This window comes from Homo sapiens, chromosome 8 (assembly GCF_000001405.40).
Source record: "Homo sapiens chromosome 8, GRCh38.p14 Primary Assembly".
Lineage (NCBI taxonomy): Eukaryota > Metazoa > Chordata > Mammalia > Primates > Hominidae > Homo > Homo sapiens.
This window is the reverse complement of record NC_000008.11, coordinates 139,600,509-140,495,871: the sequence shown is the minus strand read 5'-3', so window position 1 is coordinate 140,495,871 and position 895,363 is coordinate 139,600,509. Positions and strand designations below refer to the sequence as shown.

The following is an 895,363-nucleotide window of genomic DNA, read 5'->3' as shown; positions in this document are numbered from 1 at the left end:
AGCCAGGGGTGGGGGACAGGGGTGAGGGGTGTAATTCAAGTTATGACAGAAATGCACATGGAGTCACAACCTGTGATGAAGCCGCAGGGACTCTGAAGACACCACAGTGTGAGCTGGCGGCGTTTGGTTGGCAATGGGGCAGGGGGCTGGGGCCGGAGGGAGAGCCCCAGGGTGGGAGAATGGCTTGTGCAGATGCTGTGCATAAAAAACAAGGACTTGTAAAAAAGAAAATTTAGGCCTGGTGCGGTGGCTCACGCCTGTAATCCCAGCCCTTTGGGAGGCCGAGGCGGGGTATCACCTGAGGTTGGGAGTTTGAGACCAGCCTGACCAACGTGGAGAAAACCCACCTCTACTAAAAATACAAAATCAGCCGGGTGTGGTGGCGCATTCCTGTAATCCCAGCTACTCGGGAGGCTGAGGGCAGGAGAATAGCTTGAACCAGGAGGCAGAGGTTGCAGTGAGCCAAGATTGCGCCATTGCACTCCAGCCTGGGCAACGAGGGCAAAACTCCGCCTCAAAGAAAAAAAAAAGAAAGAAAGAAAAGGAAAAATTAGCTGGGCGTAGCGGCGTGTGTCTGCAGTTCCAGCTACTTGGGAGGCTGAGGCAGGAGGATCGCTTGAGCCCAGGAGTTCCAGGCTGCAGTGAGCTATGATTGCTTCACTGCACTCCAGTTTGGGTGACAAAGTGAAACCCCATCTATAAAACAACAACAACAAAACAACAAAAATAAGGACCCGATGCAGGAGCCCCAAGAAGCCAGCCTGCTGAGGGGAGGGGTGGGAAAGGCAGGGAGGGGAGTTTCATGACTGAGATGGGGTCTGACCCGGGACAGATCGTTAGGCTCGTCGCTAGCATCATGATCATCACTACGGTCTTCTTATCACCAAAGCTACACCTCTCCAGTATAGAAAAAGAAAAGCAGATAGGCAAAAAGAAGGAAAAGAGTCTGGGCACAGTGGCTTATGCCTGTAATCCCAGCACTTTGGGAGGCCGAGGGAGGCGGATCACTTAAAGTCAGGAGTTCGAGACCAGCCTGGGCATCAGGGCAAAACCACCTCTCTACTAAAATTACAAAAATTAGCTGGGTGTGGTGGCACATGCCTGTAATCCCAGCTACTCAGGAGGCTGAGGCAGGAGAATCGCTTGAACCTGGGAGGCAGAGGTTGCAGTGAGCCGAGATCGCACCGCTGTACTCCAGCCTGAGCGACAGAGCAAGACTCCGTCTCAAAAAAAAAAAAAAAAAAGAAAAAAAGAAAGAAAAACCTCATGCTTCCACCCACAATCCTGCCTCACTCAGATTTCTGGTGTGTGCCCCTCCAGACCTTTCCTATTGATTTAGGCCTTGAAGGACAAGGAGGAGCTCACCAGAGACGGAAGGTGCTTGGGCCTGAGGAGCAGCCTGGAGGAAGGTGAGCGGCGGAGTGAGCTCCATGCAGAGGATCCTGCTAGGAATCCCGCTCCTCCACGCCGTGTGAGTTCCCCAGGGCCAGGGAGAGAAGGCCAGGCCACAATCCCAGCTGCAGTTAGGGTGCAGAGTGACTGGGAGGAGGGAGAGGGGGAAGGGTTCCAGGATTCGGGCTTTGATGTAGGAAGGTGCCACTGTCCCCCTGGAGTCATGCCCTTGGCCTTACTTGCTCTTGACTTGCAAACCACAAAACAATTTTTTTTTTGAGATGGAGTCTCCCTCTATTGCCCAGGCTGGAGTGCAGTGGTGCGATCTCGGCTCACTGCAGCCTCCACCTCTTGGGTTCAGGAGATCATCCTGCCTCAGCCTCCCGAGTAGCTGGGACTACAGGCATGCACCACCACACCCGGCTAGTTTTTGCATTTTTTAGTAGAGTTGGGGTTTCACCATATTGGCCAGGCTGGTCTCAAACTCCTGACCTCGTGATCCGCCCACCTCAGCCTCCCAAAGTGCTGGGATTACAGGGATGAGCCACTGCACCCGGCATCAAACCACAAAACTCTTAACCCTATCCAGCAGTGAGTAGGCTTAGACATCTTTCGGGAATCAGCCCTCACCCTGGGCACTCATGTGTCTTCCACATGGCCAGGTTCGACACCCCTATTGTCCTTCCCTCTGCTGGTCGCCATCACAGTAAAAACCTGTGTTTCTAATCAGTGCCTTGGCGCTTTCTTGGCCAGCTGGAAACCAAGAGCAGCAGCAACCTGAGGGGCCTGGAGGCAAGAACCTGGTTTGGGTCCCACTCTGCTGCTGACCTGTCAAGAGACCTGGGGGACAGCTGCCTCTTGGCACCCCGGGTTCTCCTCCACTGTGGTACTGTCAAGGAGAACTAAAGGCTGTGGCATGCTTTCACTTGGCAAAGACACTTCATGCACTGATCAACCTCCCACCCCAGCACTGGGGGACTGAACTCAGCCCAGCTGGGGGGCATGTGCAAAGCCCTCCCCCTCAGACCCAGTAACCCACTCAGGTGTGGATGCCTTTCAACACAGGCCCCTCGGCGACTCTTCAGGGCCTTCATCCAGCCCTGCCTTCCAACAGGCCCCCGCCCCCCAAACCCCTCCCCACTACCCGAAGGCTTTTTGTTGCAGTTGCTGATTTGGCTGCTCAGTTTCATTCTTTCCATCTGGGGTTTTGGAAGAACAGGTTATCCGGTGGTGCTTGTTAGAGCACAGTAAGGCAGATTTGTTCAGGCCCCTTGTGATAGGTGCAGGGACCACTGCAACCACGACTTGCAGTTGGGGAGAGAGTGGGCTCAACTCCGAATACAGCACGGGCAAGTGAGGATTTACATACAGCCAAGGAGCAGGGTGGGGAACAGCAGATGCAAAATTACTAAGAGAAAGCATTGGGAGTAAGGGGATGCGGGCTAAACCAGCCTAGCAGGATGCTTGCTGAAGACAGGCCAGGGTGCTTAGACACCACCTGCAGGGCAGAGAGAATAAGTAACCTAATTGGATATCGAGGGTGGGGTAAACTGACTTAGAAGAGTTCTTTGCTAAAACTCAGCCAGGCGCAGTGGCTCATGCCTGTAATTCCAACACTTTGGGAGGCTGAGGCAAATGGATCACTTGAGGTGAGGAGTTTGAGACCAGCCTGGCCAACATGGTGAAACTCCATTGCTACTAAAGATACAAAAATAAGCCGGGCGTGGTGGCAGGCACCTGAAATCCCAGCTAGTTGGGGTGGCTGAGGCAGGAGAATCCCTTGAACCAGGGAGGCGGAGGTTGCAGTGAGCTGAGATCGCGCCACCGCACTCCAGCCTGGGTGACAGAGTGAGACCGTCTCAAAAAAAGAGGAGTTCTTTGCTAAAATTGGATTTTACAAGGAAGTACCCAGGTGGGCCTTGGAGAAGTTTCTGAAGTTGACTAAAGATTGGCCAAGCAAAGAATCTTTGTCCATTTTCCTGGTCTGGTGGCATTAGGCAGTTGCTTTAGCTCTCTGGGCTCCTCCTTCCCCAGCCATAAAAGAAGAACAGAACCCACCTGCAGGGCAGAGTGAGAACGGAGCCAGCCAGTGTGAAGAGGGACTCTCCAGAGCTTGGCGCAGAGCTCACAGCAGGTGAATGTCTGTCCATCCATCCATTCATTAATTTTGCCCATGTATGAACAGCTGTGTGTCTGAAGTTTGCCAGGAAAGTCACTTTAAACCAGCATAATTACTAACAGATTTCCCTTTCACTCTCAGAAATGTTCTGGCTTGAATGACAAATGGTATTGTTACCCTATTGCCAATGAATCACCTCAATCCTTTCTTTCTTTTTTTTTTTTTTCAGACAGGGTCTCGCTCTGTTACCCAGGCTGCACGGGCGTGATCTCGGCTCACTATAACCTCCACCTCCTGGGTTCAAGCAATTCTCATGCTTCAGCCTCTCAAGTAGCTGGGATTACAGGCATGCGCGACCATGCCTGGCTAATTTTTGTATTTTTAGTAGATACAGGGTTTCACCATGTTGGCCAGGCTGGTCTCGAACTCCTGACCTCAAGCGATCCGCCTGCCTGGGCCTCCCAAAGTGCTGGGATTACAGGCATGAGCCACCGTGCCTGGCCCCCTTTCTCACTTTGGAAGGAACTATTTATGTAAGTGCTTGTTTTATGTCACTTTACAGATTGGCAACCTGAAGGCGGGAGTGAGTCAGCATCCCTCAGTAACAGAGTGAGTGGGAGCGGGGAAGGAGCCATGCAGATTCCAGACGCACCTCAGGTCCTGGTCGGTGTGCTTAGAATTCATCCCAATTATGTTTACATGTCATTCATTCATTCACTCATTTTTACTTTGATTTTTTTCCTCTGTTTTCATACACCATTTATGGCACCATATTTTTATTTTTAATTGAGACAGTGTCTTGCTCTATTGCTCAGCCTGGAGGGCAGTGGTGCAGTCTCAACTCACTGCAGCCTTGACCTCCTGGGCTCAAGCAATCCTCCCACCTCAGCCTTCTGAATAGCTGGGACTACTGGTGCATGCCACCATGCCCAACTAATTTTTTTGTTTTTTTAAAGATAGGGTCTCATGGCCGGGCGCGGTGGCTCACGCCTGCAATCCCAGCACTTTGGGAGGCTGATGTTGGCAGATCACAAGGTCACGAGATCGAGATCATCCTGGCTAACACGGTGAAACCCTGTCTCTACTAAAAATACAAAAAAATTAGCCGGGCGTGGTAGCAGGCACCTGTAGTCCCAGCTACTTGGAAGGCAGAGGCGGGAGAATGGCGTGAACCCGGGAGGCGGAGCTTGCAGTGAGCAGAGGTTGCACCACTGTATTCCAACCTGGGCGACAGAGCAAGACTCCATCTCAAAAAAAAAAAAAAAAAAAAAAAAAGAGATAGTGAGAGGTGACAGTGTGCTGGCAGTCCTCACAGCCCTCGGTCGCTCTCGGCGCCTCCTCTGCCTGGGATCCCACTTTGGCAGCACCTGAGGAGCCCTTCAGCCCACCGCTGCACTGTGGGAGCCCCTTTCTGGGCTGGCCAAGGCCAGAGCCCACTCCCTCAGCTTGCAGGGAGGTGTGGAGGGAGAGGCGCGAGCGGGAACCGGGGCTGCGCGCGGCGCTTACGAGCCAGCTGGAGTTCCGGGTGGGCGTGGGCTTGGCGGGCCCCACACTCGGAGCAGCCGGCCGGCCCTGCTGGCCCCGGGCAATGAGGGACTTAGCACCCGGGCCAGCGGCTGCGGAGGGTGTACTGGGTCCCCCAGCAGTGCCAGCCCACCGGCGCTGCGCTCGATTTCTCGCCGGGCCTTAGCTGCCTTCCCGCGGGGCAGGCCTCGGGACTGCAGCCCGCCATGCCTGAGCCTTCCCCGGCCTCCGTGGGTTCCTGTGCAGCCCGAGCCTCCCCGACGACTGCCGCCCCCTGCTCCACGGCGCCCAGTCCCATTGACCGCCCAAGGGCTGAGGATGCAGGCTCAGGGCACAGGACTGGCAGGCAGCTCCGCCTGCAGCCCCAGTGTGGGATCCACTGGGTGAAGCCAACTGGGCTCCTGAGTCTGGTGGGGACGTGGAGAGTCTTTATGTCTAGCTCAGGGTTTGTGAGTGCACCAATCGACACTCTGTATCTAGCTGCTCTGGTGGGGCCTTGGAGAACCTTTATGTCTAGCTCAGGGATTGTAAATACACCAATCGGCACTCTGTATCTAGCTCAAGGTTTGTAAACACACCAATCAGCACCCTGTGTTTAGCTCAAGGTTTGTGAGTGCACCAATCGACACTCTTATCTAGCTGCTCTGGTGGGGCCTTGGAGAACCTTTGTGTTGATACTCTGTATCTAACTAATCTGATGGGGATGTGGAGAACCTTTGTATCTAGCTCAGGGATTGTAAATGCACCAATCAGCACCCTGTCAAAACAGACCCCCTCGGCTCTACCAATCAGCAGGATGTGGGTGGGGCCAGATAAGAGAATAAAAGCAGGCTGCCTCAGCCAGCAGTGGCAACCCGCTCTGGTCCTCTTCCACACTGTGGAGGCTTTGTTTTTTTTGTTTGCAATAAATCTTGCTACTGCTCACTCTTTGGGTCCACAGTGCTTTTATGAGCTATAACACTTACCGCGAAGATCTGCAGCTTCACTCCTGAAGCTAGTGAGACCACGAGCCCACCGGGAGGAACGAACAACTCCAGATGCGCTGCCTTAAGAGCTGTAACACTCACTGCGAAGGTTTGCAGCTTCACTCCTGAGCCAGCGAGACCACGAACCCACCAGAAGGAAGAAACTCTGAACACATCCGAACATCATAAGGAACAAACTCCAGATGCGCCACCTTAAGAGCTGTAACACTCACCACGAGGGTCCGCGGCTTCATTCTTGAAGTCAGTGAGACCAAGAACCCACCAACTCTGGACACAATAGGGTTTCACTATGTTGCCCAGGCTGGTCTTGAACTTGTGGGTTCAAGTGATCCTTTCACCTTGGCCTCCCAAAGTGCTGGGACTGCAGATGTAAGCCATGGCACCAAGCCTTAAGTTTACATTTATTAAATGACAAGATGTTTAGCCCTTTAGTGGATCCTTCCTTTTTTTTTTTTTTTTTTTTTTTGCAAGAAGTCTTTTGAGCATTATTATTTTGAAGGTCAAGTAAGGTGTATTAGTGAGGTTCTTCCACAGAGACAGAATCAACAGGGAAGTGGGCTGGGTGCGGTGGCTCACACCTATAATCCCAGCACTTTGGGAGGCCGAGGCGGGTGGATCACTTGAGGTCAGGAGTTCGAGACCAGCCTGGCCAACATGGTAAAATCCTGTCTCTACTAAAAATACAAAAAATTAGCCAGGTAGGGTAGCAGTCGCCTGTAATCCCACCTACTCGGGAAGCGGAGGCAGGAGAATCACTTTAACCTGGGAGGTGGAGGTTGCCATGAGCCGAGACCGTGCCCCTGAATTCCCACCTGGGTAACAAGGGCAAAACTCCGTCTCAAAAAAAAAAAAAAAATCTGGGTGCGGTGGCTCACGCCTATAATCCCAACACTTTGGGATGCCGAGGTGGGCGAAATCACCTGAGGTCGGGAGTTCGAGACCAGCCTGACCAACATGGAGAAACCCTGTCTCTACTAAAAATACAAAATTAGCCAGGCATGGTGGCACATGCCTGTAATCCCAGCTACTCGGGAGACTGAGGCAGGAGAATCGCTTGAACCCAGGAGGTAGATGTTGCAGTGAGCTTAGATTGTGTCATTGCACTCCAGCCAGGGCAATAAGAGCGAAACTCCATATCAAAAAAACAAAACAAAACAAAAACCACACAATGGGGAATTGGTTCTTATGATCACAGAGGCGAAGTCTCATGATAAACCGCCTGCAAGCTGGAGAAATGGAGAAGCTGGGAGCCTGGCTCAGTGCAGGTCTGGCAGCCTCAGAACCAGGGAAGCTGATGGTACAGGCCCCAGTCTGAGGCTAAAGGCCTGAGAGCCCCCGGGAGGCCACTGGTGCAACAGAGTCCACATCTAGAGTCTGAAAACCAGAGACCCTGTCTGAGGACAGCAGGAGAAAAGGTGTCCTGGCCGGGCATGGTGGCTCATTTCTGTAATCCCAGCACTTTGGGAGGCCGAGGCGGGGGGATCACAAGGTCAAGAGATCAAGACCAGCCTGGCCAACATGGCAAAACCCTGTCTCTACTAAAAATACAAAAATTAGCTGGGCGTGGTGGTGCATGCCTGTAGTCCCAGCTACTCAGGAGGCTGAGGCAGGAGAATCGCTTGAACCCGGGAGGCGGAGGTTTCAGTGAGCCGAGATCATGCCAGTGCACTCCAGCCTGGCAACAGAGTGAGACTCCATCTCAAAAAAAAAAAAAAAAGAAAAAGAAAAGGTGTCCTGCTCCAGAAGGGAGGTAGAGCAGAGAGGGCCAGTGCCCCCACTTTCACCTGTTCATCCCAACTGGGCCCCCAACTAGTTAGACCTTCATTAAGAATGGGCCTCCCTCCCGCAGGCCACTGACTCACCCACTAATCTTCCTTGGAAACATCCTCACAGACACTCAGAAATAATGCTCCACCAACTAGCGGCCATCCCTCCATCCAGTCAAGTTGACACCTGAAACTAACCATCGTCCAAGTCTCTTGGGACTTCTTCTTTGCCTTGATTTCAAGCAACAAGCAACAGTTCAAATAACTACAACTAACAAAGTGAGCACATTCAGGAAAAGCTAGTCAAAAGAGAAGGGCTGGGCGCAATGGCTCATACCTGTAATCCCAGCACTTTGGAAGGCGGAGGCAGGTGGATCACTTGAGGCCAAGACCAGCCTGGCAAATGTGGCAAAACCTTGTCTCTATTAAAAATACAAAAATTAGCCGGGCATGGTGGCATGCGTCTGTAATCCCAGCTACTCAGGAGGTTGAGGTGGGAGGATTGCTTGAACCCTAGGTAGAGGTTGCGGTGAGCCGAGATGGCGCCACTGCACTCCAGCCTGGGCAATAGAGCGAGGCTCTGTCTCAAACAAACAAACAAACAAACAAACAAAAAGCAGAGAAGTAGGCCTAGCACAGTGGCTCATGCCTGTAATCCCAGTGCTTTGGGAGACCGAGGAGGGTGGATCACTTGAGGTCAGGAGTTCGAGACCAGCCTAACCAACATGGTGAAACTCTGTCTCTACTAAAAATACAAAAATCAGCCGGTCACAGTTGTGCATGCCTGTAATCCCAGCTACTCGGGAGGCTGAGGCAGGAGAATTGCTTGAACCTTGGAGGCAGAGGTTGCAGAGACCCAAGATCACGCCACTGCACTCCAGCCTGGGCATCAGAGAGAGACTGTCTCAAAAACAAACAAATGAAAACAAGAGAAGAGAAGGCGCTGTCACTCCCTCATAAGTGGGGAAGGGCCATCTCAGTGTGTCTGAGGCCTCTGTCATCAGGTTTCTCCCTCTTCCCGCGTGGCCTGGAAGAAGCTTCAGTCCCAGTGCTGGGAGCTTGCAACACTGTGACAGTGCCCCTACTTTGGCCTGGAATCACGTCAGCTCAATGTGGCCACCCCGGTGGGAGACCCCGCTGATAAGAAGCTCTTTGGCTGTTTTTGATGTGCTTAATTAATAATGTGGGTGAGAAGACAATGCAATGATTTCTTAATGTTTGTGGCATATAGGGCAGGGCTCTTATTCATACCCTGCTTGGGCTGTGCAAGTTGTACTGACTTACTGGAAAGATATAGGCTGGGTGCGGTGGCTCACGTCTGTAATCCCAGCACAATATAGGCTAGGTGCAGTGGCTCACGCCTGTAATCCCAGCACTTTAGGAAGCCGAGGCAGGCGGATCACCTGAGGTCAGGAGGAGTTCGAGACCAGCCTGACCAACACGAAGAAACCCCATCTCTACTAAAAATAGAAAAAAATTAGCCGGGTGTGGTGGCAGGTGCCTGTAATCCCAGCTACTCAGGAGGCTGAGGCAGGAGAATCACTTGAACCCGGGAGGCGGAGGCTGCGGTAAGCCAAGATTGAGCCATTGCACTCCAGCCTGGGCAACAAGAGCGAAACTCTGTCTAAAAAAAAAAAAAAAAAAAAGATATTTGACAGTATGTAGCTAAGGCATTAAAAGTGGGCTTAGCCCTTGATTCAGGAAGTCTGCCTCTGGGCCTGTCTCTGAGGAAATAATCAGAAGTTTGCAAAAAGCAATATACACAAAGATATTCATAGCAGTGTTAATAGTCTGATTGGAATCAAACACTTTACATAAACGCTTTTTTTTTTTTTTTTTTTTGAGACAGAGTCTTGCCCTGTCACCCAGGCTGGAGTGCAGTGAGTGCACAATCTCAGCTTACCACAACCTCCACCTCCCGGGTTCAAGCCATTCTCCTGCCTCAGCCTCCCGAGTAGCTGGGATTACAGGCGCCTGCCACCATGCCTAGCTAATATTTTGTATTTTTAGTAGAGACAGGGTTTCATCGTGTTGGCCAAGCTGGTCTGGAACTCCTGACCTCAGGTGATCTGCCTGCCTCGGCCTCCCAAAGTGCTGGGATTACAGGTGTGAGCCACCACATCCAGCCCATAAAGGCTTTATTTTTTATTTTATTTTATTTTATTTTTGATATGGCGTCTCCCTCTGTTGTCCAGGCTGGAGTGCGGTGGCATGATCTCAGCTCACTACAAGCTCTGCCTCCCGGGTTCATGCCATTCTCCTGGCTCAGCCTCCAGAGTAGCTGGGATTACAGGCGCCCGCCACCGTGCCCTGCTAATTTTTTTTTTTTTTTTTTTGTATTTTTAGTAGAGACGAGGTTTCACCGTGTTAGCCAGGATGGTCTCGATCTCCTGACCTCATGGGCCGCCTGCCTTGGCCTTCCAAAGTGCTGGGATTGCAGGCGTGAGCCACCGCACCTGGCCCATAAAGGCTTTTAAAATGATGTTTGTAGATAACTTTGAACAGCATGAAAAACACTTTAATTAAATGTAAAAGAACCTTCTTGGTTCTTAGCATGACAGAGGCGAAGTCCCACGATAAGGATCTGCAAGCTGGAGAGATGGAGAAGCTAGGAGCCTGGCAACCCATCTTATGGGATGAAGTTATATACATACCATGATTATAACCATTTTAACTGGAAATGTGGGCTAGAAAATGTCTGAAAAGATTTTTGGGACAATTCTGTGTGGGTCTCAAGGTTCTTTCTTTTCTTTTCTTTTTTTTTTTATTTCCATAGGTTTTTGGGGAATAGGTTACATGAGTTAGTTACACGAGTAAGTTCTTTAGTGGTGATTTGTGAGATTTGGTGCCCCCATCACCTGAGCAGTATATACTGAACCCAATTTGTAGTCTTTCTCTTACCCCCTTTCCACCCTTTCCCCCCGTATCCCCAAAGTCCATTGTATTCTTCTTGAACCTTTGCATCTTCATAGCTTAGCTCCCACTTATGAGTGAGAACATATGATGTTTGGTTTTCTATTCCTGAGTTACTTCACTTAGAATAATAGTCTCCAGTTCCATCCAGCTTGTTGCGTATGCCACTAATTCATTCCTTTTTATGGCTAAGTAGTATTCTATCATATATATATATACCACAGTTTTTTTATCCACTCATTGACTGATGGACATTTGGGCTGGTTCCACATTTTTGCAATTGTGAATTGTGCTGCTGTAAACATATGTGCCAGTATCTTTTTCGAATAATGACTTCTTTTCCTGTGGGTAGATACCCAGTAGTGGGATTGCTGGATCAAATGGTAGTTCTGCTTTTAGTTCTTTAAGTAAGCTCCACACTGTTTTCCATAGTGGTTGTACTAGTTTACATTCCCACCAGCAGTGTAGAAGTGTTCCCTTTTCACCACATTCATGCCAACATCTCTAATTTTTTTATTTTTTGATAATGGCCATTCTTGCAGGAAGAAGGTGGTACTGCATTGTGTTGTATTTTGTTTTGTTTTTTTGAGACAGAGTTTTGCTCTCATTGCCCAGGCTGGAGTGCAATGGTGCATTCTCAGCTTACTGCAACCTCCACCTCCCAGGTTCAAGTGGTTCTCCTCCGTCAGCCTCCCAAGTACCTGGGACTACAGGTGTGCACCACCACACCTAGCTAATTATTTATATTTTTAGTAGAGATGAGTTTTCACCATGTTGACCAGGCTGGTCTCAAACTCCTGACCTCAGTTGATCAGCCAGCCTCGGCCTCCCAAAGTGCTGTGATTACAGGCATGAGCCACCGCACCCGACCTGGTTCTATATGAATTTTAGGATTGTTTTTTCTAGTTCTGTGAAGAACGGTGATGGTATTTTGATGGGAATTGCATTGAATTTGTAGATTGCTTTTGCCAGTCTGGTCATTTTCACAATATTGATTCTACCCATCCATAAGCATGGGATATGTTTCCATTTGTTTGTGTTGTCTATGATTTCTTTCAGCAGTGTTTTGTAGTTTTCCTTGTAGAAGTCTTTCACATCCTTTGTTAGGTATATTCCTAAGTTGGTTTTTTTTTTATTTTTTTGTTTTTTTTTTTGTTTTTTGCAGCTATTGTAAAAGGGGTTGAGTTCTTGATTTCCCATGGGGATGATGTGGAAGTGATCCAGGAGCATGCCACACACTCAGTAGGTTTGCATCATAGCTGAGGAATCCCGAGCTAAGGAAGCCCTAAACTTTTATAATGGGCTGCAAGCAAACCTGCTGTGTGAGTCCGTTTCACACATTGCTATAAAGAACTACCTGAGGCTGGGCACGGTGGCTCATACCTGTAATCCCAGCACTTTGGGAGGCCAAGGTGGGTGGATCATGAGGTCAGGAGTTCAAGATCAGCCTGTCCAAGATGGTGAAACTCCATCTCTACTAAAAATACAAAAAAATTAGCTGGGCGTGGTTTCGGATGCCTGTAATCCCAGCTACTAGGGAGGCTGAGGCAGAGAATTGCTTGAACCTGGGAGGCGGAGGTTGCAGTGAGCTGAGATTGCGCCACTGCACTCCAGCCTGGGTGACAGAGTGAAACTCTGGCTCAAAAAAAAAAAAAAAAAAAAAAAAAAAAAAAAGAACTACCTGAGACTGGGTAATTTATAAAGAAAGGAGGTTTAATTGACTCACAGTTTCACAGGCTGTATAGGAAGCATGGCTGGGGAGGCCTCAGGAAACTTACCACCATATGTTTCAGGTGGGGGTGACCCCTCCAACACCAGTAGCTGACCAGTCAGAACAGTCCAGCCTACTGCTTATAGCGATTTTTTTTTTTTTTTTAGTAAAGACAGGATTTCACCATGTTGGCCAGGCTGGTCTTGAACTCCTGACCTCAAGTGATCTGCCTGCCTTGGCCTCCCAAAGTGTTGGGATTATAAGTGTCAACCGCTGCATCCAGCCTCTCTTCCATCTTTAAGGATCTTTGTGATTACATTGGCTTCACCCAAATAATCTAGAACAAATGAGCAATCTCCTATTTGAACTTCAGTTTAGTAGCAACCCTAATTTAATCTGCAGCCTTAATTCTGTTTACCACATAACCTAATATGTTCACAGGTTCCTGAGGTTAGGGCATGGGGAGGAACCCCACAGGTATCTCGGCAACCACATGCACTCCTGAAGCAGCAGGGGCTGCAGCCTCCATGAGTTTGGGTCCAGGTGAATTTACACTCTTCTTTTTTCACTCCTGAAATAAATCTGCTTTAGTCAATAGCTTCAATATAAATTCAGGAGAGAACACTCAAAAAGGGATTGGACCCCTATCTTCAGCCTCCTTAAACAAAACAATTATCAGCCAAGAATTTTGTATCCAGCAAAACTAAGTTTCATAAATGAAGGAAAGATAGTGTTTTTCAGACAACTTATAGGCAGAAGAACACTGGGCTCTGACTTAGCTATGAATTTTCCATGGAAATACAGTTGTCCCTCAGGATTGGTTCCAGGACCCCCGGCAGAAACCAAAATCTACAATGCTCAAATCCCTGATATAACATGATTATATTTGCATATAACCTCCTGTATATGTTAAATCATCTCTAGGTTACTCATAACGCTTAACACAATGTAAATGCTATGTAAATAGTTGTTCAACTATGGCTGGGCAAGGTGGCTCATGCCTGTAATCCCAACACTTTGGGAGTCTGAAACTAGTGGATTGCTTGAGCCCAGGAGTTCAAGACAGCCTGGGCAACAGGGCAAAACCCCATCTCTACAAATAAATACAAAAATTAGCCAGGCATGGTAGCACATGGCTGTAAGTCTCAGCTACTTAAGAGGCTGAGGTGGAGGATTGATTGAGCCCAGGGGTGGAGGCTACAGTGAGCGGTGATCGTGTCACTGCCCTCCAGCCTGGGCAACAGAAGGAGACCCCGCCTCAAAAAGAAAAAAAAAAAAAGTTGTTATACTGTATTGTTTGGGGAATAATAACAAGATTTAGAAGTCAGGACTGGGTGTGGTGGCTCATGCTTGTAATCCCAGCACTTGGGGAGGCTGAGACAGGTTTATCACTTGAGGTCAGGAATTCGACACCAGCCTGGCCAACATGGTGAAATCCCATCTCTACTAAAAATACAAAAAATTAGCTGGGCGTGGTGGTGCAAGATTTTGCGCCCAGCTACTCGGGAGGCTGAAGCAGGAGAACTGCTTGAACCTAAGAGGCGGAGGTTGCAGTGAGCCAAGATGGTGCCATTGCACTCCAGCCTGGATGACAGAGTGAGACTTCATCTCAAAAAATAAAAAATAAAAAACAAAGTCAGTACGTGTTCAGTACAGATGCAGTCATCCATTTTCACTCTGAATATTTGCAGTCCACACTTGGATGAATCCATGGATGAGGAACCTACAGATGTGGAGGGATGAACCATACACTTTTTCAGTGTTCTCTGCCTTCTAGCTTGTAGGGTTTCTGCTGAGAAATCTGCTGTGAATCTGATAGGTTTTCCCTTATAGGTTACCTGGTTTGTTTGTTTGTTTGTTTGTTTGTTTGAGACGGAGTCTCACTCTGTCACCCAGGCTGGAGTGCAATGGTGCCATCTCGGCTCACTGCAAGCTCCGCCTCCCAGGTTCACACCATTCTCCTGCCTCAGCCTCCCAAGTAGCTGGGACTACAGGCGCCCGCCACCACGCCCGGCTAATTTTTTTGTATTTTTAGTAGAGACGGGGTTTCACCAGCCAGGATGGTCTCGATCTCCTGACCTCGTGATCTGCCCACCTCGGCCTCCCAAGGCCGTGCTGGGATTACAGGCGTGAGCCACCGCGCCCGGCCAGGTTACCTGGTGCTTTTGCCTCACAGCTCTTAAGATTCTTCCCATCATCCTGACTTTAGATAACCTGACAACAATGTGCCTAAGTGATGATGTTTTTTCGATGAATCTCCCAGGTGTTCTTTGAGCATCTTGTATTTGTTTTTGTTGTTGCTGTTTGAGAAGAAGTCTCGCTCTGTCACCCAGGCTAGAGTGCAGTGGTGCAATCTCGGCTCTCTGCAGCCTCCCAGGTTCAAGCGATTCTCCTGTCTCAGCCTCCTGAGTAGCTGGGATTATAGGTGCCTGCCACCATGCCTGGCTGATTTTTGTATTTTTGATAGAGACAGGGTTTCACCATGTTGGCCGGGCTGGTCTCAAACTCCTGACTTCAGGTGATCCACCTGCCTCAGCCTCCCAAAGTGTTGAGATTACAGGCATGAGCCACTTTGCCTGGCCTGAAATCCACCTTGAGCACGTCGCTTGCTACCTCGGAGCGCAATCCCCCTTAGGTGTCAGTGGAGTTCTGGGCCCACAGCAAGGCGGGGAGGTGCGGAGGAACTGGGTACAAACCAGGCCAGGCTCCCTAGACAATAGCCCCAGCTTGGCCACTGAGTCTGTTCCTCTCCCAGGCTGGGGTCAGCCCATCTGACTTGGGCGAAGGTCTACACATCTCTGCTTCCTCGCTGTGATCTCCCAGATAACCGCCCGTGAAGAAGTCTGTGCCCTCGGCCCTAAGCTGTGAACCTGCTGCCTTCCATGGCAAAAGGGACTGTGGAGGTGTGAGTCAGTTCATGACCTTGACTGGGGAGGTGATCCTGGGTTACTTAGGTGGCCCAGCGGAATGGCATGAACCCCAGAAGAGGAGGACAAAGGCAGAAGAGCCCGTCTGAGAGAAGTGACGGCAGAGGAGGAGGCAGGGAGGTGCCGTGTGCTCATCAGCCATCATCGGCTTTGCAAGCTGGTAGGGGGCTGCCCGTAGACGCTGAGACTGGTCCCCACTGACCCCAGCAAGGTGACAACACCTCAGTCCCATACTGCAAGGATCTGCATTCTGCAGACAATGCAAATGAGCACAGAAAAGGGATTCTCCACTGGCCCCCATTACGGAACTGCAGGGTTATACATTGTGCCGTTGTCAGCCTCTAACTTTGTAGAAGTTTGTGATGGCAGCAAAGAAAACAAATGGACTCTGCGAACTCCCTTTCCCTGGGGAGGAGGGGCTGGTCCTCATCCGGTCCTGGGGTGGCCCCGGGCCCCGCTCTCCTGAATGGATGTGCAAGGCCATTTCTCTGTGGTCTCTGTCTGGAACGTGGGCGCAGACGGGAGCTTGGGAAGTCCAAGCTTACTTGGCTTTGTGCCCAAACCAAGCTCTGGATATGAGTGCACTTGTTTAAAAAAAAAAAAAAAAAAAAAGGCAAGCACTGACCCACTTTTTCCTGACTGCTCTGGCTCAGACACTTCCCTCTAAAAGGACATTTATTTCAAGAACACGCTGTTCCCAGGGCTGACATCCCCCACCTCCACTGGAAGCAGAAGCACTAACAAGAGACTGCAAGATCTGGCGTCCGGTATCTGATAATGGAGCAAATGTTCCACCGAAAGCTGGGCCTGATGGCTGCATCCGCCTGGCGCTGGAGGGGCTGGGAGTTTGGCCTGAGCAAACTCAGTTGCTTAAAACAACACAAATTTATTTATTTTTTTAATTTTATCTTTTTAAGTCCCAGGCTACATACGCAGGCTGTGCAGGTTTGTTGCATAGGTAAATGTGTGTCACGGTGGTTTGCTGCACCTATCAACCCATCATCTAGGTTTAAGCACAGCATGCCTTAGCTGTTTTTTCTAATGTTCTGCCCCCACCCCCCACCAGGACCCCAGTGTGTGTGGTTCTCCTCCCTGAGCCCACGTGTTCTCGTTGTTCAGCTCCCACTTATAAGTGAGAACATGCAGTGTTTAGTTTTCTGTTCCTGTGTTAGTTTGCTGAGGATAATGGCTTCTAGCTCCATCCATGTCCCTGAAAAGACATGATCTTGTTCCTTTTTCTTTTTTTTGAGACAGTTTCCCTCTCGTTGCCCAGGCTGGAGTGCAATGGCCCGATCTCAGCTCACTGCCTCCCAGGTTCAAGCGATTCTCCTGCCTCAGTCTCCTGTGTAGCTGGGATAACAGGCATGCACCACCACACCCAGCTAATTTTGTATTTTTAGTAGAGGTGGAGTTTCACCGTGTTAATCGGGCTGGTCCCGAACTCCTGATCTCAGGTGATCCACCCACCTCTGCCTCCTGAAGTGCTGGGATTATAGGCATGAGCCACCACGCTTGGCCTTATTCCTTTTTATGGCTGCATATTATTCCACAGTGTATGATATGGTTTGACTCTGTGTCCCCACCCAAACCTCATCTAGAATTGTACTCCCATAATTCCCACATGTTGTAGGAGGAAACTGGTGGGAGAGAATTTGAATCATGGGTGCGGTTCCCCCATATTGTTCTTATGATAGTTAATAAGTCTCATGAGATCTGATGGTTTTATCAGGGGTTTCCGCTTTTGCATCTTCCTCATCTTCTCTTGCCACCACTATGTAAGAAGTGCCTTTCACCTCCTGCCATGATTCTGAGGCCTCCCCAGCCATGTGGAACTGTAACTCCAATTAAACCTCTTTTTCTTCCCAGTCTCGGGTATGTCTTTATTAGCAGCGTGAAAACCCACTAGTACAGTAAATTGGTACCAGCAGAGTGGGGCGTTGCTGAAAAGATACCTGAAAATGTAGAAGCAACTTTGGAACTGGGTGACAGGCAGAGGTTAGAACAGTCTGGAGGGCAAAGAAGAAGACAGGAAAATGTGGGAAAAGTTTGGAACTTCCTAGAGACTTGTTGAATGGCTTTGCCCAAAATGCTGATAGCAATGTGGACAATAAGGTCCAGGCTGAGGTGATCTAAGATGGAGATGAGAAACTTGGGAACTAGAGCAAAGGTGACTCTTGTTATGTTTTAGCCAAGAGACTGGCAGCATTTTGCCCCTGCCCTAGGGATTTGTGGAACTTTGAACTTGAGAGGGATGATTTAGGGTGTCTGGTGGAGGAAATTTCTAAGCAGCAAAGCATTCGAGAGCTGACTTGGGTGTTGTTAAAAGCATTCAGGTTTTTTTTTTGTTTTTTTTTAGCGGAGTCTTGCTCTGTTGCCCAGGCTGGAGTGCAGTGGTGCGACCTTGGCTCACTGCAACCTCTGCCTCCTGGGTTCAAGCAATTCTCCTCCCTCAGCCTCCAGAGTAGCTGGGACTACAGACGTGCGACACCACACCCGGCTAATTTTTGTATTTTTAGTAGAGATGTGGTTTCACCATGTCAGCCAGGCTGGTCTGGAACTCCTGACCTCAGGCAATCCACCCACCTCAGCCTCCCAAAGTGCTGAGATTACAGGTGTGGGCCACCATGCCCAGCCTAAAAGCATTCAGTTTGAAAAGGGAAACAGAGTACTAAAGTTTGAAAAATTTGCAGCCTGACAATGCAATAGAAAAGAAAATCCCATTTTCTGAGGAGAAATTCAAGCCAGCTATAGTAATTTGCATAAGTAACAAGGAGCCAAATGTTAATGCCCAAGACAATGGGGAAAATGTCTCCAGGGCATGTCAGAGGACTTCACTGCAGCTCCTCCATCACAGGCCCAGAGGCCTAGGAGGAAAAAGTGGTTTCATGGGCTGGGCTCAGGGTCCCCGAGTTGTGTGCAGCCTAGGGATTTGGTGCCCTTCATCCCAGCCACTCTGGCTGTGGCTGAAAGGGGCCAACATAGAGCTTGGGCCGTGGCTTCCGAGGGTGCAAGCCCCAATCCTTAACAGCTTCCATGTGGTGTTGAGCCTGCAGGTGTCCAGAAGTCAAGAATTGAGGTTTGGGAACCTCCACCTAGATTTCAGAAGATGTATGGAAATGCCTGGATGCCCAGGCAGAAGTTTGCTGCAGGGTGGGACTCTCATGGAGAGCCTCTGCTAGGGTAGTGCAGAAGGGAAACGTGGGGTCAGAGCCCCCACACAGAGTTCCTACTGGGGCACTACCTAGTGGAGCTGTGAGAAGAGGGCGCCTGTCGTCCAGACCCCAGAATGGTAGATCCGCTGACAGCTTGCACCATGTGCCTGGAAAAGGCACAGACACTGAACGCCAGCCAGGGAAAGCAGCCAGGAGGGAGGCTGTACCCTGCAAAGCCACAAGGGCAGAGCTGCCCAAGACCATGGGAACCCACCTCTTGCGTCAGCATGACCTGGATGTGAGATCTGGAGTCAAAGGAGATCATTTTGGAGTTTTAAGATTTGACTGCCCTGCTGGATTTCGGACTTCCATGGGCCCTGTAACCCCTTTGCTTTGACCAATTTCTCCCATTTGGAATAGCTGTATTTTCCCAATAACCTGTGCCCCCACTGTATCTAGGAAGTAACTAGCTCGCTTTTGATTTTACAGGTTCATAGGCAGAAGGGACTTGCCTTGTCTCAGATGAGACTTTGGACTGTGGACTTTTGAGTTAATGCTGTGGACTTTTGAGTTAATGCTGAAATGAGTTAAGACTTTGGGGGACTGTTGGGAAGGCATGTTTGGTTTTGAAATGTGAGGACATGAGATTTGGAGGGGCCAGAGGTGTAATGATATGGTTTGACTCTGTCCCCACCCAAATCTCATCTCGAATTGTACTCCCATAATTCCAACATGTTGTGGGAGGAAGCCAGTGGGAGATAATTTGAATCATGGGGGCAGTTCCCCCATACTGTTCTTGTGGTAGTGAGTAAGTCTTATGAGATCTGATGGTTTTATCAGGGGTTTCTGCTTTTGTATCTTCCTCATTTTTCCCCTGCCACCGCCATGTAAGAAGTCCTTTCACCTCCTGCCATGATTCTGAGGCCTCCTCAGTCATGTGGAACTGTAAGTCCAAATAAACCTCTTTTTCTTCCCAGTCTCAGGCATGTCTTTATCAGCAGCATGAAAATGGACTAATACAGTGTATATGGACCACATTTTCTTCATCCAGTCTATCACTGATGGGCATTTGGGTCGGTTCCATGTCTTTGCTATTGTGAATAGTGCTGCAATGAACACATGCATGCAAGTATCTTTATAATAGAATTTATATTCCTTTGGGTATATACCCAGTAATGGGATTGCTGGGTCAAATGGTATTTCTGGTTCTAAATCTTTGAGGAATTGCAATGCTGTCTTCCACAATTGTTGAACTAGTTTACATTCTCAACAACAATGTAAAAGCGTTCCTGTTTCTCTGCAACCTCATCAGCATCTGTTGTTCTTGACTTTTTAATAATCGCCATTCTGACTGGCATGAGATGGTGTCTCATTGTGGTTTTTATTTGCATTTCTCTATGATCAGTGATGTTGAGCTTGTTTTTGGAACAAACTAGAGAACTCAGAAATATAACCACATATCTACAACCATCTGATCTTTGACAAACCTAACAAAAATAAGCAATGGGGAATGGATTTCCTATTTAATAAATGGTGCTGGGAGAACTGGCTAGCCATATGCAGAAAATTGAAACTGGACCCCTTCCTTACATCTTATACAAAAATTAACTCGAGATGGATTAAAGACTTAAATGTAAAACCCAAAACTATAAAAACCTTAGAAGAAAATCTAGGCAATACCATTCCAGACATACGCATAGGCAAAGATTTTATAATGAAATCACCAAAAGCAATTGCAACAAAAGCAAAAATTTGGCCGGGTACAGTGGCTCATGCCTGTAATCCCAGCACTTTGGGAGGCTGAGGTGGGTGGATCACGAGGTCAGGAGTTCGAGACCAGCCTGGCCAACATGGTGAAGCCCCATCTCTACTAAAAATACAAAAATTAGCCAGGCGTGGTGGCACACGCCTGTAATCCTAGCTACTCAGGAGGCTGAGGCAGAAGAATTGCTTGAACCTGGGAGGCAGAGATTGCAGTGAGCTGAGATCACACCACTGCACTCCAGCCTGGGGGACACAGCAAGACTCCGTCTCAGAAAAAAAAGAAAAAAAAAGCAAAACTTGACAAATGAGATCTAATTAAACTAAAGAGCTTCTGCACAGCAAAAGAAACTATCATCAGAGTGAACAGACAACCTACAGAATGGAAGAAAATTTTTGCAATCTATCCATCTGGCAAAGGTCTTATATCCAGAATCTACAAGGAACTTAAGCAAATTGACAAGAAAAAAACCAAACAACCCCATTAAAAAGTGGGCAAAGGACTTTTTACTTTAAAGGACTGTTCACTTTAAGTGAACAGACACTTAAAGATATACATGTGGCCAGCAGAAGTTTATTATCTTAACTTTCTGGAGGTCAAAGTCCTGAGATCAGAATGTCACCAGGGCTGCCTTCCTGGTGGATGCTGCAGAGGAGACGCCAGCTTCCTGTTCTTTCCAGCTTCCAGAGGGGCCTGCGTTCATTGCCTCCAGCCCCCTCCTCCATCTTATGTTATTTTAATTTAACTTTCTGAGATGGAGTCTTACTTTGTTGCCCAGGCTGGATTGCAGTGGCACACTCCCAGCTCACTGCAGCCTCTGCCTCCCAGGTTCGAGTGATTCTCCTGCGTCAGCCTCCCGAGTAGCTGGGATAACATGCATGCACCACCATACCCGGTTAATTTTTTTTTTTTTTTTGTAGAGACGGGTTTCACCATGTTCGCCAGGCTGGTCTTGAACTCCTGACCTCAAGTGATCCACCCGCCTCAGCCCCTCAAAGCGCTGGGATTTCAGGTGTCAGCCACCGCCTCCTCCATCTTAAAGCCAGCAGCATAGCATCCTCAGAGCTCCTTCTCTGACCCCGGCTTCTGTCATCTCATCCCCTTCTCTGACTCTTCTCTCCTGCCTCCATTTTCAAAGGACCTTTGTGATTACATTGGGCCCATGAGGATCCTCCAGGGTCATCTCTCATTGCAGCATCCCGAACTGAATCTCATCTGGATGGATGACAAAGTACTTATCCATGATCAAGGCGTCGGCAGGGCTGGTTTCTCCTGAGGCCTCACTCCTTGGCATGTAGACAGTCACCTTCTTCCTGTGTCTTCACATGGTTTTGGTCTTGCCACTGTGTATGCCTGTATCCTAATCTTTTTTTCTTTTTCAGAAACAGGGTCTTGCTCTGTCACCCAGGCTGGAGTGCATTGGCATGATCATAGCTCAATGCAGCCCTAAGCTCCAGGCTCAAGTGACCCTCCCACCTCAATCTCCCACATAGCTGGGATTATAGGCATGTGCCACCACACTTGGCTAATTATTTTTATTTTTATAGAGACAGCGTCTCTGTATGTTGCCCAGGCTGATCTCAAGCAATCCATTCACCTCAGCCTCCCAAAGGGCTGGGATTACAGGTGTGAGCCCTAGTCTGCTCCTTTCCTAATGACACCAGGCATATTTGCCTAGTGCCCACCCTAACAACCCCATCTTAATTAATCACCACTTTAAAGGCCATATCTCCAAACACAATAACATTCAGAGGGACTGGGGGTTAGGGCTTCAGCGTATGAATTTAGAGAGGACAGAATTCCGTTTATAACACATGGATGAGTCCTGTGAACACCCTTTGTTTTATTGTTTCCCTGAAAAGGCTGCAGGGCTCCCCGCAGTGGGGACTGTGTCCACCTGACTCACTGTTGGGTACCCAGCTGGGACCCAGGGCCTGACACGACTTTCCCAGGGACTGAGTGGACAAGCTAACCCCTGCACTCATCCTTTTTAGGAAATGGGAACTCTCTTTATCAGAATGGGCCTGCCCTGGCTGTGCTGATCTCTTGGGGAAGCTGACTGAGACGGATGCATTTCCAGGGGAACCAAGAAGGAGACCTATGGGGTCAGGTATCTGATTTTTTGCACCTTGGATGAGTTTTGTCTGTTCTTGTACTTTGCGTAAACAGACCCACATGGCATGAACTCCACGGTTTGCAGCTTTCTTTGCTCAGCTTCCCTTGGGGAGAGTCATCCATGCCATTGCGCGTATCAGTGGTTTATGTTTATTGCTTAGTAGTATTGTTCTGAGGATAAATACAATGTATATAGGAATATACAACAGTTTATTTATCAGTCTTCTCATTGACAGACAACTTGAGTTATGTCCAATTTTTGGCAATTTTATTTTTTAATTAATTATTTATTTATTTTGTTTATTTATTTATTTATTTTTGAGAAGGAGTCTTGCTGTGTCACCCAGGCCGGAGTGCAATGGTGCGATCTCAGCTCACTGCAACCTCTGTTTCCTGGGTTCAAGCCATTCTCCTGCCTCAGCCTCCCAGAGTGCTGGGACTACAGGCAGTTGCCACCACACCTGGCTAATTTTTTTTTTTTTTTTTTGAGACAGAGTGTCACTCTGTCGCCCAGGCTGGAGTGCAGTGGTGTGATCTTGGCTCACTGCAAGCTCCACCTCCCGGGTTCATGCCATTCTCCTGCCTCAGCCTCCCAAGTAGCTGGGACTACAGGCACCTGCCACCACGCCTGGCTAGTTTTCTGTATTTTTTAGTAGAGATGGGGTTTCACCCTGTTAGCCAGGATGGTCTCGATCTCCTGACCTCGTGATCCGCCTGCCTCGGCCTCCCAAAGTGCTGGGATTACAGGCCTGAGCCACCGCGCCTGGCAGCAATTTTAAATAAAGCTGCTGTCATCATTCTTGGACAAGTATTTTGGTGAACATATGGTTGTTTTGATTTATTTTGGATAAATACCTAGACACTGAATGGCTGGGGCAAAAAGTAAGCATATGTTTAATTTTATAAAAAATCGCCAGACCTTGTTCCAAAGTACTTGTACATCTTACATTCCCACCAGCAATGCATGAGAATTCCAGTGTCTCCCTAACACTTGGTGTCATGAGTCTTTGAATTTTAGCTTTTTTTTTTTTTTTTTTTTTTTGATAGGGTCTCACTCTGTTACCCAGGCTGGAGGAGTACAGTCACACAATCATAGCTCACTTGCAGCCTCGACCTCCCAAGCCAGAGAGCCTCCTACCTCAGCCTCCTGAGTAGCTGGAACTATGGGCATGCTTTATCACACCTGGCTAATTTGTTGATTTTTTGTAGAGACGGGGTCTCACCACACTGCTCAGGCTGGTCTGAAACTCCTGGGCTCAAGTGATTCTCCTGTCTTGGCCTCCCAGAGTGCTGGGATTACAGGTGTAAGCCACCCTGCCAGGCCTAATTTCAGCCATTCTGATCCATGTGTGCACATCTCAGCGGTGAGCCCAGTAGCTCATACACAACTTTTTGGGTTACCTCTCCCTAGCTCCTTTCTGTCCATTCTCTGTCTCCTCAACTGGGTGACACTGGTGGCCTTTGTTTGAGTTCCCGCCCTCTGTACCATGGATCAGATATAGACTCCAGGCAGAAAGCCCAGTGAGCACAAAGCTCCACTTGTTTATTTCTCATTTGTTTGTTTCTCAGGGAACAGTCCTGAGCTGCCTGTTGTCGAGTCTGAAAACAGTTCCCTTTTCTGCCCCCTACCCCCGGTTTTCTATTTGTTTACGGTGAAAACATGTCTAGATGCTACAATCCCCTCTATATTTGTTTTTCACTTTTTAAAAATTGGCTTTGGCCAGGCGCGGTGGCTCACGCCTGTAATCCCAGCACTTTGGGAGGCCAAGGTGGGCGGATCACCTGAGGTCAGGAGTTTGAGACCAGCCTGGCCAACATGGGGAAACCCCGTCTCTACTAAAAATACAAAAATACAAAAACATTAGCCAGGCATGGTGGCATATGCCTGCAATCCCAGCTACTTGGGAGGCTGAGGCAGAAGAGTCGCTTGAACCCAGGAGGCAGAGGCTGCAGTGAGCCGAGATTGTGCCACTGCATTCCAGCCTGGGCGACAGAGCAAGATTCTTTTTTTTTTTTTTTTTTTTTGAGACGGAGTCTCGCTCTGTCGCCCAGGCTGGAGTGCAGTGGCGCGATCTCGGCTCACTGCAAGCTCCACCTCCCAGGTTCACGCCATTCTCCTGCCTCAGCCTCCCGAGTAGCTGGGACTACAGGTGCCCGCCACCACGCCCGGCTAATTTTTTGTATTTTTAGTAGAGACGGGGTTTCACCATGTTAGCCAGGATGGTCTCAATCTCCTGACCTCGTGATTCGCCTGCCTCGGCCTCCCAAAGTGTTGGGAATACAGGCGTGAGCCACCACACCCAGCGCAAGATTCTGTCTCAAAAAAAAAAAAAAGTTTGAGAGCAAGTGAAAAAAAAAGGTTTGAGAGCAAGTAAATGAGGATGGGACGGAAGAGTGACATCCAGAAAACAAGTAGTTTAGCAAGGCTGAACCATGGTATGAGGTTGGGAACTGCAGCCAGTGAGGATGGACTGGTAGGCAGGAAGCGCTTTGTTTTGAACAGGTTTATTGAGATAGAAGACACCTGTTAGAAAATTCACCCATTTAGAGTATGATTCATTGGCTTTTAGTATGTTCAGAGTGTTGCATCCCACCATCAGGAAGCCTTATAAGGTCCTATTGAGGTTTGCCTTCCTGGGGCCCCTGAACTGGCTTATGGGGATATGTGGGTGCATAAAGACTGATGGCAAAGCTGGAGCAGGGTGGGTCCAGGCAGAAAAGAGGAAAGGCAGTACTCTTTGTCCCGAGCTAGGCAGAGCTGGAGCAGGTTTCCTGTGGATTGTGAGGGATGGGGAGGAGGCCCCTCAAGTCCACTCCCCACCACAGGCCACAACTCCTATGTATTTTTTTTTGAGACAGAGTCTCGCTCTGTTGCTCAGGCTGGAGTGTAGTGGCATGATCTCAACCCACTGCAGCCTCTGCCTCCTGAGTTCAAGCAATTCCCCTGCCTCAGCCTCCTGAGTAGCTGGGGTTACAGTTGCCCGCCACCACGCTTGGCTAATTTTTGTGTTTAGTAGAGACAGGGTTTCACCATGTTGGCTAGGCTGGTCTTGAACTCCTGACCTAAGGTGATCCACCCGCCTCGGCCTCCCAAAGAGCTGGGATTACAGGCATGGGCCACCGCACCAGGTCAGGACTGTGTCTTAATAGTCAAAGCAAAGGGGACCATAAAGCACCAGGAATGTGGGGCTGGACCGACTGAGGCTCTCAGAAGCTTCTCATTTGCCAGGCACCCCAGAGCTTCCTTGGGGAGTGCTCTGAGAGGAACACTTCTAAAGAGGATCTCAGTTTTCTTAGTTGAGAGTGGTACTTTTTGAAGTGGGAGGGAGAAGGCCTGCAGCTTATTGACAGGAATGGGAAACAATGCCTCAGCCGGGCACGGTGGCTCATGCCTGTAATCCCAGCACTTTGGGAGGCCAAGGTGGGTGGATCATCTGAGGTCAGGAGTTCGAGATCAGCCTGGGTAACATAGTAAAACCCTGTCTCTACTAAAAATACAAAAAATTAGCCTGACGTGGTGGCAGGCGCCTATAATCCCAGCTACTTGGGAGGCCAAGGCAGGAGGATCACTTGAACCCGGGAGGCAGAGGTTGCAGTGAGCCAAGATAGCGCCATTGCACTCCAGCCTAGGCAACAAGAGCGAAACTCCATCTCAAAAAAACAACACAAAACAAAAAACCTCAGAGATCAGCGGAGGCAGAATTGAACCAGGCAACTTGTGTGGAACGAATTCTCGTAGCTGCTGGATGGTGATGTGGATGAAAGGAGGATGAGAGGAACCGGTCTGTGTGCACAGGCTGTGCTTCCCTCTCCCAGCCCGTGGGGAGTAGCTGCTTTCCAGACCCGGCTGTGCTTTGGAAAACACACATCTCAAGGCCACGCCCCCAGTGTTTTCATTCAGTAGTTCTGAGTCAGGCCAGGAAAATCATGGGGTATTTTTAACGGCTTGGACTTTCTCTGGAATCCTCTTTTTAATAATTTCTGAAACGACTTCAAACTTAAGTCGCAAGTACAGTACAAATAACTCATTTTCTTGAATTGGTTTAGAGTAAGTAGCTGAGGGATACCCCAGCGCCCCTGGAGAGCTGACTGTGTCTTTTCCACAAACAAGGATATTCTGCATAACCACAACACAGCCCTCAAGGTCAGGACAGTAACATCCATACGTGGCTGCCACAGGATCCTCAGGCTCTATTCAAGTTTCACCAGTTGTTCCAATTATATATAATATAAACATATAATATAAGGCAGCCACTTATATTTGTTCTATTAGCATATCTATGTTATATATATATATATATATATATATATATTTTTTTTTTTTTTTTTTTTTTTTTGAGACAGAGTCTCACTCACTCTGTTGCCCAGGCTGAAGTGCAGTGGTGAAATCTCAGCTCACTGCAACCTCTGCCTCCCGGGTTCAAGTGATTCTCCTGCCTCAGTCTCCCAAGTAGCTGGGATTATAGGCACCTGCCACAATGCCCGGCTAATTTTTTTTTTTTGTATTTTTAGTACAGATGGGGTTTTGCCATGTTGGCCAGGCTGGTCTTGAACTCCTGACCTAAGGTGATCCACCTGCCTCTGCCTCCCAAAGTTCTAGGATTACAGGCAAGAACCACCACACCTGGCCACAATAGTATATTTTTGTAGCAAAATGATCCAGTTCAGAATCACGCATAATACTTAGTTGTCACGTCTCTTTAGTCTTCTTTAACCTGGAAAGGTTTCTCAGGCTTTCCTTGATTTTCATGACCTCAGTGCTTTTGAAGGTCACAGGCTAGTGGTCGTGCAGAATGTCCCCATTTTGGTTTGTCTGTGGTTTCATCAAGATTAGACGCAGGGCATGCGTCCTTGGCGGGAACACCACAGGCATGTTGCTGGGCTCTCCTAGTTCCATCCTGTCAGGATATTTCCAGCCACTTATATTTGTCCTATTCGCACTGATGTTCAGTTTGATCTGAATCCTCTTTACCTGGTTCAGAAAAAGAAGGAAAGGGGCTGGGCATGGTGACTCCTGCCTATGATCCCAGTACTTTGGGAGGCTGAGGCCAGAGGATTGCTTGAGCCCAGGAGTTTGAGACTAGCCTGGGCAACATGGCAAAACCCTGTCTCTACCAAACAAAAATTAGCCGTGCCACGTGATGGCATGTGCTTGTAGTCCCAGCTACTTGATGTGATGAGGTTGGAGGATTGCCTGAACTTGGGAGTTGAGGCTGCAGTGAGCTGAGATTGCACCACTGCCCTCCGGGTGACAGATCAAGATTCTATCTAAAAAAAAAAAAAAAAAAAAAAAGAAGAAGAAGAAGAAATTGCAAAGGTATGGGTAATTGTGATTTTAAAAACTCCCAAACCCTCCATTTGATTTGTGTTCTTTGAAAAAATTTGCATAATCCCTGTAGCCTCAGTCTTTCCTTTAAAACTTTTGCTTTAACTCTGTTGTATTTAGGACATACAAAAGGTATAAAGAGGCCAGGCATAGTGACTTACGCCTGTAATCCCAACACTTTGGGAAGCAGGGGCGGGTGGATCACCTGAGGTCAGGAGTTCGAGACCAGCCTGACCAACATGGTGAAAATCCATCTCTACTAAAAAACAAAATACAAAAATTAGCCGGGTGTGGTGGCAGATGCCTGTAATCCCAGCTACTTGGGAGACTGAGGCAGGAGAATCCCTTGAACCATGGGGTCAGGGGTTGCAGTGAGCCGAGATCGTACAAAAACCAAAAGGTATAAAACCACGCATCAAAACCAAAAGGTATAAAGAATAAGGCAACTTGAATTATAATACAATAACTTGATATGTAATATACAACATATATTTCCAGTTGGATTACTAGATATTGTCTGTAACATATAAAATATATAATACAATATGATGTAATATATAATAACTTGAATTCTTAAGTAACCCAGTTCGAGAATAAGCCACTGCCAATTTAGTTAAATCTCGCTTGTGAATTCCCCCCCAGCTTCAGCCTACTCTCGATTTGCCCAGAACTCACTGACCTAAGCTCCACTGACAAAGTGACAGAAAAAATCCTGGGTTTCAGAAGCAATTTGAGGCAATTAGATGCAAATTCAGCCCAGATGAGGACGTTTGTTTTTCTAGTGTGGCTACCTAGCTTGTTCCGGCACCTGGTGGTCACACATGGAACTGCAGCTTCTCATACGTGATCCTTTTCGAATTTTTTTCCTTTCGAATCCTTTCTTTTCTTGAACTTTATTTTGTAACGTAAAATCTGATTTGCTTAAGTTGGACTTATCATAATTTTCTTTTAAAAGCTTTCTGGTTCTAACAGTGACTGCCCTGCATCGGTGAAAACACTTGGTTAAGCATTAACTGCTCAATTATCACAATTAATCTTTTGATATAATTTCTTGGTGTGTATGTGTGTTTGTGTACATAATTTTCCATTATTAATTCAAAAATGAATTGCTAATATATACTAGGTACTGAGGCAGATGCTGGTACAAAGTAAGAATAATCAGGATGGCTAATTAAAGTAATGCTTCTAATTATACCCCATGAAACAAGAAACTTCATTTATCTACAAAGGAAGGAAACCTGTCAGTAAATACTATTTATTGATCACCTATTATGTATCAGGTAACATGTTCCTTCCCAGAATATGTCACAGAGCACGTGCACTGTTTGAAATGTATTAAATGGTAAATGACAGTCATTAGTAGGCTGCTTTTGATGATCATTCTTGAGGCGTCTTTGGATGTTAAATTCATTGATGAAAGTTTGATGAACAGTCTACTTTGTTATCTCAAAGTATCATACAAATTACTTATTAATTACAGAGAAAAAAATAGGAACTTTACAGTGGAGAAGCTTGGCACCCTTCACCTTAACCAAGCAACCAATGTTACCATTACAAACAATGGGACAAACCCACATCATTTGCCTCCTGATATAATGCACCAAGGATGCCGCACCAAGGATGCCATCACTTCTGAGGTATTTTTGCAAAACATACATAACCTGAATCTAATCATGAGAAAGCATCATACAAACTCAAATTGAGGAACATTCTACAAAGTAGCTGGCCTGTATTCTTCCAACATATTAGAGTTGCTAACCTAAAAAAGACATCAGAGAAAGATGTCTCCTAATATAATTAATTTATTCAGGAGCAGGCAAAAAGGATGGTGCACCTGGCTATATGGCTATGGCAAGCCACAGGTGCACCTGAATAGGGCAGGGGTAAGTGGGAGCTCTTATTGGCCAAAAGTAGAAGTTCACATAAGCTGTCTGGAAACAGGTTTCTTTGGTTCTGGAGGCTCAAAGCCGGAGCGGCATCAATTTATTTTTGGAGATGCCGCTACTAGGCAAGTGTTCTTTGGAGAGCATCTTATTTGAATTGCTGTCGTCCGAAAGAATGCCTAGTGCTAAGCCTGGTCACAGAAATAACAGGGTGGCGCATGCCTGGAGTCCCAGCTACTCTAGAGGCTGAGGCAGGAGGACCGATTGAGCCCAGGAATTTGAGTCCGGTCTGGGCAGCACAGCAAGATCCCTGCCTCTAAATCAATAAATGTGTGCACATGTGCAAAACGTAGGTGGAGAAACGCATGAGACTTGTGACGTACATGAGGAATTCCTTGTGTGGTTATTATAGAAAGTCCTTGAGACAGTTCTTATCTCAAACATCAGCCGTCCTTTGTGCATTCCTGGCTTGGTGTGCTTGGGTCTGAGTAGAGTTGTCTCATCCTGGTAGCTGCAAGTTTCACAAAGACATGAAAGAGGAAGAAAGACTGAGACCCTGTTCTAGATAAAAGGATACTAAAAAAAGATTTGACAACTAATTGAAACAGTATGATTCTGGACAGAGGGGAAATAGCTATAAAGGACATAATTGGCACAGAGAGAGAGAGGAAGAATGTGAAAATGAGGCAAAAATGTAAAAATTGGTGATTATGGATAAAGGATATAATCACGATTCTTATTACAATGCGTGTCAATTTTGTGAATTTAAAAGTATACATATAAAGTACATATATAGTAATACATATAAATATAAACACCCCAAAAAGTGTTCCCGAAAGTAACAAGCTCTTTGAGAATAACTGATCTCTTTAAAAATGATTTATGTTTCATTATAAAATCAATGTATGTATGCTTAAAGAAAAAAAATGAGACAATATAGAAAAGTAAAAAGAAAACTCATCAGTCTCTGACACATGTCACAGCCCACAGCTACCTGGGAAGGCTGAAGAGTGCAATTTCAGCAGAATGTCAGGGGAGGAGCAGGATTGTACTAGGTGGAGAATATTCTAGACTGAAGGAACACCACAGAAAAGACAAGAAAGCGTGGAAGGGCGTGGCTTGAGGAAAAAGGTCGGGAAACTGGGGGTTGAAGAATGAACAGGTGAGATGGGTAAGGACTTCCAGAGAAGAATGACTACTGGGCTGGGGGGGGGTGACATCTGGGCCAGTCACAATTCTCCTCACGTGTCGCCTTCCACAATGCCAGGCACGCGCCTGGGGTTGAATACATATTTCTGGGCTGAATAACCGAATGTACAAAAGGCAGGCCCTAAATTTCCTCTCCGCCCCTTAGCGTGCCCCGCAGCGACATCGTCACAAGCGCGCGGCTTTTGGTCCCCGCCCTGGGCCTCAGGGCCTCGGGGCCGCGCGCGGGGCGTGGTCAGCCGGAGCTGTGACGCACCCGGGACGCAAGCCGAGGGCTCGGTTTCCACGGCAACAGGCGCTGGGCCCCTGTTTTTCCGCTCGCGCTCGTGCGTCACTTCCGGTCGCTCCCCTCTTTTTTTCAGCCTTGTGTAGGATAGGTTCCGATTGGGACCAACGTCGGGGTGGGAGTGGTACTGGGGAAGGGCTGTCCAAAATGAATCTTCGGTTCTGCGTGAAGAGCCGGGTGTCAGGCAGGTGGAGCTTGGCTTCCGTCCCCTAAGCCAATCGCTTTCCAATCCGTCCCCTAGGCGCTGCGGGAAATTGATGCCTCAGCTACCGGCGCTGGAGCATGCGCACTGCTACCGGAGGCGCCTCTGGGAAATCCAGTGCTCCGGGATTTCCACGCAGCCGGAGGGAATCCAGAGGGGCGAGTGATGGGCGTGGCATCAGGGGGCAGGGCGTACGAGTCACAGTGTTGATTGGCCGGTGAGAGGCCCGGGCGTGGAGCGGCAGCGGACCCCTGTGGCGGGCTCTGGCGTTTCATTCATTCGTTCATTCATTGAATGAACTGATTCACTCCATGTTTACTGAGTATACGCTGTGTCAGAGCTTGTGTAGGCGCTGGGGATTCAGAGCCGAGTCGGACACAGCCCCTGTCCTTAAGGAGCCCACGCTTCGACTGAAACCGCGGCGTCCCTGCCTTTCTTCGTTTGCACCTTATCTCCTCTCTTCTCTCAAGGCTGGTGTCCTTGCAGAAGGCGGCGACGCTCAGCCCATCTTACCTCAGGGACCCTCTCCGAGGCTTCCACACTTCTGAAAGCAGCTGTTGAACACGGAAAGGCCTGGCGTGGAATCCTGGCTAGCGCTCAATCACTGAGCCGCTTCACCCACTTTACATTCACCTCTGAAAGCATGATGCAGGCGTCCCCAACTTAGGGTGGCTCGACTTAGGGGATTTTTCAACTTTGCGATGGGCTTATCGGGAAGCAACCCATCATAAATCGAGGAGCATCTGTATAGTTATCTTGCAGAGGGCAGTGAGGTTTAAAATGAGCTTTGGTGCTTATCTTGAGGTTGAGTCCGAGTTTCTTCCTTACACGATTATTGTGAGGATATGAGATATTTATGCCAAGCACATTGCACATTGCCTGCCAGATAAGAGTTTCATAAATGAGGCCGGGCACGGTGGCTCACGCCTGTAATCCCAGCACTTTGGGAGGCCGAGACGGGCGGATCACTTGGGCTCAGGAGTTCCAGACTAGCCTGGGCAACGTAGGGAAACCCTGCCTCTACAAAAAAATTTACAAAAATTAGCCGGGCATGATGGGAGGCTGAAGTGGGACGTTGGCTTGAGCCCAGGAGGAAGAGGATCCACAGTGAGCCAAGATCGCACCACTGCGCTTCAGCCTGGGCCACAGAGCAAGACCCTGTCTCAAAAAAAAAAAAAAAAGATAAAAAAAAGTTTTGTAAATGGTAGTTACCATCGTGTTATTTTGAAGGAAGAGTTATGAAGGTCTAACCAAGTAGCTGGTTCTTAGTTGTGCTAAATAAGTATAGTTATTTTTTCCCTCCATAGCCTGTGAGCTAGAAAGCCCAGGTGAGACATGACACTATGGAGTCCTATAACACGGGAAGGAGAAGAAACTCTTTATGGTACTGGTGGGGGATCAAAACCCTTGAGAGGTGCTGGCTTTTGTGCAAAGTGGAGTGATTGGATCACCCAACCGGAACACCGTTAGCCAGGACATAAGCTGGAATTGTACCAGGAAAGTAAAGCTATATGGTCACCTTACCCTGAGGCTGTACAAGTAGCATGTGACAGAATTTGTCCATTCTGTCTCAAATTGCCTTCTCACACTTTCTTTAATCCTAATGATAGCCCTATGAAATGATTATCCTTATATAATAACTGAAAATATGGAAGGCAAGTAATTAGGGAGTGATGGAGCAGGGACTCTGTCCTAAACTTTTTTTTTTTTTTTTTGAGATAGGGTCTCACACTGTTGCCCAGGCTGGAGTCTAGCCTGCACTTTTTTTTTTTTTTTTTGAGACGGAGTCTTGCTCTTGTTGCCCAGGCTGGAGTGCAGTGGCACGATCTCTGCTCACTGTAGCCTCTGCCTCCCAGGTTCAAGTGATTCTCCTGCCTCAGCCTCCCGAGTAGCTGGGATTACAGGCGCCCACCACCACGCCCGGCTAATTTTTGTATTATTATTATTATTTTTAGTAGAGACGGGGTTTTGCCATGTTGGCCAGGGTGGTGTCAAACTCCTGACCTCGTGATCCACCTGCCTCGGCCTCCCAAAGTGCTGGGATTACAGGTATGAGCCACCGTACCTGTCCCAGCCTGTACTTTTAACTCACAGCTGTGATAATTGTCAACCTCAGCAAGCCTTGTGGGGCATTAGTCCCATATATAGATTATATATATATTATATGTGTGTGTGTGTATGTGTGTGTGTATATATATTTAGACAGAGTTTCACTCTTTGCTCTGTCTCCCAGGCTGGAGTGCAGTGGCACGATCGAGCTGACTATAGCCTTGACTTTCTGAGCTCAAGCAATCCTCTCACCTCAGCATCCCAAGTAGCTGGGACTACAGGTGTGCACAATCGTGCCGGCTATTTTTTAAATTTTGTGTGGAGATGGGGTCTAGCTATGTTGCTTGGGCTCATCTCTAGCTCCTGGGATCAAACAATCCTCCCTCCTTGGCCTCTCAAAATGCTGGGATTACAGACATGAGATACCGAGGCCAGCTTGGTCCTATTTCTTGAGACCCCTTGACTGGATGTTTCAGGGAAGCATATTCTGGCTGAGTTTACTGGATAATTTTCTTGTAGAGCTTGTTATGAACTGAATGTTCATGTTCTTCCCAAATTCATATGTTTAAATTTATTCCCCAATATGATCATATATGGATGTGGGGCCTTTGGGAGGTAATTAGGTCATAAGGGCAGAACCCCCATGAATGGGATTAGTGCGCTTCTAAGAAGAGACCAGGCTGGACACGGTGGCTCATGCCTGTAATCCCAGCACTTTGGGAGGCTGAGGCAGGTGGATCACCTGAGGTCAGGAGTTCGAGACCAGCCTGGCCAACATGGTGAAACTGTGCCTCTACTTAAAATACAAAATTAGGCCGGGTGCGGTGGCTCATGCCTGTAATCCCAGCACTTCGGGAGGCTGAGGCAGGCGAATCACCTGAGGTCGGGAGTTTGAGAGCAGCCTGACCAACATGGAGAAACCCTGTCTCTACTAAAAAATACAAAAAATTAGCTGGGTGTGGAGGTGCATGCCTGTAATCCCAAGTACTCAGGAGGCTGAGGCAGGAGAATCGCTTGAACCCAGGAGGTGGAGGTTGTGGTGAGCTGAGATTGCGCCACTGCACTCCAGCCTGGGCAACAAGAGTGAGACTCTATCTTAAAAAAAAAAAAAAAAAAGAGACCAGACAGCTAGTTTGCTCTCTATCTGTCATGTGAAAATACAAGAAGCCAGCCATCTGCCATTCAGAAGATGACCTTCATCACACCCTACCCATGCTGGCGCCCTGATCTCAGTGTTGTTCTAGTAATTTCTTATATCTGCCCAAACCAACTAAGACAAATAGCCACATCATCAAAGCATTCTGCCTGTTAGGACTTTTGTAGAGGGGAGAGAGTGTGAGTATGAGGTTGGACCTGGTTATTTTAGAAATTCCTTCCAACCTTAGATGTCTGTAAATTCCTTGAGGGCAGGTTTTGTATGTTTGAATTGTCACCCTTCAGAGGAGATGCTTAGGAAATGTTAAAGATGCTAAAGGAGCACAGCCCCAGGACCTAGACAGTACGGGGACTGCTTTGGATGTTCTCATTTGATCATTGTGGGCTGGGCTGTGGCAGGCTCTTACACTCTCTGAGCCTCCGTTTTCTCATTGGTAAAAATGCAGAGTAATAATACCAGCACTTTGGGAGGCCGAGGTGGGAGGATCATGAGGTCAGGAGTTCGAGACCAGCCTGACCAACACGGTGAAACCCCGTCTCTACTAAAAATACAAAAATTAGCCGAGTGTGGTGGCGCGCACCTGTAATCTCAGCTACTCAGGAGGCTGAGGCAGGAGAATCGCGTGAACCCGGGAGGTGGAGGTTGCAGTGAGCTGAGATCGTGCCACTATACTCCAGCCTGGGTGACAGAGTGAGACTCTGTCTCAAAAAAGTAAATAAATAAATTTAAAAAAAAGCAGAATAATAGTCCCCGCTCTCCTTCCCCCACAGATTTGCTGAGACAGCAACATAAATTGATTGAAGTGTGTACATTGCAAATAAGCAATGTTTCCTTTTGCCAGCTTTCAATCTTGCTTTCCAAGTTGCTTGCCTTATCCACTTACAGACAGAATAAGAAAAGACCTATGCAAAAAGTAGAGTCTGTGGGGTCTGACAGCCCTGGATTTGAATCCCTAAATAGCACCAGCCATTTGTGTGACCCCAGCCAAGTAGGGTATCCTTTCTGGACTTCAGCACTAAAAATAGCTCCCTTGCTTGGATCTTATGAGGTAAGCTTGGAGCCTAGTTTCTGCACTCAGACCTCCATTAGCAGTGGCCTTTTAAATGTATCTTTTCTGTATTCTCTGTTAAGCCCATACGCTCTTTTGTTTATTTATTCATTTAAAAAAAATAAAAAAAACCACTTTTTTTTTGAGACAGGGTCTTGCTGTCTCTCCCAGGCTAGAGTGATCATGGTTTACTGCAGCCTCGACCTGGCTGGACTCAAGCGATCCTCTTGCCTCAGTCTCCTGAGTAGCTGTGGCTACAGGTTTGTGCCATCCTGCCCAGCTAATTTTGGTATTTTTTCCAAGAGACAGAGTTTCCCTGTGTTGCCCAGGCTGGTCTTAAACTCCTGGGCTCAAGCAATCCGTCTGCTTCGGCCTCCCAAAGTGCTGGGATTACAGCTGTGAGCCACTGCACGGCCTCCATGCGGTCGTAACACCATGAGGTAGCCACGTTGGGCAGCTTGTGCGTTGTCAGGGAGACACTCTTCCTCAGCCCCTGGGCACCTCTGTTGAAAACTTCCTGGCTGTCTGGCAGGCTGGAAATCAGCTCTATTTGTTTTGCCCTGAAGATATGTTTTATTTATAACTCATTCTGACTCTGTAGAAAATAATTCAATAAAAACTCAATTGGTTTTCCACTAGCCCTGAGCAGGGATGAGGGATAGTATCTTATTTTATAACACATGTGATAATAAAACAGCCCTGGTCACATAGCCCAGAGCGGGTAAGTGCCTGCTGGCTGAAAGGAAAAATGCTGGCTCAGACCATTTCTCCCTTGCTGCTGTATGTGCTGAGAAAACCACTCCTGTCCTCTTTACTTTTCCATTTTAGGATTTTTTTTTTTTTTTTTTTTGAGATGGGCTCTCTCTGTCACCCAGGCTGGAGTGCAGTGGTGTGATCTTGGTTTACTGCAGCCCCCGCCTCCCGGGTTCAAGAGATTCTCCTGCCTCAGACTGCCTAGTAGCTGGGATTACAGGCATGTACCACCACGCTCAACTAATTTTTGTATTTTTAGTGGAGACTGGAGTTTCACCATGTTGCCCAGGATGATCTTGAACTCCTGACCTCAGGTGATCCACCCGCCTTGGCTTCCCGAAGTGCTGAGATTACAGGTGTGAGCCACCACACCCAGCCCTTTTTAGTGTTTGTTGTTGTTGTTGTTTGAGATAGAGTTTTGCAGTTGTTGCCCAGGCTGGAGTGCAATCGCATGATCTCGGCTCACTGAAACCTCTGTCTTCCAGGTTCAAGCGATTCTCCTGCCTCAGCCTGCTGAGTAGCTGGGATTACAGGCGCGCGCCACCACATCTGGCTAATTTTGTATTTTTAGTAGAGACGGGGTTTCACCATGTTGGCCAGGCTGGTCTTGAACTCCTAACCTCAAGTGATCCACCCGCCTCAGTCTCCCAAAGTGTTGGGATTACAGGTGTGAGCCATTTCTCCTGGCCAGGATTTTTTAATTGAAAAAGAAATACATGTACATGTTAAAAGATTCAAACAGAACATTAAACATACATAACGGAGAGCGGCTCTCTGTTTTCAATTTTCCCTGCGGATGCCACTGTTAATTCATGTGCTGGGCATCTTAAGTCTGTAAGCCTCCCCCATCTCCTGCTTTATTTTATTTTATTTTTGAACCCAGAGGGGTTTAAATCCTTAAATGGCTTCTGCCCGCACTTAGCAAGCTTGGCGCCTTGGCACTGAACTAACGACAGCTGTCCTAGCCCCTGTCGCCTCTTTGGAACCTTTTATGTGGATGGATTGTTGGGGCCCTCAAAGTCGGGAGTGCCATGGTGCCAGCTGGGGATCAAGACCGCGCGCCACACAGGGGGAAGCCGGCCCAGGCTGGGGCTCGCACCTCACGTGCCTCCCGGGCCCTGCGATCCTGGAGGCGCTCCCAGGCCGCGCGCGCCACGGTCACCCACCCACGTGGGGGGCACGACCGTGGGAGTCACGGGGGGTACCGTGAGGGTCACAGGGGGTGCCGCAGGGATCCACAGTGGGCTTCCGCGGGGCCTCCACCCCTGAGCTTCACAGAGGAAGTGAAATTTGAGCTGCGCGCCCTGAAGGACTGGTAAGCGGCGGGGACAGAACTGGGCCTCCTTCCAGCTGCGCCGCCCCAGGTGCAGAAGCTTTCCTCCTAGTCTCTGTTCTCTTGCTCCGGTCCCTCCCTCCCTCCTCGCTCCATCTCCCTCCATCTCCCTCCTTCCCTCCTCCTCTTCCTCCCTCCTTTCACCCCTCCTTTTTCCCTCCCTCCTCCCTCCTCCACCCTCTCCCTGTCCCCCGCTTCTCTCTCTCGCTGCCCCTCCCTCCTTCTTTCACCCCTCCTCCTCCTACTCTCCTCCTCCTCCCTCCCCGTCCCCGCTTCTCTCCCTCGCTCCTCCTCCCTCCTTCTTTCACCCCACCTTTTTCTCTCCCTCCTCCCTCCTCCTCCTCCCTCCCCATGTCCCCTCCCTCCCTGTCCCCTCTTCTCTCCCTCGCTCCTCCTTCCTCTTTTCTCCCTCGCTCCTACCCCCTTGCTTCCCTCGCGTCTCTTGCAAAACCCGGGACGGATCGGGGGCCCAGGCCTGGCCTCCGCGCACGCGCAGGAGCAGCGCCGGCTCGGCCGCCAGTAGGAAGCGCCAGCCCAGAGCCTGGGAAGTGGCCGCAGAGGCTGCTCGGCCCCGCTGCCCGCCAGGTCGTGGGCTCCCGCTCCGGGCCCGGGGCCACCGGCTGTGTAAGTGCAAAGCGGGGGGGCTCCCGGTCAGGCAATTCGGACCGGCTGCGGGGAGGGCTGCGCGGCTGGCCGTGGAGTCGGCGCGTCCCGCGGAGGGGCTCGCCCGGCCCTCACCTGTCCGGGCGGAGCCCGCCACACCTGTCCGGGTCCGCTGCCGGGCCGGGGTTCAGCGTGCACCTGCTCGAGGCGCCCTTGCTCCTGTTGGCGCTCTGCTTACATCTGTCCAAGGCCGTGTCCCACACCCGCTGAAGACTCGGCGGACACCTGTCCGGGACCCGGCCCACACCTGCTGCCCGGGCCGGCTCTGCTCTCCCGAGCTCGCGGCGGGGGTCCCCTTCCCCTCTGTGCCTCCGAGCTGTCTCCGCCTGGCTTCCCCTCCCGGGCCGTCCGCGGCGCTGGAGCCCCCCGCCCCTGGGCCTGGCTAAGCCCACTGGAGCCCGCGGGGTCTGGGACGCGCGGCTGGGGCCTGGGGCCCAGCACAGCCCACGCCCCCGGCGCTTTCCCCGCCCTGAGTTCCCGGACTTCTCCCCTAGCCCTTTCCCTCCTGTCTCCTGGATTCAAAGTGCCTGCGATCTAGCTGGGCGGCATCAGGCGGTGCTCTCTGGGATAAGCGCGCTGTCAACTCCAACTTATCCCAGGGAACCCTGGGGAGAGGAAGTCAGGCTACTGGCCTGTGGTCTTCTCCCTGTCAGCCCACCCCAATCCCCTCCACCCCTGCAGACCTTCCCAACGTGAATGTCTGTTAACCGAAAGTTTTCCCGTGTTAGGATGCGTTGTCTGTCTTCAAATGTTTCTATAGAGAGAGGAATTAAAACGCTGGAAGCAAGGCCCAGTTGAAAGGTATGGGGGAGTGACTTCCCTTCCATCCCTCACGGCCCCAGTTTAAACTGGTGACTGTCCCGTGTTTCTAAGGTAGTCATAGCTACCTATGACATCTTTATTTGTTAACCTGAAACAAAGCACCGGGTGGATGATGTTGGAGGCCCAGGAACATTGCCGTCCTAAAGATCTGGCTAGGTTTTGTTGTGTGTGTTTGTTCGTTTTTTTAATTGTGTGGAGGACTAGTAGTGTAGAGGGAAAAACAGTTGTCCGGAAACATGTAAACAATAAATGTTTCAGAAATCTAGTGTGTCAAAAATAACAGCTTCATTGAGCCTCGATTACCTGCCATAAAATCCACTGCTTTAAAGTGTACAATTCAGTGATTTTTCTTTTTTTTTTTTTTTTGAGACGGAGTCTCGCACTGTCGCCTGGGCTGGAGTGCAATGGCACGATCTTGGCTCACTGCACCCTCCGCCTCCTGGGTTCAAGCGATTCTCCTGCCTCAGCCTCCTGAGTAGCTGGGATTACAGGTGCCTGCCACCATGCCCGGCTACATTTTTTTTGTATTTTTAGTAGAGACGGGGTTTCACTCTGTTGGCCAGGCTGCTCTCGAACTCCTGACCTCGTGATCCACCCGCCTTGGCCTCCCAAAGTACTGGGATTACAGGCGTGAGCCACCATGCCTGGCCAATTCAGTAATTTTTAGTATATTCACACTTGTGTTACCATTGTCATTCCAGAACATTTTCATCACCCCAGAAAGAAACTCCATACCCATTAGCAGTCACTCCTCATTCCCCCCTCCGACAGCCCCTGGCGGCCACCGGTTTACTTTCGATATATATAGATTTGCATATTCAGGGCATTTCCTATTAATGGAATCATACAACATGTGGCCTTTTGTATTTAGCTTCTTTCATTCAGCACAGTGCTCTAAAGTTATTCATGTTGTGGCTTACATCAGCACTTTGTTCCTTTCTGTGGCTGAATAATATTCCATTGTATAGATTTAACATTTTGTGTATCAGGCAGTTGATGGACATTTGTGTTGTTTTCACTCCTTAGCTATTAAGAATAATGCTGTGCCTGGCCAGGCATGGTGGCTCACGCCTGTAATCCCAGCACTTTGGGAGGCCGAGGCGGGCAGATCACGAGGTCAAGAGATCGAGACCATCCCGGCCAACATGGTGAAACCCCCTCTCTACTAAAAATACAAAAATTAGCTGGGCATGGTGGTGGGCGCCTGTAGTCCCAGCTACTTGGGAGGCTGAGGCAGTAGAATCCCTTGAACCTGGGAGGCGGAGTTTGCAGTGAGCCGAGATCGCGCCACTGCTTTCCAGCCTGGCGACAGAGTGAGACTCCATCTCAAAACAACAAACAAACAAAAAACAAGAATAATGTTGTGCCTGTAATCCCAGCACTTTGGGAGGCTGAGGCGGGTGGATCACCTGAGATCATGAGTTCGAGACCAGCCTGGACAACATGGCAAAACCCTATCTCCACGGAAAATACAAAAATTAGCCGAGCATGGTGGCTCACGCCTGTAGTCCCAGCTACCCGGGAGGCCGAGGCATGAGAATCGCTTGAACCTGGGAGGCAGAGGTTGAGGTGAGCTGAAATCCTGCCACTGTACTCCAGCCTGGGTGACAGAGCGAAACTCCATCTCAGAAAAAGAGGAATAATACTGCTATGTACATTCCTGTACATGTTTCTGGTGTGGACACATGTTTTCAGATCTCTTGGATTGCTGGTTTTATAGTAGCTCTATGGAGGAACTACCAAGTTGAAGATACATATTTTTGCTGTTTTAATACCTGTATTAGCTTAGTCTCAGATACCAGAACTGGCTCAGTGGCAGGTGTCTTTTTTTTTTTTTTTTTAAAGAGTCTTACTTTGTCACCCAGGCTGGAGTGCAGTGGTGTGATCTCAGTTCACTGTAACCTCCTCCTCCCTGGGTTCAAGCGATTCCCGTGCCTCAGCCTCCCAAGTAGCTGGAATTATAGGTGCATGCCACCAAGCCTGGCTAATTTTTGTATTTTTAGTAGAGAAAGGGTTTTGCCATGTTGGCCAGGCTGGTCTCGAACTCCTGACCTCAGGCGATCCACTCGACTTGGCCTCCCAAAGTGTTGAGATCACAGGTGTGAGGTCAGGTTGTGTTTTTTTTTTTTTTTTTTTTGAGAGGGAGTCTTACTCTTATTGCCCAGGCTGGAGTGCAGTGGCGTGATCTCGGCTCACTGCAACCCCCATCTCCTGGGTTCAAGCGATTCTCCTGCCTCAGCCTCCTGAGTAGCTGGGATCACAGGCATGCGCCACCACGCCTGGCTAATTTTTTGTATTTTTATTAGAGACCGGGTTTCTCCATGTTGGTCAGGCTGGTCTCCAACTCCTGACCTCAAGTGATCTGCCTGCCTCCGCCTCCCAAAGTGCTGGGATTACAGGTGTGAGCCACCACACCCGGCTGATTATGCTGCTTTTTAGATGAGACGATAGTTTTTATTTTTAAATCATTTTTATTTATTAATTTTTTTGAGATGGAGTCTCGCTCTGTTACCCAGGCTGGAGTGCAGTGTTGTGATCTTGGCTCACTGCCTCCTCCACCTCCTGAGTTCAAGCAATTCTCCTGCCTCAGCCTCTGGAGTAGCTGGGACTGCGGGTGTGTGCTACCACTCCTGGCTAATTTTTGTATTTTTAATAGAGATGGGGTTTTGTCATGTTGACCAGGCTGGTCTCTAACTGCTGACCTCAAGTGATCCTCCCGCCTCTGTCTCCCAAAGTGTTGGGATTACAGGTGTGAGCCACCGTGTCTGGCCGAGATGATACTTCTAAAATAAGGCCCTTTGTTACCTGCGGTGGGCCGCGCTCTCCTCCTCTGTAGAATGAAGGCTTCGGTGTTTCTCAGCTTCTGTTAAACCTGTGCCTACTTTTGAGAAACATGAGCGCTCCAGTCTCCCCCGCTCAGTATTTTGATATGTCCTCCGAGGGGTTTTATGCCTCTTTGTTGGAAGGTGATGTGATTTTGGTTCTTTCGAAGGTGGTTTTTGTGTGCAGAAAAGACTCTTTAGGGAATCGTTGTGGGGAAAGGGCAGGAGAGAGTGGGGCGTCGTCCTTGAGAGCGTGAGCACTGGAGTCAGGGACTTGGGCTGAGTCACACACATGTAATATACTTGTGAACCGTTTAGATCCTGGGCAGAAGCAAGACATGTTGGGAGGCTAGGGTTTCCTTTTTTTAAAATTTAATTTTGTTCATACTTCTCTATCCATGTGTATTTTTGAAGTCTGTAGAGGTGGGGTTGTGATGTCCAGGATAGCCCCCGACACACAGTCCTCCTCCTCTCCGTGCAGGTGAGAAGCTTGCCATTAGAATTTCACAGAGGTCTTATAGCAATGTCACTTTAATCTTAGTGTCACCTGGGAGGGTTTTACTGCCACGATCTCTGCAGTCAGGCTTTGGTGACCTGAAGGTTATGCAGTTTTGGGCTTCCTATTTAAGAAAAAGAAAACAAAATTAAAAATGCAAAATTAGATAGAGGGCCATGGAAGGGGCCTGAAGCTGAACCCCATTAGCTCATGGTACAGCTGCCTCTGGCCATGGGGACCATGGCCAAATCCCCTCAGGAAGTGTCAGCCCACTGATGGGGACAGTGGAGGTGTGTATCGAGGCATCTTTTTCTTATTTGATACAGAGAGCTCATTTAATCTCCCTAACCTTTAAAAAAATTAGACTTTTTATTTGAGACTATAGTAGTTGTAGCTCCATGTGCATTTGTCAGAAATAATACTGAGGGATCCTATATACCTTTTGCCCAGTTTCCCCCCGTGGTGCCATGTTACAAAACCACAGTATGTTATCACAACCAGAATGTTGACTTGCTGACACCTTGAGGTATGTGTTACTATCCTCATTTTTATTCACAATGAAACTAGGGTTCAGGGAAGCACACAGGCTTGCTCCAGGTCACCCAGATCGTGCGTGTAGAGCTGGGAGTTGAATATCGGCCCTGACTTCCAGGCAGTGGGATTTCCATCATGACCGTCTGTAGGCTGGGGGCAGCATTCATTGGATTGTTCATTTGTTTGTTTGTTCACTAATCCCTTCAACAAACATGTATTGAGGATCTCCTATGAGCCAGATTCTTTCACGTGGGTCATCTAATTTAATTTTTCCCCAGCTCTGGGGAATCAGGTAATAACGTTTTCTTTTTATATCTGACAAAATTGGCTCAGAGAGGTTATGGCAACTCTCCCATTTATAAAGGAAAGGTGGTATATTTGTGTAATCTCTCCTTTTATGTTAGGCACAATGCTAGGCCCTTTACATTCGCAACCTCCTCAATCTAGATACAGTTTTATAAGGCAAGTTCTTTTTCTTTTAATTCTTTTTTTTTTTTTTTTTTTTTGAGATGCAGTCTGGCTCTGTCGCCCAGGCTGGAGTGCAGTGGCGCCATCTGGGCTCACTGCAAGCTCTGCCTCCCTGGTTCATGCCATTCTCCTGCCTCAGCCTCCCAAGTAGCTGGGACTACAGGTGCCTGCCACCACGCCGGGCTAATTTTTTGTATTTTTAGTAAAGATGGGGTTTCACCATGTTAGCCAGGATGATCTCGATCTTCTGACCTTGTGATCTGCCTGCCTCAGCTTCCCAAAGTGCTGGGATTACAGGTGTGAGCCACTGCGCCCCGCCTCTTTTTTTTTTTTTTTTGAGACGGAGTCTCACTCTGTCACCCAGGCTGGAGTGCAGTGGCGCAATCTTGGCTCACTGCAGCTTTCACCTCCCGGGTTCCAGTGATTTTCCTGCCTCAGCCTCCTGGGTAACTGGGATTACAGGCACGTGCCACCACACCCGGCTAATTTTTGTATTTTTAGTATAGGTGGGGTTTCACCATGTTGGCCAGGCTGGTCTCGAATTCCTGACCTCAAGTGATCCGCCAGCTTCGGCCTTCCAAAGTGTTAGGATTACAGGCATGAGCCACCATGCCCGGCCAAGACAAGTTCTATTATCACCACTATTTTGTAGCTGAGGAGTTCCAGGGAGCCCGGAATTCAAATCCAGATGTGATTGCATGGTGGATTTTTCTTAATATCCTGTTGAGGGGATGGGGGAGCAATTACACACGTGTTTATTCATTCACTCAACAGACATTTTTGAGCACTGACTCTTACTACTCCTGGTTAGGTGGTGAGAATAGAAAGACAAGAAACAGCCCCATTTCTGTAGAAGCTCCATGCTGAGGCCAAGGGACTGAAGGTCAACAGTTACAGCATTATGATCAGAGCTGCGACAGCCACGTGTAGAGCCCTAAGACCTGTTGATGCCACGGCTTTCCTTGGGGCTTCCCCTGCCTCTGGGTAGTGAAGGTCACAGTCACTGCCTCCCAGGGTAGGCTCTCAGCACTCAGGACTCTGTGTCTCACAGCCTCATTTCTTCTCTCTGAACAGGGACTTCAAAATGAGCGTCCCTGACTACATGCAGTGTGCTGAGGACCACCAGACGCTGCTCGTGGTGGTCCAGCCTGTGGGCATCGTCTCCGAGGAGAACTTCTTCAGGATCTATAAGAGGATTTGCTCTGTGAGTCAGATCAGCGTGCGGGACTCCCAGCGAGTCCTCTACATCCGCTACAGGCACCACTACCCACCCGAGAACAACGAGTGGGGTGACTTCCAGACCCACCGCAAAGTCGTGGGCCTCATCACCATCACAGACTGCTTCTCGGCCAAGGACTGGCCACAGACCTTTGAGAAGTTCCACGTGCAGAAGGAGATCTACGGCTCCACACTGTATGACTCCCGGCTCTTTGTCTTCGGGCTGCAGGGGGAGATCGTGGAGCAGCCGCGCACCGACGTGGCTTTCTACCCCAACTACGAGGACTGCCAGACGGTGGAGAAGAGAATCGAGGACTTCATCGAGTCACTGTTCATCGTGCTGGAGTCCAAGCGTCTGGACAGAGCCACAGACAAGTCTGGGGATAAGATCCCCCTTCTCTGTGTCCCGTTTGAGAAAAAGGACTTTGTAGGACTGGACACAGACAGCAGGTAAGCTTACCTAGAGACCCAGGCCCCTTGGCTTCCCTGCATCAGAAAGGGAAAGCACAGGGCAGAATTTCATTGCAGCAAGGAGTAGAAAGGTGTTGTCCATTGGTTTTTAAAACTAATGACTTTCTGTCAGAATCTGTTTGAGTGCTGCTAAAAAAACCAACCAAACAAAAACCAGTGACTTTTAAAGACAGAGACAGCCTTTGGTTGGGGGAGTCCTTTAGAGTTGTCTTGTACACTCCCCTCTTTTTAGTGGGGCTCCCCTCGTGGGACTCCTGGAGCTCTGTCCCATACAGCAGCCACAGCCAGTTGTGGCTTTTGGGCACTAGACACGAGGCTAGTTTTAGTTGAGATGGGCTGTGAATAAAACCCACGCCAGATTTTGAGACTTACTTCTGAAAAAATAAACTTTCTTGCTAATTTTTTTTTGAGACAGAGTCTTACTCTGTCTCTCAGGCTGGAGTGCAGTGGCGCGATCTTGGCTCAGTGCAACGTGCACCTCCCGGGTTCAAGTGATTCTCATGCCTCAGCCTCCCAAGTAGCTGGGACTACAGGCAGGTGCCACCATGCCTGGCTAAGTTTTGTATCTTTAATAGAGACAGGATCTTGCCACGTTGGCCAGGCTGGTCTTGAACTCCTGGCCTTGAGTGATCTGCCTGCCTTGGCCTCCCAAAGTGCTGGGATTACAGGTGTGAGCCTCTGTGCCTGGCCAACTTTCTTGCTAATATGTTTTATACAGATTACATGTTGAAATGATAGTATTTTACATATCTTAGGTTAAATAAACTATATTTTAAAAATCAGTATCAACTGTTTCATTCTTACTTTTAAAAATGTGGCAACTAGAAACTGAAATGTACTTACGTGGCTTGCATTTTATTTCTGTTGGACAGCACTGTGCTAGAGCACAGTTTGAACAGTTTTATTCAGTCTCGTCCCTTTGGTTCACAGATGAGAGGGTGAATCTGGAGAGGTAAGGGCTAGGTCCTAGCTGAGCTAGAAGTAGAGCCCACGTCTCCGGATTGCCAGGCTGTGCACCCTGCGTATGTGGCTACTTTTTCCCTCCTGATGGCCACAGTGTCGAATTCCTCACTTACAAAGCAGCCAAGCATGGATATCAGGATGCCAGAAATACCACCTGGGAGCTCCTAAACAGCTACCGTATACAAATGAAAAGTATGTCTGTTCTCTCTGTGTACAAGGAGTGTTGGATAGAGCAGGAAAAGGTCAGCTTCCCATCTTGCCTGTTATTAAGTCAAAAACTTTATTTCAAATCAAAATTGCAGATGAGCTCTTCCTTGCCACTTCCTTCCACTCTCTGCTTGCTGCTGTGTCTTGCCATGGTGGCTGTTCTGCAGAGCTGGATGAGATGCAAGCCTAGGCAGCAGCTGTTTGCCAAGAGGGCGTCCCCATTTGCCAGGGAAAGTGATGTGTCACTGTGTCAGTCACTGGCCTCCTGGCTTGGACAGGGCTCTCCCTCCTCCTGTATAGGATTGGCTGATGAGCCACAGGTGAGGATTCAGTGATGTAAGGTGCATGCCACCATAGTGCCTGCTGCAAAGTAGGTGCTCAGTATGTTTCTGAAATTTATCTAAGGTCACACGGTGTCGTTCTGGTTGTTGGTAAGTATGAGGAGAGATGATCACAGAATTGAGACACAGTAGTCTTAAATCCAGCCCTCAGAGTTGGAAGCATGGAATAGCCTCAGTCGCACCTGCCTGTGGTGCTTTGCAGGGTCTGGAAGGAAGGAATTTTCATTTCTTCACCCAAATGTGCATATTTGGCTTAAGGAAAGGAAAAGGCATGCTGTAGACCTGCTCTGTGTTTAATCCTCACGGCAGCCCTGTGATCTACACGGGGTTGCTGTGCTGGCTGATGTGGGGCTGAGGCAGCAAGGTTTAGAGACCCGGGCAGCCACCAAGCAGCAGAGCTGATATAAGCACCAGGTCTGTCTCTGAGGCCCGGGGCCTTTCTACCTCACCTTGTTGCCTTCTGCTGCGCCTCCTGTGCCTCGTGAATAGCGCACACTGCTGTCCAGCCAGCAGGCACTGTGGGAGTCATCCCTGATAAGGTGTTGCTGTATGGTGTGCACAGCTTGGCGGCCACCTGCCAGGTCGGCAGGGAGTGGCCTGCCCCTGCTTTACAGAGAAGGGGTGAGGGGTTGAAGCTCACAGGCAGCATGGGTCAGGAATCCTGCTCTGACCCCTTGACTCATGCCTTCCTCCTTTGCCACATGGGCATCAGTGACATTTTTCAGTCATCCACTTCTTGGCTGTGAGGTTGCAGATCCACCTTCAAATGCCAGGTCTTTTTTGCCTTTTGAAATCTGAGCTCACAACTCTGCAGGAGGAGCGGGAGTGTGCTGTGACGCAGTGCGTCACGCATAGTGGATAAGGACTGACAAGTGTTTGTTAGAGCCTTCATATGCCAGGCATGGCTCCAGGCACTGAAAATACAGTGGCACATAAAGCTGCTTGCTCACTGTAGTGGGACAGCCGCAATTAGACATCAGTTAGCATTTGAACTTCAGTGAGATAATGACACCAGTGAACTCAAATCAAATACATCCTCCTCTCATAATGGGTAACCTGTTGTTGCTTTTGTTTCTCCATGGTTCTCTAATTTTTTTTTTTTTTTTTTTTTTGAGATGGTGTCTTGCTCTGTCACCCAGGCTGGAGTGTGGTGGTGCAGTCTCGGCTCACTGCAACCTCCACCTCCTGGGCTCAAGCGATTCTTTGTGCCTCAGCCTCCTGAGTAGCTGGGATTACAGGCGTGCGCCACCACACTCAGCTAATTTTTGTATTTTTAGTAGAGACAGGGTTTCACCATGTTGGCCAGGCTGGTCTCGAACTCCTGACCTCAAGTGATCCACCTGCCTCGGCCTCCCAAAGTGCTGGGATTACAGGTGTGAGCCACAGTGCCTGGCTGGTTCTCTAATTTTTGAAGGAATGCTTTGGTGCAGGAACAAAGCCTTGTCTCCCCTGCAGCTCTTGGTAGGAGTGAGGAAGTGTCCAACCTGAAATGGGGTGGTATTTTGTAGCTCAACAGGAAATGTCCAGATGTAAGGCCAGTTTTGGTTTGACACATTGACCATACTGATAGGCCTCCTGACAGGTCATTCTACCTTCGGGACCTGGAGTTCCCCGGTACACGAGGTGTAGGTGTAATTTACTTACCAGCTCACATGTGCCCCTCATGAAAACCCATGGCCCATTCTTGTCCATGTAGTGTTGTAGTTATCAAAATTATTTCTGTTCTTATATGTTTCTAATTTTTGCTTGTTCCTCTTTCTTTTCTTTTTCTTTTTCTTTTTTTCTGTCATACTGCCCTGTGAGTGTGTTATTGGGTCTGAAAAGGTAGGCTGTCAACATGTTGCATTAAAAATAGCTAGATTTCCCTATGTGCTGCCTTCTCATAGCCTTCACTGCTTTAAAAAACAAACACTGCTGTCTAAATCTATATGTTAACTGGATAGTCTTTTCATTTTTTTAAAATATGTTTTTTAATTTTAGCTTTTTTTTAGCAGGTAACCCATTGGCGTTTGGTGTTTGCTAAAATATTTGCTCTGGGGGATCTTGTTCAGTCTGTAGCATTTAGTGACACACCAGCCTTTATTCTTTGGTTTGTTTGTTTTGAGGAAGTGAATTGCTAATTGATTTAGGCGGCTTTAGGGGGTTTTCCTGGGATAGCTTAACTGCAAAAGTCCCAGGCTGCAGCGCCATGCTTGATCCTGGGCTTCTGAGCGAACGTTTCTGGCCTGTGATTCCCGGCTGTGGCTGTGGGCCGTGCATGAAGGCAAGGAATGCTGGAGCTGGAGTGTGCTGGTGGCCAGGGGAGCTGCGGGAGGGTGCGGCTGTCTTTTCTTTTGCTTCTGCCTGGAGCATGCCATTTCCCATTTCCTTCACCTCAGCGACTTTCCACCGTAAAGGAGACACAGGCCATTCTAAAACCCACACCAGGCTGGGTGCGGTGGTTCACATCTGTAATCCCAGCACTTTGGAAGGCGGAGGTGGGTGGATCACCTGAGGTCAACATGGTGAAACCCTGTCTGTACCAAAAATAAAAAAGTTAGCCGGGCGTGGTGTCATGTGCCTGTAGTCCCAGCTTACTTGAGAGGCTGAGGCAAGAGAATTACTTGAATCTGGGAGGCAGAAGTTGCAGTGAGCCGAGCTCATGCCATTGCACTCTAGCCTGGGCGACAAGAGCGAAACTCCATCTCAAAATAAAAAACAAAAAAACCCACACCAGTCTTTTGCGCCCCTTATGAGGGCTCAAGGGCAATTTGTTTAAGTGTCAGGGAAATACGGCCTTCTAGTTCACTTGGATCTTGCAGACACAAGGCCCTGTATAAGTGACCACTTTCCTTTTTGCTTCTGCCAATGAGCATTCAGAACCAGAGAGGCAGTTCAACCTTAGCTATTGTACAGACTTTCCATTTAACCTCATGTAGGTAAGACATAGAAATAACTGTGTCTGCTTTTTTTTTTTTTTTTTTTGAGACAGAGTCTTACTCTTTCGCCCAGGCTGGAGTGCAGTGGCGCGATCCTGGCTCACTGCAAACTCCACCTCCTGGGTTGAAGCAATTCTCCTGCTTCAGCCTCTCAAGTAGCTGGGATTACAGGCATGTGCCACCACACCAGGCTAGTTTTTTGTATTTTTAGTACAGACAGGGTTTCACTATGTTGGCCAGGCTGGTCTCGAACTCCTGACCTCAAGTGATCCACCTGCCTTGGCCTCCCAAAGTGCTGGGATTATAGGCATGAGCCACTGCACCAAGCCAGTGTCTGCATTTGTTGACGCTAATGTCCCTCACTGGTGGCACATCATTTGTTTGCATTACTGATCTAGAGTCTCCAACACCAAGGGCAGCCCTGCAGGACACTCTTTGGCTGGCCTAGTCCCCTGTGGTTTCATCCCCCTCAGGGAAAGGTTCTCGCTCTGTGACCTGCTGCCACCACCTCACTGCCCAGGGGCCTTGTTTCTTCCTCAGTGCTCTGGTCCAAGTACCAACACTTTCTTTCTTCATTTGCTTTGTCCCAGTTGAGACAGGCTGGGCTTTCTGAAAGATTTCATCACATTCTAGGGTGGTGGAACAGAAGAGACATGAATGTATTAAGTACAGGAAGTCGTAGCTGTCCAGCTTGGAAAATGCAGGGCAGGGATCCAGTGGTGGCTGGTTTAACCCTGGGTTGTGGGCCTTTTCTGCCGCCACTGGCTCCCAGGATCCATGGGGACAGCCTGGCCCGGGCTCCCTCCTCCCCTGCTCTCCTGGCAGCCGAGTCTCGGAGTTCACAACCCAGGTGCTCTCCTGGACCGCAGGCCCTTCAGAGTTCAGACCACAGGAGAGTCTTGAGTCCTTGTCCTGGGCTGTCCTCTCCACCTCCTGTGTGAGAGACAAGCGCCTTTCCTAAGTGACCTGTGCCAGGAGAGACCTCCCTCATTAGCAGGTGACCTCCAGAGGTGACTCAGCACACATTTACGGGAAGCTTGCCATGTGCTGTGCTAGGTGCTGGGGCACGAAGCTGTGATATACTTTAGAGACAGAGGTGGGGAAGAGATGATGGACAGAAAGGAGAAATCTGTCTGAGAGTGTGACTCGAACAGAGTAGCCGGTGGGCTGTTTCTTACCATGGGGGAAACTGGGAGGCCATGGGGGAAGTGTTTTTGAGATGCCTGTTGGGCATTCAAACGGAGAGATTAAAGAGGCAATCGGATGTGAGTCCGGAGCTCAGGGGCAGGAGGTGGACTAGAGAGACACATGGTTGTTGGCAGTATGTAGCCTGTGTTGAAAACCCTGAAGGTGGATGAGCTGAGCGAGGGAGAATGCAGATGGAGGTAGGAGGAAGGCCCCGGGCTGACCCCTGGGTGCTTGCTGTGACCAGGAGACTGGAGGACAGCCCAGATCCTGTTTTTTTTTTTTTTCCTGAGATTGGAGTTTCACTCTTGTTGCCCGTGCTGGAATGCAGTGGTACCATCTCAGCTCACTGCAACCTCCGCCTCCCCGGTTCAAGTGATTCTCCAGCCTTGCCTCCTAAGTAGCTAGGATTACAAGCATCTGCAACCATGCCCCACTAATTTTGTATTTTTAGTAGAGATGGGGGGGGTCTCACCATGTTGGCTAGGCTGGTCTTGAACGCCTGACCTCAGGTGATCCTCCTGCTTCAGTCTCCCAAAGTGTTGAGGTTACAGGCGTGAGCCACTGCTCCTGACTGGGGTTTTCTATATTATTCCACGGAGTTAGGGGTTTTAGGTGCAGCTGCCACTTCTTCTAAAGGTACTGGGGGTGGGGCTGCTACTAAAGAAATCCGAAGGGAATGATGTGGCCAGATTTGCCCTTCACCGCCTCCGTCCTGGCAGCAGGATGGAGTCCCAGCTGAACAGACTGTCTTTCCCATGGACCCAGAAGGGCAGATCAGGAAGGGCATCTTGAGGAGAGAGGTGCTGGGGAATTGGGGGAGGGACTGTTGGATAGTTCTGGAATAGCTCTTTTTAACAAAAGATAAAAAACACAAAACAAAACCCTCTTATGAACATTGTAGTTACTATTGAGGAAGCAGTTCTTTTTTTTTTTTTTTTTTGAGACAGAGTCTCACTCTGTTGCCCAGGCTGGAGGGCAGTGGCATGTTCTCTGCTCACTGCAACCTCTGCATCCCAGGTTCAAGCAATTCTTTTGCCTCAGCCTCCTGAGTAGCTGGGACTACAGGTGTGTGCCACCATGCCCGGCTAATCTTTTTTTTTTTTTTTTTTTTTTTTTGAGATGGAGTCTAGCTCTGTCGCCCAGGCTGGAGTGCAGTGGCGTGATCTTGGCTCACTGCAAGCTCCGCCTCCCCGGTTCAGGCCATTCTCCTGCCTCAGTCTCCCGAGTAGCTGGGATTACAGGAGCCCGCCACCACGCCTGGCTAATTTTGTGTTTTTAGTAGAGATGGGGTTTCACCATGTTGGCCAGGCTGGTCTCAAACTCCTGACCTCAGGTGATCTGCCCGCCTCGGCCTCCCAGAATGCTGGTATTACAGGCGTGAGCCACCATGCCCGGCCTAATTTTAGTATTTTTAGTAGAGACAGGGTTTTGCTATGTTGGACAGGCTGTTCTCGAACTCCTGGCTTCAAATGATCTGCCTGCCTCGGCTTCCCAAAGTGCTGAGATTTCAGGTGTGAGCCACTGCGCCCAGCTGCTCTGGCATCTTAAGTTTGTCTGCTTTGGTGCTTTAGCTCTACCATGTGGGCACCTTTTAGTATACTTACTGTATTTACATCAGGCACGTAGTCAAAAGGCTCCCCACCCCAAAACATTGTAGTGCAAAATTATGGGCTGTAGCCATTATTTAAGTATACAAAGACTTCTTTTTTTTTTTTTGAGATGGAGTCTTGCTCTGTCGCCCACGCTGGAGTGCAGTGGCGCGATCTTGGCTCACTGCAAGCTCCGCCTCCCGGGTTCACACCATTCTCCTGCCTCAGCCTCCTGATTAGCTGGGACTACAGGCGCCCACCACCACGCCTGGCTAATTTTTTGTATTTTTTAGTAGAGACGGGGTTTCATCATGTTAGCCAGGATGGTCTCGATCTCCTGACTTTGTGATCTGCCCGCCTTGGCCTCCCAAAGTGCTGGGATTACAGGTGTGAGCCACCGCGCCTGGCTTTTTTTTTTTTTTTTTTTTTTTGAGATGGAGTCTCGCTCCGTTGCCAGGCCAGAGTGCAGTGGTGCCATCTCAGCTCACTGCAACCTCTGCCTTCCGGGTTCAAGCGATTCTCCTGCCTCAGCCTCCTGAGTAGCTGGGACTACAGGCACGTGCCACCATGCCCAGCTAATTCTTGTATTTTTAGTAGAGATGGGGTTTCACCATGTTGGCCAGGATGGTCTCTATCTCTTAACTTTGTGATCCGCCTGCCTCGGCCTCCCATAGTGCTGGGATTACAGGCATGAGCCACCTCGCCAGGCCCAAAGACTTCTTAAACTGTGTAATACCATCCCCGACCCTGCAAAAGAGATTCTCTCTATCCAGGTTCCCTTGGATTTTAATTGCAAACTGTTGTTGTTGAGCAGCTTTAGCTTTTCTTTGGATTTGAATGTAGAAATTTATTTGCCAGATAAATTGTTTTTTGGACTAGAATACCAAGCTCTTGTTTTCCATAAGCCATATAAATAGTACCAAAATCAGAAAAATATTAAGCATTTTCTTCTTTTTTTTTTTTTTTTGACAGAGGCTCGCTCTGTCGACCAGGTTGGAGTGCAGTGGTGCAATCTTAGCTCACTGCAAGCTCCGCCTCCCAGGTTCACACCATTCTCCTGCCTCAGCCTCCCGAGTAGCTGGGACTACGGCGCCTGCCACCACGCCCGGCTAATTTTTTGTATTTTCAGTAGACACGGGGTTTTGCCGTGTTAGCCAGGATGGTCTCAATCTCCTGACCTTGTGATCCACCCGCCTCGGCCTCCCAAAGTGCTGGGATTACAGGTGTAAGCCACTGTGCCTGGCCTCATTTTGTTTTTATACAATTTAAAATATTTGTATGGTTTTATTGTATTATGACTTTCATATGAAAAACTATAAGAGTATTTATATGACTTTTTGTAAAAGTCCTATGTTTTCAAAACAAATTGTTTATCATAATGTTTGCACTTTTAAAAACAAGTTATGTATTTAGAAGATGCTACTAGAAAAATATTTTTGAAATTTTGTGGGTTATATTTTGCTACAGCAGGTGTACACTTTTGTGAAGTTCATGTGAAGATGTAATAATTTACTCCTTTCTTTTTTTAAGGGACAGGATCTTGGTCTGTTGCCCAGATTAGAGAGCAGTGGCAAAATCATGGCTCACTGCAGTCTCGAATTCCAGGGCTCAAGTGATCCTCCTGCCTCTGCCTCCTGAGTAGCTGGGACTACAGGTGGGAGCCACCATGCCAAGCTACTTAAAACAATTTTTTTTGTAGGCTGGGCACAGTGGCTGACTCCTATAAATCTAGCACTGTGGGAGGCCAAGGCAGGTGGATTGCTTGGGCCCAGGAGTTCCAGACCAGCCTGGGCAACATGGTGAGACCTTGTCTCTACAAAAAATATAAATATTAGCTGAGCAAGGGGTTGTGTGCCTGTAGTCCCAGTTACTTGGGAGGCTGAGGTGGGAGGATCACCTGAGCCTTTGTAGAGACATGGTCTTGCTCTGTTGCCCAGCCGTCTCGAAGTCCTAGCCTTAAGTGATCCTCCTGCCTTGGCCTCCCAAAGTGGTGGTATTACAGGTATGAGCCACCATGCCTGACCTAATTTACTTCTTTAGGATGCTTTAAAGCAAATCTTTTCTAATTGGTTAGGAGTAAAGTTTTGTTGTTGCTTTAAAGTCTAATTTAAAATATATTAAACTAATATACAGTAGTATTTGTAAACTTATTCATGTATTAAGAGTTGACAGTTATGTTACTGGTGGAGGAAAATGTCCATTTGGATACTGAGTTTTTTTTTCCCATTTGGAACAGGATAACATACCAAGGAAGTGAGCAAAACACTGTCTACCTTTGAGAGTAAGAGCTGGCTGGGCAAAGAACTGTAATCCCAGCTCTTTGGGAGGCTGAGGCAAGAGGATCACTTGAGCCCAGGAGTTCGAGACCAGCTTGAGCAACATAAGGAGACCCTATCTCTACAAAAAATAAAAAACAATTAGCCAGGTGTTGTGGTGCACACCTGTGGTCCCAGTTACTGGGGAGGCTGAGGTGGGAGGATCTCTTGAGCCCAGGACTTGGAGGTTGCAGTGAGCTGTGATTGTGCCACTGGGCTCCAGCCTGGGCAGCAGAATAAGACCTTGTCTCCAAAAAAAAAAAAAAAAAAAAAAAGTAACAGTGTTCTAGAAACACATCAAGGACACTTAACCCAAAGTGCAGAGGTTGGAGTCAGGGAAGGCTTCCTTGAGAACCTGGTCATTGAGATGAGCCTAAAAGAGAGTGGAAGTTGTGAGGCGGATAGAGCCTGAGGTTGGGGGACTTCAGCGTTGCAGCAAGGTTGCCTGTGGAGTGCAAAGCCACAGTGGTAGGAGGGGAAGCCAGAGCCGTGGGAGGGGCTAGCTATGGACTGCATGCCTCTCCCTACGACTGAATTGAGCATCCTGTGAAAGGTTTGCAGTGGGGGAGGGACACAGACTGATTTGTGCTTTGGGAAGGACACTCTGGCTGTGTGTGTATAGAAGCAATGAAGGGGAAGGGGGTGCAGGGTGAGGAGTCAGAGACTAGGCGGAGGCTGCTGAGGTGACTGCTGTTGGGATGGGAAGAGCAGCTCAGATGCCTTTCTTTTCTTTTCTTTTTTTTTTGGGAGTCTCACCCTGTCCCCCAGGCTGGAGTGCAGTGGCATGATCTCGGCTCACTGCAACCTCCGCCTCCCGGGTTCAAGTGATTCTCCTGCCTCAGCCTCCTGAGTAGCTGGGACTACAGGCGCGTGCCACCACGCCCGGCTAATTTTTTGTATTTTTAGTAGAGATGGGGTTTCACCGTGTTAGCCAGGATGGTCTCGATCTCCTGACCTTGTGATCCGCCCGCCTCGGTCTCCCAAAGTGCTGGGATTACAGGCGTGAGCCACTGCACCCTGCTAGATGCTGTATTTTCTTATGGGGAGGGTCTGTTAGCAGGGGCCATCCTGACACTGCCTTGTGGCCAGGAAGGAGACAAACGAAGGCTGGCGTTTCTTTTTCTTTCTGCGTCTGCCTTACGTTGTGATCTTTGTTTAAAACTTATTCAGAATGGAAATGCTAAATTCCAGAGTAACAAAGAGTTTGTTGAACTCGTTAGAGTTACACATGATAGGATTTAACATTGTATTGAGATGTGTCAATAACATTCATTTACTTAGAAACGTCACATCTTCTGGATTTCCAGAGGAGTTTTATTCTTGATAAGTTTGCTTTCTTGATGAGGGAAAGTTTAATCCAGCTGCAGTTTTTCTTTAAAAAAAAAATCATCTATCTTAAGAAATATAACATTTAAAGGTTAGATGTATTTAAAAATGATAAAAGGAATACTTTGGTACAGTTTCTTTGGTTTCTGAGTTGATTAGGGACTCAGAAGCCTTTGCATTATTTAGTGGTATATCCTTGCCAATATTTAAAGAGCTGTTAGTGAGCACCCCAGGCCCTGCTCTCTGGAAGCTTTCCTAAAGCTTGCCCTGAAATAGCGAGGATGAACGTCTTGTTTGCTAAAGCCAAATGGTTGGCTAATAAGACTCAGCATAGCTGTCTTTATAAAATAATAAGAGGTTTGATGTTAAGAAGTGGAAGATAATTGATTTTTTTAAAAAGCTGAAACATAAACTTCCTTATGCTAATGTTACAACTGGAAAATCTAAAAAGAAAAATCCAACTGTAACATTGCCTACGTGAAAGACATGGTAGAAGTCCTTACGTACCGATCACCTTTAAACAAATTGCTTGGCAGTACATTTTTGAAATTAAGACCACTCCAGCTCACATAACTGGCAATGATTATTGCTGACTTAAAATTATAGAGCCTACAGTTGCCTTCTTAGCATTTTTAGTAGTGAGAGAATTGAATAGTGCTTAGTCAGAGTGCTTTCTGGGTGGGAGTTGTATAGTAATAAAGATACATTTTCATGTATTTTCTAGACATTACAAGAAGCGGTGCCAAGGCCGCATGCGGAAGCACGTGGGGGACCTGTGCCTGCAGGCAGGGATGCTGCAGGACTCCCTGGTGCATTACCACATGTCGGTGGAGCTGCTGCGTTCTGTGAATGACTTTCTGTGGCTTGGAGGTAAGATGAGCTGATGAAGATGATCTGATATGTAATTGTTTCAACTGTTAATTAAAATGAGAGGCTGGGTGCGGTGGCTCACGCCTGTAATCCCAGCACTTTGGGAGGCTACGGCAGGCCAAATATGAGGTCAAGAGATTGAGACCATCCTGGCCAACATGGTGAAACCACGTCTCTACTAAAAATACAAAAATTAGCTGGGCGTGGTGGCACGCGCCTATAGTCCCAGCTACTCGGGAGGCGGAGGCAGCAGAATTTCTTGAACCAGGAGGCAGAAGTTGCAGTGAGCAGAGGTTGCACAACTGCACTCCAGCCTGGCAACAGAGCGAGACTCCATCTCAAAAAAAAATAAAATAAAATAAAAAAAGAAATGAGAGGAAACGGCAGAAGAAATTCCCCAAAAAGAAGGGATGAGGGAGGAAAAGCAGCCAGCCTGTGCTGGTTGCCACGAGCAGTGGCCTGGGATGCTTCCCTGCTGTATCTGCTGCCCTCCTCCCACCCTGCCATGCGTCCTCTGAAGGAGGCCCTGCCCACACTTTCCCTTTTCCTCTGTTCTTAGTATACCTTGCCCTCTGCTTTGGATGCCGTTCCCCATGATCTTCACCTCTTAGACTCCTCCCTCAAAACCTCCTCCATGTGTCACATGATGAATGGATAAACGAAATGTGGTATGGGCATACAGCGGAATATTATTCAGCCATGAAAAGGAGTGAAATTGTGATACCACTGCAGCACGGATGAACCTTGACAACTTTGTGCTAAGTGAGAGAAGGCAGGCATGAAAAAGGCCGCAGATTGTATGATTCTATATATATGAAGTGGCTAGAATAGGCAAATCTATAGAAGCAGAAAGTAGACAACTGGTTCTAGGGGCTGGGAGGAGGGGGAATGGGAAGTGACAGTTAACGGGCATAAGGTTTCTTTCTGGGGTGATGAAAATGTTCCAGAGTCAGTTAGTGGTGATGGTTGCACAGTTGTGAATATACTAAAAACTGCTGACTTGCACACTTTAAGTGGGTGAATTATATGGTATGTGAACTCTATGTCAATCTTAAAAATTAAAAGAAAGGGAAGAAGAAATCCTACTTCAAAGCACAGCCATCTCTGATCCCCCGCAGCAGTCGGCAGAGCGGGTGCCCTGCCTGAGATGTTGCTGACACTTCGTGGTGGAATCGGATGTCTGTGTGTGGTCTTCCCTTTGGGGACTGCGCCTCCTGGAGGTGGTCCTGGGAGGATGGACTGGCTGAGTCCATTGTGTGGGTAAGGACTAAAACAGGGTTCTTTCGTTGAGGTTGACAGTTTAGCAAGGACACCTGTCAGCCACTTATGATAATACAAGTCGGAATGAAGTAATGAGGTGAGTTCTGTAACAGAAGTTTAACGAGGTGCCGTAGAACATATTAAATATAACAAATTCTTTCGTTCTTGGGGACGGAGTCTCGCTCTGTTGCCCAGGCTGGAGTGCAGTGGCATGATCTTGGCTCACTGCAATCTCCGCCTCCTGGGTTCAAGCGATTCTCCTGCCTCAGCCTTCCGAGTAGCTGGGACTTACAGGCATGCACTACCACACCCGGCTAAATTTTCTATTTTTAGTAGAGACGGGGTTTTGCGATGTTGGCCGAGCTGCTCTTGAACTCGACCTCAGCTGATATGCCTGCCTTGGCCTCCCAGAGTGCTGGGATTACAGGCATAAGCCACTGTGCCCAGCCAAATATAAGAAATACTTCAAACGGCCAGGCATGGTGGCTCATGCCTGTAATCCCAACACTTCTACAAAAAATAAAAAATAAAAAAATCTTACTTCACCTCACTTCTACAAAACAAAATTAAAAAACATTAACTGGGTGGAGACCAGCCTGAGCAACATAGGGAGACCTCACTTCTACCAAAATAAAATAAAATAAAATAAAATAAAAAGACATTAGCTGGGCTTGGTGGTCTGTGCCTGTAGTCCCAGCTACTTGTGAGGGTGAGGCAGGAGGATCGCTTGGGCTCAGGAGGTCAAGGCTGCAGTGAGCCACGATCGCACCACTGCACTCCATCCTGAGCAAGAGTGAGACTTTGTCTCTTAAGAAAAAACCAAAATAAAACTTAAAATGGACTTAAATTTAGTTTTTTAAAGAGGCTAGGGAAATAGAAGTGGGGAAAGAAAGGGAGTAAGAATTAGGGATGGAAAAGAAAAGAGAATCAGATAAAGGATTATGCAGGCTGAGAAAGACATAGTTTTACTTGGTTTTCTTGAAAGAGCATTGTCTCCCTAAGTACTCCTTATTGTATCAATTAGAGAATCTGTGCATCTCCCAGTGGGCTCTGAGACTAGGGCATGTGCAGCAGGTGCTTCTCCAGAAAGACTGGTACTGCCCATATGCCTTCCCCATGCGGCGCTGGACTGGATGAGGAGGGCTCCTAAAGGGCACACAGAGAAGGACGGTGCTGTGTGCCGTGGGCCTCTTCCATGCTCAGCCTCTCAGAAGTGGACAGTGGAGTTGTCCACAAGCTACTTAGGCCTGACATCACAGCAGACTGAATGTAGAAGCTGATAGAAGATCCAGCTGACTTGTATTAACTCTGATATTAAAGAAATGTGTGAACATGTCAAATAATGCCATTCCTCCAGTACTTTATTTTTGTTTTGGAAAACAATTATTTTTCATAAAACTGTTAACACATGACAAGCTTATTATTTTATTTTTTATTTTTATTTTTTTGAGTCAGTCTCACTCTGTCGCCCAGGCTGGAGTGCAATGGCGTGATTTCAGCTCACTGAAACTTCCATTTCCCAGGTTCAAGCGATTCTCTTGCCTCAGCCTCCCGAGTAGCTGGGGCTACAGGTGTGTTTTATCATGCCTGGCCAATTTTTGTATTTTTAGTAGAGTCAGGGTTTCACCATGTTGGCCAGGCTGGTCTTGAACTCCTGACCTCAAGTGATCCACCCACCTTGGCTTCCCAAAGTGCTGGGATTACTGGCATGAGCCACTGCGTCTGGCCTATTTTAAGAGGAATTAATACATAAATACTTAAATCCTTTTCTCAGTTTTATTTTCCAATATGGTAAATATCTACAGGTGTAACCCACATCACAAAAAAAGCTCTTTGTGATCCTAAGTCATTTTTAAGAGCATCAAGGAGTTTTTAGACCAAAAGTTTAAGGAGCACTGAGTTAATGGATAAAGATGATAGAGATGAATACTGTGGCACACCTTCTAAGGCATGTGGCATAGCTGGAGATTATTAGGTTGTTACGTCATGAGAGAAGAACGGACTGTGTAGCGAGTTAATATGGCTGTTTTTGAGGAAGAGGGAGGACTACAACCTCAAAAGGAGCAGATGCCTATGGGGTGCATGGTCTGGAAAGGCATTCTGGTCTTGCTTTGGTGCTATTACTGTGAAATATTTTCAATCCAGGGCACTTTCTGTTATACATCTCTGTAGCTCCAGAACCTGGCGCAGTCTGCCACACAGTTTGTGCAGGAATGCCGGCCACGTGAATGGATGAACGCAGAGGCTGGCCTGTTTTACGTGTGCAGTCAGCCCTGCAGGGAAACCTTGAGTGTGGTGAGAGTGTTCTGCATTGCCTGCCTGGACATGGGCATGGGAAAGACAGGTGGCAAGTTCCCATTTGCAAAAAACTAGTGATCTTTAGGTTTGATCTTTGTTTTGGGAGAAAAATTGGCATTTCCAAATAATCCACCTGTTTAAATCATTGTTAGTTACTGCAGTTTGAGCTAATGAAGGGTCACTGACTTGACTAATGATGCTGGTTTTTGTTTTTTGTTTTCTGGTTTTTGTTTTTTGTTTTCTTAATGCCCAGCTGCCCTGGAAGGATTGTGTTCAGCTTCTGTCATCTATCACTATCCTGGTGGAACTGGTGGGAAGAGTGGAGCTCGGAGGTTCCAGGGCAGCACCCTTCCTGCTGAAGCAGCCAATAGACACCGGCCAGGTGAGCTCTGCCCTTTTTCCGGCCTCTGCTCACTTGCAGTCTTTAAATAAAGCAGACTCATTTGTTACTTTTTCCTTTGAGTTAGGACTAATATTTAAATAAACTGTAAAATCTGTTGAGTCAGTAATTTTTTTTTTTTTTTGAGACAGAGTCTTGCACTGTTGCCCGGGCTGGAGTGCAGTGGCGCAATCTCGGCTCACCACAGCCTCCACCTCCCAGGTTCAAGCAATTCTCCTCCCTCAGCCTCCTGACTAGTTGGGATTACAGGCGCCCGCCACCACACATGGCTAATTTTTTGTATTTTTAATAGAGGCGGGGTTTCACTATGTTGGCCAGGCTGGTCTCGAATGCTTGACCTCGTGATCCACCCGCCTCGGCCTCCCAAAGTGCTGGGATTACAGGCGTGAGCCACCATGCCCTGCCCAGAAATCTTGTATGAGACATTTTGTTCTGATTTTATTGAATACTTTCAATCTTACTGAATACCACTAATGGGTTAGAATGATTGGTTGATTTCTGGAATACTTGTGTAAAATTTCCTGGTAGAACAGACTTGAGGTTCTGTGTCTAAGTCTTTTTTATAATTTTATGTATTAGGAGAAGCTAGTCCCAGAGGTCAATTTTAATAAGCTGATTCAGGGCCTGGGAGCAGTTTCTTATTTTATTGGCTGATGACATTCTCTCAATGAGTTGTTTGATTTGCTTATGCTTGGTAGAACCAATGAAGAGTGAGAAAACTTCTTGGGTAGAGCAGACCCACGAATGCTGAATGAACATGAACGTTTTGGTCCTTGATGAATGAACCTGCCTTTAATGGCTCAGGATTTAGTCATCATGTTGCATAGGTCACAAAGAAGGAAGCAACAAAATAATGAAAGCAGGGATTTATTGAAAACGAAAGTACACTCCACAGTGTGGGAGTGGGCCGAGCAGCGGGCTCAAGGGCACGGATACAGAATCTTCTTGGGTCTAAATACCCACTAGAAGTTTCCCATTGGCCACTTCATGCTCACCTCTTGTAAATGAAGTGGTAGCCTGCAGTTAGTCTGATTGGTTGCGGAAAGCAGCCACTCAGAGGCTAAGGTGAAGTTACAAAGTTATGCTTCTATGCAAATGAAAAGTAGACAAAGTTATACTTCTCTGCAAACTAAGACTCCACCAGCAATCAGTCTGAGTGGTTCCGGACAGCCAGTTTCCCACCTGCCATGCAGAAAAGGTCAAAGGGAGCAGCCTCTGGTCCTTTTGTTACTTAGTCATGGAAAGTTAGGGTTTTCCTTTCAATGTAGTTGTAGGAAGTCTGTGTGAAACAACCTTAAGTTCTTTGCCTCTAGATCCTATTCTTCTGCCTCAGGCTTATCTTTTTTGTGATTGAGAAAATTTTGATTTTTTTCCTGTATCTGTAATAGATGAGAAAAGTAAAAACGTTGATTTGACATCAGTTACTTTTCCTTTATAGATTGACTACAAGGGGACATTGTTGAATAGATTATGTGTGTTTTTGTTGTTGTTGTTGTTGTTTTTTGAGACAGAGTCTCGCTCTGTCACCTGGGCTGGAGTGCAGTGGCTCAATCTCGGCTCACTGCAACTTCTACTTCTTGGGTTTTAGTGGTTCTCCTGCCTCAGCCTCCCGAGTAGCTGGGATTACAGGTGCCCGTCACCACACCTGGCTAATTTTTGTAAATTTCAGTAGAGATGCGGTTTCACCATGTTGGCCAGGCTGGTCTTGAACTCCAGACCATAAGTGATCTGCCTGCCTCGGCCTCCCAAAGTGTTGGGATTACAGGTGTGAGCCACCGCTCCTGGCCTGTGTGTTGTTTTTTGAGACAGAGTCTTGCTCTGTTGCCCAGGCTGAAGTGCAGCAGCATGATCTCGGCTCACTATAACCTCTGCCTCCCGGGCTCAAGTGATTCTTGTGTCTCAGCCTCCTGAGTAACAGGATTACAAGTGTGTGCTACCATGCCCAGCTAATTTTTGTAGAGACGAGGTTTCGCCATGTTGGCCAGGCTAGTCTCCAACTCCTGACTCAAGTGATCCACCCGCTTCGGCCTCCCAAAGTGCTGGGATTACAGGTGTGAGCACTGTGCTTGGCCGATTATGCTGTTTTAATATATAAATAAATGTGTTTGTATTTCAACAAAATTGTATGATTAATAGTTGGCAGTCCTTTGGGAAGTATTTTTTTGTAAGACACTTAGGCTATTTACTGACTGAAATATAGAGACATGACTTTTTTTTTTTTTGATACAGAGTCTTGCTCTGTTGCCCAGGCTGGAGTGCAGTGGCGCGATCTCGGCTCACTGCAACCTCCGCCTCCCGGGTTCACGTCATTCTCCTGCCTCAGCCTCCCGAGTAGCTGGGACTACAGGCGTCCGCCACCACGCCTGGCTAATTTTTTGTATTTTTAGTAGAGACAGGATTTCACCGTGTTAGCCAGGATGGTATCGATCTCCTGACTTCATGATCTGCCCGCCTCGGCCTCCCAAAGTGCTGGGATTACAGGCGTGAGCCACTGTGCCCGGCCAGACGTGACTTTTATGATTATAGGGTTGGTATAGATTAAGGTGGCTTTTGGTATAGTGCAAAATCCAAGGACTAGGAGAAAGCTTTGCCACTGATTGCTAGAAGAACAAATTCTCTGGGTCTCAACCTCACTACCTGTAGAATGAAGAGAGTGGGCCAGATGCTCGAGTTTTCTTCCTGTTCTAAGATTAGTTTCTATGAGCCTGTGTCTTCTGTTTATATTTAGGGGTGTTAAAGTTTTTGGATTAAATACTGAATACTGTTCCCTTCCTTGAAGCAGATTTCAGTATGTGCTAGTTACACTTTTAGTTATGGTCTCTGAGCATCGTATTTTAAAAAGCCCTGTTGATCATTTCTTATTATGCCAACAATTAAATTTGTTACCTTTTTTTTTCAGCAACCTGGAAAGACCTTTCTGGCCATAGGTGGCGCTGTTGTACACATATATTTTTAATGTCCTAATTTCCCTGTTGGTGAAAGAAGACTTAGACAAGGCTTCCTTCATTTGAATTTTGCTGTTGTTGTTGTTTAATGCTTTAGAATAGCACTATGCCCATTATATTTGGATACCTGGAAAAGTATTCTAGTTATTTTTATTATGTCATTTCAGCATGAAAATTTCAGATGTGCAATGTGGACAGTGGTGAAATTGGACTTTTCTTCCAATGTCAGAAGGCAGTCAGCCATGATTTATAAAAGAGATAGAAACTGTCTGGAGCACCTTAAAGCTGAAAAGAATCTGGAACTCCCTGAGTATTGCACCCAGTTTTGCATGTTTGCTAGTGGGTGGTGTTGTGGTGTCATGGAAAAGCCTCGTTCAGCTGGCTTGTGTCTGAATGCAAGTCCTACAGTTCTTTCTCAGGTGCCCCCCACCTCCTCGCTCTGCATCTATGAGCAGGGGCTCCTAATTTCTGCTTTGTAGAATTGTGAGAATTAGAGAGAATGTGTGCAAAATGTTTAGCGTGGCAGTCATCTCATAAAATATCTCACGACCATTAGCTATTATTTTATATGAAGTCATCATTTTATAGTGTTTGGAAATTACTAAGGCATTGAAATAGGAAAAATGTTTTCGTGAAGAGAGACTCAGGAAATGAAGGAAATATTTGAGGTGGGTCAGTAGTTTTTATTTTTATTTTTTTTTTTGAGACAGAGTCTCACTCTGTCGCCGAGGCCGGAGTGCAGTAGCTCACTGCAACCTCTGTCTCCTGGGTTCAAGCAATTCTCCTGCCTCAGCCTCCCGAGTAGCTGGGATTACAGGCACCCACCACTACGCCCGGCTAGTTTTTATATTTTTAGTAGAGACGGGGTTTCACCATGTTGGCCAGGCTGGTCTTGAACTCCTGACCTCAGGTGATCCGCCTGCCTTGGCCTCCCAAAGTGCTGGGATTACAGGCGTGAGCCACCGCGCCCGGCGAGGAGGGTCAGTAGTTCTTATACCCATAATTTAGCTGCAGGTTTAGAGACATGGCCGTTATGTAGCCATCTTGACCTACCCAAGCCACAGAATTATTTGTGGATTAGTATATGTTGGGGCTTAAAGGGGCCCAATAAAAACACCCCTGTTTTCTTCAACAACCAACTGAGAGACGAGACAAGAGTAAGGTAGAGAATAAAAATTCCGCCCTTATTAGTGATGAAACCACATTCTCTGCCGGGCATGGTGGCTCACACCTGTAATCCTAGCACTTTGGGAGGCCACAGTGCATGGATCGCTTGAGCCCAGGAATTTGAGACCAGCCTGGGCAACATGGTGAAATCCTATCTCTACAAAAAATACAAAAAATTAGCCTGGGATGTTGGCGCGTGCCTGTAGTCCCAGCTACTCAAGAGGCTGAGTTGGGAGGATTGCTTGAGCCCAGGAGGCAGAGGTTGCAGTGAGCTGAGATTCTGCCACTGCACTCCAGCCTGGGCTACAGGGCAAGACCTTGTCTTAAAAAACAAAAAACAACCCCCACATTTTCCATGAACTTGAGGGATGCAGAAAAATGGGCATCCTACTACTGTGTGTCCAAGATCTGGTGGCTCTGGGCCACAGCAGACCTTCCTACGAGGGGCCCTCTCCCTGTCAGCCATAGGCATGGCGGAGCAGAACATCCCGTGTGCTTCCTGAGTGCAGCACCCAAGGGCAAAAGAAGGGGTTCACATGCCCAGCTTGTCTCCCAAACTCATCTTACACCTCACTCCACTTGGGTGGGGGAGGAATGGGGGTGGGCAAGAGGTCAGTGGTGCTTAGGACAAAGCCTTTATTATGGAAACCAGAGGAGTGAAGAGCAAGTGCCATCTTCCCCCTCAGTTTAAATAGGTCATGGGGTGACAGTTCTTTCTTTGTAACACAGAAATAAGGATATCCTTTGCTATTTAGACTAGTAAGGAAATACAAAGGATGATTAGAAGGGACATTTGTAAAATCACTGTAACAGATAACATTTTTTTTTTTTTTTTGGGATGGAGTCTCACTCTGTCATCCAGGCTGGAGTGCAATGTCGTGATCTCGGCTCACTGCAACCTCTGCGTCCCGGGTTCGAGTGATTCTCCTGCCTCAGCCTCCCAAGTAGCTGGGATTACAGGCGCCTGCCACCTCGCCCAGCTAATTTTTGTATGTTTAGTGGAGACACGGTTTCGCTATGTTGGCCAAGCTGGTCTCGAACTCCTGACATCAGGTGATCTGCCCACCTCGGCCTCCCAAAGTGCTGGAATTACAGGCGTGAGCCACCACACCTGGCTGATAACATCTGTTGAACATTTAAAATGTGCTACACACATTTTATTTATTTTTATTTTTTTGAGATAGAGTCTCACTCTGTTGCCAGGCTGGAGTGCAATGGCACAATCTTGGCTCACTGCAACCGCTGCCTCCCGGGTTCAAGCAATTCTCGTGCCTCAGCCTCCCCAGTAGCTGGGATTACAGGTGTGCACCACCATGACCAGCTAATTTTCGTATTTTTAGTAGAGATGTGGGTTCACCATGTTGGCCAGGCTGGTCGCAAACTCCTGACCTCAAGTGATCCACCCACCTCGGCCTCTACACACATTTTATATACACCAATTTAACCCTTTAATCTTCACAACAACCAGATAAGGTAGGTTGGATTATTATCCCAGTTTTACAGATGTGGAAACTGAGGCATAGACAGGTTGAGGAACTTGACCAAGGTTATGGAGCTAGTAAGTGGCAGAGCTGGGATTTAAATCCTGGCAGTTGGCCAGGTGCAGTGGCTCACACCTGTAATCCCAGCACTGGGAGGCCACGGTGGGCAGATCACGAGGTCAGGAGTTCAAGACCAGCCTGGCCAATATGGTAAAACCCCGTGTCTACTGAAAATACAACAACAACAAAAAATTAGCTGGACGTGGTGGTGCGCACCTGTAGTCCCAGCCACTTGGGAGGCTGAGGCAGAAGAATTGCTTGAACCCGGGAAGCGGAGGTTGCAGTGAGCCAGGATTGTGCCACTGCACTCCAGCCTGGGCGACAGAGTGAGACTCTGTCTCAAAAAAAAAAAAACAAAAACAGAAAAACAAAAAACAAAACAAAAAACCCCTGGCAGTCGGGCTGAGCTTCAGTAGATTGGCTTCCGGGGTTTAGAGGTATCAGCATATCTACAGTTCCATGTATACATCTATACATCAGTCAGGGGGTTGGCCAGTGTGGAAAGGGTGGGACAGAGAGAGTTATGCAGCGCTGGCATTTGTGTCTTGGCCACTGTCCACAGAGAGTGCACTGCGGTTTGCATTAATCATTTGTGTAGGCAGCAGGTTTCTCCCTGTAACAGAACTTTAGTCCATCAAATTCATCTAGAAAACTCCTGTTCAGAGAAAGTGGAGTTTTCTAGATGAACTTGATTTGTATTTCAACAAAATACAACTACTGAATTCTGTTTCAGGGAAGGGAGTGGTATTCAGTTCCCCATCTGAACACTTTAATGCCCCTAAATATAAACAAAAGATGAGGCTCACAGAGGCTTACCTTAGAACAGGAACAAACTGAAGCATCGGCCCACTCTCTTCATTTTACAGGCAGGGGTGATGGTGTGAGGCTTTGTTATTCAGGTGTCAGGATCCTGCTGTAGAGGTGACAACCACTAGGAAAGGGCCTAGAAACCAGCATTTGGTGTGTGAGGGCATCCTCTGTAATGGTCCCAAATGAGACGTATGGACCTGATTTCTACTTATCTCCTGCCTGTGATTTGGCCTTTGAAGAGAAAATGTGCTGATCGTTGAACCCTGATATTTTGGTCTGATTGATAATTTTGTGTCTCCCGTTACATTAATAGTTAAACCTCCAGTTTTCCTACACTGGTCTCTTACAAGTTTGGTTAATGTGAAATCAGTCCACTAGAGGCTGATGATACTAATAGTCAAATGATTGATGATTGTGATAATAACTCTGGGGCATCAAAAGTTTAACTCATATCCCCTACCTAAAGGACATGGCATAGTATAATATATTTGGCCAGGTTCTTCACAGAACAAAACGTTTCTAGGTTATCTGGAAATCCAGACTTCCTCAAGGTCTGTGCAGCTGAACGTCTGCTCAGTGCAGACCTTGGACCTGGTGTTGTGGCGTGTGTGGCGGTGGGGCTTCCCTTGGCTCCTCTGGGCTTCAGTCTCCCCATAGGCAGGGAGGGTTAATATCTGTTTATTTTGTAGGGTTGCTCTGAAGGTCATACATGATATTTGTTAAGCATCATGCTTGGCAGAAAGGTGTTATTCAATGGAAAACACCTGTTTTTTATTTTAATGGTGGCGTCAAGATTGCAGTGATTTTTAGTCTGCGTTTACAAACAGATGGCTGTACACAAAATAGCTCTTAAATAGCACCATAATCATGGGGCCTCTTCTCTGTGTAGACAATTGAATACATGTGCTATTTCCATAAGATTATTGGGACATACCTTTTTGAATCTTCTTAACATGTTTAAAAATGAAAATAGCTAATGATAAACATGACTCTTGGAACCAGTACCCCTTGAGGTGTGTTTTGCCATGATGGGAAATTGCATTCTATAGAGAAGTTGAATTGGATCACACAGATGTTTGGGTAGTTTAGCAGACCACCAAGGCTTTCAAAAGTTTCTTCATAATAGTGAAGTTAATAGTTTTGTATTTTAAGCTAACTACAAAGCTACCTTCTAAAAGCTGGAAATCTTTAACTTGATGAAGTGTCCAATTATTCTGTGTGTGTATGTGTGTGTGTGTGTGTGTGTGTGTGAGAGAGAGATATATATATAGAGAGATGTATTTTAGGGGGGTTGTGAAAAGTTCCACAGAGCCACTGGCACCTTTTCTCCCCCATTCTAGGCTGCTGACATACATTTGCACAAATAATAATCCTTTGTCACTTGGCTTATTTGTGGAAATAAGGAATTGTCATACTTGTTTAAGAAGAGCTGGCAGGCCGGGCATGGTGGGTCATGCCTGTAATCCCAGCAGTTTGAGACCAGCCTGGCTAACATGGTGAAACCCGTCTCTACTAAAAATACAAAAAAAAAAAAAAAATTAGCCGGTCGTGGTGGCGCACGCCTGTAGTCCCAGCTACTTGGGAGGCTGAGGCAGGAGAATTGCTGGAACCTGGGAGGCAGAGGATGAAGTGAGCTGAGATCACGCCACTGCACTCCAGCCTGGGCAACAGAGCAAGACTCTGTCTCAGAAAAGAAAAAAAAAAAAAGAACTGGGAGCATGAACATAGAAAGTGGGAAGGCAGAGAGGTGAGGAGGCACTTAACAATTTGTTTAGGGTATGAGTAATAGTAGCTTTTCTTTTCTCTTTTCCTGTCTGAAGCAAAAAGGCACCAAACTTGTAACATACTGTTCCTCAGAATTGCTTTTCTGATCAGATACAAGTCAGATTTTTCTCTAGGCTATGTGAATTATGAAATGTGTTTTAGTAGTTATTTTTAAAAGTAGTTTTGTTTTCCAAATAAAATACCATAATCTGTTCTTTCTTCCAGGGGCACAGGAAGTTCTCATTGATCCAGGTACATGATCTATGTGTTTAGTTTCTTTTGGTTATTTTTTTAAGTGCTTGTTTCATGGTGATGTGAATGAATGGTTAAAATTTCTGGATGATGATCTTTGGAACATTCTGATTTAAGTAACTTTAAATCAGAACTGTTAAAAGCTTGATGATTGATTGGTGGGTCCTTGCTTGATGGGCACCCCGTTGCTTTATGTTGTCTGTTGAAGAGGAGGCTTCTTCCTCTAGCATGGCTAAGTGAATGATTTGAGAATTGTGCCTTTAATTCTTTGAATGCATTGAGCATGTTTGTCCTGTTAATTTTGAATTCATTTGTAATCACGACTTTGCTCTGATTTGTGGCTTGTGCTCCCTTCCACGTGAGTTAATTCTCTACTGCATTTCGTCTGTGTGTTCTTAACAGGGAAAGAAATCTCGTAGTTTTTACAAAGGCAGGTTTTTCTTCCCCTTGTAATATCTTCTGTAATTAATACAGCAAAAACCTCTTTTATTACAGTGCTTAATTATTTCATGATGAGCTCTATTATTTTCTGACTTAATGAGAAACAATGACAGGGTAAATAATACAAAATGAAAACAGTCTAGAATTGAAATCAGATGGCTGTGCTTACACAGCCTTTGTGACTAACACATTCGCTTTCATCGCCTCGTGCATCTTGGCTCTGAAATGAAGTTGCCCCAGGTTTGCAGGCGTTGGTTTTAACATTTGCGTTCACTCCTTTCTCTAGGCCGTGGCTAAGTTTCCTGATGGAGTTTGTGGAATGTGTAGAGAAAGGACAACAAATGCTTAGTTTTGGTTTCAGGAGACCTGAGTTGCTGATGAGAAGGCATCTGGGGGACAGTCAGGCGGGCAGACTTTATGCCACTGAAGAGCTGAAAGCCCCGCCAACACTGATGACAAATGAAATGGATGTTGAATGTACTGGTATTTGACCAGTATGAGTTGCTGAGCCCCAGTTTGGCTGGTTATGCCTGCTATAAAATACTGAATTGCAGTGTGTCAATCACATTAGTTGTAGGAGAATTAGATGTGTACACCATATAGAAGTAGCTTAGAGCTATAAGAAAAATCAGGCGTTTGTTGAGATAAGGCATTTTAAAAAGATTTCCGACGCTTTTCAAGATAAGGTTGTGTAGAGGTGAAATTGAGTTTAGAGTGTTGGGAGGAAAAGTGAGGAGATTCTGTGGGGCTTTGTTATTCAAGGGTGCATCAAGGTTCTGCTGTAGAGGTGAAAACTGCCAGGAAGGACCCAGAAACCAGTGTTTGGTATGTGAGGACATCCTCTGTAATGGTCCCAAATGAGAAACGTGTGGACCTGACTTCTCTTTACCAATGGGAGAGCGAGTAAAGAGAATGAGATGCCGTCCTGGCCCCACATTCTGGTTCCTGCCTTCCAGGCCACGCCAGTTCCTGCTAATGCCTTCTGGCCTCTGCTCTTGGGGACCTTTGTATCAGGACTGACTCGCTACTGAAATCATATCTGTCTTTCAAGCGTTGGTCCTTTCTAAACCCTTGCAAATGTGTTAGCAGTGACAGTGCTGGTAGGGAATCTTCCTAGCTCCTAGGAGCAATGCAATTTGATTCTTCACAGCCTCTCTATCTGAATAGCTAACACTCTCTCAGGGGTTGTAAAATTGTTCAGCTCCCGGAAAACCCATTCATGTGAAGCTATCACAAAATTACATCACTTTCATTTGATTTTTGAGTTTTAAATGGACATAATGTTTGAAGCAAACTGTTTCCAAATTTTTTTCCTACCCGCTTTCCTCACCACCGTTTCCAAAACCGGAAGAAGAGTTTCACGGTTTTCGGGGGCTCCTCCATCTCTCATCCTAAGAACTAAGCTTCCCCTCCCAGCATTTCTAGCAGCTAGGCCTTTGTGTTCTTTATCTGCATTTTTAAAGTGGAATGATTCTTAAAACTCTTTTTTCTTGTGTTTTTTTCTTTCATTTCTTTCATTTTTTTTTTTTTTTTGGAGACAGGTTCTCACTCTGCCGCCAAGGCTGGAGTGCAGTGGCTATTCACAGGCGCGATCCTAGCTCACTGCGCCCTTGAACTCCAGGCAATTCTGCCACCTCAGTCTCTGGAGTAGCTGGGACTACAGGTGTGTGCCACCATGCCCAGCTAATTTTTTAATTTTTTCATAGAGATGGAGTCTCTCTCTGTGTTGACCCAGCTGGTCCTGGCCTCAAGCAATCCTCTCACCTTTGCCTCCCAAAGTGATTACAAACATGAGCCACTGTGCCTGGCATCTTTTTTTTTTTTAATTTAATTTCTAAACATTTCGTGTACATTCAGCAACTACTTTACGTAAAATGATCTTTTGGATAATTTTAGTTGACTCATAATTGCTTTTTCCGTTTTCATGTGGAGGAGAGTTTCTTCTTCCTGTAATAAAAATGAGCAGTTTGCACTTATTATGTGAGAGACACTGTTCTAAGGTGCTTTTTTTTAAAAAAACAAACAAACAAACAAACAAACTAGTTTTAATGCAGTTTACCTATTTAAAGGGTAAAATCCAGTCATTTTTAGTATATTTACAAAGTTGTGCAACCCTCACCACAATCAGTTTTAGGACATTCTCATAACCCCAGCAGGAAGCCATATACCTGTTAGCAGTCACTCTCCTTTGCCTATGTCCTTCCCTTACCCCCAAGCAACTAGTAAGCTATTTTCTTTCTCTATTATTTGCCTGTTCTGGACATCTCATATAAATGGCATCATACATATAATGGTATGTGGTTTTTGTGACTGGCCTCTTTCACTTACTGTATGTTTCAAGCTTCATGCGTATAGCACGTGTCAGTATGCATTTCTTTTTCTTCTTGCAGAATAATATTCCATTCTGTGTATATATATATGTATATATATGTGTGTATATGTATATATGTGTATATATGTATATATGTGTATACATGTGTATATGTGTATATATGTGTATATGTGTATATATGTGTGTATGTATATGTGTTATATATGTGTATGTATATGTGTATATATGTGATGTGTGTGTGTGTGTGTGTGTGTGTGTGTGTATGCCACATTTTGTTTTTCCATATTCCATCAGTTGATGGACATTTGTATCATTTGTACCTTTTGGCTATTATGAATAATGATGTTATAAGCATTTGTGTGGACATGTGTTTGTTTGATTTATTTATTTATTTGTTTTTTGAGATGGAGTTTCATTCTTGTTGCCCAGGCTGGAGTGCAATGGTGCGGTCTTGGCTCACTGCAACCTCCGCCTCCTGGGTTCAAGCGATTCTCCTGCTTCAGCCTCCCAAATAGCTGGGATTACAGGTGCCCACCACCATGCCTGGCTAATTTTTTTTGTATTTTTAGTAGAGAAGGGGTTTCACCATGTTGGCCAGGCTGGTCCTGAACTCCTGACCTCAGGTGATCCTGCCTCAGCCTCCCAAAGTGCTAGTATTATAGGTGTGAGCCACTGTGCCTGGCCCATATGTTTTAAATTCTATTATGTGTATGTCTAGGAAGGGGAGTTGCTGGGTCATGTGGTAACTCAACGTTTAACTTTTTCAGAAACTGCCAGATTGTTTTCCAAAGTGGCTGTACCACTTTACATTACTACTAGCAATGAATGCAAGTTCTAATTTCTCTGCATCCTTGTCAATACTTGTTACCTTTTTGATTGTGGCCATCCTGGTGGATGTGACCTGGTGTCTCATTGTAGTTTTGGTTTGCATGTCCCTCGTAGCTAATGATGTGCATCTCTTCATGTGATTATTGTCATCTCTATATTTTCTTTGAAAAAATATCTATTTAGATAGTTACCAATTTTTAAATTGGGTTGTCTTTTTGTCTTTTTATTGTTGAGTTGTAACAGTTTTTTTTTTTTTTTTTGAGACAGAATCTTGCTTTGTCGCCCAGGCTGGAGTGCAGTGGTGTGATCTCGGCTCACTGCAACCCCTGCCACCCGGGTTCGAGCGATTCTCTTGCCTCAGCCTCCTGAGCAGCTGGGATTATAGACACATGCCACCACGCCCGGCTAATTTTTGTATTTTTAGTAGAGATGAGGTTTCACCATTTTGACCAGGCTGGTCTCAAACTCCTGACCTCAGGTGATCCGCCCACCTCGGCCTCCCAAAGTGTTGGGATTACAGGCGTGAGCCACTGCACCTGGCTAGTAACAGTTTTTTATATATTCTATATATGAGTCCTTTGATATATGATTCGCAAAATTTTTCTTTCATTCTGTGTGTTATCTTTTCATTTTCTTGATATGGTGTCCTTTGAAGCCAATACAAGTTTTAAATTTGGATGAAATCCAGTTTATGTTTTCTTTGTTCCTGTGCTTTTGATGTCATATCTACGACTTAAGGTGCTCTATATAAACTTTACACCTAAAGCAATTTAATCTTCACGATTCTAGGAGACAGGTACTGTTGTTATCCCTAGTCTATAAATGGGGAAACTGAGATGCAGGAAGGTTTTCTGACTCGCTGAGGGTCATAGCTAGTAAGTGGTGATGTGGGCATTCAAACTCATGAGTTTGCACCCAGGATTTATCCTCTTAACCACCATACTCTATTGCTTTTTTTAGGGAATCATTTACTGAAAACTATTTGCTTGTTTGATTTCTTGCCCGTTTTTTTTTTTTTTTTTTTTTTTTGTCATGAGGGACCTTATCTCTTCATTCACCTTGCAGAGTTCGGCGTAGGTTTATTTTTGGTCGAATGTAGGCAGAATCATTGCTATCAGTTAATTTCTGCATTACTTACTCTGCAGTGGTGATCACTGCTAGTTGAGCTAACAAAGTCATTTAAGGCTTTTCTGGTCATCACACTAATAAAGGTAGTGTCATGACTACAGAAAGTTCAAAAACAGTATTTGATTGATTCCATTTCGTTAACTAAAGGAAAAAAATCCCCAGTGTTGACACAGATTGTAAGCCTTTCCAGAATACGGTCGTTGTCTTCCTTTTTTTCCTGTTGTTCCCTCGCACAGTGCCTGGCATAGTGCCTCATTGTCCAGCGGATTAGCTAGAGTATGGCGGTCTTCAGTCACTGTGTACAATGACAGAATTTTGACAACAGTATCTGTTGTTTGTTTCACAAGGTAAAAATCATATAGAAATATCTCTCAGATGTATAGAAAAAGCCTGGAATTTTGTAAAGACTTCCAGAAAACAAAAACATACAAAGGTATTTTCACTGCTTTTAGATGTCTTAGACGTATTATGGTTACACAACAGAGTAAATTCGTTAACTAGATTTGACAAGTCATGTAATATTGATTACCTGTCATAATTTAAAATATTCTGGCTCCATTAAAGTAATTAGTGCCCATGAGTAAGCAAAAATAAGCTAACATTTATATGCAGCATGGGGGTAGACTTTATATATATGTGTGTTCATGCATGTATTTCCGTCTTTCAGAGGCTTTGGCAGCTTTTCAACAATATTCTAACTTTAGAATTCTATTTAAAAAATCATCACTGTGGCTAGTGCACTTTGGGCTGAGTTTATCCTGTCTTATGCACAGAATTCCACTGTCTCCTAGGGAAAGGTTTCCTTCCATTATATTGAGTTAATATCTGAATTACAGGAGCTGTGATTTCTTGAACTCCTGGCCTTAAGTGAGCCTCTTGCCTCAACCTCCCAAAACGCTAGGAATTTAGGCGTGATCCACATTACCTGGCTGGGGCTGTAATTTCTAGGCCTTTTCCTCTCCATGTGTTTAAAGTTGACTATCAAATGTGATTTTCCCTTTGTTTGTTGGGTTTTCATTGGTCAACTAGAACTTTTGAAAATGAATTTGTTTTTATATGTTATACAAATTTCCCTAGGAACTTGATGGGTTTTTGCTTTTAAGTTTTCAATTTATGAAAAACTTAAATATACTCTTATTTATAAGTTATTTTTCACTAGATATTTGTTTATCTCTTTATACATTTTTTTAAGCAGTAGGTGTGCATGTTTAAAAAATAACTTATACATGTAACAAACCTGCACATGTACCCCTTGAACATAAAAGTTGGAAAGAAAAAAAAATGTAAAAACAAAATCATGTTTTTTCCTTATTGTAAAAGTCATCTTCATTATAGAGAATTTAGAAAATAAAGGTAAAGAAAATAAATAAATTTAAAAATTACCCATACCTCCCCCACCCCAGGTAGGTTGTAGTAAATTTTGAAATTGGGAAGTGTAAGTCTTCTGAATTTGTTCTTTTCTTCTCAAGATAGTTTTGGTTATTCTGGATCCTTTGAATTTCCGTATGAATTTTAGGATCAGATGGTCATTTTCTACCAAGAATCCAGCTGGGATTTTGATAGAGATTTGATAGAGATTCTCCAAACTGTTGATCAGTTTGGAGAATATTGCCATTTTAAGAAGATTATATCTTGTAATCCATGGACATGGATGTCTTTTCAACATTTACCTTCTTTAATTTTTTTTAGCCAATGTTTTGAGTTTTCAGAACATCATTTTATACTTTTTATGGGGGTTAAATTTTTTGGGTTAAATAAAAAGTATTTTATTCTTTTTCATGCTATTGTAAATGGAATTGTTTTCTTAATTTCATTGTCACATGGTTCATTGCAAGTATATGGAAACACAATTTTTTGTGTATTGGTTTTATATCCTTCAAATTTGTGGAACTCATTTCTTAGCTCTAAAAGTTTTTTAGTGGATTTTTTAGGATTTTCTAGAGGCAGGATCATGTCATCTGAAAAGAGACAGAGTTTTTCATCGTTTCTCTTTTTTTTTTGAGACGGAGTCTCACTCTGTCCCCCGATCTGGAGTGCAGTGGCGCAATCTCGGCTCACTGCAAGCTCCGCCTTCCGGGTTCACGCCATTCTCTTGCCTCAGCCTCCCGAGTAGCTGGGACTATAGGCGCCCGCCACCACGCCCGGCTAATTTTTTTGTATTTTTAGTAGAGACGGGGTTTCACCGTGTTAGCCAGGATGGTTTTGATCTCCTGACCTCGTGATCTCCTTGCCTCGGCCTCCCAAAGTGTTGGAATTACAAGCGTGAGCCACCGCACCCGGCCTCTTCCTTTCTAATTTGGATGACTTGTCTTATCCTTGATTGTAGGGAGAGTCTTTTATCATGAAGCATGATGGTAGCTGTGGGTTTTTCACAGATGCCCTTTATCAGGTTGAGAACATTCCCTTCTATGCCTCGTTTTTTGTTTTGTTTTGTTTTTTTTTTTTTTTTTTTTTTTTGAGACGGAGTCTCACTCTGTCGCCCAGGCTGGAGTGCAGTGGTGCGATCTCAGCTCACTGCAAGCTCCACCTCCGAGGTTCACGCCATTCTCCTGCCTCAGCCTCCCGAGTAGCTGGGACTACAGGTGCCCGCCACCACGCGCGGCTAATTTTTTTGTATTTTCAGTAGAGACGGGGTTTCACCGTGTTAGCCAGGATGGTCTCAATCTCCTGACCTCCTGATCCACCCGCCTCGGCCTCCCAAAGTGCTGGGATTACAGGCGCGAGTCACCGCGCCCGGCCAATTTTGTTGTATTTTTAGTAGAGACGGGGTTTCACCGTGTTAGCCAGGATGATCTCGATCTCCTGACCTTGTGATCCACCCGCCTCCGCCTCCCAAAGTGTTGGGATTACAGGCGTGAGCCACCGCGCCTGGTTAGCCTAGTTTGTTGAGTGCCATCACGAAAGGGTGTTGAATTTATCAAATGCTTTCTTTGTGTCTGTTGAGATGATCATGTGGTTTTGTCCTTTATTCTACTAATTTTCAGACATTAAACTAACCTTAGATTCCTGAGCTGAATCCCACTTGATCATGTTGTATAAACCTTTTTATATCATGCTGGATTCAGTGTGCTAATATTTTATTGAGGATATTTGCATCTGTCTGTCTGTCTGTCTATCTATCTATCTATCTATCTATCTATCTATCTATCTATCTATCTATCTTTTTGAGATGGAGTCTCGCTTTGTCGCCCAGGCTGGAGTGCAGTTGCATATCTCGGCTCACTGCAACCTCTGCCTCCCAGGTTCAAGCGATTCTACTGCCTCAGCCTCCCGAGTAGCTGGGACTACAGGCATGTGCCACTGCTCCCAGCTAATTTTTGTATTTTTAGTAGAGACAGGGTTTTATCATGTTGGCTAGGCTGCTCTTGAACTCCTGACCTCAGTCAGTCCACCTGCCTTGGCCTCCCAAAGTGCTGGGATTACAGGCGTGAGCCACTGCGCCCGGCCTTGCGTCTATATTCATAAGAAATGTGGATCTGTAGTTTTCTTTTGATGTCTGTTTCTGGTTTTGGTATTAGGGCAACATTAGCCTCATATAATGAATTGGTTAACGTTCCTTCCTCTTATGTTTTCTGGAATAGTTTATGAAGAATTGGTGTTAATTTGTCCTTAAATATTTGGTAGAATTCACCATTGAAGACAGCTGTACCTGGCCTTTCTTTATTTTTATTTTTTATTATACTTTAAGTTCTGGGATACACGTGCAGAATGTGCAGGTTTGTTATATAGGTATACACGTGCCATGGTGGTTTGCTGCACCCATCAACCCGTCATCTACATTAAGTATTTCTCCTAATGCTGTCCTTCCCCTAGCCCCCCATTCCCTGACAGGCCCTGGTGTGTGATGTTCCCCTCCCTGTGTCCATGTGTTACCATTGTTCAGCTCCCACTTATGAGTGAGAACATGTGGTGTTTGGTTTTCTGTTCCTGTGTTAGTTTGCTGAGAATGATGGTTTCTAGCTGCATCCATGTCCCTGCAAAGGACATGAAGTCATCCTTTTTTATGGCTGCATAGTATTCCATGGTGTATATGTGCCACATTTTCTTAATCCAGTCTATCATTGTTGGACATTTGGGTTGGTTCCAAGTCTTTGCTATTGTGAACAGTGCTGCAATAAACATACATGTACATGTGTCTTTATAGTAGAATGATTTATAATCCTTTGGGTATATACCCAGTAATGGGATTGCTGGGTCAAATGATATTTCTGGTTCTAGATCCTTGAGGAATCGCTACACTGTCTTCCACAATAGTTGAACTAATTTACACTCCCACCAACAGTATAAAGGCATTCCTATTTCTCCACATCCTCTCCAGCATCTGTTGTTTCCTGACTTTTTAATGATCGCCAGTCTAACTAGCGTGAGATGGTATCTCATTGTGGTTTTGATTTGCATTTCTCTAATGACCAGTGATGATGAGCTTTTTTCGTATGTTTGTTGGCCGCATAAATGTCTTCTCTTGAGAAGTGTCTGTTCATATCCTTCGCCTTTGCTTACTTTTTGATGGGGTTGTTTTTTTCTTGTAAATTTGTTTAAGTTCTTTATAGATTCTGGATATTAGCCCTTTGTCAGATAGATTGCAAAAATTTTCTCCCATTCTGTAGGTTGCCTGTTGACTCTGAAGATAGTTTCTTTTCCTGTGTAGAAGCTCTTTAGTTTAATTAGATCCCATTTCTCAATTTTGGCTTTTGTTGCCACTGCTGTTTTAGTTATGAAGTCTTTGCCCATGCCTGTGTCCTGAATGGTATTGTCTAGGTTTTCTTCTAAGATTTTTATGATTTTAGGTCCTACGTTTAAGTCTTTAATCCATCTTGAGTTAATTTTTGTATAAGGTGTAAGGAAGAGGTCCAGTTTCAGTTTTCTGCATATGGCTAGCCAGTTTTCCCAACACCATTTATTAAATAGGGAATCTTTTCCTCATTGCTTGTTTTTGTCAGGTTTGTCAAAAATCAGATGGTTGTAGATGTGTGGCGTTATTTCTGAGGCCTCTGTTCTGTTCCATTGGTCTATATATCTGTTTTGGTACCAGTACCATGCTGTTTTGGTTACTGTAGACTTGTAGTATAGTTTGAAGTCAGGTAGCGTGATGCCTCCAGCTTTGTTCTTTTTGTTTAGGATTGTCTTGGCTATTTGGGCTCTTTTTTGGTTCCATATGAAATTTAAAGTAGTTTTTTAAAATTTTGTGAAGAAAGTTAATGGTAGCTTGATGGGGATAGCATTGAATCTATAAATTACTTGGGGCAGTATGACCATTTTCATGATATTGATTCTTCCTATCCATGAGCATGGGATGTTTTTCCATTTGTTTGTGTCCTCTTTTATTTTGTTGAGCAGTGGTTTATAGTTCTCCTTGAAGAGGTCCTTCACATCCCTTGTAAGTTGTATTCCTAGGTATTTTATTCTCTTTGAAGCAATTGTGAATGGGAGTTCACTCATGATTTGGCTCTCTGTCTATTATTGTGTCCCTGGCTTTTCTTTCTGGGAGATTTTTTGATTATTGATTCAATCACTTTACTTGTTATGGGTCTATTTAGATTTTCTAGATCTTCTTGAGTTGGGTTTAGTAGTTTGTGTCTTTCTGGGAATTTGCCCAACTCATCTAAATTAGATAATTCATTGGTGTATAATTGTTCATAATATTGTCTTACAATTTATTTATGTAAGGTTGGTAGTAATGTCTATTCTTTAAGCTCTGATTTTAGTAACTTGATTCTTCTCTCTTCTTAGCTAGTTCATAATTTTGTGGTTGTTTTAAGAATGAACTTTGGTTTTTGTTGACTTTTCTCTATTGTTTTTCAATTCCCCCTTTCATTTATTTCTGCTCTAATCTTTATTTCCTTCTTTCTGTTTGCTTTGAATTTAATTTTCTCTTCTTTTTCTAGTTTCTTAGGTTGTTGACATGAGCTCTTTCTTCTGGTTTAAGAGACAGGGTCTTGCTCTGTCGCCCAGGGTAGAGTGCAATGGTACAGTCATAGTTCACTATAGTCGTCTCCTGTGCTCAAGTGATCCTTCAGCTTCGGCCTCTGAGTAGCTAGGACTTCAGGTATGCACCATGCCTGCCTACTTTTTAAATTTTTGTAGAGATGGGGTCTCTCTATGTTACCAAGCCCGGTCTTGGACTCCTGGCCTCAAGTGATCTTCTCACCTCTGCTTCCCAAACTTCTGGGATTATAGATGTGAGCCACTGCACCTGGCCTGTTTTTAAAAAATGTAAGTATTTATAGCTACAAATTGCCCTCTATGCACTGCTTTTGTGGCATATCATTTTTAGTATATTATGGCTTTTTTTTCAGCTCAAAGTATTCTTTTTCTTTTCTTTTTTTTTGTGTGACAGAGACTCACTCTGTCACCCAGGCTGGAGTGCAGTGCCATGATCTCGGCTCACTTGCAACCTCCACCTCCTGGGTTCAAGCTATTCTCCTGCCTCAGCTTTCCGAGTAACTGGGATTACAGGCGTGCACCACCACGCCCGGCTAATTTTTTGTATTTTTAGTAGAGATGGGGTTTCACCATGTTGGCCTAGGTCATCTTGAACTCCTGACCGCAAGTGATCTGGCCACCTTGGCCTCCTAAAATGCTGGGATTATAGGTGTGAGCCACTGTACCTGGCCAGTTTTCAGCTCAAAGTATTTTTTTTCCAATTATTTTTATTTTTATTTTCTTCTTCTTATTTTTAGACAAGGTTCTACTCTGTTGCCCAGGCTGGAGTGCAGTGGCGATTACAGCTCACTGCAGCCTAGAATTCCTGGGCTCAAGAGATCCTCCTGCTTTCGCCTCCCAAGTAGCTGAGACTATAGGCACATGACATCATACCCAGCTAATCAAAGTATTTTCTAATTTCTAGGCCAGGCGTGGTGGCTCATGCCTGTAATCCCAGTACTTTGGGAGGCTGAGGCAGGCAGATCATTTGAGGTCAGGAGTTCAAGACCAGCCTGGCCAACATGGTGAAACCCCATCTCTACTAAAAATACAAAAATTAGTTGGGCATGTTGGCACGTCTGTAATCCCAGCTCCTGGGGAGGCTGAGGCAGGAGAATTGCTTGAACCTGGGAGGCAGAGGTTGCAATGAGCCAAGATCGCACCACTGCACTCCAGACTGGGGGACAGAGAGAGAACCTGTCTCAAATTAAAAAAAAAAAGTGTTTTCTAATTTGTCTTGTGATTTCTTCTTTGACCCATTGGTTATTTAGCTGTGTGCTATTTAATTTCCAAGTATTTGTGAATTCCCCAAATTTCATTCTGTTGTTGATATCTAAAATAGTTCTGTTATAAAAAAAGAATTCTGTTGTGGTTGGAGAACACATTTAAATGATTTCAGTTATTTATTTGTTTATTTATTCATTTATTTTGAGACAGGGTCTCTCTCTGTCACCCAGGCTGGAGTGCAGTGGCATGATCATGGCTCATTGCAGCCTCAACCTCTCAGGCTCAAGCAATCCTTCCATCTCAGCCTCTAAAGTAGCTGGGACTACAGGGCCATGACACCATGCCTGGTTAAGTTTTAGATTTTTTGTAGAGTTAGGATCTCACTATGTTGCCCATGCTGGTCTCGAACTCCTAGGCTCAAGTGATCTTCCTGCCTTAGCCTCCCAAAGTGCTGGGATTTTTGGTGTAAGTCACTGCTCCTGGCCTTCTTTTTATTTTTATTTTTTAAAAATTTCTACTGTAGAATATTTTTTGGTCATGCTTCCTTTATCTTCTTTCAGCTTGCTTAAAAACCACAACTTCTTCATATTTCTTCTTGGGTCAATTTCCCTTTAATTCTTTTGATGATGTATCTCCAGTCTTATTCCAGAATTTTTATGTTCCTGGGGAAGAAAAAGAATCAGACCTTCCTTCAAGACTTGGTTCCTTACTGGGTATATACCCAAAGGACTATAAATCATGCTGCTATAAAGACACATGCACACGTATGTTTATTGCGGCACTATTCACAATAGCAAAGACTTGGAACCAACCCAAATGTCCAACAATGATAGATTGGATTAAGAAAATGTGGCACATATACACCATGGAATACTATGCAGCCATAAAAAATGATGAGTTCATGTCCTTTGTAGGGACATGGATGAAATTGGAAATCATCATTCTCAGTAAACTATCGCAAGAACTAAAAACCAAACACCGCATATTCTCACTCATAGGTGGGAATTGAACAATGAGAACATATGGACACAGGAAGGGGAATATCACACTCTGAGGACTGTTGTGGGGTGGGGGGAGGGGGGAGGGATAGCATTAGGAGATATACCTAATGCTAAATGACGAGTTAATGGGTGCAGTACACCAGCATGGCACATGTATACATATGTAACTAACCTGCACATTGTGCACATGTACCCTGAAACTTAAAGTATAAAAAAAAAAAAAAAAGACTTTGTTCTTCAGTAGGTGTCTGGCAGCTGTCAGTAAAGCCAAAGGCTGGCCTGACGCTTATGTTCCTTTCATCATGGTGTCCAGATGATGACTATTTATTTATTTATTATTATTTTTTTTGAGACAGTCTCGCTTTTGTTGCCCAGGCTGGAGTGCAATGTGTGATCTCAGCTCACTGCAACCTCTGCTTCCCTGGTTCAAGCGATTCTCTTGCCTCAGCCTCCTGAGTAGCTGGGATTACAGGCATGTGCCACCACACCCAACTAATTTTTGTATTTTTAGTAGAGATGGGGTTTCACCGTGTTGGCCAGGCTGGTCTTGAACTCCTGACCTCAGGTGATCTACCTGCCTCGGCCTCCCAAAGTGCTGGGATTACAGACGTGAGCCACCGTGCCCGACCCGGGTGGTGACTTTTTAATTATTGCACACACTGCTGTGGCAGTGGATTCCCCGTGCCCAGCTCAGCACCTGACACTTAGCGAGTGTTATGAGTGTGTAAGTGATGAAGTGACTCATTCTGCTCATGGCCTATGTCCTTTCCTTTCCTTTTTCCTTTCCTTTCCCAGACACAAAGACCAGTGGATCATGGCCTATGATCTTAATTTGTAATTTATCTTCCCCATTTTCATTTCATTTATATTCCCAGTTGTATATGTTTTAGCGCTTTTGTCTTTACGAAATACATCCTGTTTTTAATATAATAGAATTGTTTTGTAGCTTAATGAGTTTACTGTAATTCTAATTTTTTTAAACTGTTGATTTTGAAATAATTTAAAACTTATAAATCTTATAAAAGAGTGGTAAAGATAATTCTGATGTACTCTTCACCCGTATTTCCCAGTTGTTATCATTTGCTTTATTATTTGATCTCTGTGCATATACAAAGTTTTTTTTGAGCGATTTGACAGTGAGTTGCAGACCTGAGGCCCTGTCCTGAATACCTCGGTGTGCATTTCCTAAGGACAAGGTCATTCACATAAACAGTACAGTGATTAAAATCAGAGAATTTAACGTTGATGCATTCAATACCTTTATCTACCCCCCAGACCTTATTTGCATTCCACCAGCTGTTCCAATACAGCAGTTCTATTTCCTGATGCGGGATCCAGTCCAGGATCACACACGGCATTTAGTGTTTATGGCACTTAGTATCGTCTCAGCCTATCTTCGTTTTTCATGATAATTGATATTTCTGAAGAATGCAGGCCATTTATTTTGTGGAATGTTCTCACTTTGTGTTTGCCTGAAGTTGCTTTTTGATTATGAGGTTTTGCATTTTGGCAGGGCAGAAGGAGGGGTCAAGTGATCCATCATGCATTAAATCAGAGGCACATGAGGTTCATTTGTCCCATTACTGGTGAGGCTAACTTTGATAATTGGTTAAAGTGGAGTCTGATGGAGTTTTCCACTGTAAAGTTACTATTTTTCTCGATGTAAATAATAAGTAATTTGTGGGAAATAGTTTGAGACTGTATACATCTTGTTTGTCATCACACTTTCACCCACTGGTTCTGGCTGATTCAGTGAAGAGTTTCACCTGAGTCAGTTATTACTGTGCTGGCTGCCAAATGGCGATTTTCTTGCTTCATCATTCCTTATGTGTTTATTCGCATTTTACTATAAGCAGGAGCTTTTTTTTTCTTTTCTCCTTCTTTCTTTCCATCCATCCACTTATTGTTATGGACTTATGGATCATTATTTTTTTAGTAGGTTCTAATCCATTGCTATTATTCTTTATTTTGTAGCTCATTGGCTAGATTTGGCCAATGGAAGCTCTTCAAGCTGATTCTTAAAACCTTTTGACATGTTCCTCAATCAGTTATTGAACATATGTTTACTTTCAGGCTCAAGATATTTTAGGTTCAGGCCGGGCACGGTGGCTCATACCTGTAATCCCAGCACTTTGGGAATTTGAGGCAGGCAGATCACCTGAAGTCAGGAGTTCAAGACCAGCCTGGCCAACATGGCAAAACCCCGTCTCTACTAAAAATACAAAAATTAGCTGAGCGTGGTGGTGGGTGCCTGTAGTCCCAGCTACTTGGGAGGCTGAGGCAGGAGAATCGCTGGAACCTGGGAGGCGGAGGTTGCAGTGAGCCAAGATTTCGCCACTGCACTCCAGCCTGGGCGACAAGAATGAGACTCCATCTCAAAAACATAGAAAGATATTTTAGGTTCATTTTGTACTTTCCCTGTTCCAGCTCTGGAATCGGACGTTTTTCTAAGGAGTTTTAGTTTCTTTTGTTGGAAAGTGGTATTTAGAAACCAAGGTCTGGTCACTAAGCATGCTCATTGCTCCTAAGGTTCATTGATTCTAGGCCCTTTGAGAAGTTCTACTGTTATGTCAAGTTCATACTAACTAACTAACAAAACCCGTACCTAGAGTTAGAGTTCAAGGATTGGTTGTGGTTCTTTTGGTTATTTATCCTTGGTCATGATACCAAGGATAAATACACAGGGTGCTGCAGTCAGAGGTTACTTGAATTTGTCCTTTAATGCTTCCTGTCAGTGTGATTATGTTATTTGAAATGTAATTATTGCTGTTTATATATCATTAATGAGTTTCCCCATCTTTGCTGATTTTTAAAATCTTTTTTCCTTTTTTTATTTTTACAGTTCTTTGAGTTGCTGTTTTATATTTCTAAATCTATATAATTTTTTTTTTTTTTGAGACAGTCTCGCTCTGTCACCCAGGCTAGAATGCAGTGGTACAGTCTCAGCTCACTGCAAGCTCTGCCTCCTGTGTTCACGCCATTCTCCTGCCTCAGCCTCCCGAGTAGCTGGGACTACAGGTGCCCGCCACCACGCCTGGCTAATTTTTTGTATTTTTAGTAGAGATGGAGTTTCACCATGTTAGCCAGGATGGTTTTGATCTCCTGACCTTGTGGTCCGCCCGCCTCGGCCTTCCGAAGTGCTGGGATTACAGGCGTGAGCCACTGCGCCCGGCCTTTTTTTTTGTTGTTGTTTTATTTTTGAGATGGAGTCTTGCTCTGTTGCCCAGGCTGGAGTGCAGTGGCATGATCTTGGCTCACTGCAATCTCTGCTTCCCGGGTTGAAGCAATTCTTGTGCCTCAGCCTCCTGAGTAGTTGGGACTACAGGCGCATGCCACCATGTCTGGCTAAATTTTGTATTTTTAATAGAGCTGGGGTTTTACCATGTTGGCCAGGCTGGTCTTGAACTCCTGGCCTCAGGCGATCTGTCTGCCGCAGCCTCCTAAAGGGCAGGGCTTACAGGCATGAGCCATTGCGCCTGGTCAAATCTATATAAAATGTTAATATGATTCCAAAAATCAAAACTATATAAAAAGGGTTACCCAGAGAAGTGCCACTTCCTCTCCTATTTTTTTTTTTTTTTTTTTTTTTTTTTTGGAGACAAGGTCTCATGCCCTCACCCAGGCTGGAGTGCAGTGGCATGATCACAGCTCACTGCAGCCTTGGCCTTCTGGGCTCAAGCAGTCCTCCTGCCTCAGCCTCCCAAGTAGCTGGGAATCACAGGCGTGTGCCACCATGCCTGGCTAATTTTCATGTGTTTTTTTGTGGAGATGGGATTTTGCCACGTTGATCAGGCTAGTCTTGAACTCTTGGGCTCAACCCAGGAGCCTTCCTTGGCCTCCCAAAGTGCTGGGGTTATAGGTGTGAGCCACTGCGCCCAGCGCCTCTCCTATTCTTTCCACCTCATTTCCCTACCCTTATATCATTTGTTCCTGGCCTTTTCTTCTTCTTATTTTTTAAATAAACACATTAATGTTCTTAATTCTTTTTCTTGTGCAAAAGGTAAGATATTACATATATTCTTTTGTACTTGGTGTTTTTTGTTCTATTTTGGTTGCTAATGTATCCTGGAGATCAGTCCATATCAGCTTATGGAGATCTTTCTCATCCACTTTCACAGCTGCGTGGCACACTAAGTGTGCAGGTACCGGGTTTTATTTCACCACTCTTCTGCATGTGGATGTTTGATTGTTTCCAGTGTTTGGGAGTTACAGATAATATATCAGCAAATCACATTGCATAGGTATGTTTCTGTACTGTTGAAGGTGTGTCTTCAGTGTAAATTCCTAGAAGTGGAATTACTGGGTCAAAAAGTAAACATAAATGTAGTGTTACTAGATCCTGCCAAAGTCTTCTTCATAAAGGCCGCATCATTCGCACTCACAGTAGCAGTGCATGCGAGTGTTTTCTACATATATACACCAACACTGTGTGTTGTCAGGCTTTTAACATTTTTGCCAACTAGATACGTGACAAATGGCATCTCTTACCATTAATGAAGTTGAATATCTTTTTAAATGCTTAAGGGTCATTTTTATGTTTTTCTTTTATGAATTATCTGCCCAAATCTTTTGGCCATTTTTTTTTTCTGTTGGATTTTTAGTTGTGTTTTTCTTTTTCAACTTTTGTGACCTTGATGTATGTGGAATTAGCCGTTTGTGATATATGTTGCATATATTTTTAAATCAGATTATCATTTATGTTTTGCTGTGTTTATAGTAATTTTGCTGAGTTTTTATGTGGTTGAATATATTAGTCTTTTATTGCGTTTAGGTTTGTGTGATAGAGAGCCTTTTCCTTTGTCCAGGTTTTAGAGGAATTTACCTGTGTTTTTTGAACTATGGTTTTCTGTTTTACATTCAGATCTCAGATCCATTTGGAGTTTACTCTTGTGTCTCCTGTGAGGTGTGGGTTTGATTTTTTTTTTTTTTTTTTCCAAATGGCCACTCAGGTGTCCCAGACCATTATTAAAAAGTCCATCTTGGCCCCAGTGATTCCAGGCACTGTGTCCTGGTGCTGGAGGACTCGATCCCACCCTGTGGCTTATGGATGCCTTGTCTTCCTGCCATTCCTCTGCAAAATAAAGCCTACAGTGCCCACGTAGCAGGGTTTTTGCTTTGTAGTTGGACAGCAGATGTTAGTGACCCAGGCTGGTGCTAGCCTGTTAGCCATTGCTGAAATTATTGCCACACTGGTTCTTGGTGTATCTAAGCCCTTTTTGTGCTTCTCTCTAGGAGAGAAAGGCAAACCTTTCTCAAGCGGCATCCATCTCTGCTGTCTTCCTTCTTTTTTTTGCTTTATCTTATGTGTATGTCTGGGTTTCCAGTTTTGTGCCTTGTATACAGTCTTGTGTGGTAGCAGCTCAGTACCTATCTCTTTAGTGAATGATGAAAGCATTGTTGGGCTGATACTTGAGAACCTTTTTGGTGGTGCCTTTTTCAACCTTCCCCCCTCCCCGTGACTTCTCATCCATGCTCTTTCTTTGTCTCTCCTCCCATCTGGGTCTTAGCCTCCTGTGGCATTGATTTTCCTGCCTGTAATCTACAGGCTATGGGTCTTGATGGCTCTGGTCCACTAGTTCATGATGACATCTCATACGGGCTGTCACAACTTTACAGATGTCAAGAAAGATCAAATCTATGGCTTACTAGTGTTTCTAGAACTTATTAGTCTTTTGTTGAATGAAATTAAATTGGTCTGACCCACTAAGCTCTCTTGGGAGCGATGCTCTTGTTATTTTCCTATGGTTTATATTTTTCTTGGTTGCTCCACATAGAAATTTTTCCTCTAGCCTTGATGTTGAAATTAAGTTTATCAGCTAGACGCAGTGGCTCACACCTGTAATTCTAGCACTTTGGGAGGTCGAGTTGGACAGATCGCTTGAGGTCAGGAGTTCAAGACCAGCTTGGCTAACATGGTGAAACCCCATCTCTACTAAAAATACAAAAATTAGTGGGGCTTGCTGGTGGGTGCCTGTCATCCCAGCTACTTGGGAGGCTGAGGCAGGAGAATCACTTGATTGTAGCGAGGAGGGGGGTTGTAGCGAGCTGAGATCGTGCCACTGCACTCCAGTACCACTGCACTCCAGCCTGGGTGACAGAGAGAGAGACTCTGTTTCAAAGAAAAAAGAAATTAAGTTGATCAAATTAGCCCTCATGACTGGAGATGCCCTTTCTTTAAAAGGTGGAGGGAGCACTTGTTCCTTCTCCGTCGGGGGGATTTCCCTCTTATGCTTTGATCATTTACTCCTCAGAGAAGAGATGAGATACCATGTGAAGAATGAAAAACCCACCTCATTCTGACCCGCCCCCCCCCACCATTTCTCCAAGGGAAAAAAAGAGAGTAAAACTCAACAATGTGAAGATAATTCATTATAGCTAATGAAATAAATCAAGACTCCTTGTCACTTATTAAATATTAACTTATGCTAGAAACAAATGTATTATAAGCATGAAAAGCACACAAAGCACTACACTTCTGTCGTTAAGAACATAGGCCCAAGATGGCCTCCTACTTGGGGTCACCAGCTCTGTAATTGTGAGAACTAGTAAGGAGATTTAATCTCTGTAGGATCTTGTCTCCTCCCCTGCAGAGATGGGGTACACTAAGAATACTCTCATAGAGTTGCTGTAGATGATGACACGTGTGGATGTTCCTGACGTAGGTCCTGCTTCCGCTGAGTGTGAAAAAATGTCGCTTTTGCCCCTATGGCATTATAACAACCTGTGTGAATGCTCACTGCTCGAAGGGGTGCCTGGTACCTGGGGGATGGAGTTCTCAATTCTCTACCCACAGTTTATGTCACCGGGTCGTGCTGATTTGGATCTATTCTTTAAAAAGTGCATATTTGAGATATATTTTTCCAAGCATGCCCTTTTCTATTATCATTTATAGTTCTTCCCTCTTGTCTCTTGCTGTGATTTTCACAAAATCAGCAGGAAACAAAGTCCTAAACCACCTGCCTCTCCACAGTTCTGTTACAGTTCTTTCTTCCCTCACCAGAAGAGGATTTTGCACATGAAATGCTTCGTTCTCCTTTTCTTAGAGTTCTCCTTCCATCTGTCCATCCATCTCTCCACTTACCTGTTTATTCTTCTGTCTTGTTCCAAAAAACCTTTTGAGGCAGCTTACAGAATTAGAGAACAAACAATAAGCAGATGAAAAAACTGGACCAAGATTAGAAAACAAGGGTAAGAAGTGAGCTGCACAGGGGATGAGGGCAGTGTGAGATGCACGTCTTTGGCCTTGTGAGGTTATACAGATGGGTGGCAGGCTCATCCCTGAGCCTCCCAACAGTGCAAGGGAAACAGGATTTGTGGGAGATGCTCACTCTCTGTAAGCTAAACAAGTGGTTTCATAGAAGCCCAGCTTTCCCTGCTATTGAGATTTAGGAGAATATTTTTTGAGTGTTCTGTGAAGTCAATGAATATTTTATCTTTATTTTTTTTCTGCCAGAGTTCTCTGTTTAGTTGGTTATATTCTTTAAATGGAAGTTGCTCCAAAATGCTTGTCCATGTGGGTTTGGTGGCTGGGGAATCAGATGCTTCTGCTTATTGATAGGAGTTGGTCAGAAATAGAAAAAGGCATAGAAAGCATACTATCATTTATAATTTTTTTTTTCAATGCCGTGTGGTTCAGAAAATGCTTTTGCGTAGTTGACCTCCTTTGAGGATGCGGGGTGGTTTCTTGCTAACATGAAGAGCTTCAAGCTATGAGAGAATGTGTGCTGACTTCACCATTGCCTTCAAGACAATTGAGCTAGTTACTGTAAATATGTTACTTTTATGTAATGCATTTCATGTTCTTCAATAAAAAATTTCAAAAGGGAGGAAAACTTATTTTGAGTTAACCAACATTTAATACAATGCTTTGATAGCAAGGCTATTATAGGAAGCATATAAGCTGTGAAGACTAAACACTTACATTATTTAAATTTCAGTAGGGCATATTTAAGTTTTGTCTTATTCATGCTCCTCTTTAACAAAGAAATAATACAGAAAAAGCAAAAGATTATTTCTTTTCTTCCTCTTGGTTTGCAGGTGCCCTCACCACCAATGGCATCAACCCTGACACCAGTACTGAGATCGGACGTGCTAAGAACTGCCTTAGCCCTGAAGACATAATTGACAAGTATAAAGAGGCGATTTCCTATTACAGCAAGGTGATTTTATGGCTTTGTGATTTTTTTTACACAGTTGTGTTGTTTAATCAGAAGTTTCCATTTTACATTGTGTAATGCTGCAGTGTCTCTTAATTATTTATTTCTGTAAGTATTCATGTCTTGCTCTCTAATGCATAGTACTATATGCCTAAAATGTTTTCTTTTTCTGATTCAAAACAGTGTAGGTTTAGTATAATAAATTTGGAAAAGAGAGAAAAAAGGCTCTCATGGCCTGCGTACTCACAGATAATGATTGTTAATATTTTATATCTATTTTCTGGTTCTTTTATCAATGTATATTATTTATATTTTAAGAAATGGAGCATACTTATGTACTGTGTGGTGACCCATTTTAGTCTGTGTTTTCTATGCTGTTGAAATCTTCCAAGGCATAATTTTCAGTGACCTGTAGAGCATTCCATCTTATGGAGGCACCCTTCTTTTTAGTTTGGATTGAAAACAATTTTGCATTCCAAATGTACTTACTAAAATACTGGAAAAGAAAAGTTGTGCCGAAGAGTGGCATCAAGTAAAAAAATGAAAGTCCTCTACCTCCTCTACTCTTATTAACAACTTGGTTTATTATCAACAACTTGGTCCATAGCCTCCATGACCTTTATGCCTATGAGACACACACACACACACACACACACACACACACACACACGCATGCTCACACACACGTGCACACATGCACTTACACGCGCATGCTCACACCCGCACACAGGCACGTACACACGCATGCTCACACACATGCACATACACACATGTTCACACACACATACATACAAGCATGCTCACACACGCACACACATGCACGTACACACATGCTCACGCGTGCACACATGCATGTACACACATGCTCACATGTGCGCACACATGCACGTACACACACATGCTCACATACACGCGCACATCTTATTTATGAAAATGGGATCATAGTATGTTATTCTGCACTTGCTTTACCCACTCAGCAGTATCTCATAGACCACAGGTGTACTCTCGCCTCCGGACCTGCTTGCTTCTTTCAGAGCATGTGGAAAGGTTTTCTAAAATCCTGCTTGCTTCTTTCAGAGAGTGTGGAAAGGTTTTCCAAAATGTGGATGTAGTCATGTATTCATCAAGACATTTTGTGAGACATGCTCATAAACAGCACCTAGAACAAGATGAAATGCCTGCTCTTAAGATTTCACAGCTTGCCTTAATTTGCTTAATTATTCTCTCGTGGATGGATACTTAGGCTTTCTCACTTTTTCACCGTGAATTAGAAAAAATGCTTTACTGAACATTTTTGCCCCTATATTCTTGTGTTCTTGTATCCTTATTCCTTTAGGTTCAATTTTTCTAGAAATTTATCCTGGATATGATATTAACATTTATCATAGGTTATGTTCAAGTTACTCTCCAAATTCCTCCTCTGATAGAGAGTGAAAAGATGTAGAATTATTTATTTCACCAATCCTGTTACTGATTATTATTTATTTCTGTTTTTTCTTCCCCCTATTGTAAACAGTTCTCTGATAAATGCCCCTATGCATACATCTTTTTGGATTGATTTTTTTTAAGGGAACAATTCCTAGAAGTTGACTTGAGTTAAAGAGTATATGTTTTTTTTGGCATGGTACAGTGGCTCACGCCCGCCAGTAATTCCAGCACTTTGGGAGGCTGATATAGGCAGATTGCCTGAGCTCAGGAGTTTGAGACCACCCCGGGCAACATGGTGAAACCCTGTCTCTACTAAAATACAAAAAATTAGCCAGATGTGGTGGTGTGCACCTGTAGTCCCAGCTACTCGGGAGGCTGAGGCTCAAGAATCACTTGAGCCCTGGAGGCGGAAGTTGCAGTGAGCCGAGATCACACCACTGCACTGCAGCTTAGGCTACAGAGTGAGACTCCGTCTCAAAAAAAAAAAAAAGTATACTTTTCTTAAAGTGTTATATATTCCTGTATTGTCCTCCAAAAAGGTTATTAACAATTTACTCCTCCATAAACAAACACTAGCTATTATTTTTGAAAAATATTTGCCAATACAGCTGAGTGCATTGGCTCATGCCTGTAATCCCAGCACTTTGGGAAGCCTAGGTGGGTGGGTCACTTGAGGCCAGGAGTTTGGCATTATGCTTAGAAATATCTTTTTTTTTTTTTATGGAGACAGAGTCTCGCTCTGTTGCCCAGGCTCGAGTGTAGCAGCATGATCTGGGCTCACTGCAACCTCCGCCTCCTGGATTCAAGTGATTCTCCTGTCTTAGCCTCCTGAGTAGCGGGACTACAGGTGCGAGCCACCATGCCCGGCTAATTTTTTATATTTTTAGTAGACACAGAGCTTCACCATGTTGGCCAGGCTGGTCTCGAACTCCTGACCTCAAGTGATCTGCTCACCTTGGCCTCCCAAAGTTCTGGGATTACAGGCGTTGGCCACTGCACCTGGCCTGCTTAGAAATACTTTCTTAATGATAGAATAAAACTCTTTTCCTTAGTTTTTTAATCTCTAAAATGAGGATGATAACAGTACCCATCATCTCATAGAGCTGTAGTTAAGATAAGCTGAGATAATCTATGCAAACATATATCTGTATTCACCGTTATTAGCATTTAAAATATTTTTATAATTATCTAATTATCTGTAATTTATTTTGTGTGTATTATGACATAAGAATACAATTTATTTTTTCCAGGTCATTACCTCATTGTCGCACCACAATGTATTGAATTCATATTTTTTTCTTTTTGATTTGAATTCTTACCTGTACTAAATACTTTCACATATTAACTTTTCATTCCTTTCTATGAATCTTTCTTTTCTTCAGCACCATATTTTATCTATTTTAGTAGTTTACTTGATATCTAAGAGTGTTTCTTTCTTTCTTTCTTTTTTTTTTTTGAGACAGGGTTTTGTTCTGTTGCCCAGGCTGGAGTGCAGTGGCGTGATCACGGTTCATTGCAGCCTTTATCTCCCAGGTTCAGGTGATCCCCCCACCTCTGGCTTCCTGTGTGCTGGGACTACAGGTGTGCAACACCATGCCCAGCTATTTTTTTTGTATTTTTTGTAGAGATGGGGTTTTACCATGTTGCCCAGGCTTGTCTTGAACTTCTGGCTCAAGCAATCTGCCTGCTTCGGGCCTCCCAAAGTGCTGGGGTTACAGGCGTGAGCCACTGCACCCACCCATTTTTTTTTTTTTGAGACAGGGTCTTGCTCTGTTGCCCAGTCTGGAGTGCAGTAGCATGATCACAGCTCACTGTAACCTCAAAATCCTTCACTCAACCAATCCTCCCACCCTCATCCTCCTACCTCACTTGGCCTCACTCAGATGACCAAGTAGCTGTAACTACAGGTGCATCCCACCGCACCTGGCTAATTTTTTATTTTTTATTTGTAATGACAGGGTCTGTCCATGTTGCCCAGGCTTGTCTGGAACTCCTGGCCTGAAGCAATCCTCCCACCATGGCCTCCTGAGACGCTGCGATTACAGGCCTAAGCCACTACACATAACCTCCCAGAATAAAACATATTGAAAGCCCCATCAAAACTCCAGTCTGTTTTTTTTTAACTTGAACAAATTATTTTAGAATTTTTGAGGAATAATATATTAATCATACTGGCCATGAAAATTTGGATGGTAGGAAAGAATTAATTAAAAAAAAAAAAAAAGAGGTTGAGTGCAATGGCTCATGCCTGTAATTCCAGCACTTTGGGAGGCTGAGGTGGGAGGATCACTTGAGCTCAGGAGTTCCAGACCAGCCTGGGTAACATGGCAAAACCCCGCCTCTACAAAATATACAAAAAAATTAGCCGGGTGTGGTGGTGCACACCTGCTGTCTCAGGTACCAGTGAGGCTGAAGTGGGAGGATCACCTGAGCCTGGGAGATTGAGGCTACGATGAGCTGTGATCAAGCAACTGCACTCCAGCCTGGGCAACAGAGCAAGACTCTGTCTCAAAAAAAAATAATTTTTCATGATTTCATTTTAAATCTCTTTGTAATATACATTAAAATATGTAAATTTAACCAAAAATATGTGGGAAAAATTTGTGATGACTTTTATTCTCACGTCAATAGAAACTGTTTTAAGAGATTTGAAGGAAAAATGGCATTTCCATAGAATCAAGTCCCTGTGTTAGTTTTTTCTTGTGTCATGAAACAGTATATACAATTGATAGATTTCTGACTTCATTGTTGGTATTTAAGCAGGTATAAGTAGCTCCTTTTTCTGATCGTCTGTGATAACTTATATTTAATATAACAGATTACATGTACATTATATGTGTGGAAAAGGGGAGGAATGAAGCCTACCCTTTCTGACATAGTAATTATAAAACTGCTTGTCCCACCTTGTACATGATTTTAGTGAGAAAGATAACCAGTTGCGCCTTTGCTTCTTCATGATTGGTAAATAGACTGCATGTTCATTAGCAGTGATGCCACACCAGGCCACTAGTGGGTCTCAGCAAAGGCTTGTCGATTATATGCATTGGTTTTCACATGACCTAATGCCCCAGCAAAAGAATATTAGTGTGTTTTTCCTCCCAACCTCTGTTTCTCTTCAGGTACTAGTATACATGGACAACCTCTATAAACCCTTTCTTTAATTTTAAATTATGCAACATCAGTTGAAAATCAGTCCAGTTGGGATAACTAGGAAAAAAAATAAAAATAAGGTTTGGAGTAGAAAACAAAAATGCAGAATGGCTAGCATGGAGGATTTTGCAGTGGAGGCTTGGGAGGGAGAAGGGCATTGGAGGGAAGGAAGGAGATCCATCCATCTGAACTCTTCTTTTTTGGAAGGGTTCTGGAACCTGAATCCTTCCTCCTTTCCCTGCTCCCGGGTCTGGAGCCACATGGTGTGTAAGAGGGGGTGGGGATGGCTCTCCTGGCTTGAAGCTAGGAGAACTGGGGATGAAGCTTAAGAGATACTCCCCAGTTTATTGCATAGTTGAATGAAATTCCACGAAGGCTTTTCTGTTCCAAACGCCCTCATTTGTTCTTCATCTCAGGAACCATAATAGGAACTGAGAAGTAGGAACAAGCAACTCTGAGACAAAGTCAGAAAGCATTGAGCACACAGGGAGCCGGATGTTTTGCAACCAAGTAAAATGAATTTACAACAACTGCATTACAGCCGCAGGTGTGAGAGTTTCTAAAAATGTTTGAGAGTACTACAAGGGATGATAAGCAGAAATGGATAGCAAAGCATCCATTGATAATATTTTGAAATTTTGCAAAATAGCAAGCTACTGTGGTCATATTATTTTAATGAATGCATACACATTTATGTGGCATTCATAGACTCACTCAGCCACACCAATCGCTTTTGCTTCCATAAAGGATAGACTTTCTCACAAACAAATTCTCTGGCTTTGGTGGGGAGGTGTATTAGTCCATTTTCATGCTGCTGATAAAGACGTACTGGAGACTGGCAATTTACAAAAGAAAGAGGTTTAATTGGACTTACAGTTCTGTGTGGCTGGGGAAGCCTCACAATCATGGTGGAAGGCAAGGAGGAGTAAGTCCCGTCTTACATGGATGGCAGCAGGCAAAGAGAGAATGAGGAGAGGACTCCAAAGCGGAAGCTCCTGATAAAAACACAGATCTCATGAGACTTATTCACTACCACAAGAACAGTATGGGGGAAACCACCTCCACAATTCAATTATCTCCCACTGGATCCCTCCCACAACATGTGGGAATTGTGGGAGTACAATTTAAGATGAGATTTGGGTGGGGACACAGAGTCAGATTATTGTCATTCCACCCCTGGCCCCTCAAATCTCATGTCCTCACATTTCAAAACCAATCATGCCTTCCCAGCAGTTCCCCAAAGTTTTAACTCATTTCAGCAGTGACTCAGAAGTCCACACTTCAAAGTCTCATCTGAGACAAGGCAAGTCCCTTCTGCCTATGAGCCTATAAAATCAAAAGCAGCTGCTTATTTCCTAGATACAATGGGGGTATACACATTGGGTAAATACAACCATTCCAAATGGGAGAAATTGGCAAAACAAAGGGGTTACAGGGCCCATGTAAGTCCGAAACCCAGAGGGGCAGTCAAATCTTAAAGCTCTAAAATGATCTCCTTTGATTCCATGTCTCGTATCCAGGTCATGCTGATGCAAGAGGTGGGTTCCCATGGTCTTGGGCAACCCTGCCCCTGTGGCTTTGCAGGGTACAGCCCCTGTCCTGGCTGCTTTCATGGGCTGGCATTGAGTGTCTGTGGCTTTTCTAAGTGCACAGTGCAAGCTGTCAGTGGATCTGCCATTCTGGGGTCTGCAGGATGGTGGCTTTCTTCTCACAGCTCCACTAGGCAGTGCCCCAGTAGGGACTCTGTGTGGGGGCTCCAACCCCATATTTCCCTTTTGCACTGCCCTAGCAGAGGTTCTCCATGAGAGCCCCACTCCTGAAGCAAACTTCTGCCTGGGCATCCAGCTGTTTCCATACATCTCCTGAAATCTAGGCGGAAACTTCCCAAACTTCAGTTATTGACTTCGGTGCACCCACACACTCAACACCACATGGAAGCTGCCAAGGCTTGGGGCTTGCACCCTCTGAAGCCATGGCCCGAGCTGTATGTTGGCTCCTTTCAGCCTTGGCTGGAGTGGCTGGGACACAGGCACCAAGTCGCTAGGCTGTACACAGCATGGTGACCCTGGGCCCGGCCCACGAAACCACTTTTTCCTCCTAGGCCTCCAGGCCTGTGATGGGAGGGACTGCTGTGAAGACCTCTGACATTTTCCCCATTGTCTTGGGGATTAACATTTGGCTGCCTCTTACTTATGCAAATTACCACAGTTGGCTTGAATTTCTCCTAAGAAAATCTGATTTTCTTTTCTATCTCATTGTCAGGCTGCAAATTTTTCAAACTTTTATGCTGTTTCCCTTTTAAAACTGAATGCTTTTAACAGCACCCAAGATATCTCTTGAATGCTTTGCTGCTTAGAAATTTCTTCTGCCAGATATCCTAAATCATCTCTCTCAAGTTCAGAGTTCCACAAATCTCCAGGGCAGGGGCAAAATGCCACCAGTTTCTTTGCTAAAACGTAACAAGAGTCACCTTTGCTCCAGTTCCCAACAAGAACTGAGATCTCCATCCGAGACCACCTCAGCCCTCTTTCGTTGTCCATATCATTGTTCATTTCATTGTCCATATCATTATCAGCATTTTGGTCAAAGCCATTCGACAAGCCTCTAGGAAGTTCCAAACTTTCCCACATTTTCCTGTCTTCTTCTGAGCCCTCCAAACTGTTCCAACCTCTGTCTGTTACCCAGTTCCAAAGTCGCTTCCACATTTTCAGGTATTTTTTCAGCAACACTCCATTCTGGGTACCAATTTACTGTATTAGTCTGTTTTCATGCTGCTGATAAAGACATACCTGAGACTGGGCAATTTACAAAAGAAAGAGGTTTAACTGGACTTACAGTTCTGTGTGGCTGGGGAAGCCTCACAATCATGGCAGAAGGCAAGGAGGAGCAAGTCAGGTCTTACATGGATGACAGCAGGCAAAGAGAGAATGAGGAAATGCAAAAGCAGAAACCCCTGATAAAACCATCAGATCTTATGAGACTTATTCACTATCATGAGAACAATATGGGGGAAACCACCCCCATGATTCAGTGATCTCCCACCAGGTCCCTCCTACAATGTGGGAATTATGGGAGTACAATTCAAGATGAGATTTGGGTGGGGACACAGAACCAAACCATATCAGGAGGGGTATCTGGAGCCCTGTGATGGGGGAAGTGCTGTTGTAGTTATTGAGTCCCAGTAGCACAGCCTTTAGAATGTGACAGAAACATCTGAACTCTTTTTTGACTGAGGCATTTCCTTTACACCCTGCAGTATAAGAATGCGGGAGTGATTGAGTTGGAAGCGTGCATCAAGGCTGTACGTGTCCTTGCAATTCAGAAACGGAGCATGGAAGCATCAGAATTTCTTCAGAATGCAGTTTACATTAACCTTCGACAGGTGAGTGTATGTCTACCTGTAAGTGGAAGAGTTCATCCAGTTCTTACGGAATTGATTCACTATGAATTCAGCTTATTTCGTTTTGCTGAGGTTCAGCATGCCATGATAAAAACTGTTGAATCTTAACTTGATTTCTAATTAACATGGTTATTTGTATATTTTACTTCTTTCATTGTGGTATTTAACTTTCAAAATTCAGAACTTGCTGTCCTTTGCATTTTTTTTGTTTGTTTTTTGGAGAAGTAACTGTGTTTTACCAGCTTGGCAACCTTCAACAAGCTTTACGCCTCTTGTCTTGATATTGTCACTCATGAAGTACTTGCCATTTGTAACCCTGTTTGGGGTGTTGGGTTTATAAAACATGCAGTTTGTGAAAGCACTTATATAGCTCCTTTGACACAGTGGTAACCCAGCAAATAATACTTTAATCTGAATCTAAATGGATTTTTAATAAAACAATCATTAAAACCTTTAGTTGTGGATTGATAATGCTAAATCCTAAAATTGATAGTCTTAGAAGGATTTTAGATATTTAGTTAGTTTAACTTGGATCTTTATAGATAGGGAAACTGAGACCAAGTTAAACAATTTGCTTAAGGACACCAGACGAGTATGAGAACGTAGGTCACTGTAATTCAGCAGATACTTAGGAGGGCGTTGTGCTAAGGGTGGGGGAAAGAGAGCTGAGGCAGGTGGGTCCTGTCCTCATCCATCTGACAGTTTTGTGGGAAAGGCAGACATTGAGCAGTGGGTAAGTGGAAAAAAATTGGAGGTACAGGTGCCAAGGGAGGAAGTGGCAAAAGGATTTAACTTAGTTTAATGGAGGTGGAGGGTGTGGGGGCCAGGGACAGTCTCTAAGTCAGTGAGATTGGAACTGGGCCTTGAAGGATGAATAGGAGATAGCCAGGTAAAGAAGAGATGGGAGAAGGTCATTCAGGAAGAAAATGGCTCAGCATGAGTGATGCCCAGAAACAGAACACATCACTGGGAGAGACCAAATAAAGTCAGAGATGGCGGTGGGGGTAGAAAGATGGGGAGATGGAGAGGTAGGGGAGGAGAGGGAGGGAGGGAGAGGAAGAGAGGGGTAGGGAGGACAGAGTCTGAGCGGGAGGGCTTTCTCGGCCAGGTGAAGCATTTGGGGCTGCTTCTAAGAGCGGCGGGTTTTAAAAGCAAGGTCTTGGCCAGGCGCAGTGGCTCACGCCTGTAATCCCAGCACTTTGGGAGGCTGAGGCGGGCAGATCACGAGGTCAGGAGATCGAGACCATCCTGGATAACATGGTGAAACCCCATCTCTACTGAAAATACAAAAAATTAGCCAGGCGTGGTGGCGGGTGCTTGTAGTCCCAGCTACTCAGGAGGCTGAGGCAGGAGAATGGCGTGAACCTGGGAGGCAGAGCTTGCAGTGAGCCAAGATCACACCACTGCACTCCTGTCTGGGTGACAGAGTGAGACTCTTGTCTCAAAAAAAAAAAAAAAAAAAAGGCAAGGTCTTAACATCAGGGACTGATGTGACCAGATTTGTATGGAGTGGAGGGAGAGGAAGGGAGGGGGCCCATTGCAGAGGCCCTTGGGGAGCCCAGGCGAGCAGTGCTGACAGCTTCCCCAAAGGACTGGGGCTGTTGGCAGGAAGGCCAGCCCGCTGGAAACGTGCTTGGGAGTCTACGTGGAAAGGGTCAGCGGCCGGCTGTGGGTCGGGTGGAATGGAGTGTTGCTCTGTTAGGTGCCCGATGGTCAGGCCGGGCTCCGAGGAGGGCAAGCTGCAAGGCAGTGGTGGAGGGAAAGAGGAGAGGTTCAGCTTCTCACATAACGAGAGAGGTGTGGGTCTGGGGGCTCAGGCGAGAGACAGGGCAGGGGGTGGAGGAGAGAGGAGAGAGACTTTCAAATCAGTTTCTCTTTTGAACACACAAAGAAGTATGACTAATAATAAGACACTCATGCTTATCATCCAGATTTAATATGTTGAAATGTTGCCGCATTGACTACAGAGATTCTTAATTTTTTCAATTGAAAGCAGATAACCTAAGTAGAAACAAAATAACAGTCACCACCATCTCAGAGTTGGTCCATATTTTGGTACTTTATAATGTTTATAGCCATAGTCTATAAAAAGAGAGGCGCTTTAGCATGAGAGTTGAGCACACAGACTGGATACAGACTGCTCGGGTTGGCATTCCAGCTTCACTTCCCTTGACGAGATGTTTAACCTCTGTGTGCCTCAGTTCCCTCTTCTGTAAAGTGTATTTACTGCCCCTTGGACCCGTCATCTTGGCTAATTTCCTAGATTAGACGTTGGTAGGGAGGCCGATAAGTCAAAGTGGCAAGTGTCAGTGTCACACCAAAGGGAGCGACCAGAACAGAGTAAAGCCCATAAACCGAGTAAAAACAAACAACACCACAGTCCCTCAAAGCTGTAGGCCACGTAGTATGAGGGAAACAGCACCACCGCTGGGGCAGTGTGTCATCAGAAGAGCATTAGGAAGAGGTCCGTATCTTGCAGTTTATGTTGAAGTTTCTGGTAAAGATGGTCAGAAGCGGGAACCTGACACTTCAAAGTGGAAGCTTCAGTTACCTGGGCGCCCAAGGGGAGGTGTTCTCCCCAGTGATGCCGGGCAAATGAACCAACAGCTGGATCATACTTCTCATTTGACATGCTTTTTGGGGGACCTACGTGGGGTTCAGCACTGCGCCGGGCCACAGATTTGCAGGGCCAATGAGGATGTGGTCCCTGCCCCGGAGCCTGATGCTCTAAGTGCTGAGGGTGGAGGGCTTCCCGGAGGAGGTGTTCTCTGAGGAGAGTGAAAAGTACCCGGCAGAGTGGTGCTGAGGAGCCTCTGAGCAGAGAGACTGGGTGTAAACATGTGGCTGGGTGTGAGCTCTGAGCACAGAAGTCACTTGGGGATCATAGCAGTTTTGTTTGTGAGGGACAGTGTGGGGAAGAGAGGCCCCAACGCAGGCTGAGGTCAGTTCCTGTCACAGGTCTTGCATAAAAGTCATCAGGTGGGCAAGAGAGAATCCCTGAAGGAATCTAAGCTGGGAGTCGCAGTGGAGTCGCGCTGTCAGATGGGCTCAGGTTCACACCCCTGTGTTGCCACCTGTTCGCTGCATAACCTTGAGCACAATCACTCTGTGTCTCTGCCTCTTAATAGTATGGTCTGTAAAATGACAGGATAACAAGTTCATGTGGTCACTGGAAGGACTGGCCTTGACACCTCCTGTCCAGTACTGTCTTGATGCCTGCCCCATAAAGTGACTCTGCGATGGGCAAGTGTTATGATCAGATTGGAGGGTGTAAAGAGACATCTTTTGTGACAGTGGAGGGTGGACTGTGCTTTTAAACGGACCCTCCGAAAGCCTGAAGCAGTGGAATTGCAGACAATTTGGTTGGGAGCTGGGGGCAGGGCTTTGAGACTGGCTTGCCGTTAACAACTGGAGTTGCCTTTGCAAGTTAATGCTGCTCAATTGGGCATGCAGGGAATCTCTTTTCACTGGTGGGTATAGAAACACACATTTCATAAAATAAAATGTTTTCACTTAAAATGTGAGGACATTTTGTTCTTTGGAGCAGCCTGTCCTTTTGCTGTTTGCTCTTTCTTCCTGTGGACCACTAGAGGTCAGCAAAGACACGGCGAAAGGGGAACAGCGCTCCCATGCTGGGCGGGCGGGGACAGTGCAGATGTGGTTCCGTGGCCCTGTGAGTTTTCCCCAGCACGACGCTTGGCTTGAGTTGACTCATCTCCATGTTTGTTTGCCAGATGAGCAGGCAGCAAGATAATGAGTTCTGGTGGGATTTTATAAGAACAATAAAGAAGAGGGGTCTGTAGTTTTTCTGAAATAGAACAAGCTTTTGGTTCTTGATCAAGTATGTTCCATTGTAGAATTGATGAGTTGTATCTATTCCTGGAAATGACTTTGGCTAATATGGAAATTTTGAAAGGAACTGAGATATGATTATTGCAGGTTCCTTCTGCTTTAAGAATCCCTGTGCAAATACAAAAACTGATAAATAATACATCTGGATTTAGTGGTATTGGAAAGGGTTTTTTCGTTTTACGGAATTCACTGCTGAGTTCCTTCTCTTTGTGTGCAGGGATATGGATTGACCTGTCTTTTCTTTAGTTGTTTAGGTGAATGGTTTATGATAATTATCTATCTAAGATAATTCACAAATGGCAGCAAATACCTCATTTAATAGCTGTCTACCTGTACATTTATGGGTTGGACATGTGGATTTTTACAAGCAAATAGTGAAGTAGAGGTGAGGTGGAAGAAGCATGGACTTTGGCCCCCCAGATTTAGGTTGAAGTTGCCATTTCCTCACTGTGCGACCTGGAATAGTTATGTAACCTCATTAGCCTGTTTCCAAGTCTATAAAATGGGAATGATAGCTGGGTGTGGTGGGGGGCACCTGTAATACCAGCTACTCGGGAGGCTGAGGGAGGAGAATCGCTTGAACCCAGGAGGTGGAGGTTGCAGTGCGCCGAGATGGCGCCACTGCACTCCAGCCTGGGTGACAAGAGCAAAACTCCATCTAAAAAAATAAAATAAAATAAAATAAAATAAAATAAAATAAAATAAAATAAAATAAAAATAAAATGGGAATGATAATATTCACTTCTTTCTAGAGTTGCTGTAAGTTGTGAATGATAGAATAATGCATATAAAGTGCTAAGCACTGTGCTTGGCTTTTAGAAAGCATTCAGCAAACATGTCTGCCTCACGGCTCACTGGTTGTATCAAAGGGATGCAGGCAGCTCCTGTTTGTTGAGGACCCATTAACAGACAGTTTACAGGCTTGTGAATTTGGTTATTTTCTTTAATCCTTATAATTCTGTGTTTCCAGTACAGATATTCTTGTTTGTAGAGGAGGAACCTCAGGCTAAGGAAAGGTTGTACAACTTGTCCAAAGCCAGACCATAATTTCAGAGGCGAAGGGCCTCTGGGAGGCGTGCTGGTTCTCTCTTTCCTGCCCTCACTCACTTGTTCCACACCAAAGGCCAGGCACTCGGCGCTGTGTCCGTCGTCTGCTAGCCTTGAGCGTTCAGCGGGCAGCAAAACAGACGTGGTCTCATGCTGACTGAGCTTCAGGTCTACAGGGGGAAATGGGTACTGAGCAGATAAACATAAACATAGATAATTGTGAATTTGATCCAAGGAAAAGAACATGTTCTGCCTTGTAGACCTGGGGAATTTTCTAGTCAGGCCTGCTCTAGCAGTATTAATCCTGTAAAATAAGCTCTGTTGGCACACAAAAAAGATGAAAAGGCAGAACCTCTCCATTATCGGATAAGCTGAAACTCATTGATAATATGAGTGATTAAGCAGCCAGCTTGTTGCATGCATTTAGCTAGATGCTTTTCAGATATTGGCCATAATCATCACAACAACTTTGCAAAGTAGTTTATTACGCTCCATTTTAAGGATGAGAAATTGAGGAGAGGAGTTTGCCGTGTCTCCAGGATTGTCTTGTAGATACCACCATTGGTATTTAAACCATTTGGGTTCTAAAATCCAAGCTCTATGTACCACATCAGGTAGTTTCCCTCAAACTACCCAAATGATTGAAATTCACTTTCTTAATTCTTTTTTTTTTTTTGAGACGGAGTTTCACTCTTGTAGCCCAGGTTGGAGTGCAGTGGCGCGATCTCAGCTCACTGCAACTTCTGCCTCTTGGGTTCAAGCAATTCTCCTGCCTCACCCTCCCGAGTAGCTGGGATTACAGGTGCCCGCACCACACCCGGCTAATTTTTGTATTTTTGGTAGAGATGGGGTTTCACCATGTTGGCCAGGCTGGTCTCAAACTCCTGACCTCAGGTGATCCACCTGCCTTGGCCTCCCAAAGTGCTGGGATTACAGGCGTGAGCCACCATGCCCTGCTCACTTTCTTAATTCTTTTTTTTTTTTTTTTTTGAGACAGAGTTTCGCTGTTGTTGCCCAGGCTAGAGTGCAATGGCACGATCTCGGCTCACCACAACCTCTGCCTCCTGGGTTCAAGCGATTCTCCTGCCTCAGCCTCCTGAGTAGCTGAGATTACAGGCATGTGCCACCACACCCGGCTAATTTTGTATTTTTAGTGGGGACAGGGTTTCTCCATGTTGGTCAGGCTGGTCTCGAACTCCCGACCTTAGGTGATCCACCTGCCTTGGCCTTCCAAAGTGCTGGGATTACAGGCGTGAGCCACTGCACCCGGCTCACTTTCTTAACTCTTAATTAGTCAAAAATGGCAAGTGACAGTAAGAGAAAGTGGTAGTAAGGAATTGTTTGAAAAACTAGAAAATAATCTGACTTTACCAGATTAGAGAACATACTCTAGGATCAACTCTCATTGAATCCAACACCCTTTGCCTCCCACAAACCAAATATTCAGGAATGATTCCGAGCCATTTGAAAACATTTTGGCTTATGATACTGCTGACTAAGACCTGCCACCTCTTTGTTCCTGGTTAATTTTCTCTTCAAAACCATTCAAATTTTATGCAGGCTACTCTGTTCAGATGTAAGAATAGCCTCTTTAAAATTTTTGATGCAGTTCCTTAATGAAGCTGTTGCTAAGGAAACCCAGGAAAAGCCTGCTAGATATGCACATAATAATTGCAACCTCAAACTTTATGTCAATTTAAGCTGAAAATCAGAGGCACGGGGAGATTTGGGAAAGGCTTTTTAAGATAGAAGGGGGAAAGTAGTAGGAATGCAGCTTAGCTATGGCTGAAACAGTTCAGTCCAGCCAGCAGGGTGCGTGGCTTTCAGAGATTGTTTGTGAGGATTTCATAGTTCTCACAAAGAAACTGTTGGATGGGGAAGGAGGAAAGTAAGTTCCTTATTAGAGATGTAAAAGGAGAGAGAGGGAACTGAGACATTTCTGCATGAACAAGAGTCTGGTATATTGCACCTTGTCTTTAGGAGAGAGTAAGAGGCATATAAGGAAATCTCTCTTGAGTGAGCAGTCAAAGCTGCAGAGATATGAGCAAGCCAGGTGGGCCTCTGATGCCCCGCTGGGCTGTGGATGATGGCAGCTGCCTGCAAAGCGGTGGGAATCTTTGACCCAGTCCTTAGGCTGGAGTTTCAGATCTCCATTTGAAGCCCAATAAAGTGAGGAAAGAGGGAGAGGACTAAAATAAAGGAAAAGCCAGAGCCTGGAGAATGAGCCCCATATCCGTGCTGTGGGTTGTTCTGTTTAACCCAGGAAGGCATTGAGAATGATGCTCCAGGATGAGAATGGTGCTTCACAGCTTCCTGCCTGGGGACATGCCTGCAGTTGGTGCAGATACTTATTTCGTGGGAGTTGATATTTATCTCTTTTTATTTATTTATTTATTTAGAGACAGGGTCTCACTTTCTTCCCTAGACTGGAGTGCAGTGGCCGGATCTCCTCTCACTGCAACCTCTGCCTCCCAGGCTTAAGCGATTCTCCTGCCTCAGCCTCACAAGTAGCTGGGGTTACTGGCACCCGCCACTACTGCCCGGCTAATTTTTGTATTTTTAGTACAGATGGGGTTTCATCATGTTGGCCAGGCTGGTCTTGAACTCCTGACTTCAAATGATCCACCTGCCTCGGCCTCCCAAAGTGCTGGGATTACAGGCATGAGCCACCACGCCTGGCCTTCATCTTTATCGTTTTGCTTTAGCTGTTAGGAGCCTTAGAGCTGAGTCTCTAGCTTACCCTTAATAATTACATCTACTTCATGGCAGACATTTTTGTGATTTAACCTTCCCCTGGTTTCCTTTAACTAGAATTCTCATTTTCTTTTTACACTGATTTTTATCTTTTTTTTTTTTTTTTGGTTATTGTTGTTAAATTGTATGTGTTTAAAAAATTGATTTTAGATCCTTTTTTACAATGAGGCAGAATGTAAATAAATGCATAAACGGAGCATATTACAGACACTTATTGCTTTTAGAAATTCTAAGCTCTTTACCTTAGGGGTTACCTTAGAGCTGAGCTGAATATTAAAGTGATACATTTTTAATAGGAAAGTTTGGTAATGCATGCAGATTCTAGACTGGGGACTGTATCTTATTCATTTTTTTAGCCACTGTGCTAAGCACAATACTTGTCATAGACCAGGCACTTTTTAATGTTTGTTGGATGCATGAAGTGGAGTCAGCTATGACTCATGTTCCATCCTGTGGCACTCGCCAGCATCAGCACCACTCGCCTGAGTGGCCGTGACGGCAGTGACCATTGGTGGGTGTGCACACCTGTGTCTGCACTTAATCCATAACCCCCCCTATGAGGGATTGCTTTTATTGTTTTATATTTGTAATGTATAATATACTTTATTTTTACCTGGAAAGACTTCAAACCTTCAGAAAAGCTGCAGGAGTAGTTCAATGAACACTTATATGCCCTTTACCTAAAAGGACAGTGCCAGGCACGGTGGCTCACGCCTGTAGTCCCAGCACTTTGGGAGGCTGAGGCAGGCAGATCACCTGAGGTCGGAAGTTTGAGACCAGCCTGACCAACATGTAGAAACCCCGTCTCTACTAAAAATACAAAATTAACCAGGCATAGTAGCGCATGCCTGTAATCCCAGCTACTTGGGAGGCTGAGGCAGGAGAATCGCTTGAACCTGGGAGGCGGAGGTTGCAGTGAGCTGAGATCGCGCCATTGCACTCCAGCCTGGGTGACAAGAGCAAAACTCCATCAAAAAAAAAAAAAAAAAAAAGACAGTGTTTGTCCTTCTGTGTCTAGATTACTCACTTAGCGTCATGTTTTCATGGTTCATCCATGTTGTAGCACGAATCAGTCCTTCATTCCTTTTTTTTTTTTTTTTTGATGGAGTCTCACTCTGCTGTTCAGGCTGGAGTGTGCAATGGCGCCATCTCTGCTCACTGCAACCTCCGCCTCCCAGGTTCAAGCAATTCTTCCACCTCAGCCTCCCAAGTAGCTGGGATTACAGGCATGCACCACCACGCCCAACTAATTTTTGTATTTTTTTTTGAGATGGAGTCTTGCTCTGTCACCCAGGTTGAGTGCAATGGTGTGATCTCAGCTCACCACAGCCTCTGCCTCCTGGGTTCAAGCGATTCTTCTGCCTCAGCCTCCTGAGTAGCTGGGATTACAGGCATGTGCCACCACGCCCGACTAATTTTGTATTTTTAATAGAGATGGGGTTTCTCCATGTTGGTCAGGCTGGTCTCAAACTCCCAACTTCAGGTGATCCGCCCGCCTTGGCCTCCCAAAGTGCTGGGATTACAGGTGTAAGCCACCGCACTCGGCCCCCTTCATTCCTTCTTTTTTTTTTTTTTTACTGTAAGTTCTAGGGTACATGTGCACAACGTGCAGGTTTGTTACGTATGTATACATGTGCCATGTTGGTGTGCTGCACCCATTAACTTGTCATTTACATTAGGTATGTCTCCTAATGCTATCCCTCCCACCTCCCCCCTCCCCACCCCACAACAGGCCCCGGTGTGTGATGTTCCCCTTCCTGTGTCCAAGTGTTCTCATTGTTCAGTTCCCACCTATGAGTGAGAACATGCGGTGTTTGTTTTTTTGTCCTTGCGATAGTTTGCTGAGAATGATGGTTTCCAGCTTCATCCATGTCCCTACAAAGGACATGAACTCATCCTTTTTTATGGCTGCATAGTATTCCATGGTGTACATGTGCTACATTTCTTAATCCAGTCTATCATTGTTGGACATTTGGGTTGGTTCCGAGTCTCTGCTGTTGTGAATAGTGCTGCAATAAACATACGTGTGCATTTGTCTTTATAGCAGCATGACTTATAATCCTTTCGGTATATACCCAGTAGTGGTATGGCTGGGTCAAATGGTATTTCTAGTTCTAGATCCCTGAGGAATCACCACACTGTCTTCCACAATGGTTGAACTAGTTTACAGTCCCACCAACAGTGTAAAAGTGTTCCTATTCTCCACGTCCTCTCCAGCACCTGTTGTTTCCTGACTTTTTAATGATCACCATTCTGAATGGTGTGAGATGGTATCTCATTGTGGTTTTGATTTGCATTTCTCTGATGGCCAGTGATGATGAGCATTTTTTCATGTGTCTGTTGGCTGCATAAATGTCTTCTTTTGAGAAGTGTCTGTTCATATCCTTCGCCCACTTGTTGATGGGGTTGTTTGTTTTTTTCTTGTAAATTTGTTTGAGTTCATTGTAGATTCTGGATATTAGCCCTTTGTCAGATGAGTAGATTGCAAAAATTTTCTCCTATTCTGTAGGTTGCCTGTTCACTCTGATGGTAGTTTCTTTTGCTGTGTAGAAGCTCTTCAGTTTAATTAGATCCCATTTGTCAATTTTGGCTTTTGTTGCCATTGCTTTTGGTATTTTAGACATGAAGTCCTTGCCCGTGCCTATGTCCTGAATGGTATTGCCTAGGTTTTCTTCTAGGGTTTTTATGGTTTTAACTTAACATTAAAGTTTAGTTAAAGACTTAGCTTAAAGTTTAGTTAAAAACATTAAAGACTTAACATTTAAGTCTTTAATCCATCTTGAATTAATTTTTGTATAAGGTGTAAGGAAAGGATCCAGTTTCAGCTTTCTAAATATGGCTGGCCAGTTTTCCCAGCACCATTTGTTAAATAGGGAATCCTTTCCCCATTTCTTGTTTTTGTCAGGTTTGTAAAAAATCAGATGGTTGTAGATGTGTGGTATTATTTCTGAGGGCTCTGTTCTGTTCCATTGGTCTATATCTCTGTTTTGGTACCAGTACCATGCTGTTTTGGTTACTGTAGCCTTGTAGTATAGTTTGAAGTCAGGTAGCGTGATGCCTCCAGCTTTGTTCTTTTGGCTTACGACTGACTTGGCAATGCAGGCTCTTTTTTGGTTCCATATGAACTTTAGAGTAGTTTTTTCCAATTCTGTGAAGAAAGTCATTGGTAGCTTGATGGGGATGGCATTGAATCTATAAATTACCTTGGGCAGTATGGCCATTTTCACGATATTGATTCTTCCTATCTGTGAACATGGAATGTTCTTCCATTTGTTTGTATCCTCTTTTATTTCCTTGAGCAGTGGTTTGTAGTTCTCCTTGAAGAGGTCCTTCACATCCCTTGTAAGTTGGATTCCTAGGTATTTTATTCTCTTTGAAGCAATTGTGAATGGGAGTTCACTCATGATTTGGCTCTCTGTTTGTCTGTTATTGGTGTATAGGAATGCTTGTGATTTTTGCACATTGATTTTCTATCCTGAGACTTTGCTGAAGTTGCTTATCAGCTTAAGGAGATTTTGGGCTGAGACAATGAGGTTTTCTAGATACACAATCATGTCATCTGCAAACAGGGACAATTTGACTTCCTCTTTTCCTAATTAAATACCCTTTATTTCTTTCTCCTGCCCGTTTGCCCTGGCCAGAACTTCCAACTATGTTGAATAGGAGTGGTGAGAGAAGGCATCCCTGTCTTGTGCCAGTTTTCAAAGGGAATGCTTCCAGTTTTTGCCCATTCAGTATGATGTTGGCTGTGGGTTTGTCATAAATAGCTCTTATTATTTTGAGATACATCCCATCAATACCTAATTTATTGAGAGTTCTTAGCATGAAGGGCTGTTGAATTTTGTCAAAGGCCTTTTCGGCATCTATTGAGATAATCAGGTAGTTTTTGTCTTTGGTTCTGTTTATATGCTGGATTACATTTATTGATTTGCATATATTGAACCAGCCTTGCATCCCAGGGATGAAGCCCACTTGATCATGGTGGCTAAGCTTTTTGATGTGCTGCTGGATTCGGTTTGCCAGTATTTTATTGAGGATTTTTGCATTGATGTTCATCAGGGATATTGGTCTAAAATTCTCTTTTTTTGTTGTGTCTCTGCCAGGCTATGGTATCAGGATGATGCTGGCCTCATAAAATGAGTTAGGGAGGATTCCCTCTTTTTCTATTGATTGGAATAGTTTCAGAAGGAATGGTACCAGCTCCTCCTTATACCTCTGGTAGAATTCGGCTGTGAATCCGTCTGGTCCTGGACTTTTTTTGGTTGGTAAGCTATTAATTATTGCTTCAATTTCAGCTCCTGTTATTGGTCTATTCAGAGATTCAACTTTTTACTGGTTTAGTCTTGGGAGGGTGTATGTGTCCAGGAATTTATCCATTTCTTCTAGATTTTCTAGTTTATTTGCATAGAGGTGTTTATAGTATTCTCTGATGGTAGTTTGTATTTCTGTGGGATTGGTGGTGATATCCCCTTTGTCATTTTTTATTTCGTCTATTTGATTCTTCTCTCTTTTCTTCTTATTAGTCTTGCTAGTGGTCTATCAATTTTGTTGATCTTTTCAAAAAACCAGCTCCTGGATTCATTGATTTTTAAAGGTTTTTTGTGTCTCTATCTCCTTCAGTTCTGCTCTGATCTTAGTTATTTCTTGCTTTCTGCTAGCTTTTGAATGTGTTTGCTCTTGCTTCTCTAGTTCTTTTAATTACGATGTTAGGGTGTCAATTTTAGATCTTTCCTGCTTTCTCTTGTGGACATTTAGTGCTATAAATTTCCCTCTACACACTGCTTTGAATGTGTCCCAGAGATTCTGGTATGTTGTGTCTTTGTTCTCATTGGTTTCAAAGAACATCTTTATTTCCGCCTTCATTTCGTTATGTACCCAGTAGTCATTCAGGAGCAGGTTGTTCAGTTTCCATGTAGTTGAGTGGTTTTGAGTGAGTTTCTTAATCCTGAGTTCTAGTTTGATTGCACTGTGGTCTGAGAGACAGTTTGTTATAATTTCTGTTCTTTTACCTTTGCTGAGGAGTGCTTTATTTCCAACCATGTGGTCAATTTTGGAATAAGTGCGATGTGGTGCTGAGAAGAATGTATATTCTGTTGATTTGGGGTGGAGAGTTCTGTAGATGTCTATTAGGTCTGCTTGGTGCAGAGCTGAGTTCAATTCCTGGTTATCCTTGTTAACTTTCTGTCTCGTTGATCTGTCTAATGTTGACAGTGGGGTGTTAAAGTCTCCCATTATTACTGTGTGGGAGTCTAAGTCTCTTTGTAGGTCTCTGAAGACTTGCTTTATGAATCTGGATGCTCCTGTATTGGGTGCATGTATATTTAGGATAGTTAGCTCTTCTTGTTGAATTGATACCTTTACCATTATGCCATTATGTAATGGCCTTCTTTGTCTCTTTTGATCTTTGTTGGTTTAAAGTCTGTTTTATCAGAGACTAGGATTGCAACCCCTGCCTTTTTTTGTTTTCCATTTCCTTGGTAGATCCTCCTCCATCCCTTTATTTTGAGCCTATGTGTGTCTCTGCATGTGAGATGGGTTTCCTGAATACAGCACACTGATGGGTCTTGACTCTTTATCCAATTTGCCAGTCTGTGTCTTTTAATTGGAGCATTTAGCCCATTTACATTTAAGGTTAATATTGTTATGTGGAATTTGATACTGTCATTATGATGTTAGCTGGTTATTTTGCTCGTTAATTGATGCAGTTTCTTCCTAGTCTCGGTGGTCTTTACAATTTGGCATGTTTTTGCAGTGACTGTTACTGGTTGTTCCTTTCCATGTTTAGTGCTTCCTTCAGGAGCTCTTGTAGGGCAGGCCTGGTGGTGACAAAATCTCAGCATTTGCTTGTCTGTAAAGGATTTTATTTCTCCTTCACTTATGAAGCTTAGTTTGGCTGGATATGAAATTCTGGGTTGAAACTTCTTTTCTTTAAGCATGTTGAATATTGGCCCCTACTCTCTTCTGGCTTGTAGAGTTTCTGCCGAGAGATCCGCTGTTAGTCTGATGGGTTTCCCTTTGAGGGTAACCCGACCTTTCTCTCTGGCTGCCCTTAACATTTTTTCCTTCATTTCAACTTTGGTGAATCTGACAATTATGTGTCTTGGAGTTGCTCTTCTTGAGGAGTATCTTTGTGGTGTTCTCTGTATTTCGTGAATTTGAATGTTGGCCTGCTTTGCTAGGTTGGGGAAGTTCTTGTGGATAATATCCTGCAGAGTGTTTTCCAACTTGGTTCCATTCTCCCTGTCACTTTCAGGTACACCAATCAAACGTTGATTTGGTCTGTTCACATAGTCCCGTATTTCTTGGAGGCTTTGTTCATTTCTTTTTATTCTTTTTTCTCTAAACTTCTCTTCTCCCTTCATTTCATTCATTTGATCTTCAATCACTGATACCCTTTCTTCCAGTTGATCGAATCGGCTACTGAAGCATGTGCATTCGTCACGTAGTTCTCGTGCCATCGTTTTCAGCTCCATCAGGTCATTTAAGGACTTTTCTACACTGGTTATTCTAGTTAGCCATTTGTCTAATCTTTTTTCAAGGTGTTTAAGTTCTTTGCAATGGGTTCGAACTTCCTCCTTTAGCTTGGAGAAGTTTGGTCATCTGAAGCCTTCTTCTCTCAACTCATCAAAGTCATTCTCTGTCTAGCTTTGCTCCGTTGCTGGTGAGGAGCTGTGTTCCTTTGGAGGAGGAGAGGTGCTCCGATTTTTAGAATTTTCAGTTTTTCTGCTCTGTTTTTTCCCCATCTTTGTGGTTTTTTCTACCTTTGGTCTTTGATGATGGTGATATACAGATGGGGTTTTGATGTGGATGTCCTTTCTGTTTGTTAGTTTTCCTTCTAACAGTCAGGACCCTCAGCTGCAGGTCTGTTGGAGTTTGCTGGAGGTCCACTCTAGACCCTGTTTGCCTGGGTATCAGCAGCGGAGGCTGCAGAACAGCTAATATTGCTGAACAGCAAATGTTGCTGCCTGATCGTTCCTCTGGAAGTTTCGTCTTAGAGGGCTACCCGGCCATGTGAGGTGTCAGTCTGTTCCTACTGGGGGGTGCCTCCCCCCAAGTTAGGCTACTTGGGGGTCAGGGACCCACTTGAGGAGGTAGTCTGTCCGTTCTCAGATCTCAAACTCCGTGCTGGGAGAACCACTACTCTCTTCAAAGCTATCAGACAGGGACATTTAAGTCTGCAGAGGTTTCTGCTGCCTTTTGTTTGGCTATGCCCTGTCCCCAGAGGTGGAGTCTACAGAGGCAGGCAGGCCTCCTTGAGCTGTGTTGGGCTCCACCCAGTTCAAGCTTCCCGGCCACTTTGTTTACCTACTGAAGCCTCAGCAATGGTGGGTGCCTCCCCCCAGCCTCACTGCCACCTTGCAGTTTGATCTCAGACTGCTGTGCTAGCAATGAGCGAGGCTCCGTGGGCGTGGGACCCTCCCAGCCGGGCGTGGGACCCTCCCAGCCATGCGCGGGATATAATCTCCTGGTGTGCCGTTTGCTAAGACCATTGGAAAAGCACAGTGTTAGGGTGGGAGTGACCCGATTTTCCAGGTGTCATCTGTCACAGCTTTGCTTGGCTAGGAAAGGGAATTCCCTGACCCTTTGCGCTTCCTGGGTGAGGCGATGCCTCATCCTGCTTCGGCCCATGCTCGATGCACTGCACCCACTGTCCTGCACCCACTGTCCAACAAGCCCCAGTGAAATGAACCCGGTACCTCAGTTGGAAATGCAGAAATCACTCATCTTCTGTGTCGCTCACGCTGGGAGCTGTAGACTGGAGCTGTTCCTATTCGGCCATCTTGGAACCGCCACTTCATTCCTTCTTATGGCCACTTAGTATCCGCTATATGGAGATACCATGTTTTATTTATCCATGCATTGGTTGATGGACTTTAGGTTGTTTCCACCCTTTGGGTATTAAGAATAATGCTGCAATGAACACTCATGTACATGTATTTTGTGGGAACAAAGTTTTGTGGGAATGTACAAGTGTTTGTGGGAACACATATTTTCAGTTCTCTTGGGTATATACTTAGCAGTGAAATTGCTGGGTTTAACTTTTTGAGGAACTGTGAAACTTTTCCAAAGCAGCTGCACCATTTTACATTTCTACCAGCAATGTCTGAAGGTTCCAGTTTCTCTATATCCTCATTAACACTTGTTATTGTCCATCTTTTGATGAGAGCCATTCTAGTGGGTGTGAAGTGATGTCTCATTTTGGTTTTGATTTACATTTCCCTCATGGCTGATGCTGTTGAGCATTTTTCCCATGTGCTTTTTTTTTTTTTTTTTTTTTTTTGAGACAGAGTCTCACTCTGTTGTCCAGGCTGGAGTGCAGTGGCACAATCTCGACTCACTGCAGCCTCCGCCTCCTGGGTTCAAGTGATTCTCCTGCCTCAGCCTCCTGAGTAGCTGGGACTACAGGCGCATGCCACCACACCCAGCTAATTTTTTTGCACTTTTAATAGAGATGGGGTTTCACCATGTTGGCCAAGATGGACTCGATCTCCTGACCTCATGATCCGCCCACCTTGGCCTCCCAAAGTGCTGGAATTACAGGCGCGAGCCACTGCGCCTGGTCCTCTTTGTCAAGTTTTAAATTGGGGTTTACTTTCTTTTTGTTATTTAGCTGTAAGAGTTCATTATATATTCTGGATACTAGTCCCTTACCAGATCCATGCTTTGCAGAATTTCTCTCCCATTTTGTTATTGTCATTTCACTTTCTTTCTTTTTCTTTTCTTCTTCTTTTTTTTTTTTTTTTGAGATGGAGTTTGGCTCTGTTGCCCAAGCTTGAGTGCAGTGGCACAGTCTCAGCTCACTGCAACCTCCGCCTCCCGGGTTCAAGCAATTCTCCTGCCTCAGCCTCCCAAGTAGCTGGGATTACAGGCATACACCACCACACATGGCTAATTTTTGTATTTTTAGTAAAGACAGGGTTTCATAATGTTGGCCAGGCTGGTATTGAACTCCTCGCCTCAAGTGATCCACCTGCCTCGGCCTCCCAGGTTGCTAAGATTACAGGCATGAACCACCATGCCCGGCCCATTTCACTTTCTTGATGGTGTCCTTGGCAGCACAAAAGTTTTTAATTTTGGTGAAGTCTAATTTATTTATTTTTTCTTCACGTGTTTTTGGTGTTATATATTTAAAAGATTGCTAACCCGAGGTCATTAAGATTTCTTGTTTTCTTTTAGGAACTTTATAGGGTTAGTTTTTGCATTTAGGTCTGTGACCCATTTTGAGTTAATTTTTGTTCATCATGTGAGTTAGGGGGTCCAATTTATTCTTTTTTTTTTTTTTTTTTTTTTTTTGAGACAGAGTCTCTCTTTGTCACCCAGGCTGGAGTACAGTGGCACGATCTTGGCTCACTGTAGCCCCCGCCTCCCGGGTTCAAGTGATTCTCCTGCCTCAGTCTCCTGAGTAGTTGGGATTACAGGCACCTGCCACAAGGCCTGGCTAATTTTTTCTATGTTTAGTAGAGACAGGGTTTCACTGTGTTGGCCAGGCTGGTCTTGAACTCCTGACCTCAGGCGATCCACCCACCCCGGCCTCCCAAAGCGCTGGGATTACAGCCGTGAGCCGCCATGCCAGGGCTAACTTTATTTGTTTGCATATGAATATCCAGTTGTCCAAGCAGCATTTGTTGTAAAGACAATTCTTTCCCCATTGGCACTCTTGTGGAAAATTAGTTGATCATAATTTTTTTTCTATTCCATTGATCTTATGTGGTACTTATGCCAGTACCACACTATCTTGGTTATTATAGCTTTGTAGTAAATTTTGAAGCTGGGAAGTGTGTCTCCTCCAACTTCGTTCTTTTTGAAGATGGTTCTGGCTATTCTGGGTTCCTTGTACTTCTATGTGAATTTTGGCATAAGCTTGTCAATTTCTCCAAATAAGTCAGCTGGGATTTTGATAGGGATCGCATTGAGTCTGTAGATCCATTGGAGGTGTTTTACCATCTTAGCAATATTGTCTTCCAATCCATGAACACGAGATACCTACAATAAAGAACCAGTAAATCTTCCTTTTTTCCAGGAAGGAGACAAATTTAGTTGGCAGGCAAAACTTAGAATTTAATTTTTTGTTTTAATTGATTATTTTTTATCTTGGCTGTTTCCTAATAAGAAAGGCATCTTACATTACTGTCATATTTAGATAAGGTGTTGTAGGAATCGGTAATTTCATCTGTAGGATAGGGGTTTTATTAAGCGTATAGATTGTCCTCTCATTTTTTGGCTTCATCCCTTTCTTAATTTTGTATGTCCCTTCAAGGCTTCAGTCTAGTTGCTGGCTTAATTTTTTTCTTTTTATGCAAATTTAATTGCAATAAATAATTCTTTTATAAGGCAAACAATATATGGGGACAAGTGATTTATCCTAGCATTTCTTTCCTGCATGTTTGCTTCACCTTAAATGTGTCATGTATACTGTGAAGATTTGGGGCTGATATTAATTCTCTTAGGGAAGGTGTAATGTGAGCCAGATGGCAGAATAGGACCTTTCCGCACTTGCCCACCTGAAGAAACACCAACCTGACAACCATCCACACACACACCTTCACAAGAGCCAGGAAACCAGGCAGGAGACCACAGCTACACCCACGGTCGCACATAAATAAGAAAAGGTGCATGGAAGAGGATGGGAAGGACAGCCTTGCACCAGCCTCCTCCGGCCCCAGGCAGCACAGCATGGAGGGAGATGACCTCCACTAGGGAAAGGAGAGCAACGTGAGTGCCAGGCCTGCCTCGGACACCAGCACCAGGCTGCCCTGGTAAAAACCAGCACCGGGCAGGCCCTGTGGCCCCAGTTACCAGGCTGGGCCATGGACTGAGCAATGTTTTTTAATGAAAAAAAAAAAAAGTCTGTTAATAGTTAAAAAGAAAGAAAAGAAAAATTTCAAATAATACTTAAGTTTGGAAAATACTTAGTGATTTTTGTTTTGACAATATAGTGGTCCAAAAACTCTCAGCACAAGTTCCTTAAAATTCTGATTAAGAGATAAAAATCCCCCCATCCCCATCCCCAACATCTTTCAAAATGCAAAGCTCATTGTTAAGAAAGGAAAAGGAAATCCTTTTCCCAAAAGCAGGAATTCTGAAAGTCAGTAGGCCTTGGAAGCCAGAGAATGCCCTGCCTAGCTGTGGTAACAGTTTTCAGTGCTCACATAGGAGGGATAGAAAATAAACCTTAGACCTGCCCAGACTTGGGAGTTGGATGGCAGACCCATGTGTAAAGCCAAGATCCCCTAAACGACACGTTTAGCAAAAGAATGAAATAGAAAATACCTCAGTCCTTAAAGTAAGAAAATAAGGAAACTTGATCTTGTTGGAAGGTGTATTAGTCAGGGTTCTCTAGAGGGACAGAACTGATAGGATATATACATATATAAAGGGGAGTTTATTAAGTATTAACTCACATGATTACAAGGTTCCACAATAGGCCGTCTGCAAGCTGAGGAGCAAGGAGAGCCAGTCCGAGTCTCAAAAATGAAGAACTTGGAGTCCAATGTTCTAGTTGGGGAAGCATCTAGCATGGGAGAAAGATGTAGGCTGGGAGGCTAGGCCAGCCTCGTCTTTTCATATTTTCTGCCTGCTTATATTCTTAGCTGCGCTGGCAGCAGATGAAGTGTGGGTCTGCCTCTCCCAGCCCACCGAGTCAAATGTTAATCTCCTTTGGCAGCACCCTCCCAGACACACCCAGGATCAATACTTTGCATCCTTCAGTCCCATCAAGTTGACGCTTAGTATTAAGCATTACAGAAGGAAACAAAACCAATCCAAAGAGGGTTTAGTTTAAAGTTGTCCTGGTATAAGAGTGACCACAAACTCCTGGCAGAAAAACATAAGTCCTTCTGGAGTGAGAAGCTACGTTCTGAATGAATCAGTGAACAGAAAACATGAAAAAGGTTCACGGAAGCTCTGGATTGAGATGTTAGACCCCAAATACACTGCCTTTGCCTCTCTCCCAAGGTCTCATTTAAGTATCCCAAAGTATTTTTTTTTTTTGAGACAGTCTTGCTCTGTCACTCATGCTGGAGTGCAGTGGCGTGATCGTGGCTCACTGCAACCTCTGCCCCCCGGGTTCAAGCGATTCACCTGCCTCAGCTTCCCAAGTAGCTGGGATTACAGGTGTGCACCACCGTGTCCATCTAATCTGACAACACATCATTAGTGTTTTGTAGTGTAGTGCGGAAGGCATTAGTCTATTTCGGACAGGCAGGAGAGGAGTTTAGGAAAGGAGTGATGGGGGGTGGGGGACGTTTTAGCTGTGTATGGTCTTGTTTAATTGGCTTTTAATTTCAGGCTGCATGAGTTGTCATTGGAGGGACTAGATTTTATGGAGAACAGACTTAAAGAAACTCAGAACTTGGCTGGGTGCAGTGGCTCATGCCTGTAATCCCAGCACTTTGGGAGGCTGAGGCGGATCACCTGAGGTCAGGAGTTTGAGACCAGCTTGGCCAACATGACGAAACCCTGTCTCTACTAAAAATACAAAAAGTAGCCGGGTGTGGCGTCGGGCACCTGTAATCACAGCTCCTGAGGAGGCTGAGGCGGGAGAATTGTTTGAACCTGGGAGGCAGAGGTTGCAGTAAGCCGAGATTACGCCACTGCGCTCCAGCCTGGGCCACAAGGGTGAAATTCTGTCTCAAAAAAAGAGAAGAAAAAAAAAAGAAACTGAGAACTCTGGTATGGAAAGATGAATGTGGAGAAAAGCTGTAGTCAGAGTTCAAATCATCTTTAAAGTACACATGAACTCGCTTGCTCACTAAACCCAAAGATGGTAAAATAGGCAGTATTTCTTGAAGCCAAAGGAGTGGGTTTTTCAGGTTATCCAAGAATGAATCAAAGGCTGGAACTGAGGTGATCAGGGGTCAAGCGCGGACTTTGCTTGGCCATCTCTTTTGGATGGTGCACTCAACAAGGGCACTGACTGTTTACAAAGTGTCCTTCCTCTAGCATGTGGTGGGTATACCTGGTAGTCTAGGAACCTTCCAGGTATCTGTCCAAGGCATAGGGCACAGCATCCCTGTTTCAGCCATCTCTCCATCCATCTTCTTCCCAACACTGTGATTTTTTTTTTTTTTTTTTTGAGATGGAGCCTCGCTCTTGTTGTGCTGAAGTGCAGTGGCGCGATCTCGGTTCACTGCTAACTTCCACCTCCCAGGTTCAAGTGATTCTCCTGCCTCAGCCTCCTGAGTAGCTGGGACTATAGGCACCCACCATCACGCCCGGCTAATTTTTATATTTTTAGTTGAGATGGGGTTTCACTATGTTGGCCAGGCTGGTCTCGAACTCCTGACCTCAGGTAATCTGCCTGCCTTAGCCTCCCAAAGTGCTGAGATTATCGGCATGAGCCACGTTGCCTGGCCTCAACACTGTGATTCTTTTTTTTTTTTTTTTTTTTTTTTTAGATGGAGTCTTGCTCTGTGCCCAGGCTAGAGTGCAGTGGCGCAATCCCGGCTCACTGCAAGTTCCGTCTCCCAAGTTCACGCCATTCTCCTGCCTCAGCCTCCCAAGTAGCTGGGACTACAGGTGCCTGCCACCACGCCTGGCTAATTTTTTGTATTTTTAGTAGAGACGGGGTTTCACTGTGTTGGCCAGGATGATCCTGATCTCCTGACCTTGTGATCTGCCCACCTCATCCTCCCAAAGTGCTAGGATTACAGGCGTGAGCCACCGCGCCCGGCCTCCAACACTGTGATTCTTTATGGACCTATCTCCTCTACTACTTCATGAAGTTTTGAGGGACCAGGTCTTATTGAAGTTTTTGTTTTGTTTTGCTTTGTTTTCATTCTTACTTTTGAATGATTAAAACTGAAAATGGATCCAATTACTTTAGACAGATGCTTTATAAAGGAAAATCCTTGGTGCATGCCTCATACCCCTACTCCGGGATATGAGAAAGTAGGTTATGTTTTTAACAAACTTTTTTGATAGACATATATGGAAAGTTTGTATAATTTTGAAGATGTATTTTCTCTCCATGTAATTATGGCTGGAAATAGCCGGAGAGAGGAGCAGAGTGTGTTTTCAAACCTGGGAATGTGTGGGGCCTGCTGTTTCCCATCCGGCATTCTCCCACGGTCATCATTTAGTTGAGTGCGGCCACCAGGCTGCCCCTACACATCTGTCACTGACTTGTTCTTCTGATCACTGCAAGTGCCCACGTTTGAGAAGGCTGATGAGGGTTAAGGCATTTTCTAGAGCATCAGTGGCTGGTTAACTTGGGGTTAGAACTTGTGGTGTCAAAGGCATTAACTAACAGTGATATTTCTGTTTCTTGAACACTCACTGAGAGTTTTAGGCTTATGCTCAGTGTTTGCATTATTTCATTGAGTCTTTTTGACAATCGTAATTAGATTTGATGATCCCTGTTTCTTAGGGATATGCAGATGTGGCCCTGGAACTCAGGACTTTACAGCTCCAGGCTGTATTCCTCCCTCTCCATCCTGCCAGAGACAAGTCCTGTGTCTGGAGTTTCCCTCTGATCTTGTCACTTTATTTCTTATTAACAGAATAAAGCAGGTCTAAACTTACTTTCTACTTGGAAATGGAATGGTGAGTTAATATTTGGATCCCTCAGAGTCTGCCTTGTGAATAAAGCTCCTTGTCTTGAGTAGTCTTGGAGCCACTTTCGTTGGAACCTCACATAAACATCTGGGCCCTGAACTTGGACTTCGTGACTGTGCAGCCTATTGAAAGATTAGAACAAAGATGTGCTGATTAATATGCCCTAAAAGAGCAGCAGGTTGGAAATGAGTTTGGGGATTTCATCTCATTTCAAGATTTCCTGAGGATCTTGGCCTAGCTTTGCCAGGGACCATTTTGTACTCCCCGGCTCCTTGTGCCATAGGTGCCTGTGTCGACCAAACATGGCTTTGTCCTGAGGCTCTCTGGGCTCATGGCTTCTCAGTCAATTGTCTGCCTAGTGCCCAAAAGCAGTTGCGCTCGAGCTTTTCCCATTAAGGAACCGTTTTAGGGCTTTAAAGTGATGTCAATTCCATTTGCAATGTAGTATTTATCATTTGACTTCTTATTACACTGAAATGATAAGAGGAATGAAGTAATATTATTACTGATCATAGTATTATTTACAACCTTTCATCTTAGATAGGTTCCATGAAAGAATCAATGGGAGTTCTAACGCATTGGTGGCCAAGGCATGTGACCTTCCCCGGCTGTCACCTTTATTTTAGATGGTGACCTCTTTACAGGCACTGGCTAAGATCAGTATTCGTCTTCTCTGCCCCCTTCTCTGCCCCAACATCTTTGATCATGTCTGGCACATAGTGGGTGCAGCTGAAGGTCTGGGCATTTCCAGATTTGTGATGAAGGCGTTAAGTACCCCCACCTCTTCTTTTTCTTTTTTTCTTTTCTTTTCTTTTTTTTTTTGACATGGAGTTTCACTCTTGTTGCCCAGGCTGGAGTGTAATGGCACAATCTTGGCTCACTGCAACCTCCGCCTCCTGGGTTCAAGCAATTCTTCTGCTTCAGCCTCTCAAGTAGCTGGGATTACAGGTATGCACCACCACGCCTGGCTAATTTTGTATTTTTTAGTAGAGACGGGGTTTCTCCATGTTGGTCAGGCTGGTCTCGAACTCCCAACCTCAGGTGATCTGCCTGCCTCGGCCTCCCAAAGTGCTGGGATTACAGGTGTGCGCCACTGCGCCCGGCCAACCCCTGCCTCCTCTTTACAGTCCTCTTCCACCCCGTCCCTGGCTGCTGTCCTCCAGCACTGGGGCTTCTGTTCGCTGCTGTACTGCACACTCCTGGAAAGGGACAGGCCATGTCCTACTCAAATTTGAATATTCACGGACCATAGACCTAGACAACAACTTCTAGATGAAAACATAGGATATCTTTGTGACCTCGGGCAAAGATTTTTCTCAGATGAGGACATAGAAGGCACTAACCATAGAAGAAAAAGCTGATAGATTGAGCTACATCACAGAGAAATGCTTTTGCTTATGAACACTCCCTTAGGGAAATAAATCGGCAACAGACCGGGAGGAAATATTTGCAAAACACATATAACTAAGGACTTGCATTCAGAATATATACAGAACTCGTACGACTCAGTAATAAAACAAACGATCTAATTTTAAAAACTGTCAGAAGATTTGAACAAGCGCTTCACAAAGGAAGATATACCAGTGGCCAGTGATCATATGAAAAAGGTTCAACATCATTAGTTTTCAGGGAAATGGAAGTTAAAGCCACCACAACGTCTAAAATAAAAAAGACTGATATCCTCATATGCTGGTGAGCAGGTGATATCCTCATATGCTGGTGAGCAGGTGATATCCTCATATGCTGGTGAGCAGGTGGAGCAACAGGGATTCTCACACATCGTCGGCGTCGGCATGACCTTTCACTGTAGGAAAAGTGGGGCTGGCAGAGATCCGATATGTAGGTAAATTGTGTGGGAGACACAGAGAAAGGACATTATGGAGTCCAGCATGGTTAGGAGAATTTAGGGAAAGAAGCAGCAGCTTCCCGCTGAAGGGCATGAGGACCAGCTTCTTGGAGAGGGTGGCATTGGAACCGAGTGTCCAAAGGGAGAGCCAGATGTGGCTGTGGAGGCATTGCAGGAGCAGAGAGCCTGTGTGCCCCGGCGGCGTCACCTAGTACAGCCTGCCTCATACGCTTCCACCCATGATTCTATGTCAAAGAGTATTTCATTGGACTTAGAGCAGCTATTTTGTTTATTTTTTCATTGATTTATTGTCATCCTCCCCACTGATTCTAAGCCAGGGGACTAGCCTGTCATTAGCATGGAGGCCCCCAGGGGTAGGAGTCTTAGCTTGTTTTGCTCACTGCTGTATCCTCTGCCACAAGAGTGGCTGGCACCAGAGTAGGGGTTCAGTAAATATGTGTTGACAGAATGAGAAAACAAATGAGTTAAAGTTGTTCAGTCTGGTGAGGTCATAGGTAGGCAGTGGGGCCTCGAATTTCCAGAGCAGGTTGGGGCTGAGGAGGGCCTGGCATGCCCGTGAAGGCATTTGGGCTCCATTTTACAGTCCTGAAGGGGTCTAGTGGTTTCAAGATGGGGATTGTCTTAGTCCGGTGAGGCTGCTGTCACAAAATGCCACAGACTGGGTGGCTGATAAACAATAGAAATGTATTGTGCACAGTTCTAGAGGCTAGAAGTCCATGATCCAGGTGCCAGCATGTTTGGTGTCTGGGGAGGGCCCACTTGCTTGTTCATAGACCGCCGTCTTTTCTCTGTGTTCTCACATGGTGCAACAGGTGAGCTAGCTCTTTAGGGTCTCTTCTTATAAGGGCACTAATTCCATTTGTGAGTGCTTCACCCCCTGACCCAATCACTTTTTAAAGTCCCCACCTCCTAATTCCATCACCTTGGGGGCTAGGCTTTCAACATGTGAATTTTGGGGAGGCACAAACATTCAAACCGTGGCTCGGGTGATGGGCTCTGAGCCATGTCTCAGGAACCTAAGTCTGGCAGGGGTGTGTGGACAGGTGAAGGAAGGTCGAGAGGTGGTAGGAAGACAATGCCGATTCCTCTTCCAGATGAGGGCTGACGAGGGCCCCATCGAGGCCATGGCAGTGAGCGCGGAGGAGAGGGGATGGAGGGAGGGTTTGGAGGCCCAAGTTGGAAGGGCGTTCAAGCTAAGGCTCTGTACTCACAGAAACATCAGGGAAACATTCATCGTCCAGGGCAGAGGAGGGAGAGAAGCGCTTCCTTAACAGTGCTCCTGGAGCAGCAGAGTGGGCTCTGCCTTCCTTCTTCTCTGAAGGCGCTGTGCAGTGGGCAGGGCCCAGGCCCAGAGTCAGGTCTTGTCCCTGATACTTCTTGGCTGTGTGATTTTGCACAGGTGATTAATGTGTCCCTGAGCTGTTAATGTCCTTATTTGCCAGCTCACAGGATGCTTGTATTGAGTAAATCAGGTACGTTAAGTCTGCTGCCATACAGTAGGTGCTGAAGAAACAGAAGTTGTTGGCTGGGCGTGGTGGCTCACACCTGTAATCCCAGCACTTTGGGAGACTGAGGCAGGCAGATCACCTGAGGTCAGGAGTTCGAGACCAGCCTGGTTAACATGGTGAAATCCCGTCTCTACTGAAAGTACAAAAATTAGCCAGCATGGGGGTGGGTGCTTGTAATCTCAGCTACACTGGAGGATGAGGCAGGAGAATCTCTTGAACCCGGGAGGTGGAGGTTGCAGTGAGCCAAGATCGTACCACTGCACTCCAGCCTGAGTGACAGAGTGAGACTCCGTCTCAAAAAAAAAAGAAAAGAAACAGAAGTTATGATTGCTACACTACAGGGTTGTTGGGAGGATTCAGTTGGGTCTTGGATGAAAGAAAACTTTTGTAAACCCTGAAGTCTTAAGTCTGATATCAGTGGTATTGTTAATAATTCATTACCCAGTTACATGATTCTGTGTCTTCTTGTGTTTTAAGAATTTTTGTGTTTGATGAGAGACCTTGATAAAATCCTGTTGTGTAGATGAACTCTTGTTCCTTTTCTTTTCTTTTGTGAAGGAACTTAAAGTAGAGGTCTCAGATTTGTAGCAGGTACCTTTGTAGCAGAGAATCTGGGCTTTATCAGCAGGAAGATGGGCTGCACCTGCAGCTGTGGCTGGGGAAGGTCTGAAGCCACCTGGGGCCTGCGCCATGCGCTGCTCACCAGGCTTTCCCTCTCCTTGATTCTCCTCGATTCTCCTCAGGTCTTTGTTTTATGAAGAGACATTTTTAATGTGTGCTTCTTTTTTCACTTATACGTTTCTTTCAAAAGCTTTTTACTTTCTCTCTGTGCTTCAGCTTTCTGAGGAAGAGAAAATTCAGCGCTACAGCATCCTCTCCGAGCTCTATGAGCTGATCGGCTTCCATCGCAAGTCTGCGTTCTTCAAGCGCGTGGCCGCCATGCAGTGCGTGGCCCCAAGCATCGCGGAGCCTGGGTGGAGGGCCTGCTACAAACTCCTCCTGGAAACGCTGCCCGGCTACAGTCTGTCGCTGGATCCCAAAGATTTCAGCAGAGGTACTGGAGTCCCCTTGCTGGCGCTAAGGTGTTGCTTTCTGTCTGATGGTCACATGCTGTTTCAGCCCCTGCCCTGAGTGGCAGACATCGTGGTTGGTGCTGGTGGCTCCAGAATGACTAGATCCCTGCCCTGGAGTTGGGTGCCTGCTGTAATCCGATTATAGGAAAAAGTACTGGTGCTTTGCCTTGGGGCTCGGATTCTTGAATCTTTATCAGTGGGAGTCAGAAATTGCCTTTGAGTTCATTGGCATGGTGTGTCATCATCAATCAAACAGTGGAAGTACCTAATGAATTTTACTCATGAGATTTAGTTAGTTTAGCACAAATCAATGAACCCAGAATAAATATCCTTGGGTATATGTGTATACCTGAGCTATGCATTCAGCAGTAAATTCTTATTCTGAAATATTAATGCAGGGTAATATGTATTAAAAATAAAGCTATCAATCTAATAACAAATATGTACAAGGATAATGCCCAGTATTAGACAAAGTCTGATTAGAAGGAGAAAAAACATTTTTGGGGGCCAGGCACGGTGGCTCACTCCTGTAATCCCCAGCACTTTGGGAGACCAGGGTGGGCGGATCACTTGAGGTCAGGAGTTCATGACCAGCCTGGCCAACATGGTGAAACACTGTCTCTACCAAAAAACAAAAATTAGCTGGGCATGGTGGCGTGCGCTTGTAGTCCCAGCTACTCAGGAGGCTGAGGCAAGAGAATTACTTGAACCTGGGAGGTGGAGGTTGCAGTGAGCTGGGATCGTGCTACTGCACTCCAGCCTGGGCGACAGAGAAAGACCTTATCTAAAAAAAACCCAAAAAAACAAAAAAAAAAACATTTTTGAGGGGTTACTTTTAGATAGGAAACATACACTTTTTCTTTAGTTCAAGCCTAGAGCTAGTGAAGGTATAGGCTTCTAGACAGGAAAGAACTGTGATGTCATCTAGGTTAATTTCCCACCAGGGCAAAAATGGGTTCTTCGGCATCCTTTTTATTTTTATTTTTTTTCCTGAGACAGAGTTTCACTCTTGTTGCCCAGGCTGGAGTGCAATGGCATGATCTTGGCTCACTGCAGCCTCCAACTCCTGGGTTCAAGTGATTCTCCTGCCTCAGCCTCCTGAGAAGCTGGGATTACAGGCACGTGCTACCACGCCCAGCTAATTTTTGTATTTTTAGTAGAGATGGGGTTTCACCATGTTGGCCAGGCTGGTCTCAAACTCCTGACCTCAGGTGATCCGCCCACTTTGGCCTCCCAAAGTGCTGGGATTACAGGCATGAGCCACCATGCCCGGCCTCTTCAGTATCTTTTTTATGTGGTCATGTCCATCCATTTCACTGGCCTCTGCTGACTGAAGGTGCTCATGGCTTTATGATGAATCCAAAAGTTCTGCTTTTGGATAATTCTGATAGTTAGGGCTCTCCCCAACGTTGAATTAAACATTATGTTTCTCCTTACTTTCACCTGCTAGAATATCTGAAGACATCTACTGGACTTTTTTGTACATTGATTCAACAGGTAGTTCGTTATACTCCTGCCCCCATGCCATGCAGTGTGTTGGGTGAGTGATGCGATGGCAAAGGAGACAGTTTCTGCCCTCTACAGTGGAAATAAACAGGTGCCTCTCACATGTGACAGCTTCCCGGTGTTTGCACAGAGCTCTCAGGTCCTTCCAGAGCCTGCTTCTAACTTACGTGTCTGTGGTTGCTGTGACAGTCACTCCTAAGTCACACTCCCCAGACTTCTTACTGTTCAACCATCTTCCCAGGCAACACTTACATTTGATAGAACCTCAAATCCGATTCTCAGGATGCATTCTGGTTAGCTTCGAGCAGGGGTCAGCAAATGTTCTCTGTAAAGGGCCAGATAGTAAATATTTTAGGCTTTATGAGCCACACGGTCTGTGCGGAAATGACTGGACCCTGCTGTTGTGGTGTGAAAGCAGCCATGGACGGCACGCACACCATGGAACTGTGTTTACATTAGTACATGGTGGCCAGATTTGGCATGGCAGCTATACTTTGCGAAATCCCTGGCTGAGAACACTGTGATATTTGAAATCATTTATTTATTTTTATTTTTTAGAGATGAGGTCTCGCTGTGTTGCCCAGGCTGGCCTCAAACTCTTGGGCTGAAGCGATCCTCCTGCCTCATTTAAAAGGAGGGCACTGGGTTTGGAAGAGAAAACGCAGACTGAGTGAGTAATATAGCAGGAGGAGAGTCAGGCGGGCAGTGAAGGGGAGTGAAGGGAGGCTGGGATGGAGTGTACGCAGCACTTTAGCCTCTTATTTCTCTTCAGGGAAGAGAACTAGACCTGGGGGGTGCTTTTGCAGTCTGGGGAGGGCACTTCTGCTCTGGACTGCTGTGGTCTGGCCAGAAGCTATGCCAGGAAGAGCTAAGGCCCTGCGTGAAGCAGATGTGTTCAGGGTTGAAAATCCCCCAAGTCCCATCAAGTTCCCCATATAAATCCCCAGTTTTTATGGGTTTTTGTCTTTAGAGCCTAAGATATCCTGCCTCTCTGGAGCCACAGGGGCAGGCGGAGCGCTGATGACCACTCTGGGCAAGTGATAAAAGCCTGTCATGCTGTCCACTCAGGTGAGATGGCTGAGATCTGGCAGGGAGTTTGGCACTTTGTGTGTTCACCCTCAACATGTGAATGGTGTCCAGCACAAAGCAAGAACCAAGACGTCCCTGCGGAATAGAAGGCCTGCTGGAGAGGGTCCTGAACTCTGCTCTTGACCTCTTGCACTCAGTATCATCACAACGGCTAAGACAAAAGCAAGGGATAAGATCCAGCTTCAAAATGAACTCCACCAACAGTATGAGTCCAGTCATCAGCACAGCCAGCACAGCCAGATGCCAAGTCCCACGTTTAAAGAAACCCCAAAAACCATGACGGGGTGCAGAATAGAGGAGACCTGGAGAGGTCATACACAAAGATGGATAAGGTGTGCTCTGAGACGAGGTTTATGATAGTTTTTCTTCACCTGCCCTTCCTTTCTCTAATTTCTTTTTCCTCGGTGTTCCCTGGAGGGATAGGATGGAACCTGTCTCCCCACCCCTTATTTCATGATTGACACCTTTAGATGGACCATGAGGATGTGTGAATTGAGGCTGATGACCCACTTACCTCCTGCCCTTGCAGACGCACAGACTTCCCCACTGTTAACACCCCATACCAGGGTGGTACATTTGTTGCAATTGATGAACCTATGTTGACACATCATCATCACCCAAAGTTCGTAGTTTACATTAGGGTTCACTCTTGGTGGTGTACATTCTGTGGGTTTTGACAAATGTGTAGTGATGAGTATCCACCATTATGATATCATACAGAGAAGTTTCCCTGCCGTGAAGATCCTTTGTGCTCTGTCTCCTCATCCCTCCCTCCCTATTTATTACCTTCTGGCAACCACTGACCCTTTTACTGTCTCCATAGTTTTGCCTTTCCAGAGTGTCATATAGTTGGAATCATACAATATGTAGCCTTTTCAAATTGGCTTCTTTCTCTTAGTAATATACATTTAAGTTTCCTTCATATCTTTTCTCAGCTTGATAGCTCATTACTTTATAGTGCTGAATAATATTCTACTATCAGAATATGTCACAGTTATTTATACATTCACCTAATGAATCTTGGTTGACAACTTGGTTGCCTGCAAGTTTTGGCAATTGTAAAGCAGCCATAAACATTCATGTGCAAGTTTTTGTGTGGATATAAGTTTTCAGCTCATTTGAGTAAATATCAAGGGGCATGGTTCCTGGATGATATGGTAAAAATATGTTTACTTTTGTAAGAACCCGCCAAACTGTCTTCCACAGTGGCTGAACCATTTTGCATCCCCTTCAGCAATGAATGAGAGTTCCTGCTGCTCCACATCCTTGCCAGCATTTGGGGTTGTCACTGTTAGATTTTGGCCATTCTAATAGGTGTGTAGTGGTATCTCGTTGCTTTACTTTGCAATTTCCTGATGACATATGATGTTGAGCATTTTTCTTATGCTTATTTGCCATCTGGATACCTTCTTTGGTGAAATGTCTGTTCAGATCTTTTGCCCCCTTTTTAATTAGGTTGTTTGTTTCATTGCTGTTGACTTTAAGAGTTTTTTCTATGATTTGGATGACAGTCCTTTATCAGTTGTGTCTTTTGCAAATATTTCTTCCCAGTCTGTGTCTTGTTTTCTCATTCTCTTGATATGTCTTTTGCAGAGCAGAAGTTTTAAATTTTAACGAAGTCTAGCTTATCAATTCTTTCTTTGATGGGTTATACCTTGGGTGTTTTATCTAAAGATATAACATTAGTATACCTAAGGTCACCTAGATTTTCTCTTGTGTTAACTTCTGGGAGGTTTGTATTTTCTCATCCTGCATTTGGGTTTATGATCTGTTTTGAGTTAATTTTTGTGAAGAGTGTGAGGTCTGTGTCTAGAGTTATTTTTTTGCTTGTGGATGTCCAGTTATTTCAGCACCATTTATTGAAAAGACTGTCTCTGCTCCATTGATTGCCTTTGCTGCTTTGTCAAAGACCAGTTGACTATACTTAGGAGATTCTATTTCTGGGCTGTCTCTTTTGCTCCATTAACCTATTTGTTCTTTCACCAGTACCACACTATCTTGAGTACTATAGTTTTATAGTAAGCCTCGAGATTAGGGATATTTTTATTTATTAAAAAATTTTATAATAGAATGATTTATATTTCTTTAAATCATTCTATTATAAAGACACATGGACAGGTGTGTTCATTGCAGGATTATTCACAATGGCAAAGATATGGAATCAACCTCAATGCCCATCAGTGATAGACTGGATAAAGAAAATGTGCTACATATACACTGTGGAATATTATGCAGCCATAAAAAATGAGATCATGTTCTTTACAGGGATATGGATGGAGCTGGAGGTGATTATTCATACCAAACTACTGCAGGAACAGAAAACCAAATACCACATGTTCTCACTTATAAGTGGGAGCTAAATTATGAGAACACATGGCCACATAGAGGGGAATAACATACACTGGGGCCTTTTGGAGGGTGGAGGGTAGAAGGAGGGAGAGGATCAGGAAAAATAACTAATGGGTACTAGGCTTAATACCTGGGTCACAAACTAATCTGTACAATAAACCCCTATGAAACACGTTTACCAGTGTAACCTTCACTTGTAGCCCTGAACTTAAAGTAAAAGTTGAAATAAATTGTCCTTATTAGATGTTACAAAAAATTGATTGTTCACAAAAGGTGATTGTTCCCATTTTCTTCTCTGTTTCTTGGTATTTTAGGTGACATACCTGGAGCAGCTGCTGTGCTGGGCAGGGTCGCCGTGCAGTTGCAGCCTGTGCGGGGTGCTGGGCCCTGCTTGCCAGCCATCTGCAGCTCAGAGCTGGGTGCATTCAGATGAAGGGGCGCTGTTGTCTCCTGTAGGGACCTTCTGGGCATGCCTTGCTAAGCCTGGTGCCTGCAGGCTGTGTTTGCCTACGGGGCATCTCTTTCTAATCCACGCCAAGGCTAGCTGTGGCCTCATGGTAAATGGCTTCACATGCGTAACCTCATTTCTTACAGCCTGGTGAGTGGAGACCACGCGTTCCACGTGCCATGTGAGGGACCAGGGCAGGCAGGGCACAGTGTTACTCCTGAGGTTGCACAGCTGGTGGGAGCACAGGACGCCATTACTGACCAGCTGTGGGATGCTGGCCGTGTCCCTGAGTCCTGTGTGCCCACTTTCTCATCTGTAAGTGGGCCACTAGTTTACACTCGTTTACTGGTAGAGGTTGTAAGGATTGAATTGGTTAGTCCTTGTGAGGTGCTTTGGACAGTGCTCAGCAAATGTTAGTGGCTGTTTGTCAAATGAGATCTTTGGTCAGGTCTAGTATGCTTCCCATAGCATCCCCTGAGGCCAGCGTGAATGGGGTTTGCAAGGCCTGTCCCTCCCTGGCTCCCCCAGAAAGAGTGTGTGTTGCTAGGGCAGGCCCTCCCTGGCCTTTGGTTGCAGATGAGGGCCAGGGAGGGGTCTGCCCTAGTCACACAGTTAATTTTGGACAAAATAACTGGACAAGCCCTAAAACTTGTAGGATTTACATTTTAAAAGGCTAAGAGTGGCCAGGTATGGTGGCTCATGCCTGTAATCCCAGCACTTTGGGAGGTCAAGATGGGTGGATCACTTGAGGTCAGGAGTTCGAGACCAGCCTGGCCAACCCGTCTGTACTAAAAAAATACAAATTAGCCAGGTGTAGTGGCGCATGCCTGTAATCCTAGCTACTCAGGAGGTTGAGGCAGGAGAATCACTTGAACCTGGGAGGTAGAAGGGTTGCAGTGAGCCGAGAATGCACCACTGCACTCGAGCCTGGGTGACAGCGAGACTCCGTCTCGAAAAAAAAAATGCTAAGAGTTACTGGTGGAGGAGGAGAGATTAGACCTCAGAGTCTTAGCACGGGAGAGTTGGGTGTCTAAGCTCATTTAGGCTGGATTCTGGAGAAATTTAATTGGGAAGGAGTAGTGTTTAGGAAGAAGAAAGTTTTTAAAGCAATCACACTATTGCTTTGTAGAGTGATAAGAAAGTGTATTTTAATAGATTTCTATGTGCACTTGTGAATGGAATTCCCATTTGCTGTGCTTTTGAGAGACTTCAGGCAAGATTTAAATTGCTTTTCGGTTCCTTTTTTTTTTTTTTTTTTTTGCATCCTTTGAATATAACTCCAGGCTGGCTTCAGGGTAAAAGCAAGCCTCCTGGGCTCTATGCAAGTTATCTTAGGAGTGGTCTTCATTTTCTTTTTTTCCTGTCCCGGGGCCAGTTATCTGTAACATTTAAGACTGCATCAGTCTGAGGTCTTCTGATGCCTCTTGCCTCCTTCGGGGACACTCTTCCCTGTCCTTCCTGCCTCACTCCCGGTCATCCTCAGGTCACAGCTGGATGCCATTTCTTCGGAGAGGTCCTCAGTGGTCCTTTCAGCCTTAAGTGGAACTGTTTTATTTTTCTCTTTCATCGAATGCCGTTTTCTCTTTTCCTTGAATTCTGTTGTTCTTCCTTATAACACTTCCCATGATTTGTAAATACATTTGAAAAATGTTTGGGGCCGGGTGCAGTGGCTGACGCCTGTAATCCCAGCACTTTGGGAGGCTGAGGCAGGTGGGTCACCTGAGGTCAGGAGTTCGAGACCAGCCTGGCCAATATGGTGAAACCCCGTCTCTACTAAAAATTCAAAAATTAGCCAGGCATGGTGGTACGTGCCTGTAATCCCAGCTACTCGGGAGGCTGAGGCAGGAGAATTGCTTGAACCTGGGAGGCATAAGTTGCAGTGAACCAAGATCGTGGCATTGCACTCCAGCCTGGGCAACAAGAGTGAAACTCCGTTTCAAAAAAAAAAAAAGACGTTTGTGTCAGGAGGAGACATTTTCCATTATTTTGTGAAAGAGGCTAGAGAAAGAAGGTGACTGGCTGAGATTAAAAATGATAAATGTCAGCTGGCTGTATGTTTAACAAAACACAAAAGTCACTTTAAACCCCATCTCCACTGTGGCTCTGGACTGCTTTAAACATCTCCCAGAGAATTTAATGGAAGTCTACTAACACCCTGTACCTGTAAATAAAAGGCAAATTGTCTGTATTCTCAGGTCCCAAAATGTATTCTTTTTCTTGAAATGAACATTTGCACTAGCTGGTTATAGACGGTCGAGGAAGGAACACTGATGTGTGCTGTGTGTACTTGCCGGCTTAAGGGGCCGCTTAGTATCATTTAAATCTTATTTGTGTTGCTGTATATGAAGATTTTTGATCATGCCTTTTCCTGGACGAGGGATTAAATTTTGCCCAGGAACTCTTATGAAAGAAAGAGACTGCTAAGGCAGATGGATTTGCTAAAAGGCAATAGTTCATATACAAAATAAACCTCCAAATTGGTGAAATTTTTGATTACAAGAGTATTGAAAATTTTATCACTGGGTCATATGCTGCAAATCTGCCTTCAGAAAAATAATTCACATTTTATAGGGAGAGCACTTTGAGCCACATAGAAATTATGACTTGTACACTATTTACTGTTAAGAAAATGTATACTCGGTCTTACTCATAATCGCCCGTGGTAGGAACTGGATCATTATCTATTTTTAAAAGAATCAGCAAAGTGATATTTGCCCAATTCTTATGTGAGAAAACCTTCTGGATATGGTAGTGTTGAGATTAGTTAAATTGGGTCTTTCTGAATTCATGGCTAGGTTAGTCATGACATTGATTTCAGCTTCATAATCTTTAAAAAAATCTCTTCTTCATTTTGGCATTTGGTCTTGGCTTCTTTTGACAATGTGGAATATTGCAGGGACTCGTCTTTCTCTCCTTTCCTGCAGTTGTATGAGAAGTACTACCATTTTATATTCCAAAAGATGTCGGGAAGATAAACTACTAAGATATAAAGTAGTGTTTTTTTTATTTTTATTTTTATTTTTTTTTAAGTGTGTGTATGGTCAGCTCCAAGGATTTCAATGAGAAGTTATGGAGAAATACTTTAAATATATACAAATTAGAGAGGATAGAATAGAATATTGTGTCCATTGCCCAGATTAAATCATTATCAAAATTTGACCACATTGGCTTTATTTTTACTTTATTGGTTTTTTTGTTGAAGTATTTAAAGCAGATCCTAGAAACCACATCACTGTACTCCTTCATAGCTGTATGCACGTCCGCAACATGGGAGGGTTTCCTTTCACCAGCCTTACGTCTTGATCCACGTGTGTGTTAAGTACCAACTTTGTTATCAGGCACCCTGCCAGGCATTAAGGACACTTGAATGGATAAGACATAAACCTGCCTCCCAAGGAAATTAAGGATTGATGAGAGAAACAAAGACATGAGATTACAGGTGCCTTATGGTACCTGCCAGATAACTCCTGTGGGCTGAAATTTGTGCAAAATACAGCGGAAATACAGAAGAGGGACTGGTCAGCTGTGCAGGGCAGAGTGCTGAGGGAAGAGCTCAGGAAGGGCTGTGAGCGGTGGAACCCTTGGAGCAACGTCTTCAAATATCAATGGGCAAACAGAGAAAGGTTAGGATAGAAGGAAGGGCCCCTGCTATTTGCGTTAGGGAGGAGGCATCCCTTCTTGTTCTGTTTGCTCGCCAGTCAGCCTCAGCCGAGCGCCCAGTCTCACGTCAGGCCCTGTCCTGGGGATGCAATAGTAAGTAACGCACAGTCTTCAGGTACAGGAAGTCATACCTGAATGGGGGATTTTGACACACAAGCAGGTAATTTTACTTAATAAATAATCTCAATAGGGATTTAAAAAAATGGAGGACTCATTCTTAGTGAAACAGTGGAACAGGTTGGATCATTAATCATGTCACAGCTAGAGTCAAAGGTTGACCTGTGTGTTAACCACATTATATTCATTGAATAATAATATTAATAGCAACTAGCATTTATTGAGAACTTATGATAAATAAACTGCTGAAGTGCTTTAAATGGGTTATTGCACTGAAGCCTTATAACTTTAACTTGTACTCCGACTACTGTCTCCGTTTTACAGTTTGGCGTGGCCCCCTTCTCATCGAGGGTTCACCCCAGATGTCACCTCCTTGCCCACCTGCCCTGGCTGACGCAGCATCTCTCAGCCCCATCAGCCCTCACTATTACTGTTTGTGTTCGTCCCAGCATCCACCAGCATGCTGTTTCCCAGGGCTGAGGCCTGACTCTTCCCACAAGAGTGTCAATGGCACGAGAACCTGCCCTGCACAGTATTGTGTTCTCAGTAAATACTTGTTAACCAACCGACTGTCGTGAGCTATTACGGACTTTCAGTGCGTGGCAGTTTTGTCAGAGTTTGAATGTGCATTTATGCGTTTTTTCATGGTCTAAGTTTTGGATCAGCTGGAGCAGTGATTAGCCAGTCTGTGTGGTTGGTTATCAGAGCCATTGGCAGGGTGTGTGTGTTAACACAGATTGGCTGGGAGCAGTGGCTCATACCTGTAATCCCAGCACTTTGGGAGGCCAAGGTAGGAGGATGGTTCTAGGTCAGGAGTTCAAGACCAGCCTGGGCAACATGGGGAGACCCTGTCTCTACTGGAAAAAAAAAAGTAGTTGGGCATGGCGGTGTGTAACTGTAGTCCCAGCTACGCAGGAGGCTGAAATGGGAGGATTGATTGCTTGAGCCCTGGAGGTCCAGACTGCAGTAAGCTGTGATTGCACCACCACACTCCAGCCTGGATGACAGAGAAAGACCTCATCTCTTAAAAAAAGAGATACTTTTCAACTGTCTGTGCATCCAGATTTCTCCGTCTTTAATTCAAAGATGCTAAACTGTTTTGGAGTGAGCAGCTGTAGAATTTAACTTTTTTTTTTTCTAATTTAGCTATCTACTTTTCTTCATTTTTCTTATATTTTAGAGAAATATTATATTTTTGATTTAATGTTGTTGGTTGTTGATAATGAAGGCCCTTCAAATATGAGTATTTTCTTGGAAAAAAAGTATGTCTCTAGCTCAGATATATGAAATCCATCTTTTGTTCTAAGCTTATTATTTCGAAGCAGGCTATTTTTGAAATCAAATCATGTCTTTGCAGAGAGAGAAGCTATAGTGTAATGCCTGTTTTTGCTGTATGAAAACCATGCCAACTTTAAAGTACTTTTCCAGGGTCATTAAAAGCAGAGGAAATATTTTTTGTTGCTCTTGGAGTTTGGTGGTTGAGGCATCTGTCTTCAAATTGCCAAGTTTTACAACTTAGATTAACCGTATTTCCTGTACCCTCTCCAAGCACTTTTGTGATGTTTTGTAACTTCCATCGCAGGCACGCACAGAGGCTGGGCTGCGGTCCAGATGCGTTTGCTCCATGAATTGGTCTACGCCTCCCGAAGGATGGGGAACCCTGCCCTCTCTGTCAGACACCTGTCCTTCCTTCTACAGACCATGCTGGACTTCTTGTCGGATCAGGGTGAGTGAGCTCAAACCACAATGTTTTTTTTCAAGGAACTGTGAATGAGAGCACTTTAGATGCTGGTTCATGTAAACCCTGGGCTTGGGTTTCAGTGGGTGGAAGATGCTGCCCAGCTCTTCGTCAGTGACAAGGTCCCTGCCCCATGCCTTGGCTCCCTCCTTCCACACTCACTTCTCTGGGACACCTGTGCCACCTCCTCCCGCCTTCACGCCATCTCCTCCTGCTCCTCGGCCGCCACACTCCATGGCTTTTCCCTCCACCTCTCAGGCTTCTTTTCAGCCTCCTGTGTTGCCTCCCATTTCCTTAGCCTGCCTTTTTAAAAATATAAATGTCAAAGCATAACATTTACATAGAGGAGTGCACGACTCATAGGAATGTGGCTCAGTAAATTCTCACCAAGTGGCCACCGCTATAATCAACACCCAGATCAGAGACGGGCAGGAACAGAACCCAGGGCCCCTCGTGCCCCTTCGAGTCACTGGGTAACTCCATCCCCCCTTCCAGAACCAAAGATGAGGTTTGCATGTGTTGGCTCTCATGGGGCCACGCGGTGTTTCTGCCCCTGTTTCAAGGTTGCCTTTCTCCCGGGCTCCTTTCTTGGCCTTCATCTTCTCTTCTTACACTGCTCCTGGGTGCTATCTGCTTTTTGAGTTTTAGTCATGACCTGTTTCCCTACGCGCTTGGGGCTCAGCTGCCCCAAACCTGCCTTCCTCCTTGTACCCCTGGCCCTGGCCCAGTGTGTGGTGCCAGCTGGGTTCTTGGGGAAGTGCTGTCTGCTGGGGAGACTGATGTGTGCAGAGTGTATTGGGACGTACTCATGGGATCAGCCCCGTAGAAGGGAAGAGATGGAGGCGAGACTGGACAGTGGGAGAAGCTGGGCCTCAGTGCTATATGGACACAGGCCTCAGCTGCACGGGGAGCCCTGCACTGCCGTGGCCTGCAGACGTGTCCCATGTTGTTCTGAGGGGGCCGGGCCATTCTCCTCCCTCACTGACCAGCAGTTGAATGCAGTCTACCCTGGGTGATGTGGTTCTCTTCAGCAAGGAGACAAGGCTTCTGCTGACCCAGCAGGGCCTGTGCAGCTGGGAAGCCGTCGGAGAGATCTCTGGCGATGGGAGGGCCGGGGCTTCCTGTCCCCGTGCCAGGCCCTGGGTGCTCACTGCTCCCAGGAAAGGGTAGGGTCTTGATGAAGGGCTCTTGCCCGTCAAGGACAACTTCTGGGGAGGCAGCACTCTCCCCTGGGGAACGGGCCTCTCCTCCCTGCAGGCCGTCTGGGCGACTCATTACTGCCCCCTGCAGTGCTGTGCCGTCACTGCTGCTGTCCAGGTGGCGACCCCACTCCCTCAGTCTCATGTCCTGGCACCTCCCAAATTTCGTGCTTCTCTGTTTTCACATTTCTAAAAGCAGCACATCTTTCTCTCCAGCCCTCCACCCACTGCTTTCCCCTGGCTGTTCTCTGTCTTTGAGCAGGCTCTGGCTCCAGGGTAACGTGGGGTGTGCATCTCTGAGGGTGGTTGTGAGGTTTAAATGCACTAATTCTGGCCGGATGTGGTAGCTCATTCCTGTAATCCGATCTCTTTGGGAGGCCCAGGTGGGCGGATCACCTGAGGTCAGGAGATCGAGACCAGCCTGGCCAACATGGTGAAACCCCGTGTCTACTAAAAATACAAAAAATTAGCCAGGCATGGTGGCAGGCCCCTGTAATCCCAGCTACTAAGGAGGCTGAGGCAGGAGAATAACTTGAACCCAGGAGTGGCGCTTGCAGAGAGCCAATGTTGCGCCATTGCACTCCAGCCTGGGCGATAAGAGTGAAATTCTGTCTCAAAAAAAGAAAGAAAGAAACCTAGTATACATTAAGCAGTCCTCATAAAGCCCATCTTCTCACTGCACCTGTTGAAACACTAGCATTCTTTAAAGGAAACATTGATTTCCCTACAGTGATTTCCACGGCCATCTCTAAGAGAAAGGAATTCTCCTTTCGTGAACCCCTGTGGTTCTTTGTTGCCAAGGTTCTGAAGGCACACACCACTTATTGTGGCCGTTGGCATCCTCGTGTGGAGTAGCTGTTGTTTTCTGTTGAGGACTTCTGGTGACCCAAGTGAATCTCTGCTCTGACCGGGGCCCCTGCGACAGCCGTGCAGCTCCTTTTCTGCGTGTATTGGGTCGCTGTTGCTTTTGGGGCTGCATTTGAACTGTGCTTTTCTTGATTGTACCTGCAGAGTGAGCAGGTGGCCAGCAGGGCCACCGTGGAAGCTGGCTCCATGGCCCATTTGCACTCCGGCGTTTCGGTGACGGGAGGGAGCAGCAGGCCGAGGCAGAGCTCCCAGAGCCACCCGTGTCTCCTGCTGGGGTGACTGTGGCTCAGTGGCGGCTTGGGCAGTGGTCTGGTGTTACCTGCTCGAGTGAATGTTTGCTCTCCCCAGCCCCTGGGAGTGCTGCCCACCTCCCCTACTCCCCTGGAATTTCTTGAGCCTCCCCGTGATCCAGCAAATCTAAAGAGGTAGTGCCTGGACTCTGTGTAGGGGCTTAGAATCTCGGGTGCCATCCCTGACCCATGGCATGTCCCTCTGCCCCTGTAGCCAGGACTCTGTTCTCTCCTGGTGGCAGTGTCCCCACATACCTCACCTCAGTAAGCACAGTCCCCACGGTTGGTGAGTTGTGGTGACACGGCCCTGAGCCCTTCGCCTGAGCCGTCAGTGTCACTCCTTCGCCTGCTGTGTCTGCTGCATCTTGAACTTCTTCAGCACACACCTTCCTTCCCACAGCAGGGCCGGTGCACCTCCCCTGTCCCCACACCCTGCCCCTTCACCATGTGACTCCTCTTGGGCCTGGCCTCCTCTTGAAAGCCTTCACAAGTCCCTAGCTAGACCAGGGACTCTGGGCCTCTGCTCTCTTTCTTCCTGCACTTGTCGGTCATCAGTTACGTATTTAGTTGGTCCATGCTTGTCTCCCTCCATGGGAGAAAACCTCATTCTGCCTGCTGTCTACCTGGAGCTGGACCTGGCAAAGGCTAGATGCCAAGTGCATGGCTGCTGAGGTGTGAGTGATGTTGTCACAGCCCTTGCCTTCATCGTGATTGCTTATGGGGAAGTTGATTCTGACTTGGGTCCTCAGACATTTTTCAAAAGCACATTCTTGGCCGGGCATGGTGGCTCACTCCTGTAATCCCAGCACTTTGGGAGGGTGAGACGGGCGGATCACCTGAGGTCAGGAGTTCGACACTAGCCTGGACAACATAGTGAAACCCCATCTCTACTAAAAATACAAAGATTAACCGGGCGAGGTGGTGCACGCCTGTAATCCCAGCTACTTGGGAGGCTGAGGCAGGAGAATCGCTTGAACCCGGGAGGTGGAGGTTGCAGTGAGCCGAGATCATGCCACTGCACCCCAGCCTGGGTGAGACTCCAGCTCAAAAAAAAAAAAAAAGCACATTCTTTTTACAAGGAACACATGTGTGTTTGTACACTGTATGTGTGTGTATACGTATGCTGCATCGTGTTTTTCTGTTGGAGTTTGTATTTCTCAAGGGCATGGGCCATATCTTCCCCTTTGGGTACCCTGCGGTTTCCATGGGACATGGTGAGATGACTGAGCGTGTATGCAGGATCAATAATTGGAGTGACCCATTCCACTCTTCTGTGTCAGGCTGATGAGCCGACTGTCTCCACTCCAGACATGTGAGGCCTTGTCTTATTTTGATGACGGCACTGAGAAGTAGATTGTGTTTCCCAGCCCCACGTGCTCGGAGGTTGATGTTTACACGTGTGTCCATGAAATGGCCGCCGGGAAGAACAGAGAGTGGACGAGCACATAGGGCTCTCTGTTAATTGCTCTGTTGCTGTGTTTCTTTTTTTATTAATAGCATTCATGTATTGTTGATGAGCATCCCCGTGCCTGGGAGTGGTGGTGGGTGTGTGCCTGCCTATCTCCCCTGCCCTTCCTGTCCAGAACTCAGTGTCAGCGTTTTTCTCCAGGTGGCAAAGAAAACCTCTACAGGAAAATACAGCGAGGGTTCTCATTGATGCTTTAACCTCTGCCTTCCCCACCGTTTTTTCTTATCCTGTTTATATTTTTAAGCTTTGTTCACTTCTAAGCCTATTGTGATAGTTGTACCTTTTCCTCATGTGATCTTTCAAAAAGGGTGATCTGTATGCTATATTTTTGAGTAATTAGACATTTTATAACAGGTCACATTGGAGGCTCTTTTAATATATGTGTGTAAAATATGTAAATGTGAACTCTTATTGAAACGACATGTTTAACCACAGCCTGTGGTCTTCACCAGCCCTAAGTGAGGACGGAGGCTTCAAGTTGGATGTGGCTCGCCCATTAGACTGCTTGTCTCCCTCACATGGTCACGACTGGCCATTGCTTTTATGGCCAGAGCCCTTAGTTAATTCCCCCCCAGTGCTGTGATCTCTCTTCGGTGTATCTTCTCCATGCTGGAATCCTGAGGATAGTTTCTTTTTTTTTCTTTTTCTCTTTTTAAGGTCTACCAGAAATACTGGAGGAGAATATATGTTTAAAATCTGAGTTTGAATTAGTCATGGTAGGAAGTTTTGATCCATGGTATTTGTAGAGTGAGTTAGGAGAGATTCATCATCTCGGTTTGGATGACTGACAAAGCTGCAACCAGACTCAGCTAGATTTCAGATCAGGCGGTTGATGGGAAAAGAGAGGAGGAGCTGTGATCATGATGTACTTCTAAGGTCTGCTTTCTTTTGGTGGATTGTTAGTTCCCAGTGAGAAAACAGAGAACGAAATCACTATGCTTCCATATGGGCTGTGTTTCCATTAGATATAAATTGCGTTTGATTTTTGATGAAAAGGCAGCATAACCCTCTAGAGGTGTCAGGTGCCCCTTGTCCTGGGAAGGGGACGCACACTGTGATTGATGGGGTCCAAGCTGTATGTTTTTAGGTGACAGGAAAATTTGTTTATCCATGAAATGCTGATAGTGTCTTATGGTTATTTAAAGTCATATTAATTAGTGATTTAAAGACACTTAGTTTAAAAGGAGAAGAACTTGGGACACTTGATACTGTTGAACAAATAACAGTCTCTTGAAAGACCTTTATATAATGATATTTGGTTAATTGGAGTCGTCTGAGAAAAGGACAAAAGTCAGGAGGTCTGAGAGGTTCTTTCCACTCATCTCAGCCTCTAATTACTGTAACCTCCGATCAATAATTACATTCTCCCCAGCCTCCATTTTCTCATTTGGACAGCTGGGTTGTGCAGGGCTAGGTGGCGGTTTGTTATTTTTAATGATGGATACTATAATTTATTGGATGGTCTTTTTTGCTGAAGAGCTCATGGTGCTATTCACAGACTTGATAACTAACATTTCTAAATTTTGCTGCATTGAAATAAAGTATGGAATAGAAGAGCAGCCAGGAATGGAAAAACGTGACCCCAGGGTTGAAGAGGGTCTTTCTAGCTTTCTTGTCCTTTGTGAAGCTGGACTGGTGATGTGCAGTTGAAGACAGCATCATCGGGGGCCTTCTGCTCCATGTGTACCCTCCAGTATTTGCAAAAGATTGAACCTACAAGATACGTTATTAGGGCAAGTATTTACATGGAAAGGCTCTGAGTTCTCCAAGACTTTGGTCATTTTTTACAAGATGATGTACTACCCTGATGATTTGTGGAATCTTCTTAGGAACCGTGACTGTGTTGCTTTTCTGATCATGGGTACAGGGCCATCTTTGTTGAGGCTTCCCATGTGTGTGGGCACAGAGCTTCTGTGGCATTCCAGCAGTAGATTAATGGAGCTGTCATCCTCTGAAGCCTCATGGGTTGTGCATGCAAACCTGGTCCTGTGAACTGCATGGGAGTCTCTTAAAAGGGCAGAGGGATTCCTTCCTTTGTGAAAGGTTTAGAATGGCACATATTTGTAATTTCCAGACTCATCTTTTCCCACTCTCACATTCACTCTGTATTTGGCCGTACTAAATTGTTGACAGTTCTCCAAATACAACAGCATTGCTATTCTGCTGCCTTCGTACATGCCGTTTCCATTACTGTCACATTGTCCAGGAATTCATCCCTGCCATGACTGCAGTGCCCCCTCTGGGAGCTCCCCGTGCCCTGTGCCTGCCGCTGTCAGAGCTTCCAGCATGCTGGGCTGTGGAGGTGTTGGTCTGTTTGCCCACCCAGCAAGCCTCTAAGCTCCTCAAAGACACCAACTGTCACGCATATCTGGAGCAGCACCTGGTACCTTACGGGTCCTTAAATGCCGGCTGAATGAATGATGTCTTCTGTCTCTTTAAACCCACCTTCTACTATGCTACCAAATGGATATTTCTTCTAACTGGCAATTTTAAAGATCCTGCTGTGGCCTTTGGTCAGGCTTTTGAGCAGGGTTTGGCAAACCGTGGCCTATGGACCAGGTCTGGCCCGCGGCCTGATGGTCATCCTTGCGCTGGCCGTTTCAGGATGAATTTACAGTTACTGACACCAATTCCTGTGGAAAATAAAAAAGACTCGCGGCTTTCACATCACGTAGCTTAAAAAGGGAACACGGGGAAAAACTAGTTAGGTAAACTGTTTCAGGGACTGGGATCAAAAGCCCCAGGTGAGCGAGTAAGGTTCAACCATATGTAGGCTCTGCTACTGTGAGTGAAGTGCGGTTATCAATACTTACGAAAAGAAGGGGAAAAAATGCATACTATAAATAGGTCATATTAATGCTACTGTGAAAAGACTGAGGAGTGACGAAAGGGGGGGGTCCCATGAGATGGGAGGGGGCCAGTGAATGAACCTGTGTTAAGGATGTGCCTTATTTCACAGCATTTCTGCTGTTGGAATGACTTTACCAGGTTAGGATGGCAGGGAGTGTGATGTTCTCACGCTAGAGTATAGATGGTTTGCGTTGCACATGATTTCCTGGGCTTGGTCTTGTTGGGATCTGAAGTCTTTTGGTTTACCTCTTCTACTGTGGTCCAGTGTCTTTCTGGAGGCCTCTGGGTAGATGGTGTTTTCTCGAAAACCCTATCTGTGTCTTGGTTTTTGCGTCTACCTTGTGGGATTGTTTTAAGGATTGGAGATGACACACCTGAAGTGCCTAACAATGTCTGCTGCCAAGAAGTGCTTAGTAAATATCATAAGATGGCACTGTTTTCCTTCTGGGGGACCTGGACGCCAGCTCCTTGGTCAGACATTAGTGGTTCTTTTGCTCAAGGTTACCTTAAGAAGACTCGGAGAGAGAAATAGGGAACAGCAGAATCACCCCAAAGGGCTGTCAGATGTGGATGTGATTCTTTTCCAAGATGTGCTGCTGTTATAATTTGTCTTATAATATTGTAATTAACTCTAGCAGTGCTCTGACTGGCCTGGGGAAGGGGTGAGTGGGAGGTGGAAACAGAGGAAGAGGAGCAAGGGAAAGGAAAGGATGGTGCCACCCAGAGGTGTTCTTCAGGCAGGGAGCGGCGGCCAGTGTAACCGGGGATTCAGTGCATGCTGTTTCCCCCGCGTTTAATGTTCAGCCCAGTCCTAAGGTGTTGGGAAGGTGGCCTCTCCACCTCGCCCTTGAAAGTGTGGATCAAGATTAGGCTGCCAGTTCCTCGTTCAGCGGAAGTAGCACAGAATCCCAGGTCTCATGGTATCCAACACGAATCTGACTTGCTGGTAGACCTTGAGGTTGTTTAAGCATCTTAAACTTCCGAAACAACTGTCGCTATGCAGTGCCTCTCTCCCCATAGCTGCTGTCATGCTTTACCTACAAGAAACCAAAAGTCTTACTAAAATAAAAGAAGTTTTTGAGAGCTAACTCATGTGCCCTACAATTTATCCATCTAAAGTATATGAGAATGCTCACAGGGTTGTGCAGCCACACCACAAGTGAACTACTCATCCCTGCTGTGGTGTGGATGATCCTTTAAAATGTAATGCCAAGTGAAGGAAGCCAGGCTCTGAATTCCACACACATGTTTTATGATCTCAATTATTTGAAATGACCAAAATAGACTATAGGGACAGAATGGATTAGTCTTTCTTAGGACTGGGGGAATGGGGGACTTTGTGGGGGCGATGGCTAAAGGGTATGGGGTTGAGGCGGTGAAGGTATTCCAATAGTACATTGTGGTGGTTGTTGCACAACTGTGTGATATCCTCAAAACCATTGAATTGCACCTTTTAATGGGCCAACTGCTATGTGAATTATATCTCAACAAAGCTGTTACAAAAGTTTTTAAGAGTCTCTAGCAGACCTCTCTGTCTCATTGGCTAGAACCAGATCATGTGGTCATGCCAGCCCACTGTAAGCGTGATGGGAAGCACAGTCATCCCTGAGTATTGGCAGGGGGCATTGGCTCCAGGCTCTCTCTTGGATACCAAAACCTAGGGATACTCAAGTCCCTGATATAAAATGGCATAGTATTTGCATATAACTTATACACATCCTCCCATATAGTTTGTTTATTTATTTATTTTTATTTTTAGCAGAGATGAGGTCTCGCCTTGTTGCTCAGGCTGGTCTTGTCCTCTTGGGCTGAAGCAGTCCTCCTGCCTCAGCCTCCCGAAGTGTTGGAATTACAGGCATGAGCCACCACACCCAGCCTCCTATATGGTTTAAGCCATCTCTAGATTACTTGTAACACTTCATACAATGTAAATGCTACCTACATAAGCCATTATTCTACTGCATTGTTTAGGGAAGGAAAAAAAAAAACTACACACGTTCAGCACAGATGCAATTTTTTCCCCCAAATATTTTCAATCCTCGGTTGGTTGAATCCATGGGCTCAGTGCTACAGCTAGGAAGGGCTGAATGGATTTGGCCGTCTTTGTCTCTAGGGGCAGGCAGCGTGGGGGGCTGGAGGGGTGCGGGGAGAATGGCAGCACAGTCAGCGACTAGCGTGGGCCTGTGTCTCTCATCCGTTGTCGCTTCTCCTTCCTCATCCTTTACCTGACTACCCACGCGGTTGTTCCGGCCCAGCCCTGGAATCACCTTTTCTGCCATCCTCTCCCCTCTGCACCTTGGATTCGTTGAGAGGCCCAGCCAGCCTGCTTCTGCTTTCTCGCCCTGACTGCCTTCGTTCTGTTTAATTTGCCGTCATCTCCTCTGGAGCCTCCTGCCCCTCTCCCTTGCTCCACTCCAGCCTCCCATTGCTTCATTCTCCGGACACCCCTCACAGTTACTGTTTAAATTGCAAATCAGATCCTGTTTTGTTGCTCCTGTAATAAAACCCAGGACTCAGTGTGGCCTGCAGGTTCTGCCCCCGGCCCTGCCCTCTCTCCCACCTTGTCCCTTACTTTCTCGTCTGCTCCCGGTTCCAGTTCCTTTGGCTTCCTTAATTAATGCTTACGTGCCAAGACTTTTCCACCCCAGAGCCCCACATGCCTGTTCCTGGGCGATCTTGAACGGTGCGCTTCTGCATGAGGGCTCACCTCCAGTGCCGTCTTCTCCAGGAGACCACCGTGACCCCCGGCTCTTCTGCATCATACCCGCCGCTTTGCGTTTCCCAGTCTTAACGTGAGAGGCTAGCAGACCCCATCTGCCTTGTCCTGGGACGGCCTGGAACACAGTAGGTGTGAAGAAATACTGTTAAATGGATGGACAGCCTCCCTTTGATATTTACCTGCACACCGCTTTGCCACTGTCCCTGTCACATTGCGATGGCTGTTTAGGAGAAGTCTAAATGTCACTTCCCCATCTGGTTTGCTAATGGGACTTGCCTGGGGTGGCCACTGGTGATTGCACCTTGCAGGTCACTCATCTTGTCATGGGCTGCTTGTCTCTATCAAAGTCACCTTGATGGAGGGTGGAAGTGGCAGCAGACGTCGCTGAATACAGGAGACCAAAAATAATCACTGCAATTATTTTGAAAGAAAGCAAAGTTTGTTGCTTCAGAAAATGTTATTTTCAGAGCAGAATTCAGCATCTCTGCTTCTAAACCTTAGTGGGCATGTTTGCTGGAAAGGCGCGTCTTCCTAACCAAGGCTGCCGCAGATCCCACTGTTCCCTCAAAAGGTGCTTCTTGACTTTGTGGCAGAGGGAACCAGTTATGTTAGATGATTGTGAAGACGTTTTTAGAAAAGGGAGTTAAGGGAAGGATTACTTAATCAGAGCAAGGCTTGGTTACTCACTTAGAGGATGTAAATCATCTGCTGACCGTGTAGCTGAGTGAGAGAGGCATTGCTGGGCAGAGGTGGCTTCTGCAGCCTGACACCCTGTGCTACCGTTGCCGGGCTACCTGGACGTGGTGGCAGCCCGTTACCCTCATCAGGTCTTCTTCACCTTCCCCAATTCCCGCCCCTATTCTTGGTGCAGTGCCATGCTTTAAGGGGCACTGCTGGAAGGGGGCGGATGTTGACTTCGCCAGGCCTGGTGTCTCATTGGAATGTTGCGGAAGGGCCGCAAAGCCCATGGCACAAGCGCTCATGCCCTCCTGCCCACTCCGTGTTCCCCGCTCCCTCCTGCCGCCTCCCTCTCTCCCACCCCACTGGCTTCCCTGTGTGCAGACATGCCGTAGTTACCACGATGTGCAGCTCAGCTCAGCCCAGCCAAGCCAAGCAACCTTCCGCTCTGAAGCGGAACCTCTGCCAGGGTCGTCTGCCTTCCCTCGCGCGCCCCCTTCGGCCCCCCTGTGTGCCCTTCCCTCGCGCGCCCCCATCGGCCCCGCTGTGTGCCCTTCCCTCGCGCGCCCCCATCGGCCCCGCTGTGTGCCCTTCCCTCGCGCGCCCTTCCCTCGCGCGCCCCCTTCGGCCCCCTTGTGTGCCCTCTCCTTGCGTGCCTCCTTCAGCCCCCTGGTGTGCCCTTCCTTCGTGCGCCCCCATCGGCCCCCCTCTGTGCCCTTCCGTCGTGTGCCCCCTTCGGCCCCCTTCTGTGCCCTTCCCTCGCCCGCCTCCTTCGGCCCCCTGGTGTGTCCTTCCTTCGTGCGCCCCCATCGGCCCCCGCTGTGTGCCCTTCCCTTCCCTCGTGCGCCGTCTTCAGCCCCCCCGCTTGCCCTTCCCTCGCACGCCCCCCTTCAGCCCCCTCTGCCGGACGTCCCTCTCCTCTCCCTTGCCAAGGTCACCAGTTTCCAAAGCAGGAGTCATTTCCTGTCCTCTTTTTCTGTCTGTCAACAGTGTTCTCTCAGTCCAGTGCTTCCTCTACACGGTGCTTTCTTCCTTTTCCCAGCTCATCCTGGAACTTCCCCACTTCTGATTCCCGTGTGCTGGGCGCTTGCGTCAGGGCTTGGTTCTGCCTCCGCTTGTCTCTTTGCTCCCAGTGTCTGGTGATTCCCCTCGGCCTCATGCCTTTAGATGCCATTTAAAATGTACACTTCAGCTTTTTGGCATGTTCACAGATATGTGCACCTATCACCACAGTCAGTTTTAGAACATTTTTATCACCTCCAAAGGAAGCCCCACACCCTACAGCTAGCTAGAGGCACATGTTGGCAGTCACCTATAGTTGAATGCATTAATAATACATGCTTTTTTTTGTTCCCTTTCTTGCTTGCTTTTCAGGTTGTTTTTGGTACTGTTGATAACACTGTGGTGAACATCTTTAGGTCTTTGGCTTTTTTTTTAGCAGGAGAGAGTTTTCATCAGGAGGGGGCTTCCTGGGTCAGCCTTTTTGAGCGTTGTGATTGCTGTTGAGACACTGCTGGATGCAGCCAGCAGCAGGGCTGCTAATTGAGTGTGTGCAGAACGCTGCCTTACTCTTCTAATTTGCGTTTTCTTGGTGACTTGCAAGGTTGGATTTTTTCTGCAGGTTTGTTTGTTGTATCTCTTTTATGTGAAGTTCTTTTCCAGTCTTCTGATTGCTTCCTCCCTCCTGCTCATTTGACTATCACTGAAACTTAGTTGGGATTTGATGGGGCAGATGGTGTCCTGCCATCGTGCTTTGTGATGTGAATGAAGTGGTCTGCCCACAGTCACCCAGTTATCCAGTCAGCTGTGAGTGGCAGAACAGCAGGACCCCTGGCGTCCCAGCGCCTCGGAAAGGGGGAAACACTTGCCATGGCACCTTTGACTGACATTTTTGTTCAGTTGTCATCTGAGTGAATGCCCTTCTTAGAGCTGCTGGAGTTGCCGATGGCAAATTCTTCTCAGCCCAGTGCTCCTGGTCCCTGGTGGTGGGGTGATGATATATGTTTATGTTTCTTTGAAGGAAAAGACACCCATTGAACATTGAACCTGGAACAATTTCAAAACAGCCTTTGACCAGAGGACTTATGGAAAAGGAAGAAGTACCACCTGGAAAATTATGAGACAGCTATAAAAATCACTGTATTCATAACAGTTCTAGAGACATACATGTACACCATCAAAGAGAAATTATTCCGACACTTGTTAAAATGGTAAGGAGAATTTTATTTAAGACTACTACAGTAGGAGTCAACTCTATTGCAACAGAGGAGAGATTGAACTCAGCTCTGAATACAACAAGGCCAAGTGGGGCTTTATAGCCAATGAGCAGAGTGAGGGGGTCAGTGGATGGAAAATTACTAAGAGGAGAGACATTAAGTGTAGGGGATTCTTGCTAAACTTGCCTAACAGGGAGGCCCAGGATGACTTCCCGGGATTCTTGTTGAAACTGGGCTAGGCAGGCTGAGGACAGGGCTGAAGGATGAGGCCTCGTTGGAAAGAGGACTCACAGGAGCTTGTCTGAAGTTTGGTCAAGGAGAGTCTTTGTCAGTGCACATGTCCATACATATGCACACATAGATAGGATTTCTTATAGGGGATTGGGCTACGTGCTGTGGGAGCTGGCTACCCAGGCCTGTGAAGCATCGTTTCGGTGTCTGCTGCTGGATCCAGAAGGCCTGAGGCAGGCAGGTGGCTGGGAAGGGAAGGCGGATGTGAAGGGAGGGAAGCAAGGACAAGCTAGGAACTGTGGGGCTGAGCTGGACCCCATGGGGATGGCCTGGAGCCCATGTCAGCTTCTCACCACCTCCCAGCCTCCCGCTCTAATGGTGGGGGCTCCTGGAGGAGAGGCTGGTGCCCTTTGCGGCCGTGCTAAACATGCGTGCCTGGCCCAGAGCTGGAGGAGCAGAGGAGCTATGGGTGGGATGCTGCCCAGTCCACCAGTGTGGGTGTGTGTCCTGCCCTGGGCCCCGGAACCGATGCTACCCCGTGCCTCTGCCTCAGACATCACTCCATGTGCTGACTCAGCTTCACAGCGAGGGGCTGGGAAGTGTCATTCCAACTCAGCCGAGTGGACACAGTGGTGACGATTTTAATTTCTGGTGTGAATCTCAAGTCCACTTTTAGGAAGCAGGAGATAAATCCCCATCAAGAAAAATCATTCATTTTCTTTGCATCTCTCTCTAGCATATTTGATATTTGATTGAAATTTTAACACCTGAAACAACTTTTTGTTTTGTTTTCTCTTTGGCAAGTCCATCCTTACAGGTGTAGTTAGATGGGTTAGACAGGGATACTAATAATTCTCCTCCTCCCTCTTCCCATCTTGGATAGAAAAATATTGATCTGATATTATGTGAGGCTTTCTGAATGAGAGTGAATTGGACAGTGAAAAGCATAAGAAAAAATAAAGTAACTAACTCCTTTAAAAATCTTGGTTTTTGCATGTAAAATTGTGGTGTTTGAGCTGAGCATTTAATTTTAGTAGACCCTCAGGACTCCAAAGGATGTGTTTGACGGGTTCTAGGAGTACTGTTCGGATAATAAGGGACAAGGAGGAGCTGGAAAATCTGCACAGGAGCAGCCGCTCCCTTTACATCCTTTCTGCAGGTATTTGTGGATCATCTCGCGTAAGTTGGGTACTGTGCGTAATCCCAGCAGTGTGAGGGGCACGCAGTTCCTTTGGGGATGACCTGGAGAAACTGGCTGGGGAGATGGAGCAACTGGGAGAAGCCGAGGTTGGCTGCTGCTTCCCACACCCTCACCCTCCCCAGCCGATGCACTCCAGGCAGTTTCACGTGTTTCAGCTTCCTTAGGTCGAAGGCTCGGTTTCTATTTGGTGCCATCCTACCTTGCATGTCTGAGTATGGATTTGGAGGTGGCAGAGCTGGCTTTGAACACTAGGATGTGTTTGTTTCCTTAACTCTTCCAGTCCCGTAAGCCCCTTTGGGTTGTCCCCTTGCATCTGCCCCAACCCCAGGGCTGTGTCCAGCCTTCCCTGGGTCTTCAGCTGCTGTCTCTCGGTCTCCCCGGATGTCCACGGTGGCCACATCTCTGTGCCTCTCCATTCTGTCAGCGGCCCAGGCCCCAGGTGGTCCATCTCCAGGAGTCTCCACCCCAGCCCCGTTTCCCATCCCTTCCTGCTCCCGTGACCCCTTCCGTGGTGACTGCAGGAACCTGAGGTCTTTTGGTAGCTGACTCCTGCATTTCCTCATCCTCTTCCTCCCCGAGTGTTCCCTTAACCTTCTCATATGGAGTGAGTGGCTCTTCAGCAGGGAAGTTTGGAAATGTGTGGGAGTGTTTCTGGCATAACTGTGACTGGGGCCTGTCGCCAGCATTTAGTCGGAAGGGACAGGGAAGTGAAATGCAAGTATAGCCCAGTGCCGGCCAATACATATCTGTCCCACTCACAATGCCATCCTAGCAATCCGAGGAGATGAGAACCAGCCCTTTTTTTGGCCTGCCTGCCCTGCTGTTCTCTCAAATGCATGCTGGTTTTTCTCCTCTGCCCCCAGGACCTCAGGGCCCAGAGATGGGACGGGCATCATTTTCCGTTGCTACTTCCAAGCAGTCCTCCTCAGAACACTCCAGCTCTTTGGGAGGGTGTACCATTAGGATTGATGGCTCCTGCCTTTCCTTGTGTTGTGGTCATTGCCAGGTGCACTGGCTACTTCTCCTCACTCAGTACCTGGCCTGCTCTGTCCTCAGCACCTCCACCCCATCTCTGTTCCTGGTGGCTTCACCACCCACACAGAGGACCTCCTCAACCCTGCCTGCTCTCCCACTTCTGCATGTTCTGCTGGGGGATCTCACCTGGCCCTGGGGCTTCAGGAATGGTCTTTGCATTCATGGTGCCTGTACTTCTTCCTTCTGGGGTGCTGCAGGCCTGACTGTCGACCCGCCCACCCTGCCTTCGCTTCCCTCTCAGCACAGGGCGCAGGGTGCCCCTGCCCGCCCCACTGCTTGGGCAGAAACCTTGACGCTGTCGTGGCTTCCCCGCCGTCAGGCCCCACGTCTAGTACATCAGGAAGTCCTGGAGGCTTCACTGCCTCAGCACATCCCAGATATGACCACGGCTTCACGCCATAGCACCTTTCTGCTTCAACCTCCCTGGTGGCTCCCAGGACACGTATCAGGAAGTGGAGGGAAAGCCGGGTTATTTTTGGAGGCCTCCCAGGTCCACCTGATGTTTCTCCTCAGTTCTCCTTGCTCACCTCTCTCCAGTCTTCTGCACATTCACTCAGCACCAGCCAGGTTTGTCTTGTTTCTGTGTCTCTGAGAAAACAAACTTGATTTCTGGCTCTTGTCCGGGACCTTGCACTTGTTTTTTTCTGCATGAACAGCTTCCCCCTGGGTCTTGGCATGGCTGCCATTTCTGTGCACCTCAGTTCTGAGCCAAACGCCCACCCTTCTCTGCCTGGCGCTACCATCAGTCTCCCTCCTTGCTAGATGGAGGCTCCTTGAGGGCAGGCGTGCCACCGTCCTGCGCAGTCTCTGTGGCTTGGAGCACTGTGTGACAGGGGCTCAGCAAATGTCTGTTGACTCCCCGTGCAGCAGGGGAAAGTCATGTAACTTCTCCCCACCTCATTTTCCCCATTTGGAAAAGGGGCACAAGAAGGACCCACCTCCTGGGGTGCATCTTTACTGGTTGCTTTAACAAAATACTGCAGACTAGGTGGCTTATAAATAAGGGACATTTACCTCTCACAGCTCGGGGGGCTGGAAGTTCAAGACCAGGGTGCCAGCAGATTTGTGTCCTGTGAGGGCCACTTCCTGGCTCAGAGACATGCTGGAAGGGGCGAGGGAGCTCTCTGGGATCTCCTTTACAAGGGAACTCCTCCTATCATGAGAACTCTACTCACATGCCCTGATCGCCCCCACAAAGGCCCTGTCTCTTAATCCCATCACCTTGGGAGTTAGGGTATAACGTGAATTTGGGGGGACACAGACGTTCAGACCATAACAGGGTGTGTGTGAGGATTAAAGCTGGTTCCATTTCCACCGTTCCCTCCACTCTGTCTCGGCTTGGGAAGCTCAGACAGCTGTTAGTTCCTCTCTCCCTCTGCCCTCCACACTCAGCTGGGTGTGGATTTGGTTATTTTGTGCAAGTAAGACTTAGTTCTCAGGGACAATGCTTTTATTTTTAAAGAAAATCTTCAGAATTTACAATGCCAGTTCCAGGGCCCCATTCCTATCAAGTCAGAATCCCTGGTCCAGGACCCAGGAATCTGTGCTTTGCAGGGACCCCGGGGAGGCCAGGACAGGAGGTGTGTGCCAGGTCTGAGACACAGGCTTTGACAAGTGGAAATTACTAGTGGGGTATTTTTAACTAAGGGCTTCTGTGGGTCTTTGTCTGTTTCTGAAAACCAGCCTCCCTTCTTTCCCCTCCTCACTTATCGTTTGACTGGTTAGGAAGTGAAATGTGCAGAGTCACCTTTGCTGCCTTGTCACCCCTAGAGGAATTCTGCGTCCTTTCGCGGCCCTGCCTCTGTGGGTGGCAGTATTTCCCAAGTCAGATTCACGACGTGGCCCAGTGAGATTTCTCATGGCTTGTAAACTTATATGTTTGAAAAGTAATGCAAAACACTGTATCACCTTTGGTTAAAGATTTAGTGAAACACTTTTAATGAAAAGAAAAATGCCGAGGCTGATATGCATGCCATGGGCTTCAGCCCAGCAGTCATCCTTGGAGAGTGAGGGTTGAGGCCGCAGCCCAGCACTGCTGGGCTCAGGACCACACAGGGCCAGAGCCACCCCTCCATTTCCTACCCCATGCTGGCTTTTCACTTATGAGGAGTTTTCAATTGTGATGTGCTTTTCTGGTCATCTTTTATCATCTTGGATATTTTAATATATGTCCTTTATATTTTTTGAATTTCAGTAAATTCTAAAATAGTATTAAAACAATAATGTGTTATTTTTGCTGGATTTTGGAATTTTGCTAGAATTTGGCCATAGTGATCGCAAGCTTCCCATTGTATAGATTAACAGACTAAAATATACGGGGTTCGGGTTGAAAGCCCTACGTGTCGTATGTTGATGTCCTATATTGTATTTTGTTCCCATTGTGAAGTATGCAGACTTCACATTTGAGTTTTTGTCCCTTAGCTTCATATAGCAGAGCATAAAGAGCTAAAATACGAACTCTGGCCAAAAATGAATGACATGATTTTTTGTATTGCCAAGGATATATGTATATATATTTCCTATTTTTCATTCCTGACATGCGTTTTTCCCCCTTGCATTTTTTTCTCCAGATGGCTTATGTGGTTTCTTTGGACCTTCGATTTGCTATATTTCATTTTTCACTGGGCTGGGGAGAAGGTATGCATCTGCATTGCTGTGTTACAAGGAATCCCAGTGGGAGTTTGTCAGTAAAGGGGTATAATTTGTTTCCATTGCAATTTATGCAATCCCTTTTGTTTGTTCAGAACTAGAGAGAAGGGATTGAATAAAACCCCAGCAGAAATGAAGGGAAGCTTTTGATGTACTTTTAGTTGTATGTTGAAGAGATAAATATCATGTAGTACAACATAATAAGTACCTGCTAATAAAATGCCTGCTTGGTAGAGAAACCACACATGTAAAATAGTGAGGTGAAGAAAAACTATCAGTACTTCAAAATCCCAAATATATTAGTGGATATACTAGTTATAGGAAAATACTAATTTGCCAGGTTTTAGGTGAACCAAAATAGAACATCCCAGGGTGGTATCGAAAGGGACCTTCTGCAATGTCACGAAGGATCTTGTCTCTGTGGGACAACGTGGCTCCAGGTGGTGTCCTCTCCCCAGCAGTGCAGTGCAGTCCTGCTTTCCGTTTGCCCGCCCACCATCTGCTGCACAGAGTGCCAAGACACCATTACTCAGCCTGGACTCTGCCACTTCTGGTCCGGAATATGGCAACTCATCCTGAGGGACCTCCTGCCTTCCAGATCCGCCCTTTCTTTCCTGTCCTCCACCCCTATGATAAAGTGATCTTTCTTTCTAAAGCAGGTGTTTATCTGCAGCAATCTTCTGCTGAAATAGTGTCAGAGGCCAAAGGCCCCACACATTGTGCACTGCTCTTTCAGTCTGGCCCAGGCCGCCTCCTTAGCTTGGGAGAGAGACTTAGCTGCTGTGCCCAGAGCAGAGGCTCTACACACACGTACTGTGAGTTTCTTCTGGCTTTTCACTACCCAGAATGGAGCACTAGCCCCCCTTCCCGTGCTCCGTGCTTCCCTCCAGCCCCTTTCCTTGACACCTTTTGGTAGAAGAAAATTTTTTTCTTCCCAAAGTTTTTTTTTTTTTTTCCCATGCGTATATAACAATGCTTATCACATTTGTGAACATGAGTTCTCTGAAAAGGACTTTAGAGGGGAGACTTTATTCTGGGGAATAGTTTACAAACTGAGGAGAACAGCCTTTGATGCAAACTGAAGCTATCCATTCCAGAGAACAAAAGAAAGGTTTGTCTTTTACAGAGAAAGTTCCCGCCCAGGTTCCCACTCAGGTTCACTTATGTACTTGAAGGTTTCAGACTTGCTGAGTTCTGATTGGTTGTTGCAGGTCACAGTCTATTGATGGCATGAATGGGAACAGGCAGCTATGTAGGCCCCTAAGTTAAGCAGACACGTGGGTTTTCCAGGAACTCAAGGTCTGTGTGTGACCTCTAGTCAACAGATGGCTGCTTGAGTCTAACTTGAATGTAGGTCCCGTTAGCCACTCAGGATGGATTCATCCTGTGGAGCTGGCTTTTTCAGGGCCTACACATTAATTTTTATATTTCATATGTATTAATTTTTAGTTTTCATGTCTGTGGACTGAGGTGTGAGGTGGGACAGCTGGAATGTAGTCTTTTTGTGTTTTTAATCCCAGCCTAATCATAGAGGCTCAATAAATGCTTAATAAGCCCAGTTGCCTTTTTTTCCTCTGCTGTTGTTTCCTCCTCAGTAACATGAGGATGAATACCTATCTTCCTGTGCTGTCATAAGGATTAGAAACAGTGTATATAAAGAACCTGTTCTCAACCTGTTCTCAATTGAGAACCTGTGCTCAATATATAGTAATTGTTGTTGGTTACGTGGATTTGTTCGTGACTTCCAAAGAGTGTTTCAGCATATGCTGCTCTTAAAGAGTCTCACAGTTTTCTATTTTGATGAGGTATGCATATCATTCATGGGTATTTGAGTGGCCTTGGGGAAGATGCTGACTGCCCCTGGGCCTGGGCTACTGCATGTGTAGGAAGGGGACGATGATGCTTTAATTCAGCAGAGGACAGTAGGGGCTGTGATCTTTAAAGTCAGGCAGAGCTGGGTTTGTATCCTGGCTCATGTACTTTATCAAATGTGACCTTTGACAATTTACTGACTTTACCAAGCCTGTTTTTCAACTGCAAAAATAAGAAGATTGTGCCTAGTTAGGTGGAGGATTTATCAGAAAGAATGTGTCAGCTGCCTGGCATTGTGCCTGCCACAGTGGGATTTCAACAGTGCTGGTGTGTTTGCTTACTTCACCCACTAGGCAGGTGGGCAGTTTCCCGGGTGAGGCTGTACAGTTCTTTCTAACTTAAGAGACCTACATATTTTTACTTAGGTCTCTAAGTTAGAAAGAAAAGTTTCTATCTCTCTGGTGAAATGTTAGGCTTTCAGTGGGTATTATTGAAAGTTTTAGCAACAGAGTAACGAGCTAAAGTTACCAAAAGATTGTTTCTCTGCAGGTGATTGTTACCCAAAGATTGTTTCTCAGCCAGGTGGGAACAGATGGGGGAGCCTTTATTTTTGACTGTGTCTGACTCTGACTCTAATCTTTAACTGACCAATTTAGTTTAAAAAATGTTTATCTTGGCTGGGTGCAGTGGCTCATGCCTGTAAATCCCAGTACTTTGGGAGGCTGAGGTGGGTGGATCACCTGAGGTCAGGAGTTCGAGACCAGCGTGGCCAACATGGTGAAACTCCCTATCTCTATGAAATACAAAAAATTAGCTGCGTGTGGTGGTGCACCACGCCTGTAATTCCAGCTACTTGGGAGGCTGAGACAGGAGAATCACTTGAACCTGGGAGGTGGAGGTTGTAGTGAGCTGAGATTGCACCACTGCACTCTAGCCTTGGCAACAAGAGCAAAACTCAGTCTCAAAAAAAAAAGTTTATCTCAGTGGTATGTTGCAGGTACTTAATGCTAAGTGTGACTTCAGTGATGAAAATGTAGGCATCTCTGTATCAGGACCATGTGAGAATAAGATAAGCAGAATTTCTGATGATTGAATTGAAGCCATAGTGAAGTGGTAGGGTTTCATACGCAGTATTGGATCTGGAAACTGGAACGAACTGGAAAAGGGCATGCAGGCTGGATGCACAAGGACTATGGGTCTTCCTCAGGGTTCGGCCTCGTTTGTTTGTTTGGACAAAGGACCAGATGAGGAGTTGGGAGGTGAGACTTTATCCTTAGCCTTTCCACGTGTGAACTTCTCTTCTCCCTGGCCCTCAGTTTTCTCCTTTATAAAAAGTGTAGGAATTGGATTAAATAAGCACTCATATATGTTCATTCACTTGTCAAAGATCTCTGTATTAGATACTGAATCTCAGATTTGATTGATAATTTCAAGCCGATTAGTATTTTCTGTCACTTCAATGTGAAGTGACAGAGAATAATTATTAGATACTGTAAAAATTAATCTTGCCATATGTTTCACATACTGCAAATTTGTTATTCTGGCCCCAAAGGCCAGAGATCTGAAATGCAGATGTTGGCGGTGCTGGTTTGAAGCCTTTCTCTTTGGCCTGTAGGTGGCTGTAAGGCCAGAGATCTGAAATGCAGGTGTTGGTGGTGCTGGCTTGTTTTGAGGCCTTTTCTCTGGCCTGTAGGTGGCCGTCTGGTGGCGTTGGTTTTCTCTGAGCCGTTTCCCGTCGGCCTGTAGGTGGCCGTCTGGTGGCGGTGGTTTTCTCTGAGCCGTTTCCCGTCGGCCTGTAGGTGGCCGTCTGGTGGCGTTGGTTTTCTCTGAGCCGTTTCCCGTCGGCCTGTAGGTGGCCGTCTGGTGGCGGTGGTTTTCTCTGAGCCGTTTCCCGTCGGCCTGTAGGTGGCCGTCTGGTGGCGGTGGTTTTCTCTGAGCCGTTTCCCGTCGGCCTGTAGGTGGCTGTCTGGTGGCGGTGGTTTTCTCTGAGCCGTTTCCTGTCGGCCTGTAGGTGGCCGTCTGGTGGCGTTGGTTTTCTCTGAGCCGTTTCCTGTCGGCCTGTAGGTGGCCGTCTGGTGGCGGTGGTTTTCTCTGAGCCGTTTCCCGTCGGCCTGTAGGTGGCCGTCTTCTTGACAGGTCTCCACATGGTCTTTCCTCTGTGCCTGTGTCCTAATCCCCTCTCGTTATAAGGACGCCAGTCATATTAGCTTAGGGTTCACCCCAGCAAAACTCATTTTACCTCCATTATCTCTTTGAAGAACCTGTCTCCACACACGGTCACATTCTGAGGTGCTGGGGGTTAGGACTTCAATATACGAATTTTGCGGGGAGGGGACACGATTCAACCTGTACCATGCACCATGGTCTCGTCTGTCCTGTCCCATCCTAAGGGACGCTGGTCGCTATCCACTCAATTAATTTTTATGACCTGCAAAGGAGGCCACAGTGACTGACAGTACATTATATGCTTGTGTTGCTCTTTTGGAAGTGGTAATGGAGCGGACACATATGAAATGTCAGCTGAAGACCTCCCCTGTGCCTCCTTTGCCCACTGGTCCATATTTGTGGGCTTTGCTTATACGTATGGCGTGGGGACAGAATACAGTTATTTGGCCCATGCAGCCACCCAGTCTTGCTGGTGTCCACTTCGGTGATCTGAGAGAGAAAAATAAGACTTTTCTGGCTGTCATTTAAAAAAAGACATTGAGTTTAATTCAAATTAATAATTTTTTTTAGCAACTTCTAAGTGGCAGGGATCTGTTTTAGGGGAAGAAATGGCATATTCCTTGGTATAAAATAAAATACGGAGGCCCTCTTTAGAACGTTCAGGATTTATCTCCTCCTGGACTGACTGTCAGACAACCCCGTTTTGCAGGGGAGAAGACTCTCTGCTCAGTCCACTGGGGTCCAGCCTGTTCTGGAAGGCCCCTCCAGAACACCTGCACCAGGCAACAGGGTGCCCGGCCCGTGGTGCTTGCTTGGCTGTTTGTGCACAGCCCTGAGGGCCTGAGGGTTCATCTCGCAGCCCTCTCAGTTATTATTAACTGCCCTCCTAAGCCTTGGCTCCACCTCCCTCTGTTCCCACAGCCACTCTCACAGCACCGCTGATCACGTGCCCATCTGACACCTAGGCAGCCCATTTTGGTGGGGGAGGCAGCAGGTTCAGGGCAGGTGGATCCGGTACCCGCACCCACGTGCTGCATGGCAGAGCCGGAGGGAGGCGCATCTGGATGAGTCGCAGTCCGTTTGTTCTCTCTCTTGCCGGTGACCTTGTTCTCTATCTCTGCTTTCTGGATTGACAAGTCCTGATCCTCTCTGTCTGTGGCTCATATGTCACAGTCCTGGCCTGCTCAAGCTTGATTAATTAATTTTCTCACTCACCCAGCCAGTATTTATCTTCTTAGAATGTTCTTCCTGTTTTATCTTTCCTCAAATGCAGCACCTTCTGGATGTAGAGGAACAGTGACCAGCCTTTGCCTGCAGTCTGTTTCTGGGTCCTGTGAGAGTGTGTGACAGGAGTTGTCACACACCTCTTGTGTGCTGGGCCTGGTGTAACATGTGCCTTCATGTGTGTGAACTCCTCTGATCATCATGGTTAGAGGGATCATTGCAGGCTGAGATTACGAGGAGGAGGCAGTAAGGCATGGTGGGCTTCCGCGGCTGCGTGTGCGAGCTGGGATTACAGTTCCGGGCGCCTGGCTCTGGAGCACATGCCTGACCCCACATCCTGGGTCACCTGCAGCCAGCTAAGGACACTTACTCAGTGGTTGTTGGATCTCAGTGTCCGACACTGACAAGGGGCTGCACCCACTAAAGACTGTACCAGCCAGCATCAGACACCAGTCAAGGGTGTTGCTGTTTTCTAAGTTTTGGAAGCTTACAGCTTTTGGAGTCATCCTTAAATTGTCTTACCCCATATCCTGTTAATCGCCTGGAAGACTCATTCTAATGCTTGAGTTTATCACATGTGGAATTCGTCTTCTTCCTTCCATCGTCACGGCCCTGGTTAGACTTTCAACACTGATGACTTCCATTAGTTTGTTTCTGTACCAAGGAGGTTATCTATCAACTTAGATACAGTTGTCATTTGTTTGAAAGACAAGGATTGGATGAGATAGAAAATGTCAGAATGTAATTTATTCAGCTACCCCTTCATTTTGTTGCTTGCTCATTATTTTGCTACTCAGCCCAAAGAAAATGTGTTAAAAGTTTGCCATCCATCAGTGTCAGAGTAGACAGGGACTTGGTTTGGATGAGGGTGTGCGTTACTGGGGCCTTGATCTTAGTGAGATGGACCTCGCCTCATTTTACTGTGTTTCTTGGGGCTGGGGAAGGGCAGGAAATGAAAGAAGTGGTGCATTTTCTACATATTTCCAGTGGCCCTCAGTTTTGGTGTTGCCTTTCTTTGCCTCCCTGTTCACATCAGCTGTCTCTCATTTGCCGCAGAGCAGAGCGTGGTGCAGACAGAGGCAAGCCAGGGTTGGGAATCTCGGCTGGCTTGCAGCCACAGACTATACACAGTAGGAATATCTGTTGAACAAAATCTTTTGTTGTTGTAACTGTGATCATTATGTCATAAATAAACAAGGGGCTTTTACTGTAATTGTTAAGTCCCGTGACCTCAGGGACGTGACACACAAGTATGCTTCATCATGGGGGAGAAAACTGAGCAGATGGAAAAGAAATTTTGGTTTCAAAAATTATGAAGTTAGTTATACATCAAAAGTAATAATTTGAGTTGTGAAAAAAAAAGGTTCTTAAAAATAAGGAATTACACAGTGAGTCATTGAGATTATAAAGTTAAAAAATATTGTTGGCCAGGTGCGGTGGCTTGCACCTGTAATCCCAGCACTTTGTGGGGCCAAGGCGGGCCTACCACTTGAGGTCAGGAGTTTGAGACCAGCCTGGTCAACATGGCGAAATCCCTGGATCTACTGAAAATACAAAAACTGGCCAGACATGGTGGCGGGAGCCTGTAATCCCAGCTACTCGGGAGGCTAAAGCGGGAGAATCGCTTGAACCCAGGAGGTGGAGGTTTTGGTGAGCTGGGATCACGCCACTGCACTCCAGCCTGGGTGACAAAGCGAGACCCTGTCTCAAAAAAAAAAAAAAAAAAATTGTGAAGACTTATGATGGGACTTAAGAGTGAAGCTCTTGATATATTCAAAATATAACAAAAATTTGCTCATGATTTCACATGGTTATATTTCCACTCCTGACCTCTGAACTTCAGTTTCCCAATGAAGGCTGGATTTGTCTCCTGAATGTCTCATAGGATCCTGCGGTTACCATATCCTCAGCTGAATTCATTCTCTTTTCCTTCTATGTTTCCCGTTTGAGTTAAGGGTGTTGGCATTTTCTTAGTGTGGGAAGCTTAAAACTTTGTCAGTCATCCCCAAGTTGTCATACTTATCCTGTATCCTATTAATTGCCTGGAATGCCCATTCTAATGCCTGAGTTTCTCTCATGTGGGGATTTCCCCTCTTCCCATCGTGGTCATGACTGTGGTTCAGACTCTCAACACCTATACTTGGAATAGTGCAGTAGACTCTTGACATCATGGTCCTGTTCCCTGGCTTTGCTCCTTCCAGCCTGTGCGTCACATTGCGGCCGGAGTTACCTCCTTAGAATGCAAGCTAAATCACATTCTCTTCCTTAAGAATCTGCAGTGTCTACCCTTTGTCTATCTAGTAAAGTCTCAACTCTTTCTCAAGGACATTCACGATTTGATTCAAACCATCTTTCTCAAGGACATTCACGATTTGAGTCAAACCATCTTTCTAGGCTCATTGCATACTTTTTCTATCCATGTAACCTATACTTCAGATACACTGAACATTTTTTGCTTTTTAAGTGTATCACATGGTTTTTCATGCTGCTTCTATTGTAGCATGCTCTGTTCTTGTACTTTCCCTGTTTCCTGTTATTAAGAAATTAATTTATTCCTCTGCACCTCCTTATTATCTTGCTTAGTTCTCAATTCAGCATCATTTTATTATACCTTCAGAATAATTTACCTATCCGATTCCCTCACTAGATTACAGACTCCTTGGGGACAGGGATCATGTCTGTTCACCTTTTATCTTTTATCATTTTGGGCAATGCTACTAGAAAGTAGTCAATACATGTGGAACTTATTTATTTATTTATTTATTTATTTATTTATTTATTTAGTGACAGAGTCTCGCTCTGTCGCCCAAGCTGTGGTACAATGGCACGATCTCGGCTCACTGCAACCTCCACCTCCCGGGTTCAAGCGATTCTCCTGCCTCAGCCTCCCGAGTAGCTGGGATTACAGGCATGTGCCACCACGCCTGGCTAATTTTTGTATTTTTAGTAGAGATGGGGTTTCACCACGTTGGCTAGGCTAGTGTCGAACTCCTGACCTCAAGTGATCCTCCTGCCTTGGCCTCCCAAAGTGCTGGGATTATAGGCGTGAGCCACCTTGCCGAGCCATGGAACTGATTTAATTTCACATTGCCTTTCTCAAATTATTTCCTAAAATGTATCAATTGAGACTCCACCAGGCAGACAAAGGAATTACGAGATTTTGCTGTTGTGCTTGAAGATGTGGGACTCCAGTTGAGCGATTTAAGATAGGCTTCTTCCTTATAGAGGGTGGATATTCAAGATTTGTTTGTCAAATGAATATGAAGTGAAATATGAAATAGTTTTAGAATAAAGGGAGATGGCTGAGCATATTACACATGAGAGATTGTGGTGGAGAAGTAGAAGGCACACTGAACTGAATGGGGGTGAGTTCTTTCTAAGCTTCAATTTCTCTCATCTGTAAACAATGGCACTTTTTTGGTAAGGTTTTGGGAATCATTTAGTAAGGCATATGTAAAGTGCTTGGACTAGTGCTTGGCATGTAGTAAGACCTCATTAAATGTCAGTTATCAATGCAGCTGTTGTTTGTAAAACATCTGTGTTACACTGGGAAGGGCTATAAATTCCCTTACTTTAAACTTCCACCTTTGTGGAAATGAAGGAAGTTCAAAGTTTTCTTATGCCATTGACATTTTATGATACTATGTTCTTCACTCATGGGGCATTTATAAACAAACCCTGATTTTTCGTTGTAAAACCTTTTTGAAAATTCAATTTTGAGCATTTAAAATATAGTTTTTATGGCCAGGCGCGGTGGCTTACGCCTGTAATCCCAGCACTTTGGGAAGCTGAGGCGGGTGGATCACCTGAGGTCAGGAGTTTGAGACCAGCCTGGCCAACATTGCAAAATCCCGTCTTTACTAAAAGTATAAAAATTAGCTGGGCATGGTGGTGGGTGCCTGTAATCCCAGCTACTGAGGAGGCTGAGGCAGGAGAAGCTTGAATCTGGGAGGCGGAGGTTGCAACGAGCTGAGATCGCACCATTGCACTCCAGCCTGGGCGACAAGAGTGAGACTCCGTCTCAACAACAACAACAAACAAAACAAAAACCTATGTATCTATATCTATATCTACATCTATATCTATATCTAGCTATCTACATATATATAGTTTTTATTATACAAGTAATATATGCTTCCTTTAGAAATCTTGGAAAACATAAACAGGAAAAAATTATGCATAATCCTATATAGGCAAGCCCTGTTAACATTTTAGTGTATTTCTTTTGTATTGTTTTCTGTTATTTTAAAAATTGGGTTAATTGCTTTCTTTCTTTTCATTCTTTTCTTTTTCTCTTTTTTTTTTTTGAGACAAAGTCTCGCTTTTTAGCCCAGGCTTGGGTGAAGTGGTATGATCTCGGCTCACTGCAACCTCTGCCTCCCGGGTTCAAGTGATTCTCTTGCCTCAGTCTCTGGAGTAGCTGGGACTACTGGCATGTGCCACTGTGTCCGGCTAATTTTCGTATTTTTAGTAGAGTTGGGGGTTTCACGATGTTGACCAGGCTGGTCTTGAACTCGTGATCCTCCCACCTGGCCTCCCAAAGTTCTGGGATTACAGGTTTGAGCCACTGTGCCCAGGCGGGTTAATTCCTTACATCGAATTTATTTTGTAAATATAATTCTGTATCCTGATTTTCCATGTGACATAACATTTTCCATATTGTTGCAGTCTTTATAAATGTCATTTTTAATGTTTGCATAAATTTGCATTATGCTGCTGTACCATAGTTTATCTAACCATTGCTTCATAGTTAGATGTGCAGATTCTAATAATTTATTATCTTTATTTTTTTAAAACTTTAAAATTTTTTATTTTAGTATTTTTAATTGATACAGTAATTGTATATGTTTATGTGGTACTGTGTAATGTTTTGATACACGTATATCATGTGTAATGATCAATTCAGGGTACTTTGCAAATCCATCTTCAAACATTTATCATTTCTTTGTGTTGGGAACATTTAGAATCCTCTCTTCTAGCCAACTGAAAATACACAAAAAATTGTTGTTACTTTTAGTCACCCTACAGTGCTATAGGACACTTGAATTTATTCTTTCTGTCTAGCTGTAATTTTGTCTCTGTTGACCAACCTCTCCCTATCCTTCCTTCCCCCAACCCTTCCCAGCCTCTACTCTCTCCTTATGAGATCAACTTGTTTAGCTTCCACATATGAGAGAGAACATGTGGTATTTGCCTTTCTGTGCCTGGCTTATTTTACTTAACATAATGCCCTTTAGGACATTAGGTTCAACCATGTCATAGTGAATCACAGAATTTCATTCTTTTTTTATGGCTGAATCACATTCCACGGTGTATATATAGCACATTTTCCTTATCTAGTCCTCTATTGATGGTCACTTGGGTTGATTCCATATCTTGGCTACTGTGACTTAGTGCTGCGGTAGACATGGGAGTGCAGGTATCTCTTTGACATCCTGATTTCTTTTCCTTTGGAAATCCCAGCAGTGGGATTGCTGGATCATGTGATAGTTCTATTTTTAGTTCTTTGAGGAACCTTCAAACTGTTTTCCATCATAACAGTACTAATTTACATTCCTATCAACAGCACCTAAGAGTTCCCCTTTCTCTGCACCCTCCTGTATTTGTTATCCTTTGTCTTTTTGATCACAGCCATTCTTGCTGGGGTGAGATGATCTCTCACTGTGGTTTTGATTTGCATTTCCCTGATGATTAGTGATGAGCATTGTTTCATATACCTGTTAGCCATTTTGTATGTCTTCTTTCGAGAAATGTCTATTCACGTCTTTTGCCTGCTTTTTCATGGGGTGGTGATGATGATGATGATGATGATGATTTTTTGCTGTTGAGTTCCTTTATATTCTGGACATTGGTCCCTTGTTGGATGAATAGTTTGCAAATATTTTCTCTCATTCTGCAGATTGTTGTTCACTGTGATGTTTCCTTTGCTGTGCAGAGGTTTTTTAGTTTGATATAATCTCATTTATCTATTTCTGTTTTTATTGGCCTGTGCTTTTGAGTCCTTATCCATAAAATCTTTGCTTAGACCAATGACCTGAAGTGTTTTCCCTATGTTTTTCTTCTATTAGATTTGTAGTTTTGGTTTTTACATTTAAGTCTTCAATCCCTTTTGAGTCAATTTTTGTATATAGTGGCACATAGAGGTCTAGTTTCATTCTTCTGCATACTTATATCCAGTTTTCCCAGCACCATTTATTGAAGAGATTGTCTTTTTCCCAGTGGATGCTCTTGACAACTTTGATGAAAATTATTTGACTGTGAAAACATGGGTTTATATCTGGGTTCTTTTTTTTTTTTTAATTGGTCTACAAGTCTGTTTTTATGCCAGTACCATGATGTTTTGCTTACTATAGCTTTGTAGTATATTTTGAAGTCAGGTAATGTGATGCCTCCTGCTTTGTTATTTTTTGCTCAGGATTGCCTTAGCTATTTGAGGATTTTTAAGGTTCCATATGAATTTTAGGATTTGTTTTTCTATTTCTGTCAAAAACATCACTGGTATTTTGATAGGGATTAGTTCTAGGATATCTGTGTTTTCTTTGCATTTTTTCATTTTGGGGCAGTCTGGGTGGGCAGCGTGACAAAATGAAAAAAGCAGAAAGTTTGAACTTAAAGCTTTGAGTTTGAATGTAATCTAGCAATTTATTACATGAATAGCCCCAAGAAAGTAATTTGAATTTGTAGATTGCTCTGGGTAGTACAGGTCTTTCTTCTTAATATAATTTCTTCTTCTGGGCATTATGTTAAGATCTCTAGAGATGTTAAAAATTTTTCTAGGCAGTGCTTGAAATAGATGTTTTTATAGTGACCTGATGGTTTAACACAATTACCTTTCATTTTGGTAGAACATGTTTATAAACCTGAAAGGAACAAGGAAAAATATTCAGTCTTTTGGTGCACTTGAATGATTGTTCATCAGGGCCTCCAACTGGTCACTCTGAAAATTAAGTGACTAGCAAATATGAAAAATTATTGACAGGAGGCAGTTAATGTGGCTCACTGCAAATTTATCTAAGTTAATCCACACTCTGTTAAGGAAATGCCTTGTTTTCTTGTTACATGACAGATCTTCTTCCATATCTCCTGGTTTGTCATATCATTAATATTTATAGTGGTGGCATGTGACTTTTTCAGCCTTTCTAGGTAGACCATTATGCTACCTGGATGTATATGCAGAATGAAGAAAAGCTGAGTTGATTTCTCTTGCTCTGTAAGATGCTTAACTTGCTGGACATGTTGGAGTGGCAGTTTCAGGATATCAGTCACATTTTGGGGCAATCTCGGTGGCAAAGTGACAAACTGAAGAAAGCAAAAAGCGTGAACATATAGCATTGAGGTGTTTTGTTTTGTTTTGAGACTGAGTTTCGCTCTTGTTGCCCAGGCTGGAGTGCAATGGCGCAATCTCGGCTCCCTGCAACTTCTGCCTCCCAGGTTCAAGTGATTCTCCTGCCTCAGCCTCCTGAGTTAGCTGGAATTACAGGTGCCCACCAGCACCTGGGTAATTTTTGTATTTTTTTAGTAGAGACGGGGTTTCACCACATTGGCCACGCTGGTCTCAAACTCCTGACCTCAGGTGATCTGCCCGCCTTGGCCTCCCAAAGTATGATTACAGGTGTGAGCCACCATGCCTGGCCGGTATTGAGTTTGAATATAATTTAGCTTCTTATTACCTTAATAACCCCAGGAAAGTAACATGACCTTTCCAAGCCTTAGATTCCGAAATGAGCACAAAAATGCCGAGGAGGTTGCTTAATATGGTAGAAAGAGCAATAGATTCAAGAAGCCTGGGGTTAAAATCTCAGCCTCACTTACTAGCAGTGTGGCCTTTGAAAAGATTTATAATATCTCTGATTTTCACTTTTCTCTTCCCTACAGTGGGGCTAATGATAATATTTGACTCACTGGATAAATGTAAATATTAAGTAAGGCAATGCAGGTGAGCCTCTAATGCAGCACTTGACTTCCAGACCGTTGTCGTGTGTGCTTGAAATGCCATGTGCTCCCTAGGAGACGAGCCATCGCTTTGTCTGCTCCTGTCCCATTTTTAATTTGTTGCTGCTGGGTTCCTGCATGGATGAAAGTTTTTTTGAAGGTCACAAATGACCACTTAACTCTCACGTATGGTGATCCCAACAGATGTTTCTCTCATATCCACCCCCATTTCTTTTCTTTCCAGAAGATCTCACCTTTTGGCCTCTTGAGTCTCATCTCGAACCTCTAGCATTCTTTCCAGATGTGTTTCTCACTGCCCCTCACCTCTGTGTTCCCCAGGATGTCATCCTTGGGCCCTCTGTTTTTCTTTGTCACCTTCACATTCTACCTGGGAGTGTTACCTCTGCTGATGTTCATGGTGCTCAGGGGTCCGCTTGTGCCCGGTATACTTTCCTAGTTACCCTAGTCTGGGTCTCTCCACCCTCCGGTGCTTTAGACTCAACCTGCTGGAGCTGCTGTCTTCCGACGAGCTTGCCCTGCCCTTCCTCTGACCTTGGGCTTCTGTCTCGGCCAGTGGCTCTCCTCCACCCGGTCCCCAAAGCCGTCACCCTCAGTGCCAGTCTTGTCTCTACCTCCTTCAGTTTCTGTGTCCAATCGAGCATCAAATCCTTTCACCCTAATTCGTAAATTATAACTATGCTAATTAGACTGTGGCCTCCTTGGTCATAGCTAAGCATCTCTAAAGCTCCAGGACCTTTTTTTAAAATTAAAAAAAAAATTATTTCCATAGGTTGTTGGGGAACAGGTGGTATTTGGTTACCTGAGTAAGTTCTTTAGTGGTGATTTCTGAGACCTGAGCAGTATACACTGAACCCAGTTTGTAGCCTTTTATCCTTCACCTGCTCCCACCCTTTCCCCCTGAGTCCCCAAAGTCCATTGTATCATTCTTGTGCCTTTGCATCCTCATAGCTTAGCTCCCACTTAGGAGTGAGAACATATGATGTTTGATTTTACATTCTTGAGTTACTCACTTGGAATGATAGTTTCCAGTCTCATCCAGGTTGCTTTTTATGTAAAGCTCCAGGACCTTACACCACATCTGACACATAACCATGCCTCAACGATTGATCATGTACGTATTTTGTTAGATTTCTACCTAAGTATTTTCCTTTTTTTGAGCTTGTAAGTGATACTGTTTTATTTTAAATTATTGTTATTAATTAATTAATTAATTAATTTTGTTTTTGAGACGGACTTTCGCTCTTTCGCCCAGGCTGGAGTGAAGTGGCATGATCTCGGCTTACTGCAACCTCCGCTCCCTGGCTTCAAGCGATTCTTCTGTCTGAGCCTCTTGAGTAGTTGGGATTATAGGCACCCACCACAATGCCCAGCTAATTTTTGTATTTTTAGTAGAGATGGGGTTTCACCATGTTGGCCAGGCTGGTCTCAAACTCTTGACCTCAGGTGATGCACCTGCCTTAGCCTCCCAAAGTGCTGGGATTACAGGCGTGAGCCACCGCGCCCGGCCAATTTTAAATTATTTTTACATTGATTTTGAAAACTGTGGTAAGATATACACAACACAAAATGTACCCTTTTAACTGTTTTAAGCGTAAAATTCAGTGGTATTGAGTACATACATTCACAGTGTGATGCAACCATCACCGCCCTCCATTTCTAGAACTTTTTCGTCACTCCAAACAGAATCTCTGTACGCATTACACAATAATTCTCATTCTCACTCCTCTGATCCTCCTGGCAACCATCATTCTACTTTTCCTCTTGATGAATTTGCCTATTTTAGGTACCTCATATAAGTGGAGTCATACAATATTTGTTCTTTTGTGTCTGACTTATTTCAATTAGCATGTTTTAAGGTTTATCTGTATGATAGCATTTATCAAAATTTCATTCCTTTTTAGGGCTGAACAATATTCCATTGTAGGGATAGACTACATTTTGTTTATCTGTTCATCAGTCAATGGACATTTGGCTTGTTTCTACCTTTTGGCCATTGTGAATGCTGCTGCTATGCACATTGGTCTGCAAGTATCTGTTTAAGTATCTATTTTCAATGGTTTTTGGTATATATGTAGTGGGAGTGGAATTGCTGGATCATATGGTAATTCTATGCTTAACTTTTTGAGGAACTGCCAAACTGTTTGGCACAGCAGATGTACTATTTTACATTCCTTCCAGCAGTGCATGAGGGTCAGATGATTCTTGTCTTGTCGTGTCTTGTCTTGTCTTTTTTTTTAGATGTCCTGTCGCCCAGGCTGGAGTGCAGTGGCGTGATCTCAGCTCACTGCAACCTCCGCCTCCCAGGTTCAAGCAATTCTCCTGTCTCAGTCTCCCGAGTAGCTGGGACAACAGGCTCACACCACCATGCCCTGTTAATTTTTGTATTTTTAGTAGAGACGGGGTTTCACCATATTGGTCAGGCTGGTCTTGGAACTCCTGACCTCAGGTGATCCGCTCACCTCAGCCTCCCAGAGTGCTGGGATTACAGGCATGAGCCACCGCGCCCGGCCTGGATGATTGTTTTTTGCATCACTATGTCATGTTTCTTTTTTGTGACCAAAAGAGAAAATAAGTAATATACATTTTATTTTATTTTTTTGAGACAGGGTCTCGCTCTGTCACCAAGGCTGGAGTTCAGTGGCACAATCAGGACTCACTGCAGCCTTGACCTCCTGGGCTCAAGTGATCCTCCCACCTCAGCCCTCAGAGTAGCTAGGACTACAGGCACATGCCATTACGCCCAGCTAATTTATTTTTTTTTTGAATTTTATTAGAGACAAAGTCTCGTGTTGCTCAGACTGGTTTTGAACTCCTGAGCTCAAGTGATCCTTCTGCCTTGGCTTCCCAAAGTGCAGGGATTACAGGCGTGAGCCATCACACCTGGCCATAATGTACATCTTAAAGTCATCATTGATGATGTTTGTCTGAGTGAAGGGGGAAAATAAGTTGTTGAGACATTAGTATGTCAGGAATCACTGGTCATGGTTGCAGAGCATTGTAGGTGGTGGCAGGCAAAGCGGGTCCTTTGATCATGGTGGGGGGATGTAAAGCATTTCTAGATCACTGCTACTTATGAGGCACATAGGCTACCTGTGCACTATGTGGCCTGCCTCTGCATCACCAAATCCAAATATGACAGAGCGGAGCACAAGGCAGAGTCACCAGGGAAGGTTCCCCAAAAAGTAATGACTGCACAGGTCTTTAGGTGCCTTCCCTGCAGTAACCCCCAACTTCTTCTTCTTTTTTTTTTTTTTTTTAGTAGAGACGGGGTTTCACTGTGTTAGCCAGGATGGTCTCGATCTCCTGATCTCATGATCCGCCCGCCTCGGCCTCCCAAAGTGCTGGGATTACAGGCATGAGCCACTGCGCCTGGCCAGTAACCCCCGACTTCTTAGAAACTACCCGGATTTCCATTTGTATATCAGATTTCCATTTGTATATTTCCATTTGTGTATCCATTTGTATATCAGCTTCTTTAATAAAGATATACAAATTGCAGTTTTTAAAAGGCTTCGGTGTACTCTTATTGTATAGTGCTTTGGGGGTGCCAGCTGAGAACTCATGGTGTTTTTGGGGGGGTCTCTCTTCCTCAGTGGATCCTGAATGCTGCTGTTTATCTCTTTAGTTCTGTGAGACTGCTGAAGACTCCATGCTACTTTTACTGTCTAAGTTTATTCTTTTAGTTATTTGTCAGGTTTTGGTGTCAGGGTTGTGCTGGCTTCATAACACAAGTTGGGAAGTATTCGCTCCTTTGTTTTCTGAAAGAGTTTGTATGAGATTGATATTATTTCTTCTTTAAATGTTTGACAGAACTTACGAGTGAAGCCATCTGGGATGGAAATTTTTGTGGGAGTTTGGATTACAGATTCAACTTCTTTAATAAATACAGGACTATTAAGATTGTCAATTTTTTCTTGTGTCATTTTACCCCCAAGGAGTTTGTCTATTTCACCACATTTGTCAAATGTATAGGCATATGGTTGTTTATACTGTTCCCTTATTATCCTCTTAATGAGCGTAGGATCTGCCTCCTTTTTATTCCTGATATAGATGATCTGTGTTTCTCTTCTAGGGGTTTATCATTTGTTTTCAAAGAACCATTGACTTTGTTGATTTTCTTTATTGTTTCCTGTTTCCTATTTCATTAGTTATTTTCTTTCAACTTTATATTTAATTTTATGTCTTTTTCTAGCTTCTACAGTGCAGACTTAGATATTGGTTTGGGACCTTTGTTTTTTTCTAATATGAACATTTAAGGCTATAAATTTCCCTCTAAGCACTGCTTCAGGTACATCTCACAAATATTGACCTGTTGTGTTTTTATTACCATTCAGCTGGAAATATTTTTAACATTTCGCTTTTGTTTTTATTTTTGACGTGTGTATGCATTGCTTACTTTTCAGGTATTTGCAGCCGTTGTGGAAATGGTATTGTTATTGATTTCTGTTTTAATACTGTAATGGTCAGAACATATTCTGTGTGATTTCAGTCTTTTAAAATGTATTGAGATGTGTTTTATGGTGTGGCATTTGGTCTGTCTTGGTGGATTTTCCGTGAGTACTTGAAAGGAACTTATATTCTGCAGTTGAGGGGTATAGTGTTGTATGAATGTCAGTTGAAGAAGTTATTTAATAGTTTGTTTAAATCTTCCTTATCATTGTTGTCTATTCTTTTACTTAAAAAGTTTTTAAATTTCACTTATTTATTTTTGAGACAGGGTGTCCCTCTGTTGCTCAGGCTGGAGTGCAGTGGCACGATCGTGGCTTACTGCAGTCTCTGCTTCCTGGGCTCAAGTGATTTTCCAGCCTCAGCCTCCTGAGTAGTTGGGCCCATGGGCACGTACTACCATGCCCGCCTAATTTTCTTATTTTTTGTAGAAACAGGGCTCACCATATTGCCCAGGCTGGTCTCGAACTTCTGGGCTCAAGCAATCCTCCTGCCTTGGCCTCCCAAAGTGCCGGGATTACAGATGTGAGCCACGATGCTTGGCCTCTTTTATTTATTTTAACAAAGGGTTGTTAAAGCCTCCAACTTTAAAAAAATCATGAATCTTTCTGTTCTTATTTCTATCAGGTTTTACTTCATGTATTGTAAAGCTCTGTTATTAAGTACATACAAATTTAGTATTGTATCTCCTTGATGAATTGCCTTTTTCATTTTGAAATGTGTCCATTCATCCCTTTGCTTACACTGAAATCCCCTTTGTCTGATATTAATGTTGCCACACCAGGTTTATTATGCTTATTACTTGTGTTCGTGTGGTATATCTTTTCCCCCCCATCCTTTTATTTTCAGTCTGTGTCTTCATATTTAAAGGTTGTTTCCTGAAAATCAAACATCGTATGTTCTCACTCGTAAGTGGGATCTAAGCTGTAAGGATGCAAGGCAAAAGAATGATACAACGGACTTTGGGGACTCCGGGGAAAGGGTGGGAGGGGGTGAGGGATAAAATACTACAAATTGGGTACAGCGTATATCGCTAGGGTAATGGGTGCACCAACATCTCAGAAATTACCACTAAAGAACTGATTTATGTAACCAAACACCACCTGTTCCCCGAAAACCTATGCAAATAAAAAAAAATATATTTTTTAAAAAAGTTTGTTTCCTGAGAGTATAAAGTATATATAGTTGGATCTTGGGTTTTTTATCGAGTTTTGTGTGGATGGGTTCAAGTCTACCATCTTGTATTTGTTTTCTGTTTGTCATATCTGTTTTTTTCCTCTTCTTTTTTCTCCTTTTATGCCTTTATTTGGGAGAATAAAATATATTTTGTTCTGTGGAAAAACACACTCAAAGTGTTTTTTCTGTTCTCTCAACATGACAACCAACACAGAAAATTTCTGTGACCTCTGGTTGCCAAAATGTGTTTAAGGATTTCTTCCCCTTAATAACCAGTCAGTCAGTTTTCCAACAGATACCAGCTGGGTGTCCTCTAATTTACTTCTGATACCGTCTATCTGAAGATAGTGTTGGATCCCACAGATTGAGAGTCCAGTTCCATGAGACGGTTCCCCGCCACCCTTTCAGATACCCTTAGAGGGCCCCAGGTTATGACCTCTGTTTCTGATTGACTGTCTGTGAATCAGAGATTCTACCGCCTCCTCCTTGGGTTTGAGTAATTTGCTAGAGCAACTCTCAAAACTGAAGGAAACACTTATGTTTACTGGTTTATTGTAAAGGATATTACAAAGGATACAGATGAAGAGATGCCCAGGGCGAGGTGTGGGAGAACGGGCTCAGAGCTGTCATGCCTCTCCAGGTGTACCACCCTCCAGGAGCCCCTAGCTGTTATTTGCAAGCTCTCCAAACCCTGTCTTTCTGGGTTTTTATGGAGGCTTCATGACATAGCCATGACTCGTTAGACCACTGGCTGCTGATCAACTCGACTTTCAGTCTCTCTCCCGTCCCCCGTGGTGGGGCTCTAATCATGCCTTGGTCTTTCTGGTGACCAGCCTTATCCTGAAGTTGCCTGGGGACTGCCAGCCTTTGGTCAACTCAGTGCACAAACATACATCACTTTGGAGATTCTAAGAATTTAAGGAGTTGTATGCCAGGCAAGGTAGTCAAAGGCCAAGTAGATATTTTACGATATCATGCTTGTATTCTACTTTGTCTTTTCTGTTGGCTTTTTTGTTTTTTGAGACAGGATCTCACTCTGTTTCCCAGGCTGGAGTACAGTGGCCCGTAATCATAGCTCACTGCAGCCTTGAACTCCTGGGCTCAAGCAACCCTTCCACCTCAGCCTCCTGCATAGTTGGGAATACAGGTGCACACCACCATGCCTGGTTAATTTTTACATTTTTTTTTTTTTGTAGAGATGGGGGTCTTGCTACGTTGCCCAGGTTGGCCTTGAACTCCTGGCCTGAAGCAATCCTCCTGCCTCAGCCTCCAGAAGTGCTGGGAACACAGGTGTGAGCCACCGCATCCGGCTTCTGTTGGCTTTTTAAGCCATATCTCTATTTAAAAAGTGCTTGCTCTGGAGATTATAATATGCATTTTTAACATAACCCCCTTCAAATATTGTACTACTTCCTCTTTTGGACTTGTATTAAAAAGCATAAAGTAAATATTTACCCTCCTCAAAAGGCTTGCCACCAGGGGGGTGGGGCATTGCCAATCTGATCTGCAGTTGAGCTGGGTGTAGCCTTGGTCCTAGCTCTCCTTGGGGTCATTTCATCTTTAGCTTCAGGTGTTTGGTCAGGATTTGACCTTCTGTTGGCTTGGGGTCTGGGCACAGAAAAGACTGGAGTTTGGTTTGCAGCCAGTCACCAGCTTTCCATCTTTGTGCTTTGAGACTGGATGCTGGATTTGTGGGTTTGGGGGAGTTTTCTCTGATCTCCAGCCCTATCTCTGGCTTTCTGCATTTTGGGGGCTCTCTCTTGGTCCTGCCCCCAGCCTTCCACAGGGTACTGCCTTGCACTCAGTGAAGGGTCCTGATGCCTTGGAGGGGTTTCTTCAAGCTTTGCTGCTTGGCCCTAACCTTTGGCAGCCATGGTCTTGGAGGAGGAATCTCGGTTGTTCTCTTGTCTACCAAGCTCAGCAAGCCTCTGCTTTGTGCTTGGAGAAAGCATAGTGCCCCTCAGGGCATCTGCCAGCTCTCTGCCCTGCCTGGATTTCTGTGGCAGCTGCCAGGCATCTAGGGGAGGTCCTGAGTGCCTGGGACTGTCCTCCTAGCTGTCCTGCCTGCCCTCAGCCTCAGTGTACTGCACGTTGCCCTCTGCAAAAGCCTGCAGGAGGCGTTGGAGAATGGTAGATTTGCCCATGGGAGTCTACTCTGTTGCACCCACCTACATGCAGGCGGTGAAAGTGTCTTCCAAGTTCAGCCCTTTTCTCCTTCCCCCGTTCTCTGCCCAATTCTCCCTTCTCTTGCTCCTCTGCCAGGGACAAAGCAGCTGTTGGGCCCTGTCTCCTAGGAAGAGCTTGCTGCTTCCTGGAATTTAGCTCATGCCTGTTCCTTTGCATCCTCAGCTCTCTGATGGATTTTTCAAGAAGCCCCTTTTACAGCTTATGCATCTCATTCTCATTGTTAGTGCGCAAAGGCCATCTGGTGCCACTTTTTAGAGTTGAACAGCAACTCTGCTTTTGAGGCAGTCTTGGATGGACCTGGCAGCCTTCCGTCCTGCGGAGCTGAATGGGAACAAGCGAGGGGGAGCTCATGCTGAGCTCCGGGTTCACTGTCACTACTCCTGGCTCCTCCTGGCACCTGGCTCCTCAGGGTCTGCCTCACTTGGTGGCTCCAGCCCCAGCCATGGCTCTCCTAGCCCCATGAGACTGCCTGGAGCGCTCTGCCGGCTTCTCTGCCGCAGGCAGTGGTTCTCCCCTGTTGAGAATCTGCACCACTCCCGGGGTGAAGTGGTGCCACAGGCAACTGTGCTCCTCTCAGCGAGCTTCCCTTCTGTCTGGAATCTTGCAAGTCCTCCATGTCTTGGCCACTCTCCAGTGCCCCCTCCTCTTTTTGACACTTTATCTGGCTCTTTAAGTTACTGATGGGAGTGCTGTTCTGCTAGAAGCTGCTCTAGAAGTGGAAGTTGCTACAGGTGTACTCGTAATGGGCACTTAATGGGATAGTAACCTTTTCATGACAGTGGGATGCTATTGGATGTACAAGGTTAGTGTAGAAAGATCGTGAGATGTAGGGTTTGTAGAGGGCCTGACTTTGAGATCCAGCTTCACAGATGACTGGTTTTCTGACTTTGGGCTAATCACTTCCTCTCCCTAGGCCTCAAGTATGCCAGTAATAAAATGGGGATAACAATGACACCGTATTTGTTAATGGAGAATAATACTCTTCACAAACCCTCAAGCCTCTTTTGTAAGAAGGGAGTTTGGCTAGGTAAATGTGGAGAGGCAGAGTGACTTATCTGATTGCTGTTGGTCCCGATAACCGGGTGCTGGATTTGACTTGGCTGGGCCCTGCTTGGTCTTGGGAGTTCGTTGGTCACAGAGCCTGAGTTCCCGTCTGCAGCTCTGTGCTGGACGTTTGGCGTGGCCTCCCCTGAGTGGGGCTAGGGGTGACCAGTTCAGTGCAGCCTGTGTCTGGGAAGGAAGCTGTGTCTGCCCAGTTCTTGGTGTTAGTGAGGAATTTCAGTTTCTAAAAAACCTTAGGTCATGTCCTTCAACATAGCCTGTGTTGGTACAAATAAAGATGCGTCAGCTCCATCTTTTCCTTTTGTTTTGTTTTCCACTTATGTAGACACCAGGGGACAAAGCCCTGCTTAGTGGAAGCCTCCAAAGAGACCTCAGCATTGTTATGTTGAAAGATCAATATCATTATTCCTAAGAAAACCATTCAAATACTAACTGTGGTATTATTTCTATAAGTGAAAGTACCAGAATCGATTGTGAAAATGTAACTTCAGATATTTGATCAAATCACACCTGTACTTTTTCCTCCGTGTTTTCTTTTTCCTTCTTCCTTAGGTTTTTCCTTCTGGATTTAGAAAAAAAAGATGTACTTCTTTCCCCTCTTTCTATTCTCTACCTGTTCAGAGTACCATAACTGACTGAATGCAAGCCTGGTTGTCTCCGATTATTACTTAGCAGAGACAAGAATAACTGTGAAATCGTGATGCACTGGTTTTCAAGCCAGTGTCCATTTAAATGGCCGTAAATCATTTCTGATCCAAAGTTTTGGTGATCATATTTTCTCCTTCTGTAAGAACAATATAGTTAAGTAATAACTAGGCTTTCATTAAAAATGTTCTGTTTGGGCCAGGCGTAGTTGCTCACTCATGTAATCCCAGCACTTTGGGAGGCCGAGGTGGGTGGATCACTTGAGTCCCAGAATTCAAGACCAGCCTGAGCAACATGGCAAAAACCCATCTTTACAGAAAATATGAAAAATTAGCTGGGTGTTGTGGTGCACACCTGTAGTCCCAGCTATCCGGTAGGCTGAGGTGGGAGGATCGCTTGAGCCTGGGAGGTGGAGGTTGCAGATCGCGCCACTGTACTCCAGCCTAGGCGACAGAGCAAGACCCTGTCTCAAAAAAAACAAAAAGTTGGCCGGGCACGGTGGCTCAAGCCTGTAATCCCAGCACTTTGGGAGGCTGAGGTGGGCGGATCAGGAGGTTAGGAGATCGAGATCATCCTGGCTAACACGGTGAAACCCCGTCTCTACTAAAAATACAAAAAAAATTAGCCAGGCCTGGTGGCGGGTGCCCGTAGTCCCAGCTACTCGGGAGGCTGAGGCAGGAGAATGGTGTGAACCCGGGAGGCGGAGCTTGCAGTGAGCCGAGATCGCGCCACTGCACTCCAGCCTGGGCGACAGAGCAAGACTCCATCTCAAAAAAAAAAAAAAAAAAAAAGTTCAAAATAACTTTCAAGGGCATTAGGTGCTCTAATTTGACTAAAATCATTGTTGGATAATCTGATCAAAAATGGAAGAAGATGGATTGATTTTTAGTGACATAAGTTGAGGAATCATCACCTCCCACTAACCAAATCATATGCTGTGAACATGTCAAATTTTTCACAAGCTTTTCTCCAGCTTGGCATGTGGAACAGACATCAGCAGCCACCACGGCCTTGTGTCCTTTTATTCCTCTTATGGTAACACTGGGTATATGTGGTCAGGCTTCATATTTTGGAACAGGAAGACTCGGTCAACTCTTGATCTGAATCCTAACTCTGTTCCTCTGTATGACCATGAGAAAATAATTTCAGTTCTCCAAGCCCATTAAACTTTATTGCTGTGTCCATCAACAGATGAATGCATAAAGAAAATGTGGTATGTACACACAATGGAATACTATACACCTGTAAAAAGGGAAGAAATTCTGTTATTTGTGACAACATGGATGGAACTGGAGAGCATTAGGCTAAGTGAAATAAGCCAAACACAGAAAGACAAATACTGTATGTTCTCACTTATATGTGGGATTCAAAACAATTGAACTCATAGAAGCAGAGAGTAGAATGGTGGTTAGCAGAGGCTGGGAGGTAAGTGGAATGGGGAGATGATGGTCAAAAGGTAGAAAGCCTCAGTTAGACAGGAGGAGTAAGTTGACTTTTTTTGAGATCTGTTGCACAGCATGGTGAATATGGCTAAGAGTTGAGTGCTGTACATTTCAATATTACTAAAGGAACAAATTTCAAATGTTCTTATCACAAAAAATGTTAAATATTTCAGGTGATGGACATGTTAGCTTGATTTCGTCATTTCACATTGTATTAAAAATCATAACACTTTGTATCCTATAAATACATGCAATGATAATTTGTCAAAATATAATAAAAATTATTGCTATGAAACATTTTCAAACATAAAGGTAAAAAGAATTGTAAAATGAATCCTCATATATCCATCACCCGGATTCAGTGGTTATCAAGACTTTTACACATTTACTTCATCTCTTGCTTTTTAAATTTGCTGAATTATTTTAAAGAAAATCTCGGAGACATATCATTTCAGACCTTCATACTTTAGTATGCATTGCTAAAAAATGAGCATTTTCTTATATAACTACAATATTATACTTAAAACATTAATAATTATTTTTTGGTGACATTTGATACCAATCCATAATCAAATGTCCAGGGTTGTTCCTGAGTTCATCTTTATGAACTTTAAAAGGGGGATCATAATGCCTTTCCCCACTTCTTTGGCAGGTATTTTGTAAGAGGGTATTATATGCCTATTTTGGATAAAAAATAATGAAGTTTGTTATTAATATATACCAGAATCCCTTGCCTTAAAGATTTTATAGTCTAAAGAACATAGTACAATATTTGGCACATCGTAAGTGCTCAGTAAATGTAATTGTGGGTAGGGACATGACTTTCTTCCTTTTAAGGAGCTTATAGTCCAAATCTTTTATTTTTCGTTGTTAAACTTAAAAAAAAATTAAAGCAGAAATCACTTATAATCTTATCACTGTGAAAACTTTGTAAGTTGTCCTGTCCTTTGTAAAGCCCTTCAGAGACCATGAGAATCCAGTAGCAAAGAGCACTTCTAGCCTCTGGGTTTTAGTCTCTAAACACTTCTTTCCACTAAAGGGAATGAGAGCTCCTTGGAGAAGTGATTTAATTCTAGGCCTGGGGCTGGATATGAACCAGAAACAAAGGGATCAAAGAATAATGGGACCTTATCCAAAGGACACAGGAACCAACCAGAAGGGACTCCCACTGGCCAAAGATGGTGCCTACATCAAAAAAGAAGAAAGCTTTCAAATAAACAGTCTAACACTGCATCTTAAGGAATTAGAAAAACAAGAACAGACTCAACCAAGGTTAGTAGAAAGAAGGAAATAATAAAGATCAGAGTGGAAATAAATGAAATAGAGATGAGAAAAACCATACAAAAGATTAATGAAATGAAGAGCTGGTGTTTTGAAAAGCTTAACAAACCTTTAGCTAGATTATGAAAAAAAGAATAAATGTCAAATCAATAAAATCAGAGATCAAAAAGGAGAAATTTACAACTGATAACACAGAAACATAAAAGATCACAAGAGACTATTACAAACAATTATATGCCAACAAACTCAGTGACCTAGAAGACGTGGATAACTGCGTGGACACATACAATCTGCCAAGAATGAATCATGAAGAAATAGAAAATCTGAACGACCAAAAACGAATAAGAAAATTGAATCAGTAATAAGAAGTCTCCCATCAAAGAAAAGCCCGGGACCTGAGGGCTTCACTGCTGAAACATTTAACAAAGAACTAGTACCAATTTTTCTCAAACTACTTCCAAACTCATTCTGTGAAGCCAGCATTACTTTGGTATACTAAAACCAGAGAAAGACACACCATCAACAAAAGAAAACTAATCTCAAAAGACAGATATCCCTGATGAAGATTAGATGCAAAAATCTTCCACAAAATACTGGCAAACAAAATTCAACAGCACATTTGAAAGATCTTCCACCATGATCAAGTGGAATTCATCCCAGGGATGCGAACATGGTTGAACATAGATGTGACATATCACATTAACGGAATGAAGAACCAAAACCATATTATCATTTCTATAGAAGCAGAAAAAGCATTTGACAAAATTCAGCATCCCTTCATGATAAAAACTCTCAACAAATTAGGTGTTAAGAATACTCACAAATAGTTTCCAAATTCTGGAAGAGTCAGGTAGAATGAAACAAATATGTTCTAAATTTTGTTCATAGGAGTACACTCAATCATTAAAAGCTGTTAATAGCTCAAAAGAAAAGTTTCCTTGACTCTGAAAAAACAAAGGACCAGCAACGTTTTAAGCAAAAAATCAAAAAGATTACTTCAGTCTTGTATTAGTTCAGTCTGTAGTTAATTCCCATTCTGCTTGATATTCCTGAACATTTCAGTTCTCCATGAGTCCTGAAAGTTTTTCTTCTATTCTGATGTCACAGTCTCCAAAGTTATCAGAAACTTGTATTCAACAGCACCTGGTAGAGTTTTATAGCTGATTATAAAACCACCTTCTAAAGACCAAAACAGACAACAATTGTCTGTGGATGACAAAAGGTTTTAGGGCAGCCATAGTCAAAGATACAATCCATAAGGAAATTTGTTACCTCTGTGGCACACAATAATTTAACATAACAATTATAATTATTACTGATAATGTACACTAAGTCATATCAGAATTATAGGAGTTTCCCATGATTTTGGAACACATACCAATAACATATTTGTGTAAATATAGCCTAAAGAAAACTAAACACCATTTCATATTTGACAGTGTTTCCTGTGTAATTTTTATACCAAATAAGACAAATTATGTCACTTTTGGACTTTAGGGAACCTAGTATCTTAAAGGATTAATTAGTTCAGAAAAAGATATAATTTATAATTTGATTTTGGAAAGGTCAAAGGTTTAAAACACTTATATCACAGATCATTGTAAAATAAGTCATTCATTTGACCAAAGTAATAACTCAAGGATTTTTTTAGAAAGGTGAAAACCTTCGTTCTTTGAGAAAGAAGCCTTAATTTTCCAAACAATATTTCCTAATAAAATAGCATGAAACCAATTAAATTTGTTTTTCAAAATTTTATAAACTATAAAATTTTAATCTTGAACACAAGATATAACTTTCATAAGCTTTTTATAATCTTTATAACCTTTACTAAGGAGTTGGTTAATGCTTCAAGAAGACCTTGTTAATCTGACACAGGGGCTCATATGCTGGTCTTGCATCAGTGTGTCTTTGACAATAATGATTAATTTATAGAGAAACTGAACTTATTTTATCTCTCAAAATCAGCCCTTAAATCTCACATGCCCACCAAAAAAAAAAAAAAAAAAAGACATACAAATGGCCAAAAGATGTATGAAAAAATGCTTAACATCACTAATCATCAGGGAAATGCAAATGAAAACCGCTATGAGAGATCACCTTTCTCCAGCTGGAATACCTATTATCAAAAAGTCAAAAGATGAAATGTTGGTGAGGAGGTGAAGAAAAGGGGTTCTTTACACGCTATTGGTGGGAATGTAAATTAGTACGGCCATTATGTTAAACAGTATGGAGGTTCCTCAAAAAACTTAAAAATAGAACCACTGTATGATCTTCCATTCCGCTACTGAGCATATATCCAAAGGAAATGAAGTCAGTGTCGAAGGGGTGACTGCATGCCTGCATTTATTGCAGCACTGTTCAAATAGCCAAGATACGGAATCAACCTAAGTGCCATTCAGCAGATGAATGGATAAAGAAAATGTGATATAGATACACAGTGGGATACCATTCAGCCATAAAAAAGAATTAAATCCTGTCATTTGCAACAACACAGATGGACCTGGAGGGCATATGTTAAGTGAAAAAAGCCAGGCACAGAAAGACAAATCCCTCATGGTCTTCCTCAGGTGTGAAATTTTTAAACGTTTGTCTCATGGAATTAGCAGAATAGAGGTTAGAAGAGTCTGGGGATGGTTGGGAGAAGGGAGATGGGGAGAGGATGGACAGTGGATACAATGCTCTAGTTAGGAGAAGTAAGTTCTGGTATTCTAATGCACGGTTGGGTGACTATAGTTCACAAAAAGGTATATTTCAAAAGATCTAGAAGAGAGGAATTTGAATGCTCTTATCACAAAGAACCGATAAATGTTTGATGCAGTGGATACGCTGATGACCCTGATTTGATTGTTATACAGTAAATGCATTAAAACATCATACTGTACCCCAGAAATATGTGCAATTATTATGTATCCATTAGAAATAAAAAAGGATGTGATAACAATCAATGGAAACATCAAAGAGATAAAAATCCATAGGTATATAATGATACTAAACAATAAACAAAACACATTGGTCATTACTGGAGTTTCACAGGGCAATAGTTTTCCACTCAGTAAATAAAGGGAAAGACTCAACCGTTTATTAATGTCTGTGTTGTCTGCGTTCCAGGATAACCAAATGATTGATGAGGAAAAAATCCTTCCTTATAAACAAATTCTAGCTTCTAAGTGCAGAGGAATTAGAGAATTAGAAAATCACCAGTTTGTAATTCCTGATGAAATAATAGATCTGGCAACAATTTATAGCCGACACTTGAATCCTTTAGGAGAAGGTGGATGGGGCCTTTGCACTGGATGGGCCATGCTGACAATTGGGCATAAGCGTTTGACTCTAGAAACCCCACTGAAATGGCGATGGGGTCATATGGCAGTAGGGGAAAGCCAAGAAGCAACCCCCATTCCCTGTCCCTAGCAGGAGCACCACACGGCAGTAGGCGCTGCTGAAAATCATTTACAATTGATTACATATCCGCAGATCGCTTCTGCCCCTGCAGCTGGCGACGGTCCCTTTTCCACCCCAGCAGAAGATTAGCATTTGACTCCCTTCAGGGAGTCAGCAGGCACAGCGGAGAGGTGTGCCCTGCTACGCTCATGGGGAGTAAGTGAATATTGAGGCATCCCCAACCTGGCCTTCCACAAAGCTCTGAGAGTGCTCACAGCCAGGCTATATCCCTACATAGGACATTCCTCCACAGCATAGTGACCAGACCTAAAGCACAAACACGGGGGTTCTCTAATGAAATGGCACAGCCAGACCACGCTGCGGTGAAGCAGCCTCCCCTGTGCTACTCAGTGTGTACGTTATTTTCTGTCTAGAAATGCCATTCAGAGCTTAGCCGAGTGATACACTGTGGTGCCTTTCCTTTCTTGGATAACGGTGCAAGTGGCATGAGGCACCACAAATAGATCCCTTTATTTCAGCAGCATTTACCGAGAGTGTGTATGGGGTGGTAGAATTCAACTGAATAGGATACCTCAACCATAAGTGCTCTGCCTAACATTAGGCAAATTAGATAATATACATGATATCAGCTGGAGCCCTTTGGGAGATTTTTATAGATTGAGAATGATTTGGTTATTTAAAGGCTTTTTTCATGTTTCAGATTAACATTGTTGTGTTGTATTCAAAAGTAATTCTGGTCACTTTTCTGCTCTGCTCTCTGGCTTCCTAAGAATGAGGGAGGCTGGGTGTGATGGCTCATGCCTGTAATCCCAGTACTTTGGAAGGCCAAGGTGGGGGGATCACTTGAGCCCAGGAGTTGGAGACTAGCCTGGGCAATGTAGTGAGACCTCATCTCTACCCAAAATTAAAAAATCAGCCAAGCATGGTGACACATGCCTGTAGTCTCAGCTGCTTAGAAGGCTGAGATGGGAGGATTGCTTGAACCTGGGAGGCGGAGGTTGCAGTGAGCTGAGATTGTACCTCTGCACTCCAGCCTGGGAGACAGAGTGAGATCCTGTTTCAAAAAAAAAAAAAAAAAAAGAAGAAGAAGAAGAAGAATGCGTAGGCACAGAAAATTCCTATGGTAGCAGTTTAACAATTAATACATGTGCCTGAGCTCTATGAAGCCCTTGCCTTGATATTTATTATTTATGGTCACCAGCCTCAGTGGAGCACTTGGCTTCACTTTACAGCTACTTACCTGCTCTTTGTCCACTCCAGTGCAGCTATATGATAATGATGATAATGGTTATTATCATTTCAGTTTATTCAGTGCACCGTATCTGCCATTCACTGCTTTTTTAATGTATTATCGCATTTATCCTTAGTAATTCCTGATATAGGCACTCCTCTTACTGCAGGCAAACAAGATGCAGAAAGGTTGAAGGACTTCCCCTAAGGTGGTAGCACAGTAGATAGGGAAAGACCAAGGCATCTCCTGGAGTCGGATCTAACTTCGCTGTTCTAGGTGTCATCCCTGGCGATCGTGTCCCTCTGCTGCTCTTCTCTCCAAGTCCTCTGTCTTCCCCATCAGCAGTCACTTTGGTATTTCACAGAGAAGCTAGATGCTGCAAGGAGGGACTTCCTTGTTCACACCCCTCCCATAATCCCATCCTTTCCTTAATTCTTTAAAACACTCTAGGGAGAAAACCACAGGCCTTAGGCCAAGTACATGGTCTTTGACAAGCTGCTTAATTTCCCTTGGTCTCAGGTTTTTCATCTGCAAAGTGGGGACAGGAGTGCCTGCCTTCCTGAGCCAGCCTGAGTCCTAGAGCACAGCAGGTGCTCCTGAGCTCTGTCATGCTGTGGGTGAGAAGGGGTCTGTGTCCGTGGCCTGTCTAGACTGTGCCATGGACAGGAAGCGGACATGATTATCACCTGTGTCCTCTTTTCCTCCCTCCTTGTGAAAGGGATGGGGGCAGGATGGTGAACAACAGTCTTTTCTCACAAAGCTCTATATTTGCATCAAAAATGTTGATTTGTAATTATTTGCCTAAGTGTCTGTCATACAGATAAATTACAAACTCCTGAGGGACAGACAGGTCCTGGCATTTTGCTTGGTAATTACCTAGTAATTGCTGAAAAAGTATGGTTAAGTTATAAAATATACTGATTCTCTAGTCCTGCCTACAGACTTTCTTGAAATTTGATAAGGGTTTATTTTCTTGGAAAATGGAAGTCTCCTGGAGGATACTAACTTAATTTCCCTTTTATCCACAGGCCCTTAAGAGGAGCAGTGCCGGTGATTTTCGAATAAGTGGAATATGGCTTCTGCTTTGTTCTGGTCTCTTTTGCTCACTGCCCCTTCATTTCTGTCAGAAGATTGGACTCACTGGACTGTCATGAAATGCCCCAAGTAAAATGAAAGCCAGCCACTTTGACTTTTGCCTAATACATCTTTATTTTGTTTTCATCTTCTCTTCAGAAAAGAAAGATGTGGCCCAAAGCCTAGAGAACTATACGTCCAAGTGTCCTGGGACCATGGAGCCCATCGCCCTCCCTGGCGGCCTCACCCTGCCACCGGTGCCCTTCACCAAGCTTCCCATCGTCAGGTGAGATGGGCACTGCAGAGCCGGAAAGGCAGCTGCCCTCTGGGACACCGTCCTCTAGTCTGATTGTGAATAGAGATCTTTAGAAGAGTTCCCATTTTTGTTGGCTGTGTATCGGGTTCATTATCTCATTAAACTTGAAAGCAGCCCTATGACATGGAAGTAAGTATTTTAGAGATGAGAGAGTCAGGGCCAGCGACATTCTGTAACTGCTGCAATTCCATGCCCACTAAATGGCGGAGTCACGTCTGCACCCAGCCTTGCTTTGTTCGAAAGCCTGCCTTGCGACCACTACACCGTGGTGGAAACCAGTCTGATCACATCGTCTTCTCCTTGGAAGTTTTCAGTCATTTCCCTTTCCGCAGGCCATGCACCCCAGCCACACGGGAACAGGGCAGCTCCTCGCCCACACAAGCACTTGCCAGCTCCCACCTTTGCTCTGCACTGCCTCTGCCTGGCAGGCTCTCTCCTCTCCTGGCTTCATTCTGTCTGTGCTCCCTTGTTCCTTCATGCTCATCCTCAGCCCCATTTCCAGGACACCTTTCCTGAGAGGCGAGCTCCCTGAGTTTCCATGGCACCCATTGCTCACTGCTCTCCCAGGATTTGCTGCCATGTGCCGTCCTTTCTGTGTGACTGTCACTCCTAAGAGTGTGAGATTTTAGAGTGGAGACCTTTTGGCACATGCAAAGTGGGTCCTTGCAAAAGGTTTTTGTTTTTTCTTCACCACTCAAGGCTTAGGACCTGCAAAAGGTTTATGAACTGATCTTGTGAGGTGATTTCTGAATTTCTGAAATATTTGTTTGAAGACCGGAAAGAAACAGTTGAATCTGACATTTTGCTGTCGAGTGGAAGTGCTGTCACCTTAGGATTCAGTGTGATGAAGATGCTAAGTATCTTTAAAACGCTCTTGGCTTGGCTATTGTTCCCCAGCTTCACTCGGTCTTGCCATGTACTCGCTTTGACTCACGGGCCTGCTGCATTCCATGAATGAGTCACTCAACCTCCGGGGTATCAGTTTGCTTATCTCCCCACTATGCCCCCAAAATTAAGAAGAAAACCGATAGCATTAAGCTATTATGAGAATTCAATGAAGTAACATGTAAAAGCATGTGTATGGTGCTTAAGAAATGTTAGTTTTCTTTCTCCCTGCATTCTTTGAAGGCAAGTATAGTACTGCCAAATGAAATGGTTTCTTTTTGCCAAAGAGTTGTGTGCTCCCGAGAAGTGGGGGCAGAAAGGGTCGCTGTGCATTGCAGCCCCTGGCAGGCCACACTGGAATTTTAAGGTGTTCTGAAGAGCACTGCTGAGATTGTTCATCAGGCAGAGCTGCAAGGGGCAGCATCCAAAAGGCGTGGCTGTGGCCTGAGAAGGTGCTGTGGCTGCTCCTCAGAATGTCCAGAGGGACTTGCAACACCGCTGTTTGGAGGGCCCAGGAAGGGCGTGGCTGCTCTGCAGTGCCCAGTGCTTGCTCAGCACTCAGGCAGGCTGTGGAGCAAAGGGGCCTTTGAGGCTTTTCTATGACTAAGACTTAGAGCCGAATGCATTTGACTTGGGATTAAGGGCATGATTCATTTTTTAAAGATTAAGGTCTAGAAAAGCCTTTCTTAATAATTTTATATTTACATCATGACTTGAATCATTTTTAAATTTAGAAAACCTTGCCTAGTAGAATGTTATGAAGCTTACAGAACATTCTGGGTGTTTGGTGCTGTGTGTAGATATCCAGGAGCTGAGGCTTCTTGTCCCTGAAGCTGGGGATGATCGGTCCTTGCAGGTCATTGGAACCAAGGAAGAAGCGTGCTTGTTCTCCTCACAGCCTGCCAGGCAGCCCTGGAGTTAAGCGAGAGGCCCTGGGTTCACTCTCACTTGTGTGTGGCCGTGGTAGAGAAGCAGTCTCTTTACACTTCGTTTTCTTCATCTTTAAGCCGGGCTTAAAAATTGCCCCACACAGAGTGGTTTGTTTTGTTTCAGCTGAGCAGAGGCACACAAAAGCGCAGAGCAGCATGCCTAGCGCCTAGGAAGCGCTCAGTACATCTTGGTTTTCTTCTTGGAGACATTTTTTCACCTGTGTTTTCAAACAGTACATTGAAAAGTACTGTAACATTCACATTTTAGTCCCTCGGCTGTTGAAACATTAGAAAAGGCAGATTGGGTGAAAGTGTAACAGTCTACCGTTTGGGCAAGTGCTGTTTTCCGAACCTTCTGTGCGCGTCCCTTTCCTGGGCAGTGTGTCTCTTTCTCTGTTAGGGTCCTGAGGCTCCTGTGGCAGAGCTCCCTGCGAACAGTTAGCTGAGTCTTGCCTGGCATCCTGGTGCCATTGTTCTTGCCCAGTGTGGTCATGGACTGTTTCTTTCTTTCTTTTTTTTTTTTGAGTTGTAATCTCACTCTGTTGCCCAGGCTGGAGTGCAGTGGTACGATGTTGGCTCACTGCAACCTCCACCTCCCGGGTTCAAGTGATTCTTCTGCCTCAGCCTCCTGAGTAGCTGGGACTACAGGCGCATGGCACCACGACCGGCTAATATTTGTATTTTTAGTAGAGACAGGGTTTCACCATATTGGCCAGGCTGGTCTCGAACTCCTGACCTCGTGATCCGCCCGCCTCAGCCTCCCAAAGTGTTGGGATTACAGGCGTGAGCCACTATGCCTGGCCATGGGCTGTTTTCAAAAATCTAATTTTATGTATGACCCACCATCTGCATAAACATATTCGTGATGATTTTCTGAAGACTTTAGCTAGAGAAGTAACCCCTAAGTGTCCTGGTGACTCCTTCCTCACGTGGATCGTACCTGGTCTCATTGAAAACTGGGAAGAAGAACTGCCTGAGATTCAGTGTGGTAAACCCACGGAACCTCAGTACGACCGGTCAAATGAAAGGGAAGGTCTTTGGAACATTTGGAGAGCCGGAGTATCTCGTAGCCTACTCTGCTCCCCACCGCTTAGAGAACAGACTCTAATGTACTTGCTTTGCATGGCTTGCAGGGCCTCTGTGGCCTGCCCTGTCTCCAGCTTTGATTGTGAGCGCCCTATTTCCTTGGTCCTACGCTCCTGCTTTCCCTTGTGGGAATACTTAGAGTGGGCCAAATGTGTGGCCGGTTTTGTTCCTTCGTTGAGGCTTTATCTCTGGCTTGGAATGCCTGTGCTTCCCTGCTCTGCCTGATGACACTTAGTCATCTTTCACGATTTTAGTTCAAGGATTATGTCCTCTATAAAGCCTTTTCCAGAGCCACCCAAGTAGAAATGACTATACTTTCTTTGTAAGTTAGGAATTATTTCAGCTGTAAAGAACAGAAGACCTAATAGTAGATAGTCAATAGGAAGATATTTTTCTAGTTTATTAAGAAGCCGGAAACAGGTGGCCTCTCTGTAACTCTGTCTTTACCTCAAGATTACCAGATGGCTGCTGCAGCTCCAGATAACACATCTACATCCAAGGCAGAAAGAAGGGAGACAGGGCAGGTCTAGAGATGTCTATCTTTTGCTTAATAGGGAAGCAAAAATGTTCTTGACAGATTCGAGTAGGCTTCTGCCCCAGTCTCATTAACAGGAAGTGTGTCTCATGGCCATCTCTAATTGCAAGACAGGCTGAGAAAATAAATATTTAGCTTTCCTAGAATCTGTGATATAGGTGGGGAATGGAGAATGGGGTCAGAAATTCGTGCTTGGTCAGCCAGCCAACAGTGTATGCCATATCTTTCTTCTGTAGCGCTTATGGAACTTGACTGGACATCTTTGTTGACATTTTGGGTCCTTCTCTCTTCTTTGTCTTTGTAGCCCCCAGGTGACCTTGTGTGTTGAATGAGTAAATAGTTGGATCCCTTAGAATATTTTGTAATAGCAGCTGATAGAAACCAGGCTAACTTAGGCAAAAATAATTTATGGCACATATACCTGGAAAGTTCAGGGAGGAATTCAGGTAGGGCTGGAGTCAGGGCTCAAACAACCTCATCAAAACTTGGTTTCTTTCCCTCTGAGCTCTGTCCGCTGCAGTGTTGGCTTTAGTTGCAGGCCCCAGGTGCTATCAGAGTGGCTCATCACCTCCAGGCCTCACATCCTCTTGCTACTGTGTCCAGGAAAAGAGAGCAGGTGCCTTTTAGTAACACCTGTAAAGGAACACTGCTTTCTTTCAGGGGGACAATGTCCTTTTGCTTTTCACTGCCCCTCATGGAGTTATGTACTCAGATCGGACCGAGTCCCTGCAAACCACATGGCTGCAAGGAGACCGTGTGTAGTTCCCCTAAAGCAAAACCTACGAATAGCTGGGCACAGGAGAAGAGGCAAGTGGGTGTTGGGAGGCAACAGACAAGGACACAATAGCAAATGACACCCAAGGCCCACTCATCCCACCACACTGCTTCAGATCAAAAGTCCTGGTTTCGGTTTGTGACCTGTAATGCCTATGAGTCAAGATAATGCATTGATGAATATCTGCCCTTCCCAAGTCAGAAAGCATACCTTGGAAAAGTGCAACCTTGAAGCAAGTGCACGCTTTATGAACTGCATGTTCTCTTCCTTGGACTTGTGGCACTTTCTGATGCAGAGGGCTGGTTATATGCTTCTCTTCTTACTAATAAATAGGCTCATGTTTTATATGAGACTAATTTTCACCCATAGATAAAAATGTGCACGCTTTAATGTGCTGTCCAGATTCGCTTTTCATGCCTTTCTTCTAAGTTTTTGCCATTTGAAAGTAGGGAGAATTAGGACAGATGTGATGTCCTTGCTCCATATAATTCTTCTTCTTTTTTTTTTTTTTTTTTGAGACAGAGTCTTGCTCTGATGCTGAGGCTGGAGTGCAGTGGCGCAGTCTAGGCTCACTGCAACCTCCGCCTCCCAGGTTCAAGCAATTCTACTGCCTCAGCCTCCGAGTAGCTGGGACTACAGGTGCGTGCCACCATGCCTGGCTAATTTTTGTATTTTTAGTAGAGACAGGGTTTCACTGTGTTCGCCAGGCTGGTCTCAAACCCTTGACCTCATGATCCACCCGCCTTGGCCTCCCAAAGTGCTAGGATTACAGGTATGAGCCACCACGCCTGGTCTCCATAATTCTTTAGCCTCCAGCACTTTTCTTTTTCTTGTCAAAGCAAGATCTTTTTTCCCCCAAGATATGCCATGGGCCATACTTCTAGAAAAGACTGTATGCCACTTCCTTCTCTAAGACTGTCATGATGATGTGTGAGGGATACTGATGTGTACGCATCTCTGTAGGTTTCAGAAAGGAAGGATAGTAACTAAAATGCATTGACATATTTATGCCAAGCACCAATAAACCCCCTTCATGTAAAATTGGAAAAGCCACTGGCTTTTGTTCAGTAGTCTTGTATTCCTATCCCGCATTCTGCAGTTAGCTGTGTGACTTTGAACAAATGATTTAACTTCCTCTTCTTGAACTGAGGTTGATGAGACATACCTCCCATGCATGGATCAAATGAAATGTTTGGGAAATTGTTTTATAAGCAGAAAAGCTCTTTGCAGACATGAGTTCTTATAGAGGTTTCAGGGAATTTTGCCTCTAATTAGATGTCACCTTACCATTCCCTGTCAGTTTTTACTTTTGTTTGTACATGTTAAATTAAATCAAATGAATTAGTTCCATCACTCCCTTAAGAAATGCATATATGTAGCTATTTAGTTATTTTAAAAAATTCCTGGGTCTGGCACGGTGGCTCACGCCTGTAATGTGAACACTTTGGGAGGCCGAGGCAGGGGGATTGCCTGAGCTCAGGAGTTCGAGACCAGCCTGGCCAACAGAGCGGAACCCCATCTCTTCCAAAAATACAAAAAATTAGTCGGATGTGGTAGTGCATGCCTGGAGTCCCAGCTACTTGGGTGGCCGAGGCACCAGAATTGTTTGAACCCAGGAGGCGGAGGTTGCAGTGAGCGGAGATCGCACCACTGCACTCCAACCTGGGTGACAGTGCGATACTCCCTCTCTCTCTCTCTCAAAAAAAAGAACAAGTTAAGGTAACCAGAGTGAGGGGAAAGTAACAGTGGGATAGAAAACTAACAACAAGTTCTGTTAGTACCTGGAATTCATAATGTCCTACGTAATGGCTGGAGATGGGAGAGAGCGTGATTGTGAGGTAACTGACAAGAAGGAAGCGTGATTGACTACAAGAGCCCCCCTCTCAAGAACAGGCATGTATCAGTCACACTGGGGAAATGCATCTCTTCCCAGCAGTGAGCTGGGAAACCTCTCTAGTGGATTCTCTCGAAGAGAACATTCTGATGTTTTGAGTAGCATGCTCAGCAACATCCCCATGAAGATCTAGGCAGGTGTCTGATGTTGTTTTGCTGTTAGCATTCGGTAACGCACACTGAGGGCATGGGACCGGAGCACCAGGGGATGAAGGTGGCTCTCCCAGAGGACAGGGCGGTGTGGCCTGCTGTTGACTGACTTGCGTTAGCCCCCCTGCTGCCAGCATCTAGGATAACGGGTGGGCTGCTGTGCATCACACACTCTTTCATGAATGCCATTGAGCTTTTGGCAGGAGTTGGGCAACAGAGAATCCAGAGTTATGTTCTCAGGCATCAAGAAGAGCTGGTAGGTGTCTGCCGATGCTGACTGAGGGGAGCGGGCTCGTGTTGTTAATGCTCTCAGCACCTGGTCCGTGGCAGGCCTGCAGTGAATCTGTGTGCAGTAGTTAAATGTCCACATCACATGTAGGGTTGTCCCCCTCTTCCTAAATCCTTGCTCCTCATCTCCACCTGAAGGAAGGCCTGGGCAGTAGCTATGGATTAGGCCAAGGTGCTTCCTTAGGAAACAAATCCGGGACTGTCTTCATATATCAACCAAACACTTCAACGTCCTATGCCCGGAAACATGGATTTTACCAGTTTAATTAAAAAAAAAATTGGGGCTGGGCACGGTGGTTCATACCTGTAATACTGGCACTTTGGGAGGCAGAGGTGGGCAGATCACTGGAGGTCAGGAGTTCGAGACCGGCCTGGCCAACATGGCGAAACTCCGTCTCTACGAAAAATACAAAAATTAGCCGGGCGTGGTGGCAGGTGCTTGTAGTCCCAGCTACTTGGGAGGCTGAGGCAAGAGAATCACTGGAACCCAGAAGGTGGAGGTTGCAATGAGCCAAGATCATGCCACTGCATTCCAGCCTGGGCGACAAGAGCGAGACTCTGTCTCAAAAAAAAAAAAAAAAAATTAAGTCAGGCATTGCAGGTCAGCCCCTATGACATAAGAAGAGCTCAGTAATATGTACACTTGAAGACTAAAGCTCCTGTTAGTGTTACAGGGTAAGCTGGTTGAAAAATGTCTACATTGGTGAGTAAATTATCAGACCTGCTATATAGAATCGTTAAACATAAACGAATTTACTGCTGGGTTTGGCTCATAATTATGACTTTGGTTTTAGAATAGATGGTCAGAGCCATTTTCTTTTCCCTTGAGGCCTTTCTTAGTATTTGACAATAAAACTATTTTAGCAATATACAGGAAAATACTTACTTGTTCTCTGTAGCATGGGAGCATGAACTAGGCTCACCCAAAGATGGTTTCAAGTAATTCCGATGCAAGTAATGAAAAAGGAGCCAAAATACATCCCTATTTTAATTGTGTTCCAAAATTCAATTAATAAAATATTTGTTGAGTGCCTAAGACGCGCTTTTGGCCCAAGGCTAATTGCGAAGAGATGGTAGTGGCCAAGCGTGATCTCATCTGCCAGGAGGCAGCCAAGCCCACATCCTGTTGCTGTTGACCAGAGTTAAAGCAGAGGATGGTTCTGATAGAACTATAAGTGATCTTTTTTCCTTATCTATGGAATTCTCTGCAAAAATGATACAGTGTGTACACAGTAGCCAACAGTAGTCTATCAGGCCCCTAGTAAGCGTGTAGATTATTAACACACTGTAAGTCCTGGATTATTATTAAGGAAGTGGAATAAAGTTTCAGTGCCATTTCCAGTTAACCAGTGAGTCTTTAATTTGGGGGCAGTGATGGGGAGTGGGACTCATTGAATATTTTTTTTTAAGAGCTAACATTGAGCTCCTTCAACCTGGAGAAGAGCTTAAGAGTTAATGAAGGCGTTTACGTGAACAAAGACCCAAATCCTCTAGTGAGAGTGAGCTTCGAGTTGCTTTGATACGTTTAAAACTTAAACTTTTAAGTTAATTCTACCGTTTGAGGAAGGATTCTAGGCATTTATTCAGAGAGGTGTTTAGAGGCCCAAATTCAGGGTCGTGCTTCGGACTCCCAGACACCAATCAGGATGCAGCCTCCATGACTGTGTTCATGCCACTGTCCAGGATTTTCTCCCATACATGGTCTAGCGGCCAAGCCATAACCTTCCTTAAGAATTTCTTAAACCAGAGCTGTTTGGAGCTGATAAGAAATGTATAGCAGCATTCAGGATGGGAGCGGCTGGCCCCACCTTGCTACTACAGCTGGCGCGGTTGCCCTCTCCAGCTCTCTCAGTTGCTCCGGACTCGGAGCAAGCAGCCTCCACGCCGTCATACACACGAGGCACTTGAGGCCAGTCGTAGTCCCCACCCATCTCTTCTTGGATATGTTTCCCTGTGAATAAGATTGATGAATTAAATACCAAGAAACAAAAGGTGAGTGGTTGTTGACTGTCATTCCTCTCGACCGGTTCGTCTGGCGTCGCTTTCCTGATCAGCGCTCTGCGGTGCTCTGCGCGGCCCTGACGGCTGCTGTTCCTGAGGGAAGTCAGGTTTTTACGGTGTCAGCAGTTTCCAGATGGAATCTGTCAAAATCATCCTTGTCTTGGACACTTTATCCCTGGACTTCTGCTTTGCTGTTGGCAGCTTCATAGGCTAAGTACAATTTTTATTAGTTCTGCAGCTACAGACAGATAAGGTCCTGGTGCCCCTGTCCTCAGCAGGCTCACAGCTGAGTGGAAACAGATACAGAATGAAATGGTTCTGATCCGCTATGATAAAGGCATAATGAAGGGCACACACAGAGCGAAGGGAGCTGGGGAGCACCTGCTGGGTGTGCCCTTGGTCTGGAGGGCGCGGGGTTAGCACCATCTCCTGCCGTGAGTCACTGAGGGTGGTGGGTGAGAACCACGCATGTGGCAGGCTCCCCGGGGCTGGGATGTGGGTCTGTGGTGGGGATTGTCTGCCGAGTGCTGTAGGCATGCTTTGCACAGAGCAGGCTGGAATGAGGCATCTGAGGTCCCTCCTCACTGAGAGAGGTGGTGATTTTGTGGATTCTGTAAGGCAGTTGTTATTATGCAGTATAGGTTAGGGTGCACTGTGGCAGAAAAATTAACCCTGAAATCTTCGTGATTTACTGTAACAACAGTTTCTACCTCCCTCACACAAGTTTGGTGTGGGTTGGGTGGCTCTCCAGGGCAGCTGAGCTCTGGGAGGTTGCTGAGTGCTCCAGGCCGCATCTGTCTGGTGCTCCACCTTCTCAATGTCCAGCCTCCAGGATCACCATGGCCGTGCAGCCGAAGGAGAGAGCTGGGGGCTGGCCCGTCACTCTAAAGTGTGTGTCTCACAGAGGCCTCGGTGGCTCCCACTCACAACCTACTGGCCAGAGCTCCTCAGGTGGCCTCACCTTCCTGCGGAGGCCGGGAGGCGGGGGGTGGGGAGCACGTAGATTTATCACGATCAGTGTCACTATCAGTCTTCCTGTTTTCCCACCTCTGCTCCTTGTCCTTTCTGTCTGACGTCCAGGAGTGTTCCAGATCTTAACCACCGTCTTCCCAAACTGGTCACAAGGGTGACAGCACCTTCTAGTACTGTGGTTTAAGAGCATAGTGTCACCTGTTGTTACTGCTTTCCAGCCATCGGATTTGCGACAGTATACTTAGTCCCTCTTGCGTGAGTTTCCTTATTGATGACATGGAGACAATAGTAATAGTACCCAAACTAAGAAGGTGTTTGTGATGTTTAAGTGAGAGAATACATATGCAGTGGTTAGCACAGTGCCTGCTCATGCTCAGACTCCATGGATTGGTAAATTTATCTTAATGCTAGCTGGATGAATTCGAGCATGAGTACAGATTGGCAGACATCCACAGCTGGGATACTGTGGGAAGCGATGACAGATACAGATGCTGCTGCATGCGAGTAGAGCAGAGGGTGCTGTTGACCTTCTCATGGGTGCCATCTCTTCCCATGGGTCAGAGTCTGGCTGCCACTTGCTGTGGGCAGGTCCCTTGGGAAAGGGAGAGGCAGAGAGAGAAGAGCCATCCTGGGCCAGGCAGTGGGCCCTGTGCCAGGAGTCTTTAGCTGGATCCTCCCCATGGGTCCATGGGGAAGGTGGTGGCCCCACCTGCACTTTATACACAAGGAACCTACGTCTTAGAGATGGCAAGGCACGTGCCCAAAGGCACACAGCTGGTAAGTGTGAAGCGAGATTTCAAGCTGGCCTTTCTGACTCCAGACCATCCTTGGGCCCAGTTCAGGAGTCCCCAGAGGGAAGTGGCTGCTCCCCCAGTTCCAGGGAGTGATTTCCCCTGTCTGGGAGAATCTTGAGTTACTGTTGCAACACTTCCTTGCTGTGTCCTGATGCCTCGGAGTGCTTTTCCTCCCTCCATTTATCTTCCTTCTGACTGATTTACTGTTTTTCTGATACATCATGTTTGGTTATGTTTATCCTGAAACCACGCTAACCAGACAGTTGAAGTATTTGTGTTCTGTTTGAAACAACAGGCATGTGAAACTATTGAACCTTCCTGCTAGCCTCCGGCCACACAAAATGAAAAGCTTGCTGGGTCAGAACGTGTCAACCAAAAGTCCTTTCATCTATTCACCAATTATCGCACACAACCGTGGAGAAGAGCGGAACAAGAAAATAGGTAGGACGTCGATCCTGGCTTTCCCACCGTGCTCTGCCACCTGATTTCCAATGGCTTTTCTAGATTTTTAGAACAGCATTTTGAGCCAGTTCATGCATGTGCATGTGTGTGCGTGCGTGGATGTGTGCACGCATGCATATGTGTGTATATGTGTGTGCATGTGTGCATGCATGCATATGTATGTGTGCATGCGTGCATATGTGCGTGTATGTGTGTATGCATGCGTGCGTGCATGCATATGTGTGTTTACATGTGTCCATGTGTGGATGTGTGCACAGATGTGTGCGTGTGTGTGCGTGTGTGCAGTCTGTCATGGAAGTTTATTTGATTTGCTGCTTTTGGCAGGCAATTGCCCATAGATGTGATTTTAAAAAATTTATTTCATATAAGGTAATTTTGTGAAAGTTCTGGAAACCAGAAAGACTTTTGTTAACTGAGACTTATGTGAACTACAGAAGAGTGACAGTTGGAGATGTAGACTGATTTTACAAGGGCTGAAGTGACTTCTGAGTCATCAGAGAAAGATTCAGGGTTGGATGGTGTTCAGGACTGAGTGGAGGGTGAGGTAATCGTGTTATGTTCTTTTGTGAACACAGGTGATCAGGATAGTCAGTCCTGGGTTAAGCTGTGTTGTGGGAGAGACTGGGAGTGGACAATCTCTCCTGAGCTTTCCTGTGTCTGAGCTCTCGTCCCTCCTGCACCAGGGCTCAGCATGCACCACCGGCCCTGTCCCTTGGTGTCCTTCCCAAAGCCCGGCTGTAGTGCCAAGCTCCCCATCCCTTGCTGCCACAAAGACATGCCCGAGGCCCCTTGCAGGAGATTGTGACTGCCAGTCACTGGGGACCACTGCCGGCTGAGCCCACACGTCCTGTGACAGAACCTTGAGGGCCTGGAGGCTGGCCGCTGCTTGGCGACTGCCGGGGCCTCCGAGGAGTGTGAGCGGGAGGCCTGCGCAACCGCGGCGCTCTGTGTTTGATATCCAGTGCTTTCTTCTCCTTCTGTTTCTTTATTTCTACTCTTAATTCCTGTACCTCCAATTTAGGAAGAAGGCATTCCGGCTCCTTTTTCCACCATGCTTTTCTTTCCAGGACAGAGGCTTCCTGTTGCACTCGCAAGCTCACCCACACCCCGAGTTACGGACTGCAGGCGCTCCCTGACCCCCCCCTGCCCACACCCCTCCCGCTCTGTCGGGGTTTTCATGCCACCTCCTGCCACCATCACTCTGGTTTAGCTACAGGGACTCCTTTCTGGTCGTGGAAAGAAACAGGCTTGTTCCAAGCCCAGGGCTTTGGGGCTCGCTCTTTCCTTTGCCAGGAACTCGTCCCCTGCCCCTCTATCATTGGCTCTCTTGTTGTCACATCCTTTTGGTCTCTGTTCAAATGCCCCCTCCCTCAGAGGGGTGTTCTCTGATCCCAGCGCCTTGCAGGCCACTCCTCCCACCATCTCTAGCGGTGCTGTCTGGGATTCTCTTCCCAGCTTCTCTCCAGCTCAAACCCACACTGGCCCATTGATGCTTTGTCCTGCAATATCACCTGAAGCCCAGAATTCTGTCAGGCTGTGTGCAGCTGCTGTCTCCCCAGCACCTGGAGCAGTGACAAAAGAATGAATGAATGGATGGGGTACATATTATGAATCCCATTTTATAGATTTTGTTGACGGGGAAACTGATTCACGACGTTTAAGTGTCATGTCCAAGAACTCACAGGAGAACCTAGATCTCACTGTACATTTCATGTTCCTGGCAGGGCATGGTGGAATTCAAGGCAGAAGGGACAATAAGAGCATTACGTGTAGCACATCATCTTTTTTTTTTCTTTGAGACAGGGTCTAGCTCTGTCACCCAGGCTGAAGTGCAGTGGTATAATTAGGACTCACTGCTGCCTCAACCTCCTGGGCTCAGTTGATCCTCCTGCCTCAGCCTCCCGAGTGGGTGGGACCACAGGTGCATACTACCACACCCACTGATTTTTGTATTTTTTGTAGAGACGGAGTTTTGCCATGTTGCCCAGGCTGGTCTCGAATTCTTGGGGTCAAGTGAATCCCCTGCCTCGGCCTCCTAGAGAGCTGGGGTTACAGGTGGGGACCTCTGCGTCCAGCCAGCACATTGTCTTGATGAGCATTTCTCATATATTACTAGCTCTAGGATTTCTTAGCTTCTGTAAGGGTCTCATAATAAACTTCATTAACAATTTGTAAATTATCCGAATGCCTTAAAAAATAAAGTGCTTCAGAGGAAATAAAGTTGTTTGCTGAGATAAAGGGCATAACTAGGGTAGGAGTACTCAAAGAACCTTGTGCTTTTAAAAATGGTAATCATTTCTTTTATTCTAGTTGTGCTTTATAAGAGGCTATCATATGTTACCTTATTTAGTTTTTCCAGTATTTTTGGGAGATTTCATTTTTATCTCCCTTTTACAGATGAGGAAACAAACTTAGAGAAACGACTTTTAGAAGTAACTAAAAGTTACTCAGTTAGTGACAAGCTTGATTTCACATCACAGACCACGTGTCCTGTTCCCATTAGTACCCTATGGTTTCCTCTCACGTGCACAGTAGGTGTGGGACAGACCTATTACCTGGACCTCACAGTCCTCACCCTCGGCTGGTTTTTCAGTTTAGTTCATGCAGGCAAGACACAAACGTGAGAAGTTGACTATCGAGACTAAATGTGAATAAACGCTCTCTAAAACTGTACATCTGTCAGCAGGGGTACCTGGTTACTTACACGTTGAACTCGAATGAACAATAAACACTGGGCTAACTGGGAGTGGGGTGTGGGGTGGGGGCCCCGCAGACCCTGGGGAAGCCCTCTGGAGGCTCAGACACAGCCTCCATCTGAGGAGCCGTGTGGGCTTTGCAAGGAGTGGCTCCAGCTGTTCTAGCTGTTCACTGTTAGAATGAGAAGAAAATAAAGAGACATGGGGTCATGCCCTTGAAAAACTGCAGTCAATACTGTATTTTGGAAAATTTCTGAAAATGTGAGCACTAACTATATAATCTACTCTAGAATTTGTGTGTATCTGTATGTGTGTATGTGTGTGTATGCGTGTGTATATGTGTATGCATCTGTATGTGTGTATGCATGTGTATATTGTGTGTATGCGTGTATGTGTGTGTGTCTATGCATGTGTGTGTATGAGTGTGTGCATGCATGTGTGTGTGTGTATGCGTTTTTAAAATGCCATTTTTAGTCTATTGATTCTGAAAGACACCCCAATCTTGTCTCTCCTGCCACTGCTTCTCTGATCTGGAGAACATGAGGTGACAGGAAGTGTAGGCGCTGGGTAGACGTGGTGGATGAACAGGCAGGGCCTGATGGCAGCCCCAGATGTGCTCCAGCGTGTGTTGCGGTAAGCAGGAGAGAGCTGTACAAATCCTGTCCTCACTGTGTTTTGGGGACGTCGTTTCCTGGCCTCCTGTGGGAACTCCACCTTTCCTCTCTGGAGGGCGTCTTCCGAGCTCCGTGGGGATGGGCAGGCCACCCTCAGGGCTCCTCTGTCTCCCCTGGCCCCGGACTTGCTGTCCTACGAGTGCTCAGGCTCTTCCCCCTGGGACCTTCTAGAGTCTCTGGCTGCTCTTTTGTGTTCTCATTGGGGTTGGTGATGAACTGTCTCCCCTACGGAACTTTTGAGGAAAGCTTCAGTTCTTTCGTTGAGAAAAACTTCCAGAGGTGATTTAGGAGACTGGAGGTGTGAGACTCCTCTTCTCAGGATGGGCCATGTGATTTGTGGGGCCCAGTGCAAAATGCAAACATAGGGCCTTTGTTCAAACATCACTAGGAATTCGAAGACAGCAACAGCAGAGCGTGAACCCAGATGCCAGGGCACAGGGCCCTGTGCCACTGATGGCATGGATTGTAGGCCCTGCCTCTCTGCTTTTCCTTTTCAATCTTAAGAAATTGTTGGCCGAGTGTGGTGGCCCACGCCTGTAATCCCAGCACTTTGGGAGGCTGAGGCTGGTGGATTGCTTGAGCCCAGGAGTTCGAGACCAGCCTGGCCAACATGGCAAAACCCCATCTCTACACAAAATACAAAAAAATAGCCAGGCCTGGTGGCGGGCACCTGTGGTCCCAGCTAGTTGGGAGGCTGAGGTGGGAGAATCACCTGAGCCTGGGAGGTCGAGGCTATAGTGAGCCAAGATTGTACCACTGCACTCCAGCCTGGGTGACAGAGCAAGACCCTACCTCAAAAAACAAATAAAAAGACATTGTCAAAGATTCCTTTTGTGAAAATTACAATCTGTATTTGTTGAAGAGGGCTTAAGCAAACATTATCCAGTGATTCTCAAAACTATTTGATGCTGATGCTGCCGGCATTATTATATTCCCTATTTGCAAATAAGAAAATTAAGACTGAACGAAATTTAAGTACCTGCCCCAGGTCAGATAGCTTATCAGTGACATTCCCCGGGCTCCATGCCAGGTTGCAGGACTCGATGCCCAGGGCCTTTTTTCTTTATAGTATGGCTTCTCACCATAGTAAGAAGTACCTGCTCATCTGGGCTGAGGACAAATTCAGTGGATGATGTAAGATTTTTTTCTGAGATATAACGCAAGTTTCAGCCAAAATGCACATTATTTGTTTGGTAGGAAAATGCAATTTATATCCCATAGCTTCTAATATCTTTTTGGCAGTGTACTGATCAGTGAGTGCTTGTGCAGAAGCTTGACAGATCACATAACTTTAACCTAAATTTCCAGTCTCTCTAAATGAACCTCGGTGTATAATTGGGGGAGGTATCATCACAGCAGGTGGCATAGGGTTTTGGAGATGAAGAAACTCTTGAGGGTAGTGTTTGAGACCATTTTCCACTTTAACTTGGGATAGTTCACGAGTCTTTGTGTGTTGGCTGGTGTGGCCATCATCTGAGCTACATCCATGCAAAGATGACTGCAACACTGGCCTCAGCTTGAGTGTGTTGGGTTGAAGGCCTTCTGTCATTTGTGATAGGTCTTTGTGGTGCTGCCAGGCTTAGTGCCAAGGTCGACTGCTGCCCCAGAGGCAGCGTGGTGGCCTGGAGAGGCTGTGGCTGTCAGGTGGACTTGGGCTGCACCCTGGCCCTGCAGCTCCCCACTGTGTGACCGTGGACAGCTGATTGTGCCTCTGTGGTCTGCAGTCATGCTATCTGCAGAATGGGGACATTAGAAGCTGACACGGAGGGTGGTTTTGAGGATCAAGGGAGATAATGTTTCTAAAGTCCCTGGCAGCCATTCAGTAACATTTTTGGTAGCAGTTATATGCCCTGTGCTATGTGCTGGGGATGCATTGATAAATCAGGAGTCTTTCCCGCCACATGGGTCCATACAGTTTAGCAGAAAGAGACGAACTTGTCAATAAACGCCACTGCCTGGTGCCGTGGGTCCACAGATGACAGCATGCACAGTGTGTCCCGCAACAGGGAGGGCAGGGCCTGAGATGAGGGGGTTTCAGAGAGGCTAATTCTTGTGCCTTCCCACTACTTCTAGGACAAAATAGTGAGGAAGGGCCACCACCGTGTGCTTTGACATGCTGAGGATGGAAAGGGGTTATCTCCTTCTTTCAGCAAAAATCACTTTTCAGGCTGGGTGTGGTGGCTCACGCCTGTAATTCTAGTACTCTGGGAGGCCAAGGTGGGGGGGATTAGTTGAGGTCAGGAGTTCGAGACTAGCCTGGCCAACATGGTGAATCCCTGTCTCTACTAAAAATACAAACAAATTTAGCCGGGCATGGTGGCGCACACCTGTAGTCCCAGCTACTTGGGAGGCTGAGGCAGGAGACTCGTTTGAACCCGGGAAGTGGAAGTTGCAGTGAGCCGAGATCACACCACTGCACTCCAACCTGGGTACAGAGTGATACTCCATCTCAAAAAAAGAAAAAAAAAAAGAAGAATAAATTTTTATGTAATCAACAGTTTATTTTAGATTTACCCTTTAGTAGACATGGACCATCTAAGTGTACATTATTTTTTTAGTACTCTAGAAAATGATTTTTCAAATGGCTTATTATCATCATCATCATCATCATGACCATGATAGGGCAAGCCATTTCTTAATTACCAGACGTTAGCCACTTGTTTAAAGAGAGTGACCTTCTTCATTTGTGGTGAGGAGTGGTCTGGGATGCTGACCATCAGTGGCCCCGGGCAGGCTGGGTGAGGCGGGGTCAGGCGGGCTGGGAGCATGTTGTGCTCTGGCCACTGACTTGTGTAAATGAGGAGGTCGGGTGAGCTCCCTCCCATTGAAGGTCCTCAGAAGCTGGTGGGCCTGGGAGGTGGGGGGCATGGAAGCTGGGATGAGGGAAGGACAAGACCTGAGTTTCTGGGGTCCTGAGAGGTGAAGCAGTAGGGTGAAAAGAGTGTAGGTTTTGGAGACAGACTGGAGTTCGAATCTCAGTTTTCTTGCTTCTCAGGACCATAGGACAGGCAGGCGGGCCAGCCTGTCAGGTGGGTTCTCCTTTTTTGTAGAACGGGCATAACATTTGTGCTGCTGACATAGACTGTGGCCATTCACTGCATTGTGCAGAGGCTCAGATGAGTACATGGTGGTGCAGGCATTAGGGGAGCTGTTAGCTCACCTGGTGGGCACTGTATTAATTAATTAATTAATTAATTTTAAATTTTATTATTATTATACTTTAAGTTTTAGGGTACATGTGCACAATGTGCAGGTTAGTTACATATGTATACATGTGCCATGCTGGTGCGCTGCACCCATTAACTTGTCATTTAGCATTAGGTATATCTCCTAATGCTATCCCTCCCCCGTCTCCCCACCCCACAATAGTCCCCAGAGTGTGATGTTCCCCTTCCTGTGTCCATGTGTTCTCATTGTTCAATTCCCACCTATGAGTGAGAATATGCAGTGTTTGGTTTTTTGTTTTTGCGATAGTTTACTGAGAATGATGATTTCCAATTTCATCCATGTCCCTACAAAGGACATGAACTCATCCTTTTTTATGGCTGCATAGTATTCCATGGTGTATATGTGCCACATGGCCTTAATCCAGTCTATCATTGTTGGACATTTGGGTTGGTTCCAAGTCTTTGCTATTGTGAATAGTGCTGCAATAAACATACGTGTGCATGTGTCTTTATAGCAGCATGATTTATAGTCCTTTGGGTATATACCCAGTAATGGGATGGCTGGGTCAAATGGTATTTCTGGTTCTAGATCCCTGAGGAATCGCCACACTGACTTCCACAATGGTTGAACTAGTTTACAGTCCCACCAAAAGTGTAAAAGTGTTCCTATTTCTCCACATCCTCTCCAGCACCTGTTGTTTCCTGACTTTTTAATGATCGCCATTCTAACTGGTGTGAGATGGTATCTCATTGTGGTTTTGATTTGCATTTCTCTGATGGCCAGTGATGGTGAGCATTTTTTCATGTGTTTTTTGGCTGCATAAATGTCTTCTTTTCAGAAGTGTCTGTTGATTCCTTTGCCCACTTTTTGATGGGGTTGTTTGTTTTTTTCTTGTAAATTTGTTTGAGTTCATTGTAGATTCTGGATATTAGCCCTTTGTCAGATGAGTAGGTTGCGAAAATTTTCTCCCATTTTGTAGGTTGCCTGTTCACTCTGATGGTAGTTTCTTTTGCTGTGCAGAAGCTCTTTAGTTTAATTAGATCCCATTTGTCAATTTTGTCTTTTGTTGCCATTGCTTTTGGTGTTTTAGACATGAAGTCCTTGCCCATGCCTATGTCCTGAATGGTATTGCCTAGGTTTTCTTCTAGGGTTTTTATGGTTTTAGGTCTAACGTTTAAGTCTTTAATCCATCTTGAATTAATTTTTGTATAAGGTGTAAGGAAGGGATCCAGTTTCAGCTTTCTACATATGGCTAGCCAGTTTTCCCAGCACCATTTATTAAATAGGGAATTTATGCAATGTCAACATGCCAGCTCTGGGTCAGATGTCATAGGTGTGGTGGAGTCAGTCCTCATCTCTGTGCAGGTTGCAGAGTGTGTGGGAAAAGCTGTATCTTGAGAACATGCTTATGAAAGCTCTGAAAGTTGAATAATTCTGGTCAACAGACGTTCTTATCTGCTAGAGAAGAAGCCCTCCACTGCCCTGTTAGCCACCCGTGTCTGCTCGGGGTGCCTCTGAGTTCAGAGGCCTGAATCCAGCAGCTCCTCTCGCTTGCTGTGTGGTTCCTGGGCCAATTTATTACCCTGTTTGGACCTTGAGTGTTTGCCTTGCAGTGACGGGGGTTATCATACCTATCTCAGGAGGTCCTTATGCAGAGTAATGAGATAACCTGTGTGGAAGTGCCTCACACCTAACACATGCCTGCCACCTGTTGATTGATTCTGAAATTCCTTCTGGTTTGCCTAAGAGAGGATTGTAAAGGGAGGAGGGGGTGATGGAAATTGGGACAGATGCTGAATTAGCTTTCTGTTGCTTTGTAACAAATGACCACAGACTCAGTGGCTTCAAACAACACAAATCTGCTTCCTCATGATTTGTGTGGGCTTCAGCTGGGTCCTCTGCTCAGGGATTCACAGGACTGAAATCCAAGTGGCATCTGGGGCTGTGTCCTCATCTGGAGGCTCAACTAAGGGAAGGGCCTGCTCTCACGACTCCTCAGGCCGTTCTTCATTCATTTCCTGTGATCCCCGTTCTCTTGCCAGCTGTCTGCCGGTGCTGCTTTCAGCTCCCAGAGGCTGCTCTTAGGCCCTTGCCATGTGGTCCCCTCCACAGGCCCTCTAGGCAAGGATATGGTCTCCTGTGCGGTCTCACCTGATTAGAACAAGCCCATTCAGGACAACCTTCCTTTTGATTAACTCAGAGTCAACGGATTGGGGTCCTCAATCACATCTGCAAAAACTTTCCACCTTTGTTTTACAATATAGCCTAATCATCATATTCACACTGAAGGTGGGGATTACATAGTGCATGCACACCAGGTTGTGCACACCAAGGCTGGGGGTTTTGGAGGTCGTCAGAATTCTGCCCCTGCACAGGTACTGAACTGCAGTTGACCTGGGAGTGGGTGGGGAGGAGAAGACTCCCCTCTCACAATCTTAGGGGAATAGGGCAAATCACACTCCGTGTTACTCACAAGTGACCCCAGTGCCGTCTTCCTGTGTTGCCAGCTTCTGGGCCCCGTGAAGCGCAGTGTGCCTTATGGCTCTGTACCAAGAACAGTGCCATCTGGACTGATGCCAGCATGAATGCAGCCCGCCGAAGGCAGTGACAAGCGCCATTCATGTGGCATCAAAGTGCCAGTGACAGCTACCTTGCTTTGTTTCAGAGAAAGCTGGTGGAAAAAGCAGCTTTGAATCACCCATCTCAAGAAGATCATAGAGCCTGCTGCCTCACTGAGAATGTAAATTGCCAGAGGAATAATTGGAAACCATGTAGAAAGTGAAAAAATACCAACTAATACATGGATTCATTTATGTGTGTGTATTTTCTAGATTTCCAGTGGGTTCAAGGAGATGTGTGTGAAGTTCAGCTGATGGTATATAACCCAATGCCGTTTGAACTTCGAGTTGAAAACATGGTATGTATCACCAATCATTTGACCTTTTTGGGCTAACATACAAACTTCTCATTAAAGTAGGTTTTACTTAATGTCTGAGGCACACATCTTACGATATGTGTCTGTTTTTATGTTTGTTTTGCCAAAGCATATAAGCTTATTGTAAATGAAGACCATGTTTTGTTATTCCTGTGTCTTTAGGCTTGGTTTTCAATAAATATTTGAACCTACAAAGAAACCTCTGATTTGAACACATGCCGAGCTTAGTTGATTGGGTATAAGATGTGAAATAATAATTTCGAAGCTTACGTGAGATGTGTTGAGGTTGCAAAGTCCCCATTCTGCCTGCTACTCAACGGTATCAGCATTATTTTATTGCTGCAAGATGATAAGATGACCAAGGCCCCAGGGAAGAACAAGCTGTGGAATGGGAGGATAAATGACCACACCACCACCACCACGAGCTTTCTCTTGTTTTGAAATCCTGACGTCCCATTTCTGTGCTTTGTGTAGGGTGTGAAAAATTCAGTTTGTAATCTCTTCTGTTGGAAATGCTTACCCAATTCTCTAGTCAGGGGGAAGGAGATTAGTACTGGCGCTCTAAGCTGATTCTGTGTTTTCAGAGCGGGCCCTCCCATGCCGATGTAGGTCCCATCCCTCAAGTCTTCTCTGCATTGCTGTGTGGTGCTGCTGTGTAACTTTTCAGCAGCACGCAAAGGAGGGTGCTGCGAGAATGGATGTTGTCTTTTAGAGTTTTATGACTGGTGTTCAGGGTAAGAGGCGGGCCTTTCATGCATGTATCTCGCTGAGTGCTCTTGCCACGTGTCGGTCCCCAGGCAAGGCCCTGAGGGGACAGAGATGGTCAGGCCCTGGTCCCTGCTGCGACTGTGACCAAGGCTCTGTTGGGGTGCATGAGGTGTTGCAGGCCTGTTGTGGACGGGAGTCTGCCTGGCCCTGGAGAGTCAGGGAAGGGTTCCTGGGACAGATGTGACAGCCTGGCTGTGAGTACAGGCTGAGTTGCAGTTTGCCAGGTGGACACGTGGTGGCTGTTGAAATGCTGTTTAGGCCTCTAGCACGTGGCATAGTTTCCCGAAATCTGTCTGAGCTCCTGGAAGCTCAGCTGGATGTTCAGCTTGTAGTCTCGAGGTGCGCTCGGGAGGAGCGCCTCTCCTCCTGTTGGGCGAGGACTGACCTGCAGTAGGATTTGGCTCTGGCCTTTCCTGTGGCTTTCTGTCTCAGCCTTAGTAGGGAGAAGCAGTTTAGAGAATTTTCCCCAAAGTGGTTAAAGTATCAAATGCCTGCTGCTCTTTCTTACACATTTTTTTTTTTGGTCTTAAAATGTAGCTTTCATTTTTATCTGGTTTAAAAACAATATGTGCTTATTATAACAAATGAGGAAGAGCAGGGAACAAAATAAAAAGCACCACATGGAGATAGCCCACAAATCATGGGCAAAGTTTTAAAAACTAAATTAGGAAGTATTTTAAACCTATGAAATGTTACAGGGAATAGTACACACTCGCATCTCCACCATTCACATTTAAAAAATGTTCACAGTTGGCCATATTGCTTTAGCTATTTTCAAAAGAAATAAATGCCAATATATTTGCCTAGAGACAATTGGCTCCTCGGCTTCCACCCTTGCCTGCTGCATCTGTTCCACACATAGATCATTTCACACCTTGGCTCCAAGTCCGGGCACTAAGTGTACTCACTGCCGAGAGAGTGGCTTTGCTTCTGGGTGCTTCCTGTAGACAGAGTTGGGAAAAGTCTGTGTGCATATACACATACATGAGAACACACACACACACACACACACACACACACACACACACACACTATATATATATCTAAACCCATATGCCTACATATATGTACACATGTGTATACCCCTGCGTCTGCACCATAGACATGCATGTAGCATCTGCCCTGTTCACGGGGACCCTCGCTTTCCAGCACTTCTCCAGAGGGTGCTTGCCTTCCTCCATCTGTGTGTGTCCTTTCTTCCCGCGTGAGAACTCGGGCTCCCAACATCAGCACATCTACTTAGATGCTCAGTCCTGTCATATCTGAGATAGTTGCGGGGTAGCTTTGACCATACTGCTGCAGAAAACCAACCCGCTAAAAAGAATCCAGGATTTCCCCCTTCGCCCAGGGCTTCTTTATCTCAGCAGTGTTCTGTAACTGTTATGAAACCTTGCCTGTCATTTGTTAGGTTTATTCTAATGTAGTTGACGGTTTTGATCGCTTGTTAATGATATTTTACCCAATTGCTTATTGCTAAACTATAGAAATAACGCCTTTTTTTTCTGACTCTGTCACTTTGCTAAATGTACTCGAAAGTTCAAGTTTCATTGTAGATTCCATAGCGTTTTCTGACCCTGGTTTTGTTTTCTGTGAGTAATTGCCTGTATGACTTTTCTTCCTTTTTCTTGCTTTAGTGCCCTGAGTAGGACCTCTGTTACAATGCTGAGAAGTCCTGAGGGCTGACATACCTGTACTGCTTCCAATCATGGGCCACCGTCTTGAGGCCAGGGAATCTGCCTGTTTTGTTCACTAGCAAGCTTAGTGCCTGTACTAGTAAGCTTAGTACATACCGAAATAAGTTGATAACTCACAGATGTGTGGCAGGGATATTAACTGGTGGTATAGTTCCACACTTTATTGATTGATTGATTGAGATAGGGTCTCACTCTGTCCCCCACGCTGGAGTGCAGTGGTGTGATCATTGCAGCCTCAGCCTCCTGGGCTCGGGTGATCATCCCACCTCAGTCTCCCAAGTAGTTGGGACCACAGGTGCGTGCCACCTTCCCTGGCTAATTAAAAATTTTTTTTGTAGAGATGGGGTCTTACTGTGTTGCCCAGGTTGGTCTTGGTCTCCTGGGGCTCAAGTGTTCTTTCCACCTTGGCCTCCCAAAGTGTTGGGATTACAGGTGTGAGCCACCATGCCCAGCCATGTTTTTATTTATTTTTGTTTATAAATAAAATATTTTCTCTTTGTGTTCACATTCCCATTTGGTAAAATGATAAATATCAGACAGCAAACAGGGCTGAAATCAAGTGGATCCGTGGTTTATCGCCTGAGCACCTGCAGTGCTTACCATGTTTAGGTGGTTTTGTGTTACACTGTACACTGTCTCCGAAGTTCTCTGTGAAGACTGTTGGTGATTTTATTCCAGCAGTTCCGATGTGCCATAGCCAATGTCTTAAGGCTCATTTGGAACTGAGCACACACAGTAGGTTTGCTCCGGGCTTACGATGCTGCGTCGCTTGGTTTAGGGGCTGCTCACCAGCGGAGTGGAGTTCGAGTCTCTCCCTGCGGCGCTTTCTCTTCCGGCTGAATCTGGTCTGTACCCAGTGACGCTCGTCGGGGTCCCGCAGACGACTGGAACGATTACTGTGAACGGTAAGGAGAGTCCCTTCATGCTTCCTGCTCAGGAGGGTCTGCTGAACCCTTGCATGGCCTCCATGAGGTCCAGAGCCGATCGCCCGTCATGCCAGTCCTAACCAGTTAGAAGATAATGAAGACCTTGTCTCTTTGGGAAGCATGAAAAAAACCTGTTCGTGGGGTGCGGGATGTGTGGTGGTGGGAGGGGTCCTTCCTGTGCTCTGACCCCACTGCCCATGCCCCTCCTCCCTCTGCTTCGTCTCCTTTCTGCTGTCTTCCTCCAGTGAGCCTTCCTTCCTCCTGCTCCTTCTTGCTGGAACTCCTCAGAGGGTGTCTACACACGCTGAATCTCCCCTTTGCAGAGGGCCTTTAACCCTCTACATCCTGGACTCAGCCCTTTTCACTTCCCCAAAACTCCTGTCACAAGCAGTATTTTTTGGGCTAAATACAGGGCCTACTTTTCAGTTTTGTTTCTAAATTCGCTCCTCAGTGCCCTTTGAGTCCCTGGCTGACCCTCCACTAGGCATGCCCTCTCCTCTGGCTGCTGCGAGCCTACCCTCTGGATACTTTACCGCCTCTCTGCTCTAGCTGCTGTGACCCTGCCTCTCTGGATGTTTTACTGCCTCTCTGGCCCTTCTGTTTGGGTCTCTTTTGTCTTCTGCAGCCCACTCCTCAGTCAGGCCTTCCTCACACCCCACTTCTTTCCTTCCCCATCTCTCGCCCTGTGTTCCCTGGCCCTGTTAACTCTTCCTCTTCCACAGGCTACCTTAGGTGATCCCACCGATGCCCTGGCCTTGCTGTCTTCCAGTTCCTCCAATGTGCAGATGATTTCCAGGGCTGGACTTCTTCCCAGCCTGCACCTCCAGCCCTTCCCAGCTGGCCCCTGGGCGCCTCGCATATAATACATGCAAATCAGAACTCCCTACCTCGCCTCCCCAAAACTGCCCCTGCCCCCGTCAAGCCTCCATCTCAGTGCGGGCATTCCCATCAGCCATTTGCCCTAACGGGTTCTTGGGGGTCATCCTGACCCTCGCTGTCTGTCACAGCACCCCCACCTCCCTCCCTCAGTGCTTCCTGAGAACTGCTGCTTCTCTCCACCTCCACTGCCCCTTCCGGTCTTGCAGATCATAACTCTTCTAGGGTTTGTCACAAAAGCACTGGGACTGGTGTTTTTGCCCTGGTCTTGCTTGCTAACAGACCCACCTCCCATCTGTGGCCCGGCGATCTTCCTAGTGTGAATATGCCCCTGACATCTCTCAACTGGGAGCCTCACAGCTGTCGCCAGGCCCTTGTTATCAAGGCCCAGTCCTTAAGTGTTGCTCTGGAGCCCAGTGTGGTCCGGCTCCTGCTGGCCTCCGCAACCTCCTCTCTGCCTCTCCCCTCCTACTTCAGTCTCCGAAGACTCTTTAGTTCTGGCAGCTTTCCAGGCTTTCCGAGGCTTTGCCTGTGTCCCATCGAGTGCTTATCACCCTGGCCGGCTCCTGGGCTTCCCTCAGTCCTCAGCACAGGCTTTCCTTCCTCCGGGAGCCTTCCTCGGCATGGGCTCGCTGGCCTAGGCCCCTGTGCGGTGGCCTCCTTCCTGACTCTGTGCAATAGATTCCTTGCTGGCCTCGTGTGTCTCGCTCAGCTGCAGCTCCGTGCCTATTGTGGAGCCTGGCACACAGTAGGTCTTCAGTGTGTGTTTGTTGCCTGGAAGAGCAAACATTTGCTGGAAGGGTGCTCCCTACGGGTGAGTGAGGCAGGTGTAATCGTAGGTGAGGGTGTGCTGCCCCAAGTGGGAATACGGAGTGGAGTGGCCGTGGGAGCGAATGACTCTGGGCATGGACCCAGCGGGGAGAGTGAGTGGGTCAGTGACCCTGAGGCTTGAAGGCTAACTAGGAACTATTCAAATGAATGGGGGTGGGCTGTGGGGGGAGTCCACAGGGGGCAGAAAGAGGGTTCCAGGCAGAAAGAACAACGTGGTGGTAAGAGAGAACATGGTACATTTGGGGGACCTGGGGGTGGTCAGAGTGGGTGGTCCAGGCCAGGGTGGCAGAGATGAGACAGGCTGGAAGGGAGGCAGAGGGCCGACCTGGGTTCTTACACACGGTGCCAAAGGATGCTGGCTTTCTCTGGAGGGCATTGGGGCTGCTGCGTTATTTGAAGAGAGATGTGGTCAGGTGGGCAGTTCAGAGCCATCCCTCAGGATCCAGGATCCCTGTTGAGATGGGAAGGACTGGAGGCAGGGACAGCAGTGATCAAGCTTCAGCGATGACCCAGGGAGAAAGGGACAGAGGTAGGCCCATAGCCGTGGCCTGGCAGTGGAGCATAGGAGATAGGAATGGATGAGAGAGGAGTAACGAGGAGTGAAGGGCTTGATTCAGAATAGCACATAACCGTAACTAGTGTGTTCACAGTTGAGGAGTCAGAGCCTTAGTCACGCAGTTCTTGGTTGTTTATCCTGGGTCCAGACTAGTGAGTGTTCATTTTTAGCCCGCTTTGGGAACAAGGTCAAAAGGACTGACCTTGTATTATCAGACATTGTAATGTGCTATTTGTCCTCAGACTTTTGGGTTTATATGGCAGTTATTTTAAGCAACAGGTAAGAAAAGGAAAATGACTGACTTAAATTAAGAATTGCAAAATAATGGCTGCTTAGCAGACAAAACCATGTCATACCAGGTTTTATAGAAAGGACATTAGTGCAAGATGTGGTTTTGGGAAGGAGAATGTTTGCCAGTTTAAGACGTCTTTGAAGAGGTATACTTTAGAGGAAGCGTGGCTGCTCTGAATGGGAGTTGTGTTGATAGGGCAGCTTTAAGCTGGCAGGAGGTGAGCACGGGGCTGACTGAGGCTGTGTAAGGTCCCTGATTTGCCCACGAGGGAGTGCCTGCCTCTCCTTTTAGTATGGAATAGTTTCATATGAATGCAGAAAAGTTGTCACCCTAGGCATCTAGCCATGGGGTATTGTTTAATTTTGTTACAGAGTGAATGTTGTTTATAATAATTATCTCGTGAAATTTCAAAAGCCATTTTAAAGCTTTGCTTAAACAATTTCAAGTGATTATCTAACCAGTGGACTTTTTTTTTAACATGGGAAATTTGCTAATCTTAAATTATGGTGCTTATACACACACAGCACATCTGCCATATCAGCAGCAGCTACAATAACAATTGGCTCGTGTGTGAACTTTCATCTCTCAACAGAAAGCTTTGAAGCATTTTTCACATACTCATTAAGTCACATTATGTCCTGGGAAAGAATATTAACATTCTCGTTTTAGAGATGGATAAATCTGAAAAGCAAATGAGTAAAGGGATGAGATACTGATTATTAAGTAGATATTTATAGTTTACAAGGACCTTCACATATATAGTCTTTCATTTGGGCCCAGCCAGCCTTGTGAAACAGGAATGCAGATGCTGTTATCCTCCCCATCACGTACGAGGACAGTGAGGGTCGTGGGGTTGAGGGCGGGAGTGTGGGTGAGCGCCGGCGGGCCCCGGGCAGCTTCGGAACTCAGGTCTTCTGAAGAGGAGCCCCGTACTCTTCGCACTGCTTCAGCCGTGGGCGTGAGACCCAAAGCCTTGCCAGTGGAGTGAAGAAGTTCCTTTTCTATTCCAGGTTACCATACCACGGTCTTCGGTGTGTTCAGTGACTGTTTGCTGGATAACCTGCCGGGAATAAAAACCAGTGGCTCCACAGTGGAAGTCATTCCCGCGTTGCCAAGACTGCAGATCAGCACCTCTCTGCCCAGGTAGTGTGCACGAGGGTCACAGAGCAGAGTGGCTCTGAGGCATCATTTTTGGTCCTACATTTTTTTTTTTTTTAATGGCACAAAGAGCCTGTAATTCTTATGACCAGAATATAGGTGAAGGATTTCTGTAAGATAAGCAACATCAATACGCTTTGCTTAAAATGAATTAGAACAAAGTTGAAATCTTTCTTACCATGATCAGAACAGAATGTGAAATTAGCCTATGGAATCATAATTCTTTTGAAAACAAAATTAGGGAATTTAGGAATTCCCTTAAAAACATAGGGAATTTTGGCCTGGCGCGGTGGCTCACATGTGTAATCCCAGCACTTTGAAGACCGAGGCGGGTGGATCACAAGGTCAGGATATTGAGACCATCCTGGCTAACACGGTGAAACCCCGTCTCTACTAAAAATAAAAAAAAAAATTAGCCAGGCGTGGTGGCGGGCGCCTGTAGTCACAGCTACTCAGGAGACTGAGGCAGGAGAATGGCGTGAACCCAGGAGGCGGAGCTTGCAGTGAGCCGAGATCGCGCCACTGCACTCCAGCCTGGGCGACAGAGCGAGACTCCGTCTCAAAAAAAAAAAAAAAAAAGGAATTTTAATTAAACTTTTATATTATATTATATTTTAATTAATTAATTAATTTTTTGAGACAAGGTCCCACTCTGTCACCCAGGCTGGAGTGCAGTATTGTGATCTCGACTCACTGCAACCTCCACCTCCCAGGTTCAAGCGATCCTCCCACCTCAGCCTCCTAAGTAGCTGGGACTACAGGTTTGTACCACTACGCCTGGCCAATTTTTGTATTTTTTGTAGAGATGGGGTTTCACCATGTTGCCCAGGCTGGTCTTGAACTCCTGGGTTCAAACAATCCACCCATCTTGGCCTCCCAAAGTGCTGGGATTACAGGTGTGAGCCACCGTGCTCAGCCAACTCTTATCCTGTAAGAAATAGTTTTGATCTTGTTTATTTGTTTTTTAGCGTTACAGGAAAACATAAAAAAGAAAGAAAAAGAAATCTCAGGAGTCCCAGAAGCAATTACTGTAAATGATTTGTTGTGATATTTCCTTCCAGTGTTTTATCCATCCTATTTAAAAATATGTATTTGAATAGTTGAGATTACATGACATCATATATAGTATTATAGATTACTTTTTGCATAACCACGTAACGTAAGCTTTTCTTCATGCCTTTACAAATTCTTGAGAAAATTCAATTTTAATTGCTTCAACAAAGCGCATCATAAAGATATCTCAAAATTGCATACCCATTAATTTCCTTGCTATTGGAATTTGGGATGGTCTCAATTTTTTTTTTTTTTTGACGGAGTCTTGCTCTGTTGCCCAGGCTGGAGTGCCGTGGCACAATCTTTTTTTTTTTTTTTGAGGTGGAGTCTGGCTCTGTCGCCCAGGCTGGAGTGCAGTGGCGCAATCTCGGCTCACTGCAACCTTCACCTCCCGGGTTCAAGCAATTATCCTGCCTCAGCCTCCTGAGTAGCTGGGATTATAGGTACCCGCCACCACGCCCAGCTAATTTTTGTGTTTTTAGTAGAGATGGGATTTTGCCACATTGGCCAGGCTGGTCTCAAACTCCTGACCTCAAGTGATCTGCCCACCTTGGCCTCCCAAAGTGCTGGGATTATAGGCACAAGCTACCACATCCAGCCTGTTCTTAATTTTTGCACTTACGAATAACACTTAATGGATATCCTTTTGGCCATTTTTATAAAATGTGTCTTGGGATTTTCTGAAATGTTTTTAAAGCCCATTCATGTGTTCAATAGACCCTTTCATTTGCCAGTTGCTGTGCTGGGTGATGGGGCTGTAGCACTGATCATGACAGTCCTGGTCTCTGTCCTCACGGGAAGTTCTGTCAAGTGGAGAAATTGACAAGTCGCCGAATAATCACAGTGCACTGTCGTCAGGACTGTGATGCGGGAGGTCCCATGTGCTGGGGGAGGTCACAGACTCAGGGAAGAGTTCTTCCAGGAGGCGACAACAGGCTCGATGGGAGGGAGGAGGAATTGGCTGGGTGCAAGAGCAGGCAGGGCGGTCTTCAACAGAGGAAGGAGAGGTGGAGACACTGACGTATAACCGGGGAATAAAATGAAACACAGACAACATTTACTCAAAAGGGATCGTAGACCTGAGTTTAAAAGCTGAAAATATATAACTTTTAGAAGAAAATAAAAGAAAATTATCATGACCTTGAATTGGGCAGAGTTCTTTGATGTGACACCAAAAGCAGGATCCCTGGAATAAAACGTTGACAGATTGGACTTCATCAAAATTAAAAGCTTTTACGCTTCCAAAGACACCATTAAAAGAATGAAAGTTACAGACTGGAAGAAAATATTTGCATATTAAATATCTGATAAAGAGCTTATATTCACATTAAGAACTCTTAAAACTTAATAAAAATAAGGCAAACAACCTAATTTAAAAAATGGACAAGAGATTTGAGTACCTATTTCACCACAAGATATACAAATAGCTCATAAGCAACCTGGAAGGATGGTCGACATCATTAGTCTCTGAACTGGCACCATGTGAGGCTCCAGTTCACACCCGCTCACAGGGCTCACCATAGCAGGGCTGCAAGGTTTCGGAGAAGCTGGACGCCTCGTGCGAGGCCGATGGGGATGCTGATGGGACATCCCTTTTGAAAATACATTGGCAGTTTCTTCAGAAGTTACACATAAGTTTACCATGTGACCCAACAACTCCACTCCTAGGTACCTGCTCAAGACAATGGAACACATATGTTGACACAGAAACCTGTGTGCGAGTGTTCATAGCAGCATCGTTCACAGTCAGAAAACTGGAAAGGGCCCAGATGGCCATCAGCTGGTGAATGGGTCAGCAGAATGTGGTGTGTCCCTGCAGTGGAACACCACTCCGCAATGAAGGGACGAAGGGACACGTGCCCCAGTGCAGACCAGCCTCAGAGGCGAGCTGCTGAGTGCAAGAAGCCAGATGTAAGAGGCGCAGAGCGTGAGTCCTCTGATGTGAAACATCCAGAAAGCAGGTCTCTAGTGGCAGGACACAGCTCAGCGGCTGCCTGAGACTGCCAGTGGTGTGGGGACTAAACTGATTGGAAGTGCTCCTGCGTCATCTCTTTGGGGTGCTGCAAGTGTTTTAAAACTGGGTATCAGGCTGGGCGTGGTGGCTCATGCCTGTAATCCTAGCATTTTGGGAGGCAGAGGCGGGCGGATCACCTTAGGTCAGGAGTTGGAGACCAGCCTGACCAACATGGTGAAACCCTGTCTCTACTAAAAAAAAAATACAAAAATTAGCTGGGCATGGTGGCAGGAGCCTGTAATCCCAGCTACTTGGGAGGCTGAGGCAGGAGAATCGCTTGAACCTGGGAGGCGGAGGTTGCAGTGAGCCGAGATCGCGACATTACACTCCAGCCTGGGGGACAAAGAGCGAGACTTTGTCTCAAAATAAAAACAAAACAAAACAAAACAAAAAAACAATAGGTATCAGTGATTTGTAAATTTACCAAAAATGATTGCATTGCATACTTAAGCTAGGTGGATTTTATACCTGCACATGCTGTTTAGAAAGATGAATTTTGGCAAGGCTTCAGTGTTGGATGGACACATGATTTCCGCCGAGCCTGCCACCAGGACTTCCCGGGCCTGGACGCTTCCAAGCACATTAGCTTGAACAGCCAGACGCTCAGACTCCCAGCTCTGGCTTTGGCTGCTGAAATTCTGCCACTGCTGTCCGTAGAACTGTGGCACCCAGTGGGCGCTAGGCTAGGAAGGACACTAGCTTCAGCTACAGTGTCACGGCACGCGCTCACAGGCCTGTGCAGGGCACCAGCCGCCCAACGAAAGCTGGAGGTGGGCACTGAGAGAGCTCATAAAGGAGATCGTGGCTCCATCTCCAGCTTAGCAAGCTCCGGCCAGCGCTCCAGCAAAAGGGCGGGGGGTGGCTTAAGGCGAAGAAACGCTAAGGGCAGATCACCAAAAAGGAAAAATAACTTGAGAAGAGGTACTTTAACTTTGTCATTTGTCCTGCTAATAAGGTGTCCCCGAAGGTCCCTGCCAGCTGTAAAAGGCAGTGAAGAAAGCAGGTCCTCTAGCTGCTTCTCTTTGTCCACCCCACATTTTTCTCCTGTGTTTAGAATCATTTCCAAAGATAATGCCTCTGACCCCCCATTTTTATTGTCCTGCGGATGCACTGTGACGGGGGTGCGTGCATGCTCTGGTACCTGCTACCTCTCAACAAGATGTGCTGCTGTGGGCGGCCACCACGGCACCGAGCCTGGGCCCTGGGGAGGAATGTGGATCCCAGCATGGTCCTGATGAGGACCAGGGGCTGGAGGAGGAGGGTCCAGTGGAACCGATTTGGAGTTAAAATGTTTGCTTTTTATTTCTTATTTTAAAAAATTGTATATAATGTATATATTTTTCTAAGGTGACTTCCTGAAATAAAATGTGACTATTCTTTGAGTTTTGATTGTTATTAATCTAATATGAACATTCCAGTGACTGATTCATTAAATTTACTCACAAACGTTTATCGACACCTACCATGTGCTTTAGGCTCTGTGCTGTAGGACTAGCAATTAATAAAAAATGCAATGAATAAAAAATGCCCTCGACCTAGGCCGCTGCCCTTGTATGAGCTCTCAGTCTGGAAGGAGGTACTCAGACTAACTAGAGTCAAATTTGCTAACTGGCCCTGTAATATAAAAACAAAGTAGAGGTTGACCCTGTCTTTGGGGTTCGGGAAGGCTTCACAGAAGATGTGGTATTAAACTGGGCCTTACAAGATCCACAACAATTGGTCAGATAATCAAGCATGGAAGAAAATGCAAAGAAGAGGGAACAACAAGTCAACCAACCCAATAAATACAGACCATGGCGCAGGAGAATTCAGCGCTGTGATGAAAACACAGTGGGTCAGATGAGATGAGATGTCCAGAAGAGGCAGGCCTTCAGAGACAGAAGGCAGGTCACTTTGCGAAGCAGTGTCAGATGGCCAGGCTTGCTTTGCAGGGAACTTCTCAGGAAAGGCCTCTGCCGAGGAGACGCGCAGAGGAGCAGAGCTGGTAGGCAGCCAGTGGGATGTGGCAGAGAGCATTCCAGGATGGGAGTCGCGGGTGCCCAGATGGAGCCTGGCGGGAGTGGTGCCTTGAGCACTGACAGTGATGAGGGCAGAGGTCAGGAGCAGGCGGCCTGATGGCATCTCCTGTGGAATTGCGTTGTCCGGCCCTCTCCATGGCCAGGCAGCCATACAGAGATGCACTGCACAGGGTGAGGCTCAGCAGGAGGCAGCTGTGAAGTGTGCAGCAGGCCACTCTGTCCCAGGCCCATCTTGACTACTGCTAGCGTGCTTTTCTGTGTCGCACAGTGGTTCAAGTTTGAGATGCTTATTAATTTGTTCAATACATACTTAGTGAGTACCTGCTATGTGCCAGTTGCCTGGCTGGGTAGGAGCTGATAATGCAAGATAAAAATATTGTCACGGCCGGGTGCGGTGGCTCACTCCTGTAATCCTAGCACTTTGGGAGGCCAAGGCAGGTGGATCACCTGAGGTCAGGAGTTCGAGACCGGCCTGGCCAACATGGCCAAATCCCATCTCTACTAAAAATACAAAAAAATTAGCTGGGCATGGTGGCATGAGCCTGTAATCCCAGCTACTCGGGAGGCTGAGGCAGGAGAATCGCTTGAACCCGGGAGGCAGAGGTTGCAGTGAGTGGAGATTGTGCCACTGCTCTCCAGCCTGAGCGACAGAGCGAGACTATCTCAAAAAAAAAAAAATTTGTCCCTGTCTTGAAAAAACTTTTGGTCCAGTGCAGGGGTGGGGAGGGCAGAGCTACAGGAAGGGCAGCTGAGCCCACAGAGTGCTCGGGGGACACAGGCGTGCCAAGCTTCAGGCACCAGTGACTCCCGTTGCACTTCCTGTGCTGCTGAGACCCAGGGGCTCCCTCAACACAGACCTCATATGAGGGGCCATCTCCTTAAACAAGAGAGTCTCATCGCCATAGACCTTACTCCTACCTCCCACAGTTTGCCCATAGTCCCACATTGGAGTTTCTCTCTGCCAAGAAGCTCCCGGTCCTCATCTCCTCCTAGGAGACTGGACCTGACCCTTGCCCAGCCTCTGCAGCCCCTCCCTGGGGGCCTGACCTTGGCTGGAGTGGGGTCCCTGCTGCCATCTCTTTAGTGCCATGGCCTGTTCAGGACTCAGCTCCTTTTCAGTGCCAGCCCGATTCCCACCCAAGCTCCACTGCTCATGACAACTGGGATGCTGCAGCTGGGACCGTCAGGGCCTGTGTTAGGCCCAGGCCCTGTGACTGCCAGGTGAAGCGTTGTTTTGTTTTGTTTCAAAATCCTGTTGTTTGAGACACAAAATAGTGAATCTTGGCAGTGTTTTATGTTTTTCCGATACCTTCTCTGCAAATCCACATTGACTATAAACTTTTGCTTGAGAAAGGCTGCCTGCTGAAAGGTGGGAAAAAGCCCTTGATGGTAAGGACACGAGTCCAATTTTCCTTCCTTGACAGAGGAAGTTTATTTCTTGACTCATGATCGTTAAAGATATTTAAATTCCAAGGAGCTCACCTTGATTTATTATGCAATTGTTTCACCAAAATTTGGTTTGGATGCAGAAGCTCCTCTATCAGAGTCTGTATCTGGAAGCCCCCAGGAAACACGTGCCCGGCACCATGAGCTTGGCTTGTGTTAAGCAGCATTTCTTCCCTTGGGTGGCAGAGGTCTGAGTCTGGAACATTCTTTTCTGTCCTTTGGACCAATAGTGTGTGACACCAAGTGCTTCGGCGTGGGAAGCAGATCCGACTCCGATCCTGTGTGCTGTGACCGGGAGCAGGGCCAGGAGGAGCTGGGCATTGGAAAGACTGCTGGAGAGTGTCTGGAGTGGGGTGGTCCACAGTCCGCTTAGTTGACTTCATGAGCCATTTCTGGATGCACTAAGCACACGATGTTGGCTCAAGTATGCTGGACTAATTGTGGCTCTCTGTGGAAATCCTTCAGGGACAGGAAGAAGGTAGTGGGGTACTCAGGAAACCTTCAGGCCCCAGGAGAACATGTTGGCCTCCCCGCTCTGGCCACCTCCTCTGTCTGCCCCTTTGTCCTGTGGCCAAACTTCTCCAGGGAGCCGTGTGTGTGTTTAACCTCACCTGTCACATGCCTCTATTTGTCATCTGCTGGCATTTGTCCCCACTGTGCTACCAGATATATTTTCTCTGTGATCACCAGTGACCTCCTTCCCAACCCACTGTTTGCAGCCTGTGGATTGGGAAGGATGCAACCAGGACAATTAGTTTTGTGGATTCAGTTAAAGTCAATAGAAGTCAGGTGAGGGCTCACAGGCTGAGAGCTTGAGTGCAGGAGCCTCGGGGAGGCCCTGGCTTCTGTGTTGCACGTTCATCTGGCTTGGCTGCCTTGGCCTGTCCCGTAGTCCAGGGCCTCACCTGACTGGTGTGAGGATGGAGCCCCACAGATACTGCCTGACCCCAGGGCCTGGCCCAGCTGCCCTCATGTGACGCCAGGTGTTGGTGGGCATTCCTTACAGTTTGTACCTGTAAGAAGGGGTCTGTGGGACAGCTTCTGTTTCCTCTTTGGCCTCAGCTCTATGTTAGCAGCTGGAATGGTTGGTATACATTTTCCTCTTAAATCTATGGAGTTTCCCAAGGTACTTCTAAGCATGACATTTTTTAGATTTTGAGAGAACAGCGGCCTCATGGTTTATTTGAATGAATTCATCATGTAATTTTTATACCCCATAACTTAGTAATTAAGTATTTTTATGCTTCACATATGCCTGAGAAATGAAGGCTGAGTGAGGGTGTTCATGTTTATGACACACAAAGACCTGGACGTGTCTGCATGAGGAAAGCATGAGGCATGTGGCAGCTCACTTTCCATTCCTGAGAGCTGGATACTGAACTCCATATATGAAGCCCAGATTTCCTAGCCCCTGTTTCTGAAATGCATGAGTATGGTGATTCTTCTTTGGGAAGTGAGTAATTTTCAAATGGCCTTGGCTTCTTCCTTCTTTCTTCTTTAAATTTCTTCTTCTTATTTTAGATCTGCACATTCATTGCAACCTTCTTCTGGTGATGAAATATCTACTAATGTATCTGTCCAGCTTTACAATGGAGAAAGTCAGCAACTAATCATTAAATTGGAAAATATTGGAATGGAACCATTGGAGAAACTGGAGGTCACCTCGAAAGTTCTCACCACTAAAGGTAGGTATTGTAAGCAGCTTTGACCCTGGGAATGTTTGTATTGTTTACTTGTAGAAGAGATACTTTAAATTCTCAGTTTTCAGAGAATCTAAAAACTTCTTTGTGGATTCAGTTGAAGTCAGTAGAAGTCAGGCGAGGGCTTACAGGCTGAGAGCTTGAGTGCAGGAGCCTTGGGGAGGCTTGGTGCCATCATGACAGTGGGAAACCAGTTCTTCATGAAAGACACACAGCAGAAGACAGTGGGACCGAGCACACACCTCTGTACCCCCAGTGCCCTTTCCCAGACCTCAGCATCCATCAGCTACTCAGCAGAACTATTTCTTCAATGAATGGGAGAGAAGCATTAGCAGGCCTGGAAAGAGTCTGTTTGGGATCCAACCCATCATGCATCCAGCTCGTGTAGTTTGGGGTCAGGGGACCTGTGCTGAAGTTTGGACTTCACCATTTACTAGCTATTTGTCCTTGGGGAACTGTTACTCCTGTGCCTCGATTTCCTCTTGGATAAATAGGGGGGGTAGTATTTAGCACATACATTACAAGAGTGAACTAGGGAGGTCGTGTTTGGCAGGACACCTGGTGTGTCAGAGGCTGGCGAGTGCATTGATCAAAGGGGAATGTATTGTATAGGAGGAGGGAAAAGTATCAAGAGTAATATGTGTAAATAAAACCGGGTAATTTAATACAGTTAGAGAAATTGTAGGCTAGTGAGACCAGACAGAGAATGAAAAAGGGAAAGCAAGTTAGCAGGACTTTGGGGTGTTTTATGTGCTTTTGACGTATGGGTGAGATGAACCAGGCATACAAGGGGAGTTTGACTGGTTCTGGTTAAGTTTCCAGTAGATGATGTACTAATCACATGTTACTTCCTGGCAGAGGGCTCCCTCCCCATGCTAATGACATTATAATGCGACAAACCAAGTTTCTTAGAGGTAGAGCCACAGACCCTCTGGTTAGTTCCAGCTTGAGGGAAGGTCCAGGGCTGAGCTTGGGAGAATTTGCAGGCAAAGAATTATGTCATGAGAGAATGAGTTTGGAGTGTGTAAGAAAGGGTTAATTTGGGCTTGTACCGCTCTGGAGAATTTCAGGGTATCTTGTATTCCCATATTTCTTCCACTGATTTTGATAGAAATCTGTGTCTGTAGGAAGTAAAGCACGAAGCTTTGCGTCCGCATTGTCTAACCCATTCTCCCGGTCCGTGTCTGCCCTGGAAGGAGCCTTGCCCTGGGGAGGGACCCAGGCTTGTCCTCTAGTGATTTATGTGCATGGTCACGGGGCTGGAGCCGTGGGGCAGCCCACCTTGTGTTCTTGCTCAGGAGGGCCGGGTGTGCCCAGAGCAGGGAGTGGGCATGGAGCAGGAAGTCACCTGTAGCTTGTTGGTGCACACTCATTTTATATTTTCTTGTCTTGAATCCTTCCCTTTTCTGTGGGTTTTTTTTTTCCTTTTTCCTTTCAGTGCTAGTCACACAACATGGAATAACAAGTGTATTTTTTATTGAGTGAGGCCATAAGTGGCAAATTGTTATATGCTAAATAGTTATTAAAAATGCAAGTCTGATGTGTTCGTCTTGCTCCCTTGTCCCTGAGGAGTGGTTCTTGCATTCATCTTAGGCTTCGCTTCAGCCCCAAGGAGATCACAGGGAGGTGGTCCCATCCCCTGGGGAGCCGGGGCCCAGTACAGAACCTGCTGGCAGTTGTTAATTTGGCATGGTTTCTGCATAAAGATGGCAGAAGAGTAGCATTTTTATTCTACTCTTTCTCTTGAAATCTCCCCCGAACAACAAAGTGTGAAGAAACAGTGAAAATAAAACCATTCCCTGTGAAACAAGGAAATCATTTCAACCCCCCGTAACAAAGCATCGGCCACAGGTGTCGTGGAAACTGGGTTAGAGGGAGGGCGAGAGCGGAAGTGGGACTCTGGGAGGACTAAGGAAAAGCTGTTCCCCGAGTAGGCAACGCAGCACCCAAAAGTACCCCAACAATGAAAGCCAGGCAGAGGGGCCTGGGCAGATGCCTGGAGCAGCAGGAATGCCGAGGGGTTACCTTTTCTGTGCCAGGCCTTTGGCCAAGAAAGGGGAGGCCTGGGGTGGGAGGGGAAGGAGGCATTGGAGCTCACTGATCACACAACCTGTGTGTGAAAGGCTTCACTGCAAGCCTCACCTGCATTTTCAATAACAAAAACACGGGCGGCCTGTCTCTAGGATAAGGGAACTAGTGGCATAGCAGCCCAAGCCGAGCTGGATCACAGCTGTCGGTGGCCAGGTCCCTCCTTGTGTCACTCCGGGGCCAGGCAGGAGACAGGCCACACCAGAACAGAAAGAATCGCTATGAACAATGGCTGACAGGTGCAGAGTGTTTGAGAGGCAAAGATAATGTAAAGCAACAGGAAGTGCGAGGAGGGAGGCAGCTCCTGCCCTGGGCTGGCACAGCCTGTGAAGAGGTTGGACGAGTGTGGCCCAGAAGTTGAGAGGAAGTACCCAGGAGCGGCAACTGAGACCTCAGAGGAGTGTCCCGGCTCCGGTGCTGGAGTCTCAGCTCGGGGCACCCAGACCTCTGGGGAGGGCACTGTCTGGCCCTACTGTTCTGTAAAATAACACTAAGAATGGTACCTACATCTCATTGATTTAACTGAGAATTAAATGAGATAATATGTGTGAAGCACTTGAGACAGTGCTTGGCATGTAAGCACTCAGATTTGTTCTCACACAAGTTACTACTTGCTGTGGTTTAGGTGTGTGTCCTCTCCACCTCTCATGTTGAAGTATCATCCCCAGTGTTGGAGGGGGGTCTGGTGGGGGGTTTTGGGTCATGGGGGTGGATCCCTGATGAATGGCTGGGTGCTCGTCTCATGGGAATGAATGAGTTTTCACTCTGTTAGTTCTCATTAGTGCTGGTTGTTCGAAAGAGCCTGGTGCCTCCTCCCCTCTCCCCTCACTGTGTGACTGCCTGCTCCCGCTTTGCCCTCTTCTGCCATGAATGGAAGCTTCCTCAGGCCCTCACCAGAAGCAGAGGCCAGCTCCGTGCTTGTACAGGATGTGGAACTATGGGCCCAAATAAAACCTCTTCTCCCTGTAAATTAGCCAGCCTCAGGTATTCCTTTATAGCAATGCAAAGTGAATTAATACACTGCTACTTTTGCCACTACTGCCACCACAACCACCGGCATCACCGCTGCCACCACCACCATCACCATCACTACCACTGCCATCACCAGCACCACCATCACTACCATCACCACCATCACCATCACCATTATCACCATCGCCACCATCACCATCATCACCACCACCCTCACTACCACCACTCTCTCCACTGTGACCACCAAAACCACCATCACCACTATAACCACCACAACCACCACTGTCACAACTGCCACCACCATCGTCACCACCACAAACACCACCCCAACCCCCACCCCCACCACTACCACTATCAACACAACCACCACCCTCACCACTGCCACCATCACCACCATAACCACCACCACTATAACCACTGCCATCACTGCTACCACCATCACCATCACCATCGCCACCATCACCATTGCCACCACCACAATCACCTCATCATCAACACAACCACCACCATCATCACCATCACTACCATAACCACCACAACCACCACCATTACCACTGCCACCATCACCCGTCACCACCATCACTACCACCACCACCACCACCATTACTGCCATCCTCACAAGCACCATCACCATCACTGCTGCTACCACTACCACCATCACTACCACCACCACCACTGCCACTATTGCTATTGCCACAGACACCACCACTTTGTAGAGTTGTCATGAGGATTGAAGTTTTGTGCATCAGATGTCTAGCCACTTCTCTGCCTAAGGCTACCACTGTTTGACTTCTAATGGCATAGATTCATTTCACCTGCCTTTACTTGGTGTTTGCACTCATGTTATTCATTCTTGAGATGAGAGTGGTGAGAGTGAGGTATATAATGGTGTAGCATTCGGGTTTCAATTTGCTTTTCCCCGATGATTGGTGAAGTTGAGCACTTTTCCAATGTTCTGGCCACTCGTATATCCTCTTTTGTATGAGGACTTTGCCCTTTTTTCCCCCATTGGTTGTCTTCTCTCTCTCTGTCTCTATCTCTGTTTCTCCCTCCCCTTCCCCATCTCTCCTGACTTGGAGGACTTCTTTATGTATACCCTTGGTGTGAGCTCTTTGTTGGACGCGTGGCGTGACCATCCTCTCCCATACTATGATTTGTTTGCCTTTACCTCTTAGTGGTGGCTTTGGATGAACAGAAGTTCTTAACTTTAATGTGGTTCATTTAATCATTTTTTCTTTTAAAAATGTTGTTTATTTGTGTCTTATTTTAAAAACTTTGTATAGTCTTTGAGAAATTTAATGATACTACCTTAATTTCATGCTTTCCTACCCACCCTCCTTTTGGGACCAATTTGGGTGAGGTAGAAAGTGCTTCTCTGGCATAAAATCCTTCATCTGGTACTCTGAACTTAATTAATTGGTTATAGAGTTTGGTTGATACTTGAACAAGCAAGCTAATATTGAATTACAGAAAATTACAGTCTACGTGGCAAACTTTTCTCACATCTCCTGTAATTTAACTTGCCCTCCCAGCTTAGCAACTGGAAAACATTTTTTCCTTACCTCAAATAAACTCTGTGGTAATCGTGTGCCCATTATTCATTACAAAATCCCCCTTTCTTTCTGAAGCAAAAGTCTTCACCTGCTTCTGTCTTCAGAAATCCATGAGTGGCTGCTGTCGCCCTGGCCCCCGCGGCCCTGTGTGGCCCAGCCTCTGCCCCATGCTTGGCTTCATCTATGGCCACCTCTCCTCTTCAGCTGGAGTCGCATTGCTGTCAGGAGCTAATTTTGGCTTCCTGGATGCTCCTGCCATCTGCCATAGACACACCCTTTCCTCCCCGGGCACGCCATGCTGACTTCTCCCACCCCTCCTGCCTCCTCAGCTCCGGAGCATTTATCCTCTGGGCTCTGGCTTGGCTGCCCTTTCTGGAAAGCCTGCCTAAGCCTGGGCTCCTGGGTCTCCTTTGCTGCCTCAGGCTGCTCTGACTTAGTGCCACAGGAGGTCTTGCCACTGTGTATGGTGATGGCTTCTTTATTGGTCTCTTTCTCTAATCAGGGTATGGTCTCTCCAAGGCAGTGACTGGGTTTTCTCTTCTATTTCCAGGGCCTGGCACATAGCAGGTGCTCAGTACCGAGTAATTGGTGACGGAAAGACATTTGGTGGCATGGCCCTATCAGCCGCATTTCGAGAATGAGGCTGATGGGAGCATGCCTTTCTCTCCTGTTGGCTGAGTGGAGGACGTAGACAAGCGTGTGGGAACCACTGTGCGATTTTGAATGTGCGGCACGGCTCTGCCTTAGATGCTCCCCTCTCCACGCCTGCTCTGTGCAGGTCACTGCCTCTGCTGCTCTACCTTAGACACCGCCCCCTTCCCGGAGAGGCCTTCCTCTGCTTCTTGGTCATCTGAGGTCTCATCTCAAGGTCCAGCTTCTGTCCCACCTTTCTAGGCTACCTTAGCCTTTGGTGTTTCTCTTTTTTTTTTTGAGATGGAGTCTCGCTCTGTTGCCCAGGCTGGAGTGCAGTGGCGTGGTCTTGGCTTGCTGCAACCTCCGCCTCCCAGGTTCAAGAGATTCTCCTGCCTCAGCCTCCTGAGTAACTGGGATTACAGGTGCCTGCCACCATGCCTGGCTAATTTTTTGTATTTTTAGTAGAGATGTACTTTCACCAAGTTGGCCAGGCTGGTCTTGAACTCCTGACCTCAAGTGATCCATCCACCTTGGCCTTCCAAAGTGCTGGGATTACAGGCACGAGCGACCGTGCCCGACCATCCTTGGTGTTCCTTATGTCTCTGACTTCATCTGGAACTTGTTCTGTATCAACCATCATTCCATCCTCAAACTTTTATTATAAGAATACTGAACCATGCAGAAGAGTTGAAAGAATTTTATAGCAAACACTTACATACAAACCATCTAGGTACTGTAATGAACATTTTGTTATATTTGCCTTATTACATATCTATCCAGCCTCCTATCCATCCTTTAATCCATCTTATTTATTTATTTATTTATTTATTTATTTATTTATTTTATTTTATTTTTTGAGACAGAGTCTTGCTCTGTCACCCAGGCTGGAGTGCAGTGGTGCGATCTTGGCTCACTGCAAACTCCGCCTCCCGGGTTCACGCCATTCTCCTGCCTCAGCCTCCCGAGTAGCTGGGACTCCAGGCACCTGCCACCACGCCCAGCTAATTTTTTGTATTTTTAGTAGAGACAGGGTTTCACCGTGTTAGCCAGGATGGTCTTGATCTCCTGACCTCGTGATCTGCCCGCCTCAGTCTCCCAAAGTGCTGGGATTACAGGCATGAGCCACTGCACCTGGCCAAATCCATCTTATTTTTTTTTAATGCAGTTTAAAGTAAGTTGCAGTTTTCAGTATATTTTACCCCTAAATGCTGTAGCACATGTACCATTAACTAGAGTTCACTTTTTTTTGGTAAAATACATGTACAGTGACATGTGCAAATCTCGTGTACCATTTAGTGAGGTTTAGAAATACATGGATCTGTCTAACGCAAACCCTTATCAGGATATAGAACGTTTCCGCCACCCCAGAAAATTCCCACATGTTCCTTCCCAGCCAATCCCTGCCCCAGCCCCGGGGCAAGCCACACTTTCCATTTACCTGGTCGGCCTAGAGAGCACTTCCAAGCGTTGATGTAGAAGGTGGGGAGCACTGTGGCAGCGGGACAGAATTCCAAGGGAGATGCTTTTGGCGGTGGTTCATGCCGAGACCGTCAACATGGTCGTCTTCTCTCCCCAGCCCTCAAGTGTAGTCACCCGTCATGCCTTGCCTACACTTCGTCTGTCTTTGTTATTGTGTGGTTTTCTGTGGTTCTCTCCAGTCGGGTCCCCAGTCAGTCTGAGGATGCGCAGGGCACATAGGGCCACCCTGGCTTTATGCACAGGGAAAGTGAAAGCAGAAGAGGTGGGTGGCCAGCCTCAGGTCACAGGTCAGCTGCACGAGGAGCCGGCATAAAAACAAAGGCCTCCTCCTTCCCAGCTCTTGTGACTTTACCTGTAATCATGATAAACGTAAATAGACGGCATGGTAGAGCCATTTTCAAAGCAACAGGGTTACACGTGAAAAATGAAAGCTATCATTCTTTTTTAATTCTTGTTCCAAGCTGCGGTACATTTACATGTGGAATTACATTAATGAAAACAAACCATCTGTTTCCAAAATACACAAAGGGAGTAATTCCTGTCACTTTAGTCCTACAGCACCAAAAGCTGCCAGCATGAATGAACAGAGGACCTGCTCAGAGGACATGGGAGTATGAGCAGAAGCCTCTGGTGGTGGGGAGGGTGAGGGAGGCGGAGCAGAGACAGTATAGGACTCGGTTATGGATGTTAACTATAGGAGAAAGTATAGGATTTGGTTGTGGATGTTAACTATAGGAGACAGCATAGGACTTGGTTGTGGATTGATTTTTATTTTTAAGTTATCCTTATTCTGAGCCCATTGAGCTTAGCTTCTTTAACTGTCTCTAAAATGTCTGCTGTATAAAATTTTGCCACACGAGATGAAAAACCCCCTTCTTTGGGTTCCCATATGATTCTCTTTGTACTTTGATAGAGTTATTTTATATCTCAGTACTACGAATAGCTTTTACTCAGCTGGGTGTGGTGGCTCACGCCTGTAATTCCAGCACTTTGGGAGGCCGAGGCAGGTGGATCACAAGGCCAGGAGTTCAAGACCAGCCTGGCCAATATGGTGAAACCCCATCTCTACTAAAAAATACAAAAATTGGCTGTGCTTGGTGGTGGGCACCTGTAATCCCAGCTACTTGAGAGGCTGAGGCAGGAGAATCGCTTGAACCCAGGAGGCAGAGGTTGCTGTGAGCTGAGATCGTGCCATTGCACTGCAGCCTGGGTGACAGAGTGAGACTCCATCTCAAACAACAACAACAACAACAACGAAAAACCCCAAAAGAATAGCTTTTACTCTTAGCGCTCTCCACATACCAGGTGAGTGGTACTTCATGGAGTTTTTTCTGATGAAATAATCACACCAAGTGTAAGAGGTCTTTTTGGGTGGGCGGTGGTGGTCGTCTGTTTATTTCACTGCTGCATCCTTAGCAGCTAAGAACTAAGAGCAATGCTTGCCGCATAGTGAGTGCTTACGTAGTATTGACACTCTTACCCGCTGCATAGGGTTGTGGTGAGCGTGAAATGTTAACGCAGGATGGGGAAAGCTCTTGGGACAACGTCGAGCTTGTTTGCTTTACAGATAGCAGTTGTTCTTGGTGTGTGCATCATTTCTGCAGACCACGTTTGCATGCCGGTGCCTGGTGCCTGCAGGAGCCTGCCTGTGGACCCTACAAATTGTCCTTCCCCTTTTCCTTTTCCTTCCATCCCTGACACCTGGGAGGCACCAAGAGTCCCATGAGGGGCCCCCTCTAGTCTCTGCACACATCTTCACTCCCTCAGAATAAACCGCTTTTTCTTCAGACATCAATCTTCAGATAAAGAAGTTTCTTGCTTTGTTTTCTCCTCTCATCTTCGCTTTCCTGACTTATTTTAATTCTTACTATTACAGACTCCCTTTAAAATCCCCTGCATTTTAAGTTTATGGTAAAGATCCATGATATTAAGGGTCAGACAGACCTTTGTGGGTCTCTCAGGGGTCTAGACTGTCGTTGGGGCTTTTATGGGGTGAGTGTGTCCCTGTGTTCACAAATTCCTAACACAGAGATGAGTGGGTTTTTTTTTGTTGTTGTTGAGATGGAGTCTCGCTCTGTCGCCCAGGCTGGAGTGCAGTGGCGCGATCTCGGCTCACTGCAAGCTCCGCCTCCCGGGTTCACACCATTCTCCTGCCTCAGCCTCCCGAGTAGCTGGGACTACAGGCACCCACCACCACGCCCGGCTAATGTTTTTGTATTTTTTAGTAGAGATGGGTTTGCACCATGTTAGCCAGGATAGTCTCTGTCTCCTGACCTCGTAATCCACCCGCCTTGGCCTCCCAAAGTGCTGGGATTACAGGCATGAGCCACTGCACCCGGCCACAGAGATGAGTTTATAACCCACCCCATTTCTGGACAAGGAGGGTCTAGCGATGTCATGTAATTCTTCTAGTTTGAATTCACGTGTAAGCAAGTTTTTTTTTTTTTTGTCTTGTTAGACAGAGTCTCACTCTGTCGCCCAGGCTGGAGTGCAGTGGTACAACCTCGGCTCACTGCAACCTCCACCTCCCAGGTTTAAGCGATTCTCCTGCCTTAGCGTTCCAAGTAGCTGGGACTCCAGGTATGAGCCACCACACCCGGCTAATTTTTTTCTTTTGTATTTTTAGTAGAGGCAGAGTTTCACCATGTTGGCCAGGCTGGTCTTGAACTCCTAAGCCCAAATACTCTGTCCGCCTCAGCCTCCCAAAGTCCTGTATTACAGGCGTGACCCACCATGCCTGGCCACTTGTAAGCAAGTTTTTATGTGTAGATTGTGAAAGAGGTGAACTCTTGCTTTTGCTTAGTCATAGATTTCATTGTAATAAAGCTGAAATTAAGAAACATTGACTATATTAGCTTTTCCAGAAATGTTCACAGATATGTGTATATGAGTGTGATACAAATAGAAACATATACATACCTGTATACATAAATGCACGTTCACACCGCTTAATTTCTTCATTCTTCTGTTTAATATTTTAACAAAAAATGATGGCTCCGTATTGTTATAATTAAAAATTCATAAATGTTTTGAGGCGAGATTCTCTTTATTGCTTTTCTCATGAATGTTGTACCACAGCATCCCTGGAGTTAGGAGCTAATATTAATGGCTTCTTACATGTCTCAAGTTCACAGCGGCAGTAATTCCTCTGTTATTATCAACGTAAAGTAACCAATTTCACCTGATAGCCCTTACCTAAATGCTAGCATTTAAATAATGACTATTATTTCTGAAATGAAATTTCACAGGGGAAAGAAATTGGTGACAGATGTTCCACTGTTAATCGATGGCTCTCTTGTTATTCCTGCAGCATATTACTGTGTAGGATTCTGCAGAGCCCCTTCAGACACCCAGTTCTGTGCCACAGGAAGGATGGGGAAAACAGGCCCACTTTTGAGGTGCAAACACATATTAAATCGGACGACCAAGCTATTCAGCTTTCCATAGTGCTGTGGCTATAGAAAAATCATCTCTGCACTGTGAATTTCCTCTCTTATTTCTTAGCTATAAATACCTTGGTTGGTTGGCATCAGAGGGGAATAAGCTGTTCCCATGTGTGTGGATTTGCTTGTTATTTGAATACGTCACTCTTAAGCTACAGAACTTAATACACAAATAAGCAGTGTGGTTAGACATCTTCTGAGCATACCTTATGCTTGGAAATAGTAGCATTCTGAAGGTGGGACTTTGAACATTCTTCAGTTACTGGCCTGGGCGCGGCCTGGGGTGGCAGCGTCGAATCTCTTGCACTCTGCTGCTTCTGTGTATGTGGAATAGGCCGGCCTGTTGCCCTCCTGGTTTCTGTGTGGTTTTCCTCTCCCTTTCGTGGGTGTTGCTGTTGCTCGTTGCCTCTGTCGCTTCGGGTTGTCCAGCACAGTCTCTGTTCAGCTGGCGTGATGACGAGAACACGGGTTTTGGCGTCTCGTATTGTTTAGCTTTATGACTTGTCTTGAGCAAGTTGACTGAGTGCTGGAGGCTTGGTGTTCTCGTCTGGATACTTACCAGGATCCAGTCCCTCTCTCACGTGGTCATCCCAGAACACACGCTCCTGTCTCTGGAGGACCTAACACAGTGCTTAGCACAGGGTGGGTGGGGTAGGAGTAGCTGTTTAGTTGCAGTCCCAAGACTGATGGTTTGGCTTCCTTGGTCTGCCAGGGCCTGGAAAACCAGAACATCCAAATTGTTAAGGCTGACTTGAAATAAGCAAAGGCATGCCCCGCTTGAGGAAGTCAGGTGCCTTTGTCTACATTTCCTGGGTCCATCTCTCTCTCTCCCCTGCCCTCCCCCTCCGCTCTCTCTCTCTCTCCCTTCCCCCTCCCCCTCCTCTCTCTCTCTTCTTTCCCCCGCCCCGTTTTTTTTCTAGGATGATTCAGAAACTGTCTTAGCTTTCCCCTTGTTCTCAGACTTTCTGGGATGGTGAAATGTAACAATTCCCCGGGTGAATAAAGGTATACTTTCATTAAAACCATAGCAAATCCAAACCAGAAGCCATTTAGTAGAGTCAGCATAAGGCCTGCTCATAACACATGGAAGGAAGCCGGGAAAGCAAGAGTGTAAGAAGCACCTTGGGAGGCCATGGGGAGCACCTGGGAAAGGCAAGAGTGCGAGAAGCACCTTGGGAGGCCACAGGCAGCGCTGACGGGGAGGAGACGATTGGCTCCTGCTGACAAAGGGAAACCTGTTACTCGTGCAATTCTCAGGACCCGAGGGGTTCGGTAATGAGCTGGCTGAAGTGCCATATGAGAGCTACCCACCCTGCTGGGCTTTCTAACTTTCTGGTCTGGTCTGTTTCCGAGGTGCTTTTATTAGGCTATTTTTACATAATTCTTTTCTTAAAAATAATCACGGCAAGGCAGGGCAAAATTTTAGAAATCAGTCTCGGAGAAAAGTGGCTTCTACTTCTTGGTATTGTCATAGAGTGGAGTGTCTTGGGGAGCGGGGGAAAGGATTCAGTTCCTCTGATCTCTGCTTCAGTTTTCACATCAAGTCCCACTTGCATATCTCGGCGTGGACAGAGGTAGAGATGGAGCTGAGGACAGCTGCAGCAGCCGGCTCCGGGTAGCCAGGCCAGCAGACTAGTCGGAAGCCTCTAGGTCAGGCCTCCCTCAATTTTCAAGTTACTTATGATGGTCAACGTTATAATATTTAGGATCAGATGGACTTTTGTTAGAGTCCTGGCTTTGCCACCTACTGGCTGGGTGACCTGGACCAAGTTACTTGTGTCTGTGACCATTGTCCCCTCCTAGTGGAGCTGGCACTCCATGGCTCTTCTGGTTGTTATACTACATGCAAGGCACTTAATACAGTACCTGGCATTAGTTAGAGCTTGGTAAATCCTAGTTCCTCCTGTAAGGTACTGTTATCTTTGATGCTGCTGCCATTGTCACCTTATAAAAATGTCAACTCATTTGTCACCTTTCTAAAACATGTTGAAATTATTTTCCTATCCCTAGTTTCTTAGCCCAGCGTTCAGGGAAATCCATCCCATGGCTGGCTGCCCACCTTTTTCCTTCCCTTTCTTTCTTGCACATTTCCCCAGTACCCACTGTGCTTCAGGTGTTGTGCCTTGGGGAGCAGGACCACAGTCATCCCTGTCCTCCCGGAGCTCTGAGAGTAATGGGAGGCTCAATGGTAAACAGGTGCAAGGTGTCCCGTGATAGCAGTGGGCAGGGCGGGGGCAGCAGAGGGATCGTCCTCTCTGCTCTTTTTTGGAGTGGTTGCTCCCTCTGGTGCTCACCTGTCTGTCTTCATGGCTGCCAGCTGCTCTTGCCTTTGCTGGACTCCTCAGCAGCCCGTACTGAGCACTTCCTACATGGTGGCCATCGTATCGGGCACTGGGGACACCGGGCTGAGTGCTACCGAGGGCTCTGCCCTGGGGAGTGCAGAATGTTCTGCCACAGCCCTTGTGCTGCAGCTGTCTTTGAACACACTTTTATGTATTTGGAACTTTGCTCACTCCCAGATGTCCTCTGTGCATCCCCAAGTCTGTCCCTCATTTGCAGTTCCGTCCACTGCCACCTCCTGAAAGCTTTCCCGAGCCCTTCAAGTAGAATTAATTATGCCACTTCTACCGTCCATTGCCTTGCTTATATTCTGTTACAATAACACTTACCTCACTTGGCTTTGTATTATTCAACAATCAAACATTTACATCACATTGACATGCCAGTCACCGTGCAGGCACATGAATAATGCATGAACCCTGTCCTGAGAGCTCACGGCTCAGTGTAGGAGGCAGACATGTGCACTGAATTGAACTGAATTCCGACTGCACATCCTGTATTATTTCTACTGCATGTTGACTAACCACAGTGAGTGAATTTACTGGTGTGTCTCCTAGAAAGACATTGAAATTCCTGAATGACTAAAAGTCATTCAACTTGCTGCCCCCCCCCACCGTATACACAATTGCAGCGGCTTTCTGGTACGGTTCAGCATTTTACACATTTCTAGGGTCACGCTGGAGAAGTTTACAAAATAAGCTGATCTTAAGACAAAGTGAAATGCCTTTTAATCAGTTCTGTGAGACCTGTCATGTTCAACGCCTCGGGAGCATGGATGGGAAATAAAGAACTCAGGGAGGGCTGAGGGGATGAAGGTGTCTGGCCTGCCACTTGGGAGCTCCTGAAAATCAAACTCCCACTTAGTTGTTTGGGGTCTTTGGTATGTCACGTCTCTGTAAAAAAAAATGAGGAAAAAAGTGCACTTCTTAAAATAGAACTACAGCATGATTTCACAGGCTTTCAGGATTAAGCCAGTGAACTTACTAAGGGGTAGGTTGTAGAGCAGAGTGTTGAATCCTGGCTATACCCACTTCTGCATGGCCTGAGTAGCTTCCCTAAAATGGGTGTGATAGCAGGACCTATTCAGAGAATCAGTGTGTGGATTTAATGAGACAATAGACGTACAGGTCTTAGTACCTGTTTTACGGGAGTACTCCATAGAGCTTAGATGGCTGGTGATGGTGATTTAAGTAACAGTAACTAGTATGCTAAATGTTTGTCTCCTCCCCCTTCTCTTCCTTCCAGGTTGTGTTGGGCAGGTGGTATTTCTTTAGTTTCATGTCTCCATTACAAGCCACTCCTCCTGATCTGGGTGTCTGACGCATCCTGCAGCCATGACTATGGGGAAGCCTGGTGGGCGGGCATTCACAGTCCATTTTGACAGGGTTCGTCTCTCAGTTGAAGCACGTTTAAGAAAAGAAAAGCCATCCCAACAGGCAAGAATAGTGCTATAATTATAGTTTTTGAATTTAGTTGTACACTCCTGATACGCTAGACTGAGAGCTGAAAGAATGAGATATTTTATAGAGGTCTGGGACCCTAGCAGGTTCACCTTTTACTTCCAGCTACTAGGACAGCAAGTCTTATTTCAGTTATATGCTACCCTGGCTTGGGCAATTAATTCAGCAAGCAGTTGTTGAACCTGTTCTATGTGTAATGGTATTATAAACTTTACAGAAATTTTCAGATAGAGAGAAGCCTGATCTCTCATCTGGTCCCAGCTTTCAGGGGCTTCTCCTGTAGCCCCGATACCATTTCTTCCTACAATCAGAGACAACCTCCCCAGAGGGCAGGGGCTACATCTTCTTTATCTCTGTCCCCAGAACCTAGCATAGCGCCTGCCATGAGGATATTTTAAGGCTGTGCAGTAAGTGTCCATTGAATGAATGAAATGGGCAGCAATAGAATGTAAAAACCAAGTCTCATCACAGTGCTGCAGAGCAGACAGAGGACTTTCATGCACATGACCTAGGCGGGTTCTGTGTGCCAGGTGCCGCAGAAAGTCCTTATGCTGTCTCATTCTGTCTCCACATCACCTCTAACATGGTCTCCATGTACTGACAGGGCGTCTTGGGATGACAGAGGACATGTGACTGCCCATGTTCAAAGAGCTGGTAAGATGGCAGTATTAGGACCCAGATTCACGTGTGTCTGACCCTAGAGCTCATGTGCTTGGCCATTATATTTTCTTTTCTGCCATATCTTTTCAAAGTACTCTCTCCCTTCACCTTCATGAGCCTCTCCTTGTGTGTGCTTTCCGCCTGGTGATGATGCTGGTTGGGTTCATGGGTTCAGATAAGGGGTGAGAGGCAGATTGGTCTTTGCCAGTGCTGGATCTGACTCTTGGTTCTGTTACTTATTAGCTGTTGGGCTTTGGGTAAGTTGCTTAAACTCTCTGACTTTTAGTTGCCTCTTTAATACACATGTGGACAATGTAGCTGTAATGTGAAGTCAGAAGATAGGACTTAATAGATGGTTGTTTCAGTTATTGTCTTGTGTTCTCCTTCCTCCTTCCTCCAGAGTGGCCCTTCCATGCTATGTTAGCACAGGTAGTAGAAAGGAGAGGTAGAACTTACCTAATTAGTTTGCACTAGTGGTTTTCATTAGCCTGGGCAAATTTTTTCTAGGCATTTGATCACCTTCCAATTTGCATGGCTGCGACAGAGTTCATCCACCACCTCAGAGAACTTTATTCAGCTGGCAGAGTTGAGTCTGGGGACTTCAACAGTGATAAACATGCCCCATTTGATTGTTGTCCTTCTCACCAGTTCACATGATTCCCTGGCCCTCTTGTAGGACACCATAGAAAGCATCACCATTGGCTCAGAACCCACTTCACTCTCGAGCCACGGGCCTTAGCAAGATCAGTCTTGCACGTGGATTTGCAGGCCAGATCCGTGGGGCTTCTCTCTATACTAAATTGGAGGGTGGTGGTAGGGTGGTGAGCTTCGACTCGAGTGAAATGTTAGCATGGTTTTATATCCGTGCATGTGTGTGTATAGGTGTGAGCGTGTATATGTTTGTTTATAAAAGCGTAATGTATACTTATCGTCAAAAATTCAAAAAAATATAAAACAATTTGAAACTACCCATGATCTCATGACTCAAGGACAACCAATAAGAGCAGATAGGCAGGTCTTCGTTTTCTTTTTCGATGTCAGTGTTTTCATGTAGTTGGAATTAATCGTATATTCACTGTGGTATTCCGCTTTTTTCACATAGCTCTTTTCCGTCTGTTCTAAGCGTGATGTCTGGGCACACGTGTGTGTTCTGCCTCATGCACTGTTGAGTGCCTGCTGGTGGCCAGGCCCTGTGAGCCATTGCATGGGAAGGGGTGCTGATGGCAGCTAACCCTAACGTGCACTCACTGAATGCCAGGGACAGGGTTAGACACTCTCAGGAATCACTTCGTCCACACAGCTCTGATAAAGGGTTGTGAAGATTGTCCGGTTAGGAGAAGGAAACTGGGGCTTGAGGAGTGGGAGGAATAACTAGCATTGGTTGAGTACTTATTCTAAGCTGGGCGCTATTGTAAGCATTTGACTTCCGTCAACTTGTTGATTCTGCATGACGACCCATTTTATAGATGAGTAAACTAAGATACACAGAACTTTGGTAACTTATCGAAGGATAGCCGGCCGGAGCCAGGATCTGAACCCAGGGCCCTTTGTCCTGAAGCTGGGGTTTGTAACTAGCACACACCCTGCCTCCCAAGGTGGTGAGGTTCAAAGGCAAGGTCTGGTCCCTGCCTTCCGTTTTTGACCGTTTGGTGGAAGAATGAGCTGCTTGGTACCTGGATGGTGTTCCACTAGAGGCGTGTGTGTTGGAGCCCAGAGCAGTGATGTGGGATGGGAAGGCATCACAGGAAAGGAGCCTCCAAGTTGGCTTGTGAAGGACGCATAGAGTTTCTGTATTTGGGAAAGTGAGCGGGGCATTCCTGGCAGAGGGAGTGGTGTGTGCAGGCGGGTAACTAGGGCACAGGGGTGAAGAGCGGGGAAGGAGAGCAGCCGTGAGAGGGGATTCCTGGGTGCCCATCCCACGATGTTGCTGTTATGTGCCATTGCAGCCGGAGATGAGCCTGAGAGCCCTCTGCTGCTTCCTCCGCGGGGTGGGCTGAGCTGCCACAGGGCAGGACCCAAAGGGGCGGCTGGTTCTTGGGGCCCGTGTTTCAGAAATGGTCTGACAGGACACTTGGGAGGGGAGGCTCTTACAGGGCCTCAGTATCTCAGCTGTATTGGCGGTTCACGGGGAGGTTGGCCAGGACCCCTGCAGCCCTGGGATAGGCCATTTAAAGAAGTTGGCACACACTTCCAATGTTCTTGAGGCCTTGGGCCCTGGCCCCCAGCAAGCAGGCCCCATTGGTTTTCTGCACTGGTTTCATGTGGCCTGGCCTCTCTTATCCCATTCTATCCTGAATTGATTGACTGGATCGAAAAAGAAAGACAAAATGCCATTTATGAATCTACTGGGTGCATATTTATATAATGTTAAGTTCCTGGGTCATCAGGAGGATCTTGGTGCTGTAAATGGTTTGGAAGGGAAAGCGATAGCTTCCATTTTGGGGTCAGGTGCTGGCAAAACCCCTAGAGAATGTATCTAGCAGGCGGTTTGAATTTCTGGAGTGCAGTTTAGGTGAGAGATCAGGAAAATTTGTAAAGTTTAATTGTGTTTCCAGACTAGGTTAGTGCCATGTGCTTCAAGAACAAAAGAATTATCAGCAAACATCTAAAATCTTTATGTTCTATAGATTATTATAGAGGAAGAAGATGGCAACAGCCGTGTGTGTGAGGAGTTTTGAGTGAAATGTCAAATCCATTACTTGTGCCAGGGAGCGTGTGAACGCGGAGAACAAGTCCAGAATTAGTCGCACAGGGTCACCCTCCCTCTTTTGAACCTGCCCAAGCCCTCCTGCTCCCTCAGGCCGTGTCTGAATGGCGGTCTCTCCGGGGAGTTTCTCTGGCCCTCCAGACTTGTCTGTCGTGTGCTGTCGTGTACCCAAGACAGACTGACCTGGTCATGACATACTTTGTTGTCTTGTGTCTAGTTTTCTGCCTAATTTCTGCCTCCTCTGTCAGACCATGAGCCCTGGGAGAGCGGTCACTGGCCTGTTTGCCCACTGGTGTGTTTTTTTGTGCTTGCTACAGAGCTTGACACACAGGAGACACTCAATAAATATTTATCTGAAGAATGACTACTTACTTTGCCAAAGGACAGTGATGCAGTTCTCCTCACATGCACATCCCAGTGAGAGCTACAAACAGAAAGATCAGCTCACACAGTTGGGTGCAGAGTGCTGGAGCCTGTCCTGGAGGCATGTGCAGGTGTTTGCAGGCATGGCGGGAGGGCTTCCAGCCTAAGAACAAGGGCTGGGATGGTTGCATATCTGAGTAGATACCCTGGACCTGGGTATTAAAAAGCTCTAGAAAATCCAGCCAGGCAGAGAAGGTAGGGGAAGACATTTCCAGTAGTAGGCACACGATGGGGCAGAGTTCTGGACTTAAGAAAGCATTCGGCATATTCAGGGACCCCCCATGCTAGGAGTCTATTGGAGGTGTCACCAGATGTCAACTTCTGAAAGGACGTGTGCTTCTTTCCTCCCTCCCCTGTGCGCTCGCATGGCACGGGGTCCTTTTTCCCACTCCTGGGCTCCTGTCTGGGGAGGCTTCTTTTCAAACCAAGGTGGGTCTAAAGTAGTGTCGTCAGGATGGCACCTCCGAGTGCCATTGGAGGAGAAGTAGAAGGAAGGTGGACAGGTTGGCTCAGCGCAGAAGAGGCCCAGGCCAGTGCCAGCACTGCTGCGTGGAGAAGAGGCAGCAACTGCGTTCTGAGCTGCCAGAGGACTGAGGCACGGTGAATGGGTGTGAGGGCCAGGGTTCACCTCTTGACTCTGGGACATCCTAGCTTTGTACCCTTAGGAAAGCTGCTTGATCTCTCTGAACTCTAGTTTGCTCATTCATATGATGTGGATAATGCTGGCATATGGAGATTTTGGGAGGAGCTAAGGGTATGCTGTAAGCTAACTACTCTGCACTATGGCGGAGACTCATGCCTCCTCTGGCCTTAGCATATGAACTTCAGACAGTGCCTGGCACAGAGGGAGAGCTCAGACACCTGAACACTTACTGGGACTGTTCTGTAATGGAAGTAGCAGGAAGTAGTAGACATGGAAGGCTACGAGCCCCCATCATTGGTGGTGGTGTTCTTGCCAAACCTGAATAATTATAAGAGCAAACACTTAACTGAGACTCACTGGGCACCGTGCCCTGTCCTAAGTACTCTATATGTTTTAAACCCGCTAACCCTCACAGCAGCCCTAGAAAGTAGGTACAGGTATTTCTCCCTGCTTTACTTGTAAAAGAAGGGGAAGCTGAGACCCCAGAAAAGTAACACAGCCAATGGCAAGCTAGGAAGGTGGGGATCTGGGGTTTGAACCCAGGCCTGTAGTTTCAGTTGTGTTTAACCACAGCTTCTGCAGCTGCCCACAGATGTGTCGGCACCTACAGAAGAGCACAGTGGAAAGGAACTCCAGCGTCTTGTGGGAGGGTAGATTCTCAGAATACACATAGAATGGCAACCAAGCGGAAGCAGGTGGGCCTGCCCGGGGGTCCTGCGTGGAGGAGGTCACATCGAGTAGGCAGAGAACTGGCATGGCTTGAGAGAGCAGGTGGGAAGGAAGAAAGTCAGTTACCTTCCTTACTAATGAGCCAAGATGTCGTCAGAACCCTTCTGAAGGAGTGGGAAGAAAGCTGCGACCCAATTGATGATGTGATTTTGTGTCAGACTCTCCTTTTCCTTCTGCTTTCTCACCTGTAAGATGGCTTTGAAGTTCTTTTCCCATTTGGAGACAGATCTTTGTTCTTTCTCTGACTGAGTGACTTACCGTCTAAAGGATAAATCATATATGTGAGTATCCACACATTCCCCTGAGCAGCCAAGGGCCAAATGTTGTGTGTTGAAGCGGGTTTCCAGACAGAGAATTCAGTAGCCTGTTGTCATCATGAAATACCAAAGCGACCAGTGTTTTGTACCCTTTGCCCCCAAAGCTTGACTGAAGTGTTTAGATTTTTATCCTGTAATTAGAGTGGCTATAATTGGATATGATTCACTTTCTTTGACTTTAGGTGATTCTTGTTGACCCATTCCATCTCCCACTTTGAGTTTTGGATAATACTTTCCTCCAATTCTCCATTTCCCTTTCACTAAATTCCTATAAGAATCTCATCCAACAGCCACAGCTTCTTCTGTTTTGGGGACGGAGTCTCGCTTTGTTGCCCAGGCTGGAGTGTAGTGGCGCGACCTTGACTCACTGCAACCTCCACCTCCCTGGGTCAAGTGACTCTCATGCCTTGGGCTCCTGAATAGCCAGGACTACAGGTGTGCGCCACCATGCCCAGCTAATTTTTGTATTTTTAGTAGAGACAGGGTTTCACCCTGTTGCCCAGGCTGGCCTCGAACGCCTGGCCTCAGGTGATCTGCCCGCCTTGGCCTCCCAAAGTGCTGGGATTACAGGTGTGAGTCACTGCGCCCGGTCCACAGCTTCTCGAAATCATCTGAATGTAGGGATTCATTCCTCAGACTGTCGTTAAAGTTGACTTTCCAGGAACCAGCCTGCTCAACGATTCCATCATCCTTTTCCCAGCCATCTGTCTTTTCCCAGATCATTCTAAAATACTGTGATAGTATCAGTTTGCAAAGCATCTGAACACCATCCAAGGTGGTGGACTGGGTGATGCTGAAGGGCAGCTAATATTTATCAAACATGTATAATATGCCAAGTCTTCCACTGACAGCTGAATGACCTGTTACATATGCTAACCTCCTTCCATGATTTCACTGGTTGTTGGGAGGATTAAGTGAGGTAACACGTGGAGTGTCTGGCACATTTGAGGTGTTCTGTGAATGACTAAGTAAATAAATGAATGTGATGTGGTTTCTAAACACTTTTCAAGGACGCTGTCCCCTGGATCTGTCTCTCTGTGTTAGTATCCTTCTTTAAGGAAACATGGAGACATAAACGCCGTCTGTCAGACGTGCTCCAGAGGGAGCTTGGCCAGTTCTGCAGGACCGTGCCATGGTCGAGCACACCTCCGGCCAGGAATATGTCTGCTTATTTTGCAGCTCAGTTTGTCCTCGTGTTCTGGAGTTAGCACACCACGTATCTTTTTTCTTTCATGGGGATTTTGGTCAAGCTCTCCGTCTTCCCCTGAGCTCCTGTGAGGTTCACTTCTGGGTCTTCCGACCAGGACTTTACATTTGAACTTCACCATGAAATGTCTTCATGCAGGAAGTGAATGTGACTTTGGAATCATTTGGATCTAGGATTCTAGACTGATTCCATAGTTGGTGACCATGGATAAGTTACTTCATCTCTCTAAAACCGTCTCCTTATTCAGACCGAAGACGTTCAGCATAAAAAACTGGTTCCCAGAAAGGGGATAGTGGGAAAACAGCAAGTCGCTCCTGCCTCCTAGGCTGGAGGGGCACCAGGAGGAGGACCTTTGCAGAGCCTGGAAGCTGGGCCCTTCCTGGGAGGAGGAGGGCCCCGTGCTCATGGCTTCCTGTCCCCTGTGTTGGTCAGGAGGGTTTCTTGTTCTACCATGTGGGGACAGCCAGAGACCTAGCATGTGCACAGGGCATGTGCACCTGACAGCAGTTCATTGGTCACAGACACTCACAGCTGGGGAAGGAGGATACCATGCCACGTAGGGCCATGTGGGCTGCACTCAGGAACAGAGAGAGCAGCTGCCCAGGGGCTGGGGGAGGCGGGCTTTGGGGTATGGAGAGGGAGGGCTGCCCCCGGCTCCCCAGGGAGGATGTGACTGGCTTATTTCAGTCCCTTCCAGGCTGGCAGGGAACTGACACCCACTGCCCAGGATACACAGGGCTGCACCTGCTTTCCGCACCTGGAAACCTGCCTGGCTGAGGGACCCTGTATCTGCAGGAGCAGAGTCAGGAGGGGACTTGTGGTGAGGCCGTTTGGGGCCCTCCCAGTTTTGCCGGATGTCAAGGCAGCATATCATACTGTGCCTGGGTTTTAGGAACTGGAGCCGTGGAGAGACGCAGCTACTTCAGCGGGCACCAGCAGTGGCCTCCCCATGTCCCCTTCCTGTCCCCCTTCCTCCCGTGTTGCCTGAGGTTCTTACAGTGCTGTGGTCTTCTTGGTGCTTTTACAGATAGTACTTTATTGAATCTGTAAAATAACCCTGTGGTGCAGTAATTGTTATCCCCATTTTACACACGAAGAAACCTTGACTCCAAGGGATCATTATTCTCCATGGCACTCGAGTTAGTCAGTGTCAAAAAGGCACCAAAGTCAAGGCCATGTGACTCTAACATTCAAGACTTTTTATTAAAGACCATGGTGTATTTGCCAGAAAGCAAGGGAAACACCTCTCCCCGGAGGCCCTTCCCAAGGTGCCGTCCTTAATTCTTTGATTTGATGTTTTTTTTTTCTTTTGAGATGGAGTCTTGCTCTGTTGCCCAGGCTGGAGTGCAGTGGCATGATCTTGGCTCATTGCAACCTCTGCCTGCCGGGTTCAAGCGATTCTCCTGCCTCAGCCTCCCGAGTAGCTGGGATTACAGAGGCGCGCTGCCACACTGGCTAAATTTTGTATTTTTTTGTAGAGATGGGGTTTCACCATGTTGTCCAGGCTGGACTGGAACTCCTGATCTCAAGTGATTCACCCTGCCTCAGCCTTTCAAAGTGCTGGGATTATAAGTGTGAGCCACAGCGTCCTGCTTGGGTTTTGATTTTTTATTCTCTTTTTGTGAAGAGGTGTCTCATATTAAATATACACTTTCCCTACTACACTTGGATCTGTTTCTCTTTAAGGTGATATAATACAGAAAATATTCATTGTGGAGAAATTTAGTTTAACTCTGATTTAGTTTATAAGAGCAAAACGGCATTTATTTGGTCAATGAGAAGGAGTTGCTCACTAAGGCGTCAAGATGGCTTGGCTTGAGCTCGGTGCCTCTAGAGATGAGCAGTTCTTCCTCCTCCCTGTGCCTCCTTCATAAACAGGGGTGATTGCCTTGCAACACTTCTTGGTTCTGGAATGTTCTTGTCACTTTGATCTTACACATTTTAAAAGCTCTTCTTTTTCCTTGGCTTTTGAGAATGCATCAGAATTTTCTAGGGGATTGGTAAGTCCCATACTGCCTCAGTTACAGCATCCTCATCACTGTCATTGTTATTATTACAGAAAAATTGTATGGCGACTTCTTGAGCTGGAAGCTAGAGGAAACCCTTGCCCAGTTCCCTTTGCAGCCTGGGAAGGTGGCCACGTTCACAATCAACATCAAAGTGAAGCTGGATTTCTCCTGCCAGGAGAATCTCCTGCAGGATCTCAGTGATGGTAAGCGCTTTCCTAATTTTAATTAGCACGTCAGGGTCCTAGATACTGTGTAGCAACCCCCATCCCTTGATGCCTGCTGTTTGCTGTTTGTAACTCACTTGTCATTCATTAACTCAAGCTGCCTGAGACATCTCCTGGGCACTTTGTTAACAGAGTGTGTTACTGTATGTGTCTGAAAGTAATAAAAGTACTTTTTATCTAAATGATTTAATTCTCACTCTTTATTATTTTGTACTCATTTACCAGCAGGTCATTCTAAATTAGTGGAATGTAGGAATTACTGCGTTTTTTCAAGTATAACTGCTGTGATTCTTTAGACATCTAATTAGCTGTGATGATAAAGTTTTCCTTCAAAGTCTGATGATATCTATAAGGAGGTGGAGTGTGGAAGAAATGGAAATTTATATTTGTTGTAACATTAGGACTGATTAGAGATAAGATTTCATAGATTGGCTGGGTGTGATGGCTCACACCTATAATCTCAGCACTCTGGGAGGCCAGGGCGGGCGGATCACCTGAGGCCAGGACTTTCAGACCAGCCTGGACAACATGGTGAAATCCTGTCTCTATTAACAATACAAAAATTCGTCGGGCATGGTGGCGCATGCCTGTAATCCCAGCTACTCAGGAGGCTGAGGGCAGGAGAATCGCTTGAACCTGGGAGGCGGAGGTTGCAGTGAGTCGAGATCACGCCACTGCACTCCAGCCTGGGCAACACAGTGAGACTCCATCTCAAAAAAAAAAAAAAGATTTCATAAATTAATTATGCCAAATTATGAAGCATTCATTTGGAGGCAGTGTGGAGTCTTTCAGTCAACTCAGGCTCCCCTAACAAAATACCACAGACAGAACAGCTTAAACAACCAAGATTTATTTCCTCATAGCTCTGGAGACTGGGAGTCTGAGATCAGACTGTCAGCCGTGGTGATTTTCTGGTGAGGGAGGGCCCTCTTCCTGGCTTGCAGATGGCCACCTTCGTGCTGCGTCTCCACGTGGAGGAGAGAGGGAGCTCTGGTGTCCACCCCTTCTTACAAGGGCACTCATCTCATAGAGGGGGCTCCATCTCCATTGCTTCATCTAACCCTAATTACCTCCCAAAGGCCCCACCTCCTAAAGCTGTCCCACTGGGGGATAGGCCTTCAGTAGATGCAGCTGGGGAAGGGGGACGCAGCTCAGTCCCTAACAGACGCCCTCCATAGAGTTTGCTGTCTGCACCCTCTGCAGTTCAAATAGTCAGCATGAGCTTCTTGTATAGTGCTGGTATTTGGTAAAATATTCTTTTTATATTATTAACAAATGTAGAAAAACAGATTTAGGGTTGGATACATTAGAAAATGAAAAAAGTTGAGAGGATTTCAAATTATACCAAGACTTAAAAATGTCTGATGACACGGATTTTTTTGGTTGGTGTGTAAACGGCTTTATCCCGCTGAACTGCATTTTTTCTTTTTAATCAGTAGACAGAGGGTTACATAGGTTCTGACTTCTTCTTCCCAAGAAGGGGGTTTGGCAGAATAAATGGTGCCCAGCACCTGCCCCTGGAACACTTGGGACTGGATATTACCCCAGGGCTATGTCTTGGCACGTGGACTCCAGGCTAGCAGTGAGGGAATGGTGACCGTGGTTTCTCCCATGGCCTGCCAGGGTCGTCTTATTCCTGAGGAACAGTGTGGAAGGCTTCCATGTGGAAGGCTTGGCTTTTTGTGCTTGGTTGTTTGAATTTGCATGTTCAGTGCAGACCTATTTTGTCCTGTTATGACTGTGCTTCTGCCTTTTGTTATAGAGGGGACTAGGGCAGTCTCTCTGCCCTTCTAAGGTCAGAGAGAAAAATTGAGCAAAATTGCAATTTGGGACTTGTAGCCTGGGAATACCTTCTTCTATCTTTTAAAACAAAACCAAATCAGGCCTTGAATTATGGTCACCAGGTGGTTTGTAAATGTGAGGCTGGCCTGATTGCTGGTCATGGCACGTAGTGGTTACTCATGAGATGCCCCCTTTATTAATAACAGTTAATAGAAGCTCTGGCTGGTTGTTTACATAGTATGTGGCAGAAAGAGACAGCAAATCTCTAAGGTAAGTTTTACCTTAGAAAAACCAGGAAACCAGGTCAAGTTTTATGGAGGAAAAGGTAGGCACGAAGAACCACCCAGAGCTTGGTCCATGGAGGCTGCCTTGTTACGTGCAGTTCAGTCTGAGGAAGCACGAGACAATCACGGCGCCCTTATGTGAAGTGGCTGTGAACTCAGTGGCAGAGGCTCATTTGTGGCCTCTGGGAACTGGGAGACGACCCCCTGTAGCTCACAGTCTAACATTCTCAGAGACATCTAATGGGGGACCACGTGTGGATCCAATTTGATTCTCAGGCATGGACTCGCATTAATTATGGTTACTGAAGTTAAATGACGCTTAAAAAATTCACAGCAACCTGGATAGCTGTTGCACAAACCGGGATCCTGGATTCAGTGTCGGCCATAGATAGCTGGAAGATAATTAATGTTTACTGAGCATTGTCACATGTTGTGTATAAAGACTGGGCTAGCCACTTTTTTTCTGGCATTATTTCTATTTAATCTTTGTAAAAACTCTATAAAGTAAATGTTGTAATTCCCATTTTATAAACGCAAGTGGGAAGAATGTTCTAGATTAAAGGAGATTGAAGAGCTGTAACAATCAAATGCCGTGCATGATCCTTAATTGTATCCTGGATTTAAAAAAGAAGACTTTGTTTTGGGACAATTGAAGAAATTGAATACTATAATATTATTGTATCAATGACAAATATATCGAGTATGATAATGAAATTGAAATTGTAGCAGAAAATTCTTGTTCTTAGGAAATAAATGCAGAAGCATTTAAGAGTGAAAGATCAGGCCAGGCACGGTGGCTCACGCCTGTAATCCCAGCACTTTGGGAGGCCGAGGTGGGCGGATCACGAGGTCAGGAGATTGAGACCATCCTGGCTAACATGGTGAAACCCCGTCTCTACTAAAAATACAAAAACAAAAATTAGCCGGGCGTGGTGGCGGGTGCCTGTAGTCCCAGCTACTTGGGAGGCTGAGGTGGGAGAATGGCGTGAACCCGGGAGGCGGAGCTTGCAGTGAGCCGAGATCGCGCCACTGCCCTCCAGCCTGGGTGACAGAGCGAGACTCCATCTCAAAAAAAAAAAAAAAAAAAAAAAAGAGTGAAAGATGATTTGCCTGCACTTACTTTAATAGGGTGAAGGAAAAAAAATACAGTGTGAATGTGAATCTAGAGAGAAATAAAGTAAAAATGTCAAATTATTAAAAAGAAGTGTCTTTAACTATTTACAATACCAAATATGTGGAATCGACCTAAGTGGCCATCAGTAGTGAATTGGATAAAGAAAATGTGGTACATATACACCCTGGAAGACTATGCAGCCATAGAACAGAATGAAATCATGGCCTTTGCAGCAACGTGGATGCATCTGGAAGCCATTATCCTAAACCAATGAATGCAGGAATAGAAAAGCAAATACAGCATATTCTCACATATAAGTGGGAGGTATGCATTGAGTCCTCACAGACATAAAGGTGGCAGCAACAGACACGGGGGCTACTCGAGAAGGCAGGGAGTGAGGGGTCAGGGAGGGAAAAACCAGTTGTTGGGCAGCACGCTCACTGTCCGGATGACAGAATCACTCATTTCCCAAACCTCAGCATCACACAGTATACTCATGTAACAAACCTGAACACGTACCCGCTAAATCTAAAATAAAAGTTGAAATTACAAAAAAAAGTTGGCTTTAGATAAAGAGATATAGATCTTCATTTCTTGTGACTTTTCTGTAGGCTCGATATTTTTCAAAATAGTAACAAGAAAAAGATTTTGTAGAGCACTGTTTGGATGTATTATTTTGATTTCTAAGTGAATTTTAGAAATTGTTTCTAAATGAAACATCAGAAAGCAAATTATTTACCTTATCTTCAAATTCTTGGCAGATATCTATCTTCTTCATATAACTAGCCTAGGGTAAGAGAAGTCAACTTTTCACCCACAAAATAGTATATTCTTTTCCTATGATCCTTATAATACTTGAAATCTCTGATTTCTTGGAATTTTATGTTTAAAATTAGAAGTCCTGGAAGATGGTGGCAAACTGTCTTAGGTTTTGAATATATGAACTATTCAGTCAAACAGACTGAACAACTAGAATAGAAAAACCAAATACCCATAGGCAAAAATATATAGCAAAACCAGTTACCAGAGTATCCCCACGGACCCCAAAATATAAGTAGATGTGGACAAACCACTAATAACAACACGGTTTCACCGTCTGCACAAGAGGAAGCCGGAAACACACACACCCAGGAATCCCCACACAGCCAGCAGGTACTCATTGGGCAGCTCAGTGGGCCAAGTTGAGAACAGCAGCTGAAATGTGGAGGAGTTTGTATGTTCCAGTAGCAGATGAGTGCAAATAATTCCTCTAGAACAAAGCCTCACCTGTGGAGAAGCTGCTGGGAACAGAGGTGGGATAGCAGAAGCAAGGAAAGAGAAGATCTGGCTGAAACTAGGGGAGGAGAACAGAGTTAAGTGGTCTAGAAAGTAATTTCTTATATTCTTGAGTACCACCCCCAAACACAGAATACAGTGTGTAGATTTACTAGAATTAGAAGAGCTATCCTGAATCATTTCTCCTAAACATTCATGAAAACTAGTTTCATGTAAAGATGGTCAACAGAAAAGGATCATGGCCAAACTCTATGCAGAGTGATTCTAGTGAAAACATAAGCAGCGAGATAACATAGAAGAACGTGCTCAGAAGCTGATAAAAATTACAAAAACCCATAATGAGCTAAAAGACATGAAGAAGAAGTACAAAAGAATAACATAAATCTGAATGAGAAAAACTCAGAGATGAGATGGATATAACTCAGGAAAGAATTTGTAATAGAATAAATTTTTTTTTCCAGCATTGTAGTTTCTAGTGAGTTATATATACCTGCCAGATACATTAAGGGAAGCAGAAGATGAAAAGAGAGAAGAAAAAAGAATCGAGAGAAAGATGATTAAAGAGAAAGTGACACACTTAGAAGCTAGGCAAAGAAGATCTAACGTACATGCATGCATGCATACATATATACATACATATATCTGCTATGAGACACCAGAGAAGGAAACGGAAACAATGGAACCACAACATGTTAAAAACTATAATTCACAGAAAACTTTCTGTAATTAAAAAAAAAAACCCTTGAAACTGTTGCATGAATGGGTACACTGTATACATGAGAATCTTGACTTAGAATGAGCGGGACATATTCTAGTTATATTACTGGACTTAAAGTCTTTTGGGCTTTTAGACCCAGATAGCAAGTGATTTATGAAATAAAGAAAATCAGATTATCATTGGACTTTTTGACAGCAGCAGTATTCCAGAAGCCAATAGAATAGCATGTATCTAGACTATGTCTAGCTACTCATGTAATGAAAATTTAAGCCAGAGATTTGTAGGCACAGCCACACTAACTTTTAGGTATACAGGGCTTAGACAAATTGTTGTCAACACGCAAGACTGGAAGAATTAAATTCTCATGATTTCTTGAGGATTCTACTAGGGAAGCACAGCCAAAGTAACTAGAGAGACGTTGTCATAAGGACTTGTGGTGAACATTAAACATATCGTTGCTTGTATAGCTAAGACCAAATGAGCATTCAAAGGGAGAAGATAGTATGTCATGGTAATCTGCTCTTACAGTATCCATCACAATAATTTAAAACATGGGGGGAGCATGGGAAGTCATATGCAAAAGTAATTTTTTTTTTTTGAGACAAAGTCTGGCTCTATCGCCCGGGCTAGAGTGCAGTGGCACGATCTCAGCTCACTGCCACCTCCTCTTCCCGGGTTCAAGTGATTCTCCTGCCTCAGCCTCCCAAGTAGCTGGGACTACATGCGTATGCCACCACACCTGGGTAATTTTTGTATTTTTAGGAGAGACGGGGTTTCACCACGTTGGCCAGGCTGGTCTCAAACTCCTGACCTCAGGTGATCCGCCCGCCTCGGCCTCCCAAAGTGCTGGGCGATTACAAGTGTGAGCCACCATGCCCGGCCCCAAAAGTAATTTTTAAACTGTTCTCTGTAATTGTTTTGGTAGAGATAGTGTTAGTACTCATATTCTGAAACTAGGTATCAGTGTAGGGTAAAGTAAATGATTAATTCTGTGATAATCTCATTCTATCATCTGAATCTAGTTTTGAACTAGGGTTCTCATATGGAAGACAGGAAGTAACTGATGTCAGATATGAAGTTAAGTAAAAACCTTGTAGTTTAGAATTTGAATAAAAAATAGCAAGAAATCATGAACTATTTGAAAAGCTATCAATCTCCTAGCCTTGTACAGTGTCCGAGTCTAGAAACGGACCAGTCCAGCAGCAGTGAGCATTCCTAATGCCCACCTCCTGGTCTTGAAACACACTTTCTCACTCAGAGAAAAATAACCAGTTCTAGATGTGGAGCAGGAAACAGAGCAGGAAGGTGATCTTGGACCATCTTGTCAAACTTGCAGCAAAGGAGTGATTAGAGAGCATTGAGGTTGTGTTGAAGGGCTCCGCCTGAAGAAGTGACCACTGGCAATTTGAGCATCAGTAAAGATGCGAACTGTGTTTCAGTCCATGAGTTCTCAATGCTACTTGAGAGAATTGTTCGCCCTTGGAAAATGATGGGGAAGTGATTTATCATTTTGAAAATGGTAAGCAATGAGTATTTATTCTGCCTTTTCATGTAGACTGCGCGATTGGACGATCTAATACCAGTTGATGAGGGGAGTCTCTCTTTATAGAAGTATTTGGGCTAACAATGGAGATAAGGAGGATAGAATTCGGATATCATCATTTTGCCATCCCTAATAGATTAATGAGTCGAGACAGTAAGCATCCACATAACAAAATAAGAGACAACCACACATTATGTTCCTCCTGCTGGGAGAACACAGCACCTTCTGTGAATTAGCAGTGTCCCAGAATCACACCTGAGGCTGATCAGCGCTCTGGCTCTAACTGCTAATTTACAGGACTTCAGAAGGCAGAAAAACTTGTTAAACTACACCACGGGGACACAGTTGGCAGTCCAGACTCCAGGAAACCCTGCAGTCCATGAATTGGTTCTCTCAACAAGTAAATTATCAGGGGGAAAAAGGCATGAAGTTCTGGAGATAGATGATGGTGATGATTGTACAACAGTGTGAATGTGCTTAATGCTGCTGACCCCGTACATTTAAAAATGGTTAAAGTGGTAAACTTTAAATTATGTGTATTTTACAGACACACACACACACACACACACACACACCACAAAACAAAGAGATGAAAAGGCTATCTGTAGTTTAAGAGAGAGTTAAATGACGCATTTAAAAACAGGCACAGCTAAACTGTAGTTTCATTGCTGCATGCTTACGTGGTAAAATGGCAAAGAGAAGCAAGGCAGTGACTAGCACAAAGTCTGGGTGGTGGGCCCTGTGGGCGAGGGAGGACGTCAGCATTGGGATGGGCAAATCGAGGGCTTCTAGGGGGCTGGTAAAATTCTGCTTCTGGACCTGTGTCGTGTTTTCTAGGGTGTTTGCTTCATAATAATTCATTAAGTGATACCTTTATTTTTGGTGGTTTTGTCAATCAGTGTTGTATTTCACAATAAAGTGTTTTTTAAAAGAAGAGGCCAGGCGCGGTGGCTCGTGCCTGTAATCCCAGCACTTTGGGAGGCTGAGGCGGGTGAATCATGGGGTCAGGAGATCGAGACCATCCTGGCCAACATGGTGAAACCCCGTCTCTACTAAAAATACAAAAATTAGCTTGGTGTGGTGGCGTGCACCTTAATCCCAGGTACTCGGGAGGCTGAGGCAGGATAATCGCTTGAACCCAGAAAGCAGAGATTGCAGTGAGCCGAGATTGCGCCACTGCACTCCAGCCTGGTGTCAGAGCGAAACTCTGTCTCAAAAAAAAAAAAAAAAAAAAAAAAAGGAATTGGAAACACCTTAGTAATAATACTTCTGCGTAACAGACAGCTTTGTCATCTGATGAGATTGAAAAATTATTTTATCCAAGAAGGTTTTCATGAAGGAATTATCCAGAAGATCGAGCCAGGCTGCTGCACGTGCCCTCTTTGTCTGAGGGACATGTTTGAGCACAGGGAGCTGTCGGGAAGATTGATAAATTAGTGTTTTGATTTTATTGGGATTGATGTGTCACATGAAAACTGCCTTTGGGTTGCCGTTTCTTGACGGTGGGATGAAAGCATCACCTGCTTTGGTTTCCTTTTCAATTAATTAATTATTTAATTTGGTTTTCTTTCTCTGTGTACTTTTTGGCTTTTGGTTTTGTAAGAGAAATGTCAACTTTCCCTGCTGACAGTTTCTGTTAGACATGATAATTAACTGTGGCATTTCAGTTTCAGTATGGGAAATAGTGATCCCTAGTATCACAGAATGAGACGAGACGGTAGATGTCAGCTAATCAATTTGGTTGACAGAACAGGAACCTGAGTCCCAGGAAGGTGGAATGATTTGTCTAAGGCCTCACACAGCAGCACCAGGGGCCCTGCCTGCTGCGGAGCTTGTCCTGCTGTTATCCACTCCTTCCTTCCCTTTGGGCAGCGGTCCCCAACCTCTTTGGCACCAAGGACCAGTTTTGTGGAAGACAGTTTTTCTGCGGACCATGGTGGCAAGGGGATGGTTTTGGGTTGAAACTCTTCCACCTCAGATCATCAGGCATTAGATTCTCATAAGGAGCGTGCAACCTAGATCCTTGGTGTGCACAGGTCACAATAGAGTTTGCACTCCTGTGAGAACCTGAGGCCGCTGCTGAGCTGACGGGAGGCAGAGCTCAGGCTGCAAAGCTCGCTAGGCTGCCACCCACCTCCTGCTGTGCGGCTCAGTTCCTAACAGGCCACCAGGGGTTGCGGGCCCCCGCCTTAGGGAACAAACAGAACAGTATTTCTAGGTCCATCTTTGTGGTACCTATAAACTTCTGGTTTGCTGGGAAGTGAATGTCACAATTCTGGTGGACAAATGGAGACTTGCTTTTTTCAAAAATGGGGATATGATAGCAGTTCATGTAAGGAATCTTCCTGTCTTTGTCAGAGAGGAGGGTAATAGAGAGTGGGCGGCAAACCTGGTCCTTTAAGTCATCTGCTGCTTTTGTATCTTGAGAAGGGGACAGGTTGACTTTGGTGAGTAGTGCCCATTTTATCCCATGAATTTGAACACCATGGGGAAAATATGCTTATCTGTATCATAGGGCTCTCCCACTAAACATTCATTCATCAAAACACAGGGGCAAGTGTGTGCCTAGTTTCAGCTGTTGTCAACATGCCACTTTTTTTAAGGCTTTTCCCCACTCTTGTATCCCTTCCTCTCAGCACATGGTCTCTTTTCAAAGATCCACAGAGGCCATCAGGCAGAAACCTTCTCTGCTTCCCCTCTTTCCTCTGGGATACACTTGTTTTTCCCATCTGTTTCGTTGTAGAGGAAGATGGGCTCCTCCTCTCATCAGAGGTGAATCGTCTGACTTGTGTTCCGGATCAGGTATCCTTTCTCTTTGGTCTTTTGAACTTGCCCTTGTTTTTGTAGGTCACGGCCCATGGACCACCTGCATCAAAGTGTCTTTGCTAAAACGCAGATTCCTCGGCCCACCCAGCTCTTCGACATCCCTTTCTGTGGGCGCTGGGCTGCGATCTGTGTTTCTGACCCATTCTCTGGGGGGTTCTGCGCACTAAGCTTTGAGCAGTTTTGTACCAGTCCCTCAGCCGATATGCCCAAATCCTCTTCTAAACCATGGGTTTCTCTCTGGCTACTCCTTACTCTTTCCCCTTCACTTTTTCATCCTTCTTGTACTTTTCCGCCATTGAAATCAGGCTTTTAACCTCCCTCCCCCTCCGTGGTTGCCACTTACTCATCCTTGGGAGACGCCAGTGACTGGCCAGTCCTCCTGTAGGTGGGGAGCTTCCCTCCCCTGGCCCGTGCCGTGCCACACTGACTGTTCCCGACTCTGCTTCACTGCTGCATCCCCAGCTATGGATGTTCCTAACAGTTTTGTCCTTAATACTTACCATACACTATATTTTTCCTAAATGATTTCACAGGCTCTAACATGATGGTAATGACTCTGAAATGTCTATTTCCGGTCTTGAATTCCATGTCAATGTTTTTAGCTGGCTTCCTGACTTTTTCACCTGGCAGCCCCGAAAACACCTCCAGTTCAGCTTGTTCAAACTCTGATGGATTGTCATTCTCTCCAGACGGGCTCACCTTTCTGTGTTTCCTTTGGTGGCAAAAGCCATTATCATCTGCTGGGAAGTGCCGGCAAGAGTCCTGGGGCTGTTGCAGATGGTTCTCTCACCGCTGGAGTTCCATCCGTTCTTCCCCAAGGCTCATCTGTTCTTTCTCTTAAATATCCCTCCATCTTCTCTCCCTCTTTGCCTTGGTACACATGCCAAACACGTTTTATCTGAGCCTTCACGGGAGCCTAGTTAACTCTTTCGCTGTCACTAGCCTGGCCCTCTTGAATCCATCTTCTGGTGTGTCTTACAGTTTTCTCAAAAACAAATGGGCTCCTCACTTTGGTGTCTAAGTCTCTATGTAATCTGGTCCCAGTCTCCCTCTCTCTCTCTCTCTCTCTCTCTCTCTGTCTGCCTCTTCGTGTTGCTGGGCCCTTGCATGCCGTACCCTGGCCTTTGTGAAATGCCCTTCATCTGTGCTCTTCCCTCCACCTGGAATGTCCGTCTCTCTTTTTCTGCCAACCCACTCGGCCCCTCCCTCCTGCAAGCCCTTGAGTGTCCCCTCCCTCCATGTCCTGTGGTGGCAGAGCTCGAGCTCATCCTTCCCTGAGTCTCCCACGTAGCTGCCGTGTGCTCTCTCCTTTCCCAGTATGCAGTGAGGCCTGGTCAGAGCAGCTTCTTGGCATACGTTAAGCAAGTGAGGGACGGAAGGCACGCTGCGAAGGCTGCCGAGTGTTCCACACCCTGAGTTCAGAGACGGGAGAGCTGTCTGGCTGTGAGGATCTGGTGTTGCTTTCTGAACTCTGAATGAAGGGTCTTTTAAAATCTTTTTAATTTTAATTTTATTTTTTTGAGATGGAGTCTCGGACTGTTGCCAGGCTGGAGTGCAGTAGCACTATCTCAGCTCACTGCAACCTCTGCCTCCCGGGCTTAAGCGATTCTCCTGTCTCAGCCTTCCGAATAGCTGGGACTACAGGCGCACACCACCATGCCCAGCTAATTTTTGTATTTTTAGTAGAGACAGGGTTTCACCATGTTGGCCAGGATAGTCTTGATCCCTTCACCTCATGATTCACCCACCTCAGCCTCCCAAAGTGCTGGGATTACAGGCGGGTGCCACCGCGCCTGGCCCAATTTTTATTTTTGAGATGGAGTCTCACTCTGTCTCCCAGGCTGGAGTGCAGTGGTGTGATCTCAGCTCACTACAACTTCCTGGGTTCAAGTGATCTCCTGGGTTCAAGTGATTCTCCTCCCTAGTAGCTGGGATTACAGGGACACACCACCATGCCCAACTAATTTTTGTATTTTTAGTAGAGACAGGGTTTCATCATGTTGGACAGGCTGGTCTCAAACTCCTGACCTCAGGTGATCTGCCTGCCTCGGCCTCCTAAAGTGCTGGAATTACAGGTGTGAGCCACCACACCCGGCCTGAATGGTCTTTGAACAGGTCCTGACTAAAGATGAGCTGGATGCCACCAGCAGGGATGCAGGTGACAGGGTGGCCCTGAATAAAGGCTGGTCTGGACAGCTTAGATGACCCAGGAGCAGGAGGGGATCCCCGTGGGAATGGCAGGCCCAGGTAGGCTGTGGAAGGCCTGAAGTTCCAGAAGTAACTTGGACTTCATTGAAAGATACTGGAGAGCCGCTGACAACTTTTTAAAAGAAGGCTGGTATGATGGGAAACTCTGTTTTAAGAAGGTGAGTGGGGCTGGGTGCAGTGGCTCACACCTGTAATCCCAGTGATTTGAGAGGCAGAGGTGGGAGGATCACTTGAGTCCGGGAGTTGGAGGCCAGTCAGTGCAACAAGACCCCATCTCTACAAAAAATTAAGCAAAATGAGCTGGGCTTGGGAGGCTGAGGTGGGAGGATTGCTTGAGCCCAGGAGTTCCAGGCTGTAGTGAGCTGTGTTTGTGCCACTGCACGCCAACCTGGGCGACAGAGTGAGACCCTGACTCAAAAAATAAAAGAAGGTAAGTTGGCTAGATTTGGGAGTGTCATCTGAGATTCACCTACCTGTGTATGGCAGGCGGTAAGTGTAACCACCCGAAGTTGAGGCAGGAAGGTCTTAACCAGGAGTGTGCCAGGTGAGCTGGAGAGCAAGAGGCGATGTGGACATGCAGTGGTAGGGGAGATCCCGTAGCCTGGGGGGGTCAGAATTCTCCCCAGTCCTCCCCTCGGAGCCCCTGCGCACTGTCACCATTGGACGCTGCTGGGTTTGCATTACACAATTTAGTAGCAGGTCAAGTAGTTTCGTGAGCTCCCATTAGAATCTCTTCTGTCCCCCCCTAGAAAAATGCAGTTCTTTTTGCCTGAAATGCCTCATGTTTATCAGGCGAAAGACAAACTGCCTGTGGGAAGTTGGAATCAGTTCAGTTCTTTGTGCAGAACTGGAGACTAGGGTGAAAAAAAAACATGTCTATTTGGCATTTCATTATATTTGGCTTCTTCACAATTTAATGATAACGGATGCTTCCACTTATCATTGTGGTCAGGAATTAATTTTATTCGAGAGCCATCGCTCTTGAACGCATTATATTCACTTTCATAACTTGCCCCTTCCCCCCTTATTGTACTCTGAAATTGGGACAGTTATTCAGTGTCTTTGTCCTCATCTGCTACTGCTCTTGAAAATAAATACTAATTTTTGGAATTCGTAGTCTTATTTTTTAAAGAACAGTGACTCATCCTGAATTACCCAGAATTCAAAGACAAAGGTGATTGGAATCTTAATGCCATAATATTTCTTTTTCTCTTTGCAATTTCTATTTGCCTGAGTTTTTCCCACAAACGTGTTACTAAGAAGAAGGCCAGGGATTTCATGGAAACTTGGGTTCTTTCCTGAGGCCAGAGAGCCCAGGGGCTGGCGAGAGCAGAGGACCTGGCGGAGTGCACGGTGTGTTGGTGTAGGTGTCCAGGCGCCTCCCACGCATCCCCTCCACGGCCGTGAGGAGGTGGATGCGGCCTCCGTGCCAGTGAGTCCCGAGCAAAGGGAAGCACACCTGCACTTTGGTCCTTCTCACTCCACCACCCTCATCTCGCGGGCAGGGCCGGAGTCTTACTTGTTTTTTGTTCCTAGCGCCTGGTGGCTGCATCCTCCCCCAATACTCTTGCTTTTCTTACTGCCTCAGAAGCAGCTCTCTGTCCCATTCAGTTGGAGATTCTTCCTTTTCCTCTTTACCTGGAAACACTGGAACTCCCGAGGGCCCCATCTGAGGCCCTCTTACACTTTGTTCCTAGGCTCGGTCTCTCCAGACGTCCTCATGTGCTCATGCAGCTCAGCGCCCCTCCACCCCCAGCTGCCCGCCTGCCTGTGGGCTCCTGATTTGAGGGGGCTGAGGGTGGTGCGTCTGGGTGGAGGCTGGCGTGGGGCTTCCCTCCGTGCCCTCACACTGCTGCCGTCTTCGTTGTTCTTCCCTCTGCTTTGACTCCGTGAAACAGAAAGGGAGGCTGGCCTGGTGCCCCCAAGCCAGCTGCTCCAAGGAGCAGCTTTCTCCGGGGCCTGCTCCCTCTTCCCAGTGAGCTCCTGGTGGGAAGCCCCTATGTCTGCAGCGCCCGGGCCCCTCCACTCTTGCCAGCCCACCCTAGCCTTGGGCAGTTCCTGAAGGTTCCAGCTGAAGCTTTTTGTTGCTTTGCCTGGTGTTTGCTGGAGCCCCGGCGTCAGCACGGGGGTCGCGCTTCCCCTGCAGGGGCCTCTCTCTCCATTCCAGGCTAGCTGTTTTCCCCGTGGCCCCAGCTCTCTGATCAGGCAGGGAAAGTTAATTTTCAGTATATCCAACTCTTTTACCTCGTCACAAGAGGGGCGCATTGTTGTTTCCAGCTCTCTACATCTTCGAGCTGAAATCAATTCACATCTTACAGTTTAATTCAGATCTGCAATTATTTTCGGATTATGTTGGCCATTTGTCATATTATGCGCTACTTTTGTTTTGTGTTCGGTGGGTTATCCGCCTTTGTTCTGAAGGAAAAAGGTTAATGACGCGTCGGACAGCCTGCCCAGCGTTATATTTAGCCCGTGCCATCTCCCCGGAGTCTGACTCATAGGCAGTAATTTCACAGCGTGGCGGCGCAGCCGAGGGAAAGGTCAGCCTGCTCCTGCTTCCCTGGAGCTCTCAGGAGCACCTTCCTGGTGCTGGGTCTCCTTTGGACACTGAAAGTTTTCCAACACCCGTAAGCTGAATATGCCCCAGACATCTGTCTAATAACCTGTAAGTGCACGTCTCCCTAGCCACTGTTAGCCTGTAGGTGGGGAGGTTGACTCACTTCTTTGATTTAAATTTGGGTTGGAAAATAACTTCCTAAACTAGCAGGATAGAATGAAAATCCAGGTGTTTGTCATTCATCAGCAACAGGTGATCCCCATTGCAGGCAGCCGGAACCGACGTCTCCTGGACCACTGAGCTGGCTGTTCTCATTACTGCCCTTTCCGCCCAGGCTGGCGGTGACTCACCGTGAGACAAGTCAGCTAGGTGTTCAGGACAGGGATTTCAGAGTATTTTTGTCCAAAGAGGAAAGGGATGATTTCTACGGATCACTACCAGTTGGTTTACTGTTAGCTCATCGTGTTGATCACACCAAGTCTTGCCAATTTGGTTTTCTAAGTATTTTCACGCCTTCTCCTCGTGTCCGCGTCACTGCTCTGATTCAGGCCCTTGTCATTTCTCATCTTTGCCATTTTAGTAGTTTTTGGATTGGGCTCCCGGCTGCTAATTTTGTCCCCTTTTCCACTATCTTCCACATTGTCACCGCAGTCATGTTTCTAAGGCAGAATCTCACTGTGCCCCTCTTCTGTTGGGTGACTTCTGGTGGCATCCCGTCACCCTCAGGACAACCTTTCCTGGGGCCTGCCCGCTCTGCTCTTGCTGCTGCCTCCCTGTCCCCCTCCTCCCTCCTGTGGTTTATATTCCAGGAATTCTGAATTAGTTGCACCGTGCTCTCATATTTACTGCAAGAATAGACCAGTGGTTCTCCAGCTTTTCTGCACTCTGGAATCACCTGGGGGTCTTTAAAAAACACTGCCTGGCTCCTAGTCCTAAATTTGGAGATTTAACTGGACTTACAGTTTTTCAAAGCACCCCAAAAGATTCTAATGTGCAGCAAAGTTTGGGAACCACTGGTATAGACTGTCTTCTGCTTGTTTTCTTGAAAAACTCTTACTCATTCTCTGAATCTCAAGGCAGTTGTTCCAAATTCTGGGTTTCTCCAGGCAGACCTAGTTGCTGCTTATTCTCTGTTCCCTGCGATGATGAGTTTTGAGGTCTGATGGGGCAAGTCTCCCTACTAGATGATTGTTCAGGAGCTTTTTGGATGTTCTTTGTCTGATGATCTTCCACATCAATTTTATTTTATTTATTTTTTATATTTTTTTGAGATGAAGTCTCACTGTTTCGCCTAGGCCAGAGTGCAGTGGCATGATCTCGGCTCACTGCAACCTCCACCTCCCAGGCTCAAGTGATTCTCCTGCCTCAGCCTCCTCAGTAGCTGGGACTACATGCGTGTGTCACCACGCTCAGCTAATTTTTTTATTTTTAATAGAGGCGGGGTTTCACCATGTTGGCCAGGCTGGTCTCAAACTCCTGACCTCCGGTGATCCGCCCTCCCTGGCCTCTCAATTTCTGGGATTACAGGCATGAGCCACCACGCCCAGCCCACATCAATTTTAGAATCAGTTTGTCAAGTTCCTCAAAGCAGTATGTTAGAATATTGACTGGGACTGCATCAAATCTATAGATTAATTTGGGGGAGAAGTGACGTGTTTATGGTGGTTAGTCTTCCTATCTATGAATATTGTATGTCTCTTCATTTATTTTTCATTTTAAATGTCTTTCAAAAATATTGCCTCATATTCTCTATAAAGGTCCCACAGATTTTACTAGATTTATTCCCTGATATTTTTTGTTAAGTGGTGTTTGAAGTCTTTTTTTATGGAAGTGTAACTTACATACAGTAATGAACACAAATGTTAAGTTTATAGCTTGATGAATTTTTATGTTCATATGAATCTATGTAAACACCCAGCTCATGATATAAATAATTTTCAGCACCCTCCAGTTCTCTTGAGACCTGTGGCAGTCAATAGCTGCCCACAAAGATAATTGTCAATTATGACTTCTATCATCATAAATTAGTTTTGTTTTTACTTAAATTCCGTGTAGAAGAAATAAGTGACTGGGCACTCTGGCTCACGCCTGCAATCCCAGCACTTTGGGAAGCTGGGGTGGGTGGATCACTTGAAGCCAGAAGTTCGAGACCAGCCTGGCCAACATGGTGAATCCCCATCTCTGCTAAAAATATAAAAATTAGCTGGGCATGGTGGCACACGCTTATAATCCCAGCTACTTGGGAGGCTGAGGCAGGAGAATCGCTTGAGCCTGGGAGGCGGAGGTTGCAGTGAGCCAAGATCACGCCACAGCACTCCAGCCTGGGTGACAAAGTGAGACTCTGTCTCAAAAAAAAAAAAAAAAAAAAAGGAAATACAGTGTACTTTCTTTTGTTTTCTTTTTTCCTTTGGCCTAAAGTGTCACAACTGTATACTCTTAATGTCTCCCTGTTAGAAGTCTGAAATCAGTGTCTCTTGTTTTTTTCCTTCTTCCTCCACATGATATCTGAGATGCATGCATATTGTGTGTTGCATTTGTTCTTTTTTATGGCTGGATGGTATTGCGTGAAAATACTACAGTTTATTCATTATACTTGTGATGAACATGTGGGTGGTTTTTACTTTTGGGCTGTTATGAATGATGCTGCTATAGACATTCTTGTGCATGTATTTGGTAGACATAAGCTCAGGTTTATGTTGGCTTTAATAGATCCATAGCCAAACAGATTTTCAAAGTGGTTCTTGGGATTTCTGTACATCCCAGCACTATGTATGAACTCTCTCTTGCTCCAGCTCCTCGCCACCCATTGGTATTGTCAGTGTTTTAAATTACAGCTGTTCTGGTCTACATGTGGTATTGTCTCACTGTGGTATTAACTTGCTTTTCCCAAGTAGCCAGTGATGTTGCACATCTGTTATATACTTATTATTTGGATATATACTTTTGTGAAGTGTCTATTAAAATATTTTCTTCATTTTTTTATTGGGTTATTTACCTTCCAACTGATTTATAGTAGTACTCAACATATTTTGGATATTAGTCCATTGTCAGCTATGAGTATTGCACACATTTTAGATTCTGTGGCTAGGCTTTTTACTTTCCTGATGTTGTCTTTTAATGAAGAGAATTTATCAATTTTTTAAATTAGATTTCTTAACTAAAAATTATAAATTTTCAGCCAGGCATGGTGGCTCACGCCTGTAATCCCAGCACTTTGGAAGGCCAAGGCAGGTGGATCACCTGAGGTCAGGAGTTAGAGACCGGCCTGACCAACATGGTGAAACCCTATCTCTACTAAAAATACAAAAAACTAGCTGGGCATGGTGGCAGGCGCTTGTAATCCCAGCCTACTCGGGAGGCTGAGGCAGGAGAATTGCTTGAACTGGGGAGGTGGAGGTTGCAGTGAGCCAAGATTGTGCCATTGCACTCCCTCCTGGGCAACAAGAGTGAAACTCCAACGCAGAAAAAAAAAATTGTAAATTTTCTTAGATTTCTTAATTGTATTATAATTATTTTCCTCTTGGTTAGCACTAATTTTTGTTTAGGAAATCTTTACTTACATCAAGGTCATGGAAATATTATGTTTTCTTCTAGAGAATGTATTGTTTTAGTTTTTGCATTTAGGCCTATGAACCATCTTGAATTAACTTGTGTGTGTAGTATTGTGTGGCACATATTAAGTACTCACAAGTATTTGTTGAATAGAGAGCAGGAATTATAGAAGATTTGGAATTATGTCATACGGTCTTAAATTATGGAAGTAACTAATTCTTAATGTTCTCTTCTAATCAGGTAACAGGACTTACACAATTTCCTTCTTTCTGGGTTTTTATAAAGTGGGGCACGGTTTAGCAAAGAAAGCAGTCATAGTTCTTTTTTTTCTCTGTCTTCCTCACAAATACTTATTGCATATCTGTTTTATTCCATGCACTCTGCTACTCTTGGGAGTGTCTAGATTAAAATAAGACACAGTCTCTGCCCTCTAGGAGCTCAGCGTCCAGGGTGGCACCATCCACAGAACTTTCTGTACTGGAGGGAATGGCCTGTGCAGTACTGTCCACCATGGCAGCCACCAGCCACATGTGGCCTTGGTCACTTGAGACATGGATGGTATATCTAAAGCAGCAGTCCCCAGGCTTTTTGGCACCAGGGTTGGGTTTCATGGAAGACAGTGGTTTCTGGATGAAGTTGTTCGACCTCAGATCATCAGGCGTTAGATTCTCATGAAGAGCGTGCAACCTAGATGCCTCGCGTGTGTATTTCACAGTGGGGTTTGTGATCCTATGAGAATCTAATGCCTCTGCTGATCTGGCCCTCCACTCACCTCCTGCTGCATGGCCCAGTTCCTACAGGCCACGGACTGGGGGTTGGGGACCCCTGATCTCAATGACTCATTATTAATTGTATTTAATTTTAATTACTTTAAATTTAAGTACCCACATTTCTCTAGTGGCTACTGTATTAGCATAAGTCTAGTGAGAGGGATAAGCAATTTCACAAATAAATGAAAAATTATAACTGCTAAATGCTAGGTACAGAATATGTGATGCTGTGAGTATATAATCAGGGTTCGACTTAATTTAAAGGGCTGGGAAGGCTTTCTCTGGGAATAATTACTGAGGTAAGATTTACAGAAGGGGCAGGACTTAAATAGGTGAAAAGGGTAGGGTAGGAAAAGGTTTTTTTTTTTTTTTTTCTTTTAATGTGTGTGTAAAAACTCTGTGGCAGAAAAGAGCAAAGCCAGTTCCAGGGACTGAACATTTGTGTGTGTGGTAGGGGAGAGAGAGGGTGTGTTTATGTGTGTGTGTGTGTGTGTGTGTGTGTGGTGGGGAGAGAGGGAGGGAGGGAGGGAGAGAGCGAGAGAGAGAGAGAGAGGAAGTGTGTGTGTGAGAGAGAGAGGAAGGGAGGGAGGGGAGAAAGAAGCCTTTATAAAGTTAGTCCTTGAGGCTGGGCACGGTGTCTCACACCTGTAATCCCAGTACTTTGAGAGGCTGAGGCGGGTGGATCACGAGGTCAGGAGTTCAAGAGCAGCCTGGCCAAGATGGTGAAACCCCGTCTCTACTAAAAACACAAAAAATTAGCTGGGCGCGGTGGCAGAGGCCTGTGATCCCAGCTACTCGGGAGGCTGAGGCAGGAGAATCGCTTGAACTCGGAGGGCAGAGGTTGCAGTGAGCTGAGATCGCACCACTGCCCTCCAGCCTGGGTGACAGAGTGAGACTCCGTCTCAAAAAAAAAAAAAGTCCTTAAGAAACTTAGGCCATAGGAGTTAAAACTAATTTGTGCAGAAGAAACATTTTGAGGGATGATGGGGTGAGCCTTTACTTTGGAGACTTTTAAAAATCAATGCTCTACCTTGAAACTGTCAGCTCTGTGATTTCTTTGATTCGGCTGACTGTTTAATGAAGAGATAATGGCTTTGCCTGTCTTTTAGGGATGCGCAGTGCTTTGGTACAACTGTGAAGAACACACGAAACACTCAGATTATACTTTGAATTTCTAGTTTCTAAAAGGAGAACAAGCACATGTCACGCTTTGGCTTGGGAAACCACCATTCTTCCTTTATTATCCTATGAAATAGGCCTTCTACTTTAATCTCAAACTGACAGTGTTCTGGTTTTGTTTCCCTGATTTTTATCCTAAAATAACGTATGTTAATTGAGCTATTTCTGTGGCTTTCTTTGGGGAATTGATGTTCATTTATTTGTGTTTCTCTTCAAGTAGAAATGGAGTAACACGTATAAACAAGATACAAAAGACACAAAACCTGGGGTGGAGGCATAAGAGGATTGGAACCTCCGTGCTGTTGAGATCGTCACTGTTGATGCGCAGTGACGTTGAATGTCTTTCCTCAGGTCAGAGGGGCCGGGGCTTCGACTCCATATCTAGTGCTCCTTTCAGCAAATTGCTTCTGGGCAAGTGAAGAGAACACCTTTAGGACTTGAACCCAGACCTGCATGTCTCTTAATCCTTTGGGACTTCATCCAGTGACTCTGCTCCGGGCTAGGGTAATAGAGAGAGAAAAGGACAAAAGCAGTTCATACTACCTTGTGAGGAAGCCAGGTTCCCCCAGTTCCTCCTCCCTCCACTTGCTCCCCAAGATCTTGGCCAAGAAGTTACCTGCCTTCTGCTTGGCCAGTTCTAGTGACAAGGAACTCATTACTCTTTAAAGCAATCCATTCTGGCATTCTTATACTACAGAGAAGTGATTTATGGTCAGGCGCAGTGGCTCACACCAGTAATCCCAGCACTTTGGGAGGCCAAGGTGGGAGGATCGTTTGAGCCTAGGAGTTTGAGCTTGAGCCTAGGAGTTTGAGACCAGCCTGGGCAACATAGCAAGACCCATCTCTATTTTAAGATGTTTTTTTAAAAAAAACAGGCTGGGCACAGTGGCTCACGCCTGTAATCCCAGCACTTTAGGAGGCCAAGACAGGTGGATCACCTGAGGTCAGGAGTTCGAGACCAGCCTGGTCAATGTGTCAAAACCCTGTCTCTACTAACTGCTAAATGCTAGGTACAGAATATGTGATGTTGTGAGTATATAATCAGGGTTTGACTTAATTTAAAGGGCTGGGAAGACTTTTCTGTGGGAATAATTACTGAGGTAAGATTTACAGAAGGGGCAGGACTTAAATAGGTGAAAAGGGTAGGGTAGGAAAGTGTTGTTTTATGTGCGTGTAAAAACCCTGTGGCAGAAAAGAGCAAAGTCAGTTCCAGGGACTTAACATTTGTGTGTGTGGTGGAGGAGAGAGAGGGGCCTCTACTAAAAATACAAAAAAAAAAAAAAAAAATTAGCTGTGTGTGGTGGTGCCACACCTGTAATCTCAGCTACTTGGGAGGCTGAGGCAGGAGAATTGCTTGAACCCAGGAGGCGGAGATTGCAGTGAGCCGAGATTGCACCACTGTAATCCAGCCTGGGCGACAGAGCAAGACTCCATCTCAAAAAAAAAAAAAAAAAAAAAAAAAAAAAGAAAAGGCAGTGATTTACTAGCAGTTTTAAAAAATAATCTTTGGATTTGAAAGCCTAGCAACAAACTGCTTTTCTCTCTTTTTGCTGGAAGATGGTCATTTACTTATTCATTCATGAAGTCATTAATTCACAAAGTCATTCATTCATGTCCTTATTAGGTGCTTTTCAGTGCAGGCATACAGTTCTTGGCTGCCACATGACACAACTTCAGGGAGTGTCCTTGCATCACTGTCCCTGGAAATGCTGGCCTCGGAGGCGTGTCCTGGGCTTCCCATGTGCCGGGCAGCACCTGAGGCTGCGAGGCATTTCTTATCACAGAGGAACTAGGAAATGACATTAGCTCATTCATTCACCCAGCAAATATCTTTCTCCATAGCTACTATGTGCTAGGCACTGTGGCAAACTATTTGGATACAGACTTTAAATGCAGGCTTCCTGCCCCTAGCACTCTATGGTCTAGTAAAGATGTCAGTGCAGGTCACTGTTGTAAGCGCCCAGATCCAAGTCTGACTTCCTGTGTCAGTCAGAGGGACCCCCTAAAAGGGGTCCTAAAAGCCCCAGCCACAGTTTCCACTTCTCTTGATGATTTCCGCAGAAGAGGGCCTACCCTCCAGGACCGATCCCCAGTGCTCACAAATGCCTTCCTTACCTGTGGCTGAGTCCTCACCTGCTTCAGTTTCATCCACTTTTTTTTTCTTTTTTTTTGAGATGGAGTTTTGCTCTTGTTGCCCAGGCTGGAGTGCACAGTGGCGCGATCTCAGCTCACTGCAACCTCCACCTCTCAGGTTCAAGCAGTTCTCCTGCCTCAGCCTCCCGAGTAGCTGGGATTACAGGCGTGTGTCAACCATGCCTGGCTAATTTTTTTTTTTTGAGATGGAGTCTCACTCTGTCGTCCAGACTGGAGTGCAGTGGCCCGATCTTGGCTCACTGCAAGCTCTGCCTCCTGGGTTCACATCATTCTCCTGCCTCAGCCTCCTGAGTGGCTGGGACTACAGGCGCCTGCCACCATGCCCAGCTAATTTTTTTTGTATTTTTAGTAGAGACAGGGTTTCACCATGTTGGTCAGGCTGGTCTTGAACTCCTGACCTCAGGCGATCCACCTGCCTTGGCCTCCCAAAGTGCTGGGATTACAGGCATGAGCCACCGTGCCCAGCCCTACTTCTTTTTTTTCTTAACCATCTTTAGAAGGGAAGAAAATGCAATAATATCCTTCTGCTAACAGGACTGTCCAGTGCTTTAAAAGTGCTTTGTAGTTGGTTTTCTGTGTGGCCAGTGTCTTTGTCCAGCAAAGGAGATCATTCTTACCAGCAGGTGCCACATGCAGTCTTGGTTGGACGTTGGCTCTTGGAGCATGTTATGTGCTTGTGCCTGTTGTGAGATGGCCTTGCTGCTGTGTGAATGTTTACATTTCCCCTGGCAGGTGACAGTCTGGACTCCCTGTGAAATGACTGGGAGGAAGTGTCTGTCTGTGTGCACTGCCATGTGGAGTTATCTGGGACCCTAGAAGGAAATCTCACTCTCAGATTTTAGGGCTGCAACTTTAAAGGACCTTTTCTGCCTATGTGATGTTGCTTTGTACGTTTTAGAGGCCAAGGGAATATTTGGTACATTGAAAACATATGGAGGCCAGGTGTGGTGGCTCACACCTGTAACCCCAGCACTTTGGGAGGCCAAGGCTGGTGGATCACTTGAGGCCAGGAGTTTGAGACCAGTGTGGCCAACATGGTGAAACCCCATTTCTACTAAAAATGCAAAAATTAGCTGGGTGTGGTGGCGTGCGCCTGTAATCGCAGCCACTTGGGAGGCCAAGGCATGAACCTGGGAAGCAGTGGTTGCAGTGAGCCGAGATCGCGCCGCTACACTCCAGCCTCAGCGACAGAGTAAGACTCTGTCTCAAAAAAGAAAAAAGAGGCCGGGTGCGGTGGCTCACACCTATATATAATTCCAGCACTTTGGGAGGCCGAGGTGGGTGGATCACGAGGTCGGTCAGGAGTTCAAGAGCAGCCTGGCCAAGATGGAGAAACCCCATCTCTACTAAAAATACGAAAAAAAATTAGCCAGGCTTGGTGGCAGGTGCCCATAATCCTAGCTACTCGGGAGGCTGAGGCAGAGAATTGCTTGAACCCGGGAGGTGGAGATTGCAGTGAGCCGAGATCACACCACTGCACTCCAGCCTGGGCGACAGAGAGATTGTGTCTCAAAAAAAAAAAAAAAAAAAAAAAAAAAAAAAGAAAAAGAAAACATACGGAATTGACTAAAGCACAATGTTCGATGTATCTGCTTGCCTACTGCTTTCTGTGTTTCCCATTCTTTTCTACATCTTTGACCTTCCTTCTGAAATTATTTTCTATGTACCTGAAATATAATATTTAGAAGTCCCTAGTGAGAACGTGTTGGTGGTAGGTTCTCTTAGTTTTTAGCCAAAAAATGTGTTTGTCACCGTCATTCTTAAAAAAAAGTTCTGCATATACCTAAGTCTAGTGTAGCAGATGAATTTTCTTTCATATTTTGAAGATGAATTCTTATGACTTCCCTTGCTGCTGGGAGGTTAGCTTCTGGTCTAATCGTTATTCATTTGGATATAATCTCTCTTTTCTCTTTATCTTCCCCCCTACCCTCAAAGTGTGTTGTACTGTAACACAGTTGTACTACCCTTTTAGTTTTTAAAAAATATTTGTTGTGATAGAATTCACGTGAGGCACAATTCAGTCACTTTTAGTGTATCCACAGGGTTGTGCAATCGTCCCCACAGTCTAAGTTTAGAACAAGCTGGGAACCACCCAGAACATTTCACGTGTTCAGCTGGTAGTTACAGCCTCCTGTACATGGAGGCTTCTGATGTCAGTGAGGGCAGAGGACTTTACGTCTGGTCCCACTGCAGGGAGCATCCAACAGAAGGAAGACCAATCTCAAAGTGAGGCTGCCCATGGGGAATGTGGACTGTTGCCATTTGAATAGTATGTGAAGGCCACTATTCCTGTATGATTATTTTTTCTTTCCTAAGCATATTCCAAAGTTTCTGAATGAACGAGCATGCCGCTTTCTTTATGGAAATTAAGGATGAGTATTGGCTAATTTCTTAGCCAACTGCTTCTACTGCTTTGGTTTTCTTGAGGATATTTTATGATAACCAGATGGGCTTTTTTGGCACCTGTAGATTTTATGACTAAATGAGAAAGCATCTTTAAAATATATTCTACCTGGAACAGCATACCCTGACAAACTCCCACTGAGCGATTGTTGCCTCCTGTTGCCTTTGTTAATGTATTTTATTCTAGTTTATTTTTGGTGCCTCTCACAAGAGAGTAAAATGTATTCAACCTTATGCATTAGTGTCTCTTTTGAAAGTGTACCAAAATGGACACATCCCTGCATAGATCCCACCACTGGAGATAGATGCTAAGCCCCTGCAAGGGTCCTTGTGATCGGTTTAGTGGAACGCATGGTGTACAGTTTTGACCCAGTGATGTGCTACAGAACAACCTTGGCTGGTGAGCTTTTCTGGAAGCTCAGTGTGGGGACTGAAATGTATTCCTTGGGTCAGTTTTGCTGGGTAGTGACCAATCCAGTTGTCATGAGGCCTAGTTCTGGCTGTGCTTCTGATGAGCTGTGTGATATTGAGCAAGGTACTTACCTTCTCAGAGCCTCAGCTTCTTCATCTGTAGAATTGGTAAGAGAATGCCTGACTTTGCAGGGTGTGAAGAGTTGGATGGTGTGCACTGAGCGCCTGGTGCCAGGCCACGGACGTGGCCCTTGGCCCTCACCCCTTTCTAGAAGAGCTGTTTTTATTGTGACTCTGCTTTTTCTTTCCCCTGCACAAATTCTGCTTTCAGCTGTCATTTTCCCCAATTGTCATCATGGTTGGGATATGGCTGAATTCTAGAGAGAAGTATTATTTTAGCATACAAAATTGTCTTTCTGAATTTCCCACAGAGTTGCTCTTAATAGAAAAGTTGAGCACTATAAATGGGAAGTATGAAATTCTCTCTGAAAGCTCAGTTTTATTCATGATGATCTACCAGACTCATACCATTCTTAAATACCCTCTGTCCTGATAAATCCACTAAACTCTTTAGTCCTCCTACTAGGCCGCCTTCATCTGTTTGTAACTTTTTTTGTCCTGTCTTCCTATTAATTGTCATCCCAATCTGTTCTCTGTTCTATTTGTGATAGCCTGTGTTGGCAGAAAAATTGGCTAAATGATTGAACATAATTTTCTCCCCTCCACCCCACCCCAGCTGGAGAGAGATCCTTCCCAGGCGCGCCCAGTGATTTGCTTCCCTGCTCACGACATCTTATTCCATCTCATCTCTCGCCATCCCTCTGCAGCTGCCCCCTTCTCTCCAGCTCTGTTCCTGTATGGGCGAAGGGCTCAGCTTCAGTTTTCCGAAGGCTGGCTTCTGCCTCCTACCTGTCCCCATTTGTAATTTATATGCTTCTTGTGTTTTGTATCTTTAGTTGGATTTGAGAACAGACTTCTGTAGTCTATAAAGAATCCATGGAGTGGCTTTCTTAGTATTTTTCTGAGCTTGAAGATGACAGGTTTTGGGGGTTTCTTGGAGATTTTGAGGTCTGTGTCCAAAAAGGAGGCAAATTTCAGATGGAATTTTAAGACTTTTTTCTTTTTTTTTTTGCAAAGTGCTCATATCCCACAGCCTCCTAGTTCTAAAACATTGCTGATTTGTGTTTTTCTGAAGTACTTTTACATCAAATCTCATTGAGTTTTTTAGTTGGTTCCTGTTTTAGAGCCAAGAAAACTAAGGTTCATAGAGTTGTGTGTTGCCCAGGGTATCTCAATGTGTTGTGGAAGGAGGGTTGCAGGCAGGCCCCATACCTGGATCTTTTTCTTTTTTTTTTCCTTTTTCTTTTTCTTTCTTTTTTTTTTTTTTTGAGACCGAGTCTCTCCCTGTCACCCAGGCTGGAGTGCAGTGGTGTGATCTCAGCTTACTGCAACCTCTGCCTCTCAGGTTCAACCAGTTCTCCTGTCTTAGCCTCCCCAGTAGCTGGGACTATAGGCATGCACCACCACGCCCAGCTGTTTTTTGTATTTTTAGTAGAGATGGGGTTTCACCATGTTGCCCAGGCTGGTCTTAAACTCCTGACCTGAAGTGATCCGCCCACCTCAGCCTCCTAAAGTACTGAGATTACAGGTGTGAGCCACCACGCTGGCCCATAGCTGGATCTTTATAACGTGATTCAGAGGAAGACAAACCGGAGTCTTTTCTTCCTAGAATTTGTAAATCAAATCTCAAAGGAGGGCTTTTCATGTCCCTTCTCGTACCTTCTGTTTGTTCTCTGGATACACACTGTTGATGGGATGTTTTCATCTCTGGCCATGGCAGGATCAAGGCCAACCTTGATCCCACCAGAACCACATGGGATGAAGAAGGAGCTGCTCCCCAAAGAAACGAGAAATGCTGGGCAGACAAAAGCCAGATGTTCACTCTGCTTTCCTCTACAGGCCAAAACTTCTGACCATTTCCAGAAATGAAGAATTTACCATTGTTATAAGTGTAAAATAGGATTGGTATTTCCAAGGCAAAAACAAACAAACAAAAAGAATCTGGGTCCTTCAGGAGATAAAAGCGTTGGTGTAATTTGCGAAGGATGGGAGCCTTCCCTCGGGAGGAGCTGGCCAGGCTGTATTACGGGTCCTGTGTATATGTCAGAGAGAGGGGTGGAGATACAGAGAGACACACAGACACACACACAGATGAGATGGCAAAAATACCCCTTTGGGCACCTGGCCTTCACTCAACAGAGGACGGCTTACTGGGTGAAGTCACATTGAGTGGTCTTTCATACCATGCTTGCTTAGAGGTCCGCTTGACCTGGTTCCTGGGGTAACATGCTAGAGAAATGTGGAGTTTACGTTTTGCACATGGCTCTGTTCATAATACTAGTACCCTTCACAGCAGGCATTATGGTGTCGTGGAGAGATTTTATAAATTGTGTCCATGGTGCTGAGAGAAATGAGAAAAAAGAGAGAAAATAAACTCATTCAAACTTAACAGCTTTTGATTGAGTCTTTACAAATAAGTCTTCGCACATATCTACCTGATGAAATTTCAGTTAACCAGGAGTTGGTTGTTGAATGTGACTTTGGGATGATGGAATTTTTATTGAGCGTGTGTGTGTAAACTGTGTGCGTGTCAACTAAATACTGGATTTGACCCTGTAATTTATTCATTCATTTAGTTACTATTTACTGAGGGCTTACAATTTGTTAGAGCCTGCATCAGCTACTATGAGGGGCATAATGGTGAATCTGACAAGAATTCAGTCTTCAAGGAGTTTGTAGTCATGAAGGAATGTAAGACATGCATAATTTGCTGCAGTAGGAATAAGAACAGCTCTTTTTACTGAATGCTTGCCCCGTACCAGGCGTTGTGATAAATCCTTCCTATGCAATAATTCGTTTATTCTTCTGTATAACCTCACAGTATATGTGTTCTAATTATTCCCATTTAGGGGATGATGGATTTAAAGCTTGTAGAAGGTTATTTGACTTGATGAAGTTCATTCAGCCAGGTAGAAGGGGAGCCGCACCTCAGCCCCGACCCCTCTGATCTCCTACCGGGCTCTCTGCATGTATACAGATCAGCAGGAGGTAGGCACGGGTCTCAGGACAGAGAAGATGCTGGAACTCTGAGGAAGACGTACTTGCTTTCCATTAGGACAGCTAGGGGAGGCATTATGGAAGAGGTAGCATTTGAACTGAGACCAAAAATTGGGGCATATTAGGATATCAGATTGTCAGAGGGAAGAGAATTACCAATACATAAAGGTAAAAAAAAATGGGGGTAGAACAAGGAGTGACAAGGAATAAATTCTGGTAGAAAAATGGCCTACCAGTTGCAGGGACTGACATGGTTCAAAGCTGGGCCTTAGGCCCAGTGAGGGCTGCTTTATTTACGGTCTACCCTTTGCTTTGTGGCCCTACCTGAAGCTTCCCAGATTTGCTATCCACTCTCCATGGGGAACACTGAACACCACTGTTTTTCACATCGAGTCCTTTGAGTATGTCAAAGGTTCTGCTCAGATTCTGCTCAGATTCTCTTGGTGAACTCTTCTGAAATCTGCAGGCACCTCTAGGGGATGTTTGTCAGGCTCATGTCTCTGTCTTTCCCCCTCTGCTAGACAGTAGCCCTGTAGTTCTTGTTAGCTCTCTGATGCTTGCATGGATTTTAAGACTACTTTGTCCATGTTTTCTAGCTGTTCTCAGTGGCTGAGCTGGTCTGAGTTGTCTAGCTTGTTATGAGGAGTAGAATCTTCTGAAGTTCATTTCATGCCTATTCAGCCTGAGCTGCTTGTGGGACATCAGGTGGACCTTTGCTGCCCACATGCAGTGCTTGAAGAGGGGCCAGTTGGGCACCTCCATTTTCTTCTAAGTGCAGAGAGGACCCTGCTCTTAAGTGCTTGATCACAGTCTTCATACGTGTCTTCCATAGGCACCACCAACAGAAACAGATCAGTTTGTCATTTTTCTTATTGTAGATGCACAATGTCTGATTCCTTCATGTGCTATTTTGGGCATAAGGTGCCATGGACTTTTCAAGTAGACTATTTTTTAACGTAAGATAATTTAGCTTTTGAAGATTTGAAGCCTCTAAGTAGAAAATTGCTTAATTCTTCTTTACCCAGTTGAATATTGTTTGTCATCCTGAAAATTGAACTACTTAAGGGGACATACCTTAGCAAATGATGCTTAAGAGAAGTGTTTTTGTTTTTTTTTTTTTAAATTATGAACTATTTCTATTATGCTTGGTTAATTGCATATTTTTGCAAAGAGATATTAGGCATAGGGCCATGGGCCTAAGTTATTGCGAATTTGGAAATATACATTTTGTGTCAATTAAAAGTAAATACTCTTCATCTTATCACAAGAAGCTTTAGTTTCTTAATAAGAAGTTACTTAGATGGGTTCGTTTGAGATATGCAGCCATTGAAATTTTCTTTCCCAACAACTGTGTTAAAGCGAAAAGGATCCTAGGCTTAGAATCAAAAGCACCGAGTGTGAGTTTCAGACTTGCCACCCGTCTACCCATCCATCCATCCAATCAAGTTTACTAAACATCCATTCATGTGTGGTACGATGCCTAGGATCAATGACTGCCAGTATGACTGCGAGCAGGTTGTTTATTGCTGTTCTTTAAAATGGGGACAAGTTTCATTATCCTCAGCAAACTAACGCAGGAGCAGAAAACCAAACACCGCATGTTCTGTCTTACAAGTGGAAGCTGAACAATGAGAACACATGGACACAGGGAGGGGAACAACACACGCTGGGGCCTGTTGTGGGGTGGAGTGAGGGGAGGGAGAGCATTAGGAAAAATAGCTAATGCATGCTGGGTTTAATACGTGGGTGATGGGTTGATAGGTGCAGCAAACCACCATGGCACACGTTTACCTATGGAATAAACCTGCACATCCTGCACATGTACTCTGGAACTTAAAAAGAAAGAATAAATAAAACGAGGGCAAGTTTAGAAAGCATAAAGTGTCATACTGATGTGAGTCCACATCTTACCAACCTCACTTTCTACCATTTGCTCTTTTGTCTCTGCTGTTGCATGTATCTTAAGTCAAAATCAGTATGAACGTGATTTCTTGCACAAGTTGCCTCTGGTGGTTTGTTCTCTTGGCCTGGTTTACACTGGAAGTCTGTGATACTCGCCATACTCATAGGTAGACTTCTCCCGCATGCCAGCTGGGTTCTGTTAGGGAGCTGCAGCTACTTGAAGATAACTCCTCAGGAGGCAGTATCTTTACGTTCTTGAGAATATATAAAACTGCAGTCAAATATCTCATTCATTCCGCCAGGTCTTCTCTTCTGTTAAATGGTGTATCATGCAGAGGCCTTGGAGACCAGTGCAGACTTTGACATTTCCTCTTGAGTGCTAGGGGCAGGGTGTGAGCCCCCTTTCCTCAGGAGACTCTGCGAGCTGTGTGGGGAGTTGACTTAGGGAAAGGAGTGAAGGCAACGGGGGAGAAGAGCCAGGAGGAAAACTACAGTGACTCTGAGTTGGTGCGAACCACGAAAGCCATCCCTGGACATACTCTCAGAGCTAGCAGGATTTCCTTTTGGGTTGGACATGCGACGTGAGATGCAGAGAGGACTTAAAGATGATTCGTGGGTTAGACCCGTCAATCGATAGATACTGTTAACAAGTAAGAAAAAAACCCAGATGGCAGAGTGTGGCTCCTCGGAGGTTTAAGTAGGGTCTTGTGGCAGAGAGTGGTGGCTGCTTGAAGCTGGGTGAGGAGGTAGCACTTAGACTAAGGTCAAGCGGCAAGAGAGAGCTGGCTGCACGAAGGGAGGGGAACTCATTCCAGCCTGAGGAGCGGCTCAGCAGAGGCCCAGGAGAGAGATGGGCTCTGCGTGGTCCAAACGCAGAGGGAAGGCTGGGGCCTTGGTCATCACATCCAGGTGGTAAGGAGCTGTCCTTTTTAAGGACTGATGCACTCTCAGCTTTTACTCATAGTAGATGTGAATATGTGCTTATGGAGGACACATCAGGCAGCTGTAACTGATACAAGGTAGAATAGTCAGGACAGAAACTGGCATGCTCCTTACAGTCACAGTTTTTGAACAAAATCCCCTACATAAACAAAAACAAAAACAAAACCAGCCTGGGCAACGTGGTGAAACCCCACCTCTACCAAAAATACAAAAATTAGCCAGGTGTGGTGGCGCACGCCTTTAGTCCCAGGTACTAGGGAGGCTGAGGTGGGAGGATCACCAGAGCCCAGGAGGCAAAGGTTGCAGTGAGCAGAGATTGCACCACTGCACTCCAGCTTGTGCGACAGAGCGAGACCCGTCCCAAACAACAACAACAACAACAAACCCCAAAACCAAGCTGACGTGTTACTTATGATTTTTGTTCTTATTTTGTAGATGGAATCAGTGTGAGTGGCTTTCCCCTGTCCAGTCCTTTTCGGCAGGTCGTTCGGCCCCGAGTGGAGGGCAAACCTGTGAACCCACCCGAGAGCAACAAAGCAGGCGACTACAGCCACGTGAAGGTGAGTTGGTATGGCAGACGGCATCTGCCACGTGCCGTTCGGGCTTCTGCAAAGCCGTTTCTGAAGCACAGCTCTGAGTCCTTTTCAGAAAGGAAAGGCTATGTGTATTTGAAAGCTGGATTCTTGGTATTCTTTGTTCTTGGACAATGTTTTGGAAAGCCGTCACAGTGAAGCTTGAGTGCATTGTTTGGTGTTGCAAACTCTTATGTCCTTGGAACACGGAGATTCCGTGGGCTGAATCCAGGCGTGCGGTGATTAAAGCAGACTCTCTCCTGCCGTTTCTCTATTCATTTGAAAAGTTTATTTATTGCATACCTCAGTTCGGATGTTTACCCTGTACATTTTTCTTAATCTTTTGGCAACCCTTCCCAATTGTTGGTTTGGAAGCACCAAGGAAGCCAAGACAGATATGCCGGTAGCAAGTGAATGTCAGTGCAAAGCTACGTGCCGCGGGCTTGTAGGCCAGCAGTGAGCAGAGGTGGCTGCTGGCTCCGTGGAGAGGCCTACACAAGTGCTCCGGGGTTTTGAGTCTTCAGCACATGGGAAGCTCTGGCTGTTTGAGCTGGCCCAGGGACAGCGTGTAGAGCAGGAGGACTGCAGGGCCTAAGAGCTGTGACTGGGCTGCAGGCGGCAATGTCACTTTCAGGCACACTTGTGTTCAGGACCAGCCTTTGGGATGCTGTTTACAGTCCTCATGCCAAATTTAAGAGGGCAGGGACTGGTTAGGAACATCAGAATCGCTTGGCCAAGATGCTTGTGAGTCAGTGATACAGTGGACTTTGAGGCATTGGAGCTGCTGTCACTCAACCAAGAGGAGGGGTGGAGGAGCATGGGGTGCTATCTGATGAGGTCATGGCAAGAAGGAATAGGCCAGTTCTGGTTGATGGAGGTCATGTCAGTGGATTGAACTTGGAAGGAGCTAGTTTTAGGGGAAGAGTCCTCTCCCCTTTTGGGCTCTGCAGTAAAGAAGGGGGTTGTTGGTAGCGGGGAGTGCCCCATTCCTGGAGAGCTTCTGTTTGCACGGCAGCTTGGTTACTGTGTTGCTGGGCTCTTGGGTTAGCCAAGGGGACTGGTGTGGGAGAAGCTTCCCAGCAGAGGCAGCAAAGGCCCCAGAGTGCAACTGCACGGCACATGCACGGAGCTACCAAGTACGGGAGGGTGCTGTCTGGTGGGCTTGAGGCAGACTTTCTTTGCATGTCTCATAATTTTTTGTGGAAAGCTGGATCTTTTAGGTAATGGATCGTAGCAAGTTGGAGGCTGAGCCCCACCACCCTCCCCTGGCGCTGCGTGTTGCTGTTCTTCTTGTTTGTCCATCAGTTTTGCAACTTGCCTTGACTTACCTTCGTGGAGTCTGTTTTCCTCAGTGTGTGACGTCTCTGCTTTGTTGGTGATTTTCTCCTTCCTGTTTTTACTGCTTGCCTGGATTCCCAGGGCGTGCCCCAGGTGCCCTGGAGCTTTGTGGGCAGCCAGTGTCTGATTAGAGGTTGTGCTGAAATGCTTCAGTTCAGCAGGCCTTCCACCATTCCCCGATGGATCTGCACGTGCCTTGGGGATTGCTGTCAAACTGCAGGGCTGTTTCTTTCGTCTGAATTCACAAGGCCTCACATTGAGCCAGGGTCAGTGGCTCATGGGGGCCCTCTCTGGTTTGTCCTGAACGTGTGAGGGCTTGTGCATGTGCACAGCTGCCCAGGTTTCCAGCGTTGTGGGACCAACAGGCTCGTTTGCCCCGTGTATAGTAGCAGACCCATGACATGGAGACAGCAGGGTTTGCAGCGAAGAGATAGTTTAATGACAGCAGGAAGCCACACGAGGAGGTGGGAGGAGACCCTTAAACCCATCTCCCTGAGGAATTCTGGGCTGCGGGTTATAAGGGGGTCGTGGAAGGTAAGGACCTGAAAAGCTGGGGTCATTGGTTGTGGTGAGGGGGATGAAACATCAGGATGTGGAAACTGCATTCTTTGATGAATTAACTCTCCGTGAGGTCCCTCAGACACCTGGCATAAGTGGGGTCCTTCAGGCCAGCAGATGTCGGTAGTTACACTGGTATGCGGGACCGGAAGGACTATCTCAAAGGGAAAACGTAACGTTTTGTAACGTTCAAGCGGCTATCGACGGAGCTCTTAGGGGAACTAGGGTCTTGGAGCAAGGTCTGTGTGATTCTGGGGCAATTCAGGCTCCGGCAGCGCTGAGGAAGCAGGCCGGGCAGGCTGCCCTCGCGATGATCGCCGAGTGTGCTGCAGGCTTTTTTGTTTTTCCTTCTCCCCTTCCTTTCTTCCCTGATTTATTGTATAAAGTTTATAGAAACGGTTTCACTGGGGTAACTGGGGTCTCACCAAGGCCTTCTGTGCTCTTTCATTCACTGGCTCTTCCTGCTGAATTTCTGGCGGGTCTGCTGTTTTATCATTTCCCCAACTAGTTTTGTGACTTTAGGCCAGCTGCAGTGTTACCTTCCCTGACTGTTTCCTCCTAAAATCCAGTTTTTTTTTTTCTTTTAATTTGAGATGGGAGTCTCGTTCTGTCACCTAGGCTGGAGTGCAGTGGTGCGATCTCGGCTCACTGAAGTCTCTGCCTCCTGGGTTCAAGCGATTTTCCTGCCTCAGCCTCCAGAGTAGCTGGAATTACAGGCGTGCGCCACCACACCCGGCTAATTTTTATATTTTTAGCAGAGACGGGGTTTCACCATGTTGACCAGGCTGGTCTCGAACTCTTGACCTCAAGTGATCCACCCACCTCTGCCTCCCAAAGTGCTGGGATTACAGATGTGAGCCACCACACCTGGCCTCCCACTGTTATTTTTGACAACACCCCTGGACATGTGTTTTCCACCCTCTGATCCAAATAAAGTCAGCCTCTTCCAGCAGGTAGCAGAGCAGCAGACAGTCTTCTGCTTGTCTCTCCTGGCCAGGTAGAACTTGTGTGCCAAGGAGTTGGGAGTAGCAGGGGCAGTGGAACCAGCCCCTGTCTAAAATGCCACAGTCTCCCTTGCTCTTACCAAGATTAACGAGATTGTCATGAATAAATGCTTCTCAATTTGTTGTATGCCTTTGGTCAGTTTGAACATCTTTAAATGGTTGTTCTTGATGACTTTGTCCATTTGCATCTTTGCTTTTTGGGCAGAGGTTTAGCCAAGCTTCCCACTAAGCAATTCTGGAAATCCCACCCCTCAGACCTATTTACCTTCTGGTTATTCTTTCAGAGCTGGGGATAGAATGAAAAATGCTGATTTGGAAAGATGTTCCTTTGGGCCTACTAACATCTTAGGTGTTTATTCCTAAATGCTGGTGGAGTAGTGGAGAGGTTCGAGTGTCGTGGTGGCGTCGTGCAGCTCTGCTGGCCGTTTGCTGTGAGACCAGCTGCGATTTTCTGTATAGATTATTGGCACGCTTTTATCTGAGCACTTGAACTCCTTCTAGACTTTCGCCATGACTTTTTTTTTTTTTTGGAGACAGAGTATTGCTCTCTTGCCCAGGCTGGAGTGCAGTGGCGCGATCTCGGCTCACTGCAACCTCCACCTCCTGGGTTCAAGTGATTCTTGTGCCTCAGCCTCTGCAGTAGCTGGGATTACAGGCGTGCACCACCATGCCCAGCTAATTTTTGTGTTTTTAGTAGAGATGGGGTTTCACCATTGTTGACCAGGCTGGTCTCAAACTTCCGACCTCAAGTGACCTGCCTGCCTTGGCCTCCCAAAGTGCTGGGATTACTGGCATGAGCCACCGTGCCTGGCTCGCCATGGCATTGAATATACTAGCTTGCTCACTAGTGTGGGCCCTTTCACGATCTGTGTTCCTTGTTACGGTAGGGATTCACTGGCACAGGCAGGCCCCGGGAATTTTGGGGAGCAGGTGTTTACATGTGTCTGTAAACTGTTTTGACACAGCTGTAGGGGGTATATTTATTTGTATTATGCTGTAAGTCCAGATGCGGGGTTATAGAATCTTTCGTGGGAAAGGAGCCTGACTAGTGTCCCCTTCTGGTGTTACTCCTCATGCTTAGATCCTGCCAGAGGCCGTCCACTGCTACCGGCACCCTCTCATTGCGCAGCCTGTTCTCATCCTCAGACTCCAGTCCCTCACAGAGTTTACTTTCAACCCTGTGCTGCTTCGTGTCTTCCTCCCACCTTCCTTGTGCCATTCCAGACTTCCTCCCGAGTAGGACCTCCTCAAGGCCACAGAGGATGTCCTTGTTTTGCCTGGCCATCGCTGTATCACTCCATCCATTCTGCAGTGGACCAGATGTGGCGCTCTCCCTTAAGCCCCTAGCAGCGCTGACTGCAGAGGCTGGGTTCAGGCTTCCTTCTGACCCTCCCTCACTCTGCCTCTTTGCTGAATTAAAGCACAACGTATATTGTGCTCCAGTTGTGAGTCAGTTACGGTGCCCCGGGGTTGGGACACAGTGATGGATTTCAGGGGCCTCCTTTTTAGGAGCCCTCGAGTTGGGGGCTGTCATACAAGCCAGTAACTCAGCCTTGTCCACTGAGGACCGTGTTAAGCAGCGTGCCGTGTGATGGGGAAACAAGGGTGCATCATGGCTGTCTTGACTTCATGGAACTCCTGGGCTGGTGGCTAAGATACAAGTAAATAAAACAAGAAAAAGTGGTTAGAATACAGGTGATCCTCGTTGCTATGGCTGCACGGAGGAAGTCGAGGAAGGCCTGTGAGAGGAAGTTGCACTCAAGTGGAGTATTGAAGGAAGAAGAAGCTGGGGTGAGCTAGCAGGCCAGAGTGGAGAGGGCATTCCCGAACCTGCGGCTGGCAGGTGCAGAGGCCCCTGAAGTCTGTGTGTGTATGGCATGCTGCTGCAGGCCTGCTGTCCTGAGCACGGGAGCACGGAGAGGGCTGAGAGGAGACAGGCCAGGCTGCCAAGGGTTTCAGAGGCACGCGGAGTTTGTTGGTTCCTTCCTTTGCTTTGTGTTCCACTCATACTTCTTTTGGGGGGCATCTCTCACATTTGAGGTACTCTGTTAGACAAGAAGAGGATTTTTTCTGTGTCTCACAGGATAGGCTCTTACAGTTTAGGGTAACATTTCAAAATCTAGGAGATGCTCTTCACACTTGGTTGGGTCTTGGTGCCTGTGGCATGGATTTTGTTTTCTTCAATTGAGTGTTGCAAGGGTGAATGTGCTGTTTTTCTTTGGAATCATTATAAATGTATATAGATAGAGATGAATGTTCGTACATGTATTTAAATGTAATGATTAAAATATCATTACCGTTTACCGAGGAACTCTTGCATATCAGGCACTTGCATCGAAATTGTCCTTTTGGATTCCCTTGAGAGTTGTTTGAGTAGGTGCTATTATCCTCTAAGGAGAAAACTGAGGCTCCTTGAGGTGATGTCACACTCTCCAAGTTACCCACTTTGGTCTCTGTCAGTTACACTGTGACACCTTCTTCTTTCACTACAGCTTTTCTGAATTTTACCTGTGGACAGAGTCCCAACGCCTCTGTATCCTGCACTCGAGGCCTTTGATGCCTTCCCCTTGGACCATCATTTCATCGGTTCTCTGTCTCATTGCTGCCTTGCGACCCCCGTCTGCCCTTGGAGGCCAGCCACTTTCCTCGAGTGGCCTGGGCACCCTCCTCCACGGCTTTAGCGTGGGAACTGAGAGGAAGAGAACTGACGTTTATGGATTGGGGTCTGCCGGGCAGGGACTGTTTGGGTGCTTGACATTCCCAGGTTTCCTCAATCCTTGTAAATATCCTATGAGGTGAGTGGGGAAGCGGAAGTTTAGGGAAGACTTGCCCAAGTTCGCCGCGTCTGTGGGTGGTGGAGTCAGGGCATGAATCTTTGTCTTTTCCTTTTTTTTTTTTTCGGAGATGGAGTTTTGCTCTGTCGCTCAGGCTGGAGAGCAGTGGCGTGATCTTGGCTCACTGCAACCTCTGCCTCCCGGGTTCAAGCAATTCTCCTGCCTCAGCCTCCCAAGTAGCTGGGACTACAGGTGTCCGCCACCAGGACCAGCTCATTTTTTTTTGTATTTTAGTAGAGATGGGGTTTCACTGTGTTGCCTGGGCTGGTCCCGAACTCCGGAGCTCAGGCAATCCACCTGCCTCAGCCTCCCAAAGTGCTGGGATTACAGGCGTGAGCCACCGTGCCCGGCGCCTGCCCTCTGTGTCTCTTCTAATAATCTTCATCCTGTGGTCCCACCCTTAAGGAGGACAGGATCTGATGGGAAAGGTCCGTGAAGGGCCTTCTAGGTAAAGGTGCTGTGCCACCCACGGAAGGAGCGTGGGTGCGTCCTGGGTAAGAGGGAGCAGTTGGGTTTGCCTGAGATCCATCAGTAGTGAATGTGGTGGATTTCAAACCTGTGCAATCATGCGGCATTTTCTGGTTGTCGAGGTTTGTCTTCTGCGGGACGGCTGAGCCTCTCTGGGGACCGGAGCGGGAGCTGTGCAAGTGAAGTGGCTGACAGTGCTGTCTGTGGGGACATCTATTGCTGTAGGGGCATCTGGCACCATGAGCTTGTTACAGAGCCCTTCTCCCCGAAGCAGGAATGATGTGATTTAATTGGAATCGTGCTAAACCTATAAAACTATCACCGAGGAATGGTGTAGTCATGGAAACAAGTAATTCAGTGAAAGCTGCTCCTAGGGAGCACCCCGAGAAGTGGGAAAGATAACATGTGTTTCTCAGGTTTTCCAGAAAGATGCCTTCCTCCATTTAGCTAGAGTGACTGTGTCTGTCCACGTTCATGACTGTCTTTCCTGCGTGCCTCAGGAGGAATCTTCTAGGGTTGAAAATAGGGACTGTGTGAATTGGATGCATCTTAGAAACAATATTTATGCAAGCCAGCAAGACAGTCCAGCTTTTCTGACTCTCAGCATCCCCCTCTGTAAAATTGAACGACAATGCTTCCTTCATAGGATTGTTGGGAGGCTTAAATGATAAAAGAGCCTGGCAGGGGAAAGAAAGAAGGTTGGACCAAGTTAGGAAATAATTCATTGGAACTTCATTCTTGTATGTAAGGAGGAAAATGAGATTTGGTCAGTGAGTCCAGGTCAGTCACAGTCCTGCTGGTTGTTAACAACAAGAGCAGCTCTGGACTAGGCAGGGGTGTAAGGGCCTCTGGAACAGGTAGATGTCGGGTCCCCTGAGTAGCTGGGAGTCTGGTCTTTGCCCACATCAGCTGTGGGCCTTTGGCCAGGTACTTAGTGCTGCCTAGCCTGGCTTCCCCCAACTGCAAAGCCAGGCTGGTGTCTACCCTCTGAGTTGGATATGACGTGCCTAAAACATGTCATCGTAACCAGAACATGGCAGGGGCTCCATTGAGAGCCCTTCTGAGAAGGGCCCAAACTTGGTGCCCACATCACGGACTGGGGCTGCAGAAATGCCCGGCAACAGGAGGCTTTTCCCTGAGTTGGACTGTGTGCCGTGTGGCACTAGAGGTACCCATGGCTTTGCCTGTTGAAGGCATCCAACTTATGCACAGCCTTCAGAGCTGCATAGAGATGTGGGAGCCAGCTGAGACCTGGAGGATAAAGCATTCCAAGTGGCTGGAACGACTGTGAACAGTCAGGGAGCGGACACCAGCATGCACGGCTGCAGCCATTTATCGTGGTGTGCTCTCTGGCTCTGAATAGATTCTACTACCCTCCATGTGCAATACTGCTCTGTAAACACTCCACACCTGCTTATAGCTTGCTGGAAAGCAGTTTTGAAATCCTAACGAAACTAGTTTGCCAGGAGGCGGGGCCAGGCCTCCCTTAAGCTCTGTGCATGGTTGGCTTTGGGGAGCCTGTTGGTTCCTGCTCCCCCTTGTCAACATCTTATCTCTTAACATTTGAGCAGGTAGGTGTAATAGCTGTAGCTTCATTCATGGGAAGCTCCTGTGGGAGCCAGAGGTTGTGCTTCACTTTAAGAAATTAGAAAAAAAAAATGTAGATTAAACCCAAAGTCAGTAGAAAAGGAAATAATAAAGATCAGAGTGGAAAACAATGAAATAGGAAACAGAAACCCAACATAGACAAAGCAACCAAAAGCTTATTTTTGGAGAACAGTTAATGAAATTCATCAGCTTCCAGCCAGATTGATCAGAGAGAAGACACAAATTAACAGTATTAGAAATGAGAGAGTTGGCATAACACAGATTTTATAGATATTAAAATGATAAGAATATATTATAAAAAGTTTATGCTAATAAATGTGAAAACTGAGATGATGTGACAAATTCCTTAGAAGACACAAAATACCAATGCTTACACACAGATATAGACAACCACAATAGACATAGCCACTTAGGAAACAGAATGTTTTGTTAAAACCTTCCCATATGAGATCATGAGGGCTCAGAAAGAAAATTGAAATGGAAAATATAATAAAATAAAAAAGTCAACAAAAAAGAAGATTAGAAAGTAAAAAAACAAAAAAACAAAAAAACTTTTTTTTTTTTTTGAGACAGAGTCTTGCTCTGTCACCAGGCTAGAGTGGTGCAGTGGCACGATCTTGGCTCACTGCTACCTCTGCCTCCTGGGTTCAAGCGATTCTCCTGTCTCAGCCTCCCAAGTAGCTGGGACTACAGGTGTGCGCCACCATGCCCAGCTAATTTTTATATTTTTTGTAGAGACCATGTTGGCCAGGATGGTCTCGATCTCTTGACCTCATGATCTGCCTGCCTCGGCCTCCCAAAGTGCTGGGATTACAGGTGTGAGCCACCATGCCCAGCCAAAAAAAACTTCTTAAAAAAGACAAAAGAAAAAAAACGCCTTCCCATAGAGAAAATTTTGGGGCCAGATGGCTTACTTATGCATCTTACCAAACACTTAAGGGAGAAATAATATGAAATCTATGTAGACTCTTCCTTCAGGAAACCTAAAAATGAAGGAATACTTCTTAAGTCATTCTGTGAGGTCAACATTTCTCTGATACCAAAACCAGGCAAAGAGATCATGGGGGAAAAAAATCCCCAAAGAGTACAACCCAAAGCACTACAGACCAATATCCCTCCTGAACACAGATGCAAAAATTTTAAGCAAAAATTGAGCATCTACTATTTAACCCTATGTAAAATATTGACGGACTGGGGTTTATCTGGGGAATGCAAGGTTAGCTTAACATGAGAAAACCTGCAAATGTAATTCTGCATATTGGCAAACTGAAAATGGAAAACTATGTATGCCATCTCAAGAGACAGAAAAAGCGTTTGATAAAAACCCAGCATCTATTTAGAATGAAAACTCTCAGCAAATCAGAAACAGGATGGAGCTTCCTCTGCCTGATGAAATGCATCTACCAGCCCTGGGCAGCTACCCCTGTCCTTCACCATGAGAGGTGGCCTGCGCTTGCCTGAGGCCAGCCATCCGCATCTGCTTACCTGGCTGGATGAGGCGTGTCTTCTTGCATTGCTGGTCCTGAGCGCAGGCTCTTTGCTTGGCTGGGCCTTCTTGCTCACTTCCTTTCATTCATGGCATGCTCCTCTGTCCTCCTGGGTGAGCTCTGAGGTCACCTGGTCTGCTGAGCCTTCCTCCGCAAGTGGCACACCCAGAGTCAGGCCCTTCTTCCTGTGTCCTCGTCTGCTGTCCGTTCCCACCTGGATGGTAGCACCTCCCACACTGTTACTGTTGTCCTTTGCTTATATTGCTGAGCTCCCCATCACTGTAAGCGCCTCGTGGCCATGGGCTTGTGAAGCATGCCTTCTGTACACATTTCTTGACCCGGATATTCCAGACAGTGAGGCCAGACAGCCCCTCTCCATGGGGTTGCCTGAAGATTCTCTTCATTAGTGAGGCAAAGCAAGGCAGTAAAGTATGTTTTATCTCATTCGATCAGAATAAAGCTTAACTCTGGGTTTTTTGGGATTCTAACAACATTCAGATACGTCATGTAAAATACGTTACTTTAGCTTTTAAAATAAAGAATTGTGGGATGTTTATGAAGTTTCTATATACTTTTATATTTTTTTCTTAAGAGACAGGGTTGTGCTCTGTTGCTCAGGCTAGAATGCAGTGGTGTGATCACAGCACACTGTAGCCTTGACCTCCTGGGCTCAAGTGATTCTCCTGCCTCAGCGACTCAAGTAGCTGGGACTACAGGTGCGTGCTACCACACCTGGCTAAGTTTTGTATTTTTTGCAGAGACAGGATTTCAACATGTTGCCCAGGCTGGTCTCGAACACCTGGGCTCAAGTAATTCACCTGCCTCGGTCTACCAAAGTGCTGGAATTACAGGCATATGCCACCATGCCTGGCCTTCCAGCTAATTTTAAAAAAAATACTTTTTTTTATTTTTAATTTGTTGTAGAGATGTGGTCTGGCTTTGATGACCAGGTTGGTCTTGAACTCCTGGCCTCAAGTGAACCTCCTGCCTTGGTCTCCCAAAGCACTAGGGCTGCAGGTGTGAGCCACCACACCCAGCTAACTTTTACATTTTAATAATTACAGTTGCAAATGGACCAAAAGAATCTGTAAAGACAACTTAGGAGCAAATGTATTCAAGTTTTTAAAAAAAAAAAAACCCTAGGATATACAACAAATAGCATTGCTTCTTAATCAAGCTGTGTTACAAATTAAAAATGGTTTCCACGAGCCCTTCGGGGCCTGGGGAGCAGCAGAATGGCTGTTCCCATCAGCGGCGAGGAAAACACGTATTATGCCAGTTACTCCTTGAACACTTACAGCAGCCTGATTTGTGTGAGGAGCATGGCCACAGGCTTGCATAAGACATGCTTCTGCCCTTGAAAATCTTGCAGTAGAGCCGGGGGAGAGAACATCCACAGAAGCAATGGTGCCCAGCGCTGCTCTTGCCGTAGAGGTGTGCAGTTGGGACTGTGGCCTTCCTTGGGGACAGGCAGTGCCTTCATCATCTGTTTGTTCCCAAGACAGCCATGTAATCGTCGGTTTGCTGGGTGGGAAAGGGGGTGCGGGTACAGGGAATCCAGGAGAGAAAGGGCTTAGGCAAGGGAGGGAGATGAAGCTAGCGGGGGCGTGGGGGGACATGGAAGAGAGAAGGCTTCCCGGAGAACCGGCTGGGATTCTTCAGGCAGACGGGGGGATGGGGAAGTCCAGAGAGAGTGGAGGAACCCCCCACTTCCCTCCAGCAGCAGCAGCCGCCACAGTGTCCTGTCCAGCATTTTCCGATGCTCACTTGGTGCTGGGCCCTGCGCCTGGAGTTTCCTCTGCATTGACGGTGCGCGTTCACCACAGACCTGTGAGGCGGGGGTCCCTCCCAGCATTCCTGTTTTCTAGATGAAGACAGCGGCGTGGCCCTGCTGGGTGCCTTGCCCTGAATCACCTCAGTAGTTCAGCGGCAGAGGCAGGCTCGGCCCTGGGCCAGCTGATGGCAGAATTCACGGTTCCGGCCCCTCTGCTAGGCTGGCACGCCCAGGCATGGCAGGCAGCCGAACAGGCCGAGGCCAGAAGAAGAGCGAGACAGAGGCTCGGGATGTGACGCCGAGGAGATTTAGCGCGGTGACAGTGTTTACAGATTACTTCCCTCATGACTACAACTTCCCATCATTCAAGTGGAAATGACTGAACAGCTTAGAAAGATTAAGTTAGCCCAAGGTCAAGCAGTTACTAAGTAGAAGTTAAAATTCAAATCAGGATATGTCTGAATCCAAAGTTCACGCTGTTTCCGTGATATCCTGCTGCCCCTTTACGTATAATTTCTAAGTTTCCCAACTTATTATGGGATACAAAACATTCTGTCTCAATTCAAACCATATTTATAGAGCAGTGGAGTATAAACCCTTTAGCCTATCTGACCCTCAGTTTCCAATCTGTGAAATGCAGATAATAATACTTTCTCCGGGGCTATTGTAAGGAGTTAAGTTTCTGCTATTAGCCTTGGTAGATAAGAAAAGCTTACAAAATAGCAAATCCAATTCAGTTCCAAATTATTTCTAATCTGTCCCAGTAATAGTTACAGAGACAGGGAATTTCTTTCCACAAAGTTTAAGCATAAAAGCTTCAAAGGAATCCTTTAATCTGCTCAACAATTTCAAAACTTAATAAGAAATGTAGAAGTAAGAGATGCAGAGAGAGTCTGCTGCATGTGGAATTCTAACACAGATGTTAAGGACAGAGAAGGGGGACGGCCTGTTCCTTGAGTTCCTGTCCTTTGCCTTGCATGATGATCACTGTCTCCAGGAACCCCTGTGACATTTCATGTAATCCATTCCTTCAGCAAACATCCAGTGAGCACCTAGAGCATGCCCAGTTCTGAATGCTGGGGGCGTAACAGTGAACAAGGCGACGTTCCTGAGCTGACATCCAGCAGAAGAGACAAGCAGCAAACAAATACCACGTGGACAAACAAGGAAAGACACGGGAGTGACTCCTGCTCGTTGTTTTAGGCGGATCGTCTGCAGAGGCCTCACCACAGAGATGCCACGGAAGAGGCAGAGTGTGTCCACGGGGCCCCTTCAGGGCCTATGTCAGTGATGGTTTGCTGTGCTGAGCAACAAACACTGTCTGAACAACACCAACACCAACTGCCAGCGTTTTAAATGATGGTCTCCCCTTGGTATACACGGGGGATTGGTTCCAGGATCTTCCATACACCCAAATCCACACATACTCTAGTCCTGCAGTTGGCCCTGCAGAACCCCTGCATATGAAAAGTTGGCCCTGCAAATATGTGGGTTTCACATCCCACCAATACTGTGTTTTTGTTGCACCTTTGGTTGAAAAAAAAATCTGCTTCTAAGCAGACCTGCTCAACTCAGACCCATGTTGTTCAAGGGCCGATGGCATGTATGTGTGGTTTCCCCAGTAGACTTTGTGTCCATGGATCAGAGTGGGATACCACAGGAACCTCTGCACTTCCAGTGCCTGCTACAGGGGCTGACATGGAGCAGGCTGTCATTAAACGTTGGATGAGGGAACAGGAAAGCAAATGAAATGACCTCTAAAGAATTGCTCTGCTCTTCCAGTGTGTCTTCCTGTTGATCATAGGCTGCTACATCTGATCATGCCAGCAACTTAAGGCAGTGGCATCTGCGTTAACCAGAATCAGCATCACCTGGAAGGCTGGTTATGCCACAGCTTGCTGGACCCCATTTGCAGAGGGCCTGGGAGTTTGCATGTAGAATAAGCCCCCAGGTGCTGCCGCTACTTCTGGTGTGGAGACCACAGTTTGAGGACCACCACCTTAAGAGATGAAATATTTTTCAATTTGTTTTGACATTTTTTGTTGTCTTTAGGACTGGACCACAAGCATCCTTACGGACACTTCCGGTGTGTCTCATAGAAATGGTACATGGTAAGCTCTCTCAAAGTAGCTTAGTTTGGGGTGCCTCAGCAACTAACTGATAATACCTGAATTCCTGAGAAGGAATTTTAATAAACATTTGAGATTAATTTTTTTTTTTTTTTTGAGACAGAGTTTCATTTTTGTCGCCCAGGCTGGAGTGCAACGGTGCGATCTCGGCACACTGCAACCTCTGCCTTCTGGGTTCAAGCGATTCTCCTGCCTCCGCCTCCCAAGTAGTTGGGACTACATGCGTGTGCACCACACTCGGCTAATTTTGTATTTTTAGTAGAGATGGGGTTTCTCCATGTTGGCCAGGATGGTCTCAAACTCCTGACCTCACGTGATCCTCCCGCCTTGGCCTCCCAAAGTGCTGGGATTAAGGCATGAGCCACTGTGCCCAGCCTGAGATTAAATTTTAACATAAACATCCAAATAATCTAGGCATTGACATGCTTATTTGGAGGAAGCCTAGAAACACCTGTCTAGCAAATGTATAAAGCTGCCAGCCCCGCTTCAGTATTCTCCCAGGTTATGATTCGTGGCAGCAAAACACCAGGATTCTCAGAAACCCTGAAATCTTTGCAAGACGCTGTCACCGCGAAGCACCAGGTAGTTCATCCGCAGGGTCCGCAGGGACTCTGGGGAATCTTTGCAGTGCTAGGTGGGACTCACGAACTATTCTCTTAAAACCAGCCGCCACCAGTGCGTTCAGCATGATCCATGTGAAGACAGTAGGAAAAAAACCAGACAGTGGAAGGAGATGTGTGCTTTTATTGCATTTCTTGCTAAACAGGAAAATTGTGTTAGATTTGCTATTGAGAATGACTGACAGAAAGCCAATATGTTTGCTTTGGGTAAGGACATTTAGGTGACATTATTAGTTTCTAAAAAATCCAAAGCAGTTTAAATAGAGACAACGTCAAACAAAAAGAATTCTATCCCCCACCCCTAGAAATATCTCCACTACTGAAACAGGCAGAATGAAGGAGGGAAAACCTTATATTTATTTGGCTTCAAACAGATCTGTAATGAACCTCAGCTTTTTACCCGCTTTGTTAGAGTGGACGGGTTACTTCAGGCCATCTTTGAAATGGAGACCATCCTTAGTATGTCAACAGGAGTTCTTATGGTGAAGGAGGTTGCACAGAACCCAACTGCAGGGAATGCTCCGCTTCCTGAGAGCTGAAGAGACGCACGGCTCCTGCCTGCCTTCTCCAGGTGCAGTCTCATCATCACTGGGCGGAGTCGTTGGCACTGTCCTTGTCTGTCACCCCACTAGACTTCAAGCTCCGTGAAGGCAGAAGTGCTTTCCTTTCATCTTTCCCCATGCGTAGCAGACTGTCTGGCACATGACGGGTGCTCGACAGATGCTTGTTCCCACTAAAAGGGTCACAGACGGCTTGGGAAGGAGGCAGGCAAAAAGGCGCAGGGAGTGGTGGAAAGGCATTCTAAGCCAAAGGACCAGCCTCAGCAAAAACAAGGAGAAACGGGCTTTTTAAATATATATATATATATATGTATGTATATGTATGTGTGTGTGTATGTATGTATGTATTTGGGGCAATATTGTTGAAGTAGGGCCATAAAAGATGAGGTCAGAGCATGTAAGGTGAGACCACAAGTGAAGAATCCTGAATGCCACTTTAAAGATCCAGACTCCTTAATGCAGACTGTGGAGCCACCTTAAGACCGTAAGGGAGTAATAACACTGTGACTCACCCCTAGCCAGAATTTATTAGTTTTGTAAATCAAAACTTGAATATCCTAGATTTTTTTCCTTGTTCTGCCAAGGAAGACAGGATACAGAGAATTTTCTGACATTCATTTCAAGGCATAAGATATCCTATGATAAAGAAAATTATTGCTGTATAAATAATAGCCCCTCAGGAAAATTGTAAGACAAGAAAGAAAAGCAAGAAAGCAAACGTAAGACTGCAAGCAGAAAAAGAATTAGATGTTGTTTAGTCTTTGGCTGACTTTAAAAGCAGTTCTGTAACATAAAAGATAATTGTTTTATCTTTCTGAACCTTATAGTCCTAGTTTACTGATAATTTTTTTGAAAAATTAGGAAAGGATACTGAATTTTCCCGAATGCTTATTATGTATCTTTTGAGATGATCATATTTTTTCTTTCTTTCTTTGTTAATGTGGTGACTTAGATGGATTGGTTTTAGAATGTTAAACCAACCTTGCATTCTGGGGATAAACCTTACCTGGTCATGATGTAACATCCTTTTCAGCCTCAAAACAAATGACACACTTAGGAATAAATCTGACAAAATGTGTGAAGGATCGGTTCAGTGAGTCATAGGGAAGATGGTGAGGGTTGGAAATAAGACTGAGGATGAGGGGGTGGGCCAGAGTGGCCACTTGTCAGAGACTTCTCCTAGGTAATGTCAGTAATACTGTGTGGGAATCAGCATCTGGAGAGTGAGGTGAAAGGACAAGAATGGTTGCATGGTTGGGCAGATGGTGACTCTGGGTAGCTGAGATGGAGACTGTAGGAGGGGTGGTGAGCGGGAGCCCACATTCGAATTAGGTTGCCCAGGCCTGCCTGAACTAGCTGTCTGGATGGCAGCTGAGCTACATTTAAGAGGGCTCCTGGGTGGGGATTCCTCCTCCTCATCTGTATTCTCATTAATCCATTTGAGTTGTTCTCTTTGATTTTTAAAATAGTTCATGTAGTGCATTCATGATTTAAAATTTCTTGTTTTCAAGTAGGCCGTGAAGTGGCAGTCTTCTGAGAATTTCTGTTTATTTAAGTTAAAGTTCTTAATCTTAACGATTTCCTCTGGATCAGAGCACTTGAACATTAATTCTGTGTTAATGAGATTTACATAGCACTCTCTTTGTAAATGATGCTTTTAGTGATGAATGTTTCCAATCTTTCTACATATTGTAGTTTGGGTTCTTGTTCTTACAAAGCAAAAAATAAATGAACACATTTACTGTAGACTTCAGGAAATGGTTTCCTGTATCATGCAGTATAAACTTCTGATAACTTTTGCTTTGTCAAATGACTTATCCATGCTTTTGGTAATCTTTGTATCTTGTGAATACCAGTGATATCTTATTTAACTCCTGGTGACACTAAGAATTTTCTAGGCAGCATAAGTTATACATTAGAATCATTGTAAAGGAGATGTCAATATTGCTACTTAATGTGATCACATTGTATCTACTTTGAGTATTCCTACACATACTTTCTTCCTTCTTTTTCTTTCCTTTTCTCTGTTTTTAAACTGACATCTCCGTAGATGATTTTTAAATTTCTTGAGCAAGCTCCTCCAGCGTAACCTTCTGGCATCTGGCCTACATCCTCAGCATTTTGATGAAATTCCGTTCACTGGAATTGTCTGATAAGATTTCCTCTCAATAAAATCCAGTGATCTTTTTCTCACTGACCTTGTTCATCATTTCTATTAGTCTGTTTTCATTCCTGTAAAGGAACACCTGAGACTGGGTAATTTATAAAGAAAAGAGGTTTAACTGGCTCATGGTTCTGCAGGCTGCAAGGAAGCCTGGTGCCAGCATCTGCTTCTGGTGAGGACCTCAGAGGCTTCCAATCATGATAGAAGGCAAAGGGGGAGCTGGTGTGTCACAGGGAAAGAGCAGGAGCAAGTGAGTGTTGGCAGGCTCTTTTATTTTTTTATTATACTTTAAGTTCTAGGGTACATGTGCACAATGTGCAGGTTTGTTACATATGTATACATGTGCCATGTTGGTGGGCTGCACCCGTTAACTTGTCATTTACATTAGGTATATCTCCTAATGCTATCCCTCCCCCCTCCCCCCACCCAACGACAGCCCCCGGTGTGTGATGTTCCCCATCCTATGTCCAAGTGTTCTCATTGTTCAATTCCCACCTATGAGTGAGAACATGCAGTGTTTGGTTTTCTGTCCTTGCGATAGTTTGTTCAGAATGATGGTTTCCAGCTTCATCCGTGTCCCTACAAAGGACATGAACTCATCCTTTTTTATGGCTGCATAGTATTCCATGGTGTATATGTGCCACATTTTCTTAATCCAGTCTATCATTGATGGACATTTGGGTTGGTTCCAAGTCTTTGCTATTGTGAATAGGATGGCAGGCTCTTTTAAACAACCAGCTCTTACTTGGACTCACAGAGTGAGAACTCACTCATTACTGTGGGGAGGGCACCAAACCATGAAGGATCCATTCCCATGACCCAAACACCTTCCACCAGAACCACCTCCAACATTGGAGGTCACATCTCACCCTGAGATTTGGAGGAGACCAAACATCCAAACCATATCATCGTCCATCTTTTCACCAAGTTTGACAGCACTGGCCACTGTAATCTCCTTTATGTACCTTGTCCTCCTGCAGTTTGTCTGTGTGGAGGGCTTTCGGGTTTTCTTGATGTTCTTAGTCTTTGGAGCTTAATACCTTGGCCTCATGTGTGATCCTTCCACCACTCCTGGTACCCAGCCAGTGGGGAAGTTCTGCAGACTCTTCCTTAGAAAGGACTCTTAGATGATTATGATGTTCCATGGCCACACAGAGCCACTGCCTCGGCTGAGTCCTTCTCACTTCCAGCAGAATTCGTTTGATCTCTTCCAGCTGGTCTCTTCTGTCTCTTCTGCGGAATTTACCTTGTGCTTGTCTGTTAGCTCAACCTTCCCGCAAGCACCGATTTTCACATCTTACTTCCTGCTAGGAAACTTGCCATTCATCAGGTGAAGTTCCGAAGTCCTCACTTGCATTATGAATGACAAGCCCTCACACAGGTGGAAGCATTCAGCACTGTCACTGTCCTGGCCTCACTGAGCAACACTGTGAGCCTGTTAGGACACAGGGACTTTTCAGACAAACAACAAATCGTTTATCATTACAGAAGCACTATCAGCAAAGACTAGTGCAGGAATACCGTTGAGACAAACAAAAATGAAAGGAGAGAAATTTCACATTCCTCCTGCCCAGAGATCACGACCATGAAGCCAGAGTGTATATCACTCAGGATCATTTAATGACCTGCGTATATGAATACCTGCGGGTGTGTTTTCCCCGTAATTCAAAATTAGATGACTATAAATACTATTTTGTGTCTTGCTTTGTTCAACTAGTGCTATTCCATTTTCTGTTTCAGTAATTTTTTATTGCTTCTACTCTGCAGATGATTTTAAAATTTCTCCCATTTGATCCCCAGATTTTATTATAACAAGGTAGTCCAAACCAGTATACAATACAGGACCACTCATTGCATTGCATTTTGCTTTTAAGTTTGTTTTCAGCTAGCACCACTTTTTTCTTTTGGACGCTTGTTGAAGAGACCAGATCAGTTGTCCTGTAGAATGTCTTACCTTTTGGATTTGTCTAGTTGTTTTATTGGATCTGTTTCTCCATCCCCTGATTTCCCTTAAAGTAGAATTTGTATGCAAAGTCTTGATGAATTCACACGAAACATTTTTGCCTAGAATACTTCATAGGTGAAGTTGGTACTTCAGGTTGCATTACCTTAGAAATAGATGCCCAGTATCTGGCTGTCCCACCACTAGTGAGGTTAAGATTGACCTCTGGATAGGGCAATGAGAGCCTGAGCCCATTGTTTTTCTCCTTGCAACCAGAGAATATTCTGAGGGTCAATACTTTGGCAGTAGTACAAATATGTCAGTCATGCATCTAATGTTTTAAAATCAATGGATAATCTTTGCCTGATTTAATAATGTCATTCAAGTTCTATGAAAGGTTTTTCTCTATTATTTTTTCTACTTTTATAAAGTGGCCTTTTATTGTAAATTTTAGAACTTTTAGCTCAACCACTGGGGCTATTTAATTACCCAGGAATATAGTGCCTGGGTAAAAACAGAAACAAGATGCTACTTTTTTTCCCCCTTTACTTTCTAATTTCAAAGTAAGGGATTGTTTAAGAGCTTCTGCAGAAGTTGAGAAGTTGGGTTTTATTTCCCTTTTCTGTTTTTGAGTATCATGGTGGATGCATGGATTTCCGTTGATTCACTTACAGTCATTATTCTGTTTGTTCACTTGTCATAATTTGGCCAAAGAGAGCTTTCTTAAGTTGGCTCTCATGCCATTTTGACATGACTTACTAATCTTTGAAAGCCTCATTGCTTTTTTTTTTTTTTTTAATTACAGAAGATGAGCTTTTATCTCACCAAACAACCGTAATGTGTTGATATCTCCATTTGGAATGAGGAAACTGAGGCTTAGAGCAGATACTTTGTAAACTAATGTGGCTAATAAATGGCATTGTTGTGGTGCAAACTCATGTGTGCCTGACTCCAAAGTCTTTCCCACGATGCTGGAACCTTCCACATTTTTTCCTTAGAGCCCTTCCCAACCTGCCATAGCTCTGATGGTATGTCAGAGCTGAGCCTGACATACCAGGGCCAGCTGAGCCTTCTCGCTCCCTCTCGCCTGACACGGCACTGCTGCTGTGTGCTGTGCCAAGCTTGGTCATCATCCTGTCCCCCAGCCTCTCCCAGTCCCTGGCTGCTCCCCTTTTCCCATTCTTCCCTTCATAAGTTCTAGGATGATAATATTGACTTAGTGTTTGAGTGGGAGTTAGATGTATTATATAAAAATGTCCCCAGCATCAAAATGACTCAGAGTATGACTGTATTTTTAAATTAAATATCAAGACCTATCATCTGACAAAACATATGAATGACAATGAGATATAATATTTGAAATTAGATCCGTTCTGGGGAATCAAAGATATTTTGTAACAGTATACACAGTAGGCATTGGTAAGTAAATGAGAACTCTATGAGCTGTTTTCTGGAAAAGTTTAAAATAAAATTTGTCAAATATCAAATGATTGTTATAAAAAAATCAGTGGAGGCAGTATCCTTGGAAAAATCCAGAAACAGTTTTGTTTGTTTGTTGTTTTTTACATCAAGGCAGATCAGCAGGTGAACAGTGTTTGGGAAATATAGGACGGGAGACCTTCTCTCAAGAAACTACATAAACAACTGTAATTAATTCCATTGTGAAAATTGCATTCTGGTTTCCAATATCTATACCTCAGCTTAGAGGAAGCAAACTGGCTGGACCCGCAGGTTTCTGTTTTCTCTTTCGGAATATTTTGCTTTAGGATGCCTTAGACAGTCACGTGCTTCCCAGCCGGCCACAGTCCCGCCTCTGCCTGGCTGTCCACTTGCCTCCGTCACACTCTTCTTCCCCCTCTGGACTCTTAGAGGCCTGGGTCTGTGAGCCCTGCATCCGGCGTTAGAATAGCACGGTGGTGACATGCTACTGGAACACAGGAAGAATATTACATCTGTTTTCATCTCATCCTTTTGAAAAGTACCTTTTTATTTCAGAATGGTTTTAGATTTACAGAAAAGCTGCAAAGATGGAACAGAGAGTTCCCATGTATCCCTCATATCAGTTTTCTCCATTGTCAGTGTTGTACATTACTAGGGTACATTTGCCACACAATAAGAAACCAACGTGGGTGCGTCACTGTGAGTTAAACTCTATCCTTGATTCAGATTTTACTCATGTATCCGCTCCTGTCCTTTTCTGTCCTGGGTCCCATTCAGGACGCTCGATGACATCTATCCTCCGGGTCTTCTTAGTGTCTTCCGGTTTATGATGGCTTGTCTCTCCTTGTTTTTCGTGACGTTGAGAGTACTGAGGAGTGCCGGTCAGATATTTTGTAGATTGCGCCTCATTTTGGGTTTCTCTGATATTTTCCTTATAGTGAGAAGGAGTCGACGTGCCCTTCTTATGCCGCCGCCGCAGGGGTGCCCACCTGACTTGTTGGTGATGTTGACCTTGATCGCCTGGCCGGGGTCGTGTTTGCCAGGTTTCTCCATTGGAAAGTGACTCTTTTTGGTCCCCTTTCTATATTCTCTTCCTGGGAAGCAAATCACTAAGTGGAGCTCACACTCTAGGGCTGGAGGCAGGGGCTGGGAGGATGGGAACTGAGCTCCCCCTTCTGGTGGGGGTGCATCTACAGACATTATTTGGAATTCTTTACGAAGGTCTTGTCCCGGTTGGCCTTGCTTCTAGGCCCGTTCAGTGGATAGCGCTAGGAAACCTATGCATCTACACATCTCTGTAATTATTTCTGTATTTATCCATCTGGTTAAACATGAGTGTAACTGAGTCCAGTCCCACAGGGCTCATTCTAGCTTTCCTGTCTTGTTTATCTGTAACTTCCCTCTCCGGCCGTGAGAAACTAGGTCCCACCAGCTACTCTTCGTTGACTTATTTGACTCCAGTGTGCATGTAAAGCACTTTCAGAGCTGCTCCTCTGCACCCTGTGAGAAGCAGCTTTACCAACTAGAGTACACAGTTTCTGTGGCATTCCTTTTTTAAAAAAATTTTTATTTAAAAATTATTTTTAATTTTTGTGGGTATGTAGTATGCAGTTCCTTTTATCTTTAGCCCTATGGTTTTCAGTCAAAACATTGTCTTCCAAAGTTACCATCTCATCTGTTTTAATACTTATTTTTGCATTCTTTTAAAAATGTACTAATATATACTTTAAATAAATGTGCCTATTGGGGATGTATTCTCAAAAGTGTTTTTTTAAGCTCATAAGAGTCTGCAATAAAAAAATGGAAGATCTGTGGATATAGATTGTGGTGCGGGTGATGCAAAAATATTTACTTTTGACTTTGGGATGCTTAGTGATTTATTGAGTTGAGCAGATATTTATTGAGAAAGCAGCATGATGCAGTGGAAGGAAGAAAGGCTCTGGGGGCGTAGGAGCAGATATTTATTGAGAAAGCAGCATGATGCAGTGGAAGGAAGAAAGGCTCTGGGGGCGTAGATGGCCCTAGGTTCACATTCCAGCTTGATCACCTACGAACTGTGTGACATCAGGCAGGTTACTTAACTTGTCTGCATAATTATTTCCTCCAGTGACGTTGGTTAATATGCATTTCACAGGATCCCTGTGAGGTGGGAAGGTCTAGACCTGGATTTGTGTCTTTACATGTATCCAGATACCAGGGATAGTCCACACTCTTGCTACTCACAGTGTGGTTTACCAGCTAAGAACATCAGCACCCCCCAGGAGACCTGTCGGAAATACAGACCCTTAGGCCCCTCCCAGACCTCCTGAGTTTGGAATCACATTCCACAGACCCCCAGGTGACTCAAATGCATGTTCACGTGCAAGAAGCCCTGCTTTGTACTGTGCTTTGAGAAGCTGTGAGCCATACAGCTCCCCAGCTCCACCCATTCTTCTCTCTCTCTGAATTCTCCTGGGGGTCCAGGCCTCAGCTGCACTGTTGCTCCCCCCAGGAGTCCCGCACTCCCCGCTTGCCCTGTGCCGGGTGTTGCCGCGTTCAGCCTGCTGTGCTGGCATCATCTGTCTCCCTCTTTCCGTCTCACTGTGGTGTCCTTCATTGCAAGCACTGTATCTGGCACGTTGAATGTGCTAATAAATATTTGCTGAATACAAGAACGTCCTTGGTGCTAGGCCAACTTCTCAGACTACCAGAGGAGAGACATGGTTCCTGCCATTCAGGAAATCTCAGCCCAGAGAGGAGGCAGACTTGGAGTGGACAGTGACACCATACGATTGTAACCACCCAAGGGGTTCACTTTGCCTGCTGCCTAGACAGAGCGGATTCATTAAGACAGGGGAATTGCAATAGAGAAAGAGTAATTCACGCAGAGCCAACTGTGCAGGAGACCGGTTTTATTACTACTCAAATCAGTCTCCCTGGGCATTCGGGGAGCAGAGTTTTTAAGGATAACTTGGTGAAAGCCAGTGAGCCGGGAGTGCTGATTGGTCAGGGCTGAAATCATAGGGAGTCAGCTGTCTTCTTGTGCTGAGTTGGTTCCTGGGTGGGGGCCGCAAGATCAGACAAGCCAGTTTATCGATCTGGGTGGTACCAGCTGATCCATCAAGTACAGGGTTTGCAAAATACCTCAAGCAGTGATCTTAGGAGCGGTTCAGGGAGGGTCAGAATCTTGTAGCCTCCATCTGCGTGACTCCTAAACCATAATTTTTAATCTTGTGGCTAATGTTACTACTACAAAGGCAGTCTAGTCCCCAGGCAAGGAGGAGGTCTGCTTTGGGAAAGGGCTGTTTACCGTCTTTGTTTAAACTATAAAGTTTCTCCCAAAGTTAGTTCAGCCTATGCCCAGGAATGAACAAGGACAGCTTGGAGGTTAGAAGCAAGATGGAGTCAGTTAAGTTAGATCTCTTTTACTGCCTCAGTCATCATTTTGCAAAGGCAGTTTCAGGGTCACCCTGTGGATGCTGTGAATGCTCTGAGGAGGAAGCAGAGACAGTTTCCCTAGAATGGGTGTTGCTTAAGCTGAGCCTTGGAGACTAGATGGCCAGTGCACCAAGCTTCCTTCTCATCTTGCTGCACAAGATGTGCTGGGGAAAACTAGCCTTCTCTCGTTTCTTGAACATTATTGTGTTAGCAGGGGACAGTTCATCTGAGCTGCCCTGGGAGTGTCAAGGAAAGGCTCTTTCTGAGCCCCAAAGACCACCTTCCCTGCCCTTGTCTTTAGCCCGTGCTGGCTCCCCCGTGACAAATCTCGCGTTGTTTTCTTTTGTTCTGTTCTCTTTTGTTTTATATTCTGTGCTTTTGAAGAGATATGGCTGTTTTAAAAAGCAACAGGGAGCTCATTAAATGAAATATCCCTAAGGGTTGGATTGTGGCCCAAATGTCAATACGTATCTGGTAAGGAAAGAGGAAATTAAAACCCACATCACTGTATTTCATCTAGATAGTCCTTGATACCGAGGCAGATGCATCTCAATAGCAGGGCTGCATACCATCCAAACAGCAAAACAAAACCAAACAAAAAACAAAAACACCCCGGGGTTCGAATTCAGCCTTTATTTCCTCAGCCCCTTTTCCTTAGGAAAGTCACCGTGCTGCTCTGGGCCTCACGGCTCTCATCTGCAAAGTGAGGAGGAGGCGCCTGCCCTGCCCTCTTTACAGGCTTTTTAAGGGGCTCCAAGTGAAGAAAGGATTTGTGTGTTTTAAGACTGCAGTGCTCTTATGTTAACATCGGCTCGTGTTAGGGTTCTCAATTCCAAAGCTCATTCCCGCTTTATTTGCAAAATATTATCCTACATTTGTCTCAAGGTCTTCTCTTTCTTCTCTCTCCTTTTCTCTATCTTCTCTTCCTCGCCCACTTTATTCTCCTCCTCTTTTCTTCCTAGTGTCCTGATCCAGTCCCCTCACTTGTTATCAATCCCACAGTTTTCTGTGGAGAAGTGATGAAGCATGCATTCATCTATGATGCACTCACCTATGCATGTAGTTTACATTTACCGAGTGTTACTCTGTTCCTGGCAATTGCTATGCGCTGTGGATATAAAAGATAAAATGACATTTTCTCAAAAGGAGTTCACGCGTGGATCGTTGTGTGTGTTTTCATGTCACAGGTATGATCTGTATAGTGGATCGTTGAGTGTTTTAGTATCACAGGTGTGGTCTGTACGTGAATTGTTCAATGTGTTTTAGTGTCACAGGTGCGATCTGTACAGTGGATAGTTGAGTGTGTTTTAGTGTCACAGGTGTGAGCTGTATAGCGGATCATTGAGTGTGTTTTAGTGTCACAGGTGCAAGCTGTGTAGTGGATCGTTGTGTGTTTGTGTCACACGTGTGATCTGTACAGTGGATTGTTGAGTGTGTTTTAGTGTTACAGGTGTGATCTGTACAGTGGATTGTTGAGTGTTTTAGTGTCACAGGTGTGATCTGTATGGTGGATCGTTGAGTGTGTTTTAGTGTCACAGGTGTGATCTGTATGGTGGATCGTTGAGTGTGTTTTAGTGTCACAGGTGTGATCTGTATGGTGGATCGTTGAGTGTGTTTTAGTGTCACAGGTGTGAGCTGTATGGTGGATCGTTGAGTGTGTTTTAGTGTCACAGGTGTGAGCTGTATGGTGGATCGTTGAGTGTGTTTTAGTGTCACAGGTGTGATCTGTATGGTGGATCGTTGAGTGTGTTTTAGTGTCACAGGTGTGATCTGTATGGTGGATCGTTGAGTGTGTTTTAGTGTCACAGGTGTGATCTGTATGGTGGATCGTTGAGTGTGTTTTAGTGTCACAGGTGTGATCTGTATGGTGGATCGTTGAGTGTGTTTTAGTGTCACAGGTGTGATCTGTATGGTGGATCGTTGAGTGTGTTTTAGTGTCACAGGTGTGATCTGTATGGTGGATCGTTGTGTTTCAGTGTCACAGGTGTGATCTGTATGGTGTGGATCATTGAGTGTTTTAGTATCACAGGTGTGGTCTGTATGTGAATTGTTCAATGTGTTTTAGTGTCACAGGTGTGAGCTGTACAGTGGATTGCTGAGTGTTTTAGTGTCACAGGTGTGATCTGTACGGTGGATAGTTGAGTGTGTTTTAATGTCACAGGTGTGATCTGTATGGTGGATCGTTGAGTGTGTTTTAGTGTCACAGATGTGATCTGTATGGTGGATCGTTGAGTGTGTTTTAGTGTCACAGGTGTGATCTGTATGGTGGATCATTGAGTGTTTTAGTATCACAGGTGTGGTCTGTATGTGAATTGTTCAATGTGTTTTAGTGTCACAGGTGCGAGCTGTACAGTGGATTGCTGAGTGTTTTAGTGTCACAGGTGTGATCTGTACAGTGGATAGTTGAGTGTGTTTTAATGTCACAGGTGCGAGCTGTGTAGTGGATCATTGAGTGTGTTTTAGTGTCACAGGTGCGAGCTGTACAGTGGATTGCTGAGTGTTTTAGTGTCACAGGTGTGATCTGTACAGTGGATAGTTGAGTGTGTTTTAGTGTCACAGGTGCAAGCTGTGTAGTGGATCATTGAGTGTGTTTTAGTGTCACAGATGTGAGCGGTATGGTGGATCATTGTTTTAGTGTCACAGGTGCGAGCTGTACGGTGGATTGTCGAGTGTTTTTTAGTGTCACAGATGCGATCTGTACAATGGATCATTGAGTGTTTTAGTATCACAGGTGTGATCTGTACAGTGGATCATTGAGTGTGTTTTAGTGTTACAGGTGTGATCTGTACGATGGATCGTTGAGTGTGTTTTGGTGTCACAGGTGTGATCTGTATGATGGATCGTTGTGTGTTTTAGTGTCACAGGTGTTATCTGTACGGTGGATCATTGAGTGTGTTTTAGTTTCACAGGTATGATCTGTTCGGTGGATCCTTGAGTGTGTTTTAGTGTCACAGGTGTGATCTGTACAGTGGATCGTTGAGTGTGTTTTAGTTTCACAGGTATGATCTGTATGGTGGATCCTTGAGTGTGTTTTAGTGTCACAGGCGTGATCTGTACAGTGGATCATTGAGTGTCTTTTAGTGTCACAGGTGTGATCTGTACAGTAGAACCTTGAGTGTGTTTTAGTGTCACAGGTGTGATCTGTACAGTGGATCGTTGAATGTGTTTTAGTGTCACAGGTGTGAGCTGTATAGTGGATCATTGACTATGTTTTAGTGTCACAGGTGCGATCTGTATGGTGGGTCTTTGAGTGTGTTTTAGTGGTCAGAGGTGTGAGCTGTACGATAGGTTGTTGAGTGTGTTTTAGTGTCACAGGTGTGATCTGTGAAGAATACATGGTCAGGGGTGTGTAAGTGTAGGCATACAAATGCTCATAGGGATTTTAAAGCTTCAAAGACAGTTGATACCAGAGCTGGGTATTGAAAGATGAGTAGGTATTGAGGTTCCTTTGGGACCTTCCAGTCAGCGAGTGCCCTAGGTCCAGGCACAGAATGTGCCTAGTGTATTTCAGGAGCCTCAGTTACAGTTGGCCTCTGTGTCCATGTGGGTTCCACAGCTGTGGATTCAACCGACCTTGGATTGAAAGTATTCAAGCAAAAAAACTGCATCTGTACTGAACATGTACAGACATTTTTCCTATCATTAGTTCCTAAATAATACAATATAACTATTTACATAGCATTTACATTTTATTAGGTATAATAAATCTAGAGAGTAAGTTATACAGAAGGATGTGCATGGGTTATATACAGATGTGCTATTTTATATCAGGGACTTGAGCAGTTTTGGTATCCAAGAGAGATCATACTGAGGGAGGGGGATGACTGTGGGTGGGGTGTGAAGGGGTGCGGGCTGGGGAGAGACTGGATAGGAGGAGTTAGGAAGGCAGAGAAAGGAGGACAGTGAATGTAGAGGCGGAAAAGATAGACAGGGGCCTTTGCCATACTAAGGAGTTTAGATTTTAAATGGGTGGTCCTGGGGGTTTTAAGCAGTAGAATGTCTGGATGGAATTAATTTTCAGAGAGTTCAACCCTGGGAGCGCTAGGGTTACAATGATGGATTAAAACCGGGATTAGAATTTGTGGCTCCAAGGAAGCACTGGAGCTGGGACTGGACCCTGTGTTTTCTGAATCTGCTTTTTGGACTTTTCCCAGAATGTTGCCTTGTGCAAAATGACAAAATGTGTTAGCTTCTACATACTGGGAGCCTTCTTTGCGTTGGGCACTGTGCTGAGTGCTTTGCATGCATTGCTAGTCATTCTCAGACCAGCCCTGAAAGATAGGTATTACAGTCTTCATTTGCAGCGATAGTTTGTCCACAATCGCACAGCTTGGAGGTGGCCTTGGTCACCTGACCTCAAAGTGCATGCTCTTCCCATTAGCACAGCGGGCCTCCTGTGGACTGGTTTCAGCCTTTCCAGTGGACTTTCTAGCAGTAGGCACAATTACCAACCAAGCTTTTTTTTTTTTTTTTTTTTTTTTCTGAAAGTACAAAGATCCCTTCTGCCCTTATGGAACTTTGTGGGAGAGTGTCATTTCTTTCCTTCTGGCTCAAATCTGAACTTCTTAAACTTGCCAGTGATATAAAAAATGGACAGTTTGTGCTAGTATATGTTTTCAGCTCAACTTTGAAGATTTATATCCAAGACTTACATTCAGCTGACTCAGGTAAGAAGCTAGGCTTTGCAATGCCTACAACATGAAGCTTCTCCCTATTCTGAAGGCAGGTCACTCAGTTTGGGTGAAATTCGTGTTCATGATTTTAAAGCTTAGATCTGCAAGAATCTAGGCCTTAGTTCTAAGTGTGTAATTTAAATTTATTCCCGTGGGGGAAATAGCCAATATCTCCAGTAGAAAAGCACTTCAGAACACATTTTCACATTTTAGATTGATGAGCCAGGGATTTGAAAGATTATTTAGAAAATTTCCTCCAAGCAACTCTGGAATGAAGGTATATGTGGCAGAGGTGTTTGAAACCTGTCTTTCCCCAGTGAAATACTTGTTTTACTTCTGCAAGATTTAAACAGCCATTCAGCTGGGCATGGTGGCTCACATCTGTAATCCCAGCACTTTAGGAGGCCGAGGCGGGCGGATCACTTGAGGTCAGGAGACCAGCCTGACCAACATGGTGAAACCCTATCTCCACTCAAAATACAAAAATTAGCCGGGTGTGATGGTGGATGCCTGTAATCCCAACTACTCAGGAGGCTGAGGCAGGAGAATCATTTGTACCTGGGAGGTGGAGGTTGCAGTGAGCCAAGATTGTGCCACTGCACTCTAGCCTAGGCCACAGAGGGAGACTCCATCTCAAAAAATAAATAACTAAATAAACAAACAGCCATTCCTTGGGTGTTTGGGGAAAATATCCAATAAATAGTGGCTAGTAGTTTTTATATGATTAGTTGGAATAGTTAATAGTTACCCATGTGACAAGCAGTTCATTCAATGCATCTCATGTTATGTCTGGTTCTTAAACCTCGTCGGAGCAGGTTTTGCAGGTATTGAAGCGAGGCTCTGCATAATGGGGCTGCCCTGACTGCACAGCTGGTGCGAGGGCTGTGGGCGGGCAGCTTGCTCCTCCCCTGCACCATGCTGCCTGTTTTTACTGCTAGAAAACACGCCCCAGGCACTGTGCCAGGAGGTTTCTGCAGATCACCTTGCTCTGTGGACGATTGGGCCTGTTGACTGCAGAAGTCAGCCAGTGACTTCTTCTAACAGAGTCCTTTTGCCTACGTTGAGGTGATCATGCCATGGAATATGGCACCCATCACTCTAGCATGGCTGTGGGGAAACCATTTTCAGTTAAATAAGTGAAATACACGTGTGCCACTCTTGTGACCTTGCTTTAACTTTCCGAAACCCTTTCTTAGGCTTGACAATTTACTCAGCCTGCTTGGCCTTCATTGTCTGGATCTGGATTTGCAAATTATAGATGTTCAGGGAACCTGTGTTGAAGCCTGGGGTTGATTAGAAATGAACACAGCTGATTTAGAGTCTTTTGCTTAACCAAAGCTTCAAGATGTTAACATTTATAAACAAGAGAAGGGATACCATATTTTTTCAAATTTTTGCTATATGCCAGGTACCATCCACAATCTTTTCAAATCCTCATTTTAGTCCTGAGTGATGCTTCTCACCCTTTGGTGGTGGCTAGGCCCAGAGAAGTAAGTAAGTGATGTGTTAGTGTCATGTTGGAAAGGGTAGGGGAGGAGATTTAAACTCAGGGTTACAGACTCTCAGACCTGTGCTCCTTCCACTGTGCTATGGGGTATTAGCCGGTGACCTCTGCCTTTTCGTGGACAGCATAGTATTTATTGGGGGAAATTTGGGGCTGGGCAAGCATTTGGGCTTTCTGTTAGGTTGTTCTTGCATTGTGATAAAGAAATACCTGAGACTGGGTAGTTTGTAAAGAAAAGAGGTTTAATTGCCTCATGGTTCTGCACAGGCTGTACAGGAAGCATGGTGCCAGCATCTGCTTGGCTTCTGGTGGGGCCTCAGGAAGCTTACAATCATGGCAAAAGGTGAAGCCAGAGCCGACGTGTCACATGGCGAGAGTGGGAGCAAGAGAGAGATTGGGAGGTGCCACACACTTTGAAACAACTAGATCTCACGTGAACTCACTTGTCACCAAAGGGATGGCGCCGAGTCATTCAGGAGGGATTGGTCCCTCATGATCCAGACACCTCCCACTAGGACCTACCTCCAATACCGGGGATTACATGTCAACGTGAGATTTGGTGGGGACATAAATCCAAACCATATGAGGCTTTAAAGTCAGACCTGACTTCACCACTATTAGTATCCCCCACTGGCAAATTACTGAGTTTCTGTGAGCCTCAGTTTATTTGAAAAATAAGAATAATATGGATCTCAACCAGCTCTTGTGAGCATGGATGAAATGCGTATGAGAGCATCTGGCACGTTGTCGGCCCTCAATAAGAGTTAGCTTTGAGTTTGTTTCCTGTCTGTCTTAGTGATCAAAGCCTGAGCGAATGCACTTGTGCCTTGGTGGGGGCAGATGCTGAGCATTGTAGAGGCTATTGTAACCCCCACCCTCTCCTAATCTGGCCTCTCCGAGAGACTGCCCGTTCTTCTCATTTGAGAACAGGGATTAACAGCAGACGTGACTTTGGTCCTGGACACTGAACTTGAGAATCCGATTGTTGGAGAAGCCCTCAACCATGCAGCATCTGTTTGGTGGCAGCAAAAACACGCTGTAGTCCTCCAAAGGTTTGCTTTACCCTCTATTCGTCTCTGTTCTTATATATTTGACCTTCTTTCTTTGAAAGGCTGGGCAATGAAACTTGGCACGTTCTTGAATTTGCTAAGGGTTTAAAAAAAGAAATCTACTTCTCAAATAGCAACTTTCTAGAGTGAGGAAGGAGGGAAAGCCATGGCGGAGAAGAAGCTAGCAGTTTGTTCTTCCGCACAGCTTTTTGCCTCTTTCTCTTTGCAGCCTCCTTTTGTGTAACACAATGACCACCTTTTCTCAAGTAAGATCTGGTTCCTCCAGGCTCTGCCTCTGGGTGTACCTGGGCGGTTGGGCCCAGTCTCTCTGAACCAATTAATTCCTGCTTGTAATTCCACTGCTCTTCATCCCTTAATAGGGATTAGTCATTGTTTTGTTGTTGTTGTTGCTGCTCTTTTGAGATGGAGTCTGGCTCTGTCGCCCAAGTTGGAGTACAGTGGCACAATCTTGGCTCACTGCAACCTCCGGCTCCCGAGTTCAAGCACTTCTCCTGCCTCAGCCTCCCGAGTAGCTGGGATTACAGTCGCCTGCCATGACGCCTGGCTAATTTTTTTGTATTTTTAGTAGAGACAGGGTTTCACCATGTTGGTCAGGCTGGCCTCGAACTCCTGACCTCAAGTGATCCTCCAGCCTCAGCCTCCCAAAGTGCTGGGATTACAGACGTGAGCTACCGCGCCTGGCCGGATTAGTGGTGGTTGTTATTATAGCCGTTTTCTATAGAGTTTTAGTAACTTGTTCACTTCTGGTTTCCGACCAGAGCTCCTGGTATAGGACAGTGGTCAACAGGCGCTTGTTAGCTTTGATTTCTCTGTTTTCTCAGTTCGGTTGATCACATCTTTATGAGTATTTGTGCTTCAAAACTTACCAAGAATGTGGCAATGCCTAAGATAGATGAGAGAGCTATGGAGGCCGTGCGTCTGCCCTGTGGAACCTGGCTGTTATTCCCGGACTGGCATATGTGGCTGCTGCTGAGGAGGAGGAGTTTAGTTTGTGTGCATGAGGTGTGGAGAGGAGGGGAAGATAAGACCATAGAGAGAGCTGAAAACCAGATGGCTTGTGCTAAGAGCTGCAAATGCGAAGCAAAAGATTTGGGAGATTGTTTTTATTTGTGCTTATTTTTTTCCTATCACAAAGTAATGAATGATCCTTGTAAAAAAAAAAATCTGGAAACTTGGGAAGACTCTAAAGGAGAAGGGCAAAACATTCCCCAAAATCTCACTACCCAGAAATGGGTGCTACTCTCATTATGGCCTATTTCCTTCCAGTTTTTCTCCACGCATCTCTTTAGGTAGCTGAAATCAGACCTTAGGAGCCGTCTAGGCCTCTATTTTACTAAAATTATGTTATAAGCATTTTCTTATCCTATGCAAGCTTATTTTTAAGTTACTGCTTGGTAGAACTGTAACGTGATTTATAAAATGCCTCCCCTCTTGTTCGAGGCTTGGGTCGCTAGTTTTTCCCAGTGATAACACTTTGGCAAGAGGAGCTGGTCTTCTGAAATAGTGAGCTGGCAGAACTTCTAAGGCAAGGAGTTGTGTATCTGATCTTTTAGGGCGGTCACTTCTGTGGCCATGCGGAAACGAACCTGGCAGGAGGAATTCCTGGAGACAGCAGGGAAACTGTTCCTTGGTTCCAGCATTCTTTCAGCAAATATATGCCAGGCATGTGTTAGGCCACTTAGGAAGCTGTTGAAAGAGCACAGGCAGAGAAATGATTCAATTTTGCAGAAGGCAGTTTTAGTGAAGGTGGAAAGGAGGGAATTGATGTGAGAAGGATTTGGTTGAAAAACAATATTTGTGTATGGTATGGGTTCCATACACAGAAGCATTTGTAGTGTTATTTGGGCCATGTTGTGGATGGCAAAGCCATCCCCTGGGTTAGAAACAACGGGAGGAGGGCTGGTTTCAGAGGGTATTTGGGAAGTTACAGGGCTGCCTGTTGGCCATTCAGGTGGATGTGTGCTACTAACGAAGTCAATTTCAGCTGGAATTCTGGAGGGAGGTCCAGCCTGGTGGTATCAATTCGGGACCATCAGCTGTGGATAGTGGTCAAATTGTGTGTGGTTCCTTGGAATGAATCAAGAGAGAAGAGGAGCAAAGGTAGATCCCTGGGGAACATCGGTGTTGAAGGGGGCAGTCAGGAAAGTGAAGAGAGACTTGAAGGAGGAAGAGGTCAAGGACATTTCAGGTCTGGGTGCCAGCAAGTGTGAGGCAGAGGCTGGTAAAGGGGAATGCCATGTTTAAAGGCAGGGATAGGCCAGTGTGGTCGGGAGATCTGTGCCATCAAGGTCAGAGTTGGAGGGGTTTGGAGTTTTGCAGGGAGCAGAGATTCAGTAGGGATAAAGATATAAGCTGTGCATAGAAACAAGCTTGTAGCAGAATAGAGAGTTCCAACTTCCCAACAGCTGTGCTGAGAAGTAATGTGTTTTGGAGTTCAGAGGAGGGAGATGTTACTTAATCCGAGGGCCCATTAGGGCAGCAGTCAGAGGATCAGGAGAGATGCATTCATTCACGGGTTTTTATTCATGCTGTCATATATTTATTCAATTCTGTGTTTGTGCGTTGATTTTATTATCTGTATGTTTTGTGTATCTACTTATGGATACCAGGGATTGTTTAAAATTTAAATCCCTGAAGGCAGTGACACTGTCACTCATTCTTGCTGGGGAAATCTCCCCCACCCTCAACCTGCTGAAGAATATTCTATTCCTGCTCGCACATTTAGCTTCTCCTTCTCCCATGATCTCTGGGAGGCCAGGATGGGGAGCACTATTTTCTTGGCTGCTCCTGGATATTTTGTGGGGAGTAAACTGGAAAAATGAGAAGAGCCAGATGAGCCCAGAGGATGTACAGGTGTGGGAGGAGCCCAGTTCCTCTCCCGACCACACTGACCCATCACTGCTTTTAAGAACCTGTGGGATTTGGGAGGCCAAGGCAGGCAGATCACTTGAGCCCAGAAGTTGAGACCAGCCTGGGCAACATGGTGAAACCTCATCTCTACAAAAAATACAAAAATTAGCCAGACATGATGGTGTGTGCCTGTGGTCCTAGCTACTAGGGAGGCAGAGGTGGGAGGATCACTTGAGCCCAGGAGGTCGAGGCTGCAGTGAGCTGTGATCGAGCCACTGTACTCCAGCCTGGGTGACAGAGCGAGACCCTGTCTTAAAAAAAACCACCAACAGGGAAAGGCCAGGACGACGAGGAGAAGTTGGTATCTTTTTGTTAGCTCCAGAGTTTGTGCTGGTGAAAGAAGGTTAGGATGTAGAAAAGGGATTTAGAGACATACAGTGGCTGCTCTTCAGTATTCTTCAAGGGTCCAAGTGAAGAACTGGAATTTTTTCAATGACATGCAACAGTTGACCTGTGTTTCAGGAAGTATAGCCTTGAGCTGAGTCTCAGCCATGTGGGACCCTCGGAAGCAGCTACAGCTTCTTAGTATAGGTCGAGCGTCCCAACTCCGAAAACCCCAAATTTTGGAGCATTTCAGATTTTCCGAGTTGGGATGCTCAGCCAGTACGTATATTGCAAATACAGTTGTCCCTTGGTCTAGGTGGGGCATCGGCTCCAAGGCCCCCGCGTATACTCAAGTACTCTAGTTGGCCTTGCAGAACCTGTGTATATGACAAGTCAGCCCTCTGTTTATGTGAGTTTTGCATCCCACAAATACTGTATTTTCCACCCACGTCTGGCTGAGAAAACCCGCATATGAGTGGACCTGCACAGGTCAAACCTATGTAGTTCGAGGGGTGACTGTATTCAGAAATCTGAAGAAATCCCAAATCTTTTTAAAACACTTACGGTCCCAAGCACTTGGGAAAAGGGATACGCAATCTGTAGAGTACCGTGTAGAGACGAGTATCGAGTGGGTGTGGTTGACCTGATGCTCACTCCCACTGGAATAAAAATAACAGCATTTATCTCTGTTGTGTTTTTTAACTGGCTTTCATCCATAGATTTATTGATTTGCTTGATTCAAAAAAAAGGGAAAGATTTTGCAATGTTGGGTTTAATTTTTAGTGTTAAAAATAATTAAGAAGACCTGATGATTCTGCACCTGAGGGCAAGTGTTTCACCAGCTGTACATTCCCACTCACACTGTCAAGATCCCAGCATTTTAGGATTCCTGTTTTTCTACTTGCTTCAATTAATTAAGAGTAATGAAGAGATGCAGAAACCTCGTATTTGGTGAAGTATACAGTGAAGAAGAAAAGGATACTTATAAATTGTATTGCTTATATTACAAATATAATATTAAATATGAGTAGCCATTTAATAACTTTTTTTTTTTTGAGACAGACTCTCGCTCTGTCGCCTAGGCTGGAGTGCAGTGGCAACCTCTGCCTCCCGGGTTCAAGCAATTCTACTGCCTCAGCTACCCAAGTACCTGGGATTACAGGTGCCCGCCACCATGCCCAGCTAATTTTTTTGTATTTTTAGTAGAGATGGGGTTTCACCATGTTGGCCAGGCTGGTCTCAAACTCCTGACCTCAGGTAATCCACCTGCCTTGGCCTCCCAAAGTGCTGGGATTACAGGCATAAGCCACCATGCCCAGCCTAATAACTTTTAAAACAAGACAGAAGTAGTTCTATTGAGCAAGGAACAGTGATAAAAATGTATAGAAATTGTACAGTGACTATTTTGTAGCTATAGAAATTCTTTAATGGGGTTCTTTAAATTTGCTTTGTAAATTGGTCAAATTAAGTTTGAGAAAATGTTTTACTTTGAAGTTTGTTTAGTAATTTATAATTTTCACAGGGCTTTATTATCTTTTGCATTATTTGAGCTTCATAACAGACTTGTGACAATAGCTTTTGGGTAACAATACCCCAGCGTCACAGACAAGGAGCCTGAGGCATGGAAGGGTCCTCCTTGGCAGCCACCCCTTCTCCTTGACTTTTTTGTTGGCTAATTCCTACCCTCAGTGTCTGGGGCAGGCCTTGAGGGCCTCCTGGACTCCACAACAGCATCCTAATTGCACCCTGAGCCTGTAGTTCCTCTCTGCTATAAAGCTACTTAAGCACTTCCTAAAATATATATTTGTTTGCATCAGTTCTCACCTAAAACCCTTCCCCATCTCCCCATCAGCTGCGAAATAATGCCGGGTTCCCGAGCATGGCGCCCGCGACACTGCACCACGTGGCACTGCACCACACAGTCCCCGCCCCTCGCTGGTGGAGGCTTCCCCTGGTCCTGATGTGGGAATGCGGCTGAGCCCTGGGCAATGACATGTACAGGGTGGGCAGCATGACCAGAACTCCGTCTTCTCCGTCTGGTGGGACACGGCAGGAGTGATGGCCTACCTTGTACTCGCAGGATCAGACCACACCCTGGGGTAGGTAGAACAGCAAGGTGGACTCGGTCCTCAGCCCCCTAGAGCTGCCCTGTTAGGCCTGAATTGCCTGGGCGTGGCAGTTAAGGGAGAGAGAAACGCACTTCCACAGCCCTTAAGGCACTGGCATTTTGGTGATGGCGTAGCACCTGGATCTATGTCCTGACCAGGCCACCTGTCCAGCCTCCTCTGTGCAAGTGGGCCTGTCCAGCATTCCCTGCCGTGCCGAGTTCTCTGACTCCACGTGCGTGTGTCCTGCTGGACTCAGAGCCCCGGGAGGGCAGGGGTGCGTCCTGTCCTTATGTGTGCTGTGTGAGGAGTGCCTGTCACCAGTGTGCCTGTTGGATGCTTCCCATGTCTTCTACCGTACTCAGCGTACATGGTGGTCTCTGGCTATGAAAAATGATCAATTCTATAGCTGAATTGATGACTGAATCTGAGAACATAGTGGGATTATAGGTATTAGCCTGCCATTATTGGCAAGCTATCTCATGGAAAGAGTGCTCTCCTGTCTAGAACTGGTATCATGAACTTAAGAATAAAAAATTATTTTATTTTTGTTTATTGCTTCTTTGCAAATCTAAAATGTTGTGTTAGCAGTCAGGAGAGAGGGTGCTCTGGGGAGGGATGGGCTCGGTGACAGAGCAGACAGGAGAGGGTGGTGGGCGCAGGCATGTTCTTTTTCCAGCTGGGTGCTGGATTTAGATGTGTGCTTTGTAATAATTCATGGACCTTATTCATATTTTGTGTGATTTTCTGTATATGTGTTTTACTTCATTATAAAAATGGTATTTAGGATGCTTGTAATGCCAGCACTTTGGGAGGCCAAGGCAGGTGGATAACTGAGGTCAGGAGGTCGAGGCCAGCCTGGCTAACATGGTAAAACCCTGTATCTACTAAAAATAAAACAAAACAAAACAAAAATTAGTCAGGCATGGTGGCTTACTCCTGTAATCCCAGCTGTTCGGGAGGCTGAGGCAGGAGAATTGCTTGAACCCGGGAGGTGGAGGTTGCAGTGAGCCGAGGTTGTGGCACTGCACTCCAGCCTGGGCAACAGAGTGAGATTCTGTCTCAAAAAGAGAAAAAAATAATAAAGGTATTTAAGAGATAGCTAATTTTAATGATTCTAAAATATAAAGATGGTTTAAAAAATGAGCATTACTTCTACCAAATAGACAAACAGTGTCAACTTTTGGTGAACTTTCTTCCAATTCTTTTTTTTTCCTTGTGTGTTGCTTTTCAAAGAACAGTATAACACTTTTAAAATGGAAAAAGAGCCACCTGCCATATCTTCGGTAAATTAGACTAGTGTAGACTTAAAAAGAGGAATTATCTGAGATGTCACTGGGCCTCACGGATATGTCTGCCCTGTTTCTGTGCAGGTTCACTGCTGTCCTGCTTTCTTGTCAGCTGTGGCCCTGCCCCCACTCTCAGCCCACGACTGCTGACATTGGCAGTCAGTTCTCCAGGCCCGGTCACAGGGTAGAGAAGGCCAGTGCTCAGACCAATGGATCTTCTCTTCTCCCCTCCCTCCTCCCTCCTCCCTCCTCCCTCCTCCCTCCTCCCTCCCCTCCCCTCTCCTCTCCTCTCCTCTCCTCTCCTCTCCTCTCCTCTCCTCTCCTCTCCTCTCCTCTCCTCTTCTTCTTCTTCTTCTTCTTCTTCTTTTTTTTTTTTGACAAAGTCTCATTCTGTCACTCAGGCTGGTGTGCAGTGAGTTGATCTTGGCTCACTGCAAACTCCCCATCCTGGGTTCAAGCGATTCTCCTGCTTCAGTCTCCTGAGTAGCTGGGACTACAGGTGTGCACCACCATGCCCAGCTAATTTTTGTATTTTTAGTAGAGACGTTTCACCATTTGGCCAGGCTGGTCTCGAACCCCTGACCTCAGGTGATCTGCCCACCTTGGCCTCCCAAAGTGCTGGGATTATGGGATTACAGGCATGAGCCACCATGCCCAGCCAGGTCTCCATTTCTAATTGGCAGAAGCTCAGGACTGTTTACTAGCTAATGTTTTCTCAGACCCTTTCAATTCAGATGTGAACTCTCAGAGCTGCTGTGTGGAATACGTAATCGAGGTGGAATTCTGCACTTGGTAGTTTTTAATAGCATTCATCTCTTTCCTAAGTGGATTCCTTTGATTGTATCATTGGACTTGATGGTCTCTCCTCTTTCCTCCACCGTGTATTCAGTAAACTGTGTCAGGAGCTGGGGTTGTAGAGCTCAGAAGGACACGTTTTGTTCCAGTTTATCTGTACACAGGTCTTCCACCAACCATCCCCATCCCCAGCTACACTGTGAACACCTCCAAGCAGGGATTAATTTTTATTCCCTTCCAGTGCCCAACACAGTGCCTGGTACCTAGTAGACTCAGCAAATGTTTCTTGGATTAAAGAATGGGTGAAGACATCATTGTGTCCCTGAAGGAGATTATGGCTCAGTGGTAGAGAAAGCTAGAACTGGAGGAAGAATATGACAAATTCAAGCTTATCTTTTTTTTTTTTCCCCAATAATGCAGAGTTTTCTGTGAGAAATAAGGGAGGTGATGTATATGGAGGCTTCTAGTTTATTTTGGAAGGTAATAGGAAGCTGATTATAGTGATACAGACAAACTGCTCTGGGAGGGAGAGAGTGCTGGCTCCCGTGCATTGGAAAGGCTGCACTGGGAAGCTGGTGGTTGAGCCACAGTTTGGGGGACGCATAGACGGGCAGAGAAGGGGGAATGGCATGATGCAAGTTGTGGTGTGTGTGACGATGTGTTCAGCTGAGGGTAATAGGTCAAGGCCAGGTCAAGAGGGTCATGATTGCCAAGAGGCTGTATTTTTAGAATTTCTTAAAGTAAGCTCTCAAATGGCACAAAGATTTGTTCTGCCAGCTCCTAATATTCTTTATTGGAGAATGAAATGGAAAGACTCTGAGCAAGAGGTTGAGAGGACACTTGGCAAAATGACACTTTGCAGTGTGCTTCGATCAGTGAGCTTAGATCAGCGTGCACTAAATTGCCTTAAAATAGTATGAAGTTAGGGCTGTACAGTTTCAGAATTAGCAGACACTAATGTATCAGTAGTGAAGCTGTTTTCTGTCTATCGAATAACAGCTTTGGGAAGCGGCCATTCTCAAACATATTTGTGAAATCGAATTTAGAGTAGTGGGCAGTTACTTTTGGAAGCCAACATTCCCAAGCCGTATTTTTTTTTTTTTTTAGTTGAAATATGTAGAAAACAGTTGAATAGACCAAGGTCTTAGGGAAAGGCAGGCTTCGGAAACATTTGCCTGCTTCAACCCAGAGACTATAATGTAAAGAATTTTTGGATAAATGTATGCACTGGAAAGCAAGATTTCCGGGTACCTGAAGCAAAGAGGAAATTCAAAATCTGAGTGATTAACAGAAACTAAAGCCAAAGTGCCTCCTTGTGATAAACTTTGCCAACCAGCACTAGGCTTGTATGCTGATGTAAAGAAGGGAGTTCAGGCTGCAGCTCCCTGGTACTGAGTCATGAAGGGCTTCCCTCAGATTGGACCAGGAAAGTCTGGTCCCCAGACTGGGGAGAGGCAGGGAAGCATGCCATGGCCTAGCACCTGAGGATGCACAGATTTACCATAGGAAACCTGCAGGGAGCAGCCAACCCAGGTAGAAAACTGCTCCATAGAGATACTTCTCTGGCCACAGAGACATGGACTTCCCATAAGAAGTAATTTCTGTGGAGCACGAGTGTACAGCCACAGACAACAAACTACACAAGGAGGCAGACCACCATGAGGGGGAATCTACAGGGGCAGCAGATGGGAGAATTTATACCTCAGGAAAGACACTTTTAAAGAACCCTGTTTGATATGGTCAGAATGGTATTAGAAGAAATAAAACCACAAGTATGAGACAAAAGCAAGCTAATTTGAAAAAGAACCTCATGGAGATTCTAAAATAAAAAATATATAGTGACGGCTGGGTGCAGTGGCTCACACCTGTAATTCCAGCACTTTGGGAGGCCGAGGTGGGTGGATCACTTGAGGCCAGGAGTTTGAGACCAGCCTGGCCAACATGGTGAAACCCCATCTCTACTAAAAATACAAAAAACAAAACAAAACAAAACAAACCAACAAAACTTAACTGGACGTCTTGTCAGGTATCTGTAATCCCAGTTACTTGGGAGGATCAGGCAGGGGAATCATTTGGACCCTGGAGGTGGAAGTTGTAGTGAGCTGAGATCACACCACTGCAGTCCATCCTGGGTGACAGAGCAAGATTCTGTCTCCCCATGCCCCCCACCTCTCAAAATAGATATATGGTGGTTGAAGTAAACAAAAACTTAAAACACAGAGTTGAGGAGTTAAAGAAGAGACTAGATGCAATTGAAGACAGAGTAATTTGGAAGATAGAGCTTAGGGAACTTCACAAAATGGGTTACAGTGAGACAGGTAGAAAATGTGAAAGAATAGTTGAGAGCATAGAATAAGAGTCTAGTTGGAGATCCAGGAATAGAAAGCAGAAAAAATCCTGGAGAGAAAAATATTCAAAGAGATGGCAACTGAGAATTAGCCTGAGAAATGCATGCATGAGGTCTTAAATTGAACAAGTACATCAAGTTTTGAATTTTCAAGTTTAATGGGAATGATAAATCCTCAGATCCAAGAAGCTGAACAAACCCCAGTCAGGATGGACACACACACACAGTCACATAAGTTAATCAAATTACTGAAAACTGGTTGTATTGAGAAAAATCTTTAGCCAGAGGAAAAGCCACAAATTACATGGGAACAAAACTGATGATAATTGTAGACCTCTTGTTGGAAAAAATGCTCCTGGAAGACAGTGGAATTTGATCTTTCACTTGGTAAAAAAAAAAAAAAAAAATAGCTGTTAACTTGGAATTCTATATCCAGCAAAAATATCCATAAAAAAATACAAATAAAGACAAAAGCTGAGAGAATTCCTCTCCAGAAGACTTACTCTGCTAGAGTGCTTAAAGGAGGTTCTAAGGCAGAAAAAACAATGCCTCAGATCTTGAAATGTATTAGAAATGGTAGAAATATAGGTAAATATGAGAATAAATAGAAATTTATTTTTGAATTTTTACGTTTCCTTGAAGGAATATTGATCACATTTTAAGCAAAAACCTCCATATACTATTATGTCTTTAAAACATATATAAAGGAAAAAATATGACAAACATAGGATGGAAGGGAGAAATGGAAATATATGGTGGTAGATTCTTACATTATATGTAAGGTTATATGATATTATTTGAAAATAGATTGTGATGAGTTTAAGATGCACATTGAAATGACAGAAGAAACACAAAACAAAAGAATACAAAGTGTTATAGCTGATAAATCTATATAAAATAGAATCCTAAAAAATTCAATTATAAAATAAGGGAGGAAAAGAAGAGAAAAGGAACAAAAAAGAGACGGGAGAAATAGCAAGGTGGTAGAAGTAAGCTCAACAGCATCTATAACCACATTAAGTGTAAATGACCTAAGAGCTTCAATATAGTGGTAGAGACTATCATACTGGCCAAAAAAAAAAAAAAAAAAAAATCAAGATATAACTATAAATTGTTTATAGGAAATTCATTTAAATATAAAAACATAGATTAAGTAGAAATGGATTGGAGAAGATATATTTTGCAAACACTTGTCATAAGAAAGCAGGAACAACTTTATTAATATAAGACAAAGTTGACCAGTAGTATTATCAGGAATAAAGAGGGACGTTTTGTAATGATGAAAGGGTAAATTCTTCAAGAACATGTGACATTTCAAAATGTGTATACACCCAATAACAGAGCTTCAACATGCATGAAGCAAATAGCTGACAAAATTGAAATGAGAAGTGGACAAATCCATAATTATAGTTGGAGATATCACCACTCTTGGTAATTGATAGATCAAATAGAAAGAATGTCAGTGAAGATATAGAAGACTTTGACACTCACAACCAATTTGATCTAGTTCACATTTCTAGATTGCTTAACAACAACAAATATACACATTATTTTCAAATACACATTGAACATTTGGTAAGATAGACCATATTTGGGGTGATAAATCAAGTCTCAATAAATTTTAAAATATTTAAATCACATACAGAGTATACTATGTGACCACAACAGAATTAAATTAAAACTCAGTAACATTAAGATACATTGGTAAGCCCCAAATATTTGAAAATTAAGCAACACATTTCTAAATAACCCGTGGGCTCCAAGAAGAAATCACAGGGTAATTTGAAAACATTGTGAATTGGCTAAAAATAAAAACACGGCATTTCATAATTTCTGGATGCAACTAAAGCATTGCCTCAATGGAAATTTGTAGCCATAGATGCTTACACTGGGAAAGGAGACTTGTTTCAATTCATGAGCTATGTTCTGTCTCAAAAGAAGAAATCAAAGCCAAAGTAACTAGAAAGGAGAAGAAAATAAAGATCAGAAATTAATCAATTTTACAACAATGGAGAAAACCCAGTGAAACCAAGAGCTTGTTCTCTGAAGAGATCAATAAAATGCATGCACCTCTAGCCAGACTTACCAAGATAAGAAGACATAACATATCAATATCAGGAATGAAAAAGGAGACATCAGTCTTTCCTACAGACATTAGAAGGATAATAATTGTAATGGAAAACTTCATGTGAGTGAATTTGATAAGTTAGATGAAATAGAAAAATATTTTGAAAGATGCACATCACCAATATTTATTGAAGATGAAACGGAATGCCTAAATAGCCCTTTCTTTAATAAAAGTCAGTTCATTATTCAAAAATATTTCCCCAAATAAAATATTAGTCACAGAATTTCACTGGTAAATTTTATCACATTATAATAAAGAGGAAATACAATTTTTATAAAAATTCTTTCAGAAAGTAGAGGAGGGAACATTTCCCAATTTGTATTATCAGGCTAGCTTTATCCTGACACCAACATCAGAGACACTATAAGAAGATTACAGAACGATGTCCATCTTGAGCATGTATGCAAAACCCTTGAAAAATTAGCAAATGGAATCCAATGATATATTTATTAAAAGAAGAAAAAGAATGCAGCATTCTATGAAATGGGTGGTTCATTGTGATCTAGTGAGATTTATTCTGAGAATGCAAGGCTGGTTAAGTATTCAAATTTCAATCAGTGTCATTCACTATATTAATAGAATGAAGGAGAATAAAAACCATGATCATAGCAATAGATGTATAATGAGCCTCTGACAAAATGCATCACACATTTATGATACAAAACACTTAGGAGACTGGAAATAGAAGCCCACTTGCTAACAGGCCTCTGTGCTCAACAGTATGCTTAATGGTGAATGCTTTCCTCCTAAGGCCGGTAAGAAGGCAAGGATGTTCATATTCATTACTTCTATTTCATATTGTGCTGAATAGTCTAGTTAGTGCCATAAGGAACAAAAAATGTGCCCAGATTGGAAAGGAAGAAATAAAACTCGTTATTCACAGAAAACATTACTATGCATGTAGAAAATACTAAGGAATTTACAAAAAGTAGAGTAATTTAGCAAGGTAGTAGGATACATGATTAATATACAAAAGTCAAACCTATGTCTATATATTATCAATGGACATTTGGAAAATAAAGTTAAGAATACCATATCATTTATAAAAACAAAAATTATATACTTGGGGATAAATTTAAGAAAAGATGTGCAAGAATTGTACATTGAAAATTACAAGAAAATATACATTTTCTCAAGACAATTATAGGAGATTGTCTATTCCCAAGACAATTATAAAAGATTGTCTTGAGAAAATGATCCAAATAAATAGAAAGACACTGAAAGATATACATGGCTATGGGTAGTAATACCTCATATTAAAAATGACAGTTCTTCCCAAATTGATCTTTATATTCAATGCAGGTGTAATCGAAATTCCAGCAGGCTTGTTTTTTTTTCTTAGAAATTGATTGCTTTATTCTAAAGTTTGTATGACGTATGTAGGAACTAAAATATCCCAGACAACGAAGCTACAGTAATTAACACAGTGTGATATTGGCATAAGGATAAACATAGATTAATGGAAACAAAATAGGAAGTCCCCATTAATAGTAATAGACCCATCCATAAATAGTCAATTGATTTTGGACTAATGTGCCAAGGTAATTCAAAGGGGGAAGGATTGGCTTTTTCAACAGGTGATGCTGGAACAACTAATTATTTATATGCCAAAAATTAACTCCGACCCTTAACCCCACATGTATATAAAAATTAGATCAAAATGGATCATAGACTTAAATATAAGAGATATAAAGCAGTAAAGTTTCTAGAAGAAAACATTCAAGAAAATCTTCTCAGTCTTGAGATGGGTAGAGATTTCTTGGGACAAAAAGTCTAAAACACAAAGGACAAAATGGTAAATTAGACGTCATCAAAATTAAAAACTTCTCTTCAAAAGCCACTTTTAAAGCAATAAAAAAGCAAGCTCAGCCTTGGAGTAAGTATTTGCAAAACATGTATCTGTTAAAAAGACTTGTATCCAGAATAGACATAAAGCTCTTACAACCAATAGTAAGACAAATAACTAGATTTTAAAAATAGGCAAATGATTTGAATAGCTAATTCACCAAAGAAGATACGTGCATGGCAAATAACATGAAAAGATGCTCAGCATCACTTGTCAGTAAGGAAATGCAAACTAAAACCATGAGGAGATTTCATTATGCGATCCATTTGAATGACTAAAAAGAGTGATTATTGCAAGCATTGGTGAGGCTACAGAGTAACTGGAACTCTCCTATATTATGAATGAGAATGTAAAATAGTGTGACTACTTTGGGGAAATGTTTAGCTATTTATTGTTAAACATATACTTATGTGATGACCCAGCAATTCCTCTTCTCCCCTATGTACCTTAGGAAAATGAAAACACGGATTCACTCAAAGACATGACCGATGCCCATAGCAGCTTTATTCATAATAGCCCCAAACTGGAAACAAAATGTCCAGGAACAGATGAATGGATAAACACACTTTAACATACCCATGCAGTGCAATACCACGTGGCAGTGGAGAGAAACGAGCTACCGGTATGCCCAACACACAGATGAATCTCAGAAACGTTACTGTCTGTGGAAGCAAGACACGAAAGAATGCAGACTGTGTGATTCTGTTCATAAGGAATTCTGGAATGTGCAAAGTGAAACTGTCATAACAGGAGGCAGGTCACTCGTTGCTGGAGGCTTTGGGGTGGGACGTTAGATGGCCAGAGAGGAGGCAGGAAGGCACTTTTAGGGGTGATGGGAATACTCTACGTGTTAGTTGTGCAAGTGGATACACCAGTACGTTAATTTATTAGGGGTGGTTTTGCATACACTTGGAGTGGCAACATTTTGTTCATATTAATTATTTCTCAATAAAATAAAACAACTTTCATAGTTCAAGAGAGATCGTCTTTGACTGTCTTTCCTTACCTCTCAGCCTGTCGATGTGTTCAGTGGCCCTGTATTTTCCTTTGTCACATCACTTAGCACACACTGAGTTGCGACGGTTTCCTTCCCTGTCTCTTCCATCAGACTCTCAGTTTCTTAAGAACAAGGAATGTCTTTTACGTGTCTGTCCTCAGGGCATAGCCCGATGTCTGGCATGCACATTCACTGCCGAATAAGTGTATGTTCAGTAGGATGGCTTCAATTTATTGATTGCCTACAATGTGAGATAGTTGTAGATGTTTTGCATTTATTATTTCTGATCCTTAGTAAATGTTTGCTACACAAATAAAGAATCCTCACTGCATTCCAGAAGTCATGGTACACGGTTGCACACTGTCATGGAGTGTATAGCATTGGAGCACAGCACACAGAGAGGCTGGATGGTTTAAATATTCTGTTCAATGGCAGTGTCAGGATTAAACCCGTGGATGTCGTCAGATTTCGTTGTTTTACATCTAAATCTTCAGCTATTGTCTGCACATACTTAAGACTCAGTTACTTTTCTGTTTTTAGAATTGGTCTTGTCAGCAAGTAGAGTTTACTCTGGAGATGTGAGCCTTACATTTTCTAATCTCTTTGGCGTTCATTTCTTTTGTTTGAGGCTGTGATTCAAAGTAGGAAACATGCTGGAACCAACTCTTTTTCAGAACCTGGCCCGCATCTCAGGTGCTGCTTGCTTAATTGCGTAATAAAGGACCTCTGTGGTAGAAGCCTGGAAACTGCTGTGGCGTCTCTTATGCCAATGTCTGCTTGTTCCCTTTCCCTCAAAGAAATAATACATCTCTTGCTGACACTCAGTGTAATGGAGGTTCATAATTCAAAAACCAATTATTTGGGGCAACTATTGGATGAATTTTCTTTGGCATCCTTTTGTTGGCTGATTTTCCTGTTAGCTGTGTGTACTGTTTTCTAAAGAAACATGGTAAGTGGTTGTCTGTTGGAAATTGAATTGTAATTGAATAGATTCTGAGATTTGACGACTGAAACCAGGCAACACCATGTACTCCCCATTTTTGTTGTCTGTTAAATTCTAAAGAGGTTTTTAAGTATCTTTGACTTTCGGTTACAGTAAAAAAAAAAAAAAAAATCCCCAGGTGCATTGAAAAACAGTTTGGTAGTTCCACAAAAAACATAGTTATCATATGAGCCCACATTTCCACCCTGGGTCTATACTCAAGAGAACTGAAAACATGTTTGCAAAAACTTGAACACAATGTTCATAGCAGTATTATTTATGATAGTCAAACAGTGGAAACAACCGAAATGCCCGTCAGCTGGTGAATGGATAAACTGTTGTAGATTAATGCAATAGAATTATTATTTCAGCCCAGAAAAGGAGTGACGTACTGATCCATGCTTTGACATGATGCACCTTGAAAACATCGTTAAGCGGAAGAAGCCAGACACAAAAGGCCACACGTCATATGACGCCATTTATAGGAAGTGTCCAGAATAGGCAATTCCATGGAGACAGAAGGCAGATTGATGGTTGCCAGGGGCTTGGGGGAAAGCAGGAGGGGGAATCGGGAGTGACTGCTAATGGGTACATGATTTCTTTTTGGGATGATGGAAATACTCCGAAATTAGATAGTGATGATGATTGCACAATTCTGTGAATATACTAAAAGTCACTGAGTTGTATACCGTTTCCAAAGGGTGAATTTTATGGCGTGTGAATTATACCTCAATTTATTTTATTTTTTAACTTTTACGTTTGGGGGTACATGTGCAGGATGTGCAGGTTTGTTACACAGGTAAACATGTGTCATGGGGGTTGGTTGTGTAGATTATTTCATCAGCCAGGTATTAAGCCCAGTGTCCATTAGTCATATTTCCTGCTTCTCTCCCTCCTCCCACCCTCCATCCTCCAAGAGGCCTCAGTGTGTTGTTGTTTCCCTCTATGCGTCCATATATTCTCATTATTTAGCTCCCACTTATAAGTGAGAATATGTGTAAATCTCAATTAAAAAAAAATCCTCAAAGCTAAACATTTTTCCTTCTTCTCCACTTTTCTTCTTGCCCTTTACCCCCCAAACTCATGTCTTCTGAATAATGATTATAATGGCTACCATGGCTCAGGCTCCTGCCGTGTGTCATCTGCCATGCTAGGCACTTGGTATTTGCCATTTTATTAATTATTACAATAACCCCATTTTACAGATGCTGACATCATCAGAGGCTCAGAGAAGCTGAGCCACTTACCCAGTTTCACGTACTAGTGAGCAGGTGGAGCCAAGACTGAAGCACGTTCTAGTCTGACTACTGGACATATTTTGCTGTCTCTGATATTTCCGTACCACATTGATGAAATCTTCCTGATAAATATTTCCAATGCATGGATAGCTAAGTTTATGCCATAGTCTATAGACATATCTTAGACTGGGGTGAGCAAATGCTTGCATGGGGCAAGCGAGTCCCCTACTGGAGGTATGTGGGGACCAGAAGATCTGTACCCTGACTGAAGGCAATTCAATCACCAAGTTTCATGTGACACTGAGTGGGCTAACCAGAAGATTTTTTTTTTTTTTTTTTTTTGAGACAGAGTCTTGCTCTGTCGCCCAGGCTGGAGTGCAGTGGTGCGATCTCGGCTCACTGCACGCTCCACGTCCTGGGTTCACGCCATTCTCCTGCCTCAGCCTCCCGAGTAGCTGGAACTACAGGCACCCGCCACCAAGCCTGGCTAATTTCTTGTATTTTCAGTAGAGACGGGGTTTCACCTTGTTAGCCAGGATGGTCTCGATCTCCTGACCTCGTGATCCTCCTGCCTCGGCCTCCCAAAGTGTTGGGATTACAGGCATGAGCCACTGTGCCCGGCCACAGAAGATGTCTTTAATCCAAGGGTTCTAGTTTGTGATTCCACTGCCCCATCTGTTCCATCTTGGTTCTCTCCTTCCTGGTAATTCTTGTAGTAGTCTTGTAGACTATTAATTGAAAGCTGTTATCAGTTAATGGGTTGTGCATACGTCAGTATAAAACCTAGTACAAATGCAGACCCTATGGAACAGCAGTAGCATTATCTCTGCTTATCTTCTCAGTGTCTGTCTCCATAGCTACTGTCTCATGCTTAGGGCCCCATGATCTCAGGCTTTGACCACAGGTATTGTGCAGCTTTTTAACCAGCCACCAGCTTCAGTATCTTCCCTCCATTTCATTCTACACTGGACAGCCAACAAGTGTAGTGGCTCAGAGACAGTGTGTGCAGTCATGTAATTGGACCTGAGCACTTGGTAGCTGTTGACCATGGTCAAAGGAATCTCACCGAATCACAGTTTTCTCCCCTATAAATTTGGGAATGATAGTACTTTTCTTGTAGGTTGGTTAGGAGAATTATTTTTAATCATAGTAATAGGTAATGTTATTGCTGCTTCCTGTGTGCTGGAAACTTTCTAAACTCAAAGCATTTAGCACAGTGTGCGGCATTTCTGAGTGTCAGGAAGTGTCAGCTGCTGCTGCTGCTGCTGCGATCGTAGCTCTCATAAAACTCAAGTAGGCTGTTCCTTTCTTAAGTCTCCTCCATTGTAAACTCCAGAGGTAGTTTAACCCCCTGTCCACTGTCAGAGGTAGTTTAACTCCCCCTCCATTGTCCAGAGGTAGTTTAACCCCCCTCCATTGCCCAGAGGTAGTTTAACCCCCCTCCATTGCCCAGAGGTAGTTTAACCCCCCTCCATTGCCCACAGGTAGTTTAACCCCCCTCCATTGCCCACAGGTAGTTTAACTCCCCCTCCATTGTCCAGAGGTAGTTTAAACCTCCTCTGTTGTCCAGAACTAGTTGAAACTGACATCATGGTCCTTTTTCAATCCGATACCATCCTGGCTTTTAATTGTATCTCTTCCCGTCTCTGGGGAGTCCTCCCTGTGTGCTCAGAGTGCTCTGTTTCACGTTGCTGTGCTCCACAGGTGCTCATGCTTTCTGGTCCAGTGCAATGCCACAGCCTCTGCCTGCCCTTCCTCCTGAATAAAGAGACAGTTCTTCCTTTGTGTGGCCACAGCAGTTGGCACATACTTGAGTGGGAGCAATTACTGCACTGAATTTCTATTATGTATTTGCTTAGCCTTCAGATATGAACTCAGCCTTTCTCCGAGCCTGGCTCAGAGTACCTGCGGCACCCATAGCAGTTGTCATTTTCTGTTGCTTTTCTGCCCTCCTCACGCCGCCAGATACTCCTCAAGACAGAGCCCTTATGTTCCGAATGGTGACCCCTAGCACCCTCGGTGATTCCTGCACAGTGCCTTGGTTGGTGCGGCCATACTCCTACCCCAGAGTCCTGCTTTGAATGCACTAAAAAGTATAAATATTAGCATGGCACTGGAGTAGAGCATGGGGGCATCTCAGGAATATGGACTTGGAGTTCTCCCAATTTTTTCCTCCTACGGGTCCACGGGGTCCCTTTGTCCCCCTCAGATGCACTGCCAGGCAGTGCAGGTGCTGGGGGCTCGAGAGTGGAAGAAGCTGCATGGCAGAGGACCTCAGCTCTTGGTGCGCTTTGACTCGACAGGTACTTTTATCCCTTGCTGTTTGTGATTCTTGCTGTAAATAAGTCTTGTAAGATCTAACAGGACATAGCTGTAAGCATAGAGAATCACAAAGACCCTCAATGACTTAGAGGATATGTTTTACAGGTATGTTCTTCCTGAGAACTTAGTCTTCAGCAGTGGCCTAGATGATGTTCCATTTTATACATACAGTAAAATTTTAATATTTTCAATGGATGGGTGAATAAATAAAGTTGCAGCATTTATTTACTAATTGTTTCTTCTTTTAAAAGAGTATTTTTCTTTACCTATATATGCTGTCACCAATCTGTTTCTGTCTATAGTGAGATAGGTATTTTTTTGGTCTCTGTAATGTTTATGCATAAGAATATTAAGATTGAAGAGGATATTTTGGTTGTTTAGCCAGAGATCCAGAAATGCCCAACCCCAGCTCTAAGTGGTATATTCAGAAGAGGTCATTTATCAGCTCATTTAATGGGAAAGTGCAGATGGAGGTTTGTTTTCAGTTTCAGACATCATCTCTCAACTCTCTAACCTGTTTCTCGCAACTTGATGTCATTCTTAGGCTCCAGGTGGCAGGAATGTGGCTGGCCAGGTGTCAGGCTGGTGTTTTCCAGGTGGGATGATGAGAAAATAGTGTGCACTTCTCTGTCTTCATTGAAAAACCTCTGACCCACCTCTTCACGACCCAGTCACCTGCCCGAGGTTCTTGGAGGCTGGGGCTGGCTAGGCCTGAGTCTGAGATCTACCTGTGAGGCTGCAGGCCTGGCCATTCTCACCCCAGCACAGGAGTAGCGCTGGAGCTGGGTAGTTCTCTAGAGGGAAATGAGGGTGTTGTGACCAGAAGAGGAGTGAGCTCATGTTGGGCTATAAAACAACCACGTCGTCCTTGCTTTCCTTCAAAGAGTGCTCCTGAGACTGCTTTTCTAAGGCTCTTTCTGATCCTCATCAGTTTCCCAGTGAGCCTTCTTCATGCCTCCTTGAGTCTCTGTAGCTCATTCTGTTATAGACCAGAGTGGGATGTCTATATGTCCCCCTAATTGGGTTTCAAGTTCCTGAGAGGTAAAGACTATTTTTCTACCTTTCTCCCACAACCCTTGGCATGTGTCAGATTCTCAACAAGTGTTTCAGAGAGGCCACAGGCAAAGAGGATGTGGAATTTGGGATCAGACACACCTGGCTTCCTGTTGGGGCTCTTTTGCTTATTGGCTGAGCAGCCTTTGGAAGATCATTTTCCTTCTGTGAACTTAGTTTCTTAATCTAGAGAACAGACATGATACTGTCTCCTTTGGTAGAGTGATTTCAGGATTATGGAGGGTGCCTAGCATAGCATCCAACAGAAATTAGAGATCATGGCTCTCACATGTGTGACATAGAGGACATGGTCATACAGCAACTCCAGCTGTCCTCACCCCACTGCCACTTCCAGAAATCACAGATTATGAGCATCCTGATAGGGCTTCTGTTTGTTAAAACAGCAATAAAAGAACATTTATATAATAATTTTATTGCTTCCAATAAAATGCTTTTAAAAAGTCATGTAAAAGACTCATATATAGCAGGGCACAGTGGCTCACACCTGTAGTCCCAGCACTTCTGGAGGCCAAGGTAGGTGGAATTCTTGAGTCCAGGAGTTTGAGGTCACCCTAGGCAACATGGTGAAACCCCGTCTCTACAGAAAATGCAGAAACTAGCTGAGCATGGCGGTGCACACCTGTAGTCCCAGCTATTCAGGAGGCTGAGGTGGGAGGATCAGTTGAGCCCGGGAGGTTGAGGGTACAGCTTCAACCGAAAAGGAAACCCTATACCCATCTAGCAGCCGATCCTCCTCCTCCCGACCCCGGCTCTGAAAACCACCAATCTGCATTCTGTCTCTATAGATTTTCCTATTCTGAATGTTTCCTATAAACGGAATCATATACACTTTCACTTCCCTTCTCTCACTTAGCCTGTTCTCAAGGCTCGTAGATGCCGTGCTGAGCATCAGTGCTTCCTTCCTTCTCGTGGCTGGACAATATGTCATCGTACTGCCCTTCCACATCCGCATTCTGTTTGTCCAATCATCTGTCGATGGCCACCTGGGCTGTTTCCACCTTCGGGTTACTGTGAACATGTGTGTGCATGTATTTGCTTGGATGCCTGTTTTCCATCCTCTTGGGTCTGTACCTCTCCGTGGAATTGCTGGATCCTAGGCTGACTCTCTGTTGAACCGTTTGAGGAGCTGTATTCGACAGCAGCTGAAGCATTTTCCATTTCCGCCAGTCATGCGCGAGGGTTCTGAATTCTCCACACCCTTACCAACACTTGTTACCTCCCAGCTGTGTTATTGTAGCCATCCTAGTGGATGTGAAGTGGTGCTTCACTGTGGTTTTGATTTGCACTCAATAACTATTTTTTATTTCAAATATTATCTATGTTCACTGTAAAAAACTAATAGCAATTTTATTTTTATTTACTTAAAAATAAATGAATTTTTCCCAGCTTCCTCAGAGATGTACAGGCTCCTCTGGGCTCATATTTCCCCCTTGCTTACCTCATGCATGTTGGTTCATCTGCCTGTCCTTCCAGGGGACCGCGAGCCCCTCGAAAACAGTTTGTGTCAGAACCTCCAGCATCCAGTCACTCATTCAACAGGCATTTATTAAAAGCCTACTATGTCAAAATAGGAGCAGAGAGCAGTAAACAAATTCTGGTGCATCTCCCCATAGAACTTACCCTCTAGTGAAGGAGACACAATAACTATTCAATGCATAAAAGATCTGTGGGTTGTGGAGAAAAATCATTTTGGGGAGGGAAAGCATGAAGCTGGAGAGAGTGAAATGCACCCCACATCTGGATGGCCTGGCCCCAGGCCTGTTCCCCTGGACACTGGTCACTCAGGCAGCACCACCTCTCCTGGCCCTCAATCCGTCTGTCCTTGCCTTCGAGGGAGGACCAGACATGACAGCAAGAAATTCCAAAGGAAAACAGACTTCACTCTGAGGACAGCGAGGAATCATCAAAGAGCCCTCCTAACTCGTGCTAGCAGCAGTTACTCAGCATCCATGAGCCTTGAGAACAGGCTAAGTGAGAGAAGGGAAGTGAAAGTATGTATGATTCCGTTTATAGGAAACATTCAGAACAGGAAAATCCATAGAGACAGAATGCAGATTGGTGATTTTCAGGTCCTGGGTGGGGAGAAGGGGCATCAGCTGCTAAATGGGTATAGGGTTTCCTTTTTGGGTTAAAAAAATGTTTTAGAACTGGATAGAGGTGGTTGCATAACATTGTGAATGCACTGAAGGCTGCCGAACCATTCGTCACTGGAGAATGGTTAATCTTACATTATGCCAATGTCACCTTCGATATGTTATTGACAAATTTTAAAAATCATCCTGATCACTTTGAAATGATCAAAGTACGTGATGACAAAATGACAAAGTTGCCACACTAATAAGATACCTAGATACCTTTAACTACCTCATTGTCAGTGCATCTCGTTATTGAGCAAGTTACCTGATAGAGGAGAAAGCTGGGGTTTGGGGAGTGGGAGATGATGGCTTGGCATCTTTTTTAGTCTCGTCCATGTATCTGACATACAGCCATATGCCACATTTCATACAGTTGCTGCATAGATTTCTGCAAAACTTTAACTTCTCCTTTTATCCATAATGCATATTTTCTGGGTGCCGGAGTTACCGTTGCTCTTTGAGCAGGTTCATTCAGAGCAGAACCCTCCTGTGAGAGGGATGCTTTCCCTTCAGTTAATCATCGAGAAAATGGAGATGTTCCCATTTAATTACTGTCGTTTCTTTGTAGAAGTACTGGGTCAGCTTTCGTGTGGCCTTTTGCTTTAGAAATGAAAGAAAGAGAAATACATATTCATGCCTATGAAATAGCGGGAGCTTAAAACTCATCATCAGCCCCATCTTCGTACTTGAGCTTTCCTCTTACATTTCCAATTTTCTTTGAGATATTCCCATTCACATACCTTCATGTTCCTATAACTACCACATGTCTAAAGGTGAAGCTGTCTTTTTGCCAGTCAGACATAGGCTTGAGAGTCATTCCAGCTGCTGCCAGCTGTATGGCCTCAGTCAGCCCTCAGAACCTCCGTTTCCACCCTTGTCAGGTGAGGATGGTGATGGCTTTCCGAGGACTGTTGTGAGGATTCAAAGGGGTGCTGTGGTGTGCAAAGTACCTCATGTGCTTTTGGCGTGTGGTGTGTGTGCAGAGGTGTTTTTTCCCCTTCCTATCTCAGTCCTTAAACCACTTCACCCCTATTTTTGAAATCCTCTTATAAAAATCTGTGGCACAACCATTAATCCTTTACCTAATTGTCAGTGTCCTGCTTATGTCCCAAGAGCCTTAGCTCTTTCTTTATTCCTGTGCTCTGTGTCACATGGATATTGACATGAATCCTGCATACTCTGATCTCAAACTGATTGTTAACAAGTTTTTTTTTTTTTTGAAAGCTATGAACTGTCACTTAGATTCTTCTGTGTCCTGTGTGACCTGGTACCATTGTGAAAATACAGGCAGCTGCCAGTGAATACTCCTGTCTGATTGATTCAGCTACCTTTTTTGGTCTTCAGTACTATAATGGCGAGATCATGCGTTTTGCATTCGAACAAGCTAAGTAGCAATGATGCTCACTGGGAGGTGGAGGACAAGTTGCTTTCTCTCCCCAACTGTTGAGTGGAGGCAGCACCAGTTCTTGGCTCAGCTGGGAGGGAGTGGGGCAACATGTCAGGCCTAGGCCCAGTGCAGGGCTTCAGATGTGGCAACTGCCATTCTTTCATTGGATGAGGAGGCTGTATACACATTTGGAAGAAAAAGACGGATAGGCAAGTTGGCTAAGCTCTAGGTGCAGGTGTCTAGAAACCAGCACTCCCATTCCGCAGAGCTGCCTGCTTGCTTTCTTGCTGCGTGTGACCTTCCAGACCCCAGCTCAGTATCTGAAATTCCTCATGCTGGAGGAGTGGAGGATCTTCTCACACATGTTGCCAGACCCTGAGATGTCTGGGGAAAATATTTCCCTAGAAACACTACTCATGATACTCATGCCTTCCCTCCCTTCTTTAACCATATTCTGTCGGACTGCTTGCACACGCTCCTGTGTGTGTTCACAGTCCTGACTCCCTGTGGGAGCTTGAGCTCCCTGGAGGTGAGGACCATGTGTCCACTCCGGTCCCGACCCTGGGTGTGACTGAGAGCATGGCCTTCCAGGAGGAACGACTTTTCAATCATTGTTGCATTTGGCACCCTAGAGGGTTAGGGCTGGAGGGAGATCACCTTTTCTGGCTTCTCTTCTTTCCAGTTGAGTTTTGTTGGTCTAAGCTCACATCTGGATATTGGTGTGATGGCACTCACTGCTGATGCCCAGCCAGGCTGCTGGGAAGGGAACCATGGGACCTGATGGGCATGCGTTATTGCACAGGGGTTGATTTTGGGGAGCTTTCGGTCATGCCTTTTGGGCATCATGATGAGTGTTATCGCACTGAGGTTGCTATTCCAGCTGGACTCCACACCACCTGGTCGTAGGTGCACATATGCAGAGTGTGCTGCGGTGCATGCAGGCGGGGCTCCTGGAGGAGTTATGGGCAGCATGGACAGTCAGGGCACCCTGGCTGCTCCAGACATCGAGGGAGGCAGGATCATGGCGCTTAGCAGAGGCAGCAGCGTGAGCAGAGAAAAGTGCAGACGTAGGAAGCAGTTGGGTCTCACTGGGTCATATCAGGGGTGGGTACAGTGAGGGGTGAGGGATGATTCTGGGGAGGTAGGCAGAGGCACCAGGATAGAGTGGCTGATAACCTGGGCTCCGGGCAGGTTGCTTTGGTTTGAACTGTGGCTCTGCTCCTGCCTTGCAGATAATCTCAGGTAAGATACTTGAGCTCTATGGACTTCAGCTTCCTCATCAGTCAAATGAAGATAATGGTAGTTCTTCCCTTCCCTTCCCTCCTTCCCCGCATCCCCCCCTCCCCTTTGCTTCCCTTCCCTCCTTGCCCCCTTCCCCTCCCTCCTTCCCCCTTCCCTTCCCCTCCTCTTCCCTTCCCTTTCTTTCATTTCTTTTTCTTTTGACAGACACTCATTCTGTCACCCAGGCTGGCGTGCAGTGGCGTGATCTCAGCTCACTGCAACCTCCATCTCCCAGGTTCAAGTGATTCTCCTGCCTCAACCTCCCGAGTAGCTGGGCCTACAGGCATGCACCACCATGCCTGGCTAATTTTTTTGTATTTTTATTATTTTATTTTGTTTTTATTTTTATTTCTTTTGAGACGGAATCTCACTCTGTCATCCAGGCTGGAGTATAGTGGTGCGATCTTGGCTCACTGCAACCTCTGCCTCCCGGGTTCAAGCGATTCTCTTGCCTCAGCCTTCCCAGTAGCTGGGATTACAGACACACGCCACCACGCCTGGCTAATTTTTATATTTAGTAGAGACGGGGTTTCATTCAGGTGAACTGTCCACCTCGGCCTCCCAGAGTGCTGGGATTACAAGTGTGAGCCAGTGCGCCCAGCCTAGTACTCATTTTATAAAGGGAGTGTTGGCATTGAATCTGTTTATCCATTAAAACATTTGGCACATTTCCTAGTGCATAGTAAGTACTTACACATAAGGCATTACCTTATTACGAGCAAGGCCAGGTATTGTGGCCCCATCATCCCAGCAGCCTGCTCATGCTAGACTAGAGAGAGGCAGGGGCTGCTGCTGGTGGGGGTGAGAGATGATGCGGGCTTGAGCCAGGAGTTAGGTATGGGCAGGAGAGGCTGTATACGGGGGACATTCAGGTGATAAAATGGACACACATCAGGGATTGGCAGGACATGGCGGGGTGGATTTTGGTTCCTGACTTGTGTGGCTGTGGATGGAGGGAAGAGTGGCAGGCCCATGCGGAGTTCCACCTGGACTCGCTGAGGCTGTGGGCCTGTGCTGCACGGAGGCCCAGGAGACCATGCCTAGCTGTCCAGCCAAGTCTGAGCTAGAGACAGAGACATGGCTGTTAGTACCAGGCAGGGGAGAAGACAGCCACAGAATGTCAGCAGCCACTCAAGGCATGATCCTGTGGGAGAGGAAATTGGGCCATTGCTGAATTCTGCATCCCAGCGTCTGAGGGATGGGAAAATGCAGAGCTGTTCACAGAAGAGCCTGAAGAGGAAGAAGGAAGAAGGATGGGTGGCAGAAACCAAGGCATTGTCCAGAAAAGATATACACGATTAATAGCAGGGAGACCCAGCAGGAGAAATGTGAAAAATAGCCCCTGAATTTGGCAATGTGGATTTGTTGACGACTTAGGAAATTTTTAGGGGAAGTTTCTATAGAGTTTATGGGCAGAAGCCAAATTATGTGCTGAGGAGCCACTGGGGTACAGTGAGCAGCAGATGCAGTCCCTCTTTTGTGAAGTTTGGTTGTAAGCATTGGGAGAGAATGAGTCAAAGATGAGGTGTGGCTCTCGTGCATCTCCGTGTCCCCACTGCCTGGAGCCGCCCTGGCTTGTGGGGGTGGTCGCTGTGTTTGCTGAGTACATGTGGGTGCTGGGTGACTTCTCCCCATTTGTCTGCCACATATTTTAATAAAAGCTACACAGCATAGAGATTTTACTCCTTCTAAACTTTTTGTATCTTGTCTTCACGAACGAGTTAAATTAGCAATTCTTTTATTAGGTGAGATATTTTTAGTTTCTCTAAAAATTTCTCCTCCTTTCCATTTGTTAATTAATGCTAAACCTTCTTTTTAAAATATAGTTTGTAAGTCAGTTCTCTTTTTACAACTCTCTTCTTGCTCCTGGAGTTAATAGGCTTTTGCATTGACCTTATCCATGTTTGGAGACCTGAATGAATAATTCTATTCTGAGTCCCCTCCCCTCCCCCTTATCTCCCTTGAAAGGCAATTTATTGAAACAAAGGCTACAATAACTATTGGGAAATCTGGATGTATTCTGAAGGTATAGTCAGGCTGAACTGATTTCTGGACTCAGACGTTTCCCTAGATGCTGGCTGCCATGTGAGATGCACCGCACAGCGTTCCCCTGTCTGGTCCATCTGCCCGCCACCCTCTCCGTTTCCCACCAAAGTCATTCATTCAGCGCTTCATTCAGTTATTCATTATTTCATTCGGCACTCAGATAGCAGCAGACTTGGAATTGATTCGCTTTGGTGGAAAATGGCAATACCATCCAGAAAACTGGACACAGAATCTCTGCTCCATGTCCGGCAGCTACTGTTGTTTTCTGCTGAATGCTGACTAGGCCCAGGACTGCAGGCTAGGTTATGGGCATTGGGAGAGACTAGTCCCTCACTTCAAGGCACTCACAGCCCAAGTTAGAAACTCGAGGAATTTGGCTTTGAAAGTCACCGTGAGGCAGACCAAGCTGCTGTGCTTCTGGAGCTGAGGGTTGATGGCCCTGGAGTGGGGGCTGTGGAGTGGGTAGCAGCTCTGCACAGGGCTGGCGGGACTGGTGGTTGGCAAGCCCTCTGCGTGCATAGCTGCCACCTTCTTGCAGGAACTGGGCAGGTCTCCAGAGCTGAAAGAGTGTGGACTATGTTTTTAAAAAATTATTTTAAAAAATTGTGGTAGAATACAAATAATGTAAAATTTACCATTGTAATAATTTCTTTTTTTTTGAGACAGGGTCTTGCTCTGTTGCCCAGACTGGAGTATGGTGGTGCAATTATAGCTAACTACAGTCTTGAACTCCTGGGCTCAAGCAATCCTCCCACCTCAGTCTCCCAAGTATCTAGGACTACAAGTGTGTGCCACCATGCCTGGCTAATTAAAAAAATATTTTCTTGTAGAGATGAGGTCTTAGCCTATTGCCCAGGCTGGTCTCAAACTCCTGGACTGAAGCAATTCTTGTGCCTCAGCCTCCCAAAGTGCTGGGAACACAGCATGAGCCACTGTGCCGGCCCCTGTAACCATTTTTAAGTGAGGAGTTCAGCGGCAAGAAGCGCATTCACATTGCTGTGCAACCATGACCACCATCCACCTCACAGAGCTTCATGCTTTTGAGTCTGCCCTCTTCCCCTCAACTGAATTATTTTGCAGCGTGGACAGGCGATATAGTTTGTTGATCTTTCATTCATTTATTTAATACTTACTGAGCACCTATTATGTATTAAGCACTGGACTTAGTTCTGGAAATACAGATCAAATAAGATAGGTACTGTCCTTAAGGCACTCAGTGTAATCAGCAGATCAATAAAGGAAGCAGTACTGGCCTAGGTTAGAGTACGTAGAAAAGCCTTCCACGCAAGCAGCATGTGGAGAAGCAGGGGGCTGACACCACGTGCTGGTTTGGGGCAAACACGAGCAGTTCAGTAGGGCCGGAGCCTAGGCATGAGGCTGAGTGTGAGTTCAGGGAGTGGCAGGAGGGGAGGGAAGAAGCAGGGTGGCAGGCTGTGGCTGTCCCCTGAATCACTCATTCTTGAAAGAGAAACCTCAGTATTTCACTCATTCTCAGTTTCGCCTGGATTCTCTCGGTACAGCTCAGTATAATTTACAGAAATAGAGTGGTAAGCCGGAAACTCAAGGCAGACAGATAGCGTCACAGCTCAGGACTAGTGTCCTAACCGGTCTGCTGGGGCTGCTGCGGGCAGCTGTGTCCACAGAGGCACCTTCAGGGAAAGACAGCTCAGGGCTCCTCTCTGCCGGACACTCGGGCTTGGCTGCGGGAGGCTGCCCGTCTGCCTGCAACCAGGCCTCTTTGTGTGTGTCTCTGCACCATGCCGCTGCTCTGGGTATCCTGGTGGCCTGCTCTGCATCTGTAGCGCCCTGCCCCCTTGCCCTTTCTGCCTTTCTCTCCTTCCCTCCCATTCTCCCCTCTCATTGCCCAAATCTAGTTGCTGAGCCATTGCCGTGCCTCTCTTGTGGCCCTGTGATATGCTGGAATGAACAGTTGTGCAGATCGGGCATCCCTAACTTGAAATCCAAAATGCTGCCAAATCCGAAACTTTTTGAGCACTTGCATGACGCCACAAGTGGAAAATTCCACACCTGACTTCATGGGATGGGTCACAGTCAAAATGCAGTCAAGACTTTGTTTCAGACACCAGATTATCAAAAGTATCATATACAGTTACCTTCAGGCTATGTGGATAAGGTATATATGAAACATAAATGTATTTCATGTTTAGACTTGGGTCCCATCCCAAAGATAGCTCATTACGTATATGCAGATATTCCAAAATGCGAAAAAAAAAAATTGGAGATGTTTCTGGTCCTGAGCATTTCAGTTAGGGGATACCTGACCTGTATCTGAAGTGGAAGACCAGGGAGTGAATCTTGACTCGGCTGCACGCTAGCTGCGTCATCCGGGGCCAGCGACTTCATCTCTTTGAGCTGCAGCTTCTACCTCTGTAAAATTGGGGTGAGAGTTACCTCGAGTGTTGTGTGTATGCGAGGTACCTGGAACACAGTAAGCACCCAGCAAATGCCTGCAGGTGATGTGTTCTCCTCCCCTGCTGAAGGGTTGGGGGAGATGGGCATTCTTGCTTTAGATGGAAACACTGAGTCCCAGCAAACTCTAGGGTCTGTCAGTTCTTAGCCATGAGACGTTTTAGCAAGTCACTGACTCCTCCAAGCCTCAACTTCCTCATCTGTAAAACGGATAAAAATAGCCACTTCTGATGAAGTCAGGCGGTTAATTTAAGCACTGGAAACATTCTGCGATGCATAGCGAGTGCTTAGGAATCTCGCTCTTGTTTCAGAACTCATGATAATCTGGTTCACTGATATCTCCTCCCTTTCATTGACTATTAAATAGGGCAGAAACTTTTTTTTTTTCAGGAATCTTCAAGCTTCCTTTTTATTTTATTTATTTTTATTATACTTTAAGTTCTAGGGTACAAGTGCCCAACGTGCAGGTTTCTTACATAGGTATACATGTGCCATGTTGATGTGCTGCACCCATCAACTTATCATTTGCATTAGGCATTTCTCCTAATGCTATCCCTCCCCCAGCCCCCCACCCCCCGACAGGCCCTGGTGTGTGATGTTCCCCTTCCTGTGTCCATGTCTTCTCATTGTTCAATTCCCACCTATGAGTGAGAACATGCGGTGTTTGGTTTTCTTTCCTTGTGATAGTTTGCTGAGAATGATGGTTTCCAGCTTCATCCATGTCCCTACAAAGGACTTGAACTCATCATTTATATGGCTGCATAGTATTCCATGGTGTATATGTGCCACGTTTTCTTTATCTAGTCTCTTATTGATGGACGTTTGGGTTGGTTCCAAGTCTTTGCTGTTGTGAATAGTGCCGCAATAAACATACGTGTGCATGTGTCTTTACAGTAGCATGATTTATAATCCTTTGGGTATATACCCAGTAATGGGATCACTGGGTTAAATGGTATTTCTAGTTCTAGATCCTTGAGGGATCGCCACACTGTCTTCACCAATGGTTGAACTAATTTACACTCCCACCAACAGTGTAAAAGCGTTCCTATTTCTCCACATCCTCTCCAGCATCTGTTGTTTCCTGACTTTTTAATGATCACCATTCTAACTGGCGTGAGATGGTATCTCATTGTGGTTTTGATTTGCATTTCTCTAATGAGCAGTGATGATGAGCGTTTTTTCATGTGTCTGTTGGGTGCATAAATGTCTTTTGAGAAATGTCTGTTTATATCATTTGCCCACTTTTGGATGGGGTTGTTTTTTTCTTATAAATTTGTTTAAGTTCGTTGTAGATTCTGAATATTAGCCTAAATAGGGCAGGAACTTCTAAAACAGGGGCCGCAGACTATTTTCCCTGGCGGCGTGAGGAAGAGGAACGTGGTCGATGCGGTGGCAGGCGATGTGGAACATTGCAGTTCATCTGTTTGGCCACACAGGGCTGCCCTTTCTCATGAAACAGTGCTTTGCACCACTGTGGGCACCTTACACAAGGCCTGTTTCAGAAATAGGATTGAGAATTTGATTTGGGTTTTTTTTGCTCCTCTTTTACATGTAATGCTCGATTTTCTTTGGATTTGCAGAGAGACTTGACTTCCTTCCTTACTTTAGCTAAATGATTTGGATGAGATTCAGAAGACATTCTGGCATTATCTATGAAATATTGCTTTATTTAAAATGCAGTACTCTCTTTCTTCCTTGCCTAATGTGCTGTATTTGTGGACATGATTTGGAGGTAGGTAGGTGGCAGACCTTTGCAGAGGAGACATCGGCAGATGTCTAAGGAGTTGGAGAGCAGTGGGATACAGGGGAAATTGCATGGGCGATGGTCAATAATTCAACAATTACCTCCTGAGGGCCTGCTCTGTGCAAGGCACTATTCTCAGTGTGTGGGATAAATCCATGACTGGAAGAAAGAAAGATTCCTGATTCCGTAGAGCCTGCATTCTGGTAGGGGTGATAGTAAATGTGGTAATAGATTTAGGCATTTTAAATCTAAATTTTCTGAAGTGGAATTTTAGGTATTAGGTATTAAGAACAAAAGAAAAAGGCAGAGGAAGAGACTTGCAGGCTTGGCGGCGGCGGGCGGGGGAGGTTACTGTGTTGTGGGCAGCAGGACTTAGGCACCCAGCCTGGCTCTCCACTTCCCGGGTCCGTCCCTGGCAGGGAACTTCCGCCAAGGGCAGAGACTCTGTCTTACACATGCTGCAACTTCAGTGCCTACACTTCAGCGTCTGGATGTTCATAGGTGTTCTTCCAGTAGCTGATGGATGATGGATGAATACATACATGCATCTAAGGGAAGTCACTTGACATTCTTGAGCTCTCATTTGTTAAGTTGTAAAATCGTGTCAAATAAGTTCTTGTTTCCAACTTTAGGGGAAGAGATGATATGAATCCAGGGTAGTGTTTGGCATATAGTAGATGCTCAAGACAATGTTACTTCCATTCTGGGGACAGCCTGCCCACTGTCCACAGCAGGGGAGTCTGGGTGGCTCCGGAGCACAGATGCTGCTCAGCTTGCAGGACTAGAATGGGAAGGTTGTAGTTATTTATCAAATATCGTTTACTTTAGAAGTAACATAATTTTAAAATAAACATTTAAATTTATTAAACATATATGTAGTTCTTATTGCTGCTGTAAGAGATACTATAAACTCAGTGGCTTAAAACAACACAAATTTGTTATCTTGCAGTTTTGGAGGCCAGAGGCCTCAGTAGGTGAAACGCCTTCACTCCCAGCACTCTTGGGGAGAGTCTGTCTCCCTGCCCTCCTGGCTTCTGCAGGCTGCCTGCATCTCTTGGCTTGTGGCTCCTTCCTCTGCCTCCAGAGCTTGCAGTGTTGCACATTCAGTTTCCTCTGACATTCCTGCTTCCTTCTTTCCCTAATAAGGACCCTTGTGATTATATTGAGAGCCTACTAGGATAAGCCAGGATAATCCCCTCATCTCAGAATCTTCATCTTAACCACATCTGCAGTCCCTTCTGTATGTAAGGTCACATTTCACAGGTTCTTGGGATTGGGATGTGGTTATATTTGAGGGGGGGCTGTTACTTGGTCTACTATCATATACAAACCTTTTGACTAACAATTTCATGTCGAAGAAAAAAATGGATGAATGCACCAAGATGTATATATTAGGTTATCTGTTATAGCATTATTTATAATACCAGGGTTATCAGAAGCAACATAAATGTCCAACAACAGGGAATGAAATTATGACATATGACCATTAAAAATAAAGGTCTAGAAAGACTATTAACATAGAAAAATACCTATGACTTAAGAAATAAAAGGCAAGTTATAAAACAGTGTGAATGATATGATCCTGTTCTTATAAAAATATGCATTTATATATATGTGCACAGAAAAATGTCTAGAAGAATATACACCAAGATGTTAACAAGGGTTATTTCTGTGTTTTGGGATTATAGGCAATTTTTCTTCTTTTTGCTTTTCACTGTTTCCTAATGTTTTGACAGTGAAAATGCATTAGTCTTAGAAAAAGAACCCCCTCCTTTTTTTTTTTAAAGAAAGATTACTGAATTTAGTGAAAAAGAAAATGTATGATCGAACACAGAATTGGTATCTGAGAGTTTCACTCATTGAAAATGAGTTGGATTTTTATTTTAATTGCATTCTTAGCCCCAGATTGGACGACAGTCCCCTTGCTTAGCATCTCTCATGGTGTTACATGGAATCTCATTGTTCTGCTCCTGAATCTTCCCAGACCCCTGCACTCATTTCGTCATTCGTTGAGGGTGGATTGGTTCCTCCCTCCCTTCTCCTCCCTCCCCTCCACCTGGTCCACAGAAAGAAGAGAAGGAAGGCTTTTGAATGGAAAAGGGAGGCTTCTGAATGGAAAAGGGAGGCTTCTGAATGGAAAAGGGAGGCTTTTGAATGGAAAAGGGAGGCTTTTGAATGGAAAAGGGAGGCTTTTGAATGGAAAAGGGAGGCTTTTGAATGGAAAAGGGAGGCTTTTGAATGGAAAAGGGAGGCTTTTGAATGGAAAAGGGAGGCTTTTGAATGGAAAAGGGAGGCTTTTGAATGGAAAAGGGAGGCTTCTGAATGGAAAAGGGAGGCTTCTGAATGGAAAAGGGAGGCTTCTGAATGGAAAGGGAGGCTTCTGAATGGAAAAGGGAGGCTTTTGAATGGAAAGGGAGGCTTTTGAATGGAAAAGGGAGGCTTTTGAATGGAAAAGGGAGGCTTCTGAATGGAAAAGGGAGGCTTTTGAATGGAAAGGGAGGCTTTTGAATGGAAAAGGGAGGCTTTTGAATGGAAAGGGAGGCTTTTCCAATGTTTCCTGCAGCACAATAGCTTTCTGCTCATTTTATTTGGGCCTCTGCTTTTTTGAAGCTCTCCCCTTCTTGCATTAAATTTTTGTCATTCTGTCTGCTTTCACACCTTTTTATTTTAGCATCTTCTCTGCAATATCTCCATTCCACAGCTCCTCTGACAGCCCTCATATTGTATCAGTGGCGGTACTCTTTTCTTCATGGTTGTAACTTAGAAACAGACGATTTTTCTTCATCTCTCTGAGCCTGAGGCTGCATCTTCTGTTTCTGCAGAGGTCATGGAGGAAGCAGGGCTGGAGCTCCACTGCTTCAGCAGTTCCATTCGAATATTACAGAACTCCGAGGCTCCCGCTGCAGAGACAGGCTATGGCCAGATTTCTTTCAGGAATCATGTGGTCTTTCTCTTGTATGATAGAAGAAGGAAAATAAATATGTAATTAAAAAATAATTTGTTAGTATTTCTACTTGCAGTGATAATAACCCAAGTTTCACAGAGTACTTTTGTATCCATTTTTCATTTGAGCCTCGCAGGATCCCCGTGTGGGAGCATTATCATTATTTTCACTTTTCAGAGCAGAAACTGAGGCTTTAAGATGTTAAATGATTGCACTGAAGTTACATAACTAGTGAATGTCCAGGTTGCATTGAATGCTTCCGTCACCTTGCTCCCAGGTTGGTGCTGCCAGATGTCTGTGTGTTTATCATTTTCTTCAGGGGATCATAGGCTACACGAAGCAGGTGGTGGCGGGAGGTGTTGAGCATGCGGATGGTAGCCTGGTGTTGTGGTGGTTCTCTTCTGATTCACCCAGCTGTCTGCATCGAATGTTACCCCTTCATTTAGCAAGGAGTGAGCTGAGGCTCAGAGAGGTCAAGAAGACTGTCCTCAATTATACAGCTAACATGACTGGAGGGAGCTCGGGCCCCCCAGTTCCAAACCTCACCACTCCCTTCCCCTCCATGTGTTCCTTGTGGGCCATAAGCAAGTGTATTGACTGTTATGCCTCCCCAAGCAAGTTATACCCTTGATCGTCAGTAGTGGCTCTCAGATAAGTTATTTTAAAGGTTTGCAAGTGTCTTTGAAAAAGAGAGATGATATCTTTGTTTTGTTAGAACATAACCCCTTTCCCATGAGGCATTGCCAATCCATTTGGCAACTGTTGCAAAAATCAAATTATACATTCAATTGGTTTAGCTATCCTGCTTTTTTGGACATTGATGGACAGCCAGGGGGTCCCATGTCAATAGACCCAAAGAAATGTATCTTTTTTGGCTGAAGGGTTACGTATTAAAACAAACGAGATTGTCCTTTTAATTTATTAAAGAGATTTCTTAGAGCCCGAGGGTTGGAGGCAGCCTGCATGATCGCCTGTGTGATCATCTGCGAGCTCCCCTCCGTTGTAACATGGATCTTCTCTGCATCTCTTTCCCTTGTTCCCGGCTTTCATGTAACAGGTGTTCAACGAACACTCTTGAACATCAGGAATCTAGTTGAAGCTGTAGCAAAGGCAGGGCTGTGTGGTGGCTGTGGCGTCCTGCTTGGTAACAGCCAGTGGTGGGAGCACACGCTTTTTCCCGTAGCTACCACCCGCAGCTTCCACTCATGGGTCCTGGTCCCTGCCTTTGGAGCCTCACCAAGTCGGCCTTAGCAGCTCCTAATCCTGAGGCGAGGGAGTCTGGAGTCCTTCTCTCCTAAGCCTCTCTGTCTTTGAGTCAAATGGCCCCGGTGGAGAAACCCATTGTGATCTCCTCACCCCTTTTATGGTATTTACCAATGAAACCTTTTGTCGTTTTAACTTGTAGCCCCCAGAATCCACCCATCCCTTGAATACGCCTTCCAGTCGTGAGATATTTATTGAGCCTCGGCTGAGTGCCAGGGATGGCCACTAAGAAGCCTGTCCGGGTGAAACTCACAGTCCAGTAGGAGAAGATACTCAACAGAGGATTCTAACAGGATGCCCTACATGGTATGCTAGGATACTGACAAGGCACAGTGGAGCCCGCAGGAGGGAACTGGCCATTCCTACTCGAGAGTTACAGTGATAAAGATTTTGCTTAACAAATACTTTATTGAGTGCCTTCTCTGTGCCAGCCATGTGCTGGACAATAGGGACATGATGACATGGTGCCTTCTTCCATGGGTTTATAGTCTGTAGACATAGTAATTTAATTCAAATGAGGATATTACTTCAAACTGAGATAAAAGCTGTGAAGAAAAGGGATGTGATTTCATAGGCAGGCCTAGACAAGGGTGTAAGACCAGGTTTTTCTGGGGAGATGAAGTGCAAGCTGAGATCAGAAGGATGAGTAATCGTTAGTGAGTTGAAAGGAAGAGAGGGAGAATGCTCAAAGCAGAGGTGGCAGAGGGCTAGGAGGTGGGAGCAGTGGTGGGGGAAGAATTGAACACACAGTTTTAGAGGCCACAGTGGGGTTGGGTATTATTGATCATCAGAGCAACGGGAGCCTTTTCAGGACTGCGCTTGAGGAGGAGCAAGACAATGAGATTTGCACCCCAGCTGCTGGATGGGGAGGCCAGTGTGGAGGCGGAGGGGGTCAGTGAAGAGACTGTTGTACAAGATGAGGGAAAACATGGTGATAACTTGGAATAAAGTGGATGTGGAGCCAGAGAGAAATGGGTGGATTTCAGAGACACTTGGGAAGAAGAAAAGGACATGGAGAGAGGTGATGAAATCAGTAATGGCTCACAGATTTCTGGCCTGGGCGTTGGATGGGGAGTGGAATCGTGCTTGAGCTAGGGCACGTGGGAAAGGAAAGGTGTTCTCTTTTTATTGGCAGAGGTAAGGTAGAGGCGATCATGAGTTTAGTCCTAGATCTGGCGAGTTTAGGGTGCCTTTAAAACATCCAAGCAAAGTCGACAGCTGTATAAACAAATCTAGAGCTCAAAGGTGATGTTTGAGCTGACTCTTGAGAAAATGATTGGGTGGTTTCCAGGTAAATAGTAGGGAAGGGTGTTCAAGGCACTCTGAGGCAGACGGTGTCACATAAGCAAACGTAGAAGGCTTGAATGAGCTCTGGGTGCCAGTTAGAGCATGGGGTATGTTACAAAAGATGCGAATGGAGAGAGGTGGGCTCAGGGCAGATCCTGGAGAATCTTTGATACCCTGTGAAGAAATTTGGACTTGATCCTGAAATGTATCTGCGGCTATTGAAAGGTTTTTAGCAATTGAATGTTATAATCAAATTTGCACTTTAGAAAAATCACTGTGCTGGTCAAGTGAAGGATTGATTTGATGAGTCATTCATTTATTCATTCATTCATTCAACAATGCCATATGTAATATACTATACGCAGGTGCTGTGTTAAATGCTGTGAAACAAAGGTCAATAAGGCAGAGACAATGCCTTTAACGAATTGATTGTCTATGGAGAAAGACAGAGCCATAAACATAACATTAGAATATAGTATGGTAATTGTAATGATACACATGTGCACAGAGTGTTGATAGCATAGGAGAAAGGAAGCTTACCTACATTGCATTTAGGGAAGTTTTCTAAGATGAAATCATGCAATTTAAAAAGAATGATAGGGGCAAATGAATGGTCATAGCAATTGCATTCCAAGCAGAAGGGACAGAAAGAACAAATCATGGAGGGAAGAAGTAACAGCGTATGTTAGGAAATCTTAATCAATTTGTTGCCAGAAGTCAAAGGGCAAAGCAAAACTGGTGAGAAATGAGGAGGGGCCTGTGCTTGGACAGTGTCCTGTAGTCTGAGGAAAAAGCTGTGACATCATGAGCTTTGCATTTTAGGAAGATCACATTAGGAGCTGTGGGGAGAATGGATTTGCAGGCAAGAGACTGAGGGTATCCTTTCATGATACAAATCAGCAGGAAACAGAACCAAAGTCTCATTAGAAATAAAGGTGAAATTCCTTAAATGGATAAAGGATAACTTTGAAAAACCCTCAGCTAACATCACACTTAATGGTAAAAAACAAAGGGTTCCCTCTAAAATTAGGAATAAGATAGGAATGTCCACTCCTGCCACTTAGATTCAACATTGTGCAAAAAGGTAATAATTGTGTTAGAAAATGAAATAAACAGCATCCAGGTTGGAAAGGAGGAAGTCAAATCACCTCAAAAATAGCAAAATAATTAGGAATAAACCTAACAAAAAGAATTGCAAGACTTGTAAACTGACCACCATAAAAACATCACTGAAAGAAGTTAAACAAGACCTATTAATGTAAAGACATACCATGCTCATGGATCAGAAGACTTAATATTATTAAGATGGCAACATGGCCGGGCGCAGTGGCTCATGCCTGTAATCCCAGCACTTTGGGAGGCCGAGGCGGGTGGATCACGAGGTCAGGAGATCGAGACCATCCTGGCTAACATGGTGAAACCCCGTCTCTACTAAAAAAAAAAAAATACAAAAAATTAGCCAGGCGTGGTGGCAGGCACCTGTAGTCCCATCTACTTGGGAGGCTGAGGCAGGAGAATGGCGTGAACCTGGGAGGCGGAGCTTGCAGTGAGCTGAGATCGCACCACTGCACTCCAGCCTGGGTGACAGAGCAGGACTCCATCTCAAAAAAAAAAAAAAAAAAAAAAAGATGGCAATATTACCCAAACTGATTTACAGGTTCAATGCATTCTCTATCAAAAGCTCATTTTTTGGTAGAAATTGACAAGCTAATCCTAAGAGTCACTTTTTTTTTTTTTTTTTTTTTTTAAAGCTTAAGTTCCTGGGAGAATGGCTTCATGCACATAGTTAACTTAATGAATAGTCAACATGTATTAGACACTATGCTGTCCGAGGCTTTTTTCTAATCCTTTTATGTGTGTTAACTACTCTTTATAGGGAGCCTATCAGTCCACATAACTAGGCGAGGAAATGGGAAATAACCAGCCCAAGGTCATAGAGCTGGGAAGCAAGGAGAGCAGAATTGCAGCCATTCCGGCTCCCCAGTGCGTGGTCTTAGCCTCCATGGAATATGGCTCTTTTCCCAGGGCAAAAGTGAATGCCAGAGCAGTGTGGGGTGTGTCGAGGCTGAGGTGCTGAGCAGGCAGTTGACATCACATCTAGAAGTAGGAGAGAGAACTAGGGTTGTGGTAAAGATTTGAGTGTCATTGGCATGAAGACAGATATTGCTGTCATTGTGGGGTGGAGATCACTAGAATGTCAGGTGAGGAGAGCAGTTAGCTGATGACGGACCTTCTGGGTCACAGGAACTGAAAGAGTATTATGGGTTGAATGACATTCCCACCGCATTCCTGTGTTGAACTCTTAACCCTCAGCACCTCAGAATGTGATCTTACATGGAGAGTCTTTACAGAAGTCATCCAGGTAAAATGAGGTTACTAGGGTGGGCCCTAGTCCAATGTGCCTGGTGTCCTCATAGAAAGGGGACATTTGGAGGCAGGCTCACGTACAGGGAGGGCACATGGGAGCCTGAAGATGCCGTCTGCAAGCCAAGGAGAGAGGCCTCTGAGGAGCCAATCCTGCCGATGTCTTGATCTGAGCCTTCTGGTCCCCAAAGCTACAAGGCAAGGAATCTGTGTTGCTTCCACTGCTGGGTTTGCAGCCTTTATCACAGCAGCCCTCCCAGTCTAATACAGAGCGGGAGGAAGGATGTCCCATAGGGAAGCTCAGCAGGGTCAGAGTCACCATGGGACGGAACCCCAGGCCTGCTGTGAGTCTGAGCCCGGAGGCCTGAGATTACAGCTGCTGCCTAGGGGCAGCTTTGATGCTGATGCCACCTGAGGCTGTGCTCCCCACCAGCGCTGAGTTGTGCTCCTGGCCCCCCTTGAGGAGAAGTAGGGGTGTCAGATACCTTCCCTCGTTCTTTATCCCCTCCCCTGCTGTCAATCTCCACTTCCCCATTTCTGTTCCGGTGCAGCTGATTTTTTTGAACCTAAATGTGGGAGCTAGACGAGTCTCTGTTAGCTAAATGTCATCTTGCTGGTTTTGGTTCTGTGTATCAGCCAGTAGAAGTCGTTTATAATTTCAGCTCTGCTGTCTTTCAGGATAGCGTTCCCTACAGACCTGTGGTGTCCACAGCATTGAAACAAACATACTTCTTTTGTCCTTATTTGAAGTCACTGAGGAAAAACAAAAACAAGCTGCAAGACACGGTGACAGAGGGGTGGCCGAGCCTGGAGGCTGCGTTGAGGGTCTTCCTCCTCTTGCCTCTGGGTCCCCGGACCCTTGAAGCTGTGCTCATCCGATTTCTTCCTAGGTTCATCTTCTCCCCAGGCCCCTGGGATGTGGGTGCTGCCCAGGGTCTGGTTGTCACCCATGTGATCTTTACACCTTCCTTTCCCTGCGTGGATGATCTCATCTCCTCTCTGGTTCCAGCTCCTGCCTGCTACTATCAGTGCCCCTTTGGATGAATCCTTTAGTCTATTTAGTATCCATCCCAACCAACTCTTGGGCTTCAGTTTCCTCATCTACAAAATGAGGATAATAATACGTACACATGAGGTTCAATGATTAAATGAGATAATTTTGTTTTTTTGAGACAGTGTTTTGCTCGTGTTGCTCAGGCTGGAGTGCAGTGGCGTGATCTCGGCTCACTGCAGCCTCTACCTCCTGGGTTCAAGCGATTCTTCTGCCTCAGCTTCCTGAGTAGCTGGGATTACAGGTGCCTGCCACCACACCTGGCTAATGTTTTGTATTTTTAGTAGAGACAGGGTTTTGCCATGTTGGCCTGGCTGGTCTCGAGCTCCTGGCCTCAGGTAATCTGCCTGCCTCAGCCTCCCAAAGTGGTGGGATTACAGGTGTGAGCAACTGCATCTGGCCTAAATAAGATAATAGTAGAGAACTTGGCCACAGTGCCTGGTACATGCTAAGCCCTTAAGACCTGATCACCATCATTATAACCACTGCCACTGTCATCATGTGACACACATCTCTCATCAGAGATGGACTGCCTCTATGTCCTTGCTATTGGATGGAGGCTACAAATGTTTGAGCTCTGTTCTGGCTGAGTAGGTCTCCTGGTTCCTCCTCTTACCAAGTCTTGAATCTTATGGGATTTAAATAGTGTTTTACATAACACCTAGACATACGTACATGCATGTATGTATGCATGATATACAGAGAGCCACCTCATGTAGGCTCCACTGCTCGCACTCGTACTTCATGTGCTGCGTCAAGGCGAGCAGACCTTTCAAGGAGATGAGAAGGGGATTAGTAAATATTTGCCTGGAACCGTGGATGATGACTCACGTACATTCGAGTCAGACAGCAGCCCCATGTGGTAGAGATTTTATCCTCATTTCACAAATGAGGAATTGAAGCCGTCACTAATCGCAGGGAATAATATTCTTTTTTTTTTTTTTGAGATGGAGTCTTGCTCTGTCACTTAGGCTGGAGTGCAATGGCATGATCTCTCTCAGCTCACCACTACCTCCGCCTCCTGGGCTCAAGTGATTCTCCTGCCTCAGCCTCCTGAGTAGCTGAGATTACAGGCAGGTGCCACCACACCCGGCTAATTTCTGTATTTTTAGTAGAGACAGGGTTTCACTGTGTTGGCCAGGCTAGTCTCGAACTCCCGAGCTCAAGTGATCCACCCACCTTGGCCTCCCAAAGTGCTGGGATTACAGCTGTGAGCCACCACACCTGGCCCCGGGGAATAATATTCTCATTCCTATTTGAGAGCTCAAGGATCCTGCATTTGTTTTTGAACTTCCTGGTCCATTGGAAGTGGCTTGTCTTCTAGGCCCGTGCTGACCATGCTGCTGTTGGGACTCATTAGTCCTTGTCTGCAGGTAGACCAGAGCAATGGAACGAGATCAGAGGGTGACATCTCGGATGCCTGCAGGGGCACGCGGATGCTTGTCCTGCCACCTGGAAAGCTTTTTCTTATGTATTAGCGCCACAGGACAAACTGGTTTAGCCCAGCAAAGCACACACTGAAATGTAAAAGCCTTGTGCTCTTTTTTGTTTTAAAGACAGTGAACATAAGAAGAAACCCACCCCCAAATGCATTAGCTTCTTCAGGAAGCATCATCAATAGAACATGGCTATAAATAATGGCTGTAAATTAACAATTTGCAATCCCAATAAAGTATGAACAGATTACAACAACAAATAGAAAAACTGAACCCAAGAATGAGAATAACTCTATCCAAGTTGTTCATTATATCATTCTTGTTGTGCTGAAAACTATGAGCTTACTAGTCCCCAAAATGTTTTTTATGCCTTCTGTTTTAAGGTAGGATATGAGTCTCTAAATGAATTGCTTGGCATTTTCTCTCATCTGGAGCAAGGTAGCTGGAAGGCATACCGGAAAGGAAAGCTTTCTAGGGGGAAGCTCATAGGGTCAGGGTGAGTGGGGACATGAAGCTTTCACTGAGATGTGTTGGGACTGTGGGATGTTGGCATGTAGCCAAAGGGGTTCTTGGTGCCCTGAGCTTCAATGTGGACTATTTATGGCCTTGTGGCACATTAAAATGACTCTGGACAGTGAGGATGAGATGATAAATGGACAGCTCTGAAGTTTCTTTGCATATAGTGAGTCCATGAAGGACACTGGGAATTTTCTTTTCTCTGACAATGGAAAACTTGGCATGAAAAAGAGTTTAGTGTAACTAAGCTAACTAAGCCGAGTCTAGAATGTGGGTGTGAAAGTCAGGTGAAATGTGGTTTACTCCCGTGAATGAATGATGAATGGAAATTAGCTCTGAAAATGTGGAATAACGACCGAGAGCATCATTTTTTATTAAAATGATCTGGGTGTTTACATACAAAATGTTCAGGATACATCTGACTCCTTCTGGCTGTCTGAGGGCTGTCCCTCCTCCCTGCACACTTCCCTAGCCCTGGGCCTCATGTCCTACTCGGTGGGGGCTTCCCGTGTGCGTGACAAGGGAGCACGGAGCACAGGCTCCAGGAGGCTAGGGTGTGTCTGCTTCACTGCTGTGCCCCCGGGGCCAGAGCCAGTGCCTGGCACACAGTGGGATCTCAGGAAGTGTTTCTCGAGCAGGAGAATAAGTGCATGGCTGCCTTCCCCCACCACTGAGTTCCAGGGAGAAGCCCAGCACCTCCGTGTGCCTGGCACGAGGTGGCAACGCCTTAGACCTGCCGGGTCTGGTCACAGGCTCCATGTGCTTGTCCTGAGCCGCCGCCGTGTTGCTTTGCTGAGGTCTCTACTTCGGCTCCAGTGTCATCTGTAAATTAACTCTCTGTGGCTTATTTTGAGAATCAAGTAAAGTAATCCATACGAAAATGCTTTTAAAACCGTGAAGTGTTATTAATTGAACACTGATTAAGCTGTGTCTGTCTACCACTGTCTATCACTGTCATTATGCTCATTGAAGCCAGAGTGATGTTCACTGAAACATAACTGTAATCATGTTGCTAAGTTCTGATTTAGGCTTTGATTTCTCATCTTCTTGCGCTGAAGTTATCCATGTATAATAAATATTATGGCTACTTATGAGAAAGGCATTGAAACAGGACTTCTTGTCTGACACGGCCAGCTCACCTTTCCAGTGCCGGCCACCGCACCTGAGTCTTCATGCCGGGAACAAGGCCTCACCTGCGGAATTGAGACGTTCGTGAGTTGTGAAGTTCTGCCTGTGTGCTAGGAGCGTTTGTGCTGCCCTCACTCAACAAAGGAATTCACTTAAATCTATCTTAGAGATTCATGGCATTAGGGTTGACCCAGAGGAGAGATCCAGACATCGAAAGAGGTTCTTGCCAATGGCAGCACTTAGGCTTTCCTGGATTTCCTGCATTGGTTCACGCTAACGTGTGCGTTCTAAGAAGGCAGAAATAGTCTAAGAAAACCAGGAAAAGGCAGGAACAACAAAGTGGGTATTTGGCTGTTCAATGTTGTAGGGTAGAGTAAAATATGAAACTGGAAAATGAGAGGAGGCAATAATGTAGAAAGAAAAGAAGATGCTGCTACTTTTAGTGGCAAAAACTGCAGTTACTTTTGCACCAAGCCAATAGTTTGAATAGAAATGTTGACAGAAGGAAATGAATCTTTATTGAGTGCGTGGGTAACAGGTACTTTCACATACTTTTTCACATTTAGTTATTAAAATCATATTGGAAAATAAGTGCTCTTTTCCCTGCCTTTTTTTTTTTTTTTGGTTAGAAAACTGAGGCTCATAGATATTAAGTAACTTGCCCAAGGTTATAGAGTTTATAAAATGACAGAGCAAGTAGTTTCACAGCCTGGCCCATGGGACACTGTAAGAAGCTTATGAGTTACATTCATTATGAAATATTAGAGGCATAGGAAGATGAGAGACTCAGGCAAGAGCCATCTCATTAAGGTGGAGGTCACAGTTTTAAAGGAAAATTTAAAATTCAAATTAATTACAAAATGTCATAGTTAAGAAAAGTCTTTTAAAGTAGATGTGGTTTCCAAGGTTCATGCTGTTTTTTTTAAAAAATGGAGATACATAAAGTGGCTGAAATAGAAGTTGAATTAGAAAAAATGTGTATATGCACACAATCACATGCATATACCACCCTCCCCACACCCAGCACGCATGGTTCCCACTGACAAATTCTCCTCAAGGTTGAGTGTGGGATTTAGTTCCTGGCCAAATGCGACTTGGAACCTATTCTGAGTGGGCAGATAGGTGTCTGCTGTGGCCACTGGCATCCATGCCGGGGTGGCCCCCACAGCTGCCTCCTGCATGTGCAGTGGCATGTAATGCATTTCTGAACCAGGCAGAGAAGATATTTAGAAAGTCCAGCATGTAGAAGAATTGAGTATCTGGTGAAGAATTTATTAGATATAGCCTCATAAATTCCTTAGATATATAACATTTCCAAATTCTTTGTCCTTGAAAAAAGTTGATTTTGAAAATTTGACTAGTTTATTGAACATATATCAGTTTGTTAATTGGATTGAATCACTATTATATTCCAGGTATTTTACTAGGACCTTTAATATACACTGTCCCATGTAAGGTAATAAGTACTGAGTTTAGGTGAAAGTATGAAAACAGGAGAGATGTTGAGGATGGAATTATTGAAAAGGAATTGGCCTTGAATTCTAACCAAGATAGCTAAGTAAGGTCAGGCTTTGATTTGTCCTTGCCAGCAAAAAGACTTAGGCAGTAACAGAAAACATGTGAAGGAAGAAAATAAAAAATACCTCTGAGTTAAAAAGTGAGGTAAACGTTTCATGAAATGGAAATAAAATCCAGTATGAAACAGTTAGCTAGGTTCTTGGTCCAAAAAGTTCACCAGTGACTAGGATTTTAGCATACTAAAAAAAAACAAAAACAAAAACAAAAACCCCCCAAAAAAACTAAGTGAAATATTAGCAAATCGAAATCTGCCCGAGATAAAATAAACTATGTCAGAAACAAGTAGAGTTTATCTCAGAGGTGCAAAGATGGTTCTACAGCAGAACATTTCCCAGTGTTACATATATAGTAGCAGATTGATTGAGGAAAAAATAATTTAAATTGTTACAGAATAATTCAGTAAAGTTCACCATTTATTTATAATAACAGCTCTTTTAAAACAGACTGCAAGAGAGCATTATTGGCTTAATAAAGGATGTCTGTCAAAAATCTCTAGGAAACATACTTAATGTTGAAACTCTAGGCACATTGCTTTTAAAGTCTTGAACAAGACAAGGACGTCTGCCATCAATGCTTCTGCTTGGAATTTCTCAGTTCTAGCTACTGCAATAGGGAAAAAGAGGTATATTAATTAGAATGGAAGAAACAATACTGTCCTTATTTGTAGATGAGAGGATTGTCAGTATGGAAAATTCAAGACAATCTATGGATAAACTGTTAGAATTAGAGAAAGAGGCTGGGCGCAGTGGCTTATGCCTGTAATCCCAGCACTTTGGGAGGCTGAGGTGGGCGGATCACCTGAGGTCAGGAGTTTGAGACCAGCCTGGCCAAAATGGTGAAACCCTGTCTCTACTAAAATACAAAAATTAGCTGGGTGTGACGGCACACGCCTGTAATCTCAGGTACTTGGGAGGCCCCTGAGGCAGGAGAATCACATGAACCCGTGAGGCAGAGGTTGCAGTGAGCAGAGATCGCGCCACTGCATTCCTGCCTGGGAGACAGAATGAGACTCCATCTCAGAAAAAAAAAAGACAGAGAAAGAGTTCAACAGGTTTCCTCTATTCAACATAAATTAGTAACATTCATCTAGATCCATAAAAACCAGTTAGAAAAATACAATTAAAGCTGGGTGCGGTGGCTCACACCTGTAATCCCAGCACTTTGGGAGGCTGAAGCAGGTGGATCACCTGAGGTCAGGAGTTTGAGACCAGCCTGACCAACATGGTGAAACCCCGTCTCTACTTAAAATACAAGTTAGCTGGGTGTGGTGGCAGGTGCCTGTAATCCCAGCTACTCAGGAGGCTGAGGCAGGAGAATCGCTTGAACCTGAGAGATGGAGGTTGCAGTGAGCTGAGATTGCACTGCTGCACTCCAGCCTGGGCAAAAGAGTGAGACTCCATCTAAATGAATGAATGAATGAATGAATGAATGAATGAATGAATGAAAAGAAAAATAGTCTCATTCATTAGCCAACAGTACCCTGAGGTACCTTGAAAAGAACCTCATGACGTGTACAAGACTTTATGAAGAATATTAAGAAACAATAAACATACAAAATGTAAATGTAGACCTGATGAAATAGCAAAATATACCATATTCATGGATTAGAAGACTCAATATTTTGAAGATGTCAACTTACTCTCTATTGATGAATTGCACATAACTCCTGGCAAAATTCCAACAGGAATTTAAAAATCAACTTGAGAAGTAAATGTTAGAATTCATATACTAGAAGAAGGAGCCAAGAATAGCCAAGATAAACTGAAGGATGTGGCCAAGTTAAGGGGTCTTGGCCTATTAGATATTAAGGCTTATAAAGCAATAGTAATTAAAATAGTCTTATACAGATTATTTATTTGACAAATAGACAAATGAAAGAGAATAGAAAGCCCCAAATCAGATTTATAGGTATAGAGAAGTTTGATATGCACTATGTCAGTAATTCTAGGAAGCATCTTTGTTTTATTCTTGAAGTACAGATTCATCTTACAATCTCTGGAGTTTTATAATTGTTGTCAGCCAGATGGCAGACCATACATAGTTTTATGAAAACCTTCTGATAAGAATTTTAGAATTGATGGAATATGGAATGGCATGGGGGCATTATAAATCAGTGGAAGAAAATCAGAACTTTTCATAAAAGATGCTGGGACATTTGGTTATGCATATGAAAAAATTTGAAATGCCACTAACAAAATCAGCACCCGGTAGGATAAATACACAGGTATGAATGACAAACATGTTTAAAATTTTAGAAGATAATGTAGGAGCCTGTCTTAAAGACCATGGGGTAGGAAAGAGTTTCTTAAGCTTGGCAGATAAAGCACAAACCAGGAAGGAAAAGATTGATCAGTTTGATTCTATTAAATGTTTACAAACTTCTAAGAAGGACATTATGAGCAAAATTTACATGCAAGTTACATGTGTTACGCATTTTTCTGTATATATGAAATATCCCAAACGAAGAAAAGTTAGAGAATTTCCAAAAGGGGAGGAGACGTGACTGACATATAGCCATCAGAGGACTGGTATGTAGACTATAAGAGTGAGTCCCACTGATAGATCAGTGAAAGGGAGTCAGGGAAGTGGGCAGTGCAGCTGAAGCCTGAATGAGCAGGGCACAGATCATGCTGCCAGGGCCCCTGGCATGACCATGCCCAGACTTCTGCCCAGCTGTGCTTTGATTGATGGATGCCTGTACACCACCTGGAGATGAACTATTTTTGATAATGTTCTTACAAATACTAATCAGGGAAACGCATGCTAACCAGCACACTGTCTCAGCTGCCTTTATTCTCTGTCCTGTTCCTTTCTATATTTGTGTCCCAGAGCTCACTGTGGAGCTCCAGCCACTCATTCACTCACTCCACTAACAGCTGCTTTTATCCTGGGTGCTGTGCTACTTGGATATGTAGTTTGGGTGATATGGTCCCTGCTTTCCAGAGGGTTTTAATGTATCTGAGTAGAAGAGTGAGTGAGAAGAGGAAGAAAACTCACAAGTTGGACACTACCAGGTGCGAGGCATTTTTCTTTTACTCTGTGATTTATTCCTTATAGCAGCTCTCTACATTTGGCATTTCATTATGCCTCTTTACAAATGAAGAAATGAAGGTTTGGAGAGGCTAATTTATTTAGGCCAGTAAACTAATAACGTGGCTAAGCTGAAATTAAAACCTGCAACTGTCTAGCTTCAAGCACCCTGATCCTATGTGGAAAATAACCCATCTTTTATGAGAAATGTGGGTAAGATGTCCCTGGAGTGTAAAAGTGGGGGAAATAGGAGAAGACTGCATGGAAGAAGTGGGCTGTCAACCTGGCAGGGCTGTGAGGGTGGGAATCAGCCACCTCCTTGCTGGGAGCAGCTATTCAGTCCAGCCTGTTGTCTCCAATGTGAGGCCACTGCAGGAGCAGCCTTCCCAGTGAGCAGGGCACATGGAGCCTGCCAGGGCCACACTGCCATGTGGACACCGGGGCTGCTGCGGTGCCGGCCCACACCAGCCTACTGTTGCATCTGGACCAGCACATGGCTGCCCTTTCTGTTTTGGAGGTGCTTTTTGGAATCTGGCAATGAAAGAGGAAGGTCATCAGATGTCACATTGTCTATTGTGTGCCTCTAATGTTCAATTCTTGGCACTTGGAGAAAAAAGAAAATGAAAAATCTTTCTGTGCGTGTGCGAATGTGTGCACGAGATGCCGTGTGTCTGAGGACATGTCTTCAAATGCAAGCGTGGGGAGCTATTTTTAGGCACCTTTCCTCCCAACAGTGCTGTTTAAAGATTCAGCTCAGGCTGCTAATAGGTATATTTATAACCATTCTGTCGACTGCCCCAGCATGAATGCTGCTGCAGATGATGCTATTCTTGGAGGCAGTTGCCATGGTTACCATTAACCCTTTTGCCTTGGAAGAGTCTATCAGCCCTGTGCTTTGTTCCCCCAGGGTGCTCAGCAGCATTTGAATGCATAAATGTACTCTGAAACGGAAACCAAAATGGAGTGCATTTTATGTTTCAACAGTGAATAAACTGGACAAATGAGTGGGCAGCACTACTAATTAATATTGGTCAAGGTTCCCCCTGCCCTTAACATATATAACAGTAAAGGTAGCTAGGTAGCCACTGCCGCCCGCCGGGGTGCTGAAGTCATCTTTTGATTTTGAATATGGACTAACCAGTCCCTTAAGATCTGTTGTTCCTGCTTCACTGCATATGATTTCTCTCATTTAGCAACTTATTGATTTTAAAAATCAAAGTATCTCTTTATGAATATTCATTTGTTAACTAGAGCACCACTACAACAAGCTGTGAAACTGGCATCCTTTAGGGCATGGTGCAGTCCTGATTTATCTAGAAGGACTCATGGGTCAGTGGGTTCAAAACAAACAGAACAGAGACATACAGTCGTCCCCTCTTATCCTTGGGGGTGTGTGTTCCAAGACCCCCAGCAGATGCCTGAAACTGTGGATAGTACTGAACCTTATGTGTACTGGGTTTTAAAAAAATCTGATAACCAAGGCAGCTCCTAAGTGACTGATGGGTCGAGAGTGTCTACAGTGTGGATGCGCCAGATAAGGGCGGATGCTGGTCCCAGGAGGGAGAGAGCAGGGCGGTGAGAGATTCATCATGCTACTCAGAAGGCACTCAATCCAAAACTTACAAATTGTTTATTTCCGCTATTCTCCACTTAATATTTTTGAACCACGGTTGACCACGGGCAGCTGAAACCATGGGAAGTGAACAGGGGAAAAGGGAGGACAACTATAGTCTAATAAGTAGACTTACGAATTCCCCATGCTTTTAATGAACTCTCCCATGAGGAATGCCATGTTAGAAATGTGGTTGGTTCTCCTGCCCACAAGTTGCTTATAGTTAAGTATGTTAGCATGAAGAACAAAATAATTATTATAAAAAGACAGTAGAAGTGCTCTGTAGAAATGTTGAAAAGCTGCCATTTGGACATCTCCTCGGGATTAACTATGATTAGTATTGCGAGGGAAAGTAGTAGAGAAGTGACTGGCTGAGGGGAAAACTGACCGTGCAGCCCATTGGGGTGGTGATTGTAGCAGAAATAAATCTCTGGAGGGATCTAGTGGAAGTTGAGCCTGGAAAGATAACATGGCGCTTGACCACTGAAGGCCAAGAGCACCTTACTGAGGAATGACTACTTACTGAGGAGTCACTGCAGGTTTCGGAGGGAAGAACTGACTTGGTCCAACTTTGCTTTACGAAGATAGCTATGTGGGTAATGTGGCAAGATCTGGGAGGCAGAAAGGCAGTGGGACATGAGGGATTTATGGGTGGAATTCTGAAGTGCATACAATTGTTCTCTCTAAATCACTGTATGGGAGGATGCTTTGTTGAATTGTTTCATTCGCTGATTGATGTATAGAAGAGACACTTCGATGCTCTTGTTCAATGCCAGATAACACCAAGCATACTGGGGAAAGCAAGGTATTAAATATCCAGGCCAAAACAAAAACAAAAAAACCCACCGAAAAACCCACCACCACACAACACCAGTAGGAAAACAGAAGTTTCTTGCTCTTTAGAACTTCTCACTTAATCGGAGGACATGCATCTCTGGAATGAATAGCCTATCTGAACAAGTTAAATGTAATTTATAAACATGCGAAGGAGTGGTTTAAGGAAGCCAAAGGGCTGCCACTGGGAGCTGGGATGTCTGAATTCTAAGACAAAGGAGAGAGCCGCTCCTGATTCAATGAGTGGTTCATCAAAGACTATGGGATGAGTAAGGGCTACTTCCAAGAAGCCCTTGACTGGTTCCCTGCCCCTGCGTGTGCTCACCCCTGCACTTGCCCTCGTGGGACACACAGCTGTTTGCCACTCACTGCACACAAGCACCCCGTTGTGGTCCTGCCTTCACTGGGTGTGGTCGTTGTTATTCATAATGAACATATTCCACTCCCTCAGTAAATGGTAGCTGTTTGTTTAAGAATGAACTTTTTATTGAATTAAAGCATAAACTCAGAAAAATGCACACATCATAAGGTGACATACAGCATAACGAAATACTGACTACCCTGGCAAAACTGCGGGCTTTTGAACGCTGTTAGATAACCACCTCTCAGAATGAGAAATGCGACATCAGCAGCTCTCGGAGGGCCTCCTGCGGTGCCCCTGCCCATTCACTGTCCGTTCCTCCCCAGGGTAGCAGCTGTCCCAAACCTAATACCATAGGTTATTTTGCCTGTTTTGAACTTCACATAAATGGCTTTGTACGATGAGTACTTTTTTTTTGTATCTGGCTTTTCCTCAATGTTATGTTTTTGTATGTGGCAGTAGTTTACACATTTTTCACTGGACTACCGTATTCCCCTGTATAATACACCACAGTGGATTCATTCTGCTGTTGATGGGCCTTTGGGTTATTTCCCATTTGGCGCTGTTATATAAGGATGCTGGATGGATGTTTTCGTCTGTGTCTTTTTGGTGCACGTATTCACATCGTTCTGTTGGGTATAACCCCCGTGTGAAATGCTGGATCGGAAATTCTGTGTCTCTCTTTATGAGAACATTCCTGTGAGCACCGTGTAGTCAAGGTGAAAGGGATACAAGGTGGGAGGAGGACCTAACTCTCCCAGGGAGGGTTTTGAGGAGGGTTTCACAAAATCTGAGCAGGCCGTAAAGTAGGGATAGGAATGTGCCAGGCCAGGGATGGGACAGGCTCCCGGCAGTGGGAACAGGAGTGGCAGGAACCCACCATTCCCTGACTTGCTGTCCCCCTCAGCCTTCTGTGCCCATTGGACTCTTGACTTCAAGGATCCCTTACCTGTGCCATCCTTCACTTCTAAATCCTTAGTTGGCTGTTCTTTCTAGAATGGGTGTGATGTGGACTTCTGTGCCTAAACCTCAGAGCTTCCAGGTATCGTGCGTGGCCTACTCCCAATTCGCTGAGCATTAGGATGTCATTGAGTCTCTGACTCTGACCGAGCACAGCCGGTTTTCTGTGATGGTTCAGCCCTCTGCACCCTCAGACTGCACACCTGGGTCACTGCCCCAGGCTGCAGACATTGGCCACTCCCTAGATCAGGGTTGACCATGCTGCCGTGTATCTGACACCAATCCCCCCATTTTGTTTATCTTTTTAAGAGAAAAAATACCGGCACCAACCTGTTTGTTTGCTTACCACTTGTTTCCCTCTTCTGAAGGCCGAGCACAGCAGATGCATTCCTGCTATTGTGTATCTCTGCTGGTTTATACTGCGAGTGGACAAGGCAGAATGCGCTTACTGTTCTGAGCTCCTGTCCCCATACAGGGAAGCATCAACCCAGAGACAGAAGCTGGTCTCACCTTCTGGGATCAGTCAGGCCAGAACTGAAAATTACCATAAATTCCAGCAAGCACATAGAGGGACCGGGGGATGCAGTGAGAGCACATCACACTGAGAGAGAACAGAACTGGCAAAGACGCTACTTTAGAAAGGGCCTTTAGGACGTGGGGCATCCTTTTTACCTCTCCCGAGCCCCTTCTTAACAAACCCGGAGCCCAGAGAGAGATTGTGTGTTAAACATACACACAGTGCCTAACACATAGTTTAGTACACTCCAGGATTAGTTGCTATTTTATTTTTACATTTATTTATTTATTTATGAGATTGGGGTCTCACTCTGTCGCCCAGGCTGGAGTGCAGTGGTGCAATCTTGGCTCACTGCAACCTCCGCCTCCCAGATTCAAGTGATTCTTCTGCTTTAGCCTCCTGAGTAGCTGAGATTACAGGTGTTTGCCCACCGTGCCTGGCTAATTTTTGTATTTTTAGCAGAGATGGGGTTTCACCATGTTGGTCAGGCTGATCTCAAACTCCTGACCTTAAGTGATTCACCCATCTCTGCCTCCCCAAGTGTTGGGATTACAGGCGTGAGCCAGTGCACCCGGTCAGCTGCTATTTTAATTATTGCTTTAATAAGATGACAGTAATATTGGCACGTATTATGCCAATATCTCATGGAGATTTGCTAATAACACATGATATGCTTATGTGCACAAATTTCAGAATCAAACATACCTGGATTTGGTTTTACTTATTGAAAAATTATAATCGTATATGGTTATGGTTTACAAAGTAAACATACATGGATTTAAATGCTAACCTCGTTACTTGGACAAAATTCATGATATCCCCAAACCTCAGTGTTTCATATATAAGATAGAGCTGTGAATATCTACTACGTAGGATTGTAAACGAAATACTGAAGCGTGAATCAGATGCATCTCAGATTTTAAAGAAAATGTAAACCATTGGTGGAACGTCTAGTTAAAATGTAAAACCTGATTCAGCAGGTGCGGGGTGGGGCTGGTGTGGGAGATCCTGCCGCAGTGGCTTGACCCCGACCGTCACAGTGAGTGGGCAGCGTGGGGTGAGGCCGCCCAGGGCCGGTCTGCGGTAGGCACCCAGGACGTGCTCGCCACCATGTTATCTGCCGTGGAAAGCTCACTACCCGCTCCAGAGTGATCTGGACTTTGGACAGCACTTTGGACACTCATCTCTATGATGAGTGATCTTGGACAGTCATCTCTATGATGAGATCCAGCACTTACTAATTACGCAGACCTCCTTGAGTGCCAGGTGTGGGGCCAAGGTGGTCACTGGAGCATGTGGTCTCTGCTTTGGAGTCGCTGGCAGCCCAGTGAGGAGCACCGACTCCCAGGAAGACTTGAGTGAGGGGATGCGGTGAGCCCTCCTGGCATACTGCATGGCTTTGTCTATTTGCCAATTGTGGCCCTGTTTCAAGTTAAAATTGTCAGGCCATGGTGGGTGTGCATTGCCCGAGCCCTGTGGGTGCTGGCCCTTCCTTTCCCCTCTCCCCGCTTTTTCCTGAGAGGCTTTTGCCCTCTCCTGCTCCACCATGCTTTGGGTATCTTGTCATTTCTGTCCTGTCCAGTCCTGCAGCTTAGTTGGGCATTTTTGTCCCTCCTCCTTCAACCTTGGGTTTAAATTCTCTTAATTAGGTGGGAAGTCTGCAAAGCACATGCTTCCTGCTTTGGAATCAGGCCTTCCTCAGCACCCTTGGTCAGCTCATGTCTCTGGTCCTGTCCCTCTGACTTGGGCACCCTGTCCGCTCGGGCTGTACCCAGGGTGTGGCACAGCCTGGATCTCCCACTGTCCCATCAGCCTAGGCAACTTTTGCCTCCCTGGTTCAAGTGATTCTCCTGCGTCAGCCTCCCCTGTTGCTGGGATTACAGGCACTCACGATCACGCCCAGCTACTTTTTGTATTTTTAGTAGAGATAAGGTTTCACCGTATTGGCCAGGCTGGTCTTGAACTCCTGACCTCAGGTGATCCACCAGCCTCGGCCTCCCAAAGTGCTGGGATTACAGGTGTGAGCCACCGTGCCCAGCCAGACTGCCCTAGGTTTTAAGTTCCTGGAGGACAAGATTAGAGTTTGTGACTCATTTCTGTACTTCTAGTGTCACACTGTTCCTTGCCCATGGGTAGGTACCGAGAAGTAAATGCATGTATGTGCTCAGTAAGGCCCCATGAAGATGGCACTCAGACAACAGGCTCTGAGCGGGGAGTTTGTCCTGCTTGTGCCTGCCAGGCAGCCGGGCCTCGTGCCCCTGTCCTCCTGTGTGGGCTCCTGCTGCTTCAGGGAGGTCACACCCGGATCCCCTGATGGTCACCTGGTTTTGTGTGGCTTTGCTTTTTCCAGTGGAACCTGAAATATCCATACCAGGTCCTTCCCACAGCCCTCTCCTCTGCCCACTGGTCCCTAAGCCACCACTGCCCTTGTCTATTTTTTTTTTAAGCCTTTGCAGGGCGTGGGGAATGTACCTACCTCCCTCTCCAAATCACTGGAAACATAACAGATGTGAAAATGGAGAGAGAAATCCATTTCCTTTTTTTCTCCCCATGCCCCACTGTGATGTGGTAATTTGTAATTTCATCTTTTCCTGATTGGAGTTTAGTAATTTGTCACTTTTGTTTTATCATCATGATGCATCTTTCTAAAACACAGAGCTGACTCTGTTACGCTTTTCTATATAGAAGGAAAGCCAGGCTCCCACCACCTTATAGCAGCAATCCCTGAACCAACCACTGCTTCTTAACTCAGAGCACAGCGACTGCTACCTGGTTTTGTTCTCTCTTTTAAAAAATTGTATTGCGACATTTGTATGTAATTTCAACCATTTTCACATGTGCAAGCCAGTGGCATTAACTGCATTCACCATGTTATGCAACTCTTGCCACCACTTCCAGAAGTTTTCCATCACCCCAAATAGAAGCTCTGTATCCACGAAGCAATAATTCCTCGTTCTTCCATACTCCTAGCACCTGGTAACCTCTAATCTACTTTCTGTCTCTATGGATTTGCCTATTCTAGATGATTCAGTATGTGGAATTATACAGTATTTGTCCTTTTGTGCCTGGCTTATTTCACCTGGTATAATGTTGTTAAAGTTCATTCATGTTGTGGCATATGTCAAAATTTCCTTCCCTTTATGGCTGAATAATATTCCATTGTGTATATATAGCACATTTTGTTTATCCGTTTATGCTTGGTTTGCTTTTGCCTTTTGGCTATTGTGACTAATGCTGCTATGAGTATTGGGATAAATTATATGTTTGAATCCCTGAGGTATACATCTGGGAGTGGAGTTTCTATGACTTACGAGGATTCTATGCTTAGTTTTTGGAGGAACTACCAAAAGTTTCCACATTGGTTGCACCATTTTCACTCCCACTAGCAATGCACAAGGGTTTCAATTTCTCGACATCCCCCCAGCACTTGTTATTTTCTGTTTCTCTAATTACTGCCATGCTACTAGGTGGGAAGTGTTATCTCATCGTGCTTTTGATTTGCATTTCCTTGATGACTAGTAATGTTCAGTATTTTTTCATGTGCTTATTGGCCATTTTTATATCTTCTTTGAAGAAAAATCTATCTAAGGCCTTTGCCCATTTTTAATATGGGTTATTTTTTGTCATTGAGTTGTGGGAGTTCTTTAGACATTCTGAATATTAAACCCTTATCAGATACATGATTTGCAAATATTTTCTCCCGTTCTGTAGACTATCTTTTTATTTTCTTGATAATATCCTTTGATTCACCAAAGTTTGAAATTTTGATCAAGTCCAATATATCTGTTTTGTTTCTTCATTTGCTTGTGTTATTGACAAGTCTAGGTCATGAAGATTTATTTGTTTTTCTTCTGAAAGTTTTATGGTTTTACCCCTTACATTTAGGAAACTGATACTGTTTGAGTTAATTTATATATATGGGGTGAGGTAGGGGTCAACTTCATTCCTTTGCATGTGGAACTCCAGTTGTACCAGTAATATTTGGTGAAGAGACTATTATTTCCTCATTGCATAAACTTGACACCTTTGTTGAAAATCGATTGGCTGGCCAACCATGTAATCCCAGCACTTTGGGAGGCTGAGATGGGTGGATCACAAGGTCAGGAGTTCGAGACCAGCCTGGCTGACATGGTGAAACCCCGTCTCTACTAAAAACACAAAAATTAGCTGGGCACGGTGACAAGCACCTGTAATCCCACTACTCGGGAGGCTGAGGCAGGAGAATCGCTTGAACTCAGGAGGCGGAGGTTGCAGTGAGTCAAGATCACACCACAGCATTCTAGCCTGGGTGACAGAGCAAGACTCTGCCCCGGAAAAGAAAAAAAAAAGAAGACAATCAATTGGCTATAGAAGTATGAGTTTATTTCTTGACTCTCAATCTTATTCTCTTGGTCTGTGTGTCTATTATTATGTCAGAACCACAATGTTTGTATTACCGTGGCTTTGTAGATACTTTTGAAATCAGGACATGTGAGTCCTCTAACTTTGTTCTTTTTTTCAATATTGTTTTTGCTATTTGGGGTCCTTTTGCAATTCTGTGAGAAATTGAGGGTCATTTTTTCCATTTCTGAAAAAATAAGCTGTTGGAATTTTGAAAGGGATTGAGTTGAATCTTTGTTTTGGGTAGTATTGGCATCTTAACAATAATAAATCTAGTATCCATGAACGTGGGATGTCTGCCATTTATTTAGGTCATCCTTTTTTTTTTCAAGCAATGTTTTGTAATTTGTAGTGTACAAGTCTTTTACCTCTTTGGTTAAATTTATTCCTAGGTATTATTCCATATACTATTTTAAATGGAATTGCTTTCTAAATTTTCTTTTCAGATTATTCATTGCTGGTGTGTAGAAATACAACAGATTTTTGTGTGCTGAATTTGTATCTTGCAACTTACCTGAATTTATTAGCTCTAGTAGCTTTCTTGTGTGTTCTTTGAGATTTTCTAATGTAGGCTCATGTCACCTGTGAATACAGAGAGTTTTACTTCTTCCTTTCTAATTTGGATGCCTTTTATTTCTTTTTGTTGTTTAATTGCTCTGAGGAAGACTCTGATTCGGGATTGAATAGCAGTGGGGAAAGCAGGCATGCTGTCCTGTTCCTGATCTTAGGGGAAGCTTTCAGTCTTTCTCTGTTGAGTATGATGTTAGCTGTGGGTTTTTCATAGATACCCTTTATCATGTTGAGGAGTTCCCTTCTGTTTCTGTTTTGCTGGTTGGATTTTTATGTTTTATCGTGAAAGGATGTTGAATTTTGTCAATATTTTTCCTGCATCAGGAGAGATGATCATGTGGATCTTTTCCATTATATTAATATGGTACATCACATTGATTTTTAAAAAATGTTGAACTATCCTTACGTTCTAGGAATAAATCCCCCTTGGTCATGGTACATAGTCCTTTTAGTTTACTGTTCAGTTTGGCTTCCTAGTATTTTATTGAGGGTTTTGCATCGGTATCCATCAGGAAGACTGGTAGCTTTCCTCTTTTCTTCTGATGTCTTTGGCTTGATCTTGTTTCAGGGTGATGCTGCTGGCCTTACAGAATGTGTTTAGAAGCATTCCTTCCTCTTATATTTTTTGAGAGTTTAACAAGGTTTGGTTTTAATTCTTTAAATGTTGGGTCAGATTTTCTAGTGAAGCCATCTAGTCCTTGACTTCCTGGTAGGGAGGTTTCAGATGACCCATCCCACTTGTAGTTCCTTGGGTGCCCATGGCCTCTCTTGCGTGCTGCCAAGCCTTAGCACTTGCTGCTGTGTCCACCATCAAGGATTTCTCCCCTTTCCTGTTTCCTCCTCCTCCTCCTCCGACTTGGCCTCCTCTTGGAAGGTTATTCTGAGCCTCCCACTTGCACCTTTCCCAGGCATTCTGCATGACCCTGTCCTCATCAGCGTCTTGTCATTGTCTTGTGTCCTATCTCTCTTGCCCACTAGACCGAGGTCTCCAGGGCTAAGGTCTTTTCGGTTCACTTGGTGAGTGCTTGTTGGAGGGATTAGGAGGCCCCGCCGTCTGCGTGGGGACTGCTGTTTGTTCTGTGTTTGTGTCAAGCTCTGCGTTGGTGGGCTTGATGGAGTGAAGCTGCAGTGGTGAAAGTAAAGCCCTAATCTCATTTCTCAGTGACTCACAGTGGAAACAGGGAAGATGATGGCAATCTACTGAGGCTGAGGTTTGGGTGATAATAAAATAATATGAGAGAAAATCATGCTGTTTTACAAACGCCTCTGGCAAATAAAAAGACCCGTGGGTGTCAAGATTAGAAATGAAGTCTTACGTGGTTTCGGCCCCTTTTTAATGGCCTTTTCCTCTTCTGAGTATAAACACTTCTTACAAAGGGAAAGTCCAAGGAGCACGTTGTTTTGGAGGCACCAACTTCTGCAGCCTTTGGACGGAGGACTGTGCTGTGCTGGACCCTGGGTGCAGAGATGAGAAAGTCCCCATCAGTCACTACCCCTATTTAGTTTCCAGGCAACAGGGTCTTGATTGGGGATGGCTGTCTTGGCATAGCATGGAAGGTGACAGCAGAGGTGTGACCAGGGAGGATCCGGAGAGCAGGGACTACGTGGCCTTCAGGGCAAGCTGGAATTCTGTGGCTGAAGGGGTGAGAGATGTCCTCATTGGGGGGCCGACTGTGAAAGTTCATGCTGCATCCAGTAAGGTGCAGGGACAGCGGTCCCCTCGGTCCCCTGGGAAGAGGGCTGACTCCAAACCCTTCTAGGATGTGAGGCTGGAGCCAACTGTAAGCTTTAGGCCAGATTAGGAAGAGCTTTGGTGGACTTTTTGCTAAACCTTGAAGTCGGTGAGATGTTACTGAATGTGTGTGAGTGAGGAGTTGTCTGGGAGCCCTGGATTGTCTGGATGGAGAGGACCACCAGGCGACTCGCCCTCAAGCCTTTGTTCCCTCAAGGTTCTTTGTGAAAGAACAGGTCTTGGGTTTGAACCCTGAGGGGAGAAAAAGTCAGTGCTTCATTTTTCGGTGGCAGGGTTGTCTAGGACGGGGCCGTCTAGGAGAAGCGGTGTGCAGTTTCCACCACAGAGCCGCACCCCTTGGCAGCCAGGAGGCCTGGCGCATCACTGAGCCTCTGAGCCTGGCATTCTCTGGATGTAGTTGGAGGTTCGTGCTCATCTCTTTTCTTCCTCAGGGGGCTGTTGCAGGGGCCAGATGAACTATGTCTATGAGAAAGCCTTATAAGCAGCTAACACTGGACAGATGGTGATCGTGTTAAAATTCAAAGCACTTTTTAGCAGATACTCTCAATACAGTTGTGTAGTATAGTTTAGTGTAATGTTTCTGCAGGGAAATGTGGCAGTCCTTTATGTATCAAGAACCTTGAAGAAGTCTGTACCCTATTACCCAGTGATTCCACTTTTACTGATATACCCTAAAGAACAAAACCTGACGTGCATACTGATGTGTATTGCAGTGTTCTTTATCACAAAGGAGAAATTGGAAACAATCTAAATTTGAAATAATAGAGGATTGGTTAATTGAATAATTGAACACCTTTACAATGGAATAAAATGTAGCCACTGAGAAAGTTTTAAAAGTACCCTTTTAAAATATCTTTACAGTATAATTTCAGCTTATTAAAAATCTATTCATCGCAAAAGCATTGGAAGTCTGCGTATGGAATTAATGACAGTTACCTCAGTGATGAGAATAATAGATTATTTTAATTTTCTGTCCTATTTCCTAAATGTTTTACACTGAACATTTATTGTGCTTGGCAATTTTTCTGTGTGATTTTTAAAAATTTTGACGCAATCCCATACTTACAGAAGATTGAAGCATAGTACAAAGAACCCCCTCAGTCCGCTGAGCTGTTAACCCGATGCCCTGTCACCCCCAAGCACTTTCCTGTGTGTTTCCAAACAACACACAGCATTCTCTGTACCCCACAGCATAACCATCAAAATAAGGAGATGGCCATCCGGTCCTCAGACCCTGTTCACATTTGCCAGCTGTCCCAGGAGTGGCTTTTAGATGAAGGGGTCCCACTTAGAATCATCTGATTCTTTTAGCCTCAGTCTGTGATCTGGAGCATTCCTCAGGCTTTCTTTAATGTTCATGACCTTGATATTTTTCAAGATTATAATTCAGTTATTTCGGAGGATGCCCCTCAAGTTGGCTTTGATGCTACCTCATGACAAGAGTCAGGTTCTGTAATTTGGACAGGAATACTACAGAATGATGCCATGTTCCCATCGTACCTATCAGGTGGTTCATCCCAGTTCTGACAGTGTCACAATGATCACTTGAGTAAGGTGGTGTCTGCCCGGCCTCTCCACTGTGAAGTTACTCTGAAATTTGGAAGCATTTCTACGAAGGTGCTGTAAAGTGATGTAAAGATCCTGTTCTTTATCAGCCTTCCGGTCTGTGCATCCCTTTCTTCACAGCACTATGAATTCACAGTCTCATTCTGTTTAATGGTGATGATCCACTCCAGTTCTTTATTTTGATACCCAGATTGCCTCAGACTTGACCAGTGGGCGCCCCTCAAGCTGCCTGTGTCCTTCTGACACGTGGGCATCACTCTTTGAGTTCTTCCTTGCTTTCTGGCGTGAGATGCTCCAGGCTAACGTTGTCCTTTCCCTGCTCCAGCCCTGCAATCAGTCATCTCTCCAGGGGCCCTGATTCCTCCGAAGCCACAGTTGGGGCCTGAAGTGTGCATGTAGCTGATTCGGATGCCACTGCTTTCAGGCCCTCTCAGTGAATAGGTCATGTATGTATGTGCGTGTGCATGCGTACACGTGCATTTACATTTCTATTCGTCTATCCATCTCTATACATCGCAAAACATGAGTTCTCAGAGATCCCTCCAATTCCGATCCGGTATCACTGGCTTTATTTTAATTTTCTCTCTCTGTGTTTGTAACTCCCTTTTCTCTTGGGGAGAAAGCTGGCTCTCACCATAACTTCCTTTTCTCTCGGGGAGAAAGCTGGCTCTCACCATCCTTCCATTGCTGACTTAGGTGTTCAATCCTCCTGTGTGTACCCAGTCTCCCATCGCCTCTACTGCCCCCTGCCCCCTGTGTGGACATCCTGCCCACGCAGCTCGGGTTCCATCCCCCGTGCCGGCTCACCCCGTGTGTAGACACCCTTTAGACCCCTCCTTGGCTCCGATGCCCTGGGCCAGCTTGCCCCTCCCTGGGATCGCTTCTTCTCCCTACTTGGGCTCTTCACATGGCCTGTTTGGGCTCCACCTCTAGGACCCCGTACCCTGCTCAGGCCCTGAGGTCTCACACACGGATGTCCACTTCATCCTCTTGGGGCTTCGACTCTCCCCTGGGCATCCTCCTCAGTCGGTGCCGCCTCACCTTGCAAGGGGCCAGACACACCCGAGCCAGCCTCCCCTCCTCACGGATACCTGCCTGCCCTGCCTCACCCAGGAACCTCAGGCCTGCCTTGTTCAGAAAGGAGATGGACACCAATCTGTTGTTAAAGAAACAGATTTAAGTAGGGAATTAGCATATGCTTTAGAGGTGACTGGACGCTTAGAAAGAAGGACTTTGCTTCTGCTAACTGAAAATCCCCATGAAAATCAACCTCATTGGCAGAGCAGCAGATCTGTAGGAGAGGAGTCTTCTTTTTTTTTTTAATATATATATATATATGTATATATATATATATTTTATTATAGTTTAAGTTCTCGGGTACATGTGCACAACGTGCAGGTTTGTTAAATATGTGAGAGGAGTCTTAATGGGGAGCTTGAATGACTGTGAAGTTGTCTGCTTTCGAAAGGAAGCAGCTTTAAGATCTCCCATGTGCAGGCCTTTTCCTAGGACTGACCCATCGCCAGGAGGGTGTAACTGAGGCAGAATGGCTAGGTGGAAAGAGCAGTGGTTTTGCAGCTGGACAGAGCTGGCTCCCCATCTCGGCTCCGCCATTTACTGGCGAAATCATGCCGACCCCTTGGGAGTCCCAGTTTTCTCTTGAAAAGTGTAGCACTGATAATCCCCACCCCACGGGATCATTTTGAGGATCTGCCGTACAAGGAGCACAGTGGGTATTCAATTAGTGCCAGTTTCCTGCCTTCACTTCTCTCAAAGAGAATGAATTTGCCTCACCCAGACTTTTTTGGAAAAATTGGACACAGTTTATACCCTAGCCTTTGTCCCCACCCTTGGCCTTTAGCCGCTCATTAACCTCAGACCATTAGTCACTGCTTCTTGTATGCAGCCTCCATTCTGGCTGGGCACAGGGTGACCCACTGTGGTCTCTCTGTGAGCACCAGCCATCTCCCATGGATGGCTTGCTTACGCCAGAGCTGGAGCTGGTTTCCATGAAAACTTGTGTGTGTGTGTTTGTGTATTTTTCTTTTTTTCTTTGCTCCAAAGTAAATGAAACCACACTTGGGCTGTCTCACCACCGAGCATAATTGTGATGGAACTGTTCTATGGTGATCTGAATTAGGCTGCAACTAAAGAGCCACAGGAAAGTAAGATAAACATTTGTTGCCTTTGGTATTGATAAAAACAAATTAACACAATTGTAAATTCTAACTTTTGTATATGCCATTGTCTGTGCTGTCTTTGTTTTTGGCTGAAAAGCCAATTTAGCTCTTCACCATGAATCATTTTAGTAAGGCAAGTAGATGCTATCTCTGTTGGTTTATAACTCACCCTGCAAAAGCCACCACACTGCTTACACTTTCTTAATACAGGTGAATTTATGCTTTAGAATTTATGACTTCAGGTTAATCTAGTAAACTCACTTTAGCTCTTATATTCTTGGGGACTCATTTTTGGCAAGAAAGAAGCTGGTAGAGCAACACAAATTTGTAAACTGAGACTTTTAGTGTCATGGTTTTAGTCTCATGCTAGTTTCTGTATAGGAGCAATGCTTTTGGATATGGTAGCTATTTCCTGTGATGGGAATGCCTTTGCAATCAAGAACGTATCTCCTTTAATGTTTGTTGATAAAATGAAATTATTTCTGGAATATGTATTTTTGTTATCAGTGAAATCTGTGGTTTATAAAAAACCCTGCATCCTTAACATGATTCTAAATCAAGGAGGCCAAGAGATACTTGTTTCTTTAGCTCCGTGGATATTTCCTGAGGGCCTGCTCCATGCCAGGTACCAACCTTACTGCTGGGATAGGGTCATGGATGAAGCATGGCCACTGTCCTCAAGATGCTTAGCATCTGATTGAAGAGAGCTGTATGATAATGCGTTTTATAGGGTATGATGTATGATTAAAATCACCAAAAATAAATTTAATTCTGTTTCTTCCTACTCTAACATAGTTGGTTGTGTATGTTCATGATTCTGTTCATTCATCCATTCATTTGTTCAGTCAGTGGATAAATATGTCCTGAGCCCCTGTCCATCACGCAGGTAGGCTTGGTGCATGCCTCACAGAGCTTCTATCCAGATCCTTGTTTGTTCCAAACCTGCATGTTTGAGAGAAACAACGATTAGACATCTCCTTTGAGCCAAGTGCCATGCTAAATGCCTTTTTGCACTTGACCATCTTAATTTCCAGAGCCCATTGAGAGGAGGGTTTCTGTCTCTTGGTTTGAAAGTGAAGAAGCGGTGTCTCCAGATACATACGTTAGAGATGCCCAGACATGGCTGCTGGAGAAAGGTAGACTCCAGTTCCAGACCCAGCTCTTCTCTGCCTCGTCTATCACCCAGCCCCATCTGGGAAAGGATCGGGTGAGGATGAGAGCTCATGGCTGTCAGTGGTGTGCCATGAAGCTGCGAACGCACAATTAGTGATGTGTTCAGTGTCGTCCAAATACTGAGGGTCACAGCGCCCGTGAGTCCACTCCCTGCCCCCACACCTGCCACGCTAGGCCCACCCTGCAGGATTTCAAGGCTTCCCTTCCACATCTCTGCCTTTGTGGGGCCTGGAGATGAGATTTGGTAAAGTTAGCCAGACTGAGCTACTTCTCGCTACTTATGCTCTGGCTAAATACACTGTCCTAATTAAATGTTTCTTTTTCATTTAAAATTCCACAGTGCTGTAATTCAAATTAGAAAGCTGCTGTTGTGACAGATGATGTCATTTAATTTCAGGATCATTGTGCTGCTTGTATTCAACTGCAGACGAAATTGGACCCTATCTCAGAGCTTTTATCGCTATCAAATATGATGTTCTTACGAGTGTCTGATGAACTTCTCGTGACGGGGTGTTCGAATTCCCTTCCACCGACGTTCCTTGAGAGAACTCCTTGACATGGGACTGGGGGGCTGATTCGTTAACGTCTTTGTTTGGAACCTGGTGCCTGAGAGTCTGGTTCTGAAATGGACCTGTCGTTTTCCTCTGTCTAGTGTCTCACGGTTAAGATGCTCCAGATGGGGCCCACCGTGTCTCCTCTTCCAGCCTGGTCCTCTCCCTCCCTGGCCATCTCAGTGGATACCCCGCATTGGAGAGCCAGGAGAAGAGCTAAGAGCAGCTTTGCCCCTCATCTGGTTTCCTCCGAGTCTGCTTGACAATCTCTTTCAAATCAACTTTACTAAGGAAGAAGTTACGTACCGCAAAATGCCCTCATTTGAATTGTGTAAAGAATGAGATTTGACAGGCTTGGTGCTGTGGCTCATGCCTGTAATCCCAGCACTTTGGGAGGCCGAGGCTGGCGGATCACAAAGTCAAGAGATCGAGACTATCCTGGCTAACACGGTGAAATTAACACCACTTCTTCACTTTCAAACCAAGAGAGAGAAACCCTCCTCTCAATGGGCTCTGGAAATTAAAGATGGTCAAGTGCAAAAAGGCATTTAGCGTGGCACTTGGCTCAAAGGAGATGTCTAATCGTTGTTTCTCTCAAACATGCAGGTTTGGAACAAACAAGGATCTGGACATGAACCCGTCTCACTAAAGTACAAAAAAATTAGCTGGGTGTGGTGGCACGCACCTGTAATCCCAGCTACTCAGGAGGCTGAGGCAGGAGAATGGCATGAACCCGGGAGGTGGAGCTTGTGGTGAGCCGAGATCGCGCCACTGCACTCCAGCCTGGGTGACAGAGCGAGGCTCCATCTCAAAAAAAAAAAAAAAAAAAAAAAAAGAATGAGATTCGATAAATGAACATGCCTAAGACCTAGAATGTTCCCGTCACCCACAGGTCCCCTGCACACCTTCCCCTTGCTGCCATTCCCGGACAGACACTGCCATGCTTTCTGAAATGACAGATGACGCGCTTTCCAGAGTTCCATGCCAGTTAGCAATGACCTCATAAACCTGAGTTGACCCCGTGGTCTGCGTGCCCCTGCTCTGTGTCAGTGACTAGGTTCTCGTCGATGCTTCCTGGGTCACCGCAGCCGTCTGCTGAGCAGCACTCCTTTCGGTGCCTCCCCTATTTCCAGAGTGATCTTTCCCAGAAACAACCCAGCTTGGTGGTTCCCTCCGAGTGCCCCTGGGCCAGTTACCTTTGAGGCCCTTAGGGAGGCCGTGTCCCGCCCCCGAGCTCTGGGTGGGCCTCTGCCTGCTGACCTCGGCTGCTGCATCACCATCGGCCCAGCTCCTGCTACTGTCCCTTGCCTCACTTCCCCTCGCAGCCCCGTGAGGAGGTGGGCAGGGGATGTTGCCATCTCTCTTTGAAGAATGTGAAGAGCAGTGTCCGGGTTTTATCTGAGGCCACCTGGTTGGGGGACAGTGACACCCTGCAATTTTTATCAAGAACTTGCCTTCAGGGTATGGGGCTTTCTTTCCAGAAATGGCAACATTGAAACCCAAAGGTCTTCTTTTTAAGCTCTACAAAATATGAAACTACGTATTAATATTTCCTAGAGCCAAATAAGTCTCTTTTCTCCCATTGATCACCCCTACTATGGCAGATTCTCTGATTACTGCCAGGTATATGCTGCCCTCCCTGTGGGAGATTATACCCCCACCTCACTGCCTTCAGACTTCGAGAGTGATTTTGGTCCTCCCCTCGGAGGGTCCTCCCCCGCGAGGGTCTTCCCCTCTGAGGGTCTTCCTGTGAGGGGCTGTGCTTCCCTGCCTGCGTGGTGTCAGGCTTGGGTTTGTGATTTGCTTTGGCCCCTGTGAATGGCCGGGGCACATGGTAGATGCAGTAATGCCCCCCCGCCCAAAGATGTCCACGTCCCGATGCTCAGACCTTGTGTGTCAGACCTTGTGTACATGTGACCTGACGTAGCCAAAGGGACTTTGCTGATGTGATGAAGTTAAGGACCTTGAGAAGGGGAGGCGATCCTGGATCATCCAGATGGGCCCAGTGTCATCACCAGGGTCCTTCCAAGAGGGAGGTAGGGCTGGGCAGAGAGAGGGGTAGGGGCTGTGACTATGGAAGCCAGAGGCTGGGGCAATGCAGCAAGGGGCCACAGCCAGGGAGAGCAGGCAGCCTCCAGAAACTGGAAGGGGCTCAGGCAGAGCCCCCCCTGCACCCTACCCCAGGAACGCAGCCCTGGAGACATGCTGGTGTGCAGGCTTCTGACCTCTAGAACTGGGAGATTATCAGTTTGTGTTGTTTTAAGCCACTAAATATGTGATCATTTGTCATAACAGCAATAGGAACCTAATACAGGGGCACATGTAAACTGCTGAGCAGAAGTTTAAATAACCAGCTGGGGGCTATGGCCATCTTTCTTTTGCCTCCAGCATAAGGTGAGCAAAGTCCTGGTGGGGACACTTGCTGCTTCAGCCAGGGTCCAGAGTGAGACAGACATGGACCAGAGCCTGTCCAGTGAAGAAATGAACCTTGGTTGTAAGCCACTGAGATTTGGAGGCTGCTTGTTACCACAGCATAACCTAGCCTCTCCTGATGGACCCATTTCACCTGCACTCCTCACAAAGAACTCAAGACTTCCATTCATTCATCAGATACTTTGCAGTGTCCTTTGATGGCCAGGCACTGTTTGGCCCCTAGTATACTATCAGTAACAAACAGACACCGATTGTTCTTACTCTTGTGGAGCTTATAGTTTTCCTGGGAAGACAGAAAATAAATAAGCAACAGAAGACTATGCAACTATAATTTTTGATGAGTGATGTGCGAGAAGTACATGGGGCATGATGGAATAAATAAGGTGCAGTGGGGTGAGAAGAACCCAGCTGTGCAGTTGGGGTGGGGCTCGTGGCTGGAGAGGAAGCAGTATGTCAGTACCCCAGATGCCCATGGCAGAGTGGGTGTGGCCGGGCTGTGAGGGCAGGGCAGGGAGAGCAGATGTGACCAGTCCAGAGCTGGCAAGTCTGGGTTCTGCAAGGCCATGCACGTGCAGGGGTCTGAGGTCTGCATTTGAGCAAGAGGCAGCAGGTGCCAGGGAAGGGTTTTTCAGCAGGAAAGTGAAATGTGCAATTTCACTTAAAAACAGATCCACTTGGGAGAATGTGTGCAAGATGCAAGCGTGGCAGTGGGAGGTCCGGCTGGAGCACTTGTGAGCTTGGGTGAGAGTGGGGTGTCATGGCGGACGTGACTGTGGGAAGGGCTCTGAAGAGGGGTCGGGGACAGTGACCAGCAACAAGGTGGATGGTGTGGCCGGTTACTGAGATGGGGAAGCCTGGAAGAGGATCAGATTTAAAGGGGTAAGTAAGAAATGTGGTTGCAGAGGCAGTAATTTGAGGTATCTGTGTGACATCCAAACAGAGATGTCAGATTGGCAGCTGTGTGGGTGCATCTTGCTCAACACATTAAATAAAAATAAAAATGTATAGGACCCAGTAGCACTTTTCGATGTGCACATCCAGCAAACATTAAGTCTATGCAAACTGTGAATAACCTCGTGCTCGGGATGGCTGTGGATCCCATGTTTCTGACCCCAGCCTCACAAAATCATCGGGGCCCTTCAAGATGGGCTCAGGTGCCCCTTCTCGAGAGAGGCTTCCTGAGCCTCATGGCTGAGTCACCTGCCTCCCATCTGTGCTGCACACTTGCCTTGCAGCATGGATCCCCTCCTCAGACACCTGAGGCAGCTTTGTTCCTCTCTGCCGCTCCCTACTCATTACCCAGTCTTTGAGGTACAGAAGAGGCATTGAGTTCTTTGTGTTGGACTTAGATATACACTTAAAAAAATTTAATTCTCACAGAAACATCAGGATGTAGGCATTATTTCTCTTAGAAAGGGAAAACTAAGGCTTAGAAAGCTTTTGTCTCTTAACCCAAGTCACAGAGGTAATAAATAGCAGATATAGGCACTGAACTGGATCTAAGACTTTTGTTCACTCCTACTATATGCAATAGTTATCTATTGCTTTCTAACAACTTGTCACAAATGTAGTGGCCTAGAACAACATATATTAATTAGCACACAGTTTCTATGGGTCAGGAGTCCAGGCATGGCTCAGCTGGGTCAGACAAGCTGCTTAGAGTCTGACAAGGCTGAAGTCAAGGTGTTGGCCAGAGCTGCAGTCTCATCTGAGGCCCAACTGGGGTTGGATCTGTTTCTAAGCTCCCTTCAGTTGTTGGTGGAATTCAGTTATTTGTAGTCATAGGAGTGAGAGCTTTGGTTTCTAGCTGGCTGTTGGCTGAAGAATGCACCTCAGCATCTAGAGGCCACCTGCAGATCCTTGACTCATTGAAGTTTCCCAGCATGACTGTTTGCATCCTCAAAGACAGTGTAGGAGGGAGAGAGGGAGGGAGAAAGGGAGAGAGAGAGAGAGAGAGAGAGAGAGAAAGAAAGAAAGAAAGAGATGGACTCCAGCAACATGAGCCTACAGTCTCATGTAATGTAATCATAGATGAGTAATCACATAGGTCCTACCACCTCTGCTTTAAGCAAGTCACAGGACCCACCCACACCCTCAAGGGGAGAGGATCACATAGTAGTATGAACACCAGAGGGTAGGGATCATGGGACCCCTTTAAGAGCCTGCCCTACAGACACACGACTCTGCTGTATTTATCACTTTCACCCCTACTGGAAGGAGCACAGAGCTCTCCAGAGGAGCCCTTTAATAAGTGATGGTGAAGTGGAAGCCACTGATTTTTCATCAAAGGGCCTATAGTTGAGTTTACAATAGGATAGACATGCAATTTTGCCTTTGGTAATGACTTCACAGTGTGCCTATAATTATAACATTGGCAGGAAAATCTAGGTCATCTCTCTGAATCCACTCTGTCCTCTCTGGGGCTTCTGTTGCTGCTGCTGCCTGGGCCCTGCCACAGGCCTGCACCACTTCTCCCCTGGGTCACTGCAGCACTTTCTGCCCTGGCCTTCCTGCCTCTTCCTTACTGCCAGAGTATCTTAAGTGACAATCTGACTGTGATTTCCCCATGGCTCTGAAATAAAACTCAAACTCCTTAGATAAACCAAGTTCTCCATCGTCTTTTCCTTTCTTGCTTCTCCAACCCTGACCCTTAACACTGTCCCTCTTGCATCTCAAGGTCCAACAACACCCAGGCCCATGGATGTTCTGATCACACTGTTCTGTCTCAGGCCTTTGCACCCACTGTGTTCTCTCCCTAAAAATCTCCTTTCATCCCCTTCCTCACTTAAATTTCCCACATAAATATGTGGCTTAGTGAATTCCTACTTTTCTTTCAGGGTTACTCCTCAGTGGAGGCATCCCTGATATCCTGAGGGAAAGTTGATAGAGAGCTCTTAGAGAACCCAACATCTTGCCTAGTGATTGGGTTTTGTTCCTTGACCCTTAAAAAATTTCACCTCTGTATTCTCAGAAACTTCCACAGTATTTGTTGATGGCATATGCCCCTCACATCTTGATTGAAAGGGTGGATGGATGGTTGAATGGATGATGTTGGATGGATGGCTGTTGAATGGATGGATGGATGAATGAATGAATGTATAGATGTTGGATGAATGGATGGATGAATGTTGGATGGATGGATGGATGGATGATGGATGGATGGATGGATGTTAGATGGATGAATGGATGGATGGATGTTGGATGGATGAATGAATGGATGGATGTTGGATGGATGAATGAATGGATGGATGGATGTTGGATGGATGGATGGACGGTTGTTGGATGGATGTTGGATGGATGGATGGATGGATGTTGGATGGATGGGTGGATGGATGAATGGATGGATGGATGGATGTTGGATGTTGGACGGATGGATGGATGTTGGATGATGGATGGATGGATGAATGGATGGATGGATGTTGGATGGATGGATGGATGTTGGATAGATGGATGAATGGTTGTTGGATGGATAGATGGAGGCTAGATGGATGAGAGTATTGCAGAAAAGCTGTATGGAAGTGAAAATCTTAAAAACAAAATCTATTTAAAATTCCTTCCTGGGAGAAGCACTCTATATTGTATTAATTAACTCAGCTTGCTAATCAGGGAAATGCTAACGATCTCTCCTTCCAGTTGCTGAGGAGAGGTGCTGGAAGAGCACCCGCCTCATTCATCATTTCAGCTTGGTGCTGGCTCTGTTTATTTTTCTGGTAAATAAGGAAAAGAAATTACACCATACTTTGAGCTGAAGGTATTTTCTGTTGGAGTTCAAAGCTGCCTTAATTTCTATCTTGTGGATGCATGGTATACGTTATCTAACTCAAGGCTGGGGCTGTGTCACCTCTTATCTGTCACAGTGCCTAGACCAGTGCTGAACACATACATGCCAAACACCCAGGGGTTCACCTTAAGAAATAAATCCTAAAGGATGTGCTATGTCAGTTTATCTTCATTCACTTTCTCAACATCTACTGACCACCCATTATGTGAAACTGTGGCATCCTGGAATCTGAATGGGACTAGGAAGCAAGGAATTCAGTCTTGCCAAGGGTACTGAGATGTGTATAGAAGGAAGTAGGTTAGAGGGAGATGGAGGGAAATACTTTGAGAAGCCCACAAACAGTTCTACAGGAGCCCAGGTGAGAGGAAGGGGGGTTCCTTTCTGGTTTAGAGGAACTTTGAAGGTTTTAATAGAGAAGGTGACATTTGAGAGACCCCATGGTATGAGGTAGAATAATTTGGAGTTAAAGACCTGGTTAAATTCCCTGGTTTATTTCTCAGCTGAGCCACTCTGAAAATATTGCGTGACCTCTTCTTACCTCAGTTTTTAACCCCAAAGATGGGAATGTTACTATGTACTCAAGTGTGTATATGTGACGGTCTAATTACTTAATAGGTTATGGAAATGCCTTAAGGGATTACATTCATCTTCATTAGGTTGTGGAAGCCCTTAGAGGGTGGCTGGGAGTTGTACATGAAGAAGAAAGCACTTTACAGCCAGAAACTTGCGGGGTGAGTTTCTCCAAAACTCACGGGGTGAGGCGTGGAGTGAGGATGCCCCTGGTCAGTGGTGCTGGCGGCGTGGTGGGGACTTGCGGGAAAGGGGGTTGGGAGGAACTGCTTGAGGGGCCATCCTGAAAGGACTTCTGTTTTGCCTTATCATGCATAACATTTTTGTTTAGCCAATTCATCATCCTGATCACAGTTTTCTTAGGCTATGGCTAAAATTAGCCTGAGTTTCCTGAACTCATTCCAGATGACAGCCCCGTGTGCTTGCTGGCTGCAGGACGCCACGCCTGGCGTGGTTTGGCTGGCTGCCTTTTTGTCCTCTTCTCCTGCTGTGCACTCCGGCTTTCTGCTCCTCTTTTCTCCTTGCCTTATCTTGCTGTGACACTGTTGTGCCTACCTGGGTCTCCTGCAGATGCTTACATTTCAGATGGCCTTGGCCTGACATTAGACTGCATTTGGAAGGGGCCTGTTTAAATGAAGACCCTTGACGGTAGTTAACAAAATCACCTTCACACTGTCTTAAGCCAAAGAGGGACTGTCCTAGGGGAAGCTTGGTGACTCACAGGAAGCCAGGACACACTGCAGGGCCAGGCCGCAGGTGGGACCCGGGCTGGAGAGTCCTCAGAACCAGCCTGCCAGGCTTTCTGCACCAGTGTGTACTGTCGCTCAAGTGCTGTCACTTGCTCTGTGGCTTCTTGTCCTTCCTTTGTCTTTTTCTACTCACTGGCTCCTCTGCTGCTTCAAACCCATTCCCCTCACCCATAGCTGTCTCAGCCCCCAGTTCACATCATGACAGGTGAAACCTACAGCCCTGATAGGATTCTCTCAGCACCAACTCCAGACCCGCAGGTGGAGGCATCTTCTTGGCCCAGCTTCTATTACGTGTCCTTCTCTGCTCCTGCCACCTGGGGCCAGTGGGCCCTGAGCCCCTTAGTGACAGACATGGCTATCAGAGGCCTTTCCTGTGCACAGATGACAGTTCCCAAAGAAGGAGACCATTGTGGGCTAGAAAGAGACTTCACAGGGTGTCCACTAAGATACTCAGACATTACAGAATCCTTTGACTACTAACGGAATCTCTGGAGCCTCTTGAAGGCCATAACAGTTGAAATGGTAGACGTTCATTCATTAAACATTTGCTAATCACCTGTAATGGCAGGCGCTACCTATATTCTGGGGGTAAAGTGTGTGTTGCAGTAGTTGCTTTGTTCTAGCTGGACTTACTTGAACTTCCTGTCTGGTTCCCATTCCAGGCGGCTGGTCTGTTCTGTGGGTGCTGTACCCACTGGGGTCTTGCTCCTCGGTATCAAAGCGCCACCCACGTGCATCTCATGGAGCTTTGCCTGGAGCAAATCTTGGTTTCTGATTTAAATGGGATTAATAGTGACCATCTCATAGAGTTTATGAGGTGTAAATGAGAAAATATATTTGTATGGACTTTGTAAGCTCTAAATTAGTTACACAGTTATGACTTCAAATTCCTAGTGGTTGCAGGTAAATGGTATAGTTCAGTCATGAGAGGTAAATTACAAATGCACTGTTGGTCTTTGAAGCTCTTTAGCTTGAGATAAATCTATTTTTTATTTTCTAGACAATGTGCATTTGATGTTGTATCTTGTAACTGTAGTGATGAATCAGAATTTATTTTCCAAATTCTCTTTAAGAGAAAAAAACATCAAGCTTACTTTTGCTGCTCAGTGAGTTCTGTTACGCAGCATGTTAGAGGCTCACTCACTTCCTATGTTTATTTTTTTCACTGCTCAGCACTAAATAAAAGCTGCCATCATATGTCTTGCTATGGTTTGAATGTTTGTTCTCTCCAAAACTCACGTTGAGATTTAATTGCCAGTATAATAATGTTAAGAGATGGGACCTTTAAGAGGTGATTAGGGCATGAGGGCTCCGCTCTTGTGAGTGGGCATAATGCTTTCATAAAAGAGCTTTGGGGAGTGGGCTCTCTTGGCCCTTCTGTCTTACTGTCATGTGAGGAACCAGCGTGTCCTTCTCCAGAGGATGTAGTATGCAAGGTACTATCTTGCAAGCAGAGAAACCAGGCTCTCATCACCTGCTAAAGCCTTGATCTTGGACTTCCCAGCCTCCAGAACTGTGAGCCAGTTGCTCCTTATAAATTACCTTATTGTTGTTTCCTTATAAATTACCCAGTCTTAGGTATTCTATTACACCAGCACAAAATAGACTAAGACATGACTACTGTGTGGTGAGCACTTTGCATGTATCATCTCATTTTTATCCTTACACCAGTCTACAAAGAACATATTATCTCCACTTTACAGATGGAGAAACTGAGTCTTAGTGTGTCAAAATGGTGTGCACAGTTAAGTCAGTAAGACTCTCAGACTCCAGAGACCCTTCTCTTCCCACAGTACCCCACTGGCTCAAGGGTCAGAATGGGGCGGTGTTAGAACTTCAGGTGAGAGGACATCTCCTCCTCCTGTTCGTGTGGATCCAGCCTGTGGCCGGATGCTCTGGCTGTATCTGGGTGGTTGGTGTGGGAGAGCCTGAACTCCGCCTACTCACTGAACTCCGCCTACTCACTGAACTCCGCCTACTTACTGAACTCCGCCTACTCACTGAACTCCGCCTACTCACTGAACTCCGCCTACTTACTGAACTCCGCCTACTCACTGAACTCCGCCTATTCAGCCCCACCGTCGCTGCTGCCCCACCTGTAGGGAACCTCTACGGTACCTTTGGACTGAGAAACCATAGATCTCTTCTCTCTAGCTTGTCCGCTGCTGCCAGAAGTGTGTACCCCAGACGTGGGCAGCGCCTGGGGTTACTTCTCAAAACCACAGCAAGCATTTATTGTCTTTAAAACACAATAGCATCATGAATCAATTTTAGTGCTAGAGAGATATATGTGACTCTTTAAAATGGTCCCCTAAAATTTGTAAATTACAGGCATCAGCATCAATAAAATAACGGCAATGCCAAACAAATGACTCATCATCTTCCCTCAGGTTCTGTACAAGTCTTACCTTCTCTCAAAGGAAGAAAATGAGTGCTTAGTTGGCTGCTTAACTGGATTCCTCTGAAATTTCACAAGGAGAGAACATGTCACATGTAGAATTGGTGCCTCTAGGGGAGTGATAATCGTTACTTTTAGGTATGAATTTCCTGCCTCCGAAAGTTGGCCATGGACTCTTTTAACAGGTGCAAAATAAACCCTGTCCAGCTTCCAGATAGCTGCCAGCATGATCTTTCTATAATGCTGGTACGATCACATCTCACCCTACTTTAAACCTTTTCGTTATTCCTCATTGCCTTAAGAATAAAAAATTTACCCCCTTCGCCCATCAGACAGACACACACCCTGCCCCTGCCTCTCCCCTGACCCCTCATATCCTGCGTGCAGTTGCTGGGCTCACTGTTCTTTGTCACACCTCTTTGCCAGGTGCCTGCTGCCCCCTCTGCTGGGAACAGCCTTCCTCACCTTTTATGCTCGTGAGCTCCTTCTGATTTGTGCTCAGGCACTGCCTTCTATGCAGTCTTTCCTTCCCCCAGTAATAATCATAATCCGCACCTGTTGTGCGCCAGGTGGTCTTATAGGTGTTCACGAGCACTGTCACATTCGCTCATCACACCGTCCCTTGGAGGGTGACTATTACTGGCCCTTGGAAGGAGAACAAGGGCCCCGGGCACAGCATCCTCAGTGACCCGTAGCCCGTAAGTGTGGAACAAGCCTTTAAGCCCAAATCTGGTTCCAAAGGCTGTATGCTCTCCCCTTCGCCAGGCTGCTTGTCCCAGGTGATTATCCAGCCCCTGCTCTGTGCATTCACTCTACAGCTGGGCCTTACTGCATCTGCCGGTTCCACATCCTTAGATTCAGGCAACCATAGATTGAAAATATTTGGAGAAAAAAAAATAATACAACCAAAAAAATAGAGTATAATGGCCAGGTGCGGTGGCTCATGCCTGTAATCCCAGCACTTTGGGAGGCCAAGGCTGGTGGATCATGAGGTCAGGAGTTCAAGACCAGCCTGGTCAAGACGGTGAAACCCCGTCTCTACTAAAAATACAAAAAAATTCGCCAGGTGTGGTGTCAGGAACCTGTAATCCCAGCTCCTCTGGAGGCTGAGGCAGAGAGTTGCTTGAACCTGGGAGGCAGAGGTTGCAGTGAGCCTAGATCACGCCACTGCACTCCAGCCTGGGCGACAGAGCAAGACTCCATCTAAAAAAAAAAAAAAAACCATTATAACAACTGTTTACAAAGCACTTACATTGTATTAGGTTGTAAGTAACCTAGACCTGATTTAAATTACATGGGAGGATGTGGGTAAGTAGACATGCAAATACTGTGCCATTTTATACCAGAATTCGAGAATCAAGGATTTCGGTGTCTGTGGGGTTCCTGGAGCCAATTCCCCATGGCTGCACTTTTTATTGCTTCAATTAGCACACTCTGTTGTCATTTATTACCTGCAGTTTTACTTTGCTTACATTGTGGGCTTCCTTCAGTCAGGAAGTGTCCTGCTTTATTCTTCTCTCTCCTTCCATGGTCTAGCACAGACCCAGCTCTCAGGAGGTAGTCAGACTCCTGACTGAACTTAATTGAATGTATTATTCCGTGGATATTGCATCTTTTTCATTGAGTCCTATGTTATTACTCACATATTCCGGATCATCGACAGTTCCCTCCCTCCTCTTGTCTCTTGGCTCCTTTCACTTCCTTCCTCTCACAGAAACTTTTTCTGTTTCCGAGGAGGCTTTGCGGTTCTCCCTCCCGCTCCCATATGCTTCCTCCTCACGTGCCACATATTTGCTCTCCTAATCACAGGCACTTCACCTCTTTCCTCCTTCTTTGTCTTTAAGTCTTGGATGTAAGGACCCAGGGCCTAAAAGCAATTATCAAATGATTGCATCGGTGACGGATGGTCCTATTATGATACCTTCCTGTGCTGGGATTAAAGATTTTACCATCAGGTGCCAAGGATGGCTACATTAATGTCATCTTTCTGATCAAGCTTAATTCAAATTTTTGTCGAAGAGAACAGTCAAATTAATGACATTATGATATCAGATTTCTACTTTGGACTACATGGGCCTAAAGTACCATGTGTCTTTTGCAACGTCAGCAGTTGCTGTTAGGAATATTTTCTTTTGTGAGGTTTTTTTTTTTTTTTTTTTCTTCAGTCCTTTTCGTCCTTATGAACCCATCACTAGGCACATAGAGACATTCATTGTTGACTGACTCGCTGGATATATGGCCTGGGGGTGGTGTTCCATTTACTCCTCAAATGTAAGGACAGCCTTCTGACCTGGAGGTGTTAGTTTAGGTGAGGGGATTGGAAACAGGAATAACAGTCCCCGCTCGGAAGCAGAGTGAGTTTTGTGAGGAACTCAGACCAGCTACCAGCTATGCTACTGGAGGTGCATACTGGGTGCTGTTGAAGTATGCAAGAGGCCACCTCACTCAAAGGAAGGGCTTAGGGAGGGATTATGGAAGCAGTCAATTCTGATCAGAGACTTCGAGGCAGCTCTTACATAAATGAGCCAGAAGTTCCGCAGATGAGCAGGCCTGACTTTCCGATCGAGTGGGAAGCGTGGGTGCAGCTTCACAGGCTTTGATTGTGTCAGGGACTCTAATGTGGACATGTAGAGGGTCTTTTGAGTTGAGGGCCAATTAAAGGTTGGGAGGTGAAAACTGTATGTGCACCAGTCATCAAGTTGGCAGTGAAGAATTCGGTGGATCAGTTCTACTCACATGGGCTTGCGGAGACTCCCTGGACTTGAACTTATCCCCCAAAACTTGAGGAACCTGCCTCTTTGTGACTTGGGGCGTAGGAAGTGGAAGTTGCTTCCTACGGACAGGCAGAGCCCAGGTTCACAGTGGAGGGTCCCCGCTGAGTCTGCCTGGCGTCTCCTCCCTGACTTCTCCACGCCCAGGACTCCCTCTGAGCAGTGAGTGGCCAGGCAGGTGCCTGCTCCTGCAACCCTGAAGCCGGGAAAGGGTGGTCTCTCTCCCCATCCTTGACATAGAAATCACCACCCGACATTTTTGCTGTTTTAAAACAGTTCATCCTGCCATGGTAAGTGATGGCAAACATCTGTGTCATTTCATTCTCAAAGGCCCACCTTCTGTGTGCTGCCTGCTTCTGGACACTTTCCTGATGGTCCTGCTGGAAATACCGTCCCTGCCGCTATGAGTTTGAGAGCGGGCTTCAGCCTCCCCATGATGCAGCACATGCTGCCTGGGATGGCGCTGCTTGTGTCAATCTCCCTGAAATGAAGCACCCTCTGTCCAGGGGACTATGTTCTATTTGTCGAAACTTCACAGGACATAAGTCACTGCTGGGCCTGTGCTCTTTACTTTCTTCACCAATCTCTCTGCTCCCCACATAATACTAGACATATTTCCAACCCCTGAAATTCCCAACTGCTCTCTCATATATAAGTAAGCAAAGGAAAAATTATGTGGAAGAATTTTTTTTTGATGTCAAGAAAAGAGGAATTTAGGCTGGCTGCAGTGGCTCATGCCTGTAGTCCCAGCTACTCAGGAGGCTGAGGTAGGAGAATCCCTTGAACCAGGAGGCGGAGGTTGCAGTGACCTGAGTTTGCGCCACTGCACTTCAGACTGGGTGACAGAGCGAGACTCCATTTCAAAAAAAAAAAAAAAAAGGAAATTAAAAAATAGTGATATGTCTAGGATATAGCATGATGCAAACCCAAACCAGACAGACCTGGGTTTGAATTGCAGCTCATGATCTGCAAGGCCACCTATTAAAAGGGGCCTCTAAGCAGAATGTCTCCACCTGTGAATGTGGCCATTCTATCTGACAGGATGTTATGAGACTAGGAGATAATGACGAACCCACCGGCTCTGACCTGCAGTTTCTTCTGTAAAGATGGGGACAGTTCATAGATCTCTTGAGAGGATGAAAAATCATGCATCTCCAGCGTCCAGCCTGGTGCCTGACATGAAATGGAGGCTTACTGGTCGGGAGCTCTGACATTATCTGGAATTCTCCATTACTCTTCTCACACCTGTCCACCATCGTCTGGAATTCTCCATTACTCTCCTCGCACCTGTCCCACCATCGTCTGGAATTCTCCATTACTCTCCTCACACCTGTCCCACCATCGTCTGGAATTCTCCATTCCTCTCCTCGCACCTGTCCCACCATCGTCTGGAATTCTTCATTACTCTCCTCGCACCTGTCCCACCATCATCTGGAATTCTCCATTACTCTCCTCGCACCTGTCCCACCATCGTCTGGAATTCTCCATTACTCTCCTCCCACCTGTCCCACCATCGTCTGGAATTCTCCATTACTCTCCTTGCACCTGTCGCACCATCGTCTGGAATTCTCCATTACTCTCCTCGTGCCCAAGGCAAGGCGAGCCAAAGCTTCCCGTTGACATGTCAGTATTATTATTCCTCCTCTGTTTATGAAAGTGGCCAAGTTGATGAAGGAGAAGGGCTACCCAAAGATGTTCTTTTCTGGAGAAAGCTGTGAATATTTTATGAAACATACCACCAAGTCCTGCCATGGCGCCTGCGCCTGAGCCTCCTGCAGGAGTCACCTTATTAAAATGTCCCTGTTGATGGAGTGTGCTGGCGCATACAGGGAGAGCTTGCCTCTTTTCAGAATCACTCAAAAGCCATAAATATTTTAAGGAGTTTTATCTGCCCACTGTTTTCTGTATGTTAATCTATCACACCGATCACTTTTTCAGGACAAAGTATCTTGCCTTGTTCTTAACAGCGAGTCGCAAATCCTGCTGTCAGTGTCTTTCCTTTCTGCTTTACCTCCATTTTGAAGGAAAGTTCTATGTTGTCCTCATACACACATTGGGACTCTTTTAATGAATGCATGACTCTCATCCCTGAGAAATGTGAGCATATGCACTCAGGTTTGTATCTTAGGGAGACCTGCTCTGGGCGTCTTGCTCTGCTCACGGGCATCAGTGCAGCTGTCGCTGAGTGCCCACCTCGTTCCAGGTGCTGTTAGGGAAGGGGCTGGGAGTGGGGGATGTACATTGTTCTCTGTGCTCCTGCTTCCCCCCACCATGTTCCAGAGGCAGCAACAGTAAGTGACCAAGGAGCACAGCATGGGGTTAGGGTGCTCATGGAGCTGGCGGCCAAGGTGTTGAGGCCAGCCTGGGCAGAGGCAGGTGGAGAAGAGTCTGGATGGGTGTCTTGAAGGTAATGACCTCTGAGTTTGCCTGGTAGGAGGAGCTGACCTCACCTGAGCCTCAGGGAATCTGGTCAGCATGTGCCAGGTTTAAGGCCCAAACTGAGGAGTAACTGAAAAAGAAAGGGGCTTTTAATGGATGTATCAGTCAGGGTCCCCACAGGAAACAGGCAGCACACTCAGAGGGGTAACTGGGGACAGTTGAATAAAGGGGACTTTCCAAGGACCTGGGTGGTGAAGGGAAACCCAGGAGGCATGGGAAGCAGCCTGGGGCTATCAGCAGCTGGGGACTTTGGACCCTCCAGGTAGAAGGACAAGAGGAAGCAGTTACCCAAACAAGTGGGGAGCTGCTGCAGGGGCTGCAGGGGGGAGCTACTGCAGGGGGAGCTTTGGGGGAGCTGCTGCAGGGGGTGCAGGGGGGAGCTGCTGCAGGGGGAGTATGGGGGGAGCTGCTACAGGGGGTGCGGGGGGAGCTGCTACAGGGGTTGCAGGGGGAGCTGCTGCAGGGGGGGGCTGCTACAGGGGGAGCTGCTACCGGGGGTGCAGGGGGAGCTGCTTCAGGGGGAGCTACTGTAGGGGGAGCATAAGGGGAGCTGCTACAGGGGGTTCAGGGGGAGCTGCTGCAGGGGGTGCAGGGGGAGCTGCTGCAGGGGGAGCATGGGGGGAGCTGCTGTAGGGGGAGGTACCACGGGGGATGCAGGGGGTGCAGCAGGGAGCTGCTGCAGGAGGGAGCTGCTGCAGGAGGGAGCTGCTGCAGGAGGGAGCTGCTGTAGGGGGAGCATGTGGGGAGCTGCTGTAGGGGGAGGTACCACGGGGGATGCAGGGGGTGCAGCAGGGAGCTGCTGCAGGAGGGAGCTGCTGCAGGAGGGAGCTGCTGCAGGAGGGAGCTGCTGTAGGGGGAGCATGGGGGGAGCTGCTGTAGGGGGAGGTACCACGGGGGATGCAGGGGGTGCAGCAGGGAGCTGCTGCAGGAGGGAGCTGCTGCAGGAGGGAGCTGCTGCAGGAGGGAGCTGCTGTAGGGGGAGCTGCTGCAGGGGGAGCATGTGGGGAGCTGCTGCAGGGGGTGCAGGGGGGAGCTGCTACAGGGGGAGCTGCTGTAGGGGGAGCTACCACAGGGGGTGCATGGGGGAGCTGCTGCCAGAGGGCAGCTGGGCTCTTTGGGAAGAGCAGAGCAGAGCAGAGCAGAGCCTGGCAGTCTAGGGTCAGGGGAGCAACCACTGCGGCCCTACTCTCCACTGTCTCATCTGGGGCCTCCCGTGGGCTGAGCCTGGCCAGAAGCTCAGGGGCATGCGGAGCCTGTTGATGCTGTCACCTGAGTCTGTCTCTTGGAACACAGCAGAGGGTATAAGCAAATCAGGAGGAGCATACAGAGCATGTTCAGCATGAAGGATTTAAGTGTAATTAATTTTTACAAGGCTTCAAAGCCCAGTCTCCCCAGCCTCTGTTGACCTTCCTCAGTGTTCATCAGACCAGGAAACAGGCAGGCTGGCCTGCGTGGCCCAGGGTAAAACACTGGGCTGTGTCTGCCTTCTGTTTTGATGCTTTCAGGTGGGAGAGGTTATTGGTTGGCAAATGAGGAAAGGAATTTTTTGAGAGGTTCAATAACTTGCCCCATATTCCCCAGTTTTTGACAGGGTGGAATGGGAAGGCACCATTGACCCTTAGCTGCTTCTCACTATACCCACAACCCCTGAATACAGTAAGGTGCAGTAGATTACACTCATATATATTTTTTTCTTATTTAATCCTTAACCCTGAGGGGTAAATTGTATAGTATTTTTTTCAAGGTCATGCAGCTAGTAAATGGCAGGCCTGGAATTTAGACCCAGATATGTTAGTTTCACTGTACCACATGGTCTGTTTTCTCTTCGTATTTTTGAGTGGCAATCATATTTTGCTAGGACTTGACCCTCCTAGATGATAATCATCCATTTTGACCAGTGGTGACCTTGCATTTAATGACCTCCTGCTGGTTATTACCAGAGTGCCCTATGCCCCAGTTTGTCTGAGACAGGCCCTGTTCATACTGCCCTGGAGTAATTATTATTAGTGCCCCCTCCCCATCTCAGAATGTCCTGGAATCACTTGGGTTGTCCTGGTGCTCAGCAGGTAGGGGGGCCTCCATTTGTCTCTGTGCTCGGCCCACGGATGGCGAGAGGCTTGTGTCGACCTCGCCTTCCCTTTGCTTGTGAGGCATCACTTTCATTATATAATTTTTATAAAATCCAAACATGTACCTAGAGGCATTTTGGAATCACATTTGTTTCAGAATCGGAAAGGAAAAGTAAAGTATTTTGGGTAGTTATAAATTACCTCTGTTTTGGTTTTTGGAAACTCCATTTATATTGCACTGTTTTTCAGTAAGTAAAAAGGCTTCTCGAAACTAAGGAAAAGAAAAAATATCTCCCCTCTGGATAGTGGTTTTCAATCTATTCTTAGTCATAGGATGTTGCTTCAAGTGAAACCTTCACAGATCCCCCAAATACATAACAGATAAATGTCACGCTGCTCTGACTGAAGCCAAATATTAACTACACGGGTCATGAGGAACATCTGGCCAGTTAATTCCCTGCATACTTGCTGAGGGCCTTCTGCATACCACGTGTGCTTCTAGGCACTGGGACACAACAGAGAACAAACCCAACAAAAAACACCATCAGAAAGATGCTCTTCTAAGGTCGGGGAGTCTGACAACCACCCTTCAAACAGGCTTCATCCTTTCAACTTATCTTCCTGGTCATACACACCTGGGAGGCCTGTGAGGGTAGGCGTAGATGTCGGGGCCAGGTGCGCCCTGGGCAAGGGGGGCGAGCGGGAGCTTTGTGCTACCAAAATGCTGTAAAGTCAAATGGACACTTGGCTTTAAACGCCTTCTCTGTGTCAGGGACTATGCTGGGAATTGTGCAGAGCTTCTGTGTGACTAGGTTAGGGATGAAAGACCAAACTAGCTCATCAGAATTGAGCAAGTGTTGCCCATCCACTCTGAGAGGCTGCCAGGTATCTAAGATACGTGATGAAGGGCTGTGCCCCTAGTGGCTGTGGGTGCAGGGCTGGGCATCTGCAGTTTGGCTTCTGATTCTGGTTTTCCAAATAACTAAGAGACTTGTTTGATAATTATGTAGTTGGCTATTTACCTTCTCTAGGACTCAGTCTCCTTATTTGGAAACAGAGGACTGTACTGGGAAATTCTTAACTCCCCGCCCCCACCCCTTCTCCATTCATCCTCCACAGATTATGAATCAGTGAATTGTGAGTTCGGATATCACCCAGAGGATAACCTGTCTATGTATAAACACACGTATCCTCATATCTACATGCATATATGTGTGCGTGTCTGTCTGTCTCATCCCCCTACACCCCACCCCCACCACACACATTTTGAAAACCTGGAGCCTCATACTTGCTCTTCCTAGCCTAAATTGTGGGCAAGATGGAAACTGCCAGACTTAAATGTTTCACTCCTCTCTGCCCTGCACAGATTGAGTCTCTGTGCTGCCTCCGTGACCCCCAGTCAGAGTGCGCCATGCATGCCTTCCCATCTCCCTTACAATAAAGCCCATACCCTTGGCCAGTCTTGCCTCAGCTCTTCTCATGGCTGTCTTGTGGCCTGGCCACAAGGAAATGATTTCCATGCCTTCGCCTGTAAGCCTTGGCCATGCTTACCTACTGCCTGAGGCACCATTCCTCTTCTCCCTTGCACTGGCTTTCTCCTCCTCCATTCTCAGGTGTCACTTCTGAGAGGCATTGCTGGAACTGAGGGCCACTCCCACGGTACCATTTGCCTCCAATTCTGGACGGCTTGGCTACATGCCCCTTTCATAGCATCCTTCGGTTCTCTTACAATGACAGTTCTCCAGTTACTTAGTTTTATCTTTGTTGCAGTTGTCTTGAGGGTGGGGACTGTTCCATTTTACTTGATGTTCTGGTCTTAGCATAAAGCACCATGCCTGGTGCACTGGAGGAGCTGAACTGAATACTTAGTAAGCGAATAAACAAAGGAATGACCGTAAAAAGCCTTCCATTTCTACCTTCCTGTGGATCTGAGATTTCATAATTACTAAGACCTTGTACAGACAGTAAGTGCTCTGAGACTTCAGAGGAGGGGATTTGAATTGAACCAGGACTTGAAAGCAGAGTAGAAGGGAGGAGAAGAAGGATATGCTCCTGGTGGTGGTTTCAATGCCTGTAGTATGGTGGTCCTTGCTGTATTTTTGGCCAAGGACTTCTTTGAATCTCCAATTTAAAGCCATGGATCATTCCCTCAAAAGAAAGGACACACACGCAAAATCTCCTCTCTATGTCTGGAGGTTCTTAGACTTCTGGCGCTCATGGAGCTCAGGATCCGAACTCCTATCTTGAACAGAGGCACCACTGAAATGTAAACGTTTGCAAATGTTTATTAAGACTGTATTATGTGCCAGGCACTTTGCTAATTGCCAGGGATGTAAAGATCAGTACTACTCAAGGAGAAAAACAGGAAAGGGATCTGTGTTTCTGAGTATCTCTGTGGAGCTTGGCACTGTTCAAGCCCTTTATATAGGCTATCTTGCTTCGTTCTTGTAACAATACGTTTGAGGTCGGCATTATCCTCTTTTTTTCGTGGGAAGAATTTGAGTCTCAGAGGTGAAATGGCCTTTTCAAGGTCACCCAGCTGGTCAGTAAAAGACTTGCAGTCTGTTTCTCTTGCTCCAAAGCTTGTGTTTCCCTGTCCTACCTCACTGCCCCCTCGCTCCCCCACGACCAAGAACACAGCTGGTGTTCACAGTCTGCTCCCTCCATGTGTAGTTGCTTTGAATGACCATCCCAGCAGCCCCATAGGCCGTGACATCCACTCACCCTGCGGGCATCTTGGCAAGGCCTGGCTTGACCTGCATTCCTCAGTGACTGATGTTGTGTGAACTTGCCTAGGAACTGGCAATCCCCTCTCAGGCATCTTGTCTAGTTTTGGGATAACTGACAGTTGGGAAATTCTTTTTGATCTTCAGTCGAAATCAGTTACCTAGGTACCTGTCAGCAACTTTTCTGGCTTTTCTGTGAACGACTGTCTGACACAAAAATGCGAACCTGGTGTTGATTCTTTGGGACCCGGGGCCTCTGCTCTGATGGCACGATCTGATGGCTGTTGTTCAGGTGCTGAATGAGGAAGCAGGCGGAGAGGCTTTCGTCCTGGCAACACTGACCTTGCCTTTGTTCTGAAGGTTGAGCTGAGCCCTGTGTGATTCATCATCCCGCACTTTGTCATTGGTGTTGCTTTTTGATCTGAGCACCAGACTTTTTTTTTTTTTTTTTAGTTCATCATTACAAAATCCACATTTGACTTGGTGATTTAGCTCTTTGGATAGGCTTGGACCTTTGATTGCTCGTTCTCGTCCTTTCTGCTTTTAAGGAAAGATGAGAGACAGACCCTTCTGCCACACAAGGTCTCCTATGAAGGAGTGGCCAGCCTGGTAGTGCTGCCCGCTGGCCCTCTGTCACTGAGGACAGACCCTCTGGTGTTCTGAGATTCAGACTGCATGCAGTCTCTCTCCTTCCTGGAGCCTCCCCCCACAGGGTGAGTTAGGTAATGAAGATGCGATTAAAGACAAAAAGAAAGTGTCCCAGAGGAGACATAAAGAGGGCAGGGAGAAGGAGCTGAGGAAAGGCTTCACAGAGGAGGTACTGCTAGATCTAGGAGGAGACGAGGTGTTTACCAGGTGGGTAAGAGAAGCATAGATGGAGCTCATTCCAGAAAGGTCCACAGGGTGCTCAAAGGGAGGGAAGCGTGAAAAGATAGGGCACGTCAGGAGGGTTTATACACATGGCGCTCTGCTTTCTCTCCTAAGCAGGTGTCTTTATGAAGTATAGTTATTTTTTTCTCTCTTGACAATAAGGAGGCCCAGTAGTTCCAGGAAGAAAGGCACTGTACTGTGGCCAGGAAGGAACCATCCGACCAGCCCAGGGAATCAAACTGGATAACCAGGGGGAGACAGATTCAACAGTGTTAGCCGAAGTCTCAAGAGAAGTGCTGACTGTTCAGAATAAATTACCAATTCATCCATCAATTTGCCATATATTTATAGACCATTTATTATGCGTCAACCACTATTTGAGCACAGTCGCCATTTCCCTTGACATGAGGCCTCTGGGTGAGGCCACTAATGACAATGATATGCTGCTAATCACAGTAAGAAACAGGAACCTAGGACTTTATGAGCTGGGGTTGGAAAGGGGAGACCTGGGGGAGGGTAGAAGAGGATGGACCAGGTCTGTGTATCTGCATAACCTTCAGTCCTGGGGGCAGGTGGCTGGAGCCGGCCAAGTGGTGGCTGAGTACGTTTGGGCTGTCCCAGGAGCCACGCAGTCAGGGCTGCTGCTGAGTGGGACCCTGCCACGATGCAGCATGGATGACAGGCCCAGGGGGCAAGCGGAGGCAGAGTCAACTCAGGGAGCTCCATGTCGTTAAATGTCGCCATTAACACTGTTTCTAAAAGGGTTAGAAAGAGGAAGTAAGGCTTCAGTTCGAGGCAACTCTGGGAAATGTCCTAATCACAAGAAGGATGTTTAAGAAGTACCTTGTCGGTGTGAACCGTTCTTCTGTTAGCTGGGTAACTACAGCTGGTCCGGGCCTGGTGCCTGGGCTGGGGGAATGGCACCCCCAGGAGGGTGTGTGTCGTAGCTTTTTACAGCACCTGTGTGTGACGCAGCATTCCTGCCGCCTGCGTTGTCATCTCCCTGCCTCAGAGCTGCTGCATTTCAGACTGTGGCTGAAAATATCGGGAGAAACTTGGCCTCTTTCATCTGTTTCCCTAGCTAGTTCACAGCTCCCCCCATCGTGCCATCATACTACTTGCATATTATTTGTCTAAGATCATGAGTGCCCACTTAGATATCCAACTATCGCACGGGCCTGTGAGTATCTCAGAGATCGCAGGGTCTCAGTCATCTTTATTCCTGATGATATTCCATGTTGCCTCATATTTCTCCCTCCCGAGAACATCTTTCTTCATTGATCTTCCTAGAAAATGCCTCGTTCTTCAAGACCCATTGCAGAGCGGGGAGCCCTCCTGGTTCCGTTCAGGCTGTTGCAGAGGTCTTTCATCTGGCTCCATAGCTCTATGCTTACAGCCGACAGCCCTGGCATACAGTGTAGCACATGTATTCTACTGTCATTCTTTGTTTACAGATCTGCCCTCCCAGGAGACAGTTTCATCCCTGCATCTCCAGCCTGGCATATGGTACAATGCTTGGTACCCAGGATAAGTGCTAAGTAACTGCTGAGTGAATGAATAAACATAGGAAGCAAAGGGATGGTCCAGCGTCTGGATTTAGAGATGCATGCCAATAAATTATTCAGATATCTTCATTGATATGCTCAAAAACGCGTATTTCTGTTGCTCAGGAATCAGCTGGTGGTATACACTGTCTCTCTCTCCCAGGTGGGAGGGTGGAGTGATGGAAAGAACACAGGAGTTGGGCTGCCCAGGTTCAAGACCTGATCCTGTTTCTTCTTAGCTGGGTAACTCTTGGCAAGTCACATTTTGTCTTAGAACCTCTTAGTACCTTCATCTGTAAAAAGAATAGTCGTGTGTATCTCAGAGGGTCATTGTGAAGACCAGCTGAGATAGCGTCATGGCTAAGGAGAGTGCTTTGTAGTCATGAAGGTATCATTAGTAATATGGTATCAACTATTCTTCATTGCTACTTATTAGATTCTAGGCACTATTCTAAGATTTCACATCAGGACTTTTCAACAGCAGCACTATGACATTTTTTCTAGATAATTCTTTGCGGTTGGAGGGGGCTACAGGATATAGGATGTTTAGGAGCATCCCTCACTTCAACCCACTGGAGGCCAGTAGGGTCCCTTCCTGCCCCAATCGCTTGTACCAACCAGGATGTCAACCAGATATTGCCAAAGCTCCCCTGTGGGTGGGGTTGGGGACAGAATTGCCCCTGATGAGAGGCGCTGCCTCACGTGAGCTCTGTCATTTAATCTTCACAATTCTCCGAGGTGGGTCCTATTACTAGTCCTGGTTTACAGATGAGGAAACTGAGGCACAGGGAGGTAAATATTTGCCCCGATAATGCTGCACTAAAAATGCTTCTGAAAAAGGGAAGCTCGTAAACAATTGTCATCGAGGGTCTGGAAGAGAGCGCTGATGTAATTAAGGAGGGTGTCTCAGGCTGAGTATGAGGAAACCCTACTGCTAACCCTCTGTTGTTACCTCCCATCCCTCGGTCCTCTCGTCTGTGCTGTGGGAGTGGGGAGCGGCAGGTCTTTCATGCTCCTTCTGCTAGTGGAATTCCTGCTTTCTAGCATCCCTTCATTTCATCACTGGGTGCTTGTTTGCTCAGGATTATGCCTCATCTTCGTAAGTCAGACATGATCCTGGCGCTTCAGACACTCAGCTTTGCAACTCCCTCAAAATGGGAGCCACAGGCATGTGGGGGGTTGAGCTTTATCCTGCCCAGCCCCTCGCTCAGTGGGGGTGAACAGAGTGAGAGGCAGGACTTGAAAGTATTTGCCCAGAATCATACAGCAAGATAGCATCATGTGCAAGAGGCAGCCATGTGTACTCCGAGTCCACACTGCCATTCTTGTTGGCCTTTGCAGGCCGGCCTCCTGAAAAACTTGTCTCTGCTCACTTCTTCAGTCTCTTCTCCTTCTGTCTTCCCTTCAACCTACTCTAATCAGAAGATAGAGACAGAAGTAAGCAGTGAACTAGGCAGGACCAAACCAAACCAAGAGTTGTGTGTTGACCAGCCAATGAGGAAGTTATGTGTGGGAGAGAACATGGTAAACTATGTCTTCTTCTCCCCCATGTCTATGTCTGTGTGTGTGCGTGCATGCGTGTGTGTGTGTGTGTGTGTGGTGGGGGGAGGCTGGTATTTTATTTATTGGACAAATATTTATTGTCTAGCACTATGTGCCAAATACCAACTTAAGACATCTATAAGAATTTCAATTTCTCTGAGACCCAGGCTAAGATTTTCCATTAAATTCACATGAGTCTATTACATCTCTTTCTTTCATTTCCACCTGGGTAGTCAGGAAAACACATTAGACATATTTTTAAAAATTAAAGTTAACACAGAGTGTTACAAACTTTGAGAGAAGCAATAATTTTGAGTTGCACTAGTAATCACAGCAACAACCCCAAATACCACATTTATTGTCTCTTACAAAGCATCATAAGTTACATTAATCACTGGTTTTAACTACATTCTGTTACAGTTTGGACTCTAGTAACTAGGCAAATACAAACCAACAAAACAGCATATAAAACCACATGGAACAAAAAGCACACTACTCTCCAATATGCATTTTCTGGAGCCAATCTGATATTTAACTGGGATAAGACATTCTAAATAGCAACTGAAATATTGATATACCAGAACATCATGAAATAAATATTTTTCCCAACTCTGAAGACATTCCTTTCCTCATGCAAAATTTACCAAAAAGAAAAAAAAAAAGGAAAAAACAAAAAATAAACAAAAAACCAGGCTGGGCATGGTGGCTCACACCTGTAATCCCAGCTTGGGAGGCCGAGGTGGGTGGATCACCCGAGGTCAGGAGTTTGAGACCAGCCTGGCCAACATGGTGAAACCTTATTTCTACTAAAAATACAAAAATTTGCTGGATGTGGTGGTGCATGCCTGTAATCCCAGCTACTTGGGTGGCTGAGGCAGGAGAATCGCTTGAACCCAGGAGGCGGAGGTTGCACTGAGCCGAGATTGCACCATTGCACTCCAGCCTGGGTGACAAGACCAAAACTACGTCTCAAAAAAAAAAAAAAAAAACAAAAAAAAGAAAACCCTACAAAACCAACCCAAGTTCATAGTAACCAGAATTTTCAAATATTTCTCTGTGATCAGCACCTAAAAATGTATTTTAAAATGCTTATTTTAATGGCCAGGCACAGTGGCTCAGGCCTGTAATTCTAGCTGGGAGGCAGAGGCGGGTGGATCACCTGAGGTCAAGAGTTCAAGACCAGCCTGGCCAACATAGTGAAATCCCATTTCTAGTAAAAATACAAAAATTAGGCATCGTAGTGTGGACCTGTAGTTTCAGCTACTTGGGAGGCTGAGGCAGGAGAATCGCTTGAATCTGGGAGGCAGAGGCTGGAGTTAGCCAAGATGGCACCATTGCACTCCAGCCTGGGTGACAGAGCGAGACTCCGTCTCAAAGAAAAAGATATGCTCATTTTGATTTGGAATAAAGCTGCCTGGCCAAAAGATGGCTTGTGGCTAGAAGAGGAAGGACAAATAAGAAAACATAAATGGTTCAAATAGCACTCTATGTACAAAAACATGAAAAGGTGAAAATTTCTTAATTTCAACTTTTTGTTAGAAATTAGTACGTCACATATAGTCCTCCAGGGAGCGCTCTGAGGCTGTTACTAGTCCTTTAGTTAATAAAGCGAGAAGGCCCTGTAACTTAGCCTATAGGATTTTAGCGCTGACGCCTCCGAACCCACCCAGGCTTTCGCCTCGGAAAGGCACGGAAGAGGCCCCATGTTAATACCCGCAGTCTAGGACACGGAGTCATCCTCAGGGCCCTGTCACCCGTGAGTGAGATTACAGTCACAAACACAGGCTTCACAGCTCGCAGACGCACGGCCACCCTCATCTCCAGCGCCCTTCCCTTCCAGAGCGCGTGAGCCTGAATGCAGAGTCCGCTTCGGATCCGGTGCGAGCACAGCCCTGCCAACAAGGAGGCCCCAATGGTGCCCAGGAAGGGAGGGGCTGAGGGCGGGGCCGAACGTACGACCAGGGGTGTTTACGCTGCAGTCTGCGCCAGAGCCGCAGCGGTACATGGAAGACCTGGGCGGGCAGGCGTCCTTACTACGCGGATCATGTTGCGGCTGAAGTCGCGAACCGAGACGTAGCTGGGTGTCCCGACCCTGCATACAGCAGTAGAAGACCTGGGTGACCGTCAGTACCCTGTGAATTGAGGCACTCCTGAAGCCATGCGCTGAGACCTGGCTGGGTGTCGCTACCCTGCTGACGGCTGCGGAGGACCTTGGTGGGCATCAGTACCCTGCGGATTGTAGGGATGCTGAAGCTGCGCACTGAGACCTAGCTGCGTATCTCCCCTGCGGAAGGCTGCGGAGGACTTGGGTGGGCGTCAATACCCTGAGGATTGTGGCACTCTTTCCGCAGTTCCCTGCTCTAGGCTGCGGAGGACCCGGGTGGGCGTCAATACCCTGAAGATTGCGGCACTCCTTCCGCAGTCCCTTGCTCTTGGCTGCGGAGGACCCGGGTGGGCGTCAATACCCTGAAGATTGCGGCACTCGTTCCGCAGTCCCTTGCTCTAGGCTGCGGAGGACCCGGGTGGGCGTCAATACTCTGCGGATCGCGGGGATGCTGAAGCTGCGCGCTGAGACCTAGCTGGGTATCTCCCCTGCGGAAGGCTGCGGAGGACCTGGGTGAGCGTCAGTACCCTGAGGATTGTGGCACTCCTGCAGCTGCGCAGAGACCTAGCTGGGTGTCCTCCCCTGGAGAAGGCTGCGGAGGACCAGCGTGGGCATCAGTACCCTGCGCGTCACGGGGATGCTGAAGCCGCGCACTGAGACCTAGCTGGGTGTTCCTACCCTGTGGAAGGCTGCAGAGACCCGGGCGGGTGTCAGTACCCTGTGGATTGCGGCACTCCTGCAGCTGTGCAGAGACCTAGCTGGGTGTCTCCCTTGCAGAAGGCTGTGGGGGACCCGGGCGGGGGTCAGTACCCTGTAGACTGCGGCACTCCTGCAGCTGCGCACTGAGACCTAGCTGAGTGTCTTCCCTGCGGACGGCTGCGGAGGATCTGGGCGAACGTCATTACTTTGTGGATCCCGGGATACTGAAGCAGCTGAGACCTAGCTGTGCGTCGTCCCCTGTGGAAGGCTGTGGAGAACCCGGGTGGGCTTCAGTACCCTGAGGATTGCGGCACTCCTGCAGCTGCTCGCTGAGACCTGTCTCCCCTGCGGAAGGCTGCGGAGAACTCTGGAGGGCGTCAGTAGCCTGCGGATTGCGGCACTACTGCAGTTGCGCAGAGACCTCGCTGGGTGTCTCCCTTGCAGAACGCTGCGGAAGATTCAGGAGAGCGTCAGTACCCTGCGGACTGCGGCACTCCTGCAGCTGCGCAGAGACCTAGCTGGGTGTCTCCCCTGCGGAAGGCTGCGCAGGATCACGGAGGGCGTCAGTACCCTGCGGACTGCGGCACTCCTGCAGCTGCGCACTGAGACCTAGCTGAGTGTCTTACCCTGCGGTGGCGACGGAGAACCCCGGTGGGCGTGTTTACCCTGTGAATGGCCTAGCGCTGCTAAAGCCCCGCACTGAGACGTAGCTGGGTGTCCTCCCCTGTGCACGGCTGTGGAGGATCTGGGCGGACGTTGTTACTTTGTGGATCGCGGGAATGCTGTAGCTGCGCACTGAGACCTACCTGGGTGTCCTCCCCTGTGCACGGCTGCGGAGGATCTGGGCGGGCGTCATTACTTTGTGGATCGCGGGATTGCTGCAGCTGCGCACTTACATCTAGCTGGTGTCTTCCCCTGCGGACAGCTGCGGAGGACCTGGGTGGGCGTCATTACTTTGTGCATAGCAGGAATGCCGCAGCTGCGCACTGAGACCTAGCTGGTGTCGTCCTCTGCGGACGGCTGCAGAGGATGAGAGGAGGGAGGAGGCGTCGTTACTTTGTGCATCGCGGGGATGCTGAAGCCATGCACTGAGACCTAACTGGGTGTCCCCACCCAGTGGACGGCTGCGGAGAACCCGGGCGGGCGTCATTATACTGCGGGGGCGGGCGTCATTATACTGTGGAAGGTGGTGCTGCGGGAACTGTACAGAGACCTAGCCGGGTGTTCCTGCCCTGCGGATGGCAGCGGAGAACCCTGGGGGGCGTTTTTAGCCTGCGGATCGCCTGGTGCTGCTGAAGCCGCGCTTGAAGACCTAGCTGAGTGTCCTCCCCTGCGGAAGCCTGCGGAGGACCTGGGCGGACTCTTTACCCTGTGGATTGCGCCGCTGCTGAAGCCGCGCACGGAGACCTAGCTGGGTGTCTTCCCCTGTGGTAGGCTGCGGAGGATCTGGGTGGCTCTGGAGATCGCAGGAATGCTGAAGCCTCGCGCTGAGATCTAGGCTGAGTGTTCTCCGCTGTGGATGGCTGCGGATGACCCGGGCGAGCTCTTTACCCCGCTGATCTCAGCGCTGCTGAATCCCCTGCACTGAGACCTAGCTGAGCGTTCCCTACCCTGCAGATAGCTGTGGAGGACCCCGGCAGGCGTCCTTACCCTGCGGATTGCCTGGTGCTGCTGAAGCCGGCACTGAGAGCTACCTGGGTGACACTACCCTGCGGTTGGCTGCGGAGGACCTGGTGAGCGTCTTTACTGTGCGGACTGCGGCAAGGGTGCGACTGCGTATGTTGGTGGGCATCCTTATCCTTCAGACGGCGGCAATTCTGCAGCTGCTCATTGAGGACATGAGCTGGCATCTTTCCCGGTAGGACTGCGGCACGTCTGTAGCCACGCACTAAGGACCTGGGTAGGCGTCATGACCCTGGGAGCAGCGGCACAGCTGCGACTGCGTATGGAGGACCCAGGCAGGCTCCTCACTCTGCCGACTGCAGCGCGCCTGTGGTTGTGCACCAAGGACCCACCCAGACAGGCGTTCTTACCCTGTGGACAGCGGCACAGCTGGGGCTGTGCACCCCAAGATCCAGCTGGGCATTCTTATCCTGCCGACTGTGGCACGTCTGTGGCCAGGAGTTTTTATGGTGTGGACAGCAGCACAGCTGCGGCTGCACACTACGGACCCAGACGGGCGTTCTTGCCTTGTAGACTGTGGCAGGGCGGTGGCGGGGCACCCACGATGCAGGCGAGTGTATTACCCTGCGACTGGCAACACAGGCTGCGCAGCCAGGACTCAGGCGGGAGTCCTTACTCTGGGGGAGTCCTTACCCTACGGACTGTGGCACAACTGTGGCTGGCACAAGAACCCAGGTGGGCGTCCTTACCCTGCAGACAGTGGCAGGGCTGCGCATGGCGGACTCGGGTGAGCCGTCTCATCCTGTGGACCGTGTTACTGTTGCGGCTGTGCACTCAGGACCTGGTGGGGATGGGGTGTGTGTGTTCCTCTTCTGCTGACTGTGACTCCGTGCCAGCTGCACGGAGGACCAGGGCAGGTGTCTTTGCTTTGTCAACGACAGCACTGCTGCAGCAGTGCACGAGAACCAGACCTGGAGCCGGGTAGAGGAGGTCCCTCCCCTTCTGACTGCAACACAGCTCCACCTGCAACCTGAGACCTGGGTGAGCATCTTTGCCCTGCCCCGTGCCATTGTTCTGGCTATACACCAGCGACCTGGACAGGTTTTCACATCTCTATGCTGGATGGGCTGGCCCAGCCGGTTGTGCACTGTGAGGTGCTGCAGGAGGAGCTGCGAGGACACATTCTTCTTGACTTCTCAGCATAGGAATGTCTCACGTCCAGTCCACGTCCCTGTCCTAGTCCTCCTCTCTGCTCCTTCCACACTTCCTCACGGTGGTCTCCTGCACGCTCGTGGCTGTCAGTATCAGACGAGGGCAGCTTCTGCATTTTCTCAATTCCAACCACTCCTCTCCACTTACCTACCCAGTATCTCTACTGGGTGTCTTCCAGTCATCCTGCACTCAACGCGACTGACAATTTACTTCCAACCGGCTTTACAATTTCCCTGACTTTGTTGATGGCAACTTTTTCCTTCCAGTTGCTTAAGCCAGATACGTTGGAGTCATTCTTTACCATTCTGTTCAACTTCATACCTATTCCTCAAGAATTCTGGTTTCTCTATCTCTAAAATGTATTTGGAAGCAGCTACTTCTTACCTTCTTTTCACGGATTCAGGTCACCATTCACACTCACTTGGATTATTGCAATAATTTCCTAACTGGGTTCCATGTTTCCAGCTTTTCTGTCTGCAGTCTGTTTTGTTTTCAACATGTGGCCAGAGGGATCCTGTTAACATCTAAGTGAAATATATCATTTCTCTGCAGTGGCTCCCTAGCTGCTCAGAGTAAAATCTAATGTTTTTACAATGGCCTGAAAGGCTCTCCATAACCTTATCCCCTCCCACTTACCTCCCTGTCTCCTCTCCTCCCTCCGACACTCAGCCCCTGTGTATTTTAGCTATTGAAAGAATATGTGGGCACACTGCTAATTTATTGTCTTTGTGGAGGCTTGGTTTGTGCATTCCTTATTTCAAACACTTATGGGTGGACTCTGGTAATGAGCAGTCATATTTATGAGTCCCCCTCCAAGTGAGGAGATGTACTAGGTGGAATGTGCGCCCTCCCTCACGTGGTATACTCTTGATACAGAGCCAAGCAGGTAGTACCGTTGGTCCTGCTTTGTAGGTGAGGGAAAGCAGACCCAAAATGAAGGAAGTTGTCCAGGGTTACATGCTGGGAAGTGGTGGAGGTAGAATTCAAACCCGGAGCGCAGGCGTTGTCTGCACCTCGGAGAGGCACCGCTCTTCCTGAAATGCTCCTCCCTGGTTATCTATGAGGCTGAAGTCCTCACCTCTTTCAGGTCTTTGCTGAATTAGAACCTTCTCCATAAGGCAAGGCTGATGCTGAGCACCCCACTGAAAATTTTCCTCTCTCCCAAGACCCTCTTCTCAGTCCCTCTACTTGGCTCATTTCAGGTGTCTAGCACGTCACGCCCTTTAATACATTTTGCAAGTATTTCTCCACGAGTGTGAGAAAGTGGTTTTCTTTGGTGGGGGTTGATTTTTCATGGCACATAAAGGGCAGCAGGGTTTCTTTGGGTCCTGTCTGGAGGCCTGAAGGTCACGCTGGGCTTCTGGGGAGCGGGTCCCCTTCCTGCAGCCTCCCTCTCCACTTGCGTGTTTCTCACTCCTCTCTCTCCCTGGGAAGTGTTGCTTGATAAAGATGCAGCTTTTAATTAATGTAACTGTTCAAGATTACAGCCGGTCATCAGCTTTCTAACCAGTGCCTCACAGCTCTGCTGGAAGAGCCTTGCTCCGGTGATGGTTGATTTGCCATTCTCTGTCCCAGCCCAGAGAAGCTCCCCTCACTGTCAACGTGCCATCTGTCAGGTGCATGTTATAAAGCTGTCATCATGATCAGCTCATTCACGCACCAGCTTTAGCTTTGAGGAACTGCCGGCCATGGCGTTGAAGACCTGCTGAAGCCTCCAGCCAGACATCTGATGTTCAGGTCTCAGGGGGTCCTTGCTGCTTGTGTAGCCTGACAGGTGTGGCCACGGCAGGCACACCATGGTTTGGAGTTTGGAAAGAAGAGACCCTGTGTTATTGTAGAGTGACCACTGGATTGGGCTTCTGGAAATCCAATTCTAATCAGACTTGGGTTATGCATTTACTATTTCAATAAAACATTTATGGATGGACTCTGGTAATCAACAGCCATATTTTTGAGTACCCACTGCAGGTGAGGAAATAAATGTACTAGGTGCGATATACATCCTCATGTGCTGTGCTCTTGATACAAAGCCAGTCGGGTAGGACTATTGGTCCTGTTTTGTAGATGAGGGAACTTAGACCCAGAAAATGAAGGAAGCTGCCCAGAGTTACATGCTGGGAAATGGTGGAGCTGGGATTCGGACCCAGAGTGCAGGCTTGCCTCTGTTGCGGCATAGATGTCTTGCTTGCCAGGGCACCGTGCCCAGTGCTAGGTCAGATATGAATGCTTACAGGACGAGGCCCTCTTCTTGAGGACTTCCCTCTCCTTCCCTCCCCTCTACTCTGCTGCCTCTCCGAGTAGCTGTCAGGTCACTGGTAGGTACCAGTTGTGTTGGGTTACATGGTGGATACACGATGGAGTGCTGTGGCTAACAGGGTGGCCAAAGGCAAGACGTTTCCCCTTTCTGACCTTTCCTTTGGCAGCCTCTGGGTGGTGGTGGGCAGGAGGTGTGAGGGAGACATTGAGTTTGAGGTATGGAATGACCGTGCGTGGCTCTCGGAGCCAGCCCGATCTGCGCCTGCCTACGCTGCCACACCCACAGGCTGTCTACATGTTACTGGAAACCCAAGCATGAGTTTCTTCTGCAAAATGGAAGATGACCACCCTTTTGTACTCCTGGGATGAGGCATACTGTGGGTGCACCTCCCTGCAGGCAGCTGTTTCTCAGTGAGCGGTGCCTGTTGCTATTTGGAAGTGACCACCATGTCTCCTCCAGCCAAAGAATTTGGCAATTCTAAGTTCAGAGTGGTGGGTGTTGGTGAGAGAGTCAGTCCACAGGGTGAGGTGCGATGAGTGGGCAGAATGTGCCTGGTAGTCAGAGTGGAGATGGTCTAGGTGTGCTCTCATGACCTCCTCAGCTCTTCAAGGGAAGGGAAGCCACCTGGGGAGGGTCAGTATGGAACCCTTCCTGGACTGGCTGGTATGTCCTGGAGGGAACTTCGTTAGACTTCATAATCGATGCAGTGTGGACTCCATGGGGAGTTTTGGAAAGAAAGCAACAGTCATGAGGATGACTAAGGGTGAAAGAAATTAGGTGTGTGGCCATGGTTGGGATTCTAAGTCTAGCCCTGCCAGTCATTGTCAGGTGACCTCAAGCAGGCACCTTTGTCTCTGGAGGGCTCAGCTTTCATCTCTGCCCAATGAGGGGTCAGGTTTGGCCTCTAAATTCTATCCAGCTTTAAACACTTTAGTTTACTGTCTGAAGTCTTTTTTTTTTTTTTTTTTAAGACGAAGTCGTGCTCTCTCGCCCAGGCTGGAGTGCAGTGGCACGATCTTGGCTCACTGCACCCTCCGCCTCTTGAGTTCAAGCAATTCTACTGCCTCAGCCTCCTGAGTAGCTGGGATTACAGGCACACGCCATCATGCCTGGCTAATTTTTTATATTTTTGGTAGAGATGGGGTTCACCATGTTGGCCAGGCTGGTCTTGAACTCTTGACTTCAAGTGATCTGCCTGCCTTGGCCTCCCAGAATGGTGGGATTACAGGTGTGAGCCACCGCAACTGGCCTGAAGCCTTGTTTCTAATAGTTGTTGGACTTTAAGAGCTTGTTCTTCAGGTCACCATCTGCTGGGAATCATCCACTATTCCCAAGACTAGGCAAGGAACACCAGTAGAACTCCAGCCTCACAGGGACCCCGTAGCAACTTCCTGCACAGGATGCACCTCCAGGGAATGCAGAGAACATGAATCTCTGTCAAGAAGTATTGGTAGCTACTAGAACAAAAGCCACAGGGAAAGGTCCTTATCCCAGATTTTGGAGGTCTTCCAATGGCAAGGATTTTTGAGTGTTTGGGGATGGTTTATGTGTAGGCTGACAAGAGGAAGATGAGCAGGGGGACATTCTGGAAAGCTTTTTTTTTTTTTCATTCAGATACTTGCATTAGGCCATGTGCTAAGTACTTTATATATGCTGCCTAATTTGATTTCATAATAATCTTGAAGTAAATGGATTATCCCCCTTTAACAAATTAGGAAAATAAAGCCTAGAGGGTGTAAGCCCTCATAACTCCTAAGTGACTGAGCCTAGAATCAAGTTCTTTCTGAATCTGAGTTCCATTCTCTTAACCCTTATGCTGTATGTTTAAAACAAATACAAAAATATGGAAAATACAGAAATGTCTTAAAAAGTCACCATCATTTCCAGCACCCAGAGATGATCACGTAGTGAGATGTTTTCTCTCCATCATCCATTTGTCACCAGAGGTAGGCAGTAGTAACTTTTGGTCTTATTGGGGTGGGATATGGGGAAAGAGAAGTGCTTGAGGGGCCAGTCAGTCTGTGGTTTGATTCCTGGACTCATTAGCTGTGTGCCCTTGGATAAGTTACTCAGTCTCTCTGATTCCTTTTCTCACTTGGAAAACAAAATGATATATATTTTAGATGCTCTATGCACTGTGGCCGCGCGTGGTGGCTCATGCCTGTAGTCCCAGCACTTTGGGAGGCTGAGGCAGGTGAATCTCTTAAGGTCAGGAGTTCAAGACCAGCCTGGCCAACATGGTGAAAACCATCTCTACTAAAACTACAAAAATTAGCCTCGCGTGGCATCGGGCGCCTGTAATCTCAGCTATTTGGGAGGCTGAGGCAGGAGAATTGCTTGAACATGGGAGGTGGAGGTTGCAGTGAGCCGAGATTGCGCCCTTGTAGTCTAGCCTGGGTAACAGCAAAACTCCGTCTCAAAAAAAAAAAAAAAGAAAAATTAAAGTAAAAAAAAATGTTGAAGAATAGATTAAATAATGTCTTTTATTAGTAGAGTACATAACTAATGGTGGCTTCCATCAATATTTTGGTAAAAAAGGTTTGTTTTTTTTTTTTTTTTGGAGTGCTTGGAAATTGGCTAAGTGGAGCTGGCCGGCAGGAGGAGGGAGGAGTTTCTAGACTGAGGAGACAGCAGAGGTCTGGGCTGGGGGTGGTCAGCGTTCTGCGGCTGAATCGAAGGGTCGCTGTGGGGCCGGCGGGAGATGGGTCTGCAGAGGTGGAATGGGCGCCACTGTAGAAGGTCTTGAAAGCACGCTGGGGTTGGCCTCTGTCCCCAGGCAGTAGGGAGTCACCGACAGTTGAGAGGAGACTGCTGGGTAGAGCAGTCCTGGGTTGAGGACAGTTTTTAATTCTCTGTTATTTTTGTAACTTCATCGCAGCAGGCGGGACAGCAGATCAGAACCCTTTGAAGCCAACTTCAGAGGCCCCTCTTGCCCCTGCCGCAGCTGACTTCCTGCTGTCTTTCATCTCTGCTGTTATCTAGATCACTGCAGTTAATTATTTCTCCAAATATTAGCTCCATCCTTGACTTTATAATGAGGTTTTCCCTCATCTTCCAAAGAGAACCCCTGGTTTCCACAGGAAATACCCTTGGTAGTAACATTGCGGTGCCTAGGAAGTAGAGACATTTTCAAAGTGTCCTTCCTTGAAGCAAGCTCAGCTGGAAACTTGGGAGGAGTTCTTGGGACTCTGAAAGCCCTGGCTGCCCTTTCCCAGAGCATGAAACGGAGACCCCTCCTATTAACTCAGCCTCGCCCATCCATCTTCCTGCCAGTCTTTCTTGCACATTTATTCAGCATTTAGTGTGAGCCAGGTCTGGTATTAGGCCCTAGGGTTATGAAGCCTGCTGAGGCCATCATGGTATGTTGGACCCTTGACAGGAAGGCAGATATCTCAGGGGGTGCAGGATGAGGGGGCAGGAGACGGAGAGCCTGCAGCGACATGCATGGGGCCAGGCTGCCACCTCCGAGTCGTGGGGCTTCAGATGAGCTATTGCGTCTCACTGTGCCTCTGCTTTCATTAAGAAGGGATGTGATCTCTTACCCAGGGTTTTGCCTTTTATGACTTGTTCTTATATAATTATGGTTTGTTGTCTCTCTCTCTGCAGTCTTCTGTCAGTCCTTGAGGCTGATCCTCAGCCTTTTGGACTGCGACTTTTAATTTTTGTAGCACTGGGAGCGCTCGAGTCTCTGGGAGCAGGGTCACACCAGTCCGGCTTCTGGAGCTAAGACGTATCACCCAGAAGCCAGCCCATTAATATGGCCTAGAAATGGTCTGTCCATCACGTCAGCCTGTTGGCCTCCGCTGTCAATGAACAGCTGCATGGGAAGCCAGGCTGCAAGGCAAGGCTGCTCTATGAGCTCAAGATCGGAGCCAGGCATTAATGAGATGCCCAGCTCTTTACCCTCCTTATCCTGGGATGGGCTCATGTACTTTGTTCTGAAAGCAGGGATGGGTACACTTGGTGGGGGATGGCGATTTTCAGGGTTAGCCATGAAGTGTGCTAAGGGCCTGGCCCGGACCTCTACGCAGCTGGCGTGGCCAGGAAATCTGGAATTATGGATTAGCTCCAACCCCCTGGTCTCCCGGGTGACCTGGAAATGAGTCACCTGGTTCTTGGTAATACGCCAGTGGAGCTAAGATAATAGGTTATTTTTTAAGAGTATAAGCTGTTTAATGTCAGGTGAAGAAATGAAACTTGCCTTCCACTTAGGGTTCACTCTGAACCTGGGGCATCGTAAGAGCTGAGTTCTCTCAGCCCTCGGTCTGAGCAGGTGTGGCGTGCGGTAGGAGGGCTTCTGTGGGAGCTGCTCATGGGGCGGGAGGCAGTGTCTGGTGCCAGGTGAACAGTGTGTTTCCGTGTGTATATATTGGTGTGAATATTTCCATATTATGGGCAGAACCTGAATTCATACAGACACACTCAAATGACTTCAAACCGGGTCAACCTACATATGTTATAATAGCCAGAGGAGACCAACATAGTCACAGTTGTATTTGAATTTGCATAGACATTGCCTGCCCTTATTTTTGTTGTTGTTGTGTTGTTGTTGTTTTTGAGACAGAGTCTCGCTCTGTCGCCAGGCTGGAGTGCGGTGGTGTGAACTCGGCTCACTGCATCCTCCACCTCCCGTGTTCAAGTGATTTTCCTGCCTCAGCCTCCCGAGCAGCTGGGACTACAGGCGTGCACCGCCACACCCAGCTACTTTTTTTATATTTTTAGTAGAGACAGGGTTTTACCGTGTTGGCCAGGATGGTCTTGATCTCCTCACCTCGTGATATGCCCGCCTCGGCCTCCCAAAGTGTTGGGATTACAGGTGTGAGCCACCACACCTAGCTGCCTGCCCTTATGTTTTTAAGCAAACACTCAGAAGGTCTACCAGCCTACTCATCTATCAAGTGCGGGACCTCTCCTGTGTGCCAGACCCTCTGCTTGGCTCTGGGAATCTGTGATAAAGAAGGCGAGGTTCTCATCTTTATGGAGCTCAGTGTCTCTTGGGGAGACAGGCAGGAAGGCAGCTTAGGCAGCTCCATGGCCCTCTGCCTGCTATTCCAAAATCCGAAAAGCTCCCCAAAGAAAGGCTTTTCTTTTCATGAAGATGGTATCCAAGCCCATTAGTGGTGAAACCTGGCATAAATTTGTATGGGGCCATTTAAAGTCTTCCCTTATTTCACGTAGTAGGACTATTTATTGATTTGACTGCAGACTTAATGCATCTGGTTACAGGGGGCTGCCTGGTCCATGGTGTATATACCCTATGGTCTTTCTAAAACCCGAGCAAGTCTTAGTTCTGAAAAACACCTGGCCTCAAGGGCTTCAGATGAGTGTATTTCTGACCTCTGAAAGATAGAGACATTCGTGCGGATAGAAGAGGATGAGGTGCTGCCTCTGGGGAACACTCGGGGGGGAAGAGGCTTTTGAAGCGGGCTGCCCAGTGGGAGAGAAGAAAAAGGCCATCAGTGCATTGAGGGGCTTCGAGGAGAAACTTGTACAGCCCACAGTGGGAGCTTGGTTTGCTAAATCATGAGGTGGAGCTATTGTTTTTATTTCTGTGTTTGTTGTTTAAGTGCAGTTTGCTTAAATATGATTTTCATTTTTATAAATACAAGCACAGCAGAAGGGTCTAGAGAAAAAGGCTTCCCAAACCTTACTACCCAGAAATCGACGTTATTAATGTTAGAGAAACCTTCAAACAGACCCGTCCTCTGCATTTACGTGTGCTGAGAAAGACTGGCAGGAAGGAGAAGTTATTTCCCCTAAAAGTGGATCGTACTCTACTTGCTCTTTTAAATAAAACTATTAATTTAATTTTACGTTAGCATATCAGAGAAAAAAATAAGTCGAAGTGAAGTTTATGGAATTGCTGAGCTTCTGATATGTTTATTCATGACGAGAGATATGATTCCCTATCAGGTCTCTTTAAGATGAAGAAAAAAGATTGTGAAAAACCTGAGGAAGTAGCGTAGTTGTATTGTTCAACTGTATATGTCACATTTTCAAATTACTGATGAGTTTCTTGTTAGGAAAAATAAGGGAATTTATGCACTTAGACTTTTTACCATCTCCCACCCCACCTTCAAGTACTGGCCATTTCTTCTTTGTTAAGGGTTATAGCATTTATATTCAGCTCTCAAGTCATAATTTCAAAAGGTCCCAGTCCTCGTTGTGTGTTTAAGCGGAGATGAGGCTTGCCACTTCTGTGCTACAACTTTTCCATTCCCAAGTTTGTTCTTGTTTATCTCTAGGTTGGTGGACTCTTATCACTAAGATGGTTTTGAGGATGGATACCTCTTAGGTGATAGATTTTCACATTTCTTGCATAACTATCAGTTAACAAATACTGAGCACCTACTATCTGTCAAATGGGTTTTGGGACACTGGAAATACAATTGTGAACAAGACATTTAAAGTCCTGCCATCACGGAGCTTATATTCTAATGAGGAGAGGGTAAAGTATGAATGTGAACAAATAAATCAAATAGCTTCTGAGAGTGCCAGTTCCAGGAAGAAATATGAGTATATGGTCCAGAAGGACTAGGGAGGCTTGTATAGCCAGAGTGACCAAGGAGCATCTCTTGAGGAGGTAGCATTTGTCCTGAGGTCTGAACCATGAGAAAGAGATAGCCATCTAAAGAGCTAGGGGCTCTGGTAAGCCACATCTTCCAAGCAGAAATCACAGCTGGTGCAGAGGCCCAGAGATGGTACCACGTGGTAATGGAGGAGCTGGGAGCTGAAGCCTGCTCTCCAGGACCTTGTCAGTGATGGTGGGTTTTTCTGGGGCTGGCGGCGACAAGCTGCAGGAGAGAGCCAGGGAATGGTGCGGTTGCTCGTCATGCATGAGAATGGTCACTGTGACTGCTGGTTGGAGATGGATTGCAGGGTGGAGAGGGAAACGTGGACGAGTAGAGGCAGGGGAGACGAGGTGGGGAGCCAGTGGCATTGTCCAGACAAGCGATGACAGTGGCTTGGATGAGGGCGGCAGCAGAGGAGGTTGGCGACAGTGGTCAGACCTTAGATGCACTGAAGAATAAGCAAGGGTGTCTTTTAAGGTTTTGGCCTGAGCAGCTGGACGGTGGTTGTTTTATTTACTGAGATGGAGGAAGCTCGGTGGGGATTAGAATGTGGGGAAAACACAACCATATTCTTCAGGCGAGTCATGTGTGAGCACCGTTCGGCTCTTCAGCGGGGCTGTGCGGGAGCCTGTTGGTGTTCCATCTGTGCTCCAGGGAGAGGTCTGGGCTGGAGGGAGAAGTGTGAGAGTCAGCAGCTTAGAGGCAGCGTTTAAAATCCTGGGCCTGGATGACATTCCTGAGGGGGTTGCAGAGATAGAGTGCTGTGCTTTCGAGGCACCCCGACATCTGCAGGGTGATGGGGCCGGGGGGAGGGCACGGGAGACAGAGGAGGAAGAGCCAGGGACTGGGAAGAAAAGCAGGCAGCTCAAAAGCTGGAAACATGGGGCGTGGCTTAGGAGCAAATGACAGCTGCTGAGAACGTCAGGAAGACAAGGCCAGGATGTTGACCACTGGCTTTGAGATTGGAAAGAGTCATTTCAGAGGAGTAGGAGGATGGCAGGCTGACGGTGGCAAGAAGTAGAGCCAGCCCGAGCAGGCAGTGCTTGCAGGAGCTCTGCTGTAGAGAACAGGGAAACAGGATGGTGGCTGGAGGGAGGTGTGGGATGAAGAGAGGGATTTTTTTTTTCTTTTTTTGAGACAGTCTCACTCTGTTGCCCAGGCTAGAGTACAGTGGCGTGATCTTGGCTCACTGCAACTGCTGCCACCTGGGTTCAAGCAATTCTCCTTCAGCCTCCCGAGTAGTTGGGATTACAGGCGCCTGCCACTGCACCCGGCTAATTTTTGTATTTTTAAAAAAGTAGAGATGGGGTTTCTCCATCTTGGTCAGGCTGGTCTTGAACTCCTGACCTTGTGATCCACCCAGGATCCCAAGCCTCGGCCGCCCAAAGTGCTGGGATTACAGGCATGAGCCACCACGCCTGGCCGAGAGAGGGATGTTTTGAAGGTGGTGTTGGCAGTGTGTGATTGTGTGCACTGACAAGGATTGAACAGTGGAAGAGACGGGTGGAGCAGGACGGGATGGGGTGCCTGGGACCAATCCCCCAGAGGCAGCAGGAGCTGGGCACCAGGGCACAGGTGGAGCTGTGGCCCCTGAGAGCCATGGGGAGGCTGCTGCCCTCATCACAGAGGAAAGGGGCTATGTGGGGCTGCAGTGCAAAATTGTTGGTGGAGAGACGTGTCATTTCAACCGACTGCCTCACCTGCTCCCCTTCCATTTCTACCCCGCTTCTTCTGTCTCTTCTTGCCTCTCCCTGCTCCTTTCATCGTCTTCCCCTGTCCTTCTTCCTCTCCCACCATCTCCTCTCTCCCCTCCTTCTTCATCCTCCATACTCTGGGATCCTCTTGTACTTTCTTTGTGGTAGCACATTTCAAAACCTGTGTCTTTCACCCACACCATACCCGCTCTCCAGCACACGATCCAAGCCCTGGTTAGGCTTTGTTTCTGGTTTAGTCTTCAGGAGGATGGGAAGGATCTGGTAACCTGCTAGGTTGCCTTCTGCTTCAGGTGGGGAAAGTCATAGTTAGAAAATGGAGAAGTCTTCTTAGAGTTGTGTGTGCAAGTCTGAACGGCTTCATTTTTATTTCCTTCTGCCAGCCTACCCTTAGAAAAAACCACAGTGATTCCTAAGGGGGTGTGGGGTGGGGGGAAGCTATAGGCTTAGGGGAGAGTTCTGCCAGCACTTTGAAGAAGAAATGTTTATTTTTAACAATGAATCAGAGAAATGAGAGGCAATGCGTTGACAGAGATAGGCTGTGGCTCCCCATGTGGAACGCGCCAGATCGGGACACGATTACCCACAGCAGAGGCTGTCATCTGCTTTTGTAGGGGCAGGGTGGCGTGGACCTCAGCAGGCTGCTGCCGTCCATGACTTGCCCCTTTCTTCTCTAAGTGAGTAGGCAGAGCAGAAGGGGGATGCTCACTCTGAAATAGCAGAATTGGTCACCTGGTGGGATTGAAAGTCCTGGGCTCCCTCCAGCACGTCGGCTTCAGTGAACCCAGTCCTCAGAGCTTAGGCCGGGCTGCCTGACGGGGCTTCCCTGGCATTTCCATTCGAGAGAGGTTTTGGTGGTTCTCATTTCACAACAGAAAGAGCTTCTGCATGGAAAAGAAAGGATGGTTTATATTTAAAGAGAGAGATTTTATCAGGATGGTAAAGATACAAGAGGTTGAAATTTCTGTTTTTCAGTCTAGACCAGTGGTTTCCAAGCCTTTTTTTTTTTTTTTAAACAGTAAGATTCTTTCTGCAAACATACTTATGCAGCAGGAACCCAAAGTGTAAAATAAGGGCAAGTGGTGTAGTCCTGCTGGACGTGGGCGTGTGGGCTCGTGGAGCCTTCATCACATAGTCCACGTCACTCCTGTAACTACAGCAGGAGAGACTGTGGAGCGTCGGGGAACTCTCTTTTTCAAAGAGTCATGGGGCATGAGGTTTGCAAAAGGTGTTTGCAGTGAAACATGGAGCTCTGCAGAGTGTGCTCTCCCTGCACCCCCATCTCCACTCTCCATGAATCTGTACCTGGATTGGCTATAGATCACACAGATGTAAAGCTTTCAGAGTCGAGCGTTGCGAGCATAGGCCTCGGAGTCCAGCCTAACGCTCATCCCAGGCCTCTCCTCTTGGGCAAGTTACCATACCCCACTGGATATCAGTTTCCTGTCTGTAACAGGAGCCTAATGATACACTTACTCCAAGGATAGAAGATACCAGGCAAGAGCTTAGCCCTGTGGCTGGCACTTACTCATGCTTGGTAAACGTCTCCAAGGGAGGAAAAAGCTTATCCTACCCTTTGAGGTTTCAGGCCCCAGAGCCAGGGCTTTCTGACAGATGCATCACCTGGCTGAGGGGCCAAGGACCATGCCAGATCTTTCAGGATGCTGCTCACCACTGGGAGCCTTGGACAGTCCTGGGCCTGCCTGTCAGTCAGCAGCCTTGTCCTCGGCGGTTCTTGGGCAGAAGAACTCAGAAGGCGACATTAGCACTGGGGAAGTGATACATTCTGATTTCCATGCTGGCCTTTTAGAAAGGTAGGCTTGGGTCAGATCATGAAGGCCCTTGAGTGTCATGTGGTGAGCCTGGATATCATCCTATAGGCTACTATTGAAGGCTTTTAACCAGAGAAGGGACACGCTCAGCCTGTTTACCATGGATGAGGCAATTATATGTGGATTAAAACAGCTGGGTTCCCATCTGAGGCAGAAAGGAAGTGAAAGTGAGGAGACTAATAATATTTTTATTACCCTATCTATTTAGGATTTTTAAGTGGACAGTTTTAGATTTATAGAGATTTATTTTCATTATAGCAGTATAACATGTTTACTATAGAAGATGCTAAAATTGTAAGAATGTTGGAGGAAAAAAATTAACCATGGTTCCACTGCCCAGCCTCAATCATTGTATGTTGTTATTCCCTTTTCTATGCATAATTATAATAATAATAGCTACCATTTTCTGAGTGCCTACTCCATGATACATACTATTCTAAGCTTTTTATTAAAACAGTCACTTGGATGATGGTGCCTGTGAACAGCCACTGCACTCTAGTCCGAGCAACACAGCAAGATCCTGAATCTTAAACAAACAAACAAAAACCCAAGCCTGGGCCAGGTGCGGCGCTCATGCCTGTAATCCCAGCACTTTGGGAGGCTGAGACGGGCGGATCACGAGGTCAGGAGTTCAAAAGCAGCCTGGTCAACATGGTGAAACCCCATCTCTACTAAAAATACAAAAATTAGCTGGATGTGGTGGCCCGTGCCTGTAATCCTAGCTACTTGGGAGGCTGAGGTGGGAGAATCACTTGAACCTAGGAGGCAAACGTTGCAGTGTGCTGAGATCACGCCACTGCACTCCAGCCTGGGTGACAGAGCGAGACTCCATCTCAAAAAACAAAAACAAAAACAAAAACAAAATAACAAAAAAACACCAAACCCTTCTGTGGGTATTCTTTTCTCCAGTTTACACAAATAGAAATGGAAGGGCAGCGAGGTTAGGTGGTTTGGCCAAGACCTCCCAGCTTGTGAACGGTGGTGCTGAGATTTCCGTCCTCACCTTTCTCTCTGTGGTTCTCGCTCTTCCCTGGGTACTGCGTTGCGTGTGCGTTTCTGCGCTCTACCTTATTCACTCAGCGCTAATACAGAAGCATTTTCCCATTCCACTCAATGTTCGTCAGTGTAATTGTAAAGACTGTCAGCGATGTTATCAGAATATTCTGAATATTTTTCCCAATGTTAGACCTTGAGATACTGCCCCATTTATTTGTAATTTTATTAAACACTGTTTGATATCTCCGTGGAAAGGTTTTCCTGGTCATATTATTAGGATAGATTCTCTGAAGCAGAATTACTGAGTCCAAAGATGTGAATTTTTTTTTTTGAGATGGAGTCTCATTCTGTCACCCAGGCTGGAGTGCAGTGGCACGATCTCAGCTCACTGCAACCTCCGCCTTCCAGGTTCAAGCGATTCTCCTGCTTCAGCCTCCCGAGCAGCTGGGACTACAGGCACATGCCACCATGCCCAGCTGATTTTTTTATTTTTAGTAGAGAGGGGGTTTTACCATGTTGGCCAGGATGGTTTCGATCTCTTGACCTTGTGATCCACCTGCCTCGGCCACCCAAAGTGCTGGGATTACAGGCGTGAGCCACCGCGCCTGGCCAATGTGAACATTTTTAAGTCCTTTGTTACCTGCTGTCAAATTGCTTCCCAGAAAAGCAGTCCCAAGTCAACGTGACCAGCTGAGTTTGAGGATGCCCCTTGTCTGAAATACATAGAATTGTGACCTCCAGCCACACAATCTTGAACTAAATCAGACCATTTTGATGTATTTTGTTTAACAATAGGAGAAAAGAACGTGTTTAACAATCTTTTGCAAAAGCTGTATTTCTAGCAGAAAAATTAATGTGAACATCAGGCTGGAAAAATATGAAGTTAATAACAGTTTGTCAAAGGCTAGGCTATTCAAAGCAGTATTTTCAAATTCAGTCATTTATATTCCTTTACTCCTTTACCCCTTTTCTTTTGTGTATCTGTCACCACCTAATGTTAATTAGGTTGTTAAAATGCATTAACATATCAAGACATGGTGGCACTTTCGCCTCTCACCTGTCTTTATTATTTGGGAAATGCAGATGCCCTTTCTGCTGATGCTTCTGGGGCATTATTTCTCACTGGGGCAAGCTGGGATGGAGTTATATTTGTGTCGAGGAAAAAAAATGATTCCACACTTTATTCAGCACATTTTTCATCCTTAGAAAACACATTGCTGTCTAATGTTATATTTCAGGTTCTTCCTTCCTTTAAATTCTTAGGGAAAAAAAAAAATCACTGCTGGGCCCAGGTCAGAAAAACATGTAGCTTTTATGTGGCTGTTGGGTCTGATAACAGAAACATGTGGCTTTCATATGGGCTGGAGAGAAACTCACATTTCAGATAAGGAAGAAATGGGTCAAAACATTTTAAAGCTGCTGCTTTCCCTGACAACATCCTTTGCTTGTTAAGCACGCTTCAATTTGATTTGGTTCCCAGGCTTGCTTTGAAGACATGCTGTGTGCTAGAGAAGGCTGGGCCTGAGGAGTTGGAGGTGAGTAAGAGTGTGCGTGGTCCCCTGGGAGAGGCAGAGATGGTACCAACATCTAGAAACTGCAGTGAGTGCTAGTTAAGTCATATTCACGGAGTTCCTCCTGTAGGCCGGGCCTCGGGCGCAATGCTGAGGACAGAGATATGGACTGAGGGGCACATGGACTGGTGGGTGGAAGGCAGCCTTGTCTTGAGAGAATAGCAGATTGAAACATTTGGGTGACCATCTTTTTCTGGTCCCCGCCCCAAAAGAACGTGCGACTTGACATGGTTTTCCCTCATTTGTAAGTGTTTTTATGCGAAATGCCTTACACAGGAATCAAATGTGCATTTCTAAATGTACTGATTGGCCGGGCGCAGTGCTCACGCCTGTCATCCCAGCACTTTGGGAGGCTGAGGTGGGCGGATCACCTGAGGTCAGGAGTTTGAGACCACCCTGGTCAATATGGTGAAACCCCATCTCTACTAAAAATACAGAAATTAGCTGGGTGTGGTGGTGGGTACCTGTAATTCCAGCTACTTAGGAGGCTGAGGTACGAGAATTGCTTGAACCTGGGAGGCGGAGGTCGTAGTGAGCTGAGACTGTGCCACTGCACTCCAGCCTGGGCAACAGAGTGAGACTCTGTCTCAAAAAAAAAAAAAAAAAGCATTCATTTTATTCTTCACCTTGACTATGTGGAGCAAAATACTGAGAATAAAGAGAAGACATTGGAGCCATCTTCTGTGGAGAGACGCCAGAGCTGGGATTCCAGGCTGATGGGTGCTGAACAGCCTGAGATGTGGTAGTGGACTGTGAGGAGCAGAGGTCCAGGCAGAGTGTGCTGCTGAGGAAGGAGGGCAGGCTTCTCAGCTGCAGACGCACTGGGGATAGATGGCATAGGATGGTTAATCTTGGCCTTGCTTCTCTGAGAAAACTTTGGTCACACCTCCAGAGCCAGGGTGGGTGCCTCCCTGGAGGAGGGGGCTTTCCTGGTTGGTGGCACAGCAGGAGTCCAGGCTTTGTACCGTGGACACCATGGGCTATGGCAACACCTTCCTCACCATCCTTCCATGAGGACCTCGGGAGAGAGTGGACATGAAACCCTTTGTGCTCTGAAGCATTCAACAGAAGCTTTCTGGTTCTGTGCCTATTTCTTTGGCACTTGAGCGTGTTTGCAGGTTCATTACACACATGATGAAAGCTCTGGCCCATAGCACTAGAATTCATGTTTTTAGGGTTTGTGAGTGTGACAGGTGCTATGGTTTGGATGTGGTTTGTTTCCACCAAAACTCTTGCTTGAAGTTTAACTGCCAGCATGGCAGTGTTGGGAGGTGGGGCCTAGCGGGAGGTGATTGGGTCATGGGGGCTGAACCCTCCGGAATAGATTGGTGCTGTCTCCTGAGAGAGTTCTCGCTGTCATGGGGCTGGATCAGTCAACATGAGAGTGGGTTGTTATAAAGCAAGACTCACTCCTTATGCACGTCTCTTTGCATATGCCCTCTGGTGTTTCTTCTTGTCTGCTACATCTTGACGCAGCCCATGGCCCTCACCAGAAGCCGAACAGATGCCAGTGCCATGCTTGTGGACATTCCAGCTACCAGAATCATAGCAAAATAAACCTCTTTTCTTTACGCATTACCCACACTCAGGTATTCTGTTGCAGCAACACCAAATGGACTAAGACAAGAATGAGTGTGGCGTGGTGTTTTGTACTGTTAGCTGTTGTGCATCACAAGTGAAAGAAAGTTTACTCATGTGGTTCTCAATTTCCACAGTGCTGAGTGTTAAGTTACAGGGAGAACTATTACAGACCCACACATGATATGGAATGTTCATCACTGACCATGTATGTGCCTTCTATGACCTTGTATGTACTTGATTCCCCTGGATCATTCAACATCTCTTCTTGGGAATCTTGGCCTTTTGATGAAACAGGGTTAATTCCAAGGTGTCATTTCTTAAAGCAAACTTTGAGCTGAAATAACATCTGACCAGGGGAAAGTGATGCCATCGCCTTCTTCTTCCCCTCCTCCTCCTCCTCCTTCTTCTTCATTTTTATTATTATCATTATTATTATTATTTTGAGACAGAATTGTGCTCTCTCGCCCAGGCTGGAGTGCAGTGGTGCAATCTTGGCTCACTGCAACCTCCACTTCCCAGGTTCAAGCGATTCTCCTGGCTCAGCCTCCTGAGTAGCTGGGATTACAGGCATCTACCACCACGCTTGGCCAATTTTTGTATTTTTAGTAGAAATGGAGTTTTGCCACGTTGGGCAGGCTGGTCTCAAACTCCTGACCTCAAGCAATCCGCCCTCTTGGCCTCCCAAAGTGCTGGGATTGCAGGCATGAGCCACCATGCCTGGCCTGCCTTTTTATTATTATGCACAATTAGACGTTTTTGTTGCCAGTGTGCCACTGTAGTTATAAAGTGGGGAGAACAATAGTCCAGGTCCTTGGGTGTAGGGAGAGCACTTGTAATAAATATGAACAAACTTCACTGCCCTTCTGCAGGTGCCTCTTTTCTGCTGGAGCCGCTGCTTGTGGCCTCTCTGGTCCTGGAGGCACTTTCCAGGGGAGTGTTATCTTACTTCTCTGGGGCCTCATCAAGTTAAGGAACTTGCCAAATTCAAACACCTGTTAAAGGAGCAGAACCAAGAGTGAACTAAGTGTCACCCATTCAAAGTCTGAACTCTTCTCAGATTCTTTGTTGCTTCTGGCCATCTGTATTAGTCTGTTCTCACTCTGCTAATAAAGACATACCCGAGACTGAGTAATTTATAAAGGAAAGAGGTTTAATGGACTCACAGTTCCACATTGCTGGGGAGACTTCATAATCATGGCAGAAGGTGAATGAGGAACAAAGTCACGTCTTACATGGCAGCAGGCAAGAGAGCATGTGCAGGGGAACAGTCCTTTATAAAACCATCAGATCTCGTGAGACTTATTCACCATCACGAAAACAGCATTGGAAATACCCACCCCTATGATTCAGTTACCTCCCACTGGGTCCCTCCCATGACATAATTCCCATGGGAATTATGGGAGCTACAATTCAAGATAAGATTTGGGTGGGGACACAGCCAAACCATATCACTGGAAAGCTGTACAGTTGCTGGAGAGATGATAGGATCCATCCAGCTTTAGGAATGTCAGAGTTGAAAAGCCTTGAGCCATTGCTGGGTAGGCCCCCTGTTGACTGGTGGTGACTGGGGGCAGGGAGGGGAGGTGGCTGACCTGGTGTTAGAGTGCAGACCTCTGAGTTTGGGACTGTGGCTCCTGTGTACCTGCATGTGACATCCTCTCAGTTCCTGCATGGGCTCCTCAGAAGATGACACATTCTCAACCCTGAGCTGCCTCTTCTTAAAGTGGGTGCAGTTCCTCTATCAGACCCCTCTTTGTCCTTGTGATTCATGTTTTTGCCCATACTGCCTTCAGTTCCTAGAATAATTTCCTTTCCCCACCTAGGAAGCTCTTTTCCATCCATTCATCCCTGCCCCATCCCACCTCTGGCCTTCTGTCCCATATCTGGAAGCCCTCCCCCGTGTTCAGCCATGTACCTCACTAAGCCTCCATCCAGTGCAGTTGCCACTCCACCCTCCCTGCCTGAGGCCAAGATTTTGGTGGGATCAAAGAGTGCTGAAAAGCCTGGGCTTGAACTTGAGTCCAGCCACTCCTGCGTGACTTACCTTCTCTCAGCATAACAGCAGTGTCTTCCCATGGCACTGCTATAAAACCACAAGCACTTTTGCAGTTTTCTCCTTGCCTTTTGTTAAAATGAAATGTTCTCTGAAAAGTTCTTCCAAAATTCTATACAACTTTGTATTTTTGCAATTTGAACGCAGAGAAAAGCATGAAGAGATGGTTTGGAACAGGTTCTTTCTTGTCTGGAAGCTGATTCTGGGACAGTTTTTCTTTCTTTCACAGTAATTTCCAGTTAAATGGAGATGAACTGCATGCTTTGAAGACAGTTTGCCTTGCAGTGTTTCTACTAGTGTTACTGGTTTTTCACACTTTGTATCTAATTATTTTATCTCCATGACAAATGCAGGATAAAGTTCTCCATTTTCTGAGGAAAGTCATGTTTTTCCATAAGAAACATCACGATTGTCCATGCTGGACTTTTCTATCTGGGGCCACGCAGCCTTTTCCATCTCCTCTCCCAGGTTTCTCTTGTTCTGGCCCTGCGGTCCTGCAGCTTTCCTGCCTTTCCGTTTTCTACACAATCATTCTTCCGCCTGCATTGCTTTCTCCCCATCTCAACATTTCTGGTCCCATCCCTGGGGCCTGGCCCAGCTGCCGCCTTGTTCAGGAAGCGACTCCTGATGTCCACAGTGGGAAGGGTCCTCTCCCTGTTCTGTGTCCTTGCCTTGTCCATCACATCACATCGACCAGCCACTTGGCCTTGGAGTCCCCCCAGCAAGCATCTGCCCTGCTCAAATGCATGCAAGCAGAAGATAGCGGAAGGCACCTTCTCTGGGCTGCCTCAGCCCTGGGGCTCAGGCTGGGATCTCTGGGGTCAGCTCTTAGAGAGTAGGCATCTGGTCACACCTGCCTTGGTACCTAACTCTCTGAGATGACAGAAAAGAAAGCTAGAAAGTCATTAGATTATCTTTTTATTTTTTATTCTTTTCCACTAAGCTACATGTTCCCTAAGAGCAAGGATTATGTTCATTCACCCATTTATTCATTTACTCAACCATTATTTATTATCTTCTGTTGAACAAGTGAACCATGATCCCTGTCCTCATGAAGCTTTCAGTCTAATGGGAAGATATTTGTTCAATACACAAACAAATATGTATTATATTTATATTTTGTGGTTATATTTTCTTCCTTTTTTTTTCTTTTGAGATAGGATCTGGCTCTCTCACTCGGGCTGGAGCACAGTGGCACAATCTAGGCTCACTGTATCCTTTACCTCCTGGGTTCAAGCGATCCTCCTGCCTCAGCCTCCCGAGTGGCTGGGACTACAGGTGTGTGCTACCATGCGCAGCTAATATTTAAATTTTTTATAGAGACAGAGTCTTGCTATGTTGCCCAGGCTGGTCTTAAACTCCTGTGCTTAAGCCATCCTTCTGCCTCAGCCTCCCAAAGTGCTGGGATTACAGATGTGAACTATTGTACCCAGCTGATTTTGTGGTTATGTTTTCTATACATTATATAAATGTTATTTACATTTTATGTTTATGTCAGATGTAATTACATCTATGTCAACTACAAATTTTAACTGGCGCATGATAGTTGCTTGCATGGATGAACTCATAGCAGCTTGGATGTGGCCTTGGTGAGGGCTGTGTGACAGTAGGCGCCGATGCCAAGGCCAGCCTTGGGGTGCCACGGCCGATCTTCGTGATCGTATTCAGACCTCACAGTGAGTGGCCTAGGAATCGGGTGTTGTCATCTCTGAGTTTCAGATGGGCACCCAGAGGGGATGGGCCCCATGGCCTGAGGGACACAGCGTGGAATGCGGATGGACACACGTTGGCTCGGGAGGCCTGGCGCTCTCCTCTGCACTCTTCCTTTGACCTCACTTTCTTTGATGTTTGATCCTAGCTAGATCCTGGCTTTTTCAGAAAGAACAGTGTCTGTGGACTTTTTACTTTGTGAAGCAAGGATGCACGAGTTGTAAAGCAAGGATGCAGCTCTCACGGTGGTGTCACTGGAGAGTGTCACCGAAGGCCCACTGACGAGCAAGGGCCACACACACAGCAGCCAGGGGAGGGCAGCTCTTTTCGAGGCTCTCCGGGGTGCCATTTTGGCAGTGATGTCATCAAGTGGACATTTATAGGCCATGCTGTGTTCCACACATGCAAATCAGAAACTCTCTTCCTTATGTAGACTCGTCACAGTGCTGCTATGTATATATACAGTGCTTAAGAGTGGTTGGACAGCTTGCGTCTCTCCATCTCCCCACCTGTAAAATGGGGATCGTGATAGCACCTCCTCTCAGGACTGGCCTGAGGTTTACAAGAATCATGTGCAAAGCCTGCAGGAAAGCAAGGGCTTCCTGTTAGCTGTTATTATTAGCACTGCTCTTCTCGTTATCGTTGCATTAGAAGTGGGCTATCATAAGAGATTTCACTCCAATGTTTAGTTGCTTCAAATCAGTAACTGCAAAAGGCAGCTAAGCAGAAGTGAGTCAAAATGCCCCGTGTCCAGCTTCAGAAGGATATTTTCCTTACAGCTGTTGCAGCTGAAGGTGAAAATGTGTACAGCCCTAGAAATATCACAGACATTGGCTCTACATCCAATGTGTCGGATGCCTCTACAGTGAAGGGCATCCGAACACTTGGCAGCCTCTTCTTTTCTCCTATGGAAAAGTGGTTATAGGAAAGAAGGGGGATGATGCTGTGCCGTGCTCACTTTACTGACGTGCATATAATATACATGCTTAACAAATGTTGGAGCTGATGATGGTGGTGGCAGTGATGACACTGGCTAGCTACTTATATGGCGGCAGCGAAGGCAGTTCCATGGTGCTGAAACCCTCCTAATGGAGGAGGAATAAGTGCCTTTGCATCCCACATGGTGGCGATAAGCAGGCTGGAGGAGGAGAGGGATGTGGGGACTTTGTCCATAATGACAGAGTTGAGGTCTGACATTCGTGCTGTCTGTGGGCTGATCTTCTCTGTCTTCACTCCGTGATGACCACACAGAGCTGCTACTAAGTTGGCCCCAACTAGTCAAGAGTTATTAAAATAATCTTTGTAATGAGTAACAATAAAAACATAGTTTCTCTGTGAATAGTTTTATGTACATTATAGCATTTAACCTCCAAGACAGTCTAGTGTGGTAGGTGTCGGTAACTCCATTTTATAAGACGCAGGGCCTAGAAGGCAAAGAAGGGTGGTGTTTTTCTGGAGTCACCTGCTCTGGGGCCGAGCCCTGTCTGCAGGGCTCTGATGGTCACCTTCTTGATGGGCACACATTGCCTCCTTTTATTGCAGAGGAGAGTGGGTCAGAGGCAGGAGGTCTAGGCTTCAGATCTCTTCTAACATGAAGGCTGACATTGGGCAAGTGATGTCTCTTTTCTGGGTTCCAGTCCCCTCATCTAAAAAAATTGGGTAGCAATTTTCCTGAGGTGCTTACAGGGATCAGCATCTGAATGCAGGTCATACCACTGGCGATCAACAGCACCAGAGGCCCAGCTACTTGCTGTGGTCCCGTAGTCCCTGCCCTCTGACCCCTTCCTGTCTGTGCCCGACGTTCTCTCTTCCTGAAGGACCTCCAGAGCTCTCCACTGAGCGGCCCTTCTTTCAAGAGGCCTGCATTGCCCACAATCAGATTGTGACTCCACCGAGCTGAGGTCTTTCACAGCTTGATCCTGCTTGTCTTCTCCTAAGGAATTGGCCCCCTCAGGGCGGGGACTGTCTTTCCTCTGAGTTTTTCAAGTGCCCAGAACAAAGTCTGTCTGACAACGAGAGCCCAGTAAGTGTTTGTTAAGTGCAGCGACATCAGCCAAGAACCCCATGTATCCTTCCCACCCTGCCATCTTCTGTGCATCTCCTTCCTTCCCCTACGGAGGGACCCTGGTGGACGGGAAGCAGATGTTGATGAAGTGGCCTCCCTTTTGGAGATGAGGAAGAGGGACGGGGAAAAGCTGGAAGGGGATGCACTTGCCCTGAAGCCCAAAGTAGTGGCTTTTCTGAGCATTTCTTCCTTAGGGTGACAGTGAAGCACGGCTGTGACCACTGGAGTTCTGATTGCTGGGTAGTTCGGGGGATGCTGTGTCCCAGGGCCCGCCCACTCCAGTGTCCCTGGGCTGGAGGGGTGTAGGAGGAGGAGGAGTCTTGTCAGGAAAGCAACCCTGACTGCCTCCTGTCCTCTGGACCTCTGTGAGGTCTGCTTACCTGCCCTGCACTACTCATTCCGTGCTGTCTGACCCACGATGCCTTTGGAATTTTGTCCGTGATCGGGAGCACTTCCTGTCTGTGACGGTAAAGACCTGCATTGGGCAGTGGCAGGAGGGATGAAAGGCGACATGGGGGTCCTTGGCTGGTTCTCCACGTCTCATTTTCTTCTCCTGGACAATGGACTTGCCTCACAGGATTGCTGGGAGGATTTAATGAGGTCACAGGTGTGAACATGCAAGGCAGACGTATATCAGGGATGCAATAGGTGATTAAATTTAACTCATTTACTAGGGAAAATTTTAAACGTATAGAAAGTAAACAGAAGAATGTGAGGAACCATCCACACATCCATTAACAGCTTCAGTAATCATCAACGTTGAGCCATTCCCATCTTTATCATCCCTACCCAGGTCACCATCCCATACTGAGTGACGGTGTTGAGAATGATGATGATAATGAGCTTCAGTTACTTTATTTCAAGGTAAAGCTACACACATTTAAACACACACATCTTAACTCTACAGTTTGGATGGATGGATACATTCTATTAACCCTTCTCCCTCGTAGAACATTTCTATCTCCCCAGAAAGTTCTCTTGTATCCCATCTAGGTTAATCCCCATACGCTAACTAGAGGTGTCCTCAGTTCTGATGTTTTTGCCTTTGCCTAGTTTAGAGTGTCACATAATAGGCACCTCAGCATAAGTGCTCTTCTGTCCTGCTTCTTTGCTCAGTATAATGTTCGTGAGATTATCCCAGTTGTTGTATCAGTAGTTCATTTCTTTTTATTGCTCAATTAGTAATCCATTGCATGGACACACTGTAATTTGTTTATTCTCCTATTGATAGACATTTGTTTTCAGTTTTTGACTATTATGAATAAAGCTGTTATGAACATTTTTCAAGTAATTTTGTTGACATGATTTTTCTTTCTTGGAAATATTGATAAATTGGAAATACTAGGAGTTATTAAGGGGTAGAATTGTTAGGTCATATACTAAGCGTGGGTTTAACTATAAGAAACTATCAAAACAGTTTTATAAAATCGTTGCTCCATTTTACATTCCCCCGGCAGTGTAAGAGCTCCGGTGCTGTGCGCCTTCACCATGGTACAGTGGGATCACATTCTAAAACTGTAGTCATTCTGGTGATTATCTTTTCATTGATTATAATTTATGGTTCCCTAATTCTAAGGACATTGAACACTTCTTCATGTGATTATTGGCCATTCATATATTTTCCTTTCTGAAGTGTCTGTTCAAGCCTTTTGTTCATTTTATGGGTTGTTTGTATTTTTATAGACTCGTAGGAGTTCTTGAATATTCTGGATCTAAATAATTTGTCAGATATACAGTGAAGTGAAGATGTATCTAGTGAAGATATATATATACATATGCACATATATTTATGTACATATAGTGACACTATGTTATGTATACACACATATAGTGAAGATATATATATATATGCATTGAATATATAGATATAATACGTTCTCCTAGTGTATATCTGTGGCTTGCCTCTTCACCACCACCGCTCCTCCTCCTCCTCCTCCTCCTCCTCCTCCTTCCCTTCTCCTCCTCCTCCTTCCTTTCTCCTCCTCCTCCTCCTCTTCCTCCTCCTCCTCCTCCTCCTTTTTTTTTTGAGACGGAGTCTCGCTCTGTCGCCCAGACTGGGGTGCAGTGGCGCAGTCTCGGCTCACTGCAAGCTCTGCCTCCCGCGTTCAAGCGATTCTCCTGCCTCAGCCTCCTACAGGCACATGCCACCACACCTGGCTAATTTTTTGTATTTTTAGTAGAGACAGGGTTTCACCGTGTTAGCCAGGATGGTCTTGAACTCCTGACTTGTGAGCTGCCCGCCTTAGCCTCCCAAAGTGCTAGGATTACGGCATGAGCCACTGTGCCCGGCTGCCTCTTCATTTGTTAAAAATTCAGATCTATTGAAATATAATTTACATGCACTGAAGTTCACTCTCGTTGGTGTACAATTCTGTGAGGTTTGACAAGGTTATCTGTGAAACCACACCAACAAAATAAAGATACAGAACAATTTCTTCACCTTAAAAAAATGTCCCCTCATACTGCCTTGTAGGCAACCCTGGCCCCTACTCCAAACTCTTGACAGCTGCTGCTCTGTTTTATGCCTTATAGTTTTGTTAGGTGCTTTTTCTGCGTCAGTTGAGATGATTGTGTGATTTTAATCATTGATTTTGTGAATGTGGCAGAGCGCACTGATTGACTCCAGTGCTAACTGGTCCTTGTTTTCCCGGGATCAACCCCGCTGGGCTATGGTGTTGTCTTTTCCCTACTGCTTGTCATACGCAGTGTGTGTGTTTCAAAATCTCTTAGCTACTTTTGTCTTAACAATTTGCTCAGAGCTTTTGTGCGTTTTATGAGCCAGAGCGTGGTATCTGCTTGTCCAGAGAGGCCCATTGAGAGAAAGGAGCCACTGCTTATAGAACCCCTGCATTATTGCATGTGTCATCAACTTAACCCCCAGAGACCCTGTGGGGCAGGCGTTACCGTCCCCATCTACACGGGCAGACTGAGGGTTCCAGAGGCAGGCACCGGGCCTCTGGCAGGACTGTGCAACTCCAGGGAAGGCCCCTTTGTCCAGCACGTCAGGGCCTCCCAAGACATTGTGCCTTCCTCCAGTATCACAGGGCTGCTTTCTAAGGGGGAGACTGCACGCTTGAGCCCGTGTTTCCTCACTCTTCCAGGGAAAGTGCCTGTTCTTTTCTGCCAGTCTCCTTGCCCACAGAAGAAGCCTGGTTGGGGCTTAAAGGACAAAGTAGATCTGGTGCCTTTTAGGGCCAGGGACTGAGCAGCATGACCGCTGGAGTGAGAGCGAGACTGTGAGTGTCGAGGGCTGGTCCACAGAGGTTCCTGGCCTCCAGCAGTCCCTTCTTGCAGCTCAGTCCATCAGGCACAACCACAAGCTGTAGGTAAGGCAGTGGGTTTCAATATAAGCCAGACATGAGTTTGAATCAGCTGTTATCACTTAGCCTTGGCTTCAGCTCAGGCAGGTTTCATGATCTGATCCTCCATTTCTTCATCTGGAAATTGGAGAAAAAATAATATTTACCTGTGAGGATTAGGTGAGATAATATGGGGCACCAAAGCTCAATATGCTAGAACGATCGCACGCACTAACGCTTGGTGGTCCTGCTCCCGTTGCTTCTGGCCGAGTGCTGCCAAGGCCTGGGCCCCCCGTCCCTCTGCTTCACAACAGAGCCTGAGCTGTAGGTAAGAGACGTGGAGGGCCTGGCACCCAGGGCTGTAGGTAAGAGACGTGGAGGGGCTGGCACCCACAGCTGCCTGGCAATGCTTGTTTGCCTGTCTCCAGCCCTCCTGGAAGTGTTTCCTGGGCCTGCTGATGGCTTTGATCATGTGTGGCTCTATGGAGAGTCTGTGTGTGTGGCTTTAGGGGACAGCCCTGCTGGTGTGAAATGCTGGTGAGCAGCCTGATCTTTCTGAGCCAGTTTTTGGCGTGTTTTGAGAACCTGCCACACTCTTCTGTCACTATGGTCAATTTCGAAACGAGGCCCTACTGTTCCTCCCCTCAAGGAGCTCCTTGTCTAATTATGGAGCAAGAACAGTCTGGTTTTTCTCATCATTTTTCCTCATGGAATTACTAATTAAGTGTCGATTATTGAAAGAAAAATCACATAGCTTTGAGCCATCATTATGTAGGTAGGTATGTATATATTATATATATGCGTATGTATTATGGATATATGCATGGATTTTTTTACATTAATTCCAGTGCTGACAAAGTTTATGGAGACTGACATATGAATATGTTTCTGTTGCCAATGTAAGTTGGTACAATGTCTTAAGAAGGCTGCATGTTAACACATATCATCTGTGCTGTGACATTTCTATATGTTGCCTCTACCTTAAAATAATTCAAAAGTAGAAAAAAAGGTATGCGTGAAGATGCCCTTCCAAGTGTATTTGTATTAGCAAATACGAGAACAACTTCAGTGCCCCTCGTGCTGGTGAATTTTGGTTGTCACCTTGACTGGATTGAGGAATACCTGGAGAACTGGTAACGCGTTGCCGCTGGGTGTGTCCCTGAGGGGACTGGCGTGTGAGTTGGGGGACTGTGTGGTGAAGATCCACCGTCAGTGTGGGTGGCACCATCCATTAGCCGGGGGCCTGGGTGGAACAGAAAGGCAGAGGAGAGGAGAATTGTCTTCCCCTCCTGGAGCTGGAACACTTTTCTCTTCCTGCACTTGGACATCAGAACTTTGGGCTCCCGGGCCTTTGGACTCTAGGACTGACAGCAGCAGCCTCGAGGGTTCTCGGCCTGTGGCTTTGGACCAAGGGCTACAGCACTGGCCTCACTGGCTTTGAGGCTTTCGGACCTGCAGCTCCTCTGGTTCTCCAGCTTGCAGGCGGCTTGGTGTGGTGAACCTAGGGATTGAGTTCTCCTAATACATCCCCTCTCATGTCTCATGTGCACACACACTGTGTCTGATTGGTCCTCTAGAGAACCCTGCCTGATACACCCATCAGCAGGAAACATTTCTGGTGGCTTATGGTTTATTTAAGTGATGCTGTATTGTGGGGTCATATGGGGTATATTAATGTGATTTGCAGGCCACAAAGTTGTCTAAGTTTATGCAGATTATACTCATTTATAAGTTGCGTGCAAGTAAACAGGGCCCAGAGGGACCGCCCTCAGTGAAGCAACACTGAGGCCTTTTCAGACCTCTGTGCTGAGCACTTACGTCTTGGTGCCTTACCCATGCCCACCAAATTCCACCCCCGCCGTTTAAGGTGGATCACATTCTTACTGTTTAGAGGAATAGACTGAGGCCTTAAGTTGCTGATTTGCCCAGGTGGGGTGGGCAGGGAAGGTTGACAGTGGGCTTTGAGCCAACCTTCAGATCGTGGGCCCTGAGGTTTCTGCGCCACTGCTACACTCAGTGGTGAGAGAATAGCAACATTCAATTGAATATGTTTTCTTCTTCAGCAGATACTGAATTCTGCTGTTATGCTTGCATTCTTTAATGGTTCCTTGAGCACAGCGGCTTCAGGAGGGGATCGGGACAGCTCCCTTTGATAAGCGTAACTGTGCTCTGAGCCCTGGGCATGGCCTGCTCATTTTGCTTGTGCTGGGAACTGGACTCAGGCACAGCCAGTTGGCTTGTGCATTTCAGAAAGTGAGTTTGTCGGCATCATTTAAAAATCTTTTCCTTCTTGTGTTTTTTTATCCCCTATATATTGTGGATGCAAGGGAAATTCAAAGGTGAATTACTCAATATAGTTACACAGATTAAATAATCAAACTTGCATTGACACAGAAAGGTTCATGCATAATTCAGGTAGTTAATACTCACTGATTTAATTTATTAGGCAAAGCTATATCGTTGTGCCAAATGAAGAGCTGTTCTGAATGCAGATTGAACAAGCGTCCAGAGTAGTGCTGTTTGTGGTAAACTAATTAGGCTTTGATTGTGGCCTGCAAAATACAAATGGATGAATTAAGCTATTTCGATTGAAGAATTTCATAAGGCAGGTGATCATCCATTCTTGTTTAACTAGCGGCCTGATTTCATGACAAGCGTGGCTGAGTTTGAATCATTCATTTGGAAGAGCAATATTAATGATGGGAATGTTTTTGAAAGTGAAACTTATTTAATTCATAATTGTTTAAAATTCCTGAGTGAAGGTCCCCTCCAAATGTAAGAGTTCATGTCACTTGTGCAGCCTGCCCAAGCGTCTTTGCCCTGATGCGAGGTGACTGTGACTTCTCTCAGTTCCCTGCAAGTCTAATTGGTCTTCTGGTTGCATTTGGCATCTGTGTCTTCAAGGCTGCTCATGGCCAGCAGAAAACAGAGCTGCTTCCCTTGCCTGGAAAGCCTTCTGTATTCTCTTCATCCCTTCAGAAGCTACCATTTCTTTCTTAAATGCCTCAATGTCACACCTCCATGAAGCCTTCCACTTCCCCAGGCAGCTCTGCTCTATTACTGGGTGGCACGCATAGCACTGGGGCCGTGAGGGTGAATCCGTCATAATCCTTGCTTGTAAGGAGCTCAGACACAGGAGACTGACAATTCCCACACGAGGTCTCCACCCACCCGCATACACATACTATAGGTAAGTGCAAAGTTCAGAAGCAATACGGGCAACAAAAAATGGACACATAAATCCGCTTGTTTTACTTGCCTAATGAGAAAACATGCCTGCTCAGACACTGCAGGTGTGGGGCTGGGTATGGGCCAGGTGCTTCCACTGGTGACATGATGCGTGCCTCAGTTCTTCTTTCCACAGTCCTGTAGAGCACTGAAGTTGGCAGCCAAGCTTCTCTGGACTTCTTTCCTTCCTTTGCAACATCTTTTTCTCACAAGTCTTGCCTTTTCTCTGCATGAGCTCTGATTGGTCTAGGTTAATAACACATATAGAGAAAGAAAATAAGACTCTTGTATTTGATACTCACCCCCTTTACTGTGTTTATATTGTCCCTTTATTTGCCCTGTGACCTTGATCAAGTCACTCTCTTCTCTGGATTTTCATCTGCAAAATGAAGAAATTGAGGAAGATGCCCCCAAGTTCGCTTTCAGTTCTTTTCTTTGCTTAGATGCAACCAGGGACCAAGCTCTGTCCTCACGTAAGTGGACATGGACAGTAGTTCTCATGGGATTGAGGGAAATCAGAACAGGTGGTCTATTGCCAAGAGCCCAATTTGATCATTTAAAAACTTAGAAGGTTGGTGGGGCGTGGTGGCTCAGGCCTGTAATCCCAGCACTTTGGGAGGCCGAGGCAGACAGATCACAAGGTCAGGAGATCGAGACCATCCTGGCTAACATGGTGAAACCCTGTCTCTAGTAAAAATACAAAAAATTAGCTGGGTTTGGTGGCACACGCCTGTAGTCCCAGCTACTTGGGAAGCTGAGGCGGGAGAATCACTTGAACCCGGGAGGCGGAGGTTGCAGTGAGCCAAGACTGCGCCATTGCACTCCAGCCTGGGAGACAGAGCGAGAATCTGTCTCAAAACAAAACAAAACAAACCTTAGAAGATTGAATTAGAAAGAAATGGGTCTTTCATAAGCCATGGCTTTTTCTCTGAATGACTGCTTACATTCTGTTGAACAGATATGTGACAAAAATGTTTCAAGCAGAGGAAATACGTTTACCCTATTCAAGACTCCTGTCACTTGTCCTTACAGATGTTTTCCCTAAGCTTACAGCTGGAACCTGGAGAGGGTGCCTGTCAGTAGATGGCTTGGCTTCACATGCAGGAGCCTTTCTTCCTCTGACAGCTCCCCTGCAAGTGCTGCAGGGAAAAGACTGCAGCTTCCCTTCATCAGGCATGCTTTGTGCCCCTTGGCACTGCTCCCTGAGATGAGGGTGCCCATCCTTTGGTGCCAGGTATCTTTGATCTCTGTCTCCTTTTCAGATTTCTTTTTAAACACAATAGTTTTCCATTATATATTGGACTTATATAGGCTTTGCACCGAGTAGGTGTTAAGTACCTCCCTGCTGGTTGAGAATTGCATGCTGCATGTAATTACTCACTGATTAATGTCTTTACATTGACGTATTTACAAATTGTAGTCTAGAGTAAACCTAATAAAAACTTCTGGTATTCATTTTCTCAGACAGACATTTCATTTTGCCTGTATTCTCAATCTCACAGGTCTTGCCCCAGCTCATATCAACTTAGTTCAGTTCAATTCACTGCACTTCAAGAGATATTCATTGTGTGGCCCGTGGGGGAGCGACATTAAACACAGCACAATCGCCATTCTTAAGGAGCTCACAGCCATCTGATGACCATCGGCATCTTCAGTGTCTCCCTTCACATAGGCTCAGGTCTCCCGGGGCTTACAAAGTGCTTCTGTGAACTCTCCACCCCACTTACTGCTCCCATGTCTCCCTCCTGTTCATCAGTGGTGGATTTCATCCACAAGAGTCACATGTCAGTCGGTTGTCACATCTTCAGACTCCACTTCTAATTCTAATTCTACTGCTATTTCTACCATATCTGCAGTTACTTCCTCTGCCAAAGTCTTGAGCCCCTGAAAGTCATCCATGAGGTCTGGATTCAACTTCTTCCACACACCTTTTCATGCTGCTATTTTGACCTCCTTTCAGGAATCATGAATGTTCTTACTGGCATCTAGCATGGTGAATCTTTTACAGAAGGTTTTCAATGTACTTTGCCCAGATCCATCGGAGGAATCACTATCTATGGCAGCTGTAGCCTTATGGAATGCATTTTTTAAAGAATACATGTACATGTAAAGATACATTGGCAAATGTCAATGTTTGCAAAATTCCCAGGACTCTTTGATCCATGGGCTGCAGATTGGATACTGTGATAGCAGGCTTGAAAACAACATTCACCTTCTTGTACATCTCCATCAGCTGTCTTACGTGACGTGGTGCATTGTCAATAAGCAATAATATTTGAAAGGAATCTTTTTTTCTAAGCAGTAGGTTTCAACAGATGGCTTAAAATATTCAGGAAACCATGCTATAAACAGATGCGCTGTCATCCAGGCTTTGTTATTCCACTTAAAAGCACAGGCTGAGTAGATTTAGCATCATTCTTAGGGGTCCTCGAATTTTCAGAATGGGAAATGAGTGTTGGCTTTAAATTCAAGTCACCAGCTGCATTAGCCCCTAACAAGACAGTCAGCCTGTTCTTTCAAGCTTTGAAGCCAGGCATTGACTTCTGCCCTCCAGCTATGAAAGTCCTAGATGGCATCTTCTTCTAGTAGAAGGCTGTTTTACCTACACTGCAAATCTGTTGTTTAGTGTAGCCATCTTCCTCAATGATCTTTGCTAGGTCTAATGGATGTCTTGCTCCAGCCTCTTCATCAGCACTTGCCACTTCACATTGCGCTTTTATGTTATGGAGATGACTTCTTTCCTTCAACCTCATGAACCAACCTCTGCTAGCTTCAGACTTTTCTTTTGCAGCTTCTTCATCTCTCTCATGTTTCATAGAATTAAAGAGAGTTAGGGCATTGCTCTGGATTAGATTTTGGCTTAAGGGATTATTGTGGCAAGGTAAATAACCGTGGTAAGGAGCATCAATACAAGTTGTATTAAGCATATGGATATAATGTCTTCCTTGGTTATAGGGGATGATATCTTACTGCCAAGATCACCAACCTTATCCTTTGGGCGAAGTCTGTGCTCATTAGGAAGGGGAGATGACAGTTGTGTGAATGTAACAGGATCATTTCTTCTCACTGTAGAGAAGAGGTACTGCACTTGTAGTTCCCATGGACAAACATTGTTTCAGGAGACTTGGATGGGTAGAGGCCTTTACAATCCTGCAGTGAATGGGGGGAGTCTTTTGTATACTAGCAGCACATCCAGGCCATAATACTGTATCCTTTTTCTTTAATCTGGTGTCCAAACCAGTCACAGAGAAATACCTCCTAGAGATCCTATTGCCAGGAATTAGTAATGTTGCTGAGATAACACTGGCTAATGTTTGTGCAATTCCCAGGACAAGAATCTGAAGTTTTCTTTTCTTCACAGCTTCCTGCCGCTGCACTTAGCCCTCCAGCATTTAAGCCTCTGGAATATGCATGTCAATTTCTCTTTGCTTTGTTACCTCTCTAATTCTGGGAGGACCCTGTGCGCCTGCAGGGGAAATTCACAAGTATAATATCTTTCCTGCCTTCCAGGAGCTCTGGGTCTGGCATGCAACGTGTGCTATCAGGTAGAGATAAAGACTGCCATCCTAGCTTTTGGTTTCCTAAGAGCCTTTATATTTCATCCGTTTTAAAATGCCTCCTTGTCGCTCCTGTGCTTTTCTGTTTCCGCTTCCTTTTTACCCTTAGAGTGGCAACCTCCAGCTCATGTTGCACAGGACTCTAGGTATACATCGATGAATGTCACGTTGTAAAACCAGAAAAGGTAAAAGAAAGCTGACCATTTCACATAACCCATTATTGTATGAACACAATGCTATTTTTCATATTTTCCAGGAAAGGGTCATGTGGGTTAGTGTATAATTGGCATAGAAATTTGTTATTCCTGCCAAGTGTAACAGTCGAGTTGGGAAAATTAATTATGTGACTATGTCATTGTAGACAGGTATGCTGTTCTGATGCACTGAGTCACAAAACCACACTAGATAAATGGCTACACAGAGAAAAAGGAATTCATCCTTCACTTCATGGAGGAACTGCCATTTTAGGAGGGCCTGCAGCAGAGAGTCGAATTTTTGCTGGCAGGAAAGAGGAGACACAGTGTCAACAGAGAGGCAGAGCAGGGGCCAGCATGTTTCGGGAGGCAGGGCCACCCGTGTGCCTTGCATTTAGGGGTGTGATAGGAAGCGGGCAAATTGTGAACCCGAAAGGGTGACAAGAGAGCAGGCAACATGGGCCACTGAGGAGACACTCGGAGAAATTTGATGCATACCCCGCCCGCAAGTCCCGCTCTTAAGGAAACACAGAGCAATTCCTCAAAAGCAGAAATATTTCTAGTTAGTATTAGTTCAGCATCCTGCCGAAATAATTCTTTTATGGAAAAAAGTATGCACTAAATCTTATAGTGTGACTAGTACTCAGGTACTGTTTTTACTGATTATCAAAATCTAAGTTTTCTTTATTGCCGTTCACTGTTCTGTTCCCCGATCCATTCAACAAACATTTCTCCTGGGCCTCTTATGGTATAGGCTTGGATAAGGCACAGTCTGATGTGTTTAGAGCCCTGGAATGCCACATGCTAACAGGGACATACACTAAATCAACTAGGAGCTCTAAGAACAAGATGGCCGTAGGATTATTTCTCAAAGTGAGTACCGTGTTACCTGGCTCGTGAAAGGTACGTGAGAATTGACTGCGTGGTGACGTGAGGTGAGAGCACAGGAAGCGGAAGGCCACGTGGGCCAAAGAGGAGTAACTGAAAACCAAAATGTGTTGGTGATATGCTTAGGCTTTGTGCTCCCACCCGAATCTCACTGTAAATTATAATCTCCATAAGCCCCATGTATCAAGGGAGAGACCAGGTGGAGGTCATTGAATCACAGTGGCCGCTTCCCCCACACCGTTCTCATGATAGTGGGTGGGTTCTCATAGGATCTGATGGGTTTGTAAGTGTTCAGGTGTTCAGTAGTTCCTCCTGCATTCACTTCTCCTTCCTGCCGCCTTCTGAAGAAGGTCCCTTGCTTCCCCTTTACCTTCTGCCACGATTGTAAGTTTCCTGAGGCTTCCCCAGGCATGCTAAACTCTCAATTAAACCTCTTTCCTTTATAAATTACCCAGTCTTGGAAAGTTCTTTCTAGCAGTGTGAGAACAGACTCATACAGTTGGCTACTGAGAAGTAGTGTGTGATAGTCGGGGTGCTGGGTGGCTCTGGGGCCAAATTGGGGATGGAATGAAGACCCTCCATTCCTTCCTCAGAAGCTTTCTGAGTGCCACCATGTGCCAGGTGCCACTGTGCGTGCCGGTAATGACGCAGTGAATAAGGTTAGGTTTGTGCTCCCCATAGGAGCTCATCTTCTAGTAGGAGAGCAGACAAGCAAGTGGACAGGAAAGCAGGAATGTGGCTGGTGGCAGGTGCTGTGAAGGCTGGAAACAGGAAAGTGATAGTGCTGAGCAGGGCTTACAGGAAGTGAGGAGGGTCTCTGAGGGCGCTGTCAAAGGTGAGCCTTGAGGAGTAAGAGGGACCCAGAGGCCAGTGGAAGAGGCAGGGAGAAGCAGCAGCTGGAGTAAAGGCCCTGGGGCTGCGGAGGACACAGCCAGGACATAAGGAATGGGCGAGAGAAATAGAAGGTGAAGCTGGAAAAGCAGGCAGGAGCCAGGTTACACACGTCCTACCGAAATGTCATGCTCAGTAGCGTGGGTTTATTCCGTGTCTGAGATCATGCTGAGGTCTGATCATGCCCAGTAGGATGGAATACCGAGCATCAGAGATCTCGGAGGAGGGGAATGACAGGCACAGCCCCTTGCAGAGAGCCCGCTGTGTACAGGGAAGGTGGAGGCCCATCCTGGTTTCAGGCAGGTCCATCCCAGGCCCCATCCTGTCCTGCCCTGCAGACCTGTGCTCCACTCAGGCTCCCAGGTGGTCAGGCGGGTCCTGGAAGGTGTTGCCTTTTTCCTCAGGTCAGAAGGGTGAACTGCAGGGAGGCCCCTGGCTGTGCGTGTATTGTGTTTGAGTGTGCGCACACCTGCGAGGGAATGGGGTGTGACTGGGCTGTTAGCTTTGCTTGATTTGCAGTTGTAAATGTGGAGATGCGTGGGAGGTGGCCCTGTTTGTATTCTCACCCTGCTCCCTGTAATGTTGGAGTGGGCCTGGTCTCCAAGCCCATGGTGGGAGGACTGGCCTGGAGAAGGTGTTCCGCCAGCACATATTGACTTCAATGCTCTGTTAATGACAGGATCAGAGGTCTCCAAAGCCCTTCCCAACGTGGGCCCTGACTGCTGCTCCATTCTCAGCCTCTCCCCCTTCCGTCCAGGCTTCTGGCCTGTTCAGTTTTATATTTTTGTTGCTTTGTGATTAGAGCAAGTGCCCAGTGCTTCCACTTCATTCGCCTGTCTACACCTCCTTTTCCTTCAGAGCCCAGCTCAGACAGCCTGTCTTTTGGGGTAGCCTCCTAGACTGCTGGGGCTGGACAGGGCGCCTCTCCTTTGTTCAAGGCTCTGTGGCACGCTGCCAAGCCTGTCAGAGCGGACATGGCTCTGTACTCACTGTGCCGTGGCCTGTGCTTGCTTCTCTGCTTCCTGCTTGACTGCGGGCTCCTTGAGGACAGAGAACCGGACTTGTGTATCCATCCCCAGCTCCGAGACAGCATCTGGCACATATTAGGTATTCACGAAATGCTCTTGATTAGAAGAATCAAAATTAAAATATGGCCTCAAGAGCTGCAAGAGAGGACACAACAGGCTGCCGGGCAGCCTTGGGAATGGCAGTCTTCCCGTGAACACCTTGCCTCTTTCATGGTGCTAAGAGAATATTTATAAATTAAGGGCTTCCACCAACTCCAGTGTGAAACCAAATGTTGGCCTTAACTGTTTCTGAAATCTTCCAATGGCTCCCCAGTGCCTACAGATCTGTTTCTCAATTCTGGCTTCTCATTAGATTTGAATGATCTGACGATATTAAAAAGAATGTGCAGGCCCCATGTCAGACTGCCTGAATCATCATCGGAGGTGGGGATAGTTTACAGTCTCTCCAGACTGTGACAGTGTGACTGGGAAATGCTGACCTGTAATGTTAGATCCCTCATTCTTAAAGCCTTGTTTTCACAAATTGGCTGAATATTGGAATCATTTGGAGAGCCTAAGAATTCAGCCCATCTGGACATGGCCTTCGCCCTAAGATCTCTAAGAGCACACTGGGTCTGCCATGATGGGGCAACTGGTGCCAGGCCTGCCCTCCTGCTGCAAACCACTAAAAATTATGGGGGGATGAATTAAATAAGGGTCGTCAGATAATAGACAAAAATCCTTCCCCCTAATCCTTCCTCCCCCCAGAAATAAACCAAAACCCACCCAGCACAGCACTGTGGTCTCTGAGGGCAGAGAAGCCAATTCGGTAGTGCCCGTGGGCAGGGATGGGTAGGGATGGGTAGGAACAGGTAGGGATGGGTAGGGTTGGGTAGGGATGGGTAGGGCTGGGTTGGGACGGATAAGGATGGGTAGGGATGGGGAATGGCAAAGAATGGCAGCTTTGCTCAGTGGCGGGGGTGGAGGGCAGAGTGCAGGAGGCCAAGGGGCTGAAATTTGGGGCAGAACATTAGAGAAAAAGGAACTCAGCAAAGAGAGAGCTCCAGAGTCTTCTGGGGGTCACCACAAGGCCATTGCTGAATCCTAAGCTGAACACATGGAGAGTGAAACTCCTGCAGGCAGGCAGAGAACTCCAGGCAGGTGTGCACTGAAGAATCCCAGAGCCTCACAGCCAGGGGAGGGACCTCGTGGGACACCCGAGGCCTTCTGGATGAGAGACCACAGAAAAGCCCCCTACTTAGCAGTGGGGCCGGCCTGGCCCCAGGGTGAAGGCTACTCTGGATGTGCCTTAAGAGGACTGGAAAACAGGCATCAGAAAGAACGAGCTGCTCCACAGGTAACGCAACTGCCAATCAAAAGGAGACCTGACACTCTTTAAAGGATGACAGCGACATTCAGACATTTGTCAACTGAAAACTCACAGTGCCCTACAAAACTAGCAGGAAGATAGGAACCATAACTGGGAGGAAAGCCTGTCACTGGAAGCAGACTCAGAAATGATAAGGATGATGGTGTTAGCGTACACAGACTTTGAGTTGATTGTTAGAATTATGCTTAAGAATTTAAAGGAAATCATAAATATAATGAGGAAAGGAGTGGAAGGAAAAGGACAACATCAAACATTTAGAGCTGAAAATGCAGCTCTTTTATCAAGAATACGTGAATAAATTTTGTTACTCAATAACATGAAAACAACACAATTAGAAGTGTGCAAAAATGTGAACAAACACTTCATAAAGGAAAGTAAATAGATGGCCAATGAGCATGGGAGAAGATGCTCAATGTCACAGATTTTCAGGGAAATTCAAGTCAAAACCACGATTAGACACTCCTACACACACATTGCCCAGAAGACCAGTGGCGTATGATAGGTGGAACGCACCTGTACTGCTGGTGACAGTGTACAATGGTGTGGCTACTTTGTTGAACTATTCATCAGTTTCTTTTAAAGTTAAACATATAGCTCCTGTACAATGAAGCAAACTCACTTCTAGGTACTTACCCAAGGGAAATGAAAATGCATGCCTGTACAAGACTTGTACTTTGATGTTCATTGCAACGTTATTCAGAATAGCTCCAAACTGGAAATAACCCCTGCAGCCAACTATATATAAATCAATAGTTGTAGTATTGTGGAATGCTACTGACAACAAGGAACAAGCTGCTGCTCCACTTAAGAACGTGGATGAATTTCAACAAAGCATGCTGGGTGAAAGATGCCAGACACAGAAAGTACACACTGTTATGATTCCATTTATATGAATTCTAGATAGATAGATCTAGAGAGAAAGCAGATCTCTGTTGTCCTGGAGGGGTGAGAGGGCTTTGGATTGGTTGTAAAGGGGCAGGAGGAAGGTTTAGGGGGTGATGGAGTGGCTTTATCTTTTCTCTGTGTGGATTATACAAGTATACATTTGTCATAATATGTTGAACTTGACAGTTAAATATGTATGTTTTATTGTATGGAAATCATACTTCATTACGATGGATTTAAAAACAGCAGCAGCAACAACGCAGAACCAGCCTCCCAGGAGTTTCTAGTATGCAGCGGAGTCTGAGAACCCACTGCCGCAAAGGCCCTCCTGACTCTCCCGACTCTCCTGACTCGGCTCCCAGCTCTTTCTCCATCATGGCTGTTTACACTCTGGCCAGAGCCCATGTGGAGTTGCATGCGGCTCCCTGCACAAGGCATCCTTTGTTTGTTTTCTTTTCAGATCTGTCCATTTGCCTAAATGTCTGTCTTCCACATTCTCTTTCGTCCCCACAGGCCTTCTTGGCAACCCTGGTTCTCCCGGCTGTTCTTAGTTCCTCCTTCCACTGTCTGTCTTGCAGGTTTCCGTCAGGATGCTCCCTGCCCAGCTTGTCTTTGTCTGTGAGGTTCCTTGTCCTGTATTGCGAGAACTTTGTAGGCCCAGGCCCTGCATTTCCATCTCTGTTTTCCGGGTGCACAGCTAGCCCAGGCCCAGAGGTCTCTAGCGAGCAAAAGAGGCTGAAGGGATGAATAGTGAATGAATGAATGAATAGTTGAGGACAGTTCATAGAGTCATGGGGCTGGAAGAGGTGAGGGCTGTGTTCTCATGCAGAGAAAGACCAATCAATGGAGGAAATTTCGCCAGTGGGTTTAAATGATCACTGAACCCCGTGGACATTTACAGGGAGGGCATTTTGGAACTAGTTGTCAAAGTGACACCGTAGTGTCTATAACCTCCTCCCCCACCCACCCCTAAGCACATCATATATTAAAGATTCTGAGAAGTGACTGGAGAAAAGGAAATTAATGTTCCACCATTGCTGACTGATTTCAATCTCAGCTCATTTCAAGGGCTGACCCAGGAATTTTCTAAAACCAAACAGGACAGTGTCCCAGAAGTCCAGAGTAGACGTGCCCCATGAGCTGTCACATTCGCGAGCACTTCTGTATGCAATGCGCTTAGAAAAACAAAAGCTCAGCTGGAATGCCAGCCGTTGCTGGGTGGATGCTGCCCCCAGCGTGGTGCAGGTGGTCGGAGACTGGCAGGACCACCTCCACTAGAGCTCTGGTGTGCTGAGCTCATCCTGGATCAGACGCTGGGCCACCTACTGCATGTATGAGTTTGCTCTCATTTTTTTTCCATTGTGGGAAGAACATGTAACCTTGAGATGGTTTTTAACAAATTTTTTTGAGTGCAATACAATATTGCTAACCACAGGCACAATGTCTTATGGCAGATCTCTAAACTTACTCACCTTGTATAACTGAAAACTTGATACCTATGGAACACAACTGTCCGTTTCCCCTCTCCCAGTCCCCAGAAACCACCATGTGACTTCCTGCATCTATGAGTTTGACCACATCCCTTAACTAAGCAGAATCGTGCAGTGTTTGTCCTTCTGTGACTGCTTTATTTCCTTTAGCATAATGTCCTCAAGCCTCATCCATGTTGTAGCATGTGGCAGGGTTTCTTCTTTTGAAAGATTGAATAACATTTCATTGTATTTATCGACCACATTTTGCTTATCCATTCATCTGTCCGTGAACACTGAGGTTGTTTCTACCTCTTGGATATTGTGAATAATACTGCAGTAAATGTGGAAGTGTACATATCTCTCTGAGATCCTGATTTCAATTCTTTTGGATAAATACCCATAAACAGAATTGCTGGATCATTTAGTAGTTCTATTTCTGATTTTTTGAGGAAACTTCATACTGTTTTCCATAGCAGCTGTACCTTTTTCCATTCCCACCATCAGTGTCCAAGGACTCCAATTTCTCCACATCCTCACTAATACTTGTCATTTTGATTTTGATAATAGTCATCCTAACAGGTGTGAGGTAATGTATCGTCATGTTTTTGATTTGCATTTCCCTAATTACTTACGAGGCTGAGCATCTTTTCATATGTTTGTTGACATTTCTATGTCTTCTTTGGAGAAATGTTTCTATTTAAATCTTTTGCCCATTTTTAATTGTGTTATTTATTAATCATTTATTATTTATTATTTAGTTAACTACAGTAGTTAGTTGTAGGAGTTCTTTATACGTTTTGGATATTAATCCCTTATCAGATAAATGGTTTGCAAATATTTTCTCCCATTTTGTAGGTTGCCTTTTCACTCTGTTGGTTGTTTCATTTTCTGTATAGAAGCGTTTTAGTTTGGTATAGTTCATTTTGTCTGGTTTTGCTTTTGTTGCCTGTGTTTTTGGTGTCATATCCAAGAAATCATTGCAGAGACCAAGTCATGAAGCATTTCCCTTATGTTTTCTTCTTGGAGTTTTAACATTTTAGATATTAAATTTAAATCTTTAATTCATTTTGAGTTTCTTTTTGTGTATGGTATAAGATAAAGATTCAATTTTATTCTTCTGCTTGTGGGTGTTCAGCTTTCCCTGCACCATTTGTTAAAGTGATTATCTGTCCCCCATTGTGTATTCTTGGCGCCTTTACTGAAGATCAGTTGACTTTATATGCATAAGTTTATTTCTGAGCCCTTTATTCCATTGATCTCATATGTCTGTCAGTCAGTACCATGCTAGGTTTTTGTTGTTACTTGTTTTTTGTTTTTTTTTTAGAGACAGGATCTTACTCTGTTGCCTAGGCTAGACTGCAGTGGTGGAATCATAGCTCACTGCATCCTCAAACTCCTGAACTTAAGCCATTCTTCCTCCTCAGCCTCCTGAGTAGCTAGGACTACAGGTGCACACCACTACACCTGGCAATTTTTTTTTTCTTTCTGTAGAGATGGGGCCTCTCTGTGTTGCCCATGCTGGTCTCAAACTCCTGGGCTCAAGTGATCCTTCTGCCTCAGACTCCCAAAGTGCTGGGATTCCAGGCATGAGTCACTGTGCCTGGCTACCATGCTGTTTTAATTACTATAGCTTTGCAATACATTTTTTAATCAGAAAGTGGATGCCTCCAGCTTTATTTTGGTTTTTCAAGATGGTTTTGGCTGTTCTGGGTTCATAATGGTTCCATATGAATTTTAAGGTTTTTCTGTAATTTTGTTAAAAAAAAGCCTTTGTTTAGATGGAGATTACATCTGTGGATTGCTTTGAGTAGTATAGCTATTTTAACAATATTAATTTTTTCAATCTATGAATACGAGATGTCCTTGTATTCATTTGTATCTTTAATTTTGTTCATCGATATTTTGTAGTTTTCAATGTACAAGTCTTTCACCTCCTTGGTTAAGTTTATTCCTTAGTATTTTTGATGTTATTATGTTATTATAAGTGAATTTGTTTCCTTAATTTCTTTTTCTGATAGTTCATTGTTAGTGTTTAGAAGTGTAACTAATGTTTGTATGTTGCATCCTGTAACTTTGCTGATATTTGTTTAGCAGTTCTGATAGCTTGTAGAGTAATGTTTTCTGGATATAAGATCATGTCATCTGCAGAAATAATTTTACATCTCTTCTGATTTGGATGCCTTTTATTTGTTTGCTTTTCCTCCTAATTGTTCTGGTTGGGACTTCCACTACTGTGTTGAATAGAAGTGGCAAGAGTGGTCATCCTTGCTTCATTCCTGATATTAGAGGAAAAGCCTTCAGTTTTTTTTACCATGGAGTGTGATATTAGCTGTGGGCTTTTCAGATATGGTTTGTATTTTATCGAGGTAATTTCTTCCCATTCCTGGCTCGTTGAGAGTTTTTGTTATGAAAGGGTGTTGAATTTTCTCATAGGCTTTTGCTGCATCAGTGCAGGTGATCCTGTGATTTTGCCCTTTATTTTGTTAATGTGGTAGAGCCACATTGATTGATTTCCTGTGCTGACCCTTCCTTGCATCCAGAGATAAATCTCACTTAGTTAATGTGTTGTTGAATTTGATTTTCTATATTTTATTGGTGATTTTTGCGTCCATGTTAATCAGGGTTATTAGCCTGTAGTTTTTAATAAGGTTCTTGTCTAGCTTTGGGATTAGGATAATGCTGGCCTCCTAAAATTTGTTTGGAAGTGTTCCCTCCTCTTCAGCTTTTTGGAAGAGTTGAGAAGGATTGGAATTAATTCTTTAAATGTTTGACAGAATTCACCAGTGAAGCCATCTGGTCCTGGAATTTCCTTTGCTGGGAAATTTTTGATTACTAATTCCGTCATCTTACTAGTTGTGATTCTGTTGAGGTTTTCTATTTCTTTGTGATTCAGTCTTGGTAGGTTTTGTGTTTTTTTTTTACGATGTAGCCATTTCTCATAGGTTATTCAATTTGTTGTTGTGTAATGGTTCATAGTCATCTTCTAATGATTTTTCAGATTTCTGTGGCATTGATTGTAATGTCTCCTCTTTCATTTCTGATATTATTTATTTGAGTCATCTTTTCTTCTTCGTTTTTTAGTCCCACTAAAGGCTTGTCAATTTTAGCTTTTCTAAAAATTTAGTTGTTTTTTAAAATCATTTTTGTATTCTCTATTTCATTTATTTTTGCTCTAATCTATTATTGTCTTCCTTGTGCTGATGTTGGGCATAGTTTGTTTTTTTCTCATTCCTCAAGGTGTAGAGATAGGTTGTGGATTTGAAGTTTTCTTTTTTATTACAGGTGTTTATTGCCACAGACTTCTCTCTTAGTACTGCTTTCCTGCATCCCATAGGTTTTGGTATGTTGTTTTTTTGTTTTTGTTTGTCTGAAGATATTTTTGAAATTTCCTTTTTGATTTCGTTTGAAACAAAATTTTAGATTCAGGAGATACATGTGCAGGTTTGTCACATGGATGTATTGCATGATGTTGGGGTTTGGGCTTCTGTGGAACCCATAACCCAAATGGTCAACATAGTACCCAACAGGTAGATTTTCAGACCTTCCCTTGACCTCCCCACTTTTGGAGTCCTCAGTGTCTCTTGTTTCCATCTTTATGTCTGTGTGTAGCCATTATTTAGCTTCCACTTTTAAGTGAAAACATAGAGTATTTGATTTTCTGTTTCTGTGTTAATTCACTTAGCATAGTGGCCTCCAGCTACATCCATGTTGTAGCAAAGGGCATGATTTTGTTCTTTGCTATGGCTGCATAGTATTCCATGGTGTATATGGACCACACTTTCTTTATGCAGTCCACTGTTGATGGGCATCTAGGTTGATTTCGTAACTTTGCTAATGTGAATAGTGCTGCAATAAGCATATGAGTACAAGTGTCTTTGATAGACAAAATAAACATGAAGGCAAACACTGCCATAAGACAAAGAAGGCCATTGTATAATGATAAAATGGTTGATTCAACAGGAAGATGTAACGGTTATCAGTATGTACGCACCCAACATCACAGCACCTAAATGTAAAGCAAACACTGACTAAAGGGAGAAAAAGACAGCAACACAGTAACAGGAGAAGACTTCAATACCCCACTTTCAAGAATGGATAACATCCAGACAGAAAATGAGGAAGGAAATCAGTTGACTTGAACAACACTATAGACCAAATGTTCCTAACAGATCTACACAGAACATCCCACCCAACAGTGGCAGATTATACATTTTTCTCAAGTGCAGACAGAACATTTTCCAGGAGAGATCACACATTGGGTCACAAAGTAAGTCTTACCAAATTTAAAAAGACTGAAATTGTACCAAGTATCTTCTCCAACCCAGTAGAATAAAGCTAAAAATCAGTTGTACAAGGAAAACTGGAAAATTCACAAATGTGTGCCAATTAGGCAGCACACTCCTGGACAACAATTGGGTCAGCCTCATCCTGGTGCTGGTAGCTTTGGTCACAGTGGTCAGGTGGTGTCTGCCAGGCTGCTCCACTAAAAAGTTTTCCTCTGTGTTTAATGAATGTCTGTGGGAGGAGCTTTGAGACTAAGTAAATGTTCTGTCTCATCGTCCTTTCTCTCACGAATCCTGTGATGATTCTTACCTTCAATGATTATGTGTTTGCCAAATGGTGACTTTTCTATTTCCATAATTCCTCCTACATTCATTTGTGGGAATTCTGTAGGAAAGAGATGTCTCTTTTTCCTCCCCTTTACTTAGTAGTGTCAGTTGGGGGTCATGGGTATTTGTTTTATTTAATGGATTTGAATCCACTCCTATCATTTTTTATTTATTTTGAGACAGGGTCTCACTTTGTCACTCAGGCTGGAGTGCAGTGGTTCAACCACGGCTCACTGCAGTCTTGACCTCCAGAGCTCAAGAGATTCTCCTATCCCAGCCTCTCCGGTAGCTGGGACCACAGGTGTATGCCACCATGCCTGACTAAATTTTTTTTTTTTTTTGAGACGGAGTCTTGCTGTGTCACTCAGGCTGGAGTGCAGTGGTGCGATCTTTGCTCACTGCAACCTCTGCTTCCCGGGTTCAAGCAATTCTCCTGCCTCAGCCTCCTGAGTAGCTGGGATTACAGATGTGTGCCACCACACCCGGCTAATTTTTATATTTCTACTAGAGACAGGGTTTCACCATGTTGGCCAGGCTGGTCTCAAACTCCTGACCTCAAGTGATCTGCCCACCTTGGCCTCCCAAAGTGCTGGGATTACAGGCATGAGCCACCACACCCAGCCCTGACTAAGTTTTTAAATAATTTTTTGTAGAGATGGGTTCTTGCCATATTGCCCAGGCTGGTCTCAAATTCTTGGACTCATGTGATCCTCCCACCTCAGCCTCTCAAAGTGCTGGGATTATAGGCATGAGCCCTCATGCCCGGCCATTACTATCATTATTTATTTTGTGGCTGAAATTATTCCAGACTTACTTTTAAAGAGAAGGTTTCCTTGCATTTACATCCAATTAAGAGAAAGGACTGCAGTTTCTGTGTTGTTGTTGTTGTTGTTGTTGTTGTTGTTGTTGTTTTGGAGAATACCGTGTGATGAGATACCTCTGGATGTTCTTTATTTGCTGTGGTAATTTTGAATTAGCATTATAAACCCTGGAATGCAGAAGGCCGCACCCCTCTTTGCCATGCCTTGTGCTTTGCCTGCTCTGCCTTCCTCCTCTGGTGGTCACCTGGCCGGCCCCTGATGCTCCATCTTTCTTAACTACTGGTGCTGGAGAGAAGCTGCAAGTGGGGGAGAACGTTTTCTTCTCTGCAGTCTTCCTCTTCCCTTTCATGGGTCTATTACCCTGCATACAATGGAAAGAAATACAGTGGATGCATTTGGATTGGAAACACAGTTAAACTCCTGCTGTGATCTTACAGGAGAGTGAAAACTACTGAATCACTACTAATGAGTCTAGATGTCTGCTCTTCTCATTAGTCCTCTCCACATATTCTTACCCACAGGGATCCAGGACTACAAATACTCCCTTTGTCCTACGTGGGGGAGCAGCCGTCCTTACGATGCATCCTTAAATAATTATCAATGTCCTTTATAGACCATTTACTATAAATCTCTAGAGAACAAATTTTTCCATTTCCTAAGAATGTGCTTTGTATTTGCTATTTGCTTTATGTTCTCAAAGGCAAAAAAAAAAAAAAAAAAAAAAAGAATGAACAATGTTTTCCTGTGTGGGTGCCATGGGGTGGGAGGAGGAAGCCTGTTTCTTGCAGGTGTATGCAGCACCCTTGCCTCCTCATCTTCTGTGTCAGGAAAGGGAGAGGGACCCCTCAGATGCTTGCTGCAAGCAATTGAGAAACCTGTGGCGATTAAGGCTTCTGAATCCAGGGTTGAGGGTTCAGATACACCCATGTGAAAAATGACCGACCAACGGTGCAGGGCTTACAGGAACCCCCGGGGTTCAGATCCCAGTGTGGAGCTGCTCTGTCCATCCTGGCAGGTCCCACAGTGCTCACTGAGGTCATGGTGCTCATGGAGGAGGTCTCATTGGCCCTGTGGCCCTGATTTTAAAGGCTCCACCGCCCCTTCAGGTCTTCTAATGGGCATGAGGGAGGGAGGAGTGTGCAGGAATGAAGGCACTTCTCTCTTGCTAACATCTGGTGGTCTCTGATGACTCATTCCTTTAAGGATGCTATCTGTAGTGGGAGCTCATCATACTTGTTAATTCCTTGTACGGAATGGCCACAAACCCTCTCTGTACGAGATTGTGTCTTAATGGCAGTTGAAGGTCTAAAATAGCCATCAAGGACTGTTTCGGTGACTTCCGTTCCTTCAGCGTGGAAGACAATGTCCAGAAGAACCTGAGAGTGCCAAGATGCCCAGCTGAGAAAGAAGGCCACGTGCAGGTGCCCTTCCCCCTGTGCAGGGCTGTGTGGCCCCCCAGTGTGTGTGCCCTGGAAGCTGGATGCCATTGTTTCCCTCCTGGGGTTGTCGGTGGGTTGTTCCCATCTGGTGTTTCCAGGTGGGACCCCAGGCTGGTGACTCATTACTTCCCCCCTTCTTCCCTCCCCAGCCCCCATCTCTCCATCTCCCATCTCTCTTCCTCCATAGACATTTCATGAGCATTTCCTGTGCCCCGGGTGGAGGTGCTGGGGATGAGGAAGGGTGTCCTGAGTCCCGTGTGCCTCCGTCAGGGGACCATGAGACCCAGAGAGTCATGGAGGCTGGTGCATGCAGTGTCAGAGGGAATTCTGTTTATGGGGTGGGGGCACTGAGGGAGGACCTGGGGTGGGAGTTGGGGTTGGGCATCTCACCTGGTAGAGGCACAACATGATACTTCTCTGAGCTTCAGTCCCCTGATTTGCAAAGTGGGAAATTGTTGTGAGAACCGCATGAGATGGTGTGTGCACATCGCTCAGCATGTAGGTTTTCCACAGACGTTAATTCTGCATTCTCCAGTTGGAGAGTAGCTAATGCGCATATTTCATGCCAGACTCCCCACAGCTGAAGTGTTAAAGGGAAGTTCAAATGAATCCTCTGCCAAGGACTTCTTCATTGGCTTTGATGACTCATGAAGCACTGGAGGCTTTACGCCTGAGCTGCCCAGTGTGAAAACCAAAGGCCTCCATTGCCGAATCCTCTCGCTAGCTCATGGCTGACCTCAGATCTGGTGGCCCCACTATCAACATGGGTCCCCAGGTGTCCCTTGTACACTCAGTGGCTTAGCCCTGTTGCCCCCACGCTGTACTCATGCCCCTGGTGTTACACACCCCAGTGGCCTGCCTGACAGTCACCGCTCACACCTGCATGTGTCATTTGGCGTGTAGGCAACAGTTACACACTATCTGCTCAATGGCCATCCAGTTTGGGGACTGAGTTGTGGTGGAATTGAAGGAGCCTTTCCCACTTGATCTTGGACAAGTTTTCTGATCCCTACAATGAGGAATAAAGCTCGCACCTCACAGAATGATCTTGAGGACTCGGCGGGAGACCTTCCACAAAACCTCACACAGTGCCTGCCCTGTGGGATACAGACGCTCAGGAAGGCTGCTCAGAGATCCGCTTTCATTTCCAGCCTCAAGGAAATCCCAGGGTTTGGTGTTTGGACAGGGGGTCCCTGTGACCTTCCCCTTTCAGCTGTATATGAGTTTCAAAGACCGACGAGCAAATGGGAGGGATACATAACCTTCTATTCACTTCCCTGGTTGCCAGGGAAATAATTTGGTGGTCTCGGGGGGGGGAGCCCTGTAGGATTTATCTTCATGCTTGATGAGAGGTGGGCAGAACACATCACCGAGGGCCGGCTCTTCCCGCAGTGTCCACAGTGTGCCTTCCGCAGGTCCCTAGTGAAGGAACAGGAGCCCGGGTACAATAGCAGGAACCTTGGAGCTCTCCCCTTCCTCTGGCAAAGAGTAAGCCTGGGTTGCAGCTTATTGATTTTCCACTTCGGCCCGGAAGGGAGCATTTATATTTTTAAGTCAGATGGCATGACTCTCCTTGCCAAAAGTTTTAGGAGCCTCATGCCATAGGACCAACTCTGGGCCCGCAGGCCCCAGCATGGGCTTTTGTTCTGGCCCTGCCCTCAGTAGGTCCTGCGAACGTGGGGGTTTACTTTACCTGTATGAGTTTCTGTTTCCATATCTATATAGCAAGAGAGTCCCCTAGCTATGAGATGAAAGGGATGGGGCCAGTTCCGTCATCGCGGGGAATCAGATGTTGCTGTGGGCCTCTGGTGTGCTGTGTGCCTTGGGTTTGGTCTGTAACCACCCCTGCAGGCCCGCCTTCCTTCCGCCTCAGCTTCTCGTGTTTCCTTTTGGTAAACATTTCTGGAATTTCTGCTGTGTTCCGGGCACCGAGGGTATAAAGATTAATGACACCTGATTCCTGCCTTCGACTAGAGGGGTGGTACTGACGAACTGGTTGGAGCTGGGAGTAGGGGAGCAGGGGATGGGTGACAGGAAGCAAGTAAGAGCAGCCCTGGGCCTGCTATTCATGCGGGAGAGGGGGTCCTGGGCTCACGGGTGCCCTCCCTTCACGCTGGACCCCGCACCTCCACTAGCTTTGTGACTTTGGGTGAGTCACTTCAGCTCCCTAAACCTCAGTCTCCCACTCTGGGAAGAGCATTGAGACTTGAGAGTTAGAATTTGTGTTTGGGGCTTCAGTTAGATGAAAACCCTGTCCCTCCGCACCCAAGCTATAGCTCCTGGCCTTTCTGAGCCTTGCTCTGCTTGTCTGTTCCATGGAGCTCTTGGTCTCCACTTCATGGATGGCTGCAAGGATTACATGAGCCTAAACTCGCTCTCATGATCCTGGCCTGGCACCTGGCATAGGGCTATTGTCCAGAAATGTTGCCCTCACCCCGACTTTCCTACTCTTCCTCCCAAGAGGTGGGCCCTTAAAGAGTTAGTATTTGTTTCTTCCAGAGCTTCCAGTAAGATTGTCTTTATGCCATCTGAGTGTTACCCTGTACAAGGTGGAGTCATTGTCATCATTGTCATTATCCTGTTTATGACAATTGATTGGACACGTTGCATATGCCAGGCACTGTCCTTACAACAGCCTTGTGAAGCCACAGTGGTTGGCTGCCTCATCTTCTAGACAAGGAGATAGGCATGCTCAGGGACCCACAGCTGTTAGTGCAGAGCTGGCATGGACAAGCCAATTGTGTCCATCTCCAAAGATGGCATTTCCAGGAGGGGACTTTAGAGAGTCTGCCTATCAGAGGGGCTTCTGGCCAGCCCAGCTTCTGCTGGGCCATTTGTGAAGATGCAGCTGGCCCAGCCAGTGCTGCACATGCGTCCTTGTTTGAGCTCTGGCTGGGGCCTGTGGCTATGGCTGGACCCTGCCTTGCTGGCAGCTTGTGGCCTGGCCCCTGGTGGCCCTTTGTCTCCTGACCTCGCCCTCCACTTCTGCCCCGACCTCTGCTGGGTCATGGAAAGTGGTGTGTGCACTGGAGTCTGGTTGGAGTCTGATCTGGCTTTCTGCTAAGGGTGGTGGTAGAGCCAGCCAGCCCGGGCTCATGTCCCATGTCTGCTGTAAAGAATGCTCCAGCACACCGGAACTCGGGGCTGGCACCCAGCCCCTCAGCACCAACTGGGTGTTGTTGTTGCTGTTGTTCTCCATGTTGTCCTTCAGCAGAGGCTGTGGCTGTGTCTGCTCTCACACAGCCTGCAGAGAAGCAGGCAGAGCTGAGCAGCGGCCGCTGGGCCCAGCCAGCCCACTCTTGTCCCCTTCTTCATGCGCGATGTGTTTTCTTCCCTATATCCCGAGGCAGTCACTCGTTTTCTTCTCCATTCTCTCAGCCTCTCCTCTGGCCCCTGGGGACCCGCCTTTCACCCTGTGGGCTGCCATGCCTGGCTCTCCGGTGCCAGCGGGGCCTCCGCAGAGAACGACTTCCATACCCTTCGCATTCGGGCTCTTAGCGCAACCCGGACTATTCTTAGCATACCGAAATGCGAGCTGTCCCCCGTGCACTGCAGGTGGATTGACTGAGCTTCTGCATGCGTGTTTCTGAAAGGGGCCTCCGCCGAGGAGCATGTGTTTTGTGCGTGCGCGTGTGTGATGTGGAAGGAGGCACAGCCCGGGCGGGTGACCATCCGCCCTGGAGTCTGAGGAGCTATATTTAGCTCCTCCAACATGCCTGCTGTGAGGCTGTGCCGGGAGAGGCTGGCGGGGCCCAGGCAGGGTTGGGCTAGAATCTCTGGGGAGCTGCAGGCCTCCCTTCCAGGACACCTCACAGACAGCTGGTCACAGAAGAGCTTCCACAGAAAGGAACAAGAGCAGTTTATTGTAGGTGCCACGGGAACCTTTCTAGGCTTTTTCTGTACACGTTTCTATTTCTCAGAACAGGCCTACAGAATAAGGAATATCTGTCCCATTTTACAGATGAAGAAAAGTTGAGTTCCAGAGAGTGAAATAATGTGCCCAGGTTGGTTGCTTGTGGAGCTAAGATATGAACCCAGATCTTAGTTTACATCTTAGGATGAAGGGCCAATTACTAACATTTATAATTTAGGGCAATTATAAAATATGGGGCAATTCTAATTTAGAAAAGGGGTATGGGGCATTGAAGAATAAATTCTGGGTCCTTTTCTTCATGCTGTATTATTTAGAAAGTGCAAGATGACTGCACTTTCTTGGATGTAGCAGGGCTCATGTCCACCAAAGCACAAAGCCTGTAAGATAGGCATCCAAGAATGCTCTGGGAACCATTTTCTGGAGGAGAAACATTGCAGAAGTCTTCCCAGGCTGTGGACAGCAGGGGCTCCTTTTGGAACCTCCTACCTTCTAGCCAGCGTGACAGAAGCTGCTGGAGACAGGGAGGAAGGCGCAAGGAAAGGGAGGGAGTCGGCGGCTGTGGGGAGTCTGGGGCGAAGGCCCCTTGGCCTGCCCGCCCTGTCCATCCAGCTCTCTTTCCTGCTATAAAGCCTGAGCTGTAGCCACACTGGGCTCCTTGCCTTTCCTTGCCAAGAAGGCATTGTTGCCCTGTCTCACAGAGGAGAGAAAAGGTTTCATAGCCGTCGGCGAAGACCTGGGACAACACACGGAGCATCCAACTTCCTGGGAAGAGCTCTATTGCACCGTGGACCGTGCCAAGCACCACCGGAGAGCGGCAAGACCGCTCAGCACAGTGCTAGTGCAAGGCGGGGGACGCCAGTCTCCTTGGGCAAGACCCCTCAGCTCTTATCCAGGTGTTCCTCAGGGAGAAGGGTGGCTTGCTGTGTCACAGGAGTCCCATCCTCCCATCTAGATCCAGTCCCACATTAAAAAAAGAGTCTCCAGATTCCTTTTTCTTCTGGTTAAAATCCCACCATTCTTTTGAGAGGACAGCTGATTTATGGAAAGCCAGTGCTGCTAGAATATTAACTAACTTCAAACTGTAGTCTTGGTGATAACTGCTTTTCGTTTTTCTTAGTTACATAAAATGGTATTGACTCAGAACCACCATTTGGTGAAAGGATGAATAAGGGAATGTAATTGATCTGGGACTCTGCCACCTCGAGGCTGAGCTGGGCGTGTCCTCCTTGGACACTGTGGGTTTCATCTCCCCAGAAGACCTGAGCAGCCACCGTCATCTTCCTTAGGATGTATAGTGTTCTCCAAGCAGAAGCAAAGGACCTGACTTGGTTTTTTTTTTTTTTTTTTTTTTTTTTTTCTGCCGAGATGGAGTCTTGCTCTGTCTCCCAGGCTGGAGTGCAGTGGCGCGATCTCAGGTCGCTACAACCTCCGCCTCCCAGATTCAAGTGATTCTCCTGCCTCACCTTCCCGAGTAGCTGGGACTACAGGTGCGTGCCGCCACACCCAGCTAATTTTTGTGTTTTTAATAGAGTTGGGGTTTACACCATGTTGGCCAGGATGGTCTCTAACTCCTGACCTCAGGTGATCCACCCGCCTCGGTCTCCCAAAGTGCTGGGATTACAGGCATGAGCCACCGCACCTGGCCGGACTTGGGTTTGTTAAACCCAAGGTCCTTGTGCTCATTTAATGCTCACAGCCCGCAGCAGGCAGATGTGCCACCATCCTCGCTTCGTGTACGCAAGGAAGCTGAAGCGCAGAGGGTCAGGTTGTTTGCCCAGGTCTCAGAGCCGGTGGAATAGCAATACTGGACTGGTGTCTGACCTTGGGCCTTCAGACTCCTCACCTCCTTCTCCTTTTCCTCTCCATCTCTGCTGGAGATGGGGTAACCAGAGGCAAGGACTCAGGAAGTCAAATGCCTTGGTGGTGACTTGGCTCTGGTTTTGGAGGTAAAGTTCTATGCCTTCATTCTGCATCTTATTTTGTTTTCAATCTTGGCGATTCCTTGTAATAACTTATTGACTCTTCACCAATCCTAGTTTACCTTTGGCTTAATTTTTCCAGCTGACGTAGACTATATTACTGCGTGTAAGTTATATCAGTTAGCTATTCTTAGTCTTTAGAGTGAATGCATCTTAGGTGAGGGTAATTAGAAATGCGTATTTAGCACACAAGGGAAAATTTTCTCTTTTGCAGCTGTGCATTAGGAAAAATAAAGAGCATCTGCGGGACTATAAGGTTTCCATTTATAATAGGGACTTATTCTCCCCGAGGCGAGAAGCTGTAATCTTCTGAAAGCCCTGCGTATCAGTGCCGAAGGTGTTGCTTTCGTCATTTATGTATTCCGTCCGTAGCATTTACCCACCTCCTCCACTGGGCAGCTTGCCAGGCTCTGTGCTGTGCCCTGGGGGCACTGTCATGCCCTGAAGAAATGCTCATGGGTGGGGCCTGATAAACAGGTTATAATGCCAATTTTTACAGTGGTGTCATGGCTGTCTGTTAGCATGGTCTTCAAAGTTGGGCACGTATGGAACCAAATTCTGCCACTGAAGCTGTGGGATTTGTTGGGCAAGTTGCACATCCAAGCCACGGTTTCTTTACCGGCCCATGAGTGGTTGTAGGGGAACAGTGGCCAGAGGTGATTGATATCTTGGGATTGAGTGCCTAAGTAGGATGTCATATCCTAGCCCACTGTGATTTTTCTTTTTTTTTTTTTTTGGTCGTTGTTGTTCTGTTGCTTCTGGACCAGCACAGTGTCTGGAACAGGGGGGCACCCAGTGAATGTTTGTCCAGTAGTTGAGGGGTGTGGCTTTTTGTTGGACTGCTGTGAAGCAGAAGAAAGAGGGGATGGCACTGGGGTCAGCCTTGGCTTGACCGTCTACCTTGGCACGTCTTCAGGGCGACTACCAAGGTTTGAAGGCGCCTGGCTGACACCCTGCTGGCACAATGATCTGAGTTTAGAACAACTGCCAGGTACGGCAGGAATGGGGCGGTCTGCTTACCTGCAGGCTGTGGCTGGAGTCTGACCTGGCTGTAGGCAGGCCTCATGGTAGAATTCCTTGTACCCAGGCAGTCATGGGCAGGCCACACCCATGGGGCAGGCTGGGAGGGCCACTGGAGGGGAGAGGGAAGGACTGGGGCCCACGTCACCATGCTTTCCCCATCTCACTAATTAGGGAACTTGCCTGTATCGCCCCATTTCCATTGCAGTGGTTCTGAAAGTGTGGTCCCTGGACCAGCAGCTTCAGGAAGCTGGGCTCTTCTTAGAAATGCACATTCTTGGGCCCCTCTCTAACCTGTAAATCAGAAACACTGGTGTTGGCCCAGCGATCTAGGTGTTCAAGCAAGCTCCCCTGGTGACCCTGCTGTAGGCTGGAGGGCAGAGCTGCTCCTTCAGATGTGCTGTGAATGGATCTCAAGAGTTATGACACTGACCCATCAGGCCTCAGGATGGTCGGCTGGGGTTCGGGGTAGCCAGGGTGAAGGGACTATGCTGGGGAAACCCTTCCCATGGAAGCAGGAAGAATGGAGAACAAGGTTTATCACTGAAGGTGAGGTCTGGGACATGTTACTTCATGCTCTTTAAGCCTCATTTTCCTCACCTGGAGAATGGGAATAATGGGCTTTTTTTCTGTAGGATGGCTTTGAGGCTTTAGCCACAAGATGATTAAACAAAACTGAATTTAGTGTACAAGAGATGTTTGTTAAGAGGTAGCTTCCTTTCTTTACCCTCTTTTCCAATTGGCCTATGTAAGATATTCTGGAAACTATAAAAAGTGGAAGAGCTTATAGACTGGAAGAAGAAATTCTAGATGCTGGATTCAGCCTTTCTTACTGCACATAGAAGCCAACAGAGGGTTTAGAGCAGCGTTCCTCACCAAGTCCTAGCTCCTTAACTTTCATCAGGCAGGGAGAGTGGGGGACAGCTGATGTCCATGGAAGAGACAGGACCGGTGGGCCCTGACTCTTGTTCTGCCAGTCGAGCTGAAAAACAGTTTGGTAGGGAAGTTATTACATTGGCTCCCGTGTGAAGACAAAGGGACTGAGTCCCTCAGATGGGAGCCGTTCACCTAGGGCTGCCCAGAGCGAAGGAGCCCGGAGGCACAACTGCTGGCTCAGCAGACAGAATGTTTCTGTTTTCTGTGTAAATAAGGAGGTTTGCTGGCATGAGAAAGAAGCAAAGGCCACAGACTAGAAGAGTCGTTGAATAACTGCGAAGATCAGCAGAAGGAAATTGACTCAGGAGCAGCCCGGTGCTGGGAAGGCAGAGATGTGTTAGGTGGGGGCTCTGCCACCTTTGCTTTGCTCTGGCATCTGCAGAGGGCGTGGGCCCAGGCGGTCCCGGACACTCCACAGGGCCGTGGAGAGCAAGCGTAGGTGAAGGAGGTCAGCTAGGCTCCCTAAAGACCAGGTGTCCTGGGGTAAACTCTGGGACCTTGGCCAAGTCCCAGTTATCTCAGCTGAAAAAGTGGGGAACTAATATCCATGCCTTGGTCTTTCTCAGGAAGATCAGGACTCTTCTATAAAAAGCAGCCGGAACCATCCTTGGAGCATGCGTGTGTTCCGCAAGGTGGCTGCCTCCTTTACACATTTTGAATGATTGTTTTAAAGTCAAAGACTCTGGAAGACTTGATTTGTTAGTATTTTCCCCAACGTTTTATTTTGAAATATCTCGAACATGAAGTTGAAAAAATTGTATACTGATCATCTATACCCATTTTCTTTTTTCTCTACTTTCTCTCTCTGTATATGTTTGTACACACACACACACACACACACACACACATACACTTTTTTGGGCTAAGTTGCAGACTTTATATTATTTCTCTCCTTAAATAATTTTTGCATGCCTCCTAAGAAGGATACTTTCCTAAATAACCATTGTCACACCCATGACCTTCGACATTAGTACAATAGTGTTATGTCATAAACGTTCCATATTCAAACTGTCCCAATTGTCCTGAATATTGATTTGTTGTGCTTCTTTCATTGATAAGAAGCTATAATAGATTTTTTTTTTTTTGAGACAATCTTGCTCTGTTGCCCAGGCTGGAGTACAGTGGTGCGATCTCAGCTCACTGCAACCTCCACCCCTGGGTTCAAGCAATTCTCCTGCCTCAGCCTCCTGAATAGCTGGGATTATAGGTACACGCCACCACACCCAGCTAATTTTTGTATTTTTAGTAGAGATGAGGTTTTACCATGTTGGCCAGGCTGGTCTTGAACTCCTGACCTCAAGTGATCTGCCCGCCTTGGCCTCCCAAAATGCTGGGATTACAGGCATGAGCCACTGCGCTTGGCCCAGAAGCTGGAATTAGATTAGACTTAGATGCCATGTTGAGGCCCAGGATGGTGTGACCGCCATGAGGGCGAGCAAGTCACGAGCGTTCTCCCCATCCCCTGCAGAAGGGGTTGGGTGATGGGCAGGGCTAGGGTGGAACACAGGCCTTGGCCTTGAGTTCAGGGCCATGGTCTGTTGGCTGTTGGACCTTGGGCTTCCCAGTTGAAAAACAAAGTTACTGACTTGATTCTTAGCCTCTGTTTAATTCTCACTTTCTGTGGAAAAAATCATTTAATCTTTGATGTTGGGAGGGAGTACTTGCAAAGTCTCTTAGTTTACCTTGCTGTGCAGGTGTACGCTGTTTGAACACCTGTACTGATAGCTCATTGTTTCACAGGGCTCTAATCATTTGGACACTTTACTATATATGTGTATATTTTTTCCCTGCCAGGTACAGTATGTTGATGGTATTGATTATACATGATTCTCCTAATCTCCCTTCTTCATGGGTCCAGGGATGGAAACTGTCAGAGAGAGGAGATTCAGAGTGTCTTGCGGGTAGGGCTGGGTCAGGGAGCTCTAGTAGCTGAGGGCTTGTTTTTCTCTTCTGCTATTGCAAGAGATGTTGGGCCTGGTCATTCTTGGAGGTCACAGGGACCATGAGGTCCACCATTCATACCTGGATATTACCTTGACAAAGTAGTTGTCGAAGGTAAATGCCAGCGCCAGCATCAAATGTTTCCACCTTTCCGTGGACACCTCTGTTGAATGTTTCCACCTTTCTGTGGACACCTCTGTTGAACGTTTCCACCTTTCCATGGTCATCTCTTGACTGTTTCCCCCTTTTCATGGACATCTTGATTGCAGTTGACTTGGGCCTCCCCGTGGCTCAGGACACCTTCCAAGGAGTCCTTTAGTTACTGCATCACCACCTTCTTGAGGTCATGATAATTGGCTTCCTCTAGACACTAGGTCATATCCCTGAATGATGTGTGTTGGGATGGTGACATAGAAAGCTTGCCAGTGTGCGGCCGAGCGTGGTGGCTTACGCCTGTAATCCCAGCACTTTGGGAGGCCGAGATGGGCGGATCACGAGGTCAGGAGATCAAGACCATCCTGGCTAACACAGTGAAACCCTGTCTGTACTGAAAATACAAAAAAATTAGCGGGTGCCTGTAGTCCCAGCTACTCGGGAGGCTGAGCCAGGAGAATGGCGTGAACCTGGGAGGTGGAGCTTGCAGTGAGCCGAGATCGCGCCACTGCACTCCAGCCTGGGCGACTGAGTGAGACTCCGTCTAAAATAGGAGCACTGAGCGTGCTCCTATTAAGCTCAGAGATGACCTTGCCACTTGACCACTGACCTTGGCAGTGTCCATGGATGTTGGATTATGTTGTGAGCAAGGCCATCACACTTCACTTTGTTAGAGGGGCAGGCTCCTGGGACGTAGTGTTGGTGTGCGCTGTGGTCATGAGTACCTCCACTAGGCCATGATTGTTGTGGATAGTCTTGGCTGGGGGGCTTGGGTGGTAAGTAGTTGGTGGTGGGCTGGGCACTGCTGACAGTCTCGAGGGAGTTTTCACGCTTCTCATGATATACATGTGTCTATCAGCAGTGGTTCCCTTCAGGAGAGTCTCAAATTTCTTAAGGGAGTTGTAGACTCCTCCACATAGTCAGTATTAGAATTGCTCCATTTGATCTTGATGGGGTCTTGCTCCTGGGAGAGGGATATGGGTTTTCCCTTGATCACAAACCTCCTGTGTGCAGCCCTGGTCATCCCTTTAGAGTTGTGGACTCATACTAGAACATGCTCACCATGTAATTGTTCAGTGAAGAGATCAATGAAAAGGGCAATGGAGAGATCATGACTGGCCACTGACAAGTTGTCCAGGGTTGAAAGTAGCCCTGGTGATTAGGTGCCTCATACAGCCCAAGCCACATACTCTGACCGGCACCATCAGTTCTTAGGGATATCGCTAGCACCATAGCAGGAAGGCAGCTACCTAGTGAGCAGAGTGGGCTGGAGAGCTTCCAGCTGCACCTTCCACAGACATTCATACATCAAGTTTTTTATCAAAACACTGAAGTAAAAATCGAAGAAGAAAAAGTCAAGTGTACTCCATGGCTTAATGACTAGAACACAGGTTTTGAATTTAAATACAGCTGGCATTTAAACTATTTATTTGTTGTGCACATTAAATCATTCAGTGTTTAAGTTTTCTTACCTATAAAAAGTGGGTAATAATTATATGTTTTTTAAAATCACACAATCCAGGGAGGCGCTGAGTATACTGGAAAATCCTCCCACTGTTTATCTGGTATATTTACAGCTCCCAAACGTAAACCTGGCTCCTAACTCCAATCTCATTAACAAGAAAGTGTCCTCTGTGAATCAAGCCTTTCTTATTCTTGTAGCTCTCTTGGGTGAAGCCATAATTGCATCTCTACCATTTGAGTAAATGAACTTCACGTTTATAGTCCTGGTTAATAGGGCACGTGGCCCCATGCCTATCAGACAGGCCGTGGACAGTAAAAGTGGATTTGATGGTGCTTCCAGACTCTGAGGCTAGAATGCTATTAGCACTGCAATGAAGGTACAGTAGCGTAGGGCTAATGATATCAAAGATGGACTGGTTACCACAGATTTAACACCGGATGGGATCTTGTAGATCACTGCACATTGACCTGAGGCTTTGACCCTGCAGGTTTGTGCCCCTTCTCGCTCCGCTCCTTCCCCAGCTCTGTGCTGAGCTCCCTGTGAGTTCCAGGTACGAGGGTGTGAGGATGAAATGCTGGGTGTTCTGTCTCTGGGGACACAGTCTAGCAGAGATACAGAGCCATCTGAGGCTGTGGCTTGCATCCTATGGAGGCTCCGAGGAGGGCCTCTGATTGCGCCCTGCAGACGGGAACCATCTAAGCACGTGGATTAGACAGACTTGGCAGATATTGGCACATCTGGTTTCCTGTCGAGACCTCTGTGCTCAGCTGCCTCTCTCCCTTCGTGGGGTTTTTGCTTTGACCTTACCCTGGCCGCCGTCATGCCTGACACTGGGTGTTGTTGCATCAGGAGAGGCCGCCTCCCTCTGGATCAGTTACTGTGTGCTCTGCTTCCGTCTCGCCACTTGATCGCCATCTAGACAGCAGTGTGCGTGGAGCCAGGGCCACTCATCCATCCACACACACCTTGTGTCAATGCGTTGTTCGCTGCAGGTATTTTCCAGATGTGCTGTTGGTGACCTGTGATGCACAGGACATAGCCTATTTGTTCCCCACAATACTGTCATTTCCACCCTCTAGAGTGAGGGGCCTGGTCCTTCTCATCGTCCTGACTTGAAGGCCAGCTTTGGATGCAGCCTCAGGGGTGTCAGGCCACGTTGCAGGTGCTGGAGGCCCGTGTGGCCCTGCCCGTGGAGCACGGGTGAGCAGAGGTGAACAAGGGGATGCAGGAACCAGCACCTGTGGAATCCTTGCCCTGGGCCAGGCACTGCGGCGAATCAGCTTCTCATTCAATTCTCACAGCAGTCCTGTGCCATCCTTTTTATTCTCCGTTCCTCACATGATGAAAATACACTTTGGTGGGATGGAGACATGGAGGAGATGTCTGATGACACAGAGGCCAGAGAGGTTGTGTCTAAACTGAGGGCAGGGAGTACCAGAGAGAGTTTCTTAGTCTTCTGGAATAAGGACTAGGAATGTCCTAGTTGGAGAGAGTGGGTAAGGACATTCATTTCAGGCACACAGGTGTGAAACAATACAGCTTTCAGCAACTTTCCTACCATGCAGCACGAGGGAAGCTCTGGGGTGTGTGTGTGTGTGTGTGTGTGTGTGTGTGTTGGAGGTGTGTGTTGGGTATGTGTGTATCTGTGTGTGTGTTGGTGTGTGTTGGGTATGTGTGTATCTGTGTGTGTGTTGGGTGTGCGTGTGGTGTGCATGTCTGTGTGTGTTTTGGGTGTGTGTGTGGGGTGTGTGTGTGTGGGGTGTGTATTGGGTGTGTGGTGTATGTGTGTCTGTGTACGTGTGTGGGATGTGTGTGTGTGTATTGGGTATGTGTGTATATGTGTATGGTGTGTGTTTTGTGTGTGTGTATGTGTCTGTATATGTGTGTGGCATTTGTGTGTGTGTGTGTATGTGTGTGTGTGGTATGTGTTTGACCTGAGACAGGAGGAGCAGTAGGGGTCCGATGTGGAAGGGCTGGGAGCGGCTATGCTGAGGTCTGAACTGTAGCTGGGCAATTGGGGCCAGTGATGGTTTATCTGAAGAACAGATGTGGAAATTTGTTTCTTTATTCTTGGCTCTACTTATGAATTCATTTGTTCCAAGTATCTTATCTTCCTTTCTCACTGTTGAATACTGATTTAGTAATAATAATATTAGCTGGTACTTACAGCACTCTTTCCAAACGCCAGGCACTGTTCTCGGTGTTTTGTAAGACTAGCTGGTTTTGTCTTCCTGATAACCCAGATGTGAAAGCTGCTGCCTGAAGAGATCAGATCACTCGCTCAGGGGCCTGGGCAGGAAATGACGATGGGGTCTGAGCCCGGGCAGCCTGCTTTCACAGTGGGTGCTATTAACTATTTTATTCTTTGCTGCTTAAGATGCATTTTGTAAAAATTTGAAATACATCACATGACAAGTGTTTATTAGCAAGAGGGCTGAAAGACTGTATGATAAAATAATGTGACGGTCACACACCAGGGCCTGTCGGGGGTGGGGGGCTAGGGGAGGGATAGCTTTAGGAGAAATACCTAACGTAGGTGACAGGTTAATGGGTGCAGCAAACTACCATGGCATGTGTATACCTATGTAACAAAACTGCACGTTCTGCACATGTGCCCCAGAACTTAAAGTACAATTTAAAAAAATAAAAAAAATAACAATAATGTGATCGTGATGATTTTCCGTAAACACACACGCGGCATCTTAGCTTCCAAGGAACCCCAGGCATCAGGTGAGGGTCGCTCCGCTGGCTCCTGCTCTCTCTCTGGACAGATGGGCTCCCTGCTCTGAGTTCTGCAGCGTCTCCCTGTGAGCCACGTCTCTTCAGCCCGACTTCTCCCCACTCAGGACTCGTGTGTCACACTGTCATCACTTGGATGTCCTTCGGAATCTCAAACTTCCTGTGTCCTAAATCAGAGTCATGGATCTTTGTACCACACCCTGTCTTCTTGCTCCTCTGCCTCTCTCCCCAACTTGAGTAAACTGGTAGTGCATTCTTCTCATTTTTTTTCGGTCAAGAATCTAATCTTGAAGAGATCCGTGGCTTCCCTTTTCCCTTCCCACTCAGCGTACCGTCGGTCAGCTCTGATGTCTTCAATGGCAGCACGTGTGCGGAGCCTGACCGTCAATGTTCACTCCATGCCACCCCCCGAACACGTCCCCATCAGTCTTCACCTGGCAGTGACTTCATCTGCTAGCTTGGCACCTCCTCTTTAGCCTTGTCCCCAGTCTGTCTTCCATGTTGCAGCCAGAGTGTTCTTTTTTTTTTTTTTAAAGAAGTCGTTCAGGTCATGCCTTTAGCTAAAAAGTCTTCGAAGGCTTCCCAGCCCGTTGGGAGCACAGGCGTGGGTCCCCTCTGAGCCTGGTGTGCCTGTGTGGTCTGGCTGCGGCTGCCTCTGCTCTCTCTGTAGCCCCGCCACATGGACCCTCGTAGCCAGTGTTTGTCCAGTGACGGGTGAGTTGGGCATTCAATTCCCCTGTGTAGCCCAGTCAGGTGGAAAGGGCCACTGGAGATTAATTGGTCCAAATCCATATTTCACAGATGGGAAAGCTGATGCCAAGAAAGGACAAGTGACTTTCTTGAGTCTACACCTAGGCTTGATGGGGGAGCTGTGGCCAGACGCCAGGTTTCTCCTGCAGGGGTTCTCAGTTTACCGCCTTGCCTGGTGTTGGCTGTGGGCTCACGTGGAGCAAGGCATCGAAAGACGCTTCTTCAGGCCGATTCCCGGTGAAGTCACAGTGCCCTGTCCTTTATCAGTGGCCTTCAGTGTGGTTAGGGCCTGGCGATTGTGGCTTTTGGGGTCAGATGCACCTGAGCTCTGTGGTTTACTAGCTACGGGAACTGGAGCAACGTACCTCACCTTGCCGAACGACAGTTGCTATTCAAGGCCTTCCTGTCGGATAGGATGGGGAAGTCCTGAGAGAGACCCAGTGTGCGCAGCTCCCAGCATTGTGTCTGGCAGGGGCCGGCCACCTAACACACACTGGTTGTGAGGATTGCTTCTTGCTGACCTGCTAGCAGTTTCTAGCCCTCTGCAGGTACTTAGTTTGGCATCTTTGCTGGGGGTCCCCATCAATTTCCTGCATGCGTAACACCTTAGTGTCTCCTCTTGAGTTGATTTCAGTCATACAACTTTGGAAGGATATAGCATTCCTTTCTATAAGCCGGAAGTCTGATGAAGTGCTGGCTGTCAAGTACATTTCTCTAATATTGAAGATCAGCAGTATTTAAAAGGCCACATCCTATGGCCAGAGAGTGTTTCTCATAACTAAATGAGTGCCAATGGAAAATGTCCTAATTGCTTATGGCTTATAACAGTGAATTAATGTAAGGACAATTCTGCTGATCCTAACAAATCTCTGCTGCCTAATTTCAGGCTGATTGTATTTCAGTTTTACTACATTTATTAAAATCATCCCTTCCACAGTTTACCCTCCTCCAGCTGTGTATACAGAAGGGGAAAAACCGTGAGCATCTTGAATGCAGCATTTAGCACCAAGGCCAGGGCAGCCTCATGGCGCGGCAGCTGTGAAACTGGCCTTCCTTCGGGAACCCAGGCCTGCTTCTTCAGGGCAGCGCCAGCTTTCTGCTCACAGTCTCCTTCTTTGTCTCCTTAGCCTTTCTCTGGGAGACAGCATAGGGCTGCCGGAAGAGCAGGACCTTCGGACTCAGACCTGGCTTTGAGCTTTGTGGCAAGGCTATTTATTTCCCTAAGCTTTCGATAGTGGTGAGCTGTTGAGGTAGTGATACCTGTGCTGCATTGTGGTAGGACTTAAAGTTTCTGAAGTGCTGCTCACAGTGCCTGGAGCACAGTATGAGCCTACTGAATGTCAGCTTTCTCCTTTCTCTGAGATTTGTTGTGAAGATGCTGTCATTCAGTTAAACGGAATGCATGTGGGGCACCTGCTCTTCAAGGCACTAGGTATGGAGCATGGTCCCTGCCCGCAGTGAGCTTTTATTCTGTTGAAGGATCCAAGCACTTGTGCTGCAGCGTGGTAAGTCAGAGGCAGGGAACGTGCTCCGTGCTGTTTATTGAGGAGGTGCAGCCAGCCTGGGCTTTGCAGGATCACAGAGACTCCCTAGGTGATGTGAGTTGTCCACAGAAACCCAATAACCAAGGAAGAATTTGTCAGTGGGAAGAGGGTAGGGTGGAGAGGTGAGGGAAATCTTTGTAAAGCCAGGTTATGAAGTATGGAAAAAGTGTTTATTAATAAGATTATCCATCCATCTGTTTAATGGACATTGATACATGGTTAATGTATAAATCATCTTCAAATGTAATTCTACTTAGCAAGCATTTATTGAATAGTTGCTTTGTGCCAAGTCTTGTGTTGGGTACAAACACACACTTGAGAAAATTAACAAAGCCAAAAATTAATTCTTGCAAAATATTAGTAAAGTTGATGATTCCCTAGCAGGTGTATCAAAAAGAGAAACACTATTACCATCTGGAATGAAAGAGGAACATACTATAGATCTTACAGATGTGAAAAGGTTAATAAGAGAACATAATGGGCTGGGCACAGTGGCTCATGCCTGTAATCCCAGCACTTTGGGAAGCCGAGGCAGGTGGATCACTTGAGGTCGGGAGTTCAAGACCAGCCTGACCAACGTGGTGAAACCCTGTCTCTACTAGAAACACAAAAATTAACAAGGTATGGTGGCACACCTCTGTAATCCCAGCTACTCAAGAGGCTGAGGCAGGAGAATCACTTGAACCAGGGAGGTGGAGGTTGCAGTGAGCTGAGATCACGCCCCTGCACTCCAGCCTGGGCGACAGAGCGAGACTCTGTCTCAAAAAAAAAAAAAAAAAAAAAAAAAAAAAAAAAAAAAAAAACCACATTATGAAGAGTTGCATTTCAATGCATTTGACAACTTGGATGAAATGGACAAATTTTGTATTCTAACTTTTTGGAGATTTCCCTGGATGAAATTTTATCTTAAAGGAAATGAATTTTTTTTTTCCTTTGATGTTTAGTGCTTTTTGTGGCTTCTCCGAGATCTCTTTTCCTATCCCAAGACTACAAAGATATTCCATGTCTTCTTCCAGACGTTCTAGGTGTTATATGTTTAGATGTATGACCCACCTCAAAATAATGTATGGTCAATGCCGAGATTTGTTTCTACACATTTGTCCAGTTGTTCCACCATCGTTTGTAGAAAAGGTAAATTTTATCATTGAATTGCATTAGCTTTTGGTAACAAATCAATTACCTGTGTCAGTGTGGGTTTATTTTTGGAATCTTTATTCTCATCCATTCATTTACTAGTCCTGGCCAGTGCAGTAGTCCAAGAAAGAAAATGTAAAAGACATAGATTTTGGAAATGAAGAAGCAAAACTGTCTCTGTCTGCAGACATGATTTCGTACAAGGGGTAATCTCCTTAGTGTAGAAAACCTCCCAGGAATTTGGACAAAAATACAGGTCAATTAAAAAAATAGGGAAATGATATGAATGTGTAATTCATGAAAAAGGCATGAAAATGTGCCAAGCATATGGAAAGATGTTCCACTTTTTTAATAATGAGAGAAATGTAAAATGAAACTACATTGAGATTCTTCACCTGTCAGACTGTCAAAAAGCCAAAAGTTGAACAATATACCCTGTTTTCAAGGCTTTGAGAAAAGAAGTGCTCTCTCAAGCATGGCTGTTAACATGTGACATGGTTCGACTTTCAGTTGAACATTTGGGTAGTATCCATTAAAATGACAAGATTTGTTTTTTGACCCAGAAATCTCCCTTGAAAAATATATCTTTCAGAAATATCTTCATGTATGGAAAGCAACTTATGTATGTGGTTATTTATTATAACATTGTTCATAATAACAAAATATTGAAAACAACTATGAATCCAATTTTTAGGGTACTGTTTAAGTAAGCTGTAGCATATCTGTACCATGGAATGGCACACATGTCTACAAATAACCTGCAAAGGATATTCTATAAAGGATGCTCTGTCTGTACTAAGTAAAAATTTTCAGGATCTATTAAGTGAAAGTTAACAAACAATAAGGCATACAAAGGTGGACAGCATGTGTAATTTATGTATTTATTGCAAGGTGGTGCTGGCTGGAGGAGGGTGGGGGGGGAGGAAAAGTTTACATTTGTATTTTCTTGTTTCTGTGTAAATAAATGTATGTAAATAAATGTGGATACATTAAGGAAAACTAATAAGGTGGTTACAGGGGATGGGAGAGGACAGTGGTCTGGACGTGGTGACAGAGGTGGGAGCAAGCCATCTCAGCACCGACCATTTTATATCACTTACATTTTAAATGACTGAATACACTTCTTATCGACAAAGTATGTAACTCCAGGTGTGATGGGTGCTGGAGCAGAGTGTCCATGTGGTATGTGTTAGAGAGTGGCAGAGTTTCTTTGGAGACGCTGGAAAGACTTCTCAGAGAAGGTGAAATTTGGCTGGAGCGTAAGTGCAGGTAGGACGTGGCGGCCCTCTGCACTGCTGTGGTCTATGGCACTGGGCTCATCGCCCAGGGAGTTAGGTTGGGGGTCCCAGGTTCTGTCTGGCCTCGACTCTCTGACTTGATGCTCTCCTTAGTATCCTAAACCAGACTTTCAACTTGGTCTTCTAACAGTCCCCAGACATACCCCCTCCTTTGGACCTTGTGTCCTAACTCTTCTCAGCCACCACGGGACTCCTGGGCCTCTTGGCTGGAAGCTGTTTTGATGGCTGCTGTTGTTCAAACCCATCCCTGCACTGCTGTGGATGGATCACTTAATTTGTAGTTACTTGGCATCTTGAAGGCATCATTAACACTGAAGAAAAACTTTGGTTGAAAGTGCTAATTAACTGGAAAGTAATGGTATGGCTTTTATTTGTGAGTTTCATTGACCTTAAGTAAACCGTTGTGCTGGTCTCTTGGGGAATGAGCCCCAGCCTTTGGTCTTGAATGTTTGACTTATTAAGTGGATCACATCACAGCTATTAATTTTATGTCATATTATAGAAACAGAGCAGAAGGAAATCCGTGGTGACAGGTTCAATTGAGGTCTTTAAATATTAGAGATCTACTTCATATACATTTAAGTTGGCTAGCATACATATGAGGGTGATTGTTTTTCTCTGACAATAGTGTTAGTTATATTAGAAGTTGTGGAACGTTAGGAAAATAAAGAATAACTGTTCATATAAGAGCTGGTCAAAACCTCAGGCAACATCTGGCATGACCCTCAGGTTTTAAGGTGAGGAGACTGAGAACTGGACAAGTGATGTGACTTCTCCCAGGTCACATGAAGCTTTAATTATGGTGAATCATAACCTCACTGCTGTTTCTTCTGATGCAGAACCCGGGATTCTTAAGTCTCCATCTGAAGCCTCTTCGAGGGCCTCACATTCGCTCTTAGACATGGCTGGTCCCACATCAACGTGGCCCACATTGTGACTTAGATTCTTTAATAATGTTTACGAGTGATTGTATGTCTATTAATGGTCAGGATCAATTTCAAAAATCAACTTTACTGAGTGTAATTTGCATTCTATAAAATGTAGCCTCATTAACCATACAGTTTGATGAATTGTGACAAATATATACTCCATGTAACCACCACCACCACCATAAAGATATAGAATATTTTTATCACCCTCCATAGTTTCTCTGACCCCTTTGCAGCTAACCCTCTCCTGCCTCTAACTCCAGGCAACTGCCGATCTCCTTGCTACCAAAGGCTGAGCTTTTCTAGTATCTCATATACATACAAGCAATGGTATGCACTCTTGTGTGTCTGGCTTCTTTCTTTCAGAATAAGGGGTTTTGGATTCTTCCATGTTGTGTATGTATCAGTAATTTGCTCCATTCTTTAGCTGAGTAGTATTTCGTTTTGTGAATTTACTACAATTTGTTTATTTGGTCACCTACCTCTTGTTGGACATGGAGGTTGTTTCCAGTTTGGTATTATTATGAATAAAGTCTCCGTGGACATTTACATCCATGTTTTTGTGTAGATATGTGTTTTTATTTTTCTTGGTAGGAGTTGCTTTGCTGAGTAATATGTTAATTGTAGGTTTAAGCGTAGGAGGATTTACCTAGCTATTTTTCAAAAGGATTTTACTATTTTATAGTGCCACCAGCAATTTCTGAGAGTTCCAGTAGATTTCTTAGGATGTTTTTGGTACATGATTATGTTGTCTGCAAACAAAGATAGTTTTACCTCTTCCTTTCCAACATGTATGCCCTTTGTTTCTGGACTTATTGAACTTGCTAGGATCTCAAGTACAATGCTTACAAAAATTATTACAGCTACATCTTAATCTGGATTTTAGATGCAAAACATTCCATTGCTTATCATCAAGTATGGTTTTGACTATAGGTTTTTCATGAGTGCATTTCATAGAATGAGGATGTTCCTTTCTATGCCTAGTTTGCTGAGAGTTTTTAAAAAACTATAAATGGGTTTTGAATTTCGTCAACTATTATTTCTGAAGCTATTGATCATTCAGCTTTTCTTTTTGTTGCCTGTCAATAGCTTATTAATATGGTGAATGACTTTGATTTTTGAAGATTAAACCAGCCTTGCATTATTGATGGCCGTGATGTATTACCCATTTTATATTTTACTGAACTTGATTCATTAGTACTTTAAAAATATTTTTTACATTTAAATTCATGAGGGATATAGGCCTCATGAATAGTTTTCTTAGAAGTTTTCTATCTGATTTTGATATTTGAGTAATATTGGTCTCATAAAAAGATTGGGAAAGTTTTCTCCTTTTTTCTAATTGCTAAAAATGTTTATTATATAAAATTGATATTCTTTCTAATTTACATGTTTGTTAGAATTCAGCTGAGAGACCATCTAAGCTTGGGGTTTCTTTTGGGAGTATATATATATATATTTTTAATTTTATTATTATTATACTTAAAGTTTTAGGGTACATGTGCACAATGTATGTCCAACAACGATAGACTGGATTAAGAAAATGTGGGAGTACATTCTTATTTGCTTGTTTGTTTGTTTGTTTGTTTGTTTTCAGAGACAGAGTCTTGCTCTGTCGCCCAGGCTGGAGGAAAGTGGCATGATCTTGGCTCACTGCAACCTCCACCTCCCGGGTTCAAATGATTCTCATGCCTCAGCCTCCTGAGTAGCTGTGATTACAGGCCTGCGCCACTAAGCTCAGCTAATTTGTGTACTTTTAGTAGAGTTGGGCTTTCGCCATGTTGGCCAGGCTATCTGAAAGTCTGGGGCTCAAGTGATCTGCCTCTGCGCAGCCTCCCAAACTGCTGGGACTACAGGCATGAGCCGCAATGCCTGGCCATCTTTTGGGAGTATATTCTTGATTTGTCTTCAATTGGCATGAGGCTCTTCAGATTTTCTGTTTCTCCTTGATTCCTTTTGGTAATGTGTGACCATTTTATCTAAGTTGTTGAATCTATTGACACAAAATTATTGATACTCTTCCCTGATTGTCCTTTTAATGGTTGTAGGATCTGTACCGATAATCATTCTCATTCCTGATGTTGGCAATTTGTTTTTCTCTTCTCTTTTTCCTTGATCAACTTAGAGGATTGTCACATTTATTGATATTTTCAAGAAGTAGGTTTTAGTATAGTTGTTTTTTTCCATTATTTATCCATTTTCAATTGATAATTGTCTAATCCTGTCTTCCTTACTGGTTTGTTGTTCCTTCCTCTGCAACTCCTACCCACCTGGCATATGTAGTCCTTTCTCCTCCTGTATTCTCATATATTCTAATACACTTATCCATGACACAACGTGTCACAATTTACTCAGAGGCATCAAGGCTTGTTTCTTTTACCAGACTCGAGTGCCCCAAGGGTGGCACTGTGCCTTCTTCCTCTCAAGTGCCACAGTCCCTGGGACATAGTAGACAGGGTTAGTGAGTGAATGATTGCATGGGTGAATGAATGCTATTCTAAACAGTTTGCCTGAATGGCAAGAGAGTGGGCTGTGCAGGCATGTTGCTCTGCATTCAGTTCCTGCCTGTGCTGCTTCCTGGGTGCTCTGAGCCTCATTGATGAAAGCAGCACTTCCCTTGTGGGGCTCTCATGACTGTTGCAGTTGGGTGTGTAAGTCACTCAGTGCAGCACTTGGCATGGAGTAGGTACTCTTTAATAAAAGGTACCTACTGACAGGCCTTTCATGTTAGCTGGAATAATAAGTTGTGTGCCTAGAAAATAAACATTTTGGTTGTAGTCCCTCGTTTATGATTTCTGTAATAGTCTTCTGTCAAAGTAAGGATTGAAAAATGCTCTCAGATGGGAACATCTTATGAAGTCTCTTGGATTGAGGAAAAGGGCTTGGACATCCTGTGTCTTTCCACTTCCCAGCTCCCCTTATGTTCTTATTATTAATAAGACCATATATATAATATATAAGACCTTATATATAATATTCTAATTTTAAAAGACTGAGGAGGCCTTTTTTTGTTATTTCTGGTTTTTGTTTTTATCTCAAAGAGGTAAGGCAGTGACACTGAACTTCAGAAAACCTTTTGATGTGGTTAGACTCTGTGTCCCCACCCAAATCTCATCTTGAATTGTAATCCCCATAATCCCCACGTGTCGAGGGAGGGACATGGTGGGAGGTGATTGGATCATGGGGGTGGTGTCCCCCATGCTGTTCTCATGATAGTGAGTTCTCATGAGATCTGATGGTTTTATAAGTGTTTGACTGTTCCTCCTTCACACACACACTCACTCACTTTCTCCTGCCGCCATGTAAGATATGCTTCTTCCCCTTCTGCCATGATTCTACATTTCCTGAGGCCTACCCAGCTGTGTGGAACTGTGAGTCAATTAAACCTCTTTTCTTTATAAATTACCCAGTCTCGGGCAGTTCTTTATAGTAGTGTGAGAATGGAGTAATACAACTTTTCTGTGCTTGATTTTGTTAAATTAGATATTTCCCCTCATAATTATATCTTTTTTGTGGTTTTCTACAGAGTAAAGTAATAGTAAATTCCCAGAAAGTAGAAACACAGACTATTTCCTCTTGGTGATGTGGTACTTTGACAGTTGTCTGTGTACTTTTTGTTCATTCCCCAGGTGATTTCTTTTACATCACTCTCTGTAGGTGACTTTTAAGTTTACCTCAAAAAAACAAACAAGAAGCCAGTGTGACATTTGTTGTTACTTCACAGATTTTGGCTTTTCACAGCCATTACTGAGAGTTTGTTTATTTCCATGACCACTGTGCCTGCATTTTGAGAAAGATGCTGTGTATATGTTAGGTGGTTGGTTGGCTTCATTTATTTATTATTTAATTTAGTCATACATTGCCTCACTCAGCATTTACAGAGCTTTCTGAGATCAGGGACTACATCTTCTTCATCTTGTACTGAGCACAGAGCCCTGCACTCAGAAGATACCCAGGAAGTGTTTGAAAAGATGAATGAAAAAATAGATCAAACAGATGAAAGTCAGTTGAACTCTGAAAGTTTTGACAGAAAGACTTATTGAGTGTGTGTGTGTCGAGTCTCACCTTCTGCTTATGACAAGGGCAATGTAAGAGGTCTGAGACGTGTTCACAAGAAATCAGCAGCCCTTTGGAGATGACAGGGCGGTGCTTGGGAGTAAAGGGAATGAAAAAAGGATTTGGGATTTTGGTGAGGCCAAAATATGATCCTTGAATATTAAAAAAAAATCTGTATTTTATTGAGCCATTTGTAAGTAAGAGGAAGGCATGGCTTTATTTGGGCTGTCGAGTAGTAATATTTACATAGGTGGAGAGAATCAGTGAAGGTATTTCTCTGGCAGTACAAATATTGAAGGGAACCTGTCAATATGTAGTCATGAAATATACCTATAGGAGTGGTGAGAGGGGATTTGGAATAGTGAGCTTTTAAAATGAGACTGAAGGACTCAAATAGAAATTTCTCCAAAGAAGATACATAAATGGACCATAAGCACATAAAAAGATGCTCAACATGACTAGTCACCAGGGAAATGCAAATCAAAACCACAGTGAGATATTCCTTTGTGTCCCTTAGGATGGCCATTATCACAAAAACAGAACATAGCAAATGTGTGGTAAGGATGTAGGAAAACAGGAACCCTGTGCACTGCTGGTGGGAATGTAAAATGGCACAGCCACTGTGCGAAACAATATGGTGGCTTCTCAAAAAATTACATAGAGAATACCCGTATGATTCAGAAATTCCACTTCCGGGCATATACCCCAAAGAACCGAAAGCAGGGTCTCGGCACTGTCCAACCATAGCAGCACTGTTCACACGAGCCAAGGGGTAGGAGCAACCCAAGTGCCCGCTGACAGACGAATGGATGAGTAAGACACAGTACATACATGTAATGGAATATTGGTCTTTAAAAAGAGGAAATTCTGACCCACGATTCAACACGGTTGATTCTCGAGGACATGATGCTGAGTGAAATCTGCCAGTCACAAAAGGACAAGTACTGTAGGATTCCACTCATGCAAGGTGCCTAGAGTGTCAAATTCAGGAAGACAAAAAGTAGCATGGTGGGTGCCAGGGCCGAGAGGAAGGGAGACTGGGGAGTCCATGTTTAATGGGTTCAGAGGGTCAGTTTGGGAAGATGGAGTAGTTCTGGGGACGGAAATGGATGATGGAGATGGTTGATAGACAGAATGAGTGTGCTTAACACCACTGAACTGTGTACTTAGAATTGTTAAAATGGTAACTTTTATGTTATGCATACTTTGCCACATTACAAGAATATAAAACAAAACTAGAAGAAACGGGACTAAAACTCATTTCCTCCGATTCTAAGCCATGTTGCCTCAGGGTGTCAGATGGGTAGGTTGCAGGGGAGAAAGGAATTTATTTAATGAGCGACTTCTTGTTCTGTCACTATATTTCCTCATCAAATCTGCACGAATCTAGTGAGATACATATTAATTATTGTCCCTATGTAACAGTTGAGAAGCTTTGATTTCCTTTTTTTCCTTTTTCTTTTCTTTTTTTTTTTTTTTGCATTTTGCTTATGCTTTTGGTGTCATATCCATGAAACCTTTGCTTAATCCAAGGTCATGAAGATTTGTTCCTATGTTTTCCTCTGGGTTTTATCTGCAAATCTTTGATGTAAAGGTCCACATAGTATTTTAAGCTTTGCCAGCCGCATATGGTCTCTGTTGCGTATTCTTCTCTGGTTTTGCTTTGTTTTGTTTTGTTTTACAAGCTGTAAACAAATGTAAAAACTGTTCTTAGCTCTCAGGCCACACAAAAACAGGCGGTGGTCAGATTTGGTCCATGGGCTGGATCTGCTGTGTCCTCTGCTTCCGGAGGGTCCTGGGGAAGGCAGGGTCCTTCAGTCCGGAGGGGAACCTGGTTGAACTTCTTGTTGCTGTGGTTACTCTGGGTGCCCCCAGGCTCCACATTCCCCTGATGTTGCCCTGTACTCAGGGTTGCAGAGAAGCTGTAATGTTCCCCTTCGGTCCCCAGCCATCCTGAGTGCAGCGCCACCCCCATGGGTGGGGTCTCCCCATACCTCTGTTCTTCGCCTCTCACTGGGTACCGCTGGGCCCCAGCAGGAGCACATGAGTACTCCCCACTGTGCAGCACCCTGCCTCTCCTGGAATGCCTTGGTTGCCCTGGGAAGTCTTCTCTTGGATGGGTTCCAGGAAGCATCCTGAGTGTGGAGTTTGTCGGCTTTTACTCACTGTCAGCCCAAGTGACCCTACCTTCTGGATAGAAGCACCCCCGCCCCCGCCTGTCACCTCATCTGATGTTGAAATGATGCTCATAGAAATGTGTTTTTCTCTCTAAAATGCCGTGTTTAGGCCGGCGCAGTGGCTCACGCCTGTCATCCCACACGCCTGTCATCCCACATGCCTGTCATCCCACACGCCTGTCATCCCACACGCCTGTCATCCCAGCACCTTGGGAGGCCGAGGCGGGTGGATCACCCGAGGTCAGGAGTTCAAGAACAGCCTGGCCAACATGGTGAAATCCCATATCTACTAAAATACAGAAATTAGCCAGGCGTGGTGGTGTGCACCTGTAATCTCAGCTACTTGGGAGGCTGAGGCAGGAGAATTGCTTGGACCTGGGAGGCAGTGGTTGCAGTGAGCTGAGTTTGTGCCACTGCCTCCAGCCTGGGCGACAGAGTAAGACTCCATCTCCAAAAAAAAAAAAAAGAAACCATATTTAACCACAGAGTAAGTTTTGGAAGCCCTTTCCGTTTGCATGTACAGGCTGAGAATTGTGTAGACTCTGGGACATCACAGGAAAGATGGTGCCCACCGGGGGTGTAAGATGGTGCCCGCTGGGGGTGTGAGTCGGTCCCCGCCGGGGGTGTGAGTCGGTACCCGCCGGGGTTGTGAGTCGGCCAATGCTGATGACTTGACTAGTTGGGATTATCTTCAGACTCTTCCTAAGCGAAGCCGCTTGCCTCCTGGTGGATCAAACTAGAGAGTTACTAATGTGTGTGTGTGTATTTTTTTTTTTAATATCTTTTAGACCCTGGAAGCTGTCCTGAATTTCAAATACTCTGGAGGCCCGGGCCACACTGAAGGATATTACAGGAATCTCTCCCTGGGGCTGCATGTAGAAGTCGAGCCGTCTGTATTTTTCACCCGAGTCAGCACCCTCCCAGCAACCAGGTAAATGTCTTCCTGCCGCACAGCCGTCTTGTTCTAGAGTCTCAACAGCACTACGTTCAGAATCCTGACCTCAGTGTGTTTTTGTCATGCATCCCGTCAGATCCGTGCCATGGGGCCAAGTTGCTGAGCCTCTCTGGGATGTAGGTTTTTCTTTAGGAAACCAGGTGTTACATGAGAACTGCCTCTCAGGTGGTCGTAAGTGAATGGGCTTTACATATCACGCCGTGCTGTAATCATAACGCTGATGATTGCAGCATTCCTACGTGTGGTTCTCACTGTGCACACACATTTCCCGCCCAGCCTGGCCTGGCTGCATTCTGGCTTACCTCTCCTGTTAGCAGGGGCTCAGTGGATAGCACATGTCTTAGGGACTCCTGGACAAGTCCAGCATCTCTTCTGCATCATTCCTGGCATCCCCATAAGATGGGCACTTTGTGGAGCTCCCAGCCATCTTGGCATCAGGTCATTTCTGCCCAGGAGGCCCTTCGCATACAAAGGCTTTCTCTCCTGCCTACTTTCCAGACCTAATCTTCCTTCAGGGAGAAAGAAATTGGACAGTTTGTACACTTGAAACCCAGAGGTGGCAAGAGATACTCAGGGTATTCTTTTCTGAGGTGGGAGAATGATATTTCTCATCCAGAACTTTCCCCTCTGGTGATGTTGGAGTAGTGGAATCTAGAAGCTGGAGGTGAATGAAGCTCCTGCCAGCTGGGGACCCTCTGTGGCTCCCATTCCTCCGTAGTGCCAGCAGCCTTCGGGAAGCAGGTGCTCTTCACCTCCGAGCTCGTCCTGGTGTTCGTGTCCGGCTAGGTCTTGCCTATCTGAGTAGGGTGGGCTGGATGGGTATTATTTAAATGCTTACCTGTCTATCCTCGAAGGGGGCGGTGGGGGGATCCCGTGCAGCCCCTCCTCCTCCAGTGGGCCCTGTGTGCTGCAGCGTGAGACAGCATGTTGTTGTCCATGTTAATGTTGGCATAAAATCCCTTGAAAATGATACAGCTTTAAATAATAAGTGTGGTTTTAGTTTATAGGAAAGACTTGTTTTTCTTCCCAGCCATTGGAGAATGCCTTCAGCAAGAATTAATGGTTTAGCTGGGCCTTTTAGCATCACATTTCATCATCTGTCACCTTTTCAGTCCTCAGAGTAAGAGCCTTTCCTGCCAAGACCCGCCTCTGTTTTGAATTTGTGTAAAGCATTAAAGCACTTGCCCCTGGGGAAGCTTGGCCAGGATGGCTGCGGATGTTAGAGTATTTCAGGCCCTTTCTGAGCATTACATTTGCTCCATCATGAACCTGTTGTGTGTTTCTCTCTCATCCCCTCATCTCCTGCTGCCGTTGCCCACATAAATAATTCTTGGAAGCGGCACAGGTTGTCATCAGCTGAGTTCGTCTTTTTTTCCCCATTGATATCTGGTTTTCACGTCATGACCCCTGCAGTTCTAAATGACAGTTGAAGATGAGAAAAATGCCGCTATGTGGTTTGCTGCACACAGAGGTTTGGAAGCGTAGGTGGTCAGCTGAAGCGCTATGTGGATCCTGCCCCCAAGCCTGTGGCCCTTGCTCCCTTTTCTTTTGGTTTCCGTGGTTCTTTTCCCTGCTCTTGGGATTGAGATTTGATGTCTTCTAATTCTCCTTTTCTGTTATTCCTAAGTCTAAGTGGTCCCCAAGCCCTGTGGATTGGACTTCTGAGATGTCTCCCAATGACTCTGCAATCCACTGCATGCCTTTGTCACTGTAGAGAGAGTTGCCCCATTGGTCTCTCTGCTGACAGCCTTGTTTCCCGTTGTCATCCTTTAATTACACATGTGCCTGTGCCACTGCTCTGGCACATACTTTCCCAGTGCTGATGAGATAAAGTCCAGAGTCCCTCCTATGACATCCATGGTGCTTAAGGATCTGGCCCAGATCTTCCCCTTCAGTCCCTTTGCCCCAGTCCCATACTTCGTGTAAAGGGCGCTTTGCTCCTCGCCATTGCTGGGATATGTGCAGGTGGCTTACACCAGTGCGCTTCTGCACACACCTTTTTCTAACACTGTTCTCTCTCTTAAATGAAGATGCTTTATTCAACCTTTTGGAAAATACCTGTTTGACCTTGACCCATGTTACCATTTTTGTAAAATTTTTCTGAGTGTGACTTGGCAGAGTGGATTGGCCTTTCTGTGGGTCCCTTAACATTACATGTACTTCTGATAATGCACTTACCAGAGTGTATTGGAAATAGTTTCATTTGTTCCTTAAGCCGACACTTCCAAAGTTTCAGGTGCTATATAAAGAGATCACTGGTTTAAGAGACAAATGGAGCACAATTCCTGTTTTTTACTACCCTGATATAAGCTCATCCATCAGAAATAAAAGCAAATGGAAACCGGAAGCTATATAAAGGAGTGATGAACCTAATAAATAGTAAATAAGTGAATAAATAGAAAAGATTTGTTTCCTTCACTTTTAAAATTTCTTTGAAAGATTAATTGACTACTTAAAGAAATAAGAACATTTAATTCTGTAGTGTATAGCACATATGCAAATAAAATATGTAACAAAAAAGTGGCACAAAGAATGGGTGGGAAAATAGAAATTCTTGTGTTATATGCAAATTGTTATAATATTTTTTGAAGTTAAGATGTGATCAGCTAAAGATACATGCAAACTCTGGAGCAATCCACTTAAGGAATGGATGATAAGCCAGAAGACATAAAATGGAATATTTAAAAATACTTAACCCCAAAAAAGGGGAAGAGGTATCAAGAAAGAAGGAGAAAAGAACAAGGAACGTACAGTCAAATAGGAAACAGATGGCAATGTGTAGGACTCAAATCTACTGTATCCAGAGTTACACTAAACGTAAATAGATTTAATACTACCTTTAAAAATGGAGATTGTCAAACTATACAAGAAAGTAAGATGCCAACTACCTTTTTTATAAGAAATTGACATTAACTATGCATAATGTAAAAACAAAAAGATGAAGGAAAAGACATAAAGACAATTATTTAGTTGGTTTGGGTATCTTAATATCAAACGGTTAGACTTTCAAGAGAAAAAGAGGACAATTTTTAATGACAGCAAAATCAAGTCATCAAAAGTACATAATGATCAAATGAAACTGTTTACAAATATAACTTCATAGTAAAACTGACATACTGAAGGGAGAAATTGATAACCCCACCATGGTAGTTGAAAACGTCAACATTTATCTCTCAGTATTTGGTAAAATAAGTAGACAAAAAAATTAGTAACAATATAGAAAACTTGGACAATTCTTTTAATCAGCTCCACCTACTTTGTATGTGTACATGTGTATTTTTTTTTTTGAGATAGAATCTCACTCCATTGTCCAGGTGGGAATGCACTGGCACCATCATAGCTCACTGTAACCTCAAACTCCTGGGCTCAAGTGATTGTCCTGCCTTGCCTCCCAAGTAGCTAAAACTACAGGTGCAGAGGACCGCAACTGGTTTATTTTTTAAACTTTTGGTAGAGATGGGGTCTCACTGTCTTGCCCAGGCTGGTCTCAAACCCCTGGCCTCAAGCAATCCTCCTGCTTCAACCTCCGAAAGTGCCTAGTTGTTATTTATAATACAGTAAATGTTTGTATTAGAAATGGTGAATGGCTTAAAATCAGTGATATTGCTTCTTTATTAGATAAGGATAGCAAAATGTACCTAGAGTAAGCAGAAGAAATAATAGAGTGGATATCAGTGCTATAGAGTATGAACAAATAAATTCATAAAGTTGGTGAAACCAACAGTTGGTTCTCTGAAAATAGTAACAATAAAATTAATAAATTGTAACTAGGGTGGTCAGAAAAAAATGTGGAAACACAAATAACTAATAATGAGAATGAAAGAGGTGGCATTACTACTAATTCCACAGACATTAAAAGGATAATAAGATAATATTATTAAAAATCATAAAACATACAAAACATTAAAAAAAATTAGCCGGGTGTGATGGGACATCCCTATAGTCCTAGCTACTCAGGAGGCTGAGGCAGGAGGATACCTTGAGTGACCTACGATCGTGCCACTGCACTCCAGCCTGGGTGGCAGAGAAGGTGCCTGTCTCTTAAAAAGAAGAAAAATGACGGCCAGGCGTGGTGGCTCACACCTATAATCCCAGCCCTTTGGGAGGCCAAGGCAGGCGGATCACCTGAGGTCAGGAGTTTGAAACCAGCTTGACTAACATGGCGAAACCTCATCTCTACTAAACATAGAAAAATTAGCTGGGCACGTGGTGCATGCCTGTAATTCCAGCCACTCGGAAGGCTGAGGCATGAGAATCGCTTGAACCCATGAGGCAGAGATTGCAGTGAGCCAAGATTGCACCACTGCACTCCAGCCTAGGTGACACAGCGAGATTCTGTCTCAAAAAAAAAAAAAAAAAAAAAAAAAAAAGACACAAATTACTAAAATTGACACAGGAAAAAGAAATAGAAAAAATAAATAGTCACACATCAGTTAAAGATTTTGAATTCTTAATTAAAATCTTCTCACAAAGCAAACTTTAGGCCCAGATGGCTCTACTCTGAAATATATGAAGCTTTTTAAAGAAAGAAATAATATCACCTTTACAAAAACTTTTTCAGAAAATAAGGAGGAAATACTTCCCAACTTCCATTTTATGATACCAACATCACCTTGATGCCAAACCCAGTCAGAGACATTATGAGAAAAGAAAACTGTAGACCAATAACCTCATGTATATACATGTGAAATATGAAAACAAAAAATCAAATCAACTTCAGTGATATATGAAAGGGACAAAACAGCATGAACAATTCAGGTTTTACTCAGAAGTATGAGGTTGTTTTACCATTGAAAGATCAGTCATTAGAATTTGTCATGTTAGCAGAATAAAGGAGAAAAATCATATGATTATATCAGTTGATAAAGAAACATTATTTGACAAAAGTCAATGCTTAATTATGCCAGAAACACTCAGTACACTAGGATTAGAAGAGAACTTCCTCAGTCTGACAAAGGCCATCTACAAGAAACCCCACAGTTAATGTTATACTTAGAGGTGAAAGTCTGATGACTTTTTCTCTAAGAATAACAAGGCACGTTTCCACCGTATTCATTATTTTTCTGGCAGTCCTAATCAGAGCAATAAGGGAAGAAAATAAATAAGGGTATTAAAATAGGAAATGAAATAAAATTATTATTATTCACATGTCTTTCTTTGTATGGTACATATGATTATGTACATAAATATTGTGAGAAATCTGCCACACCAAAGAAATTAGTAGAAATAATAAGTCAATTTAGCAAGATTGCAGGATGCCACTCAATATTTAAAAATCACTTATGTGGCCAGGCACGGTGGCTCACGCCTGTAATCCCAGCACTTTGGGAGGCTGAGGTGGGTGGATCACAAGGTCAGGAGATCGAGACCATCCTGGCTAACACGGTGAAACCCCATCTCTACTAAAAATACAAAAACAAAATTAGCCGGGCGTGGTGGTGGGCACCTGTAGTCCCAGCCACTTGGGAAGCTGAGGCAGGAGAATGGCGTGAACCTGGGAGGTGGAGCTTGCAGTGAGCCAAGATCACACCACTGCACTCCAGCCTGGGTGACAGAGTGAGACTCCGTCTCAAAAAAAAAAAAAAAAATCACTTACGTTTCTATATACCAGCAACTAACAATTTGAAAATGAAATGTAAAAAATAATATATGCAGTAGAATCAAAATAATAAAACACTTAGGAAAACATTTCTACAAATCTTATCCCTACCTAGAAAATGACAAAACATGATAAAGAGAAATGAAAGATGACTTAAATAATTAGAGAGGTGGCTGGGCACGGTGGTTCATGCCTATAATCCCAGCACTTCGAGAGGCCGAGGCAGGTGGATCACAAGGTCAGGAGTTCAAGACCAGCCTGGCCAGTATGGTGAAACCCACTCTCTGCTAAAAAATACAAAAATTAACTGGGTGTGGTGGTGGATGCCTGTAGTCCCAGCTACTTGGGAGGCTGAGGCAGGAGAATCACCTGAACCCAGGAGGTGGAAGTTGTAGTCAGCCGAGATTATACCACTGCACTCCAGCCTGGGCAACAGAACGAGACTCTGTATCAAAAAAAAAAGTATACCATGCTTAGTGATTGGAAGAATTAGTTTTTCTTAAGATAGTGGTTTTCCCCGAACTGATTGTAAGTTGAATGCAATTCGGTCAAAATCCTAGCAGGATTTTTGTTTAGTGGAATTATAAAATTATTTTGAAATTGAACAGACCTAGAATAGACAAATAACTTGACAAAAAAGAACAAAGTTGGAGGACTTACACTGTATGATTTTAAGACAATGTAAAGCTATAATAATCAAGAGAGTATGTTATTGGTGTAAAGACAGAAAAAGAGATCAATGGACCATAATAGATAGTCCAGAAATAGTTCCAATTGTATCTCATCAGTTGATTTTTAACAAGATGCAAAACTAATTTCATGGGGAAAGAAAAGTCTTTTTAATAAAAGATGCTGGAACAACTGGACGTCTGTGTGGGGGAATAAAAACAACCCTTCACCCATACATCACATCTGCCCAAGAATTCACTGGAGATGAATTTTAGGCCTAAAAGTAAAACCTTTAACTGCAAGCCTTCTCAAAGAAAATGTAGCACAGTATCTTCTTGATTTAGGGGCAAATATTTTCTTAGATGGGGCCGGAAACTGCTAACCATAAAACTAAGACTTGATAGGACAAATTTCATCAAAATTAAAAACTTCAGCTTATTAAAAGGCAAATTACATTCTAAGATAAAAAAATTGTAACATATTTATGTAACAAACGTCTTGTATCTTATTGATGAAGTTGTACAATTCTAAAAAGGTGATAAATAGAAAATTTGAACAGATATTTCTCAAATGACCTGTTATCTCCGAAAAGTGTTCAACATTATTAATCATTAGAGAAATGCGAATTAAAACCCCAATTAGATACTACTATATACCCACTAGAATGGCTAAAATTAAAAAACAGAACACCAAATGTTAGGGAGAATGTGAAACAGCCAGAATTCACATAAACTGCTTCTGGGAGTATAAACTGGTGCAGCCACTTTAGAAAATCAGTCAGGCAGTTCCTCATGAATTAAAACATATTCCTCCCCAGTGATCCAGCAATTTCATTCCTAGATATTTTCTCAAGAGAAATATAAGTCCACATCCACAAAAAGACTCCTGCAAGTATTTTCGTAACAGCTTTATTCCTAATAACTCCAAACTGGAAACAACCCCAAATGCCCATCAACAGGTAAATGAATAAACAATGTGGGGTGCTGCCACACAATGGAATACTCCTCAGAAATAGAAACTGCTGGTACATGCAACAAAATGGGGTCAGCACAAAGTTACGATGCTGGTCAAAGGAATCGAGTCATAAAAGAAACATACTGTGTGACTCCATGTGTACACCTTTCTAGAACAGGAAAACCTGTTTTATGATGAAAGAAATCTAACCAGTGGTTGACTCTGGGTTAAGGTAACGTGGGGCAGGAATTGACTGGGAAGGGATTTGGGTTAGCAACTGTCTGGTTTGCCTGGGATTTTCTAGATTTTAGCTCTGAAATTCCCTCACCCTAGCAAAGTCCTCAGTACAAACCAGGACAGTTGGTCGCCCTAAAGGGAAGAGAAAATATCTTTCTGACTTGATGAAATGTTGCATATATTGATAGGGGTATGGGTTATAGGGTTGTAGACAAATAATCAGACTAGTATACACTTCAGATTTGTGTATTTCGTTGTATGTAAATTTTAACCTTGATTTAACATTTCATGTACGAAAATATATATACGTTGGAGAGAGCACCTAATTTTTACTGGGGAGAGCTGGAAAGGCATCACAAAAAAATGAAACGTTGTACTAATTCTTGAGGAAAGAAGGATTTCACCACCCACAGTGGGAGGAACAGGAGAGGTGTTAATGTTGGGTTTCTGGTTCTTCCACTGGATTTTGAGCTCTGTGGAACATGCAGCCAGGTGGTCAACCTCTGCCTCCCAGGACCTAGCGCCTTGCCCCACGGTGGGCAGCCGGGGAAGGTGTAGGAATGACAGGATGTAAAATACCAAGGCTCTATTCATTCAGGTGTTTCTTTTGTATAAAAGGGATGACCCCGTTTATATATATATTTAAGTTCTATTTTTCTTTTCTTTTGCTCGGGCTGGAGTGCAGTGGCACAACCTCAGCTCGCTGCAGCCTCTGCCTCCCAGGTTCAAGTGATTCTCCTGCCTCAGCCTCCCGAGTAGCTGGGACTACAGGCATGAGCCACCGTGCCTGGCTTATTTTTTTTTTATTTTTATTGTTTTTCATTTTTAGTAGAGACAGGGTTTCACCAAGTTGCCCAGGCTGGACTCTTAACTCCTGACCTCAAGTGATCCACCCACCTCGGCCTCCCAAAGTGCTAAATTCTATCTTTCTTAATAGGGACCTGTGTAAATTGCAAGGCCTGGAACACAACAGAATTAGTATGCATTTTCGGCTCTTGGCCTTTGCAGTTTATTGAAGTTACGTGATGCATGGTGTATTGTGAATTCATTACTTTTCATTTTGCTCACAGGTGAAGATTTGTACTCTGGCATCACGCCATGTTAGAGTTATATGCATCCCCAGAGATGGCCCATTTCAACACATTTGCATCACAAACGAGGCCCGGAGAGTTTTCTGATTTGCTCAGGTTCACACAGCTTGCAGGTGACAGGGCTGGCATCTAGATGTCCTGGCTTCCAGGCCACTGCAGCATGGACAATGAAGATGGCCACATACATGCCAGTGCGAGCCTACACAGAGATTCAGACTAATTTTGGTGCAAATAGAAGCCAAATATATGTCAAAGGACTACTTTACTGCTGGCATAACATGAATCATATACTCTATTGTGAAACCAAAATACAAATGGATGTGAGTTATTTACTCCTGGGGTAGTCTGTTTGTCTGCTCCTCTCACTGATACTGATAATTTCTGCAGTTTTTCTTATTGGTATTTTTTAAAATGATGGTTTTCTATATGAGAGCATGGGAAGGAAGAGCAGTCCTATTTATTCACGGCCTGCTAGACTCCAGGGCATGCCCTGGGTGTTGCGTCGGGCATCCCATGCACACTCCCGAGAACCCTCTGACATTGGCATTCCTATCTGGGGGTGTTACATTCCTCACCTTGTCCTGTGCGTTCGTGAGTGGAAGGGAGGCAATCTGAACTGTGGCCTTGGGGACACCCAGACCAAAGCTTGCTGCCACACCTGCTCTGACCTGGGAGCCTGGAGTCCTGGACTCTGGTGTCTATTCTGCCGCTGGACAGACCCTTTGTAGGAGCCGTATCTTTGGAGGAGTGTGTTTCTCTGCCGCAGCTTGGTCTCTGCACTCCCTAGGGGGAGAGTGAGCCTCTTAGCTCTGCTCACCTCACCAGGGCGATAAGAGAATCCATTTAAATAACAGAGGGGGCAGTTTTTTCTAAATGCCAAAGCCCAATATAGATAGGTAGAATTCTCATTATTATTATTATTATTTTTACTGTTCTCCCACCAGGGAGTACATAGGTCTCAGTTGACTTTTATTTAAAAGATCAAATTACCTTTGAGATTTGCTTTTTACACAGAGCTGCCTGGTAACCTTGTTAGGGACGAGATGGAAATGGATTAGGCTGGACCATCCCTGTCTGAGTGCCGAGCCTCCCTCTCTCCTGAGGAGCAATTTCTTTCTAGCCTGTTACAATAAACGATCCACTCTTAGACATTTCTACTCTGATCTATGTGGAAAATACACTCCTCTGAGCGGGGCGTGGGGTGTAATCGTTACGACATTATTGATAGACACCCTGCCACCGAGGCCTTCGTCACTTTCCCTGTGTGGTGGGGACAGCTCACCCATGGAAGGGGCACTGTGGAGTTTTATCGTGGTAGATCTTTTTCCAGTTGCTATGTTTACTTAGTAGATTGGTTTTAAATTTAACAAGAATTTAGAATTGCAGTGCACACCAGGAGTGAGAGCCCCATGCGCCTGTATCTGATTTCCAGTGTTGATTCTCCTGCTCATTGGCGCTGTGGTTTTGAGCGAGCCATTCACATTTCTCTCAGCATCATTTTTCCTTCATCTTGAAAAGGAGATAACACTGACTGTGCAGGGTTGTAAAACTGTGTGTTATAAAGTGTCTGAAAAATTATTAACAGTGCCTGACACAAGGCAGATAATTGAAAATTGGTGGTTGTCATTTTCCTTGTGTGTATGCACTTCTGTTGTGTGTCAGGTTCTAGGGACAAAGGGATGAGCCAGTCTTGTAAACACAGGCGGCTTTGCAGCAGCTGGCTCCAGCACTCCCGAAGGACATCACTGACCTCAGCGGATCCTGAAGCCTTTGTTGGCCTCCCTTTCACCTATGGTCAGCTCTCTGAAGGCAGCCACTCTGTGACTCTTTGTTTGGGCAGCAGCAGGTGAAGTAAGTAGTCAGTGGTCAACCGAAGTTTTGAAGAAACGCTGCAGTGTGAACGATGTGTGGCAGGAGCTTTGGAGACAGAACAACTAGATTTGCGTTGACCAGCCGGAGGACCTACAGTGGGATTTGAGTTGTTTGTTTAGACGACTGGGGAGTACAGTTTCCTTTCCTTAGGGTCAGGAGTGGCTTGACAGGAAGTGCAGTGCTGGAGAAGGGAGAAGTTTGGAGCCCCAGTACAGACAGGTTCCTGGAGGAGTGCACGGAGAGGCGGGGTCACGGTCCGAGTGGAACCCAGCTGCTGCGACTGTGATGGGCTTGATGGGCTTGAACTCCATCTGGCCCTTACCTGCCGAGCAGGTACCCAAGAGCAGCAGCATCTTTTCACAAAAGCATTAATTATCCATTACACTTAGGGTCCCATTGACCAGGCTGTTAGCGTTCTTCCTGCCTCTGTGTGGCCCGCTCAGCCCTGTGCATGTAGGTGTTGAGGCGCTGTCGTCTCAGTGTGTGTAAAGGAACTGGATCTGGATGGTTATTGAGCACACACTAAGTGCCAGTTGCCTTGCTACACACCCTGCTCTCCCTGTAACCCCTTTGCTTCCTTAGGAAGCATTTTCCAGGTGTTGCCACTTTTCAGAACTTACGGTGACCCTCTGCAAGGTGAGGTAGTCCCTCAATCCCCTTCAGAGGCTCATGGGAGACTTCAGCGCCTGTCCTTGTACATTTGACATGCTAGGGAGTGTGGGCTAGAGAACGTGTTGCCCCGTGTTGCAGGTGAGGGACTCAGGCAGAGTGAGAAGAAAGAACGAGCTTGGTGTTGTTCGTGGCTGCATCAGGACCCTAGTCACTGGGGGGCCTCGGCCTGACCAGCAGGATGCAGGAGGGCCGAGAGGTGGAGGACCTGGGTTTTGGAGGCTGACTGCCTCATGTTGGAATCCCAGCTCTGCCATGTTGGGCAAGTTACAGAATCTTTATAAAGCGGGCCTCCTTATCGGGCTGTCGGGAGGATTCCAGTAAGAAACTGTGTGCCTGATGCGTGGCAAGCCTGCAGCGCATGGGGTCCACGCCCTTCTTCCCTCTCATTCTCAGTCTTTACAGGTATGTTACAGGCAGTGTCTTTTCTGTGTCTCCCCTTTTAAGTAAGTCTCTCAGATGACTGGCACGTGATAGGGACATAGTAAATAACTGTGGCAGGGTACCTTGATTTTGTGGAGGGAAGAAAGGATTTGAAATTAGAGGGGATGGAACTCTACTTCCTGCCTTGAACAGGCCTCTTAGATACTCTGAGCCCCGCATTGCCTTATCTATAAATAGTAGGATGATTATATAAAATAATACGTTTTTTCCCCCCACTTCTTTCTTCTAAAAGCTAGTCATTCAAACTTGTTATACAAAATGTATGCCTGGCCGGGCGCGGTGGCTCACGCCTGCAGTCCCAGCACTTTGGGAGGCCAAGGCGGGCAGATCATGAGGTCAAGAGATCAAGATCATCCTGGTCAACATAGTGAAACCCCATCTCTACTAAAAATGCAAAAATTGTCTGGCGCAGTGGCTCATGCCTGTAATCCTAGCACTTTGGGAGGCTGAGGCAGGAGGATCACCTGAGGTCAGGAGTTTGAGACCAGCCTGGCCAACATGGTGAAACCCTGTCTCTACAAAAAATACAAAAATTAGCTGGGTGAGATGGCAGGCACCTGTAATCCCAGCTACTCAGGAGGCTGAGGCAGGAGAATCACTTAAACCCAGGAGGCAGAGGTTGCAGTGAGCCGAGATCGTGCCATTGCACTCCAGCCTGGGCTACAGAGCAAGACTCCGTCAAAAAAAAAAAAAAAAAAAAAAAAAAATTAGCTGGGTGTGGTGGCATGCACCTGTAGTCCCAGCTACTTGGGAGGCTGAGGTAGGAGAATCACTTGAACCCGGGAGGCAGAGGTTGCAGTGAGCCGAGATTGTACCACTGCACTCCAGCCTGGTGACGGAGTGAGACTCCGTCTCAAAAAAAAAAAAAAAAAAAAAGTATGCCTTCTGGAAGCATGTTAAGTAGAGACGAGTATCTGTTGCAATATCATCTCACATAGACACCCATTATTAAAAATTTGACACAAATTTTTCCAAATTTTTAATTCATCTAAATATATATAATATTGTTACTATTATTTTTATTTTTAAATTTTTCGAGACTGACCCTTGCTCTGTTGCCCAGGCTGGAGTGCAGTGGTACAATCTTGGCTCACTGCAACCTCTGCCTCCTGGGTTCAAGTGATTCTCCTGCCTCAGTCTCCCATGTAGCTGGGATTACAGGCGCCTGCCTCACCACGCCCAGCTAATTTTTGTATTTTTAGTAGAGATGGGGTTTCACCTTGTTGGCCAGGCCGGTCTTGAACTCCTGACCTCAGGGGACCCTCCCTTCTCGGCCTCCCAAAGTGCCAGTATTACAGGCTTGAGCCACCATGCCCTGCCTGTTACCATTATTTTTAAAATAGAAGTAAAATTTTAATCTTTTGCAAATTAAAAAAATACGATACATGTTGATCATCTTTCCACATCAGTAAATCTAGGTCTCCTCATTTGTTTACAGATCATGTGCCCTTCTGTCCGATAGATACCCCATAATGTGTTAAATGCTTCTCTGTTGAGTGAGGTTTGTTTTCTATGTTCTACTGTTTCAAGCAGTTTTGCATTGGACATTCTTGTATATAAACTTTGTGCATACGTGGGTGGTTTTTGTAATATAAATTCTAAAAATTTAGTTTTAATATGGAATCTTCCTCCATAATTTACCCTCCTGAGCATGTGAGACTGTTCGTTTCTCCCTATCATAGACATCATTGAATATCTCATTCTTTTCATGAAGGTTTGCAGTTTGATGGATGTGAAATATCTCACTGTGTATAATTTTAATTTCCTTAGTTTTGAGTAAGGTAAACCATCTTTATGTTTACTGAACATTTGCATTTCTTCTGTGTATTCTCTTATATGTAATCTTGGCCTCTTCAAAAATTTGTATTAATCTTTTTCCATTCATCTTCAGGAAGTTTTGTGTGCCGTATATTTTAACCTTATCTGAATTTGCTATCTGCATTTTACTACAAATTATTTTGGTCACCTTTTGCGAACATTTTTAGTAAAATTATTTTGTTCTTATTGGCTTCATTCGGGCTTCAGTAAAAAAAACTTACCCTACTTAAGATTAGACATGTGTTCTCCTTGATTTCCTGCTAATATATTTGTAATTTTACATTGAGATTATTCATCCATCTTTCATATGTTTTTTGTAGATGGTGTGATATTGGGAACTAATTTTTTAAATTGCAAAAATCTAAGATTTTACAAAATCTAAAATTGAAAGTATTCCACAAATTTAGTTGTTAAAACTGTTAAAAATTAAATTTCGATTTGTTATTCATGGTATAAATAAATAATGAAATAAGACTTACAAAAAGTCATAAGTAATTTCTAGATTTTGGTCTGTCATTTTAAATTGTTCATCAGAAATTCTTGGTATAGAGTACAGTGAAGTTTGCATCAATGGACCTGGTTCCCCGCAGCCTCACCAGCATAGCGTTCATCTTCCCTCCCTCTCTCCCTCCTTGGAACTAATACTCCTTGCACCCTATTTTCTGCGAAGCACTGTCCTAGGCACTGAAGACAGCAATGAGTAAAGTTGAGTTCATGCTCTCAAAGAGCTTATATTTGAATGGAGAAGGATAGGCGAGAAGCATAAATGTAGCAGGTTGTGTAGACAGCAAACATCAGCATAGCAGGGGGGACGTGCTATGAAAAGCTGGAGAGCTGCTTTCAGAGAATGTGCTGTTGCGCCACGGGCGGGAGTGGATGTCAGTCCTGCCGCAGTAATTCTGGGACAGGAGTAGGTCAAGGTGGAAAGAATGGTCAGGTTCTGGATATCCTCAGAACAAACATTAAATAGGCTAAGCCTTGCTATTTCACAGGAGGTGTGGTGGCTCCAAGGCCTTTGTCCTGAGAATCTGTGGAAATGGGGACGTCGTGTGTGAGAAGGGGAAGATGGTAGGGGGACAGGTTGTACAAATCTGTTGCTAAATTAATAAGTACAAAGTATAAATAAATGTAAAATATTTTTCACTATTTTTTATTTAGATCATTTAAATCATATACATGATTGGTTTTCCTGATCCTTGCTGACTGTACTTGTTAAAATGAGCATAGTAAGCTGGGCCAGTGCTCATTTGTCCTGTGATGTCTTGACAATATCAGTCTGCTGTTATAACAAGAGCACCATATTTGAACCACAGAAGTGATGTTAAATGTTGGTTGACCTAGTGTACAAATGGGGGAGTCTATGGATGTTCTTCTGAAGTATCAAGGACTTAAGACTTTCCTTTTTTTTCATGATAAGTACATTTCTACAGGGCAAAAATGGTCCAATTCCATTATGCTTCTAAAGCCTGGAAGGAGCTACAGGACCGTAGACCTCTTTTTCCCTTTTCCCGTCCTTAGATGACTAAAAATAGAAACAGTTTTTAGATTCTCTTGGTTTGATTCAGACCCATGTCATTTTTTTCAGTTTATTTTGAAACAATGATAGATTCACAAGAAATTGCAAAAGAAATAGATGTATGGGGAAATTCTATGCACCCTATACCCAGCCTTTCCTACTGGGATATAAACTCTTCAGGTCTGTGGCTGGGATATTTAGAAAATAAATATTGAAAGGAATTATCTTAAACGCCACATTAAGACTCCTTTGTGATATTTTAAAAGTCTGATCAACTTTCCAATTTTCTAAAAAAACCATTCTGTATCTATAATGAGGCATCGGATGTAGACGAGGTCTGGGAGGCCAGGAGGTGGCAGGTGGTCACAACAGCCGCAGGTGAGGGCGGAGTTTACTCTCGACCCTTGTGCCCTGTGCCTGCTGTTTGTCCAGCGCATGCGCAGCATCAAGCCAGGCTGGGTCTGCCAAGCAAGCTGTCGCCCTGCTTCCTCTTTGACGGTGCTGTTATCCTCTGGACGCTGCCATCAGTGGCTGCTTTACCTCTCAGAAATCCTCAGAAAGAATATTCCAGGGCAAGGTAAGGGGCTCCCCTCTTCGTTGTGGAAGTTGCAGAGAAAACAGCCCAGTCGGCGAATCCTTCGTGGTGGTTGATGAGAGGGATAGGGCTGTGCTTTGAGAAGCTCCCCAAGGAAGACCGAAGAAGAGATGCTGCGAGATCTGCACTGAGACCTGCTTTTGTGAGAAAAGGAGGCTGGAGAACAAACTGGAACCAGTGTCACAGGCTCCACGCAGCACCCTGCCCTGAAATTGCCATCACAGTCAATTCATAGACCCTCTTGTTGGAAGGGAACTTAACAATTCAATGTATCTGCTTCATCCCATCCCTTACCTATTGTCTTGTGTGCCCTGAGATGATGAACACACATTTTGTTGCCATTCCTATTATTAATATATTATAGCTCTGTGGAGGGCAGGAGCTGGCACCCAGCCTTCACACGGCAGGAGCAGGTTGACATTCTATCTGGACTGACACCGACTCCATAACTAGTGCTCCCGAGTTCCATGTGTCATCCACTTGTTATCCAAGCAACTGCACTGTCTCCTAGCGAATGATCTCACAGTATTCTGTGTCTGCTCACCGGTCTGTCTTGAGAGGACCCATTTTATGTTTTACTGATGCATATTACTATTAAAAGCAAGAATTTTACGTGATCTATATTTTATTTTAGATTGGTATATTACTAAATATTATATGTTAAAATTCATTTTAAAATAATAACAGATTTAAAGATTTTGTATTGATAAGCACTGTATACTTTTAAATACATTTCAAAGCCTGATTTATAAACATCAATTAAAAAAAAGTATACCATGCTTGGTTTGGAGATTGAATGTATTTTGAAAGGTAGATTGTGCAACATCATCAATTAGTCAGAGTTTCTTTTCAAACTTATGTTTGGAATTCTTGCATTTTGCATTTTTAAAGTTCTCTTCGTTTCTTTGTTTAATCATTGTAGAGTTTAATTTCCAAATGGTGATGCATGAAACATGATTTCAGGTTGTTATTTGCAAGTACTTTTCTACAAATAATTTCTTGTGAATTTGGATTGTCTTAATTCCCAGAAAACAAAAAGCAAAATTAGACATAATCATCATTATATGTTATATTTTAAACGTTGTATTTTGAGGCCTTACAAATGTCTTGATGTGCTGCAAATGGATTTTGATTAGATGAATGCAACTCAGAGACCTGGTTACCGTCACCCGGAGGCACAATTGCAGAGTTACTGTTATTGCCCCTGATTACGTGCGTTCTTCATGGCTCTCCTCTTTAACCAGTGATCCCTCGTGGGCACAAATTAGACAGTGTAACAAAGTTTCAACTGTTTGTTCAACAACTATGGCACTGCGTGTGGGTCAGTTGAGAGATGAAGCATTGCTGTGTGCGCCTTGAGTGTGTTTGGTGGATCTCTTCCTCCAATTCCTGGGCGCCCCTGCTTCCTGTACACTCAGGATCTCAAATGGCCTTCTTCTTTTTAAACAGCTTTATTGAAATATAATTTACATGTCACATAAGTCGCCCACTTAAACTGTATAATTCAACGTTTTAGTATATTCAGAGTTGTTTAGCCGTCACAACAATCTGATTTTAGAACTTTTCATCCTCCCAGAAGAAACCCTGTACCCATCGCTGCCATTCTCTATTCCCCTACTTCCCTCCCGCACCCTAGGCAACCACTAATCTACCACTAATCTACCTTCTGTCTCTCTAGATTTGCTTACTCTAGATATTTCATATAAATGGAAACAAGTGACTAACCTCTTTCACTTGGTGTGTTGTTTTCAAGATTCAACCACAATTATGTATGTTATTTCTTTTTATTGCTGAATAATTTTCTGTTGAATGGATATAATTTTGTTCATTCATTAGTTGATGGACATTTGGGTTGATTGCACTTTTCTGCTATTGTGAATAATGCTATTATGAACATTCATGTTTAATTTTCTGTGTGGATGCATGTTTTCATTTCTCTTGGGTACAAACCTAGGAGTGGAATTGCTGGATCATATGGTAACTCTATGTTTAAATAGTTTAAGGAGCTGCTGGATTGTTTTCCAAAGTGGTTGCACCATTTTACATTCCCATAGTATATGAGTATCTGATTTCTGCACATTCTTGCCAATATTTGTTATTGTATCTATCTTTTTGATTCCAGCCATTCCAAATTGTTTCTCTTAAGGGAACATTTAAAAAATTATATTTTTAAAGTTTATTAATTAAAAAATTAGAAACAGTTATCCTTACTGTCTTCAATAATGTAAAGCTTCAGAGACCCTTCACAAAGACTGGGTTGCTTTTCAGTTGTTGATGGGGAAATGCCACCACGTTCCCATCTGCCACTAAACCTGTTCTTTTTACTTGAATAGCCATGTGTTGACTCAGGCTTGTCACCTTTGTCCCCTAGGACAAGCCTCCTAATTTATTTCTTGAATAGTTGTGACAACTTTTCACAGTCATTTTGCCTTCAATTTCTTCCTTCAATTATTTCTGTCAGTAGATTCCAAAGTATTCTAAAAGACATACATGACATTTTCCTTCCTCCTCCTCCTCCTCCTCCTTTTTTTTTTTTTTTTAGACAGGGTCTTACCGTCACCCAGACTGGAGTACAATGGTGTGATCATGGCTCACTGCAGCCTCAACCTCCTGGGCTGAAGAGATTCTCCTGCCTCAGCCTCCCAAGTAGCTGGAACAACAGGCGTGCACCACCATGGCTGGCTAAGACCTTTCCCCCTATTTTCTTAATGTCTTTTAGTGAGTCCCATCATCTGTAGGTCAAGTTCCAGTTCTAGAGCTTGGTACCCAAGACTTCCCATAATCTGACCCAGCCCTTCTCCCTTGTCTTCCCAAAACCCACGTTTCCTCACTCCTGTGAGGAAGGTCCTGGAAGTTTCCCCCAATAAGCCGTGCTGATTGAGCTTGAGACCTTTGCAAACACTGTTCACAGTGACTAGAGAGCCCTCTCCCTAGTAGACCTGCTCGTTTACCCCCAAAACTTCACCAGGCTGCCGCTTAGAATTATACTCAGTGCCTTTGTGAGTGCAGGAGTCACTTCCTTTCGGAACCTTCCCTGACTGGTGCCCACGCTGCTGTGCTTCATGTGCTGGTGCTGTGTGCTGCGTTCCTTCCCCATAGAGATTTCAGCACCTTCCTACTCTGCAGGTTCAGCTTGCACAGTGAAGCCCAAACCCAGAGAAGTCAGAGTCCCTGGTGTCACTGCTAGAGGTTTTAACTCATTGAGTCTTATCTAGAGCTGAGGGTTTGGTTTTTGGTGGTTGGTGTGCTATGTTTCAGAAACCCTGATCTGGTAGATAGGTAGTCATTCATAGTCCTCCGTGAGATCAGGAAGCTCCATAGCAGTGTGGCAGAGGTAAGCGTGAGGTTACATCAGCAGAAAACCCTCTGATTCTTTGTTCTTTGTTTTCTCTGGACTTCAGATTGAATTAGGTTCCCTGGCTTTCTTAAAATGTGAAAAAGCTCTCCAGTCTCATATTGACTACCCATTCTGGAAAGAAGACTGATTAAGAAGATAGGCAGGCTTACAGAATTTTAAAAGACCACATGAATTTGACCAAAGGTGTGGGTGGCCATCACTACCTGTTTTAGTTTTATGCTAATTCACTTTAGTACACTCCTGGGAATGAGCAAACATTGGTGTCTAGACCCTGGGAGGCCTTGGGGATATCTGCCAGACTTGGGGAAAAGAGAGTCTCACTTGATTTCTAGTCATGGCACCATGGTTTTTAGACATGCTGGACCTTGGCGGGTACTCATTTTTAGCTGAGTCGATATTGAGTCATTGGCTGGTAGGTTTTGCAGCTCCACTGACAGCAACCAAGCTAATAATAGCCCCACCCCCCATGTTTATAGTGGTATTCTTCTTGTGATTTTACAAAGCACTTTCACTTACTTTTTTTCACTGGAGCCTCCTAATAATTCCATAGCATAGGCGTTGTTATCCCCATTGGAGGACTGGGGAAACTGACAGTCAGAGAAATTAAATGACTTGCTTATGATGTTATAGCCATTAAGCAACAAGACCAGTATTGGAGTAAACTTAATGCACTGTGGTCCTTCAAACTCATCGTGATGTTTGTTTTTTTAATTGCATTGATTTAAATGTTTTTTAAATTAACATAGAGTAAAATGAACTTTTTTGGTGCACGATTTTTTGAGTTCTAACTTTAATGAGCAACACAGATAGCTTGGTGTATCCATCACAGTCAGGATAAAGAACAGTTCCATTACCCGCAACACTTCACACACTGCCACTTAGAATCATGCTCTGCATCTCCCCGGCCCCACCGTTGTGGCAACACTGATCTATTCTCCATCTCTATAGTCTGGTTTTTCCAGAATGTCTTATAAATGGAATAATACTGTGTGTTCCTTTCTTGGAGTGGCTTCTTTGATTCTGCATTCTGTGATCTGTCTGTGTCACTGAGTCTGTCAACAGTTTGATCCTTTTTATTTCTGAGTTGCTTTCTGTTGTACAGGTATGTCACAGCCTGTGGATCCATTCACTGTTTAAAGGACATTTAGGCTGTTACCAGCTTTTTGTGATTATGAATAGAGCTGCTGTAAATACTCATGTAGAGTGATTCTTGTGAATTTAAGTTTTCAATTCTCTAGTTTAATACCTAAGACTGGGATTGCTGGATTATATGATGTATTTTTCACTATTCAACTTTGTAAGAAACTGCCAAGCTGTTTTCCAGAGTGGTAGTACCATTTTCCATCTCTACTAGCAGTGGATAAGTGCTCTGTTTCCTCATCAGCATGTGGTATTGTCAGTTTTCAAAAGATTTTCTACCCATTTTAATAGGCATATAGTGATATCTTCCTGTGGTTTTAATTTGCACTTTTTTTTTTTTTTTTTTTTTGTGACAGGGTCTCACTCTGTCACCCAGGCTGGAGTACAGTGGTGCGATCTCATCTTACTGCAACCTGTGCCTCCCAGGTTCAAGCGATTCTCCTGCCTTAGCCTCCTGAGTAGCTGGGACTACAGGCGCACGGCACCACATGCAGTTAATTTTTTGTATTTTTAGCAGAGACGAGGTTTTGGTTTTTGTTGTTCACAAACATGTTCACCATGTTGGCCAGGCTGGTCTCAAACTCCTGACCTCAGGTGATCCACCTGCCTCAGCCTCCCAAAGTGCTGGGATTATAAGCATGAGCCACCGCACCCGGCCTAATTTGTGCTTTCTTAGTGATGAATGACATTGATCCTTTCTTCATGTGCTTATTTGTTGTCTTTCTGGCTTTTTGGTAAAGTACCTTTTTAAGTCTTTTTGCCCAATGTTTTATTAGGTTATTCGTTTTCTTGATGTTGAGTTTCAAAAGTTTTTAAAATATATTATAGATACAAGTCCTTTATCTGGTATGTAATTTGTAAATGTTTTCTTCAATTCCGTAACTTTTTCATTCATTTAACAGTGTCTTTCACAGAGAGATATTTTTAATTTTAATAAATCTAATTTTCCTTTTTTGGATCCTACTTTTGGTTGTGCTTTTTTTTCTTTTATGTTTTCTTGTAAAATTGTACAGTTTTGTTTTGCATTTACCTGTGTGTTTTGAGTAACTTTTGTATAAATTGTGAAGTTTAAATTTCTTTTCCTTTTTTTTTTTTTTTTTTTTTTTGATAAGTGGAATCCAGTTGTCCCAACACTATTTGTTGAATGGATTATCTCTTCTCCGTTGAATTCTCTTCTTAGTCAAAAATAAAATGACTGTATCTGTGTGTAATTCTATTTCTGGACACTTTATTCTGCTCCAGAGAACTATGTGGATATTCTTTCACCAGTACAACGCTGTCCTGATTAGTGTACCTTGTAGTAAGTCCTTACTGCTATATTAGTGTACCCTAGAATAAGTCTTTACTACTATGTTAGTGTACCCTACAGTAAATCTTTTACTACTAAAATTGGGTCGAATCCTCTAAAACTCTGAGTCCTCAGAGTTTTTCTTTTATTTTTAATTGTTCTGTCTATTGTTTCTTTGTATTTCCATATAAATCTTCAGATAAGATTGTCTACATCTACAGTGTCATTCTAGGATTTTGATTGGAATTTTGTTAAATCTATGAATTAACTTGGGAAAAATGGATAAGTATATTGCACCTTCCAATCTGAGCACTGCATATACTTCTGTTTATGTAGGTCTTTGATTTTATTCATCAGCATTCTGTACTTCTTAGCGTCCATATTTTTTAAAGATTAAGGGGTTTTTTTCTATTGATGGGTGAGTGCTTTTTTTTTTAAATCATGAATGAAATTTGAGTTTTGTCAGATGCTTTTTTTGGTATCAAAAAATTTGTTGAGTATTATTGGTATGAAGGGTATTTGTGGTCGTTTTTTCTTCCGTCTTTGTCTGGTTTTGGTATTAGATAATGCTGACCTCATAAAATGTTCTGAGAAGTGTTTCTTCTGCTATTTTGTATAGAATTATTTCTTTTTGAAATGCTTGGTAGAATGCATAAGCAAACCATCTGGGCATAGAGATTTCTTTTTCAGAATGATTTTTAAAACAATATGTTTAATTTATTTAATTGATTTAGGACTTTTCAGGCTACCTATTTAAGTTTTCATTTCTCTAGGATAAATACCTAGGACTGGGATTACTGGATTATATGATGTGTTTTTCACTATTCAACTTTGTAAGAAACTGCCAAGCTGTTTTCCAGAGTGGTAGTACCATTTTCCATCACTACTAGCAGTGGATAAGTGCTTTCTTGGATGGATTTTTGTAGTTTGTGACTTTCAAGAAACTGGTCCATTTCATCTGAGTTGTCACATTTATGTGAGGAGAGTTGTTTGTAGTATTTCCTTATTGTCCTTCTAATGTCTGTGGCTGAAGTGGTATTCCCTCATTTATTTATGATACTGGTCATTTGTGTTCTCTCTCCTTTTTCCTTTGTAATTGTGGCTAGAGGTTTATCAATTACATTGATCTTTTTAAAAATCAGTTTTTTAGTTTACTGATATTTTTCTATTTGTCTGCTTTCATTTTAATTCATTTCTGCCCTTTATTATCTCCTTCTTATGCTTCCTTTAAGCATTTGTTCTTTGTCCGGTTTCTTTTTATTATTATTATTATTATTATACTTTAAGTTCTAGAGTACATGTGCACAATGTGCAGGTTTGTTACATAGGTATATATGTGCCATGTTGGTTTGCTGCACCCATCAACTCGTCATTTACATTAGGTATTTCTCCTAATGCTATCCCCGCAGCCCCTCACCCCCCTGGTGTGCGTGACAGGCCCTGGTGTGTGATGTTCTCCACCCTGTGTCCATGTGTTCTCATTGTTCAACTCCCACCTATGAGTGAGAACATGTGGTATTTGGTTTTCTGTCCTTGCAATAGTTTGCTTAGAATGATGGTTTCCAGCTTCATCCATGTCCCCGAAAAGGACATAAACTCATCCTTTTTTATGGCTGCATAGTATTCCATGGTATATATGTGCCACATTTTCTTAATCCAGTCTATCATTGATGGACATTTGGGTTGATTTCAAGTCTTTGCTATTGTGAATAGTGCTGCAGTAAACATACGTGTGCATGTGTCTTTAGAGTAGCATGATTTATAATCTTTTGGGTATATACCCAGTAATGGGATCGCTGGTTCAAATGGTATTTCCAGTTCTAGATCCTTGAGGGATCGCCACACTGTCTTTCACAATGGTTGAACTAATTTACGCTCCCACCAACAGTGTAAAAGCATTCCTATTTCTCCACATCCTCTCCAGCATCTATTGTTTCCTGACTTTTTAATGATTGCCATTCTAACTGGCATGAGATGGTATCTCATTGTGGTTTTGATTTGCATTTCTCTGATGACCAGTGATGGTGAGCATTTTTCATGTGTCTGTTGGCTGCATAAATGTCTTCTTTTGAGAAGTGTCTGTTCATATCCTTCACCCACTTTTTGATGGGGTTGTTTGTTTTTTTCTTGTAAATTTGTTTAAGTTCTTTGTAGATTCTGGATATTAGCCCTTTGTCAGATAGGTAGATTGCAAAAATTTTCTCCCATTCTGTAGGTTGCCTGTTCACTCTGATGGTAGTTTCTTTTGCTGTGCAGAAGCTCTTTAGTTTAATTAGATCCCATTTGTCTATTTTGGCTTTTGTTGCCATTGCTTTTGGTGTTTTAGTCATGAAGTCTTTGCCCATGCCTATGTCCTGAATGGCAATGCCTAGGTTTTCTTCTAGGGTTTTTATGGTGTTAGGTCTTACATTGAAGTCTTTAATCCATCTTGAATTAATTTTTTTATACAGTGTAAGGAAGGGATCCAGTTTCAGCTTTCTATATATGGCTAGCCAGTTTTCCCAGCACCACTTATTAAATAGGGAATCCTTTTACCATTGCTTGTTTTTGTCAGGTTTGTCAAAGATCAGGTTGTTGTAGATGTCTGGTGTTATTTCTGAGGCCTCTGTTCTGTTCCATTGGTCTATATATCTGTTTTGGTACCAGTACCATGTTTTTCTCGTTTCTTAAGATAGAAGATAGGCTTATTGATTTGAAGCCGTTCTTTCTTATATAATCACTTAATGATATGGATTTTTCTCTAAGTACTGCTTTAGCTCCAGTCACAGAATTTTGATATATCATATTTTATTTTTGTTCACTCCAAAATATTTTATTTCTCTTGGGGCTTCCTCTTTGAACAGTGGGTTGTTTTGAAGTGCATTGATTAAATTTCCAGATAGTTGGAGTTATTCTAGCTTTCCTTCTACCATTGATTTCTAGGTTAATTCTGTTTTGGTCAGAGAAGATACTTTGTATGCTTTATATTTTAAATTAGTTCAGGATTTTTTCTGTGGCCTAGAATGTGGTCTACCTTGTTGAATGTTGCTGTGCACTTGGGAAGTATGTATATTCTGCTCTTGGTGGGTGGAGTGTTCACTAATTATCAATCAGTATGAAGTGGTTGGTGGTGTTTATTACTTTTATGTCTTTATTGATTTCATGTCTGTGTTCTATCAATTACTGAGAGAAGAGTGTTGAAGTCTCTAATTGTGATTTGGTTCATTCATCCTTTCAGTTTTTTATTTCATGTATTTTGAAACTCTATAGTTAGGTTCATACACATTAATAATTATTGTGTATTTTTGGTGAATTAATGCTTTTATCATTATATAATGTCCCTCTTTAGGTGTCTGATGTTAATATAACAGCCCAGTATTCTTTTGAATCGTGTTTTCTTGGCATGATTCTTTTACTTTTAACATATCTATACCATTATATTTAGAGTGGATTTATTATAGATAGCATATAGTTGAGTGTTTTTTTTTGTTTAAACGTATTCTGACAATCTCTGTCTATTAATGAGACTATTTAAGTCATTTATATTTAATGTAATTCTTGGTATGTTTGAACTGAGGTCTACCATTGTATTTTTGGTTTGTTTTTTGTTTATTCACTCTGTTGTTTATTGTTCCATTTCTCCTTTTTTATGTTCTTTTAAACTATTTGATTTTTAAAGCATTGAGCTTTTAACTTTATCTCTTTGTAGAGCTGTTTCAGTGTTTTCTCTAGGGAGTATAATAAGTGCTCTTAGGTTTTCACAGTTGACTTAGAAATAATATTTTATCACTTGGTGGAATCTCAAATATAGGCGCTTTTATCTTTCCCCTCCTCATGTCTTAGTTGTATAATGTATTAAATCTGTATACATTGTAAACCCAATGTTATAATTTTAGCTTGTATTCATCATATATCGTTCATTGTTTTTTTTTGTTTTGTTTTATTTATTTATTTATTTTTTTGAGACGGAGTCTCGCTGTGTTGCCCAGACTGGAGTGCAGTGGTGTGATCTAGGCTCACTGCAAGCTCTGCCTCCTGGTTTCACACCATTCTCCTGCCTCAGCCTCCCAAGTAGCTGGGACTACAGGTGCCCACCAGCACGCCCAGCTAATTTTGTTTTTGTATTTTTAGTAGAGACGGGGTTTCACCGTGTTAGCCAGGATGGTCTCGATCTCCTGACCTTGTGATCCACCCGCCTTGGCCTCCCAAAGTGCTGGGATTACAGGCATGAGCCACTGCGCCCAGTCCATTGTGTATCTTTTAAGTAACTTAATAGGAAATTACATTTAACCAGATACTTACCATTTTTGTTACTCTTTTTGCTTCGTGTTCAAGTTTCCCTGTATTATTATTCACCCTTTGTTTAAAGGACTTTCTTTCCCAGTTCTTTTAGAAAAGTTCTACTGATGACTGAGATTCTTAATTTTCCTTTATCTGAGAATGTCTTTACTTTTATTCCTGAAAGATACTTTAATAGATATGGACTTCTGAGTTGACATTCTTTTCTTTCAGCATTTTAAAAATGATTCACTTTCTCTGCCCTCCGTGGTTTTTTATGAGGATTCTTCAGACTTTAGAAAAATTTGTTGTTTTGTTTCCCCTGTGTAGGATGCATTGTCTCCCTGTGTAGGATGCATTGTCTACCTGTGTAGGATGCATTGTCTCCCTGTGTAGGATGCATTGTCTCCCCTGTGTGGGATGCATTGTCTCCCCTGTGTAGGATGCATTGTCTCCCTGTGTGGGATGCATTGTATCCCCTGTGTGGGATGCATTGTCTCCCCTGTGTGGGATGCATTGTCTCCCCTGTGTGGGATGCATTGTCTCTCCTGTGTGGGATGCATTGTCTCCCTGTGTGGGATGCATTGTCTCCCTGTGTAGGATGCATTGTCTCCCTGTGTAGGATGCACTGTCTCCCCTGTGTAGGATGCACTGTCTCCCTGTGTAGGATGCATTGTTTCCCCTGTGTGGGATGCATTGTCTCCCTGTGTAGGATGCATTGTCTCCCCTGTGTAGGATGCACTGTCTCCCTGTGTAGGATGCATTGTTTCCCCTGTGTGGGATGCATTGTCTCCCTGTGTAGGATGCATTGTCTCCCCTGGGTAGGATGCATTGTTCCCCTGGGTAGGATGCGTTGTCTCTTCTGTGTAGGATGCATTGTCTCCCCTGTGTAGAATGCATTGTCTCCCCTGTGTGGAATGCATTGTCTCCCCTGTGTGGGATATATTGTCTCCTCTGTGTGGGATGCATTGTTCTCCTGGGTAGGATGCATTGTCTCTTCTGTGTGGGATGCATTGTCTCCCTGTGTAGGATGCGTTGTCTGCCCTGTGTAGGATGCGTTGTCTGCCCTGTGTAGGATGTATTTTCTCCCCTGGGTAGGATGCATTGTCTTCTCTGTGTAGGGTGCATTGTCTCCCCTGTGAGGGTTGCATTGTCTCCCCTATGAAGGATGCACTGTCTCCCTAGTGTAGAATGCATTATCTCTTCTGTGCAGGATGCATTGTCTCCTCTGTGTAGAATTCATTGTTTCCCTGTGCAGGATGTATTGTTTGCTCTGGCAGCTTTCCAGATGGCTTCTGTTCTTTAGCTTTCTGCAGTTTGATTATGTTTCCAGGCAGGGATTAAAAAAAATAGTTTTTGGGTCAGGCGTGATGGCTCACGCCTGTAATCCCAGCACTTTGGGAGGCAGAGGTGGGTGGATCACCTGAGGTCAGGCATTCGAGACCAGCCTGGCCAACGTGGCAAAATCCCGTGTCTACTAAAAATACCATAAAAAATGTTTAGCCTGGTGTGGTGGTGTGTGCCTGTAATGCCAGCTACTTGGGAGGCTGAGGCAGGAGAATCGCTTGAACCTGGGAGGCAGAGGTTGCAATGAGCCGAGATCACGCCATTGCACTCCAACCTGGGTGACAGAGCGAGACTCTGTCTCAAAAGCAAACAAACAAACAAAAAAATAGCAACAACAGCAAAAACAAAAAACTTTTTGGGTTTCTGAATCTGTTTATGTCATTTGCCAATTCTTTTTGGGGGTGTGGCCATTATTTATTTAAAAATGGCATGTTATTTTCTTCTTTGTTTCTTAGTCTCCTGTGACGTGATTTTTAGAGGTTTCGTTGTCCCATAAGAGTGTTTTTTTTTTCTGTTTTATTTTCCCCTGTTGTTTCCATTGGATAATCTGTTAATCTATCTTCACATTTACTTGTTTAATTCCTTACTGATCCCAAAAACACATTGTATGATTTTTATTTTACAGTTGTTAGAGTTCCCCCACCACCCCCAACCCATGGTCTTGGAATGTGATTGGTGGTAAATATTGCATGTACACTTGGGTAGTATGATTATTCTGCTGCTTTTGGGTGGAATGTTCTCTGAGTATTAGTGAGATCTGGGTGGTCAATGGTAATTTTGTTTATCTTATATTCTTTCTGATTTTATGTCTACTTGTCCTCTCAGTTACTAAGATAATTCACCATGTGGTGAATTTTTCTTTTTTTCTTTCCTTTCTTTTTTTTTTTTTTTTTTTTTTTTGCTTAAGTTTTTCTGGTTCTTTTTTTATCTTCTTTTTCGCTGAGATTTTCCGTCTTTTCACTTGTTTCAAGTATGGTCAGTTCTTGGAATGCATTTAAAGTCTCTTTCTAATAAGACAGTCATCTTGAAGTTATTGTCTGTTACTTACTTTTTCCTCATGACTTGATATTTTCCTGGTTCTGTGTTGAGTTATTTTAGATCGTATTCTGGACATCTTGACTATAATATTGGGAGGCATTGGGATCTTGTTTGAATACTGAGGAAAATGTTGGTACTTTTTTTTTTTTTTTTTTTTTTAATGCAGAGTACCTTTTGCAGGCTGTGCTGCAGTTCCAGTTTCAAAGCATTTGTGGTGCTTCTTGGATCAGCCGCATGTGGGTGCCCGTCGGCATTCTTGCCTGGAGATCAGTTATCAAAGCCCGTGGTTTGCTCTTGAGGGTCTGATTCTGTCAAGCTCAGCTCCCTGGTGAGCTTAGGAGTTCATGCTTGACTTTGTCTGCTCTCTGAATCAATCTCCTTTCTGAAATCTTCCCAAATTACTGGGGGCTCTTATCCCTATGTGCCTGCTACAAAGGCAGGATATGAGCTTCCCCCTCTGTGTGTCTACATGGAGGACTGACTGTCCAGAGGCACAGAGAAGGAAATCAGAGTGATGCAAACTGGCCCCCTGGTTTTGGGACCTCAGCTCTTTGGGTCAGTGAGGTGGTTTGTATCAGGGAGGTGTGTGAGCCTGTCCCGCCAATACTGCTCTGATGTCATTATCTCCTGTGGTTTGCTTTGAGGCTGGGCTGGGAGAAAAGGGAAGAAAAAAGGGAAAAGACTCAGGGATTCTCCTACTTTCTGTGGCCCTTCATAGTACCTTTTCCCACTTGTTGGACCAGGAAGAGAGGCTGCCCTGGGAGCTCTGTCTGGCTATACACAGGGCACGCCTCTGGAGTCCACGCTGCCTTTCAGTTGAGGCCAGGTGGTACTGGAGAGAGATGCAGCTCACTGCCAGTTCAGAATAACTTCAGTTTCTGGCTCCTACTGTGATCCACCTTCTAACATTTATTTTTTGAGTCTTCATCTTCAGCTCAGTGCATTCTATGATTTATAGTTGCATTCAGTGGGAGAGACAGGGTAGATTGTGCTTACTCCATCTTTTCCAGAATTGGAACTCACCATTTTTTTTTTTTAAACACAAACCAATTCATGTCACTCATCTGCTTAAAACTCTCAAAATACCTTCCCATTTTGCTTGGAATGAAATATGAGTATTTCCCCATGACCTTTCCTCTGTTTTTACTCCTACACCACTCTCTGCTTGTTCTGTTCCTTGATCACACTGTGCCTTACGATTTTTGCTTTAACTGCTCATTCTCTCTGGAAAGCTGTCCTCCAAGACCATCACATGATTGCTTTCTTGTTGTTGGATTCCTAACTGAAACATCATTTCTTCAGGGAGGCCCTTGTTTACCATCAGATCTGAAGTCATTTTAAAACATCCGTGTTAATGTCAAGAGACTCACTTAATTTTTAAGAAATAGTTGTGTCATACATGTCTTATGCTCTGCCTCATATAGTAGCCCACTTTTAGACTAGCTATTGCCGTGGCAACCAAATTTATGCAGGTGTCACCTGACAGCACCTTACCATAGCCGTCGTGAGCATCTCTTGCTTTCTGGAATATTCTAACTGCCTTCTCTGAGGCTGTAGGTTTGGGTGGCTATGGGTAGTCTCTCTGCACAGTGCATGGATGAAGTGTGAGAGAACTGACCCCTCTGGGGGAAAGCTTGACTAGTGAGGGAAAGAGTTGGGAGAGCAATTATTTCCTCTTCTGTGCCTCAGGCGCACAGTGTGAAGCGCAATCCTCTCGGCTCCACAGAAGGACGATGATTGAGCCCCAGCTGCCCACAGGGCCGCCAGCTCAGCGACGCACAGCAACATGCCCTCTGGCATCACCTTCTCCTCTGCTGCCCCACTTTGCCTACTCTACATGCTTCCTGGCATCCCTTCCCTAAGCACTAGCTCTGTGCAAACCCTTTTCTCAGGCTCTGCTTTCTGGGGGGATCCCAGGCTAACACATTAGTCTAAATGACTTTAAAAGTAACTTTTTATAAGACATTTCAAGTATAAGAAACATAAATAAATGTCTAGGAGGTATCAATTTGTCTACCATACAGACTTGTCCATTTTTAATATTTCAGTATATTATATTTGCTTTTATGTTTTTAATTTAAAGAAATAAAAATATGCTGTTAAAGCTCTGTATATTCTTCCACACTGTGTCTCTTGCTCTCTTAGCATGAATGACTACTCTTAAATTTGATATTTATAGATAATATCGAGTATTTTAAAACATATTTTAAAATTTGATATACATATATATTGTATATCTTCTGCAACTTATTTACCCAGCAGTTTTAATATGAGATTTGTCTGTGGTGGGGCATATAGTTCTTTTAAATTCATTGTCACCTCTGCATAGGTTTCCATCATATAACTCTACCATTGTATGTCTGTATCTACTCTCCAGTTGATGTGCACTTAGTTAAAAGCAGTTCTTTACTTTTATAAATGATGTTGCATTGAACACTTTTGAATGTGCCCCTTTACCAAACTCTGAGTTGATCCAAGATAGGCAGCTACAAATGGAATTGTTCGGTCAAACTCTTTTTCTGTCTGAAGGAGTTGTACCAATTTGTATCCCTACCAGCAGTGACAGGAATTCCCGTATTTCCTGTTGATCTATAGCTTGACCAACTCTTGGTACTGGGACGCTTTAAAAATATTACCAATAGGTTGGGTGAGAAATAATACTCTTGGGGTTTATTTCCATTTCTCTAACTACTAGTTGGATTGAGCTTCTGTTCCTGTTTATTGGTCATTGGGTTTCCCCTACTTTAAATTATTGATTCTTGTCCTTTGCTTAATTTTCTATTGGGTCATTTTTTTCTTACTGATTTATAGGAGTTCTCTATAAATTCAGAATTCAAATCCTTAGTCAATTTAATATGTTGCAAATGCCTGTGAAAAGATATTTGCAACGCATTAAAAATGAAGCTTGTCTTTGCTTTGGTTTTTGATGTTTTTCATTGTACCAAAATTCTTAATTTTAATGCAGCCAAACATTTTATTCTTTTCCCTTATATTTTATATGTATTGTAACTCATTTGAGAAGTCTTTCTTTTTTCCAAGGTCATGAACTGTTCATCTATATTTTGTCTAAAGATTTTTAAATATTGTTTTTCTATATTTAGCTATTCATTCTGTTTGGAATTTATTTTTATATATGATGTGAGGTAGGGATCTAATTTTCTGTGTACCTGCATAGTCATTTTTCCCAGCACTATTCAGTGACTCTTGTCCTAATTAATCAATGCCACCAATACAATCATCTCTCCAGTTTCCTTATATTCATGGGTCTGCTTTGTAGCTATCTTTTCTTTCACTAATGTATTTCTCTGTCACTGCCCCAAGTGCCTCTGTCTTCATGATTACAGCCTTATAACAATTCCTGACATCTAGTAGGCCAGATTCCTTCCAAAAAACCTCCCACATCATTGTTTTAACAAAACCCTTTTGGGATTTTTCTTATTGAGTTGCATTGAGTTTATAGAAATTTGGAAAGAGATAATTTCTTTAAAAATATTAAGTCTTTCCATCTTTGAACATAACGTGGGTTGAGCATCCCAAAACTTGAAATGCTCCAAAATTCAAAACTTTTTGAGCACTGACGTGATGCTCAAAGGAAATGTTTATTGGAGTGTTTTGCATCTCCGAGTTTTGGATTTGGGATGCTCACTTGGTGAGTATAATGCAGGTATTCCAAAATCTAAAAACAAAATTTGAAACACATCTGGTCCAAGCATACTCAACCTGTACATCTCTACACTTATTTTTCTTCTTTAATATTGTTCCATGAATTTATAATTTTTTACATAAATATCGTGCATATATTTTGTTAGATTTATTTCTACCTGTGTTGTGGACTGTGTTGCTATTATAAATGTATTTTCTCAAAAAGTTTGTCTTGTAATTGTTTTTAGTTGATGTGTATGACTGGGATTGATTGTATGTCTTAATCTTTTATTCAACAATCTTTTTCAGCTTTTTTTTATAAGTTTATAAAAAATGACAGCAAATTTTATTTTTTAAAACAACCCCATTGGTCCTGCCCTTTTCCCTCACAGGAGTATAATAGCCATGAATGTAGGGATCTTGTGTTTCTCATTCAGTTCCTCAGGAGGTATTTTTTGGATGAAATACTTAATAAAATCTCCAATTTGGGGCTGAATAAACAGTGCCCACTCACTGTATCAGAGTGGTTTTATTAATACGTAACTGCTCTCTTTGCTGAAAAAGGGCTTATTTTTTTCACCTGGCAGCCTGGTCTCCCACACTCAACCTGACTACAGATTCCCAAAATAGCTGGGCTCCTCCATGCTGCCAGGACTTTGTTCCCTTGTGTCTTCTAAGCCAGGCAAACGTGTCTGTCCCCTTCAGAGACTCGCCTTGGTCTCAGCTCTTCCAGGAAGCTTTCTTGGATTTCCCCATACTTCAGACAGATGTGTCCAGAAAAAAAAAAAAACAAACCCAAAAAGCAAACAAGAATTAAGGTAAACCATATGCTCAGAGCATCAGCCTTAAAACCAAGCATCCAAAGCCATATGGAAAGGTACACAGAATAAATGACATTATGATGGCACAAACCACTGCTGCAGTCTGGGAAAGGAAACTTATTCACAGATAGGAAGCCAAGCTCCACCAATACATCATCATGTCAACAATTAGAAAGAATAGAAACACTAGATCAGACGCCCCCACACTCAGACAGTGAGTCAGAAAAAAGAAGAGCAAGAGGACAGAAATGCATTGTGTATTGATGCTGCTCATTCCTGTGCCATTTCGTAAGCACCGTATTCTGTGAGTGAAAACAAAATATATTTGAACCTTTTATTCCAGGCTTTTAAAAAATCACTTCAATTTTCCTCCTCTGATAAATGTTTTACGAGTTCCCTTTTCTGATGAAAGATTTTGCTGTGATTAAAGATTTCATGAAGTTATGACAACAGAGGAATAGATCTTCATTCTCGGAAGCTCATTTTTCTGTGAGCTGAGTGAAGAGGCCTCTTGTAGGCAGCTGTCAGAGCTAATGAATGTTTTCCAAGCGCCAAACCTCTGGGGAAGGCAGCCCCACCCAGAAAACCCAGACTCAACTGATGGGAGCTGTCATCTCAAGGTGTGCGGCACCCTGTTGACGCTGTGCTACATGATATAAATGGTGACATGTGGCCGGGTGCCGTGGCTCACCCCTGTAATCCCAACACTTTGGGAGGCCTAGGCGGGCAGATCACCTGAGGTCAGGAGTTTGAGACCAGCCTGGCCATCATGGTGAAACCCTGTCTCTACTAAAAATACAAAAATTACCTGGGCATGGTGGCGGGCACCTGTAATCCCAGCTACTCAGGAGGCTGAGGCAGGAGAATCTCTTGAACCCAGGAGGTGGAGGTTGCAGTGAGCCGAGATTGTGCCACTGCACTCCAGCCTGGACGACAAGAGTGAGACTCTGTCAAAAAAAAAAAGAAAAAGAAATGGTGACATGTTCCTGCTTTCTGCCTGAGAGCAGGTCACACGCCCACGTTCTGAAAAATTGATATTTCACAGATGCCCCGTGGCCTTTTGACAAAGTCCTACTTGTGTGTGCATGTGTATGAGAGTGTATATGTGTGTGTGTGAACTTCTGGGCCTGTCACTCTACCCCCTGTACCTCAGTTCTGCTCTCTGGAAATTGCCGCGGACATGTGTGGCTTTGGAATGAATAGAGGTCCACATCTATTGGGAAAAGCCGAGGGTTTCGAGCTCTGCATCCAGGGCCTCGGGCATCACAGCAGCATGGCTGTCCTCTCCTGAGCCTCCGTCTCCAGTGCAGGGGGCTCCACGGACTACCCCCGAGGCTGTTGTCATGAAGTCACAGGCGATTGTCCCTTTCCTTTGACCAGACTTTCCTTTAACAGCCAGCAAAGCCTTGCCTCCCACTTGGAGAAATACATTTGAGAATTCAAATGCCCTTTGGAAGGCCATGTTTTGAAGTCACACTAGGCTGATAATAATGACCCAGAGCACAGATCTTTTTCTCTGTGTTTTCTCCCCCCATGAAAACTGTTTACCCTGCTCTTCCAAGAAGAATGGCCTCTGCTCAGTTGCTGTCATCTGTGTCTGTCCTGTCGTGGGTGCAGCCATCCACTGAGCTCAGCAGACATTTATCGATGACCTGTTACGTGCTGACTGTGATACTTGGTGTCTGAGATACCGTATGAGTTTTCGGCAAGCATTCAACTGTGACGTTAACCTATCAGATGGTGACGGACACGGACGGCGCGTTTGGGGCTGGACTTTTCCACTTTGTACATGGAGCTCACACGGCTAGAGAGAGGCCGGCAGTGCAGGGCTGCCACGGCCACCCAAAGAAGTGACGGCTCTCAAGCGCCTCCGACCCTGCTCTGTCATCCACAGCCTGTGGTTTTTGTCCCTGATGGTTACTGAGCTTCTGAGCATCCTGTTTGCTTCCAGGGAGAAAGGAAGGGGAATGAGGAAGGCGGAAGGCTAAAAGCCTTCTCCCAGGACATCGCGTTTGTATTTGGGAAGGAAAGTCTCTAGGGGACTGTGCCTTACTGGCTAGAACTTCATCACATGGACCAGCCCTTGCAAGGAACAATGGGAACTTGAGCATTTTACTTGTCACCTCTGGAGGAGAGGAAACAAAAGAGTAGAGGCTTCGGAGGGTGATGAGTAGACCCCGCAGTGTCTGCCCCAGTTCGAGAGGTGCCCGCATGGGAGAAGCTCGTGCTGGATGTGCACACACACACACAAGCAGGACATGCGTCACCACGCTTCAGGGCCCAGCGTGGAACCTGGTAGCTGAAGATGCTGGCTTGGACACAGCATCCTTGAATGGCACTGTATGCCTGTGTTTCTCTGCAGATGATCAGACTTTAGAGTCAGGTGTTCCAGTCGTCAGTGTATATTGAGGTTTGGAGAATTCGGGTTACCTTCCCAAGGCCACTTGGTTGGTAAAAGGCATGGCTGAGCTGTGAACACATGTCCCCAGGACCCCGGGCCCAAGGAGGACCTGATGAGGACCTGATGCCTACACCCACTCCTTAGAGTTCACACTCGTGTTCAGAACCAGTCTCCGTAATCCTCTGAGCCCAGGAGCACTTGGCATTTCGATATACTTTGCCCTTCTTAAGTGGTGGGAAGTCTTTGGAGAGGAGAAAAAGGGAAAGTCATTCCTCTTTGGCTGTCAGAGGATTCTGAACTTTCTTTTTTCTTTAACGCAGTACCCGGCAGTGTCACCTGCTCCTGGATGTCTTCAACTCCACCGAGCATGAGCTGACCGTCAGCACCAGGAGCAGCGAGGCACTCATCCTGCACGCCGGTGAGTGCCAGCGGTAAGTGTCCCATAGACCCTCGCGCCGCCGCAGGCCACCCTCTGCCTTCACCACGCTGCTTGGGAGGGTGTGGAGATAATCCACCCCAAGTCCTCAGAGGATGGGCAGTTTGTCTCCCTTTCAGAGATACCGTAGTGACTATTCAAGTTTGGTGGGAGAATCTGGAGTCGTTTTAAATTAGAGCTAAGTGCAAAGTAGGTAAAGCCGGATGGCGTCTGAGGAAGTAGCAACATGTGCTTTCAGAGCCCACATTTGAGGACCCAGCAGCATCCGGGCATCTTTGCTGTTAAATTCTTGAGAAAGTGGTATCTGGGCTGGGTGTGGTGGCTCACGCCTGTAATCCTAACACTTTGGGGAGGCCAAGGCAGGCAGACCACCTGAGATCAGGAGTTCAAGACCAGCCTGGCCAACATGGTGAAACCCCGTCTCTACTAAAAATACAAAAACTACCCGGGCATGGTGGTGCATGCCTGTTATCCCAGCTACTCGGGAGGCTGAGGCAGGAGAATCGCTTGAACCCGGGAAGCAGAGGGTGCAGTGAGCCGAGATCGATCGTACCACCGTACTCCAGCCTGGGCGACAGAGCGAGACTCCGCCTCAAAAAAAAAAAAAAAAAAAAAGAGGTGGTATCTGGAAATATTTGGCATCAGTCTGGGAACTGCATGTCAGCATCAAGAGGAATTAATGCTACAGAAAGACAGGCAAGGCTCAGGCCTTCGGGAGGGGAGCACAGTCACCCAAGCCCAGTCTCTGTAGGGCAAAGAGAGGCCGCACTACCAATTGCTGGCCAGGGTCAGCCTCAGGAGACCCCTGGCCCGGCAGAGGTGAGTGAGGAGCTGATGCGGAAGTGAGAGCTGGTCAGGAGCGAGGCCAGGGCTTGCCCGGAGGCAGGTGGAGCTCAGTGACTCCGGGGTGATGCTGTCCTTCCATGGCGGAGCCCCTCAGTGGCCCCTGACCCACTCTCCACTCACCCTCCCTCCATACTAAGAGGCTGTGCTTCCAAGCCCAGCCCGGTTCTAGGGACACACACTTACACATGGAATTCTAGAGGGAATAATATTTTTATTTTTAATTGCTGAAGACTTCAAACATACAGAAAATCACTTAGAAACTGGCATACCCACATCCTAGATTTTGTTTTATTTGCCCCAGATCTTTCTCTCTCTCTCTCTCTCTCTCTGCCTCTTTCATTTGTTTTAAGGAAATAAAATGTTTTTTAAAATAGCAACATTAACATTATCAATCAGTGGTGGAATGTAAGTCCAAACCGCGATGAGACAGCATGAGACACTCATCAGGATGGTTAAAGACAGCACCAAATGTTGGTGAGGGTGTGGAGCAACAGGAACTCTCATGCCTTGTGGGTGGGGATATAAAATAGTGCAGCTGCTTTGGAAAAAGGTCTGGGGCTATCCTGTAAAATTAAACATACACTTACCCTTTGCCCAGCTATTTCAACCCTAGTTATTTATTTAAGGATAATATGAAACATATGGTCACAAGAAGACCTATACAACGTTCTAGCCAGAAAATAGAGGCCAGGTGTCCATTACAGGAGAACGGACAAACAAATGGCGGTGTTTTCTTACAAACGGAATGGTGTGGTACTCTGCAACAAAAACGAATGAATTACTCATACACAGAACAGCACTTGCAACTCTCAGGAACAGGATGCTGGGTGAAAGGAGCCTTACCCAAAGTGCATATGCCATGTGGTTCCATTGATACGAAATGCTGTAGGTTGCTGCAAAAGTAATTGCGGCTTTTGCCATTACTTTTACACCAACCTATAGAACAAGCAGAACCAATTTACGATGGAAAAACTCAGAACATTGGTTCCTTCTGGAGAGATTGGAACAGGGTTTGATCAGGAAAGGGCATAAGGTAATTTTCTAGGTGATGGTCATGTTGTATACATCAGTAGGGTTTTGGGTTACACACATGTATCTATTCGTCAAAACTCGGCAACTAATCACTTGAGATTTGTACATTTCATGATGTATCAGCTTTATAGCAGAAGGAAAAACTAAGCCAGTGTTGAGCTCTGTTAATGATATGCACACTGGAGGGTTTGGGGTCGGGGCATGATAGCTACAATAGTCTTTGAGTTCTATAAAATATCTGACAGATTAATAGATGGGCAGATGAACACATTAGGTGGTAATGCAAATATAGTATAATGTTAACAGTAGCGTCTCTTAATGGGCATATGGGGGGTGTTCAGTGTAAATCTTTTTCACCTTATATTTGAAATTTTTTAGAAGAAATTGTTGGCAAAAATAAAAGTAAAAATAGCTAAGCTCTTCTTTTCTGCCCACCTCATCCCATCTTCTTTTCTCTTTCCTTCCTCTTTAAGGTAATTTCTTTCTTAGAGGTGATGGTATCATTCCACATCCATGTTTTACTACTTTATTGTATAGACATATATCCCCACCCAAACATTATTTTGACAGTTTTTTTGTTTTTTGGTTTTTTGTTTTTTTGATACAGAATCTCGCTCTGTCACCCAGGCTGGAGTGCAGTGGCACAGTCCTGGCTCACTGCAACCTCCACCTCCTGGGTTCAAGCGTTTCTCCTGCCTCAGCCTCCTGAGTAGCCAGGATTACAGACACCTGCCACCACGCCCGGCTAATTTTTGTATTTTTAGTAGAGATGGGATTTCACCATGTTGGTCAGGCTGGTCTTGGACTCCTGACCTTGTGATCCGCCCGCCTCGGCCTCCCAAAGTGCTGGAATTACAGGCAAGAGCCACTAGGCCTGGCCGAGAGTCTTTTTTTCAATGGCATAAGTGGTTCCATATCATATATGTCCTTTTAAAACTTTAAAAATCAGCGTTATTCTTTGGAGCTAAATATAAATCTGGTTCTTTCATTTGAACTGCTATTAATATTTCATTGTGTAAATATGCCACTTTATTCATTTCCATGCTAATGCACTCACTGTGAGGTGGCTTCCAGGGTATTCATATTTAATGTGATTATTGTTAATGACACGCATGAATGTCAAGCCAGGCCCTGCAGCCTTGTAGCAGGTCCTGTTTGGGCTGCTGGAAGCTAGAGATTCAATGGCTTGGGGGACATTTATGGCCTGCCTTTGAGAGGTGCCAGAAAATCCTCCTTCCCAAGATCCCTTGGAAAGGACTTGTCACTTGGGTGTGGGTATGCGCGTGGGGCTGGTGTATGCTTCTGTGTGTATGAGCCGTGAGGGCTGTGGCTGGATGCTGCGGCACCTCAGGTTCCTCAGGATGAGGACAGGTGCCTTCAGGGAGCATCGATGCATCCTCTGGGGTCTACGCCTTTGGCAGTGCTGGGTCCAGTGCTGCTGCATAGGGAACTGTCAGCCCTCGGACTGCTCTTTCTTATCTAAATAACTTGATGTAGTCCAAGATCCCAGAGAACATAAATCTGGTCGTCTTATGACACTAGTATAAAACACTTTAAAGAAATTATAAATTGCTAAGCTTGTCCTGTATAGTAAGCTTGACTCATTCTTGGCAATGTGAGGCTGATGACATTAACAATCCCAGCTGCAAATAATCACAATTTAGTCTTGTGCTTCAGGCTTTTTTGTTATTAAGTTTTTGCTTAAATTCTCATTTCTGAATGCTTCTAACTCGAATATTCTTTTATTTATTCATAAAATATTCATTCAATAAATATTGATACTTCAGCAATTTGCTGTGTGGTAAGCCCCGTGTCAGGCTTCAGGCGTGCTGAGAAGAATAAATAAGGGCCCCTCCTCGCTGGGGATTGGCAACACATTGGGACAAGTGTCTAACCCAGCCAGAGCGGCTGCCCTTTTCTGCCTGACAAGGGCATCTTGCTGTCCCGGGCCGGGTGGGAGCGTTGGGTGAACTAGAGGTCATGAGGTTACGTCCATCTGGGAAGTCATCTTAGGCGCTTCCCCTGCTGTGCCCACTGCTGGGGATACCCATGAATCCATGCAACTCTGCCCTGAGCCCTAGAATGCATGATTCCCCTCCCCTCCCTTTCCCAAACCTCTCTCAGTGCCTCACCGGCCTCCTGTGGGTCAGATGCACACTCGGCCTCCGTGGAGGGGTTGTGCAGAGCAGTGCAGGTGGAGGAAGTGGAAATGGCTCTACCTTACTTCGCAACGCCGGACAGCACCTTACAGACCTCAGACCTGGTCCCTGTCCTTCCAGGCTTTGTGTCTTGAGTATCCAGTTCCTTCCCAGAGTCCTGAGCCGAACCTCTCTCCTGGCTCTCCCGTTCCCCTACGAGGAGGCACCCCTGCCACCACCCCCCGGCCCCCCACCCCCAGGCTGTGCTAAACCTAAAGAAGCTTCTTTTGCCTGCGATCTGCCCTCTGGAGTGGGGAGGGCATGGGCTCTGCCTGGAGGTGTGGGCAGTAGTGGGGCTGAGACTCCAGCTTCATCGCTACCAGCAGGAGCGGAAGGTGGTGCTCTCACTGCTACCTGGGAGGGAGGCAGGTGCACAGAACTTTTCTCTGCAGATAGCACAGCCTACTCTTAAAGGAAGAGCCAGATTCCTGGAATTAACATGGCTTGGATGCTGCCGTTTGCAGAACTGGCATTCAAAGGTGGCCTGCAATCTGAGAGACCAACCCCAGTTAGATAATTGTGGTGCCTGCCGCCTCTCCTCCCTCCTAGTAGGAAGGGGTGATCTCATCTCACCCAGTGCAAGAGCTATGGATAGAAATGTGTCCCCAACAGCACGAGGAGGAGCAACATGCTTCCTGGGGGAAGAGAGGATGGAAATAGTATTTACTGAGCACTTCCCATATGAAGTCACATTCAGTCCTCATAATATTCTCATGTGGGAACAGTGTCCTCATTTTATAGATAAGCAAAATGAGTGGCTGATCAAAGCCACTTTGTGGAACCCCGTCTGTCTGACATCCAGGCTCTGCCCTGCTGCTCCACACACCAAGGGGAGACGATGCTGGAGCCAAGCTTGGGATGGTGTGAGAGAGGCCGGGGCGGGGGCAAAATTCTGTTTATTTCCCACTTTCTGCTCTGTGCAGCCTTTGGTAAGTTGGGTTCAAGATCGTAAAGTCCAGCTTCACCCAGCAGAAGAAAGGGTGAGATGGAGAAGCAAACTGGGCCTTTGATATCCAGGGTGTTCATTTGTTAATTCACCAAGTATTTCCTGTGTATCTCCGAGGTGCCAGGCCCTGCTGGGAGTGAAGCTGCTGAGTACGTGTGGTGTTGCCTGTGTTTTCACTACACTTATATTTAGGTGTGGAAGAAAAGCACACAAACAGGCAATTGTTATACAGTGTGAGGAGAATGCAGAGCACATAGGAGGGGGGCCTAGGACTGGGGGGCCAAGGAAGGTGGCTAGGAGGGCTTCCTGGAGAGGTGATGAGAATATGGAAATGCTGAGTTGCTGCAACAAAATACCATAGACTGGGTGGCTTATAAACAACCGAAAATTATTTCTCATGGTTCTGGAGACTGCAGGTTCAAGATCAAGACGCTGGGCAGATTCTGGAGGCTGCAGGTTCAAGATCAAGACGCTGGGCAGATTCTGTGGGTGGTGAGGGCCCATTTCCTGCTTCGTAGTTGGAGGCTTCTCACTGTGTCCTCACATGGTGGGAGGGGCAAAGGGTTTTTCTCAAGCTTCATTTAAAAGAACACTGATCCTAGTCATGTGGATTCCATCTTCATGAGCTGATCACCTCCCTGAAGCCCTGCCCTTTAATATAATCACCATGGAGGGTAGGATTTCAGCATGTAGATTTTGTGGGGCATAAACATTCATTTACAGCACGACGTGACGAGTGAGCAGGAGGTGGCCAGGGCCAGTGTGCCAGGGAGAGCCGTGCAGGCAGGGGGAGCAGCATGGTGGAGGGGAGTGTGGTGGGGTGGTAAGTGTGAAAGAGGTGTTCATAGACTGTGAATATTAGAGTTTTTAGAAATTAGCAATGCCACTCTTATCATATTTCTTAGCGAGATCTTGTTAGTCTCATACTTTACAATGGAATACTGAAGCGATTGGATGTAGAAAGTACTTTTTCACCTTCCTAATCTCTCCTTTAAAAGGTCCTTTGGAAATTAGTGACTCATTCCTCAGCTTGTGAGTTTCTGTGGCATGTGTGATACATCAGTTCTGTAATTAAGGACCATTAGTTAACTTTGCTTTTGCCAGATGTGATTTGTGATGCTTGGTGCCTGGTGAGTCTGTTTCCTGGGCCCCAGGCCATTGGTCATGACATTCGGAACCCTGTTTCCAGTCGAGCAGCTGGAGATCTGTATTAACTTGTATTTCTACCCCGGGGCAGTGTTGGGAAAGACACCACTTTCATAGGGAGTTCTACAGGGAGTGGGCTTTGCACTCATTTTTCCCTATGAGTAAAAGAGGTCGAGACCCACCAGGGGCATGCAGTCAGTTGGAGCTGGAACTGGGCTGCTGAGCACCAGCCACCTGTTCTCCACCGCCCGCCTTTCTGTGGGAGTTGCCCATGGTTCCCTAGGCTGCGTTCCCAGAATCGGCCTTCCCTCCTCGTCCATTTTCCATGCACAACCGGAAACAGTGGATGTCTCTCCTTAGTGAAACCGCATGAACTTTCTTAGGAAAATACAGTGTTGGCAGCAGCAGCAGCAAATTTACTGGAAAATTAAGATACGACAATTGTGGGTTTTTTTGCCTAATTATCAAACCATTGAAATTAAATTTCATGACAACCCTCATGTATGCATAAACCTCTTTATAATGTATGATAATAGATGTTATCTCATTACATGCTTTAAGATGCCCGGCTCTGTCCCCCTCGCTTGCTGCAGGGACACCGCATTTAGAGGGTGCAGCGGACCTGGCACCGAAGCACCCAAACGCTGCGGCTGCTGGGGAGATGGACCGCCGGCAGGATCTGAGCGGCCAGCTCTGGCTGTGTCTTGATAGAGCATCCACGTGGATCATGGCATGGCTCTGCTGCGAGAGGGGCAGGGAAGAGCCCCACAGGCAATGGCCAACCTGGGGGCTCCACAACTTCTCCTCGAGGATGCTTTGAGAAAGTGGTTTCTGGGCAACCCCATCTCCTGGGGGTTATGTGGGTGCTGCACTTTCCTGTTTATCCCAGGTCAGAGCAGCCCCCAACTCAACTATCTGGCTACTCCTCTCGCCTGTCTCTTTTTGTTTCTGGTTTAATTCCTTCAAACATTCCAAAGAACCTTGTGAATCATCAAAGTGATGCTTAACCGTGTGGCGCCCAGTCTTCTTGCAGGTTGTTATTGAGGCTTATTTATACTGTGTTGGCATTGCTCATCCCTCTGTGTTCCTTCTGCAGTATGAGTTACAGATGAGTTTTTGCGTGGATTTTCTTTGTACCTCGTTTTTCAATCTGAAAGGAAATGAGGAGAGTCCCTCAGAAACATAATTTCTAGAAACAAGGGGAAAGCATCCTGATGTGCCCTCATCCCTTCAGCTGATGCGGGGAGATGGAGACCCGAGGTCAGTTAGTGAGCCCGTGGCAGAGGCCTGATAGAGCCTGGGCTCTGGACTCCCTGGCCAGAGCTGTCTCTGCAACCCCCACTGGCCCCACTAATGAGCAGTTTTTACAGTTTTCCTGATACAAACCCAGATGGCTCTGGGATCAATAGGGACCTCCCAGTGATTAATAGGCAGAGGGAAGGAACGTTTGCGTTCAGCCTGGAGAAGCAATTGGATTCGAGAAATTCAATGCTGGGGAAGATGCAGTGGTTTGCTGACTCAGGTGACAAGAGAAATTCTTCTCTTTCTGTGAGAAAAGAAAAATAGGATGACTTGATTGGCTTTCCACACACCACGCGCCTCTTTGTTCCTCAGAAACCTTCGACAGGAGGTTTTCCTTCTGGGTCTTTGCCTCTGTTGTCCGTGGGTGGCTTCTGCGGTGGGGAAATGTCTGGAGCCTTTCCTAGCGCGTGGAAGGTGGGGGGCGTGTGGCTCCTCCCACGCCCACCCTGTCTGCAGACCTGTCCCCAGCTGTCCACTTGCTGGGCTGAGATGAACACGCACGGGCTGGAGCCACGCGGAGCCCTCTGCAGCCTCAACTCCGCCCCGAGCTGGCTTCGCGTGCCTGGGCAGGGCCTCACCGTGCGCCGAGTGCTCTTCATAAAGTAGGAATCGAATCCATGCCCGGCAGGTTGATCTAAAGAGCAGCGTTAGAGGCCATGCCCGATGCATGGCCAGTGGCCAGCCGTTGGTGATGGTGCTGTTACCTCCTGGTGCCCCTTTGTTACAGTGATAATTTCAAAGCTGTCCCCCTCCAGATCGCACGGCTGGAGCACGTCATGGCTCGTGTGCAGGGCAGGCATTCCGGGACTTTTGTTTCCTTCTTGTGGAGGTGACCGGACCCAATTTCTGCTCAAGTAGTTGGTTGTTATTTGGGGCCCCATTTGCCTGGATTCTCAGTGGCATTGAGAGTGGAGGCAGAGAAAGTTCTCCTGGCATTGGTCAGGAGTGAGGAGCCACCCGCTTAGTGAACAGAGAAGATTCGCTATGGAGAACTGTGTCCGAGGTGTAACATTGGTAGCTGGGCCCGTTTAGGCAGAGGACAACACTGAGGTGTGCCAGTTATGGGGCGGCTGCAGGGAGGGGTGTGGTCCCTCGGGGTTGGCATCTTGTTAGAGAAGTCTGGGGGGGCATGGAGCTGCCACAGCCATTTGAGAAGGGGACACCTGGGGTCTTGGAAGTGAGGTGCGATGTCACTGGGGGGTACCTGCAGGAATCGTAGACAGAAAACTCTCGAGGGGCAAGGGGAGGCCCAGGGAGAGCAGATCGCTTCTTCCCTCTGTGGTCCGAAGGCCTCCCGCCAGCACCCATGGGCAGAGCGGGAATGTGGTCTGTGGAGTCTCAGCCCCACACCCCAGCTGGCAGAGAGGAGTCAGGGCGTCACTTGCCCATCGGCCACGGCTCTTCTTTCCCTCAAGCCCCGCTTTAGGCCAGCTCTGTCCTGGGTCCCCCTGGCAGTGCTGTGAGGGGCACTGTCCTGTCCTCGACGCTGTGGGTCTCTTGGTTCCCCAGCCTTGCTGTGAGGGGCGCTGTCCTGTCCTCCTCGACACTGTGGGTCTCTTGGATGGGGTTTGTTGTTTTCCACCTCAGATTCTCCCTCTTGCTGTACTAGAGGTTCGTAGACTTTGCTGTGTGTTGTCATCACCCGGGGGTCTTTACTAAAGAGGGGTGCCTGTCCCCTCCTCTCACCCGCCAGCATCCTGACTGGACTGGCTGGACGCAGCCTGGGCATTGGCATATTTAATCTCCTCTGGTGCCGACCGTGCACCCGAGTGCAGGAGCCATGACGCCAGGCTGCAGCTGTCTGCGAGCAGCACCCGTGTCCGTTCGTGTCCGCCCTTCCCACCACCTTGGTCCTCCATCTGGCCTGTGCTGGGCTAGAGACGTTTGGCTTGCGAGTGGGCGGGTGAGTGGGAAGCTCCGTGGCAGCGTCTGGCCAGAGCCCAGGACCCCTCCTTCCTGGGGCAGGTGGTCCCACCGGAGCCTTCACTCCCAGGCTCTCACCACCTACACGGTTCTTAAGCCAAGCCTGGCCCAGCAGGAGATTTTTCAGAGGGACAGGGTGGTGGTCAACCTTCAGGTCACCAGGAAGAGACACCAAGTCCTGACACCAGTGGTTAATTCTCTTGTGGTGCTTGCATTCCTGTCAGACCTGACCCTCACGGCTCCGCACCTGGCCTGCTGTCAACCACGGCGCCCCAGTTGGTCTGCGGGCAAGAACTCTTCACTCCCCTCCTGGGGATGGGAGCCCGGCCACCGAGTCCCACACACACATCTCTCCTGTGAAGCCCACCCAGATGTCTCTGCCCGTCTATGAAGAAAGCAACTCAGGTTATCTGTGGAAAAAAAACCAGAGTGCTCTGGACGGAGCAGAGACGCGTTGCGATCCCAGCTCCACTGGTTCTCTGGGACCTCGGCCTGCCTTCAGCCCCTCATCTGTCCAGCGGGGAGTGAGAATCCCAGCCACACCCGCCTCAGGCCTGGGCAACTTCCGTGAAGGTGCCCGAGTGAAAGGGCATTGCAGAGGGTAGCCTGGCACAGACACAGCCATCGCTGTGTGGTCTTTCACGTCACAGCTTTATTATGGAGATTTCACACACATACACAGAAGGCACCATCTTCGGATAATGACCCCACGTGCTTGTCGCCCACCTTCAACAAGCAGCAATGCTCGGTGGATTTTTCTCATCTGTTATCCCTACCTATTTCCCCATTTCCTCTAATTTTGAAGCAGATCCAATCAATCATATTATTTCATCTGTAAACATTTTCATATTTAATGCTGTAACTCTTTTTAAATGTCACAATACTTCATTATGCTTTAAAATTAACAATGAACAGTTCCTCATTATCAACAAGTACCCAGCCGGTGTTTAAATTTCCGGTTGTCTCAGTGACCTATTTCCTAACATTGGTTTGCATCAGAATTCAAGAAATGGCTATGTCTCAATCCATGTTTAATGTGCAGGTTGACTGTTCACCTCTTTTCCTCTTGGACATTTTGCATTTCGTTAAAAAGGTCCCAGGGTGGGGTTCTGCCGGTTGTGTGCCTGTGGTCCTCTTAAACTTGTTCCTCAGCCGGGCGCCGTGGCTCACACCTGTCATCCCAGCACTTTGGGAGGCCAAGGTGGGAGGATCCCTTGAAGCCAGGAGTTCGAGACCAGCCTGGCCAACAAGGTGAAACCCCAGCTCTACTAAAAATACAAAACAAAACAAAACTTGTTTTTCGGTCTTCTTTCTCTTTTTTTAGTCCTCATTAAATTAGGAGTAGGAGGCTGGGTGCGGTGGCTCACACCCATAATCCCAGCACTTTAGGAGGCCGTGGTGGGTGGATCACCTAAGGTCAGGAGTTTGAGACCAGCCTGCCCAACATGGTGAAACCCCGTTTCTACTAAAGATACAAAAATTAGCCGGGCGTGGTGGCACACACCTGTAATCTCAGCTATTCGGGAGGCTAAGGCAGGGGAATTGCTTGAACCCAGGAGACGGAGGCTACAGTGAGCTGAGATCGCCCCACTGCACTCCAGCCTGGGCAACAGAGTGAGACTCCATCTCAAAAATGAATGAATGAATGAATGAATGAATGAATGAGGAGGAGGGAGGCTTGATCGTATTCAGCATTTTTTTTTTTTTTTTGAGACAGAGTCTCACTCTGTCGCCCAGGCTGGAGTGCAGTGGCGCGATCTCCGCTCTCTGCAAGCTCTGCCTCCCAGGTTCACACCATTCTCCTGCCTCAGCCTCCAGAGTAGCTGGGACTACAGGCGCCCGCCACCACGCCCGGCTAATTTTTTGTATTTTTACTAGAGACGGGGTTTCACCATGTTAGCCAGGGTGGTCTCGATCTGACCTCGTGATCCACCCGCCTCGGCCTCCCAAAGTGCTGGGATTACAGGTGTGAGCCACCACGCCTGGCCTCAGCATTTTTTTTCGAAGCTACTTCATGGATACTGTTGTGAATCTCCATCGGCAGATACTGAGTGTTTATCGGTTCTGTGATGGGGCCGTTTCATTTGATGGTGTTCTCTTACCCAGCCCTGTCCCGCACGGGCCGTTACACCTGTTCTGGCACATTCAAGCCCTCTCGTCCCCAGAAAAACCCTTACTCTTCTCCTGCATGGCTCGAAACAAAATATGAAAGTGCTTTACTGCTTGAGGTTTGGAAGTGATCAGGTGAAGATGCGAAGACATTTGCTGTATGTTTTCAGGCCAGAATCGTCTTACTCATCAGATAATCCAGACCCAGTAGCTGCCCAGGGAGAGAAATTGGGGCAGCATTGACCCTGATTCCGCGGCCCTGCAGGATTGGAAACTTCCAGACACTTCTGGCAGCTCACCAGTTTGTCTCGGGGACCCTGTGTCTCCCCCTACAGCTCCCCCACACTGCTCCTCTCAGAGGAGCAGAGGTGAACAGGCAGCATCCTGCCTTCCAGGTGCCTGTGAGTAAGTGACTCTGGTGCCAGTATCCCCGCAGAAGGCGAAGGGCACCGGGATGGCAGCTGAGTCCTCCCTGCCAGACTCTGCAAGGCTGCTTCATGTACGTCTTGGCCTGTGGCTTCTCCCTGTGGTTTTCATTTACCTCTCCAAGGGCTGATGGGAGCGTTTTCTCAGCTCCTCACGAGCCGTGCGCAGATCCCTTGTGGTGAGGCACCTGAGCCTTTGGCACCCTTTTTAAAACCAGGTTCGTAGCCGCCTTATTATTGAGTCAGAGAGTTCCTTGTGCATTGTGGTCATAAGCCCTTTGTCAAATGCCTGGTTTAGAGATACTTCTCCCAGTCTGCGATTTGTCTTTTTCTTAGCGGTGAGAGAAATTGTAGGTGCTGATGAAGTACAGTTTATCAATTTTTAAACATAGGCTGTACCTTTGGTGTCATAAGCCTCTGCATAATCCATGGTCACAAATATGTTCTCCTATGTTGTTTTTAGAAGTTTTATAGTTTTAAATCTTACATTTATGTCCATAATCCTTTTGAGCTAATTTTTTGTGTCGGGTGTGAGGTGAAAGCTTTTCTTATGTTGCATATGGATATCCAGTTATTCCAGCATGGGGTGTTAAAAAAAACCCTGGCCAGGCGCGGTGGCTCACGCCTGTAATCCCAGCACTTTGGGAGGCTGAGGCGAGCGGATCACGAGGTCAGGAGATCGAGACCATCCTGGCTAACACAGTGGAACCCCGTCTGTACTAAAAGTACAAAAAATTAGCCGGGCGAGGTGGCGGGCGCCTGTAGTCCCAGCTACTGGGGAGGCTGAGGCAGGAGAATGGCGTGAACCCCGGGGGGGTGAAGCCTGCAGTGAGACTCCATCTCAAAAAAAAAAAAAAAAAAAAAAAGACTGTCCTTTCTCCATTGGATGGCTTTAGTGCCTTTGTCTAAAATCAGTTGACCATAAACATGAGGGTTATTTTCTGAAGACACTTATTAGAAGAGAGAGCAGCTGATGGGGATGTCAGTGGATGGGCTGACAGGTGACATGAAGAGAGGAGGGGCGTTGGCACAGCCAGGGCAGCTTGAGTGGGGTGAAGTTGGGAGGGAAATGGCGTCCCATGGCCTGGATGCTGATGCTCGGTGCTAATGTAGGAGTGTGGGGGTGGTGAGGGGTCAACTTGGCTGGGCCAAATCCTAGAGGACCTTGGCTGGCAGGTTGAGGGAAATTGATCTTTATATTTTTTAATGAGGAATTTGTAGGTTTTTGAAGAGGATGCCTTTGCCTTGATCTTTGTCTTTTGGGGTTTCTCTGTTTTCACCTGTAGCATAAATGACCACTTCACAGCTGGCTTGAAAGCCTCCTGTGGGAGTCGTGGTTCTCAAAGTGCGGACCCAGGCCAGCAGCAGCACCATCACCTGGGAACTTGCTAGAAATGCAAATTCTTAGACCCACGCCAGGCTTACTGTGGGGCAGGGCCCAGCGATCTGTAGTTTAAGAGGCCCTCCAGGTGCTCTGACGTTCAGGGAAGTCACAGAACCTGTGTGCTAGCGAAATGCGGAGGCCAGTGATCCAGGCTGACCAGCAGTCGCCACTGTCTCTAGTGCTGCCCAGAAGCCACACCTGTGTATGGAGCCTCATTCACATGCAGTTTGGTGGAAAGTCTCGTCTAGGGCAGTCCTTGTTTTCATTGGCCTCTAGTGAAAGTTGCCAGACCTTGGTCCTAGGTTCACTCATAATCACCGCTGTCCCTTCTTGGTGGTGCTTTCCAGCCTGGAGAGTGAGCTGGAGAGGCAGTCTGGAGACAAGGATGGGCTTTGACTCTGATGGGGTGCAGTGCTGGGGGAGCCCTTTGAATCGGGTGCGGCTGATCTAGGTCTGCTGATGGGAGGCAGAGCAGGCAGCCCCAGGGATGGCCTGTGGAGGTGCCCTCGGCAGAGCTACAGCCCCTGGGGAACAAGGCGGAGAGGGAGAGGCAGCCGGAGGCTGCCGGGCGGAGTGGAAGACCACGGAAACCTGGGCCCAGCCTCCACATGAGCTGGTCTTCTGTGAGCCTCGCGTCCACGTCTGTAAAATGGAGCCCTGTAGGAGCTGAGAAGGAGCATGAACAGCACACACAGCAGGAGCCGGCACAGTGGGCAGCCTGGGGTGTGCCTCACCTCCCTTGTCTACAGGGATGCTTTAGTGGGCCCAGGGCCCTGGGCCCCAGCTGGCTGAATGTCATGGAGAAAACATTGACCTCAAGCCATCCTGAGTTGAATAACTTCATTTTCTTAACCTCTGTGAGCTTTAGTTTCCACAAGGGCTGCACAATCAGGACTATCATAACTACCCCTCTGGGTTGCCAAGAGGTTGTAGTGAGGTCATGTGGGTGTTTCTGTGGTGGGCACTTAATGTAATCAGTGGTGGGGTCTTGTCTGCTGATGCTGCAGCTGCTGGAACGGGGAGATGTTGGGTTAGCTCAGGAAGAACCCGTCACATGGCGGAGGCTCATCCAGGAATTCCTGCCCTTCCTGGGAGACTGTACATCCACGCTCTGAGATTCTACTAGCTTTCCATTTTCTGTTGTGTTGTCTGTAACTTGTTCTCCTAGAAGCGCACAGTTTTCTCTTGCGTACCGATACATGAGCCTGCTGGGCGAGCTGTGAATTCAGCCTCTTATTATCTCAGATTCCCCATCCATCTTTCAACCGTGGCAGGCACAGGAGAGAAACCTGAGCCTGAGTAATCTCAAACTCCTTTCCTCACCGCCTCTCCCTGACGAGTACCCAGTGTGGCCTGGAGGCTTGGGCGGCAGGGATGGGGGGACCATGGAGCCGTCAGGCCGCTCTCGAAGCTCCTGCTGCTTTCTTTGGTACTCTGCCCTTGCTCACCTGCCATTCGTCCTTATAGATCATTTCTCCCTCCCAGGTGGCCCACAGGGTGTGTGGGGAGGTTCGCAGGGACTCGAGAGGGATGGCAGTAGCTTGACGGGCCTGGTGCGTGTCTCAACATCCAGGAGTGGGTCTGTGGAGAAGGTCCCTGGGGTGGTTTGGGGGCCTGGCACTCACCTCGGCCTCCTCCCCCAGCCTCCCAGAGGGTCCTGCATGTGGGGAAGGAAAACCTTTCTCAGTACCGCCTTCGACTTTTCCCTGGTGCTGCTCAGTGTGGTTTCACCCGTGCCTTCCGGGGTCAGCGCCAGTGACTCCAGAGGCCGGAAACTACTTTTGTTCATTCGTCGTTTTCCAATTTCATAGAAATTTCTCAGTGATTTTTATTTCCGTTACTATTCCCTCTTCTCTTAGCAGTGGAACATTTCAACTTTTTCAGTTTGCCCCCTGTCCACGTCAGGTCTTGGTAGGAAGGTAGACTTGGTAAGCCCTGCCTTGTGTGACCCTCACGGTCAGTGTGAGAGCAGGCTAAGGCAGGGTGGGTGCCACGGCCCTGTGGTTTTCATCCAGGACTGGAGATTTTTGAGAATGAAGGGCAGACAGTGATCACAGATCTTGCAGGGACGGCAGGCCTAAACCTGGACTGTCCAGGGGCGCTGGCCCGTGGCCACCCTGCTGCTGGGGTGATACGGTGCGGGGCCTGACCCCTCCAAGGCCTCCCCTATCCTAGACCTTTCCTCTTGGACGGATGCCTCAGAGGCCAGTCTGTGCTGGGTCCCTCTCTGTTCACATGACAAGGACTTGCTAAACGTTTGTCTATGCAGGGCCACAATAACTGGGACGTACTTTTTCTTATGGTAGAAACATTTGCCATAGAAAAAGGGTGGCTTTTAAATTCCACCTGCGCTCTAGTTGTTGAAGCCATTTCTTCCTCCTCCCCCTAGTCCATGGGGTAGCTGGGGGCAGGAATGAGAACGTGGTCGTCCCTTCTGAGTCAGTGGTGGGAGGAGAGGAGCTGCTGGGCTTCAGCCGAGCCCCTGGACAAGGGGAGCCTGAGGCCGGGTCTGGGACGGAGTATCAGCTGTGGGGAACTGGAACTCCGACCTTCTTCCCCGTCTGCCTCATCTATAAGCATTTTGGTAATGGGAAAAGAAATTTTTGTTTATTTTGCATCCTCCATGTTTTAGGGAAGTTCTTTGGGGTCCAAGTTTTCATTCTCTCTGTGACCCCAGGGATCCAGCCTCAGATGCTGAGGCTTAGTTGAGGTACAGATAAAACATACTTTGGCCACAGCACCTGTGATTTGTGTTGCTCTGGGCCAAGTCGTGGCCAGGGCTGTGGTGTCTGGGGCCCAGGTCGTGTCTTGTGTGAGTTGTACGTGGTCTGGGGAGTCTGAACCTTGAGCTTCTGAGGCCCTGTGCCCTTTTTCCAAGTAGCCTGTCAGATGGAATGGGGTTCTGTGGCGTAGCCTCCCCGGAGAGGCACATTTGCAAGGATGCAGAGGAATTCTGTGTTTTCCTGTACTCCTGGGTAGAGCCTCCTAAAATACGGTTCTTTTCATCATCTTAATTTTAATCTATTACTGTGAGAAAACTTTGGTAAAAACAAGTATCAAATGTTGTTGTTCTGTACAGAAGCACCTCCCAGGTAAGTTTGGGACTCACCCCTCCTCAGAGTTGGGCCATGGGCATTTTATAAGCTGAGAGAGTCAAAGGTATTTGTTTCCTTAAATGCGTTTTGCTCAATTCTCCCTGAAGCTTTGGTGGTGGCATGAGGGCATGGGTGTGGGGTGGTATCAGGGTGTGTTCTTTATACTGAAAATTAAAAATATGTAACTAGGGCCGGGCATGGTGGCTCACGCCTGTAATCCCAGCACTTTAGGAAGCCAAGGCAGGTGGATGACTTGAGGTCAGGAGTTCGAGATCAGCCTGGCCAACATGGTGAAACCCCCATCTCTACTAAGAATACAAAAAAATTTAGGCGGGCATGGTGGCGCGTGCCTGTAGTCCCAGCAACTTGAGAGGCTGAAGCAGGAGAATCGCTTGAACCCAGGAGGTGGACGTCGCAGTGAGCCATCACTGCACTCCAGCCTGGGTGACAGAGCGAGCGAGACTCTGTCTCAAAAAAAAAAATTGTGTGTGTGTGTGTATATATATATATGTATATATATATGTGTATATATGTGTGTGTATATATATATGTGTGTGTGTGTGTGTATATATATATGTGTGTGTGTGTGTGTATATATATATATGAACTTTAGCATTCATTCTTGCCATTGATTCCTCATGTTAAGTGCATGTCATCTTGCCAGGCACGCCTGGTGCTGGTGAAACAGCTGAGAACAAGGCATGGTTCTTTGTGCAGAGAGCACTGGGCTCGAGGGGATAGAGCACCCACCTCTGCAAGGTATGAAGGCAGGGGCAGGCCCAGAGACTGCTGAGGAGGGGCTCATCCTCCAGCCAGCCTGGGTGCAGGTGTTGGGGACAGCTTTCTGGTGGAAGAGGCCTTCAGGGGAGATTCACCGGCCAGGAGGAGCTGGGCAGGCAGAGGGCAGCTGGGTGGGGATTGCTCACCAGTGAGGACTGCCTGTGCCAGGCCAGGAGGTTGGGGGCGGGGGAGCACACTGGGTTCCCGAGGCTGAAGCTGTTCAGGGTGGGAGTGAGGGCAGAGACGATAGTCCAGGGTGAGGCTGGAGGGGCAGCAGGGCCCATGAGCCAAGGTCGAAGTCAGGTCTCTTGTGAGGGAAGGGACGGTCATGAGAAGGCAGGAGAGTGTGCCATCAGATTGGCCTTTTGGGAAGTGCCTGGAAGGGGTGAGTGACGACTGGCGGGAGCCTGGGTGCTGATCTCGGGGTGGGTTGCAGTGGCTGGGCCTGGGGGTGCCATTGGTGCAGAGAAAAGAGGTGGATTCCGGGATGTGTGGGTAGGAGGAGAATTTGGCAGGGTTTAGGGGTGTGGGGTATGGAGAAGGAGGGGAAGGGTTTGGGCCACAGGGCAGGTGGGGTTGCCGTTCACTCACTCGGGGAGGGCAGGAGTCACAGCTGGGGTGGAGGGGGTTCGACAGGGGGCAGAGGTTGTCTAGCCACGTGGCCCCCATCCCTTCAGGTTCAGCTGGCTTCTGGCCACACCAGAAAGGTTGTACTGTGATCCTGGACAAAGGGCACTGGGCTGCGCATTGCAGGCCTGGCACGTGACTCTACCCCTGCCACAGCCCTGCTCCCTGAATTTGGCCCTTGACACTTAGGTCCAGTCCAGCAAGCTGGGCCTCTGCTGGGTCCCATGAGGAGGTAGAAGTAGAGCTGATTATAACCCTGTAAGGCACCTGGAAAAGGTGACCCTTTTTCTTCCCTCTTGTGAGTGAGACCCTGGGAAAGGCGGAGGGAAGCCGCGCCCCTCCGTGTGTCTGAGGTCTCTGGGACAGGCTGTATGAAGGGGCCTCTCTCTGGGGTGCCAGAGGGATCTCAGGCTACTGGCTCCCGCTTCTCCCAGCCCAGATCTGCCCTCCTGCCTTCCCTTGTACCCTCCCTCCCCTTGATCCTCTCCTTCCTGCCCATTCTTGAGTCCTCAAATGCCTCTCATGTCCTGGGCTCCCTAATTTCTAAGACTTTCACATCTTCTCTCATGTGACATGCCACTGAGGCTGTGAACAGCACTGGGGACCGAGTTCTGCAGTTCCCAGCAGAGGGCTGTGACGCCCAGAGATGCTGCGGGCGCCAGCGTCAGGCGGCAGAGCTGGGACCTGGACTCCTGATGCCCGGCTCCTTCTCTTTGGGCATCGCTGGCGCCTGTTTCCGAGGTGCTTCCCTTCAGCCTTACATGATGCTTTTCTGCCTAGGAAGGGCAGAAAGAGCAGGAGGAGGAGGTCTCGTAGAAAACAGGCTGTGGTTTATGACCAGGCTGTTTATGGCCAAGAAAAATTGCTGTCTTTCCTTAGACTGTGGCTAACACAACATTTTTTGCGTACTGAAAGAAATACTTCAATGTGGAAAACTGGCTGGAAACTTGGATAACAAGACAGTGTCATAGAGCAAAGTGCTTGCCTGTTAGAACTGTTGGCGGCAAAACCAAAGTGAAATGAGGCTGACATAATGGAGTCATTTAATTTGTGTTAGTTCCTAAAGTCTTTGTGAAGTTACATTAACTCCAGATCTATTAGCCACTGGAAACTCCCCAAGATAGACACAATCAAAGCAGCCATGGCAGGGGAGAGCATTTTTGGCTTCCCAAGCTTGAACCTTTGTGCCTGGTGGCACTGGGGGGCGAGGAGCATTCCACGGCATCCCACTGACATTTGCTGACACCTTTGTGCTCTACAGGTTCACATTTTCCAGCCCTTCAGTGTTAGCTGCAGGTTTGCAGATGTGCCTTGTCACCTCTGTGATCCTTGTCATATTCCTGCTAGCCCATTGAGGAGACCCAGGCTTGGTGAGGTGAAGCCCCTTGCCCCAGGTGGCGCTGCTAGGATGTGTCTGAGCCAGGATCCGAACCTAGGCCATGAGACCCTCCTGCAGTGACTTCTGTCAGACCTGCCTTGCTTGGCCATTCCAAATATGAATCACGTTTTCTCCAGGAGCCAAGCCACGCACCAGGCGCTGCAGATGCGGCTATTAAAAGGACAGTGGCTTTGAGACCCCAGTCTAGCGAGAGGGAAAGGCTGCAGTACAAATGAGCACAGGAGGCGGGGGCATCCAAGGAGGGGCACAGAAGCTGCCCTGGGGTGGGAGGTGTGTGACATGATGCCCTCTGTCTCATGCCCAAAGCAGCGACACTGGATCTTGAACATAAGAACGGGCATTTGCCCATCCGGGCCATCTTCTCAATTCCCTTCGCTCATCTTTCCACTTGGAATGGCTGCGTTAGACATGCACGATCCACGTGCAGTGTGCGTACGTGTGTTCAGAGAATGTGGCTGTGTTCACACATCTTGCACACACACACAAAACCATGACTCCTGTTCCTGCTATCTCTGGACTCCTGTTGTTCTAGCCATGGAGTTTGTCTGAAGTGCAGCTGGAGCTGATGGTCTCTCCATGTGACAAATTGTGGACGGGCCATAAGCTTCTGGGCTGCAGAGACGGGGGTTAGAGTCCTTCCTTCACCACATTTGCATGTGGTGTAATCTCGGGTCAGTGACTTAACCTCTCTGAGCCTCAGTGTTGGCATCTGTGAAACGGGGATGATGTCAGTACCTCCCTTGCTAGGCCGGGATGAGGACAAGTTGGGTGACTCGCTCTTGTGCACCTGGTGTAGTGCCTGTCTTGTATTTAACAACTCATCCGTAAGTGGTAGTCGCTCCACTTATGAGTACTCTTCTGTGGCAGGCTCCTGTCATTCTGAAGAGGAGAACGGGAAGAGGCCCCTCCACATGAGCCTTGTCCGGAGTAGACAACGTCTCCCTTAAGGAGCGGGTGACTTTGTGAATGCACGTATCCCTGCCCACTAGCGACGTGATTCTGGAGCCCAGGCTGGTCTGGCCCAAAGGCCGGCCGAGTCCCATTGTTCCTGCTGGCCTTGTCCCCACCATATTTCAGGGTCGTCTTGGAGCTCTCTGAGATCCCAGGAAGGCAGGAGTCAGACTGGGCATCCCCTCCTGGGAAAGAACATAAGACTTTTAAGTGGGGCTGGTTTCCAGGGCTTGCTGGAGACATGGGGACACACAGATAATAGGCAGCTAAACATGGGGGAGATAATCAGGCTGTGGGCCAGGGGTGCGGGTTTCTCAGCTTTACGTAATGAAAGAGCACACAGAAGCACCATTGTGCTTTTTTTTATTTTTTGTTTTTTTATTTTGTTTTGTTTTTTGGTTTTTTTTTTGAGACAGAGTCTTGCTCTGTCGCCCAGGCTGGAGTACAGTGGTGCGATCTTGGCTCACTGCAGTCTCCCAACCTCCACCTCCCTGGTTCAAGCAATTCCCCTGCCTCAGCCTCCTGAGTAGCTGGGATTACAGGTGCACGCCACCATGCCTGGCTAATTTTTTTGTATTTTTAGTAGAGACAGGGTTTCACCATGTTCGCCAGACTGGTCTGGAACTCCTGACCTCAGGCAGTCCGCCCGCCTCGGCCTCCCAAAGTGCTGGGATTATAGGTGTGAGCCACCGCGCCCGGCCACCATTGTGTTTTTTTTAAAAACAAAAACAAAGCGTGCTTTTTAAAACCTGTTTTATTATACAGTTTCCAGTTATTATTCCATAGCAGAGGGAGAAGACAAAGGAAAAATGCTGGGGTAATACAACATACAGTGCTGTGGGCGTGAGGCCATGAACAGCCAGTTGTGCTCTTTCTTCCTGGCGGGCCCAGGCATTTCCTCACCATGTCACCTGCCTTTGGCTTCCCCAGCCACTGTGATCAGGGCTCCTGGAGCACTCTGTGCACATGTCCTGCACAGCATATGCCTAGTGTCATTGTTTAGACATCAGTCTCTCCACTGGGAGCCCCCTTTGGCAGGAATCCTGTCTTCATCATCTCTCTGTACCGACACCTAGCTGAGTGGCCAATACAGTAGGAACTGGATCGAGTCATTCGAACCCTGATCTGTATCATTCTGTGCAGGATAAGTTATTCTCCAGTAACAAATGGCCCAGAATCTTAGTGACTTAGTGCAGCAGCACAAATACTTGTTTCTCATTTAAGTTCTGTGTCTATTGCAGCCTGGTTTTGGCTCTGCTGCGGTCTGCTTTCATTCAGTGACCCAAGTCCTCTCTGAGACATACTGGGGAGTATGGCAGAGGGAAAAGTGAAGGGGAAGGACCCAAGAATTGCTCATGAGCATTCTGCTTGCAGGTGGCCTGTGTGACTTCCATTATGCTCTCAGTCAAACAAGTCATGAGGCAGCCAGAACCCAACAAGGTGAGGCTGGATGATCCTGTAGGAAGGGGCCCTGAGTGTTTCGGACAGTAACGCAATCTACCGCACTTCCACTGCATTTAAAGACAAACTACCATGCTTATTAAAACTTCGTCTTTACGTTGACTTTTTGCTCTCTTTAAAAGGTGCATGCTTTTTTCTTACCCTATGTTAATATGTCATCTTACAGTTGACTCTGTATTCTCTTATTCTTTTCTATTTTCATTCCAAAGACTTTCATGGAGCACCCAGTTTGTGCTAAACCGTATGTCGGGAATGGTGCTGAGGTTGCACCGAAATGACCATCTGAAACCTGCCATGATATGTATTGATGCACGTGTGTACTCAGCATGTAAATGAGGCTGTTGTTCTTTTCATTGGGGTTTATTGAGCACTTATTAGACTCAACCCCCTATGGCCGGTACAGAAAAACAGCTCTCTCCCTGCTCTTGAGAAGGTTTTGTTACAGTGGGATTAGAAAGGAGCTGGCATTTATTGAGACGCAGAGTGTGCCAAGCATCGTGCCACCTGCAGCCCTAAGGAACAGGCAAATTTATACCCATTTAACACAAGAAACAGACTGAGACAAAAACAGAAGCAATGCGTGCACAGTAGGCTATTCTGGAAGAAGGACCAAGCTTGGGCCTGTGTGCCTCCCTGCAGGAGCCCCACCGCTGCAGGAGCTAGGGCTGAGGAAGGGTGCAGCATGCGTCCTGTGGGAGCAGAGAGCAGGGTCTGATGGGTGAGAAGTCTCAGCCCTGGGTGAGAGCACCCTGCCCTGGCAGAGAGAGGAGCTTGTGGGCCCAGGGTGATCCTGCGTTTCCCACCACTCCGTGTGCCGGGAACCCAGCAAAGTGGGGCTTGGATGCAGGTTATCTGGCATCTGGTCTCCTTCTCTGGGGTGGAATGGGATGACTGTGCCCCATCTCCACCTCCCTTCGAGGATGAGAGATGGTCAAGCCAGTGGCCTTGTCTGTTCTGCCCCCACCTCTCATACTGTGACTCGCTTGGAGGGGCCCAGAGGCACTGGCTGAGCAGAACTCTTCACAACTTCATAGAAACGTCCTATGTGAAAGTAGTAGTCGTAGTTACTGTTTTTCAAAATGGATAGGTACCAAGGACATTTTCCCCTTGCAAAGCCTCCCGCAGACAGGCCTGGTGCTGTGCCGGAAGGCCTTGTGGCGCAGGCTGTGCGAGATGTCAGCCCGAGATGTCAGTCTGCTGTGCTTCCCTCACTGCTGTTTATTGGTGATTAGGTTAAAGGAAATTCTTTTATTTCCAATTAGTCCTCCCCAGTGAACCTGTTCCACATTCAGCACGTAGCCAACTCTGCTCAACATGGAGCCTTCTCTCCCCCGTGTGATGCGTCTCTGCTTTTTAAAAGTAATTGCATTGTTTGTATTTCCCCTTGCACTAGGGTATGTCTCTGGAACAGGGAAGCAGAGGTTTGGTTGGTGAATGTGAATGGATATGGGATGGAAAATCTCAGCCAGTGTCAGCTGGGGGCTCCTGGAGACCAGCAAGCAAAGCTTCTTTGCCTTGGAAACCTTTGTTCTTTGTTCTTGATAAATTTTCTACTATTAAAAATTCATGAATGCATCATTTTCGGCTCAATGAGATCCTAGGACCTATCTTGTCAGCCCCAGTTCTGCAGCTCTGATGGACTCCCCTGAGGAGGACGTGTGCAGACTTCAGTCTGTTCAAAGGAAGCTAATGAGGTGGCTGGGAGCCTCGGGAGCTGCTGCAGCACCCCAGGGTGTCATCCTGGGGAAAAGGTGGCTTTTCAAGGATTGTCATGCGGGGAGAATCTCCCAACATTGCAAGTTATAGAGGGCACATTTCAGAAAACACAGGACTATCCTAAATGGTCATTTTCCACTGCACAATCATTTCTCAATTCCTGAACGTGCAAAGCACTGTGCTAGGGGCTGAGGGCCTGCAGATGAATGGGCCGTCATCCTTGCCTTGTGGTTAGAAGCCTGTGGAAGGCAGCTGGGCCCTGTGTCCCCCAGAGACCCCCTGCTGAGGGACGAAGACAGGCCAGTCCACAGAGAGTTACAGCCAGCCTGGGCTGACTTGGAATAGACTCAGTCCTACAGCTGAGGACAGTTCAGCACCTTCACCTGGCCCCGAGTCCAGTGGATCAGTAGGAGAGCAACAGCCCCAGTTAGGCTCGGTACGATAGGATAGATCAGCTGCATTTGGGCAATGTTATGGACAGCATTCCTCTCCTGCTTTCACGTAAGCTTCTCAAGTGCATGTATGAGCAGCACTGGGGTCTAAGGTCCTTGGTGGGAATAGTACTTTAGGGAAATTAAAAATCTGGCCTCCAGCAAATATTATTTTTCCTCAAATTTGTTGAGGACTCAAAGGTATACAGTGTTGCCATGCTTCCTACCATTTCATCTCTTTATGTTTTCTTAAATAACTAGGCTTTATCATCTTGGAGATGCTGTTCTGCATATTTGTAATGATTTTTCTGTATAGAAATACCTCCGAAGTCCCTTAAGCTTTGGAATGGTTAAGTTGGAAGGGATCTTTGAGATACCGAAAGCCCTGATGCCCTGCCTCACAGATGAGGATCCTGAGGCTCAGAGTGGCCTTCTCAGTGCCTGGTAGAAGAGCCTCGAGTAGAACTTGGCTTTCGGCTTCTTAGATCATAGCCACTGAATCTTCTCCAAGGCGGAGGATTCTTAGAGAGTGTTGAGTTAGTGCTCTGTGAGAGAGTGCATTCCAGAGTTGGCTATGAACTGATTGTCCACACACCCTGTGGAGAGACCACCATCCATCTGTCAGTCTGGAGAATCCCGCCTCATTCTCCCAGACATCATCTCTGCCCTGAGGCCTTCCCTGGCCTCCTGAGGTGCTCCCCCGCTTTTTTTTTTTTTTTTTTTTTGAGACAGAGTCTTGCTCTGTCGCCCAGGCTGGAGTACAGGTGGCGCGATCTCTGCTCACTGCAAGCTCCACCTGCCAGGTTCATGCCATTCTCCTGCCTCAGCCTCCCAAGTAGCTGGGACTACAGGTGCCCGCCACCACGCCCGGCTAATTTTTTGTATTTTTAGTACAGACAAGGTTTCACCATGTTAGCCAGGCTGGTCTTGATCTCCTGACCTCGTGATCCACCCGCCTCGGCCTCCCAAAGTGCTGGGATTACAGGCGTGAGCCACCGTGCCTGGCTAAAAACAAACATAATTTTTTTATAGTTGCATAAGTCAATTCTACATATATACCATAATTTACTAATCATGCCCTATCATCAGTCATTTTAATTGATTCCATTGTTTCTGTATTTTAAATAACATAGAAATAAGCATCCTTGTGTTTGAGACTTGGTCTGTAGTTGTTTTTTTTTTTTTTTTTTTTTTTTTTTTGGTAGAACTGGTTCTCGGAGGGAATCCCTCACTGGTTCCGACGCCCTTTAGGTCCTGTGTTACATCTATCAAATGGCTTTGCAGGTATGCTGTAGCATGAAGGTGTGCTTAATTTTCATGAAAACCTGAACATTTCCTGGTAGATCATCTAAAAGTGAAAGGGAAAGGGGCCCACGTGACCTGAGGCCATGAAAGGAGAATGAGTTGTGTTGCCTTCAACTGAAAGGACGAGTCTCCCATCCCTCCAAAAGCTCCTACATGGCCACAGGAAGCCACGCTCACCCAGGGAATAAGGATGAAATGAAATGAGTGAGCAAAACAGTAAATAAGTGAAAATGGGCAAATTCCTTAACTCCTCTACACCTCAGCCATCCTTGGGAAGCCTAGGGTTAAATCTAACCTTCCTAGAAGTATCTGCTCTGCTGTTTCCGTAGCCCGGGCTTAGAAGGAGGCAGACGCAGCATTGTTAGCCTGTTAGCCATGATTTAGTGCAAGGCTCCAAGGGAGAGCATGAGAGCCACTGGGGTGGGAAAAAATAGCAGTATTATCACCGATTTCTATGTATTGTATCCAAAGGTCTATGAAAAATTAAACCTTGCTACATGATACTTAATATGCAGGCCACATTAAATATCATGTAGTCTTTAATGAGAGACACCTCCGTCTCTCGTTAGTGGTATTAGTTCTCTATTGCTGCTGTAACAAATTATCACAAGCTTATTGGCTTAAAACAACACACATTTATTATTTTCCACTCCTGGGGGTCAGAGGTCTGAACATGGAGGAGTAAGCTGTATGCCTGCTGGAGGCCTGGGGGGAATCTGTTCCCTTGCTCCTCCGGCTTCCTGAGGCCCCTGCACTCCTTGGCTCATGGCCCAGCCTCCCTCCAGCCTCTGCATAAGTTTGCCTCCTTCTGTGGCTCCAACCCAACTGCCTCCCTCTCTCCATTATAAGGACCCTTATGCTGCTCAAGGCTGTGATGCTGGGCCTCCCTGAGCTGACAGGGGAGGGAGCTCTGGTGGGTTCTTGCAGAAGCTCTTTGGGTCCTGCTGTGAAAGTCCATGTGTCCTCCTGGTCACCGTGGCCACATGCTTCCAGTGGGGCTGGGAGAATGGCAGTGGGTTCTCCAGGATTGGGACTGATGTCTGGCACCATGTCAAGGTCCAACTTCAGGCTCACCCCAAGTTTATTCTGGCAACATGGATAAATGTTCCAATGACTAGATGGAAGAGGCAGGATATGATGGTGTTTGGATGATAGATACTACTGAAAAACCACAAATACTGTGTGTGTGTTGAATGAATGGATGAATGAAAAAAAGAGAACATACAACTTGTGTTCTTACACCTTGGTGCCTTTGCTCAGCTTCACGGCTTATGGATGGCTATCAAGTTTATTCTGATGTGTTATAATAGCTATTTAGCATGTGATATGTTACAGACACTGAATCTTACTGTTCTGGGATCTTGGGATCTTTGGAGTGCCGATTTTCTTCCCGGAAATCTCTGCGGCCAGTGGTGCCTTTGCCCGAGTTCTTGTCCTGCATCCAGGAAGACTGAGGTACAAAGACATATGAAGGGTGAACAAGATGAAGATGAGCGTCATTGAGTGTTACAACAGCTAGAGGAGACCACAGTGGATAGCTCCTCTTTGTAGGCAAGTCATCCTTCAAGTGTTCAGTTCTCAGCAGAGAAGAGGCCCTGGAGAGGGTAGCTCCTCTGAAACTGGTTGTCCTGATGTCTGCAGTTCTCAGCAGAGAGAGGAGCTCCTCTCTGCAGCTGGTTGTCCCATCATCTCCAGCTATCAGCAGAGGGGTTATTTGTCTCTGCAGCTGGTCATCCCGTCATCTCTCTGCCCTGTTTGTCCTCTGGCTATCCTCTGTCATCCTCTCTTCTACCCTGGCTGAGTCTGGGGCTTTTATAAACCTCACAGGCGAGGAAGTGCCTGCCGACTGGTCCATAGGCAGCCATGGGTGGGTCCAGAAGAGGCAGCACAAGTCCCCCGCTTTGAGATCAGAGCAGGCACCAGGAGCTGAGAGAGGCCAGGCAGTGGGAGCAGACACCCCTGAGCCTGCAGGGATGAGGGGAGGGTCCTTTCTGGGGCCCCCAAGGGTGCAGGCTACAGGCTGCAGAAACGCCCAGGTCCTGCACCTGGGAGGATGGCTGCAACCACACCTGGGAAGGCAGTTCCTGCCTGTTCCTGGCTCCCCTGAGAGCACAGGGAGGCTTGGCTCCATAGCTGCAGTTTCAGTGGCTGTAGCCCTGCCCAGTAGGGTGGGGCTCTTGCCTGCTCCGTAGAGCAGGAGGCCTGGGTCTGCAGCTATGGTTTGGGTGGTGGTTTGGGCAGCTGTGGCACCCCAGGTGCTCCCACTCCAATTCAGAAGGGGTGGGGCTCTCACTGGCTCCATGGAGTATACAGCCCCAGCCATGCCTCCCTGCCATGCTCCCTGCCACAGCCGGCATGATGGCAGCAGCTACTGCCATCATATAGAAAGAAGGCCCTTGAACCAGAGCCTGTGTGCTCACAGCTATCCCTGCTCTGTGTAGTGGGCAGACGGTAGAAATGTGCAGGCGCAGCTGAGGACACACGTGGGTTTGTCCGAGGACACATGTGGGTTTCCTGCTGTCCTCCTCTTCAGCATATACCAGGAGAAGGACGTTCTGTGTTGGGATCTCATGTCCTGTAATCTGCCTTGTTTGTTTTTTTCTTCCTGTCTCTAGCTCTGAAGGGGTTACAAAAGGAGATGTTTTGTTATTTGTTTGCTTGTTTTATGGAACTTGGTATTGGGGACACGTGGACCCTGAAGGGAAATCCTAAAACGTTAGGGGTTAAGCCACCGAACAACCATTATTTGTCCCTACTGGCTCCTCACGGGCACCACTGGGAACAGATTGTGACTTGCTGTGGAGCCCCCATGCAAGCTGAGCCCCACCAGCTGCAGTGGCAGGAGTGCAGAAGGGACAGCAGCTCTGTCACTTGGGGCTCTTCCTGAGGGCCAGGTGGGGTGCTTGGGTGTCCCCCACATGGTCACCGTCCTCTCCACAACTCTGGCTAACAGGCAGGATTCTGGCTTCTCCGTTGAGGACGGAGAGATTGGTGAGTCCTGGCCTACAGCTGGCGAGAGGCAGAGTCCAGACTTGACAGCTGGGTCACCTGTCACAGTGGTTGGTAGCCGTGGGGCGGTGTGGCCTGTGGAAGGCACAGATACGGGTAGTAGTGGAGCTGGCCTGACAAAGGGTCAGGCTGACAAAAAGGATGAATGACATTGAGAGGCGGGAGAACCCAAGGAGGGGTGGCCAGTTCAGACCAGGTACAGAGGGAGAGGGCTCTGGAACACGGGGTGTCGGGGCTCAGGGCCAGGCTGAATCTTCCGGAGGGCGATGCTGGGCAGACTCACCCCAACAGGAGTCTCACTGGGCCTTTGTTCTTTTGTAAAGGCTTTTGCCACTTGGGTGTCCAAGCTGTGGGAGGTTCAGTGGTGGTCAGAGGAGTCTCATCAAGGGATGGGGCTCAGGCCATTGTCTGTGGACAGCAGCTGCATGCACTGCAGGGTCCAAAGTATGCCGACCACAGGTGATGAGGCCAGACGGGGTTATATTTAAATTCCAACCTGGCATTTATTTGCCATCCATCTTGGGCAAGATACTTAACCCCTGACACCTTGATTTCCACATCTGAAAAATGATTCCTCGTGACTAATACATGAGCTGTTCTCTATAAAGTGTCTGCTCAAGCATCTGACACAGGTGCTCAGTCTGTGAGAGCCTCTCGCCGCCGCCTCCTTCCTCCATCGCCCACAGCCCTTGCTCTCTGTGTCTTGGGTTGTGACCTAACTTAAGGCTTTGCTGAGACTCCTGGGTCTTGTGTGGTCTGAGCCAGTGGCCAGGGTGGCCTCATTGGCCCTTTGAAGTTCTCCACCTGCCTGGGGTCTTGAGTTAGCCTCTTTACTGTGTCCCTGCTAGGATGATATCACAGGGCCAGGTACTGGGTGGCTCCCTTCGCCCTTCTCTTCTGGCTTGTTGGCCTAGTGGCTGTCCTGGCTTAAGCAGTGCCTGTAATTGTAGCTTGAGACATGGTCCTGGTCGCTGGGTTCTCTGTCTTTTGTTCTGCTTCCATTTGTTCCCTATAACAAAGCTCTTAGTGCCCAGGGAGCCACTGGGGAGGGGTGTTGGTGGTGGGAAGGTGGACCCTGGCAGTGCTCTTCCTTAAGAGGGCTTGCCAGCGTTGGTGCCCAACAGCTCAAGGTCCACGGCTCAGCTTCACCTCTCACCAGCTGTGGGGCGAGAAGCAACTCATTCCCTCTCTGAGCCTCCATTTTATTGGCCATAAAATGGGGATAATGACCTATTTTACAAGCTTTCCTTGGAGGCCATTGATTTATGGATGTTGTGGCTCCCAAAAGAGTACCTGGCACAGAGGAAGCCCTCAGCAAGTGCTCGGTGAAGTTGGCGTTTCAAGCCCTCTGTTGGTGTTGGCATCTTAGGCCAGGAACTTCACCTAAATACTTCATCAAACTCTCCTGACAGCTTTTGGGGCTTGACAACTGTCTATAACCTTATTTTACACACGGGTAACTGTGGTTAAATGATCTGCTCCCAGTCAGAAAGTGGCCAAGCTGGGAGCCAGTCCCCTGTGTGACTCGGAATGCAGGGCTCCCCCGTGTGACTCGGAATGCAGGGCTCCCCCGTGTGACTCGGAATGCAGGGCTCCCCCGTGTGACTCGGAATGCAGGCCTCCCCCGTGTGACTCGGAATGCAGTGCTCCCCCGTGTGACTCGGAATGCAGGGCTCCCCCGTGTGACTCGGAATGCAGTGCTCCCCCGTGTGACTCGGAATGCAGTGCTCCCCTGTGTGACTCGGAATGCAGTGCTCTGTGTCAGGCTGTCATCTCTGGCATGTGTTCCCGAGGGCAGTGGTCACATCTCATGGTGTCTACACAACTCCCCTTTTCCTTGTGGAAAGGAAAAGGCACTCCTTACATGTCTAAGGAAGCTGACTGCACACCCTGTCCTGCCTCGGGGCGTGTCTGTAAATAAGTGTGGTGCCTCCGCCATCCCAGACACCGTGTTCCTGGGGCTACAGAGTGGTCGGCCTCCCTTCAGGAACCTGGAGTCCCTTTCTTGGTGGAAGCAGCCCTTTTGCAGAAGAGCGTGGGTCTCTTTTATCCAATTAGACACATTTTACTGAGTGATGGCTCTGTGCTGAGTGCAGTCGGGATAACAGAAACTGTTGAGAAGTCAGCCTTCCTGTAAGCCTGCAGAGCAGGCACAGACGCAAATGCCATCATGCAGAGCCGGGGGTGGGGGCAGCCACCTGGAAACTGGGGTCGGCAAAGACTGTGAGTCTCATGGAGACATCTGAGCTCAGAGCTGTGGGAACGGTGTGGTTCCAGCATGCTGAGATAATGGGGAAAGGAAAGAAAAGGCATTGAGGTTTAAAAAACCAGAGCATTTAGTGGCAGGAACAAAGACACACACCTGCCAGCTCAAGAGGTGTGAGTGTGTTGTCAGGGGAAGGGAGCCGTGGGGACTGGCCTTGGGACCTGGAAGCTCAGGGGCCAAGGCGGCCACTTTCCTTCCCTCCTTCTGGGATGCCTATCTCAGCTGCTGTCCTCATGCCTGCAGTGGCAGTGAGTCCTTTCAGCCCAAGTCCCCATCACCAACTGACTCGCGCATGATTGGCATCTGACCCACAAGGGGTCTGGCTGGTTTGCATCAAGAGTCTGTTTGTGGGCCAGTCAGCCACCATGTCACACTCAGGGTCTTTTTGTTCAGGGAGCCTCTCCTCAGGGGCTGTGGGTGGAGCTGGAAGGTTGGCAGAAACCTCTGATACATTTGGGAACAGAAACGACGTCAGTTTGATTAGAACACGGGGCCTTTGGAGAAGACGAAGAGGAGGCTGGGATGGTTGGCAAGCCCTTTGTGATGGGCTCCCCTTATTCTGCTGATGGCTCGGCCCGAGGGGGGCAGTGTGACCTGCATGGCACAGGGGGGTCCTGTGTCCCCTGAGCAAGCGAGTGAGCCACCCCTGCGGCTGTGGCTGAGGGTTTCCTGCATGGCATGCACCTGGTGCCGGGCCTTCTGGGCCAGGGAATGTGACACTTGCTTCTTTCTCCCTCTGCCTCTCCAAGCTTGGACAGCTGGAGGTGGAGAGAGCACAGCTCTGTGTACTGAGCACACGTGCCAGGCGCCAGAAGGCATGGTACGGTGTTGCCATCCCCCTTTTATTCCCGAGGACACCCAGACACAGCGTGCCCTACCTAGGTCCCCAGAGTCAACTTGTGACAGGTCTCCTGCTGTCCCTGCCTCTCTCTGACTCCAGAGTCCTTGCTGTCTGCCAAACATCCCTTCATTTATTTTAAAAAGAAAAGGCTACACGTAGAGCGATACAGGTTGCCTGCTGTTCCCCTCCGATAGGTGCCGCCCACCCTAGCGTGCCCCGTCCAGGACAGCCACCTCAGTCGCCCGAGTCCCCCAAGGCTGCAGGGCAGGTACGCGGCCCTCCCTGCTCATGGCACCCTCCCAGGTCTGCTGTTTCCATGGCAACCCTCTTGGCCTGGGCTGGCCCAAGCTTCCGGACTAGGGTGGCTGTGGCTGTTGGACTCATTGGAACTGTGTTAGCTATTTTTAGCTCCTGTGAGGAAAATCTTGTGGCTTATAAATGTCACAGGATCAAATATGTTTTCAGAGCATGGGGCCCGCTCTGTGTGGAATGCGATTTTGCTGTCTCTGAGGAAGTGGCCTTTGAAGCCGTGTCCCTCCCGCTCGAAGGCAGCAAGCACCTCAGGGCCTTATCCGGTGTCCTCACTGACATCCCATCCCCTCTTCAGCTCCTGAAATCCCATCAGATTTGTGGGTTAACTGAGAGAGAGTGGCTGGGTGTTTTTACCACAGAATTCACCCCTCAGCACGGCCTGAAGGAGGTGCTTGTCCTCCAGGGTGTGGGAGGCCACTCTGTAGGGATAGGGGAGTAGGAGGCATAGGACCTGCCCGGGGTGGCACAACGAGTCTACGCGGAGCCGGGATGGAAGCAGTCTGGCCAGTGCTTCCCCTCTGCATCCACAGGCGCCAGGCTCTGCTGAGCTGAGCAGTGCTGTTCCAGGCACACAGGTCTTTGTTTCTTGTCAATCAGAAGGGCCTGTCCTGATTGGAAACAATTCCTAGGAGGCATTTGCCATGTACGAGACACCGTGGTGGAGGGTGGAGAAATAGGTCAGGCGTAGGCCCAACATCAAGGAGACGCTATGCTGGCAGCTGATGGAGACACATGCCTCAGAAACAACATCCCATGGGCCGGGCGCGGTGGCTCACGCCTGTAATCCCAGCACTTTGGGAGGTTGAGGTGGGCGGATCACAAGGTCAAGAGTTTGAGACCAGCGTGGCAAACATAGTGAAACCCCGTCTCTACTAAAAATACAAAAAATTATCTGGGCGTGGTGGTGGGTGCCTGTAATCCCAGCTACTCAGGAGGCTGAGTCAGGAGAATTGCTTGAATCCGGGGGGCAGAGGTTGCAGTGAGCCGAGATCACACCACTGCACTCCAGCCCAGGCGACAGTGTGAGACTCCATCTCAAAATAAAAGAAAAAAAAAAACGAAACAACATCCCATGTAGGGTGAAATGCACGAAAGAACAAGGTGCTGTGCACACAGGGGTGGGTGTTTCGAACGAGGAGCATCGGAGCTGGTTCTAGGCACAGCCACACTCTCGTCAGGTCTCCGCGTGCTAACCAGCTGCCTCCCTTCCAGCCACACGGCGGGAGAAACGAGGACCCAGACACAGTCTTGAGGGCCAAGATGCATCCATAGTTGAGCATGAGGGAGGGCGGGGCACTGGGGCAGTCATGCTGGATGGCAGCAAGGCAGACCACACCAGGCATCACAGAAGCGCTGCAGAGCTTTCAGTTTCTCTTGGAAAGAAGCCCCTGGGACCTATTTGAGGATTCCTCGACGTTAGTGGACACAGAATGTTAGCACAGCCCTCACGAACAGGAAACTCAGACTGGGGGTGAGTCTGGTCGGTAGCTGGCTGAAAAAGGTGGATTTCCTATTTCCAGTAGTCCTGACCCACATTCCCACTTTTGCTGTTGTTGTTGTTTTCCAGTTAGATACTTTTCATCTCCTTCCAATTGTGCAGTTCTCGAGGAATCCTGCATTGCCTGTTTCTGGACTGGCTGCCTGGGAGGGAGCCTAAATCCCTTCCTGTCTTAGAGCATTTGCATCAGTGGGGTTGGAGCCTTTCTCAGTTTTGATAAGTAGGAGCTGTTTAATGTTGTATTTGCTTCACGTGTTGATGCTGAACGTGGGCGCTTGAAACCAAGTTTGCTCTTGGATCCATCTCGGAGGAGCCCCTGGGTCCGTCCAGGGTTTTTTTGCAGTGTGTGCGGCTGGTGCTGTGTGTCACAGCATGCAAAGAACCCACACGGAGATGATCAGGCTCCTGAACTGAACCTCAAGAACCCAGTGAACAAGACCTACATGAGGCTCCTACAGGATCCCTTCTGGCCCTGATCATTCCTTCATCACTGTTACCAGAAACGGGGAGGTGAGGGTAGGAGGTGGTCAGATGGTGCCGATGGCTGGTGCAGCTGGTGGCAGAGGCTTTGAAATCCGACCCCTTTCACAAGAAAAAATGTGCTTGATCCCTACCATTTATGTAACCAGTACTATAATAAAAACATTAAATATGCATCAACATAAAATTAAATACAGAATCCTTATGCTTATAATACTTAAATCTGTGAAACCGCTTTTCCAAATTATATACATGCCAAATTGTAAGACCAATACAAATAAAATTACCAGATTAACTTGATGAGATGTTTTGGTACAACTAAATTGCCAGTAGAATTGTGAACGTATATGGACAGCTGCAGAGCTGGCTCCTTTTATTTTAACATGCCTGTGTATACAATGGAGTGGATCTGTATTCTCAACATTGGCCTTTATTCAAACCAGGGCAAATCTTCACTGACACGCTGTGATGTCACTTGAGTGTCAAGTGGCGTGAGCACCTCTACCTTTGTTCCTTATTGTTAGCTGGTGGCAGTGAAGGTAATAACACTTGCACAAGCAGCCAAAGACACAAACGCAAACACAGGTCCTGAGATTACCTCGCAGCTTCTTCTTACAAATGGCCATTTAGATGATTTAGAATATGCTTATATTGATTTTTAAAAGCTTGGTCTGCTGGGGCTGCCGTAACAAAGTACCACAGACTGGGTGGGTGGCTTAAACTGCATACAGTTATTTCTCACAGGTCTAGAGGCAAGCTGTCTGGCATCTCTTCTTATAAGGACACTAATCCAATCCTGAGGGCCCACCCTTATGATCACACGTAACCATAGTTACCTCCTAAAGGCTTTACCTCCTAATACCGTCACTTTGAGGGGAAGCGTACAACATATGAATTACTGGGGGACGCAGTCACTCAGTCCATCACAACTGCTTTTTTGAGGTAAAATTGACATACTAAAAACTACACATACGGAAGTGTACACTGTGATCATTTGGGGCATCTGTTTACACCCAAGAAACCATTGCTACAATCTGGACAGTGAGCATATTCATCACCCCCAAAAGCTTCCCTGTGCCCTCATCATCGCTCCCTACCCCTGGCGCAGTCCCCAGGTAACCACCAATCCAATCTACTCCCTGTCGCTGCAGATAACTTTGCACTTTCTAGAGTTCTATTAATATGGGGATGGATCATACAGTACTATTCCTCTTTGATCTGGCTTCTTTCACTCAGGATAATTATTTTGAGGTCTGTCCACACTGTTCAGTGTATCAGTGGTTCTCTACATCGTCTGCAGCATTGGATGTGGTCAGTCTTTTTCATTTTAGCCATTCTAACAGATGTGTAGTGGCATATCATTATGGTTTTAATTTGAATTTCCCTGATCATGAGTAGATATCATTGTATATAGTGATATATTTTTATCATATGAAGCATTTTTATATGTCTGCTTGCCGTCTGTAGATTTTGTTGGTGAAGTATGTGTTCAGGCCCTTTATTTAAATAAAGTTGGGCTGTTTGTTTTGTCACTCTTGCATTTTGAGATCGTCACATACTCTAGATACAGGCTGTTAATCAGATTTATGATTTGCAAGTATTTACTTTCAATCTAGTTTATCTTTTCAAGCGTCACTCAGAGAAGTTTTTAATTTTGATGAAGTCCAATTATCAGTTTGGAGTCATGTCTTCTATGTCTTTTCTAGGAAATTTTTTCCTTTAATGTTTACTTCTACACATTTTTTTTGAGACAGAGTCTTGCTCTGTCACCCAGGCTGGAGTGCAGTGGCACGATCTCGGCTCACTGCAACTCTGCCTCCTGGGTTCAAGCGATTCTCTTGCCTCAGCCTCCTGAGTAGCTGAGATTATAGGTGTGCGCCCCCATGCCTGGCTGATTTTTGCATTTTTAGTAGAGACAGTGTGTCAGCATGTTGACCAGGCTGGTCTTCAACTCCTTGACCTCAAGTGATCCACCTGCCTCGGCCTCCCAAAGTGCTGGGATTACAGGCGTGAGCCGCAACTCCTGGCCTACTTTTACAAGTTTTATAGTTGTAGGTTTTACGTATCTTAAAATGATCCATTTTGTTAGTTGTTGTAGATAGTGCAAGGTGGATCGAAGTGGGTGTTTTTGCATGTAGATAATTGATTATTCCATCGTGTCCTCTGCCTCTGAATCCAGGGCACTGGAAACAGCCATCCTCTTACTTCCTGTGGCAGGCAGTTTGGCCTGCGTCTCAGGCTTGGTGTCTAGAGTCAGACTACTTGGATTCAAGTCCAGCTCTGCTTCTGACAAGCCGTGGGGTCTTGGAAAGTTAGCTGACCTCTTTACCTTCAGTTTCCACATCTGTAAAGTGTGTTAATAATAGAATGTGCTGGTTTGGGTTGTTATAGAATCCGATTAGAGAATGGATGTGATGTGCTTAGCACAGTGCCTGGTGCAGAGGAAGTGCTCAGTAGAGAACAGCATCGACACTGTCACTGCTGCCACCACCCTGGCAGTGTGAGTCGACTGCCACAGCTGCTTTCCAGGTGCCCCACCAGCACCCCTCGGCCCCATCCTCTGGCGACCTGCCTTGTCTTGCAGTATCTTGTTCTCAAACATAGGCATCCTAGGATCTTCACCTCTGAGTCTTTTTTCTATCCTCTTGTTCCCTTTTCTTGGCACACTCTTTGCCCAGGCCTTTGTTCACTGCTCCCGGGGAGAGCCCTCTGGTGACCCGAGCTGCCGGGCTCCTGTGCAGTCTTGCTGTTTCAGGTCCTGTTTGGTGCATTCTACTTTAGTCTTCCTTAAAAGTTCCGTGAAATAGAAAGCACCACGCCTGGAGTCACACAGACCTAGGTTCACACCATGCTTTCCTCACTTGTTTAACCATTTGATTTAGGCAAGTCACCTGAACTCAGCCTGACCCTTCTTCTGTGACAATAATAATAATAAAATGATTTCCTCTTTTGTTATTGTGATTATTGTGAAGATTAAATGGGATTCTGGATACAAAAGCCCCTTACGCAGTGTCTGGCATGCAATTTGCTATTAATCTAATTCTGAAAGTAATGTGGATCAGGGCTTTAGCCACAAAAATGCAAAAGGAAGAAAAAGAGCCATTTTGAGACTGAAGTTAGTAACAGCTTAAGTTGTGGGTAAGAAGGTAAAGTATTTCTTCAGCTTTTAAGCTTGAGGAGATGATTATTTCCTTCACCTTACTCCTTAGAAAGAAGGAAATTAGAAGAGAAAATTTATCCTTGATGAAAATACATGTTTGTGTGATCCTGATGCGCAAATGATTGGAATGTGGCAATTTAGGTGGCCAGAACACCTTCCTCCCAGATAATGCTTAATTGCCACAGTGATGAGAAGGTATATTCACCTGCTGCTTGGCCTTAAGCGTTTCAAGAGCATGTTTTTCTTCACTTGCATTCTATTTGAAACAACTAAGTAATCACTATTCAATCTCTGGCCTTTAGAAGATCTCTGTGAGCCCCTTTTCTGTCCTGTCAGTGCCCTTTGGTGCAGACTCAGAGGTGCGTGGAGTGAGCTCGGCATCTGTAATCACATAATGAGAAGAACAGAGGCCTACCTCTGCCTCCCAGCCTCTAACTCTGCAGCTTGAGGTACAGCTTCTCCTAAGTTTCAGTGCCCTGTGCAGAAAATGGGCATTTATTCCTTACATGAGCAACAGACATGTAGTGCCTCTGGCCCTCTGGACTTGACATTCTAATGGTACGAACAGAAGAGGAGGTGCTGGAGATCCAAGGACTTTGTCTGCAAGCAAGAGCAGTCTGCTGGGGAAAGTGGCAAAGGCCGGGATGGTGGCAGTGAGGACACCTGCCCCCAGGCAGCAGAACGTGACTGTCACATTTCTTCTCATCTTGAACCCTCATGGCACAGTTTTTGTTCAGTGGTTTGAATAGGAAGGCGACAGAAAAAAATGAGTAGCTCCAACTGGCCTGACTCGTGTGCTAACCACTGGGACACCCAGCTGTGACCACTTCGAAGAGAACGGTGGGGCCTGCAGGCATCAAGCCCCTATAGGAGTAGGGCTTTGTGTGAGGAGCGTTGGCAGAGGCTTTGTTCCTTCCCATACCAATTCTGTGAGGTGTCAGGGTGATTCTCCAACTTCTTAGGAGGAAGAAATGGAGCTCAGAGAGGTGGCGTAACCAGGCCTGTGTCACAGGTGGGGAGGTGGCGGTGGGGATGTGCGCGCCTGGGTCTGGCTGACTCCAAGCCGTGAGCAGGTGAGGCACTCTGTTTGGCAGGGCGTTGTCCTCGGTTGACTCACCTCACCCTTTTATAGTTCATTTGTTTGGCTGTAAGGCGGGTGCGGCTCCCTCCCTGCCGCGCCTCCTCTTGCCGCATGCCATGTGTTTTGGTGCATACCAAAGAGGCCTTCGGAGCTGGTGTTCACTTACTGGTTGGTGTGCAACCACTACATCAGTCCGTTTTTTCTGCTCTTGTAGCCTAATTGAATTGTCAGTTGCTGAATGTTTTCACCAGTGTTTAAGTTGTTGATTTCTGGGACTATATCAAGAAACCCATGGTGATTTGGGAAAGGTCTGATTCATACCTGTAGCATTCTAAGGTTTGGGGGTTGGTTTGTTGCTTTTATCACCAGTTCTTGGAAGGCCCTTGGCTGGTGCAGCCTTGTCAACATGATGTCTGTTATGCCTCACAGCGGCAACTTAAGCATTCATCCTGTTGAAAGTCACAACTCGGCCAACTGGTTATCTTGCTTAATGCTGTCTGTTCAACAGCAGATTTGACTTGAGCCCTGGTTTACTCATTGTGAAATCAGCAATACCACTCTGGACAAGTTCCCCAACCACCCTGAACTTCAATTCCCTCAGCCTTGAATTCGCGAGAACCATTGTTAATTGACAGGCATCATCTGCTGACAGGTTCACCTTCCATTTCGTAGGCAAGCGATAAAAAGCCTGAGCTCCGCGGTTTGCCAAGTAAAAAGTATTTGTGCATATTGTTACTTTGAATCCTCATGAGAACTCATTGAGGATGAAAGTTGCCTTCATTCCATAGACGAGGACTAAGCAGAACCTGGACTGTGGACCAGCAATCTATCCTGGGCTCCTGTGGCCACACGCCCCGCTTCCCCCACGGTCACCTGAAGCTGGACTTACCACTCGCCTCGCCATCATGGGACAAAAACTTTCTAGGGGGTGCCGTGCTACCTTGAATGATTTTATAGACCTTTGTTCTGCAGGATGTGGTGTATAAGCTGAGATGTCTGTGTTGAAGGTGGGGCAGAGTTATTTATATCAGACATGTATAATCAATAACAGTTTCTTTTCTTTTTAAATGACAGTTTTATTGAGATGTAATTAACATATCCTTTGATGCACCTATTTACAGCTCGTTAACTCATTGGTATTGAGGATACTCACAGAGTTGTGCAGCCGTTACCATGATTGATTTTAGAACACTATCACCTACCATGCTACAAAAACTCCTACCCATTGGCCACCACTCCCCCTTTCCACTTCCCCCACCCCCAGCCCTAGGCAACCATTGATCTACTTTTGGTTTCTATGGATTTACCTATTCTGGACATTTCATATAAGTGGAATTCTGTGTGTGTTCTGTTGTGACTGGCTGCTTTACTCAGCATGTAATGTAATCAGGGTCTATTCATGTTGAAGTATGTATCAATACTTCCTTCCTTTTTACTGCTAAATGATATTCCATCACATGGATATTGCACATTTTATTTAGTGGTTTATCGATTGATGGACCCTTACGTTGCTGCCCCTTTTGTCTGTCACGAATGACGCTACTGTGTGTGCTCTTGTGTGCGTTTTTATATGGAAATGTTCTCATTGCCCACGGATGTCTCCTAGAAATGAAATTGTTGGGTCATACGGTAACGCCACGTTTAATGTTTTCTGTTTTTTCTTTAGTCAGCTTTGGTGAGTTACATGTTTTCTCCTTGAGAATTATTTCTCAATTTTATTATATCTAAGGTTTTAAAGTTTATTGGCAAAAAATTATTCATAATTTTCTTTTACCCTTTTACAGTCTTAGTACCTGTAATGAAATCAGGTTTTCTTATTCCTAATATTATTATTTGTGTCTTTGGTTTTTTTTCTCCTGTGATCATTCTCACAGAAATTTCTGTTTTAATTAGTTTGTTATTGTCTTTTTTATTTTTATTTTTTTGAGATGGAGTCTCACCATGTCTCCCAGGCCGGAGTACAGTGGTGCAATCTTGGCTCACGGCAACCTCTGCCTCCTGGGTTCAAGCGATTCTCCCGCCTCAGCCTCCCAATTAGCTGGGATTACAGGCGCCCACCACACTAGCTAGTTCTTGTATTTTCAGTAGAGACAGGGTTTCCCCATGTTGGCCAGGCTGGTCTCGAACTCCTGACCTCAAGTGATCCGCCACCTCATCCTCTCAAAGTGCTGAGGTTACAGGTGTGAGCCACTGAGCTTGGCCTGTTATTGTCTTTTTAATATTTCGGTGAGCAGGCTTGGTTGACAGGCTCACCCTGATAATGGGAAAGGCTGCAAAGGGGGCACCTGTGCGTGAGGCCTGGCTCCTAGCCCCAATCCTGTGGCCAGATCAGGGTTGCCGTAATTGGAAACCTTGATAAGAATTTTACATTTGAAGGTGGAGGTGGAGGTAGGGTGGGGGGCTCCTCCTAAAGGAAGGGGCTGCCGTAATGAACAAAACTTAGGGAGAAGGGCATCGGGCCAGCCTGGTAATTTGTGGCCTCTCCTGCCTGCCCCTCTGTCTTAGCCACATTGGCTTCCTTGATGTCTTCTGACCTTCCCAGATGTCCTCTAGCCTTAGAGCATCAGCATTTGCTGTCTGCGCTCCCTGGGATTCTCTTTTCCTTACTCAAGGCGAAGCCGTTATATTGGCAAAAACAAAAGGGAGGGTGTGAACACCAGGGCAGGGGTCATGGGGAACACGCTAGGATCTGTACGTCACAGTGTGTGTGTGTGTGTGTGTGTGTGTGTGTGTGTGTGTGTGTGTGTGTTTTATGAACCATCTTCCCCCACTCAGTGTAAGGAGGGCTCTTCGTTTTGTTCGCTTCTATTTCCCTTCCATCTAAAACAGTGCCTGGTACAACGTAGTTCCCGGATGAAAGAGTGAACCTAATACTCAAGGACCCTGTGATGCAAGGCTTATGATTCGCACTCCACAGATAAGGAAACTGAGGCTCAGGGTGGGTCAGTAATGTTCCCACGGCCATGCAAGTGCCAGTGGACAGAACGTGGACAAGAATCCAGGTCTGTTGGACTCAAAATCCCGTGCTGTCAATTCTCCTGGCTCCCTTATACTCTCTCTCTCTCTCTCTCTCGCTCTCTCTCTCTCTCTATATATATATATACACACATATTTCTTTTTTTTTTTTTTGAGACGGAATTTTGCTCTTGTGGCCCAGACTGGAGTTCAGTGGTGTGATCTTGGCTCACTGCAACCTCTGCCTCCCAGGTTCAGGTGATTCTCCTTCCTCAGCCTCCTGAGTAGCTGGGATTACAGGTGCCCGCCACCATGACCGGCTAATTTTTTTTTATTTTTATTTTTAGTAGAGACAGGGTTTCCCCATGTTGGCCAGGCTGATCACAAACTCCTGACTTCAGGTGATCCACCTGCCTAGGCCTCCCAAAGTGCTGGGATTACAGGCGTGAGCCACCTTGCCTGGCCCTTAATACTGTATTTTTAATTATACAAGATTTCAAGGGGAATAAGAACTTTATTCTACTTTTCAACAAGGACAAAACAAAGCCTTATTTAAATTAAAGCAAGGGAGATATTGGCATATATAACAAAGGTCTATTTTTCTTCATACTTTGTCCTGGTTAGTTTGTCATTCTTCTGTCCTTTGCTCCCGGCGGCTGAGTAATACAGCATTGCTTTTCCTGCAGCCTGCCCTGGCTACAGAACCACATTATCTCTTGTTAAATGCTATTTGGTGGCGTTGATGGAGATTAGTACCTGGTGGTTTATGAAAATGGTGGGAATCCCTCACTCGCATCTGAAGTGTGAGAATATTTATAGCAGAAGAAATGCGCGTGTAGTTCATTTCCTCTGTTCCCTATCATGCTAATATTTCTTTAATGATACCACCCTGTCTTGCTACAACACGCTACTTATTTGACTTGCCAGGTGAGTTGCATGGAAACCCTGCAATTTAATTACCAACTCATTTCTCTCTCCATTTCCTTACGCAGGGTGTGAAAACCTTTCTTTTCCCAGCCAGGGCCTTTTTTGGTTTTTTGTTTTGTTTTGTTTTTTGAGATGGAGTCTTACTGTGTTGTCCAGGCTGGAGTGCAGTGGTGCAATCTCAGCTCACTGCAACCTCTGCCTCCTGGGTTCAAGCGATTCTCCTGCCTCAGCCTCCCGAGTAGCTGGGATTAGAGGCGCCCGCCACCATGCCTGGATAATTTTTTTTTTTTTAAATTTTTAGCAGAGACAGGGTTTCACCGTGTTAGCCAGGATGGTCTCGATCTCCTGACCTCGTGATCCACCCGCCTCGGCCTCCCAAAGTGCTGGGATTTCAGGCGTGAGCCACTGCTCTTGGCCAGGGCCTTTTTTTTTTTTTTAGAAGAAAATTCTGCGGATACTCTCATATCTCTTCACCTGCCTCTTCTTTCCCCTTGTGCTGCCACCTAACATCTTTATTATCTGGCCTTTGAGACACTGGCATACCTTGCTAAATGCTTGCTTTTCCTGCTTCTTTTCCTCTATAAGCATTCATGGTAAATAGCACTGCTAGAGGAAGAGCAAAGAAGCAAAACTCCAAGCATGTCACTCCCGACTCCAGAGGACAAGGGAGAGAGGGTCAGTGTAGATTCTCAAGCGCCTGCTATATACCAGCCATTGACGAGGGCTTCTAACACACCTGGCCATGCCTCGTTCTTACGGAATCCATTGAGTGCATGCAATTTTTAGCCCCATTGAACAGATGATGAAAGTGAGACTCAGAAAGATGAAGTAATTCCACAGTGAGGAATCAGTGAAATTAGAATAAAGATCAGGTTTGCCTGGCATAAAGCCTGCTAGGGCCTATTTGACCACACCAGGAGGGTCTTTGAGCCTCGATTTCTTTGAGATCTTCCTTAAAAGGGGTGGGGGTTGGTTCTTGAGAGAGATCAGTTGGAAAATTCCGCATATCCACCTCCCCCCTTGGGGATTTCCACACACATTTGTATCTTAAGGATTCTGAGAAGTCTTCCATTTCAGAAAATGAGTTGATTTTTAGAAATGTTTTTAATTGTAAAGATTTTTAAACATACAGCAAAGTTAAATCTAGGTGGTGGGTACAGCAGTGATTGTACCACTACTATTTTGCTATAATTCCTTTACTGAGTGTCTATTACTATATCCACCTTTTTATCCATCTGTTAGTCCATCATATTTCGTTCATGCATTTGAAAATAAATTGCAAACCTCAGTATATTTCCCCTAACAACCAAGGGAGATACATCCTTCACTAGAGTCGAATGTGTACTCTGTATCACTCAGTCATTTGACATCTATTCAGACTTGTCTCATGACCCACATGAGCTTCATCCTGGTGAGCACACCTTATGCACTGGAAGAGGACGTGGGCCTGAAGTTGTTTGCTGTAGTGCTGTCTGCACACCAGCTCTGGAGTTGCACGTGTTGTTCAGTTCATTTATGTCTTTACTGACTGTTTTTTGTTGGTTTTTTTTTTTTTTTTTTTTTTTTTTTTTTGCTAATTGTGCTGTCAATTGTGGAGAGCAGGATCTTAAAACCTCCAACTATGATTGTGGAATTGTCTGACTCCCTCTAATTGTGTCAGTTTTTGCTTTGTGTATTTTGAAGTTCTTTGATTGTATCCTCATATGTTGGTGAGTATTATGTCCTGCTAATGGATTCACTTCACTTCATTATGGACAATGATGAGTCTTTGATACTCTTTGTCTTGAAGTCTATTTCATATGATGTTGATATAACCACTCCAGTATGGTAATACAAGCATACTATTTGCAAAGGATGCCTTTTGCAATCCGTTCACTCCAAACCTGCATAAGTTTTCATATTTAAAGTACTTTACTTATAAACAACGTATAGTTGAATTTTGCCTTTTTATTTTTTTGTTTTACTATTTATTTCTTTATTATTATTATTTTTGAGATGGAGTCTCACTCTGTTGCATAGGCTGGAGCACAATGGCATGATCTTGGCTCAATGAAACCTCCGCTTCCTGAGTGCAAGTGATTCTCTTGCCTCAGCCTCCTGTGTAGCTGGCTTTACAGGTGCATGCCACCACACCCAGCTAATTTTTTGTATTTTTAGTAGAGACAGGGTTTCGCCATGTTGGCCACGCTGATCTCAAACTCCTGATCTCAGGTGATCTGCCCACCTTGGCCTCCCAAAGTGCTGGGATTACAGGCATGAGCCACCATGGCTGGCGTGCTTTTTTAATCTATTGTAACAATCTCTGTCTTTTAAGAGTATTTAATTTATTAATATTTCAGGTATTTATTGGTATTTGGTTTAAGTCTGCTATGTTAATACTTGTTTCCTGAATGACCCCACTGCTTTTTATTCATTTGTTTCCCTTTTCCTGCCATCTTTTGTATTATTTAATTCTATATAACATATATGTATGTATTTATATATGAATTACATATTCACATATGAATTTATCTGTCAGCTTTTTACCTATACCTCTTTATGTTTTTAGTGGTTGCTGTTGGGATTACAATACACAACCTTAATTTTCATGGTCTATTTAAAGTTATTATTGTGTCATTTCACATAAAATATAGAATATTTGCAACCACATCGGTTCCTGTGTCTAAGCCCTGTCATTGAAGCTATAGTGGTCAAATGTGTCAGATCTATGTACATTATAAATCACACAAGGATAATGATATGTTTTAAGAAGTCATCTGTATTTAAAATAAATAAGAAAACAATATTTTATATTTGCCCAAGTATTTACTATTTCTGATGGTCTTCATTATTACCTAAATAGCCAAGTTTCATTTCCATCTGGTACTCGTTTCCTGTAACTCCAAGAATTTTCTTCTAGCATTTCTTGTAAAGGGAGACTTCTGTTGATAATTTCTTTTAGTTTTCTTTAATCTGAAATGTTTTTATTTTGCTTTCATTTCTGAGGGATATTTTCATTGGATATAGAATTCTGGTTGAAAGTTCCTTTCCCTTATTCTGCTTGGGTTTTGCCAAAGTTCTTAAGATTATACATTTATGTTTTTCACCAAATTAGGGGAAATACTGGTTATGACTTCTTTGAACACATGTGTTTTTCGGCCTCATTCTTGTGCCTCCAAGGACAGGTATGTTAGAATGTTTGATATTGTTCCACAGGTCCCTGAAGCTCTGTTTTGTTTTGTTTTTTTCCTAGCTGCTCATGTTTCATTTATCTGTCTTCTTAAGATTGGATGACTTACTTTGACCTGTCTTCTGTCTACTGATTCTTTCCTCCATCACTTTCATTCTTCTGTGAAGCCTATCCAATGCATTGTTTATTAAAGATACTCTATTTCTCAGTTTTAGCTTTTCCACTTTTTAAAGTAATTTTTATCTGTCTGCTGAGTTTTCCTATTCTTTCCTGAATTGCCACAGTATTTTCAATAATGTTCTGGAGTATAGTTTTAATAACTTAAAAAATCTTTGTCTGCTAATTGCAACGTCTGTATTCTCTCAAATTGATGTCAATTTATTGAGTGTCTTTTCTCTTAAGGATGGGTCAGTTTCTTGGTTCTTCTTAGGTCAGTTAACTTTCAATTATATCCTGAACATTGTCATCTTATGTGTGGAGTCTCTGGATTTTGTTATAGTCCTTTGGAGAGAGTTCATTTAAAAAATTATTATTTAGCAGTTGTTTATCTTTGTTGGACTGTAATTGAAAACTCCACCTCGGCTGGGCACAGTGGTTCATGCCTGTAATCCCAGCACTTTGGGAGGCCAAGACAGGTGAATCACCTGAGGTCAGGAGTTCGAGACCAGCCTGGCCAACATGGCAAAGACCCAGCTCTACTAAAAACACAAAAATTAGCTGGGCGTGGTGGTATGCACCTGTAGTCCCAACTACTTGGGAGGCTGAGACAGGAGAATCGCTTGAACCCAGGTGGCGGAAGTTACAGTGAGCTGACATCGTACCACTGCACTCCAGTCTGGATGGCAGAATGAGACTCTGTCTCAATTTAAAAAAGAAAAACAAAATTCTACCTCTTGGACATCTCGAATCTCAGTTTTGTTCTTTTCTCCTTAGCTGGACTTCACTGACTCTGCTCCATGCACACCAGGTTCAGGAGTAAGCCAAAGCTCTGGGCAGATTCTATGTACAACATTCTGGACTCCTGCTCTCGGCCCTCTCCTTTCCTGAACTCTCCCTCCCTTTCCCTTGCTGTGGTTGCCCCAAACTCTGTCTTCAGACTTTTTGGCCAAGGAAGATGGCAGAGTCTCTCCCCGAGCTTTCGTTTCCACGTGGTGCTGACTCGGCCTGTCCTCAGACAAGAAGTCATAAAGGAAGGGTACCTGGCACCGTGGTTTTCCTTCTTCCGGGTGTCTGTTCTCTGTTCTCTCGACTATGTCTGTTTTTCTTTTCCTGCCAGTGCCTTCAGGTTGCTTATTAAAAAAAAATGTGTCCAGAATTTATAGTAATTATTTGCAGGAGGCTTTGGAGCTTGCTCAGATGTACTGGAACTTTTCTACTTTTCCAACTTTCACGCTTCCCCAGTTTATCTGACTGTGGAACTCTTGTTACACCTATTAAGCACCAATAAGAAGTTCTGGGGATGACGGTTTTTCTCAGGTGTCTTGAGAATGGTTTTTCTCAAATTCTGTCTCTAGCATCTTGCCTCCATTAGAAGCTCTTAAGATTCTCATGATTTTTTTTAAAAATAAAATGACCAATGACCAAATTTCTGATCCAAATAAGAACACTTGTTGGGTCAATGCCCAGGGATTCAATAAATAACTATTGGGTGTCTATTCCTTAACCGACCCTAGGAAGGTAAAATGCCAAAATGAGGGAGAACCCTCGTGCTCAGCAGGCGGAGATGTCATCACCCTTGCTGAGAACTAGAGAAGGGTTGCTACGTGGCCGCCCCCTGTTATTACCATCCCGAGTCACCGTCCACAAAGTGTTCTCATATCCGTCAGCCCAGTTCAGTGTTCACAAATCAGTAAGGCGAGTCTTTTAATTTGTAAAACACAGAAAAGGACACTAAGGCTTGAGAAGGTAGGTGACTTAGTGGAGGGAGCTGGGTTCCATCCCAGATGGGTTTGCTTCTGGAGCCTGTGTTCTTCATACACCCTCATGTGTCTCTGTCCTTCCTGCACACCGATCTGCAGGACCCTCCCCATGGGGCTCCTTCAGATATGCTCTGGCACTGTCTCCCATTTGCCTTAGGAAGAAGTTTGCAGAACAGTGTGGCAAACCCATGCCCGGAGCCCATGTGGGCCAGAGACTGAGCCCAGGGGTGCAGAGTGGAATATGCCCTCTGCCCAGCCTGCCTCCTGCTCGGCCAGCCTGCCCTGAGACCTTCACTGAAATGCTTGCATTTGTCGTGTTTGGGAGCACTGGCTTGCCACAGTTACAGTCACGCTGTCTGGGCAAACCAGTCTGTTGTAGATACCTGTGACTAGCCTTGGAAAATTCCTTTCCTTGTGCTGTTGAATTGGATGGTGATGTTACCACTTGGCACAGTCTCTCTCTGCCTTTGTTAAGGCTAAACAGGATGAGGGCACTGACTGCCCTCCTGCCAGCCCCTGGCCTGCCCTCCTGCCATACTGGGCCCTCTGTGTCCCATTTTCACTCCTACTCTTCTAGTCTTGCAACTGAGAGCACAGCCTCTTCCTACAGTAAGAGGGCCCCACCCTGAATCCTCACTTCTGGGCATTGGGGCAGCATCTCAGCCCCACTTCCTGGCTAGGGGCTGCCGGCCCTCCAGGGAAGTGGACAAACTACTTCTGCTCTGACGGCCTCTGTTGTTTCCCTGTGAGGCTTCTGCAGCCCCAGGGTCCTGGTCATGGTGCGTGTGGACTGCACCCTTCTCACCTGGCAGCCTCCTGTGAAGGCTGAGGGCCGGGGAGGATGCCCACCCGCTCTGAAGACTAGCCAATCGTGCCTGCCCAAGGCTCTGCTGCCCTGTTCTTCAGTGTCTGCAGCTGAGGCCCAGACAGGCATTTCCATTTGCCCATGCCAAGGGGTTCTGGGCCTGCCACAGAACCAATCATGTGGGTCCACCCCAGGTATGTCCCAGTGAGGACAGTGATGGGAGATGCTACCCCAACCCCCCTTCATAGGCTGCTGTGGGTGCCCGGCTTATGCACTTTACTATCGCAGATGCCTGGGGACACCCACAGCCTTGTCCCCTTCCCCAGCTCCCCTTCACCCTGGCCCAGCGCCCTGCCGGAACTCAGCCTCCCTCTGTGTGGAAGAGTGAATTCATCCCTCCCTAGGGTTCCAGCCACCTCTGCTGTGGTTGGCTCCTAATTTCCAAAGCTCTGTACGGCCATGAGGTGGGGAAGGAGGAAGAGGGACGTTGGCCAAGGTGCCTGTGGCTCCTCTCTGGCTGATTTGGTCATAGCTTCTTGGAGGAAGTTCTGTGGGTGACAGTGGAGCTGCCATTGGCCTAGCTGGAGCGTGGCCCCTGCCCTGTGTCCCTGCCGGCCCCTCTGCACCTTTGAGCCCAGGCCTGTGACTCTGCTGAGTCTGGGGCTGCCGCTCTCCACGTCCTGCCTCTGCAAGGAGGGAGCAGATATACTCTAGCTATGTGTCTGATTCATTTGCTTTTCAATTTTTAAAATCCCCCCCATTTCATTATGTTTCATTTCATTCCTTCTGGCACTATGAGGTTTTTCACAGTATGAAATTGAAAATGAAGATGATGACGATGATAATATTTGTTGGAATAGAGCATAGCAAAAACTCCCCAATTAACACAAACTTCAGTATCTGATGTCTTCCCTGTTTCTCTGTCTAGTAATTTGTGTCAGTGTCTAGAGAGATGGTGGAGAAGATGTATTAAGAAAAACTTGACTGCCAGAACTGTTCAGAAGTAAGAGAGACTTGGGGGCAGTAACCCACCTGCGCTCCTTGTGTCTGAGGGTGGAGGCCGTGGCGGATCCTGTAAGACAGGGGTGAGGGGAACTGATGATGATGTGTTCCAACCAAACGACGGGAATCCCAGACGTGTGGCCAGCAGGCCCAGTCCAGCTCGCAGGTATATTTGGGCTGCCTAGGGTGAAAAAAGAAACAACAAATTGAGCTGTCATTGTAAAAATATAGGAATTTCAGATTCAATCTCGTTTCTGGTTCTCTCGAGAGATCAGGAGCTGGAGCTGTGCAGAGCCGCATGCTGTGGCCTGGCTGCCAGAGGGGCAGGCCTTTCCCGCAGATGAGACCTGCACCTGCCTCTGCACCAGCCTCCCTCTCTTCCTGGGCCCTGGAGGCATTTTTGTTGCCATTCTGAACTTAGAGATTTCTTTCCAATTCTAGGACTTAGGAACTGAAACTGTTTTGGGCAATACTGAATAAGCCATGATCAGATGTGACCAGGCTGTTGTGGAGCCACAGAAGGTGGGAGCACTTGCTGAAAAGGACCAGAGGGAGGCACAGAGCCCCCAGCGACGGGGTGGCCTGGGACACGGGGCTGCCAGGATGCACATCAGCCCCACGACAGGGGTGCTTCCCACACCTGCAGGCCTGCAGCTTCAAACAGGAGCCTTTGTGGACCTGGACGGGTTGGGAGCAGATCCTGCCCTGGGAATGGGGACTGGGAGGGTGGGCTGAGGGTCTCGGTTGGGGAGGCTCTGTCCTTTTAGCCCCATGCGGCGTGCTGGACCACCTCCTTCTGGAGTTTCCTCACTCGCCAGGGGCTGCCCTCTCTGGCTCGCCCCGCTTCCCGGCCCCCTCTCAGGTGCTGGCACCTGCCCGCCACGCCTCTTGCTGTGTGTTGTCCACTCACCTCAGGGCCCTGGCTCCTATGCTCCTTGACCTCTCCAGACCCCGGTGTCCAGCAGAGGTGTTATCTCTTCCAGGACCTTCCTTGGACTCTGGGCTTTCACCCATTCTCTGGCTCCCATGGCAAATGTCCCCCAAATATAGCCCTTAGCGAAGTATGGTGGAGTTGCCTGCTCACTTGTCTGGCCAGTTCTTTGAGTACAAGTCATGTTTGAATGGCCCTTGTGTCCTGGTGCCTGTCGCCTGGAGAACAGTGGGCATTCCCTCCTGTCTGTCAAGTGGCAGGGAGGAATGGAGGAGCTGAATCTGAGGACATGGCACTTTATTCATTTGTCTTATTTCTCTCCTTTGGCCTTAAAAAATTAATCGGGGCCGGGCGCGGTGGCTCACGCCTGTAATCCCAGCACTTTGGGAGGCCGAGGCGGGTGGATCATGAGGTCAGGAGATCGAGACCATCCTGGCTAGCAAGGTGAAACCCCGTCTCTACTAAAAATACAAAAAATTAGCCGGGCGTGGTGGCGGGCGCCTGTAGTCCCAGCTACTCGGGAGGCTGAGGCAGGAGAATGGCGTGAACCCGGGAAGCGGAGCTTGCAGTGAGCCGAGATTGCGCCACTGCAGTCCACAGTCCGGCCTGGGCGACAGAGCGAGACTCCGTCTCAAAAAAAAAAAAATTAATCGGGTATAGCTCTGTGTGTCTCAAGGAATTGCACATTTAACATAGACTGTTTCTAGCTGGGCACAGTGGCTCATGCCTGTAATCCCAGCACTTTGGGAGGCCGAGGCGGGAGGATCACGAGGTCAGGAGATCGAGACCATCCTGGCTAACACGGTGAAAACTCATCTCTACTAAAAAATACAAAATATTAGCTGGGCATGGTGGTGGGCGCCTGTAGTCCCAGCTACTCGGGAGGCTGAGGCAGGAGAATGGCGTGAACCCGGGAGGCGGAGCTTGCAGTGAGCTGAGATCGCGCCACTGCACTCCAGCCCTGGTGACAGAGTGAGACTCCGTCTCAAAAAAAAAATAAAGATAGACTGTTTCAAAGGACCCACTGACTGTGTGGTTTTCTATCTGATTTCGGCATAGGGACGGCTGAGTTGACACACAGGTGGGGCAGCTTTGTCAGGTTCCCAAAGACCTGCCAGGAAGCCATGGGTGGAGAGAGGCTGCTGCTTTATTGTTTCAATGCAGGAATGTATTTCTTATCCCTAATTGTCAATTGCATATCATTACAGACATTCTCCTATTCATATTTCAATGGTTGTGGCATTTTCAGTATTAAGCCAGACACCCAAAAGATTTTTCTGGCTGAGTTGATCTCCCACAAGGAGAACTCTGTTTTCAAATCCCCGAAGACTCAGGGCCACTGAGGAGGTGTCTCTGTGCATCTGGTAATGCATTTCACCTGTCGGCGTCCTGAGCCACAGCGGGCACCAGAGCGTGTGTGGAGCCCTGGTGGCAGCTGCTCAGCGATGGCTTTGTCAAGCGCTGGCCAGAGAAGGCTTCATTACCCATGTTTAACGCGATTAGAAACCGTGGCGGCAGCGGTAATAATACGTGACATTTGCGTCCGCATTTCCGCTTCACACTGCGCCTTCCAAGTGTTTTCATTCACTGCCCTGCCGTCTGCCAGGAGCACTTCCAGAACCGCCTCATTCTAATTCTCTTCCCTTCCTCTCCTTGCTGCCTCCAGTGTGGACGACGCTGGTCTCTCTGTTGGCTTACATTGATCCTCCCTCTCTCCTGGCCCCACTGGCCCCAGCACCGGCCCTGCCACCTCGGCCCTCCAGCCTCCGCCTGCTCCTGAAGCCGCTGCCCCCAGCGCTGTCCCCGCAGCGCCTTGGGCTCCTAGGAAGGGGATTTCTTTTCTTCTTTGAGATGTCAGCCCAACCCACAAAAATAACATGTGTTCATTTTAGAAAAGAAGGAAAAGTATGGAGAAAATAATGTTTGGATGACACGGAATCCCAGCATCCAGAGAGAATACCTCCCTCTCTGGGCCCGCACCCATATTGCTATCTGTGTCTACTTTACTTCATTCACACCAAATTGGGATCGTTTTGTGTTCACTCTTCTGTGCCTCTTCCCATAATATAAAAAGAGCTTTTACTGTTACTCTTCAAGAACACAGTGCAATGTCCTGTAGACACAGGGGGCTAAAGCAGCCCCCTCCTGGGATGCAGCAAGGTATGGTCTGACTTTGCTCCCCTCCAGCCTGAAGTCCAGCCCCACTCTCTCCATGCTTTATACCACACTGCAGTGCCCACTCCCCACTCTCTCCATGCTTTATACCACACTGCAGTGCCCACTCCCCACTCTCTCCATGCTTTATACCACACTGCAGTGCCCACTCGCCCACTCTCTCCATGCTTTATACCACACTGCAGTGCCCACTCGCCCACTCTCTCCATGCTTTATACCACACTGCAGTGCCCACTCCCCACTCTCTCCGTGCTTTATACCACACTGCAGTGCCCACTCGCCCACTCTCTCCATGCTTTATACCACACTGCAGTGCCCACTCCCCACTCTCTCCATGCTTTATACCACACTGCAGTGCCCACTCCCCTATTCTCTCCCTGCTTTATACCACACTGCAGTCCCCACTCCCCACTCTCCCCATGCTTTATACCACACTGTGGTGCCCGCTCCCCCATTCTCTCCCTGCTTTATCACCACACTCAGTGCCCACTCGTCCTGTGTGTGCCACACACTTACCTTTCGGCTCTCAGTCCTCGTCCTGGGGTGCCCTGCCCTTGCTCAGGGGCCTAGTGGCTCTGCTCTACCTTTAGAAGGCTCTAAGCCGAGTGACTTCCCCATGCTCCCACTGGATGGGCTCCCAGCTCTGGTACAGCGTCTGCCACAGCTCCGCATATAGGTGTCGACCTCCCCACTCACCATTTGTGCCTGATTGCAGGGGCTGCGCTTCCTTTGTCCTTGTGTTCATAGCATGTGGCCTTGTGCTCCTGGCAGAGCTGGCACTCAGCATGCATGTTATGAATGAAGAAGCGCACTGCCTGCCTCGGAAATCACTTTAGGAGGTGTTTGGGATTTTCCATCTCTAAATCCTCCTTCAGCAGGACTAAGAGCTGTGATGGTGCGTGCTAGACGGTTTGTTGGCCTGTGGCGCTCCTGGGCTCTGGTAGGCGCTATCTCAAAAGGGCCGGAGTTAGGGATGCCGGGAATCCAGGTGAGGAGTTTTAGAGTCTTCAGAGGCCAACAGGCGTGGAGCAGGTGAGGTGGAGGTCAGCGTGAGCATGTGACGCCACTCCAGGCCTGTGCTCGCACCAGGTTCCCCAAGCCCTGGGCAGGAGTGGCCCTCCCCACATGGTGCAGGCTTCCCCATTGTGGGACTGGAGCAGGAAAGGTCACATGCCATCCTGACACTGCATTTCCAGCTCCATCCCTTTGGGTGACTAGTGTGGCATCTGTGTGCCTCAGTTTCCCCATCGGTGAATGAGGAAGGGTTCTTGTATGGATGAAATGAGGTGATTGTTCTGAAGTTGTGTTAAATTGTAAAACACTAAATAATGGTAGGCTATAATAGCAAAATAATTCTTTTGTTACTGTCATCAAGTGACTTGCCCGAGTTCATACGGCAAATAAGTTGAGCTTAGAACAAATGTAAAAAAAAAAAAAAAAAAAAAGCAAAGACTGAAGAAGCATATTTTAACTAAGAGATGCTTTTCACAAAAATGCCATATCATATCATATCCCTGTTTCCCAGCTTGGAGCTCTGGGAAGGAAGCTAGATACCATCCTCTTCTCTCTTTTTTATAGGCAAGGAGCTAGAAAGGGAGGGGAGGACTCAAACACACTGGTCATGGACTTGCCTGGGACTGTCTGCACACGCAGTCCATTCTCTCTCATTGAATTCCTGTAAGAACGTCATGGGATAGACGTTTTTTCTTATTTTATAGATGAGGAAATTGAGACCCAGAGAGGTGAGGAAATAGTCAAAGGTCTCAGAGCTGGCAGGTCACCCTGTAACCCTGAGAAGCAGACAGGATACGCGAGAGCTCCCAAACACAAAAGCACGTGTAATTTTTTAGAAATCTTTCCCCTCTCCTTCCCTGGCAGCCACTACATTGAAGAACCCCCGAGTCTACCATTTTGGGGTTCTAGGACAGAAGGTCCTGCACGCAGACATCAGTAGGCTTTCATTCACCATGCACCTTCTCTCGCACGGTGATGTCTTGTCTGGTCTTTCGGGGCTCCCATGAGATCACGTACCGGGAGGGGCTGAAATCCTGAGCAGTGAAGTGACAGGTCTCCTAGGGAATACCTGTGGTCCTCTGTCTTCTCCGTGTGATGTACCAGAGACTCTGTGAACATTGTCTTGCCTAATTCTCACAACAAGCCTGGGAAGCAGGTGTCCTGGCAAGACCTCGGAAAGCTAACCTGGTTTGACCCAGCCCACAAGTAGGACTTGGCAGTGCTGGGGCTCCTATCTCAAGTCTGAGAGTCTGAGTGGCTGCAGGTCAGTCACTTCGTCCTTTGGCCAGCGCTGTCCTGCCCAGAGCCATGTCCCCTATCTGAGCGAACACTGACCGAGGAACCCTTGCGATTGGGCCCCATGTGTCTACTTGCAAGATCAGAAGGGCGCGCCTTCCCCAGTCTGCAGGGATGGGGCCTCCTGTGGCCACATGTGCAGCCTGGAGATTCCTCGGCGGATGGAAGGCAGTTTCCTGAAGGTGGAAGAGGATTGAAAGAGAATTGCTGAGCGGTTTAGAAGTGATGACTCAGACAGGGGCTGATCATTAAGTAAAAAACTCTCTCTACACTATGAGTACCACTGAAATAGCACCAGGAAAGCCAGTCAGCAGTGCATGGCCTACAAGAGATTGGAAGAATGAAGTTTCAAGAGCCCAGGTTTTCCATTGTCTGTGCAAATTGTCATTGATGGTGGTAGAATATTTGTCATTATTGTCACTGCTAACTGTAATGACAGGAGACACCCCTGCCAGGTAGCCTGTGCACGCTCCTGCTGTGCGTACAGCTACTCTCATCTTCTCTCTCTCTCTCTCTCTCTCTCTGACTGGACTTGAAGTCAGGGATTCAGCCACATTTGCCTAATCTCTCTGTCTCTCTCTGATTGGACTTGAAGTCAGGGATTCAACCACATTTGCCTAAAACAGTGGCTGTTAGTGTCGGCACACAAAGCATTTTGTTGAATGAATGAAGGCAATCACATAGCTTAACCTGTTTTACAAAAAATTTGTTTTCAAAAATGAATTCTGCTGAGTATAACTTCTCACAGAGGTTTCTATAACGTAGTAGCAGCTAAGGATGGAGAAATATGGACAGGATGGTATTACGATCATGTAGGTTTATAAATAATAGATGACACCTACTAGCAACCACATAGCATAGTAGATGCTTTTGCTATACTATTTCTCATCTTTACCTTAATCCTTCGTGACATTATTGTTGCTGCTTTATAGATAAAGAAATTTGATGGGTTATGTAATTTACCGGAGCTCACACGGCTACGTAAGGTGGATCTGGAATCCATAGCGGTCCAGAACTGATCATGGACTTTGGTTAATCTCAAATATGTATGAATTGATTCCCAAAACTTTGTGTGGGAAGAGCAGAAACCAAGACAGGGATTGGCCAAGGGCAGGGATGACAAAAATGCTGAGCAAGTGTAAGTAGAAGAGTCGAGTTTGGGTTGCAGCCAGTGTGGTCCTCAGGGAGGCAAGACCGGGCCACGCGGTGCAGAGATCTGGGCAAAAGCGTGGAGAAGCGGCCGCGGTGGGCGGGAGGCGTCTGATCGAGGGCTCAAGACGCTGGCCCTGTGGTTTCCGTGGCCTGTGTCTGCCCAAATGGGTCCTATTCTGCCCCCACATCTGAAGGTTATAACTCTTGCTCTGTTTTGTTCAAGGCTGTGCGCTGAGTGGATCAGTGGGAGGCAGGACTTCCTTCCTGCAGGAGAGATGATATCTCCCTTGGCAACTTGGTTCTATCAGCACTGCGTATAATGTAGTTTCCATACTCATTGATTCATTCACAGTTCAACACGTATTCATGCGCTAATTAGGCTCTATTCCTTAAATGTTAGAAGAGATCTTAGTTGTGGAGTTTTCTGCTTTAGATGGAGCAGGTAGGCACAGAATCCAGGTACGATTCAGAGCACTGTTCCCTAGGGCATGTCCTCAAGGCAGCTGGAGAAACAGCTTGGTCACAAAGAATCATGCAAAAAACAAACACTGAGGAAGTCCATGGGTAGACAGCGGAGGGGCTGGGGTCTCGAGAAGAGAGATGTTGCTCCCGGCGGGGAATGAGGAGATGCTTCTGGAAGTAGTGGCTTTTTTGCGCCATGCCTTGAAGAGAAAGCATTTGTGCACCGGAGCAGAGGTGCAGGGGCGTTCCGGGAAGAAGAGCTGTATGATTTTTTTTTTTTTTTTTACCAGCTTATGCTGTGGTAACAGACTATTCCTAAATGTCAGTGACTATAAGCATGAGTTGACATCTTCTTACATTACATGTCAACGAGAGGTTGGCTGGGGCCTTGGGACCCTGCCCTGCATGACAGTGCTTTTTTTTTTTGAAGACACAGTCTCATTCTGTTGCCCAGGCTGCAGTGCAGAGGTACCATCTCGGCTCACTGCAACCTCCACCTCTGGGGTTCAGGCAATTCTCGTGCCTCAGCCTCCCACGTAGCTGGGACTACAGGCATGTGCCAACACACCTGGCTAATTTTTTTTGTAAATTAGTAGAGACGGGTTTCACCATGTTGTCCAGGCTGGTCTCGAACTCCTGAGCTCAGGCAATCCACCTGCCTCGGCCTTCCAAAGTGCTGGGATTACAGGCGTGAGCCACCGCGCCCAGTGTCTACATGACATTTCTACCCCAGGAGTCAGGTCAGCCAACATCTTGTACTTATGACGGGAGAAAGAAAGGGAGCCATACCACGTGGTGGTCCAGCGTGCTTCTGATCCAGTGTGGCATATGTCACTCTGCTCAGGTCCCGTGGCCAAGGACCTGTGGCCAAGCCTGACATCCACGAGGTGGGGACATTCTCCCATGGTGGCTACCCTGAGCGAGGCCCCGTGGTGCGGGACTCCCTCGGCTGCACGGCGAAGTGGCTCTGTGGGCTGCCTGCGGGGCCTGCCTGGCTGGTTTCTCCTTGTTCCTCCCTGTAAGGTCAATGCTTCTGAGCACCAAAGCCCTGCCTTTGGGCCAGCACCCCGCCCTCAGCCGCACATCAACACCTCTGCGGCCTCTTCTATCTCCTTTTGAATTGTATTATTGCTCTTAGGTGCTCTTGTAATGCTGGACAAATTCTCTGTGAATAAGGGAAAAAATTGAAGCATAAATCATCCGGAGAGTAGCATTTTCTAATTTGGATGTGTGGCAAAACAACTCTGGGTGATTTTTATTCTTTATTTTCAACACAGAATTTCTCTGACAGGCCATCGTCAGCTGCTATAGAGCAATAAATCAGAGTCATCTTTTCCGGGTGAAATGGGCTTAATTTCTCATCCTTTTGTTCGTGTTTCCCTTCCTCTTCTACCGCATGGCACTTGTAATCCTAATGATGCTGTGATGAGATATGATGGTCAGAGCCTCAGACTTATCAGGATGGGCTGACAAATCGTGGAGATCCGCACTGGTCCCACACCCGCCTCTGCTCAGGCGGGCAGGATGTAGATCTGCAGACTGGACCAGCTCAAGTTGATAGCCCCGTAGCATGCAGAGAAAGGAGCACTTTCCAGACCGCGGGGCCCAGAGGCTCAGGTCCAAAGCTTTGTGTGACCTCTGGGCTTGGCTTTTTGTACAATGAGAGCTTTGGACTAGGTGGTCTTCAAGGTCAACTGTAAAATCCTTGACACCACAGACAGGGTTCCAGTGGGCACCTGCCTTAAGGTGCGTGCCAGCCTCTGTGGAAGAGTGTTCATCCTTCTTTCTAGGGCTGTGGTTGTGGGTGATTGCACTAGGAAAGACTTGCAGAAACTGTCATTGTGGATATTTGCCACGTCATTAACCTCAGTCTCCTCCTCTGTGAGATGGGGATGTCAGGATCCAGCTCCTATGGTTGCGGTGAGGATTACGTGTATGCTCGGCTCTACTGCAGCTGGTGTTCAGTGAGTGGCAGTTGTCTATGGTTAATATTCTCATTTTTCAGATTAGAAAACTGAGCCTCATGAGGTCGAAGTGTTTCCCGAGGATCTCACAGCTTGCGGTTATAGAGGTGGGGTTAGAATCATCTAGAAGCTCTTTTCCTCACCCCTTTGGGGCAGTTTGGGAGGTGGGAGGACAAGAGCCAGGGCCTCGGGGTTGCTTCCTGGACAGACAGGGAACAGGCTCCATGACCTGAGGGCTGATTCCAGCAGGGTGGGCACCCTGCATGTGCCTTTTTCCATACCTATGAAAGGGGGCACCACCGAGTGCAGAGTCAATGAGCTAATGCAGGTGTCCAGCGTACACTGAGCACTCAACAGTGTTGCTGTCGTCGTGATTTCATCCTCATAACCCTTGGGTGGCCCCGTTTTCGCCTCCTTCCCTGTTTTGAGCGTCTCCTCAGAGGGTCTCATCTATGAGACAGCGGTGGAATGAGGCTGGGTTTCTAAGGGAGCTCCAGCTCTGGAAGGCCGGTTACTAGGATTGGTTGAAAACGAAATCTCATTGCAAAATAAGTTCCCTCCTCCATGGGGCTAAACACGGGGGATGCTCCTTATTGTATTTGACGGGTCTAGAAGGATCAAGATGGCCTTTGAATATTAATCTGTCACTGGTACCATTTTGTCTGTTTGATGTCTAGGATGGAAAAAAGAGGGGTGTGACTATCTCCTGTCTGATGCGAGCATTGCTGCTTGGAAAGCAGAACAGAAGTCCCTTTCCAAGGCTTGGCTCTAGTCATCGACCCCCTTGTTTTCCCTGTGATCCTGAGCCACCCACCTGCCCTACCGACACCACGGGAGAAGTTGACTGGCGAGAACCGTGTTGTGTGAGCGCGCTGGCCTTGCCACTGCTCACCTTGGCTGTATCTTGTTCACGTTACACATCAACTCCCGGCTGGCGCAGCCCCACTGCCCCACACTATAAGCCTTCCCATCTCAGGAGTTGGGATGGAGGGGTAAACATGCATTAAGATAGTGCGTAGAAGGCTTAAGGGTCTCAGCTCTTCCTGAGTGTCACCCCCTTGGCTGTCACCTCTTAGGCATCTGGGAGGTCCCAGAAATAAGAGAAGTGAAGTTATGCTTGTTCAGCCCCTAGCATATGCCATTCACGATGCTCAATGTTTTCTTTAAATTACCTGTTCATAACAGAGAAGTGTAGAGAATCGGCAGAATCCACGCACAGTGCCAAACACGTATATTGATGGCCTTCTGTGTGTCAGGTGCTGCTCCTGAGGACTGCACCTACAAGGTGGTGCTTGCTCCATTTTACAGGACATGGAAGGGTCTGAGGCAGAGAGGGGCTGGGCTGGAGATGAGGATGGAAAGGTGGGGAGGGCAGACCCCAGAGGCCCATCCCAGCTTAGCCTGCTCTGCTGGGCCTTCCTTGAACACCTGGCCAGCGCTGCCCAGGCTTGCTGGGTGACCAGCCAAGGGACCTGAGTCCACTCCCCACACACCTATGTGTCGGGTGCATGGCACCATGGTTCCTGAAGCAGCAGGGCATATGCAGAAACATGGTTTCAGAAGAGGACAGTATTCTTCTGGAAGACCATGGAAGCCTGTAGCTCAGGAAGAAGCAGCAGGCAGCACGGTAACTCTGTGTGGAGAGAAAACCAAAGCCAAGAACTGAGGCTGCCCGAAGCACAGGACAGCTCAGCTTTTTTTTTTTTCTCATGATCCGCCCACCTCGGCCTTCCAAAGTGCTGGGATTACAGGCGTGAGCCACCACGCTCGGCCCCCTCCCTTTTTTTTTATTGTAAGCCTGGGACCACTGCTGTGTTTGAGAACGGCATTGCACTAAAGTTATTTCAAGGCACCTTGTCTTAACTCAAATGTATCAGACGTTATCTGTTATCCTGGTGACCCCAAGCTTTCAGTAGATTCATGTATTGATCATCCACTCTGTGCTGTGCTTTGTAAGACTTTAGAGACATCGTTGTTTAAAATGTGACAGTCATGGTTCCTACCTGTGTGACTTTGTCAGGGAAAGTGACAGAAAAGTATATAAAACCTAAAATGTAGAAGCTTGTTAATTAATTAATTAATACATTTTTAAGAGAGTGGCTTCTTTATTTTAAACAAATAGAACTAAAAATAATTCCCGATTTCGTGAAGTATTTGCTAGTCATAGATTTTCCACAAGATGGGATTGCCATTGGCGTGCACAGCACCAGCTTGGGCACCCTCCCGCGCCCACGCACACGTCTCCCGTAAGCAACATCGAGGGGCGTGATGCTTGCAAGGCGTTGTCTTAGGGACCGAGGAGAATCAACAGACTGTGATGCAAGGGACTGTGGAGAATCAACGGGCTGTGATGCATTCTTCCTCTCCAAACACCTGTGGTTTCCTAGAGATAAAAATGCACCCACAAAAGGGTGAGACAAGACCCTGTGAGCGCCATACACAGACTGTACGGTGCCTTGGGATTCCCAGGAAGGAACTCTCAGGAGTGGAGAGAGGGCAAGACACTGTGGCCAGCACACAAGCATGGAGATGGCGTGGAGAATGCGTCACCTCCAGGGCTGGGACAGACCTCCCAGCCACGCACTCACCCAGTACCGACAGCAGCTCTGAGGTCGGTCGATGCTGTGGGCTTTTCCATTGTACACACAAAGGCCTTGAGGTCAAGGAACTTCAGTCTCTTGCCAGGCCTAAGATTTGAACCCAGGTGTTTCTTTTGTTATTTTCTTTTTTTTTTTGAGATGGAGTCTCACTTTGTCACCCAGGCTGGAGTGCAGTGGCGCCATCTTGGCTCACTGCAACCTCTGCCTCCTGGGTTCAAGCGATTCTCCTGCCTCAGCCTCCTGAGTAGCTGGGATTACAGGCACCCACCACCACACCCAGCTAATTTTTGTCTTTTTAGTAGAGACGGCATTTTGCCATGTTGGCCAGGCTAGTCTCGAACTCCTGACCTCAGGTGATTCACCTGCCTCAGCTTCCCAAAGTGCTGGGATTATAGGCATGAGCCACTGTACCCAACCCAAACCGAGGTGTTTCTGACTTTAGAAGACACACTTCTCCAGTGGTTTAGAGCCAGACAGTTTTGGTGGGGAGATATTTCACAGGGCTTGTCTTTTGGTACAACTTTATAGAAGGATTATTGTGGAAGAGTAAACCCTACATATTTAAAGTGTATAATTTGATCAGCTTTGATATGTGTCTATACGCAAGGAATTTTCAGCACATTCAGTATAACAAATGTTGCTATCACCCCCAAAAGTTCTTTGTGCCCTTTTGCAGTCTGTCCCACAGCAACCCCTGGCGTGCTTCTGCCGTGGATTAGCTCTTGTGTTCCAGGATTTTATATAAATGGGATCACATAGTGAGGACTTGCATTTGTCTGACATCACTCACTCAGCACAATGGTTTGGAGATTCATCCACGTGGTTGGCCTGCAACAATAGTTTGTTCCTTTTTGTAGTTGAGTATTTCATTCTTAAAGTATTCCATTATTTATGTATGCATTCGCCTGTTGATGGGCATTTGGGTTGTTTCTACTTTTTTGGCTATTGCTATTAAAGCTGCCATAACCATTCCTCAACAGACCTCTGCATAGACGTATTTTCATTGCTCTTGGTGAATATCTGGGAGTAGGATTTTGGCCCATATGATAGGTCTGTGGATAACTAAGAAACTACCAGACCAGGTCAGGTGCAGTGGCTCACACCTGTAATGCCAGTACTTTGGAAGGCTGAGGCAGGCAGGTCACTTGAGCCCAGGAGTTTGAGACCAACCTGGACAACATAATGAGAACTCATCTCTACTAAAAATAAAAAACATTAGCTGGGTGTGGTGGTGCACACTTGTAGTCCCAGCTACTCAGGAGGTTAAAGTGGAAGGATTGCTTGAGCCTGGGAGGTCTAGGCTGCAGTGAGCTATGGCTGTGCCACCACATTCCAGCTTGAGTAACAGAGTGAGACTGTCTAAAAAAAAAAAGAAAGAAAAGAAAAAATAGCAGATTCCCTTGCATGCTCCCATCAGCAGTGTGTGAGAGTTCTCGTTCTTCCACCCCAGTCACTGCCAATGCTTGATGTGGTCAGTCTGTTTCATTGTAGCTGTTCAAGTATGGGTGTTTCCCATTGTGATAGTTTGACATTTACATTTCCCCCATGACTGTGGATGCTGAGCATCTTCCCAAGTATTTATGGATTATTTGAAACTTTCTTTGATGAAATGTCTATTTAAATATTTTGCCTATTTTTCATTAGGTTGTTTGAGTTCATATTATTGGGTTTTGAGATTTCTTTATATAGTCTTGGATACAAATCTTTTGTCTAATCAATGTGTTGTGATTTTTTTTTCCCAGTCTTGATTTGCTTTTGAATATCAAAAGTTTTACATTTGATGCAGTTTAGTTTCTCAATATTTTCTTTTGTGACTTGTCTATCTTCAAGTTAACTTACCCTCTCCCCAGTTACCTCCATTCTACTGTTCTCCATTCAGGAGGTGTTTTTGTTTGTTTGTTTTTTTCTGAGGCAGAGTCTCACCCTGTCACCCAGGCTGGAGTGCAGTGGCGCAATCTCAGCTCACTGCAACCTCCGCCTCCCAGGTTCAAGCTATTCAGGAGTTTTTTTTTTTTTTTTATTTTAATTCATTGTATTTTTAAGTTGTAAAATGTCCACTTGCCTCTCTTTTATATTTTCTATTTCTTTGTTGTAAATTCCTATTTTTAAAACTTCATTTTGAATGTGTTTTCTTTTGTCACGGGAGTCTGGTTATAGCGGCTGCTTTAAAGACTGTCTTGTGGCTCCAGCATTTGGGTGATCTTGGGGTACCCATTCGTTCTTCTGAATCGATCTCGTTCCTGTTGTCAGTTTCCCATTGTGTCTTGGGCATTGTGGGTGTTATTTTTTGCAGACTGTGGGTTCTCTTGGGAGCCTCTGGAGAATAGTGATGATTTGTCTTGTCAGGTCCTCAGTCCAGTTAGGTTCAGACCTTAAGTTCTGCCTGGCCCTATTGGGATGGGAGGTCACATCTCAGCTCCTCAAGCTCACCTCCCCAGGCCTCTGCTGCATTGTTCTGGGTCTCTCCAGTGTGACTTGGTTAATTTTTAACAACCAGCCTTGGATCATAGCATTTGCTGATTTTTGTAGTGCAAATACTTGCCTTCTGGGCAATTTCAGGCTATCCACGTGACGTCACTGGATGAAGAGTGGAGAAGAGATGCTAACAGTTGGCTCCTGGGAGCGGGAACCAGCTAGCTGCAGCACACCATTGGGTCTGTCCCACCCGTGTGCCTCTTGGGGAGTCAGGCTGAGACACGTGTGTGGCTCAAATCTCATTTCACGGCTTTCCCATGCTGCTGAGGTCTATCCTGTACATAACTCAGAGGTAAATCTGAAACGTGTGTGTGTGTGTGTGTGCGTGTGCGTGTGCGTGTGCGTGTGCTGGGTAGTCAAACCCCAGTTCTGTTTTCTGAGGCTTTCTTTTTTTTTTTTTTTTTAAGATGGAGTCTCATTCTGTTGCCCAGGCTCAAGTGCAGTGACGTGATCTCAGCTCACTGCAACCTCTGCCTCCCAGGTTCAAGCAATCCTCCTGCCTCAGCCTCCTGAGTAGCTGGGATTACAGGCGTGCACTACCACACCCAGCTAGTTTTTGTATTGTTAGTAGAGATGGGGTTTCACTATGTTACCCAGGCTGGTCTCGAACTCCTGGCCTCAAGCAATCTGCCCGCCTCGGCCTCCCAAAGTGCTGGGATTACAGGCGTGAGCCACCGTGCCCGGCCTTTACAGCTTTGTACTGTTCGGTTGGGTCTGTTTTGCTCAGGGATCAATCCGAGATTTCTGCAGGTTTCTATGCAGAATGAAAGGGTCCACTTCTCTAGCTCTCTCGCCTCTAAGATTCCCCCACCTCCATATGCAACTCTGCAGCCTACAAAGACTCCACCCCTTTTCCTGGGCAGAAAGGCGATATTTCTGTTAGAGTTTCGGCCTCCAGTGCTGTTGCCTGATGCTCTGTAACAGGGCATTTTTTTCCACACTGTGGAGGAAAGGTCGAGGGAAAAGTGGGAGGCGCCGCCACCCCGTGGGCGAGCTCATTCCATGTGTCGACTCCTCCACATTCTGCTGCTTTTGTTTTACTCCCGGATTCCTCAGGGAGCTGTTTTTGTGTGCTTTTCGGGAGCTTTCCCCTGTAGGCAGTGGGAGGCGTGAGTTGTAGTGGGGTGGCCCCTCGTGCTGGAGAACACGAAGCTGGTGGCCGCTGCAGGCCGTCTGCTCTGGCTCTACCCTCTGGGGCCACACTGAACACCGCTGACCCCCCTGCTCATGAAAGTCATTCAGGTGATCTAAGGCCGTTTCCAGTAACTCATTCAGCAAACATGTAATGAGCCCTTGAGTTCTAGGCCTGTAAAAGATGAGTAAGATGTAATTCCCTCACTCTGTAGAATTCACGGTCCAGGAGCGAAGGAGGTGGACGAAATAGGTATCCAAAGAAACCAGTGCCATCAAGCGTGGCTGATGATGGGTTAAAGTGTGAGCACAGACTGATGGGTATAGCGAGGGCTTGGTTCCTGGGGGTGGGATGGGGAGAAGTCCAGGTGGCTTACAAAGCAGACTGTATTGGAGCTTATCCCTGAAGAACCAGTCGATTCCTAGGCTAAGAGTTGAAGGCAGGGCTTCCTGGTGGCTGGAATAGGATTGTGCCAGGGCCCGGCAGCATGATGGTGCGTTGACGGTTCCCAGGCAGGATGCAGTCCCGTGGTACACGTATGCAGGCAAGAACCAGAGGTCCATGGGCCCAGGGAGTTGGGGGGCTTTGAATGCCTTTCCTAAGGAGGTTCTGGCATTTTCTGTGACCTCTGCTGTCCCTTCAGCTCCATGTGGCCGGGTCAGGTGCAGGGCTCCTGTCGTCCATGGGAAGCAGTGTTGCCAGGTACCACTGCTGGCCATCAGGTGCATGCTCTGTGCCCAGCGCTTGGCCTGCGGCTTTTCAAACCTCACCGTTACACTCTCAGGTTGGCATTATTGTCCTTCACCTTCACAGCAAGAAAACACTTCAAGAGGCTTGACTGATTTATCCAGGATGACACTGATACTGAGGCAGAGCTTGGATGAAAGTCTGGGTTTCTGTGACTCCACACCCTGGAGTTCTTCTCTGTCACCCTGCACTGAGCTCTGGGGCCTGGGACAAGAAGGCCTGTGGGGTCCTGGCCATGCCCCCTCCCCGTGCTCGGCATGGACCTTGTTGATTGTTTGCAAGGCACATTTGAGTATGTCCTTTTCCTGTTTGTTTTCCCCCCTTTAATCTAGGGAAAATGAGATTTCACTTAGAATTGATGAAATATGTAATTAGATATAATAGCATTTTTAAACTAATAGCTACTGATTCAATATGATTGAGGCATTTTGTTAACAAAATGGGGGCATTTCACTGCCTTAAAACCAGTCAGCTCTCTACTGAGTCGTTCTCTCCAGGAGGCTTTTGGGTGCCTCTTAGTTCCACCAGCCTGTTCTTCAATACCTGCTATGTCTGAGGCATTGAGTCAGGTGCTAGAAAGGTGAACACACAGACCTTCTGTCTCCGCTCTTCTGAGGACTCTGCACATGTGCAGTGCTGGCCTCCTCAGACGTGCTTCGTCAGGGAAGCCACTAGAAGCACAGGGAGAGAAGGAGGCCAGCAGATGGAGAATTTTTCCAGGTGGAGGTGGGGCTGAGATGAGGTTAGCCAGGTGGAGGTGGGGCTGAAACTTGGGAATGACAGGAGCAGAGTGTTGAGTGAAACGTGAGTTCGGGGTGGGGACACCAATGCGAGCAATGCCGGCCGCAGAGGCCCGTGCAGCTCCCATGTGTTCAGATGGGGCGCCGGAAGAAACCCACGGCATGGCATTTTACATGTCACCTGAGCCCCCATGGCATGTTGTCACAGGGTCACACTGAGGCAGGCATCCTGTAGAAAGAAGGGAAATTTGCATCTTAACATGGAAAGATTTCTGTCGAAAAAGATTGCTGCAACGTAGTCTTCTTGTATAGGTTCAGCTCCACTTAGCGGGGAGATGATTATACAGGGATGTTTATTTCCATGGAGGCTGATGACCTAGGCACGGTGTCCCTCAGTAGATTTTCATTCACCTCCGGAACGGATGGCATCCCAGGACCCTAATACTGTGTTTTAGCTGGCTTACCAGTCCGGCCCATCTGCAGCTCTTCTACAAAAGCTGTTGTAGGGCTTGACTCTGCTGGTTCTGTGGTTTCTGATGAGCCTGATGAGGGAGGCTGCCACAGTGTTTCTGAAATCCAGGTGCCAAAAACACTCCTGCCAATTTCTCTTGCTTGCTTGCTTTAATGACATACCAGGAGCAAAAGTGGCCAGAGAGGTTCCTCATTCTTTCCCTCTCTACCTTCAGCTCTCTGGGCCTGAGCTTCGTGTCCCAGCTCTGTCTAGTGTCCACGGGATGGATTTGGACCCGTCCTTTACCTCTCGCCTGCCTCTGTGTGAGGAAGGCAGGAAGATGCACTTTTCCTTGGGAACCTCAGATCTGGGTCCTGGGCTTTGGCCTCTGGGCCGCGTCTCACCTGGAACTGGGGGAGGAAGCCCTGCCTCACCTGCCCTCCTATGGAGGCTGCCCCAGCTCTCACTGCCAGCCATGCCTGTCTGGAGGCCCAGGGAATGACATGTCCTGTGTGTCCACGTAGACTTGACTCCTGGCAGTCACTTCATTGCCTGAGCTTCAGTTTCCTCATCTGCTTTGTGAAGACAAAACCCATTTCAGGCCAGGAGCGGTGGCTCACGCCTGTAATCCCAGCACATTGGGAGGCCAAGGCAGGCGGATCATGAGGTCAGGAGTTTGAGACCAGCCTGGCCAATATGGTGAAACCGCATCTCTACTAAAAATACAAAAAGTAGCCGGGTGTGGTGGCACGTGCCTGTAGTCCCAGCTACTCAGGAGGCTGAAACAGGAGAACCGCTTGAACCTGCGAGGCAGGGGGCAGGGGTTTCAGTGAGCCGAGAGTGTGCCACTGTACTAGCCTAGTCAACAGAGCAAGACTCCATCCAAAAAAAAAAAAACACCAAACCATTTCAAAGATCAACCTTGGAAGGAAATGAAAATAAATGAGTTAACATATGTGATTGTTGCGAACAGTAAATATTCTCACTCTCTATAGTTAACGTTCTTTACTTTCTTCTGTTGTTTCTTCTCTGTGCTACCTTGCTTGATTTCCTATGTTCTGAACACTAGCCTTTGACATTTATTTCCATGTGGGCTTCTCTGACAGCAGGGAGGGGCAGGTGTGCACACCCCTGGATGAGGCTGGTGTTGGGGGCGGGGGTTGAGCTGTGTACGCTCCCAGATGTGGCAGTGGGGGGCAGGTGTGCACTCCCAGACGCGGCGGGGAGGAGGGGGCAGATGTGTGCGCTCTCGGATGCGGCAGCAGGGGGGCAGGTGTGCACCTGAATGCAGCCCATAGCCCTTTCTTATCTGGCCCCTGCTTACCTCTCAGCTGTGTCCCTCCCCCGGCCCCTCTGTCCACTCAGATGATCATCCAGGGTCCCTGGCTGGCCTGCATGCACTAGTCCACCTGGCTCTTTGCAAGTAATGCTCCCTCTATCTGGGATGGTCCTTCTCTACCCACAGCCCTCTACCTGCCAGCTCCCCTTACTGTGTGTCTTAACTTGGTCAACACTTCTCTCCAGCTCTTCCTGAAGCTTCTCAGGCAGGATCAGTGCCTGATACTGCATACTCCTCTAACATGCTAAAAGTTCTGTATCGTAGCACTTACCACAGCTTACACAAATGAAGCCCGGCTCTCTGTTGTCCATCTCTCTCATGGGCTTCTGAAGCTCCTGGAAAGATAAGGGCTTGTTTCTGATTCATTTTATGTCCCCATGCACTGAGTTTAGGGCCTGCAAGATGACAGCTGTTCTCTGAACACTGCTGAACCAAACCCAGTGTGATTTGTCCCAAGCTTCTGCCCTCAGATCTGGCCCTGGGCGGCATCCCTGTTTCTGCCGTGATGTGATGACTGCCTGCCCTCACACATTAGCGGGAGGAGTCGCGTGGTATGGTGAGACTGCAGGGCCTCAGGAGACTACAGCCGAGTGGTTCCATCAGCCTGTGTTTCACAGGAGTGGCCAGTGTCCTCTAGCTGTGCTGCAAGATCCAAATTACATGAGTGTGATGGGGGCTGCCAAGGTCCCGCTTGCTTGGCAGGGTGGCCTCCCAGTTGTGGCACCCACACCTTCAGAGACCTGTTACGGCAGGTGTGGGATGCAGCCACATCTGTGGCAGAGGTGATGGAAGCAGAAGCAGACTCTGTGACCACCACACTGCCATTCCTTGACCTCTCTCCTCGAGTTCAGCCAGGCATTCCAGAAGAACCTAAGAGGAACTGAGAGGAGCTGAGATTTTGTCAATGCACCAGCTTTTCATTTAAGGAAGTGTGGAACTGTAACTTAGCTGCCTCTGCAGGTGCTGCTGGTCCTGAACCTAGTTCCTTCACCTAGGCAGTTGCTGTGGTAGCAGATTTTTTCCAGCTTACTGTGAGCTGAACATGACGCTTTGGAAAAGCAAGGAAACACTCTGGTTCTCTGTCATCTAAGGCAGAGAAACTTCAAAACAGTTGATTTTCCATTACAATTCAGAAAGCAGGAGGGAGTGAGCCCTGTTGGAGCCCCAGCTGTGTGCCCTGCCCTGGGCCCACGTAGGTCACTCACTGGCTCCTGGCTGCCACTGTGTAGGCAGCGGCTCCTTTCTTTACAGACCAGGAGGGAGGCTCAGGGACAGGGTGACTTGCCCAAGGGCACGGCAGATTAGAAGTAGACCCAGGCAGAAACCAGGTCTTTCAGACTTTAAATGAATAGCAGAAAAGTGGTAAAGAATCTTTGTTTGTTTGTTTTGTTTTGCTTGAGACAGACTTTCACTCTATCACTCAGGCTGGAGTGCAGTGGCACGATCTCGGCTCACTGCAACCTCCACCTCCTGAGTCCAGGTTATTCTCCTGCCTCAGCCTCCAGAGTAGCTGGGATTACAGGTGCGCGCCACCACGCCTGGCTAATTTTTGTATTTTTAATAGAGATGGGGTTTTACCGTGTTGGCCAGGCTGGTCTCGAACTCCTGACCTCAAGTGATCCGCCCGGCTTAGCCTCCCAAAGTGCTGGGATTACAGGCGTGAGCCACCGCGCCCCAGTGGTAAAGAATCTGATAGATATTTTAATCTTAATACAAACATCTTCAGAATTTTCAGTGAGGAACATTGGAGAAAACCCAAAAACCCACCGTTACAGACAGAACAAATCTGGAAGAGTGTTGAAATGGTTCCAGCACTAGGCGGAAGGGTCCGGGCAGTGCCATGCCGCGCCTGGAGTCTGAGCGGGTCATGAAGGGTAAAACCAGGGAGCATGGAGACCGTGCTGCCTTGGGCCCTCAAGCCACTGCCTTCCTGTGCATGGGGTCCTCCGCACCTGCTCTGGGCCACACACTGGTAGCATGGGGGGCACCAAGTTGAAGAAAACAGCTCTGACACAACCAAGGTAAGGATGGAGTGGAGACGCAGACACCCTGATATTAGCTTGAGTGAAGTGTTACCTATGAACACAGGTCAATGGGTGAAAATAATGCCCAGAACATCTCATATTTATCTTGCATTTTATACCTTCACAAAATGTCTTCCTAAAAGCTACCTCGTTTGATCTTTATCATGATAACTTCCTTTAATAGCCATATTTTTTAATAACAGCTTTATTGAGATTTGATTTGCACACAATGCAATTTACCCATTTGAAGTGTACGGCTCAGTGATTTTTGTTTATTCACAGAGTTGTGCAACCATCACCGTCGTCCACTTTAAAACTTTTGAATTGCTCCCAAAAGCATTATAATAGCTATAATTGTTTTGAGCACCAATTATGTGCCAAGTGGTTCAAATCAATTCTCCCAAATCCCGACTAGCCCTGCAATATAGGAGATCCACGTTGTGGATCAAAAACCAAGGCCTGGGGACACTCAAGTGACTTGCCTCCGGTCACAAAGCAAACAGGTGAGAAGAGGGTTGCGCTCCAGTCCGTGTTGCTGCAAGCCCATGCCCTTCCTCGGCACAGCACCCCTTCCCGAATGCAGCCCTGCAGCCGGGACACTAGCCCGGGCGCCAAAGCCTCGGGGAGTCGAGAGCAGTGGTGGGCGCCTGAGCTCTGCCTACTGACTCCAAGACCTGGCCCTGCATGCTGTGTGTCAGAGGCCGTGGGGAATGAAGCTCCGGGCACCGGCTCCTCCCTGCTTTTGCTGGACCTGTGGCTGTTTGGACCCAGCGGGCCAAGCAGTCCCGTTAAGATGGAAAAACTGCTTCCTCAGGAGGCCTCTGCAGAAAGAAATCAATTTAAAATGACCCGTGGTGCAGGAGGAGCCCAGGTCTTGCACTGCCTTCTGCCGTTTGGAGAGGGAGGGCAGCTGGCAGCCAGTGGCATTAGGTGAATTCCATTTTATTAAGCACTATTTTCTGCGCTGAAGAAAACAATACTTAAAGGTCCTAAAATAAACATTGATCCGGAGAAGTGCAAGCGAAGGGGCTGTGCTTCCCACAGCAGTGCTGGCTGGGATGGAGGGAGAAGCTCCCGATGTCGGGCACTTCCACGCTGAGAACAGCACTGCTCGGGGAAGGCGGTGTCTGGCTGAGTCCTAAAGGGCAAGGGGAGCCGGCTCCGTGGTGGGAGGGCCGGGGAGGGCCCCTCGCTCTGGCCGGTTTGCTCACGCTCTGGTGACTGGCGGGTAATTTCCACTCATATGAACTCAGTGCACCTCTCTGTGACCTGAGGGTAGTGATATAGGATCTCCGTAAGCATAAAATGAGAAGCTGTGTATTTGGGGCTTTCCCAGTGCAGGGTCGGGGGCTCTTCGCAGGTTCCCTCCCTGGGAGACCAGCCAGGCTGACAGATCGAGGAAGCAGAGTGCTCAGAGCACACCATCCCTCTTCGGAGAAGCCACCTCTGCAGCAAGAGGCCACCGTTTCCTGATGCTCACTCTACTTCCAACCCTTGGCCTTCTCTGAACTCACAGAATCCAAACTGAAGAAATAATGGGCCTCACGCAACCTCCAATTTACAGTGAGGAGCTCAAGATTCAGAAAACAAGATGCCTGCGAATCACAGACTTCCATGATTGAAGGAGTGCGAGGCTCTGTCTCATGCTTGCACCTCCCCAAGTTTCTCCCATTGAGTGTTTTCTCTAGCCCTACATGGAGCAAAGAACAGGACCACAGACTGCCTGGCCCCAGGCCACAGCTTGTTTATTTGCAGAACGGACCTCTGGCAGAGCTCTCAGTCCCCTAACTGCATGGGCCACAGCTGGCTGTGGGAGTGCTGGGCTGCTTGTTAACAACGAGCAGTATTATCTCCAAGCACCTGTCAGCATGTGTGCCCGAGTTCAGGCGATGGGGACGACTCTGTGGACCCTTTCAGTCAACGCTTACCACAGGTTCCTGGCTCCTGCCAGCCTGGCTTTGACTTCTCCGTCTCCCATTTGCCATCTCTGTGGCCTTGGGCAAGCGACCTTATTTTCTGCAACAGGAGAATCTGCTCCCTCCCAGGGCTGCTGCGAAGATGGAGGCGGTGGCGACCGAGCCTGTTGCTTGGCAGCGGGGTGGGCCCACAGCAGGCCCGGGGGACGGGGGCGCCATTGCTTTGGTGTTGGTGCATTCTCCGATGGTGCTTTGATTGGATCACCTAGAGCTTTGACTTTCAAAATACAGCTTATCTTTCCCCTTTAATTGAAAATAATAATGGCCGGGTGCGGTGGCTCAAGCCTGTAATCCCAGCACTTTGGGAGGCCGAGGCAGGCAGATCACAAGGTCAGGAGATCGAGACCATCCGGGCTAACACAGTGAAACCCCGTCTCTACTAAAAATAGAAAAAATTAGCCTGGCATGGTGGCAGGCGCGTGTAGTCCCAGCTACTTGGGAGGCTGAGGCAGGAGAATGGAGAATGGCATGAACCTGGGAGGCGGAGCTTGCAGTAAGCCGAGATCGCGCCACTGCACTCCGTCCTGGGCAACAGAGCGAGACTCCGTCTCAACAAAAAAAAAAAAAAAAAAAAAGAAAATAATAATGAAGAAGGATTTCTCTTTTTTACCATAATTGATCTAGGAGGCTGAAGGATAAAATGATCCTCTCTCAGGGCGTGATCCATACGTCCGTGTTCACGCCGTTTCCTTGTCTGCTCAAAGTCCCTTCTCATTCAGGATGGACGAGTCAGGAAGATGACTGCTTCCCTCTCACTTGGCATCGTACTTCTTTGCAAAACAGCATAGGCTGGTGTTCTGCACAGGCAATCGATTCACATATGATGTACCACATACATTTGGAAAGCTAGTCTTATAACTAACAACTATCTCTCAATGAAAGTTCAGTTGAATTATATGTGGCTAGCCTCCTGAGATCCGACTCCTTGATTTGTATTTAAATGTCATTGTGACTTCCCTGGTGAGGCTATCCGCTGTTCAAAGACTGAATCATATGATCTGGTATTTTAAAAACCACCATTTTTTTATAGACTCTTCAAAAATCACAGCACCTTTTTTTAGTGCCAACTCTTGACTATTATTGTCACATTTGGCCATAAAATTAAACATGAAAATTGGCATTCAATAATAGTATTAATTTTATTTAACTCTGCCGTCAGAGATGAACAGAAGCAAGTAGTGGTGGAGACCGTCTACCCGGGAGGCCGCGGAGTGCCGCGTTCCGAGGAGTGGATGGAGGGCCGGCCCCGCATCTGGTATTTGAAATGAAGCCCCTCCTTGGCCTTGCTTTTCACTTTGCAACCTTAGGTCATCTCCTTAGCGCCTCAGCTCCTTGGTCTCTCCATCTGTAATGCGGGTTTCAGAATCATGACAGCAGCCACTATTTATAGAGCGCTATTTATGTACCGGATGCTTCGCTGACCGTTTGTATCCACCATCTATCTTATCTAATCTACACAAAATCTTACAAAGTGGGGTGTATCAGCCTCAATCAGATTTAAAAAACTAAACCCCAGTGTGTTTTGCACATTGTGAGGAACTTTAAAATTGTGAGCGAAGGTGACTATTCCAGGAGGACAGTGTCTTGAGGGGTTTATGTAGTGGGACAAGCCTCCCAGAAGAGCCATAGTTTGATTGTGTGTTTTATAGGCCTGTACAAAAGTAATTGCACTGACCTAAATATAAGCTCCCCTGAAGTCCTGCCTTGGAAGATTTGTGTGGGCCTGGTCCTTTCCTCCATCTAGGATTTAAGTCTATTCCCTTTAGCGAATCTCTAGAGAGCATTTCAAAGTGCCAAGTGCATTCACACGCACAAGCCCCTTCCTCACAGGGTGACCAGTGACCCAACAAGTATGCTTCTTATTTTCCAAAAGGAAGTTTGGGTGTAGAGAAGCTAAGGCTTGTGTGGAAGAGACGCAGGTGACTCAGACAGCCCTTCCCTCACAGAGCTCCCAGCCCAGGACCAAAGATTGCTCTCTGGGTTAGCAGACAGCTGTGGCAAGGACTGGCCTCTTGTCCCCTCTGCCCATTCAGGGAAGATGTCTCTGCCCTGATGTTCCCCGCAGAAGCCCTCCTGTTCTGCAGAGAATCCTGGACTGTGGGCCCAGACCCAGATTCTTGTCTTGGTCAGACACGAACAGCGGGTAATACGCCTTGTCCTCAGCATGAAGTCCTTACTTTATTAAAAATTGAAACAAGGCTGGCGTGGTGGCTCATGCCTGTAACCCCAGTATTTTGGGAGGCCGAGGTGGGAAGATCACTTGAAGTCAGGAGTTCGAGACCAGCCTGGGCAACATGGTGAAACCCCATCTCTACTAAAAATACAAAAATTAGCCAGATGTGGTAGTATGCACCTGTAATCCCAGCTACTCGGGAGGCTGAGGCACGAGAATCGCTTGAACCCAGGAAGCGGAGGTTGCAGTGAGCAGAGATTGCACCACTGTACTCCAGCCTGGCCAACAGAGCAAGACTGTGTCTCAAAAAAAAATCAAAATAATAACATTAGAACCCACTCTAGCAAAAAGGCATCACTCAAAGAGCTGTTACCTTGCTGGGCAGACCCCTGGGCAGGGCCCGGCACCGCCACCGCCACCCTCCAGGAGCCCGCCCAAAAGGCCATTCCCGCCAACACCCGCTGCAGACGAGGCAGGTGCCTTCGCCGTCAGTTCTGCGCGGGTTTCCTCACTGGCCTTTTCCACGCAGTTTCCAAAGATAATGATTTCCCACCCCTTTGCAGTGACTTGCCAGAGCATCAGCCACGGTTCCGAGTCACTTTTTGGAAACCTTCTGATGGGGAATTGCATGAATATTCTCTGATATGTGTCACTGACCCCAACATAAGACCTCACCTGTGTGTTTAAGCTTAAACCCAGGACGAGGAGGGATGTGCCGTCCTGTGCAAACCACACCTGCAGGTGGGCAGGCTTCCGAGGCTGCGGGGGCCAAGTGGTGAGGGCGGTGGCATGAATGTGGCATCAAGGCGTCGTTGCTTTGTTGTTGTTATGAAAAGTAGCTTGCTCATTGAGAAAGCCGTTATGGAGCCATCAAGGCACTCAGCTGATCGTGGCCTGTGGCCTGGTGACAATAGACCCTGTGTGGGTGCTAAGAACATGCAAACCCTCCCAGCTGTTAGGTGCGGGTGGCACTGACTGCATTCCACAGAGATGCTCAGGGAAGTGTCAGGCCTCGCCCCAAAGTCACCTCCAAGCCGAGCTGGGCATCCAGCCCAGGTGGTGGGCTCTGAAGCCTGCCGCCATCTCCCGCTGCGCTGCTGCCCCGGTGCCTACCACGATGGACAGGCCACTGCCAGCTACACCTCAGCGCCTTCCGCCCTTCCTCTCTGGAAGATGACTGCAATAGGTGATCTCAGCTTCGTGCCCCTCGGTGGCCCTGGGTTTCTTCCTTACCTTCCAGCACCTGGGTGTCCCTGCCTGCGGGTCGTCTCCCTGTGAGCCTCTCAGCCAAGCGCCACCACCCCGCATGCCCTCTGGCACTCCCTGTGGGGCAGACACCCCGTCCACATCTCTCCAGCCACCCACCGTCATCGGGAGCTCTGCTCTCCACAGGAGTGACAAGCCTCAAACCTGATGGCCTCGGCCCTCATTCAAAGTTCTGGCAGTGCTGCCATTGAATTTAGAGCAAGGTCACCTACCAGGGCAGCCGGCCAGGGGCTCTCGCCTTCCATCACGCAGGCCTTGCAGCTGCTGCACACAATGCAGCAGTGTCTTCCGGCAGGGGTGAACCCAGGTGTGAGGACCCCTCCATGGGAAAGCCTCTCGCAGTTTTCCGGGTTAACAGTCACAGGGCTGCCGTCACTTCCTGGTGGGGAGGAGCCAGGAGGAGGGGGCTCAGGTTTAGGGGCTGTGCCTGGGACCAGGTGGATAGAAGTATTAGAGGTGGATAGAGGTATTAGGTAGAGCCCCTCTGTGGTTTGGGGAATTCATCCTTGGCTCTTGGAATTCTGGCAATAGGACTTGAAGCTGGGTGACCTTAGGTGAGTCACTCGATTTCTTGGTACCCCAGTTTTGTCACTGCAGGAAAAGGAACGCGGCCTTTGGGATTTTTGCCAGCGTCGGCCATCCCAGGGCTGCAGAGGAGAAGGCAATTGTAAATGTGGGAAGCAGTTGGCCGTTAACACAAGCAGCAGGCCTGTTGGAGGCAGGGTCTGCAGTTTCAGGGTCTCTGTCCCATGCTGCTCTGCAAACAGCATGAGCAAGAAATGGTCTCTCTTTAGGTGTCCTGCCTAAGCAAAGCAGAGCCAAGTAAAGCTCAAGACAAAACACAGAGGATGGAGTCTGTGACACAGGCTCTGAGCGAGGCTTGCTAGCTCCATGATGTTGGGCCAGATGGCTTGGGCACCCAGAGGTGCAGCCTGTCATCTGTAACATGAAGCAGAGCTTGGCCTTCCCTGGGCTGGCTGTAAGTTAACAAAGATGAGCGTACACACAGAACACCCAGCGCCGGGCTTGGCACACAGCAAGTGCTCCTTACATTTTGTTTTCTTCCCTTTTCTGTTTTATGGGCAGAGTTAGCTACAGTTTTGTTAAGGTTGGAGGAGGATAATAGAGTGTGATGATTACTCAACCAGAAATTGTTTGAAAGATACCCCCAGATTAGATATCACACCGTTGTAGTTCCAGTGGCCGCAGCATCCAGCGTGTGCTCTGACCCAGGGAGCTGCCTGCTGGCTGTTTCTCTTTTCTGTGTTCAACAGGAAGAGAACCTGGTACTGTTGTCAAACTCAACTGAGAGGTGAAAGTTATTAGTTCCTTTTGGATTATCAAGCAGTGAACTTAAGCTGGCCTTTTTCATGAAACTTAGGAAATATTCTGACCTTTTGTTTGAAGAGAGCACTAGTTTGCTTCAGTCTGCCTTTGAGGCGGGGAAGTAAGAGGAGCTTTTTGCTGGGTGGAAAATTAGAAGCTCTTGCTGCACGGGTAGGTTACTCACAAGAGAAGAAAGAGACATGGTTAGTAAGCTTCTGAAAAAATGTTCAACCTCAGGGGTAATTCAGACCTCAGGGGTAATTCAGACCTGCACATTAAAACATCAGTGAAGTGGCATTTTGCCTATTACTAGCAAAGATTCAAAACTGATCATCGCCAGTATTGGCAGTGGTGTAGAGAGGGAGACAGGCCTGTCCATGCTGCTCGGAGATGGGCTTCTGGAAGACTCGGCCTCTGAGCCTGAAACACCTCACACCCTCCAATGAGTGGCTCCATGTCTGGGAACAGTTCCTGAGAGTCAGTCGTAAGTGCAGGCAGAAACACTCAGCACAAAGATGTTTGTCAGGTCTTTTTCTACAATAGTCATTTTTTTTAAACTTGGAAAAGAGCTGAGAGTCCAAAAAATAGGAGAACCATTCTGTAGGCTATGATACAACCCTAAGATAGAATATTTCGCAGACTAATTTTTAGCGATGGGAAAATATTCATAGCATATTAAGAGAATAAAACAAGACTTCAAACTATGTATGTGGGTGTATTTCTTTGTGTATATGATACATCATGATTTATACATATATATGTAGTGATTTTAAACTATGTTAAATACAAATACTTAGGGAAAAGACTGTAAAGATGTTAACATTAGAGTATAATATTTGAATGCTTTTATTTTCTTTTTTATGCTTTTTTCTATCTTCCAACTGTTTAACAATAAGCTATCTACTTAGAGAACCAGAAAATAATAGTAAAAGTGATTTTTTTAAAAACCATGTTTTGCCACAAAAGCACTGTCCTCTGCTTGCGGGGAGCGTCTCTAGCTCTTGTGTGGCTCAGCCCCGCATGTCATGCCTCAGGCTGAATACTAGAGATTTATTGGCACTGCAGTAGTTCTTTCCCAAGCTGTCGTGGAGACTGAGACTTCTTTGGGTCTTATCTTGTCTTTATATCCCCTTAACAGCAGGTCCCCTTATTTCTTGCTCGTTCAAGGGAATAGCCACAGAGGCCAATTAGAGCATGGTTTTGCTGAATGTTTTGGCCACAGCACAATCTATGCAATAATAAAAAAAAAAGGCCTACTTTTTTTTTTTCTTTTAAGACAGAGTCTCACTCTGCCATTTAGGCTGGAGTGCAGTGGCACAATCTCGGCTCACTGCAACTTCCGCCTCCTTGGTTCAGGCAATTCTCCTGACTCAGCCTCCTGAGTAGCTGGGACTACAGGTGTGTATCACCATACCTGGCTTATTTTTGTATTTTTGGTAGAGATAGGGTTTCACCATGTTGGCCAGGCTGGTCTCAAACTCCTGACCTCTAGTGATTCTGCCGGCCTCGGCCTCCCAAAGTGCTGGGATTACAGGTGTCGCACCCGGCCCAAAACGCCTACTCTTATCCATTGACTGATAAACCCTCTGTTGTTGTATTAGTTTGTTTTTATGCTGCTGATGAAGACATACCCGAGACTGGGCAATTTACAAAAGAAAGAGGTTTAATTGGACTTACAGTTCCACGTTGCTGGAGAAGCCTCACAATCATGATGAAGGCAAGGAGGAGCAAGTCACGTCTTACATGGATGACAGCAGGAAACTCCCCCTTATGAAACCATCAGATCTTGTGTGACTTATTCACTACCCTGAGAACAGTATGGGGGAAGCCACCCCCATGATTCAATTATCTCCCACCGCGTCCCTCCCACAACACACGGGAATTGCGGGAGTACAACTCAAGATGAGATTTGGGTGGGGATAGAGCCAAACTCTATCATTCTGCCCCTGGCCCCTCCCAAGTCTCATATCTTCACATTTCAAAACCAATCATGCCTTCCCAACGGTCTCCCAAAGTCTTAACTGATTTCAACATTAACTCAAAAGTCCACAGTCCAAAGTCTCATCTGAGAGAAGGCAAGTCCCTTCCACCTATGAACCTGTAAAATCAAAAACAAGCTAGTTATTTCCTAGATACAATAGGGGTACAGACATTGGGTAAATGCAACCGTTCCAAATGAGAGCTGAGGGGGGGCTGTGGGAGGGGCACGCCCACCTGGCCTGAGAAGGAAATGGTAGGGGGAGGAGGCAGACAGCACTCAGAGGATAAACAGGCAGTTCCCAGTGGGCTGATGGATCCCCAGGGTTAAATAATTGTCAGCGTTCTCCATGACTGCACAGGAGTTTAAGTCGCCATCCAGCTCACTATCTATGGCACACTGGTTCTTTCCTGCCTTGCTGTGTTATGGAATTGAAATTTTTATCTGGGGTAACACAGGTCTTCCCAGAGGTTTGAAGCAATGACTGTGTCTTCAGCTCCAAATTGTGTGTTGAACCAGCTCTGAAGTCAGGGCCACCTTAGGAGTCTATTATTTCATTTTCTTGGAATGAATCCGTTATGAATTACTAACGATAATGATTCATTATAGTGTCTCACGCTGGCATGTGCTGATTCTCCAACAGCCGGCAGAAATTGCCCTACTGATGAATTCTCTGCTGTGTTTTCCCCTTTCTCGTAGAATGGCTATTCAAGTGGACAAGTTCAACTTTGAGAGTTTCCCGGAGTCCCCTGGGGAGAAGGGGCAATTTGCAAACCCCAAGCAGCTGGAGGAAGAGCGGCGGGAAGCCCGAGGCCTGGAGATCCACAGCAAGCTGGGCATCTGCTGGAGAATCATATCCTTTTCCAGGGGCCACCTGGGCCTGGGGGCACCTTTGCCCAGGGTTCCAACCTCTAAGAAAGACCCGTGAGGGTCTTAGCTATTGAATTTTCACCACAGGTAGCTCAGAAATGCTGTGGCAAGGAGATGTGGACCAAAGGCTTGGCATTTCCTTAACCTCTTAACACTTCAAAGGCCCCACTCGGAGCAGTATTGATTGGGGGCGAGGAAAGGTCTTCTCGGAGCCGGTGGTGCTCTCGTCTTTGGATCACATGCTTCTTGCCAGTGTTGATATTCATGTTAGTGACAGGTTCTAATGGCCACCTATCAGTGCCGGGCTCAGGGGGTTCACAGACTGACAGCTGAAAACACAAGTGCAATTGTCTGAGAAACTGAAATCGGATTGTACAGCTTACCGAGGCATGAAGATGCCATTTTGAAAAGTTGGAGAGAGTTTTCAGAAGGATTGTGCTATAACACAGTGTTTCACACAGTCACTGAGCCTGGTCTGAACTTTGGATCAATGGCTGACTCCTTGCAGACACTCCACTGACTGACCGAGCACTTTGGAGAAGCCCAGGTTCCCTCATTTGTTTGTTCAGCAATCTTTGGAGAGCACCTACTTTTGAGTCAGGCATTTTGCAAGGCATTTAAGAGGCTGAGATGCAAAGACAAGGTCTCCATGCAGTTGTTTGTCTAGTATGAAGTGGATGTGTCCTCTGGGAATTGAGCACTGTTGGGGAGCGAAGGCAGAGCACCCTGCCGAGTGCTGCAGGTTCAGAGGCCACTGGGTGGGGGCATTCAAGGAAGGCTTCATAGAGGAGGTGACATTTGAGTGGCTGCTAGAAGTAGATAGAAGTTTATTAAGGGGACAAAGGTAGGAAACAGCCCCAAAATACTGAGGCATGAGAGCCCATCTCCGGGGAAGGGGCAGCTCTGATGGGAATGTCTGTTAATGATCTCAGTCATGCACACATTCTGCAGATATGGGGATACACACGTTGCTCCGTTGTGTGGTCTGGGATCCTTCCAGATGGCCTCCTGGATTCCGAAAGTGTCCTCGCTCTACACAGCATAGTTTCCAGAACCTGAGGCCAATTCCTTTGTTCAAGCTAAAGGGACTTTGAGCCTGGCAGACTCACTGTCTCCAAGGAGTTTGTGACAAAATAAGCACTTTACATGTAGATAGAAGGTTTTGTGAACCAGACATGAAAAATAGAGTGCTTGGGGACTCACGTAGTGAACAGGAACAGTCTGTTGTGGAGTTACCGGTGTTTATCTCTGGTACAGAGAGAAGTAAAAAGGTGGGGATAATGGGAGTTGTCTTTCCCTTGTATTCCCCACAGAGCTTGGCACAAAGTCAGGGTTCAGCCAGTTCTTAATGAGCAAAATGCCATAGCAAGGAGCGAGTCAGACTGGTTCCTACTGTGTCGGGCGTGCACCCATCACCCCATTTATCTCCTCCACATCTCCCTGACCAGCACTGTGGCTCCCATGAAGGAAATTGAGTCTCAGCCATGAGGGGTAGGGCCAGGGACCAACCCAGGTAAGTTTGCTGGCAAAGTGCTCACCCCCGAGTCTCAGGCTTCAAAGGAGAAGGCTCCGCAGGCAACTCCCACGCTGCCAGGCTGGGGAAAGGAGGGACCCCTGGCACTCACCTCCCAGCGTCTATGCTGGGTCTTGGGTCTTTCTGATAGGCCCATGTTTCTGATAATCTTTCTGTCTTTCTGTTGGGTCTTTCTGATAGGCTGAGGGTTGGAGAGGCTCTATGTGAGGCAGGAGGCATCTCTTACTCGGGTCTCAGAGATTCAGCCTCTGGCCGGGCGCCCCATGCAGAGCAAGGCGGTCCTGGATGGGTCTGATGCAGCCCCAGCTCAGCGCCAGCAGCACCAGTGGAGGAAGGGGCAGGTGCATGGTGGGCCTGGCAGGAGGTTATTCATTCTCCTGAACGATCTCTCTTTGGGCTCAGATAAAAGCCAGAGCCCTAGGATGGTTGGGATTTTGACCTCTGTGTCCCCACGCTTCACAGAGATTGAGCCCTCCCCTCCCCTCCCAGGGCCTCATTGTGCTGGGCACACAGGGGCACCCTGCTAGTGTCAGAGCTGCTGCCTCCCAGACACCACCCTGGGCTGGTGCTGCCCTGGGCCACGTCACCCTTGTCGGCAACCTGACTCCTGGGGCGGTTTCATTATCCTGTCTTCCCGTCTTGCAGATGAAAACTGTGACTCCACTTCACAAAGAGAAAGTGGCGTGGCCAGTTCCTGCACCCCGTAGCTTGTCTGCCAGCCTGCAGTCCCCGCCCAGCACATGCTGCCTTCTAATGGGATGATAGTGGCCCACAGAACTCTTGCGTTCTTTGAAAACCAGTATCAAAAAAGTACAGAAAATGTCTTTGCGTTTGACTTCTCTATTTTCTGTATATTTGCTTAATAATTCATGCAACACATATTTATTGATTGCCTACCATGTGCCAAGCACATCTGCCCCATACATTTACTGATCGGAAGTTTATGAGAGCTTGATTGTCCCTATAGGCAAATTTAGTGAAAGAGAGTTAACATTAAGGACATCATCCCTCCCTCCCTCCCTCCCTCCCTCTCTGCCTCCATCCCTTCCTCCCCCCCTTTCTCTTTCTCCCTCTCCTCTCCCTTCCCCCCACTCTCATCTGTTGATGACATCTGGTGTCAGAGGAATAGCAGAATTTTGCTATTGTAAACCTGAATTCAAGCAGATGGAAAGACCAAAGATTGAATTGGCTAATAATTTCATTATGCATTTTAATAATATTTTCTAAACATTTAGACTTTTTACAAACATTTGAGCTTAATTTGATACCCGTCCATAGTTGTAGCAGTTGCCCACCTGTAGCGCATGGGTCTGGATAGATGCGTTTTAAAGGAAATTGGGGATCTTGCACTGGGTCGATGCACACCTGTCTATGAAGCAGCTACGGTGACACGATGGGCAGCCCAGGGCTGCCGGGAGCTCTCACCCCACTCTTCACCTGTTAATGACAAATATGGTACAGATTTGCTTGTTCTTAGGAGGTGAGCCCTGGAGATGCCCCCATCAAAGGGGAGGGGACAGATACAGAGATGGGCACTTGCAGTGCAGCGTTGTGGGGCTGATGGGAGCTTCCCTCAGGTCACGCCTGGCAGGAGTAGGTGGAGATCTCAGCCCATTCCCGTTCACGTAGAGAGATGAAGAGGGCCCAGGGTTCAGCATGTGCTGTGCTGTCCTCAGCAGGGGACCCAGAAGGCAGGGTATGAGCATGGCCACATTGATGTCTTTGAAAGCCACCCTGGCCACAGTGTGACAAGTGGGTTGCAAAGATGCAAGCGCCCCTGGGGATGCTGGTGGGTTGAGGAGCCACTGCGTGAGCAGCTCTAAGTCAGGGACCGTGAGGGCCTGAGCGAAGGGAGTACCCAGGAAAAAAGTGCCGAGGGACCACAAGGGCCTGAACAAAGGGAGCGGCACAGGAAGAAAGTGCAGAGGCGGCCACCCGTCACCAAGAACCTGCAGGGTTCAGACTTGCGGGTGGCCTCTGAGTGCCTGTCCCTTCCTCTCTCCTTCCCAATCCTCTCTTCCCCCTTCTCTCCCTCCTGCCCCTCCCCTATGCCCTTCCCTACTTAATTTCTGTCGAAACAGAGGGTTAAACTCAGTAGCCTCCTTGTTCTTGTCCCCTCCCTCAGACCCCACGTGTGATTGGGCACCCCCGGGCACTCCTCCTAGAGTGCTGGAGGGCTGTGGGTGGCCTCTGAGTAGCGCCCAGCCCTGCTGACCAGCCCCTTCTCCCATTCTGAGATGGGGCACGTTTATCACAAGGAGCCCAGGGCCAGAGAAATTACAATGAAGACACCTAGGATCATGTCCCAGGGCACTGGCCGGGCACAGGGCCTGTCCCTGCTGTGGACAGGGTGACCTGTTGTTGGGGAGGTGGCCCAGGGCGGTCAGCCATCCTGCTTCCAGAGTGGGGGTCACATTCTGGTGCTGGGCCTGACCGGATGAGCTAATGGGTTAGGTACCCCTTTTTTCTTTTTCTTTTCTTTTGTTTGTTGTTTTTTGTTTTTTGAGGCAGTCTTGCTTTGTCACCAGGCTGGAGTACAGTGGCCACAATCTTGGCTCACTGCAATCTCCGCCTCCCGGGTTCCAGAGATTCCCCTGCCTCAGCCCCCCGAGTAGCTGGGACTACAGATGTACACCACCACGCCCGGCTAATTTTTTTGTATTTTAGTAGAGACAGAGTTTCACCATGTTGGCCATAATGGTCTGAATCTCCTGACCTCGTGATCCGCCCGCCTCGGCCTCCCAAAGTGTTGGTATTACAGGCATGAGCCACCGCGCCCAGCTGGGTACCCCTTTTTTCTTTAGGAAATCTTTTCTTAAACCCTATTTATCATTCTTATTATTATGACTATGAAAACCACTTCTTGTGTGGCTGCTATGTGTTAGCTACTGTACAGCAAGCTTTCCTCACTACCTGCCACCAAGCCTGGGGCCATGTTTCCCACGAGAGGCTGGGAAACCTGGTCAGACACAGGCAGTTTCCTACCATTCTCCCACCAGTCCCTGCCCCGGGTGACCTTGGTCATGGCCACCTTCTCTCTCTGCTTCTCTATTCTCATCATGAAGTGGGGACAGCAAGGGCTTCTGCTTCCCCGGAGCTGCACGGGGCGAGTCCCTGCTCCTGTGGCACACTCGGGAAGCACTCTCCCTGTGTCCCTTCCTGTCACGCACACGCCAGGTTGGAGGGCTTCTGCTGTCTTTGTGCATTTATCCTTATTCTATCCCAGGATCAAAGTTTTCACAAAGGACTCCTCATGCTCACAAGTCTCTTAAGCCCTTTCTTCCACATTTCCTAGGCTTTCTTGCCCACATCAGCCTGCTGATTTTAAAGAGAATCCTTCCCCCCAGCCCCCCGACCCAGACCTCTCCTGCTTGATAAGAGCATGCTTGTTTGTAATGTCTGTGCAGTTTCCCTGGAGGGCGGGGGCATCTCTTCCTAGTACATGCAGCATCTGGCCCAGAGAGCTGGGCTTATTTGCTATACAGTGATGCTTTCTGGATAAAACCTACCTACCTTTGGTACCTTCTTCTTTTAAGCTTCTTCTTACCCTCCAGCTACCAATACTGGACAATTTTACTGAACTTGGGAAACCTTAGCATAGCCAACTCTCTGTGAACTCTGTTAATAGCAGATAATAGCCTTTACCACGTGATCTAGAAATCTTCTATATTTGCCTTTGGGATAGGACTAATGACGCCACATTGTTGAGGACTGGAGCCTGGGGTCAGAGGCTGGCCCTGCCACTCCCAGCATCCAGAAGGGGAGACTGTGTGACCTGAGGGCCATGTACTAATCTGTGCAGCTGGTGTGACGGAACCTGCTGCAGACCATTGCTGTCAGGATGAGTTCGAAGAATCATCGGCCTTTTTGGTCACCTATGGGTGAGCAGAAGCATTTTCCTTACCTCAGACCTGCAAAGCAGGTAGTACCTACCCCTTTCAAAACATAAGTAAATTTTGGAAGTTCAATAACTCACCAGAGATTGTGCAACTAGAGGCATAGTCAGGATCCCAAAACTTGTTATTTTCCTGTTGACTGCTTCAACTGAGATCACATCTGCAAGGTGCAGACATAGCTTCTGGCCCTGGAAGGTGTCAGCAAAGGTGAATGCCCCTTGCCCGTTTCCTGCTGGAAGACCTCATGCCACGCTGCTACCTGACCTCAGGGGAGGCCCTCCTGACTCATCCTTCAGAGTGGACCTCACTGTCTGCTCCTCAGAGCCTTCTCTGCCATCAGCCTCCCTCCCGTCTCGGCCTGGCTGCAACAGCCCCTTCCCTTGGGCTCCTGTGACACCCAGTACTTCATTCTTGTTAGTTACAGTCTTTAATTAGTACAGAAAATTAGTTTTTTTCTGCAGATTTTCTCCCTTGCCAGATTGTGCCGTCTTGAGGTCAGGTGGAATCCTGTTCATCCAACAGCCGTTTATTGAGGCTCTACCATGTGCCAGAGGTTGGACTGAACACCAGGGCACACCAGATGCTCAAAATCAGGTGTGGACCCTGCTCTGATAGTATGTGTTCTCTTTTGCTTGCCCAAGTGCTGTGTATAATCGCTAGCACATAGGTATGAAAACTGTTTGTTTTTTGAGACAGAGTTTCACTCTTGGCACCCAGGCTGGAGTGCAATGGTTGCAGAGAGGTTCACTGCAACCTCCGCCTCCTGGGTAGCTGGGACTACAGGCACCTGCCACCACGCCTGGCTAATTTTTGTATTTTTTAGTAGAGTTGGGGTTTCACCACTTTGGCCAGGCTGGTCTCGAACTCCTGACCTTGGGTAATCTGCCCACTTCGGCCTCCCAAAGTGCTGGGATTATAGGTGTGAGCCACCATGCCCAGCCTAAAATGGTTTGTTGAATGAATAGTTTCCATTTCAATGACACAGCAAACAGAATGGCTACCAGCTCAGCTGCGCGATGCCGAGTGCCGTGATGAGTGTGTGAAAGGAACTGCAACTCACGGGATGAGTCTACATCGCAGCCTGGCTCCTTTTCCAGAGCAGCCCTGCACAGACCGTCTGCTGTGGAAGCAGGGGAGGGACACGCTTCTGGCAAGCCTAGGGTCAACTCACCCTTTCATTTTCCTTGTTTTTGTTGCAAATCACCCTTTGGAGAGCATTTCAGGGATTGGTGCAAGGCTTGCTGAGGTATCAGAATCCAGCTGTGTGAGCTGGAGTAGGAAGAATTGGGTGCGCAGTTTGGCTGATCCCCATGAAGGCGAATGACCTGGGCCGTCTGAGCAATCTCTTCCCACCAGGCGCATCCGCCTCCTCCATTCTGTCTGGAGGAGCATTTTTAACCAATTTGGCTGCTTTGAGAGTGAGTTAGAGGCTGGAGAAGCCCAAGGCAAATGGCTTTAGATACCCAGAGTAGGGGATTGGAGTGGAATATCTGTGAAATGCGGAGGACAAATGAGCAGACATGACTTGGAGAGTGGAGGGATGTGGACGGTGTAACCATGATCTCAGTACAGGGGGCCTTGTGTCCTCAAACAGCTGCCTTCCCGGGCACAGGGAGCCCAGGCACAGCTTGGGTCTCAGGCTGTGCACTGCTGAGGGGTGTTGGATCTTGCAGACAACAGTCACCCTCTGCAAAGTGAAGAGGCTCCACAGTGGCGGCGGTGTTTGTCAGTTTTATTTGGGCTTCACCAGCAGGACAGTGTAAGGATTTTAGGCACAGTGGCCCTGTTTGGGTGATCTCACCTGGAATGCAGTCACACTGGGCTTTGTTCTCCATTTTCAAGACTGCCTTCTTTCCAGTAAGGAGGAGTTGCCTTCCGCTGAGCTATCCTCCCTTTCAGGACAGAGGCGGGACTCAGGCACTTGACGTGGGCTGTGTGGGCCCACCCTTCGGCCTCTCAAAGTGGCTTCTGGCCTATTCTCAGACATGTTTCCTAATGGAGCTCTGTCTTATCTCCTGAAAAAAATTAAATATCTTTAAACAAGATTCTTTTAAAACATAGCACACTGTGTTTTTCTAATCGTTATGTTTGGAGAAATAGTTTTCTCTAAATGAATTTTACTATAAACGGCTCCTGCCATCAGTACAGCTGATTCCTTGATCATCTTAAGTAAAATGCAGGGTTGCATTTTGTATCTGCCTTGAGGGAATTTGGCTTTTATAGCTGTTTGTAATAACGTGGTTCTGAGGCCTTTAATCTCCCGTAGCAGGGAAGCCCTGTCAGCCACAGAGAGACGTCCTGCCTTGCCAGCCAGCGAGGCCGTCACATCACCCTGGCTGTTTGGCCTTCGGTGGGCTGGAGGGTAAGGTGGGAGAGGCACAGATTTGATTGCTGCCTCCCCCAAATCCAAATCTGGTGGCCATGCCCACCTTGAAATGACTTTGAAAGTGGCCGGGGTTTGACACATACTCAGCACAGACTTCAGATCTGGAACATGAGAGCGGGGAAGGGCCTTTCCCCGGCATCCACAGCATCATTTCCCATCTTCATGTGTGTGCATGCATGTGTGTGTGAACGTGCACACGGATCGACGTGTGTTGTGTTTGTGTGATCAGGTACATGTTGGACATATACACACTGTATTTTTAGCGTGATGATTATTGTGAGCATGCGTAGCTTATGTAATAGAATCATAAAGTTACAGAGCTTAAGTAACAGCTAAAACCCATATGGCACTTACTAGATGCCAGGCACCGTTCTGGGCAATTTATACAGATTTATTCCCTTCACTTTCACAACAACTCTCTGAAGTAGTTTTATCCACGTTGCACAGATGAGAAAACGAGGAGGCCCAGCGAGGTCACCTCGCTTGCTGTAGGTCACCCAGCTGGTCCGTGGCAGAGCCGGGGGCACGGGCAGCTGCTGCCCTCAGTGCTGTGTGCTCAGCTCCATCTAGGAAGAAGCACAAGAGCCTCTGGCTTCTGCCAGGGCCTCGCATTATCCCCACTTACCAGAGGAAGCCTATGGAGATGGCAGCATTCCTAGGTCTCACCACTGATTGGTACCCATCGCCCCATGCAGAGCTCTGTCCATTTCACCTGCTCTCCACTGTGGGACTCTGGAATATTCTCACCCAGGCAAGATTTGCAGCAGTGAGCCAGTTGCAGACCTCTCCCCTTGGCAGCGCGTCCCACTGTGTGACATCTTCTGTCCAGTTGGGTCTCTCACACCAGGGAGCTCAGCTGAGACGCTGGGGCACTTACTGAAATGAGAGCGGCAAGAGCATCAGCATTCTGAAAGTTCATGATGCAAATTAGAAAACAAAGTCATGGCAAAGAGGCTCATTAATCATTTAAAGCAGTCTTTCCATTAGTGTAATTTCTATTTATGACAATTTGCTAATTTATTTGATCTGAAGTGGGGCTAAGCTGAGCCCTTGCACCTGTAGTCATTCACTCCAGAGCTTGCGCGTGGGATGCAAACAGCCTATTTTCCAGCAGGGAGAGATGACCCAACTGAAGTCACCGCCACCCCAGAGCACCCACTTCATGATGCTCAACCCAAATCCAGTGTGAAAACCTTCATGTCAAATTCTCCATGATGGAGTTCAAGCTTTTGCTCTGTAGACTTTGGATACTAACCAGATGTTCTGAGCATAGCACTTACTTTTATTTTATTTTTATTTATTTATTTATTTTATTTATTTATTTATTTATTTATTTATTTTTGAGAGATGAGGCTCACACACCTCAGGTCTACAGGTTCCAAAGAGAACCTCACAGATTCCCATCTGGCTTCATGTTTCCCAGGGGCAGAGTGAACTAAGCAATCATTGTTTTCCTAAAATGCCAAACCGGGTCATGGTAGACTTCAGTCACATAAATATAGACAGGATCTCAAAGCTGCCCCATGGTTTCAAATGGTCTTTGACTGCGGTACATTACCAAATATTTTACTGCTAATGGCCTTACAGAAAATGACAAGGAAGGTGTTTTATTACCTTGTGCATTTGCTTTGCATCTGGCTGTGTTTTTCAAAGATTTGGAAGTGAACACTCATAGTTCCCAAGACATGGAGATTAACTGAGATGGCACACATGAAAACATTTGTAAACAAAAAGGCTCTGTACAAATATTGATTAAATAATTAAATGTGATAAATAAGGAAGAATGACTACTGATAATAAGTAGGATATAATCCTTGCCCAGGAGGCTGGGCTTCTTTAACATAGGGAGGCCCCCAACTTGGTCTCTGAATCCCCAGCACCTAACACAGCAAGGACAGGATGCGTGCTCTGCAGGGTGCAGTGGTGGCAGCCAGGGAGGACAGAAGGGTTGGTTTCCAGGGTAGAGACATCCCAGATAAGGCAATGTTTGAGCTCTAGAAGATGGGGGTGTTCACCAGAATGACAAGGCTAAGGGTGCTCCAGGCACAGGGGAAGCAGAGCAAAGACAGCAAACAGCGCCGTCTCTGGAAGTGAGGACCCAGGCACACACGCACACGGGCTCAGGGTCTAAAAGGGGAAGCGGCAACAGGAAAAGCAAGCTGTGAGGGAGCTTATGGATTGTGCTGGGGTGTTGGGACTTTGTCCTAAAAGCAGTGGGTCGCCCTGAAGGGTTTTGACCCAGCGAGTGACGGGATCACCTTCACCGTGAGGAGGACAGACGGCTCTGGTCAAATGGTGGAATGAAGTCTTCCTTTCCACCTGCTCCTGGCCTGGCCTTGTACATCTAGAACACATTTGGTTCTGTGGGGTTGTGCTCCCTGCCTTTGGAAATTAGGCACAAGAGTCTCCAAATGTACATATAGGGCAGTACAGGTCTGTCTCTGCTTTCTCTCCCAGCCTCCTGCCCTCAGCCCTTGGTGAGGCCTTTAAAGGGTGTCGAGTTGGAATGAAGGAGGCCAACTAGGGACAGGATTCTTGCTGGTGTGTAGGTTACCTGACTTGTGAAACTCATTTCTGCTCTAAAGGGTTACAGTGGAAAACCAGAGCAGTGACCCTGCTCTGAACCATGCAGCTTGCAGAGAAGGAAGATGGGATGGGGCCTCTCTCTTGGGGGTAATTATGGGGAGTATCCGGTATAGCTCAGGGCACAGTTGACCCTTGAACAACACAGGTGTGAACTACGTGGGTCCACTTACATGCAGATTTTCTTTCACCTCTGCCACCCCTGAGACAGCAAGACCAGTGCCTCCTCTTCCTGCTCTTCTGCCTACGCAACGTGAAGATAAGGATGAAGGATGGTCCACTTTCACTTCATGAATAGGAAATGTGTCCTCTCTTCCTCATGATTTTCTTAATATTTTCTTTTCTCTAGCTTACTTTATTGTAATAATATAGTATGTAATACATATAACATGCAAAATACGTGTTAATTTACTGTTTATGTTATCTGTAAGACTTCAGTTCAACAGTAGGCTATTAGTAGTTAAGTTTTGGTGGAGTCAAAAATTACATGTGGATTTTCGACTGTGTAGGCGGTAGACACCCCTGACCCCATGCTGTTCAAGGGTCAACTAAATATCCTTTTTTGTTTGTTTCTGTTTTTTTAAATTCTTTTTTTTTTTTTTTTTTTTTTGAGACGGAGTTTTGTTCTTGTTTCCCAGGCTGGAGTGCAATGGTGCGATCTCGGCTCACTGCAGCCTCTGCCTCCTGGGTTCAAGCAATTCTTCTGCCTCAGCCTCCCAAGTGGCTGTGATGACAGGCACCCACCACCGTGCCTGGCTAATTTTTGTATTTTTAGTGGAGACGGGGTTTCACCATGTTGGCCAGGCTGATCTTGAACTCCTGACCTCAGGTGATCCGCCCACCTCAGCCTCCCAAAGTGCTGGGATTACAGGCATGAGCCACTGCACCCGGCCTGTTTCTGTTTTTTCAATGTGTATTTTTTTCTCTTCAAGCCAGATTTTTAAATTCACGGAAGGGATTGAGATCTGATACTGTTGGAGAGAGCGGGGTATGACATATGCAACTTTTGTAAACCTCAGTTTCCCCTTCACAGAAGAGCCACATCCTCTGCATCTCACATGTGGCGGGTATGAAGCTCGAATGTGGCTCTGAGTTGAGTGTGCTGTGTAATCTTTGTGGGCTGAACACACACATAAGACCGCTGCTCCGAGGAAGCGTGGCTTCCTCCAGTGCCAGGTAGAGAGTAGGTGCTCAGTAAATCTTCCCGGACACAAGCTTGTGTGGGTGGACATTCGCTGATAAACTGTGGCCTTGCATAGGTGGTCACTGAAAGCTACCATCAGGTTTCTTCTGCATCATCCCTGGAAAAAATCATTCATTCAGTTGACTTGTACTTGTGACCAACTCTGTGGAAATGAATTAGGGACTCAGAGACCGTAAACCTGCCCCTTGTCCTCAGGATGCTTACCGGGGTCTAGTTTGGGAAATCGGTCATGGCCACAAGTATCTGAAGCCCAGGGTGGCTGGCGCTACCGTGGAAGTGAGGCACGGGGCCCAGAGCCAAGGGGCAGCCTGCCAAGTGCTGTGCTGGGGCTCCCTGCCTGCCATATTTGGGGCTGCTCTTCCTGGGCAAGTAGCCGCCCCTTGCCCCTCTTCTAGGAGGAGCCCCACTTGCGTACGCCACTTACTCCTGGAGTTATGCTTCACCATCTCACTGGCAGGGGACGAGCTGACACCGTTATTGGCCTAAGCCAATAACACAGAGCACATCTGTGTTCCCACTGCCTTACGTCGTCCCCCAGAAAACTTCATGTGTGACCTCACAGGAGAAAAAGGCTTTCTGAGTCCAAGGGGCTCTCGCCCTCTTCAAGGGGCAACACAAGTGCCTCTAACGTTCCACAGCACCCAAAAGTCTCTGTGTCTTTAGTGCTGCTTTGAAGGTGAGCTCCTGACCCCGTCACTCTGGCACGCTGTGGACTTCAGGCTGGTTATGCTGGAAACACGGATTCATGGGAGGAGTCTGGACAGGGAAGGGGGCACTGCTCTTGGAGCAGCAGACCCCGAATTTGAAACCCCACTGGGGTGAGTTTGAATCTACCCCTTTCTGGCTGTGTGGCTTTGGGAGCGTTACCTAACATCCCCAAGGAGGCTTCCTAAACCTGAAGTTGTTGTGAGGACTATGTGGGATGATCTGTAGGTAACTGACACATCACAGGTGCTCAGGGAAAAGCAGCAGGCATTTATGGAGCCTCTACCATGTGGCGGTGACTGGGGTACTGTCCCTTCCTCTCCCAGGGCTTGGAACCACAAGCAGTCCTCTGAATTCTTTCTTTAGTGGCTTGGATTGCATGTTTTCTGTTCTTTGAAATAATATTTTCCCACGGGGAGGCCAAGAAGCTAAGCAGTTGGGAAGGTGGGGCTGCCTCCTCATTCATCTTGCTGGTTTGAGCAGGGATGGCAGAGGAAGGTTAAACTGAGCAGGGCTAGCCCCAGCCCCTGGACCTCACGGCTCACTGCCTCCACAGGTGTTTGACCAGCAGGGCATGTGAGCAAACTGTAATGGACTCCAAGTAACTCAGCCGTGTCTCTGAGGCAGAAAGTGGCAAGCTTGGAGGACGCTGTGAGAGGAATTTGTGTTTCCTTGCAAGGGTGTTAGAAACTGCCTGTGGGCAGCTCCAGATATGAGAACATGAGCTGGGCTGGGACGTGGGTCTTCTTAGGGCTCAGGCACGCAGGGATGTCAGTCATTAAACAGTGGGCATGGGTTAGGGGACTTCTGTGAAGCCTGGGTTGGCCCCAGCAGTGATTTCACAGTTCTGTTGCCAGTGTGTTCATCTCTGTCTCCTGAGAGGCAGGGGCAGAATGGTGGGGGTAAAAACCTGTTGACGATTTGGAAACTTCATCCCCAAGTGCCTAGGAAGAGCCTTGAGGGGAGGCAGCTGCTTCAGCACCATGGAGAGCTCTGTGCTGGGCTTCCCTCTGGGCTGGAAAAACACTGGCCAGGCTTGGTGTGGACACTGACCCAACTGCTGGCCAACTGCAGGGCCTTGGCACAACCTGGCCCTGTGGACAGCAGGATCTTTGTCCAGTGGGACTCATGGCTCCTGGTTTCCAGGTTTACGGTGAGGAGTCAATACAACATATCGAATAATCTCTGAAAGCCAGAGAGCAGAGTGTGGGTTCAGGGGTCAGCCTGGCTGGGTTCAAGCCTGGCCCCTGCCACTTGCTAGCGGCACTGGCTTTCTTTTTCTTTCCATGAGCCTCAGTTTTCTAGAAAAATCTTTGAAATGAAAATAACAGTACCTATCTCATACCCACCATATTCTGAAGTCTTAGCTTGAAAGTGGTGAGTATTGCAGTGAGAAGATGCGTGTTGAGCACTTACCCAGGGCATCCTTCACAGCAAGCACCTTGGAAATGTTCTCTATAGTGGCAATAATGATAGGAACTACTATTGTCATCATCATTATGGATTGACCTCTTGCTCCAAATGCCAGGGTCCACGTATTTAAGAGATAGTAGCCACCCCCATCACTGCCACCATTGCCACTGTATGTTGTAGTATTACAACTGTGGCTGTAATCGCTGCCTTCAGCCAGCCTTGCCATTCTTGTGCACAGGCTGAGATGCAAGACTGTTTGGGTGGCTTACAGGGCTGAAAGGAAGTCGGATATGCATGCAGGTAATTAGCTTTATTAGCTTAGCTGTATAATTTTATGGCTCATGTCCGAAAGCAAATTAATACAGAAATATGCTATTGGAATGGCTTCCAAAGCTCCAGCACCATTTGGCAACTTGGTAATTACTCACAGGCGGACTTGCTCCCCAGACTAATCACTGCAGAGCTTCTCAGCCTGGCCGGGCCTGTTAGGCATGGTCTCTGCTCTGCAGGCACGGGGCTGCTGCCTGCCTCCAAAGCCTGGTGTGAGACTTTTTAATGAAAGTAATATGCCAAAATGTAGGTCTTTATTTCAAGAAAGTGAAAATAAACTCCAAAGAGAATCAGGAGGGAAAGCAGAAAGAAAGAAAAACAAAAATGTGTGTTTTGAGCCCAAGTGTATCAGTGACTTGCCTCCCTAGAGCCTCTCAGTTCTGACCGGGGTGAGGCCCACACTCAAGTGCAGCTGTGTCCCAGCGTCCCAGGCCCATAGTGAACTCTCAACATTTAATTTTGTTCATGATGTTACCAAGGGCACATTATTGTTTACTTTTGTTATGCTAATTTTTGTATTACTTTAAGTAGGTGCACATGGTTCAAAATCGTTTTAAAAAATAGACATTCCCATCTTCCCTTTTCCTTCTCCACCTCCCAGAGCACCCACTTTTATTTGTTTCTTATAGAAACTTACAAAATTTATTTCTGAAATAATAAGTACATGCAAACACCCTTTTTACCGTAATTTTTTTTTACACAAAAGGTATGTATACATTTTGCATCTTGCTTTTTTCACTTACTGCATATCTTGGGAAACTTCTCATATTATTTCATAGGCAATGTTCTCTCTCCTCTTTCCTGCTGCAGAATATTACCGCAAAGCGGGAGCATGCCTGTGTGCCCCCCGCCTCGTCAACAGGGATGCTTTTCCACTTCCATATTGTTACCAGTCTGGCAGACGGGCTCTTGAGCAGGTCCTTTTCCTCTGGAGATGTCGTTTTGCAGGAAAGAGCCTGGCCTCTGGAGTTAAAGTGGCTCCGGGGGTGGCCGTTCTGTCCCCGAGTAGCCCGGGACGTGTGGTTGAGCCCTCCGGTTTCTGGTTCTTTCCCTGAGTAAGAGTGGCAACTGTCCTGGCCCCACCTAGTTGAAGGGAACAGGCACAGCCCTTGTCGTAGTGCCCAACATGGCTCAGGCATGTCCCAACGTGTCTTCCCTTCCCCCTTCCACTCTGGGACCCAGTTGGACGACTCTGAGATTTAGAATTGGCCAGTGGGAGCGTTTTCTTCAGTGAGGATTGGTCACTGCTCTGAGCGTGACTTCGTGTGCCCATGAGCCATGAGGGCCGTGAGATGACAGCTGAACGCCGAAACCAGAAACAGTGAAACTGAGCTCATCTTGCCAGCACGGCACACACGTTTCCACTCTCCTCTGCCTTTGATTAGAGTGAGTCACAGCATGGCTCACAGGGGTCTGGTCAGGAGTGGAGGAAGTGAGATCTGATGTCTTTTTTACTGAAGAGGAAGTTGCTCTGTTCTGTGGGGGCTGCAAGGGAAAGAGAAGCAGCAGCCCCCCCCTCCCTCCGCTGCAGGCACTCCAGTTCCCGGGGTCCAGTCCCCTCACACTCCGCAGGGGATGGCGTTTCCTAGGAGGAGTGGCGCACTCAGGGCACCGCAGCAGTGGGGCTGAGCCCAGGCCACTGGTGAGGTGGGGGCTTGGGGCAAACTGACTCAGCAGAGCTGACCCCTCCTGGAAAGGACAGCACCCCCCCAGGATCACCCAGTCGTGCGCGGTGACCAGTGGTCTCGTTGGGGGTTGGCATTGGCTCTCTCCTGGGCCTCCCCGCAAGGAGGGAAACAGCTTTGCACACTGCTCGGTGAGGGTCTTGTTGGTGCCGGGACTCGACAGGTAGAAAGTGCAGGGGGCTGCCCTGAGTTAGCCTGAGACCTTCTAGAAACTTACCCTAAATCAAAATTAGTTGCCCGAAACCTCTAAGAATTCTCATAAAGGGCACTGGCTGTGTTTTCCTGCCAGCAGTGTCACAGCACGCAGGGCTGGTGTGGCCGATGGAGTAACAGGAATTGAGGCAGCTGCAGGGTGGCTGTGGGCAGGGATGCTGGTGCCAAGCGGTTGCCACAGAAGAATTCACAGGACTGGTCGGAGTTATCTGGGAGCAGGCTTGCATCTGCCCCGTGCCCCTGTGGGCAGGGAGGAGTTCCGCTCTGTGAGCATCACGTGGTGCTACGTGACATCCCAGGTTGGGGCTAGCATCCTGCCTGTCACTCAAAGCCAGCAAGTTGTTTGACCTTCCCGAGGCTCGGTCCCCTCACATGTTAGACGGTACTGGCTGTGTGTGCCGACTTTGTGCCAAGGGCCAGCATCAGTTACCTCCTGGTGTGCCAGAGTAGATCGTCAGGGAGCCACTCTGTTCCTCATGCTGAAGATGAGTTGTGGGTGCACTGCTGGTGAAGGGCAGCTTTTGATGAATACCGTCATTTTCTTTATGCCTACATTCATGCAGACTTGCCATGCATGTTTTCATTACATTATTTAATCCATGTTTATGGAGCTACTTTTGGTCCGAGGAGTTGCATGAGACATGAGAGCTTCAAAGAAAGGTGTTCACGGTTCCTCAAGGGAAAGAGACATGCAAGTGCCAACTGCAGCATTGCTGGATCACGCTCGAAAGAGCATTGTGCAGACCGCCAGGGCAGGTTGGGCATGTGGCTGTGCTCAGTTGGCTCCCCTGAGGGGCATGGTTGTGTTGGGTCTGAAAGAGAGGAGTCTGCCAGGTAGAAGAAGGGGAGGGACATTCCAGGAAGAGCTGGGCACAGAGCCTGAAAAGGAGAGAGCAGGGTGCGTCCAGGTCTGCGGCACGCCGTGAGGATGTGGATCTCCAAGTCCACTATGAAAACAGACATGGAAATGGACAGTTAGCATGGAGCCCCTGAAGCTCCACAGGAGAGGCATCTCGCCAGGGCTGTGGGGCACAGAGGAAGGAGCCCCTCACCAGGGCTACGAGAAACACGGCACGTCTTGGTTTGTAAATCCTTAGAGGGCAGAGTGAGTTTAACTCCCACAGGGCCTGTAGCATCAGTAAGGTTGAAAGCCTTCCCCTCTATCTTTTCATCCTCCTGACCACCTGCAGAACGGGCACTGGGGACTCCCTCTGTCCAGAGTAGGTGTCGTTGTGGACTGAGGCTGTGAACACTGCACCCAGGGCCCCTCCCCCTGGCTGATAGACGACTGGGTGCCAGTGATGGTGCAGCTTCTACAGCAGAGGAGTGCCTGTGGCTTGACACGCTTCTACAGTGGAGGGATGCCCACACCATGGTATAGCTTCCACAGTGGAGGAGTGCCTGTGCCTCGATGCGCTTCTATAGTGGAGGAGTACCCAAGCTGCTGTGTGCTTCTATAGCGGAGGAAAGCCAGAGTGGTTTTGGAGCAGGTGTGGGTCAGGCTGGGGCAACCTTAGGAGCCCTGGAATTGAGCAGTTTTGGAATACACTGTACAGTTTCCAAGAAAATAAACCGTGGGTGCCTGTCCCAAACCTGTGGTGCGTGTTACCCGTGACTGGCAGACGTCATCATCGTAATGCTCACAGGGCCAGCCCTCTGGCCTATTCTTTGTCTTCCTCTGTCTCCACATTTTCTCCTGTGTCTCTTTATCCTAGTGGGGCCCTAGGACCTCTGCCTCTGAGATTCTTGAGGGCAGACAGTCCTGAGAGCTAGACTGTCATCAGTTCATCTGCAGGAGGTTCTCCTTCACCTCCTCTCCAGAGAGAGGCAGCTGGAGTCTCAGGGCCACCTTGGTGCTCCCCTCCCTCTACCCTGACCTTCTCCTAGGAGGGGCCTGGTATGAGCCATCGTGGTGTCCCTTGGGTACTACATGGGGAGAGAGGGCTCCATGCCGGGGTGGGGGCCAGAGCAGCACAGCAGTGCAGGAGATTTCCCTGGCCAGGAAGGAGCGGGGCCCTGAAGCTTCTTAGCAGCCTTGCCTTTGTGCGGGACTCGGGGTGCTGCGGCGCATGTGCTTGTGGCGGCCCATGTATGGGTATGTGCCCATTCACACTGGTGTGCATGCACATATTCATGCAGAAACATGACATTCGGGGCCTGGTATTGTTGCCCAGTTTCTGTAACTTGGAGGCCTTTGGCAGTGGCTGAGAACGCAGCCTCTGGGGGCAGAGTGGGCTGCCATGTGGTGTGTGGCCTTGGCCAGTTTCTTGACCTTTTTGTGCCTCTTTCCTTCTCTGTAAATTAGATAATGCCTACCTTGTAATGCCATGATGAACGTTAAATCGCTGAGCACGTGTAAGCTGCTTAGAGCGGGCCCTGCCTGCAGCACGCACCCTGGAGATGGGAGCTCTTGGCTGTTGGTCTGCCCACCCCCACAAGTGTGCAGATCCATGGGGTTATGGTGGACTCTGCATTTTTTGCTTGCCCTCTTGAAAGATGTCAAGCCCCGAGTTTGATGATAACTCATGGATTCAGGGAGCCCCAGCGGGGAGCAGGGTGCAGCCAATCCCACCTGGCCCGTGGCCACCAGACCAGGAGCTCCAGGAGGGTGCCGCATGTGCCGCTGAGCTGGGTTCGGGACCCTGCATCCAGCCCAGGGCCCAGCCTGAGTGGATGAGCACGTGCATGAGGAAGCATAGGCGTGGGAACCACATAGCCCTGGGATTGCATCCTAGCTCCAGCCCTCACCCAGCAAGACTGTAGGGAGGGTGAAGTGCAGGCTCCTGGGCTGAGCACCTGCCCCTTCACCACTGGACAGGTGTCCCTGGGCCTCTCCGACGTGCCAGATGCATGCTTTGCTTCCTCCCCTTCCTTCAGAAAAGTTCTTTAATCTTTGCTGATGAGATTCCCTTACTCTCACATTCCTCACCTTGACAAGTAATTTAATATGGTGCCTTGAGCATTAAAATGAGGATATTCAAATCTGTGGGTTCAAAGGAAGAAAAACAATTCACTCATTATCTGTGGCAATGAAACCCTGCAATGCCCTGCTCATAAAGACACAAACCTTCCCAGCCAATGAGTTCTTAATACTAAGCAACTCCTCTTAAGAAAATAAAATTTCTGGGAAGCTGAGCGTGGGTTGCCGTTTACTCAGGCATTTGGCCGTGGACAGGGTAGGGGAATGGAGACCCATTCGCTTCAGCCATAGTGAAAGCAGGTGGCCTAATCACGGAGCTGAACAGCGGTCCCTTCTTGAGAGCCAGTCCCCAGGCACAGACAGCCACAGATATTTTCTTTTTTTTTTTTAAATTTTTAAATTTTTTTATTTTTTATTATACTTTAAGTTTTAGGGTACATGTGCACATTGTGCAGGTTAGTTACATACGTATACATGTGCCATGCTGGTGTGCTGCACCCACTAACTCATCATCTAGCCACAGATATTTTCTAACCTCACTTGGGGCCTGAATCGCCTGAACTAGGTGCTGGGTTATGAGAACAGATGTTTCCAGGAGTGCTCAGTCCCTGAGGGAGACAAGCCTTCGCCTTCCCGTATTTGAAAACTGAGAAAACAGACCGGGAAGGGGTCCCTCACAATGGCCTTTGACCCCTCGTCGCCCAGCCAGGCCAGCCCTCTCTCCACCTGTGAGCCTGCCACATATCCAGAGCCTAAGGTCCTCCCAGGAGATGCCTAGGAACCTGGTTTCACCTCAAGTCTGGGGCTTGGCTGGCCATGGACTGCCCTGGGCAGGCGGACATGGTGTCCTTGGGCCTGGCTGTTTCTCCTGAGAAGAGTGCAGTGGTAGGGAGCAAGCTCAACCTCTGCAAATGTCCCTGGGCCTGGAGCAGGGCACCTCCTTAGCCCTGATGGGGTGCTCGGAACGGAGAGCACGAATGGCCAGATGCCCGTAGGGCCTGACCTCCCTGTTACGGCTTAGGGCTTGGGAAGGGACCACACAGGTCATGCCTGAGGTCCCAAACACCCCGGACATCCAAACCCACTGGGTTCCACGTGTGCTGGCTCGTTGAGGGAGAGTCGGATTCGCTTTTGCAAAAAGATAAAGGAGCTGCAGGGCGCTGCTTCCTTGAGGGGTGCCTCGCTGCTGCTGGCGCTCAAAACAGGCCCGGGGCGGCGGCCTCCGTCCTCATCGTGGGAGATGCAGGAAGGCAGGACCCCGATCCCCAGCTGTTGCTTCCTGTGCCTACTCCCCTAGAAGGAGCACCCCTCATGGAGATGCAGCCTGACTGCTGAGGGAGGAAATGGCCACTGACGCAAAATGAATGAACACACAGGGCGGCTGCATGCTTGATTGGAGGAAGCTGCCTGCAAAATTGCCTTAGGAAGGACGAGGGGGCCGCAGGGGGGCTGTCCTTGTCCAGTGCTTCCTGAGCTCCTGCTGTGGCCCTCTGCTCAGATGCCGCTACCCTGCGAGATTTCTCAGTTCTCTGTTCCTGATTATGGCTTCCTCCGGGCTTCCTTAGCGTCGCTCTGCTTCCTAATTATAGCCTCCTTCCTGGGTCGGCATTTTAAGAAAATCTACCTTCGTAACTGTGCTTCAGTGTCCAGCTCAGGAGTGTGAAACATTTTCAAATTATCATGCAGCCATTGCCACCATCTGCTTCCCGAACTTTTTCACCTTCCCAAACTGAAACTGGGCACCCATGAAACACTCCCTCCCATTCCTTGTCTCCCTCAGGGACTGAGCACTCCTGGAAACGTTTGTTCTCATAACCCAGCAAGCACCTAGTTCAGGCGATTCAGGCCCCAAGTGAGGTTAGAAAATATCTGTGGCTGTCTGTGCCTGGGGACTGGCTCCCGAGAAGGGACAACTGTTCAGCTCCGTGGTTAGGCCACCTGCTTTCACTATGGCTGAAGCGAAGGGGTCTCCATTTCCCTGCCCCGCCCACATCCATTCTGTCTCTGTGGATTTGACCAGTGTAGGTGCCTCAGATCGGTGGAATCATAGGTGTTTGTCCTGTTGTACCTGGCTTATTCCCCTTGGCATAATGTCCTCAAGGTTCATCCATGTTGTAGCATGTGTCAAAAATGTCCTTTTCTTTAAGGGCCGAATAACATTCCATTTTGCGGATAGACCACATTTTGTTGATTCATTCATCTGTTGGCAGACTTTTGGTTGCTTCCACCCTTTGGCTATTGTGAAGATCACTGCAGTGAACGTGGGTTTGCAAATATCTGTCTGAGTCCCTGCTTTCAGTTCTTTTGGGTATAAACCTGGAAGTATGATTGCTGGAGGTCAGCATGTTCTGAAAAGACTGTCTGTTGGGTCACAGTCAGCTCCATAACCCTAAACCCTAGCTCAGATAGCTGCCTGTTAACTATTGAATGAATGAGGTGAATGCTAGAATCCGAACTTCCAGGATTGTCACAGGGCAAAATGAGATAATTAAAAGTTCATTGCAGAGTATTTGTCAGTAACAATATCAGTTCAGCAAACATAGGCTGTGTGTGTAATGAGATGGAGAAAATTTCGTTTGGAGAATTCTTCTAAGGGAGGGAATTATCTTTGCAGGAAACACTTTGATAAATTGCTTGCGCGAGAGTAAGACCCCCAAGGGAGTTCGAGGCAACAGAAATGGTGGGTGAATTCCTGGGGCAAGGAGAGAAGTTTCTGCATCTCCTCCGAGAGGGAGGAGGAACAGGAGAGAGGAGAAGAATGGGGATGAGGCTGATGCTAACAGTAGGTGACACTTACTTAATGCTACCCACAGGCCAGGGGTATGATTCCGTGCACTCCTCATGACGGCCCTGTGAAGTTAGCACTGCTAGCATGCTCATCTTACAGATGAAGAAAGTGAGGCCAGGGACTTTAAGTAAATTAACCAAAGCTCATTCGTGGGGGTGCCAGGATTCAAAGTTGGGCCGAGTCTCCAGAACCTGCCCTTTTCGGCACCAAGCTCCACGAAGAGAAGAGAGGGAGCAGAGCCAGTGAGGGCAGGAGCTGTTTACTCAGGGCCAGGGCATCTCTGCCGGCCTCAGAGCTTCAGCCACAGCTCCCAAGCCCTCGGATTCTCTACTGAGGGAGGACGGGATGAGTTAGACATTTGGGGTGCTGTGGAATGAAGCAAGCAGCATGTGCGGACTGGAGCCAGGAGCAAGAAGACCCTGAGCAGTGAACCCTGAGAATGTGCAGAAGCCATCAGCAGGCCCACGGGTGTCAGGTGCAGGAAGGTTTGCTGAGTCTCATAGCCACTGCACTGTGCTGCGTGTGGAGGGGCTACGGGCTGTGCTGCTGAATGAGGCGTGGCCTCTGCACTCCTACCTGGGACATTTGCTCATTTAGTGTTCATTTATTCATCAGGCAATATATATTGAGCAACTTCTGTGAACCAAACACTGTTCTAGGCCCTAAGACCAGGTCTCTGCCTTCATGGAGCTCACAGGCTAGGGCTGAAGCCAAGTAACAGGAAGATGACCGTGTCTAGCACAGGTTGTCATGGGATGCATGCACACTTTCTGGAGGGTTCCTGCAGGAGAAGCAAGGTCAGGTTGAGATATAAAGTCAGGGAAGAGAAGAGGGCAGGGAAAGACATTTCCAGGCAGAACACGCAGAGTGTGGGAGGGGAGGCTTGGAATTCAGAGAGAGCACACAGTATTTGGGAAGAATTGAAAGAAGTCCAAAATAGCTAAACTAGGGCTGGGCACTGTGGCTCACGCCTGTAATCCCAACACTTTGGGAGGCCAAAATGGGCAGATCACTTGAGGTCAGGAGTTCAAGACCAGCCTGGGCCAACATGGTGAAACCCCATCTCTACTAAAAATATACAAAAATTAGCTGGGCATGGTGGCGGGTGCCTGTAATCCCAGCTACTCGAGAGACTGAGGCAGGAGAATCACTTGAGCCTGGGAGGCGGAGGTTGTAGTGAGCCGAGATCATGCCACAGCACTCCAGCCTGGGTGACAGAGTGAGATTCTGTCTCTAAAAAAAAAAAAAAAAAAAAGCTAAAATAGGACACAGGAGTGGGTAGAGGTTCCCGAGCCCCCAGGGCAGCATGTTGCTGACCTTAGCCTGTCCTGCTGCTGGTGGCTGTGGTGGTGTGACCGGCGGGCTCTCTTGGGCAGCCTTCTTGTCTGGACAGCCCTCTGTGGCTATTGCATTGGACCATTGATGAGGGGGATATGCCCGCTCTGCTGAGCACCTCTGAGCCCGACTCCCCCATGAGCCAGCAGGAGAGACCCAGGGGCCTCCATTTCGTCCTGCTCCCTCTCTCTCGCAATGCTCAGCCTCTGCTCCATTCTACCTCAGACTGCAGGAGCTTTGTTCCCATAGGACTGTCCCTGGGGTTGGCCAATGCGATTCTCAGGTTCTACGTTGCTGCCTTCACCAGAATGGGAACCTCTCAGCTTCAGGGTGCGTGGCCCACCCTTCCTTCATCCTCAAGGCCACACCACCTGCTGTGCATGGTGTGCTTCAGATGAACTGGATGTGTTTGTTGAATGGAATTAATTTATGAAAGGAAGAAGGAAGGTGGGGTATTTTCTCCACTTTTGCAGTCACTAGAGAATGTCAGAAACTAAAATTTTCCCCTTTTATTGCAACTTAAATGTGGTGGCTTTAACTTATGTAGGAAAAGGGAAAGAGGTTTACAGATCTGAGAATCACATTGGCTGTTTAATACTAGCGCAAGGGAGATTTCTGTTTTCTACATTTTTAAACCTAATTTCTTCACCCACTGATACTTGCTGAGAGACTTTATGGCTTCCTCGATTATGAGCTTGCTTAAGTGAGTTCGTTCGTAATAATATGTGTAATTACATCAAGAAGGATAACAGGACCGACGTGAAACCAGCATGAAACTGACGCGTGTCAAAGAACTCATGGGTTGTATTGAACAGTGAACCAGTTTGCATATTTTATTAAGGAAAAATAACCTTCCATTTCTCTTTATTTTCCCCAGCAAGAATAGTTGTTGGATTAAAATTATCCCAGTGGATTTCCCTTTCTTACATAACAGTAGTTTAATTTACCAGATTTGAGGGGTAGGAGGACAAGCACTTGCTGTTTTATATGCCCCTGATGTCCACATACCCAGGGTGATGTCATAGTGGTTGGTTAGACAGTCCCTTCAGAAGAGGGGAGACATCTGCTGTAGGAGGTTTCCCATCTGAGGGTCTCTGTCTAGAGACTTCTAGACGTTCTTCTGTCCCTGGGCTCCGCAGGAGTTGCGTTTTCCTTGACCAAGGCTCACCCCTCCCTGAAGCGCAGTGGCGAGGCGAGTGTGGAAGGACTCCTGAACCAGCTCGTCCTGGAGCACCTGCAGCTGGCGCCTCTGCAGTGGGGTGAGTACCCGCCAGCCACCCATCGATTCTGGGTGGATGTGCTCCTTTTCTCCAAATGCACGAGCAAGGTCTTGGGGGGTGTGGCTGGGCACCCCAAATGTTGGTGGGTACTGAAGGTCATCACGGGAAACCTTGGGGGAAAAAGACGGGCTCACCATACTGCGCCAGCACCTCTGTGTGAGGTCATCTTTGTTCACCTAGGCGGGCAGCTCAGCACTCCGGTGACAGTGCAGACATGAGAAGGGCTCATCGCCCGTTGAAACAGGTGCAGCAGGCGGATCTTGGCCTACATCTTGACTTGCACTTGGTGTAGAGTGGGCCGTCTTCCGAAATGGCAATTGACTGTGTCTGGCGGGGTGTGTGCTCTGCAACTGTTTCCAGAACTGAGAGTGGCTTGGGATGGCAAAAGAGAACAGGGTGTGGTGAACCCCTTGCGTTCACCCCACTCACCACGACTATGCATGGACAGCTTTTCATGCTGTCTGTGTGGAAAATTGTTTGGTTTGTAAATGCCTCAACTCAACGTTGTGTTCAACCCCAAGAGAACGCCATTACTGGACACTTAGCACAGTTTATTTGACTGCTTCTTCTTGTTGCACCTGGGAACTTCCACCCTACACTGTGCCTTTCTACATTGAACTCAAAAATATTTTGCTGAGAAACAAGCTTAGCATTTCTTTTGAAGTGAGAATCTTTATTATCTGGAAATTATTTAATCAGCTCATCTATTTTGGATCCCCTGCAGACAGTCAGTTGCAAGCATACATATCCCCTTTCTTCCTCTTCTTTACCCAAGAGGTCATTGTGAATGAGTAGCTCCTCTTTGATCCAGGATCCGGTTCATTAATAAATTTGTTCTGCCCCTTTCATGGGCTAGAGACACATGGAAATGATTCCAGTGGTGTGAGGAGAAAACAAGCCTTTCTCCTTGCACTCCACCAGCGCCCTTCAGCCTGGAGACCCCCTGATCCTGCAGAGGCTGCCTCCTGGCTCCTCACAGGTGAAAGCTGTCGGGACCAGGTGGGCACCGTCATGGCGGCTATGGGTTTCCATTTTACACTCGGGCTCCTTCTGTGGCCTCTTCCTCCTCTCTGAGCCAGCCTGAGTGGCAGGAAGGAAAGGCTTGGTGTTTCTGCAGAGGGTTTCACAGTTTGGTTCTCTGGAGGCTTCCCTGTAGCCCAGCCACTTTTCTAGGTGGGAATGTCCTATCTATCTCCTGATGACCTGAGCACAGTCAGCCGTGTCCCTAGACTCAGATAGCTGAGCCGGGAAAGACATCTGGGCCCCCCTGGCCGTGAGATGGGGTCAGGCCCAGGGGGATTAGCTGTATTTTATCTGTTGCCAGAGGAGATTCCACCAGGTAGCTATGCAGGACTTTCATGGGGCAAATGAGCGAAGGGAGGGCCACAGGCAGAACAGGGGCCCAAGAGCAAAGAACAGAGTGACTTGGGGTGGGGAAGTGGGCAGCAGGTGGGCTCCTCCCTTCTGTCTGAGGGTCGGCAGCCCTAGCCCCAGGTAAGGGTTTTGAGATGGCTTGGGGGCCTTTGTTTGGGTAGGTGACCAACGGGGCACCCAGGAGCAGAGCCCTGGGGGAGAGGTTCTGATGGTACAAGGCTGAGCGGGGAGAAGTCCCTGCAGTCTGGAAACAATGCCCTTCCCAGGGCACGAACTGCCCTTGACACTGTTCTAGGTGGGCCCTAAGGGTAGGGAGGGTTCTGGAATTGGAGAGGCACAGGACAGAGAAGAGGGATTTATGGTGTGCCAGACACGTTTACAAATGTCGATTCACTTTGATTCTGAGCCTCAGAGCAATGTGTGAGGTCGCCATGGGAGAGGTCCATGCCGCCCTAAGATGGGGAAATGGAGGCTCAGGGTGCCTCCCTGGTGCAGCATGTCAGATTGGATTGTTGAGCATCTCCTGTCCCAGGCATTTTGCATAAGAGCTGCCACGCACTCCTCACCACAGTCCCGTGAGTGAGGTTTTCTCCATCATTTACAAACAGGGAGACTAAGGCTCAGAGGCTGGCACTTGCCCCAGGGGCTCCAGAGTGAGCAGAGCCGGGAGCACTGCGTTACAGGCCACCAGGCCTCTACCAGCCAGGGATGAACCTCAGCCCGGTCCTGCCTGAAAACTGGTGGGGCGCCTGGAAGAAGCCTGGGCAATTTGGGAATTTCAGATGAAGAAAAGCTTTAGTCCTTAATGATCATAAAGGTCCTTTCTGTTCATTTTGCCCTCTCCCCTGGGTGTACTAAGAACATCCTTTAAAAATTTACAATAGTGGGGAAATTAGAGAGAACAGTGGACAATTAGAGCCAGGACTAGGAAGTTGGTTTGGCCCCAGGACGCCTCTCAGCACAGAACAGCCTGGAAGCTGCACACGCCTGTGTGGGCAGAGGTGCCTGCCGGGAGGCGTGAAGGCTCTAGGCTAGGCTCAGCCCCCTGCTGTGTTACATGCTGCTTCCATTTCTTGCCCTGATTTTCTTCCTCTTTGTACTAGTTCATTTTCTGTTGCTTATAGCAGAATACTTGAAACTGGGTAATTTATAAAGAAATGTATTTCTTAACAGTTGTAGAGGCTGCAAAGTCCCAGGTCAAGGAGCTATGTCTGGCGAGGGCCCTCTTGCTGCTGGGGACTCTGCAGAGTGCTCAGGTGGTGCTGGGCATCACATGGCGAGGGAGCTGAGCGTACTCATGTGCTAGCTCAGGTGTCTCTTCCTTTTCTTATAAAGTCACCATTTTCCCACCCATGAGAACCCAGTCATCCATCAACACATTAATCCTTGAATGGATTAATCCATTCATGAGGGCAGAGCCCTCACGACCCAATCACCAATTAAAGGCTCCAGCTCCCAACACTGCCACACTGGGGATTAAGTTTCAACGTGAGTTTTGGAGGAGACATTCAATCCGTAGCACCCTTTTTTCATAGGGGGGCTCAGGGATTTCTTTTGGAAATGTAGTTTGGTTCCATGGCCTCTCAGGATCAGGTAGCCCTGGACTCAGATCCCAGCTCTATCATGTGTTAGCTATGTGACCTTCAGCACATCACTTCACCTCTTTGAGCCTGAGTTTCTTCCTTTATGGAATGGGATGATGCCTGCTGGATAAGTTACTCCAGGGATTACATGAGATGATGTCTATTATGTGCTCAGTGCAGCCCCTGCTACCATGCACTATTGTTTCCTCTGAGACCCGCACCTGTCTCCTCGCCACCCTCCTACCCCCTGTGCTGACTCCCTTTCCCCATAGATGACGTGGGCCAGTGGTGGGACCAGGCCTGCGCAGATGCATACTGGCCCCCACAGCTGGGCTCAGTGCAGGGTGAGAGGTGACATTTCATTGACGTTGTTGACCTTGTTTCACTGCAGCCTCTGGGGGAACAGGTAGGGGGACAGGGTGAGAGAAAAGAGCCGTGGTATTCACTGCACTCTTGTCTGAACGCAAAGGCCTTCTTCATGGTGCTTCAGTCCCCTCTGTGGTGTAGTAGAGGCTTTTGGTGGAGCCAGGGGTCCTGGATTTATGTTTCGGTCCAGCCACGTGCTGCGTCAGGGAGGCACCCTGAGCCTCCATTTCCCCATCTCAGGGCGGCATGGACCTCTCCCATGGCGACCTCACACGTTGCTCTGGGGCTCAGAATCAAAGTGAAATGACATTTGTAAATGTGTCTGGCACTCCATAAATCCCTACCGCCTGCAAAGCAATGATTTATTATAATCACTTCTGTTTTAAAAGCTACAGAGTCTTTTATGCAGATATTTCTGTTATTCCTGGAAGATCAACCCAGTTCTAGGAGCCATATACCCAAGCCCTGGTGTGAAAACTCACAAGGGGCTCTCCTTGAATCTGTGGCATTCATCCTCACCACCCCCTTGCCCACCCCAGGGACTGGGCAGTGCATAGACCCCCTTCCTGGCATCCATGCATGGTGGGGCCACCATCAGAGGGAGGCCCAGGCAGGAGCTCTTCAGTCTGGGGGACAGTAAGGAGAGGGGTGAGGCCCTGCGGTCTGGAGTGTGGCCCACGGCATTAAGAGGTGGTTACATGTTTTTCTTGCTTTCAGCGAGTCGGAATTGGCCCAAGAGCTGCCATCTTTTTCTGTCTCTGTTCTTGGAGAATTTGAGAAGGTGGTTTTAAGGTCTCGTTTGCATGGCATAGAGAGATGGTTAGCAGTTGGTAGGCCAGCTGTTTTTTTCTGGCATAGAGAGATGGTTAGCAGTTGGTAGGCCAGCTCTTTTTTTCATAACTAAAGAAAGGTAGCCTTGCCTTTGTTAGGGTGGTGGTTTGAGACGCAGCACTTCAGCCATCTGAGGACAGTCATCAGATGTGGGTGAGTGACTTCATCATGAGACCAGAGCAGGTCTATTTGCTAGTTTGGAGGACATAATTCCCGCTTCAGCAGGTTGTTAGGCAGCTCAGGTGGTATAAAGGGTGGATAGGAGATGGGGCGCTTACCACATGTGATGCTCTGTAAATGAGTGCTGAGCAAACCAATTGGCAGTCAGATCTATTTTTGTTAAATTATTAAGGTTTGAACAGAAAATACATCTGGATCTAAAGGAATTCGGATTCCCTAAAAAGACTAGTGAAAATGAGGTTCAACTTGTCTTAATATATTCTATCAGGCAAAAGAAACAAATTCCCCAGGGAGGGGTAGTCCAGCTGCTGCCACTCCTGGAGTGAGCCTGTGGACAGTCTCTCCAGCCAGAGGCCACCAGAGGAACCTCGGGAGGGCAGGAGGCTCCTTCTGCAGCACCACGTCGTTTCTTCCCCAGGCTTGCTTTTTCTGTTTGGTAATTGATAGTGTTTGGGTTGCCGGTTGTGGGCACAGAGGCATGTTGGCAAATAATGCGAATATAATCCCTTTATCCTGGAGAAAATGCATGGCTTTTAAGAAACAATGCTAAGATCTGAAAGGCATTTCTGCCTTCAGGAGGTGAGCCTGTCCCTGTGGGAGCCCCGGCAGTGAGCAGCTCAGCGGTGCGCTTTTAGTCGCTGGCGGCACCTGCCAAGGCCAGGGCCTAGCACTACAGTGTGGAACCATTTCCAGAAATGGGGCATGATATTTTCCTGTTTGCAGTGTCACAGTTTATCTCACTATTATCATATCTTGCTGTTTCCAGTGAACATGTTAATACATACATTTTGATTCGATTTTCTGACTAGACAAGTTTTCTAGTTAAGAGTTACTGCTAGGTCAAAGGCTATGAACCTTTTTAGGGATCTTGAGATGTTTAGTCATCACATGGGCACGTGACTCTCGATTGTGACGTGGGCACTGTTGGAACTTGGATTTCCAAGGTGATCTTCCAAGGGGGCACAGGACACTCAGCCTTCCCCTGTGAGGAGGGTGGGGAGTGCAGGGAGGGTCTGGGTTGGGTCAAGTCCTTAAACCTTAAACGGGACCCCAGCACATTCTTGAGACTTTGCAAGTCATAGGGCATGGGAGCTGAACTGGGTAGCAGGGGTCAAGGTGACTCCAGCCCCCTCCCCAATGCTACAGCTGGATCTGTGAGTCCCAGTGGGGCAAGGGTCTTGCCATGGCCACCAGGGTATCCATTTCCACTCCTACTGCATTCTGCCACTTAAGAGGCCCTTGGCATCTTTGCTTTGCTTGGGAGCCATGGCTATGCCGGCCGCCTGCACACCTGGGTTGGTCCCTGACTGCAGCAAGATCACAGTGAAAGCCTGCAGGGACCTCAGCTGAGTTGAATGGCATCTCTTCCCGAAGAAGCCATGTGGGGGTTTTCCATTTCTGAGCAGAGTCTTCTCTTTGAGCATTGTTTGGGATCACACATTTATATATCTGTGTATATACAAAGAGAGGGAGAACAGGCACCTTGCCCTGTGACTTATAGTTCAGGCCCTTGGGATGTGGAGGAACAAGCAGACGCGGACCCCATGGAACGATCTTGGCTTCAAATCCCACAGACCTGCTTCTGGTCTCAAGTTTGCTGTGTTTTGCCAAGTTGGCCGAGTGCCCTGAGCAGTTACTTATGCTCTGAGCTCTGGTTCTCTGTGAAGTGTTGTGACTCACCCACCTTGCAGGGATGTTGGGAGAATGAAACAAGCTAACACAAATAATTCCTTGCCATGTAACCAGTGCTCACAAATCGAGCATTTAAAATCTCCCTGGTTTCTTTCTCTGTCTTCTCTCTCTTCATTCCCTCGAGGAACTCCAGGCTAGGAGAGGAGGTGCCTGGTGTAGGACAGCAGGGCCAACACAGGGGAGGCCTGGGGAGAGCCTGCGGGGGCCGGAGCAGCCTGATCCTGCAGGCAGAGGGCATTTGGGAGGAGGGGAGATGGCTCTGAAGGGAAGGGGCTGGGATGGTGTTGTGGAGGAGGGAGCTCTCAGTTAGGTTAGAGGGATGGGTTGAGTTTACCATCTGGGCAGGGACAGGTGGAGAGTTCAGACCTTAGTTAGCCAGCCACGGTGTGGTGGTGCATGAGAAGAGGGTGAGTTTTGTCTGCCCCTCACTATGACCACGTCCTGCACCTGCCTTCAGGCCCACTGGGAGCACGTGTGGTGCAGGGTCCACATCCAGGGACACAGCCCAGGAAGCTCCCCTCCCATCCCGCGCAGTGGAATCCAGGTCTCGGACCCACCCACTCCTCACCCCCAGCCAGGGCTTTGGGGCTGCCGTGTTCCCTGCGCCCCACCCCCCATGACCTGGGCTCCCCTCACCATTCTTCCAGAGTCCCCTCCAAGGATGAACTAAGGCTGCAGCTCCCTAGAAGCCCCCATGGCCTGTGGGAGTTTCTATCACACCCGTAGGCCGCCATGCCGGGCTGGGCCCTCGTTCCCTGGCAGACTCAGTATCCCCAGCTTTGGCCTGGCCTGACTGATTCTTTCTCTGACTTGGAGCAGGCTCACTAATTCAGTTCAAAAAGGAAAAGTTTCTTCTTGAATTTTTGAATTTGTACATAGTTTTGAGACAGGCTCCTGCTTATCGCTCAGGCTGGAATGCAGTGGTGCAATCATAGCTCACTGCATTCTTGACCTCCTGGGCTCAGCGATCCTCTCGCTTCAACCACACGCAGCTAATTTTTGTATTTGTTATTTGTATTTGTTAATTTTTGTAGAGATGGGGTCTCCCTATGTTGCCCAGGCTGGTCTTGAACTCCCGGCCTCAAGCGTTCCTTCTGCTTTGGCCTCCCAAAGTGCTGGGAGTTCAGGTGCAAGCTAGCAGGCCCAGCCTCTAATTTCAAAGCAACTGTTTTGCAGGACAGCTCACCTGCTGGGCCAGGCGTGAGGTCTTTAGGTTGTTATTTCCGAGCCCTGCCACAGCCCTGAAGCCTGAGGTTCTCCCATGTAGAGGAAGAACTTGAGCTCAGCACAGCTGGTCTCCCCCAGCACTGCACAGCTGGGAGGGAACAGCCCCCAGGTTCAAATATGAGTTCCTTCCACCAGAATCTCAACCTCCGGCTAGATCACTTCATGAAAGGAATATATTCTCATGGTAGAAGATGAGAGACAATCAGAAAACATAGATAAAAAAACAGCCTTTCCCTATCCCCAAAACAACCTCTAATTCATTTTTGTGCATTCCCAAGTCTTTTTGCTACTTTCCAATTCTAATTTTGTCCATAGGGATGATCCTACTGTATTTATACTTCTGTGTCCCTTTTTACGCTTGACAAAAGTATAAGCATTTCCCATGTTATAAACATGTCTCGCACATATTGTTAAGGGCTGAACTATACTTTATCAAATGAATACAAGATAATTTAATACTTGTTCTATTGTTGAACATTTAGATTGCTTCAGAATGTTTGCTATTATAAAAGTTACATGTAGTGGCTTTTTCTAGAGCCTTTTCTGTGTTTTGGGGCGATTCCCTCAGCGTGGATTCTCAGAAGTTATTAATATTTTATGGGATCTTGGCAGAGAGCAAAGCTGTCAACTTTATTGTGTGATGATGACAGCAGTTGCGTGGCTCGGACTGGCAAGGAGTCAGCGCTGAGCCAACTGGGGTCTCGGCACAGCCTCCGCTGCACCCTCGTGGTGAGTCTTGACTTCAGCTGATGGTCAAGTCCTGTGAACTTGGGTTTCCCTCTTGTAAAGTGAAGATACTTAGTGGAGGTTTGAAGAAACCCCCAGGAGCCCAGCAGAGAGCATGTTCCTCATGTTCCTCAGGCTTGGAGCCCAGCAGAGAGCATGTTCCTCAGGCTCACAGAGGCGGGTGTGATCTTTGGGGGCTGTGCTGTGGGTGCTGATGCCAGACTACGGGCAGTGGGGGACCACCAGAATCTCCCTGCTTCTGGGGCCTGAATCCCGGAGTGAGTGTGTTCCTGCTGCAGAGGGTCTGATGGCAAGGCAGGAGGCAGAGGGCAGGGCTGGGCCAGGAGCAGGGCCATGCTCACAACTGGACCCCGAATCTGCACATCGGGCTGGAGCTCCCGAGACCCCTCCGTCTCAGCCCATGAACAGTCCTGGAAAGGGTGTGCTGCTCCCATCCTCCAGGTGGGAAGAGCAGGAGGTAGGGCTGGACCTTTCTGTGCCTGCTGCAGAAACCCAGCATGCTCCCTGACTGTCTATTTTGAGGACCATCTTCCAGGCGTTTCCATAGAGACCCGGTCATGGTGACTAATGGGGCTAGGCATTTGCCATGCGGATTTGAGTGTCCCACGACTGTGCCACCCTCCGCCTGCCTCTTCCACTGCTAACACTTTCCTCTTTATAGCTCTTTGTATTTTCTCAGATGCATCAATGATTGGTCTGTGCTGTCTTTCATAGACATCCAGTGAATACAGATTAGGTTTTATCCACATTATGGAGTGGATATTTTCAGTACACATTCTCCAACTAATCACCAAGCAAATCCCACCGTGAGCTCCAGTTCTGAGCTGTGATGTGAAGGCTGCACATGTGGGAACGAGGGCAACACCAGCCTGGGAGGCAGAGCAGCCACCTGATAGCTTGTGTGCGAGACAGTCCTCTGCCTTATCTTGGAGGAGATGTGGTGCTCTCACATTTGGGGAGCATGGCTCAAGGTCCAAACTCTTCATGACTAGGAGAGTATAGCGGACAGCAGATACAAAGGCCTAGAAGAGTGAGGTGGGGCTGGACATGGTTCGTGGGGACAAATGATTGCTGTTGTTGGAGCCTGGAACCACAGGGAAGATGGGTGGGCTGGTAAGGAGAGGGAGGTGAGGCTGGGGGCCTAAGGTTGCATGGAGGATGTTGATTGATTGATTGATCCATCCATTCATTCAATAAACATCTGTTGATCACTACTCTGCACCAGGCACTGTCCTCAGTGCTGGGGACCCAAAAATAAACTCAATCCCTGCCTTAGAGCCACTCTCTGTCAGATGAGGGCTGGGGTTCCAGATCAGTCAGCAGGTTGTTTACACAGATCCTGGTATTTGCTGGCCTCAGAGCTTGTGCAGATGTCCCGGAAGCAGAGGCGAGAGACAGACTAGAGCCTGACCCCCAGCTGCCGCCTTCCTGGGAAGGAGTCCCGGTACGCATGAGGATGTGGCTCAGAACCCATGGGCCTCCCCGAGGACAGACCACCTGGAGCAGGCTGTGGATCCCATGGTGTCTGGGTGTTGCTGCTTCCATCTGAACAGCACCTTCTGCCCTGAGCCAGCTCCGTTCAGGAGTCTGGAGCCCACGGTGCCAGCAGCCAGTGCTCTGCCTGGTGCCTCTGAGGCTGAGCTGCGTCCTGGTGCTTTCTGGGGCTTTGCAGAGAGACATGTCCCTACAGCGAGAACGTGCCCTTTCATCAAATTGTGTAACATGGACATCATGTGGGGAGCTTTGTTTATTTCTAACATGAAATTCATGTAGAATGGCTGCTACGAGTTGCTGAATACATTCAGAGCTCAGACTGCCTGGAAAAGGGAGTGAGAAAGCCGGCTCCCACTAGCCGGACAGTAGGACAGCCGCACCGATGGTGGCAGTGGGTGCCCCAGGCCACCCTGGCAGCTGGGCTTGCCCACCGGCCCTCTGCCTCCTTCCCAGGTAGCTTAGCAACAGCACCAGCAGTGGATTTTTCCAGCACAGCCCACATCTCCAAACATCTGCTCCAGGCCAGTGTTAGTCAGTACTTCTGAGGCCTGTGGAGGAGCCTCCGCCCACTGGGGCAGGTGAACTGGGTGGTTTTGTTGACTCTGAGGGCCTGGTCTGCCTGAGCTGAGAGCCACTTCCTGGAGACCACGATGGTGAATTGGGTGGTTTTGGTGACTCTGAGAGCCTGGTCGGCCTGAGTTGAGAGCCACTTCCTGGGGACCATGACGGCTTGTGGCAACTGGCCTGAGGCCCAGCTTGCCCGGCAGTGGGTGTGGGGGGCGAAGGCTGTCGCATGGCCCAGTTGGCATCCCTGGGCATGGGTTGACAAAGAGGATCGTTTGTTTTTCTTTACAAAAGTAGTTACCTTCTTTTTGAAGGGGGAAAAAAAATGAAAACAACCTATATTCAGAGGAAAAGCCCCAGCTCCTAATCCCCCATTTGGAGAGGCCTCTGTTCACAGGCCCCCAGTGTTCCATCTGTGGACATGGCTGCTGTGTTTCAGGCGCAGTCTCCTTTCTGCGTCCCTGTGGCAACCCTGGAGGAGGTTGCTACGACATCCCTCATGTGGACGGGAGAAAGGAAACCTGGAATGTGGCAGCCCCAGGGCCACCTCATCCCATCTGAACCCAGGCAGCCTGGATGCAGGGCCTGTCCCCACCCTGCCTGCTGCCTTGTCTCTCTCCTCTCCCTCCTCTCTCTTCTTCCCCCGTCCTGTCTACCTTCACTCCTCAATCTTCTATTTAGCTGCAGACATCTCTGTTTGAAATACCATTTGGGAGCCTGCTTAATTGTGATCTTGATCCCCAAAAGAAAAAGTGTTTGTGGAGCACCTACTGCGCCTTTCAGGAAGGCGTAACTTCCAGCGTCCCCTCATCTGTTCCTCCCAATGCCCCAGTGGGGTAAGCACTGTCTGCTTTTGGAAGAAACCGGTGGGTGGAGAGGCTTTGTGACTGGTCCCATAGCTGCTGTCCCTGCCCCCGGTTATGCGCGTGTGGGACTTGTCTTTCCCACGGCGCTCAGGGCGATCTTCCACCTGTGGCCATGCTTGTTGTTCTCCTACCTGGAGAATTCTCATGGCTACAGAGCCCTGAGGATGGACTCCCAAGCCTGGCCTTTGGCTCAGAAGGCCCCCCACTGCCCACAGCGCCTTCTTCATCCTTGCCTCCCTTCCCTGGGCCTGTCTATCTTCCCTGTGACCTGGGCTCCAGGCTTCCTCAGCTGCAGTTGCTTGTCCCTGTGAGCCATGCTCCCCCCAGGCCTTCATACCTGCTGCCTCCCATAGGCTTATCCAGCCCTTTCCTTCTAACTCAGGTTCTTGTAGGCAGCCTGCCTTGGCCTCCCTGGCCCCACACGTTTGTGCCTCGCCTGGGCCCAGCTGCATTTCCGCCTGCGCGTTTCCCCACCCCCAGCATGGTGTCTTTCTCCTTAAGGTTGTACTGTCTGCGGGCTGTGTCTTCCGCTGCTGGTGGGTGCCTGAGAATGCAGCAGCATCCTCAGCACCTGCGGGTGCTCAGTAAGGGTTTGCTGACTCCATCAAAGAGTGAATGAGGCCATCCTCCTCCTATCGGTCCAAGGCCAGATTTGAGCCTAGGCGTAGATGTCATTCTTCCACATGATTTAAATAGTTCCATGTTGATGTGCCCAGATGCACTGAGACAGTCCCTTATTATCGCTTATTAATGTTTCATTTTTCCATTTATAACTCTAAGGCACGTATTCCTGGCATCTGCCTTACGACAGCCCTGGTCAGTTCCCAAGGATCCATTCCCAGAGCAGCCTTACTGGTGCAGCGTGCGTGCCTGTGGCCAGCCTGGCCTTCAGGGTGGTTGACTGACCCATGCTCCTGCCGAGAAGAACGGCCTGACTGTGGGTCAGTCTGGATCCTCGGCAAGGCAGCAGCCAGTTTGAGAGGATGTGCGCTCCAGTCCTGGGAGAGGGAGGTACTAACCCCAGAGCCAGCACAGAATGTGGCACCATGGTGGCTGGGCTGGTGTTTGTTTCCGGAGGCCAGAGGTGGACTAGGGGTTCTGATCCTAGAGCCAGGGCTACATCTTTCTGAGCCAGGTCTCTGGAGAAAACTCCAGTACAAAGGACAGGAATATGGCCGAGAACAGAAGCCAAGTGGAACGAATTGTCCTCCCAGCCCCTGGCTGCTTCCACCTGAAGTAACTCTCACTGCAGGAGGCCTTCATCACCCTTGTCTGCTCCTGCATGACACCCCCTCCCATTTACTTGGCCATTTGTCTGTCCTCTTCCCAAGACTGTGAGCTCCTTGGAAACAGTGACTGTGTCCAGGCAGATGAGAGGAGGTGCTCTGCCTGGCTTCCTGGATCCTCCTGAGCAGGGCATGGCACTGAGGGAGAGCAAGTGCAGGGAGCAGTTGGCTTACCCCCGGCACTCACTCACAGCCTGATGGAGGGGTGGGGGAAGGTGCTGGGGAGAAAGGGACAGTTCTGCCCAAACCAGGATGCTGGGAAGGGTCCAGCTGATGCACTTGTGAGTGTTCACTTATTACTGTTATCCTTTTATGATGAATAATATGATCACCTATCAGTGATCAATGTGTTGGCATCCTCTTTCTATCCATGAGGAAAATGAGGCTGGGAGATGCTGATGGACTGACCCAGCGTTCCCAGACAAATCAGCAGTAACGTCAAGACTGGTCTTGAAGCACTATTCTAGACTTTCATTCGCTTACTTTTATCCTCCAAGCATCCATTCCCCATCCCTGCCACCTACCCACCCACCTATCCAACCATCTACCCACCAACCCACTCATCCATCCAACTATTTACCCACCAACCCATCTACCAGCCCACCCACCCATCCATCCATCTACTCATCCAACCATTTACCCACCAACCCATCTACCAGCCCACTCATTTATCCACCAAACCAACCATTTACCCACCAACCCATCCACCAACCCACCCATCCATCCATCCATCCATCCATCCATCCATCCACCCACCCACCCACCCACCCACCCACCCATCCATCCATCCATCCATCCATCCATCCATCCACCCACCCACCCACCCATCCACCCACCCATCCATCCATCCATCCATCCATCCATCCATCCACCCACCCACCCACCCACCCATCCATCCATCCACCCATCCATCCATCCACCCACCCATCCATCCATCCACTTATCCAACTGTCTACCCACCAACCCATCCACCAGCCCACCCATCCATCCATCCACTTATCCAACCATTTACCCATCAACCCGTCCACCAGCCCACCCATCCGTCCATCCACTTATGCAACCGTCTACCCACCAACCCATCCACCAGCCCATCCATCCGTCCATCCATCCATCCATCCATCCACCCACTTATCCAACCATTTACCCATCAACCCATCCACCAGCCCACCCATCCGTCCATCCACTTATGCAACCGTCTACCCACCAACCCATCCACCAGCCCATCCATCCATCCATCCATCCATCCATCCATCCATCCACCCACTTATCCAACCATTTACCCATCAACCCATCCACCAGCCTACGCATCTATCCATCCACTCATCCAACCATTTACCCACCAACCCATCTACCAGCCCGCCCATCCATCCATCCATCCATCCATCCACTCATCCAACCATTTACACACCAACCCATCCACTGGCCCACTGATCCATCCAACCATTTACTCACCAACCCGTCTACCAGCCCACTCATCCATCCATCCACTCATCCAACCATTTACCCACCAGCCCATCCACCAGCCCACCCATCCATCCATCCATCCATCCACTCATCCAACCATTTACCCACCAACCCATCTACCAGCCCACTCATCCATCCATCCATCCACTTATCCAACCATTTACCCACCAACCCATCTACCAGCCCACTCATTTATCCACAAGCCCATCCACCAGCTTATCCACCAGCCTATCTACCCATCCATCAACTCATTCATCTGACCACCATCTGTCTGCTCCCACTCACCCATCCATTCATCCAGCCACCCACTAACTCATTCATCTACCTACCCATTGATCCATTCACCCACCTATCCGCTCATCAGTCCATCCACCCACCTACCCACCCACATATTCGTCCATTCACCCACATATTCACCCATCCAGCAAATTGCTATTGAACACCTTTGGTGCCAGTCTGTGCTAGACTCAGGGGGGCTGCCTCTGGGGTACCTCAGCTCTTACTCCTCCTCCTCTAGCTGCCTGCTGCTTTCTTTAAGAGACATCTTTTTTTGGAAGGGTAATTTCTGCAGTCGTCTATTCCTGTGGGGGAATGGGACATGGGGCCATGCCTTTCATCATTTGATTCAGATTCCAGGAAATATAAGGTTCTAATAGTCCTCCTCAGTGTGGCATTAGGCCAACTGGTGTGCTCCTAGTGCCTTCTGGCTCGCGGGGCTGGGGCAGACCCTCCAGCAGGAAATGAGAGACACAGTATAAATGCCTGCAGGTGCTGAGGAAAGGGTGATGTGAGTGCAGCTGTCAGGTTCTGAAAACAAGCTAAGGAAAGAAGTCTGAAATCTCCATAGAGTGGCAAGTAGCAGGTTATTAATCCTAATAAGCCAAGAGCTAATAAAAATGGACTCAACATAGCATGCCCTATGCCTACCCAAGGTGGGCCCAGGTGTCCGGGTTATAACAAAACTCAGCCACAGAGCGAAGGCACCTCTCAGCTGGCGGACTCTCACTTGTAATCAGCATAACTACCTTTATTGAGAAGCCTCTACTGCAGGGACTTTGCTGGCATTTAAATTCACTCATGTCACACAGTCCTCACACAACCTCATCAGATACATAAAACCACCCTTGTTTTACAGAGAGGGAACTTGAAAATCATAAAGCTGATTTCATGACCACCAGCGAGTAAGTGTGGGAGCGAAGAGAGACGGCCCGCCTCCCAGCACTGCCCCACTCCCCACTTCCAAGGGAAAGCCTCAGAATATCAGTGGAAAGCCTTTCTCCCACTGCATGGTAGCCCCTGCAAGCCAGTGCACTAAGTGTTTATTTGCTTTATTTATGTTGCAAAGAAAAAATATGCACAAACATACTTCAGAATTTAGGAGGTAAGAAAGGATGTACAAGTCTCCTTCTCCTTAACCCTGATCCTCTCCCCATGGGCTGCTGTTGTCCCATTTCTGGTTGTGTCTGCAGACATAGTCTGTAAATTTCTTTTCCTTAATGGTGTCCTGTGACAGCTGTTCTACCATGTTTGTTTATTTTTATTTTTTCACTTAATGGTAGATCTCGGGTATGTTTCCATCTCCATCCTGTGGAGCTGGTGCATTCTTTTGAACCTATGCATCAGATGCATCCTCCTTTATTTACTCTGTACCTTTTGATGGACGTAGGTTGTTTCTAATGTTTTGCTGTTATAAGCATGATGGCAACAAATATCCTCGTGAAATATGTCATTCCTCACCAGAGTGAGTCGCACTGTATGATATTCCTTTCAAATGGAGCAATCTCTTAAAAAATATCTTCTGTGTTGGAACCATGCTTTAAAAGACCTGCTTCATTTGGATTACATTTTTAAAACATTCTCCCATGTTTTCTCCTGGTACGTTCATGGTCTCATTTGCTTTAATATTCAAACCTTTTATTTATCTGGAATATACTAAGGTGAGTGCGGCATGGGTCCTCCCTTTGTTTTTCTAAAAAGCCACCTAATTGGCCCCAAGTCATTTAATCAATAATCTATCTTTTCCCAATCACTTTTCTCATATATTTAGGGAAATTGTTGGACTCTCTTCTGTCCGTGTACCCAGGAGTGAGCACCACCCTTGTAGTCGTTCTAGCTTTACAGTACAGTATATTTTAATATCTGCTATAGATAGTCCTCCCTCAATGCCTTTTTGCCTTTCTAAATATCTACCTGTGGGTTGCATATTTAATTCATTTAAAATTTCCTATTATAAATACAGTTATTTAAGGATATGAATTTTCCGGTGGTCCCTGTTTCTACTCTTTTCCATGTTCTAGAATTTAATGTTTTAATGTTTGATATGTTTTAGGCATTCTGCAATTAATTTATATTTCACTTCTGTCCCGAGAGTTAAAAGATAGTTTTTAAAAAAACTTCCTATGGTAATTACTTTGTTTTGTTTTCTTCTTTTGTTATTGCTTTCTAATATAATGGTATTATCAGTTCAATACTATTTTTACCACTTACAATTTACCAAGTTTTCTTTGTGCTAAGATTTTTGTAACTATGCCATGGACATTTTTAAACAAGTTATGTTCCTTGTTTTAAGTGTATTGAGTTGAAAATGTATCAATTAGCTCTACTTTATTAATGATACGGGGTAGTTCTTTAAGATCCTTTCTTATTTGATCTACCATGGGGTTTGAGAGGTGAATCACAACTAATGCTCATGTGGGTCCATTGCACCATGAGTGATCTTGTATTGATGTGACATGTGTGTGTCCCATGATACCTGCAGTGTGAATGCTGATGGCCTGTGGCACACAGATGCTCATAACTGTTGTCCTTTGGCTGTCCCCTTTATTATTTAAGATGCCCTTCTCTGTCTCCTTTCATGTTTTTTGCCCTTATTTCATCCCTCTTTGATATTATAACTACCACCCCTGCCTTCTTTTTGTTTGGCTGGTATACTTTTGCCTATCATTTGAATTTAAACCTTTGAGAATCACATTTTTATGTGGTTCTCTTGGATGAAGCATTGAGTTTTGCTTTCTGATCCAACTTCAAAGTCTTTTTAATTCATAAGTGAGTTTAGGCCATTTATATGCATTGCTGTGGTATAAATGTTTGGTCTTGGTTATGTCATACATTCTGTTGGCTTTTTGTGTTTGTAATTTTTCTATATACTTTTGTGATCTGCTTTTTCTTGGTTTTGTTCTGTGTGATAATTTTCTTCCTCTTTCTTTTTAAACTTTCCTTCTACATCTTCTGTCTGACCTACCACTCCTTCCTTCCAAGGTCTGAGTTGCTTAATTTTTCTGCACAATTGTTATAATACTCTGATATTTAGTCATATCACAGATTTGTTTCTTGTTTGTCTCTCTACCCTCATTAGAATATAAGCTCCATGCAGGACGGATTTGTTGTCAGTGTATTCTCAGAGCTTAGAACTGTCCTTAGAGCATCTATTACATGCGCAATAAATATTTGATGAAGAAGTTAATAATACAGACTTTACAACAATCTCCAGAGTAGGTAGTGTTATTACTACGCTTTAGGGGAGAGAACAAAGCGTATGTGAGGTTGTCATTCAGTCTGCAAAGCAAGGACCAGAACACAGTTACTGTGGTTTCAAAATTCACGTTTTTCCCAATATATTTATATTTCCCAAAATCATAATGATGAGCTAGTGGCCTCCATCTGGATTTCAAGCCTTGGTCTGCTGACTTCCAACCACGTATTCCACTGCAGCACGCTCCTTTAAGAGGAAAGAAAGGAAATAATATCATGCACAAACTTGCAGAAAAGCTGCAAGTATGGTAGTAAGAATTTTCTTTTCCTGAACATTTTATTTATTTATTTATTTTTGAGATGGAGTCTCGCTCTGTTGCCCAGGCTGGAGTGCAGTGGCGCAATCTTGGCTCACTGCAGCCTCCGCCTCCTGGGTTCAGGCAATTCTGCCTCAGCTTTCCAAGTAGCTGGGATTACAGGTGTCCACCACCACACCTGGCTAATTTTTGTATCTCTAGTAGAAACAGGGTTTCACCATGTAGGCCAGGCTGGTCTTGAACTCCTGACCTCTGGCGATCCACCTGCCTCGGCCTCCCAAAGTGCTGGGATTACAGGCATGAACCACTGCTCCCAGCCTGAACCATTTTAGAATATGTGGTTGATCTGATGCCCCAAACACCTCCAAATTATTAATGTGTATTTCCTACGAACAAGGACATTCTCTTGTATAACCACAATACAGTCATCAAAATCAGGAAATGAATATTGATATATGATGATCTCATGCCGAGATCCCATTCCAGTTTTTCCAGCTATCCCAGTAGTGTCCTTTATATTTAAGATTTGGGTCTCATGCAGAATCATTTGCTGCGTTGAGCTGTTATATACATTTAGTCTCCTTCAGCCTGGAACAGTTCGTCCATCTTTCTTTGACTTCCATCACCTTGACACTTTAAGATATTACCAATCAGCGATTCTGTAGAATGTTCTCACTTTTGGTGTATGTGATGTGTCCTCATGATTAGATTCAGTTTTGAACATTTTTGGCAGGAATGTCACAAAAGTGAGGCTGAGTCCTTCTCTTTGTGTCTATCAGGTGGCCCACAATCTCTAGTTGTACCATTGCCGGTGATGGTTATTTCACCATTTGATTAAGATGGTGTTTGCTTCCCTCTACTGTAAAGCTACTCCTTGTCTCTTTGTTGTTACTAAGTATCTTGCGGGAAGGTGCTTTGAAACTGTGTGGATATCCGATTCCTCATCATGGATATCCGATTCTTCATCAGACCTTTAAATGTGCTTATTTATATTTGTATGGATTCATCATTTTCAATTTTATTCATTGGGTTAAAATTCATTGCTATTATTAGTTATTTCGATACCCAGATTATCCTGATTTGACCTCTGGGTGCTCCTTCAGGCTGTCTTCTGTGTCTCTTGACCTGTCTGCATCATTATTCTTTGAGCACACACTTATTTTCTGGCACAAGATATTCCAGGTTCATCTCAAACATAAGCCCTGATATCACTCATTTCTCACAGGAGTCTTGATTCCCTCTAATGAAAATTGATATTTAGAGGCCAGGTGCAGTGGCTCATGCCTGTAATCCCAGCATTTTGGGAGGCCAAGGCGGGCGGATCACTTGAGGTTAGAGTTCAAGACCAGCCTGGCCAATATGGTGAAACCCCATCTCTACTAAAAATACAAAAACTAGCCAGCTGTGGTGGTGGGTGCTTATAATCCCAGCTACTCAGGAGGCAGAGGCAAGAGAATCACTTGACCCTGAGAGGTGGAGATTGCAGTGATCCCACACCAACCAAGATCCATACTTTGGCAGGGTGGGGTGTCATTCATATTGGGATGTTGCTGTTCCCAAGCATTCTCAGAGGATGGAGCTGGGAAATAGACATATACATATGAATAGAAATAGACACACACACACACACAGCCTCAACATCTCTTTCTGTCTGTCCACCTTAACAGTCACTGGCCCACACTGACACCACTAATCCCAATCCACCACTGCACAGTTCCTTATGGTTTGTCCCTTTTCCTTACTGGTACCTCATGTCCTCAGCATGGAGAGGTCGGCTTTCATTATCTTTACTGTAATCTGTAACTTATCGGTCTTCCTGTATGTAACCAATCTGCCATCTCCATCCCAGCCCTTCCCACACTCCTAGGCTCTCAACGGGTCACCAAGGGGACCCAGCCCAGAGATCCCACAGGTTCCTGCCTTCCCCTCTCACTCCTGCTCTGGCACCCAGGCCAGGCCTCCCCACTGTGTGGATGCCCTCCTACCCTGGATGGGCTCTGGTATCTCACACGGGGTGCATCAACCAAAAATAAAGTTCTAAGGCCCCCTGACCATCTGAATGGACTTCCTCCTCAGCCAGGGCTCTTAAAATTGAACCTGAGAGACAGGTTCAGGCCATCATGGGACGTGGGGGTGGAATATTCCTCATTATACCTCCCCAGCATTAACATCAACACATTTAGGTCTGATAAGGAACATTTTGCAACCTGTTGTCTCTGAAGCCCGCTAGCTAAAAGCTTCATCAGCATGATAAGACTTTGGTCTCCACAACCTCTTATGCTAACCTGACATTCCTTTGATCCCAGGTCTTTAGCCAAACTCAACCAATTGTCAACCAGAAAATGTTTACATTTACCTATAGCCTGGAAGGCCCCCCATGTCCCCACCCCTTTGGAATTGTCATGCCTTTTTGGACCGAACCGATGTATTTCTTAAATGTATTTGATTGATGTCTCAGGCTTCCCTAAAATGTATAAAACCAAGCTGCACCCCGACCACCTCGGGCACATGTTCTCAGGACCTCCTGAGGGCTGTGTCACGAGCCATGGTCACTCATACTTGGCTCAGAATCAATCTCTTTAAAGATTTTACAGAGTTTGACTCTTTGGGTCAACAGGTGGCTCACACACGGGGCAGCTCTGCTGTGCGGATACCTTCCTCCCCCTCCCTGGACCAACTGGGTTCTCTTGGGACCCCATGGCTTCAGGCTGAGTTGTTTGGGGAGGGAAGGGGTGGCCTCTGACCTTAGGTCCCTGCCTTTTCCTGTGACATTCCCTTCCCTGCCGTGTCTCCATAGCTTTCCTTGCCATTCACTCTTACTCATTCTTCCCGGCCTAGGTCAACGGTGGCCTGGTCTCAAACATACCTTTTGCTTTCTCCTCTCTCTGCTCCCATCCCAGGGGTGGCTCTTTCTCACTCCCCTTTGATGATCTGTGTCTGTTTCACCCCCTCTATGAACTCACAACACAGAGTGGGTACAAAGTAAATGCTTGTTGAATGAGTGGTCTATAGTAAGCCTTCAACAAATACTTGTTTTGTGAATGAATGAATCAGAGAGAAACAGTCCGTCTCCTCAAGGAGTCCTCAGGCGTGTTGAGGAGAAAGTCTGTCTTCTGCCAGACCAGAACGCATGGACATGGGACCTGATTCCTTCTGCTGTGGGAGAGCCACCTCTGTCTATAGAGATGCCTGTGGCTCTTGCCCTGAGAGCAGCCTTCTGAAATGCTTTCTTCAGACCCCATGGGGACAGCCTTAGTTGTGATGATGGCTTCTTTTGCTGGGCCTCCTTGAGTTTTTCCTCTGCCGCCACCTAATCACAGCAAAATCAAGAGAATGTAGACCGCTGGCTTGAACCGGTGCTAATGAGTGCAGATGTGAATCAAGCCCAGGTCTCTGTGGGATTCTTAGTTCCAAAGTTTCACGTGAGCTTCCGGGCAATGTTCAGACATGGTTCCTGCGGAGCTCATGGCGTCACCCTTGGACCTGGTGATATTTATTCTCCTCATCTTAGGATGCTTTCGACTGGGATGTGTCCACATCGGTGCAGGTGAATAACTGCTGGCATTAAACACCTTTGTTCCCAGCAGATGAGCCAGTCTGGGTCCAAGCGCTTTTCTTTTGCTGAGACTTCTTCACCTCTAGGATCAGGACAATGACCCTGGGAAGGGCGGTAGTGCCCACAGCCCTGCAGGGCTTGCTGGCGGTCGGCATGCTGCTGTCTGCTCTACAGACGCTGTCCATTGCTCCCGGCAGGCCTGTGGAGCAGGTATGCTACTGTCATTTACAGAGATGGAAGCTAGGGCTCTGCAGTCCCCTAGCCAGGAAGTCACAGAGTGGACGTTTGAATCAGCATCTGCCTGGTGCCATCCACAGGACGAGGCCTATGTCACAGTGTCCCAGATGTATTCCATCCCTTAAATGAGAAAATGAATTTCAAAAGATATGACGTGCTAAAAATAAGTGATGGAGATTTCAGTCTTTCTACAGTTTTCCATTGTTTCCTTCTAAGATTAAAAACAAATTTAACCCCTGGCGCCTTCATCTTGCAGGAATTTTTATATCCCCGAATTTTGCAGCCTTTCCAAACCCTCACATTGAAGGACGGACGTGGAAAGAGAAAACATATGTTGTTGGTAGAGATAAGAGTAATTGAATGGGCTATTTGGACGTGGATCAGCTGGGACTTACTGTACCAGTGAATGGAATCTCTTGTTTTTCTTGGATGCCTCATCCAAGGACAGCACAGGAAAGAGTCCTGGGCGCCAGCTGAATAAATGGCTCCTTGAACTAGCCTCGGGCTGCAGGAGAGGGAGGGGGGCTTTGTGGTGGCCTGATGGAGCTGGGCCAGAATGTTGGGTGCTTAGCAGGGCAGGGAGGCATTGGTCCCACTGGTGGGCGGTGCTGTCCCCAGCACCTTGATGCTCTCTGGTCCCAGTCCTGGCTGGGAACTGTGGGGCTTTCTGGCCATCCTGGGTGATGTCAGCTAGAGCCTCAGACCTGCACTCTGTTTTCCAGCCTGCCCGGTGTGAATGCTGCTCCTTGCCCGCTCCATATCCCCTCCCGTGCCCCTCAGTGGCAGATCTATTTTTAGCTGCAGCTTCAAGCCAAGGCTGCAGACACAGCCAGTGGGGATGAGTGGGGTGATGTTCGGGGTTGTCCCTGCCTTCCCCACGTTGACGTGTTGAGCATCTCAGCCTTTCTCAGAGGCGGGAACAGCGATTCTGGATGGGAAGTGGAGGCCCCTTCAGGGAACGCCTGCTGAGCCATGCCTGGCAAGGGGCAACAGTGCTCCTGCTGGGTAGTACTGCACCTCACACCATCTGCGAGTAGAAAGGGCCTCACCCCGCAAGTCCCGGGTCCCGAGCCTGACCTGTTACAGTGCTCAAGGTTCCACGCTCTGGATTTCACCACAGGCCTGGGGCAGCATCCCCAGCAGAGGAAGCAGTGTCCTGCCAGGGGAAAGAGGTGCTCCCCGGCAGCCTGGAGAGCATGTAGGGGCCAGGCGCACCCCTTCTTTGGGCCCTCCGTGCCTCCTCCCTGTGCTGCAGCTGGGCAGCGGGCAGGTCTCTGTCCTTTGGCCCTTTCCGTCTCTGCAAGTCCTGGGCTTCCTGGGGCTCAGGCCTGCTCACTGAGTCCTGGGGAGACAGGGACCGCGCCTGTGGGGTTAGTGCATCAGGCACCATGCTAGGACCCACCTGAGCGAGAGCTGAGAGGGGCTGCAAAGTCCGTAGCCTTCCTGGCTTCTGCCACTTTGCATAAAATGCAGCCAATTCCTGTGGTGTTTTCTCCCGGAGAAGACACGCCAAATGAGCTTTTGTCAGTAGTCTGGGAACTGTCTCCTGAGATGGGAGCAGAGCCTGGCCTCAGAGCCCTCCCCTCTGTGTAGGTGCTGGAGCTTCCTGGCAGAGGAGGGGCTGTGCATCCCTGTGCCTCTGCCACATGCCAGGAGATTTAGAGAGGCTCCCAAGGGCCACCCACCGGATCGAAAGGTGGCGCCACACGGAGCACACATGTCTGTACAATGACCTAGGCTGTGGGAAGGACACGGCACCCAGGGGGAATGCAGTGCCCTGGTGCATGTGGGGCCGGACCAGGGCGCTGTGACCCTGGGGAGCCCCTGGCCTCACCGTGCTTCCCCTCCCTTTCTGTGGCTTACTTAGGACTTGCCCAGGACTTGCTGAGTATGCACAGAGCAGGTGCTTCATGGAGAGTGAGATTAAGACACTTAATGTCCCAGGAAGGAAGAGAGGTCTGGTAGCACACGTAGGTCAGTTTAGGCCTTGGTACTAAGAGGTTTGGGGGAAATCACTCCTTCTCCTTGGGAATCAACAGAGGAAGTGATCCTTACAGGCGTCCCCGCCTCTGGGCCCCTTTGAAGCTGACCTTGAGCCTGATGAGGCAACTTCAAAGACAGCCCCTGACCTTTCCCAGGCAGCTCTTGCTGACATCCTCTCCCCAAGGCCCAAGGCTGGTGCTCCGTCACTGGATGGCTGGGCCAGCCCAACAGCTGGAAGAACACGGCTGAGTAACCTTTGCTCTCTGAGACATCAGTGTTCCCAGAGGACAAGCCCCTTCTCTAGAAACAAGCTCACAAGTCCCCATTGATGGTGGAAAAGGCAGAGACCTGGTGGGGCAGGGCAAACACAGGCAGCAGCCCTTTTGTGAAGCAACACAGGCCAGGAAGAGCTGAGGCCCTGGGGCCAAGTGCCCTGGCGGTGTCTCCCAGCAGAGCCGTTTTTGCTCAGTGACCATGACCTTACAGAACCTGTTTCTGAATCTGTAAAATGGACCAGAGTCCCAATGTGTATGGCTTCAGAGAGATGAAATCAGGTAATGTACACATTGTATCTGCCTAGCAAAGGCACCTGATGGTCTTGCATTCAGACAGGCAAGTAGTGCTTCGCTGATCTGTGTCCAAGGCTCTTTGGAGAATGGAATGATAAAAACACGTGGACACAAAGTTTCATCTTTCCCCTTTCCAGGGAGGTGACCATTTCACCCTTGGTCTACCTGGGAGGCCCCAGGCTCTCGGTGAAGACCCCTGCTTTTGTGGGGGATGGAGTGATGCAGCACTGGATCATGGCAGGCAGGGGAGACAGTGCGTCTTCACGTTTTCCCATGTGGAGACCAAGGCTTGGAGACTCAGGGGGTCTGTTCAAAACCACTCGATTTGTGGGCTCCATAGCACCCCAGAGCACATCCCCTCTCCAGTGGCCTAGAATGGGCAGAAGGAAAAGTGCAGAGCATGTTAAATATAAGTGAACCCCAAGTTTCTTTTCAAAGAATCAATACGTCAGTATGTTCAGCTCTCTTATTCTTTGATTCTCCATTTTAAAGTTTAACTTCCTGGTTCTCTTCGCCCCCTTGCTTCTAGTTTCAGTAAACAACTTTCCCAACAGTCCTAGTCAGTAGTTCACATCTGTTCCCCTGGTCACCCAATCCATCCTGACTCATCCTGGTCACCTGCTCTGACCTAAGTCACCTTTAGTTACCTGTTCCTAAGTGTCCTTCCCACCAGACTACTCACCCCACCACTCTGGCTCATACCCCGGCTCTCTTTAAAGTAGCCAATCGGAATTAGCTTAGACTGTGCAGTCCAACCCTAGCCAATAGGGGAATGACACAGCAGTAGAGGCTACCTGCATCAGGAATAAGAACTCGTTCCCCTCCCCTGTCCAGGTGTGCTCTCACCATTGTTAATCTGCAAGGAGCACCCTTTCTGCAGAAAGTAAAAATTGCCTTGCTGAGAAAATTACATTTATGTTCGAGTGCTATTTCTTTGCGGCAGCAGGGAACAAGCATTTCTAACAAGCACAAACGGAACCCAGTTCTTCCCGCCAGCATATGCCGCCTGACAGAAAATATAGAAGGGCTGCTGTGGGAAAGTGCCAGAAAGCCGGTAGGCGCCAGCCTGTGAGACGCCTGCTCCACCGGCAGCCACAGCTCCCAGGCTCTCCAGGCTGTAGTGTTTGTTGACTGTAGCCTGGTAAGGAGCAGCTATTTCCAGGTGGTGAAGGTGAGGGTGCAGAGCTTACAGCCTGGAGGTGTGCAGGGCTGGGAGGCCCCTCAGCAGGAATCTGCCACTGGGCCCGAGGAACCTGGGAGAGAGGCTGCCCTCCATGTGAGGGCCCACGGACGGCGACAGGCATTGGTCTGTGCTTAGTGAGGGATTTACTCGGTTAGCACTTGTTTGCTGACCATAGACCATGGACCCAGCTCTGGGCCAGGAACTGGGGTGCAGGAGGGATGAGCTGGGGGGAAGTGCTGAAGGAAGTGTGGAAAGAGCCAGGTTTGGGCTTCAGACAGCCTTGAGCTCCAGGCCTGGTTTGTTGGATTACCTGAGCATGCATGAGGACTGTCAGAGCCTCTTTGAGCTGGGGGCCGGGGATCCTGTGACACACAGCAGAGGCCTAGATCCTGGCATTGGGGGTGACTATCCCGGAAACAGCCATTCATTCACCAAATGATCATGCATGTAGCACAGAATTATGATGGCAGCAGAAGGTCTTGCACAGGAGTGGCCAGTGGCTCCCTGAGGTTGTTCCCGACCTCCACCCCTTGGAGCCGTGTAACAGCCCCTTTTGGACTGGGTTCTGAGAGCCTCAGCATGTGTGGGGTCATACCCGGCTGGTCTTCAGTGGGCTAGCTCTACCTTTTGAAGATGATGTGGGCTTTTTTCTAGAGTGCATGTGCTTGGTTAAGGCTCACTGACAGCCATGGGTGGTTTGGGAGGATCATTTATTCAACTGTTTATTCACTCCACAAACATCTGTCCGGCTACTGGATGTGCTGACACTGTGCTGATACTGGAGCTGCAGAGATAAAAGATGACCTGTTCTCACAAAGCTCACATTGCAGTGAGCAAGTGTTTGAACCAAGAGTCGAGGTGTGAGTCATCCCCAAAGCGTATAAAGTTGTACCCATTTTATGACTGTGAGTTCCTTTTTCTGGGAATAGGGTCCATAGTTTTCATCATATTCCCAAGGGGTCTGTGGCCCCAGAGGGGCTGGACTTGTTTTAATTAAAGAATTAGCAGAGCAGGTCCCTTCCCTCTCCTATCGTGGTTCCTTCAGGGTACTGCCTGCTGTCCCCCAACCCAGGTTGCTGGCCACAGAGCTCCCTTGACGATGGCCAGAACATACTGCAGCTCTTCCCAAAGACGTGCCTCTCTTCTTGGCACCCAACATCCTCTGGGTGCCAGGGCCTGGCTGAACTGTTATATGTCCCCAGCTTCTCTCTGGCCGTCTGGCCGCATGGGGCAGATCTGACATCAGGACCCATTCTGTGTGTGTAGGCTGAGTGTCTCCGGTTGGGGAGCAGAGCAGCCACTGGTCATTCTCTTTTTTGGAATGGAGAAAGTGTCATGATGTCATCAGGGAGAAGCATGAATTTTCCTTCTTTCTGAAGCTGTGACATGTTACCATCCAGATGCCTCTGCTATTTCTGGAAGCGTGAACTTTATTATGCAGAAATTCAGCTTTGCTTAGTAAGCAATAGAAGCGCTGCCTTAACTAAATGTCTCTGGGGGTCATTAGGACAGTGAGCGGTAGTGATTGCTGCATCCAAAAATGGAAGCGCAGGCTGGGCTTGGTGATCAGGAAAGGAGCCGGCCTAAAAGCTCCTGGGTGCTGCGAGCCAGGAGTCCAGGAACGGAGAGACCCCTCAGGTCACACGGCCACACAGGGGCACGTGGCATCAGACGCAGGCAGCTCGGTGCACAGCGGTGACTCCTCCTGGACTCTGACTCGGGCCAGAAACCGGGGGGCTGGAGGAGTAACCCTGGAGAAACAAAATCCCTCAGCTTGGCCTCCACGCCACTCCTAGAGCATAGAGGACAGGGAGTGCTGAAAGGGCAGCGTCTGCTGTGGGAAAGGAGGGAGAACCCATGAAGACGTGACATCTCAGAGATATCTGAAACTCGGGGCCCAATTTCACCGTGCAGAAGCAGAGGAGACGGCTTCTAGATGGAGACCGTAGGAGGAGCCAAGACTGAGAGATGGGACTTATGCGAGGCGTGTTTAAAGGGACAGGTTTAGAGCGGGTGGGGAGGGTGTGCAGACTGTGCCCCCCCCGGATTCACAGTCCCGGTCGCAGTGGCTACTTGTCGGCTCTGGCCTCGGCAAAACCGTTGGTGCTGCTTGAAGGCACAGAGCATTATCATTGAGCAGTTAAGTTCCTGCAGGTGCCGGCTGTGTTGCAGGTGTAGACACTCATGGACGAGCAGACTCTTGGGGAGGGGGCCCCTCACCTGTGTCCTGTCCCCTCTAGCACTGATCTCCCACCCACCCAGTCCCCAGATCTACTGGGGCCTTCCTGGCTGTCCCCTATGTATACACACCTGACAGTGGAGTGCAGAGAAGATGTGAGTCAGTTGCAAAGTCAACTAAAAATCTTGGGAAAGATGCATGTTTCTCTAGATTGATAAAAATGGCATGGAAGAGCTGCATGCGGCTGGAGTCCCACCCTGAGCCGTGGAGGAGCCCGGCAGAGGAGCTGGCCTGGGTCTCAGCAGCTGGGCGGAGGCCCCGGGGAGGCACGGCAAGCATCACGCAAAGATGCACAACCCTCCTTATGATCGCGGAAGTCAGGTGCAAAGGAAGCACCCCATGCTGTGCTGTCACACACGTTTGTCAGAAAAGTACAGGAAAAAGCAGCCAAAACTTGACTCTTTCTTTGTTGTTGTTGTTGTTTAAAGAGTTAGTCCTTATGGCAAAGGGAACCTGAATTTTATTATGTATGACCCCTAATAAACTTGTTTTCATAATGTTTTTAGATTTCATTTTTCAAGGCAAAGCCCCAGTCACATCTTATTTGCCATGATGCTTTGGTCCCACTTCTGAGCAGGTTCCTTCGAGTAGCCTTTTTGGAAGCAGTTCTCCCAGATGGTGAAGCCTCCTTTCTCTTCCTTTCTACTGCCAGATGTTTATCCACAGTGGACAACTGGGAAGGCCCTGATGTTGAGCTGATGGCTCGATGGTTGGGAGACAAGTGCTAGAGATGGGGACAACTGCCTCTTCGGTGACCTGTCAATAACAGCTGAAGGCAGCAGGGTCCCTGGCCAGGCCACCTGGGTCCATTGCACCTTTTTTGGGGCTAGTTGCTCTCTCCACCTGCTGCTGGCTGTGTGCAGCTGTTGGCAGGCAGCCCAGGGCACCCAGCCTCGTGCTTCCTGGTGAGCAAGTTGCTTTACAAGCAGCGGGCCGCCCAGGCAGGGAGGAGGCAGAGGTGGTCAGACGGCCCCATGCTCAGCTCCTGACTCTCAGAGGGCACCATACGGAGCTCCTGTGGCTGCTCCGGCTGTTGTGAGGCTGCTCTGTGGCCACCATGCCTTCCTCGGCCAGTGGCAGCCGTGAGAGTGAACGGGCCTTGGACTTGGTGTCAGCAGGCCTGGACTGGGGTCCACGTTGCCCCATGTGTTTATTGTGTGACCCTCGGCTTCCCCAGCTGTCAAGTGGAGATAAAATGGGGACTGTCGCCTTGGGTTGCTGTTGGGATGTGGGGAGAATCGCACTCAGATTGTCAGCGAGCACACTGGAAATATTGCTATGCCTCGCCTTGCCTCCATGGGACAGGCCTTCCCCTGCAAATGTTCATTAGCACTCTTTATCCTCAAGATACAAACCAGACTCCTGCGTGTGTCCTGCGATACCAGGCCCATGAGCCGCCGCCAGCCTCTGGCCTCACCTCCTGGCGCTCCACCGCTCCCTCCTCTGCTGTGCTGATCCCTGTGCACTTGCTGGAAACCATGGACTCTCACACTCCCCTGCCTTCACACATGCTTTCCTTCTGCCTGGAGTGCCCTGGGCACCTTTCTGCTCTTTCACCTCTGTCTGAACCAGCTCCCCCCGCCCAGATTCCCAGGGCGTCCCGACTGTCCCGTTGCTCCTTATCACCCTGCTTCCTCTCTCAGACCTCAGTGCTCCCGGGAGCAGAGGTGTGTGCCCGAGTCATCTCTGTGTCCCTGTGCTCAGCAGCGTCAGGTTCACAGCAGCAGCTTAGAGAATACTTGAATGAAACATGACAGACAACATTAGAATGAATGGGTGGGTAGATGAATGTTTGAATGAATGAGCACGTTCTCCTTCCACCTCACTGGTTTTGCCTGTACTTTTCCTCCATCCCCTCCCCTTCCTTCAACACTTGGGTTTTTTTTTTTTTTTTGCAGGTGCTGGTTTTTGACATGGGAGGAAATTAACAGTGAAAGCAAGCCTGTCCTATTTACAAAGGGAGTTAGTGCTCACAGTGCAGCTAATGCCGTTGCTCTTGAGAACATTCACAAATCCATTTTGCACGCCACCCCCCGCCGCTGTCCAGCTGCTTTGCTGTTGACCTGTGTTACCCATGAGCTCAGGGGAAGCTGAGAGGACATTGTCCCACACCTCTCTCCTGCTAGACTCAGGCTGCAGCGGGGAGCTGGTGGGTTCGCTTCCCAAGGCCAAGTCTCCTGGCCTCCCGGTCCCAGAGGGGGAGGGCAGTAGAGGAAGGGGAGCCGCCGCAGGGCTGTCTGAGGTCTTGCTTTCTGGGGAGCAGAGATGGCTTCAGGAAAAAATCCCCGGAGAGGGTTGGCCTTGACCCTGAGGTGGTTGCAGGGAGAGGTGGCCAAAGGCTGGAAGAGGTATGCTGAAATTCAGTCCCCAACCTGCAGCCCCTCCAGTGCCTGTGTGCCCCTCCACCCCCACTCCACAGGCCTCTCCTCCAAATCCCCACATCTGAGGGGCCCTGGCTGAGAGCACGGCACAGAGGGAAAGAAACTCAGTGCACTGGCTCAGTCTGTGCTCCGTGTCCCTGGCTGTGTGCGTTGCCTCGGTCACCCTCCCACACAGCCTGTGAAGCTGGAGAGCATCATTTTTATTTTAATGATGAAGGCCCTGGGACTCGGAGTTGGGGAACTTGCTCAAGGTCAGACTAGATAGAGAAGATCAAGAATTTGAACCCAATTCTATCTGTCTCAACATGCAAATGCTTTTTACCAGGCCTCACTGCCCCCTAGTTCTGTGGGGGACCCAGGTTTCCTGTTACTGATGAAATAAGAGGCATATGGCTTGGCCCGTGCCTCAAGCAATTGCCAGTCTTATGAGCTTTATAAACCACGCATCAAGTGGCCTCTTCACAAGGGCGGCCCTGAGGTGCTGGGGTCGAGCGGGCTTGCGGCAGAAGACAGGACATGCCCCACATGCCGCTCCTGGACATCCTCCCACCTTGGTAGGGCTTTTCATTAGAGGTTCCCAGAGAGAGGCGCCAGGGCCTGGGCTGACCGCATAAGACTCCCCTGAAGAGCGTAAACAGGGGACTTCCCACTCCCTCACCTTCCAGGGAATCTTATCTAGAAGGTCAGGAGCGGAGCCGAGATGACGCGTCGTGTAAGCACTTGCACAGCTGTGGTGAGCTGCCTGGGAATTTCTTTTTATCCTCTCGGGTCTCCACGTGGACCTGCCATGTTGATGATGCCGTTGTCATTTGAAGGTATTGAATCTGAAGTTCAGAGAAGGAAGTGACATGGCAAGGTACCCCTGCCTGCTAGGGCCTGGAGCTGAGCGCCAGGCACTGCACTGACCCTAGGGCTGCGTGGGAGCAGCGTGGGATTCTAAACAGGAGGTCTGGAAAGCCCAGGCCTGCTCACCTGATTACCGAGGAAAACAAATATTTAGCTGCTGCCTCTTCACTTCCCATACCTATTTTGGTTTGATAGTCTAGATGCAGAATCTTTGGGCCTATTTTATTTACTTGTCTTTTGATCTGCAGCCCAGCTCTGGGTTACAAGGAGACCAGGTAGGCCCGATTGGCTTCCAGGGATGTTTGTGGAGGAGGCAGCGTCTCCCGCCTCTCAGAGACATGAACAAATAATGGTTTAATCATTGACGCATCTGCCTCAGGAGACCGTGCCAGCTTTGAATGAAGACGATTGATAGGAAGGGAAGGAGCCAGCCCATGCCAAGGCTCGGTACCCCATCAGCCCTCGCTTCAAGCCAGGAAGGGGGTAGCCAGGTTGGGTGATTTTAGGGGGCATGAGCAGGCCAGTGTGCTTCCCAGGCAGGTCGTAGGGAAACCAGCGCTGGCCTCAGTGCCTGTTTGGCACCCTCTTTCCTGAGCTTATTTGAGAACCTGCCACTGCCAAGTCCTCAGATGCTGCTGAGGGTAGCTGCAAGCAAGGCTTCTGTGAGATTTGACCAGGAAAGAGAAAGCAGAGAGGAGAGGATGAGAGCAGCACCTACTAGGATTTTACGTGTGCAGGCGTGATGCCGAGTGTAGCTACGGCCCCTGCTACTCTTACCATCTCACCGAGGCTCAGAGAGGTTAAGCTCCTTCCGTGGAGCCACATAGCTGGAAGTGGAGGAACCAGGGTTTGAATCTGGGTGGCTGATGGGCTGCCCTTACTGAAGGCGTTCTGTGTGCTGGGTCCTGTGCTGGGTGCTCCAGGTGTCACCTCCCTGACCCCAGGGCACAGACACGGACACCAAGGGCCTGGCCAGTGCCCAGCTTCCGTGGCTGGCAAGTGGCAGAGTGAGGCCTGCCCCAGCGTGGGCTCCTGCCTCTTTCCTGTACTAAAAGCGTCATTCATGGCAGCGTCTGTGAGCTGAGGCTCCAGGGAACCAGCCACCCCTATCGATTCTGACTCAAAGAAAGTGAGATGACTTCAGTTCTGATGTTCCAGAGTCATGTAGGGGGTGGAAAACATTCCAGAGTGTGGAAGAACTCGACCTCCTGAGGTTTCTGAACCCAGAAAGCCTCGCAAATCCCTCCCAGGGTCCGATAATCAGATAGAGAGTGATGAGTTTTCTCCTGTAGAATGTTGAAGGCAAAAACGTGGTCAGATGTGTTAATTTTCCTGGTTTTATTGTTTTGTTTGGATGACCCTTTCAGTGAGACCATTTGCCCTGAGGATTAAAACAAAATTAAACCATAAAATTAAATAATATTTTGGTATAATATAGTATTATATACGTATGGTATACACATGTATGTGATAACTACACATATGTAGGTAGTATAAAATATTAACATATTTATTTGCAAATAATTAGAAAACCCAAAACTAAAATAAGAGCCCTTCGCTTCCTTTGTAAAGATACCCTACCTTGGCTCTCAGGCCCTTGTCCATTGAGAGGCCTCTGTCCCGGCTCTACCCTGGGTGCTCAGAGTGAGCACATGTTGCTCTCAGCAGTCCACTGCCCCCAGCCTGCCCCTGGCCCAGCCCCTTCCTGGGTCCAGCCATCATTGGCCCAGGAGGAACTGATGCAAAGGCCTCCTGTTTTTTTTAGAGCTTAGGCCTGAATCCCCACCCTGCAGGAGGTGGTGGCTGAAGCCCTGTTTGTTCATTCATTAGTCCTTGCATTTATTATTTCCTTCCTTTGTTCATTCGGTCAGCAAGCATTTCTTGAACACCTGACTTGTGCTAGGTGCAGGTGATTCAGGATGAACAGAGTTCTGTCCCTTTCTTCCCAGTCCCTTCCACCTGTGGGGCAGAGTCTCTTTGGTGAATAAGATGGGGGAGTCATAGGTACCATGGGCGCGGGGATACAGTTTCTGGCTCTTTCCTAAAAAGGAGAAGAGATTTGGAAAATGCCTCTGATCGCTTGGCCTCCCCTCCTCCTTTTCTCATGAGGACCCACACTGCAAATGGGAAACTGGTTGTCGTGTCTCCCGAAGGGCAAGCATCCTGCACATTGCTCCTGCCACCGCCATGTGCTACAGGAGCCGAGCTTGGGAAGGCTGGCCAGAACCATCTGGAACAGGGAAGGCCTGGGGGCCAGAGGCCTTTACAGAATTCAGCATGGAGCGTCCCCATGCTGACAAGACAGGAGTGGTTTAATGCCAGGTGTTGGCGTCACCACGGAACACTTCTTGGGAAGCCTAGACTCACGGGAAAGAAGATACAAAGAACCTTTGCGAATGACGAACAGCAGCGTATGGCTTGGTCAGCGGCTGACCCAGATGATCAGACAGGGGGCAGGCCAGAACTCAAGATGCCAGTTTGCTCTGCCTACCTCCAAGAGACTATGTTTGCAGTTTCCTCTCCCCAGGGGCTGCCCATATTTTGAAAGATGATATCCCATCCTCTTGAATAAAGGATCATGAACTTACCTTTTCATGTCATCAATCAGAAACACACATCTGCCAACCAGAGCTCCCAGCCAGCCCAAGGTAGCTGGTGTAACCTCATAGAACAGAGACCATGCCAGCCCAGAGGGAGAAAATGGAATATTTTCTTTGGTTTGTGCTGCCCGATGGAAGATAAACACATGATTTCCAACTGATTGTCTGAAATATTGAGAATCATTACCATTAACACCATTAGTGCCTTTGGGAGCCCAGGTAGAAATCATCAGTCTGACTGTTCTCTGTCATTTTATACATTTGGAAACTGCCCACAAGAAGGAAGTTCATCAGTGGCAGAACCAGGACCAGGGAGGAGAACAGATATTGTCAGAGCACGCACTGTGTATCTGGCACTCGGTGAGGAGCCTCCTGTCCAGTGGGGAAGGCGGGCATCAACCCATGAATTCATGATCCGGTACCAGAAATAACATGGGCGCACACTAGTGTTCTGGAGTGTGAAGGAGGGAGAGGTTAGATCTCAGAGACTGTATTAGTCCATTTTCATGCTGCTGATAAAGACATACCTGAGACTGGGCATGTCTTTAAAAAGAAAGAGGTTTAATTGGACTCACAGTTCCACGTGGTTGGGGAGGCCTCACAATTGTGGTGGAAGGCAAGGAGGAGCAAGTCTCATCATCTGTGGAAGGCAGCAGGCAAAGAAAGAGCTTATGTAGGAAAGCTCCTTATAATCATCAGATCTCATGAGACGTACTCACTATCACGAGAACAGCGCAGGAAAGACCTGCCCCCATGATTCAATTACCTCCCACGGGGACTCTCCCACAGCACATGGGAATTCAAGATGAGATTTGGGTGGGGACACAGCCAAACCATATCAGAGACGTCCTTCATTCCCCTGGCAGACCCTCCAGGAGCATCTGTGGGATGCACAGCCAGTCCGTTCACCAAATCCAGTGTCCTTCTCCACCTGCCCCTCACAGAGCCCACCCAGATCCTTCGGGGAGACTGTGCGTGACTGAATGACTTTGGAGATCTCCTGCTGGTGCCAGCTCAGGCTTCTCTATAATGTTAACAGCAAGTACTGTATGCAGCCATGCATATGTTCCAAAGATCATCAAATGTAAACATTTGCCGTGAGTCCGCGGGACCTTTCCCCTTCCCGACTCATTTCCCTTTTGAACGTTGGGTTCGGTTTTCCGGCACTCTCCAGGATTCCCAGGCTGTGTTCTCGTGTTAGTGCTATCCCACTTGCTCTGCTTCCTCTGGAGACCAGAGTTCAGGGACCTGCTCTGATGGATGATTTGACCGTTCATCCCCGTTTGAAATAGGTACCAGGTGGAAAGCAGGCCCGGTCCCATGCCTTCCGGGATGCACCACCGTCTAACCACCATCCTGTTGTCACTCGCATACAGCTCCCGGAGTCAAGATGGAGGAGCAGTTGGTGACATCTGTGGTCAGCATCTATCTTTTGAGTTGCTGTGGGTCTGAGCTCCTGAATTCCAGTTGAAAGTAGCATGGTGACACGGGGAGAGTGTGTGTTCTGGAAGGACATTGACTTAGGTTTGAATCCGGTCAAGTTCAAGAAAGTATGCTGTTCCCTGACCCTGATATACTGCTCTCCTCGGCTCCCATTGTACGTTGTTCATACCTCTCTGCAGTGGTTCATATCGCTGTCTGATCACATTGTTATACAGAAGTTCCTCTATTCACTGACAGGTTAGGCTCTGACAGTAACAGTGTGTAAGGAACCCATGACATCATCTGCTGCTTGGGAGCTGAGCTGATGTGCATTTTCTCCATTACTGATGCTTGTGAAAGTTCCTAAGGTGAAAATCTGTGGATGGAGAGCTTCTGCAGTTTTCTTTTTACACGATGATCTCTTTTAGACAGAGTTCTTTTGAGCATGGAGGATATCTTACTCATCTTGATCCTGCCATATCAGGAATGCTTCTTGGTGTGTGGTAGGACTTCATTAAGTGATTTTTGGGAAGGTGGATGGGGGCTGAGTATATGGGAAGATGAGTTGATAGCTAGATGGGTCAATGGTCAGATGGGTCAGTGTATAATTGGGTGAAGGGATGAAGACTGGATTAGTAGACAATTGGATGGTGAAAGGATAAATGGGTGGACCACTGATGAGTGGGTAGATGGCCATATGCATTTGTAGATGGATGGATGAATGACTTGATTGTTCAACTCATTGACACAGAAAAAAGTTTTCCTTCTGTGACTTATATCCCTACAAATGGCTAATTATATGGCCCAGTGGTTTTCAGATGCATTGGCATGTATATTAGCATTTTGCTCTTCCTTTAACAATTATGATGACTTCTGATTACAGTGTTGTCACAGGTAGCTCAGTTTCTCCCCAGGACAAGGCAATGCTGGGATTGCAATGGCAAGAGAGCCACCAAGAGCTCCTGCCCCATGAGGGGCACTGGTGCTTTGGGCTATCTGGAAAGAACACTGAACTCTGCGAGTCAGGAGCCCTGGGTTCTAGTGTTGGCTCTGCCCCTGCTTATCATGAGAACCAGCCATCTGCAGGGTAAGCATTAATTGATGTCATGCACATAAAATAATTACCACTGTGATCAGCCCATGGTAGACATTCAAAAATTCTAGTTACTACTTCATTCTTCTGAGCCTCTTCTCAGTCCCTCATACCCATTTGTCATATGTATGAGGTGAGAAAACAGATATCAGAGCAATTTCATAATGGTCTAGTCCCCAGGGGAGCACTGAGAAGGGGCTCAGAGTTCTAAGCAATTGGACAGAGATGCAGGGTTGGGCTCAAGTGTTCCTGGGAGCTGATGCGGGAACCGAGAAGCAGAGCAGAGAGCCCCTGGGAGGTCTGGTCACTGGTGGACAAGGAGGATAAGAGCTTTCAGGCCCTCAGACCATTCCAGGCCCTCTCCTGGACAGGAGCCACCTCAGGGCCTCCTTCAGGTCGGAAACACTGGTTCTGAGCCAGGGCGAAGTGAGGTATGCTGGCAGAGCTGGCTCTCTGGGCAGACAGACTCCACTGTGAAGAAGTGGCTTCACCTCCTGACCATCTCATCCTCTGTAAAATGAGGACATTAATATCTTAGAACTCAAGAATTCAGTGAGGCAGAGGGCAGAGAGCACTGAGCACACTTCCTAGTGTGGACACGCTCAGAAAACGTTCACACTCATGATGGTGTTACCACAACAGTGTCCACACACCATATGGCGCATTATTGAATATTACACGAAGTACTCTGATCTATAACCTGGAACATGTGATCTGTTTAATATTGTAATGTAATACATTTACATTATAAAAGTATAGTTATTCCATAATTTCCTTAAGACATTCTTGTGGCTAGAATAAGGTACATAATGAAAATGCAGAACCAGAAGGAGAGGAGAGGGAGCAGCTACACCTGTTCTGGTTTCTGTTCTGGTATCTGGCACACAGCGGACTTTCCCAGAGTCATGGCCTTGGCCGCTGCTGGCCCCTGAGTAGAACACAGGGACAGCCCCAGTGGCAAATGATTGGAGATGCTTGGTGTCAACAGGGAACCTCTCCTGGTGTCAAGAGAGCAGTGTCTTAATGGCCCAACCCACATCACCCACCTCCCATTTGCTCTGTTTCTGGCTGTGGCCCTCTAAGTGGGCTTTTGGAGTTCTCGGGAGATCTTTTCTCCAGGTATCCTAGACGAAGGCTCAATGCAATTTGGGAATGGCTTTGCCTGAGAAATGGCTGGTGATTTGTCATCCAGAGTCCAAGGGGACACTGAGCACTCTCGTTTGACTTGGGGGCCAGTTGGCACCTTGAGTAACTCTCAGGCAGAATCAGGGGGCCGGGAAGTCACCCACATTGAGTGTTCTGAATTGACCAGGCAAAAGCTTTTCAAGATGATTCCATCCAACTTTGGATGTCTGCAAAACACTGCATTCTGAGCAAATCTGTCTCTAGCCTCATATGGCACGGTCAGGCTAGACAGCACACCTGCTGAGGGGCTTCAGTATGTGAAGCAGCAGCATCTAGAGTTGGCGAAGCAAACGCTGAGCCAAGGGAAGGCTGCCTACGGGGAAGAGAAAGACAACAAGGGCTTGTTGGGAACATGGGCACACACCACTCCTGAGTCTTTCTTTTTAAACACTGTAATTCATCTAAGTATATAGGCTTCTATTTCGGGAGCTGGGAGATATATATACCCACACATGCATATTTATATGGGGAGAGCTGTATCTATACATTTGTATGTCTATATATAGAAGGTGATCCAACTTGAGCTATATGCACACACATAGATTTTGGATATATATATGTGTGTGTGTGTGTATATATATATATATCTCACATATATGTTTATTCCATATCTCATGTCCTGGTTTCCTAATAAACACTGGAAGTTTTCCTCTCTGGGTTGTGTATTGCAGGCAATCAATCTATCACCGTGTGATATGCCACTCTAGACTGGATATCTGTGTGCATGTGTGCATGTCTCTCATGCATGTGTGTATTTCGTCTATTTTCTGTCATCTTTAGAGGCAACATGGGCTTCAGTTAATAGTATTTTATCTGCAGTGTTTGCAGGGAAGCTTGCAGAGGAGTGAGCAAAGTGCCCCTCGCGTGTGATGCACACTTGGTGCTCAGGAGGCGGCGGCTGGCTGGACAGGGGACATTTGTCTTCAGTCATGCAGTCCTGTCTAGACCTAGGCTGTCATCTGCCTGTCCCTCCATACCTGCTTCCCTTCTCCCTACAATGCTTATGGAAAAAGCCCTTTAGATGGTGTGATTTGTCCAAGGAAAGAGGCTATGGAGCTCCTGGGACAGGCCCTGCGTGAGGGGCTAGGGGCCTTGTTCCAGTTCCGGCAGACCAAGTCCAGGCCCCACGTGCCCCAGGGCTGCTGCTGACACAGGGCACAGGCAGAGGCGGCAGGGAGCGGAGGCTTTGGTGGTGGTGAGCTTTTTGCCTTGGAGGGTCTTTAAGCTTCTGTTGCCTTCACCAGCTGTCAGGGAGGCAGGTGCTCACACCCATCCCCAGGCCGGGCCGTCAGGAAGGCAGGTGCTTGTGCCCATCCGCAGGCTGGGCCGCCGGAGAGGCAGGTGCTCGTGCCCATCTGCAGGCTGGGCCACCAGGGGGGCAGGTGCTCATGCCCATCCACAGGCCGGGCCGTCGGGAAGGCAGGTGCTCATGCCCATCCCCAGGCCAGGCCATCGGGAAGGCAGGTGCTCGTGCCCATCCGCAGGCTGGGTCGCCTGGGAGGCAGGTGCTCGTGCCCATCTGCAGGCCACGCCGCCAGGGGACAGGTGCTCGTGCCCATCCCCAGGCCGGGCCTCCAGGGAGGCAGGTGCTCGTGCCCATCCCCAGACCCGGCCGAGGCGGGACTGTTGCAGGGTTTCCTCATTGGTCTGCAAGTGTGGTGTGCATTTGGGTGAGGAGTGGGATGAACTGGCTCCGGAACCCCCTGTGCTTGCACGTGTCTTTCCTTCTGACTGAATTAATTGCATTGATTCCATCCCTCAGCCAGGATGGAAATTGGTTCCATTTGTTTTTCACCTCACAGTTCCGGGGGTGTGTGGATGGAAGAGTGTTTCCCCCGCTCAGAAAACCTCTATTGGTTTTGCTGTCTCCCATCAGCCAGCATTCAGCTCTGCTGGCAAAAGCCCTTAGTTTTAGAAGGCTGCTGCATTTGCTCCCCAGGAACCCTCTGATCTGCTTCTTATGGTCTTGCGCCTTCTTCCTTCCCTGTTGTCAGAGCTTTGTCCTGCTGCGCACCCACAGTTGCTGCATCTGGGGACCCTGCAGGGCAGGGATGGCTGCAAGCCCAGATCTCGGCACACAGTCATCTCTTAATAAGTCATCACTGAATGCATGATTGAAGGAATGAATAGTGTGATTGACTGGACCAGATAGCTTCAAGAGCTTGTTAATGGATTTAGATAATCAATTTGCATGATCAAAAAAATGGATTGATTTGCTGTGGTCTTGAATGCACAGCCTGCCTGTACAGTTAGCCTACTACCTGCGCCTGCTCACCCTGGGCCTCCTCCACAGACAGCATGGTGGGTGGCCTGCTGGGCACAGCCCCAGCACAGCAGGGACTGGATGAGGGAGGATGGGAATGGGCCTCCTCCATGCCCAACTCCGGGATGGCCTCGCGTCTGTCAGAGTTTTGAATGTATCAGTCAGCTTCCAATGCGGCTAGCATCGTGTTTGCTGATGCTGATTGACTAGAGCTCAGCAAAAGAGTTGCCTTTTCTTTCAGAGACCATTAAAATTATATGTGTGTGGGGGTGAATTTCTTTAGGAGTTGTTTGTAAATATCCATCTTCATTTTTCTTCTTATTCCTGAGATAATGTATTCACTGCCTCCCCTTGATTTAGGATAATTCACCTCGTCCTGCCAGAGGCAGTCAGTTCGGAGAGATGAGTCTGCGTTTCACAGGCTGGTGCCAACTGGTGGGGCCTGGTCGTGGGCCATGGATAGGAAAACAGCAGCCAAGCCAGACAAGTGTTATCCTGATCCCCACCCTCCCGCAGTGCTGCCTGCTGCGGGGGGTGGGGGGTGGAACTAAGAGCTCAGTTCAATCTGGGATTGATGATTGATCATCGGGTTCAGTGGGGAGCCATGAGCGCAGGCCGGCATCTGTTCTTGCTGGGACTGTTCACACAGCCTCTACCGCTTCCGGCACCAAGCCGAGCTGTCTGACCATGCCTCCTCTCCCTGCAGCCTGTAGCGGTGTTTCTTCACAGAATGAAGTTCAAGGCCCATCGTGGCCAGGCCGGCCCCCTTGGCCTTGGCCTCAGCTTGCGGCACCCACCTCTTCCTCCATGTTTCCCTTTGGAGCTTCCCAGTCCCCACATCCTCTGAAGCCTTCCCTGGTGCTCTGGTCCTTCCTGCTCCCTCTTCAGAGTGTCTCCTCCACCGCTCTGACCCATGGGCTGGCTTTCCGGTCTCATCTGCCAGCCTGGAAACCCTTTGACAACAAGGATCCTGCCTGGCCCCAAAGGCCACAGCTTGTCTGTTAGGGTCTACTTGGCTGCAAGTAGCAGAAACCCCCGAGTAATAGTGGCTTCAGTAAAGCTCACAGGTCTCCGTCACATTAAAATCGAGAGGCAGACAGGCCAAAGCTGATGTGACCTACCAGTGCCAGGCACCTGCACTGTACCTCTGCCGTTGCCCTGGGGCACAGCCTGGAGTCAGGACAGCTGCTCCCACACTGCGGGGAGCATGGAGGAAAGGAGGAAGGCACTCCCTCCCCGGTGTAAGGAGACCTCCTGGAATTTGCACAAACCCTCTCCCTTCATCCCTTGGCCAGACTTAGTCATAGTGCCATACCCAATTGCAAGGGAAGCCTGGAAGTACGGGCTCCATTAATATGCCCAGCTAAATATTGGGGTTCCATTCTTTTGGAGGGAGAAAGTGGATATTAGGAAGCTATTAGCCATCTGGCACTCCAGTGCGTTTTAATGTCGTACGCTTTTATGGAACCCGTATATGTTTATAAAGGCCTGGGCCAGGAATGCAGTGGAGCACAGGCGAGAGTTTGTGCCTCTATTGACTGCCAGCCTGGGCCACCACTGTACCCCATGCAGCTCCTTTCCCCCTCCCCATACCCTACAATGCTTGGTGGCATTAGCCTCATTCCTGAGACCCAGAAAAAGTAATTTTTCCAAGTCATACAACCATATAACCAGTAAATGGTAAACCAAGGGTCAAACCTAGTATCTCCTTAAAGGCGACATCATCCTTAGCTACCTCAAATTGGAGAAACTCAGCTCCGTGTTGCTTGAGTGCTGGGACACACAAGAAACCACGATGAATCCGGGCAGGGCTGGAGAGGGGGCGGATGGGAAGGTGTGGAGGATGTGGTACTGATGGCCCAGTGGGACACCAAGCTGCTGACACGGGATGTGCCAGGCCTGGGGACGGGGTGATGAACTGGGAGCATGGGGGTGGCTGAGGCCTTCAGGCCAAGCCTGGCCAGCAGGTTGCCGCAGCCAGCTGGGGGCCCCGGGCAAAGGCATCGCATTTGTAAGCAACTTGGACCTTCTGAGAAAGCAGGAGAAAGGCCTTGCTTAGCTGGTGAATGAGGTGGCCCTTCCTTCCACAAAATGAAAAACAATTCTATTTTCCCCAGACTGTCCCAAAGCTTATTCCAGTCCCCACTCCCACCAGCAGTCCATGCCAGCAGAGCTCCTCCCCGCTCTCCTGCTCTTACCTGCCTCTCTTCCACCTTTTCTCTTCCTTAATTTAAGGTGTAAAATTTAGAGTCTGTGGTTTGTGTCCAGACAGGACCAGCCCAGCCATAGAGCAGTCCTCACCCACTGCCCGCCCTGCACAGGGCTGTGCATACTCTCCTTTCTGGAAAATTAACGGCCCCTCCGTTGTTCACAGAAAGAGCAGGGAAGGAACGTCTTGACGAAATAGAAAAGCCTCATCCTTCTCTCTCATCCTGTGACATGTTTAGAGCCCAATTATTTCATGTGGGGAGGACAAAGCAGGGGGCCACCCTGGTTTGACCCCCTTCTCCTGCCAGGCACTCTGCCAAGAAATGGACATGACCTTCACAACAGCCGGGTGTGGTCTCAGGTTGCCCTGTTTCACATAGGAAGGTGAAGCTGGGGAGGCGCTGTACCAGCAGGGCAGGGACAGAGTTGGGAGTCTACAGCTGTCCTTGAATTTGTCCTCCTAGCGATGAGGAGGTTTCCTTGATGAAAGCCACTCTATGACTCTGGCGGGTGAGCATAGTCACCTGCTCGCCTGCAGATGGGTCTCTGGGAAGCCGCTGAAGCCTGGAGAAGTCCACAGCCCATGCCTTCTGGAGACCCAGAGCTGAGTGGGGAGGACAGGACGAGATATGCCACACTCAGGTTGCCAAGGAATAGCTAGAGAGCACTGTATGGGGAGTGAGGGCCCAGCGCTGGAGTCCGCAGCTCATCAGCTGCAGCAGTGGCTGGAGGCTGCTCTGGTGAATCAGCGTGCACATGGTGGCTTAAAGCAACACAGATTTATTCTCATGCAGTGCCAGAGGGCAGAGTCAGAAGTGGGGCTCCTGGGCTAAAATTGAGGTGTCACGGGGCTCATTCCTTCTGGAGGCCCTTGAGGAGGATCCATTCCTTGCCTTTTCTGGTTTCCAGAGGCCACCTGCTCTCCTTGGCTCCCGGCCCCTTCCACCAAAGCCAGCAGTGGCTGGTCCAGCCTTTCTCTTGATGCCCCCTCCCTGGTTCTGACGTTTCTACCTCTCTCTTTCACTTTTAAGGACCCTGGTGATTACGTGGGGCTCACCTGGATAATTCAGGATGAGCTTCCTGTCTCCAAGTGAGCTTAATTCCCCTTTGGCCGTGGAAGAACACCAGTCCACCGGTTCCGTGGGTCAGGATCTTTGGGAGGGATCGTTCTGCCTATCACACCTGCTATGAATGACAGAAATTCAGAGGAGTCCAAGTTCACTTGATGCACAAGTGGGCATTTCAAGGCTTCTCCCTTGTGGTTCTGCAGGCACCTGGAAGTCCCAGAGAGCAGTGAGCCAGTGACCAGCCCCGGGGCCGAGTCTCAGCCCTGCCGCCCTCCTGCTGGCTCTGGGAATTCACTTTTCTGAGCCTCAGTTTATCTGTGCATAAAACGAGGCCAGTGGTCTCTGCCTTGTTTACCTCACATGACTGTTTATTCAGCAGATGCCCAAATGCCTACAGCATGCCACGTGTTCTTCCACTTAGCCCTATGTGTCGAGTGCCCACCATATGCCAGGCATGGTATTGCACATAAGGTATAAACCAACAAACAAGACAGCCCAGTCCCCGCCCTTCAGCTGCCTCTATCTGGACCACCAGGCCTGGGGCTGGGCAGTGGCTGGGGCAGGCCAGGTTGGCTGGAAGCATCTGGCAAGGTATGCCCAGCCTGCCACGTACTGTTCCTTCACCTGCCCGGACCTCAGCTTCCTCATCTGTGCGATGAAAATCTGCTTAAGATTAGAGGGGTGACATGAAATGAAACCCGGTTGTAGGACCTGGCAGTGCAGCTGCTACATTAGTGACTGTAAGTGCAGAACTCGGAGGACCCACCAGCTGACCAGGATGCCCTCCCAGAAGCACAATGGCCAGCACCCTGAGCCCGTCTATGGGCAGGACAGCAAACAGCAGGACAGGGCGGTGGAGGGACACTTCTCTGTGCCACAGGCCCGCCCCCTCCCCACCCCCTGCCAGCCCCTCCTCCATGGGAGTCCAGCCTTCTCAGGCGGGGGCCATGCTGTGATCATGGCCCCGGGCACGAAGGCGAGAGCGGATGTTGATTCAATTTACAAATGTGATGAATCGCCTGCCGACTGTGTTTATTTGTCAGGGCTGCTGTGAAGCTGGTGTCAGTGGGGGATGTCTGTGCGATCGAAGCCAGTATCTGCTTTGACAAGAGTTAGAAGTAGGGTTTGTTTTTTCCCTTAGAAACTCTTGCTGTTCACTTTGAATGTGGAGTGCGGAGGCCTGGCTGGAAGCCTTCTCCTCAGGACAAAGAGCTGGACAGCAGTGGAAATTCTAGAGCAAGTTTCCACAGGTGGGAAGCTCTGGGCCTAGACTGTTTAAAAAGCAGGTGGAGGAGGAGAAAAATCCCCAAGGCCAGCAGCAGCAACATTTCAAGAGGCAGTGAAATTAACTCTCCCTGCAGCTGTCAAAAGAGAGGCTGCAAATTGGCCAGGTTGATGCCAGGACAGTGTTTTAAAAGCACAGCTCTGACCAGTGGCCAAAAGTCCAGTGCAGAGTTCCTAGTTTCTAATGCAAGGGCCTCATGGACCGGCCTCTGCTGAGTTCTCTTTCCTCATTTCAAAGCCCCTTTCAGCTGGACTCACACTGCTGTGTTTTCCAAAGCGGTCTGGGCTCTCCCATGTCCCCGGTCTTCACTTGCTCAGTCCTCTCCACCCCAGGTCCCCAGCTTCCCTCCTGCCCTGTCTAGTAAACCTGGACATTGTCCTGTGGCTTGTCTTTCAGAAGTTCCCTGTGTTGTGCAGGCAGCTGGGGCTGCTCCCCAGTGGGTGGTGGCTTCGTCCTGGAACTCTGTCACTTGGCCTTGGGGTGCTTTAGGGGGCTGGGTCCCCCACCAGCCAGTGAGCTCCTCGTGAGTGGGCAGGGCCCAGCATGGGGGTGCCTCCCATCGGCTCCCTACTGTGAGCACTGTGGGTTCTGCGAATTCTGCCTGCACCAGGAGCTCCTGCATCCATGAGGTGCCTGTGACCACACCAGGGACAGAGGAGGCTGTCAGCAGCACCACCCTCCCTACCTGGCCAGCCTTGCCCTGGGATGGATTGGCCAGAGCCTGCACTCGGCAGGTGTGTTGACCATGAGCACAGTCATTTCCGTGCTGCCTGACTTCAGGGGTCAGCTGCTTCTGCCAGACAAGCAGGCACGCTGGGGGAGACAGGGAAGAAACAGCGCAGCAGTGAGGCCCGCCGGCCCCCACCAGCAGGCTCCTGTGCCCCCATGTGCTAGGCAGAGCAAGCAAGAGCCCCCAAGATGTCCACAACCCAACCCCAGAACCTGCAAATATGGTACCTTACATGGCAAAAGGCAATTAGGGTTGCAGGTGCAGGTAGTTACTAAGCAGCTGACCTTCAAGCCCAGGGTAATCACGAAGGTCCTTTCAGAGGAGAAGAGGGAGGCAGAAGAGGAGGGCGGAGTGATGCGATGTGAGAAGGACCACAAGAAGGAGCCGGGGGCGAGGGGATGTGGGAAATCCCTCAGCAGGAAAAGGCAAGCGAGGGGTAGATGTTTCCCTGGAGCTTCCAGGAGGAATGCGGTCCTGCCAGCATCCTGATTTTAACCAGGCGAGGCCGCTTTCATACTTCTAGCTCTAGAATTTCAAGACAGTGAATTTGTCTTGCTTCAAACCACAGCAATAGGAAACTAACATATCCCTTTGTACCTCCCAGACCCGAGGCATCAGATCCTACCCTTCCAAGCACCCTAGAAGGGCTGGCTACAGGAATGTCAGAGTGAGGCAGCCATAGAAAGTAGCAGAAAACTCTGTTCATGGGCACAAGGGAAGGACAAGCCTACCAGAGGCAGCCAGGCCTTGGTGAGCGACCCTGGGCTGTGGGCGGGGCAGGCTGGATGTGCCTGTTGATTGACACATCCGAGAATGGGCAAGGCCAGTAAAGACTGTGAGAGTGTGGACTGTGCCACTGCATTGCTGAGAAACCTCCCACGCGTGGAAACCGCCACCCTCCTGGCCCGACTGTCCAGTGCAGAATCCCCGTTGGTGTGTTGAAGGCCCACTAGGGTTTAGGGTCAGGCTGCGTTTCTGGTCTGTTCTCCAGGAACACGCTACCCTCGCCGACCTCCAATTTGAGTCGTGCAGTTTCCTCATCAACGTCCACCGCTGCTAAGTTAGTTCCTTTGCCTCCTTCCAGGCCCCGTTCACATGGTGCCTTTGCCATGAAGATTTAAGCATTTGAGTCTCAATGGAATCAACTCACATTCCCCGAATCCAGGATCACTCCTGATCCATAGGAGATTAGAATCAATTCTACTGGAACCAGTGAAAAATGAATGAGTGAGGGGACATGAAAGCGGCAGAAGTTTCCCCGCTCCTCAGCTGTTCCTCAGCATCTGAGAGGAGTGGCCATTGCAAGCCACCTCCCTGCAGGGGAGGCCAGGGCCGCCGCAGCCACAGTGTCACAGCAGAGCCCTCTCTGAGGAGAGGCGTGGCAGTAATAAGGTCTGCTTTGTGTGGTTCACATCTCCTGGGCCTGCTCTGCCAGGCCGTGGGATGGACTGCACAGTCCAGGGGAATTTAGTACAGACTCTCTGGTGGTGCCCAGACTGGCCGAACATTTCATTTACTGTGCTTTTGGTGGAAAATAACTACCCTCTGTGGCTCTCACTACAGAAATAAAGTCATTGTTAATAGCCAGGGTTTCTTTGGAACACAGTCTCAGAAAGTGAAGTCTGTTGGCTACAACGTAGAAAACTGCCGTGAAAGCAGGCATCCGGAAGGGAGAGGCCATTTGTTTGTGTCGCTGTCCCAGTGCCTGGCACCGGCTGGCACTTTCTGTCTCCGGAATAGGCCATGCCCACTCTCCCTTTGGATGGTCCGTTTGCTCACCCTGGAACATTCTTTGAACTTGGAGGCAGCACCCAGCAGAGCTGGAGGCAGCGGCATTTCAGCTGTGACCTGAAGGATGAGTAGGCGCCCCTAGGAAACAAGCAGTGGGAAGAAGGAATGCGCCATGAGCATCCGCTTTCGGGGAGCAGTTACTGTGGGTTCCGAACATGACTAATGAGGAGGGATCAGTCTCCTCTCTGCTGAGTCCCTTCACAGAGGCCAAAATCATTGACCCTACTGTCTACTCCCCTGAGAACCTTTCTTGAGCCCGCCATTTCTTCCCCACTGTCCGCATCCCCGCAGAGACGGCCTGTCAGCCCCTCACTACCTGGTGGCCTGTCTGTCCCCTCCCACAGCATGGACTTGGCTTGTCGAAAGCCATCCCTGCCCTGGGGCTGCATAGGACCCCTCCACCTGGATCCCGTTCTGCTGCATTCACTGCCCAGCCCCCGGTGTCTCATTCCAGAGTGGTCTCCATGATGGCATGTCCATGATGCTCACATCCCCTGAGAATGTCCCTGGTGCTGAGCATAGTGTCTAGCGTGGCAGGTGCTCAGCATTTGCTGAATGTGTGAAGTAGCGAGTGCCTGGGCCCAGGCCTGTGCCACGTCCCGGACAAGCACAGTGCTAGGCCCAGCAGTCAGACCTGGGAGGGTTATCTGGCCAAAGATGCACCCTGAGGGAGAGGCAGGGGCTGAGCCACCCTAGGATACCGTCTGGCGTTATTCAGGAGATGCATCTTCTAAATAGGGCCTTCCCTTGTGAAAAGGGAGAATTCCACCCCTCCCAGCGTGGCCATGTGGATTTTGCCCCCTGGTGTGTCCCTCTTGCTGCACATCAGCTGACCTGGATCCTCAGCTACACTCCTGGTAACATCCAGGTGAGGCCCTGGGCCTCTCCACAGCAGGGCTGGACGGGAGAGCAGCAGGAGGAAGAAAACCGATGTATAAGTTCCTAGGCAAGCCCTGGACATCAGGCCTCATTTAGAGAGCCTGTCTGTCAGAGGCAGCCAGAAAAATACCTTTGATGCGGTCAAGAGTGTTCCATGAGGCTGCTCCTCCTCCTCCCAGAGGCTGGCAGGCCTCCTCGGTAACCTTGCCACCCACCCGTCATCACAGCAGCAGCCTCTTCCTGGAGAGGCCTGGCCCTGAAGGAAAGTGGACTAACTCTGCGGCCAAGGAGACCCGCCAGGGTGGTTCAGAGGCTCCCACATTCTCTTCCTTGGGGGGCTCCGAGCAGCCCATGAAAATGGCCCACACCAGAAAGGGCCCTTCCATGGCCCAGGCTCACTCCCCGCTCAGTCCTGGTGCCACCCCACATGCCCCAGAGGTCATGGCCTAAGTTATTCATGTTTGCTTGTTCGTGTTTCGGGTTCTGATGGTAAGCATGACAGATGTGACTCCTGTGCCCCCAGAGCTTGCAGTCCAGCAGGGAAGAAAAGCCATAAGGATGTCACACTTCAGCGATGTGTGCCAAGTGGGAGAACAGGTAAAGGCAGGTGCGTGTGCCCAGCACAGGGGGCAGGGGAAGCCTCCTGGAGGAGGAGATGTTTCAGCTGAGACCTGCAGGATGAGGAAGAGCTATCCAGTCACAAGAAGAGGCAAGTCACGGATGGAGAGCGGTGCATCCAGGGGTTTGGGGCTGTGGCTGTGGGGAACTGGGAGAATTCCACAAAGAGAGAGAAGAGTCCTGGTGTGGAGGCCTGTGGGTGCAGCGAGCCCTTTAGACTCTGTCCTGGAAGCAGGGGCGTCGAAGGCTTTGGGTGGTGTGATCAGATGTGCAGTGTGGAAGGAGCCTGCAGCCTGGGCCAGAAGAGGGGACAACATGGTTAGAGATGGGCGAGCTGTGAGAAGACAGTGTAGCCACCGGGCCAGGAGCTCCTGCTGGCCTGAACTGCCATGCCAGCCCTGTGGACAGACAGACATGGGCCGACTGGATGGACTCTGGAAGGAGAATCTCGGTGGCAAGTGAGAAGCGGGGAGCACAGAGGAGGGCCGAGGGGCTCCTGGCATCTGGGTTGGGTGCCTGGAAGGACGAGAGACCAGGGGTGTGGGGAAATGGCAGGGGACAGCCACGTGGGTGTGCCAAAGATGTGCGTGGACAGAGCTAGGACTCAGCAGCTCAGAAACGCCTTGGGCTGGAGACAGGCCTGCCTTCAGGGGGCCAGTCCCACTCCATGGGTCTCTGCGAGGCCACCCAGTGAGAGCAGACCGAGGCAGTGCAGGCAAGGCCCTCCCTGGGCACGTGAGCCTTCAGGGGGCTGGTGGGGGAGCGTGTTGTTGAGTTCCTGCCATGGCAAGAAGTACCCCTCAGAGTTCCTCTTTGGTCCCATCCAGTTGCTAGCTTTGCCTTGGACAGATGGCTATGGGAGGACAGGGGCCTTTTTGAAGTGCCGTTGGGGGCTGTGGTGGGCTGTCAGGTGGGAGCCGGAAGACCCTGCCCCGTGGCAGCTGTGCACTGGGGGTGGTGCCTCTGGTTACCGTGCTGCCTCGACAGGGTGTCACAGAGTGAAGCACGTCCCCCAGCTGGCGTGAACAGCGGCAGCAGGAGGGCTCTTGCATGTGTGTCACGGTGATGGTAAGAACCGTAGTCCAGCCTTTCTAGGCTTTGCAGATGTATTATCTTGAGCTTTGAAGTTTACCGAGGGTTTCTCTGTTCACTTCCTGGTTTGTTCCCTGAACTAACACCACCGGTGCATAGACTATTAAAACCTAACTGTCACCTGTACAGGTCCTGTTCCTTGTTCCAGGTCTCACAAGCAAGCAGGACTTGAACCCAGATCGCTAGGCCCCAAGTCCTCCTTGTCATTTCCTTTTTTAACAACAACAACGACAAACCCACAGAGACAGAAGGAGCCGTTCACATCAAGCCTTTCTGACCTCCCTGGAGGTGATGGGGTACCATCGTATCTCATTGTTTCTGGCAATGATGGCAAACATCGAGGGTTTATAAAGATCCTATTTTTTAGCTTACAGAATGAAGTATCTCCAATTAGAAGCATCCTCCTGAAAGAGCACTGTTTCTTCCCATGACTAATTGCATGCATGCTGAGATTTTGTGGAGCCTTGGTGTCTGCTCCTGGGAATTCCACAGAATGTCCCAAATGACTCTCGGGAAGCCACGCCCATCTCTCTTCAGTTCTTTTTGGACTTGGGATGAATCGTGTGAGTTTTCAGTCTCCCTCAGTTGCCCCGTGTGGCGGCAGCATCTGCATTGCTGCAGGGGAGCAGTTGGGCTTCATGCAGGCCTGGGCTGGGCCCTACCTCCCTCCCGAACCTTGAGCTTGCTCATGGAAGCTCTTTCTCCTCCAGGTCCCCCCAGCGGCTTCCCATGCACTTGCCCCTGGGGAGAATTGCAGGAAACACACACATCGAGTGCCGGGCGCAGGGTCAGAACCAGGATCGGTCCCGCTCCGGGGTCTGAGATGGAGAGCTGGTTCTTCTTTCAGAACTGCTTCCCTTTACTGGGGTGTGGTGGCTCACGCCTGTAACCCAGCACTTTGGGAGGCCAAGGTGGGTGGATCACCTGAGGTCAGGAATTCGAGACCAGCTTGGCCAACGTGATGAAACCCCGTCTCTACTAAAAATATAAAAATTAGCCAGGTGTGGCGGTGGGTGCCTGTAATTCCAGCTACTCAGGAGGCTGAGGAGGGAGAATCACCTGAACCTGGGAAGTGGAGGCTGCGCTGCGCTGAAATGGTACCACTGCGCTCCAGCCTGGGCGACGGAGTGAGACTCTGTCTCAAAAAAAATAAATAAATAAATAAATGCTTCCCTTTGTGCTACACCCAGCTTTCCTTGGTGGAAAATAGCATTTATGATAGATAGATGGGTAGGTAGATATAGATATATATAACCTGTCCAAACAGCTGGCAAGCTCAGGCCACATCCTCCACTGCTGATTGGGGTGGTGATTCTTGCACTCTCTGCCGTCCTCGGAGCCTCATCCTTTTTGTAACGGATTCTGTGGGCTTTCTAGGGAAGCTTTTTTTTTTTTTGTTTTTTAATCTTCAGCTTTCCCTCTCATGTCTTGGCAAAGCAGTGAGGCCTGGAGTCTCTTCATTTCACTCTGACAGCTCTTATCAATCTCCGCCTTAATTAAAGAAAGCAGATTTGGCAGCAGTGTCTCTTGTCTGCTGTCCTTTGGGACTTGATCGCTTTACAGCAGCAGCACTGATTGGCCTTTCTTGCTGCTTTCCCCACTGTCCCCAGGTTTATTAGTGAGGATGTCTCGTGGATACAAAAATAGATACCTAGATGAATAGATATTAGACATCCATCCGTGCATCCACGCACAGCACGGGCGAACGTGCGCGCCATCACAGTGACACAATGGGGCGCAGGAGGGAAGGCTGGACGGCGGCGAGGATGCTTGCTGCAGAGTCGCAGAGCAGCGGAGCCCCGGAGGACCTGCCAGGTTCCTTGGCTCAGTGACTTCAGAAATTTATTAATCAAAGGCAATGTGTGCACAACGCAGTATGTAAAACACATAAAAAGCATCTCTGTTCTGCTCGAAGTGGGTGAGGAGGTCAGAGGAGCTGGTCAGATGGGGGAGGATTTGAGGGTGCTTTCACCCCTATTGCCTCCAACTCCCCTATTTAAAAACCAGTGCTCTAGTCCAAGGCTCCAAGAGGAGAGGTGATTCACCCAAGGTCGCATTCATTAACAGCGAAAACCCAGTCAACAGAAACCTGCCAACGAGTCTGATGCCCACTCCATGGGGGGCACTTTCACCTTTGAAATCTTCACCTTTGGCATCTGGGCTTCCCTGTCCAGGCGAGTCAGCACCGGCATGAAATAAATCCTCAACAGGTGGGATAGAAATCGCCTATTTAATGACTGCCACGGGGTGGTGGGGAAAACATTGGACTCAGAACCTGGGAGAGCTGGCTCCCAGCAACAGCCCCGCTACTGGGGCAAATGACTTGTTTTCTGAGCTGCGGTTTACATCCTGAAATGCGCCTGATGATGACAGTGCCTGTATCTCTCGGGTGTGAGATCCCTCTCGTGAACTTGGACATGGCAAGGAGGGATGGAAATACCAAGAGCTTTGCAGCCTGCCAGGCAGGACTCCAAGTTCAGGCTACTCTGCCTGTACTCCTGGTAGACCATGGATAAGCCACACTCTCTGGCTTCAACTCCCTCAGCTGTGAGATGGGGCGACAACGTCCCCACTAGTGCACTGGTCCTGAGGACTCAGCGTCATGGAGGGCGGCTTCCCTGCCATTCGCCAGACGCCACGTTCCGCCTGCCTGCTGGCGGTGGAGGGGTCCCCCGTGCCTTGCAGCTGTGCCCGCCCCCCTTCCTCAGAAAGCCAGCTCTGTCTCTCAGTTGTGCATGTCACGTGGTGAACACACACGTCATTGTCCTAGGTCATTAGGAATGTCAGACTCACTGCTCCCGACACAGCCCTCTATGGTCCGTGGAGCCTTCCCTGGATCTCCATTTGCAGCTATGGAGTTGCGTCAGGTTTCTGCTGCCAGCTGGTGTAGGCACCATCATGCAAGAATACCTAACCTTGACTGACGTTCTTGCCTGGCCAAGCCTAGCAGGTGGCACTAACCACACCACCAGCAAGCAGAGTCCCTTGTGACTCAGCTCCCACTGTGACAGGCTCTGGTGGGCGCTGGGTACACAGAACCTCACCTCAGGCTTACAACAACTCTATGCACCGGAGTTTCTCACCCTGCTTCGTTCCAGAGGCCCACACAGGGCTCCATGACTTGCCCAGTGTCACATGGTTACCAAAGCCACGTGGCTGGTAGGGGTTGGGTAGCGATTTGCACACAGGTCATGCCACAGGAAAGCCTGCGTTTCCTCCACCGCCAAGGCACCTCCTCACCAGGGGCTCTCATGTTTCTGATCCCTCCTGACTTTCAGTAGCCATACCCAGGAATAACACCAGGGTGGCCCTGCCTCCCCTCCCCCACACTCAAGTTCATTCCCGGCCCCTCCTGCTCCTGAAGCGGAAGGAAGCTGAAATCAGTCAGTCCAATGACGGGCACACCTCTCAGCTCTCCTCATGAGAAAGTCCACACTGCACATTAGCAGCGGCCCTTCTTTGGTGGCCGCAGCTGCTTCTGGAAATGCCTCTTTCCTGCCTGTTCTGCTGGGAAGGCCACGTCTGGGAAGGGGCAGCACAGTGCCCTGCCTGTGAACCACCCGTCAAGGCCTGCGTTTAGGGCAAGCCTCCGCTTCGAGTAAGGAAATGACTTCTTTAATCTGCGGGGCATTTGCCCTGCCAACCTCTGAAGTCAGCCAGGTGCCGTGGCCGGATTCTTCGTGACCAGCTCCTTCCATTGCCAGAGCAGAAGAAGCTGGGTCATCAGCCAGAGAGGGTGGGCCTGTGTGGGAAAGGCAGGACACAGGCAGCAGCCTGCCTGGGAACACTGCTGGCCCAGCAGGTAGGAGGGACATTCTCTGGAGAAACTGAAGCAGAATTGCTGCCCCTTTTAGCAGAATCTTAAAGCTAAGGAAGGGGAAGTCGGCTGGGGGAAGGGGGCTATAGGTTTTATGAAGGTTCTCTGCTCCAGGATCACAAGGCTAAAATCAGGGTGTTTTGTCAGACTGGGTTCTCATCAGGGAATGGAGAAAAATCTACTTCTAAGCTTGTTCTTATTGTTGGCAGAATTCAGGTCCTTGTGGCTGTAGGACCGAGGCCCCAGCTTCCTGCTGATGTCCGCTGGAGACTGCTGTCAGCTCCCAGAGGCCACCCCCATTCCTGGACACGTGGCCCCTCCATCTCAAACCTGCAGTGGGGTGTTGAACCCTTCTCATGCTTCTCATCTCTGACTTCCCCTTCTGAGATCAGCTGGAAAAATTTCTCTGCCTTTAAAGAGCTCAGCCTGTTAGATTAGGCCCACTCAAGGAATCTCCCTTTTAGCAGAGAATGCCGTAATCATGGAAGCCATAACATTCCCAAGTTCCCACACCCTCATGGGGAGGACGCTATCCAAGGGCGAGGGTCTCCGGGGGTCATCTTGGAGCTCCCCACAGGAAGGGACACGTCATCCACCTTGGAGGTCAAGGCTGCTTCCTGCAGGAGGCTCTTCTGGGCAGGCTCATGAGGCGGAAGAGAAGTCAGCCAGGCTTAGAGCCCCACAAGCAGAGGGAAGGCCTCTGTGCTCACTCTGGCGGACCTTTATTTACCTTTCCCCAGAATATGACACCTGCCCTTGGCAAAGAGCTCGCTGAGTTCAAGGTGGCAAAGCTGAGTCCTGGGGAGGCTGGGGAAATGGCATGGTCCTCCTGCTGGGCCCTCTCCCAACTCCGTGCCCACTGGTCTCCCACCCCCACCAGCCTCCCCTGCTTCGGGCCATACCTGCTCGTCCCAGACCAACCAGCGGCTGGGCTTCTGGCAGGAGCGGCAGGTCTCACTAGCTGCTCCACGCGAACACCCCGCGCATTCTGTCTGCATGGTGTACGTGCCTTGTCAGATTTCGAGTATTAAAAGCAGTCTCTGAGCTGGGTGGTCCTCAGATGTTATCATGCAAATGTAGCTATTTTTACTGGAAGGCCAAGGAAGAAAGAGGCCGTTTTGCTCATTGATTAGAAAGTGCACTCACAGGGTATCAGACTTGATCTGATGAGTCTGGCAGGGCCGGGAGAGCCTTCCCAAGGGAAGCTTGTGAGCTCGAACGAGGCCCTCAGAGGTGGCCCCTGCCCTCACCCTCTCAGAGCTGGTTACTGGCAGGGGACGCCTGTGACAACATGAAAGGTAGGTGCTCGCTATGAGCACCTTGGGAGGGGAAGCAGGAACCTGGAGACACAAGGTTAATGGACACTTCACGGAGAGGAGAAGGGATAATTGAGTAATAGGCACTCTGAAACGTAGCCAGGACAATGGGGCTACTCAAGGCAACGTGACGGAGTGGGCGGAAGCACTGTGGAAAGAGCACGGAGGCAGAGGCCTGGGCAGCCTTCCGCTCTCCCTACTGCAGGCCGAGACACTCCGAGCACGTCCATCCCCCTGGGCCTCCATTCCCCTCTCTAAATTGAGGAGAGTAACACTTTCACTGCGGCAAGTTGCTTTGCAAAGCAAAGGAGCCTCCTCTCACATGATACCTGACCCCCCATCCAGTGGGGCTCAGTGAGGGGTGGGGTGGATGACTGGATGGAGAGGCTGGCACAGGCTGCGGCGGTGGGGGTGTTCCCACAGGCTGTGGGGCACCCAGCGGGGTGGGGAGCTTGGGTAGGAGTCCAGGTCTATGCCAGTTCCTTATAGGGAGCAAATGTAATTAATTTCTCAGTTAAATTGAGGTGATTTGTGTGTGTTTATGCATGCCTGTGTGTGACTGAGCGTGTGTGTGTTAGTGTGCGTGCTTGCATGCATGTGAGTGCGTGGGAAGAGTGTGTGTATAAATTGTGGGTCTCTTCCTGTAGCCCCTGTTAGGATCAAATATCAAGAAACCTCACTGATGGCTGGGAGAGTCTCTTGCCCACCTTCTCCACCCCGGAAACCCAGGTCTCGGCACAAGCAGATCCTCCTCAGAGTCTGTCAGACACACACGACACAGCAGACCACACAAGTCCAACTAATGTGTGGGCGGCTGTCTTCTGCCCCAGATGTGTCCTTGGAACCTACAACAAGAAGCTTAGAGTGTGAACTTGTGGAGCCTGCGTGCCCTGGGTTCAATTCCCAGCCCTCTCTCCTGTTTGCCCACTGAGTGCCCACAGGGAGCTCCTTCCTGTCTCTTAGCAGATGGCTCATTTCTGAAATGGGGCAAGTGCTCCCGCTTCCCAAGGTCGCTGTGATTGCCAAGTGCACGTGAGCATTCGGCACAGGCTGTGTGCAGGGTAAATGTCAGTCAGCGCGGCCAGCGATGGAGCTTGCTGCCGTGCACTTCATCACTGTTCAATAACCCTGACAGTTCAGCCTCCCTGGAGAGCAGGTGTCCTGGGCGGGACCCTCTGTTCGTGGTCACCAGCAGCCTTGCTCTTCACAGTGTGGGCCTGGGATCCAGAGAGGCTTCCGGGCTCCCTGGTGCAGCAGCCGAGGCTGGTGTTTGGCATTGGCTAACACAGCCCCTTCTAGAGGTGTGTGTCTGTGTGTGTGTGTATTTGCATGTGTGCATGTGTATATGCATGTGTATGTGTGTGCATGTGTATTCGTATGTGTATGTCTGTATTGTATCTGTGTATGCATGTGTGTGTATGCGTGTGGTGTATGCGTGTGGTGTGTGCATGTGTATGTGTGTGCATGTGTATTTGCATGTGCTTGCTCGTTTGTGTGTGCATGTGTGTATATGTATTCATGTGTGTATGTGTGCATCCTTATTTGTATCTGTGTACGCATGTGTTTATGTGTATGTGTGTAGCGTTTGTGTGCATGTGTATTTGCGTGCATATGCTCATTTGCAGGTGTATGCTCATTTGCATGTGTATGCATGTGTGTGTATGTGTAGCGTGTATGCATGTGTAATTGCGTGTGTATATTCACTTGTGTGTATGCATGTGTGTGCATGTGTAGTGTGTGTGCATGTGTATGCTCATTTGTGTGTGTATGCATGTGTGTGCATGTGTAGTGTGTGTGTGCATGTGTATGCTCATTTGTGTGTGTATGCATGTGTGTGTATGTGTTTGTATACATGTGTGTGCACGTGCACGTCAGGCTCCTTCCCTTGCTTGCGTGCTAGCAGGCCACAGACCATCGTCCTGTTTCTAGATAGCTCTGTAGGTGCATTTCTGTTTCCAGCTAACTTCAGCTTATGCTAATGGAGTATTTGTGTTCACAGTCATTCATCTTCTCTCTCTCCTTCCATGTCACTCTTCTCCTTGCCACCCCTACCCATGCATGTAGAGAGGAGAGTTCTATGGTACCAGGACCTGGGAAGTGCGTGGTCTGTGGACACACATGTGGCTGGATTCCAGCCCCAGCGCTGTCACTCACTAGGCGTGTGACCTTGGCCAGCCATTGACCTCTGTGAGCCACAGTCTCCTGGTTTAGAAAGTGGGAAAGCCTAGCTCATGTGTGTAGCATCGCTAGAGACAGTAAGGAGCAGATGTCCATTCTTTCTGCATTTTTCGTCCCTTACCTGTCTCTCAGGATCCATTCTTTTCGCTCTTGTGTTACAATATTTGGGATCATAGCCCCGCAAACTGTGTGAGCTGGAAGGGCCCTCCCTCCCAGAGTGCAGGAGTTCGTGTTGATTCTCTCCCACAGCGCCCATCCCAAGGCTCTTGGTGAGAACCAGGGTTGTGAGCATCTCCAGATGGGGGTATCCAGACGTTGCTCCTCCTGGGACTGTGTGTTAGTAGATTGCACTCGTGTGTTTGCGTGCAGATGAGCATTGAGGCAGAGCTCTCCCATTATAGCACGTGTGGGAGACCCATGTCAGGTGGTGGAACGGGAACGGGTCACAAGGCTGCAGCTAAGACAGAGACTACTGCTTTGGAGGCTGTGAGCTTGGGCGAATATTTGACATCCCTATCGTCTGCTTCCTCCTGTTTGTCTGCACAGTGATTGTGAGAAGTAAAGGAGACGATGGCTTTAAAAAGTGGTGCACGCACCAAAGCAGTGATGGGATTGGTTCGTAGAGCGAAGAGAGAGCAAAGACTTTATACCCTCCGGAAGGGCGTCTCCGTACATTTACACATTCTCACACATTAGTCTAGTACACATATGTATGTTACAGTCAGAAAAGAAACTCTCTAAATATAGACGAAGATTTGTACAGGAACAAGGAAAGAGAAGCTTGCCATGTTGATCTGCGGGCATTTTTTTTCTTCCTCCATTCTGCGTCTCCAAATGTAGGAATTTTTAAGCAGAGAACATATATGGAAGGAAAGAAGAATTTCTTTTCTAAGTTTTGATCTTACAAATATAGAATAGTTGGGTATCTTTAGCTGATTTTATTCAAATGAATCTGTCATTTCATTGGGTGAGCCCTCCCTCGGATTGCATGTATTTGTATAAATATTGCTCATCTCTTATTCATTGGTTTCATGCTGAGATTCAGACGTTGGGCTCTGGGGGACAGAGGGCCTGCTGGCATAGTCCTAGGGTGCCGTCTCTGGAGCCAGACAGACCTGGGCAGCGTTCCTTCAAGTTGCTCGCTGGTGATCAGCTTCAGGGAAACAAAATGATGTGTCGATGACCTTGTAGGCCTGGCCCTTAATGAATGTTACAGCCCAGTGTCAGACACCCTGGGGAACTCAAGCAACAAATATTAATTGCATCGCCCAGCCCCATGCCGGGAAATCTCAGGATGTTCCTTCAAAGGAGCATTTCCCGATTTGGTAATGACTTTTCTCAATGGAGCTTGGTCTTTGAACCACTTGGTAGAAAATGTGAGCGGTTATCTTCAATTGACAACCTTTGGTGTGCCTTTGGCCGCATTGTCTGGCTTATTTTGAGGAAACATGTAGTGTGGTTTCCTAGATTAGCTCCTGGGGACCAGAGATGCCAAATAGATCATAAAAGAGAATGCTAGGAGGAAAGCAGCCACCCTTGCAGAGTAGAGGGTATTCTGTCCTCACGCCAGTTCAGGACAAGCCAATACAAACTGAGGACCTCTGTGTACCAGGTACAGTGTGACCCTCAGCAGACAGGCGTCATGTGGGCACACTGGGCAACATGCTGGGGAGAGGTGTGGAGTGAGGGGAACACAGCCCTGCAGCCAGACCCATCGGGGAAGCTTGCTGTAGTTGGGATGTGTGTGTGTGTGTCCCCTCCAAGTCTCATGCTAAAATGGAATTCCCACTGTTGGTGGTGGGGCCTGGTGGGAGGTGTTTGGATCGTGGGGGTGGATTCCTCACGTGTGGCTTAGCACCTTTCCCTCAGTGATGAGTGAGTTCACGTAAGATTTGGTTGTTGGAAAGAGCGTGGCACCTCTCCCTGCCTTGTTCCCACTTTTGCTCTCACTGTGTGACACGCCTGCTCCCACTTTGCCTTCTGCCATGAGTAAAAGCTCCTTGACGTCTCCCCAGAAGCTGAGCAGATGCCAGTACCATGCTCCCTGTACAGCCTGCAGCACTGTGAGCCGATGAAGCCTCTTTCCTTTGTAAACCACCCTGCCCTAGGTGTTCCTTGATAGCAATGCAAGAACAGCCTGGCACCGAGCTCCTCCCTCTTGCTGCTGTCCTGGCTGGCTTTGCCAGGACACCTGGCTTCTCAGAGCCTCCATTCACTTATCAGTCACGTGCGGGCACGCAGTCCTTATTGGCACCACCCCAGCACATGGCAGGCCTGGGTTGAAAGGTGAGACTGCCTGACCTCCTCTTTGTGCTTGCATCCCAGCTCCCGGGGAAGCCAACGCGGTCTCTGTGGCCATCTCCCTTAGCCCCGTCTAAATGCTGCTACCCTGCTCCCGGAGTCCCCATCAGGGGGTTCCCAGCTTGCCGTGGTGTCTTCAGAAGCTGCAAGAAGCTTCAGAATCCCTTCCAAAGGGATTACGGGGATCAGCCATGGCTCAGCCTTCCTCTGTCCTGCATGCAGGGCCACTAGCAATGACGTCTAGCATGTGCCAGACACATGCCTCGGCCCTGCGGATACTGAGATGGTGAAGAAACCAAGGTGCCTGTCCTCCTCAGGCACAGGGAGCCACTACCCTGAGCCGCGAGGCCCTGCTCCAGGCCGAGACCTGCTGTAGGCGCTTCCCGGGCTCTAGCTCACCATTCTGCAACAGCTGTGGGGCAAGTGCCTTCCCTTCCCCATTTTAGAAATGGGCAAACAGGTGTGAGAGGTGTCCTGCAAGGGTTTCCACCTGATGGCTATGTTCTGTGTTAGCTCCTGCATTGGGAGCTACTGCAGAGTGACTCCAGGTTCCGGAAGATGGACCGGCAAGCAGTCTGTCCCTTCTTTGATCACACGTATATTCCCTAAAGACATGTATGTTCCATTCTCTCCGGGCTTCTAACTGGTTCTCCCTCCCCATGGTGTGTCTCCGGCTTCTGTGCCTTGCTCTCTGTACTGATGGCTCCCACAGGGACCTGTACCAACCTCTCTGCAGAAACCCAGGCTCTCCTGCTGTACCTTTCTGTTCACAGTTCAGTGTATCTCCAGAATGGAGTTATTTTCCTTCCCTTCCAACCTTGCTTTTCCCCCGGCGTCCCCAGTCCACAGGAACGGCGTCAACTCCAGCCTTTCACACGAGCCAGAGCCCCGGGCCAGGCTGACAGCCTCACACTCCTCTGCCCTTTCCTGTCCATCGCCGAGCCCTGCCCATGTGGCCTGGCAAGGTCTCCGCTATCCCCTCCTGCTGCCCCACTCCACCGCCTCTGCCGTGGTTCCCACCCTCTTCATTCAGTTGTGCGTTTATTTGGTGCCACTCACAGGGGTCTCTGTTCCCCCCAGGCACCGACCCTGCGGGGGAAGGAGGCCACAGCCCCAGCTGGCCAGGGCTGAGCATGGCTTGCCCAGGCTCACCCGGCCGGCTCCTGCAGCCCCCATCTGCTGAGAAGCCCTGCCTTGTCTTGTCTGGCCCACACTGTCTCTCACTCTCCTGTTCCGTCCCTCCTCTTTTCACCTGCAGTGTAGTCCTCTGGAAGCGCCCCTCCGATCAGTCACACCTCTCCAAGGACCACAGCCCAGTGGACTCCCTGTTTATTGATTCCAGGCCCCCAGAGTCTGGCTTTTAGCCTCTCCCTCCACTCCCCTCTCACAGCCTGCCCCTCTGGGCCTAGAAAGACTGGGAGAACCAACGAGGCTCCAGGTTGGGTCACCCTGGGCTCTCTGTGCCCTCCCCTACTTCAGACCTGGCCAGGAAGACCTCTCCACGCTCCTCTTCCTTGCCCACCAGGCAGAATGGGCTCTCACCCCCACCTGGGAGAGGACAGGGGCCCTGGAGCTCCCCTGCTGTTGCACATCCTCATCATGGCCTGTTCCACGGGCGGGTTATATCCGATGCTCACCTCTCCCCACCAGAGCCTGGCATGGCGCTTTGCACAGGAAATATTCTGATTCAGGAACCCATGGGTGAGGAAGCCCTGGAAATCCTTGGGCGTTGACACTCAGCTCCGGCCATCGTCTCACGGCTGTTGTCTCGGAGGCTCGTCTGCTCTTCGGAATTGCCTCCCTTTTTCCTTCCGGGCAAGCTGGCTGCTCGGCGGTATCCTCCACGGGGCGTCTGATCACTGGCTGTGTCCTGCAGAAGCCCTGGCCCAAAGCAAACAAACCAGAGCCATGAAATTTCCCCCGGGTGGAAGTGACTTTTTTCTCAGAACTTACTATGGAAATTAAATTTCCATTTTTCTTGGGAACATTAATTGATCCCAAAGGGATTAAGGGCAGAGATTCTCTGAGTGGAGATTCAGATCCTGAGGTCTGAGGTTGGGCATGGGACCCATGCAGCCCCCACCTGGCCCTGGTGCCCATCCATCCGGCGCCCGGGAAGCACTTCCTGGGCCCACAGCCCGTCATTCCTTATCCTGCACAGCCATGGGATGGACAGGCCTTCATCCTCACAGGATGCCAGTGCCGCCTGCACCAGGACCTGTGCTTCTCCTCTCCTCCATTCGGCGGGAAAGAGTGGGACCCAGTGTGGCTGCAGGTCCCAGAGGAGTGGCTAGTTCCCTGAAAGACAGGAGCCGTTTCTCTGCCCACCCTGCGTGGGCTGCCCTGTTGGGCTCTAGCTCTGCCTTGAGGCCACCCCATGCCTCAGTAAGACCTTCTCAGACCCCTCTGTAATCCTGTAGTCCCGCAGCCCACGTCCCACGTCCAGGGCCCGGGTCATCTGTGACCCCCACTCCAGCAACCCCACCCCTGAGTGTTCTCTGTGGAATGAGAGGTCCTTTTGGCGCTCTGTGAGGGGGAAGAAGGGCTTCCCTGGTCACGTCCACCTCCCTGCAGGGGACTCACGAGAGCACACAGAAAACCCTGGAGGCCTTGAGTAAAGAAATCTGTGAATCCCATCACACCCAACCGGGCCCAGCCTCCTTACAGCATGGAACCTTTTACAAAGGTAAAGTCAGCTAGGCACAGTGGCTCACACCTATAATCCTAGCACTTTGGGAGGCCGAGGTGGGTGAATTGCCTGAGCTCAGGAGTTTGAGACCAGCCTTGCCAACATGGCAAAACCACATCTCTATTAAAAAATACAAAAAATTAGCTGGGCGTAGTGGTACTTGCCTATAGTCCCAGCTACTCCAGAGGCCGATGCTCAAGAGTCGCTTGAACCTGGGAGGTGGAGGTTGCAGTGAGCCAAGATCACACCACTGCACTCCAGCCTGGGTGAAAGAGCGAGAATCTGTCGCCAAAAGATAAAATAAAATAATAAAATAACATAAATATAAATATAAAGGTAAAGTCCATTAAATCCCTTAAAACGGGTGTTCCCATGGAGCATCCTTTGGAAAGTCGCCCTGCTCAGACGTGGGTTTCCTCCACCGCCCGACGTGCTCCACTGCCTCTCCTGTGGCCCTGGCAGCTCCAAGGCCTTAGCCACGTGGTGACTGATGTTAATGACAGTGCTGTGGTGCTGGATGTCCCTGCAGGCCCCCGAAGCTCTGCACAGGAAGCACGCTTGGCATCGTCACAGTGACCCGGCGACTTCCTCACCTCATCCGTTTTGCAGATGAGGAAACTGGGCTGCCGAAATTACGTGATCTGTACACACACCGCTCAGGGCTAGTTCCAAGACCCAGAAAACCTTGTGGCCAAGACCTGACCACTTTCTTTAATGGTCAAATTCTTTGAGTCTGCTTTCTCCCTTGTAAAATGGGGAAGACATCACCTCCCTCCCATAAGTTTTTGGCTCTGAGTGAAAATGGGGTGAACTGATACACGTGAGAGCCCCATGTAAACTGCTGCCTGCTCCTGTAATAGAAGACCTGGGTATTTTTATCCGGATCCTCACGGGCATGTCTAACAAATTCTCAGCAGTCAGTCCAGCACCTTTCAACTCTCTCTCCAAGACCTTCTGTGCCAAGGGTGGGTGAGAGGGCCTGGAGGGAGCAGGTGTGGGCTTGAACACCATCATGTGGCCGCGAGACCCCAGCTGTTCACGTTTTATTATCCTGAGGATGCCCATCAGGCCTCTCTTTGTGGCAGCGCAGTTGCCTCTGCAGGCCCCAGGGATGTTCAGAGCTCAGCGTCAGCCCCATACCTGGAAAGACTGGCACCTCTGCTGCAGGGCTTCCCAGGAACACTGTCCGTCAGCAGACAAGGCTTTTTATAGGTCTCTGTTTCCACCTGGGAGAGACCCCCGTGCATCCCTCTTCCTGGGCATGGCAGCTCCTGGAGCACAGGCCCAAGTCCAGGGATAAACAGGGGCATCTGCTGGTCTGGGTGGGTCACTGTGACCCTGCCAGAGTCTCTGATGGTTGCAGGAGACATCTGAAGTCCTTGGCGTGGCATTTCAAGCTCTTTGTGGCATGTTTTCAGGCTCCTCAACCACCCACACCCTGGGCACCTTGGTCTCTTCTCTTTCCTGTGAACCCACTCTGCATTCGGGCACCAAGCCTCTGCTTGCTTGAGCCCCTTAGCCTGGATGTCAACTCTCGGTCCCCACCTGCTTCCCCCACTTAAAATCACACTCTTTCTCCACATCAGACCGCTGGGCACCTGGTCCAGCTCAAGCACTGCCTTCCTGTGACAATCAAAGCTCCTCCCACCTCGCGCCTCTGGGGTGACTGGGCACTGGGAAGGGTACTGGTCCGAACTGAATGTGTCCCCCCAAAATTATGTGTTGCAGCCGTAACCCCCAGTGTGGTTGTATGTGGAAATGAGACCTCTGAGAAGGCAACTAAGCTTAAATGGGGGATGAGGATGGGGCCTGAGTCAATCAAATTACTGTCCCTGTAGGAAGAGGCGCCAGAGAGCTGCACACACCTGAGGAAAGGCCATCTTGAGCTCACAGCAGCAGGTTAGCGGACTGCCAGCCAGGGGAGGGCCCTCAGCAGACATCCACCCTCCTGGCACCTTGGTCTTGGACTTGTAGCCTCCAGAACTGTGAGAAATCAATGTCTGTTGTTTAAGCCACAGTGGTGACACATTGTGACAGTTGCCTGAACTGACTGTGGCAGGCAGGAACAAGGCTTTGCTCATGTTTACACTACTGCCACCCTACCCAGCCATGGTCCTGGTGTCTGAAGACTCCATGTGTCAGCGGCAGGCAGCGTGTCTGAGAGGACGCATGCACTCAGCAGGCCTCTGGCAGATGGCAGCCCCTCTGCTGTCCTTCCCATGGAGGCAAGGCAGCCCCCCCCCGCCATCCTACGGCTCTTGGCTCTCAGGTCAGACTCCTCTCCTTGAGGGAGGCCATCTCTAGCACCTGCTTGAGGTCTGGCCCCTGGGTGTGCTCTTTTCAACCGCACAATAGGGTGTCAATACACAGGCCCGGATTGCCAGTGTCGGTGTCCTCACCTGAGCTCCCCAGGAGCCTGGGGCGGGGTCTCCTTGCCCTATGTAGCTGGTACCTGGCATTGTTCTCTCGGAGCACATGAGCACCTGGGCAACCCTTTCATTTTACAAATGGGAGGCCATGCCTTAGAAGGCTGTGGAGATCATCTCCTCATATGTCACTGACCCCAGTAACCTGGGAGCCACTTTGGAGTGGGTCATGCCGTCTTCCAGGTCTGCTTCCTGGGTGCTGGTGTTTGGCCTGGAGTAGATGCTAATACAGGATTGAGGAAGGGACTGAGGAAGTCACCTCTCCTCCCCCACGGCCTGGCCCACAGCTGGCCCAGCTCAGCGCCAGGTAATGGGTTTTTAATTGAGCTGGATGAACTGGTCTGCCCAGAGCCTCAAGGCTGTTTGCAGCACCCCACGGTCCCTAATAAAGCCATCACGACTGAAAGGGCAGGGGTCAAAGCCATTGTGCCGAGAAAGAACTCTCAAATCTCTCTTCTTTATTGCTCAGCCACTTAACGAATTCTCAGAGTAAGGAACAATTTAGGCCCAGCCAATAGCCGAGCATGGCACTACGATTCATTTTCTCTCCGTCGAGCTCCATGGGGAGAACTCCAGCTGCTACCTTTTTGATTCCTATTTACCAGGCTATTATGGCACACGAATCTGTTGGTCTCTACTCAGAAGCCTTAACAAGCTCACGGGTCCCGTGCGCAGTGGTGGCTGGACCGTCATGGAGCCTCACCATGGGTGCTGGTTTGTAGTCGAGAAAGCACTTTAAAAACATTGATTACATTTTTTAAGCTGTAAGAGTAATCTCTGCTTATTTTAACTATTGAAATAATGCAAAGCAGTATAGAAAGTGTTAATCTTCTCTGCCACCTCCATTCCCATCCTTCGGAGAAGCCCGGTCTGGACCCTGGGGTAGGACCTTTTCCACATTTCTCCAGGCTCACATTGATGCATATGGAGATGTATTAACATACAGGAAATGGGTTTGTTTTACAGAAGCGGGGTCCTGCTATTCTTAGATTCCTCTGAGACCCGCATGCTGACATTTTGACCTGTGCCACAGCATACTCTCCAAGTACCAGGCTGCAGCATCCACGTGGCCCCAGCCTGGGAGAGCAGCCCCTGGGCCTCGCCCTTCTCAGCACTGTGCACATTCAGGGACTTCATATTTTGCCATTTGCCATCCACCGAATGAAACACATTGTTGCTGCTTTCACTTGCTTTTCGCTGGCTGCTCCAGAGGCTGGGCTTTGCTCATGTGTTTCTTTGATCATGTGGATTTCTCTCCTTAGATGCCCTGTTCACGTTCTCTGCCTCTTCTATAGAATTGTGTGGCTTTTTCTTATCCATTTGTAGGAGATTGTGACCTGGAGTAGGAAAAGACTGCCTACTGCAGATACATTTCCTGGTGCTGCAGATACATTTCCTGGTCTGTTATATTTCTTTTGACTTTGTTTTCATGGCTTTTGCCACATAAAATTTGTTCATTTTTCTGCAATCCAGTATATCTTCTTAGGAATGTCTATATATATAAAACATATATATACACACATACTCTCTTATTATTTTTAAAATTTAAAACATCTGGAATTCATTTGTGCATATACAATAAGATAGATCCTTGTTTTGTTTTACTTTGTTATGCCAGGACCAGTTGATTTTAAAAACCATCAATTTTTCCTTGAATTAGCATGCCACCTTTGTAATATATTTAGTTCTTTTGTAAATGCGGATCTATTTCTGAATTATCTGTTCTACTGTAAAGACTGCTGTGCTAATGCCATGCCCTTTTGTCGTAATGGCTTTAAGATATGTTTTAATACCCGATAAAGCAAGTTCTTTCTCACATTTCTTTATGGCTTTTGTAGTTATTTGTCCATTTGAACTTTAAGAACATATTATCCAGTTTAAAGTTAGCATTCTATTTGGAAATACATAAAAATGTGTATATGTGGAATATTTGTTTTTTAATGAAATAGTTCTTATAAATTTGGCCAGGTGTGGTGGCTCATGCCTGTAATCCCAGCACTTTGGGAGGCCAAGGCAGGTGGATACTTGAGGTCAGGAGTTCGAGTCCAGCCTGACCAACATGGTGGAACCCCGTCTCTACTAAAAATACAAAAAATAGCCAGGCATGGTGGTGCATGCCTGTAGTCGCAGCTACTCTGGAGGCTGAGGCAGGAGAATTGCTTGAACCCAAGAGGCAGAGGCTGCAGTAAGCCGAGATGGTGCCACCGCACTCCAGCCTGGGTGGCAAAGTAAGACTCCATCTCACAAAAATAAAAAATAAATAAATAAGATAATTTTTTTTCTCTCTCCATTTTAAGAGTTTTCTTTTCTGAAATCTGAAATTAAAAAAATGTCTTTTGGCATTTATCAGCATACTTGTAACTTCTTTTCCCTTTTCAGTGTTGTAATGGTTTTGGACGGTAGTTTTCTCTTTTTTTTTTTTTTTTTTTTTTTTGAGACAGAGTCTTACTCTGTCGCCCAGGCTGGAGTGCAGTGGCACAATCTTGGCTCACTGCAACCTCTGCCTCCCGGGGTGATTCTCCTGCCTCAGCCTCCCAAGTAGCTGGGACTATAGGCGCACGCCACCATGCCCGGCTAATTTTTTGTATTTTTAGTAGAGATGGGGTTTCACTGTGTTAGCCAGGATGGTCTTGATCTCCTGACCTCATGATCCACCCATCTCGGCTTCCCAAAGTATTGGGATTACAGATGTGAGCCACTGCGCCCGGCCTGGATGGTAGATTTCTTGGTGTGAGCTCTCCTTGGATTAATCATACTTGGTGCTGGTGGATGATTCTTTCGATGCACTGCTGGGTTTGATTTGCTAATGCTTCATTTAGAATTTTTGCCCTGTGCTCATCAGTGGAATTTATCTATAGTTGTCTCTGAAATACTACTGTCTTCCATATGCCGCCTCTGTGCACTGATGAGATTGTCCCTGTCCCAGGGGCTTCCAAGGAATGATGATAAATGCTAGAGCAGGTGGTCCCCAACCTTTTTGGCATCAGGGACTGGTTTCTTGGAAGGCCATTTTTCCATGGACAGTGGTGGGGGATGCTTTCAGGATGATTCAAGCCTGTTACATTTATCGTGCACTTTATTTCTACTATTATTACACTGTAATATATAATGAAATAATTATATAACTCACCATAATGTAGTATCAGTGGGAGCCTTGAGCCTGTTTTCCTGCAGCTAGACTAGATGGTCCCATCTGGGGATGATGGGAGACAGTGACAGATCATAAGGCATTAGATTCTCATAAGGAGCACGCAGCCTAGATCCATCACATGTGCAGTTCATAATAGGGTTTGTGCTTCTGTGAGAATTTAATGCCACTGCTGATCTGACAGGAGGTAGAGCTCAGGCAGGAATACAAACGATGTGGGGTGGCTGCAAATACAGATGAAGCTTCACCCGCCGCTCACCTCCTGCTCTCCAGCCTGGTTCCTAACGGGACATAGACCGGTACCAGTCTGTGGCCAGGGGGTTGGGGACCCCTGTACTAGAGAATCAATCTTGTGGTTAAGATGTGTACAAGGGACTAAGAGGTCACAGAAAAGAGTGTGACAAATTGTGTCTGAAGAGGACAAGGAAAGTTTTCCCTAGGTATTGCCATTTGACCTGGTTCTCATAGAATGGGGAAGGGCTTTGCCAGGCGACGGAGGAGCAAGACTGTTCACTCCACTTGGACAGCTCACATTGTCAGGAATTTCATAAGCCAGTTAACATCACATTGGTAACTAGAAATCAGCCAGGCAGGAAGTATTTACACCCTAGAAATTGGCAAATATTAAAAGTCAGGTTACCCCCACAATAGCCAGTTGTTAAACATATACCAGCACACCACTGACTGTGTTACTATTTTTTTCTTTCTTTTTTTTTTTGAGACAGAGCCTTGCTCTATTGCCCAGACTAGAGGGCAGTGGCGTGATCTCAGCTCACTGCAACCTCTGCCTCCTGGGTTCAAGCAATTCTCCTGCCCCAGCCTCCTGAGTAGCTGTGATTGTAGGCACACACCACCATGCCTGGCTAATTTTTGTATTTTTAGTAGAGATGGAGTTTCACCATGTTGGCCAGGCTGGTCTCAAACTCCTGACTTCAAGTGATCGGCCTGCCTTGGCCTCCCAAAGCACTGGGATTACAGGCATGAGCTACCATGCCAGGCCTGTCTTTTTCTCTTATCCTCACAGCTCCTAATCAGACTCTCCACCCCTGAGGGAGGGATCACATCATTTCATCACTGCACAGGGCCCAGCACCTAGAGACAGGGCATGCATGCAGGAAGCTGTTAAGAATACTCTTTGGAGTCAGAAAGCCCCGAGGTCAGTCACTAACTAGCCAAGGGCAAATGACCTGAAGTCTTTGAGCCTCTCTTTTCTCATCCATGAAATCAGGATAGTAAGCCCTACACTCATGTATAAACAGTGTATGCCCAATTACTTAGCATATACTGGTACACACGGTAGCTTAAGAATAAATTGTGGAACTGAAGTGGATTAATTCAGCACATTTTTGTGATCCTCCTATTTGTCTTTGGGGATCTCGGTATGGCTTTGTAAGACATGAGTAAGCAAGTCTCTCCCTGACCCAAGAGTGCAGGTCATGTTGTATATGGCTCTGTCTGTTCCCATAGCCTGGAGGTATTCCCGAAAGTCTTTACCTAAGTTGCCTCTATTTCACCATCCATCCCATAGAGGAGTGAGCAGCTCATGGCTGAGTGGTCCCCAGCAGTGGAGGAAGCAGAAATCATTAGGACCCTTGCAAAGGAAAAACCTTCTAAAGAGAAGGCTGTGCGGTGAGCAGCAGCCATGGGCCCAAGCCTCGCCCTTCTCACCAGCCACGTGGCGCCTGCTGCCGGGACGCATCCACGGGTAAGGGGTTAATGAACGAGAAGCCAGGCCTGTGGGGCAGGAGACCAGGAGGGCACGCTGCGGCTGCTCGATTGAGGGCCGTGAGGACGATCCATGGGTCTGGCTGCCTGGAGCAGCACTGAATCGCAGACTCATCCTGCTCCTTTGCCACTAGTTCATCCTCTCGGTAGTCTATCAACTTCTCAGTTTTCAAGGAAAAAGGAACTCCTGAGATGTAACTGCCATAAGTAGCATTCTAAGATTCTGTCCTCAAAAAGAGACACAGCTGTGCCCTCCACTGCTGCATGGCATGTGGAAATATATGAGATTTGCAGCCTGAACCTGCTATCCCCAGCCATGTCCACTGAACTGGTGTCTTGGCCTCTCTAACCTCATTGACTTAACTCCAGATGGGGCGCTGTGAACCTGCTCCAGCGGCCCCTGCAAGGCATGGGGCTGATGGGGCTGACCTGCACAGAGCACCAGGCCCAGCCTGCAGCACCCTGGGGGTGCTCAGAAAGCAGTGGCTGGTGTGTGTGTGTGTGTGTGTGTGTGTGTGTGTGTTTAGTTTATGTTCTTCCTTACTGAAGATAGGACTTAAATGGCTCACAAGGATTCATCAAAAATGCAAGATAATATACACTTAAATGCATATCATCTGGAGCAAAAGGAGAAAAAGAAGAAGATGGTTATTAAATGGAGACAGAAATGAAGCTGAGACTGTGCCTGCATGTGCAGTGAGGGCGGGCCGTGAGTTTGGTTCCAAGCAGCTGATGGAAGGAGGTGGGAAGTCACTGTTCCTGGCAGGAGTTGGCGGACCCAAGACAGTGTCCTTATCCACGAAGCACAGGAAGGGTCGCTTGGCATTGCAGAGGTCATGACAGATGCCCTTCCATTTTAAGATGTGAATATTATGTAAAAATGAAATGACCCTCTGTAGGAGGCTCCGTCTTATTCTTTGTAGCAAGTCCCAGACCTGCAGTTGGGTCCCAGAGAACACTCAGGAGCCGTGGGATGTTCTCTGAGGAGCAGTGGGGTGGGAGGGGACTCTCTGGGCTCCACCTCTCCTCTGTCCCCTCTGGGTCGGCCCCTGTGGCCCATCTCCATACTGAGATGGGGGCAGCCCCCTTGCGTCTCTCCCAGCCCCACAAGCCAGGGACTCAAAGCTCTCCCAGTGCTGCAACACACCCAGCATTGCTCTAAATCTGCACCTGGTGGGCTGGCAAGGAACGTTCTGGGGACAGATTGACCAGCCTTTCCTCCTTTCCCCAAAGCCTCACCAGCATCTGGCTGGCCCAGCTGCTTTCACCGGAAGGTACCCACTATCCCCTTGCCCTTGGCTTTCCTCTGAACCTTGCTCTGAAAATCCAGTTCACCCAGGCCCCGCTTTGCCTGATCACCCCCTCTCATCTATCAAGTCTGGCCTTCCAGGCCTCCACACCACCCCTTCCAGAAGCTTCCCCAGTCACCAAGGCTGCCCTCTGGTGCCCTGCGGTTCTCCCACCCACTCTGTGCTTCCCAACCATAGCATCTGCCAAACACAGCCGTTCTTGCCAGTTTCTCCAGTGGTTAAGCCAGTTTTATCCAGGCTCGGGAATCCACCCGCCCGGTCCCCAGCCTGGCTCCGTCACTCACTGCCCGTGTCCCTCATGCAGGTTCCTTAACCTCGCTGGGCCTCGGCTTCTACGTCAGGTCTCAAGGTGACTGTGAAGAGTCAGTGAGCTCCTAAGAGTCAGGTGATGAGCACAAGAGCCACCCGTGTTTGCACACGCAGCCTCCTTGCCCTCTGTGTGTGTGTTCCCCTGCTGGTGATCCCCGGAGCCACTGCTCACCCCACCTTCCCACCACGAGTCCGTAGGTAGCACAGTCCCTCCTGTCAGGAAATATCTGTGGATTGACTGTTGAATGTTAGTGAGTGCTTGCCGGGCGCTGTGGCTCACGCCTGTAATCAGCACTTTGGGAGGTTAAGCTGGGCGGATCATTTGAGGTCAGGAGTTCTAGACCAGCCTGGCCAACATGGTGAAACCCTGTCTCTGCTAAAAATACAAAAATTAGGCAGCCAGGTGTGGTGGCGCAAGTCTGTAATCCCAGCCACTTGGGAAGCTGAGGTGGGAGAATCGCTTGAACCCGGGAGGCAGAAGTTGCAGTGAGCTGAGATCACACCACTGCACTCCAGCCTGGGTGACAGAGCGAGACGGTCTCAAAAAAAAAAAAAAGTTATGAATGCTGAGTAGTTGTGGTGATTTAGAAATGGAAGGAATGTGAATTTCAGATCAGCTTTGTGACCTCGAGCAAGTTATTTGCTACCCCTGCCCCCATTCTCATCTCCAGTAAGAGAGGATGACACGCACCTTCTGCCACAGGGAAGGCGGGCAGGGAGCTGGGAGTGATGGGAGCTTCTCCGGACTGAAGGCTGTCTTGCATTTTTTCTCTTCCTTTTGCAGTCCCTTCCCCTCAATTGACTGATACAGATGTTCTAAGGCAGTCTAAAACAGACTGTCCACTGCAGGACTTTACAGGCAACCCTGGGATTGAAGCTGACCCACAACAGGACCTGGGGGAAGCTGCTAAGAGTCGGGCCCAGGTGCTGGCAGCTTTGCCGTACACATACTGGTGGCAGCAAGGAGCATGCGGGTTTCCTGTGACATCAATGGCCCTGCTGGCATCAACTCGGTGCCCGGCCATGTCTGTCCTCAAGGAGCTAGCAGCATCGTTTTCCAGACCCTGCTCTGCAAGCACGTTGGGTGATTTATAGGAACTCCTTGGGTGCAGGATTCTGAAACCACACCTTCTGTCTGTCTTTGGCACCTTCTGGGAGTTTTTTAGGATAGCAACCCTTGGAGCTCACAGCTACTGTTTTTCTTCCTTTCCTTTCCTTTTTCCTTTCCTTTCCTTTCTTTTTTTGAGGCTAACTAGCAGAGTTTAGGAGGGAAAGCTTTGAAAACAGACCTGGATTCAGGTTCTAGCCCTGCTACTTATTGGCTGTACAACTGGAAAAGTTAGTATTTCAGAGTCTCAGCTTCCTATCTACCTGGAAGGAGAGCTGTGAGATCTGAATTTAGGGAAGTAAAACTGGGCCCAGAGGAGCCTCTGAACTCTGGATTCACTGTCCTGTCCTTTAATGTCCTCCTCAGGGGCCCCGGGGTCCTTTTCCTGGGCCTGCTCTTGCCTGAGGGACTTCTTACCCTCCCTCCTGCTAGACAGTCTGCTCTCCCAAGCTGAGCAATTTCTCCCCCATTTCCTGACAGCTTGAGGGGTTCTGAGCAGCGACGGTGACTGTTTTTGGCTTCTCATCGCCGTGTCTCCACGGGGAAGGCCATTGGCATGGAAACAGGCCCAGCTCGAGGCTTCATCTCTGTTCTGCCGCCTCTCCCAGCAGACATAATTCTCCCTGTTTGACATCACAGCCTGCCCCTGGCCGCCCACCGCCTGCCTCGCGGAGCACAGGGCTGCTGGGTGGACTGAACAGCTGTGGCGGCTGCCGGAGGAACGTGATTCTTCTTGCCGGGCTTCGAGCTCAGAGGCGGGAGCTCAGAGGCAGTGAGGGAAGATGCAGGGAGAGAAAAGGGGACTTTTGAGTCAGCTGGACTGAGCTGGATTCTGGTGTCACCTTTTCCAGGAACTTTCTGGGGCACCCTCACCGACCCCTGGGCTGGGCTGTGAGGTCTGTCTTCTGTGAGCCACATTCCTGTCTGCAGCCCTCTGCCCCCACGCTGTCACCTCTGCCCCGGCACCGTCACCTCACCCCCGGTGCCGTCACCTCTGCCCTGGCGCTGTCACCATGTGGTTTTTGTCTGCTACCTGCCTGTCTTTCCCATGATTCTGTGGGCTCCTTAGGGCCTGTGACATCTGATTCATTCTGTGTCCCCAGGCAGCCCATTCTGCAGCCTTGCACACATTAGACCCCAGGAAGCCTGCCTTGCTGACCTGGGCACCAGCTTTCCGAGGCCCCTCAACTAGTGCTGAGCAGAGCTGGGCCCAGAGGCAGCTCTTCAGGCCTCATGGTGAGCTGTTTGCCTCTCCCCACCCGGTGCTGCTGCCAAGGTGCTGGGAACGGTGTTCAGGGAGGCCTGGTGCTCCCCTCCTCTCTAGGCCTGGCCCTTCTCGGCTCATAGACCAGCACCAAGTCTCATTCCTGCGGCATCTGCCATCGTTCTAGAGGACGGTTCCAGAAGGTGCCTTCTCTCCGGAGCATGATGGGAGAAGGGGGCTGGCCGTGGGCCTGGGAGGCACTGCAGCGTGTTGCTTGTGGGACAGGAGGAGTCTGAGCTGGTGCTCCCCCTCCCTTCTTGCACTGTCCCCACACCAGCCCCACAGCAGGTGCCTTGTCATGACATTTTAAGAGGAGGAAACTGAGGTGCAAGAGGGGACGTGACTTACTCTAGGTCACACAGATGTGAGACCTCATCAGAGTGGGCCTAGTTTGCCTCCTCTTTATGTTCTACCTGCTGGGGCACGCCCTGCTTGTGGGGACACAGGGAGACCGGCAGCACAGTCCTTGAGCAGCTGGCACCCGGCCTCTGCATCTCAGACCCCTTCCCTGGTAGAGCTCAGGAGAGCTGAGAAGACAGCCTGAGGAAGGGTGGAGAAGTGGGCCGGTCACACCCATTTGGAGGAAGCTGTCAGGGCCAGGCGTGGAGCTTGCAGCTCTAGAACCTTCTAGCAGCTGTCTGCAAAGCACCGTTCTGGCCCAGCCTCACACACTCGGTGTTTTTAACCTTCCCGAAACCCATGTAAAGTAGCTTATGTTTTCCCCCATTCCATAGTTGAGGAAACTGAGGTTCACCTTAGCTATAGCCCATGCCCCTGGAAGGCAAAGCTCTTCCAAGGGTTCAAATTCTAGGCCCTGATTCCAACACCTTTACTCTTGGTTTGTGTCTTTTGGGGGTGCAGAAAATACACTAATTTATATAGGAGTCTCTGGTTAAAAATATCTATTTAACTCATTAACATTTTTCTTTAATGATGAGTTTTCTGTAAAGGTTTTTTATTTTTAAGTGATATATACATGTGACTTAAAAAGCCAATTCGTTCCACAAGGCACATAACGAAGACCAGCAGTCCTTACTCCTGCCTGCCCCATCACCCAGCGCCAGTCCTCAGAGGCGCTTCTGCAAATGCTAAACTGTTTCCTTAGGTATTTACCTTGAAAATATGACTGAATTAATGCCAAATAGAGTACGCTGGTGTAGTGTGATCTTTCGGTGTTAGACATCGTCTGTGGGCTGCTCGCCTCTACCTGTCTACTACAGTTCTATCACAGTTCTTGGTTAAATCCCCACAGAGTTCTTCTGTTCATTTTTACTGTGACAATGCGATTGTTTTTCACAGCTAAGCCAAGCATGTATTATGATTATACTTCCCTTCCTTAAACAGTTTTTTTTGCTTTTTCTAGAATTATAATTGTATTTTCTGCAGTGTTTATTTTTCTGTGACGCTAATTTTTCTTGAACTTTCCATCAGAACCACAAAATTCCTCTCAATACCACCAAACCCATCAGCTACATCGTGTGTGCATGCGTGGTTCCAGGAGATATCTCTCCAGCGTTCTCATGTCCTGCTTCCATGTGGCCTGATGTCCTCCAGGTCTGCTGCAGGGCTGTGGTCCTGGCACATTCCTCCCACTGTCCCCAGCAAGCCTCTGGACTCTCATCTATGCCAGATCCTGCTTCTGCTTCTCCTGCCTTTCTCTTTATCAGTTTACTTCTTCAGTTTGCTGGAGCTCATCCTCTAGTGCTTTTCCAGGAAAGAGTGCATAGGAAAAAAATGTTTTTGAAATATTGCATGTCCAAAAAAATATATCTTAAATCTCCCTCAAATTTAATTGATCACTCAGCAGAATTTAGGATTTAGATTCTTTATCAGTCAGGTGAATTTAGGATTTAGATTCTCTTCCCTTTGGAATTGTGAAGGTGTTGCTCTCATTTCTTAGCTTCCAAAAATATATAGCTTTAAAAAACAAGCTCCCTCCACCCTATTGAGAAGTCCCCTGCCATCCAGATTCCGAGCTCCTGATCCTTTGCAGGTGACCTGCTTGCTTCTCTTGGGAAGCCTTTGATATCTTCTCTTCAGTCTCCAATGTTCTGGTTCTGTAATTTCACATAATGCCTCCTGCTGTTGTTCTTCGAAACTCATTTGTTCTAGGCCCTCAGTGGGCCATTTCAGTGAAAACAAACACAGGCATCAAAACAAGGACTCTGAAAAATGATTTTTAAACTAATTCTACCTCCCTGTTCCTGGGTTTTCTCTTCCAGAATGCCTGTTTACTGGATCTTGGACCTCCTTGGCTAGTCCTTTAATTTTCTTTTCTTTGCTGTTTCCTATCTCTTAGAATGCTTATACTGCTTCCTGGAAAATATCCACAATTTCATATCCAATCTCTGTATTAAATTTTTTTATTTAATTTTTAATTTCCAAGAGCTCTTCCTTGTTCTCAGTTCCTTTTTATAGAACCTTGTTCTTTTGTAATGGCTGGACTGCCTTTTCTTATCTCTGTGAGAATATTAATTGCCACTTTCTGTGAAGGTTTCTTTGTTCTGTGAATTGTTTCTGCCTTCCTCTTTGTCTTCCCCTTCATTTATCTTTGTCTCTTTTACTTTAAAGGTGGTCCTCAAGTGGCTGTGCCCTTTGGCCTTTGTTCCTATGAGGCCCTAAAGTAGATGGGAAGTGCTGGTCTCTGTGCTTGGGCAGGATGGCTGACTGGTGGGCTTCACGGACAGGAAGCATGGTGGGCCCCACCCAGAGTTCATTAGGGACTCCCCCACCTATCCTGAGTCTGTCCTCTGGCCTGGTCTGTCCTCTGGCCTGGCCAGAGGAGATCCTGGAGTATGCCATGGATCTCACTGCCAGCATTCAGGGAGCCACATCCAAGAAGGAGGCTGCCCCTCCCCATAATTCATGTCAGGACTTTGCCTTCATCCCTCCTTCATGGAATCTTGAGTCCAGAGGCTTCCTGGCCCAAGTCCTACCAAGAATAGAACTTCTGCACCGTCCACCGAGGTCCTGTTCATCCCTGGCCATTTGAAGGAGGAGAGCTTTACGCAGTGGTGTGCTGGTAGAAGTTTAACAGCCAGCTCTCAGGGGATGGGGGAGCCCTGGTCTGTAGCATTTGCTGGTTTCTGAGATGTAAACACTCCTGTAGTGGCCAGTTTCAAGGTCCCAACACGATGTCAGCCAACTCGTGAAATCCCTGAAACTTTGTCAGCTCCGGCTGGACCCTGGCTCGCAGGATCCGTCATGGTCGTTCAGCTGCCACTCTGCACCCATTGCTCATCCCTGCCCATGCCCCGTGGCTGCTCCTGCTTCGTGAACCCTCACCTCCCCACCTCCAGCAGTGGCCTTGTCTCCTTGGCGTCGCCTCCCAGGGTTTAGCTTCTGCTGCCCTGTTAGGTCAGTTACCCCTCACCCATCCTCTTTGCTTCTTCCAAAAATTTGTTGCCCTCTTTCCACAGCTGTCATTGCCTCCTCTTCCTGGTGGCTTCATATCATATGTATTCTGGCACTGTCTGTCTCTCTGTGGGTTTCAGGAGGGAACAGGGTGAATGTGTGTGCCAGGTCTGCCTGTCTGAGCAGAATCTCCCCCCACCTGTATGTTTCCAGTTACCCAGTGATTTAGCATCAGGCAGATGTGCAGAGATGCCAGATGTGCCTCTAGCACCTCTGCTTTCAGCGCACACAGGAGTCAGGGAAGAGGGTCTGGGGTGGCGGGAGGAAGGGGGGTCACTCAGTATCCTGCCGCTCAGGAATGTGCCTTGCCAACCTCAGGGGCTGGCATGTGGGGTATCTGGTGGCTCAGCAGGGTGGTGGCCGCCGTTTATATGGCAGGCACAGTCACAGCTACTGGGGTTGAGGTGGGGGTTGGCTCTTGTGGCTGGGAGAGGATGGTGCCGGCAGGGCTGTGCTGGCTGTCATCTGGGGACTCCTTAAGAGAGAATGGGGGCTTCTGCAGGGAGAGCAGGAAGATCAGGGCTGGGCTGTCAGGAGGCCAGGCTCTGGAGGACCCCAGATGCCAGCAGGCAAAATTAGACTTGCATCCTGAGGCCACAGAAAGGCCCTGCTGTGGGACAGAGACTGAAGTCGGAGGCGATTGCCCAGGCCCCCTGCTTCAGTGAGATTTACACCCGGCTGTCGTATCCACACTCAGTGATTTCATAGCCTGCCTCCTGTCTGGCGCAGGAAGTTGCCCGGTGGCTCTTGGGAACTTTCCTGCTATTCCTCAGTTCGCAGTCTCCTCCCTCTCCAGCACTGTCAGCCTCTAGGCATGCCTAGAAGAGGACGCTTCACTCCCATTCCCCGTGCTCACTTAGTCAGTGTTGCTGATGCACTCAGGGCAGACTGCTGCATCTGCCTTTGGACAGGACTGTACTGTGAAGTCAGTTTCAGAAATGGCTTCTGTGCAATTCAAGGTGACTTTTTCTCTCTTGTTTGGATAAATGCTAAGTGGGACAAGTTAAGTGGATTATCTGGATCTGGCATTTGTTTCCTAGTCCTTAGAAGGGTTATCAAAATAGATGTTTTTGATAATGAAATATTACAATCAGTAGACTCTGGTGTTAATCCATGTTGGAACCTTTGTCAGATGCAAGTCAGAGAACACAAAGGGGTTTGGAGTCAGGCACATCCACTCCTAGGCAAAGAGCATTGAAAACATACATCCACACAAAACTTGTACGTGCCTGTTTGTGGCAGCATTTGTCATAAAAGCAAAACGTGAAAATAGCCAGCTCAAGTGTTTTTGTTTACCTATCCATCAGCTGATGGATAAAATGTGGTATATCCATACAGTGGAATACTACTCAGCCAGAAAAAGGAACAAAGTACTAATATATGTGAAAACATAGGTGAATATTTTAAAATATTATGCTAAGTGAAAGAAGCCAGACACAAAAGGCCCCATATTATGCAAATCTGTTTATATGATACATCCAGAATTGGTAAATCTGTAGAGATAGAAAGTAGATTAGTGGTTGTCAGAGGGGGTGGGGAGGGTAGGGAATGACTGCCAGTGGGTATGGAGTTGCTTTTTAGGGGTACATGGGAATATTCTGGCATTAAATAGTGCTGAAGGGAGATAGAAATATTCTGAAATGTAATAATGCTGATGGTTGTGATATATTTTAAAAACCCTGAATTGTATACTTTATTTTTTTGAAATGGAGTCTTGCGCTGTCGCTCAGGCTTGAGTGCAGTGGCACCATCTCGGCTCACTGCAACCTTCACCTCCTGGATTCAAGCGATTCTCCTGCCTCAGCCCCTTGAGTAGCTGGGATTACAGGTGTGCACCACCACGCCCGGCTAATTTTTTGTACTTTTTAGTAGGGACAGGGTTTCTCCATGTTGGTCAGGCTGGTCTCGAACTCCTGACCTCAGGCAGTCCTCCTGCCTCGGCCTCCCAAAGTGCTGGGATTATAGGCGTGAGCCACTGTGTCCAGCCTGAATTGTATACTTCAAATGGGTAAATTGCATGGTACATGAAGTATGTCTCAAAAAAGTAATAGTTAATAATGGGTCAGGCCGCACCCACTTGCACTCCTCTGTGATCCTCAGGCTTGGTGACTTTAACGAGGATTTTCCCACCTCCTGCCCTCCTCTTAGGTCAACAAGATACACACCTGTAGGGATGCGTGTTCCATTTGTGCCTGCCCCCACACCCGAATGCCCTTCCTGTCTGTGGAGAAGTTCTCATGTTATGAGTCCAGCCCATCTAAGGCACAGCCAGAGCTCATCCCTACCTCCAGAACCCACCCAGCCGGTGCCTGTGCTTTGTTCATTCAATAGAGCTTCATTTTTCATATTTTTTTATTTATCTGATTTATATTGAGCTCCTCCTCTGGGCTCTACACTGGTTTTCCTTGAAGGCTATTAACAACCTCTGTGCTCATAGTCAAAGAAAGAATTTCTCGGGTGTTAAGCAGAGAGGAGCTGTAACACAGAACCCCTGCTTGGTACCGTTCGCCCACCTTTTGTGGAGGACCCGCTTCAATCTCCGCACACTTTCGTCCGCAGTGCCTCCGCCGGTGGTTGTGTTGAGGACGTCTCCTGTCGGCTCCTGTGCTGTTCATTGCGTTTTCCTTGCAGATTTTTGTTGGTGATTAAGCAAGAGCACATTTATGAAGCGCCCCGTGTAGGGTCCTCTGTTTTATTAATGGAAGGGAATCAGTAAAGCAAGTTCATGTTCCTCCCCACTCTTAGTTTTACCAGAACTGCCACCTCTGCTGGCCAGGGAAAGGGCTGCCAGCTGTCCGCTTTGCCCCTTGGAGTTCAGAGGCTCTTCTGAACGCATGGGTCATGAGGAATGTGATTCTGGGGTTGGGTCTCTGATCCCTGTAACTGGCTGGTGTGACCTGCACCGCTGTGGCCTTGGCAACAATGGTGTCTCTTCAAAGGACTCCTGTCCCGCTGGCTATGCTTTCTGGCCCCTACTCACCCCACAGACAGCCCCAGCTCTCTGCGCTGGAAATCCCTGGCTTCCCAAGTTTTCTGTCCCTTCCCTGGGAAGCCTCAGTCCTTCTGAGTGGGTGGAGGCTGTGCAGGGCATTATTAGGTGACAGGCTTCCTCCTGCCTCTGAGGGCCCTTGGTTGGCTGAAGGTGTCTCGAGGGCATCGGCAGGTGGCTCTCCGGAGGCCGCTAAGTGCTCGGGCCTTCCTGGCCTGTGGCCGATCAAAGCACTGGCTCTTTTCCAAAGTCAAGCTGAAAGACAACTCTCCTTAACACCCCCGCCCCTTCTATAAGCTTCTCCCCCGTGCGTGTGCACACCAGAGGAGTGAGGAAGCCTCTCTCTCCCCATCATGAGAAGCAGGATCCTAAAGGAAAGGGTGCAGCTTTGATGCAAAGGGCCTGGTGTGAATCCTGCAGCTGCTGCTTGAGAATCAGGGTTCTTAACTGCCAGCAACAGAAATGGACTCTGGTCAACTTCAGCAGAACAGCAGGTGCCTGGGAAGGCTATCAGGCAGTTCAAGGAGCCACTCAGAGTCAGGATGGGGGTTCAGGAGGCTCGGCTACTGCCGGACCCAGCTGAGGTCACACCTGGATGCCTCCCGGTTCAGGTACACCCTTGGGGAGCTGCTCTGGGACCTGAGGCTACTTCTGCTCCACTCTTAATCCTGTTGCTGCTGCTACATATTGTTTTCACGGGTCCTTGGTGTCACTGCCGCTGAGCCCCGAGTGGAAACATCCAGGTGGCCAAGATCATGTGCCTGCGTTTTAGTCCACCAAGGACAGTGACAGAGGGGACAGGGAAGCTCTCCCCACAGCCAGTAAACCAGCCGGGACCCACATACCACCACTGCTGCGCACAGGAGGGAAATCGACCCCTCCCGCCGGGCCCCCACCCATGGGAAGGGGCGGAGACTGTGTGACCACACAAAGAAACTGGCAAAGATCTGCTGCTCCCTTTGATTGCAGGTGACCATTTGATCTCCGGGAGCCCTGGCTCCCTCGCTTGGAACAGGAGCCACAGCTGCCGCGTGGGATGATGGTAAGGGTTAAGCCCTCGGAATTTATGTTTAGTGCCTGGCATGATACTTGGCAGGTAGGAAGCTCTCAATTAACGCCCCGTTCTCGAGCTACACTTTGCAGCCCTTGACTGTTCCACTGAGAGCTCGGGGCTTCCTTCTCCAGCGTGCTCCGCGCACACCCCTGCCTCTGAAGGCATCATTATGTGATTATATGGATACATTGTGATTACAGGTTAGCCTTAACCAGGCTTTTATACATTGAGACACTTACAGGCTTGCATTTTAGTTCAGTCTGGAGTGGGCTTTCTGGTACTTTAAAGTGTATCATGAGCCCTCCTTCTTCGTTCTGTGTATTTTCGTCTATACTTAATAGCTGTTCTCTGAGGCCGCATTCTCTGGGTCTGTGGTTGATCTTTTTAATACATGTCAGGAATTACCAGCCCTCCCACTCATGCTACGGGCTCCTTTTATAACTCCTCTTGTGGACTCTGCATTTTGAAAGGTTTTATATGTCAAAATATATACTACTCAGAAATCATTAATTCACTGCTCCTGGACAGTAGGGGAGCCTGGCCAGCCCCGACTCCCAGAGGAACGCACCAAGCACAGTGCCAAGCCCACACTGGATACTCAATAAACATTTTCTTGGCAAATGAGAGAACAAAGAACCTGGGGCCCCAGGATGTTCAATGTCTTAGCCTGAGTGCACAGCTGACAAATGGCAGGGCTGCCAGGTCTGCAGGTCCCCACCTGCCGAGTGTGGGGTCTTCCCACTTCCGACCCTGGTGAGGGCCCTGCACCGGGAGGAGGTTGGATTGGGTGGACTCTGGATGCCTGTGCATGGCCTGGAGTTTTCAGACTTCCAGGCAGGAGGCAGCCCAGGCACACCTCACGCCACGCTAGATTCCACAAAGCCACTGAAACTACCAAAAGGACACACTGGGGTACGCCTACTCCACATCCAGGGGGTCTCCGCAGGGTTTGGTGTGGATCCAACAGTGGAAGGAGGCCAGGAGAGAGCTATAGTCTGACCTTCACCTGCAACCCCAATGGGATGCATGATGAAGAGACACCTCCCTCGGATTCTATCATGCCCCTGGACCCCAGCATGAGGACCCCTCTCCAGGGGAGGGGGCTTAGTGAGTTCATGCATGAAACATGCTGTGAGTGTTGCCACTTGAGGACCTGGCCCTGAGCTCCAGCTTGCTGCTCCCAACCATGGTGGCTGGTGGGGAGCTTTCCTTGGTTGAATTTTATACTCCTCCCATACAGGGGTCCTCATGGGATTCAGTAATGTGTCTGAAGCACTGCATGGAAGAGGCTGTGGGGAGAGAGCTGCCTTGGTGGTGGGTGGTGGCTGCGGCGGTGGTGCTTGGTGGTGGTGGTGGGTAGTGGTGGCGGTGCTTGGTGGTGGTGGTGGTGGTGCTTGGTGCCGGTGGTGGGTGGTGGTGGTGGGTGGTGGTGGTTGTGTGTGGTGGTGGTGCTTGGTGGCGGTGGTGGGTGGTGGCGGTGGTGCTTGGTGGCGGTGGTGGGTGGTGGTGGTTGTGTGTGGTGGTGGTGCTTGGTGGCGGTGGTGGGTGGTGGCGGTGGTGCTTGGTGGCGGTGGTGGGTGGTGGTGGTTGTGTGTGGTGGCGGTGGTGGGTGGTAGTGGTTGTGTGTGTGGTGGTGGTGTTTGGTGGTGGTGGTGAGTGGTGGTGGTGGTGAGTGGTGGTGATGGTGCTTGGTGGCGGTGGTGGGTGGTGGTGGTTGTGTGTGTGGTGGTGGTGTTTGGTGGTGGTGGTGAGTGGTGGTGGTGGTGCTTGGTGGCGGTGGTGGTGGTGCTTGGTGGCGGTGGTGGGTGGTGGTGGTTGTGTGTGGTGGCGGTGGTGGGTGGTGGTGGTTGTGTGTGTGGTGGTGGTGTTTGGTGGTGGTGGTGGGTGGTGGTGATGGTGCTTGGTGGTGGGTGGTGGCGGTGGTGCTTGGTGGCGGTGGTGGGTGGTGGTGGTGGTGCTTGGTGGTGGTGGTGGGTGGTGGTGGGTGTGTGTGTGGTGGTGGTGTTTGGTGGTGGTGGTGAGTGGTGGTGGTGGTGCGTCGTGGTGGTGGCGGCGGTGCTTGATGGAGGTGGCGTGTGGTGGCGGCGATGGATAGTGGTGGTGGTGCTGTGAGAGCAGTGGTTGTTGTGTTGTTTGCAGACTTGAGGGATTCACTGGAGAAAGGTGATTGGGGACCATCTTTCTTCATCTGTGGTAAACTCCGTTGAAAGTTCAAATGACACATTTAGACGTCATTTATTTCAGACTACTGCCAAAGTGACTGAAATAAAAATCCCAGCCACAGCCCGGTCCTCTTGGGGAAGTGGTAAAGTGGAGCAGCAGATTCTGAGAAAAGAAACTAGACAGCGTGATGCATCTATCTCAAGAAATAGCCCTGCCTTCCAGTGACTCCGGGGAACAGCCACATATCGCCTTTGAGAAAAATGGGTTTGAAGTTCTCTGGAAAACCTTCTGCCAGTAAACTGGGAAGGAAGTGAACATTTGTTGATGGGCTGATATGTGCAAGTGATAGGCAGAACATGAGACATGAGGTGTTGGTATCCAGCTGTGTTTGGGGTCTGTGTGTGCACACCCTCCAACTGTGGGCTTATGGTCTGACTGCCTGCACAGAGAGCGGTGCTGGGCCTGAGGCTTCCCTGCAGTTGCACTGTCTGGAGGGTGGGCTCCCGCATGAGGTGGCTGTGTCCCCTGGCACTGTGTGTGGTTCATCAGAGGCAGGAGCACCTGTATCCCTTCTCCTAGGCAGTGGCAGAGTCAAATTTCTGCCCACGGGGCTGGAGGGCAGGGCAGGCTGCAGGACTCGCCGCTCTAGAGTTTCCAACGGACGTTGCCTTCCTGAGAGGCTGTGAGCCTGATGAGAGCCTGTGACACACACACACTCAACAGCACACAGACATACACCTTCACATACACATTCACACATGGATGCACACACAATGACATACACAACGCGCACACAGCACACTCACACGACGGCACACAGACACACCTTCACATACACATTCACGCATGGATGCACACACAATGACATACACAACAAGCACGCAGCACAGTCACACGACGGCACACAGACACCTTCACATACACACACGTTCATCTACGGATGCACACACAACATACACTGACATACATAACACGCACACAATGCACTCACACAACAGCACACATCTTCACATACACATTCACACATGGAGGCACACAACACACACCGACATACACAACATGCACACAGAGCACTCATACAACAGCACACACACACGCACCTTCAGATACGGATGCACACGTGACACATACACTTCACATTCCACACCCCGCTAATGCCTACACTGCAAAGCTTCAATTCTCAAATCAGAGCCTAGAGGCACTGACAGTCACTTTTTCCAAACAGAATGTTCCACATAGAAAGCATTCCCATCATCGTCAGCAATGAATACTAGTTGATCTCTTGCCCGTAAAAGAGAGTATTACTCAACTTTGCACTACTGGACTAACATAAGCACCTTACAGGATTTGAAAGCTTGCGATCACTATGATATTTCATCCTCACAGCGATCCTGTGAACGGTTTAGTAGCAACCTCATTTCAAAGTTGAAGGAACTGAGTCAGAGGGCCAAGGGATGCCTGAGTCCTCACTGGGTGGTGCTGGGAGCCAGGGTGGGAAGCCCACTCCTCTGACTGCACTTCTCCTCCACTGCCCCAGGGACCCCTCCCATAGCCAGGATCTCAGATCATTGAGGGACCCTTTTCTCCCAAACACAGCTCCTCTCCTTGTCTCCCCTCCACCCCTAGTGAAAAGCCAGTCCCCGTGGGGCCAGCAAAGCGGAGGTGTGAGAGCAGGAACCCATGGCCTCATTTTCTTGCTGGTCTCTCCTGCGCCATGATCAGGTGGGCAGTCTTCACTCCAAGTACATTTGTGCAGGGCCAGATTCTCCACCCTGCTTGCTCCCCGCCTGGCACAGAGGGTGTGCTCAGGTGACCCATGCCGTTCTGTACTGGGTTGCGTGGGACAACAGGGAGTGGAGAGGAGGGAAGAGGAATGGGCTAGAGGAAGAAGCCCAGAGCTAGAAAATCAAGCTCCAGCCAATTCCTGGGAGACACAGCACCTTGAGTGAGCTCTGCTAAGAGCACCTGGGTGGGGAAGATTTTCTGGAGCCCCAGGAGAGGTCCAGGAACCATGTCCACAGGCCTCAGAGACTCCCTGGCGGATTCTGCAGGCCCAGTCCTGGATTAGGAGGTTACCGAGAGGCGCAGATTGTTGACAGGCAGACCACTGCTTCAGGGTTTGCATGCTCCGCAAATCCCATTTATTAGCTAATTGGCGCTTGAGAGGTTTCAGGATAAAGAACAGATTGGAAGAAAGGAGGTAACACAGCATAACTGACGCAGAGGAGTTCGTGCGGATTCCTGGCAGGTCCCGTCTGCGACTGTGCAGTTGAAACCCAGAACTGTAAAAGCCACAGTGCCTCCTGGCTGGAACAGGAATCCCGGTTGATAACCGTACCCCACCCCCCACTTTCGCATCCCAGCACCCCATTATAGGTTACAGCTCCTGGCATTTTCACTGCCTCTGCTTCACTCACATAACAGTGGACACAGCCAAGGGAAGGGGGGCGGGGCAGGAGCTCCAGCCACCATGCCTCCTTGGGGGCCAGGTGTCCCTCTCCATAGGCATGGGCTCCCTGGGCCCCAGATTCCTGCCACACCCACGCACCACTCACTGGTAAGCCCTGATGCCTGCGGCTTTGCTCCTGGTGAGCACCCTGGCTCAGGAGGTGTCCGGGCTGGGATGCTGGGGTGTGTGGCCCAATGTGAGCAGGAGGCATGAACTATGTCACTTTCAGGAGGATGCATCTAAGCAGGGAGGCCACCAGCCAAGTCTCCCCAGGAAGAGGAAGGCATTGTGTGGTCTGTCCCCACCCTCATTCCTCTGGCACCTCACACTTGTCCCTGTGGAGATACCCATCCTATCAACGGACAGCTGCTGGTGGGAGGGAAGATACAGGAGGGAGGGAAGATACCAGAGGGAGGGAAGATACTGGAGGGAGGGAAGATACTGGAGGGAGGGAAGGTGCCGGAGGGAGGGAAGGTACCGGAGGGAGGGAAGATGCCGGAGGGAGGGAAGGTGCCAGAGCGGGGGAAGATGCCGGAGGGAGGGAAGGTACAGGTACCGGATGGAGGGAAGGTGCCGGAGGGAGGGAAGGTACCGGAGGGAGGGAAGGTACCGGAGGGCGGGAAGATACCAGAGGGAGGGAGATACCGGAGGGAGGGAAGGTACAGGTACCGGACGGAGGGAAGGTGCTGGAGGGAGGGAAGGTAAAGATACCGGACGGAGGGAAGGTGCCGGAGGGAGGGAAGATACCAGAGAGAGGGAAGATACTGGAGGGAGGGAAGAGTGTGGTTTCAGACAGCTCTCCTGGGCTCCAGTCCCTGCCCTGCCATGGACCAGCTCTGGGACCTCAAGCCAGCGACTGAATGTCTTGGAGTCCCGTCTCCATACAGATGAAAAACCTGCCTTCTGGGGCAGTGGTAGTGGCCGCCTCGGGAACAGCTGTCAGTTCCTTCCCGGGAGGGGCACTTGCTCTTTCTGGGAGCTGCACATCTCACTGCCCCTCAGCTTTGGGACAGGCGACCCAGAAAGCAGCTGGTCTTTCCGAATTGTCTTCCTGCCTCTGCACGGACCCACCAGAAACCCTGCTCTTGGCCCCTCAGTGTGGACACGTGTGTCCTCTTCCAACAGCTCAGTCTCACTGGGTCTCTGGGGCACATGCTCCCAGGATGGCAGCTCTGGTCACCCACTTCCCTGGCCCTGTTGGCTGAGTTCTTGGGCCTGACTGCTTCTCAGGCCTTGGCCAGCCACAGAATGCTGTCCTGGCATAGGTGGCTACCACATGTGTAGTCAGCATGGCACAGGTGACAGGTCTCACAGCACCACACAGCACAGCGGGCTGGGGACCTCAGCCAAAGGCGCCCCAGCGGCAGGAGCGCAGTCTGGCCCGTCCAGTACAATGCCCTCTCCGTCTTTTGGCACCTGGCCAGCTGCTAGCAAGCGTAGGTGTTTTGTGGCATCTGTTTGCTGTGCCTTCCATGCGTCTGTGGAATCTGACTGCCTCTGGAGCTAGTCCTGCCCTTTGTCCATCTCCGTGTCTGTCTCAGCTGCTGCCCTCTGGGCCCCGCATCACTTCCCTCTCGTGATTAGTTTCCTTGCCTGTCTTTCCCCATCGGCCTGAGAAGCCCTTGAGGACAGCAGTTCTGTTGTATTTGCCTCAGTGGCCCCATGCTCGGCACAGTGTGGGGCTCTGAAAAGGGGGACGAGCCCCAGCCCGTGGGACTGCAGGGCCTTTCCCAAGGCTGCCCAGCCCCGCTCCTTCCCCTGCCAGGCCGGGGTAGGACATTCTTCCTGTTACTGCTCTAAGAGCTCATGGGAGCTCTTCCGTGCTCCTTGCCCACGGACTGAGTGTGGACAGTTGGAGACAGGGCACGGAATTTTCATGGGGGGTGATGTGGAATTGGGGATACAGGGTCTGATGGAACCCTGTGAGACTGGATAGCAAATGCAGTCTGAGGAAGCCAGACCCTCGTGGGAGCCAGCAGTGGACTGATGGCTTCAGTGGGTGATTCAGAGAGGGTAAGGGCTGGCCCCTCCATGGATGTGGTTTTGGGGATGCCATGTGTCTACAGGGTTATCCTCATCTGCACAAGAAGCAGTGTGGTCAGTGGAAAAATGGCCTCCAAAAGATAGGCATGTCCTCATCTCTGGATCGTGTGCATGTTACCTGATAGTGCAAAAAAGGTTGGGGTGGATCTTTGCAGATGTGATCAAGGAATTCAGGATGGGTGGATTATCCCGGATTACATGGGTGGGCTATGTATTAGTCCATTCTCTCACTGCTATTAGAAAAAAAAAATGATAGGTTTTCTTGCTATCATGAGAACAGTACCAAAAGGGAAGATCTACCCGCAGGATCCTATTACCTCCCACCAGGCCCCACCTCCAGCATTAGGGATTACAAACTCAACATGAGATTTGAGCGGGGACACAGATCCAAACCATCCCAGGCTCTAAACACCATCATCACATGCATTTTTCTAAGAGGGAGATGGGGGATTTTACCCATGGAAGAGTAGGAGGCCACGATTGGAGTGATGTGGTTACAAACCAAGGAATTCCAGTGGCCCCGAAAAGCTTGAGAAAACAGGGAACAGAATCTCCGCCAGAAAAAGTACAGCCCCGCCGACACCTTGACTCGGCCCGGTGGTTCTGATTTCAGACTTCTGGCCTCCAGAACTGTAAGAGAATACATTTCTGTTGTTTTAAGCCCCCAAGTTTGTGGTAATTTGTTATAGCAGGAACTGATGCAAGAGTATTTCTCAGATCTGGTTATGTGTTCCCAGATAAACTCAGGGAAGTGTTGGCTAGGACCCTGAGCTTCAGAAGAGAACCACTGGCATACCAGCTCTTCCCCAGGGGACCGTATTTACGCTCTTGACAGAGCTGACCTCTTTCAAAGCACAGATCCTGAGAAAGCCACACCTTGGGCCACACCCTGTCCAGACCTCCCCAGTGCCCCTGTCTTTGAAAAAACCAAACAAGCAAGCAGTCTCTGGAGCAGTCACAGCCATTGCTCAGGTCCCCGTCTTCTCATCCTGGGTTACACATCAACCCCCTTCTGATTTCAATGTCCCCAGTATCTCCAGAATCTTCTCTTTAGGGTGCTAAAGTAGTATTTCTAAATCACAGCTCTGTTTAAAAGTCTCTATTGCCGTGCAAGATTGGTATACAAAAATCAATTGTGTTTATATACACCAGCAGTGAACAATCCAAACATGATATTAAGAAACTTCCATCTACAATAGCAGCAGAAAAGAATAAAATACTAAAGAGTACATTTAACATAAAAAGAGCATAGCATGTACACTGAAAATTACAAAACATTGTTAAAAGAAATTAAAGACATTTTAAAAAACCCAAATAAATAGACACCCTGTGTTCATGGATTGGAAGACTTAATTTTGTTAAGATGGCAACACTCCTCAAATTGATCCACAGATTCAACACAATCTCTGTCAAAATCCCAGCTGGCTTCTTGGTAGAAAGTGACAAGCTGCTGATCCTAAAATTCATATGGAAATTCAAGGAACTCAGAATAGCAAAAATAATCTTGAAAAAGAAGAACGAAGTTGGACAACTCACACTTCCCAATTTCAAAAGTTACTACAAAGCTGCAATAATCAAGACAATGTGGTGCTGGCATAAGGATGGACGTACAGATCAACAGACTGAAATCGAGTGTCTAGAAACCAACCCTTGCATTTACGGCCAAGCGATTTTCAACAAGGCTGCCAAACAGTTCAATAGAGAAAGAATCAGATTTTCAACAAATGGTGCTTGAATAACCAGAGATCCTTATGCAAAAGAATGAAGTTGATCAAATATCTAACTATGACAGCTAAAACTATAAAACTCTTAGGAGAAAACACAGAATTCTTCCATGGCCTCAATTTGGCAATGGTTTCCTAGGTAGGGCACAAGAAGTGCAAGCAGAAAATAAATAAATAAATATAGCCAGGTGCTGTGGCTCATGGCTGTAATCCCAGCACTGTGGGAGGTTTAGGTAGGCCAATCACCTGAGGTCAGGAGTTTGAGATCAGCCTGGCCAACATGGTGAAACCCTGTCTCTACTAAAAAGTCAAAAATTCCCAGGGCATGATGGCGGGTGCCTGTAATCCCAGCTCTTTGGGAGGCTGAGGCAGGAGAATTGCTTGAACCCGGGAGGCGGAAGTCGCAGTGAGCCAAGATCACGCCACTGCACTCCAGCCTGGGCGACAGACCAAGACTCCATCTCAAAAAAATAAATAAATTGGACTTCATCAAAATTAAAAACATGTGTGTTTCTAAGAACACCACCAAGAAAGTGAAAAGACAACACACCGGATGGATTAAAATATTTGCAAACCATATATCTGATAAGGGACTGGTATCCAGAATATACGAAGACCTCTTTCGACTCAACAGTAAAAAAGACAAATAACCCAATTTAAAAACGGGCAAGGACTTGAATAGAAATTTTTTCAAAGAGCAATATAAATGGCCAAGCAGCCACGAAAAGATGCCAAGCATTATTCATTAGTCATTTGGGAAATGCAAATCAAAACCACAATGAGATACTGCTTTTCACCAGCTAGGATGGCTAGAATCAAAAAGACGGATAGTAACAAGTGTTGCTGAGGATGTGGAGAAACTGGAACCCTCCCACTGCTGGTGGGAATGTAATAGTGCAGCCACTTTGGAAGACAGTCTAGCAGTTCCTCACAAAGTTAAACATAAAGTTACCGTATGACCCAGAACTTCTACTTCTGGATATATACCCAGGAGAATATATGTTCACACAAAAACTTGTACACAAACCTTCATAGCACCGTTGTTCATAATAACCAAAGAGTGAAAATAACACAAATGCTCATCAGCTGCTGAATGGATAAACAAAATGTGGCATAGCCATAACATGGAATATTATTCAGCTCTGAAAAGGAATGAAGTGCTGACACATGCTATAACATGGATGAACCATGAAAACATTATGCTAAGTGAAAAACGCCAGGCACAGAAGGCCACATAGTGTATGATTCCATTTATTTGAAATGTCCAGAATTGACAAATTCGTAGACACATGCATTCAAGGAGTGGTTGCTGGCTGGTGGGGATGGGGAGGCGTCTGATGCATCATTGGATCAGGGTCTCTGGGCGGGAACCAACTACCTACCAGGTAAAGTGAGGTCAGCTCCTCCCCCTTTGCTGGTGAGCCCAGTATCACTGAGTGACCTGCCTAGGCCCTCAGATAGGGCAGAGCAGGGCTCTGCTTAAATGGACTGAGTTATATGAATATGTTTGTGAACAGCGCCGAAGGGAAGCCTCTTAAGCAAAATCACCTCCTCCTCCTCATCCTTCTCCTCCTCCTCCTCCTCTTCCTCCTCCTCTTCCTCCTCCTTCTCCTCTTCCTCCTCCCTCCTCCTCTTCCTCCTCCTCTTCCTCCTCCTTCTCCTCTTCCTCCTCCTCTTCTTCCTCTTCCTCCTCCTTCTCCTCTTCCTCCTCCTCTTCCTCCTCCTCATCCTCCTCTTCCTCCACCAAACCCATTTCATGCTCTTACCAAGGGTGCGAGATTCTTAAAGACAGCAATTTGAGTTTGGCCGCCTTCTCCTGTGTTGTGTTTGTTCAGTGAACGTTCACCGTGGGCTAATGACCCTGTGCATTCACGCACTGGGATCCAGTTCCCTCCGTGTGCCATTTTGAGGATCCATCTCCAGGTGGTAATTGGCTTGTGCGCAGCTGATTTTCTGTCCCAGAGGTCCGCCTCCCACCCCTCACGCTCACTGGCCCAGGAGAGCATCATGACATCAGATTGTTTCCCAACACTTTAATTGCGTACTCTGGGTTTCAGGTTAGTTTGCGGATTATCTTTCAGATAATTGAAAAGGATGCTTTCAGATGCCAAATGATGACTGTAAGTACTCATCAAAGTGTCCGCTTACTGATGACTTCACTTCTCCCCGCCGCCCCCACCCCCTCCCTGCCCAGCTTTGATTACAGATCCTATCAGCTGCATTGCCTAGCAATTAAGCCATGTGTGGCTCAGGGGAAAAGCTGTGTTTGAATCACACAAACACAGGCTGCAAGTGGTGGAAGGGTCCCTGGGGATCATCTGGTCCGACTCATCTCACAGGCAGTGTTCTGAGATCTCTGTGTCCAGGAGAAGTGTGGCATCTTCCCGAAGGGCCCATGGGGAATTAACTGCAAACACGGGATGGCTGCCTGGCTCTCCTGACTTCTCGGCAGTGCGCTTCCTCTCACCGTAATTGTCTGATAAATGGGGTTGTGGGCACAATGCAAACCTTGCAGAGAAGAACAGGCTCTGTGCTGGAGCCAGGACACCTGGGCCCCCGGGCCTTCCCCAGCAGGGCCCATGGGGGACCTGGGCTGGCAGTGAAATCAGTTTTTGTGCCTGCCCGTTGTCTTTGGTCTCCCTTCAAGACCCTGATAAGTTATTTTTTCTTGGGGAGTTGAGAGGCCTAAGCAAGCTAAGGGATGAGAAATAACTGGGACGTAGTAAGTGCTTAATGAATGCTGGTTCTTGTCTTTTTATTCCCTGCGTTCTCCTCACCCCAGGTTTAGGAAAGGAGCTGGATCTGTGTTGGTCCATGGACCTGATGTCAGGTGACTCAGGATGGCACAGCCTCTGCCACGTGAATGGCCTTAAAAGTCCAATGACTTCTGGGCCATCCACTGCTACTTGTGCAGAATGGTAGGCGACTCCCACAGGCTGGCTTGTATGGTTGGATTGCTGTCTTTACTGAGCACTCGTCCTCGCCAGCCCCTCTGAGGATGGCAGGGACCAGCATAGCCTCAGGCACCAAGAACTCCCAGGCAGAAGCACTGGGTCCCCAGCAGTGCTCCTGGAGAGGGAGTGCCAGGAACGGGAGCCAAGAGGATGGCCAGGTCATGGCCCTGCCCTGGGGGAGCACACAGTTGCTGGGCAGGGTTCACACCTGGCTTTCCCTAAGTGTGTCCCTGAAGTGGGCCCAGCGTCTGTTGTGGAAATGCCAGCACCTCAGCTCAACTGAGGCTCCCAGGAGTCCCTGCCTAACGAAACCGCTCCCCTTTGGTAAGCGAGAATGCCTCCATTTGGCCTTGGAGTCCCCTTTTTCTGGCACACCTGTCTATGGACAGCGACATCTGGAAACGGCCTGAGATGGGGTGGTAATTTGAGATGTCTGCAGGCGAGTACCTGAGGTTCAGCTAGAGGACAAGTGCGGGCAGCTTCTGAGGAGGAGAGGAGGCCCTGTTTGACCCCACGGCACATCGTTAGGGGACCACCAAGGTCACAGAGCCAGGCAGGATTCTTGGTGCTGGGACCACAGTGGGAGCCAGGCCTCTGCTCTCAGGAGCTCCTGGGGCAGGTGGCACGGGGCAGGCGTGAGCCGCATGGGTGGGGTCTGCCCAGCGACGCTCAGAGCCATGAAGAACAGCAGAGCAGGGTGGGGGACAGGAGTAGTGGGGCAGGAAGGGGGTCAGCAGGGGAGGCCTCTCCCAAGAGACCTGCAGGGGTGACGGGGAGGAGCCTGTGGCTGAAGCCCCAAGCATGCAGAGGCCGTGTCGGGAGGTGCTGTGGCCAGTGGGGTGGAGCTGGGAGCTCAAGTCGTAGGGATGATGGGAGAGGAGGACATGTGGCCCTGCAGTCCTGGGAGAGACTTTCCATTTTATTTCAAATATCACTCCCTCCTTCATTCCGACTCAGGTTAGTGAGTGAACTGCCCTTTTTCCACTGTCTGGAGCTGCTCAAGTTGGATGTGGATCTGGGTCTCCATGTGGATCTGGGCTGACTTGTGTACCACCCACGGTGTACCGTACCACCTCTCTAAACAGCCACAGCCTCTGAACCCAGGCCACCCCTAGCGACTTCAGCCCTCAGGGAAGCTGTGTCTCCTTCAGCTGAGGCTCCTGAGCTCTGCACTAGGGTGCAGAGATGACTAAGTCTCTATCCAGTCTTCGGCACTCTCAGTCCATGGTGGCACAAACAGGTGACTGTCAGCAACAGTCCAGGCCCCAGGTCAGCGCAAGGCACAGTGGGCTCCCAGGGGCCAGGCGGCAGGTGGCGGGCAGGAGCCTGTGAAGGCTGGAGAAGGTTTCCTTGAAGAAATGCTGCTGGGGTGGAGCCCTGTGGGCTGAACAGGAGTCCCCTGATGAGTGACAGACCTGCAGTCTCCTGCAAAGACTGGCATCAAGTAGTGCAGGGCACACCCATGAGCTGGAGTGGGCACAGCCGGGGTGGGCACTTTGCGTGGATGGAACACACAGGGAAAGGAGTCTGGTTGGGACAGAGGGGTCCTGGAAGAGAAGGCTGCAGAGGAGGGGACAGCCGAGTCCCCTGGTTTAGTCCTGACAGCGACTCCAAGAAGAAATGTAGGCTCCGAGAGATGAAGCACCTTGCCCAGTGCATGCAGCTTAGTAAGTGGCAGAGGCTGGATGTGAGCACAGCATTCCTCCCTGGCAGCTGGGCCGCCTTGGACCCCTGGCTGGGTGCGCATCTCAGTGCAACGCCAGACCCAGCGGATCACTCTGTCCAGGTGGCAAGCTAGTCCTGTGGGCCCCAAGATGCCAGGAGCTGCTCTGTGGAACTGTCCCTGCCACCTGCCAGCTCCGTCCCTTGACAGAAGATGGCCCGTGGAGACCCTGTATTCCTCTTGCTTCCCTGTGAATGATGTTTTTTCCAACTGCTGTTGGTTCTCGTCCCTGCACGAGTAGGATGTAAAGTCTGACTAGATAGCAGCACTATTGCTCCAGGTGGGGTGCAGGCTGAGCCCATCCCTCGCCGGCCGTGGGTCCAGCTCTGCAATGCACTGTGGGGGTCCCAGGCCTGCAGCCCCGGAGCTCCTGCTTCCTTCCTTGTGCAGTGCAGACACCCAGGACTGGTCTTCAGGTGCTGGGTTGGAGTTTTCAGACACAGGGTAGCAGGGCTTCTAGGCTGGTGGCCCTGGCTCCCCAGCCTGGCCCTGGCCTACCCCATCAGCCCCACATCCAGGCGTCTGCCACCAAGTTGCTGCTTCGTTCAGTGGGAACAGTGGGGCATTTGTCTCCCAAGTGCATCTGTGTATGTAAGCGCCCCACAGCACACCATGCCAGGCCCACACGCAGCCAGGCCCACGCACACACGCGCACACGCGTGTGGCACACACAGACTGCTCTTTGGCCTCTGCTCACACTGTTCTCTCTGCCTCTAGGCCTTTCCTGCCTGCTGCCATCTGGATAATTCTTTCCACCCTCAGCATGCCACTTAGGCATGTCCTCCAGAAGCTCTCCTGAGATGGAGAGGTCCCCCTACTCCCCTGGCCACCCCCCATCTCAGGACCTCAAGGGAGACTAAACCTGCTGTCTGAGTGTCTGTCTCCCCAGCAGACAGGAATGGGGGACTGTGCTCTCTACCCCTAGAGCCTCTGTACCAGCACAGGCCTGGAGTCTAGCACAGGGCAAATGTTGACGGGGACAGAAAAAAAGAATAGGCGGCAGGCGGCGGGCAAGAGCCTGTTTTATTTGGGGGAAATCAGGGAGGGCTCCCTGTGGGAGGTGACGTGTGCTGAAAGCTGGGGTATGGACAAGTAGCTCCTGGGAGCCTGACCACGCAGTGATGGTGGAATCCTTGTCGAGGGGCTCCTTCCACACCCCCACCCCACGCGCGCTGCAGAGGGGTGATGGCAGTGCTGAGTCCTGGGTTGCGGAGCCGCATCCCATGCAGAGTGACCTGTGCACTGTCCCTGTCCCTTTGTGTTAGGCAACTGGGGTTCTAATGTGCCAGCAACCACCCAGCTGGGCGAGGACAGAGCCAGGGCTGCCCCTGAGCTGGGCTTGTGACCACCATGCTGCCCTGCCTTGACTGTAGCGCCAATCCATACAACATCCAGGCTAGAAGGGGCACCAGAGCCCAGCGCCTGGGCTTACGGGCAAAGCAGTGCAGGGGAGACGGGCGCCTGTGTGAGTGTGTGTGTGTGTCTGTGCAGGGGAGATGGGCGCCTGTGTGAGTGAGTGCAGGAGAGACGAGTGCCTGTGTGAGTGTGTGTGTGAGTCTGTGGGCAGGGGAGATGGGTGCCTGTGTGAGTCTGTGCACGGGAGACGGGTACCCGTGAGTCTGTGCACAGGAGACACACCTGTGTGAGTGTGTGTGTGAGTCTGTGCAGTGGAGACGGGTACCTGTGTGAGTGTGTGCAGGGGAGATGAGCGCCTGTGTGAGTGTGAGCGTGTGTGTGTCTGTGCAGGGGAGACGGGCGCCTGTGTGAGAGTCTGTGCAGGGGAGACGGGCGCCTGTGTGTGTGAGTCTGCGTGTTAGAGTGCGAGTGTGTCTGGGCTGCCACAGTTGCCCGAAGCTGGCCAGCTGGCAGCATGACAGGGACCGTCCCTGAGGATCTGCGACCCTGTTCTCACCAGCGTGGCTTGTGCACTCCCCTGGGAGCCCCGTGCCTTCCTTCATTGCTGTCAAGGAATACCTGAGGCTGGGTGGCTTATAAAGAAAGGAGGGTGAATTGGCTCGTGGTTCTGCAGGCTGTCCAGGAAGCATGGCAGTATCTTCTTGGCTTCTGGGGAGGCCTCAGGGAGCTTTGACTCATGGCAGAAGGTAGAGCGGGCACAATAGAGAAGGAGGAGGAAGTTGCCACACTCTCCTAAACAATCAGACCTCTCGAGAAATCACTCACTATCGCAAGGACAGCACCAAGGGCACTGGTGCTAACCATTTATGAGAAATCCACCCCTACATCGAGTCACCTTACACCAGGCCCCACCTCCAATGCTGGGGATTGGATTTCACCATGAGATTTGGTGGAGACAAACATCCAACCATAACCACTCTCCACCTGGACAGACGGACATTTGGGGCCCATCATCCTGTGCCGTGGGGCTGTCCTGTGCATTGTCAGACGTGCAGCGGCGTCCATGCTCTCTACCCACTGAATGCCGGTAGCACCCACTCCACCAGATGTGACAACCAGCAATGTCTCCAGGCTCCGCCAAGTGTCTCCCCAGGGGCAGGACCACCCCTGGTGAGAACCCCAACCCCTTGGATTGCAGTCAGTGCCCAGAGCCTGCCTCTCAGGGCAGAGATGGAGGCCTGCCTTCCCCTGTGAGCACCGGCTGTGGTCTCCGAACCCCATACCCCACGCTTGTCCGTGCCCCTACCATGGCACCTCTTGCTGAAGAACAAAGCGCTCCCCGGTCTCTTTCATTCTCAGCGCACAGTTTCTGAAACTCTAGGTGGTGGGCTCGGAACTTCTGAATGTGATTAGTGGAGCTGAGCTCTCTGCGTCAGCGGCAGCAGAGCACTTGAGTTCCTGTTCAAACAGGGCTAAACTTATCTTTCGGAAAATAGGCTGTTTTTGAGGCCTAATCATAGGCATTAAAGCCATTAATTAGTAATAAGATTCAATTTCCCAGTGTCCTTGCCCGTGTGTGTGTCCTGATGTAGAGATTGTGCTGCGAGCATGTTCCGCAGATGCATGGACAGACACCTGCTGTTCCCGCTCAGCAGCGACGCGGCGTCATGTTCCCCAGCCCGGCCAGGCCCCAAATAACCCCATTACTGAGAAGGATGATCCACACCAAATGTCCTTCCCCTGGGTCGGGAGGGACGCACCGGGACGGGAGCCCGAGAAGGCTGTGGGTAGGGCCCGCCTTCATCAGAGCACCGCCTTCAAATGCTGCACTGAGGCCGGCCTACAGAAGGGATGTACCGGTCCTGGAGTTGAGGTCTCTGCTCAGTAAGACCGCCATTTGGTCCTCCCTCGATCACATGATTCTCTCGGTTTTCCTAACCACCTCCCTCCTACCTGGCCTTCCCCTGGGACCCACACAGGCTTCCGGCGTCACAGGTGTACTTACCCTTCATCCCAGCACAGGGCACTCGGGAGCAAAGAGCCAGGAACATGTGGACGGCCGGAAGAGGGAGGTCTGGGTGTCCCCCCAGCACTGTTGACCACACAGGTTGGGTGCCAGGTTACATGAGCAGATGCCCAAAAATGCTGGGCCCATAGGAAGCTCTCAGAGAGGCACTCGCCCCTCCCTGTGTTAAAGTGTGGCTCAGGAGGTCTGAGATGTAGATATCCTGGGGGGGGATGAGGCCACATCTAAACAGGCATGTGAAGCTGGGTCAGGCGATGCTGCTGTGATAACCACACACAGCCACACACCGAGGGGCAGCGTGCACACCCTTCGACCACATCCCTGTGGCTCCCAGCAGGCCTGAGGAGTGGGCAGGGAAGACCATGGAATCCTCAGTTTCCATCTCACAACCCAACCACGCAGCTCCCCTCAAGGCAGCACCAGAGCTTGGTGCGGGCCCGGGACCCTAGACACCTGGCTGTGTGCTTCCGAGGCAGGCGTGGGTCTCCCGCCCGCCGGGCAGGCCGTGGGCTGCAGCAGATGAGTGTGAGCCAGTGCCAAAGTGAATGGAGCACTTTCCCACACAAGAGCTCCAGACTGACATTTCTGGTGCATTTTGGATAATTTATGATGTTTAGATGAGCGTGCATGCTGATTTTAGCTGTACCGTGTTCTTAGCCTCCCATAATTTGTTTGCATCTTCATGGATAGAATGTTTCTCAGAAAGAATTCAGTGTTTTGTTTTTGGCTTTTTCAAAACAAAATGCTCCCCACGTGGGCTTTTCTTTTAAAACTTTGGTCTGACCTGCAGAAGGTTGGCAACAGGGCCCCTGTGCTGGCCCTCAATATCTTGTTTTGTTTCTGAAAGCCCCCCACCACACCTCTTGTGAAGGCAGCTGGCCCAGGGTGTTGTGTGATTTGTGGGTCACAGTGAGTTGACTTTGTGTCAAGGGAGGGCTGTGGACCTTGTGCTCAGCCTGCGCCCACGAAGGCAGGCGTGATGGTAACTCGACTCTGCGTGGCCGTCAGGAGGGAGGTGGGAGAACAAAGCGTGTGCCCAGGGCCAGCATCTCACACGGGGGCGGGGGTGGGTACCGTTCTTCATGGGCTGTCGTGGAGTGGCCACGGACCTCCATGCCAGGGTCTGCTGGCACTGCCTGAGCAGCTGCCATGCCCCAGGACCATGGGCCGCCCGATGGCTGGCTGTGCCTGGAGGGTGCTGGCACCAGGAAGGGCCAGGCTGGGATCCTCCGCAGCTCCCGCTCTCCCTCCCCAGCAGCCGCCATCCTTGCCCTGCCTGATAGTTAACAGTTTTGACAGGCCAGGCTATTTTTAGAAACCTGTTCCCACTCCTTTTCCCTGTGGGAAAAAGGAAAGCAAGTTAAATTTTAAAATTAATCCACCACCCTTCCCCTCCTCCAACATACACTGACACACACATTAGCCACCCAGGACCTGAAGCTCAGCAGAGTCCTGGGCCACAGGAGGGGCTGCCCTGCCAGGCGCCAAGAGGGGCATGTGGGTTTTTGATCTGGGAGGCGGTCCTGTGGGACTTAGGGTGTTGTCATCATTGTCCCCAGCAGAAACCAGTGCAGTGGGGAAGTGGCTTCTGGGCTGAAGCCTGGTTGGAATTCGGGTTCCTAGTTCTGAGTCCATGCCCTTTGTAGTACCATGGTTGGCAGTGGTGGAGGACGCCACAGGGTCAGATGCCCGCGGTGGGGTTCCTAGTCTCACTTCCCACAACCCCGTGCCTTGCAAAGCTCTTTCATGCCCCCACCCGATTTGGTCCTGACAGTAGCCCTGGAAGACAGGCCCAATCAAGATTTTCACCCAGGACACATCTGGAGGCCTGGCGATGAAATCAAAATTGCTCAAAGCCACACCCCTGGGAGCCGTCTTCCTGTGGGGTCTGGTGAGCACCCAGTGGTCTCTAGACAGAAACACACCCAGGTGCTCATTGGCAGGTAGCACCGACCCCGGACAGGGACGTTGAAAAACAGTGGTGTTAGCTTGAACAATAAATTTAAAGTGAAAGTTAATAGTCGCCAGTTTTTAACTATTAACCTAATAACCATGTAGAAAGAAATTCTGTGTATATCAGCGTCCTTAGCTTGGTTCATTTACATTTAAGCTTTCGGTGAGGCCTTTTTCCATATTAGGCTTTGAAAGCGTCTGCAGGGTCGGGGCAGAAGGGAGGACAGAGCCAGGCAGGCCCGGTTCCCACCTTCCCTTGGCTCTGCCCCTGCCCGGCAGGGAGATTTTAGGGAAGGTGTCATCTCTTTGAACCCCAGGTCCTCATCCTTAAAGGGTGGCGACAGCAACCCCTGCTCCCAAGGCTGCAGTGAGGATGAAAGAGTCATGACTGTACAGTGGGTCCAGCCACATCTGCCCCCCACCCCTCCCCGCTCAGGCTACAAGAGTCATAAAGCAGCTCAGTTGCCTCTGAACGAGATTTTTCCTCCTCAAATTCAAATCAAGCAGTGACTGGCCATTCCCGCAGGCTGTGACTGTGCTGGGTGGCCACACTCACTCACGCCCGTCAGCTCGCTGTGTTTTCATAAGAAAGGCAAGGACTTACTGGGTGCTGGTAGTAATAGAAGTGATTGTTGGTGTGCCATGACTGACTCAGTCTCTGAATTTTTTTAACAGCTTTGTTGTAGTCTTACTGACACACAATAAATGAAACATATTTAACATGTATCATTTGGTGTGTTCTGAAGCATACACACCCGTGAAACCGTCACCACCACCAAGATTGGACGGAGTGCGTTCATCTCTCCCAAGCTCCCTCCTGCTCCTTTCTGACCCTCCCTGACACCTTCCCCTCCGATCACTGACCCGTTTTCTGTCACTGTAGGTGAGGTTGCACTTTCTAGAGTTTTAAATAAATGGATTCCCACACTGTTTTTTTAACTGGCTTTGTTCATGCAGTGTGATTCAGGTATGTTTTTGCATGTCCCGGTAGCTCTTTTGTTCTGCTGAGTAGTATTCCACTGTATGCATATACCATAACAGTTCTGATCCACTCACTTGATAGACACTTGGCTTGCTTCCAGTTTGTGGCTTATTACAAATGTAAAGCAGCTAAGACCATTTGTGTAAAAGACTTTGTGTGGACGTGTGCTTTCATTTATTTGGAGTAACTGCCTAGGAGTAGAATTGCTAGGTCAGGTGGTAGTTGTATTTTTTTTTTTTTAAGAAGCTTCCAAACTGTTCTACAAAGTGGTTGTGCCATTTTACATGCCCACTGGCAGTGCACGAGAGTTCCAGTTCCTCCGCCTCCCCACCGCACTTGATGTGGTCGGTCATTTTCACCCTAGGCCCTCTAACGGATTAGTGAATTCGCGTCTCGCTGTGGTTTTGATTTGCATCTCCCTACTGACTCACGGTGTTAAGTACCTTATATGCTTACCTGCCATCTATGTTGTCTTCCTTAGGAGGGCGTCTATCAACTCTTTTGCCTATTATTTTACTGGGTTTATTTGTTTGTTTGTTTGAGACAGAGTCTCGCTCTGTCACCCAGGCTGGAGTGCGGTGGCGCGATCTTGGCTCACTGCAACCTCTGCCTCCCAGGTTCAAGTGATTCTCCCACCTCAGCCTCCAGAGTAGCTGGAATTACAGGCGCCCGCCACCACACCCAGCTAATTTTTTGTATTTTTAATAGAGACGGGGTTTCACCATGTTGGCCAGGCTGGTCTCGAACTCCTGACCTCAGGTGATCCGCTGCCTCAGCCTCCGAAAGTGCTGGGATTACAGGTGTGAACCACTGCACCTGGCCTTGAGTTATTTTCTTATTAGTAACATTTGAGAGTGCTTCATATATTGTGTATATAAGTCCTTCATAAAATTGATGATTTGCAAGTACATATTCCCTATCTGTAACTTGTCTTTTCATTCTCTTAATAGTGTCTTTTGAGATCAGGAATGTTTAAGTCTAGTTGATCAAGGTTTTCCTTTTTTTTTCTTCTTTTTTTTTAGATGGAGTCTTGCTCTGTTGCCCAGGCTGGAGTGCAGTGGTATAATCTCAGCTCACTGCAACCTCCACCTCACGGGTTCAAGCGATTCATGTGCCTCAGCCTCCCGAGTAGCTGGTACTGCAGGTGCCCGCCACCACACCCAGCTAATTGTGTGTGTGTGTGTGTGTGTGTGTGTGTGTGTGTGTGTGTTTAGTAGAGATGAGGTTTCACCATGTTGGCCAGGCTAGTCTTGAACTCCTGGCCTCACGCGATCCACTCGCTTCAGCCACCCAAAGTGCTGGGATTACAGGTGTGAGCCACCCTGCCAGGCCAAGGTTTTCTTTTAAGGCATGTGCTTTTGGTGTCGTATCTAAGAAATCTTGGCCTAACTCAAAATCACAAAGAGTTTCTCCCACATGTTCTTTCAGGAGTTTTATAGTATTAGATTCTACATTTGGGCCTCTGATTCATTTTGAGTTAATTTTTTACAGAATACAACGTAGGGACTGAAGTTCATTTTAGCGAGTGTGTATTCAGTTGTTCCAGCCTCATTTGTTGAAAAGACAGTCTTTTCTTGACTGAATTGCCTTTGCATATTTGTCAAACATCATTTGTCCGTATATGTGCAGATCTATTTCTGGACTATTTATTCTGTTTTAATTATCTGCTTGTCTGTCTTGAAACTAATACCACGCAGTCTTAATTATTGCTGTTGTGCGAAAACTCCTAAAGTCAGGTAATATTTTGGCCATTCTAGGTCTTTTGTATTTCCATATGAATCTTCTCATCAGTTTGCCACTTTCTATTTTTTTTAAGGCCTGCTGGAATTTTAATTGGAATGATGTTGAATACGTAGATCAATCTGGGGAGAACTGACATCTTTGTATTGAGTTTTCCTAACCAGGATCAAGGTATATCTCTTCATTTTTTTGAGCCGTCTATAATTTCTGTAAATATTTTGTGGATTTCCACATACCAGTCTCACACGCCTTCTGTCAGATTCAGCCCTAAGTATTTCATATTCTTTATGCTATTGTAAATAGTATTTTTTAAGTTTTGATTTCCAATTGCTTATTGTTACTATATGGAAATGCAGTTGATTTATATATATATATATATATATATATATATATATATATGTCAGTCTTTTATTTATTTATTTATTTATTTATTTGACATGGAGTCTCTCTCCGTTGCCCAGGCTGGAGTGCAATGGCGCGATCTCTGCTCACTGCAACCTCAGCCTCCTGGGTTCAGGCCATTCTGCTGCCTCAGCCCCCTGAGTGGCCGGGATTACAGGTGCCCGCCACCATACCCAGCTGATTTTTGAATTTTTAGTAGAGATGGGGTTTCACCATGTTGGCCAGGCTGGTCTCGAACTCCTGACCTGAGGTGATCCACCTGCCTTGGCCTCCCAAAGTTCTGGGATTATAGGCGTGAGCCACTGCGCTGGGCCTATATGTTGATCTTATAGCCTAAAACCTTACTAAGCCTACTTATTCTAGTGGCTGTTTTTAAAGATTCCACTGGATTTCCTACAAAGTCAATCATGTCATCTGAGGATAAAGACAATTTTAATTCTTTTCCAAACTAATGCATTTTATTTTTTCTTTGCCTAGTACTTCCAGTGCAGTGTTGAATAGAAATGCTGAGAATAAGAAATTTTCTGATCTGAAGGGGAAAGCATGGGGTCTTTTACCCTTAAGTATGATGTCTGTGGATTTTCAGAGATGGCCTTGATCAAGTGGAGGCACCTCTCTCCTGTCCTGGCTTGCTGAGAGTTTTTACATTTTCAATCAGGAATGAATGTTGTGTAGTGTCACACACTTTTTCTGCAACCATTAAGATGATCATATGGTTTCTCTTTTTTTATTTGTTAATATGGTGAATTACGTTGATTGATTTTCAAATGCTAAACCAACCTTGCATTCCTAAGATGATCTTCAGTTGGTAATGATATTATGTTTTCATATATGTTGGATTCAGTATCCTAAAAAACCTTGTAAGAATGTTTTAATCTATGTTTATAAGGGATATTTGTAGTTCTTTTGTAACATTCCTGTCTTGGTTTGGCATCAGGATAATGCTGGACTCAGAAGATGAGTTGGAAAATATTCCCTCTGATTTTCTGGAAGAGTTTGTGTCTTTCTTCAATGTTTGGTAGAATCTGCTAGTAAAATAATCGGGACCTGAAGTTTCTTTGTGGATGTTGACTATGAATTCAACTTCTTTTGTAGGTATATTAAAGAATATTCTGATTAGCTGTTTCTTCTTTAGTGAACTTTGGTAGTATGTGTCTTTCAATGAAATTATCCATTTTATCTATGTTGTCAAATGAAATGAAGCTTTTCAGAATATTTCCTTATTTTCTTTTCAATATTTAGAGAACCTACAGTGATGTCATCTCTTTTATCGTGATATTGATAATTTCTGTCTTCCTTCCTTTCCTGATCAGTTTGGCTAGAGATTTATAGATTCTGTTGAGCTTCTCTAAGAACCAGCTTTTGGTTTCATTGATTTTTTTTCTATTGATTTTCTGTTTGTTATTTCATTGATTTCCATTTTGCTGTTCATCCTTTTCTTTTCTTTCTTTGCATTTAGTTTGTTCTTCTATTCCTGATTTATAAAGTGGAAGACGAAATCATAAATTTGAGTTTTTTTCTAATAGGTGATTTGTGCTATGAATTTCCTTGTAAGCATTGCTTTAGTGATGGCTCGCAGATTTTGATATGTTATACTTTCATTTTTATTCAGTTTGAAATAATTCTTAATTTCTCACTTAATTTCTTCTTTGACCTGAGGGTTATTTGGAAGTGTGTTGTTCAGTTTCTAAAGATTTGGGAATTTTCCATGTATTTTTCTGTTAGTGATTGCTAATTTAATTTCATTGTTGTCAGGGAACATCCATTGTATGACTTGAATCCTTTTAAACTTCTAGTCAAGAATATGGTCTATATTGATAAATACTCAATGTTCACTTGATATAATTTATATTCTACTATTTTCAAGCAGGATGTTCTGTAAATATTGATTAGAACAAGTTGTCTGACAATGTCATTTCAGTCTTTTATGCCCTGGCTGATTTTCTATTTGCTGGTATCGATCATTGAAACAAGATATTCAGTTGCCCACCTACCATAGCAGATTTGTCTGTTACCAATCAGCTCCATTAGATTTTACTTAACGAATTTTGGAGCTCTGTTATTACGTATGTAATTTAGGATTCTTATGTATTTTTTGAGGAATTGACCCCTTTATACTTATGAAATGGCATTTATAACTTTATAATATCAATTGCTATGATGTTAATATAGCCAATATAACCTTCTTTACATTTGTATTAACATGATATACCTTTTTCCCCCCTTTTCTGGGAGCGGGGCCCCTGTGGCCAGGCTAGAGTGCAGTGGCACGATCTCTGCTCACTGCAACCTCCACTTCCTGGGTTCAACTGATTCTCCTACTTTAGCCTCCTGAATAGCTGGGACTACAGGTGCATGCCACCACGCCTGGCTAATTTTTATATTTTTAGTAGAGTCAGGGTTTCACCATGTTGGCCAGGCTAGTCTCAAACTCCTGACCTCAAGTGATCTGCCTGCCTCGGCCTCCCAAAGTACTGGGATTTCAGGCATGAGCCACCACACCTGGCCCCTTTTTCCATACTTTAAATTTTAACCTATTTATTTTTTTACACTTAAAGTACATTTTTTGTAAGTGCTTGCTTTTCTTTATCCTGAAAATCTTTGCCTTTTATTGGGTGCGTCTGCATTTAGTTCATTTACATTTAATGTGATTATTAATATACTTAGGTTTAAGTATATCATCTTCTGTTTGTTTTCTGCCTTCCCCAACTGTTCTTTGTTCTATTTTTCTCTTTTCCTGACTTGTTTTGGATTCACTGAGTACTTTTATGATTCCATTATTTTTATACACTATTTCTAGAGCAGTTTTAGGTTCACAGCAAAATCGAGTAGAAAGTACAGAGTTCCCATATACCCCTCCCTCCCACCGCACACACAGGCACACACACAAACACACACAGCCTTTCAAACTCTCAACATCCCACACTAGAGTGGTACATTTGTTATAATCAATGAACCTACATTAACACATCAATATCAACCGAAGTTCAGTTTTCACTAAGGTTCACTCTTGGCATTGTACATTCTATGCGTTTGAATAAATGTCTAATGACATGTATCCACTATTAGAGTATCATACAGAATAGGTGTATTGCCCTAAATGTCCTCTATTCTCTGCCTGTTTATCCTTCTTTGTACCCTAACCCCTATTGTTTGGCCTTTTCTAGAATGTCATATAGTTGGAATTATACAGTGTGTAGCTTTTTCATATTGGCTTCATTTACGTAGTAATACACATTTATGTTTCCTTCATATTTTTTCATGGCTTGATAGCTCATTTCTTTTTGGTGCTACTATTTCATTGTCTATAAGTACAGTTTATCCATTCACCTACTGAAGGTTGCTTGGTTGCTACCAAGTTTTGGCAATTATGAATAAAACTTCTCTAAACATCCACATGTAGGTTTTTGTGTAGACATAAATTTTCAACTCATTTGGGTAAATACCGAGAAGTGTGACTGCTAGATTATACTAGTAAGAGTATTTCAGTTTTGTCATAAATCAACAAACTCTCTTCCAAAGTGGCTGTACCATTTTGCTTTCCCATCAGCAATGACTGAGTTCCTGTTGCTGCACAGCCTTGTCAGCATTTGGTATTGTCAGTGTTTTAGATTCTAATAAGCATATAGTGGTATCTCATCATTATTTTAATTTACAATTTCTTATTGACGTATGATGTTTAGCATCTTTTTATATGTTTATTTGCCTTTTTTTCCCTCTTTTTTGTTGAAATGTCTGTTCACCTCTTTGGCCCATTTTTAAATCAGATTGTTTGTTTTCTTATCATTGGGATTTTGGAGTTCTTCGTATATTTTGGATAACAGTCTTTTGCCAAATAAATCTTTGAATATATTTGCTACGGCTTGTCTTCTCATTCTCTTGGTGGTGTCTTTAACAGAGCAGAAGCTTTAAATTGTAATGAAGTCCAGCTTACCAGTTCTTTCTTTCACTGATTCTACCTTTGGTGTTGTATGTAAAATGGCATTGCCATACCCAAGGTTATCTAGATTTCCTCCTGTGTTATCTTCTAGGAGCTTTATAGTTTTGCATTTTGCATTTAGTTCTGCAATCCATTTTGAGCTAATTCTTTGTGAAGGGCATAAAGTCTATGTCTAGATTAATTTCTTTGTATGTGGATGTCCAGTTGTTCCAGCACCATTTGTTTAAAAGGCTATATTTTCTCTGTTTTAGTGCCTTTCTTCCTTTGTCAGAGTTTATGATACAGACATGAGTGTATTTCTGAACTCTCTGTTCTGTTCCCGTGATCTGTTTGTTTCTGTTCTGGTCCATTGATCTATTTCTTTCACCAATACCACATTGTCTTCATTACTGTAGCTTTATAGCAAGGCTTAACATAGGGTAGTGTCAGTGCTATGACTTTGTTCTTCTCCTTCAATATTGTGTTAGTTATTCTGGATCTTTTACCTCTCCATATAAACTTTAGAATCAGTTTTTCAATGTCCACGGTTGGATTATGGTTGGTATTGCATTAAATCTATAGATAATCAACTTAAGAAGAACTGACATCTTGACAATATTGAGTCTTTCTACCCATGAACATAGAATAGTTCTTCATTTATTTAGTTCTTATTTGATTTTCTCTCATCAGAGTTTTGTAGTTTTCCTCGTGTAGCTCTTGTACATGTTTTGTTAGATTTATAGCACAGTATTTCATTTTGGGGATGCTAGTGATATTATGTTTTTACTTTCAAATTTGACTTGTTCATTGCTGGTATATAGGAAAGCGATTGACTTTTGTATATTAACCTTGTGTCCTGCATCCTTCTAATTATTGCTCTTCACTCCAGGAGGGTTTTTTTTGTCAATTCTTTTAGATTTTCTAATAGACAACCATGTCATCTATGAACAAAGATAGTTGATCTCCTTCATTGGCTTATTAGCTATAACTCTTTTATTATCTTAGTGGTTGCATTTGAGGTTTAGAATATACATCTTTGACTTATAGTCTGTCATGAAGTGACATTATACATCTTCGTGTATACTGTAAGAACCTTATTATAATGTAGTTGCAATCCTCCCTATGGGCTTTAATACTATTGTCGTCATACGTTTTATTTATACATACATTATAAGCCCCACAGGACTTTATTATTATTGTAAAGAGATTTCAAGAAGAAAATCTTATGTATTTACTCATGTAGTTACCATTTCCTGTGCCTTCATTTCTTTTTATTAATCCATGTTTCCATATGGTGCTATTTTCTTTATGCTTAAAAGACTTTGTTTAAACAGTTCTGATAATGCGAGTCTGCTGCTGCTGAATGCCTTCTGCTTTTGTATTTCTGAAAAATTCTTTGTTTCACCTTAGTTTTTGAAAGAGTTGGTTTTTTGCTGGGTTCAGAATTCTAGGTTAACAGTTCTCTGCCCTGCCCACCCCGCACTTAAAGATGTTGTCCCCTGTCACTTCTCTTACATTGTTTGTGATATGAAATTGGCTGTCATTCTTATCTTCATTCCTCTGTATACAACATGTCTCTCTTTTCTGTCTAATTTTGATATTCTTGTCACTGGTTTTGAGCAGTACTTATTAGGTTGGTGCAAAAGTAGTTGCAGTTTTTGCCATTACTTTTAATGGCAAATTAAAAGTAATGGCAAAAACATTTTACAATATAGTGTGCCTTGGTGTAGTTTACATTATGTGTCTTGTGCTTTGGATTTGTGTAGCTTCTTGGATCTTTAAGTTTATAGTTTTTATGGATTTGGGGAAAATTTTGACCATTATTTTTTAAATTATTTTTCCTGTCTCCCTCCACTCTCTTCTCCTTCAGAGGTCTCCAGTTACAGCTGTGTTCAGCAACTTGAAATTGTCTCAGAGCTTACCAGTGTTTTCTTTTAATAAAATTTTTTTGTCTGTGTGTTTCATTTTGGATAGTTTGTATAGCTGTGTCTTCAAATTCACTATTTTTAATTCTGCAAGGTCTAATCTGTTAACTCCATCCTTTTTGTTTTTATCTGAGATGTTATATATTTCATTGACATAAGTTCAGTCTGGATCATTTTTGTATCTTCTATGTCATTAAATTTTTGAACAAATAGAATACAGTTATGATAACTGTTTTAATGTCCTCACTGCTAATTCTAACATTTATGTCAGTTCTGGGCCTGTTTTGATTGGTTGTTTTTACTCCTCATTGTGAGTCATATTTTTCTGTTTCTTTGCATGCCTGGTAATCTTTCATTGGGTGCCAGACATTATAAATTTTGTCTTGTTGGGTGCTGGCTATAAATATCTTTGAGATGCTAAGATACAGTTAAATTACTCAGAAACAGTTATATCCTTTTGGGTTTTGCTTTTAAGATTTTTTTTAGGCAGGAACAGAGCAGTGTTTAGTCTAGGACTAATTATTCCCCACTACTAATGCAAGAGCTAAATGTGCTACCTAATGCCTTATGAATTCTGATGGGTGTGTGTGTGTGTGTTTGACTGATGGGAACAGGCACTATTCCTCGCTCTGTGTGAGCATCAGGCACATTTTCCTGTAACTTCTCAAGTGTTTCTTGCCCTTAGCCTTGGGTACTTTCAGTGTCTTGCTGAATCCGTAAGGGAACCCCCCACCGATCTCTATAGGTTTTTTTTTCTCTCTCTCTCCCTTCCTTCCCCGTCAGCTGCAGCTCTCTTGTCTCCTTTCCAGTATTCTGTCCTGTAAACTCTAGCTGCATTCACCTTCCTAGACTCTCAGTTCCAGCTCCTCAACTCACAGTCTTTAGGGGTGCCCCTGAGGTCCCCACTCCCTGTGCTGTCACAATGAGCTGGGATGATTCTAGGGCTCACTTCATTTGTGTCTTTTCTCTCTCTGTTCTTTGTTCCCTAATGGCCAGTGTCTTGGAAACCATTGTTTCATGTATTTTGTCTGTTTTATTGTTTTATGTTGTTTGTTCCAGGCGGAGGGTAAATCTATCCTTGTTACTCCGTCTTGACTGGAAGCAGAAGCCTCATTCATTCTGAATGTTTTGATAAGATTTTGTTTCACCAACATACACGTTATGTAAGAAGTCTCATGGCCAGGATGAATACACGATCTAGAATTCTTTATTGTCAAGGAGGAAATCTTTCCTTCATTCATTTGCTCATTCAGGAAATGTTGACCTCGCCTCTACAAGGCCTCGCCTCTACAATGCCCTACAAAGCATTAGGTTGCACATTTAGCCCTTGCATTAGGAGATAACACAGTGAGTAAACAGGCACGCTCTGTTCCCTCTGGGGCTTATTTGGAGCCAGACCTAAGGAGTTTTAACAACTCTCATGGGTAAACTTTAGAAAAATGAAGCTCTCTATCCTTCATTCAGCAAACATTTACTAAGCACCCAGCATCTGTCAGACCCTGCTCAGCCCTGTCCCTAAGGAGCATGTGGTCTAACCAAGGTAGGTGGTGCAGAAGTACTTCCTGCTAAATGCTGAAATGGAAATCCATAGGAAAGGGGACTGTGTTTAATTTTGACCATGCGGTAGAGAAAACACTTCCTGGAGAAGGTGGCAGTTGAACTGACTCTTGAAAGATGATCAGAGCAGGAGGCCATGGAAGGTGAAGGACCTTGGTGGTGTGTGTGAAGAGTGGAAGGGCCTAGTGTGGCTGGAACCTCAGTGTTTGGGGCTAGTTCAAGAATGACTCTGCAGGGGTTACAGGCAAGCTGGGAACTGGCACACAGGAGCTACAGAGGGTGCAAGGCACAGCCCCCACGTCATCAATTGGTGGTTTAGGCGAAAGTAACCATGTTGTCATTTTATAGTAAGTCACAGGCGCAATGGACTTTGGCTTTTATTGCCTCAGAATCATTTTTGTTTTCCCTGAGGAACTTCTTATGCAGTCGTTTCCCAGGTAAGATTTATCATTCCTTTTGTTAGCTGGGGAGCCTGTCCTACACCAAGCTCTTGAAGCCAGCACACATGTGCCTTTCTGTGTGTGTGTGCGCACACACACACAGACACACACGTGCACACAGGCAGATGACGGGACCAAAGCTCCAGAGGCTCCGAGCCATGTGGCGGAGTCCAGGTTCAGAACACAGCTGCGAATGAGGCCTGGGTGGTCAGCTGTGCCTTCCTAATTAGGCAGTCGCTATTGCGATGAAGCTCCCGTTTGCCGAATGGGTTGAGATGCATCACCTGTGTAAACAAGCGACGCTAACCCCTGGGTGATGAGCATGTGTCTTCACCCTGGTGCCACCCCATCCTTCCCAATTCGTTGTGACCTCTCTTTGGGTCACGGAGGACAAACCGATCAATACTATGTTGTGACGAGTGAGATGACGTCACATAGCAGCTGACGTCCCCTGTTTGGGCCTGTTGGCTTTGCCTGGAGTGGCTGAGTTCATCTGTGCGCTGAGTCATCTGACTGGGAGGCTGCAGCCTGGCGTCCCTGTGCAGGAGGCCTGCAGGATGGAAGGAACCCTGTCGGGGAGCCCAGAGACTGAGGCTGGGTCCCAAGCCCCCATGACTAGCACGTGGTCCTGGCAGAGTCCAGCCTCGTCCTCTTGTCCTCAGGAAGGAGGTTGGTCAGGGTTGGTGGCTATTGCTCAAGACCTCTGAAGGTGCCTGGTGAGAGGAGGAAGACAGCTCAGAGCCAGAAGCAACAGAAGCTGGGAGGCTGGCCCAGGGGCTGCCTTGCTTGTCAGATGCATGGCCCAGAGACACTCTCTGGAGTGGACCTGCCTTGGGTGTGCCCGAAGGCGGAGTTGACTCTCATCTGTGGAAATGGACGAGGGCATTTCCAGGCACACGGCACTTTGAGGCCCAGGTACTGGGCAGGAAGGACAGATGGCCACAGAGAGCCAAGCACTTCATCTTGACCATGGCCAGGCAGGCCTCCGAAGGCTCCAGAATTTGGGCTTCACCTTGTAGGGCAACACGAAAAGAGGGAAGTGGCCAGCTAGGGGGATGTCGGGGTGGCCCCAGCCTGCCAGACTCACAGCCTGGGCTCTGGGCTCACACCTGGTGAGGCCAGGCCATATCTATGGGGGAAACCAGGCTGGCCTCAGATGTCCTCGGGACTCAGCCCTGGGCTGCCGCCGTGCCCCCAGTTAGCCCACACCCTTCCCCTGGAGATGTGGCCTCGGCCCCTTGACTTCCCAGCGCCCCAGAAAAGCGGTCAGTGATTTCTAGCTGAGAACAACACGCTCTGGGCCCAGCCCAGGCCAAAGGCCTTTTCTTAAGCATTTCTGGGAAAAGCAAATTTATCAGCCTGTGCAAAGGGAAAATGTTTACAGGAATGGAAGACACAAAGGGAATGAATAATCAGGGCTCGGCTCGGTCTCCAGAGACCAATATTCTCATCTAGTTTGCTTTTATTAGAGAAGCAAGCAAAGAGAACTCACCCTGTGACTGGGAGTCAGCCCCTCAGAGCTTCCGGACTGGCAGGCGGGAAGGGGCTGAGGTCCTCCCACCTGTTGTGGACATGGCCCTGTGAGCCCCTGGGTGGATGTGAGTCTGTGCAGAGGCCCAGGGTTCCCCAGAGTCCCGCCCAGTCAGGGCTAGGTGCCCCACAGACCCGGACAGCCCCAAGGATGCTTCCTGGGCCCACTCTGGCCCTTAGACATTCTTGGGGACCAGAGCCCCTTTGGACCCCTTAGTGGCAGCCTGTGCCCCACTATCTGGTTAAGCATTGCATGAGGCGACATGATACCATCCGGGCGTTCTGCTCAGGTTCTTGTTCCTGGGACTTGAAGACTTTGCTGTTGATGCTGTGTGTTCTCTGTCCCCCTCCGGGCACTCCCAAAAGTGTGTGACATCGACAGGGATTAGGGCTGGGCCAGAAGAGCAAGGTTGGTTCCTAGCTCTGCCCCTTACCTGTCCACTGGAGAGATTCTGCTCCCTTGCCAAGTCTTCCTATCCTCATCAGGAAATGACAATTTCAATAATTAATGATAATAAGACTCAGCTCAGCCTTGCCAGGAGAAGCCCTCGTTCCTCCGGGAAATGTTGTGGAGCACCTGCTCCTGGCCATGTGCTGCTTCTGGTCCTGGGGAGGCCGAGGAAACATCGCACTGTGCTAAGGCAGGTGAGCCAGGGAGGGAGGACGCGGCACAGCTGCTGTCGCTGGCGGTCAGCGGGAAGGGGGTCTCTCCAGGCAGTGATGCTTGTGAGTGGACAGTGAAGGTCATGGGGATGAGTTTGTGTTGGGGGAGGAGATAAAGCTGCCCCAGGGTGTGCACACATGCACTCACACACAGACACACACTTGCACGCACCCGTGCAGACACACGCACACCCAGCCCTTCCTGAGGCTGGCCAGCCCACCGCGCCCCCAGTCCCAGCCTCCATCCTCCGGTTTCTCCTGAGCCCCTTCCAGAGCCTTCCACCTGTCCCTACTCGGTGTCACCACCCACAGTCTCTTCTCACAGGGCAGCCCGAGTGGCCTGTGATCCATAAATCCATCTATGACCCTCTGCTCAGCCCATGCCGACTTCTGTCTCACTCAGGGCAGGCGTGGGAGCTTCGTGGGGCCTCCTCCTTCTTGCCGCCCCAGTGGCCTTCGCCCGCGTCCATGTGGCCTGGGGAGCTTGTCTCTCTCCCACTGCGCTCTCAGCAGCCTGCAGCTCCAGCCTTCCCCAGGCTCCTGGTCCAGCTCAGCACCGTGCTCCTCTCTCCCCTCGCAGCCGGCCTGGCTTTCCTTCGTAGGGTCGACCGCTGTCCCACGTGGGAGATGATGTTTGGATGTTTTCTGACTTCTCCACTGAACATGCGTGCCGTGAAAACAGGCACTTTGTCTTCCTATGTTATTTATTTTTAGACATTTTAATTTTCTTTCTAGAAGGGTGCCTGGCACATAGGAAGAGCTGAATTGAGAGTCGCTGGATGAATGAATGCATGGTTGATTGGTTGGTCGGTTTCAGGCAAAGGTTCCGCACACACAGAGGACTACAGAGGTGGCTGATGGGTGGTTTTGCTGCCGGCTGGAGTGAGCGGGTGGTGAGGGACTTTGAGGCAGGTGGCAGATGCCTGGGAGCCAGGGTGGGGGCTGTGGGGAAGGTGCAGGCTGGCGTGGGGCATGGGAGTGATGGTGTGGTGAGCAGGAAGCAGCTGTCACTGTCCAGCTCAGCCTAGCGACCCAGCTGTCCCAACGACCTCTGAGGTCCGTCCACCGGGGAGGACTCACCCCATCATCGCCTCCATTTCCCTTCGGGGCAGTCGCCTGTTCAGGCTGCTGATTCCCCCACCCAGTGCCGTCTGCTGCACTGCCTGCTCCCAGGGAGGCTTTCAGGACAAACTCCAGGAATGTAGCCGGGGCCTCTGGCAGCCGTTGGGAACTTTGTCTTCATTTGTGTTCATTTTAGTGATCCCACTGGTGCTAAATACTCTCTAGCATTCACTTTGGATTTTCGTTGAAACCTGTTAGAGCCATCGGCACGAGGAGGGACAGAGGCAGAGACCTGGGCGCGCCAGGCGTCCTGCTGGGTGACTAACCCCACACAGCCCTACCTGCTGGGTAGGTGCAGCCACGTGACTCCCGAGGCAGCCAGTGCTCCTTCAGAGGCGTGGTCCTGCCACGGGACCCACAGCCACTGCGAGGTGGCCCAGGGCACAAACTGTGGGCCTCCTGGAGGGGTGCCTCACTGGGGCTTTAGGCTGGAAAGGAACACAGTGACCTCAGCCTCCAGCCTCACCTGCTTCATGAAGCTGCTCTGCAGGGATTCACTTTGCATTCACTTTGCAAATGTCGGCAGCATTGGTTTCTTCTGAGGCCTCACTCCTTGGCCTGTAGACGGCTGCCTTCTTCCTGTGTCTTCCCTCTGTGTGTGTCTGTTTTAATCTCCTCTTATAATGACACCAGTCCGAGAGGATTGGGCCCATCTTGGGCCTCATTTTACTTTGTATGTCTAAGGTATTGTACTGGGCTTTAGGGCTTCAACATGGGAATTTTTGGAGTCACAATTCAGCCCCTAACACTAGGTGTCGTATATGTTAGTAGACATTTAATAGAGCTGCACAAAGATTAGAATAAAAGTGAGCTATGAGCTCTGCGTTTAGATAACCCCTGGGCTCAGCTGTGGCCCTGGGAATTTTATGTGTAGCCGACTCCAGGCAAGGCAGTGGGGGTGGCCATGTGCACCCCGAAGGCAGACGCCTGGGGAGCTCACAGGCAGAGTGTGGGACTTCTCAGGATCCCAGGAGCGTGGGCTGGGATGGTGGCCATGGCGATGGCTAGAGTGAAGGAGTTTGGGGACTGTCAGATGAGTCCCTGATGAGGCCCCAGCCCCCATCTCCTCATCTGTAAAATGGGATAATACTCTCCCCTCACTGGGTTCCCATGAGGTGATGTGAAATGACCTCTTTGTAGCACCAGGCACCAGTGGGGCACTCAGTCTGGGCCTCTCCCTCTGCCCTGCACGGGCCTGTAGGGCCACAGGCACAGACCTGTGCATCAGTGGGTTCACCTGGAGCATATTCATGCGTGTAAGCACATGTGCACACGTGTGGGCCGTTTGGCTTAATGATCACCTTCCATGTGGATCCCAGGTGATGTGAGAAGCAGGTTATCTGTAGGCCTCAGAGGTTGGCGGGCTAGATAGATAGCCCTCAGCAGCATGTGGTAGCCAGTGCCCCATCCATCCTCCACACCAGGCCGCAGCATAATTAAGTCTCCATTAAAGGGGCTGTCACTGTGAGCTCAGATATCTCCCTTCTCAACAAACCTAGCCACCCAGATCCATGCTGGGCGGAGACTTCTCCCTGTTCCCTCTCTCGGCAAGCCAGGAGGGCTGTGGGCACTGAGTCAGGCTCCTGTGTTGTGTCCTAGAGACACACCTGACCCTAAAGGCCGAGGGTGCCTGGCCTGGCCAGGAGAGCTGCAGGAGCAGGTTTGGGTCAGCCCAGCCTGGCGGCTCTGGGGTCTGCGCTGTCTGCACACACAGGCTTCAATCACTGACGCGCAGATTCTACTTCCACTTGTCACAAATATCCGTGTGGTCCTCAGCGCCTACCACTCGTGTGGGGTCTGCTGCCACTCCCCTCTGTGAAAGTCACTTCAGATGATCAGCAGTGGTCCTCCTGGCTGCACTGTCCTACGCTTCCATGACCTGGCCAGAGCTCAGCTTTCTCTCCTGCATGTTTTTTATTTCAAAACCTACCCCAAGGCCCCTATTTCAGAAGAGCTGGCCAGGGTTGCAGGCTTCAGAGGCATGGATGAGTAGTGCCTAGACACTCTGGGTTCACATGGACCCCTGGCTTCAACTGGCATACACTGTGTTTCTACACATGGGATCCGGCGTCCTGGGCAGGGCTTCATGATTGGCTAGAAATGAGTGACAGGAGGCGCCAGGACTGATGCCAGGTTTCTTCTGAGAGTGCTGGGCGGCACCGTTCTCTGAGATGGGACTTTGCAGAAGGAGCAAATGTGGCAGATAGATGATGCGTTAAGTTTCAAAAGAGATGAGTTTGGGGCCCTAGAGTTTTCTGGGAGCCAGTCTAGCACCAGGACTGGAGGTGGCTGGGAAGGAGGAGTTCCCTGCCCTGCAGGTGCACAAAGGATCTGAGCTCCCCCTTTCAGCTCCCAAGCAGGCAGAGGCATGCTCAAGGGCTGACCACACAGCAAGTTCAGTGTCTCCAGCATGTTGGCGTCCCTGGGGGTACACTTTCTAGACCAGTTCCTCTACCCAACCCTCTTCTCCACTTGTCCAGGGACTCCTGCGGGAGGGTCCCAGAAGCCCAGACGCATCAGGAGAGGCGTGGTGACTCTTCCCTACGCCCGCCAGGCCCGGGCAGGGCCAGCCTTTGTTCAAGGTCTCTGGTGGTGGGACTGTCCTCAGCTGCCTTCCTGCACTACTGTCTTCTGGAATTTTCCTCCTGCCTGCTGGGGTCCAGGTTGTTGAACTTGTTTTCCCCACCACGCTAAGGGCTCAGTCCATCTCTGTGAGGCCTCTCCTTTTCCATTTTTAAGTCATTGAATTTCTTACTGTTTCTCATTAGTGATGTCCCCCAGCTCTGTGGCCTCAGGAAAAGAGCATCTGCCATGGTTTCCTCCCTCCTAGAGCACCAGACGCTGGCTGAGCTGTCCACTGGGAGCTCTCAGTTGAGGCACTGTTTGCGCAGTTTCACGATGTCACAGAGCTGGAGAATGATGGGGCCCCGTGGGGACCCAGGCCCATCTCGCCAAAGCAGCTCCCTGTGGAACCTTTGTGAACCCGTGCCTGGAGAACTTCACTAAGATGACACTCCCATTGTGAATCCCTAAAGCCTCAGACACCAAAGCCTTCCCCGCTCTGCAAAGGAGCAAAACATGGAAAGAAATGTGAGTCTCAAAATGCGGGGAGCCACGGTGAGGACCGGCTTCCGGGAGCCAGGGCTTCTTCAGGTCGAGGTCCCAGCCCAGCATACAAGGTCGGGAGGTGGCAGCAGAACCTCTCTCCGGGGCGTCTGGGCTCCATTGTCACCACTGCCCTCTGAGCCAGGCTGCCAGGAGTAACGGGCTGGCAGCGCTGTGGGTGCCTTAGGAAATGAAGGGTCCTGAAGAGACCTGCAGTGCAGATGGGAGACCAGCACTCGGGATTGGGCTTTCGCTGGTGTCTGCCCAGGGTGGCCAGGGTCTTCCAGGCCAGCGCAGTCAGTGTGGCCCACAGGGCCTGGCCCACCACTGGCGGGTGGCAAAACCTGCCTGCCCCGTGCCCCCAGTTCCCTGCCTTCCCTGGGGAGTTGCAGGAGCTAGGGTCACAAGTGTCATATTCACTGCTGTGGCTCCAGGGTCCAGCACCCGGCAGGCACCAGATCCTAGATGCTGAGTAAATGACCACTTCCTTTATGTATTTCTTCTTCTTTTTAAGCATGTTTTAAACAATTTGTACAAATCAGTATAAAAGTAATTCATGCTCTACCTAAAATTTAGTGAATATTAGTTCTTCCACTCATTTTCTCTGACCTATGAGATCTAGGTTACTGCTTATTTTAAGCCTTTGGATCATTACTATTCAATCTTATTTTTATTCTTCACTTTATTTTTGTTTGTATTCTGTGTTTGCATTTGCTTCTTTCTAAAAGTATCTGGAAGTGCAGCAGTCCTCCCTTATCCTCGGTTTTGCTTTCCTTGGTTTCAGTGACCCTCGTTCAACCATAGATTGAAAATGTGAAATGGAAAATTCCAGAAATAAACAATTCGTAGGTTTTAAATTGTGCAGTGCTCAGAGTAGCATGGTGACATCTTGCCCGTCATGCCCTGCATCTCCCTTTGTCCAGTGAATCCACGCTGTGCACATTCCCCACCCTGAGCCACCTAGGAGGTGTCTGCCGTCAGATCAGCTGCTGTGTTGTAGTGCTGGCATTCAGTCACTCTTATTTTACTCAATTGTTCTTTTGTGTTATTAGTTAATATTGTAAGTCTCTCACTATGCCTAATACATAAGTTAAACTTTATCATAGGTATGTATGTCGAGGAAAAAACATAGTGTATATAGGGTTCAGTACTATCTGAGGTTTCAGCCGTCCACTGGGGGTCTTGGAACCTGCCCCCGAGGATAACAGGGTTACTGTAGTAGTTTTTCTAACAAAGCACTACAGACTGTGTGGCTTAGACAACAAAAAGTTATTTCTGACAGTTGTGGAGTCTCGAAATTCATAGAAATTCAAGGTCAAGATGTCGGCAGCACTGGTTTCTTCTGAGGCCTCGCTCCTTGGCCTGTAGACGACTGCCTTCTTCCTGTGTCTTCCCTCTGTGTGTGTCTGTTTTAATCTCCTCTTATAATGACACCAGTCCGAGAGGATTGGGCCCATCTTGGGCCTCATTTTACTTTGTATGTCTTTGAAGGCCCTGTCTCTAAATACATTCCCCCCCGAGGTATTGTACTGGGCTTTAGGGCTTCAACATGGGAATTTTTGGAGTCACGATTCAGCCCCTAACACTAGGTGTCACGTATGTTAGTAGACATTTAATAGAGCTGTACAAAGATTAGAATAAAAGTGAGCTATGAGCTCTGTGTTTAGATAACCCCTGTTGATGAATTAAAATGAAAACGGAAGTCATGCTCATTGTAGAAAACTAACAATTGGAGGTGAACACAAAGAAGAAATGGACTATTACCAGAAATCCCACCATCCAGAGATGGTGACCACTAACAGATAGGTATGCAGCTTTCTAGATGATTTTCCAGGTACATATTTTATTCAAAATTAGACATCACTGAAAATATGGCCAGGGTCTTCCAGGCCAGCGCAGTCGGTGTGGCCCGCAGGGCCTGGCCCACCACTGGTGGGTGGCAAAACCTGCCTGCCCCGTGCCCCCAGTTCCCTGACTGCCCAGGGAACTGCAGGAGCTAGGGTCACAGCTGTCATATTCACTGCTGTGGCTCCAGGGTCCAGCACCTGGGAGGCACCAGATCCTCAATGCTGAGTAAATGACTGCCTCCTTTATGTATTTCTTCTATGCTTTTACTTAATATGTAAAACTATGCTTTTACTTAATATGTTCCATGCCAAATCTACATGTAAATTATGATTTTTAATGGCTACATAGTATTCCTTTATGCAAATGTTCCAGAAAGTATTTAGCCCATCCCCCCATATTTTTGGACTATAGGGAGTTTTTAGTTTCTCAGTGTTACAATACTGCCCATATTATAAATCTGGCCATATTAATAATGTTGTATTATAAATCTGCCCATATTAACAATGTGAATAGACCCTGAGTCAAAGGGTCTGTATATTTTTCAAGGCTGTTTGCTACTTGTGAGGTTGCCCTCCATAAATATTACAGCTTTTAGACTCTAATCAGCCATGTATGAAAATATCCATTTCCCTTGACTCTTGCCAGCAATAGCTTTTATTTTCCTTAAAAATCTATGCCAGTCTACTAGGCCAAAAAGAATTGTGCTACAGTCTCTCAGCCTGCATTCTTTGATTACTGGAGAGGCCTGGCGCCTTGCCACGTGCTCATCAGTGGCTGGCGTTTCTTCTTTGATGAAGTGCTTGTCCTGCTTGTTATTTCCACTTCTCTGTGCAGAATCTGGGCCTGGCCAGAGGGGCTACTTGGTGCAGCTCAAGCCCAAGCCTCTACCTCTGCACCTTGGTTCATCTGTTCCCTCCATCTGGAATCTTCTCTCCCTCCCCCTTCCACCCCCACATGCACCTGCCAGCATGTTCCTCCTGGATCCGTCTCACCCAGCATTGGAGGCCTTTCACTCCCTCCCACTTTGTCTGGGACGGAGCCCTCGTGAGGACGGGATGCTGCCCTCGTGAGGATGGGATGCTCTGTGGGACAGCCATCCTGTTGGTGTCAGAAGAAACGGATCCTCCTTCTCTGGTAGCAGTTTGCATTTTCTACCCGTGTTGATGAACTTAGCTCACTTCAGAAAACACAGGCAGAGTGGGAAAAGCAAGGCTTTGGAGGCGCACAGACTTGGCTCACATCTGTGCTGTACCCTGTCTAGCTGTGTGATGTGGGCTAGTCCCTACGCCTCTCAGAGGATGCCTTATTTGTTATATAAGAAATAGTAATTCCTGCCTCGCCAGGTCTCCACTAAATCAGATGATGTGTAAAGCACCTGGAGCCATGTGGTAGCTGACACGTGGCCTTGTCATCATCAGGGTCCTCGTTGGCGTCCTCAGCAGGCATAGCAGGGGGCACAGTCCAGGGGGCATGGTCCAGCAACTGCCAGCCGGGCCCTGTGCCAGGGCCGCACTCCAGGGGCTCACAGTCATGTGGTGGGCACAGACATGCAGGTGAGGACGCAAGAGAGCATATGATAAGTGCTGTAGCCACAGGTCTGCGGGACGCACAAGACAGCAATTCCCTCAGGAGAACAGGGATGATTCCCAAAGGATGTGACATTCCGTTGGCTTGGGCCTTGAAGAAAGTGTTCTTAGGAGGAGCCAGGCGGGGAGCTCTTGTGGGCAGAGGGCTGAGCCTGAGACCGATCTGTTGTCTCCCTCCAGTGAGTGACCTCAGGAGCGGGGACCTTAATGATAGAAACTGTGTGTTGAGCACCTTGCATGGAAGGGCTGCTGAGTCCCCACGTGATGCCGGTTAGGTCGTTATCAATGAGGAGGAGCACCTGGGGCCGCGTGTGCACTCCCAGGTCCTGATCTGAACACAGGTCTGATTCCAGAGCCCCTGGTGCAGAAGTCAGTACATATTTATTGAAGGACTTAGACAGAGCCACAACTTGCATTTGGGGAATCAGTTGTGACATTTTAGAGGCAACCTGGGGAGAGAGGCTCCCAGAGCACAGCCACTGTGCCAACTGTTGAGGTAGGAGGATCATGATGGGCACAGGGAGGCCAGGCCCAGCCTGGGGGCATTACTGCAGCATGAGGGGCCACAGGGGTGTGGAGCCAACTGTGGATGGCCAGACCCCAGTACGGGAGCAGAGACACTCCCTGGCCTGCCCCCTCCTTTTACAGATGGGCTGAGCCTGAGCAGGTGGCAGACACGCCCAAGGACACGCATCCCGTCAGGGCTGGCAGAGCTGGTGAGGGAGCCTGAGGCTGTCAGAACTCCTCTTTCTTTCCATCTCTGCGCCCTAGTGTTTGGGGCCAAGGGGATTTGACAGGTTCCCTGAGGCCTTGGAATAAAGAAAGCAAAACATTTCACTGTTGGATTACTTTGCACTTTAGCTGTTGCATCTATGGAAATTACACAGTGATGATGTTTGTGCTGGTAGCCCTTTGAGAGATAAAGCTTCAGGGCCACACCTGCGCCCTTCAAGGCAGCCCCAGCAGCGTGAGGTCAGATGGGGGAGAAGCCTACCTACGTGTGCCACCAGCTCACCGCCCTGGCACAGACCCCGGCTGGGGATGAAGTGTGCCCTGTGCCAGGCTGGGTGATCCAAATTCAGTTGTGGGAAAGAGCTCTCCTGGGTTATACCTCGGAGGCAGACTGGCACAGGCTTGGCATTTCAAGAGCACACATCTGTGTGTCCACTCCTATGGTTGTTCCTGCCTCTGCCCCCAGACCCTCACCTCCGTACCCCACACAGGGTCCTCTGGCAGCCTTCTGGGAATCCCAGCCCCTGTCCTTCATCAAGGGCCTCTGGAGCCTGCCACCACTTCACCTGCCCAGCCCCTTGATGGGGGTTCTGACCTGAAACCAAGAAAAGCCCTCCCTTCCTTGCCTATTTCTAAACTGTTCTTCCCTTAACTCTAATCCTCTTGCCCTCATCTCTCCTCCCACCCACGGCCACCCTGTCCTTTAAGATATTGGCTACTAACCTTCTGGAGCCTCAGAGCATTTTGATGATTGGATGAAAGCTTTGGACTATTTGTCTAGGAAAACGCAAACCCACACATGTCCACACAATAGTGCTGTCCCTCGAGGGCGTCAGTGACCCTGTAGCTGGGGGAGCTTTAGGAATCCCATTCAGTGGGGTCTTCTTGACCTCAGCCTGGCTTTTCCTCCCTTCTCCTACCAGAACTTGGGCAGTTACCCAGGTCCTGTGGTGAGGTCCGCCTCTGAGCGATGGGATGGAGAACAAACGAACCAACTGGAGAGAGTGTGTTTGGGGGGACCAGGCAGCAGCCCCACCCTTGGGTGCATCTGTGGGTGCTCGTTCCAGCCTGAGCAGGTGTTCAGTGGATCCTCATGCAGGAACCCAAGCGTTGGCTTGGAGAGACTGGCAAGAAGGTGACGGAGTGTCTCCTTTAGAATGAATTGTCTTATGTGGCCTGAAGACCTACTGTGCCCTGGGATGATGGAGACGATGGTAGGAGAGAAGGCAGAGTGTCTAGATAAGTATTGCAGAGAGACAGGAGTGCGGTTCTGGGACGAGAACCGAGTACTTGCTGCCACGTTTCAGTGTCTTCTTCACTCCTTGTATGCTTCTTTCCCCAACACATCTGCAGACTGGATGCACCGGACCGTGGTGGGGAGTGGGCAGCTCAGGGGTAGGGGTCACCTCCTCTAGCCGGTCGCCTCACTGATCCAGATCCAGCTGTCTTCCTACACATGCCCTACGTACACACCAGGACAGGGACGCCTCCAACTTGGGGTTTCCGGTCATTAAGTGTGGAGCCTGGTGTGTCCTTGTGAACACAGGCATGCTCTGAAAAGTGAACTGAGGCCACAGTAAGACAGGCCACAGGGGGCAGAACCACCTCAGCTGAACCCGTGTCTCACTCAGTGCTGGGAAAGCCATTCTGCCGGCACTAGAGGGGAATGAATTATTGTGCCTGCATTTTAAGCATGTCCTGGATGATGGTTGATGGCCTTTCCATGGCTTCATAGGTGATCCCTCTGGGACACAGCTTTGCAGCCCTGCCCTGCTCCCTGGTCTTTCTTTCTGGACTGCTTCAGGTTCTTCAGCAAAGATGTTGTGGCATCTCCTATCACAAAATGCCACCATCTCCTGTGATCCACGTCCTCCTGCAGCCACCCCATTTCACTGCCCCTGCTACAGCCACACGGACTCCAAGGTGCCACCTCTGCTCATTCCTCCTCTCCTTCTCCCCTAGCTCTCTCGAGCACACCCACCCCAGGCTGCAGCTCCCACCACTCCATCCAGACAGTGGATGTGTCACTGTGGCCTCCATGCCAACACAGTCCCCACACCTGTGCCCTCACCGTACTTGCCATCACTGATAGCTCCCTCCTCCCAAGGCCCTTCTTCACTTGGCTTCTGAGACACCGTTCTCCCTGGGGTCACAACCCCCCATCGGCAGACCTACCGTGTATCTAATGAGCACTTCCACCTTCACAAGGCCAAGATCAAATGCTCGATACTGCTAACCTCCCGAGTCCTAGTCCTCCTCGGTGTCCCCAGTTGTCAACGGGCAGTTCTTCTGGCTGCTGAGGCCCAACACCTGACCCCTTCCACACTATGCCTGCTCCATCACTGGCCTGCTGGAACATGGCCTGACCTGACCACTTCTTAGCTTGTACAGCTTCGACCTGGTCTGAGCCACTCCTCGTCTCCCCTGACCCACGTGGCAGCCTCCAGCTCCCTTTATCCTGTCCCCGCTTACCAGCACCTGAATGATCGACGTGTGTGTGCACGCGTGCGTGCATGTGTGTGCATGTGCCTGTGTGCACATGTGTGCACGTGTGTGTGTGTGTGTGTGTTTATGTGCATGTGTGCTTGTTTGTTTTCTGGTTTCTTCTACCAGAAGGAAGAGACTGGAAGCCATGGGCGTTGTTTTGTTTGTAGAACCTGGCACAGTGCCTAGCACGTGGTGACTGCTCAGTGAATATTTGCTATGAGTGAAGGAGGGAGGGAGGGAGGGGACTAACATGTCCCCACGGGAGAGGGGCTGTAGCTTCCATCAGATTTTCAAAGTTCCCCATGACTCAATAAGGAATTAGTTTTCTAGATAAATCCATGGGTCTTTTTCATTCATTCCAAAGGCGAGGCCTTCCTGTAGTCATAGTGAAAGATCATGAGCTTTATATTCGCCAGAGCCACGTTTTAATCCCCACACTCCTCTGTGGTTTTAACCAAATGGCTTACCCTCTCAGCGCCTTGTTCTTTTTCCTCTATAAAGCCTGGCTTCCAGAGTTATTAGGAAGACAAAAATGAGTCGCTTGGAAAATGCCTATTGCTGTATCTAGCACCTGGTTAGTGCTAAATTAAGGCCCTCTGGGGGAATTATTCCTGTTCAATCACAGAATGAAGAAGGCTTCAGCCAGTCCATAGCAGAGACCCGTACCCCACTTCCAGGAAGCCAGGGTGAGCACTGGCCCTGCCCCGGCTGCAGCTGCAGCCTCATTCTCAGACCCGGTGCAGGGCATGTGCAGTGGCTGCCCTGGACTGCGCTGCTCCACCTCCCATCACCAGGCAACTGAGACTGGGAACTTGGTCCTCATGTTCCTTTCTGGGTGCGTGGTGGGCAACTCAGAGGCAGAATGAGAGGCTGAAGGTCCCGCAGCTGAGACCTGAGACAGCTGCTTGGGGCTCTCCCTTCCCAGGTGCCCTCCGCACCTTGGCCATCTGTTTCCTGGGCACATGTATACTCTAGGGGAGAAGAGGGCAGTGGAGAGGATTAAATTACAGTCGTGCACCACATGCCATTTCAGTCAGTGGTGGACCGCATGTGTGACGGTGATCCCGTGAGATTATAATTCCTTATTTTTACCATACCTTTTCTGTGTCTAGATGTTTGGGTAATACACAAATACTTACCATTGTGTTGCCGTTGTCTACAGCGTTCAGTACAGTCACACGCTGTACAGGTTTATAGCCTAGAAGCAATGGGCTCCACCACACGGCCTCGGTGTGTAGAGGCTTGACCTCCAGGCTCGTGTGAGTGCCCTCTGTGATGTTCACACTAGGACAAATCGCCTAATGACGCATTTCTCAGAACCTATCCGCAGTGTTAAGCTGTGCGTGACTGTATTTAAGAGAACAGACTGTTTTAAAGCACCGTGATTTGCATACTAGTTCTTAATATGCTAATTACACATCATTCTTTGGGTTCTCAGAAGCAGCACTTCAGGACACTTTTGCAGTGGGCCGCTCTGCTTGCGTTAGAGGTACTCCAGGGGTCTTCCTCAGCCCAAATGCAGGCTGCTGAAAGCTGGCCTTCTCCCACTCCTCCAATGAGCATGTGGCAGGCCCTCACTCGGGCTGCAGGGCTGGGTGGCTCAGAGGGCTGTCCTGGGTCCCAGGAAGGAGCAGAGCATCCTTGGGCCTGGGAGCCCAGACAGGGCCGGGTTATAGAGGGACACCTATAGATCCAGGCACGGCTTTGCCTGTACAAGTGTAAAAGAAACAATCTGTTTCTCTCTGTCAAGAATCTTCTTCTGAACTGAGCACCAGAGCATAAACAAGGGGGAGTCAGGGGAGACAAGCAGAAGAAGCAGATGCACACGTGCAGGCAGCCAGGCGTGGTGTGGGAGGGCTTGGAGTTGAGAAATACGCAGGGTGTGGCGTCAGGCCTAGAGAGTGGTCCTGCCCCGTGACAGGACAGCAGAACGGGGCGGGCCTGGGTTCAGGGCTTGGGCCACTGTCCAGTGGGCCGTCCCTGAGGGGGGTGACCCAGCACCTGGAGCCAGGAAGTGGAGGATGGGGCAAGGTCATCAAGTTTGCTGTGTTGACAGCACGCCACGAGCATGACACCTGGCGGAGCTGTGCTGAGGGGTTGGGTCCCAGGTCTGTGGTCAGAATGCGGGGTCATAGTACCAGGCAGGGTGTGGGGTTGGGAGGAGGAGGTGGGCAAGCCAGCACCAGGGCTGGGAGCAGGGAACTGGCGCACACCGCATCATCACTTTCCCGCCCAGAACTCTAAGGGGCCCGGGAAGTCTACATTTTAACTCGGCCTTCTTGGTCGCTACAAAGGTAAATTTGCCAGGAGGATTAAACAAGCTTCATGTCCGGCTGTGAGCTTGATTGGTAACTTCTGAAGATTCAGACGTCGATCTAATGTGGCAGGTGGGTCCACACCTGTGCTCTTGCCCTGCACCCTATAAATGGTGTGTCTGGGCCCAGTTGGTCTCTGTTTCTCCCCCAGCCTTTACCAACAGGTCCCCCAGCACAGGCACCTCATCCCCTGCCCAGGACGTGGTTCAGGGACCTGACATTGCCTCCCTGTGAAGTAAGTAGACAACAGAAAGGCATTCATTTCCAAGTTGCCTTCAAAAACCCTGTTCTTACCTTGGAAGCAGTGCTGTTGGCCCAGGGAGGCCTGTACTGCACCTTGGTGGATTGCAAGAGGCTAAGCAACCAAGTCAGGAAGTGCAGAGACTGTAGGAGATTCACCAAGGCAGAAAGACCCAAGCTACCCACCCCATCTGATATGGTTTGGCTCTGTGTCCCCACCCAAATCTCATTTTGTAGCTCCGGTAATTCCCATGTGTTGTGGGAGGGGCCTGGTGGGAGATGGTTGACTTATGGGGTAAGGTCTTTCCCGTGCTGTTCTCATCATAGTGAGTGGGTCTCACAAGATCTAATGGTTTTAAAAATGGGGGTTTCTCTGTACAAGTGCTCTCTTTTTGCCTGTCGCCATCCACGTAAGAAGTGACTTGCTCCTCCTTGCCTTACACTTCTGAGACAGGCTGGGGTGATCAGATGTCACCTGAGGGCTGGTGGAAGGCGAGGAGCCCTGTCAGATACGGAGGGTGATCAGACGTGGAGTCTGGATAAACCGACTTCGTAGGATTCTCACAAAAGGACAGTGCAGAAATGAATGAGGAAATGTACAAGTTAAGGCCTCATTGAGAAAGAGCTCAGGGAGTCTGAGAGTTTGGTCAAGGAGAGAACCTTCGCTACTTTGCCAAGTTGCTGGATGCCCTTTGGATGATGTTCTGAGCGTGCGGTCACTTTCTGTCCGCCTGAGACAGGCCACCCTGGGAGGGAGGGGCCAAGCAGAGCGCATCTTGGCCCCAGTTCCCACTCCCCAGGGTGGGCCCTCTCCAAGCTGTCTGTCTGCTTTCCTTCAGCAATGGGGGGAAAGCCCCCATTGCTTTCCTTCCCTGTTCTTTGCTGTCTGAATCTGGTATTCCAAGGATGGAGAGCGAAGGGTCCACGTCCACCCTCCTTCCCCTACTCACAGAGCCACACAGACCTGGCCTCGCTGCAGCCCCCAAGCCACTGGAGTAGGTCATATACACTACGCTCCACACCCACATACACTCACACACTCACAACACACAGCACACTGTGCACAAACGCACACATGCATGTGCATGCTTCATGCTGAGATGAGCACGGGGGGTCAGACATGACGGGCGTGTGCTGGTGCAGGGGCCTGGGCTTGGAGAGACAGGGCTGGGAGTTGAGTCCATCCAGCCCCCAGGGACGGCTTCATGGACAGCTGGGTGGGCACTGGTCTGGGAGTCTGTCTTGGAGACAGTGATGGTGCTGGCTGCCGGCAGGCTGCGCTGCCCTGGGCCCTCCCCACATCTGGCCTCCAGGGCTACCTTGCCTCCACACCTGGCAGGACTGACTGGGGGAGGGCAGGAGCGGGTGCCAGCCCTCCTGGGAGCACTGGGTGGCAGCTGGATCTAGAGTTTGTGTCCCCCCAGGGGAGCCCGGCCCCCGTGTCTGCAGTTCGTGTTTCCCAGAGGAGGCTGCCTTTCAGAATGCTCCTTGGCTTTGTTTAGAACAGCGCTCATCTGTCTCAGCCTCGTCTGAAAAATCGCCAGGCTCGTTCCTCTGCAGAGGAACCGCTGTAGCCCTAGATCAAGAAGCCGAGTCTGTCCTCTCCATATCTTTCCGGGCCTTTGAATTCCCAGCAGTCCTGGCATTTCAGCACCGCCCACGTGGCACAGCCCAGGACACCAGCCTTGACCTTTCAGCCTGGCCAAGGTGCCTCCTCCTCTGCCTCTCACCTTCCTCATGGCAATAGTACTCATCTCAGAGGGCAGAGGCAAGGATTCCAGGGGACCATGTATGTAAAGAGCCTAGTGCAGTGCCAGGAAGATGATAAACACTCAGTGAGCGGCAGGTATTCCTCCCCGCCCCTTCCGGCTTTGCCTTCCCTTTCCCAGGGGACTGAGTTCAGAAGCACCCCTGCTAGGTTCAGACTCCAGCTCTGCCATTCCCTATGCAGCCTGGGCAAGTTGCTAACTTCTCTGACCCTCGGTTTCCTCATCTGTGAAATGGGGACAGTCATAGCTTCTAACTCAGAGGGCTGTGGGTGGAGCTGAAGCAGCACCCGGCCCACTCACCAGTTGCCATCAACACCTCTACCACTGCGCATGCTGAGGCGGACCAGAAAGAGAACAGAGGCACCTCTCACTCATGCAGTGTCTTGGGTTCAGTGCCAGGGAGGCCAGGGCTGCCCCTGCCCTTCCACAGTCTCCACCTGGCTCCACAGGTGCTTGGCTAGGGTCCGCTGGAGGATGGGGAGGCAACACAGGCTTTGGCGTCAGAAACCCGCCTCAGCCTCACCACCTGGGACTTGGAGCGATTCCCATAACTTACTTGGCTGATTTGTAGCATAACCCGGTTTCGCTACCTGTCCAGCCTTTTCTCTGCCACTACCTCCACACACTGAAGCTAGGAAAGCTTCCTCAGCCTGCCCCAACCGCCTTCACCTTCTGACACAAGGTTTTCTTGCCCCTGCCTTCGTGGCACAGGTCCTCCTGCCCTGGGGCAACCCCTCCTTCAGGGAGCCTGGCTCAGTAAACATTTTATCAGCTGAACCCACGAGGTGCTTCCCTCGTACCCCGTTTGCCTCCCTGTGTCTGCATCCCCATCCCCTGCCCCCGGCCTCCCCACAGCAGGCAGAAGGGCACCAGGCCTCATTTCTGCATTGGCCTCACCTTCTAGCCAGGGGTATTCCTGGTCTAACTAGTATGAGAGCTAGGATGTTGACAGAGTCAATATGTGAGCCAAGTTCAGCTTTAGTTTCTTTCCTTTGCAAGATAGACAGGATAAAGCCTTCATCACCAAGTAAGAAATGTAAAGCACGCGACGTGGGCATGCTCAGTGTGAGTCCCATTCCACACAGGGCGGTCTCCTCCACAGGCACATGTCCCCACCCCACATAAGCCTGGCATTTGCTCCAGCCCCAGCCAGCAAGTCCAGCGATGGGCACCTCCAGCCATCCCGGCCCTGAGGGGTGACACTGGCTTCCCAGGCCCGAGCGCTTGGCCTCCCCGCTGTCACGGGATTCCCTTCCAAGTGGAAGAAGACAAAGATTAATTTGTTTTTAATTCATCTTCTAATTGCTTTCTTCTCTAAAGAAGGCCTCCACGAGGCCCAGGCCCAATCCCTGGGGCCATGGTTGTTTAAAATAAAAAATGAGGCCACTCGGCAGGGACACATTTTTAATCACTGGAAAAATCCTCCTGGCATCAGGGCATGCAGCCTCCTGGCATGTGACTCCCTGGAGGAAGCCCAGCAGAAAGCGTCCTTGCCGTGGGTTCAGGGATTCCCCCTTGGACAGGGAGGCGAGCCCGCCAGCAGTGCCGACTGCTTGCCTACTAAGCGTGAGAACTGTGGGCAGTGCAGGTGATGTAGAAGGTCCTCTCTGCACTCAGCCCACCAGGCCCCAAGAGACCAGGCCTCAAGAATGAGACAGGCCTGGCCAGTGGCGTCAGAAGTGAATGATGCCTGGGCTGGGGGGACTCCCTCTAGATGGCACTGACAGGCACTGCCAGAGCAGCCACTGGGCCCACTGCACAGCCCACTTCCAGGGCCCCTGCGACATGCCATCCTAATACCCACGCCCCCTGGCTCCTCCGGCGACACGCTGTCCCCATACCCAAACCCTGGCTCCTCCTGTGATCTGCTGTCCTCATCCCCAAACCCTGGCTCCTCCTGCGACCTGCTGTCCTCATCCCCAAACCCTGGCTCCTCCTGCGACCTGCTGTCCTCATCCCCAAACCCTGGCTCCTCCTGCGACCTGCTGTCCTCATCCCCCAACGCTGGCTCCTCCTGCGACCTGCTGTCCTCATCCCCAATCCCTGGCTCCTCCTGCGACCTGCTGTCCTCATCCCCAAACCCTGGCTCCTCCTGCAACCTGCTGTCCTTATACCCCATCCCTGGCTCCTCCTGCGACATGCTGTCCTCATCCCCAACCCTGGCTCCTCCTGCACCCTGCTGTCCTCATCCCTAAACCCTGGCTCCTCCTGCGACCTGCTGTCCTCATCCTCAAACCCTGGCTCCTCCTGCGACATGCTGTCCTCATCCCCAAACCCTGGCTCCTCCTGTGACCTGCTGTCCTCATCCCCAAACCCTGGCTCCTCCTGCGACCTGCTGTCCTCATCCCCAAACCCTGGCTCCTCCTGCGACATGCTGTCCTCATCCCCAAACCCTGGCTTCTCCTGCGACCTGCTGTCCTTATACCCCAACCCTGGCTCCTCCTGCGACCTGCTGTCCTCATCCCCAAACCCTGGCTCCTCCTGCGACCTGCTGTCCTCATCCCCAATCCCTGGCTCCTCCTGCGACATGCTGTCCTCATCCCCAATCCCTGGCTCCTCCTGCGACATGCTGTCCTCATCCCCAAACCCTGGCTCCTCCTGCGACCTGCTGTCCTTATACCCCAACCCTGGCTCCTCCTGCGACCTGCTGTCCTCATCCCCAAAGCCTGGCTCCTCCTGCGACACACTGTCCTCATCCCCAATCCCTGGCTCCTCCTGCGACCTGCTGTCCTCATCCCCAAACCCTGGCTTCTCCTGCGACACGCTGTCCTTATACCCCATCCCGGGCTCCTCCTGCGACCTGCTGTCCTCATCCCCAAACCCTGGCTCCTCCTGCGACCTGCTGTCCTCATCCCCAAACCCTGGCTCCTCCTGTGACCTGCTGTCCTCATCCCCAAACCCTGGCTCCTTCTGCGACCTGCTGTCCTCATCCCCAAACCCTGGCTCCTCCTGTGATCTGCTGTCCTTATACCCCAACCCTGGCTCCTCCTGCGACCTGCTGTCCCTCTACCCCCACCCTGGCTCCTCCTGCGACATGCTGTCCTCATCCCCAATCCCTGGCTCCTCCTGCCACCTGCTGTCCTCATCCCCAAACCCTGGCTCCTACTGCGACCTGCTGTCCTCATCCCCAAACCCTGGCTCCTCCTGTGACCTGCTGTCCTCATCCCTAATCCCTGGCTCCTCCTGCGACCTGCTGTCCTCATCCCCAAACCCTGGCTCCTCCTGTGACCTGCTGTCCTCATCCCTAATCCCTGGCTCCTCCTGTGACCTGCTGTCCTCATCCCCAAACCCTGGCTCCTCCTGCGACCTGCTGTCCTCATCCCTAATCCCTGGCTCCTCCTGTGACCTGCTGTCCTCATCCCCAAACCCTGGCTCCTCCTGCGACCTGCGGTCCTCATCCCCAAACCCTGGCTCCTCCTGCGACCTGCGGTCCTCATCCCCAAACCCTGGCTCCTCCTGCGACACACTGTCCTCATCCCCAAACCCTGGCTCTTCCTGCGACCTGCTGTCCTCATCCCCAAACCCTGGCTCCTCCTGCGACCTGCTGTCCTTATACCCCAACCCTGGCTCCTCCTGCGACCTGCTGTCCTCATCCCCAAACCCTGGCTCCCCCTGCGACCTGCTGTCCTCATCCCCAAACCCTGGCTCCTCCTGCGACATGCTGTCATCATCCCCAAACCCTAGCTCCTCCTGCGACCTGCTGTCCTTATACCCCAACCCTGGCTCCTCCTGCGACCTGCTGTCCTTATACCCCAACCCTGGCTCCTCCTGCGACCTGCTGTCCTTATACCCCATCCCTGGCTCCTCCTGCGACCTGCTGTCCTCATCCCCAAACCCTGGCTCCTCCTGCGACCTGCTGTCCTTATACCCCAACCCTGGCTCCTCCTGGGACCTGCTGTCCTCATCCCGAAACCCTGGCTCCTCCTGCGACATGCTGTTCTCATCCCCAAACCCTGGCTCTTCCTGCGACCTGCTGTCCTCATCCCCAACCCTGGCTCCTCCTGCGACCTGCTGTCCTTATACCCCAAATCCTGGCTCTTCCTGCGACCTGCTGTCCTCATCCCCAATCCCTGGCTCCTCCTGCGACACGCTGTCCTCATCCCCAAACCCTGGCTGGCTTCTCCACAGGTCTGTCCTGCATGCTCCTAGGTTCACTGATTCACTCAGCACAAGTTATCCGAGGACCTGGAGGGTGCCAGGTGCCACACCAGCACTGAGCCAGCAGTGGGAGCTGGGGCAGACGAGGCTCGGAGCTCATGGCTCCCCCAATTACAACGACCTCTCAGGTGACCTCAAGGCTGGCCGAGGGCCATCTCATCACCCCTGTCCTGTTGGCCCCAGGCAGCCAAGACCGATGGCTTTGGCCCGTCCTTCCCAGGGCCCCTGGCAGTGACAGCTCCGTGTGCCGCACAGCTCCTGGGGTTTCCCTGGTAGCCACACCCTGTGTTCCTAGTACGTTTTGCCCGTTTGACAGATGAGGAAGTGGAAGCTCAGAAAGTCACTCAGTAAGTGGTGGGGCCAAGGCTAAGTCTCTGATGAGTTGAATGTGGTTTTGCACCAGCAGGAGACCTGTTTTCAGCCAGGGGAGGAAGATGTGCTGTTCAGCTTGTGACACGGGGTGGGGGCGTCTCTGGAAAACAGAGGCTGGCACGCAGCACCTTCAGGTCAGCACGGTGGGAAGGAGAGGAGGAAGCAGATGGACAGAGAAAGAAGCTGGGCAGGCCCAGTGAGGATTTCAGCCGACCCATGGGAGTTGGGATGGCTTCTTGTTGTTACCCCGAGTTTGGGTGAGGTGAGGGGCCCAGCCTTGATACCCTGTGTGGATCAGTCACCGCATGTAGGTCACCCCAGGAAGGGTCTGTGATCTCGGTCACGGCAGCACCCCTGAATGGAGGCAGTCTTGGAAGGCAGCACCCAGCTGTCTGCAAGCAGCACCCAGAGTGCCTGTGGACTGTGGCTCTGGCCTTGATTGCTGAGGGGCACCTTTTCAGACCAGCTGCACTCCTGGGAGCAGATGTGGGAGCCCCAGGTGATACAAACTGACTAGTTCTTGGTGATGTCTGCTGTTAATTGTGCAGCTGAGACCAGGCAGTCAAAGGGGAAAGAGCTTTGGGGGTCACTCATTAGATGCCCTTATTTCCCAGGGAAGGAAAGCAGGGTCTGGAGAGGGCCAGGCTCCTTGGGAGGTCAGGAGCAGAGCATGGAGCAGCAGCAGGCTGGGGGGGCCTTGGCTGTTTCAATCTAATGGTGGCTGCCACATGGCTTCACCTTTCCCTGCAGAGCCAGCCTGAGCTAAGAACACACTGGATGGTCTCTCTTTTTGCACTTGTCCGTTCAAGATTGAGACGTGCCAAGATGAAGTCAGTTTGATTCAGCAAATATTTATGGAATACCTGCTCTGTGCCAAGGAGCAGGATTGGGATGCACAAACAACCATGATGGGGGTGCTTCAGCTGAGGAGACAGACATGCAGACACCTCGCTGTCCCATGGCCACAACACAGGCGAGGAGAGGGGGGTGGCATTGCCCAGCAGCATCATGTGTTGAGGTGGCAGCGCTACTCATAGAAGTCCTTTCATCCTCGCGGTCACCCTTAGTCCATGTTACAAATGAGGATTCCGGGACTTGTAGAATGGGTGGCTGGCCAGAGGGCCACAGCTAGTAATGGCAGACATAAGGCTTAATGGGACTCATCTGACTCAGGCAAACAAGGAGAGTATGATCAAGGCCTCAGGGGAGCATAGAGAAATCTGGAAGGAGTACAGAAGGCTTGCAGCAATGACTTACTGCATCCAGACCTTGAAGGATAGATGAGCATTCAGCAGCCACTGGGAGTATTTCCCCTGAGGGAAGAGCAGAACAAATCAGTAAAACGGTAAAACGCATGAACGGCTATTGGGAAATCTGATGGGAAGTGAATAAAGGGAGGGAGGAAGGAAAGGGGGATAGATGGAAAGATGAGGGATGGATAGATGGGTGGATGGATGGATGGGTAGTTGTTGATGGATGAATGGATGGATGGATGGTAGATGGGTGGATGGGTGGATGGTGGATGGATGGATGGACGGTAGATGGGTGGATGGATGGGTAGATGTTGGATGGATGGATGGTAGATGGGTGAATGGATGGATGGGTAGATGTTGGATGGATGGATGGTAGATGGGTGAATGGATGCATGGGTAGATGTTGGATGGATGGATGGATGGTGGATGGGTGGATGGTGGATGGTGGATGATGGATGGATGGTAGATGGGTGAATGGATGGGTAGATGTTGGATGGATGGATGGATGGATAGATGGGTGGGTGGGTGGATGGATGGGTAGATAGATGTTGGATGGATGGATGGTAGATGGGTGGATGGATGGGTAGAAGTTGGATGGATGGATGGATGGGTAGATTTTGGATTGATGGATGGATGGTAGATGGGTGGATGCATGGGTAGATGCTGGATGGATGGATGCTAGATGGGTGGATGGATGGATGGTTGGATGGGTAGATGTTGGATGGGTGGATGGATGGATGGATGGTAGATGGGTAGATGGTGGATGGATGGTGGATAGATGGTAGTGGATGGATGGTATATAGATAGATGGATGGATGGATATATAGATGGATGGATGGTAGATGAACAGGTGGTAGTGGATGGATGTATGAATGGATGAATGGTAGATGGATGGATGGTAGAGAGATGGATGAGTGAATGGAGGAATGGTGGATTTTGGATGGATGGATAGATGGATGGTAGATGGACAGTAGATGGATGTGTGAATGGTGGATGGGTGGATGCTGGATTGATGGTGGGTACATGGTGGATAGATGGATGGTGGATGGATGGATGGATGGGTAGATGTTGGATGGATGGTAGATGGGTGGATACATGGGTAGATGTTGGATAGATGGATGGTAGATGGGTGGATGGATGGATGGGTAGATGTTAGATGGATGGATGGATGGACGGTAGATGGGTGGATGGTTCAATTGTGGATGGTGGATGGATGGTAGATGGGTGGATGGATGGGTAGATGTTGGATGAATGGATGGGTGGTAGATGGGTGGATGGATGGATGGTAGATGGGTTGATGGATGGGTAGATGTTGGATGGATGGATGGTAGATGGGTGGATGGATGGATGGGTAGATGTTGGATGGATGGATGGATGGTAGATGGGTAGATGGTGGATGGATGGCGGATAGATGGTAGTGGATGGATGGTATATAGATGGATCGATATATAGATGGATGGATGGTAGATGAACAGGTGGTAGTGGATGGATGTAGAGTGGATGAATGGTGGATGGATGGATGGATGGTAGAGAGATGGATGGGTGAATGGATGAGTGGTGGATTTTGGATGGATGGATAGATGGATGGTAGACGGACAAAGATGGATGTGTGAATGGTGGATGGGTGGATGCTGGATGGATGGTGGGTAGATGGTGGATAGATGGATGGTGGATGGATGGTGGATTGATGGATGGATGGATGGATGGGTAGATGGTGAGTGGATGGATGAATAGTGGATAGATAGGTGGATGATAAATGAATGGTGGATGGGAGACCCAGCCAATAAAATCAAAGGGGCAGCAGCCTGAGGGCATCTCTTGTCTGCTGGAGGATGGATGGATGGATGGATGGATGCTGGATGGATGGATGGTAGATGGGTAGATGCTGGATGGATAGGTGGATGACATGTAGTCTAGAGTTTTTGAGTTTGTGGAGGCAGAAGAGGTTGTGTCCAGGTCTTTGTTCTAGGGTTGGGGCATGGGAGTCCAGATACCTAGGCAGATAGAGCTATATCCGTCACCCTAACTAAGAACCTCACCAAGCTGAGGTCAATGACTTTAGAAGTGAAACAGGGGAGTCCCACCCTGTTGCTAGTGGCCACAAGCTAGTATTGGAAGCAAGAGGGCAGTGGGAAGAATCAGAAATGAGCAAGGCTAGGGCATGGCCCTGGGACCAGCAGCAGGGATATGCAGGGGTGATCTGGTGTCTGAAAGGGCCAGGCTTACTTATATGCCATGGCGGGGGTCAATCCCAGGTGCTGTGGGCCTGGCCCCTGGGCATCCCCAGCCTCTGGACCCCTGAAAAGATGCATTCTGTCTAGTTCTGGCTGCTGATCATTGCACAGCCAAGAAATCCACTGTGATTTCCAGACTAACACCTGACAGAGTTGGGCCAGAGGTTTCAGACCTGTGGCTGGGTGGGCTGACTATGTTGACCTCCCATAACCTTTCTCCCAGGCAGGGCTGTGCTAATTTTAAATGGCGTATTGATTGGCCAGCCAGCCATTCCCTAGGATGACCCCATAGCCCTGCTGGCTTGCCCTGGCACAGCCCATGAGGAAGTCTCCTCCCCTTGTGCTTGGCTGTCTGCAGCCCTTGGGGTGGGCCAGAGACTCCATCACACTGCCTGGCAGAGGGTGGAGGCTCTTGGCTCTAGTGCTGGAGTCACACTTGGTTTCCCTGTGCTCAGCAGGGTGAAGACCCACCTGCTGATGTCACCTGCTGCTGCTCCAGGAAACAAATGGACTCCTGGAGATGGAAGCAGTTGAGAGTGTTAGTGAGCTCTGCAGGTAGAATCCCAGCATAGGCTGGGACCTGTTGAACAGGTGCAGTTTGAATGGTCCCACGGGACTCATCCCAGGCAGGCCCAGGGTGTTCCTGCCCCCTCCGTGCTGGAAAGCTCATTTAGAGAAGCCGCATGGTCTTTGGAGAGAGGCCAGAGGTCTATCCCCAGGAGCAGGGGCCACAAGCCAGCTTTGGGGGTCCCAGCAAGTCCTCTCTTCTCTAGTTCAGGCTGCCTGGAGAGCCCCTCAGCCTGTGCCCAGCACAGCTCCATGGGTCTTTTCATGCTGGGGTGCAATGCAGGGGTGCTGCCTGGCCCTAAGGTGCTCCTCTGCACACTGAGGAGACCCAGCAATAAATACAAAGGGGCGGCAGCCTGAGGGCGCCTCTTGTCTGCTGGAGGTGGCTAGGGTGGAAGAGGACAAAAAGGCACGGTAGACCTGAGCCTGCTGAGGCCTGGGGAGGCGTGGTTTGCCTCCAGGGTCTGGTAAACCAGTATTCATTCTCAGGGTGGCTGCCATAATGGAGAGCAGGAATCCTGTGCACATCTGGGACCCCGGATTAAATTAATACTTGCAGCTTTTGGGGTGCTCAAGCCCCATCAGAGAAGCCTGGGGAGCAGGGGAGGTTGGGCAACCCCTGGTGGATGCTTCAGGACTGAGGTGAGGTCTATGCCACACTGGGACAGCCAGGGCTCCTGTGGACCCTCCTGTATCCAGCCCCCACCACTCCCAGCTGAGATGGGATGGGGTGGGGGACACTCCTCACCCGGTCTTGGATTGTGTGGGCCACAGTCTCCCCTGCAGGCTGTGAGCTCCTGGTCGTCTCTGTGTTGCCAGCCCAAGCCTAGGACAGAGGGAGTGTCTGGGCCCATCTCCCTTGACCAGGTCCTCAGGAACCTCCAGGCTGCCTGTGGCCCCGCTTCTAAAAGCTCCTTGCCCAGAGTCTCAGCAGGGAGGTGCTCTCCACTGGGCAGCCCTGCCCCTCCAGTCCAGCACAGGGGCAGCAGCTAACCGCCACCCGCTCATCCAGCTGCCCGGCTCTGGCGGTTCAAGCAGATGGGCCACTAGAAGGTCCTTTTGCACCTCATGTCCTTCCCGTTTGTGCTCTAAGACTTTATAGTTCTATGTGAAGCTTTGGCTGTCACCACATCAAGAGTCTGTTTAACCTCGTAAGCACTGACCCAGCACCAGGCAGGGGTCAGCCCTGGGCTGTGTGAGGACAGTCTGGGGGTACAGGGTGAGAGGGGTTCCCGGCATGCTTCATGACAAGCATGGCACCTTTTCATGGTAGGAAGAAGTTCTGGACATGGCGCCCAGAGATGAGAACATGAAATAGTGAGCCTGTTTGAAACCATTCAGCCCATTGCTCTCATGTGACAATGGGGACGCTGAGGCTCAGATCGGTTAAATGATTTACCTGAGGTCACACTGTAAGCCATTGAAGGGCCAAGGCCATCTTATCGTCTGTCCATTCATATGGCAGAGGTCCCCCAGGAGCTCAGGAGAGACAGTCCCTCAGCAGCAGATTCCCGTGTGGGCCATGCAGGCCATGGCGGGTTGCTGGGGGCTGGATGTGCTTCAGGAAGTCTTCCTGGAGCAGGTGCTGCAGGAGCCCAGCTTTGGAAAGGCCACAGGGAGTCAGCAGGAGGGAGGGACAGATGGAGCAGGGGAAGTCGCAGGGCACTGGGGTGAGAGACCACAGGGGACGTGATCAGACAGCCTTGAACTTGGCCTTGAATACTTTGGAGGAGCAATTGAAGTCGTCATTTCTACATCCACAATCACTTTATGTCTTCTCTCTGGAAAATGTCTTCCTCCTGCTGTCTCCCTGCTGCACACACCAGGAGTCCAGAAACCTGGTTTTCAAGCCTGGACCTACTGCCAGAGTTCAAGGTCTAGAAATCCTGGTGGAGACCCCATACAGGCCCCATACACACAGGCCCTGCTGGGCACTAGGGCCTGGGGGGAGGAAGTGCCAGCCTGTTAGTGGAGGCGGCCCCCTGCCCCCAAGGTAAATGCCCTTCTAGGTGGCACACATGGGCACAAGGTGCAGAATGCCGAGGGCAGCAACAGAGGTCCCTGGGAGGGAAGGCTTCCAGGGAGGAGAGGCTGCGCTAGACACGCCAATGGCAGATGCCCAGGCAGAGCCAACAAGCAGCCTATGCAAGGCCCGGCACAGAAAACCAGCTGCAGCCCCTCAGTACTCCTGCATGCCCCCCATGCCAGCTCTGACACCTGCAAATCTCCACACACCCGCTCTGACCCCTGCACACCCTCACACCCACTCTGACCCCTGTATGCCCCCCCTACCTGCTCTGACACCTGCTGTGTGTACCCCCTGCATCTTCTCTGATCCCTGCACACCTCCCCACCTGCTCTGACCCCTGCACAGCCCCCACACCTGCTCTGACCCCTGTACGCCCCCCTACCTGCTCTGACTCCTGCTGTGTGTACCCCCTGCATCTTCTCTGATCCCTGCACACCTCCCACCTGCTCTGACCCCAGGACACCCTCACACCCACTCTGACCCCTGTATGCCCCCCCTACCTGCTCTGACACCTGCTGTGTATACCCCCTGCATCTTCTCTGATCCCTGTACACCTCCCACCTGCTCTGACCCCGGGACACCCCCACACCCACTCTGACCCCTGTACGCCCCCCCAACCTGCTGTGACACCTGCTGTGTATACCCCCTGCATCTTCTCTGATCCCTGCACACCTCCCCACCTGCTCTGACCCCGGGACACCCCCACACCCACTCTGACCCCTGTACGCCCCCCCAACCTGCTGTGACACTTGCTGTGTATACCCCCTGCATCTTCTCTGATCCCTGCACACCTCCCACCTGCTCTGACCCCGGGACACCCTCACACCCACTCTGACCCCTGTATGCCCCCCCTACCTGCTCTGACACCTGCTGTGTGTAACCCCTGCATCTTCTCTGATCCCTGCACACCTCCCCACCTGCTCTGACCCCGGGACACCCCCACACCCACTCTGACCCCTGTACGCCCCCCTACCTGCTCTGACACCTGCTGTGTATACCCCCTGCATCTTCTCTGATCCCTGCACACCTCCCACCTGCTCTGACCCCGGGACACCCCCCACACCCACTCTGACCCCTGTATGCCCCCCCAACCTGCTGTGACACCTGCTGTGTATACCCCCTGCATCTTCTCTGATCCCTGCACACCTCCCCACCTGCTCTGACCCCGGGACACCCCCACACCCACTCTGACCCCTGTACGCCCCCCCTACCTGCTCTGACTCCTGCTGTGTGTACCCCCTGCATCTTCTCTGATCCTGCACACCTCCCACCTGCTCTGACCCCTGCACAGCCCCCACACCTGCTCTGACCCCTGGACACCTCCACACCCACTCTGACACCTGCACAACCCTCACATCTGCTCTGACCCTCCTGTACTCCTTCCCTTCCAGGCCTCAGCTTCCTCCTCTAGGAAAGGGTCTCATGATTCCTCCAAACCCCCTGGGTGCTGACCGTGCCCACGTGTATGATCTGATTGGCAGATGAGAAAGTCTGAGACTGGGTTGGCATTGTGTGATGAGGACAAGGACTCAACACAGAGCCACACAGAGCGGTGGGGGCGGGGGGCCTGCCTGGGTGGCGAGAGTCTTTGCTTTATTTAGACAGGCTTGAGAGAAGATGAAAAATGAGAGATTGAAAAGGTAGAGACATTGCTTGGGGACAGAGGAGTCATTTTAAATTCTCTGCTCTTCTCAGAAAGCTGTCTTTGCATAATGCTTCCAGCCAGCAGGCATATTTTCCATTTTTTTCCCCGTTTCTTTTTCTTCTGGTTTATCTTCAGTTGTCTAAAGTGCTTGTCCAAAAAGAGAAGGTTGAAGGGGAAGCACTTAATATAGTCATTGTCTCCATGAGCCAAGGCGTTCCTGGTGCAAAACACAGCTTGCCTGTGTTGAGAGAGAAGGGACTAGAGGCCCAGTGCCTGTCTGCCATGGATGCCCAATGTGGCCGTGGGCACAGCAGCGCATGGGGGCCCTGGTGCTTCCTCCTGAAAGGGAGGGCTTGGTTAAATGAGCTCTGGTGGCCTGTAAATGTCACAGCTAAATGCTGTAACAAACAGCCCCAAATTCCAGGGACCTAACACATCAGCCTCATTATGTTTATATCTCATGGTGTTCTTGGTGCAGGCAGCTTTTTGGCGCTCACCTGGGGACCCAGGCTCCACAGTGTTCTGGCTCTGACCACCTCGTGTCTTCGTCCCCTGTATGTCCCTGCCTACCCTGAGGCTCTACCCACCTGGGGCCCCACCCCTAGGGGCTCCCCTACCCCGTGGACCTGTTGGTCCCATAGCCCGCCTATCTTGCAGCTCCTCCCTCCTCCAGCCCTCAGTTTCTTCAGTTTCTCCTCTCAGCCTGGAGATGGGGGACTATAGGATGGATGTGTTTACGGTCCAGGTTTGTCCTTTCCCTCTAAGTCCCCTTGGTCTGGACTTGATCTTGTGTTTCCAACTCACTCCCTTGGAGAGGGGCTGCAGTCTGTGCCCAGGAGGAAACGCGATGGCTTCCCAGACAGCCTCTGCAACCAGAACCTTCTCGAGGTCGAGTATTCCATGAGAGAGCAGGGAACTGCCTCACGGAGGGGGCAGATGTGCAGGGCCTTGAGACACAGAGCTGAGGTGCCACCGGCGGCGATTGCAGGAGCCCAGCACAGAGGGCAAGGGGCACTGTGGATGGCAGCAGATGCCACCCTGATCACAGAGCCGTGGAGTGAAGGTGCACACTGGCCTTGGTGCCAGGGAGACCTGGGTTGAAGTGCTGACTCTGTCTCTTTAAACCAAAACAGGCTTGTCCATCAAGTGAGCAGGACGATGCCTCTCGGAATGTCACTGAGAATGTTCAGTGAAGCAGTGCCAGCGTGCTCGCCATGGGCACGTGGAGGCGGGCTGCTGCCCACCGACTCAGTTTACCCATGTGCTATAGATTTGTACATTTGAGCTCAGAGAGGTGAAGTCTTGGCCAAAAGGCACATAGTAGCAAGGCGGCGAGCCCAGTCCCTGGTCCCCCAACTGCCCGCTCCATCCAGAGGCCCTGGCTTCCCCTTTGCCTCCCTGTCCTGCTCTGTTTGTCCCCAAGGGAGGCTCCAGCCAGGGCAGCAAATCCCAGAGCCTGCTGGGCCTGAAGGAGGACTGGTTTCCTTCAGCAGCCCATGTCCTGCCCCTGCTAGGACGACCTGGCCTGTGTTCAGGCTCAGCTCTCTGTGCACAGCCCACCCCGACTCACCCGCTGTCCTACCAATCGCTTTGAGCGTGCTGAAGGCGGAGCTGAGCTGGAGCCGCTGCAAGTGCATGGCCTGGATTAACCCACAACTCCTTTCTCAGCTCTCCTGGGTGTGGGAGCCAGGCACCAGTGATTCACACCCCTCTGTTCATTGGGCATTTCTCTCTGGCCAGGATCAGAGCTCAGCCCTCTCCTTCACTCCACGCACCACCTTTCCCTTTTTTAGACAAGGAAGCAGAAGCTCTGGCTTCCGAAGGGGCTCACCCAGGCCCCTGAGTCAGCACCTAAGCTCCAACCATCATCTCACATCCAAGCCATAAAGCCTTCGACCCGAGGATCCTGGCCTGGTATCCGTGGAGGGTGTCCATGGGCTGGGAGACCCTGGCCTCAGTGTGTTGTGTTGGTGACGGTGTTTCACCCCGTCCTCAAGGCAGCCACGGCCACCATCCCCAGCAGGTCCTGGCCATGCAGGGTGTAATCAGGAGGCCTACCTGGAAGGGAAGTCCTTCTCCTCTCCGGAGCTCACCTCCTGCACATCCCCGGGGTCTCCCCTCCACAGGGGCCCTGGCATCCCTGGATGGAGGGTGGGTGAGCTCAGGAAGCAGAGAGCCTCCGATGAGAGAACTCCAAGCTGTACAGGTCTCCTCTCCAACTTCATTTTGCCCTAATTTTAATTTAATTCCCTTTAATCTTTAATGAAAAGTTGTAAAAGTAAATTATTTACCCAAGAGAGCCCAACAGCTCCTCAGGAGCTGTTCTCGACTTGAGGGTAATTACACATGCGGGGCCAGCACCACCGCCCTCCCAGGATGCCAGGGAAGAGGCGTCCTGGTTTATGAACTAATTAGCTCCCTCAGTAACTGTTAAAAACGCATGCCATTTGGTGGATTGAGAGCGAAGCTCCAGCTTCATGAAGTGCGTGCCCTGACAGTCGCTGATGGGGGGAAAGAGCCTGTGTTCTGTGTCCATGGGGTCAGCGGGAGTGTAGCCAGCTGGAGTGTGCAGAGCTGGGCCTGCCTCGGCTCCTAGGAGAGCAGTGCTCTGGGACACGGAGACGGAGCAAGTCCTTCTTCCGTCTCTGTCACCCAGCCTCTGTCTCCCTGTCTGAGCTTTCCTTGGGCTCCAGCACCCTGAGAGAAGGCCCCTTCCCAGCAGTCAGGGTCTGGAAGCGGGGAAGGGGTGGTGGAAAGGAGCAGGGGTGGGGAGGGGTGGGGACTGTGTGATTTGACACATACCTCCCAGGCTGTGCACTGCCTCTTTGACTAGACACTCTGTCACAGCACCGTCACCCCCATTTCCTGGCCATTATCCACGCTTCTCGCTTCTTTTCCAAACTCTCTCTGGATATACAATAAAGAGTTGAAATAAAATGCAGAAGGTCTGGACCAAGGGAAACCATATTGGCATAGTTGGTCAAGACTTGGAAGAGCAGTTGTGCAGGAGAGGCTGTGAGTGCGTGTTCATGCGTACCTGTGAGTGAACGTGTGTGGCGGTGGCAGTGAGTGCACGTTCGCGTGTACCTGTGAGTGCACTTGTGTGGCAGTGGCTGTGAGTGTACGGTCACTGAAGGCCAACATGGTGCTTTAGGTGGATTCATGTTTAGTTCTGAGCTTCCTAACAGCCAAAGTGAAAAGGTCAGTTACTTGGCTGTCATCAATAAAGAGGGAAAACATGCTGGACTGGGGGGCATTGAGTAGCTAGCAACCAACCACATTAGCAGTAGAGAAAGTTCACCAGTTATGTTAGATAATTGGAAATGAGAGGGTTTTATATGGGATGTGCCTGCCTGCCCCCCACCCCACAGGACAGCTGGCCCGGTGTTGGTGAAGGGCAGGAAACCTTGGCTTTGCAGTCCTCTCTCATCTCGGGTCTTGGCTATTTTATTTCTCCATAGAACTTATTTTGCTTCATCTAAAGAGGGAGAAAACTCCTTGATTAATTCTGAAGCCAAACCTTACCTGAATCAAATTTGGCTCTAAAATTTAGGACCGCCCAAGATTTATGTCAACTAGAAAAATGTGTGTCTTCTGAAATTTAAAAGTTAAATATATTATAGCTGAGGCAGGCTGGATAGAGCCTTAAAAACTTGACTCACTTTGTTCCTTGGTCTTCAAGTCATGTATTTCCACTGCATTGTTTTTGTCTTTACATTTTTAAATCCCAAATTAGATATTTGCAACTGAAGTCTACTTAGTCCCCTGTTTCTCGCCAGCGCAAAAGGTTGGAGAGTAGAGTTGTGGGGCCAGGTCGGGGAGGCGTCGCTGGGAGTTTGAGCTCTGGAGGAAAAATAAACCTTCAGCAGCCAGCCTTGAGGGGACATGCCCTGAAGGACAAGTGAACAGATTGTTGGACGAGCCAGTTGGACAAGAAATCCACAGATCATTCCGCTGTCACTGTAATTTACACAGGACTCTGGGCCCTGCAGACATTTTACCTGTTTCCTTCAACCACCTAAGAAGCCCACGGTAGCCTCACCCCACCACCTTCCACATTTTCTCCTCCCCTGCTCCTCTCAGCCCACTCTGAGTGAGGCAGACATGGCTTGTGCATTGGGCCTGCAACCCTGGACACATGCACGGCAGAAACTCATGCTCAGCACCACCCTAGACAGAGGAAACCCGCCTCTCTAGGGTGCAGTCAGGCAGGTCTCTTGAAAAGTCCACTGTGGTTTGAAATCTCTGCTGTACACTGAACCTGAGCCCACAGGTGGCGGCTGTTCTTCTCCCACAGATGCAGCATTTCAGTGAATGTTTCCTGGGTGCCAGGAGTGTCTGCCAGCTGCCTACCCCCACCCAGCCTGCAGATCAGAGTTGAAAGCAACCGTGCATGCTGGGCCCATCTGACCTGCTGGTCCTCATGTCCTGAAGGTCTGGTCTCCATCTGGCCCCATCTCCTGGCTCCCTAACTCCTGAGTCCATCCTGCCTCTGCCCGTGGCCGTGTTCTGGGTCCATAGCTTGCCCAAAGTTTGGGTCCTGACCCTCTCTGGTGGCCCCTGACTTGCCTGGTCCCTGATTGCATGTTGTGTTGTGCTGTGCTTGAGGGAAGAGACTTCCAGCTTCAGCCCTGGCCTGCTGTCTGGCCCCAGGCTCCAAAATGTGAGAAACTCCTGAAATATGGAGGTCAAGGGCTTGGAGTTCTGGAGGGTTCTCATGGCTTATGGACGTTGCAAGCAAAGAGGACTGCACAGAAGGGCCATTCCAAACAGCTGTCCCAGGCTGGTGGGGCGAAGCTGGGCTGTCTGCACAGGGAGCAGTGAGCGCCGGCAGCATGGCCGGTTGGGGGTAGATCGGGAGAACGCACGTGAGAACCGCAGCAAGATGCTACTTCACCTCCACCAGGATGGGTGAACCAGAGCCAGGCAACCACAGTGCCATAGAAGGCGTGGAGCAGTCAGGCCTCTCCCGCACCGCCGCTGGGAATGGGGGTGCAGCCGCCTTGGAAAACAGTCTGGTGCTTCCTGAAACCATTAGACAGAGTTGCCATTTGACCCAGCAAGTCTGCTGTCAGGTGTACACCCATGAGAAATAATAACCTGTGTCCACACAAAATCTTCTCCATAAATGTGCACAGCAGCACCACTCATCACAGCCAAAGGTGGAAACAGCCCATGTGTCCCTTGGTGGATGCTATATGAACAAAATGTGCCCCATCCAGACATGGAGTATTGTCCCGCCATGAGAAAGAACGCAGCACTGACCCATGCTGCAGCACGGGTGAGCCTTAGAGACATCATGCTCTGCGAAGGAAGCCAGGCGCCGGAGCTCACTGCCCTCCGCTTCTGTTTATATGTGAGTCAGAGTAGGGAAATGTATGGTGCGGGAAAGGAGATTACTGGGTTGCCCAGGGCTGGGGGTGGAGTGGGTCTGGGGGGCAGGGCAGTGATGGCTAAAAGGGTACAGGGTTTCTTTTGAAGGTGATGGAGATGTTCGAAAACGGGCTGTGGTCGCACATATCTGAATATACTACGAACCACTGAATTGTACACTTTAAATGGGTGAATTGTGTGGTATGTGACTTTTATCTTGATAAAGCTACTGGAAAACAACAACAACAAAAACAACAAAACCAGACCAAGTCCAGAGCCCAGGAATCCAGTGGGGGCTCAGCACCTACTGCTGTTCACCTGGGACCAGCTCCTGAGCCACTCGCCACCTCAAGAGCGTCATCTGTCAAATGGAACAAGGGTCAGCCCTCCTACTGGGGCTGCTCCAAGGACTGAATTAGGGGATACCTACAGAGCGCTGAGCCCTGGGCCTGGAAGACAGCGAGTGCTCAAGAAGTCAGGCATTGTTGACAACCAGAGGAGCACCAAGGAGGAGTGCCACGCCCAGGGGAGGGGGCATCACGCCCGGGGGGAGCTTCACACCCAGGGGGAGCATCATGCCCAATGGGGAGTGTCACGCCCAAGGGGGAGTGCCCTGCTGGGGCAGGCTGGAGGAGGGGGAGGCCGTGGGTGCAGGTAGGGCAGGCCTCTTCCCCCACATCCTCCACCCTCCTCTTGGGGCTCATTGGGGTCACAGAAACCTCTGGCTGGAGTCCCAAGCTGTGGAATCAAATGGGAATGGCAGCTGCCCAGGGCTGGGCCTCTGCATCTCCCTGGATTCACCCCTCCTGGTGCTGCTCCTGACACAGCCAGACCACAGTGGAAGCAGTGTTTGGCAGAGCCCAGACTGGAAGGCCTGCACCAGCACCACATCTGCCCTCCAGGAGCCTGAGTCCTGCACGGGTCACGACAGCCGGAGGTGGAGAGGCCGAAGGACGGGTCTGCCCCAGGATGGCTCCAGTTGGGGCCCCGTCCCCATGGAGCACCTGAGCTCACCGCCCGTGTGGGCCTTATCCTGTAGAACATCACCACTGGAACTGCCTCCCCTGCCTACCACTCTCCAGGACAGGGCTCCCGGACCTGCTTCCGCAGGGCCCGCATGGGGCCCAGGCAGCTCCTGTCACCTCTCTACACCTCAGTGTGCTTCTGCAAATAAAGCTGCACCTGCTCTCTGACCTCTTAGGAGGATGTGGGCGCTGAGTGAGACACACTTTACCACCTGTGAGCCTCGACCAGCCTGCCTCCCCCTGCCCAGCATGCGCACATTGCCTCGTTCTCAGCCCCACGGTGGCCCCCTGGCCCCATGCACAGGCTGGCCAATGGCTTCCTTTCTCTGTGCCCTGCCAAGCCCCTCCCTGGCGGGCACAGCCTTTACTTATAGCCCGTGTTTCTACCAGAGCCTGGACGTGCTATAGCAGGGACTTCAGGAGGAATTCTGGGCCAGACACAATTATGTCCGTAACTCTGGCTGGTATTAAATGTGAAACAGAAGCAGGGCCAGGGACAGGAGGGAAGAGGGGGCCGGTGCCGATGTGACGCCTTGAGGAAGGAGGCTGATTGGCTCCCAGGAGATTCCTTACAACATGAGGTTCTCCTGCATAAGTCATCTGTGGGCCCAGAGCGGAGCATGGTAGCTCGGCCTAGAGTCCTCATTCAGGACGCACTTCTGGGACATGGCCCTGGTCCCTCATGTGCCAAATGGTGCACTAGGGGTTTAAATGGGGCAGGGCACAGCCAGTCGGTGGTGGGGCCAGCGTTCAAACCTGGGTACCTGACCCCAAAGCCCAGTATTCACTCACTCACTCATCCATCTATGTGTCCAGCAGATATGAAATGGAACTTGTGTCTGCCATTTGCCTGCCTGTGCTGGGTATTGGGGACACCACGGTGAATGAGACGGCCAAGTGCCAGTGTTCCTAGAGCTTCCTGACGAGGAGGAACACGGGTAGTTAACAATGAAACAAATCGATAAACAAGGTCGCTTCAGATCAGATGCCAGGGCCATGAGAAAATACATGAATGTGGCCGAGTGGCTGGCAGGGGCAGGAAGCCCTCTACTGTGTGGTCAGGGACAACCTTTCTGGCAGAGCCAAGTCCTGACCGTCAGGATGGAGCTGGTAGGGAGGCCAGGATGGCAGGTGCAGAGGCTCTGGGACAGGAAGGATGTGCTGGAGGGACAGGATGGCCAGGGAGCAGTGGCGGGGAGGACACAGCCCGGGAGACGGGCTCTGGGAGGAAACTCGTAGGGCCGAGGAGACCAGAGTTGGGGTGAGAATTTCATCAAGACTTTCTTTTATTCTGAGCATAAACAGAAGCCACGGGCCAGGCAGGCGAGGAGCATGGAAGTGACACTACCTACCAGCGTCTCACACTAGAGCTGTGGTCGTGCAGAAAGGAGAGGGAGCGGCCAGCCAGGGCGGGGCGGGTGGAGGCTGAGCAGAGGCCCAACTGCATGGGCACCGGACGTTTCCCAGGCTGGGGCTGGGTGTCCGGGAGGAGAGGACCCAGCTTGAGCTGCTGCCGGTGGTGGAGCCACTCTACTGGGGAAGGCATGGGGAAGAGGGGCAGGAGGAGAAAGTGGAGGGTGAGACCCCGTGGTGCCCGGTCGAGATGTCAGGGTTGCCCAGAGGAGCACGGGCCTGAGGCTCAGGGCCTCTCCAGTGCTTGTTAGATAAATGAATGATGTGATCTTAGCCTGGGGCGCGTTGGGTTTCAGAAGCTGGGGGCGGGCAGGAGCCGACATTCCTAGAACACCTTGTTCTGTCTGGCACCTCTCATAGAGGATCTGACACTCACTCCACATCCCTGAGAGGAAGGTGCGACCATTCCAAATGAGGAAACCGAGGCTCAGAGAGCTGTGCACCCTACCCAGTGCCGTCTGCCCCAGGACCAGCTCTGCGCCCAGGCTGGGTCTCCCCTAGTGGCCTGGGAAGTGGTGGCCCTGAGGCTGACTGGGGCCCCTTGGGGGCTCTGTGTGTGTCCTCAGACCCCTACCTGTGTTGGGCTCACCAGCTGCTCTCACAAGTGACCACAAGGTTAGTGGCTTAAACAGCACATAACCCCGCCGTGTGGTTCTGGGGTCCAGAGTCTGATCGGTGTTGCGGGCTACCTTCCTCCCTGGGCTGGCATTCTCCAGCTCCTGGGGTGCCTGCACCCTGTGCGCCTTCCCCCGTCTTCATAGCCAGCAGCGAAGTGTGCCCCTCTCCTGCCTCCCTTCTTGCCTTGTAAGGACTCTCCTGACGCCATTGGGCCTACTCCGATGGCCCAGGGTCTTCTCCCTTTCTCCAGGACCTCCGTTTCATCACATCTGCTAAGCTCCTTCTGCCATGGGAGAGGACATACAGGCTCCCGGGACTGGGACATGGGCAAGTGGAGGGGGCACATTATTTTGTCAACCACATGACCCCTTCTGTTGCGAAGGAAGTCCTGGGGATTCAGGAGGCTTTGCTAGGCATGTTTCGACCTTTAGTCATTCTGTCTCTCAGCTCATGACCCCCCTACCACGGGCTGCCGTGGGCACAGGAGCCCCTTCCCCTCCCTAGGCTGCTGCTTCCCTGGGATAGGGCATTCGAGGTCCAGGCAAAAAGGCCTAAGGGGACCCAACATCCCCAGAGGCCCTGGGTCTGCCTCCCTCGTGGTCAGAGTGGGCTGAAACTGCCTGCCTGGCACCTGGCTTGGGAGAAGCTGGAAGGACCTGCCCCTGCTGCGTCCTTCCTCTCAATTGCATCCGGCACAGAGCTTCGTCAGTGTTCACAGCCAGCCCGCGGGAGAGGAAGGGCCCTGGAGAAGCTGTCGAAATGCAAAGCATCCCCGTCCTAGTTCTCCTCCGCTGCTCCTGCAGATCCTCCCCTCCTCAGGGAAGGTTGGGAGCCATGGTGGTTAGGATCAAGCGGCCCCTAACAAAACCCCACTTGACGTGGTCTCCTTCTACCCCACCTAAAGACTGGGGCGTCAGAGAGGTGGAGATTCACAGAGAAGTAACTCAAACCCAAGACAGTCCGTTCTCCAGCCAATCAGGAGCCTGGGCCTGTGCTGCTAACAGCTCCTCGACAAGCAGCTGTGCAAATCCCGCCCCATCCCGCCTGGGAGAGGGAAGGAGGAGCCAGTCCTGCCAAGAGGCGGCTCATTTGGTGGACCAGGAAATGGAGGGTGGCAGGAAGCCCGACGGGGGCCAGCCCCAGAGAACAGTGGGAGAAAACTGGACCCTACACACCCAGACACCAGACTCAGGGTTTTCCGTGGGGGGGGGGGGAGGGCTGATGACCCCCGCCTGAAGGCTGTGGGAAGGTGCTCTGCGGGGTGGTGAGGAGCGGCCGAGGGAGGGGACACATGCGCTGGCATCCCTGCCCACCTCCTGGGGACCAGCCGGCCGGGCTGCTGCGGTCACAGAACTGGGTCCCGGTTCTAGGGCTCACCTTGTGATTGAGCAGCGGGTCCCCCAGGAGGCACCCACTCTTCTCAGCTGAAGCTGACAGGCAGGCTGCGTGGCCCCTGGGCTGCCCGCTCTGTCCCTCAGGGCCTGCCTGGGGAGCGCCGATAGAAGCCGAATGCTGGGGGAGCCAGGAGTAGAGCCAGCCCCTGCGCGGGCCACAGACGGGGTGAGCTCCCAGCAGCACCCGCGCTTTCACGTGTGGTTCCTTCCTGTCCCCCAGCGGCAGTTTAGAAACTGCTCCAAAGCAGCTTGTCTTTGAGAAATTTTTCCCATTATTTATCCCAGGTCCGTCCTGGTTGGAGTCGGGGAAGCCATCTTGTAATGGACGGTGGCCCTGGCTTCTCTTCTCTCCTCTTATATGCTCCTTGCAGCCCTGCTCAGCAGGGTGGCTGTGGAGAGTGGGGCCCTGCAGAAATGAGCCCATTTCCTCTGATCCCCCAGGACTGGACACCGCTTGTTCGGGCCCAGAGTCAGAGAAGCGAATTGGCAACAATGGATGTGGCCGGTGTTGCTGCTGACGGGGTCACGAATCCTACCCGGGCACAGCCCTGCCATGCGGTCACATGTTCTCATTGCAAGGCAGCTGCGAGCATCGCCGCCATCATCATCACGGTCATTAGACCCGTTTCCACCACATTTCCTCAGCTGTACCCTGGGGGTCCCAGGGGAGACCAGGACATCCTTTTGAATTCAGGAAGCTTAATGCTCTCGGACAAAAACAGACCTCTGCTCTGCCCCGTCATAGGAAGGTTTGCTTTTCCTCTGTGTCATGGGGAAGAGTCAGCGTCAGGGGATTTGGTGCCTGTATGCCTGGATCTGAGCTGCCGGAGCTGTAGGGGCTGCCCCAGCTGTGGAGCAAGGAAGGAAACGGCTGCTTGCTGAGCACAGAAATGCATTAATTTGGTCGGCAGTCATTGTGGATGCCAGGCCTCGGGGTAATGTGACCCACCGTCCCAGTTTGCCTGGCACTGAGGGTTTCCTGCAATGCAGGCTAAAAGCCAAACTAGCCCTGGGCAAACTGGGATAGTTGGTCACCCTGGGAGCAGGGACAGAGCAGAGAGCAAGACAGGTGCTGCCTGCCATTCCAGAGCACTGCCCTCCTTCTGCAATGCTGGCCACACAGGAGAGCCTGTGGCAGGAGTGCTCGCTCTGGCTGGGTCCTCTCTGCTCTTCACCCCTGCCCCCAGTCTGGGAGGTCAAGATCATCATCCCAGTTTCATAGATGAGATGGAGGGGGCACCAGTTGTCAAACGGCCTTTCCCAGGGTGAAGGGAAGTCAGAGGCAAAGTTGGGACTGCAGCCTGGCCTCCTGCTCCGACAGGGTGTGGCTCTGCCCACAACCCCTGCCAACCCCTACCACCCTGGCCTCACACCTAAGTGCCACACATTCCTTCCCCTCTTCTTAGAAAGTAGCAAAGAAAGGTTCCACCAGCAGTGTTCACAGGGACAGCTGGCTCCAAGCCTTCATCAGCTTTCTCTTCCCAAGGGGTTGTACAGAGCTGGGGCTAGGAAGGGTTAAACAGGCAGGCCAGCGTGGCTCTGCCCAGGAGCCCACAGACCAGTCCTCTGCTGCCCCAGCAGCCCACACAGTTCTCTGCAAAAAAACAAAACAAAACAAAAAAAAAAAACAGGGCAGGGTGGTACTGAGCCAACTACCCTTCACTGATTTGCACATAATCGTATCTTTCCCTTAATGGAACCAGCAACCAGGCTGCCCCATCTGCTCTCTCCATCTCCCCACCTTTTATTCAAGAGGCTCAGACCGCGCCTGGTTCGGTTCACTGTTCAAGAAACATTTACTGAGGCCTGGCTTGGGTGGCACAGAGGTAGAGGAGGGAGAAGGGCTGGTGATGGATTGGAGCCTCCCTGTGCTGGGTTGCACAGCACAGACAGGTAACCAAGGCTGGAGACGAAAGCCGCTGCCCCAACAGCACTGGGCCTCAAGACAAAGTCCCTCAAATGCTCATGGGTACTGGGACGTGCTGTGACTGAGCTCCTCACAGCAAGAATATGAACTTGTCACAACTGTTAGCATTAGAATTGGCTCCATGTTACAGAAGAGGAAACGGAGGCCCAGGAGGTGTAGTGACATACCCTGGGGTCCCATAGATAGAAGCGCTCAAGCTCAGGTCCTTCTGGTCCTACCTTCTGGACTCAGCAGGACAGACCAGCTGGGAGAACAAAGAGCCCGTCTTGATGCTGTCTGCTGCACATCAGGCACTGCTGGAAGTACTCAGGGGCACTATACATAGCCCAGTGAGCAGGGCCTCAGGACCCCCAGGTTTATCCCAGCCTGGTCAGACTCAGTGCAGGTGGCCCTGCACATCCAGAAGTGTAGGATGCAGCAAAAGCTGGGATTTGAGGGCAAATCATAGCCTTGAAAAACACTAGAATAGAGAAAGGTGTCCTTTCCTCCAGGAAGCCTTCCCTGATGCCATCCCCACAGTGGCACAGAGTGAAGGGCTACTTCCCTGGGCCCTATAGTGGGCACCTGTTGAGTGCTGTGTCATGCAGAGGCTTGGCATGCCCCAGCTCTTGGCTGAGCGTTCCTTCTCCCACTGGATTGTGAGCTTGCTCAACAGTGGGTCATGCTCATCACACTGGCTGCAAGGGCCAGCAGCCAGCTAATAAATCTTGGAATGAATGAATGGGACCAAATGGTTTCTGCAGCCCCTTTCAGCTCCAGCCCTGAGGATGGGGAATGGGCACAGGCCTCCAGCCTTCCTGGAGGGCAGTCTGACCTATCAGCCTCTCTTAGAAATGTTTATTTCTCTTGTGCCACCCATTTCATCTGCCTCACTGTTCCAGGAACATAAACTCAGAATTCAGACAGAGCTCAATATAAAAAGGTGTGCATCAGTCACTTACACTGGAAAACAGTGGACACGAGCCACATTCAGGTGGCTCCCTAATAGCACAGGCCATGTCCTCATCTCCTTATCATAAGCCACGCACTGACTTCTCTCAAATGAGAAAATAAGGACGCACTGGACATGAATGTTTCAGAATTGCGTACCCTTAAACCTCTCTGGCACACGGGCTATGGAGAGCACTGATGTCCCAGGAGTCCTTCTTCTTGTGCCTTGGCCACGAGATCCTCTGCTGCCTGCCAGGCCCCCACAGCCTCCCTGTGAACCCAGGACCCTGGATGGCAGAGGAGACAGGCCTAGAGGCTCTGAGCCAGGACTCGCTGGGAATTGGGTGTGGGGACTTTCAATATCCTGTCCCCTCTGCCCCCATCCTCTTCAGGGGTCGAAAGAGTGGCTTGGGGTCTTAGAAGGTGCTTTCCTCCTCACCTGCGTGTGAGGGCAGTGGAACCCAGGCAGGACAGCAGGAGGCCCAACCACACCTGAAGTTGCCTGCTCTGGCCTGACCGTGTGAGCCAGGCAGGCCAGTCCTTAGAGGACCTTCCTCTCCAGGCTGCAGTGAGGACACCCCACAGGGCCCTCCTTGCAGCCACAGAACAGAGGTCAAGGGCAGAGGGCTGTGGGTCAGGGTGTTTCCAGGATCCTCCGCTGCAGGGTGCTGGCACCAGGCCCGGCCCAGGATGCCCGTGACTGTGTTAAGGGGCAGAAGGGGTGGGAGTGCTCTTGTGGCCCACCTGCTCTCCCTATGCGTGTCACCATCATGTCATCCTTATTCCACCTGCCTGCCTTGATAGCCCACAGCACAGGATCAGCCACGGCAGACCATGGGGCTCAGGCTGGCTCCCAGGGCCACGCAGTTTGTACTTGGATGACATGAAGTCAAATTGCAGGCTGCGGGACCTCCCACTTCCAGGACCTCCACAACAGGGCCACAGCAGGTGGCCTTTGCCCAGCAGGAAGGGCCCCCCACCCCACATCTTAGCCTGCTAGGGCTGCCACAGCGAACGACCACAAACTGGGTACTTGAACAACAGATGTGTGTTCTCAGTTCTGGAGGCAGGAAGGCTGAGACCAAGGTGCTGCAGGACCATGGGAGGTTCTGGGGGCTTATTCTTCCCTCCTTCAGTTCCTAGGGGCTCCAGCCACCCAGGGCTCCTTGGCTCCTGCCCGTATCCTCTAGTCTCAGCCTCTGTCTCTGTCTGTGCTTCCTCCTCTTCTGCCCCATATAAGGACATTGTCACTCACTACAGGGCTCACTCTAATCCAGAATGAGCTCCTATCGGGACCTTTCACTTAATTACATCTTCAAAGACTCCCCTTCCCCAATACGGTCACATTCTCACGTATCTTTTGGGGATCACCATGAAACCTGCCACCCTGATCATCAGCTCGCTTCCCTGAGAGAGGGCACACTCTCTCCGCCCCCACCCCACCCTGACCTCAGCCTCCTTCCTTGCTGCTGCCCAGTTAGGAGGCGTCCTCCTTGTCTGCAAGCTCTTGGGGCATGTAAGCAAGGAAGGGAAGAGGAGATGAATCCATGCTCCTTCGCCCAGGACCAGCTCCCTGCCTGGCAGGGTCCACGGGTCCCAGAACCGTGCCACTTCCCTGAGCACCTGTTCTGTGCTGAGCTGTGTGTCAGGCACCCTGGACAGGCTGACAGAATGAAGAAAACACAGTGCAGCCACTTTATAGGGAGTGCTGGAGCCCACTGTGCATTCCTCCTGGGGAACGAGATCAAGACACCACCTCCTGGGGTGTGTGGTCTTGCAGCCACTGGAGGAGAGGGACCTCGGGCCTGCCTGTGCCCCAAAGCTCACCTGACCCCTGACCTGCGGCACTTTAGGGCCTGTAGGGCCCCTTCCACGCCCTCGCCTCTACGGTGTCAGACTCTCACCTGGACAGGAGTCCCTGACTCACTAGAGAGCTCCTCCCCTTCTAGGTGGGCTGTGGCAGGAGGCCCTCCCAGAGGCCCCTCCATTGGGGTGCAGACCCCTTGAGTCATAGCTCTAGCCACCACACCCGTCTTTGCCAGGTTCCTCTTCCGGAGACCAGGAACTGGTCACACATCTGTGTCCCCAGTGTCCAGCCTGGCAGGGAGTGGGTGGCAGCCTTGAAGAGTGAAGGAGGGAAGAAATGAATGAATCAGCGAGTGGGTGGGGTAGGCCGGCTGGGCCGTGCAGGCCAGCCCAGCCCCCGACAGTCTCGTGTCCCTTACAGATGTGCTGGTGGACGGACAGCCATGTGACCGCGAGGCTGTGGCGGCCTGCCAGGTGGGCGACCCCGTGCGCCTGGAGGTGCGGCTGACCAACCGGAGCCCGCGCAGCGTAGGGCCCTTCGCCCTCACTGTGGTCCCCTTCCAGGACCACCAGAACGGCGTGCACAACTACGACCTGCACGACACCGTCTCCTTCGTGGGCTCCAGCACCTTCTACCTCGACGCGGTGCGTGGTGGTGTGCAAGGCGGTCTGGGAGCCTCTGGCCATGTGGTCATCATCCCCCCTTCCCTGGGTGGTGGGCTTTGGGGTCAGCATATGTCCAGCAGACGATAGCAGCAGGGGTTCTGTGGTCACGTGTGCACACTGAGTCTGAGTCTGCCCCATTCACTGCAGGAACTTAGACAAGCTCACCTGTCTCTCAGTCCTGGACAGTGAGGCCCTCAGGGTTGGTGAAGCAGGAAAATGTGCAGGGAATGGGAGCTGTGCCCAGGACAGGGGGCTGCTCCATGATTGGACCCTGCTGTGGCATCACTGTGATGTCACTGTCACCCATCCCGTGCCTGCCGCTCCTTCCACGGAAAGGCTCCAGCCCTACGCCCTCAGCCCCCACCTCCCACCTCCTACCTCTCAAGCTGCCTCTCAGCACCTCACTGTCAGGCCCCAGCACAGGCTAACATTCCATTCCCCTCTGCCCCAACCTCTCCCTCACTCCCTCCCACACTCCTGACCCTCCCACACTCCTGACCCCCTGAGCCCCCAAACAATTCAGGAATGGGAATATTGGCAGCTCCTTTCCAAGATGAAAACTGGCTCGGAGAGGCGCAGTGACCTGCTGGAGGGGGCACTGGAGCCAGGCCTGGGCGGCCCTCGCTTCCCCCATAACACCTATGTCCAGGCAGATTCCCAGGATTCCTGGTGGCTTTGGGTGGCCCCTGCTGCTGACCAGACTGATGTGTCTTTCTCCTCCCTGCTCAGGTGCAGCCGTCCGGCCAGTCGGCCTGCCTCGGGGCCCTCCTCTTCCTCTACACGGGAGACTTCTTCCTCCACATCCGGTTCCACGAGGACAGCACCAGCAAGGAGCTGCCACCCTCTTGGTTCTGCCTGCCCAGTGTGCACGTGTGTGCCCTGGAGGCGCAGGCCTGAGCCCGCCTACTTCCGTCCCTCTTTCTGCAGGGCCAGAGGTGACCCTGCCTGGCCTCCCACACCCCCTGCAATGAGCAAGGCCTTCACTGCAGCCCCATCTCCTCCTCCTCCCCCAGACCCCTCCCAGCCCTCTCCTCCTGTTCCTCCTGTAGCATCTTTGCTGGGCTACGCAGAAGCCCCGGACATGGCAGCCCCACCCCATGCCACGCCCCTTCCTACACTGTTCCCTGGACCATACACAGGCTGAAGCAGAGGAAATCCCAAAGCGGGTGCCCATCCAGCCCAGGTCCCAGGATCCCTGCACCCATTTCTGTGACCTGGGGCCCCAGCCGTGCTGTGCTGCTCATCCCAGCAGAGGGACCTCCCTCGTCCAGCGACTTCCCTTTGGCCATAGAAAGAAATGGTGAGCATGAGACTGGGCACAGCCTGAGGGCGTGGGCAGCTTCCCACCCTCCCTGGGCCTTGGAATCCCCCAAGGCTGGTTTTCTTCCTGGAGACCCCCATGGGCAACTTGGCAGGAGAGATGGTGCCGTAGGAGGTCGTGGATGGTTGATGCCAAGAGAGGCCCTCCACCCGTGGTGGGCAAATGTCCAGGCCTGGGCTGGCAGCCCAGGGCTGTTTCTGGGTGCTCCCTGGCCCCAGGGTGGCGTCTGGTTACCATGGCTGTGTGTGTCCATGTCTGCAAGCAGTTCTTCAATAAATGGCCTGCCTCCCCCTCCCTGCCTCCCTGCATCTGCTAGCCCAGTGCAGTCCGGGGCCCCCACCCAGCCCGTCAGCCCCCACCTCAGGTGGCTGGCTTCCCAGCAGAAGCCGGACCCAGGAAGGGACGGGTTCTGAGTTAGAGATCTCACATAAGCAAACGCTGAGACAGGAATCTGGTCACCAGCAGCTTGTCTGGGAGGTGGAAGGAGGCCTGCAGGGGAGGGAGATCACCAGTGAAGGAGTGTGACTGGGCCCGAGCTGCCGCCACAGTGGGCAGCTGGCCCTGCGTTCCTCAGGGAGGACCGGAGAGAGAAAGCACACGGCTCACATCTCCCTTGAGGGCCAGAGCTGGGGTGTGTCTACACTACCCACAAGAGTCCTGTTCTGGGGGCAGGCTTCTGGCTGTGTTGACCCTTAGCTCCCCAGGTCCCAGGGAGGATAAACAGCCCTTGGTCCCCAGCAGATACCAGGCTCGTCAGGTGCCCGTTGGGCACTGAAACTCCCATGGAGTATTGGGGGACAGAGAGCGGGGCTTCCTAAAGGCCAGTTGGCCAAACAGGCAGAGCCAGGAAGTGGCTGCCCTGGCCTCCCATGGGGCAGAGTCATGTTGGCATCAGGAGGCCTGCGGGGCTGAGGGAACTTCCTGAGGACCTGAAGTCCCAGGCCCAAACCTCCCTCGCTGGGAGCAAGGTCACCCTGTGGCCTCCGGCCTAAGGAACAAATTTTTTGTTCCATCTGTGGCCTCCTGTTGTCGCTCAGTGAATGATGGGAGCACACTGTGATGTGGTGTGGGCTGGGGGCATGTGGGGGCGGGTGTCCAGTGGCCCTCAGTTCCTGGAGCTCATTCAGCATCTGCTCGAGGCTCCCCAGGGAAGGCAGCCCCAGAAGGTCTGGCTGCAGTAGGGGGTGGAGACCCCAGGGCGGTCTCTTCAGCCCTTCCGTTCAGGATGCCTCAGCGTAGTTGAGGGCCTGGCCACCTGGGCTGTTTCTGAATGGAACAAACAGCATCCATGTGTGTCAACCTCAACAGAGCCCAAAAATACGCCATTGAATGAAACAACACATTGCAGGATGATGGGCTCAGCCCAACCTCACTTGTGTAGACAATGTCCCCCCAAATTATAAATTTTCTATGCCTCAGAACGTGTCTATAACAACATGTTTAAAAGGTAGAAAGGATACACATCCCCTGTAGAAGAGTGACCTGAACTGGAGTTGCATTTGACATCTGATGTCAGCATGAGGGTGCTGGTCACCGGGGACTTGAGTACGTACTTTCCTTTCAAAAGCACAATAGATCAAGATACAGGTACACACATAGCTACAGATATAGATCCAGCCACAGATCCAGATTAGATATAGATGCATATAGAAGCCTAGAAAAGCCAATATGGAAAACTCTGGCAGTGTTTGATTCTGAGTGGCAAGCATATTGGTGACTGTAATTATTTCTTGCAGTTTTCTATATTTTTTAGTTTCCCAAACTGCAAAAAATACCCACAACAGTTACCAGAGAAAATGCTGGATGCCACAAGAAGGAAGAACCTCAAGGGGCAGGAGGCAAAGTTGTCTTCTTGGAGGAGGGGGTGTTAGAAATAACCCAGGCCTCCTGGAAAATGACCCAAATACAGCCTGGCTCTGCCAGCCCCAGGCCCTTCCCCACCCCCAGGGCACCCTTTCTGTCCCAGTAGAGAAGGTGACCTGGAGTCAGGCCTTGTGTGTGCTCCAAGCGTTTGGAGCTTTACCGTGGGATGTGGGGAGCCAGGGGTGTTGTTTGCTGGCATTTCTGTGGCTGGGTCTTTCTGGCTGTGGAGCTGTGTTTGTGGGCAGTGGCTGAGATGGAGGACCTGGGGCAGGTGTCTCAGTGACAGCGCAGTATCCTCCAGCCTCTTCCAGGGCCCCACGCTACTGGCTACCTGGCAATACAGTCCAGCAGTTGCTGCTTCTCTAGGCCCCTGGTGCATTCAGAAACCTCCTGAAGGCCAGCGGAGGGTAAGCCAGGAACAGATCATGTCCATTGCACTTCACTAGCTGAGCGAGTTGGTTCTGCCCTTCTGATCCTTGGTCCCTCAGGGCCAGGACAGGCCCGGTGACCCCATAATCATGCAGCCGTCATGCTCCGTCATCTGAAATTCACAAGGAAGGCAAGGATTCAAAGGAAGATGTCTGAGATGCTGAACTCCAGCTCAGCCACTTGTCAACTCCTTGACCTTGGACAAGTTACTTAAATTAAGCCTTGATTTTTTTTCATCTGAATAAATAGAGATAAAAATACTTATTTCATGGACACTTTCATATCAGTTTATTTGATTTAACCTCCTAGATTTTTTTTTAGCACATGATAGCAACTTCTTAATAAATACTGGGTCCCTTCTCCTAGCCTTCCCATTGCTGTTCTTTTTAATTCCATCCACATGTCCTGTGCCTGAAATATCCTGTGCCATGTGCCTGAAATTCCATTCTTCTCCTGGAACCCTTAACAGGCCACATTGCTATGCTCCGTTAGTCCCCTGCATGGCTTAATGTATTAGGTAACATGAAGCATGTAAGGAAGAACTTTCTAACACAGGTGCTGAAATGGGACAGGAAATGCTGATGGAGTGAGCTCTTTGTCAATAGAAGTATTCAAGCAAAGTCCGGACCTGTAGATGGTTTCAAAACATGTAAGCATCATTTGGGGCTTCTGAGCCTACCAGCCAAGAAATTGTCAATGATGACTTGTTAAGAGGTATTTCTGATCCCAGTAAGCAGGGAAGAGAGAGAGATGTATGTGACCACATGGCTCTTGGGGCCTCAAGCAATGTCTTAAGACACAATAAATTTTGATCAAAAAAGGCTTTCAACATGAAGGGCTAGAGATCTAGACTAAGGGTCTAGGCTAAGCCTCTTACTGAAAACACATTTGTAAGTGCATCCATGACCCGGCAGGAGAGTCAGAAATATTCACCCCAGTACCTGTGTGTAGGCAAAGTCCTGGGAGGTGAGCTGTGCACTGATGCCAACTTCCACTTTGAGGGGTTTTGCCAAAGCTGGAGTATCAATGTCTTCAGCCTTCCAAAACTGGAGGAAAGATGACAAAGCTCAGGGCCCACTGGCTGGGGAATCGAATAGATGACTGCTCCGCATCAATTTGAGAGCCTAAAGATTACACCTTTAGTAAAGGATGAACTAAAAATAATCCTCTTCCCACCCTACTAGGAGAGTAGATATAACACTTCCCTGTCTTGACCCTTTGATTCCATCTTGACCCTTTGATTCCATATTGACCCTCCCATGAATTTGCAGTCCCAAATTACACTCCCTAACTGCCTCTTCCAAACCTTAAGTTGTTAATTAATTTCAAAGACAGACAGCACTCCATAATACAGGTACCAGACAAAGAAATAAACACATCCTTTCTGGAGGAATTCATTTTTATCCAAAAACCTGCAAGAGTTTCTATGAGGAAAATGATTATTTCAGAGTTTAAAAACAAAGAAAATCATGAAATACACAAGGAAGCAATGCATCATGAGTGAGAGCTAGGAGAGACAAAATCAGCAAATGCAGGGTTGAAAAGGAATCATACTGGACTTATCAGACATAGACTGTGCTTAACATGTTATAAGAAATGAAAAAGATAAAAATGGGTAAAGAGCTAGAATATCATAAAAGAATCAAGCAGAACTTCTGCAACTGGAAAACAGAATTGATGTGAAATATTTAATGAATAGCTGAAAGAGCAGATTAAACTCCGTTCAAGACAGAACTAGTGAATGAAAGGTAGAATTGAAGATGTTATTAAAAACAGAAACCAGAAAGACCAGAAAATATGAAAGAAATGTAAGGAAACATGGAGGACAAAGTGAGAAACTCTCAAATATATCTAATTGGAGTTCCTGGAGGAAAAGATAAAAAAATGGAGAAAATGCAGTATTGAAGAAACAATGACTGAGAACTCCTTAAAACTCATAAGGATAAAAATCCACAGATTCAAGAAGTCAAAGAAATTCCTAGTAGGATAACATTTAAAATACACAGTTGACACATCATAATACAATTTCAGGAGACCAGATGCAAAGCAAAGGGATGATTTTTAAAAGAGAAAGACAAGAAAAATTACTTCCCTAAGAGTGGCAATTAATTGACAGCTGACTTCTCACCAAGAACAGTGGGGTCCAGGAGTTAGTGAAATAATATCGAGAATGTGCTGAGCAACAAAAATACTTTTCAATGAGTAAAATAATGACATTTTATTATAAACAAAAGCAGAGTTTTCCACCACCAAAACTTCTTTAAAGGGAATTTGAAATACAAGTAGAAGGAAATTGATAGCAGATGGAATGTCAGAGATGCAAGAAGGAAGGAAGAACAAATTCAGTGATACATATGTCGGTAAATCTAAACAAACATTTACAGTACATGTAATAATAATTGTGAATTGTTGAGTTACAGCATAATAGAATTAACATATATAGCAAAATAGCACATAAATGTTGGTGAGGGGATGATTGGAATTAAACTGTGATAAGGTCCTTTCATTTCAATTTCAAAGGTTTAGGAGGAGGGTAAGGATATTGATTGACTTAGACTTGGGCTTTGGTGCTTTATTTATGAAAGTTTCAGCCAGGCATGATGTTTCACGCCTGCAATTCCAGCACTTTGGGAGGCTCAGGTGGGAAGATCACTTGAGCCCAGGAGTTCAAGACCAGCCTGGACAACATAGCAAGACCCCATCTCTACAAAAAATTTAAAAATTAGGGGTGGTGGCTCATGCCTGTAGTCCCAGTTACTCATAGGGCTAAGATTGGAGGGTCACTTGAATCTGGAAGGTTGAAGCTGCAGTGAGCCATGATTGTACCACTGCACTCCAGCCTGGGGGACAGACAGAACAAGAATCTGTCTCAAAAAAAATGTGTCCAGGTTTCCATTTCTGGAGTAACTATCAAGAAGATGAAAAATAGCATGAACAACTTCTAAATTTGTGAACCCCAAAACTGGAATAAGGAAAACTAATCAGTCTAAAAGAAGTCAAGAAAGGAAAGAAGAAAAACTACAGAAAGAAATAGAAATGGCAGAACAAATAAAACCACAACCCTAATGGTATTAATAATACTAATAGTGATGCTTACACTTAATATAGCCATATGTGTTAAGCATTCTTCTAAGATTATATATATAAAACCTTCATATGTATGCTATAAAATATAAAACAAGTATGCTTATAAGGAACTCTCTATTCCTTCCTTAGGAGATATATAGATATAGATAAGCTTACTTACAAAGTCTTTTTTTTTTTTTTTTTTTTTTTTTTTTTTGAGATGGAGTCTCACTCTGTTGCCCAGACTGGAGTGCAGTGGCACAATCTCAGCTCACTGCAACTTCTGCCTGCCAGGTCCAAGTGGTTCTTCTGCCTCATCCTCCCGAGTAGCTGAGATTACAGGTGCCCGCCACCATGCCCAGCTAATTTTTTTGTATTTTTTTAGTAGAGATGGGATTTCACCATGTTGTCCAGGCTGGTCTTGAACTCCTGACCTCAGGTGATCCATCCACCTTGGCCTCCCAAAATGCTGGGATTATAGGCATGAGCCACTGGTCCCAGCCAAAAGTCTTTAAAGTAGATGTTGCTATTATCCCTGTATTACAGTGGAGAAAAATGAGGCACAGAGAAGTTATGTAACAGCTAAAAAGTGATTATAAGTTATGGAAATAAGTACCTACAATAAATGAAAATATACTAAATCTGTTAGCTGAAAGATGACAAAACCCACAAAATCAGGTTTATGATGTTTACAATATAGATTAAAACATAAGGATACAGAAGGTTGAAATAAAATGGCAAGAAAATATGTAACAGAAAAGTCCTAATGAAAAGAAATTATAAGGCACAAAAACCAAAATTACTCTAGAAATAAAGACAATAATATGATGATAAGAGTAGTAATTCACCAGGAAGCTATAATAACTCCAAATTTGTATGCAACTAATAATACAGTGTCAAATACATAAAGCAAAACCTGACAGAACTATAAGGAGAAATAGACAAACCAATAATTACAGTGGAAGATTTTAACACAGCTCTCTCAGAAAATGAAAGATTAAGAAGACAAAAATTTTAAGGGTAGAGAAGATTTGAAAAGTCTAATAAATTTGACCTAATGGACATATATAAAGTATTTCAACTGCTGTACAGAGACATTTTCATCAAGCAAATATGTTATTGTTTGTTTTATGGCCCAATATGTAGTGGAAGGACTGTATTATAGATCACATTATCTGAACCCAATATGATTCAGTTAGAACTTGATCACTTTTTTGTGGTTTAATTATCATTTTAATTTTTTATAATTATAAAAGTCATGTATTTGGAAATTAGGTAACACTTCTAGATAACTCATAGCTGAAATAAGAAACCACCATGGAAAGTAGGAAATATTGAAAATGGACAATAATAAAAGTATATGTCAAAACATGTATGCTTCAGATAAGTCAGTATTTAGAGGGAGAATTTATAAACTCAAATGCTTGTAATCAAAAGAGGAAAGTGTGAAAGTTAATGAGCTAAGCACCATCCCCAGGAACTGAAAATGATGGCAGTAGAGATCAAAGAAAAGAGTAGGATATAATAAAGATAAGATCATAAATTAATAAAATAGAAAAGAAACACACAATAGGAAAAAGCCAATGGTTATTTATTGAAAAAGCTGATAAAATGGAGAAAACTCTGACTAGATTAATAAGGACAAAGAAAAGGCACAAGTAACCGCATTACAAATAAAGGGGACATCCGATATTGCAGACAATGATACAAGGATATTATAAATGTAAGAGGAAATTATGAAGAATTTTATGTCAATAAACTTGAAAACTTAAATGTAAATTGTCTAGAAAAATGTAATAAAATTTATGATAATAGACTACATAATCCTAAAGCCAGTAAAGAAATCAAATCAAGGTAAAAATCTTTCCAAGAAGAAAACTGTAGGCCCAGATGGTTTTTAATCTAATAAATATTTAAGGAACAAAAAAATTGTAATGATATACAAAATGTTTACAAATGTGGAAAAAGAGTAAACACTCAAATATTGTTATAAGGTTAGTATAATCTTAATACCAAAATCTGACGAAGCAACATGAGAAAGGAAATTTCAGGCTAAATCAAGTATCATTTAAAATGCAAAACTTCTAAATGGTAACAGATTCAATGATGTGTGAAAAAGTTAGTGTATCATGATCAAGGTGTCTTCATTCAGAGAATGCAAGGTTGGTTTCACATTAAAAAAGCATTAGTGAATTCACCCCACTAACAAATTGGAAAAAATCATATGATCATCCTTTGATGATCATATCAAAAGCTTTTGATAAAAATCAACATTCTTTCATGATTAAAAACTCCCCAAACCCAAAAAGAACTCTTAGCAAGCTAGGTCTAGAAGATAATTCCCTTAACCTGATAAAAGACTATCTGTAAAAACTGTATACAGCAAGCCTTATTCTCATTATTGAGGTAGGAATAAGACAAGGATGCTCATTATCTTCACTTTAGTCAACATTGTATAAGGGGTCCATACTAGCACAGAAAAGCAAAGAGAATCACACATAAAGGCATAAAGTCTAGAAAGCAAGAAACAAAACTCATGTACATTATATCATCAATAACAAAAACTAAAGAATCTTTAGATTTACTAGAATTGTATTCAGCAAGGTTGTATACAAAATTGATATACAAAAATCTACAACATTACTGCACCATAGCAACAAACATCTAGAAAATAAAATTATAAACTTTATTCTTAGAACTTCAAAAAATATAAAGAACCCATGGTAGGAAGAATAACAGCATCTGAAAGATGTGTACATCCTAATTCCCAGAACCTATGATAATACCGAGTTACATGACAAAGAAGAAGAATGAGTACAGATAAAATTAAGGTTGCTAATCATCTGGTCTTAAGATAGGGAGATTATCAAGGTAGATGTAATGTAATCATGAGAATTCTTAAAAGGGAAAGAAGGAGGCAAAGGAGAGCCGGAGAGATGGCAGCAAGAGAACTTAGCTCAATGTCGTTGGCTTTGAGGATGGAGGAAGGGGTCAAAAGCTAAGGAATGCCTCAAACTTCAGAAGCTGGAAAAGGTAAGGAAACATGTTCTCCTGTAGGAACTCCATAAGGAATGCAGCCCTACTGACACCTTTATTTCTGCCCAGTGAGAAGACTCATTTCAGACTTCATCCTTCCCGGACTGTAAGATAAGGAATTTGTGTTGTTTTAAGCCACTAAGTTTGTGGCAATTTGTTCCTCAATAGGAAACTAATACAGAAACCAAGAATAAATCTTTCCTTTAATATCCAAGACCTTTATGGAGAAAGTTATAAAAATTTATTGTAGGACATTAAAGAAGATCTAAATAAATAGGTTGGAAGACTCCTTCTCATAAAGTTGTAAATTCTTGCTAAATTGATCTACAGATTCAATGCAACGCCAATAAAAATCTTGACTTTTTTTGGTGGAATTTGGCAAGCTGATTCTAAAATTTATGTAGAAATGCAAAGGTCCAACAACAGCTAACATACTCTTGAAGAATAAATCAAAATGTATTGTTATGCTAAAGCAATTAGTGTGGAATAGACAAATGGACCAGTGGAGAGCCCAGAAATGGACATATCCCTATGTGAAGACTTGATGCATGACATATCACTATCACATACCAGTGGAGAAAGGATGGACAGTTCCTTACACAGTGCTGGGAAAATGAGTAACCATAGGGAAAAAGATGTTGGACCCTACTACACACCATATAAAAAATGCTTTCTAGGTAAATATGTAAACATGAAAGGCAAAGTTATCAAGCATCTAGAAGACATTATAGATATCTTTATTATCTTGGCATAGTGAATGGATGTTCTAAATAAGACACAAAAAGCACAAGCCATACAAATGATAAATACAGCTATGTGAAAGTTAAGAACATTTGTTCATCAAAATTTACCACAAAGAGAGTGGAAAGACAAGTCACAAATGGAGTAATATGAAGAGGGTCTGACACTGTACTGAGAATATTCAACCTGGCAAGGATATGTGACTTATCTTCAGAATCCATGGGGCAGAGCAAGATTCATGACTCCAACTGACTGCAAATGGGTCATATCTCCCATAGGAGGAGGAGAGAATGGGATATAGTGAACACCATAAGTCTCTGCCACTTCTAGTAAAGTTGAACTAGTCATAGGCTATAACCCAACAATTCCACTACCAGCTACATACCCTTAATGAAACCTAAAGTCTCATGCAACATAATATATGTTCCAGAATGTTTATAGTATAATTACTAATAATAGGAAAAATGACAAAATTCATATGTCATATTAAGACTGGAATGGATACACTATGGCATACTCTATAGAATAATACTACACAATCATGAATATGCAACAACATGAATGCATCTCAAACACAATGTTGAAGGAACAAAGCAAGGGATAGAAGAATACATGCAGTATGACTCCAATTAAGTGCAGTTCTAAAAGCAAATCAATGTATTTACTAAGGATATATACACAAGTTGAAACACACACAAGCAAATGATAAAGACCAAAAAGTAATTAACACGAAATTTAGCATACTGATTCCCTCTGGGGGAAAGAATAATGGGATTTGTGAGGAGCAAACAAAGAGCTTTAGAAATTAGGAAATGTTCCATTTCTTCACCTGCACAGTGGAAACTTAATTAATCTAGGTCTCTGTCCAAAAAGTGAGATATTCAATTCAGATGATGAGAATTGTCAAAGACGTGGCTTTTGGTTAAGAAAAAAAGAGAAAGAATTTTAAGATCCTTTGGCACTGACCCAGCAAACCAATAAAGAATTCTTCCTTCCTTCCACCTTTAGAATTTAGTTTGCCATTTCAAACCTGCTGATTAATCACAGTGTTCTCCTGGCAGCCGCCCAAGCCTGCTCCTCTGTGAGTGAAGCTGGAGCCCTCAGGCAGGAACGCCTTTAGCACCACGGACAGCGACCTACAGCTACCACTCCGGAGACAAGCCTTATAAGGAACTCAGTTGCAGAAGGGCAGAAGTCTTAAAAGTCTTGGCCCAGGCCCCCAAAAAGCTGGTGGCAGAGCATGAAATAGAATCCAGGTCTCCTGATGCCTAATTCAGTGCTTGTTGTATTCCGCCTGGCCTTGAATAAATGGACTGGAACTTTTCGACGAACCAGGAAGTCACCAGAGGACATGTGAGGCTTCCATGTCTGCCAGTGAAAGCTTGGGCTTCACATCCAGTCTCATTTGGGTTTAGATCCGGACTATGCCCGTTAGATCTGGACTCTGCCCTTGCCATTTGAATGTCCTGGGAAGTCACTGCACCTCTCCAAGCCTCAGTGCTGATAGTATCACCTCCCTACAGAGAATTCAGTGACATTAGGTATATCTCATGCTCAGGATAGCGATGTGCACACTGCTGCTTATTTCAAAAAGAGGAAAATTCCCTTAGCCTTTCCCATAGTGTGTTTCAAATCAGAAGGGAAAGGAATTGGTTTTCTGGAATGTGTAAAAGATGCTGAAACCATATTATTGTTTAGAGCCTGCTTTGGACATAAACCCAGTAAAATTTCCGTATAAAATCTTGGCATTTCCTAAAAGATATTAAGTCTCCATTGGATGTCTTAGATCTCTCCAGTCTTGTTAATTTGAGCTCATCAATGCACTAGTAACCCTTGCCTAACATCTACTTGCTTCTGTCATGCCAAAAGATGCTGGGAGAAGAGGGGTGACAATATCCTACAAAGTGTCCTCAGGGCCAAGGGTCCTCAACCACACAGTGCATTCCCAGAATAAACCTAATAGGGTAATGTATTATCTTTTTGAGATGTACTGGATTCTATTAATGTTTGGTATTATTTTATTTAGAAACTTTTAACTTATAAGTGCCATTCATGTGTAGTTTCTATTATCTCGTACTACCTGTACTAAAGTTATTCTAGATGCATGGGATGAATAAGGCAGTTTTGCTACTTTTTTATGGCTCAAAATAGTTTAAACAACATTGAAATGATTAGTTCTTTAGAAATTAGGTACAACTCAGCTGTAAGCCTGTCTGATTCTGCTGCCTTTCACTGACAGGTCTCCAATCACCTTCTCCAAATGGTAATTGGTCTGTTACAATTTTCCATTTTTTTCTTGAATTGATTTTGGTAATTCTACTAGAAAATCATCCATTTCCTTGAGGTTTCAATTTGTTATCACAGAGTTGCATATAACGTTCTCTCATAATTATTTTTTATCTCCCCTGTATCTGTAGTTATATTGGTTATGTCTGCCTTCTCATTCCTAATCTTGTCTAATTTCAGTCTCTTTCTTCATTCTCTGTAACTGGACTCACGAGAGTTTTTTTTTTTCTATTTTATCAGCCATTTCAAAGAACCAGCTTTTGCATTTACTTATTCCTTACACTATTTTTTAATTTTCTGTTTCATCAATTTCAGTTCTTATCTTTGTGAATTCCCTCTTTGTTTCTTTTATTGTTCCTTTTCCTTTCTTGAGACAAGCAGTAAAATAATGTTATGTTTAGTCTTTTTCCCCTTCTGATAAAGACATTTAAGGCTGGATGTTTCTAAACAGTCTTAACTTCCCTCCCTATCTTTTAATAGGAAACACTCTCTTTTTCTTTGTTTTCCAAATAGTATTTAATTTCTTCTTTGATTTTCTCTCTCATCCAAGGATTATGTAGGGATATTTTAAATTTTTAAGTAAAGCATTTTTCTTGGTTTGCTCCCTTTTAATTATTTATTTCTACTCATATGGGATATGGCCAGAAGCACATGGCCTGTGCAAAACTTTGTTCTTGTGTACTTGAATTTGGTAAAATGTTCTTAGTTTCTATTATAAACTGATTTTTAGCCAGGTATAGTGTGGCATGCACCTGTAGTCCCAGCTATACAGGAGGCTGAGGTAGGAGAATCACTGGAGCTGTTTGAGGAGTTTGAGACCAGCCCACGCACCGTAGTGAGACCCCATCTCTAAAAAACAAACAAATAAAAGTATTCGTCCATTGTATATCATATGGATGGTCACATCTATTTGTTGCATTTTTCAATTCTGATGTCATTCTTTGAAGTTGGTTGTTTTGAAAAATTTTAAATGTACAGAAAAGCAGAGAAACAAGTATCATGAACACCATACACATTGCAAAGATCCAATAACTGTGCATATATTGCTCTATTTTTTTTCACTGGGGTATTAAAAGTAAATGATAGGCTTCATGGACTTTCACTCCTAGATGGTTACGTATCCACCTTTAATAACAAAGGGTGCTTCCCCACATAACCATGATACCATTATTGCACATGAGAAAAGAACAATAATGTCCTATGGCCTTCTAAAACTCTACTCATGTTCACATTTCCCTAATTGTTCCTAAAATGGCCTCTTAAATCTGATTTGTTCAAACTAGGATTCAATCAGCCGGCATACAATACATCACACTGCTGCTTCCCTGTCTAGTATTTTTTTGTCCATGTCTGATAGAAGTGTGCAGTTATCTCTCATTATAATTTTCTTTATCAAATTCTCTTTTCTTTCCTAATACTTTTTTGCTTTATATATTTAGTTCCTCTTTTTTTCCCCATACAGGCTTATGGCTACATATTGTTTCATTATATAATTTTTTTTTTTTTTTTTGAGACGGAGTCTCTCAGTGTTGCCCCAGGCTGTAGTGCAGTGGCCTGATCTCGGCTCACTGCAACCTCCACCTCCCTGGTTCAAGCAATTCCCCTGCCTCAGTCTCTGGAGTAGCTGGGATTACAGGCGCATGCCACCACGCCTAGCTACTAATTTTTTTGTATTTTTAGTAGAGATGGGGTTTCACCATGTTGACCAGACTGGTCTCAAACTCTTGACCTCAGGCAATCCACCTACCTCGGCCTCCCAAAGTGCTGAGATTACAGGCATGAGCCACTGCGCCCAGCCGTTTTCTGTGTATTTCTAATACATGGCTTATTATTATCTTTTTTCTGTTCATTTTGCTTGTTGAACCCAATATGACAGTATTTGTCTTCTAATGGGAGAATTCACTTCATTTAGAGTATTAACTTTAGTTAATTAACGTAATTCCTACAATATTCTTTTGTTGATTTTTGCCATTTTTTGTCCTTTCTCTTTCTCTCATTTTTGATGGTCTGATTAAGTTGTTCTTCCTTCCATTTCTTCCCCTTTGTTAATTAGGAAGTCCCTACCATATCCTCCCATTGCTTTCAAAGCCACCTCCTTTTCTGGCTTGTATAACCAGGCACAGATTTCTCTACTATTGGCTGAAAACAACCTGCCAACTATTTCACCCAACAAGATGTTCTATTTCTTTCATAATTATTCTTCTTTGGTCTAAAAAGGTGACACTTCTAGAGTTCTTTTATTTTCTTCCTCTCCCCTCCCCTTCAAGGATGAGACTCTGGAAAATGTCTAACTTCCCCTCCCCTCAGCTCCTAGAGGCTGCTGAGCTATAGCTTTTATGAAGAGCCTATCATTAGAATTTTCCCTTCCAGTCTGGACCTCCTATTTCAGGAGCCCTTACTCAGCACTTCCGCTGTGCAGTCTGAGACAGGTCTATCCTTATTCATTTTGATTTAATTTATCCACATATCAAGGTCTGCTGCTCACCACTGTGTCTTTCCCTTTTCATCTCTCTTCATTTTGTGGCCTCTATTCTGTCTCATTTGTTTTTGGGTTTGAGTCTTCTCCCGAGTCTTTTCCTCAGCTGGGAGATGTGGGTGATTCAGGCAGCATGCTCTCAAACTTCTCTCGTTTGCCTTCCCACATGAGGGGGAGCTTGCCTGGGGACAGGATTCTTGGGTCAAGGTCTTTGCTGAGTGGGAAGCCAAACTGCACTCCCCAGGCATGACCATGTGACATGCTGCAGTCAGGAAACAAGATTGGAAGTGATGTGGGACATTTCTGGGCAGAAGATTTCAAACCCATTGCAGCATTTGTCACATTCCCTTTCCCTGCCAGGGATCATGAAGCTCTTATCAGAAGAGCCTGGCCTGTCTGGGAGGGACCCCAGGGAACAGAGCTACCTGCAAAGCTACCCATTGACTCACACGAGCAGGAAATAAGCCTTTGCTGTTTTAAGCCATTGATTTTTAATTTTTTGAAATCTTTTTTTACTGCTGCATAACCTATCCCATCCCGATTGATTCAGAAACCTATAGGATATGGGTGCTCTTTCTCTAGGTGTAACTGTTCTTCTCCTGTCTGGCTGGCGGCCCCTTACATGTTATAAGTTTTCTTTATCAGCTCTTGAGGGCTCAGGTCTGAATGTCAAATGCCCCTGGGTAAAGATGCGGAGATGCAGTTGAACCCAGTAGAGAGAAATTGATTAGGGAGGAGGCCTTCAAGAGAAAACCGGAAGGGTCTGAGAGAGGCTGGAGAACTATCACACCAGCATGTAGGCCTGGCCCCAGGTGAAGACAGAGGGAAAGATGAAGGAAGCTGTGGTCCCCAGGGCCTGGCCTTGAATCTTTTTCCTGCATACTTTCCATGATGCCAGAAAAGATGGCAAAAGTCATAGTAGAGATGAGTGCTGGGTTGGCCGGAAGTCAGGTTGGCCAAGGACACAAGGAGTGGGGGAAGGGGACGTGTTTGAGCTGACCTGGGGGGCCTTGTTGCTGATGATGAACCATGGCCATGGTGATGGCCACATGAACATATGCTGTCAGCAACATGAGCTCCCGGGGGCAGGGATGGTGCCCACCTCACCTTTGTATCATCAGTACCTGGACCAGGAATTGGCCAAGCAGATGCTTAACAGATGTTTGTGTCAAGAAAGAATGAACATGTGTTTCTCTCCTCTGGTCCTGAGGCTGTTGGACTCTAAGGTCTAGTTTGGGAGAGGGAGGACTCTGGAGTGGAAGCACCAAGGAGGTGTCCACCTGGACCAGAATCACAGAACCTCACTCTGGGTTAAGCCTTACCTGCCATTTCTCCCATCTGTCTGACCACCTGCTCACTTCCCCTTCTACTGGGGGAGTTCCCCTGCTTCTCCCCACATCCCCCTCTTCCTCCCTGATGCCCTGATCCTCCTGCTACCACCTCTACCCGGCTGGGTTTGGAGTCCCCAGGACTGCTGGTGTGTGGGTGTCACTGGTGCCCCTGTGTGAGGAGAAGCAAGAGTAGCTTGCTACAGAGTGAGGTTCAAGGCTAAGGACAGAGGCAAACATGACCAGCTCACATCCAATCAGTGCTTCCCTGTGCCAGGAACTCTGCCAAGAGGAAAACATGCACCCATCCCCACTTCAAGACAGGAAAACCAAGACTCAGACTGGCAAAGTGACCAGCCCACAGCCAAACAGCAGGTACACAGTGGAGTCAGGATTCCAAACCAGGACCATCTGACTCAAGGCCCACTCTTTTGTGCTCTCCTGAGTCAAGGTCAGAGACTGAGCTAGTGCAGCACATGGCTCACATTATAGATTTTCATCCACCCCCGTCCCACCTGATTAGCAAGGAGGCTTCATTACATCCATTCTGCAAGGGAAAAGCTTGAAGCTCTGAGTCCAGGGCCCTCACCCAGGACATCTTGGTGCTTGGGCCAAGATCTGAACCAGGTCTGCCCAAGAACACAGCCTGAGTTCTTGACCAATATCGCCTCCCTCCTTGCAAAAGGTGTTCTTTCCAGCCACCTCCTCCCTCAAGCATGGCGGTCCTGAAGTGCCCATACTCAAGTTGGCTTTGATTTTGGGGATATTCGCCAGTGCTCCAGACTGCAGAGTTGTCACTACCCAGGGGAGACCAGCCTGATGCCTCCTGACGTCCCAGGAGGTGGCACCGTCTCTGACCTTATGCTCAGGAAGTTCTCCTAACCCGCTCTGGGTACCTCCAGAGCTGTGTCAGAGCCAGTCGGGATCAGGTAGAATGTGGCTTGCCCAGGGAGGCTGACCATGCTGGGGACAAGTGGGGCCTGGACTGGCTGCATGGGCTTCTGCTCTCGACACATCCCAAACCAGCTCTGTGGCCGCGGGCCGAGCCCTGTGTTCAATGGAGACAGGAATCTCTGCCTGGTCCCATCCTGGGCTGTACTGTGGGAACGTGGGAAGTGCCCAAAAAACCGGAGCGCCACTTGAGATGTGCTTGCTGGGGAGGATGGTGGTTCTGGGCCCAGACAGAGCCTCTCAGCAGGGCCGGTCGGGGCATCAGTGTTTCTCGTTCCTCTCTGGGGCCTCCTCTGACCTCCTCCCCTGAATGCTCCATTGCCTTTGCATTGCCATGACTCCCTTGAACTCAACTCTTGACTTGGGGGTGTGAAGTCAGTGTTTCCTGAAGCCGGCTCCCCACCAACCTGCTAAAATGGTGCAGCTAGACTTCCCCAGAGGCAAAATCCTTAGGATTCAGAGTCGTTTTTAAATGTATTACTTTACTTTCTCAATTTTTGTGTAAAAAGGTATTGATTTTGTGATCAAAAATAGAAAGGGTAGGGCCAGGTGTGGTGGCTCATGCCTGTAATCCCAGCACTTTGGGAGGCCGAGGTGGGTGGATCACCTGAGGTCAGGAGTTTGAGACCAGCCTTGCCAACATGGTGAAACTGTGTCCCTAATAAAAATACAAAAATTAGCTGGGGGTGGTGGTGTGTGCCTATAATCCCAGCTACTCGGGAGGCTGAGGCAGGAGAATCGCTTGAACTGGGGAGGAGGAGGTTGCAGTGAGCCGAGATCATGCCATTGCACTCCAGCCTGGGCGACAAGAGTGAAACTCCGTCTGAAAAAGAAAAAAAGGAACATTATTTTTTTAAAAAGGGTCCATGACTCAGCCTGCCACCATTAAAGAGATTTCAGGCATTGGAGTGGCAATGGGAGAGATCTGGAGAAACGGGGACACTTCCTGGTGCTATAAGATCACATTGTGTCTGCCAGGCCTGTTCCAAGGCACTGGGAGCCAGTTGGTGTTAGAAGAAGCTGTGGGAACTTTACCAAACTCACCCCAGCAGCCCCTGGTCCCTGTGAGTGGACTTTGACACTGTGGAGGTGGTCAGGGTGGCAATGGAGGCTCAGCTGCAGCCCAGCTGAACCTGAGCCATGCACACCATAACCTGCACATGTTTACAGTCATCAGTGATGGTGTCATGGTGGCTTGAACTGGCCACCCATTTCTTGGGGGTCTTTTTCCCTCCAGAATCAGAAATACTATCAGAGATCTCCCTAGGTCCCAGGTCCCTGTCCCTCAGAGGCCAGCAGGAATGTGGATGCTGAGATCCCACACCCATCCAACAAGGTGTTCCATACCTCAGCTCTCTCCTCTACACAAAGCACAGAGTGCATTTCTGTGAATGCGCAAGGGAAGTCCAGACCTGCCTGTGCCTTCAGGAACCATTGCACTCTAGACCTGCCTCCTGTCCTCTTTGGGGCCAAGGAGAGCTGACCTCTGATCTTGTCTTGTGCCACTTTTCCCGGCTGCCCACACCCTAGCCACATCAGCCACCTTGCTCTTCCTTGAACATGCCAAGCTCTTCCACCCTCAGGGCCTTTCCATCCGCTGTTCCCTCTGTCTGGATGCCTTCCCTCTGGGTCCACAAATGTCATTCAGGCCTCAGCTCAAATACTGTCTCCATGGGGACTCTTCCCTGACCAGTGCATCCCAAAGGTCTCCCCCTACACCACACACTGCCTCCTAATCATTGCCTTCTGTTTGATCATCTCCCTGCAATCATCCTTGCAGCTTATCCTGCTGGTTAACTGGTTCGTTGCCCATCTGTGCCATTAGCATATCCACTCCATGCAAAAAGGGACCTTGCAGGTTTTGCTGCCTGGTCCCCAGTACCCCTTGTAGATACCAGTGGGAAGAACTGGGTTGCTGAGCTGCATCAGACTCCCTGGGGAACTCAGGATGGCCTGGGCCTGGGTTCTGGGGACCCAGAAGGTACGTGGTGTCTCCTTATACAGACAGTTATTTCCATGACCTTGGGCAAGTTCCTAGACTTCTCTGTGCCAGAGTCTCATTTGTCAAATGAGGAAGATGCCTAATCGACAACCTGCCTTCTTGCCCTATGGGAAGGGACTTAAACCTGGATGAGCCCCTGCTGTGAGCCAGGCACATCCTAGAGGCATCACCTGTGTTGGCTCAGTGCTCACAGCAACTGTGTGAGCCGGGAATTCACCCATTTCCCTGCCTAGGGACAAATGCCAGACTGAAGTACCCTCTACTGGGAAGCCTGCTGGGACCCCCCAGCCTGAGCTGATTGGGGCTCCTGCGGCCCCCACATGATCCCATGGGCCTCTATTTCCCAAACCTGCCATCTCCCATCAACCTCATATTGCCAGCAAGTGAAGGGAGCAGAGAGCAGCTCAGAGGCAGAGAAGCCTCTCTGAAGCCGGTGTACTTCCAGAGGCCACCAGGAGGTAATTCAGTTTAGTAAATGTTATCTGGCCCTGTGCTGGGTGCTGTGCTGGATGCCGGGGACATAGATGGATTGGACACAGGCCCTGTCCTTAGGAAGCTCCAGGGGACAGTGGGAAGTGCTAAGGGCAGATGCTTTTGCAGTGGAGAGCTCTTAAGGCCATGGCTCAGAACAGCTTAGGGTCCAGGAAGGCCTCCTGGGGCAGCGCCAGTGCCTGAGGGGGTCTTTGGGGGCCTCTGGAAGCACCCAATCCTCTCTTCCCTTTCTCTGGGAGTTGACAGCGCCTGGAATGATACAAATGATACACCTGTGCATCCCCGAAATAGCAGCGGCGTGTGCAGGGACGCCGCATCACACTGCGAAGTTGCTGCCACCTCTGCTGCGTTTGCAAAAATACCTTCTGCCACACAAAGGTGAAAATGGCAGAGGCGAGAAATAGGCTTCTGAAAAGGAAAAATATTTAAACACCTTCCACAGGGATCTGTAAACTCTCGGCACAGGCACAACTAATGCTCCATGTGACTGGGCTAAAGTTAGCTCCCACAGGGAGGGAGCTGGCTGTGTAGTAGCGTCTCCACCGTCAGCGTGTGGCGGCTGGCACCGCTCCCTTGCTGGCGGGCAGTTAGGTGGAGAGAGGAGGGCAGCATGCCCTCTACACTCGGAAGAGAATCAACATTGGCTGAGTGCACAGTGGGCACCCAGGCCTCTGCCAGAGCCGTGCAACCTCGTATCATGACTTACCCCGGAGGGGACCGGCTCTTTCTCCTTGTTTCACCAACAAGGAAAGAGGCACAGAAAGGGTCCCTCACTTGCCCAAGGTCACACAGGGCACAAGCAACCACATCGAGTTTGGAACTGGGCCTGACTGGGAAGCCACGTTCATCCCGCAGACCAAGGGGGCTTTAGAGATCGTCTGGGGAAAGCCAGGGATTCCGGTGATGGAGAAGCTGGGGATGCTGGGCGTGTGCTTCAGGCACAGGCTCATGCGATGGAGGGAGAGTCCTCAGACCCGGGGTCCAGGCTTCGCTTTGGCTCTTCACCTGTGCTGACACTTTACAGGTGTTCTGGCTCAACTTCAGCAGCGCTGCAGGCGAATCCCATCTTATCTCCAAGTGCAAGACAAGGAGGCCTGACAGGGTGGCTTTCCTGGTCTTACAGCTAGTGAGTTCTCAACAAGCTGTGATCTTTGTTTTTAAGAGCGCATTTTTATTTTTATCTTTATTTTTAAGAAGACAGGAGAGCTGGGTCCAACAAATGTCCCCTTACTACGCATGTCTGATTATTCTGGGCATTGGGTGGGGGTAGGTGACTGAGGGAACGGTGACCAATGCCATTTCCTGGCCACCAGTCACTATGCTGTCACCACATCCATTTTATTAATCAGAGCAACAAATGCCTGGCAGCCTCTGCTTTGTGCCCAGGGCATCCAGAGAGGGAGCTGGGGACAGAGATGTGTTCCCTGCTGCCCTAGAGGCCCAGCTCCTTAGCCCAGCCCTGGATCGCAGTGAGAGCCTGTGGGCAGAGACACACACTGTCCTCCCACAGCCGCTCACCCCTCTTGCTTTGGAACAGCAGGGTATCCCTGGAGTATCAACCCTGCCTCACCTCGGTTAATAAGATCCTCATGGCGGACATAGGTTTCATACCTGCTGCAGCCCCTCTTGGGATGTGTTGGCCAGAGGAGCCTCTGCAGATTGTCCGATTGATCCTGGCAGCCACTTGTGCAGTGCAGCTATTTATGGGTCAGGCGTGGAGATGGGCAGTGGTTCAGGCCGCATTAAGAAGCCTGATATCCACTAATCAGATTTCCTCTAATAAAGCAAGGGCAAGTGCATGTGTGCAGCTTGGTGTGGGGGGGGCGTCCTTGGCTTAAGCAGAGAGGGCCTTGAAGGAGGGGGGCTTGGCCTGGCTTTTCCCTCCTTTGCTATGTGATCTTGAGTCTAAGAATGATCTGCTCATCTATTAAAATGAAATTCCTGCTCTTAAAAGCCCCTAGCTCTGGGGCAGATCCGCCCCACTCTGGGCCCGATTCCACCTCCCATCCTGTTCCTGCACAGTGTGGGTGTTAGCCATGCCAGCGCCTTTGCCCACGTGGCCACAAGGACACCCCATGGCACACCAAGAAGCTTCGAGCTTGAAAATGCCCAGGAAGACCACCAGGGCTTGGCATCTAAGGGAGAGACCCCATCCAGTTTGGGCTCAATTCACCCACTCACTTCCTTGGCAGCTGGAGGTCTAATAACTCAAAGGTCACCTGAGCTCAGCCAGCCTGGCCTCGGTTCCCCTCTTCCACCACTGGCTCTGCCCCTTGTCTCTCAGAAATTCCGAGCCAGGTTCCTGCCTCCCTTCCTCCTGGCACTCACCTTATCACTAACTGAGTCCTGGGGACTCCTCTTGCCATTTTTGGATTCATCAGGGAGCCAATGAAACAAGTTCTGAGCACCTACTGTGTGCCGGGGCCTGGGTCACCTCTCTGTCTTCCATCTCAATCTTCTGGCTGCCACAGTGGCCCAAACCCTTATCGCCTGTGCCTGTTGAAGAAGGACACCACTTTCCCCAACTCCTGGCCCTGCAGAGGCAGTGCCTTTCAAAGGACTCCTCCCATAGCAACTGTCGTAAGCCCAGAGAGCCTTGGCTTTGTCACTGGCCAGTGGGAATGATAGCAACAGTCTCACAGAGTTATCCTGAGGACTCAAGCTAGAGCAGGGAACGTGCCAGCCCAGGCTCCACATCCAGCAGGTGATTGAGACATGTGCACTCACTGGAATCAGCACACAGGGGCCTCCTTTCTCTGTGCCACATACACCATCACTGCCACTCTCTCCTGGCTCCTCTCTTGTCTCACACTGGGTTTAAAATCTTCTTTGCCTTCTCAGCTGGGGTCTTGAAAGGAAACAGGTCAGTGCTGAGTCCAGGAATGGCCTTATGTGTACCCCTGCGTTCAAGATTCTCAGGCTGTAATAGACCCCAGCCGGAGACAGTGCTGGGATCGATTAGCAATGTCTGCTCTGGACAGAGGTGGAGGGAAGGGCAGGCTGTATGCCAGGATCAGTGAGCCCACCCATGGCCCCACTCCTCTCTATAGCCTCATTCCCCTCTCTTTCCACCACTTGAGCCTCTTTCTCTGCTTTATTATTTCTCTTCCACCTCTGTCTGTCTTGTTCCTTTTCCTCCCTCCTCGCTATATTGGACATCCACAGACATTAGAGCCAAGGCCTAAACCTTGGGGGCACTCTCTCAGTCATGGCCTGGGCCATCTCTGCCATATGCACAGCCTTGTGTTCCCTGACTCTCCTGCATCTACTTCTTCTGCCTTCCTGTGAGAGGTCTCACAAGGAGTGATGACTGGTGATTGAACCAAACTCTGTTCTTTCATTCTCATCAAACATTCATTGTGCACCTACTGTGTGGCAGGCCCTTTGTGGCCAGGTTGGGTCAGATGTGGCCCCTGCCTTCAAGGAGCTGAAAGTCTGGGGGGGGGAGAGTGGCAGTCCCCCAAATGAGTCATTGTGGTAGAAGCATTCTGCCAGGAGTACATGCAGGGACACAGGGGTCTAGTCCAGTCTGCAGGGGCAGGGAAACTTCTGGAGGAGACACTGCCAGAGCTGAATCCTAAAAGATGAGGAGGAGGGGCTGGGCGAGAGAGGTCATGGAGGCCAGCTATCAGGATGGGAATGCCAGGCTGAGCTTAGACTTGACCCACAGGCTCATGGACAGTTTTCACCATGGATGTGCAAGAGTCAGCCTGTTAAGAAGGTGGCCCTGGTGGCAGGTGGAGAAGAGAAGGGGAGGTTCAGTTGCAGGCAGCAGGGACAGTGAGGTGGCTGAAGGATCAGAACTGGTGCAGGGCTTGTCTATGCAGAGCGAGAAGCGGAACCAAGACCTCCTGCCTCCCAGTAAAGGTATCTGGGCTGGCCAGCAATTCCCCAAAGCACAGTCCTCAGGACCCGATGCTGCAGCTGAATGAGTTTGGGAAACACTGCTCACAGCACTCCCATCTAGGGGTCACCATGTCTGTTAGCAGAACAAAGGCTCTGAGAAGTCTTGCACTTGCCCCCGTTTAACCCAATGTTTCTCAAACTGTGTAACCACACAACACACTTGTTCACATCCTGAAGAGGAGGCTGGGAACCCCTGGATGAGCATGGCTGCCTGTCTTGGGAGTGCTTTTCTCCGGAATCTGACACTGCTGGAGGTCTAAAGTTATCAGCTGTGCCATCAACTGTGCAAATGTCACTGGCCTTGAGAAATCAGCTAAGAGCAGAGTGAGGAATATCTACTTTGGGCAGGGAGGCCACTGAGGAAGAGGAGACTCATCACAGACTCTCTCTGTGATTTGGGGCCACTGGACTCCTTGGTGCCTTACCTTCCTTGAAAGGACATAGGTCAGTGTTAAGTCCAGGAATGGCCTTATGTGTACCCCTGTGTTCAAGATTCTCTGGCTGTACTAGATCCCAGCCAAAGACAGTGCTGAGATCAATGAGCGATGTCTGCCCCGGGCAGAGGTGGAGGGAAGGGCAGGCTGTACGCCAGGATCAGTGAGCCCACCCATGGCCCCACTCCCCTCTTTAGCCTTCCCCATCTGTAAAATGGGTATGATGAGTGTGCACCCCTGCCTATTTTCAAAGATGTGGGCATTAATGTGACAAAGCGTTGAACATACCAAGGAATCAGGATGTCGTGGAGCAGCAGACAGCCCACCCTGGCCCAGACACACTGCGGTGATGTGGAAGAAGTACTGGCCTGGGAATTGGGTCCTCCCTTACTCACTGTGGGACCAGGATAAACTGCTGGGCCTCTCTGGGTAAGAACAGGGGCTGCAGGCACACCCACTGTGTGTAAAGAATGAAGCAAACAAGTAGGCAGCAAGCAGATAGAGTTATAAAACCATGATGTTCTTTATTAGCTAATAAGGTACATCTGTTTTTACAGAAACTGAGGTCCAAGGGAGGCCCATGTTGGGGCTGCTGGAGGGCGCAGACAGGCTGTAAACACAGCGCATGGGCACCAGGAGCACCGGACAGGCTTGGGACCAACTGACTGTGGCTTAAGCCCACAAGAGAATGCACTTGCTCACCCCAGTTGGGTGGCTCGCGTGTGCGCCACGTGCCTGCATTGGGGTTCTCAAAGAGTCGGGAAGGACCCGCCTCCCTCCTCAGGTCACCTATCTGCTGACAGCCCTACCCAGAGGAGGGCTCTGATTGGTTGAGGTGGGCCTTCACACGTCCAAATCCAGCCAATCACCGTGGCTCTGGGGAATTCTGGACTCTGATTGGCCACACCTCAGTTCCACACGCTTCTCGAGGTGGGGCTAGAGTTGGGACACCCAGACCCACCCGGGCTGCCAGGGAGGCAGGCACGCAGAGGCGCTGCCCCCAGCCAGACTCTCTGGGCTGCTGTGTGGCACACACCATCCGGGATGGATGCTGGGGATGTAGGGAGGATGCTTGATTGAGCCCCAGGCTTTGCTCCCAGGAGCTCCCATTCCACCCGCAGGTCCAGCGCCTTGGAAAGTGGCACATGTGGGGTGTGGACGGGCGGACGAGGAACCCTCTGCTTCCACGGCTCAGACACTGCCTGGGAGGTCCTGAGTCCACGGGTCTATTCCCACGGGTGGAAGAGAGGAAGAACCAGGGTCTGGGGGCTGGTAGGTGGCCACTCAAGGCACTCTAAGCTTGGGGCCAGAAAGCAGCGGGGGTCCTTAAGCCACGGAGAGGCTTCCAGGGCTGGCTCCACATCGGAATCACTGTGGGATCCTGGGCACGTGATCCTGTCTTGCTGGAAGTTTTCCCATCTGTAAAACAAGGGGTTTGGAGTAATTCATCTCAGAGGTCCTTCCAGTACTCATACAGCGGTTGCGCTTTCCTGAAAGGCTGTATGCAAATGGAGTTCCGTAAACCAAATCGAAGTGGCTCTGCAGAGCGCGGCGTCTGCCGGCGCGCCCCTCCCCCGCCCGCGCTGCCGCGGGGACAGCCTGGACTTCCCCGCAGCGAGGCCGGCTGCGCGGCCGCCGCGTGGGTCGGAGTCCAGTGCCCCCTGGTGGCGCCGAGGCGGGCAGGCGGCTTCCGGACCGCGCGGAGGCCCGACGGCTGTGACTCAGGGGTGGCGCCGCTGCCAGGGCGGCGGGAGGCCTGACTGGGGTTCCGTCGTGGGCTGAGCCACGGCGCAATTAATTACCAGCTGCTGGGAATCCTTGTCGCCCGCTCGCGGTGACTCACCCGGCAGCCAGGCTCACTTGCCGAGCGCGGGGGCCTTGGTTTCCAAAATGAATCTGGGGAGAGTGCCTGCTCGGGGTAGGGCTCCCCGCTCCCTCGCCCCAGGGCGCCCGCAGACCCAGCGAGGACCTGACGGCTCAGACGTAGCCCACAGCGCGGGCTCCCCTTCCCTGGTGGGCACCCGTGATCCCTGAAAGTGGGGTGCAGAGCGTCCCAGCTGGGAGGCCTCGGTGAATCACTGGGGTCCCAGACCCTCTGGGCCCGGGGTCCCTGAGGCCAGGGAGCCCGAGCACCGCTCCAGGGGGCGACCCACAGAAGGGACTGGTCTCCTGGAGCCCGCGAGCTGCCCGAGGGTTAGGTCTGATTCCCCAGCCACCCCTTGGCCAGCTGCTAGCCTGCCGCCAGGCAACTCTTTCCCATCTCCATCCCTTCCTTGGCTGGGGTCAGGAGAGGAAGAGGAGCCCAGGGGTCTCTGAGGCTTGGGTCTGTCCTTTTGGAGCTCCAGGGCTCCAGGCGGGATTCAGGAAGCCGAAGGTCAAGGAAAAGCCCCTCGATAGCCTAAAGGGAGAGGGCGGGGAGGGGGAGGAGGTAAAGGAGGCCAAAATGGGAAGGAGATAAAGCCTGGAGAGGGCTCATCTGGAAGCAGGGAATAGGTGCGCCCCAGCCCGAGCCTCGTGTTCCTACCCCAGGTGGTCTCGAGGGGGCTATCGCGTGGCTCAGGGCTGCATCCACGGCGCACCTTGCGCCCAGCTGTGGGGAACCAAAGAGTGATTATATATATCAAAGAGTGATTATATATATATATATATATATATATATGTGTGTGTGTGTGTGTGTGTGTGTGTGTGTGTGTGTGTGTGTGTATTTTTTTTTTTTCCTTCAGTAAAGCAACAGAGAGGTTACTGGGTCGGGGGATTGCGATGTCTTTCCCCGCTGTCCTGACTCCAAAAGTGGCGGCCCATGCTGTCCTTAGCGCTCTCCAGGGAAACGACTCGGGTCTGCAGGTGCTGGCCCAAGCGGGCTGTGCCGCTGGGAGGCGAGGGGGCCGAGGCAGCCCTCGGGACCCCACCACTCCACGAGGCCATGTCCCTGGCCAATGACACGCTCCCGCGCCGGGTGGCTAGGTGGGGGGTGGGGGGTGGGGAAGACTTCGTGAACCGCTGCTGCCGCTCTCCTGTGTGCCCATGGCCCCCTCCCCTTCTGCTCCCCACTCTCTGCCCAATCTGCCTGAAGCTGTCAGCCTGCCATCTCTGGCTGAATCCCGTTTTCCTCCTCCAACCCCGAGTCCCTCAAACTCTCCACCCGCCAGGGCTGCTTGCGCTCTTGGGGAGCGGGGCTAGAAGGACCCAAGAAGCCGCGTTTATCCTCCCATCCCCCGCCAAAACCCGCCGGCGGCTCCGCCCCCGCCCCCTCCCTGGCGGCTCAGGCCGCCCCTCCCGGGCTCCCTCCGCGTGCGCCCTGCGCCGCGCTGGGTCTGCAGCGGGAGCTGCCACAGCAGCCTCGCCAGCTGGCTGGGGACCAGGCGGGAGGTGGCGCGCCCTGGAGGCTGCGGGAGGGAGGGAGGGAGGGAGGCCCGGCCTCGGCGTAGCCCGGCCCCCGCTCCCCGAGGCCCTCCCGCCGGAGCGGGGCTGCCAAGCGCACACACACACACACACACACACGCACATACACACGCGCACACACACATTCGGGCTCCCAACGGCGCGCACGCACGTAGCGCCCGGGGCAGACCAGCGCGGCGGCCGCCTCCCGGGACGCCCGGACGCCGGAGGGCCCCGACCCCCGCGCGGCTCATGCGCCCGCGTCCGCCCCGCTGCTCCGCGAGGCCCGCGGGACCCCTCCCGCCGCCGCCGCCGCGCCCGCCGCCCCCGGAGGAGCGGGCTGGCCGACCGCCACCGCGCCGTCCCCCGGCCGCCCCCGAAGCCGCTCCATCGCGGTCCCTGCCGTCCTGGGGCCGCGCCCCGCTCCCGCGCCTTGGGGGTTGAGCCGAGCAAACTTCGCGCACCGGCCGACGCCCGGCGGGGACCCCGCTGCGCACCCGCGCGCCCGGGTGGGCGCTGGGCGCGCGGACCTTTGGGGAGCGGGCTGCCCCTCCCGCTGCACCTGCTCGGCCCCCTCCCCGCTTGCAGGGGACTCCAGAGACACCGCCACTTCGCAAACTTTTCCTCCCCACCACCGAGAGGGGGCGAGGAGGGGTAAAAGGGGAAGCAGGTTCCGCTGGGCGCGCGGACCTGCAGGCTCCTTGCTGGGCACCGCCACCCGCGAGCTGGACCCACAGGGGTACCGGGCCCCGCGGCCGCCCTCCGGCCGCTTTCTGGCTCCGGTTCCCGTCCCTGCGTTTCCCGCGGGAGCGGGGGGCGGGGTGCGGAGGGCAGCAAGGCCCGCGCGGTACCCAGCGGGGCCGCCCTGCATGGCCCTGCGCAGTGGGGCGGGCTGCTTCGGCCGGGTCTGGCGCAGGGTGTCGGGGTTCCCGGACGCCTGGCCCCGGCGCTCGAGCAGCCTCCTGTGCCTGTCCGCCTTCTCGGCTGAGCCCGGGCCCGCGCCGCCCCTGCCCCGCCAGCCGCCTCGCGGTGGCGGTGGCTGTGGCGGCCCCAGCGGAGGGGGCCCCCCCCAGCCTCCCCGCCCCCCGCCTCCCCGCTGCTGCTGCTGCTGCTGCCGCCGCCGCTTACAACTTGGAGGCGGCGGCGGCGGCGGCGGAGGAGGAGGCGGCGGCGGCCGCCGGGCGCTGCAGTGGGACGCGCGCGGCTGTGAGCCTGCGGGACATGCCCCCCGCGCCGGCTCCTTGCTGGCGGCCATGAAGAGGCAGAACGTGCGGACTCTGTCCCTCATCGTCTGCACCTTCACCTACCTGCTGGTGGGCGCCGCCGTGTTCGACGCCCTCGAGTCGGACCACGAGATGCGCGAGGAGGAGAAACTCAAAGCCGAGGAGATCCGGATCAAGGGGAAGTACAACATCAGCAGCGAGGACTACCGGCAGCTGGAGCTGGTGATCCTGCAGTCGGAACCGCACCGCGCCGGCGTCCAGTGGAAATTCGCCGGCTCCTTCTACTTTGCGATCACGGTCATCACCACCATAGGTAAGGGCTGGGCGCGCCGCTGGGCTCCCGCGCCCCGGGAGGAGTCCGGGGAGGCGGCTGAGCGCGCCGCGCCGGGCTGGGTGCAGGGCGTCGAGGGTTAAACGCAGCCTCCCTTGGGGGCCTTCCCGCAGCGCCCCCTCCTCTCTAGGGAGCCCCCCCTCCGCGGCGCCTCCGAGCCTCACCCTTCGGGGACCCCACCCGGTGCTCTCCACCGCGCTGGTGTCTGGGCCGGGCGTGCGAGCCCCGAGCGAGTGTGCCTGAGCCGGGAGGGCGGAGGCGCCACTTTTGCGAAGAGAGTGGAGCGCTAAGAATAATCCCATAGCAGACACCCACCCACCCACCGCCCCGGCGCGGGCTGGGCTGCGCGGGGCTCTGAGCCTTACACTTACTACCTCTCTGGGAGTTGGAGAGGGCTGGCCTGGCACCCATGGCTCCTAGAGGGACTCAGGTGGCAGGGGAGTGCGCCTGGGGCGTGAGAGGCACTGACCCTCCGTAGCCCCTGGGCCCCGCTCCAGGCTTCTCTGAGCTCAGATTTCATCTCTCTTCCCCCCGCCCGGCTCCTTTTTTCCCCTGAGTTCCAGTTCTGGAGCTTGGACTTCCCAGGCCCCTGGGAGGAGAGAGTTTGCTCTCTGGTGCTTGCGTTGGGGGTGGCAGCCCCTCAATTGCTCTCAGTAGAGGTGGAGAGTGGGGGCAGGGCAGAACCTGCCCACTCCCTAGGCTGTGACACTGGGAAAGGCCAGTCTAGACATTGCCCAGAAACCAGGGAACTTGAGCCCCAGTCACGAGAGGGGGTCCAGCTGGTAAACTGCAGGGATGCCCGCCAGCCCCACTGCCAAGGGCGCTATTCACAGAGCAGGGTCTCTGGTCGGTCCCGAGGGCAGTGTCCCCTCTAAGGCTGGGGGCTGGGAGGACTCCCGGACGTTATACTTGGAGACCTGTGGGAGCTGGGGCAGGTACCTTCATTCGGGTGGACGTGGTGGATACCCTGCATGGCAGGAGGCAGGGTGGTGTCTCTGTGGTTCACTTGCCCCAGTGAGGCAGGCTGCCTCTCTAGGGCCATCTCCTTGGACTTGCCAAGGCCAGTGTGTTAGTGGGGGTGGTCTGTTTCCTGCACCCCTCAGGGCTTCACACCCCTGTGCCCTGGGCAGGGACCTCCTCCTTCCCCCCTCCCTTCTTCCCAGCTCCTCCTGTCTCGCTTCTCTGGACCTCCTCCTCTAATTTCCCTCTTGATATTTTTCTTTGTCTGGAAATCTCTGCATACTGAAAAAAAAAGGATTTCTCAGTGCCATATGCAACAGGAAGCGCCAGCACAGGACGGCCTGTCTTTCCTTCTTGGTTGAAAATACTTTTTAGAGAGTCATCTTGTTTTAAATGTTTAATTCATTGGTGCAGGTTTTTCTGTTTGTGAAGGAAATTGTCCTTCTGTTATCTACATAATCAGCTTGGCTCTTGCTTGCCCCACGCCCTTTGCCCAGCACCCCAAACACAGATGACTCCTTCCCTTCCCACACTGTGTTTCCAGCTTCTGAGAGGGCCAGTCATTGCCATTTTCTCTGGCTTTAAACTGTGGCAGTGGCACGCAGATGCACAGGGCAGTGATTCTGGGAGACAGGGGCCTGTTTGCTGGAGAGCTGGAGAGTAAGAAATATGCCTCTGAAACTGGCCACCCCTGGGGAAAGGAGAAAGCCCCAAGGCCCTTAAACATGCCTTTAGGGTTGAAGATGGAAGACAGGTGAATTTGGCTAGCATGCTGGCTTCCAGTAGTAAAACAGGCACATAAAATGCTTGGCTGATCCCGAGAGTTGAGCGACAACATCGAGGAGAGGATTGGTGTTAAAAGCAAACTCTGAAATGTGCCAGTTTTCCTTAAGAAATGCATTGTGGAGACTGATGAAGTTCTTACTGAGGTGTGTTTCCATGGTTGATTCTGATTGGTAGCTCTGGGTGTATGCCTGTAACGGTTAAAACTCCAAAGAGAAGCTGTCAAGGGAAGTGTAGCTAAATGGAGGGTGTCGGCTTCGCCTCAGGGGCTGTGGGACTTGTATGAATAAGGGACCAGAGGCCATCTGAGGAATTCGCTGATTTTCCTCGCTTCCTTCTTTGGGCTTTCCACTGATTTTCTGGAAAGAAAGGTTGGGAAAAAAATGTGTGTGTGTGTGTGTGTGCGCGCGTGTGTGTGTGTGTGTGTGCGCGCGCGCGCGTGTGTGTGTGTGTGTGTGTGTGTATGTGTATGTGAATAAAAGACAGCTCTAACACTAACACAGCTGTCCTGTTGTGGAAAGATGTTCAACTTGGAACCCACAGACCTGGCTTGGAATCTGAATTCGGCCATAGTGTAAAGACCAGAGAGAGGTCATTTCCCAACTCCTGACCTCAGTTTCCCCACCTGCAGAAGAGATGTCTCACAATAACTACCTGACAGGCTGACTTTTAAGGTCCAGCTGAGATCCCGCGGGCTGCAGCTGCCAGGCACAGTGTGGCCGGCACTTAGTAGGAACGGAATCCACGCTCTTGGACGAAGCCTGATCGAGCCTCCGCTCTCTGCCCTAAGAAGCTGTTTAGCACAAGAGTTCAAATTTACAGGAAACAAAGCACCTTTCCAGTTAATTCTGTTTGTTTTTTTTTCTTTTTTTAATATAAATGCAAATTAAGATGCTCCTAGGCCTAGAACAAAACCCGGCCCCAAGCCTCGCCCTCCAAGGATTTGTCTCCTATTGGGCAGTGATATTAATGAGTCAGGTTAATCTTCATTGGCGTTTTGATTTTTAATCTAACCTTGAGCTATTTCTTGAGCATGCTTTAACTTTTTGCCCAAATCTCCAAGGCTGGGACAGGAGCCGCTGGTGCTGGGCGGCCACGAATGAAGGCTTCTTCTCAGATGCAGCTATTAGCTTGCCCTGTGAAATGGATTTTTAAAACGTATGTAATTACCACTTTGCGTTGAATCTGTGGCCGAGCCTTCCTAAAAGGCTTTGGAGGGATATTACCCTGAGTCTCACCCCAGCTCTCTGGGGATCCCGGGGCACAGTGACCATTGTCATAACCAGGGAAGAACGGGAGTCCAGCTGGGCCCCGCAAAGGGCAAATTCAGTTACATCATTTATCAGGCTCTGTTTCCATTCCTCCCCATTTGCTTCCTTTGATGTCTGTGCCACTTGTAGCTATTTCTGCGGAGATTATGTTTAGTTCTAAACTTGTGAAGTGCTAGACCTTTGCATGGGAGACCCTCGTAGGTACCCTGTAGTTTCCTTTTGATTAGGGGTTCAGTCTGAGTTTCCCCCCAACCCCCGCCCCACCACCTGTTGGTGGAAGTGGTGAAAGTCAGGAGTGCTGGGCCAGGGTCTGGACAGGGGTGGAGGAGTTTTATTTGGATTTGGCCTGCTTGGGGCCAAATGGTGTGTAAGGGACCCCTGGAACACACATGTGACCTTCCTTCAGCAGGCGCTTTAGCCTCTCCCCACGATCCAACAGAGTTAGAGTCTCCATGACACTTCTTTCTCCAATCTAACATCTGTGACCTGAGCTGTTATCACCTTCAGGATCATTAAAAAAGAAGAAACCATCAGATCTTAGAAATCAGATCTCATCTGCAGAGTGTAGAGGACAATTTGAAATCGGGCTTAGGTAGGGAAGGAGAGGTGGGTTTTTCCTTTTCTTGCTACAGTTTGCAGGAGCGGAAGCCGTACATCAGGGGCAGTATTTCCCCAGAACCTCGGGGCCCAGCTGAAGCTAGGAGTGGTTGCTGTGGGGATTGAGCTGACTGGCTGGGGGCAGGGTACACTCTGAGAAACAGCTTTGGGGTCCCTGGAGGTGCCTTGCTCCCAGGCCTGTACCTGCTGGAAAACAGAGTGCCTTGAGATAGCTTCCTTTTCTCATTCATAAACGGCACCTTAAACAGACTTTTCGTGAAACAGACAGCATTTTCCATTTTTTTTCCTGGCACTCTTGGTGCAGTTTTTGGTACGTGGTTCACACTCTGGGCGAGCACCTGGCCCTGCCAGGTCTGTGCTGCTCCAAGGCTCTGAGGCTCTGGGGACAGTCTAGATGACAAGATAAGGCCTGGCCTTGAGTGAGGAGGAGGGAGCTGGAAACCCAAACAGTTGGTTGCAGTCCAGGGTGCAGTCTAGGGGCAGCTAAGCCCAGTGGCTGCTTCAACCCCTTCCCTGCCACCCTGCTTAGCACATGCAGGGGGTATGTTCCTTGGTTGGCTCTTTTAACCTGTCTTACAGGGGCTTGTCCTCCAAGAAGTCTTCCCAGCCTTTCCTCTCACTGCCTGCCTCAGTCCCAGCCTTTTTCTTTAATAAATACTATGTTTTCTGCTCCAGGCCCTACCTGTGTGTGTTTTCCCGTGCACCTGCAGGGCCAGCACAATTCCTGGGCCAGAGTGGGCCTCTTGGAAGGGCTGCAGAATACAGCACCAAGCAGACCCCACAGGCTGGTGCCAGAGGAGCACGGAGCCTCCACACGCATGCACTCACCTCCCCCACTTTACAGATGAGGAACCTGACGCAGATAAGGCCACACACACCAAGGCAGAGGGCCTTGAACTCTGTCATGCAGTTGGGATCTCCTTACTGAAGGCTCCAACTGTGGTGTTTTCCCTGGGACCAGGGCTGGGCTCCTGGAGTAGTCCATCGCGTTTTTCCTTCTCCCTTTAGCTCCACCCTTCAGTAGAACTGCCCAGCAGACCCAGATGAAGGGCCTACTAGGGCGCCATGGGGTGGGCCCAGAGGAGTGGGGCCTCCTTGGTAATGTCCAGCAGGGTAGCTGGCCATGCTGGGGAGCCAGGAGATGCCTGTGGGCAGCTCCTCTTCCCCACACCCTTCTCGGACCTGGGCTCGCTCTGCTCTGGGCCCTCTAGGAAGCACTGCCTCTTTGTAGATGTCATGGACACAGCCAAGAAATGGGGCAGAAGTGGGGTTTCTTCTGATTCTGGGGTACATCAAAGAGACACCTCGGAATGCGGAGACACCCAGCATGGTGCTCTGAGGAGGGGTGGGAATCAGGTGAGACCCAGGAGTTGGAGATACCCATTGCCCTCACCTACTCTTTCCTGGGTCACTTTCATCAGTGGAGTCTAATGAGGTCAGAGCAGTAGGTGAAACAGGCCCCAGTATACACCTCTTCCTCCATGCAGCGGTTATTCACACCTCCATCTCTCCATTCACAATGTACTCACTTAGTCCTCCATGCACCTGCTTATTCACACATCCATCCACCCACCCACCCAGCTATCCACCGTGCATCTGCCACCCATCAATCCACCCATCTACACATCCATCCATCTGTCTATCCCCATCCATCCTCCCATCCACCCACTTATCCATCCATCCATCCATCCATCCATCCATCCATCCATCCAACCATCCACTCACCCATTCACCATTCATCCACCCACCATCTATCCATCCACCCACCCATCCACCACTCATCTACCTATCCATCCATCCACCATTCACCCATCTACCCACCTACCCACTCACCCATCCATACACCCATCTACCCACTCATCCACCCATCCACCATCCATCTGTCCACCCACCCATCTACCCATACATTCATTCACCATTCATCCACTATTTATCCATCCACCTACCCAACCATCCACCATCCATCTGTTCACCCACCCGTCCACCCGTCCATCAATCCATTCATTCACCATGCATCCCTTCACCCATCTACCCATCCACCATCCATCCGTCCACCCATCCACCCATTCATCCACCTACCCACCCACCCATCCATCCATCTATTCATCCACCCACCCACTCCTTCATCCATCTATCCATCCACCCACTCACCCATCCATCTATTCATCCACCCATCCATCCACCTACCCATCTACCTACCCACCCACCCACTCATCCATCTATCCATCCACCCATCCACCCACCAACCCACTTACCCATTTATATCCATTTACCCACTCATCCATCCATCCATCCATCCATCCATCCATCCATCCACCCACTCATCTATTCACCCACCCACTCATCCATCCATCCATCCATCCATTTATCCACCCATCCATCCTTCTGTGTACTCCCTCCCTTCTTCCCTCCCTCCTTCCCTCCCTCCTCTGTGTACTCAGTGGGTCCTCAACTCACTTGCTTATTGGACGGATTTCTGCCTCTGCCTTTCCATGTGCTGGGTGGGAGCCCTGTGCTGGTGGGAGGCACACGGTGGTGAGCAGGCACAGTACCCTCATTAGAGCCTCAGTGTTAATGCCTCAATGGCCTCCATGAAGGATCTCCAAGATGTTCTAGACCCATCTCCTTCCTGCAAATGGTGAGCCAATCCCAATCACTTCTGATTTTTAAGCATTTTTATTTAAGTATAACGTTCTTATAGAAAAGTGTACATTTCACAAATGTATTGCTCAGTGAATTCTCATAAGGAAATCATGTCCATGTAACCAGCACTCTTAACAAGAGACAGAACATTACTAGCACCCCAGAACCCCCGAAGCTAGTCATCTCTTGAATGCCTCCAGTGGTAAAGAGCTCATTATGTAACACATAATGAAGTGGTAGTGGATGTGTTTAGACGAATGTTGAGATTATCTCTTGTGGGGTTCTGATCTGGTGAGGAGTGGTGTGTGCATGGGGGTTGGGATGGCTTCTCTTCAAGGGGCTGCTTGTCTCTATAGTAGTCACCTGAGGAGGACCCAGCAGATGTACATTTAGAAACTGGAACGTGGGGGGCTTAGACCTGGAAGATGAGAGGGATTTCAGCTCACAGATGCGAAGTTGAGCCTGGAGTGGGGACAGTATGCTACAGTGGCCCAGGGAGCTGGCCCCAGAGGGTTGGCCCCTCTGACTCAGACTGTAGCAAGCAGCTCTGGGCTGTGTATACACCAGCCTCCTAGAGGATGAGGGAAACATGGAGAAAGAGATGCAATGCTTGTTCTCAGTAGAGCCCCAGGAACTAGGAGGCAACCAGCCCAGGTAGGCTGGCTGATAAAGGAAAGGCAGTGGGCATTCTTGAGAGAGTCCCATGGGCAGAGAAATTCTGGGGCCTGAGAATTGGAGGAGGGTCCTTCCCACCTCCAGGTGGAGCACCCTGCTATGGCCAGCCTGAAGGAGCCTGGAGTCTGAGGTCCCTTTCCTCAAGGGATTTTTGTTTTGAGGGTCTCTTTTCCTGCCCATCCCCACCTGGGGACCTCCACCTGTAGAAAGCTCTCCCTTTTTAGGTCAGTGCACTCACCGTGTAGCTTATGATCCTCCAAAGGGAGGGCTGAGTGGAGCTTGGCCTCCCTCCTGTTCTGTAACAGCCTGTAGGGATTTGGGGATAGCCCTGGGCTCCTGAGTTTCTCCCAATAATGCCCTTTGTAGCCAGTTCCTCTCCTCTGAGAAATTTTAGCCTGTATGTGCTTTCCCAGTCCAGTCTGAGCATTCAGGGAGAGCTGACCATCACCTCCCCTTGTCTACACAATATACTTCTGTTAATGTCCTCAGTTGGTGCACTAGCTTTTCTGGGTAGCCCCTTCCTGCATTAACTTGTTTTGAGCACATGTACTTCCATTTTGTGCTACTAAGCAAAAGTGTCCCTGTCTTGCATTGGTATGGTCCCAAATACAAACCCTGGCATTGATACCTGAGCACAAAGTAGAATTATGTGCTAGGGACCAAGAAAGGAAGGGGTGGTTGATGGAAAAATTCATGGCAGGGAAGATGAGAAAATTCAGGTGCATCTGTGAGTGTGTTGGCCTGGCTTGTCGGGACACTGTGGGCAGATGTCAGCCACTGGGCCTGAAAGTCCCTCCAGCTCACAGTTTGCTGGCCTCAGCCCAACCATGCCCTTGCCTGGGGTCTTGGGGTCAACCAGCCCTGAGTGATGGAAGAGCCTGGCCAGGGAGTGGCTGCTCGAAGGTGGTGCTAGGTGAGTGGGGTGGACCTGCCCTGAGCCATCCTCATCCTTATCAGAACTTGAGCCCTGGGAGGAACCAGTAGGTGGCAATGGGGTGGAGGGAGGGGGCTGGAGTAGAGGAGGGTGGGCTGAAGTTTGGGGTGGCAGGTGATGGGTGGAATGTTGGTGTGACAAGAGGGATGCTGGGCCAGGCATCTGGAGAGTGGGGGGCAGGTCCCTACCCTACGCATGGCCAGCCATCCAATGAATGGGCCATGATGCCACCTGTCACCTGGGCAGGATTTCAGGGGCTCCTCCGTGGCCTCTCTTATGAAGGCACACAGCTGGGAAGCAGGCAGACCTGGGATGCCAGTGCCCTGCAGGGCGGCTCACGTCTGGCTCATGCCCCATCCCAGAGGCCCAATCCCAGGCACACCCCTTAAGCCTGGGCTCCCTCATCTATGAAACGGAGACTTAGAGCTCAGAATTTGTGTCCTTGTAAGGATGGGAGGAAATGTGTGTGAAAGGTTTCCTCGCCTCCTCCACCCAGGAGGCAGCTGGTGAGTGGCAGCTTTGTTGTGATGGTGGTCATTTGGGCGTGCTCATTAGGGGACAGTCACCTGGGTCTGGTTGTGCTCTGTCCACTCTTGGCAAATTCACTTTCAGCTTCCCCTTGCCACTTCCCCACCACCCCCTTTCTGCTGCCGCCGAACCCCTGATCTAATCTCATGGCCCCAATCTTAGCAAGGGGGCACCTGAGGCCGCCCTGACTGAGAAATGCTCCTCAGAGATGGAAAAGCTCCTACCATCCAATGGATGGGGGTTGGGATGGTGTCAAGCCGGGGGCTTTGGGGGCCACAGGCTGCATTCAAGGTGTCTCTGTGTTGGATTGCTATGGACTGGAATACAAGCCCTGGCTCATTCAAGGAGTAAGATTTCCCCAACTCAGTTCTGTTGGGATACTATGGCTTCCTGGGACACCACCTTCCACTCCACCACTGCAGTGACCTTTAAAAGCCCATGGCTGCCATCTTCGCCCTGCCCCAGACCCCAGCAGCTCCCCATCCCCTGCAGAATCAGACCCAGGTCCTCAGCTTGCAGCCCTTTTCATCCTCCAGCCCCGCTCAGGCCCTGTTCCCACACCTTCTGCCCTGAGTCCGGCTCTGCCTTCCTCTTTTCCCCAATTGTCCTTTATCCTCTTGAGCAAAGGACTTGTTTCTTTGCTCCCCAGCCCACTGTGCTACTCAGTTTTCTGAGTAGACATCAGTATTCCCTAGGGGCTGCTGGTCTCAGGCTCCCTTGCACCTGGCCAGGCCCATAGCAGGTGCTCAGGGAAGGCTGGCTGGACACTGGCTGGTACTCCTGGCTCCCCGAGAGCAGGAGCAGCTGAGAGCTGAGCAGTTTGGGGTGACATCTTTCTGCTTGGTTGTGCCTTGGGACCACTGGGTAGGTGCAGGACAGGCTGCAGCCTTTTGAACTCAAGCTGTTGCTTTTAATGGAAGACAACAGGTTAGGGATCTGTCCTGCTGAGTGGGGAGCTTCTCACTCCTGAGGCTTAGATGTGTGATCTTGGTCCCCAAGGCCAGCTGCTGGCGCCAGGCCTCTGTGAGTCTGCAGGGCATCTGGCAGGAAGAGATGCCTACTTGTGAAATGGACTTTGGCTGTCACTGGCCCTGTCAGACATGTGAGGTGCAGCCCACTCAGGAAGGTGAGAGGCCTTTACCTGCAGCTGACAGGCACGCAGCGCACATGTGGTGTTTGTCAGAGGTGTGGAAGGTGGGCATACATCTGGGATGAGCTTGTCAGGTGGGGCTGGGGTGAAAACTCAGGTGAGGTTGGGGTGAATCTCTCAGGTGGGCCTGAGGTGAGCCTCTCAGGTGAGCAGGGTGAGCTGCTCAGGTGGGCAGGGTGAGCTGGGTGGTATTGAGAACTGTGGGGTGGACACTTGGTTCCCACATTTGAAGCAGAAGCTCTAGGCAGCATTTTGTGTCAGGGCAGCTTGGGTGCATGGTCCCATGTGGTCTGGAAACAGGCAGTGCCAGGCCACTCATGGGTGCCAGGGCATGGGCATTCAGTTGGACGTGGGGGGGAGCTGATTGCCACTGATGCCAGGTGGACCTAGGCTGAGCTTATCCGGGCTGCAGGGAAGGGCCCAGCCCAGGGATGCCACGGGGTGTGGGAGAACGTTCCCCAGTGAGTCTGGTCATGATGAGAGGCTCTCCCTGTGCGGTTTCCCAGAGAGAACTTCTTTGACAGCACCCAAGTGCTGAGGAGCTCTGGCAGTTGGGGAAATTGGTCTGGTGTCTGTCTGGGACAATGTTCAGGCCATAGGTATTCAAACACTAGTGAGGGGGAAGCCAGTGTGTGTTGAATCCCCAAATAGCTCTCATACTATGGGAAAGGGAAAGTTGGCAAGCAACGGCAGAGTGTTTCGTGAAAGGGAGGAAATTCCCTACGACTCTCCTGAGACCCCATGATCACATCCAAGAATGGCTTCAGCATTCCATGTTCACCTTCTTGTCATTGCCCAAATGTGCTTGCTGACTTTATCATTTCATCAGAGTGGATTATTTAGGGATCGTGTTCAGGAGCCTCTAGCAGAAAAGCCAGGTAACAAGGACTTGAGCAAACAGCCGTTTTGTCTTTCTTGGTTGCGAAGCGTGGGGCAGGCAGACGGGCTGACAGGTGGCTCCACAATGCCTTGAGAGAGCAGGTTCTTTCCAGCTTTCTGCTCAGTCATCTTAGCTTGGCATTTGTCCTCTGGCTGGTGTCTCATGGTTCCATGGTGGCTGCTCCACCTCCAACATCCTCTCCAGCATCCCTCCCAGCAGGAAGAAGAGGAAGAACACAAGTCAAAGGCGTGTGCCAGCTGAGCCTGCTTCTTTCTAAAGAACCTTCCTGGATGACCCGCCCAACAGCTTCTACTTATATCTCATCAGCCAGGACTATGTCTTATGACCAACTCTAGCTGCAAGGGAACCTGGAAAATGGGGCATGCTGCTTCTCAAAGCAAGCTGGGGTGTGGCTGGTGAGGAGTGGGTGGAGTCAGGTATTGGGAGGTGCCCACGGGGTCTGTGGTGATATGCATAGCATTTCAGAGCCCCTTTTCTCTTTAAGTTTACATCACACATTACCTTGAGTTTCCACAGACTGAAGGGAAATGATTTTAATGGCTATATATCCACTGAATGAATGGACACTTAATTATTGAACCATGCCTCTATTTATAATGATTTAATGTATTTTTTCTTTCTTTAGGCTAACTATAGATAATGGTTTGTTGGACATCTCTGTGTGTGTGGATTCTGTGAGATCCTCCTTTAAGGGTTTGCTGGCTGTAGTGGGATCAGCAGGTCAGGGGGCACAGCACTCAGTTGTGTTACTATGTTGTTCCCATCAACAACTGTACAAGCAGGGGTGGGTCTTCTGGCTTCACTGCAACTTCAGCAGCCCTCGGCAATGTTGAAAAAGTTTTTGATGTTCTTACTATTTCAGGATGTTTTCCTAGTGGTCTTCAGGTGGCCTTGGAAAGGCAGCTGGGACAAGCTCATGTGGAGTTGGAAAGCTGGTATCCACGGTGAAATCCTTGCTCACCCCAGACACAGCCAGTGCAGGGGGATCTGCAGGACACTTGTGGACGCATGAAATGAGGAGGGGGAGGGGAAGGGAGCCTGTAGACCCATTTCAGCTCCAGGGATGGGGACAGTTTGCCTTGTCAGTCTGACCCAGCCGACTGGCTCTGGTCACTGGAGCATTGTACCACGAAGCAGTCTCAGTGGGGAAGGGTGCCGTGTGTGATTGATTAGTCATGTCTGACATGGGTGTGGGTCAGGCAGTGGTAGCATGCTTGCCACATAAGCCCACCCTGGGCTGGTGGAAGACAGAATTTCAGAGGTAGATGCCTTTTCATCAGTGTGCCAGGAATGATGTCACTATGGATAATTGCTTGACCTGGGTGCAATCTAGTTTACAAGACAGGTTCCCATCCACAACCATCTTTCATCCATTAACAAGACTATGAAATAGGGCCAATGGTTACCTGGTTATGCTGATGAGGCTCTGAGAGATCTGGTGACTTGCCCAAGGTCATGAAGTGGAGCTTAGGACTTGAACCCAAATCTCTCCTCAAGCTTGATGTGGTCTCCATTACACCCACAGCCTGTCCAGGGTGCAGTCCCAGACACTGTCCCTCTGCCTGGAATTAAGAGCTTGGATACAGGAAGGATTAGCCTCAGTGATTATCACCTGACAATATCAAGAGAACTCAGAAGCATCTGGTCCCACCCTCTCAGGATGGCAGCATCACTGAACCTTCCAGTGACAGGGAGTTAACTGCCTCACTCATAGAGAAAGGTAGAAATAGCATCAGTTTTAAAATAAAAGGCCAAAATGACCCTCATTGGTTTGTCTTAGTTCTCCTGACCAGAGCTCCCCAGGATAAGTGTGACCTCAATTCTCTTACCACAACCAAAGAGCTATTGTTTATGGCATGCCCATGGGATTCTGTTTTTTTACAGTCACTATCTCAATTAATTCCATCCTCTCGACAATCCTATGAGATAGATATTTTCATGTATCCCCGTTTTACAGATGAGGATCTAGAAGATCAGAGAGACTAAGCAACTTGCCCAGGGTCATGTAGCTAATAAGTGGCAGAAAGGAGTTATGCCCGGGAAGTCTGACTTCAGAGTCTGTGCTAACTATGTTGTTACATACAGTGTCTTTTCACCTTTATCAGTTAGCTAGTGATGTGTATGTAACAAATCATCCACAAACACAGAGGCTGAAAACAACCACCATCTATTACTGTTCACAGTCTGAGGCTCAGCTGGGCAGCTTTTACCCATTACTGGTCTGCAGGCTGATGGGGGAAGCTCTGCTTCAAGTCATTGCATGTTTTTCGCTCAATGATGGCAAAGGTGGCCGGGCGTGGTGGCTCACACCTGTAATCCCAGCACTTTGGGAGCTGAGACGGGCAGATCACGAGGTCAGGAGATCGAGACCATCCTGGCTAACATGGTGAAACCCCATCTCTATTAAAAATACAAAAAATTAGCCAGGCATGGTGGCGGGCGCCTGTAGTCCCAGCTATTCGGGAGGCTGAGGCAGGAGAATGGCGTGAACCTGGGAGGCAGAGCTTGCAGTGAGTCGAGATCACGCCACTGCGCTCCAGCTTGGGCAGCAGAGTGAGACTCCGTCTCAAAAAAAAAAAAAAAAATGATGGCAAAGGCACAGGAGAGCAGCAAATGCAAGTGACGACTCTTTTGCCATGACACTGCCATGATGCTGTCACTTCTCCCACATACCATTGGCCAAAGCAAGTCATGTGACCAAGGCCAAAGTCAAAAGGTGGGAAATACATCCTGCCCACAATGAGCCCAAAGCAATGGTACAGCATCTCAGCCTGCCATCTGACCATGCCTCTTGCCAAGTCCCTCCTGCCACCTACTCCTCACCATGATTTCCTTCCTGGTATAGTGGAGAGCATAGCTTTGGTTTCCAAGTGGGTTCAAATCCTGCCCATTGCATAGCTCTCAGATGATTTGCTGTTTTCTCATCTGTAAAACAGATAGTCCACAGTCTACCTTTGGATTCGTTTCAGTTTGCTGGGGCTGCCATTACAGAGTAAGACAGGGTGACTTAAGCAGCAGAAAATACTTTTTTTCTCACAGTTCTTCATGCCTGAAGTCCAAGATCAAGGTGTCAGCAGGTTGATTTCTTCGGAAGCCTTTCTTTTTGGCTTGTGGATGATCATCTCCCTGGGTCTTCATACAGCCATCCCTCTGTGCATGTCTGTGGTCCTAATCTCCTCTCCTTATAAGGACACCAGTTAGATTGGATTAGGGCTCACACGAGGGGCCTCATTTTACCTTATTTTTTTCCAAAAACAGTTACATCCAGAGGTCCTGGGGGTTAGGATATCAACATATGAATTTGGGGTGAGGGGACATGATTCAGCCCACAGTAACCTGCTAGGACTGCTGTGAGGATTAAGCGAGATCAGGGAGATGAAAGCACCTAGTTCTGGGCCCATCACATAGAAGTCACTCAGCTCATGTTGCTTTTCTGCCATATCAAATGTATGAATCTGAGTTTATCTTACTATGGTCAAGAAGACTTTGTTGTCCAAACATGTTAATTAATCTATTGTTACCTATCAAAATCTGACCATCTGCTAGGCTGGAAGCCTGCCATGGTCAAGTGGACCCAACCCAGGATCGGTCATTGATATGGTTTGGCTCTGTGTCCCCACCCAAATTTCATCTCAAGTTGTAATCCCCACGTGTTGAGGGAGAGACCTGTAATCCCCATGTGTCAAGGGAGGGAAGTGATCGGATCATGTGGGCAGTCCCATGCTGTTCTTGTGATAGTGAATGAATTCTCTCTAGAGCTGATGGTTTTAAAGTGTGGCACTTCCTCGTTCTTGCACTCACTCTTTTCTGCCACCTTGTGAAGAAGTTGCCTGCTTCCCTTTCCACCACGATTGTAAGTTTTCTGAGGCCTCTCCAGCCATGTGGGAACTGTGAGTAAATTTAACCTGTTTTCTTTAAATTACCCTGTCTCGGGTATTTCTTTATAGCAGTGTGAGAACGGATTAAGACAGTCATGAAGGGACCTGAGCTCAACCCCTCATCTACCTTTTATTAGCTGGGGTACAGCAAGTAAACCATTATTTTGCTCTCATCATCAGCATCCTTATTTGTAGGGTATGGGTGATCCTATCTCCTTTAGCATGTTTTGAGTTATACAAAGTCTACTGTGCTTTTAAACTTTTTCTTAATTGGATTTAAAAACTGGTAACATGTAAAACCTCTGTAATTTAAACACACACACACACATTAATGTTAGGTATTTGGTGTGATTATTATTATGACTATATATAATGAATGAGTACTTATCTTTAAGAGATAATGATGCATGTATAAATGAAATTATTATTATGACTATATATAATAAATGAACACTTATCTTTAAGAGGTAATGATGCATGTGTAAATGAAATGTCTGGGATTTTCTTTAAAATAACCTGAATCACATGGAGAAGTGGATGGGGGTTTAGATAAAACAAGATTGGCCTTGAGTTGTTAATTGCTGAAGCTTGAGTATTCATATCTGGGGGTTAATTATATTTTTCTCTACCTTGGTATGTGTGTCTATATATATATGTATACATATGAATATATATGTATACATATGTATACATATGAATATATATGTATACATATGTATACATATGAATATATATGTATACATATGTATACATATGAATATATATGTATACATATATATGAATATATGTATACATATATATGAATATATGTGTATACATATATATGAATATATGTGTATACATATATATGTATATATGTGTATATATGTATACATATATATGAATATATGAATATATATGTGTATACATATATATGAATATATATGTATACACATATATGAATATATATGTATACACATATATATTCATATATATGTATACACATATATATGTATACATATATATATATGTATGAAAATCTACATAGTGAAAACTTAAGAAAAACCAAACAAAATGTAGCATAGAAGTAGAAGCCTCCTGTCATGGTCCAGCCCCTTAGCCCCATGTCTAAGAGGTGACAGCTAGCAGCAGGTTGTTGCATAGAAGAGGATGAAATGTTTGGCTCTGTTGCAGGCTCTGGCATGCACATGTGTTTTCTTTGGCTCTTACATTCTTTGAAAATATTTGGAATTAGTTGTCAACATTTATTAATCTTTTAAAAGAACCATCTCTTGGTGTTCTTATAGGAGGTTATCAATTTTATTGATTTTTTGCTTTTATTGTTATTAAACACTTACTTTGCATTCTTTAGGTTTATTTATTTTTTTCCTCCCTTCATGCACTGACAGTTACTAGGCTTTCTCTTTTTACAAATAAATTCACTAAAGGCTATATGTTTTCCTCTGTGTGCCCCTTTGGCTGCATCCCATAGGTGTCTCATTATCATTTGTTTGTAAATAATTTGCAAGTGAGTTTATTTTTTTCTTTAATCCAAGGGTTATTTGAAGCGTGTGTTTTAAAGTTATACACAAAACACACATGCATATACACACACTTTTGTCAGCAAAATGATTAGGTAGGAGAATGAGTTTTGGAGCCAGACTGCTTGTGTGTTATTCTGTCTTGGTCATTTACTAATTGTAATGTAATTACATGGACATGCATTTCAGCTTCTCTGTGCCTTGGCTTTTGCAATCTATGAAATGAGGATGATAACAACAACAATAATCGACCTCAAGGTTGTTGAGAAGATTAAGTTAGTTCTTGCATTTTGCACATTTAAAATTGCTAATGTGCATTTTTTCATATGTCTGTTGGCTGCATAAATGTCTTCTTTCGAGAAGTGTCTGTTCATATCCTTTGCCCACTTTTTGATGGGTTTGTTTGTTTTTTTCTTGTAAATTTGTTTAAGTTCTTTGTAGATTCTGGATATTAGCCCTTTGTCAGATGGATAGATTGCAAAAATTTTCTCCCATTCTGTAGGTTGCCTGTTCGATCTGATGATAGTTTCTTTTACTGTGCAGAAGCTCTTTAGTTTAGTTAGATGCCATTTGTCTATTCTGGCTTTTGTTTTCATTGCTTTTGGTGTTTTAGTCATGAAATCTTTGCCCATGACTATGTCCTGAATGGTATTGCCTAGGTTTTCTTCTAGGGTTTTTATGGTGTTAGGTCTTACATTTAAGTCTTTAATCCATCTTGAGTTAATTTTTGTATAAGGTGTAAGGAAGGGATCCAGTTTCAGCTTTCTACATATGGCTAGCCAGTTTTCTCATCAATACTGGTCATCAGAGAAATGCAAATCAAAACCATGATGAGATACCATCTCACACCAGTTAGAATGGTGATCATTAAAAAGTCAGGAAACAACAGATGCTGGAGAGGATGTGGAGAAATAGGAACACTTTCATACTGTTGGTGGGAGTGTAAATTAGTTCAACCATTGTAGAAGACAGTATGGCGATCCCTCAAGGATCTAGAACTAGAAATACCATTTGACCCAGCAATGCCATTACTGGGTATATACCCAAAGGGTTATAAATCATGCTACTGTAAAGACATATGCACATGTATGTTTATTGTGGCACTATTCACAATAGCAAAGACTTGGAACCAACCCAAATGTCCATCAATAATAGAATAAATAACGAAAATGTAGCACATATACACCATGGAATACTATGCAGCCATAAAAAACTATGAGTTCGTGTCCTTTGCAGGGACATGGATGAAGATGGAAACCATCATTCTCAGCAAACTATCACAAGGACAGAAAACCAAACATCGCATGTTCTCACTCATAGGTGGGAGTTGAACAATGAGAACACATGGACACAGGGAAGGGAACATTACACACTGGGGCCTGTTGAGGCATTGGGGGCTGTGGGAGAGATAGCGTTAGGAGAAATACCTAATGTAAACGACGAGTTGATGGGTGCAGCAAACCAACATGGCACATGTATACCTATGTAACAAACCTGCACGTTGCGCACATGTACCCTAGAACTTAAAGTATAATAATAAAAAATAAAAATAAATAAATAAAAATAAAATAGCTAATGTGTTTCAAGTGTTCACTATCTGTAAGGCATACTTATAATGCATAATTTCTGTATTTTAAAATTTACAGGACTTTTTCTTTGTAGTGCAATGATTAATTTTTGTTGAGTTCCATGAACATTTGAAAAGAACATTTATTTCTTTTTTTGTGTATAAAGTTCTACACAAACCTATTAAATCAAACTTATTTGTTATGTTACTCAAATCCTTTTCAAAGTCTGAAAACTGGTGATTCCTGGCTCAATCAGCTTGCACACATGTTGGGTTTAGCACATGTAGTGTTTAAATTATCATTATTTTATTAACTTTTATGCCTTAAATGGATCATGTGCTCTGTCTAGTTCACCATAGTTCTTAGCATCATCATTTCAGGTCATCTCACTCATTTGCTTCAGCTGCCTCACTCTATAGGCATTTTGATGTGTGTCTCTTGCTTTATAATCTGACTATAATTATTATCAGGTCTACTTAATTTCTGAGGGAGATCCCTTAGTGTCTCTACCAGTGCTTGGTCACTGTAGCTTGTCAGTTTCTCCTTGTATTTCTGACAATTTTAGTTTTATGTTTTTTGAAGCTATGTGGTTGGATGCATAAAGGTTTATGTTTGTTGTTATTTCTTCTTGGCAGAGATAAGCTTGCCTATGTAAAACAAGCTTTTTAAAATTCTGTTTGATCCTTTTGCCTTCTTTTTCCCCTGATCTTATTGCTGTACCTGCTTTTTTAAAATTAGCATTTGTTATGTATATGTTCATATTTTTAGCTTATTTTCACCCTTTTTCTTCTAGGAAAGTTTTTGACATGCCTTATAACAAAAGACATAAAAATAAGGTATAAAGTTAGTCACAAAATATGGGTGTATACTGACCTTCATATTGGCTGTGATACAGGTTCACATTTACTTGTGGCTTCCAAGGAGAAAAGACAGAAAGAAAATAAGTCAAATGTTATAACTGCTATCAGAAATGTATGGTGCTAAATTGCACAAAAGAATGTACTCTCATGCCTTCACTGAGGGTTCACCAAGTAATGTTGTGTTAGTGTGAGGAACACCAAAGAGGACTACAATGAAATGTGGCTGACTTGGAAACAACCAGGGCCATGGAGTTCTCAGGGCATGTCTGGGTGGGATGTCCAGTGAGTGATGGTGTGGTCTCTGGGGACACTGTCCAGGACCACCTGGGACCTGGGCTTCTTTGACTTTTTGGCTTTGTCTTCCTTAGTGTATTGGCATTTGTACTTGGGTTTATCACATCTCTGTTCCAGGCAGGAAGAAGGAGGGGGCAAAGGTCAGAAGGGTTATGCCAGTTGAGATTGTCCTTCTAACAAACTTTCCAGGAAGCCCCACTCAGCAATTTCCACCTGTGCCCCATAGGCCAAGGGTGGGCCACATGGCCACACTTAGACCCATCATTGGCAGATGACTGGGAGAAGGAGGTGTGGCTCCATTTCCCATATCATGCCTGCCTTAATACTTAGGGGACATCCAGTCTGGTCTCCTGGAAAGTAATGGACCTTCTGGTGGCCTGTTCAGTGGCCCTTCACACTCTGCTCACATACCTCCTGTGACAGGGACAGCCCTCTGAGCCCTCAGCTGTGTTCAGCTACCACGTGTCCTGGATGTGACCTGGTAACCCGTGGTCAACTCCAACCCCTCGGGCAGACCTGGCTTCCCCGTCTGGGCTTTAGTCTCCCCATGCGTGAGTAAGCCCATGGACAAGGTTGGCTTTGAAGTCTAGTGGCTGGTGATGGAAACTCTCAGACCTGCTGCTGAAGGCAGAGGCCACCAGCTGCTTCATTTGGCATCTGGGGATGTCCCAAGAGTCCCCTATAAAAGAATCAGAAGAGGAGGAGATGGAGCTGAAATGGGGAATGCTTTTGGCAGGAGAGCACCTCAGAGTGAGAACAGCAGAGGGGAGGAGGGAGGGAGAAGGAGGAAGCTGCCAGCAGGGGTGGGGCGGGTGCTCTTCTCTCTGGCTGCTTCCTTCTCTGCCTGGCTTCCAGGGCACCTGCTCTTCACCCTCGTCTGGCAGGGGAGAAATCTGGAGCTGGTGGGTCATTGCTCTTATCTCCTTGAGCCTTTCGTTCTGGGACCAGAATCTTCCCGTACAGGCAGGGTGTCAGTGCTGTGACCCTTTTCCTTCTTCCTATCAGGTGGACATTTGCTGTAAGCTGGGATCTTGCTTTTTAAAATTTAGAAGGGAATTGTAGATGCCCTCTTCCCTGGCCCCTACTGCCTCTGGTTGAAGTGCCTTACCACCCCAGTCCCAGGAGGCCTGGACATTGGAAATGCTCTGGTTTTTTTCCTTTGAGTTTTGTTTTCCAGCTCAGTCTAGATCCATTCTGGGCACACAGAGGAGCCCTCTCTAATTTTTGGCTTCCTCTGGGGATGACCTAAGCATTTGTTTTTAAAGGGCGGGTGTGGGGGGGTCACCAGGCATTATGCAACACTGCACTACGGCAACGTCACCTACTCGGCCTTCTCCAAGCTGCATGCATTTCTGAGATGGCCAGGGCCTGTGCTTATGTGCATCAAGCTAGCCACAGGAGATCGAGTCACTGCCCTGCTCACAAGCCATCCATGGCTCCCTGTGGCCCACAGCCTGCAATACATTGCTTACCATGGCCCTTGAAATCTAAGCTCTTGATTACCCCTCAGCCCTGTCCCTCTCTCCACCCCGTCCCTCTTTCCACCCCTGTCCCATGCAGACTGAGTCCCAGGCTAGAGTGGGGCATCCCTAGCCACTGAAGATGTCTCCTCTGTGCAGCCTTCCCAGGCAGGTGAGATGTCTCTCCTATGTGTCCCTGAAGTTCCAGGGCTCCCGCCAGTTCAGCACCTGCCACCCTGTGTCGTGCTCAGCTCTTTCCAAGCCAGTCTTTATCCCTTGCCCCCAGCACCTCTCAGCAGGGACTCTCTTCTTCATCTCCCAGGGGCTGAGGCCCCCACCCGCCTGTGTCTGGCACTAAGCAGGCCCTCCGAGAATGTTTGTTGAATGAACATAGGCATGGAAATGGGACAGCTTTCACAAGAGCTATATTTAACTGTTCTAGAATATTCTCTAGGTCTTTCAGAAAAGCAAATCCTTGAAAAACAGCAGCCCACGAATCTGAATGGCAGGTGTTTGTGAGAAGAGGTGGGTGGTCCCATTCGGAGGGCTTCTTTCGGAGCCGGGCTTCTCCCTGCACCCCTCGTGCTCCCCACTCAGCCCGAGGTGCCTGCTGAACTTGCCGTTCTTCCTCCAAATCCCAGGGTACCTGCAGGGCCTGGTCTGGTTCCCGTGGTGCCACCGGAAGCTTCCATGGGCTGGGCCACAGGAAGGTAACCCTTTGTGCCCCACCTGGGTCTGGGCCATCTTTCCTGGTGTCTCCCTGAGCTCCAGGCATGGCTGTGACTGTCCAGGCCGCATAAGATGCCGGTTGGTTAAATAGCAGTGTCCACGCACTGACGTCTTCTTTCCAAGTAGGGTGCTGAGGCCAGGTGTCCACTATAGGTTGCCTGGAGCCCCACACCATGATGTGAGATTGGCCACTGCCAGCCTCCCCAGGGAGCTGGCCCCAGAGGCCTCAGAGACTCTTGTTCCTTATGGCAGAGGGAGCAGCCAGCTTGCTGCCCGCTGTGCTGCTGTGCCACCTGCAGCCCCTCAGCACAGGGTGACCTCCTAAAGCCAGCGACCCTTGTTCCAGCTCCCAAGCACTCAGGGGCACCAGGAAGTCTGCCGGGTCAAGTTCAAAGTAAGGAGATGTGTGGACCTCACCCACCGGGCTCCGCCCTGCTCTCCCAGCTTCTCACTCCTTCCCCTGGAGCTCTGGGCATGGGGCTCTGGGCACTGGCTGCTGGTGCCTTGACATGGTCCCTGCCTCCTGTCTCACACCTTGACCCAGGTTACTCCGTCTGCCGGTGTCTTTCACGGCCACTCTGCTGTTTCTTCACTTGGTGAACTTCGGTGGGCGGTGTGCTCGGGAGAGGAGCACAGCCTGATGGTTCCCTCCCTGCCTCTTTCTCATTGTGTGACCATGAATGGACATAGCTTGGAGCCTAGTGTTTCCATATGTAAAATGGGTGGAATGATGACTGCCTTCTGGAGATTTTTGTGAGGCTTACATGGGATCACATGTGGAAGGCGCTTGGCCACATGGCACAGAATGAATGCACAGAGGGCGATATGATTAGTGTTCTCATCTGCCTGTTCTGTGCCATGCTAGATGCTGTGCTAGAGGCTGTTGGCTCCAAGGCAAAAAGAGCAGACACGAAAGCCACATGTGTGCTTGAGGAGACGGTTACAAAGCTGGAGCTCTAAGTTGTGGGAGGAGAGGGGCTGATAGGAGGCTGGGGTGAGGCTGGAGAGAGCCCCAGGCTGCTGGGCAGGACCATGGAGATTGTGAGGAGGAGTTTAGATTTTGCACCCTAGACCTTGGGATCAGAGAGAGGGGGCATGGCTCTGCAGTTCCAGAATGCGACCGCCTGGGTTCCATCCTAGTGTGGCCTTTAATAATGGGTGGCCCCAGAGAAGCTAAGCACCTTCTCTGGGCCCCGTTTCCTCTCCTGCCAAGTGGGGATCCTGAGAGTGTCAGCCTCACAGGGCTGAGTGTGCATCAGGGATTAGGAGCACGCAGGGGAAGTGCCCAACGCCATGAGCACTCACTCGGCCATGTGGGTGGTGGGTTTGCATGGGGCAGGGGCAGATCTGAGATGCTGAAGCCACAGAAGGCCACGTCAGCCTCCTCCTCTGATCTCCTCCATGGGTAAGGATCCATCTTCCTGTCCCTCCTCCAGCCCAGGACTGTGCCTGAGGTGGCCCTCCTGCTGTCCAGGATCATAGCCCCTCCGGAGGTATGTAGGACCCAGTTAGCCCCCAAGCTGCTACTTGTAGGCCCGGGATAATGGCTGTGGTTCCTGGGGAAGGTGAAGGGGCAGATCCGGGTGGGGAGGTGGAAAGTGAGCCTCCACAGCCCTGGGGAAGTTTCCTTCCTGAAGCTGGGCCCCGCCTGCCCCCTCTGCCACCCCCAGAAGACCCAGACACGGGAACTTGTGGTCCCTGTGCCTGCTGCTGCTGGCCAAGGCTGAACCTGAAGCCCGCGCTTGGCTGGCTCTGGGCAGAGGCGCTGCCAGCTGGAAGGGACGCTGCCGGCCCTTGCTGGCCTTGGGCATCACTCCTGAGTCCCCGTAGGTATGAGGTGGGAGCAGGTGGCGCAAGGGAAGAGACCTGGTCGGGGTGGGAGCCATGGTCCCCAGACCATGCACCCAGGAAGGCCCATGCCTGGTACACAGAGTACACTCACCTCACCCAGGATGCCCCATCCCTCCTGAGCGACCCAGCTGTGACATACTACAAGGTGCATATGAGAAAGGCACCCAGGCTGAGGGAAGCATGGGCTGCAGGACAGAGTGGAGTTGGGGGTTGGGGACACCACAGCCTTGGATCACAGGAAGGGCGGGTGACATAAACACGTGCTTATTGCTGAGTGAATTGGCTTGGACCCCTGTGTTTCCCCAGGTTTCCCTCTCTAGCTTCTCCTTCCGTGAAGGTAGAACCTGGGCTTCTTTGAAAAGACCTGGGTTTGAATCCTGACCCTCTCATACAGGCTGTGTAACCTTGGGCAAGCTCTGTAGCCTTTCTGAGCAGTCTTCCCATCCATCCAGCAAACAAGTTGAGGACATGCTGGCACGTGCTAAGCTCTTGGTGACTTCGACAGATTCCTGCTAAGCTCCCTTCAGCTTTATCCAAGGATGTGCACACCCAGAGGCCCTGGGCTGAATGATCGCTAGACTGTGTTGACTTCTTGTTAGAAAAATCTGACCAGTCTGGGTTTCCCTTGTAACAAGAAGTGGGTGTCAGCAGGCCCGGCTGGCAGGGCTCCTGGGGGAAGTCATCGCAGACCTGGGCCTGTGCAGTTCCCACACCCCCGTGCTCAGGGAGTGCCTTTCACCTGCCATTCCGCATCCTGCCTTCTCGGCAAGAGGAGGGGAGAGCAGAGGCAGGTGCCAGCTGGGCCTGCACCTGTGCGTCAGGGACACAGGCGCTCTCCGGGAACCCACCTGGCATCACTTCCATAGGCTGTCATTGGCTGGAAGTGGGTCACGTGGCCACTCCTGGTATTTTTAGCTGGGCCCGTTGTTGTTTTAAATAAAACTGGGGTTCTCTTAGTGAGGAAGAAGGGAAGGGGCTGAGGGGACAGCCCACCCTGCCTCTGATGCTTACGACTATGAAGTGGGCTGTTAAAAAAAACAAAGCAAACCCTAACTCCCCAAAACGAGACCCGCAAATGCATCTTTTCAGCCAGTGTTCTTTCAGCCAGGGCAGGCCCAAGCCTCTGCACAGCTGTCTGGTCTTGCCACTGTGTAGATGTAAAAGCTGGATTTAGCTGTGCCCTGTGGATGAAGGTTGCATTTTTCTTACCCGTTTAAAACCTGGGGAGAGAGGCCATTTACTGCTGTGTTGTCTGTAGACCTAGGACCTTGGTCTGAGAATGGGAGCCCACGTGGCATCAGGGGCCCAGTGATGGCCTTCAGCCCTGGCCAGGTGAGGTCTGGGGGCCAGAACAGCCCACCCAAGCCCACAGGCCTTGACCCCCAAAGAGGAAGGTACCTGTGGACCTTGGAACTGGCTGTGGAGTTTCTATCAGCGCTATGAGGCTGCATCCAGGACTTTCTCCAGGGATGGGCCTGAGGCCCTCGGGGGTGTTGAGAGAACATTCCAGCTGCATGAGGATCTGGCTTCCTGAGCCTCATCCTGGAAGAACAGAAGGGCCCTGTGAAGGCCCCGGAGCTCAGAGCATGAGTGGAGACGGGCCGAGCTGGGTGCTGACCAAGAGCCAGATGCACCTTGCCCTGAGCAGGAGTGGGGCTTCCTAAGAGCCTAGGGTGGACACGGGGCTGTGGTCCTAGAGGGACAGTGACCTCAGGGCTCTCACCCAGAAGGGAGGTGGGTTCCTGTCTCAGACTGGAGAAGGGAGCTGCCTGCAAGGTGTACATGTCAGGAAAGACGCTTCCACGACATCCTGGAATCCCTTCACCTCTGAGAGAAGGCAGCCTGCACCTTGGGCAGAATCTTGATTCCAGTGCCTTCCAAGGAGTTCGTATGGCCCTGAGAAACCTGAGGGATTGTATGGAACACGAGTCCAGTCACCTCCAGGGCCAAGCAGGGGGCAGCCTTTGGCACCAGTGGGTGCAGAAGTCTGCCAGCTGCAGTTGAGTGGGCCTGGATGGGCTGGGTCAGGCTGTGGGGCTGGGATGCGAGGTATTACTCTGCAGCCGTGGGGACCTGTTGGGCTGGGATGTGAGGTATTACTCTGCAGCTGTAGGGACTCATTGGGCTGAGATGTGAGGTATTACTCTGTAGCTGTGGGGACACATTGGGCTCAGATGTGAGGCATTCCTCTGCAGCCATGGGGACCCCTTGGGCTGGGATGTGAGGTACTACTCTGCAGCTGTGGGGACCTGTTGGGCTGGGAGGTGAGGTATTACTCTGCAGCCATGGGGACACATTGGGATCAGATGTGAGGTATTACTCTGAAGCTGTAGGGACCCGTTGGGCTGGGATGTGAGGTATTACTCTGCAGCTGTGGGAACCCACTGGGCTGGGACTCGAGGTATTACTCTGCAGCCCTGGGGTCTTGTTGGGCTGGGATGCATGGTATTACTCTGCAGCTGTGGGGAGTCAGGGAACACCTCCTTTATTTTTTTTCCTCCTTGTAAGAGTGTCCAATCCACTTTCTCACCCTCAGTCAAATGCTTGGCATTTAGAGGAATTGTGTTCTCCCTTGGCCCTGAGCTGCTGCTTGGGGTTTAAACAAACCAGCAGCCCAGGCGAGCTGGGTGATGAATACTTTTTGGCATTTGGGGTCAGACTAGCCCCTGGGACAAGTGTTTTGGAAAGAGCCCCAGGCCCTGGGGTTGGATGAGCCCAAACAGAAGTCCAGCATTGTCCAGTTCTCCTGGCGTGACTCAGTGCCTCTGCCTCAGTTTCCTCATCTGTGACCCAGGGGTGCACACCCCCACAGGTGATAGGAGAAGCATCTAACACCCAGCACAGGCACAGGTGCAGCCGCTACACCACCTGCTGTGCCCAGCATCAACCTTTAATTGGTGGCCACAGGGGGTAGGGTCCCCTGCGGCCACCAACTAAAGGCAGGTCCAGAAACATGATGTGGGGCTGCCTTTGGGGGAGGTGCATGCATTCTGCAGCCTACTGGCCAGCCCGGGTTTTCATCCTGTCTTTGCAACCTACCAGCTGTGAGACTGTGGACAAGTGATTCACCACCTTTTTGTTTTGTTTTGTCTGTCTGTTTGTTTGTTTGTTTGTTTTTTGAGACAGTCTCACTCTGTCACCCAGGCTGGAGTGTAGTGGCACAATCTTAGCCCACTGCAACCTCCACCTCCTGGGTTCAAATGATTCTCGTGCCTCAGCCTCCCAAATAGCTGGGATTACAGGCATGCACCACCACACTCAGCTAATTTTTTTGTATTTTTAATAGAGACGGGTTTCACTATGTTGGCCAGGCTGGTCTTGAGCTCCTGGCCTCATGTGATCCACCTGCCTTGACCTTCCAAAGTGCTGGGATTACAGGTGTGAGCCACCGTGCTCGGCCATGATTCACGTATTTTGTGCCTCCGTGTCGTGAAGGTCAAAGTGAGCAAATATTTGAGAAGAGCTTAGAATGGTGCCTGGCATGTGACTTACACATAGGGAGTGCCTCCTCTCAGAATCAGGGGCAGGCTGGGTCTAGAAGGCCCTTTGAGGACAAACTTCTCATTTTCCAGGTAGCCCTATTCTGAGACATCCTGGTGTGTTCATCAGGCAACATTTATGAGTGCCTGCACTGTACCAGCCCCAGCTGGGAAACAGAAATAAGTAACTCACAAGTTGTAGTTCTGTCCTCAAAGAGCCCACAGACCAGAGCAGGAGACAACAAGTAGCCAGCTAATGATGGCCCAGAAGACCAAGGGCTAGAAGTGGGTTGGGGGAATCCACCACTGGACACTTCATTGTTGGGAGAAGAGGGAAGGATGTATAGATATGTAGCAGTAGTCAGCACAGGCTAACTGCTGTAACAAACTGCCCTCACTTCTCAGTGGCTTAACACAATACAAATTTATTTGGCTTTCACATTAATGCAGGTCAGAGTTGAGGCTCTGCTCCACTTGGTCATTCAGGGCCCCAGGCTCCTTCCATCTTGTGGCCCTGCCCTTCTCTAGGGCTTTGGCATTCTTTCATTCAACTAGCCAATAGAAAAGGAGAGCCCATGGGCAGCTATGGGACATTTCTCATGCCTCAGGCCTGTAAAAGCAGTGTATTATTTCTGCCCACATTCCATTGGCCAGCACTTGGTCACATGATCCTACCTAAGTGCAAAGGAGTCTGGGAAATGTAGTTTATCTGTGTGCCCAAGAGGAAATTGCACCAGGTTTATGAGGTTTGGTGAACACCAACAGGTTCTGTCACAGGAGGCTTCTAGGAGACCTTAAGGTTGACTTGGGTTGTGAAAAATGAATGGGAAGTGAGGGTGGGGGACACATAAGCTCTCTAAGCTCTCTAGGCGGGGGGTCAGCTTGGGCAAAGCAAGGACTGAGAGTGTCTTATTTCGGGCTGCTATAACAAGATGTCACAGGCTGGGGAGCTCAGAAACAACAGCATTTGATTTCTCATGGTTCTGGAGGCTGGAAAGCTGAGATCAGGGTGGCAGCTTGGCTGGGTTCTGGTGGGGGCCCTCTTTCGGTTACAGATGGCTGACTTCTCCTGTGTCCTCATGTGGTGGAGAAAGAGTGAGCTGGCTTTCTGGGGTCTGTCCTTATAAGGGCACTAATCCCTTTCTTGAGGGCTCTACCCCCAGGACCTAATTGCCTCCTACCAGCCCCACCTAATGCTGTCACATTGGGATTAAAATTTTAACATATGGATTTTAGGGGACACACTGAGTCCACTGCAGAGCGTGGAATACGTTTTGGGAAGGACAAGATGCCCAGGCAGTGGGGCAGGTGGAAGGGTGAGCAAAGAGGTGCTGGGATGTCTCCCCTCCTCCCCTCCCACCCTTTTCATGCGGCCCCATGTCCCGAATGTTGCCAGGTCAGGCACTGCCTGGAGTAGGGCCTGCTGTGGACCTTATTACGTCATTTGCTCCTCCACCGCTGCTCCTTTTGGGGTTGGTGGATAACCGAGGCTTGGGAAGAGAAAGTAATTTTCCTGTAGCTCACTCAGCCAAAAAGTAGAGAGCCAGGATTGAATCCATTGTGGCTGACTCTAAGGCCAGTGCTATTTCTGGGGGTGACAGCAGACACTCGGAACTGTGTCTCTTGTCAGTGAGGCTAAGAGGGGTAGGGAGAGGGGATCCAGAGTGGGGAAGGCTTCGGGGGGAGGAAGAGCCATGTCCCTGGGGTGCCAGGCCAGGGGAACTTGGCCTCTAGGTGTGGCTTTCAGGGAAGTGCTTGCTGGGTGTGGGCCTCGCAGGCCCCACCCCGGGCTGAGTCCCTGTCTTGCTGCTAGGCCCCAGGGTCACTGGGGTGCTTGGCTTTAGTGACTGACAGCCTGGGCCCTGTCACAGCACCAGTGGCTCTCACAAACGTGTAGGCAGCACGGAAGAGGGGAGAGACCGTCTGGCCCCGTGAGGCACTGCAGAGGCATGAGGGCAGAACTGGGGGCTGGGGTCCTGAGGTCTTGGGTTGGAGTCCCGGCTCCTCCCTTTTGCTGTGTGGCCTAGGCATGAGGGAGCCCCAGGCTCCTGAGCTGTGAAATTGGAGAACCGGGTCCCTGCCCCTCACAGAGGTTGCAGGAGACACAGGCTGTAGGAGACACTGGGGCCCTCCCACCTGGCCCTGGCCCCCTATACTCATCAGCTCAGGCTGCCCTCGGAGCGGCTCAGACAACAGATGTTGACTTCTCACAGAGTAGAGGCTGGAAGCCTGAGAGCAGAGTGCTGGCAGGGCCCGGTTCTGGGGAGCCAGCTTCCGGCTGTACATGCAGCCCTCCTGCTGTATCCTCGCATGGCAGACAGCGGAAAGAGGAGAGGTCATCGCCTTCCTCTTCTATGAGGGCCCTCAGCCCATCACAGGGCCCCACCTTCATGACCTCATCTAAGCCTGATCACCCCCAAAGGCCCCACCTCCAAGTACCATCCTGTTAGGGGTTAGGGCTTCAACATAAGAACTCTGGGGGGATGCAAACCTTCATTCCACAATACACCCCACGTGGGTTGGCTGTTGGAAACAAGCCTGGGGTTCCTGTCGCCCTGGCACACTGCAGGGGGTTAGAGCCAGGAGGAAGGGAAGGGCTCAGGCAGAGGGGAATAGCACAAGGCCAGGGCGGTGGGGCAGGGGCGGGGCTGCCGTGGCTGGAGCCGTCAGCTCTGGTTCCAGGAGGAGGAGAGGTCCCCGAATCTGGCCTTGGGGGAGCCAGGGAGCAGGTGGGATGCTGGCTCAGCATGATCCTGGGATGAAAACTTTCCTCTCTGCAGGGGTGGGGAGGGGCTGGTATCCAAGAGCACCCTGAGGGGCCCCACCCCACTCCTGACTGCAGCAGAAGAGGGCCCATCATCTCTTTGGTGGCATTTTTACAAACTGCAAAGGGGCTTAACCCACTATCCCAAATGTGTAGAGCTGACATTTTGCTCACATTTTCTTTCTCTTTGCAGTCTGTTTGCCGGCTGTGCAGCCCTGGAAAGCCCTTGAAGCTCTCCTAACCCTGCTGTCCCTATCTGTAAAATGGGCCAGTGGTGTTTTACCAGCCACACTGTCAGGGATGCTAAGTGAGGTGACACCTGTCAAGGGGACGGGTGGGCTGCACGCATCCCCACTGCTCACCAGCTCCCAGCCAGTGCCGCTAAGCTGCCCCTCACAATTCCTGGCATAGGCCTGGCAAGGCTTTTGACTTTTTCATTTTTGTAGCGGCTTTATTGAGATTTCGTTCACATAGCATACAATCCCCTAATTTAAACTCTGCAACTCAATGGTATTGAGCATTTTCACAGATATGCGCAGCCATCTCCACAGTCGATTTTAGAACCTTTTATTCACCTGAAAAAGAAAACCTGTGCCCTGTAGCCATCACCCCCGGCCCTCCATTCCCCCCAGGCCTATGCCACCACTAACCTACTTTCTGTCTCTATCACACAAGGTTTTGAGCCCAGTTCCGCTGGGCACTCATTTGTCAACTAAGGGGGCAATTAGCTCCCCAGATCCAAGGATTGAGGACCTTCTTGCCTCTCGTTCTCCTTGCCCGAATCCCGTTCTGCACGTGGTAGGTGGGTTGAGCCTCTGGTTATTCATTTATTTGTTCCTCTCGCCTTCTTGTCCTTCCCCACCACTGGCTGCTCCCCAACATGAGCCTGCCCTCTCCCGCCTGGCGCAGTGCCTTCTGCACTGTGATGCCAGGGAAGATCCGGGCAGGGTGGAACCCACGCAGGTGCCCCGGGGCTTGGGACCCCTTCTGCCTGTGGCCCTTCCCCGCCCGCACACCCTAGGATGTAAGTGACCCCCAAACACTCCACTCCTCAAGCTCCTTCCCATGCGGCTCCTGTCTCTGGAGAGGAAACAGGACTGGAGACCCAGTTCTTGGCCCCAAGCCTGCTGTAGACAGAGAGGCTCCCCCACGGGGGCTGTGTCTGGACAGGGTGGGCCGACCCTGTCCCACAACCATGTCCCTCTGCTACAGGCTCCCCTGGGGGCAGCCTCAGGCGAGGGGCCGTTGCCATGGGAATTGTGTATTGGAGTCTATTTTGAGACCATCTTGTAGTGTGATTTTTAATATGGCCTGGTGTTGGCTGTTGGTTTTTCTACATTTGCCCAAGTGAATGGATTTTGACTGACCAGAAGGGTTGAGCTGATTTTGTCTTCAGATGTGGTGTTACCCAGAACATTGTCTGAGCAGTTAATTACAGGTTACAGGGGCCCCAGAGCACCCTCTTAAAGACTGGGCTTAGCCTGCCACCACGAAGTGTGGATGGGAGGCAACTAGACACAGTCCAAGGAAGGAATCGTTGTGCCAGCCCCGAGGCCCTCCCCTGGTCCTGCTCCTGCCTCTGGGCAGCTGGATGAAGTCAGGTGGGTGGTGTGTGTCCTGTCCTAGAGAGGAGGAACCCAGAAAGCCACCTCCAAGCTGCAGGGAGTTAAGCGAGGGATTGGAGTGAGGAACCTGGTCTCGAGCCTTGGTGAGCCCCTGCCGTGAGTGGCTGCTGGGGTCAGTCCCACCTGCCCGGCCTGAGGAAGGATCTCACCCCCGCCCTTGTTCTCCTAGCCTCAAGCCGATGCTGCATCATGTTCATCAGGGCGGGAACTGCGAGTGTGTTAACATTTTCACATCTGCCTCTCCCACTGCACTGCAGACCCCATGAGGACAGGTGGGGGCCGGTGGTGCTCCTGCCACGCTCAGGGGAGCCTTGAATAAATACTTATGAATAGAAGAATTGGCCGGGTGCGGTGGCTCACACCTGTAATCCCAGCACTTTGGGAGGCTGAGGCAGGTGGATCACTTGAGGTCAGGAGTTCAAGACCAGCTCGGCCAACATGGTGAAACTGAAAATACAAAAAAATTCTGTTGAAAATACAAAAAACAATTACATTCTACTGAAAATACAAAAAAATTAGCCAGCTGTGGTGAACACGTGCCTATAACCCCAGCTACTTGGGAGGCTGAGGCAGGATAATCGCTTATCGCTTGAACCCTGAAGGCAGAGGTTGCAGTGAGCTGAGATTGTGCTACTGCACTCTAGCCTGGGCAACGGAGCAAGACTCCATCTAAAAAAAAAAAAAAAAAAGAAACTAAAAAAAGAAGAATGAACGCCAGCAAGTGGCCTTGGGCACGGGCTCAATGCTGGCCACGCAGGGACTCATCCTCCCGCCTCTTGCTGGTGGGAGTTCATGGCTTAGGCGTCTCTCACCTCCTCTGGGCTGGCTTTTGGTTCCTTCCACTGCGAACACAGTACAAAGAAGTGAGGATATTGGCCCAAGAGTTCCAGAAGGGTGTCCCCTAGGAGGGTGCATCAGTGAGTGATGGGGGCTGAGCCAGGAAAGAAAGGGGGATGTGCCCGCTGCCACAGAAGCCCTCTGCCCTTCAGGCTGGGCAGCCAGAAGCCCAGGCCTCCTCTGCACATGAGCTTCTAGGAGCAGAAGGGCCAGTGACACTTGACAGACCTGTGGTTGCTATTGTGGTTACGCTTCCTTCTGGTTACTGATAATTGCTATCAGAATAGAGGTGGTCCCAGGAAGGAGCGAGGGAAGGAAGCCCATAGGAGGAGTAGGATGTAGAACAGAGCGAGGTTCTCCGCATGGCTTGGGGGTGGCAATAGTGGAGGGGATGCCACTGCAGGTGCGCGTCACAGGCCAGCTTGGGGCCCTGTCCCTGCCCTGTGATGAGAATGTCTCCGGGGTGGTCATCAAATCCTAGAGCTGCAGAAGATGCTGCTGGGGAGGCGGGCCACCCACGTTTGACCTACCACATTGTTTTTAACGTTAAAAAACAAAATCATTTTAATCACATCAATAATACATAATTATTGTAAGAAATATAAGAAAATACAGATGAGTTAAAAAAGATCTGATCTCCTGCCCTCCAAAATCAATGGCTCTGAGACTCAGGATGTTGTTGGTCCATATTCTTCCTTTTCAAATATATTTGTCTTTTGGTACCTGGGGGAGAATGGATCCTCTCCGAAACCCAAATTGATGGATGTTCAAGTCCCTGATATAAAATGGTGCGGTATTTGCACATAACCCAGGTACATCCTTCTGTATACTTTAAATCATCTCCAGATTACTTCCAATACCTAACACAATGCACAGGCAGGGCTTGTTTTATTGCTTTTCACTTTATTGTACTTTATAGATACTGCTTTTTTTATTTTTATTTTTTTAACAAATTGAGGGTTTGTGGCACCCCGTGTCATCAAGCCCACTGGTGTCATTTGTTTCCAAGAGCATGTGCTCACTTTGGGTCTCTGCGTCTCATTTTGGTAATGCTCACACTATTTCAAACTTTTTCATTATTTATTAAATCCGTTATGGTGATCAATGATCTTTGGCGTTACTATTGTAATTGTCTGGGGGCACCAGGAACCACATCTGTACAAGAGGGCACACTTAATTGATAAATGTTGTGTGTTCTGACTGCTCCACCCACCAGCCATTCCCCCTAATTCTACTCTGCCTGTGCTCTACAAGTGGTACAACAAAGCCTGGATGGCAGCCTGTTTACATCATGGCTTACTGAATATTTTAAGCCCAATATTGAGACCTACTGCTCAGAAAAAGAGATTCCTTTCAAAATATGACTGCTCATTGACAATGCACCTGTCACCCAAGAGCACTGATGGAGATGTACAAAGAGATTAATGAGGTTTTCATGCCTGCTAACACAACATCCTTTCTGCAGCCCATGGATTAAGGAGTCATTTAGACTTTCAAGTATTATTATTTAAGAAACACATTTTGTAATGCCATAGTTGACATAGACAGATTTCTGTGATGGATCTCGGCAAAGTAAATAGAAAACCTTTTAGAAGGAATATACCATTCCATATGACAGTAAAAACATTTGTGATTCGTAGAAGGAGGTCAAAATATCAACATGAACAGGAGTTTGAAAGAAGTTGATTCCAACCCTTTGAGGGGTTCAAGACTTCAGTTGAGGAAGTAACCACAGATGTGGTGGAAATAGCAAGAGAACTAGAATTAGAAGTGGAGCCTGAAGATGTGACTGAATTGCTGCAATCTCATGATCAAACTAATGGATGAGGAGTTCCTTCTTATGGATGAGTGAAGACAGTGGTTTCTTGAGATGGAATCTTCTCCTGGTGAAGATGCTATGCACATTGTTTAAATGACAACAAGGGATTTAGAATATTCCATACACTTAATTGATGAAGTAGCAGCAGGGTTTGAGAGGACTGACTCCAGTTTCTGCAGTCCTAGTCCGTGGAAATTGCTATCAAACAGCATCGCATACTCCAGAGAAATCTTTGGTGAAAGGAAGAGTCAATCTGTGCAGCAAACTTCATTGTTGTCTCATTTTAAGAAACTGCAACAGCCACCCCAGCCTTTAGCAACCACCACCCTAATCAATCAGCAGCCATTCACATGAAGACAAGACTTTTCACCAGCAAAAGAATTATAACTTGCTCAAGGCTCAGATGATCATTAGCATTTTTTTTTTTAGCAGTAGAGTACTTTTAATTGAGGTATGTATATTGTTTCATTTTAGACACAATACGATTGCATACTTAATAGACAACAGTATAGTGTAAATAGAACTTTTGGATGCACTGAGAAATCAAAAAATGTGTGTGGCTTGCTTTATTGCTATTGCTTTGTTGTGGTGTCTTAGACCGAAACTGCATTGTCTCCGAGGTATGGAGAATAGATGTGAGCTGGAAAAGAAAGCAGCTGAACGTGACAAGGTTGAGCCTCAGATTAAAGAGAAATGACATGTGCAGCCCTTCCTCAGAGATACTCAGGCTCAGTTCAAGATCACCACGAGAAAGTGAAGATTGCAATAAAGGGAGTCACACAAATGTGTTTGTTTCCCAGTGCATGTAAGAGTTCCATTTACACGACGGGCGCGGTGGCTCACGCCTGTAATCCCAGCACTTTGGGAGGCCAAGATGGGCAGATCACCTGAGGTCGGGAGTTCGACACCAGCCTGGCCAACATGGTGAAACCCTGTCTTTATTAAAAATACAAAAATTAGCTGGACGTGGTGGCGCACACCTGTAATCCCAGCTACTTGGGAGGCTGAGGCAGGATAATCGCTTGAACCTGGGAGGCAGAGGTTGCAGTGAGCCAAGATCGTGCCATTGCACTCTAACCTGGGCAACAAGAGCGAAACTCCATCTCAAAAAAAAAAAAAAAAGTATTGTTTACACTATACTACAGTCTGTTAAGTGTGCAGTACCATTGTGTCTAAAAATACAGTGTACATACCTTAATTTTTTTTAATTTTTATTTTAAGTTCAAGGGTACATGTCCAGATTTGTTATATAGGTAAACCCATGTCATGGGGGTTTGTTGTACAGATCACTTCATCATCCAAGTATTAAGCCATGAGTTAATTTTTTTGCTCCTCTCCCTCCTCTCTCACCCTCCACCCTCCAAAACATTCCTCAGCAAATGCAAAAGAACTGAACTCATAACCACATACCTTAATTGAAAAATACTTTATTGCTAAAAAATGCTGACACACAGACATGAAGTGAGCACATGATGTTGGAAAAATGGTGCCAATAGACTTGCTTGCTGCAGGGTTGCCACAAACTCAATTGGTAAGAAACACAGTATCTGCAAAGTGTAGTAAAGCAAGGAATGGTAAAAGGAGGTGTGGCTTTGGAGTGATGCGGATGTGCAGCACTGTGCATGGCCCAACTATGCAATGGAATCTTTTTTTTTTTTTTTATTAAGACGGAGTCTTGCTCTGTCGCCCAGGCTGGAGTGCAGTGGCACGATCTCAGCTCACTGCAAGCTCTGCCTCCCGTGCAATGGAATCTTAATCAGCCATTAGGAATTGTTCTCCTATGTTGGAGGTGTAGGTTATTTCATTTTTTGCCGTTATAAGGAATGTTGTGAGGACCATTTTTTTTTCTGAGATGGAGTATCACCCTGTTGCCCAGGTTGGAGTGCGGTGGCACGATCTTGGCTCACTGCAGCCTCCGCCTCCCAGGATCAGGTGATTCTCCTGCCTCAGTCTCCCGAGTAGCTGGGATTACAGGCATGCACCACCATGCCCGGCTAATTTTTGTGTTTTTAGTAGAGGTGGGGTTTCACCGTGTTGGCCAGGCTGGTCTTGAACTTCTGACCTCGTGATCTGCCCACCTCGGCCTCCCAAAGTGCTAGGATTGCAAGCATGAGCCACTGCGCCCGGCTGTGGGGACCGTTTTTATGCACATTCATTTGCACACTTGTCCAATTTTCTCCTTAGGATAAATCCCTAGAAGTGCAATGGCAGGGTCACAAACACCTGCTACAAGCCCATTCAGTTCCATCTTGATGGAAGAGGCCTTTAGGGACTGAACTGCCTGGGCGGCAAGGATGGAGCTAAGGCCAGCAGGCGACCTGGAGTGCATCCCCTGTGGGGACTGGTCTGATAGGTGGGGGAATCAGGGCCAGAATCCCAGCCCACTCGGGCGCTTCTGAGATGGTGTGTGCCTTGGGCCACTTTGTGTCCTGGGCATGCAGATCTGCATCATAGCAATGTTCCCCTTGGGCTGTCTGGTCTGCACCAAGCCCTGTGGGAGCCCTGTGAGAGCTGGACAGGGTGGACGGGCAGGCCTCACCTGGGCATGGCTACAGAGGCAGCCGTGGCAATGCTGCCATAGGGGACAGGCATTGCAGGAGGAATGGCACCATTGCTGAAGGGTGAAACTCAGCCCTCTGGGCCAGGGCAAAGCCAAGGGCCTCAGTGCCCAGCTTGGGTCTTACCTTGAAGGGGGCAGGTGCCTTAAGGCTGAAAAAATGGATGAGGAAAATGTTAAGCAGAAAGAAATGACAAAAATCAAGCCAGATGTTGGTAAAGAGCTGGTGATGTGCCAACTAGCGGATACAGCTAGACATGGATCTAGAGCTTTCCATGCAGCCAAGCACCTTCTCCGTTCAGCCGGCAGGGATTTGAGCACCTGCTGTATGCACAGTGCTGGGCTCCGCAGCCTGGGCTCAGAAGCCTGGCCTCAGCAATGTTGTGGCGGCTGCAAGTGCAGAGCTGAGCCTAGGTTCAAGTCCTGACCATGCTGCTCAGTGGCCTGTGAGCTTTTGGTGACTGATGGATCCTCTTTGCCTCAGTTTCCTCCTCCATAAAAATGGGGATGACCACAGTGTTCTGAGCACTTTAGAGAGTGCCACCGGACGGCCGACTCATTTAAACCCGAGAGGCTCCTGCTAGGTATTTATATTAGCACTTAATAGACAGAAAGCACCTCACACAGCACTGACATAGCGCCGTGCTTAGTACATGGTAATGGGATTGCATATTGTCTTACCCACCCTACACAATAGGATGACTTCCATTCTACAGATGGGGAAAGCAAGGCTCAGGAGTGTTAGGAACTTGCCTCTTGTCACCTGGCCAGTGCACTGGAAAGCCAGGCTTTGCAGCTGTCTCCCTAGCAGGTATTTACTGTGACTCCCCTCTCAGTTCTCTCCTGCTTAGAACAGGGACCTAATTGCCACAGGGCCCATGGCTGGTGACCAGGTAGCTGGGATCAAATCCCAGATGGGACCCAAGTTCTTCCCTTACAAGACACAGCTCCCGGGGTGCTTGGCTTGCTTTAGGAGCACTCACTACTTCCCAGGTGCTGTGTGACAGAGTTGTGCTGTGTGGCGGGTGTTGATGCATTTAACCCTCTTGAGGTGGTTCTAGGGCTGAGCTTCTCAGGCTCGGCCACACTGACGCCATTTGTGGGCCAGCAGTGCCAGCTTCACCTGGCAGCGGGGTGGATGGTGGAGGCTCAGCCCTGCCAGACCTACCGTGTTGGAAGTTGCATTCTGACAAGACCCCAGGGCACTGTGTACACATTCAAGTTTGAGAAGGGCTGGTCTGGACAGCAGGCTGTGGGGTGATCTGATGGCAGCCCTTTGTGCACGGCCACCTCATTTTACAGAGTTAGCTGTCAGGAGCAGGGTGGGTGGTGAAGGAGCTAAGGTCCACAGAACACCTGTGAAGCTCTTCCGGCAGGTGGGCACAGAGCCAGGGCAAGGTAGGCACCTAACAGTTGGCAGAATAGTGTCTTCTCCTTCAGCCCCACAAAGATGTCTGCAAATCTGTGGATGTTACCTTCCATAGCAAGGGGGAATTAAGGTTGCAGATGGAGTTCAGATTGCTGATCACCTGAGCTTAAGAAAGGGCGAGGTTCCTGGATCAATCCAGGTGGGCCCAATGTGATATCAGCGTCTTTATAAGAGGGAGGCAGGAGGGTAGAGTCAGGAGAGTTCTGATGATTGAAGCAGAGGTCGGAGGGGTGTGATGTGAGGACTACAGCCCTGCTTTGAAGACAGGGGAAGGGGCCATCTATGAGCCATGCAGTGCAGAAGCATCTAAAACCTGGAAAAAGCAGGGAGTGACCTCTCCCGGATGGCCCTCAGAAGGTAGGCAGCCCTGCGACCCCTTGATTTTTAGCTTCATGAGGCCCATTGCAACTTCTAACCTCTTGAACTGCAAGAGAAAATGTGTTGTTTTAAGCCACCGAGTTCATGGCAATTTGTGACGGCAGCCTCAGAAAACTAAAACGTGCAGTAGCAATGGCTGTGTGGCCGCCTGGGCCTGGTTACCTTGTGTAGAATTATACTGGTGCTGGGGCCTGCTGTGCTTGTTGTAGGAAGGAGACATCCCCCCCAGATCCCTCAGGTTTGATTTTTTTTTTTATTGCTGGGGGAGGGTTATCTTTCCCTCCCTTCTGCAAAAGCCACACGGTGGCCCCACCCAGCCCGTGCTCCAGGAATGAAGCCAGAGGGAGCCTCTGCAATGGCTGGAGGAGCTGGCTCTTGGGAACCAGAAGTTCCAGTGACTGAGGACTCTGGCCAAGGAGAACTGGGCAAGACCCTGGAGGGCCATGACACCAGGCTGGGATGTGGTCACACGCCTTACGGCTCCCAGCCTGACCAGGCTGGACTTGCTGGTGGTCAGGATATGACTGTAGAGTGGAGGGCGGGGTCTGTGCCCTGTCTGTGGTTGGCACCTGACAAAGGTGACGGCAGTTTCTGGCTGCCAGCTCCTGGTGGCTAAGCGTCTTCTGGATTCTCAATTCGGTGAAACTAGGTTTGTTGGGGGGCTTGAGTTTGGGGGAGCATATTTAGCTAATAAGGGAAGCTGGACATAGCTTGAAATGCAGCCAGCTTGCAGTGATATGTTAAGGCCTAGAGGCTGTGTAGGGGAGGGGAGGCGGGCTCTGGAGGGCTTTGCCTGGCTGGGAAGGCTGGGTGGGCTAGGGCGGGAGACAGAGCAGCTCCCTGGACCAGCAGGATTCATGCTGAAGAGTGGAACCAGCAGGGTTTGCTCTCAAGGAGATTCAGGGGAGGGAAAGGACTGCAGAGAAGTCTTTGAACACAACATACCCATCTTGCAGGTGAGGAGACGAAGGACCTGAAAGAGGACAGACTTGACCAAGGTCACATAATGTCAGACATCACAGCCCTGGTTCTGCCCCTCCCGGTCAGTCTGTCCTGTCTGGGTTCAAATCTTAGCTGTGGCTGGGTTCAAATCTTAGTGTATGGCCTTGGGCAGGCGGCTTGATCGGTCCCTGCTCCCGTTTCCTCCTCTGTAGGATAGCCGCAAGCCCTCGCAGCGTTCTCCAGAGCATTCAGGGACTTGGCACAGAGTGTCAGGCCCCGATGTGTTATTTCGCAATTTCTTCTCGTTTCCTTGACTGACTTCACGCTTCCTGTATAAGAGCTTGTTCCACTTATCCGTGGCTACATAACAAACATCTCCATCTCAGTGGTGCAAAGCGACAGCAATCGTTTGCTAATGTTGTCTCTCTCATTTCTGGGGACTGGCTGGGCTCAGGCAGGCAGTGCTTCCTCGAGGTCTCTCAGGCGGTTGCAGCGACACTGAGTTAAGGCTGGAATTGGCACAAAAGCACCTTCTCTCTCTCTATCTCTCTCTCTAACACACACACACACACACACACACACACACACACGTGCGCACGCGCGTCTGTTCCTGGGGGGAAAACGTGAATGCCTGGGTTTCCCTCTGTCTCTGTGGTCTCTCTGCAGAGTGGCTTCAGAGTAGCTGGACTCCTGCACAGGTGTGTCCTCAGGGTGAACGAGCAGGTGGGAAGCAATGCTGTCATCACCAAGTGTCACTCTCGCCTCACTGTCTTTCGCGCCAGGGATTGAGGCTAAGGTGGTGGTGTGTGAGGGTCTAGATGGGGCCCAGAGGAGGTGCTCTGTGTTGATGGGGGCGCCGAGAGCATGTGACCACCTGTAGTCCCCCAAGAGCGGATGGGAGGAACACGTTTGCTGTGTTGGCCTCGCGCTGACCTGTCTTCCTTTTGTCTTCAGACCTGGATGCTCCCAGGCTTTGATGCTGGGTGGCCTGGGAGGATTCACTGGGACCCTGTGTGTGTGCACGTGTGTGTGCATGTGTATGTGGGGCGTGTGCACATGTGTGCATGAGGAAGCTTCAGCCCATTTCAGCAGAGGCTCTGGGTGGGTCTCTTCCTCTTCAGACCTGCACAGTCCCTCCTTTCCTCCCAGGGAGTGTGTTGTGTCTGGGAGATGCCATGGACTCTGAGGGGCTTAGAACAGCACTGGGGCACTTTGTGGGGCTGGAGGGGTGCTGCCCTGGTGTGAAGAGCTGGGGGTGAAGGCAGGGGTGCTCCCTTTTACTAAGCCCCTGCACACTAAGGCGCATCTACCCTCTGCAGCGTCAGGAAGCTCCTAGCCTGAGATCTGTCCTCCAGCCCCCCCCCCTTCCCCCACCCCTCCCCTTCCTCCCTTCTCCCCTTTCCCTGACCCCCCTCCCCTGTCCCCCGCACCTCACTAGGAGGGCCAGACTGTGTCTCCTTGATTCTCTGCTAAATCCTCTGGGCTGGCACAGTGTCTGTTCAGGGTGGGTGCTCATGAAATATGGAGTTGGGTTGAAAATGGCTGTGGCTGCCCACCCTGGCTAGACCCTCCCTCAAGGCCAGGAGCAGCTGGAAGAGCAGGGGGTGGGGTATGGCTGACTGAGGCCTTAACCTGGCAGCCTAGGCCTGTCCAGTCCAGGCCAGCAGAAGGGGCCAAGCCTGGACCTGGTAGGACCTGGTGCATGGGGTCAGGCCAGCGGCTGGTGGTGGCACAGAACTTGAGCCTCCTTTTTTGCATGTCCCTGTCTTATGAATACAGCTGCCACTAGAGAGCAGGGTCGATGCCATGTACAGCTCAGCATAAAGAACTCACCCAGTCCCCCTTCGCCTCACACTGCCCTGGCCACCTGCGTGTCCCCTCGTCCCCCATCCTGGCCACACCCAGCCCCTAGCAAGCCAGGCCTTTGGCCCATCTGAGTCCCTGCTGTGGCTTCACTTGCAGAGCCCTGGGCAGGAAGGACCCCAGCCTCCCAGCTCACCCCATAGCCTGCTCCTGCCATCTCTGCCTGCAGTAGAGTGGGATGTGGGGCCTCAGGAGGATGGGGAGGCCCAGAGGCCCACAGGGAATGGGGCGGCTACAGGATCCTCCCCAAGTGGTGGGGGAGAGGTGGGCCCCTGACCACAGTCAGGCTAGGCAGGCGCTGGGGAAGTTCAGTGAAGGTCAGCCTGGCCTTGAGTCTGCCTCTGTCCCACCAGCACCATCCTGACCTGAGCCCCTCTCGACACACCTTGGTCCCCAAGCCACCACTTGAGGATCCACTGTGGACTGTGGACCAGCAGCCAGCAGTCCCTCCCCACAGGAACAGGAGGCTGGCCCTCACAGAGAAAGGGGAGTGAGCCTCTATTCACCTCCTGGGGCTAGGCCTCACCACATCCCACCCAGGTGGGTCAAATGGTCCCCTTTGCAGCCCAGAAATGGACGTCCTCAGAGGTCTGGGAGCTTGGTCCCAAAGTGACACAGCCTGCACTTCCTGTGTGTCAGGCTCCAAAGCCAGGCCTTTGCCCTGGAATTGTAGACACCAGTCCCTGTTGGCCTCTCCTGGGACCTCCTTTGAAACTCAAAGTTCCCTGGAGCTGGGCCGTCAGCCTGGGCTGGTGCTGGGGGCTGGATGATGGGGCGCTCAGGATACCTCGCCCCAGGTGATTCTTATCACTGGGAAGCTGAGGCCCCAGAGGGGAGGGCATACCCTTCCTGTGGGCTCTGCTTGCTTCCCAGGGCTGTGACGAGGGCAAGCCTGGCAGGGGACACCCACGACCCTACCTTGTGTACTTTTGGCCATTTCTATACAGCTGGGATGGGAAGAGCCCTGAGACATGGCCAGCATCGGCTACCTGAAGGTGCTGGGGGTCTGAGCCTGCAGCCCCTGCCCTGATCACCTGGAAAATGGAAATGTCCCAAAGCGCTGAGTTGGGGTGGGGGGATCCCCACACTGGGATGTAAGCTCTGTGTGGGTGGAGACTGGGATGTGGGGCATATGGTGTGTCACACAGCAAGAGGCACATGGCCCAACTCAGCGTCTTCAGTATGTCTAAGACTGGGTCAGCATGGGGTAGAAGCTCTCTACCTTGTCTGCGTGATCGGACCCCACTGCAGTGACTTTGGCCTGGGAGTGGCTGGAGAGCTGATGCCCTGATGTCCAGCCCCGCTGGGTTTGAGGCCTGGCTTTGTCACTTTCTCAAGGGGGCCTCAGGAAAGTTATTTTGAGTTGGGCATTTTCACTGCTTTTCTGTCAAAGATGTACAGAGGTGCTGGTGCCTGTCACAAGCTGGGGGTTGAGGATGCTCCCATGGCCAGAGGACAGGGGAAATAAGGGCTTTCAAAGTGGAAGCAACTGGGTCCTCTACCAGCTAGCTCTTAGGCCTCCTTAGGCAGGTGATGTGACCTCTCTGAGCTTTAATTTTCCCATCTGGAAAATGGGAATGGTTGCAAGACATATCTTCTCAAAACAACCTGTCCAGGAGGGGCTGTCTCCTGGGCTAAGTCCTTTAATGACAGCCAGTATGCATTATTGTTAATCAATAAATGCTTATTGACTCAATGAAAAACACATCTATGTCAGTTTTATCCAGATTTATTTTTTTTATTTTTATTTTTTTAAAGACAGGGTGTCCCTCTGTCGCCCAGGCTGGATTGCAGTGGTGCAATCTTGGCTCACTGCAACCTCTGCCTCCTGGATTCAAGTGATTCTCCTGCCTCAGCCTCTTGAGTAGCTGGGATTATAGGCGTGCACCACCACTGCCCGGCTAATATATATATATATATATATATTTTTTTTTAGCAGAGACGGGTTTCACGACATTGGTCAGGCTGGTCTCAAACTCCCAACCTCAGGTGATCTGCCCGCCTCAGCCTCCCAAAGTGCTGGGACTACAGGCGTGAGCCACCACACTGGGCCTATCCTATTTTTAATGCATCGTATGGAGGAGCCAGGGGCCTGTCGCCAGTCTTCATCGCGGGCTGTTATACAGGCTTTTGCTACCTGTGAAGGGGTGCTCTAAGTGCTTTTTAGGGGCTCTACCATTTAATATAATAATATTCCAGAGAGGTTGAGGCTCAACGTGTACCTTCTGAAATGTGCCCGAGGTCACAGAAAAATAAGCAAACAAATACAATAGTTCTGACCAGCAATTTTACTGAATAGGCAACACATCTACATCGTTCTTCTGTGAAGACAGAATATGAAGGTGCTCCTTAAGACTCCCACCCCACTCTGTTCTTTCCATCCCATCTCCATCCCTCCCACTTTTTCCTGTTATCACAAATAGGGGATTGTTTTAAAAATCAATATATTGTTTCTGGTATACACACAAATATATATTATCTTATCTCCCCTTTCTTGCACAAAAGGCAGTATACTTGATCATTGTTCTGTCTCTTGCTTTATCTCGTAAGAATAGGCCGGGTGCAGTGGCTCACGCCCGTATTCCCAGCACTTTGGGAGGCCAAGGCAGGCGGATCATGAAGTCAGATCGAGACCATCCTGGTTAACATGGTGAAACCCCATCTCTACTAAAAATACCAAAAAAAAAAAAAAAAAAATTAGCTGGGCATGGTGGTGGGCTCCTGTAGTCCCAGCTACTCGGGTGGCTGAGGCAAGAGAACGGCGTGAACCTGGGGGGTGGAGCTTGCAGTGAGCCGAGATTGTGCCATTGCACTCCAGCCTGGGTGACAGAGCGAGACTCCGTCTCAACAACAACAACAAAAATAAAATCCTCGAGATCTTTCCACACCAATACAGGGGTAGGGTCCAAGCCAGAGAGAGGCCAGGGGTCTAACACCTGCTGCTGGAGGATAGGGGGAGAGGAGTATTCTCTATTTTTAATCAATGTGTCTGAGGCAAAGGACAAAGACAAGAGGGGAAACTCAGCCTGAACCCTCAGTCCTAGGCATGAGCTTTGTTTCAAATATTTGAAGGCAGCTCTTGTAGTGCATAGGGAAAGCCTTGGGTCAGGTCTCAGGGGGTCAGGACTCCAGCCTGGAGCCACCCCTAGCAAGTGAGGGACCTTTAGCAAGTCCCTGACAGCGGCCAAGAGTCAGGGTCGTATCCACGCAGGTGTTTAGGTCCCAGAGCGGTTTCTTGCCTATGAATTCATTTGACTCTCACAAAGCCCCGAAGACTCAGCGGCTTGATACATGCTGTTTCTTCCTCCTAGAATGCCTTTCTGGCTAACTTGTCTTCCCCCAAAACTTGAATTTTTGCTTCACACTCACCTCTAATCACAGACCTTCTGGGAGCTTTCCTGGGCTGCCCCTTCCACAACTGCCTCAGCAAACCTTAGTCCTTCCCGTGTACCCTCATCCACAGCAGTGGTCAGCACCTCGGACAGTGCCTGAGGCAGGTGGACTCTGGAGTAGAGGCCAGGTCCAAGGGCAGTGGCAGACTCAGGACATGGGCAGGGAACAGCCCAGAAGGAGAGCCACCTCGCTTCCTGGACACTGGCCCTGCACTTGGAGGCAGTGTGACCGTGGGGAAGTCCAGGCCTCTCAGCTGCAAAGCTGGGGCTCTGGAGTCTGCCAGTTTCACAGAGCTAGTCCCTGAGGACACATCTGGTTTGTGAGAATAGCATCCAGGACCCAGTTCTTGTTTCTTGGTGGGTGTGGCTGAATTCCAGAAGGCAGGGGTTGTGCTCTCCCCTCCGTGGTATCTTTTGTACAGTGGAGGTAGTGAGGCTTGGATTGAGGGGGAGCTGCGGAAAAGGAAAAGGGTACCAGTGGCTAGGGGCTTGCTGGGCAGCAGGGAAGTCAGGCGTGACCCGTGTAGCCTGAGGCCCGCATCTGGTTTCCTTGTGTTCAGCAACATTGTGGGGTGTTCTGGAGGAAAGAGCTGGGGGCTGGCCTCCAGGTGGGTCCAGCCATGGGGCTTTGGGATGGGTGTGCCTTCCCTGCTCAGCTTTTCCAGCAGTGGTTGTCCCCCCATGACTTACAGCATCCACTAGGTGGTCCCTGCCCCTGGCTGCAGTGCTCACTGGGCTCCTCTCAGCCCTTCAGGCCTGTGGGTGGTAATAGCTGCCCCCTGCTAGCCCCTTGTGTCTTACTGCCCTACTTGGTGCCCTCAACCTCTCCTTGCCTCTGCAAACTCTCTCTTCATTGAAGACAAGGGTCTTTGCCCTGATTTGATCCATCTGAGTGGATGCCATGACCTGTTTCATGCCATGACCCTGACCTGATACAACCAAGGACTTGAGATTTTATTCTAAACCCAACAGGAAACCATAGCCCATTGTCCATATATCTGCCCACCCTACCATGTCATCTCCTCTGCCTGTCCTGTGGGGGAGACCTGCTGTTGGACAGGGAGAATCCTGGGAGCAGGGGCCAGCCATGTTCTCTGCCTGGATGGGGGTGATGTGGGTGGGGACCGCTGGGATAGAGGCGAGTCCTGGAGAGGCCTCCCCACCCGCCAGGGTGATAACGTCCCTCCTCTGTGAGGAGACAGGAAGTTAATTCATGCAAAGCTTTTATGAATAAAATGGGGCCTTGTTAGTAGTGACCATGCGGTGCAGCTTAGCAATGATCTCCATTCTGCATATGGGGAAAGGGAGTGTCCCAGTCAACGCCCTATGCTCAGATCCATCCATCCCCCACTTCTGCAGTGTATGGTGGGAAGCTCAGTTTCCCAGGCGCTATTGCTCTCTGGCTCTGGGGGGTTTTGGCTCTGGGGGGTTTTAGTTCAGGGAGCCAGTGCCGGAAGCTCACAGGGCAGGATGATGAGAAGCTCCACAGGCAGAGAGGGTTCACTGTGGTGTCCCTGGCAGCTGCCACAGGTCCTCCCCGGCTCCTGCTCTGGCCGGGAGACCTGATCCTGACCTGCCTTCTCCCACTGCCTAAGGGTGGAAGCAGCTTCCTGTGCTCTCCTCATCACCTCTGTGACTAATGTTCTGGATTGAATTCCCTCTGTTCTAAATTCTCTCAAGTGGTGGTGGTTTTCTAGCCAGACCCATGAGAAGTTAAGCTCAGAGAGGTTCAGCAACCCACCCAAGGGCACACAGCTAGTTAGGGGCACCAGAATGCTTGAGTGCAATCCTGGCTCAAGCTAGCACCTGCCTTCCCACCATTCTCACTTCCCCAAGAGAGACAAGTGGAGGCTTCCTGAGGGCAGCAAGCTTGGAGCTGAGCCTCAAAAGAAGAGTTGGATTCAGCCAGGTGGACCAGGCAGGAGACAGGGTGGTTCCTGTTGGAGGACATAGCACCTGCAAAGGTGTGGAGGGGGCAAATGGTGGGTTTGGAATGGGTACTGAGGCCAAGGGGCTGCAGGGGGGTGAGGCTGCACTGGGGAGGGCTGAGCCTGCAAGGGAGAGCCCCATCTTGGGAGGGTGAGCAGGGCCTGGGCAGGATCTGATTTGTGTTGGAGAAGATGGTTCTGGTTGTGGATGGTGTGGCCTATGGGGCCAAGAGTGGCTCCAGGGAGGCCCTGAGAGGCTGTGGCCTCTGTCCGGGTGAGAGATCACGGTGGCCTGGGCTAGGCTTCTGCATGGAAACTAGGAGAAACTGCAGGTCTAGGAGACAACCATGGTCATTGAAGAAGCATTTGTGGTATAGATAGGGCACTGTGTGGGGTTGAGCTCCTCCAAAATTTGGCATAAAGAAGAAAATCATCAGTCATTTCCAGGGAAGCAGTTAGGGAAGGTTGGGGTGAATGGATGGCTTCCCGGGGCAGGTGTCATCTGACAAGCTTCAGCATTCCCAGCTGCTCACTCATCTGTCTGCACCTGGCGGGTCCTGTCTGCAGATTGTGAGGGAGAGGCAAGCGCGCCCAGGACAGTGGGGAAGGGCACTCCAGGCCGAGGGAGCGGCGTGGGGAAGACCCAGAGGTGGTAAGAGCTTGCTGCATCTGGACAGCAGGGGCGTCCGAGAGCACAGGACCTCAGGTGCATGTGGGCTGGAGGGGCCAAAGAGTTAGTGGCCCAGGCTGAGCCCCAGCTGGATGGGCTCTCTGCTCGGGCTGCTCCTGGCTTTTTATATTTTTTTCTTCCTAGTACTCCTGAAGACCAAGCTGCTTGCAGGGAGGGCCTGACAGCTGCCACTTGGATCTGGGCACTAGGTGGGGTATATTTACCTGCACCTGGGGGCATCAGCCTGTACCCCAACCTGGCTCATACATACCTCCTTTGCTGTGCCCATGAGGAGGGGTGACACAGAGGGAGTACTGAATTGTTTGAATGTCCCGGAGCTTCATGGCTGAGTGTAGATTAGAGGGCCGCCCTGCTTGCCTCTAGCCTCTGTCTGATTTAAACTTTACCTGATCCCTGCAGGGGCAGAGCTCTTCTTCCCATTATGCAGAGGAGGAAGCTGAGGCTTGGGGGCCTCCAGGGACATTCCCAAGGCTCCACAGCATCGCTCTGTCTCCCCCTCGCTGTAGGCAGAAGTTCTCTCTTGAATCCTGTCTTCTCCCCCAGGAAACCTTCCCTGATGATCTAGGGGTGTCCACCATGTCCACTTTCTTCCTCCGGCTCTGATTGGCAGAGCCCCTGAGTGGGGAGAGCCCAGGGGTGTGGGAGGAGCCCAGTTTGGAGTTGGCCACATCTGCTTAGAGTCAGACATGTGCGACCTTAAGGGGTTACTGCCCTTCTCTGAACCTCAGTTTACTCAGCTGAGAAATAGGGATTTCTCACAGGGTGGCTGTGGGACTTGTCCCCCATTCAGAGCTGGGTATCGCTCAGCTTCCTGCCTCCCTCCTGGGATGGTGCTGCTGCCCTTGGTGTTCTTTCACCTGGACCTGATGGGGGTCACAGCCTCCCATGCCCCTTCCTCCCCCAGCCCCACCTCAGCGCTCCAGAAAATCTGCCTAGTCAGGTTTGAATGGGAGAGAGCCAGCCAGCCAGCATGTCTGGGTGGCGAGAAAGGCTATTTTGGGAACAAGCCGGGGAAGGAGTGTTTTGTTTTGTTTGCTCCTCGTGATTACAAGAGGTGGCAGAGTCCTGCTCCTGCTCTTGGGCACCGAGTGAGGTCTGGGTGAGGGCTGGGGAGGGAAGGAGGGATGCACTTCTCTGAGATGGACTGTCAGGCTTCTTGACAACCCGAGGCCACAGGGGTCTGCAGCCTGACCCCATTCCCTCGTCACTGTCAGCTTGGTCCCAAGCAGTATCTGAGGGAGGGGAGTGGGGGCGAGGAGCCTGGAGAAACCAGGCCATTTGGATCTCGACACCAGACTTTTATCTCTAGCTCTGCCACCTGCCCCAGCGCCCGCCCCCCGCCATCCATCTCTGTCCACTGGAACTGTCTCTTTAGCTGACCATCTATCCATGGTGCATTTGTCCGTCCGTCACCCATCTTTCCATTCACTGCCCCCTCTGCAGCCATCCTCTCGCCCATTTATCCGCCCACTCTCTCTAGCCGCCTGCCTCTGCACCCACCCAGCCATCCTCTGGCCCCAGCGGCCCACTGCAGCTGATGCCACAGGGGCTCTGTGCATCTTGAGCTAGGCCCCGGGGTAGCATGGTGAACAAGCCGCTGATCTGCCTTCCCCCACCCAGAGGCTATGAGTAAGCAACCAGTGTGGCATGTAATGCGTGTCTTCGTGGATCTTACAGTATCCTCAGGTGCCTGGAAGGATTAGCACAGGGAACTGCATAGGGACCCACGTGAAAGGCTCCTGGAGAAGGTGACAGTTCAGCTGTGGCCTGAGGGCTACCGCAGAATCTGCCTGTCGCCTACCTGAGGGAAGAGCCTGGCAGGGGGCTTTGAGGTGGGGAGAAGTCTGTTGTCTGGTTGTGGGGATCATCCAGGAAGCCAGAGGGTCTGGAGCTCAGGAAGGGGGTGGGGATGGGTCAGACAACACCAGGGCCTGAGCGGGCAGGGCATCTGCTCATTGGCTGTGGTCCTTGGGAGGCCTGGCAGGGTCTGGCCGCGCTCCGAGGCCAGCGTCCTGTTCAGCAGCTCTGCTCTCTGACCAGGCAGAGCCATCCCCAGATGAAGGGGGCTGAACGCTGCAGGTCACCAGGGCACCCAGCGATCTGGCAGCTTGTGTTTTCCATGTAAGTATTAAAAATGCTCCCCAGAGCCTTCGCTGGATATACAGGCAGAAAATTCAGACAAACTTCAGCTATTCCTCAGTGATTCTTAGTCTTATTTACAGTTTTCTTTTTCCTTAAATAACAGCATCGTCCTTTTCCTAACTGGAAAGCTCTGTTCCTGGGGCAATTGACTTGACAAGGCCCTAGGCAGGGGATGGGGTCAGAGTCCAGGCCGAACACCCACTTGTGTGGCCCATGAGCCACGGACTTGCCCATCCTGGGCCTCTACTTCCCCTGGGTGGAAGAAATGAACACGGGCCTTAGCTCCGGCCCCTTCTGCTCTGAGGCTCTGGGGTTTAGGGACTTGGAATTGGTGAGGTCCCTGGCTACCCCAAGCAAAATTCCTGGGAGGGTGTTGCCCGAGAGCTGAGCTGGCTGGTGGGAGGAGTGAGCTCCGCGTGGGCCTCTGGACAGTGTGGAAGATGGATTTTTTCTTGAGCTGATAATGCCGCCTCGTGTTTGTAGAGCGATTTATGGGTTTTGAAAGCACTTTCCCTTGTGTTGTCTGATTTGCGTTTGAGTATCTATTAAACAAGTGTTTGCATATAGCAGGCAGTGGGAACCAGCTCCAGGCCCTTGGGGTGAGGGAAGGGGTGGGGCTGGACCTGCTCCCCTACAGGGCTCACATTCCCATGAAGCATCTCAGCCACACTCCAGAGCTGTTGGAGAGAACAAGAGGAAAGGCGGCGGGGGTGGTGGGGGAGGTCTCTGTTGGGGGAGTCCTGAGTGCAGACCACTGGAATGATGGACCCAGAAATTGGGCAGAGGCTCACTTGCAGGGGGCTGGGGAGGGACTAGATCAGGCAGGCACTCCAGGTAGGGGACCTCAATTTTGCTTAGGCTTAAGCAAATATGTCACAAAGAAATTTTAGGTACTGTTTTGATTATGTTATGATAAAGCCAAGTGTGTGTAAATATATTCATAACATTTTCTATTCCTGGCCATATATCTGTGGCATCTTATGATAAAATTCATTTAAAAAGAGGGCTCTCGGCCATTTGGAATTTCAGTCTGGAACCAGAGGCTGACAGGGCTGGTGGCATCCGTGATGCTTCTTCAGCCTCACAGTAAAGCCCCTGAGCAGCTGGACTGGGCTTGGTGCTGCACCCTGTCAAATCCACAGCCTGGCAGCATTTGAGGAGTGCTGGGGCGCTGGCATGGGGCAGAAGGGGGGCCCCTACAAGGTGCATCATTGGGGACAGCAGCAAATTGTCAGCACTGCACACGATGCTTGTACGTGCATCAGCCCCTGCCCCGAAGATGGTGAATTCTGACTTCAGGACAGGAGAGGACAGAGCTCTTGTAGGAAGCTGAGACCATGGTCCTGTCCCTGTCTGGCCCCTGCAGGTTCAGGGGCTGAGGGGACCCCAGAATCTAGGCCCTAGGAGCACCCAGAGTGTGCCACATGCCAAGGGGTGCTCCCGCAGCCAGTAGCTGACAGCGTTTGGCTGCACAGTGCTCTGTGTATTTATGGACCCATAAAATATTAAATAATCATCATGCAGCACTTTTTCTCCTGAAAGGCCTTTAAGGTCCGTATTTCCCCCATTCGGAAGGCAGAACAAATAACCATTGAATCAGCCTTCAGCTCCCGGCAGGAGAATCCGGCCCTTAGAGGAGCGCCAGGGCAGGCTGGCGGCCCCCGCCCCCAGAGCATGGGTGGAAGGCCCCTCTGCTTACAGGGAGGGGATGCAGGTGCAAGGCAGAGAGGGAAGGACCCCACATGCATGTCCACAGCCCCCTATATGTGCCTCAGGGTGACCAGGTGTTGCTCCTTAGACACCTTAGCAGAGAACAAGGACACAGAATCCCAGAGCCATGATGGGCTCAGGAGTGAGCACTGAGCTTGGAGTCAGCAGACCTGGAAGAGAATCTGCTTGGAACAAGATCTTGGGAAAACTAGTTCCTAGTCGGCCCTTGTGTGGGATTCAGGGTGGTTGGGGCCACCTGTCTGCTGGGAGGGGAACTCAGTGTCTTGTGGAAGCATTGGGGGTGGGTGTTTTTTACTGTCTCTGCTGTACTATCTCTATAATCTCTGCAAGCTGGGGATCATGTGCCCCAGCTCTTGGGAGCATTGAAAGGAGGACATTTGAGACTTAGGCTAGTAACACAAGGCATTCACAAGATGGGGAAGTTCAGGAGGAGATCAGATTTCAGGTCCTTATGGCTCCAGGCACACAAAGAATGTCAGACAGCCAAGGGTGGGAGGTCAGGTGCTTCTCATTGCAGCAGGGATGATGCTGGTCTCAAAAATGGTGATGGGTGAGTCTCCCTAGGACTTGGACCACAGCATTTGGTACCCACTCCAGATCTGGAGATACTGACTCCAGATCAAAGAGTCCCTTAGAGCAATAGCAGGTAAGGACTTGGGCCAAGGGGCAATACAGCAATCCTGTGTAATTGTGTCGGCGATATTGGCTTTATTTTAGCAATAGCATGATTCCTCCTATTCTCCAACACATGAGAATTTCAACAAATATTTATTTTAAACCCCAACCCCAGTACTCTTCCACTAATTAGTCTTCTTCTGGCAGCAGCTGGGAAGTCAGCCCAATTTGGCCTCCATCCTTGACTCCCATCCATCCGCTACAGAAGGTCCAACACCAGTCTCACCCCACCCCATTCTAGCACAATAGTTGTTGCAGGGGGTTCCTACTTATCCAATTCCACCCTTTAATAGAAAACAATGCTCCAAACCCTCACAGTATGTCTAGGAGCTATCACCACTCTATTCACAGCAATCTGCACCCTGGGTGTGAATGATGATTTTGTCCCCTCCTGTGGCTATTGGGTGGGGAGCCACAGGTGGCCAGGTGTGGTTGCCGTGCCCATCCGTGGTCAGGAGGTGGGATTGTGGTCAGCAGCCTCCACCGGTACCAAGAACAGGAGGATATGTGGGGGCAGGGGGACCCCCACAGGTGGAGGAGCAGTGCTGCATGGGACACATGCTCGTGTTTCTGACTGTGCAGGTTGAATGGATCTTCAAGGTGCCTTCACTCCAGCCCCACCTGGCATATTTTGGGGAACTGCTAGAGGGAATTTCCTAGGCCTTAGGCTTGCAGCTGGGAAGAAGCAGAAGGGGATGGAAAATGCACCCTGACCTGCAGCCCAGTACTCTTCCACATCCACCCTGATAGCCTTGCAGCTGGGAAGAAGCAGAAGGGGGTGGGCTCCCTGACCTGCAGCCCAGTACTCTTCTGCATCCACCTCGATATTCTGGGGCTTTCAGCATTTATAGGAGCAAATATTCTCAGAGTTGGAAGGGGCTCTGAAGGCCACCCGGGCACATTCTGAACCATGGCAACATCACTTCCGGGGGTGTCAAGGGGCTGGTGGCCTCTGCTCCAGAATCCCCGAATGACGATGGCCAGGCTCAGCTCCCTGAAGGCCATGGGGCTGCTGCTTCCCTCCCACATGCTGCCTTCCCCACTGGGCAGAGCACCTGCAGCCACATCTTGGGAAGATTTCTCATTTCTCAGGGGTGTGTGGTTGTCGAAGTTTACTCTGGTGCAGTTGTAAACTTTCCATCTCTATCCGATTCAGTACCAGCCACTGCCTGCACATGAGTCAGATGCTCAGGGACCCTGGAGTGGAGAGGGGATATGGTCCCTGTGTGCACCTTCCTTCCCCATCCTTGGGGTCTACTTCCTCAGGTAAGGGAGGGACAGGGGGATGAGGGAGAGGGGAGAGGAGCAGCAGCCAGACACCCAGGTGCACACAGGGGACCCAGTTCTGCTCAGCTCCTGCCCCCATCCTGAGTGGGCGCCCACCCTCGGGTTCTTTGGTGCTCTGTTCATAATCATAGTAGGTGCTTACTAAAGCACTGTGTGTGCCAGGTCGATGCATGTTCAGGGTGAGATGTGATGGAGGCTCACAGGGATGGGAATGTTGCCAGTAACTCCGAGCTGTGAAGTAACGTGAGTGAGCTAAGGCTCTGCCTGGTTAGCAGAAGGTGCTCCCACCTCACCCCTACAGTCTGTTCTTCAAACAGCAGCCAGCATGATCCCTTGAAAATCCACTCCAGATGCTCTTCTTTGGATCTTACTTGGGGGAGATGAGAAGCCCCAGGAGAGTTTTGAGCCAAGTTCTTCCCACAGCCACAGGCTCCACATGATCTTAACTTGGCTGGCATTCCTGGGAGGCTCTCTTGCCACAGGGCCTTTGCACCTGCCACTTCTCTTTCCCCAGGTAGCTGCCTGGCTTGCTCCCCCACTGCCTTCAGGGAGATGACACAGAAGCGTCTTCCCTTGGTGTCCCTCCCACACCCACCTCTTTCCTTGGGGAGTGCAGAATTCCTGCTCCTCCTTGTCCAAGGAGCCTCTGCTCCAGCATTAATTGCCTTTCGGACAGTACCACTTTGTTCTTTGCCGCATCCCCAGACCCAAGAACATGTTAGGTGCTCAGTAAATATTCCTCAAATGAATGATTGAGGCAGAGAGGTTAAGCAATTTTTTTCCCCCCAGGGTTACACAGCTGAGAATTGATAGGGCTGGGATGGGAAGCCAGGCAGTGCTGCCCTGGAGCCAGACCCTGTTGTCTTGCAGGTACTGGGGAGCCATTGAAGGCTTTTGAGCAGGGGAGTGTATCTGTCGCACAGTGCAGGAGGAAGGGCCCAGGAGTGGGAGTAGACCGGGCATGGAAAGACCGCATCCAGGCATGTGGCTATCTCAGGGGTGGGTGGTAAGGTCCACAGTAGGCAAGGCAGAGGCAGGGACCCAGTGAGGGGCAGCATGTGTGCAAGGCACATCTTGGAGTGACTTTAACCCAACCCGATGATTCTGATTTTGCTAAGTCCTTCCTCATTCTACACCCTCAGTGTCCACTTGCAGCCAGCCCCCAAATCAACGGGTCCAAGCTCATCTCTGGAGCCAACCGGTGCCCCAGGCTTCAGGGCTTACATAATTAAATACACGCTTCTGACGCGCCACTCAGGCCAATTTTCCAGATCTCATCTACTTGAAAATCCTGTCATTTTCCACCAGCTGAGTTACAGTGAAAAAGGATAATTTAACCGGAGTCCATCCATCTTCAGTGAAAGTGAGCAATTCTGGCCCGTCTGTAGTTGAAGTTCCTGAGATATGGAATAAAAGGTGTGGGAGGGGAGGCCACGGCGTCGGGGATGGGGAGAAAGCTCCTCGGAGGATAAATATTAGCTCTGCATCCTTGGGTTGGGTTTAGTTTGGTTTTGAAAGAGTGTTCATAGAAATGAATTATGAAAATCAACAGAAGTAATTTCTTAGGCGTCCAGTGGCTTTCTTCCCCTTTGTATGCTAAGATGATTACCTGTCACAGGGAAAATGTAAGCTGCAGGTTAAAATCCAGGAAAGGCAGTGGGGGGATGGGAATGACACCCCATCCAGCCCAGAGGCTTCACTCCAGCCCTCATCTGCCCACGGCACGTGTCATTGGCGTCCGGTGCTACCCAGTGCCAGCTGACTCTGCCCATAAGAGTCCAGAGGCCTGGTGGTGGGCTCTTTGAGGGCAGGGGCCGCGTCCTTACCCATCTGTCAGCTGGGGAAGAATTTGCTACTGGTTAATCCCACTTGCACCAGGCTCTAGGCCGAGACACAGCTGCTCAGTGACGGGGCTGGCACTGTTGGGTTTTATGATCAATAGTCAGGGACCGGCGAGTTCCTGAATTTGTATGCTGGGCTAGTGGCCCATTCTCAGTCCAGAGGGACAGGAGGCAGGCTGGAGGGCCACGTCAGGGTGACGCGGCAGCCATCACCATCTTGCATGGGTTGTTGCAATAGTCTCCCCTCATTTTAATTGAGGTAGAATACGCTTTACAAAATTAACTATTTTAAAGTGTACAATTTGGTGGCATTTAGGACATTCAGTGTCTTGCAACCATCACCTCTGTGTAGTTCCAAAACAACATCTTATTTTCGGCTCCAAAGTAATACCCCGTCCCCAGTAGCACTCACTCCCATTCTCTCCTCCCCATCCCCTAGCGGCCAGTGATCCACTTTCTGTCTCTGTGGATTTGCCTAGGGTGGACATTTCCTATCAATGGAATCCTGTGCTAGGCAACCTTTCATGTGTGGCTTTCTTCACTGAGCATTAGGTTTTCGAGGCTCTTCCGTGTTGCAATGTGTCCGTACCTCTTTCCTTTTTATGATCACATGATATTGCATTGTAGGGATAAAATTCCAGGTCTTATTTGAAGGAGATGGGTTTTTTCCACCTTTCAGCTAGCGTGCTGCTATGCACATTGGTGGACAAGTGTGTGTTTGGCTCCTGTTTTCCATTTCTTTGGGCATATTCCTAGGAATGGGATTGCTGGGTCATGTGGCAATTCTAGGTTTGACCTTTTGGGAAACCACCACATGACCTTCCACAGCAGCTGCGCCATTTTCAGTCCTGGGGTAGCCACCTGAGAGGGGGTAAGGGCGGAACGGGAGACCTGAGACCTTTTAAGGTGGAAGTGAAGTCCCTTAGGGCTCAGAACTCTGGAAGCTCCTTGTCTTTCTGAGTGAAAGCCAAAGCCCTTACGATGGCCCTGAGACCCTGTGGCTGGGTCCCTGTGACCTCCCTGCCATCACCGCCACCTCCTTTCCAGCTGCACCTGGCCATCCTGGCCTCTATGCCCTCCTCCATCTGGCCAGCATGCAGGTAGGTGTCTCAGGGCCTTTGCATAGCTGTCCCTTAACCACAGGGGTCGCTGCAGGGGAACATGCCGCGTGCACGTCTAGCCATCTGTCCTTCCATATCATTTGTTGTTCATCATGCTGGGCATGCACTGTCTCCCGCCCTGCCCCCTCCCACATGAGAATCTGAGCTGCACAAAGGCAAAGACCTAGTTTTGTTCACTAAGAATCCCACATGTCTACAGCTGTGCCTGGCAAACAGCAGGTCCTCATGGGCTGTTTGTTGAATGGCTGAATGAAGATATGGATGGAGTAGCTTCTGCCATAGACCTCCAACCAACCACCCCCAGGCTCCTGGCAATGGGGAGCCTGGGACCTTCAGAGCTTCTCTACCCTGGCTCCTCCATGCCTTCTTCCCAGTTGCCATCCTGGGCCTGTTCCACCCTGTGGAGTGCTCCCCTAAAAGCCCATGCTCACGGAGCCCAGCCTGAGCCTCTCTGCTCCTGCCTTCCAGCCTCAGACCTGCAGAGCCCCCTGCCGCCAACAGAGGGCGGGAGAGGTCCCTTGTGTAGGGTCTGGGAGCCCAGTGCCCAGATGGACCCAGCCCACCTTTGTGTGCACTGCACACCCCGCCTTGTGCACGAGTTTGGGCTGGCGGCCAGTGTTAGGACAGGGAGCCAGGGGGCCCCATTAGAGATGATAGAGCTTCACACAGTCATTCCTTTTGGGGAGCCACAGCTGGCTGCTTATTGTGTTAAACTGAGAGGTACTGGTTGGTGCTCTCTATGTTTCTGCTATGGGTATTTTGAATCCATTTGTAGGAATTCATGTTTGTTATGACTTATTTCATCTTGCTAGATTCAGGATTTTAAAAGATTTCAAAAGCCTGGAAAGATGGCCAGAACTTTCATCTAAGATAGGATGCATTCATTCATTCATTCAGTCAGTCAGCAAATAGTCCCTGGCATCCCTGTTTTTCCCAGCAATAAAAACATGGTACAGTCCTTTAGGGCACTGTCCATTTACTGGCGGGTTGTACCTCACTGCACTGTGTAAGAGACTGCTTCTGGGTCATTATTCCAAGTCATTGATGAAAAGTATTGCTCGGGTCAAGTCCAAGATAGAGCCCTGGGGCTTGCCCCTGGAGGCCTCCTTCCATGCTGACCTGGCCGCTAGAATCTCTGTTCTGCTTATTTATCAATGTTCAGAAGCCACGGAGCTGACTGTCATCTGCCCGTGATCACATGTCTTCTCTACGGGATACTGGAAGAGACTCAGAAATGAAGGAATTTGGCAATGTGTCCGTTGTTGGTGTTGGGCTTTGCAAAATGGAACCAGCGCACAGCTGGTTGGAGAGGAAGGTGGTTCCATGAGCTCCAAAGAAGGGTGATGCCCACAGTGTTTCCTGAGGGGTGTGACCTTGTGGCTCCTGCTCACAGGCAGGGCTTCCTGGGGAGGTGACATCTAGTTCAGTCTCTGAACACTGGATCCAGTTCCAACTTGACAAGTAGAGGGGCAAGGAGCCTTCTGGGAAAGCAAGCCACTGGTCATGGGGTGAGGGAGCCAGAGAGCACGGACCCTGGGGAAGCTGCCATCATCCCCAGGGAGTGTCTGAGCTTGCTGGGAATGGGTAAGAACAGGATGGGTGTGGGGCACTGGGCTAAGGAGGTGGGGTGCCGTCTCAATAGTGTTGGAGAGTCTTCGGGTTTGGGCTTCTGGCACAGGCAGGGCAGTGTCTGGTCTGAGGCTTGGGAAGCTCCCTCTTGCTGCCCTCTGGGTGGAGGCCAGAGAGCAGGCAGGAGGAGGGGCCAGGCGATGGTGGATTCCTCCTGTGCACCGCTTGGGGCCTTGCACGGGGCAGGTGCTCAGGATGGATGGCTAATTGGCTCCAGGTGCCTTGAGAGCCTTCTGGCTGAAGCTCTCTGCAAAACAAGCCCATGCCAGGCTGCTGGGGCAGGTGCAGGGCTCTAGAGTGTGGGGCATGGGCAGGAGGGAGGGGACTGTCACCTAGCACCTGCTCTGGGCCCTGTGTCAGGCTCAGGGTTTTCAAGAGCACCTTGTCTTGTAGACCTTTCTGCAGCCCTGTGGGGAGGTGGTACCGGCCTCAATGTACAGACAGGGAAGCCGTGGGCTGGAGAAGGTCCCAGTTCTTCCACTGCCTGACTATGCCAACTTCCTCTCCTCCCTACCTGGACCCTGAAGGCCCCTCCCTGGGCCATGCTGAGGGCAGGTGGGCATGGGCAGGCATGGGTGGGCAGCCTCTGCCGTCTAGAACTGAATCCTTGAGTCTAGTGGGCCTTGGGCTCCCTGGGCCGGTCTGAGCCTTTAGAAGGTGAAGGGATCCTGACCCCTTCTTGCAGGTGGGGCTGCTGGGGCCCCGAGATGATGAGGTGCCCTGGGTCTTCCTCGGGCCCACAGCACCTGGAGAATGCCTCCCAGTGCTCCACTCTGGACTCTGGAGCACTTGGTGGGTGCCCCTGCCACAAGGGGCTGTGGTCTATGGCTTGCACTCTCTTTGTTAATTCTGGGACAACAAAAGCCTACACGGTGCGGGAGGGAAGCCACCCCGTGCGTGGGTCTGACACCAGCCTAGGGCTTCTGCAGCCGCCTCGCACCTGGTGCTAACCTCCTGGGGGCTTGGTTGGCTAGCCCATGTCTGTCTGCACTGTGGGCGGGGATGTGGGGGGAGGCACAAATAGATCAGAGATGGCAGCAGCCTCTGGAACAGGGGGTGGACAGCTCCGCGGGGGAGGCAGGGCTCTTGGCAGAGGTGCGCTGGCAGTGCCGGGGCCCAGCGGAGGTGGCCCTGAAGCCCGGTCAGTGCCTGAGTGGGCACTGCTGCAAGGCATGCTGGGATTGTAGCAGCCAGAGGGCAGTGGGAGGCTCTGGGGGGGGGGGACAGGGCAGGAGCACCCCAGGGAGCAGGCTGTCTGGTCTGGTCCCATGCTCCTGAGTGGCCCTGGTTGCAAAACCACCTGTGCTACCCAGGTCCACCGCGTGGGCTCCTAGAACCTCACTTTCCTCATCTCTGAATTGGAAGAAGTGACACCCACCTTAGGGTGTGAATCTGAGCCTCAGAACCCACTCAGTGTTCCCAGCCTATGCAGCGGGAGCCCACCCTGAACCACCTCTGGCTGAAAAACCCTACCCTGGAATATGGTTTCAGCCGTGGGCTGTGATCCATTAATGGGTCATGAAATCAAGTTAGTGGGTCACAGCTAGAATATTAAAAAATGAAACAGAACAGAATGGAATCAGATAATAGAAGAGGAAAAATGGGAGCCCGCTGGAAGGAGAAATGTTCTGAGGACGTTGGTTGAATATCCATGGCTGCCGAGACAGGATGCTAAGGACATTTCTTGCTCTGGGTCAGGTTCAGCCTGTCTGTGTTTGGATGTCCACACTGCCTCCTACAAGCTGCGGACACTGGTTCTTTCCACATCAGTTGGACAGGGATGATGGGGACAATAATGGCACCTACATCCCACAGTGCCTGGAAAGCCCTTCCTGCAATGGGCTTGAGTCTGGCCCTTCCTAGCACAGTAATCAAACCAGAGTTATAGTTATTTCAGCAACAGCTACCAGTTCCTGACTGTGGGTATCGTGGCAGAGGTGGGGACCACAATCACCGCCTTCATGGGGCCCGGATCTAGGCAGACACCACCCCGGGACCAGAGAGCTGGATTCCAGGGCAGGTGTGGGAAGAGCCCCCTCGACTCCCTTCCATGGTGCAGAGGAAGGGGGCTGGGGGCTGTGGCTCAGCTGAACCTGCGGGCCTACCTGAAGGTGGCGGCGGTTGAACCAGGGCTTGTAGATGAGGGAAGAGGCTTTGGCCAGGGGTCCTGGGGAGGAATTTCAGGCACAGACTGGAGTAAGCAGAGGCCCCTGAGACCCCCATGCATCTCAGGGGTGGGGTGGGGGCTGCCAGCAGCGTGGTTAGACTTGAGCCATAGGATGGGAAGCCATGGGCTTGTCCAGGTGACAGCCGCCAGGGGACACCTGTGCCCTGCTGAGGGCCGGCATCATGGCTGTAGCTGTTGACCCAGTGCCAAGCCCTAGGCCCGCCCCTTGGCCTGTGCACGGTGACCTTGGCCCAGGAGGGAAATCTTCAGGATCCGGAACGCTCCTGTGTCCCTCAGTCCCTGCAGCCCCTTCCCCAGTGAGTCCTGGGACCCCTGGGGTTGGTCTTGCTGCAGCTGAGTCCTGAAGGGAGAGGGAGGTTTGATGTCATTTCCTCCGGGGAGCCACCTGGAACCCCCCAGTCCGGGTGAAGGACGTTGGGGAATAGAAATGGCTTGGAGATCCAGACAGGCGGGGGTCGCGGCCAGCAGAGGGTGGAGACCAATGGTGGGGGCTGTTCAGAGGGGACCTGGCTCACTGGCCTTTTGGGTTTTAGGCTGTGACTGAGCCTGGTGCTGGTGTGCAGCCCCTGCTTTGTGGGGCAGTGATGGGAATGGAACAGGGGAGTGAGAATCCCACTTGGCCCATGAGGAAGCCCACGTCCTTTGCAGGCTGGTTTATTCCTTGCCTGGCCAAGGGGGTCAGGCAGGGGGACCACAGGGGCTCATGGGTCTTGGGGCACTGCCTTATCAGATGCAGAGGCTGGGCCTCGGTGGAGGGAGGGGTCCTGAGCGTGGCAGGGGACAGGAGCTATCTGACCATAGGACACGAGTTCTTTTCCTTGGCCACCTACCCCAATCTTGTTCTGCCAACAGCTATGCTTCCTGGGGTTTCCTGAGCAGATGCAACAAAAACACCCCCTGCTGCTCAGGTTCCCCATGGGGGCCGCCACTCTCCCTGGCATCCCCTCTTCCAGAATTTGCTTTAGATGAAGCCACACAAACAGTACTGTCCCCTCCTGCCCTGACCTGAGCAGGCCCTGTGGGGGCTGGAGGGCCCATCCACGGCTCCTTCCCCAGGACTGGGTGCAGGTCTCAGGAGAAGCTGCAGTGGAAGTGGCTGCTCCCCACTGAATCCCTGCATCTGTGCTCTTTGCCTGGGTGTGCCCGGCCAGGTGTGGGAGGAGGAGCCTTCCAGGGCAGTGCGTCCTATTTTGACTCGGGGGTTTCAGGATGACTTCCTGCGGGCAGCCTCCAGGGACTGTCCCCTTGCCAGGCAGAAGCAGGATGTGTGGGAAGGCTTGACATTTTTTGTAAAGCATGCATTTATTGCTTTTGAGCTCATTAAAATTGTGGATTGTTTTTGTTTGAACAAACGAGTGAATTTAAGTTTTTAATTTTATTGCTTTGGTGCCATTTCCAAGTTTTTCTGTAGGGGTAGAATCGTCTTCGTGCAACGACCTCTGGTCCCAGCCATGTTCTTCACCTCTCCCAAGTCTCAGCAGTTGTCTTCGAAGGAGCCACTACATTCGCACAGGCTGCTCTTGGTGGGGAATGAAATTTAGTTGCTTTATAATTTTAGGTGGGGGAAGCGCTGCCCCTGTGTCACACATGTAACTTGGGATTATAGGAGTGGCTGAAGTGGCTAACAGGAGGACACTTCAAAGTCCCTTCTCTGATGCAGAAATCTGTTCTAGACTATCTTGGATGAGTATGCATCTGTCCCTAGCTTGCATACTCCCAGTCATGGGGAGCTCCCTACCTCACCGGGCTATGGCTGGCTGGCTCCTCTTCCTGAGCTGAGGTGGACATCTGTATGGCAGAGCCTGAGAGGAGGCCTGTGCATCACAGAAGCTGAGCTCTGCCAGCCAGGCAGCCCTTCCAGTGACTACTCCCTGAGTGCTCACTCTGTCTTCTGCTGGACACCAGTGTGGCCCAGTCCTCAGCCACACTGCTGCAGTGTCAGGGCAGTTGCATTGGACTCACCAGGGAAAGTCAGCTGGTCCTCCCCCAGGAGGGCAGCCATGTAGCGGGCACGGCAGGGACAAGGGCTCCTAGGGAGAGGAGGCTCAGCGCAGTCAGTGAAGAGGTGGCAGCGAGGTATCCTGGAAATTGGGTGTGTAGCAGAAAGTGCGGGGGGGGGGCAGGCCAGAGCGCTGGGGCAGAGCGGGAGGCCACCAGCTTCTGGAGAGGCCCACCGTGTGCCACACCTTTGCTGGGCATGTGACAGCAGGCTCCGGTCATCGACGCTGTCCACCCTGTTCCACCTCCAAAACAGCAATGGTCATGATGCCCATTTCAGGGGGCTCAGGACTGCTAAGGAGTGCCAGGACCCAGGGCCCCAGGTCCCTCTAGTCATCTGTGCTGGCTTGATTGTCTGGGCTGAGCCCTATGTCCTGCCAGGGTGGGCTCTTGGCTGCAGGCGGGAGAGCGCTGGGATGACTTTTAGGAGGGCAGGATGGGAGCCCCACAGACAGCAGCCCCATGCGGTGAGGGCACCCTGAGAGTGGGTGCTGGGTGCAGCTGCAAGGTATGAATGAGCTGTTCCTGCAGGGTCCGGGCCCAGGGTTCTCACCACAGCACACACCGCTACCCCCAAAAGTACAGGTCCCTGGGCGTCTGGACCCACTGGAAGGCACCCTGGTCAGAGCCTCAGGGATGGAGAGGATAGTGAACCTGCCTCACCTCCTCGTGCCAGACCGCTTCTTGCTGCCAGGCCCTGGGCAGGGCGATTCCCTGGTCATCTCATTTGGTCCTAAGAAACCAATAAAACTGAAACACACATATGAAAATAATTCTTAAAAACCTGTGATTCAGCGATAAATATGCTTCCTGACTGATGCATTCAATAATGAGAGCTACCGGTGGGCCTGGCACCTCCAGTGAGCTCCGAGTGACGGTGCACGTCTGCAATGCTCAAGACGTCTGCAACCGCAGAACGTGGCATGAAAATACAGCTTGTTTCTGTGGATGACGCAGCAACAAGAAATGCTAAATTTCAGCCAGAGGGCGGTAGAAATGAAGATGGTGGGATTTTCCCCATCCAGGTTCTTGGACCCTCCTGAATTTCACTCAGAGCTGCCAAGGTTTCAGGAGTCCCGTCCAGGGTTGTCCTTGGCCAGCCCCACAGGGCAAGAGGGGTTGTGGTTATAGGTTGCACAGGCCCTGGTGGCTTGGGGCGCGGGTATGTGACTGGGACACATCAAAGAAAGTACAGTGCTCCATGCTAGGTGTTCTGATGCTAATGAGCAGGGGGGCTGTGGAGCCCAGCGAGGACCCCAACCCAATCTAGGGTGGCTAGGGGAGGACCCCAGGGCTGTTCTCTTGAAGAAAGTAGTGTGGGGTGTCGCAGGCTGTGGGACCAGCACATCCACATCCCAGCAGCCTTACTCAACTTGGTTCATCCTTGGAATGGGAGATGTACAGTGCGTCAGGGGCTCAGGAGGTATTTTGGGGTAGGATGAGAGGCAGGTAAGTCTGGTGGCAGACCAGGATTCTAGTCACAAGCCCTGCCGCTGATGTGCCAGAGCTGGGATGCTTTACAGATGGGAAGGTCGCATGCATCACGGCCTCAGAACCTCACAGAGCTTAGCATGGTGCCTGGGGTAGAGACAGGGCATTTTGGCTGGGGATGGAGAGGGCCCTGAGCCACGGAGGCCCAAGATCTATCCGAGCCTGGCCTGGGAGGTCAGGGATGAGCCAGGGTTGGGTGTGGTATGAAGCAGGTATTGGCTCGCCAGGGCTGCTTGGCAGGAAGTGGATGGAGGCTAGTATGGGAACCAGGCAGGCCCCCACTGTCACTGGGCCCTGGCCTTCACAGTGGATGACATGGATGACATCTCCATGATGGGGCAGAGCTAGGGTCCTTAGCGCATCTTGCAGAGGCAGGCCCTGAGCCCAGAGAGGTTAAGGGCCAGCTGTGTAGTGGTGCTGGTCTTCCTAGGGCTGGCGCATGCCCCTGCAGTTAGCACGTGGGCAGGCTGGGGAGGTTGTTCTGGGGGCCTCAGCCTGGTCCCTGCCATGAAGTCTGACACTTTAGGGAAGCTGGGGTCTTGTCACCCAGAGACTGGGCTTCAGAAGCAGCAGGAGGCTGCAAGTCCTGACACGAATGTGCTTTTTGAGCCTTTTCTTGTGTCACATGTGGGTCTGCCCCTTCGTCACATGCCAAGCCCAGACTCCAGACCCCCAGCGCTGGGCTGGGGAGCCATGGCTACTGCAGGGCAAATGGCTTTGCACCCCAGTCCTTGTCCTTCATCAGTTCCTTGGCTCAGGGGACTTTCTCCAGCTGTGGGCCTGAGTCTCCACGGGTGCTTTGGGACAGAGAAGGGAGAGAGCTACCCTGTGTTGGTCACTACTCCCCGCCAGACAGCGTGCCAGGCACACTTGCAAAATGAGCAGATGCAGGCAGAGCACCCGGGGCCACATCTTGGCGTCACTACTTGCTAGTGGTCTCCACCTTCCATGCCTCCATTTCCACTTCTGCAAAATGGGGATGATGCTGGAACTGTCCCAGGGGATTCTGGTGAGCATCAATGGGCTGTTTCACAGAGCGAGTGCTCGGTGAGTGGTAACAGCTGATGCTTTATGGATGAGGAAGGTGGCACAGCTGGCTCCTAGGCTCCAAAGCTCAGGTTTTGTCCAGAATCTGTCAGAGGTGGCAGAGACTGCAGGAAGGGGCGGCGCAGGAGTGACTGTGGCAGGTAGCAGTGAGGGGCACAGGGGTTGGCTACGGCCTGGCGGTGTGGGCCTGGGGGAGGGTGGGATGAGGGACATGGGTAGGAAAAAGGCACGAGAATGGGGATCAGTTGGAGGCTGATGCTGGAGGCCCAGCAGGAGTTGGACTGGTGAATGGGAGAAAGGGGCAACTCACCAGAGAGAGCTGGTGGACTCGCTCCAGGCCTCCTGCGTTCTCAGCTAATTAAACAGGCAGAGCGGATGATGCCTCTATGTATCATGTGTTTGGGCCGGGGAACCTGGGGACTCCCAGGGAAGCCATCCCACAGCGGGTGCTGAGCCAGCTGATTTGTAAGGAAAACTGCTCTCCCAGCTGGGACTTTGCCCGGCCCCAGAGCCTGAGGTGGGTGCAGGTGCCCTAGATTAGAGGCACCCAGGGAGGCTGGTAGGGACTATCCCCAGACAAAGCAGCTGGCACTTGGCTCAGGGAAAGTCAAAGGGACCCAGCGAAGCTCCCTGCTTCTGGTCCTGCAGTAGCCCGTGTGCCCCTCTCCTCACCAGCCCTGTTTCCTGCTCTGGTTTGAGTTGAATGCAACCATGGAAGGTGTTGAACAGTGAAGGCATGGCCTAATCATGGCCAGACAAATATTCTGGAAGAATGGCTCCCCCACCAAGTCTTCCGTAGCTCCTGTTCATTCATATAGTCACCTGTATTTGGCACCTGCTGGGTGCCAGATCCTTTGCTGGTCATTGGGAATTCTGATTGACATAGGCTTGGTAATTCATGACCTGTGTGGTCTCATCATCTGCAGCTGTTTGTTTTCATGTCTGTAAATATGAAATAAACGGGGACGTACAGGTGAGGAGCAACTTATCCATGTCATGTCTTCCCACGTTCCTGGAGATGGGGACATTTGGGTTGAGTTTTGAAGGATGAATAAGGAGCTTGATGTCTTCCCTCGTTCTGCCTTGTCTGCTTGTTAGAGAGATTCCAGCTAACGGTATGGGGATGTGGTCTAACATACTTCCTGTTCTCTTATTCCACAGATGAGGACACAAACCCATGGAGGTCACAGCAGTGAGTGCTCAGTGAGCTCAGGGAATATGTTTGACCTGCACATGTGTTGGTACTAGCACAGCTTCCTCACATTCTCCCTCTGTCTGGCCAAGGCTGGGATGGGAAGAGGGGCATGGAGGAGGCATCAGTGGCCCAGGGAAGTGTGGGGAGTGCCCAGGGGTGAGGTCTGCTGCTGGGTTCAGGCCTTAGACATATTCATCACCTCCTGAAGTTTCCTCCCACTCCCCTTACTATTATTGTGTGTGTGTGTGTGTGTGTGTGTAGAGTAGGAATACTTAAGATCTATCCTTTTAGCAAACTTTAAGTATTCAATACAGTATTGCTAGCTGTAAGCACTGTGCTATATAACAGATCTCCAGAAGGTTTTTTGCATAACAAACTTTGTATCTTTAGACTGTGACCTCCCTGTTTCCCTGCCCTTTATTAACCACTATTCTCTGCTTCCATGAGTTTGACTGTTTTAGATGACGTCATTTAGTATTTGTCTGTCTCTGGCTGATTGCACTTAGCATAATTTCTTCCAGGTTTATCTATTTAGTCACAAAGAGCAAGATTCTCTTCTTCCTCTTTTTATTTTTTAAATTTCTATCTGTTTACACTTACTCTTTGGTGAGCCATTGGTCTCACACTTTCCTTTAATTCATCAGACATGGTTCTTTTAGTGCTTTGAACATCCTTATGGCACTTGGTCACCTTAGTAGTTGGCTGATGACTGGACAGATGTCCTTAAATGCCTTGCGGTCTCTGCCAAGGAAGCCTATGTGTGTTGGGGTATGCGGTCAGCACTCCGACATGCAGGTCATGATTCTGTCTTCACCTTCCCTTCCTGCTTGGGCACAGTCTCAAGGTCAGCTGGAGGTGAGATGTTGGGGCCATGTCAAGTGCACATGCCTTGTACATGCACACAGCCTTTTAGGCTCCCGGGAGTATGTTGTAGCTTTCCAAAGCCTCCTTTGAATCTCCTATTCCCATTTTTCCTTTTTGTCTTTTGGTCAGCCTCTTGTTAGACCTAAGTGGTCATGTACTTTGGACAGCTGCTGTGTTAAAACATTGCCTTTGATTGTTTTCAACAAATACTGCCCTCTCACTGAATGAGCTCTGGGGACAGAGCTTCCAGACAGGAGTGACCCTTCCATGGCCACCAGGATGCTGTTTTCACAGCTATTGTGATTGCTGTGCTATGGGTGTTCCAGGTCACCTTGGAGCTGAGGCAGGGAGATAGGACAAGGGCAGGTTCAAATGCCATAAACCTTTCTTTTCTTCCTGAAATTTAGTCATTTTTCTTACGTAAACACTTTTCCAGTTGTTACAAGACTTCAGCTAACTTCCAGAATTCAAAAAAGTTGATTTGATGGTTTTGCCAGTGTTCTCATTGCTTTTCTGGAAGAGTTGAGTTCCTGGGGGTCCTCGCTCTGCCCTTCTGGAAGTTGGCTAAAGTTTTCTTCTGGAAGTTGGCTAAAGTTTTGTGACCTCAGAAAGCACTTTTAGCATTGGGTCAGCAGCAGGAGCTGAGTCTACCTCTGCTGAAAGGAAAGGGCCATAGGGAAGGGAAAAGAGGTTCTGCATCTGGACAGGCAAATGGCTTAAGGAGTGACTCTATCCTTGGCAGGGGGCCGGGGTATGGGGACTGGCAGGTCCCATTCATCCCAGCCTGGCCATGACCATCAACACACCAGCGTGAGAACAGCTGAGGTGCTGGGGGTCAGAGAAGAGGGCGGGCATCTCAGTGTCACCACTTGAGAACTGCGTGAACTGTGACAGGGTACTTAGCCTCTCTGAGCATTCCTTCATCCAGGAGAATGACAGCCATCATCTCTAGCAGTTGGGCATGACATGAGAAGAAGAATATCATTGGTGCTGGGCCAATAAAGGCTGGTCTTCATTTTTGAAACTCCTGCAATGCCCAGCCCAAATCCTGGCCACCATATTGGTTTCTGGTCTTTGTACATGGAATGAACAGAATTCCAGGGGCCAGAAACAGTGTGCTTTTGGCTAAAACATAAACGGGGGTCTAACGGATTCCCTATTTAGCCTGTTAAGGTGAAGACATGCCACATCTACTTGAAGCTTATGAGGAATTAAAAATGTTTATGAAGAATTTTTATTGGCAATATGATAGCACACACATTTTCTGATAAGTAGAAAAAAAGCAGGCTCTGTTATTACTTCTATACCACCTCCTCTCAGCCATAGAGGAGAGGTATTCAGGAAAAGGACTAGCAGGGAATGTAAGATGCTTCCAGGCTGCCTCCTGAGTGGGGGGGTTGTGGGTGATTTTTTTTCCCCTGCTTCTTTAGCTTTCTTTTGTGATTCTCTTCAGTGAGCAAGTATTATTCCTATGATCAGCAAATTACAAAATAGAAAAATCTAAAAAGTAGAAAATAAAGACAGGTGGCTGGGAGTCCAGGAGATAAATTAATCAGGCTTATAGCAGCAGGCTTTTTCCATTTCTTTTCTGGTTTTGTGTTTAGGTCTCTCACTCTCTGCAAGGTTAGGTGACTTGCCCAAGGTCAAATAGCTGATACATGAGGTGGGCTCACCAGGACCCGGGTCTTCCCTGTTATTTCAGAGTAATTATGACCATAAAAGTGTCCCTGTCCTCCTTCCGGCCCTGGTCCCCTCCGCTGGCCCTTTGGGGCAGGGCTAGGCTCTCCTCAGGGGACAGTGAGCAACGCTGCTATGTCACATGTAGAAAATCTGACTCTGCCCTAGCAACGCAGACACTCGGGCCTCCGTTTTCTTGTTGATGATACGGGATAGTACCTGAACCTCCTACAGTTACTCTGCTGTTTAGAACAGTGCCTGGCACCCTAACATTGGTTGTGCTCTTCTGTTTGCTCATTTATTTGTTTAAACAATTTTTGATGTGGAGCTACTATGTACCAGGCAGCGGAGCTATGCATGGCAGTAAAACAGGCTCTAGAATGTTCTCTGACAGGACTGCCTGCTCCTGCTCCCGGCTGGCTGCTCACCTTACCCTTCAGGGGTCCTCATGCAGCAGGGGAACGACCCAGATGGTGATCTGTGAGAATCCACTGATGCTGGCCCTAGACGCCTCGCACCACAGCTGTGGAGGTGGCTGCCCCCGCCCGCTCATCACCCAGGCAACACCCTTCAGATGAAGTCCCAGAAGCTCTTTGTAAAACACCCAAGGAGGGGCCTTGTCCCCTCACGGAGGCTCTCAGGGCAGGCCTCGGCTGATGGCTGTTGTCTTCCTCCTGCTCCCCTCAAGCCAAGGATTCCCCTTCCCCTCAGTTTCAATCAAGGGTAAATGACCTCGGGAGGAGGCACCCGTGCGAGCCTCCCATGTCTAGCTGTTTGGGGAACGGTTACCTACTAAGTGCCAGGCCTGGCCCTGGGGACCTGGAGACAAATTGGGGTCTGAGCCATCCTCAAGGCTCTCCTGCTGCTCTGGGCAGGACAGTCCATCCCAGCAGGGCAGAGCTGGCCCTGCCCTCATGGAGAATCCAGGCAGCTTCCATAAAAGGGGCTCCTGAAAAGAGGTGAGCGCTTGGGGGCATCTCAGGATGGTGCCATCCTGCAGGGCCAGCACCAGTGGACCTGCGGATTGAGGGCAGTGGGGGCTCCAGGAAAGGTGGATTGGGAGGGCAGACAAGAGGCTAGGGAGGCTGTGGGGCACCATGGCCCACCCACAGGTGCATCTGGATGCCTGCCTTTCCCATGAGGGGTAGGTTAGGCCTCCCTGAGCCATATTCCCTCAAGCCAGTAACTGGAGCTGCTTGTTGGCTGCCCCCTTAGGTGGGCACAGGATCTCCTCTTCATCAGGGAATCACCTTCCCCATGAGTGGCACTTACCTGGTCCCTGAAGCCATTTAAACTTGAGACCCAACAGCCTAAGGAAACCAAGTAGTAGGGGCTCCTTGACTCAGGCCCATGAGTCCACCGTGCTAAGCTGTCCCAGCCCTGGGTTGAGGGACATGGGAGTGAACCAGCAGGCGAGGTGTGGTATGCCAGGAGGACTGCTGGTATATATAAGGCCTGTATGCGGCAGGCACAAATGCCCTGGGGCGGAGAGCAGAAGAAACAATAAGTGGATGCTTGGGACAGGCTCGATGCGAATAGTTACAGGGCTTCTGGGGAACCAAAGGGCAGATTGAAAGGCTGCAGGCTCCAGGGAGAGGCCCCCGCCTTTAGGGAGGCCATTCCCCTTGCTTTGTGTGTCGTCGTCTTCACGCTCGCAGCAGGCCTCGGGGGAAGGCCCTGTGTGGTGTTGGTTGTCTAGGATGGGAGACCAGGACACAAGGTACTGAGGCTGCACAGACCGAGAGCAGCTGGGCTGAGCTGGTGAGCCTCGCGCAGCCTGGGTTTTTCCACTCTGCTCTGCAGACTTGGAGACACCTCAGGTTGCTGTTATGTAAGGGAGGGCCTGGGAGAGCCGGGCCTCTGGGCTGCGTATGTACATGTCTGAGTGTGCCTGTTGAGCGTATACGTGTGTCTGAGTGTGTGTGCATGCGTGCCTGCAGCATTTTCGGAAGGAGGTCAGCACCGTAGTTGTGCAGCAATCCAAGACTGCCACCTATTAGTCGTGTGTCCTTGGGCAAGGGACTTGGCTGAAATCATTTGTTCCTCACAGCTCCAGGAGGTCCTCATGATTGCCATCGTTTGGCCAACAAGGATACTGAGTGACTATGTGCCAGGCAGCATTCTAGGCCTTTTACAAGCATTCACATTTATTGCATGTTTACTATAGTTAGATAAGGAGTGAGGAGGGCTTTCAATCTTCAGGTTAATCTTGCTTCTCTTATACCTTAGCTACATGCCTCAGGCCAGATGTGTGTGTGAGCATATCTGTATGTATGTAAGCATGTCATGTGTATATTCGTGTATGTGAGCGTGTCCATGTTTCTGTATACATGTGTGTGTTTGAGTGCCTGTGTGTATGTACCTGTGTCTATGTGCACATGGCCTGTCAGCGTCACACGGCAGGCTGCACCCTGCCAGATCGCCCCACTGCTACTCGTGTCCCTGAGCCCTCGTTTTCTCACCTGTTCCATGGACGTGACTGCACCAAACCGAGGGGTTCTTCTCGCATGTTGTTGAACAATAAGCGGGGTGGGCCTGTCTGTACGTCTTTGCTCTCCAGGTTCAACTTCTGTGCTTGTACAGAATCATCTTAAGTACATGTTATGAGCTAGGTGCATAGCAGCTGTACCCCCAAATGCCATTGGCTTCATGCATCACGGGTTACTTTTTCTCTTGCATCACAGCCACTGTTTCTCGGCAGGGGCTCTGCTCTAGCTGGTCACTCAGAACCCAGGCTCCTAACAGCTGGAGGCACCATCCCACCTTAGGTTCTGAGGCTTCTATCTTTAGGGAGGGAGCGGGGGGAATGGGAGCAGGGAGAGAGAAACAGAGGCAGAGACAGAAACAGAAGGTCAGAGAGAGAAAATCATACGGCAGGTTTTAGTGGGCCAGGCCTGGAACCCTGCTGGCCAGCACTGAGTCACATGGCCATGTCTACTTGCGAGGGACTCTGTGGCCCAGCTGTGTGCCCAGGAGCAGGAGGAGGTCACATATGTGGGTAGACACTGTCTGTCTCTGCTAGAACCCACCTGCTTCTGTTGCTTCCTGAGAAAATGAGCATCCTTCCACGCGGGAGGCCCTGGTGGAAGCCAGTTTGCTGCCATCAGACTCCAGCGTGGGCTGACTCCGTCATCAGTGTGCACTGAGTTCAGTGTTAACAGTGAAAACATGCTGTGAACAAGGCCTGGGGCACCCCACAGATCTTGCCTGCTCCTGCTTTTTTGAGGCCCTTTTTTTGCATGATGTGGGGTCTGTGGTGACTCGTGTCAATGAGGCACTTGCTAGAAATGCAGAGGCCCCAGCCCCCTACCTCCCATGCAGAATGGGCGTTGCGGCAAATCCCAGGTGATCCCATTATTAGGAAGCAATGCTTTAGAAGTCACACATGCAACATGTCTTACCTTCATTTCCACTGTCAAACCTCCCAAGAGGCATCGGGTTTTATGGTTCTCATCTGGTCTGGTTTGACCGGAACTTACAGCTCCCAGTAACTCGGCATTCAAGGCTCTTGCTCTTCTGACCCATAGATCCTTCCAGGGTGAACTCTGCCTGTTCCCTCTCAGACCCTGCAAGGTGAATTAGCCCTACATGAGAATCCAGCAGAAACAAAACAGGAATTAAAGTTTGATTTGATTTCACTTTTTTTTAAACAAAATATATCAATTATTACTTACAGAGGGTATTAGGACCTAGCTTGATTTTCAGTTCTTCTACCATAGACTTTTCAAAAGTCAGCCACATTTTATATATATTTTTCCCTCTGTACTTTGTTTTTTAAATTTAGGCTTGTTTCCCCACATTTTCTTGTAGTATTTCTAAAAATTTTTTTGGAGTGGGAGAGGAATTATTTAGTGGTGGGAAGAAAGAGTAGAACGGAAGGGAGTGAGGAGAATTTTGCTGGAAAGGGGTGGAGGCGGCCAGCAGGAAAATGCAGGTTTCTCTCCAGTGCCTGACCAGGTGTGGGCGCCCAGCCTGCAGCCAGGGCCAGGCTCTGAGTGCAGAGGCTGAAGACCACATCAGGCTGGCTTGGGGGCTTACAAAGGCAACGTGCTTTGCGCAGGGCTAGGGGGCGTTTTCTCACCCGTGCCACAGAGAGAATACCACTGACCCCGCAAAGGGTATCCCCTTCCCCAGAACCAGTGGGTTGAGGAAGGGAAAATATCTTAGCGCAGTCCCCGGCCCAGCGCCAGCCCACAGTATCTGGTAGTCGTTATTGTTACCATTATTTATCTTTTGTCAATGCTGAAAGGCCACTGATGGATGGCAGCTTCTGAGAAAACATTCATCGCATGACATCTCATCTATGAGAAAGAAAGATTAGCGACTTTTCCCAGATGATTCCTGCGTTCTGGACGCAGTCACCGGAAAACGTGGGCGGCCGACCCCGCACCCGGGGCCGTGTCCCTGCAGTCGCCCGAGTGCCCGCCAGAGGGCGCCGTTGCCTCTCCGGTGGCCGGCGCTGCGCAGAGCCCCTCTTGCAGGGAGCGGAGCCCCTGAGGCACAGGCTCTCCGTCCTAGCGGACCATTCGGCTCCTTCCTGGCAACACTTTCTAGGAGCCTCTTTCAAAAGCAGACTTACTTGGGGGATGGATGACCTCCAGCGTCTCGCAAGAGTGTGATTGCAGGCTTCTGTGTTTCCCAGCCTTTGATATTCTGGGGGACTGAGAAGGGGGTGTGCCTTGACCGCAGCCTTCTCCACCCACCCTGCTGTCGGCCTCCTGCTCAGGACACACGATGTGCAGTGCGCTTGTGTGGCCCTTTCATAGGAGAAGGCCTTCTACGCACCTGTCTTCCCCTCTGTGTCTCTGGGCAGGCCCAAGTCCCCGGACCTGAGAGGTTCACCTACACCCTCTCCGAGCTGCCACCCCAAAGCCACTCCGCGGGCCTTCCATTGGCAGATATGGTGCAGGCTCAGGCCTGTGTCTGCAGCCTGTGCCTGGAGGCTGGAGTGGGTGGAAGGGTGTGGGTGGCTAAGTGGGACCAGCGAGCGTCGGATGTTGCTGCTGTGTGGCTCTAGGATTAGGGGCTGGCCCAGGCCTGCATCCTCCGGGAGAGAGGCCCCGGGGAGGTGGGGGCGGCGGCGGCGGCAGAGCCCAGGACTCTGCAGAGCATTTCCAGGCCAGTAGCAAGCCCCTGCGAGCAGACCCGTTCCTTCCAGCGCCCACAAAGCCTCGCCTCCACCACTTCCTTATCCTCTGAGGCTCAGCTTAAGAGTTTTAAAGCTTAGAAGCATTAAAAATAATGCTTTTTCAAAATTGGGGTAAAATGCGCGTTGCAAAATTCCCTCTTTCAAAGAGTATAGTTCAGTGTACAATTTAGTGCAATGTTGTACAACCACTGGGACTGAGTTCCGAGCCGTTTTCTTTATCCCCAAAAGAAACCCCTTACCCTTTCGCGCCGCCCCCCACGCCCGCTCCCCCCGCAACCCCTAGGCAACCACTAACCTGCTTTCTGTCCCCATAGGTGTCCCTGTTCTGGTGTTCGTGGACTCCTACAATACTTGTTCTTTCATGACTGGCTTCTGTCACTCAGGGTTATGGACTGAACTGTGCCCCCCGAAATTCACACATTGAAGCCCTAACTTCCAATGTGACCGTATTTGGAGATGGGGCCTTTAGGAGAGGTAATTGAGGTTAAATGGGGTCACATGAGTGAAGCCCTCATCCATCAGGTTTAGGATTCCTGAGAAGAGTAAGGGATATGGGGACACTGTCTCTCTCTGCACCATCTGGGGACACAGCAGGAAGGTGGCCCCCTCAAAGCCCCGGAGAGCCCCCACCAGAAACTGCATCTTCCCCCCCTTTCATTGTGGAGTTCTAGGCTCCAGAACTGTGGAGAAATCAGTGTCTTTTGCTGACGCTTCCCAGGGCTGTGGTATAATATTTTGTTATGGCAGCCCAGCTTGAGCTGACTAAGGTTTATCTGCACTGTAATGCCCGTCAGGACTGCATCTCTCTTTAAGGCTGAACACATTCCGTTGTACACATGGACCACGTTTGTTTAGGCGTCTATCCACTGATGGACGTTTGGACTGTTAAGCTAGGCTGTGAATACATGGGTACAAATACTTGTTTAGGTTTCAGTGACACGCCTAGATGTGAAGTTGCTAAAAATGCTTTAAGAACAGATTTCTTTGGTGTTTGGGTATGAGCCAGGAGTGGAGAACATCTTGGGGCACGCTGTGTAGGCCTTTCTGCCCTCCCCAGGGGCGCCCCCGCATGCATCTCGGCCCCAGCCAGCAGAGGGTGTTTCCTGATGCCACCTGGTGAGGTCGCTGTGGGGACTAAAGGAGAAGCACATGTAACTATGACAGCTGATGTGTATCGAGGCTCAGCCTTCCAATCCATAGAAAGGGGATGAAGACGCTTCATTTAATCTCGGCTGGGTCCTCATAATGAGAAGGGACTGGGGCCCATGGGAGGTGAAGCCACAGAGCTGGAAAGTGGCCGACTGCAGTCGGAGCCAGGCTGGCCAAGGCCACTGCAAGCGGTGCTGGGTCAGTGATAACCATGGGTCAACCAGGGACGAGATGTCCACCCAGTGCAACCCTGGGCCAGGCAACGGGGCTCCCTGAGGCTGGCCTTCCTCAGGAAGGGGCCCTAGGGCTCTCCTGAGGGGGCCTCACTCAAGGCCCTACATGGAGCAGAAGAGGAGAAAGGCCTTCGTGAATGTTGTTGGAAATTTGTGCTTTGCAAGTTCATATGTTTTAGAAATATATTTTATATATTTAGTCCATTTCCCCCCTTAAGGCATCAAATGAAGGGTAATCAAAAGGCAACTGAAGTTCTTTTTGGAAATTAATAATAAATCATATGAGGAAATTGCTTTCATTAAATAAAACACCAAATCTGCCAAGATTTGGTGCCAAGCCTGAGAATAAGCCAGTTGCCAGGGCTCTGAGGGCAGCTCAGGGCTGGGGCCTTGGAATCCTGGAGCGTGGGTCAATGTGGAAGACGAGGGGGCCATGCCCTGCCTGGTCGGCATGAACAAGGGCCTCAGTGTTCCCATCTGTGGAAGGGGCCAGGGCCTGGGGCTCAAGTTCTCCATGGCGATTGTGGGAAGGGGCCTTAGATTACCCAGAACGACCGTGTTTGCCAGGGTATGGGGTTCCTCGGCACGCTGTGCAGGGCAGGGCTGAACTCAGCCCAGTGCTGGAGGTGCTTCTATGTTGCCTTTGTTTGTGCATCTGTGAAATGGATGGAGCCAACTGATGATTCTTGTCCCTGGTGGCCTCACCATGAGGGAGGAAAGGCAAAGGAGATGGAGAGCCGTGTATGTTGTGGGTCTCACTGACCCCCACTCGCCTCACTCTCCTGCCGCCCTCCTCCCCTACAACCCCAGCTCTCTTCTGTTCTCGCTCTTCCTTCTTCACCATTTCTGGAGCATGTGTGGCCTCCGTTTGAGACAGATGGTCTGTTTCATCTTATTTTGTTTGGCCTGTGCCATGTTTTCAAATGTTTAATTGGACACTAATTAGATACCACATTTTAAAAATCCATATTTTCGGCTTCTCTTTAAAACTCAGAATTGAGTCACCCTGGCCCACCGTCCTGGGGCCAGGATGGGAGCAGCTGCTCTTTGAGAGGCCCTGGCCTGCCAGCTGGCCATTCCCTGCTCACAGCCCTGTTACCTTCCAGCCCCTCTCCCCAGGACATACATATCAGAGGTAGCTTCTAAGAGAAACCACAAGAGACACAGGGGAGTGTGAATTGCAAAGTGCTTTGTTGACAAAACTGTTGTGGGTTATTTGTAGTCTGGCTAGGGTATTAGGATGTATACTCCAGGTTGGGTGTTAATCACTTACAGTGAAACGCTGGCTAAAGCCAACATATTTACAGGGGAACAGAATGAACTGTCTGTGAGCTGGGCTCACTCCGGGTAGGACAGGCTTAGAGGCAGGGTGAAACATCTCTGTACAGCTTCCCATCTCTGAGATCGGGGTCGGGATGTTATCTTCTGTGGCTGAGTTCATCCTCCTGATAGTGAAATGACTGCAGGAGCTCCAGACCTCACCCCCTGGCACCCTCCAGTCTGGCAGGAAAAAGCCGAAGCCTTTGAGTCACCAGTCAAGCCCCAAACCCTGAGGCTTTTGCTGAAACCATCAGAGTGCCTACAAAGTACTGTTCCCTTCTTGGATTGAACAGGAGACCAAGCCTGTGTGTGGTGCCCAGTAGAAATAGGGGTTGTGTTATATTGCAAGAGGAGGACTTGACACACCACCACTGATACCCCTTATCCATGAGAGAATGAGTTGGGAAAAGCATTGTCAAGTGTAAAGTGCTGTGCCACTGGAGGAGGCTGCTTCATTCCATATTGCCCTTGCCAGAAGGGAAGGTTAACGCTTAGAGGATCTAAGGTGTCTTGCCCAAGGTCATAGTAAGCAGGAGATGGAACCAGACCCAGACTTTGGGACCCACTGATTCCTGCCCACCCTACGCGCGACCCATGCATCACTTTGCTTTTGGTGTTTGCAGACGCCTGGGTTTAAATCATGCCGAGTTCATTCCGGGGCCTGAGCGGGGCCGAAGCTCATGGGAGGATGAGTGGGATGCTTGCCGCAGGCTTCCGTGGGAGCCAGGTGGGAAGCCTGAGGCCCAAGGGCAGCTCTCTTCTCCAGCCTGCTCCTCCTCCAAGCCACCCTGAGTCATTCTTTAATGGAATTTGTGGCTGTTTTAATTCTTACCGGCACAAACTTTGCATGTCCTTTATAAATATTTCATTCTCTTCCAGCAGGAAATTTCTCAGTGCCTAAATACTTGTATGGCCATCTCCTTCCGGTGCTGGGCAGCCTGTCCCAGGGAACTGTGGGCTGGGGGAGACAGCCATGGGTACCCCTCACCTGCATGACAGCCGCTCCAGCTCCTGGAATAGCCAGGCTCCCTGGGAGACTGGGGTTGCAGTGACAGAAGAGAAAGAGGCCCAGGGAGGGAGGTGACCATCCACAGTCCCTCCGAGGGCACGGTCAGGGCTCAAACCTGGACTGGCCTGACACCAGGGGCTGAGCTCCTCCACTCCACCCCACTGCAGTGGGAATTCAAAGCTCAGCTTGATGGCTTCTGGTCAAGGGCTCAGGTAAGCGGGGTAATGGCCTGGGCATTCCCAAGTGGAAGGAATGGGGGTAGTAATGCTGCAGAGGCAGGAGGTAAAGGCCCTGCTCTGTCTACCTCTCCCCTGAATAAGCTCCACAGTGGAGGGCAGAGGTTTTACCCTTTAAGTCTGTGAAGGTCACTCATGGTCAGGTGTGGATGTACCTAGATTGCCAGGGGGGACATGGGGAGCCACAGACAGCTCTTGAGCGCTGGAGTGCAGGAGCGAGGCTGGTCTGCAGTCCACCTGGCCCAGGCTGCCCTATTTGCCTTTTTCCAGTGGGGACAGCCCACTGGATACTTTGAGTGTCTTTAATTAAAATATGGAGCTCAGAACAGGTGCCTCTTATGGTCTAACCTACGTGTATATAGTATGCATCTTGCACTACTATGTCCCATGTGCTTAGAGTATCTTTAAGTGAAATAATGCTGTTCAGAACAGGAGAAGCTGGGAAGCTTCTGGTACCTGGTGGCTGCCATGACTTCTGGGAAATCTTGCAGGAGCCACTGGGGAGTGGCAGGTGTCTTGAAGTGAGTGCTGCCTTCTAGCCACAGCTGGTTTTTCGGGGAGCTCCAGACCCAATAGAAATGATTAGTTTTATTTTCCTTGTCCTCTGCCTCTCTCCCCTCTGGGAAGATGGAGCCTATTCATTTTTTTTTTTTTTTTCCTGTTTTGTTAGCCAGCTGCAGCAGAGAGATGAAGGCTGCTTCTCTGCAAAGCCTCTCCCAGGACAGATCAAAGAGACCCACTAAGTATATTAAAGAGGCCATGAAAATCAGGCTGGGTGATGCTGTGTCTTGGGCAAAGCTGCCCCCAGCCACCTTGGGCCCTGGGCTTAGGGATTGGCTGGGATTTCCAGGCAGGCCTGGGAAGATGGAAGTCACTTGCACAGCAAGGAGATACCATGTGCTGCCTTCTCCTCCATGCTGGGCTCTGGGATCTGCACAGCTGAGTCAGGAGTGGGCTCTGCTCTCCTCGGGAGCTCACGGTCTGGCCCAAGGTGACCCAGGCTGTGACTACCCAGCAGGGCCAGTCAGGGTCTGGATAGGTGAGGAGTACAGCCTGTGGGTGCTGTCCTGGGAGCCCCCAGCCTTCCACCAGGGTCCGGGGCTGGGAGAGGCACCTAGTAACCGGCTAAGAAGGCCCTGTGGAAGCAGGCAGGCTGTCAGTTCCCTTGGGCCCAGACGTCCTTGGCTACAGATCCACATGGGCACTTGGGGGCTGGAAGGTCTGACCCCCAAGGGCTGCACGCCAGCCTGAGGTGGGGCTCGGCTCAGAGGCTGCATGGCCCAGCTCTCGGTGAGGGGACCCATGAATTTGGCCAGTTCTGGGAGGGGCCAGGTGAGGGGGCTGATTCTCATTGTGCTCTGATGCACATCATCTGCCCCATTTCACAGATGAGGAAGTAGAGGGGTCCTCCCAGGGTGCTCAGGAGTCATAGTGCACAGCGCAGAGTCTGCTCAGGAGTCACAGTGCCCAGGACAGAGTCAGCTTTTCCAAGTGGGCTTTGACATTTTTACAATGACTGTCCCCTTTCCAGATCTGTAGGGCAGGAACCCCGTCACCGGCCTGCCCTGTCGAGTTGGGCATCACCGGCCCCCGGGTGTCAGTTGCCTCTGACTGTGGAGGTGGGCCGGGTGAACTGGAGGTTCTCTTCTAGGGCTGGCTTCACTTAGCAGGTGACCTAGGATGCTCCAGACCCCTGGGTGGGGCTGCCACTCGAGGGGTTGGTTCCATGTGCTGGGACATGGGGCTGGGCTGAGCTGGGGGTTTTCCTGGATCTCCTTCACCACTCACATCTACCCACCCTGCCTGGTCCTGGGCACTACCACCTGTTGGCAAAGCTGAGCAGGCCAGGGGAGGGCAGGTGGGTGGGCAGAGCAGGACCCTGGAGCCTAAAGCACTGAGTGATGCAGGGGCCAGCCGGGCTGAGAAAGCTGGGACAGCCACTCAACTGGAACCGACTGTAAGCTCCCTCCAGGGTCCCTGAACATGCCGGCATCCTGGAATCTTGGGAAGGATGGTGTTGGGGATGCTGCTGCTGTGTGAGCAGTGCTGGAAACCAAATTTCAGGCTGTCAGTGCTGTCTGTCACCAGCACCACTATGGTTAACCTCACACCCAGAGGCCTGACTCCGTGTGACCATCTGGACCGGTACCAGGTCCCAAAGGCAGGCGTGTCTAACTCAGCATCCCCCTAGATGTCAGCAAAACAGGCGGTGAAGCTCTGGAGATGAGCAGCGTGGGCTGGCTGCGTCCCTTGTGTGCAGGGGCTTTGTACCCTGTGTGTGGTCTTTGCATTCCTCAGTTGGTGGGGCTCTGGCTTAGGGCCCTGCTGTTGGCTGGGTGCCTGTAGGGGGTGCCAGGCATCGGGTTAGGTAAGGATGATGTGGCCTCTTGCGGGGCGGTTGTGGGTTGGCAACCCTCCTGCAGCCTCATCTTACACGTCTGTGAAGTGGTTCGAGTGACTGAGGCTGCTTGGCTAGATCTCACCCGCAGTCGGAGGCGCCCCTCTGGGAGTCCTGGTTTCATTATCTCTACCTTTAGTGCCCTGTGTGTCCCTCCTGAATTTTGTGCAGATCCATTTCAGAAGTCTCATTGCCAAAGGGATAAGTGACCCCTTTATGATGAGGGAAGCGTGGCCAGTGGTGGGTGGGACTTCTGAGATTCTGCCACCTCTGTGGTCCTCAGAGATGGAGAAGGTCACCACCCTGTAGTGCCTGGAGGGTAGGGGGAGGGGGCGGTAGGGTATTGTAGGAGCCTGGAGTCCTAGAGGGAAAATCCACCTGGGCATGTGTGGTTCCTGAGCTCACAGGTGGGGTAGGAGGTAACCAGGAACAGACAGCCTAGGGGTCACCTGTGGCCTTTCCACATCCATGCCCCAGCCTCTATCCGCACCTGCTCGTGTTGGGCACTGGGCAGGGCTCCTGGTACAGGCTGGCTGGAGCCCCTTGGGAGATTTCCAGGAAAGAAGTGTTTGTGGAATCCCCTGTGCCAAGAGCAGGTCCCAGGGCACAGTCAATGGAGATATCTGAATGGGTAATGTATGAGTAGATGAATGAATATATCTTCTGACCCCTGGGCGGGTGATGCTGGGATATGTTCATTTGCAGATGGGAAAAAAATGGTTTCTCAGGACTTGAGCTGTCACACAGGTGCTGGGGGAATGTATTAGATTTGTACCTCATTCTCCTCTTGGGAAGAGCTTAGAGGCCATCTTGTGTCACGTGTCCAGCATACATGCATTTTCTATGTTCTTTATTGTATCTTCTACATACAATCTGTAGACATGGTGTGTACTACTAAAACGTGCAGTCTGCAGCATATACATAGGTGTGGCACATACACAGCCTGTGTCATGTGTGTTCTACAGGCGCACACACTGCATAGACAATATTTGCTGGTGAATATGGGTGCGCTGTAGTTATATGTGCCTCTTGGTCTAATCTATCTGTATATAGTGTGCTACTATGTCACATGTGCCGTTATTCTACACATTAGGTTCCAAGTGTACACTGTGTGTACTCTGAAGTCTTCATAGATGCCATGTATGTGTGTTCTGTACAGGTATTTGGGAACATCTGACATGTGGACTTAATATTCGCAGGCCTGTTTGTACACAGTACCTGCAGTGTTCTATCATAAGCACATTTGTTAAGCAGACCAGGGGAAAACAGATAGTGTAACAGGGTCTCTGCAGGAAATAGCACTCTCACACTGAATGATTAATAAATGGGCTATTTATAAATTCTTCTCGAACACGTAGGCAGGTTTGGGGGGAAGCAATGAGGGGTATGTGGAGCACCAGTGGAGAGCTATTAACATGCCAAGGGTGCAGTTCCTGGAACTTGTAGAGAGTAGCTGCTGTAAGCCCGCTGACAGATGCGGCTAGTTGCCGAAGTCGCCCTCCTCTTCCCTTCCTCTGATCTACTGGGGCTGTCCATTGGATGGACCCAACTGGAAACCAGAGGGCAAAGGGACCCTTGATGTAGCTCCCAGGGTAGAGAGCAGGGTGTGGCTGGGAACGCCTAAATAGGACAGTGGAGGATACCCTGTACCACCTTCTTTTTCCTAGAAGGCCTTGGGAGTCCCGAAACTTGTCTCTCACTTGAGAGGGAATGGTCCTGTTCCCCAGACCACTGGGACCACAGGAAATGTGTTAATGGGGAAGACCCCTGAACCTCAGCGCTGTTCATCTCCCATACTCTCTCATGCACGTGTCTTACCAAGGGATGTCCTCGATGCAGTGGACCAGTGAGAAACACTATGGTGTGTCAATGATCAAGTTCTTTCATGCTGTAGTAAGACGGCAGGAGAATTGACATAAGCCTGAGACAGGACATACCAGTGTACTGCTGTCTAAGCCCCGTGAAGGCAAACTGCTTATTTTTACTAGCAGGAACAGAAGTCAGGGTGGGGGACCCTGGCACCTGGTATGCAGTTTTTGACCCAGAAAATGCCATGGTGATTTCTTCCAGTAAATATATCACATGTGGAACATTACCACTTAATAAGAAGTTTCCAACAACCTCCTGTTATTCTCCAGCATTCCAGCTGGCTTTTTTTGTATCAGCTCTACAGGTGAGCTATATGGAGATATAGTAGGATTCCCACCCCTGCATCTTTTATATTTACCCTACTTGTTTGCCAAGATGTGCCTTCTTTCCTGAAGACTTAAGTTTCCATATGGTGTCCTTCTCCCCAGACAGAGCAGCCTTCAGTAATCTTATTGTGTAGATATGCTGGTAATGAACTCTCTTATAGTTTTACTTCATTTGAAAATGTCTTTGTTTTGCCTTTCTTGAAGGATAATTTCTCTGGATATGGAATTTTCAGTGAGCAGTCTTAGTTCTTTACAGCCGTGCTTCCACTGCTTCCTGGCCTCTGTTGCTTATGTTTAGATGTAAGCAATATTATATTATTGTTCCCCTGTATGTGGTATATTATTTCTCTCTGGCTACTTTCATTATCTTCTCTGACTTTAAGCAGCTTGACTCTGGCGTGTGGTTTTCTTTGTATTTGTCCTGCCTGGGGTTCACTGAATTTCTTGAATCTATAAGTTTGTGTCTTTCATCAAATTTGGCTATTTTTTTTTTTTTTTTGAGATGGAGTCTCGCTCTGTCACCCAGGTTGGAGTGCAGTGGCACAATCATGGCTCATTGCAACCTCCACCACCTGGGTTCAAGTGATTCTCCTGCCTCAGCCTCCTGTGTAGTTAGGGCTACAGGTGTGTGCCACCACACCTGGCTAATTTTTGTATTTTTACAAAATTAGTAGAGATGGGGTTTCACCATGTTGGCCAGGCTGGTCTCAAACTCCTGGCCTCAAGTGATCCATCTGCCTTGGCCTCCCAAAGTGCTGGGATTACAGGTGTGAAGCACTGCACCCAACCTAAATTTGGCTACTTTTGGCCATTATTTCTTCTTTTTGTCTGATTCTCTTTCCTTCTGGGACACCTTTTGATATTGCCCTACAGCTCCCCCCAGGCTTTATTTTCAATCTTCTTTATTCCTCTCTGCTCTTCAGATTGGATAATTTCAATTGATATATCTATTATTTCAGCTTCTCTGTTTCCCCACCCTGTCCTTTCTGGCCTAACTTTGTCATATCATCTCTTCTTTCATAAGGACTAAGGGGTTTCAGAGGGGTGTCAGAGCTCAGCGCTAGCTGGGATTGAGGGCCAGAGAGGATGGGGGGAAGGCCTTCTGGAGGCAAACATGTGATGTCATTTTTCAAGTGAGAGTTTGGCCCATGGGGGTAGGTAGGTTATGGCACATATTCACACCACCGGAGACAGACAGACTGAGCCACAGGCAATGAAGCCCTGATGGAGAAGTGTGAGCTAGAGCCGTCAGAGGCAGCTTCATGCAGGAAGGAGCGGCAGAGGATCCTGGGGTCTGGTAGGTCCCTACTGTGTATCAGACTCTTGGCTCGGAGCTGTCTGATCTCGGCGGATCCATACAACGCCACCTAAGAACAATTATGCCATGTAACAGATAAAGACACATGGGTTTGAAAAAACTTATGGAACCCAAGGTAAAGCAGCAAGCTAAGTGACCATGAACATGTGACAGGGTCCCATCAGGGAAATCTATCTTGATGGGCAGGATTTTAGATGTTGGAAGACCAGGTACATCCTTCAAAATTTCTGTCCAAAAAAACACTGTCCATGATCCAGGTTTTTATTCTGGGTAGTGTTAGTCCCACAGTTTGAACCTACTGAGTCTCTTGTTCCTTCTGCCATATTGGGAAGATCCCATCCTGGCTCTGACATTGTCACTGACCAGCTTGGGTGACCCTGCAGCTGACTTCACCTATTCAACATCATTGCCTTCATTTCGAATGTGAGGAAATACAGTCTTGACTTGGATTCCCTGCAGCAACCACGCAATGAAGTTGCATCAAGAATTTCAAAAGTGCTTACACACATAAGGTCTTTAAGGGTTGTTTCCTCATTTCTATCCAGGCTCCATTCACAGAGTGGTGCAAATTTATTCATTCCTTTATTAAATAAATATTTTACTTTCTAGGTATGGGGGAATACAGCAGCGAACAAAACATTTTTAAAAGTATGCATTTGTGGCATTTACATCTCACTCTACAATTGCCTCTCTTGATTCAAAGTCTCTGCTTTTGAGCCTCATTCTTGGCAGTTGAAAACTCTGGGCTGAAATCCCAACTCTGAAGAAATCAAGCTACCCTGCTAACTCAGTTTTCTTGTCAGTGGGGTTGGAATCATTATGGTTGTTTAGAGGCTAGAATTAGGTGATGTATGTAAGAGGATTCAGCACTGTGCCTGGCCCATGGCAGGTATCATTCTTTGAAAATCCACTCTTCATGTCAATCCATAGTGGACATAGAGAGGTTTCTCCCTTGGGCTTGGTACTTTTGGAGTTCTCTTAGTAGTGAATCTGCTTTTTTCTTTTTAAAGCCTTTATGTGGCTCTAAGATGGCATTCGAATGTTCCTCCATCCCCTCTCAGTGGCATAGTGCAAGTGACATTGGTTCTTCTTTTTCTCTTCCCTTCCATCCCAGCACATCCCAACTCCCTCCCTACTGAAATGTTCCTACCCCCCTGCCATCCCCTAACCTCATGTGACTTCTGAGAAAGTGGCTCTCCTTTGTTCTCCTCCCTCCAATATATGGCCACGCCCCTCTACCCTGCAGAGGAAATTCCCCCAGTACCAGGTCCCTCTGCATTGCACTGCACTGCACCAAGTCGACCCTCCCTTCCCCCAACCTCTAGACCCCTCCTCACTTGCTCTCTCTGTTCTTCTCATCCCCTTCCCACAGGTTATGGGCACGCTGCACCTGGCACCGATGCGGGCAAGGCCTTCTGCATGTTCTACGCCGTGCTGGGCATCCCGCTGACACTGGTCATGTTCCAGAGCCTGGGCGAGCGCATGAACACCTTCGTGCGCTACCTGCTGAAGCGCATTAAGAAGTGCTGTGGCATGCGCAACACTGACGTGTCTATGGAGAACATGGTGACTGTGGGCTTCTTCTCCTGCATGGGGACGCTGTGCATCGGGGCGGCCGCCTTCTCCCAGTGTGAGGAGTGGAGCTTCTTCCACGCCTACTACTACTGCTTCATCACGTTGACTACCATTGGGTTCGGGGACTACGTGGCCCTGCAGACCAAGGGTGCCCTGCAGAAGAAGCCGCTCTACGTGGCCTTTAGCTTTATGTATATCCTGGTGGGGCTGACGGTCATCGGGGCCTTCCTCAACCTGGTCGTCCTCAGGTTCTTGACCATGAACAGTGAGGATGAGCGGCGGGATGCTGAAGAGAGGGCATCCCTCGCCGGAAACCGCAACAGCATGGTCATTCACATCCCTGAGGAGCCGCGGCCCAGCCGGCCCAGGTACAAGGCGGACGTCCCGGACCTGCAGTCTGTGTGCTCCTGCACCTGCTACCGCTCGCAGGACTATGGCGGCCGCTCGGTGGCACCGCAGAACTCCTTCAGCGCCAAGCTTGCCCCCCACTACTTCCACTCCATCTCTTACAAGATCGAGGAGATCTCACCAAGCACATTAAAAAACAGCCTCTTCCCATCGCCTATTAGCTCCATCTCTCCTGGGTTACACAGCTTTACCGACCACCAGAGGCTGATGAAACGCCGGAAGTCCGTTTAGGTGTGGGGAGGGAAATGGGACAGAAAAGTCATTTGTCATAGTTGGTGTTAATTTCCATTGGTCCAACTCGTCTTTTCTTATTTATTTATTATTATTATTGTCATCATTATTACTTTCTCTCCTTCCTCCTTTCTTGGTCTCTTGGTCTCATTTTCCCCCACCTTTCCAGCCAGACAGAGCAGGCCAAAGGGAAATACAGGCCCATCCTCCTCTGAAACTCACATCTGAGCATGAAGCATGGATCTCCTCCTTCCTTCCCAGCAGACTATGCCTTACATTTCTCACCCCACCCACCCCATCATCTCTGCAGTGGTTTTCCCGGGACAGATGTGAGACCAAGACCACGGAGACAGAGCTGAGAGGATACCCACCCCAAAGCTGCACATCACGCTCAGCCTTCAATCGCCTACCCTTAGTGGTGTCTCTGACCTAACTCCTTTCTCTTTTCCTAAGGACTGAGTGACTGTGTGTGTGTTGTGTGTGTGCTTCTGTGTGCACGTGTGTCGTGACAAAACGGGAAGTATTAGGTATTCCGTTTTCTTTCCCATCACACATCATAGCCTGCTTTTGGCTGCTTCCAAACAAAACGGGAAGACAAAACCCACAAGGTTTTTGATTTATCGTATTTTGCCAAATCAAGCATGTTTCATTAAGCAGTTCTTATCCCTGATGTGTCATGGCCATATTTTCTAAATGCTAGGTTCTAAATTATATTAATGTTTTTTAGGGGCGGGTGGGCAAGACGACCCAAACCATCTTAGCTTGCCAGTTCAGACATTTTTTAAAAAGCATGCACTTTGTTAAACTGGTATGCGCTATCAACAAAAAAACTAGAAATGGAATAATCCAAAGCCAATAACATTAACTTATAAAAGACATTTTTAATTTTGTCACCTCCAGTTCCAACAATTTACCATGCAACTGGAATTGTCAGGGGAAACGGGAAAATTGTTGGAACCCCAGAGTATCTATTTCCCTCTTATTGATGATTTTGTGCAGCACCTACCCTGCATAAATAAGAATTATAGTGTTGGAATGCTTGGGTGAGAATGGGTATTAGTATGTGGCTGTGGTTCCTTTTCCTCATGAAAATTGACAGGGCATTCCTCATTAAAAATACATATCTATTTCAAGAAATATCGTCTCTAATTGCATTTGATTTGTAAATAGGGTAAAGTTCACATTGGTCTCAGGAAGAGTTTAGAGGCAAGGAGCTATGTCTTGGCCTACTGGGAACTTGCCAATCTCAGGGGAAAATTTTGTCTGAGTAGTGTAGAAATTCCTCCCTACTCTCAATAGGGGATGACCCCAAAGGGAAGACCTGCTATCCTCTTGGGGGAGGTGGTGGGGTAGTTCAGGCTGTAGAATATGGCACAGTGGAGGCTCTTACAGTAACAGGCTTAAAGGACAGTTTGACCTCCAGATTCACTGAGGGGACTTTAATTTCCCTCATTACCATCCCTGCCATTTTCTAAAAATCACCCATTCATCCATCCTCCCATTCCTCTTTTGTAAATGAAGTTCATGGCTCTTGCATGGAAATGGACCTTGGCTATACTCAGAAGGAACACGGTTTACTGGCCTGTCTCAAGGCCCCAACGAGATCTCCCAGAAAGGAGGCTTTGCTCCCTAGAAAGAGTAGACCTACAGGATTTCTTAAAGGAGACAACACCTGAATGCCACCAGTCCCAAGCATTTGGGCCAATGGGCTGAAACACTGGAGCATTCAAGACTCCTCTGAAAAGGCTGTGCATGTACTTTAATGCTACATCCCATGTTGAAATTTCCCCTTCGTCCAGGACACAGGGCCTTCGAAGGAGTCTGCGAACCTCAGATTCTCTAGGCCAAAGTTGACAGTTCTCAACCTTCAAGGTCTTTATTGATTCACTTGTTTTAAGATTTTGTTTAATGGGAGGCCCTACTTGGGGCTCTAAAATCTGTCCAGAGAATAGCAGCAGTTCAATTTTTTTTTTCCTCTTGGATGAGATTGTTGACTCTAGGGGGTCAGAGGTATAAAAGCCCTAATGCATTTGCAGAATGCTTTATGCTTCAGAAGAGTGTGCCTGGAATAAATGTGGGGTTCTCATGAAAACCTTTGTAAGAGGTGCCTTCAAATGGTTGGGGGGTGTGATCTGATCTATGACGACACCAAGGCACTGAGAGGGTGATTTGCTCAGTGTCACAGGCTGGCTGTTGACAGAACTGAGACAGGTGTCTCAGTCTGGAGCCCAGGAGAGTCCAAGGAGCTGACTTCACACCACCATGTCCTAACTCAGCCCTCGGAGGAGGGCGCCTGCCTTTTTCCCCACTGGGGGCATGCAGCAGGCCCTTGGAGCAAATTAAAGGGACGCTGAGACCACCCTGCATACAGAGCTGGTTTCTCCACTACACTATCTGTGTCAATTTGGTCATATAGGAGCCATACTTCTGCTTGAATGCCTCAGGTAACAGAGCTTCTCTATTCCCAGGAACTATAGAAAACATTCTCTCTTCTACAGGATTAAGGATTATAGGATGAAGTCTTTTCTCCTCACATGACCACTGACATAAGTATCTGAGGCAACTTGTAATTTATCTTGGCTCTATTTCCCTCCTATGTCTTCTCTTTGCTACCAGCTTAGCCCTTTGAAGGATGGTCACTGAGTCTTTCAAAGTTAAACATCCTTGTTTATGGTCAGTATTTAGGGGATGGAGGCAAATCTTGGTTTTGCTTGGTGATGTTCATTTTTTGCTCAGATGGTCCATCTCTTCCCCCTGCTGTGGTCTCTGGCCAAGGAGATATCTAGGTATAGCATGAAATGGTCTCAGAGTGGGGAGGGCAGGGGCCAAGTTAAGGGTTCAGGGTTCTTTCTTCTCTTAATAAAACAGCACTAAACAGAGATGCCCAACTCCTACCACTCAATCAGCATTAGAATCAGATCCTCAAAGCCAGGAGGAAGCTTGGTCCAAGTCATCTCACTGAGCAGCCTTTGTTTTCAGACGAGGACATTGAGGTTCAGAGAAGGCGAACACTTATCTAGAGGTCACAGAGAGAGGATTCTAGGTCTTCCCACTGATTTCTCTACCATGTTCCTGGCTACTTCTGTTGCTATTTACAGCCTTCTGAAGATCTCTTGTTGCTGGACAATTTTAGTTTCTTAGCCCCAGGTCTCTCTTCCTCCCTCTTGCACCTGGTAATTTCTTTCTTTCATCCAAGTGATTTTCATACCCTTCTCCCAGTTAACCATGCCCATTCAGCAAGGTGGTCGAAGTCACAGCAGGCTGCTTGGATGTAGGGTTCAACTTCTGTTAGAATGAGCTCAGGAAGAGCCACGTGCTACCAGAATCACCCAAGGTGAGCCCACCAGCCAGTACCTAGAAATCAACATGCCTTGTAGGTATTTAGGGATCATCAGTACCACCGCCCAACCTTCCTCCTATATTTGGAGTGGATAGATGAAGATTGAGCACTCTTAGTTGAAAAGAGTTCAAGTGAGAGTAATATCTCTAAGACCCCTGGGGGCAACACTTGCTAGAGACCATCCAGCTATAATCCTCATTGCACCCATCCTGGGTGGAAAGTGCTGTGTTGGCCTTCAGCCTGTTAGACTCTTTTACGTAGGACTGAACCAACCCCTCTGGGTTTTGAGATACTTGGTTGTCCCTACAGCTAGTATCAGATCTGTTCTTTCCACCTGCACTGCTTCATCTTGAAATCCTGGCAACAGCCCCTTAAGCACAGCGAGCTGCCTGGCTCTACATGTGAACCCCCTTGGAAGCATCTGCGCGCTCCCACTGTGCATGGCTGATTGGGAGGGGAATGCCTGCATTCAGGCATGGTCACAGCAGCTCATTTGCAGCCCAGGATTCCCACTGGGGTCCATCATCCTTTCAGGAGAGTTGGCAAATGGACTTAGACCACTGTCCACAAAAGCCTCCTTGGGAGGTGCTCATTAAAACCCCACCCATCAAAGGGAGGGAGATTGATGAATCTCAGCTCACCTGTTCCTTATCTGTGCACAGGGCCTTAAGAGAACATTGGGACAGCATGAGAAGCTTGCAGATAAGCCTAGGCAGGTCGTTTTTCTCTGCCTCATCCATATCTGGAAGCCAATGGGTCCTGATTCTCACTGACAATCACTTGCAGCTGGAGGGAAGAACAGGGTTTCTCAGAGGCCTCCCTTGTCTGTGCACATTGGCCAGGAGAGGGAGGTGAGCAAGGAGAAAATGACCAAAAAACCACCATCACTGAGGCTTATGGCTCCATTTCTTTTTGTAATATTCTTTTTCAAATGACAGGCCCCAAGATACCCTTTGAAGCCCTCTGCAGAGGCGCCTGCCCCTGTCCTATCAGTGCACTGGCCCCGTCATCAGTGAAGCACTCTGGCAAACTGTGGCTTTGTTCTGGAAGTGGAGTGACTTGGGGTCTGTCCCATGCAGGCCAGCTGCCTGTGGGTCTAAAGTGGGTTTCCTCCAGAGTCGTGGCCAGCACAGACCCTGGAAACACCGTAGATGAGGACAGGATGGCAGGCAGGGGACCTGTTATTGTGCTGTGCTCCACTGAGCTCCTGGAAGTCATTTCACTCCCTGGGCCTCTGGGGCTTCCCCATCAACACAACGAGACAGCTTGGGTGAGATTTATGGGCACTTAGCACAAAACCAATTTGACCCACAAAAGCATTTGGCCTGGATGTTCTGATCCCTGGGCACACTTGAAGCTTGAGCCACCCAGAAGAAAGCCAAAAATCACTTTGTTTGGCAGGGGATGGGGAGCTGGGGAAGATGAAGAGGGACCGGCAATAGCAGAGAGAACCATGGTGGTCACAAACCAAGGCCAGGTGCATTCTGGGCTCCCCAAAGCGCTGAGCATAAATCCATTCTATGTGGTTCTTTCTTGACCACACCTGATAGAGGCTGCTGATTCAGGAAAACAGCAAATCTATGACCACGGTCCCCCACACTGACCTTCTATGTTGAAGATCCCAGAATTACAAAGAATGGTCCAATGAGCTTCCCTAGACCTCTCGCCCAGACCCCCAGCCTCAATACTTTGCCACCCTGCTCCCCAACTCTCACTCAGATGTTTGGACAATGTGTCGTCATGTCTGCAACTTTTCAGTGGTTCAGCCAAAGAAGAAATTGTCCGCCATGAACAAGAGCACTCTCCTACCTAACGGTGCCATTGTCACGCCTAAGAAACATTCATACAATCTTATTGTCTGATACAGACTGTATGTAAATCCCCAATTGTCCCAAAAATGTCCAAGAGCTTATTGAGTCTAAAATACAACCCAAGATCACCTCCCATAATTGCTTGTCTTGTTGTTCCAGACTTCCCCCAAATAGGACGTCCCCATCACCATTTCTGTCTTCACAATGTTGGCCTTTTTGAGAAGTCCTGGCCAGGGTCTTATAGAATAATGCCCTGTGATCTCCTCTGCTTGTTTCCTCAGGTTAAGACAGTTTTGGCAAAAAAAACCCAACAGCGTTGATGTCGAGCAGCCATGATTTATGCATTTGATGTTTGGCTCTCTGGGGACCTCTGTGGTAACTGCTTTCATTGTGGATAAATAAGTCATATTAAATGTTGTTTTCCTCTGTTAGGGGAACTAACTGCACATTCAAGAGAGGCGTCCGTGGATGCTGGGTCTCACTGCCAAAGCCGAACACGGCTTCGGGATTTCTGCCTTCTCAAGTGGACCTCTGCTGTGCTGGGCGAATGCTCTACTCATTCCCCTACACAACTGTGGGGATGGTCCAGCTACACATAGACAGGAAGCCCAGAGAAACGCTCGATGTGAGGGTCCCCGCAAGCCCGTCGGGCTCTTTCGGCACCTGGCCCCCCCAAAGCTCCTCAACGAGGAGTAGAGACTGCCAAGCCCTTCCACTCATTCATCATCATAAAAATGTAACTTGCTATGGCAGCCTCTTGGCCATTAAGGGCTATACTTTGTGACCTCTGTCCTTGAGATCTTTGCTCTGACAAGTTCTATAGCCTTCTCAGTGCTGCTATCGTGACGCAGTGTCCCTGCTGTGGCTAAGTAACCTTTCGTTTTGATCAAGATTTGTCCACGCAGACTCCTACCTCTGCGCCTTTGCCCGTGCCGTTCCCACTACCTGGAAGGTCTCCCCGTTGCTCTCCAGCTTTGAGGTGGAGACAGAGCATCTCACACTTCCTTTTGGTGTCTCCTGACCCTTTTGCTCCCTGCTGGACTTGGCGATGTCCTCTTCTGGGCTCCCCTAGTCCTTGTTTTGGTTGTGAGCGACCGCACCAGGGAGCAAACCTTCTATGGCCCCGGCCACAGGAGCAGCAAGCACTGGGCAGTGCCCCAGACGGAAGGACCATCGCGAGAATAAAGGCACTGAGATGTCTGGCATCTTGCCCAAATGGCCACTTATCACCGTGATTGAGGCACGTCTTAACTTGCTGAAGTGGAAACAGGGTAACTCAATGCACGCCTCTGCACCATCCCTGGAAACCAATCCAGATCTATGAGAAGAAAACTGGTCATCATAGCACTGGTGATTCAACGGCACCTGCCTGGCAGGGTGGAGTGTGCCCCATACAACAGGGCTGGAAGCTGCCACGCCAGGTATTTCTCATAAGGCCGGTACAGGGATGGCACCAGACTATGGGAGCATACTTGTGATGTCACTCTGAAGAAGTTGGGCCCCGTGATGGGAATGTCATCAGGAAACTGGGTCCACACTGTTTTCTTGTGGCAACACTTCTGGTGGAGGCTGCGAGGGGATGGGGACATGCACCATGAGTGACTCAGGAACCCCCAGCCTCTGTGGCCTGGCTCCTGCCCACCCCTAGCTCTGGGGCCTTGAGAGAGGCAAGCACACGCTCTTCTCGCCTCCAGAGAGCGGCGTGGGGGTGTGGATACTGCTCAGGCCCTGGCATCTCGCACGCCTAGGACCAGCCTCTGCCATTCACAGGTGGGTGGTGGTTTTGCCTCTCTGAGCTTCAGTTTCCCCACCTTTAAATTGGAGATTATACATAACACCTACTGCAAAGAGTGCCTGTGAAGACTAGATATGCTGTGATGACATTTAATGGCACCTGCTCTGTGCCAAGCACCCTGACAGTGTTCTTATACATGTTTGCATTTCTCACAAAAGCAAGGCCCATGTCTCCCAGAGGAAGTTACTCTGGGGGCATTGGACTTGAAATCAAACTATGGAGAAAAAAGTGATCAAGTCTGGTTGAGGAACTCAGGCAGGGCTTCATGGAGGAAATGGGTTTCGGAAATCACTGAGGCGAGCCTTAGAGGAGCAAATGGGTGCTATTTTAGGCAGAGACACAGCTCAGGCAAAGGCATGGGCCAAGGCCCAGGGGTGCGACAGCACAGGGGGCACAGATTCCATCCCACCGTCAGTGGAATCCTGCCACTCTTGGGAGACATGACACAGCATAAATCTCAAGGCCCTCCACAAGCTGGCCACATCCTAAGTCATTCAAGCCACTCTTCTGCTCAAGAACCTTCCCTGACTCCCTAGTGCCCACAAAGTTCGTTTATGTTAAGGTCCTGCACTCTAACCACCCTAGCCCGAGTCTCAGGCTTTCAGGGAGGCACTATCCATCTAGATGTCCCTCCTGGGTCCTCCCCCCATAATAAAATTCTAAAAATAGATCCTGGAGTCTCACCAAACTTGAATTCTGTGGCATCCCCTTGTTTGGGTGGGGTTTTGACAGGCAGAGGACATTAGCTTGAATTTGCATATGGGGATCTTTCTGGATAAGATCTTGGTCTTTCACTTAAGCATCCTGGGGTCTTGTCTTGATGAAATCTTCTGCTGGTTTTACCAAAGACTAGCATGAAACTAACAAAAGGAAAATGCTGTATAAAAGAAATTCTTAAGCTTACTTGGCATGAGGAACTTGTTTCCTGATTGATTTCATGAAAAACAGTGATCTTGACTCCCTGCATCTGTGCCCTCTGGGACTGAAGCTGGCTAAGGCCTTGTGGGCACTTGTTCCCCTCACCCCCCAGGAGATGAGACCTATGGGTCTGTCACCCAGCACAGGGTCCTCTGAGGGTGTCAGATGATCCAGGAGTGCCTACTGTCAAGGTGAGTGCTGGTGACCCAGAGGTAGCAGCTCCTGGTGAGAAGCTCTGTGTGCAAAGCTGTTCCCATCAGGACTTAGAAATATGAGCTTGATTTTGAAATGAGGCCTCTGGGTGGTGGAGGCTGAGGGAGGGCAGAGGCTGGGGTGAGGGTGGGATGATGTACAGGAAAGAAGTCAAGTCTAGGGAACATGGGTGGAATCAACACTCAGATTTTGTCTTTGTGATTTGCTGTGTGACCTAGGGCAAGACATCCCACTCCTCTGGGCCTGAGTTTTCTAACTTACAGACTAAAGGGTCTGGCCAAGCTACCAAGGCCCACTCCACCCTGCCCCAGTGTCCACCATGGACAGGACGCCAGTGTGGGGAGGACTGGCTGAGCTGACTTCAGCTGCATTGGAAAATATCCCCCCTCCACCTCCCCCAACACCCTCTGTTGCAGGTGACTCTCAGATGCTTTAGTTTTAATGACATATGGATCCTTAATTAACCAACAGCCCTGTGCAATCTTTGCTTAATTTCTTGGTAGGCTCACCTCCCGTCCTCACCACATGAGGTGCCCTGCTCTAAAGGAAGAAAGCCTTAGCCAGTTGAGCTGTGAGTCATCAGTATCTGCAGAGCAGCCCACAGGCCTGGCCCCTGGAGCTCACCCTTCCTGGTGAGAGAGGGGCCTGCCCCTGCCCAGCATTTACCTTTGGGCTTGGCCTGAAGCAGCTGTTCCACCCTGCCATGTCTTCCTCTGGATTCCTCACTCCAGGGTTCTCTTTGCTTCCTGGGAGAATATGTCCCCCTACCCCCTTCTGAGGGCCACTTGGCCCAGCAAAGGGCCTTGCCTCAGGTCAGCTTAGCTCAGCTGGGGCCCAAACCTCTTAGACTTGCATATAGTGTAGCACCGTGCAAGTGAAGATGTTTCTTCCCGCTGGCACACTCACTCTTCACGCTAGGTAGGTGGGGGGGGGGTGGGGGGGCAGAGCACCCCCATTTGGCATATGGGGTAACAGGGCTCAGAAAAGCGGCAGAGCTGGAACTCCAAGTCAGGTGTCCTGACTGCATATTTCCAGGTACCTATCCTGAAGCTCCCGGAGCGGGGCGGGGTGGGGTGGGATGGGTCCCTCAGATTGCCATGAGGAAGGGACATAGATAGGGGCATGCCTCAGGAGGAAGAGGGAGGGGGTGTCATCTCCAGGTCAATCAAATACATACGCGGGGGTGGGGGCAGTGGGCATTTCACATCAGCAGGCATTAGAGAGGAATAAGTGCCAGGTCAGCCAGAAAAAGATGTGCCGAGTCTGCCAGTTCCTTCACCCAGTTCAAAAGCCCAGCTCTGGGCTCAGCACCACAGACAAAACCATAAGCCAAGAGCCACGTTCAGATGAAGCCTTTGATTGTTACTAATCACACAGAGCTTTGTCCATCTTTTCTCTACAACAGTGGCCCCCAGAAGGCAGATCTGAGACCAGCAGTAATGGGGTCTCTGGCCTGAAGGGTGGGCTGGTGGACCTGAGCTGGGTACGGCGTGCAGTACGTTGTGTAGTAGAATGTGGCTGGAGGGCGCAGGTACACCCCCACCCCGCCCCGCCCCCCCGCAAAGCCTGCAGTAGCCCCTGCACAGGACAGGGCTCTGTGGTGGGGGTGCAAGAGCCTCTGCTGAACCCTCCCACACTGTGGTGTGACCCAGGCTGGCCGCCTGTCCCAGGAAGTAGATCTGAGAAAGAGCTAGAGAAGCACAGTGATGCTCAAACACATCTGGCAAATGCCCCACTAGAGCCTTCGTTTCCCCGTCTGCGAAGGAAGGATCTGGAGAACAGGACTGTTCTGGAAGGATTGGGGGGTGGAAACCCCTGTTCTGCAGATGCTGCTGTGATAAACCACCGAAAACACTGGGTGGGAATCTGCCCCCAGGGTGGGCCTGGGTTTTGTCTGAAGCTTTGTGTGAGACTCACAGGTTGGCAGGGAATCTGGAGTCGGTGGGGAGGCAGGACTTGCCCTTGTCACCAGCACCTCCCTCAGTGTGGTGACAGTTGGTCCTGGCACCTGAAGGGTCCAGTTGGGAAGACAGAAGGGTGAGTCAGTTCCTTGGAGACCTCTACGCATCCAGAGAGCAGTGCTTGATTTCGAGGAGGGAGGTCTTGTAAGCTTCAGCCATGAGTCTTTGTCTCAAAGTCTGAGCTCTCAGCCTTGCCTCTTCTAGCCAGCAGGCACTGGGTGGTGTAGACATCAGGGGCCTTCCTAAGCACCCAACCCTGGTTCCTTTCCCTCCTCATTTGTAATAGGACCACTTGGTCTTGGCAAGTCACTTATCCTTTCCTACAAAAGATGAAAAGGCCAGGTGAGCTAAGAGGCAGGTGTCTTCCAGGTAGATACTGGTGAGGATGAAGTGACAGTGTGGTCACATCCTGGACTGACATTTCAGTGGGGGAATTTGGAGAGACAGGGCCCAGTCTTTCCAGCAGTGGGCTGGGTTCCTACACAGGGGCCAGATCCTGTCTTCCAAGGACATCACCTGTTTCAGGTAGATTAGTTCTGTAGACTCCCTCTCCTCTCACTGGAGACTCGGCCCCTACAGAGCCCTTTTAATCCTTCTGATGGATTTTCCCATCAGATGGGGTCTCCTTGATGACCCCAGCACTCAGTGCCCAGTGAACCAGATGCCTGGACAGTGGTGTGGGTGGGAGCATGCTCCAGGGAACCAAATTCCACTTCTCTCAGATGACACAGCTATGAGGCATGAGGGGCTGCAACAGTGGGCCCGGCAGCTCCCGGGGGCCCCTTTGTGCAACTCGGGCTGCCGATTCAGCCGTTTCTCCAGCCACTATTGACTGAGCACGTTGAGCATGTGCTGCCTGCTGTCCTTACTGGGGGCCATGAAGGTGAGCTAGACGATCAAGTCCTTGGCTTCATGGGACTAAGATGCCCATGGACCACAGCCTCCCTGATGCACAGAGTCTAGAAGCAGTGCCAAGGAGCAGGGAGCAGGAATGGGAACCAGAACAAGTCTGGGCAACTGTTTTACTTTCTCACGTGGAATTTTAGAAGTTGGGTGGAAAAATAATATGAAAGGAAAAACACAATTAGTGGGAACCCAGTGAAGCAGAACCCACAATTAACAAGATTTCTCTATAATTTGATAGCTCCTCAGAGGAGCACACTACTGAAAAAGGCTAATTATATATTTGTTTGTTCAGCCCACAAATAGCATTTTGACAGCCGTTTTGTGTGTGTGTGTTGCGGGGGGATGTGGGGGAGAAGGACCTTATGAGATCATCTCAGTCCACCCTCTGCTTCATCAGAAATCTCCACTAAATAGATATTGCACTGGGTTAGGCAAAACTGTTGATTTTGTTGATTAAAATTTAAATAAGAAAACAGATTAACCCCCACTTGAGAGATTTGAAGATATCAAGTATATCCAAAAACATTGATGAGGCGGCTTACAGTTAAACAGAGACACGGGACAGAGATATCAAAGATGAGTAGAATTTAAGCCACTGAATTAAGGAGAAAAACTTCCAGTCCATTCCCAGCAGGCCAAGAAATTGCTGATAATCCCTCTTAGATGTACAGTATTTTTTACTTCAGCCAACTGTGTATCCTTGTACCTTAAAACATCAAAAGGAAAACTTGTTGCTTTTGACTCCAGGCATAGAAGAAATTAAGCTTGAATTAGTTCCAAACTCACACCCATCAAAATGATTGGCATATACTCATGGGGCACCTCCTGGGGAGGGTGGGGTGTGGGGATATGGACCCTCGTGCATCCATCTGGGGTATGTGTGTGCATGTGCATTGACCGGATATCTGTGGGTCTTTGGATTTTTGTGTTCCTCCTCTCCAGCCCCCAGCATAGCTGGGCATTTTTGTGACTGTGCAGTAAGGGGACCTGGGTTTGGTTCTTATGAAGATGCTACCGGAGGCCTGCCACAGCACTCCCTGTGGGAGGGTGATGGAAATCAGGAAAGTTGTAGCAGAAATGGGCTTAGTTACCTTGGGACTGTTTGTTCACATTCTAGGAGGATGAAATGGTTGGTCCCGGACCCTTACCAGGACCCACCTTCCTCCCTTGGTGAGCGGGATTTGAACAGGCCCATTGTGGTCAAGGTGTCAGGCCTTTGGTAGGAAGCTGTATCAGACTTGGCAAAAATCAGCAGTTCAAACTCATCCATAGAGAACCAAATTCAAAAGGAGCCTACTGCTTCTGTTTGTTTTCTTTTGTTCATCTTCTCTGGCCTTCTCTGTGGAGATGGCACCTTCACAAATGGCCTTAGAATGCCGTTCTGAAGTTCAACAGAATGAGACAACCATCAAATGAATATCAGAGGTATTTATTATTGTCACAGCTTACCTAATATTTTAAAGAAAAAACTAGTAACTAATGTTTACATGTCCAAGTAGACATCCAGCCCATGTAGAATATGTAACTTACACAAGGGTTTGCATCTTTCTTTTGTAACGAGTGCGGTACGCAGCCCTGTATATATTTTACAATGTCTTTACAGAAAAAAAATCATTTAATGTGGTGTTGTACAATAATGCATTTTTCTAATTTTTTTCCATTAAAATCTCTATGGCACGTTTACAAATGTATCTTGGTCTTTCTTCACTGAGAAAGGTTGGACAAGACCTGCTTTGATGCCTCGTCTTCCTGCCTGTAAACCACATTCTGAAAGCAGAGTGCAAGGTGGACAGTCCTGGCTGTATACCCTGTTTGCTCTTGGTCTTCCTCATTGTAGACAGGCCTACTCGGAGGCCTTTCCCCTAACAACCTCGGTCAAGTAAGGAATTTGCCTTAAAATACAAAACTATCCTTTTTGGACTTTATGTGCTGACTCAGTTATTTTGTGCAGCTTGAATTGGATCCAGGAACCAGAAAGTAGATGAGCACCATTTCCAGGAGGCAATGAAACCAAAGCAAACCAAACCAAACCAAGAGTTTGACCTCAACTGAACCGAGACCGGATTTGCTGATTTTTGTTTTTCTTTCATGGCCAAGGAATCTGAGTTAAAAATGAGGCAAACCATGCTGCCCTTTTCCACCAGTGTGTGTATGGACACAAGAAGGGAAAACGAGGCAGTTAGCAGGTGCTCAGTGTTCTTTATATCGAAGGCAAATCTGCTCCTTCCAGCTCCATAGGAGCTGCCCAAGTATTGGGGCTCCCGAGCTCCACCTGGAAGGCTCATGAAGACAGGTTTCTGGGTCGTGCCCTTAGTCTGGATCCAGGATGGGGCTGAGAAGGTGCATTTCCAAAGGGCACTCAGGTGATGCTGCAGCAGCTGTCCCAGAGATTAACGGGAGATGCTGGCCAAAAGCAGACCATGGCCACAGGTCATGTTCCTGAACCTGGCCACACAAAGCCAGGCTGTTTTCTGTCTTTCTCGGAGGCCATGCCTCCTCTTTCCCTGCTTACCTGCTCAGCTCTGTTTGGCATCCCCCAGGGCCTACCCAGGGCTCATCCAGGAAACAGATGGGCGTGAGCCCTGGTAAGAATTATTAATTCTTAGTGATTGAGGCTTAATTTACATACAGAAAAACTTACTCCGGGGTGTTCCGTGTTCCTTTCTCTGCATTGTGACTTGGGGTCTTAAATCCTCTTAAAATGTAAATAAGGACGGATTGCTTTCTCTCCTCAACCCTTCTGTGGATGCCTGGCTAGAAGCCAGGTCTTTCCTACCGGTCAGCTTTGCTCCTATCTGCGTGCCCGGCTTGTGCTCTCCATGGCGTGCAGATGCGCCCGCGTGGCACCCCCACCTGCTGTTCCCTCAACCAGCAGCTCTTTTCACCCCACCTCCTCCCGTCCCACAGTGTCTCTGCTCAGATGTGACCTTCTTGGAGGGTGCCTCTCCAGCCTGCTTTCTCCTCTAGCACTGATCACCATCTGCCACTACTAAACACTTGACACGTCTATTGTGTCTCCCCCAGGGAAGCATGAGCCCCACAGGGCAGAGGACAGGGACTTTCACTTGCTTTATTCATTCACAGCTCTACCCTAGAGCCATATCTGCAGACAATAGTCCTTCAGCCTTCCCTGAATACCTAAATGATGGGAAGAAATCAGAGTCTGCGCCCTGGAGAGCCAGGGAGGCTCTTGCATCCTTCTCTTCCTCTGCTCCTCCTACCCCAAACATTAGTCTCACGGCCTGCACTGGCCCTGAAGGAGAACTTCCTGGCTCAGATGGATCCAAGGTCCCCAGCACCCTGACACATGAGCTCAGGGAGGCTGTGGGACCGTCCAACTCATGAGGCAGGACCTGTTGCTAAACTGCATCCTGGGGTCCAGTGGCTCCAAGAATGTGGACTGGGGATCCACAGCAGGGCTGGCTCTTGGTTTATGACCTAAGGCAATTTCTATTTCTCTTCTCTTTGGAAGACAGTTTCTATCCTCAGTGAACCAGGTTAGTGCTTCCTAAGAACTCTGTGCTTTCCAGAATCTTCAAGGGATAATATGGCTGAGTTCCTTTCCTGGCTTTTCTATTATTTTAGCCAAGGCCCAAGCTCAGAGGGACACCCTGAGCAGGTTGGACAAGACCTGCTCTGATGCCTCGTCTTCCTGCCTGTAAACCACATTCTGAAAGCAGAGAGCAAGGTGGACAGTCCTGGCCGTATACCCTGTTTGCTCTTGGTCTTCCTCATTGTAGACAGGCCTACTCAGAGGCCTTTCCCCTAACAACCAAGTAAGGAATTTGCCTTAAAATACGAAACCATCTTTCTTGGACTTTATGTACTGACTCAGTTATTTTGTAAGTAACTCAGTAAGAGGGCAGTCGTGGATGAGGCAGTTTTGAGTCCCTGGCTAATCAGTGCACGATCCACAACTTCCTTTTGCTCCCTAATGAGAACTCTGTGTGATCAGGACACCTGAGATTCTAACCCCACAACAGCGCCTTCCCCTCTCTCCGCCACACCCCTGCTGCTGGTCATTCAATCCAAACACACGGGTGCTTGTGCCGCTGCCCAAATGAGGAATTGGGGGGCAGGTGGGAGACTTTGGAGCATATTCCAGGGAGTCTTCATCACTGTCATCATTGTTATCACCGTGTACCTGTTAATGGAAATAATGGTCACTTAAAATACTTTTCTGCATATCTTGGTTTGTTCCTCCATCATGTGGTTAGATTTTCACTAAGTTCTGTGCAGTTTACATTTGGGATGATCTGATGAGAACCGTAGGAGCACATCACAGCAGGAATACACAGCATACTTGTTGTGAGTTCCCTTGAAGAGGACACTTGAGGAAAAAGCAGTTATGCTCTAGGGCAACTGAAACCACGGTGACAAAGAGGGCATGACTGGCAGCGATACGCCACCATGTAAAGAATGTGAGGTTTCAAAGGTTTTACTCTCCCTTTCTGCAAGTGGAAAATCCTATCAATTAAGAGCCACAGCAGATGTTCCAGCTTGCAGGGGCCAATTTTCAATTGAGCTCCTTCTCACGTGAGCACCTCTGTGTTATGCTGCACGATGAGCAGTATCAGAACTTCTTTGTTTTATAATGATTCTCACAAGCAACCCAGAGGGGTGAGCCCTACCATTTAGTGTCCCTGTGTCCTTGGTCACTTGGCTCATCTGCAAATGGTCAAGTAGACATTATTAAATAAGACATAGGAGATCACCTGTGCTAAGCAGTTCCTATCATCGTGTGGTAGGCATTGCGTGCTAAGTTCTTTTCTGGTAATTCTCAGAGCATCTCCTAAAATGCTTTCCATAGCTTGCTGGTCCTATAAGGTCTCCCACCACCCTCCAAAAAAATGTAACAGGCATTGCTGCGTTCTAAGTCCCTTTTGTGCAGATTTACAACTCACACCACAAGACATCTAACAGTATTTACTGTCTTAAAGAAAAATTTGAACTTTGCCAACCTAGGGGGTTCCTGAGCAAATCTGATCAATCCGTTTTCCCCGGAACACTGGTGGCATTCATCACCAACCCATCCTGCATGCCTGTGATCGATCGTCAAGGCTGTGCAGCAGCCCCTCCCATCTTTGCACCCTCCAGGCCTATCAGGGTTGCACTTCCTGGTCCCCTGGGTGGGTGCGGTCATGTGATTAGTTCTGGCCAATGAATCACAGGTGAAGCTGCACAGATCACTTCCCGGCTGCAACCTGAACTGTGTGAGACCCTCCAGGACTTTCTTTCCTTCTGTTGCACTGACAGGCAAGTTTCAAGACAGTGGCTAAGCCCAGGTCCTGAAGAGAGGAGGTAAGGTGGGGACTCCCCAGCTGGCCCATGGTGGACACAAACGGTGAGAAAAAACCTTCAAGCCACTATGACGTAGGGGTTTGTCAGCCTATCCTGACTGCTCCAGGTTTGTTCCTGGGGACACCGTTCCTCAGGCGGTTAGTGCCTGACACATGCGGGTTCACAATAAATATCTGAGTTAATGACTGGCTGACATCATCTTCCCAAACAGTAAGAGGGGTCTCTATAGAGAACCTAACATGCAATAAAATCTTACATCAGGAGCAGGGGGTCTTAATTATCTGGGTTAAATATTGCCTACTCCAGTTTCACCCTCATTCAGGGACTTTTAAGCAATATTTCATCCATAGAGCTTTTCCATTTCAAATGTGATTTTCACTTTCAATTCTTTGTGTTTCCTCCTTAAAACAGGACCGTGCAGGCGGCCCCAACAGAGGACGGGGACAGCTCTCTCCTTCTGTAAGTGAGGCAGCCTCATCCTTCCCTGGATCCTCAGCATCTCTTAACCAGCAGTGGCAGAGGTTGAATTAGAATGGCACCAGCTTCGGATAAAAATCCAGATCTCGCTTTTCAAAATGTGTCTAGAGCTGGTGGCTGTAAGGAACCAGTCAAGCCTCAGCTGTGACTCTAATCCTGCCAAGTCCACCTGAGAGCCGACTCATTCATCCAAAGAGAGAACGGTTTGGATGGAGCTCAAGGTGCCTGGCTCGCTGGCATAGCCCAGACAACCTCTTAAAGGCCGGGCCACAGAGCTAGAAGGTCTGTCACTACTCAGTTGGGGAAATCGTCTGAGAAGTTCAAGTCCACTGCCTCGCAACTCAAATGAGTCAGCCTCACCAACCAAGAATCGCGTTCATAAACAGACTCAGAGCCTGCGTGCCGTGGGGTTTCCCCGTCTGCAACTCTCTCACCTGGCCCTCCTGCAGGGCCCGGCGGGGACTGGGGAGGGTCAGTGCTCCCTGGGGCGGGGACTGGGTCTGTTTCCAGGCTCAGTGCCTCTGAGTCATACAGATGCCAGGTGGTCCTGCTGCTTACCCTCGCTGAACCTCAGGCTTCTCGTGTAAACAGGGCGCTTTTGAGGAATTATTATTAACATCTCCCTGTGAGTCAAAGCACCTACTGAGATAATGTATGTGATGCTTGTAATAAATGCAGCTACATGCCAGGCACTCTGAGATGCTGCCTTTGTGGTTATTATTTTTAGCTCAGCCGTATGCGTGCCGGAATGTGTTCCTGTTGGCTGTGCGTCTACCATGGAAAGTGGCTTCTAGTGTGTTTATTTGCCTGGCACCTGCCCCTTTTTGCTGCTCCTTGCAATAGCCCAGACTTGAGCCAGGGTACAGACCCAGAAGCCATTGAATGAAAGGGAGACCCAGTGCCCTTGAGGAAGCACCCTGGTACACTGCCACACATTTATCCTGTGAATTTTTCTCATCGCCTTTCTCGAAGGCAGCTATGGCCATTTACTAGGGACACAGTGCACTGGGAGAAAGGAGAAAGATCA

General features: G+C 48.0%; 2 protein-coding genes, 7 long non-coding RNA genes and 1 pseudogene across 29 annotated transcripts, besides 57 other annotated features; 3 read left to right on the top strand and 7 right to left on the bottom strand.

The window, feature by feature from the left end:
- Positions 1–28,932: 28,932 nt before the first annotated feature.
- Positions 28,933–31,001, bottom strand: LOC105375782 (uncharacterized). Of its 2 annotated transcripts, none has more exons than XR_928707.3 (2): positions 30,822–31,001; positions 28,933–30,087 (listed from the first exon to the last, which is right to left on the bottom strand). It is a non-coding gene; the product is annotated as an uncharacterized LOC105375782 (long non-coding RNA). The 2 variants fall into 2 exon arrangements; XR_001746120.2 differs by having other exon boundaries at positions 30,571–30,838.
- Positions 29,978–30,077: a silencer, noted in NCBI's record as "silent region_19579". NCBI's record gives its function as "represses an Ori minimal core promoter by ATAC-STARR-seq in GM12878 lymphoblastoid cells {active_cell/tissue: GM12878}" and the evidence as "EXISTENCE:reporter gene assay evidence [ECO:0000049][PMID:35858748]".
- Positions 30,574–31,773: an enhancer, noted in NCBI's record as "BRD4-independent group 4 enhancer chr8:141474198-141475397 (GRCh37/hg19 assembly coordinates)". NCBI's record gives its function as "activates an origin of replication core promoter dependent on BRD2, P300/CBP, MED14 and CDK7 cofactors, and independent of BRD4, by STARR-seq in HCT116 cells {active_cell/tissue: HCT116}" and the evidence as "EXISTENCE:reporter gene assay evidence [ECO:0000049][PMID:35650434]".
- Positions 37,274–37,583: a silencer, noted in NCBI's record as "silent region_19578". NCBI's record gives its function as "represses an Ori minimal core promoter by ATAC-STARR-seq in GM12878 lymphoblastoid cells {active_cell/tissue: GM12878}" and the evidence as "EXISTENCE:reporter gene assay evidence [ECO:0000049][PMID:35858748]".
- Positions 37,274–37,943: a biological region, named in NCBI's record as "H3K27ac-H3K4me1 hESC enhancer GRCh37_chr8:141468097-141468615".
- On the top strand, positions 37,293–768,147 carry TRAPPC9 (trafficking protein particle complex subunit 9). Of its 18 annotated transcripts, NM_001374682.1 has the most exons (24): positions 38,128–38,233; positions 44,489–45,082; positions 48,418–48,438; positions 56,675–56,820; positions 60,632–60,760; positions 69,231–69,257; positions 90,174–90,295; positions 98,127–98,252; positions 124,692–124,908; positions 135,679–135,822; positions 184,498–184,624; positions 195,258–195,403; positions 204,794–204,879; positions 208,138–208,264; positions 211,851–211,983; positions 220,051–220,214; positions 242,943–243,095; positions 274,289–274,413; positions 471,793–471,935; positions 507,036–507,146; positions 585,572–585,725; positions 609,903–609,993; positions 763,670–763,893; positions 764,644–768,147. In NM_001374682.1, the coding sequence occupies exons 2-24, from the start codon at positions 44,499–44,501 to the stop codon at positions 764,809–764,811; spliced, it is 3,468 nt and encodes a 1,155-aa protein (NP_001361611.1). In that variant the 5' UTR covers positions 38,128–38,233; positions 44,489–44,498; the 3' UTR covers positions 764,812–768,147. The 18 variants fall into 18 exon arrangements, 17 of the variants coding, with proteins under 17 accessions (NP_113654.5, XP_011515628.1, XP_011515630.1 ...); NM_031466.8 differs by lacking the exons at positions 38,128–38,233; positions 48,418–48,438 and adding an exon at positions 37,293–37,591; NR_164662.1 differs by lacking the exons at positions 48,418–48,438; positions 69,231–69,257 and adding an exon at positions 689,667–689,739.
- Positions 37,356–37,874: an enhancer, noted in NCBI's record as "H3K27ac-H3K4me1 hESC enhancer chr8:141468097-141468615 (GRCh37/hg19 assembly coordinates)". NCBI's record gives its function as "activates a minimal SCP1, AML or CMV promoter by ChIP-STARR-seq in primed H9 embryonic stem cells {active_cell/tissue: H9 hESC(primed)}" and the evidence as "EXISTENCE:reporter gene assay evidence [ECO:0000049][PMID:30033119]".
- Positions 37,704–37,943: a silencer, noted in NCBI's record as "silent region_19577". NCBI's record gives its function as "represses an Ori minimal core promoter by ATAC-STARR-seq in GM12878 lymphoblastoid cells {active_cell/tissue: GM12878}" and the evidence as "EXISTENCE:reporter gene assay evidence [ECO:0000049][PMID:35858748]".
- Positions 38,034–38,423: a silencer, noted in NCBI's record as "silent region_19576". NCBI's record gives its function as "represses an Ori minimal core promoter by ATAC-STARR-seq in GM12878 lymphoblastoid cells {active_cell/tissue: GM12878}" and the evidence as "EXISTENCE:reporter gene assay evidence [ECO:0000049][PMID:35858748]".
- Positions 38,534–38,583: a silencer, noted in NCBI's record as "silent region_19575". NCBI's record gives its function as "represses an Ori minimal core promoter by ATAC-STARR-seq in GM12878 lymphoblastoid cells {active_cell/tissue: GM12878}" and the evidence as "EXISTENCE:reporter gene assay evidence [ECO:0000049][PMID:35858748]".
- Positions 46,596–47,168: an enhancer, noted in NCBI's record as "H3K27ac-H3K4me1 hESC enhancer chr8:141458803-141459375 (GRCh37/hg19 assembly coordinates)". NCBI's record gives its function as "activates a minimal SCP1, AML or CMV promoter by ChIP-STARR-seq in primed H9 embryonic stem cells {active_cell/tissue: H9 hESC(primed)}" and the evidence as "EXISTENCE:reporter gene assay evidence [ECO:0000049][PMID:30033119]".
- Positions 47,169–47,742: an enhancer, noted in NCBI's record as "H3K27ac-H3K4me1 hESC enhancer chr8:141458229-141458802 (GRCh37/hg19 assembly coordinates)". NCBI's record gives its function as "activates a minimal SCP1, AML or CMV promoter by ChIP-STARR-seq in naive and primed H9 embryonic stem cells {active_cell/tissue: H9 hESC(naive and primed)}" and the evidence as "EXISTENCE:reporter gene assay evidence [ECO:0000049][PMID:30033119]".
- Positions 48,688–48,982: a silencer, noted in NCBI's record as "tiled region #8823; K562 Repressive non-DNase unmatched - State 14:Gen5'". NCBI's record gives its function as "represses a minimal TATA promoter and a strong SV40 promoter by Sharpr-MPRA in K562 cells {active_cell/tissue: K562}" and the evidence as "EXISTENCE:reporter gene assay evidence [ECO:0000049][PMID:27701403]".
- Positions 129,874–130,374: an enhancer, noted in NCBI's record as "H3K4me1 hESC enhancer chr8:141375597-141376097 (GRCh37/hg19 assembly coordinates)". NCBI's record gives its function as "activates a minimal SCP1, AML or CMV promoter by ChIP-STARR-seq in naive H9 embryonic stem cells {active_cell/tissue: H9 hESC(naive)}" and the evidence as "EXISTENCE:reporter gene assay evidence [ECO:0000049][PMID:30033119]".
- Positions 130,375–130,875: an enhancer, noted in NCBI's record as "H3K4me1 hESC enhancer chr8:141375096-141375596 (GRCh37/hg19 assembly coordinates)". NCBI's record gives its function as "activates a minimal SCP1, AML or CMV promoter by ChIP-STARR-seq in naive H9 embryonic stem cells {active_cell/tissue: H9 hESC(naive)}" and the evidence as "EXISTENCE:reporter gene assay evidence [ECO:0000049][PMID:30033119]".
- Positions 137,031–137,090: a silencer, noted in NCBI's record as "silent region_19574". NCBI's record gives its function as "represses an Ori minimal core promoter by ATAC-STARR-seq in GM12878 lymphoblastoid cells {active_cell/tissue: GM12878}" and the evidence as "EXISTENCE:reporter gene assay evidence [ECO:0000049][PMID:35858748]".
- Positions 149,953–150,174: a silencer, noted in NCBI's record as "fragment chr8:141355797-141356018 (GRCh37/hg19 assembly coordinates)". NCBI's record gives its function as "represses an EF-1alpha promoter that drives an FKBP-Casp9 reporter gene in an ReSE screen in K562 erythroleukemia cells {active_cell/tissue: K562}" and the evidence as "EXISTENCE:reporter gene assay evidence [ECO:0000049][PMID:32094911]".
- Positions 152,208–152,502: an enhancer, noted in NCBI's record as "tiled region #993; HepG2 Activating non-DNase unmatched - State 13:Ctcf, and K562 Activating DNase unmatched - State 5:Enh". NCBI's record gives its function as "activates a minimal TATA promoter and a strong SV40 promoter by Sharpr-MPRA in HepG2 and K562 cells {active_cell/tissue: HepG2 | K562}" and the evidence as "EXISTENCE:reporter gene assay evidence [ECO:0000049][PMID:27701403]".
- Positions 163,573–164,447: an enhancer, noted in NCBI's record as "OCT4-NANOG hESC enhancer chr8:141341524-141342398 (GRCh37/hg19 assembly coordinates)". NCBI's record gives its function as "activates a minimal SCP1, AML or CMV promoter by ChIP-STARR-seq in naive and primed H9 embryonic stem cells {active_cell/tissue: H9 hESC(naive and primed)}" and the evidence as "EXISTENCE:reporter gene assay evidence [ECO:0000049][PMID:30033119]".
- Positions 184,426–184,926: an enhancer, noted in NCBI's record as "H3K4me1 hESC enhancer chr8:141321045-141321545 (GRCh37/hg19 assembly coordinates)". NCBI's record gives its function as "activates a minimal SCP1, AML or CMV promoter by ChIP-STARR-seq in primed H9 embryonic stem cells {active_cell/tissue: H9 hESC(primed)}" and the evidence as "EXISTENCE:reporter gene assay evidence [ECO:0000049][PMID:30033119]".
- Positions 184,927–185,427: an enhancer, noted in NCBI's record as "H3K4me1 hESC enhancer chr8:141320544-141321044 (GRCh37/hg19 assembly coordinates)". NCBI's record gives its function as "activates a minimal SCP1, AML or CMV promoter by ChIP-STARR-seq in primed H9 embryonic stem cells {active_cell/tissue: H9 hESC(primed)}" and the evidence as "EXISTENCE:reporter gene assay evidence [ECO:0000049][PMID:30033119]".
- Positions 185,444–186,643: an enhancer, noted in NCBI's record as "P300/CBP strongly-dependent group 1 enhancer chr8:141319328-141320527 (GRCh37/hg19 assembly coordinates)". NCBI's record gives its function as "activates an origin of replication core promoter dependent on BRD2, BRD4, P300/CBP, MED14 and CDK7 cofactors, with strong dependence on P300/CBP, by STARR-seq in HCT116 cells {active_cell/tissue: HCT116}" and the evidence as "EXISTENCE:reporter gene assay evidence [ECO:0000049][PMID:35650434]".
- Positions 192,648–193,148: an enhancer, noted in NCBI's record as "H3K4me1 hESC enhancer chr8:141312823-141313323 (GRCh37/hg19 assembly coordinates)". NCBI's record gives its function as "activates a minimal SCP1, AML or CMV promoter by ChIP-STARR-seq in naive H9 embryonic stem cells {active_cell/tissue: H9 hESC(naive)}" and the evidence as "EXISTENCE:reporter gene assay evidence [ECO:0000049][PMID:30033119]".
- Positions 193,149–193,649: an enhancer, noted in NCBI's record as "H3K4me1 hESC enhancer chr8:141312322-141312822 (GRCh37/hg19 assembly coordinates)". NCBI's record gives its function as "activates a minimal SCP1, AML or CMV promoter by ChIP-STARR-seq in naive H9 embryonic stem cells {active_cell/tissue: H9 hESC(naive)}" and the evidence as "EXISTENCE:reporter gene assay evidence [ECO:0000049][PMID:30033119]".
- Positions 195,818–196,318: an enhancer, noted in NCBI's record as "H3K4me1 hESC enhancer chr8:141309653-141310153 (GRCh37/hg19 assembly coordinates)". NCBI's record gives its function as "activates a minimal SCP1, AML or CMV promoter by ChIP-STARR-seq in primed H9 embryonic stem cells {active_cell/tissue: H9 hESC(primed)}" and the evidence as "EXISTENCE:reporter gene assay evidence [ECO:0000049][PMID:30033119]".
- Positions 196,319–196,819: an enhancer, noted in NCBI's record as "H3K4me1 hESC enhancer chr8:141309152-141309652 (GRCh37/hg19 assembly coordinates)". NCBI's record gives its function as "activates a minimal SCP1, AML or CMV promoter by ChIP-STARR-seq in primed H9 embryonic stem cells {active_cell/tissue: H9 hESC(primed)}" and the evidence as "EXISTENCE:reporter gene assay evidence [ECO:0000049][PMID:30033119]".
- On the bottom strand, positions 212,940–226,982 carry LOC105375779 (uncharacterized). 2 transcript variants are annotated; one of them, XR_007061119.1, is made up of 3 exons: positions 224,852–225,027; positions 214,192–214,237; positions 212,940–214,067 (listed from the first exon to the last, which is right to left on the bottom strand). It is a non-coding gene; the product is annotated as an uncharacterized LOC105375779 (long non-coding RNA). The 2 variants fall into 2 exon arrangements; XR_001746117.2 differs by lacking the exon at positions 224,852–225,027 and adding an exon at positions 226,914–226,982 and having other exon boundaries at positions 213,598–214,067.
- Positions 222,489–222,989: an enhancer, noted in NCBI's record as "H3K4me1 hESC enhancer chr8:141282982-141283482 (GRCh37/hg19 assembly coordinates)". NCBI's record gives its function as "activates a minimal SCP1, AML or CMV promoter by ChIP-STARR-seq in naive H9 embryonic stem cells {active_cell/tissue: H9 hESC(naive)}" and the evidence as "EXISTENCE:reporter gene assay evidence [ECO:0000049][PMID:30033119]".
- Positions 230,417–231,240: an enhancer, noted in NCBI's record as "H3K27ac-H3K4me1 hESC enhancer chr8:141274731-141275554 (GRCh37/hg19 assembly coordinates)". NCBI's record gives its function as "activates a minimal SCP1, AML or CMV promoter by ChIP-STARR-seq in primed H9 embryonic stem cells {active_cell/tissue: H9 hESC(primed)}" and the evidence as "EXISTENCE:reporter gene assay evidence [ECO:0000049][PMID:30033119]".
- Positions 257,876–258,076: a silencer, noted in NCBI's record as "peak7188 fragment used in MPRA reporter construct". NCBI's record gives its function as "represses an SCP1 promoter by STARR-seq MPRAs in K562 erythroleukemia cells {active_cell/tissue: K562}" and the evidence as "EXISTENCE:reporter gene assay evidence [ECO:0000049][PMID:32103011]".
- LOC124902029 (uncharacterized) lies at positions 272,512–295,773 on the bottom strand. The gene is made up of 2 exons (XR_007061118.1): positions 283,721–295,773; positions 272,512–273,920 (listed from the first exon to the last, which is right to left on the bottom strand). It is a non-coding gene; the product is annotated as an uncharacterized LOC124902029 (long non-coding RNA).
- Positions 395,337–400,978, top strand: PEG13 (paternally expressed 13). Its single transcript, NR_144431.1, has one exon. It is a non-coding gene; the product is annotated as a paternally expressed 13 (long non-coding RNA).
- Positions 395,581–396,080: an enhancer, noted in NCBI's record as "H3K4me1 hESC enhancer chr8:141109891-141110390 (GRCh37/hg19 assembly coordinates)". NCBI's record gives its function as "activates a minimal SCP1, AML or CMV promoter by ChIP-STARR-seq in primed H9 embryonic stem cells {active_cell/tissue: H9 hESC(primed)}" and the evidence as "EXISTENCE:reporter gene assay evidence [ECO:0000049][PMID:30033119]".
- Positions 433,258–434,099: an enhancer, noted in NCBI's record as "H3K27ac-H3K4me1 hESC enhancer chr8:141071871-141072712 (GRCh37/hg19 assembly coordinates)". NCBI's record gives its function as "activates a minimal SCP1, AML or CMV promoter by ChIP-STARR-seq in primed H9 embryonic stem cells {active_cell/tissue: H9 hESC(primed)}" and the evidence as "EXISTENCE:reporter gene assay evidence [ECO:0000049][PMID:30033119]".
- Positions 437,896–438,397: an enhancer, noted in NCBI's record as "H3K4me1 hESC enhancer chr8:141067573-141068074 (GRCh37/hg19 assembly coordinates)". NCBI's record gives its function as "activates a minimal SCP1, AML or CMV promoter by ChIP-STARR-seq in primed H9 embryonic stem cells {active_cell/tissue: H9 hESC(primed)}" and the evidence as "EXISTENCE:reporter gene assay evidence [ECO:0000049][PMID:30033119]".
- Positions 447,595–447,820: a silencer, noted in NCBI's record as "fragment chr8:141058150-141058375 (GRCh37/hg19 assembly coordinates)". NCBI's record gives its function as "represses an EF-1alpha promoter that drives an FKBP-Casp9 reporter gene in an ReSE screen in HepG2 liver carcinoma cells {active_cell/tissue: HepG2}" and the evidence as "EXISTENCE:reporter gene assay evidence [ECO:0000049][PMID:32094911]".
- On the bottom strand, positions 455,599–456,114 carry LOC100421256 (glyceraldehyde-3-phosphate dehydrogenase pseudogene; annotated as a pseudogene).
- Positions 521,978–522,478: an enhancer, noted in NCBI's record as "H3K4me1 hESC enhancer chr8:140983608-140984108 (GRCh37/hg19 assembly coordinates)". NCBI's record gives its function as "activates a minimal SCP1, AML or CMV promoter by ChIP-STARR-seq in primed H9 embryonic stem cells {active_cell/tissue: H9 hESC(primed)}" and the evidence as "EXISTENCE:reporter gene assay evidence [ECO:0000049][PMID:30033119]".
- Positions 542,442–542,608: a silencer, noted in NCBI's record as "fragment chr8:140965559-140965725 (GRCh37/hg19 assembly coordinates)". NCBI's record gives its function as "represses an EF-1alpha promoter that drives an FKBP-Casp9 reporter gene in an ReSE screen in K562 erythroleukemia cells {active_cell/tissue: K562}" and the evidence as "EXISTENCE:reporter gene assay evidence [ECO:0000049][PMID:32094911]".
- Positions 555,895–556,394: an enhancer, noted in NCBI's record as "H3K4me1 hESC enhancer chr8:140951761-140952260 (GRCh37/hg19 assembly coordinates)". NCBI's record gives its function as "activates a minimal SCP1, AML or CMV promoter by ChIP-STARR-seq in primed H9 embryonic stem cells {active_cell/tissue: H9 hESC(primed)}" and the evidence as "EXISTENCE:reporter gene assay evidence [ECO:0000049][PMID:30033119]".
- Positions 556,395–556,896: an enhancer, noted in NCBI's record as "H3K4me1 hESC enhancer chr8:140951259-140951760 (GRCh37/hg19 assembly coordinates)". NCBI's record gives its function as "activates a minimal SCP1, AML or CMV promoter by ChIP-STARR-seq in primed H9 embryonic stem cells {active_cell/tissue: H9 hESC(primed)}" and the evidence as "EXISTENCE:reporter gene assay evidence [ECO:0000049][PMID:30033119]".
- Positions 558,298–558,857: an enhancer, noted in NCBI's record as "H3K4me1 hESC enhancer chr8:140949298-140949857 (GRCh37/hg19 assembly coordinates)". NCBI's record gives its function as "activates a minimal SCP1, AML or CMV promoter by ChIP-STARR-seq in naive H9 embryonic stem cells {active_cell/tissue: H9 hESC(naive)}" and the evidence as "EXISTENCE:reporter gene assay evidence [ECO:0000049][PMID:30033119]".
- On the bottom strand, positions 561,928–564,452 carry C8orf17 (chromosome 8 putative open reading frame 17). The gene has a single exon (NR_172942.1). It is a non-coding gene; the product is annotated as a chromosome 8 putative open reading frame 17 (long non-coding RNA).
- LOC105375781 (uncharacterized) lies at positions 579,244–584,630 on the bottom strand. Its single transcript, NR_188082.1, has 3 exons — positions 584,572–584,630; positions 581,781–581,947; positions 579,244–579,474 (listed from the first exon to the last, which is right to left on the bottom strand). It is a non-coding gene; the product is annotated as an uncharacterized LOC105375781 (long non-coding RNA).
- Positions 580,928–581,467: an enhancer, noted in NCBI's record as "H3K4me1 hESC enhancer chr8:140926649-140927188 (GRCh37/hg19 assembly coordinates)". NCBI's record gives its function as "activates a minimal SCP1, AML or CMV promoter by ChIP-STARR-seq in primed H9 embryonic stem cells {active_cell/tissue: H9 hESC(primed)}" and the evidence as "EXISTENCE:reporter gene assay evidence [ECO:0000049][PMID:30033119]".
- Positions 587,184–587,687: an enhancer, noted in NCBI's record as "H3K4me1 hESC enhancer chr8:140920429-140920932 (GRCh37/hg19 assembly coordinates)". NCBI's record gives its function as "activates a minimal SCP1, AML or CMV promoter by ChIP-STARR-seq in primed H9 embryonic stem cells {active_cell/tissue: H9 hESC(primed)}" and the evidence as "EXISTENCE:reporter gene assay evidence [ECO:0000049][PMID:30033119]".
- Positions 598,960–599,160: a silencer, noted in NCBI's record as "peak7187 fragment used in MPRA reporter construct". NCBI's record gives its function as "represses an SCP1 promoter by STARR-seq MPRAs in K562 erythroleukemia cells {active_cell/tissue: K562}" and the evidence as "EXISTENCE:reporter gene assay evidence [ECO:0000049][PMID:32103011]".
- Positions 600,322–601,521: an enhancer, noted in NCBI's record as "P300/CBP strongly-dependent group 1 enhancer chr8:140906595-140907794 (GRCh37/hg19 assembly coordinates)". NCBI's record gives its function as "activates an origin of replication core promoter dependent on BRD2, BRD4, P300/CBP, MED14 and CDK7 cofactors, with strong dependence on P300/CBP, by STARR-seq in HCT116 cells {active_cell/tissue: HCT116}" and the evidence as "EXISTENCE:reporter gene assay evidence [ECO:0000049][PMID:35650434]".
- Positions 600,722–601,221: an enhancer, noted in NCBI's record as "H3K4me1 hESC enhancer chr8:140906895-140907394 (GRCh37/hg19 assembly coordinates)". NCBI's record gives its function as "activates a minimal SCP1, AML or CMV promoter by ChIP-STARR-seq in primed H9 embryonic stem cells {active_cell/tissue: H9 hESC(primed)}" and the evidence as "EXISTENCE:reporter gene assay evidence [ECO:0000049][PMID:30033119]".
- Positions 600,870–601,099: an enhancer, noted in NCBI's record as "active region_28026". NCBI's record gives its function as "activates an Ori minimal core promoter by ATAC-STARR-seq in GM12878 lymphoblastoid cells {active_cell/tissue: GM12878}" and the evidence as "EXISTENCE:reporter gene assay evidence [ECO:0000049][PMID:35858748]".
- Positions 621,276–621,858: an enhancer, noted in NCBI's record as "H3K4me1 hESC enhancer chr8:140886258-140886840 (GRCh37/hg19 assembly coordinates)". NCBI's record gives its function as "activates a minimal SCP1, AML or CMV promoter by ChIP-STARR-seq in naive H9 embryonic stem cells {active_cell/tissue: H9 hESC(naive)}" and the evidence as "EXISTENCE:reporter gene assay evidence [ECO:0000049][PMID:30033119]".
- Positions 624,411–634,640, bottom strand: LOC107986981 (uncharacterized). The gene is made up of 2 exons (XR_001746115.2): positions 630,343–634,640; positions 624,411–627,406 (listed from the first exon to the last, which is right to left on the bottom strand). It is a non-coding gene; the product is annotated as an uncharacterized LOC107986981 (long non-coding RNA).
- Positions 631,679–632,652: an enhancer, noted in NCBI's record as "H3K4me1 hESC enhancer chr8:140875463-140876436 (GRCh37/hg19 assembly coordinates)". NCBI's record gives its function as "activates a minimal SCP1, AML or CMV promoter by ChIP-STARR-seq in primed H9 embryonic stem cells {active_cell/tissue: H9 hESC(primed)}" and the evidence as "EXISTENCE:reporter gene assay evidence [ECO:0000049][PMID:30033119]".
- Positions 647,543–648,098: an enhancer, noted in NCBI's record as "H3K27ac-H3K4me1 hESC enhancer chr8:140860017-140860572 (GRCh37/hg19 assembly coordinates)". NCBI's record gives its function as "activates a minimal SCP1, AML or CMV promoter by ChIP-STARR-seq in primed H9 embryonic stem cells {active_cell/tissue: H9 hESC(primed)}" and the evidence as "EXISTENCE:reporter gene assay evidence [ECO:0000049][PMID:30033119]".
- Positions 650,993–651,516: an enhancer, noted in NCBI's record as "H3K4me1 hESC enhancer chr8:140856599-140857122 (GRCh37/hg19 assembly coordinates)". NCBI's record gives its function as "activates a minimal SCP1, AML or CMV promoter by ChIP-STARR-seq in naive H9 embryonic stem cells {active_cell/tissue: H9 hESC(naive)}" and the evidence as "EXISTENCE:reporter gene assay evidence [ECO:0000049][PMID:30033119]".
- Positions 654,139–654,663: an enhancer, noted in NCBI's record as "H3K27ac-H3K4me1 hESC enhancer chr8:140853452-140853976 (GRCh37/hg19 assembly coordinates)". NCBI's record gives its function as "activates a minimal SCP1, AML or CMV promoter by ChIP-STARR-seq in naive H9 embryonic stem cells {active_cell/tissue: H9 hESC(naive)}" and the evidence as "EXISTENCE:reporter gene assay evidence [ECO:0000049][PMID:30033119]".
- Positions 656,761–657,284: an enhancer, noted in NCBI's record as "H3K4me1 hESC enhancer chr8:140850831-140851354 (GRCh37/hg19 assembly coordinates)". NCBI's record gives its function as "activates a minimal SCP1, AML or CMV promoter by ChIP-STARR-seq in naive H9 embryonic stem cells {active_cell/tissue: H9 hESC(naive)}" and the evidence as "EXISTENCE:reporter gene assay evidence [ECO:0000049][PMID:30033119]".
- Positions 657,285–657,809: an enhancer, noted in NCBI's record as "H3K27ac-H3K4me1 hESC enhancer chr8:140850306-140850830 (GRCh37/hg19 assembly coordinates)". NCBI's record gives its function as "activates a minimal SCP1, AML or CMV promoter by ChIP-STARR-seq in naive H9 embryonic stem cells {active_cell/tissue: H9 hESC(naive)}" and the evidence as "EXISTENCE:reporter gene assay evidence [ECO:0000049][PMID:30033119]".
- Positions 663,092–663,386: an enhancer, noted in NCBI's record as "tiled region #11049; K562 Activating non-DNase unmatched - State 22:ReprW". NCBI's record gives its function as "activates a minimal TATA promoter and a strong SV40 promoter by Sharpr-MPRA in K562 cells {active_cell/tissue: K562}" and the evidence as "EXISTENCE:reporter gene assay evidence [ECO:0000049][PMID:27701403]".
- Positions 664,831–665,468: an enhancer, noted in NCBI's record as "H3K4me1 hESC enhancer chr8:140842647-140843284 (GRCh37/hg19 assembly coordinates)". NCBI's record gives its function as "activates a minimal SCP1, AML or CMV promoter by ChIP-STARR-seq in naive H9 embryonic stem cells {active_cell/tissue: H9 hESC(naive)}" and the evidence as "EXISTENCE:reporter gene assay evidence [ECO:0000049][PMID:30033119]".
- Positions 723,295–723,922: an enhancer, noted in NCBI's record as "H3K4me1 hESC enhancer chr8:140784193-140784820 (GRCh37/hg19 assembly coordinates)". NCBI's record gives its function as "activates a minimal SCP1, AML or CMV promoter by ChIP-STARR-seq in primed H9 embryonic stem cells {active_cell/tissue: H9 hESC(primed)}" and the evidence as "EXISTENCE:reporter gene assay evidence [ECO:0000049][PMID:30033119]".
- Positions 745,466–745,966: an enhancer, noted in NCBI's record as "H3K4me1 hESC enhancer chr8:140762149-140762649 (GRCh37/hg19 assembly coordinates)". NCBI's record gives its function as "activates a minimal SCP1, AML or CMV promoter by ChIP-STARR-seq in primed H9 embryonic stem cells {active_cell/tissue: H9 hESC(primed)}" and the evidence as "EXISTENCE:reporter gene assay evidence [ECO:0000049][PMID:30033119]".
- Positions 758,403–759,149: an enhancer, noted in NCBI's record as "H3K4me1 hESC enhancer chr8:140748966-140749712 (GRCh37/hg19 assembly coordinates)". NCBI's record gives its function as "activates a minimal SCP1, AML or CMV promoter by ChIP-STARR-seq in naive H9 embryonic stem cells {active_cell/tissue: H9 hESC(naive)}" and the evidence as "EXISTENCE:reporter gene assay evidence [ECO:0000049][PMID:30033119]".
- Positions 775,352–775,646: a silencer, noted in NCBI's record as "tiled region #15097; HepG2 Repressive DNase unmatched - State 9:DNaseU, and K562 Repressive DNase unmatched - State 9:DNaseU". NCBI's record gives its function as "represses a minimal TATA promoter and a strong SV40 promoter by Sharpr-MPRA in HepG2 and K562 cells {active_cell/tissue: HepG2 | K562}" and the evidence as "EXISTENCE:reporter gene assay evidence [ECO:0000049][PMID:27701403]".
- Positions 789,654–790,023: a silencer, noted in NCBI's record as "silent region_19573". NCBI's record gives its function as "represses an Ori minimal core promoter by ATAC-STARR-seq in GM12878 lymphoblastoid cells {active_cell/tissue: GM12878}" and the evidence as "EXISTENCE:reporter gene assay evidence [ECO:0000049][PMID:35858748]".
- Positions 792,732–793,026: a silencer, noted in NCBI's record as "tiled region #3867; HepG2 Repressive DNase matched - State 23:Low, and K562 Repressive non-DNase unmatched - State 10:DNaseD". NCBI's record gives its function as "represses a minimal TATA promoter and a strong SV40 promoter by Sharpr-MPRA in HepG2 and K562 cells {active_cell/tissue: HepG2 | K562}" and the evidence as "EXISTENCE:reporter gene assay evidence [ECO:0000049][PMID:27701403]".
- KCNK9 (potassium two pore domain channel subfamily K member 9) lies at positions 792,749–895,034 on the top strand. Of its 2 annotated transcripts, NR_104210.2 has the most exons (4): positions 792,749–793,162; positions 876,773–877,614; positions 883,198–884,535; positions 894,271–895,034. NR_104210.2 is itself a non-coding variant. In NM_001282534.2 (2 exons), the coding sequence occupies exons 1-2, from the start codon at positions 792,880–792,882 to the stop codon at positions 877,612–877,614; spliced, it is 1,125 nt and encodes a 374-aa protein (NP_001269463.1). In that variant the 5' UTR covers positions 792,749–792,879; the 3' UTR covers positions 877,615–878,751. The 2 variants fall into 2 exon arrangements, 1 of the variants encoding a protein (NP_001269463.1); NM_001282534.2 differs by lacking the exons at positions 883,198–884,535; positions 894,271–895,034 and having other exon boundaries at positions 876,773–878,751.

Excerpts from the sequence above, each read along its gene's own strand:
- TRAPPC9 (XM_011517326.3), top strand. The coding sequence starts at position 37,308 with ATGGTGCCAGCTGGGGATCAAGACCGCGCGCCACACAGGGGGAAGCCG. Across the intron at positions 56,821-60,631 it reads TGACTTTCTGTGGCTTGGAG|CTGCCCTGGAAGGATTGTGT; the intron begins GTAAGATGAGCT and ends CTTAATGCCCAG. Across the intron at positions 98,253-124,691 it reads TTTACATTAACCTTCGACAG|CTTTCTGAGGAAGAGAAAAT; the intron begins GTGAGTGTATGT and ends TCTGTGCTTCAG.
- KCNK9 (NM_001282534.2), top strand. The coding sequence starts at position 792,880 with ATGAAGAGGCAGAACGTGCGGACTCTGTCCCTCATCGTCTGCACCTTC. Across the intron at positions 793,163-876,772 it reads CACGGTCATCACCACCATAG|GTTATGGGCACGCTGCACCT; the intron begins GTAAGGGCTGGG and ends CCCTTCCCACAG.